The sequence below is a fragment of the Artibeus jamaicensis genome, unplaced genomic scaffold (assembly GCF_021234435.1).
Source record: "Artibeus jamaicensis isolate MK-2021 breed Jamaican fruit bat unplaced genomic scaffold, CSHL_Jam_final contig_1284, whole genome shotgun sequence".
In the NCBI taxonomy this organism is placed as follows: Eukaryota; Metazoa; Chordata; class Mammalia; order Chiroptera; family Phyllostomidae; genus Artibeus; species Artibeus jamaicensis.
In genome coordinates this window covers 1498346-2648781 of record NW_026521249.1, presented here as the reverse complement: position 1 = coordinate 2648781, position 1150436 = coordinate 1498346, and the positions used below count along the sequence as shown (strand labels likewise).

Sequence of the window (1150436 nt, the reverse complement as noted above, 5' to 3'; positions counted from 1 at the left end):
TAGCTGTCAACTCCACCCATCTACTGAGTTTCATTGAGACTGATTGGTTTTAGTTGTATCTGTATTTTAAAAAAAACTGGCTGCTGTCGGTTCAACATGGTACAGCTATAGACTTTAGGTGTATTCTAACACCAGTTGTCAGATTTTGTTAAAATCAAGCTGCCTGATTCAAGTTTTTGAAAATGAAATGCAGTCCAGGCAGTCCACCTGAGGTGACACAGGTTTACTTTGGTCAAACTGTTAAAGATGGGTTTTGTGGAAGCATCTTCCTTCTTTCTCTCCAATTTGTACAGTTCTCCCATTTGATAGGAATTTAAGAAATGTGGCCCTATTTTTACTTACAGGTGTATCTCATTTTATTGCATTTTGCTTTACTGAACTTCACAGATGTTGCATTCTTCTTTTTAAAAACAATTTGAGGGCAAGACCCTCCACCAGCAAAGACGACTCGTTTTATCGCAGTGCTTTGGAACTGAACCTACACTGTGTGTTATGCCTGTGCTTGTGTATCAGTATAACCCGAAACATCATTTTGGTAAAGTAGGGCTTAAATTTAAAAAAAAAAAAAATTAGCTGGGATCTTTAGTATTCTTTAAAATCCGAATGGTTTTAACTTACTTTGGAGCAATTATTTACATTTTAGCCAATTAAACTTCATGGGTAAAGGGCAGAAAGATGTTTATCGTATGTATGCAAATCACAATGGACACAAGCATTTGGTGTTTACAAACCTATTTCTCTTTGGATATGGAACTCTGAAGAGCTTTGGAATATTAAACAGAACCTTCAAAACTTGGAAGTTTCAAGAGGCAAGCCTTGGTCTTAAGGGCTAGTTCTGTTGACCAGTGAGTTTAAGACAACAGATTGGACTTCTGCTCTTATCAGCACCCAGATATTTGACCCCATATAGCTTCCTTAGTACTAAAAAGATTTGGAAGGACAATGGAGTACAGACAGGTGGGGGTTGGGAGGGCTACCATTACGCACATCATTTAATTCTTGCTGTTGTTTGGGTTGGCAAGTAGTGGATGAAGAACAGGGCTCGGAGTTGAATAATTTTCTCAAGGTCACCCAACTGGTAGGTGGGAGTTGGGACTGCCACCCAGATTTATCTGACTACAGAGCACTTTGCCTGCTACCTCCCAGATTTGCACTTCATAAATAAAATCAGTTACATAAACTTTACTCAGTGGTGTGAAGACGTTTTCACTGTTATTACTTTCTCCTCTATGATCATCTCTCTTTTCTGTAAGTACAATGCACTAAGTTTTTCACGTTTTAAAGTGCATTATGTGCTGAATCTCCCTGTATGCTCTGGACCCCACGCTCAACCAAAGGAAATTTAACTTCTTGAGTAAACTCCTGCAAGTACTTCCAACTCTATGGCATTTCCCTTAACCTGAGCCTACTTGAGCCCCTACCATCTCCCAATGGCTGATTTAGGGTCTGCCACTGTGGAAGAGTGAGCTCTAGAGTATGGAACTGGAGAATACGCTGTATTCCACTTCCTTGCTTCATCCTGTCCCTCCTGCGTGGCCACTACAACAGCCCTATCCTTCCATAGTGTAGTTGGTAGCTCTGAGAAATAAAAACCCACTTAATCAGCTCAAAGAACCACCAAAAGCCTCTATCACGTACTTATTGGTCAGGTGTTCCTCTAACTTGTCACACTTGTATTAATTCAATTCAAAGCAGCTACATAAGGTAAAAACTTGTATTTATAAAGGCTTACCAGGTGATGTCAACTTGAAATCACCTGGTGTTGGTAGTCTACGTTTTCATTTGTACTGAACAACGTTAACAAATCTTTATGGCAACAGAGTGTGACAAGTTGAAATAGCAAACATTGAAGAATGGCTAAGGGTTGGCCGAAAAGTCCATTTGGTTTTTTTCTGTAAGATAAGACACATTTCATTTTCATCAGTAACTACTGAATACTTTGAGTGTGTCAATTATCTCCCATGTGTTATAACACTGATTGTTCTCAGTTAATGTCTTGATTTGATCATCATCAACTTCAACTGGTCTACCTGACCACGGAGCACTGTCCATTGAGAAATCTCCAGCACCATACTTCACAAACCACTTTTGACACATTTGGTAAACCATAGCACTTTCTTAGTACACTACACATCTTTATTTTTACTTGCACTTCAGTTGCATTTTTACCTTTCTTGAAACAATGAAGTATAATAGCTAAAACATATATTTTCATCTTCAATATTAAAAATGACTACATAAAAATTCAAATTTTGATTTTTTTAAATGCACTCTGATATGACAGCTATTACAATACAATCTAACAAAATTGTTTCGAATGAAGTTAAAGACAACTGAACACTACTAGAGCCATCTTACGGGGAAAAAAACCAAATGAACTTTTTGGCCAACCCAGTACTTTGCCATCACTACTCAAGCTCATGAAAAATGAAAAGAAACTGATTTCAGGTATATGCCTGGATATTTGTGTCAGATCTACATACGCCTTTAAATTTCATGGCAATATGATAAAAAAACCCTTGTTAATGAAGCCCTACATTGCTGTGAAGGTGGTGTTGGGGAACAGGCAGGTCCATATAGTCTTCAGTGGAATTACCAACTTGTAACACTTCTAAATAAAACTCATGTAATTTATTAAATGTTACCAAAATAAGTCTTTACTGGTGTTATCAACCGAAGACAAACTTTTTAATGTGACTTCAAAACATTTATTTTACATTTAGGCTTAACGTGCATTTTAGAATAACTTTTCTATCCTAGTGCTATCTTATTAAAGCCATGCAAGGCTTCTGTCTCTCAAGTGGAAGGTGCAGGAAAATGAGTGGGGGAGGGGAGCAGGAGGTTGGAGGAAAGCAACAATATTAAAGCAGTTTATTATTAAATTTCTCATGGTTAATTCCCCTTCTAGACAATTGCAACTACTCTTTGCTGTTTGTGTTGATGCAAGAGGTTAAACAAACAAAAAAACCCACAAAGTATGAATTAAAAATCCTGTTAACAGCCCTGGCTGGTGTAGCTCAATGAATTGAGTGTGGGTTGAGAACCAAAGGACTGACGGTTTGATTCCCAGTCAGGGCACACACCTGGGTTGCAGGCCGGGTCCACAGTGGGGTCCATGTGAGAGGCAACCACACACTGGTGTTTCTCTTTCTCCCTCCCTTCCCCTCTAAACATAAATTTTTTAAATCTTTAAAAAAAAAAAATCCTGTAAACAGTAGGCAAAGCACACACTTAAATTTAATGCACGTGGATTGGCCTTCATCATTCCCTCTTAATACCCCAAATATACATATACCTTTATTGGGATGCTCTCCCACATCATCTACTTTTAAAAAAATGTAAATCTTTTCCTCTCTTCTCTTGTCTCATTTGTCCTTTTTAGCCCTTCCCCATTACCTAAGGCTTAAACTTCATACCCTGGGATTGGTGCTATCACCAACATTCCGTAGGGAAGAGAGTGGTGGGGCCAAGATTGGAATGCAGACGATTCGATCCCTGAGGCCATACTCCTTGATGGTATCTGAAGTTACTCAGAGTAACATGTTAGAAACCTTATTTCCCAGGGACTGAGTTATTTCTGATTCATATTAACAAGACTTGGATTTACATGGTTAATGCACAAATTTTATTAATTCCTTGTAAGAGATACCAAGCTGAAATTCAATGACTAACTGAATTCATGCCGTATACATATATATATTCCTGTTTTGGGTTTTCTATCAACAAATATCCTATTCAACAGTCCTTGGGGTATTTTGAGAACATTCAGAAAATGAAATCCCAGTCATTGTTAATTAACATAATGAGTACATGTGAAGTTTTTCAAACCAAGTGAAACTGCTTGAAAAACACACCTTAAAAAAAAGAGAATGTACTCATTAACAGCCAAATCAAATTAAGCCAACAAGTAAACAGGTTTTAAGTGAGGCTTCCCCCCAAAACTTGGAAGAGAATTACACAGCCTTCAGAATTTACTTTTGAGACTAATGGATCACAGTGAACAGGTGAATTCACCTTTACGGGAACAAAATTAGTCCTAGCCACACCATCTTTAAGATATCTGTTTACCAATCTACCTCAAGAACCTGTCAGGCAGAACTGGTAAATTACACAGGACAGAAAAAAGAAGTCACAGGTATAAAAGCTAGCTGTGCCCAACTCTACATTGTAGAAAAATGAATGCATGGTGTCAAACTGAACAGTCTGAGCACCCGAGACCCACTGGCTATAAAGATGTTTTAGAAGCAAACTTCTCTTACAAAACAAACGAACTTCTGGGCTTACGTGTCAGCCTATAAGCAATCAAATTTCAGATATTAATGTAGCTGAATTTTGATTTTTCAAATTAGCACATTCATTTGTACAGTAACTTGGCACCCTAGGCAGCCAGGGAAAGAGGTGCTGCTCTTCCGATGTAAAAAATACCTGTCTAAACCAGCCCATTAGAAACAAATGGGCACATGAAACAGCAAGGTATCTACGGAAGTTATCTAGCAATTTAAGCATGGTACTAGGGAGAAACACTTTCTGTTTAGATAAAATTTGGGAATGATGAGATATCTTGATAATAGAACTATCTTCCTTTATAATAAATACCATGTTTAAAAATCTTTTTTTTTGTTAGTGAATACAAAGCCTTAAAATATCTAATTAACCAAGGGTACTTAAAGAGTACATAACATTCATTCACATGTAAGCAGTGGTTTATTTCTACAGTTGGCTAAGGGGAAAAACTCAGCAATTTAAATGATCAAACATAACAAAAATGTGCTTTGCTTTTAAGGCAAAGCAAGGCCAAAAAATTTTTTTAATTTGGTTATCTTAAGTAGACCCCAACTAGTCATTTGTTTAGTTCTAAGGGGATAGACAGGCCAAAAATTAAGGTATCCTACTGACAAGAGAAAAACTCTGATGTTCTAAATTAAATCACAGCAGGTCAGAGTGTGGGAGAGACAGGAATAGAAAATCAGTTAACAGAGCCTAGAGCCAAAACTAAGACTGTTCACATTCCTGAATATTATGTTGAAACTTTAAATTCCAGGGAACTATTCCTACGATTATTTAAACAGAATGGGTATCACCAGATGATGCCTTGGTTCACACATGAATATTCCAGACTGTTCTCCACAACCAATACAAAAGTATATCCTAGAACTGTCCTGACTCACATTTCCAGCCCCTTTCATTTACAGCCAATGAAAGTTTCTTTGTAACAGATCACATCCTTGTTTCTCAGACTCAGCCTATGAAAGAGCCCTGTCAACCCCAAGATGGTGGTATGTGTGTTTTCTCCATCCTGCCTGCTGCTGGGGGTTTAGACTACGTGCCCAGGAGCTGGATCGTACTCTGGCTAGCCCTTTCTTTCAGAAAAACTTTCAGCCTTGAAGGTTTTTAACACTGCATAATTATAATGTTAGTACAAAATAATGTAAGCGCCTCTCATGAAACCAGGTATCACGGCAGAAATTTTCTCTGACTCTTAAGAACTCTAACCAGAATGAACTACATACTTGTCGGAAGAGCGAGATGCATCTATAAATACATTCAAAGATAAACCTAGGGGTGATAGGTACATGACTTTTCAATATTCAAATACCTCCAAAAAGAAATGGACCTCAGGTTAAACGAGAAAAAGGAACTAGGAATTCTGGAAGGTCTCAATAAAGAATACTACCACCAGTTTTGTAAAGTAGGCCTCCAAGAATATTTCTGTGAAAAGATACTCCTTTGCTTTGGTTCTGAAAATACTGTATTTTAAAGTACCTAAGGCAAATACTTAGGGGCACAGCTCAGTATTAGAAAATTAGTTGAAAGAGGTAGAAGTCAAGACTTTGTATGCAATGTGCTTCTGCATAAAGGTAACAGATCTACAATCTGGGGAAAATACAACTAAAAAACGAATCACTCTTTTATAGGCTGTTTAAAGATAATGCTTTTTAATATTTCAAATATTTTAAAAATCTCATCAAAAATGTTTCACCTTAACAGTACTTTGCACATGTGAAATTTCATACCTAAATTTGATGATACTATTTTGGTTTATGGCTACTTACAAGAAGACTCAGTAACAATGTCCATTCACTGGAGTCTTTTTCTTTGGTTGAGCCTATTGGGACCAGGTTGATGAACTATTTATGCAAATGAGATGGCTAGAGCAAATTCATAGTTATATGAATTATAAGGATTTTCACTGAATGGAATCAAAACTTAAAAGGATTTTCATATTTATCCCCATTGTGGTTTTGGAAGCTAATATCCTGTTCAGAGGTTAAAGAGTTTGAATAGCTCACACAATCCTGTAAAAATTACAACTGGCTGCCCTTTAATAAATAAAGTCATTGTAAAGATTTACATTTACAGAATGAAAAGTGTATACATAGCATTTCAAATTCAATTTTGGAAGTACTAATAAGTACTGACCCATAACAATATACACTAGCTACCTTTTTAACTGTCCATCATTAGCACCAATAAAGATTCAACAAAATTACCTTTATTCCCACATCTCAAAACAATTCTGCAAATTCTTTGTGAAAGTTTAAGTATAGTCAGTCACACACCTTAAATATTCACATTTTTTCTGTCATACTGAAAATAAGTTCACTAATTTTCTGGATATTCTTTACAAAATCTTATTAAAATTCCTGGTATTATCATCCCTAAGTATACAGTAGCACAACCACCCTATGTAGTTTCACATGATAGCTCCTTAGAGGTTTCACATCTAAATTACCAAGAACAAAACCCTTCCCTCCCTCATTTTGCCCTCAGCTTAATTCTACCTATACTAGTTCTTGGATTATGTACCACTGTCAAAGTATAACTGTATCGAAATTATCAGGTTTGTGGATACAATAATATGCCGTACAGAACAATAAAGTTACACATAATGACAAAGATTACTAAAGTTATGCAAGACAAGAACAAATGTTAGGACATGCTAGCTAGGCAAAGTCCTTAGAAAGAGGCTCCTATTATCTTAAATTCAAATAACATTGACAAAATAATGAACAAGTATCTTTAAAAAATTATAAAGCTACTTGCAAAGTAGGTAATTTCTAAATAAAAGTAGAGCACAAGATTAAACTCTTAATATTTACAACTGCAACATACTCGAGTAAAATTACAATTGTGCACATATCAGTGGCTGTTTTTTTAACATTAATAATTCATATACATAGAGGAGAAGTTAAGACAGATTTCAGTTCAACAGAAGTTGAATTCAACCCATCTCAAAGATATTCAACAACTCAAAAATTTACCACAGAATACAAGACTCGCTGATAAACCAAAGCCTATTACTGGTGTTTAAGACAAATTTTAAACAAGTTAATGTCTGTCATTTATTCAGAAGTCAGATGACTGTGCCAATTTGACCTCAACAGGAATATACTGAGATGTGCAAACAAAGGTAAAACCTCCACCAGCTGTTTACCTGGAGGCTGACCTTATTTTAAATTTTTTTCTCAGAGGTTCCTGATAAGCTATAAATACAGGTACAATGCACAGTCAGTGATCTTTTTAAAATTTATTATTAAAATATAAAAGAACCGAGAGCAATAGGTTTAATTTTATTTTTATAAGGAAGACTGCATTTACCTGAAAAAGAAATATGGCATCACACACAAATACACTTCAGGGGAGGAGTATGTTTAAGAATATGGTGTCATCCTGATTGCTAAAGGAAACACGATTCTTGTTTACTATTAAATTACGTAGTGTTAAAGTTCTTTATTTAAAAAAAAACTTACTAATTTTTCACTATGTACGTTTTGTGAATTTAGTTTTCAAATCACAGTAATCTGCATTACCATTATTAACAGCTCTGTGTTATAGTACTATAACAAACCAACAAACATTTAACTGCACTTCACATCAAGAGTATGTAAACTTTATTTTTTCCTCTTCAAGCCTTCAGAAAATTAGGGGCTATTTCAGCAGCCAATCTGGTCAAAACCTCTGAAGGCAAAAGTTCAGTGCCTCACAGTGTAAATGACCATCTGTGGCACCGCACAGCCATATGGTAGTGAAGTGTCCCCCTTCAGAGGCTTCCAGTAAGGCCTAGAGTTTAAGGTTATAACATGAAAAAGTGCCACCTTTGTTTTAGATTAGCGATGGACTCTGACAAGATAAAATAAAGTTATTCTGTATATTGTTATACTTACAAGCAGCTCCAATCCTGAGTATTTATGGTAATATCTAAACATACAAAAATGTATGTACATTTGTCTCCACTTTCTTGTAAACAGTTTTCAGTATACTGTTTTATCCCTTTAATATTGAAACATGCAAGTCATACATACAAGTATAAATACACAAAAGAAAACAATTTACACTCATTCAAAAGCCAAGCAACAACAACAAAAATATAGCTACAGTAATCAAATTATAAATAACAAATGCTTGAGGCATCTTATATTCCTAGAAGCAGCCAGCCATTCATTTTAAATGTTCTTAGCTGCAATTGTAGAAATACTGAGTTCTGCACCTTCCATGCTTTTACAGTATTTATAACACTATCATATGTGGAGATAAAGACTTGTTTACTATAATCTCTTCTTTTCAGAATGAAGAATAAAGCAGCACTTACAAATATTGAAACAGTGGCAGCAATTGTGGTGTTACCACTGCTATATCAGAAGGATTCCATTCTAACAATTTTTAAATTAAAAAAGGAAAGGAAAAATTGACCTAAACAAATGATTACATGTTCATTCCTTGGGCACTTAACAGCGAGTCCAGCATGTCGTATGTGTCTTTGTAGTCCATATGCTGGCTGTGTGTACTGTACTCGTGATTGACATCAGGACCGTTGGTCTCCACTGGCTTCTTGTCCAGTTTCACGAGGGTGCTGAGATGTCCGTAGCCCACCTGGTATGTGACAGGGGGAGGAGGGGGTAAGGGATGGTTAAAAACAGAGTTGTGAGAGGATATATACTGCTTAACAGAGGAGGAAGAACTAGATGAACTACCTGAACTTTTGGAACCTTTGATCATTTTGGAGTGATGGTTGTGGGATGCATCATTGATATGCAGCCTCTTCCTTGAAGAGCTGGAACTAGAGGAAATGCCATCACTGCTCAGGCCAACAGGACTCCTCAGAACAGTGGGTGGTATTCCATCAGCACTGTGTTTACTGCCACCACTGCTGCTGCCACTATGTGAGTGGGAATGCTTGTGACTGCTGGGGTGGTGCCGGTTTGAGGGGTGTTCCTTGTGCTTCTCTTTGTGGTCTCTACTAATATGTGGACTGGAATGCTTGCTCTTCCCACTGCTTTCGTCGGAGGAGCTGTGTCTTTCTGAGGAAGAAACTTTTATTTTCATTTTCAGTTCTTCTTTACTGGCACTTTTATCAGTGGGTGGTAATGGAATCCGTAATTTCAGAGATCCACTTTTTTCCTTCTTATCTGCCATGTATTTTTCAGGTTTTTCTGCATTTGTGATGGGAATTTTCATTTTAATGGGAGAAGTTACCGAACTGCTGCTGGTTGCCTGTGACTGCACATGTTTGTGTTGCTGTTCTACCTGGGCAGCTATATAATGATCCCTGACATCCAGATCAAGGGTTTCTAGCTTGCGTTTTTCTCTGTATTTATCTAAAGACATTTTCTGAGGAATAACTCCAGGAGTAGCAGAAATTGGTCCATGGTGCTTACTGCTCCCCGCTTTATGTGTATATTCTTGCTTAACAGACGAATGATCCGAGATTTTGTCAGGTCTGTGATGTAATCCTGAATGCAGTGATATAGAAGATCCCTGCTGGAAGCTGATGTTGTACTGGCTGCCAGACAAAGACGTCTCCTGTTTCTGTGAATATATCTGTTCTGTCCTCGCTGATTCTTGATGTTGAGGCCATTCTTGGTGTGATGACAAACCGTATGAGGTACTTGGCATTCCTGTTGCTAGCACTGACAAATTATCAGATGTATGGCTGTCTTGAACAGAAATATTTCCTGAATTCAGAGGTACTGGTGCGGGGAATGCTGATGTAGATGGTTTCTGAAAACTTGGGTTTGCAGGCACACCACTAACAGTATCTACTAAAAGAGAATTCTGGACCAAAGATGAACCAAGGAGTGGCGTTTCTGATACTTGTCCATCTACTTTTGGTTTCCTAGCCGCCTGATTAGCCTATTTAAATAAAACACAAAAGAAGCGATGACAGCGAGGAAATTTAATACACATTTCTTTGCTTATAAAAATTCTGTATTTATAGGCATAAAAGGCTATATAAAATGTTGAAAGCACTAATTTTGGAATTTGATACAGGTTAAACCCTAGCCTAGCCATCTGAGAAAGTAACTTAACTTGCCTAGACTGTAGCATATCCATTTGTAAAATGAGAATAATATTTCCATCACTGTGAGATCTATACAAAATTTATAAAATACTCAGCAAAGTTCACTGGGCACAATAGTTGAATAAACCATGTGTGCATGTATTGTAGCTTATGATACATTGTAATTATTTAGGAATACTGGAAATAATACTTAACTACAGAAATTCAAACTGGTTAGCTATGTAACTGTTAGATAAATGACAAACTGATAATTTGTTAAGCCCTGCCAATTCTTACCCTCCAGTTTCGAATCCTCTTCAACCTACTAGGCGTTTTCTCCAATATCTGTAGAAACTCATGTGTTAGCTCTAAAAATAAAATTTAAATTTATAACTTAGAAGGTTCCTTTAGGATTTAAATCTCTCAAGAGGGCAATATTAAAAAAGGATTTCAAGAATTCACTTACTTCACTATCACCCTCCTATTCAACTTTCAGCATACACAGAAGCAGACACAGCTTTGAACTAGTATTTTTTAAAGAAAAATCTCTCTGCCACCCCAATTTTATGTACTTACTCAGAATCTCTGGAAAATTTAGTAGCATTAAAAAAAATACTCCCCCAAAATAGAAACCTCCATTAGAATAATAGTAGTAATTGTTGCACGTAAGACCCAACAACAGATTTAAAATTAGTGAGCAAAAAAGTTTGAGGAAAAAAAAGGGTATTTGTATAATCTCAGCATACCTTCCTCAAGGTATTTATTACTTGCAAAGAGAAAAATAGTAACTTTACAATGGAGAAAACACCAGACACCACCTTAATCAAGTCATCATGGGTATCATTACTAGCAGTGAGACATACCAAAACGATGTAGCCCCCCGATAAGGTGCAGAGTAGGACACAACCCATTTCTGTGGTATTCTTGCCAAAACTGTGTAGCCTCAATCTAATGAGGAAATATCAGATAAATTCCAATGGAGGAATATTCCAGAAAATAACTGACCATGGAAAACTGTAGTTGGTTGGAAGAAAACAAAGGGGCATGTCAACCAACTGAACTGTGGGATCTTAAAACAGAAAAACTGGAGAATAAAATGTGTAGTTTAGCTAATATTACACTAATTTTAATTTTCTGGTTTTGATAATCATGTATTATTTATTACATGTAATGTTAATATTAGAGAAACTTGGTGAAGTGTATCTATAATCTCTATACTATTTTGCAATTTCTTTAATTTTATAGTTATTTTGAACTAAAATGAAAAAAATTCCTCCACCTACCTTTTAACTTCCTAGCAATGAACACCATTAACATATTAGTAAACTACTCTGGTCATATTTTTAGAGCAAATTTTCTTTCTTAAATTTAAGGTTAAAATTAGATGATTTACTTCTCCAAAGTAGTGTGGTTATGATCAATTAAGTATAGTTTTATACCCCAAAATAGTAGTCTTAACAAAGTTACTGGCTACTTTGAGACAAATTTTAATATCGATCTTGGTAATGCTGTAAGTTCACAAGCTGTGACAACTACTGTATTTTGCTGTGTATAATGTGCACACGTTTCTGGTCCTAACTTTAAGGAAAAAAAAAAAAAAGCCTGTGTTTTGATTTTTAAAATTCGCTTTTTATATATATTTATACACTTGTTTTTTATATTATAAAGGCATTTTAGCATTTGTTTTTGAACATATTAAGGTACAAGAAATTTTATGTACCAGTAACAGATTTACAATATTTAATGCATCATAGAAGGCCAAGAAGTCTTCATCACTGTCAGTATCAGAAGTATCATCTTCAATTTCTACATTACTTGTATCTTCTGAAGAGTCACTTTCCTCATGCCAGTAAATTTCATCATCCTCAGTTTTATCCATAGTATTGCTGATGCTGCATTTTTAAACAATTTCAGAACCACTTCTTTCTTGACATCTTTCCATGATCTTAGGATCCAATCATAAACCTGGGTGATGGATGCTTTCTTCACTCTGCCTGTGAGTGTTAAATCATTACCAGCTGGCTGCCTCCACGATATTCACTCGTTCATTAGGGCCTTAAAGGGCTCGTTTACTGACACATGAAGAGGTTGCATTTGGCCAGTTAGCCCAACAGCTATCACAGTAAGTTGGGTTTTCAAGTCCACTGCGATGCTTTTGCACTTGAACAGGAACAAGCAAAGCTGGTTTTTTAAGTAATTCTCCAGGCCTTCCTGACCAGATTTTGTGAAACCAGATTTTCAAGCCTTCTTTATTCAGCCCTCCTTTTTCATGCACATGGACAATAACTCCACTTGGAATCTTTTAGAAGTATTTTCCTTTTAAAGATAGTCATAGGTGTTTGTGACATCTGCATAACAGGCTAGAAAAACTGTAAAATGTGTTTTCTCACAACCACTCTTTAATAGCCACAGTCTTTGCTCCTTTGACATCCACAGTTGTAATGGATGGCATGTGTCCCTGATGTATCTACTGGATGGCATATGTCCCTGAGAAATCATCAATGTTTTTTTCTCATGCAATCCTTTTACCTTCTTCTTGAATCACCTTGGTTGAAACAGAGATTCCAGTTTGATGCTGCTCCAGAATCCAGGTCTTCACCTCCTGCTCCACCTCCAGCCATTTTGGGGGTTTCCCTTCTACTGCCTTTTTGTATCTCGGCATCTGAAGCTTTTCTTCCTGTGGCCTCCACAATCTGATACAGAGAGAGTGGAAGGAGGTCCAAAAAGTCTCTTGGCAGCTCTACTGCCATGCTTTTTAGCATATTTAATAACTTTTAGCTTAAAGCTTGCAGTGTATGAAAACCGTTTCAACATTTTCCAAGGTATTTTCCAATAATTTTTCCCACCTAAAGTGTATGAAGAGAAATGTCAAATGTAGCGCTGTTCACCCTATCTTATCAACTGGATAACAATGGCATCGCCTATCTTATCTTACTCTGTTGATAATAATACTCTTCCTTCATTTCGTCGAATCACTGGCCGAAATTGCTTTTGTTTCAAGTTTGTTGTAAATTCAACAAAACAGATTATATATTCTAGGGTATTATTTGCATACAGATACCATTATTGTTTTCTTTCTGGAGTTACACTTTTAACACATAACATAAATGAAAGAATTAAAAACATTTCTATAGATATGGGATTAGTACTACCCATGTATAATGCTCATCCTTAATTCCTCCCAAAAATCTGGGCAAAAAAGTGCACATTACACACGGCAAAATATGATAACTCCTGTGAAAATCTCATGAGCTTTTTGACAGTTTGGATGAAAAAAATCTAACACCCGAACTACTATTTACTTCTGCATTCTAAAAAAACCCCACCCCTTTTCTACTTGAACACTAAATAAATCTAGCAGATACATAATACTTTTGGGTCCAACATTAGTAAGAAATTGACTCAATTTCTTTAATAGGTTGGTTGTCAAAGATTAAATGTACATATGATTTCTGGTCCAAAACCACATATTCAAGCAGGCACAAAAATGTAAGCTTTGTTTTTCCTTTCTAAAGTGTCCTATTAACTTTTACAGTGGAAGAACAAAAGAATCTGTCAGATAATCAACTGCTAATATAAGTAATTAGCCATATGCATAAAAATCACAGTATATTTAAAATAGACAATACTCCTCAAGGCTAATGTACAAAAAAAAATTTCGAAATATAAAAAACACATGAGGTTTGTTATTAATCGTAAGAAGCCCCACACATAACAAAAACAAAAACTTACAGATTGCCAAGTACAAGCAAATGTTTTGGGAACATACTTTTAAATGAATTATTTCAATATACACTGATTCTTTGGACACATGCTAAAATTTAGATACATATTAGTATCTTAAATTTTGTTAATTTTGGGGGCATCAGAAAAGAAAAAGCTGCTATTCCATAATTCCTATTCAATGGCTTTCCAAATGAATAATGGGCTAGAACCTTTTAGAATGGAAGCGGAGGATATTTAGGTGACTGAACCCTGTTGAGTCAACCCATGCCAACAAATTTTATCTGTAAGGTAAAAGCAGGATAAAAGGCAATTTACTTTTTCTGGTGAACTTTATTATAGTACCATATATGAGGTCTGTCCAGAAAGGTATCTAGCCACATAATATGAAAAACAGAGACATTTAGTAAAGAAGACAAATGAAACACTGTACATAATAGGACAATGACATCGCAGTCCCCTTCAAAGCAGGCACCTTGGGACCTCACACAGTTCTTCCAATTGCCAACAGTTTCCCTGTTGTATTTTCCTGAATCGCATCGACAGTCTGTAATCTCTTCCCTTTTAGAGGTGATTTTAGTTTTGGAAAAATCCTGAAGTTGCAAGGTGCAAAATATGGGTTGTGGGGGGCTAAGTCACCTAGTGACCTGACGTTTTACCAAAAACCTCTGCACAAGACATGATGCATGAGCAGCAGACACACTGTCATGAAGATACTTGCCAATCACCAGCTGCCCATAGCCGTGGCCTTCTGAATCATCCAAATAGTTTCCACGGAGGAATGTTCAAACTTAATGCAAAATGTCATGCAGATTTGTTGTTCTATTCAGTCATTTTGAATGCAATGTCCACACAGTACACATGCTCACTCAGCCAACATCTACTGCCCCCACTGACTACTACTAGTTCAGCAAGGTTGTCATTATTCACGCATGCACATGCCAGTCCACTCTGCTTGGATGCCAGATTACACTAATATTGTGCAAACTGTTCTTGTTTTATTAACAATGACTGGATCCTTTCTGGACAGACCTCGTATGTTCAATTTGTTTTTCTTTAGGCTAATGAATCCTTATTTTCATCCTGTTCATTTGATCACGTAGTTATACTTTAAAATCTCTTACCAAATTGTTAAAACAGAAATAATGTTTTTAAAGTCTAAATTTGAAATACAAACTGAAATATTAATAAATCAAAAAATATCTGGGATTAGCATTAAACTAACTAATTGTAGGGGAGGAAGGATGTTGCATTGTCCAGAACAGGTTAACTACTCAGTTGGGCACGAGTATACAGGATTCACTAGTTTTCGAACCTATGCAGAAGTAGACAGAATTTTTCCGTTAAAAATAAATATTTTTAATGTAAAAAACTTATTTTGTCTACTTACCATCTAATAACTCTAAAGTAACTGTAGGATCCACATATTCCCACCAATGTTTTCCATCAGTTGACACAGGAATCTCCCAATTGGACCATTTGCAAGCCAAATGAATGCACACACAGGCTATCACTGTTGGTTTGTACTGAAGACAGAAGGTGGTAAGATGTAGACTGTTGTGGTGCAGATTGAAAAGGAAGAGCCACAAAAATTCAAATATGTAAAACAAAGAAAAAAATTTGCCAGTAAGATTAGAGCAAAAACAGAATCACAAAGGTTTTCTTCTGTTAAGTATAGAATACAAAACCTTATTTTATTAAATTAAAAGCTAACACTATAGCTATAAAATTCTAGTACTAACAAAATCTAGATAGATATGAACATCCCCACACTTACTCCTCAGAGTATTGTATTAATATTTAACAATACTACTAATATAATATTTCTAAATTTTGCTTTTATAATTAAATTCAAAGTATTTTATTTCTTTATAAAAGGGGAAGATATACTTAATATACTTCTATTTCCAATAGTCACCATACACAAGTACAACACAAACTTTTTTTGGTGGCATTTTTGTTTCTTTTGTAATATCATGGTAAAAAAAGTAAGGAAAAAACAAAACTCTTTGGAAAAGTGACAAATTTCAAAACTGCATTATAATAAGGGATTCTATCATTTGGTGTGGCTTAACAAACATAATTCTCAAGTAAGTTAAAGAGAATTTAACACTTATCTACATCAACCTCTTCTTTTCAGTAAAGCCACAGAGAAAACTTACCTTCTGCACAATAGCATCAAGACCCAATGTTGCTCTATACTACAAAAACACCACCTTTCTCATTCCACTACACTGGGCATGTAACATGTCACAAATAGGCTTTTCTAACCAAAGTTTTAAATTTCAGCGTCATTTTTGTTGTTGTTCGGAATTCTCAGGATAGAAGTTAAATCCCAACGACACATACCTTAATAACATACATTGATATTTGCCAACCCAAAGTTTTAAATAAAACATAACAGTGGCACAAAAAGTTAAGAACTACACAAAGCTGGAGACTATCTGCTCTCCAATGACCCATTTAAAAAAACAAATTTAAATCATTAATATAATCAATACAGAACAGAATTTTTATAGATATTAAAGGCTTTTAAGAAACTATTCTTCCCTGGCTGAGTAGCTCAGTTGGTTAGAGCATCACCCCCAAGATAGTGGGTTCAATTCCCAGTCAGGGAACAAACAAGAATCAACCAATAAATGAATAAGTGGAACAATAAATCAATGTTTCTCTCTTTCCCCGTTCCCTCCTCTCTAAAAACCAATAAATAAAATTAAAGCAAAACATTATTCTTCTACTTCAGTTTCAGAATTGATGCAAATGTTCAACCCACATCATTTTTTATTTATATAAACTAAAAAGTTTTTTAAGTGAAAAGTACACTTAATGCAAATCTGGACAGACACTGATAGGAGTTGACTACTTCTAATTCACTACTAGTGAATATTATCTGGAAGAAAAACCAAGTTATATAAATTTTATTTATTAAAAACCTTTAATAATTAAAGATTGGATAAATGTGAAATTAAAAATTGTCATTTAACTATAATTATAAACTAGAAATAGTTTTATACTTACCAAGTTGCTCGAATTTCTACGTTAAGTTTAGCTCTCTGTAATCTTTAGCTGCTATTCAGGCTACCAATTTTAGACTTATGCACTCACAAATCGAGAATATGTCATCAAAAAGCACCACTACACTTCACATTGTGCATTTAACCCCTCTGTGCCCAAAGTCCCTTGTACAATACACCGCAAAGCAGACAGGAAGGTACCACCACAGTAGATGGTCCAGTCTCCTGTTGCAACAAGGGTAAGAGACACATTGAGGGGGCCCTGCATTAAAGGAAGCTATAGTGTGCTACAACAGTGCAACAAAGAGGGTCAGGATAACAACCTGTTGGTAGCCATGAAATAGGATGTCTGTGCCAAATCCTTGCTTGCTGTAAGAAAAAAAAAAAGAAAACAATACTATCAGCTTTAACATGTGACCATCAAAAAGTTCTCAACACAACAAAAACTTCAAAGATGTGTACACAAAAAGTAAATTTTACTTACTACTTACAAATATCACAAGAGCGCCATCATTTTCTATACTACTGAAAATCTTCAACAACATTCACTCAAATGTTTCTTGCTATCCCCCAAAGATCTGAGAAACAAGCCGATTTGCTTTTAGCTAGCCAGTTACAAGGGCTAAACTTGTTACTAAGTTAAGCATCTAGTCAGCTAAAAGTTGCAATAAAGCATTCTCCTGGATTTAAAAAAAAAAAAGAAGAAGAAGAAGAAGAAAAGATTTTGAAGTCTAATACAAAATACAAAGAGTTGCCTGCCAGACTTAATCCTCAGTCATATTTAAATTGGCTTAAGTACTTCCCTCAAAACAAAACAAATCCCCAACCCACAAACTCAGAGAGCACAACTGCTCAGTTTTTCATCATGCTACTATGCATCAACAGAAATAACCTAGAAACATTGTAAGGACATAAATAGAGAAATCTCCACTGTATTATTATTTTTTTTTAACTATAGAAACCAGTTAATGACAACTTTAGATATGATACCAGTACTTTAGAGGGAATCAGGGTGCGTCAACATAGGTCCCCAGAAGAAAACAGTTGAAATTAAGACACAAACTCAAAACGGTCTCCCCCCTTCTTCTGCTTCTTCATTTCCTCAACAGGGACGCCACTGCTATAATTCATCTTTTTCTTCCCCAACCAATTACATTCATAATCACTGACATACCTTTCCCCTCTGCTGCAACTAGGATCCCCTCAACTCACCCCTTTTCTAAAAGGCTTCAAAATCCTTGTTTCCTCCTATTGGTATCTGTAGCACCTGTAACCCCTGCTGCCCCATGTAAATCTTTACAAAAAGAAATTTGGGCTTAACAGCGTTGTGCTAAGGAAGAGTATGAAAGCATCAGATGTCTTGGAGGCAGTGTGACTTAAGTACTGCATTCTTTCCTGGTAGGGAAGGAAGGAGAATCACAAAAGTGAAAGGTCCCTGTAAAGTGACATTAGCCAACACTGCAGCAAAGTAGAATAATGCCAATTTTCTCATGGGGGGGGGTGGGGTAAGGCGAAGGTGAAGAACTTTAAAGAAGCCAAACCATTTACCTATCCCCCTCCAACAAAAGATTCAAAATATATAGAGAAGAAAATTTAAACTGCCATAGCAGTTTTCACCTCAGAATACATCTAAATTTAATAACCTTTCACTGTGCAACAGAGGAAGAATGAAGGGAAAATGTTCTTCTGTTAGCTGAAAATGGTAATAGAGCAAAGAAAAGAAGACACCAAACAAAACATTTCTTAAATAGCGGTGCAATCCACAGTTACTTGAAATATTAGTCAGACGAAAGGAGGTTAAACATATGTAAGATTTGTACTAAAATTTAAGCATCAGCACATTTTAATCATTAACAACAACAGACAATTGTATTTAAATATTTTGCTTTGGATGATACATCAAATTTGTATTTTTTGTAAATGCTTGAGAATCTACTGTTCAATTTTGTAAATGAATGTTCTTTACATGTCTCTGGCTTCTTTAGATATAGGAGAACATGAAAAAATAAACTTAGGCAAAGTTTTAAAAAGTTGACTAAAACTTCACAATAATACTAAGCCGAAAATCCAGTTTCAAGTCTAACTAAAGTATTATTTTAACCTGTATTAGTATCCTCCTCCATTAGGCTCAATTTAAAACAAATGATATGGCTTTGCATTCTGATAAACCAGTTCACCCTTTTAGATTTTCAGGAAAACAGAACTATTCCTCAGCCTTTTTATTCTTAATTCAACATCTACATTAATTATCTACATAAATCTATACTACACTATAATACTGGGGATGAGAATGTGCTATAGATATAGTTATATAACCACAAAGAACAGGAACCGTAATTATGTTCTAGTTTACAAATGATAATACATGGTATTAGGATAAAAATATATAAATGGCATTTTAGAGGTCCAGTTCTTAAAAAAACATTGTAGTATCAGATAAGAGGGTTTTTTCCGCCTTTCTCTTTTTAATATTCTCTTGTCATAACACAATAAAATCCTACCTGGGTATAAAATGAATTCAATTGAGAATGAATAAACTGAGAATATTTAGGTAAAACACTAAAAACCAAAACAAGGCCTTCATAAATTTTACACTTTTTGTTTAGAACAATACTAAAAAAGTCTGGTGGTAAAAGAATGAAACAGCAACATTCAATCATCAAAAAGGAAATAATAGAAAAAGGAACACTAGAGATTCTCAGCGGTTGCTATTAGTACACAACACTTCTAATAGGAAACAGGAATGTTGAAGTAGTATAAAAACATGCAACTGTGCAAAAAAATTTCTTGGAATATAAGAGCTATATAGGATTCATTAACAAGAGTAGAAAATTGTATCTCACATGCTTTATAAGCAGAAAAGCAAAAATAATAAATAAATAAATTAATTAATAAATTAATTTAAGAGCTCCCCTACTCCTGTTTATAAAAGGTTTAACAGCCACATCACGTGCCAGGTATCATAGTATATAATTATTTCCTCATTATACACAAAAGGGAAACCGTTTTTAAAAAATACTAAAGAACTGTGAAAAATGTATTAAACCAGTTTTGTTCAAACAAACAATGGCAAAACATTTCAAAAAAATGACAAATCTGCTAAGAAAGGCAATTATTTATAGAAAAAACTTCAGGCTAACCTCCAAATTCTTACACTATAATCTTTTCAAGAAGTCAAAAAAAGTTGGACATAAATAAAAAATTAATACTATTTTCTATTACCCATGTGCTAATGGCTTACATCTTAAATATTAACTGAAATAGGACAGGCATAGCTCAATGGGGAGGTACAGTCCTAACTGGAAGCCCTCCAATTTGTCAGTGAAATGAGACTCTCATTGAAGCGCAGAGGAAGCTAACTGGTAGAACCACAAACAGAAGTAGAGATGAGTAGGTAGATACAGACCACTAAAAAGTAATGCTTCAAAATGCCATTCCCCCAATTTTAGTGAAATTCAAGAAAGACATATGAACAAAATAACTTCCAAGTCAATTACAGACAATAAGAATCATTAATACTGTATTATTTTAAAAGTTTCAAAGATCACTTACCTCTTACTAACTGGGTACATTTCACCACATCTGTGTGTGGGTGCTCAATGGTGATCTCAAAACCTGAAATGAAAAGCACTTTTTTCCCCAATCACTTAACCACCACAATACTTGCCTGAGAATGCCATTCACCACACAACCATAAATGTATAATATATTTTTAACTATTAAAAAACCCCGAACACAATGTTTCTTGTCACTGACATCATTATACCTCAGATAAAAAGCCTTTCTTCTTAAAAACAATGTTCCATGAAAATTAATTATCAAAGTTACTTATATAGCTAAGGGGTAATATTCATTCAAAATTCTGAATTACAATTAGTTTGAAATTATATTCATGTTAAAAACAAACGGAAATCATGACAAATAAAATCAAGCTTGCCCCGCAGTTTAAGGAGGGAGTAGTTTCTTCCCCTGCCCTTTACTGAATTTACTGGGGTTCTTAAGTGTATTTTGATTTTTTTAGGAGATGTAAAAAGAACCTTTTTCATAAATGTAACATGTGGGCTACAGTGTAAGAAATCACCTCTTAAATAATACAGTGCTCTTATTTTCTTAGTATGCCTTTGATCAAAGGATTTCAGCCAGTTAGCTTATAATTTATGTTTCATCAATAACAAAACTGTTAAGGTAAATAAACCTTGTAGGCCTCATGATTCATTAAATCCCTGTTTCTCAAAACAAAGATAAAATGTTGAAAAGCTTCCAATGTTCATTCTACCCTTAGGTAGGGCAGGGCTTTCCCTTTTTTTAAAAAGTGGAGGTCACATCTAATATGTTCAGAAGTATTAAGTAAAGAACATCCCAATAAACTGGTAATGTGGATTTATAGTTATTGTATGGTCTATTTACATTTCTGCTGCAATTAAACCTACAAACTCATACTTTAACGAAAGCCAAAGAGGTATATTTTATGAATTCTAATATTCCCCTTAAAATGCTATTCAATCTGTGTGTTTGAGTATCTGTCATAAACAATACAAATGACACATGATTTTAAATAAAATAACTTTACATTATTTTTAATATAACTTTCCCTTTCAACTTTTATTTTGTAAGTATTTGTAAATTTTCATACTTATGTAATTTGACATAATAAAACAATAATATGCACTTTTCTGGATTAGGAAGAGTCTTTTATTTTTATATCTTTTTTTTACTATGAAAACTTCAAACATCTGATATATTTCAAACAAACTACTTCTATAATAAAAAGAATGTCAGGATAAGACGCTGTGATTACCACTTTAATTCAACAACTGGAATTGGAGTAATAAAGAACTATCATAATAAATGATTATTTATGACATACACAGTATGTGGCAATTTTTAAAACATACCATCTTTCATCTTCAAATTTACATTAAGGCAGGCATTATTATTCCACCTCTCATATACAGAAAAGAGGTATGAGAGGTAAACAGGGGAACTTTCCCCAAGTTTAAAAGCAAGTCAGAGTCCTACAGATTTAAAACTAGATTTTCCTAAAAGCCAATGTTCTTTCAGAATATGTGACTTCATACAAGTCAAAACTGCTTTAAGCCCCAATTTCCTCATCAGTAAAGTGAAAGTTAAGAATGATCTTTAGAGATCACTTAGGTTGCACAAACTCTGCAGACAACATAACTATTAGATAAGAATTTTCAACATTTAATGAACCAAAAATGATATAAATTCATTAAATACTGACTATAAACTCTAGGAGAACAAGAACTGCCATATATGTCTGCATATACTACAAGCACATGCAACAGCCTAAAAGGAGTATTTTATTCCCCAGTATGAAGCCAGAATGAAGCATAGTATCCTGACTATCTGAAAACATGGAAATCACATTGAAGGCTGTTTCACCCAAATAAAATTTTAAAAAATGATTTCCTTATAATATTCTGGCCCTAAATTTTGTTTTAAAATGAAATTTTCTCCAAAGATAAAAATCAGTCCAGAAATTTTCCCTTTATTCAGCATATAGCAGGGTCCTTGGATACAACAGGCATTATGTTCAGCATCATTTTGCTATACCATAGGAACTTAACTCATATGTATAGATTAGCCTATGGCAAATTGGTTTTGTTATATGTTGTTCTACTTAAAATTGCAAAACCTACCAATAACATTAAGTGAGAACTTACTGTACTGCACTGAAGAACACACACATAAATATACAACATAAGTACATACCTAGGGTTTGTAGCATTATGGTTTCAAGTAAAACCAGTTCTTGAGTTTGCTGAAGATAAGCCTGCCAGGAAAAAATAGTAATATTAAAATGCTTAAGATAAAACATAACACTACAAGACTAAGCAGCTGTTAAATCTCAAGAGAATTATAAGATTAGAAAAGAACCAGAGTAGTTTAAAAATATGAAAGAAATAAAGAGTGACAAGAGAAAACCTATACTGTGACAAATTGAAACTGAATTACTTCTAGTGTAAAAAATGTAAACAAAGCAAAAAAAAACAAAACAAAAAAAACAAAACTAACCCCAATAATAATGATAATGTGAAAGGGGGTGGGTTAATTGGAAAAGAGCTCTTTAATCTATAATGCAAAACTTTACTGAGGTTTTATTAGTGCTTCAACACTTTAAGTACAGAACTACCAACCCAAGTACAAACACCAAATTCAAACCCACTTTTTAAAGCAAAGGCTCATCAACTTAATCTAGGATAATTCATGCTTTAATTCCTTGACAGTCACAGTAAACTGAATGAATTACTTTTATAATCAACTTTCTCTCTTCAGAAAAGACAAAATAAAATCAAAACAAGTCCTGTAATCTCTAAATTTAAAGAAAATATTGGATATACAAAATATCAAGACATGGGCATCCATGGGACATAAATGGAGGACCTTCTCCCACAACTTTAATAAATTATTCCTCTATTGCAATTACTCTGGAAATAAAGGGTATGAAAAATTTTCTGGCATCTCATTCTTAAATCACGACAATTGACTAAGATGATTAAAAAAACCAATATATTAAATATACACATTCATTTATGTACAAACATACTATTAAACCCAGAAAGGGAAAAGCACCTTTAATTTGATTTATACCACATTCTGAAAAGGTCGTTGAGTTGATTTTTAAAACAGATTTCTATTATTTAAATAATATCCTAAGTATTCATAAGAAATTCTACATTTAAAAAATTAACAGACATTACTAACTTGAATAGTTCATTTTTTGAATGAACTATTATTCTAACATTCTCTATTGAACTATTGAACTAACATTCTTTATTATTAAATGGCTACATTAATGTTTTTCTTCCTTAAAGCCAACATCTAGGACAAAACTTGCCAGTAGTAAAATGTAATACACTTAATCTGGACCTTAACCTTGACCCAAATCAAACTAAATTAATATAATCTGGTACTCATTCAGTAGTTAAACATTCCTGATAAAGTAACCCACCTATAATAAGTGTTAGAAAAAATATTTTAAAGTGGTGCTTTCAAACAATATCTAATAAAATGTTGATGAACAAGTTGTTTAGAATCTAGCATTACTCTTTACAAAAATTTTTAAATGACATTTATTAGCCCTGACTAGTGTGGCTCAGTGGACTGACTGGGTGTCGACCAGTAACCTGAAAGGTTGCAGGTTTAATTCCTGGTAAGGGCACATGCCTGGGTTGTAGACCAGATCCCCAGTTGGGGGTGTGCAAGGAAACGGATAGATGTGTTTCTCTCTCCTCTCTCCCTTCCACTCTCTCTAAAAATTAGATAAATAAAATCTTAAACAATAAAATAAAATGCTGCTATGAAAACATGGTAAAATGTTATCTTTATGTATCAAAGAGAGAAGTAGTAATATATGCACATTAAATAAAGGACAATTCTGTAAAGAGATTAATTACTAGTCTGCAGGCAAATACAGAAGTTTTCCTATTCCTTCATTTGCTCGCAATTTAGAGTTATTTTTATCTGTGGTCTTGAATATACCCAAACAATGGAGGTGATATGATTTACTCTCTACATGCATCACAACTTGCTGTGAAGATAAACAAAATGTGAAGCACTTAAAAAATACCTTACATGATTCAGGAGACTTCCGCCAAGATGGAGGCATAGATGGAAACACTGTGCCTTCTCACACAACCAAGTTTAAAAACAACAAAGTTTTAGCAACAAAAAGGGAGCCAAACCGAAGAAAATTGAACTATACTGAAGTCCAACAACAACAAACCATTCAGCCAGACCAGTAAGAGGAGTGGAGCCAGTAGTGGAGAGGGGTTGGCAGGAAAGATCCACAGGTCTGACCCAGGCGCACAGGCAGCCATGGGCGGATCCCAGGTGTGGAGTAGCAACGGGCAGACCCACTGAGGGCCCAAAGCGGCAGCCTGATCGAGGTCACGCATTCACCTGGAGATAAACCAGGCGAAGGAGCCAGCAGTAAGACAGACCACACAGGCCCCAGCGGTGGACAGCAGCAGAGGGGACCACCATTGTCCCTCTCTGACCCCACCCCCATGTACAGCATCACAACCCAGCAACTGGGTTGCCCCGCAGTGGTGAACACCTAAGGCTCTTCTCCTCATACATAACAGGCACGAACAGACCAAAACATGGCTCAAGAAGAACTCAAAGCCCCAGAGCCGATAAATGTAAGTGAACAAGAAATTGCCAACCTATCAGATGCACAGTTTAAAACACTGGTGGTCAGGATGCTCACAGAACTGGTTGATTTTAGTCACAAATTAGAGGAACAAATGAAGGCTAAACTAATTGAAATGAAGGGAAATGCACAGGAAACCAATAGTGATGGAAAGGAAACTGGGACTCAAATCAAGGGAGTGGACCAGAAGGAAGAAAAAAAATAATCAAACAAAAAAGGATGAAGAAACAAGAATTCAAAAAAATGAGGAGAGGGTTAGGAACCTCCAGGACATCTTTAAAAGCTCCAACATCCGAATTATAGGGGTACCAGAAGGGGAAAAGAAACAGCCACCAGTGGAAAACTTATTTGAACAAATAATAAAGGAGAATTTCCCCAATCTGGCAAAGGAAATAGACTTCCAGGAAATCCAGGAAGCTCAGAGAGTCCCAAAGAAGTTGGACCCAAGAAGAAACACACCAAGGCACATCATCATTACATTAGCCAAGATTAAAATGAAGGAGAGAATCCTAGAAGCAGCAAGAGATAAGGGGACAGTCACCTACAAAGGAGTTCCCATCAGACTGTCAGCAGATTTCTCAGGAGACCTTACAAGCAAGAAGGGGCTGGAAAGAAGTATTCCAAGTCATGAAATCCAAAGACCTACATCCAAGATTGATCTATCCAGCAAAACTTTCATTTAGAATAGGACAGATAAAGTGCTTCTTAGATAAGGTCAAGTTCAAGGAGTTCATCATCACCAAGCCCTTATATGAAATGTTAAAGGGACTTACCTAAGAAAAAGATAAAAAAGATGAACAGTGAAAGGGCAGCAAACTCACAGTTATTAACAACCACACCTAAAACAAAAGCAAACTAAGAGGACAACTAGATCAGGAGCAAAACCATAGAAATGAAGATCACATGGAGGGTTAGCAACAGGGGAGTGGGAGATGGAGAAGGGGGGAGAAGGTACAGAAAATAAGTAGCATAGATGGTAGGTAGAAAATAGACAAGGGGGAGGGCAATAACAGTAGGGGAGATATAGAATCTAAAGAACTTGAGACACATGGTCATAAATTAAAAAGGGGAGGGGGGGGAGGGGGTGTGCAGGGTGGAGGAGTATGAAGGGGGGAATAGAACTGTAATGGCATAATCAATAAAATATATATTAAAAAAATACCTTACATGATTCAGAATGACATTATAATTCATGAACATACACAAAATATGTTTCTGCCAGACTGCTTCCTGGTATTACATTCCTAAATGGTAAAAGAAATACGCAGCATTTGGAAGGCAACACTCAATTATATTTTTATTGAGTCTAAATAATAAAAGGCTTTCAAATCTAAAAAGAAAAACCAAAAAACCCAATTTTTACATACATCACACTTAGTATCCAGCAGTGGCTCTAGAGGATGAAGACAAGCATGTGCTACTTTGATAACATGTTCAAGTTTTCGAGCCTGTTCTTCCACTTTTGCAGCCAAAAATAATGCAGTAGGTGCTATTATCTGCAAAAAAGATAAAAAGTTGGTTATTTAAAAACACATTTTTGGAGAAACCTACTTTCTAAAGGGGAAGGGCATGCAAGGAAAGAATGCAATATTAAAAGTATGAATTGCTAGTTGGGCTATCAGAAGACTGATACTAAGAATATTAATAAAGTTACTCATTAAATGGGACTAGTTACCCTAGTCTATAAAATCTATTTTACTTGTTCTTCAAGTACAACACTATTGGCAAAAAGGAAAAAGACTTATACTTTACTCAAAATAAAGTTTGAATAATACTAATGCACATTGTAAACGAAAAAGGGGGGAACCCCCTAAAGGCAAGGAATGAAACCATAGAGCTTTAGAAAATGATGAAAAGTGGATCAAGTATAACCATATTTTCCTTCTTTTGGGGCAGTCACCACTTTCTAGGGTTTTCTTAAACTAATGATTCACTGTGTGGCTAAAAGGTACACAATCTTGCTTGAGAGACAGAAGGATCTACAAGGCAAAATGAGGATTTTGCACATGAAACTGCTACCTAATATCTTTATTACTTTACTAACATCATTAAAAGTAGCATAACAGGAACAAACATGTAAGATAAACCAACAGAGTAAAAACATTGCCAATTGGAGATCAAGAAATTAGCAATTTCTTAAGCTTGAGTGAATTAGATTCCTTGGCTAAAAGTATAAGGACACGGCACTAATAAAAACATTGACCAAGACAGAGAAACATCTATTTTGAACACATATTTAACCCCAAAGTTACTAATAAACTGAATAACTCCTGACTCAGAAACTGGGCATGCTTTAAACTCAACATTTTAGGATTACACACAAGAAACATCTCAGGGTGATGGAAAAAAACTAGACTTTGTGTGGGGAGTGCACAATGGAATATACTGATGTATTACAAGGTTGTATACCTGAAACTTACATGGTTACTAACCAATGTTACCCCAATAAACTCAAGAAACACCTCATGGAGAGATAATTTCTATATGTCAAGATTCAGATACATTATTTTTCAAGAGATAAACATCTGAGTCTCATTTTATCTTGGGCATCATCAATCACTATACAGAAACAATGTCAAAGAGGGAGGGAAATAGAGAGGGGCATAAATCATGCTATGTGATTTGGGGAGACAACAAAAGGAGAAAATTTCTTATACAGGGAAGGTGGACCCTTTCCTCTGAGTGCTTTTAAAACAACTTAGAAATATTGTTGTGGAGATGAAATTTAATCACTGGACTTTGGATCTGAACGGGAACTTCTCTATTCCAAATGCATTTGCAGATGAGCAAATGAGTAAAAATGACTAGAAGTTCTCTACCTGATGTGTAAATCTTTTAAAACAAACCTAAAATTAAGTGAGTTTGGCTCCAAACAACCAGAAATAATGTTATTTTGAAAGGCCCAAATAACTTCAACCTATTTCCACCTTTTAAAATATCAAAAAAAAATTTTAAATTGAATTAAACAAATTGCTCAAAGAAAAAGCAATGTATTCTTAATTTGCAGATTTAGAATAAACTGTTATTATTCTTTACAACAAATTTAATTAAGCAAAATCAAAATAGTTAATACTCTTGAAATACAGTTAAACAGCAGTCACCTGGGGTGGGGAGCATACAGGGTGGCGGTGGTTGTATTTCTGAGACGTAGAAAGTACAACTGAGATCAGACAATTATTCCTGTTATATTTTCCCCATACTTAAAATTTCCTATCACTGCTATCTACTTTGAGTAATTCCTTTTCTATTTAAAGGCTTAACTCAAAAGATCATCTCCTTCCAAAGTAAAATGTCTGAGAGTGAAGTGACCCTCTTTTTTTTTTAAATATATTTTATTTATTTATCTTTAGAGAGGAAGGAAAGAAGAGAAGGAGAGAAATAGCAATGTGTGGTTGCCTCTCGTGAGTCCCCTGCTGGGAACTGGCCTGCAACCTAGGCATGTGCCCTGACTGGGAATCGAACCGCGATGGTGTGGTTCGCAGGCCTGCGCTCAATCCACTGAGCTATACCAGCCAGGGCTGAAGTGCCCCTCTTTATTCAATAAAAAATTTTGCATATCTCTATAATGGTACTTATACTGTATTCTAACTTCCATTTTATTAATCTTGTCTGTCTTCTATAGTCTAGAAGCAGCCTGAACAGTGATTCATTCATATTCCCATTATGCAGCGGTGTGCAGCTGCTTTTCAATATATCTGAATATATGACATGTGGATAACCTCTATATAAAGATACCTATATTAAATTCCAAGTATTCCAAATGCCACAATAAAAATCTAAGAGCTAATACCAAGGTAAGAAATGCAAGAAACACTCAATAAAACATACACACTCAGTCTCCCACTTCTCATTTATTACCTTATTCATGTCTAAGAGGGGAATGGCTAAGCTAGCCTTCAAATGCTACAAGTATTTATCAAGGAGAAAAGAATAGAGGAACAAGTCAAATTAGACTGAGCTTAGTATTTAAACTTCCTTTCTGCCAGATGAACCAGAATTTCTCTTACTTGCTAAAAGACACTTGTAAAAGTCTCCAGTGAGTTTTTCTTGGTAAAATCTTTAAGGATTTCCAGTCATAGGTTCATCCCTCTTCAGACTTGTTGAAAACCTCAACATCAAAAGGGACTTTCAAACCACAGTTTTCCCGTTAGAAGAGAGTCTAATATAAACAAAGTATGTGTACTAGTGAATGATTCTCCAATTCTACAAATAATGAAAAATATTAAGTATTCCGGGAGCTAAGCAATGATCTTCAGGGCAGATTCCTGTGTATTTACCCACACTCCTCACAGAAGTCTTTCTGTTCCCTCTAAATAGGGCTCAATTCTCATCCTCCTCCAGTGCAACTAACACCCAACACTCTTCCAAAGTTCCTGGTGAAATCCACTAACTCCATTCACATTTCCTCCTCTATAGCCTGCAAACATTTTACTCCATCAGGGCTGTAAAAACAAAACAAAACAAAACAAAACACCTTTTTAGATAAATTGTGAATATCTCCATGTGAGATTTTAATTTTAAGGATGACTAAGGAAGGTAATCAAACTAGGCACCACTGCTTTTTGTATGGAAAGCTGATTCTGTTGTGTGGTTTGTTAAAAGGAAAAGAATCCCAAATTTTTAAAGCATTGGCAATATTACTAGTTGGTCTGTGGCTTTGGAGTTAACATTAATTAACAACACAAGTAAACCTGGCTGACAGTAAAAGAATTTACACCAATACTGGAGTACATACTTGGCTGGTTCAAGTGACCAAACAATTACAAACAGATTCAGTTCACTGGGGTCAGGGACCACGCAAACCATCCTTTGTGTTCTGGTCTCTAGAGTTTTATAAACTTTCTCCAATTACAATAACTGGAGGGAAGAAAAAATGATCTTTATATAGTCCAGAGTTTGTTACTCTAGCAGATGTCCAACTATTTCAGAGATACTACATTTTCAAAACAAGACAAATTTCTACAGAAATATAGCATACAAATTACGGAGAGGGAAAGGAAAAGGTGATGAAGCCAGTTGTAGCACAGTAGACAGACTGCCTCAGGGTAATGTGGCTAGCCTAGACAAACTTCTTATTCTCTTTGTGGTTCAGTTTCTGCATTTATAAAATGGGAGAAATAGTATCTACTATAAAGTTGTGGTGAGGATTAAGTAAATATATGTAAAGTACTTAGAATAGTGCCCCATAGTAGTATGACTCAAATATTACCACTATGTTGAAAAATTAAATTGTGTATTATTGACCTTAAATTTTAAATGTGATTTAACATACTTTAAAAATTTTGCTTTCTTCCAGTTAAGCTCAATTTTTTTAAAGGTTCTTAGTCCTAACTGAACAGGTTCAAACACTGATATTATGATATTGAGCATTACTTCAACGGTTATACCCATAATCCTTTTTCCTCCATTTGTTTTCACTCCCTTCTCTTTCTCTATTCCTTTATATGTTTCCTCTCCTACCTCTCGATCTGACTCCTTCCTCCTGCCCATTTTTGCTGCTATCTCTACTTTCTGCTCATTATGATGGCCTCATTGCTGATATCCTTCACCCTCCGTTGCTGGCTTCAACTGTGATGGCAGGAGAAAGGTCACTCTGAATTAAGAAAAAGCCTGGGTAATTCCTAACTCACCAAAATGGCTGTATCAGCAAGTTTCATGTGAATCATCTGGTCTTTATTCTAGCAATTAATGTTTTGTGTTGGGAACTGCCCTGCAGGGTTTCAGAAGCTGTAATCCCCTGGCTAAGGCTGACTAAAGGATCTTGGGACCATAAGCCACTCAGGAGACAAAGCTTATCTTTCTTATAGGGGCACCACCTCTTCACCCTTTCTCTTCACCCTGCTTGGCCCTGGGCAGATGTCTGGTTAGCCAATGACAGGTAAGATTCCTCAAGGGAGGAATGACCTAAGACAGGCATGGCCATGAAGGGGTCCTCAGGGAAGGACTTGAGGGGCTATGCCTTGCCCCTTGGCTTTGACATAGCCCGAGTCCTCATTCTGTCAGTAACAAGTCTCCTAATCTCTAGGCAGCCTTACTTCCCTCGCCTGACTTAAGCCTGAAACAATACTGGAGGTGGGTGTGGCCCTGTGTGGGAAAGGGCTGGTTCCCTGGGGCAATCAAGCCTAAGAAAAGAATGCATAATATCCTCTGGAGCCTACTTTGCTAATACCTTCAATTTAAATGATAAGGGTCAAAGCCTGAAATGAGTTTGTTTCCCCAAGGTTTTGTGGCCCTTTAGCTATTTGACCCTGACTCAGAGTAAGTAAGTCCTCAGAGTTCTTTGAATGTTCTCCATTGTTTAATAGTTTCTGCCTGACAATGATCGATGAGCTTTACATATATACCCTGTATTTCTATGCAAATTGAACCCAATAAATGCTTGTCCAGGCAAGGGCCCAGGCACTCTCCTCTTGAGAAAGAAGCAGAGCCGTCCCTTTTCCTCCATAGGACTTGGTAGTCTGTGTGAATTTGTCTTGTCTCATCCATAACACTGCAGACCCCAGGAGCCAGGATCCGAGGTCAATTATGTGTGTACTTTGTGTGTACATTTGTATTTAAGAACTACCCATAGCTGCCCATTACAAGTTTAAATCTCCTAATCCTAAAAAGCTGTAAAAAAAAGCAAAGATAAGACTTCTAAGACTGCTTTCTAATTGATAACTCAGTATCAATAAGTTCCTGAACTGTTCTAATGTTTCATCTTTAGGTCCTATAGGGCAGCAAAACCATTCTCCCCATTTACCTTAAATGCCCTGACACCTATCCCTCCTTTGACTAACCCTAGGATAATTATTTTGGTGTTTTAAAAAGGACTTCATTAATAAATATCTAGCTGGTTCTAGATATCACAGCTCAAAATTTGGAAGTTCCTTTGCCAATGGATATAGTTAAGGAAAAGTAATGGTGTAATTTTAGCAAAAACTCATAAAAAATGCTATCGTAATAGAAAAAGGTACAGGAGAAACTTAGGTAAGTAAAAGCAAGGGAGGTAAGCCCATCCCACAGCAAAGATGAAAATGGAATAGGTCAAAATGACCATTTGTTTATAAGAAAATATCACCAAGCACAAGCAAATTAAAGCAAAATTCCAGTACAATGTTAAGAAGTGGTTTAAATCCTTAATTTTGCCACACTTGAAATGATCGATACGTCATTACAGAAAATGTCACGAACTCAGTGTTTAGTTTTTTTTCTTTTCTTTCATCAGAATGGCAAAAAGATATTATTTTTTGGTGTGCTGCAGATTTTTTTTGTATTTCTGCATTACAGTTTATTCACACCACCCCCAGCCTGCAATCACCACCACCTGGTTCACCTTATTCTCCATGTATGTGAATCCTCTTTTCTTTTTTTCATCCCTCTACCCCCTAACCAGCCCTCCTCCAACAGCTATCATCCTACTATCTATGAATCTGTCTCTATTTTGCTTGTTAGTTCATTTTGTTCACTAGAGTCCACACATGAATAAAATCATGTATTTGTGTCTGGCTGGCTTATTTCACTTGGCATAATGTTCTCCAGGTCCATCCATACTGTCTCAAATGGTAATATTTTCTTTTTTATGGCTGACTAGTATTCCATTGTGTAAATATCCCATAGTTGCTTTATCCACTCATCTACTGATGGACACTTGGGCTTCTCCCATTATCTTGGCAATTTTAAATAGTGCTGCAATGAACATAGGGGTGATCATGTTTTTTTGAATTAGAGTTTTTGGTTTCTTTGGATATATTCCCAGAAGTGGGATTGCTGGGTCAAAAGGCAGATCCACTTTAAATTTTTTGAGGTATCTCCATACAGGTATCCCTGCTTTCCACAGGGGCTGTACCAATCTGTGTTAAGGGTTTCTCTTTCTCCACAACCACGCCAGTACTTGCTTGTTGATTTATTGATGAGAGCCATTCTGACGGAAGTAAGGTGACATATCACTGTGGTTTTTTTAATCTGAATTTCTCTGATTAGTGATGTTGAGCTTCTTTTCATGTCTACTGGACACCTGTATATCATCTGGAAAAGTGCCTATTCAGGTCCTTTGCCCATTTTTCAACTGGACTATTTTTTTGCTGTTGAGTTTTACAAGTTCTTCATAAATTTTGGATATTAACCCTTCATCAATGAATATGTTCTCCCATTCTGTGGGTGACTTTTTATTTTGTTGATGGTATCCTTTGATGTAGTCCCACTTGCTTACTTGTTTCCCCAGCCTGGGGAAATATATCTGATAAAATATTGCTAGAAGCAATGTCAGAGAATTTGATGCCTGTTTTCTATTATGATTTTATGATTTCAGGTCTAACATTTAAATCTTTAATTCATTTTGAATTTAGTCTTGTGTATAGTGTAAGAAAGTGGTCTAGTTTCATTTTTCTGCGTGTACCTGTCCAATATCCCCAATGGCATTTACTGAATAAACTATCTGTAGCCCATTGTATGTGCTTGCTTCCTTGGTTGAATACTGACTATAAAGGTGTGGATTTATTTCTGGGTTCTCTATTCTGTTCCATTGATCTATGGGTCTGTTTTTATGCCAGTACCATGCTGTTTTGATTACTATGCCTTATAGTATAGTTTAATTAGCGTGACCCCTCCAACTTTGTTCTTCTCTCTCAGGACTGATGTTGCTATGTGGTTTCATACAAATTTTTGAAATATTGTTCTTCTTCTGTGAAATACGTCATTGGAATTTTACTAGGAATTGCACTGAATCTATACGTTGCTTTGGAAAGTATGGATATTTTAATGATGTCAATTCTCCCTATCCATGAACACAGTATGTGCTTCCACTTATTTGTATCTTTTTCAATTTCTTTCTTCAGTGTCTTATAATTTTCCGAGTTCAGGTATTTTACATCTTGGTTACATTTATTACTAGGTATTTTATTTTTTGTAGTTAATTGTGAACAGGATTGTTTTCTTAATTTCCCTTTCTGTTAGGATGTTATTGGGATATAAAAATGCAACTGATTTCTAGATATTAATTTTGTATCCTGATACTTTACGGAATTCATTTGTCAGTTCTGATAGTTTCTTGGTGGCATCTTTGGGGTTCTCTATGTACATGTCATCTGCAAATAATGACAGTTTCAATTCTTCCTTTCCAACTTGGATGCCTTTTATTCCTTATCTGATTTTTGTGGCTAAAACTTCCGATACCATGTTGCATAAGGGAAGTGGCCATCCCTGCTGTATTCCTGATCTTAAAGTGAACAATGGTAGTTTTAGCCTGTTGAGTATAATGCTGGCTGGCAGTGAGTTTGTCTTATCTGGCCTTAGTATGTTTAGGTATGTTCCTGTTATTCCCACTTCACTGAGTTTTTATTGGACATATGTGCTGGATTTTATCAAATGTGTTCTTTGAATTTATTGATATGATCATGTGGTTTTTATCCTTCATTTTGTTTATGTGGTGCATCATATTTATTGATGTATAAATGCTGCATCATCCTTGCATCCTGGAATAAATCCCCCTCGATCATGGTGTATGATCTTTTTGATGTACTGCTGTATTTGGTTTGCTAACATTTTGTTGAGAATTTTAGCCTCTATGTTCATATTGGCCTGTAATTTTCTTCCTTTGTAGTATCTATTTGGTTTGGAATTAGATTAATGCTGGCCTCGTGGAATGAGCTTGGGAGTATTCCCTCCTCCTAAATATTTTGAGGAGGAGAGGTGTTACTACTTTGAATATTTGATAAAATTCACCCGTGAAGCCATTGGGTAAGGGTTATCTTTTTCTACTCATGTAATTATGTGTGAATATAATTATTCTCAATATATGAAAATTTATCTTGAGAGTTAAAAAAATATCTTGAAGGTTGGATGTTATTTGGGATATCTAATTATATTTAAAAGAGAGCTGGCTTAATAAAGACTAAGAAAATACTAGTATATAGTACTGCTGAAAAGCAGTCCTCATTAAGAAAATAAGGCTTGATTTCCATAATTACCTTTAAACATATTAAATATCGTTAACACTGTCTGGAATTTTAAAATTTATTGAAGAGTACCTCACCTTCAGGAATTTGCTACAAAAATAAAGATAACAATTATAATAAAGTACACTTAGTATTTCAGTTAAATCTCTATTCTCCCTTACATATTCAGCCCCTGCCATCTCCCAAAGTCATGTAGTACTATGAAATGAGAACACTGACTTTGCACAGGTACTCAAATATTCTACATAAATTTTTAAAAGTCTACTTTCATTCATATGGCTAAATAAATATTATAGATGACAATATTGTGAAGATGGCAGTATTCCTCAAATTGAGCTACAGATTCACAGAATGCCTGTCAAAATCCCAGCTTTTGTTTTACAGAAGAACAAAGTTGGAAGACTCATATTTCCTGAATTCACAATTTACTATAAAGTTACAGTAATCAAGACTATGTGGCACTGCACTGGAGTGCCATTCTACCACCTCCACAAATGACACAAACAAAGAGCAAGCACCACAGCCCCATTACAGCGAATCCTGCTCAACAGCTCCTCCCCTGTAGTCTCATCCAGTCCTTGCACCCAACTGCGTAAGGGTCAATTCCTCCCATTCATGCGCCAATAGCAATCAAGACTCAAATACAACAGGAGACCACATACAACCCACACAAGGGACACTCCTGGAACACCCAGCTCAGGTGACCAGTGAGACTGTGTGACTGGGCACTACAAGATACCTACTACATTAAGGCCATTCTATCAAGACTAAGAGATGCAGTAGCTCTATGTAAAACAAAAACCAACACAGCGAGACCATCGAAATAAGGAGACAGAGAAACATGTCCCAAATAGAGGAACAGGACAAAACTCTATAAAAAGAACCAAACAAAATCTACCAGACACTAAGTTCAAAACTGGTTTTAAGGATGCTCAATGAACTTAGGGGAAGGGTAAATCAACTCAATGAGAACTTTAACAAAGACCTAGGAAACATAAAAATGGAGATAGGAAATATAAAAAGGAACCAGTCATAAATGAAGAATAACTCACTGAAAAATACACTAGAGGGAAGCAACAGTAGAGTAGATGTAGCAGAGGATCAAATCAGTAATTCTGAAGACAAAAGAGAAAAAAATGAAAAACCCACCCAATCAGAAAAGCAAAAAGGAAAAAACCCCAAACAAATGAGGATACTTTAAGAGGCCTGTAAGACAACCTCAAGTGTATCAAGTGTACCTACAATAGTCACATTATAGGGGTACCAGAAGAGGAGAGAGGGCAAGGAATTGAAAAACTACTGAAAAAGCTCTGCAACATGGTAAAATAGATGTAAATCCACTAAGTGGAGAGTCTCAAACAAGATGAACTGAAAGAGACCCACAACAAGGAATATCATAATTAGAATGCCAAAGGCTAAAGACAAAGAATCTTATAAAAGTAGCAAGAGAAAATGACTTACAAGGGAGCTCCTATGAGACCAGTCAACTGAAACAATGTAGGCCAGAAGGGATACGTAAAATTTCTCAAAGTGATGAAGAGCAAGTACCTACAACAAAGATTATTGTACCCAGCAATAATCATTTAGAATTGAAGGACAGATAAAGAACTTCCCAGATAAGAAAGCGCTAAAGGAGTTCAATACCACCAAACCAGTATTACAAGAAACGTTAAAGGTATTTAAGATGAAAAAGAAAGAAGATAAAAATATGAATAAATGTCAATAACTACATACCTATCAGTAATGACTTTAAATGTAAATGATTAAACACTTCAACCAAAAGACACAGGGTGGCTGAATAAGAAAACAAGATCCATACATATGCTGCCCACAAGAAAGCCACTTTAGATCAAAAGACACACAGACTGAAAGGGATGAGAAAATATTTCATGCAAATGGAAATGAAAACAGAAGCTGGTATAACAATATTTACCTCAGACAAAATAGACACTAAAATGAAGGCTATAATAGGAGACACTTACACTTCTAGGTATTTATCTAAAAAAACCTTGCACACTAATTCGAAAAAACACATGGATCCCTATGTTCATTGTAGCATTATTTACAATAGCCAAGAAGACATTTAAGTGTCCACTGATGGACACATAGAAAAAGATGTAGTACATATATATATAACAAAATAGTACTCAGCCATAAGAAATAAATGAAATCTTGCCATTTGTGATAACATGGATCTAGAGAGTATTATACTAAATGAAAAGTCAGACAGAAAAAGACATATATTGAATACCGTATAATTTCACTTACATCTGGAATCTAAAAAGCAAAATAAAGAACAAGCAGAACAGAAACACTCACAGGTACACAGAACATTCTGATGGTTGCCAGATGGCATGGGACTTGGGAGGATAGGTGAAAAAAGTAAAGGGATTAAGATGCACAAATTGCCAGTTACAAAAAATGGCCACAAGGAGGTAATCTACAGCATAGGCAATATACTCAATAATATTGTATAACTATATGGTGTCAGATGAACACCAGACTTTTGGGGTGATCACTTTGTATGCTATGTAAATGTCTCATCATTATGTTGTACACCTTAAACTAAAATAATATTGTATGTCAACTATAATTGAAAAATGAAAAATTATTTAAAAAACAAGACTATATCATACTGGCATAGGGAATAGAATACAGAGACCAAAATAAACATATTTATAATCAACTGATTTTTCAGCAAGGGTATCAACATAATTTAATGAGGGGAAGAATAGTCATTTCAATAAAGCACAGTGCTAGGGCAACGTCCTCATGCAGAAAAGCTTAAGTCTTTATACCATAAACAAAAACTCAAAATGGATCAAAGAAAGACCTAAATGTGAGAACTAAAACTATAAAACCTATTAACAATGTTTTCTGAAGTATAACATCAACATACAAGTGACAGAAGAAAAAGATGAATGAATTACTTGCATGTGACACGAATGATACCATCAAGAAAGTAAAAAAGAACTTTCACAACTTAATAAAAAGCCAGCACGATTTTGAAAATGGTTAAAGGATCTGAGTAGACATTTCTCCAAAGATACACAAATGGGCAATAAACACATGAAAAGCTGTTCAATCCTACTAGTCATTAAGGAAAAGCAAACTGAAACTACAATGAGATACTTTACACTTAACAGAACTGTTAGGGAGGACAGGTAACAAAGCAGAAAGGCAGGAGGGAAACATGTCTCACTCATTAATTCAGCAGTACTGAGCTTGGTCAATAAGACTGCCAGGTGTTCTGAAAAATCACAGGAAGAACCGTGATAGTGTAAGAAGGAAGCCCTTGAAATTCTCTATGTCTCACTTTCACTATCTGGGAAAGTAAGTCTACAAGCATTAAACCCCTAAAATCCCAATAGTCAGGACACTCAGACTAGCTTGGTGTCTGCCTACTTGCAGCACCGCGTTTAAGTGTATTTTATAAATAAACTTACAATTTCATTTCCACTATTATGTGTTTTCTCTCACCTGAATTCATCTCTTGCAAGTGAAAGAAATACCAAGTAGGGGGAGCTCCCTCCAACTCAGGGTTCCCCAGTAACAAAATAGCCAAAAGAAGGTGGCTTTAATAAAAAAAAAAAAAAGACAATACCAAGTGTTGACAAAAAAAGTAGAGAAATTAGAACCCTTAGACATTGTTTGTGGGGTGTTAAAATAATGTGGCTACTTTGGAAAACAGTTTGGCAGTTTTTCAAAATGTTTTTAAAAACCTCTCCAAGCCCTGGCTGGTATGGCTCAGTTGGTTAGAGTGTTGTCTAATAAATCAAAAAGGTTGCAGGTTCAATTTCTGGTCAGAGTGCATGCCAGGAAGCAACAGACTGATGTTTCTCCCTCCCTTCCTGTCTCTCTACAATTGATAAGCATGTGCTTGGCTGAGGATAAAAAAAAAAAGTTAAAGATTATTGAGGTCTAGAGTGTCCAAACAACCCAGAAACTTCACTCCCAGATAAATACCTAAAAGAAACGAAAATATATGCCAATACAAAAACATGCACACAAATGTTTACAATAGCGTTATTCACAATAGCCCCCAAACAGAAACAATCTCAATGTTCATCAACTGATACATGGATAAATGAGATATGTACACATGGAATATAGAATGTTATTTAGCAGTAAAAAAGGAAAGAACTGATACATGCTACACCATGGACGGATATCTTGAAAATATTATACTAAGACCATATTGCATAATTCAAGTTATATGCAATGTACAGAATATGCAAAACTGTATAGAGAATGGTATCTCCCGGGTTGAGAGCGGGGAAAGAAACTATGAACTGCTAACTGATACACAGTTTCTCTTTGGGGATGAAAATATTATAAATTTAGGACTGTGATGATGCTTGTACCAATTCTGAAAAATATACCCACTAAATTATACATCTATGTAGGTGAATTCTATGGTATGTGAATTATATACATCTTAACAGATGTGAAAAAAAATAAGCTAATGTTAAAGATATTTCTTTTGGTGTACACACCAAGAAATTTCAAGGAAACCAAAAGCCTAATTACAGCACAATACTGGTAACCACATATAAGTTCATTGCACATTTGTTAAAGCAGAATTAGGTTCATTTTTCAGAAGGTATATATCCTTCTTAAATAATGATTCACTTTGTAGTTTAAATGATGCAGTTATTTCAGAAAACCATTCACTTGTTTGCTTGGTTAACAAAAACAATCTGAACTATACTGAAGTCTACATAAATGAGCTGTATCATTAATTCAAATAGCTACTCCTACTAGGCATTCAAAACACCAATTACTAAACTAGAGAAATACAAACTATCTAAAACACCTAAAAATGTGGGGAGCTTGTAAAAAATCTTGTTTCCTCTCTGAAGCAATGCATCATTTACAATACAGGCTGTCCCCAAGTCCTCAGAACGAACCTTCCCTCTTCTTTCAGCAATTTTTTCCCCCAAGAATGGAACTCTGTCAGTTTTCATGACCTTAATATTCTTGATAAGAATCATTTTTACTTTTTCAATTTCTAAGTGAGCCCTGAATTTAAAATCAGTTCAAATGTGCACACTTCCCTATAGAACAAATTCCAATATTTGTTGATAGATACAAATGTCTATACTTCCCGTTAGTTAACTGGTATTACTCTTACGAGTTTACAGCCCAAACCAGCACTGTCAAATAAAAATGTAATGTAATTAGGACTTTTCTAGTAACCACATCAGCAGAGTAAACAAACTAGAAATTAACTACTTCTAGTTAGTGGATACATACCACACACACACACACAGGTTTAAATCTGTAACTGGCATTCTGAATATAAAACTCATTAAAATTATATAAAAACAAATTTAAATGTATTAAATGATCACAGGCATCACAAAATGCCTTTAATTGATTCATGTTGCTGTCATTCACACATTAGACAGACGTGTTTCTTTTTGCTCTCCCACTATAATCTAAGTCCTTTAGGGAAAGCACTGTGTTATTTATAAAAAAATAAATACCACCTCCGCATATACTTGTCACATAATATGCACTCAATGTCTGTGAAATAACTATTGTCTTCTAAGCATGTAGCGCACTGTCACTAAGTACAAGCCAAGAAAACAACTTAAAAAAATTTTTAACACTGAACAAGTAGGCAAGCTTCTACAGTCACTATTTGTTCCTTTTCTGTATCAGATACAAATAATTTAAGAGAAAAACTTCGCACTATATGTATTTCCTTAAATATGATCATACAAGGAATACCTTAATATACCCCCATATACAATAGGGTAGTAAGCAGGTTCCTATCATTTCCCCCATTCCTTAGAGTATGTATACATGTGCATAGTAGAATGTACAGTGATTTAATTGGTTCTTCACTTTTAAAAAACTATTTTACTCTACTTTATGTACTAGAAAACTTCTTCAGAATTCCTATTCTGCCTTCAAAGTCAATTTATGAATTATAGAAAATCAGTCTTTATACAAAGACTTATGTGTGTCTTAACCAATGCAAACACTCAAAGTCCAAACTTAGTTTAGAATCAACACAGTCTTTTTGTATAACATGCTGTCTTAGTTCTGAGACAAATGGGCTAAAGGCACCATAGAAGCATCTGAACTATTAAGACTAACAGACACATATATATGTATAAAAAATCTTTGAGTTGAGTATTTTATAATCATCTAATATTGAAAAACAAAAATCTACTTAAAAAAGACAAGACTTGTATAATATATAGTCAATATTTTCTATCAGTCAATATCCCTGTAATTAAGGCAAACAGAATACCATGTTTCAAAAACCTCAGAGGTTTTTGGAAAACTTTTTATAGTTCTTTCCAGATTCAACTTGGGGAAGGAAAATAAATCAATAAAAATATTGCAGTTTTTTGTCTATAAATAAATTCTCCCAAATAGATCATTCTCCTTGTTTAACAGAATTTAAGTTCAAGTAAATTATTCCCCAAAAGTCATCCGTATCTTCCTAGAAACACTTATACCTAATTAAGTACACTGAAATGACAGTATATTGTAGTGACTGGAATCAGTGTATCAACTCCTAAAGTGATTTAGGATAACTGTTTGTTTATTTATATTCCATATCACATTCCCCTTTATTACTTCTTTGAACATTTACACTTGGCTTAAGTTAACAATTTTCAGACTATGGTGATTTAAGACAATTTTATCATCACAGTGCACATTTTTGATAAGTATTTATGGCTTAAAGTTATTTTCCAGCAGTTTTGTTTACTTGTTTGTAATTTTTTTATTTAATTAATTTATTTTTAAATTTTTTGTTAAAGAGAGGGAAAGGAAGTGAGAAAGAGAGGGAAAGAAATATCAATCAGTTGCTTCTCACACATACCCCCAACTGAGGACCAAACCACAACCTAGGTATGTAATTGAACCAGTGACCTCTTGTGACCCAACCAACTGAGCCACACTGTCAGGAATTTTGTGTTTAATTTACATTTAACATGACTAAGTACCCACACAATGCAAAAACACTGAAACACAATAAAGACACATTTTTTGGTAAAAATAAACTTTTACTGGCTATAACTTTGTAATATACTTCAACATTTTATAAGAATAATTCCCCAGTATTACTTTTTTCCCCCGGATAGTCTTTTTCTTTATGAACTTGAAAATCAGTTTACTCAACTAAGAAAATAATCTGTTAATATTTTTATTGCTCCCAGAATTGTACTCCCTTTTAGAGAAAAAACATTGTGGGTTCCTCTACTCTTCCTGGGAGTCACATCTCTTACCAAGGACCCCTGGGCAATGGTAGATATTTTAAAACTGGTTTAAGTCCTCAATGGCTACATCTATAGATTTTACCACAAGTACATTTGACTCAAATCATGAACACACTATGTAATTACTTCCTAGATTGCTTTTTCCTTGTCTTTGTATACTCAACTTTTCCCTGAACCCCCTGCCAGGGCTACCAGTTGACTTCCTTCTCCATGAAGTATTGAGTTGGCCAAAGAATCCATTTAGATTCTTCCGTAAAATACAATAAAAGACACATTTTTTATTTTCACCAGTAACTTCACTGATTTGGATATTTTGAGTATGTAGGCTATCTCCTGCTATTGGCTTTCAGTGTGTAGAGGCCAGGGGTGCTGGTAAACATCTTCCAATGCATAAGACAGCCCCACAGCAAAGAATTATTGGGCCAAAATGTCAGTAGTACCAAGAAACTTTGCAAACCACCTTTGACATGTTCAATTGGTCAAAGCACCTTCTCCATACACTGAACAAATCTTTTTTGCATTTCAGTTGCCTTATCTTTCTAGAAGTAAGCATAATACACCAAAAAGGTTATCTTCTTCCATCTTCCAATATTAAAATGACTGCACAAAAATTCACCAATATTGATTTTTTTAAAAGCACACTGACATGACAACTGTCACAATACAATCAAAATTGTTTTGAATGATGTTAAACAATAGCTAAGGACTTCCAGCCAAGATGGAAACAATGTTCCTCCTTGCACAACCAAGTTTAAAGATAACAAAGTTTTAGTAAGAAAAACGCAACCAAAGTACAGAAAATTGAACTGTACAAAAATGCGACAACAATGAACCATTCAGCCATACTGCGTCACAACCCAGCAACTGGGTCACCCTGCCCTGGTGAACACCTAAGGCTCCACCCCCACATTTAACAGGCGCAAACAGACCAAAACATTATGGCTCAAGAAGAACAGCTCAAAGCCCCAGAGCCAATACTTCTAAGCAACCAAGAGATAGTCATCCTATCAGATGCACAGTTCAAAACACTGGTGGCCAGGATGCTCACAGAACTGGTTGATTTCAGTCACAAATTAAGGCTAAACTAATTGAAATGAAGGGAAATGCACAGGAAACCAATAGTGATGAACGGAAACTGGGACTCAAATCAAGGGAGTGGACCAGAAGGAAGAAAAAAATGACCAAACAGAAAAGAATGAAGAAACAAGAATCCAAAAAAACGAGGAGAGGCTTAGGAACCTCCAGGACATCTTTAAATGTTCCAAATTATAGGGGTACCAGAAAAGGAAGAAGAACAACAACAAGTGGAAAACTCATTCGAACAAATAATAAAGGTGAACTTCCCCAATCTGGCAAAGGAAATAGACTTCCAGGAAATCCAGGAAGCTCAGAGAGTCCCAAAGAAGCTGGACCCAAGAAGGAACCATAATTGCATTAGCCAAGATTAAAATGAAGGAGAGAATCTTAGAAGCAGCAAGAGATAAGGGGACAGTCACCTACAAAGGAGTTCCCATCAGACTGTCAGCTGATTTCTCAAAGGAGACCTTACAGGCAAGAAGGGGCTGGAAAGAAGTATTCCAAGTCATGAAATCCAAAGACCTACATCCAAGATTGATCTATCCAGCAAAGCTTTCATTTAGAATGGAAGGACAGATAAAGTACTTCTCAGATAAGACCGAATTCAAGGAGTTCATCATCACCAAGCCCTTATTATATGAAATGTTAAAGGTACTTATCTAAGAAAAAGAAGATAAAAAAGATGAACAGTGAAAGGACAGCAAACTCACAGTTATTAATCACACCGAAAACAAAAGCAAACTAAGAGGACAACTAGATCAGGAATGGAACCATAGAAATGGAGATCACATGGAGGGTTAGCAACAGGGGAGTGGGAGGAGGAGAAGGGGGAAGAAATTACAGAGAATAAGTAGCATAGATGGTAGGTAGAAAACAGACAGTGGGGAAGGCAAGAACAGTATGAAAAATATGGAATCTAAACTTGTGACACTTGGACATAAACTAAAAGGGGTAATGGTGGGGAAGGGGTATGCAGGGTGGTGGGGAATCAAGGGGGAAGAAATGGGACAACTGTAATGGCATAATCAATCAAATATATATTTTTTAAAAAAAGATTTCAGAATGCCGATGAAATTCAGGAAAATCCAATGGAGCAGCTGATGGTGATTGGGAGAACTGTGTGAGGTCCCAAGGTACCTATATTGAAGGGGACTGAGGCATCATTGTCCTGTGTAAAATGTTTCTTGTATCTTATTCAATAAATGTCTCAATTTTTCATGGCAATAAAAAAGAATAGCTAAGCACTACTAGAGCCACCACATGGAAAAAAACATTAACTAACTTTTTGACCAACCCAGTACATATGACCTGCCATAACCTTACGTGTTTTATCTTTTTAATTATTTTTTAAAATTATTAAAAATGGTTGGTTAAAATAAAATTTACATACTGTTAGTGTAGGTAGCTAGCTAGGCATGAGTTGAGTGAAGGGACAGATAAGGAAAAGAAAATATTAACCCTAAACATAAATGAGGGGACCAGTGGGGTATGGAAATATCGACCTTATGCGTAACAATCAGCTCATAACCAGACAGCTGCCCAGATTTGGCACAGGTGTAACACAGCCCATCACTGGCAGAGATGCAGACATGAACAGGAAGTAATGAGGGGAAGCCAGCAGGCCAGCAGGGGAATTTCAAGGGAGCATAAAAACCCTAAGTGGTCTGAGCTTCCCATTTGGAAATCTTCTAAGTATACTTTCCTTTTGTCAATAAACTTCTGCCTGCTTTTGTATCTGTGTCTCGTCTGAAATCTTTAAGAGGTCAAGAACCTATGTCTCCAGAATACCACCACCACTCGGGTGACAATACCACACAACTCATCTATTTAAAGTATACAACTCAATAGTTTCTAGTATATTCACATATTTGTGCAACAATTACTACCACTGTCAACTTTAGAATATTTTCATTACCTCCAAAAAGAAACCCCAGGCTGTTTAGGTATATCAACCTACACTACCCCCACCCCTCTAAGCCCTAAGCAGTCATCCATAGATTTGACTGTTCTAGTTATTTTATATAAAAGGAATTATGTAGTATGTCATTTTTGTGACTTCTTTCACTTAACATAATGCTTTCAAGGTCATTTATATTGTAGCATATATCAACACTTCAATGTTTTTTATGGGTTAAAAATATTAAGTTGTATGTACATATAAATTGTGGTCCTTGTTTTGTGGCTATTCAGATTTCTTATCTCTGTAAAAAATTCGTATTTCCATTAATACTTGTTTTTCTTATGGTAAGAAATGTTATGTACTGTCGACTATATGCACATTATGTATGTATATTTAGAAGTTGCTCATCTTGAATGAACAATGATTCATTTTCTTCCCCCTAGTCCCTGAAAAGTACCATCCTACTTTCTACTTCTAAGAGTTGACTGCTTTAGATACTTGATGTCAAGTAGTATTATGCATGGCATTTGTCCTTCTCATTTTTGTGCTATTGTGTATAATGCTGCTATAACATTCCTATACATATTTTTATGTGAACATATATTTTTATTTCTCTTGAGTATATATGTAGAAATGCAACTGTTAAGTCATACATAAACTACATTTAACAGGACTGTAAACTGTATATTTGAAGGACTACTAGAGTATTTTCCAAAGTATCTGCACTATTTTATATTTTCAACATTTTTGTGATGGTTCCATTTCTCCACATCCATCACTTTTACTTTTATTATTTGACTACTTGATTATAGCCTTATTAGTGGTGTGAAGTGTTATTCATTGTGGTTTTGCTTTTTTATTTCCTTGATAACTAATGTCAGATAATAAGATGAGGCTTCCAGAAATTGCCACAAAGTCAGTAATGTGATTTGAAATCATAATACCATAGATTCACAGAATCCCGGGTCATGAGAACCCGGTTAGACCCGGTTAGAGTCATGAGAACAGACAAACCTTTAGTCCAATCTCCCTTAATTTTGTGTAACTTTAAAATTTTCTCATCAAATGCATTCTTTCTAATTAAATGTATCAAATAAATGGATGTGACAAAGTCAGGTAGAAAAGAACTTACAAAAAATGAAGCCATCTTTACCTCCCCTACCTTCTTCATCCTACACTTAACAACCAAATCCGTCATCATCTGTGTTTACCTTTTTAAAATTTTAGTTTTTCTGACTAAATATATGTATTATGTAAAATTGTATAACTTATAGTTACATAAAATTATCTCTAACACATAAATATTATCTATAGGCTCCCATTTACTTCTTCCTCATTTTTAGCAATCGCTGGCTGTTTCTCAATGTTTTAACTTTATATTCTTCTGCTTGATAAATATCTTAGCTCAATAAAGAAACTGGTGGCAGAAACTACTGGTCTCTTAAAAAAAAAGACAAAAACCCCAAACCAAAAACCCTAACAAGCCCCCCAGCAAAAAACCCAGATCCTCTTTTCTCTGTAACCTGGTAGGTAAGGCATGCACATGGAAGCAGGTACAACTAATCAGTGCACCATCCTGAAGTTTTGATTCCGTAGTGATTTAGGGAATCAGAAAGTTGAGGGTACATTCTCATAGTCAGAATCAACCTTTGTGAGCTTTATTAGTATCGGTGCAGTGGTGGAATTCAATGCTCAGTAGTGGTATTACAAGACTGAACTCATTGTGAGAGACCATTTCAGATGTGGTTCTGTGGCCTGGATGCTTAAAATTTTATGTCATTATCATCTTAATACTGTATTTCTTAAGCTTAGTAACTTGCCTAAAGCAACTTTACAAATGAACTTAATATACATAAATTAACATCTGATTTCCTGCTATGTTGATATTTAATTACCCTGTTTTCAGTCTCTATTTTCTCTTCTACCTTTCATCACACTTGCACATTCCAAGCCCTGAATCTTTGGATTTCTTCTCCCCCCCCGCCGTTACCATGCTTTGGGCATATGTAGGTGGTAGATTTTATTCCACCTGACATTATTCTACCATTCACCTCAAGTTCAAAACAGTAAACTATCATTTCTTGATGGCTCTACTCTCATTATTAATTATAAATTTATTGTCCTTTAAAAAATTCCATTTAAAAATTTTAAAGAAAGAAAAGAGAAAACTGTAAACTCATGTGGCCATCTTGAAAACAGTAGCTTAAATGGTGGCCTTTACATTTTACAGCTGCTAAATCCCAAGGTTAGCCACTTTTTACTACATAAACTACTTTTGACTCTTTTGTATCTCTAGCTGCTGTTTTCTATTTCCTCAATAGAAAATTTACACTAGGAGGTCACTTACAAGTTAACCACAGTGTACAATTTGAGTATTTATCTGATTAGTCAGGAGTTCTGTGGCTGTCACTAGCTTTGTCTAGTAAGTTCCAGCAGGCAGAGAACAACACTGGTTATCTGAAATATCTATACATCTGAGAACTTCACCACACAGGCTGTTACACTAGCACTCTTTTCCCAGCAGCAACCATAAGATTTTTGAACTTTGAAATTTTTTTTAATTTTTCAGAACAAAGAATGTGTGGTACACTTTTAAAGATTTTCCCATATGAAATTCTAATCATGAACCCAAATAAATATACCCTTTTTCTCTATCAGCATGGCCTCAAGGTTAAATAAGTTAAGTTAATAAACGCTGGGCAAACACTGTCTGATTAGGAATTTAACAAGTATTATATGCTTTAATATTGCCTGTTTAACTCAAATTACATTTTTACTGCGAATGTAACACTCAGTGTTAATTTAGCAAAGCTCATAAAAACCTCAATGGAAATGATGAGACTAGACATTTCACCACTGAACTTCACCAAATGAATCAAGTCCTAGCAGTTCTTTCTTGGCTTGGGGACACGTTGGCCTGATTAAATCAACTGTCCTTTCCACCTAGGATTTTCTCCCTTGTTAGCCCTAGCACTGGCAAGGTCCTATACCCACATGAATAGGTTACCTACTATCTCTGGTTTGTTTTCTTACTGATAGGATAAGCTTTTAATGTCTTACCTGAGGAATTCTGAGAAGATAGTGGCAGGTGATACCCAAATCCCCACAGAAAACCAGAGTAACAAAATAGCAAAACCAAAACCCCATGGATATTCACAACCAAATCACTTGAAGAGGCATTCTTGGGAAATCTGAAATACAAATGGGTAAGGACAAAACAGGCTACTGTATAACCACAATACCTACACAGTATCAGCATCTATCCAACAAGAAGCAAAGGCAAGTAACAGGGCATGTGATTATAGAATAACCTCAGAATAGCCAACAGATATTCACTGGAAATAGTGGTGGGCCAACTGAGTATAATAGCTAAACCTGGAAGGAAATTTGTCAAGTGCAGTAAGTGGGTGAATCCAAGAGGCCTAGATAAGGCTTAAAGTGTTGAAGCTAACTTCTATGAACTTCTGAAATTCATCTCCCAAGGCTCTCTTCCAGGACTCCATGTTGAAGAGAAACATCTGGGAATATAAGCAAAATTGTCAGGATAGAGACAAGGCAAAGAAAAAACTGAGGGAGGGAAACACAGGAAACCTCAGGAAGCAAGCTGCTACATTTCTGAATGTTACACAAAATAACAGAAAAGAAAGCTCAGTGAAGGCAGAAGCATAGCTACCTAAAAGTTCAGGAAAACTAATCTTGCACAGAAGCAAGTAACAACAGAGTATTTAATCCATTTTGAATCTTTCCTTGTGTGTGGTGGAAGAAGGTAGTCTAGTTTCATTATTCTGCATGTAAAAATCAGGGGTGAAAAAGAAGGGCAAAGCAAAAACACTTAACTATTCTTCAGTAAACACACTGGTGGTGATAGTACTGTTATTCTGAGACAGCTAAGATTTTTGGCGTGAAAGAAAGGTCATGGAGATGTAATACAAGAGGCTAACTAAAAATGCTGACTTGAATCAGAATGAATTCCTGAGGTTACTTTAATTATTTACTTAAAATATATAAGCCCAATTAATGAATATCTCATTATTTAGTGTATAAACAAATAATAAATATTTAATATATCGATGCGCATAGTGAACATATACTTGATGAACTATGTATTTCTTCACTAGTCATTAAGGATGTCCAGAAAGAAGACCAATATAGTAACAAATAACCCTAGTGTCCAAGTTGGAATCTTGAAATACTATTTGCTACTAAAAGAAAGCAAGTGTCTTAAAGAAATGACCATTCCAGCTGTGGAGCAGAAAATGTACAAGGTGAGCCTGGAACATCCTGCTATAATGAAGCTACTCAAGATTATTGGGGTACAGAGTTACCATGTGGTCCAGCAATTCCTCTCCAAGAGAAATGAAAACATATGTCCACACATACGTAAATGTTCATAATAGCAATATTGATAACCAAAAAGTAGAAACAATCCAAATGTTCATCAACTGATTAATGTATATAAAAATATGGTATAATGGTAGTTCATCAAGAAAAATAAATTAAGTACTGATACCTGCTATAAGACAGTGCACATTTTCAAGGTTTGCCTAAGTAAAAGAGGCCAGTCACAAAGGACAATATATTGTATTATTCCACTTATAAGAAATGTCCAGAATAAGTTGGAGGAAAGATTGGGAGAGAGGGACAAAAGGCGTGGGGTTTCTTCTTTGGGTAATGAAAATTTCTAAAACTGATGCACAGCTCTGTGAGTATACTAAAACAAACATTCAACTGTTTTAATAGGTAACTGTACATTTTTAATGAAATATATGGTATGTGAATTATTCCTCACAAAGGTAGTAAATGTGGGGCAAGAAAACAAGTATTTATTCTTCCTTTTCAAAATACACTGTACCACTGGGTGTCCAAATAGTATATGAACAACAGCACTCCATTATTAAAAAAACTCTAACTTATAAATGATTAAGAAATGACATAATTAGAGTATTACAATAAATAAAAGAATCAAGGCATTGAATATCAACAGCTGGTAACACCACAAAACGAGAGACAACCAGGTATTAGGTAGCTCATGATGAAAGAACATAACACCACCTGTAGTTTTGCCAAAGGGATCTAATAGGAATGGGATCAAGTTTCAGGATCCAACTGGCAATTTGCAGGGATATAAGAACAAAGGAACATGATAAGCTGCATTGTGAGTATACAAAGAATAAATTCCAGATAGCTGGAAACGCTTCAGGTCTAATGCCGTAGGTCTTTCAACAGATAAAATTTAGGGATAGAAAGAAAAAACCTGTATATTGAAAGCACTTAAAAGGCCTATCAAATTTTTAATAACAGGCAAAACTAAACTTTGGTATTTAGGAACTCAGAATTGGGTAGTAAAACTATAAATGAACTGAAAAAAGTGACTACTGTAACAAAAGGATACTGGTTACTCTGTGGAGGGAGGGGGTTGACAACAAAATGGGGCACATAGAAGCACTTCTGGGGTAGTTAGTTTCTTGAATTTAGTGGGATTTACAAGGTTGTTTGCCTTATACTTCACTAACCTATACATCTGGTGGTTTTATATGCTTGTGTTACATTTTATAACAATAACAGCAGTAATAATAAGCACTTCACCTCACATATGCATGGTTTTGCCTCAGCACTAAATAAAGGACACCAAATAAATGGAATAGGGTGTGAATAGGACTCAAAGGATAAGATTAGAGATAAATAGGTAGAAGTCAAAGAGTGGAGTTAGAATCTGGGAAATGCTTTAAGAAGAGTTGTAATTTTGGCTGAATCATAAAATCTGACAAACCACCATCACATGAAAAACAGAAAGCACCATATAGGGAAAAAAGGGGCAACAGGCAGGATGTACAATCCATAAATGCTAAGACAGGAAGTGATATGGCAGAAAGAGGAATGAATTAGGGGCCTAATTTTCAAAGAACTTTGTTCCAATGAGTAAGCAAACCAAAACCTAAGAGTATTTTCATTTATTTGTCCACTCATTCCCTCAGAAATCACTGGCATCAACTGTTAGTGCACCCTATTTCTTACACATATTAGGGTAGGACAAAAGTGAGAGAACTAGGGATTAGGCAACAGATCTGAGTTCAAATGCCAATCATACAATGGCTGCTTAGATTTGGACAAGTCACTTAGTAAACACATCTGTTTTCTCAGGAGGATAATACTTTAGTTGAGGTAAGTAAAGTGCCTGTTTACATAATGGGACCTTAAATTTTCATTGGTGCAATTTAATTTAATTAAAGAATTTAGTAGTCTAATAATCTCAAATTTATAATCTAGGGATCTATTTTTGGTTAGTATCTACTGATTTGAACAGCAAAGATACAAAATTCTTTCATTATTGCAGAAAGTTCTACTGGATAGCACTGCGTATTTCCCAATAGTATTAATGAATTTCTGAATTTAAGATTATCCTTAGACTGTTTTATTAATTAAAAGGCAGAAGTAGGAGGGGGTTTAATGAAAACCACCACTCAGATTTCACAACATTAACAATGGATAATCAGACATACAGGGGAACAAAGCAAAATTTAGACCAACGGTCTTCAAATTGAGAGGCCATTACAGTATCACCTGGGAAGCTTGCTAAGGTCAAGAATCCCAGATACCACAAATATTCTGATAACACAGGTCTACAGCACAGTCCAGTAAAGTATATTTTTAATGACTACCCTGATAATTCTGATGCAGGTAGATGATAAACCACGAGTGGCACAACACAAAAGTTTTACACATACTGCTTTCATTGAGAAATTTCAGAGATATGAAGAGCTTTTCAGAAAAAGATACTTGAGGTATACATAGTGACAACTGCATGAGCTATGTAGCACAGATCTGCCTGTGATTTTTGCTTTCGTCACTGTTGGTGTGTGAATTTAGACAAAGTATTTTGTTTATGATTACCTGCCTTATCTGAATTAAAGAGTATATCAACTTCAAATAAATGTTTAGGAACCACATGCCAAAGTAAACCCAATAAAGACAAACAAACAAACAAAAACCCCCAAGAACTGTGCCCATATCAGTAAATAAACATAGGGTGAGACTTATATCCAAGTAAGCATGAAGATAATGAAAAGCAAAAGTAAAGCCTAGTAGATTTAACAAACTTAACAAAATTATAACATAAACAAAACCAGAAGGCAAATTAGAAAAACATATTTATTAATATGGTGTCAAACTCATAACAAACTCAAAACAAGAAGCTAAAAAACAGTATTTCACAGAAAGGCAGCATTTATTAACAAAGTAAATTTAAACTTTAAGTTTCAAAATGCTTCCCTAAAACCCTCAATTAAAAAAACTACAAATATTATCTTTGTTCTTAAGGTCCTTGTGGAATTACATATGAAAAGGCAATTTCTTATGGAATAGATGAAATTCACCAAGCACTCAAAATCAATCTAGTGAAAAATAACCTAGTTTTAGTCTCCCTCCCCCACTTAACTCTTTGGGTTAATGCAGGGTTTTCTCAGCCTCACCACTATTGACATTTTGGACCAGGTATAACTTTTTGTTATGGGGTTCTGTCCTGTGCAATGCGGGGTATTTAGCAGCATCTGGCTTCTATCTATGAGATGCCACTGGCACCCCTTCCCCCATTGTGAAAACCAATAATGTCTGTGGACACTGTCAACTGGGCTAAATTGCCCCCAGTTTAGATCCACTGGGTCAATCTAAATATACTATTCCTTTTGGTGCCATCTTAAAAATTACTCTCCTAGAAATAGCCATACTATCCCAACTAGGATGAGTCCAATTCTGCATGCTGCTGTGTGCTAGATCTAAGAACTGTGTGGGGAAGATTTCTGAGCTGAAAAACATACATACATACATACATGCCTGAACAAGCAAAATGTATTTCTGCAAGGGCACACAAATACCCCAACAACATGCTGTAGGGCAGAAGGCTTAGACACCTGGATTGGAGGGAAGTTAATCATATTCCTTTTTGTATGGTTTTCATTTACTACATGCCTATATTTGTTTTCAATTAAAAAAAAAACATTGTAAATGTGTCTGTGGAGAAGATGTATGTGGAGGAAAATATAAGGACTCATATAAAAGAGCTATGGGTAACAAGATTTGATCCATTCTATTGCTAAACAGTTGCTGAATATCTGCTCTGAGAGGTACTAGAAACACAAATAAGCAAAGCCAAAGAGAAAGAAAACAAAAAACCCTGCTCTTCACAGAACTTACCTTCTAGTTTGTCATTTGAACGTGTGCATGTGTGTGTGTTGGGGAGGATAGTGTTTTTACATTTAACTTTATCTACATTGCTACATTTGAGAAAAGTTAGAGGTTTCACAATAAAAACTTAAAGCAAGACCCTTTGGCTAACCAATTCCCCCCAAATGTCTTCTTTCACAAAAAGCAATCATGTATGACAATTTTATGACTAATATGATTATAAATGAGCACAGTGTAAAGTGGGTAAAATTTACTTTTAAAAAGGGGTTTGATCCCAGTCAGGGCACATACAAGCATCGACCAGTGAATGCATAAATAAATGGGAACAACAAATCCAAGTTTAATCTCTCTTCCCACCCTCCCTCCCTCAAAAATCAATTTAAAAAATTTTAAGAATGTTATATTATCAAAGAAGAGATACTAAGCACCTTTCTAGATAGACAAAAAAACCCCTCCAATTTTCAAGTGATATCTACCAGTCAAGAGCTGAATCAATTGAGAAAAGATTAATACTGTCAGCAAAATGTGGTAATCCAAAGTTAGCACAAGCAAATATAAGTTTGCTTATGTATATTAGCTGACCAATCAAACTTAGCTGTATTAAATCAAACTCAGATATGAGAAATTGATGCATTCATTCTTAAAAGTCATTATAGTCATTCCTTAAAGTCATCCCTAGTCTTGAATATTGTCCTTAACCAACCATGTACTCTTCGAACCTTGAACAGAATCATGACACACTTAAATTTAGCATCTCATGTACAGTTGACTGCTGCAGCTTAAAGAGGCAAAGAAACTAAGGGAAGTGTTATGACAAGAGACCATGACCAACAAAATTCAGTAAAGAGTGTGCTCTTTACAACCCAATCTTAACAGAACTCAATAGGCTTGGAATATACAAATGAACCATAAAGTTATCTAACCAAATTAAAGAGAAACTGGGTCAATATCTAATCTATGATTGACCTTGGGGAGGATGCTCTCCCACAATATATACCTTGGAGGCACTGTTAGCTCCAAGGCTTTTATATATTTTACTAGATTTGTATTGAGCTTGATCCAGTAAGAGCCAATTTTTAATTACTAATCCCAACTACATAAACCTCATTGCATTCAGTGAGAAAAGGGCAGAGTTATCTTTCTAGGTTACATACAAAAGTCATTTACTGCTGATTATGATACTACTCTCCAAAAGAAAAGACAATGAAATTCAATGACAAAAGTTTCTGGGTCACAAAACATGTTGAAACTTGGTTTTATTCTTCAATACAACAGCACTTAGGTTTTACAGAATTTTTTACTTTTAAAGTTTGTCGATGTGGGAAAAATGAAACGACATTAATAATAAAGAATATTTTAGTAATTAATGCATAATTAAAACTAGGTGTATTGTCAACCAGCATCTTAAAATTTAAGTGTGTTAGGGTTTAATTTACTCAGTGATGTTAGTTTACTTTGTGAGGACTCATGCTTTTTGTCAGTTTACTGTATTATTCCATTCCATTATAATCCTATAAAAATTTTTCCCCAATGATGTGGGGGAGTATGAATTTAAAAATGACTCATGTTTAAGACTACCCCATTCACCCTAAAAGAATAGGGAAAAAGGATAAAAGAGTGAGGCTGTACAACTGATGTAAGTGCACCAACAGAAATATTAAAACCACTTTTGATTTAATAGCAAAAGTAAAAACAATTTGATATCAATGGTGCAATGTTACTTTTTAAAATAGAAATTAACATCAGATTTCAATTATCCTAATAATAAGTCAATGTCAAATGTTTAAGTTTACTTACACACATATAAGACAGCACTAAGGTAATAAAAATTAAAACTCTAGCTTTTAATTAAACAATGGCATTTAAATAAAATAGTGAAAGTTAGAATTCGAGTGACCTGGAGTTCACCAATAAAAGTTGAAGCTGGTGAATTTTAGCTATAAGCAAAATAGTTTTAAAGCACAAAAACCAGGCCATAGAGACAAATTATGGAAGAGGGAGGATTCAAAATAAGTGTAGTCTTATGGAGAGCTCATTTCTTGGAAGAAAAAAAGTAAGCCCGATTCAGCAAATGGGACATCTGTAACCACAGAAAGAATTTCTAGAGCTATTCTGACTTGATTTCTATCAGCATTTTCCAGGGCTAAAGGAATGCCACATTTATATTATGATTCATTAGTTCACTACTGCCACTGGAGACAATTTAAATAAAAACTTAATTCTCTCATCCCGGCTGGTGTGGCTCAGTGGATTAAGTGCTGGCCTGTGAACCAAAGGGTCAGTGGTTTGATTCCCAGTCAGAGCACATGCCTGGGTTGCAGGCCAGGTCCCCAGTAGGGTGCATGAGAGAGGCAACTGTACATTGCAGTTTCACTGGCTCTTTCTCTCCCTCCCCTCCCCTCTCTAAAAATAAACAAATTAAAATATTTTTAAAAATTTAATTCTCTCAATCTAAATGTTATTACCAATAAAGCTTCCTCTCTCTTCCATAACACCATTATTGACCTAAGTTCTTTGCACAATAAATACTAGGAAAATGGAAGCAGATCAAGAATCATGCAGATTTAAAAGAGTAGAAGCAACAAAGAATGCAAGACCAAAACACATACAAAAAAAAATATATACTGTTCAAGATAAATCTATATGCCGATCTAATACACCAAGTGAGACTTATGATCAGAATATATTAAAACAGGAATCAATCTAAATTACGATGCTTTTCGTTTTAATTTTTAAAATTAAGGATTTTTCAAAGACTGTTTTCTTAGCTTGTAAGGTCCTAATGACAATCCACAAATAGCATAAAGTCTTCCCTGGTCCACTTCTCTACCCACACCTTTTGGAATAGCATTCTAAAAATAGCTGTGATAAAAAGACCAAAAAATACAGTGAGAATTAAGGTAGGGTTAAATATTTCTAAACAATACACAATTTTCTTTGTTAACAGATGCAACATAGTATACGCATCTTATTCTGAAACGAACAGACCAAATTCACAACTTTCATAACATAAAAACTAAACACCATTACTAAATCTGTCATACAGATTATGTTCAAACTCAGCATCTCAACATTGGAGGAGAAGTTTTACTTCAAAATTATACCCCACCCCACAACACAATGTTGGAAGCAAGACTTGATGTTTGAATCATCAAAAATTTAAGGAAACAACTAATGCTAATGTGTGATAAACAAGAGTGTTTAACATCTTAAATTATTGTTAGCAAGTGAAATATTTCTGGTGAACATTTAATTCTTTCAAAAGGTCATTTCAAATTGTTACAATTGAATTAATTCCTAGTCACAGTATTTGAAAACAGTATGAGTCCGAGACAATTAAGATGTACAAAAGAATGACTAGGCTTGCCCAAATTACACTTAACATTACGATTGAAAATCATTGAATAAATGTAAAATTTAAACTTATATCGATTTAATAACCCTTCAACTAAAGAAATGGTTCTTATTTATCTTTTAGTTCAAAGGCCCTGGCAGAGCCTAACACAGTGCCTGGCAGCTTATAATCACAATTTTTTTTAAATCCCCAAAACTCCGCCAATTGAAGCAAAACATTCATCATGAGATTTACCTTCATTAATAGAACACTACATCCAAAAATAAAACCAACTTTTTTTTCTGCGTTAATTTGGTTGTAGTAAAAACTGACAGTAAAATAGTACTTACGTTTCTATTGAATTTGGTGAAAGAATGGTACATATAAAACCTGTGCATATAAACAATCGCAGTGTTTATTGTAAGCTGAGAGCTGAAACGTTACATTTAGGAAATATGTGAGAAAATAACAAGATCTCATTTTCAAAACTGATAGAAAATTCCCGTCCACACAAAAACAAACCAAAACTCGTTAAAATAATAAAGCCCGGCAGGGTGGTGAAGGCTCGACGCCAAACGAATAGTAATAACAACTCTGAGCACTTCTTTCTAATATTACTACTAAATGAGCTCAGGTAGGACTTATCAATAAACCGAAAATCAAACAGTTGAAACGCGCGCTCACATCTGTACAAAACCACGCCAAGAACAGAAAGACCTCCCGTGGGTTCCCAAGGTACGAGAGAACCGCCATCAAACATGCGAGGAGCGCGGGGAAAGGTTGGGAACACATAAGACGCCTTTCAGCTTCACTAACCTTCCTACCTCCCATACCCTCACGGAAGAGAAAACCAGGCTGCCGTCTCTCAACTGCGATAATCCTGACTCACGTCTCTGCGGTACGCCCATACCCCGCCGCCACCACCACGCGCGGACCCAAACAGGTTACACAACGCAGCCTCCCAAACCACATTCTCGGACTCCTCTCTTTCACCCCTCCTCCGCTGGCCTCTCGCGGCCTTCGGAGCCGGAGCCCGAGCCCGACCGAAGGCAGCGGCGCCATGTTCGCGGGACGCCAAGCCCGGAGACAGGACGACTACTGAGGGAGACAGGGCGTGAGCAGCTAAGGGCCAAGAACAGGAAAGGATACACGTTGAGACGTTGTCCCATCTCCTGGATAAGGTTAGCCGCCTGCTGGCGGTACGAGAGCTCTTTATCCGCCTCCACTCCGCAGCGGCGGCTCGGCGTATTTTCCAGCTGTTCCCGAGTAAAGAACCAGCGAGAAGAAGCTCCACGGCACGACGCCATGACACTTCCTCCTCCGCCCGCTCCCTAACCCACACCCCCACCCCTGCCGGCTCGCGGACTCCCAGCCAAGGCCGCGCGACCCCGCCCCACTCCGCTCGCCGTAGACGAAGCTCTACCTCTTTTCAACCCCAGCCGCCGCCGCGCGCGTGCGCGGGGGGCCGCCCTATCGGCTTTCGCTCGTCTTTTGCTTTCTTTTTTTCTGCTCCTGCCTCGCTTCTGCGTATAGGCCCATAGTGCTCCGCGCCGCTTGTCATCTGGAAGCGCCCGAAGGTGGGGGTCGGCGGAAGAAAAAGGTCCGCGCAGTGCATGCCGGATGTAGGATTGGCGAGGCGAAGGGGCGGGGAGGAGAGAAAGGAAGAGGTTGGTTTAAAGTTGGTTTAAGGTAGGGATTAAGAGAGGTAGGCGGTCGGTCGGTGGGGCGACGGCGCTGTAGAGCCGTTTGGTGGGCTCTGAAATGTGGGTGGGTTCTTCGGTCAGGGGCGTGGTGGCGCTTGTAAAGTATAAAAACCTTCCTCCGCAGCAACCCGTCAGAACCTTCACTTTTCTCTGACGTTGGTCCACGCAATTTCGTAGGCTCTCGTGAGCGGGACAGCTTCAGCCTAACCGTTGGCTCTGGGAAGGAGGTAGCTAGGAAACTGCATAAGAAATAACGCTCCCCCTATGTGTCTCACTTGAGTGTATTTCCAGCGATATCTTGTTTTGAGTCCAACAACCACGCAGGCCATTGGTTTGTCTTTTGTTAATTGCTTGCCAAAGGTTATGCAATTAGGACCTAGAGGAGCTTTCTAGAATAGGTTTCAACTCCACATCAGTAGTATTTTTAAACCTCGCTACGATTTTTTAAAAAGGTTAGGAGAAGCAAATAGTACCAGAGAGGCTGCGTAAAAATTTTGTCTTTAGTATTCAATACAGAAACACAGCATGACTGTTAACTTCTCAAGTTCACGTACGAAAGTGTCGCAGAGCTTCACTCTGGGTCTGTGGCTCTGAGCCAAGGCCTATTGTGTTTGAAAATTTCTAAATTAAATTTAACACTACAGAGTATAGTCAGATATACTTTTAAAAGGCAACTGGTATTATTTTTTAAGTGAGTTCCTGATTAAAACTCCAGGCTTTTGTCATCATCTGGGGGTTCCTGTGCTCATCACACTGCTGGATGTGGGCTCTGCCTGTCCCCACCGTATTATAGAATCCAGCTATTGATACTGTTGCAGTAGGCAGTTGTCATGAATAGTTATCAGAATAACTCCATTTCTTGCTGGCCTCACATCTTATGCTGCCTAGATGTTCCAGGAATGATTTAAAGCGAAGTTTATAAAGTGCCAACTCCAATATTCATAATGATAAAAGCTTTCAACAAATTAGGAATAGGAGGGAACTTCTTTATCTTGAAGGCATTTCTAAGAACCCTGCAGCTAGCATTATACTTAGTGGTGAGAAACTAGAAACTTTCCTGCTAAGTCAAAGATATTTCTTCTCCCCACTCCTTTCAACATTGTATTGGAAGTCCCAATTTTATTCAGTAAATAAAATAAGGATAGAAAAAGAAAGGTAAACATTGGGAAAGAAGAAATAAAACTCACTTTGTTCACAGATGACAATTGTTTACGTAGAAAATCTCAAAGTGTAAAAAAAGCTGCAATGAATAAGTAATTATAGGAAGATTATAAAATATAAGATTTACATTTGAGCCAATATATATCAGCAATGTGCAGTCGGAATTTGAAGTTTAAAACAATATGGTTTACAAAAAGTAATCCTAACGTGGACAGGATCTATAAGTAGAAAACTACAAAATTCTGATTAAGGAAATGAAGATCTAAATGGAGAGTTATTCTTGTTCATGGATTAGCAGACTATCATTAGATATTCTTTTCAATTTGATCTATAGATTCAATGTAATATCAATCAAAATTTTAAAGTTCTTCTGTAGATAGCAACAAATTCATTCTTACATTTATATGGAAAGACAAAAGACCCAAAATAGCCAACATAATACCAAAGAAAAAGTTGGACTATCCAACGTCAAAGCTGCAGTCATGAAGACAGCATATATTGGCAAAAGAAAAGACATATGGATCAATGGACAAGAGTAGAGATCCCAGAAACAGAACCACACAAATATAGTATACTGATCTGTGACAAAGGATCAAAAGCAGTTCAATTCAGAAAGGACAATCTTTTCAACATATGATTCCAGAACAACTGGACATTCATATGCAAAAAGAATCGAGACACAGACCTTATGTTTCACAACAATTGTCTCTATATGAAACTTCTAAAAGAAAACACTAAAGAAATCTAGGCGTCCTGAAAAATAACTAAATAAAATAAAAATAATAAATAGTTGGTATATGAAAATTTAAAAAAAAAGAAATCTAGGTGTCCTTCTGATGGCAATGAATTTTTAGGTAAAACACTAAAAGCATTATCCATGAAAGAAAAAAGTTGGACTTCATTAGAACTAAAGACCTTGGGTCTGCAAAAAACACTGTTGAGAGTGAAAATACAAGGAGAAAATCTTTGCAGAATACATATCTGATAAAGGACTTCTTTGCAAAATACACAAAGAACTGGAAACAAGAAAATGAAGAATCTGTTTTGAAAATGGGCTAAAGAAGTGAACAGATACAAAGAAGTTATACTGATGGCAAATAAGCATATGAAAATATGTTCACATAAGGATATTCTCAAGTGTTTGTAATTGCAAAAGGCTGGAAGCATGGTTGTTTATGACATGAGGATTTGATGATTATAGTGCATCTATGCAGTGAAATACTTATTTAGTTATTAAAAAGAAGGCATCAAAGTGCTGAAAGGAAAAAAAAAACCTCCCAACAAAACTCTACCTGGCAAAGTCCTTTAGAAATGAAGGAGAGGTGGAAGTTTGTGAACAAGCAAAAGCTAAGAGTTCATCACTACTAGACTGGCTTCATAAGAAATGTTAAAGGGACTTTTTAAAGCTGAAAAGAAAGGGCTCCAATTAGTAACCAAAACATATGAAACTAAATCTCACAGGTAAAGATAAATATGTAGTATGAGAATAGTGTAAAGGTGCTGGGTTAATCACATAAAGTGAGTGTAATGGTTAAAAGACAAAGAGTATTAAAATAACTATAACTACAATAATTTATTAATGGATACATAAGAGAAAAAACATAAATTGTGACTTGAAAAATATTAAATGGGGGGTAAAAATGTAGAACTTTAGGTTGTGTTCAAACTTAAGTTATCAACTTAAAATAAACTTCTATGAATAGAATAGAAACAAACTCATAGATATAGAGAACAAACTGACGATTGCCAGATGGGAGGATGGTTAAGGGGCTGGCTGAAAAGGGAGAAGGAATTAAGAAGTACAAATTGGTAGTAACAAAATAGTCAAGGGGATGTAAAGTACAGCATATGGAATATAGTTGATAGTATTATGAAAACTATGGTGTCAGGTTGGTACTTGAAATATTGGGGAGAACACTTTAACATACACTATGCTGTACACCTGAAACTAATACAAAATAATATTGACTGTCAGGTGTAATTTAAAAGTAAAAAATAAAATAGACATATAAAAAAGAGAAGGCAGCTTATATGTGGAAACACTCCCAAAGTATTAAGCAGGGGGAAAAAAGCAAGATGCTACTGTTTCAGCAAAATAAAGGAATATGTACATGTAAATATTTGTATGATTATAGACTATCTTTGCAAGAATACACAAACAGGTAAAATTGGTTCTTTCTGGGACACACAGGTTGAATTTGATTTTTTTTGAACTCTTCTAATGTGTTCATGTATTGACTTTTCAAAAATAAACTTTTAATTTTTATTAGGTTTTGAGCAGTGTTGTATATTCAGAAATAGAAACTTCAATACACTTTTGTTCAGTTTTGATTGGGAAAAACCTCAGAATTGTCTCTTTAAGTTAAACAAATTAAGCCAATCTTAAGTAATTGCTTGAATCTAGGTTCAAGTTTTCTGGTTGGGAAATATATACTGAGTTGAGTCAGAACTGGCTTCCTTTTTAGGAGAGGTTGAAAAGATGGGCAAGGGTAGGGTAAAAAGACAAGAAATGCTTGAATGGCTGTGAATGGCTGTTCTTTGGAATCTGATGGTGCTGGGATTTTTTTCTGTCAGGGGTTTATTTTGGAGTAGATGACAAAGGAGATTTCAGACAAAAAGTGATTTTCCTGAGAGTCATTTTCAACATTCTGGTAATAAGCAGTGTTTGATAGATGAATTCCTCAACTGACTTACAACCTCAGGTAATCTCACTACCTTATACCAGAACATCTTGCTTTATTACCTCTAGCCTCAGTGGTCTTATTTTTTGCCATATTCTCTCCTGCCACAAGGGTGTCATTTATGCTATTCTCTCTGCCTGGCACTCTTCTCTGTCCTCTTTTAGCTCTTCTCTGTTCTTTCTATCCTATTTTAAGCAACATTTCTTCTGGGAAGTCTGTCTTCAACACTGACTAGGCTAAATCCCTTAGTATAAGCTTTCTGCACACTGTATGCTCCTTTATACCTCTTGGTAGCAATTTTGTACTGATATGTTGATTATTTGATACCTGTCTCCCTAACTAGACTATAAGCATCATTGAGAGCAGGGACCATGTTTATTTTTACTTACATTATCCTAGCACCCAGCATGGTTCTTAACAAGCACTCAATATTTACTGTTGAATGCATGTGAATGGATGCATGAAGGCGTAGTTCCTGCTCTCAAGGAAGTACCAGTTTGGTGGGAAGATAACAATTGCAATTTAAAATGAGAGGTGTGCTCTGTTAGAGATATAGGTACAATTTTTAAAAGGGACATATACTGATTAATGAAATTATCAAACCTAGACGCCATCAGTTTAGATCGTGAGGGATTTTGAGAAGGGAAGTAATATGATCAGATATATACTTTGGAAATTTTCCTCTGGCATCCTGGTAGAAGAAGGTTTATACCAGATTAAGTCAGACAGAGGTATGAATAAGAGATTTTTTTTTCAGTGTACCTGGAATTTATTTTTGTAATGATGTGACAGGAACCCAGCAATTTAATAATCTACTTATTTTTTATATTTGTACTGGCTCATACTTAATTTTAACCATTTTGATTCTAATTTTTTAATATTTTTAAAATGTGTTTTATTGATTATGCTATTACAGTTACCCATCCCCCCCCATTTATTTCCCTCCACCATGCACATAGCCTCCCACCCTCATTCCTGTCCTTTAGTTCATGTGCATGGGTGGTTGTACGTATAAGTTCTTTGGCTTCTACATTTCCTATACTATTCTTAACCTTCCCTTGTCTATTTTCTACCTACTATTTATGCTACTTATTCTCTGTACCTTTCCCCCTCCTCCTCCTACTCCCTTGCTGATAACCCTCCATGTGATTTCCATTTCTGTGATTCTGTTCCTGTTCTAGTTATTTGCTTAGTTTGTTTTTGTTTTACTTATTTTTAGGTTTGGTTGTTAATAGCTGTGAATTTGTTGTCATTTTACTGTTCATAGTTTTGATCTTCTTGTGCTTAGATAAGTCCCTTCAACATTTCATATAATAATGGCTTGGTGATGATGAGCTCCTTTAACTTGACCTTATCTGGAAAGCACTTTATCTGTCCTTCCATTCTAAATGATAGAGTTGCTGGATAGAGTAATCTTGAATGTAGGTCCTTGCCTTTCAGGACTTCAAACACTTCCTTCCAGCCCCTTCTTGCCTATAAGGTCTCTTTGGAGAAATCAGCTAATAGACTGATGGGAACTCATTTGTAGATAACTATCTCCTTTCCCCTTGCTTCTTATAGAATTTTGTCTTTATCTTTAATCTTGGGTAACTTAATGATGATGTGCCTTGGTGTGTTCCTCTTTGGGTCTAACTTTTTTGGGACTCTCTGAGCTTCCTGGACATCCTGGAAGTCTATTTCCTTTGCCAGATTGGGGAAGTTCTCCTTCATTATTTGTTCAAATAAGTTTTCAATTTGTTGCTCTTCCTCTTCTCCTTCTGGCACCCCTATGATTCAGATGTTGGAATGTTTAAAGTTGTCCTAGAGATTTCTAAGCCTCTCCTCATTGTTTGGAATTCTTGTTTCTTCATTCCACTTTGGTTGAATGTTCCTTTCTTCCTTCTGCTCCAAACCATTGATTTGAGTCTGTTTCCTTCCCATTACTGTAGGTTCCCTGTACATTTTCCATTATTTCACTTTTTATAGCCTTCATTTTTTCCTCTAATTTGTGACCATATTCAACCAATTTTGTTAGCATCCTGATTACCAGTGTTTTGAACTGTGCATCTGATAGGATGACTATCTCTTTATCACTTAGTTGTATTTTTTCTGAGCTTTGCTGTTTTCTTTCATTTGGGCCTCGTTTTTTTTGTCTCAGTGTGCCTGTTATGTAGGAAGGGGTAGAGTCTTAGGTTTTTGCCAGGGTGGGGCAATCCGCCTCGATGTGTTGTGGTGCTGTATGAGGGGTCCGAGAGGGAATAATGCTGCTTGCTCAGCTCTCGGCCAGTTTTCAATCACTTCCCCAGCTGCCCACAACAGATTGGGCCCTTCTGGTGTTGATTCCAAGATGGGTGGGTCTGTGTACATTCTAAGATCATGTGGGTCTCTTTAGTGAACTCTTCTGTGAGGCTGGGATTTTTCTCCTGCCACAAAAATTATCACAGGTTTTTTTTAGTCAGAGGTTTTGAGGCTTTTTTTTTTCCACTCAAAATAAAGGTCTGGAACCCTGGGTTGTGTGGTTGGTCTCACTCCCCAGTTGTTCCTCCCAGTTTATGTATATTCAAATGTCGGACTTCCCTGTCTGCCCACCTCTGCCTCTCTGGTCTGCTAGCAGCTGCCTTGCCACGAGTCCTCTCTGGCTGGCTGCCCATCTCTGCCCCTCCTACCAGTCTGGATGAATGTTTCTTCTTTAACTCTTTGGTTGTCAGACTTTTATACAGTTCAATTTTCTGGCAGTTCTGGTTGTTTTTGTTTTTAAATTTGTAGTCCTTTTGGTTGCGTGAGGAGGCACAGTGTGTCTACCTATGCCTCCATCTTGGCTGGAAGTCTAAGAGATTATTTCTATACTCTTGGTGAGCAATGAGGACCTGACTTTATTTAGAAGCCATAAGGAAGAAAGATAAGAAAGATATAAAAGTGGTAGAATTTACTGGGTTGTTGACAGATTTGATATGGATGAAGGAAAGGATTTAGGTGACGGGTGATGCCATTACTGAGAGTTTGTATTTTGGGAAGTGGAATTTACTTTGGGGATAAAGAGATTGAGTTACATTTGGGCATATGATTCTGTAAAGTACCATAGTCTTATAGCTTTGATTTTTTTTTATGCCTAAAGCCTGTGAAGACTTCTTGAAACATTATCTCCCCTTGACTTCAGAATACCACATTTTTGTTTGTTTGTTTGTTTTCCTCCTATTTCACTGGCTACTACTCAGTGCCCAATACTGGCTCCTCCATCTGATCTCCAAGTTTTGGCAAATCCCAGGAATTAGTCCTGGGTTCTTTTGGTTCTCTCCTTTATTTTTTTCCCAGATGATTTCACCCAGTCTTATTTCCTTAAATACTTTCTATACACTGATGACCTGTCTCTAGCCTCTCTCCTTAACTCCCCAGGCTGACTTGTAGACCCAACTGCTTACTAGACATTGCTACTTAAATGTCCAAGAAGCATCTGAAATATAAGAAGTCCCACAATGGAACTGTCAATTCTCATCCCTCCCTGTTGGGATGAGAATCCTGTTTATCACATAGTGTTCTTCATCATGGTAAATGGTAATAAATCTACTCAACTGCATAAGTAAATATGTCTAAAGTATGGGTAAGTTTAATTAAATCTCAGAGGATAAATGTCCTCAGAATTATATGCACAGAAAAGTCAGAGTTAGTTTCATTGATATTTTTTATTGTCTTTTTAAAATTGTTGATGCTGTTACAGATGTTTCCATCTCCCCCTCCTTTGTACACTCCCACCCAGCCCTGCCCCCTTCCCTCTGGCCATTACCACACTGTTGTCTGTGTCTTTGGGTTATGCATATATGTTCTTTGGCTCATTGCTTCACTTTCTTTCATGCAGTCTTCCCCATCGACCTCCCCTCTGATAGCTGTCAGCCTGTTCCATGTATCCATGTCCCGGTTTCCATTTTGTTTATCAGTTTATTTTGTTCATTAGATTCCACATATAAGTAAGATCATGTGACATTTGTCTTTCTTTGGCTGGCTAATTTCACTTAGCATAATAATCTCCAGAATCTGGAGATTATTTTCTATTGTCTTTTTTAAAACAAATTTTTATTTTTTGATAATAGTTAGCATACAATATAATTTATATGATTTACAAAGTGATCAGTCTAGTACCCAGCTGTTTTCTATTATCTTTTAAATCTCTATTTAATTTTTAAAGGTTTTATTTATTTATTTTTAGAAAGGGAAGGGAGGAAGAAAAAGAGAAAGAAATAATCAGTGTGTGGTTGCCTCTCACATGGCCCCCACTGGGGACCTGGTCCACAACCCAGGCATGTGCCCTGACTGGGAATCAAACCCGCAACCCTTTGGTTTGTAGCCTGCACTCAATCCACTGAGCTCCACCAGCCAGGGCTAAATCTCTATTTCATTTATTTCTGCTCTTATCTTTGTTATTTCATTCCTTCTATTAACTTTGGGCTTCATTTGTTCTTTTTCTGATTCCTTGATGTGTAAAGTTAGATTGTTTGAGATTTTTCTTGTTTATTAATGTAGGCATTTATCAGTATGAACTGCCTTCTTAGAACTGCTTTTGCTGTACTCCATAAGTTTTAGTATGTTGTATTCCCATTTTCCTTTGTCTCAGAGTACAGTGATCCCTTGGTACTTGATGTTAACTCATTCCAGAACTCATGACGAGTGCCAAATCTGAAGAGTACTAAAGAATGAAGCATTTTCTCTTGTGGGGCAGTGTCATGACTCATACAAGTTCTAGAGAGTGCAATCAGTCCCCAGCAAGTGCTGGACTGTTTCAGCTGAGTGCTGAAACAGTTTTTTCCTGTCAAAATATGATGAGTACAGGGTTTGACAAGTTCTGAAGCAAACAAGTACTGAGGTGTGACTGTCTTTTTTTAATTTTTATTTTTTTCTTCTTTGACCTATTGGTTGTTCAGTAGTATGCTTAATCTCCACATATATGTGAATTTTCCAATTTTGTTCTTGTAATTGATTTCTAGTTTCATAGTATTTTGTTTGAAAAAGATGACTTGATCTGATTTAAATCTTATTGAATTTACTAAGATTTGTTTTGTGGCCTAACATTTGACCTTTTCTAGAGAGCATTCCATGTGCACTTGAGAACAATGTGTATTCCTGTTGTTTTTGGATCCAAATGTTCTGTATATGTCTCTTAAGTCCAATTGGTTTCATGTATTGTTTAAAGCTGATGTTCCTTTACTGATTTTACACAGGAAAGAACTTGTAGCAGAGTTTGTGCTCAAGGGAGAAAGAGGTAGGAGATGATGACATAAACTTGGCCAGATAAGTAGCCCATGGTCAAGATTTTAGATTTTTATAACTCTCATAGGAAGCCATTGGACTTTTTAAAATAAGTTTGTAATATGCCCTCAGTTATGTTTTTTAAATGATTTTATTTATTTATAGAGAGAGGGGAAGGCAGGGAGACAGAGAGGGAGAGAAACATCAGTGTGTGGTTGCTTCTCATGTGCTTCCTACTGGGGACCTGGCCTGCAACTCAGGCATGTGCCCTGACTGGTAATTGAACCAGCAACCCTTTGGTTTGCAGTCTGCTGCTCAATCCACTAAGCTACACCAACCAGGGCTGAGTTATAGTTTTCTTTTTTCTAAAGGTAAAACCAGCCCTGACTGGTGTGGCTCCATTAGTTGGGCTTCATTCCACAAAGCAAAAGGTTGCCAGTTCCATTTTGGTCAGGGCACATGCCTGGGTTGTGGGTTTGTCCCTTGGTCAGAGCATGTATGAGAGGGAGCCAATCAATGTTTCTCACATCGATGTTACTCTCCCTCTATTTCTCCCTCCCTTCCCTTCTCCCTAAAAATAAATAAAATTATAAAAAAATAAAGGAAAAACATATCAGCAGTTCTGTAGAGAATTATGTAAGGGGTCAAGATTAGTATTAAGGAGACTAGGCAAGAAATCATGGTGACTTGGGCAAGAGTAGTAGAATTAGAATGGGGATGTGAGATGTCTTATATGCAACCAATAGCATTTGATGATGGACTGAATGTAAGGAAGAGGAAGGCCAGGAAAGAAAGAAATCAAGGTTTACTTACAGGCATCTGTACATATGTGCGTATATGTGTGCGTGTATGTGTACTATAGTTTGTTTAGTCTCCTACATTTGGACAATGTATATAATTTTCAATATTTTGCAAAACATAGTCCTGCAATGAAATTAGCTGGATTTCTCACATCATACATAAGGATAACTCCAACACTGATTAGATCAAAGATTTAACTATAAGACAATGAAACTGTGCTGGCCATACAAGAAAAGATGAGTAAATTCCTTTTTAATATGGGTGTAAAGAGGGGCTTTTTAACTATTACTATTCTATCATTCAAGTCTTAGGTTAAAGTCTTTAAAGAGACTTTCTCTGGTCTCACAGTTTAATGTCTTATTCCACATCCTCCCCTAAGTTACTCTGTATACATTTCCCTGTTTTAATTTCTCAGTATAAGACAAATTTCCTTCCTTCCCTCCTCTCCATTCCTTGTTTCTTTTTCCTTTCTCTCCTGTATTTATGTTTCTTACTTTTGAGACTATAAATTTCATCAAAGAAGGACTTTTATCCTTTTTATTTACCTCTGTATCCCAAGTGCCTAGAACAGTGCTATACCTCTGGCACATCACATATATATTCTGTGAATATACCCATTCATATACTCTGCGAATATGAGTATACCCATTATCTATCTCTCGATCTGTCATCTATCTATGATATTGATTAAAGTAATCAGATTCCTTTTCATAATAAAAGTTATTAAACACTATGTTAAAAAGTGGTCAAATATAGAATATTTGAGAAGGAATGGACATTTTTCTCAAATAATGGGGAAGGAAAAAATAGCATATACTTTATATTGCTGTTTTGTTCAACCTTGTTTTCCTGTAGGCAGATTGGAGTAATAACAGACTAGTGAGTGGGTAAAGTTCTGGAAAGCAATAGAAAGAGTAAGAAAGAGATGGAATAATGAACGGAATAAAGTGAAAATAATGGGATGGACGTAATTTAGAAAAAATTATATTAGCATAAATTATATGCCAATACTCAACTCATGAGTTTTCTGGGAAAGTTGGAGGGAAAAAAGTATTAATTAATCAAAGCAAGAAAGTAATTTTGAAGAATTATATTTGATTTTGGAGTCCAGAAGTATGCAAACCACAGGGGTGGGTGAAGATACTCATCACCCCTCTCGGAACTGAGTTTATTTTCAGCAGCATGTCAATGAAGTGAGGCTACCCTGGTGTTTCCCTGCTCTCAATTTCCACCGCTACCTTTACATATTCTGCTCAGTAGTTTAAATTAAAATAGCTCCTGGTAAAAGTAAATTATAGACTGTAACTTTTCTCCAGAGTAGATGAACTCTCATTCAGTGTCAAACCTGTTTTCCCATAGTTTTGTCTTCCTGTCTGTTTACCATCTCCAACTTAAGCCTTATTCATCCTTCTAGACTCAGCCCAAGTTCCAACTTTTGTGAAGATTTTCCCAAAAGTTTGAGTCCAGATGAACTTTACTAAAACTTCTGTGACACTCATGTTGCATTGCTTAGTGATTATTGCATGAACTTATGACTTGCCTCCTTATTTGGACTATAAGCTCCTACAGGTTATGAACTATGTACATTTACTTGTGAAATCTAAAGTATTCCCAGCGCAGTTCTGGGCCACTGAAAGGTGTTTAAAGTGAGTAACAATGTGTTATTTGGGCTCTGGCACATATATTTGCTCAGAGTAGGAACCAACTTGAACCATCTAGGATGAATCTGGTTTTGGTCTTTCTCCATGAAAAGCATTAATGACATTTTGTGTTTTGCTCTGTCATTAATTTTTAAGGTGCTCAGAAAATCATTTTTGGTTTGCATGTGAGAAAACATGAGTCATTTTTGTTATGAATAATTTAGGATACTCAGGGATATTCTATTTCTGGGTAAAATAGTTAAAAATAGGATTTTCACGTGCATGCGTGATACATATTTTTTTAAAAAGCATCTTCTTGAAAGATTGTAGTAAAGTCAGTCATTCAAATAGTTTTCTCTCCAGACCCAAAAATGCTAGGGCATTGCCAGCTTTGAGTTTATCCTGAAAAAGAAGAGGTTTTATTTTTAATGCATTATTTAATGGTTGTTTTTAAGTACTTTATTGAGTGTCTTTATCAGGTTTTTAAAAAAAATCAAATCCTCAATGTGAGAGAAAAATATTAGCAGGTTAAACAATGAAGCTCTTACCAAAATCCTCATGACCTATTTTTGGCCACACTATTTGAAATCTGTCTTTGAAACTTGGTAGTAGGAGGAAAGGAGGAAATTATAAGGTGGAGAGCCCTCTTAGGAAAATGCTCTTTGAAAACTCCTAAAGTTTTCAAAGATTTTAAAAACATATTAGAGGCAAAACAGAGAAAACATACAGTTTAGGACTGTGGGACAGAAGAGCTGGTGACAGTACTCGGAAGTCATGTAGCCACCCCTCAGCTTCTAGGCACAGGTATTGATTTTTTTTGCATTCTCCCTCCCCCACAAGGTAAACTCTTTCAGGGCAAGAAAGGGGAAATAGATTGAGAGTTTCAGAATGTTGTACAAATATGTACATTTATTTATTTAACATGAGAAAAGGACTGCCAAATTTTCCCTTACCTTCTCTCCACCTATAAACTAGATCAACTTTACAGGAAGAACTCCTGTGATTTTAGAGGTAACTTTGTAAGACCCTAATTGATAGATATCCAATTTGCAAAGGTCAGGCATTCAGCTGAGGATGGAAGGAAACATGTATAGTATTGTATAACATCCATACCATTAATGTATATCTACATATCATGATCATTTCAGAGCTCAAAATTCAAAATTATAAAATGGATGCTATCTTCTGAGGGCTATCTTTTTTTGGGTAATGGAATCTATTTTTATTTACTTACTTTGCAACAGCTTTATTGAGATATAGTTAGTTCACTTACCATACAATTTACCCATTAAAGTGTATAGTTGGTGATATTTAGTATGTTCACAGAGTTGTTCAGCCATCAGTTTCTTGTCTGTTATTCCAGAGATATTTTATGCACATATAAGCAAATACTTATATTTAGGTATAAATATATTCTTTTTTTCACAATAGGATAGTATACTATACGCAAGTGGAAATATGCTATACTATACTGTACTTTAAAAAGCACCTTGCTTTTTAAACTTAATATACCTTGGAAATAGATTTTTAGTGTTTTTATGGATGTATAGATTCCATTTTGTGTATATATTATTACATACGTAACTATTCTCCTATAGACTGTTTTCAGTCTTTTATTACAGACAATGTTGCAATGAGTAATGTTGTACAAACTGTCATTTTGAACTTGTGACAGTATAAAACTTTTATGTTATTTTAAAGCTTGAAAATGATAAGCACACAAAATTAAATGATGAGGCATAAAATAATTATTATTCCATTGAACTCTTAATCAGGAGACTTGGGGGTATCTGGTTTCAGTTTAATTTATATTAATTTTATGGCAAGTTTTTTATTTTCAAACTCTATTGTAAAAAAAGTAAAAAGATATCTTATTATGGCTTTCTACTTTAACAAGAAAATATTTAACAATTCAAGACTTTAAGTGTCTTAAGGTAGGTAAGTGCCAAAGGGGAGACTTCCTGTATAAAAGCAGTCTGAGGGTTCCCAGTTCATAACTTGCAACCAGTAAACATCATAATGGATTTTCTTGGCATCTATAAATGTGCTTTAAGCCTACTGAAAAGATTTGATGAGTTTAATCCTTAATGATTAGAGCAGAGAATTAGAGACAAAGAGAACTTTTGTATTCTACTGTAGAAGAGAGCCAAGAATTATACAAAAGGATTATGACTAAGACTTTTGTAAGATTTGTTAAGAGTTTATATATCCACATTTTTTTGTGTGTGTGGCCATCTCTGACTCCTGGTAGTGATTGGTGGTGAAGCCCTCAGGAAGAACTTGTTTTGTTAGAAGGTGAGGGTGGGATGGAAAAAGTATGGCAAGGGAGAGGGAATCTGAGGACAATGCATCTCATTTTAACTCTTCTTGGTTCAGGAGCCTAGGGGGTAGACTAGGCATTGGCAGCATTATGGCACATTTACCTACCCTAAAAGTCAAATGCCAAAAGAAAAAAAATCTACTTACTTGAGGTCCTTGGGTTCTTTTTAATCAAGAATTTAGTATGAGTATTCAAACTATTAGAATATTATAATTTTTTTAGATTGGCAGATTTGTAACAGACATATTAAGTGAAAAAATATAGACTTTTTAAAAATTATTCATCTAACATGCGAACAGAAACATATTATTATGATATGCTTCTTTGCAGTTTTCTTCCTGACCTTCATGAATGTACTAGGCTGTCTTTCAACTTTTTAACTTTTTTTTGTCCTTTAATAGTTCAGCTATGTCTGGTGATCTAGTAACAATTCTAGGAATATTAAGTGTAATGAATCCCTGTTCTTTGTTATCACACATGAAAGTCCTCTGAAACCAAGCACTTTTACAGCAGGAAAACAGAAAGAAATCCTTGACATAAAAGGCATATACCTTTGTTTCCGCATCAAATTCTTCCATGGATTCTATCAGTTTTCCAGGTTCCAGCTCACCTAGTGGAAAGGGGTAATCAGTCCCCAAGATGACTTTATCCTGAAAAAAGGAAATATATTTATTGATAATTCTTAGAACATCAAAGAACCTCCTATAAACTTAATTATAGTTAATTATTACAAGCATTGTATGGTAAAATTTAAAATTTCTTCCTGATTAATAGAAACACTCATCTAAAATTTTTATAATTTAATGGATTCAAAACTTACTCTGATATTTTCTCCAGCAGGTGTCACTATGAGGTCTCCTAAAAGTGCAATTCAGCCCCTATTTTTCCCCGACCTTTTTTGTTTTCAATAACTGAAATAAAGAACATTCAAATATAAGAAGCAGGCATTTGTTTAATAAAACATGCTGATGTCTTCAAATGAAATTAAGGATTCTGTATTTCTTAGAATGATACATTGCAATTGATATCACAGTTTTTAAAAACATACTAATTAGAGTTGAAAGGAAAAAAATGAAAAAGAAAAACAAAAACCCAATTGGATGAAAAGAAAACAACTCACAAACAATTCCTATCTCTATAAACTGGATGATTGTCTGTTTTTTGAATGGTGTAGCTTCAAATTTCCATTTGACATGCTGTACATCAAAGCCATGGACTTAACCATCAACAAATATATAAATCAGTATGTCAGACAGTGTTCTGTAATCTAGATTACCCTGATCAACAAAAGAGAAATGGCCCATGTCCTCAGGGAACTCATAATCTAATGAGGACAGTAAACCAATAATGACAGTTTATCAAAATAAAATACAGAAAATATTTTCAACCAGAAATTTACCTTCTAGAAACATATCCTACTTGTACACATGTAATAGAAATATATAAGTAAAATTAATTGCAACATTATTCATAGCAGCAGAGTACTAGCAAACTAAATTACGGCAAATCCAAAGCCCAAAAGGAACCAGGGATACTTATATATACTGAAATAGAATAATCACCAAGTTATATTATAAAGAATGTTCTTGAAGTGTCATTGTAGGGGGGAAAAGTCTAGGACAATGTATTTGCTATGCTCATGTTTCTGTTAATGAGAGACCTATAGATACATGAATACATGTTTATATTTATACAGTCTATTTTAGGAATGAGACCCAAGAAACAAATAACATTATTTGCTTCCAGGAAAGAAGACTAGGATTTGGGGTTGCAGCCAACATCTTTTCTGAGGCATATTTCACATACTACAAAATTTACCTTTTTAACGTGTACAGTTCAGTGGGCTTTAGTAATATTCATGATTTTTTGTAATCATTCCCACTATCTAATACCAGAACATTTTTATCAGCCCCAAAGTAAACCCATTCTCTTAGTTGGCACTTCCCATTACCTCCTCCCTCCAGACCCTGGAAAGCACTAATTTGTCCTCTGTGTTTATAGAATTGCCTATTCTGGACATTTCATAAAAATTAAATGTAATGTGTTGCTTTCTTTCATTTAGGCTGAATAATATTCCAATGTTTAGATATCCCAAATTTCATTGACCCACACATCAGATGATTGACATTTGGGTTGTTTCTATCTACTTTTTGGCTATTATGATAATGCTGCTCTGAAAATTTGTGTACAAGTTTTTGTATGAACTTATGTTAATTTATCCTAGATATATATCTGATGTGCACTCCAGCCCATGGGGTCCGGGTGTTGTGGCTGTGATGAACAAATTCACACAGACTACAGAAGTCCTGTGGAGAAAAAGGGATGGCATGGCCACTCTCTAAGTGAGAGAGAGGGTCCCACCCTTGCCTGGACAGGCTTTTATTGCTTTTCTGGGCATATTATGCCTAGGAGGGTCCTCATTTACTATGCACAGGTTCACTTTAGGTGGTTACCTTTTACAGAAAACAAAGGAAAGGATGTTGCTAATTACGTCAAAGGAGGAGGATATTTGCAAATGCAAAGGGAAAAGTGGTTGAACTCGTTACATTGGTCCTTGGGAGGTTTAGCATAGATTTTAGGAAGTTACTTTAAAGATATGCAATAAACATTTTCTGCCTCAATTCAGGGTGAGGGAGTTTTACTAAAAGCAAACCTCAAAGCAGCCTAGGTACAATGCAGGCCTGATTCCACAGGAGAGAACCTATCTGTGGGCATGGGCCCTGTGTGCTGACCTTGCTCCTCATCAGTTTTCTGAATCAGGGGCTGGACTACAATTCCCCACTGCCATGCTGAATGGTCCCCTATAAATATCTAGCAGTGGAATTGCTGTGTCACATGGTAAAGCCATGTTTGACATTTTTAGGAACTAATTTTCACAGTGCTGCAGATTCTACATTCCTACCAGCAAAGTATGAGGGTTCTAATTTCTCCAAATTCTAACCACACTTCTTGTTGTCCATCTTTTTTATTATGGCCATCATAGTGGGTGTGAAGTGATAACTCATAGATTTCATTTGCATTTATCTAATGACTAAGCTAAACATTTGTTCAATGTGCTCATTGGTCATTTCTGTGTCTTTGGAGAAATATATCTATTCATATCCCTGGGTTTATTTAAGCCCATGTGTTTTGTTTTGTTGGTTATAGTTGTAAGAGTTTATATTTTCTGAATACTAGAGACTTATCAGGTACATGATTTACAAGCACTTTCTTCATTCTGTGGGTTCTCCTTCTACTTTATTGGTTGTGTCTTTTGAAGTAGTTTCTTTGGCTGCTATGGTTTTGGTATGATATTTAAAAATCATTGCCTAATTAAAGGCCACAATAATTTACAACTATGTTTTTTAAGAGTTTGTAGTTTTGCTCTTCTACTTAGGTCTTTGATCCTAACAACATATGAAAATTCTAGGAGTTCTGGCCAAGATGGAGGCGTAGGTAGAAACGCTTTGCTTCCTTGCACAACAAAAAGAAGGACAACAACCAATTTTCAAACAATAAATAACCAGAAGTGCCAGAAAAATCAAACTGCATAGAACTCTGATAACCAAAGAGTTAAACATTCACATAGCCCTGATTGATGTGGTTCAGTGGATTGAGCACTGGCCTGCTACCCAAAGGGTCGATGGTTTGATTCCCAGTTAGGGCACATGCCTCGGTTGCGGGCCAGGTTCCCTGGTGCAGCTGCACAGGAGGCAACCACATGTTGATGTTTCTCTCCCTCTCTTTCTCCCTTCCTTCCCCTCTGTCTAAAAATACATAAATAAAATCTATAAAATAAAAAAACCACATTTATTAAAAAAAATATTCACCCTGACCAGTAGGAAAGGTGGAGACGGGCAGCTAAACCGAGAGGATGCTCGTGGCAAGGTGGTGGATCGTGCGGGCATGGCTGGGCTGGCTGAATGGGAAATTAACAATTCAAAGCTAGCTGTAAAATTCTGTGGGGGTTGCAACAGTTGGGGAAACTCCCAGTCTAACAGGAGAGTTTGTTGGAAAGTAGGGATGGAGCTGAGCAAGTAAGCAGCATTGCTCCCTCTCTGACCCCTCCCCCACAGACAATGCCACAATGCAGCAAAAAGGGTAGCCCCACCCTGGTGAATACCTAAGGCTATGCCCCTTTACAATATAACAGGCTCGCTGAGACAAAGAAATGTGGTCCAAATAAAAGATAAAAAATTCTGATGAGACAGACAACCTATCTGATGAAGAGTTCAAAACACTGGTAATCAGGATGCTCACAGAAATGATTGAGCTTAGTCACAAAATGAAGGAAGAAATGAGGGCTACCCAAAGTGAAATAAAGCAAAGTATACAGGGAACCAACAGTGAAGGGAAGGAAACTGGGACTCAAATACTGATTTGGAAAAAAAGGAAGAAATAAACATCCAACTGGAACAGAATGAAGAAATAAGAATTCAGACTTCCGCCAAGATTGAGGCATAGGTGGAGACGCCGTGCTTCCTCACACAATGAACTTTAGAGACAACTAAATATTAGCAATAGAAAACACAGCCAGAACACAGAAAATTGAACTTTTCGGAAGTCTGATAACAACAAATTCTTCAGCCTGACTGGTAAGAGGGGCGAAACCAGCAGCTGGAGGAGTGGGGTTGCACAGGAAAACTCCATCAGATGGACTCAGGCACGCGGAATCCAGGCGCAGGGTTGGAACTGGTGGGCAACTCAGTGAGCGACCGCGGGGAAGCAGCAAGAGAGCAGGGCTGCAGGTTGACTGTGGTCTCGCATCCGTGCGTGGATAGACAAGCGAGGGAGTGGGCGATTGGACGAGACCCAGCAGGCCCCAGTGGCGAGCGGCAGCAGAGGGCGCCACCATCTCCCCGCTCTGACCCTGCCTCTACATACAGTGTCATAACCCAGCCACGTAAGTGGCCCTTCCCTGGTGAGCCACCTGAGGCTCTGCTCCTCACCCAGCAGCTAGAAACAGCAGAGGGGGCCGCCATTTCCCCGCTCTGACCACGCCCCCACATACAGCGTCACAACCCAGCAACCTGGGAGTCCAAGGCTCCCCTCCTCATACTTAACGGGCGCGAACAGAACAAAAATGGCTCAAGAAGATGTCAAAGCCCCAGAGCCTATAAATCTAAGCAATGAAGAAATAGCAAAACTCTCAGACGCACAGTTTAAAACACTGGTGATCAGGATCCTCACAGAACTGGTTGATTATAGCCACAAATTAGACAAACATATGAAGGTGAAACTAATTGAAATGAATGGAATTACACAGGAAGTCAATAGCGATGAAAAGGAAACTGGGACTCAAATCAATGGAGTGGACCAGAAGAAAGCAAATAATGGCCAAACAGAAAAGAGTGAAGAAGCAAGAATTCAAAAAAATGAGGAGAGGCTTAGGAACCTCCAGGACATCTTTAAACGTTCCAACATCCGAATTATAGGGGTACCAGAAGGGGGAAAGGAACAGCCACCAGTGGAAAACTTATTTGAACAAATAATAAAGGAGAATTTCCCCAATCTAGCAAAGGAAATAGACTTCCAGGAAATCCAGGAAGCTCAGAGAGTCTCAAAGAAGTTGGACCCAAGAAGAAACACACTAAGGCACATCATCATTACATTAGCCAAGATTAAAATGAAGGAGAGAATCCTAGAAGCAGCAAGAGCTAAGGGGACAGTCACCTACAAAGGAGTCCCCATCAGACTGTCAGCAGATTTCTCAAGAGACCTTACAGGCAAGAAGGGGCTGGAAAGAGGTATTCCAAATCATGGAATCCAAAGACCTACAACCAAGATTGCTCTATCCAGCAAAACTTTCATTTAGAATGGAAGGACAGATAAAGTGCTTCTCAGATAAGATCAAATTCAAGGAGTTCATCATCACCAAGCCCTTATTATATGAAATGCTAAAGGGACTTACTTAAGAAAAAGAAGTTAAAAAAAAAACCATAACAGTGTAAGGACAGCAAACTCACAGTTATTAAGAACCACACCTAAAACAAAAGCAAACTAAAAGGACAGCTAGATCAGGAGTGGAAACATAGAAATAAAGATCTCAAGGAGGGTTAGCAACAGGGGAGTGGGAGGAGGAGAAGGGGGAGAAGGTACAGAAAATAAGTAGCATAGACAGTAGATAGAAAATAGATGGGGGGCAAGAATAGTATGGGAAATACAGAACCTAAAGAACTTGAGACACATGGTCATAAACTAAAGGGGGGTAATGGTGGGGATGGGGGGGTAGGGTGGAGGGGAATGAAGGGGGGAATAGAACAACTGTAACGGCATAATCAATAAAAATAAATAAATAACAAAAAAGAATTCAAAAAAATTAGGAGAAGCTTAGGAACCCTTGGGACATTTTAAGCAATGGAATATCTGAATCATAGGGGTGCCAGAAGGAGAAGAGGAAGAGCAAGACATTGAAAACTTATTTGAACAAATAAGAAAAATTTCTTCTATCTGGCCAAGGACATAGACTTCCAGAAAGCCCAGAGAGTCCCAAAGAAATTGGATCCAAGGTGAAGCACACCAAGGCATATCATCATTAAATTATCCAAGATATAAAGGAGAGAATCTTAAAATCAGCAAGAGGAAAACAGACAGTTACCTACATAGGTGTGCTCATAAGACTATCAGCTCATTTCTTAAAAGAAACCTTACAAGCAAGAAGGGGCTGGAAAGAAGTATTCAAGGTCATGAAAGGCAAGGAGCTATATCCAGCAAAGCTTTCATTTAGAAATGGGCAGATAAAGTGCTTCTCAGATAAGATCAAATTCAAGGAGTCTATCATCAACAAGCCTTTATTATATGAAATGTTAAAGGGACTTATCTAAGAAATAGAAGATAAAAATACTATGCACAGTAAAATGACAACAAACTCATAACTATCAACAACTAAACCTAAAAAACAAAAACAAAACTAAGCAAGCAACTAGAACAGGAACAGAATAACAGAAATGGAGATCACATGGAGGGTTTTCAGTGCAGAGAGGAAAGGGAAGAATGGGGGGGGAAGGTACAGGGAGTAAGAAGCATAATCAGTAGGCATGAAATAGACAGGGAGAGTATAGGAAGAACAGTATTGGAAACAGAGAAGCTAAAGAACTTACATGTACAACCCATAGACATAAGAGGGGGATGCTGGAGGATGGGTGGTTGCAGGGTGGAGGGGGAAAAAGAGAAACAAAAATTAGGAAAACTGTAATAGCCTAATCAATAAAATATACTTTTAAAAAAGAAAAAAGTTTTAGTTGCTCCACAATCTTCCCAACGGAGTTTTTCATCTTTTTGTGTTTGGCCACTCCAGTGATGGCTGGTGGTTCCTTATTTTGGTTTAAAATTGCATTTCTGTGATGAACTAATTATGTGGAGCATCTTTGCTTATTTTTTTTACCATTAAAAAAACATATTTCCTTGTGGTTTCTTCTCTTTTTTTCCTTCAAGTTCTAGTGAAATATAATTGACACATAACACTGCATTCCCTTCTTATCTTTCGGGAATGCATTCCAAGACACCCCATCTCCTGCCTTAAACTGCAAATAGTACCAAACCCTATATATATTTTCTTTTTCCTATACATCCTACACATGATATAGTTTAACTTAGACACAGTAAGAGATCAGCAACAATAACTAGTAATAACATAACAATTATGGGAATATACTGTAAAAAAGTTATATGAATGTGATCTCTTTCAAAGTATCTTATTGTATGTACAGCATGGATTCTCTGGAAGGGATGGAGCAGGATGGCATGAAATTTCATCCTGTTTCTCTTTACTGTGTGCAGTTTAAAACCTATGAATTGCTTATTTCTGAATTTTTCATTTAATATTTTGAGCAACTGAAACTGTGTAAAGTGAAACTGATGATAAGAGGGACTACTGTGTGTATATTGAGAAATGATCACGACGATAAGCTTAATTGACATACATCACCTCACGGAGTAAAAAAAAATGTTCATGTGATGAGAGCTTTTAAGACTTACTTTCTTAACAACTTTCACATAGACAACACAGTATTGTTAACTACAGTAACCATGCTGTACATTACATCCTTAGAATTTATCTTATGGTTGGAATTTGTACCTTTTTTGATTAAAAAATTTTTAATGTTTTCTATTGATTATACTATTACAGTTGTCCCATTTCCCCACTTTATACCCCTCTGCCCTGTACACCCCCTCCCAACAGCATTACCCCCCCCTTTAATTCATGTCGATGGGTCATACATATAATTTCTTTGGCTTCTACATTTCCTATACTATTCTTAACCTCCCCTTGTCTATTTTCTTCCTACCATTTATGCTTCTTATTCCCTGTATCTTTTCCTGTATTCATCCCCAACCACCTCCCTGCTGATAACCCTCCATGTGATCTTTATTTCTGTTATTCTGTTCCTGTTCTAGCTGCTTGCTTAGTTTGTTTTTGTTTTTGATTCAGTTGTTGATAGTTACGAGTTTATTGTCTTTGTACTGTTCAAATTTTTTATCTTCTATTTCTTAGATATGTCCCTTTAACATTTCATATAATAAAGGCTTGGTGATGATGAACTCCTTGAACTTGACCTTATCTGGGAAGCACTTTATCTGCCCTTACATTCTAAATGAAAGCTTTGCTGGATAGAGCAATCTCGGATGTAGGTCCTTGCCTTTCATGACTTTGAATACTTCTTTCCAGCCCCTTCTTGCCTGTATGGTTTCTTTTGAGAAATCAGTTGATAGTCTAATGGGAGCTCCTTTGTAGGTAACTGTCTCCTTTTCTCTTGCTGCTTTTAAGATTCTCTCCTTATCTTTAATATTGGGTAATATAATTATGATGTCCCTTGGTGTGTACTTCCTTGAGTCCAACTTCTTTGGGACTCTGAGCTTCCTGGACTTCTGGAAGTCTATATCCTTTACTAGATTGGGGAAGTTATCCATTATTTTTTCAAATAAGTTTTCAATTTGTTGCTCTTCCTCTTCTCCTTCTGGCACCCCTATGATTCAGATGTTGGAATGTTTAAAGTAGTCCTGGAGGTTCCTAAGCCTCTACTCTTTTTTTGGATTCTTATTCCTTCATTCTGTTCTGGTTCAATGTTTATTTCTTCCTTCTTCTCCAAACCATTGATTTGAATCTCAGTTTCCTTCCCTTCACTGTTGGTTACCAGTACATTTTTCTTTATTTCACTTTTCATAGCCTTCATTTTTTCCCTCTATTTTGTGATGATATTCAACCACTTCTGTGAGCATCCTGGTTACCAGTGTTTTGAACTGTGCATCTGATAGGTTGGCTATCTGTTCATCAGTTAGTTGTATTTTTTTCTGGAGCTTTTATCTATTCTGTTATTTGGGCCTTTTTTTGGGGGGGGGGTCTCGGCACACTCATTATGTAGTAAGGAGCAGAGCCTTAGGTATTCACCAGGGTGGCACAACCCTTGTATGGCACTGTATGTGGGGGATGGGTCAGAGAGGGAGCAGTGCTGCTTGTTCAGTCCTTTGCCAGCTTTCAGCAACTTCCCCAGCTACCCATAAGCAAATTGGCCCTTCTGGTGCCAATTCCCAGGTGGGTGGTTTTGTGTACATTCTAGGTCCCTGTGGGTCTCTCCAATGAACTGTCCTGTGAGGCTGAGAGTTTCCCCTGCCACCTCAACCATCACAGATTTTTTCAGTTAAAGGTTTTGAGGCTTTTCCTGTACTAGAACCCTAGGTTGAGGAATCTGGCTCGCTCCCCGGTTGTTCCACCCAGTTTATCTGCAAGCCATTGTGGGATGGCCCATTCTGCCAGCCACCGCCTCACTCACCCAAGTCCTCCAGTTGCCGCTGTCTTGCCACAAATCCTCTCTGCCTGGCTGCCAATCTCTACCCCTCTCACTAATATGGATGAATATTTCCTCTTTAACTCTTTGGTTGTGGGACTTCCATAGAGTTCTGTCAGTTCTGGGTGTTTTGTTTTTGTTTTAAATTTGTTATTGTCCTTCTTTTGGTTGTTGGAGGAGGCACAGTGTGCCTACCTATGCCTCCATCTTGGCCAGAAGTCAAAAGTTTGTACCTTTTGACTGTCTTTACCCATATTCCCCTGCATCTTTAAACATGTTTTTGGCCAGTAGTGTATCTTTTGGAAACTGGCTATTTAAGTCTCATTCATTTTTAAATTGGGTTATTTGTCCTTTTATTATTGAATTATAGCAGTTCTTTATTGTGTATATAATTCCTTTCTCATATATATGTTTTGTGATGTTTTCTATCTCATGTGGCTTGCCTATTCATTTAACTAATTATTTCTATGATGAACTAAATTATTGAAGTTGGTGAAGTATAATGTGTTAATTTTGTTAAATGTTTATTACTTTCTGTGTCCTGTCCCAAAAAATTTTTGTTGGCTCTCAGGTTGAGAATATATTCTCTTACATCTTCCTCTCAAGGCTTTATAGTTTCAGGTTTAATGTTTATGTGCATGATCATTCTCAAATTCACTTTTTGAGGCTGACAGCTGTCTGGCAGGTTGGTTGGGGGTGCTGAGGGGTGTGTAGGGATTCAGTAAAAGAAAAAAAGAGAAAAAACTCATGGACAGGGACAACAGTATGGTGATTGCCAGGGCAGTGGGGGAGGGGTTGTGGAGGAGGGTATAGGGTATAAATGGTGATGGAAGAAGACTTGACTTGGGGTGGTAAACACACAATACAGTGTATAGATTATGTGTTGTGGAATTGTGTAGTAAAATATTTTAAAACAAATAAATAAATATAAGGAATTAAGCCTTTCTTGTCCTCTCAGAACTTATGTTTTTCAGAATTTTTAATTTTATTACTTATGATATTATTTTGGCTAAGTACATAAATCCTGTTTTTGAAATGTATCTTGCAGGGCCTGCTCTCCTGCTCCTCATGCTTTGGACTCCCTATGGCTGGATGAAGCATGGCTCTTTTCCTTGCTCCAGCTGAGAGATCTGAGCTGATTTGGAAGTGGGTGAGGTTAGGAAAGCCATAGCCCCATAGTTCTCCATCATCTCATCCCTTTACACGATTCTCTGAGCAGGCACCCAGCTTGCCCATACCTCTTAGTGCAATACACCTCCATGTCCTTAAAAGACACTGATTCCTGGGGCCTAGCTCACTATTGTCATCACCTGAACTTTTTTATATCCTTATTGGGGAAAGGTAAAAGTCTCAGGAACATGGATTCTGGGTTCCTGAGCCTCTTCAGTATTCCAACAAACAAGTTTTGCTCACCATTCCCCAGTCCTTGCAAACCAAACCCTCATGCATTAAAAAACTCAAATGAAGTTTTGTGTGTGGTGTGAAGTAGAGCCAAGGTTCATTTTTTAACCTCTTATGGATAGCTACTTTTTCCAGTATTGTTTATGAAAAGCCTTTCATCAGAGGCATGGACACATGGCACAAAGTGACTGCTATCAGAAGGGAGGAGAGAAGTGGGGCCTGGATGAAAGAAGGTGAAGGGATTAGGCAAAGAACATATATGCATAACCTGTAGACACAGATAGCAGTGTGGTAATGGCAAGAGGAAAGGGGTAGAGGGAGCTGGGTGGAGGTGGGCAAGGTAGGGAAAGCGGACATCTGTAGTAGTGTCAATAATAAAAGGAAAAAAAGAAACATCTTTCCTATACCTATTTAATTGTTTTTGCAACTATGTAAAAAATTAAATTGACCAGGGACATCCAAGATTGCAGAGGAGTAAGTGGAAGTTACAGTAATCTCCTTCCAGGACCAAATTGGAATCACAGCTAAAGTATAGAGAGATCATCTTGAATAACCAATTGAACACTATCCAAATAGAAGCCTTATAACCATGGACAAACAAAAGAAACACTTCACTGCAAAAAGACTGGTAGAGAGTATGGAGGAGGTGCAAGAGAGCTAACCGGGCTCCCACAGGTGTGGCAGCTGAGTTCCAGAGGGATATTTCAGCAGCCAGGGGGTTCCGCCTGAGAAGTGTGTGGTCTCAACCTCAAGCTGGGCTCCCCAGCCTATAGCACTGGAAACCAGATAACATACAGCTGTGAAAGACAGCAGGGATTCCTGTCTGCCAGGGAGAGATTACTAGAGATGACTGGAGCCTCTTAGAGGACCAATGAACAAAATTTTATTTGCAGTCATTTACCCTGGGCTCCAGCAGAGGGAGGTCAGAGTGAACTAGAGATGTGTGAGGAGAGTCTGGGGCTGGTGACTCTGGGGGGAGAACTGAAGGAGCAGCTACCAGGATTCCTCTGCTGAGATATTCCACATTCTTCAGAGGCCATTTTTCTCAGGCAAAACACTCCTCTCCAAGTGGCATTAGCCTGAGAGGAAGCAATAGCCATACCTGCAGGAATTGCTCTGCCCCATCCCGTGAAGCTTGACAGATTTGCTGAGTATAGCTTGAGGCTATATACTGACTAAATTTAATATCTGGGAGTTCTAGACTTAAGCTGACTTTCCTCTGGGCCCAGTAGTGGTAAAAGCTGGCCGTGGTGTACAGCCTGGTTCTTTCTGCACACAAATAGGCCCAACAGAGGGAGCCACATGCAATGGATCACAGATAGCTCCAAATGCATTGCTCTGGGACAGTTAGCAAGTAGCATCTGACGAAGACTTGCACCAGAGTCTTTGCAGATCTACCTAATACATGGAAACAAATACAAAGCAGCAGCCAAAATGGGAAGACAAAGAAACAGACCACAAGTGAAAGAACAAGAGAATTCTCCAGAAGAAGAGCTAGATGAAATGGAGGCAAGCAGTTTATCAGATAGTTCTGAGTAATGGTTATAAGGATACTCAACAGCATGAAAAAAGACAGAAACCATAAAAAAACCCCACTCAGAAACAAAGACTGCAATATCTGAAATAAATACACTGGAAGGTATGAACAGTTGGTTAGATGAAGCAGAGGATCAAATCAATGATTTGGAAAACAAGGTAGAAAAAAAAAAACACAAGGCAGAGCAGCAAAAAGAAAAAAAAATGAGAGCTTAAAGAACATTTTGGACAACAAGAAGCATAACAACATCTACATCATGAGAATACCAGAAGGAGAAGAGAGCAAGCAAGGGATTGAAAATCTATTTGTAGAAAGAATGACAAAAAATTCTCTAATCTGGTGAAGGAAAAAGACACAGAAGTCCAGGAAGTGCAGAGAGTTCCAAACAAGTTGGACCCAAACAGGTGTACACCAAGACACATCATAATTGAAATGACAAGGCTTAAAGGCAAGGAGAACATCTTAAGTGTTACAAGAGAAAAGCAGATAGTTACCCTCAGGGGAGCACCAATTAGACTATCATCTGATTTCTCAATAGAAACATTTCGAGCCAAAAGAGAGTAGTGTGAAAATAGTCAAGGTGGTGAAAAGCAAGGATCTACAACCAAGGTTACTTTGCCCAGCAAGGCTCTCATTTAAAATGGAAGGAGAAATAAGGAAGCTAAAGAAGTTTGTTAACACCAAACCAGTACTGCAACAAATATTAAAGGGCTTGCTTTAGGATAAAGAAAAAAAAGAGAAAGAAAAAAGAGGAAAATAGTCTGACAATAAAATAGCACTGCATACATATCTATCAATAATTACCTTAAATGTAAATGGCTTAAATGCTCCAACCAAAAGACATAGGTTAGCTGAATGAATAAGAAAACAAGACCCATATATGTACTGCCTTCAAGAGACACATCTCAGATTGAAAGATACACACAAACTAAAAGTAAAGAGATAGAAAAAGATACTTCATGCAAATGGAAAGGAAAAGAAAGCTGGGGTAGCAGTACATTTATGACAAAATAGACTTTAAAACAAATGCTATCATAAGAAACAGAAGGACACTATAAAATGATAAAGGGAATAATCAACAAGAGGATATAACCATAGTAAACATTTATGTATTCAACATAGGAGCACCTAAATATGTGAAGCAAGTCTTGATGGACATAAAGGGAGAGATTGACAGAAGTAGAGTCATAGTCTGGGCTTTTAACACCCCATTAATTTCAGTGGATGGATTTCCCATACAGAAAATCAACAATGAGATAGTGGCCTTAAACAACACACTAGATCAAATGGATTTAATGGATATCTTCAGAGCATTTCACCCCAAAGCAGCTGGATGTACCTACTTTTCAAGTGCACAGGGAATATTTTCTAGGATAGAGCACATGTTAAGACACAAAACAAGTCTTAATAAATTTAAGAAGATTGAAATCATATCAAGCATCTTCTTTGATCACAATGCTATGAAACTAGAAATCAATCACAAGAACACTGAAAAACATGCATAGACATAGAAGCTAAAAAACATGTTATTAATCAATGAATGGGTCAACAACAAGATCAAGGAAGAAATCAAAACATAACTTGAAACAAGTGAAAATGAGGACACATCAACCCAAAATTTGTGGGACACTGGGAAAGCAGTTCTAAGAAGGACATTCATAGCATTACAGGCCTATCTCAAAAACAAAAAAAAGCTCAAATAAACAATCTAACTTATAGGAACTTGAAAAAGAACAACTAACAAACTGCAAAGTGAATAGAAGAAAGAAAATAATAAAGAGCAAAAATAAACAAAATACAGCCTAAAAATTAATAAATCCAAGAGCTGATTCTTTAAAAAGATAAACAAGATTGACAAACCCTTAACCAGACTTATCAAAAGAGAGAGAGAGGACCCAAATAAATAAAATCAGAAATGAAGAGGAGAAATAACAATAGACACCAAAGAAATACAAAGGATCATAAGAAAATATTATGAACAACTATATGCCAACAAATTGGACAACCTGAAAAAAATGGATAAATTCCTAGGAATATATAATCTTCAAAAAATCAGGAAGAATCAGAGAATCTGAATAGACAGATTATAACTAGTGAAACTGAAGCAGTAATCAAAAAACTCCCAACCCACCCCCCCCCCGGGAGTAGATGGCTTCATAGGTGAATTTAAGCAAACATTCTGAGAACTAACACCTCTCCTTCTCAAATTATTTAATAAAATTCAAGAGGAGGGAAGTCTTCCAAACTTATTTTATGAGGCCTGCATTATACTAATTCCAAAACCAGATAAAGACACTACAAAGAAAGAAAATTATAGGCCAATATCCCTGATGAACACAGAGGCTAAACTCAACAAAATATTAGCAAACCAAGTACAGTAATACATCAAAAAGATCATACATCATGATCAATTAGGATTTATTCCAGGAATACAAGGTTGGTACAACTTTCACACATGAATAAATGTGATACACCACATAAACAAAATGAAGGATAAAAATCACATGATCATATCAATAGAAGTAGAAAAAGCATTTGATACAATCCAGCACTGTTATATGATAAAAACTCTTAGCAAAGTATGAATAGAGAGAACATACATAAACATTAAAGACCACTGACAGCATCATACTCAACAGGCAAAAACTATAAGCATTCCCCTTAAGATGTGGAACAAGACAAGGATGGACACTTTCACCTTTCTTTTCAGCACAGTACTGGAAGTCCTAGCCAGTCCTAATCAGACAAGAAGAAGAAATAAAATTATTCAAATTGGAAAAGAAGAAGTAAAACTACCCTTATTTGCAGTTGACATGATAATGTACATAGAGAACCACAAAGATTCCACCAAGAAGCTACTAGAACTGATAAATGAGTTCAGCAGTATAGCAGGATACAAAATTAATATCCAGAAATCAGTTGTATTTTTATATTATGCAAACAAACTAACAGAAAGGGAAATTAAGAAAAACAGTCCTGTTCACAATTACTACAAAAAAGAAGAAAATACCTAGGAATAAACCTAACCAAGATGTAAAATACCTGTACTCAGAAAAGTATAAGACACTGAAGAAAGAAATTAAAGTAGATACAAACAAGTGGAAGCACATACCATGCTCATGAATAGGAAGAATTAACATCATTAATATGTCCATACTTCCCAAAACAATCTATACATGCTGTGTAATTCCTATCAGGATTTCAATGATGTATTTCACAGAACTAGAACAAATATCTCAAAAATTTATATGGAATCACAGAAGGCCCTGTAGAGCAACAGCAATTCTAAGAAAGAAGAACAAAGTTGGAGGAATCATGCTACCTAGTATCAAGCTATATTATAAGGCCATGGTAATCAAAACAGCATGGTACTGGCATAAAAACAGACACATAGATCAATGGAACAGTATAGATTACCCAGAAATAAACCCACACCTTTATATTCAATCAATATTTGACAGAGGGAGCAAGCACATACAATGAGCTAAAGATAATTTATTCAATAAACAGTGTTGGAAAAATTGGATAGATATGTGCAGAAAAATGAAACTAGACCACCTTCTTATACCACACAACAGAATAAATTAAAAATAGATTAAAGACGTAAATGTTAGACTTGACTGTAAAAATCATAGAAAAAACCAGGCAGCAGAATTTCCGACATTGCTTGTAGCAGTACTCTATGGGGTATCTCCTCAGGCAAAGGAAACAAAAGAGAAAAATAAATAAATGTGACCACATAAAACTAAAAAGTTTTTGTACAGCAAAGGAAACCATCAACAAAATAAAAAGACAACTCACAGAATGGGAGAATATATTCACTAATTCATCTGCTAAGGGGTTAATATCCAAAATTTATAAAGAACTTACAAAACTCAATTTCAAAAAGCCAAATAACCCAATTAAAAAATGGTTTGTCCAAGAGTTGGAAGCAACCTAGGTACCCATCAGTAAATGAATGGATCAAAAAATTGTGGTACATATACACAATGGAATTCTATGCAGCAGAGAGAAAGGAGCTACTACCCTTTGCAACAGCATGGATGGAACTGGAAAGCATTATGCTGAGTGAAATAGGCCAGGCATTGAAGGACAAATACCATATGATCTCACCTTTGACAGGAAGCTAAACAATAAAACAAAAAAGCAAACAGAATAAAAACAAAGACACTGAAATAGAGAACAAGTGGGCAGTGACCAGAGGGGAGAGGGAAGGGAATTTAAGGGGAAAAATGGGGAGGGATTTTGAGGAACAACTATGAAAGACACAGGGATGAGGACTGGGGGGGGGGGGATCGGAGGGAGGTAGGGAGACGGGGCGGAGGGGCTGGGATGGGAGAAATAGACAAAAAAAAGTACTTGAAAAATAATTAAATAAAAATTTAAAAAAAATGGTTTGTGATGCTGTATGTGGGGGTGGGGTCAGAGAGGGACAAATGCCAGTCCCCTCTGCCACTCCCTGCCACTGGGGCCTGCGCGGTCTGTCTCACCACTAGCTCCTTCACTGGTTTATCTGCGTGCAAATGTGTGACTGCGATCAGCCCTCAGTGGGTCCACCGCCTTGTGCCCTCAGTGGGTCTGCTCACTTCTCCACACCTGGGATCTGCCCACGGCTGCTGGTGCACCTGGGTCACACACCCGGGTGGGTCCAGTGGATCTTTCCTGCCCTACCCCGCTCTACTGCTGGCTCTGCCCCTCTTACTGGTTTGGCTAAAGCATTTGTTGTTGTCAGACTCTGTGTAGTTCAATTTTTCTGTGGTTTGGCTGCATTTTTGTTGCTAAAACGTTGTTGTTTTTAAACTTGGTTATGCGAGAAGGCACAGTGCTTCCACCTATGCCTCCATCTTGGAGAAGGAGAAGGGGGGAGAAGGTACAGAAAATAAGTAGCATAGACAGTAGGTAGAAAATAGATAGGGGGCAAGAATAGTAGGTAAAATATAGAATCTAAAGAACTTGAGACACGTGGTCATAAACTAAAGGGGGGAATGGTGGGGGAGGGGATATGCAGGGTGGAGGGGAATGAAGGGGGAAATAGAGCAACTGTGATGGCATAATTAATAAAATATATTTAACAAAAAAAAAGTGGGCAAAGGACCTGAATAGACACTTCTCCAAAGAGGACATACAGATGGCCAATAGTCATATGAAAAGATGCTCAACATCACTAATCATCAGATAAATGTAAATTAAAACCAATGTTGGGAACTGCCCTGCTTGGTTTCAGGAGCTGTAACCCCCTCCCATGTCTAAGGCTGAGTGAGCAACCTTAGTGGTGAGTGACCATAAGCCACTAGGGAGACAAAACTTATCTCCCGGGCAGGGGCACTGCCTCCGCTCCTTTTACTTCACCCTGCCTGGCCCCCAATGCTTGATTGGTTAGGCAATGACGGGTAAGATTCCTCAAGGGGGGAGAGACCCAAGACAGGAACAATAATATGGAGGCCCCAAGGAAGGACTTGGGGGGGCTATAGAAAAAGAGGGTGATGGACCCTCACCCCTCTGCTTTGACACAGCCTGAGTCCTCATTCTGTCTGCAAAAAGTCTCCTAATCTCTTGGCTACCTTACTTCCCCTGCCTGACTTAAGCCTAAAACAATACTTAGAGGTGGGTACCACCCTGTGCTGGAAAGGGCAGGTTCCCTAGGGTGATCAGGCCTAAAAAAGAGTGCATAAAAGCCTATGAAACCTACTTTGCTAATACCTTCAATTTAAATGATAAGGGTCCAAGCAGGAAGTAAGTTTGTTTCTCAGAGTTTTATGGCCCTTTAGCTCAAAATGGGCCCTCAAAGTTCTTTGAGTGTTATCTACTGTTTAATCATTTCTGCCTGACAATGATTGATGAGCTTTACATATACACCCTGTATTCTTATGTGAATTGAACTCAATAAAAGTCTGTCAAGGCAAGGGTCAGGGCGCTCTCCTCTTGAGAGAGTGGCCGAGGCGCTCTGAGGCTTGCTCTTCATTTGAGAGAGAAGCCACACCATCCCTTTTCCTCCACAGGACTTGGTAGTCCATGTGAATTTGTCTCGTATCTTATCCATAATGCCACGGACACTGTGGGCCAGTGTCCAAGTCAAACCACAGTGATATCTCATACCTGTCAGAATGTCTATCATCAATAAATCAACAAACAACAAGTACTGGCATAGATGTGGAGAAATGAGAACCTGTTTGCACTGTTGGTGGGAATGCAGATTGGTGTAGCCACTGTGGAAAGAAGTATGGAGATACCTAAAAAAATTAAAAATGGAATTGCATTTTACACAGTGATAACACTTCTGGGAATATATTTAAAGAAACCCAAAACTCTAATTCGAAAGAACCTAAGCACCCCTATGTTCACTGAAGCATTATTTACAGCTGCCAAGACATGGAAGAAGCCCAAGAGTCCATCATAGATGAGTGGATAAAACAACTGTGAGACATTTATACAATGGAATACTACTCAGCCATTAAAAAAGAAAATTTTACCCTTTGTGACAATATGGATAGACCTGGAAAATATTATGCTAAGTGAAATAAACCAATCAGAAAAAGACAAATACTATATGATTTTACTCATATGTGGACTCTAATGAACAAAATAAACTAACAAGCAAAAACAAAGACAGACTTATAGATGGAGACCAAGATGACAGCTGGCGTATGGGGATGTTAGCAGGTGGAGGGATTGGACAAAACAGAAAAGGACTCATTGACATTAATAACAGTGTGATGATTTCTGGGGGAGGGAGGGATATGGGGACTACACAGCAATGGGACTACACAGCAATGGGAAAAAGACTAAATAAAAAAATAATTGACAGATAAGAGCGAGTCTGTTTCTGCCTCTCTAGCCTACTCCATCAACCTATTTTCCATTCTATGTCAGTACCACATTGTGTTGATTGCTATAGCTTTATAGTAGCTCTTGAAATCAGTGCAAGTCTCAAACTTTTTCTTTTTCAAAATAATTTTGGCTTTTCCTTACATATGCCTATACATTTTAGCTTCAGTTTGGATTATGTTGAATCTATAGATTAGTTTGGAGGGAACTGACATCTTAACAATATGGATTTTTTTTTCCAGAAAAAATTGATATGTCTGGGCTTAGATGTAATGAATCGCTAAGCTTCGAATTTTTCCTCTATATTTCTTGCATCCATCACTTATACTTTACTTCCCCAGTTTCTCCCTTAACTCTGTGACCATCTCTTAGCTCAGCCAAGTGTGACCTCTGTACTCCCAAACCACCTTATATACACTTTTATTCATAGCACTTTTTACATTTCTGTGAATCACTTATAATAATAGTAATAATATCTAAGATTTACTGATTGCTTACTATGTGCAAGATGTTATTCTAAGCCATTGCATTCATCAACTTATTTAATCCACACAAACCTTTCTATGGGATGATTTTTATTCCTATTCAACAGATGAAGAAACAGAGGTGACAACTAACTTGCCTAGAGTTGCACGGCTAGTATGTGGTGGAGCCAGGCTTGTGTCTCTATTGCATCCACCCAGTTTAGAACTGGGACAGATATAGTGTCCCAAGTCTGAGCCAAAGGCTTGGTAGAGAGTGTTTACTGAATTAAACTGGGTCACTAGTATAGTTTTCTAAATGGTCTCCCTAAGATCATTCATTCATTTCAATTCAGTCTCATTCATTTCAATCAATACCTAACACTGCTATTTTTAAAATACAAATCTGATCGTGCCACATCCCTACCTAAAATCTTTCAATAATTTCCAATTATCCAGAAGCAAAGCCGAAATTCCATAACATGGCATGTTTCCTTCCCCCAATAAATGTAAGAAAGTCATCCCTAACCTGAGTTGGAGCCGAACTTTGTGGTCCAATATGACTAGCTGCTTTGCCTGGGAAATAATTAGCAAGCTTGATAGAATTCTTCTTCCCCTCTCCTTCTCCCCCCTTTATTTTTCAGTCTAACAGAACTATCTAACCATTTTATCCCTTATCAAATGTCTCTGTCAAGATAGAATCTTTGAAATGGACTTTTGAGAAAGCTTCTTCCTTTGAAACAAGTTGAAAATAAAACTCTGACATATGCTTATAATCAATCTGAGAGTTTCTTTAACAAGTGTGTTTATTGAAGGAATGAATGCTTGATTATATGAAAGAGGGAGGTCTGAATATTACTAGGCCTGAAATTAAATGAATTTTAAGTACTCTAAATTCAAACTGTCATGAGGATGTGACACTTGGACTTATACCCAAAAAAAATGTTTTCCCAGGTTTTATGAATACATTTACATGAAATAATACAGTAAAGTATATAATAAAATTTAAAGAAAGGCCATGATAGTCTAACAATTATATCTAGATTCTCATATTCATTCCTGCATAAAACTGAACAAGTAGTTGTTCAGTTTTAGAAGTTTTAGAAGCCCTGTTGAAGCCCTGCAGACCCAAAGTCATATCTACTCACATCTGTGTCAACAGCCGATCTTGTTTTAAACTGCCTGCTTGGTATTCACTGGAGGTTCGTTTGTCCATATTTCTACTACTCTTGCTAATAAAGCTGCTTACAATTTCAAAATACAATATAATTTTAAAAAATCCCATGCTTATACTACATTTTTCACCTACATTAATGTGAAATTGCAATCTAGAAATTAATTTTCTCTGTAGTGCAGAATCCTTCCATTCCTAGTATTGTGGCCTTCAAGGATTTAAATACACTTTAAGGAAGGGAGTGGGGTCTGTTTTGTTTTAATGTAGAGAAAGCAAATGACTGAAAAGCAGAAATGAAAAGCACTACCCAGCAATTCATCCTTCCTGGTTAAGATACTTCCCTGCCCCCCTTCCTAACATGATTTTGGATGCCTGTTGGAGAACACCAAACTTACGGTTTGGCGACCTTTAATTATTTGCAGCTATTGTTACCAACTCCTCTCTATAGGAGGTTAAGTATCCTCTTACAATGATCTGGTTTGTAAATTTTTCAAACACCTATCTGTACACCTTTTCTTTAAAAAAAAAAGATTTTATTTATTTATTTTTAGAGAGAGGGGAAATGAGGGAGAAAGAGAGGGAGAAAAATATCAATGTGCAAGAGGCACATCGATTGATTGCCTCTCAAATGCCCCTAACTGGGGACCTGGCCCGCAACCCAGCCATGTGACCTGACTGCGAATCGAAACAGCTACCTTCCAGTTTGCAGGCTGGCATTCAATCCACTGAGATACTCTCAGCAGATTAAAAGGTGTCCGTACACCTTTTATTGATACATCTGGTAAACTTTAGGGCTGCTTGTACCCCTTTTGTTGATACCTCTGGCAAACTTTCGACCATTTTAAATTTGTTAGTAATTTCATAAGGGAGAGAGAAGTAGGCATAAAAGAACTGGGACTGGAAATTAAGTTTTTATTAATTGCTCTGCTTTTTCAGAGGGAGAAGGGATAACAGGGAAAAGATGGAGAGAAGAGATTCCTTAAGAGTTGTATGATCCTACAGGATGAAGGTCTCATACTCCATTGCTTAATATCAGTTTCTTCTCGATTAATGCTTAATAAATACTTCTTGTGTGAAAAATACTTTATGTATTGCTGTTTCTATTACTTCTATTATTTCACAATGCAAATTAATTATGTTCTAAATGGATTACATGCAGAATCCTGGTTAAGGAGGCGTAGTTATATGGCCTTGGATGACTGTTGTATATTTCCTACAGATCCAAGTTCCCTGGGCTACCTAAGACTCTTGTGACATCTCAGGTCCCAACTAACGTACTTGATCCTGACCTCCTAAAAGCTGGAACTTTCTTTTGTCTTCTTGTGTGCGATTTAAGAGTTTATGTCCTTGGGATCAATCATGAATCAATTTTTAAGAATATGTATGCTAATGCAATACTTGATTTACAACATTTACAGTTTAGTAAGACCTTTCTAAAAACTATTAAATATAAAAGAATAATTCTAATGGTGGGCATTTTGGGTACCATGGCTTGCTCATCTGGGATCTTAAAATTATACCTTCTAGATAAACACATAGTTTCTTTGTTAGGCAGTAAAGCGGATGATGATCCTGGCTGATTTCTCAGCACCAACAGTCTGCCCAACATGTATTTACCTTCCTGAAATTAGCAGCACACATACCTTATGAGGCCAAAGACTTACTGAGCTAATCATAATAGAGATTAATATTCCTGCCAGGGAAGGGAAATAAGCTGCTCACCAGCTAGGATACATTAATTTCTTCACATTTTCAGGGAATTCTGTGAACACTGAAAGATGTGGCTTACTAAATGAATTCAAAATATTGAGGACAATTCCTGTGTCTCCTAGAAAAGGAACAATTAGCTATCTTCTTATTAGCATATTTCATTATTAGCATTTGCAGTAAATACAACATAACTCTGTTATAACATAGCTTACTATACAAACATTCTAGTATATCAAGGATTCAGTTTCTTACCTGAGACATAATTTTCCAAAGAAAGAGCCAAATTAACTCAATCACTATAAAGTAAGATTAGCCTTATATCTTTCATAGCCTTATATCCTATATAATTCAGTTGTGTAATGATAAACAAGATTATTACACAACTGAATTAACAAACATTAACTTAACACCTACTGGATAATATAAACCACTGACATTTGTATAGTTCTTTGGCATAGTATAATATAGCTCCTCACATCAACTCTACATGGTTATTATCTCCATTTTACAACTGAGGAAATAGGCTGAGAAGGTAAGTGATTTGATATTGAAGATTACCCATTTAACAAGTGGTAGAGCCAGGATTTGACCTCTCTCTCATTTATTACAAGTTCTTGAAAAGGTGGTAAGTTATGCTCTTATTCTCAGGAAGCTTACAGGGATCAAAAAGGTTTCACTCTACTGAGAACAACAGTGCACAGGAAAACATCGTTTCACTGGAATACAGGTTGGAAAGGTTGCTACATACAGAAGTATTAAAGTACATTTAAATTTTAAGTCAGATGCAAATATTCCTAATACATATGATATGCTCCGCTGCCTAATACATAATAAAATCTTTCTTTGGTGATGGAAGATTTTTTTCCTTGCTTCCAGGCCATCCTAACATTCTAGAACCCTTGAATAGAGCAGTACTGAATGTAGTAAAAAGCACAGAGCCCTGGACAGTGTAAAAAGTTTAGAGGACAAGGACACTGATAATGGCTCTTGGAAATTAAATAAATAAATGAAGCCAATTAAATAGAAGTCTTCATAAATAAAGTTCAGGAGATCTCCCAGAACATAAAGCAAAAACTCAGAGGGGGCTATGTAAGACAGAAAAAAATAAGGTTCAACTTTAGAATAAACAGAACTCCAGAAAAAGAACACAGAGGAAAGGATGTCACTAAAGGAATAAATTAAGAAAAATCCAGCCCTGGCTGGTGTAGCTCAGTGGATTGAGCACATGCCTGCGAACTAAGGGATCGCAGTTCGATTCCCAGTCAGGGCAAATGCCTGGGTTGCAGGCCAGTTCCCAGTAGGGGACACAGGAGAGGCAACCATACATTGATATTTCTCTCCCTCTCTCCTTCCCTTTCCCTCTAAAGATAAATAAATAAAATCTTTAAAAAAAAGAAATAGTAGGTGTCAGTAAGTGGTTTTGTTTTATAGATGACCGTTCTGTTGCAGGAAAATGAAGTGACCAGACACTGGGGGTTTCTGGAGTACGAGGTTTATTTAATGTGCACGGGCCCAGAGGAGTCAGTCTCCAAATTCTGAGCCCCGAACAAAGGATTCTTGGGGTTTTTATAGTTTACAGGGTCTTCTTGTCTACTTAGCAAAGCAGGATACAGAAGCGGAATGCGGAAGTCAGTTCTAGCTATGAGGCAGAAGCAGAGGACAAAGGCTAAATTCGAAGGTCAGTTTTTAACAGCAGGGGTGTTAATCTCAGTCCTAGCTAATGCACTGTTGTTTACTTATCCTAGACGGCCCCATCATTCTCTCTAGGGCACCTGGGACCTGGGCAAATAAAGGTTAAACAGAGGTTTTTCAAAGTTTCCCATATCAGTTCATTTTATGGTATTATGTAAAATTTTGATTTATCAAAGTAATTCCCGTATATAGTTAATTATATATTACTAATATCTTTCTTATCAAAAATAGTCCTGAGCCCACTTTCCCACCTCTTGACCCCCAAGGCAGCCACCTGTACCTTTTTAACCTGTACCTTTTGGTAATTACCCTCATAATTTTAGATAATAAGCATATAGTATTGTTTCTCTGTAGGACACCGTTCTGCGTGGTGTGGGCCCAGCTCCCACTCGGAGATGCACAAGACCCACACTTATGGATAGGTTCTCTTGTGAGGAATCAGGCCTGCAATGTGCCTAGGCCGCTTTGAGTCTTGCTTTTGCTAAAAACTCCCTCACTAGGATTTGTGGCAAACATTTACTGCAAAATAACTTCCTAAAATCCATGCTAAACCTTCCTAAAATCAGTGTAACTGGTCCAACCACTTTTCCCTTTTTACTTGCAAATATCCCTCTTCTGTGATGTGATTAGTGGCATTGCCTCCTTTGTTTTCTGTAAAAGGAAACCACCTAAAGCAACCTGTGCATAGTAAATGAGGATGATTATATAATGTGCAGAGAAACCAAGTAAAGGGTGGTCACATCAAGGGCCTTGACTTTCACTCCCCTGGAGAGGAAAAGCCATGCTGTCCCTTTTCCTCCACAGGACTCAGTAGTCCATGTGAATGTCTCATTTCACACATAATGATGTGGACACTGTGAGCCGGTGTCCACATCATTTCTTGATTTGTTAGCTTCAGAGAGCATTTACTGTATTTACTGACTTCCAATGACAATCAGTGAGAATTTCTTTCTTACCCTAACTTCTTTTCTCCATTTTCTCAGTAGAATTACAGTTTTCGGTTAAAATGGTATTCAGTGTTTACACTATTACGACTGTAAATATTGTTCACAGCTGATTATATACAATGATTATTTGCATGATATGGATGTTTGTTTTCTTGGAATTAATTATTTCCTTTCATTTTCTTAATTTTCGGTGCATGCACTGCTTGTCTGTCTCTAACGCATCAACAGTTTAATGCCTGGCAAGCACTGTTTCAACTTCTCAAACACATCGAATTTTCCCATCAGTTCTTTTTTTCCATCCTGGAAACCCCCCTCCACAGTGTTCTGTCCTTTCTGTGGAATGTGGGCAGCTGCTCTCTAGCCCAGCCTGACATCCTGCTAGGACTTTGCTTAGCCATTTTGGTTTGGGGATTGTTTTTGAGAAAATTTGTTGATATGAACATACCTAGAATAAGAAAACATTAATATTTTAAAGGGAATCCTAAATTATTAATATATATGCTGCTTGAATGTCCTGAATTCACCAGCCTGTGAGAGCACATAAAATGGGGTCACATTTACTTTGGATGCCCAAATTATAATGGCTCAAATCCTCACGATTTGAAGGTAAGATCTCAGGACCACTAACTTTGCAAAGTGCCCTCTGAGGTCTTCTGTGGGTCCCTAAAAGGGACTCATATATGCTCTCTACGTAGTCTGTCCACAAGGCTTTTGGCATGTCTTCCACTTCTTCTCTGCCCTGGGTCAATATGTATTGCCCTGAATGCTGTTTGAAGTACCCTCGTGCGGACAGTATCCCTCACTATTGATGGTATTGCTCATAAGGTCAGTGTGGTATTTGCCAAGGTGCTTTCCCCTGATTTTGCCATTTCCAAGAAAACCAGGGAGTACTAGGCTTGATGAGAGATAATAAGAATGACTCTTTCCCAAATTCCACACCACTTTCCCACTTTCCCTCCTCCATTGCTCAAAGTCCAGAGCTCACAGTCTCTTTCAGCTTCTCCTCTTTGCAGTTTCCTGCTTGAAAGAACAAAGCCAGCCCCATTTGCTCCTGTGGCACCATTGCCCACCAGGCCTGTGACCTTGTTGAACATGATTGCCATTTTACTCTTCTGAGCTTGTCCCCAGGACTGGCAAGTACTGGAAAGCAAGAGCGGAACTCACTCTTCCCTGAAGCCACAGGCAGAAGAAAACAGTGGAACAAACTGCAGCCTCATATTACAGTGCAGCCCAGGGGCCACAGAATAGCAAGCCCCCCCTTTTTAAATCCAATTATAATGTGATAAAAATTCAAAACCCTCACCCCTCAATGTCAGTTTATCTCTCCACACCACACCCCCTCTCCTTTCTTGGAGAGTGAATAAAAACTTTATTCTCTACACTTTCTTCTCTTTGTAAATTCTTCCACAGCCTGCACCACTGACCAACCTAACAGTGTTTACATGCCTGCCCCTAATTTCTCTGTCTAAACCGAAAACAATTAATAGTCACAACCAGCTGCTAAGCACCTTTTCTGTTGGGAACAACACAAAAGCTTGAGGGCTCAGAAACAAATCTCAGCCACATAATTTACTAGTAAGCCAGAATGTTTCACATTCATATTTTAGAGAGTTCTCCAGCCAGGGAGGCAGTCAGCTTCAAAGTGAGATGAAGTCTCCATTTTCGAGCTAGAACACTACTGGTACCTTTCAAATGATGGACCTCTTTTTTTGCTAAACAGGAATTGAAATACCTTTGAGTCTACTCTCAATCCAAGTACCATATTGCAAATCTTTGAGGATGTCTATGTTCTTTTAGAAAACCCCAAATATTTTTTCCTTGAGAAAATCTGGAAAACCTTCATAGATATCTATTGGTGATAAAACAGAATTAAAATATCAAATATTTCAGACTTTTCACGAACTAGACTGGTCTTTCATCTAAAATAGTCTGAACTTGCTGAGTTAGCATTTTCAAAGAATACTTAAGTGTGAAGATGCTGCCAACAGAGAGACTGCTGGCAGACCACAAGAAAGATTTTTTTTCTTGTGAGATTTAAAGTACAACTAGGGCTGATCTTTTTTTGCCAAATGAGATAATCATTTTCAAAGTGAAGGCCATGTTATTTCAGAAAGAAATTTCAGGTGGTCCGTGTGCCCCCTCTTTAATGTTCTCATTTTCCTCACTTAGTGAACGAGGACAGTTGAGTTCATAATTTACCTTGTCAGTAAGAGGGAGAGCCAGGATTTTAATCTAGGTCAATTTGACTTCAAAACTGGTGGCTCTTTTCTGCTTACTATATCATGATGTGTCATTTTGGATGGGTACAGAGATGACCTTAAGGAAGAGGAGCTGATTTGGGAAACTCCCCAGCCATGTGGGTTATTCTGGGAGTCCCCTCGCAACCATAATGGTTCCTTGGTGACACTCACTCTGTGGTGAAGTATGTTCTGCATCTGATTCCCTGTGCAAACTAGTCCCAAACTGAGACAGGATGGTAAGAAGCTAGGAAAATTCCTGGGCAAGTGGGAATGGGGAAACTGAGACAAAATTAAACAAGGCCAAATCGTTTGAGCAATTTACAGCCAGCTGGTGAATCACAAGGTTCTGTCTCCCCTAATCAAGGACATTTGAGAATAAATGGTTTATACCTCTCTTCCCTAACCAGAGAATATATAACCTCCCAGACCTTAAACCAAAAGTGTCCAGGGAAGAGAGGCATTCTTATGCCAATGGACAGATAACATCAGAACAAAGGGAGCCAGATTGGGTGGAGACTGCGGGACTCCCCTTTCAGCTCCCTCTCCTCTTACTCCCCAGAAGAATGGCAAGTCCGTGCTCTTCCTAGGAATTTCCCCCTCCCAAATTCTCAGGTCCCCCGGTTTAAACTTGCTTCTGAAAGCTCAAAGGAAGGTGGATGTTTGGGTTTTTACCTGCCACCTTCTCAGACTGCAGGCCTCTGATATTAATGAGAGCAGTTGTAATCCAGTCCTTGCCTCTTCTTTTTGGCTGAGTGGTGACAGGCAGCACAAGCCTTGGACTTGGTTGTCAAACCTTACTGTTCTTTCAGTTGCCTTTTCTTCCAGCAGTTTTTGGAAAGAACCCAAGTAACTGGTTGCTGATCTTGCACTCTATAAGCCATCCAAGTGGCAGTCATGGCTTACCTTTCCTATGACATCTGTTAACAGCTTGAGAGCCAGAGGATCATGAACCAAGGAGTCTGTGTAAAAGGAACCAAGGTATTTCTTTGGGTTGATTGGATTGTACTGGGCACACAAATCTGGGCACATGCTGAATCCATGGGAGATTCTTCCTATTGTAAAGGGGAAGGCTCCACCTGCAAGAAAATTCCTTACTGAGAGGCTCGCTTCCATTGAAAAGGTTTCCTTTGAATCCTCCTGTTGTATGCAAAGAGAAGCTACTATAGCACAGCTGGTTAACAGTACCAAAGGACTTGCTGGGTTCCAAATGCTGAGAGGTGACCAAGGAGAAATAACATGAATTCATCTAGAGATTCAGATTTGAAGAATTTATTCTAGAGAGAAGACAAGTGTGTAAAGATATGTGGTCAAAGTTTTCAAATGTATCATTGTTATAATAACAAAGTACTAAGGGAACCTATGATGGTATATTTATAAAGTGTATTGCCTTGCATGTAACCATCAAAAGTGATGAAGCCTGTACTTAGTGACATGAAAAGATTTCTCTATGTTGGTGAGAAGGAAAAGCAAATTAGAGAGCTGTAGGTAGACTTTGTGTGTGTCTGAATGTCTAAGAGTCCAAATTCAATTACTTATAAGAACCAAGCAGGAAATGTAAATGAATAAAATAGGTTTACTTGTAGATAATAGTGAATGGTAGGGATTACTGAAAAATGGAGAGTTTGTATTCTGACAAGAGATTTAAATAAAAACAAAAACAAAATAAAGCAAAAATTGTGCCAACCAAACTAAACTTATCTACAAAAATGCAATTTGGTCCCTGAACTATCCCATACTTTATGACTAGAATAATTACTGAAAGAATGTTACGGACTAAATTGTGTCCCTCAAAAATTCATACGTTGAAGCTCTAACTCTCAATGTGACTGCATTTGGAGATAGGTCCTTTAAGGAAACAATTAAGGTTAAGTGAGATCATAAAGCAGGACCCTAATCTGATAGAACTGGTGTCCTCACGGAAAGAGGAGGAAACAACAGCCTGCACATTGTCGTTCTCTCTCTGTCTCTCTCGCTCTGTCTCCCCCTCCCCTCTGCTCCTCTGTGCTTGCACAGAGTAAAGACCATGTGAGGACACAGGGAGAAGATGGCCTTCTACAATCCAGGGACAGAGAAGCCTCGCTAGAAACCAACTCTGCCAGCACTTTTATGTTGGGACTCTAGAACTGTGAAAACATTAATTCCGGTCGGTTAAGCCACCTAGCAGTGGCATTTTGCTACTGAGCAGCTGAGCTGACCAGTACAGATGGGGTCTTTACCTCCATGTGCAAAGCACACTTTCAGTTTAGGAAACTTCTCAAACACTCCACCCATGATCATGGAGCAAATGGCTGTGGTGGTCTCTGCTGGCATTCCTAAAAGAAGAAAGAGTCACGAGGTAGAAGGCTTGTCACCTCTAGCAAGAAGTTCAGTGACTCTCATGGCTGGGGAATAGCAGTCAGTGCTGAAACATGGGGTCCCTGTGCCCCAGCATGGCTTTGTTGTTTACATGCTGTGACCTTGGCAGTCAGAACATCTGATGCTTTCTGTTTGCCATGTGCAGGTAGACTCAATCATCTAACGGCTAGAATAGTCAAGGAGCCAGAGGACCTGCCTTTTGTCCTGTTGCTCCAAACTTCAGTTTTGGAGGCAGTGGGGCAAGAGAGTACAATGAGTCTGGGCTGTAGCCTAACTTCTTCAATATTTTGTTTTCCAGACTTTGACAAATTATTTAAAACTCCTGAACCTGTGCTTCTTCACCTGCGAGATGGGGACAGTCTTGCTCATATTGCAAGGCTATCGTGGAGCCCTGCAACTGGTAATATCAGGAAAGTTCTCAGCCAGGATTTCATAGTGGGGTGATCAACAAAAAATAGTTGCCTTCCTGTGCCTCAATTTCCTCATATATAAGATAGGGATAATGGTTAGCTCTTGCAATTTAGTATGTTCTCAATAAATACTGGGTAATATTATTATTTCCTAATTTTTCCTGCTTCTTAGAGCTGAGGTTGAAAAATCTGTATGAAAGTGAATTATTTCAAGTGCTTTGTGATCTTAGGAACATCTGTTTCATGCCTGATGCCTTTACTTCCATGGAGTCAGTCCGGATTACTTTTTCAGATTGATACTGGCATGGCACCCAGAGTGAGGGAGGAGCCACAGGAGATGCCTGAGGCAGCACAAGTGAAACCATGCTGTTAGCACTGTATATGATGACAGATTTTCACACCCCCAGGCACAGATGTCCAGGAGGCCTTGTACAGAGTACAGGTGAGGCTAGCAAGAGTGATTGACAAAGGGAAAAGCTCTCCTATTCCCAGTCCCAGAGGACATAGCTGAATGTGTGTCACAAAGGTCAACATGGCTGCAGGGGGAGGTGCTGTCTGGTCAGTCTAGCCTGGGAAAAAGATGGGATTGGCTGTGGGAACTGGACCCTTCTGGAATGCATGGAAGTTTGGGTCAGGAGATTTAAACCAAGGGAAGGGAGAAATGCTTGCTCTTCTCTTTGGGACCCAGTGGCACACATGTGTGGGCTGGAGTGCTTGCAGGACTGGCTAGTTTTGGACGGTGTGTGCTGATGGTATGCTGGCCCCACATGTGGACCACAGGGAGGGAGCTTGAAGCTGGAGAGCCATCTGCTTAGCAGTCTTGGGCTCTGTTGGGAACTGCTCTGCCTGGTTTCAGGAGTTGTAACTGCCCCCCATGGCTAAGGCTGCGTGAGCAACCTTTGGACTGTGAGCCACTAAGGAGACAAAGCTTATCTCCCTGGCAGGAGCGCTGCTTCTGCTTCATCCATCTCTAGCCCCCAATGCTTGGTCGGTTAGTCAATGACGGGTATGACCTCTCAGAGCGGGGGCAACCTAAGCCAGACACAATCACTTGGGAGGCCCTGAAGGAAGGACTCGGGGGGCTACAGCAAAGAGGGGGTGATGGACCCTGGCCCAGCTTTTTGACATAGCCTGAGTCCCTATTTCCATCTGGGAAAAGTGCTTCTTGACTCTAATCCACTTAAGCCTAAAACCCTATGACTGGGAAGGCGGTGCAGCCCTTTGCCAGCTAGAGTGGGTTCCGGGTGATCTGGCATAAGAAAGAATTCCTAAAGTCCTGTGAAGCCTGCTTTCCTATGAGTGCTTTCATTCATATGATAAGGGTCCAAGCAGGAAATGAGTGTCTTCCAAAGTTTTTGCAACTCCCTTACCTGACAGACACTGACTCAGATTAAGTCCTCAGATTTCTTTGAAATGTTATCTGTTGTTTGATCCTTGCCCCCTGACATTGATTGATGAGCTTTACCTGTATTCCTGTGTGTTAAGTACCTGATAAAAGCTGTTGAAGACGAGGTTCTTGGTCTTTCTCCTCGGAGAGATTGACCACCTCTCCTCCCCGAGCAGATCATGTCTTGGTAGTTTCACTTTCATCCGTGGTGAACGGCAGGGGGACTTGTGGGCAAAGTTGCCCCCACAGGGCTCCAAAAAAGAGATAAGGATGGAGCAGGATTTCTGGGCAGGGTTTTGGATTTCAGTCTTTTTGGGAATAGATGGGCTTTGTCTGGGTTTTGCAAAACAGTTTAGCCTCCCAAAATTTGCAGCATTTTGATAAAGACCTCTTTCCTTCCAACCAACCTTTGTCTTTGGAATGTGCCTGTGGGTGGTAGTGGGAAGCCAAACCCTACTTTCTGTTTTGTAACAAGATGACTGCTTTTCAGACTGTGATTAAGAAGTCTCTGGGGGCTCCATAGCTAAGCCTTATGTCTTCTTACATTTTCACGATTCTCTGGCTGCCTAATGAGGCTTTAGCAGATGTTCATCCTACCCCATTGCTCCATGGGCAGAGACGCTCATGGCTCCCTGGCTTCTTGGGAATTCTGGAAGCATGATGGATTCACATCCATCTGGGAGTGGGCAAAGCTTCCTGAAGGCAGGGAAAGGAACAGCATTACTTGCTTTTGTTCCCGTGATTCTGCTTTCTATTAATTACTTGGACCATAACCCCACAATCCATTCTCCATACAGAAGCTAAAGTAGAATATTTACAATGTAAATTGATCATGGCCCCTGCTGGGAATCCTCCAATCCACTAATGACCACCTTTGCATCCAGAAAAGAATTCTGAAATTAGCCTGTTTGTTTGTTTATGACCTGTGTGCTCATATATTGTTTTTTTTACCTCTAACCAGCACATAAGCTTCAGAAGGGCAGAGGTTTTGTCCATGTCTATATTCTTGGTGCCTAGGATAGGTCTGACATTCTGGAAGAGATCCATATATATATATGTTACATAAATGAGTGATGAAATGAACTTTTACACAAATGCTCTCTATTTTTCATGTGGGGACTTGCATGGAGCATGCATGAAGCTAGCAAGAGTGCCTAACAAAGGGAAAAGTTCTTCTACTCCCTTCCAGTCCCAGAAGACACAGCTGTGCAGGTACTTTAGGTGTTGTGTGAATTAGGATGAGATTTCCTTTGAACTTGGAAAGCATTGGGGCTTCTTAGATTATCTCTTTCTGCTAATTGCTGCTCAGAAATTTGGTGGGGAATAGAAAGGAAGTTGCCTTGCTAGATATGTTGGTCTCCAAAAGCAATGCTGGGGGAATAAAATATCTGAGCAGAAAGAGAATGCAAATCAGCTCTCTCATTTTACAGATTAGGAACAAGGGCCCGAGCGGGTGAAGTAATTTGTCACAGGTTACACAGAAAAGTAAGCTAGCTGCAGCTGAGGTTCAGTTTTTCTACTTTCAAAATGTTTCTACTTTCAAAATTAAATGTCCATTTAATTTTTTATGGTAGTTACTTCATAATTCTTTGTATTAATGAGGCTGAGAGGAGAAGGAATAATTGCCTCTCAAAGAAAATCTAATACTGTTCATTTGGGACCACTTTTCCTTGGGTTTGTAGATGAGTTGCCCTTTTCACTTATGGCCCCAGAATTTTAAATCTTTCCTCATTTCTTTTTCTTATCAGGGATGATAATGAGAGACTGGATAGGTCAAATGGAGATCTCTCCTCTTTCCCTCCTATGAAACCATGAATGACTAGAGCAGGAGGCAAACAGCACAGTGTAGAGCCTCAGATCCTTGGGTGGTGTAAGGAGACCTTCCACTCCTAATTTCAGGGTTCTTATCTGTAAGCATTGATGCTATTATTGGCTTCTAAAAAATTCTATTAACCAGGCATGGTTACCTATTTTGGGGGAGCCTGTGTGGGAGTCTGTGGATTGAGGTGGTTTTGGACCCAGATTGATCTGTGTAATTCCATTTTCATTTATTAACTGTGTGACTGGGAAAGCTTTCCTAACTACTCTGACATTTAGTTTCTCCATCTATAAAGTCGTTATTATAATGTTAACTTCAAAGAGTTTTCTGTGGATATGATTAAAATGAAATGAGGCAGTATATACAGCACTGATCTGAGAAGGAGCTCGATAACTCACAATCCTATTAATACTTCATACTCTCTCTCTGACATAATAGTGTTCCATAGATTTGGAAAAAAAATAAAGATTAGATCCTCTTTTGTAGAATTCCAAGCTGACAGAAACCTATGAGCCAAGGGAGCCAGTATTTGGCCATCCGTCCATCCATCTGCATGTCCCAGGGGTGCACGAATAGGGAACAGTTCAGCCTTTCAGCTGCCTTCAAAGAAGGAATGAGAGAGAGAGTTATTTGGATGAGCCAGCAGATACAGAATAGTATTTTAGGGAACTTGCTTTTCTCTAAGTCTATATGGATCTGAATACATAAACCAAAATATTTTTTAAGTTGTTTCCTCATCTTTATAAAAGAGTCATTGATAAACCCTGCTCCTGCTTGGAAAATAAAAAGGACATTTAGATTTAAGAAGGGGGTTGTGGATTTACCCTTGAGGTTGATGAATTTAATATATTGTTTGGCAAAACAAGTCGCAGGAAACATCCATCCTTCAAATGTTTTGGCTGAGAGCAAAACACGTAAGGACTGCTCATGTACCTCAAATGCTGGGGAAATTTCCCCTGCCAGTTCCCTCCTGGTATGCATGCTGTTTTGGAAGGACTTCTCAGATTGTATCTTTGGAGTCAGGACTGAAGCGTTCTCTCCCTTCCTCCAATTGGAAACCTAGGATGTGGAAAGTGGGGAATGGTGCCCTGCGAGTCAGGGTTCAGGACTGGGCTGGAGTGGGCTGGCCGGACTGAAGCCTTTTGGTTACTCACAGTGTGGTTCTGTGTGGGGATTTCTGGGGTCTGCTGGCTCCCAAAAAGCCTCAGAGCCCAGCTGAGTCCTTAAATAGTCTAGTGTGAATGAAACGACTTTAGAAAGGAGAAAGCTCTCAATGCCTCAGTCAGGCATGTACTGAAATGAAGGCCATCAGGCGAACCTGTTCCAGGGCCTCCTGGGAGATGGAAATACCATCTGGATGGAATGACCTTTATTCAACAAAATGTTTAATTTTAAAAAGTCCCCTCAACAGGCATGAAATATTAATGCTTATCAAGGTGAAAGACACATTTTTCTCAGCACATTTTTTTTCTAAATATATTGGAGTGCTGAAGTGACTCTGATATAAATCTCATAATGGGTGCAGGCTGGAAAGAAAACATCAGCTTCTTGGGGTAGTTTGGCTTGACCAAGACACTTAATATGATATCTCAATGGGATTTGACTCCTCATTAGTACAAAACTTGATTCTGTGGCCTACAATAGTTCATTTCTATTCAATTCAAATTAGCAAATATTTTTGGTCACCTTTTATATGTGAACTGTTGCAGAGAACACAAACAGAAGTCATTTATATTCTCAAAATCATCATCCACATTAACTTAGAAATTACTGTGTGCCTAAGCTATTATATGACTTTACAATTATTAACTAGTTTAATTTTTTTAATGACATGAGCACTGGGCATTACTCCCATCTTACAGAGAAAAAAGCAGAGGTAGATAGAGGCTAAGTAACTTTCTCAGGTCTTGAAGCTGATGAGTGATAGAGGCAGATAGTCTGCTACTACCATTCGGTCTGCCTCATACTCATAACAAAGTCATTTTTGTGCCTGAAAACTGACATGAATGTGTATTGTTGGATTCACTCACTAAGAAGGGAGATCTAGGAAATAAGGGGGACAGTTAGATGCTCTGGAGCTCCAGGCTGATCTTGAAATGACAAAGCCAACTTGGCCCATGGTAACCCTTCTTATTTGTTTCAGCCCATGTTATTAACGCAAGTCATAGAGTATGAGGCTGGCAAGCCTTGCTATCCAAACAAATGTGCTGTCCATCCAGGACATCAGAAGTCTGCTGGGCCCGGGCTGCTCTCCTGGATCCCCTTGGGGACTACCAGCACCCCAAATAGCCTAGTTAAAGTGATAGATGGATTGAGGTCATCGCACCAATGGAAATACTATCCCTTTGGACCCCAGTCAGCTATTGTTGCTTTCTGAGCCCCTTAGTAATTCATAAACCCAATTCCAATGAATAATGAAATGACTTGCAGCTAAAGGTGGCTCACACTGTGCTGAAAATAATTGGGTGCAAAGTAAATAAATCCTCTTTCAAGGCTTATTAAAGTTTCTAGAAAACATTCATTCACGGCATTAGCTTAGTCACTACAGCCAATAAGGTTTGGGGAGTTCAATATTTAGAGGAACATTAAATCTTTCAGGTCAGTAGGAGGCAATTTAACACGCAATCCCCCAACTGGTGGTCAGTGTCAATAAGTACAAAAATGGAATTTTTTTCCATGTAGTCAGAGACTAACAGATGATAATAAAGAATAAATGAATAAAATAATAAATGAATAAATATATCAGTGATTACAGTGCCTAGTGAGTCCACTAACATCTATTTAATTCATTATTGAAGATTTTGCATTCACATTGAAAATAACAGAAAACTAATACTAATACAATAAATACTATCATAATTCTAGGAGGGAAGTAAACAACTTAAAAACATAGTCAAATATAAAATTATACATCTTGAGTCCCAGTACTGAGGAGAGCATGCTCAGTTGCAGAAAGGCTGGGAGGTAGAGCAGGACTGATGGAGAGGACTTTAGTCGAATTTTTCAGAAATACATGGCACTGAGTTTTTGAAAATATATTTATTTGTACAATATTTCAAATATTGAAAGTTTAAATAATTATACAATGAATATAAATGCACCATCTATTTTCATCAGATGCTAATGTTTTGGTGGCATTATTTTTGTTACATATTTTTATTGTGCATTTTCAAAATACAGGATCCAGCAGAAGTAAGGCCTGCTTGAGTGTGGTTTTATTATTTATTATTATCAAAGACAGCAATTTGAATATTTCACCTAAAATGTCATATAGTGTGCTTGAGTGTGCTATTGTTATGTTACAGAATTACATGCTTATGATTTTGTAATAAAAGATTTTGTAATAAAAAGGGGTGTTATTTGTGCCAGACCCCTGTATATGGCTTAAAAAAGTATCTTAGTTGAGGAATGATTAAATAAATCAAAACATATATTGGGATATTATACAGGTATTTAAAAATCATGCATTTAGACAATTTTTATTTGGGGTGGGAATTCTCAATTAGGATACAAAATCACACATATAGTAGAATATAGATATATACAAATCAAAAACAAATGAAATATACTATGGCAGTGGTTATTTATCTTTGGGTGGTTGAATTATGGGTTACTTTGATTATAGAATATGTTTTCCTTTTTATAGTCTCCTGTATTTCCCACAACTTCTTCAAAACCATCTTATAATTTTGAAAAATAAGTATTTTTTTTAAAGCAAAAATACTTTGTTTTGCACATCATTAATATGTTTCTTTTGCACAATGGCTGTGATAAGGGTAACATTTTGGCTTCCAAATGAAAGATTAAAAGGAGAAAATGGATGGGAAGAAAAGAGATTTCACTTGGTTAAGTCAGGACTGGCCTAGGAAGCATTCCCACTCACCCCTCTTTAGAGGAACAGCCCTCTCCTTTTGTTACAGAACAGAGGTCCAAGGGGGGCAACATATGGCCCACCCAGGGATGCCAAAAACTATTCCAGAACAACAGCCCCCCCCAGGGATAGTATATTAATACTGTCCTGACTACCTACTGGGCTCGTCTGTCCATTGCCAGAGGAAAGACATCTCTCAATGTCAGAGATTTGTGAAAAGAAAAGTAAAGGTTTATTTAGAGCTATACAGACTTAAAGTAGTGACCCAATGTCCCCATTAATACATCAATATATCCTTTAGGATAACCACAGATGCCCACAGTGCTTCCTCCCCCCCCACCCTAATTCGGGGTACCCTAATCTCAGGAAAAGAAGCACACATCCGTGTTTCCAGGCCACCAGCACCGTCCAGTGGGTTGCCGTCCAGGCAGGATCTCTAATTACTCCAAAGCCATGTGGTACCTTCTCACGGTCCACTGGCAAGAGTTCTTTGTACCCATTTTTTCAGGCAAAGTCTCTTCTGCTTCCTAGGCCACACGGCCAAAGGGAGCACCCCAAAGCTGCATGGGCTTCTTCTACCAAAGCTGCAGGGGTCTGTGCTCCACCAAAAGTGCATGGTACTTGAAAGGTTTTCTTAGGTTCCGCCGAGGAAGAAATGCCAATCAGCCACAAAGTTAGGCAGTATAGAGCTTTATTGGGGTTTGCACACCCAGGTGAGGTTCTCTGGTCTGCAGAGTGGGGCTGGGGAAGTCGCCCCCATGCAGGGAATATGGTGGGATTTTATTTTGATTGGCTCTCTCTGTGGGAGCTGGGGATTGGTCCCCTTTGAACAAAGTGGCAACATATCATTGGTCCTCCTTGGGCTCAGGTTGCTCTGCGAATAAAGCCTGCCCTTTTGGCTCTCTGGTTTGACAGCAGCTGTCTTTTCCAGGTTGTAGTTCAGCTGCCATTTTGTCCTACCCCGCCCATCCTGACAGTACTCTCTCTCACATGGCTGTGGGGGTTCCCACTCTGGCAAAGCTGCGTGGTACTCCTCTTCACATGGCTGCCATGTCTGGGTTTAAATCCCTGCGCCAATCTTCCTCTGCAGCCCCATTTCTGACTCCTTCCACAATCAGTTACACCTGCCAGCATTCCTGTATTATTCAAAGTTTACTGGGCTGCCATCATGAGTCTGGGCAGGTGTGGCCCCATGTCCCAGAGCCAATCATTTCCAAGCTCTCACACAGGCACTATAACTTGAGGGACCTTCCCCCAGTTAGGTCTTGGGTGGAAGTCACTTCCATCCTCCTGGCTCAGAGCAAGGCTACAGCTATTTAACATATCTATGCAGCCAGTTAAAGGTTATAGATATGTTAAATGACCACGCCAGAGGTTAGCTTAGAAACTGTTGCTATGCAAAACATCTCTAACTGGCCCTGCTCCATTTGTCCCTTCCCCCAACTGACACCTGTGGGGGGCCAGGGAAGGGGTGAGGACATCTTACAATGGATACCCTGAGTTCTGGACCCCATTCCAAATCCCTTTTTGGGGCCCCCCTCTTGACGTGCCCTGTTACACTTTGGGGGAGCTCTCTCTATGTTTCCTCCTATATCTCAGCATGTCAGCAGTCATCCATCTCCCTCTGTGCTCTCCCTGCCAGAATGCAGCAGACCCACTGGGGCCCTGGGGGTCCCTGATCCAGCCCCGCACACTCACTGCGTAGACAGGGAAGAGCTCCTGAACGTTCAGGACCCACTCATTGATGTGGGAGCCAATCTGGACCCCAGGGAAGCCCAGCTCCTTCACACAGCGCTCCATCTCCTCAACGGCCAGCTTGGGGGCCTGCATGGGCAGTGTCCCCAGACCCATGAACCTCCTGGGGTATCTCGCTACAGTAGCAGCTAAGTCGTCATTTAAAAACTGGCACAGGTCTAAAGTGTCCTGAGGTTTAGCCTGGTAGAGACAGGGAGGGGAAAACCACATCATTCAAAATCTTCTTCTTTAGATATTTACTCTGAACATTACCTTCCCTAGGCTAAACCACTTGTTGCTATCTGTGGCTTGCAACCCACGTTCCCACCCCTGCCCCCACAGGCAGCTCAGGCACAGACTGAGATAAGCACTTGCTGCAGAAGACCCAGAAGCCAGTCATTGCAAATGCAAAGGAAACTGCTAGTATTGCTGATGAATTAGAAATATTGAGGCTATAATTTTAAGGAACAGACATGATTACTAGGCCTGGCATCCCTACCCACTGTAGACAGGAGTCTGCATGGCTGCACACCTAGGCACCCTCTCCCCGCATGCCCCCCTCCTCGCCACAGGAGGCTGGGGCTGACCATTGTCTGACATCACCAGGGCACCTTCTTATCAGGTCTTACTGTGAGACATCAGTGTGTTCACATACCACTCCTGTCCCTGCTTCTTCTCCCTCTCTCTCCTGTTGGCTGTGGCGCTCACAGTTACCCTAGCAAAACGCTGATGCAGATGACGTTTGCGTTCTCTTTCCCTAACTCTTCCTTCTACACCTTCTCACCCCATTGCCAGGAAATTTGGCATTCTCCTGCAATCCCAGTTGTCTAGTCAGAGTGATATCCAATCTGATAAATTTAGACATATTGAGGTCTTAAGGGCATTTTTAAAGCCATAAATCTAATCACAGGAACAATAAGGACTGAATCACTAGTAATGGAATTATGAGCACAGGTGGGCAAAGTAGATGTGAGCAGGTGGTATTTCCATTGCTCCTTAAATCATAATGCAAGTGAATATTTACTAGTTTGAGCAGGTTCTTGGTGCACCTGCAGCTATGTACAAAGATGTTCTTCCACAGGCTCTCGGTAGTGCCTGAAACTTTGAGTGCTCCAGACTTAATCACTTGGGGAAAAGCACCCAACTCCAGGAATCTTAGTTTGAATCACATATTTCCCTGGGAGAGACAACATATTAGGCCATTATTATCCTCTCCACTTCAAAATCATTGTCACCTCAGAATAAATTGGCTTGTTAATTACTGAGTAAGGCAGTGCATGGAGGAGTCATCAGTTCTGACGGAAGGTTAAGGTTGGGTTTAGAACTGTGCTGTCCAGGGGAAATGCAGTGGCAGTCACATAGCGATGTGCGGCTACTGGCTACTATACTGGACCATGTGGGTCTAGAGCAAGGACAGGGTGAAGAAGAGTGGCCTGGGAGGGCACACTGCAGTGTGAGAAGCTGAGGGACCCCACTGGTCTCTGGTGGAAAGAAGTGGAGGGGAGGTGGGGCAATGTCAAGACCTGAGTCATCTACCTACTTGCCAGACATGAGCCTTCACCTACCAGTGAGATGGTTTGAAGTTTCACACTCACCCAGTAGCTAAACATGATGGGGACCATGGAAAAGGGCTTGCAGGGTCACTCCTAGACACAGACACAAAGAAAGGCAAAGCCAATGAGAAGAGTAGCCAGACACTGTTTCTGCATTTCCCAGGAATTCTCAGCCCGGCCTCCTCTTGCTCCCCCCTCCCTAGCTGCCCCTCCCTGGCCCCTGTCTCTCGGGATCTCTGGTCCCAGGCCTGCCTCATTCCTCAGTCTTGGATTCTAGGTGGAGGGCTAAAGGCTGGACAAAAATGAGATCGTTTACAAAGAACTAATTGGCCCCATTTGTCAAGGGTTATTTCCACTCTCCTTTTTTTGAGAAGTTCTATTTAAGCAAGTCATTTCCCCAGCAATCTTTTCAGGGCTTTTCATCTTAGTTCATTCATGGCTAAATGTGTTTCTCAGCCACCTTAATTCAGCTCCTTGGTGGGCCTGGGTCCCACTGTCTGGAGTGCTCAGAATGGGGGCCTGGATTTGGCTCCAGAATCCAGCATTTGGCATGCCTAGAATCTCTTGTCTCCAAGCTCTTGGAGCTGGGGTATCAGGAGAGAGGCTGCCAGATGGAGGGTCGCTCCTCTTGCCCTCGTACCCATGTCCAACCCACCAGCAAGACCTGTCATCTCTACTTCAGTTCCGCATCCACCCACGTATCCCATCCCCTGCCACTGCCTGATCCAGGCCATCATCTTCTATGTGGACCACTGCAGAAGGCTCTGAACGGTGGTCTCCTACCACCATTCTTGTCCTCCTATGGTTTGTTCTCTACTCAGAAATCAGAGTAATATGTTAAAACTTAGATCAAGTCATTCTCTTGGCCAAAACTTCAAGGACTTTATATCATACTAGAGTAAAACCCAGTCTCAAACATAGTCTACGAGGCCCCATTCAGTCTCTCCCAGGACTCACGTAATCTTCATTGGCTTCCTGACTGTGCTTTGGAATTCTTTTCTGCCCCAGGACCTTTTCATTACTGTTCCACCAGCCTGGGACGCTTTGCTTTGGTTCACCACAGGATGGGCTCCATTTTATCCTAAGGTCTGAGTTCAAGTGTCACCATCTCAGAGAGGTCTTCCCACTGTTATCTATCTCATCATTCTATTCCTTTCCTTTTCTGATAGTTAATTATAGGCTGTCATTTCTATGTTTACTTGTTTATTCTGTGCCTCCTCCTACTCGAATGAAAGCACTGCGTGAGCCTGTATTTCTGTGCCATAACCCCAGCACCGGGCAGTGCCTGGCACATTGACCATACCCAGGAAATGACAGACTATAGCTTTTGATAAGATAGTATTGTTAAGCATTGTCACAAGATATTATTTACATTCATTGATTAGTATCAAACAGATGAGTACTTTTCGGTTGTGAAGCCTTTTACACTTTACATAAAAACTTTCACTTACATTACTCATCTCATTTCTCTTTTACAGATTAGACCTAAGGCCATCTGTTTTGAAGGTGGTGTGATGAGGCCCCCTTCCGGCCTTGCTCCGCCCCTCCATCCCAGCGGCCAGCACTTGTCACAGTGTTTCGTATCAACACAATAAATTGTGTGTTGGTTCCTTTGAATACATATTCTTTGGTTTCTGGGAACAAAAGGGGGAAAAACAAGTCTAATCCAGTTAGAATTTGTATATTTTAAAATAGGGGGGTTTAACAGCATGACATAGCACAACGTTTCGCAAATTTATTGATTGATTAAAATGGGGGGTTTTGCAGAACATTGTAAAAAACAAATTCCTAGGCCCTCCTTCAGAAATTTTGATTTAGTGGATGGGGCCTGGAAAATTTTTTTTACCAGCACCCCAGGTGCCCCTTATACTGAGGGAGATTTGGGAAAAGCTTCTGTGGTGGAACTAGAAAGATAGTCCCAGTTGTAGTCCCTGCTCTGCTGCTCTGCCATGTAGTCCAGGCAAATCGCCTAAACCCCGACCCCTTCCGTAACAGTAGGTGCCTCAGTGCCTGCCGCTTAGAGGTACTGAGACGGGATTAACAGTGAGCAGGTGTGTGAAACTACTCCTGACCCCTCTGGGGCCTCTCGGACTCCTTCCGCATAAAGGACTGCTCTCCCCAGCCAGCCCTCACTTCGCCTAGATGCCTCACCAGTTCTGACCTTCCTGGATCTGTTCTAGAACTGGCTTTAATAGGAACTCAACCTAGTCGAGGACTCAGAAGATACTTACATGTATATTATCTCATTGTTATTATTTTGGTCTTTCTGAGCTCTGTGTTGGATCTTGTGCTGAAGTGACCCAGGGGCTGCCAGTTACAGTTGCCTCCCTGTGAAGATGGCATGGATTGCTAGAACCTTCTGTGTTGGGCCTTCATCATTTTGTTTTCTTATCTCTGCAGAGGTGGTAGGATGTGGCTGTTCATCCCTTGGGGCCAGACTGCCTGGGTTCAAATTCTGGTTCTGACCCCTACAAATTAAACTGTGTGATTTTGGACAAGTTGTTTAACCTTTGTTCCTCAGGTTTCTTCATCTGTAAAATGGGCATAGTAGTAAAAGCTACCTCCTAAGGTTGTTATAGGGAATAAGTGAGTAAATACATGGGTGCTGAGAGAAGTGTCTGGCACAAAGTAAATGCTCAGTATGATCATGCCTCCTTTCTGCCAGTGAATGAAATCCACAGCAAAAACCTGAGAAGATGCTCTTCATCTAAACCAACACCAGTCATCCAAATCTTTTTTCCACTGGTTTTCTCCTTGAATGGCGGGCGGGGAAGGCGGGGCAGGGGGAGGGCTAGGAACCTTGTTTGAGCTTTACATTCAGAGCAAAAGTTTGCTTTTTGCTGTGGGTCTGAGAAGCTGGTTCTTTCTCCCAGTCCCATGTAGTTCTAGAACAGGAGCATGGGCACTGTCTTCTGTGGAATGGTTTGCAGGGGTGCTTCGGGGTTTCTGGGAAGTTCAATTTGAATGTCATTTAAATATACATTTAATTACTTAAAAAAAAAAACTATAAAGCAGTTCCTGGCCTAAAGTATCCTGCCCCAAATTCTAGCATGCCAGAGACCACGCCCTACTTGGGGCTGACAGGTAAACTCGTTTTGTGCAGACTGGAATTAAATGTTTCCTGCCATCTCTGTGTATGTATTTCAACTTCTTATACATTTATCTCTGATTAAGAAGTGGTAGTTCTAAGCTGCTCCTTCATTTGTGGGTATGAATTGCTTGCTTGCTGGTTTAAATCTAGACCACTGGTGTCAAAATTTAGGCCTGACAGTGTCGTAGTTGTGAGCACCCTTTCACAGTGGTGAGCTACGCGTGAGCATGGCCCACGAGTGCCCAGAAGGCTCAGCACATCTTTGGGTGGCGCCGTCAGCTAGGCAGCAACAAGAGAGCACAGGGTGGCTGCCATACCATATTTCAGATAGTCTTTAAAATCCTTTTAAATTGTGGAGACTCGTTTGCTTTTTAAACATAAGATAAGGAATGCAAAGCAGTCCTTAGAAATCACTAGTGATTCAGCTCAGAAACAAAATTTTCCCAATTCTCCTCTTTCAAATTTCTTAATTAGTGTTATTGTAGACTATTCTGAGTGTACACTATTAACTTTGTTTTTAATTGCTCCCATTTCCACCCCTTATGCGTCCACAGGGACTTTCTGTGTACTGAGCACTGAGACAATCGGAAGTAATTGGATCCTCAATCTGACTAAGCAGGAAATTGGCATCTTTACTCTGTGAATCCTAATTTGTACTGTTTTAACTGACTTTATAATAAGTGAATACTATACATTTAAACTTAAAAAGGTTTAAAATAATAAAATGACACTTTTATATTTTTTATGACACACTATTCTCCTTTAAAACAGGGTCTATCTAATTTTTAACAAATTTAATCTGCACTGAAAACATTACAGTAGCAGGTCCCATCCTGCCCCCAGTGAAGCTGGAGCAGCCTGGCCCAGTGGAGAAAAGGCGATAGAAGTTACCATCATGTAAATCCTGTGAAGCGATCAGCAGACTTTTGGGAGAAACATGCTTTTATATCATATATAAAAATTGGTGCTATTTCTTGTTTTAAGTACCTGTTTGGTCCATTTCTCTAATACGAACTTCTGGATCCCAGCGGTTCTCTTGGACCACCCTGAAAACCTTCCCATCTTTCAGCATCTTTGCGTCTCCCTAGGGCAGAAAATGCACATCAGCAGAAGCTAACCTGAATTTACTTAGATTAATCCTTCCTTGTATGCTTTAGAACTTGGTTCTCCCCTAAAATTTTAGGGGTTACTTAATTCTCAACAAAGTATAAATCTATTCATTGAACAGAACCCAGCTTTTCATCCTCAACCTTAATACTAGACTGCAGTTAAAGGGGTGTGCTCTGTAGGTATCAGTTGTTGGAAATAGAGAGAAACAAGGTCATGGTCATGGCCTTTGGGGGCTTCATGACTGAGGATGAGTGGTCACCTTGTCTATGTGAATCACTGGCTACAAGCCCTGAGAAGAAGGCCCAGTGTCTGGAAAACTGCAGCTCACAACATTTTAGGATTGAAAAGGGTCTTTGAGATAGAACATTGAATCCAGCCCTCTGGTTTTATAGAAAAGCAACAGATGGATGGTGAGAATGAATGATTTGTCTAACAGAGCAGGGCCCACCGATATCAATGCCTGCAGGAGGAGGTGGGCACTGAAGCGGATCATCTAGCAGCATGTATGCAACTCGGGGCTGAGCTGCTGGCTTCTACCTGGCACCGTGCCAGCCTGCGTGCACCTTCTCCTAATGAGCAGTGCAGGGGCCACAGTGAATGGCTGTGTAAGGGCGTGGCAGTGGCTTCTGGATCAGGCCTCCAGGTTGTGATCCCTAAAGAGAAGGGAAAAGTTGTGATCCGGGTCCCTGAAATCAGAACTCCTCAGTTTCAAGTCCCCATTCTACTACTTACTGTGTGGCCTTGGGCAAGTTAAACAACATCTCTGAGCCCCAGTTTGCTTATCTTTAAAATAGGGATAATAATATGACTTCTCTTAAAAAATTACATAACTTACCTTAAAGGGATCCTATGAGCATGAAATGGGGCAATCCATATAAAGCACTTAGTGGAGTATCAGACACATGTGAATTGTTAGCTATTCTAAGTATCAGTTATTAGTGACATAAGGCTAATTAGGGACTAGGCTATCTGGTGTCCCCCGCTTTGAGGACTCACCACCTCTGGTGGTGCTTTAGGGCCCCAACATCGCCCTTGGGCCTCGTGTGGTGGCCAAATGGGCACAAGGTGATCAAAGGCCTTGAGCTCTGCTTGATGGAATCCTTGCCCTCCTACTCTTCTCCTTGGCTTGATTAGGAGTTGTACACAGTCCTTGCCACAGCCTCATTCTCCACCCTTCTATCTCTTGGAAAAAACCGCCCCCAATTTCTGCTTGCAGAGAGCCAGCCACTTTCCACCTTCAGGTGTAGCCACCCTTCACGTCTGACTTGCATGACAAGACCTCATATCCATGTTTTCCTTTTTCATGGACTGGGGCAGAAGGTCAGTGAGCAATTGACTTGTGTAATTGTGTAATTCTGCTTTACACAAGCAGAACCAAGTCTCTGATGTTGGGACTCAGGATTGATTTGCCTCAGTTCTCATCTTTTGCTTACTATGCTGACCTCTAAACAACTTTCCATGGTTGGGAAATCTCCTGTGAGATTCTTAGTGGGGGCAGAATCCAGCCCTTAGTGGGGGCAGAATACAGCCCAAAGCCCAAATTTGTGCCCTCTTTGCCCTGAGCTTGTCCAATCGGTGCTTGGTTTTTAATCAAGAGCAAGTGATACAAAACCACAGAACAGTGAACTTACTCTGCCAGTGACCCCAGCAGTGGCCCCGTGCTGCATCCGTTGGCAGGGGCACTGGTGGTGGTGTTCAGCGTCCAGCTGGGCGGGGCCGGGGGGCAGCTCTTTGGCCAGGCTGTTGCTGTGGTATATAGGCTGGCTGTGGCTTCAGTCACTAACACGTTTCATGGGTTTGGTTCCCGAGGCACTTTGTAATTCTTGAGGGTCTTAAAATACTTGCAACAAATTCCTTTTATACTTAAATGAACTGTTGTTGGTTTCTGTTGTTTGCCCTGAGTGGCACAGACTGCACACACGGGCTCACCTTTCCGTTTGGGGAAGGAGGGAGAGGGGAGAAGTTGATGGTGAAAGAGAAAGCTGGGAATGCACTTTCATTTGGCAAATTAAAAGTTTTCTTTTTCTTTTACTTCTTAATCATGAAGTTTAATCACCATAAAATACCCTGAATAGTAGAGGGCTGAGGAGCAGGATCTTAGTATCCGGACAGACCTGGGTTTAAATCTCATTAAAGTACTTACCAGCCAGTGGTATAACTGGCTAAGTTATGGGCCTTCTGAGTTTAAGCCTCACATTTTCTCTCTACAGAACGTGGGCCATTATATTTGTCATATTTGTGGCTGCTCGACATCTTTGAAACACTTTGTATGCATGAAGAAAATTTCACATCATGATTCCTCCTTCCTGAGGGAAAATCCAGAATTCACTTTCCCAGCGTCCGTGGTGGCAAGGGCACTGGCGTGTGCTTTGGGCTCTGCCGGAGGTGCCCACACGTGACCTTGACTGGGAAGTGAGCACTGTGAGGAAGCAGGCACTATGTGGAATCTATCTTTTGGTCCGGGTGTTGTCTGAGACATCAGACATGGCTGGAGGAAACAACAATGCTTTGGTGTCCAGTCTCAGCAGCATCAGCACGCATGTGAGCTTCCCATGACCAGGAGTGGTGGCACTCACTTGTCTCTGCTGCAGCAGCCTTGTGGGTATAACTGGACCTTGTGTGCATTCGCCCCACCTCTGAGCTTGATCTCTGACTCTCCCAGCAAGTCTGTGAGCTGCTTTTGTAATTTAACTGGCTGGAGTGGGTTCTGTTATTTACAACTAAGAACACGGAGTGACTCAGAAGATTCGATAATAGAGTGCTTGTAAAGAACATACCAAGACAGAGAATATGGTAAATCAGTAATGGCCAGATTTTACTATCTACACTAGTCCCCTCTTATCCATGGGAGGTATGTTCCAAGACCCCCACTGGATGCCTGAGGCTAAGGAGAATACTGAACCCTATACATATACTATGTTTTTTCTTGTATGTGTATATCTGTGATAAAGTTTAATTTTTAAATTAGACACAGCAAGAGATTAACAATACCATAATAGAGAAATTATAACAAAATGCTGTAATAAAAGTTATGTAAATGTGGTCTCTCTCTGTTTTATGTCTTCACCTGTAAATGTAATGCCTTCTCCATCTTAACCAAGCATTTAACATGCCCTGTGGTTTGAGGTATGGCAGTGAAACCAGTGGAAATCTCTTCTCCCTTTTTCAGTTTCACGGGGAGATGATTCATTCTTACCATAGATCTTGGCCCTCTCAGCATGTCATTTTTTCTTCTTTCATTGAGAACTTCCACCTTTTCATTTAAATGAAGCACTTCATGGCTTCTCCTTGGCACATCCAAATTGCTGGCACCACTAGCCTTGTGCTTTGGGGCCATTGTTAAGTAAAATAAGGGCGACTTGAGCACAAGCACTTCGACACTGGAACGCTGGATCTGATTGCTGAGATGACCGCTAAGTGACTCACGGGTGGGAAGCATATACAGTGTGGATGTGCCGTCCTGGGTGGGACGGAGTGGCACTGTTTTGAGATTTCACCATGCTGCACAGAGTATCACACAACTTTAAACTCACAAATTTTCCACTCAATGTTTTCAGACTGTGGCAGGTAACAAATGGTGGATAAAGCAGGGCTGCTATATTATCAATGATAAGGGGGGAAATTGGGCTTTTCTGGGAGGTGCATGAGTGAGTCTGGGTTTAAGACAAAGCAGAGTAATTTAAATCAGGAATAGATCATTTAGTTCCACTCAAGAATTTACCAATGAACTGACCAAGATGGAGGCGTAGGTGGAAATACTGTGCCTCCCTGCACAACCAAGTTTAAAGACAACAAAGTTTTAGTAACAAAAACGCAACCAAAACACATAAAATTGAACTGTATGAAAGTCCAACAACAACGAACCATTCATCCAGACCATTTGCTTGTGGGAAGCAGCAGAGGGGACCAAAATCTGAGAGAGAGTGGAACAAATGCCATTGCCCTTCTCTGACCCCGCCCCCACATATAGCGTCACAACCCAGCAACTGGGTTGCTTGGTTCTGGTCCACCCCTCATATGTAACAGGTGCAAACAGACCAAACCATTATGGCTCAAGAGGAACAGCTCAAAGCCCCAGAGCCAATACTTCTAAGCAACCAAAAGATAGCCAACCTATCAGATGCACAGTTCAAAACACTGGTGATCAGGATCCTCACAGAACTGGTTGGTTTTAGCCACAAATTAGAGGAACAAATGAAGGCTAAACTAATTGAAATGAAGGGAAGTGCACAGGAAACCAATAGTGATGGAAAGGAAACTGGGACTCAAATCAGTGGAGTGGACCAGAAAGAAGAAAAAAAATGACCAAACTGAAAAGAATGAAGAAACAAGAATTCAAAAAAATGAGGAGAGGCTTAGGAACCTCCAGGACATCTTTAAAAGCTCTAACATCTGAATTATAGGGGTACCAGAAGGGGAAGAGGAACAGCCAGCCACCAGTGGAAAACTTATTTGAACAAATAATAAAGGAGAACTTCCCCAGTCTGGCAAAGGCAATAGACTTCCAGGAAATCCAGGAAGCTCAGAGAGTCCCAAAGAAGTTGGACCCAAGAAGGAACACACCAAGGCACATCATAATTATATTAGCCAAGATTAAAATGAAGGAGAGAATCCTAGAAGCAGCAAGAGCTAAGGGGACAGTCACCTACAAAGGAGCTCCCATCAGACTGTCAGCTGATTTCTCAAAAGAGACCTTATAGGCAAGAAGGGGCTGGAAAGAAGTATTCCAAGTCATAAAAGCCAAGGACCTACATCCAAGATTGCTCTATCCAGCAAACCTTTCATTTAAAATGGAAGGGCAGATAAAGTGCTTCTCAGATAAGGTCAAGTTAAAGAAGTTCATCACCAAGCCCTTATTATATGAAATGTTAAAAGGACTTATCTAAGGAAGAGAAGATAAAAATATGAACAGTGAAAGGACAGCAAACTCACAGTTATTAACAACCACACCTAAAACAAAAGCAATCTAAGAGGACAGCTAGATCAGGAGTAGAACCATAGAAATGGAGATCACATGGAGGGTTAGCAACAGGGGAGTGGGAGGAGGAGAAGGGGGGAGAAGGTACAGAAAATAAGTAGCATAGACCTTAGGTAGAAAATAGATAGGGGGGAGGGCAAGAATAGTATGGGAAATATAGAATCTAAAGAACTTGTGACACATGGACATAAATGAAAGGGGGGAATGGTGGGGGAGGGGGAAGCAGGGTGGAGGGAAATTAAGGGGGGGGAAATGGGACCACTGTAATGGCATAATCAATAAAATATATTAAAAAGAAAAAAATGGTAAAAAAAAAAGAATTTACCAATGAGTCCATGAGGTAGAGTGATTTGTCCAAGGTCATACATTTAGTTGGTATAGAGCTAGGACAAGAATCCAGGTTTATGAAGCCATTTTTTTATTCCATCAGGATGGTATTTGGTAATTGGTATCTATCTAGCAGGCAAAGGTTAATTATTATAATTTCCTAATGAGTTCTGTTCTTATTACAGGTCAGGAAAACAGACTCACTGAACTTCTCTTCCCACATCCTTCATGCTGGATCCATGATAAGGCAAATGAGTGAGAGCAACTGTCAGTGAAACTCCTGAGTGGAAATAACTACAGAGTAGGTTTGCCCCTATAATAGGCTTCCAATTCTCATTGTTCCTTCCGTCAGAATCTGGGGACATGACAGCCATCATAGAGAATCAACTCTTGATCCCTTTCACTTTACGACTGGGAACACAGTACTCTGCTGGGCTATAAATGCACCTCAGAGGTCAGCACTTGCTGCTGGGGGAGGAGCTTGGAGGTCTCCTAGGCTCTGTTGTTAATGTTGATCTCAACATCAACCAACATCTTAAACCAACTAATTGCAGCAAGCTGCTCTAATTTATTCAGCAAAAAAACAACCTCTGTTTTTCCCCTAAACTCTCAAAAGAAAAACAATTTTCTATTTTTAATTAAAGAATTCCTCAACCAACCATCATTACCCAAATAACCCATTTCAAATACACCACTAACACTTTTAGGCTAGAACAGCATTGTGTAGTGAATCGTGGCACTGCTGGGGTCAGGAGACCTGGATCCTTTCTGTAAACCACTGCCCTCTCAGAACCTCAGACTCTGACTATAAAGTAAGTGATGTCTAAGGTCCTTCCCAGGATGGTGTGATGTGTCACCCGGATTCCCCTTCAGAAATGAAAGACTTATTCTCCCAACTTTTGGGAGTCTTGCTATCAGACTGCCCTTTGCTCTCAGCCCCTGAGAGGAGATAAGAAAACTGCCATGGCTAAGGAAAGCTACCTTCCTCAAGGTCCTGCTTCACTTCTAATGAGTAGTTGACATGGAGGTGTAAAGGTCCCATCTATATTGGCCTTCTCACACCACCCCAACTTGGGACGACTCTGAAAGTTAGCTTTTAAGATTCTTACAGGGCCAGTTGAGGCCTCCATTTAGACTACATCACAACTCAGCCTTGCCCTCTGTTCTAGCCTGCTTCCTTCTCTTCCCTTCCACTGGTGTCCTTTCTAAGACAATTTCCCAATAAACCTCCTGTACCCTATCTCTGCCTCAGAGCCTGATTCCCAGAGAACCTAAACTATGACATTTCTGATGCTTAACTTATAGTTCTAATACTTTCTGCGAATAAGTTCAAATATGAGTGGTATTTCAAATGTCTAGTACTTTGTGTATCATTAAAAATGTATTTTCAAACTCAGTATTTCACATTGGATTTCCATTGTCACCCTCTTACTCCAGTCCTTACTCAGGCTGTCTGTCTAGATCATGCAAGCTATCATGCTGCTTGGGTTTGGGGTGCAGAGTTGTCAGAAATGGCCCAGACACTATCACCAGGAAGCACACCTCTGTTATCAATCCAACTTTCACATTCCCAGGTTCTGACGGATGGCTCCATGGGAGGGATCACTACTATGACAACCATTTCTCTCCCAGACATACTTGCCCTCTTGGCTTGGCTGCTTCTGTCCTTGATACTTGTGCATTATCTTTCTCCTCCCTCTGAGACAAGATCATTTTTTTACATCCTCCTACCTAATATTGCCATTCAATTCATTTCCCAAAACCATTGATTCAACCTCCAGAATAGATCCTAAATCATTATTTTCCTCCATCTTCACAGCTACAGCCCTGGTCCAGGTCCCATCCTCTTTCATCTGAAAGACAACGACTCCAGCCTCCAGCCTACTCTTCTGCCTCCGCTCTTGCTCTCCTTCAACCCAGTCTCCACAAAACAGCCAGAGTCAACTTTTAAAACCCTAAATCAGGGTTTTTGGTCAAGATGGTGGGGCAGGAAAATATGATACTTGCATTTTTCCACAACAACATCAAAATTACAAAGAAATTACAGAACAACGGTCATTCAGAATAGCCTGAAATCTAGCTGACCAGAAGTCATATAACTAGGGATATAAAGATGAAGCCACACTGAGGTTGGTAGGAGACTGATAGGAGGGGCAAAGATACAAAAGGGGCTGGACCCACACCCATGTGTGGTGGGTAAAAATCAGGAGGGATATCTCAGACACGGATGTCTCCCCTGAGGAGTGAGGGGTCCTGGGCCCAGACCAGGAAATTAGCACATTCCCTATGCTAAGACAGGGAATCAAAGCAGCTCTACCTAATACACAGAAACAAACACAAGGAGGCTGCCAAATCAAGGAGAAAAAGAAATATGGGCCAAATGAAAGAAGAGAATAAAACCTCAGAAAAAAACTAAGCAAAACTGAGAGAACCAACCTACCAGATGCAGAGTTCAAAACACTGGTGATAAGGATGCTCAGAGAACTCACTGAGTACAGCAAATATATAAAGGTAGAAATTAAGGTTACCTTAAGTGAAATAAAGAAAAATTCACAGGGAACCAACAACAAAGGGAAGAAAGTGGGGGTTCAAATCAACAATTTGGAACATAAGGAAGAAATAAACAGTCAACCAGTACAGAATGAGGGAACAAGAATTCAAAAACTGAGGAGAGAATAAGAAGCCTCTGGGACGTAGCCAAAAGTGCCAACATCCAAATCATAGGGATGTGAGAAGGGGAAGAGAAAGAGCAAGAAATTGAAAACTTATTTGAAAAAATAATGAAAGAAAACTTTATTAAGTTGGTGCAGGAAACAGAGAAGCACAAAGCCCAGGAAGCACAGAGAGTCCCAAACAAGTTGGACTCAAAAAAGACCACATCAAATCACATCATAATTAAAATGCCAAAGGTTAAAGATAAAGAGAGAATCTTAAGCAGAGAGTTACCTACAAAGGAGTTCTCATGAGACTATCAACTGATTTCTCAAAAGAAACTTTGCAGACAAGAAGGGACAGGCAGGAAGTATTCAAAGTGATGAAAAGCAAGGACCTACAACCTAGATTACTCTATCCAGCAAAGCTATCATTTACAATTGAAGGGCAGACAAAGTGCTTCCCAGACAAGGTAAAGAAAAGGAAGTTCATCATCACCAAGCCCTTATTATATGAAATGTTAGAGGGACTTATCTAAGAAAAAGAAGATCAAAACTATGAACAGTAAAATGGCAACAAACTCAAAACTGTCAACAACTGAATCTAAAAAACAAAAACAAACTAAGCAAATAACTAGAACAGGAAAAAAATCATAGATATGGAGATGACAGAGAGGGTTATCAGCAGTGAGGGGGAAGAGGGAGAATGGGGGAAAGGTACAGGGATTAGGAAGGATAATTTGTAGGTACCAAATAGAAAGGGGGATGTTAGGAATAGTACAGGAAATGGAGAAGCCAAAGAACTTATATACATGACCTATGGACATGAACTAAGGGGAGGATTGCTAGAAGGAATGGAGGTACCAGGCGGAAGTGGGCAAAGGAGGAAAAATTAGGACCACTGTAACAGCATAGTCAATAGAATACACTTTAAAAATAGTCAGAGGGATATATAAAGGACAGCACAGGGAATATAGTCAATAATATTTTGATAACTATGTATGGTGTCAGATGGGTATGAGATTTATCTAGATAATCATTTAGTACATTATATAATGTCTAATCACTGGGCTATAATCCTGAAACTGATATAATATTGTATGATACCAACTGTTATGCAAAAATAAAACATGATTTAGAATATCACAAAGGTGAAAGAATGTGGAAGAACAACCATCCTCTAGAGTTAAAAAAAATTAAATGAAAAATCTAAAAAGTCCCTAAATCAGATCTTGCCACTGCCCCACATAAAGCTCTTGAATGGATTTCCACTGCCCTGAAGGTACAATCCCAACTCCTTAACTGACTCCGTAATACCCTGCATGACCTGGCCTCTGTTTATCTTTACTACTTCAGCACACACATACACCTTTATAGGTTCTTATTAACTCTTTTCAAAGTATTCTAATTTAAGTGTCCCATATATTTTTTGCTTTGGAGCCTGATTGATATAGCAAAAGATGTACATTGCTATATTAAATAATGCTATGTATTTTTACAGGTACATGTATACATAAGTAAAATAATAGGAAAAAGTCTGGGTAAATACCCACCAAACTGTTAACAGGAATTGGTTTTGAAGATGGGGAGTGCTGATCCAAGGGAACTGTAGTTTTATTTGCAATTATTTGATTTTTTTTAGTACTTTAAAATTATTTATTTATTTTTATTTTATTTAAAGATTTTATTTATTTAGTTTTAGAGAGGGCAAGGGAGGGAGAAAGAGAAAGAGAGAAACATCAGTGTGTGGTTGCCTCTCGTGCACCCCCTGCTGGGGAGCTGGCCTGCAACCTAGGTATGTGCCCTGACTAGGAATCAAACCAGTGACCCTTTGGTTCACAGGCCAGCACTCAGTCCACTGGGCCACACCAGCTAGGGCTGAATTTTAAAAGAATTTATTGAAATAATACTTATGTAATGAAAAATTAACCTTCAGAATAAAAACATAAAATGACAGCACTGGACTCAATTAATGGCTTTCAATCACATTGGCTGTGACCTGACATGTGGAAATATAGTTTCCATTGTGACCCACTGGAGCCATATACCGATAACAGACTGGGACAAAATTTTCATGAATAGTATTTACTCTTACCATGAACAATGCATTCTGCTATACTTTCTTTTGTAATCTATTTCATTTTTAAAGCTGTCCTACCTGACCCACTGACATCTTATTATGACTCACTGTTGGGCTGCAACCCTTATTTCTAAACACTAGAGTAGATGATCACTATAATTGTTTATCTTTATAAAAACTGCCCCTGGCCTTGGGCTTTCCACATTCCCTGAACTCCCTGGTTATTTATGGTTTCTTTTGTTTGGTTACTACAAAATTATCATTTTAGCACAAAAATTAGCATTATCTGTATGTTCTTTATTCATTTGGGTGTCTTTTTTGCTTCTCAGTGAGGGGAAATCCTTTTCAGATTGGGAACCCAGTGATCGGAGACTACACAGAATAGTGTGTGTTTGAAATGGTGAAATGGTGTGCGTGCGTGTGTGTGTGTGTGTGCGTGTGTGTGTGTGTGTGTGTGTGTGTTTGTAGTCCCAAAGGCCTAAAAAACATTCAGTGGATACTTGTAGATGCTGCTGACCCAGGGGTTTGAACAGGCCCTGTGTTTCTCCTTTGAAATGCTCCCAGGTGTTCTCGCCATCAGGACTCCCTTCCACCCCCACCCCTGTAGCTCCTCAGAGGAAGCCATACAAAATGTCTTGGTACCTATACCTTTATAAATATTCAACCAAAAGGCAAATGGTATTTTTCAATTCTGAACAAAACTTTACTGTGGCAAACAAATACCCCTCCATTCATTCCAAAAGCATTGAAAAACCAAAGGTTGAGGAAAGAAACAAGTAAGGCAGACCAGGAAAATGTTTTGGAAAGAGCTTTCAGGGAACAGGGATTTCTGAGATAAATCAGATGCAGGGACAGAAAAATATTTGCTCACCAAAGAAATGTTGGAGAATAAAAATGAATTTCAGCCCCACAATACTGGATTTTCTCATTGCTCTTAGCCTAATTTGAATACTTGTATATATTTACATATTGTTTTCCAGTGACTAATTCCTGACCACTGTAAAAAAATACAGATTTAGTTCTGCTTTGTTTTTGAGAGAGAAGGAAGGAGAATGTCACTGTTTCTTTTCTATTAGACTACCAGTGTATCATATTTTGCTGGAAATATGAAGGCCGTAGATGGGAACAGAAATATTGTCTTTCATTTTTATTTTTTTTTGAAATTTGCTATTAAGTTTATGCAGTCTCTTGACATGAAAACAAAATGAAATGAAGGCCATTCAATTTCATTATCAAGGCTACAGACTGCAGCCTGGGATATGGAATTTAAAAAAATATCACAGGCTGCTGTTCCCTGCATTTGGGGCTTCCTAGTAGACTTGTTATCCACTCCACTCAAATTATTCTCTTCCTTGGGGAGACTTAAGGGAAGCTTAGATCACTAGCTCCAGATTTGGAACTAGCACTTTTCTTGACAGAGGTGCAGCTCAGTGTCTGAGTCAACCCTCAGTCAGGAGCTCTGTAATGCAAGTAGGAATGAAGTGCCCCAGAGATTCTAATGTTGAAAACTCTGTAATGATTCCCCACTGCCTTCAGGGTCAGGTTCAATGGCCTAAGCCAACCTCCAAGACTCTATCTAATGAGGCTTCTGTCCCCCTCTTCAGCTTCTTCCTACCACTTTGCTCCCAAAACTTTTGCCTGCCTCCATTCTCTGCAGCCGAAGTGGCCTTTTAAAGTTGTTAGGACCCTCCAAAGAATTTGCATTGTGTTGAAAATCAGATCCAGATTCCTTAGCATGTGCTACAAGTCTTTTCATAATCTGGCCCCTGCCTACCTCACTAGTTTCATTTTCTACCATCTGCCCCTTTCACTACATCTCAGCCAGGTTGCCCTCCTCTCTGTTCCTTGAACACAGCTCTTCCTCAGATAGTAGCCTTTGCAACTGCTGTTCCCTGAGCCACGGACACTACCCCAGATTTTCCTTTCTTCCCTCCAAGTCTTCACTAGCTGCCTGTGCAGCCAGCGCCAGGTGATCTTCCTGTTTTTCATTCAATTCTCCAAAGCAATCGGGTTTGTCTGTCTCCTCCTGGAATTTGAGCACCATGAGGGCAGGCAGCATGTCTGTCTTACTCACCAGTGTATTTCTCATGTCCAGACTGGGGGGACTGGCACAAAACTGGTGTTAATACAAATCAGTCAGGGAATGAATCAATATAGCCAGTGGTGTTCAAACCTCAGTAAACATCAAAATCAGTTGGAGGCTTGTCAAAACACATATTGCTGGTCAGGTCCTCGGAGTTCCTGATTTGGTAGACCTGGGTTGACATTCATGAATTTGTATTTCTTCCAAGTTCTCAATTAAAGGTAAACTGGCTGGTCCCGGGATCACATTGTGAGAAATGCTGGTCCCAGCCATAGCCAAGTGCTTGAGTTCTGGACTAACATATATAAATATTTCCATGCCTTTGCTTCCTGTCTTTACTTCCTGGAAACTTGCTTCCTTTATTCCTTGGGCAAGCCTTCAACCCTGCTTTAAGACTCAGGATGGGCATCACTTCCTCCAGGAGGCCTTCTCCAATATTGTGCCCAAGTCTGTGTCCTCCAGCACCTGGTGCAAAAGCAGTCCTAACCTTATCACAATGCATTGCGTTACCCCTACACGGGGTAACTGCGTTTTTCGAGACCACAAGCCTTCCAGGCCTGATTTAGACACACCCATGTTCCAGCTAGAAGCTCAGGATCATTCCTTCTGAACTCCACACAGGAATTTGCTGCCTCTGAAAATCAAGCCAGACCTGACTTCTGTGCAGCTCTAGACTTTGACCTCAGTCTCAGTCCTCCTTTCACTTTTTCCTCTTACCAAAGTCAACCAAAGAATGGCTTCTTCCCCTCTCTCACCAATGTTTAATTTCTCTAGCTTGTGCTCAGACCTAAACTGTTCCATTCATTTGGTTGGCCTCAATATACAGTACTGACCTGGAGAGGGCCAGCTCACTTTCGCAAGGCAGAGCAATACATGCTAAAATTGGTTCGAGGGGAAATAAAAGGAAAGGTTTTTAAATGGCTTCTCAGATTCCAATTTTATCTTCCTGAATGATGCCTTTGAAGTCATCCTCATTTTTGCTAGTGATTTTATTTTATTTTATTTTTTATTTAGTTATTTTTCAAGTACAGTTTTTTGTCTATTTCTCCCATCCCAGCTCCCCCCCCCCCCCCGGCTCCCCACCTCCCTCCCATTTCCCACCCCCCAGTCCTCATCCCTGTGTCCTTCATACTTGTTCCTCCAAATCCCTCCCCTTTTTCCCCCTTAAATTCCCTTCCCTCTCCCCTCTGGTCACTGTCCCCTTGTTCTCTATTTCAGTGTCTTGGTTTTTATTCTACTTGCTTGTTTGTTTTGTTGTTTAGCTTCCTGTTAAAGGTGAGATCATATGGTGTTTGTCTTTCAACACCTGGCCTATTTCACTCAGCATAATGCTTTCCAGTTCCATCCATGTTGTTGCAAAGGGTAGTAGCTCCTTCTTTCTCTCTGCTGCATAGAATTCCATTGTGAGTATGTACCACAATTTTTTGATCCATTCATTTACTGACGGGCATGTAGGTTGCTTCCATCTCTTGGCTATTGTAAATTGTGCTGCTATGAACATTGTGGTACATAGGTTCTTTGACATTGATGTTTTAGGATTCTTAGGTATAATCCTAGCAGCGGAATTGCTGGGTCAAAAGGCAGGTCGATTTTTATTTTTCTGAGAAAATTCCATACTGTTTTCCATAATGGTTGTACCAGTCTGCAATCCCACCAACAGTGAACTAAGGACCCCTTTTCCCCACACCCTCTCCAACATTTGTTGTTTGTTGTTTTGTTTATGATAGCCATCCTGACCGGTGTAAAGTGGTATCTCATTGTGGTTTTAATTTGCATCTCTCTGATAGCTAACAATATTGAGCATCTCTTCATGTGTCTCTGGATCTTCTGTATGTCCTCCTTGGAGAAGTGTCTGTTCAAGTCCTTTTCCCATTTTTTAATTGGGTTAGATGTCTTCTTAGAGTGGAGTCGTGTAAGTTCTTTGTATATTTTGGAGATTAAACCTTTGTCTGAGGTATCTTTGGCAAATATGTTTTCCCATACAGTTGGTTGTCTTTTTAATTTAATAGTGTTTTCTTTAGCCATGCAGAAGCTTTTAATCAGTAAATATAATTTGCTAATGATTTTGAGAAACATCAGTGCTGCTCACTTGCCTACTGCAGACTCAGCAGGAGGGCAGAGAGCTCTGGGAGGCCTGCAGGAAGGTCTCAGGCTCAGGTTGCCGCTGGATTCAAGCCATGCTCACACTTTGGGGGAAACTCACCTGACTGTGGTGTTGGAGCTGCACCCAGCCTCCGTAGCCAAATTTCTGCAGGGGGGGAAAGAAGCACAGTTAGACCAAAAGAACAAATCAGACAGGACTGCAATAAAGGGGCAAGGAATCCTGAGCTCCATCCTTTTAAGCTTCATCTTCCCATTTTTCTTCATATCCGCATATCATTTAATAATTATATTTAAACCAATTTACTTTCTTTCCCTAAATGAATTTATTCATGAAGAAAATTCTAAATATATCATGGAAGTGCTAGTTTTACCTTTTATTCTCAAGCAGTTTGTAATTTTCAAATGAGGATTTATGTTAAAATATATTTGTTTACATACCACCTAAGCTATTTCAGGGGCCACAGAACCTGGCCGGTAAGGACCGCTCTTTAGGAAATATTCTATTAGAACACTGCTCTTCAAACTGTGGGTTGTGTGTAATCAAGGTAGTGGATAGTGACCCAAATGTTCTAAAAACACAAAATAGTATGTGTAGCAGATGGTGTTGGTAGAATACTCCCTCCCCCTGAACATTTCTGTGTACACTAATCTATTGCCACTGGAACAGCTTTGGTCAGGCCCTTCTAGCATGTCAGAAGTACCAGGACAGCAGCGTTACATCTCCCCTCAGCAGTCCCCAACCACCGACTGAGGATGTTTGCCCATAAATACACTGGACACGCTAGTTCAAAGGTCTGACTGAGGTGAGGCACCCATGTGCACCTCCTTTGGCTGCCTTGCTTTCCCTGTCTTGCTGCCTCACTGTACTGGTGTTTTCTGAGATCACCTCCAAAGTAAACTACTTGCATTTGAGTCTCTATCTCAGAATCTGCTTTTTGGAAAACCTAAGCCTAGATAGTAAAGTAATGGAATGGAATGGAATGGAATAGATTAGAATGCCTCCTATGTGTAATTATTCATTTCACGAAACTCTTGTTTCCATTATATACATTGATGTTTGTACTGAGACACAGTATAAATTATATTTCTCCTTGGTGGTTATGAATAAAAAAATTTGAAAGTCTCTGCCTAAGGACATAGGTAAATGGGACTCATTAATTATAGGTTTTAAAATCACATTTGGATCATTCACTCTTCATTCAGTCATTCTTCAAATCTTCATGGAGTCCCACCTATGACTGGTCTTACTAGGGTGGAGAGAATACAAGTGAAGAAAACTTCCAGCCTGTGGAACACAGCCTTGAGAGGGTGGGGCTGGGGTGGGCATGTATCACATGTGAGACATGCTGTGACTGAGTGGTGCACAAATTTTGTGGGAGCCAGGAGGAGGGTTCTGACCCACAACTTGGGTCAGTGGTGTCAGGGAAGGCAGGTTGAAAACATATTCTGGGGTCAGATCGGAGGAGAGGTGCTTCCTTCCAGTGGTCTGCATTTCCAAGCTCCAATGAGGTGGCTTTCAAATTGTGATGTAAGAGGGGAAGGTGTGGGAGCCAGAGACAGTGATGTGAGGAGCTCCCTGGCGATTCCAGTCATCAATGGTGGGTAGGTAAATTAAGAAAATTGAAGATCAGTACAATTTCTCATGTGTTATAGTTGGACGAGACAGCTAACAGTGGCTGGTTCTCATGACAGGGAGGTTGTCATGAGGAAGTCAAGCCTGGCAGATCCCTTTTCCTGGCTCTGCTCTCCCCTCCAGACTGAGAGGGGAGAGCTGGGCATAGAGGTGTTTGTGTATGTCTGTGTCTGTGCCTGGGGTTGGCCCCACCAGACTTCTTAAGAGTTGGGTCAGTTTCATACTAGCTTTATTCTACCTGAACATAAATTTGATTCTTGTGTTATAGCATCAAATAATCATCTTAACTGTAGATCTACCTGCTTCTCTCTAGGTGACATCAGAGGACATGGCATGGTGGGCTGGGCATGCAAGGGAAAATGTGCACCAGGGACCCAAGCTCCTCCTCTCTGAACATAGTTTGTCCTTTGCCTGTGTTTCTCCCCTCCTGCTTCCGCTCCCGCTGGCACAGTCCTCCCTTCACAATTTAGTACCCTTGAGTTTTTCCCTCTCTTCCTTTGTCTAAAGCTGCCCAGAGATGTATGCTAGAGGAGGGGGTGGAATACCGATGGCCTCATCAGTTACCCTTTAGATTAACTTAAACTCTCAAACTGGAAATTTGCCATTGAAATCTTACTTTAGTGTATTATAAAAGATTTTATTTTCCTTCTTTCTTTCCCTTTTTCTCTTTCACTTCTTCCTCATTCTCTTTCTTACTTTTTCTTAATTCTCTACAGAACTTTAATCCATAAATTAGCAGGTTAGAAAGTATTCCATCTGGGGTAGGTCAGAGAGGAAGAGGAAGGGAGAACAGAGAGCTCTTGTCACATGTGACAAACCACTCTGAAAGGTACTTGACTTTGCTGAAGTGATTTAACATCTCGAAGTCACTGTTTCCTTTGTGTACCATGAGGCAAACAGCAGTGGCTGTGACATAGGGTTTTATGGGAATTAACTGAGATAATTCACAGAAAGCTATTGTCACCAGATTTGGTTTACAGAAAGGACCTCATCAGTGCTAACAGTGATGATGATGGTGACAGTGGGAATGGCAGTGGATATGGTGGTGGCAACAGTGAAGATGATGAAGGTGATAGTTTTGTAGGGATGGTGTTGTTGGTAGTGGCAGCGGTGAAATTTGTGAGCTGGTAGTGGTGATGGTTGTGGTGGTGAGCTTGGTGGCAGTAGTGATACTGATGATGGTAATGGGAGTGTTGGCAGACAGTGATGGCAGTGAGGGAGGCATAGTGGTGACAGCCTATTCTATCCTTAGCTGGTATAATAAGGCAGACAGTAAGGAGTGCCATGAAGGAAGAAGCCCTTTGTCACTCTACTCCTCCCTCCCCTGTCTTGGAAAGCACAGAATCGGAACACTTTGTGATTCCTCTAGGCTCCTTGCAAAGACCTAACTTATTTGGATAAACTTAATTCTGTTCCAAGCCTGTGATTTGTTCAATCCCCCAGCTCTCATCCTAAATTGAACCAGCCTGAGATCTGAAATTAAGACCCTGGGAGTACTTTTGGTCAGTGCATAGGCCAGGGGGCATTGCCAGTTTGGGGATGTTTCACTGACAAGGACCAAATGTTCCATAGGCACTATGGGCATGACAAATAAAAAACAAATTAAAAAATTCAAGGGAATTTAGTTCTATACACAAGAGATGTGTTTCTGAATTGGACATCTATGAATTTGGTTGATGAACTGATGCCAGTTTTAATGTCTTTGGGGATCTCACACTTTCATATGGTGAATAATAAATTTCCTGGATGATGAAACCAAGTATCTCTTTCCTCACAGAGGTTGTTTAAGAGTCAAGTTATGTCTGGGATTTTGTCTCCTAAAATCTTACAGTGAATAAATGCAATTAAATTATTGCTAACATATATATATATATATATATATATATATATATATATATATATATATATATACAATTTTTTTTTACTAGAGGCCAGAATTTTTTGACTCAATTTAAAATTAGAAGAACCTTTGCAAGCCCTACTATTGGACACATAATAGGTGGTCAGTAGAGTCTTGCTGAAGGGAAAAGTCGAAACCTTATTATCATCATGGCTTTGATGCATAATCTCCTGTGGATCGACCTGAAAGAGCTTTCACCAAGGTTTCTCCCCCGCCAACCTCCTGTTTGTGATAGCAGAGTAGATGGGTCCTGATTCATTAGCAACAGTGGAATCAAGTGCCCTCTCAATCTGCTTTCTTTTCACCTCACAGATCTTAATTGTAACTCTGACTAAAATCATTATTAGCAAGGGAAAAAGGAAAAGCTGTCTCAAATCCCAGTCCTTTGTAATCATTAGTTAATCATCAAGCCAGGCATGTTGATTCTGCTTTTCTGTTTCTTCATTGCATAAGGAGGTCAAGGTTATTGAGGTGTGTCTATTAATATTTAATAGAGAAAAGCAGGTTTGAAAAAACGGGCTTTATCCTCTAACATAGAACTAGTACTGGCTTATTCTTTTCATCCTTTTATTGCAAAGTTTGAAAAAATAGTAAAAAAAAAAATCAGAGAGACTGATGTTTTGAAACATTTTACCCACCAAGAAACATTTGGAAGACAAAGTAAAATCTGCTTTAACTATTGAACTATATGAACACCAACCCCCCCCCACTATTAACTAGTGTCACATTAACACTCAATTTACTGTGACCAAAGAGACTGACAGTGGGCAGAGAGGGAGAAGAATCTCAGCACAATTTAATGTATTTTTATTTATCTCGCTCCTCCCAGTTTGAAAACACAGAACTGTTTTCTGCCAGTTGTTTTATCACTGGCTTGCCTGCATGTAAATGAAAACTTATACCATATAACAGGTCTGATTGCCTGACCTGCAAGTTGGAAGCCAGGTTCCAATGGCCCCATGGTGAAGCCCTAGGTGGGCTTGGAGAGTCTGGGAGTGGACTGGTGTCGAGGGAGGCGCTGGAAGGCAGAGGGACCAGGGATATCCCTTATAGTAGTGGTAGTCTCCTGGACCAGCTGTCTCGTTCAGGTGTGGTGGTCATGCTGGGGAGGGGCCATCGTGGTCCCAAATAACTCTGGGATCCTGGGCTCATTTCTGAGTCTCCAGTACTTTTTCTGTCCAGCTGGGTTAATAATATAAATCTTCTGTATTCTGCAATTCACATTTTATGTGAATCAAATTACATGTTGTTCCCTATGATTATTATTACTACTATCATCACAATCATTATCATCATCATCATGTGTCATCAATTATCCGCTTGCAGTGTGTGAGACTGCCGGATAGATGCCTGATTTCTATGACAGAATGCCACTTCCCTCTTTGAGGGAATACCTGGAAGATAGGGACGGGAGGTGGGGTAAAGAGCCAGCAGAGCAGGTGCTTGCTGAGCCTCTGGGGCACCCATTTGTGGCTATAGCCTCCCCATGCTCTGCATCCCTCAGCTTCCTATGCAGTTTTAACAATAACTTTAGGGCCCTGCATTAGGTGGGGCACTTAGAAATTATAGGCTCTTGGTGACCAGTTCTTCGCTCAATCTAGCTTTGGGGTGGGAGACAAGCAATGTGAGGCGGGGCTGTGGCACAAGATACTAAGTACACCGTTTTCTCCCCTTAGCAGAGGAGGCATCTTTTTTGGCTGCTCTGAGCTGTCATCACTAAAACTGTGAAGTGGTGTGTACATTTTAGTAAACTCTGACGAGGACAACAGCATTCAGAACAGCAAGTCCCCACGCAGGCACTGAGACTCCCTTGGCAGGGGTGAGTTTGATGGGGTTAAGCTTTTATGATTGGCTGCAAAAGGACAGCCTTTCAAAGATGATTCAGCATCATTTTGTGTTTCTCAATCCACAAAGTCTACCACCCATTTTACCTAAAATACCATGAACAAAGAAACACTTAAGATTAACAACTATGAGAAGGAAATATTCTCAGCTACTTGCACAATGAACCACTATGAGAGTTTAGGTTAGTACATTTTTCTTCACTTGGGCTAAAAAGATGAAACATATCAGTGGTGCGCATGTTCTAGAGAAGGCTTAAGATGGGGTAAAACCTGATACTTAGCCTGAACAGACTCAAGCCAATTGTAAATTTTGTTCATGTCTCCTACCTTCTAATGGTTTTATTCAATGTTACAGTTATTCATTCAAAAGTTCTTAATAACAAAAGGAAATTTCCATCCTTTGAGAAACCCAGAGAAGACTCTTTGGAGATATTCATTGTGCAAAGGCTATATATTATCTCCTCTATGGTTTTTTGATGTTCCTTCTCTCCAGTTCGTAACAAGGATTTATAGCTTAAAGAATATCAAAAAGCAAAGGTTTCAGACAGCATCCTAAAATAGACTACAAAAATTTCCACAAGTTATCTCTTGGTGTTTCTAAACCTTATTTTAAACATTTGGGAAAGGAGATATGTTTTAAAAGTCCTGGAAACCTATCACATTCCATTTTTTTAATAGTCTCTTACTGGAAACTGTAACTTTAAATTTTGTAGTTGGCACATATCTTCCTAGCAGCTGAATATGTGGTTTAAATGGAAGTAAAACTGCCTGACTTAAACTGTTCAGAAATTTTAAAGAATGCTTCAAGAAAGGGATTTTGAGAAAGCACTTATTTCTTTGATCCACATTCTTTCAAAATTAATATAAAAGTTATTTTTGAAACCAGGAAATCAGAGCTGCCAAATAGCACTCCCTTTCAAAGCACTCCCAGATCAGAAAAACTTAACATCTAATTCCTCAAAGAAGAGATAGGTCTATAATACAGGCACTGAGACACCCCGAGGAAGTTCCAAAAATAATTCAGCAAATTAATCACCATTACCTTTTTTAGATCTGGCCATTCTTTTGGTAGAATATGACTGTAGATGTCAATTTTCATCTCCACAAGATCAGAGGAAAAGTGTATAAGGAATGAAGTTTTGATACCAAGAGAGCTCCTTGAAAACCATGGAGATAAGTAATTTACTTTGTCCCTGTGGCTGTGTTTAGGCACTGGTCAGAAGCCTGTTCAGCCAAGTTAGGTCCATTGCAGTTGCCTTATTAAAGTTCAAAGTCTGTTTGTCAACATAGCTTTGGATAAACAATTCTCTGGTAATTAGGATGTGGAGCACAATTTTTTTTTTAAAGGACTGTACTAAACCTTATGAGGCCAAATGTATTACAGGCTGCTTTTGAGTTCAGTAAGTCCAAAATTGACTAACCTTTGTTTTTAAATATTTCAATTCTTATCAAGATGTACATAGTAAAAAAATCAAATAGTACCTGGTTAAAAACCAAACAGCACAGAGAGTTTTTAAAGAAAAAATAATAGTTCCCTGACTCAATACTTCTTGTGCTTGGTTTCATTTCCCAGGAGCAACCAATTGTAAGGCTTTTGCCTTTTGTTCAGTGAGTTGCCTCCATGTCTTTAAACAACATTTAACATTGTTCATGAAAATCTGATATGTTGCAAAGTTGGGGAAGTTGCACCTGTAGTTTTATTTTATAGAAAGAGCTTATTCTTGAAAGAAGTATTCCAAGTCATGAAATGCAAGGACCTACATCCAATATTGCTCTATTCAGCAAAGCTTTCATTTAGAATGGAAGGGCAGTTGAAGTATTTCTCAGATAAGGTCAAGTTCAACGAGTTCATCAGCACCAAACCCTTATTAAATGAAATGTTAAAGGGACTTATCTAAGAAAAAGAAGATAAAAAGTATGAACAGTAAAAAGACAGCAAACTCATAGTTATTAACAACCACACCTAAAACAAAAGCAAACTAAGCAAACAACTAGAACAGGAACAGAACCACAAAAATGGAGATCACATGGAGGGTTAGCAACAGGGGAGTGGGGGGGGGAGGTACAGAGAATAAATAGAATAGATGGTAGGTAGAAAATAGACAAGGGGAGGGCAAGAATAGTATGGGAAATGTAGAAGCTAAAGAACTTAAGACCCATGGACATGAACTAAAGTGGGGGAATGTGGGTGGGAGAGGGTGTGCAGGGTGCAGGGGAATGAAGGGGGAGAAATGGGACAACTGTAATAGCATAATCAGCAAAAAATGTTTTTCAAAAAAGAAAGAGCTTATTCTTAATATACATTTTTCTCCACTGCCTTTTTCATTCATTTATTCATGCACGAATGCATTTAACAAACACTTACTGAGAACTACTATGTGTAGAGGATATAAAATGAAAAGGCTGAATGAGATAAAATGATACATATATTCTAATAGATAATTGTGCACAGCCCTAACTGAGGAAAAGAAGAAAGTCATTTTCATTGAGGGTCATCAGAGCAGTGTGGGGAAGGCTTTCACTGGAATATAAAGTAGGGCTCACGGTCATGTCTCTAAAGAGAACTTGGAACAAAGTAGCCCTTTGCTGTTCTATGTTTAGCCTTTCCTCTTCCTGGAAAACTGAAAATGTTCAAGGGACTGAGGCCCCTGTTAAGTCTTGAACTTTCTTTGGGATGTTGCCTTCCACTCGGTCTCTATAATACATGAACTAAGTAGTTTTAAAAAGCCTTCCTACTAGGGTATTCAACTAGCTGCTGGATAAAGTATAACAAGCATACTTTTAAGTGTTGCTTGAAAGAAAATGAAATCCTCAAGATCAGTTTTTTTTTTTAAGTTTGATGAGCTAAAACTGAATGACTGAGTCTTAAATTGACATGGAGGTACTCACAAATACCCAGAGTAAGTGTAAGCACTTTTAGAGTACCTCCTATGGCACGAGACACTGTCCTAAGCATTTTAACTCATATCACTTCATTTATTCATCATAACAGTACTATGAGGGAAGAACTATTACTAACCTCCATTTCATAGAAGAAGAGCTGAAGCACAGTGAAGTTAGGCAACTTGCTCATGGTCAGCAATAAGTGGTAGGGCCAGAATTTGAACGCAGGCAGTGTGGATACAGAATCCTTGAGCTCTGAGAATTAATATTCCACAGAGGAGTGGGAGATCATACCATGTGCTTGTTCAAAGCTGAGACTCTCTCATTAAGCTAGAATTTTTGAAGAGGCTAGACCCCCTAATGAGAAAGTAGACCACAAATATATCCACTAGTCAATAAAGGGGATATTTTGTTATAAGGAAATCTGTGAGGGGGTCTGTAAGTAAACCTTTCTCTACTATAGTGAGAAGAAAAGGAGAAAAAATGTTTTCTTGGAGAATTTCTTTAAAAAGTACCGTTCGAAGACACCTACTAAAATTTTTAGTTAAGGTATCAGGTTGGTAATGTTCAACTACTTCCTTCCCACCCATTCCCAGAAAATGAACATACAAATTCTTTATGGAGGAAATAATTCCAACTGAGTCCCCTTTGTATGCCACAAATTAAGGTAAACAAAATATTGGCTCATAATAAAAAGTTCTACACACATGAGGAAAAAAGCCATCATGAGTGAATATCCACAGAAATAATAATACATTTAAATCTACAAGGACAGATATATTGGAGTTATTAAACAAAGAATATAAATGTATTACATATGGAGCATTTAAAAAAAAGTTTAAAAATTAACCAAGAGACTATCAAATGATTGGCCAAGTTTGAAAAGGAACAAAATAAAACTTTCATAAATGAAACCATTGTAATTTAAATGAAAAACTCAACAGATGTGTTAAATAACAGAATGGACATAGTTGGATAGAGAATTAATAAACTAAAAGAGAGATTTGCATAGAGAGATGAGGAGATTGAGCCTATATAGAAGGGACACAAAGTTCAAGGGATGGAATAAGAAAGTCTAAAACCAGTCTAATTGAAGTGCTAAAAGAAAGAAAAGAGATATTCCAAGAGATAATAGCTGAGAATTTTTCAGACCTGATAAGCCAAAAGATCTGACTCAAAAACTAGATGAAGAAAGATTAATGGAGTTTCTTATGAACTCCATTTCCAGAAATCTTGCAATAAAATTATAGAACACCAATAATAAACATTAGGTCCTATTAACTTCTAGAGAGAAAAAGAGAATACCTTCAAAACTCACTAATTAGACTGACAGCTAATGATGGGGGCATAGGACAATAGAAAACATACTCAAAAGGCTGAGACATTGTAATGCTCAACTACTCCCTCTCCATCCATACCTAGAAAAAGAAAATACAAATCTTTCCTGGAGGAAATCATCCCACTCAGTTCCCTCAGTATGCCACAGATTAACTTGGAATTGAACACCTCATAACATATTATTTTAATAGTGATGAAGAGGTAAAGATATTTTCAAATAAAAACTGAGTTTGCTACCAACAGACCCTCACTTAAGGAATTTTGAGTAATGTACAGGCACACCTCAGAGATATTGTGAGTTTGGTTCCAGATCACAGCAATAAAGTGAATATGATAATGAAGTGAGCCACACAAATTTTTTGGTTTCCAGTGCATATAGCAGTTATATTTATAATATACTGCATCTATTAAGTGCACAATAGCATTATGTCTAAAAAACAATGTATATACCTTAATTTTAAAATGTTTTGTTGCTAAAAACATGCTAACCATGATCTCAATGTTCAGTGAGTCATAATCTTTTTGCTGGTGGATGGTCTTACCTTCGATTTGTAAAAATCACAGTATCTGTGAAGCACAGTGAAGTGAAGCCCAGTGAAACAAGATATGCCTGTACTCCAAAAAGGAGGAAAACCACTACAGAATAAGGTCTGCAGTGCAAGGTTGAGTGGAGAGCAAAGAAACTGGTGATCATATAAATAAATCTAAATACTATTAAATACTTAAAGCAGCAATAATGATGCCTGTTTTAAGATGTTAAAGCACCAGCCAAAGGTTATGGAGTCACGCCCCTGCTTTTTCCTCCAAGGAATGCTTCCATGACAGTAAATCCAGTAATTTCAATATCTTTTGCAATCTGGATAATGTGAGAATTTCCTAAATCATCAAGTCCTGTTTTTCTTCTTACTAGTTTTTCAAGCTATCTTTTTCCTTTTGCACTTTACTGTAAGCAGCAAGAAGAAACCAGGATGAACCTTTAACAATGTGCTTGGAAATCTCAGCTAAATATCAGAGCACATCAATTACACATCTGATTCCCGTACAACTGTAGGACTCACCAATGAGCTAAGTTTTCTACCACTGTATAACAAGGATCTCTTTTTTCCACTTTCTTTTACGTTCTCCATTTTCTTCTGTGCCCTCACCAACAGTGCCTTTAACATGTATATTTCTACCAACAGTCTGATCGAAGCAATCTAGGATTTTCTTATCATGCACCTCAGTTCTTCCAACCTCTGCCCATTGCCCAATTCCAAAGCCACTTTCACTTTTTATGTATTTGTTACAGCAGCATGCCACTTTCAGGTATCAAAATTTGTATTAATTTCCAATTGCTACTGTAACAAATTATTATAAACTTAGTGATTTAAAACAACAGAAATTTGTTCTCTTAAAGCTCTGGAAGTAAGAAGTCTACTGTGGCTCAGTAGGGCTATATTTCTGAGAAAGGCTCTAGAAGAGAATGGTTTCTTTGCCTCTCCTAGCTTCTAAAGCTTGTCCGCATGCTTGGCTCAGACCCCGTTTCCCATGTTCAAAGCCAGCACTGCAGCCTGTTATAGTCCTTCTCTCTGCTTAGGCCATCATGGCATCTTTTTTGGACTCTTACCCTCCCATCTCTCTCTCTTAAGAAGACTCACGTAATGAAAATGGGCCCACCCAGATAACTCAGGATAATTTCCCCATCTCAAGATTCTTAACATAATCGCATTTTCAAAGTCCTTTTACAATGTAAGGTAGCATTTTCATAGGTTCTAAAAGTTAGGACATGGACATCTTTGAGCCGGGGTATTAGCCTATCACAAGTAGGCATGGTAAAATTTCCAAAGCAACTACAAAAGAATACACAGAGAGTATATAGCTTCCAACCCAGTTAAGTGGAAAATGAAATTTTAAAATATCGATTTAAAAGAAGGCAATAAATAAAAAAACAACATAAAGATGCAAGCAAACAGAAAGCATAAAACAAAATGGCAGAAATAAAAAAAGTTCTACTATATGTTGTTTATAAGAAACACATTTTAACTATATATATATGCAGAAAGTTTGAAGGTAAGAGAAAATAAAAGAAGCCAAATCTAACCCAAAGTAAGACATGACAGCTGTGGCTATCATAAGGACTTCAGGGTGGTCCAAATAAAACTGCAAAACACATAGCATTATTAGGGCAAAAGGATCACTGTGTAATAATAAAAGGTTCAACTAACTACAAAGCTCTAATAATTCTAAATTTGGTATACCAAATTGCCTCAAAATATATAATGGACACACACATATTGCAAATACATATTTGATAAATCTTTCAATGTATTTATCTCAATTATTGGTATGTCAATCAAACAAAAATTACCTTTGGGGACCTGTAGAAGAAGGCCTCGAGTCCAGGGAGCCACAGAAGAACCTCAAACGCATTCTGGAAGAGAAAGAGAACATTTTAAGCTCCAGCTTGCCCACAGAGCTCTAAGCCATGTTGCCATGGGGTCTTTCAAGTAACCAGTGTCTTATAGCCCTGACATTGCTTCCCTCTCCCTGCTTTGACCCTGCCAGGGAAGGAGCCCCAGCTCAGGGAGGAGAAATGCTAGTCAGCAAAGGAGTAGAAAGGTTCATGTGCCCACCTTCAGGGAGAGAAGTCTTACCTTTTAATGAGGATTGAAAAGATTATTCATATATTATGTTGGGCATTTTTTTGACTGAGACTTGGTTTGCAATTTAAAGTGGACTTACAGATTTTTATTATCCAAAGTGGATAGAAATGTCATGGAGGCTGCATAGGTTTCCACCCAGAGGAAGCAGAAAAGACTACCTTCACCAAGCAGGATTAAAGGGAAAGTGGGAGACTTAACGACGGCCAGTGAGTCCTGTGTGTTCAGCGCAGCTATAACAGAAGGAGAGAGTGATGCTTTTACTTTTGCTTATAAAAACAGGCAAACTTTTGGTTGAGTGGGCAGGAGTTTACAGGGTCCTCAACAGCAAACATATTCTTTCAGTTCCCACTACAATGCTAAGGACAGAGACAGCAAAAGGGAAAATTGTGTGAGATCTCATCTCCACATTTTCAAAAATGGATTGTAAGTCAGATGAGCTTTATGCTGGCATTTCTTTGTGGAAAAGGCAAGATAGCCTTGCATTATTCTGTAGTTGGATTGTACAAGAATAAAAAATGAGTAGCATTACTCATTTGCCTTAAGTCTGAGTAGCTCCTTCCTCCTGGCCCTGATCTGTAGACTATGAATCAGCTCAAATACCAAGGTCCAACCCTGTCTCTACTGCTTTTTAGCTAAACGGCCATGGGAAAGTTACATGGTCTTTCTGTAAAATAGGAATCATAATAGAACTGATCTCACAGAGAGAGCTATTGAAGTACTAACTAGAGTGCTATAATTCTATCAGCTGCGAATCATACCGTGACACATAAGATAGTTATTTCTAAGTCTACCTTATACAAAGACTGTCAGGAAGTCTGGTATTAGTCAGTTTGAGCGGCCTTGCTTCCTCTTTCTTGGATCATACAAGAAGCCTGTTTTTATGTGATCCAGGACTGTAGGGTAGGGGCATGCCCTCTGTGGTGGGCACCGTGGTTGTGTTTCTCCTTGGCCAGGTTTGTGTGATACACTTGAGGATGGGCAGCTCCTCTGGTTGAAAGGACCAAGTCTAGAGGCCCTCATTTAGAAATGGAACTGGAAAGCATTATGCTGAGTGAAATAAGCCAGGCATTGAAAGACAAATACCATATGATCTCACCTTTAACAGGAAGCTAAACAACAAAACAGACAAGCAAGCAAAATAAAAACAAATACACTGAAATCGAGAACAGGGGGACAGCGACCAGAGGGGAGAGGGAAGGGAATTTAAGGGGGAAAAAGGGGAGGGATTTGGAGGGACAAATAGGAAGAACACAGGGATGAGAACTCAGGGGGGTGGAAATGGGAGGGAGGTGGGGTGCATGGGGGAGGGGTGGGCTGGGATTGGAGAAATAAACAGAAAACTGTACTTTAAAAATAACTAAATAAAAATTTTTTAAAAAGGAAAAAAAAAGCAAATTAAGAGGACAGCTAGATCAGGAGCAGAACCATAGAAATGGAGATCACATGGAGGGTTCGCAACAGCGGAGTGGGAGAAGGAGAAGGGGGGAAAAGGTACAGAGAATAAGTAGCATAGACAGTAGATTAGAAAATAGACAGGGGGAGGGCAAGAATAGTAGGAGAAATATAGAATCTAAAGAACTTGTGACACAGTGACATAAACAAAAGGGGGGATGGTGGGGGAGGGGTGTGCAGGGTGGAGGGGAATGAAGGGGGGGAATGGGACAACTGTAATGGCATAATCAATAAAATATATAAAGAAGAAAAAAATGGAATTCTTTCCCCTACATCTGCTGCTCTTCCTGTATTTTCTCTCAGTGGATGACGAGTCAAACTTCTCTTTTTCCCCCTCCCTCTCCCCCACAGACAATCAATAAATCACCAAGTCTTTTTCTTCTAATCCTGTTGCATTTCTCAATCTTGTTTTTCTCTCATCTCATTTTTAGGCCTTCATCATCTCGTCCCAGGATTGTTCAATCAGCTCATTAATGGTCTCTGACTACAGTCTTGTCGTACTGTAATCAATCCCTTGGGACCTTTGGCCAGTGTAATCTTTCTAAATCACAGAATGATCACATCCCTGTCCAGCTTAACATTTTTCAGTATCTCATTGCCAAGTCCAAGCATGTATGGGAAACAAGACCCCACGTGTACTGGTCCACTTCTTTTGTCTTGTGCTTTGCCACTGTGCCCTGTGCCCAACCACAGGAAACACTTCGTATCTCCCAAAATGTGACATATTTCCCTTTTGTAAGTATTAATGGATTCTTTGACCTCTAATTCCCAGGAGGATATTTTTCTGCCCTTCTTCCTGCCAAGTGTGCACCTACCCATTACTGAATATTTAGCTTAAACATCACCTCCTCATGAAGCCTCTCCTGGCTATGCCCATCTCCAATGATAGAAGGGGACCACCTCCTCCTGGAAGAGGACATGGGCATGAATGAATATGGATGAATATGGATAAGTTGGGGGCATGAATGAATATGGACGACTCTGACAAAGTTGTGAATGATTTCAAGTTCATCCTCAAAGACACACAGTCCCTTTTTGCTAACTTTTCCCTGGCCTCTAGCTTTTGGCACCCCAAAAGGTCTTTATCTCTGATGCCCTTATCTCATTTTTCTCCTTATAAACACTCACTATTTAGAAAGGAGTAGGTTTAAGCCTTTTGCACTTGAATTTGAGTTTATGTACATCTAATGGCATAAGGACTTATATTAATAATTGAGAGGTATTATAGAAGTAGAGAAACTTACTTTTTTTTCATGCATTTGTACGAGGACACATCTGAAATTTTTACAGACTCAACTAGGAATCCCAGATATTACTATAAGGATAGGGTTTTGGAGGAGAGGAGGTTGGGATGGATAATCTCACCCTGTATGAATCAATGGATGTGAACCACCTGAGGAGGCATGGGAACCAGATGACAGATGGAGAGTTAGCTCACTAAGGGGAAAAGGTCATTGAGTACGGGGACCAGGGAAGGGGTGGAAAGTTGCTGATGGGACAGGAAGTGATAGAGATCAGAGTGCAGGTAGAAGGTTAGTTTTGTAGAAGAAGATCCTCTTTCATTTTAGGAGTGAAGGGAGAAATGAAAGGATAGGAGGCAACTGTGATGTGTTGAACCAAAGGCAATCAACCATCAAGAGCTAGTAGTATCTATGGTCTTTTTAGAGTAGAAAGTGAGGTCATCCACTGAGACAGAGATTTTTTAAAAAGGAAAGAAAGGAATGGCTTTGAGATAGCATTTGAGTGCTTGCTAGGTGGTGAACAGCAGCTTAGGGGCTACACGTGGTGGACTGTAAAAATCTTTAATGGACAACCACCTGAAGCACAGAAAATTTTTTAGCCCATAAGAAAATGCAGCCAAAATGCATACTACATTCTGAGAAGCAAGCTTCTGAATGAGTTTATATCTCTGTATTTTCAAAATATTTTATAATGAAGTTATAATACTGTAATAATTGGAGAAAGATTTTAAAAATATCTTGAAAAGGAATGTGTGATATGTCACATTGTCAGTGTTCTCAAAAGTCACCATAACTAATGTCATCTCTGACCATGAAGCACAGTGATTTGTCTTCTCTACGCAGTTTTGTCAGAGGCTAAGCTAACAATTCATCTCACTTTGATAGACAGGACAGAGCTCACCTATTTGCTTCAATGACTGAGTCAGTAATCTCACAGCAACACACACTCTATTCCAGCACAAATATTTTTTAATCAACTGCAGGGATCAAGAATTAACATTCAATCCAAGACCTCATCTGATTACATTAGCACTTGCTAGATCAGAGTGACCTAGGAAGATTCTACACCGGTAGAAAGAGCTATGCCTACCGGAACTCAGGGAAAAAGGTTGGCTCACCCTAAATGAGATTTATGAGTGTCAGCCTAAAAGCTAGTACACTTGAATTTTATTCATTTTTTTCACTGTAACTTGAATCAGAGTTCAATTCTCCTCTTTGTCTAAGCCTCTTTACTCACTATTGCCATAATTAACGCTTAATTCAAAAATGATGTGGTAGGCATTTGCATAATGGGAAATTAGGTGCTATTCACTCAAAACGGTGATGCTGGAACTGTCAATTATTGAACATTCTTACAGTGCTGTGTGTGTGGGTGTGAGGGGGAGCAGAAAGAGTGAATGTGAAATCCATCCCCTAAAAAATGTTTTAAAAAGAATGAATGCCACTCTAGACTATTTAGAGCTCTGATGATAGAAAATAATAAATTATTCAATGGGGTCGAGGATGGGTTGGGCAAAACCAGAGGTTCTCAATCTTAAACCCCATGTAGTAATCACTTGGGGAAATTTAAAAATACTGATCCACGCCCCTGCCCTCACAACCTTTGGCCTCCTCCCCCTGTCCAAGGAAGCCTGAATTAAATTTGAATTAATAAACAATGAATAATATTTTTGGTAACAGTATGTCCCAAATATTGCATGGGGCATATTTATACTTAAAAATCATAATTTCTCTGAAATTCAAAGTTAACTATGTGGCCTTAATTTTTACTTGCTAAAGCTGGCAGCTCCCCCAGCCCCCCATCAGATTCAGAATTAACAGGTCTGGTAGTTTCTAAAGTCCTTCAGGTGATTTTAATGTGCACCAAAATTCAGTAACACTGGGCTAAATCTTAAAAGGCCTCCTCTATAGACAGGTTGGTAGAAGGTAAATTAAAACAGGAGGGAGAACCAGGGGAAATGATTGTTAATACAGGTCAGTAGAACCTATCACAGCTCCTTTAAAGTCTTCTATTTTGTTGCCTTATCTTTTATGTATTATTCCCCAGCTGTTATAATTTAGAACAATCATGGTGCCTGCTGCATCCACAGCCCTTTCTGAACCACACCCTTGGCTAATGCTGAGCGGGCATTTCTCAGTGGTTATGCAGGCCTGTTCACCCATGCTCTGCATCAGTGCTCCTCCCCACCCCCTTCCAAATTTTGGCCACTGTGGCCAGGGATGCATCCGAAGGAGGCACATGGACCAAGACTGTCAGTTTACAGTCCGGACAATGGCCTTTGAGGTATGGTACAAGAGTTCTGCCTGGTGGGGTCCTGATGATTACATTAGATGAGACAGATTCTCCGTGTATCATATTTCGGGACACAGAGCATCAGATGATTGGTAATGGAAGCAGGATCGATTGGCATAGGTTGGGTCAGTGGCTCTCAAACTTAGTGAGTGTTAGAATAATTTATGAGGCTTATTAAAACACAGAATTATGGGACCCACCCCAGGGTTTCTCATTCAGTAGGTCTGTGCTGCAACCCAAGGATGCAAATTTCCAGGTGATGCTGCTGCTCTAGATTCAGGGACCACATTTTGAGGATTCCCGGGTTAGCTTATGCTGCAATAAGAAACAAGATCTCAGGGGATGAAGGAAACAAGGTTTATATCTTGTTTGGGCCACATGTTCAACCAACGTGGCTGTGTGCTGTGCTGTACAATGTCAGTTTCTTCACTCTGATACCCAGGCTGATGGAGTAGCCACACTCTGAAACATTCCGGTCGCCACGGCAGAAAGAATGGCGAAGCACACCCTGACTCTTATTAGAGTTTCCCCTGGAAGTGACATGTGTCACTTCTCAATTTCTCTGGCTAAAAAAATCACATGCCCACACATAGCTTTTAGTGGAGCAGGTAACATAATCCTACCGTTTGCCTCGAAGGAAAGAGAATATTTGCTCTAATGACAACACAGATGCTGAAGCTAAAAACAACATTCAGAAAGAGAGCAGCACGCAGATGGCATGAGAACACCGGAGCCATAAACGAGGGAAAACCTGGCTGGTTGGTTGGTAGTGGCAAGAGTAATGAGAGACAGGTGTATATGAACAGAGTCAGGTAAACGCTGATAATGGTCGATGTGGTTATTGAAGCTGCTTTTGGTCCTGAACCACGTCTAAGGCGGTTGCATATGTTCTGGTCACCACAGATGTGTTAATACGACAGCAACAATGTCCCTATCAGACTCCCAAGCTCCTTATTCGCACAGGTACCTATAATCTCACGAAGCCTTTGCCCATGGCATCACATTACCAATCACCACCAGGAGAGGGTATCCCAGCAATTAAATGTGATTTCAAAGTAACTCAAGTCTCCCACTTGCATTTCTCAAACACAATGAAGGGGACACATAGACCAAAATAAAACACCTTAAAATTTCTTTAAATCTGTTTTTACATACAGCCTCATGCCCCTAATTCTTCCCTAGCCTCTGCCTTTGGACTTTTAGTTTTTCTCCTTTTCCTTTTCTTCCAGTTGTGTATTACAAAATCCCAAAGTCTGGTTTAGCAAAACAGTGGAGGGGTCCAGCCTGAGCAGGCCCAGCCTGAGTCCCCTGTGGTGGTGGGAGAGGGGAATGTCTAGGCACTAAAACTGGACCCGCCACAGCCCACATTACCTAGGGTACCTGAGGAACATTCAGCTCCTTGTGGTCAACAAAGTTCAGACAACTTGGACATGGGCTTTCATACCAGGAATGAATGATTTCCAAGGTGCAAAATGTGTGTGTGAGACTTAAATATTCTGACAAGGTTAACAACAAAAAGGAAAATGGTATATTGTTATCATTGCTTAACTTCTACATTTGAGCTTACATACATCCAAAACATCCCAAGTACACTGGAATTTTGGGTGTAGTCTAGCTGCTTACCCCACCCACTGTTTGCTTGAATTTACTGTGGACCATGTGATCCTTTCTCCTCACTATTCTCTCCTGCTCACGAAGTGATTGGTTGGACCTGAGCCCAAAGGAATTCTGTCTATCTCCCAGGATCGCTTTTGTGAACTCTTCCAGGGATAGGTGGTATTTCTCTTGGCCTTGAGAAAGAGGGCTCCCTCCTCTGGTCCCCCTGCTTCAGTGGACTTTGATTCTACCTCTGCCTCTCCTCTGGCCTCAGCCCTCCCTCTGAGGATTCTCAGAGGTCAAGGGACCGTGGCACCAGTCACTGTCCCTCTCCCAGTTAGACCACAGCCCTGGATTCCTTGTGGCCCTGGGCCTGTTTCTAGGGTCTGTGTGGGTCTTGTCCTGGTCCATCTCCCAAGGACAGAATGCATTGTGAAATGCATATCCTTAGGCCCAAAGAGCAGACAAGGGGTAGCTATTTGGGGGTGTGTAAATGGAGTGTGGGCACATGGGCTGGGGGTTTGAGGCCCGTCATGACATGGAGGGGAACTGAAAGTGAGGGGAGAAGGGACATAGTTCATGGGCCAGGGACCAGAGTGCTCTTCAATATCATGTTTGGACACAGAATGTCTGCAGGTCCAAGAATTTTAGGTTCAAACTTGGCCTTCCGAAGAGTTCTGAAGGTGTATTTGTCAAGGGAGATAGATAGACTATATTTTATTTGACAGTTTCTTAGCTTGGCTTATGATTTATATGCATTAAGTGGCTGATAGGCTTCCATTTATGTCCTCGCCCTAGACCCTGACCTGGCCTGACAGGCGGATGGAAAACTCAAGAAGCTGAGATGCAGATCTTGGCCTGGGAACAATAGCAGGAATTTGTGGATTTAATCCCATGGTGTAAACACTACTGAGACTACTCTGACTACCTAATTTTACAAATTAAAAAAACAATGGATTATCCTGAAATCAAATTCTTGGAAACCTCACAGAAGAATCTGGTGAAAACAAAAGAAAATAAAACAAAACTAAACTAAACAAATGAACAACAACAAAAAAAACCCTGTTACTTCACTTAGCAAGTTTGGCCTCTCTCTTTTGTCAGCAACTTGTGTGTACTATGCTGTGTTATGATATTAAGAGCACTAATGTAAAACATTGAAGATGTGATTTCTATGTTCTGTAATACTACAGTACCCATGAACATGGGCTTTGGAGTCAGAGAGATGCAATCTAGGAAGTCAACTGTTGTGCTCACAGCCGAGTGGCCTCCAGCGAGTTTCAGCCTCTTAGAGCTTCAGTTTCTTCATCTGTAAACAGGATAATGACCCCTACCTTACATGGCTATTGTAATGGTTTAATAAGAAAGACCTGAAAGGGGCTGGCACGTAACGTGCTCTACAAGGGTTACTTGCTGTCACTGCTAATGCTATTTTTATTGCTACTGTTATAATTAATCATGCAACCTTAGACCAGTAAGCACTTCAAGTCATTTTAAAATTACTTAGAAAAATAGGGTAGCACATTCATATAGTTAAAAAAATCAGATATGAAAACATGCATATAAAAATATCTTTCTTTCACCCCCTCACCTTTCAACTCATTCTATACAGCCTTGTACTCTATGGTGACCACTTTTTAAAAAGTATGTTTTATTGATTATGCTATTACGGTTGTTCCATTTTTTTCTCCCCTATGTTCCCCTCTGCCCTGCACCCCTCTCCTGCCAACATCTCCCCACTCTTAGTTCATGTCTATGGGTCATACATATAAGTTCTTTGGCTTCTCTATTTCCTATATTATTCTTTACTTCCCTCTGTCTATTTTGTAGCTACTATTTATGCTGCTTATTCCCTGTACCTTTTCCGCCATTCTCCCCCTTCCCCTCCCTGCTGATAACCTCCAGGTGACTTCCATTTCTGTGATTCTGTTCCTGTTCTAGTTGTTTGCTTAGTTTTTGTTTCTTTTTTAGGTTCAGTTGTTGATAGTTGTGAGTTTGTTGTCATTTTACTGTTCATAGTTTTGATCTTCTTTTTCTTAGATAACTCCCTTTAACGTGTCATTTAATAAGGGCTTGTTGATGATGACCTCTTTTAACTTGACCCTATCTGGGAAGCACTTTATCTGCCCCTCCATTCTAAATAATAGCTTTGCTGGACAGAGCAGTCTTGGATGTAGGTCCTTGCCTTTCATGATTTCAAATACTTCTTTCCAGCCTCTTCTTGCCTACAAGGTTTTTTTTGAGAAACCAGGTGATAGTCTTATGGGAACTCCTTTGTAGGTAACTGTCTCCTTTTCTCTCGCTACTTTTAAGATTTTTTCCTTATCTTTAATCTTGGGTAATGTAATTATGATGTGCCTTGGTGTATGCTTCCTTGGGTCTAACTTCTCTGGGACTGTCTGCGCTTCCTGGCCTTTCTGGAAGTCTGTTTCCTTTGCCAGTTTGGGGAGGTTCTCCATTATGTTTTCAAATCAGTTTTTAATTTCTTGCTCTTCTTCTTCTCCTTCTGGCCTTTCTATGATCCGGATATTGGAATGTTTAAAGTTGTCTAGCGGTTTCCTAAGCTTCTCCTCATTTTTTTTCAATTCTTGTTTCTCCATTCTGTTCTGGTCAAATATTTAATTTTTTCTTTTGCTCCAAATCATTGATTGATTCCCAGTTTCCTTCCCATCACTGTTGATCCCCTTTATATTTTGCTTTATTTCACTTTTCATAGCCTTTACTTTTTCCTCTATTTTGTGTTTGTGCTCAGTAATTTCTGTGAGCATCCTGGTTGCCAGTGTTTTGAACTAGGCATCTGATAGGATGGCTATCTCTTTGTCACTTAGTTGTTTCTCTGGAGTTTAGGTCTGTTCTTTCATTTGAGCCATATTTCTTTGCCCCTGAGTGCCTATTACATTGTAACGGGTGGAGCCTGAGGTTTTTACCAGGAAGGGGGGCAACACAGGTCACTGCATCGTGGTGCTGTATGTGGGGGAGGGGCCTGGGAGGGAACAATGCTGCTTGCTCAGCTCTTGGCCAGCTTTCAGTCACTTCCCCTGGTACCCACAAGCAAATTGGGCCCTTCTGGTGCTGATTCCTAGGTGAGTGGGTTTGTGTACATCCTAGGATCCCATGGGCCTGAACAATGAACTCTCCTGTGAGGCTGGGAGTTTCTTCTGTCACTGCAACCCCCACAGATTTTTACAGCCAGAGGTTCTGAGGCTTTCTTTCCTTATGCTGGAACCCTGGGTTGCATGGTCTGTTTCACTCACCAGTTGTTCCTCTCCATTTATCAGCATGCGATTGTGGAACTGTCAGCCACTGCCTCACTACACCCTCCTACCAGTCGGGATAGGGCAGTCCTCTCTGCCCCTCCTACCACTCTGGATGAATGCTTCTTGTTTAACTCCTTGGTGGTCAGAGTTCCATGCAGTTTGATATTCTGGCAGTTCTGGTTGTTTTTTATTTTTAAATTTGTTGTTGTCCTTTTGGTTGTTCTAGGAGGCAAAGCATATCTACCTATGCCTCCATCTTGGCCAGAAGTTAGGACATTCTGGGTAACCACTTCTGTTAGTGTTTGTGTATTCTCACAGTATTTCTTCATTCAGATATAAGCAAATATGAATATACTTTCATTTTTCCGTTTCCATACATAAAAGGTAGCATGCTATATATACTTTTGTGGACTGTACTTTTGTTCACTTAATATATCTTGGAGATCTTTTTGTGTCAGTATGTAGAGAGCTTCCTCATGATTTTTCACACCTACATAGTATTCCACCAAGGAATTTATTTCATTACTCCCCTGGACGTAAACAAGTAGAATGTTTCCAATATTTTGCTCAAATGAACGATGCTGCTGTGAATGAACTTTAATGTGTGTTGTTCATGCAAGTAGGTAAATCTGTAAGATCGGTCTACATGGAGTAAATGCACTGGTGCTTTTGATAGATAATACCAAAGTGTCCTCTGTGGTGGTTATTCCATTTTACATGCCCTCTAGAATGTAAGGTTTTAGTCATATGAACTGTTCAGTTATTTATATTTGTTAAATAGGATCAATAATAGTGGCCAACTGTATCAGTTTCTGGTCGCTGCTATAAAATATTACCCCAATTTGGTTACATTAAACAGCACAAATGTATTATCGATGTATTATCTTGTAACTCTGGACATCAGAAGTCCATGTTGGGTCTCAGTGGGCTAAAATGGAGGTGTTGGCAGTGTTCTGTTCTGTTCCTTCTGGAGATGTGGAAGAAAATTTGCTTCTTTGCCTCTTCTAGGATCTTGAGGTTCCCACATTCCTTGGCCTGTGCCCTGCATAGCTGCAACCTCTGCTCCCACTGCCACATCTTCCCTTCTGACTCTTGTCTCCCTCATACATGGACCTTTGTGATCACATTGAGCCCATCCAGATTATCCAGGATGATTTCCCCATGTCAAGATTCTTAACTTAATCACATCTGTAAAGTTCTTTTTGCTATGTAAGGTAACACATTCACAGGTTTGGAGATTAGGATGTAGGCTTTTGTCTCCTCACTGAGAATATAAGAATAGAGGTGCTGTGTTTGGTTCAGCAATTTAGCATCTATTAGGTCAGAGTACCCTCTATACAATTGTTGTATATTTTATGTATTTTATACTTACAATGAAGTTTAGTATATGAAATAATGAGTGAGATTCTTTGAAAAAATATAAAGCATTATGCAGAAAGCCATTTATCTTAAAAAAGGGGGATCTGGAAAGAAAGCTTGTCTCGTCAGACAAAGAATGGTGGTAAAGATAACTGTGAACTCTAGAGCTGTTATTTTGTCAAATTTTTATGAATCAGTAATAAAATCTGTTCTTATTCAAGACATATGTTTTATTTCTAAATGAAGAAAATGCATCTGTCTATATCTTATAAAAAAAGAGATTTTCAATTTCAAATTAACATGCAAATAATCTGTCCCACTTTTCCAGGCTCATGTCACTGAGTCACACGTCCTGGACCAAGGAACAGACTGAAATAAAGCTGAGAATACACAAGCAGGGAAGAACTCCATTTCCATGAATTGAATAAAAGCAACTATTACAGGAGAAATTAGAAGTGACATCACCTTTAGGAAAAATGCCATGTGTGCCCACCTCTTATCTGTCTGTCTAGGTTTTCATCGTGGTGTTTTCTTCTCATCACTTCACAAATACAAACATTCTTTCATTATAAAGGCAAAGGCTGACCAAGCCTGACTTTTAAATATTTTAACGTTGGTGGGGATGGAGAACTAGTGGGTAATGATGAAATAGATGGACTCTGGGGTCTACGGACCCGGGTTTGAAACCCAATTTCAATATAAGATGATCTTTACTACAGTATATAACCTCCCTAAAACTACCGTTTTTTAAAATCCAGTGGATAAATGATAGTAGATAATGATACTACTTCTCTTATTGACTTTACACTAAGATTATATAATATTTGTAATATGCTTAGCACTGTGCTTCAGTAAATGCCAGCCACTGATCTTATTGTTATAAGTCACTCTTACTGTCTGTCCAAGGGTCAAAAATGAGGCTTGAAATCATCAATGAACTATAGTGCCTCTGACATCTCAGTGGCAACCATCCCGCTTGGACCAAGCCACCCTTTGTTGACCAAACCACTTCCTCACTATCCATTGCTATCTTGGTTCTCACCTCCTTTTATTTTTTCTTCTTAATTTAGATTCCAAGTACTACTATGCCTCCCCTTTAAAACACCCTCGACTCCCTTGGTCCTTTCTGTCTCTCTGGTGCCTGCCAGGCAGAAGCTCTGCCTAGGTTGTATTCAACTACTTGCCTCCCCAGCAGCTGACATACCTGGAGAAGGATCACACAACAGTGCACATCAAAACTATTTAAATAATCATTCCAGGATATCCTTTTCCTTTTTCACTGTGTTGACCTTTGCACTGATAGCATCAAAGCAGTAATGGGTAAAACTGTTGTCTTAGCAGGATTCAAGGCAATGGCTCAGAAGCCATTATACACTTGCAGTTTTTTTAAAAAGCCAGTTTAACTTAAGAATGTCTTTGATGAAGCAGTAGAGATTATTAATATTATTAATCTGAACTCATTTACTTATCTTTTTAATGTTCTGTGTAGCAAAATGGGATGTCTTAAAGAACATAAAGAACTTCTGCATATTACAGGATGCATATCTTGAGGACAGTACTTGGGTTAGAATTATTTGAGTTAGAAGCTGAACTAGCCAATTTCTTCATGATATACCATTTTTTTTATCCCAAAAAGAATGACTAGCAGACAAACTATGGCTACCGTGACTTGGAAATCTGACAGTTTCTTAAAAATTAACAAAATGAATCTGTTACTTAACAGAAAAAAGCCAACAATATATTTTGCCAGTGATAAAATTCTAGCTTTTAAGCTTTCCAAAATTAGAATTATGGAAAACTTGCATCCACATCTATAAATTCAATAGCTTCCCACTACTTAGAGACTTTTCTTATGAGTTTGGTAATGATGTTAATGAATGTGACTTTCTAAATAGTGTATAATAAAATGTGTCAACATTTGGGAAATCTGTATAATTCAGAGAAGTAATATTTTCCAGGTATTGAAATGCAGGACACTATAAGATGATTCCAGAAGCAAGATAGGCCAATGAATCTTCATGTAACAGAGTACAAAAAATTCATCAACATGGTTTCAGGTTCCACATTGCAACTTCCTTTTACAACAAATGGTCACTTGTTGAGTTTTAGTGTAATATCAAAGACGACCCAAAATTATCTGAAAAGACTATTGTAAATAGGCAGTATAACTCTTACCTAGAAAGTCAGAGCAGAGTTAGAGCAGTAAAGAGTGGTTGTAGTAAGGTCTATTTTGTAAGGGCAACATTTCACAGAAAAATACATTTAAATACTATATGGCTGATTGCATTGGTAACTGAGCAGATAATCAATTCAACAAGAAATTACGAGGCAAACAATTGTCTAAATATTTTTGTTCTGATCATCCCTTGATTTTATCACCCTCTTGGGAAAAACCAAATTGGAAATTTAATAAGGCTGAATCTTCCGCTATCCCTGTCCAGCTTCCAACTCCAGATCAGGCAGCGAGAACTTCATACCAGGCCTCCAGGTCTGAGTGGGGCCTGTACCAATTAAAGCACAGTTGTTGACAGCTATGGGAAAGGAAGCAGTGGGGTGGATGGATATTTAGTTGAGGTAGCAAATGGAATTCAGTTGTTCCCTGGTGGTTCCAGCTTGGTCTCATGGTTTTTATGTATTTTTGACAGACCAAAACTCAAAATGCTGCCCCTCATTGATACTGGGGTGCAGCTGCTCACTACAGACTTATTCCTTCTCAGCTTCGATTTGTCAGCAGTCACCTGGCCACCACACCAGTTTAAACCTCACAACCAAAAACAATGATGCAAGGGTGGTAGGCCCTGCAAACTCAAAGTCAACATCCTGTCAAGGTTTATATACTTTTATTTGTAAGCAGTCTTCATTTGATCAATTTCCTTTCCTTGTTTGTTGAGAAGTTAATATCAAATATCAGTTTCAGGCTGTGGCAAATAGAGTCTTTAATTTCCGTTACCAACTGGTAATCAGTATTCCTGACTTTCTATGAAAGTCAGAAAATGTCACCTCATTCTTATTTTGTAAGGTCTGCTTCCTTTTCACGCAGGAATTTCTGCATCCAGTTTTGTCATCCCCAAGTCCTTTGTTGAAAATGCCTCGGGCTGCTTTGCTAAAATCAGCATGTGTCACAACGTGCTGGTCTTGCTACTATCTGTCCACAAGCTGCCTTGATGGGGACCTCAGGAAGGGGTGATTTGGTGGTTACCTGAGGATGCTGATCTACTGCTGCTGGAAAACAAAGTGAAAAAAGAATGTTTCTGACTTCTGGTGGTGGATTTTACTTTGTTCTCCCTCGAGATCTAGAGATTTTAAAATACCTGTTGAATACACAGAGGCAATTTTTTTAGATTCAGGACTCTCAGAGAGCTGGTCTTACACCATCGCTTGCTGTTTAGAACATTGAAGTTGGGGAGGTCATTAGCTGCAGCCTGGTGTCTCCGCAGCCACAGTATGATGGATATTTGTGGTCGTTCCCTTTCTAACAACATCTCTGCCTAACAACATCTTCTCCCAGTTTATTTGGTTTCTGTGGGGCCAACCTCACCCTCCGGTTCCAGTCTAGATAGTGGCTAAAATGATTGGTTAGAGGTATGAACGTGTGACACAAATCTGGCCAATCAGACTCAGTATCAGGTCTTTCACTGTTGCTATGGAGAAAGATGATGACTGGTAGTATATAAAATTGGAAAATTTACCTCCATTTGGAAAGAATCTGACCGAGAAGCAACCCAGCCCTGAAGAAAGCAGAGGAAGGAGAGGTTGATTGACTGACTCCCAGTGACACCCTCTGAGCACCTGAATCTAGCTGCACTTGAAGCAAGATCTATCTTTAGATTTTTTTGTGTGTGTGTCATATGAGCCTATACAACTTCTCTTTTGTCTTAAGCAAATTCGAGTTGATATATATCACAACCGAATTTGGCCTTTGGTATGCTAAAATTCTGCTTACTGGTGAAAGTTTGGCACTCAGGATGACTGTCCTATTTATTCCGCTTGCTACCTGTTTGGGGACATTTTAAAAGTTCTTGTTGCTAAGGGTGATTCAGTCTCTGAGGCCTCCAGCTGAAGCCTATTGATGAATGTTTCTGTGTAAAGCAATGATCTCCCTGTTTTGCCCTCTCAGCGGCCTAAGCCCCTAAGCTACAGGTGACCTGTGCTGCCACGGAGTCCCATTCGCCTTTGGGCCTCACCTGCAGGGACTGGAGGGGGACGGCTCACTGTCCTTATGCCTTCAATAGATTTGTTCCAATGGGAAGGCCTGACTTCTTTTCTGTTTTGGGTTTTACGTCTCTATGAACACTAATACATGTGTCTCTAAAGGAATGGAAATAATCAACTTTCATGCTACTGAATTAGAAGAAGCTAGAAAGAGTGCATATACTCACAATAATGGTACCGTATGCAGAATATGGGATGCATAATAAAATACTTAGAGGGTGCTTACCCATGGACCAGATGTAAATGAACACATTTTATCTTCTGCATCAATGTGGCATCAGGGTCCTGGCAAAACTGATGCCGCATTAAATTAGAAAATTTGAGAGACTTCAATAAAGGGACTATTTACCAAGTTCTATGCAGGGGGTAGGGAAGCTGCTTGGATACTGCAGTACCCCAAGGCTAGACCCTGTGGGCAGCAACTACCTCTCCCAGGCCTGAAGGGAAGGGCAGAGCTGGCCTAACCCAACCGCACAGGAAGGGAGAAGGGGAAGACATACTCTACCAGAAATGAATTTATTGTGAAGCTCTTGAAATCGAAACCAGAAGGCCCCCCCCCTCACATGAGCCTGGGATGCTGATTATTGCCTGGAGCTATAAAGTGTGCTGTGTTGAGGAAGCAGAACCAGTTAGTGTTTGGGAGTATTTATCTGTAAGCAGTTTTGGTATTGTCTAAAGAGACATCATACTAAAAGACAGTGATCTCCAAGCCTCCAGTAATTTGTTCTTGTTTGTTTCCTCATTCTAAATAAACATTCATCCTTATATCTAATTGTGTACTTGTAATTCTGTATTTTTCTTTCAGAAAGGCTTCAAAATAATATCTGTTTTAGGCCTCACAAGACCTGGATTTGCTTCAATGTCACTCTCTCCAACCCTCCCTTGGACCTGGGAGAATACACAATCTCTGTCCTCAAGAGATTTAGAGTCTGGAAGGAGGTACAGATGGGTGAACAGTCCCAGTCTCTCTGGGCCCCCACACAATGGTTTCCGATGTCCCTTATCACCCCTTGCACACATTACACATCAAAACCTTGTCAAATTGTCTCGTCAATCTCTGGGTTCTTCTTTCTCTCTCTCTCCAGTAATCTAGGTGCTTCTCAGGGCAGGTAGTGATACCTCTGACCACTGTCCCCCTCACAGCAAGCAAAGACTAAGAGAGGAATAAGTGAATGAATAAATGAGTGGACAAATGAGAGTCACAGGGCCATGATCAATTACTCTAGAAGATACAGTCAGAGCTTAAGGAAGGAGCTCTTTTCAACTCTCTTTATAGTATTTTATCTTTCTTTAGCTTCATGGACATGGGATTAAAAGTCCTAGATGGGTACGTAACAAGCATGCCTTCTTTGTCAAACAGGGAAAAAGAACACAAAAGACCACTCGCATATTTATCACATCACACATTACACCAGACTGGGAAGTTTTTAAGCATGGGAATACCTGATTCTCACTCCAGGACTACTGAATCAGAATTCCTATAGTGGAACCCTGGACATCTGAATTTTTAATAAACTGTAAATAAGTTTGATGTTTATCTCTCATTAAAATTCACTAGATTGAAACTATGTAACATATCCATATATTCACTAACATATACGAGATAGGAACTGGAAGGGATAGTGTATCTCACATGTTGTTTTGGCCTGGCCAGCATCTCTTCCTCTTCTAGTAATAGCATTCTGGCTTCCCTTTGGGGATTCCCTTGGACCACCCTCAGTTGCTGCTGTTTGGGTTGGGCTAACCCCATGGCCCCAGACCCCCTCCACCCACCTCCTCCCATCCACCAGTTCAGGGGTAGAGCCTTAGCTCTAACCAGTTCTGGCTGATCCGTGTGACTCATCCCCCTGGCTGCAGGGATGGGCTCAGAGATGGGCATATATGTCCGCCCAGTGATACCCAGCCCAAAATCCTTGTGGGACATTTTGGGAAAGAGAAACCCTCTTTCTACTGGGACAGCAGATGTAAGGAGGTTAGTCTGGAGTTTTGAGAGGACATGTCAGAAGGAAAAGCTAACAAAGAAAACAGATGCCAGTAATGGAGAGAGGGCAAGTCCTGATAACTTTCTTTAAGCCCTCAGAGCCAGCTGTGTCTGGAGACAACTCAACGTGGACCCAGTACAATGCCCTTTCTACGTAAGCCAACTGGAATGGTCACTTACAAATAAAGAGCCTTAACAATTTATGTTTAGGGTTTTTTTCCTGTAAATTTGATTAAATTTCCTGGTAAACAAGTGGGAGTAAATTTCACTTACAATTATACTTGCTAACATTTATTGAGCACTGTTTTAAAAGTGCTCACTGTAACTGAGCACTGTTCTATGACTGAGCTTTACATAAACTCAGCTATATAATGTTTGCAGTTACCTACGGGGTCTATATCACTGTATCACAGATGGAGAAGCTGAGGCACATAATGAGCCCCGTTTCCATCAACCCTATGTTCAACACATTTTCTGCTCTGAGGTCAGAAAAATATTACAGAGATCTTGTCTCCTATTTGAGAGTCACCATTTAAGTGAGATGCTATACTTTTAAGGGTTTGGGTTTACTTTTGCTTCCAGAAGTGTCTCCCTGAAGCCTTGAGAGGATAGCAACTGTTGAGATCTGGGAAATTGAGAACATAGTCTGACCACAGCAAAACAGGAACAAGGAACAGCATGCAAACAAAGGCTGAGCAGACAGCCTGCAGCACGTGAGTGCCCTACTTAGAGCAAGATAGGCAGATTGTAATCTGTTTAGTTTTGAATTTTGAAACCCCACCCTGTTCCCGAGTGTGGTCTCTGTCAGCAAATAGCTAACTGCCACGTCTGTTTCTGTTCAAGGCTTCCTTGCTCGTCCCTATATAAGGACTTAGCTGGAAGCGCTCTGCGCGACTCTCATCTGCAGCCCTTTTGGGCACTGTGTCTCCGGACACCCCAAGAGTTCGCCCCTGAGCAGGTTAAGCTTGGCCAATAAAATAAGATCAAAACCCTGAAAGGTCTTCGAAAATTATTCTCGCATCCAGTAGATATAACAACCAGTGATGGCAGCTGCAAGGCTGGGTCACAGGACACACGTGGAGGTCTCTTCGAGCAGAAGGAAGGTGAGAAGTGTTCTCGTCGCTCTACAAGATTAACTTAATAACCAAGCGTTGCACACTACTCTCAGAAGTCTAGACTCCTGCAGAAAGAAGGATGAGGAAACAGCGGCATGTTGCCATGGCAGAGGAGCCAGGAGGTGTGCCTCCTGCTATCTCCTGGCAACCATTTGACTAAGGAGCCGCGCTAGACTTTGAATTACAGGCAAGCAAGCAACCACTCTGGGATCATTTGAAAGAGAATGTTAATCAAGCTCACCTTGGTGCCTCAAGAGAAATCTAGATTTATTGATAGAAAATTAATGCCATGTCAGGCACCCCTATCATATACTTCAGTGGACTGTTCCTTCAGCCTGACTAGTCATGAACGTGGTGAAAGTGTTGCTCACTAACCAGCCTTCCATGCTCAGTTTCTGAAGGCAGCATGTCCCATGTCAAGGAAGGACTAACCCTTGTTTGCCACGGCCCTCGTTCAGGGGCCAAAACTTGAAGGTGATGGGATCTGGAATACTTTTGGAGCAGAGTTGCCAATAATCTTTTTTTGTCCTTAACCACTGGATATTTCCAAGCTACCATATCAATGTCTACTTTATTCCTTTTAATTGCTGTCTGGTGTTTTGTAAGATGATGTTTTATGTTTTGTTTCACCATTCCCTTTTCCATGGACACTTAGACTGTTCCCAGAGTTTTGTTATAACAAATACTGCTGTCTTCAACAGGTTAATGCTACTTTGCACCCACATGCAAGTAGTTTTTCTGTGATAGAAACTAAAGAGGCTTGCTGGGCTGGAGACTACACACATTGAAAATCGTTATACCAACTGTCAAATTGCCTCTCAAAAGACTATTGATTTCACAGTCTTATACCAATAGCTCCCTGTGAGCATCTGCTTCCTTTCTTCTGATGGCCTTTGCATATGCTGTTCCCTCTCACTGGCATGCTTGTCCCTTCCACTTCTTTCAGATCTTAGTTCAAGGTTTCCTTCTGGAGTGCCTCCCTCACTGTCATCAATTCCATTACTTCATTCCGCCAAGGTCATGAGTATTTGTCTATCCTTAACACTGCCTTGTTCCAGGTTCTGGTTTCTGACATTCCAGTTTCCACACGGTCACCAGAGTGACCTTCCCCAAGGGCCAATTGGACCGTTTGCCTCCCTTGAGCATCACCAACAAGAAAAGCCCAGATTTACCTGCATGGCATGTGCAGCCCATCTTGATTTTGCCTCTGGAGCACGGGCTGGTCGTCAGCTTGAATCTCTTCTTCATTCTACCCCCGTGTGCTTGGTGGTTCCCACACAGATGGCAGAGCTAGAAAGATTTAATTCTGAATCCCAGAATTTCACCTAGCAACACTGTGATACCCAGCACATTACTTAATATTTCTAAGACTCATGTTTCCCATGTGTAAAATGGGCATAATTATACTTAGCTTCAAAACTCACCAAAAAATACTAGAAATTATATCGGGGGAGTATGAAAAAAATGACTTACATTTTGCATAAGTTTAAATTGTTGGCATCTTTAGTAAGAATATGCATTACTTTTGCCAATAAAAGTTTTCAAGTGTTGAAAAAATAGTCTGGTTGAGGTTGCAGAATGTTGTGATTATGAGCACAGACTCTGGAGCCAGGCTGCCTGGTTTAAATCCAGTTAGTCTGTGACTGTGGAAATATTACTTAATCTTTCTGTGCCTACTCTATTGGTTTGTTAAAATAAAGGTAACTGTAGTACAATACTTACCTTGAAGGATTATTATTACTATTAAATGAGTAACATATGGAAAGTATTTGGAATAGTGCTGGCACATAAGAAGTGCCACATAGGAGACTGCTGGTATTAGTGACGGATAGTGAAACACACAGTAAGTGAATTGTACCTGTCTGGTGTCACCCTCTGCTCTTGCCATGTCTTTGCTGGAGAGGCTAGGAGGATTAAATGAGGTGATGTATGAGTGACACCTGATTCATGCTGAGCACAAAACACCTGCTGAATAAATGCAAACTCCGTTTCCTTCTGCTTTTGTTGCCTTTCAGACTCAGCTGGAGGACTGCTCCTTCGGGAAGATTTTCCTGACCACAGGCTGTCTGACCACCCCTGCATTTGCGCACTGCTGTGTCATTGCTGGTTTACTTCTCAGTTCTGCACCAGACTCAAAGAACTTTAAAGGTAAGGAGTGTCTTAATTTGTCCTTATATTTCTAGCACTTGGCACAGTACCTGGCAAAGAGTAGGAGCTCAATATACTTTTGCTGTATTTTGCATGAATAAATATGATCTCCACCTTCAAGCAGTCTATAAAATGTCTAGGGTGGAAAGATACAAATATTTGAAGGATTAAACCCATTATCAAATAAAAAGACCTTTTCTGGACAGTGTGGTGACACAAGAGGCAGGCACTGGGAGAGGTTGGGGAACTTGGCTGAAGTGCTCACGCTGCTCCTGAGTGTCCTGTGAGACTCCGGGACAGTGGACTAACCACTCTGGACTGAGGCTCTCTTAGCTGTAAAAAATAAGGAAAATAATGCCAGGCTGCATGAAAGTGCATGGTAAAACATTAGGGTATTACTTTAAGTTTGTATAGCTTTAAATAAACATTTCCTTTCCTTTTCACAAATCTCTGGCATTGAGAGACATCTTTCTTTTTTTTTTTAACTTTTTTTATTGATTATGCCATTACATTTGCTCTATTCCACCCTCCATTCCCCTCCACCCTGCATACCCCTCCCCCACCATTTCCCCCTTTAGTTCATGAACACGTGTCTCAAATTCTTTAGATTCTGTATTTCCCCTACTATTCTTACCCTCCCCCCACCTATTTTCTATCTACTGTCTATGCTACTTATTTTCTGTACCTTCTCCCCCCTTCCACTCCTCTCACTCCCCTGTTGCTAACCCTCCATGAGATCTTCATTTCTATGGTTCTGCTCCTGATCTAGCTGTCCTCTTAGTTTGCTTTTGTTTTAGGTGTGGTTCTTAATAACTGTGAGTTTGCTGTCCTTTCACTGTTCATCTTTTTTATCTTCTTTTTCTTAGGTAAGTCCCTTTAACATTTCATATAATAAGGGCTTGGTGATGATGAACTCCTTGAATTTGATCTTATTTGAGAAGCACTTTATCTGCCCTTCCATTCTAAATGAAAGTTTTGCTGGATAGAGCAATCTTGGTTGTAGATCTTTGGTTTTCATGACTTGGAATACTTCTTTCCAGCCCCTTCTTGCCTGTAAGGTCTCTTTTGAGAAATCAGCTGACAGTCTGATGGGAACTCCTTTGTAGGTGACTGTCCCCTTAGCTCTTGCTGCCTCTAGGATTCTCTCCCTCATTTCAATCTTGGCTAATGTAATGATGATGTGCCTTGGTGTGTTCCTTCTTGGGTCCAGCTTCTTTGGGACTCTCTGAGCTTCCTGGATTTCTTGGAAGTCTATTTCCTTTGCCAGATTGGGGAAATTCTCCTTTATTATTTGTTCAAATAAGTTTTCCACTGGTGGCTGTGCCTTTCCCCCTTCTGGTACCCCTATAATTCAGATGTTGGAACGTTTAAAGATGTCCTGGAGGTTCCTAAGCTTCTCCTCATTTTTCTGAATTCTTATTTCTTCATTCCTTTCTGTTTGGTCATTTTTTCCTTCCTTCTGGTCCACTCCCTTGATTTGAGTCCCAATTTTCTTTCTATTACTATTGGTATCCTTTGTATCACCATTCATTTCAATTAGTTTAGCTTCCATATGTTTCTCTAATTTGTGACTAAAATCAACCAGTTCTGTAAGGATCCTGATAACCAGTGTTTTGAACTGTGCAGCTGAGAGACTGGCTATTTCTTCATCGCTTAGATCTATCGGTTCTGGGGCTCTGAGTTGTCCTAGAGCCATTTTTGGTCTATTCGTGCTGTTAAGTGAGCGGAGTGATGCCTTAGTTGTTTACCAGGACGGGGAGACCCAGGTCGCTGGTTTGTGACGCTGTGTGTGGGGGCGTGGTCAGAGAGGGAGCAATGGCGGTCCTCTCCGCTTGCCCAGCGCATCCAGTCACTCCACATGCCTGGGGCTTGTTTATCCGATCGGAATTGTGCGAGCCTGCTGCCCGCGCAGGCTTCCCTTCTCACTGGTTTCTCCGTACGTAAATGCGACCGACCCACTGCACCCCTTCTTTGTGCGCTCCCGCAGCCAGCTCGCTCGCGATAGTGCCCTCGGTTGCCTGCGCGCCCCGCGCCCCCCGCGCCCCGCGCCCCGCGCCCCGCGCCCCGCGCCCCGCGCACCGCCCGGGGAATTTTTTCTTTCTAACCTGCTCCGCTGCTGGCCTCGCTCCTCGTACCGGTCCAGCTGAGTATCTAGTTGTCCTTTGGACTCCGTATTGTCGATTTTCCGTGTGGCTTGGTTGTGACTGCTGTTAAAAATAGTTGTTCTTAGATTTGGTTGTACACAGAGGCGAAGTGGTTTCTCCACCTACGTCTCCATCTTGGCGGAAGTCTCATCGAGAGACATCTTTCCTATGGTGACGGACAATCGAACCTAGTGGGGGTCTTTTTGGTAATAATATATTGCACCCCTCTTGGCCCTGTGTGTGTGTGTGTGTGTGTTCTGTAACAGTTTTTGGCAACAGTGGGTGGGCCAATAATTGGCCCCCATCTGTTCTGTAACAGAAACTATTTTCTTTGCTCCGTGGTCCACAATGAGGAATGAAAAGAAAAGGCTCATGGGCTTGTGGATGTCGGCACTGGGTTCACCCGTCAGCCCTGAAGGGAAGCGGGGAGAACACTGACGGTGGTGAGGGGGACGAGGCCGCACAGAGGAGTCTGTCCTGACTGGGAGAGAACCGTGACTCTGAATTAATTAATTCACTGACATAAACTTGTTAAAAGTAGTACGCTATGGAGTTTAAAGCAAACAAACCAAAACAGAAGGTGTAAAGATAGTTAAACTAATAACCAAATGCTCTTACTCTGTTGAAATGTAGTTTAGTTGTTTAGATGAATTTTAATGTTCCAAATCCATAACTCAGTAAAAGGGTTAAAAAAACCCAAAACTGACAGTTGTTTCATTTTCAGCTTTGAATGTGATATGAAAACATTTTTATTTTGGCTTAACTGTATTTACTCATTTTTCTTTTTTCATGATTGAAAGGAATGCATTTAATAAAAATTGGAGTATACAAAATAATGTTTACACTTCAGTGTGATAGGCTAAGGTGCCAAGAAAAAGAGTTCTTTAAATAATTTATTTTTATTTTTATTTATTTATTTCTAGAGAGAGGGGAAGGGAAGGAGAAAGAGTGGGAGAGAAACATCAGTGTGTGGTTGCCTCTCCTGCGTCCCCCACTGGGGACCTGGCCTGCAACCCAGGCATGTGCCCTGACTGGGAATCAAACTGGAGACCCTTTGCTTCACAGGCTGGTGCTCAATCCACTGAACTACACCAGCCAGGGCTCTTTAAATAAAATTAAAAAAAAAAAATTCTCACCTGAGGATACTTTCCATTGCTTTTAGAGAAAGAGGAGGGGGGGAGAGATAAACTTCGATGCAAGAGAGAAGCACTGATGGGCTGACTCCCTTACACTGGGCGCTGCAGGTGCCCAGATCAAGGGGTGGAACCCAGGCGCAGGCGCAGGGCCCTGACCAGGAAGCCAACTGCAACCCATTGAGCCACACCCACCAAAAAGACCCAGTGAGCCAAAAAGATTTCTTTGCTCTACGTGCAGCAGAGTTTATCAATGGCGATCAACTGCCAATATTCTGTCGAATAAAAACAGATCGGAAACTCGTGGGAGAACAGCACGAGTTGCTGGGATGCCACTGGGAAGCAGCGCGGCCGATTTTAACGCAAAGGAAAAACACGAGTGTCTGCGCCCACACGCAGATGGGTCCACACGCAGTCCCTCGGCTTGCTCCACCCTAATTATTTTTCAATGTGAAATTACTTTAGGAACTTAAAATTTCTAAAATAAAAACAAAAAGAAGTTAGAATGGCCTCTGATTTTTTTCATTTTCACAGCAAACTTATGAGTATGTAAAGATGTTTTTATTATTGTTGTTAACTTATGAATTGTTTGAGCTCATAATCTCCCCTCTTTGGCTCATTCGCCTTCTACGTAACTACAGCCTAAAGAGAGTAGGGTGGGAAGGAATCATGATGGCGCCCGCTGGTCATCTAGCATCTATTTAGGCGTGCTTTTTCACCTTGTCTGTTGTCTACATTTGTGATGCTGTACACCTGGGGACTGATGGTAAAGCTAGAATCCATGTCTTTGGTGAACCCTTGGCCAGTGCCCGCGACTGAGTGACAGACCCTGTTATTAATGGATGTTGCCCCCTAGTGGAAAAGTACGGGTCCATCCACACTTGGGAGGGTTAATTGTGCACTGCAATTTTTAGACCACTGTGTCTGTAATGCAAGAGAGATGAACTCTTAGCTTCAAGCTGTTCTGTCAAACCTGGTAGTGGTAGATAATGGTCCACCTAAGGAGGTCCACATTCTCATATCCAGAACCTGTGAATATGTTACTTATATATTACAAAAAGGGATTTTGCAGGTGTCATTATGCTGAGCATATTGAGATGATCTGGGCCCAATGTAATCACAGGATCCTTATTAAGTTGGAGACAGGAGAGTCGGAGACAAGGGAAGGGAATGTGAAAACAGAAGCAGAGACAGAGCTGAAGACGCTCTGCTGCTGGCTGTGAAGACAGGAATGCGGGCAGCTTGGAAAATGGGAAAAGGCAAGGAAACAGATTCTCCCCTACGATACCCAGAAGGATCTCAGGCCAGGTGACGCTTGGATCTTGGCTCAGTGAGAACCATCTGGGATTTCCGACCTCCAGAACTAGAGCATAATAAACTTGCATTGTTTGAAACCACCAGGTAAGTGATAATTTGTGATAGCCACATAGGAAACTAAGATGCTGGTGTTGAGAAAAGAAAAAGTATCTGTGGGCGTGCTGCTTGGCTGGCAAAAACCCCGACCCAGGTGCTGCTGCTTTTGTGCTAATCACCCAGGAAGAAGGTGAACTGGAATCTCGAAAGTCATTACACTATGGAAATGCATTTTAAAGAAAGGAAACATCACTTGCTCTGGTCTGGTAGGTGGCATCCTTGTAAAACCAAATGATGACATTGTTACCTAGATGATGGGAAAACGCTCTAACTGTCCTGGGGAGAGGAATTTTTTTTAAAGAAAACCTTTTTCCCCCCTCTGGACAATAGGTATATCATCAAACACACACTGTAGAAAACATGAAAAATATAGAAAAGCAAAGAATGAAAATCACCTACAACTCAACCACTCGGAAAACAAGTTTTTTAAAACATTTTTTATTCTAGTAAGTGTTTTTACAACTCTTCAGATTAGAGGGTATGGGCAATTTTGAATTCTTTAAAATTTAATATTATATCACAAGTATTACCCGCATCATTATAAACCCTCTGAAAATATCTTTTAATGATGATATAGTTTTTGTATTCTAAAATTGACCTAATGTTTCTATGTTATTGAGCATTTAAGCTGTTTGGGGTTCCCAGTGTAATGAGTAACAGTGTAGTGAATATACTTGTGTAAAAAATCTTTGTTTGGATTTTGGATTATATCCTTAAGATAGATATCCAAAAATGAAATAACTGGTTTAGAGGTTGTGAATAATTTCAAGGTCTATGAAACTTACTGAAAATTATTTCCTATTAGGTTTGTATTAATTTCCTGTTACTAATAGTTTCTATTGGGCAGGAAATCTGCATATAGTAATCTAGATTAGTGGCTTTCAAATATGTTTTATTGATTCACCCTAAAAAATACATTTTGTGTCATAATCCATCACAAACACACATTGGAAAAGGCTTCCTCTTTTAACATACAATGCATGACTATGACAAGTATTCCATCATCCTCTGTTGTTTTAAAAGCAGTTTTGATTTACAAGGTGATTTCGAGGCCTAGGAATAGACTGTGACCCACTCTGAAACATGGCTTCGGATCCTTGGAGTGGGCCCAGCTGAGGTGATTGACATGTGTGTCTGCCTGGATCAGAGGAACTTCCTCTTCTAACACATCCCAAGCCTCGAATTTCCTGCCTCTTCAAGAAATATGCTTGTACGAAGAAATGATCATAGCCTCAGATTAAAAAAACATCTGCATGAAACAGCTGACCTGAAAGTAGCTCTGCCTCAAAGCCTAAATGTCATCCCCCTTCGTTCTGCACTTTGGATGTTTGTTGAGTCACAAAATTCCCACAGGTACTCACCTTGTGGTTTTTATGCATTTAATAATGGAAGATGAAGTGGAAACAACAGATCCTTAAGATTTTCGATTCTGTGATATGTTGATGCAAGCGGCACCTTTGGTGTTACTTACACTTTTGTATATCTGTGAGTTTTAGCTAGGCTTTAAAAAAGATTTCCACTTCTCAGGTAACATCTGGGGAAGGCAAATAGACGAGCAGTGAGCTTTTAAAAATAGAGAAAAGGACATCAAAGAGAGAGGCCGTCTCTATTTTTAGATGGATGTCACATTAATTTTCTGGATTCAGGTCTAAGAATTTCCTCTTCATGTGCAGAATGCTACCATCACTGTGATAAAATGTATTTTTTTAAATCTACCATCAAATACATCAAAAGCATACTGTAGGTTGTTCAGCTCTAAATTTAATGAGATATTTAAAGGTCAAACATTTCATGAAACATATTGTATTTTTTATTGCTATCTCTCTCATTTTTCAGCTGGCAAATAAACTAGAAAATACACAATAATGAGGAAATGGTTGAATGTTAAAGATTGTAAAAAAGTTCCTCAAAAATTACATTACCTTTTATTTGTGATTTACTTCTCATTCAAGGAATTCAAAGCACTTCTTCCTCAGATGTCTTCACAGACATCTTCCTCATTAATTGTCACGGTTCCCTTGTGTGGGAACAGACACAGCAATGTTATGTGCACTGTGTAGACAGAGAGATTTGGGGGCGACAAGGGCACCGAGGGCCAAGGGACCTGTCCAGATTCAAAAGTCTGGACAAAACATTTACAGTCTTTGTTCCAAGTCACCATCTCACGGGTGACCCTGTCTTCCATCATAAGTCCTTCAGCAGTTTGAGGTTTTGAGTCCGAGGTGTGATTGTTGAACACTTATGTGGCACCACTCGTATCCCAGGAACTGTTCCAAGATCTTTCCAGATATGAACTTAGTATTTATAACACGCCTATGAAGTAGGTATGGTTGTTCCTTCCATTTTACTGATAAGGAAACGGAGATATGAGCGACTTCTTCCCAAGGTCGCAGCTGGTCAGTGGTGGAACCTGGGTTGGCTGGTCAGCTTCCCTGGCAACACACGGTTGCCTCCTGTGCTAAAAAGTAAGTGAGTCCCCAGCCTTTCTTTCTGAAAACCAACATTCCCGAGGACCTCATGATGCCTGCTATTTTGGAGCATATTTTTTCTAATTAATTTATTTTTAAATCACTTTTTATTCTTATTCTAATACAGTTGTCCCAGTTTCCCCCCTTTGCCCTCTTCCATCCATCCTGGGCCCCCCGCCCCTGGCTTCCACAGTCAGTCACACACCATGGTCCATGTCCATGGGTCATTATACACGTTCTTCCTCTAGTCCCTTCCCCCTCTTTCCACTATTCTCCCCCTCCCCGCTCCCCCCTCACCTCTGGTCCCTGTCAGTTGATTCCATGTTTGGAGCATAATTTTTAATGTGATGACTTTTGTCAGACAAAGAATTCAAAAGCCTACGTGTGCATGGGTGTGCATGGGTGTCAACGTGTGCATGAAGCAGGAAAGATGTTTACCCGCTATAACTCAGATGCTTCCACCACGGAAAGTAAGCTTATAGCCTTTTATTGACAAACTGAGCCCATTCTGCTTGAGATCACCCTACTTTTTTCTTATGCTGAGGAAGACACTTAAAATTGATGATTAAATTTAACTAAGTCTCTTTCAGTTTAAAATGGTCATCTGGGGGGTAGGTAGTGGCCTCGAATTCGCATCCCATCTCAGGGCTGTGGCTCCTCTCCCCTTGGGCACTGGGGCTCGGAGGAAGGGCCTCTGGGCTTCCCCTGACTTCCACGAGATGGGCCTCATCTTTCATTTTTGGGCCACCTTTACCCATGATGCTGAGGAGTAATCGGTCCTGGATGGAATTTTAGGTGTCACTGCTAAAGTTGAGGGTCCCTCCTCCCACCTTTACAAGCAAGGCCCTTGCTCTGTGGCCTTCTCTTCTCGACACCCAGGCTTCCTTTTGTCTAGCTCAGGGCCATTGCCCAGTGCAGGGCTTCTCTGAGTGCCCTGCACACTCCTCGGACACAGAACCCTGGGGTCTTCAGTTTCTCAAAACATAACTGTGGGAGCCTTATGAGCCCTTGGAGCATTTCCACCCTACAGATAAGCCAGGACATACACATCTGACCTTTAGCCCTCTCTCCCTTTCCCCTTTCAGATGTTTTGCTCTATCCAAGTTCTTCCCTTCTCTGTGATTCATGCTTCGCTTCTTATTTAAAGTTTCAGCATTTAGAAAATGTCTTTGTTCCTCAACAAAACCCACTTTCAGGATTATTATCTTCACCACAGACTTCAAATCTATGTGAAACTTAAAGCCGAGCCAGGATTTCTTTGACCCCAGTGATGTCTGCCTTCTCTCTAAAGTGAAGAACCGTCAAAGCTATTGGTAGGTGGTCAGTCAGCAGCATGATTTACTAAGAATGATCAATAGCATTCCCTGATGCAGGTGCTCGTGTTAGAAAATAATGAGAGTGAAACATAATCCTAATCGTAGATGACTGAGTACACTGATATTACGGGTAAATATACCTGAACACCTGAATGGGCTCTTTTAAGAAGGAGACCGCTAACCACTGCCACGGTCTTTGTCTTTCTTCTCCACTGCAGTCTGTGTCCTTGACCTCCTCTGACAAAGGTATTTTCTGTTCCTTCTCTGTTTTGAATTCTCTGATTTTCTCTCACCTTCAGAGTTAAATTTGGTTCCTTTTGTGGTCTGGGCTGAGCCTGAAGTTTCAGCTTCCTCTGATGTTACTCTCCCGCCCCCTCTTCCCTCTGTCCCCCAATTCATCCTGTGCCCCAGCTGCCAAGAGCCCAGTTCCCCGGAAGCCCCTGGGCATCCTGCAGGCACAGTGGCAACCCCGGCCCAGGCTGCCAGCCTCCGTGGACGCCTTTTATCCTGCTCCTTCACTCTGGCCACTTGGCTTGTCCTTCCAGGATCAGCTCAGTGGCCTCAGGATTGCCCTTATACCCTCAACTCGTTCTCTGAGTTTGATGTGTCCTAACTGAGGCCCCGCTATCTACTATCTATCAAGTTGTTTTGTCTATTTACTTATGTCTCTCTACCATCACACACACACACACACACACACACACACACACGGAAGATCATGAATTCTGACAGGCCATAACTTGTGTTTTCATCTCTGTATCCTCAGAATCTAATACAAGTATCTAGAACATTTAAATGCTCAAAAAATTTTTTAATTTTCTATTTTAAAGTTTTTATTTATTTTAGATGGAGGGGAAGTGAGGGAGAGAAACATCAGTGTTTCTCATGCACCCCTACTGGGGACCTGGCCCACAACCCAGGCATGTGCCCTGATTGGGAATCGAACCAGCGACGCTTGGGTTTGCAGGCCAGTGCTCAGTCCACTGAGCCACACCAGCCAGGGCTCAGAATTTTTTGTTACTGAGAAAAAGAAAGGAAGGGAGGAAGAGGGAATTTAGGGTATATCAAGGCTCAGGAGGCATAAACCTGAAGCCTGAAGATGTTCTACTTATTGGTACTCACAAATTGGCTAGAATAACAAATGCTGCCTCCTAAGGACCTGGGATTTTAAGGACTTGATTTGCAACTTGTACCAACATGTTTTATTTTGCCTTTGCTATTAACAAGACTAATCACAGCAAGACTGTGTCACAGTACCTAGCACAGTGCTTGGCGCTGAAAAAGGACTCAGTACCTATTTGCTGATTGACTTGTCCAACTTTCTCTTTGCCTCCTAGGACACAGGCGAGTAGGGACAGCCTGTTAACCTGTGGTAGTGAGGTCCTCATCTTAAAGCACCAAGTAAATGTCCTCTTTTCATGGGGTGGCTGTGCTCCTGATCAGTCACCCCATCCAAATGGCCTATTGAGGTGAAGTGGGAATCCAATACTCCCCACACCCCACAGTCTTCTCAATGGTTGTTATTTGATACTAGCAGGTAGAGGGTCCCCATGACAAGCCTTTGGCACAACAAGCTTTACTGCCCCACCCCCTCCACCTCCCAGGAATACAGCACATGCAGTCACCAGGTGTTGTAGGGAGGGTTCTTTTATAAATCTAACAGAGGAGAAGGAACTATGTCCCCATTGAACCTTACAGGAGCCGTAATTGAAATCAAGACCTCTGCTCTTGGTTGTCTCAACTATTTTTTTCCAGGATAGCTTATAACAGAAACCATTGTATATTTAACCTAGTTTTTCAAAAAATGTTATTGTATATAATTGTACTTAATTTCCTTGGATGTTACTAATATTTCAGGCTTCTCTGGCATATACTTGGGAAATGAAGTTACATTTTGCTTTTGATGCCAAAACTAAAATTGTTTGGGCCTTGGCCAACTTGCTGCGAGATCTCAACAGCCTCTTAGCAAGTACCTTCTGTTTATTTCTAATTGTCTCTAAAGGGGTGCCTCATAAGTGCTTAGAAACCTGTCCGCTACTTACCATACAACATCACTGTGTCCTTTCTCTTTCATACAGCACATTCTGTCTATCATGTCCTGACTCCCCCGGGCCAACATCCATGCTCTGCAAAATTCTTAAAGGAACCTTACTGCATCGCCATTGTGATGGTGCTATATTCCATACTAACCTCAGAGATGGCTTTGGGAGATTTCACTAGACACTTACCTGCCCCCATCTTGGTATAATAAAAATAAATCTCATTAAAATATTTTAATCCCCCTCCCAAAAAAGTGTCAGACCAGACTCTGCCACCCCTGTAGACAATTATTACATGAACATTCATTAGTGAGCAGCAGAGACCAAAATGGCCCAGAAACCTCTTCTGGAATAAAGTTCAGCAATCTGTCATTTCAGTTACTCACCTCACCCTCACCCTCATGTTCGCTTGAGGAAGTCAGCGCAGCACTGCAGAGGCTGGATTCGGTCTGGGTTAGGGTTGGCCTTGGCGACCAGAAATCCTCTGAAACAATGGCCGGATGTAGGACCATTGGGAACACTGCTTCCTCAGGGTTTAGGGTTCTTAGTTCCTGATGATAAAAGATGGAAAATGTCTCTAAAAGATTTTATCCAGCCCACATATCTTAAATACCATTATTTTTACCAATTAGAATGCATTTCCTAACCCTGAATCATGCTAGTCACCAAGTCACTAATTTCTTCATTGAAGAGCAATTTCTCACATTAATTATTCTGATTAGCAATGCCCTGATGGAAACACTGATATCAGAAGCGCTTGTTGTGGCTCTTTTGGTGTAAGGCTAACTGAACACGCCCTAAATAAAGTTCAGGGCGCTGGTGCGGAGCATGCAAAGGAGGGGTGCACGGGCCCGGCACGTCCTGCTGAGGAGTTGGCTTTTCCTCCACCTGTCACACCCTCAGCATTTCATACTCATTTGTAGAAATTATCTTGAAACTGGAGTCTTTACTGAAATTGAAAATTTTTATGCACCACTATTCTCTATGGTGTATCATTTAACAATGCCTCTTATTCTTTCATAAGACCGCTTATCTCACACGTTCCCATTTTCTCTGGGGAGGACTCTGTGAGGAGTCTGCAAGGTCATCGGATGAAGCCATTCGTGCAGCAGAGCTCGAGCGGTCCTCTGCCAACCCACGTGCATTCTTCTGGAGGCCCCATCTGGACCAGAGCAGCAGTTCTAATCCTAGAAGGGCCCTCAGGCCACAGGATGGGAACTTCCTTTCTGTGCCTAAGCCACCCACAGCCTCCCTCCTCACTGATTGTTGCTGTGCAGGCAATTTCAGAGAGCACACACATGTGCACTCTCCCCCATTAAACTTCTTACCACAGGACATTTTTATTTTGAACCCTCCCCAAGCTTACACCGTGACTGAGAGTTTGCACTCAGAATCACATCTATTTTAGTATTGAGGGATACTAAATTGAATGTCGAGGGAATGACCTGTGATTCCTTTTCTGGAGCATTATTGAAGATGCTAATGGAGAAGTACATTGCCAGATGACCTTCTGAGGCCCCCAAAGAGAACAGAGAGAGGATCCACATGGACAAGGCTGGCCTCAGTGAACAAGGGAGGGGAAGAATGTTTGCTGAGACTCTACTATGAACCAGGGGCTGTGAGGACATTTTATTTAGTCTTGTGCCACAGACCTGACGCGTGGATATTATCATCTCCATTTTGTAGGTGTGGAAACTGAGTCAGACAGAGATTAAGTGACTTGTTCAAGGTGGGATTTGAGCCCATGTGTGGCACTAAGTTCTTGTCTTAAGACACAGGTGGCAAACACAAGGCCTAAGGGCCTAATCCAGCCCTCCACCTTGTTTTATCCGGCCCTGCACCTTATTTCTACCTGGCAGCAGCCCTGAGCTCCTTGCCCCTAGTTAAAGAGTAGTTACATTTATACAGTCCTAAAATTACATTTGGCCCTTTGAAGGCAACCACAAGGCTTATGTGGCCCCTGGTGAAAATGAGTTTCACTCCCCTGTCTTGAGAGATGCCTGACCTCCATAGTGGTGGAAATGGGCCCCTGAGCCCCAATTTCACCTGGTCCTGATGGAGTGGCTGGAAGGATGGGGAGGGGACAGGGGAAGGTGTGGGGAGCAGGAGATGGGCCTGCAGATTTTGCCCCACACCCTCTTCTCCTTTTGCTGGTTGGTATTCGGAGCAGATGCACCTCTTTGGCCCTCATATTTTCAAAGAAATTCAGGGACAAGGCAAGCAGGCCATTGGCTCTGAGCTTCATACCAGAACAGGAATAGAAAGGGGACAGTTCCTGTCTGAATGAGATGTTCTGGGAATTCAAAAGACAAAATGAATTCCTGAGGGTTTTTCTTTCCCCTTTTGTCTGATACAATTTTCTCTTTCCATTGTGAAACTGCTGCTGGGTAACCTTTCCTGAACCTCACAGTTCAGGTGAAGAAAAAAACTTCCTGCTGCCACAGAAACAACCTCTCACTCACCCAACTAGGGCACAGGGTGGGAGCAGTGAGACATGTTACACACAAGACAGTGACACCAGCGAGGTGCTCATTTGTGTTTACACACCAGGTGCCAGGGGTGCACCTCAGCAAACCAGGCTCCTTGACTGCTCAACAGATGGCAGAGGCGAGTGGCCACACAGCTCAGGGCCAGGCGCCGATCATTCTTATGCAAAATGAAGCACCCTGGGGCAGAAATCCTGTGCTTATGGTACTTTCATGGATGGATGGATGGATCTGAAGGCCCTGGATGAGCCTTCCAAAGTGCCCCCCATTCTCTTCTCATTTTTCTTTATAAAATCGGAAAGCAAAAGTCAACATAACTTCTTGGGCATTGTGTGACATACAAAATATATACTTTCAATTGGCAAGAGCCTGAAAAGAAATCAAATAGTTAGAAGTGATCATTTGTGGTTGATAAGATTATAGCTAATTTTAAATTTTGGTGTTTATTAGCTCGTTTTCAGTTTCTAAATTGAACAGGAAATACTTTCCCATTAAGAAAAAAACAGCTGGAGAATATTATGCTAAATGAAATAAACCAGTCAGAGACAGACAAATACCACATGATCTCACTCGTAGGTAGAATCTAATGAACAAAGTAAGCTGACGAACAAAGTGAAACCGGAGGCATGGAAACATGGAACAGACGACAGATCTCAGGTGGAGGGCGTCGGGGGGACTGGAAGACATTAGCCAAAGAACATATATGCATGTATGCATTGCCCATGGACGCAGACAACAACGCGGTGAAGGCCAAGCAGTGGAGGACAGGCATGGGCTGGACGGATGGGGTCAAAGAAGGGGGATTGGGAGACATCTGTAATAATGTCTATAATAAAAAGAAGAAAAACAGTCCTGGCTGGTGTAGCTCAGTGGATTGAGCACGGACCTGTGAACCAAAGGATTGCGGTTCGATTCCCAGTCAGGGCACATGCCTGGGTTGCAGGCCAGTTCCCAGCAGGGGACACACGAGAGGCAACCATACATTGATATTTCTCTCCCTCTCTCCTTCCCTTCCCCTCTAAAGATAAATAAATGAAGTATTTCAAAAAAGGTATCTCTTTAAAAAGAAAAATGGAAATTAATCATTTTACAAACCAAACAAAGAATAAGGAATACAGTCAGTTCCCCATCCCAAATCCCCAATGTAGAAGGGCAGGAGCAGGGAGGTCCAGGCTCATGCAGTGGCTTTGCCAGCTGGAGGCCCACAGGTCAATCTCATGTTTCAAATGTTGCTTCTCTGACCCCAACTTTTATCTCTCATTGGCCCTCTTTCCTGAACTCAAGATTTGGGTTTACAACTGCCCATTGGACAGCTCCACTTGGATGTCTTGTGGGATCTCAAAATTAACACTTTAAAACTAAACTATCTCCACTTCTTTTCCAAACCTCCTTCTCCAGCAATGGCAGTCCCTCTTTCAAAGTCTGTTTTGACTTATCAGTTTCTCTCACATGCTACAAACAATTTTGTCTGTAAATCTGGCTGGCATGTATGTCATACCCTGCCATATCATAAAACCACATTGCTTCTTTTCACGTCCACTGATGGGCCTATGAACCACCCTATCACCCTGTAATGCCTAGATTACTGAGCTAGGCATTCCTCTCTTGCATTAATTGCTGGCTTTCTCTCTTGCATTAATTTATGTATTTTTTATTTTATTAAATTTATTGGGGTGACTTTTGTTAATAAAATTACATAGGTTTCAAGTGTACAGTTCTATGACACATCATCTGTTTACTGAATCGTGTGTTTACCCTCCAAATCACATCTTCTTTCCTGTTCAAATCATCATATATTTGACCCCCTTAACCCTTTACTATCCTCCCACTCCCCCTCCCTCTGGTAACCACCATAGTTTGGTTTGCCCATTTGTTGCTTTCAGTTTTATATCCTACATATGAGTCAAATCTTATGGTTCTTGACTTTTTCAGTCAGACTTATTTCACTTAGCGTGATATTCTCAAGGTCCATTTGTATTGTCACAAATGGCAGTATTTCATTTTTTCTTATGGCTGAGTAGTAGTGCGTTGTGTACATGCACTGCCTCTTCTTTATCCAATCATATGTCGAGGGGTTTTAACTTAGTGTTAGTGAGGCAGATCTTGTTGTGTCCCTGCTCCAAGTCCTCCATCTTGGATGCTGCATCTCCCTTCCAGGAAAAGGTGGCCCTTACCCGGCCTGGGAGACCCTACACCATGTGCCCTCTTCCAAGTCACTCTGACTGCATCCCCTACTGCATCTATTAGATTGACAAAGTTTTTTTAAGCTTAATAATAAGGTTCTAAATGCCTCTACCCCAGTCCCAACTGTCCTGTCCCCCTTTCCTGCTATCTCTCTATAGCATTAATCATAATCTAACATCATTTTTTACTATATTTTGTAGCATTTAATTTTTTTCAATTACTGTTTATATTCAACACTATTTCTATATTAGTTTCAGGTGTATAGCATAATGGTCAGACAATCATATACCTTACAGAATGCTCCCCCCCCAATACTTCAGGCACTCAACTGACACCGTACACAGTTACCACGATATTATTCACTATATTCCCTATGCTGTAATTTACATCTCTGTGACTATTCTGTAACCACCAATTTGTACTTTTTAATCCCTTCACCTTTTTCACCCAGCCCCCAACCTCCCTCCCCTCTGTTAACTGTCAGTCTGTTCTTATATCTATGAGGCTATTTTGTTTGTTTATTTTCTTCTTCAGATTCCACACATAACTCCATTAATTTTATTTATGTATGTTGTTCATTGTCTCCCTCCTCATCTGGAATGTGAACTTCAGGACATGGGTTGTGCGTCTGCCATCCCGCCGGAACCTCAGTGCCTGGGGCGGTATAGGCACCAGCTCAGTGAAGGCCCACGTGGTGGGCAGAATAATGGCCCCCGAAATGGCTGAGTCCCAATCTCCAAACACTATGATTATGTTACCTTGTGTGGCCTTTTGCCTTTTGGGCTTTGATGATGTCATTAAGTTAAGAGTTTGGGGGATAAGTAGATTTTCCTGGGTTGTCTGGGTAGACCCAATATAATCTTATGAGGACCTTATAGGTCCTTATAAGAGGGGGCGCAGGGGGATCAGAGCCAGAGAAGGGGATGTGATGATGACATGAAAGGTCAGGAGGATGCAAAGCCTGGAAGAGTTCATGGACCAAGAAGTGCAGGCAGCCTTTCCAAGCTGGGGAAGACAAGGATAGGAGGAACGGAGCCCTACTGCCTCATTTCAGACTTCTGATTTCTATAGTCGGGAGAGAATACATTTGTGTTCTTTAAGTCACTGAGTTTGTGATAATTTGCTACAGCAGCAATAGGCATATATCACTCAAAATCATATTCTGAAGACATAAATGAATGGGCTGGGCTTCCTCCGTTTCCTCGTTTGTGAAATGGCAGGATCGAACTCAGTTACTGCTGTATTTTAAACATTTTGTTCATTTAACTGAAAAATGAATGCATACACTTGGTAAACAATTGACATAGTCTGAATAAAGTGTATAATGACAATAAGTTTCTCCTCTACCCCAAATTCATAGCCCCTGGTCTCCCTGCCCAGATGCAAGCACCAGTGTGTTGTGCGAACTTCCAGAGATGCTATGAATATAGCTATGTCCCCCTTCGTGCACAAATTGCAGGTTCTACATGCACTGCTTTGCTTCTTGCTTTTTCACTAGAAAATGTACAGTGAAGACTGCTCGATATCAGCATACATAAAACTACGTCATGCTTATCTGTGCTGTGGAATGGTTCATTCCTGACTTAAATGTTCTTCAGTCCAATCGGTTCTCTAGTGACAGTCTAATCTCTACCACTAACACACATCTTTGCACACATGCATAGCTAAAGGATGAACCCTTAGAGGTATAATTCAGGGCCAAGAAGTAGGTACATATTTTGTTCTTATATTGCCAAAGGGGATGTACCTACTCTCACTGACAGTTTAATAATAAAACCTTATTATTAAACTTAAAAAAACTTTATCAATCTAATGGATGAAAAATGATACTGTGCTGTTTTATGTGAGAATGTAATTTTTTTACTTGGCCATACACCCTTTGTATTTATATTTTAGTGAATTTTCTGTTCATTTTTCTGTTGGTTCATTGACCTATTTTTAAATGTTATTTAGAAGTTATATATATACACTTCCTATACATACATAGAAAGTTAGCCTCCTGGCACTTACTACGCAGGTGTTTTTCCAGTCAATAGTTTTTCTGTTTTACTTTGCTCATGATACCTGTTGCTATGTAGAAATTTTTAAATTTCATCAAGTCAAATTGTCAAAGATTGTCAATTTGCAACATTGCTTAGGAATGCACCCTTCATTCCTATAGTATAAAATATCCTCATATTCTCTCATACTTTCTTCTCATAGTTATTGTCTTTATCTTATTGTTAATACCTAGATTCACCTGGAATTTATTAGGTGCAGGGATCAAAGGAGTGATTCCATTCTTTCATTTCTCATGCTAGCAACCCATTTGTCCCAATGCCATTTATTAAAGGATTTGCTGTTCCCCACTGGTTTGAACTGCCATCTTTATCCAATAAGAAAATTTCATGAGCATTTGTGACTACTTCTTGCCTCTTCTCTTTTGAGTTGATGAGCCTATCTACTCATAGGTCACTTCCCACATAATTCTTTAATTATCGTGGTTTTAACAGTGCATTTTAATGCCTGCTAGGATTTGTGTCCTCTCATTTCTCTTCCTTTTCAGAATATTTCTGGTTATAATAGCATGTTAATTTTTCCAGATCAACTTTAATTGAATTGTCCTGTTTTGAGGGGTGTTCAGGTACATGAGCTCTCTTTCAATTGTGGATATTGACCCTTTATCGAATATAGGTAGCCATTCTAACAGGTGTGAGGTGATATCTCCTGGTTTTAATTTGCATATCTCTGGTGACTGGTGACATACAGCATCTTTTCATATGTCTTCTATATTAACTTTAGAATCAACTTGTTATATTCCCCCAAAAGCCCCTTTGATATTTTGAATAGCATTCTGTTTATAGATTACTTTGTGGTACACTGACATATTCATAGTGCCTAATATCCTTCAAAAATTAGTCCAAAATGGCGTTTTTAGTATAGAAATAATACCAGCTCAATGTAAAAAAAAAAGTTCTGGCAATTCTGCAATGTATGAAGTGGTGTGTGAAAGTTCCATTTCTCTTTTCCCCATCCTTCCCCTAGAGGCAACCACAGTTAATAGTCAGGTGTTCATCCTACAGATGTTTTCAAATAAATACATTTGGCTCTGGCTGGTGTGGCTCAGTGGGTTGAGTGCCAGCCCATGAAACAAAGGGTTGCTGGTTCAATTCCCAATCTCAGGGACATGCCTGAGTTGCGGGCCAGGTCCTCAGTAGAGGGTGTGTGAGAGGCAACCGCACATTGATGTTTCTCTTCCTCTCTTTCTCCCTCCCTTCTCTCCTCTAAAAATAAATAAATAAATACATAAGTACATTTGTAATCCTGTGCACATATACATTTTAATATGTGAGCACTTCGTTATAGAGCTATATCTAACTTCCTATTATATACGCTGTTTCTAAGCTATTTTCATCAATTATGTGTCATGAATATATCAAATCAGACACATGTTAATAACTTAGATCTATCTTATTCTTTTAAACGTTCCATGGTGGCCCAATGAAGGAGGGACAAGAATACCATAATTAATTAACTCATTCCTCCCTTGGTGAATATTTGCATTGTTTCAAACTTTTCCTGATTACAAATTATGTTGCAGTGAATTGCTTTGAGCATTATCTTTGCACTTTTGTGAGGGTATTTCAACAAGGTAAATTCTTAGAAACAGAACTACGGAGTCAAAGTCTAAAGGCCCTTTCCATAAAACTTCAATGGAAAAGTGTTATGACAGAAATGACCTCTCCATCAAATGGAGACTTTTCTGAGAATGTTCCCTTGTCTAACATTGCCCTGAATTCAGAACCCCTGGGGGAGCTCTTCATCCCTTTATAAGGCATACAGGTCCAGGACCTGCTGGAGTGAATGCAACTACTGGCTCTGGGTGCACAGAGTCTTTGTCTCACCAAAGGGACTGGTTCTGAAGACAGACCAAGGCTCTCAACACATGCTGGACAGGGAGACTGGGGGAGAGTCTCAGAGATGGATGTGGGTGGGGAGAGGTGTTCCTGGTCTCCTGGTCTGCAACTTAGAAATGTTCCCATAAAAGGTTATAATTAGTAATAATGGCAGGCAGCACTGAGGGACTAATACAGCATTAGCTCATGACTTCAAGACTTTGAAGAATAAATGGGCTTTGCTGAGTTGCTGGCTGGAGAACTGAATCACTGTGAACAAAGGTTCCAATGGGACAATGGTTTCTGAGTCTAGACAACTTTCTTAAAAATGAGTTTTATAACCATTTAGGAATTGGAGGCTGTGCATGGAAGATACCTTCCAGGCTTCATCACCTCCCCCATGTATTTCCCAGCCTCCTGTCCTCCTCTTTGATGATCCCCAGTTTCCAAGAGTCTTCTGTTGGTGCCACACCAGATCTGTGATCCCTACAACTCCCCATGCAGTTTTTAGTTACGTCCTTTTAGTTGTCTTTAGTCAATGCTCTCTTTCCTTCCAAATTCTCATCACTTTTCTTAATCCTTTCACACAGTCCAGCTCTGTCATCTCCTAGATGACCCAAGTCACATCACTTCATTGCCTATATGACCCCCAAATTAAGCCATTGGACAAAAAATGCTCTAGTTTCCTGTTTTCTACTTTACCCCTAATATACTCATCTGTTCCATCTGAAAGGCTGAATACCCAAATTAAGGCCAACCTATGCTCCAGATCCCTGACCCATCTTCCTGTCCCTCAGATGATCACTTCTTATATACGACTGGGCCACTGCAGTGCACACTATAGAAATCTCCTTCTCTACACCCCTCTCTCCCAGTCTATGTATTAACAACAGCAAACCACTGTCCCTCCACGTCCTTCTTTAACCACCTACCACCTACACTCTCTTCTCTCAGTCAATCTTCAAAGAGTTATTTACACTCGTCTCCACTCCCTTACCTTCTTTCCCCTCTGATGTACTCAACCTTTTTTTTTTTATTTTACTATTGGCCAAACACTATGCTGGTTGCTTGGACTGTATATATATATACAGTCACATATACACATATATATGTGTGTGTGTGTGTATAATCTGACTCTCAAAGAGCTTACAAACTATTGAGAAACACAAACAGATTACAATAAATGACATTTTAAAAATACATAGTTTCAGAGATAGGTTTTATCTCCACATTAGTGAAAGCAACATGTAAGTCTCACATATAGCAAGAAAACTGATCTGCTATCCCTATTCGTTTTGCAAAAAGGCCCACTCTGGAACCAAGACTAAATTTCCTGGGGCTGACTAAGGGTGGGAATTTCTTATTATGAAGCAGGTCAATGGAAGAGACTTTTGAAGGTGACCAAATGTTTTGGCATCCCTCAGATCTATTCATGGACCAGTCTACTGGGGTGTGTGATTAGCCCAGGAATCGGGAGAGGGGACATTCCAAACCCTCCAGCCCTCTGATCCTAGTACAAAAATGAGTGACTTGATTTCTGAGCCCTTCCAATGAAAACATGCTGGTTTGGGGGAGGATCCACCTCTTGAGCCCCAACTCCAGAAAGCAGGCCAACTGAAATTAAGATCCAGACATAGGCACAGTGCAATGAAAGGGGTGCCATGAGGACAGATAAGTGATAAGGTTGGTGGCTTCCTACAGGCCTCACTGTTTATCATGAAAACCCCTGACAAGTGTTTCCATGACTCCAAGAGGGATCCTGGCTCCAACAGGGCCAACATTCAGGAAAGTTCTGCCCAGAATGATGAGAATAGCTGCCCAGAATGATGAGAATAGCTGAGGGATCCTGTGGGTCCAGGATCAGTCATGGCTGGGGAGCCCTTGACTACTTGTTCAAGCTCATTCTATTCCAGGGTACAGAACTGGAGTTGAACTAGGGGTGGGGCAGAGATGAGAGCCTGTCCACCTTGGCCTTGCAGACAGACAGACATGGCTTTGCAGCCTGGTGCTGCCACTTCCTGGCTGTGTTAAGATTCTTTGCGTTCCATGTAACAGGATTATCAGCTAACCTGGATGAATTTGTAAAGATATTTGTGGTTTACTTAAAAAGAAGTCCAGAGGGAGGCAGTCAGCACCAGGCTCAGTGAGACCATCCTTCCCTCCTCTATCCCCAGGCATATCCTGTCCCTCAACCTCATGACTTCCATAAGACTGGTGAAGCTGCCAGCTTCACCTCCTCTCCTGATAATATTCAAAGCATGAGGCAACAGGGACCATACATATAGAGATTTCTCTTCTGCTGCTTTTTTTCTTATCAAGGAGAAGACATTTTCCCAGGAGCCCCCAGCAGGCTTCCCCTTTTATCTCTCATGCCCACATCTGTACCAATCATGGGTAAAGCAGAGTATGGTCACCAAAACTGGTTTTGACCAACTTCAACTCACTCACGAGGAACTGAACTCATTGCCCACCCCTGCCCCCAATTTATCTCCAAACATCGGGTTCTATTAACAAGGAGATAAAAGAGAGTGGCCCTGGGGTGGCAGCCAGCAGCGTCTGAGTCTCAGTTGCCTCATTTCTTCAAAGGGGGAACAATAGTACTTGCCTCACTGGGTTGGTGTGAGGGTGAAAAAAAAAAACAAAACTAGATCATCTGGTACATAGTAAGTGCTCAGTAAATACCTATTCCCTTCTGTGAATTAGATGATCTAGACTCTTAGGACTAGCGGAGACTTCAGAGGTTAGCTAAGCCAACCCCCTCTTCTTATGGGTCATGGAGCAAATGGGTATTAGTGCCAGATCCAGGAAAGAGATGACAGTGGCTTAGAAAAGAGCAGTAAGAAAAAGTCAGACTAGGGATGTATTATGAAGGTCTTGCCAGCAGGATTTGCTGATGGTTTAGGCATGTAGGTGTGAAGGAGCTGAGTCAAGGATGTGTCAGGGTTTTTAGATGGTGCTGTGTGCTGAGATGGGAAACAACACAGATGGGTGTGGGAGGAACTTTGTCCCGCAGAATTCTCCTGTCTGCCATTGATGAGAAATAAGTCATCCTGGACACAATCTTGCTGTTCCAGTGGGACAGGGGGTGGCAATTCCCTCTAGTGGAGAATGCCCTGAGCCCTTCTCCCAAATGGCTTTTATTGGGAATGGTATGTGTAGGTATATGCAGCATGCATACATAGTTCATCAGTCAATGTCAAAGAGGCTATAGTCATGCCAAAACAGGGACTATCTATAGATAACGATGGAAGGAATACAGGGATCTGTCGTAGGTCAGGGTCTGTTAGTCATGCTGATGCCAGAGGGTCTTTAAGATGTATTTTATGAGATGAGGAGTTTACTCTTTATGCCTTGAACTTAAACATCCCATTTATATCAGCAGGGCTATACAAAACAAAGCATAGCAAGCTTCAAAGGATATAGTGTATTTTTCAGGCCTGATTCCCACAGGGAACCCTCAGTGTTAGAGTTAGGTCACGTCTGCCACCTGCATTAGCTGGTTTTCCAGGGAGACTTACTAGCCCTTTTCAGGGCTTGCTCTCAAGGGGTTACAGTCTTGGAAACCACACAGAGTGGTCCCCAATAGATGGGGGGAGTAGAATTACTGTTCCTAGAATGAGAAGAAGATAATTTGAAGCTTCCAAATATTCTTGTCTTTATACATTTTTTGTTGCACAGATTTTGTTTGGAATGATTTGTACCATATTGAATACTGGGCAATTTCTAAATCCATAGAAAAATAAGATGTCTAGAGATTTTTGTACAATTTAGTTTCCAACAAATTTCCCACAATTTTTTACCTGATATTGACATCTGATCAATCCAAAAAGTCAAATTAATATTTTGAAAATAGTGTCCGCTTTGTGAAGCCAACATGCCCTCCTGTTGACTTACTCAATGTGGCAGAAAGAAAAGATGATAAAACAACCTATCATCATTTTTCCTTGGGCCCTGGAGCTTCTGGTTAGTGCTTTAGGTCACTGAAATTTTGATGCAATTGTCAGGGTGTGGCCAGGGCATTAGTAATTTTTTTTATTGTTGTTCAAGTGCAGTGGTCTCTATTTCCCTCCTACCACTCCCTTCACCCCAGCCACCCCACTTCCCACCTTTGATCCTACCCCTTTGGTTTTGTCCTTGTGTCCTTTATAGTTGTTCCTGAAAACCCTTTTCCCTTTTCCCCCCATTATCACTTCCCACCTCCCCTCTGGTTACTGTCAGTTTGTTTTTAATTTCAATGTCTCTGCTTATATATATTTTTGCTTGTTGGTCTTGTTACTTAGGTTCCACTTATAGGTGAGATCATATGGTATTTGTCTTTCACCACCTGGCTTATTTCGCGTAACATGGTGCCGTCCAGTTCCATCCACACTGTTGCAAAGAGTAGGATCTCCTTTTTTCTTTCTGCTGTGTAGTATTCCATTATGTAAATGTACCACAGATTTTTGATCCACTCATTATTGCAGATGGGCACTTAGGTTGTTTCCAACACTTGGATATTGTAAGTTGTGCTGCTATGACCACTGGGGTGTGTAGGTTGTTTTGAATTAGTGTTTCAGGATTCTTAGGGTATAACCCAAACAGTGGAATTAATGGGTCAAAAGGCAGTTCCATTTTTAGTTTTCTGAGGAAATTCCATACTGTTTTCCACAGTGGCTGCTCCAGTCTGCATTCCCACCAACAGTGCACTAGGGCTCCCTTTTCTCCATGTCCTCTCCAACACTAGTTTTTTAATTGATTTGTTTATTATGGCTATTCTCACCAGTGTAAAGTGGTATCTCAATGTGGCTTTAATTTGCATCTCTCTGATGGCTGGTGATGCTGAGCATCTTTTCATATCTCTCTGGGCTCTCTGTATGTCCTCCTTGGAGAATTGTCTGTTCAAATCCTTTGCTCATTTTCTAATTGGGTTTTTTGTCTTCCTGGTGTGGAGTCGTGTGAGTTCTTAATATATTTTGCAGATCAAACCCTTGTTTGAAGTAGCATTGGCAAATATATTTTCCCATACAGTTGGTTCTTTTTTCATTTTAATGCTGTTTTATTTAACCATGCAGAAACTTTTTATTTTGATGAGATCCCATTTGTTTATTCTTTCCTTTGTGTCTCTTGCTCTAGGGGACATATCGATGAAAATATTGCTACATAAAATAGCTGAGATTTTCCTGCCTATATTCTCCTCTAGTAATTTTATGGTGTCACACCTTATATTTAAGTCTTTTATCCACCTTGAATTTATTTTTGTGTATGGTGTAAGTTGGTGGTCGAGTTTCATTTTTTTTTTTTTTTGCATGTCGCTGTCCAGATCTCCCAACAGCATTTGTTGAAGAGGCTATTTTTACCTGGCATTAGTAATTTTAAAACCCTCCTCCAACTTCCAGTCAAAATGGAGGTATTGTTTAATATGCTTTTCCTCCTTGAGTAACCATAAAAAGAATTACAACTGTATCTCAAAACAAATAACACCCAGAACTGTCAGCAAAATAAACTGTATGGAAGTCCAACAAGAAAGGATTTAAAGGAACCACATTCATCCAGATGGGTAGGAGGGGCAGAGATCCAGAGACAGGGTGGAGAGGTAAGGAAACACAGTATGGTGCAGAACTGTGGCAGCAGTGAAAAAGAAAAGGCATGGGAGGTCCCACATTCATGTGGGATGGTTAAAAATTAGGAAGAATAGCTTGGGAGTAAGCAAACCCAGCCCCAGGCCAGACTGCATAGCCCGGGCTTCCAGTGTGTGAAGATAAGTCCCCATAGGGAGATGGGGGTACAAAGGGAGGAGGGAAGTGGTAGCAGGGAATGGAGACAACTGTACTTGAACAACAATAGAAAAAAAAGAGCAATCAATTAATGGAGACATACACTTATTTGAGTAAAAAAAAGAAATCCCCATAAATTCTGGCTGTCAAAAGCAATGGGGGTTGGGACAACAGAATAAACTACCAGATTTTCAGGAAACTCCACTTAAACAGCCCACAGTCTTAAAACATATAAAAACTCACACACTCTGGTTCAACACCAGGGCAACATCTGGAAGGGCACCAGTTGCATATGGGGAGTGGCACAGTGACTGGAAACTGGGCGAGTGCTGAGCAAACTCCCAGAATCCAAGGAGTAGCATAGTCCCCTCTTTGTGCCCTCCCCACAACACAGAGCCACAAAGCAGTGAAGTGGGTTGCTGTACTCTGGCAGTTACCTAAGGTTCCACCTCACACAATTTATAGATGCCTTTTACAGGGAGTCAAAGAAGTTCTACCTAATACATAGAAACAAATACAGGGAGGCTAACAAATTGAGGAGACAAAAAATATGACCCAAATGAAAGAAGAGAACAAAACCCAAGAAAAAGAACTAAATGAAACAGACATAGCCCACCTATCAGATGCAAAGTTCAAAATACTAGTGATAAGGAAGCTCAAAGAACACATTACATATGGCAACAATATAAAGAAAGAAATGAAGGCTACACTAAGTGAAATTTAAAAAAATTCACAGGGAACCAACAGTGAAGAAAAGGGAGTGGGGGTTCAGATCGATGATTTGGAACATAAGGAAGAAATAAACAGTCAACCAGTACAGAATGAGGAAACAAAAATTCAAAAACTGAGGAGAGAATAAGAAGACTCTGGGACATCTGCTAAAGTGCCAACATCCAAATCATAGGGATACTAGAGGGGAAGAGAAAGAGCAAGAAATTTTGAAAAAGAGCAAAACTTATATGAAAAAATAATGAAAAAAACTTCCTTAAGTTGGTGAAGGAAACAGATGTACAAGTCCAGGACGCACAGAGTCCCAAACAAGATGAACCCAAAGAGGCCCACACCAAGATGCATCATAATTAAAATGCCAAAGGTTAAAGATAAAGAGAGAATCTTAAAAATAGCAAGAGGAAAGCAAAGAGTTACCTACAAAGGAGTGCCCATAAGACTGTCAGCTGATTGCTCAAAAGAAACTCTGCAGGCAGGGACTGGCAAGAAGTATTCAAAGTGACCAAAAGCAAGGACCTAAAACCTAGATTACTCTATCCAGCAAAACTATCATTTAGAATGGAAGGGCAGATAAAGTGCTTCCCAGACAAGGTAAAGCTAAAGTTTATCATCACCAAGCCATTATTACATGAAATGCTAAAGGGAGTTATTTAAGAAAAGAAGAAGATAAAAACTATGAACATTAAAAAGGCAACAAGTTCACAACTATCAAAAACTGAATCTAAAAACAAATAAACAAATAAACAAAGCAAATTACCAGAACAGAAACAGAATTATAGGTATAGAGATCATTTAGAAGGTTATCAGCTGGGAGGGAGAAGGGGGAGAATGGGGGAAAAGTACAGGTAATAAAAAGCATAAGTGGTAGGTACAAAATAGACAGGAGGAGGTGAAGAACAGTATAGGAAATGGAGAAGCCAAAGAACTTACACACATGACCCATGGACATAAACTAAGGGGGGCGGAATTGCTGGAAGGAAGGAGTACCAGGTGGAGGAGGACAGAGGCAGAAAAATTGGGACAACTGTAAAAGCATAATAAATAAAATATAAAATTAAAAATAAAAATAAAATTCCCCTCTAGCGATTCCAGCATGCAGCCCGGATTAAAAACCACTGACTTCCGTTTTCCCATTACAGACAAGCTCACTGAGTCTCAGAAGTAGAATAAGGGTGCATGGCTCAGGTAGTTGGTATATAAGGATTCAAACTCATGTTTCATAAATCCGTCAATGGTCTTAGGAAGAGGGGAGCATAGTCAGGGAGAAAAAAGGGGAGGACCAATTTAGAATGTTTGTGGGAATGCTTGTAAAGCCACTGTAATTCTAAATAATTTTTGTGGTTCATCTAAAAGTTGTGGTTACATCATTTCAAAATGTTCCCTGGTTAGTAGAGGGCATGGCATACGGAACCTCAGACACCAGCCCTGGTCAACTGCTGTCCTCTAAAGCCATGCCCTCCCCAAGGAGTGGTACTCACCCTGACGCACAGAATCTAAGTGTAAATGGACAGAGCTCACTAGAAGGCCGGACTTCTGATCTTGGTGTTCTTAGGGCTGAAGAACTGTGGATGGAAACAGGACATCTATGCTCAGGACCCTGAAGAGGTACATTAGACACGTTTATATGAACCAATGAACAAAAGCCAAGTGTTATAGCACTTTTTAAAATTATAATGGCAACAAATTAGTTTACCAACCTTTCAGTGCTTCTAAATCACCTGAGGGAATTTGTAAACATGAGGATTACAGGGACCAATCTTTAGCAATTCTATTTCGGAAGAATCAGACCATGGGAATCTATACTTTTAAAAAGTCCCATGACTCTCGCCTCCCAACTCTCACACTTACTCATCTCCTCATACACAGGCCAGAGCCCTGAGCAATGGGTGTTAGGGATCCATCAGAATTTAATTGCAAAAGACAACCACACTATCACCACCGTCAAAATGCCCCTCTATCCTTTTCTTCCCTCGCTGCACATTTAAACCATCGGCAATCTTGTCAATTCCACTAGCACAATGTAGCCAGAATCCCCCAGTTCTTACCACCTCCACTGCTGCTGCATGTTGGTTTAGGGTGCCATCGCCTTAATCTGGGACCAATGCAACAGCCTGCTAATGGATCCCATTCCTTCACTCTTATCCCTGCAATCTATTTTCCATGTAGATACCCCAATTTTTCCAAACAGATTTATTGAGGTATATATTATGTCAATAAATTCCATCAAATTTGAATTGTAACTGTACAATTCAATTGTTAATATACAATTCAATTGTTTTAAGCAAATTTGTAGAGTTGTACAACTTTCACCCCAGTCTAGTTTTAGAGCATTGCCATCTCCTTCCCAAACAGAACTGACCCCTGTTTTGTAGTCAGTCTCACCTCTCACCCTGAGCCAGAGACAATTGTGGATCTGTTTTCTGTCTCTATGGATTTGTCTTTTCTGGAAATTTCATACAGATGGAATCAAAGTACATGTGGCTGCTTATGTCCAACTTCTTTTACTTGGTAAAATGTCTTTGAGATTCTGTAATCTTGTAGCATGGATCCGTAGTTTGTTCCTTGTTATCGCTCCATCATATTTCATTGTATGGATACAAAATTTTGATTGTCCTTTCACTAGTTGGCTAACATACTGATTATTTCCAGTTTTGGACTATCATAAAATAGCACTAAGAAAATGTGCATGTAAGTCTTTGGATGGACACATTTTCATTTCTCATGGGTAAACACCTAGGAATAGAATTGCTGGGTAATATGGTTAAGTACGTGATTAACTTCTTTGTGACACTGCCGACATAGTTCCCAGAGTGGCTGCACTACACTGTGTTGCCACCAGCAGTGTGTGAGGGTGACTGTTTCTCCACACCTTTACCAACACTTGGTATTGTCAGTCTTCTTGAAAGTTCTAGTGGGTATGTAAATGGTATGTCATTTTGATTTTAATTTACATTCCTCAAATGACATAATGTTAAGCATCTTATCATGTGCTTACTAGTTATTTAAATAATACCTTTTTTTGGTGAAATGTCTATTCGAATCCTTTGCCCATTTAAAAATTGGATAGTTTGCCTTATTGGTTTATTAGTTGTCATAGTTCTAATAGTTTGGGTTTGTTTGTTTCTTTTTGGAAGATTCCTTAGGATTTTCTGTGTATAGAATCAAGTCACCTGTAAATAAAGACCATTTTTCTTCATTTTTTCCAATCTAGGTGTGTTTTATTTCTTTCTTTTTTTTTTTTTTTTTTTTTTTTGCCTTATTGCAGCGACTAGAACCTCTCATACAGTGTTAAGTAGGAGTGGGGAGAGGGGACACCTTGCTTGTTCCCATTCCTGATCTCAGGGCTAAATCCATGTTTCATATTAACTATGTAGTTAACTGTAGGTTTTTCACAGATACCCTTCCTCAGGTTGAGGAAGCTCCCTTCTTTTCCTATTCTGTTGAGAGCTTTTTATCTTGAATGAGTGTTGCATTTTGCCAAATTTATTTTTTAAACCAAGTCTTCGAGATTTAATAGGCTTCATATTGGACTTAGGCCATGCCCTTTCTAGCACAGAGCAGGAAGAAGGAGGTCCGCGAGGCTGCCACTGGAGAATCAGAGGAAAAGTCACTAAGGACGTGTTGCTGGATTTAGACGATCAAAATTTCATTAAGGATTTTTGCATCTATGTCCATATGGATATGTGTCTTTAGTTATCTTCTGATGTCTCTCTGGCTTTGTTATTAGGACAATATGAGCCTCAGAATGAATTGGAAAGTGTTCTTTCATCCTCAATTTTCTGAAAGATATGCAGGATGGTGTTGATTTTTCTTTAAATATTGAATGGAGTTATCCACATAAATGTTGAAAAGCCTATTTGAGATTTTCTCCCTGTTTAGTGTAAAATCCTTCCGTTCCTCTTTATCCCAATTAGATTAAGATCAAAATTTCTCATCTGGCTTACAAAACCCTAACTGGTCTCCCCTGTCTCAGGCATCAAACTCCTCTCTTGCCTATCCCACCTTCTTCCACTCTTGTGTGTCCCTCAAACATATTGAGCCTGCTCTCACTGTGCTCAATTCATTATCACTTTTGGGCATTTCATTAACTGCTCTCTGCCTGAAATATACTTTTCCTGGCATCATTCCAACATTTGTTTGGGGATCTCAGCCTGACCCTCACCTCCTTAGAGAGGTCTTTCTAAAGAAGAGGCCAGACTAGAGGATCTATTTTATCACTCTATTAAACATCATCCTATTTTAATTCCCTACATAGCACTTAACCACACCTGAAGTTTGTCTTACTTATTTATTAACTGTCTCTTCTCAGTTGAATATAAGCTCCTTAAAAGTAGAAACCTCCTGTTGTTTTGTTTTGTTTCGTTTTTGCCAATGTCTTCCCACTACCAGTAACAGTGCTCACACATAGTAGGAGATCAGTCAATATTGATTGAACAAATGAACATCAGTGACAACAATCATAACTGCCATTGGGGAGCAGGCACTGATTTAAGTATTTACAAATATAGTTTAATTTATTTCTCTATACTAACCCTAAATGCAGATATTTCCTCTTATTTACTCACAAGGAAATGAAACTTAGAGAGGCTACATGTCATGTTCATGGCCACAGAGCTGTTAGAGCTAGGGTGCATCCCAGGTTTGTCTGATGTCAGCGCCTGAGCTAATCTCTACCTGGATATGCATCCTCTTTGGTTACAGCCTGGAAAAGCTGATCCACCAGATTAGAATTAGTGACCTCAGGCCAATAGGTCTTTGTGAACGCCCAGGTGAGGCCACTGGTTCAGAGCAGTGATCTGGGTGGACCTAAGGCACTGCTGCTGCAAAGGTCCCCACACCCCTCACCGCCTCAGTGAATAACAGACATCCTTGGCTGAGGCTGAGATTTCACATCCTCTTTTCAAAAATGGATTTAGTCCCTTAAACACAGTTGGCTTCATATTTTACATAATGCAAATTCTTACTCCTGTCTTTTGTGAAACTAGTCAGTAACCTCATGATCTCCAGGTGCCTGTGAGCTGAAGGGCTGGCTGTTTCAGCAGCCAGCCACAAAAGCTAATAATAACGACGAATCACTTGGGACCTTCCTCTGCTCCAAGCACTGCCACTGATGTCATCCCTGCAACAGCCCAGAAGGGAGCTCTGGTTATTGGTCCATTTTATGGATTAGAATCCTGGGGCTCAATGGGGTTAAATTACACACCCCAAATCACACAACTAGTCCATGGTAGGGCTGGCACAGGATATAAACCTAGATCTGTCTAGACTCCTACTGCCCATTGTGTTGCAACCATTCAAGGCCAGGCAGGCCATGGTATTCGCTTAGACAAAATAATATTCATGGAGCCGTTGAGATGTCTGGCATGCCTTTATTCATGTGTGGGTGAGCTACATTCTGCAAGCTGCGTGTCTCCTGCATGTCTCTGTGTGGCACACGTCATGGCCCTTACTCCCCAGTGTGGCACCCATCAGGGCACCTGTCCCCTTGCATGTGTCTCTACTGAGAAGCCCCTGTTCATTTTAAGTATTAGAGTGGAACAAAGCCAGCAAGATACCAGAAATTATATAACATAACATAATTCTGCGCATGCGAGTCCACTTCATGTTATGGGAACATTTTATTGGACCGAGTCTTAAGGCTATGAGAACACTACTTAGCAGGCCCCTCCAAGGGTGTGGGAACACTGCTTCCCTTAGTTACCCAGACACCTGGGTGAGGAAGTCAGACTGACTCCAGTTACTCTACGCCTATGCATGCCTATGTTATTGAGTGCAGTGCCTGGCTAAGAATCATGAGTTGTGATGTTTATTATTACTTTATACGACAGGTAGAGAGAAAGGTAACAGTGATCTCGACAGTCCTGGGTCTGTCACACCTGATGCATCCTGTCCGTCCCACTACACAAACTGGGGTAAGCCTTTCCTTTCTTAGTTTCTGTCTGTTGCACCTGAAAGTATTCTGATGAACACTGAACACAGCTAGATGCCACTTACAGGTGAAAGAATTTCAGGGGACAGACTATATTCTCCAAAGGCATACCAGCAGCTCAATTGTCAGAAGGTGAGATTATGTAGGACCAGAAATCAGGCTGCCTGACTCCAGCTCCTGTTCTCTTCCAACCCCCTACCTTTTTCAGCAAGATAATTACCTGGCCTCACGCATGAGCAGGATATTGCTCAGCTAGAAGGGAGCATGGACCTGGAAGATCATCTGAAATTTCTCAGGTAGAGCCATCTCATCTGGGTCTTCCAGTGGAGAAGAGCAGGCCCTGAAGTTGGGAAAGGAGACTGATAAAATGCAGGCCCCAGAGATATGTTTGGCCTTTGCTCAACCTCATCAAGACAGTGTGTCCTCATGGGGCTCTTGTGTCCTGTGGTTTTTCCTACTCTATTTATTCCTCTAACGGAAATTTAGGACTCTACTCAGGGTGAGGATGGGAGTTTTGCTTGAAGGGTTTGTGCTGATGGGAGCTGGCCACAGTGCTGGCTTGGGGTGGGGGTGAGGGTGGGTGTGGGTGGGGACATGATTGCTTTCCAGCTTTGCTCTCCATCCGCCTTCCTCCACATGACATGGCCTGCATCTCCTGTGCCCACATTCCTCTCTGTGTTAAAGTCTCTTCTCAGGAGAGGATCAGGTATCAGTGAATTTGAGATATTACATGCTCTCTTCTCTAGGAAAATTTGGAAGCTAGATGTAATGAAGAATGCTGAACCCCATTTAAAAAGTTCAAGGAATAGTGAATGTAGCAGGTCTTTCTCAGTGGGAGTGTGGGTTGGCGGGGGGAAGCACCCTTTCAGAACCCCCTGCTTTTAAAGGTAAGGATATTCCAGGATATGGGGGTCCTTATACCCTTTCTGGAGGTCTAAGTGCATGATCACAGGTGACCTTGGAGACTCTATCCTCATTGATGTTGCTAATTCTAGTGGACTGATTTTTCCTGCGGCTTTGGTTTAAGTTACCTGAGATAAGAATTTGACTACAAGTCATTCATTTAGAAGTAAACTCGAGAACTCTGATAATGGGGTTGGAAAGTGAGACAGAAAAGGTTGAAATAGATATGGAGTGTTTTATCAAGTCAGTTACCCCTGTGGGCACCTAAGACTCAGTTCCCCTGGAGAGCTCGGAATGAGTGACAGTAATTGCCTCTTTGGGTGGCTTGAGGTAAATCAAGGAAAGGGGCTGAGTCCCATGTCTGGATGAGTGCAAAATGGGAGCGGACAAGGAGTCAACAGAGCATTTGTGGTACTTGAGATGTGAGTGAAATTAGGAGTGCAGTGGTGGCAGGAGCTCAAAAGATGTAGGTGACCTTGACATGACCTTAACATGGTATGGAGGTGTTAGTACAATCTTGCAGAGCACATTAAACTTCTCAACAGAACCTGAGATGGGAGCTGGAAACATTTTTTTCTTGATTTTTAGTGGCAGAGAGGCCTCAGCTGACATGCATGTGGTAAATAAACAAGAGCAGCTGAGAGACGTTAATCCTAGACCTGGCTCCTTCCTCTTACACTATGTGGTAGGCTGGATAATGGCCCCAAGAAATGTCCCTGTCCTAATCTCCAGAACAGGTGAATTTTACTTTATATGGTGAAAGGGACTTTGCTGATGTGATTAAATAAAGGATATTGAGATAGAGATTATCCTGGAGTATTTGGTGGGCTCAAAGTAGTCAGAAATGTCTTTATAAAAGGGAGGCACAAGGATGAGAGTCAGAGAGAAGGTGATCTGACCATGAAAATATAGTTGAAGTGATGTGGCCAGAAGCCAAGGAGTGACAACAGCTTGGAGAAGCTGGAAGAGCAAGGAATGGATTCTCCCTGGAGCTTCTAGAAGGAACCAGCTCTGCTGACAACTGGATTATAACACAATAACTCTCATTTCAGACTTCTGACACAAAGAACTGCGCAATACATGTGTGCTGTTTTAAGCTACCAAGTTTGTGGTATTTTGTTATGGCAGCAATAAGAAACTAATGTCCCTGCTGTGTCTCAAGTTCCTCATCTGTAAAGTGAAGCCTTGGTCAAACTTAGGTGAGCTTGGAGGCCCCATCTAACTGTCTAATATTTGCATTCTTCAGTGATCATCCTGGCTTTCTTTTGGACTAAATAGAATATGTATGTCTTTTTTCAGACATTAAGAATTTAAGGTCCGGTGAGACATGATAAGGGCACATTGCTATGGCAAAGGTGAACTAGAACCCAGTCACTTGTATTTTCATTCAATTAAAAAGTCATGGAAGAGGTCTTTTATACTTATATTTTGTTTGTTTATAGAATAGTTTGAGCCTATGTCAATGGTGTTGGCATCATGAGATAAGAGCTCAAGGTTGAACTCAGAAAGACTTGAAAGTCAAAGTCACTGTAATGAGCAACAGCTCATGGTGATGAGGAAGAACCAATTTTCAAGTTTATAAACAGCTACAAAGTCTTGAAGTCTCATGAGGTAGTGCCACCGAGGATTACTATTTTGGAGTTAAATTAATATTAGGACATTTTTTCACCTATTAAGGGACTTTTTATCAGATCTTAATGTGCATTTCTATCCAATGAGTACTTGTAATTTTTAGTATCCACATGAGAAAAGGGAGAGAGTATATCACAGAGAAAGAGAACAAAAATGTCAACCCTTACATATGGCTTCATTGGAGATCTAGGTTCTAAAAGCCTGTAGAGTGCTGAGAAGGACATTGAGTATTTTTAATAAAGTGAGTGTTGTTAATTCACTCCTCCTTTTATTAAGCCAACACATATTTATTAAACATCTACTTTATAACAGACACTGTTCTATGCATCTGTGATACATCAATGAACACAACAGGCAGAAGCCCTTGTGTATGGATTACACATTCTAAGCATATTTGGTGGAGGGTGGCATTATGGACAGGTCACTTGCATACACTGTGACCCATGGCCATAGAATTGGGGGACTTCCCCAGGGCCTGTTCATGGGAACTGAGTCACTTTGTTAGCTGGAGCCCTAGGCAGCCATTCCTCCTTCCCACGCACCCAACCACATCTCTTTTCAATGGAAGTGCATGTGGCCCAGTAGAAAGGGATGGAGCTCATGGAGCCCAGTTCTGTGGTTGCACTTCTGGCTTAGCCAGCCCCAGCTGTGTGACCATAGGAAAGTTGCCTTCAACCTCTCTGAGCCTCAGTTTCCTCAGCTGTAAAGTGGAGATGATAATAATTACTCTGCATTGCCACTGTGAGTATTAAAGAATGGAAAGTGCCTGGCCCAGACTAACTTTGATTCTATTAGCTGTTCTCATTACTTGGTGTGGGCTGGATGAACCCTGGTGCAAATAATTCCTCTAGGATATAAGTAGGCATGGACATGGCAGCAAGGAGGAATGTCAGAACTGGGGGAGCCATGCCAATCTGTGGATTTTTTTTTTTGCAAATTTTATTTTATTTATTTATTTATTTATTTTAAAATTAATTTTATTTAGTTATTTTTCAGGTACAGTTTTTTGTCTATTTTTCCCATCCCAGCCTCCCCCGCCCCTATCTGTGGATGTTAATGAGGCCGCAGGCACTGGGCAATGGGCACAACTGGGAAATAGCAAGGTATTATTCATTCACTCATTCACCTATTTATCCACTGAACAAATGTCCACCAAGCCCTCCTCTGTATATATGCACTGTGTTGGGTCCCAGAGAGGCTGAGAAGGGAGACAGGTGCAGTCAGATGAAAGAAGCAGGCATGTAGCAACTACAACACAGTGTCACATGTGCTCTGATAGAGGTGTGCACTGCTAGGCTTCTGGAAAAGGAGGGAAGCCCACCTCCCAGCCTGTATATAGGGAGGGTGTCAGAGAAGGTTGCCCACACCACGTCACCACTGAACTAAAGGCATAAGCAAGGCTTTCTGGGCAGGGGGTAAGCACAGGAACAGTCAGAGTGTTGAGAGTGCTTGGTGACTTGGGGGAACCAGAATGTGATTGTGGCTGGACCTTAGGGACCAAGTGGGGAGATAGTATAAAGGTGCAGAGATCCCCAAAGGCCATAACATGAAGGACTTTGGATGTCAAGCTAATGAGCTTGTAAACACTAACCTGAATTAATGAGGAGACATTGATGGAGTTTTAGCCAGGGAAACATATGAGAAAACTTGTGTTTTAGCACTGCTGCTCCTCTGACTGTGTCTCAGAGAACGAGTAGGGGGGAGAAACTATAGCAGAAGCAGACTGAGACATTAGGAGGCTCTTGCTCAATTTTGGTGAATATGAGGATGGCCTGACTTCAGGGAAATGACAGCGGGGCTGGGCCAGTGGTTCTCCCTTTGGCTGCATGTAGGAACCACCTGGAAAAATATTTTAAAAATATATCGATGTCCAGGCCCCATCCCAGATTAGTTAATTCAGAAAGTCTTGGGGGGGGGACTTGAGCATGAGTTTTAAAAAGCTGCCCATGTGACCCTAGCATGCAGTCAAAGTGGAGGACCACTGAGTTAGAGAGACAGGAAAGAGGAAATATCTTTGATGGGGTTTCTCAGATTGACCTGGGAGTGTTTATTAAAAGTACAGGTTCCCTAACCCCATCACTGAACTAGTGAATCTGAGTGTCTGAAGCCCTGGTCTGGGGATCTGCATTCACGAAGCAGTGATTCTTAAGCTCCCTAAGACTGAAAAACCACTGTTCTACAGGCATCACTAGGGAGGTAACCAGCAGAACATGGCAGAAGTAGAACTGGAGTGATACAGCGATGGAAGGTCAAGCGGCTCTGTCTGGCCCAGTCAGGAGTTTCCATTGCATGCTTGGGTTTGCGCATTGCATTAGTGTGCTATAAGAAAGTACCACAGAGTTGGTGGCTTAAAGAACAAATTCATTTTCTCTCAATTCTGGCAGCTTGAAGTCCAAGATCAGAGTGTCAGCAGGGTTAGAGTCTCCTGAGGTCGCTCTCAGATGGCCACCTTCTCCCTGCATATTTACATGGTTTTTCCTCTGTGTGTCTGAATCCTAATGTTCTGTTCTCATGAGAACATAATTCATAATGGATTAGGGCCCACCATAGTGACCTCATTTTAACTTAATTACCTCTTTAAAGAACCCATCTCCAAACAGTCACATTCTGAAGTACTGGAGGTTGGGTCTTCAACACATGCATTTTGGGGGACATAGTTCAGTCCCTATTGTGCATCTTAGAGCTGGAAAGGGAGAGTAAGACAGACAGGCCCTAACATCCACAAGAAAGGAGAGCACATGAATAGAACATTTCTATCAAGGTTGAGAGAGCACAGGTCTGACCTATAACTGGAGGGTTTTTAAGTCAGACCTGAGAAAGCCTCTAACAAGAAGGGGCAGAACATGGAATACCATGTTCAGGAACTGACTCAGCTTATGAGGAAGGTGAATAAAAGGAATAAAGATTATGTTAAAAACTAGAAAAATATTATGGAGGAGAGAAAAAAGGAATTGTGTTTATGGTTGAATGCAATGAGAAGTTTTTGGAATCAAATATTTTTGTGTTAAGACTCCAAATTGCTTCCAGGATACTTTTCATTTTGTTTTTAATGTATTTCATTGACTATGCTATTACAGGTGTCCCATTTCCCCCCCTCCCTCGATTCCCCTCTGCCTTGCACACCCCCTCCCACCTGCATCCTCTCAGGCCCCCTCCCCTGACTTAGTTCATGTCCATGGGTCATATATCTTTTATACTATTACCTATACTATTACATTGGCCAAGGAGATTACCTATACGTTACTTATACTATTGGCTTCTACTTTACCTATACTATTCTTAACCTCCCCTTGTCTATTTTCTACCTACTATTTATGCTACTTATTCCCTGTACCTTTTCTGCCATTCCCCCAATCCCTTCCCTGCTGATAAATTTCCATGTGATTTCCATTTCTATAATTCTGTTCCTGTTCGAGTTGTTTGCTTACTTTTTTTTAAGGTTTGGTTGTTGATAGTTGTGAGTTTATTGTCATTTTACTGTTCATATTTTGATCATCTTCTCTTTCTTAGATAAATCCCTTTAACATTTCATATAATAATGGCTTGGTGATGATGAACTCCTTTAATTTGACCTTACTGGAAAGCACTTTATCCACCCTTCTATTCTAAATGAAAGCTTTGCTGGATAGAGTAATCTTGGATGTAGGTCCCTGCCTCTCATGACTTGGAATACTTCTTTTCGGTCCCTTCTTGTCTGCAAGGTTTCTTGTGAGAAATTAGCTGATAATCTGATGGGAACTCCTTTGTAGGTAACTGTCTTCTTTTCTCTTGCTGCTTTTAAGATTTGCTTCCAGGACCTTTTGGCCAAGATGGAAGAGTAAGTAGACACACCGAACCTCGTTGCACAACCAAAATAAGGGCGACAAAAATTTAGAAACAAAATAACAACCAGAACTGACAGAAAATTGAACTGTATGGAAGTCGGACAGCCAAGGAGCTGAAATAGACACTTTCATCCAGACGAGTAGGTGGGGTGGAGTTGGGTGGCCGAGCAGAGAGGGGTTGCAGCACAAGAAGTGGTTGCAGCCCGGATGCACAAGGCACCCCAGGCACACAAGATAGCAGAGGGTAGATCCTGGGCATGCAGGTGGTGGCTGGCAGACCCCAGGCTCAGGGTGGCAATGGGCAGACCTAGCAAGGAAGCTATTGTGAAGCAAGGAACTGCTCACCAGGCGGCTGGCTGACCAGGCTGCAGTCCCACATTTGAGTGCAGATAACAGGAGCAAGACAGACCTCACAACCCAGGGTCCCAGCACCAGGCAATAAAGCCTTAAAACACCGATTGAAAATACCTGAGGGGGTTGAGGCACAGGGAGAGACTCCCAGCCTCACAGGAGAGTTCCTTGGAGAGACCCCCAAGGTTTTAGAACACATGCAAGTCTGTCCACCTGGGAACCAGCACCAGAAAGGCCCAGTTTGCTTGGGGGAAGCAGGGGAAGGGACTGAGGTCTGACAGAGAGTGGAGCAGGCACCTTTGTTCCCTTTTGGACCTTGCCCCCACATACGGCATCACAACCCAGTGACATGGGTTGCTCCACCCTGGTGAACACCTAAGGCTCCATCACTTATACATCACAGGTGTGACCAAACCAAAAAAAATGCGTGAAACAGGAGAATGGATCAAAGCTCCAGAAATAATACAACTAAGCGACCAAGAGATAGCCAACCTATCAGATGCACGGTTCAAAGCACTGGTGATCAGGATGTTCACAGAACTGGTCGAATTTGGTTGCAAATTAGGTGAAAAAATGAAGGCTATGGTAAGTGAAATGAAGGAAAATGCACAGGGAACCAATAGTGATGGGAAGAAACCTGGGACTCAAATCAATGGAGTGGACCAGAAGGAAGAAAGAAACAACTAAGCAGAAAAGAATAAAGAAACAAGGGTTCAAAAAAATGAGGAGAGTCTTAGGAACCTCCAGGACATCTTTAAACGCTCCAACATCCGAATTATAAGGGTGCCAGAAGGGGGAAAGGAACAGCCACCAGTGGAAAACTTATTTGAACAAATAATAAAGGAGAACTTCCCCAAGCTGGCAAGCAAAGGAAATAGACTTCCAGGAAATCCAGGAAGCTCAGAGAGTCCCAAAGAAGTTGGACCCAAGAAGGAACACACCAAGGCACATCATCATTACATTAGCCAAAATTAAAATGAAGAAGAGAATCCTAGAAGCAGCAAGAGATAAGGGGACAGTTACCTACAAAGGAGTTCCCATCAGACTGTCAGCAGATTTCTCAAAAGAGACCTTGCAGGCAAGAAGGGGCTGGAAAGAGGTATTCCAAGTCATGAAATCCAAAGACCTACAACCAAGATTGCTCTATCCAGCAAAGTTTTCATTTAGAATGTAAGGACAGATAAAGTGCTTCTCAGATAAGACCAAATTCAAGGAGTTCATCATCACCAAGCCCTTATTATATGAAATGTTAAAGGGCTTTATCTAAGAAAAAAGAAGACAAAAAATAGGAACAGTGAAAGGACAGCAAATTCATAGTTATTAACATCCACACCTGAAACAAAAGCAAACTAAGTGGACAGCTAGATCAAGAGTGGAACCACAGAAATGGAGATCACATGGAGGATTAGCAACAGGGGAGTGGGAGGAGGAGAGAGGGGGAAAAGGTGCAAAGAATAGGTAGCATAGATGGTAGGTAGAAAATAGACAGGGGGAGGGCAAGAATAGTATGGGAAATGTAGAAGCTAAAGAATTTATGACACATGGACATGAACTAAGGGGGGAATGTAAGTGGGAGAGGATGTGCAGGGGAGAGAGGAATGAAGGGGAAATGGGACAACTGTAATAGCATAATCAATACCATATATTTAAAAAATTTAAAAAAAGATTTGCTTTCAGGAGACTTTCTAGCTAAGTGTTTGGGTATGTATGAATGAATCCTGGTGTGAAGGCCATGGAATGGCTGGGTGATCACTGGGCTTCATTTCAGTCCTCCAGTTTTATCAATTTCAGGTTTCTCCTTGGCCAAATAACATTTTCCTAATCCCCCAATCTGAATTTCTGTTTCAGAAACTAGCTTCTATTTTCTTTCAATCTAAGGCAACAATGAAATATTTCCTACCCCTTGAAAGATGCAGTATTGCTCATATCTTTATTAAACAAAACAATAAAAGAAAAGAAAACTGTGTTTTGGGTAGAGACTGGTGGAGGTGCACCTACCTGACTTTGAAGGTGGAGGTGTGGCAGCAGTGAGGCAGTAGCTGGTGGATCAGGCAGTCCCACATTCACACGTGGCAGATAAAAACCTAGAGGGACACCTGGGGAGTGAGCTATCCCAGCCCCAGGCTAGACCATGAGCCAGGGGTTCCAGCACTGGGAAAATGAAGCCTCACAACTTCTGGCTGTAAAAACCAGTGGCGGTTAGGGTGGTAAAATAAACTGCCAGTCTCTCAGGAGAGTCCAGTTTAGAGGATACACCTGACCCTAGAATGTATGCAAACCAACCCACTTCAGGATGCAGAGCCAGGGCAGTAGCTAGTAGTGTGCCAGTTGCATATGGGAAGTAGAGGAAGTGAGTGGAAATGAATGGGATGAGAGCTGAGCAGGTTCCCTCTCCCACCCCTCCCCCACATACAATTCCATCAAACTTCAAAGCAAGTTGCCCCGCCCTGGCAAATACCTAAGGCTCCACCCCTTACAACATAACAGGTGCACCAAGACAGGGAGTCAAAGCAGCTCTGCCTAATACACAGAAACAAACACAGGGAAGCTGGCAAATTGAGGAGACAAAGAAATATGGCTCAAATGAAAGAACAGATCAAAACTCCAGAAAAAGTACTAAGTGAAATGGAGATAGCCATCTTATCAGATGCAGAGTTCAAAACACTGGTGATAAGGATGCTTAGAGATCTCATTGAGTATGGCAAATGCATAAGGGAAGAAATGAAGAAAAGAATAAAGAAAAATCCAGAGGGAACCAAGAGTCAAGGGGAGGTAGCTGGGGTTCAAATCAACGATTTGGAGCATGAGGAAGAAGTAAACAGTCAACAGAATGAAGAAACAGAATGAAGTTTCTTCATTCCAGTACAGAATGAAGAAAGAAGAATTTAAAAAAAATGTGGAGAGACTAAGGAGACCCTGGGACACCTCCAAATAATGCCAACATTCGAATCATAGGGTGCCAGAATGAGAAGAGGATGAACAAGACATTGAAAACTTATTTGAAAAAATAATGAAAGCACCCTGGCCAGCATGGCTCAGTGGATTGAGTGCTGGCTTGTAAACTAAAATGTTGCCAGTTCTATTCCCAGTCAGGACACATGCCTGGGTTGCAGGCCAGGTCCCTAGTTGGGGGTGTGCAAGAGGCAACTGAATGATGTTTCTCTTGCACATCTATGTTTCTCTTCCTCTCTACCTCCCTCCCTTCCCCTTTCTCTAAAAATAAATTAAAATTGTTTTTTAAAAGTTGAAGTATCAGACATTTAAAAAACAATAATGAAAGAAATCTTCCCTAATTTGGTGAAGGAAATAGAATACAAGTCCAGGAAGCACAGAGAGTCCCAAACAAGTTTGACCCAAAGAGGGCAACATGAAGACAAAATTAAAATGCCAAGGTTAAAGAGTGAATCTTAAGAGCAGCAAGAGAAAAGGAAACAATTACCTACAAAGGAGTTCCCATGAAACTATCAACTGATTTCTCAGAAGAAATTTTTCAGACAAGAAGGGCCTGGTAAGAGGTATTCAAAGTGATGAAAATCAAGGGCCTACAACCTAGATCACTCTATCCAGCAAAGTTATCATTTATAATGGAAGGGCAGATAAAGTGCATCCCAGACAAGGTAAAACTAAAGAATTTCATCATCACAAAGCCATTATTACATGAAACGTTAAAAGGACTTATCTAAGAAAAAGAAGATCAAAACTATAAACACTAAAATGACAAGAAACTCACAACTATCAACAACTGGATCTAAAAAACAAACTAAGCAAACAACTAGAACAGGAACAGAATTATAGAAATGGAAATCACATGGAGGGTCGTCAGTAGGGAGGGAGAAGGGGGAGGATGGGGTAAAAGGTACAGGGAAAAGAAGCATAATTGGTAGGTACAAAATAGGCAGGGGGAGGTTAGGAACAGTATAGGACGTGTAGAAGCCAAAGAACTTAAATGTATGACCCATGGACATGAACTAAGCAGGGTGGGGGGATTTTGCTGGAGGGGAAGGGAGTACCAGGCACAGCGGATATTGGGGGAAAAATTGAGACAACTGTAATAACAATCAAGAAAATATACTTAAAAGTAAATAGCACTACTATGAAAAAAAGGGACACTGAGTCTTTGGTGACATAGTTGAGTACTGAATTAAATCCCAAAGACTGCCCTACTTCTGGACTTTCACAATCTCTTCATGTTTTCTGTTTCAGAGTTTCAAAATGAAATGGTGGATTTGGCAGTCTTTGTAATAGCAACATACTGGCAACAATGTAAATGTTCATTCACTCATTAAAAAAAATTAAATAAATTATGAGAGCCAATACATAATCTTCTTGTTTCATTGATTTGAATAGATTTTTTTCTTATTTTTTTTACCTCTTTTCTCTTATATAGTCTTCACTGATACATGCACCAAACTGTTGCAATTGTTTAAGCATGGGAATGGGGTGTTTGTGTGTGTGTGTGTGTGTGTGTGTGTGTGTGTGTGGCGGGCAGAGGGTTGATGGGAGAAATTCTTTCACTTCCTACATTTTTGCACTTCTGTTTAGTTTTAGCTTCTTACAATGAGCTTGTTACCATTTTATAATTACAACTTCAGTTTTTAATTATATAAAATATATAAATATATGAGCCTTGCACAAAATAGTTTGTGTCAAAGCAATGTTGGAACTATTTCAGTCTGTCCTTGGTGGGGAGGTCAGTGAATGGAGGGGGGTCAGCGACTGAATGAGGACAGTGGAGGGGTTTGGGGGAACTAATAATATTGTGTTTATTGAAGTGGTTCCATGTGTGTGTTCACTTTGTAAAAATTGAGTTTTAACCTTAAGAATTATGTACTCTTCTACATGTATGCTAAACCTCAATGAAAGGTTAATGTAAAATCAGTGTAGGCCTCTGGGAAGAGAGACTGCCAAGTAAGACAATGTAGTCTCCATAGCATCTTCCATTGAGAGCTAGATGGGAGGGGCTGTCTGCCATCTTTAAGATGATGCTACAAGTCATACATTATTTTCTAAAGGCCTTCCATTTTGGAAGGTTAAAAGCTTGCTTATGGATTTCTCTTTGTTCACTACTGATGGAGGGGCTAGGAGGGAGCTGTCATTTCTAGAAACTGCTTCAGCGGCTGGCATAAGATCAGTTACAGATGATCTGGTCAGCTCAATTATCCAAGACTTGGTATTGAAGCAACTAAGAATTTATTCACTTATTCAATCAACAACCTTAAAAAATCTCTTCAGGCATTGTTCTTTTTTAAAAAAAAGGTTTTATCTATTTTTTTAGACAGATGGGAAGGAAAAGAGAGGGACAGAAATATCAATGTATGGTTGCCTCTCACATGCTCCCTACTGGAGACCTGGCCTGCAACCCAGGCAAGTGCACTGGCTGGGAATTGAACCAGTGACTTCTTGGTTCTCAGTCCAGTGCTCGATCCATTAAGCCACACCAGCCAGAGTGAGCAAGCATTGTTCTTAATGCCTGAAACACTAGAATTAATAAATTGTGTTGTCGCCTTGAGAAATATTCCATCAGGAAGAAAGAAATTGGTATGTAAATAAAATTAGAAAAATAAACTCTTATCAAAGTATAAGTATTGGGAGAAAAACAGAGGAAAAGATTAGAATCCTTTAGCAATATGTATATCACAAAAGACTTGTGGAAAATGGAACTCTTATTTTTTTATGGTATAAAATTTTTATACTTAAAATTAGCTAGCGGCACTCAGTTTGGATGGTCCCAATTTTGCTAGCAACATCCAAAGCATCATAGTTGGGAATCAGCTGAACATAGCTCTTCTTCTGTCTATCAGGCCTGATCTGGGTGTTGACCTCGACCACGTAAATGTCATAGAGTTTCTTCATGGCCTGTTTGACCTGGTGCTTATTGGCCTTGACATCTACAGTGAGCACAAGTGTGTTGTCTTCTATCTTCTTCATGCTGACTTGATCGTCAGGGGGAACTTGATGGCACGGCGGTCAAGCTTGTTTCTCTCAAGGTCACTTAGGCTCGGAGAGAACAGCAAGGGCAAAACACAGCTGTATGAATGAATTATCCGGGGAAGTTTGGGGAACCAGAGGAATTTAGGCCATCTGGAGAGAGAGGGGCTGGGGGGATCGGGAGGATCAGTGCAGCAGGAGAGAAAGGTGACAGGACATAGACTAAGAGGGCTTTCTGACCAACCTGAAAGATGTAAGTCTTTATTTTATAAACAATAGCAAACAGGAGCAGCATGGTTGAAGTGATTTCTTGAAAAAAAACCCCACTGTAACAGAGTGTGGAGGGTGCTGGGGGAGGTGAACCAGACAGAGAAAGACAGATTGGCTAGAAAACCACTGTAATAAACGGGTGAAAGATGGCAGGAGGGTCTGCAACGAAACAAGTAGGAGCATGGTGGAAAAGGTGGGAGTGATATAAGGGTGTTAAAAAGGTGGAATCAACAGAGGTTAGTCATCTGCTGCTTGTAAGGCATAAGGAAGAGTAAAACCAAGAGGAGGTATTGAGAGTCAGGCTTGAGATGACCATGGATGGTGCTGCTATTTGCCAGTGAAAGGAGGTTGAAGATGCATAGATTTGGGGAGAAGGATAATGAGGCTATGCTTTTGGACGCATTGTTTGCAGGGCTTACTTGGCTGGAGATGTTCAGGGAGATCCGGGTTCATGGGTGTGGGGCTCTGGGGAGGGCAGAGGGGGTAGGAGGAGAACCAGGGGACAGTGGATGGCATGAGCTTTTTTTTCACATGAGCAAAGAAAATGAAAGTGTTCTTGAGCTTATTTAATTCCCTTTTCCCATGTCAGGTCCAGCTAACTTTGTACCTTGTTCTTTGCCATTCCACCGAGCTGACAGGCCCTGGTGAGGCAGTCTGTCCCCTGGTGAGCTCTGGCTGGGCTCAGCACAAGTGTTTCAGCAGAGGAATACCTATCTCTTACAATGCATATGGTTATTCTGGATGAATTTTTATAAAGCTTTTTACTGTAAAATAAAATGAAGAAACTGAAAACCACAGAAATCAGAAGTGTGGCTTACTAAATTATGTGAAGTTAGTACTACCCAAATCCAGAATGGGAACTTTCCCAGCCACCCAGAAGCCCCTTGCATTGGCCCTATCCCCAATCTCTACCCCCTCTTTCCCCAAAGGTGACCATTATTTGAAGAGAATTGTGGACATGTATATGTATACAAAAGTTTAGCCCATTTATCACAGAATCTTCACGCCCACCATCACTCTTTCCTGGGATGCCCTCCCTTCCTCGTCAGTCCTCACACCCAGGAAGCATGCCCAGCGACCCTCTTCCATGTATTGGGTGCTCAGTGAGTGGGCTGAGCACTGAGGAATCTGAAGGAGTCATGTGTCCTAGAACCTGTGCCCTTTCTGTGCTGCATTACTAGTTACTCATATTTTGCTTATTTGATTTTCCTTTTTTGTTAATTTTGTCCCCCCTTCCTGACTGTACTGCCGTTTCTTTCAAAGTAGCCACAAAACCTGCTACTTCTGCATTCCAGACCCTTCTGTGCAGAGGATAGTGCCTGCACCAGAGGCACTAGCATCACCAGGGAGCTTGTTAGAAATGCGGAAAACTGGGCCCCATCCCAGGCCTGCTGAACTAAGACCTACATTTTACCAAGGTCCCCAGGGGTTCTTAAGCGTGTTGAAATTGAGAAGCATGTTCCTCAGGCAGTCCTTTCTGGTGCTTGGCTGCATATTGGAATCACCTAGGGGGTGTGGGTCTTCCCAAAACACCCCTGGCCAAGGTGGCCACCAGCTATAAAAAGCAGGCCATCCCTGCCTTGGTGGTGTCATCATAGTGGCCTGCCTGGCTGTCATCAACATGCATGTGTGGATACCTTGCTGCCAGGTCTGAAACACTGTGAGTGGTACCAGGCTCTCATCTGCCAGTGGGAGAAGCCCAGTGCCCTCCTGACGGAAAGGACTGCTGGCTGCCACTCTGAAACAGAGGTCTGACGAGCCCAGAGGAGGAGCTGCCAGGTGGACGTAGCAGCCAGACAAAGGAAGGACTGTAGGACTGCACAAGGCTGCCCAGGGTGTGGCAGCAGACCTTTCCCACCATGCCTGCCATCACCAGTGCAGCCTGATGCAATCAGTCAGGGGGCTGGTCTGTGCATCAGGATATTTAGAGTCATTGCTGTAGGGTGACCACTGTCCCAAGTTACCCAGGACTGAGGGAATTTTCCAGGACTCAGAACATTCCATGCTGAAGCCAGGAGCATCCTCGGCAGACCAGGACAGGATGGTCACCCAGCCCTAGTGATTGTGATGTGCAAACTGAGTTGAGACCCAGTGCTGAAGTGAGCACATGGCGAAGGCGGGCCAGGTGGTACCATGTCATCCTGTTTAGAGTGTTAAGTCCCCCAATGGCAGAACCAGCATGGAACAATCTTTCTTTTGTATGTCTTAATATTATGATACTTTGCATTTAAAGCCTCTTAATAATGCTTATCACTAGTATGTTGTTTCTCCAAATGGTCCATAGTCATGCCCTCATTTATATATTTTTTTTTAATGGGAAAGGGAGCTCGTAATTTAACATTCACACCTTCAGGCATACATGCGCACACACACTTCTCACTCTCCAAGAAAAGATCTTTGGGCCCTGCCTATAAATGCTATTCTGGGTTGACTTTGGCAGCCTGTTTAGACACTGTGCCATGAGACAGCTCCTCACCCAGCCCCCAACCCAGGGCTCACCCCGTGAGGTTCACACCAGCTTTCAGTGTCATGTTTTTCAGGACTTGTGCAAGATGATAAAATGTTTATGTTTGGATTTCCAAAGCCCACGCGTGTAACACAGTAAGACAAGTATAGTGTGGATCTTTAGTGTGGATCTGATGTAGGGAAGTCAGGTGTGGAAGCCACGCTCTTGGACACCTTTAGATTCTCCCAGCGTGGACATGCAGTGTAGTGGTTCCCGAGTTCATTAGCAATGTTACTGACCCCGAGCTTCAGTTTCCTTATCTTTGAGATGGGGATACTGATAACAGCTGCTCTATGGGGTGTGAGACTGTGAGGAGTAAGTGGACTTTCACTTGAAGTGTCCTTCGAACTCATGACCCTTAGCTGACAGCTCTACCAGGTAAGCGGAGCTTTTATCCAGCTGAGGTTCTTATCGCCTACTTTGTTTTCTTTGGCTTTTTACTCTCTTTCCTATGTACTGTATTTTGCCATGTATAATGTGCACTTTTCACCCCAAACTTTTAAGGGAAAAGTAAGGATGCACATTATATACATGGGTATAATGGTTACATACCATGGGCATAATAGTCCCATGTATAGTGTGCACAAAGTGTGGGTATGTATTTTACATGACAATATATGGTATATTCCTAGCACTAGGAATCTGGAGACATTTACTGAAATGTAGACGGGAATAGATAAGAACAGAGAAGGACAACACTCAGCTTTTTACCATCCTCCAATATTCCCTGTGATCGTATGCGAATGTGACTTTCTAAAATGTCCTGGTGGAAGCCCAGTGTTTCAAAAATTTGAGATTTCACAAAATTTACAAAACTTCTTAAATCCTTAAATATATTAAAAATAAGTCCCAGTAAAAGTCAGTGGAGTAAACTTAAAATTACAAATGATAGTTTATCTTGTCATATTCTATCCTTCTTGCCATTGTTCATGAATGTTGCCATCCCAGCGACCACATCGAAGTTTGCAGTACCCCATGTACTCTCCATGGTCTCTCTTCCTTGAACTAAAAGTTCAAGGTTAGAATATCCGTGTTTCAGATTCAAGCCTTCCTACCTCCTCTTACCTTTCTTTTTCTTTTTTTAAAGTAGAGTTTATTTTTTAGGATAGTTTTAGATTTGCAGAGAAATTGAGAAGATGCTATAGAGAGTTCCCCAATATGCTGCACCCAGTTCCCCTATTATTGACTTCTCAATTAGTGTGTTCACTGTTATCGTTAATGAGCTATAATCAATATATTGTTATCGACTGAAACCATGCCTTATTCAGGTGTACTTCATTTTTGTGTAATATCCTCTTCTCTTCCAGGATCCCACCCTGGACAGAAAAGACATTGCATTAGTTGACATGTCTCCTTAGATTCCTCTTGGCTGTGGCACTTAAGGTTCCCTTTTATAATAATTATATTGTTTTATTTATTATTGTGACCATGAAATAGAATCATAGACTGAACCTACACACATAGTTTAAACATCAGTATAAAGACCTGATTATAATGAAGGAGTAAAAGTTAAAACAAAAAGATTTAATATGTATTTGCTTTTATAAATGCTCAGTCTGAACTGCATCGAAAGTCATAAAGAAGTAGTTGGCCCTTGTATAACACAGATTTAAACAGTGAAGGTCTACTTACACACAGAATTTTTCAATAAATATGGTAAAAAGCCCTGGCTGGTGTGGCTCAGTGGAGTGAGCCTGGGCTGCGAACTAAAGGGTTGCCAGTTTGATTCCCAGTCAGGGCACATGATTGGGCTGAGGGCCAGGTCCCCAGTAGTGGGCATGTGAAAGGCAACCACACAATATTTCTGTCCCTCTCTTCCTCCTTACCTTCCCCTCTCTCTAAAAATAAATAAATAAATAAACTTAAAAAATATGGTAAAAGTATTTTCCTTATGATTTTCTTAATAACATTTTCTTTTTTCTAGCTTACTTTATTGTAAGAATACATATAATCACACATATACTATATAAAATATGTGTTAATAGACTGCTCATGTAATCAATAGGGCTTCCATTCAATAGTAAGCTACTAGTAGTTAAGTTTTCAGAGAGTCAAAAATTATATGCCACTTTTCTAGTGAGCAGGGGGTCACTTAATCCCCTTGTTCAAGGGCCAGCTATAGTCAGATATTGTATCTCCTTAGAATTTAAGAACAGTAAGGCAAGACTTTAGATATTATTGACACTTCTTAATTTTTGACATTTTGAAATAAGAGCTTGTGAACATAATATAAATGAAGCCACTTTAAAATGGAGTTGGAGCTGCCATCCCAGAGGAACTTCTTTGTACTTCTTACACCTTGAACTTTTGGAATATTAAAACTGGGCAAGTAACCTCCGGACTGGGCCTAAAGCAGCACTGTATCCCAAACAATAGTTTGCTGCCACCAGCCACCTGACTGGAAATTAAAGACCAGCTTTAGAATTAGCATCACTATGTTAGCTTATCTACAGCCATAGACATTTCTTCCTTCTGTTCATGTAGTTGTTCCCCTTCCCTTTCTCATAAATACCCCTTGCCCTCACCTTCTAATCAGAAAACTATTTGGGTTTCTGCCTGAATTAGTGCTTCCAGAATAGCTATTCCTCTGGGTCTCAAATAGATGCTTTTTGCCTCTCACTTTGGCCTTTTATTTTCAGGTACAAGCTAAATAAAAATATTAATATACACATAGAGAATTACTGCACCTGTGCCAATTATACAATTGACGGGTGCAGATGTGTGGACTGCTGACTCACCTGCCCTCAGTGGAACTGGCTTTAGTGTCCTGGTTTTCCAAAATGGTGAGCAAAGTAAAATATTTCCTAGACTTACCCAGTCAAGTTAGGCACCATTTAATACAGGGATATATGCTGAGAAATGCATTATTACATGATTTCATTGTTGTCCTCACATCATAGAGTGCACTTCAACAAACCTAGATGGTACAGCCTACAATACACCAAGAATAAATGGGATAGCCTATTGCTCTTGGGGATGAAAAAGGGTTCTACAGAAAGTAACCTCACAGGGTGATCTGATTATAAATTCCTAACTAAGCAGGTCATTGTGGATAGTCACACCTTAGTCACATAAGTTCTTTAGTAAAAGTATTATCTTTGCCTTAAGCAGGCCCTGTCCATTGTTCTTGTGCATCTAGGTTAACATACCTTTGATAGAAGCATCCCCATCATCAAGAGAGCACACAACCTTATTAAGTATCCTGCATTCAATCCCCACCTTGCTTTCTCTTATCTTCATGTAATCTTCCTTATATTCCTTCCTTAATTTCAAACGCATAAAAGAAACTGCAAAACTGTCATTCTTGGGAGCATTTGAGATTTTGCCTTCCAGCATGTATCATTACTTTGGCTCAAATAAAATTTTATAAAAATTCTTTATAGGTTCATGCATTCATACATGACACTCTGTAGGGGGAGAAAAAAATAGTTTTTCTATACTCTTATGGATTCTTGACTGAAATGTCCCTGAAATAAAGACAGATTGGCAGGAGAAAAACACACAAAAGGTCAAGAACATGTATACCTCCTGTGTACATGGAGAGCTCTGGGAAAACTGAGTAAACTGCCAAAATGACTGAAGTTGCCATCTCAAATACCATCCTCAGTTGAAGACAAAAGAAGATGTTGGGGAGTCAGTTATGGGAGATTACCAGAAGAAGCACAGTAAGTACGGGTAAGGTTGTTAAATAAGAGTAACTTGGTCTTTTGCATTGGGCTTCTAGAGGTAAGGGCATTCTCCTCTTCCCAGTGAGGGAGATTTACCTTACACATGCAAATATCTTACAAAGGGTAACTTCGATTTGGCAGTAGAGCTTCTCTGATGTCTGCTGTTTCTTAAAGTCAGCCAGCCTAAAATAAACCTGATGCCAGGCAGGCCTACTTTGAAGTGACACATTCTGTTTCCCTACTGCTCTTAGGCTATAAACCTCTACAGCATGTTGCTGTAATGAATACTGTATGTAATTGTAATACAATGGTCAATATGATGAATTCTGTCAGAAAGTATCAAGCCATAAATATTTTTCATCATATGAAAAATAGAGGACTTCTGCCAAAATGGAGGTGTAGGTGGAAACACTGTGCCTTCTTGCACAACCAAGTTTAAAAACGACAAAGTTTTAGCAACAAAAAACATAGCCAAACCACAGAAAATTGAACTATACAGAAGTTCGACAACAACGAACCATTCAGCCAGACCGGTAAGAGGGGCAGAGCCTGCAGCAGAGTGGGTCGGGCAAGAAAGATCCCCCAACCCAGGCACGCAGGCAACCTAGGGTGGATCCCAGGTGTGGGGTAGCAACGAGCGGACGCAGTGAAGGTGCAAGGCGGCAGGCTGACCGCAGTCACACATTCATGTGCAGATAAACCAGTGAAGGAGTGAGCAGTGAGATGGACCACGCAGGCCCCAGTGGCAGGAAGAAGCAGAGGGGACTGATAATTGCTCCCTCTCTGACCCCACCCCCACATATGGCATCACAACCCAGCAACTGAGTTGCCCTGCCCTAGTGAACATCTAAGGCTCCGCTCCTCATACATAACAGGTGCAAACAGACCAAACCATGGCTCAAGAAGAACTCAAACCCCCGGAGCCAATAACTCTAAGTGACCAAGAAATTGCCAACCTATCAGATGCACAGTTCAAAACACTGGTGATCAGGATGCTCATAGAACTGGTTGATTTTAGTCACAAATTAGAGGAACATATGAACCTAAACTAATTGAAATGAAGGGAAATGCACAGGAAACCAATAAGTGATGGAAAGGAAACTGGGACTCAAATCAAAGGAGTGGACCAGAAGAAAGAAAAAAAATGACCAAACAGAAAAGAATGAAGAAACAAGAATTCAGAAAAATGAAGAGAGGCTTAGGAACCTCCAGGACATCTTTAAACGTTCCAACATCCGAATTATAGGGGTACCAGAAGGGGAAGAGAAAGAGCAAGTGGAAAACTTATTTGAACAAATAATAAAAGAGAACTTTCCCAATCTGGCAAAGGAAATAGACTTCCAGGAAATCCAGGAAGCTCAGAGAGTCCCAAAGAAGTTGGACCCAAGAAGGAACACACCAAGGCACATCATCATTACATTAGCCAAGATTAAAATGAAGGAGAGAATCCTAGAAGCAGCAAGAGATAAGGGGACAGTCACCTACAAAGGAGTTCCCATCAGACTGTCAGCTGATTTCTCAAAAGAGACTTTACAAGCAAGACAGGGCTGGAAAGAGGTATTCCTAGTCATGAAATCCAAAGACCTACAACCAAGATTGCTCTATCCAGCAAAACTTTCATTTAGAATGTAAGGACAGATAAAGTGCTTCTTAGATAAGATCAAATTCAAGGAGTTCATCATCACCAAGCCCTTATTATATGAAATGTTAAAGGGACTTATCTAAGAAAAAGAAGTTAAAAAACATGGACAGTGAAAGGACAGCAAACTCACAGTTATTAAGAACCACACCTAAAACAAAAGCAATCTAAGAGGACAGTTAGATCAGGAGCAAACCATAGAAATGAAGATCGCATGAAGGGTTAGCAACAGAGGAGTAGGAGGAGGAGAAGGGGGGAGAAGGTACAGAAAATAAGTAGCACAGATGGTAGGTAGAAAATAGATGGGGGGGCAAGAATAGTAGGGGAAATATAGAACCTAAAGAACTTGAGCCACGCGGTCATAAACTAAAGGGGGGGAATGGTGGGGGAGGGGATGTACAGGGCGGAGGGGAATGAAGTGGGGGGAATAGAACAGCTGTAATGGCATAATCAATAAAATATATTAAAAAAACAAAAAAAGGAAAACAGAGACATTTATTGAAGACGCAAAATACAAAGAACATTGTACATAGAACAATGACACCTTAGCCCCCTTCAAAGCAGCCACTCAAGGTCTCTTTCACTATTCAAAACACTCTGCAAAATCCTTTGTTGGGATTGTCATCAGCTGCCCTGTCGTATTTTTCTGAATCTCATTGATGGTCTGAAATCTCTTCCTTTTCTAAGGTGATTTTACTCATAGTTTTGTGAAAAGCCGTAAGTTGCAGGACACCAAATCTGGGTTGTGGGGGGCTAAGTCACATGGGTTATTTGATGTTTTGCAAAAAAACTCTGCACTAGACATAATACATGAGTGGATATGTGTCCCCATGATGAAGCTGCCAATCACCAGTTGTCCATAGTTGTAGCCATTTTCATCATATTGCATCTCTCAACTGGTGAAGAACATTGAGGTAGTACTCCTTATTAATTGTTTAGCCTGGAGGGGAGTACTCATGATGGACAACACCTTCCCAATCAAAAAAACAGTTAACATGAGCTTGATCTTGCTGCGACTTTGCCATGCCTTCTTTGGGTGTGGAGAACAGGCAAATCCCATTGGGATGACTGGGCCTTCATTTCCAGATCACAGACATAGACCCAGGATTTATCTCTGGTTTTGACCTTGAGGACATCTGGTTCATTGGCTGCAGTTTGAATCAAGTCATTAGAAACTGCAGTATGATGTTCCTTCTGCTCTGGTGACAGAAGTTGTGGAAGGAATTTTGACATGACACATTTCATGTCAAGATCCTGTGTCAAAATCTCAGACACTGTATTTTTTGGAATCTGCAAATAAGCTTTTAGTTCTTTTTTAAAATATATTTTATTGATTATGATATTACAGTTGTCCCATTTTTCTCCCCTTTCTCCCTCTCTTCCCTGCACCCTACCTCTCACCAGCATTCCGTGCCCCTGTGCCTTAGTTCATGTCCATGGGTCATACATATAAGTTCTCTGGCTTCTCCATTTCCTATACTATTCTTAACCTGCCCTTGTCTATTTTGTACCTACCATTTATGCCTCTTATTCCTTATACCTTTCCCCCCATTCTCTCTCCTCCCCTCACCACTGATGACCCTCCATGTGATTTCCATTGCTGTGACTCTGTTCCTTTACTAGTTGTTTGCTTAGTTTGTTTTTGTTTTTGTTTTTAGGTTCAGTTGTTGATAGTTATGAGTTTGTTGTCATTTTATTGTTCATAGTTTTGATCATTTTTTCATAGATAAGTTCCTTTAACATTTCATATAATAAGGGCTTGGTGATAATGAATTCTTTTAACTTGAGCTTATCTGGGAAGCACTTTATCTGCCCTTCCATTCTAAATGAAAGCTTTGCTGGATAGAATAATCTTGGATGTAGGTCCTTGCCTTTCATGACTTGGAATACTTTCCAGCCCCTTCTTGCCTGCAAGGTTTCTTTTGTGAATTCTGCTGATAGTCTTACGGCAACTCCTTTGTAGGTAACTGTCTTCTTTTTGTCTTGCTCCTTTTAAGATGCTCTCCTTGTCTTTAATCTTGGGTAATATAATTATGATGCGTGTTGGTGTGTGCTTCCCTGGGTCCAACTTCTTTGGGACTCTCTGAGCTTCCTGGACTTCCTGGAAGTCTATCCTTTGCCAGATTGGGGAAGTTCTCCTTTATTATTTTTTCAAATAAGATTTCAATTTCTTGCTCTTCTTATTCTCTTTCTGGAACCCCAAGATTTGGATGTCAGAACATTTAAAGATGTCCTGGAGGTTCCTAAACCTCTTCTCATTTTTTTAAATTCTTGTTTCTTCATTCTGTTCTGGTTCAATGGTTACTTCTTTCTTCTGCTCCAAATCATTGATTTGAGTCTCAGTTTCCTTCCCATTACTGTTGGTTGCCTGTACATTTTCTTTTATTTCACTTTGCATAGGCTTCACATCTTTCTCTATTTTTTAACCATCCTCAATCATTTCTGTGAGCATCCTGATTACCAGTGTTTTGAACTCTCCATCTGATAGGTTGGCTATCTCTTCATCCCTTAGTTCTACTTTTGGAGCTTTGATCTGTTCATTCATTGGGGTCATAATTTTTTGTCTTGGGGCACCTGTTATGTAGTAAGGGGCAGAGCCTTAGGTATTCACCAGTTCTGAGCAACCCACATCATTGCGCTGCAGTATTGTATGTGGGGGAGGGGTCAGAGAGAGAACAGTGCCACTTGCTCGGCTCTCAGCTGGCTTTCAATCACTTCCCCAAGTACCCACAAGCAAATTGGGCCCTTCTGGTGCTGATTCCCAGGAGGGTGGGTTTGTGGATGTTCTAGGACCCTTGGGTCTCTCCAATGAACTCTCCTGTGAGGGTGGGAGTTTCTCCCAGTGCCACAACCCCCAAAGGTTTTTATAGTCACAGGTTTTAAGGCTTTATTTCCTCATGCTGGAGCTCTGGGTCTTTCTTGCTTCCCAGTTGTTTCTCCCACTTTATCCTCAAGGAAATGTGGGACCACCTGGTCTGCTAGCTACTGCCTCACCCCACCTACCACCCACTGCCTTGCTGAGACTCTTCTCTGCCCCAGCTGCCTATCTCTGCCCCTCCTACAAGACTGATTAAATGTTTCTTCTTTAACTCCTTGGTTGTTGGACTTCCATACAGTTTGATTATCTGGCATTTCTGTGTTGTTTTTTTTTAATTTGTTGTTCTTTTGGTTGTGAAAGGAGGCAAAGTGTGCCTACTTACATTTCCATTTTGGCCGGCCAGCTTTTAGTTCTTGCATTGTCAGTCACCTATCATTAATTTCAGCCCATACACGTTCGACATTCTCAGGTGTTCTGCTTGTTGCAGGAATTCCAGAACACGGATCACTTCAAACAGATTCTACCATCTTTGAAGTGTTTGTCCCACCCTTTTATTTGTGCTGCACTCATTGCATTATCCCTGAAAGTCTTCTGAATCATCTGAATAGCTTCTGTAGAGGAATGTTCAAGCTTAATGAAAAATTTGATGCAGATTTGTTGTTCTACTCGCTCCATCATTTTGAATGAGATGGCCACACAGCACACATGCTCACTCAGTGGCATCTACCATCCCCACTGACTAGTACAGTAAAATCGTCATTGTTCACACATGAGCATTCCAGTCCACTCTCCTTGGCTGCCAGGTTACATCAATGTTGTACAAACTGTTCTTGTTATATTAACAATGTCTGGACTTCTTTTTTTTTTTTTAAAGATTTTATTTATTTATATTTAGAGGGGAAGGGAAGGAGAGAGGGAGAGAAACATCAATGTGTGGTTGCCTTTCCTGTGTCCCCTGCTGGGAACTGGCCTGCAGGGAACCAGCCTGCAACCCAGGCGTGTGCCCTGACTGGGAATCGAACCGTGATTGTCTGGTTCACAGGCCCGCACTCAACCCACTGAGCTGCACCAGTCAGGGCCAATGTCTGGACTTCTTAAGGACAGACTTCATGTTTGTGTGACATGTCATGAGGGCTAAGATGGCCACGATGTCACCGGGTGCTAGAAAAGGTTCAGCTCCATTATAATCTTACAGACCACCAGCTTACATGCAGTCCTTCATTGACCAGAATTGTGAGGCCCATGAATGTAGTTGCATTTACAGAAAATCCAGTGAGGAATCCAGTGAATACATAAAATGGAGTCACTATCAGGTGCAAGAAACTCAAATTATTTTGGGAACCTTGAGAAGAGAGGAACTCACCCAAATCTGTTGGTATTACAGGAAAAGTCTGATGGCAAGTCCTTGCCTTGGCTTTTCTGGTTTTGAGAGGCCTTTTAAAGTTCAACCTGATAATTCCTTATCAAAAATTCCAGCAAAGCAGGTTTAAAAGAGCCTATATGGTTAATTACTATTCTTTTGGCTCCCATGCAAATAAAAGGCCAAGTTCATTGAAATGAGATTTTTGGCAAACAAATTAGTCTTAATTTGGCTATCTTTGATAAAAATGAGAATGATTTTAAAGAGAAATTATTTCAGTAATACCCCTTTGTGGATATTAGATTCCAGTACTGTTCATTGTCTTTTGAGGTTTTGTTCCTACCTACACATTGGACTAGATCCTGAATTCTTCCAGTTTTCTCCAGAATCTGGCTATGACTCTCCAAACTAATGTTTCTAATTTTTCTTTCTTTGACTTTGAATCATTGAGAATTAAAACTGCTTTCCTAAAGCAATGCAGTTAAAGTGGGCCACCTTGATATAAACCAGAGAAGTCTCCACAACAGCTCATATATGGACAATCTTTGTGCCAGTTGCAGAAAAATCACCAGCGACATTCAAACTGCAAACCAGGTGAGTCTATTGGACTGCCACTGTCCGCCTTCACTGCATCTGAAAATGTTTTGAGCTAGACACTGAGAAATCTCTACTGGCTGCCTTCAGAACTCAGAAACTGGGATTAAGTTTGCTTCAGTTATTACCCTTATTTTTTCTCTTGTTTCCATAGAGATGCCTCTTATTAAATACTTGACTGCTTGTACCAAAGACCATAGACCTAACTTTGGCAGCCAGCTGCATCATCACCTCCTGAGAGAAGAGAGAGCTGTTTAACTGAACTGACCTATTCTCAAGACTGAGACTGGTTTCTGAAAATAATATGTAATAATAATGTTTTAATGGGTCCTTTCCTAATGGTTTAACCTAAAAATTGGCACAGCTATTGAGCTAACTACACACTCAATCAGGGAAAGCATGTCTCTAGCCCATATCCTGCCCCTCACCCCACCCAGAGACATAATGGACCCAAAGAAGGCATTGCTACCTTAGCACTGAGGCACTTGAAAACATTTTGTTTTGTTTACAATGTTTTTTTGAGAGAAAAATCCCAATCAAGAAGAGGGAAATAAGGAATAGAGGGAAAAATGCAGTCACTGTAGTCAAGCTGCTAAATCACTACAATTGAGTAGGCTGAGGTACGTAAATGATTTTACTCTTGCTTTAACTAGCCTGGGAACTTAAACTTTTAAGCTTTCCAGTCCTGTGTTGATGCCTGGACTTTCATAAGTGCCCACCTCCCAGACCACATGCAATCCATCATTCAGACTGCCTGACATTTGACTGATACTCTCCTGGATCAATCTTAGGGCTAAGAATGAAGACTGATAATTCTCAAGAATGTGTCTTTTTTACTATGAGAGCCCTAAACTTTTCTTTCTTCTTCAGAATCCTTCTGGGATTTTGCGTAGCTGTGTTTCCAGTTTGCAAACTGTAAGACTCTTGTAAATCTTTATCATTTATTTCTAGCAAAGCCTCAAGACTTTTTTTTTTTTGCATTTATTTGACACCAGTGTGTATTCAAATGGTACAAAAATATTTTGGGTTTATATGTACAACAGAATTAAAGTTCTAATGTAATTAGAAGCATATTTTAACTGTTCCAACCATCTAGTCTGACACATGAAAGCCATGTGGGACTCAATCACAGGGCTGCAAAGTCCTGCGCATGGGGGGCCTCCTGGATCCCTGCATCCCCCACTACGCAGGGGCCTCTTCCTCCTATCATTGTGATAACCAAGTAAAGCAACTGCAAATTTCCAAAATGCCCTCTCGGGGGCAGTACCGCTGCGGGCATTTGCTGCTGTGGTGCTAGACAAAAGCTTAACAGACTTTCCTTCATTTCTTTGTAAAACAAAGATAGGGATAGCTGAGTGAGGGAGACAATGCGCATAAAAATTTAGCAAGATGCTTGGCACATATTACATCCCGTGAGAATGTAAGCTGATATTATCTCCCAGTCAACCAATGGAGATTGTTTGGGGGACCACTGTGTCCTTGGCATGCAGGTAGATACGAGTGAGTGAAGACAGGGATCAGGCAAGCAGCACGATCCCTGCCTCACACATGAAACAGGCAGTGCATTATTAAACATTTACAGTTCACAGAAAAGAGTACTCAGGGCACTCCCAGAGATGGAGTCAGAGAAGCCTTTCTGGAGGAGGCAGGAATGGCTTATTGAACCAGGGCATCTGGAACTTGATAAAGTATATTTATCCAATGAATAATAAATAATGCTTAGAGCCTTACTTCTCTGAGTGTGGTCTTCAGACCAGCAGTGTTAGCAGCACCTGGAGCTTTGTTAGAGCTATGAGCCTCTAAGCCCGGATACACTGAGTTAGAATCTGCATTTTAACAAGAAACTTGGTGTTCGTCTGTACATTCATGTCTGGATGCACTGGACTAGAGAACTGATTGAGGAACCAGAAGAAAGGATAATGATGCTAATGACTTTGAGAAAACACAGCCTCTGGTGTGTGTGTATGTGTGTGTGTGTGTGTGAGAGAGAGAGAGAGAGAGAGAGAGAGAGAGAGAGGGAGAGAGAGAAGGATGCAGAGCTAGCCAGTCCACATTGTGGAGGGTCGATAGTAAGAATTATGAGGGGAACCCCCAAACCTCAGAATTTATTCTTATGTGTTTAAACTTCAGTCACCTTCAAAATACTCTCCATTTGATGCAATGCATCTATTGAAATGTTTTTTTTCCACTGCTTAAAACAGTTTTTGAACTCATAGATTTTAATGTCTTTTAGTTACTTCTGTCATTTTTTGTTTCACCTCTTCCATATTGACAAAGAGGTTTCTCATCGAGGTCATTTTTCACAAGGGAAACAAAAAAAAGTGGCTCATGGGGACATCAGATGAATAGGGAGGGGATCTTGCTGTTTTTGGTCAAAAACTGCTGAACACTCAGCACTCTGTGCATAGATGTGCTCATAAATCACCCATCATGAAATGGGCAAATGTGTTGAGTCTTCAAAAGGAAAATTCACTGAAGCCCAATGCAGCCTCTCGCAACAACGTCAGCGGGCACACTGACACAGAGGGGTTCCTAGAACGTGGATCTAGTGGGGGAAGCCTGTACTACAAGGAAGCACCCTCCAGAAGACATTCCATTTTTTGGGGGGGGGTGGTCTCCCATTGTACAAAGGTGGCTCTGGAACAATCTACACCAGAATCCGTGTGTGTGTGTGTGTGTGGGGGGGAGACACACACACGTGCAAATGAAGATTTTCATCCAGATTTCACATCCACTTAATCAGGATTGCAAAGCAACGAGGAAGAGTCAGCATTTAAACAACAACAACAACAAACCCAAAGGAAATAAGCAACAAATAAGAGCTTCCCAGAGGATTTTAGAAAGGGGAGTGAGCTTTAAAAAGAACTGATGTCCGGGTCCCAGACCAGACCATTTCCATCACGGAGGTTATGGGATCTCCAGCAGTGGGAGAGCCGTGGGTATTTTTTTTAAAACTCCAAGGTGATTCAAATGTTTGAGATCCATTGACTGAGGAACCAATTGGGAAAACCTGGAGGGAAAAAGTCTGCGTGGGAGAGAGCAAGGCGGGTTTATGTGTCGGCCTGTGTCCATCCACAAACACCCATGTCTGCCCTCCTCCGAGGACAGAACAAAGACTGGAAAGGACTCACTCACTGTTTTAACCCAAGAAATCATAGCACTTTTCTTCCTTTTCATTCTTACTTCCCTCCCTCCCATTCTATTCTCCTAGCAAAATGGGGCCTTTGAAATGACCTAGTCCAACTCTTTCAGTTTTACCTAAGGAAATTAGTGGCCAAAAGGTAAAGTGAATCGTCCAAGGTCAACTCAGATCTCCTCATTCCCAACATAAAGTGAGACACGCTTCGCATTTCAACTGCAGGCAAAGAGAATGAGAAAGGAAACTGGGTATTCTGCAAAACACAGGGTGCCTAACCCCCAAAGTAGGCAGGCTTTAAATAAGGAATTGGCGTTTTAGAGCTCATTAAATTTAAAGACAAAATCTAAATTGTAAATTTTCATTTAAAAATTAAATCTAGACTGTATAGTTTGGGTGTCGATACCATTAAATTCAAGATAAATCTGGTAAATGGCCGATCTGCCTCTGAATCTCCGAGGCTGCTAGAGGGCCGCGCGGGCCCCGGCGTGGCGCGGACCAGGTCGCCGCACCGCTGCGGAGACCGGCGGGCCGGCTCAGGGGTGCGGGCCCGGTGTGGTCAGAGCTGGAGACAGTCGGCCGCGCCGGGCAGCCGGGGGAGGCCCGCAGTCCTGCGGACCCCGAGAGACTTGAATGCTCAGAGGGGAAACAGTGAGCGGTGGGGGACTGGCTGGGACAAAGGACCCGGGATAGTCGCTGTGGGGACGCCTCGAGATCCGAAGACCTTCTAAGCAGAGCGCTCCGTGGTCCCGCGCACACCCGGTCCCCTTAGGTTGGCGCTGCAGGGAAAAACTGGGAAGGCAATCAAAACCTCTGGAGAAGGCCCGGGACCGACGGGCTCGGGGACAGGTGAACCTCGCTTCCCGGGTTAGGGAAACCCGGGTTTCCCGGGGCTCAGCACAGCCTCTGAAGCCTGTGCAGCTCCGGGGGAGACAGAGGCCAAGTTAGGGCGCCGCCCGCTCTCGTGCGGGAGCGGCCACGGGCGTCCCGGACGGCAAGGAAATCGGGCCGGAGGGGCTTCCTCTCTGCGCCCGGGCGCGCAGCACGGGCGGCCTTAGATCCCCAGTCACGCCCTCGCCAGGCCCCGCCGGGGCCGCCCGGTGCCCCCACTCGTTCCCTGGAGCGTTCGGGCGACTGGCCCCACAGAACCCCTCCCTCCACACGGGTCTCCGTGCGGCGGTTCGGGCGCGGGGGCCTCGGGGCGGATCCCTGCCGCCTGCACCTGCCCCCGGGGGCGGAGCGCGGCAGCCACTGCGCGGCCCCCGCCGCCGGCTACGCCGCTCCCAGCGCGCCCGCCGCCCCTGCAGCCGCCGCACCTCCACTCCGCCGCGCGCGCCCTCGCTTTCTCGTGGCGCTGTCCGTCCGTCCATCCCTCCGCCGGCTCCGAGCCGCGGCGCCTCGCACTTCGGACTCCAGCCCCGCGACTCCTGTCGTCGCCGCTGGGATCCGCCGCCCCGCGCCATGGAGACGGCAACGGGCAAAGAGCGCCGCAGCTCCCCCGGCCCCGCCGTCCCGCCGCCGCCCCGGGGCCACGCGCCTTTGGCCGCTGCCCCCGGCCCGCTGGGATCCCCGGCGCGGGAGCCCCCGCAGCCCGAGGAGGGGCAACAGATGCGGATCAGCCAGAGCGGCCAGTTCAGCGACGGGCTGGAGGATCGAGGTGAGCGCGCGGCGCCCGGGCCACGTCCCCCGGCGCAGCCCCTTCCCCTGCCCCGGCCGGCGCGGCGAGGGGCCGCCTCTGCCCACTCCCGGGCCGGGCCGGGCCGGAGCGGGGACTTCCCGGCGAAGGCGCGGGGAGCCGCAGTCCCACCGCCCGCGGCCGGGCCGCCTTGGAACCGGAGAACCGGCAGCCTGCTGGGGAAGCCCGCAGGGACTCGCGCCCCTGCCCCTCCGGCGCCCACTGGAGAAAGTTTGCGGGAGGCGTGTTTTTTGTTTTGCTTTCAGAGCCCAGTGCTCCCGGGGGACTGCGGCCCCAGCTCAGCTGGGAGGGACCCGAGCTCCGTGCGCCCTCCTTCCCGAGCCCCTCCGACCTGCGGCGGCGGCCAGGATGGCTCCCCCCTGCGGGTTCAGCCGTGAGGAGCCGCGCAGCGGCTGCGGGGCCGCCCGCCCCGGCGAAGGGAAGTCGGTCGGGCGGCCCGGACCTTCCTTGACAGGGGACCTAGTTCACTGCGGGCCGTGTGGTGGAGGGCGGGGCGCTGGGGCATCGGGGTTTGGGCCCCCAGCCTCGTCTGGGTGAGCGCCGCGGAAACCGGGCGGCCGGGGCGCACGTCGTCACCCGCTTCAGCAACAGCATCGCTCGCGGGACTCTGGCCTGGTCCCTGTCCCGGGAGGCCGAACCCTTTCTTCCCACCGAGAGACACCGACGGCCGCCGCCCCTTCTGAGTTGCCGGCCTGAGACAGAGAGACTCCCCCGTTCATTCCCGTGTCTCCTCCTAAATCCTCCTTTCCCTCCCTTCAACGTTTCCTTTCCGCTCGGAGCCCTGTTCTCGGCCACGTCTGTATCTTTTCTGCTTCCTGCTGAATCCAAGTCCAAATGGGTCCCATTCGAGGGGACCCCTCAAAAAGACTCAGCGGTTCTGCTAAAACTGGTTAGTGGTCGAAGCGGGATTCTCGTAGCCGGGCCCTTCGGGGGAACCGGCTCTCCGCCACTTCGCCCCTTTTTCTTGGACGCCTTATTTTTTGTTGGCTGTGGCGGATTTTTATATTTTAGCCTTAGCAGGTTTCTGTCCTATTCTTAGTATCTCCTGCACATTTTTATTCCGGTTTAGTGTGCAGATGCACGATCTCTTTCCTCTTAGAAAATTTAAGCAAGCCTGTGAAATAGAATGACAGGGAAACCGCAGCTCCCAGCGAATCGGCAGGGAGCTCAGCGGCAGCTGGAGCCGCTCCAGCTGCAACCAGCGAGTTCGGCACCGACGTTGCAGGTTCTCCGATTCCCACATAATTGGCTGTCATTTTAGAGTTGGTGATTGGTGACATCACAGGCACCCAACAAGACCTGTCAGTTTTATTTTATGTGGTGTTAATTACCTTTCCCTCAGCAACTAATATTGTAGCATTTACAAATTTGGTATTGAAGAAAGAACTCTGGGCTGAGTTTATTTTTGTAGCATTGCAGGTCATCTACAAGAGCTGGCCTATTTCTCCCCACCCCACCAAAAATAATAGGACGGGGAAAAGTGCTCGTGCGAGCTAATATTTAGCATCATTTTGTAGCCCATGTCCGAGTGTCAAAAGCCTGTCTGAATTCGTTCTTAAGGTTATTTTTCACTGGTCGACTAAATTTCATTTTCCATTATATTATAGCATGAAAGCATTCACTGTTCATAAACTGTCACTTTGTGAAAGCGTTGCACACCACACACAGCCTCTCTGTTAGGACGCACCCTGTCCCCCAAAGAACCCAGTGCTGGGTGGCATTGAAAGCTGAAAGGGTGACATTCTTTTGTTTAGCCCATTCCTGACAGCAAAGAGTTAATGATGACTGAGTCACCTTTATTAAATAAATCAGAAGGTTACCTGGGGAGGTTTATTATAATATTTTGTGTTTGTGTTATTTTTCCTTACGGCCTGCATCTTTCCAGTATTGATTTTCATATACTGTGGGGAATGGTTCGTTTGCGGCTGCCTTCTTCCTGATGGTGAGAGGATTTCGGGAGAAAGAAACCTTAGCAGTTGCCTGCTATGCATCTCTCCATGCAGAGAGCCTGCAGCTTTCTTTCCCGTAGGCCTAAATGCTTAGAGGGCACGTGAGGGTTGGGCAGCACCCTGGATGTGTAACTGTTTGCCTTTCTGTCCTGTCCTAACTTTCGAGCGTCTAACCCGCAGTGGCCCTCAGGCTGCATCCAGTCCAGGATGGCTATGAATGAGGCCCAACACAAAATCGTAAATTTACTTAAAACCATTTTTTTTTTGTTCATCAGTTTTCGTTAGTGTTTGTGTTTTTAACGTGTGGCCCAAGACAACTCTTCTTTCAGTCTGGCCCAGAGGTGCAAAAATGTTGGGTACTCCAGGACCGTGTTGCGGACTTCTAACTCCCATCAAAGGCGTGCTTTGTAATTTTAGTGTTTTGGGAATTTGGAGTGATGTGGGCTGATTCCAAAAACCTACTAGCTCATAATGTCAAAACTGCAGTGCCATTTGGCTGAGCTTGTAGTTCAGCGAGAAAGAGTTCTGTGGCCTGAGAGCTTTAGAGACTTAAACACACAAAATAGGCCACATTTGTCTTAGATGTTTTCACTCTCTCCCTCTTAATATCCAGTCTTCTCTCCACAAGTTTTTTCCTTCCCATTGTTCTGCTCCAAGACTTAGGGCCCAGCCCAGCCTTGTGTGCTTCATCATTTCCCATTACGTTCCCATCTAATGAATATTTCCCTTCAGAGAAACCAAGAATGACTAACTCCTTAGGAGAAAGCAACTGGAACTGATTTATACTAGCAAGGAAATGACTGATATCTTCAGCCTCCCCACATATATTTGCATCCCCGCCCTTAAAAAAATAAGATATCTATCCTTCATTAATACAACCCTTATTCTTACTCTTTTCCTGGCCAAAATTACAAATATGTGAAATTTGGGCAAGATTAGAAATTTGATTAGACAGGCCAACTATCTGAGGTCAGCCTGCCTTAGCTTCTCTAGGCTGTGCTGCCTTTCTTCTGCCTTGGAAGCAGAGCATCCTGAAAACTTCAGAAATTGTCACTGCACCTCTGTGGCTTGCAAGTGTGCATGTAGCTAACACTGGAGGAGAGATAGCGGCATCTGTTTGCAGGCCGTTTATGAGCTGGGTTTTTGTAGGTAATTTGAGGAGAGGGAAGTTTTCCATTCTTTAAAGAGGCTACATGTTAAAGAGGAAAAGTAGTAGGAGATAACAAAGTTTGGAAAGAAATGGGAAAGTTCCTCCTTTCATGGATAGTCTTCCTATTGCATTTACTTCAGTTTTTTAACTAAAAAAATCTCATTGGGGAGGTTTGCATAGGGTCAGATCTGGAGAAGAACTGGCAGTCCTACTGTATAGAAGACCCCAGGGCCTCCCCTCAGCAGGGCAGTTTAGCCTATGAGGGCTGGGATCCCAAACCCCTTCACTGGAGTACTGGCCCACTGAGGGGTGAGGCATGTAGATTGGCCTGCGGTCAGTCATATGGTTGGAAACAGCTCATATGGTTGGAAACAGCTGACTTTGGAGGAGAAATGCCATGTAGCAGAATAGAAAATGCAGATCATTGCCTTTCTCTTAGAAAATTAAGTCTACTTCTAAAAGGAACCTTGCTTTCACCCCCCAGTAGATAAACCTCTCGAGATTATTGCTGTCAAAATACCCAGCGAATGAACTGCTTATTTGACTCAGCTTCACTTCTGAAAATCAATTTGCCAAGATGAAAGGAAGATTTTTATATCATTTGGGAAAAGGGAAATAAATTATTGGGTGTGTGTGGGACCTCCTTATTCCAGGCTGTGGCTTCAACTGGACACAGGTGATTATAGTTGAACATTAGAATGGGGTGTTTTGGCAGCTAGAGAAGGTGTAAACAAAGGGACAGAAAGTAGACAAAGGGATTTTAATTTAAAATCCCTTGATAAGAGGTATTTCTGTTTTCCATCCAAGTGCATTCATTTATTTTGGCAGGTTTGGGGACATTTTTATGGTGAGGTAATGATGGAAATGGTGTTTAAACCTACCCTTTAGCATTTCTTCCTTTCTTTTCTCTTCTCTTTCTTTTCTTTTTTCCTTTCCTTTCCTCCTTCCTTCTTTCCCTCCTTCCTTCCCTCCCTCCCTCCTTCTTTCTTATGTTTTGATCCTAAGGAAGTCTACATGTTTCAGTTATTTAAAAACCTCTGTCTATAAACGGGGCTCACTAAGCAACCTGCTGGATATTTCCTGTTGCTTTGTTCAGAACTTGTGCAGGGTGCTTAAGTCTGGATGGTAAATGGAACTGGGAAGTTTGAATAGGGCCCTTGCTATAATTTTTGACTAGGACAGCTTTTGGCAGTCAGAGGCTTAGTGTGATGCCGGTTTAATAAGAGTGAGTCGGTTTAATAAGATGATGCCTTTTACTGAATGCACAGGTGTGATATGTCGCACACTGTGCAGTATTTTACAAATGGTGCCAGGGATTTGGCTACACTTTTCTTCATTTTCTGGACCTGTTGTGTGAGACTCCTCCTCTGTAAAGGGTGTACGTTAGGCTGTTTAGCCAGAGATAGTGTCATAAGCTCCTTTTATGTAGAATGTTTGACCGGGAATTTTGTTTTCTTTGCAATAAGGAGATGGCATATATGATCTGTTTTCAAAGGAGAAGAAAAAATATACATTGGGATCATACTGAAGATATTTCAGTCTTCAACCCAAGGCAGTTGAAGCTTGGGCATTGCCTGGGAGTCATGAATTTCTGTTGTCAAGGTCTCTCAATGTTGAAGGTCTAGGCAACAAAAATGAAACCTTTCTTACACATGGCCTGTCTGGAAAGCTACCCCCGGTTTTAGCAGATTTGCCTTACTTTAATATTCTAAGAATTTTTCAACATATGCTTGGTACAAAAAGGATAGGTAGTACAGAGCAGAAAGAGAAGAAAATGGCATATAGTTTAGGTCTAGCGGTTCTCGGTGGTGGCAGTTAAAGACAAAGGTCCTTCTCCTGTTAATTGTCACTGAGGGAGCAATGAGGGCATTTGTACTCCATGACTCATTGCTTTGGGCAAAACCCAGCCCACCAGTGGCACCTTGCAGGTGGATCAATGCAGATCAATGCCCACAGCCGAGGAGCCTGAATGGCTAACTACATGTGGGCTATTGGTGCTGTTTTCCTACCAGAAGGGTGTTGTCAGAAGGAACAGCACCAGTGTGAGCCAAGCTAGTTAACCCAAGGGCTGGGGGATGGGGGGGGGGGCTCCTGCTGCAGGTGAGGGAGTCGCGGGTCTGCAGGGCCTTATGAGGAAGACAGCTGTGTTACCCTGCAGGAACACATGCCTGTGGTGCTAGACTCCTCACGTCCTTTCAAGAGATTCCAGAAAGCCTGATTTGCATGTGAACTCTCCTAATTGTTAAAGCACATCTTGGCCCAAAAGGCTGTCTGTCAGTCTGTAATCCTTGGATACGCAGGTGGAGCTCTCTGGCTGTGGTTTTCTCAGTGAGGAAACGTCTAACTTCCTTTCCTTCCTGCTTCTGCCAGGCTTACTAGAAAGCAGCACTCGTCTGAAACCTCACGAAGCCCAGAACTACAGGAGGAAGGCACTGTGGGTCTCCTGGTTCTCCATTATCGTGACCCTGGCCCTGGCTGTGGCTGCCTTTAGTGAGTATCCGGAATCTTGCCGATCAATATGTGCTCAGGTTGCCTGTTTTATTCTCTGACTTCCGTGGGGTGAGCTTTTGCTTTTAGCTGACTATTATTGATGAGTAAATGTTTTTTAGCTTGTTGGATAGCTGGGGTACTTATAAATTAGTAAAATGGCTTCTCTCCTGAGAGGAGGGGAGACGCGGTTAAGAAGAAGAAAGGAAGAGCAGTACTGGGGAGGCGTGGCCTTCACCAGTATGTGGGTTTGTGGCTGCCATCTGACCAGGAGAATTCTCCTGGTGATGCCTTCAGCTCGGGGTGACGTGACAAATACATATCCTGAGATTCCTGTTTTGAGCCTAATGTGAGCCGATGAGTGTGGTATTGCAGCACAGCCTTGCCTTCCCCTCGGTTATGTCTGTGTGAGGTTCGTAGTAAAATTATGGGTTCATATTTTTATGCAAGAAAAATGAGAGGGTCCTCTTTCAAGTTTTCAGTGGGCACAGAAACAAAAACATTTATTGCAATCAAGAAAAACTAAGACAATTGAACACCTTTGGGTCATCCGTTTGGTGGGTCAGGAAGCCCTGTGACATGCGTTTTCTCAGCTGACATTTGTAGCCCGTGGAAATGTGCACGTGCTATTAATTATTAATCGTGCAGTGGTTCACAAGCTTAAACTATGGCATTCAGCTTCAGCTCACCCTTGGAAGAAACCAATGTTTTTTAATGCTGGGGGGAAACAGAATGTATTTTGTGATTGGTTTATCACCTCAGTAGAAAGATCTATATTCTAAGTGATAAGTATCATACGAGGTGTCTCATAGGACAACTCTCAGAGTAGGAGAAGAAAGGACTGTGTCCAATGGAAGATAGGGCTCAGTGTTGTTTAAAATTCTATTCTGCACAATTAGATCTACTGCTGGAAGTTCGCGTTGGCTCCCAAGAGGGCATATTAAAATTTGACCAAATGCTCCGGGCAAAACTAGGCATACATTACTTGAAGCAATTTAATTGGAAATGTACTACATCTTGGCTCTCAAAAAAAGCCAAATATTTAGAAGCAGAGGGTAATGCATTTCAGGGTATAAACATTTAGCAGTGAGCCAGAAATCTAATCAAGAGAAACTTTAATTCCTGAAAACAGCTGCTTCTTCCTCTCCTTTTTCAATGCTGAAACCAGAATAACAAGCCCGAATGGTGTCCCTGGAGGATAATTCGGTTGTGGTGGCTGTTGGCAGGCTCCGATGGGACACCGCGATTTACATATGTAAGGAGAGGAGCGGAATGAAAGGAGGTGGTTTACAAACTGAGTAACAGTCATTCAGCTGTGTCCCTGTGCCTGATAGAGCTGTTACCACTTTGTCCTGGGGGTGGGGGAATGGGGGCCTGAGTGTGAAGAGATATTAAGTCCTTCCTTTGGGAGAGTAATACTTCATTTGATGTACTTAATTTCATAATAGGAAAAAATCATGAGGAAATTTTGGTTTCATGTATTAATGTGCGATCAGTTGGATTGTCTTGAAAATTGTGTTCCGTTTCTTTTAATAGGAAGAGAATGTTGCACAATACAACATATTAACATGTTGTATTAACATATTGCTTTGTGAAAGGGTTTTCTTTTTCTTTTTACATTGATTTACCCCTTTGTTGTAGCAAGTATTGTTAATCAGAGCATTTGGCCCAAGAAAGTCTTATAAGAGTTTATTTGAACCAAACTAATAATGATCGCCAGAAAGTAAAATCTCAATGGACTGAGAAAATGCCTTGGAGAATGGCAGTTTTACAGCTTATTTTATACATGAGAATCCAAGGAGCTGGTGTAAGGGGTTGGTAGATGAAAGTCATTGCTGGTCGAGAGAAAGCGAAGGAGGAAACCTCTGAGATTGGACACAGAGTGAAATGCCGAGTCACTCGTCAGTGGGTGTGGGGCAGTCAACGTCTACAGCCCAGGGAGACAGCATGTGGGCAACAAGATAGCAATGAGGCGTCTGTGTGGTGGGTGCACCCTGGGGGCGTCTGGAAAAGGGAATTCCTCTGACCTTCAAACTGTCTGTTAATCTTAGATGCAAGTAAGACAATAGGCTCACTGAAGGGGAAGACCGGCCCTTGTCAAGGAAGCTTCAGGCCAAGGGCATCATTACTGCCACGGCTATCTTTTATACAGGAATTTTACGTTCAGACCACCCTAGGTGGTTACTTTCTGTCTCGGAGTTTGTAGTGCCTGCCATGCAGGCCTGCCCTGAGCTCGTCAGGTTTAACATCGTGGCCCCCTTTTTCGTCCATAGTCAAATAAATAGTCTAACTTTTTGCCTATAAAATGTTGGCATTGCCATATAATATCATGACCTTAAGTTGTTTTCTGTAGTGCATGCAATTTGTTCCCAAGTTGCTTTTAACTTGTTTTGGTTTAGTTAAACCAAAAAATGTAGATGAACTGTGGCTTTCCTTACTTTAAGTATGTAGAGTTCCTATATTCTCTGTGTGTGTGTTTCATGTTTTAAATGCTTGGGGTGGTCTCTGGTTGTGTCTGTCATTAGGACTGTTGGTCCTAAATCTACCCTTTAGATTTAGTAACATGAAATATTTAAAATTACTTTTAAAGCATCGCTGATACGCCGACACACTTTCGTGCAGCCCTTCTCATAGTTTTGAATGGAGAGAAAATTGATTGGGATCAAGCAATGGGAGTTGACTTTTGAAGTTGAGTATAAATTGTAATGTAAGGGACATTTTGTTTCAGAAGTAGCAAATGTATTTTTTAAAAGGTGTCAGGAGCAGCCCCAGTCTTATTCTCTATGGCGGTGGTTGATGGGGAGATGGATGAAGTAGGATATAGTCTGTCCTGTCCTGTGAAGTGGCCAAGTGGGCCCAGTTACTGTTCTCGGAGCATTGCTACAGAATTCCAGTGCGCCCGTGTTTGAGGCGGCAGGGAGGTCTCTGGGGTGTGTGCTCGTGTGTCTGTGGGCTGGCAGGGGTGGCAGGCCCGCTGGCGGGAAGACCGTATTTGTTCCCATGTCTTCCTGCCACTGCCGGGTGATTTACTGTCTCTTCGGGGCAGGAAGGGCATGCAGTGCTCAAGGTTGTTAAACGAGTTAACTGAGATATATTTTAAAAACTTTTTTAGGTGGAAGGAAAACGATTTCTTGGAAAGTATTTTTTTTTAAGAAATAAACTCTAAGGTTTGGTTTAGGTACGGTTATCGCCCAATATGTAAGTCCATCTGATGGTGTGCACTGGCCAAAAGCAGGTGAATGAGCAAGAGTTTACAGTGGGGAAAGGAATTTACTAGGATTGATGTCAATCCGGAGTTTGGGTGAGCTTTTGCTGTGAAAGGCCTGGCTGCTTCCTGGCTGGTAGGTGACTAACAGGTTATACGGGGCAGAATCTCAAGACACCATGCATACATTAGGGGTGTGGAGGATATGTTAGGGGCTGATTGATCGAAGGTGGGGTCTGAGTGGTAAATCATTTCCTCAGGTCTTGAGGACAGCTCTGGGGTCACTTTCAATGTCCCTCTGTCTGGTTTCATGGAGAGGTCACTGAAGGGGTCTGCCACGTCCACTGCCGCGTCCACTGTTGGATCCCTCTCTCCATGACAAGGTCCTGAGAGGGGGTGTAAGACTTCAAGGAAGCAGTTTCCAACCTGGTGGACGTGGCATGGAAGGCCCTGCAATACCTATTGTGATTGTGCTTGCTTTGGGGATCATGACCTTTTCTGCTTTAATCATTATGAATACCCTGGCAGTGATTCAGATAGTGTGCCTAGACCTTTCTCAGCTCAATGAACAGAATAATAATATCATACTAGAACGTCAGGGAATATAGGTACAAAGAATCAACCAGAACAATCTGAGAATTCAAGCTTAATCAATAACAGATCATTAGAAAAACACCCAAGATAAGATAGAATACTCTAGGAAATCAAGAGATGATCTCACTGCTTTCTTAGAGAGAATCAAAGTACAAAACATGTCTATAAAAGAACTCCTAGAGAAACTTAAAAGAAGTACCCTTAAAAGCCCCCTGCAACATAGGAATAGCCCCTCCTTTACCTTGAATAAGAATATATATCAACTAGACAGGCAAAGAAATAACAAAAGCTAGTTAGTTATTACAAACTAAACAGTCACTAGGGAGTCAGAATTTATAGTACACAGAAAAACATTTTAAGCAAAAAAAAAAGGTAGATAGCTAAGTTAGACATCACAAGGGCCTTATAATAAATTTCCTATTTTCTCTACTCAATCTAGCGTATCCTTTTGCCATATGACAAATTCTGAGAAACTTTAATATACAATAAGATACTTCTAATTGTCTGATTAATGGCTCTCCTAGTTAAAATAATCTTTAACTAAATCTATGGGAACTTTCGTACTTTTACTGATTACCTTTGTATTGATTTTTTCTGCTTAAATGATCATATTATACTGCAAATATTAATCACTACCTGAAATGAAAATATAAAAACCTGCTTGTACTTGCAATAAACGGAACAGAGCTTTACTGTCCTTTGAGGCGTGATGTCGTCTGTTACCCAGCGCCGACGCCTTACCCTCACCTGTGGGACCCCTTGACCCGCTGCGGCCGGACCGCGGCAGGGGTCCTTCCACGTTAGGGTCTCAGGAGCTGCCAGAGGCTCAAACCTTGGAACCATTAGTCAGAACCTGGCTATTGTCTTTTAGTGATTAGTGATTTTAAAGGGGAAAAGGCTATGGTCTGTGAAATGTGCAAAGTAGAGAATGCTTTTTAAAACAAGGTTACAAATCAAAGTACAATTATAAGGACTTTTGGTTTCAATACCCGGTAAGGTCTTCTTTATTTTAGAAACAATTGACATATTTCTGAGAGAACTGGTTGGTCGTTATAGCCATTCTCTTGATGGTAGTCGCATTTTGGAGCTGTAACTGCTGGGTTGTTACCTTCAGTATTTAGCTAATTATTTAGAAAAGAAAAGGGGGCAAAGAGAACTAGATGCTGAGCTTAGTACACTAAGGGAGCGTAAGCCTGTTTGCTTCACCAGGAAGCTACAGCTTTTCACACTTTAGGGGACCACAGAACTGGGCTCCACCAAGGGCATTGCACACCCCCCTCCTCCGCCTCTGGTACAGATTGTTGGGGAGTGCAGGGGAGCTGCTTAACCATAGAGGCCCGTCAGTCTACCTAGGGGTGTAAACCTATCCAAAGCCCACAAAAGCTTGGGAAATTGATTGGTCATTTTGAAAAAGCGCCTGGTCTCACCCAAGTCCAAGCTAATATATTCCCAGGGGAACAAAGAAGTGTTCTTTCTCTTTCTCTCTCTCCTCCTTCCCACCTCTCTCTCTCTTTTTCTTCCTCTTTTTCTTTCTCTCTTGCCTGGTGCCCCACACTGGCGTGGTGCATGCACCTGTTCTCTCCACGGCTGTGTGGCCCTAGCAGCCACATTGGCCCATGGCCAGGTGAGCGCCACACACAGGCCCCATGAAGGAGTCGGAACGCCACAGCACGGCAATGGACTGCCGCTGGAAACACACTGAGCTAGCCGGATGCTGGACTGGACTGGACTTGAACATGAGGCAGAAACTCTGGACACTGCCTTTTGTCTTAGCCTTGCCGAGGACAGGGTCGGAGTTTTTCTGTGGCAGGACAGAGGGAGATGAGAGACCCGGGGGGCAGCTTCTATTTCCACACAAATAAAGCGTCTTGCCCCTCACAGTTTCCTGTGTGTGGGTGCTCGGGACGGCTTCCTTGCGATTCTGGGGAAGAGCCTGATACAGCAGGTTCGGTCGGAATTCCTGTCTTTATCTTCTCACCTACCATTTTCTCTTTAAGCATAGATGCTGATTTTTAGTTGAACATCTTCTGAAGAAACGCTGTTGCTTTTTGTGCGTGTTTGGAAAAGGGGATCAGGGATATGTATAAGTTTTGGGATGCCTCACTTTTTAGTCAGCTAGAAAGAGTTCATGGTTTAACGCAGCATCTGCATGGCAAATAAAGACTATTACCTTCACTTCATATAAGCTGCCAGGTAATCAGGTATGCTGTGTTCTATCAAATTAGTAAAAACTAGACTTCCGGCCAAGATGGAGGCATAGGTAGGTAGATATGCTTCTCCTCCTTGCACAACCATGAGAAGTATCACAACTAACCTCAAAACAAAATGCAACGGCCAGAAACTCACACTGTTTGGAAGTGTGAAAGCCAAGGATTTAAAGAAGAAATATTCATCCAGATGGGTGAAGCTGTCCGGCAAAGTTATTTAGAATTGAAAGGCAGAGAAAGTGCTTTCCAGGCAAGTTAAAGCTAAAGGAGTTCATCAGCACCAAGCCCTTATTACATGAAATGTTAAAGGGACTTATCTAAGAAAAAGAAGAAGATCAAAACTATGAACATTAGAATGACAACAAACTCACAACTATCAACAACTGAATCTAAAATAAAAGCAAAAACAAACTAAGCAAACAATTAGAGCAGGAGCAGAATCAGAGAAATGGAGATCACATGGAGGGTTATCTGTGGGTAGGGGGACAGGGGAGAGTGAGGGAAAAGGTCCAGAGAATAAGAAGCATAAATGGTAGGCACAGAATAGACAGGGGGAGGTTAGGAACAGTATGGCAGGTGGAGAAGCCAAAGTAGTCACACACACGACCCATGGACACGAACTAAGTGTGAGGGGATTGCTGGAGGGAAGGAGGGGTGGAGGGGGACAAAGGTGAAAAAAATTGGGACAACCGTAATAACATGATCAATAAAATATATTATAAAAATTGGTAAAAACTAGCTGTGGCAAGTATTACTGAGTTAGTCTACACTAAATCAGTTATATATGTAATTGGGTGATATACCTGTGTGTCAGGTATAGTTTGAAAAATTAGATGGACTTTTGAAGTTAATGACGATATCATTTTGAAAGGAATATGTTCTTTGAAAGGAATATAAGCTGGTTTTGATATTACTTGGTAATATAGTGATTCGGGACCTATCCAAGTGCTGATGTAAAAGCAGAAGGCAGTATATCTTGAATATTTCAGAGAGAGCCCTCGTTTGGTTTTAAAATTGCTTCTGTTTATAGTTAGTAGGCAGCATAGAAAATGGCAATGCTGTTCTGAACAAGCCTTAAAAAATCTGTTTTAATAATGAGGCTAGAAAGAGAAGTTCTGTTTCAAAAGTCAGAGTTTTGACATCGTTAATGTCTTTGTTAGAATGATTTAGGAAAATGAATTCTGGCTCATTTTGAGGTTTGAATGAGTGCGTGGTGGAGGAAAAATTTCCCTTTACCTGTCAAGTTTCTTCTGATTGGCATAACAATCAAATTGACATAAGACAGATTAGCAGGAGAAAAACAAATTAAAATTTAATAACGCGTACCTCCTGTGTACATGGGGAAGACCCAGGAACACTGATTAACTTAGAATCTATCCCCTTAAATACCACCTTTAGCAGAAGACTAAAGATGTTGGGGGCGAGGGAGGAAGGGACGGGAGGCCACAGGAAAAGCACGGTGAACACAGGTGGTGAGATTGTGCGCAGTGCGGCCTGGGCCTTCTCCCCCATATCGGTTTCTGGAGATGCTGATGGCCTCCTCTTCCTGGTACAGCGAGGGTAGCACCTTTACAAAGGGAGATTTCCCTGACAAATGTAAAGTGCTTTATAAAGGGCCACTTCTACCTGGTTTTCAGAGCTTCCTGGATGTGTGCTGTGCCTGAACATTAACAAGACTTAAACAATCACTGTCCCAAAGAGACATACCTGGGGGTGGCAAACTCTGCCTCCCTTCAAGGGCAAGGTAATTTTTAGACACTCAGGACATGTTCAGTAGGAAATGAAGACGTATTTGGAACATCCTCAGGGGAAAAACCTTTCCCAAGATAATACAGCTTCCTTAAAGAATAAAAATAAAAAGATACTCCAAGGTTTTCTCAGAAAAAGACCAATCAAAAGTTTAGTGAATCAGAGAAGTTTTTGAAAGGAGTGATTTTATATTCGGAAGTTTTCAAATGCTTGATTTTGGTGTAAACTCTTCACCCTTAAAAACAGTAGGATTAGTGTGCTTACTTTTTATTTTTAAATTTCGAGTCCGAGAGTGGAGAGATAGGTAAAGTGAAATTCCGTGACTCTTCTATAAATGCAGCACAACCTGTGTGGTCGCTTTCTCAGGTGTTCTCTCAGCAGACGCCCCGTGAGATGGAAAAGGTCCCAGACACTCCACTTGCCTCTTGGTGCCCCAAGAGTGACATCTGAGTAGGTGCTGCAATGGCCCAACAGGTCCCCTGGACCCGGCCTTGGCCCTTCTTTGTCAGGCACCCCAGCTTCTCCTCAGGGCTGGCGCGCAGGTCCGCCGGCCAAGCCTGTTTTCTCCTGCATCTCCCCGGGGCCGACACCCCAAAGCACACTCATGCCCCAGAGCAGTGTCATCGGTGACACCGCGTGTGTTCTTCCTCACAGGTCTCCTCTTCCTGCCCCCACCTCTTGTTTAGGGGAGGTGTGTGTGAGGCCCGTGTCCCTGACACCCTGCCCCGAGATATCTCTGCGAACCAAGGACTTAAACTTGCAGCTTAAACTTCACCTGTAGAGTAATCCTCTGTATAGTTCGCTGGTCTTGTATTTCTCTTTATTGATAAAAGCAATATACAGGATGGGGCAAAAGTAGGTTTACAGTTGTGTGTGAAATAGTTTATTCTTGTGTGATTGCTTAGGAGTTATTGTATTATTTTCCTTACGAAGAATTGTAAACTGACTTTCACCCCACCCTGTATGGACATTGAAAGTTTTGGAGACCAGAGGTCCATAAGTGTAGGTATCTGTCCTGCCTTAAACTCTTTCCCCCTGCCTGTTCTTTCTCCCCCAGACAAGCGTTGTTGCCAGTGTCCTTCCTGTAGCTTCTGGACTTTTCTGTGCAGGCACCAGCCGGTTGCCACTTCAGTTAGATGCGAGGTCTTTTCCGGGCTAGTGTCTCAAATAGTCGCAAGCTGCTGCTTTCAGGATTTTGTATGAAGTGGCTTTTCTGTGGAGAATCTTCAGGAACAATCTCCGAAACCGGGGTCTGCCTGCTGCTGCCGAACCGGGTGACATGAAGGCAGGAGGCGAGCGGGAATGTCTGTGAGCCGTGCCCTGGGTGGTTAGGGGGACACTTGCTCCATGTCCGTACGCTGGGTGACTGGTACGTGTGCGTGCTGTGGAAACCAGGAGAGAGGAACTGGCTGAAATGTTGTTTGGGAAGCTCGTCCTGACCGTGCTCCCTGGCCCTGGGTTCGTACTGTTGTGGTCTTGCTGCCAGAGATTCTGTGCCTGTCACCCCGACCTTTGTACTGCTAGCTCACTGATGGAATACTGAGCAGTATTTAATCAGGCCCTTTTGCTTACCACGAGGCCACTCGTGGTCTTGGTCCCTCCTTCCTGGCTGGACTCCTCTCCTCCCATCTCGCAGCTTCCTGCCACTCTAACCCACAAGTGCCCCTTATAGTTGGCAAATGCTGCATCCTGCTCTTTCCCTCCAGACTCAGGCTCCTGCTCTGTGTTTGCCCTCAGATGCGGTTTGTTCCTAATCCCACCTTTTTTTCTAGCTAAATTTCTCTTATCCCTCAGAATTGAGATGAAAGATCGCTTCTTCCAATCAGCCTTGCTGGCCCTCCACGCAGATTTAAATGCACCTTTGTTCCTGTAGCCCTCCGGCACATATCAGTCAGAAACTTGACACAAAGTACTTGAATTGTTGCATTATTGCTCTTTGCACTAATACACGCTCCTGGGAGGCAGGGCCTCAATCTTCCACAGTCTGAATTCTCAGCTTCTAACTCAGACAGTGGTTGGACTGGAGTCATATTCGCTGTGCCCCTGCTGGGGCCACAGGACTGCGGCAGGCTGAGCGCGTTTGCAGGTGAAGACCTCAGACGAAGTAATGACAGCTTTTTCAGGGCAGTGGAAGCAAGGGGGCGATGGCCACTGGGCCATCTTCAACTTTGTGAAAAGCCAGGGCGGGAGAGCCTGTGCTCCCCTTCCCACCTCCCTCTAACGGGAGGATCGGGTTCTGCTGCCGGGGACTAGCTGTGGCTCTGGTTCCCTGTCACAGCTTCCGGAGTCTCCGCCTCACAGGGAGCTGCTGTTTCCAACCAGCGTGGAGGAGGGGTCTCAGCAGCTGCTCGCGTGGTCTGCCGCTCTTTTCCCTGCATTCTGCACACAGCATTTAATTAAAAGCGAGCCGGGGGTGTGTTAGCACGGGGGTGTCTTTGTCGCACAGCTGTGGCGGTGACTCAGGGCAGTCGGGCACGGAGCCCCAGCTGGACTCATGTCATCAGGCCTGCCTGTCCTGTCCCTCCCTTGGTGGGCTCTGCGTCTGCTGGTAAATGGCCGGTGTCCTGTGGGAAATTTCTGAGGTCTTTTCTGTTTTTTTTTCTTTTTAAAAATTAATGTATTGATTTTAGAGAGGGGAAAAGAGAGAGAAAGAGAACACTGATTTGCCGTTCCACATTTATTTATTTATTTTCCTCATGTAGGACATGCTTATTGACTTTAAAGAGAGGGGAAGGGAGAGAGAGGGAGAGAAACGTCATTGTGAAAGAGAAACTTCCATCAGCTGCCTGCCTCATACATCCCGACTGGGGACCAAACCTGCAATCCAGGCATGTGCCCGGCCCGGGAATCAAACCCATGATCTCCGTGTCCACCATTCACAGGACACTCCAGTCAGCTGAGCCACACTCCACTTATTTACACATTCATTGGTTGATGCTTGTATGTGCCCTGACTGGGGATCAAACCTGCAAACTTTGTGAATCATCAGGAGGATGTTCTGACCAATGGAACTGCCTGGCCAGAGCCCCTGAGGCCCTTTTTCACTTTTCTGCCCCTTATTAGCCAGTGGGATAAGAAGGGGTTTTCTGGTTTGCTTGTCTTTCAGGCCTGTCCTGAGTTGGTCCTGGGGGACTAGCCTCTTGGAGGTGAATTTCCGGTATAGCTGCTCTTTGACAGGAGATTCTTTTCTGGGCCGTGTCCTGAGGGCTCCAAGGTAGGGGTGTTGGGATTTGAAAGTAGCAGGTGAAGCCAAAGGAAGGGAGAGAAGCTTTTCTCCCCCTGAGGGAACCTGCTGCTTACTTTTCATCGTCTTACCTGCCTAAGGGCCGGTCCTTTCTTCCAGCTTCTGAACGTGTTCATCTGGTCCCTAGTGAGTGCCGGATACCATAGAGGGCCTCAGGAAGTGGAGCAGTCCCTCTGCCCCCTTGAAGAGCTCATGTCTCTTGGGAAGGTGAACTCTAGAGGCGTCGTGGCAAATGATAGGGCAGTGGGGTGGGCAGAGAACCTGATGGACCTGCCCTGCTCGTTAGACACACAGGGATGCTTAGGAAAGGACATCATTGAATTGTTAGACACAGGACAGTCTACGGTCCCCAGGAGCTCTGTCCCCTCTGCACCCAAAGAAGGAGGTGACGGCCTGAACTATTAGATTAATATAGAAGCTCCGGCTGCCCTGGGTGGGAGTGCAGGAAGGTGGCTGGTCTCAGAACAAGGAGCCTGGGTTATGAGGTCCACACAGGGATGGGACGTGGCGGCAGAAGCGTGCTGGGGTTACCTGTGACAAAGGACCACAGGCTGGCACTTAAAGAACAGAAGATAATTTTCTCACAGTTCTGGAGGCTGGAATCCAAGACAAGGTGTTGGCAGGGTTTGCTTCATTCTGAGGCCCCTGTTCTTGGCCTTAGAGGGCCATCTGCCCCCCGTGTCCTCATAAGGTCTTTCCTCTGTGTGTCTGTATTCTAATCTCTTCTTCTAAGGACACTGGTCCTACTGAATTAGGGCCCACCCTTGTGACCGCTTTGTAACTTAATTACCTCTTTAATGACTCCATCTCCATATACAGTCACATTCTCAGGAACAAGGGTCAGGTTTTCAACATAAGCATTTTTTTTTGAGGAACACAATTCAGCCTATAACCATGGCCTTGGCCAGTATCAGGCAGGTGGAGGAAACCAAGATCTCAGAATAAAGTAAATTCACTAGAAGACTTTACCTTTAATGAAGGGGTGGGTCAGAATAAACCCATTCACCAGCCCAGGAAGAGAATGAGGAGGGACTTCCGGCCAAGATGGAGGTGTAGGTGGAAACACTGTGCTTCCTCGCACAACCAAGTTTGAAGATGACAAAGTTTTAGTAACAAAAACGCAGCCAAAACACAGAAAATTGAACTGTACAGAAGTCCAACAGCAATGAGCTGTTCATCCAGACTGGTAAGAGGGGCGGAGTCCCCGGTGGAGCAGGGTCAGGCAGGAAAGATCAGTCAGACTGACCCAGGAACTCAGGAGCGCAGGAGCATGGGTGGCGGTTGGTGGATCCCAGGTGTGGGGTGGCAACGGGCGGACCCAGTGAGGGCGCAAGGTGGCTGGCTGACTGTGGTCATACATTCGTGCGCAGATAAACCAGGCGAAAGAGCGAGCAGTGAGACAGACTGCACAGGCTAGGGCCTGTGACGGGAATTAAAGCCTAAAAGCACCAATTGAAAAAACTTTTGGGCTTGAGGTGCTGGAGAAGCTCCCAGGCTCACAGAGAGTTTGTTGGAGAGACCCACAGGGTCCTGGAGGGTGCACAAGCCCACACACCTGGGAACCAGCACCAGAAGGGCCCAATTTGCTTGTGGGAAGTGGCAGAGGGGTCAGAAATCTGAGAGAGAGTGGAACAAATGCCATTGCCCCTCTCTGACCCCGCCCCCAGATACAGCATCACAACCCAGCCACTGGGTTGCCCTGCCCTGGTGAACACCTAAGGCTCCGTCCCTCATATGTAACAGGTGCGAACAGACCAAGACAGGAGGCTCAAGACAGACCATGGCTCAAGAGGAACAGCTCAAAGCCCCAGAGCCAATACTTCTAAGCAACCAAGAGATAGGCAACCTATCAGATGCACAGTTCAAAACACTGGTGATCAGGATGCTCACAGAATTGGTTGATTTTAGTCACAAATTAGAGGAACAAATGAAGGCTAAACTGATTGAAATGAAGGGAAATGCACAGGAAACCAGTAGTGATGGAAAGGAAACTGGGACTCAGATCAAGGGAGTGGACCAGAATGAAGAAAAAAAAGATCAAACAGAAAAGAATAAAGGAACAAGAATTCAAAAAAATGAGGAGAGGCTTAGGAACCTCCAGGACATCTTTAAACATTCCAACATCCGAATTATAGGGGTACCAGAAAGGGAAGAGGAAGAGCAACAAATGGAACACTTATTTGAACAAATAATAAAGGAGAACTTCCCCAGTCTGGCAAAGGCAATAGACTTCCAGGAAATCCAGGAAGCTCAAAGAGTCCCAAAGAAGTTGGACCCAAGAAGGAACACACCAAGGCACATCATCATTACATTAGCCAAGATTAAAATGAAGGAGAGAATCCTAGAAGCAGCAAGAGCTAAGGGGACTGTCACCTACAAAGGAGTTCCCATCAGACTGTCTGCGGATTTCTCAAAAGAGACCTTACAAGCAAGATGGGGCTGAAAAGAAGTATTCCTAGTCATGAAATCCAAAGACCTACAACCAAGATTGCTCTATCCAGCAAAGCTTTCATTTAGAATGGAAGGGCAGTTAAAGTGCTTCTCAGATAAGGTCAAGTTCAAAGAGTTATCATCACCAAGCCCTTATTATATGAAATGTTAAAGGGACTTATCTAAGAAAAAGAAGATAAAAAAGATGAACAGTGAAAGGACAGCAAACTCACAGTTAGTAACAACCACACCTAAAACAAAAGCAAACTAAGAGGACAACTAGATCAGGAGCAGAACCATAGAAGTGGAGATCACATGGAGGGTTAGCAACAGGGGAGTGGGAGGAGGAGAAGGGGGTTGAAGGTACAGAAAATAAGTAGCATAGATGGTAGGTAGAAAATAGATAGGGGGAAGGCAAGAATAGTATGGGAAATACAGAATCTAAAGAACTTGAGACACGTGGTCATAAACTAAAGGGGGGAATGGTGGGGGAGGGGTGTGCAGGGTGGAGGGGAATGAAGGGGGAAATAGAACAACTGTAATGGCATAATTAATAAAATAGGTTTTAAAAAGAGAGAAGGAGGAGGCTTGTCTGTCTCAGCATAGCTGTTACGTGGAATGAGGGTGGGGAGTCTTCCACTAGAACTGAGAACCATGAGACTGACTTTATACAAACTCATGTTTGAAATTTTCGTACGTTGATTTTCTTGGAATTATACTCTGAGACTCTGAAATTTAGTGAAAGAGGTTTATTGGAGGGCGGCTGAAGGTCCAACGGAAACACAGGGGCTGAAGCAGTCATCGGTGTGGGCTGCCCCGCGGAGGGCTGTGACCTTGGGAGAGGGAGCTTCCCCTGGGAGAGAGCAGTTCCAGGAGAGGGCTGTAACTGTGAGCCACCAGCACCCCTCACTCCTGGCCGGTGGGAGGATGAGTGCCCGGGTCCTGAAGGAGGATCCAGGAGACACCAGGGCATCCACTTTAGGAGTTTATACATCCTACTCAGGCTTGGAATCCTCAAGCCGAGATATTGACACGGATGTGGTTTGAGGTCAGAAACAGCCCTGGAACACCTCAAGTGGGGCCCAGGCAGTGTCCCCAGGGCGAAGCTCCCCCAAGATGGGCTCACAGCCCAACATTGGAAATGTCCGTTGAAAAGGATCTGCAATAACTGAGCATCATCAAGTCAGAACTCAAATTCAACATTAGAGAATTACTTAATAAAACCCGTCAATAACTATGAGTAGATAATCAGAAAGAAATCAAACACATGAAAGGAAAAAACACTGAAAAAAGCAACTGGAAAAGAACCAAAATGTATTTCTTTTTCTATTTTTATTGAAGCTCTGAAGTGGATGCAGCTTTTAAAAAGTTAAGAAGTATAGCAACCTCTTCATTCTCTCCCTCCCAGCGACTTTACTCCTTATAGTTATCCCTTGTATTTCTTTATGTATGTATAAATAGCGGACTTTCAGTGCCATTTCTTGGCATTGTTTGAAGTTCAGGCACTATTTGTCGACGCACCACCATGAAAGATGATTTCCTGTTTTAGCCTCCTCCCGGCCTCACACAGACAAGCTGATGTCCCGAATTGCCAGCCTCGTTCAACAGTTATGGCTGCTGGCATTGGGGCGGTATAAATCTTGCTCACTGAGCCCTATGGTGAAGATGGCGACTTTTTTCCTGCATAATTTTTCATTTTCTCTGGTTTTAATACCTGTTTTGCTTATTCTTGCTTACTTTTCTCAGACTTTATTTCTTATTAAACTCAAATTTAGCATTTCTATTTTAACCTCAGCTTCCCTATTGCATTTCAGATGCATGATAATCCTATTAGTTTCTTCTTGAAGAAATTTCCCTTGGAGCCGTCGATGTCCTAACATTTGTTCTGGTTGCCCATTGACCTTGGTGCATGGTTACACCCTAGGATTGCCCTTCACCACCTTTTTGGGCATTCCCTTCATTTTCCTCTGTCAAGTCCCCTGTTTCCTGGATACCAGGATTTTCCATTCACTGCTTTATATTCTTTTGTGGGGAGCACATCCTTTTCCCAGCTTCCCTGGTGAGGGAGGGTCATGCTGTAGGTGAGGCTTTCAAGTCTGAAATGTCGTTAATATATCCTGATGTTTGATTGATGGCTACACAGAAAATTCTCAGTAGGAAATAACGTTTCTTAGGAGTGTTGAAGGTTTTGCTCTATTCTATTCTTATTTCTAGTGTTTCTATTAGAATCCTAAACTATTCTGAATCCTAATCCTTTGTATGAGACTTGCTGTGATGGGGTCATTTTCATCTGTGTATGGTACGCATGCCTCTGCTTTTTATCCTTTTCTGGTTTTTTTTCCTACTTCCTAGAGAATTTCCTTTAGGCATACAGGGGTGGGCAAAAGTAGGTTTACAGTTTGTCATATGAAAAAAGATGTGCAGATTTTGATGATTACAGTAGCTTTATTAACTCAAAAGAATGACAGAGTGCACTTAGGTACAATCTCACAAGTGCTCAAAGTGTGGTCTCCATTATTTACACATTCTTGTAGTCTTTGAAAATCAGTAAACAAACCCCGAGTTCAGCAACCTGCTTGGGTTAGTCCCACTGCCTCCTGAGGTGGCTGAATTCAAACCTGCTTTTGCCCACCCCTGTATGTACTTACATCTCTCTTTCCTTTATATTTTTACCTTTCTGTTCAGCTTTTCATTTCTACTGTCAAGTTTTTAAAAAATTGCCTGAGAGTTTCTTTGAGAAATCATCGACCTCTTGTGTCATTGATCTTTTCTTACATTCCTGAGAAAATATTCGCGATAGTTAAAAAATCTTTCCTGTTTCTTGTGTTGTCTCCCCGAGGTCCTTCTGTTCCTCTTCTGTGCGTTGTGGGCTCACCGTGGGTACGAGGGACGGGCACAAGGAGCAGAGACTTTGGCAGGCTGTTCATACCGAGAGTGGGTATTAAAAAGTCGACTGGAGCTCTCTCTTAGTGTGTGTGTGGCTGTCATTGTAGGTTGGACCACTGTGTCGGGTAGATTCCAGTTTCATACTTCCAGGGCCTTCCCCTTGAGCTGCCTGGGTTGCCCAGAGAAGGACCTTCTGGTCTTCTGCCTAGAGGATGAACACCTGACTGCCTGAATTTTGGGAAGTGAATCGAGGAGGAAGATTGGAATCTTAGCATTCCGTGTAAAATTCTTAACTTGGTTTGCCATTTTGTTTGGTTTTCCCACATTTAGTGAGTCTAGTGCTCTTCAAGCGATATTACACCTTCTCCAGAGAATAAACTTCTAACCATCAGATGGGAGAGGTTGCCTTTTCGTTCTGACACGGCTGTCTTAGGAATTTGCTTTCTGGAGTCTGTTACATCAGTTTCTACTTGCCCATATGTTTTCTAGCTTCTAAAGATAGTTTTTGTTGCCTCTTCCATTTTCTTTTTTTTTTCCCTAATTGGTTTTTTAAAAAAAAAAAATCCCTCTACTCTTAGTTTAGTGAGTTTTTTAAAGGAAGCAAAAGTAAAAGCTTGTCACTTTCATGACATCATAAAGTCAAACAGGAAATCCAACCGTTGTAACTTGTAGAATGTCTGTAAAAAAGTATACATAGCTTAAATTCATCAGAAAAAAAGGCAGGAATATATTGGATTTTAAAAAACCCAGCTGTGCACCATGGATATAAGGTAAATTTAAAGCAAGGTTACAGAATGACTTAAGTATAGGGATGAAAAATATGTATCTAGAAAATAGAAATAAAGAAGTCAGTGGAGACAAAAGAGAATTAGAGATAAAAACCCATTATTAGGCATAAAAAGTGGTTACTACATAACAAAAGATTCAGTTTACCCAGAGACAAAACAATTTGCAAATCTGAATGCACCAAACAAAGCGCCAGAGCACCCAACCCAAAACCGATGAAATTATATGCAGAAACTGACAAATCACATTCATAATCGTAGGCTTTAATATACCTCTTTTATTAATTGATAACTGAAAAGACAAAAAATTAGTGAAGACATTGAAGATTTGACTTATGGAATTAGTGTTTTTCAATTTTTTGGGCTGCCATTCATAATAAACCATGTGGCCTAGTATATCTGAACTTGTGTGCACGTGTGTGTGTCTCATTATATATCGAAGACACTCTTAATTATGCTATGCAACATGGTTTTTTTGTGCTACCCCCAAATTTAAAAACCATTATTCTGTTCATTGCAACATGATGTCAAGATATTTTAAGTTAAGGAAAAAATTGTGCACCATGAACATTTTTGTCCTCTTTAATTTAAAAAAGTTCAGGTCACAACCTATCAAATGAAGGGATGTACCACTAGTTGTTTGTAATTTTCAATTTAAAAAACACTACCCAATACGTTAGAATAGAATCATGTATCCAAAAAGTATATTTTAACATCATAGAACTTAAAAAAGGTGACCACTTCCCTGGCTCCAAAGCAAGTCTCGTCAAATTACTAAGAACTTACATTTTGCGTGGCCACACTTCCCTGTGCCATGCTGGATGCCAGTGGTGCGGAGCTAGTTTGGTGCCTGCGGGCCAGGACGTAGGCATGGTTGTGGTGTTCGCAGGGCACTCCCTGGCCCTGGCACACCCTGCACTGGGGACCAGCAGCCCTCCACACGATGGAGGCTGCGCTGGTGTCAGCTCTGCTTCTTGGTGGTGGAGAGCATGGACTTGGCAGCACTACCTGTGCCTCGGGAGATTTCACGAGCCCATTGTATAGCTCTCAGAGCAGCATCTCTGCCTCTTGTCATAACCCTCCCACTAATAAAGAATTATGTACTGGCCTCAGTTAGCCTTGGGTGAACTTGAATTAACTACAACTATTTCCTTTGATACCCTCCAACTACTTTTATACATAATATTATATATACATATATATGCATGTATATATAATGCATATATATACACATATATATGCATATATAATGTGGCAGAGATAAAAATGTCAATTCAGTCATGAAATTTTCCAAACCAAGAACAGATTTCCATATTTTAAAGTAGGACAATTAGCCATTTCTATTGGATAAAAAATCATGCATATTTATTAAGATTATCATCATTACTCCAAAATGCTCTTTTAAAAATCTGGGTATGGGGACTTTTAGTCAAGTTGGAGGTGTAGGTAGACCTGCTTTGCCTCCTCATGCAACCACAGAAAGAATTACAACTAGACCTAAACACAAATAACACCCAGAACCATTAGAAAATTGAGCTGTATACAAGTCCTCTCCAAGGATTTAAAGAAACTACATTCATGCAGATGGGAAGGAGGGGCGGAGTCCCAGGAAAGAGCAGCAAGGCACAGGGGCATGGTGTGACATGGAGAGGTGGTGGCGGAAGGGACAGTCCCATGTTCAGCTATGGTGGATGAAAATTGGGAGGAATACCTTGGGAGTGAGTGATCCAAGCCTCAGGCCAGCCCACGGTTCCAGTGCCAAGAAGATAAAGTGCAATAACTTATGGCTTTAAAAACAGTGGGGGTTGGGGTGGTGGAAGAAACTGCTGGATTTTCAGGAGATTCTGTTAAAAGTCCTGCTCGGACTTAGAATGCACGCAAAACCACCCACTCTGGGACCCAGCACCATGGCACCAGTTGCATATGGCAAGTGAGTAAGTGACTGGAAATGGGGCAAGTGCCAGGAAAACCTCCAGAAGTCAGGCAGCAGCATTGTCCTCTCCCCCCTTCCTCTCCCTATACAAAGCCACAGAGCATCGAAGCAGGTCGCCTTGCTGTAGCAATTACCTTAGGCTCTGTCCCACACTATTTATAGGTTCCCTTTCTATAATAGGCCATGCTACTAAGGGAGTCAAAGCAGTTCTACCTAACACACAGAGACAAATACAGGGAGGCTGCCAAATTGAGGAGACAAAGAAATATGAGGAGACAAATGAAAGAATGGAACAAAACCTTAGAAGGATAACTAAATGAAACAGAGATAACCAATCTATCAGGTGCAGAGTTCGAAACATGGGTGATCAGGATGCTTAAAAATGTTACTGAATACGGCAACAGCATAACATTAGTGGAGGGAGGAAGCTGGGATTCAAATCAATGATTTGGAACAAAAGGAAGGAATGAGCACTCAACCAGAACAGTAAGAAGAAAAAAGAATAAAAAAAGAAAGGTGTCTGGGATGTGTTCAAACACACCAACATCTGAGTCATACAGATGCCAGAGGGAGAGAAATTGAAAACTTATTTGAAAAAAATAATGAAAGAAAACTTCCCTAATTGTGAAGGAAATAGACATACAAGTCCAGAAAGCACAGAGAATCCCAAACAAGTTGGACCCAAACAGTACTACACCAAGACACATCATAATTAAAATGCCAAGGGCTAAAGATAAAGAGAGTCTTAAAAACAGCAAGAGAAAAGAAGGCAGTTACATACAAAGGAGTATCCATCAGACTGTCAGGTGATTTTTCAGAGGAAACTTTGCAGGCAAGAAGGGACTGCAAGAAGTATTCAAAGTGATGAAAAGCAAGAACATAAAACCTAGATTACTCTACCCAGTAAAGCTATCATTTAGAATGGAAGAGCAGATAAAGTGCTTCCCAGACAAGATAAAGCTAAAGAAGTTTATCATCACCAAGCTGTAATTACAGGAAATGTTAAAGGAACTTAACTATTTAAGAAAAAAAGATCAAAACTATGAACATTAAAAGGGCAACAGATTCACAACTATAACAACTGGATCTAAAAAACAAACTAAGCAAACAACCAGAACAGGAACAGAATCATAGACATGGAGATCATTTGGAGGATTATCAGCTGGGAGGGGAGAATGTGGGAAAAGGTACAGGGAGTAAGTAGCATAAATGATAGGCACAAAGTAGACAGAGGGAGGTTAAGAATAGTATGGCAGATGGAGAAGCCAAAGAACTTACACACATGACCCATGGACATGAACTAAGTGGGGGGATTGCTGGAGAGAAAGAAGGTACAAAGGGGGAAAATTGGGACAATTGTAATAGCATAGTCAATAAAATATACTTTAAAAAGACTGTATTATATAGACATAAGAATCTATGTTTTATAGACAATGTTCTGTATTTACAATGCATTTGAAAATCTTTTGAAATCAATATAACTAAAATATCCCTGTATGTCATGATATATGTTCAGAAATGAACACATTTCTGAGTATCTCAGGGGGACAGGTATATTATATATTAAAACATATTTAGAACTTAAATGAGAAATTGAAAATTGATGAGCAAAGCTGTCTAAAACAAGAGGCAAAGAAACAGAAAAAGAGTAAATCCTAGATATATGGAAGAAAGAAAATGATACCTTAAGAATATAAATTAATGAAAGAGAAAGAGATATAGTAGAATCAACAAAACTAAAAGCTGTTGAAGACTAATCATATAGGCTTACCTCTGGTAGAATGATTTAAAAAGAAAAGGAATGAATTCAAAGTAATTAGGAAGTATATGAGGGACATAATTAGTAGTAAAATTTTAGGAAAGGAGACTATTATTTATAGTTGTATGCATTTAAATATGCATACAAAGTTTAGGTTGAAATTCAGTTTCCTAAAAAAATCTTTCATGATAAACTTAAGTATAAAAATGACCAAATGTGTCTGATTTAAATTAAAGAAGTTAATTTAGGCCAATGGTTCTTAACCAGATTTGATTTGCAGCCTCCCTTTATTCATAGGGACCATCTGGCAACATTGGGAGAAATTTTTTTTTTATCACAACTAGGGGTATTGGGGCTTACTGGCATTGGCTTGGCAAAGGCCAAGAATGCTGCTAAACACCCTCTAATGCACAGAACAGTCACCTACAGCAAAGAATAGTGTTGAGGTCGAGAACTCTGATCTAGGCTAATATGGTTTTACAGGTGCTTTTATGAATATTCAAGGATTCGATACTCTCTATCATGTGTTCTGTGTCCTACAGACAAAGGAAGGCTTCTTGCATCTTTTTGAGACTAATACTACCTTGATACACATATCCGAGACAATAGAGAAAAATTTGTAGATCAGTACCACTTATGAGTATTGATGAAAAAATAATAAATAAGATACTAAAAACTGAATCTGTTTATACAACAAACAAAACAATAAGCATCATTATTATGTTTCATTTATCTTAGGAATGCAAGGATGATGCAATCAGAGTATTTATTTCATCATGTTCATAAATTAAGAGGAAAAAATAATAGCATCTAGATGTACAGAAGCATTTGAGAGAATTCAAGGCATGATAAAAACTTTCAGTAAACTAAGAAGGGAATTGTTTTCACCCAAAACCATATAACCCATATTATATTTATAGGTTAATATATTATTGTATATGTTTTAACCTGACAAAAGATATCTACCCTAAATGTCAACAATTAGAAGTTGTTGAATATTAGAAGCTGTCCCTTATACTCTGAAATGAAGATAAGAATGGCTGCTGTGACTTGTCCTTAACAGTATTCTAGATGTCCTTGTCAGTGCAGTAAGGCAAGAAAAAGAATAAAACTGTCTGGATCAGAGAGAGAAAAAAAGTAACAACCACTAATACATATCGTAGTCTGCTCTACATAGAAAAGACAAGAAATTCTGCAGACACTATTAAAAGAAATAAATTTTAGAAAGGTTGCTGTGGATGGATAGAAATTTAAAACATCACTTGTGTTCTTATACAATGGCAAAACCAAAGTATAATTTTTAATTTTTGTAATAACCATTTCCCATAGGAACAAACCAAAAGGAATAAATCTGTACAGTTCCTTAATGGAGAAAGTTTTAAAATGTTATTAAAATAAAATATGAGTAAAGAAATAATTTCCATGTTTATGATTGGGAAGGCAATAGAAGAAAAATATAAATTCTCCTTAGATTAATCTTAATAAATACATATTAATTGAGTGAATTAAGAAACTAAACCTGAAAAACTTTTAGATGGAAATATGAGCATATGTACAGGGTTGGGCAAAAGTTGGTTTACAGTTGTTTGTATGGAAATAATATAATAATACATAATGCAAGAATAAACTCCGTTTTACATACCCACATCTGTAAACCTGCTTTTGTCCCACCCTGTATATGACTTGGCAGTGAACAAAGTTTTAACTGTATGACACAGAAAGCACAAACATCAGTACGTTTGACTACAAGTAGGCTGAAAGCTTTGGGCATAGTAAAAAAAAAAAATTTAAAGGTGAACCTTTAACTGGGTGAAGACATTTATAAAGCATGCAACTTTTATGTGTTTAAGGAGATAACGTAGACTGGGAGGGAGACAGATGTCCATGAACAGATTTGATAAGCAAACTGCATTGTCTTAATACTGTGGATCTGTATATAGCAGCAGTTTTCAGTTTTACGAGACCCAGTGTACTCCTTTTATAACCAATGTTTTATCATACCTGCTAGGGTGGCCAGTGACAGGGGCTGTGAAAAAATTCACAAAGAGAAGAAAGTGTAAAGAATGAAGTTTTTATTCACTTTCCAAGAAAGGAGAGGGGCATGGTGTGGAGAGATACACCAGCAATGAGGTGTAGGGGCTTTGAGCTTTTATTGGATTATAACTGGATTAAAAAAGGGTCGAGGTTTGCTGTTGTGTGGCCCTTGGGGTGTTGGGGCGTTGTAACAGGAGGCTGCAGTTTGCTCCAATGTTATCGTCTGCCTGCGGCTGTAGAGAGAGGATAGTCATGTTCTGTTTTGCTTTCCAGTAACTTCCAGTCCTGGGGAGAAGCTCAGAAGAGGAAATGGCAGTCATGTTTTACAGTGTCATAGGCCTGCTGAGCAAATGGTGCCATGATAGCAAGTGGGGCTGGCTTTGTCCTCTCATTACTCATTTTACTGTCTTAAAATAAATTTTCATCGATACGCACCATTTACAAAAGTAGTATTAAATCTTAGATGCAAAATAATGGGAAAATAAAAGGAAGGTCATTTTGAAGAAAATAGTATACTTCAGAGTATGTAAATACTTGGTGTGAGGATATTAACAGATACGACTGAACAGTTAGTTGCTTACACCTGCGTATAATGAATATGTTCAGATCTAAGAGAGGTAAGAAAAGAGTAGTATCAGATTGTTGACATTTTCTTTTGTATGACATTTTGAAATAAGGTCTAAATAGGTATTGGCATGCATATGTAAAATCATGGATGTGACAGCTATAAGAACAGATTGATACAAGTATTTTGTATTGTGTCTTGAATGCCTTCATTGGAGTTGCTGATTTTTTGAATTGTGGTGTAGCTTTGAGACAAGGGTCTCCAATTCTCCCAGATTGTGTAGCATCTGAGTAAACAACGTCTTTCCTTTGTCACCAACCTCTGCTTCTAGAGTTTGCCTATTGGTGGCTGCCGGCTGAACCCCCCACTTTGGTTCTGTAACAATGGGGATATATAATCAATAATATTGTAATACCTGTGTATGATGTCAGATGGGTACTAGACTTATTGGAGCGATCACTTTGTAAGTTATATAAATGCCAAATCACTATGTTGTGCACCCATAACTAATATAATATTTTTGTCAACTGTAATTGAAAAAATAATTTAAAAAAGAAAAATAAAATTATAAAAATAAGAAAACCTCCCTTATATAGGTAAAAGAGATAGGGTTCTTTGCTCAGATAGTTTTTCACCTAAAGGAGTATCTTGTAGTTACTTGAAAGTCTTATGGGACAAGAGAAAATTTTTTATAGTGGAAGACTCCTCTGCAGTTTAAAATATTGAGATGCCCAACTCCCTACTGTTCTGTAGATACCATCCTCTCTCCCCAGTCCAGTGTTCTAACAACATCCTGACCCTTAGGGTGCAGTAGTGTCCTGAAAACTGCTGCATTAGAACCTCGAATGTGGATGGATCTGAAACACATGCTGATGAGTTAAAGACATTGTAAGTTCTTACCAATTAATATAATGTAGTCTTAACATCATATATTGCCTCTGGCTACATGAGTGGAGTATAACAACAAGCATGAGAATGATAAGCCTACCTCAGGACGGCCAATATCTTGAAGTGGGTGCAGACAAAGGATCGATGAAACATGGGGAAGGCTTCAACCATAAATGTAATGTTTGGGAAAGCAAAATTCTGCAGTGAATACATGAAGCGTTTTAGGATTTCTCAAAACTGCGGAGAAACGTACTACTGTTTGTTTTTATTTTTTATTGTTCTGTAGTTCAGTGTATGCTTAAAAACCTTGCAAAAAGAATCACAAGTGAAACAACAAAGCCAGAAGAAGAATAAGACAAAGGTCAGGTGAATGGTTACAACTGTATCTATACCTTTACCTGATACCCATTGTTTCAACATTTTTTGGCTATTGTTTATTAGTTTCTCCCTATGCTGTTAGTAACCTCCTCTTTCCTTCCTCTCTCTTTCTCATAGCATCTAATTTGAAATAACATCCTTTTACTTGCAGCCTATACCCATAAGGCAATCAGTGAACGTCCAGTATTCTTTTTATAACTCTCTCCAGTGCTTCTTCCTACTTTAAAATATCAATAGTATAGCATCTACATTGTCAGCTCATATGGACATTAGATATGCTACTGTTTTCCTTATAACCAGTATTTAGTCTTAGTTCTACAGGTAAATATATTTTTAATGCTTGCTGCCAAACCTTATTATGATGCTTCATTTTAGTTATTTCTTCACTAGATTTCTCATTGATGGGAAAAAATTTCTTGAGCTCTTGCATGTTTATATTAATTTTTTCCCTGTGGCCTTCATACTGGAAGTCATTTTGGCTGAATATAAAATCTTTATATTAGTTCACCTTCCTCCCCCCCCCCCACTATCTGAACTATATTACATCTTATGGCATAAAGCGTTGCTGTCGGTGCTTGACTTTCTTACCTTAGAGTGACTTGATCTTTTTCCTGGATGCTGAAATAATTACCTTTTTAAAAGATGATCAAGAGTTTTACCAAACTATGTCTTGGTGATAGCTATTCTAGGTCAGTTTTTCCAGGTCCAAGGTGTAGTTCATATCTTTCTATTTCAGACAATTTTTCTTGAATTACAGTTTTTAGTATGCATTCTGTTCTAATTCTTTTGTTTTATACCTTAGGAATTTCTGATATGTGTATGTTGGATGTTCCTTACCCATCATCTTTACCTGCTAATTTTCCTCAAGTCCTTTTTATCTTTTAATTCTGTTTGAATTTAAAAATTTTCCTCCTATCTGTTTTTAGTTCTGTAAAAGTTTGTATATATAAAGTATTTATATATAAAAATAAGTTTGTGTATATAAAATATAAAAGTTTATATATATATATATATTACATGAGGTCTGTCTAGAAGGTATCCAGCCATGTAATATGAAAATAGAGATATTTATTGAAGAAGATAGAAGATACAAGAAACTTTGTACATAGGACAGTGGCACCTCAGTCCCCTTCAAAGTAGGCACTTTGGGACCTCACACAATTCTCCCACCTGCCATCAACTGCCTCATTGTATTTTCCTGAATCTCATCAGTGATCTGATCTCTTCCCTTTCAAAGGTGATTTTAGTTTTAGGAAAAGTCAGAAGTCTCAGGGTGCCATATCTGGGCTGTAGGGGTCTGAATCACCTGGATGATTTGACGTTTCACCAAAAAGCTCTGCACGAGACATTATGCATGAATGGGTGCATTATTGTGTTGAAGCTGCCAGTCACCAGTTGCTCATAGCCGTGGGCTTCTGAATTATCTGAGCAGTTTCCGTAGAGGAATGTCAAGCTTAACGCAAAATTTGATGCAGATCTGTTGCTCTACTGGCTCAGTCATTTTTAATGCAATGGCCACACAGTACACATGCTGACTCAATGACTTCTACTGCCTTCTCTGACTAAAGTGAAGTTGTCATTGTTCACACATGCACATTCTGGGCCACTCTCCTTGGCTGCCAGGTTACATCAATGTTCTGTAAACTGTTCTTGTTTTATTAATAATGACCAGATGTTTTCCTGGACAGACCTCATTATATATTTGCTCTTGTGTTTCTTCTTGTTTTCTCTTCATTGCTGGAATGAAAACTTGTTTTTGTTTTTTTAAATCTATTTGTTCTATTGAAATGCTTGGAATGTTAGAGTTTGTATCACTTTTGGGAGCATCATTTTCTGTTGTGTGCTCATCTTACAGAGGGACGTGTTTCTGATTCTCATGTTTAAAATCTAACTGTAGAATATTTGACAACAATCTTCTTTTGTTGCTCACATTTAAGTGAAAGTACTCCTCTGTACTTTTATGAGGAAAGGTAACTCTGGAGAGCTTTTTTAGCATAATGGCTCTAGAATTCTCCTCCTTTTTTTCCACAGTATTAAAATAACAGGGCCTCCCTCTTTGGGTTTGCCTCCTTTTCTTCAGTTTTGCTCCTATACTCCACGTTCCATTAGGACAGATTTCCTTTGCTGCAGTTGATCTGGCCTATCAGTTTGGATTCTGCTTCTAGTTTCCATGTGGGGCTAGGTCCTGGGAGGAAGATCTGATTTGTCAGATCAGAGTATAGAGAGATCTTCAGCACCATCTGACTTTTCTGTTGTTTTCGTGTACTTGCTTACCAGCCGCAACTTGTGAAGCATTCTCCAGTTTTGACTGCCCTCCTCAGATTGACTTACTGTGCACTCCAGCAACTCCCTGTTGGTTTGGGCCTTCTTTTCTTCCCTCTTCTTTGTCCTGATCACTGCTGGCAGTGTGCGGGTCTTGAAGCTGTCAGTGTTCATATTTTATGTTTTGAGATGATGCCTTTCACCTAGTTTTGTTGTACATGTTTGAGATTTTGGCTTTTCTGCCCTGGTTTCTCTGATGTTTTTAAGGGGGAATTTAGAAAGACTTTAAAACTGTTCATTACCACTTCATCCTCCCAGAAAACCTTGAAGTTCATCTTTCTTACCAAAGTACCTTTTCCATGATGCCTTTATTTATCCAGGGAGATTTCTGGCAGTCCTGTTAATTGAATTTAGAAAAGTTATAGCATTTTTAGAATGTGAGTGGACTTTGTTCATTTGATAAAGGACATTTTCAAGATGGAACTTGAGATTTTTTGGAAAAAGGGTAGTGTGTATTTGTAGTCATTTGTGAGTTTGGAACCAATTCCAGGTTATCCTTTGGTGTAAATGAAGATCTGTGGTATCAGAACTGGATAGGTATTTATTCTGTAAGGAGAACATTTTCAGAGAGTATTGTTTGAATTATAAAAGATGGCTATTTTTTTCCCAAGTGGGGACAAACGTGATTTGTGTCTGGTAAAATGAGAGTAAGTTTTAGTTGTAAGTCAATCTCATCTTTCAGTCATAAAGTTGCCATGCCAACACCACTGTTCCTGCAATGCCATAGGGCAGCAGGAAGGTTCCTGCCTCCCAGATGCCACCGTGTCTAAACTGCCACCACTGAGAGTCTTCAGTCTCTTTAGATACATTCTCATGGTCCTCCAGCCTTTGTGTGACTACATCTACTGTTGGCATTCTAGTAACTTAGTGAGATCCAGTTCATGTTGTCTAATCCTCATTTTAAAAAGTTTTTTTTAAAGATTTTATTTATTTTTTTTAGAGAGGGGAAGGGAGGAAGAGAGGGAGGGAAACATCAGTGTGTGGTTGCTTCTTGTGTGTCCCCTACTAGGGACCTGGCCCACAACCTAGGCATGTGCCCTGACTGGGAATCAAACCAGTGATGCTTTGCTCCGCAGGTCTGCGCTCAATCCACTGAGCCGCGCCAGCCAGTGCTAGAAAGTTTTTTAAAAAATGGTTTGCTGAAATTTGCCTTTTCTCCAAAAAAACCTTATTGCTTCTTACTTATTATTTTCTTAGCGAACATCTCAAGCCCATACATGGCAGGCACTGTGGCAGTGCTTTACATACGTGACCACACTTGATTCTCACAGCGGTGTTCTGAGCTGGCATTGTCATCAGTACTTTGTGGATATGGATTTTAAGGCTCAGAGGCAACATGAACTTTCCTGAGGTTCCATAGTTAACAAGAGAGAAAGACTATATTCACATCCCAGTCAGCTTGACTGTAGAGTCTGTGTTTGCAGTCATGAAACGAGTCTCTATTTTCCACAAAGTCGATCTTCAGTGGGAGCTCACCCCATCATCTTGTCACCTCGTCTACAGACTGAGCATCTTATATTCTTCAGTGTTTGCTGTGTGAGATGTTGTTTGGAACTCACTGTATTGACCAGCCTTGTCTGGGCCCATAGGGATCCTCTTTACAGTAATGCCCATCGGCAAAGAATGTTAGTTCATCAACAGGGAATGGTCATCAGCAGTTGCCTCTGAAGATGCAGAATTCACGTTAGTACACATTAATGTAAAGTTTGAATTCGCTTTTTGAAGCTTCACCATACTGTAGACTGTGGTTCTGTTTTTTGGTCACTGAAAATTGCTGGAGTTAAAAACAGTTTTAAATTTTATTTTATTTTTTATCTTGCTCTTCAGATTGGGCTCATACCAAGTACCTGTTGATGCTCAAGGTTTTTGGGTGAAAGAGTAAGCATTCCAGAGCCTAGAGGACAGGAAGAGTGACAGAATCGCTGGCAGAAATAAGAGATCAGAGGAAAAAGGTGCTCTGGTGTCTGCAGTGATGGCGAGGCTAAGCCGGGGCAGGAGGCGGCCTCAGCTTGCTGATACTGAGTTGAGGTTCTGCCAGTCCTAGGGAAGGAAACAGCTGGCGGTCAGCTGGAAATGTGGGCCTGGGGCATGAGGGAGGTGTAGCCAGAGAGATGAACTTGGGGGGTGTCCTATTAGTGCAGTGGGGTAAGGAAGGCAGCCTAGGAACATGAAGAGAGAGGAGGTGTTATGGACCTGAATTGTGTCTCCCAGAATTCATATGTTGAAACCCTAATCTAAATGTTGTGTATGTAGAGGTAGGGCCTTTGGGAAGTAATTAGGTTTAGGTGAGGTCTTGAGTCCTTACAATGGAATTAGTGTCCTTATAAAAGAGGAAGAGGGCTAGCCTTATTCTCACTCTCTCCCTTACCTGACCCTGTCTCTCCACCTGGATGCACCGAGAAAAGGCCATATGAAGATACAGCAAGAAGATGGCCTGCAACTCAAAGACAGGGCCTCCCCCAGAACCTGACTATGCTGGCACCTTAATCTTAGACTTTCGGTCTCCAGAACTGTGAGAAATGTCTGGTTGCTTAAGCCACTCAGTCTGTGGTACTTTGTTATAGCAGCCTGAGCTAACTAAGACATGAGGGGACAGGGCAGGGGACAGAACTTACAGAATGACTCCTTCTGGGGAGGGCACGCAACAAAGAACCAGACTCAGAGGTCAGAAAAGTCGGAGTGGAATGTATTCGTTTCCTGTGGCTGCTGCAGCAAATCACCACATATTGGGTGGCTTAAAACAGCGGGGATTATTCTCTCACAGTTCTGGAGCTAGAGTCCAAAATCAGGATCACGGGACTAAATTAAATGATCAGCAGGGCCATGCTCCCTCAGAGTCTCTGGGGAAACCTGTTCAGTGCCTCTTCTAGTTTTTGGTGGCTGCTGGCACTCTGGTTCATGGCGGCATACTCCAGTCTTCAAGGCCAGCATTTTAAAATCTCTGTTCTTCTTGTCACATTCTCCTCTGTGTGTGTCAAATATCCTCTGCCTCTCTCTTTTAAGGACACCTGTGAGGACAGTTAGGGCCCACCTGGAAAATACAGGACAATCTTCTGACCTAAGGTTCTTTTTTTAAGATTTTATTTATTTATTTTTAGACAGAGGGAAGGGAGGGAGAAAGAGAGGGAGAGAAACATCAGTGTGTGGTTGCCTCTTGTGCTCCCCACACCGGAGAACCTGGCCTGCAACTCAGGCATGTGCCCTGACTGAGAATTGAACCAGTGACCCTCTTCCTCACAGTCTGGTGCGCAATCCACTGAGCCACACCGGGTAGGGCTGACCTAAGGTTCTTAACGTAATCACATCTATAAAGATCCTTCCCTCTTGTTTTCCCATTAAAGGTAACACAGGTTTTAGTTATTAGGATGTGGGTGTATTTGGGGAGGTGTGATTTTAAGCCTACCACAGGGAATAAAAATTGTACAAGCAAATGGAAGACAAATAAAACCCTTCAAGAAGTGAGGTTTGCTTCCTGAGGTCAGGCTTGAGGAGGATGACAGTTGTGTGTTCAGAAAGTCACCAGTAACCTCACAGAGAAGATTGTCAGAGTCGAAGCCTGGAAGGCAGGCTGCCAGGAGATGGGAGTGGGCATTGGAAAAGGAGAGGGACCATCAGCACAGCGCTGTCTTTTGGAGAAACTCGGGGGCTCCTTATATAAAAAGTATGTGTGTGTTTTGTTAGAGTTTTGAGATGCAATGAGTAACATACATTTTCTCTTCTCGTGTTCACAGCCAGTTGGGAGAAGTGTAGGGGGGAAGTGAAACAAATCAACTGTATTGCTGATTAACCCAGATTAGAGACTGGGGCTTTCAACGCAGCCACAACGGCTTCTTTGCAGTTGGTGCCTCAACCAGGCAGACTTAGTGAATTGGTTGCTGCCAGCTGTAGGGAGCCGGGACTCAGGAGGCCGGCAGCAGAGGGACGGCTTGGGAGTAGGGTGTTTGCTCTGCCTGTTACTGAAGCTCACCAAACATTTTAGCTGCTGCTCCCTTCCCTTCCCCAAAGTCTTATTCTGGTCCTGGGCCCTCAGCTGCCCACTGTATGGGTCACTGTAACAATGGCTCCCCTTTGGTTGTCAGGTGTCCACCCCCAACCCACATCACACTGTGAGTGCCTCAGCAGGCACCTGTTTTCTTCTGTTTTATGTCACCAGAGCCTGGGACACTGCCTGCCTAGAACAGGCGGTCAAGGTTTGTTGAATAAATTAATGAGTTGTCTCTCAGAGCCATTATTGGAAGCTCCAGCTTTATTTTAGGAGTGTATTTGGGTTTCATCAGTGTTTGTACTTCGCTAGTACTGATCTTTACACTGGTGGGAACAGCTGCAGTTTTGATTGTGCATGGTCTAATGAGTGAGCCTGGTCGTGTAGAGAAAACCAAGGTCAGAAAGTTTTCACTTGTGCTGAGCTGAGGTCAAAGGGGAGGAGGGGCTGGGTTTCCTCATAGTTTGCTCAAGGCTCGAAGAATTTACCATTTTTTCCTCCTGTGATTCTTTAAATCGATCCTTCAACTCACTCGATTAGTGACTTTTTAAAATGAATTGCCGATATGGGTAAAGTCTGATAGGTCAGTGGATACTCAGTTCACATAAAAGCAAAGGGGCAGGGTGAACTCTAGTTTAGGCTCTACAGGGTCCGGCACAAATGACGCCCCTGTTTAATTACAGAATCTTAGACATGTAACTCAGTAACACAACAATATCACACTGAAGCATACCACATGACATTTTAGGTTAAATGTTCAAATTAAAAGTATAGAGTATTGCACCGATACTATTCCCCTACCAACCACACTCAAACAGGCCTTACCTCTTCTGCTGGACCCTGTGTATGCAATTCCGTGGAGAACTGTTCTGCGGGGAGTGCGTACTCACCTGGGCCTTTGTTTGAGTCAAGTCTGCCTGAGACTTTATGGTATGTTTGGCTGTTGAAATTTAAAAAGCCATGATCTTTGGTAAAAAAAGCATAAGCTATTTATTTTTTTAACTGCATTTGACCCACCGACTCACATACAGGTACCAGGGGATGATGAACTGCGGGCGTTTGCCGTCTCTCTCTGCCACGCGCCTAGAGCGGGCCCCCCGGAGAGTGCCAGGCCCCGGCTTGTGGCGAGCCCTCGGGGGTGAGCAGTTGGAGGGGAGGCGACAGTGCTGGCCACTGGGGCACAAGAGCCGGATGGGCTCTATGTCCAGGGCAGCACCGTTGGACAGAAACAGAACAGAATTCCAGCCGCAAGTGGGAGCCATGTAGGCAATCAGAAATTTTCCAGGAGCTACATTAAACCAAGTAAAAAGGACCAGGTAGAATTAAGTTTATTGATATTTTTATTTACTCCCATATAGTGAAACTACTATATCAGCATTTGGTAGTAAAATGAGTTATTAATGCGATAATTACATTCTTTTTTTCATGTTAAATCTGGACCCAGCGTGTGTTTGACGCGCACGGCACACTGCGGAGCCTAACTTTGTACGCACTCAGCGCTTGTCCCCGCGGCTGCCGCTCTGGGCAGCACAGTCGTCGAGGGCGAGGGCGTTCAGGTGTGTTCCTCCCGGGAGGAAGGCGGCTGTTGTTGGTGTTTGGGGATAGTTGAGTAGGAGGAGTAATGCTCTGATGAAAATCAGAGGTCAGTTTTTTCCTCTCTGCTAAACATCTCTTGTTTTCCTAGAAGCATGTCAAGACGAGCCTCTGTGAATGCCTCCAGTGGAGAAACAGCGAGAGCCCAGGGCTTTGGGTGGTGTGAGAACGATGGTCATTTCCCCTGCACACTCCAAGTGATACATGCCCTAATTGTTCTTACCTGTTTAAGGATATTTTAGGGTTATTAGAGTCACAGGTAGAAGGACTGGGAGAATCTAGGAATTGTATAAAAAAGAAAGGTATAGACATTGGAGATTTTTATATTCCTCATTTGTTGTTGGTTGCCGGCTTTTCATGTGTGCATTCTGTGTACCCACCATGGGAACAGTTCTCATTTTATTTTCTGGTCACCAGCATCTGAGCCCCTTTTCTGTGTCTGGAGACACTCCCCGTTTGTTGTTTTTGTCTTGGTGGGAGGGGACATAGCATTCTGGGAGGCTGGAAGAAGCTTGTTTTCCCAGGATGCTTGCAGCCAGGGTGAGGCACATAACCGAAGCTAAACCCATTAGAAGTTCCCGCATAGGGCTTTGAGTCTGGCTGCGGTGCCTTTTAAGGTTCCCTCTAGCTTTGGGGATGTGACAGCAGCATTGGGGGCCCTGTGACAGAGCTGGCAGCCCAGCCGGGAGTCCGGCAGCTCGGTGCTGAGCGACCAGGGGCAGCACGGGAACCGGAGTGACCTGCCATGCTCTCAGTTGTGTTCACAGCACCCAGCCTCCCCCGCTTCTGCCAGCTTCCCAGGCTCCTTTCCTTACCCTTCCAGTCAGTTCTCTGAATTCCGGCTTCTTTCCAGCAGGGATGCCTTCTCCGTTTGTCAGCCACAATTGGTTAGACGGTGTTGGCAATGAAGAATTAAGCTCTTTGAGGTTGGTAAATGATTTGATACTTCTTTGTGCTGTCCCATGGCACTTCGCCCATAGTTTGGTATTCTATTATTTGGCTGATAAATTAGGTTCTGTTTTTTACCAGTGATCCATTGTCTGATGAACGTAGCACAGAGTCCATGAATGTTGATCATGGGACATGTGGTTTGTGAAGAGTTAACCTGTTTGCCTTCCCTGAATAGGCAATGGAGACTGTGGTCATGTTCAGGAATCTGTAAGGTGGTAGGTAGTTTCAGGAAGTGGGTTTGCTGATTACATGATTTGTAGATGCAGAATCTTTTCCCTGTTTTGGTTGTGTTTGCTTTACCATGTTCTTTTTACGGTAGTTGGAGTGATTGCGTGAGATGCCACGGAGGAGGGTAGAGGATGGGGGCTGTGGGCAGGGGGCTCCAGATCCAGTCAGGCGACTGCTGGCCTTCAGTACCTTTCCCGGAAAATTCCTTACTTTATAACTCATATAGGTTTAACGTGATGCCAAATTATGCTTTATTTCTTCTAAATAATTTATTTCCAAATTTCATATTTCTAGCATTCTGACTTTAGCAAAGAGCCAAATTGCTCCCCTCAAAGTGCTCTTAGTGAAAACTTCTGGTTCCTGATTGGGGTGTTGATTCGTTTGTTGTTCTTTACCTGCTCACCAGTCTTCCTGGATGAGAAATTTGTGTGTTTTTCAGGGTGTTTGATGACTTGTGTGGAGGAAGAGGGAAGGTCCTGAGTGGTGGGTTTATGGTGAAAGTCTTGGGCAGTGAAATGAGAATCTTGGAAACGGCTGTTTTTGAGGGTCAGCCGTTTCTGAGGAGTGAGCATGGGCTTCAGGAACCAGCTCCACCAGGATCTTGAAACGTAATATCGTGTGTGATCCCTGAGTGGGCACGTGGTCATCCAGTTACTCGTCAGCTCAGCACCTAAGAGAAGGTCTGGCGAAGTGGCTCCTGTTTTGCTTCAGGTATGACCTCGGTGAGGTGAGGACTGAAGGTTGAGCGTTAGGTTGGACAGTGGACGTTGCTGGAGTGCCATGTTTTGTGTGGACCTTATTCTTGGGAGCTATTGATTATGGTGTCCTCTGTGTTTACACAGTACTGGAAACATAGGGTGCTATCTTGTTCTGTACCCTGTTTTGGAGTCTAGCTGATGGCTCAGCCCCGAGGGTGCCCCATGCTCACGAGCTTCCCTCAGGAGAAAATGCCCTCCATGATGTCCCTGGCCTTGAGAGAATTTTCTGCTCCTTCAAGGCCCTGCGTGAGCCTTTGCTCACACTCGTAGTCGGAATCAGTCACGGCACATCCCCCTCACTCATGCTCCTACAGTGGTTGTGGTTGGTGCTTATTTTATTTTGCTTTGTGAGTGGCAGTTGGATGTGATGCAGCCTTCACTAAACCTTACCAGCCTTCATGGTAAGGTTTGTGTTTGAGAGATCTTTTCATTTATTAGTAGATAGAAGTTGCTCGGTTCAACATTTGTTCACAGAAGGAATGAATGGGGGCTGTCTATGATAATGCAGGGATCAAGTGCTCCGTGTTCTCCCTGTGACCTTGGGCATCTTACTGGATTTTTCCACATGTCTTGCTTTCCTTACCTGTAAAGCAACGTAATTGCACTTATCTCAGGTTGCGGCGAGTCTGGGAGCCCGTGCCGGCCACCGCCTGGGTGGTTATAGCACAAATAAACGGTGGTGATTATCATCAGTTATTGCTAATAAATTGTCTGTTTTACTGCTTTGAATTTAGCATGAGTTAAACTAAACCTTTTGGAAATCACTTGAAACTGAGGACACAGTGTTCCAGAGGTGACTATCTTCGTGTTGACACATCTGATGTAGGGAACGGCTGAAGCAGTCAGTCCAAGTGCCCTCATTGTCCTTTTACCTGTTGCTGGCCACATTTGTTTTCCTAACAAAATCAGATGAACATTCTTCTCCCCTCTCCTTATGTCTACCAGATGCGTGCTGTTAAGCCAGGGGCTGGGCCGAGGACACGGGAATGAGTGAGACCTGCCGCGCCATCCGGCTGCCCAGAGATGGGCAGCACGGAGTGCAGGTGTGATCAGGAGGGCAGTGGAACCTCCCGTAAACAGAACTTTAGGCTCTAGTGTCAAGAGATTTAGGCTTTGTAATTGCCCCTGTTGTTTACTGTATCAGAGAAGTTGTTCTTGTTTATAGCTTAATCGATGTGTGTGGTTTTAAATCAAGGCGTTGAGTGCGGTGGGAAGAGCGCTGAGCTGGGAGTCAGAAAACTGGGGGTCCCAGCTTTGGGACTCTGGAAGTCTCTGCAGGTCCTGGAACCTGGGTTTACCTATTCTTTTGTGATGTGAAGGTGAAGAGCTCTTGAGGCGCCTCAAGCTCTAACAGCCTGTGGTTCTGAGGAGTTGAGCCCCCTTTTCATTAGTTTTCTTTCCATATGCCTCTCCAAAAGAGATGGACACCATTTGTCTCAATTTCCTGCAGATGATGCTGAGGCCCAGAGTGGGCAGCAACTGAGACATGACTTTGTCCCCCCCGCCCCGCACCCCCCTCAAAAATAGGCAGAGCAGGACCTCGTGCATGTTCTTGGCCTTCACAAGCAGGAAGAGAAGCTTTCAGCATTGTAAAATGTTAAAGGAAAGTGAATAAAAGTTTGAGAGAAGGTTCCCCTACCCCAGCCTTATTCAACCTGGGTTCTGCAAGGGAAGGAAGCTCCAACACCCTAAACAGAGTGCTGTTGCAGTGAATTGACTTCTGTCCCAAGCATCTAGAACAGCAATGGCCACGCCCCACGAATGAGACACGTGGGAGTCCTCCGATCATTTTCTGTGGTCTGTGGTTCAGATGAGGGACCCTGACTGAGAGAGGTGGCGAGGCTAAGTGGCGTCCTCCGGGTTAATTGCCATGGATTCTGTATTTGTTCTCTCAAACATCGTTTAAGTACGCATTTGAGGAAGTGAGGTGCTTTGCCATCTGTACTGTATGTCCCCCTCGTCCAAACCATCAGGGATGAAAATATGCCTACTGCGAGTGTGCTTTGGGAATGTGAAGCCTAAATGGATGCTGTATGGGCACCAGGCTCTTTTGTTCCTGGAGAAAGAAGGTGCTGATTAGTGACCTGTCCACCTGTTCATTCCACAGACAGGACTGGGGTCTCCACATGTCGGATCCCAGGGTCGTCATTGTGGGGAGGGTGGCAGGGATGACTCGTAAACCCAGAGTGTACTGTATACTGTGTACTGTGGGCGAGTGTTGGCATGATGCCTGTGCCCAGTTGTTGAAGCTGAACAGTAGGACTCCCACATGGGTACTTCTATTCCTGCTAGTGATGCTTGAGGGGAGATGAGGCTTCGGGGAGAGAGGGAGGGAGAAGAACAGGGTTAGGGAAGAGGGAGAAAGCATATGAGAATGTTTTCTGGGCGGGAAGACAGGGTTCCTGAAAAGCCTCGTGCGTTGGGGGAATTGCAGGTGGTTCATTCAGTTTGACAAAAGCACAGGGCGGGGTTTGTGTGAGAGGAGCTAAAGGAAGCTCAGCTGGAGGGGGTGCGGGGCAGGGGATGCAGGGCTGGCACGACCTGGTGTGCACATCCGACCTGCAGAAGGTAGAGTAGGGGGCCCTGCTAGCTGGCTGCGGTGGACAATTGGCCAAGAAAGGAGAGACTTCAGTGCAAGGGCAGGTGGGTTAGATGGAGAGAAGACTATGACTTAGGAAATAATGTAGCTATCGAGGCGCCCTTAAAGCACCCAAGACATTTAGGTAGTTGATCAAAGTGGTTCTAAAGCTGAGTGAAGGCATACATTTACCACTTTGTTTCCATCCCACATTACCAAATGTGCCCTGTTCCACTGCTTTTTTTCAAATGGTCCACCGTGGTTACGGTGGTAATAATTACAGAGCTAACTTTACTGTGTGCCAGGTGATCCTCTAAGCCCTTTGCATGTTTTTGTGCAATACTACAACTCTATGAAGAGATGGAAGAGTGGGATGCCCAGGGTCGTACAGCACACACGTGGCAGAGCTGGGTTTGAACCAGGGCCCTCTCGCTCCAGGGCAGTGGTCTACCCTTCCTCCACACACACCGATGTGCAGCCTTGCCTGCTTGAGATCTCCATCTCTCTGAGCAGAGCCTGGGAGGCTGACTCCGCTCTTGAAATGGACTGCAGTAGGTGACCACCCGACACACAAATTGTCAGAAGGTCTGGTAGGAAGCTGGCACTGTAATTTGGGCCATAAGAAGCCGTTAGGAATACAACGCTGAAGGAGAATTACAAGTCTCGATAATTTGGTTGGGAAAAAGTGAAAGATCTGTGGGAGGTGGACGTTTGGCTAATTTTTATAGGTTTCTTCTTTGTGTGTTAAATTCTTTATTGGATTACTCTCTTTATTTAATCACTTGAGGATAAACATCCATTTAAAATAAAAATTCCATGCAGAGAAAGTAGTAATAAATTATTAAGAAAATGATTAAAAATTCTTTTAAGGCCACATTTTATATTTTCTGCTTTAAAAAGCATTGTGTAGAAAACGTATTCATTTGTGCAACCATTTATGTGGTCGAGAGACTGGTAAGCAGTCAGGGTTTCACCTCCTTTTGTAGCCGTTGTGCCACCAGGCCCAGAACCGTGTAATCAAACATGTTTTCTGTGCCTACTTTGTGGCTTGGTTGTTTCCTTTGCATTTTTGTAGGAATTAGCATTTAAAGAGCAGTTAAAAATGGGTTTATTCTGGCAAGCACAGGATGGAGTGGTGGGGAGTGATGTGGACAGAGAAGAGTCGGGGTATAGCTGGCCAGGGTGGGTCAGGGCCCTGTGGGCGAGCCCCTCTCCAAATTGCATTCAGTTGTGGGGTGATGAGAGGGGGCCAGGGACAAGTGTCCAGGAGTTAGGAAGCTCATTTCCAGTCAGGAAACACCACTACTAACTCTGTGACCTTGTTTAAGACAGCGAGTCTCCCTGAGCCCCTTTGGTCATTTGAAGAATGGGGGCGATGACCTTCACCATTGGTCCTTTCCAGTGTTGGGGTATGAATCAAATAAAACGCCTTAGAAAGCTCCCTGGTAAGTTCCAGAATCAGTCTGCAGTTCTTCGCCCTCTGCTCTTCCTTCCTGCCCAGAGCACTTGGTTTCTCACTATCTTGTGGCTGAAACTGTTCTTTGTAGTGTAAATTCTCACCAGGCCAGGCAGGTATGAAAGTGAGTGACGTGGGCTGGGGGACAAGGCACAGACCTGTCACCTACTTCAAATGCCAGTTATGTCTGAAGTGTTGGAAACCTCTTCTGATGCTATGGTGAATGACTTAAATGAAAGAATTTGTTCTGAGTTGCTAGAAGAAGTGAATGAAGCTGTACGGCTATGTATAGTTATATTCACTGACCATAAGGCCAGTGGTCAGTGGGTGCGTACCAGGATGGTCTGCTGGTGTCGAAACACCACTTGGTAATCAACTGCTGGCTCAGGCTCCCTGCCTTCACCTTGTATCCACCTCTTCCCCCTGTAATCGTGGGGAAAGAGCTCTCCAGCAGCTTAAAGAGCTAGTGCATGATAGGGTGGGCCTCAAGACCTTCCCCAGCCTGGGAGCAGATGCTGTCTCTTATGGCTGATGGGGGCCAGAGCTCTGTTCATTGTTAAATACATTGTCATCCCTGCGTACAAATCCATTATTTTCTTGTACACAGATCTTGGAAAGGTTTTTTACTTGGTGAAAGACTGATATTTCAGCAGTTGAAGTAACAGTTGTTCTCAAAATACAGTAGCTTGATTAAAATATGGCTTATTTCCTTGAATTAGAATAGAATAAATGAGCTCAATAATTCATTTTAAAGCAATTAAAAACAAGTAACTTGTAAGGATTAATTTATTCAGCTTACATGTACTGATCACCTGCTTTGTGCACGGAAAAATAACGTACTCCAGACAGCTGCCATTGGATGGCCAGATGTGGGCCTGCCAGGGCTCGTGCTGGTGCTGGCAGGGTGCAGCCTGGGGTTCCTGCTGTGGCTCCTGTTGGGCAGGTTCTGGGACCAGAAAGAACTCAGGGTGACGTGGCTTTGAGTAGCAGAGGTTTGAACTAGGTCTGAACATTCCGGAGCTGCTGTTCTAACCTCGTTGCCCTTCACACTCTCTCCCGCTGGGTGACAGGAAGGAAAAGCTGAGTAAGATAGAGGTGCCACAGTCCTCCCCCTCCCCCCCAGGATCTCATTCTAATGAGAAGGATCTAAATGTAAACGTGCATCTTCCCCACAATGCCACATTGTCTGCAGAAAGACAAAAGTCTTTTCCTGAACCCACAAAGCCCGAAAAGACAGTCGAAGAGAGTGACAAGTTCATGTGCTGATATGAGTGGGCATAAGAATGCGGTAGGGTGTACCTTTTCCTGCTGTTTTGACCTTGAGCCTTAACTGACCTCTGCCTGCCTACATCCTAGAACAGTGAGGTTTCCGCTGCACTGGCGCAGTCCTTGGACGAGAACTCTCAGAGCTCCCGGGAGTCTCTCTGCAGCTCCCTTTCCCTGCGGTTTTCTAGTAGGCCAGGAAGGGGGCTGGTGCGTTACAGAGGTTTCTAAATGGCCCAGCACGGTTCTAGAAAATGTGCGTCTGGAATTGTTTCAGCAGAATCAATTAGCTAGGATCAATTTGCTTTCCTGAGACCAGAAAGCAACACTGAAATAGAGGGCACTGCAGGTCAGGTTGAGGTAGCAACAGCCGCCACTTATTTTCTCTGTCCGTCTGGCTGAAGTTCTTCTAGTAGAACTTCCCAGAAGCTGGGGGAGCCAGCTGTTCATGGCCAGAGCTCTCTCCCTGCTGTCGAGCCAACGAGCTGTACAATTCATGATGGATGCATGACATGTGATTACATTTAGTTAAAAAGATAAAGATTACTTAGGTATTTATCATAGAGTAAAATTATAAAAGTAGCACATTACTTGAAAGAAATTATAAAATAATCTTCCATTCTTCCATATCCCAGGAACAGTCATTTTAATATGTATTTGGTTATCTCTATAGCTTTTCTAATACATTTTAAGAAACATATAGGCATGGTCATATTATAAACACAGTTTTGTATTCTTCTGGTTGGGGGGGTGACTTTCAGAGATTGAAACTATATCCCCCACCACACCCACCTTAGGTATAGTTTTTTCTTTTGCTTATAAAAATAATACATGAAAGCTGGTGGGTTTTTGTTTCAAAAGGCTACTGGCACCTTTATTTTGTCGTCCCATGCCTTTTCCTGCATAAGATTTTGATCGTAGTGCTTCCCTGATGAGGAGTGGGGCTTTGGTTGGGGGAGGGGCATGGTGGGCTCCGTTGCTAGCACTTGGGAGATGCCTTTGAAAGCAGCCCCACGGTGGCAGTCCAGCGGGGCCTCACTCTCCCGCAGCCTCCACCTCCACGAGAGGGTTCTGCAGTGCCTTTAGAGCTGTCATTTTGTGCACGTGTCATCAAGCCATGGTGTCCGCAGAGGAAGGTAGGAGAGCAGGGTCACCGGAAGCTGGCCTGCTCTGATTTGAGCATTGAGGATAGGATGTGGACGTTTGCCTGGTGTTTTGCATCTCTCCTCTTGGCACTTGTGTCTGGGTAGCATGCCTTCTTCAGAGAACTGTAGGGAAGAAATGCTGACAGACAGTGATGTGTCGGACGGTCCTGGAGTTTTTCCTCCCGTTTATGGTGTTTTGTCGTCTGGTTCTACAAAACAACAGTGAGGGTAGTTACTCTTCCCCTCTAGTGCTCCCTCATACAGCGCTAAGTCACTGTAGTCTCTTCGTCTCGAATATTTTTATGTAGAGGGTGTAATACAAATACATAATACAATAGTTAATAAATGATAATACAATAATAAGCTGTTTTACATACCCACAACTGTAAACCTACTTTTGCCCACCCTGTATTTACAAATATATGTGTGATAGTATATGATTCCATGTATCAAAATACCCAGAACAAGCAAATGCATAGAGTCAGGAAGTAGATTGATAGTTGCCTGGGGTTGGGGTTGTTGGCGGAAAGTGAGAGGTGACTTCTAAAGGGTAAGGAGTTTTTTTTTGGGGGGGGTGATGAAAATGTTCTGAAATGAATGTGACACTGGTTGTACAACCCTGAATGTATTAAAAACTATTGAGTTGTACGCTTTAAATCAGTGATTATATGGTGTGTAAATTGTCTCCATAGAGCTGTTAGAAAGACATACATGATATATGTGTGTCCACTGCAGTATCAAATAGTGTAATTGATATATAAGCCATTTGAAGGGGGCATGTCCCTTTAAGAGAACAATAACAATGACAACAAACCCCCCAAAACTCCAATTTTTTTATACATAAGAAAAAGAAATTTGGACATCTGGATGTGAGAAATTACTTTTTTTTTTTTTTGAGCGGGAGTGGAAGGCTACTCAGTGAGATTTATGAGAGCCAATTGTTTAATTTTCAAGATTTTTGTAAACTGGGGACCTCAACTTGGTAGCTTGAGATTGGTGACAGTGGCTATATTTACACCATGGAAATTGGCAAAGGCTGCAAGTCAGGGCTTTTTCTTCCTGGGAGAGCCAGTTAAACATTTAGCATTGCACCCCTAGCTCCACCCCATTGCATCTGCCATCCCCGAAGGTCACCTTTCCTCCAGGCAATTGAAGTAAGAGCAGGATTTAGGAGAATTGTGTTGATGGGGGCATGGTCAGAGGGGTCATGTTGGCCTCTGCTAGGGTCTCAGTCACATTCCTTCTGGCAGAGGGTGACTGACATATTTCTTTAGGGTTTGGCGGTTAACCCGAGGCGTCTTCTCTTTTGGGGGAGCCGTACACTGTGGAATGTCTGCTAATAAGCAGTGATTGCTTTTGCTTGGCTTTTCTGCTTTTGAGAAAGAAGGCCATGCGATCCCAGATCCTGAGACCATGTTGGTTAACGAGCGCCGTTCCCTCACCGAGAGGCTGCCCTGTTGACAGTGCTGGATGGGATTTGCCGACTGTGTCTTGTGAAGCTACAAACCAGAATTCACTTTCCTTCTCATTCATCTTCTTTAAATTAATTCAATCTGATTTAGGCTTTGCTATCTAATCCTTTTTTTCCAGATAGGAGATATCTGAATTATTCATGTCTTTCCCATTATAAACTGTGCATATAGTTGAGAAATCAGTGCTACATATCCTGCTGCTGTTCATGTGTGTTGGTTTGTCAGCATCTCTCAGTGAGATTAGCCATTAGCCAGCTGTACTGGAAATTGTGGAAATAATAGAGGGCTAAGGAGAACCTCAGGTGAGACAAGTGGCTAAAGTTTAAACTCAGGTGTAATTCGCCTCATGCCTGTGTGGTTTAGATTTTTTGCATTGGTGTGTTATTTTTTATTAATAAGAAAAGTAGCAGATGCTGAGTGTCACTGAATTTTAGTAATACTTGGTCTGACTTTTTTCTTTGCATATGATCAAAATGAAATTTTGACATGAAACTTTTCAGAGAATGAGTCTTGTCTTCAGTGGAAATGTATTCCTGTATTTCTTTTTGATAGTACCTATTACAGAATGCAATTAGTTCATAGAAAGTCAAAGTTGATGCTTACTCCTGCCCTCAGATATGAGGAAGAGATACTTTCGTATTAATTGGGAAGATATTTGTGATTTAATGTATTAAGTGAAAAAAGGCAGGTATGTATAGAGTATGATGTGATTTAGATACAAAAAGTATACCCCCACGTACAGTATATAAGAATTTATACCCTAGACAGAAGTGTATGTTTATGTGTGCTTATACATAAAGGTAACAGAAATAACAAACTTTTTTTCCCTAATGGATGTGAGGTACGTCATGGTATATATGTACCATGATATATTTAGCCAGCCCCCTATTGATGGATGCTTAGGGTATTGCAGTCTTATAATTCTTAATAGCTATGTGATAAGAATATACAATACAGTCCCGTATAGTAATTTGTATTAGTTTCCCATTGCTGCTGTAATACACGTGCACAAACTTACTGGCTAGCACACCACAGTTCTGGAGGCCAGAAGTTCAAATTCCATCTCAGTGGGCTGAAATCAAGTTACTGGCAGGGCCTTCTGATGGCTCTGGGGAGGATCGGTTTTCTTGCCTTTTCCAGTGTCTGGAGGCCGCCCCATTTCTTGACCCGCAGCTTCTGTCCATCCATCCAGTAGTCTCCTCGCTTCCCCCTCTGCTTTCATCAGTCCTCCCTTCCTCCGACTCTGCCACCTGCCGTTTCCCTGAAAAGGACTCTTATGATTGTGTTGGGCCCGCCCGGGTTACCTCCCCGTCTTAAGACCTTTCATTTAATCACATCTGTAAGATCTTTTTTTTTTTTTGCCATTAAGATAATATATTCATAGGTTCTGGAGATTAGGACGTGGCCATCTTCGGGGGCATTACTTTGTCTACCGCATAATTTAAGACTAACTGCTGCTAACTTACAGTAAGCCTGCTTATTTTGTTAGCCCCGTTCCATGTCTAAGCACTAGGTCTGAGGGACGCAAAAACGAAAGGCACAGTTTTTTTTTCCCCCAGGGGGTTATAACTTTGAAAGGAGATGGGGACTCATAGAGAATGCTGGGTGTTGGAGGGTCTGCATTATTCACAGGGGCTGAGCTATGGGTACAAGGGGAGAGGCCGTTTGAAATGAAGGGGGAAGGTCATTGGAGGCAGACCAGCAGGTGCTTGTGTGGGCTTATGAAGTGGGATTTCATGTTGTGGATCAGGGCTCCTAATCCCAGATAAGTGAGAGGACACCAGGGTTTCCTTGTTCTGTCTAACCTTGCACGTGAAATTTTAGGCATTGTGCATTTTCTGTGGAGAAGGCTCAGGACATTTATCATATTTTCAGTGGAGTGTCTGAACCAAGAATTCAGTGCCAAAGCTGTGGTTGTTAAGACCCTGAAAAACTTTAAATAGGGAAATAACACAATTAAACATTCACCTAGGAAACCTGGCCCCAGGTGGGGTTTGTTCACACGCTTGGAGGCAGACACGTGCTTGGGAGACTCCATGGTGACGGGAGCCAGGGAGGGTGAGGTCGGGGCAGACGCGGAGCAGGGCCGCAGTGCCAGTCTGCTCCACATGAGGCAGCAGAACGGACTGCCTCCCGTGGCTTTGACTGGGGTGGTGGAGGGTAATTTGCCAGAGTTCTGGATGGGTGAAGGCCCTGTTAGTGGACTCGGGGAATATAGGGTGGTAGTCAGATTTAGGGATCATTGTGGGGTGGTAGGGAGATGAGAAATTGTTTTGTGCATATGTATACATATTTATATACATATATGTATGTATGTGTGTGTATGTCATATGTTCCATGGAACATCCAAATGGAGGTCAGGAGTATACAATGTAGGCTTGGAGAGTTCTGGAATACAGAGGTGTAGGTATTTTTATTTCTTCCTACCTGGTACCATCTACTCTGTTCCTCTAATGTAGCGCCAAACCCTTAAAATGAACAGGACCTAGGTCAGGAATTTTTTGAGGCCAGTATCAACAGCTAACAATTTTTTTCTACTTTTATAATTTACAGGGTACTCTTACAAACCAAATCTCATTTTATTTTTGCAGCAGTCTTGTGAAGGGTGGTGATAGATGAACTATAGCTGACATATGAGGATAATGATAATAAATAATAATTATAGATAACATATATTTAGCATTTATCATGTCAGCTAGGTTCTGAGTGCTTCACATTTACTAACTTAATTCATCTCACAATAGCCCTGTAAGATAGTTTTAAAAATCATCACCTTGTACCAGTGAGGCAGCCAAGGTCCAGAGAGGTTAAGTAACCTGTCCTAAGTCACACAGCTACTGAGCAGTTGGGCTATGCTTTGATTTCAAACAGTTGGTGTGGCTCTTAAAGCCTGTGTGAGGCCTGTCAGTGGAGGGGCTCAGGTCGTATTCATGCTCATCAACCCTAGTTCTTGGTTCCTTCCACTCTGCCATGCTGTCTCTGCAAGGAGGTGAGAGTGGAGCAGGCTGTGTGGGAGACGGTAAGAGCAGCCTTTCTGTCCTGCAGGCAGGGATGGGATGGAAAGCACTCCAGGAGGCAGTGGAGCAGGAGAGTGTCAGCAAGGAGCAGAGAGCAGTGGCATTCTGGGGTCTGCAGGATGAGGGAGGAGAGTCTCAGGGACAGCCATAGGCAGAGGAGTTGGTTTGGGGCTTTATTCAGCCAGTCAGAGAGGTCGTTGTTCCAGCTAGCCAGGCAGGAGGGAGAGATGCCAGACACAGAGAGGGATTGTGGCTCCTTGGGCATCGTGGTTGCATCCAAAATGATTTGGGAAGAAGTAGTAGTAGTAGTGGTGATTGACCCTAGAGATTTGCAAGGACCAAGAGTTGGGGAGGGTTGGGTTTCCTTGCTGATAGAACAGTTGGACTGGCCTCAGAGTGGGGTATCTGTGCTCCTGAAAATCAACACAGTATCGCTAGGCCTGCTGAATTGGCTTTGTTGATAACAAGGATTCTGAAACACAGGCAGGACTCTCAGCCGTTAGGAACCTGAGCGCTCTGGGTCTGGTGCCAGTCTTTGCATTATTCGCTGTTAGCCTTCGTTGAGAGCCAGCACACTGCTGGTGAAGGACTGGGGATGCAGTCATGGCTTCACAGGATAGAAATCGTTGCCAGAAGGAATTCTGCAGACAGCGTGGTGTGCAGAGGGCGGGCCTTTCACAGGACAGGGACCGAGTTCCTAGATGCGTGTCGACATGCATCACCTACTAGGAGGTAGGGACCAGCGGGTGAGAGAAATGAGCCAAAATATCGCAGACGGATGGATATTTTGTTTATGTAAGCACTGACATGGTGTTGGTTTCACAGTCCTTTAAAATCAAAGACCTTAATGTCAAGTAATTGGCTCCTGATGGGAAGGTTTCCAGTTACAAATGGGGAGCAGGTGATCTCAGATTCCAGCCAAACTCAGTTAAAAGGCCTTTGGTTTTCTGAAATCGAAGCTCCTTGCTCCCTTGATACACCCTTTACCTTTCTCCCGGCTCTTGCTCTGGCTCTGGCTCTGTCTTCCCCTGCGTCACTTGCTGCTTCCTCCACAGCCACAGATCCTGACAGCTTCTCAGCCAGTGCAGTGAATGTCACCAGTCTTGGTTTGTTGTTCTTTATTAATAAGGGAGCCCGATTCTTGGTTCTCAGAGGCCCACTGCTACGGTGTGGCGTTGTGGTGGAGGAAGGGCGTGTAAAGACGAGAGTCCTCGAGTGAGAGAAGGGAGGCCCGAGTTCTGCGCAGCTCTGCCAGCCCCTCTCCGGGTCTGCCCTGGGACGCAGAGGCAGGTCAGGCACTTCTAGCTGTGGGGTTTGCCTGACTTCAGTTTGAGGTGCTTCGAGGTCTGGCAAGTCGCCTTGCAAGAGGTATTGTGAAATTCTCAACATGTTGAAGTAAAAATTTAAACTCTTATTTAAAGGGGGGCCATTTATTGTACTAAGAGGTTGACTTTGAAATCAAACACTGACAAGGGGTTCTAAATGTGCCACGGAGGTGGTGAATTGCTGTCGTGAGAGCAGGGGCCATGTCTACTGGGGATCCTATGCTCCAGTCACTGTGGCCACACAGGAACATGGTGGCGTAAACATAACGATAATCTTCATTATCTTACACTATGTGACAGGAGCTGGGGAATGGCTCAGCTGGGAGGTTCCGGCCCACGGTTCTTGGTGAGGGTGCAGTCCAAGGATGTCTGTGGTTTGGATCATCTCAAAGACTTCTTTCCTCGCACATCTGTACCCTGGCAGCCTGCAACCTCGGGTACCTCTCCCTGCCCCTGTGCAGTCTGTCTCTGTCATCTCTGCAGCTTGGTAGCTTCAGGGTTGCCAGACTTCTTCCATGTTGGCTCAAGCTTTGAAGAAATATGTCGCGTGACAACCAGGTGGAAGCTGATTTGCCTTGGATGATCTCACTTCACAAGTTGTGCTGTGTGACTTTCCCATTCTCTTGGTTGAGAGAAATTGCAAGGATCTGCCCAGGTTCACAGGGAGGAAATGCAGACCCACCCTTCGGTGGCGAGTGTCATTGTCACGTTGTGAGACAATGGACAGCGGGGATGAGAAAGATGTGGGGCGGCCTTGTTTGGAAAGGGCACCTGGCAAACCCTGGGATGGAGAAGTTCGCTGGAAGCTGACTAGTTGTGGCCAGTGAGGTTTGGAACCAGAGTGTCAGAGAGTCTGTATTAGAGATCTGGTTTCTTTCTCCCGTCTGGAGGTGACCTGCAGTGACAGTAAGAAGAAAAAGAGGTGGAGGTGGCAAGGGCTCTCAACTCTCGTTTTTTCTTTTGCACATGACTGAATGATTGAATGAGACCTCAATAGGCTCTGGAGGCCATTGACGGACGTGGGAGGGGGAAGCAGCAGCTCAGGGGCGCGCAGCAGGCCTCAGAAGGGATTGGTATTGTTAGCTTTGGGGATGGCATTTTGTGTGGTGCCAGTGTATCTTCAAAGTGATCAAAGGACTTTTCACTCACTCCTCACTCTTGGTCTTCGGAAGTGAGAGGGAGTGGTCCAGGATGCTGCTGTGGTTAGGAAGTGGCCAAGGTGCGGGGGCGGCTTGGTGGCCGCCTCCTTGGTGGTGGCCTCTTTCATGTAGCACAAGGCACTTGGTGTGAGAATTCCTTTAAGAAATGTAATGTAGTAACTGCAGTGGTAGGTTTGGGCCCCCCATGTGTGAAACAGACACAAACGAAAATGATACAAACATGTAACTCCTCCTATAGGTTACTTTGTGGTTGGGTTCTTAGGGGATCAGTCATAAGTTTAAAATAAGTTAATTCTGTCCTTACCATAAGTCAGCACATTATGGCTTGAAGAGGAGAAAGGGCAGCAGAAGACCCTTTTATTGCAACCTCTGTGTTCTTTAAATTTAATGAAAGAGGAATCGGAAGTGGTGGAAAAGACCAAAAAAAAAAAAAAAGTGAAGGCTGGTTAACTGGGCCTAGGGCACTTGAATTTGGGTTGTTAGTATTTGGGAGAATGTTGACACCAATGAGCAAGAGATGGGGCTCTTTAGACCCCACCCCCACATGTAGCTCTTTTGCTCCCAGCCCCTGGCACCAACCAGTTACCTCAGTGAGAGGAAGATATGGCCAGGCCAGCAGTCAACACAGATGGGAACCCTTGGCTTGTTTCAGGAGACGGTTGTGTGTGGCAGTGGCTTACGAGTTTGATGGGCTATTCCTCTGGGGTCAGCCTTCTTCTTCCCGTTGCTACTTTTGGGGCCTTTCTTGCTTTGGTTGTAGAGTTTTGGTCTCTGTCCCCTTCTGAGTCTCAGCCTCAGTGTTTTACAGATATAGTAACTGAGGGCAGTGGGTCTTGCTGCCTTTGGCAAGGCTGGGCCCACGGTCCAGACCTCCCAGCAGCTGGTCCAGAGCTTTGTCCATTAGAATGGCCCATACTTTCCTGTCGTGTGGTTCAAAACATTTTAAAAAGAAAACATTATAAACATCACAGAATGCTTTTGAGTGGTACAGGTGGATTTGACCATTGGATTGGCATTTCCTTCCATCTCAGGAGATGTAATGGTTAACTGTCCACTGTGTGACTCATTACACAATACTTTAATATCGTAGCTGAACAAGTATTCCTTTCCAAGTAGTCACTTTGGGGGATTTCATAGAATGTGAAAATATATTTTCAACTTTTCTTTTGCAGATACATTTAGAAGCTGTTACGTGTTTGAATTAGGTGAAATATAGGTTTGGTCGTTCTGAGAGACTCCAGATGGTTGTGGCTTCATCACACAGCCTTGGGTGTAATCTGTCCTGGCTGCCGTGATGGCTCCATGGGATCCGAGATGCTGTTTCCCTCCTTTTTGTGCTGCCTTCTCTGCAGTGTTGATCGTGTCTACCTTGTGAGGTTTCCGCATTCCGTACTCACCCTGCCCACAGGCCCCCAGTGTGAAGGGAAGCGGGAGGGGAGAGCTCATCCTTTCTCCACAGGGGAGACCACCTGCCAGAGGCAGGCCACACTCTGACCTCGCCGGCCAGAGCTTTCTCGTGCGGCCACTTCTGCTGCAAGGAGGGCTGGGAGCACAGTCTGTCTTCTGGGTGCCATGTGCCCAGCTGAATGCCGGGGCTCTATTCCTACAGAAGGGGGAGGGGATCAGTGTCAGATTCAGTACGTGCCACAATACTATTTTTGATTATTCTCAGAAGCAACACTTCACTGGGCATGGCTTTGATTTGGGGTAACATTAGATGCTTTAGGCCATGGCGAGTAACCATGTTCAGGCACTAGGTCATCGATTTTTAACCGGTGTGCTGCAAGAATGTTTAAAATATGCAGTAGTTAACTATTTAGTCAGAGGCACTGACCTCCTTTCCCTTAGATTGTCAGCTTAAAAATGACAGCAGTCAATACAATAGCTGCCTGGTGTGAATGAATCAAAATTATATCCATTTTTGTTGTCAGATTGGCCAAAATTATATTTTTTTGGTGTGCTGCAGAGTTTTAGTAATTAGTTTATGTGTGCCTTGAGATGAAAGAGGTTGAAAATCGCTGCACTAGGCCGTACTGCTGCTGGGGTACAGAAGGGGCCGTCACAGGTGAGGAACGGATTTCTCCAGCACAGCTCATGCACCGGTTCTGGGGGCACAGCACCACAGAGGGGCTTCAGCGATGTATAAAGGGGTGGGCAGTGTGATAGAGAAGAATGAAGCTTCCCAAGATGACATTTCTGAAGAGGAACACTCAGATATGCAGGTCCTGGGAACAGTTTGTCGTGCTAGATACTCACTGTATGCTAAACATCATTTGTTACAGGAGTTATTTCATTTAATCCACATAATATCCTTATGTTGCAGCAGACACTATTAAAATCTGCTTTTTATAAATGAGGAACTGGGGTTAATTGCCCAAGATTATGAAATGAGGAAGTGGCAGACCAGGGTTGTGAACCCAGGCAGCGGGGTCCGGTATCCCTGTGCTTTGCCTTAAGTGGCAGTCTCCCCTGTGGGCGGTGAAACTCCCTTGTGCTCTCCCACCTGCTGCAGAGCAGGGAGAGCCAGGCTTATTCCGTGCCCAGGGAGAACAAGGAGGGGCTCCCTGCTAAAGTTCCGCCTGCGTGGCTGTGCTGAAGGTGGGAACCAGGGAAGGGCTTTCAAGGCGGAGGGAGAGGCACACGTGGAAGCAGAAACAGGAATGGATTTTGAGGAAGGACCAGTTTAGTAAGTTTGGAGTTGATGGTCGGGGGAGGGTGCGTGGTGAGAAGTCAGCCTGCAGAGAAGGCAGCCCTCCGAGATGCGAGATTTTGATGGGCAGGGGAGATGTGATTTAAAAAAACACTTCTTACTTTTTTTTGTTACTCTTTCTGATAGATCCGTGGATGATCTGATGAGATCTCAGAGGGAGCTATTTACTAATTTGTGTCAATAAATACCTCATCAAGAAGGATGCTTCTCTTTCCCTGGCTGGTGTGGCTCAGCTGGATGGAGTGAACTGTAAACTGAAAGGTGGCAGGTTTGATTCTCAGTCAGAGCACATGCCTGGGTAGTAGATTCGGTCCAGATCAGGACAAAGAGAGGCAACTGACTGATGTTTCTCTAACATCAGTGTTTCTTTTCCTCCCTCTCTCCTCTTTCCCTCTAAGCATGTCCTAAGATGAAGACTTAAAAAAAAAGGAGGTTTTTGTTAATCAGAGTAAGGCATATGGGTTTAGCTACTTTAAATTCAAGTGTAAGTCACAAAAATAATGATAGTAGCAGATTTTGGTGAGTGCTTTCTATGGCTCAGGCAGAACTTACACATATTATCTTGTTTAATGCTCTCAATAGTGCTTTGAGGCTGGTGGTGGCATCTCCAAAGTAAAGATGCAGAAACCGGCACAAAGAGATTAAGAGATTGGGTTAGCCACAGGGCCACTGAGGGGCGGAGTGAGGTTTTGAACTCAGCTTTGTAACCACTTTGCTGTGCTCTTTTCCACTCCACGAGATAAGAGAAGGGAGGGTGTGGGTTAGTACACTGTTCAGAATCATCATCAGATCTTCCAGAGAACCGTTTCTGCAGACCCCCATCCTCAAAGTGGCTTTAGTTGTGGCCAGGGCTCAGAGTGTAGGGTTTGCAAAGTGTGGACCATGACCAGCAATATGCTGTGTCTTTTGTTAAGCTACCACAACTTAGTGGCTTGAAACAGCAGAAACATATTCTCTTATAGTTCTGAAGGCCAGGGGTCTGAGCATTCATTATGGTGCTAAACTTAAGGTATCAGCTGGGTGTGTTCCTCCTAGAAACCTAGTGAAGAATTTGTTCTTGTGTCTTCCAGATTTTGGTGGCTGCCAGAATTCTTGGCCTGTGGCCACATTACTCCAGTCTCTGTGCCTCATTGTCACATTGCCATCTCCTGTTCTGTTATTGAAACTTCCTCTGCTTCCCTCTCATAAGGACTCTTGAAATTAAATGTGTGGCCTGCCGGATAATCCAGAAAAATCTCCCCATCTCTAGATTCTGAATCCCATATGTGAAGTTTCTTTTGCCATATAAGGTAACATTTCAGGCTCTAGGGATTAGATCAGGACCTAGATATCTGTGTGGGGGGCGGGGACATTAATCAGCCTACACACAGGGGAACATGTTATAAATGTAAATTCTTAGACCTGTATCCCCTACATAGAGAATCAGAAACTCTAGGGGCAGGGCCAAAAATCTGTGTTAACAAGCCCTCATGATGATTGTGTTGGAGGCCCTGAAGTTGACGCTGAGCTCCCACAGCTCAGCCGAAAATTGGTAAGTCAGGGCTGAGGAATGGGTAGTCAAATCTGTGGGCACCGTGTGTTGCTCTGTATTAATTTTTCCACAAGGATGTAAAGTAGTAACAAGAACCGATGTGTACTAGCACTGATGAAGGTCTGTCTTTGCTGCTTGTGAGGAAAGCTGATCTGAGAAATCCATACCTAGAACTTATGGAGGACAGGTGAACACATAGTCTTGATGAAAATGCCACAATCCAGGTGGGGGAAGGGGAGACCCAGGGAATGGAAATGGGGGAGATGACATTGTTCGGGTCCCTCAAACAGAACAATGCCAACTGGGTTACTGAGAGTCAGCAGCTTGGCCAGGTTGGGTGCTCACCTGTCAGAGTGGCCTTGAGATGTGGAGGCAGGAAAGCTTCCCTGCGAGCTTTTGGAGCATCTGAGAAGGAGCAGGTGTGGTGGAAAGGGCAGGGATCAGAGGTGGAGAGTCTTGGTTTTGCCACCTACTAGCTCAGTGGCCAGGGCATGTTGCTTAATGTTGCAGCATCTCCCCACTTCACCTGTGGATGGAGGCAATGCCTGCATCCCGGGTGGAAGTAGGATGTAGGAAGATGCTGGAGGATGTGTGTAGAATAGCCAACATCTGTGCTGAACATAAGGCAGATCAGTGCCGTCCTCCTGATGATGCTTCAAGTTGAGGCCATGGCAGAGACATCCAGGCAAAAAGGAACCATTGCTTCTAAGACAGCCCTCTTCAGATTCATGCCTTTGTGTGAGAGAGAAATGATCATAATGCAGTACTTGTCCAAAGAGCCAAAACCAGAGCCCCCCACAGAGCTTATTATCTTTGAATTTTTAGGAAGTAGTAAGGAGCTAATGAGGAATTTTGAATTTGGTGAGCTGTTGGAACCTCTGCTGAATTCCGTCCTGCATGTTTGCCTCACTAACCAGACCAAGAACCTTGGGGACCACCCAGCAGCCTTTGAAATATCAGGACTAACAAATTTCTAAGTGACAGAAACCATCCCGAGTGCTCTTAAGTCCAAATGGGGGCTTAATCATAAGGCTTCTCCCTACAGGAACGCCGGCGGTCCTAGAGCTCAGTGCCAGGACTCGAGACGTTTTCCAGTCCTAGAAAGCCAGTAGGACTCCAGCCACATTCCCACCTCTGTGTCTCTCTCTAGGTCTGCTTAATTTTTCTTTCTCTGCAGCCAGCTTCCTTCATTTCCGAGGCTGCCTGCAAGAGAGGGTCCTTCACACAAAGAGATGGAACGGTTTACAGACCCAATTTGGGATTTTCAGGCCAGAGAATCTGTCTGGCCTGCGACGGGCTCCTAATTCAAGCCAGGCTGTCACTGTTGGCTGGGATGGTGCTGTTACCACCAGGCACCCTTTAGAGTGGGCTTGGTCCATCCTGGTTTCCAGAGAAAGGGGGGTTTTGTCAGTTCGGCACATAGCCTCAAGTCAGCCAGGCATGGCACAAAGAAACTAATTTCTTTATAAGGTGTAAAGTATTATGAAATGTGTTAAAGCTTCTTGCTCTCCCTTCCTCTTTTGAAGCTCATGATTAACACGTCTCATCTTGGGAGTGCTGGTGGGTTTCAGGTTAGCCATGCCAACAGGTTAAAACAAATCATGCCCATTCTCCTTTTTTTTCTTTTTCCTATGAGATGAATATAAAGGGGAGAATAATAATTACTCATTTTTCAAATCTTAGAATGGATCACTGTTAATATTTTTATCATATCGAGAGGTAGTTTTTTTCTGTATGCATACAGATATTAAAATTCTAAGAAAAATTATCTCATGAACAGAACATTACAGATAAAGCTAAAGTGGTTTCCGGTCAACATTTGCATTCTGACCTTGCCTCCACCTATTTATTTAAAGATCCACTTTTAGGAGTTTGGTGTATATCCTTCTTGTCCTTTTTAAAAATGTAATTTAATTTATTAGGATAACATTGGCTAATAACATGTGTTTCAGGTGTACAGCTGTATGATATATCATCTGTGTACTCTATTGTGTGCTTATCACCCAAAGTCTAGCCTCCTTCCGACACTCTGTATTTGATTCTCTTTACCCTCTTCACTGGACCCCCCCAAACCCATTTCCCTCTGTTGTCTGTGTCCATGAGTTTGTTTTATTTGTTGTTTTATGTTTTATATCCCACATGTGAGTGAGATCATATGGTTCTTGTCCTTTCCCGTCTTATTTCACGAAGAATGATCCTCTCAAGATCCAGCCATGTTGTTGCAAATGGCACCATTTTGTCCTTTTTAAGGCTGAGTAGTATTCCACTGCATATATTCACTACAGCTTCTTTATCTAATCATGTGTTGACTTTTCCTTATATCTTTATATATGAAGACATCACATTTTAGCCAGTTCAGACATTCATCTTTTTAAAACAAATTTATTTTATTTATTTTGAGACAGAGGGGAAGGGGGGGAGAAAGAAAGAAAGGGTGAGAAACATCAATGTGTGGTTGCCTCTCGTGTGCTGCCTACTGGGGACCTGGCCTGCAACCTGGGCATGTGCCCTGACTGGGAATCAAACCATTGAGCCACACCAGTCAGGGCTAAGCATTCATCTTAAAGAAGGAGAAACTATATGATTGCACATTAGTTCCAAGAGTGGATGATTAAATGAATGAAAAGTAATAAACCCATGAGTACTTTCTTGAAATACTGTGTAAAGTTTTATTTCAACTCTGAGGTCTATCAAAAAAAAACCTTTTAAAATCAAACATTTCTCCAGAAATTATGAGCCTTTTGGCTCCTAATCTTGGATTGGCAAAGTTTTTCCCCAAGAATGTATAGGTTGTGAGCTGTGTATACAAATTTGCTCAATGTCTGAATGAACAAAAGTTAAATTGGCCTTTAGTCTATAGATTTTTAATAGATTGCATTGTGAAGGGCTCCCTGAGGTCATAATAAGCTTCTTGAAATTTAACAAGTGTTGCTGTGTCTTACCTGAAAGATTAAGGAGCCAGAAAGTTTAAGCCTTCAGGTCTGTGTGCGTGTGCATGAGCTTCGAATAGACCTGCTGTAAGAACCCTCAGGAATGATGCTGTGTTGCGTGGGAAGCCACTGTTTTGGAACATGAATGTGGTTGCGTATTTCATTCACCAGCTGAATGAAATAAATTCATCTGCAAAAGTAACACATGGTGAAAATGATGCATTTGTATGTGAAAATACTTTCCCCAGGGTCTCCTCTCGTTTCCAAACTTTCAGGAAAATGCTACTGTCTCTTTTTTTAAGTGACTGGGCAGTCGTTTTGGAGATCTTTAGCAATACCACCGGGCATGCATGTGACTACCTTGCTCAGCTGTTTAAAGTGTGGAGCTCTAGAGGGTCTGATTTGGATTTGTGCAGTGGCTTGGTTTCTCTTACTTCTCTCTGTCATGAACTGACTTTCAAAAGCTGGCTGTGGGTTACTGTTACGGAACCCCGCCAGTGCTGTTCTGGAACAGCTGTGGGCCTCGATTGCTCGCCACCGAGAAGCATGACTCCCCATGCAAGAGTTTGGTGAAAGAGGAAAGGGATTGTTTATTTAAAGGTTATACAGATTTAGAATAATGGCAGATTTCTGCTGTTAAGTCTTGCTCCCTTTAAAACTACCCAGAAACACATAGTCCTGCCTCCCTTTGTCGAACCAGGCCAGTTTCAGAATATGCCAGTTGGAGGTACCATCTTTTAGAAAAGCAGAAGTCTGCAGATCAGCATTCCTGGTCACAGTTCAGCTCCAAGCATCTCTCACAAATCCAGGTGGCTTGGCAGGTCCCCACAGCTCCATCAGCTCTGCTGCTGTCTTCTCCAAGCAGACTTGAATCTGGGTGGCTGGGCAGGTCCCCACCGTACTGCCAACTCTGGCGACTCTGAACTTCTGGCTTTCAGACCTTCTCTCCCTCACTCCAGACTGTGTGGCTTCTCCTTCTCTTACACACCAGAGCTCATGGTGGACCTCTTCTTTTAGCCCGCCCTCATTTAAATGCTTGGCCAGGAACTTTTGTGTGAACTCATATCCAGCCCCTCCTATGATGTGTTAGTGCCTGCCATTTTTGCTCCATATCTTTTACCTTCTTTTGGCTGCCATCTTTAGTCAGGGCAAAAGTTCCCAGTGACTTCCAAGGAGGGCATCTGCCCCCTGCCTCTCACGCAGGAGCTTTATAGCTTCCCTGGCTATGGCATGGGCCCCTGAATGTTCTCAGAGTCACACACAATTCGCCCTTGGCAGCAGCCCTCTTCCCTGCAGGAAGGCATGGCTATTAACTTGCCATTGTTATGTAATGGGTCTCAAACACCATATCATCCACTACCTCCTGCCCCCAATCAAGGATTGTGGGGGATATACTTTGCACCCCGTTATAATACCATGTGAACTTGTTTGGAAGATCAGGCAATTCAGAACCACTGCAGAGAGAGACGTCTTAAAGCACGCACTGCTGATTTGAGGATCAAGAAAACGTTTTTTTTTTTAAATTTTCTTTCAAAATACTCTGTGAGATTTTGATTAGCCTTTTTTCTTCTCTGCCCTGCATCCAGCCTCTTAGCAGTCCTCCAGAGTGTGTCCCTGCTTCTCCAGGTCCCCGCCCTCTCGGCTGCGCTGGGCCCCTGCTGTGTGCACCATTTCCGTGGCCGCCTGTAAGCCCTGCTGCATCTCGTTTCCTCCAAGCTGGCTACCCACACCTCGCCATCCGCTCGGTCTTCTCTTTCAGTTATAAACGAAATCTTTCCACCCCTTTACTATCAAAATCGTCCAGTGGTTCTCCATTGTATTTAAAGGACAATCTAAACTCTTCTCCACGACCTCCATGTCCTGTGTGGTCTGACCTCCACCTACCCTTCTGACCTCATAGGAGTCTTCTGTGCTCGTTCCCATTGACAACAGCTGCCTGGTCCTCCTGCACACCCAGGTTCCTTATTCAGATTTGGCCTCAAATATCCCTCTGCAGAGCATCCTAGCGTGGCCCCCGTCTAAAGTAGCACCACCCCATATTCCTTGATCAAATCACCCTGTTTTGTTTTCTTCCTAAACTTACTTGTGAAGGATTTTCCTCATCTTTGTTGGCTTTTTAACTGTGTGTTTTCCTTTGCTTGAATGTAAAGTCCCTGAGAGCAATGGCAAGGACTTGTTCTTTTTCACCAGGGCATACTCAAAGCTTAGAACAAACAGAAGGCACTTGGCACTGTTTGTGGAGCCAACAGGCCTGCAGGAGATGGTGCTTCTCAGCCAGAAGAGTGGGTTCCCTCCACCCCTGCCTGTTTGTGGAGGGTCCTGGATGGTAGCACACCCAGAGCTGCTTTGGAATCACTTGTGCCTTGGTCTGAGAGGTCCTTAGAGGGTCAGTGCTCAGTATGGGGATAAGCTGAGGGACTTTGCTTGTTTCTGGACTCTCATACTTCAAAGCCTGTTGTCTTCATTCTTTTTGAAGCACATTGAGTTCTTTGCAAACCAGAGTGTCACAAAATCGTAAGTGATTTTTATGTTATTGCCTGGTTTTAGAACATGCATTTCACTTTACCTCCATTAGCATGACAGGTATTTCAGTACTAAGAACAAGGCCAGGATATTTTTTTCTGAAAGCTCATTAAAAATATGTAATTTTTAGCTTTATACATTGACTACTTTTCTGCATAGTGCTTGTGGGAGAACTTATCATTTAAATAAAACAGTGCAAAAGCATTTCATGTTGTTTTTGTTCTCCAAAGCAAATAGAGTCTTGAATCGAAAACTAGTTTTTTTTGACCTTAGAGATACTAAGTTGCAATATGAACACTGCTGAATTTTTTCCCAGGTGCTTTATTTCCACAGGTCCTGGCCTTTGGGCTGTTCCTTTGTGTCCTCCGCACAGGCTTCCACCCACGCCTCGCAGAAGTTCCCCGAAGGGCACAGGAGTCTGCAAGTGGACAGCTGCGCCCAGCCTGCCACTGACTCATTGCTACCTGTTACCGCTATTTATTTCTAAAGTAAACTTTTACTTAGAAATAAACCTTTGAAGCTTGATTTATATCATCTATAATTTCACCGCTTCAACATTATTTTAATTTTTTAAATTTCAGTTTGGTATTTGAATATATAATTGAGTTTTTAAAATTTAAAAGTAATTCAGGTTGTTAAATATATGTAATAGAAGAGGGAATGGAATTAAAAATGAAAGTTTCTAAGCATATGTTTTAAATGATGATTTGAAATATGTACTTCCAGATAGTTTGTGTACATACATATATGTAGTAAATCATATATGATACAGGTTTTTTTTTAACCCAACAGCGTGGTCATACTGTGCATATTGCCCCTAACCTTCCTTCTTTTCCCTCAGTAATGTATCCTGGACATCTCTGCATTGCCTGAGCACACAGGCCTGCTGCATTCTGCGTCATGGCTGCGTGTTCTGTAGAAGTACCTTATGTTCTTCCACCCATTTCAATTCTGGCTGACGTTGAAATGGTTTCAATTTTTTGGTTATTAAAATATGCACCCATATTTTAATGCAATGTCATTGTACTTGCAAGTTTTTAACCATTATAAACATTTATCCATGTTTCTGTTTCAGTTATTATTTAAGATTGACATCTTTCAGCCAGTTAAGTACCTGCATATGACCCAATTGTTATGCTCAAAATTCCGCAGTCTCACTGCTGGAGTGAGTGCGTTATTGGGTTACACTGCGGTCCTGTTTGCCAGAGGGATTGTAAACATTCCCAGCGCTCTGAGGGTGTCCTGGTCACTGGCATTGGTTGTGAGCACTGGCATGACAAGGGTAGATAGGGGGTGAGAGGTGGTGTCCTAAGCATGAGGGTCTGTCAACTTTTATTAGTTGAGACTGAACATTTCAAGTTTTTATTTCCTTTTCTGTGAGTTGTGCATATATATTTTACTCATTTATGTCTTTGATATTTTTATGGGTTTGAGAATTTTATGAATGTTAGATATCATACTTTTTTACATTTCATGTGTTTTTTTCCAGTCTTTTAGTTTATTACTTTGTTACACAAACTTTTTTACTTTGGGAGATTCAAATGCGTTGAAGTGTTATTTTGATATGTCATATGCCAGAGGATTGTCTCCAGAGTTCTGACATTTAGTTCAGTTCTTTTGTGTATTTCATTTTGCCCCGCTACAAAGAAATGGATAGATAACAGTTTCTTAATAGTTGAAATGATTCTTCAGCACCGTGGACGTTTTTTTTGCCATGAGCCATCGACTGTAGTAAAGTAGCCTGAGGAAGTGTTTAGTTCTGGCGGAAGTGAGTTATTTACATCCCATGTTGGCAAGGGCTGAAAGGATATAAGAAACACTACAATTTAATACTGTTGGCAGGAAGCAAGTCTTAGCACCATGAATCATGCTACTCATTACAGAAAGCTTATATAATTAGAAGCAACGATGCTTACACAGATTGACCAGTCATAAATTTGTGTGTGGTTGTTGCATTTTTTATTTTCTGTTTTTGAGCACACAACTCAAAGAGAAATGTAAATATACTAATTATTTTTATTGCCAGCTGGACAGTAGTTTTTTTTATATATATGTAGTATGTGTCTTCTCTGCTCATCAACTAGGTTTTCTAAATACTCAAAACTGGCGGTAGGTTATGTGTTTGATCTGTTGGCTATTTTCTTCTTTTGTCCTATTTTTAAATTGATTATTTATTTTTGAGAAATCTTCACCCAAGGACATACTTACTGCTTTTAGTGAGCGCTATAAGGAGGGGGAGAGAGAGAGAGGAAGAGAAAGATCCATGCCAGGGAGAGACATCAATTAGTTGCTTCTCATACATGCCCTTCCTGACTGGGGACTGAACCTGCAGCCTAGTCATGTGCCCTGACTGGGACTGTGACCTTTCTTTCCATTTATAGGACAGTACTTGAACCAACTGAGCCACACTGACCAGGGCTGTCAGCTATTTTCTTAATGTATGTGGGGTACAGAGATACAAACCCCTGTATCAGTTGTGCCAGGAGACCTAGTCTGCAACCACCACAATCAACATTGAACTTGACTGCCTAATGTACAATCTGCACAAAAGGAAGGTTTCAGTGTAATTCCCACTGTACACGTGTGCTCAGGAATTGTTGAAAGGAATCCTCACAAGTGATTTTAGAGGTTGATAGGATACTCAGAGACCATTAGATGCTAGCTCCTTTTGAGAGGTGAGGGATGCTGAGGAAACTAAGGGTTTTTCTGTTTCAGTTTCATAAAAAGGCCACAAATACTACTCTTATGACTTTGTTTGGGACATAAATGCTGCTTTATCATTTTTCTTTTTAATGTTTAATATGTGATTTAGAAGTTCATGGATGATAGTAACATGAACTCAGTTTGAGCTGGAAGGGAATGTAAAGGATATTGGGATCTTTCTTTGTGAATGAGGAGAGACATGGAGAGGCTGAATGACTTGGCCAAGAACGCATTGCTGACTACTCCCCAGTCTGTGGTTTTGGACAAGTGTCTTTGTTCCTTCTTAGGCTGGAACCTTGCATTGCTGTCCTTTGTGCCTTGTTGACATAACATTCTGAGAAAGGAAGGACCCAAATTTGGAGAGGACTTCAGCTTATTTGTCTCTAGCAGTCTACAGCTCTAGGCAGATATAAGTTGTGAGGTGAATTGTTTATTAATATGTTACCCTGAGGTTTCCTGGAATACTTTCTTGTGTGTTTTCATTATGAATCCAACCACTATGAGTTCGAGTTTATGGACTTCTACTGGTCCAGGCTTTTCATTTAATTGAAACTAGAATAAGGGTTGAAGATGAAAACATGTCAGCAACAAAAAAGTTGTACCATATGTTTTCATGTTTTCACAGTAAGTCTCTATGTATATTACTTTTCAGATACCAGAAGGGAATATATATCTTATATAAGGGGCTTATATTATGAGGAAAGATGATCTTTTTAATACATTGTAAGTTAACAGAGTAAAATTGACTTTCATTTTTGGTATATGGAGTTTTATGACTTTTAACACACATGTATCCACCACTATTATCAGGATACAGAATAGTTTCATTAACCCCAAAGCGTCCATCGGTACCTACCCCCTACACCTAAACCCTGGCAACCACCAATCTGTTTTTTGTCATTGTTTTGTCGTTTTGAGGGTGCCATAGAGTTGTCGTGTATGTAACCTTCTGAGACTGGATTCTTTCACTCAGCTTAATGCTTTAAGAGTCGTTCAAATTGCTGTGTGTTGATAGTTTGTTTCTCTCTACTGTTGAGTAGTTTACCACTGTAGGGATGTACCTTGGTTTGTTCATGGGTTCATCTGTTGAAGGACAGACATTTGGGTTGGTTTCCATTTTTGTGACTATGAATAGAGCTGCTGCTATAAACATTGCATTCTGTGTTAACCTTTCTTTTCTCTAGGGCAGATATTGGCAAACTTTTTCTCTAAAGGACCAGATAGTACTTTTTAGGCCAGTAGTCTGTTGCAACTCAACTCCATGGTAGTCGAAAGCAGCCCATAACAATATTTAAGTGAATGAGCTAGGCTGAGTTTTGCCTGAGAACTGTGTAGTTTGCTCAGGGGTAAATGCTTTAAGGACAAGATTGCTTGGGTCATTGTGTTTAACGTTGTGAGAAACTGAATTTTCTGGAATGGTTATATCATTTGGCATTTCTACCAGTAATGTATAAAAGTTGCAATTGCAACTCATCCTTGCAGCACTTGGTATAAGCAGTCCTATAAGTTGTTTTTATTTCTATATGTACTATTATGTCATCTGTAAACAGAGTTGGCTTGCTTTTTTCCTTTTCAGTTGGTTTGCCTTTTATTTATTTTTCTCGCCTAAGTACACTGTTAAAACTTCCAATATAAAATTGAATAAGAGTGAGGAGAGAGGGTAGACATTCCCTTCTATTTGTAGTTGCTGAGACTTTTGACATGAATGAATGTTGAATTATTACAATTGTTAATTGATATGATTATATATTTTTTCTTCTTTAAAGTGTTAATATATTGGGTTATATTAATTAATTTTTGAATATTGAACTAGTCTTACATTTCTGGATTAAACTTTGCTCGTCGATGCTGTATTATTCTTTTTTGTGTATAACTGGATGTTTTAAACTAGTATTTCGTTGATGACTTTTACATCTGTATTAATAAGGGATATTGGTCTGTAGTTTTTTTTTTATACTTTTTACTGGTTTTGATATCAGCATAATATTGGCTTTATAAGTTGAAAACTGTCTCCTATTTTATTTTCTAGAAGACTTTGTGTAGAGTTGGAGTTATTTCTTCTTTAAATGTTTGGTAGAATTTACTAGTGAACCTGTGTGGACTTGGAGATTTATTCTTCAGAAGGATTTTAATTATGGATTCAATTTTCTTAATAGTTATAGGAATATTCTGTTTATATTTTTCATTTTAAGTGAGTTTTGGTAGTTTATTGTTTATTAGAAATTGATCAATTTCATTTGCATTGCAAGAATCATGTATAGTTTTTTATTCTTGCATTGCAAGAATCATGTGTGTAATCACTGTATAGTTTTTTTTAATTCTTTTAATATCTGTGAGGTCTGTAGTGATGTCCTCTTTCATTCTTTACATTGGTAGTTTGTTCCTTCTCTCCCTTTTCTTTGTCAACCTTGCTACAGATTTATAAATTTTACTGATTCCCCCCCAAAATAATTAGCTTCTGGTTTTGTTTATTTTTTTCTTTAATTTTTATATTTCAATTGAATTAATTTTTGATCTTATTTTTATTATTTCCCTCTACTTGCCTTGCTTATTTTGTTCTTCTCTTTCTAGTTTTATAAGCTGGAAACTAATATTATTGGTTTGATACTTTCTTTTCTAATATAAGTATTTAATGATTAAATGTTCTTTGAAGCACAGCTTTATTTGCATCCTGTAAATTTTGATATGCTATATTTAAAATTTTTTAGTTAAATATTTTAAAATTTCTTTTGAGACATTCTCTTTAAGTTATAGATTATTTAAAATTGTACTACTTAAATTCTAAATGTGAAGATTTTCTTATCATCTTTCTATTATTGATTTTTAATTTAATCTCATATGGTCAAAGAATATACTTTGTGTTATTTGAACTATTTTATATTTTATATTGTTAAGATTTGATTTGCATTTTATGATATGGTCTATTTTGGTGACAATTTGGTATGCACTTGAAACAAGTGTGTATTCTACTGTCATGGAGTTAAGTATTCTATTAATGTCAAGTAGTTCCAGTTGGATGCTAGCATCATTCGGGTCCCTTTCCTTGCTGTTTTTATTATTAGTTCCATTTTTTACTAAGAGACTAGTATTGAAGCCTCCAACTATACTTGTGGATTGGTCTGTTTTTCCTTTCAGTTCTTTTTTTGTGTGTTTTGAAAGTCTACTTTTAGGTGCATATGGATTTAGGATATTATTTTGATATTTTCTTGATGAATCGACCCACTTACCATTACGTAACATCCCTTTTTATGCTTGTGGTTGTCTTTGCTTTGAAATCTATTTGGCCTAATATTAATATATCTATGTTAGTTTTCTCTTCATTCATGTTTATGTAATATGTCTCTTTGACCTCTTTTAACCCATTGGTATAATTATATTTGAAGTGAGCCTTCTGTAGGTAGCACATAATGGGTTATTTTCATTCAATCCTGAAGATCTTTTTTTAAATTAGTATACTTAGATTATTTACGTTTAATGTATTTATTTTATTTTTAATTTTTAAAAGATTTTATTTATTCATTTTTTTAGAGAGAGGGGAAGGGAGGGAGAAAGAGGGAGAGAAACATCAATGTGTGGTTGCCTCTTGAGCGCTCCCTACTGGGGACCTGGCCCGGAACCCAGGCACGTGCCCTGATTGGTAATGGATGCAGCTCCCTTTGGTTTGTAGGCCGGCACTCAACCCACTGAGCCACACCAGCCAGGGCTATTATCGATATTCTTTCCTTTAAGCATACCTGTTTGTTTGTTTTGTTTGTTCCCTCTGCTTTTTGTTCCTGTGTTTCTTTCCTGCCCTTTTAAAATTATTTGAACATTTCTGGTAGTCCGTTTAAATTTAACTATTGTCTTTTTAACTATATATTTGTATGTATATATATATGTAGAAATTAGTGGTTCTTTTGTCAGATATATGTATTGGGTATATTTTCTTCTTCAGTGTGCTGCTTGCCTTTTCTTTTTTAAAAATGATTTTATTTATTTTTAGAGAGAAGAGAAGGGAGGGAAAAAGAGAGAGAGAGAGAGAGAATATTGATGTGAGAGAGAAATATCGATTGGTTGCTGTCGTACATATATGCCCTGCCAGGGGATTGAACCCACAAACTCAGGCACAACCCACACCTGTGAACTTCCACTCTGCAGGACTGTTGTGCCCAACCAGCTGAGCCACAGCCCTCAGGGCACCTTTTTACTTTCTTCAACGTGTCTTTTTCTGAGCACAAGTTTTTAAGTTTAATTTCTCAATTTTTAAAATGAGTGTGTTGCCACACTCAAAAAGAAACAGTATATTACTTTTCTGTTTTGAAATTTTACCCATTTTCTTTTCTTTCTTTCCTTCCTTCCTTCACCTTTCATTTCCTTCATTTTGTTAGGTGTAATGGCTCATCCTTTTTATTTTTTCATCCTTCGGAACTGATTTTGCATTTTCATGTCCCATCTTATCGACTCGAATTTTAGTACTGGTCAGAGAAGTGGTACTTTAAAAAATTAATGTTTTATTTACTAGTAAATAGAAGTAGCAGTGAAGAGAACCAGTCTTGGATAATCTACAATGTGGGAAAATTCATTTTTTTATAGGAAAATTGAATTGCTAACCCTGTGAGTGAAGTAAGAAGTGATGTAATATTCGAAAAAAGTGGCTTGCCGAATTTAAGGATGTTACTGACCTGATATAGTAAAGGAATAAGCCAAGAGACATTAACATCTTCCTTCCCTGGGATACCTATTCCAAAAAAAAAATTTTTTTTCATTTTGTTTCCAACAGTAGTTTGGAAAGTATGTAATACCCTGAGTCTTGGGAAGAGTTGAATGCCATCTTTTGCATTGCTGCTTGTTTTTTGTGGCATTTTCTAGATCTTTAGTTCTGATTTAGCAGACGGTTTGCTATAACTAGACAAAAGAGTCCTCCATGGACAAGATTATGCACAAAATACTGCACATTCAGACGGCAGCTTGTGTTGGTGACATTTTGCTGTGAGCCTCTGAGACGCTTCTCTTACTACAGAAACGCTACTGGGGATTAGTAGCTCACGGCATCTGCAGTGGAAGCAAAAGGCTACCAGAAAATGGGAAATTGAAGTTGGAACCAGAAACCACACACAAAAGAAATCATTGCCTTGTCTAACCAGTGTGACCGGGGACTGATTTTCAGATGATCAGAATCTCTGATGAGTCATGATAATGAAGCATCTGGGGCCAATAGTCCTGAGATTTTCCTGTCAGTTACCTCCTCTGTCTGTTTTTCAGTTCTCTCCTTCTTGCACTTAAGCCGTCTCTTCGACTTATGAACTCTGAGCTGTCTTTGTACCCTAAGAAAAGTCCTCTTCCATTGTACTGTTCCTCTTGGGCCCTGTGTCCATGTTGTTTGGTGACGGCTCGGTTGAAGGCAGCCCCAGCTGGGCTTCCTTTCCTTCCCGTGGTGTCTTTTCCATTTGTGCTGAAAGACTACGGGACCAGGCTGCCAGATCGTCCCTTTTCTCCTCGGCTGTGAGCTTACCTCTCCCTCCGGGCTGCCTTCGACCTTGACTCGCTTCTCTCTTAGCTTCCATGACACATCATCAGGCTTTCCCCCTTTGCCCTCTCTGTCTGATCGCCTCCTCCTGACTCCCTAAATGTTGGTGATTCAAGACAGGTGGCACCTGTGCTCTGCACCCTTCTATCCCAGGGCTGTCCTGGTATCAATACCACTCATCTCTGTAGGTGGTGCCTAAATCCACCCTGCCTTTTTTCCCTCCTGAGCTCAGTGAGATATTCCCAGCTATAGTTGATAAAGTCTACCTGGTTGGAGACATCTTAACATCACCATGTACAGCATGTAATTCTCCGTTCAAGACAGCTCCTGTGTCCTGGTACTTCGGGCTTGGGCATGCTCTGTGAGCCTTCGGTTTCCCCCTCTCCTTTCCTCACCATCCTTCCTGCTCTCCTCCTTGTTCCTGTCTCCATATGGTCACTTGTTAACTCAGTTAATTTTTTCCTCTGCAGTCTCACCTGCGTTGGTCCTGGAAACCCCCCCCGCTCCCCTCCTCCTTCCCTGACCTCAGTCAGGTCGTCTTACCTGCACGTTGTGAGAGCCTCCCAAGGGGTATTTCTCCATCATCTCTCTTCCTTTAGTCCTTTATACTCTTTTGTCCAAATTGCCCACCTTGACTCGCAGGTGTCTCTAACCATCTGTCCCCTTTGTTTTCTTGCTTCTCCCACTCAGGAACCTTCCGTGATACATACCCTTTGACTTAGGGTTTCCACTCCTACTAGGCTTCCTCTTTCAAATTGACATAGATATGCACATGCAAAGGCTGCCCCCAACAGTGTTTGCTGTCAATACATGAGTAACATTGCCACATAAAAGTGGGTAATAACCTGTGTCCATCAGTAGAGCACTGCTTAAATAAATAAAGGTAGAGCCATATAATGAATAGGATGCCCTGTGATTAATAATAATGAGGTACATATCTATTTACTGATGGAACAAACTCAAAGATACATTGGTAAGTTGAAAAAAGACAAAGGAACACAACAGTGTGTGTATATATATATATGTGTGTGTATATATATATATATATATTTCTATTTGTGTTTAAAAATCAGGGTGAGTTTATGTATATTCTATTTTTAAAAGATTTTATTTATTTATTTTTAGAGAGAGAGGAAGGAAAGGAGAAATAAAGGGAGAGACATCAATGTGTGGTTGCCCGTCATGTGTTGTTCCCCACTGGGGACCTGGCCTGAAACCCAGGCATGTGCCCTGACTGGGAATAGAACTGGCAACCCTTTGGTTTGCAGGTCCACTGAGCTATGCCAGCCAAGACTATATTCTTGAATAATTATAACGTATTTGTGGAAGGCTATTAACATTTTTTGTGCAATTTATTTATCCTCACCCAAGGGTATATTTTTTATTGATTTTAGAGAGGTGGTGGAGAGTGAGAGGTCAATGCGAGGGAGAAGCATTGAGCAGTTGTGTCCCATGTGTGCCCTGACTGGCGATCACACCCTCCACTTTTCAGTGTATGGGACGACCCCCCAGCCAGCTGAGCCCAACTGAGCCCTTTACTCTGCCAGGGTTTGTACACTTTGGTTACTAACCATGTGCATGTATCACATGTTTCCTAAAGAAGACTTAGCTAATAAATCAACAAAACCTTGCAAGCACTTCATATGGACTATAGAAGTTTGGGTTTTTGAACCACTTTTGTATTAAATTGCCCTTAGATTTCATGCCAGTGGGTGTTTCCAGCCTTGTTTTTAAAAAATCCTCACCCCAGGACATGCTTGCTGATTTTAGAGGGAGGGGAAAGGAAGGAGAGGGAGAAACATCTATGTGAGAGAGAAACATCAAAGGGTTGCCTCTGGTGTGCACCCACCCTCAACCTCGGCCTGTCCCTGACCAGGAGTCAAACCCTCCACCTTTATGTATTCAGAATGACACTCAACCAACTAAGCTCCAGCCTCACTTTTATTCCTTTTCTTTACACTGCTCTCCGTAGCTGGTCTGAGCACGGTGAAGAATGCCAGGCCTCTGACCCTTCGTCCTGTTGGGTGTGGGCACAGCCCTAACAGAGCAGGCGCTGGACCTATTGCTGGGCCAAGTCCTGCAGGCAGCTGCTGTGCCTGTTCTCACTTTAGTGACTGGATTGCAGGTGTGGTGGGAAGTTGAACTGGGAGAACGGGAGGGAGGATGGGAGGAATGGCCAGGGCCATGGCAGCACAGTTGCATCTGGCTGGAGAGGTCGCCTCCGATATGGATATTTGGGGGCTTTTAACAGCCAGCACAACCGTTCTGCCCTCGCCCCTCTGAGTGTCAACCCGAAGTCCTTTATGTAGCCTCTGCTTGCTGACCTGAGTGTTTGCCAGCCTCATGTGGTCTTTTCACCTGGAACGCCTTTTCTTAGTTTTTGCTTTCCAAGATCCTGCCCACTCTTCCAGGCAGGCTGAGAGCTTTCTCTCTCTTCACGCCTGACTGCAGGTAATCACGCTCTGCTCTCTGAAGCTCTGATCTTCCACATTTATCTCTTCCTAGTGAGCCATCTGTGTTTTTATCTTGTCTTATCTCCCCAGTTAAAGATTTCAGTGACTTGCTGGTAAATCTACAGTCATTTGTCTTTTTTCTCCCCTGTGCTACCTGAGGAAAATTTTCAGGACTCCTGCACTGTTGAATGTTTGATTTTCTAAGTACATTAGTCCCTTCCTTACCCACTAGGCTCTGAGTACAAGTCCCTCTAACCAGGAAATAAGGTCATAATATTTCAATTTTCCAGATCAGCCCAGGAGGCTTAGTAAGGAATCAGGGACTGAAATGCTCTCAATTTGCAGTGTAGATGGAGGTTCACAAATGTTTTACGTATGCATTTTAACTTGTTTATTATTTTCCATGTTTTTTGGCCAATCTCTTTGTCCTCCTTCCTCCCCTTCTCCAAGAATAATGGAACACTGAATGCTTGAAGCCATTTGTCACACTTGAGATTCTGCTGCCTGGGATTCTTAAAAATTTGGTCTTACTCATCTCAATATGTTACTCTCTTTTACCTTCTCTAAACTTAGCAGCCAGAGTTAGAGGTTTAAGAACATTTGTCACATTCTACTTTTTATTGAAGGGGCCAGTACACCCTGGCCTATAGGCTAACCACTGCCTGCTTCTGTAAATAAAGTTGTTGTTTTTTTATCCTCACCCAGAGACATGTTTCCATTGATTTTGTGAGAGATAGAGAGAGAGAGAGAGAAACACTGATCAGTTGTCTTGGGTATGTGCCTCGACCAGAGACTGAACCCACAACCAAGGTATATGTCCTGACAAGGAATTGAACTGGCAACCTTTTGGTGCATGGAATGTTGCCCCCACAACTGAGCCATGTGGCCAGGGCTGTAACTAAAGCTTTATTGGGACACAGCCATGCCCATTTATTTACGAATTGTCTACAGCTGCTTTCACTGTGCAAGAGTGGAGTAGCTGCGATAAGGACCATATGGCCGTCAAATCCTAAAATATTTACTATCTGGCACTTTTTAGAAACATTTGCTGATCCCTGCTGTATCATGTTAAGTTGTCACCTACTCCCTTCCCCCAGCCGTCCCCACACCCCACGAGCTTCTTTTCCCCTTGGTTGGTTCCTCTGCTGTGTTCGTGTCACGTGTGCAGCCACTCAGCCAGCACCACTAGCTGGAGGAATGGAGACCGGCCCTCCGCGCCCCCTCACCTGGCTCTCGGTGCAGAGGACCAGACCACTGCCCTTTGCAGTGTCACTTGTGGGGGGAGGGTGAGGAATTGTTGACAGCTGTAGCTGTTGATGGAGGAGGAGGCAAGGTGGAGTGTTTTGCATGCTTGACTTCCCATAAGTTATGTGTGGAGAATGGTATCCTTATTTTAATGAGGAACAGGAGGCACAGAGCAGTTCAGTAACCTCTTCCAGGTCTCATAACTGACAAATGCCAAAGCCAGGAAGTGAGCCAAGTCTGTCTGACTCTGGAGAGCAAGCTCTTACCTCTTATTCTCTGCTGCGGCCTCATGGAAACCAGATCCAGCCTGAAGCACCACAGACTTGTGTTCATGCCTCCTCTTACTTGCCTTTCTGGTGCATTTGAACTTCACTGCCCACATTTGGCTCCCCCACTTCTGCCTAGAGACTTGGAAATTTCTTCACAGCCTCTTTTTCTTTTCTTATCCTTCCTCTTACTTTTGCATAAGTGTAGGCATTCTTTTTTTTATGTTAGAGGTGAATTGATCAATGTTTTGTGTATTCCAGTTCCGTTAAAAAACATAGTTAAGTATATTAAAAGGTGTGAAATATCCTTTCTTCTTAAAAATAAAAACACTATGTGGTAATAACATTTTACCTTGAAAATTTTTTACTATAAATTGTCTAGGACATTTTTTTGTACTCCATTGGTCCAAAGTTTGAGAATAATACATTTAAATTCTGGCAAAAACTAAAAAGCCAGTTATTAAAACTCTTAAGCTCTAAAATGATAATAGCAAAGGTAGGTATTCTTTATGACTCTTCCTTCTCACCCCTCTTCTCCGTGAGAATTTATCATCTCTTAGAGATTGAAGAGCCCACGTTACGCTGAAGACTCCAACTCTGTAACTTGCGTTTCTCTGTGATCGAACTCATGGTCTGGATCTTTTCGCAGCGCTCTAGTGAAGTCTTTCTAATGTCCTATTGGACTTTTCTCAGGAGATCTCAAACTCACTTTCTCCCCTCAGACCAGTTCTTTCTTCCTGCGTGGGGCACCGTTCCTGCGTAGGATTCAGGAGGAAATGGTCGTATTTCTCTTTACCCTGGTTTCTCACCTCCCATCGGCACGTGTCTGTCTCAGTGTGTCCCAGTCCTGCCCTGTCAGCCTCTGCCCAGTGCCTCCTGCTTACACGGGCATAATGGCGTCTTTCTAACGATTTTCAGCGTTCCAGTCCCAGAGTGACAGACAGCCTGGGGGTGCTTGCGCCTCTCGGCCAGGCTGTGCCTTGGAAGCCTTCTCAGCACATCAGAGATCCCACAGCAGTCAGCCCCTTCTTAAATTTATTTATGCAGCAACGAGGAAACAATTTCTTGGAAGTGTCGCATCACTTATATTACTTACACTTACAAGTTCAATGGTGCCTCATTCTAACAAATTAGAAACAAATGTCCAGAGAAACATATAAAGCCTGCCTTCATATAACCTTCAATTTTCCTGGCTAGCCTACTATATTTTCTCCAACTTCCAGACAACTCAGTAATCTTTTTCTTCTCACCTCCATGCTACTCTTTCTCCCCAGAGTTCCTTTCTTACCTTGAAAAGACCATTTCAAGTGCCGTTTCCTCTGTGGTTTCTTGGATTTTCAAGCTAACATGAATTTCTCCCTTTCAAGCCTCCGCATTACTTTCCGGAAACTTTCTTATGGAACTTGGCGCTTTACATGCGCCAGGCTGACTGGTGACTTGCCTCACAATCAGCACTGCAGGGCTAAAGAACCAGCGCGGGGACTCTTTTCCACTTAATGAATGTTGAAGGCGCTTAGAAAATGCTTAATACATATTTGTTGAGTTAGTCTGAATGGAAGTGTAGGACAAAGGTCATCTGGTTCGCCATGAAATTTAACAAGCGTCTCATTCTAGTATTCCTATATTGTTGACTAATGATGCTGAGTTCTTTAAAACATGCCTTTGGCAACATTTACTTTAAGTTAAAATATCATATCTTCAGTCAAAGTCCCAACATATACCAGTTAAGTATGAAAAATGTGAAGGACTGAGGAGTAGCTTCCACGGCATATGCCCTGTCCTGGCCACTGATTCAGCTCTGTGGTGTTGAACTTGCCTCTTGGCCTTTCTGGGCTTCAGTTTTCTTCTCTAAATCGAATGTAGATAAAGATCCTTTTTTGGTATAGCAGCAATACCACCTGGGGGTGATTTTTGCCTCCCAGGGGACATTCGGCAGTGTCGGGAGACGTGTTTGCTAGTCACACTGCTCGTATTGCACACTCAGCTCCCTTATTGCACAGGACAGCCCCGCAGCAACGGACCGCCTGGTCCAGATGTTAGCAGTGTGAGGCTGGGACACTCAAGGGAGGGCATACTCAAGATTTTACTTTAATTAATTCAATAGTTATTATAAACCTGATATTTTAATTTAGTAGGAGACATCGTTTTTCCAAGAGGTGTTCTGAGATGCAAGATTGTTTTGATTTCCTTAGTGGTTAAGCAAATAATTAACATTGTTATGGATGCTTTAAATGTGTGCAATTTAAAATCATATCCACCTTTATCACACTGGTTCAGTAGTTCTCCAGATTTCTATCTTATTATTAGAACACTTGAAAGACATTATAGGAAGGATGTTTAAAAGAAATGAAAATCATGTATTTGTATGTGGACTGAACATGGGCTTTAAATAAGTGGAAGAATTATTTAGTCAGCCAAAAAGTTTTCTTTTTTTTTTTCCTGTAAGATGGCTCTAGTAGTGCTTAGTTGTCTTTAATTTAACTTGAAACAATTTTGTTACATTGTATTATAGCAGCTGTCATATCATGCATTTAAAAAAGAACTTATCAAAATTGGTTAATTTTTGTGTAGCCATTTTAATATTGAAGATAAAAGAAAAGCAACATTTTTTGGCATGTTATGCTTTATTATATGCTTTGGCATGTTATGCTTTATTATATTTTACCTTTCAACAAAAGTAAAAACCAACTGAAATTTTAAAAAGATTTGTGCAGCATTTGGAGAAGGTACTATGACTGATCGAATGTGTCAAATGTGGTTTGCAAAGATTCACGTTGGAGATTTCTCAGTGGATAATGCTCCGTGGTTGGGTAGAGCAGCTGAAGTTGATAGCAATCAGATTGAGACATTAACCGAGAACAGTCAATATTATACCATGCAGGAGACAACTTTCATACTCAAAATATCCAAATCAGTGAAGTTATTGGTGAAAATAAAAAATGTGTGTTTTTTAATGCATAAAATTACGGGAAAAACCCAATGGACTTTATGGCCAACCCAGTAAAACGAAACCTTCATTTCCCTCTTCACCCCCTAAATTCCACATTTATAGGTGGTGTCTGGGGGAAGTTCCTGAAGCCTCATGAGGGTGGAGCCCAAGCCGTGAGAAGGGGGGGGGCACTTGCCATTGCTTGGGGCCAGCAAATAGACCTGCTTAGCAGCTGCTGACCATTTGGAGAGTTTGTCGTTGTCTTCTTTTTTGGGGGGGAGATTGTCTTGATAGAAATACCAGAGCCAGCCAAAGATATAAAGCTGGTGTGAAGATAACGTGACTGGTCCAGTATACAGATGTGTTCCCGCTGCAAGTGTGACGCTTGTTCCGTTAGGAGGCTAACAAGCCCGTCTGTGCTCCTGCCAGCGGTAGGCAGCGAAGCGGTGTTACCTTTTCTGTGGATGTGTTTGGAGCAGGTTGGGGAAAATAAGGTCACTTACTCTTGCTTCTTTCCTGCCTCCTTCCTTCTCTCCACAGGAGAGCTTTGGAATTCTACCAGGTATAAGAAGAGAATGCGTCATTTAATTTATGGAGAATCACAGTTTTGGAGTGAACTTAGAATGACACTCTAAGAACTTAGTATGAAGTCGGCATAATTGTAATGATTAGAAAAATATAAAAATAACTGATATACATTTTTTAGACTTTATGATGGTGCAAAAACATTCACTAGAAACCATACTTCGAGTTTTGAATTTTGATCTTTTCCCGTGCTAGAGACGCGTATGGGGCAGGGTGCCGTCTCGTGATGCCGGGCGATAGTGGCCGTGTGATCCCGAGTGTACACAACTGATACCCTGCAGCATATTCACTGTGTCAGGTGGTCTCCCCAGCTGTAGGCTAATGTGAGTGTTCTGAGCACATTTAAGGTAGGCTAGTCTATCGGCAATGATGTTGGTACGATAGGTGTATTAAATGCATTTTTTATTTATATTTTCAACTTTGGTACGTTTATTGGGAGGTAAGCCCATTGTAAGTCAAGGAGCATCTGTGTGTATGATTTCCTGGCTAGACTAAAGTGTTCTCTTCCCACTTTGGGGTATCAGTTCACCTAGAAGGCCTTTGGATGTTGCTCCAGAGAGAGACATTACAGAACAGGGGTGCTTTGTAATTTAGAGACGAGGGCGTGAGCCTCTTCTTACTTTCATGTTAAGTGCATGATGAGATGATCTGTGAGAGAAAGATGACCCAGCGGTACAGGTTACCTGTGTTTCTGGAATGTTCTACTCATGGGTAGGTGGCAGTTCTGTGGGAAGTGGTGACCGGCCTCAGGTGCAGTGGCAGAAGTGCTGAGTTCTATGTCTTGTCTGTAAGGTGTGTGCATAGATGCCTGTCCACATTTTCACATGCCCTGTTGTTCTTTATTGTTTGAGCTGCGTAGTGAAGGTTTATGAGCTACACAGCAAGGAGTTAACAAGCCGTGCTTATCATTGACTCTTCTCAACTGCCTGTGAGTGTCAGAACCTCAGCGCCCACCTTGATTGATTTCTGTTCCACCCTAAATGAAGCTCTGGTAAACCTCTCTCTGGTCTGCTTTTTCCTCTTATATTGGAGGTTCTTTTCCATGTCTTGAAGAGGTTCTGGGCTGCTCTTAATCCATTTCTCTTAGGCTCCTATTTGTACTTGGTTGCTGATTTTCTTTTTTAAAACTATTTTTCTGAAGTGTTTGACAGTTAGCCGAGTGAGGCTGTCAAAATGTTTTACTTCTGTCATGAGCATAGTCTCTTTTAGCTCTGTGTTTTGTGTGTTTGTGGTGGTTTTTTTGTTTAAGCTGCCGAGCCACAGATTCACAGCAGAGCTCCTCCCCTTCCTGTCACACATCTCCCATACAGATCACAAATATAAAAAATTAGTTTCAGAAGCATTCTAGATATTTCACAGTGCTGAAGAGGCCAGGCTGCCTGCTTCACAGACTGGAGGTGGTGTGTCTTCTGACAGGGTTGCCATGGTGACTGTGTGAAAGCTAACTTAAACCTGAGCATGGGGGAGGGGGAGGGGCTGTCAGACCCTTGTTCAAGCCCTCAGAAACGCCTTAGTTCTTCCCACACCCCTGGGATGGGCATTTGACTCCCCAGGAGCACAGTGGGAGTGCCTGAGTGGAGAGATGGGTTCGTTGGCTGTGCCCTTACCCAGGTTATTTGCTCCTGCCTGCCTTTCACACTCTGGTATCCGGTGTCTCCCTTTCTTTCTGCACCTCTTGTTTTCTGTATATTGCTACATCAGAGAAGAGGGACTTAATAAAGGAAATTCAACTCACTGATTTGAAAATGCTCAAAATAAAAGTATTATTTAAATTTTTTAATTAAAATTTTTTGAAATGAGCTACTACTTTGAGATAGGCTGGTTGTGTGGCAGAGCCATTAGGAATGACAGTACTTTTCATTTCTTAGGTACCTGCTATGTCCTAGAAGCCGTCATGTATTGCCTCATTTGATAGTAATTCCCAAAGCATATACTTATTATTCTCATTTTATGGGTGAGAATTGAGGATCAGAGAGGTTAGGTAACTTGCCTAAGATCATACAGCTACTAAGTGACAGAAGTTAACCCCAGAGTGTTAGTCAGGTACCTTGAACAGTCCTGATATGTAGTAGGCATGTAGTATGTATGTTGCATGAATGAAATCAGTTGCCACTGACAAGGACCTTAGAGGGCCTATGTATCTATAATTGTGATCTATATAATTCAGCATATTTTCTAGGAAAGTAGATTATACCCCTGGCTGGTGCGACTCAGTGGACTGAGTGCCGGCCTGTGAACCAAACGGTCACTGGTTCAATTCCCAGTCAGGACACATGCCTGGGTTGCGAGCCAGGTCCCCAGTAGGGGGCACTTGAGAAGCAACCACACATTGATGTTTCTCTCCCTTTCTTGCTTTGTCTCTTCCCCTTTCTAAAAATAAATAAAATATTTTAAAAAAAGAAAAAAATGGATCATAGATGTTTAGATGTAGCTGTTTCCTGTAGTTTATATGTCTGTCTGGAATTCTCAGTTCAATACCAATCAGTTTGTCCATCATACCCTTTCTTTGCAAGCAGTTGGAGTCTCCTTCAGTTGGAGCCAGGCCCCCTGAAATCACAAATTCGAAATTGGTCTTTTTGTTAATGACACTGTATTCCTGTGTGAAACCCATGCAAAGAACTCTATTTAATATACTAATGCAATTTAACTAGAGAACTTGATAGAATAATATTGAAGTTTATTTAGAAAAGTAAATATACAGAAATAACCCAAAATCTGGGTGGAGATTAATGAGGAAGGACTAGAATAATCAGAATTACAATGATGTTTAAAACTGAAGACCCTAAAACACAGGCGGCAAATACAAGGCCCATGGGCCCAATCCGGCCCTCCACCTTGTTTTATCTGGCCCGGCACCTTGTTTCTACCCGGTGGCAGTGCTGATCTTGCTTAACTGTTAAGGAGTAGTTACATTTATCCAGTCCTAAAATTATATTTGGCCCTTTGAAGGCAACCGTGAGGCTGATGTGGCCCCTGGTGAAAATGAGTTTGACATCCCTGCACTAAAATAAAATGAAAGGGTGAAAGGGCAGATTAGTGAAAGATAAACAGACCAAGAAGAGCCCTCTGCCACTGTACCCATGAGAACTGGGCAAATAATATGGCAGATATCATAACCTACAGAAAATTGTTATAACAGTATGTGCTTGTACATCAAAAGGAATACATATGAAAAAGTTCAAAATAAAAGTCAATCTTTCTGCAATCTCATTCCCGAGAAGAAACTATTATAAGCTTTTTAAAAGCTTATAATAAAAGCTTTTAAAAATATAAGGTCATACCAATCATGTTTTGCAATTAGCTGATCCTTTAACATAGGCATTCACTGTGAGTGTATAACCATACACGTATGTGTTTGATGCCTTTTAGTGGCTTTATAGTGTTTGATTGTATCAATTAACCAAAATTCCTACTGATTCCATATTGGGAGTCCTCAGGACCAACCTAGGGCTTTATGGTTTGCTGGAAGGATTCACAGGACTCAAAAGGTGTTACACTTGTAGTTTATTATAGTAAAATGAGTCAAATAAAGATCTGCAAAGAGAAAAGGCGCATGGTTTACAGGGTGAAGTCGAAAGCAGGCACAAGCTTTCAAACGTCTGCTCTCAGTGGAGTTGCACAGCTGTCTTGTCACTGCACATGCGAAGTGTTACCAAGCCGGGAAGCGCACTGAGCTTTGGTGGCCAGTGTTTCCATTGGGAGTCATTATGTAGGCGTATAGTGCCCATCTCATTGGCCTCGGCTAATCACCCTCCATCCCTTCAGAACAAAAACAGGTGTCAGTCATATGTCATATTGTTAGCATAAACTGATGAAACCTGTACTGCATGGCTCAAGGCATCAGGCAAGCAGAAATACTCTTATCAGGTAGAATATTCCAAGGGCTCAGAACTCATTTTTCAGAGCTAGTCAAGAGCCAGTCCTGAGATTAGTTTATTTATTCACTTTTAGAGAGAGAGGAAGGGAAGGAGAAAGAGAGCGAGAGAAACATTGATTGGCTACCTCCTGACTGACCTCCATTTGGGGACCTGGCCCACAACCCAGGCATGTGCCCTGACTGGGAATTGAACCAGAAATCTTTTGGTTCACAAGATGATGCCCAACTCACTGAACCACACCAGTCAGGGTTGGAATTAAACTTTTGACAGTTTTTGTAATGTTGTCCCCAAGAAGGTTGTTCTCATGCTCCCATCAAGAAAACCAGTGTTGACAGTTTTCCACATCCTCTCCGGTCACATATTACCGGCCTTTGCAATCTTTTCTAATCTGATAGTGACAACATATTAATTTAATTTGCAGTTCATTATACCTAGAGAGATTATACATTTTTATATGTATACTTGCCATGTCTGTTTCTTTTTTGAGTTGAACAAGTGGCATTTCAAATACAAAGAATAGTTGAGACGGTTAAATTTTTTGGAAAAAATAAAAGGTTTGTATTTCACACTGTGTACACTGAAATGCATTTCAGAAGAGTTTCTTTTCCTCTAAAGGACCAGGTAGTAAATACTTAAGGTTTTGTGTGCTGGCTTTCTCCTCAGCATATCCTGAGTTTTTCCCTCTGGAGCAGCCTGTGGGCCATCGTGCAGATGGACCACACTCAGTTCCTCTCTTCAGTCAGCGGATATGCGGACTGCTTCAGGCTTGGGGCTTTTGTGAACAGCATGCCTATGAATATTTCCATTCAGGGCTTTGTGTAGGTGGATGTTTTCATTTCTCTTGGATGTATACTTAGGAGTGGAATTGCTAGATTATATGGTAATTCTATGTGAACCTTCTAAGAAACTGTCAGAGTGGTTTCCAAAGTGGCTGTATCACTTTCTATTCCCACCAGCAGTATACAAGAGTTCTGTATTTTCTAAGTCTGCCAACACTTCTTACTATGTTTTGATTATAGCCATTCTAATGGGCATGTAGTAATATCTCATTCTTGTTTTAATTTCTGTTTTCTTCATGACAGACTTTGTTGAGTATCGTTTCATGTGCTTATTAGCCATTTGTATATTTTCTTATGTAAAATGTGTTTTCAAATCATTTACCTGTTTTTCTTAATTGAGTTGTTGGGCTTATTGAATAGTCTGAGATATATATTTTTGGATATGCTCTTTATTCAAAATATAGTTTACAAGTCTTTTCTTCTAGTACTGACTGGTCTTTTCATTTTCTTAAGGGTACCTTTTGAAGCACAGAAAAGTTTAATTGTGATCCTGTCTAGTTTCCCAAATTTTTCTTTTATGGATTGTGCTTTTGGTGTCAGATCTAAGAAATCTTGACACTTAATCCAAGGTCAGGAAGGTTTTTCTCCTGCATTTCCTTCTACAAATTTTATAGTTTTGACTTTTACATTTAGTTCTGTTACCCATTTTAGTAAATTTTCTTATACAGTATTAGATAAAGTTCTCAGTTCATTTTCCTCTTTTGTGGATATTCTGTTCTTCCAGCACCATTTGTTGAAAAGATCAACTGTTCTTCCACTGAATTGCATTGACGCTTTGTCAAAAATTAATTCACCATAAAGAACATCTATGAAAAACTAGCTAATAGCATTCTTAATGATGACAGACTGAATACTTTTCTCCTAAGATCAGGATATCCACTCTTATTATTTCTGGTCAACACTGTGTTGAAGTGCTAGTCAAGCAATTAGGCAAGACAAGGAGATAAAACCTATCCATACAGGAAAGGAAGAAGTCAAACTATCTCTCTTTGCAGGTGACATAGTCTTCTATGTAGAAAATACTAAGAATCTATTAAAAAGCTTTTATAACTAATGAGTTCAGCAAGCTTGCAGGGTACAAACAGGATAAATATACAGAATTAATTATATTTGTATGCAGCAGGAATGAAAAGTTTGAAAATGAAGCTAAGAAAAACAATTCTACTTATAATAGCATCAAAAAGAATAAAATTCTTAGGACTAATTTAACAAAGAGAGTGCAGAATGAATCTTAAAACTGTAGACCATTGTTGAAATAAAATAGAGAAGATCCAAATAAATGGAACTATATCCTATGTTCATGGATCCAGAACACTTGGTATCATTAAGATGACATTACTCCCCAAATTGTTCTGCAGATTCAGTGCAATCCCTATGGAAATTCAACCTTCTTATTTTGCGGAAATTGGCAAGCTTATCCTGAAATGTAAAAATAATTATTTTTATTGATTTTAGTGAAGGGGGAAGAGAGAAAGAGAGAGAGAAACCTATCTATTTGTCTTTCCACTTATTTATGCATTCATTAGTTGATTTTTATATGTGTCTTTACTGGGTATTGAACCTGCAACCATGATGTGCTGGGATGATGCTCTAATCAACTGAGCTACCTGGCCAGGGCATCTGAAATTTATATGGAGATGCAAAGGACCCAGAATTGGTAAAACAATCATGAAAAGAAGAAAGTTGGTGGACTTACCTTCTCAATTTTAAAACTTACTACAAAACTGAAATAATCAAGACTGTCATTTTGGCATAAGGATAGATACATAGGCCTGTGGAATGGAATTGAGATACCAGAAACAAGGCCCTTACACTTACAGTTAATTGATTTGTACAGTTAATCTATTTTGGAAGAATTTGGAATAATCTGTTTTGGAAGAACTGGATATCCCCCTAAGAAATAGTGGATTGATGCTGGACCCCCTTCCTCAGACCACGTACAAAAATTACCACAAAAATGGACCATAGACTTCAATGTAAGAACTAGAACTATGAAACACTTAGGAAAAAAATAGACAATCTCTGTGACCTTGGGTTTGGTAAAGACTTCATAAGCATGATTACAAAACCATATTTTCTTATTGGCTTACTTTTTTATCTTATTGATGCAGGAAAGTTTAAAAAACAGTTTAGGTTTATAGAGTATAAGGGAGATAAATGTAATATAATGAAAATACAATAAAAATAAATGATTAAAACAAAAAAGGCACTTTAGGTTTTACCCTTTTAAATTTAATATTTGAATTTAGTTAACATTTAAATTACAGATACAGTCTGCCAATACTGTGAATTCACATGAAAGCGCCCCTCCTGAATCCTATTCCTCTGTCCTCTGCCCCAGAACTTCAGCTGTTACCGGTTTGGCGAGTGGCCTTTCAGGCCCCATATATCCCTTTACACACACGTATGTACCTAGGGAAAACATCTTACATTATTTGGAGGGTATTGTTTTTCAGTAACTGCAAAGGACATGTTTCAAAATCTGAAACTTGATTTTTCATGAATAGTATTGTCTAGTCCATTCTTCTTTGTCACCATATATAAACTTAGCTGGTGTGTTTACCTGCTGCATAATATTCCGTGAATGGCTGTAACAGAATCTGTTTTACAATTCCCCATGGATGAACCCTGTCTCCCCCAACCCCCGGGTTTTCCTGTGGTATAAGCAGCGCTGCAGTTATTAGCCTTGTGCATACCTCCTTGGGCACACCTGCATTTTTTCATTCGAGATTTAAAGCAGGGGAGAGTTAGGATCAGATGTGTCTTTCAGAAGCCACTCTGACAGCAGAGTGAAGAAGAAGAGGTCAGGTTGGAACCAGTTAGCAGGTTATTGCAACAGTCCAGGTGAAAGAGAAGATGGATCTGAGCTGACAAGGTGGGTTTGGAGAAAGAGGTACTTGTGAGAGGGGTTGCAGTTGTGACTGACCACATACTCAGAGTTCAAGGGTTGAAACAAAGATTCATTCTTTTCATTGCTTGAGCCATGCATAGATTTGCTGAGGAAAGGGGGAGTGTTTTTAGCCTAGGGGGGGTTAAGGGTTACAGCTGTCCTGCTGTGAGGCAGGACCCAGCCTGTGCTGAGGTCACGGGTACGAGTGTGCTTGTGTGTGTGTGTGTGTGTGTGTGCGTGCGTGTGTGTGTGTGTGTGTGTGCGTGCGCCTGTGTGATTCTGGTGACCAGGACTTCTGAGGAGTGCTTCATGGCTTCCTTTGTTAGGGAAGGGACAGTGATCCTGCTAGTGACTTTCAGAAGGTCCCATGGAAGTCACTTCACTTTGCCCTGCGCAGAGGGCCAGGAGACCTCTCTTATGGAGCTTCTTTACCAGGATATCTGTGACTTTATGGGGTATATTTACTGACCATCTTAAATTACTTCGTTGAAATTTCCCTTGATCTTCATTCAGTTCAAGTGTGGCCTTTGGGGCCAAATGTAAACTATTTTAACAAAATGAAATTTCATCATATTTTAAAATGATACTTAGGGCCTTTGAACTTTAACTGATTTAGGGGAGAGTCTGCTAACCAAAGGGGAAAAGCCTTATTAAAATGTAAAATCTGCCAAGGCCCCTTGATAAAGATTTCATAGGTGTTCTCTTCCAGCAGAATGAGATAAGGTCGAAAGGACTTTGCGTATGAGACTGGGAAAGAAAAGCAAGAGTCAAGAGTGATTCTGAGCCTGTAATTTAGGTGGCCGGAAGAATAATAGTATTACTGGTCCAAATGGCTGGGCAAACATGTTTTGGAGGCAAGATGATTCTGTGGGGAATACAGCTTTACGGTTACAATGCCCATAACCCATGTATTACAATTCTTCTGAGAAACAGAGCGGGTAGTATGTGTGCGCATACACACACACACACACACACACACACACACGAGATTTATCATGAATTGGCTTATGTGGTTAAGGAGACTGAGAAGTCTATGATCTGCCCAGGAAAGCCAGGGGTGAATTTCAGTCTGAGTCAAAGGTCTGGGAACTAGAGGAGTCAGAGGGCTAAGTCTCAGTTCAAAGGCAGGTAAGACCATTGTTCCAGCTCAGCAGTCAGGCAGAGAGGCACTTTGTCCCTTTCCCTGTCTTTTTTCTTCTGTTCAGGCCCTCAATGGATTGGATGAGGCCTGCCCACTTTGGGGAGGGCAATCTGCTTTACTCAGTCTACTGATTCAAATGCTAATCTATTCCAGGAACTCCCTCACCCATACCCAGAAATAATGTTAACCAAATATCTGGTCATCCTGTGACTCTTAAGTGGATACATGGAACACAATCACATCCCCTTAATTTTTAAAACTTTTTATTTTATTTTTTAAATTTTAATTGTTGTTCAAATACAGTTTTTTGTCTTTTACTCCCATTCCAGCCTGTCCCCCAGTCCTCCTCACCTCCCTCCCATTTCCACCCCCCCTAGTTTTTGTCCTTTATACTTGTTCCTGCAAACCCTTTCCCTTTCCCCCTGAAATTCCCTCTTCTCTACACTCTGGTCACTGTCAGCCTGTTCTCTATTTCAGTGTCTTTGGTTATATTTTGCTTGTTTGTTTGTTTTGTTGTTTAGGTTCCTGTTAAAGGTGAGATCATAAAGGTATTTGTCTTTCACTGCCTGGCTTATTTTGCTCAGCATAATGCTTTCCAGTTCCATTCTTTCTTTCTGCTGCATAGAATTCCATTGTGTAAATGTACCGTGGTTTTTTAAAATTTATTTATTTTTATTGATTATGCCATTACAGTTGTTCTATTCCCCCCCTTCTGGCAAAGGAAATAGACTTCCAGGAAATCCAGGAAGCTCAGAGAGTCCCAAAGAAGTTGGACCCAAGAAGAAACACACCAAGGCACATCATAATTATATTAGTACCGTATTTTTTTGATCCATTCATTTACCGATGAGCACCTAGGTTACTTCCAACACTTGGCTATTGTAAATTGTGCTGCTATGAACATTGCGGTGCATAGGTTCTTTTGGATTGGTGTTTCAGGGTTCTTAGGATATGATCTTAGCAGTGGAATTGCTGGGTCAAAAGGCAGATCCATTTTTAGTTTTCTGAGAAAAATGCCACACTGTTTTCCATAGTGGTTGTACCAGTCTGCAATCCCACCAACAGTTCACTAGGGTTCCCTTTTCTCCACAACCTCTCCAACACTTGTTTGTTGCTTTGTTCATGATGGCCATTCTGACCAGTGTGAAGTGGTATCTCATTGAATCACATCCCCTTAAAATAAATGTGTCCAAGAGGGTTTATATCTCAAGGGGTAGATGGGGAATTTACATACAGGTAGAGAACTCCCAAGTTTGCAAGTGGGTGTTGAAGCTTTGAGAGAGAAGGGGTCCCCAGGGACCAGGTGTGTCAGCTAAGGTGGAGCACCCATTTCAGGGACAGGCAGAAGAAATGCAATAGCCAGTGAGACAGAAAAAAAGGGGAAGAACTGGGTTCTAGAAACCTAAAGAAAATAGTTTCAGGGAGAACAAGATGAAATAATTGAGCATATTCAGTAAGATGAAGGTTTGATTAGTGCTTGCTCTTGGCGTTCAGGAGGTCTTCATTCACCCTTATAAAGCAGTTTCTAAAGAGGAATGACTCTTCATTGATTTTAATTCTTTCCACAGAAGACATCTGCCCCATAGAGAGATCTGTTGCATTTTTTAGGGCCTTATAAGCTAGCTTCTCTAACAACCCTAGAAATCTCAGGGGCTGAAGACACTGAACTCACAGTCTGTCCCTCATACCACCTCTTGTGTGGGTTGGGCAGCCCTTCCTGGCAGCAGCCCTCCAAGGGGTAGCTTGGGAATCTGAGAGCCTTGTATCGTATGATGCTTCCATTTTAACCATGAGGTCCCTGCAAATGCCGTGGGTGGGAAAGAGCATGGACAGGCTGTTCTGGAAGCAGAGTAATTCACTTCCACCTGCATCCTATTGTTCAGAAGAACTGTATCACATGATCTCAACTTAATCGCGCAGGAAAGGCAAGAGTAGGGAATGTGATTGTTGAGCATTTAGCCTTCTCTGTCACACTACCAAAAGCCTGCCTACAGCTCCCACCTTGCTCTTGTTACAGGGTCCATGTGCCTAATTTTTTTGTGGACATTTCAGAATCAACCTGTTTGGATTAGATCTTAACTACTCTCTTCTTCCACCTTCCATCTCAAGTAGAGATTGCTCTCAGTTGCTGGTAACAGATTTTAATTTTCTCCTTTAAAGACAAGTTTTGGAGTAATCAGAGTAGTATAGTCCTCTCTTTAAGCCTTTGCTCTTTTTTGGAATGTTTCCCCCCAAGTATCTATCTCACTGCCTTCCTCTCTTTGCTGAAACCTTACCTTCTTAGCGACAATGCTTTGTCCACTGTGTTTAATGATACTGGAACACCCACCCCACCCAGAATTCCCAAGCCCCCCTAGTCTGCCCTACCTCCTTCTTCATATCCTTTACTACCTTTGTATGTACAATGTGCTTACTTACTATGTTTATTGTTTGTCAGATGTAGTCCCTGGGTAGGGATCTTTGTTTTGGTTTTTCTGATAAATGTCTGAACAGTGTGTGGCATATAGTGAGCACTCTGTAAATATTCATTGAGTGCATTGACTTTGAATCACTTAGACCAGAAAATCTTAGAAGCAGTTGAGGAGGTAGGAGGGGAGGAAGGATGTTTTTGGTGGTCAGGTCCAGCAGCATTGCCTTTGCCATTTCTTGGTCTCATGCTCGTCATTTAGTTACTACTGCTGTGTTGGGTTGGGTTCTGCCTCACTGGCCTCCAGGGCTCTGGCTCTGCCTTCTCCTGCCCCTCTTGGGCAGGTGGGCAGATGGATCCTTCAGCAATGCCACTGTGATCCCATGGTCATGAGTCAGGTGAACAGGGCTCTTGTAATGGTTGGTTTGAGAGGGGGAAGGGCTGGTGGTACTTGTTCCCATGGAATAGGTTTGGTGTCCAGCTAGACCGCCCCGCTGCCTTAAGCCACTACAGGCAGTCTTTTGGGCCTATAATACTTCTGTTTGGTGCCCATGAAAATGTTTTAATTTCTTTGGAAATCAGTAGAAAAAGAAATAGCTTCTAGGTCACATAAAATGTTTTAATATATACTATTTGAGCACTCATCAATAAAGTTATAAAATATAATAAAATATATGTGATTAACATGTCATTGTTACATAATTAATTAATATGAAATTGCTGAAGGAAGGGGCAAAAGTGCCCAGGGTCCCTGACAGTCATAATGCAACCCTGATTATGACTTGCCTGGTGAAGCCAGAATAGAGTGGACTGAGTCCTAAAATTGTCTTTAAAGTTGTGAGTTTGTTGTCATCTTATTGTTCACATTTTTTATCTTTTTCTCAGATAAGTCTCTAACATTTCATATAATGAGGGCTTGCTGATGATGAACTCCTTTAACATTACATCATCTGGGAAGCACTTTATCTGCCTGTCCATTCTGAATGATAGTTTTGCTGAATAGAGTAATCTTAGATGTAGGTCCTTGCCTTTCATTACTTTGAGTACTTCTTTCTAGCCCCTTCTTGCCTATAAGGTTTCTTTTGAGAAATCAGCTGACAGTCTTGTGGGAACCTCTTTGTGGGTAACTCTCTCCTTTTCTCTTGCTGCTTTTAAGATTCTCTCTTTGTCTTTAATCTTGGGTAACTTAATGATAATGTGCCTTGGTGTCTGCTTCCTTGGGTCTAACTTCTTTGGGACTCTCTCAGCTTCCTGAACTTCCTGGAAGTCTCTTTCCTTTGACAGATTGGGGAATTTTTCTTTCATTATGTTTTCAATTTTTTGCTCTTCCTGTTCTCCTTTTGGCACCCCTATGATTCGGATGTTGGAATGTTTAAAGTTGTTCTGGAGGTTCCTAAGCCCTTCCTCAATTTTTTGAATTCTTATTTCTTTGTTCTGTTCTGGTTGAAAGTTTCTTTCTTTCTTCTACTCCAAACTGTTAATTTGAGTCCCAGTTTCCTTTCCATCACTGTTGGTTCCCTGTATATTTTCCTTATTTCACTTTTCATAGCCTTCACTTTTCCTTTATTTTGCAACCACATTCAACCAATTCTGTGAGTATCCTGATTACCAGTGTTTTGAACTCTGCATCCACTACAACTCTTCATTGCTTAGTTGTATTTTTTTCTGGAGCTTTGATCTGTTCTTTCATTTGGGCCACTTTTTTTTTTCTTTTGGTCTCAGTGCACTTATCATGTAGTAAGGGGAGGAGCCTTAGGTATTGGCCAGGGTGGGGAAACCCAGGTCACTGCATTGTGCTGTTGTATGTGGGGGAGGGGTTCGAGAAAGGACAATGCCACTCGTTCAGCTTTCTGCAGGCTTTCAGTCATTTCCGCCACTACCCACAAGCAAGTTGGGTCCTTCTGTTGCTGATTCCCAGGTGGGTGGGTTTGTGTAGGTTCTAGGACCCTGTGGCTCTCTCCAGCAAACTTTCCTGTGAGGCTGGGAGTTTATTCAGCCGCCTCAACCTCCACAGGTTTTTTCATTCAGAGGTTTTGAGGTTTTATTTCCCCGCGCTAGAACCCTGGGTTGCGCAGTCTGTCTTGCTCTCCAGTTGTTCCTCCCAATTTATCTGCACTAGTATGTGGGACCACCCACGCCACCTGCTCTACCTGCTCCACCAGCTGCCACCTTGCCCAGTTCACCAGCTGCTGCCTGCCTGCCCCAGTCCTCCAGCCACTATCTTGCCATGAATCCTCTCTGTCCCAGCTGCCTGTCTCTGCCCTTCTTACCAGTCTGGATGAATGTTTCTTCTTTAACTTTTTGGTTGTCAGACTTTCATACAGTTCAATTTTCTGTGAGTCCTGGTTGTTTTTTATTTTTAAATTGGCTGTTGTCCTTCTTTTGGTTGTGCAAGGAGGTACAGTGTATATACGTATGCCTCCATCTTGGCCAGAAGTCTTTGGGCATTTTTTCTAGAGTCTAGGAATACAGAAATAAACTAAATAGGCAAACCCTGCTCTCAAAAAGCTAGATTTCGAATGGGAGCAACACTAGACTTGTTTACACAGTGTTCTGTTTTGAGGTCCTTGACAGCTCTGGATGTGTATTGTGGGTGTGTGTCAACACACCTACATGTGATAGAAGCTTCTTTACCAGATGTAATTAGGAGTAGGTGTTTTGATTAATTACCCTACTAAAAAATAGGGTAAAGCTGAGAATGTAGATATCTTTAATGTTGTATTTTAGTTTTATATGTATAAAGTCTGTATGTCTACACATAAAACAAGTAGAATCTTTTTTTGAAGATGTATTCAGTGCTCAAGTTCTGAAGTGAACTTGTGATAAACCGTATCTAGAACATGCTGCCTGTGATTTCCATTTGCTTGGGATTAAAGCAGAGCATGCACATATGTATTGGTCAGCTCAGCTGAGCCCAGAATTATATATTTTAAATAATTTTTAATTGTTATTCTATTGTAGTTGTCTCAATTTCCCCCCCTCCGCCCATCCCAACCCCTGTTCCCATCAGTTCCCACACTATCTTCCATGTCCATGGGTTATTCATACATGTTCTTTGTTTAGTTCCTTCCCCTTCTTTCTATCACTGTTCCCCTTACCCTCTCCTCTCTGGTCACTGTCAGTCTGTTCATTGTCAGTCTGTTCCATGTTTCCATGTCTGTGGTTCTGTTTTGTTCATGAGTTTATTTTGTTCATTAGATTCTTATAGGTGAGAACAGATGGTATTTATCTTTCACTGACTGGCCTATTTCACTTAGCATAATATTCTCCAGTTCTGCCTATGTTGTCACAAAAGGTAGGAGCTCCTTCTTTCTTTCAGCTGCGTAGTATTCCATCATGTAAATATTCCAAATTATTTTGATCCACTCATTTACTCATGGGCACTTAGGCCGTTTCCAGTACTTGGCTATTGTAAATAGCACTGCTATGAACATAGTGGTGCTTAAATTCTTTTGAATCCATGATTTGGGAATATTAGGGTATTTTCCCAGCAGTGGAATTGCTGGGTCAAAAGGAAGTTCACTGGGTCAAAAAAGTTTTAGTTTTTTGAGGAAATTCCATATTGTTTTCCACAGTGGCTGCACCAGTCTGTGTTCCTACCGACAGTGTACTGGGTTCCTTTTTCTCCACATCCTTGCTCACACTTGTTGTTTGTTGATTTATTAGTGATGGCCATTCTGACAGTGTAAGTTGTGTGTGTGTGTGTTTTTTTAAAGATTTTTAAAATTTATTTTTAGAGAGAAGGGAAGGAGAAAGAAAGGGAAAGAAACATCAGTATGTGGTTGCCTCTCATGTGCCCCCTACTGGGGATCTGGCCTGCAACCCGGGCATGTGCCCTGACTGGGAATCGAACTGGCAACCCTTTGGTTCCCAGCCCGAGCTCAGTCCACTGAGCCACCAGCCAGGGATGAGGTGTGTGGTTTTCACTTGCATCTCTCCGATGTGTAGTGATGCTGACCATCCTTTCATAGGTCTGTAAGCCATCTGTATATCCTCTTTGGAGAAGTTTCTATTCAGGTCATTTTCCCACTTTTAAGTTGGATTGTTTATCTTCCTGATGTAAAGTTGTATGAGTTCTTTATGTATTTGGGAGATCAAACCCTTGTCTGATGCACTGTTATCAAATCTGGTCTCTCATACAGTCAGCTCCCTTTTCATTTTGATGATGGTTTCTTTAGCCATGCAGAAGCTTATCAATTTTATGTAGTCCCATTTGTTTCCTTTATTTCCCTTTACCTAGGAGATAGATTGGCAAAAATATAGCTGAAATTTTCCTGCTTGTGTTTTCCTTTAGGACTTACATGGTGTTAGAACTTATATTTAAGTCATTTATCCATTTTTAGTTTATTCTGGTGTATGGTGTAAGTTGGTGTTTTAAGTTCATTTTTTTTGCGTGTACTAGTCCAGTTCTCCCAACACCATTTATTGAAGAAGCTATTTTTGCTCAATTGTATATTCGTGTCCCCTTTGCCAAATATTAATTGACCATAGTGACGGGTTTATTTCTGAGTTCTCTATTCAGTTCCATTGATCTATATGTCTGTTCTTATGCCAGTAGCAGACTGTTTTGATTACAGGGGCCTTGTAGTATAGTTTGATATCAGGTGTTGTGATCCCTCATACTTTGTTCTTCTTTCTCAAGATTGCTGAGACCGTTTGGGGTCTTTTTCAGTTCTGTATGCATTTTTGAGGTATTTGTTCTAGATCTGTGAAATATGCCATTGATATTTTAATAGGAATTGCATTAAATCTATGGATTGCTTTGAGTAATATGGACATCCCCTTGTCTGTTTTGTACCTACCAATTATGCCTCTTAATCTCTGTACCTTTTCACTCATTCTACTCTCTTCCCCTTCCAAGCTGATAACTCTCTGAATGATCTCCATTTATGTGATTGTGCTCCTGTTGTAGTTGTTTGCTTAATTCATTTTTTAAATTTAGTTGTTGATAGTTGTGAGTTTGTTTTCATTTTAATGTTGTAGTTTTAATATTCTTTTTTTCTTAAATAAGCCCCTTTAACATTTCATGTAATAAGGGCTTGGCGATGATGAACTCCTTTAGCCTTACCTTGTCTGGGAAGCACTTTGTCTGCCCTTCCATCTAAATAATATCTTTGCTGGGTAGAATAATGTAGGTTGTAGGTCCTTGCTTTTCACCACTCTGAATACTTTTTGCCAGTCCCTTCTAGCCTGCAAAGTTTCTTTTCAGAAATCAGCTGAGAGTCTTATGGGAACTCTTTTGTAGGTAACTCTCTGCTTTTCAGATTCTCTCTTTATCTTTAAACTTTGGCATTTTAATTATGATGTATCTTGGCGTGGTCCTCTTTGGGTCCAACTTGTTTGGGACTCTGTTCTTCCTGCACTTGTATGTCTATTTCCTTCATCCAATTAGGGAAGTTTTCTTTCATTATTTTTTCAAATAAGTGTTTAATTTCTTGATCTTCCTTCTTTACCTTCTGACATTCCTATCATTCAGATGTTGGTACATTTGGAGATATCCCAGAGTCTCCTTTTACTATCCTCATTTTTTTGAATTCTTTTTTCTTCTTGCTGTTCTAGTTGTGTTTCTTTCTCATGTTCCAAATTGTTGGTTTGAACCCCAGCTTCATCCTCTCCACCGTTGGTTCACTGTAGATTTTTCTTTATTTCACTTAGTATAGACTTCATTTCTTCCTTGGTCTTCTTTATGTTGTTGCTGTAGTCAATGAACTCTTTGAGCATCCTAATCCACCAATGTTTTTAACTTTGCATCCAGTAGGTTCGTTACCTTCATTTTGTTTAGTTCTTTTTCTGGGATTTTGTTCTGTTCTTTCATTTGGGTTGTATTTCTTTGTCTCCTCAACTTGGCAGACTCCCTGTGTTTGTTTCTGTGTGTTAGGTAGATATGCTTTGACTCCTTGTCTTGGTAGTGTGACCTGTTGTAGAAAAGTCACCTGTAAATTGTATAGGCCAGAGCCTTAGGTAATTGCCAGGGTGGGGCAACCTGCATCACAGCTCTGAGGCTCTGTTTGGGGGACGGCTTAGAGAGGGGACATTGCTGCTGCCTGGCTTCTGGAGGTTTGCCTGGCACTCAATCCTGTTTTCAATCACTTACTATCCATATGCTCCCGGTGCTCTTCCAGCTATTGCCCTGGTGATGAATCCCAGAGTGGATGGGTCTGCCTAAATTCTAAGTCTCTGTGGGCTGCTTGAGCTAAGTCTCTTGAAAATCCAGCTGTTTCTTCTGCTGCCCTAACCCCCACTGGTTTTTACAGCCAGAAATTATGGGGATTTATTTTCCTGGTGCTGGAACTTGGGGCTGTGTAGTCTGGCCTGGGTCTGGGATTGCTTGTTCCCAAGGTACCCCTCCCAATTTTTATCTACCACACATGAATATGGGACTGCCTGTTTTGCTACCGCCACCTCTCCATGCATCTCTGTGTCTCTGCCTCTCCTATTCGCCTGGATGAGTATGGCTTCTTTAAATTCTTGCTTGTTGGACTCCCATATATTTTTTTGTGATTTTTTTCCTCCCAGTCATTCACGAGATCTTGAGATACCTGATGGGATGTCAATTAATTTTCAACAGTGGCTTTAGTGACTCTTCCCAAAAGATTTAATCTAATTCCTGGAAACTTCTATTGCTTTTTGCTCTCATGAATATCACTATACTTACTATTTAGGCAGGTAAACCTAGTAGTTAGAAGCATGGACTGTGGAACTAGACTGCCCCAGTTCTTATCTGAGCTCTGCAACTTTGAGCTGTGGCCTCAATTTTTCCATTAGTAAAATAAGCCTGATGATCATACATACCTCATAGAATTGCTGAGAGTTACATCAGTGAATACAAATAGTCCTTAGCAGGTATGTCAAAGTCATTTTCACCGGGGGCCACATCAGCCCTGTGGTTGCCTTCAAAGGGCTGAATGTAATTTTAGGACTGTATAACTGTAACTACTCCTTAACAGTTAAGTGAGAGCTTGGCACTGCCGCCAGGTAGCAACAAGGTACCAGGCCAGATAAAACGAGGTAGAGGGCTGTATTTGTCCTGCAGGCCAGTGTTCGCCACCTGTGTGTTGAAGCAATGTCTGGTATATAGTATGTGCTAGCTGTTATTATTGTTACTGTAAATATTTAGTGTTGTGCAATTGTACTAATAGATACAGCTGGTGTAAGCAGGTTTGGGAGCAGACAACACTGTTTCTTGGCCAAATACAGGCAAAGTAGAACGTGAGCACCTCAGAGAGTAATCTGTCAGGCAGGGAGTTCTACAGAGGGACTAGTGTGTGCTACTCCGGAAAATGACAGGAGGTCAGTTAAAAGAGCTTATGCTATGTGTATAATTGATCACTCACTTGCACATACTGTAATTCAGAACACACATCAAGCTGCCTGAATATAGATTTTCCATAGTTTTTGTTCAGTGGAACCCATTAACCTGCTGCTGCTTGTCATTCTTTCTTCTGAAAGAGAGAGACAGAGATACGCGGAGAGACAGAGCGAGGCAGACAGACACCAACCATTCTTGAGTCCATGCCACGTACTGTAGTGTGGAGTTTGTATTTGCAGGTTCGGTGGGATTCAGGGACTTGGCCACCATGCTTTGTTTTGAATTGGACACATTTCTGTGCTTGATGAAACAATATTTACTTGCTGATCATCTAAACTGGAAGATGGAAATGAACTTAAACTAACAAATACAGCGAGCAGGATTTCTGCTGGTGTGTTCACTCCCCCGATTTAGAGTTCTGGTGCATCCTGGGCTCTCGGGGAATGGGAGAGTAGCTTTCCGTGCCACATATGTCTTTGTTGTTATCCCGCTGTGTGTGTGAGAGAGCATGGTGACAGGCAGCATATAAATAGCTGGCTTCCGTTTTTATTTTTAGTGGTAATGAAAATTCCTTTTGAAATGGGATTTCTCATTTAATAAGTTATGGGATATAATTACCACCTAGCAGAAATATGATGCATCACACATATTTGAAACTCAGTTAAGTTCAGGTCCACATATAATGCAATAAGCTAAACCTGCAGATGAAATAGATGACCTTTAGGCTGCTTAATGTTCCACATTTTCCTCCCTCTCCCTCCCTCTGTCCCTTCCTTCATTTCTTACGTATTGGAATGAGGCAGATTGAAAGTGTTTCTGAAAAGAGCTAGATGGAACATGTTTCCTGCTGGTAGGTGGGGTTCTGCCATCTCAGCTCTCCCATTGTTCAAAGGTTGTATCCATAACTGGAATTTTCCCTTGCATCTTCATTTAAGTAGCTGCACACAGCCTTTAAATTCTCCATCTAGAGAACGGAAGACTTCACTAAATGACTCTCCTGCTCCAGAAAGGCTGCATGGTGATGGAGCAGCTGTCATCGGGGTTAATCACTGTAGGGTGGCCAGCATCTTCCTGAGTTAAACCTCTGTGTGGAAAGGAAAACATCAACCCCAGAGTCAGAGTCATCTTCAATTTTTTTTTATGAAAAAAAGCTTTCAGCCCTAGCTGGTATAGCTCAGTGGATTGAACACAGGTGTAGAAACCAGAGGATCGCAGTTTGATTCCCAGTCAGAGCACATGCCTGGGTTGCAGGCCGGTTCCCTGCAGGCCAGTTCCCAGCAGGGGATGCATGAAAGGCAACCATACATTGATGTTTCTCTCCCTCTCCCCTTCTTCTCTAAAGATAAATAAATAATAATAATTTTTAAAAAAGCTTTCATAGTGACTATGAAAAGCTTTCAGTCACTAGAAACTATTAATCCTGCAGGATCACATGTTCTGAGCTGCCTGGATGGTGACTCATTGATTGGAAGAGCAGTGATTGTTAGCTTAGGACTTGGCTCACCTTCCACCCTCCCCTAGTTCCCTGCCTCCTCCCTCCTGCGCTGGTTCTCACCACCGTAGGTCTGCTCATACAGGCTTTCCCTCAGAGGGGTTTCTTAGATCTCCTCCAAATAGAACTGCAGACAGCACCGAGGTGTGAGGTGTGTGCCTTTTGCAGAGCGTGGTGGTGACCAGTTCTGAGAGATGCTAATGGCCGAGGGAGAGGGGACTGTCTGCTTGGACTGCTGTGTTCAGTAGTTGGGCTCAGGGATGGTGTGGTGTTGGGTCAGCTGTCCTCGCTGGCTGTCAGGCTCAGTGCTGCAGAAAGGGGATTCCTCATGGAAGATTAAGTGGATGCATTTAGACTGACAGTGGAACTTTTAGGGAATCTGTGTTTTCTACAAAGCTCTTGGCGCCTGCTCTCTCTTCTCCATATGTACCAACTCTGCCCTTACCTGTAAGGGCTAGCTCAAGCTGTAATTCATTTCTCACTCTAGGTCCTATGTGTTCACATGGATTTCTCTCTTCTCTAAATTTGTAGGAGCTTAAGCTGTACCACACAGCCCAGCTGTTGATCACTTGCTGTGATCAACATCTGGGCTTCCTGAAAGCTTCCTGTCTCGTATTTCTAATGAGACAGAAGCTCCTGGAACTTGAGCTTTGGGAAAAAGCCAAGTAGAGCACTCCGAGAAAAGATGGTTCGCAATGACACTGCTTTTCCCTCATTTTGAAGGAAAAAGCACCATGCCTATGCCTATATGTGAGTGGCTATCTTATATGTGCACATTTATGGGCTGTGAAGCCTGTCGCTCGTAAAAGTGAAATGGGAGGGAGCAGCATATGTAAGTGGTGGCATTTGACCAGTGGTGGGAGTCCATAAATGTCAGGCTGTGGAATTTGAGCTTTATTTGGTGGATATAAGGGAGCTATGGACATTTGTAAATGAAAGTGGTGTGATGCAAATCTGGTTTTAGGCAGATGTGCCTGGAAGCACTGGGCAAAAACTGGGAGAAACCGGACTAGAGGTGTATGATTAGCAGTCACATAGCTCAGATGCAAGTGAAAGTTGTCAGGCTGAGGTGGGGCTCTGGGCGTGGGAGGAAGAGTTGGGTGGGAGATTTCAGGGAAGGGTGGAAGGTAAGATCAGAGGGTTGGAGATAGACCAGAGACAGACAAGCTGGTTTGGCCACCGGGCAAGTTACTTAACCCTTTTGTATCTCTGCTAGGTCCTTGTTTGAAAATGAGGACCTCAACCTCAAACTTCATAGGACTGAATTTGGTCTAGTTCATCAATAACTTAGAAAAAATAAGAATCAGTGAGGCTTGAGACTGGACAGTAGGAAGAGGCCTGAAAGATGATGCGAATTTCAAGGCTAAGCAAATGATGAATAAGAGCATGTTTGTTTATCCTCTAAACCCAAATGGTATAGCTGTTGCCATCAGTACTGTGGCCATGGATGCTTTATCTCCCGCAGGTTTTTGAGGGTAGGGGTGTGTCTTACTCCTATTTGCATCACCAGTGCACTGCACACACTAGGCACCCGTAAGTGCTGAGTGGGTCGTCCTTTTTTCCACGTTGGCCTCTTCTTTGATCCTTGCCTTCTCTTGTTCCATTTTCAGTTTCTGGTCCTCTGGATTCTGTCTGTACATCAGAGCTCACCCAGGTCCCTGCTTCTGGATGCCTTGACCTTGTGCATAAAGTATTAAAATTGCCTCACAGTTCCACTCTCTGCCTTGTTTGTGCCTTTGTCTTGTCCAATCCACCCTTAGGGGTTTTAGATGTAGAGTAAACTTTTAAAGCACATCTCATTCCCTCTAACATAAATGGCCCCCACTTCCTACTAAATGAAGCCTGTGCTCCTTAGTCTGCCATCTAAGACCCTTCAGGAGCCCTGTACTTCAGTCTAACTGGTCCTCTTCCTTGCACTGGCAATGGCCTCCCGCTTCTCTCCCAGTTTTTGCACATCTACTTGATATTCTTTGGTACCATCTCAAATGTCACCTATTCCATGAAGTCCTTCTTGATTCTGCCATTATGAAATGTGAAATCCCAAGGCCCTTTGTATTTGTACAAAGGCGAATCTTACATTAAGATACATTTGCCTTACTCTGTGGTGCATTTCTAGGGACCAGGGTCTGTGCGCTGATGCTATAGGTTCTCCACCATGCCATCCAGCCTGTGCCCTTCTCACAGAGTAGGCATTTGATGAATGTTTGAGAGGGAGGAGCCGTGGTGTGTGTTGCATTGGTGGATGGCGTGTGCTGGTTGAGTGCCCTTTCCCTGTGCCCCGTGTGGCTTTGTCTTTCCTCTTGGATGTGATGCCACTCCAGTTTCATCTGACTTAGGAATTGTAGATCAGATTCCAAGGTGATCATTGTTTTTTGTTTGTTTGTTTGCCGTTGCTTTTCTAGCCCAAATGATGATGTGACGAGATGTGACTGGCATAGTTTAACATTGGTGGCAGGTGCCTTCATTGCAGAATCACATAGGTCCTTCTCCCTTCTTTCTTGTCCTCTGACTCACTTTTTTTCCTCTTGGAGTTGCTGGGGAATGGCTTTTAAAAATTTCATTAATAACTTAACAGCTTTTGAGGCCTGTGGCCTGACTGATTCTCCAGGTTTTCTTCAGAGTGCTACATGTAGTAGGATTTTGGGAAAGAAAAAACAGTTCTCATAGTCACATGATGAATTCTCTTGGTTCCAGAAGTGGGAATTCTAGAACATGAAGTAAGTAGACTTTGGTTGTTACAAGCTGGGTAGGAACTTGGCATTAAAGGGACTCACTCATGTTCGGTTTTTTCCAGGCTCCTGTAATGTCCTACCTCCCTTTGGGTGTGGCGATTTACGGAGAGACTATAACTGACGCAACAGCACTGTGGAGCAGCTTTCCTCCTAAAAGTAAATTAAATATAAACACCCTTTGGTACTTGGATCTGATGTGCATCCCTTCTCATTCTGTCTTTGACTACCTCTTCATCATCACCCAGGAGAGGCTCTCTGGAGCATTCCAGGCTTTACTGGACATCGGGAAAGACATCATGTGGCTAAACTGAGTTTTTGCTACAGGGGAAAGGAATTCCATCAGCCAGAAACCCTGGGCTAGCATTTGGGCCTCTTTGGTTAAGGAACTGCCTTCTTAGAGTCTTAGTATTCCACAATCGGGAAAGTTACCTGACGCCCTTGCTGTGCTATTTATCTGCGTGTTCTGGACTCCATTGTGCCTTCTTGCTATGTGACATGGACGTACACACCTGGACATGCAGAAAGGCTGGCATCAGGACTGTGATTCTGCAGGGGTGCAGGTATTTTGTACCTGGTACTCTCAACCCAGCTTCCCATGTGGGGCTAATACTTTGGTTTAAGGTCAAGTATAGATTTTTTTTAGGACTTCAAAGGCCATAGTTTTTTTTTAGGACTCTGGAGCCAGATATTAAATCAAAGATTGACTCTTACTAGACCCCTGTTTTCCCATTTCTTCATTTTGCTCAGGTCTCATGTGAAAGGAAATGCCAACCCAGTCGCTTGGTTATAGGCTGTAGAAAGGATAAATGGACCTTTTTGGATTTTTCTGGTGGATTAAATGAGCAAATATAAGTGGTGCTTGACCAAAGATTGCTTGTTATAATAACCCCTACCACTTTATTACATGTCTATGGTTGATTAAAGCCCTCAGTAACAGCCACTATGGAGAAAAATGAAACTGGAAAGAGAGTGGAGGACAGAAATAGCACTTACATGCTGAATAATGTCCAAGAAAGTCTCACTAAGAAAGTCATGAAGAAGCAGAGGATGTGAGGGAACAGCATGCAGATAGCTGGGGAAGAGCATTCCACACAGAAGGAAGGGCAGAGCAGTGGCCTTAGGTGGGGTAGGCTTCTCAGAACAGCTGGGTGGCCAGTATGGCTAGAGTGGAGGAGGGGACGAGGGGAGAAGGCCGTCACATGAGGTGACAGTTTGAGCACTGGGCTGATAGAAACCTGTTAGAGCATAGGCCACAGGTAGCTCCCATGGATGTGGGGATGCCCTTTTCCCAGGATCCCCTTGGCTTCAGCTCCTTTATTGGCCCTCGAGCTCCATCTGGAGTGCAGACCAAGTAGCCTCCCACTTCTGAGGGTCTGGTGCCTTCTCCATGAGGTTTTGAGTGAGAGAACTCATTAGCCGTGGACTTGGTTTGATTGACTTTTCCCCTTTCCGTCTGTAGGAGTCTCTTATCAGATATTTGTGGTCTGAAAGTTTTATCACCATACATGGCAAATATGAGAATCCGATGGGAATGATGATAAGAGCTAATTATTGGAAACATGCCTGCAGGTGTTTACCGTGTGCTCTGAATCCTTTACATGTATCCATTCCCTCAATAAACAGCAAGTCCATGAGCGAGAGGTTACTACTACCACTTTATAGGTCAAGAAACCAAGGCACAAAGACATTAAAGAAATTGACCAATTTTCAATGACTAGCAAGGGTGGGTTGAGGCTTCCACTCCAAGTAACTGTGATGCCAATAATAGCATCTATGGAAACACCAAAATGTCTCTTTCCATAGAGGTAAGCAAAAACAAAGTGATTCTAATGTAATATTTTATTCAAATACTCAGATTCAAATATTCAAGAGGCACAGAGATGCCTCTTAAAATAGGAAGAATGGTCTCAGAAGTAGAGATAGCTTAGGAGGCAGTTGGGGTGTATTCCAGCAGGTGGGTTCTTTTCTGCTTTTTGAAGGTAAGAGGGAATTTAGGCCTCTTGAACTCCAGAGGTGGCTCCTCTGTCCCCTGCCTCCTCCAGTCCTCTCAAGCTGGAAGCTGTTCCTTCACCCTGACTTGAGACAGCACCACCACCTCCTCTTTTTTAGCTGCCAGTGACTTAATGTTGCCAAAAAGATTGATGCAAGATTGTATTTTCTTCCTTCTCCCTTCTCCCAGAGACTGAGCATTATTATGACTGATTGTTATGTGCAGACTATTGTAATTGTGTGGCAGGACCGACTTGGGTTGAAGTGTTGGATTAGCCTAAGCACACATTTGATGTGTGTTTGCAAAACTTATCCTTCCCTGCCCTGGCCTCTGCCCTTTCTTTAGTTTCTTTCTCTCTCATCGGGCATATTTCTATAGCGTACACTTAGTTTCCTCCCTCCCTTTCTCCCTCCTTCCTTCCTCCCTCCCTCCCTCCCTCCCTCCCTCCCTCCCTCCCTCCCTCCCTCCCTCCCTCCCTCCCTTCCTTCCTTCCTTCTTTCCAGGAAACCCTCTGAAAATTTCCTCAAGTTTTGTATTTCTTGTGCTGTCTCCTGGTGCTCTGCTGTTTGGGAAGTAGTGTGTGTGTGAACCCAAGCAGTTCTGATTGCAGTGTCTCTTGATATTTCTACCCACACTCACGGTGACAGACACCCCTCCAGCTTCCTGACACCATTAGGAAGGACAAAGTTCTCAGTGATAGGTCACCATATGTCGAGCCACCGAATGTTTAAAATAGACAATCAGTGGTCCAAAGGTAGAAGGGAGACTGAGAGATTGTTGTGGTTTTAGTTTTACTGCTTCACATAAGGTTGTCTTCTTTATGGCTAATATAGTAGAACTAGTGTATGAACTAGTAGAACTAGTGCTGATATATACAATGGGAAAGGATGGGGAAACTAGAATATTATTTCATCAGCTTCATAAAAGGCTCTCCCCACCTGTAAGAGTGTGAAGCATGTTCTAAGTTCCTGGATGTTGGGGTTGGTGGGGCTGGTGGACTGGGATGGGGGGGGTTGGTACATCAGTGCAACCAGAGTGGGATAGTAGCTGTTATTTTATATTTGGATGGAAATGGACCCAGTTCTGTAATGACTGTGAATGTTGACATTCAGTTTTTCTCTCCAAAGTGAAGGGCAAAATTTCAGATATTTTTTGGAAGTATGATTTGCTGAGGATATTTGCATGTAGACACTTATGAAGATGTTTCTGCATTTTCCAGTTAATATTTGAAAAACTAATTGACCTTTTTAGGGAAAGAAAACTGTTGTTATTTTTCAAATAGCTTCTTTGGGTGATAGAAGCTTGTTTGTTTTTCTTTAAGGAAGAATGGGATCAACCAAAAATGGAGTGTCAGGATGCTGATGGTATACAGTGGAGTACAGTTTTTTTCTCCTAGCTCTGCCTGAAGTGTCTCTGACCCTTCATGCAGCATCTCTTTGCCTTGACTGTTCTCACTGGCACGGGCATCTACAGTGGTGAGGAAGTTTGTCTTCACTATGGGATTTGGGAACTGAACTGGGTCTCAGAGGTCATCTCATGAAACCCCTTCTGGAGAGGCAGGTTGGCCAGAGCTGGACTGAGCCAGACCCTCCATCCACATCTTGCCTCTTCCCAGGGTTGCTTGTTGACTTACAAATGTCCACACATTTCAGATTAACTTCTTGTCCCAGAGACTGACATTCTTTGCACAGTAAGTGAATGAATGAATTTTATTGTATATGTGTTATTACATATTTTGGGGGAAAGTGGTGAGCCCCTGAAAAAGGATTTTATTTTACTTATTTCTTGCAAAAGGAAAACTCTACAGCATCCCATAATATGTTCCATCAACCTGCTTTTAATTAGGCTTGGTTATCGGGTTTTGGTTCTTAAAACAGTTTTTTAACCCTCCTAATTAAAATCCAGTGTCTGGTGTTATCTCTCCAAAGTTGATGGCTGTGACTCATGGGGTCGAGATGGACTAATTAATTTTCAGCCCCAGCTCTCTTCACTTTTGTTTCTCTCACTATAAAAATCACTGAGGTCTAGGCAGCAGGATCTGTGCCACGAAAGTGCATCTTCTCGATATAAGAAGATTCCTGTAGCACCATTAATTGCACAGGTCCAATACTTCTGCTTTGTTTATTAAAGCTCCTGAGGAAAGCTGGGGGTTGGTATTTCTTTGATGTGCCTGGTTTAATAATTAATCTTTGATATAAAGTCCTTTTTGTTTCTTGCTGTCATTTTATTTTATTTTTTTAAGACTAGATTGTTCAATTTGGTATCAGATGAGATCTTTCATATCTTGTGTAAGAGAGAAAATCATTACCACAAACCAAGGGCCAAGAATTAGTTGTTTTTCAGCAAGAAATATTCATGCAGTGGGAAGTAAGTTGTTTACTATATAACTGATATTTTACCTAATATTTCTTCTCATTTTCACAATGTTGCAAGTTAATATCTTCCTCTTCAGATGAGAAAACTGAGGCTTAGAAACATCAAACAATCACTTCTTCCTTATGGCTGACGTAGGGTTATGGCTGGATTCAAAGTCCAGGTGTAACTGTCTCAAGGTGCTGCCACTCGACTGCACTACTTTTAAGAGCATTTACACTCCCCATCGATTCCCTTGGAAGGCGGCAGCTAAGGGGGGCAAAGGGTTGAATGTGATTCAGGTGAAGGCAGTGTAACAGGGTGCAGAGTGGGGGTCCCCAGAAAATAGCATATTCCCTACAAACCTTGATTGGAGGAAGGGGAAGTGGATGATATAATGTTTAAGATACTTTGCATAACAATGGTGAGTTGATGGCTTAGCTGCCGCCCCCACTCTGGAAGCTGTGACTTTCAGAGAGTATAGTGACTCATGACATAGCCAGGGGAGGCAGGTGCCCACCCCAGATGCCCCTGTGTCACGGGAAACTCTTGCCCTGACTAAATATGGCACCTAAAAGAAGGTAAAAGATACGGGGGAACTGGCAAAAGTAGCACATCATATGAAGTGCCAGATATGAGGTCACATAGGAAGTTCCAAGCTGGGCATTTAAAATAAAGCCAGTCTGGCTCTGGATGGTGTAGCTCAGTGGGCTGAGCGTGGGCTGTGAACCAAAGGGTCACAGGTTCGATTCCCAGTCAGGTCACATGCCTAGGTTGCAGGCCAGGTCCCCAGTGGGGGCCACATCAGAGGCAACCACACATTGATGTTTCTCACCTTCTCTTTCTCCCTTCCTTCCCCTCTCTCTAAAATTAAATAAATAAAACCTTTTAAGAAATAAAATAAAGGCAGTCTAAAAGAGAAGGGTTTTTTCCATCGCGCAGTCTGGGGTAGTGAGGAGGAAGATGCCATGCAGGCTATAGTGAGTAGCAGCCATGTGGGCTGGAGGAGCAGGGGTAAGGAGAGAGGTGATGGAGCTGGCGGGACCTGCCTAACCAAGCATGGATTCGCGGGAGATGCTTGGAGCTGAACTGAATTGAATGGTGACTGGGGCTGTTGGGCTGCAGACTTCTGCTTCTATGATGGACATACAGAGAAGCCACTCTTTTGGGACGTGTGCCTCCCTGGACTCGACCAGGATCCACTGTGACATGGCACATGCTTCCCTGGACCACTACATGGAGGCTGAGGACAATGTACTCCTGGTTCTTAAGGAGAGAGCGGCTGTGAGAGGATGGCGACTCCGAAACCCGAAAGTGCATGTTGTAGAGGGGATGGCGACCTGTTTGTGCAGCCGGCTTAAGAACAGTTAAGGACAGGGAAAACCTCTGGGCGTGGCTTCGGTTTACAGCCGGGTGGGGAGTAAGGGAAGTGCGGGGTCTCTCGGGAGAGCAGGGCTCTGTGCAGGTGTGCGCTCAGCCACGGCCCCCTCCAAGGTTGGAATCCTGTAAGTAGAAGCCTGTTTTCTTCAACACCAACCGTTGGGTCGTGCATCAGGGTACCATGTGGATGAGCCCTGGTTTGTTTGGTTAGGAGAGCAGGAACATTCAGGACTTGGACGAATCCTGAACATTGTAATTCAGTGTCTGTCCATTGTTTATAATCCCCTAGAAAAGTACTTAGTGGGAAAAACGTCAAATTTACCTCAGAAAATATTATAGAAGAATCATCCTGAAAAATTTGCCACAGCCAAATGATAGCTTCAAGGTCCTTTTATGATTGTATGGTTTGAAATCCATTTTATTTTGTAGTATGAGAAAAACAGAGTTTGAAAAATAATTCTATGTCCATCTCTCTGTGTTTTGATAAACTGGCAAATTTGCCAGTAAACCTTGTATTGAAAGCTCTTAGGGGAATCGTTGCCTTTCTGTAGGCATAACAGCGTCCTCTCGAATGGGCTCCAGTTGAGCTGGGAGTTTCAGGGAAGTGAGTCACAGGACAGTTGGGGCTGCTGTGGGGACCCGGGGCAGAGGGCGCTGGGTGAGACTCCCCCTTCCACTCCAGGGGGGCTGCATGCCACCCCCCAGTTCCAAGTGTTGTGCCTGCTGGAAACGTCTCCTTTTGCTTTCAGTAGGAATAATGGAGCCATCCTTTGTCCTTTTGCAATGGTCTCTGTAAATACGGGGTGAGGGAAGAGAGCAGTTTCTTTCTCAAGAACACAGTCAGGCCCCGCTTGGCTGCTGAGCTGTAGAAAAGTTGTTGTTTTATGTGCATGCTTGTTTTGCACGCACACACTCACACACAGACCCACTTATTTCTGTATCCCTTAGACTGGGAGGTTTTACGTGATCAGAATTACCCCGTCTAGGCTGCGTGTCAGGTCACTGGGATGAGATGGAAGGAGAGTAATCACAGCTGCATACTGGAATTATTTTGGATGTACACAGTCTTTTTCATATTAACTGTACCATGGGGAAGCACTGTCTGATGTCTGTTGCAGTTTATTAGCAAATTAATCTTCTCCAAATGGTCTCATGCAACATTACACATGTAAATCTAACCACGATAGTAAACGCTTCACTATTCACATGTGTAACAAGATGGAAACATTGAATGTGATTGGCTGACATGAATGTCACACGTTACAGTTCTGGTTGTGGAAGGGCTGTCCCAGTTGCAGTGGAGGCATTAACGTGACCAAAGCATCCTGGCCTTCCCTCCGTGGGTGTGTCTGGGCCTCCTGTTTGGCGTGGGTGAGAGTAATCGATTTGCCATGGGTAAATCCAGAACGTGAAATGTGTGGGCAGGATCCATATGTGGACTTTTCTTTTTTTAGCGAAATCCTGTGATCAAGACTTTTAATGGAAGCCTGCCAGAATGCTGCATATCTCATCTGAAAATCGCCCCTCCTTTTCCTGTTAATTTTAAATTATGGAATTAATATAACTATATTATTAAAAGTAGGACAATTGGTGGATTAAAAGAGCTATTTGGTCACAGTGTTTCCTTATTTAGGACAGAAGTAACTGTGCTGTGGGCAGGGAGGACCACAGTGCAGGTGGGGAGGAGCCCGGGAAGTGCATCCCAGCTGATGTGGTGTGGCCCCGGTACCTGCAAGCCCCCCCCCCCCAAGAGAGAGTTGGCTGGAGTGGAGAATGGTCCAGCCTTCCTGGCTCCCTGTGTTTGGGCTCGGAGTCTCTGGTATTGCAGCTGGGACAGTCACTCCTTCTGGGGCAGCACCTCTTGCAGGGCTGCAGCTCCTGCTGGCTCTGGGGGCACTGTCTTTCCAGCCCAAGGAGGGGCTTCTGACTGTTACCTGTTTGTGGTGCCTCACCATCCTGGTGTTGCTCCCATACCCCCGAAAGGTAAAGTCTCTTCATTTGCTTCACATTGTCTAGGTGGTTTCTGTTCCCTGCTGGGAACTTGGTGGGTAGAGGGGATTCTTGAGGAAAGGAATGGACCTTCCAGGAGAGGGATGAAGTGACTCCCGTACAGAAAGAACACAGATTTTGTCTTTTGAGAGGAGTGGATTTAGAGTGCGTGCCAAATGTGTATGTTGTGTGATGTATATGCATGTATGTGTGTGTATGGCACATGTGTCTGTCTAAAATTTTTTAAATGGCAGCTGCCTTCATTAAGTTCAGGAGATATCTATTGGGTGCCTGTTTTGTGTCAGCCTCTTTGGTTGGCACTGGGAAGAGGTTGGAGGGTTTTACAAAGAGGAAGAATAATGGCCCCTGGAGAGTGTCCAGGCTGGAGAAGGCAGGACAAGCAAACAAGTTCAGATGGGCTGTGATAGCACACAGATAAAGGTATTTAAGAGACTTAGGAAGAGTCAGCTGTGCAGCATATGAGCAGGGAGTACATATTAGTATCTTTGTTTAATGATACTTCAGGTTAGGAGAGTTTAGAAGGTTGTTCCTACCTCCCACCTTTAGCATTTATAGCAGGGGAAGGAAGGAAACCGTGTGCATCAGAAGAATGGATGTAGGCCTGTTTGCAGGTACAAAGTGTGTCCTTCCGGCTTGGGACTTGAAATGTTTGTGGATGCATTAGTGTTTGAGAAAGGTGTGTCCCCTGCTGGCCCTAAGACCTCAGCTTTCTAAACAGAGAGTCTCGGGGGAGGCTCAGGAGAAGCTGAGCCATTATCTATCTCTTCTGCTGGCCCCTGCTGGTTGTGTGGGAGGCCTTTCTCTCCTAAAAAGAAAACCTTGGCCTCGGAGAGGCATCCAGCTTGATCAGTAAGAGGTCCTGCTAGGCCATTTGCTCCAGGTTGATATTCTTACCGGCACTTAATGGGCAGCCTTTTCTATTAGGACAGCTTACTTTGCAAGCTAAAATTAGGCTCGCCTTGGATTTAGCCCTTATTTCTGAGGATGCAGCTTTCCCAAAATATGACTGCAAAAGGCCCTATTGGCATTTATAGTTTCCTAACTTAGGGCTTAATGAGAAATATAGCAGTAACATGCTCTTTGATGATTAAAACCACTCTGTAGAATTTCACAGGCAGGTCATAATCTCCTACCTAATATTTCATGATTTTCTCCTGAAGATCTCCAAGAGTTTTCAAAATCCTAATATACCCTCTATTTATGTGTGTGTGTGTGTGTGTCCCTCCTTTCCCCCACAGCTGACTGTCAAATGCCCTTTCTTCAGTGACTTACCTACCTGTGGGCGCTGTTGATGGCCAGCTTTTTGAGAACTCCTCCCCCAATCACTAAGGCACTGAAATTTCTGTCACCAGAAAGGGACTAGGACAAAGGCAGGTCTGCCCTGGGCACAGTCTGGAATGTGTGGGCTCTTGACTTGGGGCAGGAAGGATTTCGCAACACAAGTCCAAGTGATTTGAGAGTATGTTTATTAAAGTTGGAGCCAGTGAAACAAAGGAAGCACTTAAGATAAAAGAGGCAAGAGCATAGCAGCTGGACCGAGCCTAGGTGGGGCTGTTTTGGGCCTTTGGAGACACGAGGCAGAGTCATGCTGAGGTGTGGCTGCCATGGCCCTTTAGAAAGGAGGTCACAGAGGCTGAAGAGGTGAGCCAAGTGGATTTTGTGGACTCAGGACACAAGTTACAGAGGCAAAACGAGGACTCTTGGAGACAGATTCTGGGGGTTAGCCTGGGGCGAGCTGCTGCTGCCCATTGTTGCCCTGGTTGCAAGTCTCCCGGGAACCTTAGACCAGGGGTGTCAAACCCCATTTTCACTGGGGGCCACATCAGCCTTGCACTTGCCTTCAAAGGGCTGAATGTAATTTTAGGACTGTATAAATGTAACTACTCCTTAACAGTTAAGCGAGAGCTCGGTGTTGCTGCCAGGTAGAAACAAGGTGCCAGACTGGATAAAACAAGGTGGAGGGCTGGTTTCAGCCCTTGGGCCTTGTGTTTGCCACCTGTGCCTAAGAGCTTAGGAGAAAGAGAGCAAAGATCCGCGGCTGAGGAAGGCAGTGGGAATGGGGCCGGAGGTGTGGGTGTGCTCCAGGGAGAGTGCACCCTGGGTTTTTTGTCTTAAAGGTTTTTATCTATTTTCTAGAAGTGGGAATTTTAGAGGAAATCTCAGTGGAGGATCTCAATAGAATATTCATCAGCTTTCCAGGTGTGTCCATTAATATGCCGATTCATCACAATGAGTGTATAGAGTGGTCAGGATCATTCTCTGGTCAGTTTCACTTTCAAAGAATGTCATGGAAAGAGGACCAAGGACTGAGGTGGCTCTGCCTTGCATGGTCTGGAATGTGTAAACCATTTGCTTCTAAGTGTCCTTGGTTAGGGGAGATAAGATCCTGCAATATATTAGCTGGCTGTAAATTGCTCAGTGGTTTAACGATCTGTCTCAGTTTCCCCCTTCCACTTGGCCAATGAATTTTCCCAGCTTCTTGCTAACCTGCCTCACTTCCAGCCCTCATTTTTCTGCTTCCATAGTTCCTTTTGTTTTTTTCACTGACTCATCTGTCCTTGCCTACCTTTTAAACACAGGCATTCCCCAAGGTCCTTTCTGACCCTTTCCATGGAGAACCCCTCTTCCATATTTCTGGGCCCCCTTCTGTATAAACAAGTTCCACATTCTGCTATAAGCTTGGTGCTTCTCCTGGGGTTCAGTACTGCTTGGAGAACTGTCTCCCCAAAACATGTCGTGTTTTGACATAGGATGTTCTCTCCCACTCACCTGTTGAAATCTTGCCTTACTTAGAACAGAACGAGGCTTGTCTGTGTTCTCTTCCGGCCAGACTGGACACACAGCACTGCCACATGTTTATCCTGCTGTCCTAGGACCTGGGCAGTGGCTCCCTGTCATGAGAGACCTATCTCTTGATGGTGTGGTGCTAGGAAAACCCTCAGAACACTGTCTGTGTGTCTGTCTCCCCCACTCATTCAGGAGCAGGGGTTGAGGGACAGGGATTGTTCTGTTTACTTCTGTGCCTGCAACCCTGCACACCTGCATGTCCTCAGGAAAAGTGTGTGGAGCGGAAATAGAGGCAGGTGTCAGCATTACCCCAGGGAATTGTCTGACAACAGAGGGGGCAGTTCTCAGCCTCAGCTTCCGGAAGAACAGAGGCTGGAGTGGTGGGGGCATTGGATCTGACCCAGGTTCAGATAGAGTTGTTTCTAGACTCCTTAACAAGGACTCATTTTGTAGATCAGAATTCAGGGCCAAGCATCTTTTTAAAGTTATTTCCAGCCATGTTTACGATTATTTCCTTTTGATTCTTTCCCCTCAAACTATGCTGAAGAAAAATCCACCAGCCAAGGAGGTCACAGCCCTCCCTTCCACTCCCCTCCATCTGGCTTCCCATTCTGCACGCTTAGGACCCCTGCATGCCCCCGTTTCGCCAGAGCCCCACATGTCTGTGCTGGCCTTGTTAGCAGATCATTCCTTCCTCCTCCTCCTCCAGCATGTGTTCTAATCACCTTATAGCATGTTAGTCAAAGGCCCTTTCCTGAGTGTGGATGCAGCCCCCAGGCCGGGTGCTCTGCCTAGCTAGCTCCCTGTCCTGGGCTTCAGCCCTCACCGGAGCCTTGGGCAGGAAGGCCTTGGGCAGTGGACAGCCTGCACAGCTGTGCTCAGGGCTTTGCATCAAGCTGAGCCCAACTGCAATCTGTTCCTATCTTGAGACTGAAAAACCTGCAAGCACAGTGGCTTCTGTTAAAGAGTTTACCCTCCTGTGTGGGCTCCAGATAATTTCTTCATCCAGGTGGGTGCTTTCTTGGTGCACATTTAAAGAACACCAAAAGACCTTGACAAGTACAAAGTGATTTTGGAGAAGGTGACATTTGAACATACCTTCCTAGATTTGTGGTATAGTCTGTGTCCTAGCTCTGTTTTACTTTCTTCATGCTTGTCCCCCCCCCTTCATCCCTGTAAACACACAGTATGTGTGGATGGGTCTTACTTATTTAATAAGTCACCTACTCATGTCCTAAGTTACTAAGGTCTGCTGCTCTTTATAGTTTGTCAATACAGGTTTTACTTCTCACTCCTGATTTCTGTCTTGAAATACCAGTGTTCTCATAGTGGTTTAGAAAATTTGACTCTAAACTCTTGGAAACATAATTAAACGCACAGACTGCTGGTGGTGGCCGGAGGCTCTGGCACATAATGGATGGTGGCTGGCTCTGTTTTGCAGGGCCCTGAGGGTCCTTAACCCCCTGGGCTTTAATAATGTAGGCTGAGCTGCAACTGGCATCCGAAATGTAATGACTGAATCCCAGCTGAAAGGCATTTGAAGGAACACAAGCTTTAAAACAGCGAAATAAAGAAACTAAACTCTGTCTAAAACTGATGGCAACTTGAATCCTCTGGTTACTTGAATAATGTTTTTAATTCAGTTTCAGTGTTTGAATTTACTTTAATGTTGTATACCATCGTTAACAGTAGAACAGCACAGAATTCTCAGAATCAATCTATCTACGTACTGTCAAGAGCCAGGAATTGGCCTTTATCTCTTTAGATCAGGGCTTCCAATCTTCCCCCCGTGCGTGGGGCTGGATCATTTTTGTTGTTGGGTGCTGTCCTGTGCATTGTAGAATGTTTAGCAGCATCCTTGGCATTACTCACAAGATGCCAGTAGTATGTTGCTCCCCCCGGCCCCCGCAGCTGTGACAAGAAACAGTCCAACAAAGTCTGCAGACATTGCCAAATGTCATGTCCCTGGGAGTTGTGTGTGTGGAGGAGAATGTCCCCAGTTGTGAAGCACTGGGTTTCCACTTTGCTGATACACCTTGACTGTCACTTTGTAGAGTGAACACCACCTATCCATGTTTTTTTTTTATTTGACATGTATTTTACAGAACATGGAAAGATTCTCATCATTTGGGTTTTTCCAGTTGCTGGATTATGCATGATGAGAATCTGTTCTGGGGAGAAATGACCAGTTTTTGCCTTCACGTGCCTTTGTGGCTCTTTGTGTGGTATAATGATGATAATGTGCTGGGAAGCCTGAAATCTGTGTCCTCTGGCCATGTAAACAAGCCCATGAAGTTCTTTCATCTGCACATGCACAGCTTGCTCAGGAGCTAGACAGCAGGAGAGGCTCCCTTTGTGGTCAGCCCCCGGATTTGTTTGTGGGCACAGGTGTCCGGGGCATGTTGAGTCTTTGCAGATTCAGCACTGTGTTGTCCTTCCAAGTAACTGAATATTTTAAGGGGATGCATATAAATTGCATGTAAATGTTGTATGCAGTGTCTTCCAGTGCAGCCATCATTTTTATTCGCTTTCTCTCGTGAGAAATATTGCCTTTTTGCAGGGCTGTACAGACTCCCTTGTACAGGTCATGAAGAGGAATTCACTTCAGATCATTAAGCACGTAAGGGCCTATAATAAGTGTATAGTCTTCTGAGCTCTGAGCCTGGGCTGGCAGGACAGCCAGATGTACTAGGAAGGCATGTGATTTAAAGTCAGGAAAGGAGGGTTCTGGTCCGGCATTAAAATGTGTTGATGGGGCCTCAGCGAGTTGCTTCCTTCACTGGACCCCAGTGCTTTTTCTCTTAAATAAAGATATTAGACTAGATAGACCATCTCTAAGGACTCTTCCAGCTTTAAGTGAAAATGTATAGTTTTAATTAAAGTGATAATGAGCTTGATATTTTCAAATATAATTAAATTGAGTTGGAGAGATATCTTCCTAAGATGAAGGACAGTGGTAGGATATTAAAATTATATTTATTCCATCAGTGAGACTTTCAAGTGATGGATATAATTAATGTTTCCATGGAGAATTGGTGGATGGAGAATCAGAGCTGTCTTTGAACCTTCATCTGTAATCTCTGTCTTGAAGTGACCTGTTTGGAAGATGCGTGTGCATGTGTCTGGGGGGCTGAGGGTCACAGTGCCTCTACCTTCCTCTCTGTTACTCTGGATACTGGGGTGCTAGTTCTGGCGGGCTTTGCTGTGTGATTTTGGGCAAGCCGCTTCATGTTTGTTGGCTCAGTTCTCACTTCAGTATGAAGTATTAAACTTTGGTCTTGTGTGGAAAAGGTTAACATAGCAGGTGAGTCTCTGCATGGGGGAACTGGATAGTAAACTGTTTTTAACCCTGAAAAACTTTCTCTCAGTGGTAAGTGTGGCTCACTGAGTTTAAGCTGCCTGTGCAAACAATGCAGTTTATGCTGAACCCCTGCTTGCTTTCTGGGAGTCTGGAATTTTGGTGCATGCCAGGGCCTGGGGTGCCCAGCCAGCAGCCCACCAGCTACGTGCAGCCCAGGGTGGCCATGAATGCGGCCCAACACAAAATTGTAAATTTACTTAAAATGTTATGAGATTTTTTTTGTGATTATGTGTCACAGTGCATTTAATGTGTGGCCAAAGACAACTCTTCTTCTTCCAGTGTGGCACAGGGACGCCAAAAGGTTGGACACCTCTGTCTACACAGAAGGTATAGTAAGTTCCCTCTTATCCACAGGGGATACGTGCCAAGACCCCCAGTAGATGCCTGTGTTGAAGAAGGAAATTTTCCCTCTATTCTTCTAGGTTCTTTTGACTGGTCAAATAATTAAATCAACATGAGACAGATTAACAAGGATAATAACCAAATTCAATTATATGTATATGTATGGAAACCCCACATACACAACAGGTTCAGAGACAGAAAGGTAAAATGAGGAATATAGGACATCTTGAACTCAGGAATGAGATGAGAGCCCTGAAGCTTTGGGTGGAGGGGGAGTGGGTAATTCACAGAATGAATAAGAGCAGATAGTCAGTAATTCGATGTCAAAAAGTTATCTCCGGCAGTAATTCTTCTTATGGTCAAGGCCCCTAATTTAAATTCTTTTAGGTGGCTAAGAGGGGTTGGGCAGAAGTTTCTACTGGTCCTGCAGGGTCCCCATTGCCTTCAGTTAAAATAATCCACATGCCAGAGGAGCATGTCCTATGGAGGCCTGTTCCGAACCCCGTCAGTCCCACCTTTGAAACCTCCTGAGAAGTTGCACATTCAGGAAGTTGGGTTGATAGATTGCTCCACTTCATTCAACCAGCCTCTTTGTCCAGAGAACAGGTCAGTTCAGTCACACAGTTGTATCTAACTTCAGAAGGCAGTGATGCAAGTGGGCGCCCAAAGTTAAGCCTGCGATAAAAGCAATCAGGTATTTAATGAGTCATTTCTATGGAAATACTATAAGAGCAATGGTTAATGATTGAAGCAGGCTATGATCTCAGTTTCTGAGTTCTGAAAGCAGCCATGGAGATTTCTAGATGTTTCCCTTGAAGCATCTTCGCCTGGAGTGGAAGAAGGCATGACAAGGTGATAGGTTTTCCTGGTTTCCAGTTTGAATGTCTGGTGATCTTTCTGAGTGGCCACACAACAGGCATGAGAATTGTCCATATGTGAGCTATGGTGTTGAGTTCTCTGAAGTTTATATCAAGGTGTCTGGCTTTAGTTTTTCAGGGATTCAAGAAATAGGGCAGCTTTACTTCTTAACGAATCCAAGTCAGGAGGGTGGGAGAATTGGAAATATTGTATTGGAGAATAATAGCCAGATATTGCAAGAAACTAGAATTCAGGATCCAGTTCAGTTTCTAGATAGGAGCAAAACCTCAAAACATAATGAACAGTACTAGAATCTAACATCCACCAAGGTGTGTTACTGAAACGTAGTTTTTCTTTCTAAAATCAGCCCCAGTTTTATCATAGATAATCAAATTAGGACTGGTTTGTTTGCATAGTCTAGTTTCAATAAATGTGGCCTGCTATTTACACAGGTACAACAAGAAGAGTAATTGATCATATAGGCTCTTTTAAAGCTTCTCGACGGAACTTTGCCTAAGGAACCTCAGATTGAACGTTTAAAGACCTCTTGAGGCAGGATGGAGTGAGGTGGTGCGAGATTTCGTCACACTACTCAAAATGACATGCAATTTAAAACTTGTGAATTATTTAGTTCTGGAATTTTCTGTCTAATATTTTTAGACCATGGTCACTGCAGGTCACTGAAGTGACCATGGTTTCAGTCGACCGCAGGTCACTGAAACCACAGAAAATGCAAACCTGGATAAGAGGGACCTGCTATGCCTATGTGATGAGCCCTTAGTAAAATCTCTGGGTGCTGAGTCTCTTGTGTGGCGGACAACACTGTATGTGTGTAGTCACAGCTTGTGGCTACAGGAGTTAAGCATGTCCTCCGTGACTTCCCTGAGAGGACTCCTGGAAGCTGTGCCTTGTTTCCTCTGCATTTTGCTCCATTCACTTTTTTCCTTTTCTGCTTTGTATCCTTTTGCTACAACACATCTTAGCTGGGGATATAACTGCTACACTCATTCCTGTGAGCCCTCTGGTGAATCAACAAACCTGGGTTTGGTCTGGAGGGCACGTGACATGGGTACTCTAAAACTCTCTGAAGAGCTGTAAAGTAGAATTCTTCAGGTTATTTTTTTTTCTGAGTAGAAATTATTTCAGTACCTTAGGCTTTTCCCCTCCTTAGCTTAATAGTGAGATGATCATGGGGGAGGCAAGTGGGGGTGAGCTGGCAGAAATCCCCACACTTTGGTCAAACCACAGCCTAGTTGGCTATTAGATGTGTGATTTCAAGTGTGAGAAAATAAATACAAATAAGAAAGGATCAATGCAAAATGAGACAGTAACTAGTGTGAACCAAAGGTTGTCACCATAAATTTAAGGCCAATACGAGTCCCCAGTTTTGGGATATGAAGGGGGAGACTTCATTCAGTGAAAACAGCTCAGTCGTGAAACAGCTCTGCTGAAACAGCTGAATTGTGTGAGGTGACTGAGGTGTTCCAGCTCCAGTGGCATTGTAACTGCAGCCCCAGCCCCAGCCCCAGCCCCAGCCCCAGCCCAGGAAGCACAATCTTTCTCCTAGAAACCGAAAGTGTGCTCTCTTGAAGCTGAGGTGAAGCTGGCTTATATAGAGATGTGTGCCTGCTCCTGGTCCCTGATTGTTTCTTTTCTATGAAGATGAGGACTCCAAATCCTCAGGGTTTGATTGACTCAAATCACACTGTTCTGATTGGTTAGAAAGAAGCCACTCTGGTCTGTAAAAATGCAAATGAGACTTAGTAGCACACCTCTGATTGGATAGAAAGTCTCAGCAGTCTCAGGTCTATTGGTTAAGTTTCAATCCTAGGAGCTCTCTTAGTAAGGGTCTACTCAGATGGCAGGAGCACAGTGCAGGAGTCTTAGCAGCTCAGTCTGTGATTTTTACCGGAAATGCAGCGTGTTTGAGGGACATCTGTAAGTAATGACTGCTGGACCCTGGTTATAAATTTGAGCCCAATTAACCAAGAGGGGTCCTTTTTGGCAGGTGTGTTCTTGGGGTCAATACTAGGTAATACCACTTTAGTCATTATCCTATTAGCTGTGTTTTTTCACAGATTGGTGTGTTCTTCTATGTTGTTGAATTGGATATAATTGGATTTTTAAGACTGTTTGAGGGTATTTATTCAGTATAGTTTGGGGGGAGCTTATTGTTTGAAGAAGTCCTTATGTAACTCAATTCCTAATTTATTTTTGAAGTGAGGCCAACATGAGTGGGGGAGTATTGTGAGCATTAGCATCAGGTGTTTTAATTGAAAGCAGTGTACATGTTGTAGCACTCAAATGTGTTCCATTTACTAGCAATGAAATCCCTCATATTAATTTAAGCAAAATGAATATGAACATACTACTATAATACCAGTGGTTGGATCCATGGCCTCAGGTGATGTCAGAATTTTGTTACCTCCTCCCCATCTCTTTCCTTCTCTTTCCTCTCCTATGTGAGCTTCATTCTCAGGCCAGCTCTCCAATACAAAGGAGGGGGGTTCCAAAATAAACTGGAATTTATTTATAAAAAGTTGTATATTTATTCTTACATGTTCAAACTTCAGTCACTTTCAAAGTGACTGAAGTATTGTATTGATGCAATACACCTATGGAGACTTTTTTTCAATTGCTCAAAACAGGTTTTGAACTTGTGGATTTTGATGCCTGTAGTGCTCCTGATGTTTTTTGTTCTTGTTGTTGTTTTTCATCCAGGAAAACAAAAAAGGGTTGCTCAGAGTGAGATCAGGTGAATAGGGAGGGTGGGACAGAGGAGTCATGCTGCTTTTGGTCAAGAACTGCAGAACATTCAGCGCGGCATGGTGTGTGCAGGTGTGATTGTAAATCACCCATCATGAAATGGACAAACGTATTGAATGAGTCTTCAAAAAAAATTCAGTGAAGCCAAATGCAGCCTCTCACAACAACATCAGCTGGTACACTGACACAGATGAGTTCTTAGAATACTCACGTAGTGGGATAGCCTGTACTGCAAGGGGCCTGCCCTACAGAGGACAATTCTGGGATTTCTGGGTCCCCCCCTTGCATGTGGTACCCTTGAATTGTCCCCGAAGGCTGGGTCAGCTTAGTATCAACTACCCCTGCTGTGAAGGACAGACTCCCCTAAAAGAAATTCTTTTACAAGAAGAAGGAAGAGAGCAGAATAAATAAAAACAACATTCTGATGTATGTACTTATGTGGATCCCAGGTCCCATGGTATCCACAAGGTTGAATGTTGTGGATTCCATTGTTTGTTGGTGGTCAGCGGATGTCTTTGAGGACCATCTTTGAGTATGGAAACAGAATATGGCCTTATATTCCTGATGGGCAATAATTGTAGTAGATCCTTGAACTGTGCCAGGGATATGATTACAACTAGAATATTAGTCCTACCTACAGTGGGTGGTATGTAATATGAAGGCCATTCTCCTTATTAATGTGGATAGGGGGCTTTTCATTTATATTTTTAAAAGCGTTTTTAATTTAATCCTGCAGTTAAATTTTGACAGAACGCTAATTCTGTTTTGTCAGATACAGTGAGAAGGAAGTTGCTCTGATTGACATGAGGTAGGAGTGCGATGGGAGGCCCTGTGTGATCCCTAAAGGCATGACAATGTCTAAGGAATTCATTTTGAAAAACCTGAGGTAGACAGGCCAAACATGGCAGAGAGCTGAAAAGGTTTAATTCACTGTCTATAGTGTCCTGATATTTAGTATTGAGCTATTTATCAACACTGAGTGGAAATAAAACTGATCCTATCAGGTAAGAATTATTGCCATACAATTAAGAAAAACCGTGACTCCTTATTTTTATTTTCTTTTGGGGTATCAACACTGATTCATCTTTGATTTATAGCTCCGTATCACTGGGGCACTGTTCCAATTCATGTAAAATGCCAGCCCACAGCTCTCCATCTATAAAATCCTGCCAGGGCTCACTTGAGGCTATTTCTGTGGTAACCACCTGCACTGTGGGTCTTTGTCTTAGTGACCTCATGGAATGCCTTATGATTTCACATTGGAGGGTTGTATATGCATATCTGTTCTTGTAAGTAATCCCCAGGCTTCTTTTGTGAGGCTGGGTTGATCATCTGCTGGATCTGATGGTCCATCTGTGTGGTTTTGTTCCCTGTTGTGTTCGTCTCACTTTAGAACGCTCACAGTGTATGTATAGCTAATGCATTTGTTGACTTAGAAACCATACTTAAGATTTCTTTCCATTATCCTTGTTTCTACATTTTGTAGGCTATACCTACTCATGCTCAAGGTGAAAGGTGGCAGTACTTTACTGAAATGTAATAGACCTGGGGCACCCCAAAATCAGTTAACATAAACTTTCAAATACAGTGAATCATATTTGTTGAGTAGATTATGTTGTCCTATTGTAAACCTCACTAGGGTCTAGTTTTATGATTTAAAGTGGTAAGAATGCCAAGGTTATTCAATTAACTACCTCAGATATGATGGCAACCTTTAAACAAGAGAACATGTAAGTTTAGAACCTGTAATAGAGGAGCCAGTGTCACCAGGTGGAGTCCTGACCTTTTTAGCCACTGCAGAATATGTTCTCTGACCTTTGTGTCCACCAGAGAATGTCCAGGACCGTTGTAGCCTTGGGAATATTTGCATCTGTTCCTCTTCTTGATTCTCCATTAGCATCATCCCCAAGTAGGAAAGAGGTATGTCATTGCAAATGGAGAAAGGTGCTATCTTGGGGACTTTAATTTTGGGATATCTCTGATTCTTTATTTTAACATTATTTTGTTTTTATTGAAAAATAGTAGATTTGTTTCATTCTTCACTGGAGAGTAATCCCAGATAGCCTAAATTGCCAGCAATTTACAATCTTCATTTATACCAGCCCTTTTTGGCCAAATCCACTTTAAGTCTCTGATAGCAAGCAGCTGTATAGTAACCGATTCACCAGGGCGATATCAACAGTGGTTAGGCTTTTCTTTGGTTGGGGTGCATGAACCTCTCTCTCCACCTTGGAAATACATGCAGGCACATACACAAAGGAAGACAACCAAGGCACACAAAGGGACATAGAGTGAAATGGAACACCCTTTCAACCTCACACTCCTGGTCTCCTTCTCCCGGTAATTATCACACAGTTTGTTGTGTAACTTCCCTGAAATTTTATCTGCATATATATATATGCATTTATTTGTGTATATACACACTAGTTTTAAGAATCACTCTATGAATTACCTTGCTTTATACACTCATTACATTTTGCAGCATTTGAAATCTTTTCTCAAGAGCTTAGTGATATCTCATGGTATAAATGTATGATGTATTAAATCACTCCTTTATAAATGGATGCCTAAGTGGTTAATGTTTTGCTGTTATGCATCTGTGATAAGCACTCTTCTATGTATTCTTTCTGCACCTGTACCAGTACAAGTTTAGAATACATTTCTCAATGTAGAACTGCTAGGTTCACTGAATGTCTCTTACACTTTGCTAAACATTTTCCAAGTTTCTCTTCAGAGAAGTTTCCCCACTCACATTGAATGAGAGGATTTATATTTCCATACCCTTACCAACACTCAGCACTTAAAAAATTCTTTTACTTTTGCCATTCTAATAGGTAAATGGAACTGATATTTTATTTTATTCAATTTTATTGTCATGCTTATTGGGTGTTGTATTTTTTCTGCCTGAAATTGCCTATTTATGTCCTGTTTTCACTTACCTTTTGGCTCTTGGACTTTTTAAAACACTGATGTGTAAGCATTCTTTTTAAAAATCAAAGTAGGATACACCTCCGGAAGAGTGTACAGGTCAAAATTTTGTAGTTCGATAAATTTTCACAAAATGAACACACCTGTGTAACCACCACTCACCCTCACCTTTTTACCCAAGAAGCCCTTCTCCTGTTACCTTAAGGTAACTACTACCCTGGATTTTACCACCATATATTACTTTGGTTTTTTAAAAAATATATTTTACTGATTCTGCTATTACAGTAGTACCAATTTTTCCCCCTTTGCTAATCCTCTTCCCAGTACCCCCTTACCTCCAACAATTCCACTTTGATTCATGTCCATGGTTCAGGCATATAAATTCTTTGGCTTCTCCATTTGCTATCCTGTTCTTAACCTCCCCCTATTTTGTTCCTTCCAATTATGCTTCTTAATCCCTGACCCTTTTCCTGCATTCTCCCTCTTCCCCCTCCCAGAAGATAACCCTCCAAATAATATTCATATCTATGATTCTGTTTTTGTTCTGGTTGTTTACTTAGCTTGTTTTTTAGATTTAAGTGTTGATAGTTGTGAATTTGTTGCCATGTTAATACTCATAGTTTTACTCTTCTTTTTCTTAAATAAATCCCTTTTAACATTTCATGTAATAATGTCTTGGTGATGATGAACTCCTTTATCCTTGAGTTGTCTGGGAAGCAATTTATCTGCCCTTCCATCTAAATGAAGACTTTGCTGGATAGAGTAAATCTAGTTGTAGGTCCTTGCTTTTTATCATTTTGAATATTTCTTGCCTGTCCCTTCTTGCCTGCAAAGTTTCTTTTGATTAATCAGCTGATAGTTTTACAGGAACTCCTTTGTAGGTAGCTCTCTTCTTTTGTCTTGCTGCTTTTCAGATTCTCTTTTTATCTTTAGACTTTGGCATTTTAATTATGATGTATCTTGGTGTGGTCCTCTTTGGGTCCAACTTGTTTGGGACTCTGTGTTTCCTGGAATTGTATGTCTATTTCCTTCACAAATTAGGGAAATTGTCTTTCATTATTTTTTCAAATAAGTGTTCAATTTCTTGCCCTTAGTCTTTACCTTCTGGCATCTATATGATTCAGATGTTGGTATATTTGGAGATGTCTTAGAGGCTCCTTATACTATTCTCATTTTTTAAATTCTCTTTTCTTCTTGCTGTTCTGGTTGAGTGCTCATTCTTTCTTATGTTCCAAATTTTTTATTTGAATCCAGCTTTCTCCCCACCACTGATAGTTCCCTGTATATGTTTCTTTATTTCACTTAATATACACTTCATTTCTTCATTTCTATTGTTGCTATACTCACTGAATTCTTTGAGCATCCTAATCACCAGTGTGTTGAACTCTGCATCCAATAGATTTGTTTTCTTCATTTTGTTTAGGTCTTTTTTCTGGGGTTTTGTTCTGTTCTTTCATTTGCACCATATTTCTTTGTCTCTTCAATTTGGCAACCTCCCTGTGTTTGTTTTTTGTGTGTTAGGTAGAACTGCTTTGAATCCCTGTCTTAGTAGCATGGCCTATTGCAGAAAAGGCTCCTGTAAATTGTATGGGATGGAGCCTTAGACTGTTGGCAGGGTGGGGCAACCTACTTCACTTCTCTGTGTCTCTATGTGAGGGGAAGGTGCAGAGATGGGACAGTGCTGTTGCCTGGTTTCTGGAGGTTTGCCCAGCAGTTGCCCCATTTCCAGTCACTTCAACCACTTCTTCCAGCTGTTGCCCTGGTGTTGAATGCCAGAGTGGGTAAATTTGTGTACATTCTAAGTCCTCATGGGCTCTTTAAGCTGAGTCTCCTAAAAATCCTGCAGTTTCTTCCACTGCCCCAACAGCTACTGGTTTTTACAACTAGAAGTTATGGGGATTTATCTACCTGGCATTGGAACCCTGGGCTGTGTGGTCTGGCCTGGGCTCACTGGCTCCCAAGGTATCCCTCCTGATTTTCATCCACCACATGTGAATGTGTGATTGTGGGTTCCACTGCTGCCACTGCCTCTCCATGCTACACCTGCATCTCCATGCCTGTCCACCAGTCTCCCTGACCCCATCCAACTCCACTGCTCCTACCTGTCTGGATGAATGTGGCTTCTTTAAATCTTTGGTTGTTGGACTGTCATATAGCTCAATTTCCTGATGGTTCTGAGTATTGTTTGTTTTGAGATCTAGTTGTAATTCTTTCTATGGTTGTGTGAGGAGGTGAAGCATATGTACAACTCCGTCTTGACTGAGAGTCCCTTTTTCTGGTTTTGAATGTTATACAAACAGAACCATAAATTATCTGTCCAGGGAATGCTTTTGTGTTTGCCTTCCTTTTCCCTTACCATTATTTGTTGAGATTCATACATGTAGTTGCAAGTAGCTATAATTCATTTACTGTTACTCTTTTGTATAGTATTCCATTAGTGAATATACTGTCAATTTACCCATTCTACTGTTAAACACTTGCGTTGTTTCCAGTTTTGATAATTGTGAACACTGCTGCTGTGAACGTTTTTGTAAGCAAACATTTTTGTTTCCATATGTATGCATTTCTTTTGGTTATATATCTAGAAATGGAATAGCTGCTTTATAGAGCATGACTCGTTTTTATAGGTACTGGCAACTGGTTTCCTAACGTGTGCCAGTTTATACCTCCACTAGCAGTTCTTTGAGAATTTCTGTTGGACTGCATCTATGCTAACATTTAACATGGCCAGCCTTTTTTCTTATGCAGTGGTATCTCTTTGTAATTTTAATTTTATTTTTCTTGATTACTGATGAAGTTGAGCATATTTTCATGTATTTATTGGTCATTTGTGTATCATCTTTCATGAGGAGCTTGTTAAGTCTTGCTCATGTTGCTGTTGGGTTGTTTTTCTCTTTCTGACTGATTGGCAAGACTTCTTTGTATACTCTGGATATGGTCTGCTGGCAGTAATAAGTATTGTAAATATCTTCTTCCCCTCTGTAACTTGCTGTTTTGCTCTTTTAATGGAATCTTGTAATTTAATTGGTTGGTATTTCCCTTTCTGATTAATGCATTTATGTCCTGTTTTAAAAAAATCTTTTCCTTCCACGAAGATGAAGAACATTTCACCCACATTGTACTTCAGTTATCTCTTGTGTTAGCTTATGCTTAGCGTATCTATATCTACAGCTTATCTGCAATTGTTTTATGTGTATGGTGTGAGGTAGGGTCAGTGGCTTAGGACCATTTATTGAAAATATATTTTTGTCCCCCAGTGTACTTCATTAGTACCTTTGTTATAAATCAAGTGATTGTATATGTGTGGATCTTCTTATGTTCTATAGTGCCAACATTATTCTGTCTTAATTACTGTAGCTTTGAAATAAATCTTGATATTTGGAAGTCACTATCTTCCAGTTTTGTTATTGTTCATTATTGCTGGGGTGAGTGGTGGGAGGAAAATGCAGGCAACTGTACTTGAACAACAATAATATAAAAATGCCCTGGCTGGTGTAGCTCAGTGGATTGAGCGCGGACCTGCGAACCAAACAATAATATAAAAAATATATTTTCTTGGATATTCTTGACTCTTTACTTTCCACTTAAACTTTACAATCATCTTATGAATTCCCTCACAAAAAATTGATTGAATTTTTAAAAATAGTTTTTCAAGTATAGTTGACATACAATATTATTAGTTTCAAGTGTACAATGTAGTGATTAGACATTTGTATACCTTACAAAGTGATACTCTTGATAAATCTAGTACCAATTGGTCACCATACACGTTATTACAGAATCATTGACTATATTCCCTATATTGTACTTTACATCCCTGTGACTATTTTGTACCTACAAATTTGTACTTTTTAATTGCTTCCCTTTTATCACCCATGCATCCCCCTAACTTACCTCCCATCCTTCAACCATCAAAGTGTTCTCTGAATCTGAGTTTGTTTCTTTTTTGTTTGTTCATTTACTTTGTTTTTTTAGACTCCACTCATAAGTGAAATCCTATGGCATTTGTCTCACCTGTCTGACTTATTCACTCAGCACAATGCCCTCTAGGTCCATTCGTGTTGCAGATGGAAAGATTTCATACTTTTTTTATGGCTGAGTAATATACCATTTTACATATGCACCACTTCTTTTTTATCCATTCACATACTGGTGGGCACTTAGGTTGCTTCCATATCTTGGCTATTGTAATGCTGCAGTGAACATAGAGATGCATGTGTCTTTTTCAATTAGTGTTTTGACTTTCTTCAGATAAATACCCAGAATAGGGATTGCTGGGTCCTTCTGTGTGTATTCTTTTTTTTTTTAAAAAAGATTTTATTTATTTGTTTGTAGATGGCAAGGGAAGGAGGAAAAAAGGGAGAGAAACATCAGTGTGTGGTTGCCTGTAATGTGGCCCCCACTGGGGACCTGGGCCACAATCCAGGCATGTGCCCTGAATAGAAATCGAACCAGTGACCCTTTTGTTTGCAGGCTGGCACTCAATCCAGTAAACTGTACCAGCCAGGGCTTTTTGTCTATTATTATAGCCTTTGTTTTAAAGTCGGGTGGTTTTTTTTTTTTTTTTGTATAAGTATTGTTACCCAGCTTTTTTTTTCATTTCCATTTTTATGAATTATCTTTTTTCATCATTTTACTTTCTTTTCATATGTGTCTTTTGATCCAAAGTGAGTTTCTTGTAGACAGCATATATCAGGGTCTTGTTTTCTTATCTATTCAGCCACTCTTTGTCTTTTTTAAAAAATATATTTTATTGATTATGCTATTACAATTGTCCTGTTCTCCCCCTTTACTCCCCTCTACCCTGCACACCCTCTCCCACCCACATTTCTCCCCATCAGTTCATGTCCATGGGTCATACTTACAAGTTCTTTAGCTTCTACATTTCCCACACTATTCTTACCCTCCCCGTCTATTTTCTACCTACTATCTATGCTACTTATTCTCTGTACGTTTTCCCCCTTTCTCCTCCTCCCACTCCCCTGTTGCTAACCCTCCATGTGATCTCCATTTCTGTGGTTCTGTTCCTGTTCTAGTTTTTTGCTTAGTTTGTTTTTGTTTTTGTTTTAGGTGTGGTTGTTAATAATTGTGAGTTTGCTGTCATTTTACTGTACATATTTTTTATCTTCTTTTTTCTAGATAAGTCCCTTTAACATTTCGTATAATAAGGGCTTGGTGATGATGAACTTTTTTAACTTGACCTTATCTGAGAAGCACTTTATCTGCCCTTACATTCTAAATAAAAGCTTTGCTGGATAGAGCAATCTTGGATGTAGGTCCTTGCATTTCATGACTTGGAATATTTCTTTCCAGCCCCTTCTTGCCTGCAAGGTCTCTTTGGAGGAATCAGCTGACAGTCTTATGGGAACTCCTTTGTAGGTGACTGTCTTCTTTTCTCTTGCTGCTTCTAAGATTCTTTCCTTATTTTTAATCTTGGGTAATGTAATTATGATGTGCCTTGGTGTGTTCCTCCTTGGGTCCAACTTCACCCTTTGTCTTTTGACTGGAGCATTTAATCTATTTGCATTTAAAGGAAGGGAAGTTAAGGGGAAAAAGGGGGAGGGATTTGGAGGAACAAATAGGAAGGACACAGGGATGAGAACTAAGGGGGTGGAAATGGGAGGGAGGTGGGGAGCAAGGGGCGGGGGATGCTGGGATGGGAAAAATAGACAAAAAACTGTACTTGAAAAATAACTAAAAAAAACCTTACTGTTTATATATATACATATATATATATACACACACACATATGTATGTATTTATTGCTCTGTTATTCCCGCTCACTGTAATAAATTCTATTATTTGTAAAAAAAATAAAGTAATTATTGCTAGATATGTAGTTATTGCTGTTTTATTATTCATATTTTTATCTTTTTTTCCTTCTTCTTAAAGAAGTTCTTTAACATTTCTTGTGATATTGGTTTGATGGTAATGAACTCCTTTAGCTTTTCTAGTTTGGGAAGCTTCTTTTCTGTTCTTGAATTCTAAATGATAGTTTTGTGCCTGGCCAGTTTAGCTCAGTTGGTTGGGTATCTCTCAATAGTATTTTATTATTTCTAGGTAGAGGTCTTAACACATTTTTCTTTAGCTTACTCTTAGGTATTTGATTTTTATACTGTTGAAAATAGTGGGGTTTTAAAACTGCATTTTCTTACTGTTTGTGAGTAAGAGATAACTGATCCTTGTGTATTAGGTCTAGTGACCTAATGTATGCTGAATTCACTTACTAATTCTTTTCAGTTCCCTTGTTCTGTCTGCCAGTTAGCCAGTACCTCCCTGTTCTAATAATTTGGGCTTTATGGGAAGCTGGGGCATGCAAGAAAAACAGTGAGCTGCTTTCATCTGAGCAGGGTTTCTCACGGTGCTGACATCTCACCTTGGCAGTCTACCTTAGGGAGCAACTGCCTGCCTCGGGAGCAAGAGAAGATTGTGTGTCTGACAGGGCAGCCTCTGTTCCTCTGTGATTCTTAGAGCAGGGCTGTCTGATCAATTACTCCTTTGGTTTCACCTCCCTTGCTCTCTAACATGTGGAACAGGGGGAAAGGGCTCAGGAGTGCATGCTGCAGCTCATCTCCCAACCTGGGATTGTGTATAAGGGTAATTGTTTGGGCTCTTGATCATGCCACCAAATTGTGAAAAACTCTGAGCTCTGAATAAGGTTTGATTGAAGTATGTTATAAACTCCTGATATGTACATTTTAATGTATTTGGTAAGGTAGTCTTTACAACTTGGTGTTTGAAGTTAGCCTTTTCCTAGTTTGTTTTTCATCATTTTATTATTTCTCTGGCTTTCCGTGCTCTTTGTTGCTTTTGGTGGGTTCTATAGAGAAGAGCAGTAGGGAGAGAGGGGGGAAAAAGGCCTTTATTCTGCTATGTTCAACTTTTATTCTCTGAGTGATAGTTAATGGTCTTCTAATGACTTTGATCAGCTCAAGTGAGTAAATATTTACTCAGCACCATTTCTTTAAGCCAAGTCTGTTTTTTAAAGTCCCTCAGCAGTCCTTTAAACCAAAGAGGTCCAATGTGTGGTATGGTGTCAGCAGTGTCAGATGAGGATGACCTTGGGTGGCAATATCCATGCCATTGCTGGTCTGGTTGCTCATAGTACTAGCTTTTTTTTCTGACGTGAATTAATTATTGCATAATGGTCAGTAAAAACCAGACATTATTATTAGGGTTTAGTGATTCCTCAAGCTTTTATTGTTCAACAAGCAAGCATTTCTGGAGCACCAGCTGCGGATAGCGATTTGAATACAGTGTAACCGCTGATTTCAGGTTTTCATAAGCTGGTTGAAGAAGGAAGGCACAGGATCTTTTCTGTGACAGAAAGTGAGAGCAGTAGGGGAGAAGGCGTTGGGCGCCAGAGGAGAGACACTGAGACAAGCTAGAAATAATGGGCTGAGAGTGAGCATTCAGGTTTGGAATTCCCCACAACCAGAACAGCAATTAGAACAGAAGGCCAGAGAAGACAAACTGGGAAGGTTCTGATTTATAAAATTTTCTGTTGTCTCTGTTTTCTATTCAATGAACACTTTATTTACTAGGCAAAAGTAGCGGTGTTCTGTGATTAAGGGACAGTTAGGAGTTGCGAGGCATATTTCATGAAGTCACTGGACAGGTAACTGCTGCATCCCCAGCTCATCGCAACAGCATGTGGGATGTAGCAGATGCTCAGTAAATGTTTGTTTATTGAATGAGAGGCTGATTGGTGAGGTCAGACTCCCCCTGTTGGACTGGGCAGGGTGGGTTGCTGGCCAGCCTGGGTAGGGACTTGGCTAGGCCTGATGCCCAGGGGCAACAACCTACTTTCTTGAGAGTGTGTTGGCATCATGAGAAACCACAACACAGACCGGAGTAAAGCTTCACCTGAGGAATAATATACAGTTGACTGTCAGCAAGAACTGTGCTCTTACGTTAGTTCTGGCGAGTGAGATGTTTGTAATAAATAAAAGTGAGGGCAGATTGCTTACTCTATTGAATATCATTCATAAACATTCATAAAAGTTGGGTAACCGTGGCTTCAAGCAGCTCTTCCTTCTCTCTTGTCCCAGTTTGTAGAAGCAGCATTGTGAAAGTGAGCTGTGTTGTTGAAGGAACTAAAGAGTGAAAACCTAGGCTCTTGGATTTTTGTCTGTAAGCTGGTACCTTTTGCCTGTGTGACCATTGAGAAACTGTCTAACCTGGGTCTCTCCTTGTTAAGTGGCAGTTGTCCAGCTCATGTTCCTATAACATGAGTTCCTGCTCTGCAATGGGGGTCGGTATGTTTCATGTTACACTAACTGAAGCAGGGTGAGTATGTGGTGTGTGTTGGAGACCATGGGAGCGCCCTGGTCCAAGGTGGAGACTCTCCTTGGGTTGTTCTTATTCTGGTTTCTTTCCTCATGCACAGTTCTGAGCTTGCTCATGGCTTCCTGGCTTTGGGGCACCTCTTGCTCTTCTTATAGTCCTTGGTCTTTGTCATTCAGATGCTCCACATTCTCCTTAAAAGTACGGCCTTTATTGAGGCTGGTTTCTGTGCCCCACAGAGTGTTGGCTGCTGCTCTGTTTGCTCAGGGAATGGCTTCCTGCTAACACAGCTGAGCCTCTTGGTGTGAGCCCTTTGTTCCGTCTGCTTTCTCCCTGAACTGTTTACTGCAAGTCGTAGTTAATGTTACTGAACCAAAGCAGGGTTCAGCCGACCACCACCACCATAAGACAAACTCTGGAGGCAGAGGCTGGTTAGAAAGGAAAGAGGTTTTTTTATTCAGATACTGCACAATCTGGGAGAATGGTTGACTCTTGTCTCAAAGCCCATCTCCTCTGAAAAATTCAGACAAAACCCAGCTGTCTTCAGCAAGATCAAGATGAAAGACAGAGTCTAGAGATTCTGTTCCCATTTAAAGCACTGTCCTTTGGGACCCACAGGCTCCTGCTGAGCAGTTATTCAGGTAGCTTAGCTTGTTCCCAGCAGCTCTTGAGCTTCAGGTTCCTGTGTGTGGGGCCGGTGCTGCTTTTGGCCATGTGGTTCCTAGGGTCCTGTGAATGCATTGGCCAGTGTGTTCATCAGGTGGCCAAGAACGTGTTTCTTTGTTCCTCTGGGTCTGTATCAGCTCACGTATGAGATGGCTCAGGTGCTTTCTCAGAAAGGCCAGTTAACTTTCTAAACTTTCATGTGTTTTGTGTGGGCCCATCTCCCTAATAATCCCTTCCTTTCCCCAGGCTAGACTCACAGGCCACTTTGGTCCAGCACCTTCCCTTGCAGCCATTTTAAATTCTGTTGTACATGTGCAACTCAATGTCATTGCCATGGCCCTAGGTGGTGCATGAATGTGCTGTTTGGCTACGCACCACACCCTCAGTGCTCTGAGGAGCATAGCTTGGTGCTTAAGCACCTCTCTAGTTCCATCCCTACCGCCTAGCTCCGTCTCCCCTGGCCACTCCTCCTATCTCCCCACCCTCAGCCGGCTCCCAGACTGTCTATAGGTATCACTAAGGTATTGTTTCAGTCTCTTTATCCATCAGTCAGTCAGTCAGTCTGTCAGTCTGAATGCTTTCAAGTATTCAGGCACTGATCTAGGCATTTGGAGACATCAGGGAACAAAGTAGAAAAGTTTCCAGCCTTCGTAGTGCTTATATTCTAATGGGTGGAGGGGGCAGATGATGCACAATTACATAGACAAGTAAATCAAATAATGTGGTAGAAGGTCATATGTGCTCCAGGTAAAGAATATAAAGAACAAGGTGATGAGGAGCTAAGATGTGGGAGCTGGGCAGGTTGCAGTATTAAATGGGGTGAACAGGACAGGCCTAGCAAGTGAGTGTTGACCAGAGACCTGAAGAACATGAAGGAGTGGTCAGTTGGATCCTGGGGATGAGTCAGAGGAATGAGTTAGAACCAGGCCTGGCAGGAGCGTGCTGGGTTGTGGGGAGGTCAGTGAGGGGGCTCCTGGGGCTGGAGTGGAGGGAGCAGGTGCAGCAGATAGGGAGAAGGCCAGCCCATGGGATCTATCCATTGGGAAAACTTTGGCCTTTGCCCAGAGTGCAACAGATAGAACAGCTCTTGCTGCGTGTGAAGAATGCTAGGGCAGAGGTGTAGGTAGGGGGAGCAGGAGGATATGGGGGTCCAGGCAAGACTTTTTGGTGGTTGCTTCCTGGTATAAACCTGAATGCAAATGCATCTTTTATTGCAAAATGGTCCAGATCACTATCAAGTAACCCTCCCCACCCTAATAACAGTAGTTCAAGGGCAATATCTTAGAATCTCTTCAACCCCACTCTTGCTATGGGTTGCACCCATATTCTACGGGGAGGGACTGACCATGTGGTCACTTGCACATGACCACCCTCCTCTTGATTGTATAAAAGAAAGAGTCTTGTGTTCATCCTGAGGCCTTGGTGGGGGGTTTGCCTGTGGACCAACAGAGTTCTGGGGGTTGGTAGGCAGTGTCCATAGCCTGCCTGGAGCTCATTAATAGTTCTCAGGTTCTACAGAAGACAAAGAGCTCTCAAACAATGGTATAAGCCCTGAGCACCTGGCCTATTACAGCTTTTTGTAATTTGCTGGTAGCCAGACATTATAGTAGAAAATATTGGAGGCTGCTGTTCATGCAGCACAATGAATATTCCCAGGCATTTGCCAGAAATTACTTTCCTAAAGCTACTTCCGGGATACATCTAAAGTCTCATACACAAGCCCATCAGGTCGGCTAGATACCCAGAAGGGCCAGGCAGGTGCATGAGGCCAGCTGGACCTCATGCAGGGAGCCAGGCAGGGGCCCGAGTGCGCATGCCCCATCTGAACACAGTGCTGGCACCTCCAGGAGAAAGGGACAGCCCAGCCTCAGCGGATCTCTTTTCCAGAGAGTCAAAAATGTAGGTGTTCCTTTTTCCTTTTTTTAACTTATGAGGGCTTACATCATTTAATTTATGATGTAAAAATGTTGGTAGGCAACTCTGATATTTGAATAATAATGTATAGGTTAAACAAAAACTTCCAGGTTTTTATCCTCAGATAACCCTTTGGCACATTTTGGTCTATGGAGACAAAATACGAAGTGTCCACATTTGTTGATTTGTTTTTCAAACTGCTTGGTCCTCTCTTTTCCTTCAGTAATGGAGGAATTCAACATCCTATCACAAATTTTTGTAGTACATTATAATCTTGTTAAAGTGGAAGAGAGTTTGGAAGCTGTTGGAGGTTCTGCTGAAGTGAGTTAGAACATAAATCAGTAAATTTAAAAAAATTTATTTACTTATTTTTAGAGAGAGGGGACAGGAAGGAGAAATAGTGGGAGAGAAACATCAATGTGTGGTTGCCTCTCATGTGTCCCCTACTGGGGACCTGGCCTGCAACCCAGGCATGTGCCCTGACTGGGAATCAAACCAGTTACCCTTTGCTTCACAGGCCTGTGCTCAATCCACTGAGCTACACCAGCCAGGGCCATAAATCAGTAAGTTTTGACCCCTATTTGCTACACTTCTTCTACCTGAGTTGTAGTGTGATGATGAAGGTGGGTGATGGAAAGATGACTTCTCAAGCTGGGTCAGCTCCTTGGTTGTGGTTGTGGGTGTGGTTGCTGTGCTTCTGTGTGACAGAGGTGCTCTAATTAAAGTGGGATTGGTTTATTAGCAGAGCTCTATGGGGCACATAATTTAGCAACTTGGAGGTGTTATGGGGCCTGGGGTATTGCTAAAGAGTGCTAAGGCTAATGATAATTATTGGCTGACTTTGGGGAGAATGACAGATGGGTCCTCATTGTTGCCACAAACTAGCCTGGAAATGAAATGGCACCCTTTGTTTAATGTGCCTTGTTGAGGGGCTCTAGGCATTGACCCTCAGTTGCTTTGCTGACACTCTCACTTCTCTGTGCATTTCCAAGGCACTTCCTCTGAAGCTTCACAACCCTCTGCAAAGCCTGCTGATTATTCAGCTGTATTATTTGCATTTGGCTTTGCCCTAACAATGGGTTGTCTGGGTCCCTCCATTTCCCAGCTGTCTTTTTGTTTGAATTTGAGGTTTTAGCTGACATGCTTTCTGGCCTGAATGTGACCTAGTTAAAGAAGGTCTGGTCTTTAACCAGACCTGTGTAAATATTTATTTAAGTCTTCTCTTGTGTGTACGCTTCTGGGGATGTAGCTGTTATTACCCCCCTGACAAGGAAAGTAGAGTGCAAGACAAGCAAAAACTTGGGAGGCAGGTTGTTCCTTAGACAGGGACAAGCTTTTTGCTTGGGTTCCACATCTTGGCTTGCCTGGTCCTTTACCATGCTCTGGTGAACTCTTTGGGGAATTAGCAATCCACTCATGTAGGAGACTTGGCCTAGTGAGATGGATTTTGGAAACTGCTTGTGGTGAAGACCTGTAAGGTAGTATGTTTTCCGTCCAGCCAGAAGCATTCATGAGCTCACGGTGCAGCTGATTCCCAGATGTGCATTGTGAATCTGGTCTCTGCTGTTCTGTTTTAGACCTGTGGCTTTATTGTTATGAATTGGGTCATTTTTTCTCAAATAAAACTTATTTTTTTCTATAGCCATACATGATGGGTATAGAAAATGTGAAAAATGTAAAAAAGTTGAAAGGAAAGAAATCCACTCAAGTATTTCTGCCACCAAAGATGAACTGTTGTTATCAGTTGTGGGATTTTTTTTCCTAGTTGTTTTCAATGCCTTTTTAAAGCATAGTTGTATCATGAAGCTAGTTATATCACGCATGTCATCTCGTATCTTAGTATTTTATACCTAATTTTTTTTGCTCAAACAATAGGGAAATCTATGATCTCATAATTTTCTTCTCCCTTTTACTTCAGACTGAATAGCCTCAAACATAACAGGCACTTCGCCTTAGGGCCTTTGCACGGACTCTTCCATTTTTGGAAGTGATGGCCTGTCCTCACCTCCTTTGTTCAAATGTCAGCCTCCCTGTAAAGCCTGTCCTGACCCCCCATTCAGTGTGCACGCATATCCACCAGAATTATCCACCAGACCCTGACCCAGCATTTCCTGGTACTGAGGGAAATCACCTGTTTACTATCAATATCATTATTCTAACTAATATACTAATGTGATCATTAACCAACACTACTTTTTGTATGCATTTTTTAATAGATACATGTAGCCTATTTTTTGAATGAACCATACTCTAATTATCACCCTACTGCTGGGCATTTAGATTGTGTCCAGTGTTTTGCTATTATAAATTACATAAACCTACTATGGGCCTTTTATGTATAAAGTGTTTTTCTACTTCTCAAACATTAAAAGGGGCTCTTGAACATGGGATTACCCTGTTAAGGTATATTGTATTAAGACATTTGGCTGCAAGTGATAAAAACTCAAACTAGCTTAAACAAATTAACAGAAATTATTGGCTTATATATTTGAAAAATAGGGGGGGATGGACTTCAGGTTGGGCTGATTCCAGAGGTTTAATCCATGTCATCAGTGGTCTGATTTGTATCTCTTACCTTGAATTCTTTTTAATTTATTGAGAGAGAGAGAAAGAGAAAGAGAGAGGAACATCAGTTTTTTGTTCTACCTATTCATGTGCTCACTGGTTGCCTCCGGCATGTGCCCCAACCAGAGATTAAACCCACGGACTTGGCACACCAGGATGGTGCTCAGCCCACAGAGCCACCCAGCCTGGGCTGTATCTCTGATCTTTAATATCTGCTTTCCTCTGTGTTGACTTTATTCTGAGGTAGTCTTTTCCCATTTAGGGCAAAATCGCTAAGTGAAACTCCTTTTTCCATCCTACCAACTCTATCTGCATCTCATCTTAGAAAGACATCCCATTCCCAGTATTTTCAGTAAGGCCTCAGGGATTCTCCTTGGCTTGCACTGAATTGTGCCATCTCTGAATCACTCACATTGGCTGTAGGACAAGATACACTAGAATGGGGATAATTACACTGTCCCACCCAAACCACACAGTGTGGGGTTAGGGGGAATGATGTTTCCCAGAGGACACTCAGGGTGCTCTTACCCAAAAGGGGACTAGAACTACAGATCTTCATTTTACTTATGAACATAACATGCTAAGGACTTTGTATCTTAGCATAAACAAACAAACAAAACAAAACAAAAAAACAAGTCAGAAAGTGAGAAGAGCCCAGTCACATCCTAAGCATACACTCTGGATGTGTAAGGCCAGCGTGATCAGATGGCAGTCGACCTCCACGCTCATCACTGGGCCGGGGGAGGCAGGAAACCAGGCCTCAGTGCCCTGGGCAGTGAGGCTCCAACGGCCTGTAATTGCTTGCCTCAGAGGCTGTTGGTGGCCACTGGCTCCCTGAGTGCATATTTAAGTTAGCAGCAGTGGAGACATGTCCTAAATGTAAGGTGCAGAAACGTTCTTGCAAATTACCCTAAAGGATTCTGACAGCAGTGCTCTCCGGATGAATGTGGAGGCTGCTGACAGCTGGGCGCTCCATTCCACAGCAGCTGCAGTGTTTGATCAACAGGCTCCACACTGAGTGCCCACGGCCGCACTGACTTCATTATCTTCAGCTCTGTGGCCCCCGCCTTGACCCAGAGCATTGTTCATGGGAGAGCTCTGTGTTCACAGTGGCCCTGTTGCCTGTCTGTCCACTGACCATGCCAGTTTGCCGTGTAATTGTTTAAGGTCAAAAGGGCCCTTGTCTGCTGTCTCTTGTTAAATTCACATCTGTCTTAAAGGCACTGTTGGACTTTTGTCGGACCTGTGGTGGCTTTCAGCTACCCTTAGCCAGGTACATGTGGGGGTCCGGGGGCACTGACCTTGTCATCCCCGCCACGGTGGGTCATTCTGGTGCAGGCCTGCCGTTCTTTCTGTAGAACGCATCCTTTGCGTGAGGGGAGTTGGAGACATCCTGATGAGAACCGCATGGTTTGCCCTTTTTCTGTGGGAACAGGGGCTGTCTAAACCAGAATTAGGATGTGTCACATTCCATGACAGGCCAGGAAAATTACGTTGCTGTACTTCCCACTCTTCAGAGATTCCTAAAAGGCTCTGACCCCTCCCATTCAGGCCCTGTGTTAATGACTAGTAGCTTCCGTGAGCCCGGGACTTGCTCACAAAGGGAGGCTGCCTGAGCCATGCCCTGTGGTGTGCCCTTCGATGTACCCTGGGTTCTCCATGCAATTTTTGGCATTTTCTCCCTTTTCATCTTGTCAGGGAAATTTGATGGAGCCAATTTCTAAATAAATGATTCATGTTAATCCTTCCCTTCTGTGAAGGACTCTGGGTTAACAGTATTAATATTTCATTGGGCAGCCTAAACTCACTCACACAAACATAACTTCACATTGTAATTATTTGAATGTTTGAAGTCATGGCCATTGACTCTGACTGAGTTAGGGGAAGAAATCCCTCTATTCAATGGCCAGCTCTTTTGTTGGAGACTAGAGTCTCTGAAACAAGGGTCCTTGTTTTCTCAATAGAACTGAGTGGGTGTCCACTTCGTTTAAATCTGTAGCCCATTGTATAAATGTTTGGTATTAACAGATAACTTAATTAAAACTTTTGTAAACTATATTTTATTCATTATGCTATTACAGTTGTCCCACTTCCCCCCTTCATTCCCCTCCACCCTGCACACCCCCTCCCACCCACATTCCCCCCTTTAGTTATGTCCATGTCTCATAAGTTCTTCACTTCTACATTTCCCATACTATTCTTGCCCTCCCCCTATTTTCTACCTACTGTCTATGCTACTTATTCTCTTTTTTCCCTGTCTCCTCCTCCCACTCCCCTGTTGCTAGCCTGCCATGTGATCTCCATTTCTGTTCCTGTTCTAGTTGTTTGCTTAGTTTGCTTTTGTTTTTATTTTAGGTGTAGTTGTTAATAATTGTGAGCTTGCTGTTATTTTACTGTACATGTTTTTTATTTTCTTTTTCTTAGATAAGTCCCTTTAACACTTCATATAATAAGGGCTTGGTGATGATGAACTCCTTTAACTTGACCTTATCTGAGAAGTGCTTTATCTGCCCTTGCATTCTAAATGAAAGCTTTGCTGGATAGATCAATCTTCGTTGTAAATCTTTAGATTTTATGACTTGGAATACTTCTTTCTAGCTCCTTCTTGCCTGTAGTGTCTCTTTTGAGGAATCAGCTGACAGTCCAATGGGAACTTCTTTGCAGGTGACTGTCCCCATATCTCTTGCTGGTTCTAGAATTCTCTCCATTTTAATCTTGGGTAATGTAATTACGATGTGCCTTGGTGTGTTCCTCCTTGGGTCCACCTTCTTTGGGACTTTCTGAGCTTCCTGGACTTCCTGAAAGTCTATTTCATTTGCCAGAGTGGGGGAGTTCTCCTTTATTATTTGTTCAAATAACTTTCCCACTAGTTGTTCTTCTTCTTCCCCTTCTGGTACCCCTATAATTTGGATGTTGGACTGTTTAAGATATTCTAGAGGTTCCTAGGCCTTTCCTTATTTTTTGAACTCTTGTTCTTTCATTCTTCTCTGCTTGGTTGTTTCTTTCTTCCTTCTGGTCCACTGCATTGATTTTAGTCTCAGTTTCTTTCCCATCACTATTGGATTGCTGTGCATTTTCCTTCATTTCACTTACTGTAGCCTTCATTTTTTCATCTAATTGGTGACCAAAATCAACCAATTCTGTGAGTATCCTGATCACCAGTGCTTTGAACTGTGCATCTGATAGGTTGGCTATCTCTTGGTTGCCTAGATGTATTGGCTCTGGGGCTTTGATCTGTTCTTCCATTTGAACCTTTTTTTTTTTTTGGTGTGACTGTGCCTGTTGTGTAGTGAGGGGCAGAGCCGTAGGTGTTTACCAGGGCGGGTCAACCCAGTTGCTGGGTTGTGATGCTGTATGTGGGGGCAGGGTCAGAGAGGGAATAATGGCGCTTGCTCTGCTCTCCCTTGGATTTTGGTCCCTCCTGCTGCTTCCTGAAAGCAAATTGGGCCCTTCTGGTGCTGGTTCCCAGGTGGGTGGGCTTGTGTATGTTCTAGGACCCTGTGGGTCTCTCCAGTGAACTCTCCTGTGAGGCTGGGAGTCTCTCCCGGCACCTCAACCCCTACAAGTGTTTTCAACTGGTGCTTTTAGGCTTTATTTCCCAGCGCTGGGGCCCTGGGTTGTACGGTTTGTCTTGTTGACCATTTTCCCCTGGTTTATCTGCATGTGAATGTGTGACCACAGTTAGCCACCCGCTTTGTGCACCTCACTGGGTCTGCTCATTGTCTCTTCGCTCCTGGGGTCTGCCAGCTGCCAACTGCGCACCCGGGTCTGCCAGCCACTGCTTTTTCCTCCCATAACCCCTCTTTGCCCGCCACTGACTCCACCCCTCTTACTGGTCCAGATGAATGGTTGTTGGACTTCTCTACAGTTCAATTTTCTGTCAGTTCTCGTTGTTTTGTGTTTCTAAATTTTTGTTGTCCTTAATTTTGGTTGTATAAGGAGGCACAGTGTGTCTACCTATGCCTCCATCTTGGTCAGAAGTGTCAATGAAAAGTTTTTAAAGTAATGGCTTACTGCTTGGAGAACAGGCAGTCTTCTGTGACTATGAGTAGTGTGCTTTTCGGGCTGTGCCTTCCATGCAGTGGTGCCAGGCCAAACAGTGCAGGTCGGAGCAGAGCAGGAGCTCCAGCTGGGCATCTCTTTCTGGTCTGTTGTGCATTTTGAGCATCTGACAAGGTGTTAGTAGGAGTTCAGAAGGTTTCCACTACTAATGAAAAGTAGCCCATGAAAAGCAAAGAGCTGAGATAATCTAAAAACAGGTTGTAAAGGAAAAACCACATACTCATTTAGACCGGTTTCGTAAAAGTCAATTACCAGTTTAATTCACAGTTACTGGGTACTTACTGCAAGGCATGCTCCATGTCCTATGGGGCATCTTGGTGTCCAGAGTGACCCCTTCAGGGATTTGCTGCCTTTTTTGCACACACCAACATGGCAGGTGAGTTGAGTTCTTCAGGAAGGTCCAGTGCCCCTTTGCACTGCACATCTCTGTTGCCTTGCCTGTGACAGCTGCCATGGACTGTGCACACACTTGGCTCTGCCCTTCTCTCTATACCAGTAAGGGCATTGGCGGGGAACACCAGAGCAGCCCATGTCAAAACAAAGAGGGTCAGGCATTTAATTGATTGCGTTACACAGCCTGAAGCTTGGGCTGTGGCTGAGTCTCCGAAGGTCTTGGATACTTTAGGAAGCCAGAGGATCTTTCTACCCCAGAACTGTGTTTACCCCATGCTTATCTCTCTGCTCCTCAGTCTTTATAGCAAACCATGGCCAGCACTAGCTCCAGTGATTGCAATTTTTTATTCCAACTACATAAATTAACCAGCTAGACTCTCTCAGACTCAATTCCTAGTTCACAGCAAATGAAACATGCTTGCTTCACACTGGGTCGTGTGACCCTTGTGGCTGGGGATGGATTATAAAGAAAAACAGAGCCATCCAGGGTCCATTTCTGGACCTATGGAAAGGACAGAGGGCAGGTCCTTGACCCTGAGAAGGGACAGGTGGTGATCTGAGTGCAGCGTTGACCTCCTTACCCCAAGCCCATGCCTCTCACACTGTATGAACGAGCGTTTGAAACACCTGTGCCCAGAACAATCCACTCCAAAGCTTTACTGACCCATCGTGTAGGGCTTCATTTTTTGTGCGAGGGTGGATGTATGCTTGTTAACTGTGGAGAACTGACTTTGTTAAGATAAATTGAGAACAGTCTTTGAAGCTGGACATTGCTTTGGCATAGAACAGATTACAGAATTAGGCAAAAGTGCTATCTACTTGCCTTATCCCCCAAAGGTAGATTTTTGAATATGGATGAATGTTTTAATTATAATTGTTACATCTGCATTTGTGGATGGTTATTGTTTAAGATCATTTGTTACTGTTTTTCTGAACAGTTTTATTGAGGTCTACACTAATTTTAAGCTCTGATGGGCTAGAGATCTTTTTCAGCTCTGTTAGTAATGCATGTGCGTACAGATGCCACTAATTGCTTCTTTATGGGAGCAGTTTGGGTGATTGCACTTGTACTGTGAAAGTTTAATATAGTTTCTGGCTCTCTGCTCCCAGTTGCTAAATTATGAAATCTCAGCGGTCGTTTGGCTGACAACTGCTTAAGCGTCTTCATTCCGAAACTGGCCCCTTGGTGCTCAGAACATGCCTCAAAGGGAAGTTGTTGCAGGTGGAGCCTGGAATCTTCTTTTCACTCTGTGTTGTTTTATTCTCAGAGTTTACAACTGCAGTTAATTTTTAACCTTATTCTCTTGGAAACTTTCCATTGATGTTTAAAAGGGAATATCAAATAAATTAATATACTCACAAATGAGAGAGAATATATGTGAGATCTTAAAATATTCTGAATAATATTTTCTTTCTTTTTAGCTGTCTCCGTTATGAGGTACAGCGCCTCTGCTTTTGGGTTTGCAGTAAGTAACCTGAAATGTACTTTTATGAAGTTTTGCACGTTTTTCCTGAGCCCACAAATCTCACCCTGGGCTCTCAGCAAGAAGAGGGTGGTTCACAGATGAGAGCTTAGCATGACAAACCTACTTTTATAGAAATTGATTCTGCAGGAAATTAGAATTTGCTCGAAGTAAACTGCAGTGGTGCTGTGTAATTCTCAGGAACAGATGAGGGGACCACATTTCCCACACCGATTGTGAGGATGTTTTAGGGTTTTAGCCCTTATTTGCCCCTCAGGGCTATGGGTTTGACCATGGGCACACCCCGGGGTGAGCCTTCGCTGGTGCAGGCAGAGATGTGGGGAGTTAAGGGTGGGGCTGCTGCGCGGGGCTGAGCCAGTCTGTAGCCTGCCTGCGGGAGCCTGGTTCCCAGCCTGCTCCCCGATGGGAGTCGGTTAGAGAAACCTGGACTCAGATGTTCTGCAGGCTAAGCATGTTGAAAACTTGGGTGAAGCTTCCCCACATCCCCCGAAGCTTGTAGTTTTCCAGATGACAAGTGGGGTGTGGCAAAACTGCTCATACAGAGTTCTTGTAAATACTCCTTTGTAGCTTTAGGGTTTCCTGTACCTAAGGGTATGGGTTTCTGTTCCCAAACCCGCTTTTTCCTTTCGTTGTGAAAACTTAATGTTTTGGGCATTGCAGATATTTTTCAGAAACTTTTGAAGGAGTGGACTGTCTCTCCGGAAAAATGCACACCACACATACACACTCTCTCTCTCTCTTTCACATTCCCCTCTCTTTCCCTGCTTCCCTCCCTCTGCCCCCTCCCCCAACACATCATTCATTCATACAAAGGGAATGAATTTTGTATACAATTTTAAAGTGTTTGCAGAGCTCCCAGGTGATCACCCTCACCCTGCACCCCAGGTAGAACAATCCCATTGAAAGCCAGGAACAGATTCTTCACCCCAAATCTTTTACTTGAGATACACAGTTAAATGCTGAAATGATCTTGCTCACTGTGGGAAAACCAATTTCGTACGTGTTAGAACAGTGTAATCCCCCCATGTCTCCAGAGTGTTGGGAGCCACTGGCCCGGGAGCAGACCCAGCACCTGGGAGAGTGTGGTGTCCCAGGCCACGGGAGCAGTGTGACTGGGAGAAGGAGGACCTGGCACGTGGGGTGCCCTGGGCTCCAGGTCCCCAGGACCTACCTTGAGGAGGAGGAATGGCTCACATCACAACGATGCAAACCCTCTTTGCTCTGAGGTCACTTGCTCAGATGTTCCGTGGCACAGAATCATTGCCTTGTGTCTTAACTCTGAAAATCCGCTAATGCCATGTCTCCTTCTCCTAGTTTGATGCCATCCTCGATGTCCTGTCTTCGGCGATTGTCCTGTGGCGTTACAGCAACGCGGCCGCTGTGCACTCTGCCCATAGGGAATACATGTAAGTGGATTTTTACCTGCTTCCAGGCCGCAGAACCCTTGCAAATGAAGGCCGCATAATTAGGTTGTCAGCACAGCTTACTCTGCAGCTTTGGTCCCAGTGACAAGAAAGAGGTTCCCAAATTGCCTTTGAGAATGGCTAGCTGGGGTCATTATCAGCCATTTCCTTCCACAGTGGTCAAAGAGATGAATGTTCCTTTATAACACTCTCTGTTCTCTGCTTTTGAGTCTGGAGTAAACATTTTTATGCTCAGTTGCCTTTTTATCCTTCTGTCCATTCATCCTTCCATCCTCTTAAGCTTTGTGGTTTTGGGATCATTGTTCCCTTGAATTTTCATACTTTTTTCTTTATTTCTGAGCAAGAGGAGTTTTGCGGTGGAATTTCCGGAAGACATCTTGAGGGCGTTATAAATTATTCCACTTGCACCATCCTCTCTGTATCAGAGGGTATTGCTGGCCTCACTCCCCACGCCCTGTGGGGGAATGCTTTTGTCTTTGAGGGATTTGTGTCTGTGACCATGAAGCATGTGTCTTTTCCAACTTTCATCTCTATTTCATTTGTGAACCTCGGAGTGATAACAGCAGAGGTTCCAGAGTGATGTTTCTTGGCTTTGAATCTCAGCTTCCCCATTTATTATCTCTGCCTCTGGGAAGCTACGAACTGCTCTGCGCCTTGTTACCTTGACTGGAAAAGCAGAAAAACAACACTTCCTTTGTTAGGGTTATTATGACAATTATAGAAGTGAGGTATAATCGTCACGATTTGATATGCGCGCCCGGGCACACACACACACACACTTTGGAGCAATGTTTGGCATGTAGTTCAGTAAATCGTAGCTGCTATGCTTATTAATTATTAAGGGGACTCCCCTAGGACTGAGCCACCACTGGTCATTAGGGCAAGAGCATTACCCCACCTCTGCAGCCCCTGCACAGTTGAATACAAAGGAATAAACGCCCCGTGCATTTGTGGTGGGATGGTGATGGTTCCCAGACACAGGGGACTCTTGGGAGGGGCCTGTGCCATTCTCACACATAGAGATGTTGGGTGTCGGGGACTCAGGGAGTAACGTGTCTCACATTTCATGCGCCACACAGAAAGCTTTTGAAAGATGACACCGTAATTGATTCACCAATGAGAATGAATATGAATTTCAGTTTAGTTAATTCTTGGCTTTAGGTAGAGCACAAAACTTCTTTTAAGTGTTAAATATTTATTGTAATGCACGTTAGCTTTTTGAACAAGTAAACTATAAAAATTACAGTATAAAAATTTGTAATATCACAGATGACATTATTTAGGATAAGGTTAATTTTGAAAAAAGGGAGTCACTTTGTGGTTGAAAAAATTAAGAAAATACTAGTAGTGAACTTATTTTGTAAAATTCCAAATGTTGGTGCCTGATGACCGGCGTTGAACTAATAACACCAGTCTAGCCAAAGGAGAAGCTGATGCCCCCACCCCGGCTGTTGTGGCTGCGGTTCGAGGATTATGTGAGAACAATCTAGAGAGCACAACCTAAGATATGCTCAGGTCTCAAGGACGAGTCCCTGTCCTGTCAGAAGAACGTCAGTTCTTCGGTTCTGCAGTCACACTGTCCCAGATGGTCCGCACGAGTGGCTGTTTCAGCACTTACCCATGGCGGGTGCTAAGAGGTGTTCTAAGTGAAAAGTGTATTCCACACTCCAAAGATGTGGAAAGAAAAAAAGCATGTAAACACTTCATTAATAATTTTTAAACTATGGATTATAATTTGATATGAGACTATTTTGGATATACCGGGTTAAATAAACTTCTAAAATTAATTTTACTTGCTTCTGTTTACTTTTTTTGCCTGTTTACATTTTTAATGTGGCTAAAGAAATTTAAAATTGCATATGTGGCTTATATTTTCATGGGGGCCTTGCCCTCAAAAGAGAAAGCTGTCTTCTCTGCCTTTTCTTATTTTAGAATTAATAATCCAGAATTTGATGTGCAATTCCAGAAGGAATTGAGTTCATTGTTTCTCAGTTTCTCTCCTCTACTTTGCTTACTTTAAGTCTGATTTTATTTTTGCTGAATTGAGTTTCTTACGCGTTAGTCACAAAGCCTCATGTTATCGTGGCTTTTCTATAGTGTCAGGATCTCTGTGAGCAGTTGCCAGGTGGCCTGGAGCTTTCCCCAGATTAAGATTGATAACAAGAAATGTCTTTGGTTTCACTGTTTTTAATGATCCCAAAGCAGGTACTTTGTAAGAACTGTATATATTAATGCCCCAGAAGTAAAAATTCAGAGGAGTTGTTTCAGTAATTCTCAGATAATAGTTAATGTGCTGGTGCCAGTGAATTCATTCAGAGATTCTTAATCTAGGGCTTAAAATGACACTCATAATCCCCTACTGTTGGTTTTAGTTTAAAGTTTTAATCTCTGCCTCATTGCATGGAAATTAAAAATTCATGAAATCACTGCCAGCTGAGAAACTGATGTTGGCATACTAATGAGCATGAATGAATTATGAGAGGCAGAGCTAGAAAGGCTACTGGTTTTCAGTTACTTGCTAGAAAATAATATTTGGGAGAATAGGGAAATACTCAACTGATTCCTAGTTAATTCTTCTAATTTTTCCTACTTTGATTCTAAGGTTCAGGATGAATGTTGAGCTTGGACTTGCCAGTGCAATGAGGGTAGGCAGCTCCTTCAGCCCTGCCAGGCACTTGCAGGGGGGCCATGTGGGCGCTCAGTGCTCATGGGAAGAGGGTGTGGCTTCAGCGCTGCCAGAGCAGCCCAGCCAGTAGTTCAGCTCTGTTCTGTTCTGTGCTTCGTTACTGTGGTGAAAAAACACATCACATTAAATCCACCATCTCACACATTCTAAGGGTATGGTTTAGTGGTGTTAAGTATATTCTTGTTGTTGTGAACAGATCTCCAGAACTTTCTCATCTTGCAAAACTAAAACTCTGCACTCATTAAACAACTCCCTTTTACCCTTCCCCCACCTCCGGCAGCCAGAGTTTGACTGTCTGTTTCTAGGAACTTGACGGCTCTAGATAACTCGTGTCAGTAGGATCGCATAGCATTTGCTGGTTTGTGACTGGCTTATTTTGCTCAGCTTAACATCCTCAAGGTTTATCCATATTGTAGCATATTTCAGAATTTCTTCCCATTTTAAGGCTGTATAATATTCCAGTGTATGCATATTCCACATTTTGTATATCCATTCATTGGCTGTTAGACATTTGGGTTGCTACCACCACAGCTGTTATGGCGGACGCCACTACTAACAAGGGTGTGCAAATATCTCTTCATGACCCAGCTTTCTATTCTTTTGGATATAGACCCAGAAGTGGGATTGTTGGGTCATATGGTAGCACTAGCTTTAATTTTTTGAGGACCCTCATGCCATTTTCTATAGCAGTTGCTCCATTGTGTGACCCTACCAACTAATTTTTTATTTTTAAAAGCTCCAAATTTGATTAATCACCTTCTTGTAGGGAATATGTGTGGAGAAGGTGAACCAGGTTTATGCATGGTCAGGGGTTTGAACAGGTGAGTAAACTAGAAAGGGGGCAAGGGAGTCCAGTTTGTTTGTAAGGGAAGGATCTAGGAACATACTAGAATATTCAGAATGTGTGAAGAGGAATGGGAGGGCGATGGCAAGGTTAATGAATGGTCATCATGGACTAGAAGTCTGGCTTAGCTCGACAGGTGTTGACGTGGGATGCTAATGTGAGAGTAGCATGCTAAAAAACAGGACTTCACAGGCGCTTTCTTTATTTGTGTGGCTTTAGGGTAGGAGTAGGTAGCTGAGGTAGGGTGAGGACCAAAGGTCAGGCACATGTGTGAGGCCTGGCATTGGCTGGGTGGTCCACGTGGGTTTGAGGGAATGTTTGTATGATTTACGAAGGAGATGAAGGGAGTAAAGCAGTTGCTGATGTCCTCAGTGAATGAAGGAGACAGGCCAGGGGTTGGGGGCAGTGACAGGGAGGTGTCGTGGGTGGTTTAGTCTGTGGGTAACTGGGACTACTGAGGGAGGAAGCCAGAGAAACTGGTTTGGAATTCACCTGGGGGAAGACAGGCTTTGAGAATGTGCACGAGAGAGGAGACACAGCATCCACGTCAGAGGTAGGCAAGGCAGCTTCCTCAGAGAACAACCAGGTTTTGTCAGGCCAAGAGGTGAGGGGAAGAGTCAGAAAAGAGACTGAGGATGAGGAGCCTGGGAATTGGAGGGAAGTGTTCATGAGGGAAGAGAGCAGGGCGCCACCAAGGGGACGCAGGACAAGAAGTGTGGTTACAGGGCTTGAGTGGTGGCAGTTGTCCTGCTGACAGCGGGTTGCTGTGAGGACACACAAAAAACAGTGAACTATTTGTGCACTTACATGGTGAGCTCCACAGTCCATTCAGTGAAGAAAGCATGGCGTAAAATAGTGTTTAGGGTCTTCTCTCATTTGTTTTAGTAAAAGAGGTTTGCTTCCACACGCATTTGTTTAGATATAAAGAACAATCTCTGCAAGGACACAAAGGAGACTGGCAGTAGCATCGCCTCTGGGAGGAGGACTGGGGACAGACAAAGGAGGGACACATTTCTTCTGTGTGTCCTTCAGACCAGGTCTGTCCAATAGAACCGTCTGGGGAAATGGGTCTGCCTGCATCTGCATTGCTAGTGTGGTAGCCATTAGCCACGTGTGGCCACTGAGTACTTGCCCTGTGGCTAGAGTGACTAAAGAACCGGATTTTTGACTTAAAATAGTCATGCGTGGTAGTCGTCAGCATGTTGAACAATGCCTCTTTAGATAGTTCGATCATTTTTAATATATTTTAAAAAGCAGACAAAGTTATTAACAAGTCAAAGTCCAGGGGATTTGGAGATATGAGAAAGATATGGGAGGAGGGAAGGTGTTCCTGGAGGCGGGGGCTCTGGGAGAAATCAGTGTAGGAGGAACTTGGCAAGGCTGAATGGCACAGGGAATTTCACGCCGCTCTTAGTCATCCTCAGCCCTGTGTACCATGTAAAGGCCACAGGAAGTACAGCTTCCCACTGCCATCAGCTGCAGAGGGCCGTTGGAAGCTTGCCACAGAAGGTACAGATTGACGCTCGTTGGGGGCCTCTGACATTTTACGTGTGATTGCAGTACCGGTGGGAGGCCCCAGGGAGGCTCCCACTCCAGCTGTCTCTTTGGGCTGCAGTCAGCGCCCTGAGACAGAGGGGTGGAGGCAGATGGGAGGCTGCTCACCTTTGCAGGCTTCTCATTGTGCAGCCCTGGGGCAAAGCAGCCTGGGAGGTTGTTCTCTTGCTCCAGGTGGACCTTCAATCGACATGATGCTCAGCAACGTATTTGGGAGCTCTGGAGGGGATATTCTTAGAGAGGCGGAAGTCCTTTGTGTGCCTTCTCACGTGGGATAAATGGGCACACTGTTTCTCACCCAGGCAAGGTATTTGCCATTTTTTTTTTTCAATTTGCTGAGCCAAATGCTTGGCCTGAAAACCATCAGTTGACAGAATGGCTTGCGAGTCTTTTGATTACTGGTTTCAGGAGCACCCTTGCTGTTTCTGGAAACAGCCCCAGAAATTGGAAAATAAAAGTAACTGATGCAGTTAAGAAATGATGGATTGGTAATTTGCTTTCAGTGTCTGATTTAAGCAGACTCGCAAAGACAATGAGTTATATCAGAACATATTAAAATACAAGGTCTGTCCAGAAGATATCCAGCCATGAAATATGGAAAAAAGAGACATTTATTAAAGATTACAAAATATAAGAAACTTTGTAGGTAGAACAATATCTACAGTCCCCTTCAAAGTAGGCACCTTGGGACCTCACACAGTTCTCCCAATTACCATCAGCTGCCCCGTTGTATTTTCCTGAATCTCCCAGATGGGCTGAAAGCTCTTCCCTTTCAAAAGTAATTTTAGTTTTGGGAAAAGCCAGAAGTCGCAGGGCACCAAATCTGGGCTGTAGTGGGGCTGAGTCACCTGAGTGATTTAATGTTTTACCAGAAAACTCTGCCTGAGACGTGATGCATGAGTAGGTATATCGTCCCAATGAAGCTACCAATCACCAGCTGCCCATTGCTGCAGCCTTCTGAATCATCTGAATAATTGCTGCAGATGAATGTTTAAGTTAATGTAGAATTAACACGTGGATTTTAAAATCTGCAAAATTTGGTGCAGAATTGTTCTACTCGCTCAGTTATTTTGAATGCGACAGCCACACAGCACACGTGCTCACTCAGTGGAGTCTACTGTCCCCACTGACTAGTACAGTGAAGTCATCACTGTTCACACATGGCATTCCAGTCCACTCTCCTTGGCTGCCAGGTTACATCGATGTCATGCAAACTGTTCTCATATATTAACAATGGCTGGACTTTTTCCAGGCAGACCTTGTAGTACTACGTTTCCTCCCCTTCTCATAATATATATATTTTTTTTTTTGCTTGGGAAACATTTTTTTTTTAATGTTTTTTTTTTATTTGGTTACTTTTCAAGTACATTTTTTTTCCCTTCCCCCCCCCCCCGCCCGGTCTCCCCCCTCCCTCCCATTCCCCCCCCCCGTCCTCATCTCTGTGTCATTCATACTTGTTCCTCAAAATCCCTCCCCCTTTTTCCCCTTAAGTTCCCTTCCCTCTCCCCTCTGGTCAAGCAAACAGAATAAAAACAAAGACGCTGAAATAGAGAACAAGTGGGCAGCGACCTTCTCATAATATTTTTGATGTGACCCTAAATTGGGGGCTCTGGGTAAATGAATTGTATTTCCTCCACCTTTAGAGCTGTTAACTTGACAGAGCTTTTGAGTGTATTTTAACTTAAGAGCAGACCCTGAACTACAAGAATAACTTTGGAGGTAGCTTCGGTGACTGATGAGAGCCAGTGTAGAAGGCAAAGTCTTCACAGCACAGGACCAGAGCTCATCTGCCTGTAAGAGGTTGCATTTAGTCTTGCCTGAAGGTGGAATGGAACTCCTTCCGCTGTCATGAAAAAGACATATGGAGCCTCCATGACACTAACATGACATTAATGGTGGTGGTGCTGTGGGCAGGATGTAGTAGAGCAAGGAGTGTTGGCTTCCTTGGCCCCTGTTATAAATTGAATTGTGTCCCCCCAAAAGATACGATGAAGTTCTAACCCTCAGTATCACAGAATGTGACTTTATTGGAAAATTGGGTCTTTGTAGATGTAACCAAGTTAAATGAAGTCCTGATCTGGGATGACTGGGGTCCCAACGAGGAGAGAGGAGATGCAGAGACAGGCATGCAACAAAAGTCAATCTTGTTGACGAGGGCAGAGGTCAGAGTGATGTATGTACAAGTCGCGGAATGCCAAAGATTGTCGTTGAACACAGCAGCTAGAACCAAGAGGGGATCCTGCCCTACAGGTCTCAGAGGGAGTGTGAGTCCGACACCTCGATTTCGGACTTTAGCTTCCAGAACTAGGAGAGAATACATTTCTGTTGTTTCAAGACCCTTAGTTTGTGGTACTTTGTTACAGCAGCCACGGGAAACTAATACTGTTCCTAAGAAGAGTTCTCTTTCGCATCTACACTCACCTGCTCTGTGACTGTAAGTTATTTAATTTTTCCAGGCCTCCATTTGCTCTCATGTGTAGGGGGAAGGGCGGTGATAACCACAAAATGGCACCGCAGTAAAGATTCAACCTGTTGTCGAATGATGCACTGTCAGTATATCATTCTGATATGCTGCTCAGAAAATGAATGATGTTTTAAATGATGCTCAGAAAATGTTAGACCACTTATTTTCCATTGGTAGAGTTTTACAAATGATTTTATTGTTTTTTTCTCTTTTTAAGAGCGTGGAATAAGAGTATGCAATTAAAGATTGAAAAACTCAATGAAAATATGTCTTTGGGTGAGATTAAAAAATACTGAAAACTCAGACACACACTCTGGCATATGTAGAAAATTGCTTTTGACCTCAGGACATGGGGTAGTAGTGTAATGAGGTGATTAAAGATTGTTCCTTGATCTCCTGATTTTATCACCTGTCCCTGCCACCCCCACCCCAAGAAATCTGGAACAAGAGGAAGTAATACATGATTATTGTAAAAGGTTGCGGTAATTCATAGAGGTACAAAGAATACAGTGAAGCTCACTCATTGCAGGGCCTCCCAGAGCTAACGTTTTGATGTAGATTGTGTGTTATATATTGTGTGTGCGTGTATGTGCAGTGCTACACATCCATCTTTTTTATTGACACAGACCTGTGTGTATACCCCTCTGAAAGTCTGGTCTTCACTTCTTACCGCCATGTTTTGAACATCTTTCCATCTGATGATAGAGGTGTGTTTTTGTTTGGTGGCTGTGTGGTATTCTACATATGGATCTAAAGTATTTTGTTTAAGCAATTTTTCTACTGAAGACATAGATGGTTTCCAATGTCTTGGGGTTAGAAACAACCTGAAATAACTGTCTTTACACATTTATATTATAAGTCCTCTTATTTCTTATCTTTCTTATTCTTGTCCTCTTATTCCTTATTCTTCCTCAGAATACCTTATTGGAAGTCTGGGTCAAAGAACTTTCTAACACCATTTTAATGCCCAAAAGGTCATTAAGGACCTCCAAAAAGGTCGCTCTGCTTTACGCTTCGCTGGCAGGGATCAGGGCGTCTGTTTGCTCACAGCCAGCTCAGTGGTACAGTTCTTTTTGGTCTTAGCCACTTGTCCAGGGGCCAAATTGAATTCTCCACGCTCACATGCATTTCTTTGGTTACCAGTATGTAGTCAAGCATATTCTCATATACTTTTTTGTCATCTGTATTTCTTTTAAGAATTAGGTTGACAGAATTTCAGATGGAACGAGAAGCCTTTTGTTTCCATTTTGGAACATTTCCCAGACTCTGGCTGCTAGAATTCAGGTGCCCGAGGAAGTACAGCTTAATAATTGCCCAGCTCCTTCCGGTGTTTTCTCACGTCGCCTGTGTAATTATTTTTACAGTGTCTGTGTTTCCTTTCATGGATCTAGTTATCTATGTTTAATTTATATCTTAGTATATTGATTTATCATCCACTACTCTCATAAAACTTTAAGCTGGTAAGAGCAAGAGTGTTCCTTAACTGCCTTATTCTTTTCATTCCCAATTCCTAGACTAAAGCCTGATACTTAGTAGGCAGTCATTAAAGTCTTGCAGAATGGGAGACTGAGCCATGGAACCCCTTTGTCTTATGGAAAGTTTTGATATATTTATGAAGATGGTAATAGTAAATACTTACTGAGCACCTGCTTTGTACCCGCTGTCATGTTGGGCTCTGTTAGACAGAGGCATTATTTAACACCTGGTAGAGAAGGTCAGTATTGCTCCTGAAGACCCATGGCTAGTGATGGACACAGCAGGGCTTGCTCTGAAATTTGCTCATAACCATTATGCAGTCTTACCTTTCCAAATGGTCATTTGTGTGTCTTGGTTTTACCAAAATTTTCGATGTCCCCCCTTCCTATTGGAAATGCCTTTTCCTAGCCATTATCTGCAAAACAAACTTAGTTGAAGGCAGAGGGAAAGTGGTTGTGGATCAGAGGACTTAAGAGCTATGAAATTATTTAAGTTGAAAGGCTGTCCCAGACTTTGGTTCTAAGTCTGAAAGGTGGGGAAGTGGTTTGCAGTTGGCTAGACATGGTTGAACTTCCTGGACAAGGTGGTCTAGGGGAAGGGTTGGCAAATTCCCAGCAGCTGGCGTTCAAGCCTGGGATTCCTTGGCGAATGGGTGCCAAGACAAGCCCTCAGCCCTCCCATGTTTCCAAGGCCTTGCCAGTGAAAATCGTTCACCTTGGCTGCAGCCTGGTTCTGTGCTCTTTAGAACTTTGGTTCCTGTTTTCAGGCCATGCTGTCAGCTGGGTAGGGCCTCCTGTATCCTGGACTGAGGGGTTTGCCTTCACAGAATAATGGACACACCTTTATCCACTGCTGTGGCCTCTCCTCTGGCACCTGCTGCCAGAAGGCGGCATTTGCTGCCCGGACCCTTCCGTCCCTGGGAATACCAGGGCCCAGCTCTGTGGATATTGCACCCTGATGAGAGTCGTCACCCTTTGGAAACTTGAGCCTGGAAATCACAGTGTTTGTGATCCTTTCCATCTTCCACTCTGGGCTGCGCTTGGAGGTGAATGGACTTAATTCAGGAACCCTTGTTGATGTGGTGAGATTTGAGGTAGTTCAGAACCACATCCTTCTCTCTTTGTGAACACCTTTGTCAGCAGGAGATTTGGGCATGTTCTTTCCTTCTCCTAAGGGGTCTGCAGTTCCAGGAAAATTTTGTGGGCTTGGTTTCTCCATAGTTGTCTTTGAAATGTTTCGGTCAGAGCTTTTATGGCGTATAATTCTTCTTCCTTCAGCATCCAGATCTTGTCCAGTGTTAGCTGCTGAACATCATAAATTCAATTTGCTTTTGCATAGTACTTGCCATTGACTACTAATCAATACTAGCTGATGATGACTTTCTTGTCTACATTTTGCATTTTCTGAAAAATACTTCACAAGTTATATAGGTTATGTTTGTAATCCTAACAAGCATACTTTTTCCCCCTTTGGGGAACTATACAAAGCAGTGGGAACAAGGAATAAAGCTCTTGGCTCCTCTGTGTTGCACTGCCTTGCTGCAGTTGTCCTACTGGGTGCTGTTGTGCTGACAACACTACTGGGTGCTTCTCCATACGATCGCTTCCCACCGCAGTGCGGGTAGCCTTCCTTTGGGGGGCCCATGAAATTACATGGATTGGAATTCTGATGACTTTTTACTCCCCATTTCTTGCCTTTTTCTAAATAGCTGCACTCTTTAAGCTTTTAGTAAACATGGGTTTTATAGGCATCTGTCTATATATGATTCAGCTTATTCATATACTCGGTAGAAAGCATCTAAAGGAATACTTGAGTTCATAATAGTTTCTAGCTACTTCATAAACTTGTTATGAGAACCAAATGAGGTAATATCAGTAAGTTCCTTGGCATAGTGTTTGACATATAGTAGGTATCCGATTAATGGGGGCTATTTTTTAATAGTAGGCTTTCCAGGCAAAATAGAACTAAGTATGTTTTTTATAAAAAAAGGCTTCATTAAAATATAATTCACATAGCATGGAGTTCATGCACTGAATGTGTGCAAGTCAGTGGTGGTTAGTATATCCACAGAATACTGTACTCATCACCACAATCAATTTTAGAACATTTTCATTACCACAGAAAGAAGCTCCACTCCCCTTAGCTGCCACCACTCCAAACCCTTCTGCCCTAACCCCCCACCCCTAGCCCTGGGTAACCTCTAATCTACTGTCTGTTCATACAGTTTTGCCTATTCTGGTCCTTTTGTGTAAATGGAATCATATACTCTCTGGTCCTTTGTAGCTTAGGAAAATGTTATCTTCCTTCACGTAGTCTTTCACTTAACGTAATGTTTTCACCGTTCCTCCACACTGTAGCTCGTATCAGTAGTTACTTTCTTTTTATTGCTGTGTAATATTTCATCGGATGGCTATACCCACATTTAACTCATCCATTCATCAGCTGATGCACATTGAGGTCATTTTCCTTTTTTAGTATTCGCTTATGTACTAAGAATAATGCTGTTGTAAACATGTCTGTACAAGTATTTGTGTGGAAATTTTAATTTTTCTTGGGTTTATATCTAGGAGTAGAGTTGCTAGGTTATGTGGTAACTCTGTGTCTAACATCTGCCTTCCAATGTGGCCGTACAATTTTACATTCTTGCCAGCAATGTAGGAGGGTTCTAATTTCTCCACATCCTTGCCAGCACTTGTTATTGTCTGTGTTTTTGATGTAGCTATTTTAGTGGGTATGAGTGGATCTCATTGTGGCTTTGATTTATACTTCAGGGTTTATATGCTTTTGAAAAATCCCCTTTCTCTTCCCTTGTTTGATTCTTAGTCTGGATTCCTACAGACCCTTGCGAAGTTGGCTGTGTGCTCCCTGCTAGTGAGGTAGCTCGTGTCTAGAGAAAACGTCCTTCAAGAGGTCCTCCGCCCCCTGATGACGGCCTCCTCCCCTCTTAGGGCTTTGCAGAATCTGGCCTGTGGCCTTTCAGGCTGAGGCATGGTTTTAATGGCACAAAGACAGGGGACTCAGATTAATCAGGCTATCAGAGTGACATGTAAAAATGGGGTGCCAGTTTATTAGTGACTGTAGTTCCTCTGTCACGAGACCTTGTCTTGTTACCCATGTGGTTTCCTCCATTTTCTCACTGTAGAACCCCTGGGCCCTGCAACAGCAAGGGTTAGGTGAATAGATGCTGCCATGACATCAGGCCCTGAGAACCTGATAGATCAGCCCGTGCGGCAGAGATGCTGGGCAGGCCTGAAAGGAGCCACCTCCGAGCCCAGGACACTGGCTGAATCCTTCTCCTTTGAGTAGGACACTTGGAAGGGGCCCATCATATTTGCCTTTATAACCACCTTTATTGTGTTTCTCTGGTTGACCAATGCCTTTTCTGTTTTATGAGCTGCTTTTTTTAAAAACTTTTTTAGAGATTTTTATTTATTTATTTTTGGGGGGGAGGGAGAGAGAAAGAGAGCGAGAGAAACATCAATGTGTGGTGGCCTCTTGCATGCCCCCTGCTGGGGACCTGGCCCACAACCCAGGCATATGCTCTGGCTGGGAATGGAACTGGTGGCCCCTTGGTTTGCTGGCTGCCATGAACTGAGCCACAGCAGCCAGGGCAGCTTCTTTAGTTATGTTGATTCTATCACCATCTGCTAGCCAAGCAGGAGTCTTCCTATTCTTTTATTTTTAATTATGGTTTTCTAGTTCTATGGGTTCTGAACATACAGCTGTAGATTTTATAGTTTGGCAGAAACCATGGCCTGGGGGCTGAGGGATTTTTGTAGCGTTCCTGGTCTGCTCTCTGATAGGTTTTGCTCTAAAAGTTTAACTCTTCGAACGGCCTTAATCACTGACTTTCTTACCATGCTTTGGGCACCGTGCTAAGCACTGTTTATATTTGCCTCATTTAATCTTCAGAACAATCCTATAGGCGTCACTATTCCAATTTTATTGTTTTTTAAATTATTTTATTGTTGTTCAATGATAGTTGTCTGCAATTTTGTCCCCCCACCCCAGCCAAACCCACCTCCCTCCCCTGCTTCCACTCTCCCCCCTTGGTTTTGTCCATGTGTCCTTTATAGCAGTTCCTGAAAACCCTTTCCTCCACTGTCCCCTCCCCACTTCCCTCTGGTTACTTTCAGATTGTTCTTAATTTCAACGTTTCTGGTTCTATTTTTTGCTTTTTTCTTTTGTTGATTATGTTACAGTTAAAGGTGAGATCATATGGTATTTGTCCCTTACCACCTGGCTTATTTCATTTAGCATAATGCTCTCCAGTTCCACCCATACTGTCACAAAGGGTAGGAGCTCCTTCTTTGTCTCTGCTGCGTACTATTCCATTATGTAAATGTACCACAGTTTTTTAATCCACTCATTTACCAATGGGCACTTAGGTTGCTTCCAGCACTTGGCTATTGTCAATTGTGCTGCTATGAACATTGAGCTGCATAGGTTCTTATGGATTGGTGTTTCAGGGTACTATTCCAATTTTATAGGAGGGGAAATGGAGGCTTAGAGAGTGATCAGCTTGCCCAGAGTTGCAGAGCTGGGATTTATGTGAGTGACTCACCCCAGCCCTGCTGGACCCTGAAGCCTGGTGTTGCCTTCATGTCCAGGCGGAACCCTGTAGACGTGCTGGGGCGAGGGGAGCCCCGCGGACTCACCGTGTGCTGATGACAGTTGTGATGGTGCACTCAGACGTGAGGAGGAATGTGGAGAGAACAGCTGCGAACAGCCCCAAATCTTAGGCAGCCCCCAGAGGGACATCACTCAGCCTCGAAGCCAGCTGGAGGGGCTTGGTGGGTGGATCCCCTTTCATTTCCCCTGTAGCTCAGAAAGCAGTAATTTTCCCAACTTGGGAGGCAAGAAATCTGGCCTGTTGTAGGTCTGTTTCTGCTACATATAATGTTACTATCTTTCACTTTCATTTCTTCATCTGTTAGGTTCAAATTAAAACTGCTCTTTAACATGCCTTGGAGGCAGTGAAGAAAAGGATTAAAGAGAAGCCGTTTTGAAGAGTTGAAAAGTGTGTGTCTATGCATATATATACACATAATAATTAGTATACGTAATATAGACAGAAGTAAATGTATAAAGTATTCACATGTATAAAAGTAGTATATTAAATATAATTAATTAATAAACTTAAATTCTTAATTAAAAAGAATTTTATAGTAAGAACACGTAACATGAGACCCACCTCACCACATTTTTAAGGGCGCGATGCACAGCAGATCTTTAGAACTTGTTCATCTTGTGTGACTGAAAATTTATGCCCATTGATGAGCAACTTTCTATTTGCCCCTCCCCCTTTAACTTGCGTTCTTAAATACAAGCCACTACAGTGGAAAATCTCTGGGAGAAGTCAGTGTATGTGCCTGAAAGTTGCTCCAAGCTTTAAATGGCAGGTTTCCCCCTCCCCCTTCCCAGCCCTGTAGCTTTCTTAGCACAATGTGAGAGTAGGCAAAGTGGCTGTTACTCTGTCTGCTACTGCTTGTTGCTGCAAAGAGGTCACTCAGTGTGGGTGTTAGCACCCACCAAAAATTGTTGGCATTTTCAGCCAAGAAATCTTTTACTGTCTTTGTGCCTGTGCTTTTAATGAGAAAACCCATGCACAAATATTGTCGATGTTGTGTAAGTCCCCTAAGCAAACCACACACCAACCCGCCCGCTTTTGAATCAAAGTTCAAATTCTCATCCTCTCCCCAGGTGACGGAGGTGGAGCTCATGAGAAAACCAGGCTATCCTGGGTGCCGTTCTTCTAGCATATGACGGTGTGTGGGGGAGCCTGACATGAGAACCCTCCAGAAGTAGCAGCTGTGTGAAGGGTCTGCTGACAAGTCCTGTCTGAGAGAAAAGGAGGACGTTTAGGAAATGGCGTGTTTAGGCCCCTACATTTCAACGTGCCCCTCACCCCGACTTTGAGCAGGTGTCTCTGCTGGCTCCAGTGAAAACCAACCTGGCTGAATGTCTGCTCTTCCTCAGGGCTCCTTGGCTGTTCGGATTGACAGCTGAGGAAAGGGGGTCATGGGAGAGAGTTCTTTCCTGCCCCTTCCAAACATAGTGAGGGGCATAAATTTAGAGGGACTCCTATGAAATATCAGGGGATCTAGGTGACACCCTTATTGAATTCTCTACAATTTTCATTTCTGGATGTTGAGTGATGATCTAGGCATCTGGTTTCTAGTCAGGTACCTGTTCTGTCAATCTAGCGTTCATTTGGTTTCATGTGTGAGAAGGTTAAATTTGTTTGGAAAAACTCCAGTTTTACTGATCAGATTTCCATCAGGAGATGGGAATTCTCTGACACCTGACTCTGACAGGTATTTGTTGACTCCACAATGAGCTACTGGGTGCCCTGATGGGAATTCTCTGACACCTGACTCTGACAGGTATTTGCTGACTCCACAATGAGCTACTGGGTGCCCGCTCTGTGTCAGGCACTCTTGCAGGCGCTGGGCAGCAAGAGAGAAGCGAACTCCCATTCTCAGGGACCTCAAAGGAGGTCAACCATAATGTAATGGCTGGGAGAAGTGAGAGCTGGGAAGGAGATAAGCTGGGGCAGCGCAACATTGTGAGAAGGGCTTCTCCGGAGCTGGGCGTCAGGGTCCCAGCGCTGGGCCTTCGGGTGAGAGGAAGGAGCCTGGAGAAACAACAGTCCTGGCTGGGGATTGGTGCAAACAAAGGCCCAAACCAGCGTGATGTGTTTGAGGGTCAGAAAAAGAGGTGCCTGTGGCTGGACCCAGTTAGCGAGGGGCAGAGGGGAGATGAAGCTGGGAGGTGGCCAGGGCCTTGGGATTCTTGGCACGAGTTTCGATGATAAGAGCAGTGGGAAGCCATAGGCAAGTTATTAAGCTGGGGTAAGTGATCTGATTATGTAATTAATGTCAGAGAGCTCAGGTGGCTCACTGTGAGGGAATTGTGAGGCTATTCTTGCAAATGTATGAGGCCCTGTGTTGTTTCTTTAAACATAAAAATGTTTTTATTCATTTTACCGATTATAATTGTAGTACATATTTGTAGAGCAAATGAAGTTAGATGAATAGAAGTCTTAAAGTGAAAGTTTTCTCTCATTTGTACCTGCTCTCATCCTTTCCTCTCTGCACCTTGCCCCCCGTAAAAGATAATCATAATGAATAGTTTTGTGCATGTGCTTCCAGAATATTTTCTGTGTAAATAAAATATAATACACACCCATATGCTCTATACACACGGGTGCACATACAAGACAAGGTGTAAATGAAAATAAGGATCTTTCTGTCCATATTGTTCTGGATCCTGCTTCTTTCTCCTAACACCAAACCAAGGACATTTTAAAATCTCCTGTCTGTGTCTCAAACTCACTCATTTTAAGGGCTTAATGGATGGACGATAATTTGTTCTGCTCTTGGCTGGATGATAATTTACGGTCTCCCGTGAGGAAATGTGAGTTGTTCCAGCGTTTGCCGTTCGAAGCAGCCATGCCGGTATAGCTTGTGCGTGAATCTGCGTGCACCCCTTTGTGTATTCCTGCAGGCCATGTGTTTGAGATACTGAGTACTTTTTTCTTTAATAAGAGACAGCTAAACAGTGATCTTAAAAATCCATTCATGCACCCTAGCCCAATTTGTATTCTGAATAAGGGTGAAAGCTGGTTTGTGGGCAAGAATGTGCCTTACACAGGAGTCCTGCCAGTCCCCAAGCATGGTGGGGCTGTTGTGTGCCACCCATCTGTGATCTGGGTTGTCCACGAGGTGGCCGTCGTGATTGGAAATGCTGCCAGCCACAAATGCAGGCAAGAATGAGGAACATATGCAGGGCATGGTGAGCCCACCTCGTTTGTATGCACGTCAGGTTGGCAGTATTCCCCCGGTGCCCTCCGCTGTGTGGCCACAGCTGCAGGTCTGGGCGAGATTGCTTTCCCGAATGTCATGAGTAACTAAAGCCAGGGACAGGCTTACAAACAATAGACTACACAGAGCTGGGCCTGCCCTTTGCGTAATTAACTGCGATTTTGCATTTCTAGAAATCTGATGACTGGAGGCAGTGGCAAGCGCGCCGATGATCAAATACACATTTCGTCCTTATTATCGAATCTATATTTTGCAAGAAGCTCCTATTAAAAGCACAGGAGCTTAGGGAGGAGAATTTGGCTGATGCAAGGCCTTGGGAGAATGGAGTGACTCTCTGCGTGCATTTGTATATCCAATCCCTGTGGCTGTCCAGGAAGGCTGGCCTGACTGGGAAGAGAATTGCACAGTCCTTGCTGCGTGCTGTTTGTGCATGAGACCTGGGCGCTCCCCACCTCACTGTGGTTGGCGACCGTCCACAGCCTCTTTCTGCCCATTCACCCCTCAGGGAAGTAGGATGCCTGCAAGAGAAATTTTATGAGGAGAGGTTTAGGATATTAGCCAAAGTACATAACTTCAGTGGCCTTTTAAAAGAGGGGTTTTAAATGGCCAAGCTGAACGAATGTAAAACCCCCTTACTCCCTTCTCTGCATCAAAACTAGACTGTCATGTAAGCTGATAAATGTTACTGGAGCTCCAGCCAGAAGGACTCAAGGTACAGTTGAAGAAATGTAGAAATGTATGTAAATCAGTATCTCTTTGGATCCTAAACTGTCTGACATTTGATTGGCTCATTTCAAAGGAAGGGGGATGCATGTGTGTGGGTACCGGAAATTTTATTGTGGGAGAAAACACATTTACACATTAGCTACTCTCCAGAAATAATTACTTTGATTATTCTCCTTCCAATTTCAGAGGGAAGCCAAGGTTACCAGATTTAGAGCCAAAGAAAGCATATGTTAGTGAGTTAAAGATAAAGTGTTAAACTAGTAATTCAGGTTTTTTCTTACAGAATAAAAATGATTGAGGTAGCTTTATTGAGGAAGACTTAAAAAATTTCTCTGGGGCCCATTTCATGTTGGGCAGTCAATCTTTTTTCTCCTCCCTGTCCCTCAGAGAGCGCCGGATGGGCACTACAGTGCTGGTGAGCTGTTGGGGGGCGGGGGGGACGCTGGCGGGATGAACATGCTGGGAGGAGTGGGTGCTGACCCCCTCCAGCACCCTATGTGTCTTTTAGTTTTATCAGACCAGCCTTACTTTCGGTTTGGGATCCAGTGAGGATATGGGGCTTCCTAATCAGGATGTGTGTAATTTTCCCGTGAAGGCCTGGAGTGGCCACGGGTTTGGAAGTGGCCTCGGAGCCCCAGTGCTGTTCCTCCCCCAGCGCATCTTTCCTGTTGCATTTCCGCTGTAGCCCTGACTGATGGCCCTTCAGCCCTGGTTGGATATTTTGTAACTTACCTTTTATGGTTTTTGAAAACCATAACATTTTACATTTGTAAGAAAAAAGGTTTTGGACTTTTTATAATTGAAAAAATTTCAAAGTATACAAATAAAAATCGCCCTTTATCCCACCACCAGAGAAGATGGCTAACTTTTTCTCTTATATCTTGTGTGTGGATGCGCAGGTTTGTGGGCATTTTCACCCACCGAGTGAATGCAGTGTGTTTTCCTGCACATCCTTCCTTCTCCCCCATTGAACTCCCCGCAGTGAGTATTTCTCCATCATTAAAAACTCTTGATTTTTCAAATTTGTTTTTCAATTAATTGACTTTCTTTAATTGCTTGGCTTTTCTAAAATTGCACTGCAGAGCTGTTTTCACTGCTGTGTGTGAAATAGCATTAGCCCTGATTTTAGAAGGAGCCAATCTAGATAGAGACTATTGATTACATAGAGGCCCACACCAGGCAGATGAATTGTCTGGAGTAGTTGTAGAGTGGATTCTAATTCATCTCCTCCCTGAGAGACTTTGATGCAGATAACTGGTTTATTTAAAATATTTTACAAATTTGGGATGGTCTTATAAAGTTGCGTTGTCATGCTAAATGTATTCCGAAGTGCCCCGTCTCTTTCTTCCAACCTGCTGGCTTCAGAAAAGATAGTGTTCAGTGCAGAGTGGATGTTACTGTGTTTTCTGACCTATCGTAGGCTGAGCACATCTTATTTTGAAATCATGCTGAGAACTGTGGTTGGTGCCAGAAGCCATCACCTCTGGGGCAACACGGCCCAAACCACCCCTCCAGCTTATTCTGTTTCCCCTACAGGAGCCCCTTCCCAGGACAAATTTGTTGTGTGTCTAAAATGCCTGTAACACTTCTGCCTTCTGGTTCTTATTTCATTCTCCTTCCTGTTGCCTCTTCCACTTAATCTTAACCTCCCTCCCCTGAAACGCACTCCATTTAGGGAAGCTTTTCTGGACACCATGCACCCTCCACCCCTGGTCTGGGGCATTGATTGGGGGAGATGCCTTGTGAGGTCTGGCCAGGTGCCAGGCGTAGGTTCTGCAGCAGATATAAGTGGCGTCCATCTTGCTCTTAGGTGTGTGGGGCAGGGTGGGAGGCATTTCCAGTTTCAACGAGTCTTTCCTCAAATACAGACTTGGAAGTCGAAGTTCCTTTGAGTAGTTTCAAACTGCATGTATTTGTACCTTTAACCCAAAGGTCAGTCTCAAAAGCAGACCAGACCATCCATTCCACTGGGCACACTTTCATGAAACACTTACAAGATCAGAACAAAGGAAACCAGGGCCCTCATGTGCTGCTTAGCAACTGATTTTGTAATATGTGGAGGAACCTGATGATATAGTTCCAAATGATTAGAAGATGCTAGGTGGCATGTCATTTAATGCAGTGTTGCTGAGACCGTGGCCTCGAGTCCCCTCAGGACTTGTTCAAGGACTCATTGCTGCGCCCATCCCAGACTCTCTGATGGGGCTGAAAGAGTGGAAAGAGTCTGAGAATTTGCATTTGTAACAAATTCCCAGGTGATGCCAATGCTGTGGGTCTGGGGGCTGCACTTTGAATAGTGTTGATTTAATGTTTTGGAAGACAGTGTTCTTACACTTGGCTGCACTTCAGATCACTGAATGCTCAGGCCACTCTCTAGCTTAACTCCCTTTGGCTGTCTGACCATAGGTCCCAAGTGTCAAGCCACCCAGGGGATTCCAGCGAGCACTCAGCTTGGAGAGTCAGCGGTGAGCCAGTGTTCTAAGCAAGAGCAGCCCAACTTCTAGTCCACGTACAAATCACTGTGGGAGGTGAAATGTTTAGCAGCATCCCTGGCCTCTACCCAGCAGATTCTATCAACAGCCACCCACCCAGTTGTGACAGCCAAAAATGTCTCCAGACGGTGCCAAGTGTCTCCCAGGGTGACAGTGGGGGGTAAATACCTCCTTCTCCTCAAAACCACTGGAAGAACATGACTTCCTGAGGCTGGACTTAAGGACCCTGGTGCCTTTTGTCACATTTCTCTGTTTAATGGGAGCTTTATTCCTTTGAACAGGAGCAGAGCCATCTATCTGCACTGCTCCTGTGCCTGGAAGAGGCAGCACAAAGACAGGAGTCACTCCTACCGGGTGAATTAGGTATCAGCTCCTTTGCCTAAGGCAGAGGAAGGTGGCAGGGTGGAGATGAAGCAGTGGGTGCCTGAGACTTTGGCGGTTTAGGGTGGGGCAAAGAAGTGCCCCAATGATTTTCTCTATAACGGACTTTGAAAGGCATCAGTGATAGCTTTATTTTTAAGTAAAATTTTGCTCGTCCCATTTTCAATCATCTCTGAGTTTAAAAAAAAAATTGAACACCTCAGCTCCTTTCCGTCGAATGAAGTTTTTGGCATGTGACCTTTTGACAAGCCCATGAATGATTCTCTTAGTTGACTGGCCAGCGATGTTTGTATTCTAGGTGTCCTAGCAGTTCAGTGATGGCACACACACTCCAGCCCCACCCACACACTCACAGACAAGCTGTTAAATCAGTGAGGGGTGCAAATTACATGTCTCTTTCATGGTTTTCAATCGGAAGCCTCTCGTACACAAAGCATGTTAATGGATAATAAAATTACTGAGTGCACACACCCGTTAGTCTTTATCCACAGACCCTAATTCTCTAATTTGGGTGGACCACCTCCGACATTAATAGTGCAGATTGGGTGTCCAGTTGTAATGACCCAGGGCCTCATTACACAAGCCCTGTTCGGGGGCCTGTCATTCTTTCCCATCTGTCAGGAAGCCAGTGGCCTGGTAATTAGGGAGGGGGCGGGCACGGCGTGGGCTGCTCAGAGCCTCGTGGCAGTTTTCTTTCAACATGGGTGGAGTTCGATCTTTCTTTTCCCTTTGTTTTTAAAAAAGCAGTCACAGGTTTCTTTAATTCAAAATCATTGGACAGACAAATAAGAGCAAACTGGGGTAAGTCTTAGATAAGCCAGTAGAATAATTATGGTGGGAATAATAAATGATTCTCCTATTCCTCCCATAATTATTTGCCCCATGTGGCTGGCAGCCTGTTCTTACAAGGTTGATTCTGTTGTTGGCAAAATAAAGACCACAGTTGGTGAAGTCTCTGTTTGATGTAAGGCCTCCAACACAGGCACAAGTGCGTTGTTTGCAAACATGCCCACGTAATTTCTGGTCGAGGGACGTTGGGGGCCAAGTTGCCCAACCCACGCATCCGTGAGGCCCTAGTGTGCTGACGAGTGAGACACTGTTCATTTATAAGCCTAAGCTGCTCGGGTGAATTTCATTTCCACCTTTAGGAACTGTTTTCCCCAAATAAAGGAATGCACACTTGGGTGCTTTTCTTCTTAGCGAGCCATTGAGCCGACATTTTGTTTTGCTTTGTTTAGGGGAATGTTTGTGTTTCATGTAGCAGAGCCCACCTCTGCCCGTGGAGGAAACACACCTGGCTCCCGGCCTCAGTAGTGTACCGCCAGGACAGGCAAAGGCCACTGAAGTGCAGTGTCTGCGACTCAGACTGCAGGGTGCTGCGGAATCATCGGTGGAGGTTATAAAGCAGGACGACAGCCAGTGGGTGGGGGTGGAGGGACTGAGGGAAAAGGAAAAAGGACTCATGGACATGGACAGCAGTGTGGTGATTGTTGGGGCGAGGGGGCCTAAGGGGACTAAATGGTAATGGAAAAAATACTCTGAAGATGAAAAAATTTTCAAAAAAGACCCCAAAGCCTGTGCCCACTCCTCTCTAGAAATTTCCTACAGGTCCAGGTGGGGCCGTGGAATGTACAGTAGAGGAGATGCCTCAGACCGAGCTTTGGACAGGCAAGGACAGTGTGAGGTGCGAAGCAGGCTGATGCGTGGCTGCAGCACGGGCTTCTGGTGACACGGACGCGCTGGGTCCACAGCCCAGCTGGACAGCCTTAAACACACTTGTGAAGCCCTTTGTATCTTAGTTTTCTCAGCTGCTCAAGGCAGTTGAAAATATCTGTCCTATGGGACAGTTGTGAGGAGTAAAGGGGACAGAGTGGGCGGTGTGTGGGTGTTCGGCGGGCGGAGCTGGCACTCACCGTCTGAAGGAGCAGCTCTGCCATCTGATGTGCCTCCCGAGTTGTGGTTGCGGGTGTGCTCTTCTTAAGGGAAGTTTCTGTTCACCCCTTGGGCGCAGAGGTTGTGGTGGCCTTTCTGTGAGTTCATCGCTGTTCTTTCGAAGCTGTTTCCCATCTGTCAGTCCAACATGTGTTACCCCTTGGGTCCTCTTGGCTTTGTGGGTTGACCCCCCCCCCTCGATGGACATGGGAACCTGATGTCTATCCTGTCAGCACCACCAAGAAAAAGTCACATGCCAAAAATGGACTCGGCGCAGGGTTTCTCAGCCTTGGCATGGCTGAAGTTTTGGACCAGATAATTCTTTGTGGTGGAGGCCTGTCCTGTGCATTGTAGGATGTTTGTCAGCATCCCTGGTTTCTGCCCACTAGATGCCAGTGGCACTCTCCAAAGTTGTGACCATAGACAATATCTCCAGACATTGCTGCCTGTCTCCTTGTCCACCTGGGGGAGGGCAGAACACTCCAAGTGAGAAGCACTGACTTAGAGTCACACTTCTTTAGAACAAAAGTTCCTAAGCCTCTTGCCTCATCAGTCGCCTGGAGTGCTTTGTGAAAATAAAAAGCAAAGAAAATGAACAAATATCACTTGCTTACACCCTGCTGCAGACTGTAGGGGCAGGGACGTCAAGGTGCAGCCCAGTTCTCTGACTTCTTCAGGCCTCACAGAGGGTTCTGATGAGCAGCCAGTTTGGGGACCAAGAGATTTACCATGAGGTCCCTTTGCCAGTGGCCCTGGGGGAACCTTTCCTGGACAATCTCATTCTAAAGAAGAGTTTTCTACCTTCCCTTACTGCACTACCGCAGTAGTAACAGGAAAGTGAGGCTGGAGATGAGAAAGCATTTTGGACTTAATGGGGCAAGCTATAGGCCCCTCTCACAGGACGATGAGGGTGTGGTCCAAGGCAGTGAGAGAACTTGCTCTGTTTGGATCAGTTATGGTTTTTGCATCATAGGTTTTGTTCACTTTGAGAAAAAGCAGCAAAAAACCTTGTGTCAGCTACCATGCTAATAAGCTCTGTTTTTGAATTTACCTCACAGCACATGTACCATACACGGAAGATGACTGTGTGTCAGGGATAGGTTAAAGCTCTCCTGAGGTCATGCATTGCTACTGAGCACTGGTGCCGTAGTGTAGCCAGACGCTGGTTCTGGAGCCTGCACTTTGCACACTACTCTCTACTGCCTCTTTTCACAGCAAGAATGAGGACTCAGGCAGAGCTTTCACTGTGGGTGCCAATAATCAGGGCATTATGATAGACTTCACAGAAACTGGGTATGATCGTTCCTCATCAGCGGCATCCACGGCCTTAATTAACAAACCGATATGTTATTCATTGGTTGGATTCTCTACTTGGGGGAATGTGTGGATAGATCAGATACAGAATGACAGGTTGTCTTATTAAAATGGTCCTCCACACTGACCAGCGTGGCTCAGTTGGTTGGGTGTCATCTGGCAAAACAAAAGGTCACTGGTTTGATCTCCAGTCAGGGCACATGCCTGGATTTTGGTTTCAGTCAAGAGGCAACCGATCAATGTTTTTCTCTCACATCGATACTTTTGTCCCTGTCTTTCTCCTTCCCTTCCCCTCTCTCTAAAAGTAAATAAATAAAGTCTTTAAAAAAATAAAAATAAAGTGCTCCCCCCTTGCTTCTCTAAGGTGGTGGTACATACAGTTAGGTAAATGATAACAAGGCTTTTTTCCTCTGTCACCCCCTCACCTTTATGCTGGCATGGAAGTCTGGTTTGCAGGTGACTTTGTTGAGGGAAGGATTGGTAACGTGGACTGCCTTTGCCTCTACTTGGTGCCCCAAACCTGAGAGATACACAGCTGGCCCACCTGCCTGACCCTGTGGACACGCCTGTGTTTTAAAGTCCACGCTCATCGGTCTCCTTTTGGCCGCCCTGATGGGGCTTTTCCAGGTGCCTGAGCACTGAGGTCCTCGCCTCCGCTCCGGACAGCGCCAGCCACCGGAAGAACCGCGGGCCAATCTTTCCGTGTTCATCTGGCCTCAGGACGCGCATGTCTCTTCCTGCTCCAAACTCATTGCCGCCTCCTAGTCCACACTGAGATACAACTTCCTTCTCTGCGCGGATTTGAGAAGGGCACAAATCTTGGTACCCACTCGCCCAGGCCTCCCTGGTGGACTGTACCCGACTTCAAAGGCTGCCCCTCAAAGGAGGAGAAAAACAAAGGATTTCAGAGACAAAATATGTGATCATTTGAAGGAGGGAAGTCTCACTTTTTTTTTTGTCCAACCATATTTATATAGCTTGGTTTAGTCATAGCCTTGTTCTTAGATCTGTGAGTTTCTTAAAGAGTAGTGTGGAATTGTAGTCTCCTACAACAGTTGTGCCTACTTTGGGTGGACATTTGGGTTTCAGGGAATGGCCGAGTTCTCGGGTCTCTGGACAGATTTAATCTGCAAAATGAGGAGAATGTTGAAGCTCTTGTCTTGGGTCTGCATTTGGTTTGCTCCCATGGGTACTTGCACTCATACTCTGAGTTTATCTCCGAGTATTTTGTTTCTCTCTGTTTTGACAGTGCACTGTGACCGTTCCTCTTCTAAGTTCTTTCTGCAAGTCCCCCTGCCCACAATTGGACAGGGGTCCTAGGAGTAATCCCAGGAAGCGGGAGTGAGGGAGAGGAGAGAGTTTGACACGAAGGGAGTAAACAAGCCCAGAAGGCATCATACTGCGGTTGCTTCTGTGGTGGGGTCAGTCCTGCCCCTGCCCCTGTGAGGGTCGAGTGCCACCCCGACAGGCGCCAGGCTGGGAGCCACCTGTGGCAAGGCAGCACCTACGATCTGAGCTGCCCGCGGGGGTGCAGTGTGCTGCCTTGCGCCCTGCAGTCTTTTCAGGGGACTCCCAGTGGTTAAAAAATATAACACCTGTGTTGGCTCTGAGATGTCCTTGTGTTCCAGCAAGTTACACTGAGGTTTCTTAATTTCTCCTCCCCTAACATGGGCTGGGTGATAATGAATGTGTCAGCGCTGGCATTTCTCTCTTGTGATGGTGTGACTGACAGTGTTGGCTTGCACTGCTGACTTAGGGACCAAATCAACTGCAGGTCTGTACTCTATAGGGAAGTTTTGAGTCTACTAAGAAATAGCACTGTTAGGAACTAGTCCTTCCAGTGAAGACTTTTAGAATGAACTATTAATGAACATCTCCCAGTTATACAGTGCACTGCAGTATATTAATTCTCTGCAAATAATTAAAAACCATTGTTCTGTTTAGAAAGCTAGTTGCCCAAATTAGTGGATGAATAACACTTTTCTTTTAAAATGCTCTCTTTCTGTATTCTTTATTTTTTATTTCTTACTCTGAGAAATGTCACTCTTTAAAATAGTAGAGTGTGGAGGTCACAGAGATGTTGAAGAAATAAGTAGAATCCAGGCAAAAACCTGGCAAATCTTTCTTGCTATCTATCTGACAGCTTCATAGTAATATATGAGAGGAAGCCCATTATTTCAGTGGGAAACTCCTATTTTATTCCTAACTTGCAGTAGGTCAACAACACCTACCATTCAGTTCTTACATTTTGGTTTTACAAATAAATCTGTGCGTCAAGCCTGTTGGTTTGAAATAAAAATCTTTAATGAGTGAGAATTCTTTCCCATTGCTACATTTAGACTAGGATTTGAGAGTATCAGGACCTTGGTGACTAAGTCAAATTTGCTGATTTTCAGCAGCTGCAAATGAGGCCTAGCAAAGTCTGGCTAGTTCCCTGTTCGTCCCAAGTTAATGACAAGAATGGACCCAGAATCCAGGACTCCTGGGTCCCACCCAACTGCAGCAACTTCACCCCCAACTCCAGCAATACTGCTGTTCACATTAGAGTATTTTGTACACAGAAATGTATGCAAAATTTGTGTGTTAAAATTCACAGAGACCCAGATAAAAGTCTAGCTTGTCTCTGTTTCAAGGTTCAGATTTGGAGCTGAGCCCCCAGCTCAGCTTCTCACCGGCTCTGTGACCCTGGGCAGATCACGGCCTCCTCTCTTCCCTAGGTCGCTCCCTTTCCCAGAATCCCCATCTCTCAGCCCTCTGACTGTCGGGCGCAGGCAGCACTGATGAGAAGTCCATGAAAGTTCTCCGTAAGGCACGAATCCTCACCCACGTGCCAAAAGCTGTGTGCCCCAGAGGATTCGTGCCTCTAGGACTCCGCTTCAGGTAGGGTACGGCTAAATGGTGGGTTTCACCAGAAGTCCCAGTTATGGAAGAAATGCAGCAAGGTGAAATTAGAGATGTTATCTTTAGTATTTTACATACACTTGATATCCTGTTAGTGACATGTGGCGTTTTATCCATCATATTTATGTTCATATTAATTTTGAAAGGGAGGTGGTAATTTGATTATTCCCATTTTACTTACAAGTGAACTGGGTCTTGGGAAAGGAGCCCTGGACAGCTGAACGTGGTGGCGCCTTCTCCGCTGCTCCCGCACAGTGCGTAACCCACCAAAGGGCGCGCTGTGCACACAGCGCCCCCTCCCGTCAGGACGGTGGTGGATGCTCACCTAAAACTAATTTGTGCCGTCAAGTGTGAGACTTGACAGGGATGAGTATTTGACATTTTATGAGGTACAATAAAAGGAGATACCAAAAGTGATGTAGTCGGAGGAGGCATTTTTAGAAGTTTTCCTTCCATTATAAAAGTATAACATACAGAAAAGAAGAAGGAAATTTCATCTCACCATTGTTAATTTTGTGTATTTCTTGCCACAAATGTTTCCCTGGCTTTGGATTTGCTTTTACCTATTTTAAATCTGTATATGTGCAATTTCATATCCTGCTTTTCCATGAAATATTTTACCTGGCACTTTTATGTTATTGACAAAGCCAATTTTAAGTGGCACCCAATAGTGTACTAAGTTGACATATCACAGTAATAAACTTAAACACTCCTTTCATGGCATATTTAACTTCCCCACTTCTGAGTATAATTAATGCTGTTGTGAACATTCTTCTGCAAAAAGCCTTTTCTTTGGGGATAGAGTCTCAGAAGTGGATCAAAGAGAAGGAAAAATTTAAACCAATTACTTTGAATACTATAATCAAGTAGGTTAGGAATGCTGGAGGGTAGGTTACCAAGGAAATGATAGAGTATTTCTGTAGGAATGAAAAGAAAGAATCAGTTACCCAAGTTCCATTGATAAGCGAGTGTCCCGAAGGAGCAGAGCTCTTAGTTTGCCACAGAGACAGGCGGTTGAGTTGGTGCCTGATGCCTCCAACGCTGGCGGCGGTTCCCAAGATCACGGGAGGCATCTCCTGTTTGCTTGTTTGTTTGTTTGTTTTAATTCAGTAAGAGCATTCATTCAAGAAAGGTTTTCTGTACATATCTATGACATTAAGATTGCCTAATTTTTCTGGCTGGATTAAAACTGCCTGATTCCTCTTTTTCCTAATAAAGCTGCCATCAGACAGGTGTTCTGCAATGGTCCTCAAACAGGCGCGGCCCTGCTCCTGTTCCAGGAGCTGCCTTTTTGAGACAGCATTTTGTTGCCACTGCCATAAGGTGTTTCTCTTTCAAGAACCTTGTATCTGTCAGCTTTGCTGCAGTAACAGTCATCCCCGAAATCTTAGTGACCTATGCTGCAAACATTAATTGCTCAGCAACTCTCTGCTTAAGCTGAGGTTTGGCGGTGGCCCTGTGCCATGTGAATTCTTATTCTATGTCTTGGGCTAATGGAATAACTGGTCTCTGAGGATCATGGTTCCTGCGGCACAGGACAGAAACGAGGCCAAGCCAACCAGGCGGAGCTTCTGCTTGGCTGCCTGTGGTGTCATCTCCACTCACATTCTGGTGGCAGGTGCAAGTCATACCACCAAGCCTGACGGTGGGCAGAATGTCCTCGTCCTCTAGTACCCAGCAAAGATGGGAATGTGAAGTTGAGATCAAATTGCTGTGAATGGTGATGCAGCCTGTAACAGGCCTACCGGACATTGACCTCCTTGTTTTCTTGTCTACTGCAGCATGGAACCTGGCTCAGTGCATGAACTACATTGATCCTAGTGTAAGAGAGTTTTCAGAAACAAAGGGTTTGTTGACCTAGTTGGTGGCTGGAGGTCCTGAGTTTCTTCCTCACTATGGCAGGTAGTATTTTCTGAAAATGAGCACAGCAGTAACTTTCTGGGTGCTCTTTCCCAGTGTCACCCTGTTGCTTCTCTATCAGGAGGCAGCATTGCTTCCCCCTCTCCTATTACCTTAGTCCTGTTAATCACTTAGAACCAACAGAGTGCTCTGGCAGGGCACTGCGTGACTTCCAAGGCCTGGCTGCTTGTCCCTGATCCTCCTGGAATGGTTGCTCTCGGGGAAGTCAGCCATCATGTGGGAAGCCCAGCTACCCCAAGGGACCCTGGCTAACTACTCTGGTCCACAGTTCCAGCTTAGCACAGCCTTCCAGCGATTGCTACTGTGGGATGACTTACCTCTCTGGTTTCAGTCCTAATTATTGATCTTGGATTCAAAATCCAGGGAAAGGAGCTCTGGTTAGCCCAAGCTTAGGTTGGGTTCCTTGGTTCAAGGCAGGGTGCAGTGTTGGTCTACCTTGTTGAGGAGAGTTGGGACTGAAGGGAGAATCAAGGCTCATCGCCAGTGGGATGATGGGAGAGTGGATGGAGTTCAGGACTAGCAGATGTTCACAACAGATACTGCCTGCATCAGCTATTGGAAATACAAATCTGTTTATCATACTGCATTATTTTCAAAGCTGTGGGGGCTCTGCATGGTGCTCATGAGAGAGTTTTACAACATAGCACATGAGGCTCTTCAGGGTTAGAGCCTTGCCCATCTTTCTGCCCAGCTTCCCCATCAGGATCTGTCGCCGGAACAGAACCTTCACTGCAGCCTTTCTAAAGGAAGGCACTTGTGATTTCTTAAAAAGATCTTGTCCATTTTCAAGGCCTGAAACGCAATCTGTGTGCCAGTGATTCTCAGTTTATGTCCCCTCTCGAACTTTGCTTTGAAGCTAAACTCCTGTCTCTAATTGCCTCCTTAACACCTTGACTTTGATGCCTCACAGACAGCAGTGCACACTGGTGTGTCTAAAACTGAACTCCCGATGTGCGTGCCACCCCCACCCCAAGCCCTGCTTCTCTGCGTTTCCAGCAGTCTTCCCATCTCTCCATCCTTCACTTTTCTCAGGTCAAAAATCTTGAGTCATCATTCACTCTTGGTTGTTTCATATTACACATGAGAAAAGGTGTATCTTGCACTTCCAGAATATGTCCCTGAGCACAGACACTTGAATCAGAAAACATCCAGAGAGAGGCCCCCCTTCAGTGCTGCCGCCCTGATCCACGACACCCTCGTTTGTGGCTTTCACACCCAAGTACCGCAGCAGCGTGTTGACTGTCCTCCCTGCTCCTGCCTTTGCCGAGCAACAGCCACCTGGTTAGGACATGTCACATCGTGTCATTCCCGAGTCAGATCCCCCAGTGGCTTCCCATCTTTGGAGATGCCCGACTCCTTTCCACGGTGGTAAGACGTGGTGCGATCCTCACCCCGACTTCGCCTCCACCATTTTCCTTCGTCCCCACTCCTCCTTGGCCCCCTGGCTGTACTGATGTTCTTTGATCAAGTCAAGCAAACATCTGCCTGAGTGGGTTGTTCCTCCCTCTTCCTGGAAGGTTCTAGCCCCTTAAATCTGTGTGACTTGTTCCCTAGAGTGGTAGCTGGCGTGGAGGAGGTTTGCCGTGAAAAGGTGCTGAACGAATGCGTTCTGAGAGGCCTTCGGACAGTTTCCCTTCCCCAGGAGCGTGCACTTGCTCCTCCTTACCAAGCTTCCTCGTCTTGGTTCTTTCAAAGTAACTCAAATCTCAACTTTTCTAGAAGATTCCAGTGTGATTTAGATTCCCCTTTCTCTGCTCTTTGAAGAAAAGGACTGTATCTTACTTGTCATTGTATCTATTGCCGGTTTATCGGCATCTGGTAGACCTTCAGTAAATCTCTCTCAATGTTCACATTGACGTAGTGTTGGTTTTAACAGGTGGTACATTCACACTGTTTTAAAAATGCAAAAAGCAGGATAAGGCATAGAGGGAAAAGCACGTCTGCGTTCCTCTGTGCTTTCTGCAGAGGCTGTTACTACTCTTCTTGGTATTGGCCCGAATATGCCCTGTCCATAGGCAGATGGTTGTACATCCAGTAAACATTTAAGAAAAAATTGAAGTCAACGCACAGATAATTCACCTGACATTGAAATGCTTGGACCGACCAGTGTGTTAAAGTAGTAGGATTTCTGAGTCTTATTCTCCCGAGAAACAGGTGTTTACCCTGAAACTGCTTCTAAAGTCCTTCTAAGACCCACTAGTGCATTTCTTACTTCACTAGGTCCAGGATGGTACATAAAAGCAAGTCTGCCCGGGATCTCACAGGAACTGGTAGAAAGCAGCCCTCTCTCTCCACCTCCCCTTCTCTGACCCTCTTATAACACCCTCTCTGGGATCATTGCTGTTACCTTCCTTGTGGTCTGTTCTCAGCAGAACAGTCAGAGTGGTCCTGTTTAAATGAGTCATTTCTCTGCTTAGTCCTTTGGTTTCCCATCCTATTCGAGTAAAATCCCAGGTAGTTAGCGTGACCCGAAGGCCCTGCATGGCCACTGTGCCTCAGCCAGGCGGGCCTTATCACTGCTCCCGGAACCTGCCGGCTCCCTCCCGCACGGCAGCCTCTGCCCTCCGCGCCCCCGTCCAGAGTGCTGTTCTCTAGGTAGCTGTGCAGCTCACCCTCCCGGCTCTTAGCTCTTTGGACAAATGTCCCTCCTTAGAAGCGTGACTACTACATATAAAACAACACTCTCATTATTCCCCTCCTTTATTCTTTATGTTTCTATGCATAATGTGATTGTTTGTTCACATGCTTATTGTCTGTCTCTCCTCCTGTAAGCTCCACGTGAGCAGGCCGTCGTTCATTTTCTTGTTGACGTCTGAGTCCTTGCCCCATAGCGCAGTGGGCATCAGCCGGGGGCATCTTCTGACTGCCTGAAAGAGCTTGGGCTGTGAGTCTCAGCATGCACCACCCTGGCAGGGTCTCTGGAAGCAGAGGTACCGGGTATGGCCTGGAGCCTCGAGATGGGGTGTCCCTGTGTGTTTCTCTCCTTCCACCTCCACACCTTAGAGACAACATTGGGAAACTCGGGGGCCCCAGGAAAATGGCGCTGGGAGCCCAAGCTATGGACATGCTTCTTCAGGGAGGTGCAGTGTGTCTGGCTGTCTGGACATTCCTTCTCCAGCTTAGCACGTCCCAAAGTAGACTCACGATCGGGTTCCCACTCCAGCCTCACATCGCCTGCTCTGGGGTGTGCCATCATTGCTTCCCTTTTGGTCTCCAAGCTGAGGACAGCCAGCTCGCATCCTCTGCTGTGCATAGCCAGTCGGTTACCCAGTCCCATGGATGCTGCCTTCCCAGGGCCTCTCCCTGCTGATTCCTCTCAGCTGTCAAGGCCTCTGTTTAAGGAGTTATCACTGTGTTTTCTTGGCTACTAACAAGTCTCCCAGCTGGTTCCCCCACTCTAGTTTCTTTCCCTTCAGCCTTGCCAAGCCCCAGCCCCAGTCAGAGGCTCTAGATAGAGTCCCGATCACCTCATGGGCCTTCCTCGCTTAACGTCCTTTGTGACCTCCTGTTGCCACTGCAGACTTCCTTAGCCTCAGGCCTGGGTTCCACCTCGATGCGTGCCACCTATGACTTTTGCCCTGTGTGCCACTTATGCTGTTACTATTTATTTAAGTATGATCATACTTAATTTTTTCCCTAGGCAATAATATTCTTGCAAACGTGGGTGACAATCAGGTTTCTCTAATGTGCACTAAAATACGTGGCTATTAAATACGACACACTGGGCCTCACACTGTCTAAGATCTATTGTGCATATTGTGGGTGTTGCACCCAGCGACCTGAGGGGCTTCCAGGACACAAAGGGCCCTTGCATTGCTGGTCCCCTTAAGCCAAATACCCCCAGAACAGCATCTCCACTTTGAACTTCCACTGAAGCAGGACCCCACGGTGCTGTGTCTTTGCACTTTTGCCCACAATGTCTGCTCTGTCTGGAGTGCCTGTCACAGCCTTCTAGCTTCTTGGCTTGATGACTCCTGTCCATTCTTCTAGTCCCAGCTTCGACGTCCCACTGCAGAGCCGTCCTTCCTTCCAACCTTGTTCCTGCTCCTTGTTTTCATGTCCATAAGGAAGGACTGTCCTTTAATGCTTTTCCGGTTTCCCATCCCACACTTGGGCTCTGGGAGCCTGGGGATGGAGTTTGTTTGCCGTAGCCCCAGGGCTTGGATGTGGACTTTAAAATGTGGATGACTGAACTAACTAACAAACCAAATAGAGACTGACTCATAGATGTAGAGAGGCTGATGGCTCTGGGTGGGGTGGGGGGTGGGGCTTGGGGGCGGAGGGTTGGAGCAAAAAAGGAAAAAAGAGAGAAAGAACTGATGGACACGAACAATGGGATGATTGCTGGAAAGGGAGGGTGTGGTGGAGGTGGAAGAAGGTATAAGGGGATAAATGGTGATGGAAAAACTAAGTAAAAATAAATTTTAAAAAAGTGAAAGACCGAAGTTCAAATTCCTTCCTAAAATATAGTTACCCTAGCTGTGACTGGGATTACTTGACGTTAGCTGAGTACAAGAGTGAGACTTGGCACGTAAACCTTGGGAGCTGGGCGTTCGCTGGAGGGGGAGAAATGATGCATTGATTGACCGAAGGTACAAAGGCACGCCGTTTCCCGGAGCAGAGCCTGCTGGCTCACGTCATTTACCTGGTTGGGATGCGTAGCTTCAGGGCTTCTCTCTTTCTCTCCTACTCTCCCTCCTTCTCTCTCGAAGTTCCGTTGTACTGTACTGCTCCAGAATCTAATTCTTTAAGAAATTCCCTTGTTGACTTTTGTCCCTCAAGTTGAAGCCAGGAAAACGGCCCTATCTGAATGAAATTTCACTTGGGTGGGTTTAGTCACCTTGCATATTATTAGAGGTGCAAGCAAAGGGCCATTTGTTGAGTAAGGAGAGGACTTCAGTGGTTGCGTGGTGAGGAGATGGATGATCTCCCCACGGAGAATATCTGGCCTGAGAGCTCTGGCCTGAGTGCTGTCCCTGGTCCGTGCCACCTCCTGTCCCATCCCAACCTGTTCCCAATGCAGCAGGTGGATGGGGTTGGAGATGGAGAGGAGAGATGGGGGCGTGAGAGGAGAGGGGAGAAAGGGCCTGGAGCCCCCGAAAGTCCAGAAAAGCAGGTAAGATGAGTAAGAATAGGGAGAGGAGGGTGGGAGCCTCTGCGTCAGGAGCGGAGGTATGTGTTGGTAGTAATGGGGTGAGGATGGCCGAGAGCCTTGGGGAAAAATGGCAACTTTTTGACATAGTCATTACAGAGCAGGAGAAGCGGCTCATAAGACTTCTTTGCTCAGTTTCTCCTTCCCTTTATCCTGTCTTCAAACCAATTTTGTATGTTGCTTTATTTAAAATGGCAGACTGCACAGTGAGACAGGACTTAGCTAGAATAAAACAGCATTAGAAATTGTGCATTTTTAAGTACTGTGTATACTCGCCATGCCATTTGACTGTCTTTTATTTTTCATTATTTTACACCTCACAGTGCCCAGGTTATAAGTGCTTTGGAGACTAGAGTGAAAGATGATAAATAAAACATTTATACTCTAAGCTGTAGACTAATTTGGTTAATCTCCAGGGCTACTATGTTTTAGATCCTGTGTAAATTAGAGGTAATTAGAAGAAACTTCTCTTTGGAAAAGAAGTTAGAATTGGTCTGATAAGACTGAGGCTGTATTAATGTGAACCATAGGCCTTTAAACCCACAGTTGACAAGGGACCAAACTTTCAACCTTACGTCTTTTTGGATGTGAGAGAATCTGTCAATAGGTTTTGCTCTTGCAATTTCAGAGTCAAAAATTAATGCTTACTCACAAGCTTATTTATTTATAGATTTAAAACGCTGTTCCCAACCAGCACTCCGCAGTCTCTAGCAGAAGGAAAAGAAAAGGTGCCAGTGCCTCAGCTGTTTCTTTACAAGTCTTTCAGCCATCAGTGTGTCTGTGGCAAGACTAATGCAGACGTGAACTAGAGTGTGTGTCAAAATCCCCTGACGGGCTTATTAAAACACAGTAGAACACAGATCTCTGGGTCCCTTCCCGCCGTCTCTGATTCCTAGATCTGGGGTGGACTTCAGAGTCTGCTGTTCTGACAAGTTCCCTGGTGATGCTGATGCTGCTGATCTGTGGTCCACTCTTTAACAGCCTCCGGTCCTGCAGGAATTTAAATTCAGCTGCAGCCTGGGTTGACTGCGGGAAGGGGGTGGTAGTTTAATGACCTCTTTGTGACTCAGTGTTTTCCTGTTCTGGAGTTGGGCAGCAGGGAGAAGGAGTCTGTGTTCATCCCAGGGACGGGGACCCTGAATAGCTGCCTCTTTTCCGGCCAGGCCAGCCTCGCCAGGTGGAGGCCACGGCCTGCTGATGGCGCATCACCCTCGCCATTCGGTCCCCCAGCCTCCAAACCAGGAAGCAGCTGGGTTTTCTCCTGACCCAAATCTCTGCCGCATCCTGGAGGTGGTCCCCATCCCAGGACAGTGGTGGTGTGAGGATGTGCCGTGGAGGCCCAGACACTCCTGGCAGCCGGCTGGTTGACGGGCAGTGGCCCCTGGGAGGGAGGCAGGAGAACTCGCTTCTACATCTGTGGGGACCTCATACTCCTTGGGTGACCTTGCACAAACTAGTTCTTGAGTCCCCGACTTTGACTACTTGTGTTGATAAAACACACCTCTCCCTTTCCCAACCCATGAAATGGCAGGAAAACAAAAACCCAGGCCTGGGGAGTGGCCTCTGGGGCATCTGTGAGTTGCTGTGTGAACTTGGAGTGCCTGAGGAGAAAGCTGCTATGTAAACACAATATATTATTAATAAAATGCCAAAAAATATCATCACACCCTTTGCTAATAATAGCTGCTTTAGGCTGTGGAAGCTGATCTGACACGAAAGCTCCCAGCAGTGGGGAAGGCAAGGAGACTCTGTTTTTTTTTTTTTTTAATTTGAAACACATTTAAAAGAAGATGAAAATAGGTTTTTAAAACATTTTTAAGCATATTCAAAAGTATATTCATGAAGAAGATATGAGGGAAGTTTTCTATAATTCAACTTTAATAAACCAAATCATCATTTTCTTTAGATTTTCATTACCCTTCAGAATTGCTTCACAATGTAGGTTATTCCATAGACATTTTGGTGGATATATCAGGAGTGTTTTTCCTCCTCCTATCAACATCGGTAAGTGGTTCGTGCCCCTTAGATTCCGTGGGAGGAGACAAGCAAATCAGGTAGTCATTACTGAATTAGTTAATAGTTACATCCCCTTTACAGTTGGATGAGGAACACCTGCTACTAGCTGCCATAGACACTGAGATCTAAAAATAGGATTCTTGCCCTTAAAGGATTTGTAGTGTAGTTTTGAAGCAAGGTATTATGTAAGGAGATTGTTGTATTCTTAGGACACATCTCCTTCAGCCAAGTAACCCACACCCGAATCCACCCTGTGCGTTGTGGAGGCCTGCTGGCAGACACCTGAGAGAGATCCTGAGGCGTCCCTGTTCCCCCAGAGGAGTGTGGGGCTGGAAGCTTCTCAAGGGTGTTGCAACAAACTGTCTGTAGAAGGTCTGGCACCCAAGTGGTGGCTGCCCTACCCACATCCCTGGGGGAGACAGCTGCTCCCTACACAGATATACTACGAGTCTCTTAGAAACCATAAGACCCCATCCTTTCCTTACCAGCTGGGATAACTGCTCCCTCCCTGCCTCTGTCCAGAGAGTTGTGGGTTTTTTTTAACCCAGAATGGAAGCTCTCTAAGGACTGGGCCTCCTCTGGCTCTGGGCAGCCACCCTCAGCCCTAGGGCACAGGGACTTGCCTGGGGAATGTTTAAACAAATAGGTGCCTGGATTCACCCCCAGAGATTCTGATAACATTGAACTGGGACAGTCTCAGGGCAACCGTTCAAACAAATCCCTTGGAGAGTGCAGGGTGCCATCAGGGTTGAGAAGCACTGAGGTGGTGGTTGATTTACCTGAAAGGGTGAATCCTCGAGTCTCTGCTAGTCACTCAGGGGGGTTTTAAATAGAGAAAAAAAATCACATCACAAATCTCATCTTGGAAGTTTACCCTGACTTTAGGCTCTTTTCCTCCTCTGATGGGAAGTCTCACAGTCCCATTTGCTTGTAGGTAGAAGTGGTCACTTCAGGTGTCGGGCACAGCTGGCGCACCACCACCTTCCCCAGGGCACAGCTGCAACTCAGGCCAGTTGCTTTGGAAGAGTCGATCCACAGACCTCTGGGATCCCTGGTCTTGCCCCAGCATCTTGTCACCAAAGGGCTTCCAGTGGGCAAACCCGGTTCCTTTGTGGCTCCCCTCTTGGCTGTGGCCCCTTCACCCTGATCGCCCTGCCGAGACCGTGCCAACCAGCCCGCAGCCCACAGCCTCTCGTTAGCACCCTTCACTCCTGCTGCCATGTCAGTGTGTTTTCTCTGCCGGGGTTATTTTTTTCTCCCCCTCGAGTGTGAGTTTCCCCGCTGGGCTCATTCCGAGGATGTATGGCACCCATGGCAGATACCCATTTGATTTGTAGGGCCAGGACTTCACTTGCTCAAGTCTGTACTGAACCCTCAGCTCATTCATTAACTCTTTTACATCCCTAGGTTCTTTTGAGGTTCCCCCCAGCCAGAATGATGCCTCCTTCCTGTCTGTGTTGTTGGGCGAATAAAACCTACAGCTACAGTGTGGATTAGGAGCCTACTGAGCAGACTCCAGCAGCCGTGTTAGGGGAACGTGTTTATCCACACGTGTGTTAGGGTTCCAAGTAGGTGCCATTTCAGTGCTGGCTGGGAAACTTCTGGCTGTTCTGTTAGTCCAGAGAAGGGAATCCCAGGTAGGAAAGAAAGGTTGATTTTATTTGACGGTGGAGGAAGAGGGCTGAGGAGGCCACTGAATGATCAGGATGGGACAGGAATCACCGCGAGCTACTTGCGGTCGTTCTGGCATCTTTCCCTTTTCTGTGTCTTTTCATTGTCGTTCGGTATTTTGACCCTTGTACTGTCATTTCCTCCTATCTGCTTTCGTATCCCATCTTCTCCTGTGAGTTGTTGTGTCCGGGGTGCCAGAGACAGCTCTGTGTCTGAGCCCCACAGGCTTCCTCGGCGCCCCCACACCTCACCCTTGGCCTCATCCCCACCTTGCTCCTGCCTTCTCCTGTACTGGCTGGCTTAGTTGATCTCATCCTAACTTCTCTCCCCTCATTTCTCTCTCAAGAATTGCTCCATCTTGGCCTAGCCAGGTTGTTCAGTTGGTTGGACATTGTCCTGTACATCAAAAGGTTTTCAGTTCCATCCCTGGTCAGGGCACATACCTAGGTTGAAGGTTTGATCCCTGGTTGGGGCATGTATGGTACACAACCAGTCAATGTTTCTTTCTCCCTTCTTTTTTCTCTAAAATCCTTAAGAAACATATCCTTGGGTGAGGGTTTAGAAAAAAAATAGAACTTTTGTCATGAAGACTCTGTCTTTTGTTATTAACAGATCATTCCTCTTTATCTGTGGGAAAATCCAGAGGTGTCTTATCACCAGACAGAGACATCCAGGGTAGACTTCTGTTTTTCTTTGTTTAAGCCAGCATTCATGGGTTGCTCTTTTATGCTCTGTGTCTTATCTGACTTCATCTTCAGGTAGAAAATGTTCCCATTTGGCAGGTGTGAAAATAGAGGTTAAAAGAAATCAGGTACTTGATCAAGATCAAACAACATGTTAAATGATGGAGCTTGGGATGTCTCGTACTAGAGCCTCCACTCTTTGCTCTTGAACTCTGCACCCTCCAGCTGGAGGAGGAATGAACTGTGTTCCCAGGCTGGGGTGTGGGGTGGGGGACTGGGGGAGTGGGATTTCACCGCCTGGGAGAGTTTTCCACGTCAGCATTCATGGGAAGCTGTGAGGTGATGCAGGGCAGTGAACCTCTTTCCCATGGTGATAAAATTCTGAATCTTTCTCTTAGAAAGGGTTCACTACCAATTCTGAGACTGTGGCTGGTCACATTGGGAATGTGGCAAATTATGATTGGGTCTCAGTGCCTGGGACTGCATCGTTGTCACTGTCAATATGTAAATCAGCAGAGTGGAGTTCTCTTAGTTAAGTTTCGTAATGTTTTATTTATTTATTTTTGCAGAGCCTGTGTCATCTTGGGAGTGATATTTCTTCTGTCATCCATCTGTATAGTGGTCAAGGCCATCCATGACCTCTCAACTAAGCTGCTGCCAGAAGTGGTAAGGTCCTTCTTTCTGAACAATCTATCCCTCCTGTGTTACCCTTTTTCACAGATTGAGTGGCGGAGGCTGGGCAGGTGGAGAGAGAATACGCACCATTGTAGGAGTCCCGAAGAGCTCACTGCAGAGTGTGAATGACTTGGGAGAGAGAAGCACTAGGCAAGATGAAAAGACTTCAGATAGTTGTGCCTGTGCTGGGTTCTGTGTCCTCCCCTTAGCTTTTTGATTATTTTTTAAAACAAGATGTCTTTTATGTAAAGAGAAATAGGCTGGTTTTTACATGGCCGCGTGACCCAGTCTGTGCTGTTGAATATTGTTCTGTGTGTCAACAGCTTAATGACTGTTGGCAATGAGAACCATTCCTTTCCTTTGCACCTCATACACAGATCTGTTCAGGTTTTTGTCACAGCTGACGTTCGAAGGCAGACATTGGAAGACACAATTTCATACTGAAGTGTGTCTTTGCTTTGTTCTCTGGGTGAGAAGCATCGCCTGCCCTCCGAGTCTATCCCCCATGCCGCTTTATGAATGCTGAGAAAAATGTTTTTTAGTCTCCTATCAGGCTATCTTCATATAAGACAGTGGCTTTATTTATTGGGAGATGAAGTTGCTGCCACCACCATGATTCTCTATGTACAAGGTGGGAGAAAAGTATGTTTACAGTTGTTTGTATGGAAAATAATTCAATAATTAGTGAATAATAATACAAGAATAAACTCTGTGTTTTGTGTCCTCACAATTGTAAACTTACTTTTGCACCACCTGGTACGAGTTGCATAGTGATTTAAATGCAGAAACCACATCCCGGACTGGATGTGACTGGATGTGAGCTCAGCTATGTGCACCGTCTTAATATGAGGCCTAAATTGTTAGACTTTTAATTTTACTTATAGGAAAGTATATGTTAATTCCTTTGGGGGTAACACATAACGTGCATGAGTGCGCACGTGTTTATGGGGAAGGTAAAAATGAAGCGGGACGTGGTGCTGCCTTTCACAGAGCTAGTAAAGCAGCTGCTTTAAGTGGCTCCTCCCCCACACTGAGAGTAGAGCCATTCCTTTGGTAACTAACTCAGCGGGATGGTAACTATTATTTATCATCACAGATGGAAAAGCCTGCTCCCTAATGTCTCAGGGACAGGAAGAAAAGATGGATATCAGCGAAGGAATGCACCTACCTGTGGTTTTTAGTCTCGTTGAGCAAAACTGGTCCAAGCAAATACTACTATTTATTATACTCTGTGCTCACCGTCCCACTATTGTGTGGTTTACCCCGATCCTCCTGGTTACCTAAGATCTGGGCTCTTCCGTCCTTTTCCTCCATCAGACACGCTATTCTGTCACAATCTGAAACTTACGAGATGTGTAGTCGGGAAAGTACTAAATGGGATTAATTAAGGTGTCGGTCTGATGGCGTGCTTGCTTTTTACAGGGTACAGAAATCCAGCTCCACTCTAAGTATTATTTATTGGTGGGAATTTTCAGCATAAGGCTAGTTGACACACCCATTTATTCAGGCATTACAAATTAATTTCCAGCAGGACTGACTTGACGTGGAGCGTTTAGCTGTGCTCACGCACCCTTGCGGAGGCCTCCTTGTTTCCCCCCGGAGAGCTGAACAGTTCTTCACTGGGAACAGTCTCACATCCTGTGGTGCACATACTCCTACAAAACAAAGCTTACCAACTTGAGTTCCACTTTGAGGTATGAATGTCTAATGCCCTGCCTCAGATGGGGGCCAGAGAGGGTTAAGAACTTCACGATTTTGCCCAAGACTGGACCTGTCCTTGGAGAAGTCACACCCACTGCATCTTTTATCAGTCTTCGCGTGAGATTTAAAAATCATACCCATTCGTGGTGACCCCTTCAGACCTCTGAAGGTTTTTTGTGTTTCTTTTTAAGCCTTCAGTGTTATGGAAAGGTAACAGAGGTGCCTTCAAGCTGGGTGAGCTCCCTTATCCAGAGGGGAAGCCTTCTAATCAGCTGAGTGGCACATGGGGCCAGGTAAATGCTGCTAGGCTGGAGCCAATGGTAGTTTAATACTGGGTCTTTGATTCCCTGTGTCTGCTCTAGAAATCTGGGCAAGCCAGTAAGTAGGCTATAGCCAGACCACCAACCCATCTCCGAACCCCTGCTGAAATTCAGAAGGAGTGTTTGTCCACAGTGCCTCATCTAAATTGGGAGCCACAGTCTCAGATGCCCACCAAAGCCAGTCCAAAACCAGGAGAAATTGCCTGGGTCTATGCACCTAGAGAGTGTGTGCTCAGGTGAGGGGTCCGGCCCCCTAGTGGAGTTGCCCTGTGGGAATGTGAACCTGGGGGTTGTCAGAGCTCATGAGTTTTTAAGAGAAAGTGAAAACCTGCCTTCAGTGTGAAACAAATTGACAACTCTGGTTGGGAGTGGGCGGCCAGCTTCACACAGGCCCCATAAAGCGTGTCCTCTGGCTGCCGTGGCCTGTGGTGGTTGAAGTCAGAGAGACTGGTGTTTAGGGCCCAGATACAGTGCACTTAGGTCAGAGTTTCAGCTTCACCCTTGCCCTTAACAGAATTGCCTTTGCACATGTGATGTATGTCAAGTTGTTACTGCAGGTCCGTCAGAAGCAGCGTTTTCCCTACCCTGGTTCTGTTCCCCCAGCAGCTTTCTTTTTCATGTCAGCTGCGTAGTTCTCAGAGAGGGTAATTGCAAGAATGGGGAAGTTTTGATTAAGAAAGCCATGCAGTTAGGAATTTCCTAAGCGTAAAGCTGGTTGGCTCTGAGCCAGCCTTGGTGGTGTCCCCTGCCCCTTGCTGGCCTTGTACTAGAACAGTCTGGCCAGCTCAGCTCTTGGGGAGCCCTAGGAACCTGTGGAGTCTGCTGCAAGGGCTGCGTAACAACAGTGTGAGTCTGGTCCCTCGCAACCTGTGCACAGTCCCATTGGATCACTAATGAAATGAATCCCGAAGGCGCTTTCCTGGAAGCACCGTATGAACCGCGGCTCTGAAGTCAGGCAGAGGGGGCAGTGCCGCAAGTGTGGTATTAGTGCTTGTCTTGTGTTTGTGGCTGGTTTTGGAAAGAGCACCATCCTCTTCCTGGTTTTCTTCCCGGCACACCCTGTTCTGGTAAGTAGGGACGAGGGGTACGCTTCACCTTTTTGGGAGGACATGGGGCTTTGAAAGGCGAAGTGATCTTCCTGAGGCCATCAGCTGGCTGGTGGCAGAGCCTGGATTTGAACTCTTTTCTCCTAGTCCAGGTCTGTCTGGGGTCCTGGTAGTGTGGTCCTGCTCTTCTTCTTTGGCTTTTCAGACCTGGACCTCCTGGTTTCTCTTCTTTTCTGATTTTTATTTTTGTTTGTTGTGTTTTTTACATTTCTTTAGTTTTTCTATCTTCTCATACTTAGCAGTGGGTGCTGCCAAGGGCCATCCTATAGGGAGGGTGTCCAGACCCCTAGGTGGCCCCATCCGTGGCCCCTCAGGCTACTTCTGCTGCCTCAACCCTTCACCACGCAGCCCCCTGCCCTCTGGGCCACTGGCCAGCGTGTGCCTCCATTGCTTTGTCTCTTGAACCACCCACAGGTGGGAGAAGTGAGCACAGTGGGAAATGCAGTGGGACAAGCATGACGTAAGGGAATCGTGGGACACATGGAATCCAATGGAAGGGAGGCTTCAGGGAAGCTGCTCAGCAGGTGGACGTGACGAGGACGTGGTGGCCGGCCTGTGTGAGACGGGACTCCCTCTCTGCCTCTCTCGCCCCCGTGACCACCACAGGCCAGTCACCTCGTCTTCTGGACCCTGGGCCTCCTGATATGTAAAATGGAGGCTATACTTAGGTCAGAGGTTTATAATAAGGGTCAAATTAGTAATTTAATTAAAATAACTGTCATTAGAAGACAGTGCTAACTATGCTCTTAACATTCTGTTTTTTTTTTTTTTATATTTCTGAATTGCTAATCAAAATTACTCTGATCTGTGGTCTGAGGTAGTTGCAGCTTGGGTCCCTTTTGAAGTAGGAGGTATTTAACAGCCGGAAATGAGGGAGGGTGGTGGTGCTCCCAGCAAGCCTTTGGGGCCAGGCGAGCAGTTGCACAGAGAAGCTCCCCACCCAGTTGGCTTGTCATCCTCCGGTCCTCTGAACCAGTGCCTCATCCTGGGAGTGAGTTTCTAAATGCTGCCTCAGTACCTGGTGAGTACCCCCGAGGCAGTGCAGCCTTGAGCGGAAGGATTGGGAGCTGCAGTCAGGCAGAAGGATCTCAACTCTGTTACCTCCTAACTGGAGAAAGCTGGGGCAGGTTGTTTCACCTTTTTCTGCCTCACGTTCTTTGTAAAATGGCAATAATTATGGCACCTTCTTTGTCAGGTTGTTAAGCAAACAAAATAAAAAAGTATATAAGTAATGTGCTTAAGACGTAACTACTGAATAAACGTTGGTTGATATTATTGGACTAGAGAAGCTTCTGAGGAAGTTGGCAGGCCTTTTGGTGCCTTTAGTTCTGGAAGCTGAGACTCTATTGCACTGTCTGGGAAATGTCTTCAGGGACATCATTCTCAGCGAAGATTGGGTAATGCTGTAGGTTTCTTCTTGGGCAATAACCTATAAATCCCAGGCCCACCATCAGCAATAGTGAGAGTCATCTTCCAGTGTGGCATGCTGTCAAACAACTCTAAATTTAATTTGGGAGCTGTGTCGACTTCAACAAAATAATAATCACACACAGTCAAAGCCCTCCACACCCCCTGCTGACATCTCCCCAGCACTAGGCAAAGAAAGGCAGAAATCATCGTCATTCTAACAGTGGGGCCCACCCTTGTTACTTCAGGTAGAATAATTCTGTTACTTAAGCAAGGTGGACCTCTTTATTCATCCATCCTAGAGTCAAGGACCTACCTGCTTCTAAACAGAAGAGAACTGAGCACTGATGAAAGAAGATTATTATTGGCTTGAGTGAGTTCAAGGAGAATAGAGTCCAGAAATAGGTCTATGCATATCTGGCTAAGCGGTTTGCAACAAAGGTACCAAGGTAGTAGTTCAATGGAGGAAAGAAAAGTTGCCATAACAAATGGTGCTGGAGCAGCTGGATAACCATATGGAAAAACAGGACACCCAACCTTCTATCCCAATTAACTCAAAAGGGACCATAAGTCTCAGTCTCTAAAACCTAAAACTCTAAAATTTCTAGAAGAAAAAAGAGAAAACCTTTGCAACCTTAGGGTAGGCAAAGATTTCTTAAATACAGTACCAGATACATGAACCATAAAATAAAAAAATCATAGTTGGACTTCATCAAAGTAAAAAATCTTTTCTCTTTCCAGATACCATTAAGAAAATGGCAAGACAGCATAGACAGCACACATGTATCAATAACTTGTATCCAGGGTGTGTAAAGAACAGCTTAATAAGAAGACAAACAACCCAATAGAAAGATTGGTAAAAGATTTATACAGACAATTCACAAAACAAGAGATAAATGAGTAACCAATAAGTTCCCGAGAAAATGCTCAACATTATTAGTATCAGGGCATTATAAATGAAAACATCCATAAAATACCACTACATACCCATTAGAATGTGGGGGCAACTTTCCTCTCAACCCCCCCAGTGTGCCATGGATGAGAGTAAACATGACTGAGACATGATGTGATTTGCTTGGGAAGGAGAGGTGGCCAGTGTCCCAGAGGAAAAAGGCCGTGAGCAGTGGCCAGTTTCTCCAAGGAAAAAAAGGCCTCGAGCCCCTTCCTCCAGGGCCTTTTATTGGGTTGTAATACACAGGAATACAGGGCAGCAAGGATCAAACAGTAGATAACATTTCAAAGAAATCTGAGGGCTTCAGAGTCTATCAGGAACAGAGTTTTAGGGTTTCCTGCTCGAACCCTTAACATATGAATGAAAGCACTCTTAGCAGAGCAGATTTCACAGGTTTATCAGGAGGTCTTTGTGATGCCAGATTTTTCCCCAGGACACGGGCTAGCAAGGCAAGGAGCTGCACCTCTCCCCATCAGGTATTCAGGCTTAAGGGGATTAGAGCCAGGAAGTGCTTCTGCCAGAGAACATGGGGACTCAGGCTTTGTCAAAGCCAGGGGGTGAGAGTCTATTGCTCCCTCTTTGTTGCAGCCCCCCCGAGTTCTTCCATGATGTCCTCCCAAGTGATCGAGTCTGGCTTAGGTTGCCCCCTGCTGTAAGGGGTTTTACCCGTCATTGACTTCTGACCAAGCTTTGGGGGCAGGGAGAGGAAACTGAGGCAGCCTTTGCTACCAGAAACAAGCTTTGTCTCCTGCGGCTGGCATTCCAAAGGTCATCCCTCACCCTTAGCCACAAGGGGTCGAGCTACAATTCCTAGAACCAGGCAGAGCGGTCTACAATATTAGAATGCCCGAAATTAAGAAAAACAAATGTGGAGAGCATCTCCAGCTCATATATGGACGATGAGAGTGAAATGCTTCATCCACATTGGAAAACAGTTCAGAAGTTCATCAAAAAGTTAAACATTCATTTACCGTATGATCTAGCCATTCCACCCTCAGGGATTTACCCAAGAGAATTGATAATATATGTCTGAACAAAGACTCCCACACAAATGTTTATTACGTTTTTATTTCTGATGTCAAAAACTGGAAACAACCCAAATATATAACAAGTGAACGGATAAACAAATTGTGGTATATCTACATAATGGAATGCACTCGGCATTAAAAAGGCACTATTGATGAACAACAACATGGATGAACCTCAAATAATTAAGGTGGGTACCAGAAGCAAAGCAAAAAGGAATACATACAGCATCCCATTTACATTAAATTTTAGCTGCAAACTAATCTACAGTAACAGAAGGCTAGTGGTTGCCTGAGGATGGTGGGCGGGGGTAGGAATTATTCGTCACAAGGAAACTTTTGGGGGTGATTCTCTTGTTTTTGGTGATGGTTTCTCAGATATAAAAATATGTCAGCATCAATCAAGCTGTATACTTTAAATATATGCAGTTCAAGTTCACTGATAGGCCATGCTTGGTCACACATGACCTCATATTGCTAGGCCAAGCAGGAATCTTGCTCAACTCTATGCAAAATAAATATTTTAAGTTGCAATGAAGTTAGGGTTTATTTTCCCATACATTCAGTAGCTGGGATGTTGACAGCACCACTAAAAAGTTACACTATAAATAGGCAGTAATATGAAGACAAAGTGAATGATAAGAGGGGAAAGTGTAAATAGTTGGCTGAATATAACAGCTGTCATCAGAGGGACCTAGTGAGAGGCGCCTTTGCTGGAGTATGACTGATCTCATGTCATTGCTGGGAACCCTGCGGGGTACCTGCTGGTGGTTCAGGCTCTTGAGAGGATTAACCATTTTAAACCTGAAAGCACAGGGAAGGTGCTTTCAGCCTTTTTGGTCTCCTGCATCCAGTGCGATTTGTTTGTCAGCTCAGGTGTTACCTAGGAAATGGCTGACTGGCTCTTTCCCTACCTGTGTTAACCTGGGATTTGAATCAGAATGTGATATGTCTGTGAGCCGTCTGCCGTGCTGCTTTATTCTTTCTGGTGTGCCTCTGTATTTTCTACCTCAAAAGGTACTGTTCAGCTTGAGTCTCATTAGACTTTCACAATAAATATTCCTGAAGTATATAGGGGCGTCAGACTCACTGCCGTTTCGTAATAAGGAAACAAATCCTCAGGGAAAGAAATGAAGTGACTTCCTCCAGACGCACACATGCACACACAGGCACAGGACCATGTGTTCTGACAGGGCTCTTTCTGTCCTGTGAATTGCCTCCTGAAGCACCATGGAGTGTGAGGCCTGAAAGCCAGCTCTCAAGAAAAGCTGATCTAACCGGCTCTGTTTCCTGATTGAAAAAAAATATGGCTGAGACTCACTCTAACAGAAGATTCTGAATAAGCTTCAAGTCGAGGATTTTGCACACTACTCAATGGACTGACCCCCGCCCCCATTTCCCCAGTGGCCTTGAAGCTTCCAACACGACACATACCATGAAAACCTGCCTTGGGGGGACTGCTGGGTTATGGTAACAAAAGTGGGGAGGTGAAAGGAAGTGAGGGAAGAGGGAAGGGAGGGAAATATGTTTACTTCTCTCCATGTCTGCCAACACCCCCCTAGTCTAATTTGGGGGAATCTGTGTATTTAAGGATACGGGTGTTTACCAGAGATGGGTGTTGCTAAATCAAGGTTGAGTACTTTGCTATTCAGATGCATCTGCGCTTGACCTTGGGAAGTGTATTTAATCTCTTGGCACTTGTCTTTCCATCTGGAATGTGAGAATTCAGCACTTCTAATTTGGCATCTCCTTTTCTCTGAGGTTTTAAGAGCACTGCCTTATCTTTTGGAAAAAAGAAAAAAAATTTAAAGATGTTTAACATTTTTAAGTAAATATTTTCTCATTCACTTCCCTAAGTATACCAAGGACAATGTACTTTTCATAACATTTCTCTGGTTTTCTGTTAATTGTTTAGCTAACGAAGAGAATCAGACCCAGTGCCTTTTTGTTTCCCCAGCTTTGACTGAAACAGCCGTGTTGATGTGCCGCTCGTAGTACCCCGGGTGCTGGGGAGCAATGACGGGAGCTCCTCTGTCCCCCTAGCACAGGGGCTGTGCTGGTGCTCTGGAGTCGTCTGCCAAGTATCTGGGGGCAAAGTGACACATGGTACTGAATTGTCAGGGAAATAGCTGATACTTTTGGGGGGAAGTAGATTTGGCGTACTGGGTAAAAATTCTTGATTCCTAAATAATCCTATTAAAGCAGGCTCTCTGTTCATCCAGCCGACCCGGGCACCGGTGTGGGCCGGCCACATTCCTTGGGACCTTGGACTTTCTCCTTTATTTTCTGTATGGTGACTCTTCCAAAGAGAGGACATGTGCAGAGATGGCTGCCAGAGGAACAACTGAGTTAAGGCTCTCACTGTTGACGGCTGTGGGCCTCTACACTTGCCCCCTTCTGCTAGGGAGAAGCAGGATTGGTGCCTGTTCCTGTTACCATGAGGTTCTGCCTGCCGTCCTGTTTGCCTACCCTTGGTGCCCTCCGTTTGGAGTTCCAGTATAGGTGCTCATCCTCTGCTCCCACAGCACCTAGTGCTGATGGCACTGGTAGCTCTGACCACGTTGTGGTGTAATTTTCTTTCTACTTGTCTCCCTGAATACACTGTACACTCTTTGAGGACTAAGACTCACTCTCCTCCTAGCACTGAATAGAACTCAGCATGTATCAGAAACTTAATAAATGTATATTGATAAATGTATGTGAATGAATTAATTTATGCACATGTGGAGCTTTTGGCTATACCAGGCAGAGCCAGTTCCACACTTAGAAATGGGATGTAACCAAGAAGAGCTAATCTTTCAAGGAACCTTGAACAGAGTCTGTGCTGTGGACACTTTTACACCCCTCTGGGAGAAATAGAGCCAGCAAAGGGGACTTGTCCAGACCACTCCCCCATTGTCGTGGCCTTGAGCTCTTTTCTGTGCTGCGGTGCTAGTGATGTGTGTGAACAGGTGATCTGCAGGGCAAGCAGCCCATATATATATATGGTTCCTTTGACTATGACCCCTGATTTTTGTATGAGACATATTTATATCCATAAGAAATATAATGATGTGTGTATTATCACTTGAATGGATATTGTACATATTACCCTGCAACTCTTTAAATCAACATGGTTTTAAAATCTAGAACACTTAGGATGTTAATGCCTATCATATAAATTCATGTATTGCAGCCACTTCCCTGTTGCTGGGCGTTTGGGTTTCTAGTAGTTTACTCTTATCACGATGCTGTTGGAATGAACAGTATGTACACCATGGTAGTGTGTAGTTTGTGCAGATGGTGTTTCTCTGGGTAAACACCTGGGAGAGGAAGTTTGGGTGTAGAGGGTGCACGTGCTTTAATAGACATGCCAGGTAGCCCTTCAGTGTGGCTGCAACACTTTATGTTCTCAGAATGTCCCCATGCTTGGTGTGACCTTGGTAGACCTTCTTTTTTTTTTTTTTTTTAAATATTTTATTTATTTATCTTTAGAGGGGAGGGGAAGGAGAGAGAGAGAGAAGCATCAATGTATGGTTGCCTTTCGTGCGTCCCCTGCTGGGAACTAGCCTGCAGGGAACTGGTCTGCAACCCAGGCATGTGCCCTGACTGGGAATTGAACCGCGACCGTCTGGTTCGCAGGCCTGTGCTCAATCCGCTGAGCTACACCAGCCAGGGCTTGGTAGACCTTCTGACCTACCACAGTCTTCCAGGTTCTTGGGTGGAAAATGGTTTCTTATTTTAGTTTGTTTTCCCTTGGTTATTGGTAAAGATCATCCTTCTTAATATTTATTGTCTGTGTTTTTTATAAACTACTTCCTTTGCCGATTTTTCTGTTGTTTTTTTCTTCCTGGTTTTTAGGAGTCATTTACAGGTTCTGAGCACCAGTCTGGTATGCAAGTTACAAATAGTTTCTCTTAACATCTAGTTCTTGTTTTTGATGTCATATATCCTGGGCTGTGAGAAGCCCCCGCCCCCACCTTTCATTTTGGTGTAATCAGATTCATCAGTCATTTCCTTTGTGGGACAGCGATGGCTTTGTTTAGTTGGGGGAGGTAGGGTGTTACAAAGACTTTACTGCCCCGATGTGAGGAAGACGAATGCTGATATCTCCTTATATTTTTACACGTATAAAAAATTAGACTTTAAAATTGAATCTTTAATTTGTCTAGAATTTTGTGTGTGTGTTTGGTATGAGGTAGGGATCCAATTTTGTTGACTACTTTTTTAATATGAAAATAGGACCTTCCCACCTCCATTCCAAAGGCCGCCTCCATCACATGCCAAACTCCCACCGGGGCACGGCTGCCTGGACCTGGGCCAGTCACGCTCAGTTCCAGGGGTCTGCTGGCTTTCCTCTAGTATGGCACATTTAAATTTCTGCGATTATAATAAGTCTTAATGTTTGGCCACTCTCTGCAATCTTCAAAGTGGTTTTGACTAATGTTGCATTTGTAGTACTCAATATGAACTTCAAAATTACTTTGCCAAATTTAATGAAAAATCTTGTTGTGGTATTGAGGTTGTATTAAATTTATTAACTGAGTAAATTGGTTCCTTGTAACTATTAAATCCTTCCTTCCGTTTCTTCTCTCTTTACTCATTTTTTTTTAATCTCCTGTAGTGAACTTTTGTAATCTTCTCCTTAAGGACCCTACACATTTTATTAGGGTTATTCCTTTATATTTTATGAGTTTTGTTGCTACTTTAGGGGTTCATATTTATTTCATTTTCTAAGTTATTACTGCATAAAATAGCTAATGGTATTTGAATATTGGTTTTGTTAGCCTATAACCTTGCTGACTTTTCTGAAGTTAGATTTGTTTATCAGTTCATTGTTTTGGATATATTATGTAGTAATGTTTACAATGTTTCTCTTTTTTCTTGTCTTATTTATTAGCCAAAATCTCCATACAGTATTTAAGTTTGCTTCTGATTTTGGAGTGAAGTGACTATTCATTTTTTTCCTGGTTAGAGGAGTTGTTTTTTTTTTAATCACAAATAGGTGTTGAAGTTTGAGTACTTTTTCTGTAAATACTGAGATATTTCTTTTCCTGTAAGATGTTCACATTTTGAAGCAATATTCTAATATCAAGGCATCATTATAGTCTTGTGATAAACCTTATTTGACTAGAAGGCATTATTTTTTAAATCCATTGCTTGTTTTGACTTACTATTTCATTTAGGGTTTTTTTATGTGTGTGTCTGCTCATAAGTGGCATTGATCTAAAGCCCTGACCTTGTGTGCCCACAAACAGGGTGGGTGAAAGTAGGTTTGCAGTTGTGACCACATGAAACAGAGTTTATTCCTGCATTACTATTTATTAATCATTGTATTATTTTCCATGAGAAAAACTATAAACCTACTATTTCCCCACTGTGCCAAATGATTTACCTAGCTTTTCTTTTTCTTTTATTCAATATATGTATTTCTTGATTGGGATGAAATGCATGTAATAATGTGAAAGTCACCATTTTCACATATGTTTGGAATATGGATCATCTGATTCATGTGTGATGTGGCTTTCCTTATTTTTCTGTGCCCTGGAATACTGGCTATACTATAGGAGTTATTCATCCTTAGTTTTAGTGGAAATTACCTGCAAAACTGAGCCAGTGAACTCGGGAGCCAGGACTCCCTGTGTAAATTAACTGGGAGACTTGGACCAGTACTTCACTTCTTTGGCTACAGTTTTCTCATATATGAAATTAATGTCAGTGCCTACTTTGTGAAGTTGGAAGGGTGAGCTCAGGGAACATATAAAAAGCATTTAAAAACTGCCCAGCACTTGGTGCTACAACAGGTGTGTGTGTTGCTTCTATCATCATTATTATTATTTATTATTATTATTATTATATTATTATTATTATTATCATCATCATCATTGAGCTTTCCCCCCTGCCACCTTAAATAGTTTTATAGTTTGTTTTTGGAACAACTTTCAAAATTTGTTTTTTCTAGAAAATTGCTTATTTTATCTAGGCTTTCAAATATATTGCATTAATGTTTCTCCTGTTATTCTCATATGATTTTCTAAAATATCTAATCCATCAGTACATATTGCTAATGTTTCTTCGTGTTCTTGATTTTTGGCTCTCAAGCTGGCTTCAACAAGTTTGTTTCATTTCTTTTTTTGAAAACCTGCATTTGATTTTGTAGATCAAGTCTGTCAATTTGCTCTCTTGTTCATTACATTTTCATCTTTAGCGGTTCCTTCATTCCTTTAATCATTTCCTAATTACTTCCCACTATATTCACATTGTTATTTTGGTTAGATCAGTATTCAGCATTGTTGTCATTATGTTATAAATGTTACTCAGAGCTGAGCCCAGGAGTCTTACATGTTTATTTATTCCTTTCTTGCATTACACTGTTATCCTCTCATACTAATACCTGGATATATAATGCCGATTACGCACACGTGTCCACGCGCACACTCCAGTCGGTGCTGCGGTTGTCATCTTAGGGCCCCATTCATTGTAATGCTGGGGGTTCATCTGACTCTCTCTCAGGAGAAATAGATGTATCTTGTTGGATCCCATGTTGCTGTTTTTCCTGGTTTACTCCATTGTTTTGGAGAAGCACATCCTCCAGTAGCTTCCTAAGAACAGATAGAGGGAAAGCAAAATTTTTGAGACTTGGAATGTCAGAAAATGTTGGTATTCCATCTTCACACTTTACTTGGTAGTTTGCCTGAGTGGAAATGAGTTTACTTTTAGAGTTTTAGAGGCATTAGTCCATGCCTTCTAATTTCTGATACTGCTTCCAAGAAGTGATAATGGTGCTGGAATAGCCTGTCCTTTTTCCAAGGCCTGTCTGTCCTCGCCGAAACTTGTAGGATCTTGTTTGCCCTCCGTGTTCTGCAAGTTTACAGTGTTCAGCCTTGGTGAGGATTTAACTCATGTCATTTAATCCTGGAAGGTTTTTCTTAAATTATTTTATTAGTGATTTTTTTACTATTTTCTCTGTTCTATATTTTTAGGCTTTATATTATTCAAATGTCAGACTGGTCTTCTAATTTTTTTTCTATATTTTACTTTTTGTGTTTTTTTTCTTCCCAAGAGACTCTATCAACCCTATCTTCTGATGCGTTTAAAGTTGTTAATTTCTATTACTGTATTATAAATTCTAAGAACTTCTTTTCCTGATGTGTTCTTTTTGTAGCATCCTTTTCTCATATGAAAGTATAGTATCTTGTATTTCTAATGATGTTAACAATAATTTTAAACGTTTTCATCTCTCTTCATACCATGGTTGCCAGGTGGCATTATCCTGTTTCTTAGATCTCTGTCTTTCATATCAGACGGCTTCCCAAAAGTCTGGTGAACACTGGTTGGCTGATTACATTTAAGAAGAATATATTTATGACTATGTATAGGTGAGGCTTATCAGATAGGATCTAAATTAAGGGCAGGGGCTTTTAAGATGGTGTTTGGGTCTATGGATGGAATTTAGGGAGTCCATAAACTTTAATTGAAAAAAAATTGCCTTTATTTTTATTTCATCTCTATCTAAAATTTAGCATTTTTTCATTATAAAGTTAGATAATATAACATAGTTGTAATATTAAAGTTCCTGCGACCTGTTCACCAATAAAATTAAAAAATCAGATTTTTTTTTTACTTAAGATTGGTTTGGCAGATATCTCAAAATATTTTTTTGTGCTTATCACAACCCCAAATTACTGTACTTATTAGATGCTGTTGGATTTTGCTATTTAGTACATTAATTTAGAAACACTTCTGTTACTAGCCCTGGCTGGTATGGGTTAGTGGATTGAGCACCAGCCTGCGAACAGAAGGGTTAACAGTTCAATTCCCCAGTCAGGGCACATGCCTGGGTTTTGGGCCAGGTCTCCAGTAGGGGGCGTGTGAGAAGCAACCACACATTGATGTTTCTCTCCCTCTCTTTTTCCCTCCCTTCCCCCCTCTCTGGAAATGACTACTTTAAAAAAAAAAGAAAGAAACACTTCTATTACTAAAGCAGTCTTATTGTTTATAAATATAATTGGTTTTCTCTGTAAGTCTGTACATTTTACTTTATGCAGTTAAATAACTTTCTCTGTTCTCCAGGGCTAGTCACTGTGGCAGAGTACGAGGTAAACTCCCTCAGCCCCCAGTTTTTGCGGCGGTGGCCCTGCTGTCAGCCCCACCTGGCGCGCCCAGGGCAGAGCCCCTCCGTTGTGATCCTGCGGTGAACGCACTTCCCTGCCCCCTAGGGAGCCAGGCCGTCACACGTGCCTGGTGCAGGACGGGCTGGGGCCTCTTAAGGACACTGTTAGTTAGTCTTCCTGCTTTAGTTTCGCCTCTTTTACCCCAGTTCCAGGAGTGCCTAGTGGCTTGGATTCCTGGGTCCTTGGGTTTTGGCGTCTTGCTTCTCTGCCTCTCCCTGGCCCCAGGGTCCCACTGTTCCCTGGACCTTTAAGGCAGCTGCTACTCATTAGTTTCCTTGTCCAGCTCATATAATTTGGTGGCTGTTGTCCTCTTGTTTTCATTTTCTTTGTAGGTTCATGCCTTTAAAATAAAGTTCCTGTGCTGCCATTTAGTGGTCTTACAAAAGCTGAATATGTGTGTTTATTCCATGATCTTTAGTAGGAATCCCTTCTGAAATATATATATGCATGTATGTATAGGTATATACTATATATATGTATAAGTATATACATACACACATATATGTAGTACGCACACACACACACACACATATATAGGTATCCTTGCCTGAGGACATTTTTTCATTGCTTTTAGAGAAAGGAAGGGGGAGACAGAGAAACACTGATTGGTTGCTTACCACACAACCAAACGGGATTGTACCTGACTGGGCTGGAGATTGAACTCACAGCCCGGGCATGTACCCTGACTGGGAATCGAACTCACAACATTTTGGTTATGGGATGATGCTCCAACCAGCTGAGCCATACTGGCCCTTTTGATTTTTAAGGCATTTTCTAATATATGAAGTGATATTATTTTCATTGTGGATTATTTGTTTTTAAAGCCAAAATTGACACTGAGGGCCATCAGATAACATTAGAGAAGACTCTGAATTTTGTGATGATTATGTTTAAAATAAAAATGGTTATTAAGCCTTTGGAAAGACAGCCTCATCTGTAATGGGCATTAATAATAGTATCTGCTTGTATTGTTATGACTGTTATTAGAGGAACTCTCTACAGGGTTGTTGGCATGGTGTTCATACCAACAATGGGGGCAAGAACTAGCCGCCAGAAGGTCTTCCTTTGCAGGGAAGAGCTATTCACGACGCAATGCCTCTGTGCCATGAGAGGGTAGCTGAGGGGTTGTTATGCTCGGTCCTGGTTTTAGGGAACCTGGAGGTGTCTCTCCCTGTAAATGCCCGTTGGTCCCCCAGGGAAGGAGGTGTGTGAGCCCAGCCAGGGTGGCTCACCTCAGATGTCACGGCGGTGTTCAGGGATTAGAGTGCTTCTCCCCAGTGAGCTGTGCTTTGCCGTCTTGCATTAGCAAACCGCTGTCAGACTGATGCCTTGGTTAACAAAAATGAGGCTGCGTCTTAGCGTGGTAGCCAAGCACTTCACAGCGCCCACCTTGCCCCTGAGGCTGTCACAGTGCCTCAGCTGACACTGCCTTGTCCTCCCTGGCTTCTCATGACCCTGCCTATGTCAGCTTCATGCCATCCATGGGGCTGGGCGTCTGCTCCCTCCACAAGACTTTGCAGGTGGACCAGCCCACCAGAAATCACCAGGGACCAGGACTCCCCAGTCTGTAAGTCCCACCAGTGACCCCAATGTCCACCAGCCGCAAAATCTCCCAGCTGCTTACCCGATTATGTAAACATGAGCTATTGACCTTCCCAACATCAGAATGGTCTCATACGTTAATTTTTAAATTGTGAAGTCATTTAATGTGAATCCATGGCAATTTGTCAATATAATTTAATAACCAAGGGAAATTGAAGGCTCATGCTCTGCATAATTTTCTCCACATCTGCTAGCTTTTCTCCTCTGCCTGGGGGGTGGGAGTCGGGGACAAGAAGATCTGAGGGTAAGAGTGACTTTTAATTTCACCTGGGGCTGTAAATCGATATACATTTATTATTCATCCAGCACTAGCATGTCCCTGGGTAATTCTAGAACATGTAAAGTGTCAGAATGGTTTGAAATCTGTCCTCGTTAGGAAAGCAAAGGATGCATTATTTTTTGCGGTCGTAAGCAAGCGAATGTCCACATGCCCCCGTGTGCTGTTGCTCAGCTGATGGAAAGGGGAGTGCTGGTCCTTGGGGCATGGGTGAGTTGCATTTCCAGACAGGCCCTCTGTCTGGTGTCAGTGACCACGGTTCACTGTGACCTGGAATCGCATCTACTGGTGTCACTGTGATGAGGAATAAACTTAAAGTGGGAAGGGAGAAGGGGTACTGCAAAAGAAATTCATTTCTACAGAAGACTTTCCTGTGAGAAACCATGAATAAAAGCACTCTGAGAGGAGGAGGCTGTGTGGAAAAATGGGGGTGGTGGCAGAGAGGAGGGAGAAACTCAGTATCACAGTGTAAGAAGCTGCTGCTGGCTGGTGATCAAGGATCCCCCACTGTGTGCGATAATGTGAACCATTCAGAAGACAAATTCGGTTTATAGGCGTTGACTCACACCCCCACCTCTGTTTTGGTGTATGAGTTGTTGGTGGGCGTGATGGTGGATGTCTTTGTCTGTGGCTGCTGGAAGGAAATACGTAGATTGGGAGGCTTAATCAACACACTTTTATTTCTGCTTACTATCTCTTTGCTGAAGTTCCCACTGAGATCACTGAGCATCCTTATAGCCAGTTTTTTGAACTCTGTATCCGATAGATTGCTAACCTCCATTTAGTTCTTTTTCTAGTTTTCTCCTGTTCTTTCATTTAGGCCAGGTTTCTTTATCTCCTCGTTTTTTTGACAGTCTCCCTGTGTTCGTTTCTCTGTTAGGTGAATCTGCTACATCTCCCAGCATCGCCCCCACCCCCGCCACCTTTAGTTCATGTCCGTGGGTCATACATATAAATTCTTTGGCTTCTCCATTGTCCATACTATTCTTACCCTCCCCCTGTCTATTTTGTACCTACTTTTTATGCTACTTATTCCCTGTACCTTTCCCCCCTTGCCCCCTCCCCACTCATAACCCTCCATGTGATCTCCATTTCTCTGATTCTGTTCCTGTTCTAGTTGTTTGCTTAATATTTTTTTTAGGTTCAGTTGTTGATAGTTGTGATTTTGCTGTCATTTTACTGTAATTTTAAATTTAAGTATCCATAAATGTGTTTGAATGTGAAAAGTGCTATTTAAAAATAAAAGATCCGGAATGGAGAGGGATTCTAGTCAAGGAACAGCTTCTCCAGGAAGGTGATATTTGAGCAGAGATATGACAGGGATGAGGAAGTGAGAGGAAACAGCACGAGCGAAGGTCCTGAGGTGGGAGTGTGCTCGCTCTGTTTGAGGAACCGGGAGGAAGCCAGGGTGACTGGAGCAGAGTGGGAGAAGGGGAGAACGGTAAAGGTGAGGCAGAGGGGCTGGCTCCACCCAGTTGGCTCGGTTGGGTTTGGCTTTGCTGAGAGGGGCTGCAAAAGCTCACCGTTTTATCAGTGTCCCTCAGGTCACAGGAACTCATCTGCCAGGGCCCCAGTCTGTGGGTGGGGCAGTGCCTGGCTCTGCATCGTCTCGGAGGGAAGCTGATCGTGGCGGCCCGACCTGGCTGACCAAGGTCGGCCGAGTGGGTGTGCGGTGACTAACACCACATGTGTGCACAAGCATCCTCCACAGATTGGTTTTATCAGCTCTCCCCTAGTTGCCTTTGAATCCCAAAATTAGCCGTGTCGCTTTCAGCACGTTCCAGCGTAGAGAATGAGAAGGAGTTGACAGTGTCTGGCTGCTGAGGCAGAGGTGGCTGATGGTCTGAGCCCCGGGCTCTGCCCCTCTCGGCCGCCTGTGGGGGAGCCACCTGCTCTGTATGAGCCTCAGTGTCCCCACTTGCATCATTAATTAGATGATCTCTAAGCCCTCTGCCAGTTCTAATGCTCTATAATTTTCAGACCGATTGATGCTTATGGGGAAGGCGGGCTGTCCTTTGCCTGGTCACCGGGCTGGTGGGGAGAACCTGGGTGAGAGCGGGGCATGCAGGTGTTTCTAGGATGTGATCTCTCAGGCAGGACAGAATTGGTCTTGGCACAGACAGCGGAGTTCAGGGTGGAAAGCGTTTTGTGCTTCAGGGGTCTGTCAGGGTCTTGGAACTTCTATATAAAGTGACTTCTTCCATTGAGTTAATGTGCTGCTTTTCATGTGTGGGACCCATGAGGTTGGGAAATTGCAGATTTAGGGTATAACTATGTCTTAGAAAAAACCCCTCTTCTCAGATGGACTGACCATTGGCTTTTGTCACATGTGGTCTGGAAGGTGGAGGCCAGGCTGAGGTGGCTTCTCCTAGGTTGTCCTGAAGCTTGGGTTGGGGCCGTGGGGTGACAGGCGTTGGGCAGCCTTTAGAGGGAGCCTTCATGTCGCACAGCCCTGGCCAGTGGGAGCAGAGAGAGATGTGTAGACCCCCCTGTGTCTGCTAGTTTGGAGCATGTGTATGGCCACGAGGGTCTGTCACCTCCCGTCATGCCGAAATTCAGCCTTGCTGTCACCGAAGTCCTGCTTCCCTCCAAAGTTCCAGAGACACAGCTGGTGTTCGAGGGCGCCCATTCCAAGGTGCATCCCCACATCCCCTTTGATCATTAGAGATCCATCAGCTTGGTGCTTCCTCTCTCTGCCCCACCACCCGGGATGCCTTATCCACGCGGTTTTGTAACTTCATGCCACTGACATGTACTGCGGATCAAGATGACAAATGGCTACCTGGATAACATTTCTGCATCTTCCATAAAACGTCTCCTAGAAGTCCGGGTGATTATGACTCTGACATCCCTCTGTGCTGTGTGGTAGTTCATATCACCATTTTTTATTGTCATGGGGATAGATGCTGAGGTGAATGAGAAAGGGTCTCTTCTGTCAGTGAGCTCCCAGGAGAGGGAGACGAGGGAGGAAACAAGGGCAAGGACATGCCAGGAGACCCCTGAGGACATGGCCCCGTGGGGGTGTGGAGCACAAGTGTCATTCTTAGAGTGTGAGTTGTCGGGAAACGCTCAACAGAGGAGGAAACACTTGAGATAAACTATAAAAAGGAGTGTTTGCCACCCAGACAGTGGAGATATATCAGCAGAAAACTCATGAGGCTTGAAGTCAGCCCATCAGGGTCCACGTTCCACCACTGAGCTCTCTGAGCCGCCGATTTAATCTTCCTAATGATTGTGTCTGCTCTCTCTTCCCTACCCAGTGTCACGATAATGGACGTTATGTGTATTATAATAATGTGCATAAGCTGAACTATGTAAGTATTTGTAACTGTTACCTGAGGATTCCTTGATATAAAATGCTTTTTTAAAGATTCTCACCTGAGGATATGTTGGTTAATTTTAGGGAGAGAGGAAGGGGGGTAGGGAGAGGGAGAGAGATCAATGTGAGAGAGAAATATCAATTGGTTGCCTCTTGTACACGTCCTGACTAGGGATTGAACTCACAACCTAGGTGTGTGCCCTGACTGGAGATCAAACCCACAGCCTTTTGGTGTACAGGTGGATCCTCCAACCAATTGAGCCACCTGGCCAGGGCTATAAATTGCTTTTTTAAAAAATTAGTAATATTGATATGCAATGTACATACAATAAAATTTCTCATACAGTTTGATGGGGTATATAGTCAAAAAACTACCACCACGGTGAAGACACAGGATGTTTCTGTCACTCCGAAGGGCTCCAGGATGCACTTTTGTCGTCGTTAATTACCCCCCCTCCCCAGCCACTAGTCTGCTTTCTGTTGGCATGATCCTCTTTTCTGGACTGTAATAGAAATGGAACCATAAAGTATTTAGTCTCTTCTGTCTGCCTTCTATTACTTAGCATGATGCTTCTGAAGTGTAGCTGTAATCTTGCTGAAAGCTTTAGTAGTTCGTTCTTTTTCATTGCCGAGCAGTATTCCACTGGGTGGGTGTATCTCCTAGTTGGTTTATCCATTTACCAGTCGATGGACATGTCGGTTGTCTCCAGTGTTTTGACACTATGACAGTAGTGGCTAAGAACATTAGTATTCAGGTTTTTGTGTGGACATAGGCTTTGGTTTACTTTCAGAAAACACCACTGAGTTGAATTGCTGGCTCCTATGATAAGTTAATACTTAACTGTACAAGGAATGGCCGGCCTGTTTTACACAGTGGCTGTACCTCTTTACATTCCCACCAGCAGGGCATGAGAGTTCTGGTTCCCCTGCATCCTCGCCATCACCCTTATTATTGCTTTTTATTTTTACTGACCCTAATTGGTATGCAGTAGTATCTCATGGTGGTTTTGATTTACATTTCCCTGTTGATGCATTGATGTGGAGTGTTTTGTGCTTATTTGCTATCATGTATCTTTTTTCGTAAATTGTTTGTTCATATCTTTTGCTCATTAAAAAAATTGAGTCCTGTTCTCTTCTCTTGAGTTATAGAAATTCTTAATATATTCTGGGTATAATACCTCTGACAAATGTGTTTGCAAATGTTTTTTTTCCCAATCTCTGGCTGCCCTTTATTTTTTTTTTTAAGTGGTACTTGACTTTTGAGTCAGTGGCCAGTTTTCTTGTACTTTTTGCCCTTATCTTCTATCCAAATCTGAGAACACAGTGGTCCAGTGCTAGTCACAGTGGAAACTGAGTACCTAACAAGGAAATGGCCTTCCCTCTGTTCTTACAGAGTCTGTGGTTCAGTGATGCTGTGAGAGATGTTTACAAGGCCACAGGTGAAGCGTCCTGGTACAGTTTACAGCTGGGATCCAATCCAGGTCCTGCTGCTAGCTAAGTGACCCTGAGCAAGTCATTCAGCCTGGGTGCATCTGCTTTTCCTCCCGTCAGATGCCGGCTAGACCTGGCTGTGAGAGTCCAGTGAGGCATGACGGGTGTGGCTGCACTTTGGAAGAAGTCAGTGGTGTTTCCATGCCTGCTTGGGTTGTAATTTCTTATCATTAGCTATGCCTGCTCCAGCTCCCTAACTCTTAGAGAGGAATCCTCTCAGAAACACTTTTATTTTTTATTATACCCAGGGACTTAGTCGGCTCAGGCTGTCGTAACAAAATGCCAGAGACTCGGTGGCTTAAACAAGAGGAGTTTATTGCTCACACCTCAGTGAGATGGCTTCCTTCTCACCGCGACCTCACCGGGCCTTCCCTCAGTGGGAACAGGCGGAGAGAGAGACCACTTCCTCTTCCTATCAGGACACTAATCTCATCCCAGGGGCCCCATCCTCATGGCTCCACTTAAACCGTAATTCCTCCCAAAGGCTTCGTCTCCAAACAGCATCACATTGGGGGGGTTGCAGCTTCAACATATGCATTTTGGGGGACACAAACAGTCTGTGACAGTGACTAATGTGCTGAGCAGGCTAATGACTACATCTTTGTGACAGTCTGCTCATGCTAACAATACCTGCGGTGGGAGAGTGGAGAGAGGAAAGCCAGCTGGGCTCCGGTGGGGAGATCACGGAGCTCTTCCAGGCTTCTGAGGCTGGGTTTATAACGGTGGGAAACTGGAGCCTGCCCCACCGTTCTTTGGACATCGTGCCTGTAAGTGCTGACTCTGACTGATGTGTAGCTTGTAGATGTACAGCGTGTTTGTTTAAGAATCCTAGGCGCTAACTCCATAAGATACAGACTCTGACCTTCAAGCATCCCAGTTCGGGGAGATTTGCTAACCTTCAGTCACGGAGCCAGGATGACGTAAATCCTCGATGACTAAGCCAGGATGATGCACTCCGGATGGTCACCTGCCTTTGTGGAGGAAAAGGGGCCACATCTTAACCTGACAAGCTCAGGAGAGGATGGTGAGGCAGCCTTACAAACTCAGAGACCTAAAGGAACCACAAAGGATGGTCTGAAATGAACACTGAGGAACTAAAATCAGTTCACGGCAGGTAGCCATGTCCTAGGCCAGAATCTTTCTCTGATAAAGGTCAACCTTCACCTTCACTGAGCCTGTCTAATCCAGATTTGCTTCCCAGCGGTTGTCATCAGTTTGGCTCCAATAAACTCACCAAAAATTCTCTACAGGTTCAGATGTCTCTCACATTGACACCTTATTGGAAGGGTCTGCATGTGGAGAGCTTCTCACCCCCCTCCCTTGGTCACTTTGTTCTGTTCCCCTCCCTCCTCATAAAAACCTCTGCCTCCACTGAGAGGAGGAGGTGGGCTTTGAGACGGGAGGCCCCATCTTCCAGATGGCCGGCACCTGAAGATAAACCCCTTTCCTTTACATCAGCGCCCTCCTCTCGAGTATTGGCTTCTGTACGGGCAGGCAGATCTGCATTGGTTACAGTTTTGGGAGAGGGACTCGGGCAGGTCTGTGTCAGCCCAGGTCCTCTATGGCTCCTTCAGGGTTAGCTTCCTTCTGAGACAGGTCGGTGCAGGAATAGCGAGCCAACCAAACCTTGTAGCTCCGGGTGAGGCCAGAGGTGGCACAGTCTCTGTTCTCTCAGACTTCAACAGGGCGCAACACAGGTGTTGCTCCTTCAGAGCTGACCTGGGGAACACAGCGTGGGTGGCAGAAATAACCCACGGACGGGAAAAACTTGGGTTTTGCATATCGGCTTCTCCACATTTAAATAGAGCACTTACTGTGTGCTAGGCACAGCTAAACACTTTGAAACACCCTTAGGAAGTGGTGTGCCGGCTGCAAGCAGAGAAGCCACCCCACTCTCAGTGAACCCCATGGGGCGTTGTTGCGGGGATGAACCGTACAGGATGCTGGGGGCTGCGGAAGAGCCCCTGTCTGGCTACCACCGGAACCCGGGCCTGAAGTCATAGGGGCCTGGAAGGAGGGAAACAGGGGTAATGAGCGGTGCAGGGCAGGGACCGTCTGGGCGCCTGAAGATGGACTGGAACCCCACCTGACCCTCACTGCCTCAACCCTGATGATGTGGGCGCCTTTCGGTGTGAGGCTGCAGGCACGCCAGGCTCTGGATGCAGGACGGGGCGGGTGGGGCAGGGCTGGAGGCAGCTGCTGCCCTCCCTCCAGGGGGAGCCAGCCCTGCACCTGCCCTCAGGGACTAGGCCACTTCACTTCTACCTTCCAAGTCTCACACAGGTGTCTCTGGTGGCCAAGTGTGACTCCAAGCCACCTGGGAAGGGAATTCTGCTGATCGCCGTGGACACAGTGCGCAGCCACCAGGAGTGGGAGATCTACTGTTTTCTCCATGTTACGGAGGTGGGCGTGGAGGGATAGAGGGAGGTCAGTGACCTGCCCAGAGTCACGTAGTTACTCATGGAGGTTCCTGCTTGGGTGCCTTCAACTACTGCTCGGTGACATCAGTTCCCCACTCCCTGTTCCTCCAGGAATGGGACCTAAGAGCCACCCCAGCCTGGAGAACTTTCTCTGAGATGAAGCTTCTAAGGTGAAGAATAGGTCCCAAACACCCTTCTCTCTTTATAAGCTGCCGTGGGTCCCACTCACAGTCTCTTGCATTTCTTTACATTTCACCACACCTACCACCCTCTCAGTAGTAAGTCCCCTGTGTTTCTTTTATAGGAATGTTTACCAGACTTAGTCCGGGGCATACGGTTAGCACCTCATGCAGCTGCTGGGTGGAGTAAGTTAGTGCCCGGATGGCGTGTTGGGCCCTGGGACGACAGTTGCGACCTGCTGCGCATCAGCTGTGTGCCAGGGGCTGTAGGTGTCTTGCTGCCCTTTATGGAAAAGAGAACTGAGATCTGAGAGGTCGGCTTTGTTTCTGTCTCTGGATTTTATATCTGAACGAAGACCTGCTGGCCTCGGCCCCCCACCCCTGGGACCTGGGTGGGGTAAATGCCGACTTTATCCACCTTGGGAGATTTAGGGATGAGGGCTTTGCAAAAACAGTGATTGAATGGAGCCAGAAAGGTATGGGGTGAGCAAGGTCAGAATTCAGCCTCTGATTCTGGGGCCTTTAAGTACTTAGTTGAATGCCCCAGTCTCCCACCTTAAGCTTTCTGAATTCCATCAACACCTGGGTCTGTGTTGGTGTGTGACTCCTCAGTCATACTCGCAGTGTTTCCTCTGGACACCGTCTCCCTGCGTCTGCAGAGTCCCTCCCTGCACAAAGGGCATCTGATTCGGGATCCTCCCGCCACGGCCCCTGCGGTGCAACCTCACCTGCAGCAGGGACTCGGGTCTGCCAAGGGACCAGATGTGGCATGGTCCTTACTGATAATTCAAGGAGGTGAGACTGAAATTTAAGTAATTGCAGATGTATAAGAGTTACAGACATATTGTAGAGAGTTCCTGTAAGCCCTTCCTCCGGCCTCCCCTGTGGTTTAACACCTTACATGGCTGACCAGGGAGCGTTTGCCCCGACTACGGCGCTGGTAGCACGGGGGACGGAGCCCCACGCTGCCTGCTTTCCCACGCGCTGGCTCGTTGCTTTCCAGGACCCCGTCTGGGACGCGGCGCTGTGTTTGGTCCTCACCTCTCCTTGGCCTCCCATCTCGGTTGTTCCTTGTCTTTCATGGCCTTGGCATGTGTCAAAAGTAGCACTCAGGTATTTGGCGGGCTGTCCCTCAATATGGATTTGTTTAATGTTTTTCACGATTCAGCTGAGGTGATGGATTTTGGGGTAGAACACCAAGTGGTGTTCTTCTCGTCGTGTCGTATCAGGAGGTGCGTGATAGCTTAATTTATTACCGGTCATTTTAATCGTGATCACTGGGCTAAGCCCACTTGCCAGGCTTTCCACTGTAAAGTTACCGTCTTTCCCTTTCCATGCCCTATTGGTTAGATACCAGTCACAGGTCCCGCCCTCACGAAGCGGGGTTGGGGGGAATTAAGTTGTGCCTCCCAGGGAAGGAGTTGTAAAAGATTTGCGGACATACGTTAAAACCAAGTGCCACCGACCAGGCTGGTGGGGGAGTTGCTTTGGCACCATGCAGGTAGCTGTCCTGTTTCCAGTGAGGTGGTTTTTCTCATGACTGTTCGGTTTTGAACTCAGGGAAGCAGGCCGTCATCCCTCTTCCCAACTTTCTGTCAGCAGGTTAGGGGTTTTGAATAATAAAGTGCTGGAGGAATCCAATTTCTTTGCGTATGTGTGATGCTTTATCAGATTTCTGCTGGCAGTTGCATTTTAATAGTGGAGAATTCGGAGGCTGTGTCCCGTGGGAGGGAGCAGGGGAGATGAGGCTGAGGAGCGTCCTGGGCCCTCAGGTCATGAGACAGCGGTGCTCTCCTTGGCATGTGACGCACTCATTTGCTTCCAAAAGCAAGGTAACGACTGACTTACAGGAAGCACTAACGTCACTAGCAGACTGTATTTTTAGAGATGCCTTTTCCCCACCTAAAGGCTATAGTTGAACTTCTAATTACCTCCTGTGAATTTAAGGGAAAAATGTGGTCGTAAGTGTGGCTGATGTAGTGGCTCTGTGCTGAAGTGTTCTGAGGCCAGTGGTACATTTAGATGCTCCAAAATTCTTCACCAGCTGCTTTTAAAATTATCTATGAAAAACTCTACACAGAAGGCACCGTTTCCACAATTCTGACCAACTCTGTTATGATCAATGATTGCCAATCACGTGGGTCTAATAGTGCAGAAAGGAGTCTCCTACGGGAAAAGAAATACTTGATGGGTTTCTAAGGACATGTAAGTCAGGATTATCTGGTTTTGATCAGCTTTTCCAGCTCCCAGTGACACAGGTAACTAAGAAGAAAATAAGCAATATACCCCTACCCTGGGGGCAGCACACTTGACTGATTGTTCTGGGAACAAAGCTGATTTTAAGGACCTGGTTTGCAGATAATCTGCTCTAGCAGGTGAACTGTTGAAATCTGGAACTTTCTCTTCTAGGACGATTTCCTGTTCAGTGTCTCCATTTTAAGTGGGATCCTTTGCAGCATCCTGGCCGTGTTGAAGTTTATGCTGGGGAAGGTTCTGACCAGCAGAGCGCTCATAACAGATGGTGAGTAAGGCCAGTGCGGCTGGTCTCCGAGGGCTGAGGTCACAGTGAGGGAAGATGCTGTGTGCATCGGTTTTTGATGCTTGTCTTGCAGAAGGAGCCAACAACCGGGAGTCGGTTCTCACTAGCCTCGCCTTCCCAGGCTGTTTCATGATTCTCAGGGTTCACATGTCAGGGCAGATGGCTTGTGCTCCGGGAATATAATAAACTCTTCATGAATCACCTCCACCCTGACCTCCTACCAGGGCAGACTGGGGCTCCCCAGCCTCTTAACTATGAAGTGCAAAGGGTTTTCTAGAATCTTGGATTTTATGTGCATTGCTCCAAATAAAAAGTCAGAGTCTCTTCTGAAATCTATAAGTTTTCTGTGTGGATTCTCCATGCTCACGTTCCCCTCCACTTAGTGAGACACTCACCTGGGAGATGAGGTTGCAGTTAGCAGGGTTTCGCTGGGAAAGTGATCCATGTGTTCTCTGCCGGAAACCCAGACCAGACTGAAGGGTCCCTCTGTGTCCCTAGGGGTCCGGGGACACTTTCTGCATGGCCTTGGGGTGACAGAGAAGGGTGTGTGAAAGCAGGAAAAATGCATTTCAGTCCGAGAATGAGTGCCTGTGCAAAAATGAGAAGCTTGACAAACATGATCTCCTGGCCATTTTTTTCTTTCTCTTTTTGTTTTTCTTTTTCTTGAGCATGTGCAGTTAGTTGTCAGAGGGTCAGGAGTAGAGACATGATCCCTTGTACCCTGGGATGAGAGGTCAAAGGGTAAAAGCTTGTAGGTTGGTATGTATGTCTGCACAAAACAAAGCAGAAATATTGGATTTCTTTTTTTATAAAAAAGATTTTATTAATTTCTAGAGAGAGGGGAACAAAAGGAGAAAGGGAGGGAAACATCAAAGTGTGAGAGTTGCCTCTTGCACACCCCCAGCCAGGGACCTGGCCCGTGCCCTGACTGGGAACCAAACCGGTGACCTCTTGATCTGCAGACTGGTGCTCAGTCCATTGAGCCACACCAGCCAGGGCTTGGATTTCTTCTTTAACAAAGTAACCTCTCCCCCTCCGCCCCCCAGCTCTCAAGGTTCTCTCCTCTGTGAAGTGGGTGAGTGCAGACGGACAAGCATGGGTTCTGTTGTGGAGGGCGAGGATGGCAGTGCAGAGGGCCCTGCTCTTCCACGTGACAAAACCTGGTGACACTGTGTGACCTCTGACTCCTCGTCCTGTGCCGATGTCCTGCTGTGTGTGGAGCTGGGCTTTTGCACAGTGGGGCAGGTGGGCAGGAAGTCAGAGCACTGTTCTCAGCTTTGCTGCCACGGCTGTCCTGGGAGGAGCACCATCAGTGTGTATATGCGTGTGCGTACGTGTGTGTGGTTCCTTTGAACAGACCTGACACTGTTGGGTCTTATGTGACCTGACATGCCCACTGCACACAGGGACCCCAGACACTTGTCAGCTAGCTGCGACCGCTGGCAGCATCAGAATTGCTTGTGGTGTTTGTTAAAAACACAGATTCCTGGACCTCACCCCGGAAGACTCTGGGTCTGGGGACAGAGGGGGCCTAGGAAGTCACATTGTACAATAGTGTCCAGTCCGCTCAGTGCACCCTGAGGTTCGTCCTGCCCCCATGGCCACCGAGAGGGGCCAGGACAAGTGGCTCCCCGGGGAGGTGGACCTGGCAGTGTCCCCCATGCCATTTCGACCAGCAGGGCCTGCTGTCTGCTTCTCTCCTTGCAAGACGACACCTTTCTCCCTGTGCTGTGGAAGCCAGGTGCCCATAGAATCCAAGCTTTTTAAATAGTAACTAACAGCCGTTTAAAACAGTTACAGGGTTGGTGCCTGGGGTCAGGGCCTCCACTCCCCTGCTCTGCTTCCCGGCCCCTGTGTGGACCAGGAGGCCCAGCCGGTTGGGGCCGCTGTGCTTGGCCAGCCCAGTGCGGTTAGGACTCAGGAAGCAGGTCCTGGGGTGGCTGCTGTTAGAGCTCGTACTGCAGTGCCCCCGCCCAGTGGGTTTGCAGAGTCCCTTTGAGCTTGGCACTGTGCTGTGTGCCATGTTAGCTGGGGACCGAGCTCCTGGTGCAGTCAGGTGACCTCTTTCCTGTGTGTGTCCCTCTGCTACAAAGAGTCCTGCCCCTGGTGTAAAGGGATAGCTCTTCCTCTCTGGCCGGATCTGAAGAACTTGTGACTCAGTCCCAAGAGAGCGATGCAGCCTGCCTGCAGCCGCAGCCTGCGCTGCGTGTGGTCTCTGTCACCCACACCGACAGCTCGGACTTAGAGACGGTTTGTATCCAACTGACCCTTAGAGCGTGGTCTATGCTCTCTGGGGCTGACCCAGAATTTGTGGGGAAGTGTTCAGTCTTTGTGGTCTTTGTGGTCTGGTACTTTTTTAATCTGAAAAAGCAAATGCCCCCTTTGGCCACGGAGTCCTTTTCTTAGGGTCGAGCAATGCAGGGATGCTTGTGTTGGGTCCGGCCACCTTCAGGTCTCCTTCATGTGGCTCTGAGGGACACAGCTGCCTGAGCCCTCCAGGTCTGTACAGAGCGGAGGCCTGGCTGGAACCCCGTTTCTCCAGCTGTGTGTTCTGTGCCGCCATCTCGTGTCTCTGCCTGGAGCGTGAGTGACGGGAGGGCAGGCCAGGGAGCGGAGGCTGCACGGCCCGAACGGCTTTGTGGGTCGCGGTGGCGAGTGCGGAGAACTGGCTCCTCTTCCAGTCCTCAGTTGAGCTCTAAAGTCACAACGCCCCTCTGACTTACAGAGCCTCACATGTTCCCTGTTTGCACACAGAAGTGCTCTCCGAGTCCGAGGGTGGACCCAGCAGTCGGGCCCTCCCACCCATGACCGTGGGGCTCGACCTTCCCAGAGCAGTGACCCCTCAGCCTTGACAGTAGTTCCACATCATGTTTCTATTTACACTTTCCCAGACACTTCCTATTTACACTTCATTGTTCCTTTAACTTGTCACCACTTCATACGGCACAGAGAAGACTGCAACGCTAGGTATCTTTTTCCTGATGAAGTAACTTCTGACTTCATAACGTTCATATACAGAACTATCCACACACATAAGCAGTATTTCCATCATACTCTCGAACCAGGGAGGGGTCATTACAAAGTGGATGGTTTAAGGGAAAACTGTTCCAAAAACAGGAAAGCAGGGAAGAGTGCGCCTCAGGCTGAGGGCATCTGGGGGCCGCGTGAGGAGTGGGCATGGGCCGTGGGTAAGGGCAGACCATGCAGGACTTCACGTCAGGGGTAGGATGTTGTATGTTTTACTAAATATGTAAATGTTGAGGAGACACGACTGATGTTTCAGCCCCTGGCCGTCAGTCAGGTGGGGAACAGGGTAGAGGGAGACAGTGCTGAAGCAGGGGCGGGGCTCTGGGGGAGCCAGGCGAGGTGAGTGGTGGCTTGGACAGGGTGAGGGCAGAGGTGGAGGGTTGGGGTGTGAAGAGGTGTTGGGGATGTGGCCCTGGGGGTCGGTGGCAGAGGGAGAGGAAGGCAGGTGAGAGAGCCCTGCTGCCAGGGGCAAAGGACCGCCAGCCCCCGGGGACTGGGTCGGGGTGCTCTGTGCTCCCTCGCTTGGCTGGAGTGTCAGCCAGATGTGCAGAGGTAATTGCCTCCTGCTAATTGTGTTTTCTGGGATGAAGTTTTACTTACTCATTGATTAGCAGAGCTAAGGAACCTTCTGTGATGATCTCTTGGTTCTTTCCTCACTCAGGGACGGTGGGGGGGGGGGTGGCGGGGTTGGGGAGATGTGTCCGTCATTGACACTGGGGGTTTCTGAGGGGCTGGCTCTGGAGGGCATCCTTCAAGGGCACCCTGAGAATGTCCCTCTCGTGGTCTGGCTCATTCTCTCCAAGAAGAAAGCAAGTTCCAGCTCCCCGCTGGTGCAGGCAGGGAGCGCGGGCCTCACCTGTCACCTGGTGAGGAGGCTGATTCCCCCCCTGAGCTGTATATGAATCGGGTCAGGCGGAGTCCACCAGATCCTCTGTTGTTGGGTTGTGTCCTTACAAGAAGCAGATCTTCAGAAATGGGGACATCGGGGCGTAGGCAGATTTTAGATGTCCCCACCCTGTGCTGTGCAGCAAATCTTGTCTAATTAGGTTTCGTCCCTTTAGATATTTATTTAATCAACATGCTATTGTTGCTGTCAGCACTAGGCCGAAGCTGGCCTTGCATTATTTAAGGTAAACGACTTTGTGCAGCAAGTTCACACTGCTGACCACGCAGAGGATTGTGCAGAGGGGCCGGGAGCCGGGCTCCCAGGTGGCCCACGGGACAAAGGCCCGGGTTGAGTCGAGCGGCCTTTGCCGACGCTGCTCCCAGTCCTTCACAACGCTGAAATGCCAAGATCCTCTCATGGTTTTAAGCACATGGAAACTTTTAATCAGAATTTTCTTCGTAAAATTGATATACTTAAATTATACAGATTCTTACCTAGTCACTAAGGCCAGAATGGTGGTGTCTATTCAGGACAACCTCTTAAACAGCCAACAGCATTTATTCTGGACAACGGCTCTGGTTTTAACTGTGGAGGCAGGAACCAGCCTCCGGGCCTGGGTGGGGCGGGCACAGCCCCCTGAGGTGAGGCCTGTGTGCCGTCGGGAAGGTGAGCGCTTTGCTGGGCGGGGCCGACAGCTCAGGGTCCTTCGTGCGGGGTGCGTGCAGCTGGAAGGCTCTCACGTTCCTAAGGACGTTGAGGGGCAGACACAGGACTGTCCCCTGGTCTCTGGGAGGAGGCCAGTGCAGCACTCCCCTGCAGGCTTGCGAGAGGCCAAGGCAAAGCCGAAATGAGTCAGGCTCTGTCGTAACCAAGGCTGGGCAGAGTGGAGAAGGCCAGAGGCTCCCAGAAGGTGCAGGTGAACCAGGTGGGCAGACCAGGAGTCCATCGGCTGTGACCTGCTGGGGTGGTACACGGGTGGGTCACAGGAGGCTGGGCCGTCCTTGGCTGGCAGAGCTGGCGACTTGGTGGAGCTGAGTGGACATCTAGTGGCCGTCTTGGGGAACCTCACATTCTCTCTGCACCCTTTCTGAGTGCCACTAGGCTTCTCCACCGGCCGACCTGCGCACCCATGGCAGAGACGTGGAGACCAGCCAGGTTCCAGCCTGCCTCGGGCAGCGGTCACCTCCTTGTCTCTCCCCGTCCTCTAGCCGCTCTCCAAACAAACCCTCCCCAAGTTTGAGAGTGGCAGAGAGCGAAACTCCAGCCCAGGTCACCTGCGACAGAGTGATTAATGGCTTCTGCTGTTTCATTTGGTGGCCTTCTGAGGAAGGGTGTGGGACAGATTTAAAAAAAAAAAAACCAGGAAGATGCAGAGGACAGCCAGATGCTGTCCATTTACTGGGGCCACTCTGGCTGCTGTTGGGGGGGTGGATTGTGGATTAAGGGAGATGTGGGCAGGAGGGGCAGCGGGGAAGGCAGTGAGGAGGCAGGGGTGCAGGCCAGGGATGGGGGGGCCCGGTCTGGGCTGGGGCGGTGGGGGTGGTGAGCGATACAGTGACGGAGAATGAGTTTGGGAGGTGAGAGTTGGTGAGAATAACTGGGTGGGTGATTAGACTTGGGGCGGGACAGAAAGGCGGGCTCCCAGAGTTTTGGCCTTGGCAGCTAGGTGGATGGTGGCATCATTTACAGAGAAGACGAGGTGTTTTGGACCAGAAACAGGTATTTGCTTTGAACATGGCCAGTCTGAGATGCTTACGTGAGGGAGTCTGCGGCTGAAGGGCAAGGCCAGGCCAAAGGGAGAGACCTGGGGGACACTGACACGCGGGATCAGAGGTGACAGGCTCAAGAGGATGTAGACAGAGGGAGAGTCCAGGGGACTGAGGCAGGGCACTGAGATGGGGAAGAAGGATCCAGCAAAGCAGACCGAGAAGGAAGAGCTGGAGGGGCAGGGAGAGACCAGCAGAGTCACAGGGGCTGGGGAAAGTCCTCCTGGCAGGCTGTAAGGGGAGGAGGCGTGTGGCAGCAGGGAGTGAGTCGCTGGCCCCGGGCACTACTCTGGAGGAGAGAACCTGCCTGGGGTGGGGTGAAGAGAGAGCGGAGGTGCCATCGGGGGGACACCTCTTCCAGTTTTGTAGAGGTCAACAGCGAATGGGACTTGCGATGTGGGTGGTGTGCAGTCAGGCGGGAGTCTGCAGTGGGTGATGGGAAGATTTATCCCAGTGGGAATGTTCCAGAAGAGGGAGAAGAATTTTGAGAACAAAGCCCTTTGGTGAACAGGTGTGAAGGGTCAGCCTGACCTAGGAACCTCGGTAACTGGAGTGGCAACTGAGTGTGGGGGGCGACTGTCACCGGGGGTGGTGGACTTGTGTTGGGAGGGTGAGGTATTGCTGCCCAAACCTGTGTGCTCTGAGAGGGACAAGGCCGTCATCCGCTGAGAACGGGTGTGGGGAGAAGACAGTCCGAGGGAAGGGCGAGGGTGGCACTGTCCGCTGAGATGTGGTGCAGGGCCAGCCGGGGTATCTCGTTCCCATCGCTGGGGAGCGGCCTGTCGAAGTCTCCGCCTTGGATCTCGAGGTCTTCCTCAGGCTTTGCTCAAACTTTCTCTACCCCCATGCTCTTCCCCCCTCCACTGCTCTTCCTTTAGAACCTCTCTCCTAGGTGTACAGTCCCCAGTAAATACGTTTAAGGTTGTCTGATCTTAGTTTTCCTGCTTGAAACTGCAGTTAACACTAGTGAGTTCAGTGAACGCATGGTACTTACACAGGTGGAGCTGCTCCGGGTATGAAACAGGGCCTGTTGGCATGGTGACTGACCCTGTGCAGACCAGCTACCAGGAGGTCGCCAGGCCAGCGTGGACCCAGGGCTTCTCCAGGCTACCATTACACCCCTCCGAGGCCGGCAAGGAGCCTAGTGGCCTATGCCACAGTGTGGCCCCAGGAGCCCCTCTAAGCCAGTCCCTTCCCACGTGGCCTTTGAAAACTCACAGGTACAATGGAATTGTGATACCTAAGTCTTGGGGACCAGCTGAGGTATGACATATGTGAAAGGAGATGATTCTGTCTGTCAGCTCCAGTCGTCTTTTGGCGGCCATTTCTGCAACCAGCACCTAGTTCTTGACCTTGCATTTCTCTTCCTAGAGGGTGAAAATCCTCAGGTGACTCACACAGACCCTGGAGGAAGGGATGTGGGTTCCGGTAGAAGCCTAGCCCTGTTCCTCTCAAATCTGCATAACTTCAGTCAGTCCATTTAACCTCACTCTGCTTAACTTTAGTTCTCTCATCAGTAAACTTGGATAATAATCACACTTCATAGCACTGAGACGATCCCAGCTAGGTCCGAGGCCCAGCAGACATTCAGCAGCTTTGAGGCGCCAAGTATTTGAATGAGTCCTGTGTGCCAGGTGCTGCCCTGACCTTCACAGGGTCAGGATGAGCTAGTGCGAGGGAGGGAGGAGGACCGACAGTGAGCACAGACAGGCTGTGTCGGGTGGACATCCGTGCCTGGCAGGAAAAGGGCACTGACACTGGGGGTGACAGCTCTGGCTAGTAAGGTCTCTTGTGACATTTGAACAAAGACATGACAAGCCACTTCGGGGTCTAAGTTGGCGGCTCTCCCCTGTGAGAATGCTTCTGGGTGGCATTCCCTGCAGCAGCGGTTGGAATGTTGGAGGCATGGCTGGTGTTTGGGCAGCTTCCTGGGGGCTGAGACAGTTCATGCAGCACTGCCGTCAGGCTCTCTCTGCTTCTCTCCTAGGGTTTAACTCCCTTGTGGGAGGCGTGATGGGCTTCTCTATTCTTCTGAGTGCTGAGGTGTTCAAGCACAACTCAGCGGTCTGGTACCTGGATGGCAGCACAGGTGTGCTGATTGGCCTTACCATATTTGCCTACGGGGTCAAGTAAGTGCCTATTTTCCTCTTTGTTTTACTTGCAGCCAAGAGTATTCCTCCCCCCCCCCCAATGGTTTATACCTTGTACCTGCAACCCTCCTGAGCCTCAGTGAGGTCAGGTCACTGAAAACATTCCCATGGGGAATGTTAGGGATCAGAAGTTCTTGTGGCTGGCACCAGAGTGGGGCAAGGACTTTGATAAGAGGCATGGACTTTAAGTCACAAAGGGCACCAGTGCTGGGCTGAGGAGTCCCCATAACTGTGAAAACTGGCTGTGAAAACCAGGGGGGATTGTATTTGAGTGAGACAGGCTACTGGAGTCTCAAGCATTCCTTTTGAGGTACCTACACATGGACTCGCTTGCCCACAAGCTCATTTGTTCTGGGCCCCAGTGCAGGGGCAGCAGCTTAAAAAGTGCCAGGAATATGCAGGCGGAATTGAACAGACTAGCTTCGCGGCGAGGGCTGAAGGGGTGGGCAGGGGTGAGCAGCTCTCTCCAGGGAAGGAAGCCCCGGCAGGCACAATTGCTTTGCTGAGCCCTACCTCACTCAGCCTCAGGCACAGGTGAGTGCCAGGTCTGAGCTCTCCATTATCCTAGCCATTCTCTGAGACCTTCCCTCTCCCCACCTCAACTCAGATTTCCAGTGCTTCCAGTGGATCATCCACACAAGGGGCCTGCCTTGGCTGATGTTGTGGACTCTACTAAAACCTCTCAAAGGCCCACAAACCCTAAACAAGCAGCAGCTGGCCTTGGCATGCTCGGGACAAGTGGTGATAGATCTTGACTTGCATTGTAACTCCCCTCAGGGGACCCCGAGCCTGACATAAACTTTGGCCAGTCTTGTCTTAGAACATAGCTTCAACTCCACAGCCACAAACCCAGCACAAGTGGCAACCAACCACAAATGACTGTGTAGCTCCTACCAGGCAGGCCCAAGCCAGTCACAGGGAACAGCTGACCTTGGCCTGCACTGGAGCCAACATACCTATGACCCGCTTTAGACCACATGAGATCACCACCCAAGCAGCTCCATAAATGGCTCATCTGAAGGGTGGGCACAGCCCATTAGAGTGACTCCTACTATGTGGTTAGCCCTGCACAACAGCTTGTTTGCTGTGGTCATGGACAGGCAGACAGCCTGAAGGTCAGTCCCACCCACTGATGTGCCAACAGCAGTCAAAAGCTGTACTGCACAGGGGGGCACAAAGCTCACACAGGGGACACTCCTGGGCACCTGGCTCAGGTGACCAGGGAGACTGCACCATGGGGCCCCATAGGACACTACATAAGGACACTCTACCAAGACTGTGTGAGGCATAGCAAATCTACCTAATAATACACAGAAGCAAACACAGACAGGCAACCAAAAAGAGGAGACAAAGAAACATGCACCAAATGAAAGAAGAGAAAACTCCAGAAAAAGAACTAAACAAGAGAACTAAGCAATCTATCAGATACAGAGTTCGAAACACCAAGGATCCAATTAGTGATCTGGAAGGAAAGGCAGTAGAAAATACCCAATTGGAACAGCAAAAAGAAGGAATATTTAAAAATAAGGATAGTTTAAGGGAAAACATCAAGAATAACAACATTTGTATCATAGGGGTACCGGAAGGAGAAGAGAGGGAGCAAGGGATTGAAAACCTATTTGAAGAAATAATGACCTGAAAACTTACTAATCTGGTCCAGGAAACACAGAGGGTCCCAAACAAGATGAACCCAAAAAGGCCCACACCAAGATGCATCATATTTAAAAGGGCAAAGGTTAGCCCTGACTAGTGTAGCTCAGTGGATTGAGCGCGGGCCTGTGAACCAGAGTATCGTGGTTCGATTCCCAGTCAGGGCACATGCCTAGGTTGCAGGCCAGTTCTCAGCAGGGGACACACGAGAGGCAACCATACATTGATATTTCCCTATCTCCTTCCCTTCCCCTCTAAAGATAAATAAATTTAAAAAAATACTGTTTAAAAAAAAAGGCCAAAGGATAAAAAGACAAAGAGAGAATTTTAAAAACAGCAAGAGAAAAGCAGTTATCTATAAGGGAGCTCCTGTTTAAGACTGGCAGCTGATTTCTCAGCAAATACTTTGCAGGTCAGAAAGGGACTGGCATGAAATACTCAGGGTAATGAAAAACAAGGACCTACAACCAAGATTACTTTACCCAGCAAAGCTATCATTTAGAATCTAAGGACACATAAGGAGCTTCCAAGACAAGAAAAAGCTAAAGGAGTTCATCACCACCAAACCAGTATTACATGAAATGTAAAAGGGCATTCTTTAAGAAGAAGAAGAAAAAGATAAAAGTTATAAATAATAAAATGTCAATAAATACATATCTGTCAACGGCTGAATCTAAAAAACAAATGGGCAAGCAGAACAAAAGCAGACTTGTAGATACAAAGAACATTTTGATGGCTGGCAGATGGGAGGGGGGTCGAGGAAATGGGTGAGAAAGGCGAAGGGATTAAGAAGCACAAATTTGGTTGTTATGGAACAGTCATGGGGATGTAAAGTACAGCATGGGGAGTACAGTCAATAACTGTGTATGGTGTCAGAGGGGTATGAGTTTTATTGGGGTGATCTCTTAGTAAGTTATATAAATTTCTAATTACTGGGGCGTACACCTGAAACTAATATTACATGTCAACTGTAATTGAAAAATTAAAAGATTAAAAAAGAAAAAAGGGACAAGTGACATCACAGATATACAAAGGATTATAAGAAAATACTATGAACAATTTTATGCCAACAAACTGAGCTACCTGGAAGAAATTTCCAGAATAATACAAGAAACAGAAAATCTGCACAGACCAATAATTGCTAACAAAATCGAATCAGTAATCAAAAAACTTCCAACAAACAAAAGCCCTGGACCAGATGGCTTCATAGGTGAATTTTATCAAACATACAAAGAAGAATTAACACCTATCTTTCTTAAACTATTCCAAAAAATTCAAGAGGAGGAGAAGCTCCTAAATTCGTGTTATGGTAGTTATTACCCTGATACCAAAACCAAAGACACTACAAAGAAGAAAATCATAGGCCAATATGTTTGTTGAACATAGATGCAAAAATCCCCAGCTGAATATTAGCAAACTGAATTCAGCAATACATTAAAAAGGTCATACACTATGATCAAGTGGAATTTATTCTTGGGATGCAAGACTGGTTCAACACCCCAAAATCAATTAATCCGCTACATCACATAAACAAAATGAAGGATAAAAATCATATGGTCATATCAATACATGCTGAAAAAGCATTTGATAAAATCTAGTACCTATTTATGATGAAAACTCTCAGCAAAGTAGAAGCAGAGGCAACATACCTCAATTTAATAAAGGCCACATACAACAAACACACAGCGAGCATCATATTCAGTGGTGAAAAGCTGAAAACTTTGTCTTTAAGGTCAGGAACAAGACAAGGATGTCTACTTTCACCACTTTTACTCAACATCAGAGAAGAAAATGAAATAGAAGGCATCCAAATTGGAAAGGAAGAAATAAAACTGTCATTATTTGCAGATGACATGATATTATATAGACAGAACTCTGAAGATTCTATCAAAAAGACTACTAGGACTAATAAACATATTTTGTAAAGTAGCAGGATACAAAATTAATATTCAGAAATCAGTTGCATTTTTATACAATAATAATGACCTCTGAGAAAGAGAAAATAAGAAAACAATCCTATTTAAAATAGCATCAAAAAGAATACATAGAAATAAATGTAACGGAGGAGGTAAAATCCCTGTACTTGGAAAACTGTAAGATGCTGAAGAAAAAAATTGAAGATACAAATAAATGGAAGGCTACACTGTGCTCAAGAACTGGAAGAATTAACATACTTAAAATGCCCACACTATACCAGGAAATCTATAGAGTCAGTATGATACCTACTGGAATACTAATGGCATTTTCACAGAACTAGAACAAATTATGTGGAACCATAAAAGTTTAAGTAGCTGAATTTATCTTGAGAAAGAAGAACTAAATAGGAGGTTTATTACATTACCTGACATCAAACTATACTACAAGGCTATAGTAATCAAACCAGCACGGTACTGTCATAAAAACAGACACATAGATCAATGGGACAGAAAAAGAGAGCCCAGAGATAAACCCACAATGATTTGGTCAATTAATTTATGACAAAAAAGACAAGAATAAACAATGGGGTAAAGATAATCTCTTCAATAATTGGTGTTGGAAAACGGACATGTACAAAAGAATGAAATTAGACCATTTTCTGACACCATATACAAAAATAAACTGAAAATAGATTGAAGACAATTATAGGACCTGAAACCATAAAGCTCCTAGAAGAAAACAAAGGGCAGTGGGAGACTCTTTGACATCACTCTTAGTAATATTTTTCTGGCTATGTCTTCTTGGTCAAGGGATATGAAAAAAATAAATGGGAATATATCGAACTAAAAAGTTTTTGCAGTGAAGAAACCAACAAAACAGAACCTACTTCATGGGAGAAGATATGCACCAATGATACGTCCCATAAGGGGTTAATTTCCAAAACATATAAAGAAATCATAAACACCAACACAAAACAACAAACCCCTAACATTCTGATTAAAAAATGGGCAGAGGACCTGAGTAGACATTTCTCTAAAGAGGACATACAGATGGCCAACAGACATATGAAAGGATGCTCAACATCACTAGTTGTCAGTGACAGGCAAATTAAAAACACAGTTGCCCCCTCACACGTATCAGAATGACTATTGTCAGCCAATCAAACCAGTGTTAACCAGGACGTGGAGAAGAGGAAGCCCTTGTGCACTGTTCGTGGGACTGTGAATTGGTGCAGCCACTGTGGGAAACGGTACGGAGGTTCCTCAAAGAATTAAAAGTAGGTGTAACCACATACCCAGCAATCCCACTTCTGGGTATGTATCCAGAAAAATCTAAAACCCTAATGCAAAAAGATACGTGCAGCATTGTTACAGTAACCGACATACTGAAGCAGCCTAAGTGCCCATGGATAGACGCGGGGGTAGAAAAGGTGCGGGTCGTACATACAAGGGAACCGGACTCTGCCCTGAAAGAAGAACCCTACGTTTGCCACCACGTGGATGGACCCGGGAAGCATTATGCTAAGTGAGGCAAGTCAGAGACCAATACCATGTGATCTCACTGATATTCGGAGTCTGAAAACAAAATATAGGAGCAAACAAAACATTAAATTTTATACTTTCAATAATTAGGTGAATTGTAAAGAACTTGTGTACATGCCCACTTTTACAAACTAATTATCTTCTTCAGTGGGGAACACGTGTTAGTGGTCTGGGGTGGAGGGGGCAAGGGAGGGATGCGAGCGGGTGTCTTGGGTTGAGGAAAATGTTCTGGAACCAGGGGTTGGGGGCGGCTGGACCGTCTGTGCATATACACTGAAAACCGCTGGGCCACGTACTGTAAGAGGCTGCAGTTGCCTCTGCTGTCTGGGCTCTGGAGGGTCTGTGTTGGGGTGACCTGTCTGCCTGCTCTCTGCAGACTCCTCATCGACATGGTGCCCAGGGTCAGGCAGACGCGCCACTACGAGATGTTTGAGTGAGGAGGGCCGGAGCCGCCGGTTCTGCAGTCACGTGAGGCCCTGCGGTCGCGTGAAGACCGGCAGGACGACGAGAGGTTTCCACCAAGGCCGATGGTGCCGATGTCTGTGTGAACGTCCAGTTTCTTCTTTGGAAAGTGTGTGTTCATGGGAACGCGGCCGCCCCTCACTCCACCACCCCCGACACCCAGCAGGACCACGTGCACAGGAGGGGGACTGGTTTCCCATTTCCGGTGGGAACTGACCTTTTCTATTTTCAGGAGTAAAAGGGTTCTTGTGGGTGGGATAAGATCTCCACTCGGCAGACAGTTTTTCTGTGGTGCTCAAGGCCTGAAATAGATGGCAGCTGACCAGACCCGCCTCCTCTGGACGGGCTCCAGCCACCTCGGCGCTCTAGACCCTGTCACCTCCCGGCAGAGTTTAAGGGCAGACCGACTGCATCCTTGTGTCCCTCAGCCCTTCACATACCCAGAACCATCCGTCTACAGCACTTCCTAATTTCTATCGATATATTTCATTAGTTTCATACTGTTTTACTAATCCTAAATCTAAACAGATTTGTTCAAAAGGAGACCATTCTATTTTTCAGGTACTTAGTGATGTATGTATGAGCTTTGCATGGATGAACTAAGCACATGACCCTTTCTTGTACATTCAGAACCTGAATATACATGTCAAAACAGGATCCATTTTTGACAGATGTGAAACCACACTTTATTTGTAATAAATAATTATATAATCGACCCCCCTGTGCATATATCTATATGCTGTGTTAAGTGGTGATGGTTCACTGCAGCCCGTTGGAGCTGGCGGATTCCTCTGTAAGGAACACGGTGTCTTCAGTTTATGCGACCTTGAGTGTAGATTCTGTGAAAATGTTCCCCAACACACAACAGCCTGTACCTCTAGCACTGCTGCTTGTCCGGCCGGGCGACGGTGTCTGACAATAAAGACCTTTACCTGTTTCGTATGGTATGGGGAAGTTCTCTATGAGAGTTGTCACCGTCACGGGCAGCTCTGTCCTTGTGCCTGAAGGGTCATGTGGCAGGGTCACTTGTTCCCGGGGGCGGGTGGAGTAGGAGCGGAGACGCCCAAGCACTGCCGTGAGGGGCTTGGTGCCTCTGTGGGGCGGGGAGTGGCCACACATGGCCTTGGTCGTGCCCGGGCCCCTGGGACGACCTGGGCTGGAACGGAGGGACGGCTGCTCCCCAGACCTCGCTGCCGCTGCCCACGCCCCCTCTGCCAGCGGCCGTTTCCGGCCGGTTCCAGGAGGGTGGTTTGGTCTAGGAGGTCACCGACCTTGGGTCAGCCTGGTGCCGTCAGAGCAGCTCCCTCCGGCAGCTCTGTAGGATGTTCACGTGCTGCATGGAGTAAAGGGCTGATTGTTCAGACAGGTCTGGGAGCTGCAAGACTCAACAGGTTTCTCTTCTGTGGGTTTTCTGTATATTTACTGTACAGTGTGGGAGGTCGGGGAAGGGAAACTAGAGCGTAGCCTTCCCTAAACTTACGCACACTCACATTTTTCTTGGCACATTTCCGGGACTGGCGTACACCAAATGTGCTGTATCTGGGAACTGTGTGCTGTCCCCCTTCAGGGCAGAGCTAGAGGGAGGCCGTGCCTTCGAGGGCTGAGCCGGGCGCCCGCGTGGATGCCCACCAGCCTTTGGTGTGAGCGTGGATTTGACCTTGTTTCCAGGGCACGTGCCTCTCCAAATGCTCACGGGCCACAGAGTCCTCTTTGTGAGGAGGAAATGGGCTCCACTTCTAACAGGCCCTGAGCCTTTTCAGGGACTCTTTTACTAGCACATCCTTAAAGATTTTTAACCACTGGCTGTAGTACAGTTATCTCAAAACACATGGCCCACTTTCAAGTGGGCCACTTGGATTCTGTCCACTTTCAAGTTCATTCCCTTCTAGGTGAATGCTCTGAAATTAGTTGCCGGTGGGCGTGATGTTAAGGGACAGAATACTCAACAGTGAGCCTGTTGTCCTCTGCTGCTTCCACGTGACCTCCCAGCGTTTTCAGCAGCGTTTGCAAACGTGGACCTGCCGCAGTGAGGCCAGCATGGGGGACGCTGCCGGGCTGTGACCCCCAGGTGGCCCCGCCCCCGCCCAGCCCCCCAAAGACCACTCCCACCTGTCACACAAGAAAAGTTTATTGAAAAATAAAGTTCTCCCTAGTTTTGTCTACAACAGAGGGAAACCCAGCAGTGTTGTCTGTGCACAGGCCGTCCGGGCGGCACGGCGCACCCGCAGGGCCCTGCGCTGCTCAACCCCAGCGCGGACCCGGAGCTGCGCGAAGACACAGATGCGAACGGTCATTAGCTCAAAGACATCAAGGTAGTGACAGCAGCTACAGTAGAAAAGACACCACCATCTCCTTTGGCATCGATTGTTCTGATATTGTCCTGTTAACGCCTGGGCAGGACAGCGAACAAAATGTCTCCCAAGTTTGCTCCATGTCCCCTTTGGCAGAGGTGGCACGCTGCGCCAAGTCCCCACCCTGCTGTCCCGGCCAGGCTTTCAGACCTCCAGCACGGCCAGTGCTCGCTCTCCGGGGCCCCTAACCCCCACCATCCAGACACACTGACTGCCCTGTGAGCACGGGCTGGCCTTTTGTGCCTCGCCAACTGTAGGGGGCCGGGGGACCAGTCTCAGGTTCCACAAAATCGGGGACAGAGGAAATGATGCTTTGAAGGAGGTAAATTCTAGTCCTATACCCACCAAAGTCTAAGACTGCTGATTCTGCTGAAAACAAAGGAACTTCAAGACAGGACTCCAGCAAATTCCTCCATATTCCACAACTGCAATCTATCTAGAAGAGCACGGAGACAGGAGGGGACATACAGCTCTAAATCAGGGAGCAAGAGGCTTACACCCCAACCAAAGTGAACTGACATTTGGGAAAAAAAAACTCACTGAACCATGAGCAGCCTCTGGGAACAGTTCTGAAGATACTCTCCCCCCCTCCACCCATGGCTTCACCAGGAAGGTGGGATAGTTTTGGGGTCCCTCAGGCCAGCTGCAGCAGCCCTGGGGGAGAAGGGCATCTTCTCTTAGCCCATGCAAACCTGTCACCACTAACCCGCCCAGGAGTCGATCCCTGTGCACTAGACTGTGGAGGAGCCACCCTGACCAGCAGGGGACAGCAGAGGGACTTCCTGGGGAATGAGTAAGTTTAATTGGTTGTTCCTTTCCCCCTCAGAACAGGAAAGCCTCTCTTACGACACTTCTGAGGAATATAGTTAACTTTTAAGGGGTACAGTCAATGAAAACATTCACTTTAATTTCTAGCTCAAAAGGTTGCATAAAGAAAAACTCTGGAGTGGTCCAGGAGGTATCAGTGGGGTAAGGTCCTGCATGGGACCAGAGGTCACCCTTGTCATCTCCTGTACACAAGTCCCTGCAGCCTGGTTTCATCTGGTGCTGAAGTCAGGCACACTTTCAGTTCAGTCAGTGCATTCAGGGTCACGGTGACGTCCTCAGCAGCAGGGTGGGCCCGGGCCTCGGAGATGCTAAGTCCACGAATCCTCTATAACATTTCATCAACCCCAGGACAGTCTCACGTAGGTATTACATGAACCAGCTGATAGGGAGTGAGCTCAGCTCTTTATTTCTCAACTTTTGTGAAATGCTAATAACAACAATATTTAACATTTACTAGAGCTTACTATGTGCCAGACACTGCTAAACACTGAATCCTCACAAAACCCCTAAGTGCTAAGAAAGCTAGGTTAATTTTTTTCCTGCATCTGAGACTACACAGCTAATTTGGCCTTCTGCGATAAAAACTTGGTTTTCCACTTTTTGTTGAAGCCAGAAAGAACAAAAGGAACTCGTCCTCCGCTTTAGGAAATCCCCACCTTCAAAAAGAAGCCTGAATCTATGTCCATCCCTCTCTTCACATGAAGGTGCGCTGTAGCCCTATAGGGACAGATGGAATTAGAATGAAGCCAATGTGAAAGCAAGTATTTTTTTAAAAATAAATCCAGGCTTGGGATGATAGCACATACAACAGAGCCTGTGGTTTAACAAAATGGACTTTTTAAAATCATGAATTTGGGGGCCATGGAAGAGGGTGGTAATACCCCGATCCCATACATGATCCCGGTAGATCGCCTTGGAGAAGCGGGGTGGCCTGCCTCAGTCTGGTCTGGAAAGCACGAACCCACCTGTGAACAGCACAGTTTCCGTCAGCCCGTCTCGGACGCCTCCGTGGCCAGTGAGAAGCACCAGGCCTCTGCTCTCAAGTGGAGCCCAGCAGTCACTTTGATTAAACCCCGTGCTCACTAAGGACACAACGGAGGTGTGCATCTCCCTTCCCCTCCATGATGTCAACCAGATTCAGTGCCTAAGGGGCCGGTGCTACTCATGAGTTCATTGGGTAATGCTCCCCGTTAGTGCCACCCCCCAGCCAGGGCGGGTGGTCTTCTCGGGCCGCGCCTCCTACATGTCTGGGGGCACGGAGCACAGGCCCACCGGCACACGGGCAACCAGCAGCCCCCAGGCCCGAGGACGTGACCGTGACCGAGCAGCTGGGGAAGGTGTGGGCTGGTCTCGAGAAAGCCTGCACTTCTCTTGGGGTTCTCGGGCTGCATGGGGGGAGCACGCGCACACCGTGGTGGCTAAGGGGGCTTGAAGGGCGTTTCTGGTGCCCAGCCTGAGCTTCCGCAGTGATAAAGGACAGGCCCTGTCTGCAAGCTGCAGGAGCCCTCTGTCTTCCTTTGACAGCACCCAGATTCCCACACCAACCCCAAAGAAAAGTGAAAAGGCACATCAGAGAAACAATAAATATCAACAAAGAAACGGACTCTCGATATTTCCAAACATACAGCAAACACACAAAAAACAAAGTATAAGCAGAGACAAAACCCCAATCTAAGCAAAAATGCAAAAAGACCCCTCTCCGTTTGTACATGTGCAAATCAAATTATGTACAAAAAATAAAATGAGGTGTTTACTGGCATTAAAAGTGTGTTTCCCCTTTGAGGAGCTTTTACTCCTGAAAGTGTTTACATGTCAAAGGAAAGCTTTTTCTCTTTTAATAAATTAGTTAAATGTTTTCCCTCAAGTTTTTTAAGAACCCAAGATCCCAGGGGGTGGGGTGGGGCAAATTTCACTTAGGAAAAAAAAATGTACAAAAACTTACAGCCCAGGCAAGATATGCTCCTAGCACAGGAAGACACTGGTCCTGGCTCAGGACCTCTCTTGGTGTGGGGCTGCTGGTTTAGGACTCGAGTAACAAGAGTCACCCGAGGCCCACACCCCGAGAGGCGCCCTCCGCCAGGGCAGGCAGGAGTCACACCTCTCTGCACACACGGCAGACGCAGGGCCCTCCCAAGGTTCCTGCTGCGGACCACTGACTGTGGACCACTGACCGGCGGTGACGTCTGCTGGGGGCCGGCAGCCAGCACTTCTCCAGTGTCACGGCCTGTTGATAATGCCTTCAACCATGTGAAGTGTGGGATGGTTTGCCCCATGTGCAGCAGCGCCCCTGCAGAACTCTGCATTACCTCGACCAGTACTGGGCTGGTGGAGACGAGAGACCTGAAGTGGGGAAAGTGCTCACTGGACTGTCTGACCCGAGGGTCCTGACACAGAGAGGAGAAAAGGGGAGGCCCTGAGCTCAGGCAGCCAGCAAATAATCTTTGCAGCTTTTGGAACACAAGGTAGGCACAGCGTCTTTGTGTAGAATGTAGCTTTCCACCTTCCTTGTTTTCTGAGTTCCTGTGCTTATTTAAACAGCCCTCTGCAAAATAGGTTAGCCTTGTGGAGTGTGGGAAATTGGTTTTGGCACGCAGGCTCCCCCTGCTGGTCTAATGCCTACACTGACGTGCTCACCATTGGAAGCTCCTGGAAGAGCCCAGGAGAGGGCGGCACCGGCCCAGGAATCGCAGGGTGGGGAACTCAGGCAAATTCGCACAATTTACAGTGCAGCCAAGAGGCCCCTTCACAGGGAAAAGCAATTCCTAACAGCACGGGAGGCAGTTATTTCTCTTCCTACTGCAGGAAACTGCCCTTGCACAGCTTCAAAGCACACACACACCCACACTTACTCACACCCTATTACCAAGGTTTCCTTTGGACTTGTGCCCCTGTGGCCGGGCCCAGGCCTGCCGGTCAGCACTCTCCCTGGCACACGTGTTCCGGGGCCACCTGAGGGGCGGGGGAGACCCCAGCTGCCCCTCCTCACCCCCTCCATTCTCTAGGATTGGAGGTGGGATTCAGACCGAGAATCTAAGTTAAGGAAAAAAAAAGGGCTGGTTGTGCATTTGGTATTTACATACCAGGGGAGAACTGCAAAGCTGGCAGCATCTAATTTTCCACACCTAAAGACCCCACTCGCTCTGGTCCTCAGGAAACAGCCCTTCCTTTAGTCTCACTTCTTGAAGGCTAAACCCAGGGATTAGCCTGGCCAGCTGTCCTGCCTGCTGGAGGCGGGGCCAGCTTCCCTGGGAATGCAGGGTGTTGGGAAGCCAGGGCTGCCAGAGCCACCAAGGCACCGAGAGCCACCGAGGGCTGGGTGTATCACAGCAACTCACCACAGGGAGACTCTGAGGAGGAGGAGAGGGCTTACTCTCACCAGCACGGGATGCCAAGGGCTCCACAGGAAAGCACCCAAAGCACTGAAACGCTGCTTAGTGGGGGTGGGGAACTCACACAAGGCAGAGCGCAGGGGCTCCAGGGCTGGAGAGGGGGGTCCAATGAGTCTGGCCAGGCCAGGCTGGCAACTGGCTTGTTTTCCTTGGAATATTGGTGCCTGGAGTGAAAGCCGCCCCCGCCCCCCACCGGTGAGTGGCAAGGACTGTGAGTTTCATCTCGGCCTGCCCCTGCTTCCCCAGCCAATGTCAAGTTCACCAAGATCCCATTCCCTGGACTTCGGTCCAATGTCAGACATTACAGAGAATGTAACGAGCCCACCTGTTTGGAGCCCAGCTCCAGGGGTGACACCAGGTCCCCAGGGCCAGCTTCACTCCTGTCCAGTCCCAGCTCACAGGCAACATCACGACGGAGTCTCAAGTAGCTCTCTCAGTCCTGCACCTCGAATTCACCACACACACGCAATGTCAGTTTCCCAACCTTGCACTTCCTGCCCTGGCTGGGCTGTCCCCCTCCTGACCTGTGGCTGCCACCCCTCAAGCACACACAAGACTGTCTTTTGTGCTGCCATCACCCACTGTAAGGGGCTACCCCCACAGCCACCCTCAGGCGTGTGCCCAGCCTCAGGGCGCACCACCTCTCCCGCCTGTACCCTGCCCGAAGCAGACCAAAAAAAAAAAAAAACAGTACAGTGAAGGTGGATGGTAAACAGTGGAAAATCAAAGAAACAAGACCTATAATCAAGACCTCTTTGCCCTTCCCTGATCCCCCGCCTGCCCTCCCAAATAAATAAGTTAATGGATTTAGGAATGTTCTCAAACACAAAGTTCTTTCCGACCAGCTGGATTCCTCCTCTGGTTTTTCGTTTTAAATGAATCTTGAGATTCGCTCTTTACGGTTGCTCCTCAAAAAATAAGACAGAGTTGTGCCAGGAAGCAGAACCAGGCTCCCGGCCCGCTGTCTGCTCTTGTGTTTTGGTGAAAACTCCACTGCGATGCTCCGACCCCAGCAGGGCAACACCAAATTGAAACCTTCCACCGAAAAGTCCAGGCTCTGGCGAGAGTCCCCAAATGACGTCTGCCCCCTGGCTCTGCCAGGACGGGGCGGGAGCCACTGTCTTCCCCAGCAGAGTGCGTGTGGGGCCCAGCCGGTGGCCGCTATAGACAGTCTTCACAGAGGGCCACCTGGCCCTTGATGAAGTCCCGGCAGGGGCAGATCCTCTGGTGCCTGGGGTGGGCGCCTGCACAGCTGAACAGCAGCAGGTCACCTTGAAACACACAGTGCTTGTTGTGGGGGTCGTAAGAGGGCACCAAGATGTCCTTGGCCAGCTCTGAGCTTTGGCAGATCACTTTGTACCTGAGGAGGAAGAGAAAGGCTCGTGGGTTGGAGATGCAGAGAAGGTACAGGTGGGCCGGGCTGACCTGGATTTGAGTCCTGGCTCCATTTGTGACCCTGGATGAATGACTGAGCCTCTCTGTGAACTGGGGATGGACAACCCTTCACTCGCAGGGGAGGTGTGGGAACGACAGCAGCACTTACAGAGCACGGGCCAAGTCTAGCTCTGGGGAAGGGCTATTATTACAATCATCATCGTCACCATGACCGCCCTGCCCTGGCAGACATGGGTGAGCTAGGCCGCCTTCCTCCCTGGCCCTGCAGCGCGAACTGACCCACACGCCAGCCGCCTGCATTTTCCTGTGTTCACAGAAGCCTCGATTCTTGCTGAAAGGTGGGGATCCAGCTGGGGAACCTGAGGTTTCCTGCTGCCCCTGGAAAGTTTCCAGATACTGGAAGAGAAGCAGTGTATTACACACCCACCCTCTCAGCCCCCGTTACTCCTGCCCGCTTTGGTCCTCCTCCAGCCAGCTAACAAACTCCCTGGCTCGGAGCCCTTGCCCACATCAATCAGGCGGTTTCCAGTGCATCTGGCAGGGACGAGGGGGCTCTGGGGAGCTGCTGGCCGGGCTCCTGCTGCTCCGGAGGGTGGCCTTCCCTCTTATCTTGCTCTGCAGTCACCAGAGAGCTCTGTGACATCTCTAAATGCCCTGACACCTCTGCTCTTGGCCTGTCAGCTGGGAGATGGAGGCACCCAGAGGATTAAGGTCACGGACCATGAAGGTGAGAGCAGGAAGTGTGGGTTTTACAGACTTCCTCAAGGAAAATGAGTCAGAAATTTGGGGCTTCCGTGTCCAACCCGAGATGCCCCTGCTGGTCAAGCCACAGAAAGGGGTCTCCAGCGCTCATCTGTGCACTGAACGTTTCCATGTGGAGCGTGGCCTTGGGAAACGGTCAGGCTTACGCTCTTTATCTAGGTGAATTTCAGCAGCTGGTGTGTCTTAAATCAACTCTTCTGCCTGGTGCCCTGCTCACCAGGAGTGTGGAAATGTCTACAACTAGTCTCAGACCCTGTGGCCAGGGGTACAATTGTCAGGAGCCATGAAGAGACCCTCCTGCTCCAGCCCCTGCATTTCCTGGCTTCTGGCTCCTGCCCCAGCTTCCTGGGTGTGAGCACATGGCGGCAGAGGCTTTGGTGGAAGCAGCCTGCCTGGGACGATGCCACAGAGTGCTTGCTTAGACAGCGTGTGCCACCAGAGCCACAGGAGCCCGTTATGAGGCAGCCCCACAAGGGTTCCCTTGATCCCGTGCCGTGGGTGCGCACGGCTCCGGCACCCTGGGGCTCCCCCTTTCTTCACCATGCAGGTCCCTGCCCCACAGCCCTGGCCGGTCAGGAAGGCCGCTCCAACATTCTTGCTTAATTAGTGCGTGGCAGTCATCGAAGAGGCGAGGTGGCTTTCCCCCCCAGGGGAGTGCGCCCAGACTCCCGCCAGCCTCCGCAGGCCAGCGTCCTTGTCCCCTGTCCGTGGGCCTCTTGCTTTTCAGGGTGCACACGTCACTGTTTCTGCTTCTCTATTCCTGTGATGCCTGTCATACCCATTCTCGGACACACTCACACTCACTCACTCACTCACTCACTCACTCACTCACACCTGCTTGGAGACTCCTGGCACAGCCTGTAGTTTCCGTTCTGCAGAGGTGCAGACCCCGGGTCGGCCCGGGCAGCTTCTCTTACGGGATGGGAATGAAAGGGCAAAGGCCCGTCTTTCCCTGGGCCTCCGAACCCCCGGCAGGGGGAAGCTGGCACTGCTCCTCGTAGAAGACACAACTTGGAGAGGTAGCCAGTTCATGAGTGAGGTCTCACATTAATGCCCATTCTTATTCACAGAGCCCAGGTCTCCCCACTGGGCACTCCAGCTCCTTCCAGGGTCTCTGCCCTCTGGTTTGGGTCAGGCTAGGTCACAGCTTGGCCACGCATGCTCTGTGCGGAGTTTGTGGTCGCCCCTCCAGCACTGACACCATGCCCGGCCTGTACCGGAGCTCAGACACTGGCCACCTGTGTCCCGAATTGAAGACAACAGTGTGGGCCACTCCGAAGGACGCAATTCATTCACAATCCAGGCCCCAAGCTGGAGAAGAGAAAGCGGCACTGCTGTAGGAGGCCCTCACTGCGAGCTGGCCATCAACACGGCTGGGCCAGGACTGCCTCACTCCGAGGGGGCACTCGATGGACCGCCAGACAGTGAGGAGGGCCGGGTGGTTAACAACGTGATCAGAATTTACGAACTTGGGGACAACGTTCAGTAGGGTGCTGACGTTCAATAGGGTGCCGACGTTCAGAGCAGTAAGTTCAGGCGGCTTTACTGCAAAAGAGCCGCCACCGCTGTCTCCCAGGAAGAAACATCTACAATGCAGGGTGGGACGGGTTGGGTGGTCCCACGCACGGCCTGGCTTTCCCGTCCTGTCCTGGTGACTCCGGGCTGCCCCACTGCCCAGGGCTCTTGGGAAGCAGGGGCCATTCTGCCTTGTCTTCGGCACTGGCTGCACATCATGTCACCATCACCCAGGATGTCCCCACTTTACAGGTGGGAAGACTGAGGAAAGTGGCCCATCAGCTCCCCTTCCTGTCCCCTCAAGGGACCTAGACCCGTCCCCCAGAGGCAGGCCTGCTGATGGGGTCCTGATCCCAGGACTGGGCAAGGGAGTGCCAAGGGTCATGTGGTGCAGATGGCCCTCCCTCCCGCTGAGGGGGGGTGGGGGGGTGGCGAGCACACTGCGGGTCAGGCCTGCCCCTGCAGCGCACCTGTTCCAGAGGTGCCGGGAAGAGTAAAAGGGGATGGGGGCTGCAGCAGGGGGAGGTGGCAGTTGACTACCGTGGTGGTTCTGTGCCAGCTCCTTGCCCGTATTCCTCACTGCTTCCCGACTCCAGGACGCAAGACTGTCACCCACCACCTGCGCTGCTTGGACAGCTGGGGGCCATCTGCGGGCGGGGCAACTGTTTGTGGTTTTGTACCCACTCCACTCCCACGGTTCTTGGTGTGACATTAGCAGAGTAAACACCTCCCACAATCTCCAAGACCAGGCATGACATTATTTATGCAAATACAGAACCCCCATTTGAATTCTAAATATATCAGCATGCCAGGTGACCTCATCCACCTAACAGTAACGATGCCAGGCTAACTTTCTCTGGGGGATCCTGCTGCAGCCTGCTCCCCAAATCCTTCCCCGGCAGCCAACAAGCCTGGAAACGAGAACCTCACCCCTCTCAACCCAGCTCGAACGCACAGGCAAGCCGAGCTGCCCCGACCCCACCCGGCACCTACTTCAGCATGTCCTTTTCCTTGTTCAGGTGCTGGAAGAAAGAAGGCTCACAGATGAGCTGGTTCTCCTGGCACACCTGCTTGCAGGACTGCCCGGGCTCGGCGAGCTTCACCTGCAAGGCGCTGAGGGGTGGCCACATCACTTGCCCATGGCAGAAGTCCTAGAATGACAATGAAGCTATCAGCCGAGGGACCAAAGACGCAGCTGGCGATCCCCAGCCTGCCCCGCGCGCAGTGGGACAAGGGGAGGCGTCTGCTGAGAGGGGTGGGGCAGTGAAGGGAGGAGGTGGGAGCCAGACAAACTTGGGTTGGAATTGGGCTCAGCCAGAACATGGCCTTGGGCCAGCTCTTCACCTCTCTACCTTCCAGCCTCCTAGCATGGGAAGGGGACAGCAGGACCTCCCGTCACAGGACGAGAGGTGCTGCCATTGGGCGCGCAGCACCAAGGCCAGTTATTACCACCAGTAAGCACTCAACCCAGCTGTTTAAGTCCTCCGCCCTCCAGGGCCCAACTCCGGACCCCCCTCCAACAGCTGTTCAGTTTCCTCTGCTCTAATTCCCAGTGTCTGCCTAATTTGGCAGTTACCTAACATGATACTTTTGTGAGCACCAGTTTCAACTTCACGAAGCAAAGCAGATGGCAAGACACATGTGGGTGTCACTCACACAGCCTCTCAAGGGGTCATGTTTTTTCGATGGGGGGGGGGTCTGGCGTTGTTGGTTGAAAACAATTCCAACACGCACCAATTCAACAGTGAAGTAAACAGTCTGAGGATGTGTGATAGGACGTGAAGTAACCTGGCAGCCCCTCAGAGAGGCTCCCCCAGCACAGGTGTAGGGAGCTCAGAAGGGGGCGAGGCCGGTCACTCCCAGGGTCTAGAGGGACTGGAGGCATCCAGTGTGCCCAAGGAAGTCCCGGGGCGGCGGGGGTGGGGTGGGCAGAGGGAAGTCCCGTGGGTGGAGGACCCACGTCCTCCTGGGTGGCGAGAGGAGGGAGTGGGGCTGGAAAGGGAGAGGAGTGGAGGCTCTGACCTGGGGCCCGGCGTTCATTTCGGCTGTGCCCGAAGCCACCCTGTGCAGCCAGCAGTGCCGGCTCTAGCACTCACGCACCCCTGGCAGCCAGAGCTCACTCTGCTCGCCCTGTCCTTGGAGTTCCTGGGCTGTCCCACCTGCGGAAGGTGCCGTCTGTCTGTGCAGGGGGCCTGCGAGTTTAACTCCTTCTGGGGCAGCTGGCCCCAGGAGTGCCCAGTGGTGGTTAGGATCCCGGGCTCCAAACCCCACTTGTAGGAATGCGCCCCGCTGACATGCAGGGACGCCTGGTGCAGAGACAGCTGCACAAGACACCATGCAGCGTGGTCAGCATAGAAGCATTAGAAGTGAAACAGCTGGGTGTCTGTATTTAAACAGGCAACTGTCTAAATAGAGATAATAACAAAAATGCAACAGGTCTGTGTTGGGGCCAGAACTGTGCCCGGGCTACACGGAGAGGCGAAAGCAGCTGCGCGCAGGACGCTGTGAGGTGCTCCCACTGTGTCAGACCCTGGGACGCAGACGGAAAGATGCACCTGAACGGGCATTTGCTCCTGCAGGGACATCCCTGGTTGGCACGGGTGCCACTGAGAAAGGACATGGAGAATCAAGACCAGGAGTGGTGAGGAAATTTACTTTTCAGTGTGTGTCCTTCTGGAATGTTTTATTTTTCCTCAAGTTTCCTTCCCAACTTTTCGGACTGGGAGCTGACGGGTAACTTCGGAGCTGGTGCGGGCGAAGCAAGGCCGTGGAGCCCTGCAGCTGGGGTGGGGCGGGCAGCCTGACCTTGCTGGGCCCCTCAGAGACGTGGGTGTGGTCCCTGGAAAGCAGGCCTGAGCTGCCCCCAGGAGGGGCCTCTGTATCATTCCCAATTTTTTAAAAACCTGTGCTTGTATTACTTTTAGCGAGCAAAATGAAAACAAACAAGAGCAAAGTGAAATGGGCCCCCAACTCCACCTGCAGCGGGCCCTGCAAGTACTTCCTGCTCCTTGTCACCAGCTGTGAAACTCTGGACAAAATGCGTAACGTTATGAAGCCTGTTTCCTCATGGTAAGAATAAAGATGACGACGGATGCTTTCCCATGGTTCTTGCTTTTCCTACCTCCTTCCTGAAAGACAGATACTACTACCTGCTGAGAAAGGCCACTGGCAGGTGGTGGGCACTCATGGGGCTTCTATTCCAGTCTGTTTAGATCAGCGACCGAGACCCCAAAAGTACCCTTCAATGCACCATGGTTGGAAACCCAGGCCTGGATCCCTATCAGCTGAAAACAGAAGATTCCAGAAGAGTAGTAATTCGGAGACCACAGCGATACAATGAAATATGTAGAGATACTAGGATCAGCTTAATAGTCTGAAAGGGACGCATGGCAGCGGGGGTTGGGGTGAGTGGAGTGTACCCCACATGGCTCTGGGCGTCACCAGGTTGGGCGGGAAGACGCTTATCGACCTCCCCAGGTTCGAGATGACCTGGAGCTCGCTGCTGCTTGCCGAGGCAGGGCAGCACACTAACTTCGGTCTGGATGCGGTCACAGGGTGGCGGCATGACTGCCGACTGGTGGCACCTGACTGGAAACAGGGTGTTCACGGGTGACTGTCCCTCTCTTACCTGGTGGCATAAGGCAACATACTGGCTGACCCTTATTCTCTGTCCATCTCATGAGGAGTCTGTCATCAAACAGGACGGAGGAGGACACAGGTGAGCAATGAGGTTTTGCTGGTGAGATCTGAGTGGGCGCATGGACACTGGGAAAAGGTTAAGGGGTCCTTTTTAATCTGTTTTTCTGGCTGGCTAATGCAAGCAACTTTGTTTACATATCGTTAAGAGACATTTGGTAACTTCTGTGGCATTTCAGTATTATAATAAGGAGACTTTAAGTCCCACATACACCTAAGCCTCTTCTGTGACTATCCAGAATAGGAAAACCACCAGAAAAACTCAGGTCAGATCACACCGTCTACACCAAGTAGAAGCCAAGGCTCCACCCTCTAGGAGCCAAGTGAGAATTTTGCTCTTTGCCTCAGGATTTAGCTGGGCCCAACCCTTCATTTGGCCAGGGAACTGGAAGCGCACGTGGCTGAAGGCTCAAACTCCGGCTTGTAGAGCTTGCAAGAAAACCACGAGTGCCTTTCCTTATATGACACCTGCAGGCAGCTAGAGCTGGGGGCAGTCTTTCTAGACCTGTTGAGTTTAGCGGTCTCTTAAGAAACTCTGCTCTTTATTCATGTTTAGCCTCTTGTGGCATGTGAAGTAGTCCCAGGGGCAAAATAAACAAGGACTTGATGTGGCCAAGGCAGGCACTTCGGGTCGGAAGGCCTGGGTTTGGAGCTGTTTCCCCGTGGCGCCTTGGGCTTGCTGCTCAGTCTGGTCCTGTCCCTGTCACTCATCTCTAGAAAGTGATGCTAACAGACTCAGTGATGGAGCCGAGCAGAAGACTGGCAAGCAGCAGGCGGCCTGCTCACGCTCACCTCCCCCGGCCCGTCCCTCACTGGGGTGGGGGTGCCTGTGCTTGCACAGAGGCTGCAGGAACAGCGGTGTTGCGTCTGCAGACATGGGGCACCCTGCACCCTGAGGAAGTGCCCTCAGCGTGCGCAGTAGGGCGGATCTGAGTAAACCGCTGCGGCCGACCTTTTTGAGATCCCCTTCAATAGGTGAGCTTAGCTCAATTATACGTGCACTGGGGCCCCTGTCACTCTTACTCAGGGCTCACTGGGTGCTGGTCTGGCATCCCATCAGAGGTCTGTTTTGGAGGCCAGTAGGATCGAGGATAGAAAAAATAGCAGCAGGACCTTATTAACGCTTGGTGAACCACCTGATAAACTGAACAAAGGGAGGTCTAAAGGTGTTCCCAGTAAGCACGGGACCTGTGCCTTGTCACAGGTAAAGCAGGGGAGAGTGTGGGGATCCGGGCTGTGATTCTGGCCCCAGCTGGTGGACTTCATAGATGTCCATTTAGCTTTCTTTGCATTCGTCCTTCAGTCCTCACATAATTCCTGTGAGGTGAAATGAGGTGACTCTTAAGAAGGTACCTAGAAATGTGAAAGATAATATTCCAAGGTCAACCATTTTTTGCCGCCAGGGTCCAGAGGTAAGAAGTCCGGTTGCCTGGATTGCACATGGCGATTTGCCCACGAGAGCCATCCCTCTGCCCCGCTGCTTGCAGGGTACACCTGTACCTGCCACCCCTGTCGGAAGCCTCTTCTCACCCCTAGATCCAGTCCCCACCCCCCAGATGCTCACGGGAGGCTGGGGGTCTTCTCTTTCTGTCAACCTCAGCATAGGCTAACACAGCAATGCCAACTCGTCTCCTTGCTGTACGCTCTCATTCATTCATTCAACAAAATATTTGCTAAGAAGCAGAAAAGCACAATGGTCCAGAACTCAAAACACCTGGGTTTGCATCTAGCTCATCCAATCACTAGCTGAGTGCTCTTGGCTAGTTACATAATCTTGCATCAGTTTTTTGTGGTAAAATTCAGAATATATCAACTGCTACCTCCCAGAGAAGCAGATGTGATTAATTATAATGTATACAGTGCTCAGAAAAACGCCTGATGTAAATAGCACCACCTGTGGTTGGCTCTCACTGTTACTATATGCAAGGGACTTGCCTAGGTCTACCGGGGTGACTCAGTGGAAAAAAAAGGAACCAAAACCCTTGTCTTCATAGAGTTTATAACAATGAGGAAGACAGAAAAACAAGATAAATAAATTACATATACATGTTAAAAGGTGGTAAGTGACCTTGAAAGGATGAAGTGAAGGACTTGCAGGTCATCGAGTACCTGGGGCCCCCATTTCCGTTCCACCTCTGGGGACAGTAACAGGAAGGCAACAGTGCGGGAGAGCAGTAATGGCCTCAGACCAGACCCAGGCAGCTTCGTTCCGCAACCCTCCAAGAAACTCACGTTTTGCAGTTTGGCTTTGAAGGTTCTCGTGCTCACCTGGACTCATATTGCAAATTCTTTCCTGCACAAAGTCACGAGCCCACACAATACCAGCTGGTCCCAGGCAGACCTGCTCAGCGCCAGGCCCCTGTCCAGTAACAACAACCTCTCCCCTTTTCCATCCCTTTTCTTCTAGCCCTGCAACCTGTCACCTCCACCACTGCTCCTACCGGACTATCCGGATTCGCTACTAGGCTTGTCCTTAATCCCCAAGGAGTTCAAGGTGAGTTGATCTCCCCGGAACTGAAGCTGATTCCACAGTGGCTCCTGGAGTTAACTCGTTTTTCCCTCCATATCTCCAAAGTGCTTTTCATGTGAATTACACAGCTCTCTGCCAAATAATGTGAGCACAAGGAAGTAGGGTTGACGAACATAGGTATGGTTTTCAGAAATCTGAGCATTGTTGATCGCCATTCATTTAAAAGAGCCCGCTATACTCTCTGGCCTGAGGCAAACACCTAAGTCTTTGCCAAGAAATACACGAGAAACTTGACAGGCCGGGGCCCACTCAGGCCAGGGAAGAATGGCACTCCTGATCTCGGATAACAGGATTTTTGCTTTGCCACCTCCTGCTGCCGGAGAGAAGACCTCATGGGGGGGGGGGGAGATGATTTAAAAGAGCTTGCAATCCAAATCAACATTTTTTTCATACGGTAAAAAGGAGGCAAGGACATTAAAGGGAAAAAGCAAGTGGTTGTCCTGAAGCCAGGAATCTTGCTGGATGCGCCAGCAGGGTCGGCAGGCACGAGGTAGGTGTCCTGCTGTCAAACACTCAGCTGTATGTTGATGCCTGGGGCTTTCGCGATTGCGGTCAATTGGCCTCTTCTGGCTCCTGCCGCCTTCAGTGAGCGTGATGGACACCTCTGAAAGGGCTCTGGGATGAAAGCTTCCTTGTTCCTCTTGTAGATCACAGGGAGGACTTGGAGGCAGAGATCAGCCTAATTAGGGCTGTGGCTCCTATGGGAAGCTTGGGGTGCTACCACCTCTCCAGAGCTTGAGGCTTTCCTGCTCAAACCAGGAACTCCCTTCTCTCCAGTCTCACTGCTCTTTGAAGATATCCCTCTAGCTGAAAAAATAATGAACGCCCAAAGCTCCAAAACACCGTGGCCCGGAGGCACCTGTTAGAGCAGAAGACCCAATCTGTCAGCCACTGGAGTTCTGGCTTCCTGTCTTCCCGGTGGAGTTGGGGGAACATTATGGCATCAATAAAAGCCTTCACAGAAGTCTGGGATAAACTCAAAATGGGTCCCTTCATGGCTCTTTTTGCAGCTCTAGGAGAATGTTTAATAAGAAATACCTAGAGGATTCCTAGAGTGGTTCTCCTAAAACACCAATCCGACAGCACCACTGCCCTCATCCAGCCTTACAGCTTTCTTTAGCTTCCTGCCGTCCCACCATCAAATCGGAATTCTCCACCTGAGCGTCTGCCTTGTTTTGTGATCCGTCTCCTCCCCAGCCTCGCCCTCTCACATCCTCTCTCTTCAGTCGTAGCTGAACTTCCAGTATTTCACCAGGATTTCTCTGTATTTTCTCCCCAGGCCTTTGCGTCTTGATGCCCCCGCCCTCCTCCCCGTCACCCCGTCACCCCGTCACCCCGGTGTGCCTTCCAGACTCACCGCCTGCCAGTGCTCCAGCACAGACTCCCCACCCCTGCCCCACCCTGCAGGCCCAGCTGTGTGATTCCAAAGCACCCTGGTCACATCACTGTTACAAGGTGTAACCTACACCAGTGGCTTTGCCTGTGGACTGGGCTGGCCTCTCTGTGACACTTGAAGCTACCTGAGGACAAAAACAAGTCTTTTGACATCTCTCTCTCAGCCCCTGGCACAGACCACAGCACACAGCTGACATGTATTTACTGAACAGATGAATGAACGAACAACAGCAGGCAAGAAAGCAAGCTCCGGATTTCTGTGAGCCACAGAGCTCTGCAGAGAAGCCTCCAACCAGGAGGTGGTGTGGAAGGGCAGTTCCATTAGCATGTTCTCATTGGAATGTTTTAGTCACATGTTTTCCAATCATAAGGTCCACGATGAGCTTCCCGGTGCACACACTCACAAAAAGCCAGAACACACGTGCTCACTCACCCACTCATTCATTGCACCTACTATGTGCCAGGCAGAGGGCTAGGCACGTGGCACTTAGAGGTGAACAAGATCGGCATGGCCCCCGCATTATGTAGCATTAGCAAGGCCTGTTTGGGGTGCACAACCTCCCTGCTTGAAAGGAAACTGAGTAACAGATTTAAAGAGAATGGGCCCCATGAGAACTTTTAAGGACTGGCTGGGATTCAAGAGTCCTAGAAAAGAAAGAAAGCAAAGCCTTCAAATATACTTGATGAAGAGTCCTTTTACTTGTGGTGGTGAGTAACCCTTTTCCCTGAAGGAAGTGGAGACGGGGTGGGTTTCAGCAGCAGCTGCAGGGGTCCTGGTGAGACTGCAACTTCCCTGGACGGTCAGAAGAGCTGTGTTGTAAAACTCACTGCCAGAGGAGGCCACAGCAGCTCCTGCTGCACCTTCAGTGGGGACCAGCAGCTGCTTGTGGTAAAACAAGACGAGAAACGTAGGCCACCTGCCTCGGCCCGGCCCCGCAGTGCCCTGGGTGCAGGCCTGGGTGCAGGCCACCCAGCATCAAGCCTTGACTCCAGGACTTGTGAGCCTGTGATTGTGAGATTGAGTCCCCAGCATCCAGAGAGTGGGGTCATTACTGCCACCTCCCAGGGTCACATGAGAATTAAATGAGGTGATGCACTGTGATGAGCTCAGTACACACTGCCATGAAGTCTGTAGGTAAATGGCTGCTCGAGTTAAGAGGATGATACTGTCATTCTTAATTTAGGTGTCAGACAAAAACTGCATGATAATAATTCAAATGCTAAGCTTTCATGGTAAAGTCTGATGAGTAACACTGTATAATACATAATAATAAAATAGGTCTATGTAAGAATGTAGTTCAATACTGTACATGACAGAATGTATTAGGTAACCAACATACCAGTTGCATTTATTGAGCACTGCATGCCAGCCCTGTTCTAAGCACGTCATATGTATTAGCTGTCTGAACCCTCACATCAGCCCTCTGTGATTTTATTATTAACCTTATTTCCTCGGAGTAGAAACTAAGGCACAGAGAGGCTGAGTAACACACCCATGTCATACAACGACAAAGTCACGGTGATGGGATCGGAACCCAGGTGGCTGGCTGCAGTGTGCCATCCTTGGCCGAAAAAAATCAGAGGATCAGACGGCCACCCCGAAGCCTCGGCCTGCAGCCCCCCGCAACAGCAGCACCCTGTCTGCTGCTCACCATGGGCTGTCAATGCAAATCTTACCTGTGCAACCTATACTGGGCCTATGATCTATGCCTACTTACATTTTTAACATACCATTTCTATTTTAGTCTGCACAATCCTCAGCCCCTATTGTGTAAAGATTTCTTGATCACCCCAAGATACTCTGCTTTATACCCTTTAAGGGGAGCCCCTTATTTCTGGAATCTGGTCAAAGAGTTCACACTCCCCACCTGCAGGGGTTCTCGGTCTGCCTATTTCTAGATCTGTCGCTTTTGAAGCCTGAGGAATCAGAGTCATAAATGGTAGCAACGACACACTTGGCCTTTACTTCCATGAGCACGAGCCACAGCGCCCAGGCTCTGACGGGGTCGCGGAACTTACAGAACCCTCCCCTGCTTTGGAAGTCAAGTTCTGCTTTTGTCTGTTTTATATATTTAGATTTCATGTAAAGTTTCATTTGAAAAGGGGTCCTGTTTTAATAGATGTTTGAAAACTGCTGAAAAGTCCTAACATATTTGGAGTTAGAGAGCATATATTAAAGAAATGCTTGCAAACAACAGGGTTCAGTTCTTGCTGTTCTTGGGGTGAGAAAAGACCACCAGGCGGGACCAGAGGCTGTCTCTGTGCCCCGCCCCCAAGCAGTTTCGATGCTTCTCAGAACCCAGCGAAGGCAGGTTGCCATCTTGACCACCCCATTTCTCCCATAAGTTTCCTTTTGGCCTGCCACTGTCATAAAGAACATTTTTCCCCGAGGACAGACCAACTCTGCTGGATGACCATGACAGGGCATGCTTTAGAATTCCAACAAACCATTACCCAACTTCTGGAGTCTTTCAAATCAGGAAAATAATCACAAAACCATGGTGAGCTCCTAACTCTTCATGAGAGCCTGCCTGCATAGCAGGAAGCAGGACACAGCAGACAGATGGTCTCTGCAGAGCCTTACCTGTTTTTCAATGAAAGCGTTGATTCTCTGCAGCATCCCCTCACATGTGAATTCATATGGCATGTACGGCTCAATCTGAGGAAACAGACATGGTATCACAAGAGGAAGACAAGGAATTGAGACAGCCAGTCTTCCACTGACTTGCTCACACTCAGCTGCCAACCCTGTAGTCACCCTTGTGAAGGGCTGCAGCTACGAACCTGGAAGTTAAGAGACGTGGGCTCACAACCTCACTGTTCCTTACTAACTGTGGGATCCTGAGCCAACTATCTCCTGTCTCTGAGCCTCAGGTTTTCATGTGGAAAATGGTGACCAGAAAAACCTACCTCTTTGAAGTTGTGGTGAAGATTATGTAGGGGGAGAAAAAGCAAAGCACTTAGTTCGGTGTCTAGCACAGAGAAGGCATTCAGCAAACGATGGGGAGAATCACTTCGAGGAGGTAAGGCCCCCGGGGCAGCATCTGCAGCTGCTGGGCTGTCTTTGCCTCTCAGTGCTGAGCAGTGTGGCACATACAGAGACTCAACATTCGCCCCAACAGCTGCTGAGTGAATGCATGCTCACTGCTCTGAGACAGGCACACGATGAGTGGTTTAAGCAACCACGGTGGTGACAAAAGCATTATTCTACTTTCATAGGTGAGACTGACATGTGCCCAAAACTATCATATGTGGTGAAGAAAGAAAAAAAAAACAGTGATAAAGTGCTACAAAGAGTTCATGTAGAGGGTCCTAAGAGGTTGAGAGGTCAAAGCAGACTTATGCTCATGCTGGGCTGTCAAGGTCAATGGTGATCCCAGCAAGCCAAGGTGCAGAAGGTATTCCAAGTAGAGTAAGTCATATGGGATTAGACACCAAAGAAGACAGCAGGAGGGTAGAGCTCAGAATCACAGAGGCTGGAGACAAGGCTGGGAAGAGGTTCACTGGATTTCCACAAAAGCACTGAGATCTCTAGGCTAAGGAGCCTGAACTACTTTAGAGGGTGGCCAGAGACTCACAGGGAGCTTTGCTGGGGGGTGGGGCGGGGAGGCAGACTGATCAATACTGTGCCACTGGTAGACAGGGGAGAGTGTGAGTTCGAACTCTGCTGCACGGTGCTTTGCCCGCACTGTGAAGCCTGTGTTTGCGGGGCAGCCAGCCAGCATTTCCAACCTGGAATGGAAATTTCACTTGGCAGACAACCATTGGCAAACAGCGTGTTACAGCTTCCTAGAGCCCGACAGCACTGTCGGTGATAGGAGACAGGGGCACCTTCATGATCTCCCTCTGAAGTCTATACTTGCCTATCTTGAAACTATAGGATAGAGCCCTGGACGAAACATCTAGGAGCTGAAAATGGGACAACTGATAGAGGACATTCTGTGGGCACACCATCAGTTGGCCTCAAGGCAGCCTTGAGGCTGCCTCTCTTTTTTTGTGTTAATTTACACACTACATTTTAAATCTTAAACTGTGATTGCTAGTTTCTTATCTTCAAACATACAACTAGATGGTGCACCACACAAGCTGTACCTCACCATCTCTGCTACATTCATCCAAACTGAGCTAAAAGCATTACGCATTATACTGTTAGGGAATGACTGTTCTGCTAGAACAGAGGTCATTCTGTTCCTAGATGGTTCATTTCTGAAAAGTTCAAAATACTTTGGAAACTGACTTCCCTGCTCTGAGCTTGTGCCTTCTCATCTCAAGCTTTTTCACTTGCTGTGTCCCCTCTAACCCTGACATAGCCCTTCATACCAAGTGTAAACTCTATATTTTCTTTTAAAGGTTAGTTATATATTCAATCAGTGGATGATTCCAGAAGCTTCCTATAACTGGCCTAGAGACATGTCTTTTTTCAAAGGTTCATAGAAGAAACAAACAAACAATTGACAACAGAGGACTTGGCATACTGGGCTCATTTATAGGGAGACGGGTGGGATTTCCAGAGTGAAGTAAACATCAGTGGTCATCTGTCAGGAGACAGCAGCTCCAGTCATGTGGTTGGGAGCAGGCTGAACACTGAGGGCTGTTCCTACAACATATTCCAAAGGGCATCCATTGGAAACGGAAGTGAATGAGTTCAAAGGGCCTAATGTATATAGAAAAATAGTTCTTCCTGTATTGTCCTAGCAACCAAACTCGGTTTAACCAAAGGGAGGCTGACTCATTCATTGCTTTGTGATGCAGTTCACTGTTTTAAAAGAGACAAAGCCAAACAATTTTCCCTTAAAGGAAAAGCAAAAAAATGAAAGTGTATTAAGCCACCTCTGCCACCCTGAGCTGCCATCCTGCGGTGGACAGGAGCAGATGCCAGGCTCTGGGGTTGAAGAACACTAGTGAGCCTGTGATGCAGAAGCTGTTGTACAGATCAGAGGGTGTGTGTGTGTGTGTGTGTGTGTGTGAGAGAGAGAGAGAGAGAGAGAGACAGTTTTCTGCATGACACTCCTTCAGCTACAAGTCAAGGAATGAAAGGAAATGCTGAAACCACAACCAGTCACTGAGAAACCCAAGCAGAGCCAGTTGTGGAGCAGCAGGGGAAAGTCCTGGGTCACCCTGCTCTGTGGACAAAGCAGTGCCACTCCTCCTGCCATGGAAAGGATGACTGCCGGCTGCACCGTGCAGGTCCCGCGCTGCGATGGTTCTTGGCTTTGGGAACTTTCCATTACCTTCTCCTCCACTCTCTCCGTGTTTCAATCTGGAAGCTTTCTACTGAGAAGTCTTCAAGTTCACTGATATTTTCCTCTCCTGTGTATAGTCTGCTGATAAGCCCACTGAAAGAGTTCTTCATTTCTGACACTGTATTTTTCAGTACTAGCTTTTTCTCATTTGGCTTTTAAGAAGTGTCCACCTCTCTGCTGAAATACCCCATCTCTTCACATATGTTGTCTACTGATTTCACCAAGGCTTTTAATGTATTTATCCTAGCATTTGAAAGTTGCTGTATGATACTTCCAACATCTGAGCCATCTCTAGGTCTAGTTTTATTCACTGTTTCCTCTCTTAATGATAAGTTGTTTTCTTGCTTTTTTTAATTGTCTTTTTGTTTTTTTAATATAATTTAAATCTTGTACATTAAAGATGGAAACCTTTACACCCACTTCTGACCCATTTCTTACCAGTGGAAGGATTTTAATGACAATCATTGTGTATTAATCGCATTCCTTACTTCATCCTTTTTACTCTTATCTTTCCCTTTACTTCATTTCATGCTTTTTTCTCCCTTTCATCTTCTGTATTACCTTAACCAACCAGTCAAAAAGACCTAGGTGTAAATCCAGGTTTTACTGTTCATGAATTGTATGATCTTGAGTAAATTAGCTAATTTCCTTCAATCGTAATCTTCTCAACTGAAGAAGGAGTAAAAGGGATAGGGCTCATACAGGTATACAAATTCCAGATGTGTAGAAAGAGGTTCTCTCTGCCTATCAGCTACAATAATTACTTTTTTAAAAACAAGTGGCCCTACACGGTTTTTGGAATATGATAAAAAAAGGCTGATGAGTGTGGAGCACTCAGGTTTCCACAGAGTGAAATGAGCCCGTGTCATGTAGGAGTGAGCAGTGCCCACTCCCATTTGACTTCTGCCTGACGAAAGGGATCTGCTATTGAAAAAGTTTGTGAACTCCGTGATCCAAGGTTTCCTACCTCTATATTAGCTTTTATACTACTCCACTTAAGGGGGATGTGCACTTAACTAAGTATGTGGGTTGTGGTTGACTAGGTTTATGGAAGTCCCCCCAAAAGATATGAGGAAGTCCTAACTCCTAGTACCTGTGAATGTGATCTTATTTGGAAACAGGTTACAGGTTTTTTGTAGATGTAATCAAGTTAAGATGAGGTCACAGTGGATTTGAGTGGGCTATAATCCAATATGACGGATGTCCTTATAAAAAGTGGAGAAGACAGACAGACACATATACACTTAGGGAAGCCACCATACAATGACGAAGATAGAGGTTAAAGTGCTGTAGCTGAAAGTCAAGAATACCTGAGCCACCAGAAAGTGGAAGACAAAAAGGGACCATGGTCCTACCAACATCAGACTTCTAGCCTCTAAAATTGTCATGAAACAAATTTGTGTTGTTTAGCCACCAAGTTTGTGGTTCTTTGTTATGGCGGTTCCTGATACACTAAGGGACTTGGAGACTTAAGAAAGAAGAAAGACCTTCAGTCTCCACAAGAATGACTTTCTGGTGGGGAAGCTTTAGATGTGCGGGGGACACTTTGATGGAGTCCAGTGGCACCACACTCCACTCGGCACTCTCCTGGCTTGTCCACCAGATGTCTGGGGGACTTCTGCCCTAAACTGTCAAGGCCAGGATTGACATCATCTATCATTAATGGGAACTCTGAGAAATTATACCAAAAGTCAACAACTACCCCCTCTTCAGAGGGCACAGAACGTGGTGATGCACAGCTGTGCTCTTGTTCCCCTGGAGGTGTTTTGAGTGAACTGGAACTGGCCGTTCAGTGGGCCACGCACATTTCATTTCTCAAAAGGGAAAGATGGCCTTTGACATGGGTCAGTGGCCGGTCCTCACAGGATTCATGCTTTTCCAGGCTCTTCCCTTTACTCACACTGGGCTTGGAACTCACGCTATTCTGAGCTCACTCCTCAGTTTAGCTTTGCAAATTCTTGCTCATCCTGTAAAAGGCAACTCAAAGCTGCAATTTCAAGAAAGTCTATCCCAACTTACACTCCTCAGTCTTTGGCATGTTATTGGCACTGAACACATTCTGCAAACATCTATGCCTCCCTCTCTCCATCCATTGAGTAAATCACTAAGCGGGGTTTTCAGAATACAGAAAGTTAAACAGATGTATTCACTGCCCTCATGTTTTTAGAGTTTAGTGGAGATCAAGACTATCAATGACAAAAAATAAGAGTAGTATATTATTATAAAAATAATACTACTATTGACTTAATAATACTAACTAACTACATACCATGTGGTAGACACTGCCGTAAGCTCTTTATGCTCATTATCTCATTAAATCCCCACAACTGCCCTCTAAAGTACATAATATTAGCCTACATTAGAGATGAGGAAACTGAGACTCAAAGGCTAGGTAACTGCCCGAGGGGATGGGATGCTGCTAGTACGAGATAGAGCTGGAACCCAAACCGTCTGATTTCGGTCTGCCTTCACAACCTCGTCTGTACTGCTTCCCTTAACAAATCCTAACAGGATGGAAAAAGTGCTCTGATAGGAGGAGTGCAGGGGAAAGGTACACCTGACAGAAGCCGCCACAGTGCTGGGGTTGGGAGAGAGGATAACTTAAACTTCTCCTGCTTGGTGGTAAGCTTCCCACACGCAGGAAGCCAGCCTTGACTAAGTTTACGGAAGTCAGCGTCCCCCAGAGAGGTTCAGGGGGTGCTTGGTGCGCAGTTGGTACTTAGTAATATGTCTGCCCGAATTGATCAAGAGAGTCCAGAGATGTTAGTTACTTATACAAAATTTTAGGAAATGCTTAGGTAGAAAAGCCAAATAAATGGATGCAACATAAAAGTACAACCCAGGAATATTTCTTTAAACATTCCTCATTCTCACTTTTTTTTAGAAGATCAAGTCTATCTTTTCAGGTCTTTGTGGGAGTCACATCATTAGGTCCCTGAAGCAAGTACTATGATCCAAGTTCCTACTACTATGTCTGGGACCCGGGAGTCGTGTCGAAGGGTTTCAGAACCACGCACACATCTGGACACCAGCTCTGTTCCCATTTCATAGAACACCCATGAAACCCACAGGCTAATGGCTTGGCTATTTTCTGATGTCAGGGTTAAGCTGACATGGAAATTACTCATACAAAGGTCCTGTGATACACCCCACACTTTTCAGTTCACAGTTTACAAATGGGGGAAAATGAAATAAAACAAAGAACCTTCTGATTTAGAATTGCTTTCACCGCATCCTCAACTTCATCCTGATTGCCGAGGTCAACAGTCCAGACGTGTGGCTGGCCAATGAAAACTTCAGCATACGGATGCTGAGATGTCAGCTAAAAAAAAAAGAGAGAGAGAAAGAAGATAAAACATCTGAGTTTCACACACTTAAAAAAAAAAACCCTTCTGTGCTAGATGAAGTGTTAGGCATGGTACCTAGTTGTACACGCCCAAGTAGCAAGATACTATTTTTGTCCTCCCTTTACTATCAAAACCTCCTAAGCAAACTACTAGCAGATAACAAGGGAACAGTGACAGCTCCACATTTTTTTTGGCTTGGTGGGACATTTCTTGGGCCCACCCAAAACCACCTGGATACACAGGCACAGCATTAACAGGTACAGAGGAGGAAACAGGCAGTGCCTACCTGATGCCCAACAGGTTCATGTGCAATGTTGTAAAGACAGGTGCCCAGGGCTACCCTGAGTCCTTTGACATGGGACTTCAGGACTTGGGAGGGGTCCCTGGGGGACCCAGGATGGGTGGTACGTGAGCCATGGCCTTGTCTGAGGCTGTGAGACAGCCCTAGTAATGGCTCCACATCTTGTACCGCACTTGGAGAGAAGAGTTAGGGTCATAACCAGGACACACGGAGGATGTTACAGGTGGCCCCAGTCCCTCGATATCACACCAAGAAATAAGGAAGATGTACTACCCGCCATCACGTGCCAGCCCTGAAATCACCCAGAGCAAACTTGTGTGTGTTGAAAGTCAGCTAGGATAGGCAGGTAAGCGTAGGAAAATTACAATAAAGGTTTTCGAGTCATAGGAGGATAAATAATGGCACATATAAAAGGTAACAGAGAAATCATGCCAGAAAACCAGGGACTTTTGGAATGGTTTTCAGGAATAATCATTAGCATAACACTGAAGACTTAGTATTTATAAAGATGATCTGGATTCAGAAAAGCAAGGAAAGGCAGTGTCTGCTCTTAAGAGGGCTTTAGAAGCCCTCTTTTAAGAAGAAAGGGTGGTCAAAGAAGCCCCATACGAGCACCGGTAAGTCTCAGCTCTCGAAGAGCCCTTTTTCTGAGACAGCTAAATTTACCCCTCAAATGTGTTTCCCCCCTTATTCTTGTATCCCTTGAAGGCTGTGGTGTGAAGAGAGCATTCTGGGCATTTGTGAAAGCATTTTCAGTTCTCACTAACACTTGGGGTGCTACCCGTAATGGGTGGGGCGAGACCAGGGATGTCAGACACCTCATGAAGTGCCCGGCTGTCCTGTACAACATGGAACGGTCTGCTTCTCACACAGCCTTTGCATGTCCTGCTGGGCTTTCCTGTGGGCTCACAGGATGTAACTCTTTGGCACAGTTTTTATATACACTGACTTTGCTAGGAACATGATTGTCACATAAATCAAGGGATGTCTGTTTGATTTGGAATGTCACCAATAAGCTGATTCCATTTCAGAAAAATGGCAGCAAAGTCAACATTGTTCAGATTATTTGAATCTCCAGGGCGACATACCCAAATGATCTGTATTTGCAGCTACCCCACTAATGTCAATGGCATATGTACTTGTACGTCTGTAGATATAGGAACTTTCTTACTTAGCTCCCCTTTCATGTCAATTAGAAGCAAAAAAGACCTGACCAGATTCAGCTGCATGTTTTATTCCTTTTAAACATGAACTTACTCATTGGAAAGAGGAACAAGACATCATGATGTCTTCTAATATACTAAAATATGCATTATGTTATTGTAAATTATTTTGCTTTTATTTCTCTCATACTGGAGCTAGAAAATCATTCTTTTTTTGAAATTACATATGTAGGCAGGGTATATTATTTACAAATTTCATTTCAGGGAGAGAAGTAGATGTTATATTATTCTTGTAATAAAAGGAGGTGTTGGGTCTGGTAGGGTTGGGTCCCTTGCTTTAGGGGCCAAGATAGCTCTTTCCTTAGTTCAGACCCCAGTCCACTTAAGAGGACTGAATGATTTAACTGGCACCTCTCCATTTTGCTCACGTCACTGTTCTCTGTAGCCTACCACACAGATGGTGTGTGTGCACTGCTCAGGGTATGTAAGTTACCGAGTCTCAGCTCCAAGCCTTCGCTGGCACCCTATCAGGAAAACCATGCAATTCTGAGGTGCAGGTACCCTAGACTTTGCTCCTGCCTTCTCTGCCAGTCACGCCCCTTACTATCCTGTTTGGTTCTCCTTCCTTCTGACCTCTTTTGCTTTCTTCTGAGCAAAAGAAGAGGTAACCTCCTCTTTTGCTCAGACTCCTGGTTAGTAACAGACCCTACAGAATGCCCGCAGGCTCACGGAGCTGTAAAAACATCATTTGTTTCCTTTAGCACATATTTTAGATGAAGCCCCTGGCTAGGCCAGATACTGTGCTAATCACCTGCACATGCATTATTCATCAGGTGTCCTGTGTATCAATGAGGATTCTAAGGGTTAGAGGGGGTTACAATTCCCCAAGACCACATGCTAAAAAGTAGCTGAGCAAATTCAAATGTAGATCCTTCAACAACTTACTAGCTTTAGAAAGAAAGGAAAAGGAAAATGACAATTATTAGTGATGCAATTGGGTTCTTAAGGCAAAGACCAAATGAAGTCCAATGTAAATACTAGCCTTTTAATCATTCTCTTAAAACTTGCCAACCTAAAAAAATCCCACGCTGAATTTATACTTGTACTAGACCTTTTCTAAAGGTAAGCAAATGTCACTCCATATTCATTTTGTGGCCTGGAGGACAAACTACATAATTAATTCTTACAATGGAATCAGGAAAAAAGTTGGCATGAAGGTCACTACTTAGCCACTTACATATCAGCAGTCTCCCTTTCCTACCCTTTACAAGGTCCTCACTTACTTACAAGTTTGGTTTAAGTTCTTGGAAAACATAAAATGCTGAGCCATTACATTTTATTAATTTACATTTATTAAGGGTTACTTAATTTTATGAGTAAGGCATTTTGTGATTCATTATCCGCCCCCCCAATGTCATGTTCCTTCTTGTTAATTTATTGAGAACTGTTTGATCTGAGCTACTTCCTTGCCTATCATTCAGTAAATCTACTGGAGTATAGTTTGTGAAAGTGATGACAATCTTATTAAATGCGAGACATTACTTTAGAGCGGCTATTAAATCTCCAAGGAGGACATGAATTCTCTTCATGGGAAAAGCAACAACTCTGGAGCCAGGGAATTCTAATGGTTCACAAGGTGTCATGATAATGATCAAAAACCCATTAATATGTTTCCCAAAATAATGATAAAAATCCAATTTATGTTACATTTAGAGTATGACTTGAACCAAGCACATTACTGATGGTATTATAGAACTTGCTCCCTTCAGTGTACTTTGTGGTCTTAGAAATTTGTCCAGTGGAAGAAATAATGGCAAAGTATTTTTGTTTTTCTAAAAACAGAGAGAAAAATCTAGATGTTTTCTCCTCTTCAAAGGAGGCAAAGAAGAGACATATATACAATTTATATGGATCAATTGTCACTTAACTTGAAAGATTAGCATGGGCACAAAAAGACAGCTATAGTTATATACACTTCTGTAGAAATTCTTCTATTTGCTGGGGAAGAAAAAGATAATTTCTAGGGATTTCTTACCCTTAGAAATCCATAGAACAGGTATTAACCTGTCTCCTAATTAATGGCATCTTTGACTAGGGACATTTTTGGCTTTTGCAAGCTAAAAGAGCAGAGTTCAGTGGCCCACCTGACCCTAATGTCAAGTTCATTAGCTCCTCTCAAAACTATGTGATATTGCTGGCTCCCAGCCTGCTCTCTGGATTGTCTCCAGCAGAGGAGGAGATGAACATCAGATAGAACCTGCCCTTTTGCATAAAGTGATGTGACCTTGGGGTTTCCTTCCAATTCATCAACATTCATGCCCCTGAAGCTTAAAATCCCACTCTCCTTCTATTCCTTAAAGGCAAAGCTCCTCCACCATCCATCCCTTCTCAGTTAACCCAGCACATTCTCCACCTGACTCAACTCCAAATTAACTTCCCTCCTTAATCTAATTTTACTATCGCTTTATGCATTTTGGTTGATTATCCATCTGTCTTACCACTCTTCCATATCAAATTATGAGCTCCTAGAAAGCAGGAAATGTGTCTTAACTAGTTCCCCCAATCGTGGCAACAAGCACCATGGACTGTACAGGGTGCAACATATACCTGCCAACTGCCCTGCTGCATCCTGGCCCTCCCGCGGGAGCCCAGGACCCATGGAGTCATGGGTGTGAGGTCACTTGCTGGGCAGCTGTTGAAAGGACCCCAAAGTGCCCTTTTAATTAGTCTCATTCAGGCACTGGCAGAATCATCTGAAGGGAGAAGGGGAACCAAATGCCTGAGGGTGCGAGGGCAGCTTTAATGCCTATTCTCTCTTTGAGTCATGAAGAATGAAAACCCTTCATGATCTCGACAAAAAGTACATTAGTGAATGATGGCAACTAATAGAAAACAATGATCATACTTTTCTCAGTAACTTCATACTGGCTGATCTGGTCTATGTATTATTATGTGATTCACTGAGAAATAGTTAGACTGTGTTTAACTGTCCTACTTTGTGGGTTTTTTTTTTTCCAGGAAAAAAAGTACTCATGTGTAACAAAGGGTCATCAAAATCTTCAGAATTATCACTAACAAAAAGGTGCTAGTTGCCAATACAGTCAATGATACTTTTGATTAATCATTCCTCAAAGGCTTTTATACATAGAAACTGCAGGAAGAAAAGAGATGGGTTTCTTTGCCTTTTAGGCATTTAAAACAAGTCATGAGATCCAAGATGGTAGAGGAGTACGTGGAAGCTATACTAACCTCCACCCAAGAACAGCCTGGAATTACAACTAAATTGTAGAAAAATCACCCTAAATAACCAACTGAACACTAGCTGGAGAGAAACCTTACAACCACGGACAGAAGAAACCACATCATCACAACAAGACTGGTAGGGAGTGCAGGGGACGTGGGCAGCTGCTGAGGTACCAAAGGGACAGACATTTCAGTGGCTGGGATATTCCCCCCTGAGAAGTGTGGGGTCTAAACCCCAAGCTGAGCTCCCCAGCCTACAGCACCAAAGCCAGAAAGGAATCCAGATAACATCCAGCTGTGAAAGGCAGCAGAGGTTCTGTCTGCCAGGGAGAGATAGTTGGAAACGCAGAGCGCCTCTTAAAGGGCCAATGGCCAAAATTTCGTTGGCAGCCACTTATCTGGGCTCTGGCAGAGGGAGGACAGAGTGGATTAGAGATGCCTGAGGAGAGTGTGAGGTTGGTGGCTCTGGGGAGAGAACGGAGGGAATAGCCACCAGGCTCCCTGGGCTGAGTCCTCCCCCTATTGCAGTGACCAAGTTACTCAAGCAAAGCAACTCCCGTCAAGTGGCCTGAAGGGAAGCAAGAACCCTGCCCACAAAAATTACTCTAACCTACCCTGTGAAGCTTAAGCCAAAGTACTGATTACAGCATGATTAGCTTAACAGTTGATCTGTTTAAAGCTGATTACTTTAACAAAGAAGCAGACACAATGGGAAGACAAAGATCCCAATGAAAGAACAAGAGAATTCTCCAGAAAAAGAACTAGATGAAATGGCGGCAAGCAGTTTATCAGACATGAAGTTTAGAGTAATGACTACAGGGATACTCAACAGCATGAAAAAAAGACATAGAAACCATACGAAAGGACCAGTTGAAAGTAAAGAATGCAGTATTTGAAGTAAATAATACACTGAAAGGAATAAACAGTAGGTTAGATGAAGCAGAAGATTGAATCAATTATTTGCAAGACAAGGTAGAAAAATACACCCAGACGAAGCAGCAAAAGGAAAAAAGAATTTTAAAAAATGAGGAGAGCTTAAGGAACATTTTGGACCACGTGAAGTGTAACGACATCTGTATTTTGGGAATACCTGAAGGAGAAGAGAGTGAACAAAGGATCGAGAACCTATTTGAGGAAAGTTTGGACTTGGGCTTTGGGTCTGAGAGTCCCAAATAGGCTGGACCCAAAGCAGCCTACACCAAGATACATGATAATTAAAATGACAAGGCTTAAAGACAAGAAGAGAATCCTAAAAGCCACAAGAGAAAAGCAGGTAGTTACCAGTTAGGCTGTCATCTGATTACTCCACAGAAACAATTCAGGCCTAAGGGAGAGGCATGAAATATTCAAGGTGATGAAAAGCAAGGACCTATACCTAAGGCTACTTTACCCAGCAAGGCTATCATTTAAAATTGAAGGAGGAATAAGGAGCTACCCAGATAAGAAAAAGCTAATGCAGTTTGTTCTCAAACACCAAACCATTACTGCAACAAATGTTAAAGGGCTTGCCTTAAGAAGAAGAAAAAGAGAAAGAAAAAAAAACATAGAGGAAAATAATCTGATAATAAAATGGAACTACATACATATCTATTAATAACCTCCTTAAATGTAAATGGCTTAAACATTCTAACCAAAAGACAGAGAGTAGCTGAATGGATAAGAAAACAAGATATATGGCCCCCAAGAGACCCATATCAGATGGAAAGATATACCAGACTAAAAGTAAAGGGATGGAAAAAGATATTTCATGCAAATGGAAAAGAAAAAAAAAACCTGAAGTAGCAGAACTTATATCCAACAAAATAGGCTTTAACACCAAGGCTATATATAGTAAGAGACAGAGAAGGACACTACATCATGATAAAGGGAACGATCCAACAAGAGGATAGAACCCTAGTACACATTTATGCACCCAACACAGGAGCACCTAAATATGTGAAGCAAATCTTGATGGACATAAAGGGAGAGAGCGATAGAGATACAGTGATAGTTAGGGATCTTAACACTCCATTCACTTCAATGTACAGACCTTCAAGGCAGAAAGAAAACCAAGGGGACAGTGGACTTAAACGACACACTAGATCAAATGGATTTCGCTGATGTCTTCAGAGCATTTCATTCCAAAACAGCACAATATGCATACTTTTCAAGTGCACAGGGAACATTTTCTAGGATATAGAGTATATGTGAGGACACAAAACCAGTCTCAATAAATTTAAGAAGACTGAAAATCGTATCAAACATCTTCTCTGATCACAATGCTATGAAACCAGAAATCAATCACAAGAATAACACTGAAAGACACACAAAGACATGGAAGCCAAATAACATGATATTACATAATAAATGGCTCAACAATGGGATCAAGGAAGAGATCAAAAGATACCTTGAGGCAAATGAAAATGAGGACACAACAATCCAAACTCTGTGGGACATGGAGATGGCAATTCTAAGAGGAAAATATTCACAGCACTACAGGCCTATCTCAAAAAAACAAGAAAAAGCTCAAATAAACAGTCTAACTTTACACTTAAAGGAACTTGAAAAAGAAAAACAAAGTCCAAAGTGAGTAGAAGGAAGGAAGTAATAAAGATCAGAGCAGAAATAAATGACATAGTCTTAAAAAATGATATAAAACATCAATGAATCCAAGAGTTGGTTCTTTGAAAAGAAAACAAGATTGATAAGCCTTTAACCAGACTCATCAAGAAGAAAAAGAGAGAGGACCCAAATAAATAAAATCAGAAATGAAAGAGGAGAAATAACAACTTACACCAAAGAAGTACAAAGGGTTATAAGAAAATATGAAAAATTATATTCCAACAAACTGGACAACCTAGATGAAATGGATCAATTCCTAGAAACATATAATTCTCAAAAATTAAATCAGGAAGAATCAGAGAATCTGAATAGACAGATTACACCTAGTGAAAATGAAGCAGTAATGGAAAAACCCTCCCAAAATAAAAGCCCTAGGCCAGATGGCTTCACAGGTGAATTTTACCAAACATTTGAAGATCTAACATCTCTGCTCAAACTATTTTATAAAATTCAAGAGGAGGGAAGGCTCCCAAGCTCATTTTACGAGGCTAGCATAACCCTACTTCCAAAGCCAGATAAAGATACTACAGTGAAAGAAATTTTTAGGCTAATATCCCTGATGAACATAGGTGCTAAAATCTTTGACAAAATATTAACAAACGTAATACAGCAATGCAACCGAAAAGGTCATACACCATGATCAAGTGGGATTTATTCCAGGAGTGCAAGGCTGGTTTGCAAATCGATAAATGTGATTAGCCACATAAATAAAATAAGGTATAAAAATCACATGATCATATCAATAGATGCAGAAAAAGCATTTGATGAAATCCAGCATCTATTTATCATAAAAACTCTCAGCAATGTGGGAACATATCTAAACACAACAAAGGCTGTATATGACAAACCCACTGCCAGCATCATGCTCAATGGGCAAAAACTACAAGTGTTCCCTTTAAGATTGGAACAAGACATGAATGTCTGCTTTTATCTCTTTTATTCAACACAGTACTGGAAGTCCTAGACACAGCAATGAGGTCAGAAGAAATAAAAGGCACCCAAATTGGAAGGGAAGAAGTAAAACTGTCACTAGTTGCAGATGACATGATACTGTACATAGAGAACCTAAAAGATTCCACCAAAAAAACCTACTAAAACTGATAAACACAGTCAGCAAAGTAGCAGGATACAAAACTAATATCCAGAAATCAGTTGCACTTTTATATGACAAGAATGAACTAACTGAAATGGAAATTAAGAAACCAATCCCATTCACAATTGCTTCAAAAATAATAAAATGCCTGGGAATAAATCCAATCAAGAATGTAAAAGCCCTGTACATGGAAAGTTATAAGACAGTGAAGAAAGAAACTGAAGATGATACTATTAAGTGGAAGCACATACCATGTTCTTAGATAGGAAGAATTAACATCATTAAAATGTCTACACTACCCAAAGCAATATATAGATTCCATGCAATTCCTATCAAGATTCCAATAACTTATTTCACAGAACTAGAACAAATATTTCAAGAATTTATAAGGAACCACAAAAGGCCCTATATACCAACAACAGTGATCCTGAGAAAGGAAAACAAAGTTGGAGGAATCATGCTACCTAATCTCAAATATTCTACAAGGCCGTAGTAATCAAAAAAGCATGGTACTGGCACCTAGATCAAGGGAACAGAATAGAAAGCCTAGAAATAAACCCACACCTTTACCGTCAATTAATATTTGACGGAGGAAGCAAGTACATACAATGGGCTAAGCATAGTTTAGTCAAAAACTGGTGTTGGGAAAACTGGACAGATAGGTGCAGAAATGTTAAACTAGACCACCTGCTTACACCACACACAAGAATAAATTCAAAATGGATCAAAGACTTAAATGTTAGACCAGAAACTATAAAAATCCTAGAAGAAAGCAGGCAGCAAAATCTTGGGACATTCCTTGTAGAAATTTTTCTTGTGTCTAACTCTCCAGGCAAGGGAAGCAAAAGAAAAAATAAACAAACAGGACTACATTAAACTACAAAGTTTTTGCAGTGCAACAGAAATCATCAACAAAATAAAGAGACAACCACAGAAAGGGAGAACCCATTTCCTGATACATCTGGTAAGAGAGTAATATCCAAAGTTTATAAAGGGGGAATAGAACAACTGTAACAGCATAATCAATGAAAAAATTAAAAAAAAAAAAAAAAAAAACAAAGTTTATAAAGTACTCACAAAACAACACTAATAGAAGAAGCAACCCATTTAAAAAATGAGCAAAGGACCTAAATAGACACTTCTCCAAGGAGAACATACAGATGGCCAACAGACATATGAAAAGATGCTCAAGGCCACTAATCAACAGGGAAATGCAAATTAAAACCACAATAAGATACCTTCTCACACCTGTCAGAACGGCCATCATCAGTAAATCAACAAACAAGTGCTGGCATGGATGTGGAGAAAGGGGAACCCTTTTGCACTTTTGGTGGGAATGCAGGTTGGTACAGCCACTGTGGAAAGCAGTATGGAGATACCTCAAAAAATTAAAAATTGATCTACCTTTTGACCCAACAATCCCACTTCTGGGAATATATCAGAAGGAACCCAAAACTCTAATTTGAAAGAACATAAGCACCACTATGTTAACTGCAACCTTACTTACAATCAGCAAGATATGGAAGCAGCCCAAGTCTCCATCAACAGATGAATATATAAAGCAACTATGGGACATTTACACAATGAAATACTTCTTGGCTGTAAAAAGACAATTTTACCCTTTGTGACAGCATGGACAGGCCTGGAGAACATTATGCTGAATGAAATAAGCCAGTCAGAGAAAGACAAATACCATACGATTTCGCTCCTATATGGAATCTAATGAATACACTGAACTAACAAGCAAAGCAGAGGCAGACTCATCGATGGAGAGCAGATGACAGCCGGGGTGGAGGTGAGGTTAGGGAGTGGAGGGGCTGAACAAACAGGAGAAGGACTCATGGACGTGGACAACGGGGTGGTGACTGCTGGGGGCGAGGGGGTATAAGGGAACTAAATGGTAATGGAAAAAAATACAATAAAGATAAATAAAAAGATGCAGTTCTGTGAAGTTCAATAAAGTGTTAAGAAAATGAAAAAAAAAATAAAACAAGTCATAACGAGGGCAAAGAAAATCACTAATAGAGCACCACAGTAATAACTGCTACAGGCAAGATCCCTGACACACGGTAAAAATAAGTGGGCCAAAGTTTGAGGAGAACCAGGATATTTGCATATTATCCAAGTATTTTCCCCAATATAAAGACAAACAGTAACCTTGTGGTTACCACCACAACCGAGTGATGGAGGTTAACATCACCTGTAATAACTGTAATAGAAGACATGGACACAATGCCCCTGCTGACTTGACCCACTGAGGAGGGCGCGGTCACCTCTGTGCTACTACTGCCTAAACGTGCGGCCCTCATGCTAATCCTGAGCGGACATCGGCCAGAGCAACACTGAAGGACAGTGTACAAAAACAGAGCTATACTCTGTCAAAATGTCAAGGTCATGAATGACAATGAAAGGCTGAAGAACTGTCATAGACGGCAGGAGACTAAGGAGATGTGACGGTTAAGTGCAATGTGAGATCCTGAATTGGATCCTGGAACATAAAAATGGTATTACTGAAAAAAAACTGGTCAAGTCCATGTAAAGTTTATAGTTTAGATAATACTATGGTACCAATGTTAATTTTTTTTAAAAAAGATTTATTTATTTCTAGGGAGAGAGGGAGGAAGGGAGAGAGAGAGAAAGAGAGAAACATCAATGTGTGGTTGCCCCTCACGTGCCCCCAACTGGGGACCTAGCTGGCAACCCAGGCATGTGTCCTGCCTGGGAATTGAACCAGTGACCTTTCAGTTCACAGGCTGGCACTCAATCCACTGAGCCACACCAGCCAGGGCCCAATGTTAATTTCTTAGTTTTGATAACTGTACTATCGTCTTGTAATGTTACCATTAGATGAGGCTGAAAGAAGGATTACCCAAACTCTATGCAATTTTTCCATTTTTTTGTTAAAACTAAAATTATTTCAAATACATAAAAAGTTTCGACAATTCCACTTGTAGGTACACACCCCAAAGGAGTGAAAGCAAGGACTCAAGCAAATTCCTGTACACCAATGTCAGAGCAGCATCATTCACAACAGACAAGAAGTAAAAAACAAACAACTCCAAGGATGGAAAGATAAAAGGTAGTATATACTCAGAGAACAGAATGTTACTCCCTCTTAAAGAGAAACGATTACTCCCTTTAAAGAGAAGGCTCTTAAAGAGAGCCTCCTGACACAGGCTTCCACCTGAACAAGCCTTGAAAACATCACGCTAAGTGAGATGTGCCAGTCACGAAGGACAGGTACTATGTAATTCTACTTAGGTACCTACAGTTTGTAAGTTTATAGAAAGAAGAAAGGTTACCAGTGGCTGTGGAGAGAGGAGGATATAAAATTACTGCCTAATGAGTATAGTTTATGTTTAGGATGATAAATAAGTTCTGGAAATCACTGATGGTTAGACGACATGGTGAATCTACTTAATACCAGTGAATTGTACACATAAAAATCATTAAAATGGTCACTGTTACATTATGTATATGTTATCACAAAAAAGTAAAAAAATAGAAAATTACAAATAATTATACTACGTGAAAAGAAATAGAACTTCAGAGATTTCCTTTGCCTAAATTAAAACGTAGGGATCATTAATTTGCTCATATTTTCATCTCATATTTTCTATCCCAAATACCAAAGCTGTACAGAAGTCGGCCACACTCGAAGGCAAAGATCCCTCCATTCAGAAGTTCTTAGTGCCGGGAGCTCCTTTCCAGGCCTTCCAAAGAGCACACTCTTCAGTGCCAGAATGCAGGTGGGCCCCAGGTGCAACTCAGGAATGACCTTCCCAAAGGAAATGGCTCCCCAAAATGAAGAATTCAAATTTGTCACATTAGTAGAAGAAAAAGCAAGCAAGTAAATTCCACCAGTGAACCCTTGTTATCTCGGCTACACGTTCAGCTTTTTGACGATCATCTATGGATCTTGTTGCTCTTCCTCCACCTCCTTTGGCCATTTCAGCAATGATTAGGAGGTTCAAATAAAAGAATTCTCAAAATAAACAACTCTATAAATTGGTAGGATTGCTGATAAGTAAAGAGTACTCATGGAAAACGCATTTTTTGTAGTATCTAGCGGCGGGGAAGAGTGGACCCAGAGACTTCCTCCCCCTATACCTGAATAATAAAAAAATCAGTGTTATGGTTTCTTGCACACGCCAGTTTCTGAGCAGAAAAACACCCAGCTTGATCACTCACAGGCTCTAAAGGAGGTTTGTTTATTGCCCCAAATCGAATCTGACTGCCTCCAGTGGTGATTCATTATTCCCCCCTGTGGATTTTCAAGAGGATCCAATTCAAACAAAGCTTCTGCAAACTGCGGGAGCAATGGCAGGATCACTTCTGAGGGTGGTGCCTTCTGAGGGTGGGCTAATGTACCAGGCACATTACTTTAGTCACCCACCATACATCCTGTTTCTCAAGGTGGATGGATCTTTTTTCAAGGACCCCACAACTCATGGAGAGTAGGTCCTTCAGAAATACCTGGTAACCAGTTGACTTCCTTATTCCATAACTCTAAACATTCAGAAAAACAGAGTTCAGCTAATTCAGCTGGGGATGTCTGTTTGAATTAAGGTAGTTGGGGCAGAGTGAAGAAAATCCCACACTTTGCCCGGACTGGTGTGGCTCAGTTGGTTGGGGATTGTCCTGCAAAGTGAAAGGTTGCGGGTTTGACCCCTGGTCAGGGTATGTGCCTGGGTTGCAGGTTTGGTCCCTGGTTGGGGCACATTCAAGAGGCAATTGATTGATGTTCCTCTCTCACACTGATGTTTCTCTCCCTCCTTCTCCCTCCCTTGGCCTCTAAAAATAAATAAATACATACATACATATAATCTTCTAAAAAAAAAACCCACACTTTGTGGAGAGGCAGAAATAGATTCAAATCCCGGTACTGCCAGTATCTAGAGCTAAGGGGTGGCATCCTGCGCTTCCTCTCTAAGGCCCTGCTCACACTCCTTCCACCCACCTGTGTTAAGTGAAGTTGATACCACCTGCTGTCCAAGGCTATCAGCTTAAATGGGCCCCTGGCATTCAATAAATAGCCATTATCACATTACTGAACGTAGAAGGATTTTAAGAGATGCTTACCTCTCTCAGCGTTGGTTTGCCAATGAAAAAGTCAGTGTTTTTGCTGCTTTTGGGTGGGTTGAACTTGGGATTCAGAAAAGCACATCCATTTGCGATGGCCTCCAGGGGGGCTGGGCCCTCGTAAGGGAACCCAAGTCCAACAAACAACTACAAGACAGAAAAGCACACCACACGTAAGCGCATCAATCAGAAATGGCGTCCCTGGCTCACAGGGGGCTGTTCTGTGTCCCATTCCTGTGTGGAAGCCTGTGTGGAAACTTGGGAGGGTCCTCAGGCCCTGGCGGGTGGGGCCAAGAGAAGTCAGCTCCCATGGGGACCAGGGACCTCTGCAGGCTCAGGGTGCTGCTCAGGTCATTCCGTTCTCCTTTGAGTAAAAAGTAAAGAAGTGTTGGGATGGGCTGTTGAGGAAGGAGGAAAGAGAGGGTATTAAAAGAATAAAAACAACAACAAAACCCAAGACCCAACAATCATCTTTCTGTAACTCGCCAGGAGACATGGTTGGAAAAACACTTGCTTAACTAAACAGAAGATTTCTTCATTGAACCAAAGGAACAATGGGCCCTTTCAGTGATGCTGGGCAGAGGGACAGAAAGGTCACTTGGTAGTTTGATTACAGTTCAAACGGAGCTGCTTTACAATGACAGTCAGTCAGTAAACACAGGTTTTCATAATGGGGTTTTCACTTGGGGACACCAACATCTTGGTTTTTATTTTCCCCTCAATGCGCCAGGGTGCCAGGCTGCTACGCAGGCAGGGCTGCTTCCTCCTCCAGCAGGCAAACGTGGGCTTTCCCCACAGCAGACAATAGATGGCAGCAAAAACACACCATCACAGTCCTCCTGGCAACTGCAGCCAGAGCAGCTGTGACAAAGGGGACTTGCTGCAGTTCAATGGCACCGATTCCTGGGTCCAGAAATGAAATAGCTCATAGAAACGCCTCACTGTGACTCCTCACCACAGGACATTTCACACTGCTGAAGGGCTGTAGGTTAAAGATGGGCAGGGTCCAAGCCTTGGACTTGGTGAGCTGTGAGCTCTCCCTACCCCCATAGAGAGCCAGTTCTGAAATCACTCCAGCCTCGGGAGGCACATCAAGTGACAAAGGATAACTGGGCCCCAGGGCATTGTTTCCTTCTGCCACCACACTGAGGAACACCTGACTGGCCAGGCCGGGGAGGGAAGGGAGGACAGTGCAGAACTGGATAAGGCTGCGAGCTAGATTCTCCTTCCCCAGGCCCGCCCGACCCCACAGCAATCCTGCCTTTGCAGCTGCTTTAATTGAACGATTATTAAGAGTGTTCTGCTTAGAGAGCCCTGAGTCCAGGCTGCTGGCTTCCCTGGGCAACAGTGGAAGACATAGAATGTATATGTTGGGCACACAGTTCCAGGGCCAAACATTGAGCGTGACCCACATTGGACATACTGGACAGTTATGTAGCCCCTGTGGGGATTTTTCCATGGCAAGAAACTAAACTAAGATCTCTGGTTTTCAGGAGAGATTCTTTATCCTATAACTGTGTGTTCTTTTGCACAGGACAGGGTACTTAACCATTTTGTTGTTTGGAGGAATAAACTTTCATTTCCCACAAACATTTAGACCACTGGCTACACTGTCAGAAACATCCATGAGGGCATGAGGCAGGGATGTTTAGGGAGCAAACAGGCTCTGCGAGGCCAGCAGAGCTCGTACTGCTGGCTGGGTCCCTTCTCTGTGGCAGAACCACTGAACACACGGGGGTGGAGGGATACACGATGGCAAGAGCCTGCCAGCTGTAAGATCCAAGGTGCATCTCCATGCTGTTTGGAAGCCCTGTGTCTGGGTCTTACTATTATTCTGTAGTTAACAGGAGTGAGATTATCAGAGAGAATTTTTGTGTACAGGGTGTGGCCCAATATGTTCCTCAATGGGGCCAGGCCAATAGCAACATTAGAAGTGGCAAGAAATGGGGAAGTATTAGTCCCGAGACATCCCAGCTTTGTTGAATATGAAGATCCAGGGCTCCTATCCTTGAGGCTTTGATTTCTGTGATCTGTCTTCCCATCTGATTTTGGGGAGATGTACCAGCTGTCCAGGGGAAAGACGACCTCTATCAGGCTGAGGCTGGGCACAGGAAGGCACAGGGCTCCCAGATCCCTTTGAGAAGAAGGATGCTGGAAGATGCAGATGACGTTTTCATGCAGATGGGTTTGATCTGAGCCTTGAGCTCAGTGTTTCCTGGCCTTTGAGAATCAGGGCCTGCCATTAGGAGCTGATACCGTCATCAACTCTAAATTGCAAAGAACTTTGGAGGAGATGCAGGAAGCACAATGCATGTCTATTTAAACAGAAAATCCTGGAAAAAAATTAATTAGCTCCTTGAGACCAACCAATCTGAACCCATTAATTAAAAGGATTTGAGGCTCTTGCTTAATGGACTTGAATGTGACCTAGGTTTAATTATATCTGAAGAACAATTTGCACCATCTCTTCTGCCCTCCTGGCATTGGAATATATCAGTACACAGAAAATAAACACTTTGGGCTAACTCTCCAAAGCCTCACAATTTTAGAATGAAGCTTAAGCAAATATCACACAATTTCTTGGCAATGAGTTTTCTCATCACACAAATTAGAAATGCATTGCTTGGAAACAGAAAATAACAATTTTTTGTTCTGTCAGTAAGCAAGAAAAACTTGCATTCATTTCCTTTGATATGATAATGGACACGTGAGGTCAATCAAAGAGCACACTTGAGTTTTAGAGGAGGGCAGAGAGAGTTTCATCACCATCGAGGGCCATTCCATAAACTTCTGAGTGCTTCCGGCTTTGCCACACACTGTATCTTAACCCCACCAAATCACTTCCCCCCTGAATCTCCCACTTCGCCTGTCGTGCTGCCCACTTTCCGACTTCCTTAGCATGGGGGAAAGACACACATTCCAAGAATGCATTCAAGTGCAGAGGCTTAAGTCTCGGGAGGAGACCCGGCATCTTTTATTCATGCTTCATCTGGCCATCGGTAGCCCAGAATCTAATGAGGATATTCCAGATGACAGAACAGCACCATGGCTGCAACTTCGGCTCCATCAACGAGCACTTCTAAACAGAGGAATTACATGCTCTAAAATTAAATTTCTGAACTAATATGAAGCAAGAGAGAACAGATGAAGCACCATATGTTTTATTCATGGCACAAGACTGGGACATTCCTATACATCAACAAAAGAGTTTCAGTGAGACCACTCTGTGGTGAAGAGTGTTTACTCTGTGTGAAGAGAGAAATGGAATTGTTTTAAATGCACAAACAGAGTAGTTAACAAAGAATCCTTTAAGCATGGACAAAGGTAGTTCTTAGGAAGACTCCATGGGTTTGGTCAGTTTCCAGTCACTTTGAACATGAAAGATGATCCAAAATAAGAAATACGCAATCAACGTACACTTTTCTAGTTTTAAGTTGCCAACCTGGTGGGGTGGCTCAGGAGGGAGTTTGGGTAATGAAGCACCTCAGCTTCTCCATTACACTGATCGCTGGCACGAAGCCATCAGGACAATGTGGTGGTCACCAGCGCAGGCTCTGGGACCAGGGCGACCTGGGCTCCCATCTCAACCCCATCATAGCCTAGATTCTGAAGGTCCACTTATCATCTCTTCTCTCTAGCTATGGGACCTTGGTCAAGGTGACACAAGCTCTCTAAACCTGTCTTTTCATGTGTAAAATGAAGGAAAATAGTGCTGTATTTCATGGGGCTGCTGTGAAGATTAAATGAGATATTTTATGGAAAGGGCATATTCTAAAGCCTGGCATATAGTAAATGTTAACTCGAGAGCAGTTCAAGTTTAAATCCAGGCTCAGCTTCACACAGCTACAGATACATGATCTTGTATTGGTCAGTGGGAGTGAAGGTGTGTAGGGGTTGTGGCTATGGGTTTTTAGAATATGTTTAGCACCCACCTGTGCATTTATGAGTTCTCACAGTTTCACAAAGTACCTGGATTAAAAATGGGGGAGGGACATCCATTAAAAGAGAGAGAGACCACGGTTTACAGTGACTGCATCATGGAAACGCCAGTCCCATGAACCACATGCTGTCGCTAAGCTTTGTTTGATTTTTATGTAATGATCAGGAGTCATTATATTTCTGGTGTCCCTTTTATATCTTTAAAAAAGAATCCACACAATGGCTAGGTATTGAGAAAATTCATTTTCCTGATAGGTGATGCTTTCATGTACGCAAAGGCCCCCTCTTTGACCACCTGTCTTCCCTGTTTCAACCAATGCTGTGGGGAGGCAACAGAGCCATTCTCTCCCACACGGGTTTGGCTGAATCCTCTCGTGGGCTTCTATGAGCCGCCGACCTACGCTGCCTGAAAATTCTCTCATAAAGAGCCCGAAGAGCCAAGGAGCCAAAGACAACTATCCTTGTAAGGTGTGTTTCAGCACCCAAACTGGTCTGCTAAACCAAAAACTATTTCCTGAGACCAGCTTACTGGAGAGACTCCCAAAGTGAGCCCAGTCACCTAAGTGGCTTTTCAGGAACAAAGCAAAACACAAACGTCATCACGGAATCTAAAACTTCCTGCACTCCCATCCGTCCTTTGCAAAGTCCAGTACAGGATCAGTCGGATTTAGAATTTGCATTGCAGATGGAGATGGGAGAGTAAGAGGATATTTGGATAAATGTAAAACTGTGGATGCTGACCATCTCTAGCCATGCCAGCAGGAAGTGTATGCCACTAAAAGGCAGCTCAGGTATCACCTCCTTGGGGGGACATTCCCTAACTACCCCATCTCTCACCCAGATTCCACACCCACTGACCCCTCAGCCCCCGACAGTGAGCATACAACAAGCCTTGTCACTACCTCATTAAGATGGGTTCCCAGGGCACTGTGATCAGAGGAATTCTGACACGAAGAGATAATTCACGGACAGGGCTTACTGTAAGGGGCAGCAAAATGGCTATTGTATTAAAACCCTGTGGCCGTGCGCACCTTGGTAAAATGAGTATGCTGAATGAGCTGAAAGTGGCCGACAACCCCCTCTACTGCCCCCAGGTGAATCACTGACACCAGTCACAGGGCAGCAGTTTACCAACCAGCCAGTTGACCCTGCTCATGGCGCCTTTGGGAGGTTTCATGCTGGTATCACTGCTTCCTGTCATTTCTAATCCTACCTGCGTGCTTTTCAGATTGTTATAGTTCACCTGTTTATCTGTCTGTCTCCTCCCCAGTACCTGTGTACTCATTGTGGGCACGAATGCCTTAATCATTTCTGTATCAAAAGTGCCTAAAATAAGGCCTGTACTACATTCAGTACTTAATACACATTTGTCAGATAAATGCGAAAAAGAATAGGAGAGTTCCAGCCAAGATGAAGATGTAGGTAGAAACCCTTCGCTTCCTTGCACAACCCAAAGGAGGATAACAACCAATGTAAAATCAATGAACAACCAAAAACTCCAGAAAATCAAACTGTACGGAACTGCGACAACCAAGGAGTTAAAGAAAAAATCAACAAGAACAACCAGATCGGTGCGCCAAGACAAAAAAATATGGCCCAAATGAAAGAACACGCAAAACCTCAGAACTAAGTGATGAGATTGCCAATCTATCTGATGGAGAATTTAAAGCCTTGGTAATTAAAATGCTCACAGAACTAACTGAGCTTGGTCAAAAAATGAAAGAACGAATGAAAGATACCCAAAATGAAATAAAGCAAAATATTCAGAGAACCAACAGTGACAAGAAGGAAACCAGAATTCAAAGCAATGATTTGGAATGAAAGGAAGAAATAAACATCCAACTGGACTGGAACAAGGAAACAAGAATCCAAAAGAATGAAGCGAGGCTGAGGATTCTCTGGGACAACCTGAAATACTCCAATGTCTGAATCATAGGGGTGCCAGAAGGAGAAGAATGACAGCAAGAAATCTTGTTTGAACAAATAATGAAGGAAAACTCCCCCAATCCGGTGAAGGAAATAGACTTCCAGGATGTCCAGGAAGCCCAGAGAGCCCCAAAGAAGTTGGACCCAAAGAGGAACACACCAAGGTACATCATCATTAAGTTACCCAAAACTAAAGACAAAGAGAAAATCCTAAAAGCAGCAAGAGAAAAGGAGACAGTTACCTACAAAGGCGTGCCCATAAGACTATCCACTGATTTCTCAAAAGAAACATTACAGGCAAGAAGGGGCTGGAAAGAAGTGTTTGAAGTCATGAAAGACAAGCATCTACATGCAAGATTCCTCTATCCAGCAAAGCTTTCATTTATTTATTTATTTATTTATTTAAATATATATTTTATTGATTATGCCATTACAGTTGTTCTATTCCCCCCTTCATTCCCCTCCACCCCACACACCCCCTCCCCCACCATTCCCCCCTTTTAGTTTATGACCACGTGTCTCAAGTTCTTTAGATTCTATATTTCCCATACTATTCTTGCCCCCCTATTTATTTTCTACCCACTGTTTATGCTACTTATTTTCTGTACCTTTTCCCCCCTTCTCCTTCTCCAACTCTCCTGTTGCTAACCCTCCATGAGATCTTCATTTCTATGGTTCTCCTCCTGATCTAGCTGTCCTCTTAGTTTGCTTTTGCTTTAGGTGTGGTTGTTACTAACTGTGAGTTTGCTGTCCTTTCACTGTTCATCTTTTTTATCTTCTTTTTCTTAGGTAAGTCCCTTTAACATTTCATATAATAAGGGCTCAGTGATGATGAACTCCTTGAACTTGATCTTATTTGAGAAGCACTTTATCTGTCCTTCCATTCTAAATGAAAGTTTTGCTGGATAGATCAATCTTGGATGTAGGTCTTTGGATTTCATGACTTGGAATACTTCTTTCCAGCCCCTTCTTGCCTGTAAGGTCTCTTTTGAGAAATCTGCTGACAGTCTGATGGGAAGTCCTATGTAAGTGACTGTCCCCTTATCTCTTGCTGCTTCTAGAATTCTCTCCTTGATTTTAATCTTGGCTAATATAATTATGATGTGCCTTGGTGTGTTCCCTCTTGGGTCCAACTTCTTTGGGACTCTCTGAGCTTCCTGGATTTCCTGGAAGTCTATTTCCTTTGCTTGCCAGATTGGGGAAGTTCTCCTTTATTATTTGTTCAAATAAGTTTTCCACTTGTGGATGTTCCTCTTCCCCTTCTGGCACCACTATAATTTGGATGTTGGAACATTTAAAGATGTCCTGGAGGTTCCTAAGCCTCTCCTCATTTTTTTGAATTCTTGTTTCTACATTCTTTTCTGTTTGGTCATTTTTTTTCTCTTTCTGGTCCACTCGTTTGATTTGAGTCCCAGTTTCCTTTCCATTATTATTCGTTTCATGTGCATTTCCCTTCATTTCAATTAGTTTAGCCTTCATATGTTCCTCTAATTTGTGACTAAAATCAACCAGTTCTGTGAGCATCCTTATCACCAGTGTTTTGAACTGTGCATCTGAAAGTTTGGCTACTTCTTCATCACTTAGATTTATTGGCTCTGGGGCTCTAAGTTCTTCTTGAGCCATGTTTTGATCTGTTTGTGCCTGTTACATATGAGGAGTGGAGCCTTAGATGTTCTCCAGGGTGGGGCCACCCAGGTTGCTGGTTTGTGACGCTGTAGGTGGGGGTGGGGTCGGAGAGGGACAATGGTGGTCCCCTCTGCTGCTTCTCGCCACTGGGGCCTGCATGGTCTGTTTCACCGCTCGCTCCTTCACTGGTTTATCTGCATGCGAATGTGTGACCATGGTCAGCCCTCAGTGAGTCCACTGCCCTGTGCCCTCAGTGGGTCCGCCTGCTTCTCCACACCTGGGATCCACCTACGGCTGCCAGTATGCCTGGGTTGCATGCCCAGGTTGGTCCGGTGGATCTTTCCTGCCCGACCCCGCTCTGCTGCTGGCTCTGCCCCTCTTACCAGTTTGGCTGAAGGGTTCCTTGTTATCAGACTTCCGTATAGTTTAATTTTCTGTGGTTTTGGCTGCGTTTTCGTTGCTAAAACTCTGTTGTTTTTAAATTTGGTTGTATGATGAGGCACAGTGCTTCCACCTACGCCTCCATCTTGGCGGAAAAAGCTTTCATTTAGAATGGAAGGGCAGATAAAGTGCTTCCCAGATAAGGTCAAGTTAAAGGAGTTCATCATCACCAAGCCATCGTTATATGAAACGTTAAAGGGACTTATCTAAGAAAAAGATAAAAAATATGGACAATAAAATGACAACAAACTCACAACTATTAACAAATGAATCTAAAAAAAATAATGGAAACAAAAACTAAAGACACAACTAGAACAGGAAACAGGATCAGAGAAATGGAGATCACACGGAGGGGTTTCAGTGGGGAGGGGAAGGTACAGGGAAGAATAAGCATAATTGGTAGGCACAAAATAGACAGGGAGAGATAAAAAACAGTATAGAGAACAGAGAACTCAAAGAACTTATGTACAATCCATGGACATGAATTAAGGGGAGGAATGCTGGAGGGTTGGAGGGGGGAAAAAGTTGGGACAACTGTAATAGTATAATAAAAAATACTGTAAAAGGCCCTGGCTGGTGTGGGTCAGTGGATTGAGGGCGGACCTCCGAACCAGACAATCGAGGTTTGATTCCCAGTCAGGGCACATGCCTGGGTTGCAGGCCAGTTCCCAGCAGGGGACGCACGAAAGGCAACCATACATTGATGTTTCTCTCCCTCTCTCCTTCCTTTCCCCTCTAAAGATAAATAAATAAAATCTTTAAAAAAAAAGAGTCCACAACAAAATTTAAAAAAATACTGTAAAAGAAAAAGGATAAATACTAATAGGCTAGATTTTTTCCAGCAATTGAGTGTCTCTGTGAGGAGATGCTGTACCAGTCTGAGTGTATTTGGATGTGGGGATACGCTTTTGTTCTTGAAGTCAGAGAGGTTACTGAACCTTATCTCTACACACTCTTCATTCTACATATGTATGTGGGAGGGGAAGACAGAGGGGACTATATGAGGTCTGTCAGGAAAAAAAGTCCAACGATTGTTAATATAACAAGAACTGTTTGCAAACATTGATGTAACCTGGCAGCCCAGAGGAGTGGGCTGGAATGCTCATGCATGAACAGTGAAGACTTCACTGTACCAGTCAGTGGGGGCCATAAACGGCATTGAATGAGCGTGTGTACTGTGTGGCCGTGTATTCAAAATGAGTGAGTAGAGCAACAGATCTGCACCTAATCGTGTGTTACGCTTGAACACTTCTCTGTGGAAACTATTCAGATGATTTAGAAGCCTGCAACTATGGATATCTGGTGATGGGCAGCTTCACTACGATGACATAGCTGCTCAAGCATCACATTTTGTGCAGAGTTTTTTGGCAAAAAATCAAATCACTCAGGTGACTCAGACCACCTATAGCCCAGATTCAGCGCCCTGCGACTTCTGGCTTTTCCCCAAACTAAAATCACCTTTGAAAGGGAAGAGATTTCAGACTGTTGATGAGATTCAGGGAAATACAGCAGAGCAGCTGATGGCAAGTGAGAGGACTGTGTGAGGTCCCAGTGTGACTACTTTGGCAGGAACTGAGGCATCACTGTCCTATGTACACTGTTTCTTGTATCTTCAATAAACGTCCTTATTTTTCATATTAATGGCTGGATACCTTCTGGAAAAACTTTGTATGTATATGGGAAGTTTTTTCCTTATAGTTGGAAAGAGAGTAACTTTAGGTACTGGTCACTAGGATGAAAACTGCTGGACTGCCGGAAGGTGAGTGTTTCAGTATCTGAAACAAATGCAACATGGACTGCTGTCTTAGTAGCTGAGCTCTTGGGCTCTCTCAGGAGAGGCAGGCCAGGAGTATCAGAAGGAAAGGTCACTTGCTGGGGCGATCTTAGAGACCCAGGTGCGTGATTCATGAGAAAAGCAAGAAATCTCTCCTAGAGGGTATGGCCCCGAGATCCCAGATGGTGAACAGATTTCATCTTGACACCTTCCTTCATTCTTAATTATGTGAAGGCCTTCTACAAGCCAGGCACTGTTTGAGTCGGGTCCCCTGGTGGTGGCTGTCTCAGCCCTGGGTTTCTGAGAAAAGCTGTGCAACCTCGTGGGAAGGAGTCATGGTTGATTGGGGTGAGGGGAGAGGGTCAGACGCAAGGGCAGGATGGAGCAGTACACACCGCACACCTTCCAACCCTTCCCGGGCTTTTAGGTGAGCCCCACAAATAAGCTATGAGCTGACACGGTAAGGAAACAGGGGCCACACAATCCGGGGATGGAGAGGGGATGACCAGAGGCCTGGGTAGGCAAGGGGTGCAGCAACAGAATTTGCCCTTGCCGTTTGCTGTAGAAAGAGAGGTACCTGTTCCGGCTCACTCCAAATGCTCCTCTACCCCAGGGGAGGATGCTAAATGCCCCCTTCTGTAAGGAGCTGCCATGGTAAAACCAGGGGGAGTGGGCATGAAGAGGTTAAAATTAGGAAGGAAAAGGAAGAAATCACATTAAAAGAGATGGGGACTTAAACCACAGCAAAAACAAGCCACCCAGAGCAGTGCTTATTGCTGGCTTAAGCCGTACCCCTGGAGTTTGCTGGGCTTGATGACTTGTCTGTGGCCCTCTGATAAATAATTAATTCATCCAAACTTATATGCCTATTAGAGGAGTCTTTTACATTCCATGACTTCCCAGCTCTCTCAGCCTGGCTTTAGAGCCACACTGCACTCCTTCTGCCTCCACAGGCTCCCTGCAGCTGCAGTCTGCTGATGACACCTGAGCCACAAATGACAGGCCAGGACAAAATTCTGCTGAGCGGAGGGTTTGCTGGGCTTGGTGCAGAGATTCAAAGATGGCTCATAAAGAAAAATAATGAGTCAAAAGCTGATTAAACATCAATCATTTCTATGTCTCTAAACCTCGAGGAACGCCAGAATTGCTTTCCTCTCCAGTAACGAGCCTGAAAACCGTTCATTCCGCAGACATTTGCTTCTCTGCATCTCCAGTTCTCTGCTTACAATGTGGATTGGAATAAATTGCTTTTAAATTGCTCAGAGACACAGAGAAAGGAGTTAGAGGCAGAAAGGGTTATATATGCAAAGCCTGACTGGTCTTTAGTGTCATTATTTCAAAGCCCAAGATTCATTCATTTTAGTGCCTGTTGCTGTGCTCTGGGTATAAGGGGCAGAGGGTGTCTCGGCAATACGCTGCCTCATTTTCATCATATTTGCCACTGTTTTAGCCATAATTCTATGTGAAGTACTTCAGTATATTCTAGACAGATGACTAGGTGATACAAAATGAGACCACTGACATCCTCTGAAGGCATCAGTTTTTCAAGGATAAATACACTGCTTCTCATGCTCAGAATTCAAGCCGCAGTCCTTGGTTGTTCGGCAATCCCTGACCCGGTGGCCTGGACCACCCAGGCCTCTTCCCTTTCCCTCCCTTAGATACAGGGGGCCTCAGCCTCGGCCTGCTTCCCATTCTCTCACAGGGTAAATGGATGGTAGGTAAGTGAGAATTCTTTTAAAACTCGCAAGGCTGAGTAAGACATTCACGAGGTCAGGTTAATGGAAGTGTGCGAGACGGCAATGACATCCTGCTGAAAACCAGCGTTGCCAAAGGTTATTTTAAAGGAGCTTACACTTTCCCTACAACCCATGTGGGGAAAGTAAAATGAGGGCTCACACATGCTAATGGTTCCAAAATATCACCTAGGACAGACGGTGAAGGGAAGCACACAGCAAAGCTATAGGAACGCACTTCGGGCCTGCCTGCCACAGTCATCAGGCTACAGATGACCTTGGGAGGAAACAAAATCCTAATTAAAGCAACCACATCTTTGTCCAGGGAGATAAACAACTTATCAAACTGTTTCATTCATGGCATTACACAAATGGCTGGGAGGCAGAAATGGTCAAATGCATTCATTTGCGTGTGGAGAAACTGAGGCAGAAAAGAGATTCATATTCTTTTGCCTTGGGCATATCCATGAAATGTTCTTAAATGTGAGTGTTTATTCATGAGGTCGATAAGTCGAGGGCCAGCACAGCTTTATTTTGCAATAAAGAAAGTCATGACTTATGGCCAAGATGACCACAGGGACTGAGGGCAAAGCCGAAAGCTCCACCTGTTTCCTCCTGTTCACGGGGAAGATAAGAACAGCACCTGCCCTGCCCACCTCCGAAGGCTGCTGTGAGAATCACACAGGACAGCAGGCGTGAGTGCGCTTTCCAAAACCAAACTATCACACCGTAAGTGCAAATCCCTATTATGCCACAGAAGTTCATCCACTCAGCCTCTCTCCCCTACTTTGGAAGTGAAAACACATTCAGTCGGGGGCCAGAGCTGAAAAATTCACTCTTGATAATGATGAGTTTCTTTACCCTTTACTAAACCCTGCGGCAAGGCTTTGCTTGTTTTTGTGACTCCGAATCCCTTGCGCGATGCCTGGCCCATAGAAGCTGCTCGGTCAGTATCTATAATATTCATAAATGACAGCTTAACAATAAACATGAGAAAGCTTACCTAGCACATTACCAACCCTTCAAAACCAAACTCTGATCCATTCACTTGGTAATTCCACGGCAGAATTTCAGACACTGGGTGGACCTCCCCACGGTGTCCAAACAACACATTCATCACACCCCCGGACAGTCCTCTACCAATGGCTCCCCCAGCTCCCTACGCCAGGTGGTCTGAACTCTGTTTCTGTCTGTGATAATCAGACCCTCAGTCCCTTATCACATTTTATCCTCCGCCCTTTCCCAACACTCGTCGGACTAGCTGGGCTGGTTGTGGGCTCCCTCCACCTCCACCACCTGACTCTCAGTCCTGTCTGTCTGTCCCAAATGCCAGGTGTACCCACACCCCGTCTGTTTTTCGCCTCACACGTCTCTCCTGTTGCCCTCCCTGCTCCTCGAGCCTGAAGGAGCTTCTCCCTCGTCCGGACTTCCTCGGTGTGCAGTCCAGATGAGGAGGTGTGAGGCAGAGCTGGTCGGGGAACCGAGCCCTTGGAGGTAAGCACCACAGGCTTGCGGTGAAAGCCGCTGCTCCGTCAGGAAGTCCAGCCCTTGAGACGGGGTCTTCTCACCTTTCCTGTTTGCCACCTCATTCCAGCCCCTTGCTTGATGCCAGGCACAGAGTAAAACTGCAGTAAGTGTGTTTTAAATGGTAGCAGCCTCATTCCACCACACGCTAACTCGTCAGCTCCAGCCCATCTCGAAATGCACTGTCCAGCAGTGACCTAAGAGCCGCTGCAACACTGAGAAGACAGCGTGAGCGCGTCTGACTCCACTTTCAGTGCCAGTGGAATAAACCTGACAACAGTTGGTCACTGATGAATTTCTACAAAACTACTGAAAACTTACCTTGGTTTCGCGGAGAAGAAACTGCAGGTCCCGCCCACTGAGGATGCCATGGTTTTTCACGTAACTGGGAATGTTCTTTGTGCTGGAGCCGTAAACGGTGGCGTGCACTTCCATGTACGTGTGAATGATATCCAGGTAGAGCTTCTTGTTCTACAGAGGGGACACAAGAAGGTGTCTCTCATTTCTTTTCAGTCTCATAACTGCCCATCACATGGGGGAGGCCACAGAAATAGGAGTTCCTAATATGGAGATGGCAGTAATTTGGAAATTCAACTCCTAACATTTCTTTCAAAAGGAATCTGAAAGGATTTTCAGGGTCAAAATGGTCACATGGCCACTGAACAGTTTTGCAAGAAGAAGCACATTACATAGCAACATACTACTGAACACCAATGCTAACTCAAGGCCAATTGTTTTGGAGTTATCGTCCTCGCTTTGTAAACTACTAAGGACCCAACACTTTGGTTTAGGCTGGTCTGCCTACAGGCGACCATGGTGGGGGAAAGAAAGCCCAGGGAAGGCAGTCAGTTGAACTTGAATCTTTATCCGGAGATGCTGTGCTGTCCCTGAGGAATGCAAACATCTCCAGCTCTTGCCAATATTTCTAGTGATGATTAACTCATGTTGTCAGAACAGGATTCCACCGAATTTGCATGATGAGAAGAGAGTTTCCCACAGTACACAGTGACTGACTCGGCAGCCGGAGAGATATGACTAGCCAGGTAGACAAAGGTGGAAAGAAGATTAAATGTAAACTCTGATGAAACATTCGAGAGTAGTTTTACTTTTATTAGCAGCAAAACGAGACCTGTTTTCTCCACTCCATTTTGAGGCACATTTTCCAAATGAAAAGTAGGCGTGAAGCAGAGGCGGGCTCCCTTCCCTGCCTCTCCGTGTTCCCACATGGTCGAGATGCAGAAGATGCATTTCGTGGGCTGCCTTTTTTTTCTTTTTAATTTGAAAGATTCAAGTTCTGTAATGTTCTCCAGTTGTACAGAAGTGAGGCAAGGTTTCCCGTCTGAGCCTGCGACACTGTGGCAGCCCCAGAGCTCGGAGGCGGCACTTCTCTGCCTGCCCCGGGGGCTGGGCCCCGGCTCTGACCACGCGGGGCAGCTCCTCGTGGCGTCATGAGCAGGGCTCAGGGTTAGCCCTCTGCCATTTGCTGCCCTGTGAGAGTATTACAAAGGACTCTCAGCTTTGGGGGTACATGTTTCGAGAGCCTTCCTGACTGGGAAAGCAGTACAGGCCTCGTTCTCCAGGAGGACTTTGTTCGGAATCAACCAAATCCAACTCTGCACCCTGGTGTGTGAATAAGATGAACACTTTGACTGAAAGTTTAATTTCATGCCATGTCTAGTGTGGCTGGAAAATATTATATTCATTCCATCAGAGATGTATGCTCTTGAATTAGTGCAGAAGTTACTACAAACCATTTATAAACCATGACTTCCCATTCAGACCTTGAGCCAAATTTAGGATCACCCCCCCCCAAGGTAAGTTAAATTTGAGGGGCTCTATGACATTGTTCTTTGCTAGTTATTAGCTGGTAACTCCTACCCCCACGAACCCCCTCGCGGGGACTTCATCCGCACCCACACCCCCTGCCACTGCTGGCTGGCCCAGGCTGTGTCTGACCTGAGGGCACCCGTCCCTCGGCTGGCCTGCAGCCTGGGACAGTGTGTTCAGGCTCAGGCAGATGAACTGAGCCAACCAGACCCTCTCTGGGGAGCGCAGAATCCTGTACACAGGGAGATTACTGCCAGATGGCTCCAGGCTTTCGAGCAAAAAGGTCATTCAGTGTTGGAGTCTGGGCAATCATAGGCCAGATACAAGTTCTGAGGAAGCCAGCTGCCAGTTTTGGGGGGTGGAGGTGGGAAGAGAATGAGGTAAGAGCTGAGAGAAAGGAGGAAAGCGGGAGACAGAGAGTTGGTAATAAGAGTGACCAGACAGTGACTGAGACCTAGATATCACCCTGCAAGTATGACAGACAGAGGGTGGGGAAGGAGGAATGACAGAGAAGGCCAGTGGAGAGGGGAGGGGGTGGGGGGGGAAGAGGACAAAGAAGAGGAAAAAGAGGAGGAAGAGAAAAGAGAGGAAAGAAAGCAGAGACAGAAGAGACCAGGGCCCAGAGCTGCTCTGGGTCCCGTCCCACCCATGGCGGCTCCGTATCCTAAAGCACCCAGGTCTTTCTGGACCTGCACCGTAGCAGCAGCTGCCCAAATTCTTCCCGCCTCCCACCTTCACTTGAGCTGCTCTGGTGGATTCCCATCATCCGCAAGGAGGCCTGGCAGGACATTTCACTGCGCTTTTGGTAGAAACTGGAGTAGGGGTGAGGGGAAGGCATCTTTCCCCGTGAAAACCAGCTGCTAACGAATGAAGATGCATAAAAGGCCCCTGCAGCAGGTCTGCGATGAGTGACCAAGGAGGATGCGAGTGGTCCTCCTGGCTCCTGTCCTGGGGAAGAACACTCAACTGTGGACAGACTCCAGGGTGGGCTTCTGAGGCCGAATGCCTCGGACGGGAATGCTATTTGGGACACAGAGGTATCACCAGCAATCCCAGGCCTCCTTGAAGTACAACCGGGGGCAAGTTCAGGCAGATATAAAGTAATGCAGGAGCTAATAAAGTCTATGAACTTATTAACATTAAGGCATGGAAAATCTGGAAGCAGAAATTACCTGCAGAGAGGACTCATGTAATTTCATGAAAAGAAAATCACAGCAGGTTATTAGAAGGGAAAAAAATGTTTCCAACAGAACTCTAACCTTTGAAATTGCCACTAGGTGATGCCAGCCAGGTCTCATGTCACCACTTGCCAGAGATCTGTAGGAATCTGGCGGGAGTGAACCACGCTATGGGTTCAGGTAAAGGTGATGTGGGAGCCACTCACACTGAGCTGCCCCCTTCCCAATATTCACGCTCGCTGGATGCTAAAGGAACCTGAAGGGGAATCTTCAGCTCAGAATCGCTGCCTGAACTTCAGGTCCAAAGATCCAACTACCTCTTGGGCCTCTCTACCTGAGTGTGTGGTAGGCGCTTCCAACCCCACAGGTCGAAGAGGGCCTCATCACCCCTTCTTACCCCGGGGTGGCGTCAGTGCCCCGCCTCGCTCCCAGTCTCAGCCACAGACATCTCCCAGTCGGGTGCCCACCCAGGAACCACACCTGTCATTCCACACATCAAATTAGTCAGGCACCATTGCTGATTCTGCCTCCAAAGCATCACACTTGCCTCCTTCCCTTTAGTTCTTGATCCTCGCTCACCTGGATTGTGTCAAGATTAACAAAACCAGCATTTTAACACGTCTCTCTGTGGCTCAAAAAGGTGTTGCTCATACATGGTTTCTACAAGTAAGCAGCAGTGTTGAGACTACAGAAGAATTTGTCTGGCAATGCCATTTTTGAAACCACGTGAAGCAACACTATTCAATATAATGTATAAGGACAACATTCTCAGACATGGATAGTTACATAGCCAAGTACAGAACGATACATGGAGATGACAGGCACCGGCTCTGGGGCAATAATTACGGAGGAAGGAGAGAGGGAGGTTTAGGGAGGTGGATGGAGCTTTACTGATATTTGTGATATATCATTTCTCTGTTAAAGAACAATACTGCAAAATAAGAACATCTATAAAACTGGGTGGCAGGTATATGTGCTGCAGTTAATATATTTCACAATAAGATAGAAAACTTAAAAATATACGCAATCAAGAAAAAAACAGAAAGCAGCCAGTATGACTTCCAAGCTTGCGCCATTGACACCGCACTGGGGGCTCAGTTCTTGCCATAAAGAGGTTCACAGAGCCCCTCTCCCTTCTCTGTTTAATGTGCATTGCCATCTTCTGTGTTTAAGAAGTGGGGTGCTGAGGTCGCCTGTTCAGCGTGACCCTGCCTGCCTTTCCCACGGGAGGGCCCAGTGTGCCAGTAACACGCCCCTCCCCCTCTCTTCCGGAAGCAGGTGTTCTGTGGATCCAAGAACTGGAGCAGCCCCAGAAAGCTTTCCCTCCGTGACTTAGGAGACCAAGGTCAATGACAACTGCCTACTCCCTAAAAATGATCACCTACAAGTCTGTCGAGAGGCAGTCAAGAGGGTCCTGGCGCCGAGTATCCCAGCACCGCATGCTGCACGCTGCTACCTGCCTGGGGTGATCAGTGAAGCCTCCCAAAGGCCCCAGGCGAGCAACTCACAGCCCCATCATGCCTTCGCTCTCAAGTTCAATTTAAATTCTTATTAAACACAACCAATCAAACCGATGAGAACTGAAATCCATCTAGACGTGGGGGGAAAGGAGAGCGCGCGCTGGAGCAGAGGAGCAGTGTCCCCAGCGTGTGTTCCGCTGCTGTGACGCAGCCGGACGCAGGTCCATTTGCAGAACTGGCAGAAAGATTGGCAGAGCTTGGACAGAGAGCTTCAGACAAGACAGTTCCACCTCAAACAGCAAGGGTGCGATTCCACAGCAGGGGGAGAAGTAAAATGTGGAACTGGAGAAGCAGGAGTTTTTTGCTTTTGCTGGTCAATTAGGGGGCGCAGGAATGCTTTTTTGGCAAATGGCAGCATTCCGAGCTTTTGGTTGCAGTGGATATTACATACTCTTCTCTCTAGCACCCATCCTGCTCCCCACTGCAGACATACACATTCTGGGCCCCATAGCGCTCCTCCGCGTGGCATCTTGTGACCTGCCACTTAATATTAATGCTGCAGCCCTGCCCCGAGTTGGTTGGCCTGCGGAAAGCACTTGGTGAACACTGCGCCAGCGGGCCTCCTCTCCAGGGAGGGCTGAATGGGTGTGGAAGACTCCATCCCTCTGCAGGAGCAAAGCAGTGAGCTCCAAACCAGGCTGCTAAATCAAGCGTGGGTCCTGCTGCGTGGGGATCAGGCTCTAGTCGGAGAAGAGCCTGACAAGGAGAAGAGTCTGACAAGACATCTTTGCTCAGACAAGGTCAAACGTGAGAGAGCTCACGTTCTGGTAGGGTCTTGGTCCACAGTTCCAGTTACGCCTCAGTCCCGGAGTGTCCCTGCCCTTCCCTGGATTCTGAGAGTCATCCAACCCCTACTCTGGCCCCCGCTAGTCCGCTAGCACATCTGGACCTCTGTCATTCAAGCACTAGGGGTCCTGACACTTGTGATCAATTCTTTATTTTGATTATCATAAATTTTAAATCATTTTTAAAGTGGTAGCTTCTACCTCTCCCGCCCCAAATACAAGAATTGGTCCACTCCATCGTTTTCTGAATATATAAGGATGAATCACATTTTAAGAAACACAACGTTGGAGTGTACGCTTTGTCCCAAACTAGCCACGGCTCTTTACTATGAGCTGCTCTGATGGAACTGCTTGAAAGGCTGGGGTCTGACTTACTGACTGGAGTGAATGAAGATTTTTTAAATCTTGCTCTATACCCACCCCCTCCTGCTTGGATGACTGTCCTCATCTCTGAGCTGAGCTCCTTGTCTTGCTGGTCCTCAGCTGGTGTTCGCACAAGCCAGGCTGCCCTCCACTCTCAGCGCGGGAAGACGCTACTGCGTGGGATGGGGGAGTGGGGTCTCCATTCCTGAACACTCTCCTGGATCCCTGTGAGGTGAACCGGGGACAATAAGAAGCAGGAAACAGAAGACAGTGGGGAAACAGAACTGCCCTGTTTTCTTCCACAGGTGTGCTATGGAAGCAGTCCTCCTCGCAAACCCTCCAGGGAGTCCACAGAGCCCAGTGCCACGCTGCTTGCGTGAGTGTGGCTCCCGAGCAGAAACCGGCATGGTCACACGCTCCGTTACATTATCTTAGTCCCACTCCCACTTCAGCCTTGCTGCCCTGGGTTTGGGCCTCCTGCCCCAGTAACAGTACTACTTGAACCTTTGCCGCAGGCCCTGCTCTCTAGAGGCCCTGGGCTAAGATATTGTTTCTAGGTTCTTACTCCTTCAGTCCACCCTCCTCAGTGCCACTAGTTTCCTAGACGGAAGATTCAGCTCCCCCATATGACGTCTTTGAAGGCTCCTTGTGACATTAAAGGACCACCTGCTCAGACATGCGTACAAGACCCTTCACGACCTGGGCTTCTCGAAGCTCTCCGGTTTTACTCCCTACTACAGGGGACCCCTGAACAATGCAGGGTTAGGGGTTCCTACCTCCTGTGCAGTAAAAATCTGCATATAACTTTTGACTCCCCAGAAACTTAGTTGCTCCTTGGTATCTGTGGGGGATTGGCTCCAGAACCCATGCAGATACCAAAATCCAAGGATATTCGAGTCTCCTATAAAATGGTACAAAAAAAATGCATATGGTCAGCCCTCTGCATTCACTACTCCCAACTGTGGATCAAAAATAGTACAAGTATTTTTTGAAAAAAAGTCCACGTAGCCCTGGCTGGTGTGGCTCAGTGGATTGAGTGCCGTACTGCAAATCAAAGGGTTGTGGGTTTGATTCCCAGGCAGGGCGTGTGCCTGGGTTGCAGGCCAGGTTGCCAGTAGGGTGCGCAGGAGAGGCAACCACACATTGATGTTTCTCTCCCTCTCTTTCCCTTCCCCTTTCTAAAAATAAACAAAATCTTAAAAAAAAAAAAACAAAAAAACAAAGTCCATGTATAAGTGGACCCATGCCACTGAAACCTGTATTGTTCAAGGGTCAAACGTATTCCCTCTCCCTACACTTGTTCCCCACTCCCAAACCTCTGCTGCACTGTCACGCACAGCTGGCCTGCCACTGTCTTTGTCAGACTGGCCCTCCCTACTTCCTTTGCAAGGTGGCTTTCCCTGGCTTGTCCAGGTGAAGTTAGCTGCTAATCTCCTCTGCCCTACTAGCAGTGTTAAAGTAAACAAGGAGGCCAACACTGAGGTGCCGCTAACGCTTCCTACATAAGCAAATAAAAATGTAAGCCTGTAAATGCCCCAAGATTACAAAATCAGAATCCTAAGGACACCTGTCACAAATGGCCAACTAGGCTTTAAGCTGTAGTCAACCAAATAATCTCTTTCGGAGATAGAATGAAAAAAATACCAGGAGTCCAGGAAGCCAGTTAAGACCAGGTGGCCAGAAGGGAAGCCAGATAAGCTGACTGCAAGAATATCAACACCCCTCCCCTCCCTACTTACAAACACAGAAGTAGCTAATTTTATCTCGCCTCTGCCTGCTTCCTTGTAGGTGTTAAAACTACTGATGTGCCCTTGATCAAGGCGCGACCGTTCCACCACCTTCCTGGGGTGGCGGTAGTGAGCCGCCCTGCCCACACAGAACACCCAGGACCAACCAGGCAATGCCGCTGGAGAAGGCAGTCCCCTGACCCTGAAACGAAAAATTGCACAAGCCTGCCTTTTTCAAGAAGCCTTCCTTTTGGCACAGGCCCATTATGTCCCCAGCTTATAAAAGTGGCCACGCCGAGTCAGCCCTGGAGCCGGTCCGGAGGACCTTCCTTTCTTCCGTGCTGCCTCCCTTGTGCTAGAGCACAAGCTTAATAAATCTGTCTGGAAATTTCCCTGGGGTTTCTATCTTGCGGAAGCCAAGAAGTCCAATGCTGGCCACGCCTTCTTTGCCTCTCCTCTTTCTGGAAGCCTTTCCCGGGCTCCTGTCGGAGGAGTGCTCCTAACCACTTCCGGCTTTCACGGACTGGAATCGATTTTTGTTCAAATAAACTCAGCGAATATGCCTCAGTTTACCTTTTAACAGTGTCTTCTGCTTGGGCTCTTGGGCTGTGCTGTCACTGTGTGCCCACCCTGTGGGGCTGAACTCCTCAAGGCAGGTTCAGGACCCGCAGAGGCCTGGCACAGAGCAGGCGCCCAGTAAATACACAGTGGCCGGAAAAGGAAACAAAGACGCCCCGTGAACCACAAACCATTCACGGGCCCAAGGAGATGGTGGGTCGCAGGCTTGGGCCGGCCCTCTCAGACTCCTGCCACGGTCCTGTCCTGCTTCCCAGTTCACTGCAGGAGTCAAGTCATTCACCAACAAAGCCTGCTCCCAGCGAAGGAGGTTAAGGTCCATGACTTAAGGGTATATTTGCATCAGAATAAAAGAGTGCAAGGCTTAAAAATTACATTCATGGTTGATTCAATTTCCTTTTGACATAGCTACCAAGTCAAAGATTCTCTTAGGAGTGGTGAGGTAACAGGAAGGGAGGGAGAGAAGGAGGGAGAGAAGAAGACAGCGCCCCCATCTGCCTGTTCCTGAAGGCTGCACACAATTCAAAAAGGATGAAAATGTCTTCTATTTCAAGATCAGAAATAAAGTTCTAAACTGAAAATCTTGGTACATTTCAGCAGCAAAGAAGAAACAACTTCGAGTAACCTCCCAAGGTTGAGGTGTGGGTGTTGGGGGCGAGGGGGGTCCTGTTGTGTCCCACTGAGGCCTCTTAGACCCAGAGAAGCTCACATTCTCAAAGCCTGTCTACCTCTGACCCCTCCCCCCCAAATCCTTCTCTCTCCAGGACGGTGCTCAGTAACTGGAGTGGGAATAATGTGGGGAACATTACTTTCTTGTCTCCCACAAGCCCATGGGCAATAAAAATAAGGGGATTTGCTTCCTTTTGCTGGACTGAGCTCCACGCTTCTTGACGGGACCGCACCTGGTATAAATGACGATTTATATCTATACCAACAGGTAAACAGCTCTCTGTAAAGCTGCACTTAAGTGTAGCATGAGTGGTTCTAGAACTGACCTACTTTTGAGTTTTAGGAAGAGGACAAAAAGGAGATGTGGAGCCAGTGAAAGGGAATACTATTCACAAGCACGTTAGTTATTATTCTTTATTATCTGGTCAGGGGAGTATTTTGGTCTCTGGGCTAAAGAAAATGGGAGGCTTCTGAGGCTAAATGAGTGATGCAGAGAGAGCAATCAGCCCTATTTCTGCAACTTGATGGATTTATGAATAGAAGATAATATCACTTCCTAGTTATTTTAGACATGGTTTATACATGCTGAACTAGAATTGGGAATAATGAAATATGTGTAAAAGCTGTTTAAATACATACCTTATTTTAGAATATACAGTGACAATATTGTCCCCAAACCATAAATGGGGGACAAGTCAGAAGTGAGGTCCAAGACGGCTAGAGCCTCCACCTCACTGCCCAGCTTGAACCGGTGCCCCTGTTCCCTCAGATCTGTCCATGGGCACCGGCTGGGGAGTGGGTGTGCTTCCCCACCTCCCCAGCACTTTCAGGTTCTGGGGGTTTCTCTGCCTTAGTTTAGCACTGGAGTTTTCTGCTTTCAACAAATGCCTCTTAAAGGACCCTGGGGACCTGCCAGCCAGTTTGTGAAAACAAGAAGCCATTTGGCATGACCTCCTTTCTGCTTGAGAAGGGCAGAAGGTCTTCAACTTGTAAAGCAGGCTTCTCCCCCTGCCCCCCATGTAAATGCAGTCGGTTATGGATAATGATGCCTCTTATCCTGCTCTGACTGCCTCAGGCCTCAAGCAACAAAGCTCACCAACCAACCAGGCGATTGTACCTAGAAGACAGACTGAAAGGCTGAAAAGAGGCCACTCTTTCAGGAGCTTTGCTACTAGATCTATCTGGGTAGTAATAATAGAAAACGGACTGTTTGGGGACAAATAGAAAGGTGTCACTATGGAAGGTTAGGGAACCAAGAAGGCAAAACTGAAGTTGTACTTGTTATAGAGCCTCCTTGGGGTGGGTGAATTGTGGATTGAATGGACTTGACCAGTAAGTCTGTCTCATCCATACCTAAAAAAGTAGAGGAGATGATAGCCAGATGGCCTCTGGCCAGTGCCTGTCAATCAGATGCTATATAAGGTCGAAGGAGAACTGGTTACTCTGCAGGACCATCCTGTGTGTCTCTAGGGGAGGATTTTGGAGCACTGGGGCTGGGTCTGCCTCACAGGGCATCATGGTCACACAGGCGGAGGGTGGGATGGGCGTGAACATGGGGCTTCTCCCACCAGTTAAAGTGAGGCCCCAAAGGTCAGCAACCAAACAAGAGGTACCAAGTACCCTCCCAAGTGAGCAGCCAGCCCACCTCCCACACCCCAAGAAGGGAGGAAGATGGTCTGCTTTCCCTCCTCTACCTTATCAGGTTAAGAAGGGCCTCCAGGGGATCACTTGGAGAGCACCCCTGCTAATTTCTGGGGCACACAGATTGGCTCCAGGCTCAAGACTTGAAGCACCTTATGGGTGGGGACTGGGGTGGAAAGAGTCCGCCTGAAGGCGGACCCACGTGCAAAGCCTGCTTCCAAAGAGGCAGAACCCCCAGGTCCCTCAAAGAAATGGACGCTTATTTCTCTTGGTGCAGGTATGGGCCACATGGCCCCCAACTGGGTCCTATGGGGTGGGGGGGCACAGAGAGTGTGGGGTCCGGCCGGTCTGCCCTGAATGGGAGCCACGGAGCCAGCCTGAGGCGGCACTGGCTGTAATAAGGGAACAGATTACTGTAGGTGGGTGGTTCCTGGGAGGAAGGGAGGCACCTAAAGACCCACTGTGCACCCACAGCAGTCCCTCCGGAGAAACGATTCAGGCAGCACTATACTAGCTGGTGCCAATTCTACTCCCATGAGAGTTTCCCTGCCCTCTCACCTCAGCCCTGCCCACTGTATCTGTGGAAGAACTCTCAGCAGCCTGGTTGGAGAGGCAGGAAGACCCCAGCGAGGGTGAGAGGACAACCTACAAGATGGGATCCCACCCCCCGTGAAGGCTGCTCAGGCAAAGCAGCACTTAGAAGGTGGATGGAAGGAGCTTAACTGGAAATGACGTTCAGTTTCCCCTAGTCAATGGAACTGTTGTTCCATGAAACTAGAGTGGGTACTTTAATTATTGCACTGGGATTGCTCTTGGAGCTAAAACTAACAGAAGGGTTTTTTATTATTTGTGAGTTATAAGGCCTACAGGAAATCGTGTCCAAGTGGTCGAAAAGACTAACTCTACAGACCAAGGGGGAAAAAGTTGTTTCTTTCTTGAATTCAGTGGCGGCCCACTTTTTCAACTTATTGGTGACATCTACAAGGTGACTTTAAATAGAACATGAATAAAATTTTTAAAAATTGTAATAGTTTATTTCTGGTTTAGAGAAGCATAAGTATCACATCCATGTGACCTTATGTCTATTAATCACTTAGGACATAGCTAAAGTAATTATGTTAAAAATGAGTCCATTAAAATATTAAGACATTAACTGTCCAGGTGGGGTATGGACATAACAGAAGTCCTGATTCGGGGTAGATGACTTTCGTTTGGCAACTGACACCTAAAAGCAGCGAGCGGGTGGGCTGGGGGGGCTGCTGTCAGAGGTGAGGACTCTGGGAGGTGAGGAGGAGCCGCAGTCTGTCATTCCACCAAGCACGCCGGAGGCCAGACCGTGGCCAGGGGACTTGAGGTCACTCCTTTCATCAGACAGCAGGAACAGAGAAAGGCGAGGAGCACAGAGCATGTGCTTCTGAGCAGCAGCAAGGACAGATGGGAGAGGTGGGTGGTGGTCCAACGCGGAAAGAAAAGCAGGTGGTTCGCCATTCCCATTTACATGTTTCCTCACTTTGCTAAGTCCGGGATGGAAAGCGTCCTCACACACCACACTTCCACCCTGCAGCAGAGGTGTCAGCTGCTAACTCCTCAGCAAACACCAAGTAGGAAGCTCCTCCCCCCAGTCTGACCTGCAATGACCCCTCCCCTGTGAATTTCTCAGGGTATCCAAAAGATATTTTTTTCTTAGGTAAGGCTGTGCAAGGATATTCAAGGTGAAACATCAGGGAGGCAGAAGCCTTGGGTACAAGCCTTAGCTCTCCTGGCACTGCCTAGATAAGGCTGGAGAAGCTACTGCATTTTTGCGATTTCAGGTTTCTCAGCTATAAAATGGGGGGCTCAAAGGTCCTTTGGGCCTGAAAGTGCATGATTTTTAATGTAAGACTGAATGCATCTTTCTGTCTGCCTTCCCAAGGGGCAGACTCATTAGTCCACAGAGGGTAGGAGGTGCAGTGGCTGCTGATGGCCACCCAGGTCCCCTTTTCCACCAACTCAACTGTCCCTGAGTGTCTAGCACTGGTTGTTAACCTCCCAGCTGCCCCTCCTCAGAGACCTGCCTTCCAGGAGAAGGGACAATGACAGACTGTCAGGGAGTTCGACTGGGTGGACCCTTGCCTCAAGGTGCAAGGAACAACAACCTGTCCACTTCCACTTCCCCAAAGAAGCCAACTGAGGCTGGTCCCCCGCTGGGAGCCTGGGGCGCACCTGGAGCTCCTGACACCCTAAGGAGGTTATTTGTTAACATCCCCTCCTTTAGGTCAAAGGTTATTTTCAGTGATAACCGTAAAATGGAATGTATAAAAATAATGGTCAGAAGAGAAATGTAGACTGTAGACATTTTCTTTTCTGAACTTTGTGTGTCTCATCATCTCAATAAAGAACTAAAAAAATTATCATGTGAAAACAGAAAATAGGTTAATGCTTTTTAATCACTTTCCTGCATTTTTCTACAAAGAAGAATCAATTTCCTTCTATGTTGGTCTCTCTCAGTAGAAAATAGTAACACTGTATTTCCCGTTTTGGATTGTTAGCTTTTGTAGATCTGCCATCCACTCCATCGGAACTGATGCTCTTCACGTATTCATGTTGAGACAGGGTCCATATATCTTCACTTGTGTTTACAGAGGAAGACTTTTTATTAATTTCACAAAGTTTCTCTCAGATGTAGCAAGAGATATAAATAAGAAGTCACAAAGGGAGTGGCAGAGTGGCATCCAACCAGGCTATCCCTGCGTGCCAGCCAGGATGAAAAGGAATCACCTTCCTGCCGTCTCTTACTTTTCCGCCTGTAATCACCTTACAACCAGGGGGGAAAGAAAAGATAATACCTGTCTCCAAAATCACATCTGGCACGATGTGATTCAGGCACAACTGCACCTGAAAGGCACAGTTCACATGTGGTGACTAGGTAGAAACCTGGGAAGTGAGATAAATGGAGCAGGCCCCAGTCTGTTGGGAAATCAGGCAGGGCACAGGGGCCAGTGCCCACATCTCCGGGGCCGTGCACACCTTCACCTGTTACTCTAAACAGAGTGGATCAGGCCTCACCCTCCTGCAGCGTCTGCCAGCTGCGAATAAGAAAGGAAGCTTGACTTGGATGAACCACACACACAGCACAGGAGGAAACACTGCACTGAATGTGCATTCACTTCTCCTTGAATCCTGCAAACGTGGGGCTGGGGCAGGGGGTGGATTGTCTTCTTCAGTTTTATTCTGAATGATAAAACCCCCCACAAGATCAGGCCAGACCGTGCTGTGGAGAAACCCAGACACAAGCAGTCTGGGGCTGTAAACAGTTTCATTTACTGCTTCATTCGCTGTAAGGGAACTAATGAAATAATTCTGTGATAGTATTTGAAGGTGTTCTCTTTAGAGTCCTAATTAATGATAAAAAGCATCTCTTTGGGGACACCAGGAGAGCCAAATAGATGCAGGCGGGCTGCAAACATGCCCCCGGCGCCCTGCCAGATCTCGACTGCAAGGTCTGCATGGGAAGATGACAGAATCCAAGTCAGACATAATGTAGTGCCAGGGATGCTCTCGTTGTTGGAATGGTTACGTGCAGGGTGAACAGCACTGCTTCAGAAAGACAGACAACATCTGAAGACCCGTATTCTTGGTGGCTCTCACCAGCAGTTGGCATTCAGCACAAAAACCGTCTCCGAGAGTGGATGGCATAGGTGAATTGCCTGTCACCAACCTGCTTCATTATTCAGAGTAAAATAGGGAAAAATTGGTCTCTGCCTGTGAATAGCATTTCCACCGGCAGGCCAGCCCCCAAATGGATCTGCGGTAACACAGCCATATTTGGGGACCCATGCACATTTGTGTACAATTTAGTAGGCAGTTTGGGGTCAAGAATCAGGCTGCATTTTTATTCCAACTTTGTAACTAACTTCTTGGGCAAGTTCCCAAGCTTCAATTTTATCTGTAAAATAAGGAGGTATTAAACCTGCCCTGTTATCAGAGAAGTGACTTTTCAAATTAAGTGAAAGGGTCCTAATTCCCACACCGTCTGTCACACACAAAGATTCACAGACCCTGTCCTCTGCTGTGCCTCCGAAAGTGTCATCTAGTACATGGTTATGGCAGAACCAGGGCACCCAGGGGGTGCAATGCCTCCTCCTGAGAGGCCCTGCACTCACCGAGGGGTCTTTGGTCCTCAACACTGGGCCCATGACTGAGGGGATCCCCACATTTCACATGGCTGTTTCGCATTTTTAGTTTTAAGCTCTAATGCATTAATGCCCAGGACTTCATGATGATGGATGTGTCAGTCTGTGGTAATGTGCATAATCGCTCCCCTCAGAACTGCAAGTGTCAACACCTCTTTGTTGGAAGGACTGGGACCTGACATGTGATAAACCAGGCCATTTAAAACACAGGACTCTCCTGGGCTCCTTTGGTCCCCTGTTCCAATCAAACTAAGAACATCCTCCTAAATTGCAGGCATTATCTTTCTGTGCTTTTTGAGGAAGCCACAGTGCATAGATTGAGATTCTGATTTTGGCACAGCAGTGAAAGTTCCCCTAGAAAGACCACTAACTGCTGCTAGTCTTTAAATGAAGGACTGATTTTAGGAGGGAAGCTAAAAATACCTTCCTTCCCCTCTCCTTGAAATAAATCATGGGTTTTTGAAATTTCTTCACTTCATTCCTGACTTTTTGAAAACACAGAGATATCAGAATAAAAGTGATCAGCTGAATTAGCACATATTTGAATCTAAAATACTGGAAATAAATATAGTTAGAACATGAAAGCAGCTAAAGTGTCTAATTTAGAAGCAGGATCTTGAAAACAATTAAATTACACTGGGAAAGTAAAGCTCAGGTCTCACACTTGTCCATCATTTTGCAAAATTTCTCTCACACTTTTTATATCCTCCTCTCTCCAACTCAATCAACACCTCTCTCTCACACCGCTCACGTTTCTCAGAGGCTGTGAGAGTTCTTAAGCTCTGCCCCCAAACCAACACTCCCTATAACCTCCCTAGGGAGGTACAGGAAAAGGTGAAGGATCTGCAGTCAGGTCATCTGGGTTCTAGTCTGGGATCTGCCACTTACTGGCTCTGTGTCTGTGGGCAAGTGGTTTCACCAGCGGCACCTGCGTTCTTCAGGCATTAACCACCTTCCCTTCCAGCGAGATCCAAAAGATCACAGGTGATGATGTGGACCCAAACTACAAGGAGCTGTGCCATAGCTAGGAGTCTTCTCAGCCTTGTACTCTACACCAGTCAAGGCTTTCTTTTCCATCCCCAGTCTTTGTTCAAGAGACTCTGCTGCTAAGAAATGCCATCTACCCTTTACCACCTCAGGCAGTTTCTGAGAGGCACCTTCCTCTCGACATTTTCATCAAGCAGATCACTAATAGCACAGCACCTGTCTCCCCTCGGACAACGGACCACGGATCTTGTCCTTTGTAACGTCTCCCACCTTCTCAGACACCGCCTCCTGGTTCAGCGCCTCTCCTTCCCCTTCCTTATTCCACACTTAGGACCTAGTCAGATGCATCTCTGGTCATGAGTCGACACCATCAGAAATGGCTCTGTAAACATCTGCTGAACGGAACAGGCAACCAAGAAGCACAGATCTCTGGAGTCTGAGATAAGACAACGAGCAGCGGAAGTCTGAGAGTTGGTATAACTGATACTGACTGAAGAAGAAATGTTTCTCCAGTAAAAGCAACTGTGCAGAGGGGCTGAAACTGGCCCGCACCAGCGGAGACCTGGGTGCAAGTAATCCGACATTTTAAAAGAAACTCTGCCCTGACTGTTTCAGCAAAAATCAGTGACCACTATCTAACTTAGATTTTCTAGGTGGTGGTGGAGGAGGGAGGGTGAACCTGAATGTTCACACACTAGAATATAAATCATGTGACTTAAACTTGCCCTGGGTGGTAGTCACACTACTGAGTGCAGAGATATTAGTGGATGTAGAGTCAGATTAAAGTCATCCAGGAAGCCCCACATTAAACATGGTTATAGCCTCTTGTCATACTGTAACAGGGTGCAGCCAAGCGGGGCCCCAAACAGGGATTTATAACGGGGTCCAGAACTCAGGTGTCAAGAAAATATTAGAGAAAAATATATATGATATCCTCACCCCCACCAGTCTGAGCTGGGGGATGGGACACATGGAGCAAGGCCATTGAGAGCTGTTTTGAATAGCAACAGCTTTGCAGCTAACTGGAATGATCATTTAACACATCTATAACCTTTAACTAGTTTCAGAAATATGTTAAATAGCTGTGGCCATGCTTTGAGGGGGGGGATGGGAGTGAACTGGGAGGCAACTCCCCCTCCCCCTGCCCCCTTTACAGCCCTGCGTAAGAGCGTGTAGATGATTGGCTCCACCCCAGGGGGTCACACCTGCCCAGACTCACTATGGCAGCCCAGTAAAAGCTGGAAGGATACAGGAATGGTGGCAGGTGTAACTGATTGTGGGGAGAGTTGGAAATGGGGCTGCAGAGGAAGATCAGCGCAGGGATTTAAACCCAGATGCGGCAGCAATGAGAAGAGAGGACATTGCGGCTGGGGTGAGAGTTAGGACCATACGGCTTTGGGGTGCTCCCTTTTGCCACATGGCTTAGGAAGCAGGAGACACTGTGCCAGGAAGAAAAGGAGTGAAAGGACTTTTGCTGGTGGGCCATGAGAAGGTGTCACATGGCTTCATGGTTTTGGATTAACTGGAGATGGTGGCAGCGACACAGCTGACGGTGCTGGAAGCCTGAATCACAGACTTCTCCTTTTCCTGAGATACAGTGCCCCAGACTGGGCAGAGGGAGAAGGGAAGACTGTGTGCATCTGTGGGTGTTCTAAGGAACTTTAGTATTTTAATGAAGACATTAAGTCATTACTCTAAGTCTGTATAACTTTTAAATAAATAATTCCTTTCCTTTTCACCAATCTCTGGCATTGAGAGACGTCTTTCCTCTGGCGGCGAGCAAGGCGAACCTAGTACGGTTGGGAGGGGCACCCAGAGAAAAAAGGGGGTCCTTTTGGTAATAATATATCTTTTGCACCCCCTGGTCTGTTCTATAACAATATCATTCAGGATAAAATTTCATTTCTGAAAGTAACAGAAACATACGTGTTCAAAATAACAATTTATTTCCATGTTTTCTGATTTTGAAAATTAATTGAAGCTGCAATTTTTGTTTTGTTGTTTTGGCGTTGGTTTGCTGGAGGGCATATGACTTTGCTGGAACCTCACACACACGGTGCCCAGTCTAACTAAGGAAGCGGCCCCGAAGGGGGACACACAAGATCATCGTTGGGGGAGTAAGGAAAAAACCACAAGGATGTGTGTTTATAGTTTTCAATGTTTTTATAATGTATATAATGTTCTTATGTTGCTGTACATTTTTATCAATAAATAAACATCCACAGACTGGGAGGGCATGATCAAAACTGTTTCGTTGACATGGCTTCAATGATCAAAAACAAATGGCAATCCACCCCTGCACAGAAGCTTGTTAATAACCCCTTTGCCACAGCAAAATGGGGCCTGCAAGTCAAACTCTGCTGGCATGCGTTTTTCCTAGAAGGGCTGGGAAAAGCTCATGAGATCACACCAATGCCTAATCTGTTTTGGTCACTTGAAATTCTCAAATTTAGAAAAGGGACTGTAACAGGAGAATGCAGTATCTTTGGAAGCCCAGCAGATACAGAAAAGGGAGAATGAACACTCTCCTTAGAAAGGATCAAAGGAGGAGGCATTTGGTCTCCTGGGTCCCTAACAGAATGTCCAAGGTCAGGGCTATGCGGCGTCTCTTCAAGAGAGTGGCCTGACAAACACCCGCTTGGGCAAAAACACAAGTACTCCAAATGTATGACAGGAACAGCTTGCCATGTTCCACATCAGTTCTGATTTCAAACTCATCCGGGTCACCTTCACACACCATTAACTCAGCTCCCACCAAGGCACTGTGTGCCATATGTGCACGACTGCGGGCTTCTGGGTCTCAGGAAAGAACACTCATCACCGGGAAACCTGTCTAACTGGGGGGTCTGACAGTTCAGGTGCTGCAGCATATGGAGGCAGTGCAGAGGCTGTGGATTAACTTGATTTGAAAAAATTTTAAGGAAAAAAGCTTTCCTGTTAAAAAGGAGCAGTGTGGAAAAGGCAGAGGGTTGCTAGCTCGGTGCAGCTGTTATCCAGGTCTCTTTCCTTAGATGACTTTTAGGTGTTCCTAAAGTTAGCATTTTTGAAATTCAAATAGGCTAACCTTAAAAGTCCATATAACATCAGTAAGAATAACTGCAAAGGACTGAAAAACATCAAATATATTTAAATTAAGTGAGTCCATAAAGACAATTAGAATATCACCATTTGCAAGGACTAATGAACTAACAGATCTAAGGCAATGATCCTTAATGGCTGAGAACATCAAGAAAAGCAAGATAACTAGACTTCTGTGCCTCCTGTTGTTAATACCCAATCACACCTAAGAAGAAGCCTTGCAAAAAAGTCAAACATGAATTGATCAACCTGTAATATTTTATCTCCCAATTTCAGAAAATACAGCAGGGAGAAAATGACGGTAAACCACACCATGGGTAAGCGATTAGTGAGACTACGGGATCAGTAATCTGGTTTCTCCAACACATTGACTTCCCTTAAAAGAGGTGTAAGAAACGCACACAATCACAATGTGTGGCTCTTATTTGCATCTTGACTGAATATAGTTTAAAAAAATGAGACAATGTAAGAAATCTGAACACTGACTGTGTATTGTTAATAAGTTACTATTTTTAGGAGATAACAGTATTATGGATAAATTTTTTGAGTCTTTTTTTTTAGAGGTACCTAATGAAATATTTAGCAATGGAGTAATAGGCCTTGGGTTTGCTACAATAATATTGGGGTAGGGTTAAAGATGAAGCATGACTGACCTTGAGCTGATAGTTGAAGCTGGGAGATGGGTACATGGGGGCTCATTACACTCTTTTATTAGAAATTTTCCATGATAATGTTTAAGGGAAGAAAAGTCACTATCGTTTATTCCGAGAAAAGTTTTCAAATACTCAGAAGTGGGGGAAAGTCTTACTTGTTGTCCTTGACTTTTTGGGGAAGATGTGGCTTTATTTTTATTGTATTTTATTGAGTGTGCTATTATAGTTGTCTCAGTTTTCCCCCCTTTGCCCTCCTCCACCCAGCACGCCTCACTCCCTCAGGCAACCCCTACACCGTTGTTCATGTCCATGGGTCATTCGTTTAAGTACTTTGGCTATCCCATTTCCTATACTATAGTTTACATCCCCATGGCTGTTCTGTAACTACCTACTTGTACTTAGAACCCTCACCTCTTCACCACTACCCCATATACGCCTCCCAACTGGCAGCCATCAAAACCCTCTCTGTGTCCAGGATTCTGTCTCTGCTCTCTTTGTTTGCTTAGTTTGTCTGCTTTTTAGATTCAATTGACAGGTGTATTTATTGCCATTTTATTGTTCATAGTTCTGATCTTTTGTTAAATAAGTCCCTTTAACACTTCATATAATAATGGTTTGGTGACGATGAACTCCTTTAGTTTAGGGTTGTTTTTTTTTTGTCTGTTTTTTGTCTGGGAAGGTCTGTATCTACTCTTTGATTCTAAATGATAGCTTCGCTGGGTAAAGCAGTTTTGGCTCTAGGTCCCTGCTTTTCATGACTTTAAATGTTTCTTGCCATTCCCTTCTGGCCTGCAAAGTTTCTTTTGAGAAATCAGCTCACAGACTTATGGGAACTCCCTGTAGGTAGTTCTCTGCTTTACTCTTGCTGCTTTTAGCCTTTGGCATTTTAATTAGATGTGAGTGGGCCGCTGCGCACCCACCCTGTTTGGGACTTTCTGTGGTTGCTGTACTTGCATGTCTACTTCTTTCACCACGTCACCAATAAGGAAGTTTTCTTTCATTATTTTTTTCAAATAGATTTCCAATTCTTGCTCTTTCTCTTCTCCTTCTGGCACCCCTATGATGTTAATATTGGAACATTTGTAGTTGTCCCAGAACGTGCTTATACTATCCTCACTTTTTTGGATTCTTTTTTCTTGTTCTGACTGATTGTTTTTTGCTTCCTTATGTTTCGAATCATTGATTCATTCTCTGCTTCATCCACTCTACTGCTGTTTCCCTGTAAACTGTTCTTTATTTCAGTTAGTCCTTCATTTCTGACTGGATCGTTTTTATGTTATTGAGGTCCTCACTAAGTTTCCTGAGCATCCTGGTAACCAGTGTTTTGAACTCTGCATCTGATGGGTTTGCTCATCTCCATTTTGTTTAGTTCTTTTTCTATAATTTTGACCTGTTCTTCCATTTGGGCCATATTTCCTTGTCTCCATGTCTAGCAGTGCCCATGTGTTTGTTTCTGCTATGACTCCCTGTCTTGGTATGTGGCCTCACGTAGCAGGTGTCCTGCAGGGTGCAGTGGCACAGCCCCCCCATCAATGAAGCTGAGTACTCAAGGTGCACCCTTTGTGTGGGCTGACCCTCCTCTTGTCAGGGGCCTTGGTTGCTGTTGGCAGATCGATAGGAGGGGTCTACCCAGGCCAATCAGCTGCAAAGACTGGCTGTGACTACTGACCACCAAACTCTGCCCTCCATAGAGGATCAGCTGTGCAGGGACAGGGTGGTGGTTTTCCGATGTGGTCTGTAGTTGTCCACTGGGTGCATAGGTCCTGGGGTTTCCTGGATTGTACAGCCTTCACCTGTATTTTGCCCAGGGCCACCCTGCTTGAGCTATGGAGCAATCTGAGATGGCTTCTACTTGTGTTGAGCGTGGAGATTTCCAGGTGAAGCCAAGCAGTGAAATCTAGGCAGCCAGCTGCTAGTGCCAGGCTTGGGGCCACTTAGCAAGAGGTCTTGGCCTGAGAATTCACTGAGGCCAGCTGTTGCTTATTTGAAAGGATTTAGGAAGTTGTGAAGCTTAAACCAAAACCAGCCATTCATATAGGAAAACTACTGTTAACAGCTGTAAATTGGATGGGATGGAGCCTCAGAGGATCTCCTGGGCAGGGCAAACAGTGTTAGCCCGGTTGATGGAGTCTCAGGTATGGCATCCACCTGTTGGTTCTGTGGCTCTGCTAGAGTTTTCCTCTGTGAGAAAGCTGTCTCCCAGCTCTTGCCTTGATGCCAGACACTTCAGTTCCTCCCTGCAATGCCTCTGGTGCCTTTTAAGCTGTTACCCAGGTGCTGGAGCTCAGAGGGAGTGAGTTTGAGTAAGTTTGTGTGTGGGTCTTTAAGAGGAACTGCCTGGAACTCAGAAGTCTCTTCTACTTACTGAATCCCTGGCTGGTTTTTGCAGACAGAAGTCATGGGGGCTTATCTTCCTGGCACTGGTACCCTGGGCTGGAGCACCTGGTATGGGACTGGGTCTCCTCACTCCTAAGATATCCCTTCTGAATTTTTGTCCACCACACGTGGATGTGGGACCAGACTGTTCTGCACCTCCACCCTTCCTACCAGTCTGGATGGATGTGGTTTCTTTAATTCCGTAGTTGTCAGACTTCCGTTCAACTCAATTTCTGCCATTTCTGAGTGATGGTTGTTCTATAAATTTAGTTGTTATTTTGATGTGGTTGTGTGAGGAGACAAGCTGTGTTTACCTATACCTCCATCTTAACCAGAAGTCCTCAATGTGGTTTTGAGTTTTACACAGATGTTATCTTTGCCTTTTAGTTCCTTGCTTCGTTTTGGTCATCTGTGCATCCTTCTAAAACCCAAGGCTCTCATCCCCCCATGAAGTCAAGCTGATGTTTTCAAGTGTCTCCTAATTTCTCATCACAGGGATTGCCATGATCACATTATAATGTTGCAAAGTGTCCTGGTTCTTCAACAGTCACTTAACCAGTCATCTTCCCTCGGGGATTTCCACTCAGTCTTCCATTCACAGACATCCTTTCCTTGTTTTTGGGACTCTTGGCACACATTTGAATAACCAACCCTTTGTCACTAAAAGAGCACTGCTTTCCTGCCACATTCCTGCCCCTTCTTGTTCCCCTTCACCAAACTACTGTCTGCGTTGTTCAGGACTGAGGCAGGAGAATGAGCGCACCTCCTCCTTCTCCCTCCAGCATGGAGTGTGTGAGGCAAGAGCTCGCCAGGTGCGTTGCTCTCAGCTGAACAGGACTTCTAGCAGAGATGGCACAGCCACATTAGTGTAACGGTGCTCCTGGGTGCTCTCGGCTCTCAGCTTTGCACAGTGACTTCCTATGCAGCATTTCAGTTAATTCTCACCCCCACCTTAGGAAGAAGGGGCTGGTGTTTCCATCTTACAAATGGATAAACTGAGGCTCAGAGAGGTCAAGAAACTTGCCTAAGGTCATCTAATAAGTTACATGGCAGAATCAGAAACAGAACAAAGCTCTTTGGCACTGCTCTATGAAAGCTAGTTTCTGGACTTCCGCCAAGATGGAGACGTAGGTGGAGGAACCACCTTGCCTCTGTGCACAACCAAATCTAAGAACAACTATTTTTAACAGCAGTCACAACCAAGCCACACGGAAAATCGACAATACGGAGTCCAAAGGACAACTAGATACTCAGCTGGACCGGTACAAGGAGCGAAACCAGCAGCGGAACAGGTTAGCAAGAAAAAATTCCCGGGTGGTGCGCGGTGCGCAAGCAGCCGAAGACGCTGATCGCGGCCTAGCGACGGCAGCGCACAGGGAAGAGGCACGGCGCATCTGCGAGCGGATAAACCAGTGAGAAGGGAAGCCTGCGCGGGGCAGCAGGCTCGCACAATTCCGATCGGATAAACAGGCACGGGGCGAGTGGTGTGACTGGATGGACTGGGTTAGGGGAGAGGACCGCCATTGCTCCCTCTCTGACCCCGCCCCCACACACAGCGTCACAAACCAGCGACCTGGGTCGCCCCGTCCTGGTAAACAACTAAGGCTTCGCTCCGCTTATTTAACAGCACGAATAGACCAAAAATGGCTCTAGGACAACTCAGAGCCTAGAACCGATAGATCTAAGCGATGAAGAAATAGCCAGTCTTTCAGATGCACAGTTCAAAACACTGGTTATGAGGATCCTTACAGAACTGGTTGATTTTAGTCACAAATTAGAGAAACATATGGAAGCTAAACTAATTGAAATGAATGGCAATACAAAGGAAACCAATAGTAATGGAAAGAAAATTGGGACTCAAATCAAGGGAGTGGACCAGAAGGAAGAAAAAAATGATCAAACAGAAAAGAATGAAGAAATAAGAATTCAGAAAAATGAGGAGAAGCTTAGGAACCTCCAGGACATCTTTAAACGCTCCAACATCCGAATTATAGGGGTACCAGAAGGGGGAAAGGCACAGCCACCAGTGGAAAACTTATTTGAACAAATAATAAAGGAAAATTTCCCCAAGCTGGCAAAGGAAATAGACTTTCAGGAAATCCAGGAAGCTCAGAGAGTCCCAAAGAAGTTGGACCCAAGAAGGAACACACCAAGGCACATCATCATTACATTAGCCAAGATTAAAATGAAGGAGAGAATCCTAGAAGCAGCAAGAGATAAGGGGACAGTCACCTACAAAGGACTTTCCATCAGACTGTCAGCGGATTTCTCAAAAGAGACCTTACAGGCAAGAAGGGGCTGGAAAGAGGTATTCCAAGTCATGAAAACCAAAGACCTACAACCAAGATTGCTCTACCCAGCAAAGTTTTCATTTAGAATGGAAGGACAGATAAAGTCATTCTCAGATAAGGTCAAATTCAAGGAGTTCATCATCACCAAGCCCTTATTATATGAAATGTTAAAGGGACTTACCTAAGAAAAAGAAGATAAAAAAGATGAACAGTGAAAGGACAGCAAACTCACAGTTATTAACAACCACACCTAAAACAAAAGCAAACTAAGAGGACAGCTAGATCAGGAGCAGAACCATAGAAATGAAGATCTCATGGAGGGTTAGCAACAGGGGAGTGGGAGGAGAAGAAGGGGGGGAGAAGGTACAGAAAATAAGTAGCATAGACAGTAGATAGAAAATAGATAGGGGGGAGGGTAAGAATAGTAGGGGAAATACAGAATCTAAAGAATTTGAGACATATGTTCATGAACTAAAGGGGGAAATGGTGGGGGAGGGGTATGCAGGGTGGAGGGGAATGGAGGGGGGGAATAGAGCAAATGTAATGGCATAATCAATAAAAAAAAAAAAAGAAAGCTAGTTTCTGTGCCAGCTTGGCAAAGAGAATCCATCATATATATTTTATCTAGCCAAGTAGTCTCTGCTATATTTCTACTGTGATAATATTTTTGTAGCTCTTTATTTTTATCTTCAGCCCAATTTTTGCTTATTCTGAGATGTTCCACACAAACTTATTTCTGGGCATGTAACGGGCTGGGCATATCCTCCCAACTGCTTCATTTAACACGAAGATTAGCTTAGTACATATCCCCTTTGTGGTAGAGACAGCTGAAAGATACCCCTCTTCTTGCTTATGAACAGAATTTCTCTTCTGTTTGGGTCAAAAATAGTCCCAGATAAAAGATCACATTTCCAAGTCTCCTTAGCAACTGGAGTAGGTTAAGACTGAGTATAACTTACAAGAGAGCTCTCTAAAGACAGCTGCCTCAGCAGAGGATTATTATACCCTTTCTATCCTTCTCTTCTTCTTACATCCTAGGTGGATTGAAGACCTAATGGCTGGAGCTCCAGCAGCCACTTTGGGTCAAGAGGTAACTTTGAGGATGGGCACCATTACTAAGATGACTGAGTACAAAGACAGAAACAGCTTGGGTCCCAGATGACAGGCCAGCCACTAAAGCAGCCCTGAATTGCCAATCTTTCTTAAGTAAGATAAAACTTTTAAGTTATTGAGAAGTTCATTTTTAGGGTGTGTCAATTTATTGTAATATTCACATTTGAATGTAATTCTGAATTAATATACCCACTCAAATGCAACATTTCAATTTGGGGAAACTTTCACGCCAATCTTTTATCTGTAAAGGCACTCATTCAAATGGCATGTCTCCCAACACCTCCGAGGTCATTCCTCCCTTCTGCATTTTCCGTCAGTGGTTTGTTCAAACATTTCTGATTTTGCCTCTGATAGCTGCTCATGCCTTGACACTTCACTGACTTTCTGTAGTCCAGCCACAAGCTAATTCTGCACATTTAAAAATTACCCATTAGTTTATTTCCCATCAAAGTTTTGCTCTGACACCCTTCTAAGGATTTTTATCAGCATAACAAAATGTGTCCAGTGCTTACTGTGGTGTGATTTTGCTGATAACAAGGTACTATTTACAACTTATCTCACCTTCCTAGAGATTTTGCAGCTGCTTAGCATAGCCTCTGCTTAACTGTTCCTTATTTTCTCTATTAGGACCAATATGACCTCATTTTCTATACCCTGAGTAAAAATTGCTAGGCTTATCTTCTTTTTAACACACATTTAGCAAAGTCTAATTTTCTGTATTTCTTCCTCCTCCTGAGAATGCAAAATATTCTTTCCTCTTCTGTGGGTTTATTATCTTTTTTACAGTGTTCAGATTGTCACTGATTTTTCATTTTCATGTTGTTGTGCCCTATACGTGTGTTGAATATATTTATAAATACCCAACCTTCAATGTGTCTTTGACAAAAATGATACATGTATGTCTAGAAGCTAATCTTTGTGGTTCATCTTGCTACCTCAAATCCTGTGACATTGAAAATAATATTGCTCTCCACCCCCAGTTTGTGTGATGTACATTTACATGTAATGCAACCCATTTGAAGTGAGCACAGCATTCAATCGGCAGCTTCACACTTCTCCCAGATCGGAAGCCAGAAGGGACAGGCTTTAAATGGCACAGAAGGGCTAGGTCATTAATGATATCCCAGTTACCTTCATATTCTTCATTCTCTTTGGATTTAATATACGTTACGGCATATACATGCTATCTTAACATAAATGCTGACCTGAAATCTTTAATGCTTATTTGATATCTGCTTGGTTGTTTTTTTATTTGGCTAGTTTTGGGGATTCAGATTCTGCTCATGCTGCTGGTTAATGCCTAACATTATTTGGAGAAAGATAAGAAATGAGAGAGACCAAAAGAGGAAGTGAAATCTGTTCTGCGAAAATGCACACTTCTCCAACATCAACAAGCTCATGCATGAAAAGTAACTGGGGACTGATGTCAAGGGAGCATGTAAGTCGCTTTGGTACACACGCAATTTCCCCCCCCAGCACATTCATATTTTGTACAATCATTAACAGCAGCTCAATACAAAATACACTCAATCAGCTGCGTGCAATAAGCCACAGAGGGGGCACAGCACCACACACCTGTTCTGTCTGCTGGCTCCGTGTGCCCACAAGCTCTGTCTCGGAAGTGCTCCCCTGGGGGTTTGCTTCCGTCACTGTGAGCTTACGTTGTTCCCACAAAGCAGAAGTAGCCTCAAATCATCCAATGCCCCACTCCTACCCAATTACGCCATTTGACTTACTTTTAAGGTGAGGTTGTACACGTATTATAGTATTTATTTTTTAGGCTTCAAATATGTCTTTTTAAACTGCTACGATTTTCATTAGGACTATTATATGAATATTTTTATACTTACTTTGGACCAAAATTTTTTAGATTCACAGTGGTCTGGCCCAGCCCAAATGTTCTCCTTAGGCCTGTCCCTTCAGTCCCAACTCTGCAGTTTGTTTCCCAGGCACGCGGATGATCATGGCAGGGCAGAAGTGCTTGTACATCAAACTTCAAAGAGGAACAGGTGCACCAACATTGATTTGAGGCATTTAAAATAAATGTGTATTTGTAAAAATCAAATAGTTACGAACCATTTGCATTTTAGAAAGTGAGATTTGGTTTTACAAATATTTTATGGCTTAGAAGATCTGGGAGCTTGGTTCTTACACACCAGAGGACTGGCCAGAACCACCACGAAGGTGGACAAAGAACCCCCGAACAACTGACCCAGTTACATTCAACACGTTTACTCTAAAGGCAGGCTCCAAGCAAGCTCTCGAGGACAGTGAAGGACAAGAGTAGTGGCTGCTTAGAGGGACAGCCACGAAGGCAGGAGACTCGGGCTGACCTGACATTTGGGTCAGGGGTTCATAACTTTTTTCTTAAAGGGCCAGATAACAAATATTTCAGGCTTTGGAGACCATGCAGTCTGTTGCAACTACTAGGCTCTGCCACTGTGGTGAAAGCAGCCAGCCCGGGTAGCAAACAAGTGGGCATGGATGCGTCCCGGTAAAACTTTGTGGAGCACTGAAACATGAATTTCATGTGTCACAAATTCCTGTTTTAATTTTTTTCACCCATTTAAAAACATAACACCATGCTTGGCTCACGTGTCACGTGAAAACAGGTGTTGGGCTAGTAGGCTGAAATCTGCTACCCTAGGTTAGAGCTTTGAGAGCATTTTAGGGGTGTGATTAACCCCTGTATTATAAATAACAATTAGATACCAACTGGCCAAAGTGGACAACAACAGTACTGAAAACCGCCTGGGTGGCCAGCAGGAGGAAGACAATTTCAAAAGCAAATCTTTTAATGAAGTGCAGTTCAATAGCTAGATTAGTAACAAGGTCCTTGAGTAATTTTCCTTTCAGTGCTTGATTTAAATTACTTTGCTCAAAAAAAAAAAAAAGAAAGTTCACTAAATTATGTACTGTTATTGAAATAACAAGTAGAAAACTGATGCTATATTATTAATATGTCAGTGATTATCATAGCTACTCCTACTTACCCACAGCAGACATCACTGCTCACTGATTCTTACACAACACAACAGGGAGAAGTAGTTGATCAACTAATAGAATCCTTCAAAGCAGATGAAAATATACACCAGCAATGTTTTACTGTAACCTAAACTACACTGCAATTGCTAAAATTTCTTTAAAGTGGCATGTACACTTAAAATCACTTGCAGAGCATCATAAATGCAGCCTCCAATTTTTTGCAAATTTCACCATCATTACTATTTGTCATCTCAACCATCTGTATAATTTCACAGCAAGTTCTTTTAGAGGTCTCATCTTGATCAAATCCTTCTAAAGCTACCATCTAAGTTTGTATAGAAATTGTTGCTCTTAATCTCAACATTTATAGCTCATCAGTTTATGCAATAGCGAATAAAATTATGTCATTGCAAAACTGGGCATGTGGCGTCAACAGGTTTGGTAGCGGACACACCTGACACCTGGTGTGCACACAGCTCACCCCGTGGGTGCAGTGTGCATGGCGGCTGCAGGGGTGGCTCAGCAGCCCCACCATGTGGCGGGCTGTGAGCCTGGGCACATTGGACAAAGAAAATGGCAGATGTAGGTCAATCAGAGCTTTGAGAAGTGGAGGCCGGTCAAGAGCTCTTTTGTTCTACTCTGAATTCTGCAATACAGTGGATCTCAACCCTGGAATACCTCAGAATCATCTGGGGAGGAAGAGGTTAAAAGGTTCTAAGTTTGGTTCCCCCACAACCTGTATCAAATTCGCCCAGAACACCTGTGATCCTCAGGCCTATCCACTCTCACTGTATCCAAATCTCAGGGTGGTAACTGTTTTTGCCAAGTTCCAGGGCAATTCTAATGCATGCTATATTTGAAAGCCACCCTTTAAGGAAGCTTGTCTGAAGCCTCAGTCTTCCCATCAGAAACAGCAGTGGTGGTCAACCTGGGTCGTGCATTGTAATCACCGTCACCTGGGAGCTTTTATCAGGCTGACAAAGCTTCTGATCTAACTGGTCTGGGGTGAGGTCTGGGTGCTGAGATTTTAGACAATACTCCAGAGCATTCTAAGAGTAGCAGCACTTGGGGCTAACATTATAGATGGGGCCGGCTCATACAGACGCTCCCAAATTCCTTGCAAACTCACATAACCAGGGCTTAATACGCAAATAATGGTTTGCACTGAAAAATAAACATTTCGGAGAGTGGGGGAGGTAGAAGAGAGTATAAGGGGAATAAATGGTGATGGGAAAGTAACTGACTTGAGGTGGTGAACACACACAATACAACATAAAGATGATGTATTCTAGAATCGTGTATCTGAAACCTGTAGGCTTTTATTAATCAATGTCACCCCCAAAAATTCAATGAAAAGAAAAACATACATTTCTAGGGTGCTGAGAAGACCCATGTTCACAATTAAGCAGGGCCCAAAGCACACAGGCAGTTAAAAATCAACTTCTAAAGAACTGCGAATCGAAATGATTGCGAGCACAAGGGCCACATTTGTAAGAGCCGATTGCAAGGTTTGCAGTAGCCGAGACTAAGGTGTGCATGTGGGTGCCTGGGCAGGACTGCGGGAAAGTCCGCATTTCTAAAGAAGGTAGGAAACCAGCCACCTTTTCCTGGCATTTACCTGGGTACTTGGAATCACAAGTCATCATAATTAGGCTAAAGACATGAATTCAACCTCCCATGATTCAAGAAGAATTTGGGTCTCATTTCCACAAAAAATGACACAGGCTCTTCTATTTATAAGAATGTGATTTGGGGAGGGCACAGGTATATGTGTTTTAAAAAAAAGCAACCTGTCCCAAAAAGGGGGGTGACTTTCATCATTTTTAGTTTTCTTAGCTGGTTTTATTATTGCTCACAGAACATATCACTATACATTTATTTAGTGGTTTATTGCCTCCATTTTCCTTAATAGAATGTGAACTCCATAAAGGCAAGCTTACGACCTACTTACGCTTGCAGTACTAGACCTTGGGACAATGTCTGGCATACAGGGCACATATATTTGAATCATTGAAACAAGGTTCCTGCCCTCTGGAAAGTTAGAAATTGAATATAACCCACTGGGCTGGGGTGGAGCAGAACAAAACAGCTACATATGAGAACATCTAACCATATGTATGGCACTGAAAACAATACCGAACTGAGACATAATCATAAAAACAATGACTTCCGTTCTGGCATGGCACCTGTCTCCACACTCCTCTCCTGAGATCTTGTAGCAAACCTGCCAGCAGATGAGGAATCTGAATGTTGGAGAAGACAGGTGGCTTTGTTCAAGGCCACAGTGCTGGGTGGCAGAGGGGGCAGGAGAGGGCCTGCTTCTAACCCACGCTCTCCCCTTTCTTAACCACACTGCAAGCCCAGGATGGAGGTGAGGGTGAGAGTGCAGGGCGGGAGCAGAGGGTCTGCAGTGCACCTGCAGTTTACTGGTATAAAGCTGACAGAGATGATCGTGTCTCTTTACAAAGCTAACCTACGTGCAATCGTGAATGATGAGTGCTTGGTGCTGGTAAGGTGTAGTAACATAACAATAGCTGCCATTTATTGAGCATTAACGCTGTGCCAGCAACTGTGCTACACACACATTCCTAGTTCACTCCTCCCACAATCCTGTAAAGTGAGTATAACTCTCCTTGTTCAGCAGATGACATTTTTAAAAGTTGGTGATTTACGGGCAGAAATGATAGAGCCCGAATCACAAAATGATCTCTCAAGCCCATTCTTTCTTTTTTTTAGATTTTTTATTTATTTATCTTTAGAGGGGAAGGGAAGGAGAGAGAGAGAGAATATCAATATATGGTTGCCTCTCGTGGGTCCCCTGCTTGGAACTGGCCTGCAACCCAGGCATGTGCCCTGACTGGGAATCGAACTGCGATCCTCTGGTTCGCAGGCCCGAGCTCAATCCACTGAGCTACACCAGCTAGGACTCAATCCCATTCTTTATGCTAAAAATTTCTATGTCTGAATGTCACCATGCTGCTGGAGTTCCCACAGTGGGGACGGAATCAGCAGCACGCTCCTCTGCCCTCACCCACAGGTTCACATTTCGTTTTCTTAAAATAGTATTTTGTCCCTCCTGTGGCCAGAGCCTGGCTGGGCAGTGGGGATCAAAGGTGAACAAGGACCCCTGAGCCGCCTCAGGATGCGCGCGGTGCAGTCCGGGCACAGGCACTAGCAGAGGCCCCGAGGGCCGCTTTCTCTGGCTTCCACGGGCCGGCAGGCTGCTTCTGTCCGTGTGCAATTTTATTACTTGAACTCCATATCCAGCTGGTGAAGGGGAGCCCTAGAAAGTTACAGATGTTTCCTCCTAAGTACAAGAAACCACTTGGGCGGAGACCTTTGTTTCTGCTCCTGAGCTGTGTGACTCATCTGCCTTTTGGGTCACGGCCACAAGAACGCTTCCTTCTTATCTTATTCCTCAAAGAACAAAACTGGAAGGGACACTTGACCCTGGAAACAAGTAATACTAGCAAGTCATCACGAGATAATAAAATATTCAGAACAAATGCTTGTTTGTTTGTGCAAGGTCCTAAGCAAAAAAGGAAAAAAAGAAAGTGGTTTCTAAACTAGTTCATGAAACCAGTGTTAATTCAATAGGGCAAAAGCCTAAAAATAGGGAAAGTAGGGAGAAAAGATAGAAAGAAACAAAAGAAGAAGAGGACAAGGAAGAGCAGGGAGGAGAGACAGAGCAAAGAACAGGAGGACAGAGAAGGAAGAGAAAGCCAGGCATGAGGATGAGTCCACCAGGAGGCGGGAAGCCGGGCGGGTCCCTGCTAAGGTGAGAACCTGGAGTAGAAAGGACTCAGAAATTATCCAGTGAAGTCAGCCACTGAGAGCCAATGTGCCCCAACAACAGCCACAACATAATCCTGCTCATAGTTATGGAGAGATTACTCTGTGCCAGGCACTGTTCTAAGCGATTTCATCTACGATCATTATCTGAGGTCGTCCAGATTACGTTGTGACTTGTACACTATTACCTCCCCCAGTTTGCAGTTGGGAACACTGTGGCTCACATGTGCTGAGCGTCAGGGAAAAGAGCACCCAGTGAGCAAAAGTGGCAGATCCTAGAAACGAACCCCGGTCTATCTCTACAGCCTGTTTTTAACTGCTGCTCTTGCCTTGAGGGTTTTACAGACACTTCTATGGCTGAATGTCCTCTTTAATCTGACTTTGGTGAAAGTAAATAAGAGACAGAGACAGAGTATAGTTATGAAACATGAAAACCTTGTTACAAGCTCTGCTTCCCAGATGACAGACCCTGAGCTCACACGCTCTGCCCCTGCCACATGGACCCAGCTCCTTCTCTAGCCTCAGGATGTGGGTGCTGTAGGAGCCACTAGAGAATCAGCTGGGAAAGCCTTTTCCTCCTGTAATGTCTTTCTAGCACTTTTACTGACAATGCCCTGGTGTCGGCTACTACTTCAGAAAGGGTAAATCGACAGAGCAGCAAAAAGCCAGTAATTCGCATGCTGGCCTACCTTCGTGGCAAGGTCAGGAACTCCATGTGCCCGGAGGCCTTCTCATGGGGTTGGGAGTGGAGGGCTAGAAAAACGGGTGAGGTGCCTGCAGGGTGCAGTTCCCACCACACGGAGTTTGCTGAGGTCTGTGCTAGAATAAAGCCCTTGGTACCTGCTGGGACGTACCTGGTGGTCAGGTTAGTACAAGCATTAGCTAATTCTCTGTAAAAGAGAAGTTAGCAGTTTTGCTCCAGAAAACAGGAATGGGAAAACAAGTTGGGGAAGGAGGACCAAATCAGAAAAAAAGTTACCAGTTTTGAAGGTGGGAGCCCTCTATACGATCAGGTCGCTCAGGTCACGTCCACTGGGGAGGGCAGGGCCCCAGGAGGGCACAGGCTTTTTACTTTGTCTAAAACAATACTGTCCGTGGTGTCCTCTACCATCCAAAGTGTCGTCTAACTATGATACAGAGAAAGAAGTGAATGTGCCACAGACACAAAATCCATTTGTTCCCTTCTACCTTGCTACAACAATCCCAGTATTTACGAGGACACTATGAGTCCTGACTGATAAGCCAATCACACTGTCCTTTCTTCTACCTTCCCTGCCCCTCTTGCAGCCAAGGATGGCCATGTGACCCAGGGCAAGTGACGACAAATATCGGGGAGGAAGGCCAGGAAAAGCTTCTGTTTCTTCACAAAAGGAACAGAGGCATCTGGCTCTGGCCCCTTTAGCCTTCTTTCTGCTTTGCCTGCAGACATGACACTTAGTGCCACTGCAGTCCCGGTGACTATAAGCTAACACACTAGGGAAGACAAACATGACAGACAGGAGTGACCTGTGATTTTAGTGACTCTAAAGTGGAGAAGAACCCTGTCTGGGGCTGCAGACCCCAGACTTGATGTGAGAGAAGTAGGCTCTTGTATGATTCACTCTGGGTGAGGTATTCTGCTCACTGAAGCTGAATGCACTTCTAACGGACCCGGAGGAACAGTTCCCAGGCACACTTGTCTAGCTTGTGACAGTTCCAAAAGTATTTTTTCAACTGTCTCTTGTTCGACTCTCACGTCCATCCCATGAAATAGGCAGAAGACGTGCTGTGAGCCCGTCTGCAGGATATGGATATGGTTCAGACATGTGAAGTGATTTGGGCGGAACACAGAAATGCTCAACAGCAGAACTGGAAACTGTCTACGTCTACTGAGCTCCTACCACCTTGGACGCTATCGGTAGGAAAATCCACTGTAGCTAACTCAGTTCCATTTTGGAGGCCCCCTCCTTGGGGTAAAATCCTGCAAGAGCCAGGACATTCTCACCAAATATATCTAAGCAGGTTAATTTCATAGTCTAAACCTTGGCCTCAGCCGCAGGATGGAAGGAGGCCGTTAATTCCCAGCTGCATGTGGAGAGCCACTGGGTGAGGATGAGGGGATAGCTTCTCTCCGCCCCTGGGCTCCACTCTTCCTGTCTGCCTGTGCTAATAAGCGGTCACTGAGGAGCAATTACTATCTGTTCCAAACAGTGGGAATTTGTCCTTGAAAGCGGTGACACCTCTGCTTCTGCGAAGTGCTGCTCAAACTGCCACTGGTTTAACCAGTCCAAATGCCAATTCATTCTGTGAAAATTATTGCTGATTTACGAATAGGAATATAAAAGACACTGTCTGATTTAGGAAAAATTCTCCACGCCAACTCTAATATATAATCAAATTTGTTATTAAATGAAAAGAGGAGAGGGAGGGAAGAGGAGGAAGGAAAGGAGAGAAGAGAGGGGAAAAAAGACAGAAAGAGAAAAAGAGGAGGGAGGGAAGGGAAACAGTCTTTGCCCTGGACGCAGCCTCTCTCTGGCAGCGGGTTAAAACGCCATGTCTCCCAGACCCCGATGTCCTCCTGGTCGAACGCAGACAGTGGCGCTGTCTGACAGGGCTGCCGGAAGCTCCTGCCTGGCTGACATCCGCACTGCAGGTACATGGGCACCATCTGGAGGCCTGGGCGAACCTTGGCAGACTCGGAGGACCCGGAACGATCCCTAATTGGTCTGCATCAACGGGGCTGTTCATGGCTTTACTCCATTCCCTGCAACGGCCATGCTGCCCTCAGGGCTGTGCTGAGGACAGGCGGGACCCTATGGGGTAGCCTCCCACGGGCTCCCATGTGGGGTCACGAAGCTCCCCCGCAGCCTGGACAGAGGATGAAAATACCAGGTCAAAGCTTCCTGGGCCCCACCCTCCCACCACCACTGCTATGGGCTGTCCCTTCTCTCCTGCACTTGAGTTGCGTGTTGGGACTTCATTAAGGAAGTGAGTTCTTCGACCCACACGTGGACTATTGCTCATGTCTCACAACCATCCTTGAACTCCTGACTTCTTCAAAAGCCATTTGGGCTCATGCAGGGCTCTCCCACCCAGTCATCAATTTCACTTTAAAATTTCTCCCACTTCTCACTTGTCTAGGTCAGTATTTGTTTCTCAAGTTCCCAGAGGCCAGACATGTCTTTGCAAGTTCAGATATGCAAGCAGGCTCCTAACAGCTAGTTCCAGATGACAACGATCATTATAAGTATAATGAAAGTGAACATCTTTCATCTTTATGTCTGAGAAAAGGCAGGCAGTTTCACCCATTCGGTTTCACTGGTTCTTTGTAAGAGATTTGAAGTCCCCACACAGAATCCTACTGACCTATTTTCTTGAAATGTGCCCCATGCCATCATGAACACAGTCAGCCTCTTGAGTTGGAGGGGACAAACAGAAGACAGAGGAGGAAGTTGCCACAGAGAGTCCATTCCCCGGGGGAAGGGGGGGTGCCGTGGGCTGGCTACAGTAGCTACACTCTTTCAGTTCAAATCTCGACTCAGCCATTAGCGGTGGGATCTCAGCCTCTGCCCTCCTCAGCTGTGCCGCTCCAGTGGGGTTAACAGCACTGACTGGACAGGGCAGTTTCACGGACTGGGCCTGGCACACAGGAAGTCCTCAAGTATGAGTCCTCATCACCATCATCACCTCCTCAAAGAGCTCAATTTAGTCAAAAATAGAATCGGGGAAGGGAGAGCAAAGGCCAGCCAGCTGTCAAAATTCCAACTGAGCAGGGGCAACGCCATGTCCCCTGGAGCTCTGCTGTCCCTGGAACTGGACCAGAATTCGGGGGGGGCGGGGAAGCAGGGGCAGGGGGGGTGAGGGGGTCGTGAGTTGTCTTGAAGACAGACGGGCTCATTCGGCCAGATCACATGCGCACATGCCACTGACATGATTTTTATTTAAGTATGGATTTATATAGATGCTAAGTATGATTTTAACAGCACATATTATTACAGTTCGAATATTTTTTAAATTGCTTTATCAGTGTTTCTTAATTTCATAAAACTCTTCTTATAATAAAACGATGAGTTCTGCTTCACACAAACACTTTACGCCGTAGAACATGCTCCCACTCTGCAGCTTTGATATGAAGCTCCATCAGCACGCTGCGCCCCTGCAGAGCCTGTATTGAGGTCTCCACCACATGCCTCTGCACCGAGGTCGAAGGTTCCATAGGGCCAATCCCACGGGTTCGGTTTCCACCAAAGAAACAGACCTCAAGGATTCCAGCCGGGTGCCAACTCACGCTACCACCTCACGTCCCTGTTCTCCGTGGCAGTGTAGATGGCACCAGACAAATTCCTTCAACAGTCCCAGCACACTTAACTGGCTTATTGGAATGCCATTCCCAGATCTGAGTTGCTTCTCCACCTTTATTATAAAAACTTCTACTTTGCTTTTCCTTCCAAGAAAGAGCCGGAGTGCCGCGTTTTTATTTCTCCTTCTACTGCCATAATTTTGCTTTCTTTGCTGAGTTTCTAAACAAGGGCAGTGTAAGAACCACAGAGTACTCTGTTCAAGGCACCCTTTTCGGGCGTCTGAACCCTTTCCGAGGGCCTCAGTGGGTAAGGAGCGTCCTTCTCCCAGGGGCAGGGCCTCAGAGTTCCTAAGCCTTCGCTACACAGACATCAGAATTCCCCTTCCCCACCAAGCCTTCCTCTGTTCTTGACAATCTCCCCTTGCCTCTCAGAGTCTCCTGGGACTGCACACCTTCAGCAGGGCTGAGATGCTACCAGGGGACATGTGGGGACACTGCCAGGCTTGGCCCTGGTCCACCGGATCCCGGAGGTCGCAGTGCTGTTCTGTCCTCCCAGCCCAACCAACTGCTGCCCCGCACAGGTACGTCCCTTAGAGCTGTGACCATGCTTTGGGAAGAACCTGAACTCTGCCTAGAATTTTCATCCAAAACAGCTTCCCTGTAAAGCTATTCTTTAACAACGTTCTATGTGAAGGAAAAACATCAGTCAAAATATAGTATCTCAGATCTTATAATCTGTGCCTATTCACATTCAGAAAGCTCTGCCTGTCAGACCACTATAAATTCAGAGGCATTAAGTCTCCCTCTATTTTCAAGAAGGACTTTAACCCTTTCTTTGCTGGAAGGGAACTACGCTGCCAGGCTTTCGTAACTCCTTTCTACAGGGGTCATCTGGCTCCTCCCATGCTGCTCAGCATTTGGGTGCCGGAGACCCTCTGGTTACTACCTGGGAGGCTGCCACCGTCTGTGCACAGCAGGTTTCCACACGCCCGGCTTCTGGACTGCTTGGTGGCTTTTGTCTACAGATAGCCCAGAGTCTTGTCTTTCTTTGCTCACAGAGGCAACTCTCTTCCCATCCCTGAAACACCATTGTTCCCCTATCAGTTGCCAAACTGTTAGGGTTGGCGCAAATAGTAAAAGCCTCCGGGCGATTACAACCACAACAGCTGTGTTTACTAAGAGCTACAAATGCACTTGTCCCAGCACTACTGGAGTGGCAGGCAGTGATTCAGAATCTTACAGAAGCACCCCACCCTCAGGATGTTTGCTGGCTGCCTACGCCAGCCCTGGCTTTCCGAGGCGACCCTCTGCTGAGCACAAGGGACCTCTTTTCACCCACGATGCTTTTATATCTTTTCTTCCCACAGCTGCAGTCATTTTCACTCAGCTGTTTGGGCCTCTGGGAGGACTGCCAGTCACTGACAGAGTAGATGACCGGCTGGGGCTTCTCCTGAGGGGCATCCAGGAAACAACTCCTCAACTCCAGGCTCCTCCGAGGCAGCTGCAAGCACCTGCGAGAAGGCCTACAGCTCTACCACTCACTACTCAAACCTCTGCACCATCACTGACCTCTCTAAAGTATCAAGGTCACAGATGAATACACGACACCCACAAGTCTATCACTCACCCCTATGTTAAGGTGGACTGTTGTTTTTTTTCTAAATGTCATTGAGGCTGTTTTATCACCTATAAAACTGACACATGCTTCATGAAGCTATGTGGAAGTGCTTTGCAACCTCTTAAATTCCTACAAATTCTTATTTGAATACTGGCTTAGCAGGCAAGCATTCCTGGGAGAGACTTCACTGGAACCTGTATCAGCTGATTGCACCCTCACAAGGATTACTTTAGGTGACTTGCTGTTAACATGGGAATAAGAGGACGGGTCCTTGGAGGTGGGTCATGGAGCTGGTGAGCTGCACTAGCAAAGGCCCGGAGCACAGGATGCAGTCGGGCAGAACAAGGGCGTCGGTGTCTTCTACTGCGTTCAGTGGTTGCGGGCAACACGGCAGCCAAACACCATGCACGGAAAGGAGCTGACTAAGGATTTTCTGATCTAGGAAAATTAGTGACTCCCTAGGGCAGTTATTTCCCGAACTTCTTGTTTAAAAGAGTCACCTGGAGCCTGTTGATTCTTTTCACATACAATTCCTAGGTCCCTTGAGGCTGAGGAGAGTCCCTGGCATCTAGAAGTTTCAGTTCCCAGTTGGGATCTATGAGCAAGCACGTCTGGTTACCACTGACCTATATTCTGAGAACTAATGTAAGTTTTCCTGCCTTTCTTTGGAACGCAGGCTGGAAATCACTTAAGCCAAATACCCCACAAATCAGTGCTGCTCCAGAGGACCATGCCAGGTTCCTGCACGAACCTACGACAGAGCTACCACTAGAAACTGTAGCCAGGAGAGGATCGATCAGTGACTTCTAAGCAGAGCTTCCCGCTCCCAGGAGAGAGGAATTCTAAAGACTTTACTACACTATGAAAGAGCAATAAGCCAACCGACTTCAAGTCCCAGATACTGAGTTAGTTGCTATGCATTCTTCCTATCCACCCCAACTGCCAACCCAAAGAAAACTGAGTTTCAACCATAAGAAAACTTGGCAGGAAAAGCTCTGGCAGCTCAATCTGGGCTGGGCTGTCAAGCGGAAAGTGCTCATGGGCTAGGTGCCGACAAGAAGAACTCACCCGACGTTTAACTTACAGATATTAAGAACCTGGGGTTCCTGCTGGAGCTGCACACAGAAAAGGGGGCCATGGTCTTCCTCCCTGCTCACCTTTATGCCTCAAAACTTGAAAGACTTCCAAACAGGTCATTCAGAGGATGGTTTGGCCCAGATGAAACACGGAATTTATTATTCCACTCAAGGTTCCCTTTCTAACTTTGCCCTCTTCAGAGGAAACCTATTCTCTGAGAGGACTAGACAAAAATGGTCAGTGTCTTCCTGACCTTCTTAGTGCAAGGTCGCACACTGAAATACCCTGGGGGCCAAATGGATCAGGGAGGGGGTTAGAGAAGACGCTGAAAGGACTGTCATCGCCGGAACCCCTAAGCCAACCACTGGCAGCCACTACTCAGCTCTAGCCAATCTTTGGCACGTGAGTCCCTTTTGCCACACCATCTACATTTTCCAGAGAAGCCAAGAATTCCAGCTTTACAGGTGAACCTTCCCAAAAGGCAAATTTTCCAATTTAAAAAAATCGTGCCACCTAAACAAAAATGCCTGTGAGTTGGATCTGACCCGTGGAGTCCAAGGCTGTCTCTGTTGCTTCAGGCGTAGGCCTGTGCCCCGACAAAACAACAGTCACCCAGACCACGTGTTTTCTCGTACCACCGGCTACGGATAAGTCTGTCCTCTGCGGAGTGTTCCCTCCTGTCTCGCTCCACCGCATTCTGCCAATACAGAATCTCTGGGCTGCCCGCAGAGACAGGAAGTGCACCCCCGCGCGCACGGCAGCAGGCAATGGAGCACGCGAGGTGCTCTCGGATGGAAGGGAACTAACAGCCCTTCATTCTCCGTGTTATGCGTCAACTAAGGATCCATTATGGATTGTTGGCAGTTCTCCACACTTGACTCACATGAGCTTACTGTGAACAAATCCCTTAAATCTCTTTTATTCACATGGGTGCTAAGTTACAGCAACCTCATCCTTTTCTCGGGCAGTTGGTTTTATGGACTCTGTGCTTGGCCTGGCCCAATTATCGCCCCCTGTCTTATTTCTGACGGCCCATAAAGTTGTCTTGCAGGCTGTCTTCTCTGTGCCCTTGCTTTTGAAAGAATGAGAGACGGCCAAGGAGTTTAGATTATAGAATCATGGAACTCTGGGGAGTAAAACAAAGGAACATCCTGTCCTCTGCCTTGTTTTACAGATGAGGAAAGCTAGACCCAAGGGCAAGTCAAGTCCAAGAACAAGCTGCCAGTGGGTGAAGCTGAAATTAGAATCTGGGCGTCTGCTTTCCCACCCAGAGCTCTGCCAACTGCTCCAGACTGTCTCCAATCAGTGTGTCAGGCTGAAACACGGTTACAGCAAGTCCTCACTTAATGTGCAGGATAGGTTCTTGGAAACTGAAGTAAATGTGAGCTATACATACATTTAAGAGAGATGAATTTAACAAAATCATTCTTTTGTAACCCACTTACTCCAGTTCAGGGTCATGGGTGGCCAGAACCTCTCCTGGCAGCTCAGAGCTCAAGGAGCAAACCCACCCTGGACAGGACACCCTCCATCACAGGGTGACTCACACACCCACACTCCCTCAGACTGGGACAGCAGCCACGCCAGTAAACCTGCCGTGCACATCTGTGGGGTGTGGGAGGAAAGTGGAGAGCCGGAGACAATCCATGTAGACATGGGGAGAACATGCAAACTCCACAGACAGTGGCCCCAACTGGGAATGATTACTTTTAATCAACACCATAGTGAAAGAATGCTGAACGAAATGACGTTATTCAAGGAGCTGCTGCACAAGGAGAATGTGTTCTTTGTGCTCATGGAAGAAGAAAATACCCACGGGTTTAAGATGAGAGCAGAAAACGTGCTGACACAGGGAACAGACCACGAGGCTGATGAGACTGAAGAAAAGGCTGCCCACGGGTCTCAAAGCTCAGTGTTCATCGCTGTCCGCGTGTGCTCACCAAACATGGACATGCTCAGGAAGATGCCGCGTGGGGTTAGAGTCAGCACATGAACAACACTTTTTGGAAAGTCCTTAAATCTCTGAAACGTAGCCAATGATTCGTTTCTGATGTTTTTCTTTGCATTTGGTTTCTTCTCTCTGTTCTCTCCCTCAACCCCACCCCCACAAAATTTGCACCTAAATTTTGGGGAAAGGCTCTGCAATGTGACTACACTTTATCCTGTGTGAAGAACTGAGTCAGATGAAAAACCATGCACAGGTGACCGAGGACAGGTGCCGGGCTGCCCCGGGGGTTCTCTCTCTGCTGGCACACCTAAGTCTTCTCTGAGGAAAAACAGTGTGATCCCTGACACCGCCAAGTGTGGTCTCAAGGGATCATAATTAGGTCTGTTCTGATGGACTTTTCCCCCAAGGAGAAAAAGTTGGGGGTGATACAGAGATGCTTCTGAATGTTCTGGTTGGAACCAGAACCAAGAACTGTTCCTCATTAGACTGAACCACATTAAACTTCCCGGCAAATTCAACAAAACTGACTCCAATTTTGCCATTTCAGGACGTATGCCAATTTGACCAACAATGGCTTTGAATTTATCTGGTTGACAGCTACATTATCTGGGAAGATGGGTCTGACTAAGTAGATTAGAGAACAAAGAGGACTACAAGGTTTAATCTACTTACAAAAAGGTGCCCTTTGCAAGGATTTCAGTACATTCTCTAATTACAAAGGTCTTTTTGGTGGTTTAGTAATACAATATATAACTAAGAGCAATTACTTTGCATTAGAAAATAAATGGTCATTTCTCCAAACTACCCCTCTAATTTTGCATTAATTTAAGCTAGGCCCAAGTCAACCAAATCAGTGAGATAATTACATAATTTTTAGAATGAGAGTCTATCTCAGACTCAGAGGTTACCTAGTCTAGAGACTTTCAGGATTTATTTTTGGTTGTTTAAATAAAGCAGTTGAACACTTTTCCCGGTGAACTTTGACTGGAAATCCACGTCTCCACCGGAGGTAAATCAGAGCTGCTGCGGCTGGCGGGACCCACACGGTGCAGCCCCCAGACTTCCCTCAGCAGTGGGCCTTGGCCAGCGCTCCCAAGAACACAGGTAAATGACTATTGATCTCATCCAGGGGTTAGCAAACTTTGAGGGAACACATAAGGTCTGTCGCATGTTCTTTTAATTTTTTTTTAAGGATTTCAAAATGGAAAAAGCACTTTTCAGTTGCAGGCCATTGGCCAAATTTGGCCCCTGAGGTCACTGCCTGCCAGCTCTAATTTATGTTAACAGCGCTGCTGAGGTATAACTGGCATATAGTAAACTGCACGTATTTAAAGCACACGACTTTGTAAGTGTGCCTCTGTGGTTACACTGTACACCCACGGCCACTGTGAAGACGGTGGCCCGCCCCTCTCTCACCCTTCCCCGGGCAACCACCCATCTGCCTTCTGTCACTGTGGATTAGTCTGAATTTTCTAGTTTTATATACAGAGAATCACACAGTCTAGACTCTTTTATGTTCGGCTCTTACACTCAGCATAATTATTTTAAGGTCCATTGTGTTATTGAGTTATAATAATTCATTCCTTCTTTATTAAAAATTTATTTATTTAATTATTTTCCAACTACAGTATTGTCCTTTACTCCCAGCCCAGCCCACCCCCCTGTGCTCCCCACCTCCCTCCCATTTCCACCCCCCTTAGTTGTTGTCCATGTGTCTTTTATACTAGTTCCTGTAAACCTTTCTCATTTTCCCCTGAAATTCCCTCCCTTTCCCCCTCTGGACACTGTCTGCCTGTTCTCTATTTCAGTGTGTTTGGTTATATTTTGCTTGCTCGTTTGTCATTCCTTCTCACTAGCACCTTCACGCACACGAGTGAGGAAACGGAGGCTGGCTGTGCCCGGAAATCGCGTGGCTGACAGCAGGGCCGGCCCGGAGCTGCTCCTGCCTCCCAGGTACTGTCTCCTTCCCGTGCCATCTCCCTGATCATTTCACCAGGGGTTTTGAAAACCTGGAGACCTCTATGTGGTCTGCAGAATTTGCACAGGTGTAACTCTACTCTTTTCCTTCAAATCCTTTCTTCCAGTGTCCCTTGGACCTGCGAGCACAGGCCAATGACCAAAGCAAAACACATTCCAAGTCATATCCCAGGATCCCCAGGTAAACAGCATTTAATGAAATCAAAAGAAGATAGATGCATTCATCCAGCAGTTACTGAGCAAGCACCCACTATGCACCTGGCACTGTGTTTGGTAAAGCAAAATCAGTAATGATTTCTGCCCTCAAAGAGGTTACAGTCTAGGGATTAAGGAAAGACTGAAAGAAAAAGATAAATACATGATTACAAAATGATTGCAATTACATAAAAGGAAGAGGATGCTGTGATAGGGATGGGCAGAAGTGACAGTTGGTTTAGGACATATGCGAGGGACAGCGTGGCCCTAGGAGGCTAGGCTGGGGGTAGAGTAGGGCAGGTACAAGCTGTTACAGAAGCCCAGCCAAGCCTCAGGGTACAGAGTGGCAGGGGGGACCCTGTGTGGACACAGCCTTGGTGGGTTCAGGGCATGTGTGGCTTGCTCACAGACAGCCTCACTAGGTCACACTGTGGGGACTGGATTTCATTGTAAGTGTGGTGAATCTAAGTGCCTTCATCTAAGTTTAAAATGAATCCATTGAGGGGCCTTTGAGAAAAGGAGAAACACAATCCCACTCACATTTTTAAGATCACCCTGGCTGCTGCTGTGTGGAGAATGGATTAAGAAGGGCGAAAAATTAGGGATAGAGTGAAGGGAGAAGTTGCTCCTCATTTCGGGAAGGTGGGCTGACCTACTGCTTACGCCTGTGGGTGTGAAACCACATGTCATTTCGGGGGCACTTTAACACCACACAGTCTTGCACATGTAGATAAAAGGTGCTTTCCTAACTCAGTTGACACTGGTCGACTGTGGTTGCTGCGGGCAGGCTAGGGCTGGGCAAGCCGAGCCCTTGGGGTCTGGAGGTGGAAACAATCTGAATTGCCCAAATAAGGCTCATTTTCTCTTTGTACAGCTGACTGCAAGGCTGTTGCAGACTCCGTCTTTGGGAGATGACCAGCCGGGAGCAACACTTTACCTGTTAGGCCAATCCCTGCCCAGGGCTCCTGCTGCCTATGTGAGTTACTGCGTAGACCTTGCTTCCTGGCTTCTGAATGCTGCTGTGAACATGGCCTCGGCGTCCAGGGCAGGGGCAGAGCAACAATGTCTCCTGCAAGTGGCAGCAGGGAGGCAATCCTAAGAGAAGAGGTCAGGACCTTGATCCTGGCTCTGGACTCGTCACATAACCTGCTGTAGGACCTTGGCCAAGTCACTCTATTTCAGGCCAGGTCCTCTCCAGGATGGTGAAGGAGGATGAAAATTTCTCACGCTTCCTCAGAAGGAGTGGGCATGCGCCTCCTTAAATGATGGCTGTGGAGGCTCAGAGAAGTGTACAGACACTAATATGAGGCCTCTTATTATCGATGCATTAGTAATCGAATAAGTGGTGGCTCTAAGAGAGGCCAGGCTCTGGGCCTGGGGCTTTGTCTTTAAAGTAACAGAGATTGTAGTAAAAAAAATCACACTTCATTTTTCCATTGCTTATCTATCCGTCTCAATCATACGGAAAAAAAAAAATCAAGAACTGTTCGCTAAATGTATCCCACAGGAGGTTTGATTTACTTGGAACATGATGTACTGATACTTCAGGGGTCTCAAACTTTTTCTGTAAAGGGCCAGATGATAAATATCTTACACTTTGCTGGTGTGAGAATCTCTGTCAGAACTACAGAACTCTGCCGTTTCAACCACGGACAACCACCAGGTATAGCTCTGTTCCAATAAAACTTTATTTACAAAAATAGATGGCTGGCTACATCTGGCTGGAGGGCCGGAGTTTGCCAACCACTAACATAGTTTAGAAACCGGAATCTGAACATCTCTGGGCAGGCTCGCATCTGCCAGCTCCTTCCGGGCATCACTTCACCCCCGCCCACTGCAATCTCGCACCCACCCACATTCTTACTATGTTTCCCAACTGGCCCCAGAACTACTATCACTAATAGCAGACTTACTGTGAGTTAATATAAGCACTTTGCATACAATTAACTCATTTAATTTATATAGAAACCCTATTATCATCATGGAAAATGAGGCCAAATGAAGTTCAGTAAATCACCCAGGATCAGGCAGCTGATGAAAGAGGCAGGATTTGAACCCAGCTACTTTGCTCTGAGTCTGTGTTCCTAACCACTGAGCCACACTGCCAGTAAGCACCACTGTAAAAACCAGGAAAGCAGATGATGAGAAGACACTGCGCCTTTCGCTTCCCCTTAGAATCCACTGCTTACCACAGGTTCACCCCATTCTAAGGGGCTGAGCCTTGCAAGGAGAGTGAGAGGGAAGTAAGATTGAGGGGTGACTGGAATCAGGTGCAAATACTAAAAAAAATAACATGATACCTGGCAGTCTGACAGAGTAGCAAGAAGACGAAAGTAAAGAAGAAAGAGGAATTATTCATTCACCGAGTGGTCAGCTACTCACTGCCAACCACTCTGCACAACCCTAAACACCCAGCGCCTTGTTACGTGGAACAGCACGTCAGCATCACCTGGGTGCTTGTGAGACCTGCACAATGGGCATCCGAACAAGGTGCCAGGTGATCCGCATGCAGAACAGCACTGTTTTATGTGGTAGATGCTACTGCCCCCCCTTTGCAGGCCAGGAACCAATGCTCAAAGCCTCACACGCTGGTGAGTTGCAGGACCAGCTCTGAGCCCCAGCCTGTGGTTCAGAGGCCGTGCTTATTCCCCAGAAGTACTGAAAGCAAGACCTTCAGGACGTTTACCCTAGCACAGTCGTGCATCAGTGGGTAATTAGAAAATCCTGGTGAGATCAGGAATATGTAATATGCTGACCCTGCACCATCAAAGGAAGATTCAGTTATATTCAGGCCACTATTTTTATTTAATTTTATTTGTTTAGAGAAAGAGAGAGGGAGGGAGGAAGAACGACAGGGTGGGGGGCAGGAAGAGAAACACTAATTTGTTGTCTCACTTATTTGTGCATTCATTGACTGCTTCCTGTATGCGCTCTGACTAGGAATTGAGCCCATGACCTTGGTGCATTGGGACAGTGCTCTGACCAGCTGAGCAACCTGGCCAGGGCCTGGCTGCTAATTTTTTTTTTTTTAGATTTTATTTATATATATTTTAGAGAGAAAGAGAGGGACAGAAACATCAATGTGTGGTTGCTTCTCACATGCCCCTACTGGGGACCTGGCCTGCAAGCCAGACTGTGCCCCGACTGGGAATCAAACCAGTAACCCTTTGGTTCACAGGCCAGTGCTCAATCCACTGAGCCACACCAGCCACAGTCAGGCTGCTATTTTTTAAAGAAATGTGGAAATAAGTAATATGGTTAAGTAAGACTTCAACTGATTTTAAGTTCCATAACTTTCAAAATCTCTTATATTTATCAAAATGGACTAATTTTTCACTCCCTGATGTTGAAGGACCTTGAATTCGGCCGCACTGGACACATTTTTTTCCTGGCACATGTGTTAGGTGATACTAATGATCAGTGTGCCCCAGAGGTAGATGTCCAGAACCTAGAACTATGGGTTCTTGGGCTAAGAAAGAGATTTGTAGTTGGGATTAGGCTCTAAGAAGTGTTATTTGATGCTAAGGGTCTTGGGCAGAGATGATTCCTAAGTTGGTGTGTTTGGGATTCTGGAGTCAGATAGCAATGTCCCCTCCCTCCCTTCCTCCCTACCAGTCCTCCCCTATATATTATAATATCAGGGTAAGACCACAGGGAACCTTGGCCATGACCTGGTGGCCAGCAGGGAGGAGCTGAGGAGGCGGCCCGTTCCTCCTCAGCCTCTGTGCTGAACAGGCTGTGTTTCCTGCTCGGCACTGGAGTGCAGTGAAGGCCTGTTATAGGGCGTGACAAAGCAGGTTTACACTTACAAGTACACAACACAGAGTTTATTCTTGTATTACTATTTAATAATTACTGTATTACTTTACAGACCAACAACTGTAAGCCTACTTTTGCCTCACCCTGTATGTTAGTAGACATCCTTGACATGACTATAAGGGACAGAAACTGCTCAGGCTACTGCAAAGGAACAGAGTGTGATAAAGGGATGTGGGATAGGAAAAGGAAAGCTTCCAGAGCGCTGGCAGCTGCTTTTTCTTTCTCTTCAGGCCACATGGGTCAAGTCTGTCTGGCCTTCGAAGCACCCCACATCTCTCACGGCGGCGCCTCGCTTCCCTGAGATTCTGCCCCATCATGTTGGCAGCGCCCTCTCCCTTTCCAAACTGGCCCTGTTTCTTCATCGCTGGACTTGTGGAAGTCTTCTCCCTTAACCTCATGATAACTATGGTTATATCCTTTTAGTTTCTGTCCCTAGGCTGTCACTGTCCCTCTGCTGCCTTGGAGCTGAGGACAACCCCAGGCCAACCAGCCATGCGTGGAGGGGTCACTCAGGTGTGCCGGCAAGGGAGGAGATTCTCTCAGGAGGAGGAGGAGGAGGAGGAGGAGGAGGAGGACTGCAAAGCAGGACTGACAGCAGAGCAAGGTGCCCTCAGAATTCCCGTGAGTCCTAGACTCTGAAGGGAAAGAGGAGAGGACTTCCCGAGACCACTCGGTGCAGACCGGTGCGTACTCATGTGCTCCACTAGCATTCGAATGCTCCCAGGACTGACAGGGCAACCCCCCTTCCCAAAGATCTCTGATGTAAAGGATGGGGGGGGGCGGGCGGGGGAAGAATGGAGCAAGTGGTGGGAAAAGCAACTTCCCGCTTGTTCAAGTCCGCGTGGAGTGCATCTCTGGAAATGTGGATGCGATAGTATCACACCTAAAAGGCGCATCTGTTTTCTGTGCACACTCACAGGGTACCATGGGATGAGGACGGTTTTGAAAAAAAGCTGAACTCGCAATGCTGTGTTCCAAAGTTTTAGGAGATGTCCTTAATTTATGTGAAAACTTTACAGTACTTTTCATCTTTTTGCACTTCTCTCATCAATGAATGCTAGGTAATGATGATGTAGTAAAACTGGAAAAAAAACCCAGCCCAGATTTCTGGTGTTTACCCAGACTATGCAGGCACACTGCCTCTTGGCACTGTGTCACAGTGGGGCGATGCACAGTACTTGAAAGGTCGGGTCTTCCACAGAATTTTGGAAGAATTTCCAGACCACACACCAAGTCACATGATTCATACTTTTGAGATTCCACCTGGCATCAAGAAATCATCCTTTCAGTGGTAGCTTTATTTTATCCAAGAAAAGGTGACCCCAAAGTATTCAGAACTGCTTTGTTGTTTTGGATTTCTAAGAAGACCAAAAAAGCTGCCAGAGGCACCTAGGAGGAAGCCACACTTGCTTTCAAAACAGGAGTGAGATAATCTGAAGGTGAAGTCCATAGAGACATGCAAATTATTTTCTGTGAGCAGGTGCAGAGGTGAGAAGGCAGTTACACTTTTTTTAGGAGCCCACATCTCCCAAAAACCAGTGATGGCTTCCGTTCATTTCCTAACGGAGCTGAGGGTGGGAATGCCCAATGTGCCCTTTTTTACCCAAACTGGGCTGAAAGTTAGCTGAATAATGCTGTTAGCACGGGCAACTTTCATACATCTTTTCATGCATCTTTCAAAAGATGTATAAATTTATGGGAAGTTCTTAAATAACCACTTATAATTTGGCCTGATTTCATTTTATTTGAGAGGAGAAAATGCAGAATAATGTAGGGAGGAGGAAAATTTTATTCACCAGCCCAGGTGAAGGCACTGCTGATATTTTGTGCCACACAAAATTGTCTCCGCCACCGCTGCATGTCCCCTGAGGGGTGAAACTGCCCCCGGTTGAGAACCACTGTACTGTACAGAGACAAAATTCTAGCCATTTACAGCAAGACGGTCACCTGGAATCGAATCTGCTGCCCCGGAGACAGGCCGACCGAACGGTCTCCTTGGCACAGTGAGAATTTCAGAACTGAAGAGCCGGCAGCAGTGCTTTCCCTTTTCTGGTCAGGGCTCAGAAGACCAAGAGCAGGTATTCTACCCGGGACATCTCGTGTGCTCGCATCCTCAGCGGGCTGACTTCTAACTTCCTCAATAAGCGAGACGTGATCACGTGAGACCACAGTTCCTGATCATTCTAGAAAGTGGTTCACTTATGTTTAGAAATAGGCATGTTTTGAACTCTTGCAGTTTGTTTTGTGCTACACAAACATGTCCTCAAAAATAATCAAGATATTTGCATGCCATGTCGATTGGCTCCTCTCCTGTTTGACCTTTCCCAGATGTGCTCTGGAAAGCATCCAGGGGAGCCAAGGGGCCCTGTAGGGCTCAGGAGCCCAGCACTTTTGGAAAGCCCGGTCAGCCTGTGGCTGAGAATGCTGTTTTATCCAAGGTGTCCCTGAGCAAACCACCTGCAGTCAGCCCTGGCAGGCACGTTCCTTTCCTGGTTAGCTGAACGATGACCACTGTGGGCACTGACGACAGCCACGTGGGTGGGAGGCCCCCTGTGCTCCCCACGCAAAGGGAGCTGCCTGTCTTCACACACACCATTTCCCAAGGGGCAGAGGCAAAGAGCCATTTGGCAAAGGGTCCCTCTGTGCAATGCTCTGCTCCAGAAAGATACCCAGCTTCTGTGGGAACCTGGCTTTCAGAAGCAAATATAAGATGTGAAAGAAGCTGTAATGTGTCACTTCTAACATGCAGAGAGTGAAGGGCTTTGTGGGGCAGCCACTGTGCGGATGAGCAGGTATAGCCTTGATTAGATAGATACCCAGATGCTGAGCAACCAAATCCATGCACATTCTTGTTTACTTCTAAGCGGATTCCATTAGACCCAGGGCACTTTGGCTTGATTACTTCCTGGGTCAAATCTAAATTAAATTACTCAACAAGCATCTTTTCAGGGAGACAGAGGGAGGAACACAGACTGACTTACCTTCCAGAAGCTATCCACTTTGCCATACACCAGGGACTGGTTCTGTCTCTTGATCTCGTTAATGTGGTGAATGTCGCTGGAGTTCAGGTGCTGCTCCACCACAAACCCCAGGAAGCTGTTGTCTGGGGTATGAGCTGATGTGGAAAGGGAAGGGCAGGGCAGTTAGGATTTCACCAGTGAGAAGAAACAAGTTAACAAATTTAACAACAAGCCACCTCCCACATAATTAAACACTTTCATTTTACCCTGTTCTTTCTTACCTGGGAGGGGCGAGGAACTGCCTGCCCCCACATAGCCCAGCAAAACATTCTCACAGGAATAATTCTCTTCAGATGGATTAATCTGAACCAAATACTGCTTTGGTTGGTGAAAATACATCTGTCTAAAAAGCATTCAGCTGTGTGCTCCTTTCCTTCCTGTTTGCTCAGAACGAGGCCACTGTCTCCTGACAGAAAGGCCCTCGTCTGGGTTTTATCCACTAATACCCAGAACTGCAGGGAGCAGGGCTGAATCGAGGGTTCTCAGTAGGGCTGGGGGTGCCGTCGCTGGGCCCCACACAATCTATTGGGGCTCCGGCTGGGTAAAAAGGGATTTGAGGGCAAAACCCAGCAATGTCGCCCCCAATCCTCTAAGAATTACTAATGAAAGATGTAATTATGGGGCCGTATTTTGAATGAAATAAAGGAAAAAAGAAGGTAAAGCTCACTGTTAATGTGAACCACTCTGAAAAGCCAACCACACAATGACCAGTGTCTGGTCCATAGAACAGACTCTTCTAGAAGAGAAAAGGCATTTTCCTATGGATCTGTCATAATTTAAGTTTTAAAACTTCATTATTTTAACATTTGACCCAGGCAGAAAGCAGCCCCAAACCCTCATCAAACATTTGCCTCTTCTGCCTGTAATTTTTAAAGAATTTCACCAGAAGGCAACAACCAGAAAACAATTCTCTTGATAAAAAGGCAGTCTTCTCCTGTACATTCATCCTGTCTAGAGAACTCTGTTTTTCAAGGAGGTGGCGCTGCAGCCGTCCGCAACATGAAATGAAGCCACGGCTCGACTTGACTCAGACCTGAACAGAACGAGTATAAATAACCTAAACGGAGAGATACCCGACACTGAGTAAAATCCACATGGTACATATTCACTCAACACAGCCACGCTCATTACAGGTGGGTGGTCAACAGAGGAAGCTGGTTTCTTTGTCTGGTTCTGGTTTTCTCAGGACTCAGGAGCCCTTTCCTGGCAGCACAACAGCCCTCACGGCCCCTGCCCCCAACGCTGTGAGTGCAGGTGGAGCAGGGAGCGAGCCCTGGACGAGAGCCCGAACTGCGGGGATGAGCAAGCCGCAGAAAGACGGACTGATCACCACCCAGTATCCCAGGACTGTGCCTGACGGGGGTGACAGCACGAGGAGATAACAGGGCTGAGGCTGGGGAGCTGTGTTAGGTCTGGCCAATCTGTGATTGCATTTCCGTGTTTTTGAACAAGTGCCCAGAGGCAATGGCACTGGCTGCAGTTGGCTGGAAAGTAAATTACTGAATAAATTCTACTGCCAACAAGAGGCAATTGTTGCCTTTCTTTCTTTTTTTTTTTTTTCCTTAGGAGCTGGGTCAGGGGGATTTGAAGACATATGGGGTAGGGAAGAGACTATGAGCATTCAGAAAGTGAAGAACAGAGCTTTAAATATTTCTCTGTAAAACTTTTCATTGTAAAAATTCTGAAATAGGATCTGATGTTTTTATCGTCAGTAAAGTTATGCGGTGACCAGAGATTCTTGCCTTGGAATGTCCCTGCAGTTCAGTGCTCTAGTCCTTATGTGGCATTTGTAGCGGTTTGGCACCCCCCAGAAGAAAAGTCATACATCTTCACATTTTTGTGTCAAAGATCCCCCTCCCGTACAGTGTGAGTGGTGAGAAGAAGGGGAGTAGGTGATTTATTCAAAACCTTGTGAAAAATGGCAGGCCTCTGACGCACTGTGGCTCTAACGTGGTACTAAGTGACCTTTGGCCCTGTATGAAGACTGAATTACACCCACAACTTCTCAACTCCTTTCTCTTGTTTGGAGATGTTCATCTGAGGAGCAACAGCGAGCAAGTGCAGTTTAAGGACCTCAGACAAGACTTAAGAAGTGCCAGCAGTGCCCACAAATGGCACCACCGCACTTCATGAGCAATGGTCAGACCCTCTTTGTTCCTGCCCCGGTAACACGCAACCTTCAGAGGACACTGGAGGTCAGCAGCATGAGGGGCTGCTCAGCTGTGGCTTGTGCAGCAGGTGATGTGGAAATAAAGGCAGGCCAGCAGCCAGGTACTGCATGGTGACATCCTAAAATTGCTTATGATAAATCAAAAGGCTCAAGGTCAGGTGGATGGTATCTGAAGTGACCTTTCTGAGGAGATCTAAACTTAACCAAGGTTTGAATTTTTGGTCTGCCTTCAAATGGAGACACAGACTTTAGCTGTATTGGAAGGGTTTCTAAAACATAGTATTTACATATTTCTAGGTAAATTAAAAAAAAATCCCATCATAAACAGGACACAGGAAATCCTGTACCTTTTGGAAATCACTCCATCCCAGAAGAGGAACAAGTCTGTGTTTAAAAAGGGCTGATATTTGAGTTCGAATTACATGCTAAGTTCTGTGTTAAGTGTTCTATAGTGACTATTTCATTGTATCTTCGTGACACCCTGATAACATGTTTGTACAGGTGAGAACACACAGAGAGAGTTACAGTACCCATCCTAGTCCACACACTGCAATGTTGGAACTCAGAGCTGGGCCAGTGGTTCCAGAGCCCACGCTCCTTAAAGCACTTCTAATATATAGCTTCATAGTCCAAATAACTTACTTTCTGGGCTCGTGAAGTATAGTGGTAAACATGCTTCAGAGGAAAATAATCTTATAAGAAAGACCCAGGGAAAAATACAGGGTCCGGCACAAATAATGCCCCTTTTTTATTACAAAACCATAAGCATGTAATTCTGTAACATAAGAATATCACACCAAATGGCATTTTAGGTGAAATGTTCAGATGAAAGCTATAAATTATCACATTCATATTATTACCTACCAACCGCACTCATTCAGGCGCTACTTCTGTATCTAATCTGTCACTGCACTTTCTTGAGCAACTTACGCTTCTTTGTATGTAGGACCAAGCTGATTTTCTGACTTGTACAAATTAGAAGGGATCTGCTAAACTTTAACGATGATCTTAAAATAATTTGGGAAAAACTTCTTTTTCTTTTTAAGAAAAGCGTTACTTTAAGCACTTTGGAAGGGGCTCTTTACAAACACAATTGTGTGGCAAATCAGTTTGATGAGTTTCCTGAGATTATGGGACTGGCTTCTTTTAAGAACTAACATTAGTTTGGCTTCAACAATTCATTCAATGACAAACATTCTAAAGCATTATTTTACAAACCAGATTATATTCTAGGTATTGAGGGATTTCAAACATAAAGATGATTTTCTGCCCTCACAAAGCTTACCAACTACTTAATAAATGAGGTATACACTATATCTACCAAGCAGTAATAATGTCCTTTTTTAAAAAATGTAAATAAAAAATTTTACTAAGTCAAATGGACTCTTCCTTCATTGTATAAACCTCCAAGGTCAGTTTTTCTACCACGAAGTCCTCAAAATTTCTAAGAAGTGCGAATATTAATTTTAACAGGCTGTCTGCTGGCCTTCATCCTCAGCTGGCTCTAGCACTGGGTACCACCTGCTGCCAGGTCTCCAAAGGCAGAACCTGCACGGCCAGCCTGGATCCTGCCTCGGCCAGTCAAACACCAAACCCTAAGGATGTCAGCTTCTCAAAAATCTTTCAGCTCCTTCCTTCCTCTCCTCACTTTTCTCGGTTCTGGCCTCACTGATTCTTACCTAGACTTCTGCAGTACATGAGTTTTCCTTTTTACGAAATAGAAACAGAGTTGGTTTTTTTCCCCCTTGATTATAACAGAAATATACCCTCAGCGTAAAACTTTTTTTGGAGAAGAAAGATACAAGGAAAATAAAGATGACATCTCACTTCTGGCCAAGACGGAGGTGTAGATAGGTATGCTTTGATTCCTCACACAACCAAAAGGAGGACAACAAACAAATTTAAAAACAAAAAATAACCAGAAATGCCAGAAAATGGAACTGTATAAAAGGCTGACAATCAGGGGTTAAAGAAGAAACTTTCGTTCAGACTGGTAGGAGGGGCGGAGATGGGCAGCTGGATTGGAGAGGATGAGCAACAAGCCAGTGGCTGGAGGACCAGGAGAGCAAAGTGGCAGCTGGCAGACCATGGAGGGCAAGGTGATGGCTGGTAGACAGGCAGTCCCACATTTGCATGCGAATAAACTGAGGGGAATTACTGGGGAGCAAGACAAACCGTGCAACCCAGTGTTCCAGCATTAGGAAATAAAGCCTCAAAAACCTCTGGATGTAAAAATCTGTGGGGGTTGCAGTGGCGGGAGAAACTCCCAGCCTCAAAGGAGAATTCATTGGAGATACCCACAGGGTGCTAGAACATACAGAAACCCACCCACATGGGAATCCGCACTGGAAGGGCTCAATTTGTTTGTGGGCGGTGGGGGTAGTGACTGAAAGCCAGCTGATAGCTGAGCAAGCGGCATTATTCCCTTTGGGACCCCTCCGTCACATACAGAGCCACAAAGCAGGGATGCTGGTTGCCTTGCCTGGTGAATACCTAAGGTTCTGCCTCTTACTACATAACAGGCCCGCCAAGACAAAAAAAAAAAAAATATGGCCCAAATGAAAGAACAGATCAAAACCCGAGGAAAAGAACTAAGTGACAAAGAGATAGCCAACCTCTCAGATGCCGTGTTCAAAACACTGATAATCAGGATGCTCACAGAAATGGTTAAGTATGGTTGCAAAATAGAGGAAAAAGTAAAGGCTATGCAAAGTGAAACAAAGAAAAATATACAGGGGACCAACAGTGAAGGAAAGAAAACCGGCACTCAAATCAATGATTTGTACTAGAAGGAAGAAATAAACATTCAATCAGAACAGAATGAAGAAATAAGAATTCAAAAAAAATGAGGAGTGGCTTAGGAACCTCTGGGACAACTTTAAATGTTCCAACATCCAAATCATAGGGGTGTCAGAAGGAGAAGAGGAAGAACAAGAAAATGAAAGCTTATTTGAAAAAATAATGAAGAACTTCCCTGATCTGGCAAAGGAAATGGACTTCCAGGAAGTCCAGGAACCTCAAAGAGTCCCAAAGAAGTTGGACCTAAGGAAGCACACACCAAGGCATATCATAATTGTGTTACCCAAGATTAAAGATAAGGAAAGAATCTTAAAAGCAGCAAGAGAAAAGGAGACAGTTGCCTATGAAAGAGTTCCCATAAGATGATCAGCTGATTGCTCAAAAACCTTGCAGGCAAAAAGGGGATAGAAAGAAGTGTTCCAAGTCGTGAAAGGCAAGGTCCTACATCCAAGATTGCTCTATCCTGCAAAACTATCATTTAGAATGGAAGGGTAGATAAAGTGCTTCCCAGATAAGGTCAAACTCAAGAAGTTCCCCATCACCAAGCCCTTATCATATGAAATGTTAAAGGGACTTATCTAAGAAAAAGAAGAGGATCAAAACTATGAACAGTAAAATTACAACTATCAAAACCGAACCTAAAAAAATAAAACAAAAACAAAACAAACTAAGCAAACAACTAGAACCAGAACAGAATCACAGAAATGGAGATCACATGGAGGGTTATCAGCGGGGACGGGGAGGGGGTTAATGGGGGAAAAGGTACAGGGAATAAGTAGCATAACGAGTAGGTAGAAAATAGACAGGGGGAGGTTAACAATAGTATAATGTTGGGGACTGCTCTGCCTGGTTTCAGGAATTGTCACTACCCCCTATAGCTAAGGATGAGCAAGTGAGCCTCCAGAATGCAAGCCACAGGAGACAAAGCTTATCTCTGGTAGCAAATGCTGCCTCAGTTTCCTCTCCCTGACCCCAAAGTTTGGTCGGAAGTCAATGATGGGTAATACCCCTCACAGCCGGGGGCAACCTACGCCAGACTCGATCACTTGGGTGGACATCATGAAAGGACTTAGAGGGCTGCAACAAAGAGTGAGCGATGGACCCTTGCCCCCCAGCTATGTGACACAGCCCAAGTCCCCAAGTCCTCTGGGAGAAGTGCTTCCTGGCTCTAATCCACTTAAGTCTGAAAATCTGATGGGGAGGGGTACAGCTCCTTGCCTTGCTAGAGCGGATCGGAGGAAATTTGGCACAAGAAAGAATTCCTAAAAAATCCTGTGAAACCTGCTTTGCTAAGAGTGATTTCATTCATATGTTAAGGGTCTGAGCAGGAAACCCTGAAGTTTCTGCAAACCCCCTTCTTGACAGACTCTGACTCACACTAAGCCCTCAGATTTCTTTGAAATGTTATCTACTGTTTGACTGTTGCCACCCTGTATTCCTGTGTATTACAACCCAATAAAAGCCCCTGGAGAAGGGGCTCAAGGCCTTTTTCCTCTGAGAAACTGGCCACCTCTCCTCCCCAAGCAGATCATATCTTGGTAGTGTTTACTTTCATCTGTGGTGGACGGGGGGACTTGAGGACAAAGTTGCCCCCACAGTACAGGAAATGGAGAAACCAAAGAACTTACATGTACAACCCATGGACGTGAACTAAGGGAGGGGATGCCAGTGGGAGGGGGTGTGCAGGGTGGAAGGGGGATAAAGTGGGGAAAATGGGACAAGTGTAATAGCATTACCAATAAAATATACTTAAAAAAATAACTTATAAAACACACACACACACACACACACACACACACACACACACACACACACAGATGACATCCATCATCTTACCACCTAAACATAAAACCACTGTTAATGGGCTTTCCTCCTAGACTTATGGATCAAGTCAAAATTGGGTCCTACTATACCTGCTCTTTGGAGACCTTTTTTTGTGCCACAGGTATCTCTCTAAGTTAATAACCACAGCTCATCACTGCTTGTTAAAGCAGAACAATACTTCATGCATGAACTCATTCCATCAGCTGGGACACCCCCTTCTGGGCTGCCAGCATTACTCTGTGGAACCAACTGCCCTCCCTCCCTAGGCCATGATATTCTTTTCCATTCAGGCAGAATCCAGACTCTGGGACTGCCCCAACTCTCTGTGCCTCCAAGGACAAGGCACATAACCCAAGGGACTCTACCTAACCAAAAATTAGTTGAAGGATGGGTTTACAATTCAAGCCCTGCCAATCACAGTAGCTCTAGGACTAGTCAGAGCTACTTTTGAAGTTGTGGTCTTTTTCCCATCCAAGTACTAACCAGGCCTGACCCTGCTTAGCTTCCGAGGTCAGATGAGATCGGGCGCGTGCAGGGTGACTTTGTCACAGACGAAGTCACTGTCTTTCTGCTACATTCACAAGGCTGTCAGGGTAGAAACCCAGAGCTACAGGTGTCATCTGTGTGCCCACATGAGGGCAGCCTGCCTGAGAAAAATGCCAGTCCGGAGACATGCAAAGCCAAGATACGGAAACAGTAAAGATTATCTTCCAAGTCCTAAATTCAGTTCCAATAATTCCTAGTGACAAGAGCCAACAAATCCTGTGGTCAAGTCAATGTGACAGAAATCCTGCCTGATACACCCTGCCACAAGACATTCAGGATGTCCAATGCTTTTCTATCTACATCAAGAATAACACAGAGATCATCGCACCCTCATAAACTCTGCAGTGGTTCCTGCGAGTAGTCCCCGTACCTTCAGCCTTGCCCCTTTCTCTCTGCTCCCTAACTATGATCCATCCTCTGTGTCGATGACAAGATAGTTTTTGATACAAATATGTGACTATAGCAGTTTTCTGCTGAAAACCTTAACTTCCTTCAGGATGAAGCAAGCCCAGAACATCTAGCATTCTAGTTTCATTTCAGGTCATCCTTCAGCCAATACCTCTGCTCCATGATGACCTTCTTGGGGTTTTAACTGCCATGTTTTTCCATCTTATCACGCGCTGACATGCGTGTGACACACCTACCACTTCCCATTGCCTTTAAGTCTCAGCTCCCACCACCTCCCAGGTGAAGGATTCCCTAACTTCCTAAGACTGAGAAAAGTACCTCTCCCCTCAGAACATGAAGAGTTAGAGCTCCATTACAAATCACAATCTCCCCTAACAGACAACATGATCTTTGAGGACTGAGCCTTGTTTTATGTGTCTATAAATTCCCAGAGTCCAAAGCATAGTAGAAAGTCAGCAAATATTTTTTGAATGCATGACTGATTAAGTCAATGAGGAATGTCTAATTAGCTGGTGTGATTGATTTGTAGGCAGATCTACATTATTAGGCAGCAGAGGCTATGGCTGAACTATTTCTAGCATCATGTTCTTTACACAAAGCCCCAAAACCAAGGCCTGTTTTTCAAAGCTGCTTATCATTCTATCCCAGAACCTGGCTCAGGCCTGGCATATCATAGGTGATTAATATACATTGTTTGAATAAATTAACATGTCTTCTTATCTAGGTCACAAAGTTGATGTTGGAAGAATGGAAACAAATCAGTAATACAGACTTTTAAAAGTCTAACATCTCAGGTTTTCACATACTGCCATTCATTCAAAATCAGCACATCTATTGAGCTTCCTACAAGCCAAGCAACAACTTAGGAGTTCGGGATGTACCAGTGAAGTAAGAAGCAAGAGTGATGCTCCCTTCACTGAGCTTATGTTTTGGCTGGGGAGACAAGCAGTAAATAAATAATTTAATGTTACAGATAACAAAGAAATAAACATAATTGGTTTGGTGACTAACACTGAACTCTAGATAATGATGTCATGCTAAAAATTCTAAAGATTAAGTGTTCTTTTCTATGCATTAAAAAGGGTGAATTGATGGATGGAGAGAAGACAGAGATTCATGTATAGATGTATCATAGAATAAGCAAACTGTTCATTGTAGAGTCTAGGTGCTGGGTTTGTACTTTACATTTCTCTCACCTTTTTTTGCATATTTGAAAAATTTTGTTGAAATGAGGAGGAATACTGCCTACTGTCCCATTCCCATGGTTAATTCTAATCTCTATGACAATGAAACTGACAGGATAGAACAATTTATTGGAAAATAAAGTTACATCACACAAGGAGTGATCTGGTCTTAAAAACTGTACACAGATAGTGAGTGATGTTATGCTTTGAATTTTTCCCCAAATGATTTTTTTTGAAATGGTGGTGATACCAGTCTCTTTGAGAGAGACCAAAGGCTAGGATGCAAGCTAGGGAACCTATTATAAACAGTTGAGTTGAAAAGATAAGTGCCTCAACTGCTGACAGAAGCACACTAGAGTAATTTTTTCAAGTGTCAAAAAACAATTTAGGAGGAATGGACTCTTTAGAAGAACATCACTCCTGAAGAGGCTCAGACTGAAGAAGAAATTGCCAAGGCTGGTGCTATTACTCACTGGTCTGCACAGAAGTGCTGAGCCCTCCTGACCCAAGGTAAAGGCCAAAAGGCAGTTTAAGTCACAAATAGCTCCTTTGCTTGTCAGGACCTAAAAAGAAAGGCATACATGGAAGCAACTGATCCTTAGCTGAAGCCAACAGGTTTGTCATTTATGTGAAAAGAAAAACAAAAAAGGAGGCTTGTTTCTAAAATTCCTCCTTTATTCAGGCAAAATTTTTGGTCTACAAGCCACTATTCTGATCTGATCAAGCATCTAACTGTGGCTGGAAGCCTCAACTCCTTGGAGAAATGCAAAGAGTTAGAACGTCAATGACAGTAACCAGTGTGATTTGAACAACTCTTGAAACCCAACCATGTAAATCTGTGAGGAGACAAAGAAAACCCTTTTGCATGGACTAAAAACAGAACAAACATTATCATTCAATTGAACTTAATTCAATCGATAAATACTTTCTGGATGCCTACTATGTGCCAAGAATTTTTCAAGGTGTTAAGTTTTAGCAATGAAGAAAACAAGACAAAACCCCTGCTGATACACACCAAGGGGAAAGAGTGACACGTAGGAAGGGAAGAGGCCAGCTGGGCTGTGGGGCCAGACCGCAGCTGGCCTTGAGGCCGCTGGCATGACTCACCTCTCCCACACCGCGATACCATGGCCCTGTGACAAGGACGGTCATGATCAGACTGACGTTTTAACTCACTCCATTATGTAGTTGGGAGTATTTGTTCTTTATTCGTTAATTCAACCGATATTTATCACCAGTGGTGTAACTACTTCAAACACTGAGGACATGGCAGCGATCATGTTCGTGGGGCTGCCAAGTGGTTCTGGGCTGGAACATAGGTTGATGGAGCCACAGAGCAGCAGAGCCTGTCTCATGAAGGGAAGGCTCTCCTGGGGACCTGATGCCTCCCTAAAGGATGAGCAGGGTGATGGGGAGTGCAGGAAAGGGGCTTCTGGACAAGGGAATAGCATATGAAATGGTCTGAAAAGAGGAAGCCAGACAATACCAGAGAGGCCGACAGGGGCTAGATGGTGTAGGAATCATGATGAGGAGTTCAGATTTAGGATCTGGTATTCTCCTTAAAGGCTCCCATGGTGTGTTCATTTGGAAAAGAGAAGATGAGACCAGACAGGTATCTTTCAATCTTTCAACCGTGAGCATAAGGAAAAGAATGAACCGTGAGCTGTGAAGTGCTCTGTTCAAATCTTAACTTTGCCACTTATTATTTTGGGCCAATTGCTTTAAACTTCTGATGCTTAACTTGAATAATAGTGACTACACAGGATTACATACGTCAAGTATAGACACAAAGCTGGTGGTCTTCTATTTACTACTTGGCCCCCTATCTCACCAAATCCTAATCCCAATGAGATGAACTGGCACACCAACTGGGTCTTCACCTGCGGCCTTTTCACAAGAAGACCATAAGCTCTTTTTCTGACCCTTCACTTAGAATTCTCAAAGAAGAGACAACACTAGGCAGATGTTCTGTCAACTAAAGAGGCATCATCTAGAGAACCAGATGGCATTATTTTCCAATCACCAAGGAGGTCACAGAGTGAGGTAGTCACTCCCCTGCACTGCTTCCCTTTCTATTAATTTTGCCCAAGGAATGGGTGTTTGTCAGCTGTCTTTGTTTCATCCCTCCTCCTCTACACAACCTTCTGCTCGACCCCACAACACCTCCTCACTGGGAAATGGGTTGAACGACCATCCCAGTTTGGATGGGACACAGGGTGTTCCCATGATGCAGGCCATTCAACTTGAGAACTGGGATGAGCTGGTCACCCTACTGCGAACCAACACTTTGAAACACATCCTCAGAAGTGAGTGAGAAAGCAAACAGCATATGCTCTGCCTCTATGCTGAAGTCCTCTCTGCCCCATTCAACTGAGTCTGTAATTTCTCAAGTGGATGATGACAAAGCCTTATTTTTATTATGTTCCTCCTGCCCCATAAAGAAGTAACCCAGGGCCCTGGCTGGTGTAGCTCAGTGGGTTGAGCACAGGCCTGCAAACCAAAAGATCGTGGTTCAATTCCCCGTCAGGGCACATGCCTGGGTTGCAGGCCGGTTCCCAGCAGGGGACTCACGAGAGGCAAACATACATTGAATTTCTCTCCCTCTTCCCTTTCCTTCTAAAGACAGATGAAAGGAAAGAAAAAGAAAGAGAGAGAGAGAGAGAGAGAGAGAGAAAGAAAGAGAAAGAAAGAAAGAAAGAAAGAAAGAAAGAAAGAAAGAAAGAAAGAAAGAAAGAAAAGGAAGAGAAAGAAAGAAAGTAAAGAAAGAGAAAGAAAGAAAGAAAAGAAAGAGAAAGCAAGCCAGCCGGAGAGCAGACGCTTTGCGACCCCACAGAGCCTGGTATACAGCACGTGGTCAGCAGACTTACACTGAATAAGTAGATAAAATCAACCTCCTCAAAACATTCCAATCTAAGTCTTCAATTCACTCTCACAATGAAAAAGCAAATATACTCAGGCTTAGTCACTTCTTAGGGCCTTTATTAAGGAACAACCTCAGAGATTTGGGAAGGAGGGGTTGTTAAAAAAAAAGTGAGATGGATTGGAGATGAAATAGAAAGGCTATAAATTTGATGCCTCCAAAATCTCCAATCTATTCTTCACTCAACTTCACTCCATCTTCTCTGCCCTAAATTACCCCCAAACCAGGGAACACTGACTATTCCCCAGCCTTGACTACAACTACAGACTGTAAGCACCCAAAAGGCAAATTCTTTGGTGTTTTCATATTGTGAATGACAGCTGAAATGCTGCAGGCACTCAAAAATTAGTTTATTAAATAAAAATAAACATTTACACCCAGACTTTGCTGGAAAATAAGGAGATATTTTATGGTAATGATATGAATAGTATGGCTGTTGAGCAGACAGACTACTAAACATTCTTCCAAGTTTTCAACTATCAGATGTAAATATAAGCCTGAAATGAAACTTGCCTGAAACCAGGAACCAGGAATCTGATAATTGCTGCTACTGCTACTTTCAGCCAGTCTCCAGGGAAAGAGAGGAAACAATTCCACTAGATGAAGATACTTCCCCACTGCTGGTGTTTCTACATAAGCCAGAGGAAGCTGTGAAAGAGGGCATTTGCAGCAGATACAGTAATTAGAACTACCTGAATACGGAGGCACTCAAGGCACGGTCATCACCTTAGGGTTTATTTTTATCTTCTAAATTGTGGAGGTAAATGGCTTACCTATGGGCAGATTTCTTTTGTACTGAAGTATAATATACCTTGCTTGGCACTGAGAAAAAGAAGAGAGACTGTCTTCGGGAGTTAGGGAAAGGCGCATGCACAGCAGACTGAAGGACACTGGCTGAAGCAGTGCCTACCAACAGGCTCAGCCAGGCCCCTGACAAGCTCGGAAAAAGCAACAATTACTTCTCAACAAGAAATAACAAAAGAAATCTCCAAATAAATACAAATTAGGAGCTAGCCACATGATGCACTATAAAACAGACTTGGAAACAATGGTTCTAGAAATTTATGACATATAAGTGGAAGGAAAACAACAAAAAATATATAGTATGTGTGTTAATCCATGTAAAAATGTATGTGTGTAAAAGATAATAATGGTCCTGGCCTGGAGCGCTGTCCCGATACGCCAAGGTTGCGGGTTTGATTCTGGTCGGGGCACATACAAGAATCAACCAAGTAATGCACAAATAAGTGGAACAACAAATTGGTGTTTCTCCCTTCCTCCCCCTCTCTAAAAATCAATAAAGAAAAAGATAATAATGCTTACATTAGGATACAGGAGACATTTTTGGTGGAAAGGGGCTTTCTCTGTTTTTATAATAGGGTTATGTTTCTTTTTAAATTTCACTGGAAGATGGAGGAAGTTATTTAAATAGAGTCTTGAAGATAAAAACTAAAATTTTGCTGTCAGAATTATTTAAAGGAGGCAGAAATGGTGAGGAATCTGCATGGCTTCCTCCAGGAGCAGCAGGCCTTCTGGTGAGGCTGGGGCCAGGACCTGGGAAGGGCAGGGGGCCTCAGAAACGAGGGTGTTGAGTGCTTTGCTCTGAACTTTGGATCTGACTCTGAGGGCAAAGAGAAGGCACTGTGATCTCTGAGGAGAAATAGATTGGCCCGAGCTGAGCTTTCAAGAGCCAGCTCTGGTGGCCGGATAAAGGCCCCAGTGCCTAGCTCAGAGGCCATGATAGAGTGTGGGTAAGCAGAAAAGAAGGGCTCATCTTTAAGGGAGGAACAACCGGACCTCTAAGCTTCTTAGAAAAAGATGCTCCATAGAAATAGCTGTCTGACCACTCAGTTGGGCCCTGTAGAAGCTGCTTGGGAAGGTATCAGAAACAGTCTACGCTGACATAAAGAACTGTCCGACTGCAAACAGAATACAAGGAGGATGGTCCCAGTGAAATTCTGAGATCTGGGGCAAAGCAATAGAGAAAAACCAGCCTCTTCAACTCGTAGAAACTCCTCCAACTCAGGAAATGAATTAGAGGAGAAACAGGAACAGCTTTCAAGTGAAAAGTGTACTCTTAATATTTGAGAACAGATGTGTTCTCCTCAGAAATATCTCACTTCCCTGCTCCTAAAAATGCTTCCATTGGTGCGTTTTCCCTTCGTCACCCTCCTGCTGGGCCCTTTCTGACCAGGCCTCCCGTTCTCTCCCTGCACTCCACACATGCCAGTAGAACACTAACAATCGCAAAGAAGACAGGTGCCCTCGGACACAGCTTGACCCTACAACACTCTATTTCTGTGGTCTCTAGACTTTTTATTGTGCACCCAGCAGTGGAAAACAATCTAAGTACACCTGCAATACACGTGCACATTTATACATCGATTATACAATGATGACTATCAGCCCATATGCTAAGCACTAGTAAATTTGCACTTTAGACCACTGGAATAGCCACATTTTCTCCAAAGAGTGAGGGAATGAAAGATTTTGTGGGAAAGACAGGGCTGGACTGGAATGGACCCCATCCCTTTGCCGTGTGGGAAGGAAGGGCCCCTCTCTCCAGAATACACCCAAGTTCCCTGAGGTCAAGGCTCTGAGAAACAGCGTAGGATTTGGCTGCAAATCCTCCAACTGACACATCTCAGCATGATAAAAGATCCCAAGCTGCTTCATTTCCCTATACCCTCCATCCAAGACAGCTTCACCCATGAGGAATCTTCCCACCAACCTGTTACTTGATGGGTTTCTCAACCACTGAGGATCCCCGCACGGCTCCATTATCTCATGAGGACATATACAATGCTGATTTTCTAATTCTTGGGTGCCTTTGCATTTATTAGCTGTGACTTCCTCATGATTAGCAAGTTGTTCTCATCAACTATTTGATTGTCTTCAAATACAATTTGTCGTAGAAAATCAGGATCAAAGCAGGATTCTTTCCCTTTATTTTTCAGACTAATGAAGATGTGTTCTAGCAACTTGCTAAGGTGATGACTGATTTTATGGGTTTTTCTCGTTTAAAGCATCATGGATTATTTGTCATTGGTCTGACTTCAACCAACTGCAGTCATTATTCAATTTAATGCTCTAACTAACCTGTCTTTGGTTCCTGTCTCCTTCTGACTCCACCCCGCTGGTCTGGCATGACAAGATGTCCCATCCTGCAAGCTTCCAGCCCTAGACCTGGAATCAGCTACTTATCTAAGCAGGAGGTTCCTTCTGGTGGGAACAGTATTTAGGGAACCCCAGTCTGAGTGCTGAGAATACTGCCTGCTAGCAAGTCATCTTTACTTTTGATCCTTTTCAAAGTACCAGGCTGGGAAACACTATCTTTTTAAAGAGAAAAGAAAAGTTCATATTGATTATTTCCTATTCACATTAAGTATTATACAGTCTTTAAGTACTCCTCCTTTCTTATACACTGAAAATTTTGATTTCTACCATATAGGTGCAGTGTTTTCAAATAATAATATAAATGTCTCCCCCTATAATTGTATGGTCCAAAGACTGTTTCAAAGTCACTCGAAATCATTTATTTTCTCTGTGTGAGAGATTAACACTAACCGGATATATCACTAGGTTTACTTCATTTTTTTTTCAGCCTGTTCCAGTTATTAGTGAATGCTTTTCTCTTTTTGATTTTTCTTTTTAAGCTATGTAACACAATGAATGGTTCCAAAGTCAAAGTAAGGTATGTAAAAAGACATCTATTTTCTATCCCTCACCCTGCACACCCCTCCTCCAGTGATAACCATTTTTATTAGCTTATTTATTCTTCCACTGTTTCTTTTGAAAATACAAGCATATTCATATACATGGATGTATTCACACACTGCTTCTTCATACCCTTCTTTTACATTAGGGAGTAACTGCGCTGCCCTGCACTTTGATTTTTATCACCTCGTGTATCCTGAACATCTCCCTCCAGAGCAGTGGAGACCCTGCTCTTGCTTCCCCCAGTTACACAGTGCTTCACTCTATCAGTGGACCCATTATTCACTCAGTCGCCTGTTAGGAACATTTGGGGTATTTCTAGTCTTTTTATTCTTTAATCCCCACCTGAGGATACGTTCATTGCTTCTGAAAGAGAGGAAGGGAGCCCTGGCTGATATGGCTTAGTGGATCGGGCACCAGCCTGTGCACCAAAGGGTTGCTGGTTCGATTCCCGGTCAGGGCAAGTGCCTGGGTTGCAGGCGAGGTCCCCAGTAGGGGGTGTGCGAGAGGGAACCACACATTGATGTTTCCCTCTTTCTTCTACTTTCTTCTAAAAAATAAATAAACAGAATCTTAAAAAATAAAAAATAAAAATAAAAATAGAGGAAGGGAGAAAGAGAGAGAGAGAGAGAGCACAGACAGACACCGATGTGAGAGAGAAAAACAGCAGCCAGTTGCCTTCCTTACATGCCCCGACTGGGGATCAAACCTGGAACCCTCTGGTGGATGAGATGACACTCCAGCAGAGTCATCCAGCAGGGCTCTAGTCTTTGCCTGTTACAGACAGTGCCACAATAAATGGCCTTTGCACGTGCCTCTTTAAATTTTGCTCACATATCTTCGGGACAGAGTCCTAGATGTGATCAGTTCAGTCCAGGGAAAGGTGCAAAGGTAGTTTGGCAAGATGGCGACACGCACCCTCCCCCAGCTGGTGTCGTACTGCATTCCAACCGCGGGCTTGGAAAAGACAGCTCTCCGGAGCCACACGACTGGAGCAGACAGGCCAGCAAACTCTGGGATGTGGGCCTAACTGATATGTGGGATGCAGTATCTCGGTGCAGCCTGAAAACTCGTTTCTGTGTATTGTGAGTGAGGGTAACCGTTTTAATTTGTTTGAAGTAACATATTTCATTATTTTCTGAACCAGTAATAGCTTTTGTCCATTTTCATATTAGATTGTAGAACTTTTTACTCATGTTTTAGAAGTTCTTTATATATTAGTGATACTAACTGTCTGCTATAGGATTTGCTTATGGTGTTACTGTTGTTATTTTTGCCATAGTTTCTTTTTTTTTAAGGGCTATCAAATACATCAGTTTCCCGTTGATTCCTGCTGCATATGAGTCAGTTAGGACACTTACACACTTCCTGGGTTAGCGGGAATTAATCTGGTTTCACCTCTAATTATGTTGGAAGCAGTGAATTTCTTTCAGTTCAATCAACTGACACTGTGGAAATCCTCCATTCATGTACAACAAAACCGGTTTTTCAGGACTCTGATTTCTAACACTCTAAAAAAGAACTTTATAATACTTTCTGGAAAAGTTCTCTACTCCCTAGATGCAGAAAAACACCATCTCGTGGAGGGCATACACATATCAATTCTGGCCATTTTAGACCCAGCTAACATTTTTTTTTCATTTGATGTACCACACAGGTCACTGCTTACATTATTTTGTATCACCTGATCCCAGCCTCTCAAAGTTACACACACTTCACCACGGTGACCAGCCACCTGTCACTGAACATGCCAAATATTAGTTTGTCCCCTAAACTGTGCCCTATGGACAGGATGATATGGCTCCAGGAACAGTAATAATGTTTACCATGCACATAACATGCTCTCACAAATCTGAGCTAAAAACAACATTTAAACACGAGCTGATTGTTAAAATTAACCCTTCTTAATTTCCCCCCTTCTCATACCCTACACCCAGGGCTTAGTCCAATATGTCTGCTGTCACACTTAATGAGCCTGAGAAAAAAGTCACCTTCAGGTGACTGCAGACAAGCAGGTGTGGCAACCGCATGGGCAAAGGCAGGGTAGGGGTCCCTCGGGTCACAACTACACAATGAAATAGATTTACCTCTTAGACAATTCATTCTAGGATGGAAACCTCTTGATTAAAATTATCTGGTAATTTTGGAAAATGAGAATTCTCCACTCTGAGCATCCCAATGAACTGTTTTGCTCATGTGACCTTTCATTTACAGAATTGAACTTCACCTCATCGCCAAGATCTACTGACTTAAATAACAAATCTGGCTTCAGAGTACTCAGCTAACTAGGAAGGAAATGAGGCTAGAGGCAGGTAAACTGATAGAAGCAATAAGAGGCAGTGAAAGTGGGGAACAAAAACCACTACAGAAACAGAAAAATGCTAAGAGCCTACCACTAGGGCCCATCAGGGCACCGTCTGCAGTGTGCACACTGCCTCAGGAACAGTGAGGCCTCCTCCTGGGTCTCGTGTTAGGGAAGTCAGTAACGCATGAAATCGAGTTTTTAAAGGTTCCATTTAAAAGACGCTAACTTTTTTCTTGCAAAGTTTGATACAGAAATAATTAAGGTTTAATTATTTGGAAAAATGTGTCCTCTTCTGGAGGACAGAAGACCTCCTCCCTCATCACGGTCCAGTGGACCCTGAACAGCACCGGTGTGGCGGGCAACAGGTTCAGTGCCTGCCAGTCCAAGGTTGGCCTGAGCCCCTTTCCCGATGGTTTCTTGTGATACTTCCTATGGGAACATTTTTCTCCAGAACATTTCTAAGGCTTTTTGCAAAAGGCACACATGGCCTTTTGATTGTAATTAAGAGAAAATCAGTTATTCTCAAGGCCAAGGTTCAATGCCACATATTTCTACAGCTCAGGGCCCTGGGAACCATAACCAAAAACGCATGGCTGTCTAATTTCTTTTCCCATTTGTCTTCAGTGGTGTTCTGGAAAGCAGAGGTGAACACGAATACTCACGGAACATGGTGTAAAACTGCTGCGGGTTCAGATTCCATTTTCCCCAGGGGGTCTTGTGGCCTTTAGACTGAGCATAGCTAGCGTGGTTAAACTCTGGCTCGGTGCCAAACGAGTCCAGGACTCGGAGCATGCATCTGAAAGAAAAATATACCGTGGGTAAAACGACAGCCTTGACCCAAAGGTCAGGAAGTAAAAGCTGTAGGCCCTCTTTCAGGCACCATCAAAAATGAACAGACACTTTTAATGGGAAATGCTACTGGACAGGAACTGAGAAGTTTTAGAATAGGTTGTATAACCAATCATTTCCATGTGTGACTTTTGAGTCTGGATGATCATGCAGCAGATATATCTGCTTCAGATTAATTGACTAATCTAGAAGATCAGTCAAATACCAATGAAATAAAGTTTCCAAAAGTTGGAACCACAGAGTGCATGCCCACTGCCATAACCCCAGCCAGGGCCAAGCATACAGTGGTGACTAATGAACACATAAAGAAACAGAGAACTACCATTTTTTAGAGGTTTCTATGGATGGTCTGTGTCCCCTAAAAATTAAGGTTGAAATCCTAATCCCCAAAGGTGACAGCATTAGAAGAGGGGGCTGTTGGGAGATGATGAGGTCACGAGCGTGGAGCCCTCACACGAATGGGAAAAGCGCTCTTACAAAGGAAACTCCACATTGCTCCTTAGCCCCTTCCACTGTGTGAGGAGGTAAGAAGTCTGAAACCCGGAAGAAAGCCTTCACTTGACCATGCTGGCACCCTGTCTCAGCCTTCCAGTTTCCAGGGCTATGGGCAAGAAGTGCTTGCAGTTTAGAAGGTCCCCAGCCTGTGGTACGATGTCATAGATGCCTGAGCAGATACAGACGGCGGTCTTATTTTGCTTAAAGCACATGGCATGCCTTGTCTCTTCTAACAACCGTTCAACATTTTCATCAATTAAATCACGGTATGTTTAATACTCTGTTTTAAATGTGGTTTTAGGTAAAGCTTAGAAGGTTGCTTAGTAGGCAGTGGTAATTGTATATATCTGATAATAAGAGAACGCTACTGCTTTCTCTTGGAGCCTGAGAAAGTGAGATGTTTCATTTGGCTGTCCCACCAGTCTTCAAACAAAGTCTTGGGGTTGGCCAAATCCTGTCTACCACCCATTTCTGTATGGCCTTCAAGCTAACAATGAGCTTTACATATTTAGATAGTTAAACAATAAAAATAATCTTTTGTGATGTGGAAATTATATAAAATTCAATTTTCAGCATTCAAAAAGTTTTATTTGAACATAGGTACACCCAGTTCTTTACATATTATCTGTGACTGCTTTCACACAATGAGAGAGATGGAGACCACGTGGCCAGGAAAGCCTAAAACATTTACTCTCGGACCCTTTACAGAAAGAGCCTGCTGACCACTGCATGAGAGTGCACATGGAATGACCGATCAGAAGAAAGGAATCAACACTGAAACAGAATTTACTGATTTTGGTGGCATTTCATTACTGATTCTCAAAACACTGATGTAAATTTAGCTCATTAATGGCCAATTAAAACAGCACTGTTTTCTGTTGTCATGTATCAATGGTACTTTTGAACAGCTCTGACTGGACCAATAAAGCATGAAAGTAAATAAAGATTAAAGCTCACATTTTAGAATCAGAGGATGGCAATGACTTTTAAGTTATTTGATTCAGTTTCTTCCTTTTCTCACTTTTAAGAAGTTCATTCTTTCAGCTTTTTAATTTTTACATCGATACGTGATTCAGAAAAACAAAATGCAAACACCAGCCTGGTTTTCCGAGAAAGAGCAATAGTAAACTATCAATTTGGTGTAATGATTTTTCTCATCAGACTTCACCATCACTTGTCTAGACAAGGAAGAAAAGAGAAGAAGAGGGGAGGCAGGTGGAAGGGGTGGCCTTAACTGCAAGTGAAATACAACCTGACCTCAGAACGCTGTTCCTTGTTTTGGATCCCTGTGTGGCTCTTGAGGAACATGCTGTCATCACAGTGACACTTTTCACGATATCACCGAGAACATGTTATTAAGCTGCGTGGCCAACAGGTAGACAGCTAGGGATGCAAGGAACTGGCTGTGCATGTTTTTCCTGCTCTTTGAACAGCTCAGACCATTCCTTTTTTCCCTTCTTAATAAAACAGTCCCATGACATAACTTAGTTTTCATTTTAAAATAAAGATGCAAAAGGAACAGACTGGGGCCTGTATATTTTCTTCCGAAGAAGATGGCGGTATTCAAGAACAGCAAGGATAGTGGCAGCTCTGCGGAAGTTTGCTGCGAGACAGAGGGACACACTGCCAGGTGGGGCTGCGGGGGATCCAGCTCCTGCCGGAGGGACCGAGCTGGGATCCAAGGATCGCAGCACTGTGTGTAGGTGCAGCAGGACAAACAGGCACTCTGTCTTAAGGACCCTCTGCCCTGGAGGCTGTGGCTGCTTCCACTTATTTGAAATTGACTGTATTCGTCTCTAGCTTTGGCTTATCACTCTATTTTTGACTTGGAGTTGTACTGGCGTTATTTTTGGTTTGGATAATTAAAATAAAGTCCAGTGAGTAAAGACGCCTAGTAGTTGCTTGACTCGTAGGAGCCCGGACTTCCCTGAAGTGCCTAGATGTTTGCTGTGTAATGCTGGGCTTCTTCCCAGTGGCAGACTATAAAATGAATGCTGTCATGTCTCGGATACTCCTAATTCTACATCCTCATACTTGAAGCTCTGATTTAGAAATTGTCTGGTTTTTAGCTTATCTGGGTTTGTTTTATAACTAGAAGCAGGAACTGATCTCTTACTGTGACAGAAGAAGCTTAACACAGCTTTTCTTTTTCAATCGTGTTCTACGTATGTATATTTTGGAATTGTGTTTATTTATGCCCTTCCTCTAATGTCTTTTGTGTGTGTGTAGCATCAGAAACAGACTGATGACTTAAAGTTACTTGCCTTGCTGCCCAAGCCGCTGGCCTACTTCTAACAGGGATTCCTGCAGTTGTGCCAAATGACTCCTGGAATATTCCCTCTGCTTCGAACCACACTATTATGAGATGGATGCTTCCAACCTCCTTGCCAGGACCTACTTTCTAATTTGGAGCCTGATGTAAGACGTCATAATACATGTTAGACTATTTGCATTGTACTGTCTTGTGTATTCTCAATGCTCAGCAAAGGCCTCACATGAAGCAAAACAGGTATGAGTTTTGCATGACCTAGCAGTACACTAGTCACATGTAAGTACTAAATAAATACTTGAGTTTCCTGGGTCCCTAATAAACTGGAAAGAATTTACAAAGATCAATGTTTTCCAAGATCAATATGACTCAAGGGTGTGCCCCTAAATGAAAAATCAGAAGATAACTTCACACTTAATGGAATTCATACCATCTACCATCAACTAAGATGAACACAGAGAGCCCTGAAAAATTCTAATTTTTAAAAAGCAAAGAAATGAGCAAGAAACTTTTTAGAAAACCTGCTTAGCCTTCTGATGAAAGCTTAGCTTCATCACACTACAAAGACTGCAGGGCTAACACACTACCAGACCTCCTGCCAGTGACTCACCAACACCATTAATGTGGATGATTTACAAAAGCAAGGAGGGATACACATTACACTCTGCCATAAATCCCTGAGATGGGGTCTTTTCATCCAACAAGCATCAAATACCAATCAATGGTAACAATTTTAATAATGAATTTGTCCCATTAAATTGACCCGGATACTACCACTGAGAGTATTTTCCCATCCAAACTGCCCCTCTTAATGGTGAGGACATGTGAGTCCAGGGTTGCCCACCATGGCCAGTTCCTGTTACACCTTTATCAGATGCCTGCCATTTGCAAAATGCCAGGGCACAATGACATTGCTTTTCTTTCATTTTTAATGCTGTAGCTAAAAAGAAAAAAAAATGTTTACTCACAATGGTTCATTGACAAGAAGAGAGACTGTTATTTCCACATAACTGAGAACAAATCTGATGGTGTGGGATTCATGACGATTTCAAGAAAACAGCAAACCCAAACCAGGAAAAACCTGATGCAGAGGGTAGAGTGCTATCCAGGACCAAACCAAATTTTTATTTTGCTATTTTATGAGACTGTATCCAAAGGCAATGAAAAGCACAGAGTTGCTCCTCAATCGGCCCCTTTCCTCTGCCTGTGAGCATTTCACTGCCCAGTGAGAAAATCATTGCTACTGCAAGGAGATTCTAGGACTTGGTGTTTTCCCCTCTGTGTTGTTTGGCAAGATTCTCAATATTTTGAAGTTTCATTGCTTCCAATTCTAAAGGACTACCAATCTGGCATAACCTGGGAAGTGAAAGTCAGTAATATTAAACTATAAAGTAACCTGAAGCGAAGAAACCTAGTTCAGGCCATTAAGGATTCATGTACTGGTGAAGTTAAAAGAACACATGAGAACATCTCTTTACCAAATACCAACAGAAAAAAAACACGTGGAGGGGTTTCCAAGTCGTTCTAGTTGAAAGATTTTCAGTGTTCTCTTAAGAAGTTGGCTTCGATTATAGCTTAACATTCACTATCCTTGATAAAGGTGGTATTAACATCAAACTTTTTACCCAAATTCAAGCAACACTGACACTATTAAATAAACATAATATTTATTTAAATTTATTTACTTATAAAATGTACTGGAAACTTTTATAGACCATAAGTAAAAGCCAGTATCAACTGCAATAAATGGAAGACAACAAAAGAGCATGTGACTTCTGCCTGCTGAAGGCCGGGATGCGCAGTGCCCTCATTTTGTTAAAAATGCATGTAGTGTTAAAGGTAGAACTGGAGAGACAGTACATCAAACCAAGCCTTTTTCAGAAGGATTGAAAGAAAACCGAAAAATTAATAAACTTCATTATATAATTCAATGTCATTTAGTGTTATGCTATATAGCATGCAAAATCATTTTATTACCTAGGTAGTTAACCAGTTATTAATGAGACAGAGAGCAAAGGAAATTAGACACTGAGCTTAATAAACTGGGAGCATGAGCCTGCTTGCTTCACCAGGAAGCTACAGCTTCATGTCCCAGGGGATCACAGCATCGCTCTGCCAATCGGATTAACATTCCTCCCTCCCCCTTCAGGTACCAGATTGCTGGAGGAGGGGGTGCACAGGGGAAGGTACTTGACCACAGAGGTTTGTCAGTCTAACTAGGGGGTGGACCTATCAAAAGCCCCCCAAAGCTTGGGAAGTTGGTTGCTTATTTTGAAAAATCTCCTGAATATCACCCCAGGGGAACAAAGCAGTGCTCGCACTCGCTCGCTCACTCGCTCTCTCTCTTGTTCATGACCCGCACTCACCCTGTTTGTTTGTGCACTCTCTCACCTGGGACCATGTGGGTCCTGCAAGCTCCCGGCATGCCCACAGCTGACTGCATGGATTCCAAAGGACTAAACTTTACTATAGAAGAAAAGACACTGGACACTGGCTTTTGTTTTGGCCTTGCTGAAGACAAGGTTGGACTTTTTCCATGCAGGACAGGCAGAGATGGGACATTGGAAACCCACAGGGCAGCTTCTATTTCCACCCGAATAAACCTCGCCACATCACCGTCTCCTGTGCGTGGTACCTTGGAATGCTTTCCTTGTGATCTCGTGGGAGAGCCCAAGTTCCATGGACAATAGTTTCAGATACTAAGTCATGCCCCACACCCACGGCAAGGGGAACACCGAGCTCTTCTACTAACTAGTGAAGACTGTGAACAGGGCAGCACGTGCGTTCCAGTCATACTAAGCGTGAGGCTTATTGTAAAGTGCCAGACCCCAGCATTCAGACAAGCTATTCCTCCAGCTTTCTCTTCCAAAAACACTGCTGGTGGAAAGACGAAGAGAAACGGGTCATTATCTCAAACCTAAGGAACACAAGAAATGACACTGTCCATATTTCATCAAAATTGTCATTTGATTAAATAGATGAAATTGTTGTAGGCATACTGAGAGAGGTAAATTAGGGAAGGCAAAAAGGAGGTTGAACATTTGTTTTCTATTCTTAAAAGAAATCAATGAAAATAATGAATAGCCTTTGAAAGTAAGAAGCCGCTGCACAGAATCTGAACTTCAATTCAGAAATGAGAAACATACTCCACACAGTTCAAAAGATATTTGATAAGCTTTTTTCTACCTACAATCATTCAACTGTATGTTTAAAAACAGTAATAAAAAGCTCTACAAAATTAAGAACTGCATGTAGCACTTACTGGTAATGAACCCAGGATGGTCCGAGAGTTTTCTTGAATTGAGCAAGTCCTACGATATCGATATAAATGAGCTCAACGATTCTGTCTCCTACAGTTGGGCAGCCAGATCGGTTTCCAACAACCTTCTTCATTATTCTGGGGAAAGGGCAGAAGAGAGGGAAGAAAGGGAACAATTTACTTCAAGGTACTATACTTAACAACATTGACAGGCAAATAACATCCAATAATCCATATGGGGAAATGGCAGGCCCTTCCCAAGTCACTGCTTATCCAAATTCTTCCCACCCATCCAGGCCCACGCAGGCCCACCCAGAGTCCTGGACTTTGGCTCTTGCGAGAGCAAATGATGGTGTACAAATACCGCTTTCGAAACCCAGGAAGAGATGAGTCTGAATTTCTCCCCTATGTAGTAGCTGTGAGATCTTAGAAAAGTTACTTAACCTCAGAATCTTTCCTCATTCTCAAACACACAAACAAACAAAAAACACATACCACAAAACCAGACTGGATAGCCACCCCCCGGGGATTCTTCGGTGGTTAAATGAGGTATTGAATAGAAAGTGCCCAATGTGCACTAGATACTCAGTGACTTAGTTTCCTATTACTCCAGTCCTTATTGATCTCCTATTTCTGACCTCTGCTATTTCTAGCCTTTCTTCTCTTGTATCAAGTTGTTCCTTCTGATTAGACTATATGACGGACTGGCACTATGGCTTATACCTTTCCATTACCCTTTTTCCACCTGGCCATCCATACAAACCCACACTTGTACTCAGAGAGCCAACATACCTGACTGTGCACCAAGTTCGCAAGTGGGAGTACACTGCTAAGGGTACTGCCATTCTCCTAGAGGTGGTCATCACTGAGCCTCAGGCCCAACAGCCCTTCGCCTAGTTATGGGTGGACATGCTACTTCAGAGGACAAGAGCCACACACAAGACTCAGTTAACTCCAAAGTGACGCTGCTGAGCACCTTGCTCCTCAGTTCTGGTCCCTAGAAGCAATTCTGGTTCCCAAGAATTTGAGGGATTTTTTTTGGTGGGGGGGTAAATGAGCAGATAGTAAATATTTCTTGTCTTTAAAGGCCACGGTTTCTCTGTGGCAGCTACTCAACTCCGCCATTGTAGAGTGAAAGCAGTCAGACAATACATGGACAATGGGCGCAGCTGCCACGGAACTTCAGTAGCAAAAACATGCAGGACTAGACTTGGCCTGCTGGAGCCATTTTCCCCCAGCTCCTGGCCCACCGGTATTCCCTGGTTCCCGAACTTCTCTGCACACTGGAATAATCTGAAGGCATCAGAAGGTACTTACGTTTGTGTCCTATCCCCAAAGGTGGTGACTTAATTAGTCTGACATGTTCTGGGCTGTGGGAGTCTGAAGATTCCCAGGAGGTTCTAATGTACAGGCACCGTTGGGATCCACTGCTCTACACTCTTCCACAATTATCTGCCTAAATAAGAGACATCTGTGCCCTATCACCAATGCTTAAAGACTTCTATAGACTTCCTCTTGACCACAAAACTAAGTCTTTTCCTGACAGACCACTAATATGCCATTGCTGACCTTCCTAGAAAGCACTTGTCCCTGGGGCTCCTACAGTGTTCTTTGTTTACCCACCCTCATCCATCCATCCATCCACCCATCCATCCACTCACCCTTTCACTCATTTACTCGGTAAACAGTCAGGAGCACCCAGTGTATGCTAGGCACTTTTCTGGTGGTAAATAACAGTGGAGAACAACATTCACAGTTTCTTCACTTTACATACTTACCTAATAGCATCCACACCTCAATCAGTACTATGCACACTGTAATTACTGTAATTATTACATAATGTATTAATTGTAATTATCAAAAGATTGGCATCCCCTTGAGCATGTGCTGGTCATATCTGTAGATCCCATACCGAGAAGCACTGAAGGAATGAGTGCTAGCTGCATGAATGCACCCACTTCACAGGCGGTGCACACAGTGTGTTTTAAAGCAAGCAGGAGGGAGGCAACGGAGGGCAGCGTGCGAAAGGGACAGAGTGGAGATTAAGGGTTCAGAAGAACTTGGGTTTATCCAGATCTGAAAGGAGCAATGTAGTTCAGAGGTCAAGAGCATAGGCTTTGAGGTCAGACAGGCATAGGGCTCAAGTCCATATTCCCCATGTGTCCTTAAACAATTCAGTTGTGGTCTGAACCTCAGTTTCTTCATCTTTAAAATGCAGAAAGTGACAACACCTACTTCCAGGTTTGTGCTAAGGACTAAACAAGATGAAAGCATATAAAATGCTTAGTATCTGAAGCACAGTAAGTGCTCAACAAATTTGAGCTGTGTTAATAGCCATTGTGGTAGTCATCATTGTTGAAACTGTTACTGTAACTAAAGCCCTTATCACAGTTTCAGCACATGGAAATCATTTAACAAAGGAAAGCCAATATTATCTTACTGATACTGCTTTCATCTCAACATGCCACTGATCAGGTGTGGACCTTGGACTTTAACACAGGTAACCTGTCCGGCAGTCAATATCCTCAGTAAGGTAGGAGTGAAGCGGGACATAATCGTTGAACACAGAACATTCATTCACCGTGTCTCTTCCGTAACATCTGACCTGCTGCAACAGGACAACCTGGCTGTGTGGGGCAGGGGGGAGGGCGGGGGGGGGATTTCAGGGGGCAGTTACCTGAAAGGAGCGAAGGGGCTCTAAGCATTCCTGCTGAGCCAGCTCTGTCAATCTAAAGATTAAGAGAGGGCTACAGCCACAAGCAAGTTTCAGTGAAAGAGAAAACCCAGGTAAAGTTAACAGACTCTGATCTGAAAGTTGCTTAATTGAAAAAGGATTGGATCAGGGCTTTCAGGAAACTCATTCTATCCAAATTAAATTATAAACAGGAACCTGCTCTGTTTCAAGATTTAGAAAGCTTGATGTTGAGTAGGAAATGGTATGAATTTCAGCAAAAGACAGGGAATTAGAAAAGTCAATAATGTTTTGCGCTGCAGATGTTGGAAGCACCTGTAATAGCAAAGAATAAACCCCTTAATTTGAATTTTCTGGCATTCATTTATGAAGCCTCTGGGGCCTGTAGCTACAATGAAAACATATTATCCTTTTCACAGTGTATGTATTTAGCTCCTGAAAATAATCTTCTTATCTCCTGTTTAGTGAATTATCACTTTCATTTTCCTCCACAAGAAATTACTCACTAATAGAGGGCTTTAAGAGTTTACAATTTCTTTTTGTATTCTGATTTTAAAATTGAAAAATAATCTCCTTACTCCTTGAGCTCAGCCAGTGAAGCTGAAATCCTAATGTCATGGCCCAGTAAGTACAGAGATGTAATTAAATCACTCCACTGAACTAATTCACCAAGAGGGCCGCCACTGAAAGCTGTCTCTGCAATCTTAAATCCAGATTCCTTCGTCAGGAGTCCCAGGTGAACAAGGACCTGAAAAACACAAAGAAGAGGCACATGCTGATTCTCACGGAACCAAGTACAAACTCCACAGTAACACACTAAAAAGCAACCGACCAATTCTAATGCCATGTTTACTTTGTAATGCAATCTCAACGTGGGGTAAGCAGTTTCTCTACAAAGTAGAAAGAAAGGAAGGAAGTGATTTTTCTCATTGTTGGTTTAGAGGAACAACTGCCTTTGGTGCAGCTATGAGGAGATAGGACAGGTAATCCTTCTTTTAAAAATAGGATATATCTGAAAACTCAAAACTAAAGGAGGGTAAGCCGGAACAATAAAATATTGTTTTAATAACACTGGGCTATTTTCCACAGCTGAAATATTTTTATGCTCATAACATGGAAAATTTCAAATACACACCAAAGCAGACATGACAGTAAAGTCAATTCTGATGTACTTCTCACACAACTTCAACAATATTAACTCTTACAAATCTTAGTTTTAATGTATACCCCTCATTTTCTCCCAACCCCTAGGCAAATCCTAGGTATCATGTTTTCACCTATAAGGATTTCAATGTATATTTCTAAAAGAAACATATCTTCACTTAAAAAATACTATAACATCACTAACGCCCCTAGAATAGCTATTAGTTCCTGCTATTACCCAGTTCCTAGTTAGTGCTTACACTTCCTGTAGTTGTTCTAGTCAGAAGTTAAAGAAAGTGCATAAATTGTAATTGCCTCATATGTCTCTTAGCTGTCTCTAACCTACAGCAATGCCTGATTATCGTTTTGCGGGGGTGGAAGGGGTGGAGTAGGGGTGGTGAGGGGCTTGTAATTCATTTGTCAAAGAAACCAGGTTATATATCCAGTAGTCTCTCTCACACTCTGGATTTTGCTGATTGTATTTATGGTAAATCAGTAATTAGATCTACAGATAAGACCAAACTCATATTCAGTTTTTTTGGCAATACTACTTCACAGGTGGTGCTGTGCACCGCCTTCCATGGGTGGGAACAATCTTTGTTTTGCGATGTTAGCAGCTATTGATGATCACTAAACGCATTAATCCATTAGGGGTGGCAGAGTGGTGATATTCTCTCATTTCTTCTGCATTTATTAGCAGGAATACTTCTATAAAGAGAAACTACCCTATATTAACTATTTGAGCACTCTGAAACACAGTTTACATTTTTTTACAAAAGGCTAGTAAGTATTTCAGTCTTTGATAGTTTCTTGGTATGACAAGGTATTCCAACCTCATTGTACACATTCTGTCTCAGACTCTAATCAGCCAGTTTTCTAAGGACCTCAGATCATGGGGTGGAAAGGGCATTCAAAGATCTAAGTCCGGTGCTACGGGTGCTGTAGGTTACCACTGTCTGTAGGCCTTTCCACAGCACACAGCTAGAAAATGCTTTTCTCCTCACGGATAGAACTAATCAAGAGTTCATACTGGTTCCTCCAACTCAAACTCAGGATCACAGTATTTTATGTAACATTACCCATCTGACATCTGTTACTTCCTCTCTCCCACATTAAAAATCCCACTTTTCGAGCACTCTAACATAATTACTTGCTTTATTCCAATATATATAATGGCTTCAGAATAAGAATATGACCACTACCCACCTCCTCCATGATTAGTAAAAGTCATTAAAAATATTTTTAATCCTTGACTTAGGATATTTTATTATTGATTTTAGAGAAAGGAAGTGGGGGGAAAGGAAGAGGGAGAGAGAGAGACAGACAAACAGACAGACAGTGATGTGAGAGAGAAACATCAGTTGGCTGCATCCTGCACCCCCCCCCCCCAAGTGGAGATTAAAACCACAACCCAGGTAAGTGCCCTGACTGGGAATTGAACCTGTAATCTTTTGGTGCATGGGATGACACTCCAACCAACTGACCACTGGGCCAAGGCTGTTTAGAGATATTTTGGCAGTTTTTTTGCCCCTTGTGATATCCCATCAGAAAATGTCCAATTTACTGTGTTCTAAAATCAGTAAAAAATAGTACTTCTTTATGCATTTGTATAAAATTAGATATGAAATGAGCTGTCTTATATTCCTTGTGATTTTCAAGTACTGCTTTTTATTGGTAATTAAGTTTTTACACGTCCGTAAAATGATTCCAGTATCAAATCTACAAAGTAAAATATTCAGAGAAGTCTGTCTGTTTTCTACACTTGTTGCCTTGACACTATTTCCTCCTTCCCTTTATTTGAGCTTTTTTATTGTGGTAAAGTATATATATCATAAAATTTAGCATTTTAACCATTTTTTAAAAATATGAGCAAGAAGTATATATGTATACTAAATATACATTTTATATGTGTGTATAGATGTATGCATCTATATGTATATGTGGAAGTATAGATATAGATTTATAGATAAATTCTCTCTCCCCTCAAAAAATAGTGTTTCCTATTCTCTACCTAACATCTCCCCACCTAACGATACATCCTGGAGGTTACTGCACAGGGTTCCACAGAAATGCTCTTCACTTCTTTTGACAGCCCACGGGCTCTGCGACCGCGCACTCTTCTGTAGAAGGCCGCTCCGTGCCGGGATGTTTGGAGCTGCCATCTCATGAACTCAAGGGATCTGAGCAGAACTGACCCACCAAACTGTGACTTGGGACTGGGAAGCACATCTGTATTTTCTTTTTCAGGGATATCAAATGAACCAAATTAGAAATAATATCAAGCACTTTTTAAATTTATTTTTAGATATAGGAACATGTTGTTTACTTTGCTCAGTTGTTCATCATCAGAACAATTCATCTAGCGCCACAGTCACTTAGTCTCTGACTAATAGGGGACAGAATTTCCCATGCTCAGGATTTTCCCAGGCATTTCCTCATGAACTTGAACAAACCGGCTCAAGTTTAATTCACAGTATTTCTCTTTCAAGAATGTAAGCAGAAGCACCAACCGTACAGAGCAGTAATGGAACTCACCAAAGCCCAGAACCGACAAACTCCAAAACTATGAAATTGTCACGATGATGTAACAGGAAGTTCTCAAAGGTTGTATTCAGGTAAAGAAAAGAGGATTAAGTTTCCTGACACCACTGAGAGAGAGTCAGATGGTTCACGGGAAAATCCTGCAGGCAGATACTCTGCTTGGATGCACCCAGCTAAGCAGGACGACTGCGGCCGGCACAGGAAATGCAGAAGGGGCTGGTTCCCACTGGACAGACTGGGCGGGTCCCCACCGAAGGAGTGTCGTGGGGGCGTGACACGTCTCTTAGTCTTGTTCCCGAGCAAATTCGAATTTTAAGAGAAAACCGACATCTAACTGAATGGAATTAATTACAAACTCACTTTCTTCCTCTTTCTCTTTTCAAGATTCTGCTTTTCCGCCAGGGACTTGATGGCCTGGATCCACGCATCGGCCATGCGCCGGATCCGCAGTCTCATCCACCGGAATTCTTCGTGCTTTTTCATCATGCTGTAGAGAATATTAAAATCCGTACGAATTTCCGCCTAGAAATAGAAGTTTAATACAAATGAGAAGATGAAAAGTCAGAAAGCATAATGGTTTTCCCGAGGTGACATTTGAAAACTTGAAAGGGGTGCTCAATTAAATACAGGGCTTCAAAAGTGAGTCTTCGCTGCTGCACAGCTTCGCTTTAAGGTCCCAGAATTGCAAATTGAAGCAAAGGCCCCCGGCTGCTGATCTGCCAAAAGGGACGTCATTTAAAAAATTAGAAACTGGGAAAGAAAGCAGAGTCACTGCAAAGCCCTGAGCTACGTTAAAAAGCATTTTTAAAAATAAGCCTGTTTGATGTACCTTGAAATTCTTTGCACCTCAGTTTACTGGCCACTTCAATCTACCGCAGGGCAGCGCAATCCTGGGACAACTGAAGTCAGTTCTTAACAGCCTACCTGGCACGGAGGCTGCCAAAAGCCTCCTCCTGTCCACAAAATTAAGTGGTGAAATACATGCTCCTCTTCCAGGTTTTTCCCAATCCAAATAAAAGTTCATTACTTTCTAAAGAATTCAAAAGCCAGGAATAACATTTTCTTACTACAATTGCATGAAATTCAGGCCAGAACTATGTAAAAGCCAGGAAGAACATGTTTGTAATACAGCTGGATACAACGTGATTAAAATGACAGAAATAATAACAACATCAGTGTTGATTTCATGTAACTGGATCAACTTTTTAGCAGTTGCCATGGTTCCGTCTAAACACCCACCTGATCACATCCCTCCTTCATTCAACAACTTCCCCAGATTCCCATGATCTGAACTACAGGTCTTGGGTCAAACCCTCCTCCCCACTGCTTGTTTTTGTCCATGAACTTTTATTGGAACACAGCCATGCCCATGCATTTACATCTTGTCTACGCTGCCTTCTGTGCTACAGGGTCAGAATTGAGTAGCTGTGACAGAGACCTCACGGCCTACAAAGATGGGAATATTTACTATCTGGACTTTTACCTAGAAAGCTTATAGATCCCCCATGTAAAGATGAAAGACTTAAGCTTGTAATGTAACATATAAAACCTTTCCCTGTCCCCCTAGCTACCTTTCCAATCTCACCTTCACCCCAATGTATCCAAATGCCTATGGCCTTCTCCCACTGAACCCTCGTTTACTCCCTGAAAATGCCACGCTCTTATATACTCACCTTCTCCCCTCACAGCTGATGCCTACCCCCTTGACCCAGTATAAACTCACTCATCATCATAAATTCAGCTCCAATGTCATCTCTTTGCAATATCTGCTCATCCCTGCAGGCTGAGATCACACTTTCTCATTTATTTCCACGGGTCTGCATTCTAGCATTAACACAGGTATGGTCACTGCTTACAACCATCACCCTCATCAGACCTGAGTGCCTCCATATCTGGCACAGGGTCTTATTCGTATCAGTAGCCTGTCACTTAAGGACCCTCAGAGGACTGCTCCATAAATATATGTGCTAACTAGTTGACTGACTTGGTCACTGAGATGTCCACAGGGCTGAGGACAGAAGTTCTTCTGTTTGCCACCATTTCAGATTACACCTGGCATTTCTAGAAGACTCCACATATATCAACTGGCAGCAGACCCAAATCACAAGACTAATAAGAGGTTTCCAAAGTCACTTACTAATGAATTATGATCAGCTTCTTCATAGGGATTTTTTGCTCTCCAAGGTAAATGAGGACACCAATTTTCAACCTGAAAAATATAAGTCAGACGCACTAAAAACATTGGCTCATCTGTAAATGCACTAATGTACAGACAAAGCCCTGAGTGCAGTTCCTGACGCGCCACGAGCACTATACTGAAGCGGGTTATTGTTATTAGAGCCCCACACTTTAGCTAGGGATCCGGAGATGGGTGTCCTCTCAGATGAAACAATAATCAGCAAAGGTCCCAAGGAGAATATGATTATGTTTTATATCTGTCCTTCAAAATACTCCACAGTGACTGACTCCTTTATCATTTAATTCTCATATTTCTATACCAGGAGAGGGAGGGGTCTTACAGCAGAAAGTTAAAAGACCTGAACATTCCCTCAGGGGAATGAGAAGGGAAAGGTGCCTCTGTGACTTTAGCACAAGGACAGGAATGATGCGTTCGTTGCCTGCTGTGGCATGTCTGGCATTTGGGCCACAGTCATTTAACTCAGAATTAGCAATGCAACTGGTGTTTAAGGCTAATTGACCCAGGCTTTCCCTCATTTTCTGATTGTTCACTTCTCACTAAGGACCAAGATGATAAAAACCACTGGAGATAGAGATGAAAGGAAAAGGGAAAAAACCCTCAGTGATTTTGTGAGATCCATTCTGGAAGATGGATTGTTCTGTCAATGCACAAAGAGTCTGGCGAGTTGTGGGGAGGAAGACAAAGGAAACACGCCAGTTTTTACAGGAATCACTTCAACAGAGGTTATCAAAAAGGATTCGGCAAATTCACAATTTCTAGTAAAGAAAAAATAAAAAATGCATTGAGTAATATTGATGTCTGACCTCACTGTCAAAACTGGCTATACAATTGTCAGACTGCATATCACCCATTTACTAACACATAATAAGATTATTAAAGACAGATAATAAATAGCCATTGAAATAATTGTTTTTCTATGGCCAGGAGGACCTACAGACATCAACAAAGCATGGAGGTGAGGATGACTTGGAAGGTCACTGAGAAAGCAGGCACGTGCGTGAGACTGCAGCCTCCCGATTCAGTAACGCAGAGTTGAACAAAATGGTCTGTCTTTCTGCCGAGGGTGTTTTCAAAAAAAAAAAAAAAAGAACCAGTAGTTTCACTCACCTAGAAACTGCACTTAAAGCAAGGTGATTTTTGCTCAGACCAAAATAACTGCTGGGATTGCACACAGCCAGCTAGCTGCCTGCAAATGAGCTGGAAGCGATTAAGCAGAAGGCAACAAAAAAACCGAAGGGAGGGTGGAGTCCCTGAAGAGGAAAAGTGCAATATTCTCTTTTTCTTCTTGTGGACTAAAATTAGACTTTACCATATTTGTGAATAACTTCAGAGGCTCAAAAGGACTCCCCATGAGGAAAGCTGAAATGGTTTCTACTCATAAAAAAAGAATGTACTAACTTGACTGGATGCCCATCCTAATTACTGAGACCTCACAGCAATATCACCATGAAAGGCAGTGTCTGGGGCCCCACAATGAGAAAAATGAGGGGGAGCCAACAGAAAAGAAGCAAGAGGACGAAGCCCAGTGGGTCCCAGCAGCACCGTACCCCCTGTACCTTGCACTGCTGGGCCAAACTGAATTACTTAGTACAAATTAAATTTTTGTCGATGGACTCAAGAAAACATGGCTATACAGCATATTTATAACATGAAGGCTTCAAATGGGTTGCAGACCTCACTGAGAGACCCTCAACCCCACACAAAATGATGAGGGTGGGCAAGCAGGGTAGGTTTACACTTCAGAGCAACATCAGGATGAAGAATTTCCTTGTGAATAGCATACCGGAGAAAGATGAAACAAAGAAACGACTATGAATAAAGAAAATCAAGCAAAAGAGAGACATTAGTGAGATCGGACACTGTTAAAGAAAAGGACATTTCCTCCTCATTCTTCCACCCTAAGAAGAACCTTCCAAACTCACTCTGATGAAAATACAGTCTAAGGTAATCTTCTAAAATACAACTTCCCTATAGAATACTCAAGGCTTTAATTTCTCCTTGAAACTGATCATTTATCTCAGTTCTTGTTCCTCTAAATGACGGAATAATGCTTTCTAAGACTTCAAGGGCATTCCTGAAAGCATGGAAAATGGAGTCAGTCTATTTCAGCTTTTAGCAAGAAATCTTACTGTCACACATTCACTCATAAAGGAGAAAAAACCAACTACGAGCATCTTGACACAGAATGAGGAAGGTGAGTTTTTAAGGTTGCTTTTGTACACAGTGACAGGATAACTAGTTAAGAAGATAATTAAATTGAACACAAACCAATCTCTCCATGGCCGGGGGGGGGGGGGGGGGGGGGCATTTATTTCTAAACCTCAGAAGATTACCGGGATTAGAAGGTGAGCACTGGTAGTAATTCCACGTTGTCATATGAGCAACCTGTTCCTAAATAAGAGTCATCAATGATACTCAGGGAAAGTCCTGCTCAAGCTAATCAATCAGCCTCCTAATCCCTGTTTTCTGTCTGATCTAGTCAGGCTCCTATAAGAAACTTTACCCCCCGCCCCCCGGCAGGATGTCAGGACACCAGAGCGAGCCCACTGCCTTTCTCATATGGACACTTCCGTTCCAAATCACCCTCCTCATCTCCTCTTCCATCCTGGGTCTCAGAAGCCCAGTGTCCTGTGTCAACCTGTGGCTGCTGCCGTCCACCCACTGCCTCGGCCGCACTTTTCCACCTGCGACCCTTGGTGCTCTCCCTGGGACAGGGTTGTGTTACCTGCCAGCGCAGGGACGCAGGGCTGCGGCACTGCGCCCTCCCGCTGCCTCCCACCCTGCCCGACTGCTGGAGCCCGCAGCCCGATGCACCCGAGCTCTCTGCCAGTGGAGGGGCTGCACATCCTGAACACAGTCCACAGACCACCACGGTTAGTCCAGGACTTGAAAACTGTCCCAGTTCGTGATCACACACACAAGAATCAATAGAGGAGCAGAACCGTTACTCTAATAACCTTGGATTTGAAGGCAAAGCTTCTTCCAAGGAAACTAATCTTTTTAGTACATTGGCCTCAGGCAACAAAATGAAGAGGCAGCAAAACCAGAAAAAAGACCAGCTAGGCTAGACCTTTGGAGAATTATACGCATTCCACTGTGAGAGCTTTGTAAATCACTTTTTTGAAGGAGGAATATAAAATTAACCAATTTGATTTTTGACATCCTTCCTCCTAATGATTTAAACTTCTTTGATTTGAGGGGGTTTTGTAGCTTAATCATGAGCCATGTAAACTGAAGTCCCTAAACAGCTCAAGCAGGTCACACTTTCAAGGTCTGTGGAACGGACAATTCATATTCTAAAAAAAAAAAAAAAGTAATGAAATGGCAGCAAAAACTAGAGGAGACTGACATATGGATGCATGCACTTAGGGTAATTCCTCACAGTAACGTTCAACTCCTTGGACAGAACGGTGATTGGGCTCTGTCGCGGCCTCTTCTCCCGGGACTGGTGGTTAGTGTTTCACTCTAATGGGTCCCTGACACAGAAATGCATGCTGTGTTTTACAGATAGTGAAGTGCAATCAAAACTAAAGGAGAAAAATGCATAAGAAAAAGTTTGAGATGATCTCTGAATGATAATGTTATGGGCACTTTTCTTTTTCTTCTTTATACTAATCTGTATATTATGATTTTTACAATAATTTTTTACATTAATAATTTCTAAAGGAATTATTTATATAAGAACCCAATCATTTACTGAAGATTCACAGTATGTAAGGGTCTCTGGGGAAAAAAAAATAAGCTTGCATACATTATATCAGTTAATCCCCTAGGTGCCCTGTGACCCAGGTGCCATTGTCAGGTTACACGTGAAGAAATCAAGGCTTAGAGGGGTTGGAGACTTGTGAAGTAAGCTCCATAGTCAGCAGAAGGGCTGGGTGACACCTGAGACATGTCATCCCCTGAATAGCACATGTTAGAGCCACCTTAGAGGCCCAGCGTAGCCAAGGACAGGGGAGTGAGAAAGAGGACTGGACTCGGCCGGACGGATTTTATGCCCAACTCTACAAACTAGGAATATAGCCTTAAACCATTTGGCTTTCAGGTTTTCTCACCTACAAACTGAAGGAATTGGCTCAGGTGACCTCTTAATAATTCTATAATTCTATAAGATCTGCAAAAGATAATTTTACAGCTTGTCATCTTGTCAGGCTAGTTGGTTATATATCAAAAGGGTACAGCTGCCTCTACATCTATTCATTTGATAGCCTGATGATATATATATATATATATGTACATATATATATACACACACACACATATATAGGCAAATACACATATATATACACAAATTTGTTATACTGATGACATAACAAATGAAGTTACTCATTAAAGTGTGTGTGTGTGTGTGTGTGTGTGTGTGTATTTTGTAAAGGCTTCTCAACCCCACTCCACCCCTGGCCCACTTCCCTTTCTAAAGTTTCAAAAAGGCAGTGAAATGGTAAAAGAAAACTACACACGTAAATGGTTCAGCTCTCTAGACCAGTCCTGTGTACCAGACAAATGAGGTGATTAATATTTTGGCCAAAGTGCTTGTTACCAATGGCTGTGTATGGGAGGGGGGAGGAGAAACTGCAAAGAACAAAAGGCACAGTACCTGGAGCCAGACACTAAGTGAGCACTGTGCACACATTATTTCCACGGGTCCTCCCATAACCCTCTGAGGAAGGCTGCTACGCACGCCGGATGAGCCCACTGGCGCCCGGGGCACCCACAGCTGAGCCCTGAAACCCGCTGCTGCCCCAGAGCACAGGCGCTTATCACCACTTGATACCCACGGAAACCTGACATTGGGTTCCTACAGTCCCATAAGCACAGTCCAGTCTTCAATATTAGAGTCTCAGTGTCTAAACCCTCTACATAAAATCCTTCAAAATCAGTTTACTGTGCTCCCGCTGCTCAGTGTATTGTAAGCTATAATAATAGCTCCCTGCTTACAACTCTCATCCAACCTCCTGCGCATCGAACAGAACAGTTCTACCTCAGCAGGGCTGCCAGGTTCAGGTGGGCATGTATGAGAGAAAAAAAAACAAAAACAAAACACCCAGTTAAATTAGAAGTTCATATAAATGATTTTTTTAAATATAACTATGTCACACACTTACAGTTTTAAAAAGCCATTGTTTGCCCTGGCTGGTGTGACTCAGTGAATTGAGTGCCGGCCTCCAAACCAAAGGGTCACCAGTTTGATCCCAGTTAGAGCACATGCCTGGGTTGCAGGCGAGGCCCCCAGCTGGGGGTGCACGAGAGGCAACGACACATGGATGTTTCTCTCTCTTTCTCCTTCCCTTACCCTCTAAAAATAAATAAAATATTTTTTTAAATAAATAAAACCTTTACAAAAACCACTGTTTACCAGAAAATTAAGTACCACTGGGTATCCTCCGTATTACCTAGTAACCTTATTACCTCAGGGCATCTGCTTTTCCCATTCCTTCCAGAGAGTTCCATGCATCACTCCCTATTTACACAGTACGCTCCAACTTCTCCTCCGAGAAGCCTGCCCTGACCTACTCACCGGCCATGCTAAATCCTTACTCTATTTTTCTAGGGGGGAACTTGAGACTCGTGAAAATTTCTTCAGGTATTATTGTTTACTATGGTTTGCTGCCCCATCCAGATGTAAGCTCCTTGAGGACAGAAGCTTCAATTTGCCTGTTCAGTTGCTTTATCCTCATCCCTGAGAGCAGTGCCTGGGAGATGATAGGGACTCAGTTCTTAGGTGTTGAGGAGTTAATAAATGAATCAAAACATCACTTGAGCACTAAAAATATTTGTGATGATGATTCTCTTTTCCATTTACGTGGCACTTACCCACTTCCATCATTCTGTTACAACGCAGGCATGCTTAGACTTGACCTCAGTGAGAAGAAACCAACTGAAGACTGAAGGGAGCGCTCTAGACCACGTAGGCAGGAGGTAGACCCAGACGGGCAATCGGGTCATGTGCTCTCCATCATACGGTACTGCTGCCACCGGCCAAAGGAGGCAGGAATATTATGAACGGAAAGTACAAACCCACCATGTGCAGGACAGAGCCAAGGCCGGGAGAGATCCATGATAGTTCTGCTCAGGATGTCAGAAAAGGGGCAGAACTTAAGAGAAGCTGCAGTATGTTTTCAACATGCCACAAAACCAGCAGGGCTCTAATGAGAAGGTGTTACTTTTAAAAATCCATCCCAAATGGCTCTCAGAGAACTGTCCATTTTCCTTTACCCAGGCAAGGCAGCAAATGAATTCCTGTGTTGCCAACCACACAGACGATGCATAGAAATGCTTCCTGTACCAGCTCTTACTGGGTATGGTTCTTGCGGCACAGAGGCAAACTGGCCCCCATTGAGCCCATGTCCATTTTGAGGACACTCCCATAGTCAAAATCACCCAATTTAGAGAGGTAGTTTACATGATAGAGACCAGGAATACAGTTCCTTTTTTTTGTTGATGTGCAATTTTGCCGGAATCATAAATCCAGGCAAATAATGTGGAGTGGCAATGAGAACTGGAAGATGGGGAAGAAAGCTGTGCCTTCCAATATAATTGGCTCATTCCATTCTAATGGTCTAATGTGAACCCTTGTACTCCCTTATAAATATAACATTAAAGAACATTATATTAAAATTGTTAATAAGTGATTAAAATACCCCTGCTTCATATCTCGAAATTAATGTTTCAGATTTTAATGTTACACATTTTACAAAGTATTTTTTCAAAATTAGAAAGGTGATAGCTGGGAAAGGTTACTGCTCAGAACAAACAAAAAGCTATCACCTACTTTGCAAAATGTTGTAAACAGAACCATTCGTTCAATAAACATGTGTGCCAGGAACCACTGTACCTGTGAACAAAACACACAACTCCGTCCGGAGAGTATTCTCCAGGTGCTCACTCTCCATGCTGGAAGCCGAGGGTCATCCCAGGGCTTCTGCTAAATGAACCGCTCTGCCAGACACCCACACCTCTCACTCTCCCCCGGCCTGGTGTCCAACACCATCCTCTCCTTTCTCGGTGGGCACGTCCTGACCGCTCTACCCAGCACGGACGTCATCACTCCTCATGAGCATTTCTTCACCCCCCTCTCCTGTTTTATTTTTCTCCATGGCACTTACTACCATCTAAAATATATATATTACTCTTTAACTTGTCTGTCCCCTGCAAAACATAACCTTAATGAGGAACGTCTACCTTCCTGTTCATTGTTTTGTCCCCCGTACCCAGAAACACCCAGCAGCATTACACCCAGGTCCCCGGCATGCAGACCATGGTCTCCGAGTGTTATTTTCCACAGCAGGATCGAGGTCCTTAGAGGAATGGTTGTTCCCAGATTTGGGCCAAAATTGTATAAGATGAACCTGGAAGAGCTTGACATACCAGGTAGCAAAAAACAAACAGAAAACTATTACAAACTACCAAAGTCATGTCAAAAGGCCTCAGAATATAATATGAATTAACTTGCTATAGCCCAAAAGGGGGCAATTTTAGATGCAGTAAGAAAATAACTGGAATAGAGTGAACATATCAAATATGTTTCAATCAATGACTTCATAATGATGATAAAGACCAATAAGCACACAAGTAAACAAACAAACCAATTACAGTTCACAGTGGAAGATGCTAGGTGAACAAGAGAGACACGTATAAAGATTTTCCACAGGAACTATCCCTCACAGTAACCAAATACCAGAAGAGGAGTATTTTCTCTTCACAGAACTATTCCTGGTAGATTGAGAAGGACCCTCTAATGAATGGATGAACCCACGCACTGATCACCAGCAGCAGCTAACATCACAAAGGGAGATAAGCAGACACTGATATGCCAAGTATATATCATCCACGAAGCAGACTTGCAAAAGAATATTAAGCCTAACTCTGATCAAGGCTCATCAATTCACAGGAAATATACAGGGCCGGGAGCCAGGTTCTACAACAAGAAGGGGGGGGTGAGTAATAAATGCAGAGTGTAACAAATTCTCTAAGGCAAATAGAGAAATTTTTTCAACAAAAAGTCAACGGGTTGTGGTGGGGCAGAAACAGAAGGGAACTTAAAATTAAAAATGGACTTTAGAGACACCAACAATTGTAATTCATAGCCCTTACCTGAAACCTAGTTCAGATAAACTTTAATTCATAAGACAGCCTAGAAAATGTGAATACTAACTTGATACGTTTTATGCTATGAAGAGATTGCATTATTTTTATACAAAATGATATTAATTGTTATAATGGGAGTAGTTACATATTTTAGAGGAGTCTCTTTTAAAGCCACATATTGAAACACTCGCACATGGAATCTCCTTCAAAACGGTGGAGGGCAGAGGTTCCTGGAGAAATGCGATCGCCCATGAAATGACAACTGTTAATCCGAATCCTGAGCACCAGGCGGCTCCCCACACACCTCCTTTTCTTTCTTATACATGTTTGAAATTTGCCATATTAAAGTTCCCATGTTAAATTTAAAACATGAAACGTTTTTACAACTATTTTATTGGCATGCAATAGAAATTACAAGAGACAATATTTTAAAGTTTGTTAAAGAAAAACAAATTGGAGATGAATGCACTGAAGCCTCTGTCAGCTGTACTCCAAGGAGCAAGGAGGTGTTGGTTTGGGCTTCGGCAAGTCCTGCCCTTTCTAATTTTTGTAAGGAGGGGGCCAGTGCAAAAAGTCTCCATATAAATGTTGTAGTATCTGAAACTTACCAACAGGGTATCACTGAGAAGATAAACTTGGGAGAGGATAGAGGTTTCAGGGAGAGAACTGAGAGATCAGTTAAGCTGACTGTTGTGTAAACTCAGGACTTGTTTCTTTAATCCTTTTTCTAAGGATGTCTCAGAATTCAGGTAATAAGAGCTAAAAAACATGGAGATGAATAAGATACAAATAAAGGCTGAACTCAAACAGGGAAAAGAACATGATCATAAATCTCTCCCCACTCTTTTACTGCCAAGAAATGTTATCTCGCACAAAGGGAATTTCCTACTGAAGCAGTTCAACATTTAAAAGGTGTGTTAGTGTTCTTAGTCTAGTGACATTTTTCAAATACCCTTGACTTGTCCTAAAATGTTAGTTATGTTTTTTTCCATTCAGGTTTCTCCTGAAATCTAAATAGTTCTTTATCGCAGCCCACTTTGACAAATTAGTCCGTGCAACAACACAATTTCCAAGTTATCTTTAGCAGCCAACACAGCCCGTAAATCCAAATCACTGTGCTGGTTATTAGGATTTCATTTCATGCTTGCATTCACAAACAGTTAAGCTTTCAACCTTTGCTGTTGGGCATTAAACTTGACATTAATCAAGAGATTAAGTACGATGAATTTAAACCCAAGGTTAATAGCATGCTCGGCCAATATTAGTTTTACATATTGCCGCGGGAGAACAGAAAGAGGCAAAGACCTTTATGCCTGTTGTTCATGACACGGAAGAGACAGATCGACAAGTAAGGGAGGCAATTGCTTCGTTTGTTCCTTAGGAAGAAGTCACACACACACGCACGCACACTCATCGGGGCCAAACTGGCATTGGAAGCAACGGCCTGCACACACCCTGAGGTCTGGCAATCAGTCACTGGGCGATTTGATTATTTCAGGGCAACTATACTTGCAATGCCAACGGAAGTGCTTTAAGAAAAAACAGCACAAACCATTTACGAAGTCTTGAAAGGTATGGTGGTTGCTAGTTGCTAGAATAATTGTATAAACAGAAAAAATGTCTGTGTCAAATATATCAGCATCATCTATCAGTATAACATCAATAGGGGTAAAAAAATCATTCTACATTTCATAAAAGCTGAACGCAGTAAAAGGATCTGCAGAGGGCTAAGTTCACACACCTGAAACAATGACAGAGTAATTACTTCCCAGGCCTTGTCTCCATAAGGGGAGTAGTTACATGGCTCACAAAAACAGATACAGAAAATGAACTGCCTGACGATCTGGAAATGCACGGCAGTCTCATTCATTCACTCCCACCACTCAAAATGACTGAGCACCTAGTTTTCATGAGTTGTATCTTCAGGAGAATTGCGAGGTGCTGTTTCTTTTTTGGGGGGGTGGGTAGGAGATCAAAACTGTATTTGAAAACTAGCAATGAAGATAGATTCATGGAAACTAGCAAAATGGGAGCAAAATTTCAAACACAGGTGGATTTGAGCATCACACTGAATATAAAGTCAATGGCAACAAATCACCTAGCTGAGCTGAGTTCAGTTCTCCTTTGACAGGAAGGAGCAACAGCAAGGTGAAGTGCAGAAGCACTCATCAGCTTCACCCCCAGGGCCACTCTGCTGACTTTCTCCTACTTGGAGCTAGGGAGCGGTTTAAATGTGTGTTTGAGGCGTCTGGCCTACAGTGGAGCTGCATAACTTTTCATTCTTCTCATAGTCTGCCACCCAGCAAGGGCGGGGACTGGGCTTTTACTGCCGCATTCGGCCCCTAACACAGCACTGAGTAACAGGTGTCTGTGGGGATAGCGCGAGGGGAAACGGCTTTACTTCCTGGAGTTTACCAGAAATGATCTGTAGACGACAAATTGGTGAGGGTAAAAGTGGAAGTTTATAACTCCACGATGCAGTGCAGGCTGGCACACTGAGACCCCAGAGGACAGAAAAGTGAAGGAGAAGGCCGTCTCCTAAGACTGGAATCTAAATGCCTCCATTCAGCTGGTGATTGACTAAATTTTATTTCATGTTCTTTTTTTATATCTGCCAAAGGTCTTAAGTTAAGCTTAGATAAGTTAAACGTAGAAATAAAGAATAAAAGTCACTGGTAAACCTGTTAAACTAGTAAATGCATCAGATGAAGATGTCTCTCTCAATCATTTTTGCAATTGCAAAAGAAACCTGGCATATGATACAAGTTGAATGAAAAAGGAAAGTTTCAAGAAATCAAGAAAAAAAAGATGACGACAAATAGCGCCACAAAGCCATAGATATTGTCCAGGATTTAAAAAATACTAGAATAGAACTGGCTTAAGAAAACATCTCTAGCCCTTGCTGGCGTGGCTCAGTGGATTGAACACTGGCCTGTGAACCAAAGGGTCGCTGGTTCGATTCCCAGTCAGGGCACATGCCTGGGTCCCTAGTCGTGGGTATGTGAGGCAAACTCACGTTGATGTTTCTCTCCCTCTCTTTCTCCCTCCCTTCCCTTCTCTAAAAATAAATAAATAAATAAATAAGTACATAAATGATCTTTTTTAAAAAAGAAAACACCTCTAATAATTTACACTAACAATTGAACTGTTTCACACATCCCGCCCACAATCTGAATCAAACAGAAGTGTCCTGTCCTAGAAAAGAACCCAAGGGGAACAGCGGAATTTCTACATTACCAGAAGTCAAGGGATCTAAAATGAAATTAGATTGCTGACTAGAAACCATAACTGATTCCAATTCTAAAATAAACTTAAGGTTCCACACAAAATGTCCTAGGCAAGTGACACCCTACAACTGTCTTAAAAACATCAACATGAAAAAACGAAGAGCCCTGACTGCTGTGGCTCCGTGGGTTGAATGACCTCCTGCCAACCAAAAGGTCCCAAGTTCGAGTCTGGATCAGGGCACATGCCTGTGTTGTGGACCAGGTCCCAGGTAGGGAGTTTGTGACCGATTGATGTTCTCTCACACATCAATGTTTCTCTCCTTCTCTTTGTTCCTCTCTTTAAAAATAAATAAAGTCTTTAAAAAAGAAGAAAACACAGAAGTATCAGTCAGGTTTATTGAGTGTCATCTATTTGCCAGGCTCTGTTCTAAACATGTTCCCATATACAGTCAGGAACCCTCCAGGTAGGATCCCTTTAAAACAAACAGAAAAACAAAATGAAAACTACTATTTTACAAAGGAAGAACCTACGACACAAAGAGGGTAGGGAACTTTTCCAAAAAACATGGTTTAGGAAGCATCAGAAACCCAAGCTGACGTCAGGCGTGAGGCTCCCCGGGTCAGTACTTCCTATCAAAATGGCCGCCTTGGTGAAATTCTGCTCTAACTCTTAGGGCACCTGTTCGGATGCTATGAGAAAGTGGAATTCTTTTTGCAAGGACAGAGTTTGAAAGTTATTTTCAAATTAACACTAAAAAAGAGTTCCCAGTTGTCTCCCCAGGGGAATTATCCTCACTCTCCTGGTTCAATTGCCTGCATCCACTCTTTTTCCTACATTATTCTCCTAGGATAATGAATGCATAGCATGGTGCCAGGAAAATGAGTTCTCAGTAATTGTTGACAATCAATGAATATAATAGCTGTGTAATAAGTGCTCACCGAACTGAATTCAAATGAACAAAAGGAAAATCCCAATCATCTGCATAAACAGAGATTGGAATAGGCTAATGAAGAACTGTTTCACACCTCAGGAAGAGGAAAAAGTAGTTAAAAGTTCTGAAAGAAAACACTCAGGCTCCAACATTAATATATATGACCCATCACGTCTTTATACAGCCAGTCTGTCCCACATCCTGTCAGTTTACCTTCCCCAGAACCTCACTTTTCTCTCATCTTAGCCACATCCGTCCTTCAGACGAGTGGGAGGAGGGCAGCTGTGGGAGGAAGGGAACATCGCACAGTCACAGCCGCTTCGGCTGGACCGTTCTCCCCGGCCTTCCCAGGTGGAGAAGGGCTGGAGTGGGAATGTACAACCTCCACCTTCACCTTGGTGGCCTGCCCCGACGTGCCAACTCTCAGGAAGGCGTGAAATCAGCTCAGCTTGTCCATCAGGGAGCACAGTTGGACCCTGGCTGAATTCTATCCAAGGGAAGGGGAAGAAAACTTTTGAAAATTAAATGGAATGAAGAGCCTTTTCCTCAGGGTAGGCCAGGTGCTTCTGATGACTGCTCACTGGAGAGGGGGTTCACCCGTGGCCCCAGGGCTTCCTCCTCTGGAGAAGGAAATGGGAAGATGGGCCACTGGCAACCTAAGCCAGACACACACCGTGATAAATGTCACAGAATCAATTTGCCAGCAGCCTGCTAATGAGGAGCGTCGCACACCCAATCCTCTGTGCTTTTAATTTCCAAGAGGCATTTTAACTGTCTTAGCTCAGACATGATCCCCTGGGGAGGCATGGGGCACCTGTCCAAAAAAAACAAAAGGTCAGACTTGGTCTTACGGAGGCAAGAGAAGTAAAGGTGCAGGAGAAGAACAACCCACAGAATCCAGGGCCATATGCCTAAAGTATACTGGTTTGGCCTCTATCCCCCAAAAGCCGTCCCTGATACCTTTATGCCACAGAGAAGAGGGCCTTGAGTCCTAGAGAAAACTATGGAAAAAGCATTTCATTCAGCCTCATAATGGAGCCATTCTCCTCGTGCATGGCAGCCCCAGGGAGGTGTTAGCCACTATTTGTCAAAGGGCAACTGCACACAAACTGGAGGAGAGAATGAAAAAGAAATGGCAGCCAAGAGCCTGCAAGTGCACATGCTCTGAAATTAGCCACACCCGTCTCCATGGGGGGGGCGGAGGGGAAGCCAGAGAGTCTGTCCTACTCAGCTCTTCCCCAGTACCTTGCCTGGGATGATGTCTTAACTCTATTCCATCTGCTCAACTTTCCTAAAAATAATGGAAATTCATTAAAGCTTGTGGTCTACAAATTGCTCTGCAAGCCCTTAACAAAGAGGAACAAATTTAAAAAGTCTGTCATTTTAATTCAAGGGTACAAAAAATAAAACTCAAAAGAAAAAAAAAAGGTGCTCTGATTGGGTAGCTCAATTGGTTGGAGCATCACCCCCATACACAGAAAGGTTGAGAGTTCAATCCCCACTCAGGGCGCATATGGGAGGCAACTGATCTGAGACTTCCAGGGGCTGTTTCCCTCTCACTGACGTTGCTCTCTCTCTCCCCTCCCCAGCCCCCCTTTCCCTTCTCTAAAAATCAATAAACATATCCTTGGGTGAGGATTTAAAAAAAATTGTTTTAAATAAAAAAGAGGAAAAAGGCAAAAGTAATTAGTACAGTCTATAAGTAAATAGCTAACTCAACCAATAAACACATGAAAAGATGCTCAAGCATCGATAATTATTAAGGAAATGCAAACCGCAACCACAATGAGAGTCCCTCACCTCCATTAAGATGGCTACTCACAAACAAACAAACAAACAAACAAACAAAACCCCCACCAAATAACAAGTGCTGACAAGGACGGGGAGAATCTGGAACTATACGATTCCACCTATGTGAGTACTTGGAGTAGCCAAGGTCATAGAGAGCAAAACGGTAGCTGCCAGGGGCTGGAAGGAGAAGGGGACAGAAGGTTACTGTTGAATGGGCAGTTTCACGTGGACAGGACGGGGGCTCTGAAGATGGATGGACGGTGGTGATGCTTGCAGAGCCATGTGCATGCATTCAACGTACGCTCAATGATTTAGAATGGTTTTTAGAAAAAATTAGTTAGCTATGCCTGTTTTCTGTCAAATTAAAAAAGAATGTCACTCTATGTGGGGTGCAGAGGAGAGTCATAGAGAGGAAAACTACAGGTCTACCACGTAAAAACAATACACGTTTTCAAGCTCTTTGAATTCTAGGCTCGTCTGCAAAACCTACTTAACCACGCACATCTACCCCTCCAAAGCCACTCACCTCACTGAGGTAAATAAAAAAAGAGCAGGTGGACCCATCCACTCCGTAGTCTGCGTAGCAGGGATCCGAGCGCCACATATCTTTCATCCACTGAAACGACAAGAGCCAGGTAAGAACATCTCTGAACAGCCCGTTCCTGGTGACCCTGCCCGTCTCCTGACAGAGGGGGAGAACATGTGCATGGCTCAAGTGGAGGCTTAAGCTCGGTCACTTAGCTGCGGTCAGGATGACAGACTCAGCTCCTGCATGATCCACAGACACACTGGGACTTGGGCTGGGCCTTGAGATGTGCTCAGAGTAGAGAGGTCACAGGCACTTCAGACAGCGAATCCCAGGAGAGGCAATCAATAGCTAGGGGAGCTTTATCACGAGCAAGTGCCTCATGGGACCCTGGCATCAAAATCCCCTCCCCAGAAAGCCGGTTTCACCAGCAGGAGCACAGTGCCCAGAAGGCAGCGTACGAATGAGCACAGGAGTCCCACACAGAGACCGTGGAAGTGTTCCTGGGGCTGGGCCCCACCACCCTAACCTTACTCCTGAACCGAGACTCTTCTCTGGCAACTACTGAGCAGGGGAGCGGTCTGCCCAATGACAGGCCATGTAAATAAGATTTTTAAAAAAATATGAAGACTAGAAAAGCGGCCTAGTGTCTCTGGGTATTCAACAGCAAATGCAAATGTGACATTTAAATGACAATCTAGAGACCTCTGGGCCTAGGGACTGAGAGAAAGAAGCTGGACACTAAATAATGGCAACCCCTTGTCACTGGCCCTTGAAAGATCACCTGCTGAAGGCTGGGAAAGCAAGGGAAAGGCAGCATCAAAGACACAGCAGGCGCCTGAAATGGTCCAGGCTCCTTCAGTCTGACCAGTCAGAGCCACTGTTGACTGACCTCACAGAGTTGGCAGTGGCAGGGAAGGGTTGTCATGACCACAGCCCCAAACAGGCAGGACTGAAATAGCCCTTAAATGACTCCCTTAAAGGGCTCACTCACCCTTTAAGGAAGGGCGAATTAGTGTCGAATGAGGATGATGGAAATGAATACTCAATACTTCAGCCTTACCTTGATTTTCCCCTCACAGTGGGGGTAGCCATCCATAGGAGGCAATACACATTTTTCTTGAGCTCCATTAATGATATCTGTAAAGAATGAAAAGAACAAAGGATATATGAAGTTCATGAAACGAAGCCTAGCACCCTTGCAAGCAAGGTGCAGGAAGAGAAATTGAAATGAGAATCGCAGTGGTAGCCGTGTGCTGACCTGTGCAACCCCTCTGCTAGCAAAAGGTCTGACTGCTGTGCAGTGAGGACAGGCCACCTGCAGGATGTGTGTGGCCCAGTTTGAATGGGTGAGCCACATCAACCAGAGCGGTTGCTTGGAAATCTACAACTGGGAAACTGAGAAACCAAAGAAGTAAGGAGCAGGAAATAGAGCCGCAGGATTAGGAGGGCCTGCGGGCTGGCAGGGCTGATGCCAGGCCATGCTGACAGGCTGAGCTCGCGAGCAGCTTCGTGGAGACGTGTGCTAGGGCTGAGGCAGCCGGCAGGAGACAGAGTTAGTGGGTGGAGGAGCAGAAAGCCATTAGGTACTGTGAGCGGAGCCTCTTAGGGACTCAGGTCTTAAATTTCCTTGAAGATCTCCTTACTGCTTCAATTATTTCCTCACGGTAAGCTCCCTTTCAACTAGCTAGCTCACATCGGCTCCTATTCCTTGTAACTACAGAATCAAACCAAAAAGAATGCCTTTAAGAAGCTTACGGTTTAGGGGTGAACAGCAGATGAATAATTAAACAACTGAACAGCAGTATGAGTGACATCATGTTTGGGAGGGGCAAGGGAAGGACACCCATCCCACTCTGAGAGTCAAAGACCTCCCTCTTGAATCCAGCTACAGCTTAGCTGGGATGTGAAGGGGAAGTAGGAGTGAGCCAGGTAGAGGGACAAGGTAGAGATGATGTTCAGGAACTAAGGTGGTTGGTTGTAAATGCAGGGACCTACTCTGACTGCAATGACAGTGGGAGGTGCCGAGAGGTCAGACAGAAAAAGCAGGTTCAACCCAAATCAGAAAGACCTCAAGTACCAAGATAGACTCTGGTCCTTATACCAAGGGCTTGGCAGATCTCTGAAAGGTTTTTAAGGAGGGAAGGTTACAATCAGATTTTTGTTTAGGAATGTCCTAAACAAATGTATGTCCTGACATACATTCGAGATGTATGTTAGGACAACCCTAAATGTCCTATACTTTCTGGACCTACTATATTTTCCATTGCTTGGACAATGTCACCATTACGTCCTGCTAACAGTTTTCTATCTTTACAAAGGACCAATGAGAAACTGGACCCCAGGCCGCGATATCATTTGACAGTGGTATGGAAGTGATGTCGGCGGCTGCTGGGGCTAGAAGAGAGGAAAGTGCTAAAGGTGGGGAGGGGAGGGCTAGTGGTATCTTTTCTTGAAAATCAGTTCTTCTGATAGTCTGAAACAGAGAACCCCTTGGTTCAGTGTTTTCTACTTCCTAAGGAAGCTGAAAAATTAGTACTTCCTTATCACAGATCAGAAGCAGTGCCATGTAACAGTTAACTTGGAACGTATTTATCTTGGCAGAGCCTGTTTCCCCATCCACAGAATGGGAATAACTACACCTCTATTTCACCCAGCTCTTATTTAATAGGTTAATATTTGTAAAGTCTAGCACTCCTAACAGCTGATAACACTGAACAGAGCGGATGCTTAAAGTTGGCATTTGCTGTGTAATTCGACACAACTGCCAGTCACCATATCCAAGAAAGCAGCATTTCAAATGTACTGCCGCTTCTGAAAACAGACTCTCTCTCACTTACTTGTAAGGAACAGCCAGCTCCACAACCCACTTATCAAATGGACTGCCTCACCAGCGAATACTGATGCTTTGCAGTGACTATGGCTCCTATCACTACTTTTAATTCGATTTTGCTTGGCAACATTTTACCAAGCAAATAAGCAGCAGCAGCAGCGGCAGAAGTTGGTTGTAAGAAATTAGACTGAGTAAAAAACAGCTGGGAATTGGGGTGATCAAACATTTAAGGGGGACTTAGGATGAAATGCCTCCCTTTCTTCACATAGTATTCCAGTTCCAGATGTTCAGAGCCAGAAGTCATCAAAACTAGAAGCTACGGAGTTGCAGGTGTAATGTGGGAGGTGAAGAGAAATCACTGGGTGGTTAAACTAACAGGTCCATGAATGTCTGCAGGGAAGCCTGGCTGCTGTCAATGTGTGTCCTCTTCACTAGGAGTTTTAAGGAATAAAAATGTTACGTCAAGAGTCAGCAAACACTGACCATCAAGGACCATATGATCCATGTTTGAGGCTCGGCAGGCCACATGGTCTCTGTCACAACCACCTACTCAGGTTTGTACCAGCAACGCAGCCACAGACAATAGAGGGAAGAATGGACATGGTCGTGCTCCAGTAAAACTTTATTTACAAAAACAGGCACAAACGCCCTATGTCTGCTATGCTAAGAGAGTTCCAAAATGAGAAGCCTCGTTTCTGCTAAGACCTATTGAAATGACTTTTTAAAGGCCACCTGCAGGATCCTCTGCCAGTGCCAGGAACGCTGGGCCAGGAACGCCAGGCACTGCCAGTGCCTTCTCACGCCCTTCTGCCTCCCACTCGGTGAAGCCCCTCCCGTGAGACCCCGCTCAGGCCCCACCTCCTCTGGGAGAAACGGTCCCAGTCTTCCCCACACTCAGTCAGCATTCAGCGCCACCCTGGCTGTGAACAATCACACGCTCTTTTTTCCCCCATTTGCCCATCATGCCTCCTAAGCCTTGAGGACTTTACGGGAAGGTGACGACTTTCTGCCCTGTCACCAGGCACTCGGGAGTACTGTCTGACTGTGCGGCACACCGTGTTCCACGGGCACCCTGGCTCTGCCTCTTTGCTCGGGGAGAACCAGACGGAGCTGAGACCCCTGCCAGGCCAGGCTTTTTCCTGCTCCTCCAACCAGCCATTTCTCAACTCATCCAACAGGGTCTCCTCTGCAATTCCATTTTCTTACGATGAATCTTCTACTTAGTTACACAGTGACAGGGATGAATACACAATGAATTCCAAAAGCTCGGTATTAGTGGCTTGAGGCCCTGGGGTAGGAGAGATCTGTGAAAGGGAGAATCAGGTGCTTCCAGCTGCCTCCCCAGCCTGGGCCAGGGCTGCTCCGAACCCCAGCACCAGTGACCGGGTGAGACCCTCATCGCCTCCCAGCTCCTCTCAGAGGGCAGCTCCCCATTTTGTTTTCATCACAATGAGAAAGATTCAAAACATAATGTTTTTGTTAGCTGGAGTCCACAGGACACTTTCCTACCTGTGGAAGAGCCTCCAATTTAAGTTTGGTTGAAAACCAAAAATTCAGATTAATGTTACTGCTTTTCAGGGGAGATTTACCTTACTGTGCACAAGGCCCCTTCAAAAGGAGGAGACAGGATTCTGCCAAGATACGTTAGTAAAATCTTCTCTCTGCTAGTCACCCCATGCTCTCCAGCACCCCATTTTTTAAAGGGTGAAAGGGCAAGGGAAAAAAGATGTTAATGTAAGCAATGAAGCTTGGCTCTTACTACTGCTTAGGATCCAGTTTCATTCCTTACTCTCACACACCAGCCCACGTTGCATCTTTCCCTGAAGACCTCGCTTGTGCACTGATTCTGTGGTATTGTCAACCAGGCGTCACACAAGAGGCAGACAACACAGGTATGAAAACTCTGTTGCTTTATCAGTCACCAGGACTCACACAATGCAGGAGGGGCTCAATGCCGGGTTTAATCTAACAGGACACTTTCCCTGTTACCAAAAATGATTGTTTCTGGAAGGACATGGATGGTAGGAGCAGAAGCAGCCACAGATGTCACAGACACGCCCAGGGTGGGCCGTTCCTGTGAAGTGTGGAGCCAGGCCCCCGGCTGTCCTAGTGCACAAACACAGAGGCGATACATGTACTTGGAAGCCACAGGACAGAGATAGGAAACCACACACACATTTTTTGACTCATGCTTTCCTCTGCCTCTGAGGGAGGAAGGAAAGTGGGGAGAGAGGAGGGCAGCGAGGACAGAAGTGACGATGGCTCAGGGACACAGTGAGAACAGTGAGAGGGCGACACAGGAAACCAAAGTGAATGAGAACTACCTCCCTCGATAGAGCAGCTGCCCTTCTAAAGCGCTGTCGAGTACATGAGCGCATGGAGCGGTACCCATATCCTCCTGAGAAAGGAGGACAGTCGACTATCTAATAGTTTGAAGAAGAGAAACTTTAAAATCCTTGGTGTCTGCTTCCAAACTCAGCCTGCAAGTCACCTGGAACATCTCCAAGAGCCTGCTGTTTGCCATGTGCTGAAATGTCAAAGCTGCATCCTTGAAAGGCATGCTCTGTCCTCAAGGCGCTCACCACAGCTCGGGGTGTGGGGGAGGTGGGACCACACACGACAGAGTGAGGCACCTGGCAGCAGAGCCCCTCCCCATGCACTGCGCTCCTGGGAGGTGAGACAACACCCTCAGTGCCCGGGCCCAGTGCCCAACTCAGTGCCTGGCCCACGGGCAACTCCGTAGTATATATTTTAAACCAACGAATGAACAAATGTAACAAAGGAATGAAGAGCCTAAGTTCTTGAAAAGTGAAGAGGGGAGAAAACGTCACAGAGGAAAGGAGTGGGAAGTCCTCCTTCGGAATCACTGAACCAGGAATTCCCAGTTCTGGACACACACTAAACACAACGGGAAGGAACTTGGGTTCGACATAGAGAAATGGGGGGTAGGGCAGTGACACACGAATCATTTCTGATGCAAAGAGAGGGGAAGTGGTTTATCTCCCGAGTATTACTGGCATTCACACCTTGTTGGTATTTAAAAAGAGAGGTTTATGGTTTTGCTAGATATGATCTTAATGATTAATATGTGTCTAAACTTTTGGCATCTCTAAGCCGCAATGGAAGAAAATTGGTCTTGGGCCACACATTAAATACACTGCAACATGTAATTACCAAAAAAATGTCATAATATTTTAAGTAAATTTATGATTTTGTGTTGGGCCGTACTCATAGCCACGCTGGGCCACACATGGCCTGGAGCCGTGGGTTACAAATCCCACTGTGTATTCACAAAACAAACACAAGATCCACTGGGTACCACACAAGGATGCTTTATCTTTTAGCCTTTATGTTTTTTAACACATCATCAACTATTAATATGCAACATCATAAAACACCCACCTATTAGAAACTTATTTACAGTTCATGATAACTATACCTCACTGCTGAACTAAAGAGACCAGAAACACGTTTATAGAAAGAGGCCAAACAAACCAGGCCAGCGGTCGGGTGTCGCCTGCCACCCCCGTTCTGCACAGAGAAGAAGCAGGTGGTTGTAAGCAGGCTCTGCATGGAAGACGGCTACTTCAGAGTGAGAGTTCGCTCTGCCAGACAGCCTCCTTGTCAGGCTCATTTTTCCATACATTAATTACAGCGAAGATAACAAGTGTTTTAAATGGCACTTTAAGAACTTGTAGAATGTGGTACCGTTAATTTTTTATTTAGAACTGGCCACGCACCTGAGAGGTTAAGGGTGTCTGCTTCTTTCATCATTGCAGTTTTAAATGAGGGGGGGGTGAGGAGGGGAGGGAGAAAAAGTAGGTTTAAAAAAAACCCAGAAATCGAAAAAAAATCATCTGTCTGCCCCAGGAAATTTCAGGAAATGGAGTTCAGTTTCCTCATCCAGTTCCTCTGCCAATAGCTAAGATAACCATCTTCATGAATGAGGGCTCAATTCAGCCCAAACGTACCCCGCACATATCTCCTCTCACAGATAAAGGGCCCCCAGTGATTCCGCTCTGTGTATTGGATAACGCAGTGTTTCTCTTGCAACAGCTGAGAGGAACATGCGGCCTCAGTTATCAGATGGTTCCGTAGGGCGCCCACAGGAGCACGCCACGGTGCCAGGCTGTCCGCGCCAGCCAGGAACCGGCTCAGCCGCTGTGCTCAGCCTGGAGACCAAGCTCCTGCCAGAACCTCCATCATGAGCCTTGCACCAGGAGTTAAGAGCAATAAATCGGACAGAAATCAGCCACAGTGAAATATATTCTCCCATTAAAAATGACCTCACCAGTCATTCTCAGCTTGACCAATATTCACTTAGGGCCACTTTACATTGGCGTTAGGAGAAAAATGATTTAATTTCTAAAACTGAGTCAAGTACACATGACCCAGTGCCAGGGCCCATCAGAGGCCCACTCGGGGAGCCGCATCCTGCAATGGGTGAGACCTACAGACACACCCTCAAGGACGCATACCAGGCACCTTGAAAAGAGTTGCTTATTTCATTGTTTTTATTTTTAACCTAAGAAGCTGGGAATGCGATCTTTGTACCAAAAAGTTTTAGAGATGCAAGGGACTGTTCACTTTTCTTCATTCATACAATCAAGGCTTAGAGAAATGCAATGCCTTGCTCATTCACTGATTCAAGACAATTCATTAAGCACCTCCCCTGTGCAAAGCATTCTACACGTTACAACCAGACCTCTGTCTTCTGAGTCCAGATCACTTCCACTACACAGTTTCTAGGTATTAAAAGGCACAACACTGCCACCACCACCACCTTTGTGTGCTGCACTAGAAGCCTGACAGGTCAATACTGAAGAATAAAATAACAAGTTCTCACTTCTCTCTAAATAAGCACCTCCAAGGGCCTCACCCATGTGCTTCTGCACTACTGCCCGTGTACAAACACTGTGGGCACGAAGGAAGTCAGCAAGAGAGTCCTATTCAGTACACACAGTTTCACAAGCATGCACCACTTTTCGAGAATGGAACTGATAGATAAAAAGAATGAAGTTGTGAGGACCGCCACGAACAAAACACACTGCCGAGGATAATCAATGTCATAAAATTTCAAATCACAGTGACAGTCAAACAACCCTGGATTATTTATGCTGGTCTTTGTCATACCCTTTGTCACTAATTTATCATTTTGCAGATCCTGCAAAAAATAATAATAAATGACAGATGGTATTACAAAGGACAGCATAAATAATCTAATATTAATATGCTAGCATTAATAAGGTTTTTCCTTTTGTTATAGAACAGCATTATAAAGGAGGGCCCAGGGTTAAGATTCTCAGTAGAAGGGGTGGGGTTTACAAGACTGTTGCGCACACACAGACCAGCCCTCCGCCCTGAGAGACCCCCGGCACTGCTGTAATAAAAGCATGTGAGTCCTGGGAATGTTCAGGCAGAAAAGGTTGGTCATCTCACATCCAGACACACGCATGTGCAGCAGGCAGAAAAGGGCTGGGGTTGAATACCTGCTACTGACATGAAAAAATTTAAAAAGCTCCCCATTCTTGGTCATCAGGGAAATGTGAATGAAGACAAGAGTGAGATGCAACTTCACCCACTGAAAGGATTGTAATAAAAAAATTCAGGTAATAATAAGCATTGGCAAGGATGTGGAAAAATCAGAACCTTCAAGCACTGCTGGTAGAAATATTAAATGGTGTAGCTGTTCTGTAAAAAAAAAAGCTAGTATTTCTTTAAAAAGTTACAGTGTTATCTACCATTTGACCCAGCAATTCTGATCCCAGGTATATACTCAAGAAAATGTAAAACTATACCAGCACAAAAGTTCACAGTAGCATTATTCATAAGGGCCAGAAGTTGAACAGTGGAAATAAACCCAACATTCACAAATTGATGAATGAATAGACAAAATGTGGTCTACCCAGACAGTGAAATATTATTTAGCCATTAAAAAGGAATGAGGTAGTGGTTTGTGCTACAGCATGGATCAGCCTTGAAAAAATGAGTTTAAGTGAAAAAAGGCACTAACAAAAGACTACATATTACATGAAATATCCAGGATAAGCATCTAGAAAGACAGAAAGTAAGTCAGTGGTTGCTTAGGACTAGGGAAAAGGGAGATTGGAAGGAAGGTAATGATAGTTAATAGGTATTGAATTTCTTTTTAAGTCAATGAAAATGTCCTAAAATTGATTGTGGTAATGGCTGCACAACTGTATAAACATACATAAAGCTACTGAATTATATGAACTGTATTATATGCAAATTATATCTCAGTAAAGACATTATTTAAAAAAACCCCAAAACCTGTCACCGACTCATTCAACAAATACTGCTGTACTTAAATGAGCATCTGCAAATAGTGTGCAGATAAAAGAGGTGAAGGGAATTAAGAGGTACAAACTTCCAGTTATAAAATGAAAAAGACACAGGGAGGCAATATACAGCATAGGGAATACAGTCAATAACACTGTAGTAACCCTCTATGGTGACTGATGGTAACTAGCCTTACTGTGCATGCCATGATGTACATCATCACTATGATGCACACCTAAAACTAATAGGGTATCCAGGTATGATTAATACACATAGTCATTAAACTGGGAGAATGGTAACTTTATACATCAAATTAAAAAAAGGGTTCACCAGTGCTGTATTTTCAGAAAACATGTATACATATATATTTCTGTACGATATTTTTAAAAATAATACACAGTACTGACAAGATTCTGATGCATCCTCAGTCATCTAGAATTAAGAAAATATACTGAGAAGTAGGTGGCAGGTGTAATTCACCTGCAAAAGTTCTCAAGTTAGGGGCCGAAGGCAATATTCACTCCTGTTCTCCAGTGAGCAAGGCAGGGCGCAGCCGCTCCTGACCGCCCTGCTCCTCACCCTCGTGCAGCAGGTCTCCCAGGAGAGGAAAGAGAGGGCTGTGGGGCCTCTTCCTGCAACAGAATGAGGAGCACACCCATCTTCCCTCTCCCCTTGAACAATGAGCGCTTCGGTTTTTCTTCTGAAGCACAGCTGAGTCAAGCACAGCTCACACATTGACGACTGTCCTTATCATATATATATAGTTTCCTTAACAAAATTCAAACCCCAGGCACCTCTGGCAGTTTGATAAGGACAGTCATATATAGATATAGAGATAGATATAGATGATATAGATATAGATCTATCTATCTATCTATCTATCTATCTATCTATATAGTGTGTGTGTGCACGCGCGCACGTGTTAGTGTTTGCAGTTCTTTCTTGAAACTGAAGAAGAAAATAAAAGAAATACAGAATTAACAACTGTAGAAGGCAGGCTATATCCCTAAGCTATTTTCATTGTATAAACTGCCAAAAATAAGTGTTATCATAGAGTGCCCCTTTTCTGAATCAATTGTTACAGCTTTTTGCAGCTGCTGGTGAAAGAGGGATTCTAACTGGCCACCCAGACACTGCTGGGCACAGAGGAAGTACTTTGATTATTCTTTTAATGGAGATCAAGACAAATTTTTTTTCACTCTCTCATATGAACTGTGTTTTTTGTTTTGTTTTGTTTGCTTGATTATAGCTTCTCTTCTCCTTTTTTAGCATGAAAAAATAAATTGTAAGTTAATTCAGAATTAAGATGACACCTTGATTAATAAGCTTTTGGTACTTAGAAGTAGAGAAAGAACAAAAAATGGAGCCGGAAGGACAGAATGGTGAGAACACCCAAAAGCAGACCAAGCCCTTGCATGTATTTGAAGAAAGGCTGAGAGATACTTCATTTTTAGGTCTCATCTGATTTATCCAGAGTTGCATCAAATCTATAAGCCCACTGGCATGAAACATACACACTATGCCTACTAGATATATCCTTGGCGAGAAATATCTCTCAAAACCCAGGTTGTACTATAACTTAATTCCTTTTACCTCTCCTAAGCCTTAGCAGGTTTTCTTTCCTGTGAAAAGGAAACATCCCTAGTACTAATTAAGCCCATGTAAATTTGGACACTGGCATGCAGCTTGCGAAGTTGAGAGAATAATGTACATATTTTTAAATGCTACGTGTTACCCTGGGATGCTAGTCATCTGCTAAGCAGAAAAGGCTAATACAGGTATGAATGCAAATTCTTTATAGTATGAAATGCAAAGGTTTTCAAATGCCTGGATTTTTGTTTCAGGAAGGGGTCTGTGCCAGACGGGGCTGTGGTTTTTGAGGCAGTTCCTGGAGGACGCTGACCCTCCGTTGGTCGTTACTACCTGAAGGTCTTTACCAGATACCGTTCCACTGTGCTAGCACCCAGAACACACTACACACACTCACGCCTCTCCAGCCAGGGAACAGGGAGAACTGTCATTACAAACTCACTCTCCTTGTCCACCCAAAAATGGCTACTGTATCGAAAGTAGAAAGAGTTGGCATACACACCAAAGGCAGGAGAAAGTCAGAGCTCTGGTCAGAAATAACCCTGACTGTTGACCAGGGCAGACTGCTCACCTGCACTACTTGTGCAAGAACTGGGTAATTAAAGGCTGGTGGGAGGCAGGGTGCAGGGCAGAGGGGGAGAAAGGGGAGGGAAAATGGAACAACTGTAATAGCGTAATTGATAAAATACACTTAAAAATTAAAATAAAAAAGAAGTGGATGATTAATTTAACATGGAATTCTTTACAAATAAAAGCTGAGAAATTATATACTCACCATGGCGGAGAAGCTTATACTAGGAATGATCTTCCCACAGATAATACTTACAGTAAGACAATGAAGAGTAAGGAAAAGGGGCCCCACACTAGAAGAGATTCAATCCTTATGAAAAAGGAAACTGCACTGGATAAGAACATTTACAAAGCTGGGTCACTGCTGGGAACTCCCTACTGGGTGGTGGGGAGTAAGTAGAAGGTAAGCAAAATGCTACAGTTTTAGAATTAAGTTTGGACGAACAGGGGGGCTAGAAATGGAGGTAGGGTGTCTCCAGAAAGTGGAGATACCAAATCCACATATAAACTGTCTTAAAACCCTTGAGTGACCTCATAATTGAGGATTTGTAGGGGAGACTCCAAGAAAACCTCAAAAGGTATCAGAGATGCAGCTGCTGGTTCACTGCTAGGGAGTCAAAGTTTGAATCCTGACAGGTCGAATGGGCTTGGTCAACATTTCAACTTCCCAGTGAAATCCCAGAAAGGCCCTGCATCAGGCCCAGGACTTAGGGCTCCCTAAGATTAGGGTGAAAACTCAAACAGACATGCTCAACAAACCATGAAATCAAGTCTTCATAGTTGAAAGTGTTAAGTCAGTAATTGAACTGCCTATTAGAACAAAAATCAACACTCTTCAGAGGAAGACCATAGAATACGCTTTACAATATAGTATTATAGTGTCCAACACATAATGAAGAATTACTAGACATGTGGAGAAGCAGGAAGATAACGAAAATCAAGAAAATCAGTAAACAAAAATATAATGCAGGATTATATAAATGTCAAAATTCACAAAGAATTTAAAGCAGCTACTATAAATACAATTAAAGAAAAGGAAAGGATAATTAACACAAGAAAAAAAGAAATTCCAGAACTAAAACAAACGTTTTTCATCTAAAATGAAAAATCTATTTACTAGAATTGACAACAGTTTGGAGATGCCAGAAAAAGAAACGGAAACGATTCTACCAGGAAAACAGAGGCAATAAAGACAAAGCCTGGGGGGCACAGAACGAGCGAAGCCTCCGTGCCCTGTGGGGCACCATCCTGTGGACCAAACCATAAATGAAACCGCACTCAGAGGTAAAAAAAAGAGAAAATGGAGGAGAAAAGTACTTAAAGAAATAATGGCCAAAAACTTTCCAAATTAGGTGAAGCACATTAACTTTAGATTCAGTATCTCCACCAACCAGAAGCAAGACAAATGCAAAGACAATTACACCATCATAATCAACCTGCTGAACGCCAAACATGAAGACAAAATGTTGAAAGCAGCCAGAGAAACATGAGATACATTCCATAAAAGGGTGCAAAGAAATATCATCAGACTTCTTATCAAAAAGATGAAACCTAGAAAACAGTCTTTTTTAAGTGTTGAAAGAAAACTAAAGTCAACTCAGAATTCTCTACCAGATTCTATATCTTTGTCCTTAAAAAAATTCCTGTCAAAAAAAGCCATTTTCAGATAAATGAATGAACGGAGAATTCACAACTGGTAGCCCTCCATGGCAAGAAATAAATCACCAAAAAAAGTCCCTTTGTGATGAAAGGAAAATGACATCAGGTGGAAACTTGGAACTAGAGAAAGGAACGAAAAGCATCAGAAATGTTAATATGCAGGTAAATACAAAAGATAATCATTTTCCTCTTCTTTAATGTCTTTATCACCTGCCTGCCCAATGCAAAAACCACAGCAGGGTAGACTGAGGTTTAAAACATTTGTCGATGCAAGGTACTTAATAACAATAGTACAAAGGGTGAGGGGTTAGTGGAATTAAACATGGAGTTTATAATACTAACCCTAATATTAACTCTTGAGTGTGGTTTTCCCTTCTTGGCCACCTGACCTGTGGATTTCAAGCTCCAGAATCAGACACAAAGAAAACAGCCTTACAGAGACTGTTAAAGTAGTTCCCACAACTGTGTACAACCAGCGTCCAGTAACAAATCCCTTAATACACACACAGGTGCACACGAACATTCCCTCCTAGTGGTTCCACTCCTCTGATCTGTCTGAGACCAATTAACGAAGCCAAAATTGGTTGTTTGAAAAGATGAATAAAAATGTTAACCCCCTAGCAAGAGTGATAAGGAGAAAGAAAATATAATGAGTAGTATTAAGAATTGAAATAGTATGTCACTAAAAATCCTATAAATGTTGAAAGAATAAAAAAAGACTATGAACTTAGAGCAATACGGTCTACAATGTAGAAGGAATGATGATGAGCTGATGTATTCTGGCAGCATTATTGATAACGGTCCCAACTGGAAGTGACTCCCATGTCCATTATCAGAAAAAGGGATAAATCTATCATGCTATATTCAAAAAACAGATACTGTTCTGTGATTTAAAAAAATAAACAAACATGAACTACCGATATGTGTAACATCATGGATGAACCTCAAAAATCTTACGCTGAGACAAAGAAGCCAGACACAAAAAATGTTGGCACCGTATGATTTCACTGTTATGGAGCTTAAGAACAGGCAAAATTGATCCCCGGTGATGGCCGTCAGAAGCGCGGTCACCTGTGGTGGGTGAGACAACGTCGGGAGGCCTGAGGGAGCACCCTGGGCGGTGGCTCTGTTCTGTGCCTTGCCTGCGGTACTGGTTTCAGGGATACACACATTTACCAAAACTCACCAAATGGTACACTTAAAATCTGTGCTTTGCATTGTATGTAATCTTACATAAAAATTAAGCTAAGTTGCTTTAAAAAATGTTTTCTCTATGACTTAGGAATACAGATGAAGGAACATTATTTCCCTTCATTCATTAACCCTTTGCCAACCACCTGTAGAGGAAATACTTATTCTCCAATAAGGACCTACATTTTAAAGCATCTCAAATAATAGTCCCTTCCGGGGCCTCCAATATCAGGTTTCACTGTGGCTGACCATGCTAGGGGCTCCCTAGTTACTCCCTCAGTTTAGGTTGGTCACAAAAACACAGAGAGAATGGATGTTTAATCTTTATTCTGAAATGACAATCTCAGAGTTAGGTACAATCTGTTGGTAAAGGGTTTTTCTCAGCCACTGACTATATCTGGTGTCCTTTATTTGGAGCAGACTAATTCACTGTGTATCTATAGTGCTTGGCCCAAAGCTGAGGAGGGGTTTCAATAACAGTCATTGCTCTAAAATGTAACTGCACGTGAGCAGAAAAGAGCCAACAGTCCCAGGAAATAATTCACCTGCAACACACTCAACATGAGAAAGCCTGTGACTCACTCCTCCCTGCCTGTGGGCTTTGACAGAAATCACTTAACTCCAATTAACGTGCAGCCCTGTCTCTTGGTCTATTTGTAGGATGTGGCTTTCTGCCTCTCTTACTAAGCTCTGAAAAATACTGAAAAGGGAAAATGCTCTAACTGAGGGAAATAGGAGTAATTAGAAATTTTTCATTTCTCAGCATCATGCAGAGGTCTTAAACCAAAGGGTCAGAGAATAGCTGCTTCTTGCAAAAGTTACAGTGAACAACCAGAAGGGTAAGGAATTAATCTCCCTTTACTTTCATTTTGTTCACTGGAACACAGAAACTAATTTCCTAGTAACCTCTGCCACAGAACCACAGAATGAAGAGTAATGACTAATGATTTCCATAAAATACATGACAAAATTGCACGATATGACTTTTGAGAATTCACAGAGTTCCAGGTAAGCTCAGCAGAAGGCAAGGGAGGCCAGGGAGGAGCTGGCGGGGATGAGTGAGGCTCATGTGTGCTGGGGCGAGCGCCCCCCGCAGGGCAGGGACAGGGCCCCCGCAGGCCTCTGAGCACTGAGTATGGGGGTACAAGAAGATGGCTTTGAAGTGGAAACTTTTTCTTTATTGGGGCCTATACCTTCCCAATCTAAAGTTCTTGAGGAATAAAAAAATGAGACAGGGAATAAATATTAGATATTGCATCTGAATATTAGATCAGAGAGAGAGAATTTCCAGGAGCTCTTTGAGGCATTCCTCCTCTTTGGCACCACCCTGCAGGAGGCAGGGCACATCTGCCCTCACCAACACTTGCGGCTCATCGGATTGAAATAAAGTCCGGACGCAGATGTGCTCTATTTAAAAGAGCAAAGTCAATGAGCTACAAAACCTTAAATACAAATCTTGCCTTCATTTGTTAAACTTATTTGAAGGTCATGCAAGGAACTTTCAAAATCCTACCCAGCCTTCAGATCTTGTTCACACTCTCCCTTACTTGTGAAACTTTGCAAGAGTATTTCAGCTCAAACAGACACCTGGAGCTGCCTGTGAACTTCTGTAACTGTCTTGTACTCACTTCGTCCTCTAATTGGGGTGTGTTATATATACAAACGTGAGCATAACTCAAAAATATTGCAAAATCAGTAACTCCTGCAAGGTCAGTGACTATGCATTGGCCCTTCTTTTGTATTCCCCAGAACAACAGAATGACAAAGGCTTGCTGAAAATGACAGATTTTGTGAGTTAAAGATGGTGATAATGATGCTGGCACACAGAAAGGTCAGAGACGGACCCCAAGGGAGAAAAAAAATGTCAGGCATATGTGTTTCTGGAAAGATGAAAAGTGCTGTCAGAAGGACCTAGGTAAGTATGTTATTCTCCAATGAGGACCTCTCTCTCAGAGGGAAGAGGAAGAATCATTTTTTAAATGCCACTTTCTTCTCCTCTTCTTTTGCCTTCCTTATTCAGAGGGAAGATGGACTGAAACTGCTCTCATGGCTTTTGTTGATTTAAAATCATCTTACACACGACATGCACCCAGCCCTAATTCAAATCTGTGACCCCTACCAACCAAACACAAACAGCCTCCACCCACGAATATACACACCCACCACCACAGCTACCATCCACCATAGCCACCACCACAGCCACCACCCACCACAGCCACCACCACAGCTACCACCCACCACAGCCACCACCACAGCTACCACCCACCACGATAAACAACCCCTTCCCTGATTCCCCAGCCTCGGTCGCTTCTTTGGTATACTTCTGATCATAGCTAATCAAAACAGACTCCAAGGGCTCAACCAAATTCATCTGTGGTCCTGAATTTGTGTCACCGAAAATAGCTTCCAAACCCTAGTAACTCAGAACTACATCTGGACATTAAAGTTTGATAAAGATCTGCAACAAAAGAATTTGGTTTTCTTGAAGTCCAGTCCCCCTTATAAATGGCTCCTTCAATTCTCTGATCACTCTGAGGGCTAGACATAACTTACTACAAATAGAAATAATGTTCTAAGTTTTGAACTATATTACTTATACAAGGAATTCAACACTAATATATAAAGATATATTTCTTCATATTCTAAAAGTATTGCTAACATGATCTTCAATAATTTGGCTAAACAGAAAACAAGACTTCGGGACTCAGTAGTTTTTTTTTTTTTTTTCAAATAACCTGTTATTTTCTCTAAATTGTATTGAAAAAAAGCTGAAACATACACAATACTATGAAGAATGATATGATGAATCCCAACTGCCCATTGCTCAGTTTCAACAGCTGAGTATAAGTGGCAAGAATGGGCAATTTTGTCTTTTTCTTAATCTTAGGGGAAAAGTATTTGGATTTAATAACATACTATTTAACTCTAGGTTTCCACTCATTTGTTGGAGTTTTTCACAAATCAATTTGATAGGGGACTCAAGACTTGGAAAATTTTAGTTTAAGGTAAAAAGTTATAAGCCTAGCAAGTAATGTATATGTTAAAGCTTTTGTTTCAGAAACTACAGATAAGGCCCATCCTGGCTCCTGGGAAAACAGCTGACCTCCTTGGGTGCTGCTAGAGATTACAGCCTGGGGACAAGTTGGAGGCATCCAAACTTTTGTGTTCCAGGGAGATGACCACGCTCCCCTGGGAACAGCTAACTGCCCAGGACAGCAATGTTGTAGCTTCTGAGTCTCAAAGCCCACATTGCACTTGTTTATCTTCCCCTCCCTCTCTAATAAAAGTTCTGGCCTAAAAAGAGAAGGGGAAGATGGTCTGTTAGGGTATGAACCCATCATCTTCTCAGATCACTGGCCATCTGAATAAAGTGCCCATAAAAGATTCAATCGCTGTCATTGCTTATTGGGTTTGGTAGTGACAGGCAGCCCGAACACCGGTGTCTTTTCATGTTACAATATTATGATATATTTGGTCTCTAAACATAGTTCTTGCCTGACAGCTCCCGAAACCATTGGAATTTCCTAAGTGTTGAGAATGATAACTGTGTCTTTGTTATGTTAATGAGGTGGCTTTTGGGCCCCACTCAAGTGTAGGGGCTGGCTGCCAGGAGAATCAACCACATGATTAAATGGATTAAATGGTCTGACTTCCAGTCTCAGTCCCCAACCCCTCCACCTCTAGGAAGGGAAAAGGGGCTGAAGAGTGAGTTCAATGGCCAATCATGACTATGTAATGGAGCCTCCACAAAAACTCAGGAAGACAGCTCATTGGTCCTCTTTTTCAGAATGCTTCCACTTTCTGAAACCAAAATGCTCACATTTGCTGGACTCCAAGCTCCAGAGGACCTCACTCTATGTATCTCTTCATCTGGCTGTTGATTACTATCCTTTAGTGTACTTTGCAATAAATCAGTAATCTAGTGAGTAAATGGGTTTTTCCAAGTTCTGTGAGCCATACTAGCAAATTAAACCCAAGGAGGGGGCCCCTGGAACCCCAATTTGTAACCAGTAGCACAGGTAACGAACAGCCTGGGCTTGCAACTGGTGTTTGAAATATGTGTGTGGTAGGGTGCAGGCAGTTTTATAAGACTAAACCCTTAGTCTGTGAAATGTGATGTTATCTCTGGGTGGAGAGTGTCAGAACTGAGTTGAATTCTTAGACACCCTGCTGAGTTTTCTTGTACATCACTGAGTTTCTTTATAACGGCAGCCTTTAAATCTGTCATTTAAATCACAGTCTTCAAGGCTTTCAGTTTGGTTTCTGGAGACTTCATTTCCCTTCTGTGCTCCCAAGTTACCTTGATTGCTCATGGTATTTGATGGATTGTTTCTCTGTCTGAACATCTGAGGTGTGGAGATGCTGTTTTGCTCCTGACAATCCAGCAGATTGATAGGCAGGGTATTTTCTTTTGTGTTTTCAGGAGATGGTACTATAATGTAAGTATTTGTTTTTCCTTACATGCTCTCTTTGTGCCTCTAGGATCACAGCGGTGTCACTTTGGTTAAGAGAAGTATTGGTGGGTGGCCTCCCTATGATCAGCTTTCCTTGGTAATGGGACACCATTCTGTGGTAGGGGGATGTGGTAGGTGGTAGAGGACCCATTTTGAGAGCTCCCAGAGCTACATCCTTTTCCCACTGTGTTTTCGGCCGCTCCTGGGCACATTGGGGAGAGGAGGCAGGTTCACCATCCTGTGGCTGTGTGTTCTGTTGTTTTGTTTAAGGTTTCCCAGCCACCTCTATATGTTTCTGCTGCAATGGGCAGGGGAAGGGAGAAGCCTTTTCTGAGAGAAACTGCTTTGGCCCCTTTTATGCTCCAGGCTGTAGTCCGAGGGATGCAGCCTGACTTCTTCCCAGTTTCCATTGCTCCATAGAGCTGTGGTGGGTACTGAAGGTGGGCACTGAACCACATCTGCAGCCACTACTGTCCCTGTCCTTCCCCCAGCCCCCACCATGTCCCCTACTCATTACAGCACACCATCTTCAAATGTCCCAACACATGGATCTATCAGACTAGTTGTGTGTTGAGCAGGGGACCCTCTGCTGAGTTACAGTTGTCCAACATGTTATACATGCACATTTAAGGGGGGAAACAATGGAACCTGTCATGATGCTGATGTCACTGTCTCAAGAACTAACTTTTGGTTTCACTGACTTCCTCTAGTTAATTGATTTTTCACTCTAATCTTTATTTTTTCCTGGCTTCTGCTTGCTTTGGGTTTACTTTGCTCTTCTTTTTCTAGTTTCTTAGTGTACAATGACTTAGTTTCTTAAGTCATTGGAATCTTTCACCTTTTCAAATGTAAGTTCTTAAACTTATAAGTCATTAATGTATGCTATAAACCCAATAATACTGTAATTATTTTTATAGAATTTTGAAAAAGTTAAGCAAAGAAAAATGTATCTATTATATCTAGCTACTATCTTTTACATTTACTTATTTATATTATCTGGTGTTTTTCATTTCTTTTGTGTGAATTCATGTTACCATCTGGTATCATCTCCTCTTACCCCAAAGGACACCCTTTAGTTTTTCTTATAGTGTAGGTATGCTTTGGAACAAATTTTCTAAGTTTTTCATTTGTCTGGGAATGCCTTGATTTTGTCTTCACTACTGAAGAACAGTTTTGCATGAAAAAGAAGTGCTAGTTTGTTTGTTTTTTAACTAGCACTTCATGTAACACTGTCTTACAGTCTTCATTGTTACTGATGTGATGAGTTGTTTCCCTCTTATTGCTTTCAAGATTTTTCTCTTTGTCTTTCAACACTTTGGCTATGATGGGTCTACCTGTGAATCTCTATGTTTATACTACTTTGGGTTCTCTGAGCATCTTGGTCATTAGATTAATGTTTCTTATCAAAGTTTTAGCCATTATTTCTTCAAATGTTTTTTTCTGTCCCCTCTGTCTCTCCTGCTTTTTTCTGGCAGTCCTATTGTGCATATATTAGTTTGATTGAATTCACATAGGTTTCTGGAACTCTGTTTTTTCATCATTATTTTTATACTCTGTTCCTCAGATTGGGTAATTTCCATTTATCTACCTTCAAGTCCACTAATTATTTCTTCAACATCTCAAATATTGTCATGGGCCTCTTACATGAATTTTTCATTTCAGCTATATTACTTTTGAACTCCAGAATTTCCATTTGCTTACTTTATAGAGGTTGCCTCTTTGTGTGATTTTCTACTTATTGAGTCATTATCATACTTTCCTTTAATATTTTAAACATGTTTTTCTTTAGTTCTTATAACAGCTGCTTTGAAGGCTCTGTATGCTAAGTTCAAGATCTGAACCCACTCAGGGACAGTTTTTATTAACTGTTTTCCCCCTCTTATTGCAATTACTTTATGTTTCTTCACATGTCTCATAATATTCTTGCTGAAACCAGGTATTTTAGAGACATATTGCAGCAGCTCTGGATTCTGACTTTCCCCTCAAGTGTTGCTGCTATTATTTGTTTAGCAATTTGCCTAGACTAAATCTGCAGAATCTGTTTCTTCCATACTCTCTATCACGTGTGACTGTCATCTCTGTTCAGGTTTTTTGCATTTTGTTTGTTTGTTTTGTTTACTTAAGACTAGAGTCCTAGGGATCACCCTGAGTCTTCACGGCTCAGCAGTCAGCCAATAATTGCTTATAGGTTGTACAGAAATACCTGAATTGAATAAGACTCCCATCTTCTACCAATGGATCTGTGTGTACGTGTGTGTGTTGGTAAACAACCAATATTCGGCAATATTCAAAACTAGCCTTTGCTTTCTGCCATACCCTCTTATGATGATTCTGTGGATTCCCACAGGTTCACAGGCAGCTAAAAATAAGTGGACAGCTCTGGTCCCCTCTGGTCTCTCCTAAGATTCATGTCGAGCTTTTTAAAGCTTCTTGTGACTTTCACTTTCAGATCTCCATACTAAATATCAGGCTAGTCCTCCAGTTCATTGCTTGCCCCAAACCAGAAGGCATCCTCAGTCTAGGTGAGCCAGGGCTATTCACTTTCACTTGCCAAGATCGCTACTGTGACTGACTGGACGTGAGGTTTTCCTGTGGTTCACTCCAAATCAAGTTAAACCTCTATCACTAGAGCTGCTAGTTTTTGCAGCTTGCCCCACCCTGCGAGAATTATTCCCCTGACAGAGTAGGCAGAGAATGGCAGCAACTCCAGGCAAAAGGGCATTGTCAATACCATTGTTTTTTTACAGAGTTCAAAAGCTTTTCTTTTCTTTTTTTTTTAAAATATTTTATTTATTTATCTTTAGAGGGGAAGGGAAGGAGAGAGGGAGAGAAACATCAATGTATGGTTGCCTTTCGTGCGTCCCCTGCTGGGAACTGGCCTGCAGGGAACTGGTCTGCAACCCAGGCATGTGCCCTGACTGGGAATCGAACCGCGATTGTCTGGTTCGCAGGCCCGCGCTCAATCCACTGAGCTACACCAGCCAGGGCCAGAGTTCAAAAGCTTTTCATGATTAATCACATCTCAACTTGATATACGCCTTTCATCAATTTCCAAAGCCCTGAAATGATTATATTTGACAACTTTATCCAGTTTTCCCGCTGCCATTTTTCTCAACCTACACCCCCCACCTTACTGCAAATCCTGTCTCCAACTTAAACTGTGTTTACAGAAAAACTACAAATACTCTGAAATGTCAAAGTACAATTCATTCATATTCAATAGTTTTGAATAGAAGAAGTCATAATTTTCTTCTATCTTCCCTTTTTCAGGATTCTAGAGCTTTTGCCATTTAAGTAAAAATTTTTGTTTTCTTTTCCTAATCAATAGCAAGCTATTTTAGGAAAGTAAAATAAATAACAGAAGAATGAGAGGTTACGTGAAATAGATGACAACATCTGCAAAATAAACACAATTGTATAAAAAGATTCTCCCTTTTTTCTGCCTTCATATACTCTATAAGGAATAAGGGAAGTGGTTTATCTTTCAAGTATTAAAATTAATTCCAAAGGGTTAAAAGGGAAAAAAGAGGAAGCAAAATAACCTAAATAACTAAATTTTATGACTAAAATAACTAAATTTTAGTCATACGCTGGAAAGGTTCCGGGGCAGGAGGGACCTGCATATTCAACCTTTCATCAATTAAAACTTGAAGCCAAGAATATTAAGAACAGGAAGTTCAAGCAAAAATGAATCATCTGGGAACTCCCTCAATACCAAACCAAGTAATTTAATATATGGTGTTTATTTAGTGCCCACAAATTCCAGACATTGACTCCCAAGTGCAGAAAGTTATACATGATCACAGAGAAGTTATAAGTTGTGTGTTGTTTTTAAAGTGTTTGGTATCTACCAAGTCCCTAAAACGCGGCCCTGCAGAAAACACGGCCCTGCAATTCAGATGCAGTTGATTGTGTCTACCCTGCTACACAAAACTCAGTGAGTTTACTCTGTGCCCCACTCTCTTCTCCTTCCACTCCACCTCTTTGCCTAAATGGCCAAGATTTCTTTTTTCAAAGAATCAAAATTCAAGTAAGAACAAACATGTGTGCTTAAGGCTGCCAAGCTTAAGGCTGCCAGATATAACTAGATGAACCACCCTTCACTTGCAAATGATTTCACCTTAACTTTCTCTAACTCCCAAATAATGCTGAAGTCAGTTTTGGGTCCCACTACAAACACTAAACCCATAAATTCCTGTGATTTGGAAGGAATGCTGTGAAACCATCTAGCCAATCTCCAACTCCTAAAGCAGAAGTTAGGTTAAGATAGAGGAGTATTTGTTGTGTAAAGAAAAAGACTGACTGAAATACAAACTGGAACTTGGTGTAACTTAAGCTTCCCGAAACCACCGCTGCTGGGTTTCAGAGCTGCCAAACAGTATTCCTGATGCTCTCAACAGAAACCCCAAACAGCCCTTTCCAGTCTGCTCGAAGCCAGTGACACCACGGACAAGCCACTATCGGGCTACTGCTGTTGCTTTGGAGAGTCTGTATGATGTGTCAAAAGAGAATGAATACTCTTAGTAAAATGATAATGAAACTACCTATTTAAATTAAGACAGAGAATGAAGAGTAAGAATAAAAGAGGAGGCCAATCAGGGGTAAAAATATTTTCAACACCATGAAGATTTCTTTATAATTATATCCTACTTCGAAGCTCTAGTGTTTGTAAATTACTCAAAAAGCGCCCTAAAATGAATATATTTTCCTTGACTGACTGATTTGGGCCCACGGCCAGTTTTAGCAGGTACTTCTCATGCGATCCAGCTCAACTACAGCTATCTTCAACTTGTAAGTGGCTTAACCGTAACTTCTAGATTTTTCTGGTCACTCTAAGTCTCCAATTGCTCTTTTCTGGCATTGTTACATCCCTTGAGTTACAAAATGTCAATAAATGACCTGAAATTACACGAAGTCTGTCCATTAAGTATCCAGCCATGCACTATGAAAAACAGACACATTTACTGAAGAAGACACAAGAAACATTGCACACAGGACAATGAGGCCTCAGTCCCCTTCAAAGTGGGCACCTGGGGACCTCACTCAGTTCACCCAATCGCCATCAGCTGCCCTGTCCTATTTCCCTGAATCTCATTGATGGTCTGAAATCTCTCCCCTTTCAAAGGTGATTTTAGTTTGGAAAAACCAGAAGTCACAGGGTGCCAAATCTGAACCGTAGGGGGCTGAGTCACCTGGGTGATACGATGTTTTGCCAAAAAAAAGTTTGCACAAGACGTTATGCATGAGCAGGCACATTGCTGTGATCGGGCTGTCAATCACCAGCTGCCCATAGCTGTGGCCTTCTGAGTCATCCAAATGGTTTCCAAAGGGGAACAGTCAAGCTTAACAAAAAATCTGATGCGGATCCATTGCTCTATGGCCTTGTCATTTTGAATGTGATGGCCACACAGCACACACATTTGGTCAATGGTGTCTACCGCCCCCAGTGAATATTACAGTGAAGCCATCATTGTTCTCTTGTGTACATTCCAGTCTGCTCTCGGCTGTCAGGTTACATGCTTGTTGCATAAACTATTCTCATTATTTTAACAATGGTTGGACGTTTGCTGGACAGACCTTATATATCTGGACCTTTTCTAAAACACTCAGCATGCAGGACTACAATCACCTTATAAAGAACTCAATGTGCAACAGGACGTACCTGGAATAAAAATCCTTTCTTAGAATACATATTTCTAAGTTTGTCTCAGAAATATAAGTATCATACCCTGAACACTTAATCCTAGTAGTGTCTGAGGCAAAATAAACAAACACCTGGCATTCTAATAAATCCTATGTTGAGACCCTATGTTAAGACTTGGAAACAGATGCAAATGAAAACATTAAAATGAAGACAGTTGCTCAACTGCTAGTGTGGAGAAGTTCCCAGCATTTCTAGGGTCTATGGGGATAGACAACAGCTACTGCCCTTAATTAATGCCTGAAATAGTGCAGACCAGCAACTGTGAAAGAAGATAGAACACAGTCTTATCTCTTTCCTTTATTTGTCCCTCACTCAGGCTGAAGTGTTGAGCCACTAGAAAAAGAGCACAGGATCTCTTTAGTAAATGGAAAATGCTGTGTGAAGCAGTCAGTACTAGCCTGTGTTAGAACCACCTTCTGTCCATTTGGACACCGAAAACCCAGAAAAAGAGTGGGGAGGTCCCTGGGAGGGGAGTTACCTGCTGAAGGGTGTGGTCCAGCCCTTGCCCTCCCACTGTGTTTTACCTCCACCAGGGTGGTCTGGCTCTTTGCCTCAGGGAGACCATGACCTCCTCCACCTAAAAGCTATTTGGAGACTCCACCTTGAAACATGGCCTTCCCAGAACCTGCCTGATCCTATTAACTTTGGTTTCTGGCTCAAATGCAGTGGCTTTTCAAAGAGCTGTCAGAGTAGAAAAAGTCATATAATGTGCTTTGATAAAGACCCCTGTGTGTCATCTACAGCACAACTGCTGGTTATAAGAGTTGCCCATGGAACAGAAACATTCAAGTAGAAATTCAGTCACCAGCTATGGCCCCAGGCAAAAAACAAAGGAAGACAGATCCTACTGGAGAGGGGCGACACTCAGTGATGACTGAGACCAGACTGACTCAGGTGGGGGCGTGTTGGAGAGGATAACCTAAAAGCCACAAAATTCATAGAAGTTTGGAGTTGGAAGACATTACAAAGAACCCAAATCTTCTCATTTCAAAAATAAAAAAACCAGAAGTCAGCTCTCTCCCCGACTTAAAACTACCAATCATTAGCAGAGCTGCCAAGAGAAGAAAGCTCCTTACCAAATACACGAGGATGGACTGGAAAGGGTATAGAGCCAGGTCTCAGGTGGCCTGCTTAAGAGCAGGGACTCGTGAGCAAACAACATTCCTCCTCAATGCTCATCTCCAAGTGAGAACCAGGAGGGACATTCCCACACTGCTTCCTGTCCTACCTTTCCTGAGGTACACACTCTGTTCCGAAGACAGAGACCCATTCTGAAACGACTTCACTAAAGGAGGCAATGTTTACCTGCCAACATGAAGGAACACTTCCATTTTACTCCTTCATTCTACATGGGCCCCACACTTTCACAAATTAAAAATATCACTCCAAACAATGACAACAAAAATGATGTGACCATCTATGCCAACCACTCCAGCCTGACACAGCCTACCAAGTGAATAAACTTCAGAAGGAAACCTTGTATATAAACAGTCATGAAAAGTTCCAAAATGAACCAAATTCTATAATTAATGACGAAGGGAGAGGCAAAGCACTATGCTTACTACAATCAGAGTGACCACCAAATACAGAACATTAAAACATTCTAGCAGGGCTTAAGTCTTAAACGCTTTTAGAAAATATTGACAATGAATGGGAGAAGATATTTACACACAACAGATCCAACAAGCGGTTAATATCCAAAATACATAAAGAACTTGTACAAGTCAGTACCAAAGAAATAATCCAATCAAAATGGGCAAAGGACCTGAATAGGCATTTCTCCCAAGAAGACACACAGATGGTCAACATATATATGAAAAGATGTCCAGCTTTGCTAGCTATTAGGGAAATGCAAATCAAAACTACAAGGAGGACCTGCCCGTGAACCAAAAGGTTACCAGTTCGATCCCCAGTCAGGACACATGGTAGGCTAGGTGCCTAGTAGGGGGTGTGTGAGAGGCAACCACACATTGATGCTTCTCTCCCTCCCTCCTTTCTCCTCTCTAAAAATAAATAAATAAAATCTTCTAAAAAACTGAAAACATTTATTCACAAAGATATGTGAATGCCTGTGTTCTTTTCAGCACTACTCACGGTGGCCAAGGTGTGGCGACAACTAAACTGTTCAAGAGGACGGATGAAGATGCAATACAAATATACTATGCACTATTACTCGGCCATAAGGAACGATGGAATACTGCCCTTTCAACATGGATGGACCTTGAGAGTATCACGCTAAGTGAAATAAGTCAGCCTGAAAAAGCTATGGACCACATGACTTTACTTATATATGGGATATAAAACTAAAACTTGTAGACACGGACAACTGTATGGTGGTCACCAGAGGGAAGGGGGACTAGAAGGGGAAGTAAAGGGTAAAGGGGACACAATATGGTGACAGAAGATGATATGACTTTGGACGGTGGGCATACAATGCAATATAGAGATCATATATCATAGAAATGTATGCTTGAAACCAATATAATCTTATCAACCAATGTCATCCCAATAAATCTAATACATTTTTAAAAAGCTGACTCAACAAGTAATCATAGCACCTGCTATCACAATCAACATGAATATATTCTCAACACACCCAACAAATGACCCTAACTCAGCCTACAGAACTCTCACCTTCAGCTCCTACCACTCTTACCCTCACTCCCTGCTCTCTGGCCAAACTGGCCTCACTTTGACCCACAGACATGGTAAGAAATGCCCTGAGCCCCAGACTCTTTCTGCTGTATCCTCTGTCTTCAATTTCAGCTCACGGCATTCCCTGTGAGACCTTCCCCAACTAGTCTAAATGCACCCTCAGCCTGTCCCTGGTAATTTCCTCTTAATTCTTCACTTACTGTACTTTTTAAATCAGACCTATCACTTGACATTATCATATGAAACTTGTCTGTCTACTGCCTGTCTCCCTAACTAGAATGCTCCATTTTGTTTTGCATTTGTCCCCAGAACCTAGAAGAAGCTCAATAAATACTTACTAGATTACATAATTAATTTTCAGACTCCCGCTTACCTCTACTGTGGGATGTATTATCTGCTACATGCTTTTTCTTTTGAAGATTTTATTTATTGATTTGTTTAGAGAAAAGAGGATGGGAGAGAAAAAGAGAGGGAAAGGAACATCAATATGTGGTTGCCTCTTACCCGCTCCCAACTGGGGACCTGGCCCGCAACCCAGGCATGTGCCCTGACTGGGAATCGAACTGGTGACCCTTTGGTTCACAGGCTGGTGTTCAATCTACTGAGCCACACCAGCCAGGGCTGCTATGTGCGTTTTTTACCACTACTGTCAAGTGCTGTAGAAATTGGTTTTACTTTGCATTTCAGTCCTTCTAGTATGTTTTCCTGTGCTGACAAGAGACATCAAATAGAGAAAGCCACAGAATCAGCAAGGCCCTCTGCCACAGTAATCAATCATGCCAGACGGGACTGCTGGTGCCCGTTTTCAGGGGCCACCCACTTTAACGCAAAACCAGCCATGGAGGCTGCCTGGACAAAGGATTCTGAGGGATGATAAGGAGAGGTTTTAGAACAACTTATAAAGTCAGTATAAGTTAACTGTATGACATGACCAGAGATAAGAACAAATACCTCATTTGCTTCTAGAGAGAACACAGGGAGAAGGAGCGTGATAAAGGAAGAGGAGGATGGCAACCACAGGTTCCCGATCTGCTTGCTGCACTGTAAGTGGAACTGGTCTCTGTCACCTGCTTTAACCTCCCACAAAACACCCCCTAGAGATTGCCGAGGACATGATCAGAGATAAAAAGAAGGCAGCTCTAGCCAGAAATGGTGAAAGAGTAAAAGCTAAAAGCACAGTACAATGCATCAGCTGGTGGAGAGACAAAGCTGGTGGGAGTGGCTCTTCTCAGTATCATTTCACCAGTTTCAAGTGCGTGCTTTGTCGAAAGAGATGATGAACACAAGAACACATGTGCAGAACGAACTATCTGACACCAGACAGTCTGCTTAGATTTACATAGCCTGGAGAGTTCTGGACATTCTGAGAACCAGACCTGACAATAATAAGCCCTTGTTCAGGGGAGGATACCCAAGACCATTCTCAAGTTCAGTGATTCACTAGGAGATCTCCTAGCTAAGATTTATTACAGCAGAAAACTGTAAAGCAAAGCCGGCAAAAGGAAAGGTGCAGGGGGCAAAGTCCAGAGGAGCCCAGGTATGCACTTAACTCTTCCAGTGGAGTCACACAGCACGCACTTAATGCCTCCAGCAATGAGTTGTGACAACATGTGTGAAATGCTGTCTACCAGGGATGTTCTTTAGAGACTCAATGTCCAGGGTTTTTATTGGGGGCCGCTCACATATGCACCTCTGCCTACCCTGTGCCTAGATTCCAGGAGGAAAGCAGATGTGCAACATGAACCATATTATTTGTGCAGCTTAGGTAGAGTGAGCCACTCTTACCAGGGAATGCTCAGAAATCTCCCAATATTCAAGTTCCCAGAGGCCAACCAAGGACCAACCCTGAAAGCAGGCCTTTCTAAGGACAACATTCTTGGGCTCGGTACACTAACCCTTTCTGCAGTCTTCCTAAGACTGTACCTAAGTCTGCCACATCTCTGTACACATAACACACAGTGTGCTGCTGCCCAGACACCCTTGCCTCACTCGGCATGCGTGAGAGTGGGCAGGAATCTGCAGCTGACATCTTTGTGTCCGGGCCACTACCAAGAGACATGTTGCTGGTAGGGACTTGGCAAGAGTTACGGGATACGGACCCATAAAAGGAGAGAATGGTCTCTGGGAGCATAGAACTAGGCAGAAAGAGTCCGGTCCCAAAATCAGAAAGGGTCTACATAATAAGAGTGGCCCCACTGAGCAAAGAAGTGCAGCGGGAACAGTCCAGATGGGGTGGAATGCAGCTACAAGAGCAATATCCCTGGAAATCAATTATATGGACAAGTTCTTCCTCAAAGGGTGGGCGGACACAGGTATTACAGTCACATACATCATTTGAAGAAAGATGACTGCCACTATCATCTTATTTATTGGTTTTTGCAGAAGGAATGATAATCACACTTATTAGTTTTTACTCTAAGAACAAGGAACCATCAATTTTCATGACACTTTGCAAATAGTTTATGGTATCAAGAAACCAACAAAGCCCTGGCTGGCATAGCTCAGTGGATTGAGCGCGGGCCTGTGAACCACACGATCGCGGTTCGATTCCCAGTCAGGGCACATGCCTGGGTTGCAAGCTGTTTCCCTGCAGGTCAGTTCCCAGCAGGGGATGCACGAAAGGCAACCACACATTGATATTTCTCTCCTCCTCTCCTTCCCTTCCTCTCTCAAAGATAAATAAAATCTTAAAAAAAAAAGAAACCAACAAACATCTAGTTCAAGGGTTGATAAATTTTTATAAATGGTGGATCTTAAATATTCTAGACTTTAATGATCTCTGTTGCAACTGTGCAACTCTGCCATTGCCACATAAAGGCAGCCATAGGCGATGCATGAACAAATGAGCACAGATGGCCGGGTTCCAATAAAACTCTTTACACCAGCCGTGGGCAGACTACAGAACTTCTATGAGGTGGAAAAGGTCCTGGAGGGCCACTGAGGGTTTTAGCTGGGCTGGTGTTAACCCAGCAGAGAGGAAATGCACATCAGGCATTTCCAGATAAGGCGTGTCAGGGGCCCCTGGCCTCACGGGAGGCTCCTGGTGCTGCGTCAGGGCCACAGGACCACACAGAACCAATAAATGTGAAGGAGGCTTTCACTTCCAGACACCAGCAACAGGACTCAAACTCCAGTGAGTGCGCAAAAGAAACACACACAAAAGGCATAAACAGGGTATTCATGTAATATGCGAGGCCATGAAACATGAAAAACATCCAATCACTCTAAAAATCAAAGAAACAACATGCAAAATATAATCTTCTATTTATTATACTGACAAAGCTTTTTTTAAGGAAAATACCAAGTAGTTAGGCAGAGAAACTACTACAGGAATGCTCATATGTCATTCAGGGAATGTAACTTAAAATGCCTGTTGAACCATAAGATAGTTATTCTAGAGATTTCTGGTCATAAACAGCAGAGGTTTACTCTCTGGAGAGACTGAAACAAAAAGGGTTCCGATCCTAGAACAGAAGAGAAGGTGGAGAAGTTGAAGTGAAGTGCATACCCGATTTTAAGAGGCCCCCAAATCACCAGTTTTACAGCAAAATTTCAGCAATGACAATGTTGGTCCCCTGAACAGGACACTGAAAGATTCATCTCTAAGGAAACAAACCACAAAGAAAAGACTGAAAACAGAAACCTAAGGGACTCTAGCATCATCTCTGATTCCCTGTTAGGTGGCCCATCACCTGCCAACACTCACCAATGGCCAACCACCGTGGTTTCAGACGGCTGCCCCTCAGATACAAAATAACGCCTACAGGTTACCAGACATTTGAGAAAACATGAAAGAAGTCAAAACAAACTGGTAAACAGAAAGAGAGAACGGGAAGAAAAAAGAAAGAACAAAACTCTCAGGAAATAGAGACAATGCAGAAAATAAAATGTGATTTAGTTTTTAAAAAAAATTCAATATATAAAAGGTAGGCAAAGAAACATATTGGTTTAAGAAACCATAAAAAGAACAAGATGTTATTTATTTATTTATTTTAAAGGGAACCTTGAGAGAATAAAAAATCTGGGATATGAAGACTAAAGTAGAAGAATCAACACATTTGGCAGAGGAGCTAGATAAAAAGTGGTGGAAATCTTCCAGAAAATAGAGCAAAAAGATAAACAGAAAGATGATAGGAGGGCAAAGTTAGGTGTGAAGAGAGGGGAAATCAATCACTTAAGTGCAAATCCCAAATAATGTTCTCAAAACAAAGTAGGGTAGAGTAAGGAGGTCTGAGGGGAGGAGGGGAGGCAAGAAAGACATAAACATCCCCAATAAACCTCACCGAGGCTTGCCGATTCTACCTATATACCCCGTCTTCAGTAAATCCTGCAAAGGAATTACAGTAAGCCCCAGGACAGAACCTGACATTAGCTCGAGCTATAGCTCACGGGTTGGAAAGAAGAGTCAGAGTCAGGATGAAATACGGTTTCACATTTCATAGCATTTCACAGCAAACACGAGAAATGTGAAAACACAGAAAGCAAACCCCACGAGCTCCCAGGGGGCCACAGGTGCCACCCAGGTATGAGAATACCACTGGACTTATCAAAAATAACAGTGAAAACCACAAGGCAAAGGAGTGAGATCTTCACATTTTTGAGAGAGATAATTTTCAGACCTAGAATTTTACATTCAACTAATTTATCCTTCAAGTGTGAAGGTACAATAAAGATACTTTCCTGCATGAGAGAAATTTCAAAAATTTCTCCCCACATATCCTCAGTCAACTACGAAAACAAGAGCTCTACCTGGACGAGGTAATAAACCAACACAGGGGGATCCAGCAACTAGCAGACCTGGCCCAGGAGAGAGGGAAAGGCTCTTCCCAGGGTACTGGAAAGTGCGGAGGCCAGGCTGTGGCAGCGGCACAGATGCTGCAGGGAGACTGCTGCTGGCTCTGCCCGGTGGCTGCGATGGTTGCAATGTCATCGGGGCACCAGAAGGTTGAGGGTTCCATCCCCAGTAGGGGAGCACGTATGGGAGGCGAGGGCGTTTCTCTTCCTCCTCCTTCTCTCTCTCTCTAAATCAATAAACATATCCTCAGTGAGGATTTTTTAAAAAAGGACGCTGCTCAATGAAAATGTATGCAAAAGCTGATCTGATAGGATCTGCTGGCCATGTTAAGAGGGATTCTGATGGAAAGTTTAGGGCTCAATTTTAGTGAAAGAATTTTTGTCTGTTTTGTTCACTGATGTGTTCCTAGCACCTTGAAAGTAATCGGTAAATATTTACTGTGCTAATTAAGACGAAGCAAATATAAAAAGTAAGTGATTAACACTGGAAAAGACAAAAAGATATGTCTGTCCAAAAGGCAATTCAGTATCATACCATTTTACTAGATGGCTAAGCATCATCTTTACAGAGTAAGCATGGACCACTGATTTAACTTAGAAAAGAAATCGGGGTATTAGGATTCTGGAGGGTGGGGAGAGGAAATGTATGTGGGGGCAGGGGGGCAGATTCCTGGCAATGGGTGTGTGTAGTGTTGGAAAGCTAAATTCCCATCTTTCATAAAATCAGGAGACAACGTGGAAAATTGCAAGATAAGGAAAAGTAGCATAAACATGTTCATGAGAAACATGAAGACACACAGTGGAAGAAACAACTACAAAGAGTTCGGGGTATTTGCATTGGAGCAAAATGTGAGTCAGCAGCAGGGACGGACAGAGAAATACGGGGCAGGGGATGGGTTTTTTTTTTTTTATAAGCCTTGTATTATTTGACTTCCGAAATTATGTGCATGTCCAAATTTGATAAAAATTAAAAACCTAAAAAATGCTTACACTGTAGGCCTCACCCTTCCAGAGCTAAGAAACTCTCCCAAAAGAATACTCAGAGATGCAAAGATTTACCAGCCGCACTGCAACGGCCTTCACAACAGAAAAAAGTTGAAGCTACGGAGAGAGTTAATGAAACAAGAGAATATTATGCAGTGATTGAAAAAATAAAGCTTCTGAAGAATAATAAAGACAGAGAGGGTGCTCCTTTAAAAATCAAGATTTAAAAAACAATTACAATTTTTATGCACTGCAAGTGTAGAAAACAAAAGACCAGAAAAAAAGAACCATGTTAAAAGGTCCTGTGCTCCAGTAACTGAATTGCAGGTCATTTTTATTTCTTATTTTCTGCATTTTCCAAATTTCCTACAATGTATTTGTATCACTTTGTCAAGTGTTTTTACAGTGCTTTTAACTTTTAAAGCAGAAAAAAATTAGAAAGCAGTTCTCCATATTTCTCTAGAGAAAAATCACTCATTTGAAATGTTTAATGGTTAAGAAGAAAAATCAAAGGGAAATCAATGCACACTGGCAAAAAAACCAAACAAAATTTCATAAAATAAAGTAGGCTTGGTTCCTGAAATATTTACAATCACATATAAATCACGAAAAAGTCCTACTTCTTACATTATCTTTTATTTTTGAGCCTCAAGCTATTTGTGTCTTTAATAACACCCTGTGTGTGACCCTTTGGTGTGATGTTCAATGAAACCCTGTTGCGGCAGCTGTGGGCAGCTTCTGTTGGGTGTGGGCTTCAGGTCTGAGCCTCCAGGATCCGAATCCTGGGCTTCCACCAACTTGAACAGATTATACGGTATTTCCCACTCGGACACCCCTTGTCTCTTAATTGGGATAATTGTTTTGCAGGTTTTCTCTGAGGAAAACATTAGTAAAGTGCTTTAAAATGATAATTAGTGGACATAGGAATCCATTAAAAAAGAGTGGCTATTTTTTGGTCCTATTTTACAAACACCCCACAAATCTAACCTGCGTAGCCCTGCTCACTAACAGAAACGGCGCCCTATCCCGCCCTTGACTCGTTCTCCCAGACTGGACTTCACGCCACACATGCTGAGGTGTGAGGATGGGCACGAAGAAAACTGACTTCAAGGAAGAGCTCCGTAGCAGCGACTAGCTCACTGCCTCAAATTTTCGCAACTTCATCCTTTATAACGAAAGCGGCTATTTATTTCAAAGGGAATTTGATCAAACTTGCAAATGATTCGCAAGTTCTTTTTTTCAAAGTAACAAAGGTAAATTCAAGAGATGTGAGAGCTGTTCAGCAGTGAAATAACAGAAAGCATTAATGCTGCAGAGTAAGTGAACCAGAGCATTATCTGTTAGACCGGCATTCACCAAGGTCAGTGCATTAGATCCACACTAAGCATATCTAGGTGATTATTTTTACCATCATCTCTGACAGTACTTTTAGTACATATTTTTAAATCCTCACCTAGGGATATTTTCAATGATTTTAGAGAGAGAAGAAGGGAGAGGGAGTGAAACACTGACGTGAACAAGAAACCCTCTCAGCCTTTTGGTACATGGACAACACTCCAACCAGCCAAGCTGCACCAGGCAGGGCATGCTTTAAATATTTTTTAATAGTGCTTTCAATAACTCTGCTTTTAGTTTCTATTGCCAAAATCTGTAGAATGGCAAAGCATAAGTACGATGTAGACAGGGAGGATAAGGAAGCTCTGCACTATTATTATTAAGGGGACTGTTGAGAAGACTAGAGATGCGCAAATGATTCCTCCGTGCTTAAATGTGATAGGGGATATACAGTGATGAAAACTAAGAATAGGCTTTCTGTTCATTCCCAGCAAAATGATTATTTTGAGATTGTTAAACAGATGTCATGAGGGCACTTAGAATACCAACTACGCCAACGTTACTCACAACTCCCTCCCTCCCCCCTTTAAGGGGCACTAGACCAGGAATGGAGGGGGTAGAGGACACAGAGCAATGGCCCCTGACATGCCATCTTGACTTGAGTCATTTAACAAGACCCTCATGGACAGAACGGGGAAGTGACGGCCTAACTAGCTGTATCTGTGCCTGGCTGACTGAATGACAAAATGGGAATACTGATGACCCATTTGGGAAAAAAAAAACCCTAATAATTCAGTGGACGAGAAAAACCTTAAAGTCGATATTATGTTTAAATACTTAACAATAGATGCAGTAACACTGAATAGGGACGAAGGTAAAATTCTGTACTCTGGGAACATAATAAAGCACGTATTCCTGGGGAGAAAGAGAGGACTGGAGATAGGGAGACCACGTGGCCTGAGGACAGTCCATACGGAGAAGACCGTAAGGTTTAGTGCGAGTCAGAGCTGCAGCACGATGTAGCAGGCGTCCATTCAGAGGACAGTACGAAGCAAGCCCAGTGTGCAGAACAGGAGGGTAAGGCCCCTCTTTTCCTGAGCTCTGGACTACTCAGTTACTGAAGTATTGAACACGGCCCTATTGTCTCACCACACACAGAGTCTTGACAAACTGGAGCATGCTCAGAGGAGGGCATGTGAGGGGCAAAGGATCGAGATTCAGCATCAGAAGCAGACAGGTGTCAGACATCAGGATGGTGAGGACATGCTCTCTGAAAAGGAATACTCTGCAGGCTGACCCGAAGCCTCCAAAGATTAGGAGTTTCTCTAGAAGGTGAAGCCAACATCACCAAGAGAAAACACCAAAGCAGATGTGCCCCACACCCATATGATCATCTGTTACAAAGAGTGAGCCAGACGAGGCCCACAGCACATGGGGGCACATGTGCATCTGCCCCGGGGAGCAACATCCATTAAGATCAGGGTCAGCAAACTCTTTCTGTGAAGAGCCAGATGAAAAATATTTTCAGCTTTGAAAGTCATATGGTCTGTGCTACATGGCCACATGACTTACAAGTCACCTCTTATAGAGACTGGGAAGGGACGACAGACTTTCACCCACCACTCCATGTGTCTGAGATTTCATCTCATGTCAAGGGGAGCAGAGCAGAGGACGGAAACAGTGACAAAATCTGGATCTTGGACTTGGCTGTATCATGAGAACTTACTTATCCAAGTACCACCTTTCAGGAAGCATTAACTAAAAGCAAAACCCAATTTAGGTCAAACCTCATAAATACCACATACGAACAATGATGATTTTCCTGTGGTTTTCTGAAGACTCAAAGCCACGCACCAACCGCACCCCCAACCTGAGAATGGTTTCTGTCAAAATCAACTCTACATTCCTTATCAATGCTTTTAAATCTGGAGAGATACAGGCAAGAAGTTGATCTCCACAAACTCTGCACCCACTTCATGACCGAGCCTAACCCTACCCAAAATGTATAATCTTTCTGAAAAGGCTTGATTATTATATTTTGTTTATTCTTTGGCAAATGATTGTACTTGCTCCCACTTTGGTGCCTCTAATACAATTTCTGAAGCTTGTTGGCTTTTGGTTGAAAGGTCTATGGGACACAGTCATGCACTGAGGCTTTTAAAACCATTTGCCAAAATCTCATTTGGATCATTATAGTAATGACCGCTATTTCCAAGCACTTACTGTACGCCAGCCCTTCTTCGGCCCTTTCTCCTGTGACCCTCCCAACATCTCCGTGAGCCGCTTTCTGTGGTATAGATGAGGGACCGAGGCTTGATCTCTCTAAATGACTCGGCCCGAGTCTCACTGCTGGTAGAACTCGGATTCAAACCCCAGCAGCCTGAGCACGGAGCCTGTACTCTTGGCTGCTGCAAACACTTAGGTATCGTCATATACCAAACCATGGCGTTAACACATTGATGCCTGACATGGGTTTAATGGTGCTCTCTCAATATCCAGTATGAGCCTGGCAGAAGTGGGAATCTCAAATGATACAGTTTTGTAGTAACTGGTCTCTTTGGGAATTTTCATACGCCACCTTCTGCAGTAAGGTTCAAAGGGCATGGCAATGTTTTTGGAACATCCCCAGAAAGAATGTGCCTGGGACTCCTCTGCCCAGAATCTTTCCCAGGTACAGGGCTCCCTCCTTCACTCATCTGGGTCTCCATTTAGTGTGTCGTTTCTGCAGAGAGGTTTTCCCTGACCCCTGGCCCATCCTGAAGCAGTCCCCCCTTCCTGCTATCTCCCCACCCTGTTTGATTGCTCTCCTCAGCACTCATCTCCATGGGGCACAGTATGTTTATTTATAATTTGTTGATTATTGGCCTTCACTGCTAGAATGCAATCCCCATGGAAGAGGAGACTTGGTTCTGCTCATTCCTCTACCCACAGTGCCTAGAAAGTGCCTGGCACAGTGCAGACACTTATAGTATCTGTTGGGAATGAGTCCACTCAGTCTCTGGGTGACAGAATAACACCTGCTTTATATGTTCATCTTTTCCGAAGCTGTAATTTCCAAATTTCTAAGCAGTAAAATTTTATCTTTTTTTTTGTAATACAGAACAAAAGTTCTGTTTGTGAAGTCTTTCACTTTGGAAATATGACCCTGCCATGACATAAACGGAAGACAAAGTCATGGCTGCTTTTGGTCATTGGTAATCCAGAGGCATGGAAACCACAGCTGGATTATTCCCCCGGATGATAGATCAGCATGCCCGGTCCACGCACAGACACACACTCGTTATGGGTTTTTCTAAACAACTCAGCTGCTACCAATGGCCCTCCTTGCATAGCACAGCCACAGGCCAACAGCCACTTTCCTCATCCTCACACCATTCCTGGAAGTATGGGGAAGGCAGTTTCTCTTTGTTATCACGTTACTCTGACAGGCCAGACATGTACGGAGAGAACAGAGCTCCTAACTGTCCCCTGAAGGACATTCATCTGTCTCCTCTGAGCTGTGATCAAGAGAAGACAGACACTGAAGAAAAACCACTGGAAGTTCAGCCAAGTGGCCCATGGTATTTCAATGTCAGATACCATCAGATTCAGCTTTTGCTAATCTTCTCTTTGCCCCAACCCAATGCACCCTGAAATAAAGCCTTAAATATTTCCTTTGTTCTTCTGCTTATCTTGCTATAACTTGAATTGCTCATATTAACCATACTTAATGAAAGCAATTATTGAGAAAGTCCTATTAGCATAAAGTTTAGGCAGGTTAATGACTGTCTTCCCTTGAGAGCTGAGTTCCACCGCATGGGAATTCTCCTCCCTACAAGGAGTGAGAAGGCTCAGTGAGTGGTCAGGCATGGTGTCCAGATGGGCTGTGAGGAGGGCTGAGTGACTTCTATCATGTGGTAGTGAAATTCTCTTCATGCCAAGTCCTATAGGTCATTCCTATCTCTATCCCCAAAGGGCTATAGAGTTAAACAGTCATTCCCAAGGCCAAAAGCTCAGCAAAAACAACAGGTCCTTTTGGACCAGGATGAAAGAAGCTCTGGGGTGAGGGTCAGGAAGGTGTGGTGAGCATTGGTATGAATCTCTCCCCTACCCACCACTAAACAGTGAGCCCTTTGTTCACAAAGGGGCCCTGGCTTCTTACGCGGCTGTACGTCCACTCTGGGCACAAGGACTGGCACCATCCAGGTAGCGCTGGTTGTATAAAAGATACATTGGTGTTTACCATATTATACACTCAACAAGGTATTAACCATAGAGGGCAGGGTCTGTAGGTCAGTGTGCGTAAGATGCCTCCTAGGTGTTCTATATACATTATCTCTTGGCATCCTCACTGGTGCAAGAACAAAAAGTACTGGCACCACTGTCTCCCCTGCACAGAGAAAATACCAACAGTGAGTAAAGCAGGGTGCTGGGAGCTCAGCTCAAAACTATCTAATGCCAAAGGCCAGGTCCAGCCTGTGGCCTCCAGGCAGTTTTCTGTATAAAATACAGCATTGGGTCTGGGTACTTTACACACTCATCAAGCACTGGTCACCTGGCATGCCTGGCCCAGGGGCCAGACGAGAGCTGGGTCATTAAGAAATGCACACCCCAAAGGCCGAAACTTACTGAGCTCTTATTCTGTGGCTGGTCTTGAGTAGTTTCCGCGTACGAACTCATAGTTCTCACAACAAAACGACAGCACAGGTAGTTTGCAGCTCCTATTTGTAGACAAGGCTATTGAGTTTATCTACGGATACTCAGCTACGAGGTAGCAGAGCTGGGATGTGAACACAGGTGGTCAGGGTCCAGGGTCCAGGTCTGTACCTGGATGAATCACAATCCCATGGCTGCTGTTCAGCAGGGGAAATATTGGCACAAGCCCTACACTTGATGTTCAACTTTAGCTCTTCCACAGTAAGTCTGTTTTAAGAGCCCATCCCCAGGGTCACCAATGTAGAAAGTCCCACTGCAAATGTCAACTCAAAAGGTTCACCACATGAAACATTAAGACAGCTTAAGTTCACCTCCACTGGCTCTGTCAATGCTTCAGGCCCTCAGCTCGATGTAAATGGACATGGAGGCTGTGAACACGTGTGTGAGACTTGCTGAATGAACATCCAAAGGCAAAAGAGGGACAGAGAAAGGAGACTGCAAGGAAGGTCAGTGCCACAGTCAGTGCAGACTGAGGGGCAGACCAGGCCCTCTTTCTTGATCACATGTCTGATTCTGATTGGACACCTCTTTTCTTTATTTTTAGGCCCACCTCCACCACATATGCTTTATCTCTTCTTTTTCTGAGATACTATGAAAAGGGGACAAAAACAACAAAAACTAGCACCTCATTTTCATTTAGGTCACCTAATTTTAGAAGCCGTGGCTCCGCAAAGTCTAAAGCACAGCTTCAAATGAAACCCCTTGAACCCCACAGATCTAAGGACATTTCCAACGACACGGAGACAGACAGATGACTAGCTTTAATTAGGACGTAGCTGTGAAGTTGCCGACCTCAGGCTCTGCACTGTGTCTATTGAAATATGTGTCAGTGGATTCAGGTAAAGGGCCGAACGGCAAGGAGAGGAGCGTGCGCAGGAAAGCATATGCTCTGCCGTAGCCGTGGAGCGTTGACGAGCCGGTACCATATGTGAGCTGATAGCACAACTGTATACACACACCTCATTAAGACAAATCAGAGCAAGTGGGATCTGTCACCTTCTCACAAAACAAACAAGTCTAATTCCAGTACGCCCTATCTCCAATCCACAGAACAACCCCGTGTAGAAGCATTTTCATTAAAAAAAAAAAAAAAAAAAAAGAGTAAATTCTTCCCAAGCTCCCCAGGCCAGTTCCACGGTGCACGTTCCTAAAGGCTTCTGTTCTGTCCACTGTCTCCCTTCAAATTGCTGAGGAGGAACAGCAATCCTCACAGGGATATACACTCTCACCTTCTGAAATGAAAAAGGCATGTGTTACTTGAAGGGTCAGTAAACTAGTCCAAAGGCATTAAGACTGGTGGATCTCAGCCTCTTTTCTGCAAGCACTATTCTTCCAGAGCAACCTCTGACATAGCATAGCTGATTAGAACATTTTTAAATCTTACATTTTTATAATCAGCCACCAAAAAGTTACAAAAGAAATGATCTTATTATGGAATATCAGTTTTCAGAAAGCGTAGTAGAGCAAAAGCACTTCCTTTTTTGAACAATATAGCAGTCAAAAGCCACAGCAGGCGGATGGCAGACTTGCCAATGCAGAACTGAGTGTGTGGCCGTCACTGTTGTGGAGCCTGCTGTGTGTTCAGGAGAGTGAGGGGTGCACACACTCAGCTGCACAATCACTGACTGAGAACCTCCAATTTACCAGGCTCCCAGCTAGGTATTGAGTTTAAAAGGAAAACGCAGGATATTTTACCCATGCCTCTGAATAGCTTACAGCTTGGCTGTTGAGACAGGTGAAGCACGGAACACTCCCAAAATGTATACAGAAGCCGTGGGAACACAAGGCAAGGTCACCAGAAACCTCTGGGGTGGGAGGGGTGTCGAGAAGGCTTCTTAGGGGAGACAGTGCTTCAGAGAATCTTGAAAAGGGTGGGAAGAGTTAACCATAAAAACAGGAGGGCTTTCCAGGCTGTAAATGTACAAGGGCATAAATAAACAGCCTGCTGAGGAGGAGGCTAGTTCCTAGAAGGAGTGAGGTGCACTCAGCCACAGCAGCATTTAAAATGGGGGGCAGGAAGGTTAGTATTTCAGAAGCTTTTCTCTCTGAGCCCTCAAGAAAAAAAAATGTTGGAGTCAGGCCTAGGATGACTTTGGACATCCAAACCGTAACAGGGGTCTCTAAAAGTCGTATCAGTTTTATCTGCCTGCCTGGAGTCTCTTTAGGGACCCTCCCAACCTCGGGAGCAGCCTACACGAACCAGGCTCAGCCCAGCAGGAGGCCGCAGGCGCAGTGACTGGATCATGGATAAGGACATACATATCCCAAGCCGACCGGTCAGAACCTGCCCCGAGAATGCTGCCAGAAACAGTCTCCTGGGACCACGTCTGCCACCACCGTGCAAACGTGGCCTATACCGAAGCCAACAGAGAAGGCAGTACACTTTCCATGTCTGTACCCAGCAGAGATGCTCTCAGCATTATCTTCTGAACTTTTCAATGACATGAGCCCTAAATTCTGTTCCTGTTTAAGGCAATAAAAGCTAGGGGTTCTTTTGCCTTTTACAACCAAGAGATTACTGACTCATGGATTTCCTACTAAGTCTCTAAGGATAGATAATAAAGGTCTCTAAGGATTGACAGAAAAGGTCAATTTGGGAATTTCTTCAAGTTTAAAGTGCTCAAGTGAAATAATATAGAGAGAAATGTTTTCTAATTTATAAAGCACAAGTACTAGTGATTAATTTTTTCATTATTAGTGGTAGTATCCCAATAAACCAGTCAAAGCAATTTTAATTGTTAGATCAGTATTTCGAACGTGCCACTTTTAGGCTGTAATTAACAGATGCTCAGGTAGTACTTACTTTGGACTGGGCACCTTCCCCAGTCATGTATCTCATTTAATCTTCATAACGACCCCACAAAATGGGTACTACTATTAGCTCCCCAATGTTACAGATGAGGAAACTCAGCCACAGAAAGGTTCAAACACATGCCCAAGGTCACACAGGTAGGAAGTGGAAGAGCTGGGATTTGAACCAGGCAGCCTGGCTACACAAACACGGCCTTTTCTTGTCCCTAGTGTTCCAACGGCCTTTAAACTGTTACTCCTAACCACATGGCTCACAGCAAAGCATTTATACTCCTTAAACCCACATTAACACACGGCTCTGTCTTCCCACAATCCTGTCTCTCTGCTGGCTTGTTTCCTCAATACGTGCATCACCCAGTCATCCCTGAAACCATGCCCTTGGCAGTTGTCAGCACAGCTCCTCCCTTGCCCTCTCCCATGGTTCCCCAGCGTCCTCACCACGTCGGCTCCACCCCGACAGGTCTCGGATCTGCCCCTTTCCCCTGGGACTCACGCGCATGTCCAACTGCAGGCCTTCTCCCACCTGAGTCAATAAACCCTCTTTCACCTGGCTTACGGTTATCACCCCCTTCAAAAGCATTCCACTTCCACGTGGCCATTCATTTGTCTCTGAAAATACAGATTTCAACTAATCACGTTCCTGCTTTAATCCTCATCAGCTGTCACTGCCTACAGAACGAAATAGCAACTCCTTAGTAGGTTTACACTGAAAACACAAATCTCCCAGCCTACCTCGCGGTCTCTCCGTCTTCCGCACGGCTCCAGTACGCTGTGTAGGGCACGCCGTGCTATCAAGCAGATCTTCAGGAACCTGTCTTGTTTCCCTTAACTTATGTAATTTACTCCCCCAAATCTTGATAATTATATAATCTGCTTAAAATAATAGAATGAAATTTCTTCTAAAACATTCTTGTAATTTAAATCCACTCTCTCAGACTACTTTACCATCATTTTGCTGAATTAGTGCCTCTTTCTTGAAAATAATTACCTTCTACATAAGCAGGAGTAAAATACAGACTGCCGAAATTTTACTGATCTGGGTCTAGGAAAAAGAGCTTCTTACGGTCAGGATCTCAAATATCCTGGGGGTTTATAAAACCTTACTTAGAGATATCAAAGATCAGTTGTAAAGCTAAAAGTGGTTGGTGCTGGGGACTCACAAACAGCCATGGAAGGAAGAGGGAAGGTCAAGACCTGAGGTCGCAGCAGGCCTATCAGGAAATCCCAGTGTCTCAGGCATCCTTCTGCACTGATCCTGTAACTGGTAATCCCAGGTTCCAACAATACCTTACAAGATCAGGTTTTCTCAGCTACAGCACAACTGACATTTGGGGCTAGACAGTGCTCTGTTGTGGAGCCATCCTGTGCACTGCAGAATGTTTAGCAGCACCCCTGGCCTCTATCTACCAGGTGTCAACAGCATCTCCTCAGTTGGGACAACCAAAAATGTCTCCAGACATTCCCAAGTGTCATCTATGGGGACAAAATTGTCTTGAGATTCGGTGCTATAAATACACAGGCTCAAAAGTCAGCATGAATTCTCAAAGGTCAAATACATTCCTGAAATGTATTTTCCCCCTTCTTGCTTCTCCTGTTCTCCTCCTCCTCCTCCATCATAAAAGTCAAAATGCCCATGACCACGCCAAGTGAAAACCACACAAACAAGGACATACATCTTTTGGTGAAGGTACTAAAAGAACTGTTTTTGACATGTGACTGAGTATTTATTGCTGTCCATGCAAAGAATGAAACAGAAAGTGACAGGTAAGACAGGAGGAACAGGTGTGTTTCTTGCTCTAATCAATCAGAAAGCACCCCTCATCTCCCATCTCTCTCCTGTCTCTTGCCAGCATCTGGGGAGCCACTGACTGCCCAATATCTGATCCTGGAAAAGCCACCTGCTGAACCACTGCAGGGGTAAGAAGAACTTGGACCCTTCAGGTGCCGCTCTAACACAACTGACAATGTGGGTTGTGCAGGTGCAACTTAATTTTAAGGTCCATTAGCAACACAAAGTGGGGAACTGTACTTTTAAACATAAGCCCTGGAACAGAGCAGGAGATTTTTCATTTTCAATTTCAAATGGTGAGAATAATAATTATGATTCTTTTTATTGAGAAGAGCATCCAAGTTCAAATACACTGCACTTCAATCCCAAATACTAGAACATACTGCATGTTGTAAGTGATGTTTGCAAAATACAAGACTGCATAATGTGTAATTTGGACTAAATATCAGGAAACAGCCACTGGAATTATTCCTGCATCTTTGATTTTGTGACTGTTTCTATTGCAATTCTAAGTGGTCAAAACTCAAAGGGGATGCTGGCATTATGCTGTGCCTTTTAGAGAACCATCAACGCTGGCCAATGTGTTATTCAGCTGATGTTGAATGACAAGACTGGTTTTTGAGAGTATAAATAAATGCACCCATGCATGCATCCATGCTTCCCTTTCCTCTCACCCACAGTACAGAGCTGTACAATGTGGGCCCTTCCCCCCAAATATTACAATCTGGAGTTGTAACTATCACTTCCTCTGAAGGCTCCACAGGTACAGAATCATCTGGGAACTCAGTCATGCCAGACAGAAAGAAAGTCCTGTTTCCTAGGTGGTGCGGTGTCTCCTAAGATCTGAGAAAAGGGAAATGAGATACCAAATACTATTTTCAATGCAAATCCCCATGAGCATAAATAGAGAAGAGAAAATGTAAGAAAGCCGTTGAAGCAGTAAAACCAAATGCTCTCCCCATCCCGCATAACCCCAACCACAGGAGCAGGATGTACTGAGTACCTTCAAGAGGTTGGCTTTGAACAAGACACTATGGACAAAACAAGGATAAACGAGGGTGTTAACTGTTAGGAGACAGGCATTTTCATTATCACACATACTTTTTACCTTCCCCCATGTTAGTTACAGGGCAAAGAGCCACAGACCCAATACTGTTTGCTCTGCTTCATGATCTAAGATCACAAATCTGGAGAATAGCAGGAATTGGTCTTTTCAAAAAAAAGACAAACAAGGTATCATTCAGAAAGTAGATACTTTTTGACAAAGGCACAGACAAGTTCTTTCAGGAAGAAAACCTATAGAAATGGTGATTGATTGAAGGGTAGGGATTTCTAAATATCTGTTTTCTTCCATTCCTTTGATTCACTTTCCTCTTCAATAAAATAAATAGAGCTCAAAATGTAGTTCAATATAATTCTTGATTTTCATAAGGCTCATTTTCACCTAAATTTCTCTAGGGGAACATTCACTTTCACATAATAAAAAAGCCCAAGAGTGATAAATTTGGAAGGAAAACCACTTTGGATAGAAGCCACATCAAAAACAGCTAAACAGAAAAGGAAAGGGGACACACACTCATACACACAAATGTCCCCAAAAGAAAATAAATTTAAGAAGTCCTGCTTCAACTGCTGTGCTATCCAATTTAGAGGCAGTTTATAGCCAACCAGAAGATATATCAACACGCAATAAGACATAACAGTAAGCAATCAGAAACATCATGAGCAATAAGACACCAGAGTAAGCAGTAAAGACACACCAGGGAGAACATTTCTGAGCAATTACCAAATGTCTTAATGCAGAAAGTAAGAATGAAGAACTTCACTCAACTAGGATTGGAACCCTATAAAAATGAATTCTCTCACAGCTCAAGACCTATTATTCCTGCTTTGACAAGGGGGCTGTGAGGACTGCCTCTCTCGTGGCCACAGAGCAGTGAGAGGGCATAGAAGCACTGGGGGACTGATACTGAACGAGGACTAAGAACTTTAGGTTCTTGTCCTTCTTTTTCACACCCTAATCTATAGATAAGACAAATAGAAACTTTACGTCCATTGATCACTGTAAAAGATACAAAGGACCCTTCAACCTCTGGGGGAACTAGGGGAGGGGGCCTCCACTCTCCTTTTCGCACCACACCCACCGTGGCCGACATGGTATCTAGGGAAGGGATGCACATGCGTGCACGCACACTGGGGGACGAGCTGCCGTTCTTTTTTAGTTTTTCAAAGTACACAGGTCAACCAATGATTAGACACTCCGATGTAAAAAACTTCCTTATTAAACAGGGTACACTGTCAGTTCTTCAGGAACCTCTAAGAAAATGATAGCACATGTCCCCAGACTCACCCATTTGCGATGATTCACGAATGGAAGCAAGAAAGACAGTGCCCTCAATGTCTTTCAGACACAGACTCACAATGTCTTCTCCAGGTGGTGCCAGGAGGCCTGAGGCTGAGCTCAGGGGGCTACAGCACCAAAGGTCCCCCTCTCCCAAATACTTCAGCTCACTAAAACTTGCGAGATCCCTCACTTCACAGAGACGCGGCAAGGATTAAATAAAACCATGTGGCTCCAAGAGTCAGGAACGGTACCTGGTATTAGTGGATGGTTGTTACTTGTTAGTCTCCTCTCCATCCTTCCAAGTGTCTTTCTGGGCCACAACCCATTTCTAGTCTGTATCTCCTCCATGAGGGCCCTATGCCTCAATCCTTCCTACCTTCAAAGCTCACCTTCCCATGAAAAGTCTTCCACACGGACTGCCACTTACAGTGATCACAATCTGTGTTATTTTCCTTATTGGCCAGTAAAAAATCACAAATGCATGACGGGTATCACACACACAAAAAATACAAAGGAGCAAGATGAGATTAATTACTAAAGGCATAACTCTAAATTTTCTCCCATTTCCCCCAAAGGAAAAAAATAAACCAAAATACTTGGTTCTTTAAATATCAGTGAAAACATAGGGTTCATGGTATATAAGTAACGGAACCCACCTCAGATCCAATGGCTTAGAGAATATGCTCAAGAGATATTTGTTAACTGAGTAAACTAGTTCAATACGTGGGGCTGGACCTCATTGGAAAGAAGCAGCCATCAAATTCCTCCCTTGTCACTGCTGAAGGTCTCCCCACCATTCTGTACCCTGGGACGTGGAGACCGGAAAGAGAAGTTTCCCTGTGAGCCTGGCTCACAAACAGGACAAGCCAGGGGCAGGACGATCCCTTATCAGGTAAGAGAATGACAGCAGACATATTTACATGGTTCCTACAGGGCAGAGGCAATGGGAGCCACAACATTAGTGGCAGAGCGCCCCGCCCCACCTCCAGCATTAAGAGAATGCAGAGCTGCCGTGAAATCAGATGGGAGCTTTTCATTAGCGTTTCCTACGGGAAAGGGGTGGAGGAGTGGAGACTGGAGAGGCATGGGTTCTGTTTATTAATAAGCAGCTCAACACAGTGGGAGGTTTTCTCGTCTAATTACAGAAGCTGTTGGGAACTGCAGGGAAGACAGGATTTATGGCCTAGATGACACTGCCTCTGTGTTGTAATTAAAAGTTGTTTTTAAAATCTTTGGTTGGCTACTTTGGATTATCAGAAGTATATTCTGCAATTTGAAACTCGTGAAAGGGCAAAGAACATAACAAACAGGTAATACAACAAGCTTGCATAATGTGAAATGATTAAATGTACTGACCCTGGAGGGGGAAAGGAAAAGGACTGCTCCCAAGGAAGTCTGTGAAAGGGGGACAGAGAAGCAAGCCAACAAGTGCGTGCCAAACCAGATTTTAAAAATTTCAAAAGCAACTCAGCCACTTACTTTACCCACTAACTAGAGTTTGGATACCACCCACCAGGAGTATAGGATGGGTATTCACAAGCACTCCCCCAGGGCACCTAACCCTAACCCTCTAGCTTTTTGCTTTGTCCTGAGTCCCTAGGAAAGGACAGTGGTCGCCCTAACAAGAGCTCTGACTCAACCACAAAGACCCAGCCTGAGGGCAGTGCAATGGGGGGCCCACGAGCTGTGGACAGTACACGCTGTGTATGACTTGGGTTTTGTGTTTAACCCATTTCTCTTCTCTCACGCAAGATTGCAGTCTCAAGAAGGGGACAAATGAATCCCTGTGAGATGCCTGGTAGCCCCAGGAGGGGCTAGAGGCCGGGGCAGTTATTTCCTACGTGTCATTTCCAGAACTGAATTTCCCACATACACACAGGAGGTACTTTCTGCAACGGTGCCTCAGAGGAGAGAATCTACCGTATGTAATAAACTTTTGAAATTGTCTAATGAAAATGGGGAAGAGAAAGAACTTCCAACTGATGTGAGCTCCCCAGATAACCTCTATATTTCATTCATCCGTGCTATGAATCTGCTCATTAAAAGTGACTTCCAGGAGCTCATTATGTAAAATATGTCACAGAAACCACCAGATATCACACACCATGACGAGACTATAAAAGCATTTTAACATCTGTTATTCAAAAATAAATTTAAATGTAGCTTTACAGGAGCCATACCAAGTTTGTGGGATTTATGTCCTATTGAAAAGAGCCACTGTGCTTCTTTATTCTTTTCCCAGTTCAAATCAAGGTCTGGCTCCACGCCAAGCTACAGGACTGCCCTTCTTACCTGCCACATTAATTTTCTCAAGTGCTACCAAGCTGGGAACAGCTGTGGTGGAGTTGGTCGAGTTGGCTCCTGTGCCGTTGATGACCAGGGTGTCCACCTTCGACTCTAACTTGCCAATGCGCTGCAAAATATTATCCAACAATACGGCGAGAGTTTTCTTTAGGTCTGTAAAATAAAATGCGGGTAGTTTTAAAATTCTTTCGCCACTGTGTATTTGTTCAATGCACATGCTCTCTCTTCTTCTCTTTGACATTAAGAACAAAGAGCAGCAGTCCAAAGGTACCGCCTGAGACCTGTCCTAACAAAGCATATCTCAAATATGACCAAATCCCTCCCATGTCACTGCTGAAGGTCTACCTTCCATTCTGTGCCCCAGGCCAGAAAGTACAAAACAGCATGGTCTATTCTGTGATGCAAATTTAGCATAAATGACATAAAATTATTTCTAGCCACTGGTCTGACAGAGAATGCTCACTGTTGCTCAGCATCTCACCAGAGCACTCTATTTAGAAACCCCTCCTCCTCAGAGCACCTACCATGGTGCTATATTTGGCCAGTGAATTTACTGGCCGAATTTCACTGATGCACAGAGTAACGACCCCAAAGTCCCAAAGCAGCTTCTGGATCAAGTTTGTTATTATTTTTAGTGCCCTTTACTCCAGCATGTCCCAAGTGTTTTTTTTGCAGTCTTTATATCTCTTGATTACAGATAGTAATAATAAAAGCCACAGTTCCACATTTCCAGGCATGCTATACTCAGTTAACTAAAATCAGATTTAGAAAAATATGCAAAGACCAGAGGCTTTCATTTGTCTAAGAAATATCTATCAAACTGCTGTGTGCCAGGCACTGTTCTAGATGTCAGGGATGTTCTCTCATGGTGCTTACATTTAGGAGTTGATGCCCTTTCCTTACAGGTGGCTGTGGGTCAAGGAGTCATATACTTCCCTCCAGATGTAGCTTCCTCACGCATGTGTCAGCACACACACAGAGATGAAATAGCCCTTCTCCTCCGGAAACTTGCAATCAAAGAAAGATACACTGACTTGCACATGTGGAAAAGGCAGGAAGAAGGACAACGGGATGGTCATCCATGTGGATAGAATCCGCACTCACTAACTGGGAGTGGGCCAGGGGGCAGAACACTGTGTGGGTAGCAGGATATAGTAAAGTCTTGAACTGAGACAAATGGGAAGCTGCTCCCTTTCATTCTGCTGGGAACAGAGCAAACCTGCTCTGGGCAGGTACTTTGATCCGGCCGGGAAAGAAACACACACCTGGTTAACTCATCGACCCGGAGCACAGCCAACCACCCTCAGCAAGAGGCACTTGGACTGCCCTGCTCTACCAAGTCCAGGGAGAAACTCTTCCCAACAGAGACACAGATACGTAATTAACACGGAAGTCTGTGTTCTCAGCGGTTTATAGACAACATCGCTGGAGCTGACTGAGAACTACAGACAGAAGCAGAGCCCATGTCTCCGTTGTGAAAGTCTGATTTGATGTGCTTGTCATTATCTCACTATCTCCACCACCGCCCGGCACCAAACATCAGGCTTCCTCACAATGTGAAGGTCTGTAGCAGTCTGTCCACTCATTAATTCTGACAAATATCAGACCAGGCCTATTTTTTAAAAAATATATTTTATTAATTATGCCTTTACAGTTGTTCTATTTCCCCTCTTCATTCCCCTCCACCCTACCCCCCCCGTCCTCACCACTCCCCCCTTTAGTTTATGACCATGTGTCTCAAGTTCTTTAGATTCTATATTTCCCATACTATTCTTGCCCTCCTCCTGCCTATTTTCTATCTACCATCTATGCTACTTATTTTCTGTGCCTTCTCCCCCCTTCTCCTTCTCCCATTCCCCTGCTGCTAACCCTCCATGTGATCTTCATTTCTATGGTTCTGCTCCTGATCTAGCTGTCCTTTTAGTTTGCTTTTGTTTTAGGTGTGGTTGTTAATAACTGTGAGTTTGCTGTCCTTTCACTGCTCATATTTTTCATCTACTTTTTCTTAGATAAGTCCCTTTAACATTTCATATAATAAGGGCTTGGTGATGATGAACTCCTTGAATTTGATCTTATCAGAGAAGCACTTTATCTGCCCTTCCATTCTAAATGAAAGCTTTGCTGGATAGATCAATCTTGGATGTAGGTCTTTGGATTTCATGACTTGGAATACTTCTTTCCAGCTCCTTCTTGTGACCAGGCCTATTTTTTGCTCTTCAGTATGTATCTTACCAGTGGGCAGTAAGAGAAGCTGGCCATGACACTGGAGTAAACAAGGCCAAAAATCTGATTACAGCAAAGAAGGGTGGAAGAGAACTAACATTTTCTGAAGGTCTATAAATACACACACACACACACACACACACACACACACACACATATATATATATGAAATCCCATGACATGTCCATATTCTCCATGAGTAGGTATGACCTCATTTTACAGATGAGAAAACTGAGGTTCACAGACATGAAGTAACTTTTTTGTGGTTACAGGGGTAAGTCAGAATGAACACTTGATTCGGGTCTGCCTCGTTCCCTGATGCCTCCCTGGAACCAGCCAGCAGTCACGAGCCAAGGCAGAATAAGAAAACCAAGTATGAAACTCAGTGTCTTTCATCTACAGCACAGTGGTGAAGAGCCCAGACTTTGGAGCCAAACTTCTTAGGTTTGAGCCGTTGCTCCCACTCCTGTTTCCTTGTCTGTAAAAGAGCGATAATAATAAGCCTGCTTCTGGGGCAGTTATGAGGGTCTAATGGGTTAACATGTATAAAATATTTTAAATACTTCCTGGTATATAACAGGCACTACATAACTGCCTGTTACAGATATATAAATAAAAAATAAAACTATCCTCTGGAATGTGCTTCTACCCTTCCCGAAGAAATGTCCCCCTGGGTGATACAAGCTTTATCACTTTGTCCAGTCACAAGATCACTCTCCTGCAGGGCTGCAGGTCCCCCCCCCCCACACCACCCCTGCCATCCACATGACTCACAGCCTGTCCCAGGCACGTCACTAGCTGGCATGGTCAGCGGGAGTCAGCCGCCAGCCCTGCTTTTACATGGAATCTAAGGCGTCGACTGGTCCTCCAGTGATCTGGACTGTCAGAGGCCAGCCGCACAGGTGGGGACACCGGGGCCATGGAGAGACGCTACACTCAGTATAGAGAAACCACTCCTCCGACAAAAAAAAGCAAGCTCCCCCACCTCCAGCCTCTGCCTGTATCGCCAGCCAGGAAGTCTCTGTGTAAAATGGCATGTAACTGGTACCCACTACTTAGCCAGGCACAGAAACCTGGCCCTATAATTAGGTTAACTCAGGGTTTCTCAACTTCAACTGTATTGACACTATGGGCCAGATAATTAATTCGTTGTTTGTGGGGCTGTCCTGTGCATTGTAGGGTGTTTGGCAGCATCTCTGGGCTCTAACCAATAAATCATGGTAGCAATTCCTCCTTTGTAAAAACCAAAAATGTCTCTAGACATTGCCAGAGTTCCTTGGGGCACAAAATATCTCCCATTTGAGAACCACTGAATGAGGCACATTCTCTCAACCCTTTTCTTCCCTTTGCTCCTCTGTGGAGATACCAAGAAAGAACTCTGACAAAGCGACTATGGAAGCCACTCACTGAACTTGCCTGATGTTGACTGCCGTTGCTGAGGCACTAGAAGCAGGCTACAAGCACAACAGGCAGCACCATGAGGGAAGTCAGCCTTCCTGCCCGAGAGAGCTGATGGACAGCCAACCCAGGGCTGGTAGCCTTGTACGGTGGTAACAGGCACCGGGACCACTGGACAGAGTCCCCAGCCCACGGTTATCAGCGGCGCATACCTTAGTTAGGGAACAAAGTGGTCACACCAGCATCAAGAAGATATTCTTCCTCAATTCTTAAATTACAGTCCACCAATAAATGTGTCTTATCTTTGGCTGTGACTGACCTTTTGTGACTCTGATATGGCCTAAGTACGGGAATCTGTAATGGCAGATGTCCGCCCCAACGCTACTGCTAACTACTGCCGCCATGCTACCACCCCCACCGCCTACCGTGTCAGCCGCCACCCTCGGCCCCTCCATGAATTAACCATTCGACAGTGTGGTGACTGTACTGTGGGCCGAGCCCCCATTTTACAGACCCATCAAGCACAGCACGAGCAGGACGAGGTTAAGTAATTTGCTCCAGGTGACTGCAGACCTGGGCTTCATACCCACAGCCTGGTTCCAGCGCGCAGGCTCCTACCCACCACACGACACCACCTCTAAAGAACCCCCACGGACCTGCGGGCCAGCGAGCACCTCTGCCCTGCTGCTTCCAAACACACTCACCAGGGATTAACCTCTGGCCTTCAGCCATGCTAAATCACCTGCAACCCCCTGCAACAACAGCTGATGCTGTTGTTTTTTAAGCAACTCCAGCACTAAAAATAATTTTAAAATCTGCCCTCTGGCTTAAAATGAGAATGAAATATAAGACTATCAAAAGCTTTGGACTCTCTAAGGTGTGCCACCTGGGTAGGCATTTGTCCTCTCCTTACATGAAAAGAAAAAAGTTCCCTTTCAACTCAAGTGTCTCTTTGAGTGATTATTTCAAGGCAGTCCCACACGACAGAAAAGATACTACCAATGACACAGGGCGAAATGATGCCCAGCCCGTGTCTCGCCCTCGCCGACTGGCCCGGCGTCCGCACACGACAGTGCTCGGGAGGCGTGTGTTGCACAGGGCACCAGTGAGTGGGCGGTCTTCCCACTGACAAGGCCACGTAAATCACACGTTTCTAGGTAATGAAATTATTTCTCACCTTTGTATTTTACAGTTAAACCTATAAAGTTTTATTTAGAAGCTGTCACAGTTTTATTGCAATTTGAAAGTGATACCAAAGCATTGTTATTTGTTTTAGTCTTAATCTTTAGTCTTAACCTATATACCCAATAAGACTATACACCCAAGAATAATTTCTATAGTTTCATAAGAATGAGGTGAAAACATTCTCCCAAATTCCAGTTTAGTATTTTTTATATTTATGACTGTGTTTTATAGTTATTATAACAGTAAAGTGTGTCCTCAGCAGCATTACAGTTTTCAATTACTAACAGGCTTTTAAAATTTCATTTGTATTTCAAAGCCTTAACAATAAAAAATTAATCCCAACATTACTAACAAAATTCTGTGTTCCTAAAAGTTGCTGTACATGACAAAGATGGGATCTGAAGACATTTTAAATGTCCCTCTGGGGAAAGTAAGCTTTGGTTTCTATCTTGCTAAAAAGGGTGAGATCTCCGTTATCTCTCAGAGTCAGATAAAGGGCTGGAAGATGCCTCCGAGTCCTTGAGCGGGACAGCCAAGGGGGTACCACTGCCAGCTACACCTTCCTCCACGAGGCTGGAGCCCAAGGAGACAGGATCTCAGTGGGGAGAGGGGTCTTGCTAGTGGAAAAGATGTACAGTATAGGTCTGTCAGCTACGGCTGTGAGAATGAGTGGCGAACCCTGATTTCCCAGATCATTAAGTCAATATTTGAGAGATCATCGGGAAAGCCTGTGCTTGGGGCCTATGCTGGTCCCACCCCCCTCCGCTGGGAGACGTTTCTAAGGCAGAGGCTCTCTGGCCTGCAGGCTCACCCATGAGTCCGAGTCACCCGGCCCATCTTCTGGCACTCACAGAGAATCTGCAGAACCGACCCACATGTCAAGGACTCGGGCACAGCCATGGTTCAGAACTATGTTTAAGGTGAGGCTGCCATGATTCACTGGCACAGAGTTGCAGCGAGCAAGGACTTCCAGCTGAACTGCCAAAAATCATTTACATCTGTGCTTGCTTCTAATGAAAATCCCTCTTCACCATGGCTGCTCCCCAAGAGGCGGAGTGTGAACAAGAGAGCGGCTTCACTTTTGGGCTCCAGAGAAACCAGCAAAGACAGGGCGCTAATGAGAAAGGAAGGTGCTAATGAAAAAAGGATTAACCCCAACCTCTCATTCCCATCGACTGCCAGGCATGTCAAGTTTCATCAGTTATGTATTTTTAAATTAATTTGAAAGTGATCTTTCCACAGAAAGAGAATGCAGTTACAGTGATGACCAAAATACACTCCATTCATTATGTACATAGATGTTCAAAGCAAAGTTAGTTATAAAAGAGAACAGTGTTATTTATTATAGATAAAAGCTGGAAACTTCCCAAATACCCAAACAAAAGATTAAATTACATTATGTCCCTTTCTTTGTAATGTGGAACAAATTGCTAGATTGGAAACTCAAGGCAGGCAGAGGGCAGGTCTGTCTCGTCCTCTGTTTGTCACCACCACTACCTACTAATATCAGGAGATCAATCAGTGTTTATTGAATGGGTGGGTGAGAAAGAAAAAGCATATGGTCATCAAAAATATCGAATGGCACGAGGAAATATGAGATAAATTAAAAGCTGTATATGAAATACCCCAACTTTTAAAAATGAGCACACACACATATCTCTCTGCATTTAAAAAAGGCCCAGAATGAAGTGTCAAAATTTGTCTGGGTTTCGGGTAATGAGTATTTTATTATTTTTTATTCTTTAATTCTTTTCTGGGTTGGGGGTTATGGAGTACTTTATTTTGTGTTTGTCTTTATGTGCGAGGACTCAAAGACAGACGTGGACCGCTCTGCCCTCGTGTGTTTCACCGACAGTACGTTCTGGGTTGGACTGCCTGAAATAGTGATGCCGTCGGCTGCTTAAGTTACGGACTTTTTTCCTTTTATATTGCAAGAGAAAACATGGCCACCCCAGTGATATGCCTACAGAGCCCCTGGGTTTTATCTCCACATGCTGTCAATTTTACATAAGCACACACATTACTCTCACATTGCAAAGGTATTAGATGCTATTTTAAAATACACAGTACAGTGACTTCTATCCTCAGAACTCAAAGATACTGGCCACAGGTGCCCTCATGTCAGATAAGAAGACACCCTCCCACCCCGAAACATCTGTCACTCACTCCCACCGCCTGACCTCAGTGGGGGACTTGCCTGCGCCGGCGCTCACATGTGACCTTCCCCTGTGGTGGTCGCAGGCAGCTACACCAGGGCACGAAAGGGAGTTGCTGCCCATCACAGACTGACGGGGCAGCTCAGATGCTCAGTATCACTGACCAGCACTCTCTCCTGGGTGAGGATTTAAATGTGGATTTAAGTTCTGACTCCAACTCACACCCAACGGTGAGCGCTGCTCCTGAGGGAGTGCGAGGGCTGTCACTGGTGTTTTAAGACACTTTCTAGGCAGCAGAATCTGAGAAAAGATCAGATTGTCTATGCCTGTTAACGATATCAGGTGCTTTATGGAACCTGTAAATATCCAGAATGACATTCTTGGGCCTTTCTCTCAATTTTCCTAAGTAGCCGGCTACCCAGAGTAGGAGTCAAGCATTTCTGCTTTTTCATAGAAGAGAAAAGAACTCAGATTCCAAGAGGTCAAGCTCATTGTTGCCCAAGGTCGCCAACCTGACTCCAGGGGGTATTCCCTGGCTCTCCATCCATGCAGAAATTGTCCCCCTAACGTGCCACCTTCTGAGACCAAGTGAGCTATCTCGCAGTTCAGAGAGGGGAATCTTCTCTTTTCAACAAGGCAGTAACAACCACACCTCCTATTTCTAAAATGTGGCACTAACACACCTTTAGAAAGGGGCCCAGCCCTGGCTGGTGTAGCTCAGTGGATTGAGCACGAGCCTGTGAACCAACCAACCCCGGTTTGATTCCCAGTCAGGGCACATGCCTGAGTTGCAGGCCAGTTCTCATCAGGGGATGCCTGAGAGGCAACCATACATTGATATTTCTCTCCCTCTCTCCTTCCCTTCCCCTCTAAAGATAAATAAAATCTTTTAAAAAAAGATTTAAAATTTGCCCTGGCTGGTGTAGCTCAGTGGATTGAGCACGGGCCTGCGAACCAGACAATCGCGGTTCGATTCCCAGTCAGGGCACATGCCAGGGTTGCAGGCAGGTTCCCTGCAGGCCAGTTCCCAGCAGGGGACGCACGAAAGGCAACCATACATTGATATTTCTCTCCTTCTCTCCTTCCCTTCCCCTCTAAAGATAAATAAAATCTTTAAAATAAAAAAAATAAATAAATTAAAAAAAAAAGATTTAAAATTTAAAAACTTAAAAATTAAAGAAAAAAAGAAAGGGGCCTAGCGAGGAGCCCAGTGCCATCTCTCCGGAGCCCAGAGCAGCAGTTCCAAACCCCGATGGCATGGGACCCGGCGCTTCTCAAAGCAGCCCGGGGGCCTCTGGTGGACAAGCCTGTCCTCGTGTAGCAGAGGGTGTCTGGTGGGGCCTCAGCCCCCAGGGAAATGCTAAGGACAGCTGCATAAAGAGGTTCCTGAAGGCCTGCACTCAAGGGAACAGGCAATGTCAGGTTTACAGGCAATTTCGGCTGGGTGGTCCCAGATGCACGTACGTGCAGGCCAGGGTTAGCGATGACTCACTGTAACGAAGCCTCTTTGTTAATCTCAAGGCTCTAATAAACTCAGACACATGTAATTCTTATGAGAATCCTATGAAGTAAGTAATATTATAGTCTTCTATTTAATAAGAGGAAGCAGGTTCTTAAAACATCAGTGACTTGCCCATGGTCACATATCTAGTTAAGGACCCCTTCCACAAGCCACGGATAAACACTCTCTCACTGCCTTCCAGAGGAAACAATGGTTCCCCTATGGCAGGAGTGCGAGTAATAGCTACTTGGAGTCTCTCGGGCATGAAATCCACAGGGAATCTCTCCTCATTTCCTGTCTCGCTAAAAACATTACTCTGATTTTCAAAGTAGCCCTAACTGCACCTGTGCCACACATGGACTCTTGGGGTGGGGCTGCTAATCACCCTACTGTGTGCCAGGCATGTGCTAAGCCCCGGGGAACAAAATAGACGAAAATCCCTATGCTCTGTGGGTTTGTATTCTAAGTGAGGGAGAGAGATGATAAAGTACAATAAATACGTGATGCTAAGTAGTTTTTGTTGAGAAGAGTGAGAATGGAGTAGAGGCTGGCCCTGCTTCTGAGAGAGAACAGGAGAGCAAGGGATAAGCCATCTGGACGGAAGACTTGTCGGTGGAGGCAAGAGCTGATGCAGAGGCTCAAAGACAGAAAAATGCTTGGCCAGACCTAACAGCTGGTCCTAGGAGACAGTGCATGCCAAGGCTGATGACATGAGAAGGGTGAGCGGCTTTCCAGGGTGGCACCGTGGCAAGAGACCTGCTCAAGCAGTTCTGACACAGGGAGGACACCAAGCCAGACGAGGGAGCCTGCTCCGGGGCCCTCGCTCGTGCCTTCCCCTGTCAGGTCAGGATGTGGATCACACCTGCAGTGGCGTGAGAGAGAAGTCTGGGTGGCACAGGGTGTAGAAGGACGAGGCTCCAGCTCCTCCCAGAGACCCCTGTTCTGGCTGCACCTCCCGCTGACCCTGCGGGCCCTCCCCAGTCTTCCAGACCCGCGGGGGGTTGCTTGTGCGCATCCTGGCGCACAGGGGCTGCTGGGTGGGCTGAAAAAGCTCCGAGCCCAAAGAGCCCATTTTGGAGGTTCCAAGCTTTCTGAAGGAGAAAGCCCTTTCCTTAGTCACACCGGCCATGTCACCATGGGGTCACCAGGGCCTCCTCAGAGCACACAGCCCTGCCACCTTCACTCCACAACAGTTCACTGCCCTCCAAAACAGTCCCTGCACAGAATACAGGCAAAAAGAAAAAGTAAAAAACCCTTTACAGGTCTCTATGCCTAATAAAATCCAAATTAAGTCTTCCTCCTACTTTGTCACAGGAGAGGTGGAATGAAAAACATGTAAAAGTTGTCTGACTCTCACAAGGTTACCTAGGTCTTCAACTCAGGGCAGGAGCTACCTTTCTGGGGCCACCTTAGGCAGCCACGCTGGCGTCACCGAGCGGGCCTCCCACTGGCTTCTGAGCATATTAACATGGAAAATGGTGTTAATGTCTCAGAAGAGGGCACCCCAGGCCAACAAGGGCTACCTGAAGCCCAAAGCAGCTACTACACCACTGCTCCTGACCAGCACCCAAAAGCCCTACCCTGGTTCTTTACTTCCTTAAGGAAATAAGAACTTACTTCCTTTCTATCCCCCCACCCCCCAAGGAAGTGACAGCAGATAACAGGGCCAGGCTTACACCCTTGCTCACCCTCAAGGACACCATTCCCCTCAAGTCCCTCCCCTTCCCATCAGACTGTGAGCCACAACCACATGGCTGCCCTGCCTGCCGCCCCCTCCCTGCTTCGCAGCCACAGCCCACGGCACCTTCCAGAAGGCTCCCCGCGCACTCCGTTCCAGCTGCAGCAGCCTGTTCTGCCCCACGGTGCACGTGGAGGCCTCACACGGCCTGGCACACACCCTACCCTGCCTTCTGCCTGGCTGGCTCAGCCTCAACCTCCCTCTTCCTTTCCTGCCCAGCACTCCTTGTAACTTGAGCTAGCAAGACACCTCCTGGGAGAGGCTTTCCTTGACCTTCTCATCGAAAGTAGCTCCTCAAGTACTTTAAAAAGAAAAAAAAAAGCCCACCTTAGCTGCTCTGGCAGAATAGTCTCTTCTCTGTCTCACTGCTTCAGTAATAAACACATTCACTTTAAACTCCATAAAAATATCACATCCTCCTGTGTCATTTTCCTTTTAAAAAATACTTTATTTTTAGAGAGAGGGAAAGGGAGGGAGAGAAACATCAATATGAGAAATGTCAATCAGTTGCCTCTTGTACGCACCCCGACCTGGGCCGAACCTGAAACCTAGGCACGTGCCCTGATGGGAAACTGAACCGGTGACCTTTTGCTTTGCCGGACAATGCCCGACCCACTGAGCCTCACCAGTCAGGGCTCCTGTGTCATTTTTCAACTCAGAATTTATTACTATCTGACATTCTCTTGTTTATTATTTCTCCCCCCAATATCAACACAGCCTCTACAAGACAGGGACCTTGTCTGCCACTTTCTAGCTGTAACACAAAGCTTAGATGGCACTGCCACACACTAGCCAATGGCACAGACATTTCCCTAGGGCCAGGCTTGAAGAATAAGAGCCAACCCAGGGACAGTCTAGGCCCAGGAAATTCAGGGAACCAGGAGACAGGAGGAAAGGCAGGGCAGGCGTGGAGACCTGGAGGCCAAAGGGAGCCAGGCAGCAGGAAAACGGGGTATTGGTGGGGAGAGGGGGTGGCAGAGAGACTGAGGGCCCACACCCGCTTCAGCCCGAGCTGGGGAGCTGTCCAGGGCAGGGCGTCCCAGCACCCAGAGACACAGGCAGGTCAGAAAGATGGGGGATGGGGGGATCTCTAATCACTCCGGGATTCCATTCCTTTTGCTTAGACTAGGACACAAGTGGACCTGGCCTGTTAGATAAGAGGTGATCACTGAGAATGAGAATTTGGGTCAGGCCATCAGAGAGAGAAATCAATTCTCCTCAGAAACAAGAACGGCATTGACTGGGGTGAGTGACACCATTCATGACGCGAGTCTGGCGAAGGCACTGACAGGCATGGCCCGGCCATGCTGGCCTGGGAGACCCAGCGGAGGCTGAGCTGCAGGGAGCGCCGGCCCCACACTGGCTTCTCGGGAGTGACGGGCAGCCCACAGAGACGCCCACCACACCCAAGAATGAACGCTTCAGCTGTTCCGCACGGGCTGCCCGGGACACCTCCCAGGCACCACTTCTGAATTACCAAATCCCCGAAGAAGTTCAAGAGTCTCTTTTCAAATCACCAAAAAGGATGGGGAAAGGCAGATACTATTTAAAAGTTCTGTTGTTTGAGGCCCGGTCAGACAAACAAATGACAAACAGCAACTGCTCATCAGGCACCAGACACGCAGCACCTCGTTCACGCTTCCCACTCACCCAGCCAGGCACGAACTGGTAGGACACCCCACACTGGTTGGTGCCACCAGGGCCCAGGCCACACAGCCACGAGGTGGCAAAGCCAAACTGGCTGGCTCCAAAGCCCAGGTACCTAACCACCCAACTCTGAGGACTGAGAAATGCAGCCCTGGGATGTGTGCCTCCCGAAGATGCCTTGAGTGAATATAAATGCGAAGATGAAAGGGTCCTGAGGGCAGCACACAACATCTCCTGTAGGCAGAAAGCCTGACCAGGGACTATCGAGAGCAGAGGCCAGACGGCAGACAGCAAATGTCTTAGGCTCTGCTGTCCCAGTGGCAACTTCTCGGCTCTGCCACTGTAGCTCAAAAGCAGACACTGACAATGTATCAAAAAGGGGTGTGCTGGGTCCAGGACACAGCCACACAAAAACAGGGGGCCAGTTTGCTGACCATGCCTTAGACCATGGGAGTCCTAGGACATTACTGAGTCAAGGACAAACACGATTGGATGAGTGCTTTAGAGTGGACTAAGGTCACTGCCGAAAGATGGAGTCAGCATGTTTTAGGTGTTATGTGAAATAAACTCTGGTGTTATCATAGTTTTTAGTTATTACAGTTATTAACGAATGGGAGTGGCTGGCTTGCAATAAAATTTTATTTGAACAAACAGGCAAAGGTCTGAATTTGACTGAACCCTGCTGCTCTAGGATTTCAAGTCAGGGATTCCAATAAATCAGTAACAATCTGAAATCAGCCACCATGGTTCTTCAAACACCTGCCACAGCATAAAAAAACATTTATGGCAGACTAGGAACCCCTGATGATACCAATATGGGTTAGGGAAAGGAAGCTTTTTTCTCCCTTTGTCTATTAACTGGATTCATTCAAACCAGAGACAGATCCCAACCCTAGAGGATCAGCTAGCTCTTCATGTTTCCAGAGAAGATTCTGGGCAGATTCTGTCTATGGATGCATTTGTGGGACAAAAAGAAACTGCAAACTGATGACTCACGCATCGTCTTCCCCACTCCACCAGCCCAGCTAAACCACTGAACCATCTTTCAGTCTCTCCATCCCCATCAGACATATGGCGTCAACTGCCAGAGCTACCTCCCTGCTGATTTGTCTATGGCTGGCACTGGTGAATTGCAGGGGAAGCAACAGCACCAGAATGGCTCTCCAGGATTCCGGGGCTTGATGTGCACTATACCATCTTGTTCAGTCCCATGGTTGGTGCCCAGAATTGGAAACCAGGCAGGAAGACAGGCCGTCACATTTTAAAGAACAAAAACCAGTTATCTGCTTGAGAACTTCCAGAAGAAGATGCTGTTAGGTAGTGTTTGCTGTCTCCACTCATAGTGTACTGGTTCTCCAAGGTGGGAAGAGAGGCATTTTGGCCCCTGCATCTCAAGACATTTTGATCGTCACATCTGGGGAGGTGCTACTGGTATCCAGTGGGGAGAGACATCAGAGATGCTGCTAAACTTCCTACCGCGCACAAACAGCCCCCCCCAAGACAAAGACTTATCCAGCCCATAGTGTCAATGGTGCCGACTTAGCATTTCAGCACACGATGATGCCAAAGCCTCAAGCACACATGCACAGTCCAACTAAATGCCAGAAACTCAGCTCCCAAGACCATTTTGACTGACATATCAAGTTGATTACATAAAAGAAAAATAGCAGTGTGAGCTAAGACTTGCTGATGGTGTCTGTGTGGTTATTTCTTTGTTGTTTTTGAGGGGAAAAAAGATCACTTTGCTAAGGGTCATCTGTAAGGGGACAAAGAGAAAATAAATAATTTCTTCAGTTTCTTTGAGCTCCAAAGTCTTATGATTATAAGTATACAAGGTGGTTGAAATCTAACATACTATTCCGGGGGGTTGGTAACTTCCTGAAAACCACAGCATCTCTGTGAAGGTGAAAAACTAAGACCAGATCACAACCCTTTAGAATGTAGCAGAAGCTTACCCTATGAGATATTTAGCAGCACACAAGAAATAAAAAGTAGTCAAAACTAGAGAAACTGAAAACCTGTATGCACCATCCATTGGTTCTCTCCTTCCCATGGAACACATTTGATGGACTGAGATAAACGGGAGGAGGAAACCAGTCCTGGGCTACTACTCCCTTTCACTCCCAAATGGGGCACACTAAACCAGATACTTGAAAACAGCATCTATTTTATTTTGTACTTCTTTTCGATTTACTTTTGTCATATTTTTCCCATTACAGTTTATCCCTCTTATACCTCCAACCCCCTGCAATCACCACTCTGCTGTCATCCATGTCCCTGAGTCCTTTTTCCCTTTGGATCGGTCCCCCACTTCCCAGCACCAGCCCCCAGCTGTCATCTATTGTGTTACGCTGACTATTACACACTGGTAATACCAACCATGACAGCTGGCTTCATTTATTTTTTCTGGTGGTTTGCTAATAATAGACAGGAAACAGAGAGTGGGGGGAAAATTAGGTTTACAGTATGAGTACATAAAACATAGTTTATTTTATTATTATTATTATTATATTACATTCCACAGCAAAGAACTATAAACCTAGTTTTGCCCCACCCTGTATTACAGAAGTTTGAAGTCAGTCAGCAATTTAAAAAAGCATTGTCTAAAAATGATTTAGTTATTTTTCAATGTGAGCTTTCCAAATGGAGTTTCCTTTTATTAATCCATCAAATCAAAAAAGGTGGCATTGTATTTAGACATATTAGGAGCCAACGTCTACAGGCATGGCCACACCATGAAGGAATAGATTAAATGCAGACAGTGTGAGCACTCAAACAGTAGGCATTGGAAAAGAATTTCCACATTGTATGCTAAAGACCACCATTTTCTCCTTGCCAAAAATACACATATATATGTGTGTGTGTAAAACTAAAAACTAACCAAGTTTCCTGGATCCTTTCAAAAAGAAAAGAATATATATATATATATACTTAATTATAATATATATATTCTTAATTATAATATATATATATATATATATATATATATATATATATATATATATATATATAATTGAGCATGAGTCCCTGTGTCTGAACTCATGCTTCAGCTGGCTACTATACATTTGTACATTTCGGGAATCATCACTTGAACTCTACATATGTCAGGGGACACTCCTTGATTGGGTCCCTAGATGGACCATCACTGTTTTCCTCCTCACCCAACCCCATTCTTGTATCTCATCTACATCACACCTCAGGATCTAAAACCCAGAGGCCACTGAATTCTCCATCCAAGGACTACACACATCACTGAACAGCAACAGCTCATCCCACAGATCAAGTCCATCCCAATCCTCAGTGACTATAGCAGGGCTGGGAAGTGGCTTCTCTAAAACACAGTATAATCTAAATATCATTTGGAATTTTGTTTTGTATTTATGTATATATGTTTTTTGTAAGTACTTGGCATCTATATGTATTTATATGTGTAATTTCATAGGCATATATAAAATATCAAAGATATACACTAAAAATGTTAATTGTGGTTATTTCTTCGCATAGTATTTTGTGTGATTTTATTTTTTATTTTTATTTTTATTTTGCTGGTCTTATCTTCCAAATTTTTCTATATTAAGCATAAATTTTGTGAGACCACGTGAGGACTTCCAGCTAAGATGGAGGCAAAGGTGGAAACACTGTGCCTCTTGCACAACCAAGTTTAAAGACAACAAAGTTTTAGTAAAAGAAAAAAAAATGCAACCAAAATGCAGAAAATTGAACTATACAGAAGTCTGACAATAAGGAACCATTCAGCCAGACTGGTAAGAGGGGCGAAGCCAGCGACTGACACGCGGGGTTGCCCAGGAAAAATCAGCCAGACCGACCCAGGTGTGTGGGTGGCAGTTGGCAGATCCCTGGCATGGGTTGCAACGGGCAGACCCAGTGAGGGTGTGAGGCGGCAGGCTGACCACGGTCACACATTCGTGTACAGATAAACCAGGCAAAGGAGCGAGCAGTGAGACAGACCATACAGGCCCCAGCAGCTTGCAGGAAGCAGCAGAGGGGACTGCCATTGTCCCTCTCTGACCACGCCCCCACATGCAGTGTCACAACCCAGCCACTGGGCTGCCCTGCCCTGGTGAACACCTAAAGCTTCACCCCTTGTACGTAACAGGCGTGAACACACCAAAACATTATGGCTCAAGAACAACACAAAGCCCCAGAGCCAATAATTCTAAGCGACCAAGAGACAGCCAACCTATCAGATGCAGAGTTCAAAACACTGATCAGGATGCTCACAGAACTGGTTGATCTTAGTCACAAATTAGATGAACAAATGAAGGCTAAACTAATTGAAATAAATGGAAATGCACAGGAAACCAATAGTGATGGAAAGGAAACTGGGACTCAAATCAAGGGAGTAGACCAGAAGGAAGAAAAAAAATGGCCAAACAGAAAAATATGAAGAAACAAGAATTCAAAAAAATGAGGAGAGGCTTAGGAACCTCCAGGACATTTTAAATGCTCCAACATCCAAATTATAGGGGTACCAGAAGGGGAAGAAGAAGAGCAACAACTGGAAAACTTATTTGAACAAATAATAAAGAAGAACTTCCCCAATCTGGCAAGGGAAATAGACTTCCAGGAAATCCAGGAAGCTCAGAGAGTCCCAAAGAAGTTGGACCCAAGAAGGAACACACCAAGGCACATCATAATTACATTAGCCAAGATTAAAATGAAGGAGAGAATCTTAGAAGCAGCAAGAGACAAGGGGACAGTCACCTACAAAGGAGCTCCCATCAGACTGTCAGTAGATTTCTCAAAAGAGACCTTACAGGCAAGAAGGGGCTGGAAAGAAGTATTCCAACTCATGAAATCTAAAGACCTACAACCAAGATTGATCTATCCAGCAAAGCTTTCATTTAGAATGGAAGGGCAGATAAAGTGCTTCTCAGATAAGGTCAAATTCAAGGAGTTCATATCACCAAGCCCTTATTAGATGAAATATTAAAGAAACTTATCTAAGAAAAAGAAGATAAAAAATATGAGCAGTGAAAGGACAGTAAACTCATAGTTATTAACAACCACACCTAAAGTAAAAGCAAACTAAAAGGACAGCTAGATCAGGAGCAGAACCATAGAAATGAAGATCATATGGAGGGTTAGCAGCAGGGGAGTGGGAGGAGTAGAAGGGGGGAGAAGGTACAGAAAATAAGTAGCATAGACAGTAGGTAGAAAATGGATGGGGGGAGGGCAAGAATAGTATGGGAAATACAGAATCTAAAGAACTTGAGACACGTGAACATAGACTAAAGGGGGAGAATAGTGGGGGAGGGGTGTGCAGGGTAGAGGGGAATGAAGGGGGGAAATAGAACAAGTGTAATGACATGATCAATAAAATATATATATTTTTAAAAAGCATAAATTTTGCCAAAAGAAAAATAAATGAAATAGCATATGCATATTTTTTTACTGAACCTCATTTTAAAAAGGGTTTAAACCAACTGACAAAAAAAGCAACAAGTACAAAAAGATTTCTTTCAAAGCGAACACTTAGAGTCCAGGGCAAGAAATACGAGCAATAAACTCTGAAGAAGTCAAAGGTTAAAGCTATTAGCCAGCACGCAGTCCTGAGGTCCTGCACATTAGCCAGAGGGAGGTACGCATCAGCTCTGAGTTTCTCTGTATCCACACAACATTCCTCCCCAGCCTCTTTACCTCAATCTACCAGTTCTAATTAAGTTTTGTTTAGGGAAAGATAATGAGAATATTTTTCTACAGTTCCTGATCATTCTCCCAGACAAAATCATACAATCCAGAAATATGTTGAGGAAGGAAAAGGTAGCTGCAAATACAAGCAATAGAATGCTAACTGTTCTCCCCATTGCTCCTGGGGCTGTCAGCGTGTACAAAAGCTTAGACCCTCCCAAAGGGCATTGCTTCAACTTTAAAAAAGTGTCCCTCTGTGTGCAATTCACTACCATGAAGGTGGTGGCAAGGGACACACTCAATCCATGACAAGACCAAGTCTGAAAGACTCTAGGGTCCTTTCGGGGCAAAACCATGTTCAATCAAGCCCAGAAGCACAGCACTTACCATAAGCTGTCATGACACCAGCATATGGTCCGTCTACCACATTCCTATTTTCTTCTGCCAGTGCCTTGATGTACCTCTTGCTGAGGTCCAGGATCTGCTCACGCAGCATGGAGCTGCTCTCAGGCTGAGTTCGCTGCTGGATGGTAAAATGCAGGAGCATCATACCCCAAATAAAGCCAAAAGTCACAAGGAAAAAGCCCAGCTTCTGAGAGGACAACTTCCATGGAGTAAAGAGAGCCATTGCTCTCCGGCAACTTCACCTGCCGTTGGCTCTTAAAGCGCAGAAGAGAAACGCATGTTCACGGTGGTTCTGTACATCTCATTCCGGCTCCTGCGTCAGTCAATTTCCTCTCCTCTCTTTCATTCTGCTGTGAAGAAGGAGGAAGGTTAGCACTGTGGTTTGTGGCAAAACAGGCAAAACAAAACACGGTAAAATAAACCAGAAACCCTGGTTTCACTTAACTCTAAAACGTGAACTTCCTTCTTTTCTTAATTTGCTACTTTAGTATCCAAGGGACGAAAAGCTGTATAAATACAGAGGAGGAAATGTGTGTCTCAGTGTGTTAACAAGTGTAGCAGGACTGTTCCAGTCTGGCCCAAGTTCAAAACAGGAAGTTTGTTTTGCAAGGTAAGGAGTAGATAGAAGGATATTTCATTGAACGTCAGCAGAAACTCAAGTGGAGGGTGGAGTTGTATCGCCCCAGGGCACTTTTGTACATCTGTAATGTGAGCTTACAAAGTCATTATTCTGTGTTCTGGTAAGGATTAGAGCATGCAGCTGGACAGGTGAGCAAGAAAGTGAATGCCCCCCAGGGGTAATCAGACTAGGAAAGGGGAGAGAGCCCTCATATGACTTATGCATGGCCAGCTTTCATTAGCAGTGTCCAAAGACAAGCTGAATCTCTCTGGGCCACCAGGTGTCCTCTCCCAGGTACCAGCACGGAGTGGCTGTGCCAGGGTCCTTGGCGGTCTTTCAGTTCTCCCCGCCACGAGCGAAAGCTATACCTCACGTCTCAGCAGCACTTCTCACAGGAAATGCGGAGTATTTGCCTGCCTGCTTTCTTGTGGCTGTTTCACTTACACCACCAGGCAAAGTGAAGTTAAAAGGTATAGTTTCCTCTGCCCATTACATCGTAAGGAATACAAATGTCAATACATCAGTATGTTGTATACCTGAAACAAATATACTATTGTATGTCAACTGTACTTTAATTTACAAAAAAAAAAACAGGTAGTGCAACCAGATCCAATCTGATATCAGCACAGGCTGGGTCCTAACTCAAGGCTTCCCAACAAATAGGGCTGAAGCAGAAGCTGAAAATGAATCGCGGGTGGGCTAAGATATCCAGCTATTGAACCCCCCCTGGCCCCAGGCAGAGTCCTGGGCCCAGGAACCACCCAGCTTAAAAAAATGACACCATTTTCTAAGTGTGCCAAGGGAAAGGCTGAGCGAGGGTCTCCTAAGGGGGACTAAGCCGGGAGGTATTCACAGTGTGCATAAGTTTCAGTTCAGAAGACTCTTCTTCATGAACAACCTAAGAAAAAATAACAAAATCTTGGCGCTTGCAGGATGCGATGCAGTGAATCTATGTTGGTCTTCCTCTTTCACTGCCCTTCCCTTGCCTATCAAGAGTCACTGGTAATGGGTAGGAACACTACAATGCTAATAGTAAATAATAAATAAATTCTAGGTATGTCCCAGGCATTGTGGTTAATGCTGTTTTGTGCCTTAGCTCACTGAACTCTTATAAGAATCTCATATGGTAAGACCGATCAATATTATGTCTGTTTCAGAGAATAAAAAACAAAAGCATAGGGACATGCAACACGGAGCAGAGGACAGAACATGAAGGGACCACTCGGGAGTCAGTAAATGAGACTCTGCCTTCTTTACACAACCCCTCCTCTCCAACCAGCCTGTTTATTTATAGCCAAGAGTGGCCTGCACATGCTAAACGGGTTGTAAAAATCGACAAATAAGAATATGTGACTGAAATCTCGAGTAGCTAAGAGGATAAAATGTTTATTACTGACCCTTAACAAGAAAATTCTAGGCTGCTTGTTTTCAAAGTGGGGCCCCTGACTCAGCAGCAAAAAGAGCAAAAGTGAGAAATGCAAATCTCAGGCCCCACTCCAGACCTATCGAATCGGAAACTCTGGGGGCGGGGCGAGGGACAGAGCAGGCTGTGCTTCAATAGCCCTCCATGTGATTTTGATGCCTGCCCAAGTCTAAGAGCCTCTGACTCCGGCAGAGGGTTGCCACCATCATGCCACCCCACCCCACTGCTAACGCAAGGTGGCCTGAAGTCTGTCTCACACCACTTCATCACCTAAGTAAGTTCCTCTGTGCCATCCCCACCCTACACCCCTGCTGCTCTGCTAGCACCACAGCCTGGCGGATTTTCTCAGGGTCTCCCCATCTCCAAGGAGGCTGCTCCCTGCACCGGGCTGGCCTTGCCCTGCCCCTGCCCCTGCCCATGAAGCCTCAGAGCACTTTCCCCACCACTCCAGCCTATGATGCTCTTTCCTACTCTGCAGTTTAAAACTGCCTGCTGCTGCTTTGGCTGTTCTATTGGTGTCTGTGTGGAATCCCAGGACATCTTCTAAGGCAGGGGTGTCAAACTCATTTTCCCCAAGGGCTACATTAGCCTCATTGTTGCCTTCAAAGGGCCAAAATAATTTTAGGACTGTATAAATGTAACTACTCCTTAACTATTAAGGGGTTGAAATTACATTCAGCCCTTTGAAGGCAACCTCGAGGCTGATGTGGCCCCCAGTGAAAATGAGTTTGACACCCCTGCTCTAAGGGATTCCTGGCATACCCTTTCAGAGAAAGACCTGAGGACAGGGGCACAATGAAATACTCACTGACTAAGTGAACTAGTAATCCGGGCACTACGGCACTTTTCCGGCCTCTCTAAATGCTGGGCGGCACCTGCCATCTTTGCTGCTTCCATTCGTTCTACAAGCATATGCTGAGCACTGCTGTCACTGGGTCCTGAGGACTGAGCAACAAACATGACAGAGGTCCCTCCCTCGAGGGGCTGATTATCCAGGAGCCAGTGCCCCTAGTTCCTCAGGAAGTGGCTGGACCTTCTTTTTGGTAAAGAACAATAGCGATTAAAAAGTTGTCTGTGAGGCCAAGAATCTGCCTGCCTCTAGACCTTCCAACAAACAAATCCTTTAGCCCACTGGAACTGATTGGCACAACAAAGGACTAGACAGCATATCTCAGGAGGCCTTGTCACCAACCAGAGTGGTGACTGCCAGGGAAGCCATGACCTCCTCTGCTCTCCTCCAGAAAGAAGTCTGAACCAAATCTGTTTGCAATGAGTTAAACTTCTAGATCAGTCACTGCCACCAACCACCCTAACATTCCTTCCTCTACTCCTGCCATTCTTAAAGGAGCCACACTCACTTCTTTTTTCCCCTATTCACTCCTCAACACAATATCTGGCTTCCACCTTTCCAAATGTGGTCAAAGATCTTTGGCAAGAAAATACATCAACCCTTTTAATTAAAAAAATTAAGCGGACACTGGAGATCCAAGACGGTGGAGGAGTCAGTGGAAGCTACCCTAACCTCCTCCTAGGATCAATCTGGAATTACAACTAAATTCTAGAGAAATTATCTTGAATAACCAACTGAACACTAGCTGGTGAGAAGCCTTGCAACCAAAGACAGACAGAAGAAAACACTTCAGCACAATGTGACTGGTAGGGTGTGTGGAGGATATGAGAGAGCTGGCTAGACTCCCAAGGGTGGCAGCTGAGGTTCCAGAGGGATATTTTAGTGTCCAGGGGGGATTCCCCCTGAGAAGTGTGTGGTCTAAACCAGAAGTGTGGGTCTAAGTTCCCAGACTACAGCACCAGAGCTGGAAAGGAACACAGATTAACATCCAGCTATGAAAAACAGCACAGGTTCTATTGGCCAGAGAGAGATGGCTGGAAATGCAGAGAGCCTTTTAAAGGGCCAACACAAAAAATTTTGTTTGCAGCCACTTACTCTGGGTCCTGGCAAAGGGAGGGCAGAGTGGACTAAAGATGCCTGAGGAGAGTCTGGGGTTGGCAGTCCTGGGAGAGAACAGAGGGAATAGCAGTCAGGATCCATGTGCTGAATCACTCCTTATACAGCAGGAGTTCTCTCTCAGGCGAGAGTGCTCCTCTCTGAATGGCATCAGCCAGAGAGGAAGCAACAGCCCTGCCCTGTGGTGCTTAAGCCTGACTGCTGATCACAGATTGATCACATTAACAACTGTTCAGGTTAGTGGCTAATTACTTTAACATCTAAGGCAGAAAATACAAAGAAGCAGTCAAAATAGGAAGATGAAAAAACAGATATCTCATATGAAAGAACAAGAGAATTTTCCAGCAAGAACTAGATGAAATGGAAGTAAGCAATTTGTCAGATACAGAGTTTAGAGTAATGATTATAAGGATACTCGACAGCACGAAAAAGACATAGAAACCATGAAAAAGAATCAGTCAGAAATAAAGAACATAATATCTGAGATAAATAATATACTTGGAGGAGTAAACAGTAGGTTAGATGAAGCACAGGACTGAATCAGTGATTTGGAAGAAAAAAATAGGTAGAGCAGTGAAAAGAAAAAAGAATTTAAAAAATGAGGACAGCTTAAGACACATTTTAGACAACGTGAAGTGTAACAACATTTGCATCATGGGAATACCAGAAGGAGAAGAAAGCGAGCCAGAGAGTGAGAACATATTTGAAGAAATAATAACTGACAACTTCCCTAATGTGGTGAAGGAAAAAGTTGCACAAGTCCAGGAAGCTTAGGGAGTCCCAAACAAGTTGGACACAAAGAGGACTATGCTGAGACACATCATAACTAAAATGACAAGGCTTCAAGACAAGGAAAGGGGGGAAATAGAACAACTGTAATGGCATAATCAATAAAATATACAAAAAAAAAAAGACAAGGAGAGAATCCTATTAGTTGCAAGAGAAAAGCAGGCAGTTACCTACAAGGAAGCACCAATTAGACTGTCATCTGATTACTCAACAGAAACATTTCAGGCCAGAAGAGAATTGTGTGAAATATTCAAGTTAATGAAATACAAGGACTTACCCAGCAAGGCTATCATTTAAAATAGGAGAAACTTCCAGCCAAGACAGAGGCACAGGTAGACATATTGTGCTTCCTTGCAAAAGCAAAAGAAGGACAACAACAATTTAAAAGCAAAAACAAAAACAACCAGAACTGACAGAGAATGGAACTGTATGGAAGTCCGACAACCAAGGAGTTAAAGAAGACATATTCATCCAGAACAGTAGGAGGGACAGAGACAGGCAGCTGGGCAGAGATAACTCACATCAAGGCAGAGGCTAGCAGCACAGTGAGGCAGCAGATTGTGGAGCAGTGGGGGGAGGCTGCAGCTGGCCAGCAAGGCAGCAGCAGGTGGACCCAGTGAGGCAGCAGATTGCAGACTGGGTGGTCCCACATTCTCATGCAGATAAACCGGGAGAAACAACTGGGGAGTGGAATGGACTGCGAGACCCAGGGCCCTAGCATGGGGAAATAAAGCCTCAAACCACAGACTGAAAATGCCTGTGGAGGTTGAGGCAGCAGTGGGACAAACACCAAGGCTCACAGGAGAGTTCGATGGAAAGACCCACAGGTGTTAGAATGTATACGAGCCAACCCACCCGGGAATCAGCACCAGAAGGGCCCGATTTGCTTGTGGGAATCTGGGGAAGTGACTAAAATCTGGCAGAGAGCAAAGCAAGAGCCAGTGTTCCCTCTTGTTGCTGTATGTCCCCTACTTACAATGACACAACACAGCAATGTGGGTTACCCGGCACTGATGAACACCTAAGGCTCCACCCCTCACTATGCAACAGGCATGTCATGATTTAAAAAAAAATGGCCCAAAGGAAAGAACAGATCAAAGCTCCAGAAAAAATACAACTAAGCAATGAAGAGATAGCCAACCTATCAGATACACAGTTCAAAACACTGCTGATCAGGATGCTCATAGAATTGGTCAAATTGGGTTGCAAATTAGATGAAACAAATGAAGGCTATGCTGAGTGAAATAAAGGAAAATGTACAATAGTGATGGGAAGAAAACTGGGACTCAAATCAATGGAGTGGACCAGAAGGAAGAAAGAAACACCCACTTGGAAAAGAATAAAGAAACAAGAATTCAAAAAAATGAGGAGAGGCTTAGGAACCTCCAGGACATCTTTAAACATTTCAACAACCGAATTATAAGGAGTACCAGCAGGAGAAGAGGAAGAGCAACAACTGGAAAACTTATTTGAACAAATAATAAAGGAGAACTTCCCCAATCTGGCAAAGAAAATACACTTCCAGGAAGTCCAGGAAGCTCAGAGAGTACCAAAGAAGTTGGACCCAAGAAAGAACACACCAAGGCACATCATCATTATATTAGCCAAGATTAAAATGAAGGAGAGAATCCTAGAAGCAGCAAGAGATAAGGAGACAGTGGCCTACACATCAGTTCCCATCAGACTGTCAGCTGATTTCTCAAAAGAGACTTTACAGGCAATAAGGGGCTGGAAAGAAGTATTCCAGGTCATGAAAGGCAAGGACCTACACCCAAGATTGCTCTATCCAGCAAAGCTTTCATTTAGAATGGAAGGGCAGAGCAAGTGCTTTTCAGATAAGTTCAAGTTAAAGGAGTTAATCATCACTAAGCCCTTACTATATGAAATGTTAAGTCCCTTTAACATTCTGTAATGTTAAAGGGACTTAATATTTCATATCTAAGAAAAAGATAAAAAATATGAACAGTAAAATGACAGCAAACTCATAATCATTAACCACCACCCCTAAAACAAAAATAAAAGCAAATTACGCCAACGACTAGAACAGGAACAGAACCACAGAAATGGAGACCATATGGAGGGTTATCAGTGGCGGAGCGGGAAAGAGAGAAAGGGGGAAAAGGTACAGAGAATAAGTAGCATAAATGGTAGGTAAAAAATAGACAGGGGGAGGGTAAGAATAGTATAGGAAATGTAGAAGCCAAAGAATTTATACGTATGACCCATGGACATGAACTAAAGAGGGGAAATGTAGGTGGGAGGGGGTATGCAGGGCGGAGGGGAGTGAAGGGAAAAAATGGGACAACTGTAATAGGATAATCAATAAAATATATTTAAAAAAAATTTTTTTTAAATAGCCCTGGCTGGTGTAGTTCAGTGGATTGAGCATGGGCCTGAGAACCACATGATCACGGTTCGATTCCTAGTCAGGGCACATGCCTGGGTTGCAGGCCAGTTCCCAGCAGGGGACTCACGAGAGGCAACCATACACTGATATTTCTCTCCTTCTCTCCTTCCCTTTCCCTCTAAATATAAATAAATAAAATCTTTTAAAAATTTTTTTAAATAAAATAGAAGGAAAAAATAAGGAGCTTCCCAGACAAGGAAAAGCTAAAGGACTTTGTTAACACCAAACCAGTACTGCAACAAATAATAAATGAATGTCTTTTTTTTTTTGCTTTAAGAAGAAAAATAATAAAAAAAGAGAAAAAGAAAAGAAAAAAACTATAGGAAAGTGGTCTAACAATAAAATGGCACTGCATACATATCTATCAATAATCACCTTAAATGCAAATGGCCTAAATACCCAACCCAGAAGGTAGCTGAATCAATAAGAAAAGACTTGTACATATGCTGCCTCCAAGAGACCATCTCAGATTGAAAGATACACACAGACTAAAAGTAAAGGGTTAGAAAAAGATATTTCATGCAAATAGAAAAGAAAAAAAAGTTGGGGTTGCAGTACTTATATCTGACAAAATAGACTTTAAAACCAACACTATAGTAAGAGACAAAGAAGGATACTATGTTATGGTAAAAAGAACAATCCAACAAGAAGATAAAACCCTAGTAAACATTTATATACCCAACACAGGAGCACCTAAATATGTGAAGCAAATTTTGATGAACATAAAAGGACAGGTTGACAGAAATACAGCCATAGTTGGGGATTTTAACACCCCATTGACTTCAATGGATAGATATTCCAGGCAGAAACTCAACAAGGAGACAGTGGCCATAAAAGATACACTAGATCAAATGAGTTTCATTGTAATGTTCAGAGCATTTCACCCCAAAGCAGCAGAATATACATACTTTTCAAGGCACATGGAACATTTTCTGGGATAGACCACATGTTAGGACACAAACCAAGTCTCAATAAATTTAAGAAGATTGAAATCATATCAAGCATCTTCTCTGACCACAGTGTTGTGACAACAGAAATCAACCACAAAAAGAACACTGAAAAACATGGAAAAACATGGAAGCTAAATAACATGCAATTAAACAATGAATGGGTCAACAATGAGATCGAGGAAGAAATCAAAAGACAACTTGAAAACAGTGGAAACGAAGACACGACAATCCAAAATCTTTCTCAGTGGTGGGAAAGCAATTTCCTATGAAGGAAATTCATAGCTCTACTGGCCTAGCTCAAAAAAACATGAAAACGCTCAAATAAACAATACAACTTCGGACTTAAAGGAACTTGAAAAGGAGCAACAAACAAAGCCCAATGTGAGTAGAAGAAAGGAAATAATTAGGATCAGAGCAGAAAGAAATAAAATAGAATCTAAAAAAAAAATACAAAAGATTAATGAATCCAAGAGCTGATTCTTTGAAGAGATAAATGAGATTGATAAATCTTTAAACAGAGTCATTAAGGAAAAAAGAGAAAAGACCCAAAGAAACAAGATCAGAAATGAAAGAGAAGAAATAACAACTAACACCAAATACAAAAGATTGTAAGAAAATATTATGAACAACTATAGGCCAACAAACTGGGCAACCTGGACAAAATGGATAAATTCTTAAAAACATACTGTCTTCCAAAAATATATCAGGAAGAATCAGAGAACCTGAATAGACAGATTACAGCTAATACAATTGAAGCAGTCGTCAAAAAACTCCTAACAAACAAAAGCCCTGGAGCAGATGTCTTCACAGGTGAATTTTACCAAACATTCTGAGAAGAACTAAGACCTCTCAAACTATTTCATAAAATTCAAGAGAAGGGGAGGCTCCCAAACTCACTTTACAAGGCCAGCATTATTTTAGTACCAAAACCAGATAAAGACACTACAATGAAGGAAATTTATAGGACAATATCCCTGATGAACATAGGCGCTAAAATCCTCAACAAAGTATTAGCAAAATGAATACAGCAATGCATCAACAAGATCATACACCATGATCAGGTGGGATTTATTCTGGGAATGCAAGGTTGGTACATTTGCACATCAATAAATGTAATTTACCACCTAAATAAAATGAAGGATAAAAACTGTACGATTATATCAATAGATGTAGAAAAAGTTTTTGATAAAATGCAGCACCTATTTACAATAAAATCTCTCAGCAAAGTGGGAATAGAGGGAACATACCTAAACATAACAAAGGCCATGTATGACAAACCAACTGCCAGTATCATATTCAATGGGAAAAAACTACAAGCATTCCCCTTAGAATAGGGAACAAGACAAGGGATGTCTGTTTTCACCTCTTATTCAACATAGTACTGGAAGTCCTAGTCACAGCAACTAAACAAGAAGAAATAAAAGGCATCCAAATTGAAAAGAAAGAAGTAAAACTGTCTTTATTTGCAGATGACATGATACTGTACAAAGAGAACCCCAAAAGAGTCCACCAAGTACTAGAACAGATAAAGGAATTCAGCAAAGTAGCAGGGTACAAAATTAATATTCAGATTAAAGTTGCATTTTATATGCCAATAACAAACTAACAAAGAAAAATTAAGATGACAATGCCATTTACAAGGGCTTCAAAAAGAATAAAATAGCTAGGGATAAACCTAACCAAGGATGTAAAAGACCTGTACTAAGAAAATTATAAGACACTGAAGAAAATACAAGTAAATGGAAGCACATACATGCTCATGAATAGGGCAAATAAACAACATTATAATGTCTATATTACCCAAAGCAATCTATGGATACAATGCAATTCCTATCAAGATTCCAATGGCATATTTTACAGAACTAGAACAAATATTCCAAAACTTTATATGAAACCACAAAAGATCCTGCATGGCAACAATGATCCTGAGAAAGAAGAACAAAGTTGGAGGACTCACACTACCAAATATCAAACTATTCTTACTACAAGATCATAGTAATCAAAACAGCATGGAACTGGCATAAAAACAGACACACAGATCAGTGGGACAGAACAGAGCCCAGAAATAAACCCACACCTTCATAGTCAATTAATATTCAACAGAGGAAGCAAGCACATACAATGGGCTAAACATTGTTTATTCAATAACTGGTGTTAGGAAAACCGGACAGATAGGTGCAGAGAAATGAGAATAAACCACCTTCTTACACCACACACAAGAATAAATTCAAAATGGATCAAAGTCTTCAATGTTAGACATGAAACCATAAAAATCCTAGAAGAAAACATAGGCAGCAAAATCTCAGACATAGCTCATAGAAATTTTTTATTGGGTATATCTCCCCAGGCAAGAGAAACAAAAGAAAAAAATGGGACTTCATCAAACTAGTAAGTTTTTGTGTGGCAAAGAAAATTGTCAATAAAATAAAGAGACAAGCCACAGAATGGCAGAACATATTCATCAATACATTTGGTAAGGGGTTAATATCCCAAATTTATAAAGTACTTACAAAACAAAACCAATAAAACAAACAATTCATTTTAAATAATGAGCAAAAGACCTGAATAGACACTTCTCCAAGGAAGACATTCAGGTGGCCAATAGACATGTGAAAAGATACTCAAGGTTGCTAATCCTCAGAGAAATGAAAATTAAAACCACAATGAGACACCACGTCACATATGTCAGAATGGCCATCATCAATAAACCAAAAAACAAGTGCTGGTGAGGATGTGGAGAAAGGGGAACCCTGTTGCACTGCTGATGGGAATGCAGATGGGTGCAGCCACTGTGGAAAGCAGTATGGAGACACCTCAAAAACTTAAAAATGTATCTACGTTTTGACCCAGGGATCCCACTTCTGGGAATATATCCGAAGGAACCCCAAACACTAATTTGAAAGACCGCAAACACCCTTATGTTCATTGCAGTGTTATTTATAATTGCCAAGATATGGAAGCAACTCAAGTGTCCACCAGTGGATGACTGGATAAAACAACTGTGGGACATTTACACAATGGAATTCTATTCAGTCATAAAGAAGAAAATTTTACCCTTTGCACCAATATAGATGGACCCAGAGGACATTATACTGAGTGAAATAAACCAGAGGAAAACAAATATCATATGATTTCACTCATATATGGAATCTAACAAACAAACTGAACTAAGAAGCAAAACAGATACAAACTCATAGATGGAGAGCAGATGACAGCTAGTGGTGGGAGGGGAGGTTAGGGGGCAGAGAGTTTGAGCAAAAAGCAAAAAGGACTCATGGACATGAACAACAGGGTGGTGACTACTGTGGTGGGGGGGTATAAGGAGACTAAATGGTAATGGAAAAAATAAGATTACATATTAAATAAAAGGCCTTAGGCCTTGACACAGGAAAGAAAATTTTTAAATGCAAAAAAAAGGCACATGAAAAGCTGCTCAACATCAACAGCCATTAGGAAAATGCAAATGCAAATCATAATGATATGCCAATTCACACTCATCAGCATGGCTATAATCAAAAAAGACATATAAGAACAAGTGCTAGTGAGGATGCAGAGAAACTGAAGCCCTGCTGGTGGGAATGTGCAAGGGTGCAGCTGGTGTGGAAAATACTTCGGCAGTTCCTCAAATGGTAAGCCCAGAGTTACCATGTGACCCAGACAACCCTGCCCCCAGGAATTCTCCCAACAGAAATGAAAACATATGTCCATGCAAAAATCTGTGCACTAATGTTCATAGGAACACTATTCATAATAAATAAAAAATGAAGCAACCCACATGTCCATCAACTGACAAATGGATAAGCCAAATGGGGTACAGTCCTACAATGGAATATTGTCAATAAAAAGAAACGAACTACTCCAACATGGATAATCCCTGAAAACATTTCTCTAAGTGAAGGGGGAAAAAAAGGCAGCCACAAAAGTCCACAATGAGTCTATTTATATGAAATGTCTAGTAACAGACAAACCTATAGGTACAGCAAGTACAATAGCAGTTGCTTAGGACTTGAGGGGATGGGGTATTGGGAGGGGACAACTAAGGCATGGGGTGTTTATTCTGGAGGGTAAAGAAAATGTTCTAAAATTTGTGGTGAGAGATGCACAATTCTGTGGATACATTAAAACTCGCTGAATGACACACTTTAAAAGGGAGAACTGTATATGTGAATTGTATCTCAATAAAGCTGGGGGGGGGGAACTCACCTCCAAAGCTGGGGGTGGAGAGAAGCTGTACTTGCAGGTGGGCAGAGAAGACTCCCAGCCCAGCAAGGACCCAGCTCTTCCCTCATTCCCCACTGAGAGGCCAGGACCAGGCTGTACCATTACTAAGGGCTGACCACCTAGCAACAAAAGGATATTACTTGGAGAAATTTGCCACCAGCTCAGCAGACATAGCTGTTCTTACACGCTCAATCTCACAGGCCACCAATTGGAAGGCTCATGGCCTGCCTTAAGGCTAATTTCTCGAACCACCTGAGAACACCCTGAAAAACAAACCAGTTCCAAAGGACTAAAAACCAGACTGATGGAGCATTTCCTTCAGGTGACCATCCAATGCCCCACTTCATATATCAGAACCTGTCTCTTCAGAGGATGAATGAAATGGGAAATGACCACTCCTCCAGGAGCAATGCCAGCCCCAACTACACCAACCTGATCTCTTCCAAAAGCCCCACGGGACAATCCCGTCACTGCTTGCTGGTCCAACATTCACATGGGGCAGTGCCACTCTAACTTAGCATACCTTTTCTGTCCTAACCGCATACCACCTGAACGACTTCATATCTGTCTTCTACTGGTGGCTATCAACTGAAAAATAGATAAGCAAATGGAGGCCTATTTTTAGCCTCATCCTCAGCAATAACTTTCAAGAAATCTTGAGTCTGCTGTGCTCACCCAAGCTACCTTGGGAAATCCCACCCCATCTCACAACTGGACCCCACCTCCTGCATCAAGCTTCCCAGAGAGAGGAGCGCTCATCCTCCTTGGGCATTCACAGCAGCCTGTGCTCTAGAGAGCGTCTCACCCACTGCTCTGTAGAGTAATCCTTTTTTTCACCTCTAACTGTAAATTTCCCAGAGATAGGAAATGCCAGAGATGGCCATGCCTTGCATATTGTGGCAGCAGATGAAAGGACAGGATGGTAGAAATGAGATGAACACAAATAAGCAATGACTCCAAGGCCCCCTTTTGGTGTGAATCACAAAGAACCCAGCTCCCTGAGACTATTGGTGGTACTTGACCTGTCAGAAGCCTTTACCCCAGGATCTTGCCACATACCAGTGACAATCACTGTGCCCTGAACGAGATGGGCTTGGCTACAGCGGTTATGGTAGTAGACAGGAACTACAAGAGAAAAAGGAGAGGGGAAAAGCTCCAGAAAAGAATTCTGGAAGAGGCAGTGGCTGAGGGAACAAAAATGTCCAGGACAGAGAGAATGGGAGGGGAAACCAGTGCTAGGACCTTTGATGGAGGCCACCTGTTTCATCACTGGTGCTCAGAGGAAGTCGTGCAAGGGTGGTGAGGAGGAGCTGAGAGTCCCTGCACCCAAGGCCTGCAAATCTTTGATCTACAGCTTATTCCACCTGTTGCCACTGTGTGATCCTAGTGAAGTCCGTCTGTGTTAGTTTCTGTATGTATGAAAGGGGGAAAGTTGTAGAACCACAAACCACCGGGACAGCTGGATGAGTGAGGGGTTGGTGCTCCTAGTTACTGGTTTTCAAGCTGTTCCAATGGATGTCAGGATTCCCAGAGATGTTTCAGAGGTTCCACGAATGTTTTAATTTAATTTATTTATTTTTGAATTGTGTTCTGTTTAAAAATTTTGCCAAATTTTAAGATACTGGGGACAATAAATAAGTATATGTATCAAGGTACACTCTAGAGATTCAGAACAAAACTTCCCTAGCTACTTCTCTATCTAGAATTTGAACTTTGAATTTCTGTGTTTTTTTGGTCAGAAAAGTAATGCTTGGCAGTGGTCTGGTTTACTTACTTGTTTTATTAAATTCCAGTCTATATGTAGCTACTAATGGAAAATGCTACGAAAGAGAACACTTGAGTAATTAAATGCTAGATGAGAGTCAGTCATAAATTATAAGTTTCAGAGATTTCTTGTTTGACTTCCTAATTACAAGAAGCAACAACAGTCTTTAGATAATGTTAATGATTCAACTTTCGAACGGTTTTCAACTACTTCATTTCCAGCCTCTGTATCAACTACATTAAACGTGAGTGCTTGGAAAATTGCTTTAAAAAATGGTAGCCATTCCCATCTGCAATCAGGATGAACCTGAATTGCCACTACCATGCAACCAAAATGTGGTATAAATACATATAAATCAATCAGACGCTAACTTTGAAATGACTACACACCATTTTACCAAATTTCATCTGAGCAGCTCACTTGCCTAATGAACACTTTGGTAGGAAATATGAATTAAAATGTGTAATTTTTAACTTGCAGACTTTATATAGACTGGAAGACATTAGATTTTGCGTCAGGAAATAATAAGCAAGTACAAACCCTCAATTTACAGAGGAAGACATGGAGGCCCAGAGAATGCTCTGTTTTCCGGTTAGAGTCGGAATCGAACTGTAGTCAAGTCCACTGAAGCCCCAGATCTGCTTCTTAATATGACACGGTCTCCACCAAACTGAGCTGCAACTACCACCCACCTGCAGAAACTCAAAACAGAAGACACTTATCAACGCAAAACACAACGCAGAAACTGCAGTCTGGTGAATTTAAGGAGCTGTAGGTCTAATGCGACATCCCACCTACCTAAACGAGTAGAGAGAATCAACAGGTGATAGAAAGAAAAAATACAAATTTACAGAAATACTGGTACAAGGAAGACAGATGGTCTGGGAATACAGTTGTCTTCTGTCACTAAAAGGAGAAGGCAAGGAGGAGGAAGGAAAGAAGAGCAAAGCAGCTTTTCCTCCAAAATAAGTCCCAATTCCTGGGAAGACGCTCTGAGGTTGGTTCTTCAGTTCCCTGCATGGCCGGGACACACAGGCCTGGTGCCACCAACTTGAGTCCGGGCACACGGCCCATGTGGCAACAGCCCCCAGCCTGAAGTGCGAGTCCTTGACAGCTGTGATGATCACCCCTGGGCCTCCTCCCACTCCAGGGAGTGGAGGAACTCGGCCGACAGAGGTGCCCAGAGCAGGTATGGACAGGGGCCCTTCTTTCCACTTTCATAACTCAGTCCTCTGACAAATTCTGCAACTTTTCTTTACAAACAGGAAAAGCACATTCTAAGTGAAAACAGCCTGTTCTCTTTAGAGCTAGCTAAACAAGTCTTATTTTGAGTCACTAGCTGAAAGACACCCACTAAGACAACACACCTTTGGTATTCTTGGGGAGGCTTTTTTTAAAATTCAGTCTTCATCCTGGCTTTATTAGAAGCCCACTAAACTGTTGCCAGACACAGGCTTACTCATGAGCAATGGCCTGTGTTGTGGGGAAACCTTGTTAATATCTGGGGTTTTAAAACAGTCCACTCTCTTTTATATTTGAAGTGATCAAACCACAACAGGCTGTGCCCAGAGCTTTCACTTATTACGCTACACTTGCATTCTTAGTGTGGGTGGGGAAGGAACCCTCCGCCCCCTGAAGTGGGTATTTGCCTCACAGATGCAAGATCTACTGAGTGTAGTCCAGGACTCCGTATCTGGTGTCAATGGCAAAATAAATCTTCAAATACTGTATTAAGGCCAATGACTCATCCAGAACAGGCCCCCACCCTGCCCTCTGCTGGCTCCCGCCCCATCCCCTGGTGACTTCACACACAGCCATGTCCACTAGAGGGTGCGAGGGGCAGGGAAAACAATGGGGAAGGAATGTTTGGTGCTTGTATTCTGACTTGGCTTCTTGGGTGTACGCATTTCTGGGAGGTAGACAAAGGGGACACAGGAGTGAGAGGGAAGCTGCCGCTGCATCAGATAAGATCTTCGCACTTTCGTCAGTTTCACTCACCAGGCCCACAGGTTATTCACAGTTGACAGAATTTCCCATCAACAAAAAAATGAAACCGTAGCAACTCCAAGAATTCTGAAAACATTAACCAAAACCAAAAAGCATGGGTCCCTGAAAAATGAAATAAACCCCGTTTGACCCAGGATTTCTCAATCCCTGGCACAAGTGACCTCTGAAGCCAGACAGTTTTTTGCTGCAGGGCTGTGCTCTGCTCTGTCTCCCTGCCCTCTACCACTGGATGCCATGAGAACCCTCCGCCCCCCAACTGGGACAATCAAAACTGTCTCCGGACATTGCCAGATGTTCCCTAGAGGATACAAGCACTCCGGTTGAGAACCATTGCCTCTAGCAATCTGTAGAGCCGTACCCACACAACAGGAAGGGGTTCAGCAAAAGTAAGCCCACAGAACGACACTGCAGAGCAAGGAGAAGGGGAACTCAGAAGTCAATCAAAGGCCTAGAGATGAGCAGGCACACTGCCCTGTGCTAAGACTAAAGACCACACAGATATGAGGGGGGCCCAATCCCGACACTGTCCCAAGATGACTGACAGATGAGTATTTTCTTCCACATCCTTCAGTGACAACACCATCTTGGCACCAGCCAAGGAGCTCATTCTAGGCTGGCTGTGCCCCCTTTACTAATTAGTACATGGCACTGGGGCTTTGCCCCACCAAGATCCTAGTCTATGAAAGCAACAGGCACAGGGAAGAAGGCTTTGAAAAGCAAAGTCTGCATGATGCTACATCAGGCAGTCTTCTAAAGAAAGGATTGCCATCTGGCTTCCAGCCCAGGAAACCATGAACACGCATTCTGACAGGTCGATAATGACTCTCTAAGAAGAGGAGGAATAGTCAGTGAAGAGATCACAGAGTGTGTAAATTTGTTAGGTAGCTTTTCTGTGTTGAATGAAAATGCTCAGAAGATTTGCTTTCACCAAGAGCCAAAGGACAGAAGAGCTGCAAAGGAATCTTTATGGTAAGTACAAAATGTACTTTTTTGTCTGAGGATAAGACTTCTGGCAACTCTTTCTAGAAAATACCCATGAATGACAACATGCTCAAAATGGCCCTAGTGATGGAAAAAAAATCTGTCATAAAAGTTGTCAATATTACTCCCCAAGGGTGGGGCAATGTCCACAAGGTAAAGCTCATTATTCAGCCAGCGCTCCCAGAACCTGCCAAGCCCCTGAGCCCACCCCCAGAAGCCTGCTCCTCCGCCCGGACAGAGACACGGGCTGGTGCAGGTCTGCCCCGTGAGAGCTCCAGCTGCACTGTCTGCAGAAATGGGGCAGCCCTCCAAGCACCTGACCCGACAGAGGTCACCATGTTAAATTAAAAAAAAAAAACTAGCTGATGAGTGACAAGATGGGAACGTACGTGTGTACATACACACACAATCCGAGATGGCCACTCAGAGGCCTCTCACCTTTCAACCTTATAATGAATTTCCCTTCTCTTCTAACGCGGGGCTAGAGTAAATGCACACAGAGCACAGCCCCAGGCTTTGGCAGGTCCTGGGCTGTAATGTCCCAAGCCTGAATTTTCTTAGGGAGGAACACAACCATCCCTCCCAGTTTATAAACCAAGGTGAACTTTCCAAAATGCTGCAAATATCTTGTGTCAACCCGACTGGGATCTGGTCACAAGCCCTCCGATAACACAAATGACTAGTTAACTCAAGCTACCACAGATCATTCTCAGGAAGGCCTCCTGCCCACCAAGTTAGGAGATGCCCAAACCGGGCCTCCCATCACTGATGAACTTCAGAATTTCCTGGGCTCCTTTTAAAAAAATATAAATATCCAGGTGACCTACTCCATCAGAGGTGTCAAGGAGGGGCATTTTTATTTATAAACTGCCTTGGTGATTTTAATATACAGCTAGCCATGAGGACTCATGCATCTGTGGAAAGTTGTTCCTTGTATCAACCCCATGGGTCCAATCAAGTGGGACTGCACATGTGATCTGTTCCAATATTTTACAAGAAAAGCTCATTCTGTTCTGGCCAAGATGGAGGCATAGCTAAAAATGTCACTTCCTCACACAACCAAAAGAAGGACAACAACAATTTAAAAACAGAAAACAACCAGCACTGCCAGAAAATCAAACTGCATGGAAGCCCTGACAACCAAGGAGTTAAAGAAACATTCACCCAGACCGGTAGTAGGATGGGCGGAGATGGGAGACAGGCAGTGGGGCAGAGGAGACAGGCAGCAAGGTGGCCGCACCAGTGAGGCGGGGCTTGCTGACGGGGCCATCGCACATTCACGTGCGGGTAAGCTAGGGGGAAGGAATGGGAGCGAGTCAGACCAGGGAACCCAGGATTTCAGCACAGGAAACTCAACACTCAACATCTCTGGCTATAAAAACTTGTAGGGGTTGCGGTGGCAGCAGAAACTCCCAGCCCCACGGGGTCCTAAAGCGTATATAAGCCCACCCACCTGCAAAGGGACTTATTAAGAAAAAGAAGATCAAAACTATAAACATTAAAATGACAACAGACTCACAACTATTAACAAGTGAACGTAGGAAACAAAAACTAAGCAAACAACTAGAACAGGGACAGAATCACAGAAATGGAGATCCCATGGAGGGTAATCAGTGGGAAGGGGAGAATTGGGGGAAAAGGTACAAGGAAGAAGAAGCATAATAGGTAGGCACAAAATAGACAAGGGGACATTAAGAGTAGTGTGGGAAATGGAGAAGCCAAAGAACTTCCATGTAGGGCCCATGGACATGAACTAAGGCGGGGAGATGCTGGAGGGTTGGGAGTGCAGGGAGGAGGGGAATAAAAGGGAGGAAAAAAGTGGGACAAATATAACAGCATAAAAATATACTTTAAATTAAAAAAGGAAGAAAAAACGATAAGCTTTCTGCCTTCCACAAATGTAGATCCACTGGCTTACTAGATAATCTACCTGCAAGGTACACTGGTTTTCTCCTTAAAGAACTGCAAGCTGGTTTTCTCAAGCCAGTGCCCAAGAAGGCAGCATTTTAGGAAGAGGTAGTCCACTAGGGAGCCTTGTCACATCACCACCCTGCCATGGAAGAGTTGTTGAGGATCATGCTGGACTGTCAGGGCTTTTGTTAACCTCTCCTCAGTATTTGGCTCCAAAGGCAAGAAATTACATGGGGCTAACCAAATAGCTTCAGTGTGTACCAACACTTCTAGTAACCAACACCTCTTTAACCTTGCTACACACAATCTGGCCTGTGCACCAACAGCATTGAGATGACCTGGTAGATTGTTAGAAATGAAGAATCTCAGGTCAAACCCCAGAGCAAATGAATCAAAACTGGTGTTTATAACAAGATCCCTAGGTATTTGTTTGCACATTTAAGTTTGAGACACACTGCTTTTTATCCTTTTATCCAGGAGAGTAAGAATGAGGGAAAACCAGATACTCATGTCCAGGGGAGGACAACGGAGAATATGGTGCAGCTGCTCTCCTTTTTATAATGAGCACCGAACTTCTGAATAAGATGGCTACGTGTCAGTAAGACGACCACTTGACTTACGGACACTTCCAGTTACTGTTAAGATGCATTAGCTGTGATGAGAATTATATGCAGGTGACATGTTTTCATCATTGTCAACTAGGAGTGCATCTCAGGCAACTGGATGTACTCCTATGTGCTATGTCTTGATTCACTATGCAAAAAATCAAAGACACAGTTTGGATACACGTCTTCCAACATTTAACTCTGTTATAGCAAATACTGTAATGCCATGTAGCAAATTACCCTATGCACTGAGTTTTTGTTGTTTTTATAACTGCTGAAATGCTCACTTTAAAACACCTGGTTAATACCCATTACTGCTTTTCCAGTTCACTTCAAAGTGAAACAGTCTTCGAGTGAGGTAACATCTTCATTAGGTGTCTTAATTTTGTATAAAATGATGTCCACCAATATAGTTTCTGAAAATGTGTTTAATTCTGTCATTTTCCCAGGAACATAACGACTTTATGGCCATTGAAAGCTTTTCAAAGCTGTGCTGAAAGAAACTGTATTTGAAGGATGACTTCGGGGGCACACAATTCATCCACTGCTCTAGATCAACTCTGCCCAACCTTCCGTAACAAGTGAGCTCCTCTGTCAGTCTCTGTCTCTCTCTCACACACACACACCCTTCAGAACCTATAAATCACTTCTTAATTTTTACATATACATGAAAAGGGTTATTAAAATTATATTTCATTTTTGAAACAAGACATTAAAGTTTATTAAGTTCATTGATTTTGAATTTTTAAAAGATTTTATGTATTTATTTTTAAAGAGAGGGTAAGGAGCGGGAAGAGGGAGAGAAAATCAATGTGTGGTTGCCTCTTGTGCGCCCCCTACTGGGGACCTGGCATGCAACTGAGGCATGTGCCCTGACTGGGAATCCATCCAGTGACCCTTTGGTTCACAGGCCGGCGCTCAATCCACTGAGTCCACACCAGCCAGGGCAAGTTCATTCACTTTGATATCATCTTTGTTAATGTTTAAAATGATTAATGGAAAATTACTTTTTGCCCATGTAGCCTGTAACATACAGAATTTAATTCTGTAGGGGGGGAAAAAAGGATGATTAGTCAACAAAATGAACTCCAAAATCATATCTTATTAGTATACTGGAATACAATTGTTGTGGGGACCAGATGTATATTCAATACCGGGCAGCAATCTAATTTCTGGCCCTGGCATCAAAATGGGACAAGAAACTGGTCCATGTTTGGACTTCTTGCACCTGAACTTAAAAACAAAGTAAACAGTTTTTGTAAGAGGAGGACTCCTTCCTTCCTCCCTGGACATGTCTTGCAGAATCTGTGCTGTATTTCGCAGGAAGGAACAGCAGAGCAGACTGTTCCTGCTTCTGCATCAGAGCACACGGGCCTGGGAGGGGAGAAGGACGGTGTCTGAGTTGGCAGGAGACGGGGGGGGGGGGGGGTGCACTCTCTCTCTTCCTGCCCCCCACATGTTACATGGACAGAGCTTCCCTACCCTACAGAGAGCACCCACACCACCTGGCCATTACCCCGGCAGATGTGTGGATTCCATCTAGGGCAGATGAGAAAGCCTTGCACCCAAGACACATGGCTTTACTCTAATAAAGCTGGTACTGTACTTCAGTCTTCATCTGGCTTTTTCTATTTCCTCTAGTTCAGAGCCCAGAAGAAAAAAAGGTTGTGATAAACTGGCATCTGCAAACACCTGTAAGTTTATTTTTACTTTTTTTTGTTTTGTTTCTAAATATCAGGAAAAGACAAGTGGTTTCCAGCAGCTATTTTGAAAGCATTTCTCCACAAATAACACATTGCAGGTGTAGGAATCTTTAATCCTAATAAAATAAAAGAAAAAAATTAGTATGAAAGTCATAATATTTTCTCTTTCTAAATACTGATTTTTAAAAAATACTACATGATATGCCAAAGGAATTCTGCTCAGATGAATGCAACTATGGCTAGAGGGAAAGTAGCCTGAAGAAAAACAGCAGAATTACCAGCACAATGGTCAATAATTATATTTTGACCTGAATGTTCCTAATGCATCCTGTTTTTAACCGACAGTCCATTAAGGGTATAAATAAATATTTTTATTGTAACATATTTTCAAAAACCTTATGGGCTGCTAGTGAAGCGCACTCTTCTGAATGAATATCACTAACCACGGTCTAAGCTCTTGATAAATGCTGGTAGGCTTTCAAACTTCTTCATCGGAGAGGGGGATCAGAGTTGGAGATCGAATATGTAAATACGTATTTTGTTTAGTGAACCTCAAAAACAGAAGCAGGAAAACAGGCATCAGTGCCTTTCACAGCAGAAGCTCGGGGCGCCCTCCAGCCCCACAGGAGCCACCGGGCAGGAACCTCTGCTTTAGATATTTCAAACCCCTGGATTTGGCCTCACCCTCGACCATATTTTGGAAGATATTGTCAAAGCAATGCATATTTAACCTAAAATAGAAAGCAGTAAAAATAAAGATGGCCAGGCGAAACGTATTGCTGGGTTTACCATAAACCTGGTTTCATGTATGCAATCAAAAGTCCTTCCTCTTTCATGATAGCATCAAGAACATTCATGCAGGCACCTGAACACGCGGCCAGATTTTACTCCCTGACACATTAAAATGGTAACTGACATTGCTTCTGTCTCCACGAGAGCTGCTGGGTAAAGCTCAGGGTCCACTTCCAGGAAGTAAACTGGTATCTATTTTGTGTTTAAATTTCATTCCTGTCTCTTTTTTTCTTTTAATTGTTGTTCTATTACAGTTGTCCCAATTTTCCCCTGTTGCTATGATTTTTCTCTTTGCCTCATTTTCTTTCCTTACTGAATTTTAAATGTATTTTTATCTCCCTGTATTACATGTTTTCATTCTTTTTGGAACATATTATGATAATAAGAAAGTAAGCGGAACAAGATGGCTGTGGTAAGAACAGTGGCCCTCCAAAAAGACACTGTCCTCATTCCCAGAACCTGCTACATTACGTGGCAACAGGGAATTCAGGTACCAGATGGAATTAATGGTTGCTCATCAGCTGACTTTAACATGGGGAGATGATCCTGGATTATTCTGCTTGGCTTAAGGCAATCACGGGGTCCTTAAAAGTACAAACAGGAGACAGAGGGTATGTCATAAGGATACAATAGTCCTCAACTCTCAGACTATTTTTTTAATTTTACTTGTCAATTAAGAGTTTATGTTCAATACCATTTTGTGTTGGTTTCAGGTGCACAGCATAGTGGTTAGTCAGTCATATACCGGAAGTGTTCCCCCAATACTTCCAGTACCCACCTGGCACCATACTCAGTTATTACCGTATTATTGTCTATACTCCCTATGCTGTACTTTACATGCCCAGGACTGTTTTGTGATTACTGAATTGCACTTCTTAATCTCCTCACCTTTTCTACCCAGTCCCCCAACACCCCTGCCCTCTGGCAACCATCAGTCTGAGCTTTGTATTGAGTCTGTTTCTATTTTGCTTGTTCGTGTATTTTGTTGTTTAGATTCCACAGAGAAGTGAAATTAAATGGTATTTGTCTTTCCCTGACTGACTTATTTCACTTAGGATAATACCCTCTAGGTGCATCCATGCTGTAGCAAATGCTAAGATTTCATTCTTTTTTATGCACAAGTAATAATCCATTGTATGTATGTACCATATCTGCTTTACCCAGTTGCTTCTTGATGGGCAATTGGGTCCGAATTTTGGCTACTGTAAATAACGCTGCATTGAATATAGGGGTGCATGTATTCTTTCAAATTACTCTTTAGGGTTTCTTCAAATAAATACCCAGAAGTGGAATTGCTGGGTCTTAAGGCAGTTCCATTTTCATTTTTTTAAGGAACCCTATACTGTTTTCCGTAGTGGCTACATCAGTCTGCATTTCCACCAACAGTGCATTAGGGTTCCCTTTTCTCTACATCTTCTCCAACACTTGTTTGTTGATTATTAATGATGGCCATTCTGACAGGTGTGAGGTGATATATAATTGTGGCTTTAATTTGCATTTCTCTGACGATTAGTGATAATGAGCATCTTTTCATATGTCTACTGGCCATCTGTATGTCTTCTTTAGGGAAATGTCTATTCAGTCCTCTGCCTACTTTGTCATTGGATTTTTTGTTTGTTTCTTGAGTTCTTTATAAACTTTGGACATTAACTCCTTATCAGTGTATCTTTGGTGAATATCTTCTCCCATTCAGTAGGTTGTCTTTGCATTTTGTTTCCTTTGCTGTGCAAAAACTTTCTTAGTTTGACATAGTCCCATTTATTTTTTGCTTTTGTTTCCCTTGCCTGAAGAGATTATATCAGAAAAAATCTTGGTAAGAGAAATGTCCGAGAGTTTACTGCCCATGTTTTTTCTTCTAGGAGTTTAATGGTTTCAAGTCTTACATATAAATCTTCAATCATTTAAATTTTTTCTTGTATATGGTGTAAGCTGGTGATCTAGATTCATTTTTTTACATGTATCCATCCAGTTATCCCAACCCCATTTATTAAATAGACTGTCTTTACCCCATTAGGTATGTTCTTGCCTCCTTTATCATGTACTAATTGACCATAAAGGTATGGGTTTATTTCTGGGACCTCTATTCTGCTCCACTGATCTATGCGGCTGGTTTTCTGCCAGCACCAGTCTGTTCTAATTACTATGACCTTGTAGTATAGTTTGGTAGCATCATACCTCCAACTGTGAAGAATTCTCAAACTAAGCCTTTAGTGTAAAACCAAGGTCACCAATTTAATAAGGTCTGGTCATTTGGCTTCTCCTGCTGACCTTTGTTTCTACTCTAATAGCAATAGGTTAGAAATTTTAGAAGTAAGGTGGCTCCCTAATAAAGATGACAAAACAACAACAACAACAAAAAACCTGCATAAAAGGAGAATAGTTTTAGGCCATTTAGCACAAGGGCAAGCAGTTCTCCGAGAGTCTGAGAGCATCTCTCTACAGTTCTGACCAAAACCAATTTTCACAATAACAAGTCATCATTCAATAACAGGATGCAAAACAGATTTCTGGGATGTTTCTAGAAAATTTCGTATAACTAAGCTCCTAAGTGACAGTGAAAGATAAATGAGGCATTAAAGGCAGGGGCGGGGGGGATTGTACAGTACGTGAAAAGCACAGACAGGGACTAATGCCACATACACTGACCGTGGGGCTTTGCCCCTGGACCCCGACTCCACCAAACTCTCTGCTCTCTGAAGGCAGGACTGTCCTCATCATCACTGCAGTGAGAACGAACAGTTATCACCTTTAACGCACATCCTCTCAGCCTATGAGGTAGGTGCTGTGACTGTCCTCGTTTGGAGTGGGGGAAACTGAGGCAGGAACTAAGCAATGTGCTCAAGGTCACACAGCTGCCAAGTGGTAGAACTGCCAGGGACTCTGGCCACCTGGCTTCTTAACCACCATGCTCAGAGTGCCGGAGCCTGACACCAGGCAGCTGTCAAAACTCATGGTATGAATAAATGGAGTGCGATGTGACTGAATCAATCAATCGGGCATATAATAATATGCATTTGTTAGGCTTTTCCCCCACTTTCCTTAAGGAAAGAAACCCTGTAAGCCAGTCATTTTCAAATGAGGAACCACAGTTATATAATAATCGCCTGGAAATTTTTCTAAATCTATAGCCCTAAGCAGAGACCTTCCTGATCCCTGTCCCAAATTCCACTCTTGTCATTCTAGGTTGGGCTTCTATTTGGGGATTTTAAAAGAAAACAACATGCCAGGTGACCCTGCAAACACCGGCTCATAGCCGCCGCCAGCTTCATCGGTGAAGCATCTCTGCCGGGAGGTGCTTCGCAAGGCCTGGAGGAGAACCCAGAGGGGACCGAGTGTGGAGCCTGTTGGTGGGAACCTCATTTCAAAGACACAAGGATGGACAAGTAACATGTAAACAGTGAGCAGAATAATCGTGCTATTACAGCTACGCAGCCAGGTGCACAGTGACAGGGTCAAACACACACGCCTTGAACTAGAGGTGATCCTAAGAAAAATCAGGGATTACTTGCACATCAGCAGTTTAGAAAGAGACTGTCCATCCTAGTATTTTTTCTCTTGCAATTCCATCAAAGTGACACTAGAGTGCCATTTTAGAGTATTTTCCATAGGACAAAAGCTAGATGAAAGGTCAGCACGAGGCTAACCTGAGAGTTAGGACCCCATCAGACAAACATTCAGCGAAGGGCTCGCTGCAGGCTCACCATGGTCCTACACATTGTGGAGGAAACACTGAAGGTTCAAGAGATGCCCCTCCCCTTCGGGACAGACCCCCCAACTCCCCAACACTCACAGAGAGCAGCAGAGAACACTGCTAACTCAGGGGCACATCTGAGAGCAGGTCACAGTGGGTCCCCGAAAATCGGAGGCCGGAAAGAAGCCCAGAAGGTTCCACAGAGACTCTGTACCCTGGGATGCCCATTCTTTCCTTCATCATCCCTCGCTTTTTGAACTGCAACCAGTGCCAGGCCTGGCTAGACACTGGAGAACAAAAGGCGAATTAAACAAAGTCCCTAAAGTAACTGACTACAAGCTGCAATCTTAAAAGTACAGAGCATCAGAGATCCCCAGTCACTGCGGTCACGGGGCCTGAGGGACTCACACTAAGGAGAAGGGACAGCACCATGACACCAAGGTTCCAGTAGGGGCACAGCTTGAACTGGTCACTTAACATCTCAAAACCTCAGTTTTGTCTACCCTTAAAATGAAGAGGCAGAAATAGCTAGTGTGTAAGCCCTTTCCATTTTAAGCTTCAAATGAGAAGAAGGTTTTTATTAATCAGCTACTTGAATCTTTAAATAATTGACGATGACCACACTCATAGCCTAGAATGTGATCCTGGCAGAAGGGGGTGGGGGTGTGGGCCAGGGATGATAGAAATTGACTTACAGTGAGAGAATGTAGATGAATAAAGCCATTATGTAAAGTTGTGCCCCTCCATTTATCCCTTGACTCATATGCACTAAATTCATACTACTTGCCTCTCATGACCACTAGATTTATAAGCCCATTAAAAATACTTCCATAACCACTTCATGCAAAAAACTAGACATTACTATAATGATTTAAATGCCCATGGCAGTATAGCAAGACCTGGGGTAAGTTTATTAAAACCTTAGCGAAACAAGCCATGACTATGCCAATGGGATATTTGCTTTTTAATAGCTCTCCGATTTTTCCCGGTGAGCTCCGTTACTGAACCCAGGCCGTGAGTGCCCCAGTCAGTGGGGTCCGGGAAACTGTCCTTGTCTCCCCTGCTCCAAGGTGCTTCACTCCATTGAAACCCACCCCAGGATGGAGCTAAAGTACTGGTCCTCGGCCCTCACTGTGCATCACAATCACCTGGGGAGGACTTTCAACACAAATGTCGGCCCAACACCCTCTGCAAGATGATGATTCAATTGGTCTGGGTAGGGCTAAGAAACCGAAATATTTTTAAGCACTCTCAAATATTCTAAGGTGCAGCCATTGCTGAGAACTATGGAAAGTGTCAGTCTTCCCAGGCAGATAATAAAAGGGAGCAAGGGGGTAGGGGGGCACGTCTGAGGGGAAGGGGGGCAGGGACCTGTGACGAACCAGTGACCACATAACCCATCTAGAAAGAGCGGCCACTTCGCAGCCTCAGCCACCAGACAATTTGAGGGAAGGCAGCCTGGGGTGGCCAGACCTTCCAATCTTTCCTGGGAAGCCAGAGACCTAGAGTTTGGGGTAAAATCTCTATATTTATAAACATTCACGCTAATTTAGACCTGTAAAAACAAATTCTGGGTGAGCCACAGTTCGAAGCAGCTTAAATCTTGTTCACTTGTGCAGTGTACTCCATTATATTTGCCCAATCGTTCCTAACTCGCTGAGGAGTAGCTTGTATTGTTCTCAATCAAATACCAATTTCTAATCATTATCGAAGGCTTCCAGCCCACATGTTCTACCCAATAAAAGCCTGTGAATTAGTCACACATAACTGCCAATCCTGAGAAACTGGAAGGGCACTGAAAAGCCATCGAGAGACAGAGAGACAAAGATATGCAAGCCGCAGGATCCAGAAAGTCTACGTGACCTACCCAGGGCCACAAAGACTTGAAGGCAGGGTGTCCTGGTGGGGGCACTGCAGGTCTCCTGTCCTGCTAACCCTCCTCTCCCAGCAACGCAGGGGGTTGGTCGCCCGAAATAAAGGGCAGAGCTGCACTGCTGCCCATCATACAGAAACCCCATCACCTGGTAATTCCTGACGCCTACACACGTTTTAGCTTCACGGTTTGATTCCAACTCCCTGAAACAAAAGAATCAAGCATTTCTGCAAACCAACTTACTACTTGTTTGGAAAAGTCCTTATAGCCCCTTGATCGAGAAAGATGCCTGCCGGTGTGATCCTGGGGAGTTTCTCTGAAGGGCCCCACCGCTCGGCGGACCCTCCTTCTCTGCCCCCAGGAACTTTCTCTCACACGAAGTAAGAGAAATACAAAGAACTGAGCCAGATGAGTGATTGCCACCTGGCTACTTCTGTCTTTCCTTGGGCCACAAAGTCTTCCTATTCTACATGAGGTCATTACCCATCATCATCATCATCATCATCATCAAGGGTCGTGGCACCCAGTATGTATGAAACTGTCCCCTCAGAGACACACCTCAGAAGGCAGCTTCTTCGCGGTGAAAACAGTCAGCCTTAGCGGTCCCCTCTCAGAAGCCCGCTTTGGAATTACTCAGGAGGGTCAGAGCTGAACCCAGGGTCTGTGTGGACGGAGAGGCAACCTGGTGTGGTAGGCAAAGGCTTGGGAATTAGCTCCAGATTCAAATCTCAGCACTGACATGCATTGGCCATGCATCCTCTTCGGGAAGTGACAGAAATGAAGATCTAGATTTCTCCTCTGTAAATGTCTACCTGGCAGGTTTTGATTTACAAAGGGCCTACCTAGCCCAGTGTCTGACCCTAGAGGAGAGTGAGGTCATCATCTCATGACCCCTCAAAGGAGCCCAGATGCCTCTGCGAGGCAGGTGGGAGAACTCACCCCACCGCTTGATTGTAAAGCAGAAGATTGGCCTTCTCTGACCCAGTTCTCTTCTGAAGCAGAGAGTGGTTTCCTTAGTCTCACAATCCCTTTCTCAGAAGATATAAGCAAACTGTGAAACACAGGAAACACAGACAAGTGTCAGCAGAATGTCACCACAACTGGTAAGGGTTTACATAGAGTTTTTCTAGCTTGTCCAGCAGTTTTGATGAGGAAACCAAGCACAGCTGACTCACCAGCTCAATTCTTAGGACGGGGAAAGATCGCTACTTCAAAGAATGTCCTCGGTTAGCACCTAAAAGTCTGAAATCCATTGCACCGAATTCATTATAACTTAGCATAATATGCCACCTCTCAGAGCAAAACCACACTTTACGATCACTGTGTGGAGCCATTCCCTAGCATACACTATATTTCAGAATTATGACCAAAACATAACAACAGAACAAACCCTGTGCCCTTATGCTTTACGATCTAAACAAAGCAAGATTTACACATGCCTGGGAAGCAATTCATGCCGACATAATTTTAAATTAACTGTATCTTACATTCAAGAAGAATAAATGTCTGTACTATTCTTCTAGCATAAAACCTGGCATGGCAGTTCTGACCTTTTATGTAAGAAAGTTATGACCTTAGGTCAGTAGATAGAATTACGTTGCTCAAATCTATTCTTGACAAGTTCTTTGGGGTATAATCCACTTTGTAAGAATAAACAACTGGCAGCTATCAAAATCTTAACACACACATACACACACACACACACACACATACACACACACACCACACACTACCACCACTCCCAAAATCAAGAATGTCCATTCCATTCCCAAATTGAAATGTGTCACAATGAAGTCAAGAAATAACCCAATTGCTTATGTACTAGGATATGCTACACTGTAACCTGGCAAGAGAATGGACATTAAAAAGTATTACTTAGGTACGTAGTTTACTTAACATTAAGTATCATTGTTAATTTACTGGTTTCGATAGTGTACCAGAGCATGTAAGAGGACACGATTTGGGGAAGCTGGATTCATGGGCTTTCCTGTACCTTTTTATGCAATTTCCTGTGAAATAATTATTTTAAAATAAAAGGCTATTTTTAAATCATTATTCACTGCATATATATATTTTTTTCTTTTGGATTTGTGTTTCAGGGTTCTTAGGATATAATCCTAGAAGTGGAACTGCTGTGTCAAAAGGCAGATTTATTTTTAATTTTCTGAGAAAATTCCATATTATTATCCATAGTGGTTGTACCAGTCTGCAATCCCACCAACAGTGAACTAGGGTCCCCTTTTCCCCACAACCTCTCCAATACTTGTTTGTTGCTTTGTTTATGATGGCCATTCTGACCAATGTAAAGTGGGATCTCATTGTGCTTTTAATTTGCATCTCTCTGATAGCTAGCGATACTGAGCATCTTTTCATGTCTCTCTGGATCCTCTGTATGTCCTCCTTAGAGAAGCATCTGTGCACCCCAATGTTCATAGCAGCACAATTTACAACAGCCAAGAGTTGGAAGCAACCTAAGTGCCCATCAGTAAATGAATGGATCAAAAAATTGTGGTACATTTACATTGTGGAATTCTATGCAGCAGAAAGAAAGAAGGAGCTCCTACCCTTTGCAACAGCATGGATGATACTGGAAAGCATTATGCTGAGTGAAATAAGCCAGGCAGTAATAGACAAATACCATATGATCTCACCTCTAACAGGAACCTAAACAACAAAACAAACAAACAAGCAAAATATAACCAAAGACACTGAAATAAGAATAGGCAGACAGGGATCAGAGGGGAGGAAATTTCAGGGGAAAGGGGGAAAGATTCACAGGAACAAGTATGAAGGACACATGGACAAAAACTAAGGGGGGTGGAAATGGGAGGGAGGTGGGGAGCACTGGTGGGTGGGCTGGGATGGGAGTAAAAGACAGAAAACTGTACTTGAACAATAATTAAATAAACAACAACAAAAAAAGAGTTTAATCTCCAAAATATACAAAGAACTTACACCACTCAACTCTAAGAAGACAAGCAATCTATATAAAAAAATGGGCAAGTCATTGCATATTTTTTATGACACTGAAGCCCAAACCCCTTCCAGTGCCCCCATTCTACTTACGTGTCTAGGGTGGGACCCACACCTAAATACTTTGAAAAGAGTCATCAGGGTCTAGAAAACCTCCACTGTTCGATGAGAACTACTACCCCAGACAACGTAAGAGACTTGAAGAGTGGAGGGGCTGCCATGCGTGATCCTGGCCGCCTTGGAGAGCATCCGAAGAGGAAGGGGCTGGAGACCCGGAGACCCGTGAGGGCTTCATGGGACGTGGGGTCAGATAACGGTCTCGGCAGGGCAGGAGCCATCGTGAGAGGTGGAGACCAGGAGCCAGAAACATTGAAGAGATCAAATCAGCTGACGATAAACAATGGCTAACTGGAGGGGACGGAGGAGAAGGAGTCCTTCATGACTGCTGGACTTTCAGCTCGGGCCGCTGAGCAAACACTGTGTCCCTCACCAAGATAAGAAAATGGAGGAGCCGGTCTGTGAGGGAGGAGAAAAAGGCTGCCTAAAGGTTATACAAGGCAACAGTGCTCCATTACATATTGCTGACCAAACAGTCTCCTTCCTCTGTTGGGAAATACCCTCTTCCTGTTGAACTAGGTGTAAAGTACTGGGAGATGAACAACTTTCTCCCACGGTGAGAAGGGTGGCCCTGGCCAGATCCTTCCCACACCAGCTACATACCTAGTCATTGGACCCCATATACTGCCACTTGGAAAAGGTCTCTACCCAGCTGGGTTCTTGGTTTATAGCATTCTTATAAAAAGATCTAAATGCCACAGGAAATCAGACTTAAAATTTTTTCTTCAAAATTAAACATCCTGAAACAAATGTTCTCTCTTTTTTTTTTTTACTGGTAGGAGTATAGGTTACTGGGGAATAGGAAGAGGGCCTCTGTTCAAACTTTTCCTGAGCAGACTGTGAGGTAGAGGATTAAAATTCCAGGAACCCCTTCAACCAAAGACATGGTCCTAGAACAAACTACTAAAAATCATAAAAGGTAGAAGAGACCTAAAAATACATACATCTTATTACCCTCTCTACACCTAAAGGAAGTCCTTCTGCATATCCCTAATTTTCAGAAATTAGCCTATTCACCAGGTCCCCCAACCTCCACCCCAATCTTTCACCTACTGAAAGGCCATTTTCAAATGAAACATTGCCTCTTGGGGCCCCAATACCGAAGACTCCTCCCTTCTCCAAATCCCAGAGCACTCTGTATCTCCTTAGGACTTTTCTTAAATGACTGCACCATAGTTATTTTTGTATTTGAGTGATTCCGTTGATATTGTTCTGTTGTATAATACAAGTACTATTTCTTCAGTGCTTGCTAATAAGCACCAGCTAGGTGTTTTATGTAAATCTTAATTAATCCTCACGGCCCATACAAGATCCATGTAACAGATGAGGAACTCGACACTGAGAGGTGGCAGTAAAGCACAGTGCCCTCCTCACTGCTCTGTACTACCAACCCCCTACGGGTGAGCCCTAGTTTATTCCATATTACATGTGGTAAGAGGTTTCCATCCCCACTGCATCTAACACAGCAGTCTCTCACACAAGATACTCGATAATTAGTGGCTGAAACTGCATTCACATCTTCCAGCCCCTCCCCCATCAGGGGACCCTGTACCTGCAGTCTCCTTAAGCCAGTGATTCTATTAGCCAGATCCCAGTGTTTCCAATGGGATCTGATTCTCGCAAAACACTGGACCTGTCATTATCCTTATTCCAGACTCCACATTTCTGTAGCTATTTGGCTATCAACCGCATCATTATCATATAGTGCCTACTGTGTGCCAAGTACAGCTTCACAAACATTCACCTGGCTGATCTTCACAACTTCTAAGGTAGAGACTATTATCCCTATTTTACACACAGGGAAATTGAGCTGCAGCAGGTCTAAGTAAACTGCCCTGGCTACTCAGTTTCTAAGCAGCTGAACAAAACTAAGAGTTTTCTGAAAGCCACAGCAATCTTTGGCTCTTATTCTGCCTTCCCTACCATACCCTAATTAAAATCACCATGGTTTTGTTTATAATTGGAATTGCTGTTTGGCTAGGTCTCTTTCATTCTGAGTTGGTATAATCAATTGTTTTGGAAACCAGGTGCAAAAAGTAGTCACTGAAGCTGAATGCAGCCTCTCACAACAACGCCATCCAGTACACTGATACAGATGGGTCCTTAGGACACTCAGGGGAAGTCTGTACTACAAACCTGTACAGGCAGAGGAAGCCTGTACTACAAGGGACCATTCCCTCCAAAGGTAATTTTGTTTTGTTTGGGTCTCCCCTCATAAGCCCTGCTCCGTGAGTGGGCCCCTGCACAGCTGATCCTTCATGGGGGTAAATCCCATACTCCCCACACTGACATGACAACAGCAATCAAGACTCAACTACAACAGGAGGGTATATTCATCCCACGTGGGGATGGAGGGGGAGGGGTTGCACCTGGGTATCCAGTTGGGTAACTGGGAAGGCTGTACCACTGGAACCTATGGGACACCTACTATATAAGGCCTCTCTACCAAGCCCAGGAGACAAAGCAACTCTACACAATACATAGCAACCAACACAGGGAGGCTGTCAAAATAAGGAGATGGAAAGAGGTACAATAAGAAAGAACAGTATAAAATTCCAGAAAAAGAACTAAACAAAATGGAGACAAGCAACCTACCAGATGCAGAGTTCAAAACTGGTTGTGAGGATGCTCAGTGAACTTAGGAGAAAAGGAGATGAACCTAGTGAGCACATCAACAAAGAGAGAGGAAGCAGAAAAACAGAACTAGACGACATAAAAAGGAACGAGTCAGAAAGGAAGACTACATTAACAGAAATTGAGAATACATCACAGGGAATCAACAGTGGAGCAGAGGAAGCAACGAAGGAAAGTAGCGATGTGAAAGATAAGAAAGCAGAAAACGACTGTAACAGCAAAATGAAAAAAAGAATCCAAAAAAATGAAGACAGTGTAAGGAGCTGCTGAGATGACTTCAAGCACACCAACGTTCACATCACGGGGTTCCAAAAAGGAGAAGTGAGAGAGCAAGGAATTGAAAAGTCTATGAGAAAAAATGATGACAGAAAACTTGCCTAACCTGGTGAAGGAAACAGACATACAAGCTCAGGATGAGCCCAACAAGATGACCCCAAAGAGGCCCACACCAAGACACATCATAGTTAAAATGCCAGGTTAAAGACAAAGACACAATCTTAAAAGCAGCAAGAAAAAAGCAGTTAGTTATCTACAAGGGAGCTCCCATAAGATTTTCAGATGATTTCTCAACAGAAAATTCACAGGTCAGAAGAGACTGGCAAGAAATATTCACAGTGATGAAAAGCAAGGACCTACAACCAAGATCGCTCTACCCAGCAAAGCTATCATTTAGAATCGAAGGACAAAGGATAAGGAGTTTCCCAGATAAAAGAGTTTCCTAGATAAAAGAGTTTCCCAGATAACAAAAACCTAATGGAGTTCATCAGCACCAAAACAGTATTAAAATAAATGTTAAAGGCCTTCTTTAAGATGTGCAGGGGGTTCGAGGGACGGGTGAAAAAGTTGAAGGGATTAAGAATCACAAATTGGTTGTTCCAGAACTGTTACAGGGATGTAAAGTACAGCACGGGGAGTACAGTCCATATATTCCAGTAACAATGTGTGGTGTCAGAGGGATACGAACTTTATCAGGGTGATAACTTAGTAAGTCACGTAATATCTAATCACTGGGTTGTAAACCTGAAACTAATATAATATTGTATGTCGACTGTAATTGAAAAATAAAAAATTATTTAAGGCCACATAAAAAGTGAAAACAGGATCCTAATTGGGGCTTCTCAAATTACTGTGTAATTTGACATGGGCTGACCCTGAGTGTTTATATAACACCGCTAATTCTCTACATTTCCCAGTGAATTCTCCCCTCTCCCCTCAAAGGAACACTCTTCTTACCTTCCACTTCACTCCTATTCTTCTCCTGACCTCCCAACACACACACACACACACACACACACACACACACACACACACACTCCTGTCCCAAACAGCCATCCTGTTGTGACAACAGGTGACACTGTTGTGACGGATCCCACACTAACTCCCAGCCATTCAGATTACCCCCTCTGTATAAGTCCTTCAATTTTGGGCTAATATTCTCACTTGGAGATCACTACCCTAAGCATGGTATTTTCTGGATCAATTTTTTCCCTGCTGTGAGCCTTTAAACCACTGTGTTTTGCTTCTAATGGCTGGCAGGTGAGTGAAAAGCTGGCTACCTGGGCCCCAGGCTCATAAACAAAGCATGGAAATTCGTCTCTGGCATGTTCCACAGCCATCAGCAAGACAATCCGTCAGCACCACTTGTGGCCACTCCAAAGCACGTGGACGTGGCTGAAGAACAGCTCCCACCCACCGTGAATCAGAATGGTCTGAGGCCACAGGAGGGGAAGTGACAGTTAAAGAGAATCCTAGAAGAAACCAAGGACCTTTTCTCCTTGAAGAAGTCTTCCCTGCCAAGTTTACTCCCGGTAACCGCACAGTGTAACTCAGTGGTGAGTACGTACGTGTGAGAGCTTGGCCGTTCCAGATGACAGCCTAAAAAAAGCCGTACTGACAATGAGGTTGGTGCCAATGTTTTTTGAGAGGTACTATTTTTTGTTTGTTTATTTTAGTCAAAATTTGTACCTCACATCTTACGTGCTCATAAATGCAAAACCCTTACAGGATGAATATAAATGCAGGCCCTGCCGAGAATAGCTAGTTTCTAAAACACACTGTTTCAGACCTTCATTTTTAGGTTCAAGTGGAAGCAGCAATTAGAACAGCATTAAAAAAGAAGAAAAAGAAAAACCCTATACCCAAACCTCAATCCAGTATGGACCTTTTAAACTGTTTTATTTCAGAAAAGTGGCCATTCGGTGGTCAAATTTCTCAGTGTTGTGGCCCACAACTGATGAGGCAAGATTAGCCAAGGCCCTGGGATACAGACCCCAGACATGTGTCCTGTAGGTGGACGGAAGGTGGGTGGATAATTGGGGCCCTGCTTTGTGGTGAAGGAATGGGCCAGAACATCACAATCATATTTGTTGATAAGGATACACTCTTACTGTTATTTGAAGCCATACTAGAAATCAGGTCAGGAAGATTTTTTTAATTGATCAGCAACATTTGAAAAACAGGGAGACTGCACACAAAAATCTGAGTTTCTAGTATCTTCTGGGAAAATCTCATAACACTGCGCCCTTTCTTGTAAGGAAACCTTGGCAGGAATAGAGGCTCGGACATGGTTCTCCAATTTTCTACAGAACCTACACAAACTGCTCCATGTATCTGTGTTACAGGCCTAGCATTTCCATTTAGTCATATGTTAAAGGGTGATAAGCTCTACTAAGAACAAGTCTTGTCCTCATTAGAAATATAGGCATATTCCACCACAGTGCCTAGCACATATGTCCCCGCAGCAGTGCCTGCTAGATACCAGGTGCTCAGTATCAAACAAACAAATAAAAATGATTGCATGAACTCTACTAGACCCTCTGTATACTTCATCTCAATTCGTTTTGAAATATGTGCTCTCTGCTTTACACATGAGATTCAGAGAATTAGCTAACCGCACTTGTCAAGCTTACACAGCTAGTACATGATTAGAAAATTTGTTTACAGGTTTATTTTACTCCAACACAAAGAAGTGTGGATATATAAGTCAGGGTACAGAAAAAAGGGCTTCTAGTTAAAAAATAAAAATAAAGAAGGCAATAGGCTGAGTGCAAACACTCTCTAGTTTCCCAGACAGTTCTTGTTCCACAGTAAACAGTACAAATATTATAAGGCCATTGCTTCTTTCTTCTGAAAAACTTCTAAGAATTTTCATCAAGAGAGCCAAAATCTACCTCCTAAATCTTCAAATGGAGTTAATGCCACTACAGGGATTAGTGACCATGCTCCAGCTAGGCAATCCTGAAGGAAAAGCCATAAATTTAGACATAATGTGCCTCTGATCTAAGATCACAGAGACAAAAGTCATAGCAGGAAGGTACTCCTCCTACCGGGAAGCGGGGACTCGCAGCCACGGGCAGAGCAGCAGAACAGCACTGCCCAGCAGACGTCCCACCTCTGGCTGCCCACAAGCAGGCAGGTAACTAAACAAATGACTGTGTAAGCTCCTTACTTGAACACACAAAAGTTGCTATCCATTCACAGTCCGCAGAGGAATCAGGACAGCTCCCTAAAGAGGTCGTAAGTCTGGCAAAGCTCTAGTCCTGTCTTTATCATACTGAGTTGTCCATCTATCCATATATATTGATACCCCAGCAGTAAAGAACTACCCACGCTTTTCTCCTGTCCCTTATGCTATCACAAGACATAGAATGAGATGAATTACCCTCTTATATGTTCCTATTCCTGGACCAGATTTCTAAAAAAGACCCAGTGTTTTACCACTTGAACCCCCAGTGCTTTCAAAGGCGGTTGCCCATGGGAGGCGTGATGGTGTCTCGCCACCCTCAGACCTCAGGCAGAGTCAAGGGCAATTCTCCTGATCTACACGTCTGCCTGTGAACACACACCAAAACGGACTAAATCAAATCACATGCGGGCACACAGAACTACATCTGAATCCCTCTGTTTTAGAATTTACCATAAAGATGATAGGAGATTAGAACTTAGTCCAAAACACAGAAGCCGCACCCATGACAGGCTGCCTGTGAGAGATCTGGCTGCCGTAGGAAAACAGGAGGAGCCCAGTATTCACTCCTGCACCTTCCTGTGTCTGTGAGTCACCTGGGCACCTGGCCATGTGGCAGGTTCTGAGTTAGTGGGCCTCAAGAGTCTGCGTTCCCAATCAGCTCCAAGATGGATCTGCTGCTGCCAGTTTGGGGACCCCCTCTGAGCAGCAAGGACCTAGGAGCTCCAGTGGGGACCCACGACCCGTTGTCCCTGGGAGCCTACGGCTGCTCTAAGGAGCTGAGCTAACTTGCCGAGGACAGAATTCACGAGGCGTGCTTCGGACTGGAATTCCTCAGGCAGCCGCCTTGTCTTTTATTCCATCCAACCACTAAGGGGTAGGAGTTAGTACAGGGGAGATATTCTCAAAACAAGTCTCAAGCTCCTTTACTGCCACTGCCTGTCTGGATGGCGGAGTTGTACACACCTGCGCCTGTGCACCTCCACCCAGTAAGGGCTTTATCCTTACCGGAAAAGGTTTCTGCGGCCCCGTAGCCTCTGTTCTCTCCTTCCAGATCACACACTGCAATTTCAAGTCTCTTCAGGCTAAGTAGGCCAGGCAGGGGGTCCTCATGCACAGGGGCCATACACCCCTACAGGAGTCTGATAAAAACTATGAACACTCTCACCCCCAACAACACAGACACTACAGGTTTATTTCATATTTCAGGGGGTTCATAGACTGTGTCTGAATCTATGAAAAGGAAGCTTGCCACCTGTCTTTTAGAAGATTTACTTTAAAAACAGAGGTCAACACTCAGAGCACTTTATTAGTAAAATATGAATCCTTTCCAACAAATATTCTACACAAGATACCAGGTCCCCGCCTCTGGAAACTTACCACAGACCACAAATGCCTGCAAACAGTCGCACACCTTATTCATTACAGGGCAAGATGACAAAGTCACAACCTGGGAAACAGTAACTGGGACTCATGTTCCTCCAACCCACCTTTTCTTAAAAGCATGGGAGAAATCCTGGGTACTGGTTATCCACAGACAGACAGAAGGACAAAGGGGTGGAGGCAAGAAGCGGGAGAGGGAAACTAATTAAACAGCAAATGGGGAAAAATTAGCTGGGAAAGGGCTCACTGAACTGCTGACAGAATAGAGCACTGAGGTGAAAAACAAATGCAGAGAGATCTGGCAGTCTCCAAAAAGAACATGAGCAGAATGCGAAATGAGGCCAAAGCCAACTCCCAGTTACAAGTCAGTGAGGCAGTCAGAGTGACATCCGTGGAGATGAAGGGAGGAAAAAGTTCCCTGGGCAAAAGGACAGCAAGCAGACTGGACTGAAGGAGACAGAGGGCGGAGGTGGTGGGCAGATCCCTGCTAGGGAACACAGGACACAAAACCATCCCCCCCCCCCACACACACACACCCCACTCTGAGGACAGCAGAGAATCTAACCCAATGTAATCTGATGCTCTTTTAAGGAAAAAAAGGAGACCTGAGACCGACAGGCGGTGGGGAACAATGATCTGCTTAAGCAATCACGAATCAGCTTATAGTTACAAACAAAATCCTGTGTGGTGTGTGAAGAGCATTTCTTCCCAGTTGCACAAGCACCTCACCCCACCACACACACACACACACACACACACACACACACACACACACAACACACATTATCATGTTCTGCTCCTTTCCATTAATGTCGGAAATGACAAGGCACCATCCATGCTCCCTTAACCTGTGCCACTTACTGCAGAGACAGGTTATTTCACTTGGGGGCCTCAGGGGGAGTAACGATACACAGGAGACAATATGAATAAACGTGCCTGAGCAGGTCACTTTGGTAAGTTTTCTGAAACAAGGGGCTGGTGCAGAACTAGGTTTTCTAGAGGAGCATAAAGGAACGCAGTGGCGTCCATTTCAGCTTGTCATTTCACGCAGAACGTGAAGTCCTATTTGTCACTCAGCAGCTCCGGAACTGGCCTGCAGGCCTCCTTGCCCCAACAGGGAGGGGACCTGTGCTGTGCTCCTGTTGCCCTTGCAGAACCACTGACCTAGCAACAGCCAAAGATGGCAATGCTGAATTAATAATGGAAAGGAGGTAGCTTCCGAGATTAGTGCTTACGCTGTGCCAGGCTCCATTTAAAGCCCTTTCCTTTTACAAACTCATTTTTTCCTCTCAATGATCCTGGGCGCTTTACAGATGAGGTCAGAGAAAGTAACTCACTTGCCTAAGGTCACACATGTAATAGGCAGGGAGGGATTCGAACCCAGTACTCTTAACAACTTGACCAGAGGCTCCCAAACTCAAACTTTCCCACTTTACTGCACTGTCAGTGATTCAGTCACTTCTTTCATGGTACCCAGAGGCCAAAAGAAATAGCTAATACAAGTCCACTCACTGAGTACAACAGACCCTTGAACGACTCGGGTTTAGACTCTGTAGGTCCACTTAGGCACAAATTTTTCAATAAATATTGTATAAGCATTTTCTCTTCCTTATGATCTTAACAGCATTTTCTTTAGCTACCTGTATTGTAACAACACAGTATGCAATACTGATAATATACAAAGTATGGGTTAATCGACTGTTTACGTTATCACTAAGACTTCTGGTCAACGGCAGCTGTTAACGGTTAAGGTCTGCGGGTGTCAAAAGTTACACACAAATTTTTGGCTGTGTAAGGAAATCAGTCGATGCCTTTCTAACCCGTGTTGTTCAAGGGTCCACTGCAGTTAGGCCCGAACAACTCCACAGTGGTAGGTAAGTGGTGTCTAGCGGACAGACCTGTGTTTTCTTCCAAAACGTTCTAACGCCCCGTCGCATCCTCCTGACTTCCCTGTGGCACACAGTGTGGAGTCCACAGAACCGCACCTCCCGACCTTCCTCCTTTTGCTGAGAAAAAGGCATCGAAATGAAGCAATCACACTGTCTGTTCCTTAAAGTCGATGAGTCACTGAATGTGAAAAAAGAAAAGCTGCGGACCAACTGCCTTTTGGCCATTAGTAACATCTCAGCCGCTGAACCCTCACAGCAGGCTCCTCCACCCAGCAGAAAGTTGGGCACTCTTTTCCCCACCTCATCTCCTGCCTTTCCCACCCCTAATGAAACCAACCATTCCAGAACAAATACCGTCATCCTTTTGCCTCCTCGACACCTCTCCACCTCTGTGCACCCTCTTCTCTCCCTGTTCTCCAGCCATTTCCTGCTCCCAGGTCCTGGGTGACTTAGTTCCTCTTCTGGTTCTGATCCAACCCACAGACTGGGTTCCCTCTTCCTCCAGGTCCACAGCCCACTCTGCACACAAGCCTCTTTGGGCTCGCCCCTTTTCTCTGTGGCTTGGCCACGTCTGTGTCTCTCTGCCACCCCTGCAGTTATGAGTCTCTGCAGAGCCAGCCTAGTATCTTATCTTGGTGGCTTCCTCAGACCATGCACAGTAAGTGGCACAGTCTTTTGTAAATTATAATTACTAAAGAATGAAACATGAGGATAAAAGATTGCATAAGGAGCCACAAGGAACATTATAAGATGAATGAATAAAACAATGGACGTGGTAGACTGACTACATCGATGGCCCCAGTTAAGGGTCTCCCTGTGTTCATGTCCTTTGCAATGAGGCTGCAGCAACTCCCGTTGAGAAGAGTCTCCATCCTTACTCTTTGAATCCAGCCTGGTCTCACACTTGGCTTTGGCTGATGGAACTCAGCTGACATCACAGTATGACAGTTCTGAACCTGGGCCTCAAAAGCCACTCACTGTATGCCTCAGCTTACCTTTTTAGAACCACGTGAATAACCTGCTGAAGAGGGCAGGCAACATGGAAGCGAGTCCAGCTGTCACTATCTTGAGACCAAACTCAGCCAGCCACCAACACCCCAAACGTGTGAGAAAGCCCAGCTAAGACCAGCAGACTGACCCCCGGGTCACGTAAGTGAACCCAACTGAGATGCAAATAATGACCCAACCGACCTGTAGTCCTGTGAGCACCAATAAAAACTAGCTGTTTCATGCCATCCAGTGCTGGGGTAGCTGGTAGTGACAATAGCTAACTAACGATGAATGAATTTATGGCAGTGAAGTCTCGGCAGGCAGGGGCTGTGAGTCTTCTCCTGCGCCCATAGATCTTCAGCACAGTGTGGCAACTCATTAGAGGTATACAGTGATCTGTTGTAAGGGACCTGAACAAGTACTTCTGAATGTTACAAGGGATTTACTTGCAGTTAGTGGGGATTCAGTCTCATCTATAACACTACTGCTGCGTATTTTGATAAGCTTCCTGAGAGGGAAAGAAAGAAAGTGGAAGAGCGGGATGGAGAACCTATTTCCTACTATGCCTCCTGGCAGCCAACAGTAATGGTAACAGAGAGCATTTATTGATGCTTGTCTTATCCACCTCTGTGCACATCGCCGGCCTGCGGACCAGCTCTCAGTGAATCTAAATGGCAATTTCTGTTGATGGTGTCAATTCCTTCTGGGAAAGGGCGAGGCATAAAAACATTTTTCAAAATTATAATCCATATTATTCCCCTTCTACTCTATGTGTTCTTTGCCTTCAGTCAACAAAATACCTAGCTTGGTGCTCAGTATTGAGGATACAAAGGGCATGGCTTCTCCCCTCAGGGAACTCGGTCTGGTGGAGCTACAAGGGCTTCTCATCAGCAAGGAGCCAGGTAAGAGCCCAGCCTTACTCTTTCCTACCTTAACCAGCCAAACCCCACAGAAGGTGGTGAGCCCCAGGGCATGCCTTCTACGGAAAAGTTCCCCTTCCCACAACTGCTGTGTTGTCACTGGCAGAGTGGGAAGACCCCGACCTCAACTGCACTTTGTCAGTAAAGTACTTTAAGGAGTGTCCTTGCTGAGGGTACCTGCTACCGTGGCACCTGCTTTTCCCTACACTCTCCCAGGTACCTAGTCCAGCACATTATCACCCTGCAAGCATCTGCACGGATACGAAATGGAGGACCAGGTGAGGTAATACAACGTTAGAGTCCAAAGGCCTGGTGCCGACCTAGACACTTATCAGCGCTCAAAAAAGACTATTTCCCACCCTTTCAGCAACAAAAGCACACTTTATACACCATACAACATGTGGTGTTGTATGGTGTATAAAGTTTATATACCATACAACACACACATGTATGCTCCTTCAGGCCACACTCATCCCCTCCTGCTCAATCAAACGTCACATTTGTAATGGTACTAATAGCATAAAGTCCCAAAACAACAGGAATGAATTCGACTTGTATCTACCACGCTGGGTGTAATCAACAAGGGATCCTACCAACCTGCGGGGGCTTTTCTCTGCCTAGAACGGAGACCAACAGTCTCTTTACACAATCCACAGGGTAACTAATGAGAAAAGCCATTTGAGTCCTAGGAAACAGCATCCATTATCCTACTAAAGGCAGTCTTTTGCCAAGCCCATAGTGACTTCATTTTCTGCCTAAAAGCATCCCTTTGCCGGGCAGGACCCCTGCACAGACTAGGGCCCCAATGTGTTCAGCAGGCCCTCACCCGGAACAGAGGAATCTGAACTCAGGAGTCGAACTCCAGCTCTTGCCCACTCCCGCCCACCCTCCCTCATTCACTGGGCATCTGAGATGGGTACCAGATAAAGAGCAGAAATGGCAAAAGTGGCTTCATAAACAACAACGGCAAATCTGTCTTCACTAATCACTCTCCTGTGCTGGTGTGAACCCTCAGGAAAATAGCTGAGGAATGAATCATATTACTCCACCTTCATAAGACCTGGGTCTTTCCCGAATGCTTCACACACCAGCACTATTTCTTAGTCAAGCTTTAATTTTCCTTCAGGATAAATTATTCAGCTCATGAAATTGCCTGGACCAAGAGAAAAACCTGGACGAACTCTGTGCTAAGAAGTAACACTAGGGTTGCAGCTTCAGTTGTCCGGTGGTTCAGAGCTACTTCTTCATTTTTCTTCTTCACAGTCCCTCTATCCAGGCAGCATCCTGGATTCCCCAGGGAATGTTGTCCTATTCAAAACCTGAAGATCGAGTTGGGTCTCCTGGGGCCTTGATGTGAACAAGCTCCAGACTTGTCCACCTTTCACCTGCCGATTCCCCTGTATAAAACTATAAATGTCCGGGTTTGATGCTAATAAATTCAGCTAGACCAAATTAAGCCGGCTTGGTTCCTTATTTTCTGCTGCTCTCCCTGCAACAAACCAAACATCTGGTGAGAGCAGAATGTTATTCAGTGTAAGACACCAACTCCACACGCTTCTCTCTTGCAGAACAGCTGAAGGGTAAGGGCATTTGTTAGAACCCATCAGCCTCTTCGAAAACTTAAAATAATATTGCCCTTCCAAGGTCACCATCCAAACACAGTGAAGATTATCAAGTCCATGCCAAGCACAGCAAAAACACGTATCCCAGTCCTTTAGAATCAAATATAAAGGCTGAGATTAAAACCACAACATAACCCTATTACACACGCACCAGAATGGCTAAGGTGAAAAAGGTGAGAAATACCAAGTGCTGAGGACGTGAGGCAGCGAAGCCCTCACACACTGCTGGTAAAAGCCCGCGCTCATAGGTAGATACTCAACTGTAATGTGGACCCGTGTTCACCAAGAGCCACACACTAGCATGCTTCCAGCAGCACCTGTCACAACAGCCCCAAACTGAAAATACAAATGCCCATCTCCGGTAGAACGGACCCATACACTGCGGCAGGGTCTCACAGCGGAACTCTCTACGGCAACGACACCGGATGGTCTACAACAGCGATATCGCAACCTGTGAGCCACATGAATTTTTAAAACCGGCAATACCTGACGATTTAGTCAGGGGCACTGACCTCTTTTCCCTTAGATTGTCAAATTTTAAAAAATGACAATAGCCGGCACAACAATAGCCATCTGGTGTGAATGAATCAAAATTAAATCTTTTTTTTGTCAAATCAGCAAAAAATATATTTTTTGGTGTGCCTCAGAATTTTAGTAATTAGTTTATGCGTGCCATGAGATGAAAAAGGTTGGAAATCTCTGGTCTACAATTATACACACAACATGGATGAATTTCACAACCATAATATTGGCCAAAACAAGCAAAACACAAAATAGCACACTCTGCATACATTCATTTATATAGCGTGCACAAAAACAGGCCAAAGTAACCTGTGCTGCGGAAGGTTAGGACAGTGGTTGGGGTGGCACAGACCAACAGGAAGCCTGAGGGGGCTTCTGAGGTGATGGCAATGTTCTGTTTTCTGGGTGGGTACGTGAGTGCGTGCACTTTGGGAACATTCATCAAGCTGTATGTTGGTCATGAGTGCTTTTCTGCATATATATCACAGGTCAATAAAAAGTTAAAAATAAAATACAGGGTATGGGTTTCCTTGTTAAGTCACTACTCACCTCAATGACTCTCTATCAAAATGCTGGTAGGGCCCTGGCCAGTGTGGCTCGGTTGGTCAAGCATTGTCCCATGCACCAAAAAGGTCATGGGTTCGATTCCTGGTCAGGGCACATACCTAGGTTGCAGGTTCAGTCCCCAGTCAGGGTGTGTACAGGAGGCAGCCAATCAATGTTTCTCTCTCACATTGGTGGTTTTCTCTCCCTTTCTCTCTAAGATCAATTTTTTAAAATGCTTGGAAAGGATTTTTTTAAATGCTGGTTGGCTATATGGTGGATATAATGTCCCTGATGACAACTACTCCCGAAAGGTAACCAGTGAGCTCAGGCACCAGCTGGTTGTGTGCCTGGGGAACATTCTTTCACCCACCTGTCTAATTGAACTAAAAAGATTGGACAAAATGTTGGCTTGTGTTTCCTCAACTTCAGTTCTTGAAGGTTCTAAGATCATTCTCCTCATTCATTCATCCTTGGCCCTTGTGAAGTGAACCAGAATCAAAGGAGGAAGTTGCCCAGGACTAGGTAAGGAGCCCAGCTGGGACCTAAAAGAGCATCTGACGTGACCCTCTTCATCTTAGAGTACAGGATTGCAAAGGAGAAATGCCTAAGTGCCACTAACTGGATGTACTTAATACTTCCAAAGCCAGCCCAATAGTATTAGACAAAATGACACTTCACAACCTGGGCCACTTTTTATTGACATGCAGTTCCAGCCCAATAGTCTAATTTGCTGCCAGCCTGTCAGTTGGCTACCTTTGTTTCCTCTAGGAAAATGATGTGAGGGGGTATACAAATACATTTACCCAAGTTAGCGGCAGACTCTGGAAATAAAATGTAAATACTGAAAAGGCCTGTCCAGACAGCGTTCTTCCCAAGAGCAAAACAGTATCTCAATGTCAAAAAGGTGAGTTACATTTTGCACACACATCAGCTTCAGCAAATCAGCATCTATGCCAAGTAGAGCTCCACATTCAAGCTGGTTCATTTACCACCATCACTCAAGAGACATGCCAGTCTCCAGGTCTCATGACATCTTCCAGCTCCCTAGAAAATAATGGTTTGATACAACGGACTAATAAAAGGAATATTTCTAGAGAAGACAAGGCAGAGGGGAACAGACCACAAGCAACAGGGAAACCCAACTCTTCTCACAGTTTTCCATGTAAAACTAGACCCTTGATTTTTGAGGAGGTTGGAGAGGCCCCAAATTTCCAAAGAAGTCTGACTTCACAATCTCTCAAAGCTGGTCAAGAGGAGGACCAGGAATCCAGCTAATCATTTCAAGGTGCTTTTATGTTGTAAGAAGCAGCGAACCCCACACACAACTCCTGTGACTCCAACAAGGTGGTGAGAGAAAGAGGAGACAGACACTGCAGAGCACCGGGTGGCGGGACAGGCCGTGGTCTCCCCGCGCACACGGTCTCCCTGTGCTCATGGCACAGAGGCCGGGCAACCGCTCTCAGGGCACTTCCAGAAGCTGACACGGAGGCAATGAGAGGACTTTTCCCCACTGACCCTTTGTTATTTAATTTCTTAAATTTCCCCAGAGGCTGAGAGCAAGAAAACTTTATTAAAACAAAGAATATGGTATAAAAATATTTTTTAAAAAAGCACAGCCAAGAAAGGCCAAATAAATAAAAATACGGCCTTAAATTCTTACTTCCCTGGGGTAACGAATTTCATGGCTCTGGTGAAGGCCCTGTTTCCTTCAGATAAACGTAATGTAAGTTCTTCCTTAGTGTTTACCCACAAGTGGAATAAAGATGAAGGTTTCTGGTGTATGTACATATCTATGTAATTATATTGCAAATACTACACAGTAAGTAAAGACACCCTTTTGCTTGCTGTGAATAAAGGAACGTCCGCTCCCTGGCTGACAGGTATTCTTGAAATGTCCTTAAATAGCTAACAAGCCACCCTCTTCGCTAACAGAAGTCTGGCTGATTGACGACTGATTGACCATCAAAGTCTACCTCCCCTGGGCGCAGAGCCTCTGGGAAAGTCGGCACGATCTAACAGAATTCTTTTTCCGAGTGTGAGTGAGCACACCAGTGCTGCTGCGGAACACAATATGCAGACACACTGGTTTTTATTCTAATAATTAAGTTTATTTTAACATGCATAAGTACAACAAATCCTAACTCTGGATATGTTGTTAATTAGAATAAGATCAAATTAAAATAACTGAGTTGACTTAGAATAAATTGGAAGGCAAGTATGCTACATACAGGTGGTAACAGGGATATGATAAAAAGTTCTGAAAATACTGGTCCACTTAAAAAGAAAAAAGAGAGAAGTTCAGCCAAGATACAGAAGGCTCTGGTTCTAAAGGCTGACTTACTGTGTCCTTGTGGGGCCTTCACCCATCTTCCCCTGGCAGGCCTCCCCAGAATGACAGCAACAAAGCTGACAGGGTTGGGACTATGTGGCAAATGGGAAATCTTTGGAAATAGAATGCAAGGTTTTTCAGCCTTCAGGTAGGGTGTGGCCACTGTGCTGCTGAGTCTAATGAACCGTTATTGAGTTCTGACACAGAAAAAAGCAAGGCGAGCTGGGGACAGCAAAGCCCTCTCCCAAAAGCCTCCCCGTGCGGTGAGGGGAAGGCACTTTCCAAACCTGCAGCACCGACTCCAGAGGCGCTCCTGGGGGCAGAGTCCAGACAATGTACATCACGCAGCCTGGTGTCTGATCTCAGCAACCACTGCGCATAAGATCTCCAGGAAGGCAGGGCTTTCCAGGGTCGTAATTCACTGTCAGGCTCTTGAAATCTAAGCCCAGCAGGCGCAAATGCTCAGTATCTCTGGTAAGCAACTGTCTTTTTTTTAAACCGTTAGTGTCATCACAGGGTTTGCTCCATGCCTTGAGAAAGCAAGCTTGATCTGGAGGCTGAAAGAGAAAAGTCCGCTGGCTCCCATCATGGAAGGAGGGTAACCACATCTAGTATCCTCCGGAGGGCAAGTCAGGCTTCTCAACAAGACCTATTTCTTCACTAATCTTAAGATTACATGCTAATCTTAAAAAATTACCGCCTGTGAGAGGTAGAATAATGGCCTCCAAAAATGACCCTGTCCTAATCCCCAGAACCTGTCAATATGTTGCCTTACATGGCAAAAAGGAATTAAAGCTGACCATGGAACTAAAGGGCCTAATAAAATGATTTTAAGATTCTACTGATCAGGTGTGTCCAATATGATTCCAAGGGTCCTTGCATGTGGACAATGGAGGTACAAGAGCCAGGGTCTAAGAAGTGTCAAGAAAGACCGGCTTTGAAGACAGAAGGGAGAATAAAGTAAGGAATGCCCGCAGCTCCTGCCAGCTGGAAAAGGCAAATTAACATTCACCCTTAGAGTGGCCAGGAAAGGGGGGAAAAAACACAGCCCTGGCAACATTTGATTCTAGCCCAGTGAGGCTCTCTCTGTATTAGTTTCTTATTGCTGTTATAACAAGTTACCACAAATTTAGTGGCTAAAACAACAGAACTGTATTCTTTCCTGGTTCTACAGTTCAGCAGGGCTGTGCTGCCACCCGAGGACGTCAGGGACGGTCCTTTCCACGCTCTCCCAGCTTCTGGTGGCTGCACCGCTCCAATCTCTGCCTCTGAGGTCTCACGGTCTTCTCCTCTCTGTCTCTGTGTCATCTGCCTCTGCCTCTCTGTTTGAAGGACATTTGGGATGGCATAGTGTCCTTCTTGATAATCCAGGATAGCCTGCACGTCTCAGAATAGTTCATTTACTCAACCTGCAAATATCAGCCTCTGAGGGAATATTCACAGGGGTTAGGAGTTACAGCATGAGCTCCTTGGAAGGCAGTCAGCCTACTACAGACCTCCTTCAGACTTCTGACCTCTAGAACTGAGAGATAACAAATTTGTCTTGTTTTTTTTTAATATTTTATTTATTTTTACAGAGAGTGGAAGGGAGGGAGAAAGAGAGGGAGAGAAACTTCAGTGTGTGGTTGCCTCTTGTGTGACCCCTACCAGGGACCTGGCCCACAACCCAGGCATGTGCCTTGACTGGGAATCGAACTGGCAACCCTGTGGTTTGCAGGCTGGTGCTTGATCCACTGAGCCACACCAGCCAGGACTAAATTCCTCTTGCTTTCAGACATGAAGTGCGGTGATCTGTTACACCCACAATAGGAAACTTCGGTCATAGACCCCTGTCTCCCAAATGTGTGCTACAGACCAGAAGACCTTAGGTGAGAGGGAGGAGCTGGCCTATCCCACTAGTCACATCAACACCCAGGAGATTCTGTGTATGTAAAATGACATCATCCCTCCCCCTTGTCAAAGAATGACAAGATTCAGCAGTAAATGGCCTGTAGAACTTTCAGAAATCACCCTTCTCTTTTTCCTCTCAAAAGTTTCCGAAATAAACTGTGGTAATTCGTAAAGCAAAGCTTAGTGGAAAAAAGAACTGACATTCATTTCAGAGCATTCCACTTAATAATAACAAGCATACTCCATCCACAAATGTCAAAAGCCTTTGCTCGCAAAGCCAGTAATCCCTAACACAAACACAAGACAATGTGAGATTCTAAAGGGCCATATTGCTCAATCAGGCACAGCCTCCTCAGGTAGCTTTCCTAGAATTCAAGGGGCAGAACGTCACACTTTTAGGCACCTCTCAATCACCGTTCTTCCCCAGAGCATGGCGTACACACAGCTGGCTGGTTTTCTGTTGCTCCGCAGGGATTTCTATTCATAGAACTGCTCCTTTCACTGACCCGGCTTCGGGACGCTGCAGCCATTCCCCAGAGGGCTGCTCCACTAGAACTCCCCAACTGGAACGCCCCTAACTCTGTCCTTGGCCCTCTTCTCTCTCTAAATTCTCTCCTCGTGAGTGTACCCTGGCCATGATCTCAAACATACATCCTGCCGTGAACCCTCACCTGAGCAAGCACCAGACCTAAACACCACAGTGCAGACTCAGTCACCCCACAGGAATGTTTGGGAAGTGTCCCCAGATTAGTAGCCAGACCAGAGCACGCATTAGCTGGGTAACCAACACTGCCATCCGCCCGGTACTCAAACAACACCCACAGCCCTCACGTGCACATTCTCTTCTTGCCCTCTCGCCCTTCGTGTTTAATCCATCAGTAATTCTGTAAGCTCTGCCTCCAATCTTTATGCCAAACTGACCGTCTTCCACCATGTCCCCTACTGCGACCCCAATCCAAAGTACCCTGACACCCCACCCAGAGGACAGCAATGGGTTTCCAGCCAGTCCTCCAGCACGCTCACCCTCACCTCGACCAGCCTTCACCCTCCACAGAGCAACTGGTCACCTTTCTAAAGTATACATCGGAGGTCACTCCCAGGTATTAACTATTCAGGAGCTTCCGGCTACAGGCAAACTGCACACTTGACCATGAGCTATTGATCTGGCCACTGCCTGGCCCTCAATCTCTCTGTCCCTTCTCTTCCTTATTTACTAGTGTGAACCCTGAGAAGAAACATATCGGCATTAAGCACTCCTTGTGGTTAACTGGGCTCAAATTCATAACCAGAGTCCAGCAGCCATTGCTGGCAGAGGCCTCTCATGCACATTGCACGTCAGAGAAAAGCCACAGACTGAGCTACCTCTGAGCTCCTGCCATCTGAATGGACCCTTAGAAAGGAGTTCCTGGAATCTTATTTCCAACAGCCTGAGACCTTCCTGCGCTAATGGGAAGTGCCCTCATTTCCATCTATACTGACCAGTCCAAGTGGCTCCATAAAGACCATTAAGAAGTTGTGAAGCTGACCAATTAAGACAGTGCTACTTGGATGAACCAGAACTATGCGATTGGGAGTTCTCAACTACATAAAAATGGACCAATCAGGACCGAGGACGAGTACTTTGTATAAGCAGGCCTTCCCTTTGTCCTGGAAGAGTGCACGCTTGGTTTCGACTGGAGGCTGCAATTCCTGGGCTGGGCAAACTGTTTACCTGAATAAACTTTCTCCTTTTTCTGCACCACAGACTAGGGACTTCTGTTGGTATGAGATTGGTGGCCACAGACTTTTGCTGACATTACCATGCACACGGGCTTGTTTCCAACTCAGGGCCTTTGTACATACTGCCTCTTCTGCTGTGAACGATCTTCCCAATCTATAGGCCTGCCTGTCCTCTTCCCTCCCTGAGGCCTCGCCTCAGGTGCTGAAGTTGTCACCCTACTCTAGAGAAAGTCACCCCTCAGTCACACACTTTCTTACTGTCCTATGTCTTCTTCAGAACGCTCATGAGCACCTGACACTCCCTTACTCTGCTGGTGCAGTGTGTGATCCCTTCTCAGGGTGTCCACTCACTGAGGACAGGACCCTTTACCATGGTAGCCCCAGGGCCTGGCGTATATTGAGAGTTCAATGAACACTTGATCACGATCTACTGAGTAATAAGGGGCCATACACTAAACTTGACAAGCTAGAAGGAAAAGGGACACATGGCAGGACTTACAAAACTGGTGACTGAAGGTAACCATACAGGATGGTGTGGACATAAAAATTCGTAAGTGCGTCACAGTGGGTAGTCACTTCCCAGGCCTGTAGCTTATTTGATACTTTAAGTGAGCTCTGCCTATTGTCCCGTGTGCCAGGAGAACATACCTTTGGAATGAAAGAGCAGGTTTTTCCCACACCCCAGCACCAGAGCACAAGACCATCAGAGCACTAGACCACAGAACCCTCCTTGTAATCTTGCTGCCTACATACTATCTTGTTGCCCGTGTACTATCACTATGTACTACAAATGTTAAATGTTAACAACCTTGTACCCACCAATATAAAAGTATGTGGTTCTCCACCGTGTTTTCTATGCAACCCTAGAGACTCCCCAGCTCTGCTTTGTCTCACCTTCTTTCTCTACCACCTACGGGTTTCATGCAACCCTCCTTACATCGCCTCCTCCGATTGTTATGTGTAAAATAAGCTGCAAACATTCCCTGCAACATTTTCTCAATTCACTGACATTGTGCTTCCATCCATGTCCTCACTGGCAAAATTTTGGCTCAAATAAACTCTTATAAAACTTTTCTGTGGGCTGGATGTTCTCTCACTGGCAAACAGAAAAGAGCAAGATCTCCCTCCGGGGGTCCTGCACTTCACTCTCATCCCCTCTCTCGGCTTCTTTGCGCTCTCTCGCTCCTGCCACCCCGCCCCACTCCCTTACCCAGTCTCTCCTTTCTGCCAACTAGCTGGCTCTCTAACCTTCCCGAGCACGACCAAGTTTCCTCTGGCCTGGAAAGAAGGGGACACAGTAAAAACAAGGCCGCTCAAGTACGTGGGCTCTGGTGCTCTGGCAGAAATGAGAAATTCCAGTTCGGAGATGAAGAAATCCTCCCAACCACAGAAGACCAATCATCCTCCTTCAAGAGATGACTACATGACAAGATCCTCTCAAAGGGGTGGGACGGCTGTCAAACACGACAGACGGTGGGAATCTCAGGAACATGTGCAATGAGTGTTGGCATGAATGAGGATAAAGATTAGGAGGGAAAAGAACCTCCACGTAAACAACATGACTGATTAAAAAAATGAAGCGGTGAAAGGACAAGTCTGATCCTTTGAGTGTGTGCACCGAGGCAGGCTCCTAAATGGAATGCTTCCTCTCGGCCCGCGTGCCACTCCGGTTTAGGCCAGGCAGTAAATACGCCAGAGGGTTTTTACCCTGAGTGGCTCCAGTGCCCACAACATACCTGCAAAGTAACTGCTACCTCGTTTTTCAGTCGAAAAAAATGTTATATTCAGGAAGAACATAACATTATGTTCAGAAGAATGTTACGTCCAAGGCAGCCTGTATGCCATGCTTCCTGGACAGGTCGGCCTTGCACCTGTGAATCCTTTAGGGGCCATGAAAACACATTCATTCTTTTAAAATCAGAAGGAAAAAATGAACATGGCCCACCCTGGATGCAGTCATAAAATATAATTACCACCATTTTTTGAATAGAGGAAGCAGTCTACTACGCCCAAAGGGCCTGGGCCCAAGGTCACAGCAGCAAAGAGTGGAGAGGTTAAGAGTCCAGATCTGCCCCAGCTCTTTCCAGAACACTCAGCCTCTCATGAGTTCATGCCTCATAAAACCCTGGGTGTCTCTAAAGTTTTACAATCCCTCCATCAAACTGATCTTTTTGAAAATGCATTTTTAATGCATGAATCATGAAGCCAGAAATGTCCCTTTTAGGACGAAAAAGCTTAGCTCACTTGGAAGGCCAAGTGTTCTTAGCAAACGTAAACACCAGTAGGCTCTGGTGCTCCCTATTTCTAGAACACCCCATGGAGAGCACTCAAAATACATAAAGACTGAGCATCAGCTAGTGCATCTCAAAGGTGGTCTCCAGGTCCACGAACTGCTCTAGAAGGACCTGGGATGCTCATTAAAAATGCAAAGTCCAGAGCCCAAGAGGTGCCTGCTGAACCGGCCGCGGTAGAGGTCATAAATCTGCACTGTGAATGAGCAGCCCGGGGGAGTGCGACCTGCGGAGTGATTCGGACCCACTGGTCAGGGCCGTATCTGGGACAAACTACTTTTCAAATAGTTTTAACATATTCTGAGTTTTCCCAGAATGTACTTGTACCTGTATGATGAGCCTAGAATATACTTTGCTTCGGTGTGAACTTTTACATCAAGGCATTAATTATTTTTTAAAAAACCCTATAACTCTGATGATAAAGTCACGTCTGGATTATGAGTCGCCAAGTTAGGGTAGCCCTGTGTTTGGAGTGGTGGCCTGCACAGGTGATTTCACTAACAGATACAGGGGTCTATCTGTTTGCCTCATTTTGTCCTCTTTGTAGGGCTGGGCTTTAATGTCATGAAATATCTATCACATTGTAGATTCCTTTCATTTCTCTTTACATTTACTAGCAAACAGCATCACTTTTTGTTTTTGTTTTTGAAGTTGTGTGTGATGGTCAGCTATATGATCTATGACTTGCATTCAAGATGCAGAGAGACCATTACAAAGTAGTTGCTATTAAAGTCGATAATGGGCCTTATAGGATTAAATTTGACTGCAAAAGATCCTGTATAAAATGACTCTGAAATTTTGCTAATCTCACAAGTAGGGGAGATTCCCTAAAGACATTCCCCACCCACCCACTCACCCAAATACAACAACAAAAAGAGTGAGTTGGGTGCTAAACAGTGGCAGCCTGAGGCACTCCTATCCAGGCATGTGCTGAGCCCAGGGCCAGCCGCAAGGGGGAGGCTGAACAAGAGAACAGTGAACATAAAATCCCAGCTAGTGGTTACTGGGGAGGCGGCAGGGATGGGAGTTACTGGCAAGTGCAAGAACTTGGGTTGGGTGGTTTCGAAGATATTCAATAATAATAATAACACTATAAAACTAGTTGCATATGCTCAATAGGATCAATTGACTATTGTATTAATAATCATAGGAAAGAAATAATTAACTTAGTAACCATAAACCCGGACAGCTTGCATTACAAACAGCAAACTACATATTAGCATGGAATGGCTTAAGCTTGAGTGGTAATTAGCTGCTTCTGGAAGATGGGTAGCTACTGTTCTCACATTAATAAAAAAAGAAGAAACCGGCACTTGGTACGGGGAGCAGGGCCTCCAGAGCAGTGTGTCAGGCAGATGAAGAGGCCAGGGTCTGGCGGCCACCAAGCCACCTTGGAAAACCATTCAGTTTTCTCATTAGCATTGTGCAGCTGTCACTTCATTTGACAGTAACCCCCCCGGGTTAATCTGACAAGCACAGGTCACCCTGAAGGTGGAAGGAGAAAGAGAGCCACAGACAAGTCATAAAAACTGTTTCGCCCTGACCAGAGTGGACTGCACAGCAGAAGATGGTGACTTCTTTTCTTGGGGGCCCCCCAAGGCTTCGAGTGGCATTCGACTGCCTACTCTTCCCCTTGTCACCCCTATTATCCCACCTTTTCTTGTATTTGCTGATTTCCCAACATAAAAGAATGCGAAAAGGAAGAGGCTTTTCAAATAGAAGAGAGAAAAATAATTTGCTTGTTATGGCCAAAGCATAGGAGAGGATTACAATATGCCACCCCCCACTCCACCATCTAGGAGAGCAGATGGTTCTTGGGTGCTCCCCAAAGAATCGTCTTTGTGTTCCCACCGGCCTCTGGGCCTGACTTTACAGTATCACATAACACTTCACTGTACCTCTTGGCCCACAGATCAACCTGCCTCAACTAGATCAAACAGGCCCCAACAGGGCAGGACATCCTCTCCCTCAGGAGGCAGCACCAGGGGTGAGGTCAGGCACAAAGCAGGTCTTTAATAAAGGTAGCTAAACAAATAAACACAACAGATAAGCTCCGCAAACTGAACTATAAATTCTTTTTTTTCTGTGTTTGAAATCCAAAGTCGCTTCTAGAAAATCTCGACACTGTCATAACTTAACGGACTATGGATATGCATTTTATTATGCTATGTAACACATGATCTTTAAGTCTTTTTGAGCCCTGATAATAATTTCCAGGAATAGTAAGGGAGATAGAAGACTCTAGGCATATAGCCCGGAATGAGAAAGGAGAAGGGAGAGGAGGGGACAGAGGGAGAGCCACAGCGCTGACGGCGTGGGTGAGGATGACTTGCTCTCGCCACACTCTATTCCATTCCCCTTTCCTCTCACTACACCAGGAAGAACCCAGAAAAAGCATTCGTTAAAGCGACACAGGAACAGACAAGGAGGCCGGGTGGCCCGAACTTTCCTTCCACAACCCCTCTACGAGTCGAGACCATCACAAATGACAACTTCTGTGGTGGCAGATAAAGGCCTCCATTGTGGGGGATAAATGTATTAAGGCAGTGAAGATGATGTGATGTGTCATTTCTAGGAAAGAAATTAAGTTTATAACCTGGCCTTGGATCTCCAGTGTCCATATACCAGTGTGTAACCCACAATATCAGTACTAGGGAAATGTGAGGCCATTTACACAGCCTCGCTAAGGCTGTGTGCACTTCATTCCAATGACTTCCCATCACACGTAAGGAAATCTGAAACTCCCTACTCCGGTTACATGCAGACTGTTATGACCTGGCCTTCTGCTACCTCCCCAGCCTCATTTCATCCCACTCTCCCTAACTACCTCCGAAAAAATGCCAGTTCGACCTTCCCCTCACAGGGTCTCCGTGCTTGTTCTCTCCTCTGCCTGGGAAGTCCTCCCATGCCTCACTCCTCACTCAACTCATCATTCCAGTGCAGGGCATTAGGTTGTCCCTAATCATTTTATGAAATGCATGTTCCCCTTTAACTCTCCCTTTCCTTTACAGGCATACAGCTATCTAAAATTATCCTATTTATTTTATTCACCAAAATACAAGCTCCAAGATAGCAGAGCACTCACCTGTTTTGTTCACCACTGTACCCTTGGCAATGAGAACAGCACTCAGCACACAGTAAGTGCTCAGCTATTCCTTGAATGCGTGGAATACACGGGGAAAGGAGAGTAGCCGAGAGGTGACACAGACACGTGACCTATACCAAATCAGGCGTGCCTGATTACAACCAGGGGGTGGAGGACAAAGGGTGGCTAAAGAGAGAAAAGAGGAAAAAGAAACCAGTGGCACCACAAACTGGCTGTGGCTGCCACGGCCACGGAGAAGAGCTGTGTCCCTGCCAAGGCACCAGCACTGCGGAAACCAGGGAAGTTTCCAGGAGAACTCGCAAAGAGAGATGAGGTCGGGGGACCTCCAGACAGCTCTGTCTGAAGCATTCCGGCTGCAGGCTATATTCCCTTCACAGAAAACCTGTCAAAACCCTTCAAGCACGACTACTGGCAGTATTCTTACCACGGTCAGTCATCCACACACTTCCAGAATCCTTCCCCAAAGTTACGACTTTCTCAGCCTTTCCTGGGAGATGGGAGAGTCAGCTAAAACATTCACCATTATCCAAATTAAAAAAAAACTCTATCTGTAAAAGAACTACCTAATTGATTTTTTTATTTCAGAGAAGTTGACCGTCATTCATTTCAAAGAGACAGAAGGAAAATAAGTCCTTAGGTATTCTGGAAACATATTTCTAGACAATGGCTTCAACAGTCTAGTTGTGCTTGAGCTGCTATTTTTGTCAGACCACCGAAGTTCCTTGCAGGCGAGGACCATGGTCAATCCTGCCACCTGAACACTTGCACATACAGAGCACCCAGTTGGTACCCAGTCAAAACCTGCTCCCGTCAAACACCAACTGGACTGATGAGGAACAATGGAGAAGCGCCACTGTGCAGAGGCATTTCCCCAGCAAAGAATTTCTGGGTATCCTTCCCAAAGCTGAAGGTTCAAATAGCAAGGGAAGAGAAGAAACAGCAGAGGATTCCAGGTCACCCCTATGAAGAAAACCCTGGCGGCCAGAGGAACAAAACCGCAGAATGAATATCCAAGGGATTGAACACTTGGGGGAAACACAGAACGCTGACATCAAAGAGTTGTTGGAACAGCATGCAGAACAGGGCAAAAATCATTATGTTTTTCCAAACAGAAATTTAATGCTCTGTCCCCACAGAGTGAATGGAAGAACGAGGTACAAGTTATTGTTTTTAGAAAAAGAAAACAGAGCGAGCAAACAAAATACAGCTGCAGCCATCAGCCAGCCCTGGATCGTCACCTTCTATCACAGGACAGCCCCACAGTTCACAGGTGGCACCGAGAGGTGGCTTTCAGCACACAGCTTTGCCCACTGTGCTCTGACTTGCTCCAGGGCTCCCGACCCATTCTGAGAGATTTTGTCTTATAGGAGACACATGCCTCTGAGCCCTATCAAGAAACAGGAAAACTACTGCCCTCCCATGAGACCTGGGGGATGGGAGGCAAAGACCTGCAGTTAAGAAAGGACAGGAACTCAGCACGCTTAGAATTTAATCAAATTATGTGCAACAGATTTCCCTAAGAAACACTGGCTTAACATAAAAACTGGAATGGAGTTTAATGTTTACTTGAAAATCCATCACCCATTTCGGAAGATGTGAAAGTATTCCATTTCTCTGGAATGAGGCGCACGTAACATTTCCTGGTGTGCTAATTTTACCTTCTGTTAGCCGAAGTGTTTTAAGACAACTTAATGTGCCGTGAGAATACATTTTAAGGGAGTCAGGGAGCTTCACAAAAATACCATTCATTTGAAAATAAACTTTGGTCTCTCTTTCATGCTTACTGAGGGTCAGAAACAGCCCAGTGCCTAGCATTTACAAATTAAGCTGTGATAGAAAGCTCTCAGTGGAAGGGGAAATGTGGACCGGTGGTCCCCAGGAGTGAGTGGTACGCAGTAAGAGAGCAGTACCCAGCAGTGGCTCCCAAAGCTGGCCCACCATCACACCCACATGGAGGAGGTGATCTTCCTGGGCCACACCCTGAGAACCTGCATTCACTGGTCTACTCTGGCAGACAGCAGGAACACACAGATTTAACCAGCTGCTTCAGGTGATGTGGAGCTCGAGGTAGGTTTGGGGGCAGCTGCTACAAGCACTATGGCAAGGGTGAGTTGACGGCGATCAGCCGTACCCACGGACCTCCAGGTACACAGGCTGCTGGTACTGAAATACCCAAGAGGTCTTATTAACTCAGCCACCCTGGAGGGAGGCCAGATGGCCCAAGAAAACCAACCTCACATCCAGCTGGAATCAAGAGCTAAGGGCATCCTCCAGCTAACTTCCTGGGCCTTCCTGCCACTTGCTTGGCAGGACTGAAGAATGCCAGGTCAGAAGATTGGAAATGCTTGACTAAGAAGGGTGCGTGTCCAGCAGTACATCTGTATTGCCCAGGATGGGAAAGGCCAGGGAGGGAACTTGAGGCCAGCTAACGGGCTCCGAGAGCCTGAAGAGGCAGAGAGATAATAACATGTTTTCTTCTCCAGTGAAAAGAACTTGGAGAAAGTAGGCTGTGGCCACCCTCCTGGGTTAGTCAGGGTTTAAAGAACCTTTCATTTCCAGTTACCAAAGCTTCAGCTACAGGTGACGTGGTCCAAATAGTGCTGTGATGGACTGCTATTGGGCCCCCAAAGCCATTCTCCCCTTCTCTCACAGTCAGGAATGGAGCAGAGCACCAGCACCTCCTGTAGTAGGTGGGCAACGGGATCCAATCCTGCCCCCAGGCAACTTCCGGGTCATCACCTCCCGGTGCCCTCCCCCCCATCCTCCCTTACCCTGGTCCACACAAGGGGGGGCAACACTGGACCTGGCAACGTGACCCTAGGGAAGGAGACTGGGCCCCTGGGACTTCAGCAGAACAGAAGTGCCATTCTAGCTGATTTTAACATAAAAGAAAATAAACTATCTTGTTTAACTATGGTTTCAGGTTCCTGTTAGAGCAGCTGCATATGTGTCCTAATACCAAACATTTCTTTTCTATTTGGAATAAGAACTACTGATCAAAAAGCCATCCCCTCACACTGCCCTTTCCTCCTCTGTCCCACAATAGGGCAGACATCATCACCTTCAGCCCCAAAGGATGGCAAGTTCTATCAGGATCCTCTAAAACCTCCCTTTCACCCTAAACCTCGGACTTAAGTGCCAGACCCCCTTGAAAACAAAAGCATTCCTCTTTTGGCCAAGGTCCCAATCTACCTTTTAAAGTGAACTTTCTACCAATAATCTCACCATGTAAGTTATTCACGACTTCTGAACAAGTCTCACCAATGCTATTACTGTTCCCTCTGCCTAGAAGGCCCTTCCTGGCCTAAAAAATTCCTCACCATCATAGCCAAGTTCAAATGTAAAAAGGCCCCAACTCGTAGGGGCTTGGAAGACTTTTTTAAAATGGACTGAAGGACATGTGATCTCCAGGCCTGTCAGCCTCCTGTCTGCTGGGTGCTCATGGGTGAGAGCTGCTCACTACGGTCACATCCCCAACCCCCAGCTCCTGCCTCTCAGAACCTGGTGCAGTGAGACAGCAAAAAACGTTTGGTGAACTAATGTATGAACCTCTTAAATTCACTGTGCTATCTTGTGGGTAAATAGTTTAAAATTCAAAGACAGTCTATGATGGAAGGCAATTTCCTTGTAAACCCAACAACGGAAGTACTCTCCTTACACTCTTACACTCACTTAGTCTGTTAAGACAGGAGACACAACCTTTAAGGATACAAGTGGAGCTAAAGATCCTTGACACAGTGGTCAACCGTCATTTAGCAGGAGTTGCACATAACAGAAAAACAATTAGCTAGCGTAGCATGAAATCTGAGCTGTCGTATTTTTAAATGGTCATTTTGCTTTGAACACATACCCTACACTGCATCAGAAAGAAAACATACATACATTAAACAATGTTTTAAAAAGCTCCCTTGGACACTATACAGATATTTTTAACCCTAAGAGCTGAAGAAGAAAATAAAATTATATACACATATCCCATACTACCTAAGCACCAGAAGGAACAGCCTAAAATCTTCTCTTTTCAAATATAAAGAAAAACATTCTTTGAAATACCAAAGATAGGTCATAGGTCATAATTTCCAAGCACAAAGCCAAAAGAGACAAATTCTATGCTCAGAGAAAATTTCCACTTCTGCTAACTGTATATAACTTGGCACAGGGACTAAACAAACGTCTAACAAAAGGTGAAAGAACAATACAGAGCCATGAGACTATTGGACCATCTATGACCCTTCCCAGAGTACTAAACAGGAGCCTAAGGGCAGCTACCTCAAATGATAAACTGAGAAAAAGTTACTTTTAATTCTATGAGGATCATCTTACTGTTTACCCTGGAACTCCCCCCAAATAAAGCAAGTCATTCTTATTCTTAAAATCACAGCACTTTAAAGGTGAGGGGCCTCAGACCATTAGCTCTGGATGCCCAGATATATTAAGTGATTTGCTGGAGAGCTCAAGCCAGCTCCAGGCACAGCGAAGCCTGGGCTGCCCAGTCCTCAAAGACCCAGCCGAGGTTCTTTGCCCGCACAGAACAGAGAATAACGGCTGCTCCTTAATATAAGCTACACACACACACTAAAAACCAAGTCCGGGAAGGGAGATCCTCCAAATGCAGGGAGTTCTACCCAAATGCACATGTGCACACACACACACACACGCTGCTCAGCTATCAAATACAACAAAGAGTATGGACATTAAAAAGGCCCCAGGTAAACTTTACAAGGGGATGTACTTAATGCAATAGGCATGAGAAATTAAAAACAAATGAGGCAACAGAAACCCTCACCAGGAACTCACTGTGAGGGAGGGGAACAGAGACTACGTATGTACATTATGAAGCAACATGCTGCAGCCCACATCGGAGACAAAAACGGGGTATTATGGGACATTTCTAAAGCCACGATTAAAGTGTTTGGATCGTTCTTCCCTCTAATTTCTAGGGTTACTTCTAGAAAATTATAATCTAACGTAAGTGAAAAATAAAGTAAGAACTGTTATACACAATGCCCAGACTAAAATCAAAATACTATTTTAGAACGTCTGAAAAGATACATCCTTCTCAAAAACAGGAAATTCATACTTCAAACTTCTTTCTATGTGTTATACTTGTCAAAGACTAAAAAAGGCACAATGCTAGTATAGTATCTGCTAATTCAGATTCAAGTCACCCTTTTGGGTGGGTGACGAGTGAACCAGTAACAAGGAGAGGCACAAATGCTCAAAGGAGATATTCCACCGGGGCCTTCCCCCTGCAGAAAGTGAAGGCAGAACTAAGGAACACTCCTATCTCTAGAAAAGTCTGGTGAAGGAGGCGGGGTTTCAGAACCCGCTTAAGTGATTAGAGCTAAACGTATTCTCTCTATGTGGTCTGAGGGATCTATACCTGCTGGGAGAGGCCAATAATTATGTTGGCAGAACCAAAGCTCTTGGATTCTAAACAACTCCCCCCAATCATTTATTTCATCATCTGAGGAATAAACTGATTAGATTGATTTGAACATTATTTATTACTGCACAGCACCCAGACATCTTATCTTCAAGCTGGCTGGGCAACTACTGGGTAGATGAACTTGATATTCTACTGTCTGCCTCCTGGTTACTGCTCAAGGCTGTGGCAGGAATGAGTGAGCCAGAATCCCAGGGAACACCATGCTGAAATCGGTATTTCAGTAACAAGCCCCATCCTTTCTGGTCTCCTTCACACTAATACCGACATACACCCTGTTCCAACTCAAGCAGAACTTTATTTTAAAGCTACCATTAGAAAGATAGCTCTGAGAGTTCTGGCTGAGACAGAGGCATAGGTAGAAACCCTTTGCTTCCTTGCACAACCAAAAGGAGGATAACAACCAATCTAAAATCAATAAACAACCAGAAGCACCAGAAAATCAAACTGCATGAACTCCAACGACCAAGGAATTAAAGAAAAAATCAACCAGAACAACCAGACTGGTAAGAAACTGCAGCGAGGCAGTGGACTGCACAGGCAGGGCTGGCTGAACAGAAACTGAGACTCAGAGCTGGCTGTGAACTACTGTGGTTGCCCTAGTGGGAGAAACTCCCAGTCTCACATGAGACTTGAAAAGTGGGCTAGAAACTAGCAGGGGAGCCGCACTGTTCCCTCTCTGGCCCCTCTGCCACAGGCAGCTCCGCATCGCAGCAAAGAGGGTTGCCCTGCCCAGGTGAATATCGAAGGCCCCACCCCCTTACAACCTATCAACTGCAACAGGACAAAGAAATAGGGCCCAAATGAAAGGAGGAGATCGCCAACCTATCTGATGGAGAATTTAAAGCTCTGGTAGTCAAAATGCTCAGAACTGATTGAGCTTGGTTGCAAAATAAAAAAATAAAAAAGAAAGATACCCAAAATGAAATAAAGCAAAATATTTAGGGAACCAACAGTGACAGGAAGGAAACTAGAACTCAGAGCAATGATTTGGAACAAAAGGAATAAATAAATATCCAACCAGAAAAGAATAAAGAAACAAGAATTCAAAAAAGTAAAGAGAGTCTTACAAACCTCTGGGACAACTTAAAATGTTCCAATATCAGAATTACAGCGGTACCAGAAGGCGAAGAACAACAGCAAGAAACTGAAAACTTATTTCAACAAATAATGAGGGAAAACTTCCCCAATCTGGCAAAAGAAATAGACTTCCAGAAAGTCCAGGAAGTCCAGAGAGTCCCAAAGAAGTTGAACCCAAAGAGAAACGCATCAAGGCACATCATCATTAAGTTACCCACAATTAAAGACAAAGAGAGAATCTTAAAAGCAGCAAGAGGAAAGGAGACGGTCACCTACAAAGGAGTGTCCATGAGGCTATCAGCTGATTTCTCAAAAGAAACTTTGCAGGCTAGAAGGGGCTGGAAAGAAGTATTTGAAGTCATTAAAGGCAAGGACCTATATCCAAGATGACTCTATCCAGTGAAGCTTTCATTTAAAACAGAAAAGCAGATAAATTGCTTCCCAGATAAGGTCAAGTTAAAGGAGTTCATCATCACCAAGCCTTTATTATATGAAATGTTAAAGGGATTTATCTAAGAAAAAGAAGATCAAAAGTATGAACAACAAAATAACAACAAATTCACAAATAAACCTAAAAGAAAAGAAAAACAACAGAAACAAAAACTAAACAAACAACTAGAACAGGAACAGAATCAGAGAAATGGAGATCACATGGAAGGATTTCAATGAGGAGGGGGAAGGGAGGAATGGGAAGGTACAGGGAAGAAGCAGCATAATTCGTAGGCATAAAATAGACAGGGAGACATAAAAAATGGTAGAGGAAACAGAACTCAACTTATGTATACAACCCATGACCATGTGCTATGATGGGGGGAAATGCTAGAGGGTGGAGGGGGCAGGGCAGAGGGTGGGTAAAGGGGAAAAATGGGAAAAACTGTAATTGCATAATCAATAAAAATACTTAAAAAAAGAAAGATAGCTCTGAGAAGAAATTTACTTTTCCCAGAAGTTGGCACAACATATGTTTACCTAGGGAGACATTATTTATACACTACGAATAAAACTAATTCAATCTATAGGAAATTATCCAGAGACGCTGTCATCTCTTTCTTCTTCCTAAAATCAAAATGTAGAGAGAAAAAGAAACAAATGTAAATTGCCACTGGCACAGTTTTGTGCTTAAGGTGAACTGAATGATTCAAGAGAAACTCAAGGTTTTTGGCAAATGCCTGTTCATTAACCCAGCAGGAGGTACAAACCATCTGCCAGCGTGTCCAGTGGAAGACATATTGCTTAGGATCAATTCTCAACAGCAAGCAAGTTTATTTTTAACCTTTTCAAATTTTATGCACAAAACTACAAGGACATAAACGTCTGCATCAGGCACGCCAGGAGACTTAAACTTGAAAATGGGATCCAAAAATGGAATCCAGCAGAAGTTAGCTTTCATCACACTTGATTAAACAATGCCCCTCTAAATTTCAGGAATCCCAGTACACCTCCTAGTGTCTCAGCTATAAACTCTTTAAGAAACCACCAGGACTTTGAGCGTGTGAGGGAGGGGAGACTGCCCCGCACCCACTAATGCCACGAGACTTGGAGCCGGCGGGGGGTGATGCTCACATTCAAACTTGGGCCTTAGAGTCTGGCTGGGCAGGAGGGCTTATAGGGCAAGTGCACCACAGCCGGGGCACAAGATCAGTCAATCAGAAAACTTGTAATATTCCCCACTAGCAATGTGGGAAGATTGCCCATATACCCTGTGTTCTCACCAAAGTTTCTATTATCTGTATTTTATTGTCACTCAATAAATTATTTGCCAATCAGATAGGTGCAAGTGACTACTGCTCATAAACACCAGCACCACGATGTTTATCAGGCACTTACTATGTGCCGGGCACCATTCTAAGTGATTGGCATGTCTGAAGTAGCTCACACTAACCATATAAAAGGGCATATTTGTTTTCCTGTGTCGAAAAGGATTTGGGATCCAGCAATTCCACTTCTGGGTGTGTACCCCAAATTAAAAGTAAAGACTGAAATGTAATTGCAAATCAAATTCACAGCAGCGTTATTTACAATAACCAAAAGGTTTAAAGCAACCCAAATATCCATCAATAGATAAATGGATAAACAATATGTGGTATACACATACACCTGAGTATTAGCCTTAAAAAGGAAGAAAATTTTGTCACATATTACAACACATATATACTCTGAAAGCATGATTCTACACTGAAGGAGCCAGAGACAAAGGACAAATGCAGTGTGGTTTTACTCACTTACCTAGAATAGGCAGTCCCAGAGAGGACAGAGAACGGTGGTTGCCAGGGGCGGGGCAAGTGGGAGTTGTCCAATGGTAACAGTGGGAAAATGGAAAAGTTCTGGAGGAGGATGCTGTGATGGTTTCCCAGCAATGTGCATGTTCTCAATGCTACTGAACTGTATACTTGCAATGGTTAAAATGATAAATTTTATATCATATATATATGTATACATACATATATATATATACACATATATCACCACAATAAAAAAAAACGACTTGGAAGAAAAGGGCTTATTTTGAGCTTTTTACTAATTAAGGTGCTTCAGCCACTTATAAACCCTAATCAGATAAACCCCTCTGGGTAATGCTACCTAATAGAAGTAGGGGGCAGGTGGTGTGGGCAGAGAGGGGGCACGGGATACACATGCTTAAGAAAAGATGAAAAAGCCTCTGGAAATATTCAATCTTTAATTGCAGGGACCAACTTCTACTGTGATGTCCACATTAGTGAGCAGCCTGGAATACAGAGAACCAAAGAGATAGACTACAAAGGCCACACTTACTAAAGGAATTGAAGAACAAATGGAAGAATCAGGTGGGCATTCACTAGTGACCCCTGCGAACAGCTAAGACGACCAGAGCTCTTACCACAAGCCTGCAGATCACCAGGCCTCAAGTATTCAGTGGTCAGGAACACAGCAGGCAGAAAGCAGAAAGACTGCCCCTCCCCAGGCCAGCACCACATGTCCGTCCAGGGCTGGGGTGCACTTATCGGGAAGGGTACTTCTGGGAGCCAGACGGCTGTGACCAGTCAGTAACTCACTGTATTCAAACAACATCACAGAACAATTTCAAAGACACTTTTGAAAGACTCAGATTCAGAAATGCTATCTTTGGGACATATTGAATAAAAGGTCACTATAAAATCCCCAAAGACTGCTTAATCACCATGAGACTATATAAAGTTGTTCTAAAGAAAGAAAAGCTTGCCCTGGCTGGTGTAGCTCAGTGGACTGAATGTGGGCCTGTGAAGCAAAGGGTTGCCAGTTCAATTCCCAGTCAGGGCACGTGCCGGGGTTGCAGGCCAGGTCCCCAGTGGGGGACACATGAGGGGCAACCACACATTGATGTTTCTTTTCCACTCTTTCGCCTTCCCGTCCCCTCTCTCTAAAAATAAATATTTTAAAATAAAGAAAGGAAAAAAAAAAAAGAAAGAAAAGCCAGACCTATAAGCCTAATCACATTACTGCCTAGTCATAAATCCAACCTGACACCAGATGACACTGACAACACCAAGACAAGGGCAAGGCTCCTGTCCCAGGCCACCGCCTTGTTTCTCGATCTCGAATATGATCCTCTAATATACAGCCAAAAAACTGACTAGCTTTTGTCCCTGGCTCCTAAGAGGGAAACTCTTAAGTCCTTGGAAGTTCCCATGTAACAGGAACTCATGTAATTGTTATTCATGAGCCCCTCCCATCACACCCGAGTTTATGCTAAGAGATGAGAAGACTGAGCTTGGGGCTGATCACCAGAAAGGCCAACCAGGTGGTCAGAGGGCTGGGGCTACGAGCCAGGCCCATCTTGCTGAGAGGAGGGGATTGAGTTCATCCACATGGCCAATGACTCAGTCAATCACTCCTACGTAATAGGAACCCAATAAGGAAAGACTCTGCGCACCAAGCCCAGTAGGAATTCGTACCAACACTTGAACACAGCGATGTTCCAGGAAGGCGACACACCCTAAATCCCACAGGAAGAGGCCGTGGGAGCTCAGCACTTGGACCCCTCTGACCTCACGCTCTACGGCTCTTCATTTGGACAATCCTGGTTTATATTCTTTAAAATAAAACTGTAATCCTAAGTATAGTGCTTTTCTAAGTTCTGTGAGTCCTTCTAGTCAATTATTGAACCTGAAGGACTCATGGGAACCCTCGGATTGTAGCCGGTCAGAAGTGCCAGAGGCCCGGGGACCCGACTTGCAGCTGACATTTGAAGAAGGGCCAGTCTTGTTGGGGACCATCCCATGGTTGACACCAATGCCCTCTTCCCTCATTTTTTCCTATTATTTAAACTCTAAAGTGCTAAATATTTCTACATTTGTATTAAATTGATACTACAGTTTGGTGTTTTCAATATGCTTATTTAGCACTGCAATTAAAACCTCAGGCAGTCATAGCAGTTTTTCAAATAGAAATTATGTAATCAGGACATCAGCTGGCTGTCCTTCCGTTCACGCACTCCTTCAGTAAATATTTTGAGCATTCTAGGAACTTGAAACTCAGCAATAAATATGAGAAAGTCCCTGCCTGCCACTGGGGCCACCTGCATGCCAACGGGACAGAAAGTCAAAGAAGCAACAAGCAAGTGTGTGTTTATGTGCCCATGTACATCATTTTAGGAAATGAGTGACATTAAAAAAAAATAAAGTACATAGATCTGGGGGAAGTACAAGAAGACTTGTGTGGTGGGAGTGAAGCCAATTATGGGAAGGGCAGTGGGAGAGGGAGACCGGGAGAGGCCGGATCACTGGGAAATGAGGCAGCCAACCCTCCCCACTGTCTCCCTCCCTGAACCTCAGCCTACGCCACCATCACCTCACACAGGCCAACAGTCATTATCCAGCAGCCCACCTGATATCTATGCTCCCCACCTTTCCTCTTATAGCCAGTTCTCCCCACAAGCTTGTCCTTTCAAAAACCACAGCTGGGGAAAATATGGTGTTGGTCCCTATGCTCTAGTGTGTGAGGAACCGGGCCTTCCAGCCTGGCTGGGGGTACTCAGCCCCCTTAGTGGAGTTCAGGCCGAAGTAGGAAGTGGGGATCTCATGACCAATAGGGGGGGGGCGGAGGGAGAGGAGAGCCTCGCCCTTGCAGCTGCCTTCAGTCCTTTCACAGTGGTCAAAGTGACTTTTCTTTTCTCTGGGCAAGAGTAGCGGCTCTGAGGGCAGGGTTGCGGGGAGTAACAAAGCCTACTAACCTCAGGCCTGGGAAAGGGAATGTCCTCCTGAGGTGGCACTGTCACAGCACAGCAGAGATCAGCAGGTGAAACCTCAGTGATGGACATCACTGTCATGGCTGTTCAGGCTTCACTTGTCTCTTCTCTGCCCGTAAGACTGAGCAGAGCTCCCTTGTGCCCAGGCCAGTGGGTGGTAATCCACGCAGAGTAACGACCACTCCACAAAAGGTCAATGCATTCCAGGTGTGGCAGTACCCATGCCATCCATGCTGATCTGCTCCATTCTCCCACGTAGAGAGAGGCAGCGTTGAGGACTGTATTTCAGAATCAGTCTTCTCTTTCATTTTCTTTCCCCCAACTTGGGAGCAAGGAGCCATGCTGTGTGAGCCCAGGCCTCAGGCACTGTGCCTCTTCATAATTCAGGGGTCCTCAAACTTGTGAAAAGAACAGAACCCCTAAAATCATGGGCTCTCAGGACATCTGGGCATCCTGCAACATGGAATCCCCTCTTCACTCAGGAACAATCCAACTGGAAGGACAGGGTGTGTGTTGAGGCCAGAGGCCTCGGCATCGCAGAAGATGCAGGAAATAGTAAAAATGCACATCTCTCCGCTCTCTGACTAAATGCAGTTTTTCCTTGGTTGCTACTCATTTCATGACCTGCTGGGCACTCACAGACAAATAAGCAATTGCCAAAGAGCAGGTTAGGGAAAGAAAGACTTAAATTTGGCAAAACTCTACCCCATCATTTACTTTCTTTTTCTGGGAACTAAATAAACACTGCTATGATCAGATTCTAGGAACCTTTACTGGGCTGTAGTGATCATGTAAAAATGACAGTTATCTCCCTTGAAGGATGATAATTAATATTGCCTTTACATAATCTACTTTTTTAAAAACTGATGTTTTCCTGCATCAGCAATCAAGAGGGTAATCAACATCACTGTCAGGAGTTTTCTCTGAGAGATGAATGCCTTCATCAACACTTGCCCACACAAGAGACATTCCTACTTCAAAAACAAGGGGGTGAGGGTGGGGGAGTAACAGGGCACGGTCCTTACCCCACAGCATTCTGGGATTCCCTTGCATCTGTCACAAAGCCACAGGATGAGGTTCTGCCCATACACTCAAAGCTTAATACAAATGACTGGGGTACAAGGAAAATTCTCCCTGCCTCTAGGTGGAAAATGCTCGTCTTCCATTCAAGCGTTTTGGGGAACCTCTGTCAGGAGCTGAGCATGGGATGATGACGAGGAGTGATCCCTGCCTTCGAACTGTAGTAGGGAGACAGGCATGTCCATGAATCAGAATATAATATAAAAACAAAATCCACCCATTAGTTCAATAGGTATTTGATAAGCAGTTGTATGTGAAGGACACTACTCTGGATGCTGGGCACACACCAGGCCAGTGGACAAATGCGGTCATTCACTATAGGCAGAGGTATCAGGAGAACATAGAAGACACTTCTCTAACACAGAAGCCGCTCTTCTCATCCTATCTAGGAGGATCGAGAAAGAAAATCCTGCAAGGAATCTTGGAAGATAAAAAGAGAATGATGGAGGAAGGCCTCCACAGTGGGGAGAGAGTCTGTGGATGGAGAGAGGTACCAGTAAACAGCCCCACGCAAAGGCACGGTTCCCCTGCCTGCCTGGACCGCACAGGAGGCGCAAGGCAAGTCCTGTGTGGCAAGACAAGGTAACCAGGGACCTTTAATGCCACAGCAGGATTTACAGCTACCTGCACCTGAAGAGTGACTTTGAAGAGACTGAAGCCCAGGAGTGTCATGATCCAGTTCCCACCTCAGATACAAGTTCCTTAACAGCTTTATTTGCAAGCATTGCCTCTCCTGCATCAAAGACTCAAAAATGCAAAATACAGGCAGATTAAACAAGTGGACACAAATAAGTTTCAAAGATTAAAGTATGTATGATTCTTCCCTGTTCTAATTAGAGACGATAGCTATAAACCACTGCAGGGAAGAAAGAAAATGTTTTTCACAACCGAAAAATTAAGTGAGCCAAGACCAGCTTCTCAGAGACAAACATCCCTGACTTAGCAGTTCTGCTAGAACCCTTCCTTTTTGTCTCTGCTGGAACCAACAGAAGTTGCGTGGCAAATGTTTTTCCCATCCCATGTGGCCCGCTGCCACACAGCACCTCAGGAGGAGCCACGCCACCTTCCCAACTTGGCCACTACAGCTCATCGTGAGCAAACCAGCCTCTGACAGATCCAGGAAAGAACGAGAGTATGTACTTTCACCGTGGATGGTGGTTGTACAGGAGGCTATGTTTTCTGAGTAACATTTTACGTTAACTCAACATTCCCAAAAGTCTTCAAACTGAGCGCTAAATTTCCCCATAACGTGAAGGGCGATTTCAGTTCCCCACGGCCCCAACTTCAACTATGAAGCCTCCCATCTGTTCCATCCCTATAGACAAGACATGCTGACTATCCAGAAAATGGTATTCTGAATGCGATACACCGATGCAATAAGACTCCATTACAATGTTATGGTTTCCAACCCACATGCAATTATAAGCTTCTACATGGTGTGTCCAGCTCACTGACTACACTTTAAGCCCATAAGCTACTTTAGCTGCAAATGAACTTGATTGCTTCAATACATACACAAAATCCAGTTTAACTTCTGTACAGTTATCTGCCTTCCAAATAAAATTCAATTGCCCAACAAGTAATACCATAATTTGGTTGTGGTCTTCATTACAGAAGCCAGCATTTTAGATGTTACTACTTGAAGGTCAATGCTTCTATTAGTGAGGCCACACAGGAAACAGCGTGAAAATTTTTGTTCATCTGCTGCTAAAATTGCAGGATGTTTTATTTAACTGCCACATTTTAGAATATTTCAAGTGTGTCCAGCCAGAATCAAAACCCAGAGATGGGTTAAAAATTAGTCTTCTCTTTATGTACTGAATACTTAATTCCATTTACATAACATCCAAAAACAGGCAACACTAATCTGTGCTATTGGAACGTGTTGGGAACCTCCCTGCCTGGTTTTAGAAACTGTAACCCCTACCGCTTCCACCCCCATGGCTAAGGCTGAGTGAGCAACCTTCAGACCATAAGCCACTAAACAGACAAAGCTTATCTCCCTGGCAGGAGCTCCACTTCTGCTCCTTTTACTTCATCCATAACTGACCCCCAATGCTTGATCCATCAGCCAATGACAGGTAAGATTCCCCAAGGGAGAGAACAACCTAAGACAGGCACGATCGCTTGGAGGCCCCAGAGAAGGACTTGGAAGGCTATGGAGAAAGGGGGTGATGGACCCTCGCCCCTCGGCTTTGATAAAGCCTGAGTCCTCATTCTATCTGAAAGAAGTCTCCTAATCTCCTGGCTGCCTTACTTCCCCTGCCTGACTTAAGCCTGAAACAATGACAGAGGGCAGTGCAGCCCTGTGCTGGAAAGGGTAGGTTCCCCGAGTGATCAGGCCTAAAAAAGAATATATAAAATCCTGTGAAACCTGCTTCGTTAAGAATTCCCTCAATTTTCTGATAAGGGTCCAAGCAGGAAATAAGTTTGTTTCCCAAAGTTTTGTAGCCCTTTAGCTGACTGACCCTGACTCAGAATAGGCCCTCATAGTTCTTTGTATGTTATCTATTGTTTGATCCTTACTGCCTGACAATGATTAATGGGCTTTACCTGTATTCCTGTGCAAAATGAACCCAACAAAAGCCCATGGAGGAAAAGGCTCTGGGCCCTTCTCCTTTGAGAGATCAGCCACCTTTCCTCCCCAAGCAGATCATATCTTGGTAGACTTTTTCGCATGCATGGCAGCCGGGGGTGGGGGGCCTGCAGGCAGAGCCCCCCCCCACAAGAATGATCAATGCTTATGCTTGGGACAGGGGTGAATGGAGATCTGCACAAAGGAGCTTCTGGGTACTGTTCGGTTTGGTTTCTTGATCCGGGTACATTCACACAGGAGTATCTGGCTGTGGCAATTCATCATGCTGTATACTAACAATGTATGCACTGTTCTTTATGTATAATTCAATGAAAATGTTTTAAAACATAAAGGTGGAAGGAATTTTGGCTACTCTCACAAAGACATTAATAGGTCAGAACTTTAATCCTATGTAGCATTTGAAAGAGCACAGGTTTCACAACGGACAGAAACCAGATCAACAGAAATAATGAATTGCTTTTGCTGGGCCTGCTTTCATTCATTTCCCTTACAGGTCTCAAGCATCCTAACAGCGACATACCTAGCATGGGGACACACAGGGCCGATCTCTATTTAACATTCCCTCCCCCAAAGGACAGAATTATTTCCAGCAACAATCATGCAATAATCAATTATCATTATATTCTTGATTAGCTAAAACAACCATTTAAAAAGAATGTTAATTTTAAAGTTACTTCTAAAATTCAATAAAACATTTCTTCTATGAACTAAATTAAAGTATGCACTCAAACAACATAACACCTAAGTGTTCCACTCGTGCATTGTTTCAAATTTTAACCAGATAAAAACTGCAAAAGGTCACAGAGAGTAACAGAATTCAAGAGACTCTAGTTCCATTTCTTCATTTTAAACTGCACTCACTGTTTATTGAAAAGCTCTATTTAAATACAGAAATAGGCTGTACTGTATTCCTTGCACCATGCACCCAGGGTTAGAAGCATCGGCTTGCTCCTGAAGCAAGCTCCAATTGTGAACTGCCCAGAACTGACTGTCAGAGGGACATGCACAGCTCAGCGCATGTGTGCCAGGGCCAACGGCATGACAGGAGCTCTCCAAATACATTTGCATGTAGGAAATAATGTTTATTACAGGATAAGTTTAAAAAGTGTGCTCATTTAAGAATTTAGAATTGCTCACACTCTGTGATAACAAAAAAGCAGACCTGCTGAAGTTGGTTTTACTGTTTTTAGTCTCTACAGATAAGTACCGTCCTGTGTGGGTTCCTGGAGAAGACCACTCCCACCCCAGGCAAACAAAAGTCTTCCAAAAACACAAAAGCAACAGCAAAGTTCAGACGAAAGCTTTTGAGTTACACACATTAAGCCAACTCCTCAGTTAATACTGAGGGAAGAGCGGGGTTTTTCAACCTGAGCACTACTGCCTATTTGGGCCGAATAATCCTTTGCTGTGCGTTTGTCCTGTGCATTGTAGAATGTTTAGTGGCATTACCCACTACATGCCCTACCCTCATCCTCCACCCAAGATGTGACAAATGTCCCCCAGGAAGCAAATTCAGTACCTGTTGCAAATCCCTGGGGTGGAGGCTGGAACACCAGTGGAAGAGTACAGTAGGCCCTCCTGTGTCAACAGGTTCTGCGAATCTAAGCACAATGATGAACCTAATTTTAGCATAAATTCATTGATAAAAATGAGAGTTACATTTCTACAGCATTTCATCACCATTATAACAAAACAACACTGAATGAAAGGATGTTATTTGAGGATTTTCAAGATTGGCTGTATACCAGAAATCAGGTACAGTGATCACCTTACAAGGTGGTTTGTTTTTAATCCCAAAACAATGCTTTGTTTGTTTTTTTTTTTTTTAAGATTTTATTTACTTACAGAGAGAGGGGAACAGAGAGAGAAAGAGGGGGAGAGATATCAAAGTGTGGTTCCCTCTCACCTGGCCCCCACTGGAGACCTGGCCCACGACCCGGGCATGTGCCCTGACTGGGAATTGAACTGGTTGGTGACCCTTTGGTTTGCAGCCCACGCTCAATCCACTGAGCTACACCAGTCAGGGCGAAGTCTTTGTTTTATATAGTATATTTATAATTCTTAATATCTACATCTACTTCTTATTTAAACACAAATTAAATAACAAACAGAGGCTAAAAGGCAGGAACAACATTTAAGTGAGAAAGTAGACCAATGACAATGTTCTAGCAGCCCTCCAATTATTTTCCCTCTATTTTCTCACTTACTTCCAAATATTCCCCTAATAAACAGAAAAAAAAATTAACATCTTTCCCAAAAAGTCATTTGAGCCCATGGGAGATTTTCTATGAACCTGGAAATAAATAGTCTATGTAAAGAAAAGTATTCTCTACACACAATTCTAACTCTCCGTGGCTTCTCCAGGTTGACGCAGGATGGAAGCAGCAGCCCCCAGGCACACAGCCCCCAGAGACTCCCCCAGTGGCAGCCTCGGTAGCGCAGAAGAGCCCGGATTCAAAGTCAGGAAACCTGGATGTGAGTCTCTGTTCTACCACTTTCTCATCCTGGGACCCTGACCAAATCACAGCCTCCCAAGATGCCAGTTTTTATTTATGAAATGCAGGGTAATGCTGCTGTGAGAACTTAGTCATTCAAAACACATGGAGGTTTTTGTAAAAGTGTCAAATATTGTTACCTTTATTGCAGGATTATACACATCACAACTCCCAACCAGAAAACTGTTGGCTTTACCAACAGGAGTTTTATCACTGAAAACAGCACTAGGCGGACTCCAGCGGCATCAGCAGCAGATTCAGGAGGGTGTAAAACAGCAGGAAACAGACACAAAAGGCAGTACAGTGTGGAGGTGAAGAGAGAAGGGCGAGCAACCAGACTGCCTGGGTTCTGATCCTGCTGGGTGACCTTGGGCAACATGCCTGACTCTGTAGGCCTCTGTCACTCTAAACTGAGAACAACAGTAAGCAGCACCGTCAGCTTTTTTTAATGCACAGCACCTTCATCCTACAGTCACCACCGACACTGAATTAGCAAACACTGAACCAAAGAAGTGCAGGGGTAGGGCCTTGTGAGCCTCTGCTCACAACATTTTTGTTAGCTGATCAACATATAAGCATGTCACATGTGTTCCTCTGTTGATACCTTAATTAATATATACTGTTGATTCATTAACATTGAACTCACAGCCACAGTGCTATAACTCAGGCTTAAATAAGTCATCTAACGCGTACTTTCTACCTAAAGCACAGCCCAGATTTCCTGCACTTAGGAACACCAGACAGCAATTTAGTGTGATGCTTAGTAGCCACCAGAAACAGCAAAATAACCTTTTTTAACAAAGCTCACAAATGCCTCCAAAATGGCACTAACTAGAGGACACACATACGCAGTATGGGACCTGAAACCAGAAGGCGGAGGGCCAACCGGCTCCACCTCAGTTGGGAATGTACCCGTCAGGCAACTCGGGGTTTCCTCCACCTTGTGAAAGGTCACAGAAACACTTTAACTACTGGCTTTAGTGTTACAAATAAATTTTTAACACAAATATGCAAGTCTGCAAATACAGAATCCACAAGTAATGAGAACTGACTAGACCTGCCTCACAGAGCAGCTGTGACGATGTGATGGGTTAACGGGCACACCTTAAAGACACTGCGGGCTCGGTTCCAATCAGTACCTCCATAAAACGAGCGTCAAAGTGAGTCATACGAACTTTCTGGTTTCCCAGTGTACATGAAAGTTAGATTTACACTATACTGTATTCTATTAAGTGTGCAATAGCATTATGCCTAACAAAGCAATGCACGTACATTAATTTAAAAATGCTTTCAGTGCTAAAAAATGCTAACTATCCTGTGAGCCTTCGGCAAGTTTAGTCTTTCTGCTGGTGGAGGGTCTTGCTTTGATGCCAATGAAAGCGCTGGATTTACGAAGTGCACCAAAACAAGATATGCTGTACAGATAAAGCACTACCTTCCCAGCACACAGTGAGCAGTCAATGAACGTTAGCTATTACTGGAGAGTCAAATACACGGTGGAGCAAAAGTGGGTTTACAGCTAGTCATGGGAACAACAACAATTCAATAATCAATAAACAATACAAGAATAAACTGTGTCTGTACACTCACAACTATAAACCTACTTTTGCCCCACACTGTAGGTCAATAAAAAGAATTCACAGGGTGTAAAAAGCATAACAAAATTAGAGAAAAAAGAACTTTGGCTGGTAATAGAAAACCACAAATGCAAAAATACATATGACTTGAAGAAAGACATCAAAGACCAAAACTCAAAATTTCTTCCTAAAGCAATCTCTCACTCAACCGGTTTCTCTTCCTTCTTTTTCCCCAAGAGGTCATATGTCTAACGCCAACCATCTCCCTCTTTGCTCTCAGATCCATTCTCTGCACCCCCTGTCCTCTCTGCAAGGTGTCTGAGGAAAGGACATGTCCCAAACACCCTTGCCCACTGGCTTCCCCTCAGGCTGGCCTGTGGGAGGCACCAGCAGCAACTGAAAGGGCAGGCACACAAGAGGCCAGGGGCTCTCACCCTCCTTCCATCTGTCCAGGGTGCAGCTCCTTCCAGGGGACCCCACGTCCATTTCCGGTAACGCTCCTTACTCCCACCTCTCCTGCAGCCCTAGGGTAGGAATATCTTCCTCTGGCTGAGAATCTCTGGGTTACCACATACTTCTGGCATCTCGCCTCTTCCATGACCTACATAGCTGGTTTTTAGTAGTAGATTCTCAGTCCAAAAATGACTAGTCCAGTTCTTCAGAATGACATCCCACTAAACACGGGCTCCGGGAGAATGCTACACCCTGCAATTCCGCCAAGAACCCCTCCACACACCCCGACACTCCCATAGATCTCACCTCTCACTTTCTGCTCTCAGATTTCTCTGCATTGAGAGCCAATAAAGGTGTATTTTTTTAAATTCATCGCTTCAGGAAAAGTGTACTTGTAAAGATATTAGAGCCACTTTGGCTTTTTATAAAGTTAGATTACATCAGTATAGGCTACTGGCTTCCCCTGAACCAAGGGTTCCCTCCACCTAAGTGTCATTTCCTTTTTGAAGACTAGCATTACTCACAACTTACAAATACCTTGATTTTTTTTAAAAATCCAAATGTGACCTATGGCACACATCCAGTTTACTCTCATAGTCAGTACTGGCCACTCCTGGCTGCTGACAGCGGCCTGCATAATCACTGTCCATTAATTCTGAGGCAGCTTCCATTCTCTTCTCCTGCCATTGCTTCTTAGCCCAGTGCACAAAAATGGAGTGCCCGACTGTAATCAGGGGGAGGCACAAAAGAGGAATACATGACTTCCTTTGGATAAAAGAATGCCGTGGTGAACAAGACTCTAATGAGTGAGGCAGAGAAGCGGGAGAAGAGGGGCTACACTGAACACACAATCTCTTCTCCCCGGACACACAGCTAGACTTTGCTTCCGAACCGGGAGGCGTGGCCAGGTGACTGAGTTCTAGGCAGGGGGATATGAATGGGAAGTGACACTAACCACTTCCAGGCCCGGCCAGAGAGTCCTCCCACGCTGCTCCTCCACCTGTTGCCTACTGGGATGAACAGTAGTGCAGGGCGATCCCGGAAGGCCTGTGTTCAAAAAGTCAGGCCTTTTTAGTTTTGGTCGCTAAACGACTTCTTTAAAGGAGCTGTTCCCCCACCCCCACAACCACCAGTCTAAAACTGTAGACAAAAGAAATAACTATAGGTAGATAGACAGATAGACCCTGACACACGTGGAGGCCCATTTGTTACAGGTCACTAATGCAGGACACACACCTTTCAAATGACCTGGTCAGACACCTGGTCAAGGTGGCCAGGGGATATGTAAAATAATCTCCAGCGTGCTCCTTCCAGAAGGATCCTGAAAGGAGACCCATTGGGGCCAAGGACTCAGGAATAAGCACCTGCTGTCCTGGTCCTACACTCCTGTCAGGGACAGCAGAACCACGCTAGCAACCACCACTTCATAGCATAAAACCCCCTCGGGAAGGTCAGGCTGGGCCTCCCACAGTACAGGGCAGACACAGAGCGGAGACCCACACCTCCTGGGTCCGTGCCACTCCAAGGGGGTTGGGGGCAGGGGGACCGCAGAGTGGGGGTGATCCACAAAGGGTTTCTGGTCTGTGAAGAAAGAAGTGCCAAAACTGAGCGTAAGTGTTCTGGGAAATTTCGTAACAATTTGATAGGGTAATTTCATGTTTTTGAATCTAATAAATAAAATTAAAGACTTGTTACTTTGAACTTTGTTGTTCTTTTATTTCATTTTTCTAGTGATTGATTTTATTGTACCAAACCACAATGGCCTAGATTTTTTCAAAACTGTTGTTACTGTGAGCAGCCCAAGTCCCCAAACTCTTCAGCTAAATTCCCAAGGCTACGGTACCCCCTTCCCCAATCCTTCTGGCCTCACCCTCCCCAGGGCTCCCCTCAGTCCTCCCGGATGTGTAAACTGCAGACACTGGTTACTGTAAGCCACCTTGAGGCTCAGACCAAAACAAAGAGTTAAGTGACTCATCAGTCATTCATCAACACAGCTAAAATACCACAGACTCTGGTCTGAGGAAATGGCTTCGGTGAAGACCAGAGGCCTGTCGATGGGTCTTACCTACATTAATTAACCTTAGCGGAAGCCTCAGTCTGCCCGACAGACGCTGTCTACCCATCACCCCAAACCTGAAAGGCGATGGTGAAGCGGCCTTTGCCTCCCTCTGGGGAGATGGGCTCTCGTGGAGAAATCCCACACTGGCTTGGGGAGAAACGAGCGGCCACTCAGAGAGTGAGTTGCCTGCGTGTGGCAGTAAGTGTGACGAAGCGTTATGGGAAGAGAATGAGTCGTGGAGATGGCGTCAGCCCTGCTGAGCAGGACTGACTGACCGCCCTTTAGCAGGGAGCCCTGCACTGGCCAGAAAAGAGAAGGGAAACTCACAGACACCTCCCTGAGACTGAATGGGGAGGAAAACAGACGGCGAGAAGGGCCATGACATGACAGGACGAACACGGAAAACCGAGGTAAGGGCGGACCCACACGGCACCAGCCCTCCTCAGAGCGTGGGTGTGCTGCCGCTTCACGTCGGTCTGGGTTCTGGGCAGACCTCACTTTTTAGGATTTATGGGGACAAAAGGACAGTGACTTTCACAGAGGCCCATGTAAGCATCTCTTACAGTTAATAAGGCGTGTGATTAGCGGGATCAGAAAAGCAGGGAATCTAGGGAAACTGTGTGAGTGTTCTAGTAAGTCTCTGAGTTTGTCTGGATATTGCTCATCTGGTTATTGGCAATATTTTAAAATTCTTAAACATTGTTTTCAAGCAAAGCCAGAACAGATGCAAGATGTTGTTTTGAAACCTTTTGCATGAATGGGAATTCTGACTAGACGGGCACATCTGAGGAGACGGCCGCCCCGCTGCCCCACGCCTGGCCTGGCGACAAGGCAAGTGGCTCTCCACTGCCCTGACCTCTGCCCCTGCCCCTGCGGCTCTGCCTGCCGCCTCTCCCTAGGCCGGGAGGGAAGCGGGGTTGACTCCTCCATGCTCCTCTATCATAGTGGGCCGTGGCTGGAGTGCAGCCTGAGGGACTCCAGGGCACTTCCTGGGCCCTGAGGAAGAGGACTCGATGCAGCACGGACGCGCGCCACAGGCGCCGGGCCAGGAAGGCGACAAACATCCCTCGGCTGACCACCCTCCCAAAGCCTGTGGCCACTACCGAGCTGGCTCAAGAGCTGGCTCCTGCCCACTCCTGCCTGGCGAACTACGCACTGGGCCCAGCTGCACAGCACCCAGACAAGGTCAGACACTCCCATTTCGTAATAGTCACTAATGTCCTGAGCACCACAGGCAGAGATCTGAGCACAGGCAGTGAAAGTGTTTCATTTTAATCACTTCTACAGCCTGTTGTCTAAATCCCCAATTCTGTTCATGTCTCTTCCAAGATTACTCATCTTTGACATCAACAGGAAAACATAATTAACTTTAAGTCCCATAATCTGGATTTGTTGTTTAATGTATTTCCATGTCAGCACTACCAGGATAAAAATACAGTCATGTGCCGTAAGCCACTAAGGTGGCTTAGTTGGTTGGAGCACTGTCCTACACATCAAAGGGGTGCAGGTTCACTGCCCGGTCAGGACACACCTGGGTTGCGGGTTTGATCTCTGGTTCAGCACGTGCAGAGGAGGCTGATCAATGTTTCTCTCCCCCGACACGAGTCTCTGTCTCTCTCTCTCTCTCTTTCCTCTTTATTCCCAACCCCCCCTTTCTCTCTCTAAAATCACTGAACATAACCCTCGGGTTAAAAAAAAAGTTTAAAGTGCCACAGCTCAATGTATTACATGTTCACGGTGATGCCGATGTAAACAAACCTACTGCACTGCCAGTATGTGAAAGCACAACACATACAATTGTGTACAGTACATGACACTTGATGATAAGTGGCTGGTTTATGTATTTCCTACACTTCGTATTGTTAGAGTGTGTACTCTTCCTACTTATAAAAGAGTATGCCGCATCATGCCTGCAGCAGGCCGTGTTTATCACGTCTCTCGATTGCATCATTTTCTTTTGTGCTTGATTTAGTGTCTTACTGTTTTGTACATTAATGTGTTGTACAAGCTTGTAGCTGAGGAGCAACAGGCCAGACCACCTAGGTTTGTGTACTACATTCTATGATTTTCATACGATGAAAAAATCGCCTAACAATGCATTTCTCAGAATGTGTCCCCATCATTAAGTGACACATGACCGTAAAATGAAATCGACTTCTCTGCACCTTTTCTTCTTTACACTCATTTGTGCAGCTCATCATGTTGCCACATGCCAGGTTCTGTGCTGGCCCCTGGTGGCACGAGGGGCAACAGGTCCAGTCTGAGCCCCTGGAAAATTTACAGTCTGGACAGAACCACACTGGGTGAAATGTGTTCCCATTTCGTTCTGCCCTTTCTCCACCTTCTTTGGTAGTATTCGTTCACCTGATCTATTGGGGTAACTTTGGTTTTAATTTTACTTTTTACCACAAACACTGCACCTTTCTCTTCCAGTCATCCGTGAAGAAGTGAAGCTGAGAAACTGGTTCTTTCTGAAATTACGACATAAAAGACCAGGTATGGGATCTACCAATGCATGTGAGGAACACCTTCTGACCCCAGTTTTCTTACATCAGTTACCACAGGCTCCACAGCAGTCAGAGCTAAAGAGTCACTTGTTCTTAGAAACCAATAATCTTCTGACATAAACTGACTCACGTGGCCCCACACACACCCAAGCACAAAGCCAGAATGACTTCTCCCTTCCTCCATCAGAAGACACGATTTTACAACACGGGAGAATAGAGAGCTGCGTCTCTACCTTCTGGAAGACCCAGCTCTTTCTACTCTCCTGGAAGTTGCCAAAGTATGTAGAAGCCATGTGCTTAATGTTCTGAAGGCTACTTAAAGGATTATAGGAAATGCAAAATCACCTGGGATGTGGCTTTCAAGTTATAAATGTCAGTGACAGCCAAGTCGCTTACGTTGGGAACTCTTCCAACAACAGGCTGACAACAACCCAACTCAACTGGTCTGGAGGAGGCCGAAAGACAGCTGCTCTTTCGGTAGTTATTCCTAAAGGAGCCAAGAGGCCTCTCCAAGGGCAGCTAGGTGTGGTGTGCTGAGGAGGGGAAGGTGACAACATATTTGGTGGCAGACAGACAGAGCCCAGGAGTGTCACACAACACCAACATGTCTGCCTGCTCCGTGAGGCCTGCCGGCCACACGCAGGGCAGAGCTGAGAGCAGGAGGGAGGTGCAAGTACTACCATAAAAACCACCCACAGCACAGGAAAGGCAGAAAGAGGCTCATCCTTCTCACAGCATCAGCCAGAACAACTAGGTATCAGGGACCAGAGACCCAGCTCTGAGTCAGCAGATGTCACCCTGCAACCTCCAGCTGCCATGCCTGACAACTCCTGGAGAGTGAACAAATGCCCCTATCGGCCACACCAGACTAATTTCGGGACAGCCCCTTGAAGGTATTGTTCCGTTGGTCAGTGTCTGAAATAAAGTTCCATTTCCACTGAGTGATGTGTGTGGTGTGTGCATGTGAGGAAGTGGGGTGGGGAGGGGGATGGATCAAATATGCCTGTTGCATCTCAGACAAAAATCCCTCATCTTTAGAGATTTGAAACCCCTTTGAGGTTTTAAAGAAGACACTTCCTATTTTTCTGGTTTCTTCCAGCAGGACAAACTCTCAAGGTGACAGCTGGAGAGCAGCCTCTGATGAAAGTCACATGGTCACATAATTTTCTAGCTCTAACATCAAGGCTTTCATTCACATCAGACATTCATCTGCTTGTGAGTTGCTGGAAGTTTTTAATCCTGTGATGTTAGAGACAAAGTTTGTTCAAAGACCCACACACATAAAAGAAATAAGAATTAGGAATATTTAATGTTTCATTCTGTTGGCCCTATAACCTTGACACCCAAATCCTATCAGCCTGTGATATCCAAATATTTTACTCCCAAGTTGAACATCTCATTTACCAAGGTAACTCTGAAGGGTACAGTACTCTGAGCAGTGAGTGGTTTCAGGCGCTCCTGACTATTCAGATGGGTAAATAAGGAAGTATTTAGCAAACTGCTTCCTCCAAAAATTATGTTCATGACTGAGGACTTGAGGAAAATGTAGTCCTGGAGCAAGTTCCTTGATACAGACACAGTTCAGTAACTGTGCAATCTTTAGGAGTCACCCCGTAGCCCACTGCCTTTTCTTATATGTACATCCGTGATCTTCTGTGGTCTGGGTCGGGCTGCTCTGACAGGGCCAGCCGTCCATGTAAGAGCAACCAGCCACAAACAAGATCAATAAACGTGTTGGGTGGTGGCTGCACAAAGTGACAGATGGCCTTCGGCTCCAGTCACTTCACTAATTCTAGACAGATGGAATATCCTTGCCCAATTATCACAAAAGATAAAGTCCACCAGGCTTTAACCAGATAGCTGGAGATGTCCTCTAGGGACTGGGTTACACTGGTAGACTACAGTGTCTGCATTTTATGGTTCTAAATGTTAACACCTGAGTCAACTACTTGGTCCTCTCCCTTCCAGGGTCAAATGTCCTGGACCTATGCTTAGTCAGGTAAATATTTGCTTACTACAGTACTTACATGGCCTGACTGATCCTCCTTCGATGTCCACTTTAGAAGAGTGGTCACTCCTGAAATCACAAGGACAAAAACATTTTTAAGTTTCTCCTCTTTAAGGACTTGATTCAATGCAAACAGGCTGCCTAAAAGCTTCTATGAACCTTGCTTCTTCCATTTTGGAACCCAAGTGACTTTTAAGATAGTCTCCCCTGAAAAAAGGATGCCTAAAAATAGCTAGGTGGGGGGCCATATCACTTCAACATCCAGAGGCATTTGTCTAAAACTTGCATTACCTCACTTGCTATGATCCAAATCCATCCATTATTAGTTCCACAGGAGTAAGGCTGCATTTGGCAAAGACGGAGCATCTGCACAGAAGTGCTCTTTGTTCTGAATCTCAGGAGGCATTAAACCAAAGCTTTTACCAATCCTAAAGCTTTCCGGACTCAACTACACTAATATATATACACACAGCCCCAAATATATTTATCCACACAATTTTAACAATGAAGAGATCTATTATAAAAAACTAAGAAGTTTGCAATATGAGATAAAGCCAACTGAATTATATGCCTATTCATTCAAATATTAACAGACTGCTTACAGCCACTTTACCTTGAAGAATATAACCCCCCAAAACAATGGAAAGACATTTTAGAAATATATCTACTATGTGCTTCTGTACAGCTAATATTTTCTCTCTAAAAACACCTTTATAAAAGAAGAAAAACATGTCCTTTAACAGATAAATACTGTGTGTTTCTGATATTGTGAAATCTAACAGCAGAGAATTATAAAACTGAAAGAGCTCAATAGGGAGGGAAGCAAGGAGAGTGAGGGAGAGGAGGAGGGGAAAAAAAAGCCATGCCGCACAAGCCCATCTGCACACTGACTGCCCACAGGTCTTCTAAGACTAACCAACTGGTCTACCTTCTATTTATGAACCTCATGTAAGAACATGTACCATTTCCTACTGGAAAATGTCTGAGAGAGTTTTGTTATTTTTAATCCAACCCAGCCAATTCCCTCCTTATATGGTCTGTAGCATATAACAACTCTTTGCAGCATTAACATTTTTGTCTGTGTCAACAGTCTCTGAGCAATACCAGAAGGTGGCAGTTTCCACAAAATGATCTGCCCTCAATAAATGCTTACTAGAGAAGTATGGCAGGCTGGAAGGAACTGAGTCCATGCCAGTGACCAACGTGGCTGCTTTTTTAAACCAGCTTCTGTTTAAAATAGTTTGGGGGGTAAAAGACTGACTTCTGCAACTAGATTATCATGATAGAGAAAAAGTTGCTAACTCCAAGAAGTACAATTACCAAGACATATTTTGAGAAAAAATAAAAACAGATTCATAGATATAGAGAACAGACTGATGGTTGCCAGAGGAGAGGGGTCGGGAAGTGGGGCAAAAAAGGTGAAGGGATTGAGTAATACATACTGGAAGTTACAAACTAGTCACGGGGATATAACATATAGCGTAGGAATTATGGTCAGTAATATTCTAATAACTATGAATGGTATCTGTTGGATACTGGAAATATGAGGGGGAAATACTCTGTAAAGCACGCAACTGACAAATCGCTATACTGTACAACTGAAACTAATACAAAATAATATTTAAAGTTAAATATAATTTTATTCTTTTTTTTAACAATGTGCTGACTTTCTGAATACATTTAAAAGGATAAATAGTCCTTTCAATGCAGAGGAAAAGGACAGACATTTCTCTAGCACAGAGTCAAATCCAAGGGACTATACAGCACACTTGGATGTTCACTGTGCCATAAAGTTAAATATAATTTTAAAAATCTAAAAAAAAATCCAAAACAAAACAAGAAAACCTATGAAGGCTTTTGGCCAAGATGGAGGTATAGACAGATATGCTTTGCTTCCTCACACAACCAAAAGAAGGATAACAACCAATTTAAAAACAACAAACCACAACTACCAGAAAATCAAACTACATGTTAGTCCAACAACCAAGGAGTTAAAGAAGAAACACTCATACACACTGGTAGAAGGGGCAGAGATGGACAGCTGGGGTGGAGAGGAGGAATAGCAAGGTGGTGGGAGAGAACACATGGCAAGGTGGTGGCTAGTGGACCAGGCAGGCGAGGCAGCAGCTGGCAGACTGGGCAGTCCCACATTCACATGCAGATAAACTGGGAGGAACAAGTGGGCAGAGAGACAGACCGAGCAAGCCAGGGTTCCACTGCTGGGAAAGAGAGCTTTAAAACCTCTGCCAGTAAAAACCTGTGGGGGCTGTGGTGGTGGGGAAAACTGCCAGTCTCACAGGAGAGCCTGTTGGAGGGGACCACAGGATCCTAGAACATACACAAGACCACCCACACTGGAATCAGCACCAGAAGGGCGCAGTTCACATGGGTGTAGTGGGGGAAGTGACTGAAAGCCTGTGGAGAGCCAAGCAAGAGGCACTGTTCCCTCTCTCTCACACCTACCCCAAACATAGTGCCGCAACGCAGCAAAAAGGGTTGCCCCACCATCGCGAATACCTAAGGCCCGACCCCTTACTATGTAACAGGAGAAAAGAGACAAAGAAATATGGTCCAAATGAAAGAACAGATCAAAACTCCAGAAAAAGAACTAATAAAGAGAAAGCCAACTTATCAGATGTAGGGTTCAAAACAATGATAATCACGATGCTCACAGAAATGATGAGTATGGCAACTAAATAAAGAAAGAAGTGAAGGCTATGCAAGGTGAAATAAAGAAAAATATAAAAGTGCCCTGGCTGGTGTAGCTCAGTGGATTGAGCGCGGGCCTGCAAACCACATTATCGCAGTTCGATTCCCAGTCAGGGCACATGCCTGAGTTGCAGGCCAATTCCCAACAGGGGATTCATGAGAGGCAACTATACATTGATATTTCTCTCCTTTTCTGCTTCCCTTCCTCTCTAAAAATAAATAAATAAATAAAATCTTTAAAAAAAGAAAAATATAAAGGTGAATATAAAAAAGTGAAGGAAAGGAAACCGGGACTCAAACCAACGGTTTGGAACAAAAGGAAGAAATAACCATTGAACCGGAACAGAATGAAGAAAACCAGAATTCAAAGGAATGAGAAAAGGCTTAGGAACCTCCAGGACATCTTTAAAGGTTCCAACATCCGAATCATAGGGGTGCCAGAAGGAGAAGAGGAAGAGCAGGAAATTGAAAACTTATTTGGAAACATAATGAAGGAGGACTTCCACCATGTGGCAAAGGAAACAGACTTTTAGAAAGTCCAGGAAGCTCAGAGAGTCCCAAAGAAGTTGAACCCAAGGAAGCACACACCAAGGCACATCATAATTATATTAGCCAAGATTAAAGAGAAGGAGAGAATCTTAGAAGCAGCAAAAGAAAAGGAGACAGTCACCTTCAAAGGAGTGCCCATAAGACTGCCAGCTGATTTCTCAAAAAAGACCTTGGAGGTGAGAAGGGGTTGGAAAAAAGTATTCCAAGTCATGAAAAGCAAGGACCTATAACCTAGATTTCTCTATTCAGGAAAGCTACCATTTAGAACGGAGGGGGAAATAATGTGCTTCCCAGATAAGGTCAAGTTAAAGGAGTTCATCACTAAGCCCTTCTCATATGAAATGTTAAAGGGACTTATCTAAGAAAAAGATCAAAACTATGAACAGTAAAATAACAACAAACACAATTATCAACAACTGAACTGGAAAAAAACCCTAAGCAAACAACTAGAACAGGAACAGAATCACAGAAATGGAGATCACATGGAGGGTTCTCAGTGAGGAGGAGAAGGGGGAGGATGGGGGTAAAAGGTACAGGGAATAAGAAACATAAATGGTAGGTGCAAAATAGACAGAAGGAGGTTAAGAATAGTATAGGAAATGGAAAAGCTAAAGAACTTACATGTATGACCCATGGACATGAACTAAGGGCAGGGGCAGGCAATGCTAGAGGGAAGGAGGGTACTGGGCACAAGGGGATAAAGAGGCAAAAATAGTGAGACAACTGTAATAGCATAATCAATAAGATATACTTTAAAAAACTATGAAAAATAAATATAAAAAGATGTATTTTGAAAAACCAATCCTAAGCATCTTAGTCAACATCAAAAACACCTCATTCACCTGTAGTGGTATAGGCTAATAAAATGCCTCAGACCTAAGTAGTATCAACCTATACTTTCAGTGCTTTCTTTCCTTTCTGTATGTTTTCATAAACACCTCATTTGGTACTTTATCTGGCAATTTTCCTTATGAGTACTTGGATCAAGTACAGGGGCAGTAGGCGGCATGAATCACATCAGTAATAGCAATCGTAAGATTAAAAAAATGTTCATGGTGTGCCAAAAAAGAAAGTTCATTATTCTTTACCTCCTCTGATGCTTTCAAACCTGGATTTGTTTTTCTTTAGTAATACAATAATTAAGAACTGAATCTTGATTTTACCTTAAGAATCAGAGAAGCTACTCCCTCAGTCATAGGAAAACTACTGTATTACCCTTGGCTGTATACATCAGCAAAACTCATGGTCTCCAAGGAACCAAAGGCCATCCACTTCCATCCTGAGCAAAGCTTTACTATCCAACTAATCTTAGTATCATTTCCTGCAGAGACAAGGATATAATATTAATGAAAGTTTATAGCCATTTCTAGCTGTATCTACAGACAAAGAAAATGTTGAAGGAAGCCCTTTCTCTTTCCTAATTTTCAGAACAGCATCACTACAACCTTCATCAAGATTTTACCCCAAAGTATCTTTTCTGGGGATTAACACGTTCCCTCAACCTCTTCTTGGCCTTATGTTTTGATTTTCCTCCCCGTTCTTAATTATCCCCAAACTGTGAGAGCATTTGGAAACAGAGGTCGTGGGAATGCAGCTTAATCTGGAAAAAGAGTAGACAGCAACCACCGGGGGCAGGCAGTGAAAGAGGAGCGAGGGAAAACTGGAACGCCACTTCCGAGTAATATTTTTGCCTCCTTCATTTTATATTTTGGATAAAAGATATCGCAGGTGGCCCATAACATAACCTAATGATGAGCTCTGCACTCTAGGGTGGAATTCTATTAGAAATCTGCATTTGAGTTTCTTGCCTATACCCCAGCCCCCTTTCAGACGAGATCGGGCGCGTTCCGGGTGGTAAGTCCATAGACCCCCAACCCCCTTTCAAAGCACCTCAAAAAGTAGGCAAGGATAAAGCGTGTTCAAGCACCACCCCTGCAGTGTCTACGCGGGAGCTGAAGACATATGGTGGCCAATTCTAAACCTGTGGGTCTCACACTTCCCCGTGCCCCCTCATGCCCGTCAGCACTGGAACCTGCTGGGTTGATGATCCCTTTTCATTTACGGTCAAGCTTTCATCCGCTATCGGCATGTCTCACCAAATAGAATCTCAGAATCTTGATGCAAAAGCCACCATGGACACGACTCAAAGCAGGCTTTTCCCCTCGTTCCTTCTTTTCCACAGCCTAATGAGCAAAGGTAGCTGATTGAGAACACCAAAGCTGTGCCGCAGTTATTACCATGAGAAAACAGTTGAAGGGATTCTAAAATATCTTCATGTCTAGAGAAAAGATGTGAAATGATAAGATCACCTAGTGGTAGTCCCCAGAAACAAATCATGGCCATGTTCACAAGCTTTACTCAGTCTTCCTTATCAAACATCAGATGGTCACATAGAAAAAGACCCCATAATTACAATACGGGCTTCATTCAGCTTGCATCTGATGTCGGGCAGAGCAGCTTAATGTACCACACAGTGAAACTGTGCCCAGTTACAAAGATCTAGAGAGATCCTTGACGTCAGAACTTACACAATCTTCACCTTAAATGCATTCAGTTCCGCCACACTTCACACACCCTAGCACCTTTCCATGTCAGTGAGGTCTCTCATTAAGCTTTCACTGAAAGCTTTCCAAAATATGTAATCAAATCTAAATCTGTCCCATACTGCTCACACTGCCTGGACTCAAATACACTCACAAACCATGAGGGCAACCGAGTGCCTCTCCAAGCCTCTGTCTGCTCGTGCTTACATCAGAGGTAATCACAGTGCGTCAGTCAGAAATGGCAGCAGGGTTCATGACCTAACACCACAGATCCAAAGAATACAGCCGCCACATCAGAGAGGCAGCAAGCCCTCTAGAGATGCTAGTGATTATTATTGGGGCTGCTGTGTCTGTAAGAGGATAATAAATTAACAACATAATAAAAGGACAGTTCTAGAACCAGAAGCCTGGAACCAGAGCCACTGGGGGTGCCCGATGTGCTAAATTTTCATTTTGCTGACAGCAGTTTCGTAAGTTAGGGGTCACAATGATGACGACGACTTAGTGCCTTGGGGCCTAGAATACCCTCACTTAAAGTGACGGTCCCCAGGTAACCAAGTGTGTCCGATCTACAAATGAGAAAAAAAAGTATTCAAACCTTACGATTTCCAAATTCATCACCAGCTTGGGTTATAGAGGTAACATTTGCAGCTGACAAAGTTCACCCAAGATTTTACCAAGATGGCAGACGATAGAGGGCCAGGAGTGCTGGGAATCCAGTTATCTAGGTCTGCAACTGGTTCTAATGTTCATTTACAATGTCACAAAGAGCAAATCACTGTTACAAAACCTGTACACCACCCCAAACAAAATTTGGTATTTTCATTAAAATTATTTTAACAGGTACTAGGGAATTAATCTCAAAATTCTCTTTCTGGAATCATCCCCAAGTTACACCTGGTCTGTCCCTTTGCTTAATGGTTCCCATCGTGCAGTTCCTGAGCCAGCGGCAGGAACATCATATCTGGGAAGTTGTGATACAAAACCTCAGACCCCCACACTCCCCTGAGCAGGGCCAGCAACCCGAACCAGCCCTCCAGGACACTCAAAAGCAGGCTTAGGTTTAAGAACCATGGCCAACAGGCTAGTGCCATGTGGACTGGGATATCACTTCAGACAGCTCTTTTCCTTAAAATACTATCTGGCATTTTTCTGTTTCTTAAAAACCTGCTATAGGATGATGTCAACTGTTCCTTCCTATTTTTAAATCCTCATGATGAGGCTGAGGATGATTCACTCAGCGCCTTATGTGATCACTTAAATAAAATAGTAAGTCTCCTTCTCTCCTGCCCCTAATGGAAGGTGACTGCTGCTTGCTATTTCTGATGCAATTACAGCAACGATCCAGTACCAAAAGTCTGTCCTTTATCAACCTCCACAAAAGCTGTAATACAGTTGTAATTACAATGCTCCATTCTCTTCCATAATGTGTTCAGAATTATGTATCCTTTGAAACTGATCATATCACATGTCATAACAAGGAAACACAGAACCCAGATCAGATTTAGGTGATTGTAAACAGAGATCAAAACTACAAGTGTTTGGTAAACCTTTTCCAACTGACAGAAAACAAGTATGCACTAACCATTTTGCTTTACCTAACATATCTCAGGGAAACATGAAAAACAACTGATTTATGCTCACTGTGGGTCCTGAGGTGATCTCACAGGCTGAATGGTCTTATCACCAGACACCACCCATCATCTAATTATCAAAGCAGGAAGCATGAAGGTGCTTTTCTTAAATAATAAATAATGAGACCCTTCTCTATACCTTTAATTTGTTGAAGTATGTCTTAATTCAGAGAAGTTAATTTCATACCTGCTGTGAAATCTCCTGATAAATTGAGAATACCAACATATTATTAATTTCCCTTTCCTTTTTGATTAATTTCATACTTATGCTGGGTAAGAAAGGTGAGATTAATGATGTCGGGAGAACAATGTTCAGTTCTTGTAAGATACTAAATCAACCTCAAGTGTTCAAGTAAACTGAACCCAGATAAGCAAACAATAATGGAGACATCTCTAGGAGGTGTCCAAGGTGCCATGCGCGTAAATGCCCAGAAATCCAGAAAGTGTTTGAGGTCTAAATTCTAGTGAATACTCTTATGGGATGGGAGGAGAATGAAAGCTGGAATTCTGAAAACTGCAACCTGCACAGCTAAACTTGTCCCCTGTCACTGACTAAAGGGTTGGTTGGGTTGGTTTATCACCACAATGCTCAATTTTCCAAGGGAGCTTCTGTGTATTTTTTAGTCTCTTCACACCTGTGTCTTCTCTCCACTACGTCCACAACTGTCTCAGGACTCTCAGCTCCATACCTGTGAAGAAACAGGTCTCCCTCATCCAAGGATATGAGGACAACGAGCACAAACTCAGTTTCACCGCATAGATTCAGACAGTCAGGGACCTTGGTGTGCACATGCTAATCCTATCCTGATAACAACACCTCCCTTAATGAGAGCCTGCTATGGGCCAAAACACTAGGAGTTCTGTATAAATTATCTAACATAACAGCTCTTTGAGGCAGTACTATTATATACATTTTGCAGATAAATAAACAAGAGACTCAGGAAGCTAAATACCTTGAACAGGGACCGCCACCTTCATACAGAGCTGTCCGGCTCCCATACCTCACTGCGTCCCCAGGACTCAGAGTAAATGGACCATTTACAGCTGCCTAGACATTATTCCAGAGGGGCTGAGGGCTAGAGCGCCTCCCCCTAAGAAACTTCCCTGCCTACTCCAGCTCCAACTGACCCACGTCTTTTTTGAACTCCAACATTTGAATACAATTCTATGCTATCAGATTTTCAGCTGTCCACCATATACCCTGTGTCTTAAATCCGCTCCCCCCCAACAAACAAGCCTGCCCAAGTCAGACAGATGGCCAGCCAGCTCCTATGTGCAGCCCTCAGTCACCTCGGGCCATTGTCTAGGGCGGTGCTCGCCAATGGCAGCCTCTGCTACATGGGGTTACTTAAATTTACATTCATTAAAATTAAATATATTCAGCTCCTCAGACACTCTAGCCACATCTCAAGCACTCAGTAGCTACACACAGCTAGTGGACAGACCACACAAACGTAGAACGCCGTGGCGGAAAGTCCTACTGGGCAGCACTGGGAGGGCGCTGTTTCAAGACAGCATCTTTCCATCTAGTATCCACCAACAGCGGTGGAGGAGGACAGAGCCTCTTTACCTCAGAACTAATCAAGGGCTGCATCAGACTAACGGAGACCACACCTATGTGTCTTTAGATATCGTCTTTTCATAAAGAGCATTCCTTGAGAAATCACTTAGTAAATTTATACGTAAAGCAAGCAGTCTGACCGGATAGATCAGAAAGCATCAGAAATGAGGGGCAATAAGAAAGAATCATCATAAGACGTTCCATTCAGCAATAACCACACTGTGCAACTGCAGGTCAGGAATCACAGGAGTGACCACACGCACACACGCGCAGGGCCTCCCAGAGGCACATCCTCACCAAGGCTCTCTCCGAGGGAGAAGTTAATCTCTGCTGTTTCTCCCTGGCAAGACAAAGCCCCCAAATTTATCTCCTCTTTCTAATTATTAAAGAAACCAATGCAAAGAAACCACCTTTTAAATCACTATTTCCTAGCCACTGCTCTCACTTAATTGCATCACTGAAAGTTGGATAATTAGCAATGAGACAAGTTCTTGGTGACAGTGACAGTCTAGCAGCAGGCTAGAAAAGAGAATCTCAGTCCTCCTGGTCTCCTTGGTGACACCTGACCTGGAAAGAGTTACTTAAAAGATTTCCAGGAATTAAAAACCTGAGAAACTCTGAGTATAGCTCCTACTTGGGAGAGGAGCCTACGGACCCGACAGTTGGTTACTACTGGATTAGAGCAGCCTCAGGTGGCACACAGTGGTGAACGACAAGGTCACTGAGGTGACTGATATTCCACTGTTACAACCTGCAAACACCCAGAATGGGCACTTCTTCTCTCCTTCAGTTCTTCATTGCTTTCCCCTCCCTTCCTGCTGTCTGTGCACCGGGGACTGAACACTATGCCCAGGACGAGCCAGCCCTCATGGCTGCCGACACTGGTCTACAAAGCAGTGGTTGAAGTCTGAAGGCCACCTCCACTGCCAGCTCCTTTAGGTAATGTCAGAAACCCCTCTACGGTCCCAGACCCAAACTGGTATACAGGTCAGACCTGGGCCTCGTGCACCACCGTGGAAAAGTAACAGTCACTTTGTAAAGCGAGGACAAGAAATCAAGGTGGAGAGCTTTCTAATAAATATGCCAATCGATTCATCTGTGTAGGGCCTGGAGTGATGATAAACGGACACATTCCTCCCTAGAGCCTATGGAAGTCATCTAATCCTGGAAAAACATTTCTCTCTCTTCTCTCCAAGCTCCCAACTCAGTCACATCAGTAAGATCAATTTCTGCCTCTTCCCAGCATTACTCACCTTTGCTTAAAGATCAACTGGATCATGAATCCTAATGAATGGTCTAGCGTTACCCATTTCCTGCCCAACAGCTCACAACAATAGCATCGTAACCTGGCGGACCTTTCTCCAGTCTCATTTCCTCCCCCCAAACCATTCCTGACCACCTACCAGATGAACCCTGGGAAACAACCCACCCAGGCCAACCTTTCTAATTTGATTCAGTACGGTATCTTAGGAACCATCTCTTAGATCAAACCCTGGCCTATGAGGCCCTCCAGAAGCAGGAAGGACTGCTTTGCTCAAGCCAACTAACTAGTCTACCCTTTCTCCCTGTTGTGTTCAGATTTTACCTGCCGCCAGTGCAGGCATATGTGGTTTCATTGTGCTTCACAGGTATAGCATTTTTATGAACTGAAGGCAAGACCCTCCACCAGCAAAAAGATTACCAGTCACTTTATTATAATATTGACTTTATTACAGTGGTCTGGAACTGAACCCACAAACTCTCTAGGCATGTGGTACATCCAACGTACCCTTCCATAACACAAACAACAACTACTCAGAGTAGCTGCCCCGACCCAGAGCGCCCGCTCCCTCTGGGGTGCAGGAACACCCACACCCAGACTGTCACTCCTCAAGAGCAGGACACGTCTTACACTACTTGCTATTTCTAAACAGCAGTTTAGACCAGGATCTCACACAAAAGCGACACTGTTGTAATCCACTGAAAATGGTCTCTATCCATGCTTGTAAGACCATTATTCCAACAGTGGATAAAGTCCATAAGACCCCTTCAAAATACCATTTGCACACCAGGAGCCCATGAAGGCTCTGTGCTGAGGGAGGGAAGCTGGGCTCTGGACTCAGGCTGCCTTGTGACTTCCAGCTCCACCGTCTATCAGGCAAGGCCTGTGACCACGAAGCCTCAGTTTCACCTTTTGTGAAGCCAAGGTAGTAATAAATAGTACCAATGCCCCCCAGCTCTCTGCACATTAGAGACAAGGATAAAGCACTTAGCACAGTGCCTGGCACACAGTAGGCAGTCAATAAATGTTACCCGTACCCCCTTTACTCCTATTATCAGTAAATCTCCTTAAGGCACATATAGCACAGTAAGAAATGAAATGGTTGTGGAAATAAAACTGCCGTGTATTCAAGTCCCAACTGTTCAAATTCTAGCTGTGAGACCTTGGGGAAATTACTCAACCACTCAGCTTCAGTATTTTTATCTGTAAAATGGGATAATAATCAACCTCAAAGGGTTAGTCCAGGAATTTAATGAGTAAATGTACCGAAAGTTCCCAGTACCTAGTCAGCCCCTCCATTAGTGACATTTATTAAATATGACTGTAACTCAGTTAAAACACAAGTGGAAAGGAAAAGAACACCTGTGTACTCCCCACTCACATCACTGTCACCTCCTCCCAGTCACATTAAGCCCACAGAACAGGCCCCGCCCATCCCAGGGCCCGCAGACATCAGATGCAAGAAAATCACTTTGCACTGCAAGAAGACCCATTTGTGCATCCTCGTTTTTACCGCTTTGCCAAGCTCCACATATTCATGTTGACTCGTACTCACACATGGCAATAGTAAGGCCATTCCTGAAGAGAAAAGACACTGGTAACATTGGTTACATGTTTTAAACCAGTCCAGGACTGAAACCATCCTCACAAGAAAAGAGCCCGAACCACTCAGAGAAAAAGCCAGATTTGAGATGAATGTTCAAACAAATGAAGCTGTCCAACCCCAGGAGAGGCCATCCCCACCAGGATCAGGCCCCTACTGGGAAGAAAAATGAACTCTCCTCCTTCAGGTCAATGTGCAAGTGTTTGAAACCTCAGAGGGCACGTCAGAGAAGAGAGGCCTGGTGCTCTCACTCCCCCCTTCCTAGAAGCCGTGTGCTTCCCGGATTCGGCCTTCTCAGAGCTGGAGTCCAGCAGCCCAGGAGGCTCAATGGACCAATCCCTGGCTCAGATACCTCAGCTGCTGGAGGGGAGAGGAAGGGCAAGAAGCCGGCATCAGTTATATGAGTTACCGGGTAACCAGGTTCCCACCTGGTTATGTCTTCTCGGGGAAGGTGTGACTCCACCAGGTTAAAAAATGACATCACTTCCTTCTTGCTCTGCCAGGCTTAGCCCAGGGCCCAGGGAAGGGCGCAGCAGTCCGCAGGCACTGGGCTTGCTCAGGCAAGCAGGCTCCTACCCCAGTCCTGCTCAGTCAACTGATCCAGGCCCAGGAAGAGTGAGTTGTGCTTCACAAGAGCCTAAACTTCTCTAAAGAGCTGCAAACACCGACCATCCCCAAATACTCCACACAGCTCTTTAACATCCGTACTTCCTCACCTCCCCACACCACCAGCTCCAGCTGTCCACATTCTTTCCTAGCCCCACGTGTTTTGGGCTCATGCCTCAGGGTTAGAAGGTGTCACTTGCTAAAACTTGGAAGTCAGCTCCATGCACCTTGCTGATGAGAGCTCGAAGTTCACCGGGATTTTCGGATAACACTACTGATCGGAGCAGAGCTGCAGTCAGCAGCCCTGAGTGGTCCCCGACAAGCCCTATGGTCCGGTGCCAAACACTTTTACAACAGCTCTTTTTTGGAGGTACTATTATTTGCAGATAAAGAAATGGAGACACAGAGATAAAGGAACACACATCAAGTCACAGAGCTGACAGGTGGTGAAGCCAGGATGTGAACCCCGACTGTCTAACCTCACTTGTAACCTTTGTATTGGCCACATAGCATCCAGCCACTCTGGACTGTTTGTCCTTTCACTGTCCTTTCACTAGAATGTTGGAGGAAAGAATGACCTCTTAGGCCCCACAAACCACCACCAGGTGCTGGGTGCTGGGGAGGCCAGAGAGGACCAGCCGTGCCCACCCCCGCCTACCCCAGCGGCTGCACCCGCCCTCCTCATCAGCATCTCTCTGTAACAGCAGAAATGGAGGCCGAAACTCACCGTGCGGGCCAGGCTGCGCTGCCACACTGGTCAGCAAAGGTGTTTGGTAGGTGTAACTGCACCCTCACGCCTGGCAAAACTCCACAGGGCCAAGCTGAGGACCCTGCGTTTTCACTCCGATGCCATTTCGGAACCATTGCTACCCCCACCTCCTTTCTCCAGAGTGGCAATTTTCAAGGGACAGGGATGTCAGAATCCACCCTGGGAGCTTTTGAAAAGATATGCCGCCACCCCCAACAAATACAAAACAAATAAACAACACCAAAAAATGCAGAATCTTCTAGAGCACAAACAGTAGGAAGAGGAGCTGGAAGTTGTGATTAACCTTCTCACTTTGTGGGCCAGTATAAAGCCCCAGCTACCCTGTCATGGTTCAAATGATTTAACATCCAGAGATTCACTTAGCAGGCTCTTTGCAAACGAATAAAAAGGAGTGAGGTGGGGGAGAGTGAGAATAAGACAGAAAGACAGACAGACAGAAAGTGAGGGAAAGAGAGAGAGAAGTCCTATTTACATGACAGTGATTGGAATAATGAGGCCCTTCACACGCACACATCCTCCCTCTCTCTCTCTCTCTCTCTCTCACACACACACACACACACACACACACACATACACACACGCATTATGAGTAGCATTTAGACTAGCATTCTCCAAAAGAAAAATAATGCAAGACACATATGTACCTTAAAACATCCCAGTAGCCACATTAAAAAAGTAAAAAGATACAGGCGAAATCAATTTTAATAATGTGGTTTATTGAACCCAAATATACCCAAAATTTTGTAAAACATGCAATTGGCACTTAAACATTAATGAAATCTTTTACTCTTTTCTTCATGGTAAGTCTCCAAATTTCAGCATTTTGATAATTCAGTATTAACAGCACATCTCAATTCCAAGTAGCTGCATTTCAATTGCTAAACAGCCACACTAGGCTACCATGCCTGACAAACCAGATTACCACCGAGACAGGAAGAGAAAGAGGCAGGAGAGGGGTGGGAGTAGGTCTTGAACAAAGAACTATGGGAACAAGACATCCAGGATCACCCATGACCCACAGTCTGTGTTCCTAACGGGTTCGGTATAATCAGCCTTCAAACTCGAACACGAGTATGTTAAAACTCTCTGTTAACGAAGAGTTAGCATGTTTCACCATTTTTGTGCCCCAAAGTACCAGACCCACAAATGAAGGATGAGAGTGCGTTACCCTATGGACCCCCAGTAACATGGTGCCCAGGGGCACATCACACATACCTGCCAGACAACGAGCAACAGTCTGCACCCTTGGCTGCACCCACAGAGCTCAGGCCTCCATGGGAAAAAGAGCTGGAGAACAAAGCTCCACCCAAGGAAATAAAACAACAGTTCCTTCCCATCTGGGGGCTGTGTAGGGAAATGGGACAGTCAAATGACAAAGGGAAAGGGAAAACAGCTTACCACTTGTGGTGAGCAGAATAATGCCCCCATCCAAAGATGTCCTTGTCCCTACTCCCAGAATTTGTGAATATGTTACCTTACATGGCAAAGGGGACTTTGGTATTATGTTAAGGATCTTGAGATAGGGACATTATCATGGACTACCTAGATGGGTCCAAAGTCATCACAAGGGTCCTAATAAGGAGAGGCAGGAGGGTCACATTCAGAGAAGTAAATGTATCATGGATGCAGAAGTCAGCACAATTTGATCATCTGCTTTGAAGATGAAGAGGGACCGTGAGCCAATGAACACATGGCCACCTTTAGAAGCTGGAAAAGGCAAGGAAACAGAATCTTCCCCTCGAGTCTCCAGAAAGAAAAGCAATCCTGTTGGCACCTTGATGTTATCCCACTGAGACCTGCTTTATGTTAAAACACAGAGTTTGTAGCAATTTGTCACAGCAGCAGTAAGACACTAAGATGCAATTTACAGAGCGGTCAGTTAGACACACGCATCAATCATGAGGACCCTTCCAGGTATCAGCAGTAGCAACTGTACTTGTAGTATCAGTAATAGGAACAGCCGCCGTTTATTGAGGGCTTACTAAATCTCACTCATCCCGCTGACTACTTCACAAACATTTTTTAAATACAATTTTCATTTTGGAATAACTTCAGATTTACTGAGAAGTCACAGAGATAGTACAAAGTCCCTATATACTGTTCACCCAGCCTCCTTGATGCTGACCTCTTACCCAAACCATGACACATTTTGTCAAAACCAAGAAATTAAGATCAGCACAATACCACTAACTAAACTACAGTTTAGTAGTTTAGTTACCACTAAACCACTAAATAAAGCAAAGACTTCTGGCCAAGATGGAGGTATAGGTAGATAGATACACTGTGCCTCCTTGCACAATCAAAAGAAGGACAACAAATTTATAAACAAAAAACAACCAGAACTGACAGAAAATTGAACCAGGAAAATTGTACGGAAGGCTGACAAACAAGGAGTTAAAGAAACACTCGTCCAGACGGGTAGGAGAGGTGGAGGTGGGCAGCTGGGGAGGAGAGGACTTGCAACAAGGCGGCAGCTGGTGGAGTGAACAGTCCCATATTTATGTGCAGATAAACTGGAAGGGCAAACTGGGGAGCGAGTCAGACCCTGCAACCCAGGATTGCAGGGAGGGGAAATAAAGCCTCAAAACCTCTGAATGAAAAAACCTGTGGGGGTTGCAGCAGTGGGAGAAAATCTGAGCCTCACAGGAGAGTTCATTGGAGAGATCTACAGGGTCCTAGAATGTACACAAACCCACTCACCTGGAATCAGCACCAGAAAGGCCCAATTTGCTTGAGGGTACTGGGGGAAGTGAATTAAAGCCGGCAGAAAGCTCAGCAAGTGGAACTTGTCCCTCTGGACCCTCTCCAATGCACAGAATGGTACAAAGGAAATAAAACAAGGACTAAAATAAGGGACGTGGGTTGCCCCACCCTGGCTAATACCTAAGGCTCCGCCCCTTACTACATGACAGGCACAACAAGAAAACAAAACGGCCCAAATGAAGAACAGATCAAAGTTCCAGAAAAAAATACAACTAAGGGATCAAGACATAGCCAGCCTGTCAGATACAGAGTTCAAAACACTGGTAATCAGGATGCTCACAAAATTGGTTGAGTATGGTTGCAAACCAGAGGAAAAAGTAAAGGCTATGAAAAGTGAAATAAAGGAAAATGTACAGGGAATCAACAGTGATAGGAAGGAAGCTGGGACTCAAATCAATGGTTTGGAGAAGGAAGAAATAAACACTCAACCACAACAGAATGAAGAATTCAAAAACATGAGGAGAGGCTTAGGAACCTCTGGGACAACTTTAAATGTTCCAACATCCAAATCATAGGGGTGCCAGAAGGAGAAGAGGAAGAGCAAAAAATCGAAAACTTATTTGAACGAATAATGAAGGAGAACTTCCCCAATCTGGCAAAGGAAATAGACTTTAAGAAAGTCCAGGAAGCTCAGAAAGTCCCAAAGAAGTTGAACCCAAGGAAGCATACACCAAGGCACATCATAATTACATTACCCAAAATTAAAAGTCATGAAAGGCAAGGACCTACATCCAAGATCACTCTATCCAGCAGAGCTGTCATTTAAAATGGAAGGGCAGATAAAGTGCTTCCCAGATAAGGTCAAGTTAAAGGAGTTCATCATCACCAAACCCTTATTATAAGAAATGTTAAAGGGACTTATCTAAGAAAAAGAAGATAAAAAATATGGACAGTAAAATGAGAACAAATTCACAACTATCCATAACCAAACCTAAAAAAAAAAACAAAAAAAACTAAGCAAAAAACTAGAACAAGAAGAGAATCACAGAAATGGAGATCACATGGAGGGTTATCAGTGAGGAGTGGGAGTGGGAGAGGGAACAGTGGGGGAAAAGGTACAGGGAATAAGAAGCATAAATGGTAGGTACAAAATAGACAGGGGGAGGGTAAGAATAATATAGGAAATGTAGAAGCCAAAGTACTTACATGTACAACCCATGGACATGAACTAAGGTTTGGGGGTGCATGGTGGAAGGAAATAACAGGGGGAAAATGGGACAACTGTACTAGTATAATCAATAAAATATTTTTTTTTAAAAAGGAATGTAATAAAGCAAAGCGCCATAACAAGGTATACCTGTACCTCTATCAGTCGTTTTCAAAGTATGGCCCTAAATCTGCAACAGCATCATCAGGGAACTTGAAGAGGCCAATTCTCAGGCCCCATTCTCAGGCCTACAGAATCGCAAATTCTGGTGGTGGACCCAACAATGAGTTTTAAGAAACCCTCCAAGAGCCGCTGATGTATACTACAGTTTGAAGGCCACTATTCTATGCACTTCCCCCTGCTCCGGCTGACCTGTGCCCTAGACATCTGTTCAGTAAACAAGTAAGTGCTGTGTCACATGCCGACTGCAGACCCAGGGATGGCACTCACAAACCCGGGGCGGGCGGCATATTCATTTGCCACACACTGGAAGTTGGGGAGTGGTGTAGGCCACCAGAAGCCAGGCCTGTGCGGCATGCTTCAGCCCCATCCTTGGCTCCATGGAGCTGAAAGTGTAAGAGTACTTGAAGATATCAATCCAGAAAACTGACAACATAAATGGCAAACTATGGCAAAGACTGTGAAAGGAAAGAATGGTGGGTGCCACAGCGGAGAATGAGGGGCTGTCCTTTCAGCTCAGGGTCTGGGGAGGCCTCCCTGAGAAAGGGACAATTGCATAGAGATATGAAGAAGCAGGAGTTGGCCAAGTAGAGGAAAGGACAGACCCATTCTCAGCAGAGGAAAGGCTCATGCAAAGGCCCTGGGGCAGGAGAGAGCTTGGTACTTTGGAGACTCCAAACAAAGCCTATGTGGGTAGAAAACAGAGGCGGCGGCAGGGGTAATTGGGAGTTAAAGCTAAAGAAGTTGCCCAGCCTTGGATCATGCTGCCCCTCACAGGTTTACAACTGGCCCTGAATTTTAGGGAGAATATGGACACTAAACATAATGACAAACATTTATTCAGCACTGGTCTAAGTGCTCCACACAGTAACATACAGTCCTTGACATAAGTAGGTTCTATCATCATATTATCTCCATTTTACAGATGAGGACCAAAGTTAATTAAGTTGCCCCAAGTTACCCAACTAATGAAGGAGTGAACCAGTCAGAGCCACTTCAGAAGACCCAAGCTCTCAACCACAGGTGGCACTGCCTCTCGGCAGGAGAGGTCGGCGGCAGCAGACTGACGGCCATCCTCAATGATGATGTGGTTTGTGTTTCAGAAGCTCACCGTGGGTGCCCTGCAGACAGGGAAAGGGGAACGGAAGCAGAGCCGTCACCTCATCCAGGCAAGAGATAATAGGGTCCTGGGCCACGGTGGTGGCAGAAGAGACACCCAAGCAAGACAACTGCGTGAGTAGCAGAGAAAGAGCAGACTCTCCCGGGGGCTGCTGAACAAATTCTAGAACTCCAGAACAAAGCAGTGCATCCCCACTCACCCCCCACATCTTCCATCAGAGAACTAGGATAAGGGCTGAAGAGAGGGTGTCCTACCTGTGGGACTAACCCAAAACACAGGGCTCTCGTGGTGACAGAAGTATCAGCACCTGGCCTCTTCAGTCAAGGCCACTGTTATTCTTAAACTAGCTCTTGGATGAACAATTCTGTTTCCTTGTTTAGAGTGGAGATCCTTATCCAGCAGGACAGGTGACCAGTGGCCAGGAAAGCCCACAGCAGTACTCTCCCAAACACTGATCAGGTTTGATCTGAGAGGCAGAGAGAGGCTTCTGGCTCATGCTGTAATGGGGAGAGTTTCCCTTAGTGACTTTGACCACCTCCTCATTTGTTAGGGAGACAAGGATGGGGTGGCAGGGGGGCTGACTTTTCCCAAAAAGTCCAACCTGTGACTTGGTAAAATGGTATGAGCCTTGGAGAATCCTGATACTCAACCATTTCCTTGGGTTAGATTTTGAGTCTGAGAAGTATGGTGTTACCTGACTTTAACTTAAAAGGAGGGGGAGGAGATGCAGGCTCGCCCCCGATCATCCTGCAGAACCTGAGAATCAAAGCTGATGACAGATCTTGGGGGGCAGTGGGGACATCCCAGCCAACCAGTGGAGCCGCTGGGCATCCCGTCTCCCACGACAGGTTGGCTCCAGGCACCACCGGGCCTCCAGGCGAACCCTGCTCGCGTCCTCTGCCCTGCAGGTCTGCAGGCAGCGTAGAGAGGCCCGGGGTGGGCCTCCAGAGCAGAGGGCAGGGGAACGATGGGCAGCGAAGCACCAGTTTCTCACGTAAGTCAGTCACAGCCTCACTCACCACAGTTGTGAAACGGCTATATAGATTGGAGGTGTGAAGAGCTTAGCCTTAAAAGGCCACAGCAGTGGGCAAACCGACCCCTGACCTCTCTCTTGCATTAACTGTCTGTTCCCCCCACCATTCATTTGCCCATATTCTCCTCCCTGACACTCACTGCCGTAATTAGCCACGATGCTCTGCATTGTAAATGGAAACCTTAAAACCTGGTGAGTAAGCAGCTGTCTTTCTCTTACTTGCAAAAGCATGACATTATTAACTACCTCTTGTTTTATTTTGTTTTTCCCCCCTAGAGAATAATGAACCTTAAAAAGGAAAAGCTATGGCCCTACCCTTGCCCCACTCAACGGAGCCAAGAAGCTTCTAATAATATAGGAAAGATAAAAGGCCAAGACTGCAAGGAGCACCCCATCTCTCTGGGCCTCCACTCCATAGCATTAGGCCCTGAGTAGTTCCCCTTTCCCAAGGAACCAGAAGAAACAGCTAACGTGACTTGCAGCAAGCTCTCGAGGAAGTGCAGGAGCCTGCTACCAGCAAACAGTCCTCCAGCGGCCTGTAAAATGCAGACGGAGTGGCTTAATCACACAGCAGGGTCTAGTGTGAGACACGTAAAACTCCTCAGAGACAGCAAGCCGGTAAATGGAAAGCATTATCATTTGTAACAGGATTAATAATAACAGAGGTTTGAAACAAACACACACCACTGAATTCCTTTTCGACCTCTTCAGGGAGACCACTGAGTTGGATGGAGAGCCTGCTTTATTTCTTTGTTTTAAAACAAGATAGCATCTTCCAGCACATGGCCCTGGGCTCCTCTCAGGGAAATGCCTTCCCGTGCAGCTGCCTGACCAGCGATAGGCTGCCTAAAGGGTAGGGTCACAGCAAAACAAAAAAGTACAGTCTCTAAGAAGGTCCAAAGGAATTTTACAATTCTGACTTAAAAAACAGAAAAACCGCCCTGACTGGGGTGGCTCAGTTTGTTGGGCATCCTCCTGCAAACAGAAAAGTCGCAGGTTTGATTCCTGGTCAGGGCTCAGGACTGGGTTGTAGCTTTGGTCCCTACTCTGGGCATGTGCAACAGGCAACTGATAGATGTTTCTCTTTTTTTCTTTTTTTTTTTTTTTTTGGTGGTGTCATTTTTATTTATTATTTTTAAAATTTTATTTAGTTATTTTTCAAGTACAGTTTTTTGTCTATTTCTCCCATCCCAGCCTCCCCCGCCCCTTGCTCCCCACCTCCCTCCCATTTCCACCCCCCTTTGATCTCATTCCTGTGTCCTTCCTATTTTTTCCTCCAAATCCCTCCCCCCTTTTCCCCTTAACTTCCCTTCCCTCTCCCCTCTGGTCACTGTCCACCTGTTCTCGATTTCAGCGTCTTTGTTTTTTTTCTGCTTGCTTGTTTGTTATTTAGCTTCCTGTTAAAGGTGAGATTATATGGTATTTGTCTTTCAACACCTGGCTTATTTCACTCAGCATAATGCTTTCCAGTTTCATCCATGCTGTTGCAAAGGGTAGTAGCTCCTTCTTTCTCTCTGCTGCATAGAATTCCATTGTGAATATGTACCACAATTTTTTGATCCATTCATTTACTGATGGGCACCTAGGTTGCTTTCAACTCTTGGCTATTGTAAATTGTGCTGCTATGAACATTGTGGAGCATAGGTTCTTTGATATTGATGTTTTAGGATTCTTAAGATATAATCCTAACAGTGGAATTGCTGGGTCAAAAGGCAGGTCAATTTTTATTTTCCTGAGAAAATTCCATACTGTTTTCCATAATGGTTGTACCAGTCTGCAATCCCACCAACAGTGAACTTAGGACCCCTTTTCCCCACAACCTCTCCAACATTTGTTGTTTGTTGCTTTGTTTATGCTAGCCATCCTGACCGCTGTAAAGTGGTATCTCATTGTGGTTTTTCTCTTTCACAATGATGTTTCTCTCTTTCTCTTTCTCCCTTCCTTCCCCACTCTCTAAAATCAGTAAAAGAAAAAAAAAATTTTTAAGACACCAAAGATCTCCTGATCAAGTGCCAATACCCTTAAAAGGCTTAAGAGGATCAATACCCCATACGCAGGTGTTTCCTACTCCGTTTCCAGAACCGGCTAGGGTGTTAGCGCAAAAGGACTCCACACCCTGGGATGGGCAAGCTCCTTAGGCCCTTCTTATGTACCTGAAGTTGGCAAACTGCTGCCCCTTTTCTGAATACACTGTTGATATACAGCTGAAGTCACATAACAAATCATACTTTTCTTTTAAAACTAAGATAGCCTTAATCATATCTGCATGTAACCTAGAGATAAAAGGTATTTCCCCATGTTCATCGGCCAAGTCTCTGGCTCCCAAATCTTTCAACAGACAGTTCATTATTTAAATAAATAAATAAGTAAAGATATTGAGTTTCCATTTATTTCCTTTCTTTTCCTTCACTGAAGTCTGTACCAGTGATCTAACACAGTTACTTTCAATCTTTTTCATCTCAAGGCACACATAACTGACTTACTAAAATTCTGCAGCTCACCAAAAAGCAAATAACATTTTTTGCCAATCTGACAAAAAAAAAAAAGGTATAATTTTGATTCATTTATACCAGATGGTTATTGTTCTGTTTTCTGCTGTCATTCTTTTATCTGACAATCTAAGGGAAAAGAGGTCAGTGCCTCTGACTCAACAGTCAGGTACTGCATGTTTCAAAAGTTCTTGCAGTGAACTGGTTGAAAATTGCTGGTCTAGGGAGACAGAAAGAAGACCTGTCACCATGGCGGTGGGCTGGACCACTCTGTTCAACAAAATGGTCCTGCAAGACTCACTCACTCATGCTTGGTCAGCCCGATACCTTTGCAAGATGAAGACATACACCAACCTTGAATCTTTCCCAGCTGGGGTCTGAAAAGGCATTGAGGCAGTGGGACTCAATGCATTCAGAACAATGGCATATAGGTTTGGAAGAGCCCAGTCCAGACTTCTGTTACTTGCTGCCAGTGAAGTCCCCGAGCCTCACAGAGATAGAACAATGGGGTTGAAACAGGGACATCCATCGTCTGACTCTGAACTGATGTCCCATTACCAGACTGCACTTTCTCTAGTGTGCCATGTCTCCAGGATTTTGTACCTCCTAGAATTATCTTACAAAAAAAAAGTGATGTTATATTGTTTCTTTGGGTTAAAACATTCCATTCTCACACATAAACATTCGCAGTTCCCTATGATGTTACTAAACCTAATACACATTTTCTTACCCTTTAAATATAATGGAAGGCTCAAACTATGGAAGCAGCCCTGTGTTCCCTTGAGTCCTGAGAGGCTGACCTGTACAGGAGCCTCTGAGCTACTCCACCACCTGTGTGGTCTCCTAGCTACCCAAGATGATACTAGAAATCTCCAGGCTTGGGTATCAGGAGCAAGAGAGGGAGGTTCCATATTAACATCTCCCTGACTGGATCCCCACGTCTTCAGCACACTGCCTGCCCAGTACTGCCGGCCATGAACTAGGGCATCGTATATGGAGAGCTTCTTGGCACAGACACCAAGACAGCCAGAGCTCAGAAAACTATTGTATAACAGGTCTTGATTCAGGGGTTTGATATTTTTTTAGATGAAACTCTTCCCGCTTCCCTCTCTGCCTCGATGGCCTTGCCGTTGCTTCCTTGTGATGGGAGTGAACAAGCTGCCATTCTGACCCTAGGAGGCAAGGGGAAGGAAACAGTAATTACTGTGCATCATTAAGTGCTCAGCACTCTGTCAGGCACTTCACACAGTTCTGCCACCCAACAGTCTCTCTGCTGGTGATCTGGTTACTCTGTCTGCCCCACCCCCACTGTTCTCAGTCCTGTTCTGTGCCTGTGCGTAACCAGCTGACACCTATAGACTACTCACCAGGGTTCCACTGCCTGGATTCCCACTGGTTCAGCCAACCAGCGGCCTGGTTAGGGGACTGGAGAAAGAGGAAAGGTCAGGGTATGTCTTACCAGCTCCCTCTCTCCTGGGATGCCACATCTTTTGGCACCATTCTTCCTTTCTTCTTCTTTTTTTTTAAGGTTTAATTTATTTTTAGAGAGGGGGGAAAGGAGGGAGAAAGAGAGGGAGAGAAATATCAGTGTGTTGGTTGCCTCTCACGTGGCCCCCACAGGGGACCTGGCCGGCATGCCAGGCACGTGCCCTGAGTAGGAATCGAACAGGCAACCCTTTGGTCCGCAGCCCGCGCTCAGTCTACTGAGCTACACCAGCCGGGTGGGCACCATTCTTCTTGACTGTAGTTCCTGCTAGGCAGCCCCTTTCCAGTGCTGCACCTCACTGGGCTCCAGCAACTCCACTTCCTCCCCTCACCCCTCGGCCCTAAAGATGTATTGATTTTCTGTTGTTGTCAGTCCCTGGGTGTCCCATGGTGCCTGGCCAGCACCTCTGTAACTGTTCCTTCCATTAGTCTTCATTCAAACCATCCTGGGTGAATTCTGTTTCCTCCTGGGAGCTCTGATACTAGCTCCCACTCTAAACATAATTGCTTTTGCAAATGAAATGAAATGCAAAGATATGTGTCAATAAACACACGGGGGCATTTCTAGGAGTTTGTTAACCTAGTGTAAGTACTAGGCTGAGAGAAGCTGATAAGGCTGATTCATCATTGGTGTGGCCTGGAACCCAACTCCTAATCCAGCCAAACGATCGACGGCAATTCCGAGGCATGGGTTCAGGGCCTCTCGACTTTGTCCGTAGTAGGTGCAGAGGAATTTTTTCTTAACTTAGCCTATGCTTTCTGCTACCTGCATACTAATAAGAAAAAGAACTCAGAGGGCCCAAAGAACATTCCACGCCCCTTTGTGGAATAAAACTTGCAAGGGGGATAACTATGAGAGCTCCCCATCAGGGACCTTGTACCCGTTGCACAACAGCCCTGTGAGGAAGGAAGCATTCTTTGTCTCCATCTGACAAAAGAGCAAACAGAGTCTTGCCCAGAAAACCAACCCCCGAGACAGGACTGATTCCGGTGCTATTCTTTCCTCTCTGTGGTACAAGTTCTTAAAATAGGACAAGGGAAATAAGGACTCGTGGTCTCCAAATTACCCCCGAACTGGGCCTTAGTGATTAGGTTGTCTAGGTTCAGGCAATCAGTGAAAGAGAATCACACCAATGAAAGAGAATTTTGACCTCGAGGACCCATCTAGCTTAGAAACTGGTTATAAAAGCTCTATGATATAAGTGGAAAAAACTTGTATAGAATGTCTGTGCGGTATCACATGTAGAGTAGATTCCCACTGTGGACACATGTGTGGATGTCTGTGTCTATAATGATGCACAAAAAAAAAATCACCAAATACTGATCTTCAGAATGGTGAGAGATCTGTGCTTGTCTGTATAGTTTGAATTTTCTACCACAAGCATGAAGCTTAATTTCTTATTTAAAAACTCTGGAGGGATAGAGGGAAGGGGGCTGACTTATCTGAATATGCAGAGCAATGGTTCTCAACCTCAGCTGCACAGTGCAATCACTTGGAATCCCCCAGGTCCCATGCCAGGAATTCACATTTGAGTGGTCTAGGGAGTGCCCTGGGCATTGGGGGTCTTTAAGCCCCCAGGTGATTCCAGTGAGCAGCCAGGGTTGAGAGCCACTCCATTAGTCCTAGTCCCTTAGCATAAAATTTAAACAAAGGGTGAAGGGGAGGGTCTTAACCCTTTTGTATGCCACGGACCCCACTGGCAAACAGGTGATGCCCCTGGGCAGGGGGCGTGCCTCCTACAAATACTGTTTTTAAATGCATAAAGTAAAATACAAATCATCTCAAAGTAAACAAATTATACTTGGCTTCAGTTATCACAATATTGTTAAACTGGGATACGGTAACATAAGTGCTGCTTTATTAATACACTAAGCGATGAGATCTAAAAGGAGGTCTGTTATGTGCCATCATTTTGCAGTAGTAATGCATGTAAATAATATTTGAAGACATCTGTGAAACCTTTAATTCGATAAGGATTTCTTGGCAACAAAGTTGAGATACTTCTAATACTACTTTGCTTTGTTGTCTACATTCATAACTGAAGAAATTGCCAAATTTCAGTTAGAATTCATTGTATATAGAGGATGGAATTTTTTTCCCCATTCAAGCGGACAGAGTCCCAGGTTTAGAGGGAGGCGGGGAGGGTGCTGTTACAGCACAGAGTTCAAGGACTTGCACATCCCAACATCACCGGGTGTAGAATGTAAAAAAAACTTTTCAACCTATCCCATGCTAATTTCCAGGAAAGGCTGGTTTTGTCTTCTAAAGTAGCTCTGTAAGGCTCCTTCAAGACAGGAACAATTTACATTTCCCGAGAACTAACTACACTGTGTATCTTAATTACAGCAATATTTTTCAAGTGCCACTTGAGGTGAAAAGATCCCTGTTTCTTCCACTAAAAAGACTGAGCTGTTTTATTGGCCTCAAGGCATCCATCACATGAGTGCCAATATCTCGGGATTTAAAAGGAGGTTTTTGGAAACTTTCTAAGTGCTTAATCAATAGGTTCCTTTTCATATAGTGCTATGCTGCCTGCGTACAACTGAATGCTTCTCTCTCCAACCTCAAGTTAACATAACATTTACCACGTACTGAGTGGCTGCTATACTTCAGGTGCAGTGCTGGGCTCTTTCTGAATTAGTTCTAATGCTCACATCCATGCTGCACTCTTACCCCATTTTACTAGTACAAAAATAAAATGATTAGGAACTTCCAAACAGAGCTTGATGTGGGGAGTCAGGGGGAAGAAAGCTCAAAAGACATGAACTTCTGGGCTGAAATTTCAGTTATAAATGAAAAGGAATGGGCATACCTCACTTTATTGCGCTTTGCTTTATTGTGCTCCACAGATTTTCCCTTTGTTACAAGCAGAAGGCAAGACTTCCTTTATTGCAATATTCACTTCATCACAGTGCATGGAACCGAACCCACAATATCTGTGAGTTGTGCCTGCACTTGCTTTATTACTGCGGTCTGGCACCTAACCTGAAAAACCTCTGAGACACGCCTACAGTTATTTTTAACTAAACAATAAAATATTTTCCTAGGGTGGGGAAGGACCACACCCACACAACCTAGCAACAGACTGAGCTAAGCTACTCGAAGGCCTATTTTATTCATAGCCACACTTTCTAAAGAGTCCAGAATGACTTTTCTTTTTTTTAAATTTTTTTATTGATTATGCTGTTACAGTTGTTCTATTCCCCCCTTCATTCCCCTCCACCCTACCCCCCCCGTCCCCACCATTACCCCCCCTTTAGTTTATGACCACATGTCTCAAGTTCTTTAGATTCTATATTTCCCATGCTATTCTTGCCCCCGTCTATTTTCTACCTACCGACTATGCTACTTATTTTCTGTACCTTCTCCCCCCTTCTCCTTTTCCTACTCCCCTGTTGCTAACCCTACATGTGATCTTCATTTCTATGGTTCTGCTCCTGATCTAGCTATCCTCTTAGTTTGCTTTTGTTTTAGGTGTGGTTGTTAATAACTGTGAGTTTGCTGTCCTTTCGCTGTCCATGTTTCTTTAACTTCTTTTTCTTAGATAAGTCCCTTTAACATTTCATATAATAAGGGCTTGGTGATGATGAACTCCTTGAATTTGATCTTATCTGAGAAGCACTTTATCTGTCCTTCCATTCTAAATGAAAGTTTTGCTGGATAGAGCAATCTTGGTTGTAGGTCTTTGGATTTCATGAGTTGGAATACCTCTTTCCAGCCCCTTCTTGCCTGTAAGGTCTCTTTTGAGAAATCAGCTGACAGTCTGATGGGAACTCCTTTGTAGGTGACTGTCCCCTTAGCTCTTGCTGCTTCTAGGATTCTTCCCTTCATTTTAATTTTGGCTAATGTAATTATGATGTGCCTTGGTGTGTTCCTTCTTGGGTCCAACTTCTTTGGGACTCTCTGAGCTTCCTGGACTTCCTGAAAGTCTATTTCCTTTGCCAGATTGGGGAAATTCTCCTTTATTATTTGTTCAAATAAGTTTTCCACTGGTGGCTGTGCCTTTCCCCCTTCTGGTACCCCTATAATTCGGATGTTGGAGCATTTAAAGATGTCCTGGAGGTTCCTAAGACTCTCCTCATTTCTTTGAATTCTTGCTTCTTGACTCTTTTCTGTTTGGCCATTGTTTGCTTTCTTCTGGTCCACTCCTTTGATTTGAGTCCCAGTTTCCTTTTCATTGCTATTGGTTTCCTGTGCAATTCCATTAATTTCAATTAGTTTCGCCTTCATATATTTGTCTAATTTGTGGCTGTAATCAACCAGTTCTGTGAGGATCCTGATCACCAGTGTTTTAAACTGTGCGTCTGAGAGTTTTGCTATTTCTTCATCGCTTAAAGGGCGCGAACAGACCAAAAATGGCTCAAGAAGATCTCAGAATGACTTTTCTTAATGCTTTTCTGAAATTTTTTAATTTAGAGAAAGAAGGAGAGAGTGAGTGATAAAGAAACATGCACGTTCCACTCACTTACACATTCGTTGGTTGAGTCTTGAATAAGCCCTGACTGTGGATCAAACCCACAACCTCGTCATATAAGGATGATGCTCCAACCAACTCAGGTACCCGGCGAGAGCTAGAATGACACTTTACATTTCTTCCATTTTTCTTCCATTCATGGAGTATTATCAGGTTGGCCAAAATGTTCATTTATAGCCCTGGCTGGTATAGCTCAGTGGATTGAGCGTGGGCCTGCGAACCACACAATCGTGGTTCGATTCCCAGTCAGGGCACATGCCTGGGTTGCAGGCCAGTTCCCAGCAGGGGACACAGGAGGGGCAACCCTACATTGATATTTCTCTCCCTCTCTCCTTCCCTTCCCCTCTAAAGATAAATATAATCTTTAAAAAAAAAGTTCATTTATTTTCCATAAGATGGCTCTAGTAGCACTTAGTTGTATTTAACTTCATTTGAAATGGTTTTGTTAAGATGGTATTGTGACAGCTGTCATTCGTAACTGTAAGAGGGCATTTGCAATGACCCCATACAAACATTTCGACTTAAAAGGTTCTCAGAACTCATTTCCTTTGACTTAATACCTGACATGGGGTAGGGGGCAAAAGGGGGCATTATTTTGCTTTCTGATCCCTATGAAATCAGTTCTTCTTGAAGGCATTTTATGGGGTGGGGAGGCTCATAATTAATGAGTTGTTTCAGCATTAACCAAACACTGTAACAAACTTAGGATGCCCTGTAATCTCCTTAAAACAGGAAAGCTTGGGGAAAGGAACCCACAAAGGAGACAGCACGAGGAAAAGAGCAGGCTAACCAACATCATGGACATCTCACACCAGCCCAGCAGGAAGTCTCAGCTATTTACATCTGTTCCTTTCCACCAGGGTGGAAAGATATAGGAGGTAATAAAGATAAGAGGAAACTGGGGGTAGGGTGGGAAGTGTCCAGAAGGAGAAAGGAATGGCATTTATTGAGCCCCAGCAAATTCTAGGGTCTTCTGCATGCATCATCACTGCCTTCAATTTTACCCATAACCTTATCAGATAATCACCTCTCCAATTTGAAAATGAAACCGGATGTCACAGAGGTGATGCAACTTGTCCAGAAGTGCATTTCCTATGAATGGAACCATACAAGTCCCTACAATTCTGACAACAGCTCTGTACTTCCTAACTTCACCCCTTCAGCCCCCTACTCCTCAGGTGTTTGGGACCCATCGTCACCTGAGGCACCGGAGTGACAGCACCCTGCTCTTCTGGCTTTCACTGCTGCCTGAGGCAGGCAGTGCCAAACCCACACTGACCCCGGGCCTCACCCTCCCAGGCTCAGCCCAGCTTTGCACTCCTGCGGGGGCACCTGGGTAGCACTTCAGCAGCCCTAGGATGCCTTGAACCCAACATGCCCCACTGAAGGGTCCCCACGCACCCCCAGTTCAGCGTCCCATAACCTCTTGCTGAGACCACTGCCAGAGCCCCCCTGGTCCAATCTCATCCTCCTCCCTTCAGCCCTGCACACTGCAGCCAGAACACCCCATTCGAAATCTAAAGTACCCAAGTCACTCCTCTGCCGAAACCTTTCCGGGAGCTCTCCACTGCCTTCCCAGGGAAGGCTTGTCATGACCCATCTCCAACAGCCCTGCCTCACTTCTGTGCTCTGGAAAAAGAGGACTGCAAGGCAATGCTAAAGTCAGCCCACAGGGCCCCTCTGCTTGGCATGCCTCCCCTCCCTGCCCCGCCCTCCTACCAATCCTCCCAAACTCCACTCATCTTTCCAGGCTCAGTTCAGGCATCACCCTCTCAAGGAAGGCTTCCCTGATACAGCACCCTTCCTGCCTGATGCTGACCAACATTAGGTGCTTATAGATCTCTCTTCCTCTTTACACTATAAGGTCCCTGAAGACCCTATGTACTACCTCATCCATCCATCCACCCATCTATTCATCCATTCATTCTACAAAAGTGTCCCGAGAACCTACAAAAATCGAGGTAGTACGAATACGAACACAGACAAGTTTGCGGTTCTCAGGCAGCTGACGGTCCACCAATGAAGACAAGAACATGTGACAGCCCCCCTTGGCCCAGCGGCTGCACAGTGCAGGCTCTAGAGTCAGGCTCCCTGGGTTCAAATTCAGCCTCCATCACTCATCAGCTGAAAAATCAAGGAGAAATCCCTTCTCTGTGCCTCATTCCTTCATCTCTAAAATTAGAACAGTTGTACTACCTCAGAGGGTTGAGCAGATTAAAAGACCTAACGGATGTAAATCAGTAAGAAGTACCTGTAACACAGCCCGACACGTACTAAATGCTTTATGAGCGTCAGCTGTTCTTATTATGGGAGCAGTGGGGGTGTGCAGGGCAGGGCCCTGCCCTGGACGTGGGGTCAGGTGTTGCACGCACCTTAGTGCCTCCACGCCTGGCATGGAAGTGAGTCCTCAGCAAATGTGTCTGGGCCACTGATGAGCCCTACAGAGGGTCAGGGGCTCAGCACCAAGGACTTTTAGTTGCACACAGACAGAGGCTCACAAAGCTGGCTGATGGCAGGCAAGCATCAGCCCCCAGGTCTCCTGACTTCCCAGCTGACATTTCCTGCCATATTCCCAAGAGACTCCTGTCACCCAAGACAGCTCCTCTGCCGATTCCATGGCCTCTCATTCTCCACGGAGGAAAGGCTGCGGCTTGCTGCTTTGGCCCCCTCTTTCATGCTCTCGCTTCTCCCTCTCATGACTCTCCTCCAACCCTCAGGGCTTTGTGTTTTTGTTTTTTCTCTGTCTCGTGGCCTGTCGTTCTCTTATTTCCTGGAAACAATCTGGCCCTTTGAGAAGACAACAGAAACTGTCTTCTTTAGGGAACAGCTCAGACAAACCACAGGGCAAGTGCAATCCCTGAGGGTACCCCACCCGCCCTGGTCCCTCTCGGGGCCACGCTGGGCACTCCTGGTGAGAGGGAAGCTTCTTCATCGTCACCAGGAAGTCTCGTTTGCCTACCCTGGGGTTCAGTCTTTTTTAGGTGCTCCAGGGTTCGGAAGGCAGATTCCTCAGGAACCTGGCTGTAGAATGAAGGCCAAGTCACAGCCCTCCATTAAAAGGCAAATGCCAAATTTCCAACCATATAACTCTCAACTAGCACCTGCTGGCTATTAGGTTGCCAAGGGCGGTCTCAGAATGAATGGCACGTCATTTTGTCACCACTGACTTGACGGATAGCAGTCCAGCAGGACTTGTTTTAGAGGAGTGATATTGCCAGAACTGGTCTGTTAGGAAATTTTTGCTTTCACACCTCATCTGGCCTAGAAGGCGGCAAGAGAACATGACACGGTGAGCAAATAAACCCTGCATGAGTGCTGTGTGATGTACTCTCAGTTGTGAGTACCTTGAGCTCCATCTATCTTTGCGTCTACACCTCTGCTGGATGTGTTCACACGCGTGTGTCTGAGGCTCACAGAGGAACAGACATTGATCACAAGCTGGACTGTCCAGTTCTGGGGGTGCAACATATTCCAGTGCTGGGATTTCATCTTAACAGCTCAGAGTAATGATTATGCCACAGAAATCAGCCTTGATAATAACAGCGCGGACGGAGTGCTAACAACAGGGGTTGTAAGTCCCTCTACACCCTTTACTATTAAAGAATTCATTATATCACTCTGTATCGTAACGGCCACTGGCTATGAAGATATTTGCCCTGGATATGAGATTTTATGAGTCTCACGTTATCTTTTTCGTAAATGCTAAAGCAGACTCAGTCTTTTCAACACAAAAGGAAAAAGAAAAACTATTTTTTAGGAAGAGAAAAACCATCTGCCTTCCAAAAACAAACAAAAAAACCCTTTCCACATTTTTATGTGAAAGATCTCTAGTAGAAGTTTCTCTTGCCAAAGAAAACTTTTATTTAGCCTTAGAGGAATTTCTCCTTGTCTCTCTACCTACTGCGGAACGCATCTTTCAGGAGGTTCTTCAGTATCTACCTCACCCATTTATCTGAAAATGAGGCCACCTGATCTAATGCTTCTACTGGAGAATAGGCAGCCTTTGGAATCAGACACTTGAATTAAGCCCCCAATCTGCAGCTTATTAGTAGAGGGATCATATATCCCCATGTATAGCTGTTATCACAGCATAATCATTACCACCCCCTTTCGCCCTCAAAAGCGTTCAGGTTTGTATGATAAATTATGAGGTCCCCTTAAAATTATGAGTCACTGCAGACAAGACACTTGACTTCTCCATAACTCAGTTTCACATCTGTTCAACGAAAACAAGGGAACCTAATTTAGAGGGTTGTCATTAGCATGGAATTAGACAGTGCACTCAAGGCTTGGTTCCCAGGAGTGCCAGCACTCCCCTGAGCATTAGCTGCGTGCTGGAGAGGTCCACTTTCTGGGAAAACACGTTAGTCTGTGTGCGGCCCTCACTGCTGACTGCCGGTCTGAAGACAGGACCAGTATCAACCTTCATTGTGAGGTGGTCTATATCATAAACCATCCATAGACTCTATAATGTTGCAATGGGATCTACTGGGTCCAGAAGCTGCACAGGGAATTTTGCCCCGCATACAACCAAGGGAGGGATCACACATGGATATTTAAACACCTATACTCTCGATTTTCTGGACTTATTTACTCTCTCCACAAAGGTAGGATTAAGATCAAAATTCACCCGAAATACACCTTTATGAAAAGTAGACCAAGGAAATACGACTCAAAATAGGGAAAAGGGGTAGGAGATCCTTCAAACTGAGTGAAATAATCGCCACTCAGCTAATGAATTTGTAAATTTCTTACTTTTGCAAGCCAAAAATATTGTCCTTATAAATCCAATGATAACACAGTTTCTTGATAAAAGGACTGAGGTATCTGACTTTAAAAAATTAAGCCAAATAGTACCGCTCCATCTCGCACACGTATCTGTAACAGCAATCAACAGCTCAGGAAGCAACAGAATTGTGCTGTTTCCTTTTACAAAAGAAAGAAATGCTGTCACTTCACTGACTCACTTGTTAGTATGTTCTGCTTCATCTGAAATAAGCAGTAACAACATCACGTCGTAGGGCTGCTCCTACAACCGTAAGGGAGTGGCTTTTACTCATTAAGAAAGTCGATCAATAGACCCATAGGAAAATGGAGATTAAAAAATTGAAATTATTCAATCCCAATCTTCAGCATATCTTTTGAACCAAAGAATGAAAAAAATTATTCTCGTTATTATTGAATACAGTTGTCCAAGGTATCAGAGTTGAACGAGTGAAGATACCTGTCTATGCTCAACTAGTGCAGAATGAGGAAGGGAATGGTCAGCACTTTCATGCTCTCAGCACAGAGGCAGAGAGAGAAACCGCACAGGCCAGCACAGCAGCTACTCCGTGCATGGAGGACCGCAAGGAACAGAGGGCAGCGGGCTATGCCGTGACAAACTCATTTCTGACCAACAAAAGTTTCCTGACACAGAAAAAGGCTAACACCGTTCCCAAAAATTCAGTTACAGCTGCAGCCCAGCACCCTCTAGCTGGACTCCCCCAGGGGCAAGGTAAACACTAGGGTGAAGTACACACCTGTGGAGCTGTCGACCTGCACCTCAAACCCTGAGGTCTAAGCAACGTCCCTTCCCCCACAAGCCAAACAGTACCAGGGTAACACCCCTGGTGTGCAACATATTTCTTGGGCAATGGGGTTCTTCAAATTCTTGTATGTAACTCTGAAACATACAAAGAGGAAGAGAGAAGTTGGTCTGCATACTGGGAATTTTCCTGCAGAATGTCTGCAGCTTTCCTCCACTTGAAAATATGAGCCAGAAATCACACTTCTGTTTGGGAGTCAGATAATCAGTACATGTTGGCTTTAAATACAATACATTATGTACCTTGTACTGATCGAGACAGTCAGGAAGACTGTCCTGACAAACTTGCCTCCTCATGTACTTCATGTAAAATGAAAGAATGAACCAAAGGTAAATCAAGCTCAGTTCTTTGACCAGGTCTATGAAGGAAGCAAGACAACCAGACATAAGCCCATGCCCCCTCCATCCCCTTATCCTGGGGAAAGACCAAGTCAGGAGGAGGTGAACTCCCGATGAACAGAAGACACGGGGCGGCAGTGGGGTGTGCAGTGTGACGAACAACACCCTGACGCCCTCCTCTACGACTGCTGTACCGCACACTGCGGAGCCCGAGGGACTCCTTCTCAGGACCTCACGCAGAATCACAGTTAAACACAGTCATCCAAGTATTTTCTAAATTGTGATATCATATGCTTATTCATCAATGCATTAAAAAACACTACCTTGCAGCAGCTATAATAACCACCACAATTTCAGTCATAATGATTACTGATATTTCAAGATATCTGTTATCCATCTATGGTGTGATATGAAAATATCAGATTTCTATTGGTGACAGAGTCACAGACAACAACACTAACATTACTGTGACCTGTCGTCAACATTCACAGGTTAAGGAATCGCTCAGTTTCTGTTAGGAGTTAGTGAAAATCAAGGTGCAGTACTTTCTCATGCAAACTCACTGACCCCCTGGAAGCCCTACAAAGTGACGCGTATGAAACACACGGGATAATCCGATGTCATCCCCTACTCCTGTGGCTTTTCCAAACGACAGCGAGACCTACAGCCTGGACCCCGGCCATACAGCAGGTGCACGGGAGGGGGAAGGGTCTGCAGCACGGGGCCAAAATCCCTGTTCCTTTTTTCTCAGTCAGCTGCACCCAACGCATGAGCCGCGGTTTTTTATTTTTTAAATTGTGTTTAAATCAGCTGAATCATTGGGCTGGGGGAAATTACAAGTCACTTCTCCTAGCACCATGTTCTAAACTCTATCAACCCCAAAGCCCCAAGCTTATAAGCAAACTTTAATATTCTTTTACTGTCTGAAATCACATTCTTAGAAAAACTTCCTAAACACAGTTTCAAACATATATATTTTATTGTACAAAGAGTAACATAAATGAGAATAAAAGGAAAATAAATAATTTATAACAAACCTAACATGCATTTAAATTGCAATTCACCTGGCTGGTGTAGCTCAGTGGATTGAGCGCGGGCCTGCGAACCACACGATTGTGGTTCGATTCCCAGTCAGGGCACAGATCTGGGTTGCAGGCCGGTTCCCTGCAGGCCAGTTCCTAGCAGAGGACGCATGAAAGGCAACCATACATTGATGTTTCTCTCCCTCTCTCCTTCCCTTCCCCTCTAAAGATAAATAAATAAAATCTTTAAAAAAAATGCAATTCAATTTGCAGGGCAACACTAATCTAAGGTGTGCGGGGGCCCCTGGGTGCTTGCGCCTCCCCATGACATCCAACAGTGGGCCAGCCATCAGTGAGGACTGCACAGGGGATGCAGTGACACCGGGGGTGGTGGGATTTTTCAGAGCAGCAATCACCCGTGGCAATTTCCCAACAAAACAGAGCACCATCTTTTTTCGACCAAGAAAGTCAATGCTCACTTAAAACATGCAAAACAGTCTTTGTTTATGTATAAGTTAGGTAATAAACCAGTTTTGTTTTTTCATCCAAGATCATCTCCCAGTGGAATACAGGGATATATGTCTTGGGGTATAAGACTGTTCTAGCCGTCACAGGTCGTTAGCATTGCTGGTCCCCGCTCAACAAATGCTAGTAACACCCTTCCATCACTGACAACCAAAACCACTCCACAAATTTCTAAAATGCTCCCACTAGTCAAAATCCATATTGCACTGCCCACACTCTGCCCACTTCTGGGTGATATCAAGCTGGGCCACTGAAGGCATACTTCCTAGGAAATTGGAAGTGGCACTACAAGAGCAAGATCCGTCTTTCTGGGTGGCTTTCCTAGTAAAAAGTGCCCTTCCCCACAGTTCTACCCTTGGAACAAGACAAGCAGAAGGAGGCAGCCAGAAGACGAATGGAGGCGGAGAGGGAGCAAAGAGGGGCTCCCAAGACCTCACCCCAGGCTGCAGGCAGCTCCTGGCTCCTGCTCCCATAGTCCTAATGGAAATTATCCACGTTTGTTTGAAGCAAGCTCTGGCAGTTTCTGGTGCAAGCACCTGGGGGAGTCTTTATTAATTACAGGCATTGAACCACCTGCAGAGATGGCCGCCTACCTACACTGAGTGGGGCAGTTAACATCAAAAATGCTCAGGAGAACCTACTGTAATGCATAGAACTTACCATATTTGGGGGACATTTCTCAGGTTGTACCTAGGTTCTTCATGCTGTACTTGGAGCCCATTTATTTTCATCCCGTTCTCACTAGCACTAAATAAAAGGGCCAGTAACCATTCCTCACCTGGCATTTCAGACTCTAGAAAGAAATACCCAGGTCATTCCGAAGCCCCTTCTGCCCCAGCTCCCTTTATTCAATCTCATTAGCCACAACACATAAATAACAATGTTGTCCTTTGTTGACAGGCTTGGAAAATTTAAGTAGTGGAGAAATTTGGTCTTAAGGGCCCAAATAGGTCTGAGTGAAAAAAATTTTTTTTTCCAAAGTCTTTCCAACACCGAAGTCCATGATGTTAACGTCTCTAAATCTTACTAATGCTCAGAAATAATACCACCGAATTCAGAAATGTGGCAATAAGGACCAATTGCCAGACCATTGTTGTAAAAGACAAGATCACGGTCTCACTACCTCGTCCACTAATGGACCCATTATATCAAAAAAAAAAAAAAAAAAAAAGACACTGTTGGAATCTAATGAGTAAATAACTAGCACCTGAATGGAATTTGGACCATGTTAATTCCAGCTAATTTCGGAGGAGAGCCTCATTAAAATTAGAAAAAGAAAATAGTGGGGAGGGCAGGGTAGAGGTAATACTATTTAAAATGAAACATTTTACAATTGCTTGAAAAGTTTCCTACATAGGCCAATCAGGTATAATGTTAAATAGCAAAAAATGTAATTGTCAGCAGGAAAAGGATTAGTTTCACATCTGTCAGATTTACTTACTCTGATTTCCATTCAAATATCAAAAAAAACTAAAGGTGACTCAGTGTTCTAAATGCAGGGTCCCAACCAACTGATGGGTTATGGAATCGATTCAGCGTAAGACGCAGAACATTTTCTTCAAGAGCTGGGGAGTAAGGAAGTACTTCAGGCTTGTAGGCCAGGTTAGCTCCATCATAATCATGCCACTCTGCCACTGTACCCTGAAGGCAGCTGTAAACAATACTAAGGAACACACGGGAACAAGTAGCTGTGTTCTGATAAAACTTTATTTACAGAATGGGTAACAGGCCATAGTGGCAACTCCTGACCTGCATTTTTTAAGTAAATGAAATAGAACAGAAAACATGAGGGGACATCAGAAGTAGCAGGGTAGATATTGTTTCATGAACTTTTCTTGCATATATGCGAGTTCCGAGTCATTGCCTCAAAAACAACAGATAGAAATTTCTATTAGAAATAATAAATAGCTTGAGAAGGAAAAACAAGTCTTCTGACTGAGACTGGTAAGAATTTACAGGACTTTCATGTTAAAAAAAGGGGGGGAGGGGATAGATATAATGGGCAAGTTCTCGACCCTAAAGTATATTCTTAAAAGAATATTAGAATTCTGGCCAAGATGGAGGCGTAGGTAAACACACTGTGCCTCCTTGCACAATCAAAACAGAGACAGCGACAGTTTAGAAACAACAACAAAAAAAACAGTACTGACAGAAAACTGAACTGTATGGAAGTCGGACAACCAAGGAGTTAAAGTAGACATGGTCATCCAGACTGGTAGGAGGGGCAGAGTCGGGGAGCTGGGGCAGAGAGGGCTTGGGGCACGGCGGCTTGTGGCCCCCTGGCACACGAAGCAGCAGCTGGTGGACCCCAGGCCTGCAAGGTGGTGGATTGTGGAGGGGCGCAGTGCGCAAGACGGCTGGCCAGCTGGGCAGTCCCACATTTGCAGACAGATAAACCAGGCAAAACTGGGGAGCGAGATGGACCACACAATCCAGGGTCCCAGTGTGGGGAAATAAAGCCTCAAAACACCGATTGAAAACACCTGTGGGGGTTGAGGTGCCGGGAGAAACTCCCAGCCTCACGGGAAAGTTCGTTGGAGAGACCCACAGGTTCCCTGGATGTACACAGACCCACCTACACGGGAATCAGCACCAGAAGGGCCCAATTTGCTTGTGGGGAGCAGGGGAAGTGACTGAAATCTGGCAGAGAGCAGAGCAAGCACCATTGTTCCCTCTCAGACCCCTTCCCCACATATAGCATCACAACCTAGAGATGTGGGTTGCCCTGCCCTGGAGCCTTAGGTAAGGCTCCACCCCTCACTACACAACAGTGGCATCAAGACCAAAAAAATCGCCCACACGGAAGAACAGATCAAAGCTACAGAAAAACTACAACTAAGCAACGAAGAGATAGCCAACCTATCAGATGCATAGTTCAAAACACTGGTAATCAGGATGCTCACAGGATTGGTTGAATCTGATCACAATTTAGATGAAAGAATGAATGCTACGCTAAGTGAAATAAAGGAAAATGTATAGGGAACCAACAGTTTTCTAATTTTCTAATTTCTAATTTTCCAGGAAACTGGAACTCAAATCAATGGTGTGGACCAGAAGGAAGAAAGAAACATCCAATCGGAAAAGAATGAAGAAACAAGAATTCAAAAAAATGAGGACAGGTTTAGGAACCTCCAGGACATTTTTAAACACTCCAATATCTGAATTATGGGGGTACCAGAAGGAGAAGAGGAAGAGCAACAAGTGGAAAAGTTATGTGAACAAATAATAAAGGAGAACTTCCCCAATCCAGCAAAGGCAATAGACTTCCAGGAAGTCCAGGAAGCTCAGAGAGTCCCAAAGAAGCTGGACCCAAGGAGGAACACACCAAGGCACATCATAATTGCATTACCGAAGATGAAAGATAAGGAGAGAATCTTAAAACCACAAGACAAAATGAGAGAGTTACCTACAAAGAAGTGCCCATCAGACTGTCAGCTGATTTCTCAAAAGAGACCTTGCGGGCAAAGAAGGGGCTAGAAAGAAGTATTCCAAGTCATGAAAGGCAAGGACCTACATCCAAGATTGCTCTATCCAGCAAAGCTTTCATTTAGAATGGAAGGGCAGATAAAGTGCTTCTCAGATAAGGTCAACTTCAAGGACTTCATTATCACCAAGCCCTTATTACATGAAATGTTAAAGGGACTTATCAAAGAAAAAGAAGATAAAAAAAATGTACAGTAAAATGACAATAAACTCACAATTATTAACAACCACACCTAAAAAAAGAAAACAAAAGCAAACTAAGCAAACAACTAGAACAGGAACAGAACCATAGACATGGAGATCACATGCAGGGTTATCAACAGGGGAGTAGGTGAAGAGAGAGGGAAAAGGTACAGAGAATAAGTAGCATAGATGGTAGATAGAAAATAGACAGGAGGAGGGTAAGAATAGTATGAAAAATGTAGAAGCCAAGAACTTATAAGTATGACCCATGGACATGAACTAGAAGGGGGGAATGTAGGTGGGAGGGGGTGTGCAGGGTGGATGGGTGTGAAGGGGGGATGGGACAACGGTAATAGCATAATCAATAAAATGTATTTTTAAATTTAAAAAGAATATTAAAAACATTAATTTTTTAAAAGAATATTCGGTTATATGTAGTCCATAATGAGTTTCAAAAGGACAGTAAAATATTTTCTATGCTATTTAAATATCTGGCGAGATGTGTATCAGTTAGCAACTGCTGTATAACAAACTTCCCCCCAAAGTCAGTGGCTTAAAACAATAATCATCAATTATTTCCATAATACTACAGGTCAGCTGGTGGTTCTGGTGATCTGGCTTGACGTGTTAGGAGAGTTCAGGTCGGGGCTGGCTGCTGAAGGACGGCCTCGGCTGACACAGCCTGGCTCATCCCCAAGTGTTTCTCAGACTCCTCCATCAAGCTAATCAGGGCATGTTCTCCTGGCGGTGGCAGGGACCTATAAGAACAGTCCAGATGTGTGTAGACTCTTCTACACTCTGTTTACATGGCATGTGTTAACATTCCACTGGCCAGAGCAGGCCTCATGGCAAATCCCAGTAGTGGGGGAGGGCAAGGAATGGGGCTAGAGAGTTGTAAGTACAAGTGTGGACTGGGGAGGCCACTAATCAGGGCCATTAGTGGAATCAACCTACCACTGACGATATTTATCATCTGTCATCACCTTGGCAGAAGCAGAGAGATTTTACAGTATTTTAAAACTTCCCATTGCCTTCCTCATTTTGTTTTTCCATGATCATTTCTGAGGCAGGAAGGCAGAATAAAAGGCCCAGGCTTTGGAATCAGTGAGATCCACATCTGCACCCTGACTCGGCCACTCCAGCTACGTGACCCTGAGCAAGGTTCCCCTGCCCCTCAGTTCCCACACTGTCCTAGCAGGACTGCTGACAGTTACGTAAACTGGAACATGTAAACATGGGTAGCTCAGCGTCTAGCCACAACTGAACACCAACCTTACATACAGGATTTTGCAAATGGTTTATTTGAATGTACAGTTGGCCCTCCATATCCACTGATTTTAAATCCATGGATTCTACCAACGGCAGACTGAAAAAATTTTTAAAAGAATCCCAGAAAATTCAAAAAAAACCCCAAACCACAAACATGCCATATGCCAAGCACTACTGAATCCGTGCTAATGAAGTGATGTGTAGGCACTCACTGCTGTAGCCTATCTGCAGACGTAGGTTATATGCAAATACTAGGCCATATTGTATAAGGATTGGAGCTTCCAAGAATTTCGGTATCCAAGGGGAAATCCTGGATGCAATCCCCCGCAGACACTAAGATATAATTGAATTTAAAAATATGAACAACAAGGAAATAGGCAAATTTCCTGTGACAGTAAAGTTCTTCGATGGAAAGGAACAGTTCCTTTACATAAAGAGCAGGAAACCCTTTCTCTGCCAAAGGTTTTGAGAACTGTGGAAGACAGGTAAGTGGCCCCCAAAGATGTTTAGTTTCTAATCCCTGGAACCTAAGAATACATCACCTTACTAAACAGATGTGATTAGGTTAAAGAGTTTGAGATGAGATTATCCTGGATTATCTGCGTGGGCCCAATCTAATCACAGAGATCCTTAAAATCAGAGAATCTTTTTTCTAGAATTTAATGTTTCTTATATTTATGTAAGTTTATGCCTTCATTTATATAACAGCTACTTACTGTTTCATGTATACACAGGCCATAAGTACCCTTTCAAATCAATTCACATTCGTACGTCTATCTGATTTTAGTCTTTCAGGTGAATGTACTGTAATGTTCGTAGGTATAACTCTTATGAACAAACATAGGGCTTTTGTAAATTATGTATTTATTATCATTATCATTGTTTAATTTTTTAGTAATAAACCAAGACCGAAAAGGAAAAAAAATCAGAGAACCTTTCCCAGCTGTGGTCAAAGCCCCAACCTGATGGCAGATGGACAAGGACTCGGCTCGACACTGATGCCAGAAGGGGGCACAAGCTTACAAATCTACCTGGTCTCCAGACGCTGGAAAAGGCAAGGAAACGGATTCTCCCTGGAGCTTCCAAAAGGAACAGATACCTTGATCTTAGCCAGTGAGACCCACGCTGGACCTCTGACCTACAAAGCTATAAAACAATATATTTGTATTGCTTTAAGGCACTAAGTCTGTTTGTTACAACAATTACAGAACAATGACATGATTTTGTAATCTATATACTAAAGACGGACACTGAAGAAACAGAAAAGTCTCTCTTGAAGCCGCCAGACTGGGAGGAAGAAAGTCTGGAACCTGGAGGACACTACCCGGGAACGGCATGAGAGATACAAAGCTGCACCTGACTCCAGGTATAGTGGCAATTAGACAAAAGGCATTACCATAGAATAAGCAACTCCTGACTGTGAAAAAACCTTTCCTGCAGAGTCTGTAGAAAGCACAGGAAAAGCATTACCCGTACCATCTCCAAGCATGCACTAGGCAGAAAGCCATACCACCAAAGTCCCTCCACACAAACTCTGCAGGGACTTCATTTAACTGAGGGCCACTCCAGATCTGAGCTCCTACTTCTTTCCATGGATAACAGGACAATAAGGTAGGTAATAAGCCCTAATGCTACTTGAAAATGGACACACACACACACACTCACTAACTTAGTCATTCATTAACACACAAAGTCTCAATTTCTTTGGCTCCAGGAGCCCATGAATTATGTCCATGGTGAGGGAGAAAAGACATAATGTCTACCAAAGATACTGATTAAAAAAACAGAACTCTAAACAGACACAACCAAACAGGACCTCAAGAGTGAAAACAGATCTAAGAATATTCTTAAAGGACAGATTAAAGAAACTAGAGCAGATGAGTCGGCTGAGCTCAGCCAAGTACACTGGTAGAACCCCACAGCCATAGGAGAAGCTGGGATGCCTCGTTTGACAGGAGAGAGACGGCAATCACAGAACACTACATGAAGACAGCCAGCCTGCTGCAAAGAGGCCTCGCCTGCCCCAGCCGGAGTTTACCCTCAGTCAGTGCCACACTGCCCAGCTGATCACCTGGCTGGGGTCACGTCCTGTACAAGGCGTATCCAGCTATGCCTACTAGAGCTCTATACTCATTCCTGAGAAATCCTTCGGGCCAGATGTTTTCATTTATTTAAAGATTTTATTTATTTATTTTTAGAGAGAGGAGAAGGAAAGGAAAAAGAGAGGGAGAGAAACACTGATCGGCTGACTCTGGCACACACCCGTGACCAAACCTGCAGTCCAGGCACGTGCCCTGACAGGGAATCTGTGACCTTCTGACCTTTTGCTTTGCAGGACAACGCCCAATCAACTGAGCCACACCAGTCAGAGCTAGATTTCTTTTTTTAAGCAACCTGGGTTGGGGGCAGAAACTGTCCCTCTGGAGCTCACTGGACATCACAATAGCAAATAAGTAATAGTGAACTTATAGAAGAAAGTTGTTAACATTTACTCAAGAGAATTGCAAGTATACTAAATAACGTACAGTGAAAGACTACCCAGACAACAGTGTCACCTTTAAATGTAGCAAGCACGATAGTTGGAAATCACAAGACAGGAGGAGGGGGAAACCTACCATTCTTAGTCACCAGAGCTGAGAACTTGGTTAAAGGGGAAAGGCCATCCTGATGGATAGAGCAACTTGAAGCTGTGTTGGCAAAGGTCTCACAGAAGACTGGGGACTCTTCACATGACGAACACTATTGTTGGGGAGGCAGAAGAAGGACAGTGCCCCTTCCCTTCTAAATCCCCACTTGGTGCTGCCTCTGACCTTGGTGGCTCTGAACAATTACGGGAGACAGGGCGACAACAGTACACCAAACTGAAATGTAATACTAAGAAAACAGAAAGATCATGCTTAGCATGAGGCAGAGAAGTTGCTTTTCTAAAGATACGTAAGAGAAGGAATGGGTCATTTAGAAAACTCCTTATTGGCATGAATACTAGTTAATAAAAAATGGCCTTGGAAAAAAAAGCAGCTGCAAGGAGATAGATATCAAAGTCCCTGTTCTTTCCAAGTGGTTTCTGCAGTGATAACGGTATGTAAACAGAACTGGGTGCTGCCCTCCGCAATGTGAACGCCTGACCACGTTCCCCAGAACACTGCCCCTGTCCCGCACACCCCACACTCTTGCGCCTGGTCATCTTCCACTCTTTGAATCTCCGTATCCCAAGGAAAAAAATAGCTTCACTATGGGGAGGAGGTTTATTTCTTGGCTGAGAAGTCAGGCACGAGACTTTTTTATTTCCAAACATTCAAAAATAAACATCCCAAAAGATAGCAATACTGGTGGGCTGGTTCTTCTTAGGTAAGTATTTGACCTCTATACTAAAGAGTCTGCCAGGAAAGGCAAAAACTACCTGAGTTTTTCCTGAATGTTTTTTCCTTTTCAATAAGGCAGTTTTATTTCCTTATTCTATACCTCCATTGCTACATATATAGGATTATACAGCATTAGGACTGAATAGAACTTTGGAGAGCTCATTCACTCATGTTACTTTTCAACACAAGAACTAAGGCCTTGAGAAGTCATATGGGCTGAATGAATGCGTTCTTCATTTGCATACTGCCCTATAACTGAACTCAACCCATCGGTGTAGGCCCTGAACAGGCCTAGACCTCAAAGTCTGTGAGCAGCTAAGGACAGTTTAGTACCACAAACTTGCAGGATCAGAATCAGAATCAGTGAGAGCACTGATGTGCCTGATACAAATCCCGATCCTATGCAAGGAATAAAATGAAAGGAAATGGAGCTCCTTGTATGCCCAATAGGAAAAGTCCACAAAATAGTAAGAACCCAGCGGTCAGAGGGGCCTTTTACATTCAGCAATCTTCCTAGCATCCCACAGACGCTGTGGGAATGTCCTCACCAGCCCTTTATTGCTGTTAAGAAATAGCCTTTACAGACAACAGCCAATAGCATGGTGATTGGGGATGGGGGGGGGGGGGGAGTACAGGGAGTTAAACTGTGACGGACACAGAGGGTGAACACACAAGACAGTGAAGAGATGATCTGTACAACTGTGCACCTGAAACCTTTATGATTTTGTTAACCGGCATCACTCCAATAAATTCAATAAAAAGGGAAAGAAAGAAAAAAACCAAAAGAAACAGCCCTGCCACCTCTGCCAGGTCACCCATGCACCCGAAGAGCAGAAATCCATGCTGAGAGGGGCCCGAGCCCTGAGACAGAGGGAGACAGAGAAAGAGAAAATAAGAATCTCAAAGTGAAATGTCAAGTCCATCCCAGACTACCTTCTTAAGTTGTCAAACTCAAACGGTGGCATAAAAAAGGGAACATGCCCCTAAAGGCCTGCTTAGATCCTCCCATTTGGAGATAGTGAAGGAACAGGGACACGCCCATTGACTCGCCCCCAGATTCCAAGGTTAAGGGGGATGTGAGTGCACAGAAGGGTTGGGCCTAGTAGTGGGAGGGACAGATGCCAAAAGACCTTCACATTCTCCCTGATCAAAGCTACAAACACAGTAGGCGCATATCTGTTAACCTTTGTTACCAACTGTTCCTGTGGGACGGAGGGTCAGAATTGCGAGCCAGCCTTCCCACTGGTTTCTGCTGGCGAGACTCAGAAAAAGTTTGCTACCTCTGCAGTTCTATGACCTCAGCTAGAAAGGGTCCAGAGGGATGTTCCTGGAGCCCCTTCCAACGCCTGAGTGTCTTTAAGACTTCTCTTGGCGCTGGTTGGAAAGAAGGTGCTGGCTAACAGAGGGTGAGGTTCCTAGCCTCAATAACTAAGCATAGTCCAGCTCATACAGGCCGTGGAGCCAGGCCACGGGGATGCAAATCCTCACTCTGCCACTTGACCAGGTTTCATGAACTCCTGATGATCAGTCTCTCTATGTACAAACTGGGAATGACATTGGTATCTACCTCAGTGTTGAGGTGAGGAGTAAATGAAATATAAAACCTGTGATCCCGTCAAATATAGAAGATAGTTTTTTCATCACCATCTCTATTTTCTCACCCACCTATTTTTGAAATTTCTCCACCAAGACATGCAGTCACTACACTGATCACCAACACAACACACTCCCAAGGGTGGACTGAGCCATGAAAGAGATCCACACTATTATAGTGGAAGACTGTGATGTGTAGGATATTTATAAAAAGCATCTGACCAGCATGACAGGACTTAAGAGCCCTCTCTGCTCAGAACTACAACAGTAAAAGGCGCTTAGACAGAAGTGGGTGGGCGGCACACATTCCCTCAAGGGCCAGCCACGAAAATCACAGAGGGATGCAAATAAGTGAGGTTGTTATTATTCTAGGGATAACCTTGAAGCACTGACGTTTTCATAAGTTAAATAAATTGCAAACACTGGTACTTAACTCTTACAACTAACAAAGTACTTAGATAATGCCACTCCTGAGTTCATGGGCAACAGGGTGGAGAAATACCACTTACCCAACCTAGGACCGCGTCCCACCTGGGGCCAAGGTCCAGAAGGCGTGGCAGTGGGGGTGACAATTTACAGGGAGAACTGCTCCCACTGAATCCAGCTGAGAGCTTACCCCCTTTGCCTCTCCTGATTTTTGAGGCAAAAGAGCCCAGCGGAAAGTCCCGTTTTCTTTTCAGAAGGTCATATGATCAGAAAAGAGATCTGTGGGATTTCAAAGAAATACAGTGATTCCTCCAAACCCTCTCATGCACACACACAGCCTCCTAAATGTGACCAAGTTGGGGAAGGATGCATTTAATCGTGGCAATGAAAAAGCGAACAAACAAACAAATAAATAAAACAGCGCAAGTGGGCAAACACAGCTCAAGTCCCAACTCCTCCAGTTGAAAACACGGTCACAGTGCGAAGGCTCCAGGGACCCACCTTGGCAGCTTTCCAAGAGCCGTTAGTCTGCACTCACACACTGAAACAGGTCAGACAAATTAAAAGTGCAGAGGTGATTTTGAAAAAGAACATCTTTCCACCCAGCACCAGCACAGCGTGGCCGCACACCAACCCCACACACTCAGTGTGTGTGCCACACACTAAACACTCTTGAGTCTGCCTCCAGGGGCACACAGGCCACCACGACCACGCTTGGATTTCTGGTGTCGCTGACACAGGGTCCAAGAGGATAGCAGCACGTGGCTTACACTAGAAACTGGAAGAAGGTGGGGAGATCTTTACTCAATTCCAAACAGAAAATTAAAAGTATGGCTATACTCTGGCTATTATTCTACACTTCAGAGCAAGTAGGAACTTTGAAGGCAGCCTAGTAAAGACGGCACTGATAAGCACCAAATATATTTCTGACCAAACCTCTCAACTGTCGCCCATGTGGCACTCTCCCCAGATATAAAATGATTTCCTCTCTTTTCTTTGTTGTTAAGCACCTGAATTCAGGAACACATACACCTTCCTTCAGCCAAAACTCTGTTAACTGTTCACTTAACACTAGCATCCTCCCCCAGACTTTGACACACACACAGTAACAAAACCCCAAAGACAATACTCCTGATAGCACATGCTTTCCTGAGACCTACGGTAATAACACCAATACAGACCACCATCCCCAACCACCACCCCATCTTCCTAGAGGCAGAAGGCCAAGATGCACATGGAGAAGGGGATGAAAACGAATCCCCACTCGCTTGGGAAGGTACAGAACAACTACCTCCTCAGATGACCAGAGTACGAAAGGATCCAAACTTTCCATCAGTAAGTCCTACTTACTGATGACTGTTCTCTGCAATTTTCTAGACGTTGCTGCAGGGGGCACTGGTCATTCATCCCCTGCCAAAATCTGAGAGGGACTTGGCAGTAACTTAGATCCAAAGCCACATGGAGCATCAGGAAAAGTCATGTCCACTGTTAGAGACCAGATCCTGAGGAGTCACACTTTTCAGGGAAGAAACCAAAGCCTTCAGCTAGGGTCACAGGGGGACTCTGGCACCAGAGGCTTTGGGAAGCCAGGCTGGTTGGTTATTTTTAAACTGAGGAAACTGAATGGCAAGGGAGAAAATTTGAATTGCTATGATCTCCTGAGGTTCTTTCCAGCTCCAAGATGCTACCAAAGAACACTACATATGCACGTACATATGCCCATGCTTCTTTATAAAAACCTATAGGGATGTGTGACTATATATAAATGAGTACTGTATTCACACTTCCAAACACAAAGCACTTGAAATGCGCACTGCTGAGAAGATTCAAAAGCCCAGGAGCAGCTTTGCAGCACTGGCTGAAACACACAGATGCCACTGGCAGATCTGGGCAAGACCCTCAGTCCTGCTGTGGCTGCAGTCTGCCTTAAAACCAACCAGTGCCACCTGTGCAGATGTACGCCCTGTGAAGCCCCAAACCAGGACTGCAGACTCCTTTTCCCTAGTGACTCCAGTCACAAGTCTCCCAGACCCAGGAAGGCAGGCTGGAACAAAGAAGAGGAAAGGTCAAGTCTGGTGTCCAGCAAAGCAGCTTCCTTCTCTTCTTCTCCCAGTCTCTAAAAGGGGCCTAAGGTCACCACCTCTTCCCCTTCCTCTTCTATCACCTACCTCATTTCTCAGACCTCTGCATTTGAGGGTGACTACATGAGCATCACATTGATAACTGGTGGAAACTTAAAAGATCTCTGGACAGGGGAGTTTTGTTCTCATCCTAGGAGCCAAAAAATTTAGGGTGCCTATCTCAGCCTTGAACAATAAGAGCAAAAACAATTTGTAGGAAAACAGGAAGGGCAGGGAGGTGGGGGTGAACATTCATTTATCAAGACAGATCTGTGATGCCTTCTCCATCATGAAAATCTGTTTCATGATTTTAAGTCAAAAACAAGAGAGTTCTGACCCTAGGTCGTCAAGGCTTAGGATGAGAGTAACACAGTGACTAACACGGGGGTTGGGGGGTGGGTCTCTTGAGAGTTAAAAACCAACCAAGTGTCTCAGGTTCTGACAATAAAGAGGTATTGGGGGGAGTGGGTGGGATGAGGGGGGTATCAGCTTCCCACCTGTCTCCTTAGAATGACTGTTTCCAAGTGCAGTGTTGCCATCCCACCCGAACCCCACACAAACCTCAGCTTTCTCCTCCCCAACTTCTCAGCCTCCTAAGGGCCCAACCTTCTCTAACTGGGCTACCAGAGCCAAGTGCAGACAGCAGTGTCCGCCCAGGGCAGGGCCTGACAGTAAGTGCCAGGAGTACCGGGGCCTAGAATTCACCTGGGGCATCTCTAAAAATCGAAAACATCCGCTGATTCCAGAATCCCCCAGGCACCGAGCACTCTGTTTGTGCTCCAAAAGCGGCTGGACAATGCAAGCAGCACCTCTTCCTTCCACGGCTCGGTAGCTCTGAAACCAAGGCTTTGTGCGTGACAGCGAGTGTGTGCGTCGAGAACCCCGTGCTCACACACCCCCTTCCACTCAGTCTGCTTACTGCACAGGGTCCGTGCGCGTGGTGAGCGCATCACAAGCTGGTCCACCCGGCAGGCGGCCCCACCGCCAGGCCTCTGGCCACTCGGCCTCGGGGAGCGGCGGTGGACGACATCCACGCCTCAGTTTCCAGCCACCCGGGGCGGCGTAGGAGAAAAGCTCTGAGGGTCCGTCAGGGGCGATGCGGGAACAAGGACACCAAAGGGCGACAGGCGGGCACCGCGCCCTCCCTCAAGCCCCCACGCCTCCCCCAACTTTGCGAGCAGTGGGCCGGGGCCGCTCGAGACTCGGCAGGAAGTTCCCAGGGCCGCACTGAGCATGCTCTCGGGGAGTGTGGGCGCGGGTGTGGACTCTGCGCTCCCGGTAGCCTCTCCGGCCGCCTGCATCGCGGGCCAACGGGCATCCCCAAGGGGTGGAGGGCACCGCCGGATTTCCCTGGTCACCCGGACCAGAGCGCCCGCGCGCCGCATCTCTCTTCCCCTGAGGCCTGGGGCCAACCTCCTTCCTCTTCTACTCACTGGAGGGTGGCTGTGCCCGCCCTGCCCGCCCAGGTGAGGGGAACCTCAGAGCGGCCCACGCCCCCAGCATGACCCCACCATTGCTCCTCCACTGACTGAGCGCCCATCTGCCATCCTCAGCCGCTCGCCTCCAGCCCGCAAAGCCGAAGCCTCCTCAGGACAGTCCCTTCGAAAGCCAACAAAACCCCCTCCCCACGGGTCCTGGGGGCCTGCAGCCTTCCCTGGATACCGGCTGCCACAGGCAGGTGGGCGCCTCAAGGCGCGTGCTCGGATGCACACCCGGGTCCAGCAAAGCGACCACGGCCGGAGCACCCACGCAGGCAGCAGGGGGGAGGCGCGTAAAAGCCCCAGAGTGCGCCACGCTCGGAGCTGGCTCTCCCTGCCCGCACCCAGCTCCTTGCGCCCTTCACGGTCCTCTCTGTGTGCATCTTCCCGCGGCGATGGAGAGTTTCGACGGGATCGCCCCGACCCAGTGGCTCTCACCTCCTTGTCGGGCGGCAGCAGCAACCAGAAGAGCCTGCCAGTCGCCGTTCCCACGGGTCCCGAGGCGCAGCAGGGTAAGGAGTTGCGGCACCTGGAGGCTGCGGCTCGGCTACGACGGCTCGATCTTGCCCGGGGCCACCGCGGCTGCAGCGGGAGCCGCAGGGCCGCCGCCGCGCTGGTCGCGGCAGGGACGGTCTGCAAACTCCCAGCCTTGGCGGAGCCGCGCGCGCGGCGCGTCCACACTTGGCCCGAACGCAGCTAAGGCACTGGTCAGGAGGTCAGCCGATCAGGGCTGGAGTCAGTGTGCCATTTCTACCAACCCTCCCTTACCCGACCTCCCCAACTTCTCTCCGCTTCTGGGCTCGTGTCTCTAGAAGGCAGGGATTCCGGCCAGGGACGTTCGGCAAACTCCCCGCCCTCCCCGGCGGAACGCTCAGCCAATTCGGAACGCCTCAGCCTCTTAGGGGCCGTCTACAAACTATCAAACCCTGTTTTAGAGGATTTCTACCAACTGTACTATTCCGCAGCCCAAAGGGAGAAACAAGCTAGAGAGATAGTTTGATCCCGGCCATAAATAATATTCTACCAAGGTCAGGGGCAGTGTACAAATGCTGATATGGCACTGCGTCCTACAGAGTGGTGCAGTCCAGGTCTCTAAGCACCAGGGCCCTTCCAGCAGTGAAACCCTGTTAGGGTACATGGAGCTCAACCATCTCAAACATGCCCTGAGCCTTTCCACCCTCACAGAGTGGGTTATATGAAGCAGTCTGAGTCTCTGCAACCTGGTGTTTGTGACCATGGGCAAGCCACTTAACCATTTAAATTTAGCTTCCTTGTCTATGAGCATAATAAATGTTGCTTCATGGGGTTATTTTGAAGATAAATTAGAATACGTGTAAAGTACTTAGCAATACCTAGCACACAGTAGGTGTTCAATAAATGAATTCCATTTCTCTTTCTCTTTCCCCACCCACCCCTGTATTTTATAAACACTACAGATAGGCCAGCTGAGCATTGTATTGTTGTAAATTCAAAAAGAAATAAAACACATCCCATGCCCTGAAGGCACCGCAAAGAACATTGACTGGCAGGACATTAAATCTAGCCAAGCCCTGGGGGAGAGAATATGTATATTTACATCATTAAGCATTATAGATCCTTGTTAAGTAGTATCAGAATGCAAGGAGAATGACCTAGTGGGTACTTAGGGATGAAAATGACAAGGTTCATAACCCTAGCTCCATACTATGTAAGTTCCATAGTAAGTTCCATACTGTGGAACCAGTAGCTCTGTCTGGAGTAGGAGAGTTTATGTGCAACTTCACCTTCTGTTGCCTGCAGGATTTCTCCATCCGCATTTCACTGTCCTACCTGGGGTCTTCTTTCTTGAACTTAAATCACGCCATCCTGCTGCCCACCCTCCAAGCAGAGTCATTTAAAAACAAATACTCTGGAATTTTGGGACCCTAGAAATGACTTAGTCCTTCTCCCTCATTTTTTAAGTGAGCCCTTGGGCCACCCAGCTAGTTAGGTAGGTCCCCCGACTCCAGGATCTTAATAGAAAATACCCTGTGGCCTCTCTTGTGTTGCGCTTCCTCCAGGCCCTAGGCTCTAGACACAGTCGGTCAGTCCTAGCTTAAACTTCAAACTGGAGGAAATGGCTTTAACATTTTCTGACCAGATGTGCTCCAAATTATCAGCCACAGGGTGTCGCATCCTTAGCAGTCAAAAACTGTCCAGGTGATGCTCAATAACCACAAGGAAATCTGCATGGGCAGGGCAATTCCTCTTAATAAGTCCTGTTGATGAAATGCAGGCATACTGGGAGGCACCTATTTACCTCAGTCCCTTGGAGGAAAATAGCATCTCAACCCCTTTTCTGGGACTGGGAGGGGAAATAGAAGAATGGTGACATCTGGTGGTCAGGATTTTCTGTGTTTTGGACATGGATGGTGCAGCTTCTAATCCTAATTGATTTGCTTTAAAGCCAAGCTCCTGCGGATGGTTAATAATTGTACCACCCGGTTGCCTAGAAATTTCTGAAAGACATCAGTCATTTATACTTTGTGGACAAACTGTTATACAGGATATTAAAGATGATTATTTCAGGATTTTTAATGAATGTATATGTATGTATAAAGTATAAGGATATAATATTCATATGTACACACATTATATGTATTTCACATAATACAAATATGTTTGTATTATAGATATAGTATTTATTTGTATAAATAATATACTTGTGCCCTAATTGGGCACAACATGTTTGGAACATCTTTATTTTTTTGGTTTTTTGAATGACAACTATAATTGGCCTTAGTAGCACCTGGGTACTGTTTTTTTCATTTCAGTTGCTGAATTATCTGTGTTGCAAATATTATTGAATCTTGGCTATACAAGAGGATAACATGGAGGCTGTAGAGAAGAAAAATGAGGGGGTGGAAGAGAAGGAGAGGAAAGCAGTGAACTTGAAAATAGGTCTGGTTTGACATTTAGTTGAGCAGTCCCTGATGAGAGCACTTGCCCCAAACCACCAGGCCCATCATTCAAGTCAAAGGAGCCAGAATTTATGCTGTTTTTCAGTTCCTGCTCTTCCACAATTGCAGCAATCTGAGAGCAAAGAAAAGTTAGTTCATCGTCAAAACAGCTACTTGTTATTGTAATTTCACTTATAGGATGAGTATTTTCATTGGTTTGTTATGTCTTAGAGCAGGTGAAAGTGGATCCCAAAGTAATTGCAAAGGATAGAAAAGTCTCTTTTCTCATCTTTCTCATTTTTTAAAGATATTATTTATTTATAGACAGAGGGGAAGAGAGTGAGAAAGAGAGGGAGAGGAACGTTAATATGCGGTTGCCTCTCACACACCCATACTTGGGACCTGGCCTGTAACCCAGGCATGTGCCCTGACTGGGAATCCAACCTGCAACCCTTTGGTTCACAGGCCAACGCTCAATGCACTGAGCCACACCAGCCAAGGCTCATCTGCCTCATTTTTTCATATACCATTTCAAATTTTGAGATACCTGGATTCATCATTTGCCACACACAAAATATCAGCAAAAGATGGAATGACAAATCCACAGCTACCATAGTCTGCAGATTCAGGATCAAGTCTAAATCAGGCCAGGGACAATGTTTTAAAGGAAGAAGTTTTCAGATAATACAAACAGTATTCCAAGCCAATTCATAGCCTTTATTTTCCCATATCTGTCAACCCTGGTCCATGGGAACACCAAAACATTCCAGCATATGCCATAAGGTGTTTAATATGAGAGACGTTGATGAAGCGAACACAGGAGCAAATTCAAGGAAACATCAGTTTCTTGATACTGTCCTCCAAGCCACACCTCCGGGCATACACTGAATATCAAGCTGCGGTCCTTACAGAAGGCTACCTCGGAATCATCCAACGGATGATTAAGGACTGCCCTCGGATCGGTCCTTAATTTAAGTAATAATTGTTAAAGGACTGTGCTTATAGACATAAAGATTCTTAGTGGAATGGAGTTGTATATTTCATCATGTCCTCTCAAGAGGGAATTCATTACAAACTTAGAGTGTAAGAAAATAGCACAGTGGGATTTCAATAGTGAAAGACCTGACAGCTACTGGTCAAGGTCATGCTTTCCTGATGAACTGTGAGTCACTTTTTAGCATTTATATCCCTTGTGAACTACAGGTATTCGGGTTAATAAAAGAAAAGTATTTGGGGTAACTTCACAGCAACTCGGCAGTGTCTGTTGGTGTAGCTAAGTCTGTTCCTCTAATTCCCACGTTTATCTCAAGTGCCAAACTTCAGATAATTGCTCTGTTACAAACTTCGAAGGCACAACTCTGCCCTCACAATCAAGTCCATTGCTTTTCAGCCTCTCTTGCTAAACTCTATATGAATTATGTTCATCCTCATAACAACTCATAAAGCAGATTTTACTATACCCATTTTTAAAGAAGAAGCCACAACTTCAAAAAGTTAGGTAATATGCCCGCCCACCAATAACACTGTTATTTTTAGGACCAGAGCTAGTACGGACTCCAAAGCCTTCCTGACTCCAGAACCCAAAATCTTTCTACTATACTGTGGTGGCCACCCAGAGGAAACCTGGAAGAAATGAAAACCAGGTCAGACCCCACTCTGAAGACTACACTAAAAACTAAAGAGGGTATCAAGTATTATACATACATAAACAACATTGCTTGACCTATTCAAATTGTAGGAAAATTATAAGCAACAAAATAGCAATTATGCATGTATATCTTATAAAGCTCGGACCAGGTAATTCAGTCTTGGAGCAGGTCTCTTTGTTTTTTTTTAAATATATTTTATTAATCATGCTATTACAGTTGTCCCATTTCCCCCCCTTTATTCCCCTCCACCCTACACACCCCTCCCACCCACTTCCCCCCACTTTAAGTTCATGTCCATGAGTCATACTTATAAGTTCTTGGCTTCTACATTTCCTATACTATTCATAACCTTCCCCTGCCTATTTTCTGCCTACCATTTATGCTATTTATTCTCTGTACCCTTTCCCCCTCTCTCCCCTTCCCACTCCCCTGCTGATAACCCTCCATCCATTTCTGTGGTTCTGTTCCTGTTCTAGTTGTTTGCTTTTGTTTTTGTTTTAGGGGTGGCTGTTAATGATTGTGAGTTTGCTGTCATTTTACTGTTCGTATCTTTTTATCTTCTTTTTTCTTAGATAAATTCTTTTAACATTTCATGTAATAAGGACTTGGTGATGATAACTCCTTTAACTTGACTTTACCTGAGAAACACTTTATCTGCCCCTCCATTCTAAACGAAAGTTTTGCTGGATAGAGCAATCTTGGATGTAAGTCCTTGCCTTTCATGACTTGGCATACTTCTTTCCAGCCCCTTCTTGCCTGCGAGGTCTCTTCTGAGAAATCAGCCGACAGTCTGATAGGAACTTCTTTGTAAGTAACTCTCTCATTTTGTCTTGCTGCTTCTAAGATTCTCTCCATATCTTTCATCTTGGGTAATGAATGTAATTATGATGTGTCTTGGTGTGTTCCTTCTTGGGTCCAAATTCTTTGGGACTCTCTGAGTTTCCTGGACTTCCTGGAAGTCTATTTCCTTTGCCAGAATGGGGAAGTTCTCCTTCATTAGTTTTTCAAATAAGTTTTCCACTTGTTGCTCTTCCTCTTCTCCTCTGGTACTCCTATAATCCAGATGTTGGAATGTTTAAAGATGTCCTGGATGTTCCTAAGCCTCTCCTCATTTTTTTGAATTTTTGTTTCTTCATTCTTTTCTGGTTGAATGTTTCTTTCTTCCTTCTGGTCCACACCATTGATTTGAGTCCCAGTTTCCTTCCTATCCCTGTTGGTTCCCTGTACATTTTTCTTTATTTCATTCAGCATAGCCTTCATTTTTTCATCTAATTTGTGAGCAAATTCAAGCAATTCTGTGAGCATCCTGATTACCAGTGTTTTGAACTGTGTATCTTGTAGGTTGGCTCTCTCTTTATTGCATAGTTATATTTTTTCTGGAGCTTTGATCTGTTCTTTCATTTGGGCCTTTTATTTTTTTGTCTTGCTGCACCTGTTACATAGTAAGGGGCAGAGCCTTAGGTGTTCACCAGGGTAGGACAACCCATGAAGCTCTGTTGTGATGTTGTATGTGGGGGGCGGGGTCCGAGAGGGAATAGTGCCCCTTGCTCCACTCTCTGACTGAGATGGAGCAAGCAGAGCAGTTCCCAAAACTGCTGCCCACAAAACTGGAGCCCCTTGAGTAAAATGAGGACTGGATTCCTGCAGCAGACACTGTCGATGGCCATCTGAAAGCTATTCCTAGTCTCATTTTCTTTGCTACACTTGACTACAGAGTCTGGAAAGCCAGATTCTTGCTTTCTCCACCTTTCTTCTACAAGTAGATGGGGCAGCATGTCACCCAGTTTTGGACAATGAAATCTAAGGGAAAGTTGGTTGAGGGATTCTGGGAAAGATAATTTGATTCCTTTTAATAGAAATGTAGGAGGAGATAGCTTCTTTCCTTGGCCACCCTGTCCTTCCTGACCTTGAACGAGGTCATGATGCCTGAGCGGCAGCAGCCCTCATTCAGGCAAGACATAAGCCTAAGCTTAAAAGCCACTCAGAGGATCCATACAAGATTAAAAGAGCCCTGATCCCTGAGGAACCATTCCTACAACTGTGTACCCCCAGGCTTCTTGTTATTAGAGGGGAACAAATCCCTCCTTGTTAAGGTATTATTGGTCCACTTTTCTAACACCTGCAAGCTAAAGCATTCCTAAATGATAAAGTAACCCTTGAGGAAGGATTCAAAATAACATCACAGGTACGTCTTATATCTCTTCCAATAACTAGAAGAAATCCCCAGATTGCTTATACCCTTACACTGTATATCTTGAAAATTTTTAAAAGTATCCAAATATGTTTATATAACTCACAGCAATATATTTTTTTAAAGTCCCCTTTCTCCCTCTCTGCACTTTGATCACAGCCCTGCTGCTCCACAGCATCGTGCTCCGTGGGTCTCTGGCCCCCTTTCTTCTCCTTTCTCAGGCCTGGTTGTTTCTGTCTTTACAATGTAGACTTCCTGGCTTCCAACCGGTGCAACTGAGGAGGGAGGAAGGGCACTTGTAACTGCAAAATTTCCTCTGGAGACTCCAACTCTCCTACATTAATCATTGTGGCTCCATCATGCGTAATTTTTATTTTTGATTTTAAATCTGGGCTTACATTTGTTTATCCTGGACATTTCAGGTCCCATTACTCAATGACTTTTATCTTTAAAGCAAAGAAGCCTTCTTTTGAAAGACAAGTTGGTCACAATATGGGGCCAAATCACATTTGAGAATGTCAAAATGTTTGCAAACAGCAAACCTTAGAAATAATGGCATACATTCCAAAATTAATTATCATGCTTAAGTGACATTATAGGTAAAAGAGATGGAAAGTAGGTTTATTCCTACATGAGATTGTGCTATTGGCATGATATATTAGTCTCCAGTTGCAGTTGTAACAAATTTCCACAAATTTAATGGCTTAAAATAATACAAATTTATCATCTTGCAGTCTGGAGGGAGAAGTCCAAAGTGGAGTCCCTTGTGCCTGGTCTCGTCCCTTCAATCTCCACTTCTGTCATCACACCACTTTCTCCTGCTTTGTCCTCCTTAACTCCGTCTCAGTGGGACTTTACCTAGATAATCCAGGATAATCTCCCCTCCAAGAATCTTCAACAATCATAAACACAAAATCGCTTTTGCCACGTAAAGTGACATTCGCAGGTTGCAGGGATTAGACTGTGAACATTTTGGAGGATCCTTATTCAGTTTACCACAGTCTGCCTTCTGGTCCCTCAGGTTTCACATCCATCCCGCATCAAATTTCCCCCTGTCTTTGGAGCCATTGCCATTGCCATTGCCAAGAGTAGGAATGCTTCCATCAGGCCAGTGGCCCCAAGGTGGGCCAGGAATGTGTGGAGCCAAGCTGCACCCCCAAATGTAGTTCAGAGTAGATCCTCCAGTGGCCCCACAAGCAAAAGATTAAACCCAATTAAGACAAGAGTCTTCACAGCTCACTCTCATATGTGAGAAATAAATGTTCATTGCTAAAGGCCACTGACTTTTAGGGTGATTTGTTATTCAGCAATACGTTTTTTTTTATTTGCACAATAACTTTGAGGCCTAAGGAAAAACTACCAATGTCTATCCTGTTGTTTTGAATACCTAAAGTCATGTATTTTTTTAATTCTCACCCAAAGATATGTGTATTGGTTTTAGAGGGAGGGGAAATGGGGGGAGGGAGAGAGAGATCCATCAGTTGCCATGCCCTGAGTGGGGATGGAACCCACAACCTTTTGTACCTGGGGCAATGCCACCCAACTGAGCCAGCCAGCCAGGGCTAGAGTCACATACATTTTAACACATACACATACCCTCCATTTTGAAGTGTAGCAAACTCAATTTTTTTAGTTCTTTGGTAAAAACTGCTTCCAAGAGCCCCGGCTGGGTAGCTCAGTTGATTGGAGCGTCGTCCCAATGCACCAAGACCGTGGGTTCATTCCCCAGTCAGAGCACATACGAGAAGCAACCAGCGAATGCCCACACGGATGGAACAGCAGATCGATGTTCTGTCTCTCCCTCTCTTGTTCCTTCTCTCTCTAAAAAAAAACATAAACCTGCTTCTAAGAAAAATATCATCTGGACTGAAGCAGAGAAGGGATCAGAATAAAATCAGAGAAGACAGCGATTTAAACTAAAGGAAACACTGTTTTGGAAAACCCTGAAAGAAGATAAATTATTAATTTTGGGAGACTGAAAGAGTCTCACAAAAGACGCAAACATTCACCTTCAGGTATCACATGCGGACTCTTTTTTGTTGGTGGTGTTTTACCAATTTTCAAATTAGGAAAGGTTTCTCAAAGTGTTGCAACACTAGTTCGCCAGGCTGAACTGGTGTCACTGTTGTTGCTCTGTGTGTGTGTGTGTGTGTGTGTGTGTGTGTGTGTGTGTTTGGCAGCCGTGTGCTGACAGCCAATCATGTGCATGTCTTCTCAGCCCCATGTTCAGCGGTTTGGCAACATCAGGTTGATAGCTAGTAATGAGCCATGCTGGGAGTATTTACACCACGGAAACCTTGCTGCAGTTATGGATGTGTGCACTGGGTCATAATAGAAAGTGCATTTCTTACAGCGGGTCATGGTCAAAAGCTCTGAAAGCCATGGCTTTCACAGTGATTGAGTAAACTCCAACTCCCCACAGTACTACCAATCTATTTGTGTAAAACATTTCTGCTTTCGGAAGCAAGGCTTGACCCTGCAGCAAAGGAAATTGTGACACTACCTAAATTAATATGAAAAGAGGCATTTTTATATGGATGTTTCTGCCATAATTATTTGGGTTTCTGTGTTTTTCTTTGTCCTCTACCCACATGCAGGAGCTGAGGGGGGAGGTGGGTGCGGATATTTCATCCTAATGGTTCAGGCTACAAATTGCATTTATGTCCATTCTGAGAAGAACGGGTATTTTGCTTGTATGACTTCAAGACATGGCTGGCTCTGCTTCCTCTCAGACCATGTCACATGCCTCAGCAGAGCCATTCCTGAGTGAGGTGGGGGACAGAATTGGCTCTGAACCATGCTGGCGGCTCTTGTCTGGAGCCAGCAGGCACTTGCACAGCAATTTGAGAGACCGTATGCTCTAGAATAATTCACCAGCTCACCTGGCCTGAAAATTAGAAGCAAGTCTAGTTGGTATTGCCGGTGAAGATTTTGGAGCAATCTCTGTGTCAGACAAGAATCTTAAATTTTACTTTTGTGTGTCTGTCCTTGTGAGGAAGCTGACATGCTGCTCTTCTTCACATTTCCCAGGTTTTGATGACCCATCATACATTTTGACAAACATATGCAATATTTTGCTTTTGCTTTATGACTTTCTGCACACCCCACTCCTCAGACACCCTTAGGCCCTTAGTACCTCTCTCTGCTGGTTTTACTTGAGTTCCCCACTTGCAGTGCAGGGCCACTGGGTAGATACTGATGTAAAAGGAACCTTCCTAGAGCCATATAGTGTAAACCATTGCAATAGCCCTTAGTCAGCCTCATTTCCTGCCCCCCCCCCACATAAGGGTGTCATTGGCCGGACTTCACCCACACCCCAATCTCCAAAACCTCATTATTTGATTTGACCAGTTGACTTTACTCACTCTTGCCTATATAGCTGTGTAGTTATATAGTTATAGCAAGTCAAAACTTTGTACCCCAATTGGTTCAAGCATCATCCCAATACACCAAGGTGGCAGGTTTGATCCCCAGTCGGGGCACACACAAGCATCAACCAATGAATGCATAAGTGGAACAACAAAACTATGCTTCTCTCTCTCTCTCTCTCTCACACACACACACACACACACACACACACACACACACACCCACCCAACAAATTAAAAAAACAAAACCTTACCCACCCTGCAACTTCCAAACAGATTGGTGTCATTGAGTGATTCCTACAGGGGAATATTTGGGGCCCAATTGCCAATGCCTCTAGACAATAACAGTCCAAAAGGCACACGAAAGTAAAGACAATAGAGGTTCTAGTAGTCTTCACAGCTAATTCTGCGTGCCAGAAATAATTCTGGGTACTTTACTTTTATTAAATTGCAAAATTCCTCTGAAACAGGTGCTATTAACATCATTTTACAACTGAAGAAAACTGAGGGTAAGTTCCTCAAAATCACAGAGGTAGTAAGTGACAACATCTGATCTAAAGCCAGAGAGTTCAGCCCAAGAATAAGAATAAGCTTTTAGCAGGTGACATCGCACCCCTAATTCCAAACCCTTCACACATCCCTCCAGATTGGGTTCTCACTGTGAGATGGCCCCCAGGGCCTCCTTATCTAGCCTTGGCTACCTCTCCAGCCTCACCTTTCCCAGGCCATTCTTCTCTTGGCACTCTCCTCAGGCTAATTCCCAGTGCCCGAAGTTTGTAAATGCTTTTGCATAAGCTATTCTGTTCCATGAGGCCAATTTCCATGTGACCAATTAAGTGAGCGGGAATGCCACTGACTTGGTCTGAAAGTATATTTTTAAGACATAAGTCACCTTTGAACATTAGTGTTTGACTTCTATATATTAAAAGAAAACTTATGTTGCACCTTATAAATGAATTTATAATGATCACCATGGTATAATGCCAAAGTTGAAAACCACTAAAATAATAATCATGGCTTAGTTTTGGTTGATTGATAAGCCCTCACAATATTAAACTTTACCCGAGCCCCGTACTTGAAGAAGGAGTAGTAGTCTAAAAATTTCCTCTATCCTTTGTTTTCTGAAAGTCTTCTACTCTTTTATTTTCTGAAATCCCTACCCTTTGGTGTTCCAGAAAACAGCTAGAGGCAAAGAACCCCCACTTCTCCCAATATCACTTTCAGTAGGTAACCCACCTCCACTGTTCCCCACGGTTGCCTTGTTTATGTAATTCTATAAAACCCCAGATACCCTTCCTTTTCTTTGTCATTCCTCAGTAATGGATGTTCTCCATATTGCAGTTGTGTAAAGAAATCATCTCCTGAATTGTCCAGTGCATTTTGTTTTTGACAGTCTGGTTGGCATCAGGCCTCTCCCTCATTTACTTCACCCAAATAATGAGGACTTAGACCTCTGTATTCCCTTTTTTAAACAATTATTATCCTCACTTGAGGACATGCTTATTAATTTTAGAGAGAGGGGAAGGTAGGGAAGGAGAGAGAGAGGGAGAGAAATATCAATGTAAGAGAGAAACATTCATTAGTTGCCTTCCATACATGCCCCTACCAGTACCAAACCCGTAATCTAGTCATGTACCCTGACTAGAATCGAACCTGTAACCTTTCAGGTTATGGGATGACCCTCCAACCAACTGAGCCACACTGGCCAGAGCTGTGTTCCCTTCTGGACTTGCAACTGGAGGACTCAATAGTGAGTCCGACTTGGGGTCCCATGTTCCAGAATCTTGTCCATTGATAGTATGGTAACAATATGATTTTGATTTTATTTTTTGAGTTCTTGCTTGATTTCTAGAGTGAGCTTTTGGTTTTGTGGTCTGACCATTTGTGATCTCTGCAAATGCATTGATGATTTATAAAGACCTTGTCTCGGCTGGGTGCGAGATGATAGATAATCTGACTTACTACTCTTTTCTGTTTGTCCATTTGTCTTTTTTGAGCTCAAGTCAATTAAGAATTTGTGTACATACAATCAGAAGAGAACAGCTCTTCCGTATGAATGAATGAATTTGGTGTTTCTGTGTTTATGCTTCACCCATAGCTGCAATTTTAGAATTGAAGCTGTAAGCTCTCTACCTGTATCTGTATGTTTATTTGTCTGTAAAAATATATTCCTACAGCCCTGGGGGTGGGGGCTGTGGCTCAGATGGTTGGAGTGTCATCCTGTGCACCAAAGAGTTGCAGGTTCTAACCCGGGTCAGAGTTTGTACCTAGGTTTCAGGTTCTCCAGGTTGGGCACATATGGGAAGCAACCCATGGATGTTTCTCTCTCTCTCTCTCTTTCTCTTTCTCACCCCTTCTTCTCCCTCTAAAATTGATAGACATACCCTCAGGTAAGGATTAAATATATATATATTTACATATGTAGAGGTGTTATTATGAAAAGAGATTATAAAATCTCTTCAAAGAGCTCTATTCTCACATAAACTGAAAATTCCTGAAGTCCTGTATGATTATATCTTTGAGTCTGTTAATAACTTTGTTCATTTTTTTGCTACTTTGAGAAATTATTCTGAGAAGAATGCATTTTTTAAAGAGAAGTTTTGTCCTAGAGTAAAATAAATAAAAAGATATACAAAATTTGTAGAAAGGGAATTTTACTTGCCATGGTCAAAGCTGGCTAAGGTTTATGAAATTTTCAAAAACCAACAGTTTCAATTGCTGAACTGATACAAAACTAGAATTTGGCTTTCTCTCAATTAAAATGATGAAAGATTCTGAGATAACTGCTCTGCTGTCTATGAGAGGTTATAAACGGTGATTCTTACCTTCTATAGCATCTGCCTAGATAACAAAGTTTCTGTGTATTTTAAGAATAATTTTCTGTGCCTTATGTTGACTTTGTCATGTCCTTGATCATTTAAGAGAACAAGAGCTTCTTGCTTTTGAAATTAAATTAATGCTCTTTACCATCATGCTACCTTCTATGTTTACTTTTAAAATCTGTTATTGTCACTTGAGAGAAATTGATTTCCAAGGATTATTCTCAGTAACTCATGATCATATCTTAACCAGTGTTCACATCTCCTGACAACTTTTTATATTTTCTTTCCTAAATTGAATCCTAAATAATATCTTTTAAGGCTCTCTTGAAGATTTCCCAGAGGGTCCCCAGAAAATCACAAGAGATTTGTTCTTTCACCTTATAAAAAGAGAAGCACTGAAAATAATAATTAGGTTTACTTGCTATGTTAATATTGATAACCTTCCTCAGGTTAAATATGTATGGGCAAAACATTATCGCTATAAATATTTTGAAATGACATGCTCTGTAGGAGGTTCCTGGAGAACTGTCAGTGCTCCAGCTGTTCACCACGTGTCCCCGTTTGTCAGAGTCCTGGCACCGCTTTGCCTGATCCTAGATAACAGCAGTACAGTGTCATTAGTCATGATTTCACTCACTTTAAAAAACGTTAACTTGATCACAACTTTCCTTCTCTAATTTGAATATAGCATCTAGGCCAGTGGTTTTTAAGTGAGAACTCATAGGTTTTCAACCTACGGAGTTTTACTAACATACAGGTGTTTAGGACCTACTTGCAACATTCTGAATCTCTTGATGTTCTCAAGATATTCCTGGCTTAATCTAACGATATGTTTAATATTCAGAGTATATTATGTCTCGAAATTACTATATTATATTTAAAGATATTTTTCTTGTAAAGGTCATATTCATCTATTTTTTTAATTATATGCTCTCTCTACTCTTCTTGAAAAATAGGATTAATCACTAGGTTTATAGATACTATAAAACTTGTCCTGGATTGATTTTATTTTGTTTTGCACACCATGGAAACATCCAAATTTCCTGCCAGCTACATTATTCTTGTAATAGACTTTTATCACATCTTTCACTTTTGAAAATCGTAAGTAATAAATTAACCACAACCATTTTGAGTCTTTCATTATCTACAGACCGGTTTTGTGTTACTAGACTCCGTCCCTGAGAAGCCCCACCTACATACACCATTCTTCAACGAAGGACGGTCCGAGAGCCCTGTGCACGGGACCTGGCCAGGTACTTTTGGGAACGGTTTCTGAAGAAGACCTCATTTAGAACAACTTATAGATGGATGAGTCAGGATTTCCAGCATAATAGTGGAAAAAAAAACCAAACAGATGGGTTCATGAGATTGCTAATCCAAGATGGAGCAGAGCAAGAATTAATGATAAAAACTGAATAATAAAGCATGATTGTGGCTTATGTTAAGACTAGTGTTGATATTTTAATGTTCTATTTTCCAAATATAAGAAATCCTTTAAGGTCTCTTTTTCCTAAGTTTTCTTAAAACTTGTAAAATTTTAATAAATTATGTTTTTATAAACATAAGTGACACATCTTATTTTTTTCTCCCTGTCTGATTCCTCTAGAATTTGGGAACTATTATATATTCTCTGTTATTGGCAATATAGTGATCTGAATAGATTAAAAAATGATCAACTTTTCTTGTTAGTAGGACATAAGTGGAAACATTAGTTCTGTAGCCATGACCCTACCTAGAATATCGTATTTGAGAGTGATGTTCATTTAATCAGATATGACCAAATATTTTTAAGAAACAAAGGTTGACTTCATGGAGTCCTCTTGGAAAAATTGTCCATGTACCTGGCTTATAGATTTCCTGGTGTTTTTCAAATTATTTTTAAAGGCCCTGGCTAAGTAGCTCAGGTAGTTAGAATATCATCTCAGTATACCAGGGATGTGGGTTTGGTCACTGGTCAGGGCACATATAAGAACCAATGGATGGAATACATAAATAAGTGGAACAACAAATCTCTTTCTCTTTCTCCCTCTCTCTCTCACCAATAAATTAAAATATATATATTTCTAAAGAACCATGTTTACTATGTTCTGACCCCTTTCTTACTTTGCACCTCCTCTCACTTATCCCGTGCTTGAGCCAACTAAAATTATTTGAAGTTCCCCAAGCATGGAACATTATTTTGCTTCATCATGTCTTGATCCAGGTTAGGACACACACTTAAGTACATTTGGCAAACTTGTCCATCTTTCAGGACCCAAGGTAAACACTCTTCTCCAGAAATCGCCTCCCACCCTGTGCCTCTTAGGAAGAAACACCACTTCTTCCTCCATGTCCTCTTACTGCTCGCCTCTAGCTCTGCCCCAGCCAGGCTATTCTGGAGAGGTTTGTTTCCATGTCTGTCTCTCTAGTACATTCCTATCTCCTTGAAGATAGAAACTGGGGTGTATTTATGTCATGATAACAAACTAAATAATATTTGGTTTGTTGAATTAACTTACAGCTGGTTAAATTAAACTGAGAGTTCAGTTCTTCATAGTGAAGGAAGAGAGCGGCATTTGAATGGGAAGGTATGGGATCTTGACCTTCTGCCTAACATGGGCCCCAAATACATTTTATAGAATTAATAAGAAAGAAGAGGAAAGAAATATCTTCAGAGTTAATATGGGTCACACTGAAGCTGGAGGTATTCGAATTGGTCTTTTCTCTAAAGAGGCAAACTACATAAATTAATACACTAAACATGGCCTGGAAAGCCCAGAGGCTTTAATAAATAAAGAGATGTACCAGGCCAAACAAGAACATAACACTGCCAATGTCCCGATGTCTCAGTTACAATAACATTGTTTCCTGGGCCCAGGCCAGAGAGCAGCTCAGAGAACATTAAAGAATTTGTGTGCTCCTCTTAAAATCCAATTTGATTCAAGAGACAAGTTTGGCATCTCCCAAAAGCAAAGTGAACATCTCCTATCTGCTCAAGGCTCCTGCTTGACTCTGGCTTGAAAGAAAAGGCTATTTCTGGATCCTTTCTCTCTGTACTGTTCTGTCCTCTGCAGTTTCTCTATTTATTTAGGGGAGAAAAAAAAGAAAAGAAAAACCCAGCTGGTATTAAAGGGATAATTCTGCTAAGAATGGCAGGCCTTTGTCAACAAGATCTCTTTTATAGAGAGAAAGAGAGCAATTCTTGAGATAAATGTCCCCTTCTTTATCACAGAATATTAGAATATTTGAGCAGGAAGGGATCTTAGAAGTTACATCCTCCAGTCTCTTATTTTACAGATGAAAGAACTAACACTCAGAGTGGTAATCAAAGTTGCTCAAGGATCTTAACTGACTGTGTGGAACACAGTCGTCTGCTGGCCCATATACAGTCTGTAATATGTGTGAGAACTTTTATTGGGTTGTATCACTGAGATTTGGGGACTCTCTGTTACTGTAGCATAATCTAATCTGCCTGGGTTAATATGGTATGAAAAATGGTGCATGTTAATTTATAATAACATAAATAATTATAATAGCACTTTATCTGGACTCAAGTTTTGATATTAATTTATAGAAATTAATTAGTTATTGACCCTTTCTTGCAGGATTTTGCAATCTAGTGCTGAGAAGAGAATGTGTGTAAGCAGTTATGAGGGAGATTATGAAAACTTCCATTGAATGGTGCTGAAAATGTGTTATGAGGGCAGATGATCCCCTACTGATAGGAGAAATTATGGGATGTTCAATGCTCAGTGAGTGTTGATTGAACTTCTCCAATATGGCTAGAAATTGAAAGAAGAGGCCTTGAGGGATAGGCTGGATTTAGAACTTCAGAGAAGATAGGTCCTATCTGACTGAAAGGGAGATAAAACCCGCTTTTATTTTCTTCAGAAACTTTGCTTAGAAATTTCTTGAGATTCTGAAATTTGAAATTGAAAACCATTTTGAAACAAAGTCAGAAACCTCAGGCTTCTACTGTCTGAAAGTTTAGAAGAGAGCACCTTAGTATAGTTGTTTGAAAATACCCTGGTCCATCTAAGAAAAAAGAACAAAGTAGGAGGGATCGAAATACCTGGTGTCAAACTATATTGTAAGGCCACTGTAATCAAAACAGCCTGGTACTAGCATAAGAACAGACATATGGACCAATGGAAGAGAATAGACATCCCAGAAATAAACCCAAGTCTCTATGGTCAATTAATATTCAACAAGGGAAGCAGGAGCATAAAATAGATTAAAAATAGCCTCTTCCACAAGTGGTGTGGAGACATCTGGACAGCTATAAGCAAAAAAATGAAACTCGACCACCAACTTACACCATACACAAAAATAAATTCAAGGTGTATAAATGACTTAAATATAAGACATGACATCATAGAAGTCCTTTAGGAGAACATAGGCAGAAAAATCTCAGATATTCCATGCAGCAATATTTTCACTGATGTGTCCCCTAGAGCAAGAGACATAAAGGAAAGAATAAACAAGTAGAATCTCATCAAAATAAAAAGTTTCTGCATGGCAAGAGGAAATAGTGTTAAAATGAAAAGAGAACCAACTGTATGAGTAAACATATTTGCCAACGATACCTGAGACAAGGGTTTGATTTCCAAAAGATATAAAGAACTCACATGACTCCACTCCAGGAAGACAAACGACCTAATTCAAAAATGGACAAAGGACTTGAACAGACATTTCCTCCAAGAAGGACATACAAAGGGCCCAGAGACATATGAAAAGATGCTCAGCATCGCTAGCCATCAGAGAGATGAAAATTAAAGCCACAATGAGATGATACCACCTCACACCTATCAGAATGGCCATCATAAACAAATCAACAAACAAGTGTTGGAGAGGATGTGGAGAAACAGGAGCCCTAGTGCACTGTTGGTGGGATTGTAGACTGGTGCAGCAACTGTGGTAAACAGTAGGGAATTTCCTCAGAAAACTAAAAATGGAACTGCTTTTTGACCTGGAAATTTCAACGCTGGGATTATACCCTAAGAACCCTGAAACATCAATTCAAAAGAACCTATGCACCCCAGTGCTCATAGCAGCATAATTTACAATAGCCAAGTGCTGGAAGCAACCTAAGTGCCCATCAGTAAACGAATGGATCAAAAAACTGTGGTACATTAACCAGATGGGATACTATGCAGCAGAAAGAAAGAAAGAAGGAGCTCTTACCCTTTGTGACAGCATGGCTGGATCTGGAGAGCATTATGCTAAGTGAAATTAGCCAGGCAGTGAAAAACAAATACCACATGATCTCACCTATAAGTGGAACCTAATCAACAAAACAAACAAGCAAGCAAAATAGAACCAGAGACATTGAAATTAAGAACAAACTGACAGTAATGACAGGGTGGTAGGGGGGATAAAGTGGGGGAGGAGGGGGAAGGGTTTTCAGAAAAGTGTATAAAGGACACATGGACAAAAGCAAAGGGGGTTAGGATCAAGGGGAGAAAGTGGTGATGGTTGGGGTGGGGCAAAAATGAAGGCAACTGTACTTGAATAACAGTACTTGAATAACTGTACTTCAATAACTTGAATTAAAAATGTGGGGGGAAAAAAAAGAAAATACCCTGGTCCAGTAGTTAGACTCTACCATTGACTGTATTATTTGGAGAAAGTTATTTAATTTCTCTGTACCTTACCTTCATCAACTGTAAATTAAAAAAAGATTGGCTGGACCAGTGTTTTTCATGCTGTATTTCCAAAGTATGTGCTATGAAATAGTTGTTTCCCGAGAAAGAACTTGATGGAAAAGCACTCTGGTCAAATAACTTTGGGAAGTTCTGTCCCCTAAATTCATCCGAAATCTTATCTTAGGGACTGGTGGTGAGCATTAGCTTGTTAAAGAATCTGTAAATTCCTAGCATAAAGAAACTTGTATAGATTTGTTTAATCCAATATTTCCAACTCCACCATCACAAAAAAAACATTACCATCACCTGGAACAAATATTTGAAACACTCCTTGGAAAATGCTGATCACTAACCAGCATGATTCTATAAGTTGAAGATTTACCTTTAGCTTTCTAGCCTCTCACAGTCTTAACAAATTTATTTCTCGCTAAACATTTCCCCCAACTTTCCTGTGAAGAGCAGTAAGCAAATAATTATAGGTCAGACTAATGCCCCTTGTTTCAGATTCATTAAAAAAAAAATAACAAAAGAGATGAGCTTGAAAAGTAAATATTTTACATTTGATAATTGCTCTACTTTTTCCATAAATTCATTTCTTATGATAGCTTTATATTATGGTGACAGAGAAGAGTGACAGGCATTATTATGCTTAGTTGAAGTACAAAGCCTCAAATCAAACACATGGCTGTCCTCACCAAGTTTACAATCCAGGGAGGTAAGTAGACAAGTAAATTCTAACAACAATGGCCAACAGTATGAAACTGTTCATTAATTGCCAAGCCCTGTCCTAAGTACTTTATGTGTGCAGTAACTCCTTTGATCCTCACAACAACCTAATAAAGTAAGCACCAGATAAGGAGACTGAGACAAAGGTAGTTAAGTAGATTATTCAAGGTTACACAGCTAGTAAACATCAGAACTTGGATTCAAATCCTGAAATTTCAGTTTAGAGTCATAATGTTCAACATCATGCTATCCTGACCCTTCTATGTGGTAAATATTATAACAGATGGATACAGATATAACACCTAACTCACAGGTGAAGAGGGTCAGAGAAGGCTCTTTGGAGGAGGTGTCACTTGAACTACAAAAGAATTAGCCAAGCAGAGATAGAGAAAGAGGCTTTCTAGATAGAGGAAACAGAATATGTGCCTAGAGATGAGACAGCTGATGGCACCTATGGGCAATTGTATTTAGATTTGCAAGGCAGAAGCGTGGGTTGTGGGGAGGGAGCAGCAGGGCAGATGAGACTGGTGAGGCTGGCAGGAATTAGTCATAGGAGGCATTGTGTGTTCCAAGGATATGAGGTCTTCTCGTAGAGATACTACATGGGGGAGGGGAAGCATTGATGGCTTTTAAATGGGTAAGCCATATGCTCTGAAAGTCATGTCAATTGGGGAGGGATTACCTTAACTGCCAAAAAGTCCACTTAAGAAGCTACTGCAGTAAGTAATCCACATAGAAGGTGATGAAGTCTGAAATAAAGAAGAACAAATAAGTAGAAACAAAAAGGTAAAGACAGAAGAGACATATGTAAAAGGTGGAACCAAAGGGCTCTAGGGAGTGACTGAATAAATAAGAGAAGCAGTGATTGGAGACTGGCCAGCTAAAGAGAGAATTGCTGGAGCAGGATTTCTCAAGGGTGCCTTGGCACCATTGGTATTTTTGGCCAGAGGATTCTTTTCTGCTGGTGGGATTTGGCTGTGCTATACATCTCGGGATGTTTAGCATCATCCCAGTTCTTTACCCACTAGGTTTCAATACCATAACTTCCCACCTGCTAAGTTGTAACAGCTAAAAATGTCTGAAGACATTGCCAAATGTTCAAGGGTGGGGGAAGCAAAATCATTCATAGTAATGTTTTTCAATGTATGGCCCAAAGACCAGCAACTTTGGCATGAAACTCTTGTTCAAAAGGCATTCTAGAGTCCCAAACCAGATCTACTAAATCAGAAACTCTGAGGTGGAGCCCAACAATCTTCAAACAAGCCCTCCCAGGGAAGCTTGAGAACCACTGATACCAGAGAGGAGGGAAGAAGGTGAGGCTAAGGTAAGAGAGAGCAGATAGGGTCAGGCACGTTTAGACCTCAAGAGGGTGTATTCTAGGTGGAGATCAGGAGACTCCCAGTAACTCTGGTTGAAGCAAGGTCGATGGTATGTTGGAGGCAGAAGCCACCCTGTCTTAGGTAGGAGACAAGAGGTTTGGGTAAATAAAGACTCTGAGTATAGACCATTCTTTCCTGAAGCTTGGGTGTAAGGGACAGAGAAAGCTACAGGATTATGCAGAGTCTAAGAAAGGTGATTTATTTTTTGGATGCAGCTTAAGTATACTTGGACAAAAGAACCAATTGGGGCAGAGCTTAACACCTGAAAAAGAGAAAAGTAGCAGGTCTGGGATATAGTAGTTCAGAAGAAAGTAAAATTTGTGAATAAACAAGCCAAAAACACCAAAGATTGAAGTGGCAGACAGTACTTGTGGTTTAGATGACAGTCTTATGGAAGAAGTAGGGAAAGTTCAGTATTCAAGTTTAAAGTCAGTCTTGAGAATGTGCCTGAATCCCAGGAAGATCTCATTGAAGATTCAGGCTTGACTTGCACCCATGCAAGATACCTACAAATTTAGGCCAAGGATGAAGAACAGCATCCTCATTTATTTGGACCTGCCAATTAAAAGGGTTTTCTTTATTTAATGGGTTTTACTGCTCAAGTTGAAAAAATTATTTTTCCACCTTATTGATCCATTTGTCCTGCACATAGATACTGCTTCAGTGGCCTGGAAACTCTAAGTTCATAAATCACTGGAGAATCCTGTGTTCTTGGTGTGAGAAGTACCTTAGGTAAACTGGTCTCTGCCCTCCCTTTAGGCAAGTAAGACACATTTATGCTCACCTTCACAGTGAATGTAACTGAGCACCCAAGAGAGAAAGTTACTTGCTCAAGGTAACGACAAGAGTCCCTTTGTTAGTATGTTAAATGTTAAATGATGTACTTGATACTGATGGCTCCATGACTGGATGTCTGAGCATTATCAGAGCATAAACCATAAATGACAGTTTCAGAATGATAAGTAAGAATTCTGAAAGAAAATAAGCAATGTTGTGGAGAAAATGGCTAGTTAGCACTATGAAACTGGAAAGATCCCATGGACCAGAGGGGCAAATTCTCAGGCTATTTGCCGCACTCATAGTTCCTATTCAACCTCCTTCCAAATGAATGATCCCCTTAGAGCCTCTTAGAGCCTCTTCTCCTAACCTCAGTAGACTGGACAAGAAGTCAACACCTGACTCAAACATAGCCAGATTATAGGTTCTGCAAAATCTCTGTTCAAAGGGAGACTTCACTGGTCAGCTGGACCAATCAGATTCCCTCTCTTTGGACTTCAAACAGCAGCTAAAAAAAGAAAGGTGGTTAGTTGGTAATGAGAGCAAAGAAGAGACAGGCTTGGAAGGAGGAGGAAGAAACCTTGTCATGCTGACAATAGAGCCTTGGGTGAGGTTCATCATGACCTGGGTCCTGGTGTTGTTTTGAATTCAGGGCAAGTCCTGAGCTCCTGACTGGAATCCCAGGCTTTGGGAAGAACTGTTGCCCCAGGATCCTGACACTGATGCTGCTTTTGGCCTAGGAGAAGAACAAACATAATGCTATGATTCTAAACAAACAACCAAAACAAATCAAAAGTGTTGGGAACGGCCCTGACTGGTTTCAGAAGCTATAATCCCCCATGGCTAAGGCTGACCTTGGGACCATAAGCCACTCAGGAGACAAAGCTTATCTTCCTTGTAGGGGCACCACCTCTGCACCCTTTCTCTTCACCCTGCTTGGCCCAGGGCAGATGACCGGTTAGCCAATGACAGGTAAGATGCCTCAAAAGAGGGACTACCTAAGACAAGCATGGTCATAAAGGGGCCCTCAGGGAAGGACTTGGGGGGCTATAGAAAAAGGAGGTGATGGACCCTTGCCCCTCCACTTTGACATAGCTTGAGTCCTCATCCTGTCTGCAAGAAGTCTCCTAATCTCTTGGCTGCCTTACTCCTGCCTGACTTAAGCCTGAAACAATGCTGGAGGTGGGTGCGACCCTGTGCTGGAAAGGGAACCCTCCCTAGGGTGTTCGGGCCTAAGAAAGAATGCATAAAATCCTATGAAACCTACTTTGTGAATACCCTCAATTTAAATGATAAGGGTCCAAGCAGGAAGTGAGTTTGTTCCCCAAAGTGTTCTGGCCCTTTAACTATCTGACCCTGACTCAGAATAAGCCCTCAGAGTTCTCCGAATGTTATCTATTGTTTAATAATTTCTGCCTGACAATGATTGATGAGCTTTACACATACACCCTGTATTCCTGTGCAAATTGAACCCAATAAAAGCTTGCCAAGACAAGGGTTGAGGCGCTCTTCTCTCCATAGTGGCTGTGGGGCTCCAAGGCTTTTTCTCCCCTTGAGAGAGAAGCTGCACCATCCCTTTTCCTCCACAGGACTCAGTAGTCTGTGTAAATTTGTCTCATCTCATCCATTATGCCACGGACCCCAGAAGCTGGGATACGTGTCACAAAATGAACCAAACTCAGCCAAAAAACCACAAAACCCACCTTTCTTCCTCCCTTTAGGAATTGGAATCTCTGTTGCTTGCACCAAAGATGTCTGTCCTGGTTCCCCACTCTAGAACCTCATCCTTAGGGCAGCCCCAGCACATGCACTTTCTAAAGGGAGGCCAGAGTATCTCAAACAAAACCTCTATGTCCCAATTCATCAATAACCTATCACAGGAACAGTTTCAGGGAGAAGAAAGGCCAACTGATTCATGGTTGGACTCTGTTCTTAAAGTACAGATGATCCAGCCAAGTTTGCAGATAGTAGAACTACCTACTATTCACAGAAGGAGAGAGTAAAAGGCAGTGTCTAGACAGCAGAATTCTCAACAAAACTTCCAGTAACATGCTTGCCTCTTTTCTTTCAATCAACCAATGCTGGGTACACCAAGGTGATCAAGATCTGTCCTTGCTCTCAAGAAGCTCATTGTCTATGGAGAAAAAAAAGATGCAAGCCAATTAAATGCTATACCATGTGATGGGTGCTGCTATAATGGCAAATATAGCTGATATGAGAGCATACACTGAAGACAGGAGAGACAAAAGGGCCATTTTCCTAAAGAGAGAAGAGCATGTGTGAGGTCCTAGACGTGAGGAAGCATGGCAAGTTTGGGGAGTAGCACCCTGGGCACTAAGAATAGGCATAGGATGAGGGATCGGGGGAACTTAGAGATGGATTCAATGAAGCCAGGTTGCAATGGGCAACACGGAGATTCCAAGCTTCCTTGGCTTCTCAGTTGTTCTCTTAGCATGTCAGTTATTTTCTCATGGTGACCTGAAGCCAAAAGAAATACCCACCAGCTCCATGTATTTAGCAGTTGGGTCAAAACAACTTAATAGATATTTATGTCCTAACAGTTACTGCCACCTGAAAAAAATACACACAAATTGAAAGGAAAACTATTATTATTTCATTCTTAAAAGAACACAATTACTGCCCTGGACTGGTGGCTCAGTGGGTTGGAGTGTCATCCTGTACACCAAAAGGTTGTGGGTTCAATTTCTGGTCAGGGCACATACCCACCTATGTTGTGGTTATGGTCCTCAGTGGGGGCATGTATGGGAGGCAACCGATTGAAGTTTCTCACATCAATCCTCTCTCTCTCTCTCTAAGGTTAATAAACATATCCTCAGATTAAGGTTAAAAGATCACAATTACTTGAGAATAGAATTTACACTGCACAGTCTCTCTAGCCTTGAAATCAAATTGGACACTACCATCTGCATCTTCTGCTGCACATTGAATTTGGGGTGACATTTTCTTTTTATCATTGTGACCACCAAAACCCCAGCTTTGTAAATACATGAATTTATCAAAAAAGAATATAGTTGAGTCTAATGCTGAAGTGTGAACTCTCTCAGGCTAGTCTCCCCCAATCAAGTATAGCTGCTTTTCCCTCAAAAAAATTATAAAATGTCCTGATTCACATGGCAGCTCCCTACAGTGCTCTGAGGCACTCCAGGGCCCAGCAGGGGAATCCTGGGGCCAACACAGAGTTCGTGGTTTCTAAAAGAGGTAAGTGGTAAAACCACAAAACTCAAAACTTAGAGTTAGTAACTGGTGGTGCTAACCAATTGTTTATACTCCTAGTGAATGACAGAAAATCCTTGAACATATGCAAAGCAGATGGAGAAATGACACACTGGAAGGTAGTCTAGCAAAGGAGATAGTGTGCTTGAGGTTGTTATTAATCCTTTATGAATGGTTTGGGTTTTGTTACCTAGTAAAAATCCTCAGCCTGTGTGGGAGAAGGAAGGGTAGAGAGTCCAATCGGCTGTCCTCCTGGCAGGACCGTCACGGGGAGGTGGGCCCTGGGAGCCAGGACACCAGCCATTTTGTGGTGTTGGTGGTGGTGCACTGTGTGTATGCACGCCCTTCTTTTCTGTTTCAGCCAAGAATAAAACACCCTGAAGTAGTTGCTCTGGGCTCTAGTCTTCTTTAACTCCAATCCCCAGCTTTGGGTAAACTGCTAGTGGAATTCCAGGATTTCCAAAGGACTGTAGCAGCAACAAATGTCAAAGGAGACATAAGAAATAAAAGAGAAAGAGAAAAAAGGCAGCAGGCAGCGAAGACATAATTTATCTGGAATAGAAAGCCTCGATTAAAGAGATAAAGGAGAGAATGGCTGACCTGTATTCATGGGAGAGGTGATATCCTAAAAGGAGCTGGTGCCATGAAAAGAAAGGGGAACAAGAGCCCTGGAGAGCAAGGAGCATTTTCCTGTCCCTGACAGTGGTGATACTATTGAGTTTCCACCCATGTTATCTCTCTGGGCTGCCTAAGGGATGGGTAGAGACCCTCCAGGAAGTATAGGAAGCAGGCAGCGTGGTATGATGGTAAGTCACATAGACTTCCCAGCCCTGGACCAAAAATAACCTCCTTGCAGGCCTGCCACCAAGGTTGAAATGCTCACAGTGCTTTTGGATTGGTGCACTGTGTCTCCAGAGCTCCTCTGTTGAAATAGAAAAGTGTTATTTTGGAAGGATAAAGCATTAAGCCACCAGAGTTTGTCCAAATTTTAGCTTGGACTGCCTCATTTTTAGCCAATATAATCTAGTGAATTATCTAAAGTATTCTACCATATCTAATGTTATCTCTTTTGTAAAGAGATTATCTCAAAATTTAGTGGCTTAAAGCAGTCAAAAATTATTATCTTTCAGTTTCTGTGGTCAGCAGTTTGGGTGCGGGTTAGTTGGTGGTTCAAACTCATGAGGATGTGGTTAAATGTTGGTGGGGGCTATTGTCATCTAAAGGCTTAATGCTTCCAAATGGCTCACTCCTGTGGCTTCTGGCAGGAGGCCTCAGTTCCTTACCACCTGTGCCTCTCCACGAAGCTGTCTGAATGTCCTCACAAGGTGGCTGCTAGCTGCCCTCAAGAGTGGGTGATTGTTATGACCTAGTCTCAGATGTTATACTTGCTCACTTCTGGCACATGCCATTCCCTTGGATAAAGTCACTAAGTCCAGCCCATATTTAAGGGGAGGGTAATTAAGCTCCATCTCTTGAGTGGAAGAGTATCAAAGATTTGTAGACATAGTTAAAACTCACCATAGCTAATCACCCAATTAGCCATGAAGAGATGGTAGATGAAGCAAGTAGGAATTTTTCTTCTTAATAGCATTTTGCAGTATTTGAGATACCATACAATTCATCAGCATAATGTGTACAATTCAGCAGTTTTTAGTACAATCACAGTGCTGTACCTCGATCACCACTATTTAGTCTCAGAACATTTTCATTACCTCAGAAAGAAGCCTTGTACCCATTAGTGGCCACTCCCCCTTCCTTTTACTGGCCCAGCCCTGAGCAACCATTAATCTGCTTTCGGTAAGTTTTGATAGTGTTAGTGAGGAAGACAAGATCAGAAGAGACTACTCCCCTAGTTGTCCATCTTGCTAAGGCTGGTCAGTGGAAGGAGGGCAGAGGCAGGAACTCAAATTCTATGGCAACAGAGATTGTGCCAGGCCTCTCTGCATAAAGCAGCAGTCAGGGCTACTCAGAACTTGCCCCCTTCAGTAGCCAGAACACAGACACTGCTTAGGAAACTGCTTAGGAAACTGGGGCTTTGGTGGTCTGAGCAGCAGCCCAGCAATCCGAGGATTCTGGTGCCTTGTAGGGTGATGTGGACCAAGGGCAGTACCATCAGTAGACCCAGGCTGGCTCTAGAATGAGATGCACCTGTGCTGGGATCCCAGCTCTACCACTGACTATCTTGTGTCTTCAGTCAAGCCACACATTTTAATTAGATCAAACCTTTCTGAGAGGGTGGTATGGATTCTCCTTTGATTTTCTCCCTGCCTAGCAGTTCCTGAAACTTACTTCAGAAGCACCCACCTTGCAGTTTTGTTGTAAGAATAAAGGATATCTGGAATATACCTAGCCTGAGTACTGTGCATATGGTAGGTCTTCAACAGAATGTGGCTAATTACTACTAGTTTTCACAAGGTTGCCTGGGATAGCTTGGATTTAGGCTGGGATATTTTGAGATATGAGACCAAGGGAGTCAGTCTCCTTTGGATTAACTTCTGCAGTTTAAGACACACCACACCCTTTCTTGCCTCCCCTGGGGCTGATCCAGTGTTGTTCTTGAATAGAGGATGAATCTGAGAAACTGTTTTTCTCTCACTGCACTTCAAAGTATAGCCGGAGCCTAGAAATGCTGCTCTATGAATTTACACATTTATATAAAAGTTAGCCGCTTCCACTTAAATGCACACCACCTAACAAACACACACATGCACTGCTTTGCAGAAAAAAATTCTACAATCCTAACAAACAAACAAAGAATGAGTTTGGCTCAGCTACAGAGGCAATGCAGAAGGAAAGCTCACAGCTGGACAGGCTGTCCCCATGGTCTCCTGTTCCAGATCTCTGCTCGAATGAGAGCCCTGTTACTCGGCCCACAGCCTTTGCTGCCTTGCTTGATGCCATCAGTGCAGACAGGCCTCAGGCAGAGGAAGCACCAAGGAGAGGACCTTCAGACTGAAAAAACACCAGACAACCTGTGTCTCTACCTCGCACTCCCCTAGCCCTGGGTGGGCACGGGAAATTTACACATGGCTTTGACACCCTTCTTCCTTGCGTGGGTCAGGGACTAGTTCTATTGGGAGTCCTTGAGCAGGCCACTTTTCTGACCTCCCCATGGCACTCGGGCACCCCATCTGACCACTCGCTGTCATGTGTCACCATCTTTTATTTCCTTCCCAGCACTACAGCACAAAATGTTTGTTGCTCATTTGTGTGTCTAGAACATGAGCCCCACTGGTGAGGTAATTTGTCACCTTTCCTCCCAGGACCCCAGTTTCTGGAGCTGTGTGTGATGCCTCGCTGGCTTCCTGCAAATGTTGGAGAGAGAATTGAATGCATGCTTCTAGCATTGATTTTACAAAGCCCTCTCTCACCCATATTTCATTTGATTCTTCCAAAAACCTGTGAGATAACCATTTTATTGGCTTTATTTTATAGATAAGGAAACTGAGGCTCTTGAGCCATGAATGACTTGTCTAAGGCCACAGCTAGAAAGAGAGAGAGCCAGTCTGAACCAGTTTTTGATTCCACACCCTTTGTTCTTTTACCAAATCCTGTGGTTATCTTGTATGTCCCACAATGGTGTCCCTGCTTCCAGAAAGTAACCCCTATCAACTCTTTGGGTCTGATTAATTACTTACCCTGTGTTCACTTCCTCAGCAAGAATTTTTGTCTTTCACTGGGAGGTCTCATAAAAGGCTTAGTTGCATGATTGGTTGTCATAGGCTCAGACACGTGATCCTTTCCATGCATTTTTAAAAACTGCCATTAAGAATTCATTGGAACTGAAATGGAGTGATCTCCAAAATATAAATGACAAAAGCAAGATGCAGAACATTATATATAAAATGCTACTGTTTGGGTAAAAAGGAGGGGAGACTGTTCAATCTAGCAATTACACTTCTTGGTGTTTATCCAAATGAGCTGAAACCTTATGTTCACAAAAGAACCTGTACATTAATGTTTATTGCAGCTTTATTCATAATTGTCAAAATATAGAAGCAATCATGATGTCTTCAGTAGGTGAATGGGTAAATAAAATGGTATATTGAGAGAATGAAATATTATTTAGCACTAAAAAGAAATGAGCTATCAAACCATGGAGAGACATGGAGGAAACTTAAATGCATGTCACTGAGTAGAAGAAGCTAATCTGAAAGGCTATGTGTGTGTTGTATGGTTTGGGAATCATACATTGTGGAAAAGGCAAAGCTGTGGAGACAGTAACAAGATCAGTGGTTGTCGGGGGTCGGTGGGGAGGGACTGATGAATGGGAGATAGATTAGGGAATGTTTAGGGCAGTGAAATTACTCTTCGTGAGACTGTAAAAGTGGAGAGATGTCATTGTACATTTGTCAAAACCCATAGCATGTACAACACTGACAGTGAACCCTAGTATAAACTTTGAGTAGTTATGATGTGTCAATGTAAGCTCATCACTTGTAATACATGTGCTGCCCTGGTGGGGCTGTTGGCTTCCGACGGGGGAGCTCATACATGTGTGGGGGCAGAAGGGGAGTGGGGAATCTCTGTACCTTCTTCATTTTCCCATGAAACTAAAATTGCTCTAAAAATTCGTCCATTTCTAAAAATTGAAAAATTTAAAAATAAAAGAGGGAAGAGAAAATACTTATACATGCTTGCTTATATATGTATTAAATATTTATGGCAAGATAGCTAAGAAATTAATTACATTAGTTGTTTCTAGGGAAGTAATTAAAAGCCTAGAGTCAGGGATGGGGGAAACTTTTCACTGTGCACTCTTCTCTTTAAATTGTACAGCATGTGACTATGTTATATATTCAAACAGAAACTACTTCACTCATGGAAACCATGACCACACCCAGTGTCTGCTTTTGCTAATAAAGTCTAATGATACAGGCGAGTTCTGAAGCCCCAGTTTGGGTTTCTTTTGCTTTTCCACCAAAAAAGTGGCCAAACCGTAGGATCCCAGCTGGGAATGAGGAGCAGCTCCCATGTCAGCTCTCCCACCCAGACCTGCCCAGACAGGATGCCTGTCCCTAAAAGACGTGTGGCTTCTGTCCATCTTGGAGAACCCCCCGGCCATGTGGTCCTGCCCTCCAGGAGAGACGGGTCTGGGCTAGCCGTGCATAGAGGAGCTGTTGCTTTATCTGAGAACATTGTCTGAAAGAAAAGCTCTTTCAACATTTTTTTCCCACCAGGTAATTTGTTGATATGCTAGTTGTTAGTACCATGATGCAGAAAACATAACCAAGGGCATGTGACACCAGACAAAGCTGGCAAAGGGAGTAGCCGCTCTTTCTTTTTCACTTGTTCTCTCTCCCATCAACTAAGACCCAAGTGCACACCTATGACATCCATGGTGCCTGCCAATTCCTCGGCTTGGCTCCCATCACCAGCATTTTTCCCTTTGAGGAAAAAATGTTGAGAATTACCAACTCTCAACTTAAGGTCCACTTTCCCCTTCTAGTCTCTGTCCTGCTCTAGAAGACTAGCAACCCTTCCCTATTGTCCTGGATTATGGAGCAAGCAGCATACACAAGACTTTGAGAATGGATGGCAGATGATTTCCTGTTTACTGCAACACCTTCCTGGAAGGTAAGAGCATGCTAGTGGCCTCACTGCCACTCAAGGACTCAACACATCCCCAGAGATTCCTTAATGGGTCAATGTCATATCTGCTTGTGGCTATTAAGCCCAATGCCCTTCGTCAGGCACTGGCAGAACAGGGGGTAAAAATCAAACTAAAAATATGTACCATTGTCTGAGGAAGTCTTGATTCAAACAATAAAAGCACACCTTATGCTTGAAAAACTCAGACACAATAGCATTGTGCAATAGCCGCAGAAGCACAAGGGTGCAACTAATTACAGATACGGAAGTGGATGGCCTCATTGTCGGGGAACATAGGAGGAAATCTCCTGAAGAATAAAGTTCAATGATGGCTCTGACAGGCCCATGGCAGATGGAAGAAAGGCAGGCTCTGTCTTCCGTCTCATCTGTCCTCCCCACTCTTTCAAGGCTGAAGAAGTTCTCGGTCATTAGTGTGTCAGAGCAGCAGCCACAAACAAAGCAAAAGGCCCTCACTCTTTGGCAACCTGAAACATTGAGAGGATAAAAGAAATTGAGTGGAGGGTATGAAACGCTGCTTCACGCTATTTCCTCTGCTCTTCCTTCTCCGAAGCATTCTACCCAGCAGCTGCCTTGGGTTCCATTTGTCCCACTAAACAAGCTTGAGACTGTTGTCTCGCACATCTTTACACTGATTAGTATGGTTGACAGGCTCACAGTCTCCCAAACATATTCCTGTCCTAATTCCAGGAACCAGTGATTTACAGCGTGTTATCTGGCAAAAAGGAATTAAGGGAGCAAGTGGAATTAAGGTTGTTAATCAGCTGACATGAAGAAAAGGAGATGATCCTGTATTATCCAGGTGGCCCAGTGAAATCACAGGGTCCTTCATCAATGTGGAAGAGGGAGGCAGAACAGCGTCAGATTCTGACAAACTGAGAGAGACTCAACCAGTCATCACTGATCTTAAAGATGGAGAAAGTGCCCCCAGCCAAGGACTGCAGACAGCCTCCAGATGCCAGAAAAGGCTAGGAGGGGGGATTCTCCCTTTGAGCCTCCAGCAAAGAATTCAGCCTTACTGACATCTTGACATTAGCTCAGTGAGATTCACTTAAACCTTCTGCTCTCCAGAACTGTCAAACAACCCATTTGGGTTGTTTTCAACCACCAGTTTGGTGCTAAATTGTTCCAGTGGTAACAGGAAATGAACAGAATTTGTAAATCAGATCCTGCTTGACTCAGGTCAAGACAGCCCACCTCCAAAACCTTCCTGGAGCGGGGTCAGCTGCGTCATCATCATCCAGAAATAAGGGTGAATCCCACACACTGGCTCCAAGCTGGGATAGCAGAAATGTCTGAAAAGGAGTCTCTGAAACTTTGACTTCCAATGGCCTGGGGAGAGGTGACATAAAATGGTACCTGATACCCACAGGAAGAGATAACAGGAGCATGGGCTGAGAGGTCCAGGCATTGAATGTTGGAGTCAGTTATGGTAACAGAGAAATGCATAAACTCAGGTGGCAGAAGCAGTACAGGCTTCGGCTGGAAGGTTGGGAGGATGAGGGGGGTTGGAAGGTTGGGAGAGAGGGGGTGTGAGGAAGGAGGGTGCTTTTGGCAGGAGGGGCTCCCAGGAGTCCCTCCTGTGTTTGAGGGGGGGGTACTCATCCACTGTTAGAACAACCTTGATGTGAAGGATTCACCAGCACACAATACAAAGTCTCTCCTGAAGCTCCACTTTATTGCAAATTACAAAACTAAACCTTTTGGATTCATCAGAAAGGCATAATGACCACTGAATGGTGTGATAAATATAATTTTTAAAAATTCAGCAGAAACTCATTACTAATTCATGCCTAGAATCTGCTTTTAAAAATCACTATCTTTAATGTTTATGAGATAGAAAATTGGGCTTCACAAGCTGTTTATTTCCCCCAAAGGCAATACAAAATGAGCCTAAGCCTTCCTTTCTTTCTCATCCCTCCCCTGGATGACGCCATCTTCTTTCCCTAGGAAAACAGCAAACAGTGAGAAAAGGAGAGGAAGGGCATTTGAGGAAATCCAGAAAAGCATTTCTTGCCCATTCTGCTCAGTGGAGATGATCTCTGCTTACCGATCCCAGTGGGTGTGGCCTGAGATGGAACAGGTTAGGAGATGAGGGCATGGGGCACATGTGACAGCCACAGCAACTGTAGGTCTGGAACCTCCAGAAGCAGAGCTCCTGTCTGCCCACACTTTTTATTCCAACCCACCCCTTCATCTCAAGTACCAAGCAGAGTGCTGGGCAGGGAAGAACATTTTATTAAACCTTTGCTGCACTGCATCAGATTGAAGGTGCTTCCGAGGTCCTCTGTCCCACTCAGCAAGTGTGACTTGAGGATTTCTCTCCCAGCAGACTCCAGACCTCTCTCTGCACCAAGTCACAGGAGTTCAGAAGAGACCGTGTAGCATTAATGTAAAGTGGAGGTGTCATTAAATGAATGCTCTCCATCTGAACATATTGGATGGCTATGGACTCTGGGATATAATCTAACTTCTTAGTTAAGCAAACTTATGATAACTATACTTGTCCCCTGTCCCAACCCCACTCCTCCAATTTTTCTCCCTCTTCCCTGCACACTCACTAACTGTCCACTGAGCACATCAGATTCTTTTGGGCTATTCCTCTGCCTGCAATGCCCCACTGCACTCTCCCCACCTGTCTGGAGAATTCCCATTTATTTTCTAAGACTCTATTTATGTATAATCTTTACCCTAAGACCTTTTCTGATCAGACTGGATGAGGTATAACTTCCCTGTGTACTCCTAGTGGCTGTCACTTGTTTCAAGCATAGTTAATACTCATCACCTTTAGGTAATGTCATTTATCTTTGTACCACCATGGCCTAACAATAGTAAATTATCAAAAAGCATCTACTGAGTAAATGACCCAGTATGAACAGCTACTATTATTGAGCACACTTTTACTATGGTCATTGCATTCTGCTAAGCGTTATACTGCTTCCTGCCCCTCACTGCCTCTGTGGCTCCCTGCAGTCCTCGAGAATCTGCCAGCATGACTTAGGCTTGACCTGGGCAAAGCTGCTGTGGATGGCTGGTGCCTCAGGTCAAGGCAGTGGATGATGAGATGTTATTGATTTGTCGATGCTACAAACAAGAGACTGTGGTGACATAAACACAGACAGACTGCGATGCTGGACCTCAAAGGCCAGGCCAAGTAGGATGCTTAGAATGACCTAAAAGGGGCTTCCCAGGAAGATGACACAAATGCTTGCATCACCAAGTAGAAGAACTGCATTTAGTCATTCCAATAGTCACCGAAAGTAAACTTATTCTGCCATTCACTCACCCATCTTACAGATGTAAGAACTGGGGCCTTGTAGAACACTCTCCTTAAATTTACCCAGCCAGTCAGTGGAAAAGCCAACATTCAGGAACAGGTTTATTGTATTCTCTGTGCAGTCTTCTAAGGCTTCTAAAAACGGTTATGGACTACTGCTTTACTTAAAAATAGAAGAGATTAGGGTGACAGGTCATATTTTTCCCCGTCGTCCTCCAGTCCACACCCTTTGACATGTGAGTTTGCAGTTCCTGCCGTGTGAGGTAGAGTTTATTTTCTGGCTCCACTGGTGCTGGGTTTGGCCCTGCAATTCGGTTTGACCAAAGGAATGCTAGCGGATGGGCAGTGTGCATAGACATTAAGCCCATCAGTGGGGCTGGGCTTGTTCTTTGTGTTACAACTTTTCCCATGAGAAATCTGTGCCTCAGGAAAATGCTATTTGAGGAAGAGGAGAGACAGATGGAGTAGCCCCAGTGTCTCCCTACAGCTTGACATCCACCTAGGTGAGGGCAACCTGCATTAGGCAAATCTCTAACAACCCCCAAATGCCTGAGCAGGGAATAAATACTTTTATTTTGCCACTGAGTTTTGGAGTTGTTAGGGATTAGTATTTTTTAGGCTGTATATTTTTGGCAATAGTGGATGAAATCAGTTAAGAAATTAACTTTAGAGACATAAAATATAATAAAATAAGAACATTATCCCCTCCCAGCAAAGACTACCAGAGGGCCTTTATCTTTTACATACAAAGAATTTGTGGATGATAACTGTGTTGCCTACATTGGTTAATTGGAGAATATGAAATATTTTTTCTGGGATAGCTTAAGGAAGAGTTATTTTTCTAGAATAATTTCTTGCAGACTCAGATACAGGGAGAGAATGAGCTAGAGGGCATTTCAAAATCCCTTAAAACCGTGCAGATTTTGTTGGCCCATGATCATTTAGAAAGTATTTTAGACATTTTTTAAGTTATAAATATATCATTTAAAAATTAACTGGCAACATTTTGACTAAGTGGCAAAATTGTACTGTTTATTTTCTGGCCAGATTGCTTTTGGGAATAACTGTGCCATGGGTAAGGTAGCAATATAAGTTAGAGGCCAAAGAAAAAAAGGATTTGAATTCAGGAAAACTGTGCACCCAGAGATTTTGAAAGCTTTCAGTATCTTCCCATCACTCGCACGTCCCTCCATTGAATTCAATGCCTTCTAGCACGTTTCTGCTGAATCCTCAGTTTTAGAAGTCCTTCCTGTGCTTTCAGGGAAGGGATGTCAAGCTGGCAGTGTAAGATTCATTCTGTTTCCCCTCCTGGAGCTCTGTCTCCGCCTCTCTCTGGATCTGTGTCAGCCCCCTTCTCAGACACCAGGAGGAAGACTGAACAGTTGCAGTCAACCATGGTTGTTACTGAAGCATCCACCGTATCCTAATTGCCTCACCACCAGTAAGTTTTTGATAATGATTTTCATGTTGATGAACTCACTGTGGGTGAAGACGGGGACCATCAGCAGGCACTTTAGGAGCCTTTCTCTTTCTACTGAGATTTTTCTTTAATTCACTGAATGAGTTCCTTCCCTCCAAGCCCCCAAATGTAACCCTGTGAAAGAATTAAAGAGAATTGTTAAGATTTATAACATCGCAGTTTGACCTACTTTGGAGCAAACTCATCCTGGAAAAGAAAGGAGCTGAGATTTCAACTATTCCTTTTCTTTGTTGCTAAATCCTTCACTCTTTTTGTTAAGGAGAACCAAAGACAAACATTACCTCATTGCCATTTAGAGAATTTCATTTTCTGTGGTGGGTGGTTAAAGAACGAGCTTGATTCTCATGCAGGTGAAAGCCACTTCGCAAAAGAACAGCCTTTCTAGTTGGGTCAGGAGAGTAGTTTTAATTTCAGATTCATTAAAAACTCAAATGCAGGCCACAAATCTTAGCACTTGCTAAGGCAGACCAAACTGGAAGGATTAGTGTTTAACTTCTCTGAGAGTCTGAGAAACAAAAAGAAAGGATAGAACTTCAAATGAATAAACATTAGTTGACATTGTCGCTTGGTGTCTTCTAGAGCATGCTCTTAAAATACAGCTATTTAAAAAAAAATTCAGAGAGACAAAGGTGGAAAAGAAAATATTCCAGGTCTAAGCAATTACACAAATGTTTTTTTTTAATTTTTTAAATGATTTTATTTATTAATTTTATTTAGTTATTTTTCAAGTACACAAATGTTTTAAAAGAACTTTACATCTATGACATTTAAAATTTAATGATTAAAAAGAAAAATAAAGAGACTCAACCCCTTTCCAATCAATAAATACCTGACTATCTGACCCAGAGGCCTCAGCGCCCCTCCAGGAGAGGGGTGTGGGGGCTGGTCATGGGACGGAATTAGGGGCACAGTTTTCTCCAGAGTTTGTTTTCCCTATTCCGCATGTTCTTGTTATATTTTCTAATTTAAAAAATAGTGATTTTAGAGACAGGAAAAGAGAGAGAAGAGAGAGAGAGAAATAGTGATCTGTTGTTCTACCTACTGCTGTTTTCATTGGTTTCTTCTTTTACGTACTCTACCCAAAGATGGAACCTGTAACTTTGTGTGTGGGGATTATGCTCTAACCAGCTGAGCTAACTGGCCAGGGCTTACCTATTCCACTTCTTATGAGAGTTTTTCTTACAGGTGTTTCCACCTGTGAAGTTGTTCTGGATCCAGCTCACTCATTCTACTCTCGCTCTGTTTCCTTTTCATCCTCCCCAGGATGGCACAATACACATTTAGCGACAACAGAAAAAACTAGAACATAACTAGAATCTATATGCATGTGGGGAACAGCTGCTGTCATTGGCTACTTAACTTAGTGGGCAAAACACTGGAAAGATCAGGAGACTCATGCAAGAATGTTTGGTGCAGGGCCACTGTCACTGTGAACATAGCCTAAATGTTCACAAACCTGAGAATGGCTAAGTATATTGTGAAATATTCATAATTAGGTTCAAGAAGACAGTGTCTGTGAACAAGGAGGTGGGTCTTCACCAGACACCAAATCTTCTGGTGCCAAGAGTGTGGACTTCCCAGCCTCCAGATCTGTGAGAAATAAATCTTTGTTGCTTATAGGCCACTCAGTGTATGGAATTTTGTTTCTGCAGACAGAATGGGCTGAGACAGAGGAGCAAGCACCAGGGCAAGGCCCGAGTTTGCAGCGTTGTCCCACTGCTCTCCCATCCTCAGCTTTTTTTAGCCTTAGTTTCCTGACCCAGGAAATGGAAAGGGCTGGACTCAACAATCTAGGATTATAGGCACGTGCAGGAATGAGTCCAGGGCCTCTCTCTGATTGTCAGCCTACTTCCAAGGCTGTGTCTGGATAATAGGGCGAGAAAAAGAGTGACAAACTGAAGTGACCAAGTATGACCCAAACTGGTATGCCTGATGTTGGTAGAAATTACTCTGACCTGCTACCTCAGCACCTGCTGAACCGGCCCCAGCTGGATGGGACTCCTTTGCTCTCAGGTTCAGGAGAGAAGAGATTCTACAGTTTCTCTAGGTAGCCCATCCAGTTATCTTGAAATCCTTACTAAGAGGGGTAGCAAACATAAGAAAATGAAGCTACAATCATCTTTCCTTCTACGTGGACTTAGGTAAAAATTGCATTAAAAAGGCCACTAAAATAACATTTTATTTTTTGGAGAAGACTTTATGATTTGGCAAAATGTCCAGGACACATAACAATAAATAATGAAGAAGAATATATAACTATATATGGTATGTTCTAAATTCTCTTTAAAAATCTCACACACACACACACACACACACACACACACACACACACACACACACAAGACTGGAAGGAAATGCATACAGGCAGTGAAAGTCTGGGTATTTTAAAATTCCTTTTGCACACCTAAATAAATTTTTCAATTTTCTAAATAAGCCTTATTACTGCTATAACCACATTATTTATGTGTATGCATTATGCTCATTTTAAATGTGTCTCCACCCTCATTCTCCTGGCGCTGACCAAGCTGCCAGGAGGAGCCTGGGGCAAGCTCTGAGTTACTTAGCCAGGACAGAGTGCAAACCCTCCCTGAGAGCCAGGTTTTCAGAAGCCTGGTCTCCTAGAGGCTTTCAAAGCTCCATTTGCCAAATTGCAAAGGGACAGATATGCTGCCAGAGAAATGTGAATGCTTCTGGAGAGTTACAAAGAGTGGAGTGGATTTGGTTCTGATTACCGTTAGAAAGTGTCTGTCTAGGGGGCAATAAAATGCCCCTGCATATTTCCTCAGCCAGCTCAGCAGCCCAAAGCCTCATGTGAGACACCCTCTTAAACCAGCCTTCCCAGACTTTTTTGGCACCAGGGACCAGTTTTTCCAGATGGGGAGAAGGGTGGTGGAGACGGGAGGCAGAGCTCAGGCAAGCTTCCCTAAAGGTCTGAAGGCCACGAACCTTGGGGGGGTGGGTACCCTTGCCTTGAACCACACAAACATTTCTGTCTTAGTCAGCTGAGGCTGCCTAATCAAAATACCAGGAGCTGTGTGACTTAAAATTTATTTTCTTACAGTTCCGGAGGTGGGAAAGTCCAAGATCAAAGTGCCAGCAGGGTTCGGTTTCTGATAAGACCTTTCTTCCTGGCTCAGTCTGTTCTTGCTGAGTGTTCCCACGACCTTTCTTCCTAGTGTTTGTGGAGACGGCAGAGAGCAAGCTCTCTGGCATGTCTATTCTCCTAAGGGCACTAATCCTAGGAAATCAGGGCCCCACCCTCATGACCTCATCTACCTTTAGTTCCCTCCCAAAGGCTCTATTTCCAAATATAGTCACAGAGGAGGTTAGGGCTTCAGCATTTGAATTCAGGCAATCAAAATATATGGATTTAGGAATTTCCTAAAAATGAGCTTCAGGGATTGCCCAATCTGCCTCTTCTCTGGGGGGTCAGCCTGACAATGGCCTTGCCTTCCCTGCTTCTGTGTGAACCAGTCCTTTGTGTACCAGTGCCAGAAAGGGCACAGACAGAGGCAGATCTAGGTGGAGAGTACACAGCCCTTGTGGGGACGTCACAGGGTGACACCTGGTGAAGGGGAGCATCTGTGAGGAAACCCCATTGGCTTTCTTAATAACTCCCCATCCATTCCTATGAGGTTGGAAGTGAAGGAAGAAACTCCAAGTCTGCAGGGATGGAAATTGGGACCCAAAGCTTCACCCTTCTCTCCAGAAATCTCTCTACCAATGACCAACATCGTGATGACCTAAGGGACTTTTGTTCCCGCTTAAGAATCCCACTCCCGAAGGCATTGTTGATTTTCTCTCCTCAAATTCCTGATATGTACAAGGAACAAGATGGGGTCATTTACCTTGGAGGGGATATTTCTTTATAAGCTCTAAGGCACCCAGAGTTCACTTATTCTCATACTGAGTCATCTATGAACTTTCTTGGCTTACAACTCAGGGTATTTACTCAACATTACCTCCCACAATGCTATTCTTAAGAAAGGAAGTGACTAGTTGGCAGAGACTGGTTTTGCTTTAGAACAGTTTGTAAAAAAAAAAAAGAGCCTGGAACTGGGAATGTTTCTCACAGATGCCTGTCACCGAGTGAGGTTCATTAGCAACTGGGCCATGGAGAGAACTTATCATCCTGCGTTGGAATGACAGCATGCTTCAAATAACCTGACCCTCCTTAGTCCAGCACCAGAGCAGGTAGAGGACTCTCAGGAAAAATATTCGTTGAATGCATGTGTGTATAAAACAGCCACTCAGGGAGTCAGGCACAGCAGTGCTTTTATCATCACCATCAACAACAACTACACAACAATAGTACTGTTGAGTATTTACTATGCAGCCAGAAGTTTTGAATTCTCTTTTGAAAGGGAAAGTCATTCATAAATTTTAAAGACTCATAGGGGTCATGTAATCTAGTGATCTGACCCAGGAGCCTTTGGGCGGCTTGGAGGCATCTCAGGGGGCTTGGGCAGGGATAGCCAGGAGGAACCAGTGTCATCTTTACCTGTCTTCTATATTGCAGTCCATTAACAGGGGTTTCCACTGCTAAAATTTGAATGACGTTGTTTCATTCAACTCTCTCATTGAGGAAATCAAGTATGTACCAGAGTTAGGAAGAGGTTTAGATGTCACACAGTCAGTACGTGGTAGAGATGAGCCTGAAAACTAGGTCTCTAAGACAGAGCTTTTTCAATTATATCCCATCACCCTCTGCCCACAATAATACCACCAAGGTAAGAATATTGTGATATTTGGATTATGAATTGGGTGACTGTAGTAATATAGGCTATATTGAGTCCTCACTGTGTGCTGGGCATTATGTTAAGTACTTTACAGGTATTAATATATTTAATTTTCACAAAAATCCGGAGAAGTAGATGGTGCTATTGCTGTCACTTAACAGATTCATAAATCGAGTCCCCAAGAGATGATAGCACTTGCTCTAGGTCTTACAGGAATTGTGTGCGGAACAAAGAGCTTGGAGCGCATCTGCGGACCAGCAGGTCACTCTGCACCCACGACTGAAACGAGTTTATACCAGAGCAAAGATACACAGAGTTAGTCCTTAGCCTTTTCTCTTGGCTTAATGGTTACTTTTTTTGTAGTCATTTTATTTTCCATCCTCTAAGAAATAAAAATTATAGAATCCTCAGTGGATTCACTGAAATCTCTGCAGGAAGAATTACCAATGAGAGAATTATTTCTGCTTCATAGTTGAAGTGCCTTGCAGATTATAGTTGAAGTGCAGGGGGTTATTGACAAGTCACCTTTCCACAGGCGGCAGATACTGATAAAGTGAGAAATTGCCTGTGTCTGAGTCCCCGGACGTGGTTCATCTGACAGTGTGAGCTAAGTGTTTGTGGGATAAAATGGTTTTGTGCACGTGTGTGTGGTAGGGGGAGGTGGAGTGGGGAGTGGACGTGGAGAGATGAGGCTAGGGAGGTGTGGGGGGGGCTGGTTGTCAGTGGCCCCGAAGCTCCTCAGCTGCTGTGCGCTGCACAGAGTCCACCAGGCGGCTTCAAGAGGGCAAGCGAAGGACAGTTGGCTTCATGTTTGAGAAATGTCATTTTGTGCAGTGAAGACTGGATTGAGGTAGGGCAGCCTCCTAGAAAACTACCTAAGAGAGTGAGGTTCAAGGACCCAAGTTAGGAAGCTGAGGCCCTTTCCCAAGAGAGATGCTAGTGTTCTGTTTAGACAATTACGGTGCCCGAATGAAATTTGTAGGCAGTACACATACTTTGAACACTGTATATTGCAGTGATGAAAAATACTTTTTTTTTATCCCTTAAGCTCTCAGGAATATCTCCAGTGTTGATTGAATGTAATGGTGGTTGAAGGCTTGTGGTGTGTGGATGCTTGATTAGAGATTTCAAACTAACTAACCCCTGTCCCTGAGGGTGGTAGAAGATGAAAATTAACATATATTTATTACAATGTTGATGCTGCATAATGTAGCCAGTGGTGTAATTGAATGATATGATACGCTCACAGGAAGAGGGGTTCGGTGAGATCCTTGCCCTCCAGGATTCTTCTGTTTATCAGGAAGACAAGGTGACATACGAGCAAGTTTCTTGGTCAGATGAGGCAACGCACAACAGAGGACCTAAGTGCAGGCAGTGTGAGTGGCAGATGTCCTCCCAGTTGGCAGGTGGCAAGCTAGACTTCACTTCTCGTTCATTTAGCAGATATTATTTAGGAGCCACTGTGTGTCAGACACGCAGGGATACATGGTCAAACAATGTAGATGGACCAGCTGCTCTCCATGGGGAGTTTACAGCCTTGGAAATGTTTTTTAGAGGAGGTGGGGCTTAAGCTATATCCTGAAGGAAGGAGAGCTTTGATTGGCACAGAAAAGACATCATGCGGGGAAGAGCAAGTGTGAAATCCAAACACAGGAAATGCTCATGGTAGGAAAGAGCAAGAGGAGACTTGTGGAGTGGCCAAGGCGAGTTTGTAATTGGTGATAGGATCAGCACGAAGTCAAATTGGAGGGTGAGCTTGGGGCTGGCCTTGAGACCCTGGCAGGAGAGACTGAACTTTATCCTGTACACATCACAGAGCCCAGGGGATTGGATGCAAGCTTCAGGGTGAAAGAAGTATAGCAGAGCAGATGGTGGGACAGGGAATCAGTGACCATTTTAGAAATTATTTTTCTCTCTCTCACTCTGCCTTGTTTTTCTCCACCTTCTGAGTTTTAAAGCTATCTAAAATGTTGTAGCTATGTATGAATGCACAAGAAGAGTAGAATCAGGTGGAGCGACATACAAATCCATGGAAAATTTTATGTAAATGACTTAGCAGTGACCAGACAGTGTTTCCATAGTGGACATATAACCATTTTTCGACTGGTTACTTAAGTGTATCATGAGCTTAAGAGTAAATCCAGGCAACTGATGTGCTTGGGTGGAGTGGGTCCCTGGGCAGGGTCATTTGGACATAGCGCCTCCATTGGAAGTCCCTCATGAAGAATTTTATTTTTAATGATGATCATAAAGTGGAGAATTAGAGCCAATGACAGGAAGGAAAAATGGATGAAGTCTCCACATTTTTTCTTTCTTTTCATACCACACGCTTTATGGAATCTTTTGTCATTCTGACACTTGCCATTTATATCCCCAGCATCCTCTCCTGCCAGCTTTATTTTATTCTTACTGTGGAAGGGAAGTAAAGCTGCTTAAGCAATTCTCTCACTTGCTCTGCAAAATGTAGATACCCTGTGATGATTTCAAGAGTCCAAAACCCCGAGGATTTTTCAGAGCAAGGTTGTGCATTATGGTTACCTTGAAAAGGAACACGGGAGACTTCCCTGTTCAATCCAGACAACCTTGAGCTACAATGACCTGATGGTACAAATGATCATGAGGTGATTGTGGAAACTCAAAGCTTGGGCACTATCTCCCCCAGGGATTTCTGGGGGTCTCCAGGGGTGCCCCGCCTGTGCTCAGGGACATGTCTGTTCAGGTCCCACATGTACTGCTGGTGTCCTCTCTGAGAATGCCCTCTGCTTGGTGCACCACCCCCTGAGCTCTGGGGATGCTGGTGTTCTCACATGACAAGGCTGCAGGGTGGACTGTGCTGAGCCCTTGCACCTTATCTAGTCTCACAAAGTCCGAGGACTTTCAGCCTTGAACCCCTTTCTCCACAGAGCTCACCACCAGGCTGTCAAAATTATGCATAAGAATGTGTGTTTCAGATGTGTTTAGTATTGAGGACTGGAAATAAACTGATTTCCCACCAAAAGAAGACATTGGCTAAAAAACTGTGATACAGCCTCACTGTGAAATAATATGCAGACATTAAAAAAAGGAATTAGCACCATTGCAGATGACTTGGAGGAGTTTGGGTTGCAAATAAAAGAAGTAGAAAGGTATATGAAATATGACCCCACTTTTGTACAACAATGTAACCCCCTATATGCCTTGGTATGTATGTATCTATAAAGGACGTGTGTGATATGGTCTTTATAAGATTCTATTAGTATTAAGAGAAAATGATTCATTACAGTAGCCACAGGAAACTAATGCAGTGTCCCTTGGGCATGCAGCCCGAGTTGCCCACAGCCGGGGCAGGCTTGGTCATTAAAGGATTGGCTTGCCTCCCCTCTTCCCTCCCTCCCTCCCTCCCTCCCTCCCTCTCTTCCCCATTCCTCTCTCCCTCTCTCATTTTTTCCTTCTTTTCTTCCTTCCTTCCTTCCCTCCCTCTTCCCAGTCATCCATTCCCATTCCATAGTGTTGAGATCTGGGAAATTGAGAACATAGCCTGACCACAGCAAAACAGGAATGAGGAACAGCATGCAAACAAAGGCTGAGCAGACATCCTGCAGTATGTGAGTGCCCTACTTAGAGCAAGATAGGCAGATTGTAATCTGTTTAGTTTTGAATTTTGAAACCCCACCCTGTTCCCGAGCGTGGTCTCTGTCAGCAAATAGCTAACTGCCACGTCTGCTTCTGTTCAACACTTGCTTGCTCGTCCCTATATAAGGACTTAGCTGGAAGCGCTCGGCGCGACTCTCATCTGCAGCCCTTTTGGGTACCATGTCTCTGGACACCCCGAGAGTTTGTCCCTGTGCAGGTTAAGCTTGGCCAATAAAATAAGATCAAAACCCTGAAAGGTCTTCGAAAATTATTCTCGTGTCCGGTGGATATAACACATAGAATCATTTCCCAGAATAAATCACGCACATGGAAGCCCTGTAGGGTCTCAGGCTCAGCTTTCTGGGAGTGGGGGAGATCTAGGCTAACAGTCTTGGTTCCAGAGGTGACCCTAGAAAGCAGAACCTCAAGAAAGATTGTGGAACTAGCCACTCACTGGACAGTCAGTGATAAGGACTCTGTGGTTGGAGGTGAGTGGGCTGGAATCCAGAACATTAATGAAGTGTTAGGGGCCCAGTGGTCTGAGTGTGCCAAGACAGTACCAATAAGTTGTAAAGGAAAATTTATTTTTTTCTTGTACCTCTTACTACCAAGTAAAAGGTAACTGTACTTCTTGTGCCATTTTCAGTTTTGGAGGTTGCATTGAACATATTTGGGAATATTGCTATTCTCCTTTGGTTGGATGGCTTAGAATCCTGTCTGTTGAGAAAGCTCTGCAGCAGGTCCTGGCTTTGAGGTGAGCTTCCTGCAGCTTGGGCCATAAGACCCAACAGATGCATTTGTGCTAGTGTTATCCATGGTGGATAAGAATGCTTGCATGGAGTGCTTGGAAAACCCTAATGGGAAGATCATAGGCACTTGAGTTCTAAGATATGGTCGTAACTTCTGCTGCAGAAATTCATTTACCATTTGAAAAGCAATTCTTTGTGCAGTACTAGGCCCTAGTGGAGACTGAGCACCTGACATGAGTCATCAACTGATTATGTGACCTGATCTGCCAATCAAAAGTAGAGCATTATGGCATGCACAAAATCATAAGACTGTACAGATACAGCAGCAATCCATTACGTAAAAGAAATTATAGGTTTTGAATTGCACATGAAGAGGGACAAAGGGCACAGTCACATGAACTGGTAGCCCTGAATCTCACTCCACCTGTCTCTGTCCTACCATTGTCTCCTCCTCAACTTACACTTCTAGGCTGATGGGGTGAGGGCGATTGTTAAGACCAACTGACATAGGAGGAAAGAACTTGGACATTATTCATAGGTAGGTAAGTTCAGCATGATGGTGCTAGCTGAAAATGGAGCTCTCATTGTACCCCCACCCAGTGGTGACTGTGAGATTGTGAGAAGAGAAATCCTCTTTGTGAGCAGGCAGTGCACTGATTGCTAAATGTACACAGAGACACAGATAGCCTGAGCTATGGCTAACCACAGACCCCTGGCAGTCTTCTGCAAAGCTTGCTGCTAGACACAGGTGCTGTAGAGTAAACCGTATTGGTCACCTGTCATGCCTCGTGCTTTAACGTCCCTTCGGCCTACCTTTTACTGGGTCTTTTGCTTCAGTGACCAGCTTCATGCAGATATAAACTTCTAGTACCTTCCCTGAGCTGCACCTCATTTCTCACTTTCTGCCTGAGGGCCTCACCGAAGCCACTCTGCAAGATGACTGCTAAATCATTCTGGCACTTGCTAGAAGTAAAAGGGAATGAATACTCCATGCGGTGACCTTGACCAATGGGAGGTAGAAGCTAGTGAATAAAAAGTGCTTCCCTCTTTCTTCCCACGGGTGGACAGTTCTGAGGTATGTTTCATTCAGCTCCTTAGAGGGTGTCAGGGAGGTTGCACCCAGTTGCTTATGGCAGTGACCAGCTCCATAAAAAAACTTGTATTGGCTTTTCTTCCTTCCCAGCTTTGTTCTTTCCAGTCCCTCGCTTCTGTTCCCTGGAGCACTTCCTCAAATAAACTATCACATTCACACTCTCATTTCCTGACTCTGCTTTCTGGCTAAGACACATGGACTACTTGGGGAAAATAGAGAAGGGTGTGGGTGCAGATATGGGTGAGGACAGAGAGAGGTGGGCAAAGTTATCCACTGGAAATATGATCATTTATACTAGATCCTGTTTTTGTAAAATGACATAGATACGTGCATGTATGCAAAAACAGATGCGTGCAAAAACGGTCACCAGAATATTAGTGTTGTTATCTGAGGGTAGTAAAATATATTTTATTATATTCTTATTTTTTAATTATTATATTTTATAAGCTGTTTGAATTATTTGCAAGGAATATTTGATATTTACACATCATAACCAGAAAACACTGTAAGAAGGGGATTATAAAAGGCAGAGAAAAAAATGTAACCTTCTGGCTGAGGTGGGATCTCTCTCCCCAGACATCTGTTCACGAAGCAGCCCCTCTTTCCGGAAGCAAAAATCTAAATTCTTTTCAACATAATCAGCTTACTGCAAATAAAAATCCCAAAGTATGACCAGAGCCTGTTAGATCCACAGCAGGAGCCAGACTTCAATTTGAACTGAACTGGGTTTCCCAGCTATACAATGCATACACAGAGCCTGCCAACCTTGCTGAAAGCAGATGAATCAAATCCCAACTTTCAGGAAAAGAAAAAAAGAGTTCGGAGTTCACAGGGATTTGGTTTTGTCTCAAATTCTCACGTAGGCTAGAGAGCAAGGAGAGCTAAATACGCTCATAGATTACAAAGGCTGAGTTGCATCTTTGGAGAAATGTTGCCTTCTATTTATTGTCTTCTTCCTCCACTGGTGAAAATCAGCACATGGCATCCTAACCCCATCTGATTCTAAAGGCCTCGGTCCAGTCCACAATCTAAAGTGTCTTATTCAAAACTGCCTTTTCCCCAGCTGGTTGGCTCAGCTGGTTGGAGCGTTGTCCTGCAGACCGAAAGGCCGTGGGTTACATTCCTGCTCAGGGCATCTACCCAGCTTGTGGGTTTAACTGCTGGATGTTTCTCACATCATGTTTCTCTCTCTCCCCCTTCCTTCCTCTCTCTCTAAAATCAATGATGAAATGTCCTTGGGTGAGGATAAAAACATAATTAAAAAATTGTCCTAAACACAGTTATACTTAATTTATCAGCTAACCAGGCCCTGGGCAAGACAGTGGGAAGGAACTGAGGCCGTGCTTTTGGGAGGTGGGGGAAGTTTTGAACCTCTTTTTAGGATGAGAAATTGAATTTTGGAAGATAGAGTTTCTAATTTGAAGAGTAGATAGGCTCCTCAAAGAGGAAACTGGGGAAGGAGACAAGTAGCAGACTTTGAAGTGTCCCAGAATGAAGAAGGTTGGTGAGGTCAAACCCAAAACCCTGGGTTGCCAGCAGCATCCTGTGTTATGAAATCCTGATTCCAGAGTTGGAGGGAATTTCTCTTTGGAAAAACAGGATGAAAGTGGATACTTGGCACCTGATTCAACAGTCCAGAAGAAAAGGCAGCTCCCTGCAAACATCGGTTTAGGCGCTTAAATAGCATCAGGAGGATCTATTTTCCAGCCTAAAACCAATGTCTTACTGGCTATTAAATGAAGTTATAAGCATTATTGTTACTTATTGAAAACTATAACTTATAAGTTGGACCTCTCAAATTTCTTTGTTACCCTTCTCTGTCCCCTGAGTCTGGGTTTTCCTTAAACCTCATGTTCATTGCCATCCTCATTAAGCCTTCATTCCATTTCCCTGTGCCTTAAAGCTTCTTTTGCTTTGTCAAGAAAATGTTTTCAAGGGTATAGGCTTGTTTTAACAGTGCATTTGGAGAATTCTGGAATAGTGGGCCTGAGTGTCACAGCTGCATCTGGTATAAATCATTCCCCCTCTCTGCTGGCGACCCAGGGGGCCTATCCCAGGTCTGGGCACAGCTGGCCACCCAGGTGAGTTGGATGCTTCAGTTTGTACAATATTTAAGTGTTATTTAAATTTTTGTGCACTCTAGAAATCTTCTGGGGTTCTGGAAATTTTCTCTATCTTGGTTAGAGTGGTGGTTAGTAGGTATATAATGTATAAAAATTAATTAGTTTTATATGCTTGGTTGTATATAAGTTATTTGTCAATAAAAATTAAAAATATATATGCCTTTAAAATGTGCATGGATAAACAGCCCTCCAACCATCCTCCTTGTGACTTTGGACTTGGAAACATGAAGTAGAGGTCATTGTGATTTTTTCTGACGTTGAACACCACTAAGGCAGCATGCATTTTGAATCAACTGCACTTTTGGTTAGTATTTGCATCTAGTGACTCCAAAAACATTCACTTTTTCGAGGAGAAAATTAGGACTCATTGAAGAAGTGAATCTTTTATCACATGACACTGTGATAGGAGGCAGTCATCTCCATTTAGTTAATGAGTTTTTTTCTTCTACCATGACATTTAATTTATAGTTGACAGTACCTTGGAATGAAGTTTAGTTTCAAACCTGAGCATGCTCAGTTCTTGAGTGACTTGTGGACAGCTCCTACTGTCAGGATCCTCTCCTGGGAGACCATGCTGGACAGCCTGCTGACATTGCTGTTGGTCTGGTGGCCCTTGGCTGGGGCTGGCTGGCTGTAAAAACACAGTCCCTGACACAATTCCACAGGGCAAGGATCCTGCCTGCATGTGGCTTCTGCTCCGCTGACTCTGGGCTCTTGAAATAGGACAAGATACTCTACAAAGCACTGGCCAAGTGTCTGTTTATATCTTGGAATAGTCTGCTTTTATTGTATTAAATTAGCCACTCCCAGGGCAACCTGTGCAAGCGGTTTACCTCTCAAAGCTTCAGTTTTTTTTCACCTGCACAATGAGGGAGTTGGTTAAACACAGAAGATGAGAGACTTGGAGACAAGTGAGACTCATGGGGCAAGCTGAGTCCAAGCAGGATAGCAAGTGCCGTAGCAGACATTTCTCAAGGCGTTGGCTTGAAGATTGTCTTTAGGTTTTTAGGTTTTTTTAGTCACAAAGAACATGTTTACAAATACATGCCTGGTGCAACTCTTCTTCATCCTCCACCTCACCGACTGACATTTAGCACACACTAGCCTTAAAGTAAGGTGCTCTAACATGTATGTAGCCTACCTGCTCCCCCCCTTCAGCCCACCTCAAGTCATCCATTCCTGTTAGAATAAATGAAACCATCTTTTGGTTATGTAGATTTTTTATAAAGTAAATTAAACTACAAGAAATTGCAAGAATAATACAAAAATTCCTCTGTAACCTTCACCCAGCTCCCCTCCCCTCCATGACATCTTATGTAACCATCATTACTGGCTATTATTTCACAAGATTAACCTCCTCCCCACCCCTTAACCCCAGGACCCCAGGCCCCAAATCTTCCACCACCCACCCCCCCACTTCAGCAATCATTCAGTCTCAGAATCTGAAAGGGCCTAAGATCAAACAGCAGCATATTTGCATTGCAAAGATAAGGAACAAAGACAAAAACTCATTTACTGCTTCCTAATCCAGAGTTTGGTGTGTGATCCAGGTTCCCAAGGAGGTTAAAAAAAATCTCTAAACAAAGACCCATGGTGTATTTAGTTAAAGTAGGGGCAGTGAATGACTGGTGAATTTCTGCATTTGCTTATTATTCTTCCTTGCAGTGGAGATGGATGGATGAATCAGTTTATCTCTCTGCCTCCATATGTCTCTCCACCATGCAAGGAAAATGAGTAAGTTAGGGAAGGCGTTCAAGTGTGGTAGAAAGAGGATGTGTCCAAGACTTGGGAAATTCAAGGCTTAGGCCTAGTTCTGCCAATAGAGTGAACTTGGTAAGTCATTCTCTAAGCCCCTTTTTTCCTCCTTTGAAAAATGAGGAAGAGGAGTTGGCTAGGGGTACAGTTAGAGCTTTGAAGTGTATGAATCTATGGGAATGGGCATGGCTGGTGGGTTCCCTGGGGAGCTGACTCTGAGAAGGGGGTTAACGTGCAGACTGCTTATTAAGGAAGAGCTGTGGGAGCAGTATTTAGAAGAAAGGGGCTGAAGCACAATTGGGCGGAGAAGAAACTGAGATCTGGTAAAAAACCTGGACCGTATGAATAGCTCTGGAGCTAGAACGCCCCTGGACATAATGTCAGTTGGGGTGAAAGAGCCAGGCCTTTTCACTCCACATCTGACAGTGTGGGCTGTACCAGGATGGGCTGCGACCCTGGCAAGACACTCCCTGCAGCCTGAGGCAATTCTTCCAATTGCTGGGTCTTCATTGAAGAGTCATCTGGGAGGTTCATCAGTACCCATCATAATTTGAAAGCATAAAGTTCTGTTAATTAATAGAATAATAGAAATAATAGGATATTGACATTCACAGGGATATTAGAAATCATGCAACTCAACCTCTTCATTGAACAGGGGAGGAAAATGAAGGGTTCAATGACTTGCTCAAGGTTACACAGCAAGGTCAAAGCAGACCAAATCCTCGTCCTTGCCTTTGTTCTCCCCGAAACAGAACAGCTCACATTTTCTGTGCCTCTGGACTCTGAACAGGAGGGTAGAGAGGACCAGGCAGTCCACACACTGTCCTGAGGGTGCCACAGCTGGCATCGGCCACAGCCAAGGAGGCCTGAATCCATGTTAGTGTTTCTAAAACTCTTCTACGTCCAGTGCCTTCAGCCTTTCAGAGAAATTCATTCCCTGGCACTCATTCCCTGGCTCTCTGTGACCTCTCCAGGAAAAATTTTCAAGTTGATCTTTTTACCTTGGTGGTTGGTTGAAAGGGGAAAGTTAAAAATGCATTAGGATTGGGCCCAGTGGCAAAGGTGCCTCCGTACCTTCCACAGGGGAAATTCGTTGGTTCATCATCCAAAGTTGGATTGGCAGAGCGCAGACCAAGCCTGAGAGGATTGGAGACGAGAATTTTTTCTCCTGGCTTTGCACAATTCATCCACAAGCATAGCTTGGCCTGCCTCAGAAGCCCACAAGCTTTGTGCTGAGAGCCACTCTCTGTACCTGGCAGCACTTGGGGTGGAGGCTGGGAATCAGGGGGAAAGGGAGCCAAAACGGTTCCATTTTGTAAGAAATGTTTCTTATCTTGTTCTATTCACAGTAGAAAAGAAAACATCAGCTCCAGAGCCAAATCTATTTCTCTGGGTAATCCATCTCTGTAAGGCTGCTCCCGGCAAATCTCTCTTGCATTAGGTTTCTGGGCTTCAGACTAATGCATGCACTGTATTCCTTGGAAATTTAATAAGAGCCTGATGTGTCTTTTATAATTTGTGTTGCTGTGTCTTATCTCCACATAATGCGTTAATATGGAAATTAATTTAGTACTCATCAGATAGCAGAGTGAATTGTCAAGGTGTAGCTTTCTTTTAGGCTGTTGAAAGATCTCCCCACCCGCCTCTCTCGCAGCTGAATGCTTAATATTATCCAAACAGGGGAAATTAACTTACTGCAAACACATAGGAACTTCTTTAGAGCAGAAGGGATTCCTTAGCTTCTCAGGCCTGGATCCAACCTGGCCCTCCTGCTCAGTCTCTTTCCCTAGCACTCCCACCTGTGTCCCACCTGGGTACCCTCAAGAAGTTTCCTAAGTGCTTATGTCTCTTGTCTCTGTCCCCTGTATATGCTGGTCCCTTTGACTGAGCCACCCTTAGTTGCTTCTTTACCATAGAAATATCTACTTCATCTTTTAAGACTCCTAAAATGTCACTTTCTTCAAAGGACGGGGCGCTGGGCTCCTCCAGCCCTGGGGAAGGAGCAGGGCCACACCCCTGCAGGTGGGCAGGTCAGAAGTTCCCTAGGGAGCTGAGGTTCTGATTTGTGCTCCTTCCCTCCGTGGAGAGAGTGGCTGCAAGGGAGACCTGCTCTTGCTTATGGGGGGCTCCCCCAGCTAGGGCTGCTTTTTGGAGTGCGTGCTTTTACTTGGACAATCGGGAACTGATTGTCAGCAGTTCCTGTGTGGGACCCTGGTCTGCCATCCTTGGTCTCCAGCCCTTAGCAGCCCTAACAGAAGGGCTGCTTGCAGGAGTCTTCCTCAATTAATACATGAGAGAAAGGCTGAAACGGTAAAATATGAACAGGAAGAAAATTTGTCTTTAAGAGAAAATAGCTGGAAAATTATTTTTCCTCTGATTTAGAAAGTGATAGCTTTTAAAGGAACAAGTGCCTTTCTCTTTAAAAGAGAAAAAAGTGAAAAGACAAAAAAAAGTAAAGGATTCTTCATGTCAGAAGTGAGACAGAATTTTTCACAGCTCTGAAAAAATGAGAACACGAAATTCACTCCCCTTGGATCCAAAAGCGTGTGTGACCCAGGTGTTCTCTCCCTTTAAGGGCCCCAGTCCAGGGTGGGGCCCCACCTCGTGCCCTGAGCTGCTGGGATAGACTCTGGCCACCCATGACCCTGAACTGAAATAAACAGGTTATAGAGTCATTATTTTGTTTGTTTCTATTACTCTTTCTTAAAAGGTATGTAGACCTTATGTTTATTTCAGTGTTTAATATTAGAAGTAGTTTGGGTCTTTATTTAGAAGTTTGGTGATGTTTTTGTGACCAGAAATATGCAGTAGAAACGTAACTTCTTTATACCAATTAGCCTATGGTTAAATTGGTTTTGTTATGCCTCATTTCGTTCAAAGCCACATTTTCCAAGAACCTGCGGGTGACATTAAATGGGGGCTTGCTGCATTCCGTTCAAGGGACACTCAGTGAGGGGCTGCCGCTGCTGTGCAGGCCGAGTGCTGCTCAGCACAGAGAGACGAACTGCACACGATCCAAGCCCTAGCAGGGTTTCAGTGAATAGCACAGTGTTTCTCGAACGTTTTGGCCCTGATTCACAGTAAGAAATACCTTTTAAAAGAAAACTTTTATTTAACTTTGGAAAAGTTGACACACAGAATTTGCCATCTTCACCATCTACATTTTTCAGTGTGCCGTTCAGTAACGTGACGTGCAGTGGTCCCATGTTAACCTTGGGCAATAAGTCCAAGAACTCCTCTAGATGCCTGAAACCATGGATGGTACTGAACCCTGTGTGTATACTATCATACACTGTATTGTTTCCTACACGGATGTAGGCATTATGGCTTCCCCTTGGCACACCTGAATTGCCAGCCAGCACCACTACTCTTGCACTTTAGGGTTGCTTATTAAGTGAAGTAAGGGTGACTTAAATGCAAGTTCTGTGATGCCATGGCAGCCCATACAATAACTAAGATGGCTACCTGGTGACTAAGGAGCCTGTAGCATACACAGCCTGGATACACTGGGCACAGGGGTAATTCATGTCCAAGGTGGGATGGACTGAGATGGCAGGATATTTTGTTACACTACTTAGAACTGTGTGCAATTTAAAGTTATGAATTCTTGCCCTGCCCCGTATGGTTCAGTTGGCTTGGTGTCGTCCCACAAAGAGAAAGGTTGTTGGTTTGATTCCTGTTCAGGGCACATTGCCTGGGTTGCTGGTTCTGTCCCTAGTAGTTGGGGTGCATGTGAGAAGCAACCAATGGATCTTTCTCTCCTTCTCTTTCTCCCTCCCTTCTCCACTCTCAAAGAATAAACACATAAAATATTAAAAAAAATAAAAGTTATAATTTTTTTTTATTTCTGGAGTTTTTATTTTAATATTTTTGGAATATGGTTAACTGTGGGTAACTGAAACCATGGACAATAAAACTGCGAATAAGACAGAGGGACTATTGTACTTCACGTTGTTGCGGAACAGCTCTCCAGAACGCTTCGTCTGGCAAAGGTGCAACTCTATACCCATGAAACAATAACTCCCCAATAGAACTAGTTTTTATGTTGCAACCCAGCATGCGCACCTGTACACAGGCACACACACACCCTACTGACACAAAAATCTCATAAAAAAATACTTGCTCTTTCTACATGGGTACACTAATTTCTTTTATTCCATTATACTTCTATTCCATTCTATCTATTCTATTCCATTCTATTCTATTTATTTTTGAAAATACTAATCAAGATCCAACAACTTATTTCAGTGCACTTTGGTTGATTTCACACCTGTGTTTTGACACGGTCTACTGTGGAATATAGACAAGGTCACAGGTAACCACTTTACAAGGCAGAGTCAGGTTTGAAGCACAAGGCAGAGGAAGAAAGAAAGTTCTGGTGCATTTACAAGAGGAAGGGAACCTGTCAAGTCAGGAAGATCAGAAAAAGGTCACTTGGGAGGAGGTTGCTGTCAGAAATTGGCCTCAAAATCTTATAGATTTCAACTGTTAGCAGGGGATGAGGATGGGAAGCTGTACGTTAAAAGGAGGACGTTCCAGGAAAATAAAAGAGTGAGTGTGATCTTGACTGCACAACTCACTGAGTGAACTTTTGCCCCCATTTCCTCATCTGTAAATGAGGATAGTAATAGCATCTGTCTCTTAGTGGTGAGAGGGTTAAATGAATTAACCCATAGAAAGAAGTGCTTGGTGCATAAGAAACAGGCAATGCTAGTGTAACAGGGGTACAGGGCAAAGGTGTCTCTGGGGAAAACCCTCCCAAACCTTAGTTGGAGGATGGGGGAGAGCAGATGACAGGATTAAGACATTTTGCATATCTATAGCAACCTGGGAGCTAGTTGAGTAACTGTGTTAATAGTTGTGCTGCCCTGTAGGTGTGACTTTAAAGGTGTATCCTGACTTGTGATATAGCCAGGGGAGGCAGTTGCTCCATGCTCACTGAGCCACTCTTGCCTGGACCAGGGATGGAAGCCGAGAGAATATAAAAAACGCAGAACTGGCAAGTGTCACTCACTCATTGTTGGAAGAGTTAGAGATGAGGTCATGTAGGAAGTTCCAGGTCAGGATTTAAGGCAGGGGGGCAGCCATGAGGGGATTGGGCCATGCAATTTGGAAGGGAGTAGAGCCTTGATGGAGGGGTGTAGAAGAGCCGTGCTGCTGGTAATGAGACAGGAGCTGTGTGGGCTGTGGGAGCTGTTCCGCCATGGGCGAGTTAGAAAGCAGGCAGGCTGCTTCGATCATGGCCGCTCTAGCAGACTCCAAGTCCATCAAGGACCTTTACTTGCAAGATGCTGATCTGTTGCCATGCAGATCCAGACTTTATCTGGACTCTTGAGACTTGTGCTTTTTCTGGACTTCACCATGATCCAATGTACCATGGCACATGCTTTTCCGGACTATTACATGGAGGCCATGACAATGTACCTCAGGTCCTGAAAGAGAGAGAGAGCTGCTGTGTGAGGATGGAGATTTTGGTACCTTCCAGATAGACTGGAGAGCTGTTTGCACAGCCTGCTAAAGATAAGAACATGGAGAACTTTTGGGCTTGCTTTTGGCTCACAGCCTCTAGGGGAGCAAGGGAAATGCAGAGTCTCACGGGAAAGGAGGGCTTGGAGCAGAAGTGCTCTGAGCACCTCCCAAGGTTGGGGTATTGTATATAAAGATCTGCTCCTTCCAGCATTAATTGTTCAGCCATTCACCAGGGCACCATGTGGACGGGCCCCAGTCTGCTCAGTTACACTAATGCCTTCCTATATTTTATTATTCATACCTGGCTTATAAGGCCACTTATCCAGACACTCCACCTATTCACAACATGGCTGAGAAAAATAAAATGGAAGATACCTTCCACCAAGAAGCTCTTAAAAAGCTATGGAGTTATTGATCTAGATTTAATAGACAATTGTCTATGGAATAATAAATAGTAAAATAGTAAAAAGCAGCAATAATAATAACTGGCATCTACTGAATGTCCCAGGATGGTATTAAGCCTTCATGTGAGTACTTTAATCTGTAGTTATAGTAGTAGCACAGTCATCCAACCTAAGCCCTGGACCGCTGGCCTGAGTGGCCCACATTAGGGACACCTGTGCCTCCCTCCACCAGAAGCACACTGATAGAAAGGAAGGGAGTCCATCAGGTAGAAAGACATCTCTTTAAATCTAGTGCCATCATGTGGAAGGTGGCAGGGCCTTTTGAAGCAACAACTGAGATGGAGCCCTGCTCCCATGGCCACCAGTGGCTGTTTGACCCAGACTTGACAGTTGTCCTGAAAATTCCCTGCCTCTGGGCCTAATTCTGTCAACTGTAGAAACCCCAGGCTGTGAATTATTTACCTGCCTGATTCCTGGTGGCCAACCGAGGCAGCTCTACCTAGCTCCGTCATTGATGGCATTGACCTCCTGACCCAGCTGGTGGGTTGCTCCGTTTGCAGTCTTTATCCTTCACAACCAGCTCTGTGACAGCTAACCTAAAACCAGGCAGGGAGAACTCTTACTCTTACTCAAAAGACTGCCTCCCAGGCCTTCACTCAGAGCTGCTAATTCTTATACAACCATATGCTTTTGATGAGTCCAAACAGTTGGCTTTCTATCTTGAAGATTGGAGTATCAAATTAAAAGAGATGGTTAATATTAAATGTAAACTTGACTCACCCGGATGAACATTTTTCTAGGTGTGTCAGGGAGGGTGTTTTCCAGATGACACTAGCATCTGAATCTGTGAACTCAGTAAAGCAGATTGCCCTCCCCAGTGTGGGTGTTATCATCCAATGTGTTGAGGCTGAGGAAGGAGAAATTCACCCTTTTGCTTCATGGCTGCCTGCTGAGCTGAGACATTGGTCTGCTCTTACTCCGGGACAGGGATTCCCACTATCAGATCCTCTGGTTCTTAGTCCTTCAGACTCAGACTAAACCACATCAACAGCTTTCCTGGGCCTCAGGCTTGCACACAGCAGATTGTGGGACTGTCTAGCCTCTGTAATTGTGTGAGCCTATTTCTGGGAATAACCCTGTTTCTACATATTATATTCTATTGGCTCTGTTTCTCTGGAACGCTCCGACTAATTGATATAAGAGGTGTGTTTGAGGGGAGGAGCTAAAGATGGGCATGCTGACCAGAAGAGAATGAGGGAAAAAGAAACTGAGACATTATACATGGGAAGTCCATGTGCATGGAAAACACGGCACCTGCAGCCATTTGGGGACATAACCACTGTATATGGCTTTGCAGTTCACTGGGCACTGCATATGGTGAATAACAGGCAGCCCCCAGGCAGAAGAAAACCCTGAACTCTCAAGGAGGGATTCACTGATGGGACACAGCGGCAGGCCTAGGTGGAGATGGAAAAACACAGATGAGTCGTGGGCCAGCCCCAGTTCCGACACTTACTGGCCTTGTGACCTTTAGCAAGGCACCATCCCCCCGAGCCCCAGTTTCACATTTACCAAATGGGGTGAGGTGGGTAATAATAGTAAAGCACCTGCTACCGTGTTCTTGTGAAGACAAGATAATACAGATATAAAGTCCTCTGTGAGTTTAAAAGCCCTAAGTAAATGTTTGAGTTTAATTATTCAGCTCAATGTTTAAGGAGAAGGAACGTGCAATAACATTTAAAAATAGTTCTCTCCAATATTATGTGATGTTTGTGATACATATGGGGGTGGGGAAGAGAAAAAGGACTGAAAAGTTTCAGTGCTAATAAAGGCAGAGGCGGTTCTCGTGTCACCTGTGTATGTATTTCTTCACTTCTTCATTCATTCACTTGCTGAGTATCTACCGCTGAGCAGGCCCTGGGCTAGCTGTTGGGTTCGCCTGGGTTAGAATCCAGTTTTCTGGCTCGTTGCCCTTGGGTGTGTTCTTCAACTCCTCCAAACGTCAGTTTCCTCATGTGTTAAATGGGAAAAAATAATGATAATCACCTCTTAGAATTGGTGTGAAGATTAAAGGAGATAACACACCTGGAGCAGGGTTTCTGTTCTTGGTACAGTGGACACTTTAGGCTGGAGTGTTTTGTTTCGGGGACTGTCCGTACAGTGCAGGATGTTTGCATCCTTGGCCAACAGTGCCTCTGGGGAGGGATGGGGCAGCGCGGTGCCTCTGCTTTGGAAGCACTGGTCCAGGGCTCTTAGAGCAGTCTGGCTTGTGTTGAATGCTCAATCTGTGGTCGCTTTTATCATTTTCATGTGGGAAAAGTACACGGAAAGGCCTAGGGTTCAAATCCTGCTGTTGTCACTGGCTGTGGGACCCGATCTTGGGAAGATTAGTGAGTGTATGTGCACCTGGGTTTCTCCATCTTTAAAAAATGTTATCTCACATAGCTTATTTAGTGGATCTTAACTAAAATAATGTATTTTATTTTAATAGTGAATATCTACATAAGTTGCACATATGTGTATCTAAGATAATGCTGGTGTCTTTAAGGCAGGGGTTGACAAGGAGCAACCCATGGCTCAAATCTGGCCTGCCCTCAGTTTTTGTATAACACACAAGCCAAAATGACCTAAACAAAATTTTTTTAAAAAATTGAGGTTCACATAACATAAAATGAACCATTAACCATTTTAAAGTATATAGTTTAGTGACAATGTCTTTTATTTAAACCTTTTAATGGTTAAAAAAATTAAAAGAAGAAGAATATTTCCTGACATGTAACAAGTATACGAAATTCAAATTTTGGTGCCCCGAAATAAAGTTTTGTTGTGACACAGGCCCCCCACTTTACGGCTCCTTTCTCACTACAGCAGCTGAGAGATGTGGCTGTGATGGAGGCTGCGTGGCCTGGAAACCCTAACATATTCACTATGTGGCCTTTTACAGACGAACTTGGCTGACTCCTGCCTTAAGGAATGTGAATGGAACAGGGGTTATAAAATAAACCTGACGAGCTCAGGGAGGGCACAAAGCAGGCCCAACAAGCTCCATGACTGGAAGAAGCCACACAGGATGGGCTGATCACAACTTTCTAACTGGACAGGTCATGGTGGGTAGTCAGGTCCCAGGCCTACAACAAAGCTCCTTCTTTACGTTAGGTGAGCCCAGTCCATTGTTTTTGCACTTCTAGGATAACATACCTTTGAAAAATTAGAGTAATTTTCTTTTCTAAATCCTTTGGAGGTACAACCATGGGCCTCAGAGCAGTAGAGCACGGAATCCCTCCTTGTTGTCTTGTGCCCTGCACACTGTCCCTGTGTGCTGTAAGTGCTCATTGTTAACTATGCTGTACCCACCAATGCAAAATAACTGTTTCTTCATTTTATTTTTTATGTAGTCCTAGAGATTTCCCTGCATTGCTTCCTCCCACCTCCTCAATCTATCACCAGTGGACTTCATGTACCTTCCTTACATTTTTTTCCCTTTGATTCTAAATGCATGAAAGGAACTACAAAACTATGGAGCATTTTCTCAGTCCATTGAGATCTTGCTTCTGATCATGTTCTCAAAAACCTGGCTCAGATAAACTCTTACGAAAGGTTTTCTATAGGTTTGGACACTCTTTTATGTATACTTGTAGGACTGAACCCTTAACCTGTGGAATCCAGTGCTATCTCTGGGTAGCTAGGGTCAAAATTTAGTTGCATTCTGGGGCACTGTGCTAGTGTTCCAGAATTGTTTGTTGGTGTGGGAAGAACCCTTCCCCTCACTGGGATGTGGATCTCAGAACATCAATTCAGTTGGTGTCAGTGAAGTGGAATTTGCTTGAAAGGACCTGGCTCACAGAAACATGTGGTTTTTGGAGAGAAAGGATGAAGGCATTCCACAGGTCCAGGGATTCAAAGTCCTTGACCCACCGTGGGTTCTTGACATCACACAGGAAAGAATTCAAACACTAGTCAGAAGAGAGTTTAAAGTGGAAGTGAGTTTATTAGTAGAGCAGTGAGACACGGAATGGGCTAGACACTCCACAGATAGAGCAGCTCCCCCTTCAATGGAATTGGTTTCCTTTATTGAGGTTCATTTTATTGGGGGATAGGTTCCTTAGTGAAGGGAAGGAATATTCCGGATCTTCCCAGGAAGGAGGTGGATATTTCTCAGAGGAGCTCTGTTGGCCATTTTGTATCCTTACATGGGCTTTCTGTTTCTGATCATGGCAGCACAGGGTGTGCCATTTAGCACCGGATGTATTACAATGTAAATTAAGTGTGAAACACCTGATGTATTACAATGAGTGTACTGTGAGGCTAGGGGTTCCTGTTAGGTATAATTAGTTCCCATGTTGGATCAAGCTGGTCTCTGCCAGTTTTAAGACATAAAGCCAGTGGAGTGTTTTTTTAAAAGATAGAAATCTTTTTCTTTCTTTTTTAAATTAATTAATTTATTTTTAGAGAGAGGGTAAGGGAGAGAGAAAGAGAGAGAAACATCGATGTGTGGTTGCCTCTCGCAGGCCCCTCTAAGAAACCTGGCCCATAACCCAGGCATGTGCCCTGACTGGGAACCAAACCAGTGACACTTTGGTTCGCAGGCCCGTGCTCAATCCACTGAGCTATAGCAGCCAGGGCCAGTGGGGGTTTTATATCCCCAAACTTCCTTCTTCTTTTTCAAAATCTTTTTTAAAATATATTTTATTGATTATGCCATTACAGTTATTCTATTCCCCCCTTCGTTCCCCTCCACCCTGCACCCCCCACCCCCACCATTCCCCCCTTTAGCTTTCATCAGTTGCAGCTCTTCTACCATGTACCCTTTCTCAGGTAGAACATTTGATCCCCGGAAGGCCAACTAGTCACTCACATTATGAAATTGCAGGTGTACTGCGATCAGTTACTAAAGGTAAAAGTTACCGACGGAACTTAAAAATGGTAGTAGAACTCACTACCAAGAATTTGTCTCAATGGCTATATAAGAAAATGAAAAATAAAAAGCCTGCTAAACATATGATTCCCTGGTTATTGCTGTCTATAAGAGACAAAATGAAAGTAAAATAAAATGCTGGGTCAAGCTCTGATGCTGAACTAACCTTAAATCCGGGCTGATCTGAGCTTCATCCATTAGTCTGTAAACCACAGACAGTACTGCTAAGACTTTTGGTCTCCAAGAAAGTAGTTAATGGAGGTGGGAAGGCAAGACCAAGAAATAACTGAAACCAGGGGATTTGGTATGAAGAAACTAGCTCATTGTGCAGATCAGTATCACCAGCTTCCTGAAGAGCCTTTACTAAAATTGATGGTTAGAGTAACCAGTTTGAGAGCCATGTCTTTGGTCTTGAAGGCTGCAGAAGGGAAGAGAATATTTGGGTTAGTGCAGAATCCACAGGTCACTAGTGAACAATCACAGGTGGTCATACGTGATCCAGACACACAGAAAGTTCTTTCTGAGGTAACAGCCAGCCTATCAGACTGGATATAAGCCACTGGATTGTCTATTCACCCCAAGAAGGGGAACTGTCCCCAGTGAATATCAAGTGGAACATACCTGATGAAGCAGCTGATGTGCATTGTACGTAGGCCACGCGGGACTGGCTGTAGGATGACTGGGGTGGATATGCACTGCCTAGCATGTCCTTTACCCAGGTTGTGGTAAATGCTGTGATTAAGGGGGCCCCTCTTCCATGGGCACCCCATGTAATTTTATTGCTATAGAATTGACTGATAGATTGATAAGCCTTATCACATTTGTTATCTCAACTTCCCCACAATAGGCCTTACTGATACCAGAACTATTAAACTAATTAAGAAAATGGGGGAAGACAGAGAGAGAGTCCAGGGATTCTACCCTGCAGAGTGGAAATTTTCAGATGGTTATTGAAGATTGAGATTGATAAAGTGGACATCGATGGAGTTGAAACAAAGATGTTGATACACTAGCAGAGACTGGGTGGGCTAATGGAACCCTCTGGTGGTCCTCCAACGTTAGAGGGCCCAAATAAGTCCACTCAATTTTTCCCAGTTTGGAGGAATTTAAAAAGCCAGAAGGTGAAGATTGTGATGAGGAATCTGACCAGAAATCTTCTAGGGAGCTGGTTAGGCAGATTAGTCAAGGAAAAGATTGATGTGGAAGCCAGGGTCTCTGGCAGCACCCTCAGCCAGGGACCCATGGCTGGGTGGGGGAGAAGAGACTTTTCTGAGAATCCTTGATGTAAGATCCCTTAACAGGGCTAAGGTTAAATGGGAGGATATGAAAATACAACAGTGGATGGGATTAAGGTGAACTTTTGGATGAAAATTAGGGTGTTTGAACAGATTTTGTGTCAGGTGGTAGCATCTCTTTTACTTACATGTATTATTGGGATGGATACTGTGTTTAACTAGGGAAAGCTTCCCCTACCTAATCTTGCAGTATAGAAGACATGTAAGTCCTCTCTCAGGCCCATTTTAATAGGATGTGCTAAATGGAAACCAGTACAACTGCCTGAGCCCAAACAGGCAATGAACTTAGAGAAGCGTAAGAAACCTGGTAGACAAGAAGAGATGACTGGTTTAATCAATGACATGCTAGAAGCTGTGGTGCTGGACCAATGAATTTGCTGGACAATAGCCCTGTGTGGCCTATGAGAAAGGTGGGTGGCTTATGGAGACAAACAGTAGACTCCTGAGGCTTAAATAAAGTACCACCTGTAGCCTCAGCAATTCTGGACATGGTTTCAACCAAACAAGAAGTATAACAGGCTGAGGGAGGCTGGTGCTCAATGACCTTGTAAATGCTTTCTTCTCTATCTTGATCTTGGAAAAGAGCCAACCATTGTTGGCCTTTATGTGGAAAGGATCCCAATTTACTTTTATTGTACTGCCACAGGGTTCTCTGAGCTCACCAGCTTATTATCAAATGTGGTTGGAAGGGATTTGGACTTGATGCAGGTCTCAAGTGTAATAATACATTGTATTGATGACATGATAATAGTGGAAACTGAAGAGGCAGGGTAAGATTGATTTGGATGCAACAGTGACAAACATGACCAACTGGGGCTGATTAAAACCCAGCAGACATCCAAGGACCTGCCTAAACAGTAAAATTCTGAGGAATAACCTGGGTAGGAAGTGATCAGGATATTCCACAGGCTAAAAATAAACTATCATCAGTACACACCCCTAGGAACAAACAAGGAGCCCTGTGTTTGGTTGATTTATTTAGATTCTGGGGAATGCATATTCCACATGTGGGAATACTAAAAGACTACACAAAAGAATTCGATATTTGAGTGGGGACTGAAACAAAAGCAGGTCATATCTGGATTATAAAAGGCAGCAGACTCTTCAACATCTTTGAACCCTATGATCACCACTCAGATGTGATTTGGGAAGGGTCTGCCACCAGAACCTGTGCAGATGGAGCTTTGGGCAAAAGCCCACTCATACCTCCCAGCAATAACTGTTGGAATTTTGGATAGAAAATTCCCAGAAGCTGCCACCTGAACACACCATTTGAGAGAGCATTATTAACCTGTTATTGAATTCTCACTCCTTTTCTTCCAACCAGGGGGAAAAACAGTGACTATGAAAGATGGATAATCTACACCAAGCCCATATGACAGTGCTCTCAGCTCCCATTGGGGAGCTCTCATAAAGCTATTTTGTACATTTCTTTTAATCTTTTGTTGTAAGATCAAGATCTGGGACTTTAAACACCCTGATGAGGGTTTCCCTGGACATGGGACTTCCATGGGTAAAAGTAGAACAGATCTATACAGACTAGTTTGGTCACCCTGCTCCCTTCCAGGAGCCCACACCAACTCTACTGCCTAAAGAGAGAGAGAGAGAGAGCTCATTGGAAGTTCCTCCAAATTAAAAGTTCACAAGAGGAATGGTTCATAACCTCATACCTTAAAGATGACTCCTTCCTAAACTTCATCCAATGAATTCTATTTTAAAATCCAGAGCATTGGAAAAACCACCATCCTAGGAAACCTATAAAAGTTTTACTTGTTGTTGCTATATTTAATTGGGACTTAGGATGTCTTGTCCATTTGCCTTAGCCACTCCTAGAAACACTCTTCCCCCTTTTACCTACCAATGCTACATCCCACCAGAGACAGAAACACACAGATTTCTAATACTTAAGCCACTATGTCAATGCTATCACTTATTGATTTTATCTACCATCTGGTTGGATGGTTATTGATATAAGAACTGAAGAAGAGCAATTAGCTGTCATGGTGCTAAGTGACTTCAAACCATCCCTGAATCATATAGGAAGGAACATACCTTCCTTCCTCCTTGGCTTGCAAGTGTATTGAATTGAGATTTGCTTTGTAATTTAAATATATTGATGTACTGCAGAACATGGTATATCTGGACCAGATCTTCATATCCTGCCAAACTTCAGTGCAAAACTAACAATAACTAAGTTACAAGCATTGTCCAGCTTGAATTTGACCCTTGCTGAAGTCCCATCTGTCTGTGGGCAGCTACCCTAATGAGGAGGGGAATCAGCCTAAGGCACCTTCTGCTAAAACCAAAGTTAAGTTGCCTGTGTGACCACTTTGATGCTCTAACACCTGTGTTCAAAGTAAGCAGAATAGATTTTGAGCCCTTCATTAATAACCTCTTGAACAGGGTGGCTGAGGTCTGACGTCCACATACCTCAGGACACCTAGTGAAGACGTCAGGGCGTTTAACTCTGATGGCGGACAAGTGCAATGCTTTGTTGAGAACCCATGCCACCTCAAGGTGTATGTCATCTCTATCCCATGGTTCCTAACTCTAATACTATCCTCTGCAGGATCTCAGGTCTCTGTTGTTTTATTTGGCCAATGCATTATTTCCTCCCTGCCAGGAAAATATTAATATTAATATTCTCATTCTCAACACCTCTTACCTTTTCTCCCATGACCAATAGCCCACATCAGTTACACAGATGGGGTTGGTCAGAGAATTGCTTGCACTATGGCTGCCACTAAAGCTGCTTCTCTCAAGGGCCATCAATTTTTTCTTGCCACCTGCCAACCATAAAACAACTATATGACTTAACAGTGAAGCTACCAATTAGAAAAAGGCCATCAGGAAAACAGCATTTTACCTGCTTTATCCTGTTTACAAACTGTTTACATCCATGCTATCACCCCGTAACTCCTTTGTCCCTTCTATCAGTCAATATATCAGTTGGAGGGGACACCTGGGAAACCAAAGGAAACAGAACAAATCAGAACGACCTGTGTGTGCTTGGACTATCCAACACAGCAGCTCATCATGGCATGTGCTCTCTGCTCGTAGTACATGAAAGCTGGTCCATAACCCTTCCTGGGACTTGCTGGGGAATTGGATCCCTTTCACCAGCTAGCAGATTAAATGATCAACTTTCTCCTATCAAGTGGTAACTCTGAGTCCTATTTAAATTATGCTTATTTTTTGGAGGACCCAAAATTTTTGCTGAGAGAGTTGTTTCCAGACTTCAGTATGCATGAGGACCACTTGAAGGGCTTGTTAAAACACAGATTCTTTAACTTCTTATTCAGTAGGTCTGGTGTATGTTATGGGGCCTAAGAATCTGCACTCTAACAAGTCCCCAGGAGATGCTGATGCTGTCAGTCTGGTGACTACATTGAGAACTGTTGCCCTATAAGAAAACATACAGTATTTGCCAAAATATTGCTCCAAAAATACATTTTTCAACATGGACTCAGATTAAGTTTCCAATTTTGTGGGATAAGTTTTCTAATTTTTATGTAAAGCCCTAAACATTAAATTCTACCCCATAAGTTTGAAAAGCTTTGACAAGTTACAGAGCAAAAATTATACATTAAAACAAAATTAGGTAGACATTTCAATGGAGACGTTAAATGGCCTGAGGCTTTCCCAGTTTTTTTAATGAACGTATAGTTATATATGGGCTGGAAAGCCCCTGGAACTGCAGTTGGCAAACTATGGCCCACAGGCCAGATCTGGCCTGCCACCTTCTTTTGTAATGGCCTATAAGCTAAGAATTATTTTTACATTTTTAAATGGTTGAAAGAAAAACTGTCTATTTTATTAAATGTAAAAATTATATGAAGTCCAAATTTCATTATTGTTGTAGACTGCTCTGCCTGGTTTTAGGAATTGTATCTCGACCCCTTGTGGCTAAAGGAAAGGGATGATCTTTGGAATGAGAATTGCAGGAGACAAAGCTTGTCTCTAGTAGCAAACGCTGCCTCAGTTTCCTCTCCCTGCCCCCAAAGCTTGGTCGGAAGTCAATGATGGGTTGCCCTCACAGCGGGGGGGCGGGGGGTTGGCAACCTAAGCCAGACTCGATCACTTGGGAGGCTTTCATGGAAGAACTTGGGGTCTGCAACATAGAGCAATGGACTTTTGCCCCCTGGCTTTGACAAAGCCTGAATCCCCATGTCCTCTGGGAGAAGGACTTCCTGGCTCTAATCCCCTTAAGCCTGAATACCTGTTGGGGCGAGGTGCAGCTCCTTGCCTTGCTAGAGCTTGTCCTGGGGGAAAATCTTGCACCACAAAGACTTGCTGATTAACCTGTGAAATCTGCTCTGCTAACAGTGCTTTCATTCATATGATAAGGGTCCAAGAGGAAATGAGTATGTCTCCCAAAGTTTCTGCAACTCTCTTCCTGACAGACACTGACTCAGATTTCTTTGTAATGTTATCTACTGTTTGATCCTTGTTGCCCTGTATTCTTGTGTATTACAACCCAATAAAAGGCTATGGAGAAAGGCGCTCGAGGCCTTTTTCCCCTCGGAGAAACTTGGCACTGCTGGCTTTTGTCTCCCCTGAGAAACTGGCCACAGATCACTTCTCCTCCCCAAGAAGATCAGGTCATATCTCTGTCGTATTCATTCTCATCTGTGGCACTCGGGGCGACTTGTGAAAGTCGCTCCCACACATTATCCATAAAGTTTTACTGGAATATAGCTGTGTCCATTGTTTTTGTATTGTCTGTAGCAGAGTTGGGAAATGTACTATATGACCATAAAGGGACTGTATGACCATAAAGCCTTAAATAGTTACTATTTGCTCTTCACATAAAACATTTGCTGACCCCTCCTGTAGAAGGAAAGGGGGTTACTTTGTGTCTTCCCCTGAGTGAAGATTATATAAGGCCTGCAAAGAAGGCATAAGGAACTCTTTGGAGATGCAGGTTTATGATGTTGGGACTTGAGACATGGACAGGCAAATGCTGACTTTCCATATTTCCATAGCATTGTTAACCATTTTTACTTTGTTTTCCATTGCAGTTGGCTATGTCTCCTAGAAAGACCTTTCCTTTGCCTCTTGCCATGTCTCTCTCTTAGAGTCTCTGCTCACTTACTCACCTGCATCATCCATTCCCAATACCCCAGCAAAAGGTTTTGTAACCAGTCTCCTAAACCCAGCAACTGCATTGGGAAAATAAGTCAGGGCTGGCCTTGTGCGCATGCCTCCCTTTATGATGGTGAGCCTTCTTTTCAAAGTCTTCCTCTAAATAGTTCATTTTGAAACAATCCCACAGGTTGGGTAAAGTCCCCAGAGAGAAACAGATTTGAAGCAATGCCAGACAAGATGTTACATCCTGACCAGTCTAGTCACACAAACCTAGTCCCACAAAACTCCCACGAGTTTCAAAAGAGAGACTCACAGTCAACCACCAGGTCAGTGGCAAAAATGCAGCCTCACAGTGTCCTGTGACTGATGAGGAATGAACAAATTGGATGAAAGGAAACTCCCCAAAGACACAAGCATTCAGCAAAATAAACACTGAATACTGTGTTTATTCAGTATGAATATTCAGTATTCAGTATGAATACTGAATAAAAATGATGTTTTGTGATTGCTGAATGTCAAGAATGACTGACAATTTGGAATAATCTTTCCGAGAAACAATTATAAAATAATTGATTGGAAGATATGAAGCTTCCATTGATAAAAATGAAAGTACTTCTTTCTGAACAGTTTACTAAACTCAGTGTACTTTTATAGCCAGGAAAAACTGTATGAATTTATTTGCATGCAACAAAAAATTACAAATTTAAAATAAGAATTTTATGTTCCTACTGCACTTTAAAAAAATTTTTGTTTATTTATTTGTAGAGAGGGGGTAAGGGAATGAGAAAGAGAGGGAGATAAACATCAATGTGTGAGAGAAATATTGATCAGTTGCCTCTCATATGCTCCCAACCAGGGACCTGGCCTACAACCCAGGCATGTGCTCTGACTGGGAATTGAAGTAACGACTGTTGCATCCATCAACGCAAGAGACAAATTGTCAGAAACTTTCAGGATTCAGAGATGTTATTTTATTGGCCAAAGTTTTAACCTGCGCAGGGGCAGACCCTCAGAGTGTCCAGAGACGAGAGCCCCGCTAAGTGCTTACAGCTAAGTCTTTTTACAGACGCGAGCGAGCAAGCATTGTATAGAAGCAAATGTGGCTGTTAGCTACTGGCTACTCGGGTGGCCCGAGCATGACCTAAGCTTTCTGGGTTTTGAGTAATGGAAAAATTTTAATGTAGACACTTGAACAGGTGGTCCTCTACTTGTTCAGCCCCATTGGTTTTGTAGTTCCGCCTTCTCCACTCCCAATGTTCTTTCTTAATTTCCTTGTGGTTTCTACCTCCAGGCCAAATTTCTTTAAGGCAGTCTCTATTTTAACCTCTATTTTTCTGGTTTCAACAACGACCCTTTGGTTTATAGGCTGGTGTACAATCCACTGAACCACAACAACCAGGGCCCTACTCTACTGTTAAAGCTCAAAAATTTTTAATCTGCCCTGGCTGGTGTAGCTCAGTGGATTGAGCGCGGGCCTGCGAACCAGACAATCGCAGTTCGATTCCCAGTCAGGGCACATACTGGGGTTGCAGGCCAGTTCCCTGCAGGCCAGTTCCCAGCAGGGGATGCATGAAAGGCAACCATACATTGATGTTTCTCTCCCTCTCTCCCTCCCTTCCCCTCTAAAGATAAATAAATAAATAAATAAATCTTAAAAAAATTTTTTTTAATCTGTTGACAAGAGAATATAAACCAAGGAATAAAAAGTCCTGGTCCTAGAAAAAGCATATGGGTAGGTGTGGTTTTTGGTTTAAAAAATCTTCTGTGGATTTTGTCTTTCTAAAATGTACTTTTCAAATAAAGACACCTTTGTACACTGTCCCTTTAAACTTCCAAAGGTTGTTTAAAAGCATTTATATAATGAAAATGGAAATTTTAACATTTTGCTTTAATATTAAGAATGCAATTTGTTGTTTTTCTCCCCAGAGAAAAGAGTGATTGCATTATGCAAATGAAATGTATTATGAGATTTCAATTGAAATGTATTATAATTTTATTATGCTAGTTACAGTTGTAAAAAAATGGCATCAGTTGTGAATTGGTGCTAGTAAAACCTTTAGTAACATCTAAAAACATATGCATCTAGAGAAATGTTTTCACTTGTGAACATTTTGGATAAATTTTATTTTATTTGAATAGGTAACACAGTTTCCTGGCTCAATAAAATCAAAGCAATCAAAAATGTATGCACTAAATCATTTATTTGCTCTCTTCCCCACTCACTCCATCCATCTTGCTCCCCCCAGATAGCCATTTATATTAATTTCCTGTTTACTATCCTAGTGTTTGTTTTTGCAGATGAAAGCAAATATTTATTCTCGTTTCCCCGCTTTTCTTCACATAAAGAGTAGCATAGTAAGGACACTGTGAGGTAATTTGCTTTCTTCCCTTGCTGTGCACAGAGAACCTCTGCGCTCTTCTTTTTTGCTGGGGACCCGGCTGTGCCAGGTGCCACGAGCTACTCCATTGATCTCTTAATGCTGGACCCTGCTTGTTTCCAACACTTTGCTGCTGCGTGAGGATGGTTTTAAAGTTTTCCTCTGTAGGTTTTTATACATTTCCTGTTAAACAATTGGGTTTTGTTTACATACTTTTCAGTCAGTCCAAAGATTGTGGGTTATTGCAAGCTGTTAATATAAATTTTAAAGGGTGACATCTGTCACATTTTTCTGGTATCTGTTTATTATACAATGTATTTTATCTGGTTCAACCTGGTTGTATTTTCAAATATTCTTCTTAAAAATTGAGAAATAATTGACAAATGCCATTATGTTAGTTTATGGTGTGCTATATATTATTTCAACATTTGCATATATAGCAAAATGACCCCTGCAATAAGTCTGATTAACATCTGTCTCCATATATAGTTACAAATTTTTTTTCTTGTGAAGAGAACTTTTAAGATCCAGTCTCCAAGCAGCTCTCAAAGCTGCTAAAATGTAAGATGGCATTATTAACTACAGTCATCAGGCTGTACACAACACCCGTGACATTCATCATATAATGGGAAGCTTTTACCTTTTGAATCCCTTCACCCATTTCTCCCACTTCCCACCACCTGCCTCTGGCAAATACCAATCATCTCTCTGTATTTGTGAACTCAGTTTTTAAAAAAATTTCATATGTAAGAGAACTCATATGGTATTTGTCTTTCTCTGTCTGACTTATTTTACTTAGGTTAATGTCCTCAAGGACTACTCATGTTAATGCAAATAGCATTTTATTTATTTATAATATATTTTATTGATTATGCTATTATAGTTGTCCCATTCCTCCCCTTCATTCCCCTCCATTCTGCACATCCCCTTCCACCCACCTTCCCCTCCTTTAATTCATGTCCATGTGTCATAGGTTCTTTAGCTTCTACATTTCCCATACTACTCTTGCCCTCCCCCTACTTTCTCCCCATCGTCTATGCTACTTATTCTCTGTACCTTCTCCCCCCTCTCTCCTCCTCCCACTCCCCTGTTGCTAACCCTCCATGTGATCTCCATTTCTGTTGTTCCATTCCTGTTTTAGGAGTCCACTTAGTTTGCTTTTGTTTTAGGTGTGGTTGTTAATAACTGTGAGTTTGCTGTCCTTTCACTGCTCATATTTTTTATCTTCTTTTTCTTAGATAAGTCCCTTTAACATTTCATATAATAAGGGCTTGGTGATGATGAACTCCTTGAACTTGACCTTATCTGAGAAGCAGTTTATCTGCCTTTCCATTCTAAATGAAAGCTTTGCTGGATAGAGTAATCTTGGTTGTAGGTCCTTGTCTTTCATGACTTGGAATACTTCTTTCTAGCCCCTTCTTGCCTGTAAGGTCTCTTTTGAGACAGTCTGATGTGAACTCCTTTGTAGGTCACTGTCTCCTTATCTCTTGCTGCTTCTAGGATTCTCTCCTTCAGTTTAATCTTGGCTAATGTAATTATGATGTGCCTTGCTGTGTGCTTCCTTGGGTCCAACTTCTTTGTGAGTCTCTGAGCTTCCTGGACTTCCTAGAAGTCTATTTCCTTAGCCAGATTGGGGAAGTTCTCCTTTACTATTGGTTCAAATAACTTTTCCACTTGTTGCTCTTCATCTTTTCCTTCTGGTACTCCTCTAATTCAAATGTTGGAATATTTAAAGGTGTCCTGGAGGTTCCTAAGTTTCTCCTCATTTTTTTTTTTTTTGAATTCTTGTTACTTCATTCTTTTCTGGTTGGATGTTTCTTTCTTTCTTCTGATCTACACCATTGATTTGAGTCCCAGTTTCCTTCCCATCACTATTGTTCTTCTGTAAATTTTTCTTTATTTCACTTAGCATAGCCTTCATTTTTTAATCTAATTTGTGACCAAATTCAACCAATTCTGTGAGCATCCTGATCACCAGTGTTTTGGACTGTGTGTCTGATAGGTCAGCTATCTCTTCGTCACTTAGTTGTATTTTTTCTGGAGCTTTGATGTCTTCTTCCATTTGGGCCATTTTTTTTTTTTTTGTCTGGATGTACCTGTTACATAGTGAGGGTTGGAGCCTTAGGTATTCACTTGGGTGGGGCAACTCACATTGCTGGGTTGTGATGCTGTATGTGGGGGGAAGGGTCTGAGAGGGAACAAAGATGCTTGCTCCACTCTCTGCCAGATTTCAGTCACTTCCCCCACTCCCCCCAAGCAAATTGGGCCCTTCTGGTGCTGGTTCCTGAGTGGGTAGGCCTGTGTACATTCTAGGACCCTGCGGGTCTCTCCAATGAGCTCTCCAGTGAGGCTGGGAGTCTCTCCCAGCACCTCAACCCCCACAAGTTTTTTCAATTTGTGCTTTTAGGCTTTATTTCCTGTCACTAGGGCCCTGCACAGTTTGTCTCACTGCCCATTTTTGTTTGGTTTATCTGCTCACAAATGTGTGTCAGTGGCCAGCCAACTGCTTTGTGAGCCTCACTGGGTTTGCTGGTTTCCTCCCCATGCCTGGGTCGCCAACCACTGCCTCCTCCTGCCAGGACCCCTCTCCACAGGTCACCAACTCCGCCCCTCTTACCAGTCTGGATGAATGGTTCGTCGATGTCAGATTTCAGTACAGTTCAATTTTCTGTCTGTTCTTGTTTTTGTTTCTAAATCTTTGATGTCCTTAAATTTGGTTGTGTGAGGAGGTACAGTATTTCCACCTATGCCTCCATCTTGGCCAGAAGTCCGCAAATAGCATTTTCTTTATCCATTCAGCCATTGATGGACCATTAGGTTGCTTCCATATCATGGCAGTTGTAAATAATGCTGCAACGAACAAAAGGTGCCAATATTTCTTCAGGTTAGTATTTTCATTTCTTTCAGATAAATACCCAGAAGTGGAGTTGCTGAATCATTGCTGGATCATATGGTAGTTCTTGACACCTCTATAATTTCTTTCTTTTAAAAAATTTTTTAAAGGATTTTATTTATTTATTTATAGAGAAAGGGGAAGGGAGGGGGAAAGAGAGAGAGAGAACCATCAGTAAGTGGTTGCCTCTTGTGTGCCCCCACCTGGGCACCTGGCCTATAATCCAGGCATGTGCCCTGACTGGGAATTGAACCAGTGACCATTTTGTTGTCAGGCCAGTACTCAATCCACTGAACCACACCACCCAGGGCGAGACCTCTATAATTTCTTGAGGAACTCCCATACAGTTTTCCATAGTGGCCACTACAATTTACAGTCCCACTAATAATGAACAGGGGTTTCCTTTTCTCCATATTCTTGGAAACACTTGTTATTTATTGTATTTTCAATAACAGCTATTCTAACTGACTGTTAGAGGCAAATACTCTTTGTGGTTTTGATTGATATTTTCCTGATGATTAATGATATTAAGCACATTTTCTGTGGCCATCTATATGTCTTTTTTTTGAAAAATGTGTTTTAAAATTGCACATTTTTAAATTGGATTTTTATTCTTTGCTAGCTAGCTGTATGAGTTCTTTTGCAGTTTGGATATTAACCCCTTATGAGATACATGATTTGCAAATATTTTCTCCCATTCAGTAAGTTGCCTTTTTACTTTGCTAATAATTTCCTTTGTTGTGCAAAAGCTTCTTATTTTGATGTAGTCCCACTTCTTTATTTTTGCTTTTGTTGACAAATTTTAAAAAATCATTTCCAAGATCAATGTCAAGGAGTTTACCACCTATATTTTTCTGAGGTTATGGTTTCAGGTCTTACGTTCAAGTCTTTATCCATTTTGATTAATTTTTGTGTACGGTGTAAGGTAGTGGTTCAGTCTTACTAGCACCATTTATTGAAAAGACTGTACTTCCCCCATGGTATATTCTAGCTCTCTTGTAAATTAATTGACCGTATATGTGTGGGTTTATGTTTGGGATCTCTATCCTATTCCACTGATCTGTGTGTTTGTTTTTATGCCCACACCACATTGTTTTGATTACTATTGCTTTGTAACATATTGAAATCAGGAAGTGTAATACGTTCAGCTTTGTTTTTCTTTCTCAAGATTGCTTTGGTTATTCATGGTCTTTTGTAGTTCTATTTTTGAATATTTTTTTATTTGCTTTTAGAAGTTTAAATTTACATGATATTAGAGTAATAAACGTTAGTGTTTATATGTAAATGCCTCTAAGGAATTGGCATTTTATAGTAGAATTGTTTTTAACTTAAAGTAAAACTAATAACACATATACTATATGAAGTAGTGTATCACAAAAACTTGTGTTTGCATGTATCCTTCCTTGGTAATCACAAAGAATTCCAAGGTATTAGGGATTTTCTTTAAAATGTCCTGAGCAAAAATTAAGGATTTCAACTGATATTGGTCCAAAATAACACTAATTGGGAGAGTGACTTAGATTTATATATTGTAAACTTTGGTATAACAATACATGATATAATTTTTATGTAAATAAGGGAATATTTATTGTTTGTGTAAGAGAAAGAAAATATTCTTTTCAGAAAAAGGTATAAAGATTTTTAAAGAGTTCTAATATCATATCTGGATTCAATAAAGTAAATATTAAATAGAATATAAAAACATGTATATTCTAATATTACTAGAAACTGAATAATAAAAAGTATAATTGGATTGCTTATCTATATAATGTTTATGAATTTTAGCTATTGCCATGCATTTAATCATTGTCTACAGCCTAGAGATGTTAAATAAAAGTTTTGTACATGACTTTCTACATATCTTTTAAAATAATGTGACAATATTCATTTCTAATCCACTTTAGTAGCTGAATATTATCACCAAGAAAATACTAATACTCAAAGCTACTCTCTTATAAGAACTTAGAATTACCATCTGCTGGAATGTCAACACCTTATAATTAAAAAATAAGTGGAAATTATGTGACTTAATTGAACATCAGATAAGTGCTTAAAAAAACCCACAGAGAATATAGGATGATGTTGATTTTAAATTCATTTGTTCAACAAAATTTATTAAGTGACAACTATGTATTAGGTCCTAATATAGATAATGCTTGGCATATCTCAGAATATAAATGTAAGGGAGTAAGATCAGCAAGATGTCTGAAGACACCCTTCAGGTATCCCTCCTCAACAACTTGGCATTCATTCATAGAAAAGCACCTTTGAGAGAACTTTAGGGTCCAGGTAGGAAACTGTGAAGCCTCAGGGTAATGGCTGAAGCCTCAGCCATTTTGATCAGACAGGCTTGCAACCAGGTGCTGACTTGCTAACTGTGCTACAAACACAGAAATAACTTTGCGGGACTTGGATACAGCTCTGCTAGACTTGGTCTTGTCATAGCATCATACACTGAGGGACCTGGGAAGAGTCATGCCCACCTGTGCATTGGGTAATAGACACGCAGACCTCAGTTCCAGCTGTTGACTCTGAAGCAGCCCATGATTTGGCTGAAGCACCTCTCAGCGGTGCCCTGGAAGTCCCTGAAGATTGTTGAAACCAGAAAAATAGAGGTTAAAATAGGGACTGCCTTAAAGAGATTTGGCCTGGAGACAGAAACCACAAGGAAAGAACATAGGGAGTGGAGAAGGCGGAACTACAAAACCAATGGGGCTGAACAAGTAGAGGACCACCTGTTCAAGTGTCTACATTAAAATTTTTCCATTACTCAAAACCCAGAAAGCTTAGGTCATGCTCGGGCCACCCGAGTAGCCAGTAGCTAACAGCCACATTTGCTTCTATACAATGCTTGCTCGCTCGCGTCTATAAAAAGACTTAGCTGTAAGCACTTAGCGCGGCTCTCGTTTGCAGCTCTCGTTTGCAGCTCTTAGGAGCACCGTGTCTCTGGACACTCTGAGGGTCTGCCCCTGTGCAGGTTAAAACTTTGGCCAATAAAATAACATCTCTGAATCCTGAAAGTTTCTGACAACTTGTCTCTCCAGTTGGTGGATACAATAAAGATAAACCTGCCTGTGGGGAAACTCCATCCTGCAGAGCTCTCCTGGTTGCCATGGGTGAGAATAAATCTAGTAAGACATGATCTGCTTGGGGAGAAAAGGCTGGCCAATCTCTGAGAGGAGAAGGGCCTCGAGTCCCTCTTTCTCTGGGCTTTCATTGGGTTTAGTTTGCAAAGGAATACAGAGTGTATATGTAAAGCTCACCACTCATTATCAGGTAGTAATGATCAAGGAATAGACAACATTCAGAGAACTAGAAGGGCTTATTCTGAGTCAGGGTCATATAGATAGAATGATGCCAAAGGGCCATAAAACTTTGGGAAACAAGCTCATATTATGCTTTAAGCCTAAACAGCTAACATAGATTAACCTAAGGGTATTCTTAACAAAGCAGGCTTCACGGGACTTTATGCATTCTTTTTCAGACCTGATTACCCCGGGGAACTACCTGTAATAATATGGGGCAGCACCCCCCTTATCTGGCATTCTTTCAGGCTTGAGTCAGGGCAGGGAAACAAAGTAGTCAAGACAGAAAAAGACTTCCTATAGTGGAATGAGGACTCAGGCTACAACAAAGCCAAGGGGTAAAGGTCCATCACCCCTTTTCTATAGTCCCCTAAATCCTTTCCTGATGTTCCCTTTGCAACTGTGCCTGTCTTAGGTTGTTCCTCCTTTGAGGAATCTTACCCATCATTGGCTAACCAGTCATCTGCCCAGACCAAGCAGGGGGATATGACAGAGAGGGGTTAAGTTTTTGTCTCTGTAGCAGCTTATGTCCCTAAGGCCTTTTTACTCAGCCTTAGCCATGGGGGGGGGCGATTTACACCTTCTGAAACCAGACAGGGTGGTTCCCAACACCTGCCAAGCACAGTCAGATTGTACATCTGAAAGGAGCCCTGTAGCTGGGCTCTAGTAGGCAGTCCCAGATGTAGTCCACAGTCAGCTTACTCAGGGAACCAATAGGAATCACTTCTATCTGTGCCTTCAGGGACGATGAAAAGCTCTATAGCCCTGGCTGGTGTGGCTTAGAGGACTGAGCACTGGCCTGAGAGCTGAAAGGTCACTGGTTTGATTTCAGGTCAGGGAACATGGCTGGGTTGCTGGTCAGGTCCCAGTTGGGGGCATGTAAGAGGCAACATATTGATGTTTCTCTTGCACATCAATGTTTCTCTCCCTTTCTCTCCCCTTCCCTCATCTCTAAAAATAAATAAAATCTTAAAAAAAATAGGCTGCTCCAGCTTCCTTACAACTACAGTCTGCCAGTAGTGTGGAGAGTCCAGGTCCCAGTAAGAAACACTCCCATCTACCCTATACTCAACCCCATCCCCACCCAACCTCAGTTTTGCTGGCCCAAGGACCCAGCAGGAGACTCTGCTGTCTGCATCCCCAGAGAATCCCATCACAGCCACAGTCTTCCATTAGACTTGCCAGCCCAGTCCCTCCCAGCCACAGTCCATGAGTAGTACTGCTGTCCCAGAGAAACAGTGGGAGACACTTCCATTTCTGCCCCTGGAGATCTTTAAAAGACTCTATTTTAGGTTTCAGCTTCTCCTAGCTGCAGTCTGTGAGCTGTCATGCTGGCAATGAGACCAGGCAGAAGACACATCTGTACCTCAGGAGGTCCTTAAAGGACCATACATTGGGTTTCAGCTGCTCTGTCACAATCAGGGAACAGTCTAGCCAACCGAGGTACCTGGTGGAGACACATCTATTCATGTCTCCAGAACCAGGTCTACAGACCTCAGTCTGTCTGTGGAACCTGAAACAGCCCAGGGGCTTGGTTCTAGCCCTTCCCAGCCAAGGTACAGGGCCAGTCCTGCCCACTCAGGGACCTGTTCAGTAACCAGGCAGCAGCCCTCTCAGGACCCTGTGGGAGCCATACCCACCATGCATTTGGTAATAAGCTTGCTGACTGAGGACCCTAAAGTGAACTTTTGTCTTAGTGCCACCCTGCTGAGCGAAGTACTGAAAGTAGTCCCATCCACCCAGGGACCAGATAGAACCCATGCCTGACTGAGCTCCTGGTAACAAGAAGGCCAACTGTAGAACCCACTGTAGACCCAGGTGCAGCATCATAACTGGCTCAGCACAGCACAACTGCAATTCCAGAGGTAATCCCACCAGCCCAGGGAACAGAGAGGAGGTCTTTATCTGATTAAACCAATCTAGATCAGGGTACTACAAGAGAAGAAAAATACAGCCAATAACCCTGATGACTATAGATGCAAAACATTCTCAACAAAATTCCAGTACATCAAATTTACAACACATACAGAGTATCATACACCATGATTAGTTGGGATTTACTCTTGGGATGAAGAATGGTTTAATGTACACAAATTGATAAATGTAAACCATATTAATAAAATAAAAGGTAAAAATCATATTCTCCTCTCAATAAATGTAGAAAAAGTGACAAAACAACATTGCTTCATGATAAAAAAAAGCTTTCAACAAATTGCGTATAGAAGGAATATACTTCAGCATAATTCAGGCCTACACAGTAAGCACATTGCTACCATGACATACAACTCTGGGAGTCCTGGCCACAGCATTTAGGCAAGAAGAAGAAATCAAAGGCCTCCAGATTGGAGGGGAAGAAGTAAAACTGTCTGTGTTTGTAGAAAACATGATCTTATATACAGGTAATCTTAAAGATTTCACCAAAAAAATTTAGAACTAATAAATAAATTCAGTAATGTTCCAGGATACAAAAATTTGTTGCATTTCTATACACTAAATATCTGCTGAAAAATAAAGAAAACAATTCTATTTATGGTAACATAAAAAATGAAATATTTAGGAATATATTTAACCAAAGAGGTCAGAGATCTGTACACTGAAAAGTATAAGACACTGATAAAAAAATTAAAGAAGACACAAATAATCAGAATAATATACCATGCTCAGGAATTGGAAGAATTAATGTTGTTAAATACCCATACTACCCAAAGCAATCTGTAGATTCAATGTAACCCCTTTCAAAATTGAAAAGGTATTTTTTCACAGAAACAGAAAACAAGTTCTAAAATTTATATGGCAACACAAAAGAGTCCACATTTTCAAGGTGATTTTGAAAAAAGAACAAAGCTGGAGGAATGATAGCTCCTGATTTCAAGCTATAGTACAAAGTTATAGTTACAGAAACAGTGTGGTATGGGCACAAAAACAGGTACATTAAAATAGATCCCATAAATAAAGCCATGAATATGGTAAAAAAATTTACATGTTTTAGATACTCACAAGTCACGTAGATGAAGCTTCCAATTTAATGTGACATATTTTCCGACATGAAAATATAGCTTTAACTATCAAATTCAACCACACACATAAGCTTCTGAGAATATGGTGGGCTAAGCATAAAAAATAACTATATAATGAAAACTACCAGAAATGCTGTACAAAAATGGAGTTATAAAATTTCAAAAGCATTGTAGAGCTGACTAGGTTATAAATAATTTTCAGGCCAAAATCTAAGTGAGAGAAAAGTACAGAGGGCATAGTAGACAGAGGGTAACACAATATGAAAAGCAATTAAGAGGCATGGAGTTTAGAATCAGAAGTTCTAACAGTTACACCTGCAACTGGAGTTTCAGAGGTAGAAGATATGGAGAGTGGCATAGAGACAATGTTATAAGAGACATTTTTTGAGAATATTGTCCAAGTGATGGAAATTAACAACCCATATTCAAGAAGTATATTAAGCCCATCCAAGGAAGATCCATCCATGTACTTGCAAATGATAAGATTTAATTATTTTTTATGGCAGAATACCTAATATTCTACTGTATACATGTACCACAGCTTAATAGTTTGTAAAGTATATAATTGTCTAACTACTATGCTGTACACCTAAAACCAATATGCAATAATATCAAATGTAAATTTTAATAGAAAAATAAATATATAAATACAAAGAAATGTTACAAAGTAAAGAAAATTTAAAAATTAAAAGAAATATACATCTACAGAAAATGAATGGAAAGGAGACTATCTTAAAAGTAGGCCAAAAGAGAAGACCAATCACGACTAAAGACTGACACCCAACTTCATAACAGAAAATGTGGATGCCAGAAAACCACATCCTCAATGTGGTTAAAGAAAACAACTGCCAACTTAGAATTCTGTACCTTCTGAAAACATCTTTCAGGGAGGAGAGCAAAACAAGAGGTGTTTTTTAGCATTGTGGCGATCAGGGGTGAACTAAGATAGCGTCAGTCTTGTCAGCTAACATGGTATCAAGGGAAGCTATGTTTAGAGCATGTGCAGTACATCAATGACTCAGCGATGATACACCCCCCTCCATAGTACCATACGGTAAACAAAGTGGGTTATCTGAAGGGTAACGCCACCCTCTCAGAGCATGAGCAGTAGAGCGACAGAATCGAAATGTGCTAATGGAGGTGGCACAAAACAACACGTGTTAATCAGAGACTGATATAACATTGCATCAGACAAGAGTATGAAAGGCCTTCAACCAGACAGCTGAGATTGCAGAGAGGGAGAGAGTGACATCACGGTGCTACATTCAACTCTGCTCTAGCTGACTCGAGAGAGCAGGCTGCTTTTTAAGATGCTGACCGTGTGCCTCTTGGAGCCGGACCTGACCTGGATTTTTGAGACTTGGGTTTGTTATTCCCCAATTCTCTTGTGTGATGTTATTACTGATTGTTTCTGAGTGATTATTATTGCTATTAAGTTGTTATAGGTTTGGGCTAAATCTGCATTAAAGAAAGCTGAGTGAATAGCGTAGCCACCTGCATTGACTCACTGTTGTTCCTTGGTGTCAGTGCTGCTTGCAGGGCTGCCTCCAGCCCTGCAACTCTGACCCTCCCAAAGGCTGCAGGCTGACTCATAGACCAGACTATATTGTGAAACATTCACTCATGACAGGCATCCATTATAGATGTAGTAAAGATTGTAAGGAGATCTCAATAAAGCGTTCAGAGATTCAGGCCAACTACCTCTGATCTCATATTATGGGATGGGAGCCCCATATGGATTTTGATATGGCCTGTATGATTCTCAAGTCTTTGCTTTTGTAGCTTGTTACTGCTTGCCAGAAAAAACTGTTCTCTCCTTGCCCTGAAATTCCTTGACCTGATAGTTACAGTGTGATAGTTCCCTGTGTCATTCACAGATAGTACCGTAAACTTGGTATAGTAAGATGGAGAGACATTATTCTGTAGAAGAAATCTTTCCTCTCTCTTTGTCCCACAACAGTAAAGCTGCATGTCACAGAGACTGCTGAAAACAGTCTCTGTTTAGACCTCAGAAAACAAGAATGAACCGTGCTTTAGTTTTCCTGAACAGATAGTGTGCCCTTTTTCAAAAGTCATGGTATGCTTTACAGTGGCATTTAAAAAATTGCTAGTCCGGGCTCTATTTTAAGAGAACTTCACAGAATATTTTGCCATGTTGGAATATTTCGCTATGATCTTGTTTCTTAATTTAACCTATGTACCTAAAAGAATCCATTGTTTCTCCTGTACATTTGAATCGAATGCCTAGAAAGGTCAGTCAAGGAATTGGGGGTGAGCGTTGTAGAAACTTTGCGTTGTGTGTGTTTGCCCCAGTTCTTCCTGTATGAGGATTTTGGGTAAATAATAAAGTCTTCCTCAAAGCCTGGGGTTTGAGGTCTTATTTTCTATAACAGTTCATGAAAATTACTCTTGAGCAGAGCATTTTAATACAGTAAGCCTATGATGTAGTGGCTAAAGCCAAAGTCTTCTTCAATGGAAAAAACATAATCTGTAAACTGCCTTTGAAGGGAGGTGAGTTTTGTAGTGGAGTTTGAAACCTTCATTTCTCTGAGCACCCTGACAAGGTGGCTGATATGAATTGCTCTGTATAGTTGAGTGGAGCAAGGAATTTGAAGCTGGGGCAAATGTATATAAGAATCTGTGAGGAAAGAGAGAAGAACCAGTGAGGATCGACTGTAAAACAAATACAAGAACAAAACATCTTGGGAGAACATACCAATTATCTTAGGGAAAATGTTCTTAACCTGTGTGCCATCTAACCCTTGGCAGTCTGGTGAGGCCTAGGAATCTGTTTAAAGGCAAAAATACAGCACATAGGATTACAAAGGAAACCAATTACACTGAAGTATAATGAGCAAAATACAAAAAGCCAAATTTAAGATATACTAACATATGTACTTTATTATTGATAATTTACATAAAAAATTAACAACCCCCATAAATTTTGAAGTAGTAATGAGCACAGATGATGTATTTCTAGATACAACAACTACACCATGATATAGAAATGCCTGTGACTTCTATTAGTGAGACATTGACAAGTACTGCTAACTTTGTTGCCTATGTTCATTATGGAAGGAAGTGCTTAGCCCGTATTTTTGTCCAACCAAGTTCACACACCCTAGATTAAGAACTCTGCTCTAGGATGTAGTGCACAGCTCCTCCTTCCCCAGGTAGTCTCTAGTAAAGGTTGACTTGGAGGGCAATGCTTCTGTGTGAGTGGATTCTCTTAGGGGACATCAAGGACAAATGGGATGGGGACCCTGTCTTCAGCCAATTCTTAATTCCAAGGCATTTACCAAGAGCTCAGGGACCCTTGGCTCTGCCCTGCTAGGGGTGGAGATGTGGCCTCTGTCTGCCATCTTGTACACACAAGGCATGTGACTAGCAAGAACCACAATGAATATCTGCATATGAGAGCAATGCATTTAAAAACCAGGCTGGGAGTAGATTCAGTATTTCCCTAAGGCACATTAAGAGCCTTTCTCACGGAGGCAGAAAGGGTCTTTTGAGTCCTCATAGCTACGCAGCACTTCTAACTACTCAAAGCATTGTTTCCATCCATTGTCCAATTTGTTTTTCACAGCCACCCCCGGATGGGCAGTGCAGCTATTGTTCTTTTGCAGTTCCTCTAAAAATATATATTTAAAACAGAAATTTGCTACAATACCACAGCAAAAATTAAAGATAGTATTGCAGTGATAGTTCTGAGAAGAATGCAACTCTTCTGTCCTCGGAGGGAAAATTTAAGTGAAATGAAATATTTAACATATAAGTGATCTTCCTTTGCTGCTAAAACACAGGGGAGGCAGTACTACGTGCTTACTAAAGAACTAATTTTTAGGTCAAATTTTCCCCCAAAAGAATATGACCATAAAAATTCCAACAATACAGTAGCATTTAAGAAAATACTTTAAATTTTTTTCATCTGCCTAATACAAAAATCAGAAAAGGTGTATCAGACTGAGTTCAGTTCAAAGTCAGTAATATCAGTAGTTATTGAACAGAGATGACAATATAAAGAATTGTTACCTGGGTATAATACTGGTAACCAGGTGACTGAGAGCATAAGAAGAGGATAAGGCAGGGTCTGAAAACTAGGACCTATGAGTGGAATCTGGCTTGCTGCCTGTTTTTGTAAGTAAAGTTTTATTGGAGCAAGCCATGCTCATTTGTTTACATATTGTTTGTCTGCTTTTTCTGTAATGACAGAGTTAAATAGTCCTAACAGAGACCATAATGGCGTGCAAAGCCTAAAATAATTACCATTTGGCCTTTGCCTCAAAGGTGTGCTGACCCATGGACAACTGTGGTGACTGCTGGGGGGAGGAGGGTATAAGGGGACTAAATGATAATGTGAAAAAAACTGATAATGATTAAGTAAAAAACAAAATGTGTGTTGACCTCTGCTCAGCATTAGGTAGCAATTCCAAGAGATGGCATCTACCTCTAGAACTAGGAGAACAAAGGAAAGGAATTGGAATTATTAACACTAGGAGCCTGGAGGAGCAGAAACTCAGAACTTGGAGGAGGGCCTTGCAGTCTGGCGCTGCTGGCGTGTCAGGGAGGGTCCACTATGAGGCTGGTTCTATCAGGTGTTGGAAGGACTGAGAAGCAGGTCCATTTGAGTAAAGAAACGAGGCTCACAGGGGTTAAGAGACTTGCCGTAAAACTCAACAGCCTTAGTGGCAGAACTGGAAGTTCCTCCAGGAAATAGGATTTCAGAATTGGCTTAAAAGATGGAGAGAAAAGAGAACCCATCAAGCTGATGGCATGGGAAGGGGTCCTCACTTAGGTAACAGCTCATGGTTGAAAATGCAATGCAGGGGTGAGATTTAGACTGGAGGATGAAAAGGGCACCAGCTGTCATGCCCAGGTCACACCTCAAACAGATTAGATTAGGACCTCTGGGTGTGGCCCTTAGGTATCAGTATTTTTTAAACATTTCCAAGTGATTCCAAACTGGGGCCAAAGCTGAGACCAAGTGCTTGAAACTGAGGCGTGCATACACTCCCATTCAGAACCCACCCCTTCCTTCCTGCAGCCTCTGGAATCTTCTCAGGTTGGAAGGAGCCCCTTGTTTGGGGGCAGGTGGGGCCACTACCATGCAGAGTGGGGAGGTGGTGGAAAAGCAACTGCTCCTTATCTCTCAGCAAACAGAGACCCAGGCATGCCCATTCCTGGTGCTGCAGTCACAGGGGTGAGCACGTGCTCCCAAACTGCTTGATGAGAGTGGCTTGGCTCCACCTCCTGTGTTCCCTGTACAGTCAAGGCGCTTACCTTACATAGACAGTGAGGTCACTTTCAGAGCAGCAGTGCTTGTGTAATGAAGGTAAAGCAAACCCTCTGAAGGGAGGAAAAGACCCCACACAAGGAGGCTGTGGCAGGAAGGTCACAACCCCAGGTTGCTCTGATAGGGGGCCTCCTGTGGAATGTGGCACCAGATGGACCCAAGGGAGGTGAATTCGCTGAGCAGCACAGCCTGGGGCCCATGAGCTGAGCTGCTAGCTGGGCCTTTGTCAAGCTTGCTGATGTTTTTCACATGGGAGAACACAGTGAAAGATGGACTGAAAAAGCAAGCTTGATTCTTCTTGAAAATATTTTCTACAACGAAAAAAGTGCATGTTTATTTTTAAAAAAATTGAAAACCAGTGAAAAGCACAAAGTAGAAAATTATCACCTGCATTTCACTACCCAGATATGACTGCAGGTAGAATTGTGGGGCAATAATCATGGACTACAATGCAAATGCATAATAAAATATACATAGAGCAGAATTTGGATCTGGTTGATTGTATAACCCTGTCCTTTTTGTAAACTTAAATAAGTCATGAGCATTGTCATCTGTAACATTTTTTGTGGTTTGTTCTATTCTATTACATGGATGGCATAGCTTATTTATTTCAGACCTTTTTACAGCAGTTTTAGTTAGTTTCGCAGCAAAATTGAGGGGAAGGTACAGAGATATCTCATACAGCCGCTGACACATGCACAACCTCCCCCATCACACACATTTCCTACCAGAATGATACACTTGCTGCAATTGATGAGACTGCGCAGACACATCATAATCATGCAAAGTCCAGAGTTAAGTCCAGGGTTGACTCTTAGTGTTGTACTTTCTATGGACTTGGACAAAGGTATAATGATATGTATCCAGCTTTATAGTATATATGGAGGGGTTTCTTTTACTGACCTAAAAATCCTCTGTAGCATAGTCAATTTGATCATTCTCCTACTGTTGGACATTTGAATTGATTTTATTTTTTATTCTCATAAATAATACTATAATAATCATTCCTACAGATGAGTCATGATCCATATACTTGATTATTGTTCAGTTCCTATTAAATTCTAAGCTGTGGGCTTTTATACCCTGTACCTGGAACACTTCTTTGCCTTCCAGGTTCTTTACTTAGTTAATTTATACTAATTCCTTCAAGTCTCAGCTTAAAATATCAGTTCCTCCAGGGAGTCTTCCTGACCATAAGGCCAGAATAGATCTACCTGTTACATACCTTGGAAGCACCTGGTACTTTTCTTTCACAGCACTGGGACATTTATTTCTGTTTTCTTCTCACTAGGCCCCCAGACATTAAATAGGGTCTGGTCCTCAGTAGATATCCAAGAATTTGCTATTTAAATTCATATGCATATCAATACTTCCAAGCTGGGTTCCCAGATATCTTCCCATCCTTCAGAGAAAGTTTTTGAAGTTCTTTCTAGTTCATGCACCATACTAAAACAGCCATGTACAACTTGTAAGTAATGAGGTCAATACCACTGCATGATTATTCCAACTGTTAATAAACTGTGCTTGCCTGGTTGCCAGTCACCCCAGGCCCAGACAGCATATGTTGGACTCTCCAGAATACAAATTTATCTTCATGAGAGAAAAACCTACATATCCATCCATCCATCTATCCATTCAATATGTATTGAATGTTATACTATTCCTTTGCTCAACAAATATTTATTTTGAGTGTTGACGATGTGCCAGGTATGGTTCAAGTTTCAGTGAAAATGGTGGATAACATCTCTTTCTGCTTGGAGTTTATACTTCACCTATTATATAGAAAATACTGTGCCATCAATTTATAGGATACCTATGGAGAAAAGAAAGGTTCTTTTCCTTAAGGAACTTACAGTCTACTGAGGAGTTATAGCAAGCACACAAATAGCCATAATACAAACAGAAGATGATATGAGAGCCAAAACTAAGAGCTATGAGAGTATAGCATTACCTCTTTCCTGATGGAGTTTCCATGGAAAAATATAATTTCAACTCTTTGTCCAATGATGGGACAAAATTCAAGCTGATCCATAGTCCTAGTCATAGTTGATTGGTATAGGGAAGGAACCTGACCAAGCTTGGCCAATTTGCTTCCTTCTCTGGAATATTTCAGAAACTAAAATAGAGTTTCTGTTTCTTCCTAAGAGCATAGATTATAAAAATATTTTATTGATTATACTATTACGGTTGTTCTATTTTTCTCCCCTTTATTCTCCTTTACCCTATACCCCACCTCCCACCATCATTCCCTCACTTTTGTTTCTACCATTTATGCTTCTTATTCCCTGTACCTTTTCTCCCCATTTGCTCCCTCCATCTCCCCACTGAAAACCCTCTATGTGATCTCTATTTCTGTGACTCTGCTCCTGTTCTAGTTGTTTTCTTAGTTTATTTTGTTTTTGTTTTTTTAGGTTTGGTGGTTGATAATTGTGTTTATTGTCACTTTACTGTTTGTATTTTTGACCTTCTTATTTTTCTTAGATAAGTTCTTTTAATGTTAATATAATAAGGGCTTGATGATGATGAACTCCTTGAACTTGGCCTTATCTAAGAAGCACTTTATCTGCCCTTCCATTCTAAATAATAGCTTTGCTGCATAGAGCAATCTTGGATGTAGGTCCTTGCCTTTCATGACTTTGAACACTTTCCAGCCCCTTCTTGCTGGCAAGGTCTCTTAACTCCTTTTTAGCTAACTGTCTCCTCTTCTCTTCCTGCTTTAAATATTCTCTCCTTAATTTTAATCTTGGGTAATGTAATTATGATGTACCTGGTTGCGTGCTTCCTTGGGTCCAACTTCTTTGGGACTCTCTGAGCTTCCTGGACTTCCTAGAAATCCATTTTCTTTGCCAGATTAGGGAAGTTCTCCTTCATTATTTTTTCAAATAAGCTTTAAATTTCTTGCTCTTCCTCTTCTCCTTCTGACACTCCTATGATTTGGATGTTGGAATTTTTTAAATTGTTCCAGAGGTTCCTAAACCTCTCTTCATTTTTGAACTCTTGTTTCTTCATTCTGTTCTAGTTGAATGTTTATGTCTTCCTTCTGGTGCAAATTAGTTATTTGAGTCCCTAGTCCTTCACTGTTGGTTCCCTGTATATATATGTTTTAAATTTCACTTTACATGGCTTTCACTTCTTCCTTTATTTTGCAACCATACACAACCATTTCTGTGAGCATCCTGGTTACCAGTGTTTTGAACTGTGCATCTGACATGTTGGCTATTTCTTCAGAAATGGTGAAGCTTTTTTCTGGAGCTTTGATCTGTACTTTCATTTGGGCCATATTTATTTTGGTCTCTTCCTACCTGTTACATAGTAATGGTCAGAGCCTTAGGTATTCACCAGGGTGGGACAACTTACATCACTGCATTGTGGTGCTGTATGTGGGAGAGAGGTCCAAGAGGGAAAAATGCTACTTGGTCAGCTCTTGGCCAGCTTTCAGTCACTTCCTCTGCTGCTTACAAACAAATTAGGTTCTTTTGGTGCTGAATCTCAGGTAGGTGGTTTTGTGTGCTTTCTAGGACCCTGTGGGTCTCTCCAAAGAACTCTCCTGTGAGAATGGGAATTTCTCCAGCCACCTCAACCCCCACAGGTTTTTTCAGTCAGAGGTTTTGAGGCTTTATTTCCCCACCCTGGAACCCTGAGTTTTGTGGTCTGTCTTGCTCCCCAGTTGTTCCTCCTGGTTTATCCCCATGCAAATATGGGACTACCTGCAACACCAGCCACTGCCTTGCCTGTCCTGGGCCTCCAGCTGCCACCTTGCTGTGTGTCCTTTCCACTCCTACTACCCATTTCCACCCCTTCTACCAGTCTGGATGAATGTTTCTTCTTTAACTCCTTGGTTGTTGGACATCCATACAGTTCCATTTTCTGGCAGTTCTGTTTTTTTTTTGTTTTTAAATTTGTTGTCATCCTTCTTTTGGTTATGCAAGAAGGCAAAGTGTATTTACCTATGCCTCCATCTTGTTTGGATGTCCTAAGAGCATAGATTTTAAGAGGAAAAGTTCCAAGGGACTCAAAGCAGAATGTTTTTTGCCATGTGGTAAAAATTCAGTCATAGCGAGAGAGAATGGAGCCTAAATGCAGAAAGACTTAGGAGAGGAAGTCTGGTGATCTTTCATTCCATGTTTCCAGTTGTACCTGCAGCCCAGCTATACTTTCTCCCTTTTCTTGTATTGTTTGTTCAAGCCTTTTTAATATTTCAACAAGCAACATATTCACTACTGGTATTTATTAGTTAGACTTGGGTTCATGTCACTTGCAACTAAAATAATTCTTTCTAAAACTGAGGGCTTTCCAGAGAAGGTGAAATTTGAGCCGAATCTTTTAAATAGTTTTTAAATTATTTTATTGATTATGCTATTCCATTTGTCCCAATTTTCCCCCCTTGCCCTCCTCCACCCAGTGGCCCCCACTTCCTCCAGCTTTCTCCTGTCCTTTGTTCATGACCATGGGTCATGGATTTAAGTTCTTTGGCAACTCCATTTCCTGTACTTGCTCTTAACATAACAGTGCCTTTTCTTTTTTTTTTATATTTTTTATTATTAATTTTTTTATTGATTCTGCCATTACATTTGCTCTATTCCCCCCTCCATTCCCCTCCACCCTGCATGCCCCTCCCCCACCATTTCCCCCTTTAGTTCATGAACATGTGTCTCAAATTCTTTAGATTCTGTATTTCCCCTACTAATCTTACCCTCCCCCCTATCTATTTTCTATCTACTGTCTATGCTACTTATTTTCTGTACCTTTTCCCACCTTCTCCTCCTCCCACTCCCCTGTTGCTAACCCTCCATGTGATCTTCATTTCTATGGTTCTGCTCCTGATCCAGCTGTCCTCTTAGTTTGCTTTTGTTTTAGGTGTGGTTGTTACTAAATGTGAGTTTGCTGTCCTTTCACTGTTCATCTTTTTTATCTTCTTTTTCTTAGGTAAGTCCCTTTAACATTTCATATAATAAGGGCTTGGTGCTGATGAGTTCCTTGAATTTGGTCTTATCTGGGAAGCACTTTATCTGTCCTTCCATTCTAAATGAAAACTTTGCTGGGTAGAGCAATCTTGGTTGTAGGTCTTTGGTTTTCATGACTTGGAATACCTCTTTCCAGCCTCTTCTTGCCTAGAAGGTCTCTTTTGAGAAATCTGCTGACAGTCTGATGGGAACTCCTTTGTAGGTGACCGTTCCCTTAGCTCTTGCTGCTTCTAGGATTCTCTCCTTCATTTTAATCTTGGCTAATGTAATGATGATGTGCCTTGGTGTGTTCCTTCTTGGGTCCAACTTCTTTGGGACTCTCTGAGCTTCCTGGATTTCCTGGAAGTCTATTTCCCTTTGCCAGATTGGGGAAATTTTCCTTTATTATTTGTTCAAATAAGTTTTCCACTGGTGGCTGTGCCTTTCCCCCTTCTGGTACCCCTATAATTCGGATGTTGGAACGTTTAAAGATGTCCTGGAGGTTCCTAAGCTTTTCCTCATTTTCCTGAATTCTTATTTCTTCATTCTTTTCTGTTTGATCATTTTTTCCTTCCTTGTGGTCCACTCCCTTGATTTGAGTCCCAATTTTCTTTCCATTACTATTGGTTTCCTTTGTATTACCATTCATTTCAATTAGTTTAGCTTCCATATGTTTCTCTAATTTGTGACTAAAATCAACCAGTTCTGTAAGGGTCCTGATAACCAGTGTTTTGAACTGTGCATCTGAAAGACTGGCTATTTCTTCATCGCTTAGATCTATGGGCTCTGGGGCTTTGAGATCTTCTTGAGCCATTTTTGGTCTATTCGTGCTGTTAAGTAATCCGAGCGAAGCCTTAGTTGTTTACCAGGACGGGGCGACCCAGGTCTCTGGTTTGTGACGCTGTGTGTGGGGGCGTGGTCAGAGAGGGAGCAATGGCCGTCCTCTCCGCTAGCCCAGCCCGTCCAGTCACACTACTCGCCCTGGGCTTGTTTATCCGATCGGAATTGTGCGAGCCTGCTGCCCCGTGCAGGCTTCCCTTCTCACTGGTTTCTCCGCATGCAGATGCGCGCGACTGACCAAGACAGCCCCCCGCGCCTCTTCCCTGTGCACTCCGGTAGCCAGCCCGCGATCAGCGCCGCGCACCACCTGTTCGTGGATTTTTTCTTGCCAACCTGCTCCGCTGCTGGTTTCGCTTCTCTTACCGGTTTAGCTGAGTATTTAGTTGTCTTTGGACTCTGTATTTTCGATTTTCCGTGTGGCTTGGTTGTGATTGTTGTGAAAAATAGTTGTTCTTAGATTTGGTTGTGCACAGAGGCAAGGTGGTTCCTCCACCTACGTCTCCATCTTGGTGGAAGTCCAACAGTGCCTTTTCTGTAGCTGCCAATTTCTACTTCCTAATCCCTGCATCTTTTCCCCCATCCCCCCAGGTCTCCCTCCCCAGTGACCTCCATCCCAATGTTCTCCGTATCTATGATTCTGTTCCTATTCTACTTGTATGCTTAGTTTGTTTTCTAGATTCAGTTGTTGATAGTTATGTATTTATTGCCATTTGAATGTTCATAGTTTTGATCTTTTTCTTAAATAATTTCCTTTAACATTCGTGTAATAATAACTTGGTGGTGATGAACTCCTTTAGCTTGTCTGTAAAACACTTTATCTGCCCTTTGATTCTAAATGATAGCTTTGCTGGATAGAGTATTCTAGGTTTTAGGTTCTTACTTTTTATCACTTTGAATACTTCTTGCTAATCCCTTCTAGCCTGTGAAGTTTCTTTTGAGAATTTGAAAAATGGGAGCTCCTTTGTAGGTGATTATCTACGTTTCTCTTGTCACTTTTAAGATTTTTTTTTATCTTTATCCTTTGGTATTTTAATTATGATGTGTCTTGATGTGGGCCTTTTGTGTCCATCTTGTTTGAGACTCTTTGTTTTTCCCAAACTTTTAAGTCTATTGCCTTCATGGAATTAAGGAGGTATTCTTTGAGGTTTTTTTTCAAGTAGGTTTCCAATTTCTTGATCTTTATTTTCTTTTTCTGGCACCCCTATGATGAGAATATTGGTACACTTGAAGTTGTCCCAGAGGCTCCTTATGCTATCCTCATTTTTTAAAATTCCCTTTTCCTTCTTGTGGCACTGATTGGATGTCTTTTGCTTCCTTATGTTCCAAATTACTGATTTGATTCTTGGCTCCATCCACTTCAGTGTTGATTCCCTGTACATTGTTGTTTATTTCAGTTAGTGTCTCCTACATTTCTAATTGGATCACTTTTATGCTGTTGAAGTACCCACTGAGTTCCTTGAGGATTCTTTTTTTTGTTAGATTTTATTTTTATTTATTTATTTTTAGAGGGAAAGAAACATCAATGTGTGGTTGCCTCTCATGTGGCCCCCACTGGGGGCTTGGCTCACAACCCAGGCATGTGCCCTGACTGGCTATAGAACTGGTGACCCTTTGGTTTGCAGCCCGTGCTCAATCCACTGAGCTACACCACCCATGGCTCCTTGAGTCTTCTTTTTAAAATATATTTTATTGATTATGCTATTATAGTTGTCCCACTTTACCCCCTTCACTCCCCTCCACCCTGCATACCCCCTCTCACCCACAATCCTCACCTTTAGTTCCTGTCCATGGGTCATACATATAAGTTCTTTGGCTTCTACATTTCCTATAGTATTCTTACCCTCCCCCTTCCTATTTTCTACCTACCACCTATGCTACTTATTCTCTGTACCTTTTCACCCTCTTTTCCCCTTCCACTCCCCTGCCAATAACCCTCCATGTGATCTCCATTTCTGTTGTTCTGTTTCTGTTCTAGTTGTTTGCTTTTGTTTTTGTTTTAGGTATGGTTGTTAATGACTGTGAGTTTGCTGTCATTTTACTGTTCATATTTTTTATCTTCTTTTGCTTAGATAAATTTGTTTAACATTTCATATAATAAGGGCTTGGTGATGATGAACTCCTTGAATTTGATCTTATCTGAGAAGAACTTTATCTGCCCTTCCATTCTAAATGAAAGCTTTGCTGGATAGAGCAATCTTGGTTGTAGGTCTTTGGATTTCATGAGTTGGAATACTTCTTTCCAGCCCCTTCTTGCCTGTAAGGTCTCTTTTGAGAAATCAGCTGATAGTCTTATAGGAACTCCTTTTTAGGTAACTGTCTCCTTTTCTCTTGCTGCTTCTAGGATTCTCTCCTTCAGTTTAATCTGGGCTAATGTAATTATGATGTACCTTGCCATGTGCTTCCTTGGGTCCAACTTCTTTGGGACTCTCTGAGCTTCTTGGACTTCCTAGAAGTCTATTTCCTTAGCCAGATTGGGGAAGTTCTCCTTTACTATTTGTTCAAATAAGTTTTCCACATGTTGCTCTTCCTCTTCTCCTTCTCCTTCCTCTATAATTCGTATGTTGAAACGTTTAAAGATGTCCTGGAGGTTCCTAAGCTTCTCCTCACTTTTTTTTGAATTCTTGTTATTTCATTCTGTTCTGGTTGGATGTTTCTTTCTTCCTTGTGGTCCACATCATTGATTTGAGTCCCATTTTTCTTCCCACCACTATTGGTTTCCTATACAATTTTCTTTATTTCACTTAGCATAGCCTTCATTTTTTAATCTAATTTGTGACCAAATTCAACAAATTCTGTGAGCATCCTGATTACCAGTGTTTTGAACTGTGTGTCTGATAGGTTGGCTATCTCTTAGTCACTTAGTTGTATTTTTTCTGGAGCTTTGATGTCTTCTTCCATTTGGGCCAATTTTTTTTTTTTGTCTTAATGTACCTGTTACATAGTGAGCTGCAGAGCCTTAGGTATTCACCTGGGCCGGGGCAACTTACATGCTGGGTTGTGAAGCTGTATGTGGGAGGAAGGGTGTGAGAGGGAACAATGGTGCTTGCTCCACTCTCTGCCAGATTTCAGTCACTTCCCCCATTTCCCTCAGGCAAATTGTGCCCTTCTGGTGCTGATTCCCGGAGGGTGGGCCTGTGCATGTTCTAGGACCCCATGGGTCTCTCCAATGAATTGTCCCACGAGGCTGGGGTTTCTCCCACTGCAGCCTCAACCCCCACAGATGTCTTCAGTTAGTGGTTTGAGGCTTTATTTCCCCAATCTGGGACCCTAGGTTGTGCAGTCTGTTTCACTCCCCAGTTGTTTCTCCCAGTTTATTTGCACACAAATGTGGGACCGCCTGGTCCACAATTCGACTCCTTGCCAGGTCTGCCAACTGCTGCCTTACCTGCCCCGGTCCTCTAGCCGCTGTCTTGCTGCTAGTCCTCTACTAGAAAGGCTGCCCATCTCTGTTCCTCCTACCTGTCAGGACTAATGTGTCCTCTTTAACTCCTTGGTTGTCAGACTTCTGTACAGTTGGATTTTCGGTCAGTTCTGATTGCTTTGTGTTTTTAAATTGTCGTTGACCATCTTTTGGTTGTGCAAGGAAGCAGTGTGTCTACCTATGCCTCCATCTTGGCCAGAGGTCCTTGAGCATTCTTATAACCAATGTTTTGAACTCTGCATCTGATAGATTGCTTATTTCCATTTTGTTTACTTCTTTTTCTGGAGTTTTGTTCTATTCTTTCATTTGGGCCATATTTCTTTGTCTCCTCATTTTGGCAGCCTCCCTGTGTTTGTGTCTATATATTAGGTACATAGACACAAAACCTGTGTGTAGGTCTGCTTTGACTCCATGTCTGGGTAGCATGATCTAATGTAGTAGGTGTCCTTCAGGTCCAGTGGCACAGCCTCCCCTATCTCCCAACCTGGGTACTCAAGGTGCACCCTCCATGTGGGCTGAGTACTTCGTTCTCTTGTAGTTGAGTCTCGATTACTGTCAGTAGGTCAATGGGATGGATTTATCCAGGCCAGACAGCTGGTAGGACTGTCTGTGATCACTGACCACCAACTACCTCCTTCCATGGCTTGTGGTGGTGCTCTGATGTGGTCTATAACAGCCTGCTGGGTGCACAGGCTCTGGGGTTTCCTGGGTCGTTTAGGCCAAGGTCAGCCATCTGTGTTCCCTCTGGGTCATTTGGCATAAACTATGAAGTGATGTGCAGATGGCTGCTACTAGTTCTGGGCCTGGGTCCAATTAGTGAGAGGTATGGGGGCTGGGCTCAGCTGATGCTTGTTTGAGCATATTTGGGAAGGTCTAAAGCCAGTGCCTATCTCAGCCATTCATATGGAAAATCCACTGTTATCAGCTTGGGTGAGTCCATAATTTGGATGGGGCAGAGCCCCAAGTAATCATCAGGGCGGGGCTAATGGTGTGAGCCAGGTAAATGAAGTCTCAGATATGGTGCTACCACGCTGTGGCTTTGTGTTGTAGAGAGCTCAGAAAAGGAGCAGTGGCCACTGTCTGCAGTTCTGTTTGGGAGGAAGCTGTCCCCCAGCTCTTGCCCTGATGCCAGAAACTTTAGTTCTTCCCCGTATGCCACTGGTGCCCTTTAGGTGCTTAGGGCTGGAGTCCAGAGAGAATGAGTCTGAGTAAGCCTGTGTGTGGGGCCCTCCAAGAGGTGATGCCTAAGAATCCTGCAGTTTCTTCTGCCCACCCAACCCCCATTGGTTTTTTATAGTCAGAAATTATGGAGATATAACTTCTTGGCACGGGAGCCCTAGGCTGAGTGGTCTGGTGTGGGGCTGGGTACCCTTTCTCCTGAGATGTCCCTCCAATTTGTATCTACCACATGTGAGTGTGGGACACATGTTTGTGCCTCTGCCCTTCCACTCCTGCTACCTGTCTGGTTGAATGTAGTTTCTTTAATTCCTTAGTTGCCAGCCTTCCATACAGCTCAATTTTCTGACGATTCTGAGTGATAGTTGTTCTATAGTTTAGTTGTAATTTTTCTGTGGTTGTGGGAGGAGTAGAGCCATGTTTACCTGTGCCTCCATCTGCCCAGAAGTCTTGAGCTGAGTCTTAAAGGATGGCTAGGACTTAGGTGTTGTAAGTTTTGGCTTTTGCTCCAGGCCTGAGCTACCAAAGAAAATGGGCCAAATCACATGTCGATTGTCATTTTGTACACTTAAAAATTTTTAAATCTTTTCCCTGATAACAACAAAAGTATAAAAATTTCAAATGACATAAAAATGTTAGTTTATTTCCTATTTCCACATAATTGCACCCTTCAAAAATAACCAGTGTTAATAATTTTGCTTGATTATCCAATGTGCAGTATTCTATAATCTGCTGCTTTCTCATTTTTTTATTTTTTAAAACATTTTCCTTTTTAAAAACATTTTATTTATTTATTTTCAGAGAGAGGGAAAGGGAAGGAGAGAAACATCAATATGTGGTTGCCTTTCGTGCGTCCCCTGCTGGGAACTGGCCTGCAGAGAACTGGTCTGCAACCCAGGCACATGCCCTGACTGGGAATCGAACCGCGATTGTCTGGTTCGCAGGCCCGTGCTCAATCCACTGAGCTACACCAGCCAGGGCTTACTTTTAAGTTCTTTAGGGTGTATATTCTAAGGATTGGGATATTCCTTTACATCACTACCTAGTAGTTGTCCGCTTCATAAGTTTATACTGGCACAACACGTTTATCTAACCTGCTGTCTACTATTTAGCTTTGTCAGTTGTCCCAGTAAAGTTCTTTAAGGAATTCTTCCCTTCTAGTACAGAAGTGAGTCTAGGGTCAGCTATTGCATTTAGTTGTCATAGTTCCGTAGCTTTCTTTGACTCTCACTGACTATCTGAAATCTCTTCCCTTTCAGAAAGGAAAAGATGATTTTAGTTTTGGGAAAAGCCAGAAGTCATAGGGCACCAAATCTGAGCTGTAGTGGGGCTGAGTCACCTGGGTGATTTGATGGTTCCCCAAAAAACTCTCCATGAGACATGATGCATGAGTGGCACATTGTTGTGATGAAGCTGCCAGTCATCAATTGCCCATAGCTGTACCTTCTGAATCATCAGAATAGTTTCCATGGAGGAATGTTCAAGCTTAATGAAAAATTTGATGCAGATTCATTGCTCTACTCATTCTGTCATTTTGAATGCAATCACCACACAGTACACATGCTCACTCAACAGTGTCTACTGCCCCCACTGAATAGTACAGTGAAGTCATCATTGTTCACACATGTGCATTCCTATCCACTTTCCTTGGTTGCCAGGTTCTATTGATGTTGCACACACTGTTCTGGTTATATTAACAATGGCTAGATTTTTCCCGGACAGATCTTGTATAGTTTTTTTTCTTCCCTTGGGTAAGTAACTTGGAGTAGAATTGCTAGGCTGCAGAGAAAGCTTATGCTTACATTTTAAAGAAAGTGCTATATAGTTTTCCAAAATGGTTCTACCATTTTACACTCATACCAGCTATACATGAGAATTCCAATTACTCCACATTCTCACCAATGCTTGCAGTTGCCAGCCTTTCATTTTAGCTTTTATTCTGGTGGTTCTGTAGTAGTATCTCTTTGTGGTTTCCATTCGCATTTCCTTGCTGACTAATTATTTTAAGTATCTTTTCATATGTCTTTTGCTTGTTTGAATATCTTTATTTTGTAGATACCTTCTTAAGTTATTTGCTTATTTTTTTCATTATTTGGTTTGGCTTTTCTTATTGATTTCTAGGAGTTCTTCACATATTCTGGACACAAGTTATGTCAGATACAAATTCAGTGAATATTTTCTCCTTGCCTGTGGCTTAACTTTTAATTCTCTTAATGATGTTTTATCATAAACAGAAGTTTTTCATTTTGAGTAATTCCAATTTATCAATTGAAAAATCATTTCAGCTTCTACATTTAATATATCCATCTCAAAGTAATTTTTGCATGTGGTGAGAAATAAGGGTCAAGGTGCTGTCCGGTATATGTCATAGGCTCTTCCATCCAGCAGGACTCCAAGCACAGCATGACTGTGGGTGTCTCTGGTCCCCAGCCTAGCCCCAGCTTCCCTCGCTGCTATGGTGGCACACTCAGCAAATGTTACATGGTGAGAATTGGTGGGCAAAGAGAACTAGTTCATCATTTAAAGCTCTTATAGATTCCAATCTCTCCTGCCAGCTCACAAGTTTGCTCTAAGCTCTGCTGGTCATAACAGAGTAAAGTCCCTCTGTCTACAGCAGGCTGGATTCTCCATGGCCTGGTGTCAGGGGTCAGCAGCCCCCACCAGGGAAGAAAGCAGCCCCTGACCTCTTCTCACCTTAGGAGGGCTGGTCCTTTACAGTCACTTTGTTCCTGTAGACTTTGCTCTGGCCACTCCTGATGTTATTTAAAAATATACATCTTTAAAAGCTTATTCTCTTTTTCTCTAGTTGTCACAGTGAATGTGATGATCCATTGCTACTGTCTACATCAGAATCAAAATCTGGAAACCTAAGTATCCTAACCCTCTTAAATTTACATTTCTTACATGGCACTCATCAATTTTCCCCATAGACCAGCTTCTACCTGGAAGTTCTTGTCTGGGAGAATTCCATTCCCAACCACCCAGTCACCCTGGACTTTTTGACCTCACCTTCTCTCTCACCACATCAATGGGTTACCAATTCCATTGGAGTCTATCTCTAGAGTTGTCACATACAACATTCTGTTGATTCTCCTGCCACTGTTCTATTCAAGTCCTTAACAACCACTGGCCAGAACTGCTATAATCACCTCCTAATTGAACTGTAGTCTCTCTCTCTCACCACCCCTGACTCCGATTGCTCTCTGTTCCCTTAAAAAAGTACATTCATATGTTTGTAGTATTTTCTCATTCTTTTAAAGAAAAATTTTATTGATTGCTTTTGGAGAGAGAGAGAAACTTCAATTTGCTTTTTCACTTATTTACACATTTGTTAGTTGGCTCTTATATGTGCACTGAAGAGGGATTGAACCTGCAACCTTGGCATAGGGGGATAGTGCTCTAACCAACTGAGCTACTTGGCCAAGGTTATAGTCTTTTCTCATTCTACCTAGAATTCCTTTCCTTAGCTTTACCACTGGCACTTCCCCTTCCTACTCCAAAACCCAGCACAAGTGACTCCTAGCCATGTTAGGTTTTTATAACAGACCCTTTACCATGAACAGAGGAATAAGTTATTCTATCATTACATTTTATTATTGGTACTTGTTTATGTACCTATCTCTTCTGTTAGGCAGTCAGATTTTGGAGAGAAGATTATGCAGTTATACACTTCATCTGTTAGACTAAGTCCTTGCTAATTTGAGCTAGAAATAATTTAGATGGATGGGGTGTGACATTGTTGAGAGCTTTATGAATATCATTTTGTGGAAGTTGTATTTGTATCTCATACTCAATGTGGAGGCATTAGGAATGGGCCAGGGTACATGGTAGGTGATAAAATGGACTCTGCCATGTTTAAGGGAAAATGAGGCAGCATCAAACAAAAGAACAGCTTAGATATGTGTGCCAGTAAGAGAAGCAGCTGGATTGCCTACCCAACCCACATGCCTAGATAATAATCTACCTTAAACATTATGAACAGTGATGTAAACATGTCATTCCTGTAGAGAACAATTAACCACTTTCTGAATTGTTCTCGTGTTAGCTTTCAATTTGAATGTCTTATTTTATCTTCCAAATGCCAATTTGTTTAAATCACCCTCTGTTCTTTCATGGCATTGTCTGGGCTTCCTGGGGGTGTAGGCTTTATTCATGACATGGATGCATAGTCTACTTCCTGCTGGGATACATGTGAAATAACCTCTCAACTCAAGGGCAAGTGTAGGCCCAATCTCTGCTTCGCTCCCTGGTATGACTATTATTTTCTTAACTGGGTCCCACTAACTCCCCTAACAAGACCTAGGCCCCTCCAGGCTGGATATGGCAAGACTTTATAACAGAGCCAGGTCATCTTTACAGCCTTTTTCTGTATTTGCTCCTCTCCTCTTTCTTTATTTGCTTCCTTTGTTTTCCCTTGGTCTTGATTTTTTATTTCGTTAAGCTCATTGTATATTTCTTCTGCTAAAACCATGTCAAATACATTTTGGAAAAGGCAAGCTATAAATAGAACAAAAAATGAAACAAGAGCTTTTTTAAAATCCTTACTTGAGGATATGTTTATTGATTTTAGAGAGAGAGAGGAAGTTTATTGATTTTAGAGAGAGAGAAAGAGAGAGAGACAAACATTGATGTACTAGAGAAACATCAGCGTAAGAGGGAAACATCCATTGGTTGCTTCCTGTATGCACCCTGAATGGGGATAAAACCTGCAACCCAGGTTTGTGTCCTGATGGAGAATGGAACCCACAACATTTTGATGTATAAGACAGGGCTCTAACGAAGTGAGCCACCTGGCCAGGGTAATAGCATGCTTTCTAAAAAAAAATTTTTAAGCAATACATATATATATATATACAGTAAAAATTTTATGAAATGTAGGTATGAAGAAGAAAGGTAAAACTATTCATTTAGAGGATATTGGTATACACATTTTGGTATGTCCCCTTACATACTTTTATATATAATTTATATAATGCATTTAGATATTATAATTATGTATATCTAAATATGTATTATGTAGATAATATACATCAACATCTATGTATAGATCTGTATCTACAGACATTAATATAGCTAGAAAAATATACACACACAAACTGATCAAATTTATGTTTTAATGATAATAAATCAGTTGTAAGTACTCTTTTACATCCTGTGTTTTTATTCAACAATTTGTCTCTTCATGTCAGTATGTATCTGTCTAATTCCAGGTTAATGCAGTGGAATGAAGTTGGAGCACAAACTATATTTCCCTCTATGTCTAATAAAATAAAAGCAACAAATCAAAAACAAAACAAAAATAAAACCCAACAGCAACCAAATAAAGAAATACAACTCCATCATAAAATTCTAAAATGGTGATTAAGAAGACAAATGCTTCTCTTTCCAACTCCTAGAAGTATAGTATTAAAAAAGAAGATTAATTTAAAAAGTCCTTGGAATTTTTGCAACTATCCTCTAATTGGTAAGGAAAAAGAATGAATTGAACCAAAAGCTCAGGATCATTTCCACCTGGGGAAGTAAAAACAGCTACTGGGAAGAGATGGATGAAAAGAAAAAGTAAACAACTAGAACTGATGACAGTTTCATATAGTCTCCAGAGAATCACACTGAATTACAAGTATAACTCAGAGCTGAAGTGCAGGACTAATATTATCCACTTTATTAAGTGGAATGAACATTTTTTTATAGGACATTTAACTGAATCTCAAATGAGAGCAGTCAGAGCCAAGTTTTCCAACAAAGATTGCTCACAGGCCAGATGATCTTTTCCTCTGGCTTCAGGTGGATCAAAGTTTATGCTCTGCTCTTCCATCGAAGTTTGGAACAATGGGAAACAGATTTCAGGTGGGAAGGAGATGGGAGGGAATTCATCCACCCTTCATCAGAGGACAGAGCTTTCCTGTTAAGCATAAGCAAAATCAAAAGAAAGTGTGTGGCACTTAGGTCAATGTACTATAGCAACCAAAAATAATACTAATAATAGAAAAACAATAGCAATAACAGTAAATTAAATGGTCAAAGAGTGCAGTTGACAGCTGAAGAATCCATTCTGGGGAAAAATAACCGGAGACACATGGAATTTCTCTACAAATATTTCATTCTATACAACAACTTAAGGATTTGAATTCAATTCTTGGAAGAACTCAGAAATTAAATGATAAAACATCTCAATGAGGTGCAAAAGGAGGTTCCAAGGGTAAGGAATGAAAACAAAGAATAAAGAAATACTACCAGAGAAGTAAATTAGAAACAGGAAGGAATGAGTAATCGTGGCTGCAAATGTAATAATTGAAATGCAGGAAAAGCTAGACATAATTTTAATACATTGAAAAGATTTAGAAGACTAAAGGAATTAGAGAAAGTGAAGATAATAGCTATGGAAGAGAAATAATGCTGATCAAATGTTGATAAACATGAAATAGATAACTTAACAAATGGAATAGAACAATTCTTAAAAGATTTAGTGTAAGAAAAATGAACCTAAAAGGAATATCTGAGTTTGATTTAAAAGGCAAACTGTGTTGCATGGAGCTGGCTAAAAAATCTGTTTGTTTTTTCCATAAAATAAAAAACACATTTTTTTCATTTGATTAGTAACTTTATTGATTTGGGTGTTCTGAGTATGTTGGCTATCTGCTGCTATTGGCTTCTAGTGGGGAGAGGCCAGGGGTGCTGCTAAACTTTTTCCGATGCATAAGATAGCCTGCTTACACAGCACGGATACCTTTCTGCTTTCCAGTTGCATTTTTACCTTTCTTAAAATAATAAAGCATAATACACCTAAAATGTATGTCTTTTTTCATCTTCCATATTAAAATGACTGCACAAAAATTCACCAATTTTGATAAGTTGTTTAAAAATGCATGCTGGTATGACAGCTGTCACAGTCTAACAAAATTGTTTTGAATGAAGTTGAGAATAGCTAAGTACTACTAGAGCCATCATATGGAAAAAAACTAAATGAACTTTTTGGCCAAACCAATAGAAAGACATTGGTCTGGAGAGTAGACTCTGAGATGCATACTTCTAAATTTATTGGATAATAGAAAAGATAACAATATATAGGTCACTGTGTAGCATAAGGAAGTCTTTTGAAGAAGAATCAGGTTATCTTTAGACTTTTCATAACCACATTCAGTGGAGTAATGTCTACAATTATATGAGGGAAAGTATGACAAAAAATACATACCAGTGCAGCCACTATGAGAAACTGTATGAAGGTTCCTCAAAATATTAAAAATTGACCTAATTTATGACCCAACAGTTATACTTTTGGGTATATATCTGAAGAAAACCAAAACACTAATTTGAAAAGAGATATGCACTCTATGTTTATTGAAACATTATTTACAATAGCCAAGATATGGAAGCAACTCAAGTGCCCAGCAATAGATGATTGGGTAAAGAAGATGTGGTACATATATAAAATGGAATATTGCTCGGTCATAAAAAGAATGAAATGTTACCATTTGTGACAGCATGGATGAACCTAGAGGGCATTACACTAAGTGAAACAAGTCAAACAGAGAAAAACAAATAACATATAATTTCACCTATATGTGGAATCTAAAGACCAAAATAAATGAACAAACAAAATAGAAACAGACTCATAGACGCAGAAAACAGACTGACTAATGGTTTCCAGAGTGGAGGAGAGTTTGAAAGGCTGGGTACAAAAGGTGAAGAGATTAAGAACTACAGATGGGTAGTCACAAAATAGTCATGGGGATGTAAAGTATAGCACAGAGAATATAGTCACTAATACTATAATAATTGCGAAGGGTAACTGGTGGATACTTGAATATCCTAGAGGCACACTTTGTAAGGTATATGATTGTCTAACCACTTTTCTGTACACCTGAAACTAATACAAAATAATATTGAATGTAAATTATAACTGAAAAATACAATTACAACATATATCAGCCATTATCAAACATCAAATAATCAGGGAATAGGTACATTAGAGCCATTCTGGAAACAAATAAATCAACTATCTTCTGATAAAATCCAGTCAACCAAGAGATAAACTGAGACACTATGGGGGGGGGAAACTAGTGGAATAATCAATGCAAGAACACAATGAAATGATACCTATGAGGTTCTGAGAAAATGTGGCCCAGAGGATTTATAGCCAATTTTACAGTACGAAGGTGAGAACTCTCCTTCTATCCCCTCCATGCTCTCCAAGACACTCACTTGAAATTTGGCATTGGTGCTTAGCCCCAGATCTCTTGCTAACAGAGGATTAAAGTGCTCTAGAGATGAGCAGAAATTATGGGGCCTTTGTTCTCAGACCACTGCTGCTTTTGTGCCACTTTTTATTCTAGTCTCAGCATCTACCACTTTGCTTTCTGTCCCTTCTTGCTCTGCCAATAGAAAGAGCATTGTATTTAGTTTAGGGCTTTTGCATTTATGTTCACAAGAGAAGGTGGCTTGTAATGGTGCTTTCTCATGATATCCATGGTATGTTTTCTATCAAGGCTATATTTGCCTTATAATATGAATCAGAGTGTATTATTTTTATTTTGTAATCTTTCAATAGCTCGGGTAAGATTAGAATTAACTTTCTTTAGATGTTATAATGTGTATTTTTAGTTGTGAATTTCTGTATTAGTAGCCTAGTAGTAAGAAAGTATGGTCTGATGATACCAGTTATTTGAAATTTACTGAGGCTTACCTTACAGGTCAGTACAAAGTCAATTCTTACAGATGCTTAATGTGCACTTTGTATGTTCTCTTTTATTATTGTGTCTAAAGTTATATAGTATATGGCTATTAGGTCGTGATTGTTTATTACATTGATCAAATCTTTTATATCCTTAATTATTTATTTTTTGGCTGCTTGAAACCATACATTTCTAAGATAGGTGTATTACAGTCTCCCATTATGATAGTGAGATGTGTATGTATAATCTCTCAGCAGTATGTTAAATTTTGCTTTCATTTTTTGAGGCTACATTATTAGATACATATTGTGTCAGTCAAATCAATCTTATGTCATGGAATACTACCCAGCCATAAAAAACAAGGAGATCTTACCCTTTGCAACAGCATGGATGGACCTGGAGACCATTATGTTAAGTGAAATAAGCCAGGCAGAGAAAGACGGATGCTGTATGAGTTCACTCATGTGTGGAATCTAATGAACAAAATAAACTAACAAATAAAATAGAAGCAGACTCATAGGTAGAGCAGGCTGACAGCTGTCAAAAGTGATTGGGGTTGCAGGGTTGGGTGAAGGGAGTGCAGAGAGTAAGCAAAAAGAGAGAGAGAGAGAGAGAGAGAGAAGACTCATGGACACAAACAACAGTATGGTGATTGCCAGAAGGAAAGGGGGTGGGGAGGCAGAGGAGGGTATACGGTGGATCAATGGTGATGTACACTGTAGAACTATATTTTATTAACCAGTGTCACCCTAATAAATTTAGTAAAAAAGAAAAAAAAGAAAACCAATCTTATATCAAATGTTATATAAGTTAAATATTATTTTGAGAAAGTTTTTATGTTTTAGAGTGGATTTTTTTCTATTATCAATATAACTTCAGTAGCTTTATTTTGGTTAATGTTTACATGATATATAGCTTTCACATTCTATTATTCTTATTTTTCAACCTCTCTGTATCCTTATTTATATTTTACATGCCCTTTTAAAGAGCATATCATTGAGTTTTTAAAATTGCTGACAGTCTTTGTGTGTTAATAAGCAGTCATTCTATCCATATATGTTATTACTTGTGTGTTTAGATGTATTTCCACCATCTCATGTCCTGTGTTCCATTTGATGTGCCCTTTCTCTTAGGGGTTTTCTCTCTTCTCTTCTTTTAGAGAGACTAAATATTTTTTTATATTCCAATTTATCTTCTATGGATTCAGAAGTTATATGCTATTATAATATTTCTAGTTTTTTTAAGTAATTAGCCTAGAAATTGTATCATTAACACTTGAGTGACTACATCTTAAAGTTAACCAATATGTTTGCTCAACATCTGAGATACTGCCTGTCTTTCCTCGTATGCTGTTTTTTTATGTATTTTCATTGTAATCTTGTTTTACTTTCTTCCTATAGGATATTATTATTGTGTGATATTTATTGATTTGTATAATATATAAAATCTCATGGTTCAAAATATTAAAACACAACATGAAAGGGAAGTTCAATAAAAAATTATCTCTCCCATCACTGACCACTACCCACCCCTTAGACACCTCCCTCACAGAGAAGATTTTTGTAATTTTGGATGTTTCTCAATATTTATAGAAATAGCTATCAATCAAAATTCTTATTTTTTACCTTGCTATATGACAGGCACCACACTACAAACACTGTTGTTTGTATTTTACTTTGACTTTTAAATTTAACAATGTTTCTTAGAAATCCTTTATATCAGTTCTTAGAGATTTTCATTGTTCAATATTATGTAGCTGGATAATACTCTACTGTATGGATGTATAATAATTTATTTAATGAGGCTTTATTTTTAGAAAGTTGGGTTGTCTCCAATCCTTTCCTAGCAGAAACAATGATACCATAAATGTTCTACATTCTCACGAGCAGTGTCATTTTATATAAGGGCAGTTAAATCTGTAGAACAAATTCCCAGAATTGTGATTGCCAGGTCACAGGATAGATGCATTCTTAATTGAACAGATTTTCCAAATTGCCCTGGGTTTGGTTGGCTAATATTTTGGGAATAGTTTTCAATTAGCAATAATCGTGCTTTGGATAAACCTCATTGGCTATGATACTGCCACTGTGCAAAGCTGGTTGGCTAATATTTCGGCTAAAATTTTTATATTTATGTTCATGAGTGAGATTGATTTATAATTTTTTGTCATGTTCTTTCAGGCTTGGATATTAGGATTATTTGCCTCAAATAATGAATTCTGGATGTTTCCTGTTTACTTTGGTAGAGTTTGTGTAAGATTGGCTTTGTATAATTTATTTTTTATTAAAGATTTGATAGAATTTGTTAGGGAGGCCATCTGGGCCTGGGGTTTTTCCTGTGGGAAGGTTTTTAATTGTAGATTCAAAACTTTAATTGAATTATATTGTCTGCCATTACTAGAAGAGGAAACTACCTGTGGCCTCATTATAGAAAGACGTTTACACAGGCAAAAAATTCAGGCTGACAGTTATTTCTCTCAGCACAGACATTTAATTGAATACAGTGGTCAAGAGCAAAACCTCTGATGCAAGGCTAACTTGATTTGAATTCTAACTCTGACATTAGCTGTGTGAACGTGGGGAAATTATTTAAGCTTTCTCTTCCAGTTTCTCACATGTAAAATGAGGACAACAGTAGTGCCTTCCTCATTGTGATTTCAAATATTAAATGGGTTAATGCAAGTAAAGCCCTTAGAACATTTTAGGTACATTATAAATACTATATAGGTGCTAATTTCTATTATTGAAAATATCACCACGCTATATTTTGAGAAGAAACCCGTACTTTAACTTCTGCTCCTTTAAAATGAATTTGCCTTTTCTTCCTTGCCACTTTTGTGATCTGCTTTTTGTTTTGAGTATTTTTGAGTTTAATTATGATGTATCTCTGGATGTATTTCATTTTAAGTATCCTCTTTATTGTTTTTAAATGTGTGGATTAAAATAATTGATCACTATTATAAAATATTTAGCCCCTATTTCTTCAAAGAATGCTTCTGCCTCATTCTCCTTCTTTCTGTTTCTGGAATTGTAACTATACATATGTTGTACCTTCCTTCTTCACACTTTATGCTTTTTAACTTTTTTGTATGGTATTTTTCCATCTCTTTGTACTTACTTTTGGATAATCCTTTCAGTTTTCACTTCCAGTTCACTAAGTCTCTCTTTAGTTCTGATGAATCTGCTTTGTAACCAGTCACTGAAGTTACAATTCAATTATTATTTTTTTTCTAGGAGTTGCTTTTGGTTTTTATTGAAATTTGTTTGGGTACACTTTATATTTCTAGTTCTTTGCTCATTTTCAAGTGTCCCCTTTATTTCTTTGAGCATGTGAAACATAATTTTAAATTATGCGTCTAATAATTATAAAATCTGAAATATTTCATGTTGTTTCAGCCCTTTTTTGCTTTGCTTATTCTCAAACATGGCACCTTCTTTTCTTGTGTGTTTTTTTTTGGCACTAAATTCTAGGCTTCTCATTTTTCTTGAAACTTGATCTGCAGAAATTCACCTGGAGTGAAGGTTCGTTTACTTCTGCTCTGTGCCTTCAGGCAGTGTCACAGTCTAGGATGATTTAAAATTCTATTTTTGGCTTAAAGGTTTTCCAATCCCAAGGAAGTATAAGTTATGATTGCCAATTTAAAGTAAAATTCAAACTTAGGTAAGTTTTAGTAAAATAAATGTTAAAGTAACTTTTTGGAAATATTTACCTGTTTGTTCAAGTGTCTGTCTGTGTACCCATCCATGTATTTGTCTGTGTCTCTCTTTTTATTTTTCTTTTTTTTTTTTTCTTTTTGCTTTTTTTTTACTCTCCCATCTCCTTCTCCCCATTTTACCTCTTCTCGCCACTCTCCTTCCTATCCTATTCTTCCCCTCTCAATTTTATTTTGCCCCTTTTATTTCCCTCTCTCTTTTCATCTGCTTTCCCCTTTTCCCTTTTCTTTCCTTCAACCAGTTTCTTCATCCCTCTCTTCATCTTCCTTCCATTGTTTTTCCCATTTATTCTCTTTCCTTTCACTCATTTTTATCTGTAAAATGATTTGTTGCAAGATTAAATGCAATTATAAAATGTGAGTTGTTTAGCATACTGTTGGATCCATAGTAAATGTCTTTTCTACGGGAGCCATTATAATTATTATGCATTTATTGAATCATTTATGCATTTGTTCAACAAATAGTAATGAGCTTACTGTGCATTAGGCCCAATCACAGTTACAGTGAGGATTCAGACGTAATTCCAGCCCTCAAGGAGCTCACAGCCAAGTAGTGAGAATAATAAGGGAATAAGCAAATACCATGCAGTTAGCGGGCCATCTGTGCCCCTGTGCACAATACATGTGTCACCTTGTGTACAGAGGCTGTGGATTGTCAAGCCTGTGGTGGATTCAAGAGATCCAGCCCATGCATGGCTTGTTAATGTTCTCTGAGTGGGGAAGGGAATAAAACCAACAGACTGTTATAGTCAAAGCAGATGGATTTGAGTTCCTTAAATGGATCCTTTCATTTTGCTCACAACTATAGGTCAGCCTGCTGAGCTTCTAAACCTGGATCATTCCTGAAGCAGAGTTTAAGAAATCTATATTTGAGCCATTTTTAGAAACAAGGCAGTAGATAAGAAATAGGTTGGGGCACTGGTGCTTACAAGAGGCAAGCCAGGTCTCTGTTAAGAATTGAGATTTCTTTTAAAAATAGAATCACCATCTATTCTGTGATTTTCATTATGGCCAGACTTGAGCCTCTAGCACCATTTCTTCTTCAGAGGATTTTGCCCATGGAAAATAAGATGTCCCAAGGCATTCAGAGGACAATTTTTACAAGCATTCCAACTGCTTTGAAAACTTAATCGTGTGTGAAATGTTCTATTTTCATCTTATTGGCCATTTGGCCTTTGTCAAAGGCTCCTCACTAAGCCCGGTGCATTTGCTGTCTGGAAGCAGGGTGGGTCCAGTGGGAATGGCAGTGCATCCCAGGCAGCCCTCTTGCCAGGATGGAGCCAGGAGCCTCTCAGTCTTAATGTCATTTGTGCAAGTCAGCCTTGGCTGCCTCTCTCCAGATCCCCTTTCCTGGGCTGCCCCATGAATGCCAGCGGCTGGCCCCTGTTTCCTTCAGGATGGGTCCAGTGTCGTGACACTTTTGGTACTGAACCTGCTAGCAAAGTCAGTGGGTCTGTCACCTGTCCCAATCCCTTAGATTGTTGTTGTCTCCTAGTGACCTGGAGTCAATCTGGGTGTTGTACTATAACACCTTTGCTGGTTGGACAGTAAACAGTGGTCCCTACCAGGTAGCATGGAGGCTGAGTCAGTGACAACGCAAACCTTCAAAAGTTCCTTAGGATTAGCCCACTGAGCAGTTTCTTGTACCAAAGCGAGCGGGTGAGTGAGATATTTAGGGATCTATAGGATTTGCTTTACCTCTCAAACCACACCTTCCTTTCTGTATAAAACGGACTGGTCTTTGCTATAGAATATCTGCAGCGCGAGGTTCAGGGAAGGGAAGGACCAGCCGAGGCCTGAAGGGAGGATGAGAGTCTGGACCACTGTCTTGAACTGCGTTAAACAAATCCTGTCCCAACCAGCAAATCTCTCTTTTTTGAATAACGCTATTTTTTAAGATTTGAAAAGTAACGCCTGCTCATTTTAGATAATTAGAACAATTTAGAATGCACAAAGTAAAAAACACAAATCATCCGTGTTCTTAATAACCTAGTTATAACCACAGCTGCCATTTGGTATTTGTACTTCTGGTCATAGATATACAGATAAACAGAAAGGCAGGTAGGTAGGTACATAGGTGACATACAGATGGAAAGGTTAGTAGGTAGATAGATAGATGGATAGATGATATATAAACAGTTAGAGAAATAAATAGAAGAAGCCACAACATCTTTCCATATCAATAGAATTCCTCAATTCTCTAGAAGACTAGTTTTCAAGGTATCATTCCTGACTAGCAGCTTCTAGTCAGGAACTTCTTAGAAATGTAAATCCTCAGGCCCCACCTCAGATCTTTAGGAAATCAGAAACTCTGGGGGTGGGCTCAGCATCTGTGACTTAACCAGTCCTCTGGGGGATTCTAATGGACACACACCGAAGTCTGAGAACTGCTGCCTTATCCCCAGTCTGGCTTTCCCATCCACTGCCTTTCTGACCCCTAACTCATCTGCTGCACAGGTATGTTAGAAGGATTCTTGGTTTAGCTCTTTGGGGTTAAACTTAGCCCAGGCCAATAATGTATAGTCCCTTTAACTTTGTGTTCATGGAACAACTGTTCAGTCTTTCAGGTTCTTTCCTTATCAGTCTCACCCACCTCCTCTCGGGCAGTCTGGGGACCAAAGGGATGCCATGCCTTGTGGTGATGTCCCCCATGTGCCAAGAGGTAACTGGTCTGGTCTCATCTTTGGACACACTACTGGCATTTGCCCTGGACATTTGTGACTGTTGACATGTGTCTTATTCTTTCTCAGCTTATTCAGGGGCCAGGGGCCTCCCTCTCCTACTAGGTCTTTCCATGGCTCCTGTAGACCCCTGAGTTTCTGCTATATCTTCTGTATACTCTTGACTGGCTTGGCCCATGCATGCTGTCACCTGTCAATGTCTTCCCTGGGAGTCCATCGCCCTGAGGCGATGCTCGCTCTGCTCAGTGGTCTCTCTGCCTTATTAGTCATGTCCTGTGCACTTGCCTCGTACAGGGATCTCTGCCCTAAGTCCCGAGAGGACAGTAGGGTCAGGTTATGCTTGCCCTCAGTCCCTGGAGCTCACGAGACACAGCTTCTTCTCCCTGACCATCTCCCCGACTCTGTCTCCATTTCTCCTCCTTCCAGTCTTCTATGCAAAACACCCGATATGTTAAGGGCCCACGTCTCCCAGCTGTCAAGGCCATCTCAGGTGTAAAATCCTATTTCAGATGGCAAAAGCTAAACAGCAATTCTTTCTCTTGGCATGTGTAGTAATGCCTCACCCTGAAGCAGATGGGTGTAGGAAGGCAAAATAGAAAAACACAATGCTATGTTTCCAAATGCTACCCTCTTTTCATAATCAAATATACACACAACTTTCATATAATTTGGATTCTACTGCACGTACTTATTGATGGGTCTTTTTTTGTCACTTATCCATATGCCATAAACACTGTTTCCATGTCATTAAATACTTTTCTACAACATGACTTTTAATGGTTCTGAGAAATTCAATTAAATGCGTGGGGAGAAGGAAAATAAATTGCTATTTTAGAACCTACTGGCAGTTTGTCTCAGTTTCTTTAGGGTATGATAGCAAAATTCCTTTGAGGGAACATTGTTTTCTTTTTCTCTTTTGCAATTGGGATAACAGGAACACTTAACTGGGCCTCTTGCTTATGCAAAGGCAATAACTAATGATGTCACTGGAGCCCAAGTTGGAAACATGCAGCAGATAAGTGGCAATGAGAAAGCTTGTCTTCTTGAGCTGTTCAGGTGGTCACAGATTCTTGTTTTCCTTTGAGGGTCTGGGGCCAGGGGAGCAGGTCTCAGACCTGGGAAAGTGAGAAGGACGTGGGGATGAGTAAGAGTGGCCTCTGGAAGGGCAGGGGGCCCAGGACAAAGAGGCAGTTTGGTCAGCAAAGAGCTCCTTGCATTGAAACACAAATAATGGATTTGTGAGCCAAGATGTCTGACTTTGAGGTTGAAGTTTTGCTTTTCTGTCTTGTATTCATTTTATGATTTGTCCAGTAAAAACTATTGCACACACAGTACACATCCAAATGATGCCTTGAGAAATGAAGAAAGGAGACTAGTTCCATGTTTGCAGTGAAGTGGAGAAAGGATAAAAATATGGTCAAAAGATAAAAGTCAACTGCAGCATGAACCAGAAGGTGATAGGTACAACAAACCACTCTAGCTACTCCCATGAATTGTCAGAAATATTCAGGAACCCCTGTGTCATAAAAGAATGGGAAGTCCAGTTTTTATTTGAGTATTAAATAGAAGGTTAACTACACAAGGCTGAAAAGACTGGGACACTTTAAACTTTATTGTATCGTAATTTATTTAACCATCTTTTATATGTTTTTCTATTTTCCATGATCATTCATCGTACTGCTGTAAGCTGTCTTATAGATAAAGTTTTGGATATATTATTGATTGTGTCCTTGGTGCAAATTCCTAGAAGGAGAGTTGCTTGGGTTACTGTGTACCTGTTTCAAAGTCATGTGAGGTAGATCAATTTTGTTCTCAGTATTTGAGCTCTCCAGAAAAACAATCATCAGAAGGGTCATGAACCTGTCGGAATTGATACTTGGCATGTATTATGCGAACCAGATGGAGGAGTCCGGCATTTGAAGGAATGCATATCACCCGGGTTCAAATTCTGGCCTGGGTGCCATTGGGTGAGTCAGCTACCTCTCTGAGACTTTCCACATTTTGAAAATATGGATGATTCAGTCTCAACCTTATCAACTTGGATTTATGGAAATTACACATAGAAAACTGCACAGAATTTTGTGTATACTAAAAAAAAAATCTTTAGATTTAAAAAACACTTTTTTCAGAGTGAGAGAAACTTGAAGATTTCAGTGCTTTTTTCTTTGCACCTCCAGAAAAAAAAGAAAAATAAGTCACATAGAATCTGCTTGCGATGCTGTCTGCTGCCAGCCATTAGCCCCAGTAATTTGATTGACGGTTATTTATGACCTACTTTTTGATTCACTGCAGCCCTGGCTGTGCTATTTCTTATGTTCCCTTGCTAAGAAACCAACATACAAGCAGAGAGTGTGTGTTTTTCTGCGAAGGGGTGGGTAGGCTTCTCTGGAAATTCTGGAAACCTTTCCAAGTCTACGGCGCAAACTACTAGCATGATTGAGAATGGCTGCTGTGCAAATGTAGGTGTGTTTCCCCAGGATTCCTTACAGGGCTGGAGCCTTGGGGATGGTTCTTGTCTCCCTTGGTGCTTCTTCCCTTAGGCACTCACATTAATGAGATCTCATCTGGCCTGTGGTTTATGGCTTGGGCTCCGCCTCTCCTATGTGCCTGTATCAATAAGAATGGAGTCATGTAGGCATGGAAAGCTGGTGCAAGAGGGCAAAGAAGTGTTTTTTCAATGCTGCTTGTGCTCCTTGACACCTGAGAGATCAAATCCTAGGAAGAGATAAACGTTCCTCAGGAGAACATGCACAGAGCAAAATGGTAGAAGAAACCAATGTTTTGGTGTCTTTCTAGCTCCCTGATACTGTTCTAGAGGCTTTTTACAGAGATTTTGTCATCAGGGCTGGGCCAGAGGATGTGAATGAGCATCATGCTAATGTGTGTGTGGGGGGGTATCATCCTTACATACAATTTAGATATTTTCCTCTTCATGGATTTTTATTAATTTTGACTTTAAAAATATTGTCATATTGGGTTGAATAGTGACTCCTCAAATTCAGAACCTCAGGATGTGACCTTATTTGGAAATAGAGTCTTTGCCAATATAATTTGTTAAGGCAAGGTTAGACTGGTTGAGGGGAGACTCTCAAGTCCAGTGATTGGTGTCTTTATAGGAAGGCCATGTGAACACACAGAGATACACAGGAGAGATGCTCATGCAAAAACAGAGGCAGAGGTTGGAGCAGTGCAAGTACGAGTCAAGGAACCAACAACTGCCAGCAGGCACCAGGAGCCGGAAGAGCAAGGAAGATTCGCCCCTAGAACCTTGGAGGGAGCATGGCCCTGCTGAGACCTCGGTTTCTGACTCCCAGCGACTGGTACTGTCACATAACATGATTCCGTTGTTTTGAGCTACCTAGTTTGTGGCACTTTGTACAGTGACTCTAGGACACCAACACAACGGCATGAAAATATCATTTATGCAGATTACTGAGTTTTTTGGTGCCTCTGACATTTTGTACCCCAGGTGAGTGCCTTCCTCTCCTGACCCTACTGCTGGCTCTATCCTCTCATTTACCCATTTGTAACAACTCAATGAGGAGCACACAGGGGAAATTGCCCATAGACCCCTTTTGATACAACATATATAATACATGATTGCTATTTCTTTGACTCTATTTGAATGCTCAGTTGGTGAAGTTTGGACACATCCAGGCTACAGAAGTGCCCAATACTATTTGTGTAACAAACACCAGGCATTGACTGTCAGAAATTGTATTGAGTGATAACAGCAACATAAACAATCTCTGTCTTTGAGGGCTTCACTGATAGGAGGAAGATTAGAGAGACACAAACTCCACAGAAAAAAGACAGTGCAAAGCAGGGCCAAGCTCCACACAAGAGGATTGTGTCTGCCCTAGAAACCTTCCAGGCCTTTTACAAGGAGTACTTCAAACTCCTTCTATCCATAGGGTGAGAGATGAAAGCTATGGAGTATAGCTTTCCTTTGCCCTATTCCCTCCCTCCTGCTTCCTTGTGTGGGTGGTCCTCCTGGTGACCTGCCAACACCTCCTCTGTCTTGGCAACTGTTGTGAGACGGGAGGTCAGGCCCATGGTGATGTCAGAAAACACCCAGAGCCAGAAGGCCCACGCCAGGGTTCAGAAAGAGTGTTGTCAAAATAAAACATTTTCTTTGGAAATGGAACCCCGAGAGGGCCTCAGAGTTCAAGAGCCCCTGGGTATCTACATATGGTAACAGGATAAATGAGATCTCTGCTGGTTTGGAGAGTCAGCTGGGAAGAAAGGGCAAGAAAAAAGAAACAGGTTGATGGTCACGTGAGCCTGCAACTTGTGTGTGATGCCACACTAGAAGAAGAATATCAGAGAATTGGGGTTGGGCTGTGACTCTGGTGCATGATTTTCCCGGCTGAAGGAAATTCAGCTCTCTTGGGACCAGACCAGCTGTACATAAAACCATTTGCCTTAGTGATACAGGTTAAAAATAGTGGAAATTGCCAGCTCCCAGAGTGTGGCCAATTATTAAGATTATTATAATTGGACTGGAAATTAACCTATTGTTTATGGAACCCATAATGTATCCAAATTTGTTTTAGGCCAGCTGGTTCGTGAGATGGTTGCTGTGTTCTTGGAAGAAGTCAAAGCAGAGGTGAGGTGAGAGCAGTGCCAGGACTCCTGCAGCAGTTGTAGAAGTCAGAGCAATGACAAACTGTGCCACGGGGATGACAGGCTTGCCCTTCCCAGTAAAGCAGTGCTCAGCCTGACCATCTAGGCATGTTTGCCTGCTCTCTGGGTGGGGCATGGGCACTGGCTGTGAGTGACCTGTGTGCTTTCGATGGTCTGGGGAGAACCCTCAAAGGAGGGGCCTTTGAGAACTCTAAACTGATATAAATGCTGAGACTTACATAGAAGTTTTGTCCATCTGGGAGGCAACATGTAATGGGAAGAAGTGACCCTGCACAATATGGTGAAGGGAAGAAGAGAAAGGGGCTCTCTACCTGGCAACACAAGGCAGAGCTGGGACTAGGATGAGGTCTGCAAGATGCCTACGATGCGAAATTTAAGGAGGATCTCACTCCCAGGTCCATGCAGGTGTAGCATCTGCACTTGCACGAATCTGAGAGTAAGGGCCTCCTCAAAGGTTGTGCCCTGGTCTCAGTCCTGGTCTCAGAACCTGACTCTGGTCCTTGTTGAGGGGAGACACTGAGCAGGATGCCGGTGACAAAACTAAGTAGAAGGGTGCTTAGGGATCCTGTGGCAAGTGCTATGGTCTCCCCCAACATTCAATTCTCCTTCCTCTTTAGTAACAGAAGCCCGATTTTATTTAGGGTGGTGAGCGCTGAACCTAGTTTAATAAAAACACATCAGCAGCCCTGGCTTGTGTAGCTCAGTGGATTGAGCGCGGGCCTGCGAACCAGACAATCGCGGTTCGATTCCCAGTCAGGGCACATGCCAGGGTTGCAGACAGGTTCCCTGCAGGCCAGTTCCCAGCAGGGGACGCACGAAAGGCAACCATACATTGATGTTTCTCTCCCCCTCTCCTTCCCTTCACCTCTAAAGATAAATAAATAAAATCTTTAAAAAAAAACACATCAGCAATATTTCTCAGGCACCCTTATACCTTGCATCTTGGTCTGAAGACCAACATCTCCTCTTCGAAAGGGATGCTTAAATATATGTTAAATAGGCAGACCAGCTGCTTAAAAAAAGATGACTAAACCAGAAGAGAGGAAGAGACCTTCTTCTTCTTTTACCCCCGATTTTGACTTTTTTCCTACTTGCAGCCTGCCACTTGGAAGATCTATGGTCATCTTATACCATTAGGTGACCTTGAGAATGAAAGCCACATACCAGGGAGACGGAGTAGAAGGAAGTATCTGGGCCCCCAATAATACTGGGGAGCTGTTAACGGTGCTGTTATTAAATTTCATACTGGATAGATCTTTATAGATAAAGAATCACTAACTCTGAGAGATAAAGGAAGTGGCTTCATCTTTTCATCCAAAGAAGGGCTGAGCATGAACTGAAATCCAGGACTATCAGATTCCACACCTGTGTTCTCAGCTTGCTACCTGTGAGTCAAGGGTACTCGTTGGCCTCTCTGGTACATTTTGGAGTAGAACTGAAAGCCCCTTTCATGACTGGTTGAAAGGTTTCTCTCAAGGCCCCTGACGATCGGTGCTCCCCAAAGCCAACCTGAAGCCTGCTCAGTAGCTCTGCTGCCCCCTGACTCTGCAGACACCACCTGCACCTAGGTGCTGGTCCTGCTTGCCCAGCCAGGAGGGGAACGCCCTCTAGGGCTTTTTTTTCAGCCTCCACACTCTCAACTAGCTTAGGTTTTCATAAAATATTCATGCTTTTTCCAATAGCCTTGGGAAGTCCTCTTCTGTCCTGATCAGCTGGGCTGATTAACAGTTGAGGCTGAGGAGAGTCACTCTTATTTAACTGCTTTGCCTTTCACCAAGGGGGAAGGGAGAGGAGTTCCGGCCGGAGCATCTTCATATTTCAAGGGTAGCTCAGGATCAGAAAAGCTGCCCAAGGACAGTTCTTCAGGTGATGGTGGGTAAACCTCAGATGTTCTCAGGATAACCACTTTAGCCAAGAGACAGGACAGGGCCCACCTGATATAATTTAACCCCTCTCCTCTCCTGCTTCTCCCAAACTTCCCACTTCTTTTCTGCTCCCAGGTTCTATGGACACTGTTGACATCAGAGACTCCTCCCTTTCATCTTGAAGACTTTGAACCCTTGAGCAGGTTTTTCAGGCTGGGTTTACATTTTGAATCATGTTTATCTTAGGGTTCAGGTTTGTCTGATCATGTAGAGCGCTGATTGTTGGGGAGGAAGCATGTGAGGTCTACGTGGGGGGTCTATTTACACGAAAAAATAAAAATTGCAGGAAAAGAGCTCAAGGTAAGGGAAGAGAAAGTTAAAGTACATATATTTGGCTCAAAGTGCAGGGAAGGGAATCGAGGTGATACAGGACATGGTGCATGACCCTGTCAGGAACAGGCAGCTGCAAGAAAGGCTCTGGTACAAATGACACAGGTTTCATTTCTGCCTTCTTTGTGGGACCCTCAGGCTGCCATGAATCACCCAGGTGGCTCCAGGAGGTGTGTTGACGGTGCAATGGTATCATGATGGACAACAGTGCTGGTGGCCTCTGGGCACCTGCTGTGTGCACTATAGAGAGTACCAGTGACCTTGCTGGTGCTTGGTGACACCCCTCCTAGCAGGGCTCAGTGGAGCATGAGCAGTGCCACTGACACCTCCGACTGGCACTATGTGATAGTTAATTTTAGGTGACAACATGCCCAGATATCTGGTTAAACATTCCAGGTGTGTCTGTGAAGGTGTTTGGATGAGACTGACGTTTGAATTGGCAGACTGAGTAAGGCAGATTGCCGACCCTGATGTGGGGGGGCCTGTTCCAATGAGTTGAAGGTCGAGTCTTGTTTCTGTAGAGTAAGTGAGAGTATAGAGGACACAGCCAAATAAATACTTCTTTCAGGCCCCGTGGTGGGCTAAATAATGGTCCCCTGAAGATGGTCACGTCCTAATCCTTGGACCCTATATATATGTTACTTAACATGGCAAAAAGGACTTTGTGGATGTGGTTAGGTAAAAATTTTGCAATGAAGAGAATGCCCTGGATAGTCCAGGTGGGTCCAAATATGTCCACAAGGGTCCTTAAAAGGTAGGCAAGAGGGTCTGAGAAGAGGGCAGGAGATGTGACAATGAAAGCAGATGTTGCGGCAATGGGCTTTGAGGATGGACAAAAAGACCATGAGCAAAGGAATAAAGTGGCTTCCAGAAGGTAGAAAAAGCAAGAGAGACTATTACAGAACCCAGCTGATGGTGTTCTGGAACAGCTGTGGGGCTCAACTGCCCGCCACCAAGTATGACCTTCAAGACAAGAGTTTGGTGGAAAAGGAAGGGGGTTATTTATTTAAAGGTTGTACAGATTTAGAATAACAGCAGATTTCTGCTGCTAAGTCCTGCACCCTTTTGAAAACACTCAGAAAGGATTAGCCCTGCTTCCCTTTGCCAAGCCAGGCCAGTTTCAGAATATGCTGCTCAAAAATACCATCCTTCAGAAGCACAGAAGTCTTTAGTGCAGCATTCTCGGTCACAGTTGAGCTCCAAGCATCTCCCATATGTCTGTGTGCTTGGCCAGGCTGCTTCCCCACAGTGCTGCCAGCTCTGCTGCCATCTTCTATGTGGGAGGGGCACTGAGGGTGTTTCCAACAGGCCTCCAGACCGATTGACAGACCTCCATGCAAACTTCCAGACCTCATGTTCCTGGGCCCACTCCAATTTTATTTTTAAAGGTTTTATTTTTTAGAGGGAGAGGAAGGAAAAGAAAGAGAGGGAGAGAGACATCAAAGTGTGGTTGCCTCTTGCATGCCCCCCACTGGAGACATGGCCTGCAACTCAGGCATGTGCCCCTGACAGGGAATTGAACCACCAACAACCCTTTGGTTTGCAGGCTGATACTCAATCCATTGAGCTATACCAGCCAGGGCCCACTCCAGTTTTAAAGGCTTGGCTCAGAACTTCTTGCTTGACCAAACAGCTCTTCCTACATCTGGCTCTTTCTATGGTACATTAGTATCCACCATTTTTGTCAGCTCCCCAGTGCCTTTGACCTTCTTTCGGCTGCCATCTTTAGTCAGGGAAAGAGTTCTCAGCCATGCACAGCCATCCAGGGTGGACGTCCACCCCTGCAGTTCACGCAGGCACCCTATGAGCTTTCCTTCTGGCTATGTCACGAGTCACTCTGCCAAGTCACTCTGCCAGTGCACATTTGTTCTCAGAGTCATGTACACAATTTGTAGCTCAGCAGTTTCTCCCTTCAGGAAGGCATGGGCCGTTAATCTACCTTTGTTATGCGATGTGCCTTAAACACTGTGCTTTCCACTTTTGGGGCATTCTATCCCCCTGCCCTCCTGTGCCTTTTTTGCAGGATTTGGGGAAAATGTCGGGTGCCTCTAATTTCAGGAATCCATGCTCTGTACCCCCTTACAAGACTAATACAGGTCTTAGTTGAGAACAATAATCATCCCCTTTGAAGTGCAGGGCATGAAGGTGCCAACCTGAGCAGACAGTGAGTCTCTTTCTATACAGCCTGCGTGGGAGCCATGAGGATGATCCTCCCTGTTACAATGTGAATGTGGAAATGCTGAATCTTCCCTGAGATGACCTTCCCCCAACTGTCTTTTTACCTTTATTATGTGGGTTTGTGTGTATAATACACCCTTATCTGTGAAGTCACTATTAGGGTTTTCTGATGTGGCAGTCAATTGTATTCTCACTATCCAAATCTATGCTGGATTCCCTCTGGGCACCTCAAAATCTCACATGTAAGGACCAGGAGGGGCTGAGCATTTTTTGGAGACACTTAAGGTTTTGCAGTTTACTCCTGTTGTGCACCCACATGAGGCAGGTCCATCCTACTGATGGCAGGGAATGTGTGGGGGCCCCTTTCGCTGCCCCAGGATTATGCTTGATGTGAGCCCAGTACCAGACAAGGTGGTTTGTTTATCTGATTTGAAGGCTTTGATGTTCAGCAAAGGTGGCCTGAGAGCATTTTCACCAAGAAAGAATAGTGGGTAGAGTGAGCCCTGCAAAGCACAGGAACAATCCGGGCTGTAATTATTTCCTGGGAGGTGGGGGAGGTAAGGCTGCTGTTCTGTTTCCTTGCTCCCCACCCATCTTGTAGTTTTTCTGAGTTTGTTTTGGCTTCCCAAATAATCTGATTTTCACATTTTGTCTTTGTGTTTTCTGTAACTATTTTTAGATCCTTTGATTCAGCTTAGTTGGCAGCTGCTGTTCCCCCAAATACTTGATGAACTTTCAATTCCACGGTGGATGAGGCAAAGATGCGAGGGTGGGGTGGGGAGGGTGTTGACTAGAAAGCAGCCCTCTTCTCACAGCGGTTTCCTGAGCTTCTGAGACATGGGGGAGGGGCAGGCTCTGGCTCAGCAGGTGTCGCTTGCCCACAGTTGGTGTTCATGGAATGCTAAAACCAAGGCTTTCTCATGTGCATGGCAGCTCACATCACCTTCGGCGAATGCAACTCATGGCAACATTTTAAGGGTGGCCCTAGGCATTTCTGCTTCAGAGAACACACTATAGTTCTAAGGTTCTCTCTGTTGAAGTGGGCAAGGGCAGGGCTTTGGTCTAACTCCACAACAAATACGTGGTGTTAAACTCAGCTGAGATTTCAACACTATTTCATGATATTTGAATCATCCTTCGGATATTCCTCCTCTAACACCTGACATTGGTTGGTAACTGCCTGGGTTCAAATTCTAGCTCTGCCACTTAACCACCTATGTGACTGTAGCCTCTCTGTCTCTCAGTTTTCTCTTCTGTAAAATGGGTGTAATAATAATAGTGTCTGCCACCTACTGTTGCTGTGAGAACTAAATGAGTCAATATAAATGAGTCAACACTTAGGACAGTGCTTGGCACATAACACACACTACAGGGGTGTCAGCTGCCATTTGTTCCAACCTTGGAGTGCTTCTCCCGTTCCCGCCCCAGCCCCATTCTGTACTCTCAGGCAATGACGTTGCTGTCTTCACTGGTGAGGAAGTAGAGCCCTGTGGTACAAATGATCTCAACTTTATTCACTTAAAAACCTTCACATTTCATGGATGTGTCACCCCTGCTTTCTGGTGTCCAATGACAAACAGCCTCTCCTTATTCTGGTGCTAATGCTTCCACTTGTGGCCCAGACCCCTGCTTTTCTTGCCTCTTATGTCTAGATCTCCAGGGTGTCCCTGTCCTGGGTCACTTTTTCTTTTCGTGTCCGCACGTCTTAATGCCATTGGAAGTGGTGAGTCAAATACATTCATAGTAGAAAAAATACAAATAAATAAAAATAAAAATCACTCAGAATCTTACTTAACTGGGCTTCTCTCCAATCCATTATTTCTATCCAAACCAAATGGTTTTTCTATATTTCTGACTCATACACCACTATTCTGCAAACTCCCAGTGGTGCCACTTTCTGCAGAAAATGTTCATCTCCCTCAGCATGGCACTGGGGCTCTTTGTAATCCACCTTCCCATCCTTCTCTGCCACTCAGGAGGCCTTTTTGTTCCTACTCTTTCTCTACCTGGTAAAATTCTGCTAGTTATTCAAGCTCTACATTAGATGTCTGTTCAGTTAAGCCTTCTTTTAACTATCTCCAGCCAGCAGCTATCGCTTCCTGTGTGCTCTGGCGCTTTCTGTTCAAATTTCTAATAAAGCACTTATCACACCTTACCACCTGTGCAGGTTCAAGTTTACATGACTCTCTTGACTCATGGAATTTGGCTATTGTTGGGTGATTTTCTCTTACTTAGCACTCCTGTGGATGGTTAAAATATGAAATGGCAAGAGAGTTCTTTCTGAGTTGTTCAAATAGGCATTTAACTTACTGTTGAACTAGCATATCATAAATTCTCCCAGATTTCAATTTGCAACAGCAACAGGGCTTTCCTCCTGCCGTCCTCTTGGCCCCAGCTTAACTTGAAAGAGCAACTTTCAGGGGCATCTTTTCTGGTCTTTCCAGAAAGCACCAGTGACTTATCTATGCTAAATTTTCTGCTGTGCTTGCCTTCCTGAGTTAGAATCTGTCAATCATTGGACTTTTAGATCAGTGGTCCTCAAGCTGCAGTGGATGTCAGAATCACAGGGGATGGAGGTGGGGGAAGTGGGTTGAGGGGAGGGAAGAGGGAGACAGGAGGAGGATGGGTTAAAATGCTGATGGTTGGGCTTTGCCTGCAGAGTTTCAGATTCCCAGAAAGCCTGCGGTGGGGCCTGAGAATGTGCATGTCTGGAGGGACCTGGGAGGTGCTAGTGCTGCTGTTCTGGGGACCACACCTGGAGAACAACTGCTTGTGGAAAATGGACCAGTTTAGGCTTTGCTTTCCTCCGCTATCCCGCACCTTCTTTCTGTCTCTATGGCAATGGCCACGAGGCCATTTTTTTCCTTTGCCATTAGCATCACTACTGGTGAGTCTCATTAGTTCTAAACCTGTTTCTTGCTCTTCCCTGGCCCCCTTGCCCTTCTCTAACCTGTCATTACGAGCACCCAAAGGCAAGGATTATGCCAATGTGGTTTTTATGTCTTTAGTGTCAGTGATGACTGGCACACACCAGGAACTTAAATAAATGTGAGAATAATTGGTTGTTTGGTTGTGGCCCTGCTATGGAATTGGTCTTTTTGGTAGGGAGTTAAATACTTTCCATTTAATGCATATTGTGGATAAAATAAAGGAAATGGTACTTTGCAGCAGATATAAATTAGAGAATTGGGCACAAAACTGTCTGCCTAGGAGGAAGGTTAATTAATAAGCAGTTAATCAATAAGGTGGATGGAAACAGTGGCTGCTGATGACACCAGGAGTGGTTGTGTGAATGCCAAGAGACCTGATGGCCCACGGAGCCATTTCGTGGGCAGGACTGTTCCAAGTGTCGTCATGGGAGCACAGCTGCAGCAGCTCGAAGGAGAAAAATTCTCCGCAGAGAACTTTGGTTTGTGGGGGCGGGGGGAGGAAATGTGAGTCCTACAAAGCTGCCTTGGCCTGGCACTTCACAAGATATTAATAAAAAGGCTGACTAAAGAATAATGCCTAATTTTTTTCTGATTAAAAAATGAATTCACATTTCAGAACTTTCATGAATACAAAAAGTATCCCGTAAGTTACCTATAGTCTTAATACATGTATCCAGAAATCACTTGCATTTGTCTGTTGAATTATTTTCTCCTGTTTTGTGTCTTTCTCTCCATCTTTTTATTTTTTTGTATGGTATTTTGTGGAGTTGTAGCCTTTATATTATGTGTCATACTTTTAAAAATTAACTTTGAATTATAAACATTTTTTGTCATTTATCTGTCATAAAAATATGAGTTTTAATCTTTATTTTTTAATACAAAAATACTATTTTAAATAAACCCAAGGATTCAGGATTATATATATAGTAAGAAAGAGAAATTTTCTCCTTTCCAAACCCACTTCTGTGAAGAAATTGCTGCTAACAGTTTGAGACTTTTTTCTGGGCATAGTCAGTAATTCAAAGTTAAAAAAAAATAAACAAATGGGCTTACATCATTCAGCCACTTGTTCTTTAAAAAGATTTAACATTTTGTGGTTATGTGTCCTTTTTTACTAAAAATAGTGAAAACATGACTTTTTATAACTATTCAATATTATTCAGCACTTATATTGTTTAGCACTTTAAGTATTCTCAAGAATGATGAGGTAAACATCCTAATACATACTTCATTGTTGATAGGAAGAGAGGCTATTTCTGATGATTGTTGTATCCTAAACAAGTCACTATCAAGAATTTAGCCTGAAACTGGGCTCTTACCTTTGGTCTCATCTTGATTACTGACTTCACCCCTCACTTTCACCAGTCTCTCCAGTCTCTTTGGGGTTTAGTGCAGTCTGCAGTGGGAGTGTGGACCACTGAGACCCAGGTCCCACCCGTAAGAATTCAGGGGGCATTTTCCCAGAGGAAGGAGAAGTTGTGAGGCATTCAGAGGAGCAGATATCTCCTGAAGGAGAGGGGGTTCCTGTCACTCCTCCTCTGTGAACACTGGGGTGAGGAGTGAGGGGATGAGCCCTGCTTTCCCCTCCCCCACTGAAGTGGAATGTTGCATCCGCCGTCATGAGAAACAGAGGTTCGGAGACTTTCAGAATTTTCAAGATGTTACTTTATTGGCCAAGTTTTACCTGCGCAGGGGCGAGCTCTCTGAGTGTCCGAGGACACTATGCTCAGGAGAGCTGCAGATGAGAGCCGCACCCCGGCGCTTACAGCTATGTCCTTATATAGGGGTATGCAAGCAAGCTTTGAACAGAAGCAGATGCGGCTGTTAGCTAGTGGCTAGCTCTAAACAGCTGATTGCCATTGGCTTATTAGGGAAATTCAAAAGGCTCTTTGTGTACTTGGCGGTTAGCCCTTTTAGGAAGTAAATATTTCCCTGTTCCTGGTCAGCCTAACTTTATCCGGGGCTCATTCAGGATTGTTCCTTTTCAACATCTGTTTTGGATCTCAACATGGAAGACTTCCATCTTCACCTCTGATCCTGAGCCACACTAGAACAAAAGGTTTAAGACAGGAGACCTCTGAAGTTATGCTAGTGTGTGGCAAGGGCAGGATTCACAGAGAAAGCCCTGGAGACAATGGATGCCTGGGCTAAAGGTTCTTAGTATGGGAGCTCATGGGCATTTCTTAGAAGAGAGGAAGAACGTGTTCAATTTCACACAACAGGAATACGTGCTTCTTGGTGAAAGTTTGGAAGAGGTTCACAGTTCACTTGGAATGAGGAGAAAATCATGTCCTCCTGAGATGTACAAAGATAAGGAAGGACTCTTGGGTCCTTGGGGAATTATTCCAGGCCTGGGACACAGTTCAAAGGTATCAGCAGTCATTTCTCATTTTTTCAAGCATATCTTGATCTGGGATCATTCCTACCATGAACCTCTCCTTGAGATGGTGGAACTGGGAAAAGGATGAGCCTGGAAGGCACAAAGGCTTCTCCTTTGGACACAGAGCTGGGAATTTCATGATGGCCATTGGCTAGAATAGGCAAAATCTTCAAAGTCTCATGGGCTGTATGCTTGGGGGTTGGTCACAAGTCTCTATCTATCTCTCTAAGCCAAAATCCCTTCAATAAATTATATATGTATATTATATATTATGTTGTTTATTTATATTTTATTGTTCAAGTACAGTTGTCTCCCTTTTCCTGCCATCACTTTCCCTCACCCCACCCACCCCCCACCTCCCACCCTCTATCCTACCCCCCTTTGGCTTTATCCATGGATTCTTTATACATGTTCCTTGATGACACTTCCCCTTCTGTCCCCCATCATTCCCCTCCCCCCTCCCTCTGGTTATTGTCAGTTTGTTCTTTATTTCAGTGTCTCTGGTTATATTTTGCTTGCTTGTTTGTTTTGTTGATTAGGTTCCACTCCTGGGTGAGATCATATGGTATTTGTCTTTTACCACCTGGCTTATTTCATTTAGTATAACACTCTCCATTTCCATTCATGCAGTTGTAAATATATTATGTATTTATATAGAAAGGTAAGGTCAAATCCTTGTAACAAATTACACATACATATTTATATAAATATATAAAAATGTATATGGAGGTACCCCATAAAACCAGAACTTCTAAAAAACTGTGTATTTATTCTTATATGTTTAAACTTCAGTCACCTTCAAAGTACTCTCTATTTGATGCAATATGCCTATCACAACTTTTTTTCCACTGGTCAAAACAGTTTTTTAACTCATCGATTTTGATGCATTTTATTTCTTCTGTCCTTTTTTGTTTCACCTCTTCCATATCAGCAAAATGTTTCCCTTTGATGAATTTTTTTCATCTGGGGAAACAAAAATTCACTCAGGGCAAGATTGATGAATAGGGAGGGTGGGGCACCAGGGTCATGATCTTTTTAGTCGAAAACTGCTGAACACTCAGCACAGTGTAGGCAAGTGCTCTTGTAAATTACCCACCATGAAATGGGCAAACGTGTTGAAAGAGTCTTCAAAAAAAAAATTCACTGAAGCTGAACTCAGTCAGCCTGTCACACAACACCAGTGAGTACCCTGAGACAGATGGGTTCCTAGAACACTCATCTAGTGGAAGAAGACTATTCTGCAAGATGCCCACCCACCAGAAGATGATTCTGGCTTTTTGGGCCTGTCATATATATATATATCATGATAATTATATTTATTATATCACATATTTAGAAGAGAGATGCTACCCATTATTTATAGGTAAGGTCAAATACCTATAACACTATATATGTATTTATGTGAATGCAAAGTAGAAGAAAACAAGGACAAGCTGGTACTCACAAGCACAAGTGGGAATGACAAGGATGAAGTGAAGCTCAGGGCAGTTCTTGACGCCTCTGGCCTTGGTGGAATGGACTTCCTGCAGAAGCTGAGTCTTTTCATCAAGGAGTGAAGCACACACCTGGCTCAAGAGTTACATAAGTTGAAGAAAAATCTAGGGGAGGGTAGAGCAGTTGTAGGCCTAACTACTCCCTCACACCAATGAGATGAACCAGTAGATAAGTGAGAAGATGTGTGAACTACAAAATATCTGCTGCTTTCCTTCCAAACCACCACCCGAAAACCTCCCATAAAACTATCTCTTGTGGGCCACCCTAATCAGAAGCAAACAGGAAAGGGAATATAAGCAAATGTAGTCCAGTCTAACCATGTTCATACATCAGCAAGTCACCATTGTCCTCTTCCTAACCATTTGTCGCTTATACATACTGCTGAAATCATATTTAATCTCTAAATAAATATAACAACAGTCATGTTCTTACCAAACATAATACAACATTGAGTGTGCAGACAGAAACACTCTAACCCCTTTTCCAAAAGAGGATATAAAGTCTTTTTTTTGTCTTTGGCTAATGTTCATTCTTCCTCTGGGAGATTCATACTCACTCTTTTTTATCCTCTACCTTAAGTACTGAAACACAAAATTAATATCTATTAATATATCTGATGTAAGATAACAAAGGGAAGAGAGAAAGAAAAATATTCAGTAATAAGCATTTGAACCCATACAAAAATAAATGTTCATTACTACTATAGTCCTCTCTACAATTGACCATAGAGTTATATTGTAGCTTGTATTTTTACAACTACCTTGTTTCACCACTCATGCCATTTTCTTTTTGCCTTGAACAAGCACCTCCACTTGTCATGGTTCCTTGCTTAGTGAGTTACCCAAAACTTTATTGCTGAAGGGTCTGGGTCATTAGTAGTACTGCCTGAATTGGGTTGTTGAATTTAATCTCAGAGCATGGGAACCTTCTACATTCCATACATGCTGCTTTTTGTCCTTCTTGTGTAGCAGCAACTCAGTTTCCCCTTGATACGCAGGATCACTTATCCCAACCTGTACAAGAACTTCCCCTTTTCTGCCTGTTAAGTCACTGGCATAAGGAGATCAAGTGGTCAGATGGCAGTCTTGCTAATCTTCAGTTGAATGGAATCATTGCGAAGTTGCTAGTGAAGGCATTTCCTTCTTGGAACTAAAACCTCTAACCCAGCAGAATCTAAAATTGAGGAGAAAAAACCCAAAATTTTACTAGTGTGTCACTAGGAAATATAATGAGTGGTTCCCATTTCCAACCCTTGATTCCTAAACCTGTGAATCCTGGCTATGGGAGAAATAGCACCATATGCTGATTTAAAGCATATATTGCATCCTAGAGAATATTGCCCCACCCTTCAATATTTTGCCACCAACTTAGTGCCAGAACTGAGTCTTCAAAAGGTCATTCTATCATCTTGCCAAACTAGCTGCTTCTGGATGATGGGGGAATGTCACAGGACCAGTGAATTCATGAATTTGATAAATATGAATCCATTTCTGCAGTTCATTTTCTGTGAATGAGTTCTTTGGTTGGAAGTGAGGCTATCTGGAATACCATGGTAGTTTTGATGGAAGAATTGTAGGTGGGGAAGGCAAATCCATATTGAGCCACTGGCTAAGACCAAAATACTTTCCCTCCATAATGGAAATGGTCCAAGGTAGTTAACCTGCCACACAGTTGCTCTGAAGAATGGTGACATATCAGTGGCTGAGTGTTGGCCTTTGTTGTTGGCAGACTGAAGACTCAGCAGTAGCTGAAAGCACATCAGCTTGGGTGAAGAGAAGTCCACGTTCTGTAGCCACAGGAGCACAATGTTCACAGATTAATTGGCGAATGACAAGAGTGACTGGGGAAAGATAAGGTCATCCTTTAGTGAGCATTTTATGCACAAAGCATTAATATCTTTACAATCATTTCCATTTGGAGAGTACCTCTTCCCTATACCTCCTTACTGTCATTCATTTTCCAGCCCAAACACTAGCTATAGCCCATCTAGCAGTTTGGGTTCATACCTCTTGCCATCTTATTTGCAGGCAAAACATTGGGTTGGCAAAAAAGTCTGTTTAGTTTTTGCCGTAAAATAAAAAGCACATTTTTTCATTTTCACCAATAATGTTATGGATTTGTGTATTTTGAGTATGTCAGCTCTCTCCCATGTGATAGAATATTGATTGTTCTCAATTGATGTCTCGATTTGATCACTATCAACTTCAACTGGTTTACTGGACTGTAGAACATCATCCAATGAAAAATCTCCAGCATGAAACTTTGCACACCACTTTTGACCCATTCTATCAGTCACAGCACCTTTTCCATACATTGCACAACTCTGTTTTTGAATTTCAGTTGTTGCATTTTTACCCTTCTTGAATTAATAAAGCATAATATGCTGAAAAGATGTAGTTTCTTCCATATTCAATATCAACATGGCTACACAAAAATCCACCAATTTTGACAAATTTTGTTAAATGCACACTGATATGACAGCTGTCACAATACAATCTAACAAATTTATTTTGAATGAAGTTAGACAACTAAGTGCTACTAGAACCATCTTATGGAAAAAAACCAATAAACTTTTTGGCCAACCTGATAAATGAGTGCTTTGCTCCAAATACTATTTGTTGGTCATATTTTCATTTATCATAGTCCTTCTGACCGATCCTGGTCGTGGCTGTAGTGCTGCAGCCACCTGCTTTCAGAGGAAGAACCATCTGTGAACCATTACAGAAGTTTTCATGCATCATTCCTCTGAGCCACTGACACTTCAAGCATGATTACATTTGCTGGGTTATATGGTCCAAGTGGCAGAGCAGCTTGCAAGGCAGCTTATACCTACCTCAAAACCTTCTCTTCTTTGAAGGCCCACTCAAAACTGGCAGTTTTTTGAGTCACTTGGTAAATGGGTATATGTTGTCTCTACAGTCCAGAGACCTAGTATGCAGGATGGTCCAGGATGGTAGCATCTTGTCTTCCATGTTGGAAGATGTCTCGACATGCCTCAGACCACAAAATTTCATTAAGTTTTTTGTGGGGTTTCTTTTTACCTTACATAAATGTTATCTTAATGTGCCTAAAGAAGCTGATAACCAGGTCCAAGTAGCATAATATCATTAATTCAATGGACCAACACAATATCCTGCGGGGTTGAAAGGTGGTCATGTTTCTATGGACTAGATTATGTATAAGACCAAAGAGTTTCTATAGCCCTGAAGTAGAACAGTAATGTATTGCAGGCCTCGCCAGCTGAAAGAAAACTACTTCTGATGGCCTTATTAATAGGTGTAGAGAAAAGGGCTTTTGACAGACCAATACATGCATGCCAGGTGCTAGGGGAAGTGTTGATTTGCTCCCATTAAAGAAAAACATATCTGGAAAAGCAGTTGCAACTGAAGTCACCACTTGATTAAGTTTAAGATAATCCAAGCTCCACCTGTTTTCTATGTGGGCAAACTCTTACAGACTAAGTGTATGGGGATGTGATAGTAATCATCATCCCTGCATCTTTCAAGTCCTTGATGGTGACACAATCTCTGCAGTCTCTCCAGAAAAGTGAGATTGGCTTTGGTTTACTATTTTCCTAGGTACAGAGTATTAGTGGCTTCCTTTGGCCTTTCCTACTGTAATAGACCCCACTATACAGATAGAGATTCTGCTGAGTACATCTATTCCCCACTCCAAGACTGGGGAAACACCATAGGATGATTTCGGGATCCACTGAGCCCCTACGAGAAGGGATTGAACCAAAATTCTATTAGCCACTTGACCTTCATATCCCCATGCTCTGACTGGTGGACCACAGGGACATTTTAGTGGTTTAGGAATTAGTGTCAATTCAGACCCAGTGTCCCACAGTCCACTAAGAGTCTCATTGTTTCTTCTTCTCCAATGTACAGTCACCATGGTAAATTGTCACATGTCCTTTTGGAGAAGCAAGGAAGAAGATAAACCGTAAATTTTTTACAGAGTAGCATGCTTCTTCTTCGAGGACCTTCTATCCCTGGGTTGGTGATCTGGCTCAAGCCTGGGAATTGACTGAAACCTGTGATCCCCTAGTCTCATGACTTGAGCCAGACTTCTGTTCAGTAGACTTCTTAGTCAGATAAAATCAGACATTAATATACTCCTTAAATATTTTTGTTCGAGGACAGCACAACCGACTAGATGCCAAAGATCTCTGGGAGTCAGATTGTTATGATAACTGATTTGGCTCTGCTGTTGCTTGGCCCCTGAAACATCAGAACCCTATCATTCCTATTGCGTTTAGAAATCACAATTTATACTATAACATCTGACTGGCAGAGAAGAGCAACTATAAAACTCTCCAGGGATGCAGAGGGAGGTGGTCCACTCATGAATTTATCACAGCCTTAGTGAAGGGGGTGTCCTCTGGACCCTTTCAGAATGGATTATAAGATCCATGTGATCAATTCATTCTGGCATTCCAATCTCCTTAGAACTTTGAATAAATAAACATATATATTATGAATATAATATTATTGTTAGAGTCGAGGAGGAAATAAGTTGTTTGTGCTAAGCTGTTTGCTCACTCAAGCCTGAGTAGAAACCGCACCCACCCCCAGGCAGGTGTTCCAGAGAGTTAGGAATTGGTCAAAATGGATAGAGGGCTTCCATGTGTCAGGAGTTGTTGTTAAGTGCTTCACACCTGAGCTCGTTTATCACTAACTGCCACCTTTGCTTCTGGAAACCCTCTTGCTTGCCCGCTTCTATAAAAACCCTAGCCTGTAAGCGTTAGGCGCGACTCTCATTTGCAGCCATTTTGGCACCGTGTCTCCGGACACCCCGAGAGTTCGCCCCTGCACAGGTAAAACTTTGAAACTTTGGCCAGTAAAACATCTTTGACTGCCCGACCGTCTCCGACCCTTCTTGCTTGTGAGAGCGGAATGTAACAATTATGTATATAATTTTTTACAGTGCACCAAAGAAGTTAAGGCATTTCATCCTCAATTACTGTAGAACACCTTTGTATATATTTGTCACTAGCGTATGTTCTTGATATAGTCTTTTCTATAAGCCAGCATTTTGTCCTCACTTGAATTATCTGGTCCTGGCCTTAAGAACCAAAAATGCTGAACCACCTGCATGACCACCAGTCTTACAGATGACACCAGCACCAAGAAATAACAGGGAGCCAACAATGGTAACTTATGTTATTCTCTCAGATCTTATTGTGCATGTTTACTCAGCTTTTTATTAACCCAATAATAATTCTAATCACTCAGAAACAACAAGTAACAATATCACATGAGAGAATTAGGGAATAATGGACCTGAGTCCAAGAGTCTCAGTGTGTGGTCTAGACATCATGATAGGCAAGGGAGTTGTCTTCATTTTGCAAGGAAGAATCTCCAGAGCCAGGTGAGCAGCAGGGCAGATGAAGTCCTCAGTCCAGCAGGGAGTGAGGTGGCTGATGCCAAGGGAGACCAGTGTGGAATGGAACGACAACTTGGTGTGTGGATCTCAGCTGTCTCAGCAGCAGTGGTCTGCCTCAGCTACACCTTGAAAGTGGTGTACTCCACCCTTCTGAGTCTCTTCATAAGTGTGTTGACATCCCTGATGGCAAGTGGGGGTTTCCTCAGGAGCCTATCTATGGTCCTGCTCTGCAGACATGACTGTTCTGATCACATGTACAGATACCTTAGGTGTGTCTCCTTGCCGGATGTGTCTAGCGTGACTTAGGTAGTTTCCCTCCTGAACCAAAGTGTCATGGCTGACTGGCAGCCATCTTGGTTGACCTGAGTGACTTCACTTTGTTTTATATACTTTATGCTGTCTTGACTGGACCAATGCCATTTAATTGGTCCTAGTCTTTGCAATATCTCGTTTAGCTAACCATTCAGCATCTATGCAAAATGTTAGAGTTATTCACATCTCCTTGAACTAAATTATCAAAATGTATTTTATCCTTAGTGAACCTACATTAATCAGAGCTTTTCAGAGCAAGAGAGAGAAAGAGAGAGAGAGATTGATCATAAAGAATTGGCTTACACAATTAAAAAGGTTAGCAAGCCTCAAAATCTGTAGGGTGAGTCAGCAGGCTGGAGATCCAGCAGAACTGATGTTTTGGTCTCAATCTGAAGTTGGGCAAGCTTGATACCCAGGAAGAGTTGATGTTTCATTTCAATCCACAATAGGAAAAAGTCAATATCCTGGTCTGAAGACCTTCAGGCAATAGAACTCTCCATGATTTGGGGAAAGGTCTGCCTTTTTGTTCCATTCAGGATTTCAACTGCTTAGATGAGGCTCACTCATGTGGAAGGCAATCTGCTTTACTTAATTCACTGATTTAAATTTTAATCTCATCCAAAATCTTTCTCACAGAAACTCTAAGAATAATGTTTAATCAAGTATCTGAGCACATTAGGGCCAAGTCAACACATGAAATTAATCATCATAAAGTCCTTATTAATAAATTTGGCCTTGTCTAAATTTATATTTCTGCTTCCTCCAACCCTGAACTAAACAGGAATGAAAAGGGAGTGGAGGAGAAAGCTAGTATATAGAACCAATAAATTTAATGACTTCATTGGTCACCGTTTACATTATGACATACATTCTATCAGGTCCCCAAGAGATTGGTAAGGGACACCTCCTAACTAGCAAGGCAGATAACTGTCCCCTTAATTAGCTTATCTTTGCTTGTCACCTTATTTTTGGTTTTTAGTACTGAGGTGAGTAGGCGACAGAATAGTGAAAGGACGCTTTTGTCACCTGTTCATTTCTTTTGGTAGAAATAATAACTCAGTCTGCAGTTTCTTTTCTTTTAAATGGGCTACTGCTTCATGGAAGCTGTGAGGATTAGAGACTATAAAGAGCTTCATACATAGTAGTCATATAATAAATAGTTGGCACCTGTTCTTCTCCTTAGACCTTACTATGAGAGGAATGTCCATTCTCATCTTTTTTGCTTGAATACTTTTGAGAACTTTTGTGATTTTAGTTTAATTTCTTGCTGCTTACCCTGAACTTATAAAATCAGAAAATTATACCTTTTCTACCCCTGTGTTGTTCCTTAAGAAAACTATCTGAAGGATCTAAAATCCCAGAGAGCACCAGAAGGTGCTGTTCCTGGAATATTAAAGCATACCCATGATGGGTTTATTTTGTGCAAACTTCGATGCAAATGCTACAGTGAGTGGTTTTCACCAGTCACAAGCTTTCTCTTCATTCAGATGATGTATTTTCTAGTGCTTGGAAGACCAGATTTCAACAGTCATTAAAGGAAATGGGGAGAGGGTGTGGAGAAGAAGGAGAATTACAATCTGCTGAGTACTGGAACCTGTACATGGTACTGTCTTGCCTAATTTAAAAAATCTTCAAATGATCTAATTTTTATAAACAGGTAGCCATACAAATAATGGATAAAGTCACACAGAAAAAAATCCAGGAGTGGGGCACTTCAAAGCATGTGTTCTAGAGTCAGACTGTTGGGATTTGAACCCTGGCGAAGAGTAATCCCTCAAATCTCTTTGTGCCTCAGCGGTAAACTTCGCTTCCTCATCTGTAAAATGGGGACTACTCTGCCTACCCCAAAGGTTTGCCATGAGGGTTAAAGGAGTTAATACACTAAAACCTTAAAACATTTCCTGGCACACTGTGCACGAGCTCAGTAAGAGCACAGTAAATATTTGCTATTAGAGCAGGTCTCCTCTGTGTACATGGTTATGTAATAACATCCTACCATGGGGGGAAGCTGGGGAATGGTCCACAGGAACAATCTGCACTATTTTTGCAACTTGCTGTGAGTCTTAAACTCTTTAAAAATAAAAGGTTATATAAAACAAAAGCAAATCCCTTGGCTCCAAAGTCTGTACACATCCTTAGATATCTCTTTCTCCATCATTAGGAAAAGGCAATTCTTAGTTATACTGCAGGAACTGCTCTGGCCTAAGGACTGCAAGGTTAATCAAAGAGAGAGTTTTTTCGGGATCCAACTGTACATTTAGAGTAAAGCTTTAGCTACTTAGGGAGTAACTAATTAAATCTGCAAGCAACTTGTAGTTGAAAAGCCCAAGATTTGAAAGCTTTGAGAGAAACATCATTCTGCCTAGTTTCATTATGAATGCAAGACCTTGGCAAAAAAACTTCAGTGGTCTGAGTTCAGGGTGTGTTTGCACACACACATCACACACTTGCCTCAGTAACCTCAAAGATTAGCTATTCATCATGTGTATTGGGCCCAAATGTTAGATAAAATCTTGGTAAGTATATGAAATAAGTGCTATAATCTTGTGCATCACATAGTTAAAAAACACTATTGAAATGTCTAGAAATACAATTTTTAAGACCTTAAAAGGAGCAATGCATCCAACCCTCCGCAGATCAGGTTATTTTGCTCCTCCAGTAGGCACATGAGGCTTTCTGGAGCCAGGGGTGAGGAAGAAGCAAAGAATTTTCTGACTCTCTCAAAGGCAGTCTTATTCACCCTTCAGAAGCTCTTGAACTCCAGGAAGTATTTCAGGGAAAATATCTTCGGACCAAAGTTCCCAGCAGTAAGGACTTTTCCAATGTTCTTCAAAGGCAGTAAGTAGATAGAATCTTTCAAAGGGATGAAATGAGTGGTTTGAAACTCATATTTCAATTGTAACAGTGATGTATGTTTGGAAAAATAAATTTTAAATATTTTTTGTAATTTTTATCTAGAAAAAGTAAAGCTGAATAAAATCCTTTTGACTGAGATGGACATGTCAAAGGAAACACTCTGTACACATCAATAATTCTTGGGGCAGTGGTGAAATTTTTCAGCAAATGGTGGTGTGGGGTTAAAAAAAACTATTCTAAACTTCTGAGCAGATGATATGATTCCCCTTTCCCTAAGAATGACATCTTATTTGTCCCATCCCTACCCTTCCTACCCCCCACCATTGGCCAAGACAAAGCAGGGTGACAGCAAAATTATTAGCAGAAAATTTTCTTTGGCGTAACTGAGGACTCACTATTTGGAAGGGGACTTGGAGAAACATGTTTCCGGGACTCCCTGTTCTTTCACTGGTATGAAAAAGCTGAGCCCACTGACCTTCACAGAATTATAGACTTTTTACATCAGCTCCTACCTCCCCTCTGTGGTCTTGTTTACCAGGCTGACTGTGGCATTTGAATCCTGTTTTAACAATTTAAGAGCTGAACTGTCCTGAGTGAGACAATCTTTGTGAACCTCCACTTCTTCATTTATAAAGTGAGAATGATGATAAGCATACTAGCAAGGTGATCGTTGAAGTGCTTGGATGAGATAATGCATTTAAAACATACAGCACTTAAAAAGTCCTCAATAATATTGCTATTATTATTATTATTATTATAACCCTCACCCAGGGATATGTTTATTGATTTTAGAGAGAGAGGAATGGGGGAGAGAGAGAGAGACATTGATGTGAGGGAGAAATATCAGTCAGTTGCTCCTATATGCATGCCAACTGGGGATTGAATTGGTGCCCTAAATATGTGCCCTAACCCAAAATTGAACCTACAACCTTTTGGTGTAGAGGATGACACTCCTACCAACTTAGCCACCTGGTCTGGGCTCATAATTATTATTTAATTGAATTTATTGGGGTGATACTCATTAATAAAACCAAATATGTTTCAAGTGTATAGCTCAATAAAACATCATTTGCATACTGTATTGTGCACCCACTGCCCAAAGTCAAGTCTCTTTCTGTCCCCATTTATCTCCCCTTTGCCCATTTCCACTTCCTCCCAACCATCTCTTCCCTCTGGCAATCACCATACTGTTGTCTGTCTGAATATATATGTGTGTTTGTTAAGCAATACATATACATTAAACAGTATATATATACTGTTCTCTGTGTATATACATATTACATATAATATATAAAGCAATATTATATATTACATATACTAAGTTTAATCCCTTCACCTTTTTTCGCCCAGCCCTCCAAAGCCCCTTCCCTCTGACTGCGCTCAGTTATGTTCTAAGTATCCTTGCTTCTGTTTCTACTTTGTTTGTTAAATTATTTTGCTCATTAGATTCCACATATAAGTAAAATAATATGGTGTTTGTCCTCTTCTGACTGGTTTATTTTACTTAGCATAATCATCTCCAGGTCTATCCTAGCTATCATTATTATTATTCAGCAGTGTAATTAATTGATCTGACCTCCTTCACCTAAATTCCCCCCCCCCCCACCATTCCACATACATATTAATGTTTTCAGTTCTGTCACAGGATCTTATATAAATGCCTGGTCATGTTCCAAGTATAAATACATTGTGTTTGTAGGAAGATAGAATTAATCAAGCAGAATCAGGATTAGGAGACCGAGACATCTCATCTGTAATTCAGCCACTGGTCAAGGCAGAATCTAAGTATAAAAGGTTTAATTTCAGATGCCTGAACCTGGAATATCTCCCTGCATAAGACAAGCGATAATAAGGCCAAACAACAGTCCTTTACCTTGCCTGCTAATTTCTTAAATTCCAAGTGCTCCCCTGTTATGGGGAACCTAAAACTCTCCAGTTTTATAAAATGGTACCCTTGCTGTCCACCTCCTTTGCAGATGGGTTGCTTCCATTTTGTGAGAACCCAGGAGTTGGGGGCTGCATCTTGGTAACAAATGATCAGCTTCTCAGCAGATGGTCCAGTGCCTGAAGCTCCTGTGCTCTCTGAACGCCCAGCTCGCATTCAAACCTCATGTCTCCCCTGAGAGAGCTCAGCCTATCCTGAACTGAAGCTAACTGAACTTTGCAAAGTGCACTTAGGGCTGCTTGCATTTACATTTCTAACTTTTTTTCTCTTTGGCATTTTGTTGCTATTTTTATGCTTCTTTTTTGGTATTTTATATGTCTTTGTAAGGCAGATGCCATCCTTTCTGGAACAAGATGGCATATAAATACATACATATATGCATACATAAAATGTATACTGATATTTGAGGAAGACATACGAAATACAAATGCATCCCTCCAGGACACTGGTATTCAAAAGAGTGGGAGGGAGAGGAAGGGAAAGGGAACTGTGTTTTTTAAAAATATACATGCCAGTATTCCTTCTGATTCATCCCAACCCCTACTCTCAAACCCAGGTGATATTAGAATCATGGTGGAGGGTGGGTTTGTATTTTGAAAAATTCTTCCAGGTGATTCTGAAATACCTCTGCCTCCCACTCCCCTGTCCATGGCTGAGAGTCACATCTCCAGGTTTGCTGAGCTCCACTCCTGTGTTTGGTCAGAAAGCATCCCACTCTGCCAGATGAGCTTATCTTTCTATGGAAATGCCACCCGGGATTCATGGTATAGTGTTATGCCCTTGGTTTTAGAGAGGGATAATATAAGAAACAGTTTAAGGGCATTTCTGAATCTTCTCAAAGCCTTAGATGAGGCCATAGTCTGTTATGTGAACAAATGTCACCCAAATAAAGACTTTTCTTTGTAATCCCTTAAAATACTCAGTGCTCGAGAAAAATTTGACTCTCCAGGAGATGTTGAATTCTGCCTCTCTGTAGATGAGACTTGGAGTGTTCAATGTCCTGTAATTTTCTCTGCCATTATCTTCTAGAGAATCTTATTCAATCCATCAAATATTGAATGCTAAGTCCCATGTTACATACTGAGTAATAAATATGAGTAGGGAAAGTTCTGGGTGGGCTCTGCAGTCTTCAGGATGCAGAGTGAAATACATATCCCATTGTAGCTATGCTTTCCTCAGGTTTCTCTTATGATAATATCATCCTTTTTCTCAGTAGTTTCTGGAAAACTTTGCTCTCTGAATTTTTAGTGCCCTATTATATTCATGTTTTTTTTCTTACAGTGGAAGACAGGCTTTTGGAGGTTTTTAAAAAAATATTTTATTTATTTATCTTCAGAGGAGAAGGGAAAGAGAAAGGGAGAGAAATATCAATGTATGGTTGCCTCTCATGAATCCCCTGCTGGGAACTGGCCTGCAACCCAGGCATGCGCCCTGACTGGGAATTGAACTGCGATCCTTTGGTTTGAAGGCCCGTGCTCACTCCACTGAGCTACACCAGCCAGGGCTGGAAGGGTTTTTGTTGTGTTTGGTTTGGATCATTTGCTGTCCTGTACCTTCTGGTGCCACATTATCCCCATTCTCAGAACATGTTCTCTTTATAAGACCCTCATATGCAGTGCAGCCTCTCTTCCATAGCCACATCTGATAAGACTGGAGGTGAACACCTAACCAATGCTGGGCCAATAAGAGTTTAAAAATTTTTAACCCTCATTCAAGGATACGTTTATTGATTTTAGAGAGAGAGGAAGGGAGAGAGAGAAAGAGAGAGAGAAATATTGATCGGTTCCCTTTCATATGTGCCCTGGCCAGGAATGTAACTGCAATGTAGGCACGTGCCCTGATTGGGAATCAAACCCACAGCCTTGTGGTGTATGGGATGATGCTCCAATCAACTAAGCCATCTGGCAAGGGCCAATCAGTTTTATCAAACTGAGAATCTGGAGTTGAAACTTTGAGAACAAGTCAGGGGTTCTTGGGGACTGAGGTTCCCATTCTGAAGTGACCAAGGTGGAATTTGTGGCAGTGAAAAAGTGAAATAGGAGTGATCTTCAGAAGGAGACTGAACTCAACACCTAGAGAAAAGCTGAAATGAAAAACCGTATAAAGTGAAGGAAAAATGAATATGAGCATGAGAGAGTGAGAAAAGCATATGGGAGCTTATAAAAGTTTTCTTGTGATTATTTCTATCCTCTCAGTGAAATAAAAGGCAAGGTTTTCAGCTGAGAGTAGGAATGGGAAGGGAGTGGGCTACTGGGAAAGTGAGAAGAAGGTGTGAATTACTCATCTCTGACTGGGGGAGTGAATTGACTAAGGGAATGTGGTTGGAGACACTGCTACAGTCTCACTGAAGTGACTAAACTGAGACAAGTCATCTAGTTACGCACTTTTTCTCTGACCACACTTCCTCCACTGACTGGGTATGCAGCAGGAAGAAAGCTGCATTTGACCAGCGGTGGGTTTTCTGCCAATTGAGTATGAAAGAGGAAGAGAGGTGCAAAGGAGTTGATTATCTCTGTGGAGGAATGATTATAATATTGGAACATTGCATACGTTCCCAAGTGAGGGGCATTTGGTTACAAATGGACAGGGTTCAAGATCCCATGTGGTCTAAGAATCAGTGGTATTAAAATATAGAGGGAGTAAGCTCCAGTGATAAAAGACCCTGTTTGGAGATTGAGATATTTGAAACACAGATAACGGAGGGTCATGGTAAATGATCATGACAAAGAATAAGGTAAGTGTGAGCAGCGGTGGTCAAAATAAGTAGAGGTGAGAAGATAGAGGAACTGAGAGGTAAAGGTCCCTGAGGTAGCATCTGTGTAAATACTGAAATCATCAAGTGTTGTACCAGTAGGTCTAGAGGTGGAGAGAGGGTGGGAAACAGAAAAAAGGGAATCCGAGAACTTTGAATAACTCCAATACAGAGGAACAACAGATGGCACTAAATGGTGTGTACATGTAAAAGAAGCTGTATGTGTCTGTTCGTAGGGGAGAAATGAAGGTCAGAAAGTGGCGCTGAGGAGTGGGGAGGACATCTTCTCCACTTACAGTTCCAGTGGTGTGAGATAAATCTGTCACTTGAGCTTGCCACGAGGGTGAGAGCAGTGTACTCAGGGAGGAGCATGGCTTCAGCAAGAGCAAGTAGAAGGAAATGTACAGCTCTTAAGCATGGATAGAATTTTGCTGATGATGGATGATGGGTTTCAGAGGGTACAGTGGGAGAGTTTGAAGTAACAGGAAATTGAACTTCTATGGAGTGAAATTATGGGTTTGATTTGAACTTTATGGAGGTGAGAGTTCAGGTAGAGAAGAGAGACCTGGGACTGTGAACATTTTGTGGTGATGTAGGGAAAGAGGAATGAGGGTCCAATTGGAGCAGCACTGGTGGACTCCTACTGGGAGATGAACAATCCATTATGTTATAATACCTCCTTGAAAGTAGATCCTTAGGCACATGGCAGCTAGCAGTGAGCAGAAAATAATGGGATAGAGGCGCTTTGTGGTGGAGGCAAGGGTGGGTAGGCATGGTGGGGTAAATGCATGGGACATAGCGGTGGGCACATGACACAAGCTCAAGAAATCACAGACCCCAGCTCCCATCAGAGGTGGTCTCTAACACCAAGAATCAATAGTACAGGTTTTAGTGATCACTTTCCACATTCCTGCTATAGATCTGCAATATCCTGTACTTTATTCTGAAACCCTAACCTCTGAAAAACAAAAGGTGTTACATTATGCATAGTGGCAAAGTCTGATATGACCTGAGCTAACAAGAGGATCTATATAAATGTTCTTTATTTTAATATTATGAATATTCATACATTTTATCATTAAAAAGTTAATGAGTTTCATTATGGAGTGCTGCTCCACACCTTAATGGGGTCACATATAATCCATAGTATATACTTTATGTTTCTAAAATTGAAAAGGTTCTAAAACTCTGATTCCAAAGGCAAATGTTTTAGATTAATATACCCACCTATTTAAAAGTCCTTCCGAAGCAAACCTAGGTGAGGCAGCTTCATGGGACTTGGCTCCACCTGGTGACATTGTGAAGAACACCGTGGGGACTCCCAGGACCCAGGGGTCCTACTTCTCCATTTTCTTGCTTTTAGTCTCTGTTTCCTCTTTAGGTCAAAACATAGTGGGAAGAAGAAAAGCAAAAATAAATGCTTTAACAGAAGCTATTCCCCTCTGTGTTTCTTCTCTCTTTATTGCTAACTAGCTTTGGCATAAAATCATCTGTTGTAGGAGAAAGTTAAAGGATTTTAATGAAGGTGTTGAAATTATTAGCCATTAGAGATTTCAGGGCTGCTGCTGACCATGGTTCTTGTCATTAGAGAGTGAAGGTAAATCCAGCTTTTAAAGACAACAATGGTGAGAGGCAGGACTAGAGAGCAGATCCTGTCTATATTCCTGTCCTGGCATCCACTATATCTGAGGCCAGTTCCACCTTTCCAAGGTTTGATTACGTGAGCCCATAAATCTCCATCTCCTGCTTAAGCTGGTTCAAGTGCTCTGTTTATACATTAAGCAGCAGGGATGTCCTTCCAAGTAGACAGTGTACAGTTTCAGGGATCCCCGAACCTGGAGATATTGGGTATCATAGACAATAAGCTGTTAGGACCATGGAAGTGTCTCAGTAAGTAGTGAAGTCTCTCTCCACTTCTGAGCTGGGCTTTAGGATGGGAGCCAAGTACTATGGAGACAAGATGAGGGATCTGATGGTCCTAGATGGAATGGGGCCCTAAAAGAGTTCCAAGTCAAGGACTCAGGATCATGAGACAAAGTAGATATCTAAGTGCTGTCCTCAGCCAACCAGGTTCTAAGGTGCTGAATTCAGAGCCCTGGGAAGGTCCCAGCGTGAGCATCACTTACAAGTGTTCCCTCAAACAGAAATAAGGAAGCTGTATAAGGGGTAGAATCTGAGTTGAAACAGAATAACGAAAGTCAAACAGGTCATCCTAAGTAGTAGCCATCATTTGAAATAGGCTGAGCAGAGAGGGTGGTTATGATAATATTTATAGAAGAAAGGAAGAAAAGCAAATGAGAGATAAGAACTTCAAAGAGGAGTGAAAGAGGGAGAGTATGAAAAAATTTCCTGAGCTGAAGAGAAGATAGGTAGAGCTGCTTTTTGTGGTTTATCTGTGGCTTAGGTTATGGATATAAAGAAAGGTAGAAAAGCTGACAGTTATCTGGAGACACAGAAGCACAATGGTCAGAACAGGATCAGGGCGGTGTGGGGGCAACTTTCCTTGCAAGGACCCCCATGTGCCATGGATGAGAGTAAACATGACTGAGACATGATCTGCTTGGGGGTGAGAGGTTGCCAGTTTTCCAGAGGAAAAAGGGCTTGAGCAGTGGCCAGTTTGTCAGGGGAAATAGGACTTGAGTAGTGGCCAGTTTCTCAGGGGAAAAAGGGCATTGAACCCCCTACTCCAGGGCCTTTTACTGGGTTGTAATACATAGGAATACAGGGAAGCAAGGATAAAAGAAATCTGAGGGCTTAGTATCAATCAGAGTCTGTCAGGAACAGGGTTTTAGGGTTTCCTGCTCGAACACTTATCATATGAATGAAAGCACTCTTAGCAGAGCAGATTTCACAAGTTTATCAGAAAGTTTTTGTGATGCTAGATTTCCCCCCAGGACACGCTCTAGCAAGTCAAGGAGCTGCACGTCTCACCAACAGGTATTCAGGCTTAAGGGGATTAGAGCCAAAAAGCACTTCTCCCAGAGAACGTGGAGGCTCGGGCTTTGTCAAAGCTGGGAAGCAAGAGTCCATTGCTCTCTATTTTTGCAGACCTCTGAGTCCTTCCATGATGGCTTCCCACATGATCGTGTCTGGCCTAGGTTGCCCCTCCTCTGAGGGGTCTTACTCGTCCAACCAAGCTTTGGGGGGGAGGGAGGAAACTGAGGCAGCATTTGCTACCAGAGACAAGCTTTGTTTCCTGAGACCTGAATTCCAGAGGTTACTTGTTCATCCTTAAGCCACAGGGGGTAGAGAGTTACAACTCCTAGAACCAGGCAGAGTGGTCCACAAAAGGGTGGTACTGGGCTCAAGGATGAGCCAGATTGTTATGATGGTAACTCTTACATTTCATGCTCCCCAGGGAGCTATGTCTCTCAGTATTCACACTCTTGTGTAGCCCCTCCCATATGGACTCTAGTCTCAGCCAGGTAACTTGCTTTGGCCAATGTGGTATCAACAGATATAGTAGAAGACTGATAGGCACTTGCATATTGGATCTATACTCTTAGAATGTTCCACCTTTGACTTCTGAAATCACCATGCTGTGAGGAAGCCCAAGTTAGCCATGTGGACTCTCAACCTGGAGGATGATCAAGAAACTCAGCCAAGTATGAAACTCTAGGTCCTAGATGTATGGCTCTGATTGAGCAGTCTTGCTCAGTCCCCCAGCTGAAGCCCTAGTTATCAGGGAGCAATAAATTCTCTATGTTGTATCCACTCAACTTCCTGACTCCCAGCGTTGTGAGCAAACAAAATGATTGTTGCATTAGACCTCTAAGTTTGGGGGCAGTTATACAGGAATAGGTAACTGAAATAGGTGGTCTTCTACTTACAGAGTTTCTGTCCCAGGTCAGAATTGGCCTTAGAGCTAGTGGGGTGGGGGTGGTGACGACAGAGAAATGACTGAGCCTGCAGCATGTCAAATCTCTAGTTGTGGGGATCCTAATGCTGGAGAATTGAGCCAGCTTGACTCAATGATCTCTGTGTTTTCAGCTGGGTGTTGCTGGTTGTCTGTTGTTTTTTCTTCCCCCTCCTAACAGATTTCAGGTATACACCCCCCTATTCATGGTAATTTGTAGAAAAGCTTCCCTAACCCCAGGGTTAGATCCTGACTTTTCTAAACTAGTAACAGGTTTAAAAAGGGGCATGTGACTCAGTTTTGGCTTATGAAGCAAGAGGATGATACTGCATAGGGGCATCTATGGTTTCTGGATTATAACAAAGGGCTGCAAGATAGAGTCCCTTTCCTTCCAATGCTGTCACTGTTCACATGCCTTGACCAGCTATAACCATCTTTGCACAAGCCTGTCAGAGAATCCAGCACACGAGGGATGGGAGAAGGGAGAGAGTTGAAGAGATATGGGGCTGGAACTCTAATGCTACATGCCTGTCTTCTTATTATGTGACTTAGTAACCTACTTTTTTTTTTGTTTAAGCTACTCAGTAAGTTCAGTTACAAGTACAAATATCCTAATAATACAGGCTTGTGCTTTGTTTCTAATTTATGGAGGTAAAATTCACACAATGACATGGGTTTTTATTGCAAGCTGGAAATAAATAAAAATGCTTGCAAACCACTTCACACCTTCAGTGGTGGCGCTATCCTTGTGTCCATGCTTCTCCCTCAGCACCAGTTTCTAAAGTGCCTGCCACTGGGATGCAGCAAGGAGCCAGACCGGTAGAGCATCACAACTGTGAGGATTATTATGGGTTATGTGTGCTCATCCTGAACTAAGACTGTAGATTCCAATTGTCAGCTTGTCACCCAAGGAAACATTACCCATCTATTCTTACTCCCAAGATGCTTTGATACAGATACAGACTCTGCCTTTGTGTCTTCTAGTTCAATGTCTAACAAACTGACCAACTTGGGTGCCTGAAACTTAAAAAGAGAAAATAAAAGACATGTATCCACATGTTGAATAATTGTATCTTCAAATATTATATTCTTTTTTCCTAGATATAACAAACATGTAAATTAGCCTTGTGTAAAAATAAAAGTATAGCTAATAACTCCATTTCTATCTGATATGTTCTGTTACATAGAAGACTTCATAATACATTTCCTAATGTTTCCTCAATACTTTCTGTACTTGGGTATCAAATAACTATAAGATGGTACTTTAGAAATTAGAGATTTATCTGTAATTGTCTTTATCTTCAACTGTGTCTATAGTAAGTCACTGTACTGAAGTCACTAAACTCTATATATAGGTCAGAGGGTGCAGATGACTCATATCTATTCCCACCATTGAAAGACAGTTCAAAGCTCAAAGCTCAAATCTCCTCCTTGCTGCTCACTCTGTGGTGTCTTTGCAAAGAGGTGACAGAAAGGCTGTGTTATTTGGAGAGAGCTGAGTCCTGTGAGTGGAAATGATCAATGGAGTATCCCCACTGTTCATTACAGGGAAAACTCAGAAAGGGAAAATGTGCCCTGTTTTCTTTTACTGCTCTTAATGGTACAAAATCTCATTGCTCCATCTCTCTTCTTAGACTGTGCTAGAGCAAATTGTTTTGGGACACGCACAATTTGAGGCAAACCAATTAAGTCAGGATGGCAAATGCTGTAATGCAGCTACCCTTCCTCCTTGGAGAAGTTAGATAAATAATGCAATTGGTCTTCCTAAGAAGACTGTAACAGAACATGAAAGCCTTAACTACGTTTAGAACAGTAAATCAAGGTCCTTTATCAGAAGAGCACCACAGACTCCATTTCCAGTTGGTGCGCTAGATGTATTAGAGATGTGTAAGTCTGCACAGAGTCTGCATTGTAGGTGAGACAGTTTGGGGAACTGCTAGGCCAGAGCTCTTTCCTCTGAGCCAGGCTACTCTTCTAGGAATGCTCTAGGTGAGGCACCTTAAGTGTTAAATGGGTTCCATATTTTAATCTTCATTACTTGGTTGGTACTTGCTCTTATTCTATTTCCATCACTTTATTTTCAATTTCGGTTTTAGCTGTCTGCAGGATGTAGGGCTTCTTCCTATAGCCAGCCAGACGGTAGCTGGTCAGTACATCGCTGGTGCTGTCAGAGGCCAAGAGGGAGGTGCAATGGTAGCAGCTACCTATGTATGTAAAAGAAAGATGGTGCGAGAGCATTTCTGTTCAAGTAAGTATGTATTGATTACTTCCTTCTGGCCAGGTCTCAAAGGTCTTACTGTCTAGAGTAAGAGTTGACAAACTACATCTGTGGGCTTTAGACCATTGCCTATTTTTGTAGAGAACGTTTTACTAGAACAAAATCATGCCCAATAATTTATATATGAGCTATGGCTGCTCTTTGCTCTACAATGGCAGAATCAAGTAGTTGTAAATAAAATCATATGGCCCACGAAGACTACAATGTTTATTGTTTGGTTCTTTACAGATAGTGTCTATGTCTGTCTAAGTCAATGCTTTGGGGTGTATATACAGAATTACCACCACTATCAAATAACATGATAATTTTATCACCCAGGAGAAATCTTGTATCCATGAGCAGTCAGCTCCCCAGGTCCCGGCAACTGCTAAACCATCTATCTCTATGGATCTGCCCATTCCTGACAGTTCATATAAATGAAATAATGCAGTGTGTGGCCATTTATGACTGGCTTCTTTCACTAAATATACTGTTTTCAAGGTTTATGCATGTTGTAGCATGTATTGGTACTCCATTTCTTTTTATTGCCAAATAATATTTCATTGTGTGGATATACCACATTTTGTTTATTCATCAGTTGATGAACATTTGAGTTGTTTCAATATTTTGGCTATTATGGGTAATGCTGCTGTGAACATTTGTGTATAGTTTTTTGTGGATATGAGTTTTCAATATTTTTGGGTATATATACCTAGGTGTGAAGTTACAGGGTCATGCGATAAGTCTATGTTTATTGTTTTGAGGAACTAACAAACTGTTTACAAAACAGCCATTCTGTTTCACTGTTCCAGCAGTGATGCATGAAGGTCTCAATCTTTCTGCATTTTTGCTAACACTTGCATTGTCTAGCCATCCCAGTGGGTGTGAAGTGTTGTCTTGTGGTTTTGATTTGCATTTCCCTGATGATTATCTTTTCATGTGCTTGTCAGGCATTTGTACATTTATTTTGGAGAAATGTTTATCAAGTCCTTTACTCCATTTTTGAAAATCCTCACCTGAGGATATATTTTTATTGATTTTAGAGAGGGTGGAAAGGTGAGAGAGAGGCGGAGGGTGGAGAGAGAAACATGGATGTGAGAGAGAAACATTGATTAGTTGTCTCCCAGATGCGACCCGACTGGGGATCAAATCCACAACCTTTTAGTGTATGGGATGACACTGCAACCAACTGAGCAACCTAGCCAGGGCCCTAAATTCATTTTGAAATTGGGTTATTATTGTTAAATTGCAAGCTATTTATATATCCCGGACTCTAGTCCCTTATCAGACATATGATTTGCAAATATGTTCTTCAATTCTGTGGGTTGCCTATTCACTTTTTTGATGATAATTTTGGAATTAAAAATGAATTGTTTTAATTTTGATGATATCCCATTTGCCTATTTTTTCTTTTGTTACTTGTACTTTTTGTGGTATATCTAAGAAGTCTTTGCTACTTCAATGTCATGAAAATTTACTCTCATGTTTTTATCTAAAGTGTCATAGTTTTAGCATTTACATTTAGGTCTGTTATCCATTTTGAATTTATTTAAAAAATAACTTCAAAGTTATTTAAAAATAACTTATTTTTTAGTTACAGTTGACATACAATAGCGTGATTAGACATTGTATAACTTAGTAAGTGATCATCCTGATAAAACTCGTACCCATCTGACACAATACATAGGTATTAGCATATTATTAACTATATTTCCTATGCTGTACTTTACATCACATGACTACTGTTTAACTACCAATTTGTACTTCTCAATCACTTCACATTTTTCACCCATACCCCCAAACCTCCTCCCATCTGGCAACCATCAAAATGTTCTCTGTATCTATGAGTCTGTTTCTACTTTGCTTATTTTTTTTAATTCAATTGCTGATAGAAATGTATTTAGTACCATTTTATTCGTATTTTTATGTGTTTTTTTTTTTTTCTTAAAGAAAACCTGTTACTATTTCATGTAACACTGGTTTGGTGGTGATGAACTCCTTTAGAGCTTTTTCTTGTCTGGGAAGCTCTTTATGTGCCCTTCAATTCTAAATGATAGCTTTGCTGTGTAGAGTAATCCTGGTGATATGTTCTTGCTTTTCAGCACTTTGAATATTTCTTGCCAATTCCTTCTGGCACGCAAAGTTTCTGTTGAGAAGTCAGCTGACAGTCTTACGGGAGTGCCCTTGTAGGTAACTAACTGCTTTTCTCTTGCTGTTTTTAAGATTCTGTCTTTGTCTTTAAGTTTAAATTATGGTATATTTTGATGTGGGCCTCTTTGGGTTCATCTTGTTTAGGATTCTCTGCACTTCCTGGACTTGTATGTCTATTTCCTTCACCAGTTAGGGAAATTTTCTGTTATTATTTTTTCAAATAGATTTTCAATTTCTTACTCTCTCTCCTCTCCTTCCAGCACCCCCATGATGCAAATGGTAGTACACTTGAAATTATCCCAGAGGCTCTTTATGCTATCTTCTTTTTTCTTTTTTAATTCTTCTTTCTTCTTGCTGTTCTGATTGGGTGTTTTTGCTTGCTTATATTCCAAATCACTGGTTTCATTTGGGTCTTCATCTACTTTGTTGTTGATTCCCTGTAAATTATTCTTCATTTCTGTTAGTGAATCATTCGTTTCTGAGTGGTCTTCTTTTACGGTTTCTACATCTTTTTTTTTTATGTTGTTGAAGTTCTCATTTAGTTTACTGAACATTCTTATAACTAGTGCTTTTAAATCTGCATATAGTAGAGGGCCTTTTTCCATTTCTAGTTTTTTTTTTAGGGTTTTGTTCTGTTCTTTCATTAGGAACATGTTTCTTTGTCTTCCCATTTTGACAGCTTTCTTGTGTTTGTTTCTGTGTATTGGAAATAGAACTGGTATATCTACCAGGCTTGGTAAAGTGGATTTATGTAGTAGGTATCTTGTAGTATCCAGTGGCATAGCCTCCCTGATCACCCAAGCTGGGCATTCAGGTGTGCCCCCATCCCACCTTGTGGGCTGAGTGCACCCTCCTATTGTAGTTGAGCCTTGATCACTGTTGGCACATCAGTGTTGGCACATTTACCCCCAGGTCAATTAGCCGCAAGGACAGGATGTAATCAACATGGAGGATCATCTGTGCAGGAGCCCACCCCCAAAGTAGAACTTACTTTAGCAGGGCTCTGGTGTCTGCTGAGTCTGCCCCTTGAGTGTGTTCCTTGTGGAGGTGGTTTAGTGGTGTTTAATTGCAGTCTGTAGCTGTCCAGTGGTGAAATGGCTCTGTGGCTTAGTAGGAAGTACAGGCCAAGGTCAGCTATTGCCTGTGTTCCACCTTGGCCCACCCAGCATGAGCTACAAAGTGATCTCCCGATAGCTGCTACTTTTGCTGGGCTTAGAGGTACCCAGGAGAGACCAAACTGCAAACCAAGTCTGGCTGCTGCTAGTGCTGGGCCTGGGACCATTTAATAAGAGGTATTGGGCATGCTGAGGCCAGAACCTGCTTGGTTGAGAGATTTTAGGAAAGTCTGAAGCATAAGCCAAGACCAGATTTCATATGTAAAAGCCACTGGAAACAAATTGGGTGGGCCCATAAGATGGGTAAAGCAGGATCTCAGGGAGTGACCAGGGTAGGGCAAACAGTGTTAGTCAGTTGATGTAGTCTCAGACACTACACCTGCATGCCAGCTCTGTGGGGGAGGGCTTGGCAATGGAACAATGGTTTTTGCTAGCCCTTCTCTCTGGGAAAAAGCTAACCTTCCAGCTCTTATCCTGATGCCAGGTAATTCAGATCCTCCCTGTATGTCCCTGGTGCCATTTGAGATGCTTCCCCAGCAATGAAGCTTAGAGTGAGCGATTCCAAGTAAGTTTGTATACAGGCTCTTTAACAGGAGTGTCTGGAACTCCAGTGGCCTTTTGTGTCACTCAGCCACATCCCCACTGGTTTTTATAGCCAGAAGTTATGGGGACTTCTCTTTCTGGCACTGGAACTCTGGGCTGGGGGGCTTAGTGTTGGCCTGGGATCCCTTGCTCCTCAGGGGGGCACCTCACAACTAAGATATCTTCCCCAATTTTTATCCACTACTTGTGGGTGTGGGATCAGCCTTTTCCTCATCTCTGCCTCTCCTTTCAGTCTTGATGTGGCTGCTTCTTTATATCCTTAGTTGTGGGAGCCTTGTTCAGCTAGATTTTAGGCAGTTATACATTTTGAATTTATTTTAGTATATATTGTGAGGTTGGGTTCAACCTCATTTTTACATGTGGCACCATTTTTTGAAAGGACTATTTTTTTTCCCAATTGAATTGTCTTTACGTCTTGTTGAAAATCAATCAACTGTAAATATGAAGGTTTATTTCTTGACTCTTGGTTTATTTCAGTGATCTATTAAATGCCTCCCCTTATGTCAGTATCTCACTGTCTTGATTACTGAAGTTTTGGAATAGGTTTTGGAATTGAGAAATGTGAGTCCTATAACTTTGTTCTTCCTTTTCAAGATTATTTTGGCTACTTTGGATTGCTTGCATTTCCAAATGAATTTTGAAATAATCTTTTAACTTTTGAATAAAAGGCCAGTTGGGATTTTGATAGGGATAGCATTAACTGTAGATCAGCTTGAGGAGGATTCCAGGATCAATATTAATTCTTTGCTTCCAAAATGTTGTGAACATGGGTCATCTGGGTTACTCACATCAATGATTTACAACAGTTTTGAGCATCATGTTCCCTTTGTAATGCAAAACGTTATTGTTGATTTCTCAAAGGATAAAAGTTGCACTTTTCTATTAATAGTAACATTTTATTGCCTAATTACAAAAGGAAAAACTATTATATATTCAAAAATGCTTTCACATGAATTTGTATTTTGTCAATTTATAACTACATTTCTATATAATTGAGATATCATAATGCATAATCTGAAGAAATGTAAAGTACTCTTGTCTTTAGTCAATGTGTGGTATAATATTTATGAGGTTGTTGTACCACTTACAAAACAATTGTTGGCTCCCACCTTGAGAACCTCTAATTAGCCTGAAAGTTTTTCTTATAGCAGATTCATCTTTCTATACAGAATGCCTCAACCACAGAAGGGACCTTCACCAGGGGTGGCAACTGAGACTAAATATAATGTCCAGCTGTAATAAGGGAAGAGGGATGTGGGGGATGATAGAAAGAAGGTGAAGAGATTAGTCAAAGAACATGTATGAGGGACCCAAGGACATGGACAAAGGTGTGGGACTGATTATGGAGGTGGGGGGTAAGTTGGGTGGAGGCGGGTAAAGGGGGAAAAGTGGGACAACTGTAATAGTATAAAAAACAAATGTTAAAAAATAGTAGGGATGTTTTGGCAGGTGTGGAGAGACAGAAGATGGTGAAGGGAGGATAAATGGTCATGGAAGATGTGACTTTGGGTGATGAACACACAATACAATATACTGAAGATGTATTATAGAATTGTACACTTGAGGTCTATATAATTTAGAGAAATGGTTTGACTTCCGCCAAGATGGAGGCATAGGTGGAGTTGCCATGCTTTCTCACACAACCAAAGAGACAACAAAATATTAGCAACAGAAAACACAGCCAGAACACAGAAAATTGAACTTTTCGGAAGTCCAATAACAACGAATTCTTCAGCCTGACCGGTAAGAGGGGCGAAATCAGCAGCTGGCAGAGTGGGGTTGCACAGGAAAACTCGGTCAGATGAACTGAGGCATGCGGATCCCAGGCGTGGGGTTGCAAAGGGCCAACTCAGTGAGCGACCTAGTGAGCTCGACCCAGTGAGCAGCTGGAGGATCCGATGAGGGTGAAGGGCAGCCAGTTGACTGTGCTGCACAGATAGACCAGTGAGGGAGTGGGCAGTGAGACAGCACCAAGAGGGTCCCAGCAACGGGAGGCAGCAGAGATGGCCACCATTCCCCAGCTATGACCCCACCCCCACATACAGGGTCACAACCCAGAGACCCCGCCCTGGAGGCCCCGCCCCTAAGGCTCCGCTTCTCATACTTAATGGGCATGAACAGACCAAAAATGGCTCAAGAAAATCTCAAAGTCCCAGAGCCCATAAATCTAAGTGACGAAGAAATAGCAAAACTTTCAGATGCACAGTTCAAAACACTGGTCATCAGGATGCTCACAGAACTGGTTGATTTTAGTCACAAATTAGAGGAACATATGAAGGCTAAACTAATTGAAATGAATGGAAATGCACAAGAAACCAATAGTAATGGAAAGGAAACTGGGACTCAAATCAAAGGAGTGGACCAGAAGGAGAATAAAAATGACCAACCAGAAAAGAACAAAGAAACAAGAATTCAAAAAAATGAGGAGAGACTTAGGAACCTCCAGGACATCTTTAAACACTCCAACATCCGAATTATAGGGGTACCAGAAGGGGGAAAGGCACAGCCACCAGTGGAAAACTGATTTGAACAAACAAAGGAAAAATTTCCCCAATCTGGCAAGGGAAATAGACTTCCAGGAAATCCAGGAAGCTCAGAGAGTCCCAAGGAAGTTGGACCCAAGAAGAAACACACCAAGGCACATCATAATTACATTAGCCAAGATTAAAATGAAAGAGAGAATCCTAGAAGCAGCAAGAGCTAAGGGGACAGTCACCTACAAAGGAGTCCCCATCAGACTGTCAGAGGATTTCTCAAAAGAGACCTTACAGGCAAGAAGGGGCTGGAAAGAGGTATTCCAAGTCATGAAATCCAAAGACCTACAACCAAGATTGCTCTATTCAGCAAAACTTTCATTTAGAATGGAAGGGCAGATAAAGTGCTTCTCAGATAAGATCAAATTCAAGGAGTTCATCATCACCAAGCCATTATTATATGAAATGTTAAAGGGACTCATCTAAGAAAAAGAAGAAAAAAAATATGAACAGTGAAAGGACAGCAAACTCACAATTATTAACAACCACATCTAAAACAAAAGCAAGCTAAAAGGACAGCCAGATTAGGAGCAGACCATAGAAATGAAGATCACATGGAGGGTTAGCAACAGGGGAGTGGGAGAAGGAGAAGTGGGGAGAAGGTACAGAAAATAAGTAGCATAGATGGTAGGTAGAAAATAGATAGGGGGAGGGCAAGAATAGTATGGGAAATATAGAATCTAAAGAACTCTGGACACATGGTCATAAACTAAAGGGGGGGAATGCTAGGGGTGGGGGGTGCAAGGTGGAGGGGAATGAAGGGGGGGAATAGAACAACGGTAATGGCATAATCAATAAAATAAAAATTAAAAAAGACCTATATAATTTTATTAACCAATGTCACCCCAATAAATTTAATAAAAATTAAAAAATAAATGGTTGTAAAAAATAACAATATCAGTTAGCTCATCATCAACCCAATGCTTGCAATGAGTTGACTTTCTTGTGGGAAGAAAATCCCACACTGAGTGCTGCCCCTGCTGTCTCAGGCTGACCATGCTAATTGCCTCTCCTGCCTTTGGAATTCTTGCCCCCAGAATGCTCTAACAATTGAGCTAATTAGCAGCAATAGTCACATGAACAAATCAGCCACAAAATACCTTAATTTTTTTCTTTGACACCTCTAATTACCAGTCTTTGTAAAATAGAAAACAAGCAGACAGAAATCTCATGAGCACATTCTAAACATTCTTGTTGCTACCACCTTTCTGTATATTTGGAACAAGGGGAAGAAATGAAAAATCGTGGGGTGTTTTTCAGTCAAAAAGATTTATTAAAGAAAAAAATGAAGTACATTGATTGCTTACACCATTCCAGAGAATTGGTTAGCTTTTTATTCTCCTTTACTTGGAAAGATTCATTTTGCCATATTTTAATGGAAGAACACTGATTTTAATGTAAGAGTCTCTGAGCTCATCTCAAATTCCTGTCTTGCTAGTCTCAGTTTCTTTACCAGTTACAGAATTACTAATAGTGCACTTTTGTATGTGAGACTTAAGGAAAAACTTAAGAAGGAGGAAACTACCAATTAGTTTAATAACTAAAGTAATGATTTTCACTATTAGTGCACAATTTTGGTATTAATAATACTGGACCTGTCACCTCATGAGATTCCAAGACTCCCGTAGAAGGCCATCTATTTCCAGAGAGGCCTGGGTCTGACTGGGCTTGCCTCCTTCTGGAACAAGTGGAGGCCATGCACCTTCACAAGATTGTGCCCAAATCATGGAAAGCTCGGGAGACACCAGCCTCCAGGAGCTCCTTTCTGATGGTGGGACTGGCCAAAGGCAGAGAGCCAAAGACCTGTAAGAAGTGAGACCTAATAACTGGAAGAAAAGAGAGAAAAAGTTTCATCTGCCAGAGAGAGGAGCCATAGCACCCCAATCTCCAAGCCGTCCATGTACCGATATTGCTTTCTTCTTTTTGTACTCTTTGGCTTTCTGTTATCTGCTCCTTTCTTTTTCAAAGTGTCAACTAATATTTTCTAGGGCTCTGACTTGGTGCAAACTATTTGTTCTTGTGGGAAATAATATTTTTTAAAGATGAACTAAAATAAATGTTTTCTCTAATTCCCCCTCTTGTCTTTTCCCCCGCTTCCTGTGCAGCCCGATTCCACTCCGTGTTCATTACCTCAGGGAGGGCTGTGGTTGGGCAGGGTAGCCTGCCAGGTGCTGGCTTTCTGTTTTGGAACCCTGACCCATGTAGAAGAGCAGGCGGGGTGCCCTGGGTAGGGTTTGGGGATAGTAGAAAACCTCTGAGACAAAGGAAATATGAGTACCTCTGAGGGAATATGCCCAACATCAACAGAGAAGAGGTTTTTCCTACTACTTTCCCACCCCAAGACTAGAAAAGGGCTTGAGAGTTGGATTCAACCCTCAGAGGAGAGAGATAGAGAGGTGACAGTGAGAACAGAAGTCAACAGGACTGAGAGGACTGTTGTTCATTTAGCTTCAGAGGCAGGGTCTGGGAGCCCATGAGCTACAGAGAATTGAGAGTGGCTGAGGATCAGGGGGTCCTGTAACTTTCTGCCTCGGCCTTAGATTTGGGAGGCTGCAAGAGCCTAGATGGGTTGTGCCTGAGCAGGAGATCTTACAAGGTGAGCCACAGAGAGCCTGGCCAAAAATCTTGTGCCCTGTTTGGGCTCAGAAGCTTTACAATGTGTCATAAGTAAAACAAAAAATGCATCCTCCCCAAAGGGCCACAAGAACAGGAATCCCAGGATACAGACAAGTAACGGAGCACATGCCATGAGATGATGTTGGGAACTGCTCTGCCTGGTTTCAGGAGCTGTAAACCCCCATTGCAAAGGCTGAGTGAGCAACCTTCAGACCAAAAGCCACTAAGGAGACAAAGCTTACCTCCCTGGCAGGAGCGCCACTTCTGCTCATTTTTTCATAACTGGCCTCCAATACTTGATCAGTTAGTCAATGATGGGTAACATTCCCTAAGGGGGGAATGACCTAAGACAGGCAGGAACACATGGAGGCCCTAGGGAAGGACTTGGGGGGCTATGGAGAAAGGGGGTGATGGACCCTCACCCCTCGCCTTTGACGAAGCCTTACTCCCCTGAGTCTGAGATAAGTCTACAAAAGTTCCTTGGCTATCTGCCTCCTCTGCCTGACTGAAGCCTGAAACAGTGATAGAGGGTGGTGCAGCCCTGTGCTGGAAAGAACGGGCTCCCTGAGTGATCAGGCCTGAGAATGGATATGTAAAATCCTGTGAATCCTGCTTTGGTAAGAATGTTCTTAGTTAAATGATAAAGGTCCAAGTAGGAAATGAGTTTGTTTCCCAAAGTTTTGTAGCCTTTTAGCTGATTGATAGACCCTGACTCAGAAAAAACCCTAATAGTTCTTTGTATGCTATCTATCGTTTGATCCTTACTGCCTGACAATGATTAATGAGCTGTACCTATATTCCTGCACAAATTAAACCCAAAAAAGCCTGTCTAGGCAAGGGTCAGAGTGACCAGGCTGCTCTGCGGTGCTCCCCCCTTGAGGGAATAGCTGTGCCATCCCTTTTCTTTCATAGGACTCAGTAGTCTGTGTGAATTTGTCTCATATCTTATCCATGATGCTGTGGGCACTGTGGGCTGGTGTCTGCATCAAGATACATTTTGTCCAATACCTGTGGCTCAAGCACCAGGAATTTACTTCCTCTCTCCCTTGATCCCCACGGCCTTGGCACTAAGTAATCTCTCTTGAACTGCAAAACTACCCCAAACAAAGTGGAGGTGCTTTGTCATGGACTGAGAGTGCATTTTTTTTGCCATCATTGATGGGTGAGGGCTCAAATAAAAATTGAGTTGTAGAAACTTTTGTAATTTTGACATGCTTAAATTGGTGGAATGAAATTCATAGGCTTCATACCACTATTTGTTTATTCCTTGTGTATATCCTACTCTACATGGGGTGAGTCCCTCAGACTGGATTAATCGTGGTACCACAAGTATTACTAAGCCTACCATTTACCTGGTTTTCTATTAGGTGTGGGGCATGCCCATGTGACTAATATGTGGTTGGTTACAGAAAGCCTTTAAGAAGACCCCACCTCCTGGTACTTGTGACCTTGAGCTAGGTAGAAGCTGAACTTATGGAATGCCAATGCCAGCATTAGGATACTATAACACTGTGACTTCATCTTGCTCTCTCTCTCTCTCTTCTCTCTTCTTGTTCTGAGGGAAGTTGCCTACCATGTTCTCAGCTGCCCCATGAATAGGTCCGTGTGGAAGGAAACTGATATCTTTAGCCAACAGCCAATGAGGACCTCAGTCCTGCTAACAGCCATTGATGGGAGCTTGGCTTCTTCCAATGTTGGACTTGCAGATGGCTGAGCCTGGTTGACACCTTGATTTTAGTTTTGAAACAGGCCCCCAAAGACACCCAGCTATGCCACCTGGATTCCTGAACCTCAGGAACTATGAGGTAATGCTGCTATAAACTGCTAGGTTTGGTTCTTATTAGCTATGCAGTATTAGGTAAGTAGTACATAGTCCTTACCTTCCCGGAACCCTTGCTCTAGGATGATACTTTCTTTGGAAAACAGCATCCATGATAATAAAGATTGGCAAGCTGAGTATAGTGGCATGGATGCTGTTGATGATTAGGCTTTAAGGTGGTGAGAAGGGAAAGAAGGGGGACTCAATACTTAACAGGCAATCATGGCTTTTGAGGACTATGATTGGTTTCCTCTAGCCAAGCATTCTCTTTGATTACAAAAGTGCATTTTCTTGAAATGACAATATTTGCATTTTCACTTAGCAGGCCGGCAAAAATTGGAGAAATATCATCACACGGGAGAGATGTAAAAGCAGGGCTATTCTGCTACTAAACTTAGCTCAAATCAACAACTATCTGAGGGATGCCCACTCTGTGTGTCTCACATATTCATAACATGCCCTGCCCCAGCCTCTCCTGAAGGGCCCTTTACTGATGACATTTTTGCTAGCAGCGAGTGTGCCTGTGAGGGACACCCTTAGTCCTCTTCCCTTCTGTAAGATGGGGAGCTCATAGCCAGTGACTGTCATCCACCATTACCACAGTTGTAACAATTTTGTTGCAAATGGAAAGAGGTTGTGGTGGTGGAGGAGGTGGCAATGTAGAAGAAATGGGAAAACTGTCCCTTCTGAAAAGCTTTGACTCAGACCAAATATTGGGAGTAATGCAATCTTTTTGATTCTGCTACATTAAGCTAAAGATCCTTAAGCCACTGTAAAGATATGCTCCTTTTTCATCCAAAATATTGTGTTCTAACAAACACAACCCTGGGCACGTAGGTAATTTCCCTGCAGGTTGACCTTTCTTTTGGATAACATCATAGTGGAACATTATTCCTGGTTCTTAACTTTAGGAGAGTTCAGAAGAAAAGATGCATCAGATTGAAGGCGGGCACTGAAATCAATTACAAACTAATTACCTTGGAACAGTTTCCTTTTTTCTCCCTTTCCGAATTGGAAAATCCCCATGCACACTGCATTTGGGTGTCGTCAAGCTGCTTCAGCCTTCCGATAACTGCCTCAAGAGTCAGAAGTCACAGGGAGAAACAGCAGTTTAGCATCATTTCTGCAGAAGTACCACTGAGATCTGTGGAACTTTGCAAATCTTGTTGGAATACCTCACATCTCATCTTGTCAGCCCAGTCAACTTACTGCTTGCTACATTCGATCTTTTAGAGATGATCCATTCCTGGGCACAACGTGTGTTTTACCTGCTAAGCATTCATTCCCTTGTCTTCTCTTAAGGGCATCCCAATTTTCTGAGGGGAAAAATCCTCGATTCACATGATTAGAAAGGGACTGGTTCAATGCCTGGCTCTGGCAGCAGGCATGAGACCCAGTAATGGGCAATCAGAGGACTGTGTTACCTGGTCCCAGTGATTGGTTTAGGATGGACATAAGACCCAATCCAGGCCAAACATAACCACTGAGATTTGATTTTAGGACTTGTGTTAGAAGGGTTGGAAAAAGACATGCCCTATTTTGGGGTTAGTACTACAGGTAGCCAGCCCTCTTAAGATCACAAGGAGAGTGCCTGCCAGTGGGAAGAGACACCATAGAGGAAAAAAGAGGGGTGGGGTGGGGAGGGGGGTGAAGGAGGAGTTTTGTGAGCCAATACATTTTTCTTCAACACTCTTTTCTTTTTTTCTTGATTTGTTTAAATAAGTTTAAGCTCAGTAACTATAATTTGCATCTTTATGAGTCTTAACTGTATGTTGGGGAACAATCTTTCACATGCCCTGCACATTCTTGCTGGATATGTTAAGAATTCAAGGCCCTGACTGATCTTTGCTTGAGACATTTCTCAAGGATTCTGTTTGCACTGAGCACCTTGAGGAATGACCTTAACCTCTCTCACAGACAGAGAGAAGTCTTACTTCTGCTTTCTGTAAAGGTGGTGTATCGCCCAGTTTTCACACCTTTTGTGTGCCACCCACCATATGTGGAGACATTCATCTAGGCTCACCTGTGTTGCCCCCTAGGACTTCAGGGGCATTAAGAATGGACAAAAACCAACAGCATGCTCATGGTTTACTGTCTGTGACTACTTCTCCTTTGTCTTTAACCCAGGAGTTCTGTGTCTTCTGCCAACATCCATGAAAATGTAGCAGGCTAGCTTACTAGCTTGATAAGTAAGGTGAAACCCCAGACCCTGAATATTCATTGTAGAGCTCCTTTGGGCTTCCCTATGCCAGTGAGTGTGGCATGTTAGCTTGGCTAGAGGCACATACTTGACTGGAAGACAGATTGACTTGAATCCTGGCTCTGCCACTATCTATGTGATTATGAGCAAGTTACTTAACCTCTCAGGCATTCTCCTCTGCGTAATGGAGAAAATATGCCAATTACACACACTTTCCATGAGGATCAAATAAGAAAGTACTTGCCATACATTTGTCACAGAACCTTGCACAGAGTAAGCTCAAAAGGTGCTATTACTAACCACTTGGTAGCGGCACTTAATACATTATATTAAATTTTAAATGTTTCAAAATATATTCTTATTGCAAAAGAAAAAATGTTAATTGTTGGAAAATTGAAAAATATATATCAGGAAAATAAGAAAAGTTTTTAAAATTGTAATTCCACAATCCAGGCACCCATTATTATCATTTAGGTCAATATCTATCTAGAATTTTAGTGTATGGGTGTGTGTGTTCTGTTTAAGGCAGGATCATAATGTACACATTGTTTTGTAACTGTTTTCCTTAATATATCATGACGATCTTTCTCTTTCTAGTTCATACTTCTGTAGCTTTTCATTAAAATTATTATTAAATAGTTATATATACAAAAGAATATGAGTAGCATAGAAGTTATTAAGAAGAGGAATAAGAATCAGCTCGATTCATTGATATTTTGTATCATTTTTTAGACTCTATTTCACTTATTTCCACTCTAATCTTTCTTATTTCTTTCCTTTTACTCACTTTAAGCTTTGTTTATTGTTCTTTTTCAAGTTCCTTTAAGTGTGAAGTTAGATTGTTTATTTGAGGTTTATCTTGGTTTTATGTTTTTTGTTTTTTTACATAGACCTGTAATGCTATGAATTTCCCCCTTAGGATTGCTATCCCTGTGTCCCACAGATTTTGAATTGTTGTGTCCTCATTTTCATTTGTTTCTAGGTAGCTTTTGATTTCTTCCTTGATCTCATTGTTAACCCATCTATTATATAATATCATGTTATTTAGCTTCCATGTCTTTGTGTGTTTTTCAGTGTTGTTCTTGTGATTGATTTATAGTTTCTTAGCATTGTGGTCAGAGAAGATGTTTGATATGATTTCAGTATTCTTCAATTTGTTGAGAATCGTTTTGTGTCCTATCAATGTGGTCTACCCTAGAAAACATTCCATGCGCACTTGAAAAGTATGTACATCCAGCTGCTTTGGGGTGAAATGCTCTGAAGATGTCACTTAAATCCATCTGATTTAGTGTCATTTAAGGCCACTGTCTCCTTGTTGATTCTCTGTCCGGAAGATCTATCCACTGAAGTCAGTGGGGTGTTAAAATCCCTGACTATGACTGTATTTCTGTCAGTCTCTCCCTTTATGTCCATCAAGATTTGCTTCACATATTCAGGTGCTCCTATGTTGGATGTGTGAAAGTTTACTAGGGTTATATCTTTTTGTTAGATTGTTCCCTTTATCATTATGTGGTGTCCTTCTCTGTCTCTTACTATAGCCTTAGTTTTAAAATCTATTTTGTCAGATATAAAAACTGCTACTCCTGCCTTTTTTCTTTTCTATTCGCATGAAATATATTTTTCCACTCCTTTACATTTAGTCTGTGTGTATCTTTCAATCTGACATGTGTCTCTTGGAGGCCACATATATATGAGTCTGGTTTTCTTATCCATTCAGCTACCCTAAGTCTTTTGGTTGGAGCATTGAAGCATTTACATTTAAGGTGATTATTACTAGATAGGTAATGGGAGGGGAGGTTAGTGGGTAGAGGGATTGAGCAAAAAGGAAAAAGGACTCCTGGGTGTTGGGAACTGCCCTGCCTGGTTTCAGAAGCTATAATCCCCCATGGCTAAGGCTGACCTTGGGACCATAAGCCACTTAGGAGACAAAGCTTACCTTCTTTGTAGGGGCACCACCTCTGCACCCTTTCTCTTTACCCTGCTTGGCCCAGGGCAGATGACTGGTTAGCCAATGACAGGGAAGATGCCTCAAAAGAGGGACTACCTAAGATAAGCATGGTCATAAAGGGGCCCTCAGGGAAGGACTTGGGGGACTATAGAAAAAGGAGGTGATGGACCCTTGCCCCTCTGCTTTGACATAGCTTGAGTCCTCATTCTGTCTGCAAGAAGTCTCCTAATCTCTTGGCTGCCCTACTTCCCCTGCCTGACTTAAGCCTGAAACAATGCTGGAGGTGGGTGCAACCCTGTGCTGGAAAGGGAACCCTCCCTAGGGTGTTCAGGCCTAAGAAAGAATGCATAAAATCCTATGAAATATACTTTGTGAATACCCTCAATTTAAATGATAAGGGTCCAAGCAGGAAGTGAGTTTGTTTCCCAAAGTGTTCTGGCCCTTTAACTATCTGACCCTGACTCAGAATAAGCCCTCAGAGTTCTTCGAATGTTATCTATTGTTTAATAATTTCTGCCTGACAATGATTGATGAGCTTTACGTACACACTCTGTATTCCTGTGCAAATTGAACCCAATAAAATCTTGTCAAGGCAAGGGTTGAGGCATTCTCCTCTTGAGAGAGTGGTTGAGGCACTCCGAGGCTTTTTCTCCCCTTGAGAGAGAAGCCACATCATCCCTTTTTTCCCACAGGTCTTGGTAGTCCATGAGAATTTGTCTCATCTCATCCGTGATGCTGCGAACTCCAGGAACTAGGATCTGGGTCATATGGGCATGGACAACAGTGTGGTGATTGCTGGGGGAGGGAGGTATAAAGGAACTCAGTGTTGGAATGTTGAATTCTTTTTTTCTTCTAGTTGTTCTGCATGGTTGTTTTTTGCTCCCTTATGTTCCAAATCTTTGATTCCATTCTTCATCCATCCTACTATTGTTTCCCTGTAATTGTTCTTTATTTCAATTAGTGTGTCCTTTACTTCTGACTCAGTCTTTTTTATGCTGTTGAGATCTCACTAAATTCCATGAGTGTCCTTATAAACAGTATTTTGAACTCTGCATCTGATAGATTGCTTATCTCCATTTTGTTTAGCTCTTTTTTTTTTAGTTTTTACCTGTTCTTTCATTTGGGCCATGTTTCTTTGTCTTCTTATTTTGGTTGCTTCCCTGTGCTTGTTTCTATGTATTGGGTAGAGCTGTTTTGACTCCATGTCTTGGTAGTGCGGCCTAAAGTGGTAGGTGTCCTGTAGGGTGGCACAGCCTCCCCTATCACCCAAGCTGGATACTTGATGTGTGCCCTTTGTGTGGGCTGAGTACACCCTCCTCTTGTAGTTGAGCCTTGGTTGCCATTGGCAGTCAATAGGAGGGATTTATCCAGGCTAGTCAGCCACAAGGATTGGCTGTGACCACTGACCACCGAGCTCTGCCCTTTATGGAGGATTAGCTATGCAGAGACAGCGTGGTGGTTCTCCAACATGGTCTGTAGCTGTCCACTGGGTGCCTTGGTCCTGGGGTTTTTCAGGTGATGCAGGCAAAAATAAACATTGCCCAGGGAACCCTGCCTGAGCTGTAAAGCAATCTGAGATGGCTGCATATTGTTCTAGGCTTGGAGATTCCCAGGTGAAGCCGTGCTGTGACCCTAAATCTGGCTGCTGCTAGGGCTCACTGAAACTAGCTGTTGCTTGTATGATAGCACTTAGGGTAAAGAGAAACTACTCTTATGGAAAAGCAGCTTGGGTGGGACTATAGGTTGGGTGGGATAGAGCCTCTGTGGATCACCAAGGTGGGTCACACAGAGTTAGCCAGGTTGATGGAGTCTCATATATGGCACTAGCCTACTAGTTCTGTGAGGGCGAGGGCTCAGCAAAGGTACAATGGCCTCTGCTGACAGACACTTCAGTCTCTCCCTAAATACTGCTGGTGTCTTCAAGCTGCCACTCCAGTGCTGAAGCACAGAGGGAGCAAGTCTGTGTTGGTGAGTCAAAGTGTGGGTTCCCCAAGAGGAACTGCTTAGGGCTCCAGCAGCCTCATCCACCAATTCAATCCCTGCTGGTTTTCACAGCCAGAAGTTGTGGGGCCTTACCTTCCTAGCACTGGTATCCTGAGCTAGGGGGTTTGATATGGGTCTAGGTAACCTTGTTCCCAAGATACCCCTCCTGAATTTTTATCCATGTTGGTGTGGTGCCAGCCCATTTCACGTCCCTGCCCCTTCTAGCAGACTGGATGGATATGGTTTCACATTTTTAAGTAAATTTTATTGATTACGCTATTACAGTTGTCCCATTTTTTCTACCTTTTATCCCCCTCCACCCTGTACCCCCCCATTTCTGCCCCACCTTAGTTCATGTCCATGGGTCATGCATATAAGTTCTCAACTTCCTATACTATTCTTAATCTCCCCCTGTCTATTTTGTACCTACCAATTATGTTTCTTATTCCCTATACCTTCCCCCCCATTCTCTCCCTCCTCCCCCCCCCACTGATAACCCTCCATGTAACCTCCATTTATCTGATTCTCTCCCTGTTCTAGTTGCTTGTTTTTTTTTATGTTCAGTTGGTGATAGTTGTGAGTTTGTTGTCATTTTACTGTTCATATTTTTATCATTATCTTTTTCTTGTTTTTAAAGATTTTATTTATTTACTTACTAGAGAGAAGAAGAGAGAGAGGAAGAGAGGGAGAGAAGCATCAATGTGTGGTTGCATTCATGTGCCCCTCACTGAGGACCTGACCCGCAGCCTTTGCCTTCAACTCAGAATTGAACCAGTGACCCTTTGATTCACAGGTAGGCACTCAATCCACTGAGCCACACCAGCCAGGGCAATCTTCTTTTTCTTAGATAAATCCCTTTAACAATTCATACAAAAAGGGCTTGTTGATGATGAACACCTTTAACTTGACTTTGTATGGGAAGCACTTTATCTGCTTTTCCATCCTGAATAATAGCTTTACTGATTAGAATAATCTTGGATGTAGGTCCTTGCTTTTCATGACTTTGAATACTTCTTTCTAGCCTCTTCTTGCCTATAAGGTTTCTTTGGAGAAATCAGCTGATAGTCTTATAAGAACTCCTTTGTAGGTAACTGTCTCCTTTTCTCTTGCTGCCTTTAGGATTCTCTTCCTACTTTTAATCTTGGATAAGTTAATTTTGATGTGTCTTGGTGTGTTCCTCCTTGGGTCCAATTTCTTTAGGACTCTGTGAGCTTCCTGGACTTGCAAGTCTATTTTATTTGCCAGATTAGAGAAGTTTTCCTTCATTATTTTTTCAAATAAATGTTCAATATCTTGCTTTTCCTATTCTTCTGGATCCCCTATGATTCAGATGTCAGAACATTTAAAGTTGTCTCCGAGGTTACTAAGCCTATCCTCATTTTTTTGAATTCTTGTTTCTTCATTCTATTATGATTGAATATTTCTTTTTTTCTTCTGGTCCAAATTGTTGATTTGAGTCCCAGTTTCCTTCCTTTCACTGTTGGTTCCCTAATATTTTTCTTTATTTCACTCAGCATAGTCTTCACTTCTTCCTCTATTTTGTGTTCATACTGAATCATTTCTGTGAGCATCCTGATTACTAGTATTTTGAGTTCTCCATCTGATAAGTTGGCTATCCTCTTGTCATTTAGTTCTTTTTCTGAAGTTTTGATCTGTTCTTTCATTGGGGCCATATTTCTTTGTTTTTGCAAGTCTGTTATGTAGTAAAGGGTGAAGTCTTATGTATTCACCAGGGTGGAGCAATCCACTTCTCTGTGTCATGGTGCCGTACGTGAAGGAGGGAACAATGGTGCTTGCTAGGCTCTGAGCTGGCTTTCAATCACTTCCCTTGCTTCCCACAAGCAAATTGGGCCCTTCTGGTGCTGATTCTTGGATGTGTGCTTTTGTGTACATTCTAGGACTCTCTGGGTCTCTCCAGCAAACTCTCCTGTGAGGCTGGGAGTTCTTCCTGCTTCCACAAACCCCACAGGTTCTTGCAGCCAAAGGTTTTGGGTCTTTAGTTTCCTGTGCTGAAACCCCGGGTTGTGTGGTCTGTCTTACTCCCCAGTTGTTTCTCCTGGCTTATTTGTATACAAATGTAGTACTGCTTGGTCTGCCAGCTGCTGCCTCACCCACCTGGTCTGCTGCCTTGCCGTGCATCCTCTCTGGCCCAGCTTTTCATCTTTGCCACTCCTAACAGTCTGGATGAATGTTACTTCTTTAACTCTGGTTGTCGGACTTCCATAAAGTTTGATTATCTGGCAGTTCTGGTGGTTTTTTGTTTTTAAATTTGTTGTTATCTTTCTTTTGGTTGTGTGAGGAAGAAAAGCATATCTCCCTATGCCTCCATCTTGGCCAGAAGTTGGATATAGTTTCTTCAATTCCATAGTTGTGATACTTCCATTCAACTCAATTTCTGACATTTCTGAATGATGGTTGTTCTATATTTTAGTTGTAATTTGGACATGGTTGTGTGAAGAGGCAGGCCATGTCTGCCTACATTGTCATCTTGACCAGAAGTGTGTATTTATCTTTCTCTTACAATTTGAATAGTTTTTACCATGCATGTATATATTAATAAAACACTACATCATTTGGCTTGCTCATTTTAGTACTAAATAGACACAGTATTATGTTGCATTTCTGTGACTTGCTTTTATGTCTGCCATGTGTACCTGAGTCCTATCCATGTTAGTACATGTAGTGGGTCATTTATTTTTCAGGGGTTATGGTGTTCCTTTGTATAAATATACCCTGATTTAGTCAATGGCATTTGACTAAATCATCAAGGGAACAGATTTGGGGAAGGACAATCACTTACCTCCCTTGGCAGGTGCTTCAGACTCTGGATGGGGCATGGGAGTTCTGCCTTGACTAGAGCCACTTGCTCCCAGATCAGTTAGAGGTTTCCCAGCCCTATACAATCTGACTCAGACAATGCAGGCCCTAGGGGCATTATGGAGGGGATCCTCACAAGCATAGAGGAAGGAAAGTTGGAGGATCTGGGGTTATGGATAGAAGACAACCTGGATAACACAGGTAGATTGCAAAAATTCTCCAGGGGAAAAATGTAGAAGAGACAAAACATTTTTTTCATTTGAATCTATGGCTAGATGCATTTATGGAGTATTGAGTAAGCCGAGATTACTCTGCCTAAGAAAAAGCACAGAAAAAGTCATACGGTAAAATAACCTATGCAGGCCAAGTGTGTGAAAAAAGTGACGCTTTCTTACATTACTAATGGGAGTATAAACCAGCAAAACTGACATGGAGAGCAGTTGGCCAAATCTACAAAATTTTTTAATGCACCTACCCTTATTCTAATGATTGAGTTTTTAGGAATTTATCTTACAGATGTTAAAGATTATGTGTACACAGTTACTGATTGCAGCATTATTTATAATAAGATATCCAAACAATTCAAATCTCTTTCTGTAGGGGATTAAATAAATAAGTTATGGCTTGTGGAAAACAAAACAGCTGTTACAGAAAATGAAGCAGCTTTTAGGTTCTAGTATGGTACAATCTCCAAGTTTTGTTAAATGAAGAAGCAAAGTACAGTGGTTTTAAAAAGAAAGTATGTGTGTGCACTCATGTGCAATTTGCTATCTATGCATAAAATATCCCTGGCTGTGGTGGTTGTCTCTGGGATCTGAATAGTGGGGGATAGAGATGCGAGAAAGATATTACTGTTATCTTTTGCATCTTTAAAATTTGCAACATGTGAAGATGTCAATAAGCCGAAGAGAAGTGAAATGAAGGTAAAAAGAGATGGGACACAGAAGGTAAAGAGAAGAAAGGGGGGAAGGTACAGGCTGCAGCTCTGAGGAAAGGCAGAAGGGATTTGTTCTGAAGTGGGGGCTCCTGGAAGGTACACAGGTGAAAAGAGTTTTTGAGAAGTTTGCAGAGTCTCATTGGAGGGTGGGGTGAAATATATTGTTTTTCATGATGCTCTTTGTCCAAGAAAATATTTACTGTTGGATGCCACTTTTGAAATTTAAGTTTTTCTTCTGTTAATTGTTTTTGTTTTGTTTTTCTCTTTGCAAACAAAAGGTCTAACAGTGATAATAACAATAACAAAAAGTAATAATAATACCAGTAATGAATTATGGCTATTATTTAGCGTGTACAATGTGACAGACATCAACTAAGCACATTATATGCATCTAAACTATATGAATTTGGTAGTATTATTATTTCCATTTTATAGATGAGGAAACTGAGGCACAAAAAATTAAGTAAAGTGTTCAAAATTACATAGCCAGTAAGTGATAGCGTGAAACTTGAACTCAGTTTGGTTTGCCTTCAAAGATTGTATTTTTAACCACTTTATTCTTTTCTAATGAATGACAAAATTGTTAGACAGCATGGGTAGCATAAGTATGCACACACACACCCACCCCCCATATGGCATCTAATTTCAGATGTTAACTGTGTACAAACACACATGGGCTAATTGTCAGATGGAGCTGGGATTAAAAAGTGAAATAGATGTTATAATCTTGTTCACCCAAGAAAAGTCTAGAGATTTTAGAACAGTTGGCAGGGTAATCATTTGGGGAGTATCAGGAGGAAAGGCCTGAAAACCGGCAGCCAAGCAGGCATTATTACCATTTCCAGGAGGCTGCTGGGAGTTCCTGAATGGGAGACTGAGGAGGAAGTCAAACAAATAGTTTGCTGACTCCACCAACTTGCAAAAGTATTTTCAAAACCCCACACAGATTACTCACTCTTCAGAGGCCCTCATACTCTGTGCGAAATTTCAGAGAAAATGTGTTAACCCAAAAAGTCTTATAAATTACCCCAACACTAAGTTTAGCCAAACTGCTTTGGCTCACATGGGAGACTTAGGAGCCAGTATTTTCCCTGGAAGACTATTTCTTTTGTTCTTCCTTCTTAACCAACAAGGCTGACTCCAGTGAGTTGATGAGAACAATTCAAGGCTGATTTTCTCAGTCTTCCTTCCAGAGGGAGATGAAGTGACGTCAGTACCTTCATTACCGCCGAGGGAGAGAGTGTATCTCTGCATTTTTGTCCGTGTTAAATTGCAATTTGTTGAGACAGTGTGTTTCTACTCAGTTACTTGTATTCCCACCAACTCTGGCTTAAAAAGAAAGGCTGCTCTCGACTTATGTTTTCAAATATTGTAGCCACTAACTGGTGTGGCTATGGAGCACTTGACATGGAGCTAGTCTGAAGAGAATGGTTCTGCAAGGGTCCATTCATGTTGTATTTTAAATACTTAGTGTGAACAAAGTGGTAAATCTCCAAATTTTATGTTGCTGATCTGTTGAAATTATATTACAGGTAGCCCTTGCTTTGTCTGCATGGTGGTGCAGAACCACAATAGTTACTGTGCAAGCTAAAACATACAAATAATTGTAATAATCACTTGGGGGAGAATTATGATTGCTATGTGAACTTTAGAAACTTTTGTCAAAATATTAAAAATTCTTACTACTAGTTACAAATGTTTGAAGGAATAAAAAGAGTAGTAAAGTTGATTTATTTGGCACACAGCCATTTATGATAGTAGAAAAGCTGAGAATTAAAGTGCTTTTTTCTTTTGATAAACTTATCAAGAGAAGTTTGAACAGTGCTTGCCATGCTCTTGTATAACTTACACGTGGAATGACATGCCCCTAAGCTTGGGGAACTGCCACACTTCTTTCTGAGATCACTGCCCAACATTTTATCCTTTGCTATCCCATGTCATAAAATATTTCCTGAAATTCTTCATTGTGCAGTGTTTAATTGGTGTCACCTCCTCTGGGACATTTGCCTCCTTTTTGTCACAACACATCCCTCAGTTGTGTCACATTTGCGTTTGCCCAGTTCCTCTGACTGCACACCTGGAGTCTCTACACGGGTGGAAGTGCCAGCTTCCCACAGTCATCTGTCTCCTCGTCACACCAACCTTCATTCCAACAATGTCATGCTTGCTTCTTTGCTGCTGTCCCACTTTTGTTGGCCAGTTCCTTGTCTAGATTCCCATTTTTGTAAATGTCTCATGGGATTTGCCACTGAGAGACAAGGAGGCAACACACCTGCACACTCTGCTGTCTATGCATGAACTGATGAATAGGTGTGCAGCAACCAATCACCAAGAGACTTTGAAAGAAAGCATATGGTTGGTCAGGGATAACGATGCACAACTGTTGTTTAGTCAGTTGTGGCTTGAAACATAGCAGCAAAGTTTGTACTTTATGCCATTACTCAGTTCTTATACCACAGTAACTTAAATTTGAACCATGTATTGAATATTGAATAACATATTGAACATAATATTATTTAACTAAGCAGTGGTAACTGAACTTCATACATATTGAAGGCATGCACAGCAACATTGCCTATAGTTTGAATACTGGGTTAAATAAAATATATGATTAAGGTTAAGTACACTTGTTTCTTTTTACTTTCTGAATGTGGATAATGGAAAATTTAAAATTATGTATCTATCTTGCATTATATTCCCATTGGACAGTGCTACTCTGTACCATGCATTGATAAAAACATTAGAAGAAAAAAAAGAACTGCAAGAGAATCAAACATTGTCACAGTTTTGAAGTGATAGGAATAGCAAACAAAGGCATAGATTCAAATCTACACAAATTAAACATGATTATAGAGTGAAAAACAGCAAAGCTAAAATTATACAGATAATAGATTGGGAAAACATTTGCACTAAATATGTAAGCCAAGAGCAAATTGCCAATATTATAAAATTACTCATTCAAATTTATTCTAAAAAATATCAAGATTCCAATAGGTTATAAAAGATGTGACTAGCAATTTATATGAGAGGAAATTGAAATAGTACAATAAGTGAACACTTTGTAAAGCATTCATTTTACCTAGTTACCAGACACAAAAATTATTGTCAACTTTGAGTTACAATTTAATATGCATTTGATTAACAAAACAATTACAACACCCAACCCTGTGGGGAATTCAGTGATTTCATGCATCATAACTGACATTGCAATTAGATACAATGCTTTTAGTAAGCAATGTTGTGTAAATAGAAAGGCCCATACAGATATCCCTAACCCTTTGACCCAGTAATGGCAAGCTTGAAAATTTACTCCAAGGAAATAATTCAATAAGAAAAAGAAGTTATACATACAGTAAGATGTATATTGTCTCATTACTTACAATCGCACAAAACTGGAGCTCTGTTAAATATCCAATATAGGACACTGCATCCAACAACGACAGAATGAATACACAGAGCTTTTCCAATGCACACGGAACTTTTACTAGACTCACCATATGCTGCGTCACAAAGCAATGTGCAATGTATTTTAAAAGGTTCAGCACATGCTCTGTGAGTATAGTGGAATTACTCCCAAAACCTGTAACAAAAGCTAACTACAAAAGCACCAATTGCTATAAAATTAAGCAATAAAATTCTATGAATCTCATGAATCAGAAAAGGAAGCACAATGGAAATTAGAAAATATTTTCAATTAAATGATAGTGAAGATATAGTAATTAATATGTAGAAAACAGCTAAAAACGGTGATTAAGGAAATAACTTCCTAGATCTATAATCATCAAAAAATGTCCTTCATATATAAAGATGAGATAAACATATCTTCAGGTTAACAAAAACTGGCAAAATTCATGCTGTGCCTGGAGTAAAATTTATGTTCTTAACTGAATGTATTAGAAAGAAAACAAAATGCTATACAGCAGTAATTCAAGTTTCCATCTTAAAACAGAACAAAACAAAATAAAATACTACACACACATAAATTAATCCAAAGGACACAAAGAACAAAATAAAAGCACATTACAATTATGTTTATAAACATAAAGGTATAAGAAATATAGAACAAAATACAATAAAAATAAAATCAAAAGTTTGTTCCTTGAAAAAGATGAATCAATTTGATAAAACTCTGGCAAGAATGATGAAAAAAATGAGACCAAAACTGATTTACTAAGGGATAATATGCAGAATATCATGTATCTACTAAAGAAATTAGATATTTTATTTTAACTATCTCTGCAAAGTATAGAATTCCTGAGCAAATGGTTTTTCTGGTGAATTCTACTAAACATTAAAGAAAGTAATAACTCCAATTTTATAAATAAAAAGGTACTTTTCACAATCTTTTTTAAAATTTTTATTTTATTGATTATGCCATTACAGTTGTTCTATTCCCCCCTTTCATTTCCCTCCACCCTGCACCCCCTACCCCCACCATTCCCCCCTTTAGTTCATGTCCATGTATCTCAAGTTCTTTAGATTCTATATTTCTGATACTATTCTTGCCCTCCCCCTATATATTTTTTACCTACTGTCTATGCTACTTATTTTCTGTACCTTCTCCCCCCTTCTCCTTCTCCCATTCCCCTGTTGCTAACCCTCTATGAGATCTTCATTTCTATGTTTCCACTCCTGATCTAGCTGTCATTTTAGTTTGCTTTTGTCTTAGATGTGGTTGTTAATAACTGTGAGTTTGCTGTCCTTTCACTGTTCATCTTTTTTATCTTCTTTTTCTTAGATAAGTCCCTTTAACATTTCATATAATAAGGGCTTGGTGATGATGAACTCCTTGAATTTGATCTTATCTGAGAAGCACTTCATCTGCCCTTCCATTCTAAATGAAAGTTTTGCTGGATAGAGTAATCTTGGTTGCAAGTCTTTGGATTTCATGACTTGGAATACTTCTTTCCAGCCTCTTCTTGCCTGTAAGGTCTCTTTTGAGAAATCCTCTGACAGTCTGATGGGAACTCCTTTGTAGGTGACTGTCCCCTTAGCTCTTGCTGCTTCTAGGATTGTCTCTTTCATTTTAATCTTAGCTAATGTAATTATGATGTGCCTTAGTGTGTTTCTTCCTGGGTCCAACTTCTTTGGGACTCTCTGAGCTTCCTGGATTTCCTGGAAGTCTATTTCCTTTTTTAGATTGGGGAAATTCTCCTTTACTATTTGTTCAAATAAGTTTTCCACTGGTGGCTGTTCCTTTCCCCCTCTGGTACCCCTATAATTTGGATGTTGGAGCGTTTAATGATGTCCTCGAGGTTCCTAAGTCTCTCCTCATTTTTTTGAATTTTTGTTTCTTCACATTTTCCTGTTCGGTCATTTTTTTCCTTCCTTCTGGTTCACTCCCTTGATTTGAGACCCAATTTCCTTTTCATCACTATTGGTTTCCTGTGCAATTCCCTTCATTTCAATTAGTTTCGCCTTCATATATTCCTCTAATTTGTGACTAAAATCAACCAAATCTGTGAGCATCCTGATGACCAGTGTTTTGAACTGTGCATCTGAAAGTTTTGCTATTTCTTCGTAGCTTAGAGTTATGGGCTCTGGGGCTTTGAGATCTTCTTGAGCCATTTTTGGTCTGTTTGAGCACGTTAAGTATGAGCAGTAGAGCCTTAGGGGTGGGGTGGGCCACCAGGGCAAGGTTGCTGGGTTGTGATGCCGCATGTGGGGGTGGGGTCAGAGCGGGGAAGTGGCGGCCCTCTCTGGCCGCCTGCTGCTGGGGCCTGCAGTGGCCCGCTTGGTCCCGTCTCACTGCCCACTCCCTCCCCGATCTATCTGCGCAAGAATGCGGCACCACAGTCAACACGCTGCCCAGAGCCCTCACCGGATCCGTGGGTCGCTCATTGGGTCACTCACTGGGTTGGCCCTTTGCAACCCCACACCTGGGATCCGCGTGCCTGAGTCTCTCTGACCGAGTTGTCCTGTGCGACCCCCCTCTGCCAGCTGCTGGTTTTGCCCCTCTTACCAGTCAGTCTGAAGCATTAGTTTTTATCAGACTTCCGAAAAGTTCAATTTTCTGTGTTCTGGCTGTGTTTTCTGTTGCTAATATTTTGTTGTCTCTAAACTTGGTTGTGTGAGAAAGCACAGCGTCTCCGCCTATGCCTCCATCTTGGCGGAAGTCCCTTTTCACAATCTTTCTATGGGGCTTTGACAGCCAGATGAGTTATAAAAATTGTAAGAAAGAAAAAATACAGACTAGAATGTAGTATGACCATATATGTAAAAATGCTAAATAATATGTTAGCAAGTATAACTAAATGATACATAAAATAGAAGTGCATCTAACCCAAGTTTATTACAGAAATGCTAATACTATTTTACCATTAGTACTCAGTATAATTCACCACATTCACAGAAAAGTAGAGATAAATAAAACAATTATCTTAACTATGGAAATAACTTTTGATAAAACACAGTATTGATTTCAATAAAAACTCATAGCAAAATCAAAGTCAATTTAATAGTGAATTATTTAAAACTTCCTGAGAGTAGTAGCATGATATGGATATCTGTTTTTACTATTTCTATTAAAATAAAAATGGAAATCTTAACTAATGTAATAAGATAATAAAAAGGAAAGTCATAAGTTTAGAAAAAAGACAAAATAAAACTGTCATTATTCACAGAGAACATGATTGTGCATATAAAAATATTTTTTAAAAATTTAGAGGCCCTGGCTGGTATAGCTCAGTGGATTGAGCGTGGGCCTGAGAACCAAACAACTGCGGTTTGATTCCCAGTCAGGGTACATGCCTGGGTTGCAGGCTAGTTCCCAGCAGCGGACACACGTAAGGCAACCATACATTGCTATTTCTCTCCCTCTCTCCTTCCCTTCCCCTCTAAAGATAAATAAATAAAATCTTCTAAAAATTTAGAGGCAAACTACCAGAATTAATAAATGAATTATCCAGGCTATATATCCAAGGTCAAAATATGAAATAGATTTATTTATATGTATTAGCAATTTAAAGATCACAAATAAAATTTTAAAAGATACAATTTATATTACCAAAACCCTCTAATATTTAGGAATCTATTTAATGATGTGATTAAGACCTCTGCACTGAAAACTATAAAACTTTGCCAAGAGGAGTTTAAAGAGACTAGATGGCTGTCTCCTCCACTCCCATCCTCATTGCTTGGAAGAACTGAAATGCGTTGTAAATTCTCCCCAAGTTAATCTTAGAGCAAACAAAATCCTAACTAAAGTCTCAGCAGGTTTTGTGTCGAAATTGACAAACTGATTCTAAAATTCATGCAGGAAGGTGAGAGGTCAGAATCCAGGACATCATTAATCAAAAAGAAGAAGTTTGGGGACTTACACTGTCAGACATCAAGTCAATCACAAAACTATCAAAATTATGACAGAGGCTGCATGACTAAAACTGATGCAAAATAATACTGAGTGCAAACTATAATTTAAAAGTAAAAATAAAAAAAGACAGAATGAAGTTTGCATGTAGATGAACAACCGATGAGAAAGAGCCTCACATCTGTACAGTTAACTGATAATTGGCAAAGGTGACACCATTGTATAGTGTAAAATGCCCCTTTTAATAGATGGGGCTGAGTTATTCACACGCAAAAAATTAATCTTTATCCTTAAATTACAAAAATCAATCACAGGTGGATTATATATTTATATAGGCAAAGGAAAAATGTTTTAGAAAAAAAATCAGAGGATATATTTATTACCTCAGGCACCCAAATTTTCTTAAATAGCATGCAAAATGTACTAATCATAAAATGTCAATTTTGACTGTGTTAAAAGTAGAAAGTTGCTATCATCAAAAGACACCACAGAGAGTGAAAACACAAGCCACACAATATTGAATATATTGATAATACATACTGAAAGGCATATCCAGAATGTATAAAGAGCTATAAATTATTAGGAAACAGTCAACCAAATTTAAATGCAGACAAATGAGTTTTAAATAGCCATTTCATCAAAGAGTTTATCCAAATGGCTCTTAAACATGAAAACATGCCTAGCCTCATCAATCATTAGGGGATACAAATTAGAATTACAATAAGATACCACCACATATTCACAAAAAGAGCCCAAACAAAGACAGACAATATCAGATCTTAGCCAGGGAGTTGAGCCACTAAACTTGACCTCAGTGACTGAATGAAATCCATGTATCTACTTTGAACAAACCTTTGGTGGTCTCTACTAATGCTGAATATATGCATATTCTATGAGACGGTAGTTCCACTTTTAGGTACTCAGACAATAAGAACATATGGTCTATCCTCAAATGTACAAGACTGTTCACTGTACTATTTGAAATAGCTTCAAACTAGAACGATATATGTTCATCAGCTGTGAAATGGATAAGCAATTTTTGCTATATTCATACAATAAATGCTATAGAGCAATGAAGATAATAACCCACTGCTACATGCAACAAAGAGTAAATCTCTATACTTAATGCTGAGTGAAATAAGCCTGACCTCACATGGGAGTTCATGTATGATTCCATTTATATTAAGCACAGAAAAAACAAAAAAATCTTTGCTTGTGGAGATCAGAATGGTTGTCAGCTTTGGGTGGGTAGGGCACTGAGATCAAGGCTTCTGAGCTGGGTGGCTGCTTATAAACTTCAAAAAATTCATCAGACTGTTAAGATTTGTGTACTTTTTGCATGAATATTATATTTTAAAAGTTTATAAAACAGAACGTGAACACCTGTGCATGTGTGTATGTAGTGAGAGAGAGAGACAGAGAGAGTGAGGATTGCTGACTGTCCCTGGCAGTTAGGAAAATGGGAGGTGCAGGAGAGAAATAAGAGATAGGTTCACCGACCAAACTGGGTTCACAATTTATTGTAGTTACAGTTGGGAAACCTACTTAATAGTCACCAAGACAGAGTCTGCTGTGCGATTTCTAGCTGTGCTTTCTAGCTCATAAAGGACTTCTCTATACATTAACAGGATTCCTTTTCATAACAACTTTTGAAGAAAGAATTATCTTTCTATTTTGGCTCTCAGGAAACTGGTACTCACAGACACTGGGTGATATTTCCAAGGGAGCAAAGCCAAAAGTATAGAGTCACACTCTAGTGCTAAGTCCTATTCTTTTCTCTACACCACCATTGGAGAACTGGATGTCTGAATTTAAAAAGGCTAATAAATTATTTCTCACAACTTCTCTATGAAGTTGTCATTATCCTTACTTTACAGATGTGGCTCAGAAATATTAGATAATCTATAAATACAAAGTCTCATAAGTCACTGAGGAAGGATCTGAAAACATCTCTCTCACTGTAAAGTTCATTTCTCTCTATCAGATGTAGCTGCTAGCTGCCCATGGGAAGTCCAGTCAATTTGGTCCTGAGAACTGAGACAGCAAAAAGATCAGTGCAGGCTGGGTTGATCTGGGAGCACTAGTGGAGGGGGTGCCCTTTGAAATGCATTTAAGCAGCATACCATGGAATGGAAAGAGCTCTGGGTCAGGGGCTGGGTCAGGAAAGTGTTGGAAGTTTCAGGAGTCAATGAACAGACTTGTTTGGCTGGACCAGAGGGGTTTTAACTTCCATAAAGTCAGGGGCTATGTCTTTTGAACTAAGTTATCCCCAGAGCCTGACACATTATAAATGCTTGGTTGATACCTTCTGAACAAATGAAAGGATAAATGAATAAACTGTGTTGAGCATCAACTTCGAATTAAAGGTGACTGTTTAAGGATTGTGGATAGTTCATTCCCTCCACTGATAACACAATTGAAGACAGAAGTTAAAAACTGAGAAGTATGTAGATACTAATTACCCAAGTCTGTTGAGAAAATGTTCAGAGAAATCAGAACTTGTGAAGCATGACTTTGCTTTTGAGTGCACAGTGTATCTCAGAGGACCAGGGTGACAGCGAAGGTTAGTATCTGTCCTGGAACCAGAATCTGGACATGACACTGGGGCATATTCCCCACCTCCTTCCTTTTGGGGTTTTAGAGCCTTTACCCTTCTTGTCGGGATTGGCGTTTCCTGAAAACTTCTTTCTGAGCTCTCTTTTCATGAGAAAAATGATTAGTTGAGATGCTCTGTATGATGTTATAGCATATTTCAGGCACCATCTTTTATTTGAGGGCAACAGTCAGCATTTCAGGTGACTGTTTAGGAATTTCTCTTTTTTGGTTTTGTAGGAACACTGGTCCTCATATCATTTCCTCCATGGGATGGGGAGATGATGAACCTCTTAACCACAGTGTCTCTGACATTTAGACCCACATGCTTCTGAGAAGACTCATTTCTAGACCATCTTATGGTTTGGTTGAACAATTGTACCTGAAAGGTGTTGATTAATTGATCCATGTCAATCCCTAAAGAAGTTTCTAATGGACTGAAACAAAGTTCTATCTGTGACTCTGTCCATTTTATTATAACTCATAAAGATATTGAAGCCAGACTCCAGACAGACAATTGGAATACATGTTAATACCTGTATTAATATATGTTGGATGAGAAGTTATGATACAAAATTTCGATAGACTTCAAAAATGTGCTGAAATTCAGTAAGTATAAATGGTGTCATAGAGTCAGGAAACCAGTGTCACAAGTTGAGAATGGAACACAGGAGAGTACATGGCAGTTTAAATATAAATAATATAAAGGCTTTAATTAACTTACAAAGATAAAGATAGAAAGATAAAAAATAAAACAACTTGTTTTCTAGTGAACACTTGCTGGCCTGTCTGTCCAGCACATATTTTCTAGGAGTTTTACCTTCACCTAGTCCATATGGTTACAAGATAAGTACTGAAGTCATAACATGACCTGGTCCTATGGTCACAAAGATAGGGTCCAGGAGTGGACATCTGATGCAAGAATGAGAATCCATCTCTGAGGACTTAATAATTATTAAGTTCATATTAATTTAAACATTTGTCGATTATAAATTAGAGGATCATGTGCCAGTCTCTCTCTGGAACCCTGGGTTCAAAGATGGGAAGCTCTGAAATTGTAGGCAGCCATGTTTTCACCACTGGGGCAGCAGAAAATCTCATTTGTGAGGGAGGAACAAGCAAGAGAGATGGAAAGAGAGACTTCTGCCCAAATTTAGACTTCTCACTCAGGGATTCTGTGGTTCAGTTACATTCTTCCTCGCTCAGCATCATTTTATTCTAATAACCTAATAGAACTTAATGAATTCCCTTTTATTCAAGTTATTAAGTTTCTATCATTTGCAACACAAAATTTCCTAAGTAATAATACACAGACATAAACAGTCCAGAGTAAGGGTGAGATCATCATAAAATACTAAACTTCTTGGTAGCCCTAATCTAAGCTCTTCCTTGGCTACACTAGTGTGCAATATCCAGGCTCAGCTTTCTTAAGATGACTGTCAAAAGGGAGAAGACTTGGAGGTGGAGAGTCCTCCAAGTGTAGAAATGTTTAATAGGTTCTATGTTGCTCTTTTGGACAAAGCTGATACCAATAATCAAAATTTGGAATGAAGATTTCAACTCAACAGAAAAATTGCCTTTTTAAATGTTAGAGTTATCCAATAGTGGAATAGATGAGCTCATGAAGAATCAAGATGTCCATCAATGGCAAAGTTGGATCAGAACTTGGGTATCTACTTATCTGGTAATTTTACAAATAGGTAGCAACAATTAGCTATGATTTACTGAAGGCTATCTATGTGTCAAATGCTATTCTTGACATAAACTTACTCATTTAATCTTCATAATGATCATACAAAATAGGTATTTCATATCCACTTAAAATGATCAAATATTGTACATAAAATCAATATTTTGGTGTTGGTGATTTTCAAGTACAAAAGATAATGTATAGAAATTACACTACAGTTAGATTTAATTTTCCTTGTAAGATCTGTAATTTGACCACTTCATGGCATATTTTAAGTTAAACAGTTCTCAGTTGTGACTCAATTATACAGCAAATAGTGGACCTACTAGATTTTCAATAAGTGCAGGCTACAACATTTGCATTTCCATTGTGATTAATTCAGTTAGAGTTGCCCAGTAAGCTTCCTACAGTGTTCTCAGGACATAGTGTCCTTTCATTGATTACAAAGTCAGAGAACTGATTTCTGTTGTTCCCCTGTTCGTTACCTCAGATGCTGAACTACTTTATCTTTCAGAGGTTGGTAAGGCAAGCAGTAAAACTTTCTATTTTACTATTACCTATCATCCCCACATGTTTACTATTGTTATTTCCTCCATAAAGATTCCGAAGCACCACTTAAGGGTCTGGTTATCATCAAACTGAATGGATCATTTCTTTTGGAACATGACCCAAATTTGCAAACTAGCCCACCCTACTATACATTTCACAAAATAAGAAAGTCTTACTTACCACACTAAATTGTAAAATATATTTTTGAGCTTTGAAACACTTTCTATAACCATCTATTTAATTTTGCATTTATTTTTTACCATACACTATAAAAAATCTGCTACATCATTTTATTGTTGCTCTACTTTTATCCTTCCCTTTTCCTAATTTGTCTCACATTCTTTTTCTTTATAAAATGCCAATGAAAAGACTAAACATTAATATACAAAGATTGCAGCTAAACCAGATGTAGAGAGACTGACAGTTCATGCCAGATGCTGAAGATTCTCTTCAAGTTAAATATTCAGCACCAGGTGTGAGTTGACCTAACAAAGAAACACGTGCTTGTGAGGGATACAAACACAGTTAGAGGTACTAGCTTTCATTTGGATAAAATTATGTTATTTAATGAGAGGATGTAAGAAGGATTTGAAATCAAAGTAAAATGAAATTAAGTTAAACTATTCATTCACATCTAGGCAGAAGGGAACTGTTATTGCAATTTGTGAAATTTCTGTTCAAAATTAATACTTAGGACAAATGCTAGTATTTATAATATCAGCTAAAGGAAAAATCATTTAATTATGTTTTAGTGACAGCATAATATTAAATTTGTTTCCAACTCCCTATAGACTGGAAATAATTGAAATAATCAACTTTTCTTCCTATGGGATAAAAGAGAAATAGAATTTTTTCATAAAAATATATTGTATTTCTTGTACTGAGAGATTTCATAGCTGAAATTCATGTTGCTTCTCTTGCAACTGGCTGCATGCACTAAATGAACTGACCAGGTAGTATGACTTTATGTAGAAACTACTGACCTCAGAAGCATTTAAAGATATTTTCTTGGCTTCCAGTCAAGATGGTGGTGTAGACAAATTCAGCACTCACATCCTCCCACAACCACATCAAAATTCTGACTAAACTACCAATCAGCCCTCATTCAGAGCCACCTGAAATCTAGCTGAACAGAAGTCCTATAACAAAGCATATATTTTAAAAATACATTTTATTTTTTAAACTACATTTTAAAAAAGGATTTTAAAACACATTTTTATATTCCCATCTGGGAAGAGAAGTCCCCAAAACTTCTGGCTGTAAAGACCAGTAGGGATTGTGGCTGAGTGAAACAGAATGTTTCTGGAGTCCCAGGCAGTTCCTCCTAAAGGGCCCAAGCACAACTTACTTGGATTTGTTCCCTCTGAGCTCCAGCACTGGGGCAGAAGCTTGGAAAGGCATAAAGGACAGAAGGGGAAAAACTGAATTATCTGGCATCATAATGCTCTTGGGACCTTCTGCTCAATTTTGCGGTGGGCCTAAAACTGATTTCAAAAATAAAATGTATTTTAAAAAGTTTATAGTGCCCTACCTCCATATATTATTTAAATTATATATACTTAAAATTATGGTACCCCCTACATACATTCAAAAATTGAAAGACTATAGCCCTGGCCAGTGCGGCTCAGTTGGTTGGAGCCTCATCCTGTACATGGAAAGGTCGTGAGTTTGATTCCTAGTCAGGGCACATGCCTAGGTTGTGGGATCAGTCCCTGATCAGGATATACACAAGAGGCAGCCAAAAGATGTTTCTCACAATGATGTTTCTCTCCCTTCCTCTCTTCTTCCCTTCCCCTTTCTCTAAAATCAATAAGCATGTCCTTAGGTAAGGATAAAAATGAAATGGTATAAATTGTAAATTAAATTTAAAAATATTTTTCCTAAATCACAATGTCCCTGTTTGGGGGCGGGGGGAAAGCAACTTCTTTTCAAGAATATATTTATTTTTATTTTTATGTGGGTGCTCCTGCTCTCTAGAGCTTGGGAGGCTGTATTTTGGTTTCCCAGCAGTAGGTGGAGGCACCTTGTAACTTCAATGACTTTTCCCTTCCCCAGTGATTCCCTTGGTCCCCATGGCTGAGATACTTGGAAAAATCCAATGCCTGACAAACAGTACCCATGGTGAGGTGTCTGTTTAGGTCACAGACACATACTTCCCCTTGGTTTCTAAAGTCCCTGATGAGCTTGGCAAATCTTCAGAGGTCACTTCCAAGGTTGAATATGGGTTTTAAACAAATAGTTGTGAATTTGAAAGCTACCTTCTCTTGTCTAACAGTCCAAACTTAGACAAGTCATTTTTATCTCTCTGAACCTCAGTTTGCTCAGTAATATTTATTTTAAAATACAAGTCCCTTAGGAGAAGTGTGAGGAAGAAATGGAATAATACACAGAAAGCAGATAGTGCCTGTCAATGGCCATCAGCTCCACCCTGCTCTTCCCCAAGTCCATGATAAAGAAGGTGGTCATGGAGATAATTATACAGTGTATTTTATAGTAAGTTATAAACTCTAAAGCAATTTCACATACATTCATGGAATTATGAAATCTTACTGTTTGAAGGTAACTTAAAATTCATCTAGCCCTCTGTTCTTATCCATGAATGAGCCAAGATCTAGAGACCTTGTGTAACATATCCCAGGTCATTTGGCTAGGAAATGGCAAAGTTATGTCTGAAAAAATGGGTAATATTTTGCTTCTAAATATGGCTCATTATATCTTGTTTTTATTTGGTTTGTAGAGCAATGTTTTGCAATAACAGCTATTATTTATAATCATTTACCAAATACCAAGATTTTTCCAACATTTTCCCTCTAATTCCTACAACAATCTTCCGAGGTGTGTACTATTATTTTCTTATTTAATAAATGAAGAATAGAGGCTCAGAGAGGTTGTGTGACATCCATAAGAACCCTCAGCTAATAAGAGGCAGTGTAGGAATAAGTCTGACAAATTGCAAATGTGTGCTCCCAACACCACAGGGTGTTGTACAGATGGGGTTATTACGACAGAGGTTGGATTGAATTAGACGAGCTATTCAACATCTGTGTGAATGACTGACTCCCTGTGGTTGCTATTTCTTACCAGGAAATATGGTGGTGGAAAATGTATTTGTTTTAGAGTTAGACAGATTTGGGCTGGAACCCGAACTCTAGAGAAGGCAGCCTGTCAAGTGGAAGGGCTGAGTGTTGACTTCAGTGTCAGTCTGACCAGTGTTTGAGTCTTAGCTTTGTCACTCACCAATAATGTGACTTGGGCAAGTTACTTGTCCCCTCTAACCTCTCTTTCCAATCTGTGAAATAGGGAATTAATAGTTTCCATCTCATTGGGTTGTTGAGAGGAGGAAATTAGAATGATACTGTTTATAAAGTATATACATAGTATTTTGTACAGTACTTGTTACCTAATAGGTGCTCACTGAATGTTAATGCTCCCTTTATTGTTGTTTTCATTATTATTTAACCTCTTTGAGTCTTGGTTTCCTTATTGGTAAAGTGAAAAAATGATATCTATATGATATGTAATTATTAGAGACATGTGTGTAGATGAAGTTCCTGGCACTCAATCAATGGTCACTCCAAAGTCAAGAGCATCTTAGAGCCTTCTGTAATGAAGTCTTAGATAACTGCAAATAAATATCAACCTGTTGGGAAAGTATAGATAAGTAGTCTTAATGTCAATAATATTATTTTATGTGGAAGTTGCATCTGAATCTCCACTTTCCATTATTGTAGAACCACTATCAGGGTCAAATGAAGGCTACATGTTAGCAAAGAAGTGAGTTTTGCCTGGGACAATGGATGAATCACTGAAACGTCGGCTTCAATGTAAAAAGGCAAAATCTGTTGGTCTCTTGTCTTCCTTAGGAGTCATGGTAACCAAGTTCACCAAGTCATGAGTTTTAGATGAGACATTAGTCTTTGCTAAGAAAAATGATTTAAACTAGTTAAAATAGAAATGGTTCCAGAAGGCCTCTGAGTGGGGGATAAAATGGTGGGCGTTTCATGGTTTTGCAACAAACTGCTAAGAGTGATGTGCTTTCTCAAGTATGCATTTCGTGCTGCTTGAATCATACCAGGGTGATTAGGGATGGCTTATGCTTACACCCAAGTGGCCCATTCTCCTCCTTATACTCCTCAACAGGCAGAGAAACTTGTGGTTGTCTGAAGCCTGTGTCTCCTTGGGGAGGTGGTGGTGCTGTGAGTGGCATGTAGGGTGGGGAGCAGGGATCCTAGACCAGAATTCTCTTAAGTGCACACAGGTGGGAAAAACCAAACATCACAAAAAACCTACTGTGGGGGAGAGCAGAGATACCACTCTGGAGAGTTCTGAAGGAAGCACGTGCTGGGTGGGTGTCTCCCGGTCACATTGCTCTGCCTGTCACAGGCTCTTAAAGAGGACTGAGGAGTCCTGACATTATGGTACACTCTCCTTCAGATTTCCTCATGGAGCGTGTGGTGCACAGGAGCAGGGTGGAATGTTAGAAACCATGGGGAGTTGGGGAGGGCATGAGACTTCGATCCAGGCTCAGTTTCTATCAGGTGTTGACTCTGGGTAAATAGATCAACTACACTATGTTGTCCCCCGACTTTGCCATCTGTAAAATGGGAAGAGAAGGTCTGTGGCATGGCATATTGTGGGTGTTCCATCAATGTCTTCACAAATTGAAAGAATTTTTCAATTGTGTTTGTCACAGCCAAAAAGAAACCTAGCTTTCCAGGCCTCCTGTTCAAAGCATGAGATAACATCTCAGGGGCTGTTTTGATACTTACTCCAAGTCTAAAACAGTAGTACTGTTTTTAAAAAGAACTCTTTATTTAGACTTTGCTGACTTAAAACAGCTTTAAAAGACATTTTCATGGAACAGTGACATACTCTTCTTGTCTTAATTTGGCATACTAAATCATAAAGATTGAAGAAACTTAAAAAAAACCTTCTTAAACATTTGGTATCTTGATAAATAAATGAATTTCTAAATTTGGTATTTTAAATTAAGTATTTGGCTATTGTCTAGGAAAAAAGAGTCTATATTTCTGAAAAGCACTCTACTGTCATCTTAATTATGACAAAGTATCTAGTTTTATAGGAATACTGTCCTTTTCACAACTCACAAGATCGCACAAAGATAAATTAACAAATTCTGAATTCCTTATTTGCATAAAGTTTAAGACCATAAGTATGAAGACTCAGAATACTCTGTTTTATAAGTTAGCTCATTTCTGAAGAGCAGCCAGAACTGTGTCCTTGACTATTCCAATGCTTTGTGTAGGAAATGAAGATACAAAACAGGCATTTTCCCATATAGCCTATAGCAGGGGGGCCAAACTCATTTTCACTGGGGGCCGCATCAGCCTCACAGTCGTCTTCAAGGGGCTGAAATAATTTTAGGACTGTGTAACTTTAACTACTCCTTAACCGTTAAGGAGTTGAAATTCCATTTGGACTTTTGAAGACAACTGTGAGGCTGATGCGGCCCTCAGTGAAAATGAATTGGACACCTCTGGCCTACAGTTTTCTGTATAGAGAGAGGCAAAATCTATACCTCCCCACAATAGCGGTACCTAAGAAGGGAGAGGAAATAATGTTTATTGAGCCAAGAACATCAGATGTGTGATCTCATTTCACTTTCACAGATTGTTTGATTTTTATCCTTACAACAAACCCATGACATGGGAAACACTTTGCATTTTTGTGCATCTTGCATCCCAAACATGTCTCTCTGTTGCCCCTACCTCCCCGCTTCAGTTCCAGGTTGAGCAGTGTTTCCCAGCCTTTTCATATTGCGGGTCACAAAAGGGTCACAGGTGCATGGCACACTGAAATGAACACTGGAGTATGCTGGGCCACTGAGATAAGGCGTGGTGAAAAAAATTAATATCTATAAAATATTGTAAGAAAAATAAAATAAATATATTGTAGAGGCTATTAAATGTTGAATTTATATTACATTACAAATAAAAGCATTTTAACTTTTAAAAAAGATTTTATTTACTTTCAGAGAGAGGGCAAAGGAGGAGAAAGAGAGGGAGAGAAACATTAATGTGTGGTTGCCTCTTGCATGCCCCCTACCCAGGACCTGGCTAGCAACCCAGGCATGTGCCTTGACTGGGAATTGAACCAGCAACCCTTTGGTTGGCAGGCCGGCACTCAATCCACTGAGCCACACCAGCCAGGAAAAAAGCATTTTAATTTTTAAATGACAAACTTAAGCCTGCTTTTCTGAACATCACTTCATTATTTGTTGGAAATTGTGTATTGAGGCTTAACTTACATCCAGTGAAATACACAAATTTTAAGTGTGCACTTCTGATCATTTTGGACACGTGAACACATTACCCATCCCTATACCCTATCAAAACATAGAACGTTTTTTGTCACCCTAGAAAGTTCCTTTGTACCTGCTCTCAGTTAATGCCTGGGCACTAGAAGCAGCTGCTTGATCTCATATCTATTACTGTAGAGAGTTTTGCCTTATTTTACACCTTCATATAAGTGAAATAATATCATATATACTTTTCTATGCATCTGGCTCCTTTTATTATCATGTTTTTCAGATTCATTCAGCTTGTTACATACCTTAGTCATTTGTAACTTTTAATTTGAGTAATATTCTATTGCTCAAATTATACCATAGTTTTCCAGTCTCTTGCTAATGGATACCTGGGTTATTTTTAGTTTGGGGCTATTATGAACAAAACTTGCTATGAAGATTCTTGCACAAGGCTTTTTGTTGGCATACAATTTCCTTGTTTCATGGATAAATACCTAGAGTGAAGTGGCTGAGTAATATGGTAAATGTGTGTTTAGCATTTTACAAATCTCCCTGTTTTCCAAAGTACCATATTTTTTGGACCATAAGATGCACCTATGTTTTAGAGGAGAAAAATAGAAAAAAAATTATTGAAGCAAAAAATGTGGTAAAATATTTACTAACATAAATAACATAACATTTCACCAATATAAATGTAAACAGAACTCAACAGCAGCATTAATAACCATTATTACTGACTTTAAGCTTTAAGTTCCCTGATGATCAGAGGAAACTCCTGATCATCAGGGAATCCCAAGAACTCCTCGTCACCACTATCCACATTTATGAAGCTCAGTTCCTCAGAATCACTAGTATCACTGTCTTCACTCTGTTTACACAGGACGTCATCCTCAGAGCCATCTACAGCATTGCTGATGCTACATTTTTGAAGGACCTCATGACGGTTTCATCCTTAACTGACCGTATGAGGTTTTCACCCACTCATAAACTTGGGTGATAGTGGGCCTCTTCATTCATCCAGTTGGTCATATCATGGTTTCCAGCAGCCATCCGTTTGTTCCACTCTTCCCTCATGAAACCTTTAAATGGCTTGCTGATGGAAATGCCCAAAGGTTGCAACTGGCTGGTAAGCCCCCCAGGAATTACAGCTAGCTGGGTTTTCTCTTCTCTAAGTCTCTTTTTTGTGGCTTCAGTGATATGTGCCCTAAACTGGTCAAACAGTAACAGAGCAGGTTTTTATATATGCCCTCCAGGACGTTTGGACCATACTTTTTCTATCCACATCTTCATCCCATTTTCATCCATCTATGCTTTGTCACAAACACAAACAATAACTCCTCTTGGGATTGCCTCTTTTGGCATGTTTTTTTTCTCGAGAAAATCAGCATTGGTGACAGTTTGGTGCCATCTACACACCAGGACAAGACAACTGTGTAATGGGTATTATCATGCCCTGAGGATTTTCACATCAACAGTTTCGTTTGATGGAACATCAGAGGTTAATGGGACTTCATCCATGTTCCCAATATGGCTTATTTCAAATCCATTTTTCTTTCTTGCATCCAGTACAAATTTGTTAAAAGACACAAACTTGGATTCATGGTCTATAGGCATTTTTTTGTGCAATCCTAGTTTAGGTGCGCATAGCAAGGCCACATCTCTTTGTAAATGTGTGGCACCATGGTGGTGATCGAGTGAAGTCCTCAGTGCCTTTCTCTGAAGCAAGACATTTGGCTTCATGTTTGATCATTTCTGTAGATACTGAAAAGCCATTGTTCCTGTGACGTGTGATCCACTCTTTCATATCCACTTGTAACTGTGCCCATTTTACAGCATGCCCATGAAAACATTGTTTTGTCTCGTCTGTTTTTTGCAGTTTATCCTCCTGTTTCCTCCATTCCCATATCATTTTTTTTCAGTTGGAGGTGGCCCAAAGTGTCTCTCCCCTGCTCTGTTCCCCTGGTCTTTGGCGTACTTCACTACCTCCAGTTTAAAAGGGATTTTTAATGAAATCCTTTCCTGCTTTGACATCTTTCCACAATTACGGTAGATTCAGCAGGACACTGTGGTATGCTATTATATCTTTCTACAACCAAATACAGTAATGACAGAACTATCAGCACTGTCCTTCATAGTTATAGGGACGCCATAGATGAGAACGTGAGTGGATGACTCACTGTTATGGGGAGATCTGCTGCTGACACTGTTATGGCGGAGATCTTCTGCTGGAGGGCCACAGGTTTGTGCAACACTCTTGTATGGGGACAGCAGTGTTCCACAACCTGTGTGGCTTGCAGCTGCTGCCAAATTATAGCTCCCATCATCCCAATCTGTCCAAGCATGATGGGAGTTGTACTTTTGCAACAGCTGCAGGACCACAATGACAGGTGACCCTGCAGTGGAATTTGCCTATGTTAATGTTAATGGAGGGGGGGACACACCAGTCACATGATGGAGGCATAGATGGGCACCATAGGCTTTCTTCTCTTAATGTGCCTGTACCACTTGTACCTTCCTCCCTAGAGCTATAGCATGCTGCAGTGAGGATTCCACTCCTGCCTCCCTTGCTTGCACCACCGGGACACCCCCTCCTCCCACACAAGGAGGCTGGCAGACTGGGCAGTCTACATTCCCATTCAGATAAACCAGGTGAAGCTCAGGAGCAAGATAGACCGTGCAACCCAGGGTGCCAGGTCAGGGAAATAAAGCCTCAAAACATAAATTGAAAACACCTGTGAGGGTCGAGGTACTGGGACAAACTCCCAGCCTCACAGGAGAGTTTGTTGGAGAGACCCACAGGGTCCTAGAATGTACACAAGCCCACCCACACAGAAATTAGCACCAGAATGGCCCAGTTAGCTTGGGGGAAGTGGCAGAGAGGACTGAAATCTGGCAGAGAGTGGAGCAAGTGCATTGTTCCCTCTGGGACCCCTGCCCCACATACAGCATCACAACCTAGCAACTGGGTTGATCCGCCCTTGTTAACACCTAAGGCTCCGCCCCTCACTATGAAAAAGGCATGTCAAGACAAAAAAAAAATGGCCCAAGTGAAAGAATAGATCAAAACTCCAGAAAAAATACAGCTAAGCAACGAAGAGCTGGCCAACCTATCAGATGCACAATTCAAAGCACTGGTAATCAGGATGCTCACAGAATTGGTTGAATTTTGTTGCGAATTAGATGAAAAAAAATGAAGGCTACGCTAAGTGAAATAAAGGAAAATGTACAGGGAACCAACAGTGATGGGAAGGAAACTGGGATGCAAATCAATGGAGTGGACCAGAAGGAAGAAAGAAACATCTAATCAGAAAAGAATGAAGAAACAAGAATTCAAAAAAATGAGGAGAGGTTTAGGAACCTCCAGGAAATCTTTAAATGTTCCAATGTCCATATCATAGGGGAAGGAGAAGAGGAAAAGCAACAAGTGGAAAAGATATTTGAACAAGTAATAAAGGAGAACTGCCCCAATCTGGCAAAGGAAATAGACCTCTAGGAAGTCCAGGATGCTCAGAGAGTCCCAAAGAAGGTGGACCTAAGGAGGAACACACCAAGGCACATCATAATTACATTACCCAAGATTAAAATGAAGGAGAGAATCCTAGAAGCAGGAAGAGATAAGGAGACAGTGACCTACAAAGGAGTTCCCATCAGACTGTCAGCTGATTTCTCAAAAGAGACTTTACAGGCAAGAAGGGGCTGGAAAGAAGCATTCCAACTCATGAAAGGTCCGAGGACTTACATCCAAGATTGCTCTATCCAGCAAAGCTTTCATTTAGAATGGAAGGACAGATAAAGTGCTTCTCAGATAAGGTCAAGTTAAGGGAGTTCATCATCACCAACCCCTTATTATATGAAATGTTAAAGGGACTTATCTAAGAAAAAGAAGATAGAAAACATGTATAGTAAAATGGCAGCAAACTCGCAATTATTAACAACCACATCTAAAACAAAAACAAATGAAGCAAACAACTAGAACAGGAAAAGAACCATAGAAATGGAGATCACATGGAGGGTTAGCAACAGGGGAGTGGGAGGAGGAGAGAGGGTGAAAAGGTACAGAGAATAAGTAGCATAGATGGTAGGTAGAAAAATAGGAGGAGGGCAAGAATAGTATGGGAAATTTAGAAGCTAAAGAACTTATAAGTATGACACATGGACATGAACTAAAGGTGGGTGGCAGAGGGTGTGCAGCGTGGAGGGGTGTGAAGGGGGGAAATGGGACAACTGTAATAGCATAATCAATAAAATATATTAAAAGATGGACTCCCATTTCTCCCCCAAATTTGGGGGGAAAGGTGCATCTTATAGTCTGAAAAACTATGGTAATTGTATAATTTTACACTCCTACTGCCCATGTGGGAAACTTACTGTTGCTTACACATCTGGCCAGTGTTTAGTGATATTGATGTTTTCAACTTCAGCCATTCTGGTTGGTTTGTAGTGATACCTAATTGTTGTTTTAATTGCACTTTCTGATAAATATTTATGTTCAACAATCTTTATGTACTTCTCAGCCCTGTCTAAATCTTGTTTGTGCAATGTTTGTTCAAGCCTTTATCCAGTTTTTATTTGGGTCACTTGTCTTTTTATTTTGAGTTGTAAGAGTTCTTCATGTATTCAGGATACAATTTCTTTGTCAAATGTTATTCTACAAATATTTTTTCTCCCAGCCTGGGACTTATGTTTTCATTTTCTTAATGGTATTTTTTTGCATGCAGAAGTTTTTCATTTTAGTGGAGACCAATTTATCAATATTTTATTTTATGGCTACTGCTTTTCCTATTCTTTCTATAAAATTTTTACTCATATAAACGCCATGAAAATGTTTTCATGCTTTATTCTAGAAGTTTGTATTCTAGTAGTTTTAGCTTTTAAGTTTGTACCTATGATCCACCTGAAATCTGTTGGATGTGATGCATATTTTTGTATTTGGCCATATATAGACATTTACATTAGTTAAGATAAAAATTCACCTGCTAAGTCATTCTAGCCATACTTGAAGTGCTCAGTAGTCACACGTAGATAGTGACTGCCATTGGGCAGTGCAGGTACAGAACATTTTATCATTGCAGAAAATTCTATTGGGATATTTTATTGTTATCAATTTTTAATTTAAAGCTATTGCAATTAGAGAATATACTCTGCATGATTTTGACTTTTGATGTTTCTTTATACTTGTTTTATTGCTCAGAAAACAGTCTATATTGATAAAATTCTTATGTGCATTTGAGAAGAGTACACAGTCCTTTTCTGTTGCTGTGCATAGTGTTGTGTATCTGTCAGTTGAGTTGAGTTGCATCTTCTGTGTCTTTGTTAATTTATTTGTCTACTTGTCCTATCAACTTCTGAGAGATAGTTGTTAAGTTCAGGAACAATTATCAATCTATCTATGCTTTTCTGTGGTTCTATCACATTTAAAATAGTTATATTTTGTCTTGACTGATGTGGATCAGTGGGTTGGGTGTTGTCCTGCAAACTGAAGGGTCACCAGTTCAATTCCCGGTCAGGGCACATGCCTGGGTTGGGGGCCAGGTCCCTGGTTGGGGGCGTGTGAGAAGCAGCTAATCAATGTTTCACACTTCAATGTTTCTCTTCCTCTCTTCCTCACTTCTTTCTCCTCTCTCTAAAAATAAAAAATAAAATGTTTTTTAAATAAATAAATAATGAAATTATTATATTTCCTTGATCACTACCTTTTTAACATCATGAAATATATTCCTACATTGTTCTGAAGTCTGCCTTTGCTATAAAACATAATAATGATAGATTTTAATGATTAGAATTTGTGTTGCATCCTGTTCCACCTTTTATTCTTTGATTCTTTACTTTTCTGTGTCTTTTTGTGTAAAGTTAAAATGTGTTTCTTGTTGACAACCTATACTCTGGTCTTGTTCTTTTTCAATCAGTCCGGATATTGCTAGCTTTTAATTTGGCTCTTCAGGGTTTGTGCGATTTTGATATATGTGGATTTTCATCTACTGCAGTGAAACTGGATTTATATTGGTACATCTGCTCTTTGTTTTTTTTGTTCCTCCTTTTATGACTTTTTTGATGTAAATTAACTATTTCTAGGTATTTATTCTTATTTTTATTTTTTGTGTTAGTTATAATCATTAGTAATGTCTCTTTACATTATTTTTAGTTCTTGACCTATAAATTATAATATGCATCTCTAACACATCTACAATAGAAAATTAATCTACTACAATGTAAGAATCTTAAAATAATATATTGTAATTACTACTGTCTCACCCTTTGTGCTCTTGTCATATGTTTTACTTCTAAGTATCCCAGAACCTCACATCACATTGTTATTATTTTACTTTAAAAGATCAGTAGCCTTTAAAGTGTGTATGTTTGTATGCTTCATGAGCATGCTTGCATGCATGTGTGTTAATGTTTTTGATATTTACTGACATGTTTTCTTTCTCTGGTGTTTGTTCTTCACTTTTTCCTGAAGAACTGGTTCTCTATATGGTATTGTTTCATTTTGGCCTAAATAACTTAGTTTACTATTTCTTATAGTAGGAGTTCCTTACATAATAGGAATTCCTTATATTTAAGACAAGTTCTGTATTTTCGTATTAAAAATTTTTTACTTTTGGAAAATTATTCATTCAGACCAAGAATTATAGATTGATACAGTTTTTATTTCAACATTTTAATGATATCATTCAATTGTCTTTTTGTCCCCATTCTTTTTGGTGAGAAGCTGTAATTTCTGTTATTGTTCCCCTTTATGTAATGTGTCTTATTTTCTGTGGCAGATTTTAAGATTTTCTCTTTATGGTTGGCTTTCAGAAATTTGATTACAATGTGTCTAAGGGTGCGTTTATTGGTATTTCTTTGTATTTATTTTTCTTTGAGCTTGCTGAGCTTATTGAATCTTGAATTGATGTCTTTCATATATTTTAGAAAATTCTACACCATTTAAATATTTCTCCTGGGACTCCAATTATGTATTTACTTGAATTTTATGTATATAAAATATAATATATAGCTGTATGTATATTATATTTATATATAATATGTATCAGATATTTTGAATGCAAATAGAGTTCAAACACAAATTGTCAGTTTCACTGTTTCCTTCCTCTGCTGTGTCCAGTCTGTTAATAACATCATTAAAAACATTCTTTATCTCTGATCAATTTTCCATTTCCAGCATTTCCATTTGACTATGAAATTGTTCATATGTTCAAACATGTTCTCTTTCTAGTCTATCATTTTACATATTTATTATTATTATTATTTTAAAACATTTTATCATTTCAACAATTCTATTTCATGGGTCTGGTTCTATTTACTATTTTCTGTTTAGGAAGAGGCATTTTTTTCATGTTTCCTATACTTTGATTTTCACTGAATTCAGACATCATGAGTTATAAGTGAATAGTAGTGTGGAAAAAATAGCAATCATATCTAGAAAAGGGTAGATGTTCTGTTTGGCATCCCATTAGTGAGAAGATTTGAGACACTCTAGCCTGTAGTTGACTTATGTCTGAGAGTTTTGTTGTTTTAGTTAGATTCAGTTCACTATAGGCTTCCCATGATTTGATGGAGGAATCAGAACCTTCTCTTTACCAGGACTCGGGGTATAAGCACCTGGGAGGATTTTGTCAGCTCTTCTTTCCCACCCTCCACTTTAGCAGACCCTGCCTGCCTTTGTCTCATGCCTGTCTCTTTCTCCTGCTCTCTCTCAACTGGCCATGACCCTTGCCTTCTCCTCAGCGCCAGCCCCAGGGGGTTGGCTCAATATCTCTGCTCTGCTGGCAGAATTCAGTGGGCCCTATGTACTTGTTCCAGGTAAGGTGTCTTGGCTCTCCAGCTGTTTCCCCAGTCGGAAGACTTAGCCTAGTAAGGTGAGGCCCACAGGTGTCTGTGGAATTTTTCTGTTATCCTTCAGACTACAACAGGTTCTGCCTGTCTGTGCCACAGGAAAAAAGATGTTTTCCTACCCCGGGGGTAGACAGTTGCTGCCTCATAATCAGCACCATGACTTGATTGCCAGGGAATTCCCTGAGTTCTCCTGGTCAGACTTCAGCAGGCTCTGCACACATTTGCCTCAGGGTTGCTCAGCCTTTTCTCTTTTCTCTTGTATTTTCATTTAAAAAAATAGGCTTTCTTTTTTAGAGCAGATTTAGGTTCATAGCAAAATTGAGAGGAAGTTACAGGAGAGGCATACACCCCTGCCCCCAACATAGGCAGAGCCTCCCCCATTATCAACATCCCCCACCAGAGTGGTGCATTTGTTACAACTAATGAACTTTCACTGACACATCATTCTCACCCAAAGTCCATAGTTTATAGTAGGGCTCACTCTTAATATTATATATTTTGTTTGGACAAAAGTATAATGACAGTGTCCATCATTATGGTATCATAAAGAATATTTTCTTTTTAAAAAATTTATTGGGATTACATGGGGTTTTAAAACCACACAGGTTTCAAGTGTGCAAGTAAATAAAACATGTGCACACTGAATCACACACCCATCACCCCAAACAAAGTCTCTTTCCACCCCCATTTCCCACGGCTTTGCCCACCTTCTCCTACCCATCTCCCCACTCTGGCTAGTTCCACACTCTTGTTTGTGTCTGTGAATTACTTATATATGTTTTTGGTTAATCCCTTCACCTTCTCAGCGTTCTTCCTCTACCCAACAGGTGTCCTGTAGCGTTCAGTGAAGGCCTGCAGGAAAAAGTCAGTGGTAGGTGGAGATTGCCCTTTCGTCTGAGCTCCTGGAGATTCTGAATCCCCTAAAACGGCAGTAAAACTTCAGCTGTTTGTTGTAGTCTGCTTCCTCTTGCATTCACTGTGCTGCTGAGGGTGAAAGTGGCTCTCCTAGGAGGACAGTGGTACTTTGGGATTTTGGTTTATCAGGTTTCTTTACAACTGGAATGCTCCCATGGGCTTTAAAAATTACGATTTTGTAGATTATATGGCTTGTTTTTGTTGATAAGGTGGGAGCAATGTTCCCTTGTTACTTTCTATATCCCAAGTGGAAGTGGAAGTCAACATAGCTTTTTCTATAAAATTTTATGTTGAATGGTTATAAGCAAATCCTAATTAACTTTTTAATGTGCACTGTTCAAATTATCATCATCGCCATTGAAAACAGAGTTTCACGCAGAGGTGATAAAAATCTGAAACCATTTTTTATGACCACTCAACATTTGCAAGAGTTAAAGTTGTATTTAAAGACTTTAATACACTTCCTTTTCTTTTATTGACAAATGGTATGTTAAATTTTATTTTATAACAATGCAGAGTTCAAATGCAAACTATCTTCTGCATGTCAAGTATTTGAAAATAATAATGAAACTCCAATTTATAGAACATACATGGCAAAGCAGTCGCGGGACCCTAGCGGGGCATTGGTAGCAAGAGCACATCAGCCACAAAGCAGCACTGACTTGATACATGTAAAACAGAGATTTGGGGCTGTCAGGCCTGGAGCTGTTCCTGCCAGGGGCCTCTACACACCTTCACCTCATCAAATTGCACTGTGGGCTCTGGGCCCAGCTATGTGGCCACTTGCAGTATGAACTCTAGTGTGTCCATGGGCCCTTGTTCACAGTGGGAGGAGGAGTGCTTTGCAGGGGGCTGCTGATGTAAAGGTTCCATGGAACTATTTCGGATGCCAGCTGAGGGAACCATGGGCCCACTGTTAGATCTCATCACATTAGACTCACCATTCAAGGAGCCTGTAAGAGACTGCTGTGCCTGACTTTGTCTTCCTGCCACTCCAGGTGTCCTTGGCTGTGCAGAGAAATCAGTATCTTATTGTCCACCGTAAACCACTGGCACACCCATCCAGGGAAACTCAGAGACAGGGCAGACTCTCACAGTGCTCCCTGGTCCCTCAGCTCCCCTGCTCTTCTTTCACTTACTCCTGTGTTCTGAGTTCTGTTATCACTTATAAATTTGCCAGATAAAGTGCAGATAAAAATGACAGATAAACGTTGAATAAGGTTTTAGTAGTATAAGTGTATCTCAAATACAGCATGGGGTATACTTGTACTATAAGAATTTGTCATTCTTTATCTAAAATTCTGCCCTGGCCAGATAGCTCAATTGGTTGGAGCGTCATCCAAAAATGCCAGGGTTGTGGGTTCAATGCCAGGTAGGGGCACATACAGAAGTCAATCAATTAATGCATGGAGGGGTGGAAACACAACTTACTGTTTCTCTGTCTCTCCCTTCTCTCTCTGTCTAAAATAAAATAAAATAAAATAAAACAAAATAAAATAAAATTCTAATGTAACTGGCAGTCCTATGCTTTTATTTGCTAAATCTGGAAACCCTACTCACTTGGATATAGCCAGTAATAACGCAGACTCCTGATCATTTTAATTTTTGATTAGCTATGCTAATTCGACCAGCACATTCAATTTCTATAGACCTGAGAGGGCTGGGTGAGACTCGAACAAGATAATGCACATAAATGCTGTTGGCAAACTCTAAACCACCCTGCAGAGGTAAGAGAGCATAGTGATTGCAGAAAGGACTGAATCTAGTTCAAATGCCTAAGCTCTTCTAAAAATCCTTTTGCCCTGCCCTCATTTCCAGCAGGGTGGTCGTCTTCGGGGGAAATAGTATAGTGTTGTTGGGGAATTGTAAACCCAAAGGCTCAGTTTGAATCCTGACTCCACCACTTAAAAAGGCGTGGGGCACTGGACAAGCTATTGACCATTTCCACACCCCAGTCTCCTCTTTGCAAAAGGGAGAGACTGTAAGTGCAGAGCGCAGGTGGTGCGCCAGCGCCGATGTAGTCCTGGCGCCAGCAAGTGCTCAGGGTGTGGGCACATCATTTCTGTTTTGCTGAAAGGAGACTTTGGTGCTCCTTTCTCCACATCCAACAGCAGATTGCCTCCTCTACCTTTTTATAAGTGTTTCCCTAACATATTAGTAGATATACTGTGGAAAAGGGGGAAGTAGTTTCAATCTAATGTTTGTGAAATGCCACACATTATATGCCTCCCTTCATTTTTTGAAAATTGTTACCTGAGGACTTTGTTTAAAAATTGCTTTTAGAGAGAAAGGGAGAGAAGGGAGAGAAAGAAACATCTATGTGGGAGAGAAACATGAGTTGGTTGCCTCCCATATACACCTGTCCCGGGGACCAAATGAACAATCTAGGTGTGTGCCCTGGTGAAGAATCAAACCAGCACCCTTTTGGTTACGAGATGATGCTTCAATTAACTGAGCCACACAGGCCAGGGCACTTGCCCCTTTGAAGAGGCATAGCACACTGTTCCACATCAAAGCCTCTGAAATGGCCCCATTCTAGAGAAACTTGTTCTACTTATTTACCTAGGCTTTCTTCAGCTTATTTATATATGGAACCCTTTTTAAAATGACCCATCTATTAACATCTGTGTAACTATTGTCACCTGTCAATGTTCTTGTTAAATCCCTTCAGTGCAAGGGAGAAAGTAAAGAGGTACTATTGTTCACAGGCATGGAGCAAGAAAGAAAGGTGTGGAATGTCATTGAAGGTGATAAAAATAATCAGGAGAGGGAGTACAAACAGTGGTAAAACTGAATGGAAGTTAGGGTTGGTATGATAGCATAGGTGAGCTAAATCTTCATCTACCACAGAGAGTCAAGAGAACTCTCAAATTAGGACACAGAGCAAGAGTGACATAAACAGATTATTTGTAGGTAGGGCAGAAACTTCCCAAACATTTGAAAGCAGAGGTGGGGCAACATAGACCAGAGACTGCTGTCTTTCATTCCAAATCCTTCCGTAAAACTCAATTTTTAAAGAAAAATGTGTGCACATCTAACAAAAAGAAACTTCCGGGGGGGAAAGGACTGCCCCCACCCCAACACCCCCGACAACTCCGTCACACGGGGAGCTGCGATGGGTCTGTGCTAGCCAGCTGGAGCTTCATGCACTGCTTTCTGCCTGCTTCCTTTCAGTGCTGTGCTTGCTTTGGTGATCTTCCCTCCAACCCTCCCTTCTTTTCTTTTTCACATTTCACGGCATCCTGCAGTTCTATATTGCACTGTAAGATTGAAAAGAAACTAATAAGCCCAGGGCAACTGGCTGATTGGTGAATTCAACTACCATACTATCTAGACAATATTATGACTTTTTTCCTCCCTGCTCCTTTGTGGTATTTTTTAGCAAAAAGATTCGGTAAATTTGCTAGTAATCCTAAAATAAGAACTTCACTTGCTGCAAACTTTAGAAAGAGGATCCAGATGCATTGTGCAAGCCCCTTTAAATCTCTACAGTGGAGATTTAAAGCAAGTTACAGTGGCCTGACTGGGTGATTAAGTGATTAATTCTGCCTGGAATTCAGCTGTGGTCCAGATTAAAGCATTAGTCTTTTACCCAGAAACCTGAATTTGGTTCCCCCTTGGTTTACACGTGCAGTTTGCATTAGGGAGCAAGCCTCACACATCAAAACTCAGCTCGAAGTTCACTTCCTCTCTGAACCCTGTTTCCTCCCTCCTTCTCCAGGTGCTTTTGCTCATAAGTGCCCAGGAGGCTGCATACATTCCTTTGTGCCAACACTTCCTATGTTGTACTGCAATCTGTTTACCTGTCTCTGTTCACCTTACTAAAAGGCACATTTCAGACACACAGATAGTGTGTATCTGTGTGATACACACCCTGAATGTGGGCAGGACCTATGAATACTATGGGACTTCACTCCCCTGATCAGGAGATGGGAAGGTCTCCCTGTGTTTACCGGATGTGGTGTAAGACTGTGATAGCAAGTGGCAGGGGCAGAGCTGATGCCTTGACTGTCAATCGCTGTGCTTACCCCACTTCTTCCCCAAAGAGAAGACGTGACCCAGATTTCCTATCCTGGAATTTTAAGTGAACTGAGACCAGGATCAGATGGAAAGTGTTGGAGCTGAATCATCCTAATGCAACACCCAGAAGAAGAAGACTCTCAAGTGAGTTTTACCCGCTGAGATCCCCACAGGCCTGTCCTTCCCCAGGCTGATTGTCTGATTACCCTCGGACACAGTCGGCCCCCCTGTTTCTTTTCTTTCTTTTTTTTAACCTAGCCAAACGCAATTTCTTTTGCTTACAATTAAAAACCCTACCAGCTCCCATATGGTCAGCAATTTTTATCTTCATCCCCAAATAGTCTCTACAGCTTGATTTACCCCCCCCAGGTTCTGTGTTTTGTCTTTAATTACATTTTAACTCTTATCAATAATTAACTCTTTATACTCCAACTCTTACACTAACTCTTTTTTTTATTTCTTTTTTTTATTGTTGTTCAAGTACAGTTGTATCCATTACAATGATTCTAGAATTAGCTATTCTTAGACTTATTTCACGAAAGGGAAACAGACAGAAAACATTAACTTGCCCAATTTGACATGGCTCTTTTGTGGCAGCATCTGAATTTATATATGGGTCTCTATTTTCCAAGGTGCATTTGCCCAGCCACTAAGCTAAGCTGTATTGCTTTAAAATAAGTGATGTTTGTCAGAGATGAAAGAGGCATTCCTCACAGAGGGAACAGAAGAATGTGAGATTAAGTGTAAGGAATAGTGATGTCGCTATTGTAGATTAGAAGCTAAAGGAGGAGACTTTTTCAGAAGGGAGGAAAACCCCTGCCTAGAGGCGTTAATCAATCAATATTTGTTGTTCCCCTCAGGATTCTGTCCTGTACTGTGATGTTGGGATAAAATATCAAGCAAACGAATCACGAGAAACAAAAGGCATGGTTCCTGTTCCAGGGGTCTGGGTAATCTACTTCTGAAGAATGACCAATAGTAGCAAAGGAAAGGGCTGTTGGGAGGATTACTGGAAATAATGTGAGGAAAGCTCTTGGCAAAGTGTTTGGCAAGTAATGAGACTAAATAAACATTTACTCTAATTCCAGACTCTTCCTGCAACAAGAGAGACTTTCTTCCTTTAGATATGGTAGCTCTTCCAGCTGAGGTTTGCCCCAGTCCTGATCCAAGGGTAGTTGCTTTCCTGATTGCCTGGCTGAAGGTAACCTTATTTTCCTCCCTTTTCAATCCCTTGGAGGGCTTTCCACTTTGGGGTCCCACAAATCAGCGCCAATACCTGTCAGACAATGTGGAGGATGGCATTTTCTCCTTGTACCCTGACCCCCATTCACTCCCTTCCTAAATTGGGTCACTAAAAGACCATCTTTGATGAGAAAGAGAAAATGTGGACATAATAATGCATCAGAGCTTATACCTGAAACTAATACAAAATAATATAGAATGGAAACTGTAATTTAAAAATTAAAAAAATAGCCTAGGCTGGTGTAGCTCAATGGATTGAATGCGGGCCTGTGAATCAAACAACCACGGTTTGATACCCAGTCAGGGCACATGCCTGGGTTGCAGGCCAGTTCCCAGCAGGGGATGCACAAGAGGCAACCATACATTGATATTTCTCTCCCTTTCCCCTCTAAAGACAAATAAATAAAATCTTTAAAAAATAATGCATTAGAGCTATATTTTTAGCAGCATCAGGTTGAGAAAGGTTGATTGTCTTTAATGATTCTTGCTGAGCCTGGGTGATTTCAATCCAATATCCTACAGAAGGAATGCAAAGGCTAAAACCATCTTCTCTAGCTCCATCTAGGGGAAATGGTGCCAGTCTGAGTTAGGAGCCAAGATGAGGCAGTGGGGACTCTGGGAAAGGCAGAAATAAAAAGACCAAAGGAGACAAAAGGGCTATCTGAGAGTGGGGCAGAGAGAAAGTGGTCTGAGAGGCAACAAGAAAGGAGTGAGTAAATTCTTTCATTCTGTGGATATTTGTGGGCATCTAATATACATATGCATGTTTCAGGGAACATGCTCATGGGAAAAGAAGGCTGCTGCCCTCCAGGAACTGCCATGACTGTGAAGGCTTGGACAGTAGACTAGTGAACAAACAGACAAATAAGATGGTTTAGAGGGGGACGGATCCAAAGACAAAGATAAAAGAGGAGGATGGAATGGAGAGTGCCCAGGGCGACAGGAGAGGGAGCAGTACTGGAAATGAGGTCCTGGGAAGTTCTCTTTGAAGAGAGGATGGTTGAGAGCTAAATGACAAGAAGGCAGCACGTGGAGATGAAACAATAACCCAGGCCAACCCCCCACCAAAACCAAAAAACCAACCCAATGCCCCCTTCCCCCCCAAAAATGACCCAAAAAACTGCAAGTCAGCATGGAGGTGCAGAGAAAAACTGGTCCAGGTAGAAAGAAGAGAAAGTTCCAAGTCTTGGTGGCCATACACCTGCCATGTTCAAGCAATGGGAAGTGGAGGGTGGGGCTGGAACCTGAGGGCAAAGCGTTCCTGCTCCGGGACCTTGAGTGTGCAAGAGGAGGCACGATTGTCCTTGGGGAAGGAAAATAAGGTCGCCTCTTTGACAGTGGACTTTGCCAGCCCACCCTTTCCCAAGGGGAAGGGCAGGAATAATGATTCAACTTTCATAAATAAGGGACCCTGGACACAGAGTAGTGAAAGGATCCTCCCAGACAAACAGCAAGTGAGTGTCTGAGTCAGGGATCGAGCCCAAGGGGTCTCCATCACAGCTACCTGCTCTGTCCCTTAAGCCTCAAAGACGTTCTCCAGATTTAGCTCTTGGGCTGCTTGCTTTCAAAGAAGTTTCTCTCTTTGCTATGTCTTAAAGAAACCTTGAGTGACTTCATTCTTAGTTAATACTAATCTTCTCTATTTGGCAGTCTTATCATTTTCTCTCTGTTTCCTTTCCACCCCTCTTTCCCTGTGAAGTCCAGTCTGCCTCCTTGCACTTGGTTAATTTAGCAGCTGACCCACCTCAGCAGGACTCTAGAGCAGGGACGTCAAACCCGTTTTCACCAGGGGCCATATCAGCCTCGAGGTTGCCTTCAAAAGGCTGAATGTAATTTTAGGACTGTATAAATGTAACTACTCCTTAACAGTTAAGCAAGAGCTCAGTGTTGCTGCCGGGTAGAGACAAGGTGTCAGGGTAGATAAAACAAGGTGGAGGGCGGGATTTGGCCTCAAGTCTTGTATTTGCCACTTGTGCTCTACAGACAGGATCTTTTTGGCCAGGAGCAAACAGTCATTTCAGTATCTAAGAGAAGGGGACTGGCTATTAATCACACTGTCCCTTACCAAGTGCCCTGCAGCATGGGGGTAGCAGGGGCCTAGCTCCTCACCCCTCCTTCTGCTTATCATAATATTCCCACTCACCCCAAGGGCATATATTATGAGGATTCTCGAATTCCATAGAAGATATTAGAATTCCATATGGAGTCTAGTAAGAATGCAAATTCTAGGGCCCTATGATCACAGACTCCGACTCAGTGAACCTGGGATAGGGCCCAGGAATATGCATTTTAAAAGACATCTCCATCAATTTGTTTCCTCTAAATCAGATCGACAGTGATCTCAGTTCCAGAAATAATCTGACTTCACCTTTTAGTTCAAATGCATGTATTAAAATGAGTTTCATAAGTATTATTTAATATTTTTGAATATAATTTGAATTGAATATTGACTAAATATTAGATATGAAAACTGCTGAGAAAAAAGGATGCATATTGTTAAAAGGTTAAATGGTACAGATATAATTAATTATCCACTTAGTAGTAAGTTGTAAAAATAACTAAAACATCAAGTTGCTGTTTATTTATTTATTTAAAAAATAGTGTGACTTTATCAGCTGCAGCTGGTGTCAGGGATGATTCTCTTCCAGAGCTCATGGCATTAAGAAGGCCTAGCTGGCATCTGAAGAGGCAAGGCCCCTCTAATATCCTGTCTGCTGTGGGGGCCTCTGAGAGCTATGTTTTCTCAATTCACAAATGTCTTTAGAATCTAGACAACTCTGCTGCTTCCTGGCTGGGCTTGGGGTCTGGGAACTTGGGGGAGAGAGAAAGGAGGGATGGGAGCTCTGTACCAAGTGCCCAGCCTCTCTGGGTGGCCAAGCAATTATTCCTTCCACCCCACCTGACAGCTTCTTCTGGAGGCCTCTGCAGAGCTGCACGAGGGTCAGCACCACTGAGGGAACCCTTTCTGGGCAGGGAACCACGCAGTATTCTGCTGTTATAATAAGTTCCCCCAAGGAATTCTTACCTAAGTGGTCTTTGGACTGACTTCCAGTAGTAATGTTGCCTTAAGAAGTATATTCTGAATTCCTGTCTTCATTCGTTCATTCCTTCCTTCATTTATTTTTTTGCTCATTTATTCCTTCATTCGGCAAGCATTTATTGACCTTTACTCTGTACCAGGCACTGTTCTAGACACTGACGAAGGTGCAGTGACCACAACAGGCAGAGGCCCCGGCCTTTACAGAGCTTATTTCTCTGTTGTTAAACAAGTCAACAGAGAAATACACAGAATGTAGTCCAGTGGAGATGGGGAAAAGGGATGCAGGGCAAAGGGAGAAGGCAGGGACTCTATCTTAGAAAGGGTGCTCAGGCCTCCTGGAGAAGATGTCATCTGGGGTAGAGCCTGAGGGGAGATGGGCCATTCTCCAGAGGAGAGGGTGCCCAGCAGAAAGACTGGCAATTGCCCAGGCCTGAAGCTCCATTGTGCTAAGTGTCTCTGAAGGACAGTGGGGAAGCCTGTGAGCTTAGAGCAGGATGGGAGAGGCAAGAGAGGGAGGACTGAGTTACACGATTGGGCAGGGTCGAGCCTGAGTCCATTGGGCCAGGGAAAAGACTTGGATTTCATTGGACCTTCAAGGATGAACCTCTCTGGATGCTGGGGATGACCACCACAATGCGTGCCGTTGGCACCCTGCCTGGAGCCCCGGGGCTTCTTCTACTTGCTCTGAGTCCTTCGCCCAGTTTCTCTGCCTTCAGAGCACTGCCCAAGCTCACTGGAGCCACCTCGGCCCAGGGGAACTGGAGAAGCCAAAAGGGCCTGAAGAGCCACGGCCCCAGGACAATGCTGGCTGGTGTTGTTGTAGGAGAGCCTGCCCCCATTCTCTCCCTGGTGTGTTGTCACTTGTACCAAATCTTTGGTTCTAGTACTGCTCCTGGGACCACCCACCTCATGAAGACCCCCCAGAGGCTAATATCCATTTAGTCTTCTCCTCATCAGACCATGTCTCCCTTGTGGAGAGCTGACTGGCAGCCTCCAGCAGGGATGCTGTGAAATTCCACTTGCCACTTATTCTTTTGGCTTTATCTTCCCAACACTTCTGAGTTTTACTATCTCCCTGTCACTGGGAGTTCAAAGTGCAAATCTGGGGAGGCAGCTGGAGCTGTCTCAGGCTTTTCTATCCAAGAGAGTTTTGGTCTTGGCCCTAACACCAACTCGCTATGTGGCCTTGGGCGAGGAGCCTGGCCCCCTGAGCTTCAGCTTCTTCATATGAAAATCTGTGATAATTAAGCCACCTGGCCAGGTGGTTGTGCCAATTAAATGTCACAAAGCTCATAAAGTGCTTGGCACCCAGTGGCTACTCAACAAATGCCATAGCCTTCCTTCCTTGAACTACCTTTAGATATTAAAACTCTCCTCTCTTTCTTCAGTGACTTGAAGGGAGGCTTAAAAATGGTTACAGTAATAGGAAACATATATTTCATATTTATAATATTCCAGGAAGACTGCTGAAGGCTTTGTACATGTGACCTCTCTGAGCTCTCTCTCATGTTGTCTGGGATTTAACCTTTGAGCCTAACAGGGCATTCCTGTGTGTGTGTGTGTGTGTGTGCGTGTGTGTGTGTGTGTGTGATTGTGGTTAAGCAATCACACAGGTGCAACTGGTATTCTAATGCGGAATGACTAACAGGCATGGTCACCGAGCTCCTGAACTGGGAAGCCTCGCCAGAGTGCTAACACAGGTGCACCTCCATCCAGAGCAGATGCTTTGTTTATTAGCTTAGAGAATGTCATAAATGTTACTTTATTGGTGAAATCAGTGGCTTTCTAAGGAACATGGTAACTGTTAGAAATGGGTTCCAATGTAAATAAAGATCTTCAAAGTATTTGAACTGAATAAAATATTTTAGAAATGCTGTCTGCCTTAGCATGAGTTGAGTATAAACACCCATGGAGACTTGAATCCTTAGAAATAACTCAGGGGAACTAAATCCCTAACTTGTTTGGTGTCCGGCCGTGAGCAAGGAGGAAGGTTCTAGGGCCTGATGCCAGTGACGACTCCAACAGAACCTGCCTCAGCAGTCACCATGTGTTTTGCCTTCAGGGAATCTTCACGCAAAGTGGAGATTGGAGCATTAAAAGACTGAGAACTGGGACTTTGTGGAATATACAGACAGGCATTGGGAACTCTTCTGAATTTGCTTGCTAATAAGTTTCTGTATGTATGACAGAATTTTGAAAAGTCCTTCCTGTTTAACCTGTTGGCTGTCTTTTAGTGACAGGGTAGGCCAACTGTCCCCCACTGTAACCTTCTCAGTTTACCCATATTTACCTGATAGGAACCTAAGAAACATGCTAAACAAAATTGGCCTATGCCAGTTCACAGCGAACCAATGAATTCCATCAGGGATTGATCCACTGTTAGAGAAGTCGAGCAGCTTCTCTGCAGTCATGATAAAGGAGCAGAACAGGCCCAACTGTGTAAACACAGAGGACTGTTCTGATGGCCGAACAGCACAGTGACGAAGAGAGCGGTGCATTTGGAATGCAGTGTGACCCTGATCCTGCCACTACCTCATGACCATGGATGTGTTGCATGCTCACTCTCGTTGTGACAATCAGTCAGAAATGTTACCAGTCATTGTCAAATATTCCCTGGGAAGAAAAATCTCTTCTGATATAGATTCTTACCTTCTTCGCAAAATGCTCTCTCTTGCAAAAACATGTTTCCTGAGTGCGTACAATGTGTCAGGCACGGCGTCTAATGCTTCAGCTATGGATTCAGGTGTCAGTAGGCACACCATTAACTCAGGAGCATAAGATGTGTTTAGTACAACTGCTCCAGGCTAAGTAGGAGGAGTGGTCTCAACATCATCCTACACAGTGTCCAAGACCTTTACTGGGAGATGCCCGAGTGCATTTGTACCTGTGGCAAACAGATCTCAACCAGCTGGGCTTTTCCAGTTGTGATGTTACCGTCAGAGGCAGCAAAGCTCTACTCCCTGACAGATGGAATATATGACACACAAAGGCCAGGCCATGTGTGACAACAGAGCTCTGACTCACGACGTCTGCAGTAACTGTCCAGAATTGTCAGGACTTGGTCAATGTCTGGCCACTTTCTCTTAACTCAGGACTAACCAGAGACAGTCAAACATGCTCCTCAAACTAATCACATGAGATTCCCAGCTTCTAGTTACCCCACCTACAGTTCCCTTCTGCCTGTAACTGAAATAGGATCACTTCCAAAGCCCTCCCTTTTCCCCAATATGAAGCTTTCCCACGTCTTGGCCTATCTTTGGGTCTCTGCCTAACAAGTGATGGCAGCTGACTCCCTTGCTAGAGCAATTTCTGAAGAAGTAGCCTCCATATGTTCTCATTCTGTTTACTTTCAGTCTCCTTCCCACCACCTTGCCATCAGCTGTATATTGCATGGAAGCAGGTCTCAGAAGGAAGTCTACCACACGTACAAACATTGAGAAGCAAGCAAGCAAGCACAAAAACGGTCATACAAACAGATTCTGTGAATTGTGGAAACCCCGGCCATTAGTTCCCCAGGCATTTCTGCAACACCTTGCATGAAGTTTCAACTAGAGTTAGATGAGATAGTAGTCTAGACAAGAGGGGCAAGGCAGCTTGACCATACTCCTGGAAGCCCTTCCTGAGTAGCTGAACAAAGGCTCAAGTGGCAGTTTCAGACTTTGCAGATGCTCAAGAGGGCGTAGGCAGCCAGGTTCACTAAATTCTTCTGTTCTCGTTCACAGGAGGCAGGCATGCCTGTGCAATATTTATACCCTTTCTGCATATATTGGGCACCACTTCTTTCACCAGTGAAAAATTGCTTTTAATATCCCTGGTGCTAACTCACAAGCCCTCTAGCACCTATCAAAATAGCAAGATTGGAAGAACTGCCACAGAGCTCTGGGGTGTGCATACCTCAGAGGGGTTTTTCTCACCAAGTCTCTGGAGGATGATTCCTGATGAGGTTTATTCAAATGTTAAGGAACAGAGGCTCTTAATCTTCTCTGTACCTTGGACCCTGTGGGCAGGCTAGTAAAACCCGCAGATCCCTTTTCCCAGAGTACTGTTTAATGAATAATGTTTACAAATAAGGGAAACCAATTATACTAAAATAGTTAATTTGAAAACCAACCAATGTTACCCCAATAAATGCAATAATTAAGATAATCATTAAAAACTTTGAATACCAAATGTATGTGATGTAATAATATATGTGCCTCTTTACTAATGTGTTAAATGTTAAGGTCTGGTGGCAGGTCTCAGAACTACCATCATTTTGGAGAAGCCACGAGCTTCAAATATTTCAAAATACCTGCAATTGTTGTAATGTGAAATGCAAATATCTGTAATGTCTATTGGCTACAAAGTCACAGGAACTTTACAGTTGTCTGAATTTTTATTTAAAGGGAAATGCTAAGTTTTAGTTAAGGTTAGTGAAAATAAAGAGGTAATTTTTGTCCCACACCCAGGCTCCTGAGCTCCCCTTAACTTCCTCTGTGGGCCTCAGCATGAGAAGCCCTGCCCCTGAGCGTACAGTTGAATATTCACAGAGCACACACTCTACCCTGAAGCAGGTTATTCTGTGCCACTGTTCCATCAAGGCAGAATTGTTGCTTGTTTAATATTTCTTAGTCTTCTTTCTGCTACGTCTGGAAGATGAGCTCAGGGACCACAGGGACTGTGTTGCGTGGAGACTTAACACTGCTAAGTCTCCAGTGTTAGAACAGCACCTGCCACATTAGCAAGTGTTCAGATATTTACTGGATGACAGGATAAGACGGAGGCAGCAAGTCGATGTGTCCTGAATGGGCCTCGCATGCCCAGGTGGTCAATGGAGGAGGTGCTGGACGCTGACAAAGTCAAGGCGTCCCCGGGAACACGGGGAATATTGGCACTGCCCCAGGCAAGTGAGAGGCAGCGGGCTCACACGTGGTTCTGAGCTCTAGGTCGACTTTCTGGCCTTCCAGGACAGTCGACTCTTCTGGAACCTTCTTCCAGAATCAGCATGTAGCTGTTGTCCCCTAAACCTCCTCATCTTTTGTGTCCTCTGTGTCACGGCTCAAGACTTCCTTTTGTCCTCTTGTCCAAGAGAATCCTTCCTTCCCCCTTCTCTCCTCCTCCACACCACTTTCTCTTTTCTCTTTTCTATTTTTTAATCTGGAATTCTCTTTTCCCTTCACAAGAAAACTTGATGGCTGATTAAATCCAGAGTCTTGGTATTTAAGAACTTCCAAGACAATATTGATAACATTTTCTTGAGGGCCTAGAGGGTCTCATTTTCAAACACTGCCCAGACAGATTAGTGACATTATTTGCAGAAAGATAGAAGTAGACACAGAGAGAAGCAGGGTCAGAGAGAGGAGAGGTTAGGAGAAGGGGGAAAGGGGAATTGAGATTGAGATTGAGAAAGAGGTTTGAAAACCATCTGACTGTTCACAGCCTGCCCACATGCATCTTCTTTTAAATCATTCTCAGAAATATTCTGTAAGCATATATTATTGGCCTATTTCAGTACTAAGGAAAATAAAGACACAAACGTTGAGGTTACGTGCCAAAGGACGCACAGCTGCTAACAAAGGAGACCGGATCTGCTTCTCCCTGATGTCAAAGCCCTCACCTTCAATCCCCAGGCTCTTTGCTTCTCCAGGTTGGCCCCTGGGTGGACAGGCGTGGAGAACTGCTGTGGGGCAGTGGTTTTCAAACTACCTGTGCCAGTTCATTTCCAATCTGTTTCAGATCAATAAGTGGGTTTACTGTGCAGGGCTAGTTCACATCTCTTGTCACAAATGACACCCAGTTAGTTTGTAACATCCCTACTGGTCTGTGTGGAACTGATTACAGCCTCAGAGGTCATGGAAGGGCAAATTGCCCCACTTCAAATGCTCACTCTCACTTTCTGTACTTGTCGTGGCCTGGCAGCAAATGGTTCACAGATGGGCAGTGCCCAGCGGACTACACCCAGGGGTCAGTGGTGCAGGACATGATGCTTACGCTGTCACCAGGACTCCCTGCGGACTCCGAGGTCGGCGGTGTGGCACTGTCCAGTGCATGCACCCTCCTCCACTGAACACAGCTCCCTCCAGGTGTCCTACAGCTCAGAGGCTGCCCAGCTGGCTCTAGATAAATGATTTGACAGTATCTTCATTCATGGGGAAGAATATCTATGAACCCTTTGAGATGCTAAGTGAAATATTTTCAACGTTTGTTTTGCCTTGTGTGTGATATTAATTACAGTGTATTTATGGCTGTTGCTATGTGTTTTGGCTAGGAGGCAGTTGAATCATTTAAGAACGTCCTTTCGACAAGAACTTGTTAAGGTGTTTGGACATCCTTGCTGTTGGTGATTGTGCCTGTAATTTTTCTTTCTTGGAGCACCCATGGGGTTTTGGGGTACTCCCGGTAAACGGATGTATTTAAATAGCATGCCTTAGGATTACAATTTTTCACTGAAATACAAGTGTGTGTGGATTTTCTGCTATCTCTTCCTGTCAGCATTCGACACCCGAGGAAACGTGTTTTCCAATTTGTTTCTTTGACCCCTGGTTTACTCCCTTCTGGGCGGCTTTGCCTCCCTCTTTGTCCAGCACACCTCTAGGAGCATTTCAGAGCTGAAAACCTCCCCGGCAAGCTAGCTGGCTTTTTGTCTCAGACACACCTTTTGATGCCACCTAGTGGCCAAATAGGTTGATCTTCGGTCCCCTGATGTCTTTCTTGCTGGTAAACCTGGGCTCACATCCTTTAAGGAACACTCCAAAAATTTGAGAAACTGAGGCACCTTAAGGAAATGGCCAAGGAAATGGCCATCCAGAATAATCAGTATTTTTTTCAAAAGATTCAACATAGAACACTTTTATGATCCTGCCAGGTTTGAATTTGAACTCTGGTTCTAAAGGCTTACAAGCTGGGTGACATTGAGTGAATTACTTAACCTATCTTGGCCTGGATTAGTCATCTATAAAAAGGAGATAATAACACTATGGTGGTGAGAATTAAATAAAATAATACATTTCTAGTGTATATCCCAGTAATTGGCGCATGATAACAGCTCATTAGTTATAATGGCCATTATTTATAGTATTCTTATTATTTAGTGCCTGGAGCATGACAGGCATTTCATAAATGATTGTTGTAGTAATAATAACCAGGTCCAACTTATCAGCCATTTATGCTTTCAAATCTGTGTTTAGTGTGTCACTGGACAAAATACATGGAGATGGTTATAGGGTCTTTGCCTTTTAAGAGCTTAGAATCCATATGAGTGGAGAAACACAGACAATAACATGGTAGTTTGTCTGTCTGCACAGAGGCTGGGGTGGAGTGGGGGAGGGGAAAGGGGAGAGACCCCTGGGCCGTGGGGTGGGCTGCCAAATGGAAGGAAAGAAAATGAGGGGTGGTATTAGTAAATACTGAGGTAGGAAAGTGCAAGAAGCACTTGATTGGCTACACAGCAGGCTGGGAGGCTGAGGCAGAAGTTTCTGTAGGGGAAGTGGCAAGTGATTCTCTGCTATCTTCTGTACCAGTTTCTTTTTTATTTTTTAAATTTTTGCCTAGGGTTACATTTATTGATGAGAGAGAGAGAGAGAGAGATCAATTGCCTTCCATATGTACCCTGACAGGGACAAAACCCACAACCTAGTATGTGCCCTGATGCTCCAGCAGCGGGGCCACACCAGCCAAGGTGGTACTAGTTTCCGGTGGCTGCTGCAACGCAGAGCTTGGGTGGGGCAGAACAGAGATGTATTCGCTCACAGCTTGGGTGCTAGAAGTCTGAAATCAAAAAGTCAGCAGGCCCGTGTTCCTCCCAGAGTCTCCAGGGGAGAATCCATTCCTTGCCTCCTCCGACTTCTGGTGGCAGCAGGCGTTCTGGGCTGGGAGCACATTATTCTAATCTCCGCCTCTGTGGTTACATGGCTTTTCTTCTCTTTGAGGGATTCTTCTTGCCTTTCTTATAAAGACATTTGTGCTAGAAAATTTCATCATCTCAAAATCGTTACATTAAACACATCTGCAAAGACCCTTTTTCCAAATAAGGTCGTATTTACAAGTTCCCCGGATGAGAGCTTGACATCTTCGGGGCCATTATTCTATGCATAGCATCTTGTTTCTTATTTTTCCCTTTAGTCTGAATTTTCTGAGCTTCTTGTTCTTTTGTAGTCTTCTTTTCCTTAAGTGCACTATTCTCTTTTTCTTATATTCCTCCAATATCCTTTTTTCCTCATATTCTTCCACTATCCTTCTTTCTCTTTCTCCAAAGTTTACCAGGAAAGAAGGAGTTCTTGGGTAAGCCAGGCCTGTGATGATGTGTGACCCCTGCTGATGACTCTATTCCCACCTCCCTCCCTCCCTCCCTCCCTCCCTCCCTCCCTCCCTCCCTCCCTCTCTCCCTCCCTCCTTGCCTCCTTTCTCACTCTCTGGCTGTTGTTCCTCTGGGCCTTTGCACATGCTGTTTCCTCCTCCAGTGCTGCTGCCTTCCCCACTCCCTACCACAAACCTCATCCTCCACTATTACCCAGCACAACACACCCTCTTCTGGGAAGTTCCTTCACCAATCTCACCTTTCCCGAGGAGTTTTCTTAAGGACTCCCATGGCATCCTCAGCTTTTTCCCCCTTTGGGTCCACTGGGGTTTGGCAGATGTCTCTGTTCAGTATCATCTCTTAGGGACCCAGGCTGACAACAGCATAATTTCAATGCCTGCTTCTACAGTCACACGGTCTCCTAAGGCTTCCACCTAGAGATGACGCATGTAGCTTCTGCTTATATTTTACGTATCAAGTCCCATAGCCATGCCTAATTCTAAAGGCGCTGGGGAAGTACAGTCCTACCTGTGTCTAGGGGAAGACCTGGCGCCATCTGGTAGATGACACAGTTGACCAGCACAAAAGATGAGCCTTGGACCTAAAAGGGTTTAGGTCCAAGCTAAGAGGACAACATCTCTGTCCAGGTACCCCCAGGCTCAACCCACTCAGGTGCACAGAAATTTATGCACACTTCATAAATTCAGGGCAGATACAGAAAGAGGGAGGGTTTGGAAGCAGTTGTCTGTGTTAGTCCTCAGACACAGACAATAGAGAAAACAGAGGATGCTCAAAAGCATCCTTTGATTTTTATTTTTCGCCTACTCAGTTTCTGGGCAGTGGAGTGGGGTAGGGTGGGGTAGGGTAGGAGGAGGAGAAATCTGCCTGCACACTTCACATGTTAAGAATGGGCAGAGGGATGGGAGTTTCACAGGCACATCTACGAGATGTGCCTCAGGTTTCCCTGCATCTGTCTCTGTTTGAGGGGTTCACGGCACCAGGGAGAGGTCTCAGACAAGTCTGCCTGACCCAGCCTCTGCACACCTTCCCCAGCAGTTCCAAGAATGAGTATGCACAGAAGTCTGTGTTGGCCTGACTGAGTGGGTTCGGGATGAGGGCCTGGGGTCCCACTGCTTCTCAGTAAGAAGCAGGTGCCTCCAGAAACCAGAGAGGAACACTGGGGTCCCCCTGCAGGAGCTGCCCTGTGGCTCCCGGCTCTGCCTCTTTGCTCTCACTGAAAATGGTGTAACTTTGGATTTGGTGCTTTTTTCAGGGTATACAATTTCTGCCTTGTATTACTTTTTTGTCTTTTTTTTCATGTATGATTTCTTTAGTGGAAGTGATCTCTGCTATAAGGAAACTTGACACACGAAACTGGAGATAAATAAGGGAATGGCTCTCTGCTCTGTGAAAGGATTATTTGATATAGAAAAAGGATTTGTCATGAAATTTAAGACACTTGATATATGATCTGAGCTACAAAAACTCAGTTTGTATACAACATTAAAAGGACACATGTTTTTCTTATCTAAAGCTCATCTGCATTTTGTAATATAAAGAATAAGGAGCCATTAAAATAAAAATTTATTAGAAACTGACTCTTTGTATAGGGCAAAATCCTAGAATTTAGATCAGGCAGATATAGTACCAAATGCTGTGTATGCCATTTACCAATAGTAAGTGGTCTGAGGGAGGATGCACATCTGAGTGTCTTCAATGGACAGGAAACCTTGTACCGCAGGGGCTACCTAAGCAACTCACAAGCTACAGCTCTTACTCGCACCTGGCACTGAGCTGGCTCTTGATAAATGCTTTTCCCTTGTTCTCCAAGGAGCTGATCGGGACAGTGTCCTCATTGTGTTTATAGGAGGCATGCGGGTGTATCTCTAAACAGACTTGTTCAACTTCACACTGCAGAGAGAGCAGGGTGAGAGGCTGGGGTTTCACTCTGCAGGGACCTTCCATCTTTAGTTCACAGCCCAGGCTGCTTCTCTTCAAGTTGCCTGTAGGAGGAACTCAGGCTTTTTCCTCTTACGAAGTCAGATGGAGGAAAAGGACTATTCATGGGTCAGAAACATTAATAGGTTGAAAAATCCCTAAGATTTAGCTGCTAGAAACTTCCACTTGAAATTGCACTTTCTTCACAAAACTGACCAAGAAAGCTCCTCTATTCTAGCCAGGGGGGTGGGGAAGAAAGGGTCACCAGAAGTAGCACAAGCATCTGCCACTTCCTCCTTCAGGACCCTGGACACCTGGACCTCAAGTGACCACACCCATGCTTCCCTGAAAAAAAGACAGAGAAGCCAGCAGCAGAGTTCTGGGACCGTTGAAACTCATTCTCTGACAATGATGCATGAAAGTGTTTTCCTCCTCCTGCTCATGCTCCTCCTCCCTTCCTCTCTCTCCTCTTTCTTCTTCCTCCTCTTCTTCTTCATCCTATTATTTATTTACAGAAATCAATATTCCCTTCTAAGATTTTTTATTTGTAAGTGTATTTTATTGATTATGCTATTACAATTGTCCCATTTCCCCCCCCTTTATTCCCCTTCACTCTGCAACCCCCCTCACATCAGCATTCTCCATGAACATTAGTACATGTCCATGGTCGTACATATAAGTTCGTTGGCCTCTACATTTCCCACACTATTCTTAACCTTCTTCCATCTATTTTGTGCCTACCAATTATGTTTCTTATTCCCTGCACATTTCCCCCTCATTCTCCCCCTCCTACCCACTGGTAACCATCCATGTGATCTCCATTTCTCTGATTCTGCTTCTGTTCTAGTTGTTTGCTTAGTTTTGTCTTTTTTTGTTTCAGTTGTTGATAGTTGTGAGTTTGTTGTAATTTTACTATTCATAGTTTTAACCTTCTTCTTCTTCTTAGATAAGTCCCTTTAACATTTCATGTAATAAGGGCTTGGTGATGATGAGCTCCTTTAACTTGACCTCATCTGAGAAGCACTTGACCTGCCCTTCCATTCTAAATGATAGCTTTGCTGGATAGAGTAATCTTGGATGTAGGCCTTGCCTTTCATGACTTTGAATACTTCTTTTTAGTCCCTTTTTGCCTGCAAGGTTTCTTTGGAGAAATCAGTTGACAGTCTTATGGGCACTCCTTCATAGGTAACTGTCTCCTTTTCTCTTGTTGCTTTTAAGATTCTCTCCTTATCTTTGATCTTGGTTAATTTAATTATGGTGTATCTTGGTGTGTTTCTTCTTGGATCCAACTCCTTTGGGACTCTCTGAGTATCCTAGACTCACATGTCTAGTTTCTTTGTCAGACTGGGGAAGTTCTCCTTCATTATTTTTTCAAATAAGTTTTCATTTCCTTGCTCTTCCTCTTCTCCTTTTGGTACCCCTATGATTTGGAAGTTGAAAAGTTGTCCCAGAGGCTGCTAAGCCTCTCCTCATTTTTTAAAATTCTTATTTCTTCATTCTGTACCAGTTGAATGTTTATTTCTTCCTTCTGTTCCAAATTGTTGATTTGAGTCCTGGTTTCCTTCCCTTCACTGTTGGTTCTCTGTATATTTCTCTTTATTTCACTTTTCATAGCCTTCACTTTTTCCTTTATTTTGTGACTGTACTCAGTTATTTCTGTGAAAATCCTGATTACTAGTGTTTTGAACTCTGCATCTGATAACTTTGCCATGTTCTTGTCACTTAGTTCTTTTTCTGAAGTTTTGACCTGTTCTTTCATTTGGGCCATATTTTTTTGTCTCAGTGCACTGTTATTAGTAAGGGGTGGAGCCTCAGGTATTTGCCAGGGCAGGGCAACCCACTTCTCTGGGCTGTGGCTCTACATGTGGGGGAGGGGTCAGAGAAGGAACAATGCTGTTGCTAGGCTCTCACCCCACTTTCTGCCACTTCTTTCACTTCCCATAAGCAGATCGTACCCTTTCTAGTGCTGATTCCTGGGTGGGTGGGTTTGTGTATGTTTTAGGATCCCATGGGTCTCTCCAACAGACTCTCCTGTGAGGCTGGGAATTTCTCACCTCTGCAGAAAGCCCCACAGATTTTTACAGCCAGAGGTTTTCAGGCTTTAGTTCCCTGTGCTGGAACCCTGTGGTTTGTCTTGCTTCCCAGTTGTTCCTCCCGGATTATCCACACGCAAGTGTGGGATCACCCACTCCACCAGCCCCCACCTTGTTTTGTGCCCTCTCCACCTTGGCTTCCCATCTCCACCCCTCCTACCAGTCTGGAAGAAGGTTTCCTCTTTAACTCCTTGGTTGTCCGACTTCCATACAGTTTAATTTTCTGGCAGTCCTGGCTGATTTTTTGTTTTTAAATTGGTTGTTATCCTCCTTTTGGTTGTGCAAGGACGTGAAGTACATCCACCTATGTCTCCATCTTGTCTGCAACTCTAAAGCTGCCCTAAGGATTTTTTTTTTATATTCCTACATTCTGATTTTTCATTTATCTCTCCTTCCTCTGTAATTGTCTCTGCTCAGTCTCCTTGGGGACGTGACCCACTCACTCCTGAATTGTGGAAGCCCCTCTATTTTCATTTCACTCTCCCTTCTCTTGAGGCAATTTTACCTTCCCCTGTAGCTTCAAGAGATGCCACCTCAGTCCTCTTAAGTCCGTGTTTCTGAGTGAGGCCTTTGTCCAGCTGTCAAATATGCTTTATTAATGGGTTATCCCACTGGCACCTCAAGTTCAACATGCCCTGAACTGAACTTTCTGCATTCTCCTGCCCAGTTTCTCATGCTAGACCTGTATGCCGTATTTTACTGCTTTTTCTTCATCAGTCCTCAGACAGTCCGTTGCTGGTTTCTTCTGTCTCTTGTCACTGTCACTTCTCTAGTTGAGGATCAAACAACTATTACCTACATAAGCCTCCTGATGGGTCTTTCACCTGCCATCTTGACCTGCACCTATGATTTCCTCAGAACCACTAAGATCTCTTTGTAAAAAATGTAAACTGAAATATTTCTTAAGAACTTTGAATGGCTCTTATGATCCACAGGATGAGCTTCACTCTCCCTGGTAAGGCAAGGTAGGCACTCTGTGGTGCAGGACTGTGGTCCAGTGCCTGTCTCCCTATGCTGCCTTAATTTCCCTCTACTGCCACACTGCATCAATATTTGTTGTTTTGTGGTTCCCCAAGCAGGCCATGCTGCTTCAAACCTCTGCTCTCAATTTCTGGAGTGTCCTTTTGTCTGCTGTATATTTGGTGAATTGGAAAACATCCTTTAAAAAAAGATTTTATTTATATTTAGAGAGAGGAGAAGGAGGGAGAAAGAGAGGCAGAGAAACATCAATGTGTGGTTGCCTCTCATGTGCCCCCAACAGGGGACCTGGCCTGCAACCCAGGCATGTTCCTGGATTGGAATCAAACTGGCAACCCTTTGGTTCGCAGGCTGGCACTCAATCCACTGATTTTTATTTTTTCATAAAGCATTCAGGGCTCAAAAGCATCCTTTGATTTTTATTTTTTCTCTATAAAGTAGTCTCTCCTTTCCCAATTGAATTAATCACTCCCCACTGTAGGTGATTGCTGTAGCTCATACCATGCCCCTTGATTGCTGCACTCCAAGTTACTTTTTATGAGTTCATCTCCTCCATCAGACCATGAATGCTTGAGGGCAGGAATTGAGTCATATTTATCTTTGTATCATCGACTTCTGGTCCAAGGCTGTATTGTCGATATTAAATAGACACTGTTTCAGACCTCGAGTGTTTTGCCAGAGAGTTTCTGTGCATTTGTAGGGAGAGATACAGAAAGTCGTCTGTGTAGTCCTCCGGCTCATGGTTCGTTCGGCGTGTCGCTTGCTGTGTCAGAGCTGCTCGGGATCCCCCATGATTCCCCACACCCACAACATCCCCTTCAGTTTTAGAAAGTTTCCGAACTCTTCTTTCTTCCCAGACTGTGCTTTGCTTCCCTTTCAATCTGTAGATGAACTAATCTGGACTAATTTTGACAAAGGCACTGATGGCTGATAATGCCCTTAAAAATAAATACACGCAGTTTGTATTTAAGTAATATGACTGATCTTCAGGTTATTTATGTTTTGGTAAAAATAGCTACCATTTATGAGTTGGTTTTATTATTTTAGAAATTTAATTGTACTATGTATATTATTAAAATAAAAAGTATTTTTATTGATAAAAATAAAGAAAAAGAATCTCAAATAAACACTGAATTTTTAGTTGATGTTTCTCCTACTGTAAAAAAGATCAATTTCTTGCCCTGGCCAGTGTGGCTCAGTTGGTTGGAGCATTGTCCCATAACTGAGAGGTTTCAGGCTTGATTCCAAGTTAGGACATGTGATCGCTGGTCTGGCCATCTAAGGGAGCAAAGAATCTATGCTTCTCTTTTGCATGCTGCTACTCTTTCTCCCTTCCTCTCTTTCTAAAAAAAGGCAAAGGAAAAAAAATCCCTAACTGAAGATAAAAAAGATATTAGTTTCTCTAAAAAACCCTTAAATTCATGAAGAGAATTATGAAAAATTGTCAGGAATTAGAATCAGTACATTTATTTAAATACCTGTTTCAATTTCAGGCGGCATCCATTGAATCCCTTCTTTCTTGTTATAATTTTGTTCAGGTCTCACCTTTTTCATTGTGTTCTAGTTGCAGTTGACCCTTGAGCAATGACAGAATTAAAGATGTGGACTGCTTGTGCAATTGAAAATCCCATCTAACTTCAGATGGCTGTCCATATTCATGGATTCTTAACCAGATGGAAAACATAGTTGACACTTGAAAAAAGTGCAGGCTTGAACTCCATGGGTAAATTGAACTCTGCGGGTCAACTGAAAAAAATCTGTGTCTACATGGACCTGCTCAATTCAAATCTGTGTTGTTCAAGGGTCAACTATAGTTTATGCCCATCATAATAATTCTAGTCACCTTGTTAGAGATGGGATAAGGAAGGACATATGACTCAGTTCTGGCAATGAACTGTGAGGAAGGATTTACTTGCAGGAGAGTCTTGAAAAAAATTTTTTTCCGTCTTCTTCTGTTGGACAGTATGACATCTGCATGAAGATCTACAGATGTGGCAGCCATGAGGAGGGGCAGGCAAAGACCAAGCCAATATGAGATTCACAGGGCAGTACTTGGCAGCTGCTGAGTCACTGTAGCCAGGGCCTCTCTATATTGGAAATTATTACAATGTGAGTAAATACATCTTCCATCTTGTTTACTCCAATGGTTCTCTGAGATCAACAAAGTTGACAAACCTTTAACTAAACAAAGAAAGAAAGAGGAGACTCAAATTAATAAAATTGGGAATGAAAGAGCTGGTTTCACTACTGATCTTACAGAAATGAAGAAGGATTATAAGGCCATGAACAATTACATACCAAAATATGAGAAAATTATGATGAAATAGGCAAATCCCTAGAAGAAAGAAATGATCAAAACTGACTCAAGGATAAACAGAATATCTGAATAAATCTATAACAAAGACTGAGGTTGAGTTAGTAACAAAAAAAACCTCTCCAGGACCAGATAGCTTTACTGGTGAATTCCACCATTTATTTAAAGAAGAGCTAAGACCAATTTTTCACAAAAATAGAATAGGAGGGAGTACTTCTCAACTCATTCTAAAACAAGACAAAGACAACATGAGGAAACTGCAGATTACTGTCTCTCATGAACATAGACTAAAACTTTCTATAAAATACTAGCAATCCATCCAGCAATATAAAAATATATACAATGACCAACTAGGATCTTTTTCCAGGAATGTAAGATTTGTTCAAAATCCATGAATTAATCATTGTAATGTATTATCAATATTAATAGAATAAAGAACAAAAACTATACAAAAGAACAAAAATGATTATCTCAATAGATTCAGAAGAAGCATCTATTTTAAATTTGACAAAATCAATACTTCTTCATGTTAAGAACACTCAGCAAATTAGGAATAGAAGGGAACTTTCTTAATCCGAAAAAGGGCATCTACGAAAAACCTACAGCCAATAGCATGCTTAATGTTTAAACATGGAAGTCATTCCCTCAAGAGAAAGAGCAAGATGGGGATGTCTACTTTTACCACTTCTATTCAACATTATACTGAAGGTTCTAACCAGATGATTAGGCAAGAAAAATAAATACAAGACATTCAGATTGGAAAGGAAAAATTAAACTCTTTTGCAGATGACATGATTTTTATATAAGAAATCTTAAGGAATTCACACCAAAAAATTATTAGTGCTAATAGACAAGTTCAGCAAGACTATAGGATGTTTTATCAATCTTTAAAAGTCATTGTGATTCTAGACATTGGCAATGTACAATCCCAAAATGAAATTAAGAAAACTATTCTATTTACTATAACAGCAAAAAGAATAAAATATTGGTACTTAGGAATAAGTTTAACAGAAATCACATGAAAATTGTACACTGAAAACTATAACATTTCATTGAAATAAATAAAAAAAAACCCAGGTAAATGGGAAGGCTTCTTATGCTCATAAATTGGAAGACTTAATATTGTTAAGATGACTATAGTCCTCAAATTAATTTACAGATTCAGTGCCATCCATATCAAGGTTCCAATGGACTTTTTAAAAAAATAGGGAAGATGACCTTAAAATTTATATAGAAAAACAAGGGACTCAGAATAGCCAGAACAATTTAGAGAAAAAAACAGGTTGGAGGACTCAAATCTCCCAATTTCAAAACTTATCACAAGAAAGCAACAATCAAGACTGTGTGGCCCTTGCATGAAGTAGGCATATAGATCCATGTAATAGAATTGGGAGGCCAGAAATGAAACCTTACATGTATGGTCATTTGATTTTTAGAAGGGTGCCAAGACAATCTAATAAGAAAAAAAATAGTCTTTTCAACAAATGTTGCTAGGGCAACTGGATATCTATGCCAAAGAATAAATTTGGACTCATATTATACTATATACAAGAATTAACTCGAGAACAGATCATAGACCAAAACTATAACCTTATTAGAAGAAAACACAGAAGTGTACCTTTGTTTCTTTTTGTAGTTGTAATGGAGTAGAAGAGGGAGAATGCAACAGAAATGTTCCTATTCTTCCATCTCTCAATGAAAATCTTTTTCTTCTGTTATAACATGGGGATCCTTGCTGTAAGCCAAAGTGATAAGTCTTCCCCTTTGGAAATTTCAGAGAGTTAAGATGGGAAATGGGAGGGGGTCTTTCCAGAGAACCTCAGTTTTTTCAGAAATAGGGGCACTGGGGCTGGAAGAGCACTGGATGGGGAGGTAACAGGCCCGGGTGTTTGACTATGTTCCTTTTCTTATTATCTGTGTAAGGTACTTAACTACTTTGAGGGTTAGGTTTTTGTGTTTTAAACAAAGAGATAATGAAAGCCTTACCAAGCTTATAGGATTAGTAGGAAGATCAAATGAAATGAACAATATTATCCTATTTGCAAAATGCTATAGAAATATAGCACATTATTTTTATATTTTCACACTGAGCTCACTGGAAAGCTGTCAGGGAATATGAAACAAAAGGATGTCACAGCTACTGGTGCCTTTTTTATTTTGTCTTAACGAATACCCCCCAGCTAAGCTGCAGTCACGGAGGAATCACATTAATATGGAATTTATATAATTCATAAACTGCTACAACAGCCTGAAAAGGATTTAATGAGTTGCCTTCATTCTTAATTATTTTAAAACCTCAATAATGGCCAAATGAGCTACATGGCAGATTAATTAATTTGCATTAAGCCCAAAGGTCCTGAATAAGTGGTGAGTTTATGTATATGTAGTCTAAGGGCTCCGCAAGAGTGTGTCAAGACTGAATATGGGTATCTGGGCCACTTCCCTTTTATTCCTCCCAAATCAAGCTCTGTGTGTGTGTGTTGCATTCATACAATTTCTATCTCTGTTTATTACATTAGTATTAGCCTTGAAGCCTCTGGAAATGAGCTCATTTGCTGTCACTTGTCAGAGAAAACTTTGGAATTATCTTTGAATTCCAATCGCCTATGCTCGCATTGTTTCAGTTTTTATGATTAATAGAGTGCAGGCTGAATGTTATTTTTATTTTTGTGCAGGAGAATTGTTGCTTTTCACTATTTGCTCATTACTCTGTTTTGGTGATTAGCATATTTCAGAGCAAAAATCCCACTGGGTGACGATGGCATTCCTAAATGCTCTAGTCTCAGCTATATGCTGCGCTGACTTGAGCCTGCCCAGGATGGCAGCTCTTGCTCAGGCTGGGAGGCTGCCCTCTCAGGCCTGGCTCTGGGCGGGGTCTACTCCCCACATCACCATCCCTCCAGGTTGGAGTTCCAACCCATCCTATCATGAGACATTTATGCCCAAATGGTCAGAAGGGCAAAGGGAAACCAAAGGAAGTGGGAAAGTTGAGTCATTGATCTGACTCATTTTATTGTCTCTCATATATGGCCCCCAAGGCAGTGATATTTTGCAATGGCAACACTAGCAAATGAGTTCAGAGGTTAAAAATATACTATATATAGCCCAAGTTGTGAAGATTTTATGATATGTTGTATGTAAAGCAGGTACAACAGAATCTGGCATGTAGCAAAAAGAGTGGTTGTTTATTTAACAGGTCATATTTAAGTGCAAGTCCTATTGCTGATATGATCTTCAACTTGGTGTGTGTTCCAGCCATCTAGAGCAGTGCTGTTCCACGGAACTCTCTGTATTGATAGAAATATTATGTAGCACTCACTGTTCAATATGGTATCACTAGCCACATGTGGCTATTAATATCCTGAGAAACTTAATTTTTAATTGAATTTAAATTTAAATAGCCACAGATGGCTAGTAGCTACTGCATGGGAAAATAGAGATTTAGACCCTACTAAAACAGGCCAATTTAAAATTTAAATAGCTAAAATATCACCTCTTCATTAACACTAAGAACCAGGTTCTTCACAGCCCCCTAGGCTAGTCTGCAATGTCATCATGCCATTCTCTCTTAGCTTTGTAGTCAGTCCTCAAGTGCCCAGCACATTAATTGAATAAATTGAATTCTTTGCTACTTTCAACCAAACATGTTGAAATCCCTATTGCTGCACATTCTAGAGGTAGAAAATAGTGTTTAAGGAATGTCCTGAGTGGCTTATAAGGGGCTTTTATTTTGCATATTTAAGGGAATTAAAATTTCTGCTCAAGTTTGTCTGGCTCTTTCTTGTGAAGAAGGAAAAGTTGAAAGGGCTAAGGGTTTTTCCCAATAGAAGTAAAGGTGGAGATGGTGGAAAAAGGCTGAGAGGTCGATGAAGCTCTTCTTAAGATTTTACTTATTAATTTTTAGAGAGAGGGAAAGGGAGGGAGAAAGAGAGAAAGAGAGAAACATGGATTGGTTGCCTCTCATGTGCCCCATACTGGGGACCTGGCCTGCAACTCAGGCATGTGCACTGACTAGGAATCAAACCAGCAACCCTTTGGTTCACAGGCCAGCACTGAAGGCACTGAGCCACACCAGCCAAGGGAAGGATAAGGGTCTTGAGTCTCACTCTCTGCTTCTCAAGGGAGGTACTGTTAGGGGAGGAGCTTCTGCTCTTACCTTAGAAGAGAACTCTTACCCCATGGCTTTCAACATATGTTACCACTTCAGAAAACACAAGTGCAGCTGGAAGATGAACAGTTTGATGGGTTGGGGAAGGAGATATTTTTTACTTCAGTCAATTCTTATTTGACAGGCTACTGGGTAATGGGCCTCTGGGCAGGGAGCATAGAGAGTGAGAAAAAATAGATGCCACTTTTGCCTTCATGGAGCTTGTGGTCCTGTGGCCAGTCAGACATGATTACATAATGACACAAGAGCTGCAGTGACAGGTGACAGCTTCCCTGGTGAAGGAATATTTGGACTGAATTACAAGGAAAGAACAAAAGATGGTTAAGTGTTTATTTAATACCTTAATGTATGAGGGACTACTTCAGCTACTGGTAGGAGAAGCAAATGTAATGAAGATGATTTCTTCCTTTGAAGACTAAGGATGGGCTACTGAAGAGGTAAGTTGTACAAAATAGATGCTAGGGCAGATGCTAGAATGCAGTCAACATCAATTGGGGGTAAGAAGATGGAACTCAGAAGAGAAAGACTGGTCTCAGTGGAAAGGTTCGGAAGGCCTCACTGAGAACAGGCTTTAGATTGGATTTGGAGACAGAGCCACCTGCTTCAGCTTGACTAGCACAGTGAGCACCAAAACTAATATCATCAACTAGCCATGGTATCTTGTGCCTTGTAAACCAGTGTTGTATAGTCTCATGGTGATGGCAGGAGTGAAGATATGAAGAGGGAGCCTGCCAATGGCTGAAATTTAATGCTTCTCTAGCTGCCAAAGCCATGATTGCTGTGCATGGTTCCTCTCTTCAGGGAACTTACTGTCAGGAGGTGGGTGAATAAAAATGTGTGAATCTTTGCCATAGTGCTAGTAGTGTCATCGGTGGGGCTTCCTATGTGCATTTAGAAGAAGAAAGGACACTTAATGGTTAGTAGAACCAACAAGGTCTTAAAGAATATACTGATATTTGGAAATGAGAACAGGTGGGATTTCATAGAGGGGAGGGAAAGGCATTCCATGCAGGAAAGGAGTTTGGATAAAGGCTTATAAAACATGGTCTTGTTCTGGGGGCAGAGACTTATCTAGGGCAAACTGACAGAAGAACCTAGCCATCCCTTAGCTCGGGAGCTGAGTACTCCCTACATCGACAAGTCTCATTGAGAATCACTGTATTTTCTTTGCATTCCCCCAGATCAGGGATAGTTTATCAACCTATATTGCAAACATCGATGGAAATATTTATGATTTGATTAATGTAATATTGGATATGCTTTTTATAAATCACAAAGAACTGGTAAGGACCCTCCCTTTAGACTCTGATTTACTGCCAGTCCTCTTCTTCACCTGAAAATTACCGGACTTGACCAGAGCTTAACACATGTGCGTGGGGAGCCATGGGGGTTAGTACTGAGAATTCAGTACTAAGCAGACTAAGCAGTTAACACTGAGTAGACACAGAAGAAACTGATCAGATCAGAATGCTGTGAGCAGAGGAGGATGGATTAAATTGAGAAAGACTATAGAAGAGGTACTATGAACAAACTATTGAAGAATATAAAGACAATTCTGTGTAGAGATGGTAGGGGAGGGGGACTGAATATCCACTTAATTGCTGGAAATATCCACGATATCCATGATATTGCTGAGTGAATAAGCAGCTTGTGAATGAATGAGTTCATAAATGCAAGGTGACGTGAAATCATTCAAGGGAAAGACTCCATGGACAGAGTGAGTCACTGAGGCACAGGTTACCAAAGGTGAGCATGTCACAAAATCTCATGGCTCATATTTGGAACTCAGTAGGTTGATGGCAGATAAAGAAAAAAATTATTCCTATTGTCAAATGAGAAGAAAAGGTTTCCTTAGGGCTAATTGAAACTGAGTGCAGCCACCAGCCTGGTTTCTTGGAATCAGCAGGAGAGGTTGATTGACTGAGGTGTACCCTGGGAATCTTATTTATTCTCAGTTGGAAATCAGAGCACTATTCCATTCAGGTGAAATAACCTGGGAAAATCTCCTGGGCCTTCATCAGATTAACTGTAAGTAAAATTCAGGCAGAAAATAGAGTTAATGGTGAGGCTGTGTTATCAACTGTTCAACCCAGGGTGTGGAATTGAATTTAATTCTGCAGAAAATTATTTTCGGGATGAGAAGCCCACCTAGTTGGACTCTCAGGACTGAAGGAGAGTCCAACTAGTAGCCTGGTTACCCAGAGATGACAGATTGGGTTCCTCTTTCCAAAGGCACCCAGCCGTGGGAAGAAAGAGAGGGGAGCAGAAGCAAGCTCATTAGTGCCTGGAGGGAGGACAAAGCTGTTTGATCTGAGAGCAGGGCCTCCCTCCTGGAAGCCAACCACATGGAGGCCAGCTCAGAGCCTGGTTTTCAACTGGTGGATGTGGTCTTGGAACACTTTGTAGGTGGTTCTTGCACAAGAGTTCTGTTGCCATTTTTATTTTGTTTTATTTGTTTATCCTCACCCAAGGATATGTTTTTCATTGATTTTAGAGAGAGAAGAAGAAAGAGAGAGAGACAGAAAGAGAAACATTGATGTAAGAGGGAAACATCAATTGGTTGCCTCCTGTACATGCCCCAACTGGGATCAAACCCTCAACCTAGGTATGCGCCCTGACTGGGGACTGAACCAACAATCCTTTAGTGTACAGGATAATGCTCCAACCAACTGAGCCACCCAGCCATGGCACTGCTGCCATTTTTAAAGAGAAGGCAAAGCACAGTAATTTTCTAGATGGTCACAAACTCAATCGGTTCCCCTTTCCCCACCCAGGTTCTAAATAATTTGAGAACCAAGATCAAGGAGAGGCAGGTAGGAGGCAAATGTCACCAGTATAACCAGTAGAAGACAGGTTGGAGGACATGGCTTTAGGTCTGTTAGTTCCTCCGAATTAGGCATGCTCACCCCTCCTCCCCATGCTGACATGCTGGAAAGACCTCCCCACCCCCCAGGACAAGTACCAGGCACCACCTGCTCCCCAAGGGAAGCTTGTTCCCTGGAAGAGAGAAGGGTAGCTGAGATAAGCGCATGGTAACCAGCAGAGTGGGGAAACACCCTACTCTAGTATCAGGCTGACCAAGTGGTTTCCCTGATACACTCAGGAACTAACTCAAGATGCAGAAGGAAGCAACTCTTTCCACTACTCCCCTCCTCAAGACCTTGTCACCCTACTTACTATGGGCTCTGAAGTCAACTGGATTCTCAGGACTTAATGGTAAAGAAGGCAGCTGCAGTTCTAGTTTCCTTCAAAAGGCATCCAAAAGAGTTTCCGAAATTGAATCTGTTCAATTCAATGACCTGCTCTTGGACTTACTGGGGGAATTTTGGATTATGGATAGTGGCAATTACCTGTATTCAGCATTAGCTATGCAATTTACAGGGCCCACAGTAAAAGGGAAATGTGGGGCCTTGGTTATTAAGTGTTATTAAGAGTCGTAAGGTGCCTGGCTGGTATAGCTCAGTGGATTGAGCATGGGCCTGGGAACCAAGCAACTATGGTTCGATTCCCAGTCAGGGCACATGCCTGGGTTGCAGGCCAGTTCCCAGCAGGGGACACACAAGAGACAACCATACATTAATGTTTCTCTCCCTCTCTCCTTCCCTTCCCCTCTAAAGATAAATAAATATAATCTTAAAAAAAAAGAGTCATAAGGCAACGACAGCAGAGCATTGATCCAAATTCATGGACCCTGTCAGTGTGGGGCTGTGTGCAACTGCATAGCTCACACATCTGCTATTTACAGTCTCTGGAAGATTTCCTTCTCTGCCTGTTCTCCAGCTGGGATCTCTCTCTCTCTCTCTCTCCACCCCCATACACATGCACACACACCTTAAAGGTAACTATTGTATAACATGTATGAGAGAAATTGTACTTATTGAAAGTGCTTGATTAATTTCGACACCTTTGTAACCAGCCTCCAGATCAACTAACAGAACATTACCAGAATCTCAGAAACCTCTTGTGCTTCTTTCTAACAATTACTCCATTTCTTTTGTGATTGGGTTCTTTTATTCAATTATCTCCCATCCAAGTACTAACCAGGCCCGACCCTGCTTAGCTTCTGAGATCAGACAAGATTGGGCGCATTCAGGGTGGTATGGCCATAGACTATATTCAATTATCTTTGTGAGACTTACCCATGGTGTTACATGTAGCTGAGATCATTCATTTACATCGCTGTATTCTAAGTCATTGTATTCATCCATTTAAGTTATTTACTGCTTCACAATTAATGAACATCTAGGCTGTTTCTAGTATTTGGCTGTTACAGTTAGTGAAACTGTGAACTTTCCAGTGCATCTCTTCTGCTGCACATGTGCACTTGTGTTGGAATTGCTGGCTCATGGAGTAAGCTTACGCTAAACTATAGTAGTTACTGGTATTTTCCCAAAGTGATTGACCAATTTGCGCTCCTACTAGTAGTATATGAGAATTTTATTTTCTTAATGCACTTGGTAACATTGATTTTGTCTTCTTTTAAACATATGTTTTTATTTCAACCATTCTGTTGGAGAAATATATAAAAATTAATGTTTTTATCCATTCCCTAATTTCAGAAAAGACTGAAAGATTCTTATACTTGCATATAACACGTGCTTATTTCAGCTCCTCCCTGCACAGTGGCTTTTCTTCCTTCTGTCATTTTTCCTCCACATTGTGACAAAAAAAGAGTCACAGAGAATTCTTTTTTTAAAAAAAGTCTTAATTCATTTATTTTTTAGAGAGAAGAAAGGGAGGGAGAAAGAGGAGGGGAGAAACATCGATGTGAAAGAGGAACATGAATCTGTTGCTTCTCACATGCGCCCCAGTTGGGGACCAGGCCTGCAACCCAGACATGTGTCCTGACTAGGAATCGAACTGATGATATTTCATTTTGTGGGATGACACAGAACCAACTGAGCCACACCAGCCAGGGCTTTCATTCTTTTTTTAAAGAGAAAATTCTACTGCTTTTTAAATTTAGGAAAGAGAACACTTCAGACTAGAAAAATCAAGGAAGACTTTTTTGTGAAAGTGATAAAATTTGAGTCAGATTTAAAAAAAAGATTTTATTTATTTGGTTTTAGACAGAGGGGAAGGAAGAAAGAGAGGGAGAGAAATATCAATGTGTGGTTGCATCTCGCATGCCCCCAACTGGGGGCCTGACCTGCAACCCAGGCAGGCATGTGCCCTGTCTGGGAATCAAATCAGTGACCCTTTGGTTCACAGGCTGGTGCTCAATCCACTGAGCCACACCAGCCAGGGTTGAGTTAGATTTTGAAGAACTTGGGAAAGGCAAGGAAGAGGTGTGAAGGAATCTCAGCTGGTATAAAATGATCAGAGGGGTCATGTCAAAATGGTTCTGGAGGCTGGATTAAGCTAGGGAGTGATGGTAGGCTGAGGGGCAGAGGAAGGAGTATGCAAATAACTCCCTGTAACTGAGAGGCTTGGTGGTTACCACCTGATTGCTTATGTCTGGTTTAGGAATACTAATCTGGCAAAGGTCCATTCAAGGGAACCAAAGGGGAAAGGCTAGAGGTTGGTTAAGACAGAAAGAATGAATATTGGAGGGTTGGGTTAGGGTTCTGGGAAGTATCAGGAGACCACAAAAGGATTAGATGTATGTGGAAGGAAGAAGTGTTGGTTCTTGGCCATCCTCCTGTTCTCTTGTCGTCATGGGCTACAGTTGGCATGCTGATTACACTGCCATGGAGAAGGCCATGCTGTCTCACTGTTTGGGCTCTTCATGCCCTGCCCCTAGTAAACCAGCACCGCATAAATATATGCATATTAGGCACCTCTCATGAAACTGTTGTCTAATAACAAGATTATGGTAGTGCCTATTGAGCCTAAATACCTAGGAAAGTATTACAGAATAAAAGTACCCTGTGCCTTTCAGCTGATTTCATAATTTTTCATGATGGAAAGAAGTGGTTTTTTTTAAATTTATTTACTCATTTTTGTAAGAATATGTAGTATATTTTGGTGATTTGGAGTCTCAAAATAAGTTGAATACATTTGAAGGTTTGCACCTGTGGCAGTGCATGACATAGGCTATTTTATATTGCTCTTTTTCTTCATGGTTGCAAGTGAGGTCTTCCTGCCCAAGTCTGCTTTAAAAGTTGCAGGGAACCACATCAATCTCTTTCTCATTTTAATACTTGCATATTATCCTGTGTGTATATGAAATTGATTGTCTCTTTATAGAGATATATGTATTTCTTTTAAATATTTTATAAATATTTCATTCTGCCCTACTGCCAAATGTCTATCGTGCTGTAAAAAATATGCACCTAAGTTTCTCTTTTGTGTGCAGAATGCGTGAGAACATGTATAGAACCAACTTTCAGTGGTTTGTGCTTAACGGAGGTGGCAGCAATAGCTGAATGATCAGGGGTCTACAGTCTTTTCTGAGATGAGCCACTCTGCTCTTTGCCTCAGGCCAAAAATAGTTTTTGTCCATATGTAGTGGTATCTGGGCGCATGAACATCTTCAAGCAAATCAGTAATGGGGGAGAAGTATGCTGAGAGAAGGCTCCAACTCATCAGTAAACAGGAAGGGCTGTATATTTCTAGAGTGATAATTTTGTGCTATTTTTTCCCACTGGAAATGTCTGTGAGCCTCAGGAAAGACCACCTACACTCACTGGTCCTCAGTTTCCAACTGTGTAGTACAAGGTTAAGGCCACCTGCCCTATAAATAAACAAACACTCTGTAAATCTTTCAGACATTTCCCATGAGACATTTAGACTTGGAGCATTTGACTTTGAAGAACTGGACAGACAAAAAGAGAGTATTTATTACCAGCTCTCATTTAGGCCAAGTTTGCTTATCCTGTTTATCTAAAATAAGAGCCAACAATCTGGAGTGGTTTTGATTGGATCTAAATATTTCTCCACATCCGAATGGGCTCTGAGGGCCTTTCCCATCACTTGTGCCAAAACATCTGCCTGTTATGGAGGAGAGCAGGGCTGTCTGTGTGTGCAATGGCTCTGCCTTGGGTAGAGACGGGCGATGGTGTCATCGTCCCTACACTGCTAGCTGTAGCCTTCCAGCTGCCTCCAGCTGCCTCCGGCTTCTCTGAGCTGATGGTGAGTTTCAAGCTCTGGAATTAAGTTGCTGTGGGAAGCAAGCTTCTGCTTTTAGCAGCTCAGGCCACTCTGCCTGGGATCTTACTGCTGGGAAGTTGGCCTTTATTCAGGTACTGTACATAATTTTAGAGAAAAGAATTACCATAGCTAATGTTTATTGAAAACTTATGTACCATGCACCATTCTTAGCATAGTCCTGATGTTAACTCATTTAATCCTCATAATACTTGAGGTGGGTGTTGTTACTATTCCTATTTCACAGAGAAGGAAATTGTGTGGTGTGGTGAGACTTAACAACATGTGAAGTTCACTGTGGTAGTGATGACATGGGTGATAATAAAAAAAATTTTGGAGGACCCAGGCACTGGCCAATCAAAGGCAAGGTTGCAACCACTCAGACAGATGCTACCTGTACACAAAGCTGCCCTGGCTATACAGGTACCACTGACTCTCAGTGGGGATTCAAGTGAGGATTCAAACCCAGGTACTCTGGCTGCAGGGTCCACATACTCACCCTACTCTGTATTTTGTTTGCTTCTATAGTGCCTGACCCAGAGTGGATTGCTCAATAAACAATTTGCTAAACTGAAGTGCTCTGCTGTCTAATGGCTCCCTGTGTGGGGGCGGGTTCCCACATTTCCTTTCTCCTACTCCTCCTCTTGGCATCTAGGACAATGCCCAGAGCATGGTGGTGCTTTTGTGGCACAATTCACAAGTGGTCTGGCTTCTACTTCAGGATACCCCTTCTTTCCCAGTCCTTGCAAGATTCAGTGCTCACTCATCTATTTTCATCCTCTCCAAAACAACCCATTACTCCACATGCCAATTCATGCAAAAGGTTTTTATTTTCCTTTGCTCTCTCTCAAATTGTTCAGTACAATGTGATGGCCTCCCTGAAGGCACTGAGACTTTGTGGTTCTGAAAGGTGGCCTGGGCTGGTCCTGGAGAAATGGGGTAGGGGCACTGGCCCACACGAAGGTCAAATGACCAACCTTAGCAGGCCATTCAAGTTCCCAACCATCTTTTGGGGAGAGAAGTAGAATTTTTGGAGAGAGATTTCTGCACAGATTTAAAAAATGACACAGAATCTCTGATTCAGTAGGTCTGGGATGGAGCCTGAGGACTGGCATTGCTATCAGACTTCTCGATGCTGCTGCTACTGGTCTGGGTACCACACCTTGAGACCACTGCACTACATTACTCGTTCCTCTGTTTCTAGAGCCAGCTTTCCCCTCCTGGAGGGGATGCTCTTGTACATGAATTTCATGTGGGGGATTGGAAGGATGCAAACCCAGGGCCTGTTGTCCTTTCTTAGCAGCCTTGGCCACATCTGCGTTCTGAGTACTTGTGTGAAGAGTTCATCTTGACCTAAGTCCCAACACCTGGATTTCCTCACCTGAAACCAAGCCCAGAGTGTGATGTGGTAGAGGCCACAGGCAGCCTATGTGACCTATGTCCTCCCACTAGGGACCTGTGAACCACATACTTCACAGGCCTGCCATGGTCCCATTGGGATCCTCATGTTCAGAAGGTACAAAAGGGCACCTAGTTAAAATTTTCCCACTTACCCCACTCTCAGCCACTAAGCCTTTCTCCTCAGTCAGTCAAGTTATCACCTCTCTGAAGTCTTCTCAATCCTCTTCAAGTATATTATGCATTTGCCTCCACAATACCCGAGCACTGTGTGCACACCTTCACCCATTTGAGGCATTGATTTAGACTGTGAGCAACTGAAAGGCATATCTCTCTGTGTTGTTGTAAAAGTGCAGGATGCACTGTAGGCAGTCTCTGAATATTTGATAAATTTTAAAAAAACTGATTTTTTTAAAATTTGGGAGACAACATAGCAGAACAGGGGAAACACAGTATGTATGGTTTTGAAGTCATCAGACCTGAGTTCAGGTTCCAGTTTTGCTATTTGTTAGTTATGGAACCTAGTATAGAAATTACTTAACCTGGTTCATTCTCAGTTCATTCTAGTCTGCACAGTAGGTACATCAATATTTTCCCCACAGGGCTGTTGTGGTATTAAGTAAGACTAATCCACACAAAGCTCCTATCACTGCATGTGGTACACAATAGGTACTCAGGTAGCCACAATGACTAGAGCAAGAACCCTGAGCTGGATAGATGATGGATGAGTGGAGAAAGGATAAGCATAGAAAGAGGAGTCTTGGAGCCCTTATCTTTCAAGGATTGACCCAATGTCATCTTTCAGCCTGAGAAACTGAAGTCAGATAAAGAAAAAGGCTCTAGATGTATCCTGTCTGAAGGGACAGAGCCAAGGAGAGTGGAAAGAGACAAGACAGACACAGCAGGCAATTCTCTGCCTGCTTTGTTTCCATATCTGTGTTCGTTTTCAATGGTTTTAATTCACTGTCTGCCCTGTTTCACAGACAGTATTTCTGATTGTGTCTGTCAGCAGATCTGATGTCAGCGAAGTACAGAGGTAATCAAGGTAAAACTTGGACAGGCCTGTGCTGGGAACTATGACATCAGGGATCTGTGTTGAAGAGATGTTTGGGAATGACATTGTTTATTATATTCACATAATCTGTCAGGGCTATTAAAAAACCCTCCTTACTCAGCCCCCCAGGCGGTGATTGAATTTTGTGTTAGCTAACTCCCTTTGTCAGTGCTGTGGAGAGCTGCAGCACAATAAGTGGTGGACATTGTTTGTCAGTTCCCACAATACTTAGTATCATGTCCAGTTCTCCTTCCCTTCCAGGTATATGGAAGACAAGCCTCTGGGCCTAGTTCTGGGTCAGTTCTGAGCACAGGCAGTGGAAATCCTACACCCCTGTGTCTGTCTTTCCTAAGGTCTGTGATTTCACAGGGGGCTTTGTTTTAGAGGCAGAATTACAAGATTAAAGCAACTTGGGTCCCTGAACAACAACACGAAAAAAACAGCCTTAAAGAATAATGTGCATCTCCCAAACTCCTTTGTTGCACTAAAGCCACCAAAGTTTGGGAGCTGGTTGTTATGGTAAGATAACTTCACTCAGCCCTGGCCAGGTGACTCAGTTGGTTGGAGCACTGTCTCATACACCTTAACCTTGCAGGTTGGAGCCCCATACCTAGGGGTGCATACCTAGGTTGTGGGTTCCATCTTTGGTCAGAGCCACTACATGAGGCAACAAATTAGTGTTTCTCTTTCACATTGATGTTTCTCTCTCTCCCTTCTCCTTACTCTCTCTGTAAAATCAGTAAACATATCACATATCCTTGGGTGAGGATTAATTTTTTTAAAAGATAAGTTCACTCATCTAAATACAAATATCAGTGAGAAAACACTACAAATGTATTCATATTTTTTATCATCAGATTACCCAGGGTACTCCACTTGTGACTTCACCTCAGTTTAGAATTTTCTTGATAATTATGATTCTGGCCTGGAGCCCCACCCTTCCCACCATTTTGGAGGAATCACATTGTCAAAACTCTTCAAAATGAGATCTAGGTACAATCCTGGGCAGACCAAGCCCGTCCCCATCTTGTTGAAGAACATTCATACTTAACTCAGGGTGAAGAAAGAGAAGCAAATGTTCTGCAAACAGAATAGCATTTCTGGATGGTTCCTTTTTTTGGGGCAAGTCTAGAGAAATGCATGAGCCAACATTAAATACTTTGAAAACATATTATTATCACTCTTTATTGTTTCTTGTTTATAGGGCCCCAAATAGGAGGAGCTAGCACAGGGTCAATATCTAGATCAGGGAGAGTGAAAATGAGTTTCTAGGGGAAGCTCATTGGGATCAGCAGTGTGATTGAATGCAACCGTATGTCCTGGGTCACTGTTACACAACTCTGGTGGGCACTGTTCCCATTCTGGTTTACGGAAACGGGACCTTCTGTGCTCGAGGAATGGAATGTTGACTGTTCAGAGTGTCAGGCACTGACTGTGTCCTACCTGTACCCAAGTTTCCTTGTCATGCAGTGGGGCTATTGCATACTTCCCAGGCTTTTGGAAAAGATATGATACTTGGTACATTTCTGTATAGTTTTACCTTTTCTATTTTACTATGGGTAAATATAATTTGTTTAAGAAACATACAGAAAATAAAGACTTCTAAAGAAGCCAGGATCAGAGACATGGCTGAAATAAAAATTATGACTGATAAAATACCATACAAAACTCAGGGACCAGATCTGGCCTCCTGCTTGTTTTTGTAAATAAAGTTTCATTAAAACACAGTCAAGCTCATTCATCTAATATATAATGTTTACAGCTGTTTTCACAGTATAATAGGAGCATTGATTAGCAGTAGAGATAGGAACATATGAATCTTGGAATCCTTTAGTACAGATTTCTGGCCTCCACCTCAGGATTTCTAATTCACTAGGTCTCAGGTGGGGCCCATGCATCTGTATTTCTATCAAGTTCCACCCAGGTGATACTAATGTTGCTGGTCTGGGGACCATGTTTTGAGAACCATAGGACTAGGGATTATATTTGGCCATATGTGCTAATGACACAAATTCTGATGGACAGAATGCGCAGCTGTGCTTGGGGCTACTCCCTAACTTCCAGAACAGGGTAGAGAAGAAAAGAGCTCCAGGTGCCTTTTCTTCTGTAACCATTTGGCTTGGCTGAACAACAAACACGTGGCTGTCCCAGGGCTATACAGAAGGTATTGATGTTGTAGTTACTGAGTTCACACTGTATACATAATATTTGGGGAACTCCGTGAATAAAGCCAACTTTTTAGCTATAAAACAGTCCCTCTATTTGTGGGTGTGTGAGAATCCTATAAATCTGCAGTGCCTGAGGTAAAATGCTCCTTAAGTATAGTCATCAGGTACCAACTTGTAGCTAAATAATTACTGAATTCCTGAATTCATCTGTTATTACTCCTTCCCAATGTCTGTCATCTACTGAGCTCTGCGAGCTAGTCTTTCAGAGATGAAGCCAAGTAATGATGATCAGCCTTTTTTTTGTTACTTATTCTTACCCTCATATTCCTTTAGGATATTAGTTCATTGGTATGGGGTTACACAAGAAGACTCTTGGCATAAAAGGGAAAGGTGGTAGGTGGAAAAGTCAGATCTTTTTAAAATTTTTTATTTATTTATCTTTAGAGGGGAAGGGAAAGAGAGAGGGAGAGAAACATCAATGTATGGTTGCCTTTCATGCGTCCCCTGCTGGGAACTGGCCTGCAGGGAACCAGCCTGCAACTCAGGCATGTGCCCTGACTGGGAATTGAACCACGATTGCCTGGTTTGCAGGCCTGCGCTCAATCCACTGAGCTACACCAGCCAGGGCAAAAAGTCAGATTTTGAGCAGAGGATGAAATGGGGACTATCTACAGAGTTCTTGTTTGAAAATTCAGCCATGAAGGAAGAAGGCTGGCATCCTCTTACCCATTAGGCTCAGGACATGCATTTCATGAGTGAGATTCTGCTTTTGTTGCCTGCTCCTGAAAATTCTCTTCCCACAGTCAGACAGTTCGGAGGATTAGTGAGAAAGGAGGTTTTTGGTCCCTACTGTCCCATACAAATTGGTTCTCTTTCAGGCTGGACTTGGATGCTCTGTGAGGAAGCTCTTCAGAGACAGCTGAGGAAGGCTGGAATTCAGGGAGAGCCGATGTCCCTCCACCGCTCCAGACACTGCTTTCCCCATCACCTCTTCACTGTGGGGCCTCCAGACATAGAGAAAACACAGCTGGCCCAATGTCTCCATGGGGAATGGCCACTGCAGCACATTCCTGACTAGAATTGACCCCGTTGGGCTGTGTACGTGTGAAACGTGATGGCAGTTAGGAACCTGGCTGACCAAATGTCCAAGGACTGATAAATCAGGAATAAGGTTCTCAAAGCAAGGCTTCTGAGCATTTTTCTTCCAGGCCAGCCACAGGCTTATCTCTTCTCCTGTGGCCTGGGAGGACCTAAAAGTAGGGAGACAGCGTACAATGAGGAAGGTCAACTTGTGTGCTCGCTATTGCAAGGCCTCTGCATCCTCCCTTGTCTCCCCAAGGGCTGCTTGTGCTGTACACTGTTTCAGGGCCACCTTCCCAGTCTTCTCTGAAAAGACGTCTCCACCTCCCCATTAGAGCTGGCCTAGTCTCTGTTTAAGCTTCCAGAATGCATCTTAATCACAGCACTGGATATACATTCCTCAAATGATCTGGTCACGAGTCTATTTTTGCCTGTGAATCATATGCCCGTTTGCTTACTTGTTTAAAAATGCTTAATATGTTTGAACTCTTCTGAGTGTTTAACAAATGCCAACTCATTCTATCTTTATTGCTTTTTATTGCTTTTCCCCCAGTTTTATTGAGATGTAATTAGCATATAACATTTTGTAAGTTTAAGATGTACGGTGTGATGATTTGATACATTGCAAATTAATTACCACAATAAGATTAGGTAACACCTTCATCACCCCACATAATTACAGTTTTTGTGTGTGCTGAGATCATATAAGATGTATTTTCTTAGCAACTTTTACGTGTCTAATACAGTATCATCAATGGTCGTCAGCATGCTGCCCACTGGATCATCAGAACTTGCTTATTTGCGGACAGGAAATCTGCTCCCTTTGACCCACATCTCCCCATTTTCCCAGCCTCCAGCCCTGTCAACCAACATTCTATTCCCTGTGTCTGAGTTCAGATTTCAGATTCCACATGTAAATGAGATCATTTACAATTTGTGTTTTTCTGTCTGACTTTTTTAGTTAGTATAATGCCCTCAACATACATCCATGTCGTTGCAAATAGCAGACTTCTTTCTTGCTCATGGCTCACTATTACATTGTGTGTGTGTGTGTTTCTGTGTGTGTGTGTATACACACACATGCCACATCTTCCTTATCCATTTATCCATAGTCAGACTCTTAGGTTGTTTCCAGATCTTACTTATTGTGAATAATGCTGGAGTGAATGTGGGGTACAGATATCTCTTCAAAACAGTGATTCCAATTCTTTCCAATATATAAATAGAAGTGGAATGACTGAATCGTGTGGTAGCTTTATTTTTAATTTTGGGGGGAACTGTTTTCATATTGTAGTTTCGTAATATAGTTAAAAGCTAGGGAGTATGATGCTTCCAACATTGTTTTTTCTATTTCTGTGAAAAACGCTGTTGGAATTCTGATAGGGATGGCACTGAATTTGTACATTGCTTTGGGTAGTATGAATACTTAATGTTAATTTTTCTAATAGATAACCATGCATATCTTTTCTTGTGTCTGGAATTTCTTTCGTCACAACCTAATTGTTTTCAGGGTACAGGTGTTTCACCTCCTTGGTTACATTTGTTCCTAGATATTTTATTATTTTTCGATGCAGTTGTATGTAGGATTTTTTCTTAATTTCTCTTTCTGATAGTGTGTTGTTAAGGTACAGAAACACAACAGATTTTTAAATATTGATTTTGTATCCTGAAACTACTAAAATTGTTTATTGATTCTAAGTTTTTGGGGGGAATCTAGGATTTTCTATTTATAATACTATATTATCTATGAATAGTGACAGTTTCACTTCTTCTTTTCTAATTTGGATGCCTTTATTTCTTTCTCTTGCCTAATTGCTCTGGCTAGGACTTCCAATACAATGTGAATAAAACTGAGAGTGGTCACCCTTGTCTTGTTCCTGATCTTAAGAAAAAGTTTTCAGTTTTTCACTGTTGAGTATAATGTTAACTGTGTGCTTGTCATATGTGGTCTTTATTATGTTAAAATTTTATTCACTGCATTGATCACCTGTAAAATTTGTTTTGTTCTTTTTTTTTATAATTTCTCTTTGTTAAATTTCTCATTTTATTCATGTATTATTTTCCTATATTGTCTTTCTGAACAATTTAAGGGAGCTCATTTAGCTTCACTAAAACAACTATTTTGAGTTTTTTATCAGGCAAATTGTAGATCCCATCTCTTTGGGTTCAGTACTGGGAAACTATTTTATTTCAGTGGTGTGATTTTTACTCTTGATTTTTCATGTTCCTTGAAGTTTTGCATTACTCTTTGCATTTGAAGGAGTCACTTCTTCCAGTCTTTAATGATTGGCTTTAGGAGAGAAATACTTTCCTTCAGCTCTGTTGTGGTATTCTGAACCTTTCGAAAGGTACATCTGCTCTATACTATTTGTTCCCTCTTGAGGGGTAATTTTTAAGTTTGTGTGTCTACAAAGCCCAGGTGGGTGTTGATAGCTTCCCTTTGTTTGCTTTACCTAGGATGATGCTAAAGTCTCAGGTTTGTGCTTTCTCTGAGTCCCACAGAGTCAGGCTCATTCTTGTTGCTATTGAGGGCATGCACAGGGAGTAGGTCACGGGGTTGTGGGTGAGGTGTACAGAGTTTGGGGAATGCCCATGGGCGAGTTGGGGGGATTCACAGGTGAGGTGTCCTCAGTGGCTTATGGGCAGGCCTCTCAGTGGAATATCTGATGCTGTTAGGACCCATGTTCCTTTGATACATTCTTTTCTGAGCCCTGGCTGCTGTTCTCCCAGCTGCTCACCAAGCCTCAGTCATGTAGTCTACCATTCAGTATTCTGAGTGGGGCGGGAGACTAATGCACTGCTTTGGCAGCAACCCACTGAGCTGAGTATCTGAATGCTCACTTACATGCTCCCTCTTTCTCCATGGAAAGAATCATAGGTAGAGCATGTCTTTCTTGGCTATGTCACCTTGGGGGAGAGGTGAGGGTAAAGTGAAACTGTTTTTCTTATCCTCTTCAATGTATCCAATTTGGATTTTTTTTCTCCAGAAGGGTGCTGGAGCTTCTCTGCTAGAATCCCGGGCTTTCACAAAGGCCCTCTTGTACATGGGTGATTGTCAAAATCAGTGTTCTTTGTTGGGAGATGGTAAAAACTTCTTTTTGCTACATTGATTATGCCATTCTCCTCATTTAATCTTCGTAAGAACCCTGTGAGGTAGGAGTGATCCACAGTTTGTGGCTGTTTCCTTCAGGTTTCACTGGTCCTCACTGTTCTGTCCTGCTGGCTTTTTATTAGCACAAGGCTCAGGGGTGGTTCATTTAATGTTTGATAGCACCACATGCACCACTCTCATCTGCCTCTAACAGGGGCTTCTGGTGTGATCGGGAGGGTGGGATCCCTGGATCACACACATGAGGCACTGTTCAGTCTTCAGGGAAGGTAGTGGGTGTGTTCCCCTGCCCACATGCCTAGGTCTTTCCCAGATTATTTCCAATCATGTGTAGTTTCCAATTAATTAGCTGTCTGTTTCATGTGAAAGGGTCAGCTCTTTCCTGTTTGCCCTGATGGCATCTCTGTAAGGGCCAAGGCTGGGTGGGGCCCTGAATATCTCTTGGTGCACCAGTTTCTAGTCTCTTTGCTCTGCTGTCTTGAGTGGCATAGGGCCCAAGGAGGAGCCAGCATAGCGTCTGATAAAAGTCCATAAAGAGTTCCTTTAGAGATTCTTTTTCTTTCCCTTGTGATTAGGCACCTGGCAGGGGGTTCTTGAGCCTGGCCTTGCTGTTCTGTGAAATTTGCAATCCTGCAGGTGGGGGTTGGGTATGCCTTCCCCTTTCCAGAACTTTGTATTCTGGGGTGTGGTTGTCCATGCCTGGCTGCAAAGAATCTCAAGTGCTCAGCTCTTGCCTGTCCAGCTCCTAGTCTACTGCTCTCTCAGTAGGCTCAGACTCAAACCCTCTGTTCTGCACCCAGCCCCCTACTTGCCAGCCATGCTGGGTGGGGTCCCACAATTCCTTCTCTGTGCAGCCTTCTCTTCTAGTCCAGCTAGACTCAGTGGACACAAACTGTGCTTTTTGATCTCGCTTCTTTGCTGGCAGGGGAGCTGCACATGGGCATGGGGTCCCTGCCTAGCCATGCCACAGCTCGCCTCTTAAAAAAAAGTCTTGGGCCCTGCCTGGCATAGCTCAGTGGATTGAGTGCGGGCCTGTGAACCAGAAGATCACAGTTCGATTCCCAGTCAGGGCACATGCATGGGTTGCAGGCCAGTTCCCAGCAGGGGACCCATGAGAGGCAACCATACATTGATATTTCTCTCCCTGTCCCCTTCCCTTCCCTTCCCTTCCCTTCCCTTCCCTTCCCTTCCCTTCCCTTCCCTTCCCAACATAAATAAATAAAATCTTTTTTGAAAAATCTCTATGTGGCACTCACTCTATAGCACCAACCCACTGACCAGCTCTCTCTGAACACTCCACCTCTCTAACAGGGAAAAGCTCTCTCTTGGTTGGGATTGGCCTCTGAAAGTTTTAGAAGATAGAATTTCTCTCTTGAACTCTCCTGGTTGGCACTGCAGCTATGGACATGCTGCTCACTGTGTGTCCATAGAGCTTGAATCTCCCAGACTCTATATATCCTCCCAAGTCTCTCCCAATTATGTGGGTTTCCCTGTGTGGGACCAGACCCCCCTGCTTTGGGAAGGGCAGAAGCTACTAAGCTGTGTTTTCTCTCTTCTATTCTCTGTTGCAGCCTTTCCTTTTCAACTTATAAAAGCTCTTACCAGATGGTGCAGAGCTTCCTCTGTACTCCTTGGCTTCAAAAATTCATATCAGCTGAGATTCTTTTGATTGTTCAGGTCACTTGTCAGAAGTTCAGCTGGAAATCCATGGGGGGGGGCATGAGTAAGTGGGCTCTGCTTTCATCTACTTGGCTGCCATCTTATCCCCCATGAAACATCATATTCTATAAGCACCTCTTCATCCAGGAGAAATCAGAGGGCCTTTTCAACAAAGAACAAAGACGAAGTACCATGGACAACAGTATCTGGAGCTAGACCTGGTTGGTTTGATAGACTCAAATACAGCAGCAACCTACATAATATAAAGGGGTAGGAGAGAGCCATAGTTGACCAGTGGGCTGTGTTTGGATTCCCAAGCACTCAGGACTCCATGAGCTTGGCATCCATATTCCCAGCTTGTCTTCTCTGTGGACAAACCTGGCCTTTATTGGAAGTATGTGCCACTGAGCCCTTTAACTCCTGAGAAAAGAACTTTGCATTAGGGTGTAAGTCACCAGGAACAGCTTTACTCCTGCTGGGGACTATGCTGTGGTAGAATCTAGGTTGAGCCATGATTATCTATCACTAAATGACAGCCCAGGTTTTCTTCCCATGCAGCTGTGTTTGCACATTGGTAATTTCCAGATAAATATATCACTTCTTAAATTTCATTTTCTTTTATTATGTAGTTTATAATACATATCATTTTAATTAATCTGTTTATTAATTGTATTGTAGTTTAAATAATCAGGCAAACCCATAACTCTTATACAGTTGACATTTGAACAATGTGGGGGTTAGAGGCACTGGCCCTCATGCAGCTGAAAATTTGTATAAAACTGTTGACCCAGGACTCCCTCTGGATACCAAAGTCCGTAGATGCTCAAGTCCCTCATGTAAAGTGATATAGATTAATGTATACAGTTGGCCCTCTGCATCATGGACTCTCAACCACAGATCAAAAACCATACAGGTATTTACTGAAAAAAATCCACATATAAGTTGACCCCTGCAGTTCAAAGCCATGCTGTTCAAGGGTGAGTTGTAATAAGTTAGGATTTCAGAAACGCTTTTTTATGGAGACTATCATATGCTGTCCCCTTACTGTATACATTTAGACCTCCAGACTTTGGAATGAGAACATGATGTTAAATGCTATGTGCTAAGCTTTTTACATGTTTTATCTCAAGCAATATTAAGTTCACATTTAGAAACTGCAAAGTTGAAATTCCAGTCATGTGAAATCTAGGTGTTAGTAAGACAACTCATGAATTTTGTGTGAGTTTAGAATTGGTAGGCAAAAGCTGAGTGCCTAGTTAGTGCCAAGCACTCTTACAGTACCTGCAATGGTATTAAGAAAATGAGAAACAAATCCCGTCTTCCTCTATGATTGATTGGGCAGTTGATTATTCAGTAATAACTTTTCTAATCACCTAGGACTTGCATTTAGCTGCAAATATCAAATATTCAAAAGTAGTGGCTTATTCCAATGAAAGGTTTTATTTTTCTCACCTAATGTGAAGTCTGGATATAATCAGTGTGGGACAAAAAGGGCAGTTCCCTGCTATCACCAGAGACCCAGGCTGCTGTCTCTCTACTCCACTGAGCTTACTGCATGCTTGTCTCATGGCCACAATGTGGTTGCCATCCTCCATCCCACTTGCATTTCTGGCAGGAAGAAGAGAATGGGCAAAGGGTAAATAGAACATGTTAGCAGAGTCAGTTCCCCTTTAATGGAGACGTCCCATCATTCTCACCTGGTAATTTCATTTTGCTTCTCATTGCCAGATTTTTGTTACATATTCATCCCTAAATGCAAAGGTGGCTGAGAAAATTAGTTGTGTTTTGAGGAGTGATGTTTACTGTCATGACTAGAGGGATATGGGAGCCCGCTGAGTGCATCTTTGAGCTTTGGTGTACTGTTTCCAGCTTGTATAGTCGCTCTGGTAACTCTTGGAGTGGAGGTGTAGACTCATAGTTGTCTACATGGTGTGGGTCAAGGAACATAGAAGGCTCAGAGTCAAGTCATGTAGCTAAGTAGTGGCTATTTGACTAAGTGAGGGACTTGCCCTAGGACATACAGCATGGCTGGAATGGAGTTTGAGTTAGCTTCGAATCCTGTGTCTTTGCACCACACTACAAAAACCTCCTAGCAGACTGATAACCTGCAAATAGGAAGAGGCTGGGGTTTGGGAGAATTCAAATTATGTGGTGAAATATTTTCTCTTCTTCAGTAGGACTCGCGGGGGAAATCTGCTTTTCGCCATATTTGCAGTTTTCCAGGAGATGGCACCAGATAGCTTAGAATCAGTTCCAGAGACAAACAGCTCAGGTTTGTCAGAGGGAGAGAATCTCCGTAGAGACCTGGCACCACCAGCATTTAAGCACTCTCCATTGCTTCAGGGACCTCTGGGGTGCTTCTGAGGTGGCCGAGTTTGTACCCCCCTGAGAATCAAAATGACATAATAGTCACAGGGATGCAAATTACAGCACAGGGAATATAGCCAATAATATCATAATAACTATGTATGGGACCAGGTGGATACTGGAACTATCAGGGCACCACTCTGTAAAATACGTGACTGTCAGACCAATATGCTATATATCTGAAACTAATACAGAATAGTATTGACTGTAAACTGTAATTGAAAAAGAACAAGAAAAAGAAGAAAGATGACTCATGACATGAGAGGTGTTTGGTTAAGGAACAGACTGTTTAAAGGAGTAGTTGGCTTCTGAAAAGGAGAGACTGGCTACTAAGAAGTCAGAAAAGAACAACAAAACAACCGGCCTTATTCTGTGAGGGTGTGGACCCCTCCGTGAAATCTCCCCAGTGATCTCATCATGTTATCATCTAAATATTTAGTCCACACTGAGGATTGGGTTGTCTAGGGTCTGCTAAAGCCACGTGACAGTGAACAAGTATCACCTCTAAGTGATACTTGCCTCTTTTTGAAGAAAAAAACAAAAACAAAGCAAAAAGCACCTAACTCCAGAGTGATCTTTTTAAAAATATCTAATTACATTGAGGTTTGTTCTCTAAAACTGCTATCTGCAAAAATACAAGTGGCCCTCACCACCAGTCCACTCTACCATCAAACTGAGAGACAACTGGCAAGGCTGGTCCCAGTCAGCCTGGACTGTGGCCTTCGCCGAGGTGTCAGGTGATGTCAGCCACCTGCCCCTGTTTCTGGAGTCCTTAGAGGTTCAATGTCCACGTCAGATAATCAGTGCTTTCACCTGCAGCCTTTGGTCACTAGGCATTTGCCCAGTGGCCCAGAGTTGTCTTCTTCCCTCAGGTGTCTCTATTTCTCTCTATTGAATACATTTTCACTTGTCATGGGTGCAAGATATGTTTAGATGTGTTTATAAATATCATCAAAATGGTAGCAACTTAAAGCCAAGTGAAAATCTTAGAGATTTCTCAAGCAGTTGAACTCAGACAGATAAACAGACCTTTCTACAGTATGTCTTTCAAGCTTCTGTAATCTGCCTTGGTAAGCCTGTATGTGTGTGCATGCATCTGATGCACAGAGTGTATGTTCCCAGTGTCTGTGCTACAGAAAGTGTGGTCCATGGACCAGTGGCATCATCATTACCAGGGAGATTGTTAGATGTGCTCTATTAGGAAGTTTGACCTAGACCCATTGCATCAAAATCTGTGCATTTACAAGATCCCCAGGGGATTTGTATGTTCTTTAGAGTCTGAGAAATGCAGCCCTGTGAGACCCTTCTTAAAGCTAGCTGCAGTAGCTAATAGTTCAAGAGGGAGGGGAAGACCCCAGAGCTGGGCCCTACCTGCTGGGTGGGCACATTATTATCCATCACCAAGAACTGTGTTTTTGTTACAGAACAGAGGTCCAAGGGGGGGGCAATATTTGGCCCACCAAGGGACACCAAAAACTGTTACAGAACAACAGCCCCCCCCCCAAAAAAAAAAAACGGTATACTAATACTGTCCTGACCACCTACTGGGCTCGCCTATTCGCCACCAGAGGAAAGACGTCTCTCAATGACAGAGATTTGTGAAAAGGAAAGGTTTATTTAAAGCTATACGACTTGAAGTAGTGACCCAGTGTCCCCATTAAAATATCAAAGTCCTTTAGGATAACCACAGACACTCACAGAGCTTCCTTCTCCCCCTTGCCCTAATTCGGGATACTGTATCTTAGGAAAAGAAGCACACACCCGTGTCTCAGGCCGCTGGCACCATCAGCTGTGTCGCCGTCCAAGCAGGATCTCTAATTACTCCAAAGTCATGTGGCACCTTCTCAGGGTCCACTGGCAAGAGTTCTTTGCACCCATTTTTCCAGGCAAAGTCTCTCCTGCTTCCCAGGCCACATGGCCATAGGGAGCACCCCAAAGCCATGTGGGCCTCCTCTACCAAAACTACAGGGGTCTGCGCTCTGCCAAAAGTGCATGGCTTTCTTCTTTACATGGCTGTGGGGGTCCCCACTCTGGCTGAAAACGCATGGTTCTCTCTCCAATGGCTGCTGTGTCTGTGTTTTAAATCCCTGAACCAGTCCTCCTTTGTAGCCCCATTTCTGACTCCTCCTACAGTTGGCTAGACTTGGCAGCATTCCTGTATTATTCCAAGTTTACTGGGCCCATTGTGAGTCTGGGCAGGTATGGCCCCATGTTCTGGAGACAATCAACTCCAAGCTCTCACACAGATGCTATAACTCAGGGGACCTGCCCCCAGTTATGTCTTGGGTGAAAGTCACTTCCATCCCCCTGGCTCAGAGCATGACCACAGCTATTTAACATATCTATACAGCCAGTAAAAGGTTATAGATATGTTAAATGACCATGCCAGAGGTTAGCTGCAAAGCCTTTGCTGTATAAAACAGCTTTCAATGGCCCTGCTCCATTTATCCCTTCCCCAACTCACACCTGGCAGGAGGCAGGGGTGGTAAGGGCATCTTAAAATTTCCTGGACACCTTGAGTTCTGGACCCCAGACCCTATTCCAAATCCCTTTTTGGGGCCCCCTCTTGTCTTCACCCTGTTACATTTTCTGTCCCATTGTTCAATTTGAGAAGAGGCAAAGGCTGCTTGGTGGTTAGCACATTTCATGAGATAATAGGCAGAGGCTACATATGTGTGTCATTTTAGAGCAAAAGGTGTGAATTAGTGACGTACAAAGATAGCACTTCTGATATGCAAATAATGAGCACAGAGCATCCTGGAGAGAGATGTATCTGGAAAGGGTGGAACAACAGTGGGTTGTCAGCACAGACGCATTAATTCAGGCAGTCAAAGACCACCTGGAAGCATAAGGTATTCCCTTAGATGAGAGGTGGTTGAACAGTTTTAGATGGGAACACCCATTTCATTAGGTTTTTCAGGCAAAACCCAGAGATAGAAAGGGATTTCCTATGGCCAAGGGGCTCCAGGTATTGCCTCAGGCTGTGCCCGGGGCTCTGTACTAAGTGAGACAATTTGGCTGTTTGGGTTAGGTGGCAGAAGGAGGCAGTAGGCAGGTGCACAGCCCTCACAGTTGTGAGATTTTTGTGCTCATTAAAGAAGGATATTGGTGGCCCAAAGAAGCCATTACCATGCTTTTCCTGACCATCACAGATGCCAGTCACAGAGCTGGTCAATATCTGCCTCTGCAAGGATACCAGTCCTTTTTAGTAGGATCCAGCTTTTGGCTGAGATGAAGATAGTCTTTCTATAACATTCTCAGACCAGTGCAGTAGGTATAATCTCTCTGATCTGGATTTTCTTATTTTTATATAAAAGCAATGTTAATTTCTACTGTTGAGGAAGTAATCGAAGTGAGGGAGATAGTGTCACCCACCAGAAAAGCACGGTTCTCTAGATTGGGTGGGGAGAGTGCAGATGGGTGGTAATTGTGTGAAAGCAATGACCCATTCCTTTCTCACACGTGCACTCATCGTTAGACATCACACTGCCCACTCAGAGTATGCTTACTTTCCTAACCTACTCCTGAGTCTCCAAGGTCACCCAAGTCCTCGGAATTTAGTCTTGGCACAAGGAAAGGGAAGAGTATCTCTCTTACTGCCTGGCTTCTTTATTCTCTTGGGGCTTCAGTTACTCATTATGCCCCCATTTCTATCTGTAAGATATAACCCAGAAAGAAATATAACCCTGAGAGACAATGGCAGCACGTCATGCAGGGCCTCTGCCCTGGTATGTGGGCCTAGAAATTAGGTCAGAATCCTAAATCTAGAAGTTATGTACCCCTACAGACAGAAGAGTCTCTGTGTGCCCCTTTGGATACTTGAGCAGCCAGCCAGCAATCCCTCTGGTTTCCTCTCCCCTTATAGTGTTTTGCCCCTGCAGGACTGGGACCCATCTGTGTTCTGTCTTGGCAGTGGGGTTGGTTGGCCCACCCCCTGCTCTGGAGCTCAGTGGGGGAATCTGAACCACTGGATGTGTGGGGCCCAGCCAGCTATAATTAAGCATGTGTTTTTATTTTGATATTTTGACATCTGACATCTTGCTGACCCTGGAGAGACTGCCCATCCTAGGGTCAGCCAGTTCCCTGACACAGTAAAAGACCCACTAGAATAGACCCTTCACATACAAACCAACCGATCCAGGGCACATACCATCCCCCACACCTCCTCTATAGGGTTTTCACTTGAGCTACTGGCCCCCTACTCCTGTCACACCAGGGCCAGGTGCTGGACAACGAGGGAAGCCTCAATGCCCCAGAGCCTGCCAAAAGTATTCAAATGAGTCAGTCCTAGGCTGCTTACCCACCTCGTGCATTTCCCCCCATAGAAACCACAATGAGGGGCCTCGCCCACGTTCCCTCCTTCCTCTCAAGTCTCCTGACTCACTCTGGTACAGCTCTATGTGGCCCTGTGCGGCATGTCTCCCATTTTTAGGAGCTATGAATATAAAAACTTCTTTTTTTGGTGACAGTTATGTGGAAATAACTGTGTGTCTTTCCACACCTGATTAAAAGAACATGTGGGGTACATTTTAAAACATGAGCCATTCTACCTCTAGATTGAGATTGAATCATGCTCCTTGAACCCATAGTTCATGTCCCCTAGGGGTACATCTCCTGTCCTACCTGAATCCCAACTGGAACCCACCCCACGCCACCTTGTAATACTTTATTTTCACCTTATTAGAAATTACAGGACCAGCAACGTCTGGAAATTAGGAAACGACTACAGTGTACTCTTCAAACACTGTACCTGAGCCACCAAGATGTGTTTTTCTGAACTGGTGCTCTTATTTCTGTGGATGCATTCCAGGAATGAAACTGCTAGGATGGAGAGTTCATATGCAGTTCATTGTGATAGATATTTCCAGGTAGCTTTACAAAAGGCTATCACAATATCACAATTCACATTTCTACCAGCAGGGCATGAACTGATCTTTTCCCTGCAAGCCCCTGGGGATCTTGGCATTCTTGGAGCCTAATTCTTCGGAGGCCCAGGGGTGAACACTCTCTGTTGCCAGGATCGTGGGGCACCCTAGAAGCTAGGTTGGGGCCGTCAGCAGCTCATGGGTGTTGAAACCACCCAAGAACTCAGGCTGACTCGTCAGCCTACAGTGGGTGCTTGTTCTCTGAGCTGAAGTCACGCAGGTGACATTGCTTATGGTCCTCTTTCCTGATGGTTGGGGCATCCCAGGCTCTGACCACTCTACTGGAGGGGCAGTTACTGCTTTAGAATAAATTTACAGGGAGCAGGAGGGGAGAATTTTCCTTTAAAATAATTTCTGCTACATTTGCTTTCATGAGTAGTTGAATATTAAGGAGATATGGTTGCTGTGTCGACTTGTCTTTTTTTTGTGTTCTCATCTATGTTGACTTCCAGGTGAAGATGGCTCTTGGTGGCAATTAGCTCTGTTGGTTGTGGGATTCCTGGTGACACTCAGGACACAAGGCCTTGCTGCTTACTCCTTAAGACCATGCCAGTGCTGGGGCCTCCTTTTAAAAATGTATTTTATACTTAAGAAAATTGCACAGTTATTATTTTATAGGGAAAAGTACAGCTAATCAAGATACAAATTATTTAAAATCTCACTCATCAGAAAGCAACCAATAATTTTGGTTGGGTTGTTTTCCAGACTTTTCATGAAAATATTATTTCTGGTCTGTAACCTATATATTTCAAATTTAAAAAAATCATGTATGTCATTTCTTTTCAGACTATTGGCTCACAGTAGCACTTTCTATGGATGGATGCATATTTTGTCATACCTTACATTGTTTAACCACTTGTCTATTGTTGGCTGATTTTCCCAGATTTTTGCTATTGTAATAACTCCTATAATAAACAGCTTTGCACATATGCCTGTATAATTGTCCAATTATATTCCTAGGCAAGATGCCTAGAATGAGATCACAGAATTAAAGTATTGTCACTGTTGAAGGGCTTTTGTGTTGAATTGCACTCTAGAAAATGTGTATCAACTTACTCTCTTGCAAGGGGTATTTGAGTAACTATTTCCCCAAACTCTCCCCAACAGTTGAGAATTGTTATTTGTCATCTTGGACAATTTGAAAGTGCATTTAATATTTTTATCAATAAGAGCAATAAGCCCATACCCTCACTTCCAATACAGCTCTATCCTTCTTCACCTCACCATCCAACACAATGGGCTAAGAACTTGGGGTCTGCCCTGGCTGGTGTAGCTCAGTGGATTGAGCGCAGGCCTGCAAACCAGACAATTGCGGTTCGATTCCCAGTCAGGGCACATACCGGGTTGCAGGCCGGTTCCCTGCAGGCCATTTCCCAGCGGGGATGCACGAAAGGCAACCATACATTGATGTTTCTCTCCCTCTCTCCTTCCCTTCCCCTCTAAAGGTAAATAAATAAAATATTAAAAAAAAGAACTTGGGGTCTGCAGGCTGAAAGACCATGTGTGTATGGCCCTGGGAAAGTCACTTCACCCCGATAAGTCTCAGTTCCCTCAACTCTAAAATGGGCATAATAAAAAACGTGCACTACTGATTGTTGAGGGCTTGAACGAGGTAATATAGGGGACCTGCTTAGCACAGTGCCTGGCACGCCCCGTACTTTCAATACAAATATCTTTCAGAGAGTCTTCAACGCGTCCCTTGGTCTGTCTTTTGCCTTGAGCAAACTCAAGCCATATTAACCCCTCTTTAAGAGGCAAGATGCCAACAAGAGCTATGGGGATGCATTTGAGCACTGCTTACTAATGAGAAGGTCTACGCACAATCTAAGTACTGTTTACAGTAATGTAGAGTAGTTTTGTGCACCCTACATGTGAACTCTCTCTCATCACACACACACACACACACACGATCAGTAAGATTTCTATTTGATCTATTAATGAGGACCTACTATTACAGAACAGATGTGGGGTCGGGGATGAACTATATACTATTACCAAATGGACCCACCCTCGTGTTCTGGGGATCCCCCACCCTGTACTAGGTTCGCCTTGCCCAATGCCAGGGAAAGGCATCTCTCAATGTCAGAGATTGGTGAAAAGGAAAGGGATTATTTATTTAAAGAGTTATACAAACTTAAGAGTAATGACTAATTGTCTTCATTGAGATCCCAAAGTCCTTTAAAATACCCACAAATGCACAGTCCTTCCTTCCCCCTCTGTCCAGTCCCAGGGTACCATATCTCAGAAAAAGAAATAAAAGTCTGTGGTTCTTCTCTGCCCAAGTTGTGTGGTTCCAAAAAGCCACCACGTGGCTGCTGCACCTGGGTTTAAATCCCAGCGCCGATCTTCCTCTGCCTCTAGATTTCCGACTCCTCCCACACTTGGCCACACCTATCAGCATTCCAATATTTTTCCAGCTTTACTTGGCTGCCGTTGTTAGTTCTGGCAGGTGTGGCCCTGTGGTTGGAAGCCAATCATCTCCAAGCTCTTATGCAAGCTCTGTAACCAGGGGGAGTTGCCTCCCAGTTATATTATGGGTTGAAGTCACTCCCATCCCCCTGGCTAAAAGCATGGCCACAGTTGTTTAACATATCTATGAAACCAGTTAAAGGTTATAGATATATTAAATGACCACACTACAGGTTATCTGCAAAAGTGTTGCTATGCAAAACAGCTCTCAAAGGCCCTGCTCCATGGGTCCCATTCCCCAGCTCAGACTTGTGGGGGTGAGGACAACCTATATATTTTTTCTAATATTTCCTGGATACCCTGAGTTCTGAACCCTATTACATATCCCTAATTGCCTTCCACCCCCTGCCCCATGCTTGGCTGCACTTTGTTACACTAATATACAAGATTTGTCTTCCAGAAAATTTTGAGCAAATCACTTCACCTCTTTGTGCCTCAGTTTTCTCATCTGTAAAATGAAAATAATAATAGTACCTACTTCATAGAGTTATTATGAGGATCAGTTGGGTTAGTAATTGTAAAGTACATAGATCAGTGCCTAGCACATGATAATTGCAGTGTTTCTTCCCTGAACTGATGAGTGAGTGCTGGCCCACATGCATGTGTACCAGCTATGTCCTCACTGAGGAGTTGGCTTTTAATCACAGCGGGTAGTGAGTGTAAGGCCCCTATAGGAAGTAGAGGAGAAGCCCACAAGCCGGTGTCTCTGGACGGTGCAAGTGGAGGATGCTGGGAGGGTGCTCTGGTGTGCCAGGCTGCACAGATAGAGGAGGAGGGGATGGGTCTTTCAATGGAGTGGAAGGGCAGAAAAAAGGGAGATTTAATACAGTTTCTTTGAAGAGAGTTCTGCCAGTCTGATGAGGATCGAATGACTTGATCAAACGTTTATCTCATCTTATGTCCCTCCTTGTCACTTCAACTCCACTATCATCTCAGCAAGATGATTCCCCAAAGAAACCTGAAACTAGAAGTTGGAGTGAGATCAGAGAGTTACAGGCTGGCCACCTAACTTTCCATGTGAGAATGGTCGGAAAGCCATAGGGCCTTGTCATTATCATCACCTTCCTCATTTAGAGGCACAGTTGTACAATTCTTTCTCTCAGGTCGGGCCTCAAACCAGGCATGGGGGTGGGTCCCTTTAACCAGGGTTGACCCGTCACTGAAGTCAGCATTAAGCTGGTCATTTGGATGAATACATGGCTGTGGAAATTGGAGACAAGGACCCCAGTATGGCTGTGGCTCTCTGTTTTATGGCCACGGCCTCATGGCAGATCTCCTGTCACTCAAGTTGCCTAGGGAGTTTCATCTGAAATCTGCCTCTCTCAGCAGTGCTGGGCCCACAGGAATTGTGTTAGTCTGCTTTAATATGTTCTAAAAATTAAAATTGGGGTGCCATGGGAGTGAGTATGGGAGTTGCCCTGGTTCTCTCAGTCATTCCCTGTCATCTGATTCATAGCCTGCTTCCCAGGGGACTTGCCTGGCTCGATGGGCCTTTGGGAGAGCTGTCTTCATGAGGAGGAGACCCTGAAACTTGTGCAATTTTCACTGAGTGGCAGCTGAGCTGGCTCACACCTCAGGATGTGGCCTCTGTCTCTTCTTTTTAGACCCTGACACCATGCATGGTCTAATTCTCTGTCCTGCCCCAGGCTGAGGCAGGAACACTCTCCATCTTGGTCTCTCTGACTGTGGGTGAGCTCTTAGTTCCTGATTACATGGAACCTGTTGCTCCTCCCAGAAAGACCTCGGAATTCCCTATTGTCTGCGTTATTTTACCACCAAGCCCTGTCCCCATTCCCAGCTCCTCATAGAAGAGTATCTGCCTAAACTAAGACCAAATTAATGACAACTGCTTGGTTGACTGCTAAAGGCTACCCCCTCAGGGTCCAGCCTGAAAGTGAGATGGCTCTCTTGGCTCCTGTGCCCCATCCCATGATCTCCCTTCCGACTGGCCTCACTGTGAGGCCCAGGCAAATCTAGAACCCTCATCATGACCTCCAATCTCTATTAAGAACCTACCAAACAGTGTCTAGGCTTGATTCTAGCAGTTTTGGTTATCTGACTCAGCCTGCAGTTTATGAAAAACAATGAATTAGGAAGCCCGACAGAAGGTACCCAGAAGGAAAAGGAACATTTGATGATCCAGCAGAAGTCAAGGCCACTGAAAAACGTTGGTATTATGTGGACCCAGCTGAGAAGCTGCTTACAGCCCCATGAATGGGCTGTTGGTGTGAGCCTGCCATCCAGTGAAGGTTGAGGGGTCTGTTCTGGCAGGAGACTCTGGGAAGGAGATGTTCATTATTTATGCATATGGTAGTATACAGGACTAAGGTGAGCATGGAGCTTAGACTTTCACCCCTTGTCCAGCACTCATAGATCAGACAAAACTCCAAATTCCTTGTGGTGGGGATGATACCAATAGACAGCCTGTTAGACCACCAAGGAGGCTCCATCTTGTAGTGGATATGGAAGTAGGCTAAGGGTGGGCAACAGGAGTGGTTGCAGGGGGAGATAGAGCTAGGCCATGGTAATGGTACCTAGGAGCTGCTTGTGCATTGAGCGTGCTCCTTGAGGGTGGAGGTTGGAGTTTCAAGTACCAAGGGGAGGCATTGCAACCAAAAAATGCCTTCATGAACCTCCCAGGGACCTGGTGAGGTTCACAGCACAGTTCTAGGCAGAATTTCACAGGACTGTGAGGCCATGTTGCATGGGTAACAGAGTGTGTGCCTTGGGGATGCTTCTTCACTGGCATGGAGTTAGAGGCCAGGGGAATCTCCCTCACTCTTGCCACGATGGCAGCAGGAGGAAGTTCTTACACTGAGCCCATGCAAGGCTAGCAAAATAATTGAATAGAGGAACCACCCCCCAACCCCTTGTGGTACCAGATTGGGGGTGGAGTTAGGGAAAGGCAGGTACATGCACCACAGAAGTAAAAATGGCAACAGTTTGGAGTGCAGGACCAAAGAGTCCTGTCAGTCTAGCTTGGGGAAAGATGGGGTTGTTTGAGAGGTGGACCCACACAAAATATGCAAAAGTTTGAGAAGTTGATTGGTCATTTTGGGAAAGCACCTTGTCCACCCCACACCTAAAACTAATAACATCCAAGAAGAATAAAAACAATGTTCTATTGTTCATGACTGGCTGCTCGGGATCTGCAGTTAGTGCACTGGCTTGTCCTTGTCCTCTCCACAAGCCATATGGCCTTAGCAGCAACATGGCCCATGGCCTCCAGGAAGGATCCTGAAATGGGAAACAACTGGGGACAAACTAAGCTACCTGGATGACTGCTTAGCAGCTGCCCGTGGACTTCAAAGGACGGTACTTTACAATGGAGTGGGAACTCTGGGCACTGGCTTTTGTATTAGTCTTGCTGAGGATGGTTGGATTTTGTCAGGTTTTGCAGATAAGATGAGCTTTGTGATGAGGAGTCTACCATTCTCCCAGATCACACAGCATCTGAATAAAACCTCTTTTCTTTTGCATCAGCAACTGCCTCTAGAGTTTGGCTTCTGTGGTGGCAGACAGATGAAATCCTTTTTTTTGTTCGGTAACAGAGAGACAAGATCAGCCCCTCTGTGTGTGATGAAAGCCATCTTGAAAACCAAGTACTGTGCACCAGGCACAAAGTAGGCCTTCAGTGGGCACATAGTTCCCTTTCTGTTCCCATTGAGCTTGCTTAGGAGGAACTTACAACTGGGGCATGAGTGGCTGGACTGAACACTGAAAACTTACTTCCATGCTACTCATCTCTATTTCATAAGATCCATGGTAAGAGGCATCTGGATTTCAAAGATGTTAAAGTGGGGGGAAGAAACTCTGCATCTTAGAATTGATGCCATACTTTATTGGTTTGGGAAACCCTTGCCTTTGGGAGATCAACACTCCTCATTATTATGTTAATTGCACCAAGAAGTACTATGTTAAAGACACCTACTTAACTTTCAGTGAGTTCTCTTCTCTCAGACTCTCTATCAGAAAACCTTCTCTGTGTGGCTCCTATAAGCATTCTTTGGAACTTATGTTCTGTAGAACATATTTTAAGTCATTTAGAAAAGCTTAAATTATAGTCAGTATATAACAGGGTGTAGCCAAGAGGGGCCCCCAAATAGGGATTTGTAATGGGGTCCAGAACTCAAGGTGTCCAGGAAATATGAGAAAGGTATATAGAATGTCATCTCACCCACCCCCTGCCACAGGTGTGAGTTGGGGGAAGGGACACATGGAACAGGAACATGCAGAGCTATTTTGTACAGCCACAGCTTTGCAGCTAACCTCTGGCATGGTCATTTAACATATCTATAACCTTTAACTGGTTGCATAGATATGTTAAGTAGCTGTTAGCCATGCTTTGAGGGGGGGGGGATGGAAGTGACTTCCACCTAAGATGTAACTGGGGGAGAGCTCCCCCTGGTTAAAGTGCCTGTGTGAGAGTTTGGACAAGATTGGCTCCACAACATGGGGCCACACCTGCCCAGACTTACGGTGGCAGCCCAGTAAACCTGGAAGAATACAGAAATGCTGGCAGGTGTAACTGATTGTAAGAGGAGTCGGAAATGGGAGTGCAGAGGAAGGTTGGCGCGGAGATTTAAACCCAGACTTGGCAGCCATGAGAGGGGAGAACCACAAGGCCTTGACAGAGTGGGGACCCCTGCAGCTTTGGTGAGAGGGAGGACCATGCGGCTTTGGGTGCTCCCTTTTGCCACGTGGCTTAAGAAGCAGGAGAGATTTTGCCTGAAAGAAAAGGGGTGAAAGGACTCTTGCTGGTGGGCCATGAAAAGGTGCCACATGGCTTTGGATTAACTGGAGATCATGGTGGCAACACAGCTGATGGTGCCCAGAGCCCAAATCACCAACTTCTGCTTCCTTTCCTGAGATACAGTATCGCAGACTAGGGCAGAGGGAGAAGGAAGCACTGTGTGCATCTGTGGGTGCCCTAAAATACTTCAATATTTTAATGAAGATATTACATCACTACTTGAAGTCTGTATAGCTCTAAATAAATATTTCCTTTCCTTTTCACAAATCTCTGGCATTGAGAGCCGTCTTTCCTCTTGTGGCGGGCATAACAAACCTAGCGGAGGGTTCCTTTTGTTAATAGTATATTGCACCCCCCACTTGGCCCTGTTCTGTAACAAGTATTCTTTCTTCATTGACCTTAGTTGTAAGCTGTGATACATTTCAGAAATATTTTCATTAGAAAATATTTCTGAAATGTATTAAAGAACTGTCACTTTTAGCTGCAGAGTTACATAAGTACTTCAGGGAGCTTGTGCCACTCCTGGCTTTCTCTAGGGGCTGATTTACATAAAGGCCTTAGGCTCCGGGGAAATTGCTGTCAGGCCTTTCCACATTTAAATCAAAACTGTGTTCTCTAGAAGGGGTGATGTGGAATAGGTCACCATCCCAGACCCACCCACCAAGAGCCAGAAAGAAGTATCTCCTATTCCACTCTCTTCTCACTGCCAGTGACTGGAGCCCTGCTATGAGAATCCAGCTCCCTTGTCTGACAGTGGGACAAACGGCAGGGTAATATCCACTCCAGAGCTCCCTACAGAATCAGGCTGAGGCCAAGACTTGACTTTAAATTGCACTCTTCCCCCTTTCTTTTCGCTCCCTATCTCCTTTTCCTCACTCACTTCCTTACCAGGCTTTGCTGGGGCACTTTTTAAATGTACTAACAAGTGATTTCTTGTCTCAGGGCCTGCCTCCAGGGACCCTAATCCCGGACAGGCACCTAAAAAATTAATACACTTTGAAGTAAAGTATAGCATAGAGAGTATAGTCAATAATATGGTAATAACTATTATGGTGTCAGGTGGGTACTGGAAATACCAGGGGAGACACTTTTCGAGGTATATGGTTGTTTAACCACTATGCTGTACGCCTGAAAACAATGAAAAATAACATTAAAAATAAAAATTAAAAAACAAAAAAACAATTATACTTCTTTAATATTTTAAGCATTCTGTTTCTATCAAAATTTCTTCAGTGTTTTTCATTATTTCATTTAATAGTTTGCCTATTTGCATCCAGATCCAAATATAGTCCACACATATCAGTGGGGTAACTTTTTAAATCCCTTATAATTTTTGAGTTCCTTTTCTTTCATTTCTTTTCTTTCTTATTGCAGTCGTTTTGTTTTGTTTTGGAGAAACCAGGATGCTTGTCTTGAGAGTTTTCTGCCGCCCGCATTTGAATGCTGGCATGGACTTGGTTTTACTTCACATGTTCTTCTGTCCTTGTTTTCCCTGTGCACCGGCAGTTGTCTCTCGAGGTAGGATGAGATTCAGATTTGACTCTTTGGCAGGACTCCTTCACAAGACGTGCATTCCATCAGCAGGGGTGGATTTTTGTTGTTTTCTCTTTGTGATGTTGACATTTATGGATACTCAGTTTTCAGATACATTAATTCATTGGGGGTTGCCAAATGGTGATATTCAAATTCATTATTTCTTTCCCACTGTCTGAAATATTCTGAAATATCGGCTTATTGACTATTTGGTTACCTTGAAGTACAATTTGCATAAGAAATTCCAAGAAGAAATGTTTGATTTTATCTTTTGTTTACCTATTTTAAAATAATGAGTTGGTTTCCAAAGGTCCTTGAAAGTTTTCTAATCTTATTAGATTTCTTTTTGCATCATGATGAGCTCAGGGATTTATCCATATACCAAGTTTTTTACTCCAATGTGGTTGTATGAATTTTAAAATGTTAATATTACTGTACTTTATCTTTTACTTTGTAATTGTCTGTTTAAAAAACTGAGAAGTATGCATTGCAGATATTTTCATGCTTATGTTCAAAGACCTACCACATTCTTTTCATCACTACTGAGTATGACACAATATACATGTTTTATGGTTTACAATAGGCCCTTCCTGTAACAGGCTAAGCCTGTTTTAAAATTAATTAATTAATTAATATGTATGTATATATGTATGTATGTATGTATGTATGAGAGAGGGGAAGGGCAGGAAAAATAGAGGGTGAAAAGCATTGATGTGAGACAGAAACATTTATTGGTTGCCTCCAGTACACAGCCCAACTAGGGACTGAACCTGCAATCCAGGCACATGCCCTGATCAGGAATCAAATTGGCAAACTTTTGCTTTGTTGGATGATGCCCAAATGATTGAGTCACACCAGTCAGGGCTTGGCTAAGCCTTTTTGTGTGAATTATTTGACATAGCCTTTAAGACAATTCTATGATGGAATTATAGAATTCTTATTTTTTGGGTGAAAAAACAGAGCACATGGTTACCCAGCTTAGAAGCGGTGACCTGGGATTTGAGCCTAGCTCTGTTTGATCTCAGAACTTTTGCTCTTGACCATGGAGTTAATGGCTTGGGCCAGAGATACCCATTCCTGTTGTAGTGGGTTTTCCTGTTTCAGTGGGACAGTCACATGTCTCTTCCTCCATCTGAGGCCAGTCCTCCTCTGGGCAGAACCTCCTGCTTTCTCAGGAATGCTGCCCTAATCAATTATCCCTCCTGTGTTCACACTTCTGTCAATCATGTGGATTTTCTACCTCAGAAGTGAAACATGTTGGCCCCTCCTCCATCCTAAGAAAACAAAGTGCCCTCCCCTTGAGCCCATGTACCTTTTGAGCACATGGTTGTCTCCCATAGTTGCTGTTTATTTGATCACATCAGATAAGGGCTGATGGCCTGTGGACTGGCTCTGTATACATTCCCTGAATGACTTTTTGCCCTTGTACCTGCTGGGAGAGACCATTTGAGTGCACCCACTGTGATATCTCTGTCTCTGCAGAGTCCTCCTAGACCACTCCTACCTGACTTCCTTCAGCTCAGTCCTGAGGAGCAGGTACATTTTGGAAGGTCAAATATAGCCTTTGCACTCTTTAGTTGGAGATATTGTGAAAGTAGTAGTTTCAGGAGAAAAATCTTAATTTGAAGAGGGGCAGTCTTCTAAAGCAAGGAAATACCTCTTTTGTATTCTGAATGCTCATTCTTTCTTTGTGCATTCTTCCTTGACATGCTTAGCCTTCACTGATATTTCCACTTCTGCACAACTTGTACCAGTTCTCTGCATATTCTGTTTTGTGTCATTAGCTATGTTCAAATATATTTGCAAAATTTTGAGGGCTAGTATGTCTTCTAGTCATTTATGCCCTCACAATTAGCCCACAAACCACCCTGTACATAGTGGAGGCACTCAGCGTTTGTTGGATGATTGTCTAATTCACCATTCTTTACTAGCCTTTGGGGACAAGTGGGCAATAATACAGACAACACAGGCTCTATCATACTCTGGGCAATGTCCTGTACATGCTTCCGTAGAAGCTCTACTTATGACAGCACTACTGTCTGAGGTATCTGTTTTATAATTTTTTGGTGTTTTTATATTTAGGGAGTGTCATTGTTTTCACCATGGCTGAATTATGGGGTTTTCTAGTGTTCAACATTTTTAATATTGAATGATAAATCTGAGAGGAGCATCTCAAAAGTGATGGCCTTGCATTTGTCTGCCAAGAATCTCTTATGCCCTCTGGGAAAATATTCTTTGGGAAACCACCCTGTACCCATGTAATTTGGGTAGGCCTGACTCTCCCACTTGCCTCAGTTCTGGAGTGGTTTTGGAGTTTTTGAGCATGTAAGACTGGAATTAGAAGGCTACAATGAAGTGTGATCCTTTCCAAGAAAGATGCCAACTCATGGAAGAGAAAGTAGAGCACGGAAGAGAAATTGAGACAGAGCCAGTCCTAATTACATTGTTTGGGGCCCTGGATACAGCATGCCTAAAACTTAACCACGCCCTGGATTGACAGTTATGTGAGCCAATTGGTTCATCATTTTGCTCAAACCAGCCTGTGTACATTTTCTATTACTTTGAACCTAAAGAGCTCTAACTCATACCATGTCTCCTTATTTCAAGTTAGATTGCTAGAGGGATACAGAATTTGCAAGGAAGGAGCTCTGTTAACTTTTACTTTGTTTAGGGCCCCCCCTGTTTTCCTTGATACTGTTGACAATGGTCTGTGGTGGGGCTCCGCCAATAGGTCGCCCCGACCCCAGCTTCTACAGATGAGAATAAGTCTACCAAGACATGATCTGCTTGGGGAGGAAAGGTGGCCAATCTCTCGAAGGAGAAGGGCCAGAAACCTGTTTCTCAATGGGCTTTTGTTGGGTTTAACTTGCATAGGAATGCAGGGTGTCTACATAAAGCTCACCAATCATTGTCAGGCAGTAATGATCAAACAATAGATAACTTTCAAAAACTCTGAGGGCTTATTCTGAGTCAGGGTCAGATAACTAAAGGGCCATAAAACTTTGGGGAACTAACTCATTTCATGCCTGGACCCTTATCATTTAAATGCATAGGATTTTATGCATTCTTGCTTAGGTCTGATTATCTCAGGGAACCCAACCTTTCCAGCACAGGGCTACACCCACCTCCAACATTGTTTCAGGCTTAGGTTGGGCAGGGGAAGTAAGGCATCCCAGAGACTTCTTGCAGAAAGAATGAGGATTCAGACTATATCAAAACAGAGAGGTGAGGGTCCATCACCCCTTTTCTCTACAGTCCCCTAAGTCCTTCCCTAAAGGCCCCTTCAAGACTGTGCCTGTCTTAGGTAGGTAATTCCTCCTTAGAGGAATCTTACCTGTCATTGGCTAACCAGTCATCTGCCCAGGGCCAAACAGGGTGAAGTAAAAGGAGACAGAGGCACTGTCCTTACAAAGAAGATAAGCTTTGTCTTGTTAATGGCTTATGGTCCCAAGGTCTTTTTACTCAGCTTTAGCCTTGAGGGATTACATTTTTTTAAATCAGGCAGGATGGTTCCCAACAATGGTTCTGCATGAAAAAGGAGACATATAAAGACACCAGGCCCAAATTGTATGAGAATCTCCTTTCCCATCCAAGAAAGGCTTTATTGTTGGCATAATAGTTATGAATATGTTTAACCTTATGTAATAAAAAATCACACAACATTAATTTTGTTATGTAACAAAAAGTCTGGAGATAGTTGGTTGTAGAGGAAAATAATAATGTTAAGGTAATTTCTCTGCTAACCCCTTGGCTTTGCTCGTTCTTCTTCCTTCACACAGTTTCCTCATGGTCAAAAGGTGGCTGCTGCTATAATAAAGATGGAAAAGAGAAAGGTGGTACCACCTCCATCTCTCTTCTTTGATTTGGAAAGTGGACCCTCCTTGAATCTCTGTGCAGATTTCTGTTCATTTCTGTTCATGGCCAGAACTCAGTAATGTGATCACTGCTACCTTCAAGGAAGGTTAGAGAAACAAATGTTCAGCTAGCCATATTGATACCCCTACCAATACATTGTTTCTTTTAATATGAAAGAGGTGAGGAATGGGTCTTAGCTATTTAGCGAACATGTGACTTGTTCTCCCTCAACTCATTTAGCATGAGTTCTCTGCCAAGAGGCTCCCCAGAAAACCTGCAAAAAGGTTCCATCCATATGGGCTCCCTTTCAAGGTTGTCAGACCTGCTTGAATCCCAGCTAAAAATCACTCTGAGCCTCCATGTCCATATTTGACAACAGTGGAATCAATTGACAAAAGCAAAGGCTAAATTAGAAATACCAGTGTTCTAACTCACTTGCTGTGGAAAAAGTGTACAATAAAATTTGCTGCAGGTGGTACCATAAAATAAAAGATATAAAGTATCTAATACAGTACTTAGCATATGGTTGGTATAAGATAAATAGTAATTTTCCCTCTGTCTTTCTCTTCCATTTTAGTGCTACTGCTCCTCACCTTCCTCTCTTGTATCAGTAAGAAAGTCATTGCAATGTGCACTGGGCATTTCAGCTCTTTGATTCATGACCCTGATGTCCAGAGAAGGATCTCCAAGAACATACCAATGCTTAAGATCCATGTATCTTTGCTTTAATTTAATTCACAAGTTGTCTAGCCAGAAAACTATAGTAAACTGGGCCCAATCGGTTTAAACTGGGCCCAACTGGTTCTGGTGCTTGCTTCATGGATCTGCTTGTTATCCTATACTAACATAATCAATACTTCCCACTTGGCACAGAGCAGTGGTCTCATGGAATGCAGAGAAACTCAAGAGGTCATCAGTCTGCATGACAAATGGGAACTTAGGTGAGTTTTTTGCAGAATTTGGTCTTCACTGAGGTAGGAAAGATGGTTGCCTGCATGGTGTAGTTTAATAAGACCTTTCCAGCACCTTTATTTGGAAGGAATGCTCAACTATAAATCAAAATATGGGTTTGAATTTTGATTCTACCACTAACGATATGCTTCTAGGTAAATTATTCAACCTTTTTAACTGTCCATCTTTCCCAGCAAAATGGGCTATAGTGAAAATTACACACACACACACACACACACACACAAAGAACAAAACAACAACAACAACAAACATGTGAGAGAATGTGGTGCATCCCTTCAAAACAGTAAGAGCATCTACTATGGGCCAGGCATTTTCAGCATTAGATCACAGATTCTCGGGCTCAAACGATGAAGTGTGGGCAGAATCTCTGGTTACAGATGAGAACATTGAGACCTGAAAACTAAATAACCTGTCCCAAATTACAAATTGGTTAAGTGGTGGAGCCAAAATCTGTACCCATGTTTATTTTATTCTAGATCTTTATATTTACTGACAGACTACATTCCAGATAGCTTTTTCACTATTTCTGATTGAAAGTCTTATTACTCTACCTGCCACATTTTCTTTTTTCCCCTGAATTATTGATTTTATGATTTTTAGATTTATTTTTAAATTTTATTTATTTTATATTCTAATTTTTAAATTATAGTTCAAGTACAATGGTCCCTATTTCCCCCGTTACTCTTCCCTGCCCTACCCACTCCCCACATTCAATCCTCCCTCCTTTTGACTTTGTCCATGGGTCATTTATGCAGGTTCCTTGATTTGAACCTTCTCCTCTTTTCCCTCGTGATCCTCCTCCCCCATCCTCTCTGGTCACTGTCAGTTTGTTCTTTATTTCTATGTCTCTGGTTCTGTTTTGTTCCTGTGTTTGTTTTGTTGATTAGGTTTCACTTATAGGAGAGATCATATGGCATTTGTCTTTCATTGCCTGGCTTACTTTACTTAGCATAATGTTCTCCAGGTCCATACATGCTGTTGTGAAGGGTAGGAGTTTCTACTTTCTTTCTGCAGCATAGTATTGCATTGTGTAAATGTACCACAGTTTTTTTATCCACTCATTTAGTGATGGGCACTGAGGCTGTTTCCAGCATTTGGATATTGTAAATAATGCTGCCATAGATATTGGGGTGCATAGGTTCTTTGAATTGTGTTTCAGGACTCTTAGGTTATCAGTGGGTCAAAAGGCAGTTTGAATCTTAGTTTTTTGAGGAAATTGCATACCGTTCTCCTCAGTGGCTGTACCAGTCTGCATTCCCACCAATGGTGTATCGGGGTTCCCTTTTCTCCACAACCTCTCCAGCATTTCTTGTTTGTTGATTTGTTTATGATGGCCATTCTGACTAGTGTGAAGTGGTATCTCATTGTGGTTTTAACTTTCACCTCTCTGATGGCTAATGATGCTGAGCACCCTTTCACATGTCCATGGGCCCTGTGTATGTCCTTCTTGGAGAAGTGTCTGTTCAGGTCTTTTGCTCATTTTTAATTGGATTGTTTTTCTTCCTGGTGTGAAGTTGTGTGAGTTTTTATATATTTTGGAGATCAAACCCCTGTGCAAGATATCATTGGCAAATGTATTTTCCCATACGGTCAATTCCCTTAGCCATGCAGAAGCTTTTTATTTTGATGAAGGCCCATTTGTTTATTCTTTCCTTTATGTCCCTTGTTCTAGGGGACATATTGGTTAAAATATTACTTTGTGGGATATCTGAAATTTTCCCACCTATGTTCTTTTCTAGGACTTTTATGGTGTTGCAACTTATATTTAAGTCTTTTATCCATCTTGAGTTTATTTTTATGTATGGTGTAAGTTGGTGGTTGAGTTTATTTATTTATTTTTTTTGCATGTAGCTGTCCAGATGGGAGCAACACCACTTGTTGAAGAGGCAATTTTTAATCTATTTTATGCTCTTGCCCCCTTTGTTGAATACTAATTGACCGTGGAACCTTGGGTTTATTTCTGGGCTCTCTATTTGGTTCCATCGATCTACACATCTGTTCTTATGCCAGTACCAAACTGTTTTGATTATAGTGGCCTCATAATATAGTTTGATGCCAGGTAGTGTGATAGCTCCTAATTTGTTCTTCTTTCTCAAAATTGCTGAGGTCATTTGGGATTGTTTATGGTTCCACATAAATTTTTGAAATGTTTGTTCTATATCTGTGAAATATGCCACTGATATTTTATTTTTTGTTTGTTTATTCATTTTTAGAGAGTGGGGAAGGGAGGTAGAGAGGGAGAGAAGCATCAATGTGTGGTTGCTTCTCAAGCACCCCCTACCAGGGACCTGGCCAGCAACCCAGGCATGTGCCCTGACAGGGAATCCAGTCAATGACTCTTTGGCTCACTGGCTGGAGCTCAGTCCACTGGGCCATACCAGCCAGGGTTGTCATTGGTATTTTAATAGGGATTCCATTGAATTCATCAATTGCTTTGGGTGGTATGGACACTTTGATGATGTTAATTCTTCTGATCTATAAGCATCATATATGCTTCCATTTATTTGTTTCTTCCTTAATTTCTTTCTTCAGTGTTGTGTAGTTTTCCAAGTACAGGTCTTTTACCTGCTTGGTTAGGTTTATTCTTAGGTAATTTATTTTTCTTGTTTCCATAGCAAATGAGATTTTCCCCCTAATTTCTGTTTCTGATATTTCATTGTTGGTGTTCAAAAATGGCTTTGATTTCTGAATGTTAACTGTATATCCTGCTGTTCTGCCAAATTCACTTATTAGGTCAAGTAGTTTTTTGGTGGAGTCTCTAGGGTGCTCTATGTATATTATCATGTCATCTGTAAACAATGACAGTTTTACTTTCTCCTTTCCAATTTGGTTGCCTTTTATTTCTTTATTTTTTTTCTGATTTCTGTGTCTAGAACTTCCCATGCATGTTGAAAAAAGTGGTAAAAGTGGACACCCATGTCTTGTTCCTGATCTTAGTGGGGAAGCTTTTAGTTTTTGTCCATTGAGTATGATGTTGCCTGTTGGTCACGTATAAAGCCTTTATTATATTGAGGTATGCTCTCTCTAATCCCAGTTTGCTGAGTGTTTTTATCATAAATGGGTGCTGTACCTTAGTGAATGCTTTTGCCACATCTTTTTTTTAACTTTTTAAAAATCGTTCAACTATAGTTGTCTTTATTTTCCTCCACCACTTCCCTCCACCCCAGCCATCCCCACTCCCTACCTTGACTCCCCTTTGGTTTTGTCCACATGTCCTTTACAAATATTCCTGAAAACCCTTCACCATCCCCCCATCATTTTCTCCTACCCCCCTCTGGTTACTGTCAGTTTGTTCTTAATTTCAATGTGTCTGTTTATATTTTGCTTGCTTGTTGGTTTTTTTTGTTAGGTTCCACTTACAGGAAAGATCATATGGTATTTGTCCCTCACTGCCTGGATTATTTCACTTGGCATAAGCTCTCCAGTTTCATCCATGCTTTCACAAAGGGTAGGAGCTCCTTCTTTCTTTCTGAGGCATAGAATTCCATTGGGTAAATGTACCATAGCTTTTAGATCCATTCATTTACTGATGGGCACTTAGGTTGCTTCCAAAATTTTGCTGTTGTAAATTGTGCTGCTATGAACATTGGAGCATATAGGTATTTTGGATTGGTGTTTCAGGGTTCTCAGGGTATAATCCCAGCAGTGGAATTGCTGGGTCAAAAGGCAGTTTCATCTTTAGTTTTATGAGAAAACTACATACTGTTTTCCATAGTGGCTGCACTAATCTGTATTCCCATCAATGGAGCACTAGGGTTCCCTTTTCTCCACATCCTCTCCAACACTTTTATCACATCTATTGATATGATCATGTGATTTCTGACTTTCCCTTTGTTTATGTGTGTATTATGTTTATTGATGCACAAATATTGTACTATCCTTGCATCCCTGGGATGAATCTCACTTGATCATGGTGTATAATCTTTTTAATGTATTGCTGAATGCAGCTTGCCAATATTATTTTGAGGATTTTAGCATCTATGTTCATCAGTGATATTGGTCTATAGTTTTCTCTCTTTGCTGTGTCTTTTTCTGGTTTTGGGATTAGGATGATGCTAGACTCATAAAAAGAGTTTAGGAGTCTTCCCTCTTCTTGGAATTTTGGAATAGTCTCAGAAGGATAGAGGTTAGTTCTTCCTTAAACGATTTGTAGAATTCTCCTGTGAAGCTGTTTAGTCCAAGGATTTGTGTGTGGCAGTTTTTTTGATTACTGCTTGATTTTACCAACTGTTATCAGTCTGTTCAGGCTTTCTTCTTTTCTTCAGTCAGTTTTGGAAGATTACATGTTTCTAGAAATTTACCCATTTAACCCAGGTTTTCAAATTTCTTAGCATAGAGTTGTTCATAGTAATTTCTTTCAATCCCTTGGTAATTTCTGTGGTATTTGTCTTAATTTCTCTTCTTTCATTTCTAATTTTATTTATTTGGGTCCTCTCTCTTTTTTCCTTGATCAGTCTGGTTAAAGGTTTGTTGATTTTCTTTACCTTTTTAAAGAACCAGCTCCTGAATTTATTGGTCCTTTGAATTGTCCTTTTAGTTTCTATGTCATTTAATTCTGTTCTGATCTTGGTTCTTTCTTCTTTTTACTTACTCTGGGCTTTGTTTGTTGTTGCTCTTTCAGTTCTTGTAGGATTAGGTTGTTTATTTGAAATGTTTGTGTCTTTTTCAGGTAGGCCTATATTGCTATGAACTTCCCTTTCAGGAGTGTGTTCAGTGTCTCATAGGTTTTGAACTGTTGTGTGTTCATTTTTATTTGTTTCTATAAAGCTTTTGATTTCTCTCTTGAGCTCATTATTGATGCATTCATTGTTTAATAGCATGCTAGTCAGTCTCCATTAATTTGAGAGCTTTTGAGTTTTTCCCTTGAGATTGGTTTCTAGTTTCAGGCCCTTATGGTTGGTGAAAAAGCTTGATATGATTTCAATTTTCTTGAATTTGTCGAGGCTTGTTTTGTGTCCTATCATGTGGTCTTATCTTTGAAAATTTTCCATGTGCATTTGAAAAGAATGTGTATTTAGCTTCTTTGGGATGAAGGGCTCTATATATATCAGTTGAGTCCATTTCATCTAGGGTGTTGTTTAATGCCACAATATCTTTGTTGATAATTTGTTTGGAAGATCTGTCCATTTTTGATAGTGGGGTGTTCAAATCCCCTACTATAATTGTGTTGCTGTCAGTATCTTTCTTGAGGTCCTCTAAGATTTTCTCGATATATTTGGGTGCCCCTATGTTTGGTGCATATATGTTTATAATGGTAATGTCTTCTTGGTGGATTCTTCCCTTGAGTATTATGAAGCGTTCTTCTTTGTCTCTTTTTATGGTTTTTGTTTTGAAGTCTATTTTGTCTGATATAAGTATTGCTACTCTGGCTTTTTTTTCTTGTCCATTTGCTTGGAATATTTTTTCCATGTCTTCACTTTCAGTCTGTGTAGGGCTTTTTGTTCTGAGGTGGGTCTCTTGTAGGCAGCATATTTTTAGGATCACGTCTACTTATCCATTCAGGTACCATATATCTTTTGATTGGAGCACTTAACCCATTTACTTTGAAGGTTATTATTGATAAGTACTTATTTGTTGCCATTTTACTTCTTTGTACCTGTGTTCCTATCTCTCTCATCCTTTTCTGCCATCTTCTTAAAGTAGACCCATTAGCATACCTTGCAATGCTGGTTTGGTGGAGGTGTATTCTTTTTTTAATTTAATTTATTTTAATTGTTGTTCAAGTACAGTTTTCTGTCTTTTACTCCCATTCCAGCCTACCTCCCAGCCCTCTCCACCTCCCTCCCATTTCCACCCCCCTTAGTTGTTTTCCATGTGTCCTCCACACTTGTTCCTGTAAACCCTTCCTCTTTCCCCCTAAAATTTCCTCCCCTCTCCCCTCAGGTCACTGTGAGCCTTTTCTCTATTTCATTGTCTTTGGTTATATTTTGCTTGCTTGTTTTTTTTGTTGTTTAGGTTCCTGTTAAAGGTGAGGTCATATGGTATTTGTATTTCACTGCCTGGCTTATTTCACTCAGCATAATGCTTTCTAGTTCCATCCATGCTGTTGCAAAGGGTAGGAGGTCCTTCTTTCTTTCTGCTGCATAGAATTTCATTGGGTAAATGTACCACAGTTTTTTTATCCATTCATTTACTGATGGGCATCTAGGTTGCTTCCACCATTTGGCTATTGTAAATTGTGCTGCTATGAACATTGGTGCGCATAGGTTCTTTTGAATTGGTGTTTTGGGGTTCTTAAGGTATAATCCTAGCAGTGGAATTGCTGGGTCAAAAAACAGGTCCATTTTTAGTTTTCTCAGAAAGTTCCATACTGTTTTCCACAGTGGTCGTACCAGTCTGCAATCCCACCAACAGTGAACTGGGTCCCCTTTTCTCCACAACCTCTCCAATACTTGTTTGTTGCTTTGTTTGCGATGGCCATTCTGACCGGTGTAAAGTGGTATCTCATTGTGGTTTTAATTTGGAGGTGTATTCTTTTAGCTTTCTTTTTTCTGGGAAACTCCATAGTTCACCTTCCATTTTTAATTAGAACTTTGGTGGATAGAGTAGTTTTAGTTGCATTGCTTTTCATTGCTTGGAATAATTGTTGCCATTTACTTCTGGCTTGTAGTGTTTCTCTTGAGAAGTCAGCTGCAAGTCTTATCAGGGCTCCCTTTTATGCTACTTCCCATTTCTCCTTACTGACTTTAAGATTCTCTCCTTGTGTTTGAATTTTGCCATTTTAATTATGATGTGTCTTGGAGTGGGCCTCTTTGGGTTTCTCTTGACTAGGACCCTCTGTGCTTCCTAGAATTGTGTGATGTTTTCTGTCATCATTTAGGAAAGTTTTCCATCATTCCTTCTTCAAAAAAGTTTCCTAACGCTCGCTCTTCTTCTCCTGGTATCCCTATTATACGGATATTATTATGTTTCATTTTATACTGCAGTTCCCTTAACTCCTTTTTGTTCTTTTTGAGTCTTTTTTTCTTTCCTTGGTCTTTTTGGGAGTTTTTTTTTTTTTCTTCCTAACTTGGTCTCTAGCTTTCTGATTCAGTCCTGTTTCATCTAGCCTGTTTTTAATTTCTTCTACTGTGTTATTCAGTTCAAAAATTGTATCTTCATTTTCTCCTGAGTCATTGATAGTTTTGGTGTCCTTTCTCATGCTGATGTAGTTCTCTGTAAGTTCCTTGTCCCTGAAGTTTTTTGTAATTATCACTGAGCTCAATGAGCTTCTTTATAACCATTGTTTTGAACTCAATATCTGATAGTTTACTTGCCTCTACTCCATTTAGCACTCTTTATGGGGATTCCTCCTTTCCTTCCAGTTGGGGGGTTGTTTCTCTGTCTTCCCACTTTTGGGGAGACTCTTCTTGTTTGCTTCTGCTTCTTAAATTGATCTGTTTTGACTCCCTGTTTTTGTGGTATGAACCTCTATGGTAGAAAACCTGTGTGATTCAGTGGTGCAGTCCTCCTGATCTCCTGAATTTGATGCTTTGGGGATGCCCTTTATGCTGTTTATTTGGCTCTCTAGATGTAATTGGGTTTTGACTGTTGATGGGTCATTCTTTGGTGGGTCCTTCTCTTCAGCTGGTTGACTGAGGGTCACTCTACCCACCATATCTTATATGCTATTGTGCAGGTATTTCCAGAACAAAGCCACAAAGCCCAGGAAATAAACTGACACCCACAAAATGACTCCCTCTGCAATTCCACTATCAGCACCAAATGAACCATATTAATAAGGATGTAAAGAGATTAAGACTATTATAAAAAAGGAGGGTAGATATGAAATGACCTACTGAAAGGAAAATGATTTTGAGAGAGTAGAGGGAGGAGCACTAATAAGATTAAGGAATCAGAGCATGTAAAGAGAGGAAGTGAAATTTACATTGTAAGTAAAAAAGGTAATGAAGAAGGTGGAATGGAGTAGGAAGGGCAGAGTATAGTATTAGGTTTAAACAGACATTTAAAAGAAATAAAGTGAGAGAGAGAGAAAAAGGAAAAAAAGTAAATAAATAATAAAAATAAAGTGAGAGAGAAAAAGGAAACAAAGTAAATAAATAATAAAAAATAGGAACCAAAGTGGAGAGAAATCTCCACCACAGCACTATGAACAACAAATGAGCTAAAATTAATATAGGTGGAATAGAAATAAGAAGGAAAAAAGAAGGAAAGAAAAGCATAAGAAATGTCTAGAGGAAAGGGAAGTGATTTTGAGATGATGGAGGAGGAATACTAAGAGTGAGGAATGAAAACCATAATAAGACAAGGAAAAGTTAAAATTTGAGATGGAAATAAAAAGAAAAAAGGGCAGGATGAAAGCAAGGGAAAAAAGAAAGAAACAGGCTAAGAAAGAACAAAATTAAAATTTGAGACATAAAAAATGTAGGAGAGGGGAACAGTAAAATTTGAGATTTGAAGTACAAAATTAGTGAATATCTAGAGACAAAATTGAAAAAATGCAACAAAACTACCCTATACACAACCAATGAGCAAAGATCGCTGAAAGTGGAGAAAGGATGCAGATGTTTTAAAAGCCAGAAAAAGAATGTGAGATGACCATTGACAAGGAAATTGGTTTTGAGAGGCTGGATGGGGGAGAAATAGTAAGAGTATGGAATGGAAACAAGTTCTAGCAAGAGAGAAGATGAAATTTAAAATGAAAATAATAAGAGAAAAGAAGAAAGTAAAATAGGTTTAGAGAAGGGAGAGACAAAATATGTGAATTGAAATAAACTGTAGTATAAAATCTAGTGACTTAATATATGCACAAACTTGAAGGACAAGAAATGAATGTTGAAAAACTAAGAAGGAGAGAAAATATCATAAATCATGGAGAAGACCACGGTGGATTTCCTCTTGGTAGCATCTAGTATTTACCACTGTTTTTTTCTTTCTGGGTCCACCTCTGGTGATGTCAGATGCCCCAGTCTAGCCCTAGGCAGCCTGTTGTAGGCTATCAGGGAACTACTGTCTGTGGCTGACTCCTTCCATTGTTAATCTAGTCATTCTACACTCAGCAGTCAGGCTTAAGCACCACAGGGCGGGGCAGAATCCTTCCTGGGGTTGAAGCTATTGTTTGCCCTCAGGCTGCTACCTCTTGGAGGGGAGCAGACTGCCTGAGTGCAATGGCTGCAGCAGTGTGGGGTTGACTCAGCGCCAGGATCCTGGAGTCTACTCCCTCAGTTCTCTCCCCAAAGCTTCTGTCCCCAGCCTCTCCTTTGGTGTCTCTAACCTACTCTGTCCCCACCTTTGCCAGAGCCCAGGGTAAGTGGGTACTAATGAAAATTTATGCATTGGCCCTTTAAACGGCTTTTTGTGTCTCCAGCCATCTGCCTCTGGCAGAGAGCAACCCTGCCACTTTTCACAGCTGGAGGCCATCTGAGTACTTTTCTGGCTCTAGTGCTATTGGCTGGAGAATCCCAGCTGAGGGTTTAGACCGCCCCCCCCCCCCGCCCCATTTCTCACGGGGATTCATCTGGCCATTTAAACATCCCTCTAACACCTCAGCTGCCACCTGTGGGCACCCAGCCAGCCCTCTCATGTCTCCACTGCACTCCTTACCAGTCACGTCACGCTGAAGTAGATTCTCCTGTCCATTCGTGGTTATAAGGCTTCTCTATCTCACTATTGTGTAGCTGTTTGCCCGGCCAAGGGGCTTAACTGAAGAACCCCTCAGGCTCTGCTTCACTGTGGCTGGAGCATGGAGTGAGGAGAGTGAGGAGCAAGGCTGCTGCAGAAGAAACAGCCAGGTCAAGAGCCTCACCTGCCTATTGAGGAGTATTGACCTTGCTGAGTGAATGTGCAGAGGCTTTTTGGTAGAGGAACAGAGGAGTAATACTAGAGGCTGACCCACTAGGCACTGTAGTGATCACTGCAGTGAACCCTGTAAGATGTGGTTGCAGTGGCTCTGACCTACGGTGGTGGTGGTAGTGGGGTGAGATTCAGCAAGTGACACTGGCAGGACTTGCCCAGTGCTGGATGCCCTGAGGGGCCAGCTGCTCTGCTGTGAGAGGGAAGCACCAGCCGGAATTCGTGGCATGTAATCAGCCTCAGCACAGCCCCCTGTCCCTGCAGCACCCCAGGAAGAACACGGCTCTGTCTGCAGTCCAGTGTGCCCCCAGTCTTCCTGGTAGGTGGTACACGGTGGGACAATGTGTCATGAGGTAACATCCCTGACTTCTGACTGGTGGCAGAAGGAAGGAAGTTCCAGCAGCACAGTGACAATCCCGGTCCTTATAGGAGGATACCGGTCATCATATCATTATCTGTTTGAGTATCTACCTCTGTCACCAGGCAGCCAGCGCCTGCGGCTGAGATAATGTCTTTATTCACTGCCCAGGGTGATACACACCTCAGTTCTTAAACCCAGGTGTGATGGGCTCATAGCTTCTTCATTTTTTCCTGGGATTAATTTTTGTTTTGAGGACACTTAGTCTTGTTTAACTCAGGAAACTTGTTCTTTTTCCCTGGAACACACAAGTGTGGCAAGTGGGGCTTTGTAGAGTGTGAGGGGGGGTCAGGCCCAGGTCTCAGGGGCTTCTTTGGTCCACTCCAAACAACATTTGACATCCCTGAGAAACCCTGGTGGGCCAAGGCCTGGGCCATCAGCTCCATGGGCTGTGGTAAGCCAACACAGTCCTCTCTGCTTGGATACTGACCTGCTTCCTCTCCCCTCACAAACCCAGGGATCGTTCTATGTTTCCTGATGTAGAGCCCAACCATACCTTTTCCCAGCCCCAGGACTGACTAGATGAGGTCTCTATGGTTTCCCACCACCACCAGGTGTGCAGAGGTCAGCCCAGAGCTCCCACACCAAGCTGAACCACTGGGATCTCTGGGGAGCTCAGCATATGGCCCCACCCTCCACCTGGGCAGTGGGAGCAGCCTAGCCTTTCTGGCTTTCTGGTGGCCATGTAGTGCCTGGGGCTCTGCCATCCCCTCCCCATGGCTCCCTCACTGTGGGGCTGTGAGAAGCTGGAACAAGGCCCCTTCTCAATGACCCATCAGTGTCTTAGGGTGCTTGTAAGGGAGCCATTATAATGAGGGCACATGAATGGGTAGAGCAGGACAGTGAAGAGCTGGTAGAGTAACAGGTGGGGCCCCAGGGCCCCAAGCGGGGCTGTGATGGAGCACTGGGGACAATGTAGGTGGTGACATCAGAAGTAACAGATATGAGGGAGGAGCTGTGACAGAACAGCCACCATAGGTGGCTTGATGGGGTTCAGTCTTTGTCCCCAAGTAAATGGGGCATTTACCTGGGGAACAAAGTAGTGTTACCGAACAACAAGAGGTCTGAGGGAGGGGCAATACAATATTTGGCCCACCTAGGGATGCCAAAAACTGCTATACAACAGGGGCCCCTCCCAAGGACAAAATACTAAAATCTACTGGGCCCTTCTGTCCGCCGCCAATTGGAAAGACATCTCTCACTGCCAGAGATTTGTGAAAAGGAAACAAAAATGTTTATTTAATGCTATTCAGGCCTAACGCCACTACTAAAATAGCAAAGTCCTTTAGGGTATACACCTACACCCACGCAGCTCTCCCTTCTCCCACTGTCCCAACTCTGGATACCATAAATCAGGAAAAGAGCACACGTCTGTGTTGCAGGCCGCTGGTGCCATCAGGTGTGTCGCCTTGCAGGATCTCCAGTTAATCCAAAGTACTGTGGTACCCTCTCATGGTCCACTGGCAAGAGTCCTTTGTACCCAGTTCCAGTCAAAGTCTCTGTTGCTTTTCAGGCCCCGCGGCCATAGGGGGCACCCCAAAGCCGCGTGGGCCTCTTCTACCAAAGCTGCAGGAGTCTGCGCTCTGTAGAGGCCTGCCCAAATAAGGCTAAGGTATTGAGACCTGCCCAAATAAGGCTAGGAAATTTTTAGGCGCCAACACCAGCTGCCCGCCAACAGCAGCCCAATCAGGAACTTTTGCCTTAGTTTGATTGAGCCAATAGCTAACCGCTACATCTGCTTCTGTATCCCTTGCTTGCTTGCTTGCCTGCCCCTATAAAAACCCAGTAGTCTGTAAGCCAGGCGCGACTTCCACTTTGGCGGCTCTGCGTAGCCGTGAGACTACGGTCTCGTTTGGGAAGTTCGCCCCTGCGCAGGTAAAACTTGGCCAATAAATTTACCATCAAATCGCTCTCAGTGTTCGGGGATTCCTTTCGCTCGCAACTTGAATAGAACATTTGGAGGCCCCAGCGAGATCTAAGGGAGTGTCTCCGGAGACTGAGACTACGAAGCCCGGGTAAGTTTGCCGCGGAATTTGGTTTGGGAGTCTAGACTCATTAGAGCCGCGAGGTGGTAGGCGAGACGTCGCCGGTAGTCCACCCGCGGGGTTCTCAAGGAGAGGACGCTCTCGAGAACCGGAGCTCTTGCTCCCGCGACTAGGTCGCATTTGGTTTTTGGTTTCGTTCCGCGCCGCGATTGAACGCGCTAGCGAAGTGTGAATGAGTGAAAAGACTGTAGTGCGCCATGGCCTGTTTGTGCGTGAGTGGACTGAGTGGAGAGGAGCGAGGTGTGTATTTCTGTGTGGGATATTGGTAGCCCTCATCCTTCTAATCGCAGGCGCTGTGAGAAGCGAGAAAAAGGTGTCCGCGATGGGACAAGGCGGCTCCACCTCAAACACTGCCCTTGACTGCTTACTAAACAATTTTTCTGACTTTCAGAATCGCGCTCGGGGCTATGGGGGTCCACCGCCAGACCCAGAAGTCCTGCGAACTTTCAGTGAAATTGAATGGCCGCCGTCTTTTGACGTAGGATGGCCGACGGAGGGGACTTTTGATCTGCCCCTCCTTTTCGCGGTCAGGCGGGTAGTATATGGGACCCCCCATCCAGATCAGATGATATATATATAGATGTGTGGGTAGACATAGCTACTGACCGCCCCGGTTACATACGCCGGTGTCAGTCTAATAGGCAGAGGAGGAGAAGGGCCATCTGCGTGGCGATGACACCGAGGCAGGCTCCCCGTCTGCAGACAGACAAAGGGTGCCGGCCTCAACGGGATCAGGCAGACGGGGAAAGGAAGAAGCTATACCCTGTCTTGCCTGAAGTACCTGAAGACCCGCTGTTGGCCCCTTCCGCTCCTCCCCCATATCGCCAACCCCTGCCCGACTCCGCGAGCGGGGAAAGGGAGAGAGTCCAGAGCCCTCCCCATACCCGCGGCGGTACTCAGTATGGGGGTGAAAGTTTGGCGCCAAGACCGGATGGCGCCGCCATTTTGCCTCTCAGAGAGGTGCCACCGGCACCGGACGCCCCATTACATGCACCACCGCGGCTAATATATGTCCCTTTCTCAACCAGTGATCTGTACAATTGGAAACTGCAAAATCCCCCGTTTTCTGAAAAGCCACAGGGATTAATTTCCCTGTTGGAGACCATATTTAGAACCCACCAGCCGACATGGGATGATTGCCAGCAAATTTTACAAACATTGTTCACTTCAGAAGAAAGAAATAGAATCATAAGAGAAGCTGTTAAAGCAGTTATAGGAGAAGAAAGGGAAACCGCGGGGGGGAGGAAAGAAGTATTAGACATATTACCTGAGCAACCCCCAAACTGGGACCCCAACACGAGCGGGGGAAGGGACGCACTACTCCAATATCGCCGGGCTCTGTTGAGGGGGGTGAAAGCAGCGGCTAAGAAACCAACAAATTTTAATAAAGTTAGTAAAGTAGTACAAGAGAGAGAAGAGTCCCCCGCCAGTTTTTTAAAAAGGCTAATTGAAGCCTACCGAGTGTACACTCCACTGGACCCCCAGGCCCCTGAGAACAGGCGACTTTTGAACATTGCTTTTGCAACCCAGGCAGCCCCCGACATTAAAAAAAAATTACAAAAAATTAAAAAATTTAAAAAAAAATATTAACAAACTTTTAGAAATTGCACAGAAAGTATATGTGAACAAAAATGACCCAAAAATAAAAAGAGCAAAAAAAATAACAAGGATCTTAATTACAGCCCAGGTAGACCTGAAAAAAGAACAAAAGAAAGAAAAGCCAAAAAGCCAGTGGCCAAGAATAGACAAAGATCAATGCGCCTTCTGCAAGGAAAAAGAGCACTGGAAAAAAAATTGCCCCAAACTGCGGGCAAAGAAGGCCAGTCCTGCGGTACTGCTTCAAACCTTAGATTGACGGGGCCAGGGCTCTATACTTGTTGGCTCCCAGGAGCCCATGGTCACCTTGAATGTCGAAAAGAAACCAGTAGACTTCCTGGTCGACACGGAAGCCACATTTTCTGTGTTAAAGCAACCTCGGGGGCAGAGTCAAAAGGCAACCACAAAGATTATAGGGACAACGGGTAAGGCCGAAGCATATCCCTGGACGACTGCCAGGATCACCAACTTGGGGCAAGGAACTATTACTCACTCCTTTTTAGTCATTCCAGATTGTCCGTACCCGTTACTTGAGAGAAATTTGTTACAGAAACTTCATGCCACTATAAGCTTTAAGCCATCAGAAACACTTGAGGAGACGAGTGTAGAGGTGACAGTCCCTCTGTCCGAAGAGTACTTGCTGGCGATACTCCCGGACAGCGAGGAGAAGGAAAACAGAATCCTGAAGAGACTGCAAACGCAAGTACCAGGGGTGTGGGCGGAGACAAACCCGCCTAAGTTAACTGTCCACCAACCGCCAGTGCTGGCCCAGCTGACCAGTACGGCCCAGCCGGTCCAGATCAGACAGTACCCTGTCCCAACACGAGCCAGGCAGGGAATTGCGGGGCACTTGCAACGCCTATTAGAGGCAGGCATTCTGAGGAAATGCCAGTCTGCATGGAACACCCCCCTCCTCCCTGTCCAAAAACCTGGGACCCAGGACTACCGACCGGTACAAGACTTGCAGAAAGTAAACGCTCGAGTTGAGACAATACACCCCACTGTGCCAAACCCGTATACCCTCTTGAGCTCGTTGCCCCCGACTCATACCTACTATTCTGTTCTGGACTTAAAGGACGCTTTCTTTTGTATACCTCTGGCCCCCCAGAGTCAGGAAATTTTTGCCTTCGAATGGAATGACCCTGATAATAGACTAACGGGGCAGTTCACATGGACCAGACTGCCCCAAGGGTTCAAAAACTCACCAACCATTTTCAATGAGGCCCTGAGTAAAGATCTCCAGGAGTTCAGGAGAACTCATCCTTCAATAGTCCCCCTCCAGTATATAAATGACATCTTAGTGGCAGCCCAGACACAGGAGGAATGCGAATCAGCTACACGAGACCTGCTCCGAGACCTCGAAAGAATAGGCTAGCTATAAGATCTAATAATAGACCAGCATTTGTCTCCAAAATTTCACAAGAATTAGCAAGTAGATTAGGTATCGATTAGAGACTCCATTATATTTATAAACCACAGAATTCAAGACAAGTAGAGAGAATAAATAAGACACTAAAAAAAACTTTAGTAAAAATAAAAAAAGAACATGAGTCAAGGGTTTGACTAATAAGAAAGAGAAAGAGGGAATGTAGAGGCCTGCCCAAATAAGGCTAAGGTATTGAGACCTGCCCAAATAAGGCTAGGAAATTTTTAGGCGCCAACACCAGCTGCCCGCCAACAGCAGCCCAATCAGGAACTTTTGCCTTAGTTTGATTGAGCCAATAGCTAACCGCTACATCTGCTTCTGTATCCCTTGCTTGCTTGCTTGCCTGCCCCTATAAAAACCCAGTAGTCTGTAAGCCAGGCGCGACTTCCACTTTGGCGGCTCTGCGTAGCCGTGAGACTACGGTCTCGTTTGGGAAGTTCGCCCCTGCGCAGGTAAAACTTGGCCAATAAATTTACCATCAAATCGCTCTCAGTGTTCGGGGATTCCTTTCGCTCGCAACTTGAATACAACACGCTCCACCAAAAGCATGTGGCTGTCTTCTTCACCTGGCTGCAGGGATCTCCATTCTGGAAAAGCTGCCTGGTTTTCCCTTTCACCTGGGAAGTTATGGCCTCATGTCCCGGAGCCAGTCTTCTCCAAGCTCTCACACAGGCACCTCTCACTCAGGAGCGCAGCCCCTCGTTTCCATTTTTCTGAGTCCCTCAGTTCCATCCTCACTCAGGAGTCAAGCCCCTCATTACCTCCTTAGTCCAAGTCCTCCTCACTCCCTTCTCACTCAAGAGTGCAGCCCCTAGTTACATTCTGAGTCCCCCGCTACTCCCTTCTCCCTGGCTCCAAACTTAGCCACAGCTATTTAACATATCTATGAAACCAGTTAAAGGTTATAGATATGTTAAATAATCATTCCAGAGGTTAGCTGCAAAACTATTGCTATGCAAAACAGCTCTCAATGGCCTGGCTCCATTCCTTTCTTCCCCCTGGGGGGAGGCGGTGAGGACATCTTAATATGTCTCTCCAATATTCCTATACACTTTGAATTCTGGACACCATTCCAAATCTTTTTTGGGGGGGCCCCCCTGGCTGCACCCTGTATCAGTAGCACCTGGTGAGTCCACTAAGGCTCCAATACTCCAGGTCCCTTCTCCAGACCCCCATGTTCCTTAGCCCCAGCTGTCAGGCTCATGGAGTTTTAGGAAAAATCATTCAGTCACATGAGGGAGGGTGTGGGTTTGCTCCTTTCCGTGTCAGGTTTTCTGAGTTTGGGGTCTAGTGTTAGGAACTTTCCACCATTGTCCTGGGAAGTCTCCAGGTCCTTCCTGAGATCCAGTGAGCAGGGGACATTACTTGCATGAGTGACAGTGACCGCACAGAGGGGTTTTCTCTCTGACAGTGGTCACTGGTCCTTCTTCTGGGCCAGGACACTGTGCCAGGGAGAACAGGAGCAGGCGTAGGGCCTGTGCCTGGCTCATTGAGTCCTAACACATATCCCAGGGAGAACTCAGCTCTCTGAGCTCTTACTTCTGGAGCAACAATCACTGCTGCCCATTGTTGCCTGGGCCCCCCTTGGCCAGGGATGCCCAGAAACAAACCAGGCTGTCCATTTCATTCCAGGAGATTCCTGAGCCCAGACATCTTCTGGGCACCCAAGCCTAGCAACTGGCTGAGCCCCTTGACCTTCCTGTGCAGGGGCTACTGGGAGAGGGTGGATGTACCCAGGAAGGAGGGGCCACTCCAGAGCACCAGCCAGCCTGGCTCTCGGGCAGCCTCCCTGGGCAGCAAGCGCACCTGGATGCAGCCCCAGCCCAGTGACTGAGGCTGTAGGAAGGACGTGCTCTGGCTCTGGGCCAGGCACTGCCTTCCACAGTCTCCACTAAGACCTGGGTTTGCTGATCCCTACAGTGGGCCCTCCAGGTCACCTTCTCTAGAATTCTCTGCTCCTGAGGTCACAAAGACAGGCCCTGAGGGAAAAGAGGCAGACAACTGAGATTCTAGAACTCCATGCTTGAGCCAGACTCTCATTCTCTCTCTGCATTGGCAGCGATGAAGAAGAAACGCGTCTCTTTTACTCCTGTTCCCAGACCACGCTCTCCCACTCCTCTTTCCTCTGCCTCTTCCCTCTCACTTGTTTCCCTCTCCCCCTGCCCTCCGCAGGCCCCCACTTCTGGGCCTCAGCCTGTTCCTCCCCATGCCCCCCGACCTCGCCAATCCAAGTTCCCATCTGTAGCTCCTCTCCTGCCAGCCCGCAAGGCCAGCAGCCTCTGCAGGTCCTCTGGGATCCCTGGCACCTCCCACCTTGCCAATGCCCCTTCCTTTCCTTCCCTCTCCCTTGCCCATGTGGTGTCCCACACTGCTAGTCAGTGTCCTTTCCTCCCGAATCCCCCTCCTAGCCCTTCTCTGCCCTCTAGCCCCCTGGGCAGAGGGTTCACTAGCCTTTCCCCACCTTCTGTGGAGTCACCACTTCCCGCCACCATCTCCCCTCCATGGGGTCATCCTGCAAACTTTGCCAGAGACCACGAGTCCCAGCCACAGGAGACCGTTCAAAGATTCAGATGTCAGATACCTGCTTTGTACAGGGAGCAGAATACGGTGGGAAGCAGCCACAGGTAATCCTGGTGGGAACCCTTGAAATCCAGGAAGCCTCTCTTCCCCCCCATCTCCACAGTGAGTTCTCAGGCATGTGGGTGTCTAGCCCATGTCACCGGGTGGATGCACCTCCTGGGCATTGGTGGAGGAGCAATGGTGCCCTGTTCCTGGTACATACCCTGCTCCCCAAACCAGCCTTTCTGGGATAGAGTGACTAGGGTCCCTCTGGCAGAACAAGGACTGTCTGGGTTGGGGGTGGGGGGAGGGGACTGTGGCAGTGGGAAGAGAGGTGAAACCCTGCTGTAAAGTATTGGGGCCTAGAGGCTAGGGGAGGTCAGGGACCCTGCTGGGGCAAAGCACCCTGTTCACTGTGGTCCTGGGCACTCAGAGGGCAGTTGCTGAGCTCTGCAGTTGAGCCGGCCCTCAGCTTCACTGGGTCAGGGCCATGTTCCTGCAGCCTCCCTGGGGCCAGCTGTAGGCCTCTGGGGGTGTGGAGAATGTTGCTCCTGGAGGTGAAGGCTGTCTCCAGGGGCCCCTCTGAGACCTTGGAGGACACCACATCACGCACCATCCTTCTCTCCCTTCCCTGCAGGGCCCAGGACAGCCAGGGCTACTCCCGTTTCCCTTCTCTGACACAAGCAAGGAGAACCCTGACTGGCCAGACAATGCAGAACCCACATCCCAACTCTCCTGTTGGCCCAGCTGATCCAAGCAGCTTGAGAGTGGATGGCCAAAAATCGGCATATTTCCCCCGTGTCCCTAAGAAGGTGAGTTGGGAGTGCTGACTTAGTGTGGGGAGGGGGGACCCCTGGACACTCAGAAACCACTCAGGCTGCCTGCCCCTCAAAGGGGGCCCACCTGGGCTGGCTGTCCTGACCACAGCCTGCTGTGCTCAGGGTCCAGAATGATGCTCTCTTTTGTCCTCTGTAGCCTCCTCAGTTTTAATCACCACATTCGGGCCGGGTGAGGTCAGGCACCGAAGACACACCCTGCGACTGGCACCACCTCACCAGGAAGTACAGCATTTGCAGCCCATGGGAGCCTTACCCCTCCTGCCTCTACCTTCCAATTTGCAAAGATCATCAGGTGACGCGGCCTGCCAGGACCCCAACCTCGTACCCTGCTTTCTAATGCCAAGAGCAGGTGGGGAGTCAGGCTGAGTTTGAGGATCTGCTCCACAAGAACCTTCTCGACCAGTTAGCTGGCTTCCCCTCTCTGTGCATCTGCTGGCAGGGGGGTGTTGGTCCCACCCTGAGTGGGCACCAGGCACAGTGCCCACTTGGCTTCCTGGTCCAGGCACAGGCCAAAAGCCAAGTAAGAACTCCCTGCCGGAGGCTCCAGCGTCCCCAGGCCCAGCATGGCAGGACTGGAGGGTGGGAGGACTGGCTGGCTCTGGGGCTGCCTCCCAGCTGCAGCCTGGGTGCTGTCCAGTCAGGGGAAGAGTCATGGCCTGATCCTGCTTCCAGAAGAATGACCACTTCTCCTACGGCACCTGACTTCTGGCCCCAAATTCCTCCTGGCTATGTTCTCTCTCAACACATACACAGCAGTCCTCCAAATCAGATATGGGTCACCTTGGTCCATGAGAGACCACACACTGCTCTGCACACCTGATTCCTCTCCATTTTTGATGGAGCAAATGGGCACATTTGGGCCTGTGTTACTGCTAGAGACCCACGGACAGTTGTGCTTTGGAGTTGACAAGCCCTTCAGTTTCCTGCTCAGTGACTAGGAGTCACCGCTAAGAATCCCTGTGGAGCCAGCAGTACGAGGCCCAGACTCCTGCAGTCTGGGGGAGGAAGCCAGGTAGCCTGGAGGACACATACTGTCCTTTCAGGACCACAGAGGTGGTCAGCTTCTATGAATACATCCCCAGACCACACCCCCGCTTTTACATTTGGAAGCTCCTCCTGGAGTCATCTGGGGCTCCAAATAGCCCCACCCCTGAGGCCCCTGCTTTCTTTCCATGACCTGAGCCTATTCCGGACACTAGTATCTCAGACAGGATACACCAAGGACAGAGCTGTGCCATGCTACACAAGAAACCCATGACTCAGCACCTTGGGGCCATGTGACAGGAGCCTTGTCCCCTAGAGCTCCTCAGCCCCCAGCCCAAGGAACAACTGGGTTCTTGGAGGCTCAGCCCAGGTCCCAGGACTGCAGGGCAATGGAGAAACCTGAGGAAGATGCTTGTGGGGAGGGGTCATGGTTGCTAGTCCCCTCGCTCTGCATCTTACAAACTTGCCCTCTCAAGAGATGCATCTGACATGCAAGTGGGGAGGTGGGAGCCATGTTGTAGCCAAAATTCCTTCCCAAGTGCTACTTGGGAGCAATGTTTAGTGAGCTCTCAAGAAAGACCAGGCCCTTCTGCCAGCAATGGAAGCTGTTGTTTAACCGAGACCTGTACGAGGTGCAGCTGAAGTCAACGTTCCCACAAACACGTGATTTGACTTGGAGGCTTTATTTCTTCCCACCCAGAAGGACATCCTGCAATTCCCTGAGGGAAATGAAAAGGAGGCAAGATCATAAGACCTCAGGGAGAGCTCCAGGCTGCCCCAAGGCCAAGGAGGGAGGGTGACTGCATGAGGGCCCAGGGTCCCCTTGGAGCTCTGCCTCTAGGAGTCCCAGAGACTTCCGTGTTGCCCAGAGCTGGTAGAGGGCTGGGGATCTCCCCTGACTCTCCTTCTCACTCCAGGCTCCCAGCACCCCTCAGCCTTCCCTTGTCTTTCCTCCAAGTGGTAGAAAATAGTTGTTAAAACTATTTCACAGAAGCACAGGCAGAAGGCCAGGGTATGCGGGGCTGACTAGATCATTTTTGGTAACCTGGTTACAGAATGATAATTTTGATTGTTCTTAATGTGTTTTATAATGAATAAACAGTGTCAAATGCTCTTTTGTAAAGATAATTGATTCCATCTGAAGCCCATCCTGACGGCTTCACTTCTTCAAGGGGCAGCTCAGAAGGCCCTGGCCTGAGCTTTTACATCGCCTACCAACCATCAGCATGAGGATGACAAACCAAATTTTAGAGCACTCACACATCTGGTGTCCCATGGTGCATTTTTTCTATTTTACTTGTGATCCAACAGCATCTGTGCTACATAGTTTACAGACTTTGACAAATTATCAGTAATGTTCTAGATGAGACCTGTGTCATGTGATTGTTCTTTCTGAATCAGCCAGGGCAAGGCTTTTTTCAGTGGCTTCCATTTTGACCCAGAATCCACAGAACAGTTAGTTGCTAATTATTCTATATTTTTATGGAATGTTAAGTCATAAGGCCCAAACTAAAACCAGGCTATCCTTTTCAAGGGAACCTATTCAAACTTTGTTAAATTTGTGTCTAATTTGTTAACACATGTTTACAATGTGTCAATAAACTTAGGAGACTAGGGAGACCAAAGGAAGACTAGGGCACCATTTTTTAGCAAAGGAGATTCAGCTCAGTTTGGACTCAAGAGTCACCATGTCATCCTGAAGGTTTATTCCCCTCTCCATTCATCCAAGGTTATAAGGCTTATCTCTTGCTATTGTTGCAGTTGTTTGTTTGAGTGATTTCTCCATAATTTAGTTGTAATTCCAGATTGGTTTTGGGAGGTGGGACATTTACTTCCATTTGCTCCTCTGCCATCTTGCCTGCTCCCCCACATTTTTATTGTAATAGAAAATAATCTTAAACTAAATAGAAAGCCTAAGTAGTGGCATTTCAGATATCAACAAGTTAGGTAAGGAGATTAACTAATCAACTCAAGTTAATATGATGTATCAGACACTGGCACTATTGCAAACCACTCTGCCCAGAGCTGTATCCTGGGTAAGCAAGAGTCCACACAGCTGGTCCTTCTGGTCTTTCTGAGGGGTCCATTCCCCCTTTCTCCTGCAGACCCACTTGCATCATTTTCCTTTCTCTTCCATCTTATTTCCTTCAAAACAAGTTAAAATCCCTTTTGATTTCTCATTGTCATAGAGTAACAGAAAAAAGTTAATCAAGAGGTGAACTACATGATAAATTATATAATCATAGGAAAATTTGGAAAGTTATTGTGAGCATCAACCCTACTGACCTGTAAAAGAGTGCTGGTCTCTATTCTCTGGCATACCCGCAACTCCTCCTTGGGCGCACCCAATATAGTTCAGATTCCTTTTATTCTCTTCCTCATCACTAGGAGCAGAATATCTCTTAGCTTCCATGAGATCAGTACAGTTTGAGCCCAGGCATGGCATGGCATCCTACCTGGTTTGGTCTTAGCTCTGCCACTTGTATGAATTTGGGCACCTCACCCTTCTGTGCCTCAGGTTCTTCCTTCCCTGTGATGCAAATAATAGTAGCATCTCTTTATAGAGTTGTTACAAAACCCAAATAACACATATGCATATAGCTCAGTGTAGTGCCAAGCACATGGTATACAATTAATCTGTTAGCTGGAAATAATAACCACCATCCTGTGGGAAAATCCAAATGAATGTCTCCGCTTTTTTTTTAGTCTTTTTTTGCTGGCAACTACATCAAAAACAGGCCCAGCCTCCCAGACCCCAGAATTCAGAATCAATCACTGATCTGCATCTTCATGACAACGGGAGAGAATCATATTTAAAAAGATAAATCTTTTCATTTATGGAAGAAATGCACACTAGTCAGTGATCTAGTGATTGAAAGACCAACGGAAAGTCCTATAAGGAGACTGAAAACATAATATATTGTCACCATGTCATTTGGTAAATTATTACTGTGTTTTTTTTCCAAGAAAGTCATCAGACAATGGAGTGAAAGATTTGTCTGGATTTTTTCCTCTGCTTCTTCTTTTTTGATCTGAGATCCATAGTGCTGTCCTTTGAAGAGTGGGTTTCTGATGTTGCTGACAAGCTGCAAGTGGCTTTCTGAGCAGACCTGTGACCATTCAACATTCTCTTTTACATGTTTTGTTGACTCTAAGGTGGAAGTTTGGTAACTATTTTGGCTGATTTACAAATGCAAAACATGACAGGTACATTCTAGGTCTGAACATGGGACAACCAGATACCCTGCCTGTCTTAAGCATGAACCCACACAGAGCTCTATCCAAACATTTAGGACCATGTCTGCAGAACACCTCAGAGTCCCCCAAACACCACGAATCATTTACAAATGAATGGCTATGTTCTCTACACAAAGTGACTGGGTGGGCAGAGACAAAAAAAGGTGTAATTTTAAAAAATTTTCCTGGTGAGTAGGATGCGAGTTTTGTGATTTCTGTAAACCATACAGATTGTGCTTTCCCTGAATATTTATCATACACATTAGTAAGAAAGAATCAAGGAAAATCAATGAAATTTATTTTATTTTTTGAAGGAACTTTAGGTACCACCTGAATTTGCTAATACCTGAGTTCTGAATTTGAAATTTCTTGGGATAACCTTTTAGGCTACATATTCAGTAATGTAAATTATTTACTTTAAGATTTTTTATTTTATTTAATTTATTTTGAAGGGTATTTTTTGTTTGTTCAATACATCTGAAAAGAATGCATATACAAAGAATTGAGACACAAGAAAGCATCAGTTCAACAGTAATGAATCTACAAGAATTAGGATTTGGGGAAGGTGGAGAAGATTACCTAAATATTTTTTAAAAATGGAAACTGCAACCAAAATAAGCTGATAAAATCCTTATTAACACTCATGAAGAGTCTTCATGAGACTCTCTCCATGATTTTTATTAAACTAGAGAGCCTCAACTGCCTCCTCTAGGGCTCCTCAAGCAAAACAGAAAACTAGGGAAGTCCTCTGACTGGTCCCCATGTTGTTGAATTGTTCTCCTCAACCCTACCCACCCCACCCCTAGCTTCTTAATGAAGCAGTTCTCCATCCTCATAACTTGAAAGAGGATGTGAATCATTCCACAGACATCTGTCATCTAGCACCACCCCTCATATATACCAGGTCTTCAGCTGTGTGCTAGAACACCATATCATACGCTATTAAGTTGCAAATCTATGCTAAGCATATAAGAAATGACTGACAAGGAAATGATGTTTTTAAAAATTATGTACTAAACCCATTTGATATTATTTTAAAAGTGCAATACTTTTCTTAGCAATAAAAGAAGTGAGAAACTAATGTCAAAAAATCAGCAAAAAAAAAAATCAGCAAATGGCTAACAAATTTCCTTGAAAGTCAGTCACATCTATAGTGCATCCTAGAAAAGAGGAGGGGCAAGATAGGTTCTGCCCACTCTCATAAGTTTCATCAAATACTGAACCTATTCAAGGGTGGAGAGAAAAGGCAACTTTCAAAAAAGAGTATGTTATTAAATGAGGCATTTACTGTACTCCTTCCTACGAGCACCAGGTGGGGAACATGTTTTCTAAACTAGATCCAGGAAGTGGAATGTGGAATCACTCCATCCTCCCTGCTAAAGGGCTGTCCAATGGTTAATGAATTTTAAAAAATGACTAAATAAAAACAGCCCCCCCCCATGCTCCATCCCAAAAGAGAAAGAAAAGAAATAAAAGTAAATGTCCCAGATCACTGTCCAGAGTGGAACTTTGGAGCAGCTTCAACAACCTGAATTAATCTGTTACAGAGTCATGACAAACATGCATTGCTTTTAAACAAACTAACAAAAATTTTGTTTTTTCAAAACAACAAAACAAAAAACTAGTACTTACCACTTTTCTGACAATACACAATTACTCAAAATTAACGAGCACTGAGAGGCGGAAAGGGACCATACCTATGGGCCTCGTTTCACATGAGTGCATGAGGGCAGGTGCAGGGCATTTGTCATTATTGCAAAAATGAATTTTAATTTTTAATCTTTAGTTTGATGTAAACATTGCTTTTAGTAAGATGCTGACACCAGCTGTGCAGAAAGGGCCCTGGAGAGATGTTCATAGCAGTACACACCTGTGGTTCTTCTTCAGTTCTGGAGGCTCTGGGGCAGCCAGTATTGCTTCACCAGGTACATTCTTTAGGCTTTTCTATGTGAGCCCAGAACACTCCACATCTCAGGCCAGCTTTTTAGCAATCTCTGGAGTGATAGGCTTCTGTTTGTTGTTGGCAAGTTTCTCAGTAGTTGAGGGGTCATCTTTGAGATCAATTTGGGTCCCAACAAGCAAGAAAGGAGTCTTTGGACAGTGGTGAGTTATCTCAGGCATCCACTTTTCTTTTATGTTTTCAAATGAGGATAAGAGAACACTGAAAAACAGACTAGAAATACATCTGTTTGTGGATAATGCAACGGTCATAATCTGTCATAATCCTCTTGCCCTGTAGTATCAAAAAGTCCAAGAGTATATGGCTACACAATTGTAACTGTGACAGCATAATTGTCAAAAACAGTTGCTACATACCCAGATGAAAATTTGTTTGTTGTGTAGGATATCAGGGGACATGTTTTACCAATGGCACCATCACCCACAACAATGCACTTAATAGTCTGCATTGCTGAAACAGTTTTCTATCCACTTTAAATATTTCAAATCCAATGATGACCTCAGCATCTCCACTGGGGTGTTGGCAGCACTGCATGGGGTCTCCTCCTACTTAAAGATTTTTTAGATCAAAGTTACCTTTATATATTCCCAACCTAAAGTTTCCATATACTTCTGAGCCTAAATTGATATATCTAGATTGTCACTGATTACTTTTTTTTTTTTACAGGCTCTGTCCAATATAACTTTCTGTGATTTTGGAAATGTCCACTCTCTTTGTCATCTGTAGCAACTAGTCACAAATGGAAATGGATTTTAAATTTAACTTAATTTTAATTCATTTCAACTTCTGTTTTAATAGCCTACATGGCTAGTAGCCACCTTATTGGACAGAGGGGGTTTGGACCACTCCGTTGGAGGGACGTCAGAGAACCGAGGAGTTCTGAGCTTGGCTGAGGTTAGGTAGAAGCAGAGCTGCAGTGTGCCCACTGCTCCCATCCCCCAGCCCCGCCCAAGTCTCAGGCACAAAGCCTCTCCTGGACTCCCTGCTCCTCCCTTCTGGGTACCTGCAAGTGATCATCTGTGTTCCTCTCCTGGTCCTGTGTGTGTGCCGCCCTGTGTTTCTAGCTTTTACCCTGTAGGTCAATTCTCTGTGTCCCCTGAGACTGTGAATGTGTGGCACTGTCAGGCCACTGGAAGGTCCTGTCCCAACACAGGTTGAAGAACCAACTCAAACAAAAGCAAAACAGGAAGACCATGGACCAAGATTTGTGAAATTTATCCTGAACTCACCTTGACCCCCTCTGTACTCCTGCCCCTTTCCACCTCTCTTTCATCCTCACTTGCTTTTTAGGAACACGTTACTGTTTTTCTCTGTCATTCTGTTTCCCTTATTCATGTCTCCTTGCTTTGACCATCCACCTCTATTTCCTCATTAGTACCTATCTCTAGTTTTTGGTACCTTGACCTACCTACTGTGCTTCCTGAGAACTGACCTCTTGGGGGTGAAAACAGGTGTCTTCCTGAGGCCAGAGCCAGGGCCAGGGCCAGATCCTGCCTGGGACTCTGAGGTTATGTGCTTCCTCCATTCAGTACAGGAACCCACAAATACTTATTGATTGCTTAACACGGACAAAAACCTATTTTAAAAAGAGATTTCTGGTTTGCCTTGCTTCTCAGTTGTACAACACACGCAGTTGCTTTGCAAAAGTAAAATCAAAACCATTGACTACATGGGGATCTAAGCTGTCCATCCAACCTGCTTCCTCCTCTCTGTGATTTTTTTTAACATAAAAAGGTAGGGATTTAATTATCTCACCTAACAGGAAGTTATAGGTAAGTGGTTCCAGGGTTTGCTTTTTTGCAACTGGATTAAAAAAATGTGGTGTAATATACCATTTTAACATTTAATGTACAGTTTAAGGGCATTAAGTACATTCACATTGTTGTACAACTATCACCACTATCCATCTCTGGAGTCTTTTTATCACCTCCAACTGAATTCTGTATCCTTTAAACAATTACTCCCAATTCCCTTGTCCCTCAACTCTCTAGTCTAAAACCACTATTTTACTTTCTGTCTCTGTCAGTTTAATTATGTAAGTGGAATCATAGGGTATTGGTGTCTGGCTTATTTCTCTTAGCATAGTATATTCTAGGTTTATTCATGTTGTAGCACATATTAGAAATTTGTTCCCTTTTAAGAGTGAACACTATTCCATTGTCCGTATATACATGGGAATATTATTTATCCAGTCATCCATTGATGGACCCTTTGGTTGTTTCCACCTTTTGGCTATTGCTGGAATAATGCGGCTATGAACATTAATGTACAAATACCCATTTGAGTCTTTGCTTTCAGTTCTTTTGGCTATAACCCAGAAGTGGAATTGTTAGATCATACGGTAGTTCTAAGTTTGATTTTTTTGAGGGACAACCATACTATTTTCCATAGTGGTTGTACCATCTTACATTCTTACCAGCATTGCACATATATTCTGGTGTCTTCACATCCTCACCAACACTTGTTATTTATTTATTTATTTATTTATTTATTTATTTATTTATTTATCCATATGTGTTCTTTGGAAACGTGTCTGTTCTCCAAATACTTTGCACATGTTTGAATAAGGCCTTCCCCCCTACAACTGTTGAGTTATAGGAATTCTTTATATACTCTAGATATTAACCCCTTATAAGATATATGATTTGCACTTCCACCAAGATGGAGGTGTAGATGAAAGTACTGTACTTTCTCACACAACTAATTTTAAAAATAATAAAGTTTTAGCAACAAAAACACAGCCGAACCACAGAAAATTGAACTATATGGAAGTCTGACAACAATGAACCCTTCAGCCAAATGGGTAAGAGGGGTAGAGCCAGCAACAGAGCGGGGTTGGGCAGGAAAGATCCACCGGACCGACCTGGGCATGCGACCCAGGTGTACCAGCAACTGTGGGCGGATCCCAGGTGTGGAGTAGCAGGCAGACCCACTGAGGGTGCAAGGCGGTGGTCTCACTGAGGGCTGACCATGGTCACATATTCGTGTGCAGATAAACCGGTAAAGGAGCAAGCGGTGAGACAGACTGTGCAGGCCCCACTGGTGGGAAGCAGCAGAGGGGACCGCTATTGTCCCTCTCTGACCCTACCCCCACATACAGGGTCACAAACCAGCAACCTGGGTCGCCCTGCCCTGGAGAATATCTAAGGCTCTGCCCCTCATATGTAACAGGCACAAACAGATAAAAACATGGCTCAAGAACAACTCAGAGCCCCAGAGCTGATTATCTAAGTGATGAAGAAATAGCCAAACTTTCAGATGCACAGCTCAAAACACTGGTGATCAGGATGCTCACAGAACTGGTTGATTTTAGTCACAAATTAGAGGAACATATGAAGGCTAAACTAATTGAAATGAATGGAAATGCACAAGAAACCAATAGCTATGGAAAGGAAACTGGGACTCATATCAAAGGAGTGGACCAGAAAGAGGAAAAAAATGACCAAACAGAAAAGGATGAGGAAACAAGAATTCAAAAAAAATGAGGAGAGGCTCAGGAACCTTCAGGACATCTTTAAACATTCCAACATTTGAATTATAGGGGTACCAGAAGGGGAAGAGGAACAGCCACGAGTGGAAAACTTATTTGAACAAATAATAAAGGAGAACTTCCCCAACTTGGCAAAGGAAATAGACTTCCAGGAAGTCCAGGAAGCTCGGAGAGTCCCAAGGAAGTTGGACCCAAGAAGGAACACACAAAGGCACATCATAATTACATTAGCCAAGATTAAAATGAAGGAGAGAATCCTAGAAGCAGCAAGAGATAAGGGGACAGTCACCTACAAAGGAGCTCCCATTAGACTGTCAGCTGATTTCTCAAAAGAGACCTTACAGGCAAGAAGGGGCTGGAAAGAAGTATTCCAAGTCATGAAATCCAAAGACCTACAACCAAGATTGATCTATTGTGCAAAGCTTTCATTTAGAATGGAAGGGCAGATAAAGTGCTTCTCAGATAAGATCAAATTCAAGGAGTTCATCATCATCACGCCCTTATTATATGAAATGTTAAAGGAACTTATCTAAGAAAAAGAAGATGAAAAATATGAACAGTAAAAGGACAGCAAACTCACAGTTATTAAGAACCACACCTAAAACAAAAGCAAACTAAGAGGACAACTAGATCAGGAGCAGAACCATAGAAATGAAGATCACATGGAGGATTAGCAACAGTGGAGTGGGAGAAGAAGGAGAAGGGGGGAGAAGGTACAGAAAATAAGTAGCATAGACGGTAGGTAGAAAATAGGGGGGAGGGCAAGAATAGTATGGGAAATATAGAATCTAAAGAACTTGAGACATGTGGTCATAAACTAAAAGGGGGGAATGGTGGGGGAGGGGGTGTGCAGGGCAGAGGGGAATGAAGGGGGGATATAGAACAACTGTAATGGCATAATCAATGAGAATATATTTAAAAAAAGATATATGATTTGCAAATATTTTCTCCCATGCTGTGGTTTGCCTTTTTACTCTGTTGAGTGTCCTTTGATGTACAAAAGTTTTTAACTTTGATGAAGAGCAGTTTATCTGTTGTCTGTGTTTTTGGTGCCATAGCCAAGGCATCATTGCCAAATCCAATATCATGAAGCTGTTATACCTTTGTTTTCTTCTAAGAGTTATATTGTTTTTGTTGTTATGTTTAAGTCTTCAATCTATTTTGAGTTAATTTCAGTATATAATGTAAAGTAAGAGACCGGTTTTGTTCTTGTGCTTATTTAGGTTTATATCTGGGCTCTTCAGTTTTAAGTTCTTTTTATTCTCTGACTTTATCAGCCTAAGTGTGATTATATATATATATATATCCTCATTGTCACAAAATTGCTGCCTCAGCACCACATATATCCTATATCCATGTTTAAATACAAGACCTAAGGATGTGGAAGTATATGTTCCTCTCTTATTTAATCAGAAGTATTTTCCAGGAGTCCCCTGGCCCCAGCAGATTCCTCTTTAAGCAATGTTTTGCAGAAGCCAGATTGTACCTGCTTATGAAAACAGATTATTACATTTTCTAGAATTTTGTGAGCTGGTGCTAACCACCACCACCTTTGAAATTGCCATGGTGGGAGAATTTATAACATAGAACTTGGTGAAAACTACAAACAGGACTTTCCCCCTCCCCCCCGCCCCGGGATACTGGTTTACAGCACACACTTGCCTGTAAGTCTTCCTGGTCAGAACTGGAGAATATGCCACTCCTACCTTAAAGTGGTCATGCAAGTATGTATCTGTCATTTTCAACCTCTCTCAAGGGAAGCAGACTTTGCTAGCAGGCAAGGAAAGGGAGAGTCAGGGAAGTAACTGTGGTGTTTGCCACTAATGGCTCTCAAGGATGGGAACTTTTTAAACTCACTTAAAAGCATGTCTTTGAAATGTCTCAGCGGACAGAGTGCTATGGGCTCAGTGGTAGGATGGACAGAGCTCTAGCCATTGACAGTGATTACAATAAGAGGTGAGGCTGCAAGGCAAGCTTTCTCAACCATACCACGGTGCCTGGCAAGGTCATGGCCTCAGTAACTTCCTGTGACCTCAATGAAAGGCTGTCCTGACACAGACACTATGAATAGCCAGTAGACATGAGACTTGGGTACTTATAAAAGGGGAGCAACCTTATGGGGCTGCACCAGGAGTGGGGGTGTTAGAGGATAGTAGAAGTGTTCCCTGAAGAAGACCCAACAAAGGATGGCTTGCCATACTTGGCCAGGAATTCCTTGCTGATCAGGCCATAGATGGCCATCATCTTGAAGAATCCATGGTGAAATTTCTGGTCAGCGAAGGCATATATGAGGGGATTGAGACAGCTGTGGAAGAAACCAGAATCTTGGTGGCATCCATGGCCTGACCAATGTTGTTTTGGCACTCACAGTTCTCCTTGGTGACCTGGAGCTTCATGAGGGTGTCTGCCACCAGGACCATATTATAGGGCAGCCAGCAGAGCAGGAAGATGAGCATAATAGAAAAGATGACCTGCATGGCCTGCTGCTTCTGCCCCATGTGGGCCTGAAACAGCATGTGCAGGCTGAGTCCATAGTAGAACAACATGACCAGCAGGGGCATGAAGAAGCCAAAAGTTCTGCATCATAGTGCAACATTTTGTTGTATTGGTACCCAGATCCTCATAGCAGACTGGGCCAGAATTAGATGGGTGGATCATCCTGTGGAAGACAAAGACAGGCAGAGACAGGACCAGGGATATGGTCCAGACCACCTAAGCATATGAACTTGACCTAGTGCCACTTGTGAGCAGTGTGTCAGTATGTGTGTGTGGCATTCATAATAGCCAGGTAGTGGTCCATGCTGATACAGGCCAGTAGTAGAATACCACTGTAGAAGTTGACTTCTTTCAGGAGTGAGACCATCTTGCACAGGATTGTGTCATAGATCCAGCCCCGTGCCTTGAAGGTAGCCCAGATAGGCAAGGTCAGGGTGAAGAGCAGGTCAGCCAGGGACAGATTCAGCAGGTAGACATCAGTGACAGAGCAGCTGACCTGGCTGTGTAAGACGACCAGCAACACCAGGAATTTTTTCCAGCAGGCTCAGCAGGAGGACCAGAACATAGATGACAACCACAGCATAACTGTTGATATCCAGAGATTCTGGCTGGCACGGGACAGTGTCCGGCAAAAAGAGCAGGTCAGTGTTGTAACTGTAATTGCAGGTGTAATTCTCCTTGTCAAAGTTTTCTGTATTGAGTAGTCCATATCTGTGGCCTGCTGTTGCTGCTACAGCTGATGTTGTTATTGCAGTGGTCTCTGATACTTCCACTGACTCAGGGCTTGGTAGCAGTCAGGGCTGTTGAACAGGAAATAGTGAACCAGACTATGAGGAAACTTCTGAGCCAGGGTTGCCAAAAGAGAAATCCAAGAGACATACCAAGGAAGGTGTTCCAACAGAAGAGCAATAAGGTCTGTTCTAGGACTCTGACTGCAGGCCAAGGTGATTTCGTATCAGGTTTGGGGATTTTCATGCCTTCCTATCTAATGGCTTTTGGAGGAGACTGCTAGTCTGAAGGTGGAAGTTTGCCTAGTCCATTTCTGCCTCTGAGGGTTTTGAATTCTCACTTTCTTCTTTAAAAGGAAGATGCAGGCAACCGCAGCCCCCATTCACATGTGCACTTTCTTTTTTCCTTCTAGGGTTAGCATGACAAGTGTCCCTCCATCCTCTTTCTGGAGAATTCTTGCACCTGGCTGTGGGATCCACTGCCTCTTACATACTTGAAGACCCTGCCTCTTGGCCCTTTGTCCACCAACCGCCTTCTTTCCTTTCAGCCCCTGAACTTGCTTATGTCCTTCTCTCCTTCTGTTCTATGTTTCATTTAGTTACTATTCCCCTGTGTCATCTTTTTCATATGCAAACTTCTTGACAAAGCTGCTGTCTCTACTTTGTGTCTTTTTCACTATTTAACCCATGGCAACTAGCTTCCTTCCTACCACTCTCTTGAAACAGCTTTTTCCAGGATTACCAGTGACCTCTGGTTTACTAAATCCAATAAACCTTTCTCTCTTTTTTTTAGATTGTAAATGGTACATTTTTTTGCTTTTAGCACATTATAAAGAATTATATAAAAATATCGATGGTGGCCTCTGGCAATATATAATGAACACTTCTATAACCTTCACCTATATTCACACCAATTGTTAACATTTGTGCCACATTTGCATTCTCTGTCTTTCATACATACACAGACACACACAACCATAGTTTTATCTAAAACATTTGAAAGTTGCAGATATGACACTTTTATTTCTAAATACTTCAACATGTGTCTTCTGAGTATAACAAGTGCATTCTCCTACATAACAACAACACAACGATCAAGCCCGGGTAACTTAGCCATTAGGTAAGACTATTATCTACCATGCAGTTGTATTCACATAGGTCCCCATGTCCTAGCTGTTTCCCTATATAAGATCCTTTGTTGCATTTGGCTGTGTCCCTTAGAGCATTTAAGGGCTTGTTTTGTCTTTCTTGATACTTACATTTGTGAAGAGTCTAGGTCATGTTTTGTCCTGCCCTCCCTGCTCCAATGTCCTTCTTAAATAAAACCACCTTAATCATTTTTAAATGTATTGTATTTATTATGCTACTACAGTTGTCCCCATTTTTTCTTCCCTTTATCCCTTCTCAGCCCTGTATCCCCATCCCTCCAGCATTCCCCCCACCCATTAGTTCATTTCCATGGGTCATACATATAAGAGTTCTTCAACTTCTACATTTCCTATATTATTCTTAACCTTCCTCATTCTATTTTGTACATAACAATTATGCTTCTTATTCTATGTACATTTTGCCTCTATTCTCTCCCCTTCTCCTCCCCACTGAGAACCCTCCATGTGATCTCTATTTCTGTGATTCTGTTCCTGTTGTATTTGTTTGCTTAGTTTTTTTGGTTCAGTTGTTGATAATTGTGTTTATTGCTATTTTACTATTCATGGTTTTGATCTTTTTCTTAGATAAGTCCCTTTAACATTTCATATAATAAGGGCTTGGTGATGATGAACTCCTTCACCTTCACCTTATCTGAGAAGCACTTTATCTGCTTTTCCATGCTAAATGACAGCTTTGGTGAATAGAGTAATCTAGGTTGAAGGTCCTTGCCTTTCATGACTTGAATATCACTTTCCAGCCCCTTCTTGCCTGCACTGTTTCTTTTGAGAAATCAGCTGATAATCTAATAGGAACTCCTTTTTAGGTAACTGTCTCCTTTTCTCTTGCTGCCTTTAATGTTTCCTTCTTATCTTTAATTTTGGGTAATTTAATTATGATGTGTCTTGTGTTTCTCTTAGATCCAACTTCTTCGGGACCCTCTGAACTTCCTGGACTTGCATATCTATTTCCTTTGCTAGATTGTGGAAGTTTTTCTTTATTATTTTTTCAAATAAGTTTTCAATTTCTTTCTCTTCCTCTTCTCCTTCTGGCATTCCTATGATTTGGATGTTGGAACATTTAAATTTGTCCCAAAGTTTCCTAAGCCTCTCCTCATTATTTTGAATTCTTGTTTCTTCATCCTGTTTTAATTAAATGTTTATTTCTTACTTCTGTTCAAAATGTTTGATTTGAGTCCTGGTTTCTCTCCCTTCACTGTTGGTTTCCTGTATTTTTTTCTTCATTTCACTTTGCATAGCTTCCATTTCTTCCTTCATTTTGGGACTGAACTCAATCATTCTGTGAGCATCTTGATTACCAGTGTTTTGAACTGTGCATCTGGTAGGTTGGCCATCTCTTCGTCATTTAGTTCTTTTTCTGGTTTTTTATCTGTTCTTTCATTTGGGTCATGTTTCTTTTTCTTGGTGCACCTGTTACATTGTAAGGGGCAGAGCCTTAGGTATTCACCAGGGTAGGGCTACCCACTTCACTGTGTTGTGGTGCTGTATGTGGGGGAAGGATCATAGAGGGAACAATGCTGCTTGCTTTGCTCTCACCCCACTTTCTCTCACTTTCCTTGCTTTTTATAAGCAGACTGTGGCATTTCTGGTGCTGATTCCTAGGTGGGTGCACTTGTGTATGTTCTAGGATCCTGTGGACCCCTCCAACAAACTCTCCTGCGAGACTGGGAGTTTTTCCAATGCTGCAACCCTCACAAGATTTTACAGGCAGAGGTTCTGAGGCTGTAGTTTCCCCCACTGGAACCCTGAGTTGTGCGATCAGTCGCACTCCCCAGTTGTTTTTCCTGGCTTATCTGCATGGGAATGTGGGATATACTGGTCCACCAGCTGCCACATCACCCACCCAGGTCCACCAGCCATAACTTTTTGTGCATTCTCACTGCCCAGGCTTTCTGTCTCTGTCCCTCCTACCAATCTAAATAAATGTTTCTTTAACTCCTTGGTTGTTGGACTTCCATACAGTTCAATTTTTTTAGGCAGCTCTGTTTTTTTTTTTTAAATTGGTTGTTAGCCTTTTTTTGGTTGTGCAATGAAGTGAAACCTATCTACCTATGCCTCCACCTTGGCCAGAAACCTTCTCCTCTTTGATTTTTGACCTACAGTGTGGTTTGTGAGCTACCACATCTCTGTTTCCAGCAATAGTGTAGCATTTTGTTGGGAAGGTGAATAGTAAGATGAAAGATCCCATTAATTTGCTGTTAATGTGTGGACAGCATTGTGTAGACACCAAGGGAGGAAGATTTTACTCTGTGAAAGGGTGGGAAGGAGGTTCATGAACATAAGAGGAGCCGATTTGCCAGGTTGGAGGGATGAGTCTGTCATAAAGTTGTATTGTATCAGGGCATGTGACCAAAAGATAAGTGCTTTTGTTCACAAAAGGTAATTGTGCAAAATTGCTCCCAAAGGCTTCCCTGGGCAATTCTAAATCAAGGAAAATATTTTTGTAAAATTTAGGGCAGCATTCATTCAATCTTTCCTTTGAATGGTGTTCTCAGGCACTAGATGGTCTTTTGGAAAATATATGTGTGTACTCATAAAGATATTTAGTGGAGTTATGGATTACTCTTATTACAACCAGGTGTGTAGAAAATGTGTTTTTCTTGTTTTGCTTGTTATTGATATGATTTCCCTCACGAAGCCCTTCCTATGGGAGGTGGCAAATCCCAAAAAAGACTTAATTTAGTCCAGTCTGGTAATCTTAGCATGATTCAAGTGTTTGAACAGCCTTCTCTAGGCAAGGATGCAGGGCAGGTCCAGCTCAATGCTGCCTTTTCTACTTTTTCCCTCTGTGAGAGCTGCCACAGGCCACTGGGCCTTGCTCTCCATCTCCTGCATAACTGTCTGGATGCTTATAGACTACCCACACCTTCGGAAGAAGTACAAAAATGAAGACATCACTGTCCTTGTCTCTCTCACTCCTCTCTTCCCCTCAGTCACTGAATAAATTCTATCACCTGGGTCTTTCCGTCTTCATTCCTGATAGATCCTCCTTTCTTTCTCAATAATGCTGGACTTTCAGGCTTCTTGCCAAACCAAAACCTGCTGTGACTTTGCTTTTGTGGGAACCAACCCCTCCCTGAAGCATCAAGACCCATTACCTGGAAGCCTCAGGGGCAAGGGTGAATCACACACAGAGAGAAATATATTCAGAATTATATAAAATTAAAAAAAAAACTTTACTTACTCACCTTACATTTATGTAAAAGCACCCAACACCTTCAATGCCATCTCTTTTGCTTCCCTGAAATTGAATGGCATAATTTGTGTGAATGCTAGCCATTGTCAGTATATGTAAATACTGGTTATATCATAACAATTATAAGACTGTCATGTTCTATAACTGTAATATTCCAAATCCTGAGTGTCCTAAAGGAATCTGTGAAATTTGCTTCTGGAACTCCACTCATCCTTCAGGTACCTCCAAGTGAAGGGATGCTGTGAATCAGGGCAGTCACCTCTGGGACACTGTCAAGTTTGGTGCTCTATCTTTTGTCCATCACATTGATGCCTTCACCATGGCCTGATGTTTAAAAAGTAATGGATTGTGTTTTAAGTAGTAACACTCCCACATTGTTCAAAATGCACAACAAGAAAGGTGAGAGTGAAAGGCTTTCTCCCACCCCACCTCATCCTCTCACCTTGTCCCCCATAGGTAACCCTTCTATTGTGTTTTAGTCTGTGTATGGAGAATGTGGAAAGAACATGAAGCCAATGTGAATATAGATTTTTATTTTTCTTGCTTTCATGTGGAAAAGGCAATATACTCAGTATACTGTTCTGTACTTTCTTCACTTCATTCTTCTGAAATGTTTTCATATGAATTCAGACAAAGCACCACAGTTTTCTTCTTTTAAGAAGAGTGGCTTTGGACTTCCGGCCCAAATGGAAGCATAGGTAGACACACTGCCTTCTTGCACAACCAAAATAAGGACAATAACAATTTAGAAACAAAAAACAACCAGTACTGACAGAAAATCGAACTGTATGGAAGTCCGACAACCAAGAAGTTAAAGTAGACACATTCATCCAAATTAGTTGTGGGCAGCAGAGTGGAGAGGAGTCACAGCAAAAAGAGCCATGGCTCTCAAACCCTGGGCATGCAAGGCAGCAGCTGGTGGACTCAGCGAGGTGGTGGATTATGAGGGGCATGGTGCGCAAGGTGGCCGGCGGACCAAATGGCCCCACATTCACGTGAAGATAAACCAAGCAAAACTGGGGAGTAAGACAGACTGTGAAACCAAAAGTTCCACTGTGGGGAACTGTAATAAAGCCTCAAAACACTGACTGACAACACCTGTGGGAACTGAGGTGCTGGGAGAGACTCCCAGCTTCACAGAAGAGTTTGTTGAAGAGACCCACAGGGTCCTAGAACATACACAAACCTACCCACATGAGAATCAGCATGAGAAGGGCTCAATTTGCTTGGGGGAAGCAGGAAAAGTGAATGAAGTCCAGCAGAGAGTGGAGCAAGCACCATTGTTCCCTCTTGGACCCCTGCCCCTGCCCCTGGAGGACACCAAAGGCTCTGCCCCTCACTACATAACAGGCACATCAAGACAAAAAAAAGACCCAAATGAAAGAAAAGATTAAAGCTCCAGAAAATATACAACTAAGTGACAAAGAGATAGCAAACCTATCAAATGCACAGTTCAAAACACTGGTAATCAGGATGCTCACAGAATTGGTTGAATTTGCAAATTAGATGGAAAAATGAAGGCTACACTAAGTGAAATAGAGAAAAATGTACAGGGAAGCACTAGTGATGGGGAGGAAACTGGGACTCAGATCAATGGAGTGTACCAGAAGGAAGAAAGAAACATCCAATCAGAAAAAAATGAAGAAACAAGAATTCAAAAAAAATGAGGAGAGGCTTAGGAACCTCCAGGACATCTTTAAATGTTCCAACATCCAAATAATAGGGGTACCAGAAGGAGAAGAGGAAGAGCAACAAGTGGAAAACTTATTTGAACAAATAATAAAGGAGAACTTCCCCAATCTGGCAAAGGAAATACATTTCCAGGAAGTCCAAGAAACTCAGAGAGTCCCAAAGAAGGTGGACCCAAGGAGGAACACACCAAGGCACATCATAATTACATCACCCAAGATTAAAATGAAGGAGAGAATCCTAGAAACAGTAAGAGATAAGGAGTCAGTTACCTATAGAGGAGTTCCCATTAGACTGTCAGCTGATTTCTCAAAAGAGACCTTACAGGCAAGAAAGGGCTGGAAAGGAATATTCCAAGTCATGAAATCCAAACACCTACATTCACAATTGTTCTATCCAGCAAAGCTTTCATTTACAATGGAAGGGCAGATAAAGTGCTTCTCAGATAAGGTCAAGTTCAAGGAGTTCATCATTACCAAGCTCTTATTATATGAAATGTTAAAGGGACTTATATGAGAAAAAGAAGATAAAAAACATGTACAGTAAAATGACAGCAAACTCACAATTATTAACAACCACATCTAAAACAAAAACAAACTAAGCAAACAACTAGAACAGGAACAGAACCAAGAAATAGAGAGCACATGGAGGGTTAACAACAGTGGAGTGGAGGGGAGGGAAGTACAGAGAATAAGTAGCATAGATGGTAGGTAGAAAATAGACAGGGGGAAGGGTAAGAATAGTATGGGAAATGTAGAAGCCAAAAAACTTAGTAAGTATGACCCATGGACATGAACTGAAGGGGAGGGAATGTGGGTAGGAGGAGGTGTGCAGGGTGGAGGGGAGTGAAGGGGAGAAAATGGAACAACTGTAATAGCATAATCAATAAAATATATTTTTTAAAAAAGAGTGGCTTTGCAGGATTTCATTCTTTGGCTGTTTCAGAGACTATTTCACTAGTCTTCTCTTGAAAAACATTGGAGTAATTTCAACCTTCTTCTGGTATAAACAAAGCTGCAATGAATCAACATATATACATATCATTTTGTACCTGTATAGCAATATCTGTAAGAAAAATTTTAAAAAGCAGGAGTTATGGGGCAAATTATCTAGTCTTAGGTGGTTTTGAGAGCTGTGGCCTAGTTGCCTCCCTAGAGGTTGCATCAATGTACATTCCTACCAATCATTCATTTCTGAAATAACTTTCATCACAGGTCTTCAGTGTGACAGATGCTGACCTGAGTCTGATAGAGGCAATAGGCAGTAAAAGACCCACCCCTCCTGTCCCACTTCCTTGCCCATTTCCTGGAATTCAGAGACCCCCAGTTTTGGTCTTATGGATGGAAGCACTCTCATGAGAGTGGGGTGCAGAGCCTCCAAAAGGTTGGCTGGTGTGCACCACCCAAGTTGAGGAGATTTGCTTGGACCTTCTCCAGCACAGCCCCTGCAGCTGTTTTGTGTCTGTTCATTTGCTCCTTGTGGCTTTGACTCTGAATGGTCCATCATTCTGCTTGTGGTTTCCTGGTAACTATTTCAACTGTATTGCTCAGTCCTTACCCTGCCTCAGGGAGGGAGATAGTAAACTTCTGAGTCTGAGAATCACAAGCTGGAGGGCCAGAAAGAGAGGAAGCAAGGGACAAGTGTCTGTAGTTGTCTTGGCTATTATTGCCCTGGGTTCTTAGAGCTGCCTTCTGCTTGTCTGGGGTCCTCCTCCAAGGCTTTTACTAATCACCTGGGTTGGGGGTCCAGAACTCAACTGCATGTAGGAACCATACCGATAAAGTACATACAGCATGTATGGGGAAGAGCAGAGGGTGTGGGTGCAATTGAAGTCTCCAGACAAGTGGCTCCATGTAGGAATTCTGGGCACATGGAACCAGAACATTTGTGAAAGAATCTAGAATCCTAGGTTTTTGTGTTAAATTTTGTACTATTAAAAACACTGGCAAGTGATTCATATTCAAATAACACTGCCATCCAAGACAACAGCTCTGGGGAGCCCAAATGCCACACTCAAGAATATGGTCCGGTCTATTGGTCACCATCTGAACATACTGCCTTAGCTCAGTGTTTCACTTCTTAGCAATGTCCCTGCCTTTTTCTTTCCACCATCCTTGGCCCACTACCATTCTGGACACTACCATTCTGGACACTACCATTCAGATCTGTTGCTCCTGAAGGCACTACTTGTAAATATTATTGGCTCCAAATAACTTTTCTGGGACAATTCTCTTTGGTACAAACTACTGATCAGTTTTCAAGTCATCACATTACAATAAAAATGTTGTGATTCCCAGGAGTGCTTACCTGAAAAAGCCCAGTGCTCCCACCCCTGACCACGCCCCTTTGTATTGGGGCTTGAATGTTTCTCCAGGCAGGAGAGGAGGTGTCTCCACCCATGAATATACACCATGCACCATGAATATACAAAGATTGTTTCTCACAGGCAAGATCAACACCATTTTATGTGTCTCTGCCTATCTTAACCACTGTGATTAGAGCCTGAAGCAGTCTCAGCTTGACTTCTGAGGCACAGCCTCACCTTGGTTATTTCTGGAACAGCCTTCCAAGGAACCCACTTCACTCTTCCCTGAAACAGCCTCTCCTTTTCTTCTGGGATGTAGCACCCCATAGTGGAAAGGACATATTGATTCTACAGCCTCTGTGATCTCACCAAGTCTAGGTTCCCTCACTTATAGAATGGGGTCAATAGCAGTGCCATCTACACTTCACAGCACAGTAGGAAGAGTCAAACTGCTACATGCGGCAATGCTCCCTGAACTGCAGAGTGTTGCAAAATATGTGTGGGGATTCTTTTCTTTCCTATCTTTATTTATTGCACAAGAGCACTGCAGCCATAAAAACGGAAACATTGAAGACATAAAAAAACAGACCTGGACTCTCACTATGCTCACCCATGCAGTTATTATTTCCTGGTATTTTGTATTCTCTTTCTGTTCTTACCCACATAAAGACAATCAGAGGGTGAGGCCGAGCTGAATCACTTCTCCCTCTATACTGCTCTCTGCCCTTCTGTTCTCCAGCATATGGGAGGGAAGCAGAACCCATCTCTTGGAGAGTACTGGGTGAATGATTTATCACTGAATGTTTTAAAAGAGTTCAGACGTTTTATGCAGCATGAGCAGGTGGATGCAGAGCAAACATAAAACAGACAAAGAAATAAACACTCAAAAAACTTCTTTATGGTGACGCCATAGTTGTCAGTGTATTTCATGGGTTTTAAAGGGTTTCATGCGCATTATCTCCTTCCATCCTTTTAACAGGGCTGGCAGGTAGCTAGGACAAAGCAGAGATATTTTTTGTTATTTAACAGTGGAGAATAAGAAGTGCAAAGAAACTAACTGATTTGTTCAAGATATAGTTAGTTTTTGCTGGGATTGTGCCTTTAATTCAGATTCCATAGACTCTTCTTGTTCTCTAGGTTTTGTTGAGTTAATTCTCTGTGCTCAGTGACTTGTAGGAGTACTTCTTTTTTTTTTATTAATCTCTCCAATGTACACATAATGCTCAATATATACTCACATAATGCTTAATATACACTCACCGATTATTTGATTAATAAAGAATGCTGGGAACCTAGCTGGTGTAGCTCAGTGGATTGAGTGTGGGCCTGAGAACCAGACAATCGTGGTTCGATTCCCAGTCAGGGTACACACCGGGGTTGCAGGCAGGTTCCCTGCAAGCCCCTTCCAAGCAGGGGGGACACACGTAAGACAACTGTACACTGATGTTTCTCTCCCTCTCTCCTTACATTCCTCTCTAAAGATAAATAAATAAAATCTTAAAAAAAAAGAATGCTGGGAAGTCACATTGTATGATGATCTAATTGTTATAACAATTATAAGATATAACTTATTTTCTAGTGAACTCCAATGAACTATAAGTCATGTTGCCTTGCATGTGTTTGGAAGAATTGGGTCACAGACTGAGATCTAATAGTTCAATTGTAATTACATTTGTGCCCAACTTTGAATGTTATTATAAAGTTAGCTAACTATATTCAAATCTATTATTTTACATGGTCCTCTCTCCATCCCTTTGACATAGTCAGGACAGGTATAAAACAGGTGTGTCTGGGTCTTCCAACCTTTTGTGGTCATCTTCCACTTGAATACCCAAATAAGAGCGTTCAAGTTTCCCTTCTGTGTTGGCCCACCCAGTGGTTCCATGAGTTTTGGGAGGAGACAACTTTGGGACTGCAAATGGAGAGGTGAGTTCTCTTTGGGAGCCTTGTGAGGGAGGTTTAAAGCCCATGATCAGCCTATGATGCTGCTGTCTGCTTCAGAAAGCTGCCTGATCCATAAGTGTGCTCTGCTTCCTCTCCCAGTTGTCCCCATTAGTAGCTTTTCTTCATCCTGACATGTACCACTCATGCCAGATCCTTGCATGTTGCAGACTTCATTGACATGGGGGAAATGGAAGGTAACACACTACAGGTAGGAAACCACTTTAAATTCCATTAAGATGTTCTTGTTCATAGAAATCTACTAAGGATTTAAGTAGGACTTGATTAAGGATTTGATTTCCTTAATCAAATAAGAAAATTTCTTATTTGTCTGCTGCCATATTAAAGGAGTCTTCTTGCTGCCTACATGGTCTCTACCCTTCCTTTCTCTCACTTCCGATAACTTGCTATCCCTTTATCCTGGGCTTATATTTTCCCTTACTTTGATTTACAGGACAATTCCTTTCTCCGGGTCTGCAAAATACCTGTTGAATAAGAAACCGTATTAAAGACAGATACTTATTCATCTTTTCTAAAAATGTACACTTAACCTTCCCTTTAGAGGCCATTTTCTGGAGATTCTCTCCTTTGTTTCTCAAAGAAGCTCATCAAGGTATTTTCCTAAATACAGAGCTATTTCCCAAGATTCAAATTCCCATTTATACCAAAGTTGTCACAACCGGCTTTTATATTAATACTGATTTTTCTTTTCCTTTCCATGAAGAGTTATTTTCAGTTGGCGTATGAGGAAACTGAGGCTCCGAATTTTTCAAATGGCTCATACAAGCATCAGAGCTAGCAAGCAGTACTAGTAAGACCTCACTCTGAGATTTTTCCACTCTACTCTGCTATTTTTCAAGAGACTTCAATGTTAATAGTATTTGTTGTAATGATATCAAGCTGTATCTTTAATTCACTTTTATCCATTGTAAGTGATTACCTTAAAGAACAGTTTCCATTGACTTTCCACTGCTCAATTCAAGGAGCAAAATCTCAATGCTAAGCAGCAACAAATGTTATGGCTGCTGTTAACACAGCCAAGTCAGGCTGTTTATATTCCTTGTAAAAATAATTGTCTCATTAATCTTCACCTCAACCACCTAGTCCTGCTGCCAAGGTCAAGTTAAAAATGCAAGTGAATTGCAAATACATCATCATGCACACAAAACATAGTCCCCACACCAGTGCTCTTTGAAGTGGCAGTGAGTATTTAATGGGTCAGAAGCTGGAAATGAGATAGATAGAGTTCAAGTTAGCCCAACTCTCCAGAAACATGTTGTGCATGTTAACTGGGCATGGAAAGGCCCTCCCTACAAGGGAGGTCTAATTTCCTATGGAATTCAGTTCTAGCCAATCTTCTCAGTGTTGACTTAAATGGTAAACTTTTACTCCCTTGTAGGCAAAAAATTTTAGTAGTCATTCTGCTGTGACAGAGAAATGACATAAATGCAAAACAATCTACACAGATAAGGGTTTTGTCTCAAAGCACAAATTATATTACTGAATAATAACTGGAAAAGAATGTGTCATGGCAGGTCATTGATTTAATATGAGCTAAACTTAAGAATAGGGAACAAAAAAGGGTCCTCAGAGGTTGATTACATGTTTTTAGAAAAGATGAACAAGTGTCTGTCTTTAATTTAGTTTGTTTTTCTGCAGTTGTTTTCTGCACCAGGTTTAGTGTGGGACACAGGAAGAACAACAGTGACCATGACACTAACCCTGTTTTAAGGAGCTGACAAAAGTGGGTAAAAAGTTATGACTGTCCAGATGTGATAGGTGCTGTGAGAGAAATAAAAATCCAGGGTCCTGCAGGGACACAAAGAAGCACCATCTGCATGGCCAGAGAGAGCTTCTCTAAGGAAATAAGCTGGTGTCAAGGATGAGGAGTTTTTCTGGCAAAGAGAGAGGTGGAAGTGGTTATTCCAAGCAAATGAAAGAGCAAAGTTCAAAGGTTGAAAGAAGAGTGAAGAGTGGAAGCAACTAGGTCTGGTGGTAGAAAGGGGAGGAGAGGAAAATGTGCATTACATTTTGAACATGTTGACATTGAGGATTTTTGGAGCATCCAAGTTGAGATGTTCAGGAAAAAAAAAAGAGAAACTTATGTTTACGCTAAGGAGCAGATTTGGGGTGGAAATGTAGACTGGAGAGTCATGACCATTCAGTCTGGGATCATTAGGTCTTAAAGTGCGCAGCCAAAATGTGTTGTGTAGACTTAGATGAGGACAACTCCGAGGAACCTTAGCATTGAAGAAATGGACATAAGTGAAGGCCCCAAAGGAGACTAGGAAAGCAGGTCAGGATGGGAAGGAGAGTGGCATGCATGATGCTATCCTGTTTGTTTTCACTTGGGGGATGGAGTGTTGCATTATTGCTTTAGGGACCTTCAGACTGGCTAATCTGGTAGATGCCACAGCTTGTGAGCTGGGCTGATCAGGTGTGGTGCAGTGTCTGCCACAGATAGCATTCCTGCTAGCCAGATTCAGCTTGAGGACTGCCAGTGGGACCCCTAAAGTAAACCAGTTCATTCATTTTATGAATGAAGAAATGGACAAACAGAGTTGCCTATTGAGTTGTCGAAGCAGAGGGAAACACATCCCAGTCCAGAGCCCTTTTCCATATACCATACTGCGTCTGTTGCCAACAGAAATAGGATTCTGCCATGGAGTCACAAGAACAGCATTTTTGGGAACCCACACATAGGAGAATGAGGTGTAGTGGTAAGATTTATCAGAGCAAAAACAAGGGACTGCCTCCAGGTGTCTGGTTGTCTCAACCATGACTAGATGGCTCAGTTCTATCTCATTGTGGAATAAGTCTTGTCTCTAGGGCCACAAACCTGCTGAACTCATCCTCACCAAGGCCAGGAGGACTAGGGCCCAGAGATGCAGAACTTCTTTGTGTCTCATTTTCCCATCTGCATGTCTGCCACCAAGGCTGCACTTGGGCTGCACTTGAGCGGCACTTGGGCTCATGTTTAGGTCTGTGCTTGGACCCTTGTTTAGACACTCATGGCTGCTCATACTTTCCATGGCTAGAAAGTATGTGAACAGACAGGCAAATGAATGAACAAACCTTTGTTAAGCTTTGATTATATTTCCTTGGTTTTGAGAAAAGGTAAGCTTTCTTTTAAATTAGCCAATCTCTTTCCTGTTTTTTCATGGGCTTATGCTGAATACTCCCTCTAATCAACCCCTTTTCTGGATCTTCTAGGATTTGGTGTCCCTTGTCCTATTCAATCTTTTCCCCAGATTTTCCTAGGTTAGGCACCTTTCCTCTATGGTTGCCATTTTGGCTCCTAATGCACGTGTGCCCAGGAGAGGAATTTCCCTTTTACTGGTTCTCCCTCCCCTCCCCAGCAATCTATGGGAAGGGGCCAGGTGTCCCCCAGGTATATTGGAAAGCCAGTTAGTTTTTCCTGCCTGTTCTTGCCTGCTCTGGGACTAAGTCCTCTCAGTGGAGGATGTGGCAGTCCCCTGGAAAGACTGTGAATACTGTGGCTCTCTGGGAAATCAGGCTTAATGTCCGATTCAGCTCCCTAGTTTATTAGGCTTAATGTCTGATTCCATTTTTTACTTCCTTTATTAATACTAACTAGCTACCTACAGTAACACTTCAATTCTGAGCAGATAGCTGCCACATATCCTGTGCCAGGTCTTAGGTAATGTAGGGGAGTTCGAGATGCTTGTTTATTTGTATAAAGTCATTAAAACTCTCCTTTGGTTCTTAAGAAAAGATGGCTTTCATGTACCCTTTACTGTTTCTTTTGAAAACAGAGGACAGGGTGTTTGGTGCTCATCCTCTGACTGTATAGATGGTACCTCAATTTTTCAGATTCAGAAAGCAATGAGGCAGAAAATTCCCGAGACTCCCCGAAACCACAACTGGAATCATTTGATAACATAGGACTTTAACATTAGAGAGTAATATTACATTAAACTCCACTAGCCCTTTTGGGGCATCTGCTATGAGCCTAGCATTGTGTAAAAAAAATGTGTTTTATTTTGTGTGTGTGTAATTGCTAAAGGTAGAGGCCAAGTGCTTAATATTAAGGTAGAAATAATACCAGATTTATCTTTCACATCCTGAGGAACACCTTAAAACTCTCTTTATAAGCCACCACAGCAGCTTTGGAGTAAATAACATACGGTTTTCTCTCAGAGCTTGTCCAGCATAGCTGAGCCCTGTGCAATCTCTGAGGGAGGGGCAGGTGGCAAAGAACATCAACCACCTGAAGAAACATGAATTGAATGTAGTCAATTCCTTCATTCTTTCATGCTTTGAATAACATAGATTTCACTGTGTGGAGTTGCTAGACCTAGCTTTTTTTTGCAAAAAATCCTTCATTGAAGAGAATCTCCCTGTGGCCTCAGGCAGTATAAACACATCCCTTACACTGCCCTAAACACAGAAGGTAAAACACTTTTGCCTTTCCTTGCATTTTCTTTTCCTTTCTGATTTGTCTAATTCTGGTAGAGTTGAACTTCAGCCAAAACAGTCTGTAAAGCTAGGGAGAACCCACATTTATAATTGAGCATGTAAATGGCAACCATCAATTACTTTAATGCATACCTGAAATCTCTTCCCTTCCTCCCTCCCCTCCTTCTTTTGTTTCTTTCTCCTTTTCTCCTTTCCTCTCTCTCCTTCTATCTCCAGCTTCCTTTTATTGTTCTTTTTCACTTTCCTTATCTTATTTCTCATTTTCATTTTTTATTCCTGCTTCTGCTTTTTTTTTGGGTCCTCTTCTCTTGTTTTCCTTTATTGCTTTCCTTGCTTACTTCCCTTATTTCCTCTTTTTGCTACATTTTTTCTTGTTTTTTTTCCTTCTTTTTCTGAATCCTTCCTCTCACTTTCCTTTTCTTTTTATCCTTTCTCATTGTTTCTTACCTCGCCTTCCTCTCATGCTTTGCTTATTTTTCTCTTCTGGTTCTCACTTCACTCTTCTTGCATCCTATTGCTTAAGTCCTCTTTTCACGCCTCCCTTTCTTGCTTTTCCTTCCCCAATTTCCCTTTCTCAGTTTCCTTTCTTGCTTCCCTTTCTCCACCTCCCTATTATGGCTTCCATGTCATTGCCTTCTATTCTTACTTTCCAATTTTTTTAGCTTTTCATTTCTAGCTTTCATTTTCTCACTTCCCTTTTCTTTCTTCTCTTTTTTAGCTTTCCTTTTCTTGCTTCTCTTTTATTATTTCCCTTACATTGCTATTAGTTTTTGGCTTCCCATTTTTTATTTTCCTATTTTTGCTTTCCCTTTCAACTTCTTTTACCTCACTTACTTTTTTCTTTATTCTTTATTTCCCCTTTCTTGCTTCCCAGTGCTATCTTCCCATTTTACAGTTCCCTTTTCTTGTTTCCCATTCCTTGTTTCTCTCCTTACTTCTATATTTTACCCCCTTTCTCCTGCTCTCTTTTCTTATCTTCTTTTTTTCCTTCTCTTTTCCTATTTCCCCTTTTTACTTCTTTTTTATTGCTTCCTTTTTCTGGCTTTTACTTACTTGGTTCCTTTTCTTGCTTTCCATTTTCACTTCCTTTCTCTTTCTTCCTTTTCTTGTTTCCATTTTCTTACTTACTTCTCCCTGTTTCTTGTTTCTTCATGTTTCTTCTTTTCTCATTTTTCTTTATCTTTGTTTCTTTAAAAAATTTCTTTGCTTTTCTTGCTTTCATTTTTACTTCCCTTTCTCACTTCCCTTTTCTGTCTTCCTATCCTTGCTTCTTTCTATTTTCTCCCTTTCCATTTCTCTGTTCTCTTTTCTCATTTCTCTCTTCTTATTTCTTTTTTCTTGTTTCCCCTTTCTCTGTTCCCTTCCCTTGTTTCTCATTTCTTACTTCTTTTTTCTTGCTTCTTGTTCCTTGTTTTCCTTTTCTTGCTTTCTTTTGTTCTTTTCTACCTATTATGTTTCTTTTATTGCTTCCATTTTCACTCCCCTTTTTTATGTGTCTTTCCTTACTTCTTCATTCTTCCTTTTTTTCTTGCTCCTTTTTAAGCTTTTTCTCTTCTTTCCTTTTTCTTTCTTCTTTAATTTGCTTCACTTTTCTTGCTTCTCCATTCCTGCACCCTCTTTCTCACTTCCATATTATTCCATTTTCTGATTTTCCTTTTTGCTTATTTCTTTTTTCCTTTTTCTGTTTGCACTTCTTACTTCCCTATTATGCATTATTTTTATTGCTATTGATTTTTCCTTATGTTTCATTTCTCTTTTCTTCCTTCTCCTTTCACACTCTTTTCTATTTATCTATTTTATACCTTTTTGGCTTCTATTTTTTGCTTCTTTTGTCTTCCTTGACTTTTCTTTCTTCCCCTTTAGTTCCCTATTTTATTCTCTTTCTTGCTTTCAGTTTTACTTTACCATTTTTTACTTTTTTTCACTTCCATTTTCTTCCCTGTCTTTCATATTTCCATAATTTGTTCCCCTTTTATTTCTTGTCATTCTCACTTCCCTTTAGAAACTTTCTTTCTTTTTTTCTTCCCATTTCTTGGTTCCCTTTCTAGCTTTCTTTTCCCCCTTACTTTCATTTCTTGCTTCCCTTTCTTTCTTCATTACCTCTCTCTTTTTTTACTTCTCTTTCTTCCTCATCCTGTTTCTCTATTATGCTTTCTTGTTATTACTTCCATTTTTGCTTTTTTTCTTGTCATCATTTACTCACTTCCTTTTTATTATCTTCCTTCTTTCACTGTCTTCCCTCCCTTCTTCGTATTTATCCTTTGCACTTGTTCAATAACTAAGGAAATCATTGTGGTGTTATTAAAAGATCATTTACTTCCCAAATGAGCTGAACTGGCACCCAGCTCTTGCTTCTACCACTTTTTAACTGTATGAACAAAGTGGCAGTTTACTGCAGCTCCCTGAGCACACAATGTCCTTATCTTGGTAACCTAGTTGTTGGGTGAGTTTCTCATTTTTGTGTTCAAGTCAAATTGGCTTGAACCTCATCCACTGTGCAGTCGGAGGGTGGGAGAGGTCCACATCTCTAAGATTTTAAGTGAGAGAGTTGCTTTGTCTCTCCCAGTGGACTTTGAGCTCATGTGCCTGCTTTGTAATTTAAAACATGGTATATTCTTGTGCTTCCTCTCTAGTCTGAATTGCAGCTTTCACATGTGGAACATCACTCACTTTCCTGGCTTCCTTCTGAAAGCCTCTCTTGCACAATGTTTTTGTTAGTAGCAGCTGTACTGATGGATTGGGGTGAATGAAGGATTTTCTCTTTCCGTGCAGCTGTTTGGGTTTCACCTCTCTCTAAAGCAAAGGTGGCAAACTGAAGGTCAATAAACTAAATCTGGCCAGAAAACAAAGGCAGTCCACAGTCTCACTGTTCAACTGGCCCAGTGTTATATGCCAACTTTTTAATTGATTCTAGCATTTGAAAATCAGGATATTTAATATGAAGATTCAGCTTTCTGGCTGCTCTTGAAAAATGAAGGATCAGGTCATGCTGGCTTCATTTCTGCATTATTAGGTGCAGCTGAGTATCATTCGCTCCTTAGAGGAGTCTACCTGCCCAGTTCCCCAAAATCTCCCTGGCTTCTTTACTCATTCTCTTACTTGCCAGGTGCTTGGAGGCATTGGAGGAGAGAGACTGTTCTCTTTAATAATGCATGTCCAAAGCATCTTGTTTATGATTCAAATCTTTTAAAATCAATTAACACTTCCTTCCTGGCACACTGTTGCTCTTGAAGGAACATACTCAAGACCATATTCTCTTAAATGGAGAGGAGGGGAAGAGTCTACCAGGAGAAAAAAAATGTTAAGAACCACTACCCCCACACACCAGAAAACTATAGAACGCTGAAGAAAGAGATTAAGGAAGACAAATAAATGGAAGCATATACCGTGTTCATGGATTGGAAGAACTAACATCATTAAAATGTCCATACTACCCAAATTAATCTATAGATTCAACACAATTCCTGGCCAAGTGCTAGAAACAGCCTAAGTGATAATCAGTAAATGAGTGGTCAAAAAACTGTGGTACATTCTCACAATGAAATACTACACAGCAGAAAGAAAGAAGGAGCTCCTACCCTTTGTGACAGCATGGATGCAACTGGAGAGTATTATGCTAAGTGAAATGAGCCAGGTGGCAAAAGACAAATACCATAGGATCTTGCCTATAAGAGGAACCTAATGAACAAAACAAATGAGCAAAATAGAACCAGAGGTATGGAAACAAGGAACAGACCAACAGTGACCAGAGGGGAAGGGGAAGAAGGTCTTGTCACGGAATATATATAAAGGACTCATGGACATGTACAATAGGGTGGAGATTGGCTGTGGGAGCAGGAAGTGGCCAGGGCAAAGGAGAGCAATGGGGCAAAAACTTGGACACCTATAAAACAACAATAAAAAATTAATTTCATTTTAAAATTTAAAAAAATTTACCCTAAATCATCTCTTGCAATGACAACTTCAAACATCATCATCTTGAAATAACAACATTTTACTGTCTTCACCCATATCTTATCAGGGTAAAGTACAGTTTGAGATGACATACAAAGTCATGTAAGTAAAGGCCTTAAAGTACTTTTTAAAAAATATTTATCATTAAAATATTTATCTTTGTTAGTTTAAATATTCTTTATCTTGGTTTCCTTTAAATATGAATATAATAGCATGTCAAATCCCTGCTTGCCACTTTCAACTAGTTAGTAAAATTTTTTCCCAGTGAGTTTTATCACATGTTTTGAGGTTGGAATTCTTCTTTTTCCTGTGTACCCTGTACAAATACAGCCATTCCTTCCTGTCTGTATCAGCCCCGGTCCATCAAACTGAACCACTAATGTTCTCTGTCCTCCTTTCTTTGCCTCCTCTTTCCTTGTCCATGGCACTTACCACCATCTGATAGGGCACAACTTTTGCTTTATGGTATGTCTCCCTCCATTATAGGCAAAACCCACAAATATAGGACATCGTGCTGTTGTGAGAACTACTGGAGTCCAGGGCAGTCCTCCATAGGCTGTCAGTAACAGTTTGTGAATACTGGGCCTAGAAGGGAGAGTCTTTTCCTGTTTCTACTGCAGAAGTAGCAGCCCTGTTCTGTTAGTCAGGGTCCCTGCAGCAGAATTTAAATGAAGAGACACTATTTACAATGTTGTGGGCAGGGTTGAAGAGGATTATCAAGGTATAATGTGAGACTAGTGATAGCTATGCCATCGCTACACCTGAAGGGACAAGCGAAAGGGGCTGCTCCCAGATCCTACTTGCACAGGGCCCACTTGACAGAAGAGAGGCCTTTGGAAAAGGGGCTCAGGAAATCTGAGGATAGGTTCTGTTTTTATGCCCTCACCTCCAAGTTGATGAAATCCAGTAGAATCAGAAGACACAAGATCCACTGATGTGGTTTATAAAATTAGCCCCAAGGGCAGAGTCTGGTGCTGAGTACGTGTAAATCTGGAAGGACAGATGGAAAGGAGCCAGCACGAAAGCTCTCCTGCTGGCTCTCAGAGGAATGCTTTTCTTAATGAAGTACAGCTGTGGTTAGCAACCAGAAGAGGGAAACAGATAAGTAACCACATGCAAAAGCTACATGGCTGTCCAAAGTCTATGTAAAGAGAAAATTCAGGGTGCAGTCTATAGAGGCCGAGGGACAAGCGGCAAGCCATGAGCAGCATGGGGTTCCAAGAACAGGGGACCCTGCCCTGCAGCAACCATCCTGCCCACAAGCTGCTGGCCATAAGCTTCAGGGACAATTGAACTGCTTTTCCATTGAGCTTCTCCATCCTCAGTCAGCCTGAGGTTTTCTGTCTTGTGGCTGAAAGGTGGAGCTGTGAACATGGAGGTGGTGCCTGGCAAAAGTGTTTCCAACAGAAAATAAAGGGTTTTCCCTGTGTGCCGGACATTCACATCAAGAGACCCTCCCTTGATTGGGAGGTGAGTTTGGTCCTCTCAGTCCACTGCCTCTCATTTCATAGCACTCAAAATTACCATTTCTCTAAATTTCTCAGGCCTGTGCCCCTTTTCTCTTCTCAAGGCAGAATTAATTGTTTCTTTATCGTTGATGCTTTTGCTCATGGTTTATTCTGATGTTAGGGCACTTTTCACATTGTAATGTAGCTTGTTGTTAGTGGGTCTGCTTCCTCCCCTACACTGCCACACAAGTTCATGTTCACAGGCATGTACACACATGTACACACACCCATACCTTCCATATCTCCATATTCCCATACACTGTATCTGGAACATGGTAAGACATTAATAAATGTTTGTTCCATGAACAAGTGGCTGAATGAGAGCTGACACCTCTGGGGTTGCCTCCCATAATGTTCACTGGGTTTTAGTTTTCACCCATCTCCTCCCTGTCATGAAAGCTTACCTGGATGTCTCACGTTTTTTCAAGGTCCCTCCCAGTGACCAGATTAGTGATTTGATATTCCAAACCATGGCAATGCAATAGTGTATATAGTTGAGTTATATGTTTCCCTGCACTGGCACTCTTGCAGACAAGTGTCTTCATTTCTTAATCCAAATTATTGGATTGGAATTATTTCCCCCGTGTGCCGCTCTCAGAAGCTTTGTGGTGTTTGTGTTTGAGTGCACTTTTAGTTGTCTCTTAAATGACAGGCTACCATCATCAGCTGCTGGTCTTACCTAATTTTGGTATATCCTTGGTTTTTCCTCCTTCCCGATCTCTTTTTCTACTTTTCTTATACCTGCAACATTTCCCAAACCATAGCAGGTGCCTTGGACAGGTTACTTTTATACAGAGCTTCTCTGCTTGTGGCTGGGTGAATGGATGCAGCTGTTCTTTACCATTCTGAAGGCTGTGGGAAGGGTCTTCTGGCATTTTTGAAGGAGGTGTGGGGGAGATCACAGTGTATTTGTGCATATGTATTAAGCTTAAGCTACTCATGTGCTAAAAATTTGAATATGACTTAAGGGGCAAGCTCAGCATATGGAGGAAAAAAATACATGAACTTAGTACTTTCGTTTCTAAAATGGTATCACATTTGGTGTCCATCTGAATCAGATTCATTTGCAGATGTTCTTGCTCATCCAAGTCAAGGAGGTACCAGCATTCTACCACCTGACAGCTGATAATTCAGAATTTGCTGATTTGGAGACTGCTTATGGCTACAAAAATTGTAATTTTCTCACCATGTATAACTGGCAGCTCCTCTCCTCATGTCTAATTCCCCACAGGAGCTATCAGCCCGACATGTGCACATTTTGACAAGCCATTTTTGCACAGATAGGATTAAATTATTTCACAGGGGAAAGAAAAGAACTAGAGATGAGAATGTCAAAGGCTCCAGGAAAGGGGAACACAAGGTCAAAGCTGCAGCTTTTTCTCTTTGGAACACTTCAGAAGTTCCTCTAAGTTTGATGTTTAGAGAAATGACTGATATAGAACATCATTTTCCTAAAACTGCCTTGTTCAAAGACCACACGCTTAATGGTTTGAACACAAAGAAGAGCCATGTAAAGTTAGGCCTCTGGAAAATTGTTAGGTAGTTGAAATCCTGTGGGATTTCAGGTCCTCACAGAACCTTATTCACCGAAGCACCTCACATATTTATTTATTTTTGTTGTCAGTTGTGTCCTCTAAACTCAAAATTTCTTGATGATACAGATTAGACTTTATTCATATCATATCTGTGCCAGCTACATAGCAGGCACTCAAAATCATTAGCTATGAGTGCAGTGATAAAATGTGTTGGCCGGAGCACTGACATCTAGCATTTTTCAGGCCCTCTTCTAATGCAACGACAAGAGAGAGGCAAAGATGCAGTGACAACACAGCAGAGAGAAACACCACATGAGAAGCAGAGTCTGGGCCACCCAAGAGCTTACATATGAAGGACCCAGTACCTGGCTGAGGCCAGTAGACCTTGGCAGGCCATGTTGAGGTGCTGCCATGCCTTCAAAGTTTGTTCATGTGGGAGGATGCAGCAAATCAAGCTGCTACCTTAACCTGTACCAAGGGCATCACTATGGAGCCTGGAACATGGTCCAACAGCATCACTTGAGGCCAATCACCACTGGCCTGTGTGGGACCAGTGTTCATTCTATGACTATATTTGAAAGGGTGATGGCAGTGGGCAAATCAAACCTTGCGTTTTTCTTTCTGCTTGGCATTTAGAAGTTTATTGACCTCTTGGATGTGGAATAGTCTTCAGGACTTAAAGAATCATAGTAAATGTTAATATTAAGAAGGAGCATATGGCCTTCCTATTGGTGGGAACAGGGTGATGCTCCAGTGATTAACTGGAAAAAACAAAAAGTAGCTTTTTGTCCCCAAGTTGATGTGGTCAGACATAAAGTTTCATATATAAGGTCTGGAGTACCTATGGAACATTAATATGGAGGTTCCAGCAGACAAATAGAAATATTGGCTTAAAATATATGGAGAGGTTGGGGAGAGAGAGAAAGTTTGGAAATCATCATCATATTGATAAGACTGTGTTATATTTAGCTTAATATTTCACTACCTATATAGTAGGAGTGGAAATAAGTATTTGTTGAATGAATAAATTAATGAGTAAGTGAATAAGTATAAGTAAAGTAGAACAATTAATTTTTTAAAAACAAATACGCTGGGACTTTTATATCCAGAGTTTTCTCTACTTCAGAGTATCATCTTGGATTTATTAGTGCAATATCTTTATAGCCCAGGGCAGTTTCAAGCTCCCATACAATTAATTACATTCAGAGCACATGCATTTACTTCTCTTCAGTGGCAGAGACTCTTTATCCTTTAAGAGCAAGTTTGACTTCTGGAAATAACCGAAAGTAATTCTTAGCCATATTTGGTGAGTAACTTGGGGAATAGGAAACCCCCCCCACAATTTTGGTCAGTGATATTTTTAAATTTAAAAGTAATAGAACTTCTTCTGGTGGTGGGGGGGGGGCGGACCGCGCGCAGACGCGGGCCGCCTGCAGGCCCACGCCGTTGCGCCCCTCTCCTCTTAAAAAATAATAAAAAAAAAAAAAAAAAAAAAATTAATTTTTAGTTCTAAAGTCAGCATTACATAGCAGCGTTAAGATGTTTGAGCCTCCAACCGCAGCCTCTGTGTTCATTACTATGGAGTGCAATACTGAATTGATTTTAGTAGAATTATATACACACACACACACACACATATATATATACTTTATTTATTTATTTATTTATTTTTAAAGATTTTATTTATTTATCTTTAGAGGGGAAGGGAAGGAGAGAGAGAGAGAGAGAGAAATATCAATGTATGGTTGCCTTTCATGAGTTCCCTGCCAGGAACTGGCTTGCAACCCAGGCATGTGCCCTGACTGGGAATCCAACCACAGTACTCTGGTTCACAGGCCTGCGCTCAATCCACTGAGCTACACCAGCCAGGGCTTATATAATTTATTTTTAAACATAAAATTTAGGTGTTCAGTGTTGGCCAAAAGTATGCTTTCTCAACTTCTTGTTCTTTCTCCCTAGAATTCACCCTGTCTCTCTTTTATTCCCCCATCTATTTAGCATTTTGTGAGTCATAGCAGCTGTGGTGTTTAAAATGCCCTATGAATTGAGGCAAGTACTGCTAAAAATAGGACACTCTGAGAACCAATAAATGGGAGGTTATGTGGTTGGTACCTCACTACACTTTGATTCTTCTATCTTTTGTCACATTTTTAAAGCTCTGACTAGATCTGACTTCAGTGCGACTAATTCTTTGGTTGGATGGATTTTGTGCCATTAAATTTTCATTATAAGGATTTGACTCTAATATTGGTGGGATGGTAGCAAAACAAAAAACAAACCCACATTGGTAGTAGTCTATTCAAAAGATCCAGGTTCTAGTTCCGCCAATATTAGTAATGATATTACTATTATTACTATTGATACTATTACCAATGCTATTTCTACCATTATTACTATTTCTGTATTTTAGATTTGCACAAAAATTTTTATATGCTTTTCCTTAGTTAATATTCACAAGAGTCCTGTGAAATAGAAAGACATCAACAGACATATTTTCAGTAAGTAAAGTGAGCACAAAGTAAACTTTCAAATATCCAATTAAGAATGACATTGAGCAAGTTACTTTAGGTCTTGGGGCTGGACTCTCTAAGATCCACTTGCTTTCAAATGTTATGCTCTATTCTTTTAATAGGCTGTAAAATATCACTATGCACTAGAGTATAGTTCTTCATGCCCTAAGTTTCTCATAAACAAGGAATCATGGGGAAACACACTCCCATGGTAAGAGTTATAATATGTGCAACAAGCAAGTTGAATAAAATTAAATACTTAAGGAAAAAAGTAAAGCCATGCAAGTGTTTATTTTGAGAATATTTTAGTCTTACTACTTTTCCCTCTAGGCTGGGTAGAACCATTACTTTTATCTGAGAAGTTGCTATGGAAACCAATTTGTACTGTTCTCCCTTTGTCATCATTTTTTTCTCAGGCACGCTCTATCTCTCAAAAATCTTAACAGCAGTGAAACAGACATTAAACCCAGAGGATTACAAAATAGGATTTGTATTTTTTTCTCCTGACCCCCTCCCTCATCCCTTCAAAGGCATGACTATTGACAAATTGAGGGCTCATGGATTCCACCAACAATGGTCTATTTTCTACACAGACAGATGCTGACAGAGGGGCTGCCATGTTGATGAAGGAAGGGCTGTGACTGCCGGTCTTCAGGTCTCCTGCAGACCACAGTCCCACCTGCCATGGACACAGGTGCTCAGTCCTGGTTTGAGGGATTAGAGCCACTCATCACACTTGGAAGAACATAAGAAACACAGAATTATCATTAATCAACATCAGAAGTATCTAACAGGTGGCATAAGTGAGGATGAGAAAGAAGGTTTTCCTTTAGGGTTCTGAATTCACTGGCCAAATAGGCATTAGTAAAACATGGGAAGAATATGGAAACATTGTGTTCATGAGGCTCTTAATATTGAAGATGAATTTTTATTATGGTGTAAGGAGAGTACTGTTATATCAAATTAATTCATAATAGGCTTATGAGGCATTTCACAAAAGTGTTCTTGTTACCACTGCAGCCTAAAATTGTCTCAAAACTTAGTAATATAAATTGGCAACCATTTTCATTTTGCTCACCAAGTTATGAGTCAGAGATTCAAGACATTCTTGGCTTCAAAGTTCTCACTTGATATGTCTCATGTGTTGGTCATCAGAGGTTGGCTGGGGCTGCTGCCATCTGAAGGCTCAACTGGGCTGGGTGTCTGAGAGGCTCAGTCACAGGGTGATGGCATTTAATGCTTGCTGTGGCTGGTCATCCTCGTGACCACGCTGGAATGGTGGCTTCAGGAGAGTCAGATTTCTTGCATGGTGGCCTACTTCCCCCAGACCAAGCATCCCAGGAGAAGTAGATGTAAGGTGTGTGACCTCTGACGCCTGGTCTCAGAAGTCTTAGAGCATCACTTCTGCCATACTATTTGTTAAAACAGTGATAAGCCTGTGAAGACACAAGAAAGGGGGAAAGGGAACCTAACTCTTGATGAGAGGGTTGTCAGAGAGTTTGTGGTCACTTAAAAAACCTGCTAAATAAATGAATTTTCTGGCAAACTGCTCATAACTACAAGTACAAACTTTCTAAGCTTAACTCTTCCTTGATACTCCAGATTTTTAAACTTAAATTTATCAAGTGACATTAGTTAATAAAATCACATAGATTTCTGGTGTACAGTTCTATGATACATCATCTGTATATTGTATTGTGTTCACCACCTCAAGTCAAGCCTTCTTTCATCACCATTTAACCCCACATACCCTCTTCTATCTCCCTCCACCTCCCTTCTCCTCTAGTCCCAGGATTTTCATTAAGAGCATCCATTAATGCACTCCATGGAAGTAAGTGTTATCCACAGGGCATATTGAATAGAAGGATTTTTTTAAATGACCTTTTGCTTGCTGCTTACTCTGTTCCAAGAGTTTTATGTATTTTATCTCAGTTAATTTCTTTTGTTTTCTTTTTTTTGTGCCAGAAATAGGCTTTATTTTGGAGAGGGATCAAATTGTCAAGAATTATTTTTAAATGTTTTCAGTGCTGATAATTTAAAAATCTTCAAGACAGTTATGAGGTACTATTTTTTTGAGGTACTATTTTTCTTAATTTAAATTAGCAGCAATAATTGAGTACAGAACAATGAATGTAAAAAAAATTTAAGATACAGGAACACTTATTACAGAATTGCAATATTTTGTAGAATATTTCTGGCAGTATGTGGCAAAAATATTCTTGGCTGGGTAAAGCCAATTCCTGAAAATTCAGTCTGAGGAAATAATTATAGACAAAGACAGCACTAGCTATATTAAACTTTTGCAATGCCGCATCTTATTGACTGTCAGGTAGCAATGGCTTTAACACACACCACTACTTGATGCACCACTAAGGAAAAAAATTCCAGTTACACTTTAATGCCATGTTTTTTATCGATGAAAATGGTTATTTTATACAAACTTTAGGAGCAATTTTAGACTTAGTTAAATATGATTTTAGAATCACATCACATGCACACATAAGGCACACATAGGCAAAAGAATTTGGTTATGGTATTACCTGTTTTGTGTGCTGAGTTTGTTCACCGAATCACTTTTTCTTATTATATTTCTTTTTATTTATGTATGTATTTATTTGTAAAATATATTTTATTGATTATACTGTTGCAGTTGTCCCAATTTTTCCTCTTTGCCCCCTCTACCTAGTATCCCCATTTCCTCCAAAGACCCTCCTTAGTCCATGGGTCATGCATGTAAGTTTTTTGGCTTCAATACTTTCTACTCTATTTGTAATATTTCACTGTCTATTTTGTATATACCAAGTTACAATTTATGCTTCTTAATCCCTGCACATTTTTCCTCATTCTCCCCCTTCCTCCTCCCAGCTTATAACTCTCCAAATGTTCTCCATATCTATGATTCTATTCCTGTCTTCATTGCTTGCTTAGGGTTTTTTTTAGATTCAGTTGTTGATAGTTGTGAACTTATTGCCATTTTAATGTTCAAAGTTTTGATCTTTTTCTTTTTCTTAAATAAGTCCCTTTAACATTTCATATAATAATGGTTTGGTGATGAACTCCTTTAGCTTTACCTTGTCTGTGAAACACTTTATCTGTCCTTCAATTCTAAATGATGGCTTTGCTGGATAGAGTAATCTAGGTTTTAGATTCTTGTTTTTGACCACTTTGAGTACTTCTTACTAATCCTTTCTAGCCTAAAAAGTTGCGGGTTTTTTTTGAGAAATCAGCTGACAGTCTTATGGGAACTCCTTTGCAGGCAACTCTCTTCTTTACTCTTGCTGCTTTTAAGATACTCTCTTTATCTTTAACCTTTGGCATTTTAACTATGATGTGTCTTGGTGTGATTCTCTTTGGGTCTAACTTGTTTGGGACTCCTCATGCTTCCTGGACTTGTATTCTATTTCCTTCATCAAATTAGGGATGTTATGTATATTTTTTTCAAATAAGTTTTTATTTTCTTAGTCTTTCTCTTCTCCTTCTGGCACTCCTATGATTTGGATCTTGGTACATTTGGCAATGTCCCAGAGGCTCCTTATACTATCCTCATTTTTGTTTTTGGTTTTTTAAATTATATATTTTTCTTCCTGTTCTGATTGAATGCTTATTTCTTTCTTTTTCTCATAGCATTGATTTAAATCTTGGCTTCATCCCCTCCACTGTTGGTTCCTTGTAGATTTTTCTTTATTTCACTTAATGTATGGTTCATTTCTGCCTGGGCCTTATTTTATGTTGTTGCCATAATCGATGGCTTCTTTGAGCATACTGATTGCCAGTGTTTTGAACTCTGCATCTGATGATTTGCTTATTTCCATTTTGTTTAGCCTCTTTTTCTAGGGTTTTGTTTTGTTTTTTCATTTGGGCCATGTTTCTTGGTCTCCTCAATTTGGCCACCTCCCTGTGTTTGTTTCTGTGTATTAGGTAGAGCTGCTTTGACTCCCTGTTATAGTAGTGTGGCCTATTTTACAATGGGAACTTGTAAATTGTGTGGGGTGAAGCCATATGTAATCACCAGGCAATCCACTTCACCACTTTCTGGCTCTGTATGTGGGAGGGCTCAAAGAGGGGACAATGATGCTGCCTTGCTTCTGGATTTCCTAGCATTTGCCATGTTTTCAGTCACTTCACTTTTTCTCTGTATGTGTCTGGTGCCCTTCCAGCTGTTGCTCTGGTACTGAATTCCAGTGGGTGGGTCTACATGAGTCCTAAGTCCATGTGGGCGCTTTAAAAGGAGTCTCCTGAAAATCTTGCAGTTTCTTCCACTGCTCCAACTCCTCACTGGTTTTTACAGCCAGAGTTATGTGGATTTATCTTCCTGGTACTGGAACCCTGGGCTATGTGGTCTGACCTGGGGCTGGGATCCCTCAGTCCTGACCTGTCCCTCCTGATTTTCAACCACCACATGTGAACAGGGGAGCACCCATTCTGCTGCCTCTCTATACCACACCATATCTCCACACCTCTGCCTGTCTCTGTGTCTCCATCTGAATGAATGTGGCTTATTTAAATCCTTGGTTGTCAGGCTTCCATATAGCTCAGTTTTCTTACAGTTCTAGGTGATCTTTGTTTTGAGGACTAGTTGTAATTTTTTTTGTAGTTATGTTAGAGGTGAAGTGTGTTTACCTACTTCCCCATCTTGACTGGAAGTCTTGGTTAATTTCTGCAATGATATAATGGTAGGTAGACACAGCATTAGCTGCATTTTAAAAGTGAGGAAGCTAAAGCACAGAGACAAAATGCCTGCAGACTCATAGGTAATAAGCTTCAGAGGCAAGTTACTGGTTCTAGAGTGCTTAATTATAAAACCCAGATTTTTTGTGAGGGTGTGAGGGTGTTCCTTTACAATTCTTTATGGAGAATATAGGGGCCTTCTTCATGCTCTCTTTTTCTGTTTTAAGGAAAGCCACTTTCCCTTCTTCTGTGAATCCGCCACTTTTCTTATTCCTAAATAAGTGCTTATATATTGGTTTTGAATAATTGTTCAGAATAGTGAACAACTCTTCTTTATAGTTCCAAATCTTTCCCATTACTAAGTTTTAGGGATTTTAGATATTTTTATGTGACCATCTTTCAGGGTGTTTTGGTGCTGTCTCATCCTACTTCCCCATGTCCTACATGCAAATGGCAGCCTGATGACAGTCCCCAGACCTGCAGCCCTCCCTGTGCTACCTGATTGCATGGGTCTCTCACTTTCTTTCTATTTCTGTTCACATCACTGCATTCTTCTCAGTTTTTGTTCTTTCTGGTTGAAATGCCATACTATGTTCTTAAATTCCTGCTTGCTCTTGCCCATAGTACATCATGTGTACTAAGTTCAGTGCACCCGCTTTGTGACTGCCCATGTTGTCCATGGACTTGGTTCCCAGTCACCCTCTGGCTCTCTTGCTGCCTGTCTACTCCACATTTATTTCCCATGGCCAACCCCTTATCAGTGTCTTCCCAGCCAGTATTTTTGCAGTCTCCTTGTTCCTTGCATACGTCCCCTTTTTATTAGGCAGGGGCCTATTCTGCCTCTTTTCTAAAAAGGAGAGGACAGACACACAGGAGACAAAAAATGAAAAGGTGAATATTTGATCATGTGGCCTGATGGTAACAATGCCCCTGTAATACTGGCTGTACTAGGTCTCTCACGACCTCAGGCTTTCTCAGGGCATTTTGCACCTAAATATACAGGAGTCACTCTGACTGGACACACAAGTGGAGAGCTACTTTGCTTCCAATTCAGAAGCCTGCACATATTTGATGTCATTACAAAATAATTTTCTTTCCACTAGCTTCCCTGGTTTTTAAGGAGGAAAAAGTTGTCACCCTAAATGAGTGCATTTGTAATTCTTCCTCTCAGACTGCAGACTTAAGAATGTTTGCATCCCAGCTTCTGGGTCTCAGCAGGACCCTGGAACTAATGCGTCTAACACTGGAGACTAAGAGCATAACTAATGATGGTGTCTAATCAGTGGCCAGCATCCCCAGTGACCCTGTCTCCAAATTTTTCCTTTAATTTTGGGAGTCCAGCTTACTTTATCCCCCTGTGGGCTGTTTATGTGTCTCTTAGCAGCTGCTAAATGTGCAAATGAGAACTTCTTAAAAATAGTTCTGTGGTTATTATGGACCTCCATGCTTATTGCAGAGAGGAAATGCTTATCTTTAGGTCTTATATAATTCAAAAGAGAGAGCTGCATAATGTGGCTCTCTGCTTCGAATTACAGGGAGTTGGTGGTCTGTCCTTCTGAAAGGTCCTCTCCCTCTTCCTGAATAAATGTTACTCAAGGTGGGGGCTGTCTAATGATGCTTGTCACTAACAGGACTCTCAGCATCCTTACCAGGTAATGAACCAGCAGGAGCCTCAGACATTTGCAATAATTTTGCCTCTTGAGATCTTCTTGAGGTTTCTATATATAGTTAGTCTATTCCTAACATTCATGTTAGATAAATATCAGGGAGGAACACTGGTAAACAGACGATTTTGAAACTGTCTTCAATAAATCAGAAGGTTAAAGTGAAAATGACCATCTTTCATCATTTGTGGATGAACCAGACTCTTTATGCAAAGAAGATTATAGGAATGGCTGCTTTTCTGTAGAATATTTCTCAGCCTGAAGACTGGATATCAAGTTGCAGGAATTAAAAGAAACCTATGGTTGTAGCTAGTTTTATGATGTGTGTTTTAGTTCTGTGCCTTCCATAAGGACCCTGCCTTGCCTATACTTTAAAGCATTTGGTTCTCAGGAAGCACCACCCTAATCCAATTGCATAACGGTTGGTTAAAAAGCAGTTACTAGTCCTGTTTGGGGGAACCAAATTTTATTTTTTTTCAAGTCACTACTGCAAAACTTTATACAGGATGTTTCTGTTGCTGATACCCATTTCCAGAAGCTCTATCATATAGGTTAAGGACAAAATCCATGCTCAGAAATGCACATGAGACTATCTCTCTAGGGTAAGAACTTTTAGGAGAAGGAGGAGGAAGAAAGGAAATCTACATGAAACCATAAGTGACAAATTTATCTTTAGAAATTAAAATATAAATGACATGTAACATTATATTAGCTTCAGGTATACAACACAATGTTTTGATATTTGTATATATTGCCAAATGATCATCACAGTAACTCTAGTAACATCTATTAGCATACATAATCGCAAATTTATTTTTTATTGTGATGAAAACTTTTAAGATTTACTCTCATAAGCAAATGCTTTCTTGAAACTCTCTTTCTTGAGGTGCATTCTCATGTAGTTGGTAAGATGATCCTACCTCTGGAAAGCTGAGAAGGAACTGGGGCGAGGCTTGGGGAAGCAAGCATGGGGCAAAGTACTGAGTCCCACCGCTGCCTCTAGTCTGGATGCACCCACCTCTCCTCACACCTCACGTGCCCAGGAAGCTCTCCAGGTAGACAGCTTGCTGAGCTTTGGCCCCACAGTTCAGGCTAGTCTTTACAAGGTAGGGATTTGCCTGGGATGCCTGAAGTCTTTAGCAAGAAGCTGCCTCTGATTGTGGTAGTTGATTAGTGAAAGCTTAGAAATGTCAGCTTCTGGGCCTCAACCAGTGGAGGCTCACTATCTGACACTCCCTAATAAAGTGCCATGCATCTACTAAGTTACAGGACAATGTTTGGGTGCACAGAGGTTAACTAAAGTGTGGGTTGAGAGTCACATTTGCTGGCTTCCCACTTTCCATGCATCAGTTACACTTGCTCTCCTGAATTTTGCAAAACCTTTAACAAATTCATTTTTAGTTACAGAATACATTCAATATTATTTTGTATTAGTTTAGGTGTACTGCATAACCTTTTGATACTCATAGGGATGGAAATATTTGGTCAATATTCTGTTAAGGTGACAAACCCAGCTTTTATTTTTCAAACTCATGGCAAATTACATACTTTGTTTAAGGGGCATGTTTAGGAGCTCAGCTGTTTTAGATGAAAAGTATTCTTAGTCTAAAGCTGAGACACATATCCTACCCTGTGGAGTGGCTACAGCCCCTAATGTTATATTGGGTTTCACTAATATATTAAGTAGTATGTACTGTTAATTAATCCAATCCCAAGTTTGATGTGATTAAGAAACTGACAGGCAGGACAACAACTTTGTAGAATTAATTATTAAAGGCTACAAATAACACAAATAATTTGTGAATTATGTTGCAAATAATTTGCTGAAAATAGAAAAAATGTTAAAAATGCTTGAAGATAGTAAGAAGAGGTGTTAGGTGAGGAAAGGGGTATAAATGGGGCACCTACATGTCTCCACAGCATTCCATTGACCTTTTCCTGGGCAGGATGAACCATGGGTCTGACGGTTTTATTTTGTACTTTGAGTCTTAATTCTGTGCCCGTCAAGTAAGCATACATTAGTAACTAGGAGAAGATGTGTATCTGACATTCTCAAGTGCCATCTTCCCCCCATTACTCTCGTAAATAACCTAGTGACTGATTTAGGTTTTGTTCTTTTCCTTAGACTTGGGAGGAGGTGCTAGTAACAAGTGTGATGCCCTAGATCAGCAGATGAGAGGAGGATGGGAAAGAAGTAGATGTTAGATGATTGCTTCTGAATCCTTTGACATACTGACAGTATGCTGCACCCATGCCCTTTCCTAAGACAGAAATGAACCTGACTTTAGGCCAACCTCAATTACCTTCTTCAGACTCCTACAGCCATCCATAAACGACTGTGCTCTGTTGTATAATTAAAAATGGGAGTCTTTGAGGACTCCTCCCAGGAAGAGATCAGTTTCTTCTATTCCTAAAATCCAGAAATCCTTCGATTTCATTTGTCTCGTTTCTTTCTGAACAAATACTTATTCAGAACACCTGCTACCCGGCTCTCTGCCATGTCTATTCTTGATATATAACCTGACATCTACAATGATGAAATTCAGTTCGTGCCTCCTCAGCCGTGCATTCACAGACATGGACTGGTTGAGTTGGCTGTCCTGGGGATTGGTCACTAACTGGTCCTCATTTTAGGGAGACTCTGCCTTTTTGAGGGCATTTCCCCCCACTACACTCCTACAGATTGATGTGGAAACATTGTACATCTGGAATGGGTGTGTAAAGCAAGATTGGCAGTTACAGTCATTGGACTGGAAATAGGTACTAGTCCAGTTGCTGTCACTGTTGGCTTGTGCTCCCAGCTGCTCACTTGCCCTATCCAGAACTCAGTTTCATTTTCTACTGGTAGGGACTTTGAACTGGACCTTAGGATTTTAGCTTGGGCAACCATTGTCTAGGAGCAGGAGATGCTCAAATTGGATTCAAAATTATGGATATATTTTGTGGGGAAGGGGTATATAAGGGAAAGTGTCCAAAACTTTCATTAAATTCTAAAGGGTCTATGACCTGAGTGATAGTATGAACCACTATATTGGATGGTCTCCATGGCTCATTCTAACCTGGATGTCCCAGGATTCTAGAATGGTTTATAACAAAACGAAGTGGACACTGGGAGCTGGCTGATTCATGCCCACTGCCTGCTATAGAGTTTCATGTAACTACTGTCCACACTGACCTCTGCCTCCATTAATTTCCTACAAGCTTTAGTTAATGCATTCCATGTTCATTCATTTATCAAATATTTTCTAGAAAGCCAATTAACAAATATTGACTGATCACTAACTATATGTGCGATGTCGTCAAAGTGAAGCCGAATGCTTCAATCATCCACACTCAAATAGCCAAAAAGTTTTAACGGCGTGGTTTGGGAGGACCACTAAATTTCTCATGTTCTGGTCTCAGCCTAAACACATTAAATCAGAATTCCTAGGGGTTGGAACCTAGGTAGCAGGATTTTTAAAAAGTTGCTCCCTGCATCCCCTCATTCCACTAGCTAATTCCAAAATGTAACCAAGATTGAGAATTATGGATTGGAATTGTGATCCCTGTCCTAGAAATGACACAGCTGGGTTAAGAAAGCACAATTAGAGAACCCATATACGATTGTTTGCAATTGTTGAATTGTGCAAGTGCTTCCCAGAACATCAGGAATAAAATCCAAACCATGGTGGCAAGTCCTTAGATAACCTGGTCACTGTCTCCATTTATTCATTCATTCAATAATACTTATTGTGCATCCAATATGTGCCAGCCAATGACCTGGGCAATGAGGATAGAATGGGGACATCAGAAAAGTTCTTTGCTCTTTAGAGTTTACATTCCCAAGATAAGATAAACTATTAGTATATAAATGTATATGTTGATAAGAGAGTTTTAAGCAGTGATAAGGCTTGTGTAGAAAACAAATCAGGATGGTGGACTCAGAGTGATAAGATGGTAAAGGCTAATTTAGGTGGACCCTCCCTGAAGAGGTCAATTTGCAGCTGAGACTTTATGCCTAAAAAGAGCCGAACTTGTAAAGATCTGTGGGGGAAGGACTCTAGGCGGAGAGCATAGCATGTGAAACAGTCTTGGGGTCAGAGTGCAATGAAAAAGGAAGCTATGATGAGGTCTGAAGGTAGACAAAAGCTTGATGATTCAAGGTCTTGCAGGCATGGTTTGAATTGCATTCTAAATGCCCTGAGGAGAGTATGCACTAAATTCCTATTTCACAGCTAAGCATTATTGATTATTTTTATTAAGGTCAGGCAGTTTTTGCTTTGCATGGTACTGCACTATCAAATCTCAGGTACCACAGAAACTTGCAAAGCAAGGACATGGTTCCTATGTTACATTTTACTTAACATGGTACCATGCAAAATGAGGACAGCCTATATTTTCCATGGTACTCTAATTGTTTTTACACTAGTCTTGTTTTCTGAAATTAATTGGGAGATCACTTAGGAAGGGCCAAGAGACCTTGAGCTATTGGCTTGTTGCTCCCAACCATTTACTCCTTCTGTATGACTTAGTCTATGCCATCCATGGGAGAAGTAGACAACTTTACTGAATTGACTTTGGACTTGGCTGTGTGACTTGCTTTGGCTAGTGGAATGCGAGCAGACTGGACATTTGCTATATTCAGTCAGAAGCAATAAATGTGTGCTCTGCTGAACTCTCTACTGCTTTTAAATTCCTGCCTGCTCCATGCCCCAAAGAGGAGCTGCTTTTCCTTCATCTTCGTCCTGTAGGAGAAGACTCCCATTTCTGAGCTGACTGGATGGAGCCAAGCCAAGTTCAGCAGAGCTGATCAGAGTCATAGTCCACTCATAGCTTTTATATAATGTGGACAAGAAATAAACACTTATTGTAGTAAACCATGAGAAAATAGGGGTTGTCTGTTACGGCAGCAAAAACTAGTACAGCCTGAGTGGTACTGAAAATACAGCACTCATTAAATGCTCGTGAAATATCTGCTGGCTGAGTACATGTGGTCAGGAGCATGGCCTCTGAGCCAGACTGCTTGGGTTTAAATCCCAGCTCTGAACAATCCATGAGAATATGCTGAATTACTTCATCTTTCTGTAAAATCTGGATAACAGTAACTACATCAAAGGGTTTTGGGGAGCCTCAAAGGGTTTTGAGGAGCCTTAGTTTGCATATATTACTTACTTTACATATGTATATACTACTTAGAACTGTGCAATGGCACAGTGTTTGCTAACATTCTTATTCAAATATTCATCATAGTTTCATTTCAACAATATAGTAATATTTATTTGACATTTTTTAGTTTCTCTTTATTTCCTGTGTTAAAGTGACTTCTTACTAAGCAAAGTTCATTTTCTCAGATCAGTTTTGCATTGAGTATTTAAGAGCTTCCCACTGCTTTTAGTATGTCCCTCCATCTGGTGGCCTTGACTGTTACTCTCATCTTCCAGGTCAAAAATGAAGATGTTCGGCAGAACAATGTCTTTCTATGCATATCTGGTCCTATAACACATGGAAAAGTACTTTCATGAAGTGGAAAATAACTGATTAATAAAGCAGAGCAAAATGAAATGTTAAGCAACTGAGGACATTCCAAAACTGGAAATCGGGAAAAATGACAGAAGAGACACTCATATTTAACATTCACCCACTTAAAACTAAGCAGCAAAACCAAGAATCAAACATACATTTTCATCTTGTAGAAAAATCAAAAGCTCTGAAATTTAGTACGTCTATCAGTACAAAAAGTTGCTGTTATTTCCTTTTTCTCTCTCATTGGTGGTGCCCATTCACCTGAACTTCTATTATATAACAGATATGTCTTTGAACAGCTGACTGTACCTCGATTAAGATTTAGCAGCTCACCATTAAAGCCCAATAAAAGCTAAAGGTTTTCCTTTTATTTCTTTATCTTGACTGGGTGGCAAACTAAGCCATGTATCAGTGCTTTATACTCAGTTCCTGAGTAGATGTTTGTTACATAGGACTTCCTCCTCGACTTCCCTGAGTTTTCAAAATATTCAGTGCCCCTTGAAATACTTTGAAATCCAAAAATATAGACCTTTCATGTAGAACGGATACTGTCACAATGTCACCACTGATCACCAGCGTGTTTGTTTTTGAAATATCATCAGACAACAGATTTGAACAGAAATGGAAGCCCATCCATGTCACCGCGGTTGGCTCTGTGATGCCATGTGATAGGCATGTGTAGCTGTGCAGAAGTTTTCCTGCAGAATAGAAGCCCTGAGACCAGAAAAAGAGTCATCGCTGAGATTTTATTGCTGCAGATAAACCCCAATTTTGTGTGAGCCGATGAAAATACAGAAATAATAATAAAACAAAAAAAATTTGGAGTTGTTAGAAAACCATGATAGACTGGAACCTCATAGACTTGAGAAGCAGATTATCTGGTCCATGTCTTTGTAAGAATATTTTTACATAAGTGTCCTCATCCAGAAGCGTTCCAAGTATCCTCTGAGCAAACAGAATGTATTTTCTCATCCAGGATCCGATTCAGTATCACACTTTGCATTTTGTTGTCATATATTTTTTAGTCTCATTTAACATAGAACACTCACTCGTTTCCTGTCTCCTGACTTTGATGATCTTGACAATTTGAGGAGCACAGGACATTTATTTATAGCACGTCTTTCAATTTGTTTCTCATGTTTATCAGAAAGCGTATGTAGTCCATGTCCTGGCAATGCTGACATCGACTTTGATCACTTGGGGAAGGTGGTGACCTCTAGGTTCCCATGTTGTAAAATAATGATTTTACCCCTTTCAAAGTAAGACTTATAAAGACTTACTTTGACACTTTTTATCTTATTTCTCATCAGTTTTACTCAATAGTTTTTATCATCCAAGTACATATTTTAGTGATGCTGCTAACTCAAGGGTTTTATTTTATCAAGGATTATTTCACATGTTTTCTCTCCCTTGTCCCACACCACTTTGTCACCAGCAATCCACCAGATGTAAGTCTCCTGAGAGCAGGGACCTTATCTGTATCATTCACCCCTATTTTCATTGCCTAATATGTTACCTGCCACATAGTAGGCATTCAGGTTGATTCAAGTAAAGGGCTGTTTTTGTACTGATGCAGAGATCTTATGAGCATTCAAGTTCAGGAACACTTTCCAGCTGGGATTCAGGGAAGTGAAACTCCAAGAGAATCGAGGAACTGAGGGCACCTCATGGAGTAGCCCTTTTCTCTCTCAGTTTATCTGTGTTTCTCTATGCTTTGCTGTTTTTCCCTCTTTTTCCTCAGAGCTGCCTCGTAACACCCATTTGCATGTGACCTCGAATATTTTCCCAAGTGTGCCTCAATACACCCATAGGTTGGTTACCACAGTCTCTGCCTCTTGATTCTTAATTCCTTAGGAAAAATTGGGTTAGCTGAGCTCATCTGTTGTAAAGAGGCCCTGAAAGTCTTGGGTGACTTTTTTGTGATGGGGTGTTCTTTCAGGTGACCATGCTTGTTCCAGTCAGCTGTGGCTGGGTCAGGCGGAGAACACAGTACAATACACGACTTTCTGGGGAGTGGGGCAGTAGATACGGCAGTTTCCCTTAGAGGAGTATGTGAGCCAATGAGCAGACAAGCAGTGATTGGCATGTCAGTCAGTGCCCCAGCAAGAGAAAATGGCACCAACTGAGGACAGTTTCACAAGGGAGTATTACAAAGGTGTCAGCAGAACATAGCCGGGGCTGGAAAGCCTGAAGGGTGAGGTGGTGAGCAGTTATCACACTGAGACAGTGAAGGATCCTGAGCTGGGACTCTAGGTATGTAGAGGGAGAAATCTGCTTGCAATGACTTCGCTGGGCAAAGGAAGAGGGACAGGTAGATACTCCAACCTTTCTTTCCTCCCCTCTCCTGCTGTCATGCTTTGCCTACTGTCAGACAAGCCAAGCTGGAAGCCAGAGCACAAGAAGCCACCTGGTGCAGTCCATTGTCACCAGCCTGTCGGTGCAGGGACGAGAGGGAAGACATGGGGAGTGCAGTGCTGGGCAAATTGAGACACCCAACACAAAGGACATCTCCAGTTTGAGAGGGCCATAAAGGGTGGGGATGCTGAGTGGAAGAATGCACACAAAGTTACTCAGAGGCAGGGCTCACACCAGAACTCATCTCCTATTACTCAGGGCCTTTTCAAAAGTGTAAGGGGAGGATTTTCTTTAAAACAGGTTTCCGGTATACATACATGCTAATAATGTCCTCAGTTTGTTTATTGCAGATGTAGCTGCAGTGTCCTTAGGTATATATAATCAAATGTTGAATAGATTTTTCAACAGCCACTCTGTCTCAAATAGTGTGTTTTATACCTGCCCCTGCAAAGCCTTCCCTGATCTCTCAAGTGCATAGTCATCTTTTCTATCTCTTCTTTATCTTTGAGTATTAGTCAGTTTCTAGGGTTGAGGACACTGGCCTTGCCACCCAACAAGCTGGGTGAAGAGTCCTACCTCCGTTACAACCTTCGATAGGTGGATGGAAGCACCTTAACCTCTTTGAGCCCATTTCCTTGTCTGTACAATGGGTAAGATAATGATACCAATCCCTGTTTTTGTACATATCAGTGCTGTGATACAGTCACAAACTGCCCAACAACGAGGGCAGAAATGCATTTTATTAAGCGATTTTATTGTTCTGTGAACATCACAGAGTCCACTCACTCAGACCCAGACAGTATAGTTTATTCCTCTAATCATATGTGCTGTACTTTATACTACTGGCAGTGCAGCAGGTGTGTTTACACTAGCATTGCCACAAACACGTAACTGCAGCGGGAGCTCTGACAGTGGCTTTTCTTTTTGTAATGCAAGTGCCTGATCTGAGCTTTGATTCAGGAACAGCTTTCTCAAAGAAACATATTACGACATGAAAGAGCCACACTTCTCTGTTTTGGAGATCTAGGCTTCTACAACTGGGCTGCTTTCGTTCTCTCTGCCCATGCTTTGAAGTTTGACTTTTATGTTTTAAATTTACCAATAAAGAGTAAGCCCCCAAAACTCTAGATCCCCAACCTTGACCCTAACAAAAGCAGAACCCCAGAGGTCCCCCCTTTCTCTCCCTGTGTCTCCCTTGCATACCTTGTATGCTTCAGGATCTGTAAGTAATGAAGTCTTTTTTCTTCAAAGTTTTCTAACGGTCATCACTGAAGGGCACCATAATAAGATCCCCAAGGGTCAGTTCAGTTGTACCACTGGTGCAGAGAGGGACGATGTCTGTGGAAAGCTCCTGGTCCCAAAAAAGTGCCCCCAGGCACTGCTAGCCGACAGCAATATTATCGATAGACTGAAACTGGTTCAAAGACAGTATTGCATTGCACTACTGAACTGCTCCAATGTTACTAAGTGATAGAAAGTTTTCAGCTCCATTATAATATTATGGGACACTAGTCATGTATGCAGTTTGTTGTTGACTGAAGTGTTATGTGGTGCATGCATTGACTGAATATAGAATTTAATACATGATAATAATTATTATTAATTATTTTTATTTGTATGCCCTTCTATACCATTATAGTTGTTTTGTCAACCTCTCTTCTCTACTGGACCACATTCCTCTTCATGGCAAAGATCAGGACTTGCTCACTTTTGTCTACCCTCCCCTCCAAATGACCATCAAGAGTGCTTGCAGGTGACTGGTCTTTAATAAGTATTTAATGCATTTGAGTTTGCAAAATGAACTGTCTTCTTTTGTCATCTATAAAATGGAGAGGAAACTGTGCCACAGTCATCTTCAAGGTTCCTGCCACCTCTGGCTCCAACAGCACCAGCCTGTCAGCCTGTGTTGCAGCGTCAAGGCAGCTCTGTGTTTAGGGCACAAAAATGTATTGCCTGTGGGTCACGGCTCTGCGTGTGTGTGGCAGGGGTGGAGGAACTGAAGACAAAACCAAGGCTAGACCGCTCGAACAGCATAAATTCTGCAGGAGCGGGTGTGGGTTCCTGGATGCTGCTGTCTGCTCTTCTCTGCTTTGACTTTGGAGATGGCTCATTACTTCAGAAAGTTACCTCTATTTTTCCAAATTTGAAAATCAACACTTGAACATTATTATTATCATCAAGCCCCATATCTGCCTCTTATTTTCTGCATGGCCCTGGGAGAAAACCTCCACTCTCTGCCTCAGTTTCCTCATTAGTGAAGGAGGACTCACAAGGTTTTTGGGTGGATTTTATAAGTTATTGTGGGTACTTAAAACTTGGCACATGATAAGCACTTGATAAACGTTAGCTATCGCCAAAGCCACGGCCACCGCCATCATTATCATCATTGTCACTGTAAATCTATGTTTACTAAGAACTAAACAGGATTAACATCATTTTTTGTTCATAAATTGTTTTTATTCATGAACTTGCTGTATCACATGGTGAGAGCCCAGCTTCTCCTTCCGCCATTCTTACTTGCTTGTTCCTGAGCAACTGCCAACCCATAGCACTGGGACTCATCTCCATAATTGGCAAGAAAGCCCGACTAGTGGGAGGGCAGGGAGGAGAGACTCTTGTCATTAGGAATTTTCTGCTTACTAGGTGTCCTAACATGTCATATATTTCAGTGGAAGAGAAGAGTTATGTATTTTGCTTCCAGGCTGAGCCGTAAACAGGTATCAAAAGCCACTTGAAGGAGAGCAACCTCCTTCAAGGCTCCTGGCCCACCCGTTCTCACCACTAGATTGCGCTGTAGCCCTACTTTTAGGTTCTAGAATTTTTAGAATAAAAGGACCTTGTAAGATATATAAAGTTTCCCAGCAGTATTACTTGGTGTGAAAAGGTTCCTCCCAGAATTAAATTAAGAGCTTTTAGAAACAGTTGGTGGATGGAACAATTTAAACCTTTTTTTGTGTGTGTTTTCTTAATTCCCAGTAAGATTAGCCAGCAAGCAGAAAATCGGTGAAATTCCTCTGAAGTTGCTGCATTAGTTCGCTTAATGAAGCAGCCATTGGCTTACGCCATCCTCCCTCCCGGTTTTAATCCTGGAATATACTCTTCCCTCCAGAGCAAATGGAACTTTGAACTTATTTTTAATAGTCATTAAGTGATACCAATGAATGGTGTGGATTAGATTAATACCTAAACAGCTGGAAGTCATTAAACAATGAAAGATACTTTTCTTCATGGTTTCCCTCTTGGATATAAAAATTTTAGTTAGAAAGAAGACCTGAAATTTTTAAAGAAGAAACCATATATGTGAAAGTAATCTGTAAAATATGAAGTGCGGTTAAACTGTTATTACTATTTTAAATTAAAATAGTAATTAAATTCTCATTGAATACGTGAGAAGTGTTTGCTGAATCATGATTTTGATGATTGCCAGATAAGATTGTGTTTAGGTGAGAAAATCATCACAATAATATGGAGAAAGTGTATGAGAATGGGAAGGAGGGGGGAGGGGGAGAGAGAACAATGAATCAACAGTAGCCAAGTAAATTAGACATTTTGAAGCACACAAAAAAAATGAGAAAGCAGACACACAAAAAAGATAGATTTTATTTTGGCCTTTACTCCTTAAAATCTAGGGAAAGAAATAAAATATCACCATGTATAAAGAGTAATTTGGTAAGATACACAGAAGCAAATGCCAATTAATGTAGGGCAAAGTAAAGAGTATGCCTGTGGCTGGTAAGCTGCATATTGACCTGATAAAAAGGAAATGGGCTTAATGATGCAAGTTTTCACGGCACAAATGGATTTCAAGTGTTGAAATATGGAAGAGAGAGACATGGTTTGGTGAAGCCTAGAAGGATGGCATTTCGAAGGAATTTGTTTTGGAGGAAAACATGGCACCTCTGAAGATTCAGCAATGAGGGGAACAGCAGATGGGAAGAGATACCCTATTGAAATTTTCAAGTCTCCACAATAGATTCTCGCTTTAAGGTGAAAACTTTCTTTGAGACCAATTCACCCTTAGAATTGGGAGGATTGTTCACCATTGAGGAAATCTCATTAGAGTTTTGACTTTCAGCTCTCACCCCCCGCCCCATGGCAGCCGCTCTTCCCACAAGCATGGAGCTTTCCCACCGGCACTCAAGACTGAGTCGCTGCTTGTGTGCTCGGTGACTCTTTGTAACTTAGGTTTTATTTAGAATTGAGATGAAGGAAACACTTTTATTCGTTTGTTTTTAATTCCTTCTGCTCTGCATTGTTCCCACTTAGGAAAATCAATGTGAAGTGTCTCCACACAATTGAGAAAGGGCCGTTGAGTTACAATCACTACTTGAAATTAAGTATAGGACAGATGTTATAGGAGAGTCAGAGTAAAGAAGACGGTGCAAGTGAAAGTGAATATCATATTTCTAAAAAGTTGTATGGAAGAAAGAAGATGAAGAAATCGGTTAAAGAGCATGTATGAATGATCCATGGACATGGACAACGAAGTGGGGACTGACCGTGGGAGTGGGGGGGTGGGGAGGGTGGAAGAGGGCACATGTGGGGAAGTTGGGACAACTGTAATAGGATAATAAAAATTCTTTTAAAAAGTTGTGACAGATATTAACAATGTCTTCATTTAAGTGCCTCCTCACAACATCAATAGGAAAAATACTCAGCGTCGGATCAAATGTTGTTGAATTTTCCTGTCAGATCCAAAAGCCTTATAAAACTTGTATTTATTGGGCTATGCATAGTTCAAGGCCCTTTTCTTCTACCAGAGAGAAAGAGATGCAAAAAATCACTGAATGAAGTCTTTAACATTTTTATTACTGCATAATTACTTGTTTTTCTTTTTTTTTTCAGGGGTAGAGAAATACAGAAAGTTGGTTGTAGGAAAGGCATGACTGTAAAATGTGTTGAAAAGTGTGATGGGTGCTCATTAAAGGCATCCAGTTACAGTACCACCCAAAGAACCAGCCCCTAACTGCAGCCTGCTTCCTGCAGCATCCGAGACTGCATATGGTCCTTCATTGGCCTCCCTGGTGCGTGCTGTCTGGGGCCTAACGCTTTAAGCCGGCAGTGCCCGGTAGGGCTGGCAGAGGTGATGGCTGCTTTACACTTGGCTGCTGTTTTGAATGTGGCTGCCGGTGGATTTTAAATATTCTAATTAACTTCACTTTTAACCGTGCAAGTTTTTCGGGGTATCTCAAATGAAGCACACTGGTTTTACAAAGTCAGCCACTATCTGTCCAAGTCTGTGTGGTTTTAACCTGTGGGTCAGATAAACACTGGTTTTAGGAGGTGTGAGAGGAAGGGCCTGGTGCCTCATGCTGAGCCACAGTGGGGAAGGTTATTGGAGTTGTGGTATAATTCAAGGTCAAGAACAAAAATCTGAATGATTAAACACACAAGCAATTTAGGTGCAGGGCTTGGGACAATTGAGATGTCAGAGTGGGTGATTCAGGTGAAACAATCTGAAGAGCAAGAAGTAAGGGGATGGTCAGGGTCCCTGGAGGTTCCCCACAGCCCCTTGGGGGAAGCTCACAGTCCAGGCCCAAGGGCTGGAGTAGCATGGGAACTTGGAAGCAGATCATCTGAGAAAGAGTCCCCGTGGGTCTCCAGTATCTTCCGGACCTGGTCCACTTGGCTGGCAGGTACATTTGCTTTTGCCTTCCTGCTTACCTGTGCCACCCACCAACAAGCAATCTTCATGGAGGTAGAGGGGCAGGTAGAGGGGCAGAAAGCAATAGCTGCTTTCAGGTGCTCAAGGCTTGAAACGGACTAGTTCTGCTGGGTTCTGCCAGGGACAACATGCCCTCCCCATACTTGTTGGACACCCGAAAATGTTCCTGGACTTGTTTTCATGTTTCCTCTTCTAGGCGGTTTGTCTGGCTGGGTCCCTTGCCTCTTTCCTAATGCCTCACTGTCTCCCGGCCCCTGGACTGTGAACTCCTCAAGGGCAGGCATCCCTGGGCCTGGCGTGGCACTTGGTACAAAAAACGTGCTCAGTGTTCGCTGAGGACGTGAGAAGAGTCCAATCATGGCTTCCAAAACTGCACTCATTTTGATGCTGCCTTCACAACTTTTATAAAGTCTGAGGACCCATTGTAATTTAATTCAGCATTTTTCAACACATTGATTTCCAATCAAATTGCTGCTTAAAACCTAATTTTGTTCTAAGCATTAATATCTGTGAAATGACAGCATTGCTATGCTGGCAATAATTTTTCTGAGGTACATGAAGATGAATTCAAAAAAAGTCGAGGAACCGAGTCCCATCGCATGCCTGTCTTGCACACCACTTAACGGATGCATGTGTTCCAGGGTGCTTCTACTAGTCCCAGGTGGTAACCTAGGTTCTTTCCTTGTTGCCATCTTCCCTGAGAGCATTGTCTACACCTTGCCATTGCCACAAATGCCATGGACTCCACTCCCCACGTACTACCCACCTGCTTGCTCAGGCTGCTGTTAGTCTTACAGGCTTAGCCTTTCTCTGTCTAAAACGAATCTAGCCAGGCTTCTATTCCCTTGTGGCCTTACTCTCTGTAGGGTCATGCTCCTATATGTGAATGGTGAATTTAATCTGTGACAAGGTATTAAAGGTTAATAAGGTGAGACAAATGAATGTCACCCAAGGGCTTCAGGAAATGGAATTTTTAGGCAGGAGTGGCAGATTCTTAAAGAAAGAAATTTAGATTTAGAAGGACCTTTGGCATCTCTCATTACTTCTACACAATCACCCTTAAGTAAGACATGTCTTGACTCTTTAATTAAAAAGTATTTGTTATAGAACTAAGTATTAAATTACTCTACCTTCCTTAACTTTTTGGTCCATTAGTTATTTTGAATTCCCCTTATTAGTTATTTTGTTTCTGAATTCCCCTTATTTTCCTTCTTGGGATTTTCTTAGTAGAGGGGAGATAACAAGCTGATCAGCGACTTCTGGGTAAATGAAAGACTCAGGGCATGGGTTTGGCAGGGTCGTTGTGGCTTTTTTCCTGGCACTTGTCTCCATGTACAAGAAACACACTCAACTGGTCTATAGATGCTGGTGCCACTGAGGCCAAAGGCCTGAGTGTTTCCTCAAAAGTCGTGACAGCAGGTCCGAGTCCTGCCTCTGTGACTGGGAGTGAACCAATGATCTTCTCCTCCTGGCTTTTTCTTTTGCAAAAGCCATAGTGATATTTTCTATACATACTCGTCCAGGTTGTAGTGACGGGTAAGATAGTGTGCATGGTCACGCCTATGCCTGCAGCTGTCGGGGCACCTGACACAGAGCCTGGGTCTGGTTGTGCCTTAGAGGTTGGCTGACCCATCCAAGTGCAACTAGCTTTTCCTCCCCCACACTGAAGTCCATCCTGTAATGATAGTGTTTCTGTGGATGCTTCAGACACTGTGTGCAATCCATGGAAAGGTGTTAAAGATACTGACTGCTCTAGACCTTTAGAGTAATTGTACATTACATGTAGATGCCATGCATTTGGCTGTAATATCTCTCTTGTCCTTTACATTGGGTGAGCCAAGCTTGCAATGCTTAACCACTGCGTTCTAAGGTCTCCTTATTTTGGTTCCATGGCTTTAACAAGTCTGTAGTGCAGGCCCTGAGCCAAGTCATGGGCAGTGTCTGCCAGGATTGTCTGAAAGCCAACTTTGAGCCTCCTGGGCCAAGAGTAGTTTTTGGCCCAGGGAGGCCACAACACCTCATATCCAGCAGGGAGGGGGAAACCACTGCTATAAAACTCAGTTGAAAAGAACAAAAAGAGACATTGAAGTCAGAATAACTCAGGGGGAGTTTCAATGCCGTCTGGCAGATAGAGGCTCAAATTCAGGAGTCTTAGGTCAGATTGTTGCCTCCAATCAGAGGTGATACTCCCAGGTATGTAGTGACCTCTTTTTGCTCTGGAGAGACACAGATAGGTATCACAAGACTCCCATCTGTCCAGGTTTGAATGGCAGCCTCTGTTTAGGAGACAGATGTCTGACAGGGCCCGCCAGGATGATGGAGGGTGTCAAGAGAGCCCTGACAAGGACGGGGGCTGCTCAGACACTGTTTCCCTCTGTGCCGGCTGGAACCAAGCCGAGGGGTCCAGAGGCTTGTTTCACAAGATTCTTATTCCCCCTTTCTCCACCCCAAAGCAAAATGATGTAATTGTGATAAATAACCACAATGAGCATCCTGGCCGGCATAAATCTATCCTTGTTATTTGTGCCTAGCTTGAAACCTTTGTCATCGCAGATCACGCCTAATCCAAATACATGCCTGAACTTAGTTCTCAACTTGCCATGCTATTAGTGAGTTATGTTGGTTTGAGATGAGGGTAATACATTGTTAGCAGGCTAGTCAGCTGGAGGAGGGAGCAATGGTGTCCCCATAGGACCTGAGTGAAAACATGATGTCTAATATTTCAGCAGGTTCCCCTCCTCCCTCCCCCTCGCCCGGAAACATTGCAAAACCTGGCCATGTTAGGGCTGCTACTGGAATCTTGGCACATTCTTTTTGCCTTGTTGCTGGGAATCATTTGTAAAGTTATGTTGTAGCAATGGAGTAGAATGATACTAATCAGATCCAACTCTGTTATTTTTTTCACACGAGGGACTGTGTGTGTTAGTAACCAACTCAGAGCCTATCGCAAAAATCCATTTATTTCTCTCTGTGACTTTAAGATGAAATTTCTTCTTTAAAAACCACATTTTGATTATAGTGGACCCTTCCATAGTCTAGAGATAAACTCAGACTAGAAACCATTAGTCTGAAAGGTATTTCCAGGATCATTTCTTGGCTTGAATTCATCTTTATAGAAAGTATTAAATGAGTAGGGAGTGTAGAGTAAGTGTTCTTTGAAGCAGCATTAAATCTGACTTAATGCAAACGGTTTAATTATACAAAATGGCTATCGTCTTTTTTTTTAATTAAAAAAATTGGGGGGGGGCTAGGTCACTCTAGAACATGGTAAAGACTTCAAAGAGTACTAAATACAGAGTTCACTCCTGTCTCTAAACCCTGCAGTGCACCTGCCTCAGGCAGCCATTCTTGTCTGTTTGTTACCATTGTGAAGATAGTGCATGCATATAAAATGCATTAGACTGTTAGTTCAGATTCTTACACTTTGTTTTGTTTGCTACTGTATCGCCAGTTTCCAGAATAGAGCCAGGCAAATAGGATAGGAGGAGCTCAATAAATATTTGTTGACTGACTAAGTGAATAAGCAGGAATGCAAGCATGCAGACATACCATTGGTATTGCACCACATACACTGCTTTACACCTTTTTTTCATTTCATATACTTTTTAGCTATACCTATAGTGTTGCCTCATTGTGTAAACAGTCACCTAGTATTTTGTTGTAGGGATGTACATAATTTATTTCTACCAGTCCACTAAGAATGGGCATTTAGATTGCATCTATCTTTTCTTTAATAAAATAAGTTGCAATGATATCTGTGCTTTTATGTCATTATGTACATTTTGAATTCATCCACAAGATAAATTTCTGGTTAGGCTCTGAGCTCTCTGTAAAATGAAATTCTTGGAATTACTTGATCAAAATACATGCATATGAAATGGCTGCTTTCCAAATAACTAATCCTTTCAAGCTTTAAGGAGAGTTTGCCATTTTTATTGGTAATGCAAAGCTTTTCTCTTCTGTTCCCTTTGCCTAGTGTCCTTTGATGTTCTTCAACTGGAGAATTAGCTCTTTCTGAATAGCTCAAGCATAACTTCCCCAATAAAGATCCTCATACTACACTAAACTATGATTTACTTATGAACCCGTTTTCCATTTAGGCTGAAAATTCCTTGATGACCAGGGCTGTGTCCTCACCTCTGTTTCCCCAGTGACTGGCACAATGCCTGCCGTATTGTAGGTACTGATGAAGGTTCGTTTCATGGTGAATATGACAGTGAATTTTAGAACGTTGGTGTGGAAAACAAAAGTACAAGCTTGCCTCAAGGCTGAGACTTTGACAATGGTGGAGAGAGGAGACACATTTGAAGTTAGTACTGTAAGACTCAAAAACAAGACTGAGAGGCGAGGTAGGCCCTAGATCCAGCCAGGCTGGGGAGTCTTAGCTGGGGCTTGCAGTCAAGCGCATAGGTTAAAGTTGAGTAACTGGCTTGGATCCACGTGAATGCAGATACAAGAAGAAAACAAGATGAGCCCAAACCCGGTATTTATTTGAGCAGAGCAGATGAGATGGAAATAGGGTTAGGAATTGAGGCGAGTCGTTGGTGCTCCAAGGAGAGTTGTCTCTAAGGACTGAACACTGGTGCCAGGGTTCAGTCTGGTCCTTTCAGCTGGAAGACACAGGCTGTATGCAAACTATCTCAAGAAGCGGGTGTTTTTGAATGGAAGCTTACAGGGCAGTAAATGGAAGAGAGATCTTGCAGGAACTAAGAAAAGTGTATTAGTTATTTGTTGCTATATAGCAAGTTACTCTAAAATGTTATAAGTCAGAAACAATACACATTTATATCTCACAGTATCTATGGGTCAGAAATCCATGAGTGGAGCAGCTTAATGGGGTAATTCTCACTGAAGGTCTCTCATAAAGCTTCTGTCCAGTAGATCTGCTTTCAAGCTGACTCTTGAGGGTATTGTCAGGCCATAGTTCCTTAGTGGCTGTTGGCTGAAAATCTCTGTTTTTCTAGGCAAGTCTCTTCATGGGCTGCTTAAGTGTCCTCAGTCTATGGCAGCTGACCTCCTCCAGGGTGATCCAAGAGAGAGAGCCCAAGATAGAAGCCAATTTTTTATAACTTACTTTCAGGTTTAAAACCTAACAGTCTTGTATAATCTAGGTGATGTACCATCATTTCTGCAATATTCTATTTATCACACATACCAACCCTGTGTTAGTGAGGAGGCTCTGTAAAGGCGTGAATACCAGGAGGTGGGGCTCATTGGGTGCCATTAGGGAGACCAGAGAAATGAACTGTACAACATCCAGAGCCTATTGGAACTAGAACAGGGAGGCTACAAGGTACCAAACCCTCCTACATTCAAACTGACTCCTTTAGGAGCTGTGAGGTCTTTTCCTCAGGGTATCCATTCTATCCTCCTCAGGTTTTACTGATTGACTTCCTCTCCTTATTCCATCAGTTGACTTACCTGTGGTCCTACAAGAGCTCTATGATCCAACCCCACTCATACTCATGTAACTTTATTCTTCTTCCTAACTGCTCAGTGTCTTGGTCACCCAATACTAAATTTCCACAAGAGAAACCTGATTGTTCCAGCTCTTACTATTATATCAAATCATAGGTAGGGGGTTGTGTCTAGTGGAAAAACACTTGGTTTAAATTCCCTTCTCCCAGCCATCAGCCAATATTAGGGGCTTGGATTAGATAGTTCTCAATAGGAGCTCTGAGGCATGAATATCTAAGGTTGAAGCCAAGCCTTCTGAAATCCATGAAGACAGGGAAAACACTGGGACCAACATATTCAGTAATGAAGAACATGAATAGAGGACTCACAGGCATGGACAATGAGAGGGACTGAGGATGCGAGTGAGGGGGAACAGGGTGGAGGTGAGCAATGGGTAAAAAGGTGGGACAACTGTAACTAAACATCAATAAATAAATAAAAATAAAAAAGAATACAGACTCTGAAGCCTGCCAAAGTAGGGCCTGAATCTGGTCCCCAGTTTATTGCCATATTTTTTTAGGTAAGGTGCATGTGCCATCTCTGTAAAATAGAAATAATAATAATAATAATAATAATGTATTTGATAGCATTGTCACAAAAATTGAATGGGATTGCATGGGATAACATGCTTGGTGCAGTGCTGGGAAAATAATAAGCTTTAATAAATGTTGTCATTTCTATTAATATAATTTAATTCAAGTGATGTTTTTCTTTTTTTCCTTTTTTAAATTTAATTATTGTTCAAGTACAGTTTTCTGTCTTTTACTCCCATCCCAGCCCCCCCCCCCACAGCTCCCCACTTCCCTCCCATTTAGTTGTTGTCCATGTGTCCTTTATACTTGTTCCTGTAAATCCTTCCCCTTTTCCCCCTGAAATTCCCTCCCCTCTCCCCTCTGGTCACTCTCCTTCTGTTCTCTATTTCAGTGTCTTTGGTTATATTTTTCTTGCTTGTTTGTTTTGTTGTTTAGGTTCCTGTTAAAGGTGAGATCATATGGTATTTGTCTTTCACTGCCTGGCTTATTTCACTCAGCATAATGCTTTCCAGTACCATCCATGCTGTTGCAAAGGGTAGTAGCTCCTTCTTTTTCTCTGCTGCATAGAATTCCATTGTGTATATGTACCATGATTTTTTGATCCATTCATTTACTGACAGGCATCTAGCTTGCTTCCAGCTCTTGGCTATTGTAAATTGTGCTGCTATGAACATTGTGGTGCATAGGTTCTTTGAAATTGATGTTTTAGGAGTCTTAGAATATAATCCCAGCCATTGAATTACTGGGTAAAAAGGCAGGTCTATTTTTAGTTTTCCGAGAAAATTCCATACTGTTTTCCACAGTGGTTGTACCAGTCTGCAATCCCACCAACAGTGAACTAAGGGCCCCTTTTCCCCACAACCTCTCCAACATTTGTTGTTTGTTGCTTTGTTTATGATAGCCATCCTGACTGGTGTAAAGTGGTATCTCATTGTGGTTTTAATTTGCATCTCTCTGATAGCTAACGATATTGAGCATCTCTTCATGGGTCTCTGGATCTTCTGTATGTCCTCTTTGGAGAAGTGTCTGTTCAAGTCCTTTTCCCATTTTTTAATTGGCTTGGTTGTCTTCTTAGAGTGGAGTCATGTAAGTTCTTTGTATATTTTGGAGATTAAACCCTTGTCTGAGATATCATTGGAAAATATGTTTTCCCATACAGTTGGTTGTCTTTTTAATTTAATACTGTTTTCTTTAGCCATGCAGAAGCTTTTTATTTTGATGAGATACCATTTGCTTATTCTTTCCTTTATATTTCTTGCTCTAGGGGACATATCGGTAAAAATGTTGCTGTGTGAAATATCTGAGATTTTCTCGCCAATGTTCTCCTCTAGGACTTGAATGGTTTCACAGCTTATATTTAAGACTTTTAGTCACCTTGAATTTATTTTGGTGTATGATGTAAGTTGGTGCTCAAGTTTCATTTTTTTGCACGTAGCTGTCCAGTTCTCCCAACACCATTTGTTGAAGAGGCTATCTTTACTCCATTTTATGTTACTGCCCCCTTTGTCGAATATTAATTGACTGTAGAGAGTTGGGTTGATTTCTGGGCTCTCTGTTCTGTTCCATTGGTCTATGTGCCTGTTTTTATGCCAGTACCAGGCTGTTTTGATTACAGTGGCCTTGTAATACAGTTTGATATCAGGTATTGTGATTCCTCCTACTTTGTTCTTCTTTCTCAAAATTGCAGCTGCTATTCAGGCTCATTTATGGTTCCATATAAATTTTTGAAGTGTTTGTTCTATGTCTGTGAAATATGCCATTGGTACTTTAATAGGTATTGCATTGAATCTGTAAATTGCTTTGGGTAGTATGGACATTTTGATGATGTTAATTCTTCCAATCCATGATCAAGGTATATGTTTCCATTTGTTTGTGTCTTCCTTGATTTCTTTCTTCAGGGCTGTGTAGTTTTCTGCATACAGGTCTTTTACCTCCTTAGTTAGGTTTATTCCCAAATATTTTATTTTTGTTTTTGCTATATTGAATGGGATTTTTTTCCTTGATTTCTGCTTCTGCTGATTCATTGTTGGTATACAAAAATGCCTTTGATTTCCGGATATTGACTTTGTAACCCGCTGTTTTACCAAATTCATTTATTAGTTCGAGCAGTTTTTGAGTAGAGTCTATAGGATTTTCCATGTACACTAACATGTCATCTGCAAAGAGTAACAGTTTTGCTTCCTCCTTTCCTATTTGGATGCCTTTTATTTCCTTTTCTTGCCTGATCGCTGTGGCTAAAACTTCCAATACTATATTGAATAGAAGTGGTGAAAGTGGACATCCTTGTCTTGTTCCTGATCTTAGTGGAAAAGATTTTAATTTTTGCGCATTGATTATGATGTTGGTCTCTCATATGTGGCCTTTATTATATTGAGGAATGCTCCCTGTATACCCACTTTGCTGGGTGTTTTTATCATAAATGGGTGTCGTACCTTATCAAAGGCTTTTCTCACATCTATTGATATGATCATGTGATTTTTGTCTTTGCTTTTGTTTATTTGATGTATTACATTTACTGATTTGCAAATATTGAACCATCCTTGAGTCCCTGGGATGAATCCCACTTGGTCATGGTGTATGATCTTTTTGATATATTGTTGGATGCGATTTGCCAATATTTTGTTGAGGATTTTAGCGTCTATGTTCATCAACGATATTGGCCTGAAGTTTTCTTTCTTTGTTGTCTCTCTATCTGGTTTTGGAATTAGGATGATGCTGGCTTCATAAGAAGAATTTGGGAGTTTTCCATCCTTCTGGATATTTTGGAATAGTCTGTGGAGAATAGGGGTTAGCTCTTCCTTAAATGCTTTGTAGAATTCTCCTGTGAAACCATCTGGTCCAGGGCTTTTGTGTGATGGGAGTTTTTTGATTACTGCTTCGATTTCTTTTGCTGTTATTGGTGTGTTTAGATTTTCTGCTTCTTTTTCATTGAGTTTTGGAAGATTGTATTCTTCCAGAAATTTGTCCATTTCCCCTAGGTTTTCAAATTTCTTGGCATACAGTTCTTCATAGTAATTTGTTACAATCCTCTCTATTTCTGTGGTATCAGTTGTCATCTCTCCTCTTTCATTTCTGATTGTGTTTATTTGTGTCCTCTCTCTTCTTTTCTTGATGAGCCTACTTAAAGGCTTGTCTGTTTTGTTTATCTTCTCAAAGAACCAACTCCTGGATTCATTGATCTTTAGAATTGTGCTTTTAGTTTCTATGTCATTTAATTCTGCTCTGATCTTGGTTATTTCCTTCCTTCTGCTTGCTATGGTTGTCTTTGTTGTTGTTCCTCGAGTTCTTGTAGGCGTAGAGTAAGGTTGTTTGAGATGTTTTTGTCTTCTTTAGGTAGGCCTGTATTGCTATAAACTTCTCTCTCAGGATTGCCTTCACTGTGTCCCATAAGTTTTGGGTTGTTGTGAGTTCATTTTCATTTGTTTCCAGAAACATTTTGATTTCTTTTCTAATTTCATTCTTGACCCATTCGTTGTTTAATAGCATACAATTCAGTCTCTATGATTTTGGGTGTTTTGGGTTTTTTCTTTGGGGTTGGTTTCCAGTTTCAGTCCCTTGTGGTGGGAGAAGATGCTTGGTATGATTTCAATTTTCTTGAATTTTTTGAGGCTCGTTTTGTGTCCTATCATGTGGTCTATCTTTGAAAACGTTCCATGTGCATTTGAAAAGAATGTGTATTTAGCTTCTTTGGGATGAAGGGCTCTATATATATCAGTTAAGTCCATTTCACCTGGGTGTTGTTTAATGCCACAATATCTTTGTTGATATTTTGTTTGGGAGATCTGTCCATTTTTGATAGTGGGGTGTTAAAATCCCCTACTATAATTTTTGCTGTCAATATCTTTTTTGAAGTCCTCTAACATTTTCTTGATATATTTGGGTGCCCCTATGTTTGGTGCATATATATTTACGATGTTAATGTCTTCTTGGTGGATTCTTCCCTTGAGTATAATGAAGTGAGTCTCTCTTTATGGCCCTTTTTTTGAAGTCTATTTTGTCCAATATGAGAATTGCTACCCCAGCTTTTTTTTCTTGTTCGTTTGCTTGGAAAACTTGTTTCCAGCCTTTCACTTTTAGTCTGTGATGGTCTTTTGTCCTGAGGTGGGTCTCTTGTAGGCAGCATATGTGTGGGTCATACTTTCTTATCCATTGAGCTATTCTGTGTCTTTTGATTGGAGAATTTAATCCATTTACGTTTAAGGTTATTATTGATAGGTACTTATTCATTGCCATTTTTTGTACCTGTGTTCCTCTCTGTCTGTCTCTTTTCCTTCCTTTCCTTAAAGCAGTCCTTTTAGTGTTTCTTGTAGAGCTGGTTTGGTGGAGGTGTATTCTTTTAAACTTCTTTTGTCTTGAAAGCTCTTTATTTGGCCTTCTATCTTGATTGAGACCCTTGCTGGGTTAAGTAGCCTTGGTTGTAGGCCTCTGGTTCTCATTACTTGGAATATTTCTTGCCATTCTCTTCTTGCTTGGAGCGTTTCCATTGAGAAGTCAACAGCTAACCTTATTGGGGCTCCCTTGTATGTTACTTCTTTTTTTCTCCCTTGGTGTTTTTAAGATTCTCTCTTTGTCTTGGAATTTTGCCTTTTGATGATGATGTGTCTTGAAGTGGGCTTCCTTGGGTTCCTCTTGATTGGGACTCTCTGTGATTCCTGGATTTTTTCTGTGACTTTTTCTGTCATCAAATTAGGGAAATTTTCTCTCATTACTCTTTCAAATACTTTTTCTATCCCTTGTTCTTCTTCTTCTCCTTCTGGTATTCCTATTATTCGGATATTATTACGTTTCATATTGTCTTGCATTTCTCTTAATCTCTCTTCATTCTTTCCGAGCCTCTTTTCATTTTCTTGCTCTTTACGTGAGATGCTTTCTACTTTGTCCTCCAACTCGCTAATCCGATCCCCCGCCTCATCTATCCTACTTTTGAAACTTTCTACTGTGTTCTTCAATTCGGAAATTGTATTCTTCATTTCCTCTTGTCCCTTGCTGATATTTTCTATTTCCTTTTTCATGTTGATGTAGTTTGCAGAGAGATCATTGTAGCTCCCCTGTAGTTTCTGATAACTCATTGTGAGCTCTTTGAACTTCGTAATAACCAGTGCTTTGAATTCACTATCTGATAGTTGATTAGCCTCTATTTCATCTAACATTCTTTCTGAAGTTTCTGCCTTTTCTTTCATTTGGGGATTGTTTCTTTGTCTTCCCATTGTTTGAGACTCTACTTGTTAGTCTCAGCTTCTTAAATTGATCTGTTCTGACTCTCTGGGTTTATGGTGTGAACTTCTGTGGTATGATAGCTGTGAAGTTCAGTGGTGCAGACTCCTTCAGGTGTCTTGATGTTCTCCGTCTCCACCTACTCTCATGCTGGTCTTCATGCTGTTCCCCGAGCTGGTCGCCTACCACTCCTGAGTGTCCTGGCTCCCATAGCTGACTCCTCGGAGACCAGGCCTGTCGCTATGGCAGCGGCACAGGGGCGGAGAATGTCCTGGCTCCTGTAGCTGACTCTCCAGCACCCAGGCCTGTCTCTATGGCAGTAGCACAGGGGCCTCCAGTGTCCCGGCTCCCATACCTGACTCCCTGGGGCCCAGTCCCGTTGCTATGGCAGGGGCACAGGGGCTGAGAATGTCCCACCTCCCGTAGCTGACTCCCCGGTGCCCAGGCCCGTTGTTATAGCGGCGGCACAGCTCCCGTAGCTGACTCTGCCGCTGTCTGGTGTTTCAGTGTCGGTCACAATCTCTGGTCTTTTAATTTCATAAATGCTGGGTAACCGATGGTTTATTATGCTGTTTCTCTATAGTTCTGTGAGGATTTTCACCCATGAATATGGGAGCTAGAATCTGCTCCGTCCGACTCCGTCGCCATCTTCCCAGCATCCCTCTTTGCCCATTTTTTAATTGGGTTGGTTGTATTCTTAGAGTGGAGTCGTGTAAGTTCTTTGTATATTTTGGAGATTACACCCTTGTTTGAGGTATCATTGGAAAATATGTTTTCCCATACAGTTGGTTCTCTTCTTATTTTAATACTGTTTTCTTTAACTGTGCAAAAGCTTTTAATTTTGATGGGATACCATTTGTTTATTCTTCCCTTTATGTCCCTTGCTCTAGGGGACATATCAGTAAAAAAGTTGCTGCGTGAAATATCTGAGATTTTCTTGCCAATGTTCTCCTCCAGGACTTTAATGGTGCCACGGCTTATATTTAAGACTTTTATCCACCTTGAATTTATTTTGGTGTATGGTGTAAGTTGGTGCTCGAGTTTCATTTTTTTGCATGTAGCTGTCCAGTTCTCCCAACACCATTTGTTGAAGAGGCCATTATTAGCCCATTTTATATTGCTGTCCCCTTTGTCGAATATTAATTGGCTGTAGAAATTTGGGTTGATTTCTGGGCTCTCTGTTCTGTTCCATTGGTCTATGTGCCTGTTTTTATGCCAGTACCAGGCTGTTTTGATCATAGTGGACTTGTAATACAGTTTGGTATCAGGTATTGTGATCCCCCCTACTTTGCTCTTCTTTCTCAAAACTGCAGCTGCTATTCGTGTTCCTCTATGGTTCCATGTAAATTTTTGAAGTGTTTGTTCTATGTCTGTGAAATATGTCATTGGTACTTTCCTTTTCTTAAAGAAGACCTTTTAGTGTTTCTTGTAGAACTGGTTTGGTGGAGGTGTATTCTTTTAGTTTTCTTTTGTTTTGGAAGCTCTTTATTTGGCCTTCTATCTTGGTTGAGAGTCTTGCTGGATAAAGTAACCTTAGACGTAGGCCTCTGGTTCTCATTACTTGGAATATTTCTTGCCATTCTCTTCTTGCTTGGAGCATTTCCATTGAGAAGTCAGCAGCTAACCTTATTGGGGCTCCCTTGTATGTTACTTCTTTTTGCTCCCTTTGTGTTTTTAAGATTCTCTCTTTGTCTTGAAATTTTTCCATTTTAATGATGATGTGTCTTGAAGTGGGCCTCTGGGTTCCTCTTGATTGGGACTCTCTGTGTTTCCTGGATTTGTGTGACTTTTTTCTCTCTTTAAATTAGGAAAAATTTCCCTCATTACTTTTTCAAATACGTTTTCTATCCCTTGTTCTTCTTCTTCTCCTTCTGATATCCCTATTATTCGGATATTATTACATTTCATATTGTCTTGCATTTCTCTTAATCGCTCTTCATTCTTTCTGAGCCTCTCTTTCTTTTCTTGCTCTTTCTGGGAGTTTTTTCTACTTTGTCCTCCAACTTGCTGATTTGATCTTCTGCTTCATGTACTCTGCTTTTGATTCCTTCTCCTGTGTTCTTCAGTTCAGAAATTATATTCTTCATTTCCTGTTGGCCCTTGCTGATAGTTTCTATTTCCTTTTTCATGTTGATATAGTTTGTGGTGAGTTCACTGTAGCCCCCTGTAGTTTCTGGTAGCTCATTGTGAGCTCTTTAAACTTCCTGATAACCAGTGCTTTGAATTCAATACGTGATAGCTGACTTGCCTCTATTTCATCTAGCATTCTTTCTGAGGCTTCCTCCTTTCCTTTCATTAGGGGGTTGTTTCTTTGTCTTTCCATTGTTTGTGAGACTCTTCTTGTTAGCTTCAGCTTCTTAAATTGATTTGTTTTGGCTTGCTGGATTTATGGTGTGACCTTCTGTGGTATAATACCTGTGAGATTCAGTAGTGTAGTCTCTTTGATCTTCCCAGCTTGCTGGTCTTGGGCTGTCCTTTACGTTGGCTCTGAATTTGTCTTTAGATATTTGATGTTTCTGGGTCTTTTTTTGTGAGTCCTTCCCACCAGCTGGTGAACTGATGGTCTCCCTTTCCCCTACCCATTTTAATTTGTTGTGCTGGCGAGGTTGGGTTGCATTGAAGCTAATTCTTCTGCATGTAAAGGGTTTTGAGGATTCTCTTTTGCTCTGGTTCAGTCGTTTGCCCTGGGTAGTTTCTCCTCTGTTTAGTTGTATTTCCAGATAGGTCTTGGATTGAGGTTTGTGTGGTTTCTACTCCTTCCTTCACCTTCTTCTGTTGTTATTTGTTGGTGGTTCCTTTGTTGCTGAGTTTCTTCTTCCCTTGGGTATCCTGGTTTTCACTGCTTCCACCTAGTCTTGTGTGTGTGTATGTGTGTGTGTGTGTGTGTGAGATCAGTTGGAGGGGAAGGCAAACTGGTTTATGACAGCAGGAGAGTATTCTATGATATTTACTGTAGCAGCTAGTAGAGAAGAGGTAGGAGATCCCCTGGCTATGTACAGTGATAACTGTAATCTTCAACCCAACTAGCCACTTTCTAGAAAGGATGGAAAGAAGATAAGGCTCTTGTTGAGGAGGGAAGTTTTGTGATTTGGATCTAGAAAGGAGTGAGGTTGAGGTAGGTCAGATTCTGAGGTAAGGTGAGAATAAAGGATGGTAAATAGGTGTAGTCTGAGAGAGAATAGAGTTAATCACTACGGCATTGTAGTTCAGGCAACAATGAAGTGGGCTAAGATCTGGAGGGCTGTTGTGTAGTATTTACAATATTATGTAACAGCTATCATTTACAATAATGTTAGAGCAACAATCATATGACAGAATCTATGATATAACAAGATTAGGGGATATTGGACCTTCAATAGTGTGCTAACTGGGCAAGGGGAAGTAAAGGACAGTAAACTAACAATACACTATCACTGAGGGGACAGGGAAAACCTTTCAAGTGATACAATATATCCAGCCAAGGTAAAGAAGACTATACAGAAATAGGAGGAATACAAAGATACTATTAAAGTAAAAGATGTAAGAATAATGAAAAAATACAAATATGCAGTGACTTTTAGTTATTCTGCTATAGCAAAGTGAATTTTGTCTCTCTGTCTCTACTGTTGGGATTCCCCCTTTTTCATTCCAACTCTGGTCTTTTCGCCGTTCCAAGTCTTTTGTGTCACCTTGGGGGGGGGGGGGGTGAAAAGAAAGAAAAAAAAAGGCAGCAGAAGTGAGGAAAAAACAGTAGGTTTTGAAAGAAAGGGAGAAGAAATAAAACAAGAAAGAAAAAGAGATAGGGTAAAAGTATTAAAAGATAAAACAACAATAAAGTTAAAAAATAAAAGATTATTAAAAAAAACAAAACAGCAACAAAACAAAACCTCTTGTTAGTTTCCAGCTGATCAAACCATTTTTTTCTGGTAACACTAGCTGCAGCAGTCTGAGGGGCAATTGGTGTGGCCTTTCGCCCTTCTTGATGAACTCAGCTGGTCTCAGGCGTGCTCTCCTTAGATCCGGACCAGCGCCTCTCCCCAGAGCCCCACTGAGAGCAGACTTTTCCCAGGATTCACATTCCTGGGCTGGGGTGCAGGTGCGCACTCCTGGCCAGGCTTCCCTGGTCCCACAGGCTTGGGCAGGAACCTTTCCTAGTGGTATGGGAGAACGCCAAGACGACTCTCAATTCTCCTGAGCTGGAGACCACAGACTCCACAGGTGATCAAAGCCCTTTGGTTTGCTTCCTCGTGCCCACTCCTCTCTCTGACACTTTAAACAAACAGATCTCTCCTGGTGTTTTTCAAACTGCACCTGGTCGGGTAGGGAGGGAGCTGATTACCCGACTCTCTCCCAAGCACCTTGCTGCCAGCCTTCAGCTCCCAGAGTCCAAGGCAGACCAGCCTGGGCCCTGGCGCAGCCCAGTGGAGGCAGCAGCCTGGACCTGCAGCTTCTGCACTGTTCCCTCAGACCTTACTGACCTGCAGCCCTCTCCTCACCATTTGGTTATTCAGTGTCCACTCTAGTTTCTGGAGTCCTATTTTCCTATATGCTGGGTCACTGTTGGTTATTTGCTGTGCTCCTCCGCAGATCAGCCAGGTTTTTCTCCCATGTGTGGGGGGAAGTGGAATCCTTTGTCCTACTCTGCCCCCATCTTCCTCTAATACGCAAGTGATGTTTTTTAGAGGTGAATGGATAGACAAGGAGTCTCCATTAGTTTCATTTCCTCATTGAACAAATATTTATTGGTAATTCTTTTCTGTTATGATTTGGTTTCTGGTTATAGCATATACATTGAGGTATACTTGACCTATTGTTGATTCATTACCACATATTCACACAAAGTCTTCAAGGTTTTTTATTTTATTTTTTTAAAGTTCTCTGCAGGTGCTCAGTTCCCCTGGAACCTACTCTTACGTTTTATAGATAACATTTTGTCTCCTCTACTAAGAAGAGAGAATAGTGGGTAATGGAAAGAACCTAGACTGGGCAAAAGCTGATGTAAATTATAGTCTTGGCTCTTCCTCTAACTGGTTGGCAAATTACTTGTCTTCCCCCAACTGGTTTTGTCTCTATAAAATGGTTATAATAAAACTTACCTCACTTTATATAAGCAGCCATAGGGTGTGGTAGTTAAGAACATGAACTCTGAAGCCAGATCATCAGGTTCAAGTTCCAGATCTCCCTTTTACAAGCTGACCTCATCCACGGTTATCCAGTCTCTTGGTACCTCTGTTTCTTTACCTGCAGATAAGATAATAATACCAGTACCATGCCCATAGGTTGGATTGGGAGGGTTCAATGGGCCAATGTAGACCCACCTGGTACGTGGCAATTGCTACATAATTGTTATCTAATTTTCTTGGTATAGTTTTGCTCCTGGATCTAAGAACCAGTAATAATAGCATTTTACTATATCAGACACAGGAATAAAACAAAAGAACAGATATATCCAGAAGTTGGAAGTCAGGAGCTCCTCATTTTCTTTATGTCTCTCCCAGAATTGTTTTACATAATAGTCTCTTCTTTCTTGCTATTTCAGGAAAATAAAAAATGTCTGTCTATGCTGCCACTATTTGTTTCTATCTAATTATCAGTAGCTTTATGAAAAGGGAACCACAGTCCCTTTTTGACAACTTTTTCTTTTCCAAGAACTCCATTGACCCTTAAATCTGATGTCTACCCTTCTGCCCTCCTTCACGTGCTCCTTCACTGGAGCCCTGCCTGACAAGGCATGGAGGGCCTCCTCTTCCGGCCCAGCTGTCTGTCTGCAAGGCTTCCTCCTTCTGGGTGTCCATCTGGAATCTGAATCACCCTCTTTTTTCATGATTTTTACATACTTTTCCTTTATTGTATGCTCTTAGTTCCCAAGTCTGTCTTCAATAACCTTCTCATCAAATGTTCCTCTCTCCTTATAAGTCTGTCCTCTCTGATGGCTTAAATTCTCACATCTGTGAAGGGGCCGCTCATATGTGGGTCTAACTCCAACTTTCTGAGTTCAAGTCCTTTGAGTTTTAGACTCAATATGTCTGAAACAAAACACATCATCCACCTGTCAGTCGAACTTCTCGCGTCTCCTTACTTCTTGCCTGGGTCATCCAAAGTTCAGAGACATCCACTCATTGTTCATCCTATTATTTCAAAGTGTATTGTGTGACAAGCATTGTGCTCGACAAGGAGAATGCAAACTTGCATGTGACACAGGCCTTGGCTTTAGGAGCTAAGGAGAGATAGACATGGTGATGGAAGAATTTGGCAAGTGTGGACAGAGCTCTGAGGAGGGTGTGCCCAAAATGCTTGAGTGGGAGCAGTCAAAGAGGCTGCAAGGAGGAGGGGAAGCTTGCCCAAAACATTACAGGTGAGATTTTCGAAAAGAGGTGGGGAAATCCAAACAAAGGAGAGCGTGAGCCAACTCAAGAGAAGAGAAGCAGCCAAGAGCTGTCAGGACCTGAGTGCCTCCCCCACCAGCTGCTCCACCAGGAGCCAGAGCTCCCTGCAGGCCCACGCGGGTGTGTTCTTGGCATTTGTCTTTGCCTCTCTTCCCTCAGTTCCTTAGTCAATCCTTCATTGCTTCATTATTGTTTTGTTTTTATTGTTGACTCTCTCTTAGGAAACTTTAAAGACTTAAACAAAAATAGATACTCTAATAAACTCCCATGCACCCATCACAGTTTCAACTATAGTCAACTCTATATCCTCACCTAGATCCTTCTCATCTCTATTATTTTGAAGCGAGTTTCACAAATTATATCATTTTATCCACAAATATTATTAAAAGATAAAGAAGTTATAAGAAATGTAACTATGATATTTATTTATAACTCAGAAAAATGTTTCTTAATATTTCTTAAAGTGTTTCCTAAAATATTTCCTAAAATTAAAAAAATGTTCCTTAAAACAAAACTTTCTTAATATTATCATATATTTAAATCTTATATCTTATAAATCATTTTATTTTTTATAATTTGTTTTTGCCAGAACCCACACTTAAGTCCATATTTGTAGTCAATAACATTTTAAAGTGTTTGAATCTATAATCTCTATCCATCCAAACCATTTTTCTTCTTCCCTGGCAATTTGTTGAAGAGATGAAGTCTTTTGTCCATAGATTTTTTTCCCAGTTCGGATCCTGCTAATTGTATCCAAGTGATATTATTAGATGTGTTCCCCTGTCCCTTGTATTTTCTATTAATTGGTAGACATCTATTAATTAATTTGATTTAAAAATTAAATACTTTTTGTCAAGACTACCTCATAGTGGCATAGAAAGCACATAATATTGGCTTGTTTTTAACAATAATTGATGCTTAGAACCATTTGTTTGTAAGAAGCAGTAAAATTGTGATATTCTAAGTTCTGCCATTCTTTACTCATTTATCAACAGGAATACTTCTCTGAAGATGAACTTCCTTTCACTTAATGTGTGGGATCCCAGTGGCATACTTCATGGAGGAAAGACAAAATGTGTGCATTATTCTTTCCCGTAAGTACCAGTGGGTTTCCCAGCATCTTCCATACTGAATAATTCATGTTTTTTAAAACTATTATTATGAAATTGTGGATTTAACCTCTGTGATGTGTTTTAGTCCCCTTCAGTCCCCTGATCTGATGCTTAAATTGGTCTGAGTTTGGCCTATGACAACTTTTCCAAATTGGCTCTGAGTTCTTTTTACACAACACAGTAGTCTTTGATAGCTTCTGTATGAACTGATATAAAAGATCCCCCAGACCCATCTTGTATGTGTCCTGCCCCAGACTTGGAGTGAGCCAGATTTGAAGGACTTCTGGTTTCTTGTAGTGGGAAATGCATTTCAGAACCACAGTGTTCTCCATTACTTTTATTTATTTCTTTAATATATTTTATTGATTACGCTATTACGGTTGTCCCATTTTTTTCTCCCCTTTACCCCCCTTTGCCCTGCACCCCTCTTCCTGTAAAAGGGTGCAGCCAAGGTGGGGGGGGGTGGCAAGTAAGGATTTGGAATGGGGTCCAGAACTTGGTGTCCAGGAAATATTAGAAAAATATATATATATGATGTCCTCACCCCCACAAGTCTGAGCCAGAGGATGGGATGCATGGAACAGGGCCATTGATAGTTGTTTCGAATAGCACAGCTTTTGGCGACCATGAAGGGACCGTACTTGCCCATGGCAGATGACCCTCTCAGGTGCAGGATGTGGGACTTTGGGATTTTCCCAATCTCCAAGAATTTCTCTGCACTCCTCCTGAGGGCATTGGCTGCCTAATCATGCCTGGAAAGGTAAGAAGAAAATGAAATAGGGAATGGGGTGGAAAAGTGAAATGGTTTGGTTGAAAACTTGTTTCTGAACACTTTTGGAATAATGGAGTTTGGTTAGTATGCTGCTTCCAGGTTGCCCCGGTCTGCTCACTTACAGTTTCGGTGAGCCTGGGTAGCACTAAGAGAATCTGCACTCGGGTTTGGGATGGAAGCAAACCCCTAGGCTCTGTAATCCAACCCTACATGTATGTTGGGGATTGAACAGCAAGCCATGTGGGGGGTGCTGCCATTTTGGGTAAAACGGAGGATGAGCCATATGAGTGCCTCACCATGGAGGACAGGTCAGGCATGCGGGTCGCCATCTTGGATGACCCGGTGTGAATCTGTGCTGCCATCTTGGATGATGGGTCACCTGAGGGTTCTGCCATCTTGGAACTGGGCAAGGTAGTGGGCTAAGGGTTGTCTTCAGATTATGGGCTGTATGTTGCTGCTCTGTGGGCACTGCACCAGTCAGGTTCTCTGTGCAAATGGTTCTGATAGGGATGGGTCTGTTTCTGAAGGTTGTGAACTGGGGTCTAAGGGTGACTATCTGATTTATAGGGTGTTTGCAAGTTCTAAGCTTCAGAAAACTTAGTATGTCCCTGTGAATCTAGAGACTTTAAGCTGCCAGACACTGAGTTTAAGTATAGTTGT

At 42.8% G+C, this 1150436-nt stretch overlaps 4 protein-coding genes, 1 non-coding gene and 4 pseudogenes across 19 annotated transcripts; 1 reads left to right on the top strand and 8 right to left on the bottom strand.

Moving 5' to 3' along the window:
* Window positions 1–6299: 6299 nt before the first annotated feature.
* Window positions 6300–58220, bottom strand: CCNT2 (cyclin T2). Of its 6 annotated transcripts, XM_037167207.2 has the most exons (10): window positions 58013–58220; window positions 57214–57295; window positions 26563–26691; window positions 22753–22813; window positions 20569–20631; window positions 17340–17385; window positions 15393–15556; window positions 10577–10647; window positions 8973–10131; window positions 8712–8871 (listed from the first exon to the last, which is right to left on the bottom strand). In XM_037167207.2, exons 1-10 carry the CDS (start codon window positions 58168–58170, stop codon window positions 8804–8806), a joined length of 2001 nt encoding a protein of 666 aa, XP_037023102.1. In that variant the 5' UTR covers window positions 58171–58220; the 3' UTR covers window positions 8712–8803. The 6 variants fall into 6 exon arrangements, 5 of the variants coding, with proteins under 5 accessions (XP_037023100.2, XP_037023101.2, XP_037023105.2 ...); XM_037167205.2 differs by having other exon boundaries at window positions 6300–10131; XM_037167206.2 differs by lacking the exons at window positions 57214–57295; window positions 58013–58220 and adding an exon at window positions 48409–53863 and having other exon boundaries at window positions 6300–10131.
* An 11982-nt stretch (window positions 58221–70202) lies between these two features.
* On the bottom strand, window positions 70203–138336 carry ACMSD (aminocarboxymuconate semialdehyde decarboxylase). Its single transcript, XM_053666837.1, is given in 12 exon segments — window positions 70203–70468; window positions 72938–73036; window positions 101041–101213; window positions 102354–102449; window positions 105241–105321; window positions 106615–106708; window positions 111678–111914; window positions 113309–113338; window positions 113340–113359; window positions 117345–117441; window positions 131790–131834; window positions 138109–138336. Coding segments are annotated over 12 exon segments (1092 nt in total). The 5' UTR covers window positions 138166–138336; the 3' UTR covers window positions 70203–70405.
* An 87614-nt stretch (window positions 138337–225950) lies between these two features.
* On the top strand, window positions 225951–448825 carry TMEM163 (transmembrane protein 163). The gene is made up of 8 exons (XM_037134493.2): window positions 225951–226338; window positions 231847–231966; window positions 368022–368065; window positions 369398–369489; window positions 408115–408211; window positions 434582–434693; window positions 442378–442519; window positions 448025–448825. Exons 1-8 carry the CDS (start codon window positions 226143–226145, stop codon window positions 448083–448085), a joined length of 864 nt encoding a protein of 287 aa, XP_036990388.2. The 5' UTR covers window positions 225951–226142; the 3' UTR covers window positions 448086–448825.
* A 1397-nt stretch (window positions 448826–450222) lies between these two features.
* Window positions 450223–797218, bottom strand: MGAT5 (alpha-1,6-mannosylglycoprotein 6-beta-N-acetylglucosaminyltransferase). Of its 10 annotated transcripts, none has more exons than XM_053666802.1 (19): window positions 796832–797218; window positions 747099–747148; window positions 737500–737581; window positions 664461–664828; window positions 646562–646726; window positions 599625–599701; window positions 598562–598651; window positions 583935–584006; window positions 582158–582319; window positions 578692–578861; window positions 575425–575559; window positions 569212–569345; window positions 550638–550771; window positions 501332–501481; window positions 488045–488191; window positions 474420–474536; window positions 468556–468630; window positions 459344–459501; window positions 450223–456038 (listed from the first exon to the last, which is right to left on the bottom strand). In XM_053666802.1, exons 4-19 carry the CDS (start codon window positions 664699–664701, stop codon window positions 455840–455842), a joined length of 2226 nt encoding a protein of 741 aa, XP_053522777.1. In that variant the 5' UTR covers window positions 664702–664828; window positions 737500–737581; window positions 747099–747148; window positions 796832–797218; the 3' UTR covers window positions 450223–455839. The 10 variants fall into 10 exon arrangements, with proteins under 10 accessions (XP_053522777.1, XP_053522785.1, XP_053522782.1 ...); XM_053666810.1 differs by having other exon boundaries at window positions 664461–664825; XM_053666807.1 differs by lacking the exon at window positions 796832–797218 and adding an exon at window positions 795621–795639.
* Window positions 748735–748867, bottom strand: LOC119048440 (small nucleolar RNA SNORA22). Its single transcript, XR_005082342.2, has one exon. It is a non-coding gene; the product is annotated as a small nucleolar RNA SNORA22 (small nucleolar RNA).
* A 1835-nt stretch (window positions 797219–799053) lies between the features above and the next one.
* Window positions 799054–802881, bottom strand: LOC119048360 (mitochondrial fission regulator 2-like; annotated as a pseudogene).
* A 97714-nt stretch (window positions 802882–900595) lies between these two features.
* On the bottom strand, window positions 900596–900725 carry LOC119048417 (uncharacterized; annotated as a pseudogene).
* A 178680-nt stretch (window positions 900726–1079405) lies between these two features.
* LOC119048399 (cell division control protein 42 homolog) lies at window positions 1079406–1079959 on the bottom strand (annotated as a pseudogene).
* Window positions 1079960–1085143: 5184 nt separating this feature from the next.
* LOC119048359 (C-X-C chemokine receptor type 2-like) lies at window positions 1085144–1150171 on the bottom strand (annotated as a pseudogene).
* Between the last annotated feature and the right edge of the window lie 265 nt (window positions 1150172–1150436).

What these genes read in the sequence shown, in the direction of transcription:
- MGAT5 (XM_053666802.1), bottom strand. Translation starts at nt 664,701, where the DNA reads ATGGCTCTCTTTACTCCATGGAAGTTGTCCTCTCAGAAGCTGGGCTTT. An exon ending in AAGTGGATAGCTTCTGGAAG is followed by an intron (nt 501,482 to 550,637) that starts GTAAGTCAGTCT and finishes TCCCCTCTGTAG; the next exon opens with AACAAGAAGCTCTACCTGGA. An exon ending in AAGGAAAAGGACATGCTGAA is followed by an intron (nt 456,039 to 459,343) that starts GTAGGTGCCGGG and finishes CTTCCTCCTCAG; the next exon opens with GTACAAAGTGATCTGCCAAA.
- CCNT2 (XM_037167205.2), bottom strand. Translation starts at nt 58,170, where the DNA reads ATGGCGTCGTGCCGTGGAGCTTCTTCTCGCTGGTTCTTTACTCGGGAA. An exon ending in TGCTGGATACTAAGTGTGAT is followed by an intron (nt 22,814 to 26,562) that starts GTATGTAAAAAT and finishes TTTTCCTGGCAG; the next exon opens with GCTTATCTTCAGCAAACTCA. An exon ending in AGAGGATTCGAAACTGGAGG is followed by an intron (nt 10,132 to 10,576) that starts GTAAGAATTGGC and finishes TTATTTAAATAG; the next exon opens with GCTAATCAGGCGGCTAGGAA.
- TMEM163 (XM_037134493.2), top strand. Translation starts at nt 226,143, where the DNA reads ATGGAGACGGCAACGGGCAAAGAGCGCCGCAGCTCCCCCGGCCCCGCC. An exon ending in CCTGGCTGTGGCTGCCTTTA is followed by an intron (nt 231,967 to 368,021) that starts GTGAGTATCCGG and finishes CTTTCTTTTTAG; the next exon opens with CTGTCTCCGTTATGAGGTAC. An exon ending in CTAAGCTGCTGCCAGAAGTG is followed by an intron (nt 408,212 to 434,581) that starts GTAAGGTCCTTC and finishes TTTCTCTTCTAG; the next exon opens with GACGATTTCCTGTTCAGTGT.